We start from the raw sequence: 1,110,954 nt of genomic DNA on the forward strand, positions 1-1,110,954 counted from the left end.
AGAGTGTCGCTGGTGTTGAGAGTGCTCCATACAGGAGCTGCTCTCCACCTAAACTTGAGAACTACCCAGAGTTCTCTGCTTCTTTTTTGCATAATTTATTCGTCACTCTATGCCTGAAAGGGTATTTCATTGACTTATACTGGGTGCTCCCTTATGTCTGGACATAGCTATACCTCTCTGAAGAGCTCTAATTAGAGCGAAACACTGTGTCAGGGGTTGCTTTTACTCATTTCAGGTTGGCTTGATTGGTATTTTACCTATTCAAAGCTGTAATACTGTGTCTGGAGTGGTAATTGGCTTTTGTCAATTTACATCTCGGCAAGGACAGCACTGTGCTAGTCCTATGCTTAAAGACTTTGCTGAACAGATGGCAAAAGACTTTGTTCTTTTCTATCTCTGCGTGGTTGGCACTGTGCTAATTCTATGCTGAAAGATTTTGATAGAAAAACAGACATTTGAGGTGAGCAGATCTAGAGTGTCGCTGGTGTTGAAAGTGCTCCATACAGGAGCTGCTTTCCACCTAATCTTGAGAACTACCCAGAGTTCTCTGCTTCTTTTTTGCATAATTTATTCGTCAGTCTATGCCTGAAAGGGTATTTCTTTGACTTATACTGGGTGCTCCCTTGTGTCTGGACAAAGCTATACCTCTCGGAAGAGCTCTAATTAGAGCGAAACACTTTGTCAGGGGTTGCTTTTACTCATTGCAGGTTGGATTGATTGGTATTTTACCAATTCAAAGCTGTAATACTGAGCCTGGAGTGGTAATTGGCTTTTGTCATTTTACAGCTCGGCAAGGACAGCATTGTGCTAGTCCTATGCTTAAAGACTTTGCTGTACAAATGGCAAAAGACTTTGTCCTTTTGTATCTCGGCGTGGATGGCACTGAGCTAATCCAATGCTTAAAGATTTTGGTAGAAAAACCGACATTTGAGGTGAGCAGATCTAGAGTGTCGCTGATGATGAGAGTACTCCATACAGGGGCTGCTTTCGACCTAAACTTGAGAACTACCCAGAGTTCTCTGCTTCTTTTTTGCATAATTTATTTGTCACTCTATGCCTGAAAGGGTATTTCATTGACTTATACTGGGTGCTCCGTTGTGTCTGAACAAAGCTATACCTCTCTGAAGAGCTCTAATTAGAGCGAAACACTGTGTCAGGGGTTGCTTTTACTCATTTCAGGTTGGCTTGATTGGTATTTTACCTATTCAAAGCTGTAATACTGTGCCTGGAGTGGTAATTGGCTTTCGTCATTTTACAGCTCGGCAAGGACAGCACTGTGCTAGTCCTATGCTTAAAGACTTTGCTGTACAAATGGCAAAAGACTTTGTCCTTTTCTATCTCGGCGTGGATGGCACTGAGCTAATCCTATGCTTACAGATTTTGATAGAAAAACAGACATTTGAGGTGAGCAGATCTAGAGTGTCGCTGGTGTTGGGAGTGCTTCATACAGGAGCTGCTTTCCACCTAAACTTGAGAACTACCCAGAGTTCTCTGCTTCTTTTTTGCATAATTTATTCGTCACTCTATGCCTGAAAGGGTATTTCATTGACTTATACTGGGTGCTCCCTTGTGTCTGGACAAAGCTATACCTCTCTAAAGAGCTCTAATTAGAGCGAAACACTGTGTCAGGGGTTGCTTTTACTCATTTCAGGTTGGCTTGGTTGGTATTTTACCAATTCAAAGCTGTAATACTGTGTCTGGAGTGGTAATTGGCTTTTGTCAATTTACAGCTCGGCAAGGACAGCACTGTGCTAGTCCTATGCTTAAAGACTTTGCTGAACATATGGCAAAAGACTTTGCTCTTTTCTATCTCGGCGTGGTTGGCACTGTGCTAATCCTATGCTTAAAGATTTTGATAGAAAAACAGACATTTGAGGTGAGCAGATCTAGAGTGTCGCTGGTGTTGAAAGTGCTCCATACAGGAGCTGCTTTCCACCTAAACTTGAGAACTACCCAGAATTCTCTGCTTCTTTTTTGCATAATTTATTCGTCACTCTATGCCTAAAAGGGTATTTCTTTGACTTATACTGGGTGCTCCCTTGTGTCTGGACAAAGCTATACCTCTCGGAAGAGCTCTAATTACAGCGAAACACTTTGTCAGGGGTTGCTTTTACTCATTTCAGGTTGGATTGATTGGTATTTTACCAATTCAAAGCTGTAATACTGAGCCTGGAGTGGTAATTGGCTTTTGTCATTTTACAGCTCGGCAAGGACAGCATTGTGCTAGTCCTATGCTTAAAGACTTTGCTGTACAAATGGCAAAAGACTTTGTCCTTTTCTATCTCGGCGTGGATGGCACTGAGCTAATCCAATGCTTAAAGATTTTGGTAGAAAAACCGACATTTGAGGTGAGCAGATCTAGAGTGTCGCTGATGTTGAGAGTGCTCCATACAGGAGATGCTTTCGACCTAAACTTGAGAACTACCCAGAGTTCTCTGCTTCTTTTTTGCATAAGTTAATTGTCACTCTATGCCTGAAAGGGTATTTCATTGACTTATACTGGGTGCTCCGTTGTGTCTGAACAAAGCTATACCTCTCTGAAGAGCTCTAATTAGAGCGAAACACTGTGTCAGGGGTTGCTTTTACTCATTTCAGGTTGGCTTGATTGGTATTTTACCAATTCAAAGCTGTAATACTCTGTCTGGAGTGGTAATTGGCTTTTGTCAATTTACAGCTCGGCAAGGACAGCACGGTGCTAGTCCTATGCTTAAAGACTTTGCTGAACAGATGGAAAAAGACTTTGTTCTTTTCTATCTCGGCGTGGTTGGCACTGTGCTAATCCTACGCTTAAAGATTTTGATAGAAAAACAGACATTTGAGGTGAGCAGATATAGAGTGTCGCTGGTGTTGAAAGTGCTCCATACAGGAGCTGCTTTCCACCTGAACTTGAGAACTACCCAGAGTTCTCTGCTTCTTTTTTGCATAATTTATTCGTCACTCTATGCCTGAAAGGGTATTTCATTGACTTATACTGGGTGCTCCCTTGTGTCTGGACAAAGCTATACCTCTCTGAAGAAACCCTAATTAGAGCGAAACACTGTGTCAGGGGTTGCTTTTACTCATTTCAGGTTGGCTTGATTGGTATTTTACCAATTCAAAGCTGTAATACTGTGTCTGGAGTGGTAATTGGCTTTTGTCAATTTACAGCTCGGCAAAGACAGCACTGTGCTAGTCCTATGCTTAACGACTTTGCTGTACAAATGGCAAAAGACTTTGTCCTTTTCTATCTCGGCGAGGTTGGCACTGTGCTAATCCTATGCTTAAAGGTTTTGATAGAAAAACAGACATTTGAGGTGAGCAGATCTAGAGTGTCGCTGGTGTTGAAAGTGCTCCATACAGGAGCTGCTTTCCACCTAAACTTGAGAACTACCCAGAGTTCTCTGCTTCTTTTTTGCATAATTTATTCGTCACTCTATGCCTGAAAGGGTATTTCTTTGACTTATACTGGGTGCTCCCTTGTGTCTGGACAAAGCTATACCTCTCGGAAGAGCTCTAATTAGAGCGAAACACTTTGTCAGGGGTTGCTTTTACTCATTGCAGGTTGGATTGATTGGTATTTTACCAATTCAAAGCTGTAATACTGAGCCTGGAGTGGTAATTGGCTTTTGTCATTTTACAGCTCGGCAAGGACAGCATTGTGCTAGTCCTATGCTTAAAGACTTTGCTGTACAAATGGCAAAAGACTTTGTCCTTTTCTATCTCGGCGTGGATGGCACTGAGCTAATCCAATGCTTAAAGATTTTGGTAGAAAAACCGACATTTGAGGTGAGCAGATCTAGAGTGTCGCTGATGATGAGAGTACTCCATACAGGGGCTGCTTTCGACCTAAACTTGAGAACTACCCAGAGTTCTCTGCTTCTTTTTTGCATAATTTATTTGTCACTCTATGCCTGAAAGGGTATTTCATTGACTTATACTGGGTGCTCCGTTGTGTCTGAACAAAGCTATACCTCTCTGAAGAGCTCTAATTAGAGCGAAACACTGTGTCAGGGGTTGCTTTTACTCATTTCAGGTTGGCTTGATTGGTATTTTACCTATTCAAAGCTGTAATACTGTGCCTGGAGTGGTAATTGGCTTTCGTCATTTTACAGCTCGGCAAGGACAGCACTGTGCTAGTCCTATGCTTAAAGACTTTGCTGTACAAATGGCAAAAGACTTTGTCCTTTTCTATCTCGGCGTGGATGGCACTGAGCTAATCCAATGCTTAAAGATTTTGGTAGAAAAACCGACATTTGAGGTGAGCAGATCTAGAGTGTCGCTGATGTTGAGAGTGCTCCATACAGGAGCTGCTTTCAACCTAAACTTGAGAACTACCCAGAGTTCTCTGCTTCTTTTTTGCATAATGTATTCGTCACTCTATGCCTGAAAGGGTATTTCATTGACTTATACTGGGTGCTCCCTTGTGTCTGGACAAAGCTATACCTCTCTGAAGAGCTCTAATTAGAGCGAAACACTGTGTCAGGGGTTGCTTTTACTCATTTCAGGTTGGCTTGATTGGTATTTTACCTATTCAAAGCTGTAATACTGTGCCTGGAGTGGTAATTGGTTTTTGTCATTTTACAGCTCGGCAAGGACAGCACTGTGCTAGTCCTATGCTTAAAGACTTTGCTGTACAAATGGCAAAAGACTTTGTCCTTTTCTATCTCGGCGTGGTGGGCACTGTGCTAATCCTATGCTTACAGATTTTGATAGAAAAACAGACATTTGAGGTGAGCAGATCTAGAGTGTCGCTGGTGTTGGGAGTGCTCCATACAGGAGCTGCTTTCCACCTAAACTTGAGAACTACCCAGAGTTCTCTGCTTCTTTTTTGCATAATTTATTCGTCACTCTATGCCTGAAAGGGTATTTCATTGACTTATACTGGGTGCTCCATTGTGTCTGGACAAAGCTATACCTCTCTGAAGAGCTCTAATTAGAGCGAAACACTGTGTCAGGGGTTGCTTTTACTCATTTCAGGTTGGCTTGGTTGGTATTTTACCAATTCAAAGCTGTAATACTGTGTCTGGAGTGGTAATTGGCTTTTGTCAATTTACAGCTCGGCAAGGACAGCACTGTGCTAGTCTTATGCTTAAAGACTTTGCTGAACATATGGCAAAAAACTTTGCTCTTTTCTATCTCGGCGTGGTTGGCACTGTGCTAATCCTATGCTTAAAGATTTTGATAGAAAAACAGACATTTGAGGTGAGCAGATCTAGAGTGTCGCTGGTGTTGAAAGTGCTCCATACAGGAGCTGCTTTCCACCTAAACTTGAGAACTACCCAGAATTCTCTGCTTCTTTTTTGCATAATTTATTCGTCACTCTATGCCTGAAAGGGTATTTCTTTGACTTATACTGGGTGCTCCCTTGTGTCTGGACAAAGCTATACCTCTCGGAAGAGCTCTAATTAGAGCGAAACACTTTGTCAGGGGTTGCTTTTACTCATTTCAGGTTGGATCGATTGGTATTTTACCAATTCAAAGCTGTAATACTGAGCCTGGAGTGGTAATTGGCTTTTGTCATTTTACAGCTCGGCAAGGACAGCATTGTGCTAGTCCTATGCTTAAAGACTTTGCTGTACAAATGGCAAAAGACTTTGTCCTTTTCTATCTCGGCGTGGATGGCACTGAGCTAATCCAATGCTTAAAGATTTTGGTAGAAAAACCGACATTTGAGGTGAGCAGATCTAGAGTGTCGCTGATGTTGAGAGTGCTCCATACAGGAGATGCTTTCGACCTAAACTTGAGAACTACCCAGAGTTCTCTGTTTCTTTTTTGCATAAGTTAATTGTCACTCTATGCCTGAAAGGGTATTTCATTGACTTATACTGGGTGCTCCGTTGTGTCTGAACAAAGCTAAACCTCTCTGAAGAGCTCTAATTAGAGCAAAACACTGTGTCAGGGGTTGCTTTTACTCATTTCAGGTTGGCTTGATTGGTATTTTACCAATTCAAAGCTGTAATACTCTGTCTGGAGTGGTAATTGGCTTTTGTCAATTTACAGCTCGGCAAGGACAGCACGGTGCTAGTCCTATGCTTAAAGACTTTGCTGAACAGATGGCAAAAGACTTTGTTCTTTTCTATCTCGGCGTGGTTGGCACTGTGCTAATCCTACGCTTAAAGATTTTGATAGAAAAACAGACATTTGAGGTGAGCAGATCTAGAGTGTCGCTGGTGTTGAAAGTGCTCCATACAGGAGCTGCTTTCCACCTAAACTTGAGAACTACCCAGAGTTCTCTGCTTCTTTTTTGCATAATTTATTCGTCACTCTATGCCTGAAAGGCTTTTTCTTTGACTTATACTGGGAGCTCCCTTGTGTCTGGACAAAGCTATACCTCTCGGAAGAGCTCTAATTAGAGCGAAACACTTTGTCAGGGGTTGCTTTTACTCATTTCAGGTTGGATTGATTGGTATTTTACCAATTCAAAGCTGTAATACTGAGCCTGGAGTGGTAATTGGCTTTTGTCATTTTACAGCTCGGCAAGGCCAGCATTGTGCTAGTCCTATGCTTAAAGACTTTGCTGTACAAATGGCAAAAGACTTTGTCCTTTTCTATCTCAGCGTGGATGACACTGAGGTAATCCAATGCTTAAAGATTTTGGTAGAAAAACCGACATTTGAGGTGAGCAGATCTAGAGTGTCGCTGATGATGAGAGTACTCCATACAGGGGCTGCTTTCGACCTAAACTTGAGAACTACCCAGAGTTCTCTGCTTCTTTTTTGCATAATTTATTTGTCACTCTATGCCTGAAAGGGTATTTCATTGACTTATACTGGGTGCTCCGTTGTGTCTGAATAAAGCTATACCTCTCTGAAGGGCTCTAATTAGAGCGAAACACTGTGTCAGGGGTTGCTTTTACTCATTTCAGGTTGGCTTGATTGGTATTTTACCAATTCAAAGCTGTAATACTGTGTCTGGAGTGGTAATTGGCTTTTGTCAATTTACAGCTCGGCAAGGACAGCACTGTGCTAGTCCTATGCTTAAAGACTTTGCTGAACAGATGGCAAAAGACTTTGTTCTTTTCTATCTCGGCGTGGTTGGCACTGTGCTAATCCTATGCTTACAGATTTTGATAGAAAAACAGACATTTGAGGTGAGCAGATCTAGAGTGTCGCTGGTGTTGAGAGTGCTCCATACAGGAGCTGCTTTCCACCTAAACTTGAGAACTACCCAGAGTTCTCTGCTTCTTTTTTGCATAATTTATTCGTCACTCTATGCATGAAAGGGTATTTCTTTGACTTATACTGGGTGCTCCCTTGTGTCTGGACAAAGCTATACCTCTCTGAAGAGCTCTAATTAGAGAGAAACACTGTGTCAAGAGTTGCTTTTACTCATTTCAGGTTGGCTTGATTGGTAATTTACCTATTCAAAGCTGTAATACTGTGCCTGGAGTGGTAATTGGTTTTTGTCATTTTACAGCTCGGCAAGGACAGCACTGTGCTAGTCCTATGCTTAAAGACTTTGCTGTACAAATGGCAAAAGACTTTGTCCTTTTCTAACTCGGCGTGGTGGGCACTGTGCTAATCCTATGCTTACAGATTTTGATAGAAAAACAGACATTTGAGGTGAGCAGATCTAGAGTGTCGCTGGTGTTGAGAGTGCTCCATACAGGAGCTGCTTTCCACCTAAACTTGAGAACTACCCAGAGTTCTCTGCGTCTTTTTTGCATAATTTATTCGTCACTCTATGCCTGAAAGGGTATTTCATTGACTTATACTGGGTGCTCCCTTGTGTCTGGGCAAAGCTATACCTCTCTGAAGAGCTCTAATTAGAGCGAAACACTGTGTCAGGGGTTGCTTTTACTCATTTCAGGTAGGCTTGATTGGTATTTTTTCTATTCAAAGCCGTAATACTGTGTCTGGAGAGGTAATTGGCTTTTGTCATTTTACAGCTCGGCAAGGACAGCACTGTGCTAGTCCTATGCTTAAAGACTGTGCTGAACAGATGGCAAAAGACTTTGTTCTTTTCTATCTCGGCGTGGTTGGCACTGTGCTAATCCTATGCTTAAAGATTTTGATAGAAAAACAGACATTTGAGGTGAGCAGATCTAGAGTGTCGCTGGTGTTGAAAGTGCTCCATACAGGAGCTGCTTTCCACCTAAACTTGAGAACTACCCAGAGTTCTCTGCTTCTTTTTTGCATAATTTATTCGTCACTCTATGCCTGAAAGGGTATTTCTTTGACTTATACTGGGTGCTCCCTTGTGTCTGGACAAAGCTATACCTCTCGGAAGAGCTCTAATTAGAGCGAAACACTTTGTCAGGGGTTGCTTTTACTCATTTCAGGTTGGATTGATTGGTATTTTACCAATTCAAAGCTGTAATACTGAGCCTGGAGTGGTAATTGGCTTTTGTCATTTTACAGCTCGGCAAGGCCAGCATTGTGCTAGTCCTATGCTTAAAGACTTTGCTGTACAAATGGCAAAAGACTTTGTCCTTTTCTATCTCGGCGTGGATGGCACTGAGGTAATCCAATGCTTAAAGATTTTGGTAGAAAAACCGACATTTGAGGTGAGCAGATCTAGAGTGTCGCTGATGATGAGAGTACTCCATACAGGGGCTGCTTTCGACCTAAACTTGAGAACTACCCAGAGTTCTCTGCTTCTTTTTTGCATAATTTATTTGTCACTCTATTCCTGAAAGGGTATTTCATTGACTTATACTGGGTGCTCCGTTGTGTCTGAACAAAGCTATACCTCTCTGAAGGGCTCTAATTAGAGCGAAACACTGTGTCAGGGGTTGCTTTTACTCATTTCAGGTTGGCTTGATTGGTATTTTACCAATTCAAAGCTGTAATACTGTGTCTGGAGTGGTAATTGGCTTTTGTCAATTTACAGCTCGGCAAGGACAGCACTGTGCTAGTCCTATGCTTAAAGACTTTGCTGAACAGATGGCAAAAGACTTTGTTCTTTTCTATCTCGGCGTGGTTGGCACTGTGCTAATCCTATGCTTACAGATTTTGATAGAAAAACAGACATTTGAGGTGAGCAGATCTAGAGTGTCGCTGGTGTTGAGAGTGCTCCATACAGGAGCTGCTTTCCACCTAAACTTGAGAACTACCCAGAGTTCTCTGCTTCTTTTTTGCATAATTTATTCGTCACTCTATGCATGAAAGGGTATTTCTTTGACTTATACTGGGTGCTCCCTTGTGTCTGGACAAAGCTATACCTCTCTGAAGAGCTCTAATTAGAGAGAAACACTGTGTCAAGAGTTGCTTTTACTCATTTCAGGTTGGCTTGATTGGTAATTTACCTATTCAAAGCTGTAATACTGTGCCTGGAGTGGTAATTGGTTTTTGTCATTTTACAGCTCGGCAAGGACAGCACTGTGCTAGTCCTATGCTTAAAGACTTTGCTGTACAAATGGCAAAAGACTTTGTCCTTTTCTAACTCGGCGTGGTGGGCACTGTGCTAATCCTATGCTTACAGATTTTGATAGAAAAACAGACATTTGAGGTGAGCAGATCTAGAGTGTCGCTGGTGTTGAGAGTGCTCCATACAGGAGCTGCTTTCCACCTAAACTTGAGAACTACCCAGAGTTCTCTGCTTCTTTTTTGCATAATTTATTCGTCACTCTATGCCTGAAAGGGTATTTCATTGACTTATACTGGGTGCTCCCTTGTGTCTGGGCAAAGCTATACCTCTCTGAAGAGCTCTAATTAGAGCGAAACACTGTGTCAGGGGTTGCTTTTACTCATTTCAGGTTGGCTTGATTGGTATTTTTTCTATTCAAAGCCGTAATACTGTGTCTGGAGAGGTAATTGGCTTTTGTCATTTTACAGCTCGGCAAGGACAGCACTGTGCTAGTCCTATGCTTAAAGACTGTGCTGAACAGATGGCAAAAGACTTTGTTCTTTTCTATCTCGGCGTGGTTGGCACTGTGCTAATCCTATGCTTAAAGATTTTGATAGAAATACAGACATTTGAGGTGAGCAGATCTAGAGTGTCGCTGGTGTTGAAAGTGCTCCATACAGGAGCTGCTTTCCACCTAAACTTGAGAACTACCCAGAGTTCTCTGCTTCTTTTTTGCATAATTTATTCGTCACTCTATACATGAAAGGGAATTTCATTGACTTATACTGGGTGCGCCCTTGTGTCTGGACAAAGCTATACCTCTCTGAAGAGCTCTAATTATTGCGAAACACTGTGTCAGGGGTTGCTTTTACTCATTTCAGGTTGGCTTGATTGGTATTTTACCAATTCAAAGCTGTAATACTGTGTCTGGAGTGGTAATTGGCTTTTGTCAATTTACAGCTCGGCAAGGACAGCACTGTGCTAGTCCTATGCTTAAAGACTTTGCTGAACAGATGGCAAAAGACTTTGTTCTTTTCTATCTCGGCGTGGTTGGCACTGTGCTAATCCTATGCTTACAGATTTTGATAGAAAAACAGACATTTGAGGTGAGCAGATCTAGAGTGTCGCTGGTGTTGAGAGTGCTCCATACAGGAGCTGCTTTCCACCTAAACTTGAGAACTACCCAGAGTTCTCTGCTTCTTTTTTGCATAATTTATTCGTCACTCTATGCATGAAAGGGTATTTCTTTGACTTATACTGGGTGCTCCCTTGTGTCTGGACAAAGCTATACCTCTCTGAAGAGCTCTAATTAGAGCGAAACACTGTGTCAAGAGTTGCTTTTACTCATTTCAGGTTGGCTTGATTGGTAATTTACCTATTCAAAGCTGTAATACTGTGCCTGGAGTGGTAATTGGTTTTTGTCATTTTACAGCTCGGCAAGGACAGCACTGTGCTAGTCCTATGCTTAAAGACTTTGCTGTACAAATGGCAAAATACTTTGTCCTTTTCTAACTCGGCGTGGTGGGCACTGTTCTAATCCTATGCTTACAGATTTTGATAGAAAAACAGACATTTGAGGTGAGCAGATCTAGAGTGTCGCTGGTGTTGAGAGTGCTCCATACAGGAGCTGCTTTCCACCTAAACTTGAGAACTACCCAGAGTTCTCTGCTTCTTTTTTGCATAATTTATTCGTCACTCTATGCCTGAAAGGGTATTTCATTGACTTATACTGGGTGCTCCCTTGTGTCTGGGCAAAGCTATACCTCTCTGAAGAGCTCTAATTAGAGCGAAACACTGTGTCAGGGGTTGCTTTTACTCATTTCAGGTTGGCTTGATTGGTATTTTATCTATTCAAAGCCGTAATACTGTGTCTGGAGAGGTAATTGGCTTTTGTCAATTTACAGCTCGTCAAGGACAGCACTGTGCTAGTCCTATGCTTAAAGACTTTGCTGAACAGATGGCAAAAGACTTTGTTCTTTTCTATCTCGGCGTGGTTGGCACTGTGCTAATCCTATGCTTAAAGATTTTGATAGAAAAACAGACATTTGAGGTGAGCAGATCTAGAGTGTCGCTGGTGTTGAAAGTGCTCCATACAGGAGCTGCTTTCCACCTAAACTTGAGAACTACCCAGAGTTCTCTGCTTCTTTTTTGCATAATTTATTCGTCACTCTATACATGAAAGGGTATTTCATTGACTTATACTGGGTGCTCCCTTGTGTCTGGGCAAAGCCATATCTTTCTGAAGAGCTCTAATTAGAGCGAAACACTGTGTCAGGGGTTGCTTTTACTCATTTCAGGTTGGCTTGATTGGTATTTTATCTATTCAAAGCCGTAATACTATGTCTGGAGAGGTAATTGGCTTTTGTCAATTTACAGCTCGTCAAGGACAGCACTGTGCTAGTCCTATGCTTAAAGACTTTGCTGAACAGATGGCAAAAGACTTTGTTCTTTTCTATCTCGGCGTGGTTGGCACTGTGCTAATCCTATGCTTAAAGATTTTGATAGAAAAACAGACATTTGAGGTGAGCAGATCTAGAGTGTCGCTGGTGTTGAAAGTGCTCCATACAGGAGCTGCTTTCCACCTAAACTTGAGAACTACCCAGAGTTCTCTGCTTCTTTTTTGCATAATTTATTCATCACTCTATGCCTGAAAGGGTATTTCTTTGACTTATACTGGGTGCTCCCTTGTGTCTGGACAAAGCTATACCTCTCTGAAGAGCTCTAATTAGAGCGAAACACTGTGTCAGGGGTTGCTTTTACTCATTTCAGGTTGGCTTGATTGGTATTTTACCAATTCAAAGCTGTAATACTGAGCCTGGAGTGGTAATTGGCTTTTGTCATTTTACAGGTCGGCAAGGACAGCATTGTGCTAGTCCTATGCTTAAAGACTTTGCTGTAGAAATGGCAAAAGACTTTGTTCTTTTCTATCTCGGCGTGGTTGGTACTGTGCTAATCCTATCCTTAAAGATTTTGATAGAAAAACAGACATTTGAGGTGAGCAGATCTAGAGTGTCGCTGGTGTTGAGAGTGCTCCATACAGAAGCTGCTTTCCACTTAATCTTGAGAACTACCCAGAGTTCTCTGCTTCTTTTTTGCATAATTTATTCGTCACTCTATGCCTGAAAGGGTATTTCATTGACTTATACTGGGTGCTCCCTTGTGTCTGGACAAAGCTATACCTCTCTGAAGAGCTCTAATTAGAGCGAAACACTGTGTCAGGGGTTGTTTTTACTCATTTCAGGTTGGCTTGAATGGTATTTTACCAATTCAAAGCTGTAATACTGTGTCTGGAGTGGTAATTGGCTTTTGTCAATTTACAGCTCGGCAAAGACAGCACTGTGTTAGTCCTATGCTTAAAGACTTTGCTGTACAAATGGCAAAAGACTTTGTCCTTTTCTATCTCGGCGTGGTTGGCACTGTGCTAATCCTATGCTTAAAGGTTTTGATAGAAAAACAGACATTTGAGGTGAGCAGATCTAGAGTGTCGCTGGTGTTGAGAGTGCTCCATACAGGATCTGCTTTCCACCTAAACTTGAAAACTACCCAGAGTTCTCTGCTTCTTTTTTGCATCATTCATTCGTCACTCTATGCCTGAAAGGGTATTTCTTTTACTTATACTGGGTGCTCCCTTGTGTTTGGACAAAGCTATACCTCTCTGAAGAGCTCTAATTAGAGCGAAACACTTTGTCAGGGGTTGCTTTTACTCATTTCAGGTTGGCTTGATTGGTATTTTACCAATTCAAATCTGTAATACTGTGCCTGGAGTGATAATTGGCTTTTGTCATTTTTACAGCTCGGCAAGGACAGCATTGTGCTAGTCCTATGCCTAAAGACTTTGCTGTACAAATGGCAAAAGACTTTGTCCTTTTCTATCTCGGCGTGGATGGCACTGAGCTAATCCAATGCTTAAAGATTTTGGTAGAAAAACCGACATTTGAGGTGAGCAGATCTAGAGTGTCGCTGATGTTGAGAGTGCTACACACAGGAGCTGCTTTCGACCTAAACTTGAGAACTACCCAGAGTTCTCTGCTTCTTTTTTGCATAATTTATTCGTCACTCTATGCCTGAAAGGGTATTTTATTGACTTATACTGGGTGCTCCCTTGTGTCTGGACAAAGCTATACCTCTCTGAAGAGCTCTAATTAGAGCGAAACACTGTGTCAGGGGTTGCTTTTACTCATTTCAGGTTGGCTGGATTGGAATTTTACCTATTCAAAGCTGTAATACTGTGCCTGGAGTGGCAATTGGCTTTTGTCATTTTACAGCTCGGCAAGGACAGCACTGTGCTAGTCCTATGCTTAAAGACTTTGCTGTACAAATGGCAAAAGACTTTGACCTTTTCTATTTCGGTGTGGTGGGCACTGTGCTAATCCTATGCTTACAGATTTTGATAGAAAAACAGACATTTGAGGTGAGCAGATCTAGAGTGTCGCTGGTGTTGAGAGTGCTCCACACAGGAGCTGCTTTCCACCTAAACTTGAGAACTACCCAGAGTTCTCTGCTTCTTTTTTGCATAATTTATTCGTCACTCTATGCCTGAAAGGGTATTTCATTGACTTATACTGGGTGCTCCCTTGTGTCTGGACAAAGCTATACCTCTCTGAAGAGCTCTAATTAGAGCGAAACACTGTGTCAGGGGTTGCTTTTACTCATTTCAGGTTGGCTTGATTGGTATTTTACCTATTCAAAGCTGTAATACTGTGCCTGGAGTGGTAATTGGTTTTTGTCATTTTACAGCTCGGCAAGGACAGCACTGTGCTAGTCCTATGCTTAAAGACTTTGCTGTACAAATGGCAAAAGACTTTGTCCTTTTCTATCTCGGCGTGGTGGGCACTGTGCTAATCCTATGCTTACAGATTTTGATAGAAAAACAGACATTTAAGGTGAGCAGATCTAGAGTGTCGCTGGTGTTGGGAGTGCTCCATACAGGAGCTGCTTTCCACCTAAACTTGAGAACTACCCAGAGTTCTCTGCTTCTTTTTTGCATAATTTATTTGTCACTCTATGCCTGAAAGGGTATTTCATTGACTTATACTGGGTGCTCCCTTGTGTCTGGACAAAGCTATACCTCTCTGAAGAGCTCTAATTAGAGCGAAACACTGTGTCAGGGGTTGCTTTTACTCATTTCAGGTTGGCTTGATTGGTATTTTACCAATTCAAAGCTGTAATACTCTGTCTGGAGTGGTAATTGGCTTTTGTCAATTTACAGCTCGGCAAGGACAGCACGGTGCTAGTCCTATGCTTAAAGACTTTGCTGAACAGATGGCAAAAGACTTTGTTCTTTTCTATCTCGGCGTGGTTGGCACTGTGCTAATCCTACGCTTAAAGATTTTGATAGAAAAACAGACATTTGAGGTGAGCAGATATAGAGTGTCGCTGGTGTTGAAAGTGCTCCATACAGGAGCTGCTTTCCACCTAAACTTGAGAACTACCCGGAGTTCTCTGCTTCTTTTTTGCATAATGTATTCGTCACTCTATGCCTGAAAGGGTATTTCTTTGACTTATACTGGGTGCTCCCTTGTGTCTGGGCAAAGCTATACCTCTCTGAAGAGCTCTAATTAGAGCGAAACACTGTGTCAGGGGTTGCTTTTACTCATTTCAGGTTGGCTTGATTGGTATTTTATCTATTCAAAGCCGTAATACTGTGTCTGGAGAGGTAATTGGCTTTTGTCAATTTACAGCTCGTCAAGGACAGCACTGTGCTAGTCCTATGCTTAAAGACTTTGCTGAACAGATGGCAAAAGACTTTGTTCTTTTCTATCTCGGCGTGGTTGGCACTGTGCTAATCCTATGCTTAAAGATTTTGATAGAAAAACAGACATTTGAGGTGAGCAGATCTAGAGTGTCGCTGGTGTTGAAAGTGCTCCATACAGGAGCTGCTTTCCACCTAAACTTGAGAACTACCCAGAGTTCTCTGCTTCTTTTTTGCATAATTTATACGTCACTCTATGCCTGAAAGGGTATTTCTTTGACTTATACTGGGTGCTCTCTTGTGTCTGGACAAAGCTATACCTCTCTGAAGAGCTCTAATTAGAGCGAAACACTGTGTCAGGGGTTGCTTTTACTCATTTCAGGTTGGCTTGATTGGTATTTTACCAATTCAAAGCTGTAATACTGAGCCTGGAGTGGTAATTGGCTTTTGTCATTTTACAGCTCGGCAAGGACAGCATTGTGCTAGTCCTATGCTTAAAGACTTTGCTGTACAAATGGCAAAAGACTTTGTTCTTTTCTATCTCGGCGTGGTTGGTACTGTGCTAATCCTATCCTTAAAGATTTTGATAGAAAAACAGACATTTGAGGTGAGCAGATCTAGAGTGTCGCTGGTGTTGAAAGTGCTCCATACAGGAGCTGCTTTCCACCTAAACTTGAGAACTACCCAGAGTTCTCTGCTTCTTTTTTGCATAATTTATTCGTCACTCTATGCCTGAAGGGGTATTTCATTGACTTATACTGGGTGCTCCCTTGTTTCTGGACAAAGCTATACCTCTCTGAAGAACTCTAATTAGAGCGAAACACTGTGTCAGGGGTTGATTTTACTCATTTCAGGTTGGCTTGATTGGTATTTTACCCATTCAAAGCTGTAATACTGTGCCTGGAGTGGTAATTGGCTTTTGTCATTTTACAGATCGGCAAGGACAGCACTGTGCTAATCCTATGCTTAAAGACTTTTCTGTACAAATGACAAAAGACTTTGTCCTTTTCTATCTCGGCGTGGTTGGCACTGTGCTAATACTATGCTTAAATATTTTGATAGAAAAACAGACATTTGAGGTGAGCAGATCTAGAGTGTCGCTGGTGTTGAGAGTGCTCCATACAGAAGCTGCTTTCCACTTAATCTTGAGAACTACCCAGAGTTCTCTGCTTCTTTTTTGCATAATTTATTCGTCACTCTATGCCTGAAAGGGTATTTCATTGACTTATACTGGGTGCTCCCTTGTGTCTGGACAAAGCTATACCTCTCTGAAGAGCTCTAATTAGAGCGAAACACTGTGTCAGGGGTTGTTTTTACTCATTTCAGGTTGGCTTGAATGGTATTTTACCAATTCAAAGATGTAATACTGTGTCTGGAGTGGTAATTGGCTTTTGTCAATTTACAGCTCGGCAAAGACAGCACTGTGTTAGTCCTATGCTTAAAGACTTTGCTGTACAAATGGCAAAACACTTTGGGGCAGATTTATGAGCCCCTTGCGCCACTTTTGCGTCACTTTTCCCATGTTAAAAGTGACGCAAAAGTGGCGCAAGGGGCTCATAAATCTGCCCCTCTGTCCTTTTCTATCTCGGCGTGGTTGGCACTGTGCTAATCCTATGCTTAAAGGTTTTGATAGAAAAACAGACATTTGAGGTGAGCAGATCTAGAGTGTCGCTGGTGTTGAGAGTGCTCCATACAGGATCTGATTTCCACCTAAACTTGAAAACTACCCAGAGTTCTCTGCTTCTTTTTTGCATAATTCATTCGTCACTCTATGCCTGAAAGGGTATTTCTTTTACTTATACTGGGTGCTCCCTTGTGTTTGGACAAAGCTATACCTCTCTGAAGAGCTCTAATTAGAGCGAAACACTTTGTCAGGGGTTGCTTTTACTCATTTCAGGTTGGCTTGATTGGTATTTTACCAATTCAAAGCTGTAATACTGTGCCTGGAGTGATAATTGGCTTTTGTCATTTTTACAGCTCGGCAAGGACAGCATTGTGCTAGTCCTATGCCTAAAGACTTTGCTGTACAAATGGCAAAAGACTTTGTCCTTTTCTATCTCGGCGTGGATGGCACTGAGCTAATCCAATGCTTAAAGATTTTGGTAGAAAAACCGACATTTGAGGTGAGCAGATCTAGAGTGTCGCTGATGTTGAGAGTGCTACATACAGGAGCTGCTTTCGACCTAAACTTGAGAACTACCCAGAGTTCTCTGCTTCTTTTTTGCATAATTTATTCGTCACTCTATGCCTGAAAGGGTATTTCATTGACTTATACTGGGTGCTCCCTTGTGTCTGGACAAAGCTATACCTCTCTGAAGAGCTCTAATTAGAGTGAAACACTGTGTCAGGGGTTGCTTTTACTCATTTCAGGTTGGCTTGATTGGTATTTTACCTATTCAAAGCTGTAATACTGTGCCTGGAGTGGTAATTGGCTTTTGTCATTTTACAGCTCGGCAAGGACAGCACTGTGCTAGTCCTATGCTTAAAGACTGTGCTGAACAGATGGCAAAAGACTTTGTTCTTTTCTATCTCGGCGTGGTTGGCACTGTGCTAATCCTATGCTTAAAGATTTTGATAGAAAAACAGACATTTGAGGTGAGCAGATCTAGAGTGTCGCTGGTGTTGAAAGTGCTCCATACAGGAGCTGCTTTCCACCTAAACTTGAGAACTACCCAGAGTTCTCTGCTTCTTTTTTGCATAATTTATTCGTCACTCTATGCCTGAAAGGGTATTTCTTTGACTTATACTGGGTGCTCCCTTGTGTCTGGACAAAGCTATACCTCTCGGAAGAGCTCTAATTAGAGCGAAACACTTTGTCAGGGGTTGCTTTTACTCATTTCAGGTTGGATTGATTGGTATTTTACCAATTCAAAGCTGTAATACTGAGCCTGGAGTGGTAATTGGCTTTTGTCATTTTACAGCTCGGCAAGGCCAGCATTGTGCTAGTCCTATGCTTAAAGACTTTGCTGTACAAATGGCAAAAGACTTTGTCCTTTTCTATCTCGGCGTGGATGGCACTGAGGTAATCCAATGCTTAAAGATTTTGGTAGAAAAACCGACATTTGAGGTGAGCAGATCTAGAGTGTCGCTGATGATGAGAGTACTCCATACAGGGGCTGCTTTCGACCTAAACTTGAGAACTACCCAGAGTTCTCTGCTTCTTTTTTGCATAATTTATTTGTCACTCTATGCCTGAAAGGGTATTTCATTGACTTATACTGGGTGCTCCGTTGTGTCTGAACAAAGCTATACCTCTCTGAAGGGCTCTAATTAGAGCGAAACACTGTGTCAGGGGTTGCTTTTACTCATTTCAGGTTGGCTTGATTGGTATTTTACCAATTCAAAGCTGTAATACTGTGTCTGGAGTGGTAATTGGCTTTTGTCAATTTACAGCTCGGCAAGGACAGCACTGTGCTAGTCCTATGCTTAAAGACTTTGCTGAACAGATGGCAAAAGACTTTGTTCTTTTCTATCTCGGCGTGGTTGGCACTGTGCTAATCCTATGCTTACAGATTTTGATAGAAAAACAGACATTTGAGGTGAGCAGATCTAGAGTGTCGCTGGTGTTGAGAGTGCTCCATACAGGAGCTGCTTTCCACCTAAACTTGAGAACTACCCAGAGTTCTCTGCTTCTTTTTTGCATAATTTATTCGTCACTCTATGCATGAAAGGGTATTTCTTTGACTTATACTGGGTGCTCCCTTGTGTCTGGACAAAGCTATACCTCTCTGAAGAGCTCTAATTAGAGAGAAACAGTGTGTCAAGAGTTGCTTTTACTCATTTCAGGTTGGCTTGATTGGTAATTTACCTATTCAAAGCTGTAATACTGTGCCTGGAGTGGTAATTGGTTTTTGTCATTTTACAGCTCGGCAAGGACAGCACTGTGCTAGTCCTATGCTTAAAGACTTTGCTGTACAAATGGCAAAAGACTTTGTCCTTTTCTAACTCGGCGTGGTGGGCACTGTGCTAATCCTATGCTTACAGATTTTGATAGAAAAACAGACATTTGAGGTGAGCAGATCTAGAGTGTCGCTGGTGTTGAGAGTGCTCCATACAGGAGCTGCTTTCCACCTAAACTTGAGAACTACCCAGAGTTCTCTGCTTCTTTTTTGCATAATTCATTCGTCACTCTATGCCTGAAAGGGTATTTCATTGACTTATACTGGGTGCTCCCTTGTGTCTGGGCAAAGCTATACCTCTCTGAAGAGCTCTAATTAGAGCGAAACACTGTGTCAGGGGTTGCTTTTACTCATTTCAGGTTGGCTTGATTGGTATTTTTTCTATTCAAAGCCGTAATACTGTGTCTGGAGAGGTAATTGGCTTTTGTCATTTTACAGCTCGGCAAGGACAGCACTGTGCTAGTCCTATGCTTAAAGACTGTGCTGAACAGATGGCAAAAGACTTTGTTCTTTTCTATCTCGGCGTGGTTGGCACTGTGCTAATCCTATGCTTAAAGATTTTGATAGAAAAACAGACATTTGAGGTGAGCAGATCTAGAGTGTCGCTGGTGTTGAAAGTGCTCCATACAGGAGCTGCTTTCCACCTAAACTTGAGAACTACCCAGAGTTCTCTGCTTCTTTTTTGCATAATTTATTCGTCACTCTATACATGAAAGGGAATTTCATTGACTTATACTGGGTGCGCCCTTGTGTCTGGACAAAGCTATACCTCTCTGAAGAGCTCTAATTATTGCGAAACACTGTGTCAGGGGTTGCTTTTACTCATTTCAGGTTGGCTTGATTGGTAATTTACCTATTCAAAGCTGTAATACTGTGTCTGGAGTGGTAATTGGCTTTTGTCATTTTACAGCTCGGCAAGGACAGCACTGTGCTAGTCCTATGCTTAAAGACTTTGCTGTACAAATGGCAAAAGACTTTGTCCTTTTCTAACTCGGCGTGGTGGGCACTGTGCTAATCCTATGCTTACAGATTTTGATAGAAAAACAGACATTTGAGGTGAGCAGATCTAGAGTGTCGCTGGTGTTGAGAGTGCTCCATACAGGAGCTGCTTTCCACCTAAACTTGAGAACTACCCAGAGTTCTCTGCTTCTTTTTTGCATAATTTATTCGTCACTCTATGCCTGAAAGGGTATTTCATTGACTTATACTGGGTGCTCCCTTGTGTCTGGGCAAAGCTATACCTCTCTGAAGAGCTCTAATTAGAGCGAAACACTGTGTCAGGGGTTGCTTTTACTCATTTCAGGTTGGCTTGATTGGTATTTTTTCTATTCAAAGCCGTAATACTGTGTCTGGAGAGGTAATTGGCTTTTGTCATTTTACAGCTCGGCAAGGACAGCACTGTGCTAGTCCTATGCTTAAAGACTGTGCTGAACAGATGGCAAAAGACTTTGTTCTTTTCTATCTCGGCGTGGTTGGCACTGTGCTAATCCTATGCTTAAAGATTTTGATAGAAAAACAGACATTTGAGGTGAGCAGATCTAGAGTGTCGCTGGTGTTGAAAGTGCTCCATACAGGAGCTGCTTTCCACCTAAACTTGAGAACTACCCAGAGTTCTCTGCTTCTTTTTTGCATAATTTATTCGTCACTCTATACATGAAAGGGAATTTCATTGACTTATACTGGGTGCGCCCTTGTGTCTGGACAAAGCTATACCTCTCTGAAGAGCTCTAATTATTGCGAAACACTGTGTCAGGGGTTGCTTTTACTCATTTCAGGTTGGCTTGATTGGTATTTTACCAATTCAAAGCTGTAATACATTGTCTGGAGTGGTAATTGGCTTTTGTCAATTTACAGCTCGGCAAGGACAGCACTGTGCTAGTCCTATGCTTAAAGACTTTGCTGAACAGATGGCAAAAGACTTTGTTCTTTTCTATCTCGGCGTGGTTGGCACTGTGCTAATCCTATGCTTACAGATTTTGATAGAAAAACAGACATTTGAGGTGAGCAGATCTAGAGTGTCGCTGGTGTTGAGAGTGCTCCATACAGGAGCTGCTTTCCACCTAAACTTGAGAACTACCCAGAGTTCTCTGCTTCTTTTTTGCATAATTTATTCGTCACTCTATGCCTGAAAGGGTATTTCTTTGACTTATACTGGGTGCTCCCTTGTGTCTGGACAAAGCTATACCTCTCTGAAGAGCTCTAATTAGAGCGAAACACTGTGTCAGGGGTTGCTTTTACTCATTTCAGGTTGGCTTGATTGGTATTTTACCAATTCAAAGCTGTAATACTTAGCCTGGAGTGGTAATTGGCTTTTGTCATTTTACAGCTCGGCAAGGACAGCATTGTGCTAGTCCTATGCTTAAAGACTTTGCTGTAGAAATGGCAAAAGACTTTGTTCTTTTCTATCTCGGCGTGGTTGGTACTGTGCTAATCCTATCCTTAAAGATTTTGATAGAAAAACAGACATTTGAGGTGAGCAGATCTAGAGTGTCGCTGGTGTTGAGAGTGCTCCATACAGAAGCTGCTTTCCACTTAATCTTGAGAACTACCCAGAGTTCTCTGCTTCTTTTTTGCATAATTTATTCGTCACTCTATGCCTGAAAGGGTATTTCATTGACTTATACTGGGTGCTCCCTTGTGTCTGGACAAAGCTATACCTCTCTGAAGAGCTCTAATTAGAGCGAAACACTGTGTCAGGGGTTGTTTTTACTCATTTCAGGTTGGCTTGAATGGTATTTTAACAATTCAAAGCTGTAATACTGTGTCTGGAGTGGTAATTGGCTTTTGTCAATTTACAGCTCGGCAAAGACAGCACTGTGTTAGTCCTATGCTTAAAGACTTTGCTGTACAAATGGCAAAAGACTTTGTCCTTTTCTATCTCGGCGTGGTTGGCACTGTGCTAATCCTATGCTTAAAGGTTTTGATAGAAAAACAGACATTTGAGGTGAGCAGATCTAGAGTGTCGCTGGTGTTGAGAGTGCTCCATACAGGATCTGCTTTCCACCTAAACTTGAAAACTACCCAGAGTTCTCTGCTTCTTTTTTGCATCATTCATTCGTCACTCTATGCCTGAAAGGGTATTTCTTTTACTTATACTGGGTGCTCCCTTGTGTTTGGACAAAGCTATACCTCTCTGAAGAGCTCTAATTAGAGCGAAACACTTTGTCAGGGGTTGCTTTTACTCATTTCAGGTTGGCTTGATTGGTATTTTACCAATTCAAATCTGTAATACTGTGCCTGGAGTGATAATTGGCTTTTGTCATTTTTACAGCTCGGCAAGGACAGCATTGTGCTAGTCCTATGCCTAAAGACTTTGCTGTACAAATGGCAAAAGACTTTGTCCTTTTCTATCTCGGCGTGGATGGCACTGAGCTAATCCAATGCTTAAAGATTTTGGTAGAAAAACCGACATTTGAGGTGAGCAGATCTAGAGTGTCGCTGATGTTGAGAGTGCTACACACAGGAGCTGCTTTCGACCTAAACTTGAGAACTACCCAGAGTTCTCTGCTTCTTTTTTGCATAATTTATTCGTCACTCTATGCCTGAAAGGGTATTTTATTGACTTATACTGGGTGCTCCCTTGTGTCTGGACAAAGCTATACCTCTCTGAAGAGCTCTAATTAGAGCGAAACACTGTGTCAGGGGTTGCTTTTACTCATTTCAGGTTGGCTTGATTGGAATTTTACCTATTCAAAGCTGTAATACTGTGCCTGGAGTGGTAATTGGCTTTTGTCATTTTACAGCTCGGCAAGGACAGCACTGTGCTAGTCCTATGCTTAAAGACTTTGCTGTACAAATGGCAAAAGACTTTGACCTTTTCTATTTCGGTGTGGTGGGCACTGTGCTAATCCTATGCTTACAGATTTTGATAGAAAAACAGACATTTGAGGAGAGCAGATCTAGAGTGTCGCTGGTGTTGAGAGTGCTCCACACAGGAGCTGCTTTCCACCTAAACTTGAGAACTACCCAGAGTTCTCTGCTTCTTTTTTGCATAATTTATTCGTCACTCTATGCCTGAAAGGGTATTTCATTGACTTATACTGGGTGCTCCCTTGTGTCTGGACAAAGCTATACCTCTCTGAAGAGCTCTAATTAGAGCGAAACACTGTGTCAGGGGTTGCTTTTACTCATTTCAGGTTGGCTTGATTGGTATTTTACCTATTCAAAGCTGTAATACTGTGCCTGGAGTGGTAATTGGTTTTTGTCATTTTACAGCTCGGCAAGGACAGCACTGTGCTAGTCCTATGCTTAAAGACTTTGCTGTACAAATGGCAAAAGACTTTGTCCTTTTCTATCTCGGCGTGGTGGGCACTGTGCTAATCCTATGCTTACAGATTTTGATAGAAAAACAGACATTTGAGGTGAGCAGATCTAGAGTGTCGCTGGTGTTGAAAGTGCTCCATACAGGAGCTGCTTTCCACCTAAACTTGAGAACTACCCGGAGTTCTCTGCTTCTTTTTTGCATAATGTATTCGTCACTCTATGCCTGAAAGGGTATTTCTTTGACTTATACTGGGTGCTCCCTTGTGTCTGGGCAAAGCTATACCTCTCTGAAGAGCTCTAATTAGAGCGAAACACTGTGTCAGGGGTTGCTTTTACTCATTTCAGGTTGGCTTGATTGGTATTTTATCTATTCAAAGCCGTAATACTGTGTCTGGAGAGGTAATTGGCTTTTGTCAATTTACAGCTCGTCAAGGACAGCACTGTGCTAGTCCTATGCTTAAAGACTTTGCTGAACAGATGGCAAAAGACTTTGTTCTTTTCTATCTCGGCGTGGTTGGCACTGTGCTAATCCTATGCTTAAAGATTTTGATAGAAAAACAGACATTTGAGGTGAGCAGATCTAGAGTGTCGCTGGTGTTGAAAGTGCTCCATACAGGAGCTGCTTTCCACCTAAACTTGAGAACTACCCAGAGTTCTCTGCTTCTTTTTTGCATAATTTATACGTCACTCTTTGCCTGAAAGGGTATTTCTTTGACTTATACTGGGTGCTCCCTTGTGTCTGGACAAAGCTATACCTCTCTGAAGAGCTCTAATTAGAGCGAAACACTGTGTCAGGGGTTGCTTTTACTCATTTCAGGTTGGCTTGATTGGTATTTTACCAATTCAAAGCTGTAATACTGAGCCTGGAGTGGTAATTGGCTTTTGTCATTTTACAGCTCGGCAAGGACAGCATTGTGCTAGTCCTATGCTTAAAGACTTTGCTGTACAAATGGCAAAAGACTTTGTTCTTTTCTATCTCGGCGTGGTTGGTACTGTGCTAATCCTATCCTTAAAGATTTTGATAGAAAAACAGACATTTGAGGTGAGCAGATCTAGAGTGTCGCTGGTGTTGAAAGTGCTCCATACAGGAGCTGCTTTCCACCTAAACTTGAGAACTACCCAGAGTTCTCTGCTTCTTTTTTGCATAATTTATTTGTCACTCTATGCCTGAAGGGGTATTTCATTGACTTATACTGGGTGCTCCCTTGTTTCTGGACAAAGCTATACCTCTCTGAAGAACTCTAATTAGAGCGAAACACTGTGTCAGGGGTTGATTTTACTCATTTCAGGTTGGCTTGATTGGTATTTTACCCATTCAAAGCTGTAATACTGTGCCTGGAGTGGTAATTGGCTTTTGTCATTTTACAGATCGGCAAGGACAGCACTGTGCTAATCCTATGCTTAAAGACTTTTCTGTACAAATGGCAAAAGACTTTGTCCTTTTCTATCTCGGCGTGGTTGGCACTGTGCTAATACTATGCTTAAATATTTTGATAGAAAAACAGACATTTGAGGTGAGCAGATCTAGAGTGTCGCTGGTGTTGAGAGTGCTCCATACAGAAGCTGCTTTCCACTTAATCTTGAGAACTACCCAGAGTTCTCTGCTTCTTTTTTGCATAATTTATTCGTCACTCTATGCCTGAAAGGGTATTTCATTGACTTATACTGGGTGCTCCCTTGTGTCTGGACAAAGCTATACCTCTCTGAAGAGCTCTAATTAGAGCGAAACACTGTGTCAGGGGTTGTTTTTACTCATTTCAGGTTGGCTTGAATGGTATTTTACCAATTCAAAGCTGTAATACTGTGTCTGGAGTGGTAATTGGCTTTTGTCAATTTACAGCTCGGCAAAGACAGCACTGTGTTAGTCCTATGCTTAAAGACTTTGCTGTACAAATGGCAAAACACTTTGGGGCAGATTTATGAGCCCCTTGCGCCACTTTTGCGTCACTTTTCCCATGTTAAAAGTGACGCAAAAGTGGCGCAAGGGGCTCATAAATCTGCCCCTCTGTCCTTTTCTATCTCGGCGTGGTTGGCACTGTGCTAATCCTTTGCTTAAAGGTTTTGATAGAAAAACAGACATTTGAGGTGAGCAGATCTAGAGTGTCGCTGGTGTTGAGAGTGCTCCATACAGGATCTGCTTTCCACCTAAACTTGAAAACTACCCAGAGTTCTCTGCTTCTTTTTTGCATAATTCATTCGTCACTCTATGCCTGAAAGGGTATTTCTTTTACTTATACTGGGTGCTCCCTTGTGTTTGGACAAAGCTATACCTCTCTGAAGAGCTCTAATTAGAGCGAAACACTTTGTCAGGGGTTGCTTTTACTCATTTCAGGTTGGCTTGATTGGTATTTTACCAATTCAAAGCTGTAATACTGTGCCTGGAGTGATAATTGGCTTTTGTCATTTTTACAGCTCGGCAAGGACAGCATTGTGCTAGTCCTATGCCTAAAGACTTTGCTGTACAAATGGCAAAAGACTTTGTCCTTTTCTATCTCGGCGTGGATGGCACTGAGCTAATCCAATGCTTAAAGATTTTGGTAGAAAAACCGACATTTGAGGTGAGCAGATCTAGAGTGTCGCTGATGTTGAGAGTGCTACATACAGGAGCTGCTTTCGACCTAAACTTGAGAACTACCCAGAGTTCTCTGCTTCTTTTTTGCATAATTTATTCGTCACTCTATGCCTGAAAGGGTATTTCATTGACTTATACTGGGTGCTCCCTTGTGTCTGGACAAAGCTATACCTCTCTGAAGAGCTCTAATTAGAGTGAAACACTGTGTCAGGGGTTGCTTTTACTCATTTCAGGTTGGCTTGATTTTTATTTTACCTATTCAAAGCTGTAATACTGTGCCTGGAGTGGTAATTGGCTTTTGTCATTTTACAGCTCGGCAAGGACAGCACTGTGCTAGTCCTATGCTTAAAGACTTTGCTGTACAAATGGCAAAAGACTTTGACCTTTTCTATTTCGGTGTGGTGGGCACTGTGCTAATCCTATGCTTACAGATTTTGATAGAAAAACAGACATTTGAGGTGAGCAGATCTAGAGTGTCGCTGGTGTTGAGAGTGCTCCATACAGGAGCTGCTTTCCACCTAAACTTGAGAACTACCCAGAGTTCTCTGCTTCTTTTTTGCATAATTCATTCGTCACTCTATGCCTGAAAGGGTATTTCTTTGACTTATACTGGGTGCTCCCTTGTGTTTGGACAAAGCTATACCTCTCTGAAGAGCTCTAATTAGAGCAAAACACTTTGTCAGGGGTTGCTTTTACTCATTTCAGGTTGGCTTGATTGGTATTTTACCAATTCAAAGCTGTAATACTGTGACTGGAGTGAGAATTGGCTTTTGTCATTTTTACAGCTCGGCAAGGACATCATTGTGCTAGTCCAATGCCTAAAGACTTTGCTGTACAAATGGCAAAAGACTTTGTCCTTTTCTATCTCGGCGTGGATGGCACTGAGCTAATCCAATGCTTAAAGATTTTGGTAGAAAAACCGACATTTGAGGTGAGCAGATCTAGAGTGTCGCTGATGTTGAGAGTGCTACACACAGGAGCTGCTTTCGACCTAAACTTGAGAACTACCCAGAGTTCTCTGCTTCTTTTTTGCATAATTTATTCGTCACTCTATGCCTGAAAGGGTATTTTATTGACTTATACTGGGTGCTCCCTTGTGTCTGGACAAAGCTATACCTCTCTGAAGAGCTCTAATTAGAGCGAAACACTGTGTCAGGGGTTGCTTTTACTCATTTCAGGTTGGCTTGATTGGAATTTTACCTATTCAAAGCTGTAATACTGTGCCTGGAGTGGTAATTGGCTTTTGTCATTTTACAGCTCGGCAAGGACAGCACTGTGCTAGTCCTATGCTTAAAGACTTTGCTGTACAAATGGCAAAAGACTTTGTCCTTTTCTATCTCGGCGTGGATGGCACTGAGCTAATCCAATGCTGAAAGATTTTGGTAGAAAAACCGACATTTGAGGTGAGCAGATCTAGAGTGTCGCTGATGTTGAGAGTGCTCCATACAGGAGATGCTTTCGACCTAAACTTGAGAACTACCCAGAGTTCTCTGCTTCTTTTTTGCATAATTTATTTGTCACTCTATGCCTGAAAGGGTATTTCATTGACTTATACTGGGTGCTCCGTTGTGTCTGGACAAAGCTATACCTCTCTGAAGAGCTCTAATTAGAGCGAAACACTGTGTCAGGGGTTGCTTTTACTCATTTCAGGTTGGCTTGATTGGTATTTTACCTATTCAAAGCTGTAATACTGTGCCTGGAGTGGTAATTGGTTTTTGTCATTTTACAGCTCGGCAAGGACAGCACTGTGCTAGTCCTATGCTTAAAGACTTTGCTGTACAAATGGCAAAAGACTTTGTCCTTTTCTATCTCGGCGTGGATGGCACTGAGCTAATCCAATGCTTAAAGATTTTGGTAGAAAATCAGACATTTGAGGTGAACAGATCTAGAGTGTCGCTGGTGTTGAGAGTGCTCCATACAGGAGCTGCTTTCCACCTAAACTTGAGAACTACCCAGAGTTCTCTGCTTCTTTTTTGCATAATTTATTCGTCACTCTATGCCTGAAAGGGTATTTCATTGACTTATACTGGGTGCTCCCTTGTGTCTGGACAAAGCTATACCTCTCTGAAGAGCTCTAATTAGAGCGAAACACTGTGTCAGGGGTTGCTTTTACTCATTTCAGGTTGGCTTGATTGGTATTTTACCTATTCAAAGCTGTAATACTGTGCCTGGAGTGGTAATTGGCTTTTGTAATTTTACAGCTCGGCAAGGACAGCACTGTGCTAGTCCTATGCTTAAAGACTTTGCTGTACAAATGGCAAAAGACTTTGACCTTTTCTATTTCGGTGTGGTGGGCACTGTGCTAATCCTATGCTTACAGAATTTGATAGAAAAACAGACATTTGAGGTGAGCAGATCTAGAGTGTCGCTGGTGTTGAGAGTGCTCCATACAGGAGCTGCTTTCCACCTAAACTTGAGAACTACCCAGAGTTCTCTGCTTCTTTTTTGCATAATTTATTCGTCACTCTATGCCTGAAAGGGTATTTCATTGACTTATACTGGGTGCTCCCTTGTGTCTGGACAAAGCTATACCTCTCTGAAGAGCTCTAATTAGAGCGAAACACTGTGTCAGGGGTTGCTTTTACTCATTTCAGGTTGGCTTGATTGGTATTTTACCTATTCAAAGCTGTAATACTGTGCCTGGAGTGGTAATTGGTTTTTGTCATTTTACAGCTCGGCAAGGACAGCACTGTGCTAGTCCTATGCTTAAAGACTTTGCTGTACAAATGGCAAAAGACTTTGTCCTTTTCTATCTCGGCGTGGATGGCACTGAGCTAATCCAATGCTTAAAGATTTTGGTAGAAAAACCGACATTTGAGGTGAGCAGATCTAGAGTGTCGCTGATGATGAGAGTACTCCATACAGGGGCTGCTTTCGACCTAAACTTGAGAACTACCCAGAGTTCTCTGCTTCTTTTTTGCATAATTTATTTGTCACTCTATGCCTGAAAGGGTATTTCATTGACTTATACTGGGTGCTCCGTTGTGTCTGAACAAAGCTATACCTCTCTGAAGAGCTCTAATTAGAGCGAAACACTGTGTTAGGGGTTGCTTTGACTCATTTCAGGTTGGCTTGATTGGTATTTTACCTATTCAAAGCTGTAATACTGTGCCTGGAGTGGTAATTGGTTTTCGTCATTTTACAGCTCGGCAAGGACAGCACTGTGCTAGTCCTATGCTTAAAGACTTTGCTGTACAAATGGCAAAAGACTTTGTCCTTTTCTATCTCGGCGTGGATGGCACTGAGCTAATCCAATGCTTAAAGATTTTGGTAGAAAAACCGACATTTGAGGTGAGCAGATCTAGAGTGTCGCTGATGTTGAGAGTGCTCCATACAGGAGCTGCTTTCAACCTAAACTTGAGAACTACCCAGAGTTCTCTGCTTCTTTTTTGCATAATGTATTCGTCACTCTATGCCTGAAAGGGTATTTCATTGACTTATACTGGGTGCTCCCTTGTGTCTGGACAAAGCTATACCTCTCTGAAGAGCTCTAATTAGAGCGAAACACTGTGTCAGGGGTTGCTTTTACTCATTTCAGGTTGGCTTGATTGGTATTTTACCTATTCAAAGCTGTAATACTGTGCCTGGAGTGGTAATTGGTTTTTGTCATTTTACAGCTCGGCAAAGGACAGCACTGTGCTAGTCCTATGCTTAAAGACTTTGCTGTACAAATGGCAAAAGACTTTGTCCTTTTCTATCTCGGCGTGGTGGGCACTGTGCTAATCCTATGCTTACAGATTTTGATAGAAAAACAGACATTTGAGGTGAGCAGATCTAGAGTGTCGCTGGTGTTGGGAGTGCTCCATACAGGAGCTGCTTTCCACCTAAACTTGAGAACTACCCAGAGTTCTCTGCTTCTTTTTTGCATAATTTATTCGTCACTCTATGCCTGAAAGGGTATTTCATTGACTTATACTGGGTGCTCCCTTGTGTCTGGTCAAAGCTATACCTCTCTGAAGAGCTCTAATTAGAGCGAAACACTGTGTCAGGGGTTGCTTTTACTCATTTCAGGTTGGCTTGGTTGGTATTTTACCAATTCAAAGCTGTAATACTGTGTCTGGAGTGGTAATTGGCTTTTGTCAATTTACAGCTCGGCAAGGACAGCACTGTGCTAGTCCTATGCTTAAAGACTTTGCTGAACATATGGCAAAAGACTTTGCTCTTTTCTATCTCGGCGTGGTTGGCACTGTGCTAATCCTATGCTTAAAGATTTTGATAGAAAAACAGACATTTGAGGTGAGCAGATCTAGAGTGTCGCTGGTGTTGAAAGTGCTCCATACAGGAGCTGCTTTCCACCTAAACTTGAGAACTACCCAGAGTTCTCTGCTTCTTTTTTGCATAATTTATTCGTCACTCTATGCCTGAAAGGGTATTTCTTTGACTTATACTGGGTGCTCCCTTGTGTCTGGACAAAGCTATACCTCTCGGAAGAGCTCTAATTAGAGCGAAACACTTTGTCAGGGGTTGCTTTTACTCATTTCAGGTTGGATTGATTGGTATTTTACCAATTCAAAGCTGTAATACTGAGCCTGGAGTGGTAATTGGCTTTGTCATTTTACAGCTCGGCAAGGACAGCATTGTGCTAGTCCTATGCTTAAAGACTTTGCTGTACAAATGGCAAAAGACTTTGTCCTTTTCTATCTCGGCGTGGATGGCACTGAGCTAATCCAATGCTTAAAGATTTTGGTAGAAAAAACGACATTTGAGGTGAGCAGATCTAGAGTGTCGCTGATGTTGAGAGTGCTCCATACAGGAGATGCTTTCGACCTAAACTTGAGAACTACCCAGAGTTCTCTGCTTCTTTTTTGCATAATTTATTTGTCACTCTATGCCTGAAAGGGTATTTCATTGATTTATACTGGGTGCTCCGTTGTGTCTGAACAAAGCTATACCTCTCTGAAGAGCTCTAATTAGAGCGAAACACTGTGTCAGGGGTTGCTTTTACTCATTTCAGGTTGGCTTGATTGGTATTTTACCAATTCAAAGCTGTAATACTCTGTCTGGAGTGGTAATTGGCTTTTGTCAATTTACAGCTCGGCAAGGACAGCACGGTGCTAGTCCTATGCTTAAAGACTTTGCTGAACAGATGGCAAAAGACTTTGTTCTTTTCTATCTCGGCGTGGTTGGCACTGTGCTAATCCTACGCTTAAAGATTTTGATAGAAAAACAGACATTTGAGGTGTGCAGATATAGAGTGTCGCTGGTGTTGAAAGTGCTCCATACAGGAGCTGCTTTCCACCTAAACTTGAGAACTACCCAGAGTTCTCTGCTTCTTTTTTGCATAATTTATTCGTCACTCTATGCCTGAAAGGGTATTTCATTGACTTATACTGGGTGCTCCCTTGTGTCTGGACAAAGCTATACCTCTCTGAAGAGCTCTAATTAGAGCGAAACACTGTGTCAGGGGTTGCTTTTACTCATTTCAGGTTGGCTTGGTTGGTATTTTACCAATTCAAAGCTGTAATACTGTGTCTGGAGTGGTAATTGGCTTTTGTCAATTTACAGCTCGGCAAGGACAGCACTGTGCTAGTCCTATGCTTAAAGACTTTGCTGAACATATGGCAAAAGACTTTGCTCTTTTCTATCTCGGCGTGGTTGGCACTGTGCTAATCCTATGCTTAAAGATTTTGATAGAAAAACAGACATTTGAGGTGAGCAGATCTAGAGTGTCGCTGGTGTTGAAAGTGCTCCATACAGGAGCTGCTTTCCACCTAAACGTGAGAACTACCCAGAGTTCTCTGCTTCTTTTTTGCATAATTTATTCGTCACTCTATGCCTGAAAGGGTATTTCTTTGACTTATACTGGGTGCTCCCTTGTGTCTGGACAAAGCTATACCTCTCGGAAGAGCTCTAATTAGAGCGAAACACTTTGTCAGGGGTTGCTTTTACTCATTTCAGGTTGGATTGATTGGTATTTTACCAATTCAAAGCTGTAATACTGAGCCTGGAGTGGTAATTGGCTTTTGTCATTTTACAGCTCGGCAAGGACAGCATTGTGCTAGTCCTATGCTTAAAGACTTTGCTGTACAAATGGCAAAAGACTTTGTCCTTTTCTATCTCGGCGTGGATGGCACTGAGCTAATCCAATGCTTAAAGATTTTGGAAGAAAAACCGACATTTGAGGTGAGCAGATCTAGAGTGTCGCTGATGTTGAGAGTGCTCCATACAGGAGATGCTTTCGACCTAAACTTGAGAACTACCCAGAGTTCTCTGCTTCTTTTTTGCATAATTTATTTGTCACTCTATGCCTGAAAGGGTATTTCATTGACTTATACTGGGTGCTCCGTTGTGTCTGAACAAAGCTATACCTCTCTGAAGAGCTCTAATTAGAGCGAAACACTGTGTCAGGAGTTGCTTTTACTCATTTCAGGTTGGCTTGATTGGTATTTTACCAATTCAAAGCTGTAATACTCTGTCTGGAGTGGTAATTGGCTTTTGTCAATTTACAGCTGGGCAAGGACAGCACGGTGCTAGTCCTATGCTTAAAGACTTTGCTGAACAGATGGCAAAAGACTTTGTTCTTTTCTATCTCGGCGTGGTTGGCACTGTGCTAATCCTACGCTTAAAGATTTTGATAGAAAAACAGACATTTGAGGTGAGCAGATATAGAGTGTCGCTGGTGTTGAAAGTGCTCCATACAGGAGCTGCTTTCCACCTAAACTTGAGAACTACCCAGAGTTCTCTGCTTCTTTTTTGCATAATTTATTCGTCACTCTATGCCTGAAAGGGTATTTCATTGACTTATACTGGGTGCTCCCTTGTGTCTGGACAAAGCTATACCTCTCTGAAGAGCTCTAATTAGAGCGAAACACTGTGTCAGGGGTTGCTTTTACTCATTTCAGGTTGGCTTGATTGGTATTTTACCAATTCAAAGCTGTAATACTGTGTCTGGAGTGGTAATTGGCTTTTGTCAATTTACAGCTCGGCAAAGACAGCACTGTGCTAGTCCTATGCTTAAAGACTTTGCTGTACAAATGGCAAAAGACTTTGTCCTTTTCTATCTCGGCGTGGATGGCACTGAGCTAATCCAATGCTTAAAGATTTTGGTAGAAAAACCGACATTTGAGGTGAGCAGATCTAGAGTGTCGCTGATGATGAGAGTACTCCATACAGGGGCTGCTTTCGACCTAAACTTGAGAACTACCCAGAGTTCTCTGCTTCTTTTTTGCATAATTTATTTGTCACTCTATGCCTGAAAGGGTATTTCTTTGACTTATACTGGGTGCTCCCTTGTGTCTGAACAAAGCTATACCTCTCTGAAGAGCTCTAATTAGAGCGAAACACTGTGTCAGGGGTTGCTTTTACTCATTTCAGGTTGGCTTGATTGGTATTTTACCTATTCAAAGCTGTAATACTGTGCCTGGAGTGGTAATTGGCTTTCGTCATTTTACAGCTCGGCAAGGACAGCACTGTGCTAGTCCTATGCTTAAAGACTTTGCTGTACAAATGGCAAAAGACTTTGTCCTTTTCTATCTCGGCGTTGTGGGCACTGTGCTAATCCTATGCTTACAGATTTTGATAGAAAAACAGACATTTGAGGTGAGCAGATCTAGAGTGTCGCTGGTGTTGAGAGTGCTCCATACAGGAGCTGCTTTCCACCTAAACTTGAGAACTACCCAGAGTTCTCTGCTTCTTTTTTGCATAATTTATTCGTCACTCTATGCCTGAAAGTGTATTTCATTGACTTATACTGGGTGCTCCATTGTGTCTGGACAAAGCTATACCTCTCTGAAGAGCTCTAAATAGAGCGAAACACTGTGTCAGGGGTTGCTTTTACTCATTTCAGGTTGGCTTGATTGGTATTTTACCAATTCAAAGCTGTAATACTCTGTCTGGAGTGGTAATTGGCTTTTGTCAATTTACAGCTCGGCAAGGACAGCACGGTGCTAGTCCTATGCTTAAAGAGTTTGCTGAACAGATGGCAAAAGACTTTGTTCTTTTCTATCTCGGCGTGGTTGGCACTGTGCTAATCCTACGCTTAAAGATTTTGATAGAAAAACAGACATTTGAGGTGAGCAGATCTAGAGTGTCGCTGGTGTTGAAAGTGCTCCATACAGGAGCTGCTTTCCACCTAAACTTGAGAACTACCCAGAGTTCTCTGCTTCTTTTTTGCATAATTTATTCGTCACTCTATGCCTGAAAGGGTATTTGTTTGACTTATACTGGGTGCTCCCTTGTGTCTGGACAAAGCTATACCTCTCTGAAGAGCTCTAATTAAAGCGAAACACTGTGTCAGGGGTTGCTTTTACTCATTTCAGGTTAGCTTGATTGGTATTTTACCTATTCAAAGCTGTAATACTGTGCCTGGAGTGGTAATTGGTTTTTGTCATTTTACAGCTCGGCAAGGACAGCACTGTGCTAGTCCTATCCTTAAAGACTTTGCTGTACAAATGGCAAAAGACTTTGTCCTTTTCTAACTCGGCGTGGTGGGCACTGTGCTAATCCTATGCTTACAGATTTTGATAGAAAAACAGACATTTGAGGTGAGCAGATCTAGAGTGTCGCTGGTGTTGAGAGTGCTCCATACAGGAGCTGCTCTCCACCTAAACTTGAGAACTACCCAGAGTTCTCTGCTTCTTTTTTGCATAATTTATTCGTCACTCTATGCCTGAAAGGGTATTTCATTGACTTATACTGGGTGCTCCCTTATGTCTGGACATAGCTATACCTCTCTGAAGAGCTCTAATTAGAGCGAAACACTGTGTCAGGGGTTGCTTTTACTCATTTCAGGTTGGCTTGATTGGTATTTTACCTATTCAAAGCTGTAATACTGTGTCTGGAGTGGTAATTGGCTTTTGTCAATTTACATCTCGGCAAGGACAGCACTGTGCTAGTCCTATGCTTAAAGACTTTGCTAAATAGATGGCAAAAGACTTTGTTCTTTTCTATCTCGGCGTGGTTGGCACTGTGCTAATTCTATGCTTAAAGATTTTGATAGAAAAACAGACATTTGAGGTGAGCAGATCTAGAGTGTCGCTGGTGTTGAAAGTGCTCCATACAGGAGCTGCTTTCCACCTAAACTTGAGAACTACCCAGAGTTCTCTGCTTCTTTTTTGCATAATTTATTCGTCACTCTATGCCTGAAAGGGTATTTCTTTGACTTATACTGGGTGCTCCCTTGTGTCTGGACAAAGCTATACCTCTCGGAAGAGCTCTAATTAGAGCGAAACACTTTGTCAGGGGTTGCTTTTACTCATTTCAGGTTGGATTGATTGGTATTTTACCAATTCAAAGCTGTAATACTGAGCCTGGAGTGGTAATTGGCTTTTGTCATTTTACAGCTCGGCAAGGACAGCATTGTGCTAGTCCTATGCTTAAAGACTTTGCTGTACAAATGGCAAAAGACTTTGTCCTTTTCTATCTCGGCGTGGATGGCACTGAGCTAATCGAATGCTTAAAGATTTTGGTAGAAAAATAGACATTTGAGGTGAGCAGATCTAGAGTGTCGCTGATGATGAGAGTACTCCATACAGGGGCTGCTTTCGACCTAACCTTGAGAACTACCCAGAGTTCTCTGCTTCTTTTTTGCATAATTTATTTGTCACTCTATGCCTGAAAGGGTATTTCATTGACTTATACTGGGTGCTCCGTTGTGTCTGAACAAAGCTATACCTCTCTGAAGAGCTCTAATTAGAGCGAAACACTGTGTCAGGGGTTGCTTTTACTCATTTCAGGTTGGCTTGATTGGTATTTTACCTATTCAAAGCTGTAATACTGTGCCTGGAGTGGTAATTGGCTTTCGTCATTTTACAGCCCGGCAAGGATAGCACTGTGCTAGTCCTATGCTTAAAGACTTTGCTGTACAAATGGCAAAAGACTTTGTCCTTTTCTATCTCGGCGTGGATGGCACTGAGCTAATCCAATGCTTAAAGATTTTGGTAGAAAAACCGACATTTGAGGTGAGCAGATCTAGAGTGTCGCTGATGTTGAGAGTGCTCCATACAGGAGCTGCTTTCAATCTAAACTTGAGAACTACCCAGAGTTCTCTGCTTCTTTTTTGCATAATGTATTCGTCACTCTATGCCTGAAAGGGTATTTCATTGACTTATACTGGGTGCTCCCTTGTGTCTGGACAAAGCTATACCTCTCTGAAGAGCTCTAATTAAAGCGAAACACTGTGTCAGGGGTTGCTTTTACTCATTTCAGGTTGGCTTGATTGGTATTTTACCTATTCAAAGCTGTAATACTGTGCCTGGAGTGGTAATTGGTTTTTGTCATTTTACAGCTCGGCAAGGACAGCACTGTGCTAGTCCTATGCTTAAAGACTTTGCTGTACAAATGGCAAAAGACTTTGTCCTTTTCTATCTCGGCGTGGTGGGCACTGTGCTAATCCTATGCTTACAGATTTTGATAGAAAAACAGACATTTGAGGTGAGCAGATCTAGAGTGTCGCTGGTGTTGGGAGTGCTCCATACAGGAGCTGCTTTCCACCTAAACTTGAGAACTACCCAGAGTTCTCTGCTTCTTTTTTGCATAATTTATTTGTCACTCTATGCCTGAAAGGGTATTTCATTGACTTATACTGGGTGCTCCCTTGTGTCTGGACAAAGCTATACCTCTCTGAAGAGCTCTAATTAGAGCGAAACACTGTGTCAGGGGTTGCTTTTACTCATTTCAGGTTGGCTTGATTGGTATTTTACCAATTCAAAGCTGTAATACTCTGTCTGGAGTGGTAATTGGCTTTTGTCAATTTACAGCTCGGCAAGGACAGCACGGTGCTAGTCCTATGCTTAAAGACTTTGCTGAACAGATGGCAAAAGACTTTGGGGCAGATTTATGTTGCCTGGCGCATCCCTGCAAATCAGCAAGGATGCGCCAGGAATGATGCGTCACGCAAGTTTACCCTTGCGCCACACATGATGCGCCGCATTTATAATGCGGCGCATCATGGCGCAGGGATAAACAGATGCGTGACGCATCCAATGGCGTAAGGTTGGCGCAGTGCTTCAGTTGCGTCGCAAGCGCGACGCAACTCCAGCACTGTTCCAACCAACCCTATCCCTAACATGGTGCGTCAAGCCTTACGCCTGCTTCAAGCAGGCGCAGGGTTTTGGCGCATCAGCGTTGGGAAAGTGACTCAGTCAAATCTTATAGATTTGACTGAGTCACTTTTCAGGGGCGTTCCTGCGACGGAACGCCCCCCCTATGTCGACACGCCCACGTGAAACCTGACGCAGGTTTTACGTGGCGCAGGGCTTTACATCGTGACGCATCTCCATAGATGCGTCACGATGTAAATATGGCGCAACGTGGCGCACGGTTTACACCGCCGCTGCGTCACAAAAGTGACGCAACGGCGGCGTAAAAGTGGCGCATCTCCGACATAGATCTGCCCCTTTGTTCTTTTCTATCTCGGCGTGGTGGGCACTGTGCTAATCCTATGCTTACAGATTTTGATAGAAAAACAGACATTTGAGGTGAGCAGATCTAGAGTGTCGCTGGTGTTGGGAGTGCTCCATACAGGAGCTGCTTTCCACCTAAACTTGAGAACTACCCAGAGTTCTCTGCTTCTTTTTTGCATAATTTATTCGTCACTCTATGCCTGAAAGGGTATTTCATTGACTTATACTGGGTGCTCCCTTGTGTCTGGACAAAGCTATACCTCTCTGAAGAGCTCTAATTAGAGCGAAACACTGTGTCAGGGGTTGCTTTTACTTATTTCAGGTTGGCTTTGTTGGTATTTTACCAATTCAAAGCTGTAATACTGTGTCTGGAGTGGTAATTGGCTTTTGTCAATTTACAGCTCGGCAAGGACAGCACTGTGCTAGTCCTATGCTTAAAGACTTTGCTGAACATATGGCAAAAGACTTTGCTCTTTTCTATCTCGGCGTGGTTGGCACTGTGCTAATCCTATGCTTAAAGATTTTGATAGAAAAACAGACATTTGAGGTGAGCAGATCTAGAGTGTCGCTGGTGTTGAAAGTGCTCCATACAGGAGCTGCTTTCCACCTAAACTTGAGAACTACCCAGAGTTCTCTGCTTCTTTTTTGCATAATTTATTCGTCACTCTATGCCTGAAAGGGTATTTCTTTGACTTATACTGGGTGCTCCCTTGTGTCTGGACAAAGCTATACCTCTCGGAAGAGCTCTAATTAGAGCGAAACACTTTGTCAGGGGTTGCTTTTACTCATTTCAGGTTGGATTGATTGGTATTTTACCAATTCAAAGCTGTAATACTGAGCCTGGAGTGGTAATTGGCTTTTGTCATTTTACAGCTCGGCAAGGACAGCATTGTGCTAGTCCTATGCTTAAAGACTTTGCTGTACAAATGGCAAAAGACTTTGTCCTTTTCTATCTCGGCGTGGATGGCACTGAGCTAATCCAATGCTGAAAGATTTTGGTAGAAAAACCGACATTTGAGGTGAGCAGATCTAGAGTGTCGCTGATGTTGAGAGTGCTCCATACAGGAGATGCTTTCGACCTAAACTTGAGAACTACCCAGAGTTCTCTGCTTCTTTTTTGCATAATTTATTTGTCACTCTATGCCTGAAAGGGTATTTCATTGACTTATACTGGGTGCTCCGTTGTGTCTGAACAAAGCTATACCTCTCTGAAGAGCTCTAATTAGAGCGAAACACTGTGTCAGGGGTTGCTTTTACTCATTTCAGGTTGGCTTGATTGGTATTTTACCAATTCAAAGCTATAATACTCTGTCTGGAGTGGTAATTGGCTTTTGTCAATTTACAGCTCGGCAAGGACAGCACGGTGCTAGTCCTATGCTTAAAGACTTTGCTGAACAGATGGCAAAAGACTTTGTTCTTTTCTATCTCGGCGTGGTTGGCACTGTGCTAATCCTACGCTTAAAGATTTTGATAGAAAAACAGACATTTGAGGTGAGCAGATATAGAGTGTCGCTGGTGTTGAAAGTGCTCCATACAGGAGCTGCTTTCCACCTAAACTTGAGAACTACCCAGAGTTCTCTGCTTCTTTTTTGCATAATTTATTCGTCACTCTATGCCTGAAAGGGTATTTCATTGACTTATACTGGGTGCTCCCTTGTGTCTGGACAAAGCTATAACTCTCTGAAGAGCTCTAATTAGAGCGAAACACTGTGTCAGGGGTTGCTTTTACTCATTTCAGGTTGGCTTGATTGGTATTTTACCAATTCAAAGCTGTAATACTGTGTCTGGAGTGGTAATTGGCTTTTGTCAATTTACAGCTCGGCAAAGACAGCACTGTGCTAGTCCTATGCTTAAAGACTTTGCTGTACAAATGGCAAAAGACTTTGTCCTTTTCTATCTCGGCGAGGTTGGCACTGTGCTAATCCTATGCTTAAAGGTTTTGATAGAAAAACAGACATTTGAGGTGAGCAGATCTAGAGTGTCGCTGGTGTTGAGAGTGCTCCATACAGGATCTGCTTTCCACCTAAACTTGAAAACTACCCAGAGTTCTCTGCTTCTTTTTTGCATAATTCATTCGTCACTCTATGCCTGAAAGGGTATTTCTTTTACTTATACTGGGTGCTCCCTTGTGTTTGGACAAAGCTATACCTCTCTGAAGAGCTCTAATTAGAGCGAAACACTTTGTCAGGGGTTGCTTTTACTCATTTCAGGTTGGCTTGATTGGTATTTTACCAATTCAAAGCTGTAATACTGTGCCTGGAGTGATAATTGGCTTTTGTCATTTTTACAGCTCGGCAAGGACAGCATTGTGCTAGTCCTATGCCTAAAGACTTTGCTGTACAAATGGCAAAAGACTTTGTCCTTTTCTATCTCGGCGTGGATGGCACTGAGCTAATCCAATGCTTAAAGATTTTGGTAGAAAAACCGACATTTGAGGTGAGCAGATCTAGAGTGTCGCTGATGTTGAGAGTGCTACATACAGGAGCTGCTTTCGACCTAAACTTGAGAACTACCCAGAGTTCTCTGCTTCTTTTTTGCATAATTTATTCGTCACTCTATGCCTGAAAGGGTATTTCATTGACTTATACTGGGTGCTCTCTTGTGTCTGGACTAAGCTATACCTCTCTGAAGAGCTCTAATTAGAGCAAAACACTGTGTCAGGGGTTGCTTTTACTCATTTCAGGTTGGCTTGATTGGTATTTTACCAATTCAAAGCTGTAATACTGTGTCTGGAGTGGTAATTGGCTTTTGTCAATTTACAGCTCGGCAAGGACAGCACTGTGCTAGTCCTATGCTTAAAGACTTTGCTGAACAGATGGCAAAAGACTTTGCTCTTTTCTATCTCGGCGTGGTTGGCACTGTGCTAATCCTATGCTTAAAGATTTTGATAGAAAAACAGACATTCGAGGTGAGCAGATCTAGAGTGTCGCTGGTGTTGAAAGTGCTCCATACAGGAGCTGCTTTCCACCTAAACTTGAGAACTACCCAGAGTTCTCTGCTTCTTTTTTGCATAATTTATTCGTCACTCTATGCCTGAAAGGGTATTTCTTTGACTTATACTGGGTGCTCCCTTGTGTCTGGACAAAGCTATACCTCTCGGAAGAGCTCTAATTAGAGCGAAACACTTTGTCAGGGGTTGCTTTTACTCATTTTAGGTTGGATTGATTGGTATTTTACCAATTCAAAGCTGTAATACTGAGCCTGGAGTGGTAATTGGCTTTTGTCATTTTACAGCTCGGCAAGGACAGCATTGTGCTAGTCCTATGCTTAAAGACTTTGCTGTACAAATGGCAAAAGACTTTGTCCTTTTCTATCTCGGCGTGGATGGCACTGAGCTAATCCAATGCTTAAAGAATTTGGTAGAAAAACCGACATTTGAGGTGAGCAGATCTAGAGTGTCGCTGATGATGAGAGTACTCCATACAGGGGCTGCTTTCGACCTAAACTTGAGAACTACCCAGAGTTCTCTGCTTCTTTTTTGCATAATTTATTTGTCACTCTATGCCTGAAAGGGTATTTCATTGACTTATACTGGGTGCTCCGTTGTGTCTGAACAAAGCTATACCTCTCTGAAGGGCTCTAATTAGAGCGAAACACTGTGTCAGGGGTTGCTTTTACTCATTTCAGGTTGGCTTGATTGGTATTTTACCTATTCAAAGCTGTAATACTGTGCCTGGAGTGGTAATTGGCTTTCGTCATTTTACAGCTCGGCAAGGACAGCACTGTGCTAGTCCTATGCTTAAAGACTTTGCTGAACAGATGGCAAAAGACTTTGCTCTTTTCTATCTCGACGTGGTAGGCACTGTGCTAATCCTATGCTTAAAGATTTTGATAGAAAAACAGACATTTGAGGTGAGCAGATCTAGAGTGTCACTGGTGTTGAAAGTGCTCCATACAGGAGCTGCTTTCCACCTAAACTTGAGAACTACCCAGAGTTCTCTGCTTCTTTTTTGCATAATTTATTCGTCACTCTATGCCTGAAAGGGTATTTCTTTGACTTATACTGGGTGCTCCCTTGTGTCTGGACAAAGCTATACCTCTCGGAAGAGCTCTAATTAGAGCGAAACACTTTGTCAGGGGTTGCTTTTACTCATTTCAGGTTGGCTTGATTGGTATTGTACCTATTCAAAGCTGTAATACTGTGCCTGGAGTGGTAATTGGCTTTTGTCATTTTACAGCTCGGCAAGGACAGCACTGTGCTAGTCCTATGCTTAAAGACTTTGCTGTACAAATGGCAAAAGACTTTGTCCTTTTCTATCTCGGCGTGGTGGGCACTGTGCTAATCCTATGCTTACAGATTTTGGTAGAAAAACAGACATTTGAGGTGAGCAGATCAAGAGTGTCGCTGGTGTTGAGAGTGCTCCATACAGGAGCTGCTTTCCACCTAAACTTGAGAACTACCCAGAGTTCTCTGCTTCTTTTTTGCATAATTTATTTGTCACTCTATGCCTGAAAGGGTATTTCATTGACTTATACTGGGTGCTCCCTTGTGTCTGGACAAAGCTATACCTCTCTGAAGAGCTCTAATTAGAGGGAAACACTGTGTCAGGGGTTGCTTTTACTCATTTCAGGTTGGCTTGATTGGTATTTTACCAATTCAAAGCTGTAATACTGAGCCTGGAGTGGTAATTGGCTTTTGTCATTTTACAGCTCGGCAAGTACAGCATTGTGCTAGTCCTATGCTTAAAGACTTTGCTGTACAAATGGCAAAAGACTTTGTTCTTTTCTATCTCGGCGTGATTGGCACTGTGCTAATCCTATGCTTAAAGATTTTGATAGAAAAACAGACATTTGAGGTGAGCAGATCTAGAGTGTCGCTGGTGTTGAAAGTGCTCCATACAGGAGCTATTTTCCACCTAAACTTGAGAACTACCCAGAGTTCTCTGCTTCTTTTTTGCATAATTTATTCGTCACTCTGTGCCTGAAAGGGTATTTCTTTGACTTATACTGGGTGCTCCCTTGTGTTTGGACAAAGCTATACCTCTCTGAAGAGCTCTAATTAGAGCGAAACACTGTGTCTGGGGTTGCTTTTACTCATTTCATGTTAGATTGATTGGTATTTTACCTATTCAAAGCTGTAATACTGTGCCTGGAGTGGTAATTGGTTTTTGTCATTTTACAGCTCGGCAAGGACAGCACTGTGCTAGTCCTATGCTTAAAGACTTTGCTGTACAAATGGCAAAAGACTTTGTCCTTTTCTAACTCGGCGTGGTGGGCACTGTGCTAATCCTATGCTTAAAGATTTTGATAGAAAAACAGACATTTGAGGTGAGCAGATCTAGAGTGTCGCTGGTGTTGAAAGTGCTCCATACAGGAGCTGCTTACCACCTAAACTTGAGAACTACCCAGAGTTCTCTGCTTCTTTTTTGCATAATTTATTCGTCACTCTATACATGAAAGGGTATTTCATTGACTTATACTGGGTGCGCCCTTGTGTCTGGACAAAGCTATACCTCTCTGAAGAGCTCTAATTATTGCGAAACACTGTGTCAGGGGTTGCTTTTACTCATTTCAGGTTGGCTTGATTGGTATTTTACCAATTCAAAGCTGTGTAATACTGTGTCTGGAGTGGTAATTGGCTTTTCTCAATTTACAGCTCGGCAAGGACAGCACTGTGCTAGTCCTATGCTTAAAGACTTTGCTGAACAGATGGCAAAAGACTTTGCTCTTTTCTATCTCGGCGTGGTTGGCACTGTGCTAATCCTATGCTTAAAGATTTTGATAGAAAAACAGACATTTGAGGTGAGCAGATCTAGAGTGTCGCTGGTGTTGAGAGTGCTCCATACAGGAGCTGCTTTCCACCTAAACTTGAGAACTACCCAGAGTTCTCTGCTTCTTTTTTGCATAATTTATTCGTCACTCTATGCATGAAAGGGTATTTCTTTGACTTATACTGGGTGCTCCCTTGTGTCTGGACAAAGCTATACCTCTCTGAAGAGCTCTAATTAGAGCGAAACACTGTGTCAAGAGTTGCTTTTACTCATTTCAGGTTGGCTTGATTGGTAATTTACCTATTCAAAGCTGTAATACTGTGTCTGGAGTGGTAATTGGCTTTTGTCAATTTACAGCTCGTCAAGGACAGCATTGTGCTAGTCCTCTGCTTAAAGACCTTGCTGAACAGATGGCAAAAGACTTTGTTCTTTTCTATCTCGGCGTGGTTGGCACTGTGCTAATCCTATGCTTAAAGATTTTGATAGAAAAACAGACATTTGAGGTGAGCAGATCTAGAGTGTCGCTGGTGTTGAAAGTGCTCCATACAGGAGCTGCTTTCCACCTAAACTTGAGAACTACCCAGAGTACTCTGCTTCTTTTTTGCATAATTTATTCGTCACTCTATGCCTGAAAGGGTAATTCTTTGACTTATACTGGGTGCTCCCTTGTGTCTGGACCAAGCTTTACCTCTAGGAAGAGCTCTAATTAGAGCGAAACACTTTGTCAGGGGTTTCTTTTACTCATTTCAGGTTGGCTTGATTGGTATTTTACCAATTCAAAGCTGTAATACTGAGTCTGGAGTGGTAATTGGCTTTTGTCATTTTACAGCTCGGCAAGGACAGCATTGTGCTAGTCCTATGCTTAAAGACTTTGCTGTACAAATGGCAAAAGACTTTGTTCTTTTCTATCTCGGCGTGGATGGCACTGAGCTAATCCAATGCTTAAAGATTTTGGTAGAAAAACCGACATTTGAGGTGAGCAGATCTAGAGTGTCGCTGATGTTGAGAGTGCTCCATACAGGAGCTGCTTTCGACCTAAACTTGAGAGCTACCCAGAGTTCTCTGCTTCTTTTTTGCATAATTTATTCGTCACTCTATGCCTGAAAGGGTATTTCATTGACTTATACTGGGTGCTCCGTTGTGTCTGATCAAAGCAATACCTCTCTGAAGAGCTCTAATTAGAGCGAAACACTGTGTCAGGGGTTGCTTTTACTCATTTCAGGTTGGCTTGATTGGTATTTTACCTATTCAAAGCTGTAATACTGTGCCTGGAGTGGTAATTGGCTTTTGTCATTTTACAGCTCGGCAAGGACAGCACTGTGTTAGTCCTATGCTTAAAGACTGTGCTGAACAGATGGCAAAAGACTTTGTTCTTTTCTATCTCGGCGTGGTTGGCACTGTGCTAATCCTATGCTTAAAGATTTTGATAGAAAAACAGACATTTGAGGTGAGCAGATCTAGAGTGTCGCTGGTGTTGAAAGTGCTCCATACAGGAGCTGCTTTCCACCTAAACTTGAGAACTACCCAGAGTTCTCTGCTTCTTTTTTGCATAATTTATTCGTCACTCTATACATGAAAGAGTATTTCATTGACTTATACTGGGCGCGCCCTTGTGTCTGGACAAAGCTATACCTCTCTGAAGAGCTCTAATTATTGCGAAACACTGTGTCAGGGGTTGCTTTTACTCATTTCAGGTTGGCTTGATTGGTATTTTACCAATTCAAAGCTGTAATACTGTGTCTGGAGTGGTAATTGGCTTTTCTCAATTTACAGCTCGGCAAGGACAGCACTGTGCTAGTCCTATGCTTAAAGACTTTGCTGAACAGATGGCAAAAGACTTTGTTCTTTTCTATCTCGGCGTGGTTGGCACTGTGCTAATCCTATGCTTAAAGATTTTGATAGAAAAACAGACATTTGAGGTGAGCAGATCTAGAGTGTCGCTGGTGTTGAGAGTGCTCCATACAGGAGCTGCTTTCCACCTAAACTTGAGAACTACCCAGAGTTCTCTGCTTCTTTTTTGCATAATTTATTCGTCACTCTATGCATGAAAGGGTATTTCTTTGACTTATACTGGGTGCTCCCTTGTGTCTGGACAAAGCTATACCTCTCTGAAGAGCTCTAATTAGCGCGAAACACTGTGTCAAGAGTTGCTTTTACTCATTTCAGGTTGGCTTGATTGGTAATTTACCTATTCAAAGCTGTAATACTGTGTCTGGAGTGGTAATTGGTTTTTGTCATTTTACAGCTCGGCAAGAACAGCACTGTGCTAGTCCTATGCTTAAAGACTTTGCTGTACAAATGGCAAAAGACTTTGTCCTTTTCTAACTCGGCGTGGTGGGCACTGTGCTAATCCTATGCTTACAGATTTTGATAGAAAAACAGACATTTGAGGTGAGCAGATCTAGAGTGTCGCTGGTGTTGAGAGTGCTCCATACAGGAGCTGCTTTCCACCTAAACTTGAGAACTACCCAGAGTTCTCTGCTTCTTTTTTGCATAATTTTTTCGTCACTCTATGCCTGAAAGGGTATTTCATTGACTTATACTGGGTGCTCCCTTGTGTCTGGACAAAGCTATACCTCTCTGAAGAGCTCTAATTAGAGCGAAACACTGTGTCAGGGGTTGCTTTTACTCATTTCAGGTTGGCTTGATTGGTATTTTACCTATTCAAAGCTGTAGTACTGTGTCTGGAGTGGTAATTGGCTTTTGTCAATTTACAGCTCGTCAAGGACAGCACTGTGCTAGTCCTCTGCTTAAAGACCTTGCTGAACAGATGGCAAAAGACTTTGTTCTTTTCTATCTCGGCGTGGTTGGCACTGTGCTAATCCTATGCTTAAAGATTTTGATAGAAAAACAGACATTTGAGGTGAGCAGATCTAGAGTGTCGCTGGTGTTGAAAGTGCTCCATACAGGAGCTGCTTTCCACCTAAACTTGAGAACTACCCAGAGTACTCTGCTTCTTTTTTGCATAATTTATTCGTCACTCTATGCCTGAAAGGGTATTTCTTTGACTTATACTGGGTGCTCCCTTGTGTCTGGACCAAGCTTTACCTCTAGGAAGAGCTCTAATTAGAGCGAAACACTTTGTCAGGGGTTTCTTTTACTCATTTCAGGTTGGCTTGATTGGTATTTTACCAATTCAAAGCTGTAATACTGAGTCTGGAGTGGTAATTGGCTTTTGTCATTTTACAGCTCGGCAAGGACAGCATTGTGCTAGTCCTATGCTTAAAGACTTTGCTGTACAAATGGCAAAAGACTTTGTTCTTTTCTATCTCGGCGTGGATGGCACTGAGCTAATCCAATGCTTAAAGATTTTGGTAGAAAAACCGACATTTGAGGTGAGCAGATCTAGAGTGTCGCTGATGTTGAGAGTGCTCCATACAGGAGCTGCTTTCGACCTAAACTTGAGAGCTACCCAGAGTTCTCTGCTTCTTTTTTGCATAATTTATTCGTCACTCTATGCCTGAAAGGGTATTTCATTGACTTATACTGGGTGCTCCGTTGTGTCTGATCAAAGCAATACCTCTCTGAAGAGCTCTAATTAGAGCGAAACACTGTGTCAGGGGTTGCTTTTACTCATTTCAGGTTGGCTTGATTGGTATTTTACCTATTCAAAGCTGTAATACTGTGCCTGGAGTGGTAATTGGCATTTGTCATTTTACAGCTCGGCAAGAACAGCACTGTGCTAGTCCTATGCTTAAAGACTTTGCTGTACAAATGGCAAAAGACTTTGTCCTTTTCTAACTCGGCGTGGTGGGCACTGTGCTAATCCTATGCTTACAGATTTTGATAGAAAAACAGACATTTGAGGTGAGCAGATCTAGAGTGTCGCTGGTGTTGAGAGTGCTCCATACAGGAGCTGCTTTCCACCTAAACTTGAGAACTACCCAGAGTTCTCTGCTTCTTTTTTGCATAATTTTTTCGTCACTCTATGCCTGAAAGGGTATTTCATTGACTTATACTGGGTGCTCCCTTGTGTCTGGACAAAGCTATACCTCTCTGAAGAGCTCTAATTAGAGCGAAACACTGTGTCAGGGGTTGCTTTTACTCATTTCAGGTTGGCTTGATTGGTATTTTACCTATTCAAAGCTGTAATACTGTGCCTGGAGTGGTAATTGGCATTTGTCATTTTACAGCTCGGCAAGGACAGCACTGTGCTAGTCCTATGCTTAAAGACTGTGCTGAACAGATGGCAAAAGACTTTGTTCTTTTCTATCTCGGCGTGGTTGGCACTGTGCTAATCCTATGCTTAAAGATTTTGATAGAAAAACAGACATTTGAGGTGAGCAGATCTAGAGTGTCGCTGGTGTTGAGAGTGCTCCATACAGGAGCTGCTTTCCACCTAAACTTGAGAACTACCTAGAGTTCTCTGCTTCTTTTTTGCATAATTTATTCGTCACTCTATGCCTGAAAGGGTATTTCATTGACTTATACTGGGTGCTCCCTTGTGTCTGGACAAAGCTATACCTCTCTGAAGAGCTCTAATTAGAGCGAAACACTGTGTCAGGGGTTGCTTTTACTCATTTCAGGTTGGCTTGATTGGTATTTTACCAATTCAAAGCTGTAATACTGTGTCTGGAGTGATAATTGGCTTTTGTCATTTTTACAGCTCGGCAAGGACAGCATTGTGCTAGTCCTATGCCTAAAGACTTTGCTGTACAAATGGCAAAAGACTTTGTCCTTTTCTATCTCGGCGTGGTGGGCACTGTGCTAATCCTATGCTTACAGATTTTGATAGAAAAACAGACATTTGAGGTGAGCAGATCTAGAGTGTCGCTGGTGTTGAGAGTGCTCCATACAGGAGCTGCTTTCCACCTAAACTTGAGAACTACCCAGAGTTCTCTGCTTCTTTTTTGCATAATTTATTCGTCACTCTATGCCTGAAGGGGTATTTCATTGACTTATACTGGGTGCTCCCTTGTTTCTGGACAAAGCTATACCTCTCTGAAGAACTCTAATTAGAGCGAAACACTGTGTCAGGGGTTGATTTTTCTCATTTCAGGTTGGCTTGATTGGTATTTTACCCATTCAAAGCTGTAATACTGTGCCTGGAGTGGTAATTGGCTTTTGTCACTTTACAGATCGGCAAGGACAGCACTGTGCTAATCCTATGCTTAAAGACTTTTCTGTAGAAATGGCAAAAGACTTTGTCCTTTTCTATCTCGGCGTGGTTGGCACTGTGCTAATACTATGCTTAAATATTTTGATAGAAAAACAGACATTTGAGGTGAGCAGATCTAGAGTGTCGCTGGTGTTGAGAGTGCTCCATACAGAAGCTGCTTTCCACTTAATCTTGAGAACTACCCAGAGTTCTCTGCTTCTTTTTTGCATAATTTATTCGTCACTCTATGCCTGAAAGGGTATTTCATTGACTTATACTGGGTGCTCCCTTGTGTCTGGACAAAGCTATACCTCTCTGAAGAGCTCTAATTAGAGCGAAACACTGTGTCAGGGGTTGTTTTTACTCATTTCAGGTTGGCTTGAATGGTATTTTACCAATTCAAAGCTGTAATACTGTGTCTGGAGTGGTAATTGGCTTTTTTGTCAATTTACAGCTCGGCAAAGACAGCACTGTGCTAGTCCTATGCTTAAAGACTTTGCTGTACAAATGGCAAAAGACTTTGTCCTTTTCTATCTCGGCGTGGTTGGCACTGTGCTAATCCTATGCTTAAAGGTTTTGATAGAAAAACAGACATTTGAGGTGAGCAGATCTAGAGTGTCAGTGGTGTTGAGAGTGCTCCATACAGGATCTGCTTTCCACCTAAACTTGAAAACTACCCAGAGTTCTCTGCTTCTTTTTTGCATAATTCATTCATCACTCTATGCCTGAAAGGGTATTTCTTTTACTTATACTGGGTGCTCCCTTGTGTCTGGACAAAGCTATACCTCTCTGAAGAGCTCTAATTAGAGCGAAACTCTTTGTCAGGGGTTGCTTTTACTCATTTCAGGTTGGCTTGATTGGTATTTTACCTATTCAAAGCTGTAATACTGTGCCTGGAGTGGTAATTGGCTTTTGTCATTTTACAGCTCGGCAAGGACAGCACTGTGCTAGTCCTATGCTTAAAGACTTTGCGGTACAAATGGCAAAAGACTTTGACCTTTTCTATTTCGGTGTGGTGGGCACTGTGCTAATCCTATGCTTACAGATTTTGATAGAAAAACAGACATTTGAGGTGAGCAGATCTAGAGTGTCGCTGGTGTTGAGAGTGCTCCATACAGGAGCTGCTTTCCACCTAAACTTGAGAACTACCCAGAGTTCTCTGATTCTTTTTTGCATAATTCATTCGTCACTCTATGCCTGAAAGGGTATTTCTTTGACTTATACTGGGTGCTCCCTTGTGTTTGGACAAAGCTATACCTCTCTGAAGAGCTCTAATTAGAGCGAAACACTTTGTCAGGGGTTGCTTTTACTCATTTCAGGTTGGCTTGATTGGTATTTTACCAATTCAAAGCTGTAATACTGTGCCTGGAGTGAGAATTGGCTTTTGTCATTTTTACAGCTCGGCAAGGACATCATTGTGCTAGTCCAATGCCTAAAGACTTTGCTGTACAAATGGCAAAAGACTTTGTCCTTTTCTATCTCGGCGTGGATGGCACTGAGCTAATCCAATGCTTAAAGATTTTGGTAGAAAAACCGACATTTGAGGTGAGCAGATCTAGAGTGTCGCTGATGTCGAGAGTGCTACACACAGGAGCTGCTTTCGACCTAAACTTGAGAACTACCCAGAGTTCTCTGCTTCTTTTTTGCATAATTTATCCGTCACTCTATGCCTGAAAGGGTATTTTATTGACTTATACTGGGTGCTCCCTTGTGTCTGGACAAAGCTATACCTCTCTGAAGAGCTCTAATTAGAGCGAAACACTGTGTCAGGGGTTGCTTTTACTCATTTCAGGTTGGCTTGATTGGTATTTTACCTATTCAAAGCTGTAATACTGTGTCTGGAGTGGTAATTGGCTTTTGTCATTTTACAGCTCGGCAAGGACAGCACTGTGCTAGTCCTATGCTTAAAGACTTTGCTGTACAAATGGCAAAAGACTTTGACCTTTTCTATTTCGGTGTGGTGGGCACTGTGCTAATCCTATGCTTACAGATTTTGATAGAAAAACAGACATTTGAGGTGAGCAGATCTAGAGTGTCGCTGGTGTTGAGAGTGCTCCATACAGGAGCTGCTTTCCACCTAAACTTGAGAACTACCCAGAGTTCTCTGCTTCTTTTTTGCATAATTTATTCATCACTCTATGCCTGCAAGGGTATTTCATTGACTTATACTGGGTGCTCCCTTGTGTCTGGACAAAGCTATACCTCTCTGAAGAGCTCTAATTAGAGCGAAACACTGTGTCAGGGGTTGCTTTTACTCATTTCAGGTTGGCTTGATTGGTATTTTATCAATTCAAAGCTGTAATACTGTGTCTGGAGTGGTAATTAGCTTTTGTCAATTTACAGCTCGGCAAGGACAGCACTGGGCTAGTCCTATGCTTAAACACTTTGCTGTACAAATGGCAAAAGACTTTGTTCTTTTCTATCTCGGCGTGGTTGGCACTGTGCTAATCCTATGCTTAAAGATTTTGATAGAAAAAACAGACATTTGAGGTGAGCAGATCTAGAGTGTCGCTGGTGTTGAGAGTGCTCCATACAGGAGCTGCTTTCCACCTAAACTTGAGAACTACCCAGAGTTCTCTGCTTCTTTTTTGCATAATTTATTTGTCACTCTATGCCTGAAAGGGTATTTCTTTGACTTATACTGGGTGCTCCCTTGTGTCTGGACAAAGCTATACCTCTCTGAAGAGCTCTAATTAGAGCGAAACACTTTGTCAGGGGTTGCTTTTACTCATTTCAGGTTGGCTTGATTGGTATTTTAACAATTCAAAGCTGTAATACTGTGCCTGGAGTGGTAATTGGCTTTTGTCATTTTACAGCTCAGCAAGGACAGCATTGTGCTAGTCCTATGCTTAAAGACTTTGCTGTACAAATGGCAAAAGACTTTGTCCTTTTCTATCTCGGCGTGGATGGCACTGAGCTAATCCAATGCTTAAAGATTTTGGTAGAAAAACCGACATTTGAGGTGAGCAGATCTAGAGTGTCGCTGATGTTGAGAGTGCTCCATACAGGAGCTGCTTTCAACCTAAACTTGAGAACTACCCAGAGTTCTCTGCTTCTTTTTTGCATAATGTATTCGTCACTCTATGCCTGAAAGGGTATTTCATTGACTTATACTGGGTGCTCCCTTGTGTCTGGACAAAGCTATACCTCTGAAGAGCTCTAATTAGAGCGAAACACTGTGTCAGGGGTTGCTTTTACTCATTTCAGGTTGGCTTGATTGGTATTTTACCTATTCAAAGCTGTAATACTGTGCCTGGAGTGATAATTGGTTTTTGTCATTTTACAGCTCGGCAAGGACAGCACTGTGCTAGTCCTATGCTTAAAGACTTTGCTGTACAAATGGCAAAAGACTTTGTCCTTTTCTATCTCGGCGTGGTGGGCACTGTGCTAATCCTATGCTTACAGATTTTGATAGAAAAACAGACGTTTGAGGTGAGCAGATCTAGAGTGTCGCTGGTGTTGGGAGTGCTCCATACAGGAGCTGCTTTCCACCTAAACTTGAGAACTACCCAGAGTTCTCTGCTTCTTTTTTGCATAATTTATTCGTCACTCTATGCCTGAAAGGGTATTTCATTGACTTATACTGGGTGCTCCCTTGTGTCTGGACAAAGCTATACCTCTCTGAAGAGCTCTAATTAGAGCGAAACACTGTGTCAGGGGTTGCTTTTACTCATTTCAGGTTGGCTTGATTGGTATTTTACCAATTCAAAGCTGTAATACTCTGTCTGGAGTGGTAATTGGCTTTTGTCAATTTACAGCTCGGCAAGGACAGCACGGTGCTAGTCCTATGCTTAAAGACTTTGCTGAACAGATGGCAAAAGACTTTGTTCTTTTCTATCTCGGCGTGGTTGGCACTGTGCTAATCCTACGCTTAAAGATTTTGATAGAAAAACAGACATTTGAGGTGAGCAGATATGGAGTGTCGCTGGTGTTGAAAGTGCTCCATACAGGAGCTGCTTTCCACCTAAACTTGAGAACTACCCAGAGTTCTCTGCTTCTTTTTTGCATAATTTATTCGTCACTCTATGCCTGAAAGGGTATTTCATTGACTTATACTGGGTGCTCCCTTGTGTCTGGACAAAGCTATACCTCTCTGAAGAGCTCTAATTAGAGCGAAACACTGTGTCAGGGGTTGCTTTTACTCATTTCAGGTTGGCTTGATTGGTATTTTACCAATTCAAAGCTGTAATACTGTGTCTGGAGTGGTAATTTTCTTTTGTCAATTTACAGCTCGGCAAAGACAGCACTGTGCTAGTCCTATGCTTAAAGACTTTGCTGTACAAATGGCAAAAGACTTTGTCCTTTTCTATCTCGGCGTGGTGGGCACTGTGCTAATCCTATGCTTACAGATTTTGATAGAAAAACAGACATTTGAGGTGAGCAGATCTAGAGTGTCGCTGGTGTTGAGAGTGCTCCATACAGGAGCTGCTTTCCACCTAAACTTGAGAACTACCCAGAGTTCTCTGCTTCTTTTTTGCATAATTTATTCGTCACTCTATGCCTGAAAGGGTATTTCATTGACTTATACTGGGTGCTCCCTTATGTCTGGACATAGCTATACCTTTCTGAAGAGCTCTAATTAGAGCGAAACACTGTGTCAGGGGTTGCTTTTACTCATTTCAGGTTGGCTTGATTGGTATTTTACCTATTCAAAGCTGTAATACTGTGTCTGGAGTGGTAATTGGCTTTTGTCAATTTACATCTCGGCAAGGACAGCACTGTGCTAGTCCTATGCTTAAAGACTTTGCTGAACAGATGGCAAAAGACTTTGGGGCAGATTTATGAGCCCCTTGCGCCACTTTTGCGTCACTTTTAACATGGGAAAAGTGACGCAAAAGTGGCGCAAGGGGCTCATAAATCTGCCCCTTTGTTCTTTTCTATCTCGGCGTGGTTGGCACTGTGCTAATTCTATGCTTAAAGATTTTGATAGAAAATCAGACATTTGAGGTGAGCAGATCTAGAGTGTCGCTGGTGTTGAAAGTGCTCCATACAGGAGCTGCTTTCCACCTAAACTTGAGAAATACCCAGAGTTCTCTGCTTCTTTTTTGCATAATTTATTCGTCACTCTATGCCTGAAAGGGTATTTCTTTGACTTATACTGGGTGCTCCCTTGTGTCTGGACAAAGCTATATCTCTCGGAAGAGCTCTAATTAGAGCGAAACACTTTGTCAGGGGTTGCTTTTACTCATTTCAGGTTGGATTGATTGGTATTTTACCAATTCAAAGCTGTAATACTGAGCCTGGAGTGGTAATTGGCTTTTGTCATTTTACAGCTCGGCAAGGACAGCATTGTGCTAGTCCTATGCTTAAAGACTTTGCTGTACAAATGGCAAAAGACTTTGTCCTTTTCTATGTCGGCGTGGATGGCACTGAGCTAATCCAATGCTTAAAGATTTTGGTAGAAAAACCGACATTTGAGGTGAGCAGATCTAGAGTGTCGCTGATGATGAGAGTACTCAATACAGGGGCTGCTTTCGACCTAAACTTGAGAACTACCCAGAGTTCTCTGCTTCTTTTTTGCATAATTTATTTGTCACTCTATGCCTGAAAGGGTATTTCATTGACTTATACTGGGTGCTCCGTTGTGTCTGAACAAAGCTATACCTCTCTGAAGAGCTCTAATTAGAGCGAAACACTGTGTCAGGGGTTGCTTTTACTCATTTCAGGTTGGCTTGATTGGTATTTTACCTATTCAAAGCTGTAATACTGTGCCTGGAGTGGTAATTGGCTTTCGTCATTTTACAGCTCGGCAAGGACAGCACTGTGCTAGTCCTATGCTTAAAGACTTTGCTGTACAAATGGCAAAAGACTTTGTCCTTTTCTATCTCGGCGTGGATGGCACTGAGCTAATCCAATGCTTAAAGATTTTGGTAGAAAAACCGACATTTGAGGTGAGCAGATCTAGAGTGTCGCTGATGTTGAGAGTGCTCCATACAGGAGCTGCTTTCAACCTAAACTTGAGAACTACCCAGAGTTCTCTGCTTCTTTTTTGCATAATGTATTCGTCACTCTATGCCTGAAAGGGTATTTCATTGACTTATACTGGGTGCTCCCTTGTGTCTGGACAAAGCTATACCTCTCTGAAGAGCTCTAATTAGAGCGAAACACTGTGTCAGGGGTTGCTTTTACTCATTTCAGGTTGGCTTGATTGGTATTTTACCTATTCAAAGCTGTAATACTGTGCCTGGAGTGGTAATTGGTTTTTGTCATTTTACAGCTCGGCAAGGACAGCACTGTGCTAGTCCTATGCTTAAAGACTTTGCTGTACAAATGGCAAAAGACTTTGTCCTTTTCTATCTCGGCGTGGTGGGCACTGTGCTAATCCTATGCTTACAGATTTTGATAGAAAAACAGACATTTGAGGTGAGCAGATCTAGAGTGTCGCTGGTGTTGGGAGTGCTCCATACAGGAGCTGCTTTCCACCTAAACTTGAGAACTACCCAGAGTTCTCTGCTTCTTTTTTGCATAATTTATTCGTCACTCTATGCCTGAAAGGGTATTTCATTGACTTATACTGGGTGCTCCCTTGTGTCTGGACAAAGCTATACCTCTCTGAAGAGCTCTAATTAGAGCGAAACACTGTCTCAGGGGTTGCTTTTACTCATTTCAGGTTGGCTTGGTTGGTATTTTACCAATTCAAAGCTGTAATACTGTGTCTGAAGTGGTAATTGGCTTTTGTCAATTTACAGCTCGGCAAGGACAGCACTGTGCTAGTCCTATGCTTAAAGACTTTGCTGAACATATGGCAAAAGTCTTTGCTCTTTTCTTCTTTTCTATCTCGGCGTGGTTGGCACTGTGCTAATCCTATGCTTAAAGATTTTGATAGAAAAACAGACATTTGAGGTGAGCAGATCTAGAGTGTCGCTGGTGTTGAAAGTGCTCCATACAGGAGCTGCTTTCCACCTAAACTTGAGAACTACCCAGAGTTCTCTGCTTCTTTTTTGCATAATTCATTCGTCACTCTATGCCTGAAAGGGTATTTCTTTGACTTATACTGGGTGCTCCCTTGTGTTTGGACAAAGCTATACCTCTCTGAAGAGCTCTAATTAGAGCGAAACACTTTGTCAGGGGTTGCTTTTACTCATTTCAGGTTGGCTTGATTGGTATTTTACCAATTCAAAGCTGTAATACTGTGCCTGGAGTGAGAATTGGCTTTTGTCATTTTTACAGCTCGGCAAGGACATCATTGTGCTAGTCCAATGCCTAAAGACTTTGCTGTACAAATGGCAAAAGACTTTGTCCTTTTCTATCTCGGCGTGGATGGCACTGAGCTAATCCAATGCTTAAAGATTTTGGTAGAAAAACCGACATTTGAGGTGAGCAGATCTAGAGTGTCGCTGATGTCGAGAGTGCTACACACAGGAGCTGCTTTCGACCTAAACTTGAGAACTACCCAGAGTTCTCTGCTTCTTTTTTGCATAATTTATTCGTCACTCTATGCCTGAAAGGGTATTTTATTGACTTATACTGGGTGCTCCCTTGTGTCTGGACAAAGCTATACCTCTCTGAAGAGCTCTAATTAGAGCGAAACACTGTGTCAGGGGTTGCTTTTACTCATTTCAGGTTGGCTTGATTGGTATTTTACCTATTCAAAGCTGTAATACTGTGCCTGGAGTGGTAATTGGCTTTTGTCATTTTACAGCTCGGCAAGGACAGCACTGTGCTAGTCCTATGCTTAAAGACTTTGACCTTTTCTATTTCGGTGTGGTGGGCACTGTGCTAATCCTATGCTTACAGATTTTGATAGAAAAACAGACATTTGAGGTGAGCAGATCTAGAGTGTCGCTGGTGTTGAGAGTGCTCCATACAGGAGCTGCTTTCCACCTAAACTTGAGAACTACCCAGAGTTCTCTGCTTCTTTTTTGCATAATTTATTCATCACTCTATGCCTGAAAGGGTATTTCATTGACTTATACTGGGTGCTCCCTTGTGTCTGGACAAAGCTATACCTCTCTGAAGAGCTCTAATTAGAGCGAAACACTGTGTCAGGGGTTGCTTTTACTCATTTCAGGTTGGCTTGATTGGTATTTTATCAATTCAAAGCTGTAATACTGTGTCTGGAGTGGTAATTAGCTTTTGTCAATTTACAGCTCGGCAAGGACAGCACTGGGCTAGTCCTATGCTTAAACACTTTGCTGTACAAATGGCTAAAGACTTTGTTCTTTTCTATCTCGGCGTGGTTGGCACTGTGCTAATCCTATGCTTAAAGATTTTGATAGAAAAAACAGACATTTGAGGTGAGCAGATCTAGAGTGTCGCTGGTGTTGAGAGTGCTCCATACAGGAGCTGCTTTCCACCTAAACTTGAGAACTACCCAGAGTTCTCTGCTTCTTTTTTGCATAATTTATTTGTCACTCTATGCCTGAAAGGGTATTTCTTTGACTTATACTGGGTGCTCCCTTGTGTCTGGACAAAGCTATACCTCTCTGAAGAGCTCTAATTAGAGCGAAACACTTTGTCAGGGGTTGCTTTTACTCATTTCAGGTTGGCTTGATTGGTATTTTAACAATTCAAAGCTGTAATACTGTGCCTGGAGTGGTAATTGGCTTTTGTCATTTTACAGCTCAGCAAGGACAGCATTGTGCTAGTCCTATGCTTAAAGACTTTGCTGTACAAATGGCAAAAGACTTTGTCCTTTTCTATCTCGGCGTGGATGGCACTGAGCTAATCCAATGCTTAAAGATTTTGGTAGAAAAACCGACATTTGAGGTGAGCAGATCTAGAGTGTCGCTGATGTTGAGAGTGCTCCATACAGGAGCTGCTTTCAACCTAAACTTGAGAACTACCCAGAGTTCTCTGCTTCTTTTTTGCATAATGTATTCGTCACTCTATGCCTGAAAGGGTATTTCATTAACTTATACTGGGTGCTCCCTTGTGTCTGGACAAAGCTATACCTCTGAAGAGCTCTAATTAGAGCGAAACACTGTGTCAGGGGTTGCTTTTACTCATTTCAGGTTGGCTTGATTGGTATTTTACCTATTCAAAGCTGTAATACTGTGCCTGGAGTGGTAATTGGTTTTTGTCATTTTACAGCTCGGCAAGGACAGCACTGTGCTAGTCCTATGCTTAAAGACTTTGCTGTACAAATGGCAAAAGACTTTGTCCTTTTCTATCTCGGCGTGGTGGGCACTGTGCTAATCCTATGTGTTAGACCTGGCGATTTCTGGTTGGCTAAGGCTTGCGCCAAAGCCAGGCAGAAACCACCACTCTAGTCAGGGCAAGGAAGTTACACGCCAAAGATAACCCCTGCTCACCCCCTTGGTAGCTTGGCACGAGCAGTCAGGCTTATCTCTGAGGCGATGTGTAAAGCGTTTGCGCGCGCACCCAGCAACAACACCCAAGGCCCACCACAAAGGAAACTCCACACAAGGTATTCTATAAAAATAGCCTTTGTATTATACACAACACATTAGATAAAAACACACACTTTACAATGTGCCAACAGGCACGGGCAGAATTTACAAGGGATTATGTACAAGACAGGGCCACCTGGACCACTGTCAGGAATTAGCACTTTTTAGATATTTAGCACACAAAATATATAAAATCACTGTAGCACAAAAATAATCTGTATAGCACACAACCAGTACTTACTGGTATCGGGGAAGTACCACCTACGTAACCCTAACTACTTTAGGAGACTGTCACGCAGGGAACTAGAACCTCACTAGCACCACCTGTACTAGGAGAAAGCAACAACCACCTACGTATCACAATACCTGTAGGGGTGATAGAACGTTACACATGATGCATCACATTCAGAGGTGTATGGAAGGAAAAACACATGATGCCTAAAAACATTCAGAGGTGTAAAAGCAATGGCACATGATGCATCAAAACACATTCAGAGGTGCAAGTAAGGAACACACATGATGCATAAAACATTCAGAGGTGTAAAAAGCAATGGCACATGATGCATCCGCACGCATTCAGAGGTGCAAGGAAGGAACACAATGGCGCAAAACTCCTATGCCACCACCTGTGGCAGTCCCTGGGCCAACTGGCCTGGAAGGGGCTAGGACGCCCTGCGTTCAACAAAGTTAAACTGCGCCAGCTGCGCAGACTAGACCAAGAATGGTCCCCCACCTAAACGGGGCAGCTGCCCACTAAGTGCTGGGCAGCTGGAAAACGAACTTCAGGCACTCTGCGTGCCTCTGGAGCCCCTCTGGGCTCTGATCAGTAAAAATGTGCCCTCTGGAGCCTTCGTGGCTCAGCACAACGTTGGAGCCTCACTGGGCTCGAGAAACAATCGTGCTCCCCTTCGTTTGGAGCCTCGTGGGCCCAAGACAGTCGGAAATGCCTCCAAGAGCCTCGCAGGCTCTAAACAAGAAATGCCCCCGTCGTTGGAGCCTCACGGGGCTCGGAAAGAATGGTGCCCTTCACGCTGGAGCAGCCCACTGCCTTCTGGGGCCGCTCCGGTGGCCACTACTCGGCCAGGCAACGTTGGAGCCTTCACGGGGCTCTGACACGGCCCCCGCACCCCCAGCGCATGCGCGGAGTCCCCCAGCCCTGCTACACACTCACCGGGCTGCTCGGGGACTCCCGCGTCGTCTCTCCTCCCGGCGGACGCCGAGGCTTCCTTGCAACGCGGAGGGGCAGGCACCGACAATGTGCCTCGCGCCCCCTCCGCACCAGCTCCGGCCGCACTTCTCCTTGCTCGGGTCCAGCGCGGGGTAGGCTCCCGCCTGGATCTTCACTGCACAGGAGCGCGGGGTAGGCTCCCGTCCGCTTCCTGCTTCCGTCTCGGGACCCGCCCCCAGGCCTGCCTGACTTCCGGCTGAAGCCCGGCCGCGGCGGTGAATTCCTTGGCAAATGAGAGGGGTAGGCTCCCTCGCCAGCGAGCACAACGGCGGGGTGGGCACCCGCCGAACTTGGCAGACACCGTCCGGACCGCGGGGTGGGCACCCGCTATCAAAATCAAAGCGCACACAGCGCTATAAAGTCACGCACAGCGCTCCCAGCGCTGGAAAGCCTTACAAGCGCTCCCAGGCGCTACAAAGAGAGCAAGTCCAGGAGACAGCGCGCACAGCGCTACAAAGTTCCAGGAACGCTCCCAGGCGCTGCAGATCAACCAAAAAGGTCCAGCAAAGAGTCCTCAAAGAACAGGGGGCAAAGGCTGGGCCCAGAGCCAGCACACAGGGTCCTCCAGCAGGGAGGCAGTCCCCAGTGGCGGTCTCTCCTGGCGCCCAGCAGCAGCAGGCCCCCCTTCAGATGATCCTGCAAGAGAACAAACTGTAAGGGGACACAGCCCCTTTTTATACAGTACAAGGCTGCGTCTAAGGTGCAGGGAAGGGGCGAACCAGTTCCAGCAGGTTCCTGAGCACTTTGTTTTGCTCAGCCCCTCTCCCTATTCACTGGCAGGGCTAGGGTCATTAGACGCACCACAGGGGCCGGCGCCAGCATTGTGTGGGGGAATCCCTGTCCTATTCAGGACCCAGGTACACTCCTCCCCAGCCATCAACATGCTAACTCCCCATTCACCACTGGGTGACTCCTCCTGACTCTGGGGAATTCCCTAGTCCGTCACCTGACCTCACCAGCCAATCGCCAGACAAGCCACACATTTCAGACTGCACACTGAAGTGCCCACTTCTAGAAGTGGCACTTCCACACCAGGTACATGCACGCTGCACACATCAACGCGCAGCATTCACTCCCACGAGTCCGCACATACCAAACACGGGCCTGCACACCCCACGCATCAGGAACTACCGGGACACATACATTCCCCCATGCATTCCTATGGGAGGGCAGGCCAACCTCACAACACGCACGCACTTTACCCTGGGACACAGCGGTAAAGTGCGCAGAAGTCACTAAAATCACTAAACCAAGTCACCATTTTAAGCAAAAAGTTTCGGGGTGAACCGGCCAGAAGGGCCAAGTCCAACACAACCCCCTTCCAGCCAAAACGCAGGGTAGACCAATCACCACCGTGATGGACTTCCCTGCTTGGGGCGATAGAACACGGACGCGGGCCCGCCACTGCCGGGACACCCTCCTGTTCTACGCCACGGTGAACCCCTGGGGTTTCCTCTCAAACCACTCTCCGGACCAACTGGGCTACCCCACTGGTACTCCCAAGCTGTCCGCGGCCAAGACCAGGCCCTAGGCCACCCAGGTGCCACTGGTCCTTGCCTAACCACAGAGTGGGGGGTAGTAACCCCTGGCACATAGCAGCCATTCTCCACTCTACCCCTCATCAGGGCAGTTCTAAACTGCCACTGATCCTCCAGCCTAGGGCCCGTACCCTCAAGCTGACCAGAAGTCGCGGGTGAGGCTCTCCTCCCCCTACCTCTTCTCCTAGGGTTCCGCCCTCTCCTCCTTTGAGAGGCACCCTCGAAACATACCTCATCAACCAGCTCAGGACCCCTCCCTGAGAACTGGTCTACCAACCTAGGGTTTAACCCCTCAGGTTGCACCGGGGTCAGAGGTGGGCTCTCCCACCCTCTGCACCCCCTTCCAGAGTCCTGCTCCCTACCAACTGGGGCGGTCCCTCTGGAAGAAGAACCAGTCAGGACACTGGTTACAGTAGTCAGACCCTTCAGGTCAGGCTGCTCCTGAACCTGGCCTTCCAACCTCCGGTCTAAAACCTTCGGTGGAATAATTGCCTGGCACTCCAGGACTTCTGGGGATTTACACACCATCCCCCCGAGAGTAACATATGCCTCATATGTTGCATGACCGTCTGCCTGGCGCAGATCTCCCGTCCCCTGTCCACCTGACAGTGCGCGAAGATCCCCCAGGCCAGACGTGTAGTCGCCATGGTCACTTCTAGGAGACTCAGCCCTCCCGGCTGGTCTCTGACCCACTGGCTCCTCCACCGGGGAACACAGCCCCATGCCACTCCTCTCGCTGGACTTCTGTACCCTCCCTACTGGAGCGGTACTGCCAGACACTAGAACCACAGGAGCCCTGCTTACAGGCGCTCCAGGTCCTCTACCCACTAGGTGATCCTCCTCAAATGGGCTAACAGGACAGCCTAGGTCCCCAACTTGGTGTTCCCTCCTGAAACCACCCAAGTCCTGAGGCAGGGTTTCGTACGTCTGGGGACCCTCGGTCACCCACTTACTCCCGCTCCACTGAGCCAGGCCGTAAGGTCCTACACCCTCCTCGCTATCCTGGGACCTAGCTGGGCTACATGGAGCCTCTTCCACCACGCTGGGCTGGAAGATACCTGAACCACTACTTGAGTCACTCTCTAATGACTCCAGAGAACCTCTAGCGCTTTCCCAGCGCTCCGCTTCCTCTGCCAGCGCCCAAGGACAAAAGTAGTCATACCTCAACAGGTGCTGGCGCAACCCTGGAGAACAACTACTGAGCATCTGCTCTTTGACAATCATTTTGAGCACTATATCCAAATCCTCTTCCGTGTTGACCTCCAGCCAGTCCCACAGTGCCTCATGACAGTCATCCACAAACAACCCCCACGGCTGGTGAGACGGTTTTCTACTGCCCCTGAACTTCAACCTATACTCCTCCTCTTGGGAAACAGGTACCAGACTCGGGGAACTGGGCGTGGGACTTGTCGCACGGGACTCTATTTCGCTGCCACCACTGGACTCAACCCTCCCTGGGGAGCCCAGAAAACTACGACTGCGCGCAGGCGATAATCTACTCTCCAGCACTGATTTCTCCCTGGCGAAGGCCCTCTCAGCCTCCGCCATCCTCTCCTGCGCTAAGACCCTCTCGGTCTCCAGCTTTTTCTCTGCCATCGTCAGCTGCGCCATCCCCCAGGCATGCTCTAACCTGAGCTTCTCCATGGCCAGCTGATGCTCCCTCTCTTCCCTCCTATCCACCCACTCCTCTGGGGACAGGGAAAGGGATGGGGTGCTGCTCCTGACACTGGACCCAGCAAGGGACTCCCTATCTATGGGGTCTCCACTCTCTACTGACGTCCCTGTCAGGTAACCTTCCTCCTCCTCAGATTCCTCAGGGCTCCCCTCAGACCCACCACCCTCTCGGCGTGCGGCCCGGGCCCTATCTTCCTCGCTGCGCTCTCGCTCCCACTCAACCTTTTGCCAAGTGATCAGGTTGTCCCTCAGTTTGGACTGGGTATCTGACTCACCCACCTCTATGTCCCTCTCCTCACAGAACCTTGCCAGCTCCAACCTACTGTACCTAAACAGACTACAGAAGTTAAAAGCAGGCTCCATTTTGGCGGACGTTCTTGAGAAGAGTTCAACACAAGGAACCTGGGGGTCGGAGCTACACAGGAGTACACAATTCACAAAAGGTTTCAGGGAGCTCTCTATCCTGGAGAACTCACACTCACTGTCTAGTGCCCCACACACCATCCACACACAACCCTCCCCTCGGACTGGTAAGGCAGTTTCTACCACCCCTGATCCCTCAACCTGACCACCACGTGACACAGGTACCAAACTCTGGGCGCAGGGCGGGGGACAAATGTACTGGACACAATTTACACAATGATACCTTCAGGAGAAGAAATAAAGGAACTTCAAAAACAATAATCCCTAAAATGTGATTTATCTAATGCAGAGTTTTGTGGTGTAGCCAGTCGCTGCTGCGGTACAGCGCAAACGCAAGTCCAAATCCCACCGCTGATCACCAATGTTAGACCTGGCGATTTCTGGTTGGCTAAGGCTTGCGCCAAAGCCAGGCAGAAACCACCACTCTAGTCAGGGCAAGGAAGTTACACGCCAAAGATAACCCCTGCTCACCCCCTTGGTAGCTTGGCACGAGCAGTCAGGCTTATCTCTGAGGCGATGTGTAAAGCGTTTGCGCGCGCACCCAGCAACAACACCCAAGGCCCACCACAAAGGAAACTCCACACAAGGTATTCTATAAAAATAGCCTTTGTATTATACACAACACATTAGATAAAAACACACACTTTACAATGTGCCAACAGGCACGGGCAGAATTTACAAGGGATTATGTACAAGACAGGGCCACCTGGACCACTGTCAGGAATTAGCACTTTTTAGATATTTAGCACACAAAATATATAAAATCACTGTAGCACAAAAATAATCTGTATAGCACACAACCAGTACTTACTGGTATCGGGGAAGTACCACCTACGTAACCCTAACTACTTTAGGAGACTGTCACGCAGGGAACTAGAACCTCACTAGCACCACCTGTACTAGGAGAAAGCAACAACCACCTACGTATCACAATACCTGTAGGGGTGATAGAACGTTACACATGATGCATCACATTCAGAGGTGTATGGAAGGAAAAACACATGATGCCTAAAAACATTCAGAGGTGTAAAAGCAATGGCACATGATGCATCAAAACACATTCAGAGGTGCAAGTAAGGAACACACATGATGCATAAAACATTCAGAGGTGTAAAAAGCAATGGCACATGATGCATCCACACGCATTCAGAGGTGCAAGGAAGGAACACAATGGCGCAAAACTCCTATGCCACCACCTGTGGCAGTCCCTGGGCCAACTGGCCTGGAAGGGGCTAGGACGCCCTGCGTTCAACAAAGTTAAACTGCGCCAGCTGCGCAGACTAGACCAAGAATGGTCCCCCACCTAAACGTGGCAGCTGCCCACTAAGTGCTGGGCAGCTGGAAAACGAACTTCAGGCACTCTGCGTGCCTCTGGAGCCCCTCTGGGCTCTGATCAGTAAAAATGTGCCCTCTGGAGCCTTCGTGGCTCAGCACAACGTTGGAGCCTCACTGGGCTCGAGAAACAATCGTGCTCCCCTTCGTTTGGAGCCTCGTGGGCCCAAGACAGTCGGAAATGCCTCCAAGAGCCTCGCAGGCTCTAAACAAGAAATGCCCCCGTCGTTGGAGCCTCACGGGGCTCGGAAAGAATGGTGCCCTTCACGCTGGAGCAGCCCACTGCCTTCTGGGGCCGCTCCGGTGGCCACTACTCGGCCAGGCAACGTTGGAGCCTTCACGGGGCTCTGACACGGCCCCCGCACCCCCAGCGCATGCGCGGAGTCCCCCAGCCCTGCTACACACTCACCGGGCTGCTCGGGGACTCCCGCGTCGTCTCTCCTCCCGGCGGACGCCGAGGCTTCCTTGCAACGCGGAGGGGCAGGCACCGACAATGTGCCTCGCGCCCCCTCCGCACCAGCTCCGGCCGCACTTCTCCTTGCTCGGGTCCAGCGCGGGGTAGGCTCCCGCCTGGATCTTCACTGCACAGGAGCGCGGGGTAGGCTCCCGTCCGCTTCCTGCTTCCGTCTCGGGACCCGCCCCCAGGCCTGCCTGACTTCCGGCTGAAGCCCGGCCGCGGCGGTGAATTCCTTGGCAAATGAGAGGGGTAGGCTCCCTCGCCAGCGAGCACAACGGCGGGGTGGGCACCCGCCGAACTTGGCAGACACCGTCCGGACCGCGGGGTGGGCACCCGCTATCAAAATCAAAGCGCACACAGCGCTATAAAGTCACGCACAGCGCTCCCAGCGCTGGAAAGCCTTACAAGCGCTCCCAGGCGCTACAAAGAGAGCAAGTCCAGGAGACAGCGCGCACAGCGCTACAAAGTTCCAGGAACGCTCCCAGGCGCTGCAGATCAACCAAAAAGGTCCAGCAAAGAGTCCTCAAAGAACAGGGGGCAAAGGCTGGGCCCAGAGCCAGCACACAGGGTCCTCCAGCAGGGAGGCAGTCCCCAGTGGCGGTCTCTCCTGGCGCCCAGCAGCAGCAGGCCCCCCTTCAGATGATCCTGCAAGAGAACAAACTGTAAGGGGACACAGCCCCTTTTTATACAGTACAAGGCTGCGTCTAAGGTGCAGGGAAGGGGCGAACCAGTTCCAGCAGGTTCCTGAGCACTTTGTTTTGCTCAGCCCCTCTCCCTATTCACTGGCAGGGCTAGGGTCATTAGACGCACCACAGGGGCCGGCGCCAGCATTGTGTGGGGGAATCCCTGTCCTATTCAGGACCCAGGTACACTCCTCCCCAGCCATCAACATGCTAACTCCCCATTCACCACTGGGTGACTCCTCCTGACTCGGGGAATTCCCTAGTCCGTCACCTGACCTCACCAGCCAATCGCCAGACAAGCCACACATTTCAGACTGCACACTGAAGTGCCCACTTCTAGAAGTGGCACTTCCACACCAGGTACATGCACGCTGCACACATCAACGCGCAGCATTCACTCCCACGAGTCCGCACATACCAAACACGGGCCTGCACACCCCACGCATCAGGAACTACCGGGACACATACATTCCCCCATGCATTCCTATGGGAGGGCAGGCCAACCTCACAACACGCACGCACTTTACCCTGGGACACAGCGGTAAAGTGCGCAGAAGTCACTAAAATCACTAAACCAAGTCACCATTTTAAGCAAAAAGTTTCGGGGTGAACCGGCCAGAAGGGCCAAGTCCAACACTATGCTTACAGATTTTGATAGAAAAACAGACATTTGAGGTGAGCAGATCTAGAGTGTCGCTGGTGTTGGGAGTGCTCCATACAGGAGCTGCTTTCCACCTAAACTTGAGAACTACCCAGAGTTCTCTGCTTCTTTTTTGCATAATTTATTCGTCACTCTATGCCTGAAAGGGTATTTCATTGACTTATACTGGGTGCTCCCTTGTGTCTGGACAAAGCTATACCTCTCTGAAGAGCTCTAATTAGAGCGAAACACTGTTTCAGGGGTTGCTTTTACTCATTTCAGGTTGGCTTGATTGGTATTTTACCAATTCAAAGCTGTAATACTGTGTCTGGAGTGGTAATTGGCTTTTGTCAATTTACAGCTCGGCAAAGACAGCACTGTGCTAGTCCTATGCTTAAAGACTTTGCTGTACAAATGGCAAAAGACTTTGTCCTTTTCTATCTCGGCATGGTGGGCACTGTGCTAATCCTATGCTTACAGATTTTGATAGAAAAACAGACATTTGAGGTGAGCAGATCTAGAGTGTTGCTGGTGTTGAGAGTGCTCCATACAGGAGCTGCTTTCCACCTAAACTTGAGAACTACCCAGAGTTCTCTGCTTCTTTTTTGCATAATTTATTCGTCACTCTATGCCTGAAAGGGTATTTCATTGACTTATACTGGGTGCTCCCTTATGTCTGGACATAGCTATACCTTTCTAAAGAGCTCTAATTAGAGCGAAACACTGTGTCAGGGGTTGCTTTTACTCATTTCAGGTTGGCTTGATTGGTATTTTACCTATTCAAAGCTGTAATACTGTGTCTGGAGTGGTAATTGGCTTTTGTCAATTTACATCTCGGCAAGGACAGCACTGTGCTAGTCCTATGCTTAAAGACTTTGCTGAACAAATGGCAAAAGACTTTGTTCTTTTCTATCTCGGCGTGGTTGGCACTGTGCTAATTCTATGCTTAAAGATTTTGATAGAAAATCAGACATTTGAGGTGAGCAGATCTAGAGTGTCGCTGGTGTTGAAAGTGCTCCATACAGGAGCTGCTTTCCACCTAAACTTGAGAAATACCCAGAGTTCTCTGCTTCTTTTTTGCATAATTTATTCGTCACTCTATGCCTGAAAGGGTATTTCTTTGACTTATACTGGGTGCTCCCTTGTGTCTGGACAAAGCTATATCTCTCGGAAGAGCTCTAATTAGAGCGAAACACTTTGTCAGGGGTTGCTTTTACTCATTTCAGGTTGGATTGATTGGTATTTTACCAATTCAAAGCTGTAATACTGAGCCTGGAGTGGTAATTGGCTTTTGTCATTTTACAGCTCGGCAAGGACAGCATTGTGCTAGTCCTATGCTTAAAGACTTTGCTGTACAAATGGCAAAAGACTTTGTCCTTTTCTATGTCGGCGTGGATGGCACTGAGCTAATCCAATGCTTAAAGATTTTGGTAGAAAAACCGACATTTGAGGTGAGCAGATCTAGAGTGTCGCTGATGTTGAGAGTGCTCCATACAGGAGCTGCTTTCAACCTAAACTTGAGAACTACCCAGAGTTCTCTGCTTCTTTTTTGCATAATGTATTCGTCACTCTATGCCTGAAAGGGTATTTCATTGACTTATACTGGGTGCTCCCTTGTGTCTGGACAAAGCTATACCTCTCTGAAGAGCTCTAATTAGAGCGAAACACTGTGTCAGGGGTTGCTTTTACTCATTTCAGGTTGGCTTGATTGGTATTTTACCTATTCAAAGCTGTAATACTGTGCCTGGAGTGGTAATTGGTTTTTGTCATTTTACAGCTCGGCAAGGACAGCACTGTGCTAGTCCTATGCTTAAAGACTTTGCTGTACAAATGGCAAAAGACTTTGTCCTTTTCTATCTCGGCGTGGTGGGCACTGTGCTAATCCTATGCTTACAGATTTTGATAGAAAAACAGACATTTGAGGTGAGCAGATCTAGAGTGTCGCTGGTGTTGGGAGTGCTCCATACAGGAGCTGCTTTCCACCTAAACTTGAGAACTACCCAGAGTTCTCTGCTTCTTTTTTGCATAATTTATTCGTCACTCTATGCCTGAAAGGGTATTTCATTGACTTATACTGGGTGCTCCCTTGTGTCTGGACAAAGCTATACCTCTCTGAAGAGCTCTAATTAGAGCGAAACACTGTGTCAGGGGTTGCTTTTACTCATTTCAGGTTGGCTTGGTTGGTATTTTACCAATTCAAAGCTGTAATACTGTGTCTGGAGTGGTAATTGGCTTTTGTCAATTTACAGCTCGGCAAGGACAGCACTGTGCTAGTCCTATGCTTAAAGACTTTGCTGAACATATGGCAAAAGACTTTGCTCTTTTCTTCTTTTCTATCTCGGCGTGGTTGGCACTGTGCTAATCCTATGCTTAAAGATTTTGATAGAAAAACAGACATTTGAGGTGAGCAGATCTAGAGTGTCGCTGGTGTTGAAAGTGCTCCATACAGGAGCTGCTTTCCACCTAAACTTGAGAACTACCCAGAGTTCTCTGCTTCTTTTTTGCATAATTTATTCGTCACTCTATGCCTGAAAGGGTATTTCTTTGACTTATACTGGGTGCTCCCTTGTGTCTGGACAAAGCTATACCTCTCGGAAGAGCTCTAATTAGAGCGAAACACTTTGTCAGGGGTTGCTTTTACTCATTTCAGGTTGGATTGATTGGTATTTTACCAATTCAAAGCTGTAATACTGAGCCTGGAGTGGTAATTGGCTTTTGTCATTTTACAGCTCGGCAAGGACAGCATTGTGCTAGTCCTATGCTTAAAGACTTTGCTGTACAAATGGCAAAAGACTTTGTCCTTTTCTATCTCGGCGTGGATGGCACTGAGCTAATCCAATGCTTAAAGATTTTGGTAGAAAAACCGACATTTGAGGTGAGCAGATCTAGAGTGTCGCTGATGTTGAGAGTGCTCCATACAGGAGATGCTTTCGACCTAAACTTGAGAACTACCCAGAGTTCTCTGCTTCTTTTTTGCATAATTTATTTGTCACTCTATGCCTGAAAGGGTATTTCATTGACTTATACTGGGTGCTCCGTTGTGTCTGAACAAAGCTATACCTCTCTGAAGAGCTCTAATTAGAGCGAAACACTGTGTCAGGGGTTGCTTTTACTCATTTCAGGTTGGCTTGATTGGTATTTTACCAATTCAAAGCTGTAATACTCTGTCTGGAGTGGTAATTGGCTTTTGTCAATTTACAGCTCGGCAAGGACAGCACGGTGCTAGTCCTATGCTTAAAGACTTTGCTGAACAGATGGCAAAAGACTTTGTTCTTTTCTATCTCGGCGTGGTTGGCACTGTGCTAATCCTACGCTTAAAGATTTTGATAGAAAAACAGACATTTGAGGTGAGCAGATATAGAGTGTCGCTGGTGTTGAAAGTGCTCCATACAGGAGCTGCTTTCCACCTAAACTTGAGAACTACCCAGAGTTCTCTGCTTCTTTTTTGCATAATTTATTTGTCACTCTATGCCTGAAAAGGTATTTCATTGACTTATACTGGGTGCTCCCTTGTGTCTGGACAAAGCTATACCTCTCTGAAGAGCTCTAATTAGAGCGAAACACTGTGTCAGGGGTTGCTTTTACTCATTTCAGGTTGGCTTGATTGGTATTTTACCAATTCAAAGCTGTAATACTGTGTCTGGAGTGGTAATTGGCTTTTGTCAATTTACAGCTCGGCAAAGACAGCACTGTGCTAGTCCTATGCTTAAAGACTTTGCTGTACAAATGGCAAAAGACTTTGTCCTTTTCTATCTCGGCGTGGATGGCACTGAGCTAATCCAATGCTTAAAGATTTTGGTAGAAAAACCGACATTTGAGGTGAGCAGATCTAGAGTGTCGCTGATGATGAGAGTACTCCATACAGGGGCTGCTTTCGACCTAAACTTGAGAACTACCCAGAGTTCTCTGCTTCTTTTTTGCATAATTTATTTGTCACTCTATGCCTGAAAGGGTATTTCATTGATTTATACTGGGTGCTCCGTTGTGTCTGAACAAAGCTATACCTCTCTGAAGAGCTCTAATTAGAGCGAAACACTGTGTCAGGGGTTGCTTTTACTCATTTCAGGTTGGCTTGATTGGTATTTTACCTTTTCAAAGCTGTAATACTGTGCCTGGAGTGGTAATTGGCTTTCGTCATTTTACAGCTCGGCAAGGACAGCACTGTGCTAGTCCTATGCTTAAAGACTTTGCTGTACAAATGGCAAAAGACTTTGTCCTTTTCTATCTCGGCGTGGTGGGCACTGTGCTAATCCTATGCTTACAGATTTTGATAGAAAAACAGACATTTGAGGTGAGCAGATCTAGAGTGTCGCTGGTGTTGAGAGTGCTCCATACAGGAGCTGCTTTCCACCTAAACTTGAGAACTACCCAGAGTTCTCTGCTTCTTTTTTGCATAATTTATTCGTCACTCTATGCCTGAAAGGGTATTTCATTGACTTATACTGGGTGCTCCATTGTGTCTGGACAAAGCTATACCTCTCTGAAGAGCTCTAATTAGAGCGAAACACTGTGTCAGGGGTTGCTTTTACTCATTTCAGGTTGGCTTGATTGGTATTTTACCAATTCAAAGCTGTAATACTGTGTCTGGAGTGGTAATTGGCTTTTGTCAATTTACAGCTCGGCAAGGACAGCACTGTGCTAGTCCTATGCTTAAAGACTTTGCTGAACAGATGGCAAAAGACTTTGCTCTTTTCTATCTCGGCGTGGTTGGCACTGTGCTAATCCTATGCTTAAAGATTTTGATAGAAAAACAGACATTCGAGGTTAGCAGATCTAGAGTGTCGCTGGTGTTGAAAGTGCTCCATACAGGAGCTGCTTTCCACCTAAACTTGAGAACTACCCAGAGTTCTCTGCTTCTTTTTTGCATAATTTATTCGCCACTCTATGCCTGAAAGGGTATTTCTTTGACTTATACTGGGTGCTCCCTTGTGTCTGGACAAAGCTATACCTCTCGGAAGAGCTCTAATTAGAGCGAAACACTTTGTCAGGGGTTGCTTTTACTCATTTCAGGTTGGATTGATTGGTATTTTACCAATTCAAAGCTGTAATACTGAGCCTGGAGTGGTAATTGGCTTTTGTCATTTTACAGCTCGGCAAGGACAGCATTGTGCTAGTCCTATGCTTAAAGACTTTGCTGTACAAATGGCAAAAGACTTTGTCCTTTTCTATCTCGGCGTGGATGGCACTGAGCTAATCCAATGCTTAAAGATTTTGGTAGAAAAACCGACATTTGAGGTGAGCAGATCTAGAGTGTCGCTGATGATGAGAGTACTCCATACAGGGGCTGCTTTCGACCTAAACTTGAGAACTACCCAGAGTTCTCTGCTTCTTTTTTGCATAATTTATTTGTCACTCTATGCCTGAAAGGGTATTTCATTGACTTATACTGGGTGCTCCGTTGTGTCTGAACAAAGCTATACCTCTCTGAAGGGCTCTAATTAGAGCGAAACACTGTGTCAGGGGTTGCTTTTACTCATTTCAGGTTGGCTTGATTGGTATTTTACCTATTCAAAGCTGTAATACTGTGCCTGGAGTGGTAATTGGCTTTCGTCATTTTACAGCTCAGCAAGGACAGCACTGTGCTAGTCCTATGCTTAAAGACTTTGCTGTACAAATGGCAAAAGACTTTGTCCTTTTCTATCTCGGCGTGGTGGGCACTGTGCTAATCCTATGCTTACAGATTTTGATAGAAAAACAGACATTTGAGGTGAGCAGATCTAGAGTGTCGCTGGTGTTGAGAGTGCTCCATACAGGAGCTGCTTTCCACCTAAACTTGAGAACTACCCAGAGTTCTCTGCTTCTTTTTTGCATAATTTATTTGTCACTCTATGCCTGAAAGGGTATTTCATTGACTTATACTGGGTGCTCCCTTGTGTCTTGTCAGGAATCCCCTCCCGCACATGGATTCCCTCCCACGATGCCACTTCCGTGAACCTGGTGCGCTTGGAGGAGAGCGGACTACAACTCCCAGAATTCCCTCCGGCAACAATTGCCTTTTGCCACTCAAGAGTTCTGGTTACATAACACCAAGGGAAACGCCTAGTTTTCATGCTATGCAACTCAAGAGTTCTGGTTGCATAACACCAAGGGGAACGCCTAGTTTTCATGTTATGCAACTCAAGAGTTCTGGTTACATAACACCAAGGGTAACGCCTAGTTTTCCTGTTATGCAACTCAAAAGTCATGGTTATACAACGCCGAGAGTACTACTTAAGGAGAAGATCACTGGGACTCGGCGTCGGATATTCTGATCTTTGCCGGAGTACCTGGTTGAGGTACACGGACCCGTTGGTGAGTTGAGCGGCGGAAGGAACATTCTAAGGAGCGGAGGAGAGGTGCTGGCGTGTGCTTCCTGCCCGTGTCCTGTCCCGTTCTGAGAGCCGTATTCAACGTCATTGGGCACAAGTCCCGTTGGTAGAGCCGAAGCTCCCAACAGCCTGACAAATTGGAGAAAACGAGGTTGGTGCGAGCCGAAGCTCCCAACCCTCGTTCCTTGGGTAAACACACGCTTAGAGCTAAGACGCTATCCAGGAGGTGTTTTCGCGTCTTAGCCATCGACACTCGTAGGAGAACTGGGATAGGTAGAGCGGCTGCTCCCATCCATTCTCTGCGCCACCTTGGGTATCATCACTTAAACCCGGATACAAGAGACGCACACCAGGAGGTGTTCCCAGCGTCTTTGTGTTGTGGCAGCACTCTGGGGGATACTGGTAGAGCGGCTGTTCCCAGGTGGTAGAGAGCCCGGCCGGGTGACTCCCACGTGCCCCCCGTAGATTCCACAACCTTGGAACTACCCTTCACAGCGGTCGAGTGGCATTGTCGGCCACTGCTTAGCACTGTGCCCTCCGTTGGAGCATACCGGGTCCGGTGTGCATGCGGAGGACGGTTAGACGAGCTGTGAATGGGTATCGTACTTTAACTGGTGATTCCAGTACCGGTATTCTTTGTTGTCTGTAGTTGTTTATCTGTTTATTAAATCATCCTTAAACCTCCATTTCTCTGGTCCGTCATCTGTTTGTCCCAACCCCGAGAAAGCCAGGACGTTACATAATATCCAACCTCTTCCATAACTATCTCCTGGTTGGGCGAACGACATGGCCACGATTGAGGATGTGTTGGCCGTCTTAGCCGCGATGCAAATCGAGCTCACCGCTTCCAGACAGGAAACAGCAGACGTTAAGGCTAGAATGGACGCTCGGCAGAACGATCCGCTACAGGCAGGTGCCTCTCACACGGCCACGGCTCCTGCGGTTGTGGTAGAGATGCCCGTAGCCATTCCTTTGGCGACACCAGAGAGGTACAGCGGAGACCCCAACACAGTGCAGGTATTCCTCACTCAAGTAGCACTGCATCTGTCCTGCAAACCAAAGGCCTTTCCTACCAGCCAAGCCAGAGTGGCCTTTCTGATCTCGTATCTTGCTGGGAACGCGGCGCAATGGGCAGTCCCACTGGTGAGCAGGGACGACCCTATCCTATGTGATTGGGGAGCCTTCCGCGAGGAATTCTTGAAGGTGTTTGATCGAAGGGCGGACTCGTATACTGCCGATCAAGAGATGTTGGAGCTGAGGCAAGGCAACAATGATCTGGTGCAGTACCTTAATGCTTTTCGAAGGTTAGTGGCCGAAACCAAGTGGCCCATAGCCAAACAAACCGCGCTGTTTCACCAGGGCTTGAGCGAAGAGCTCAAAGATGTGGTAGCACAAATCGACCCCCAACCCAAGACATGTGAAGGCTTGATCAACCTGGTGCTACGGCTGGACCATAGATTGAACGAAAGAAAGGGCGATCACAAGAGGAAAGGGAAAGCGCTGCCATCGTATGTTTCGATGGGTGGCCCTGAGACCAACTCCTCCACCAGGACGGAACCCATGGACATAGGAGCTATAAGGGCGAGCCTTACAGCCACTGAAAAAGAATCACGCCGCAAGCAAGGCCTTTGCCTTTACTGCGGGAAAAAGGGGCACTATGTACGCGAGTGTCCAGCCAAGCCAAAAACCTCACGATACCGAGCGAACAAAACGGTGACAGCAGTGGTGGAAGCACCGGCGGAAAACTGAGGGACTCCGGGTCTAGGGAAGGGGCATCTTGGAGTCACATCCACATCCCTTCCATGTTGAGCCCGAATCAAAAAGGGCGAAGACATTTGTTTATTACCTTACACGTAGGAGTGCAGGAACAGTGGATACCTGTGGTAGCCATGATTGATTCAGGAGCCACGGGCATGTTCATGGACTACAATGAAGCACGGAGACTGGGTCTCACTCTCCTTCCCAAACAGATACCAGAGGAGGTGTATGCAGTGGATGGGAGAAGTCTGGTGACCGGACCTATCGGACAGCACACAGGAGAAATACCGGTGAGGTTCGGAAAACTGCATAACGAACGTATCGATTTTAGCATAATCAGAGCCCCGCAGTACGGGGTCATATTGGGTCTACCCTGGCTCCAAAAACATAACCCAACGGTGGATTGGCCTACGCATCACATTGAGATGACTTCCCCGTTTTGTGAACAATGGTGCGGCATGCGGCAGGACCCCCACGAAGGTGAGGTAGGCGAAGGTCACACGGTCGCCACGGCAGCAGAAAAGGACGTAAAGCTGCCCAGAGTTTATCACAGTTTCGGGGACGTCTTCGATGAAATCCGAGCGGAGGTGCTCCCTCCACATAGACCGTTCGACTGCCAAATCGACCTGGTTCCGGGGGCTAGCGTTCCCAGCGGCAGACTGTATGCGCTCACAGAACCCGAAAACGTACATCTACGGGGATATTTGGATAAGTTACTAGGGCTGGGGTTCATCAGGCCGTGGAAATCCCCTGCCGCATCGCCTCTCTTTTTCATTCCGAAAGCGAATGGCGAATTGAGGGCCTGCGTGGACTTTAGGGCCTTGAATGCGATAACCATAAAAAACCGGTACCCCCTGCCTCTCATAAGCGTTCTCCTGGAACAGGTAAAAAAGGCCCAAATATACACAAAGCTTGATCTCAAGGGGGCATACCATCTTGTGCGCATGAGGGACGGCGACGAATGGAAAACCGCCTTTAAGACCAGGTTCGGGCTCTTTGAGTACCTCGTCATGCCGTTCGGACTATGCAATGCCCCTGCCGCCTTCCAATACTTCCTCAATGAGGTGTTCCGGGAGGTATTGGATATCTACGTGGTCGTTTACATAGACGACATACTCATCTACTCCAACTCAGAGGAAGAACACGTACAGCACGTATCCGCAGTTCTCAAAAAACTGAGGGAAAACATGCTATACTGCAAACTCAGCAAATGTGACTTCCACGTCACATCAGTGGAATTCCTTGGGGTGATGCTGAGCCCCAACGGACAGGAGATGGCGGAACGCAAGATCAGAGCGGTGGAGGAGTGCCCGGTGCCCCGAGGAGTAAAGGAAGTCCAGAGCTTCATAGGCTTCGCCAACTTTTATAGGCGTTTTATTGAGGGGTTTTCAGGCTTGGTTGCCCCGATCACGCAACTACTAAGGAAGTCTCAGGAGTTCGTGTGGGGACCGGAAGCACAAAAAGCATTTGTGGCCCTCAAGAAGGCCTTCAGCACCGCCCCGGTGCTAGCTCACTCGAATCCGGAATTACCCTATGTGGTAGAAGCGGACGCCTCTGATGTGGCGCTGGGTGCCATTCTATCTCAGAGGAATGAGATGTCGGGTTTGCTCCATCCTGTGGCATACATGTCTCGTAAATTGAACGACGCGGAACGCAATTACCATATTGCGGAGAAGGAACTACTTGCAATAAAGGACGCATTTGCTGAGTGGAGGCATTTGTTAATGGGGGCCAGACACGTGGTTACAGTGTATACGGACCACAGAAACCTCCAGTTTCTGACGGCGGCGCGACATTTGTCTCCTCGTCAAATGAGGTGGATGATCTTTTTCTCCGGTTTCAATTTCCACATCACATACCGACCCGGTACGGAGAACAGGAAAGCGGACGCGCTTTCGAGGCAATCGAATGGCAGGGATCCGCAGCCGGTTGCCGAACATTCCATCATCCCTCCAGGAGTTGTGATAGGGGTGATTCAACCACAGACGTTCCTCAGGGGGGTCCAGAAGGGGACCCATACCTTCATGTGGCGGAGGTGGCTTCGCAGTCACAAGGAGTGGCAGATGAAGGACGGGATTCCGGTGAAAGGACGATGTATGTTGTTACCCACACCTAGGCTTCGAAAACAGGCCTTCACCTGGTGCCACGTGTCTCCCTGTGCCGGCCATCTGGGTGTCGAAAAGACGGTAGCGAGCCTAGGACGGCAGTTCTGGTGGCCTGCCATGAGAACAGACGTCCGGAATTGGTGTTCATCATGTACCGTTTGCGCATCCATGAAATCGGACCACAGAAGATCGCAAGGACTCCTCCAACCCCTTCCTACACCGACCAAACCCTGGGAAAACATATCCTTAGACTTCATTGTCGGGCTACCAAAGGATCAAGGAAAGACGGGCATACTGGTGGTGGTGGACTATCTCACGAAGATGGGGCACTTCCTCGCTTGCAAACAGGTACCTTCGGCAGGGAGCTGGCGTCGTTGGTATTGAAGAATGTAGTGAGACTACATGGCCTACCCAACGTGATCGTGTCGGACAGGGGGTCTCAGTTCACGTCGCACTTCTGGAAAACTTGGTGTTCGGCGTTACACGTCAAGTCTGCCATGTCCACGAGTTATCACCCGCAGACGGACGGCCAGACGGAGCGCCTGAACCAGTCGCTCAAACAATATCTACGTTGTTTTGTAGAGCAAGGGAAGGATGAGTGGGTGGACCTACTTTGGATCGCGGAAATCGCGTACAACAACGCCACACATTGTTCCACCAAGGCTTCCCCTTTTTATAGTAACTACGGCCATCATCCCCGGTTCTTGCCATTTCTGCACCCGGTCAGGGAAGACAGATTGCCGACAACAGCCAAGAGGGTGGCCCGCATCAAGGAGGCCTTGATGAGTTCTCGAGTTGCCCTGGAGGGGGCTAAGGCCACATATAAAGCCTTTTCTGATAGGAGGAGAAGGCCTGGACCGTTCTACAAACCTGGAGATTATGTCTGGGTCTCTACACGGCACATGAGATTCAAGAAAAGTAGCGTGTTCCATCCCCGCTTCATGGGCCCATATAGGATCCTTCGATGCATCAGCCCGGTGAATGTGAAAGTGTGCCTGCCCCAGTCCCTGCGGATCCATCCCGTGTTCCACGTTTCCCTCTTGAAACCCGCGAACGCGGTGAGGCCTCGTACGCCGGTGTCGGTGACTGTGGATTCGGAGGTGGAGTACGAGGTGGCTGGTATCTTGGATTCCAAGTGGTGCAGGGGCAAACTATGGTATCTGGTGGCATGGAAGGGGTACGGACCCGAGGAGCAGTCATGGGAACCTGCGGCGGGGGTTCACGCTCCTCGTCTGGTATCGTCGTTCCATCGTCGATATCCTTCCTGTGCTGGTCCTGATGGGGGGCGCTGATGGGAGGGGGATGTACTGTCAGGAATCCCCTCCCGCACATGGATTCCCTCCCACGATGCCACTTCCGTGAACCTGGTGCGCTTGGAGGAGAGCGGACTACAACTCCCAGAATTCCCTCCGGCAACAATTGCCTTTTGCCACTCAAGAGTTCTGGTTACATAACACCAAGGGAAACGCCTAGTTTTCATGTTATGCAACTCAAGAGTTCTGGTTGCATAACACCAAGGGGAACGCCTAGTTTTCATGTTATGCAACTCAAGAGTTCTGGTTGCATAACACCAAGGGGAACGCCTAGTTTTCATGTTATGCAACTCAAGAGTTCTGGTTACATAACACCAAGGGTAACGCCTAGTTTTCCTGTTATGCAACTCAAAAGTCATGGTTATACAACGCCGAGAGTACTACTTAAGGAGAAGATCACTGGGACTCGGCGTCGGATATTCTGATCTTTGCCGGAGTACCTGGTTGAGGTACACGGACCCGTTGGTGAGTTGAGCGGCGGAAGGAACATTCTAAGGAGCGGAGGAGAGGTGCTGGCGTGTGCTTCCTGCCCGTGTCCTGTCCCGTTCTGAGAGCCGTATTCAACGTCATTGGGCACAAGTCCCGTTGGTAGAGCCGAAGCTCCCAACAGCCTGACAAATTGGAGAAAACGAAGTTGGTGCGAGCCGAAGCTCCCAACCCTCGTTCCTTGGGTAAACACACGCTTAGAGCTAAGACGCTATCCAGGAGGTGTTTCCGCGTCTTAGCCATCGACACTCGTAGGAGAACTGGGATAGGTAGAGCGGCTGCTCCCATCCATTCTCTGCGCCACCTTGGGTATCATCACTTAAACCCGGATACAAGAGACGGACACCAGGAGGTGTTCCCAGCGTCTTTGTGTTGTGGCAGCACTCTGGGGTATACTGGTAGAGCGGCTGTTCCCAGGTGGTAGAGAGCCCGGCCGGGTGACTCCCACGTGCCCCCCATAGATTCCACAACCTTGGAACTACCCTTCACAGCGGTCGAGTGGCATTGTCGGCCACTGCTTAGCACTGTGCCCTCCGTTGGAGCATACCGGGTCCGGTGTGCATGCGGAGGACGGTTAGACGAGCTGTGAATGGGTATCGTACTTTAACTGGTGATTCCAGTACCGGTATTCTTTGTTGTCTGTAGTTGTTTATCTGTTTATTAAATCATCCTTAAACCTCCATTTCTCTGGTCCGTCGTCTGTTTGTCCCAACCCCGAGAAAGCCAGGACGTTACATGTCTGGACAAAGCTATACCTCTCTGAAGAGCTCTAAATAGAGCGAAACACTGTGTCAGGGGTTGCTTTTACTCATTTCAGGTTGGCTTGATTGGTATTTTACCAATTCAAAGCTGTAATACTCTGTCTGGAGTCGTAATTGGCTTTTGTCAATTTACAGCTCGGCAAGGACAGCACGGTGCTAGTCCTGTGCTTAAAGACTTTGTTCTTTTCTATCTCGGCGTGGTTGGCACTGTGCTAATCCTACGCTTAAAGATTTTGATCGAAAAACAGACATTTGAGGTGAGCAGATCTAGAGTGTCACTGGTGTTGAAAGTTCTCCATACAGGAGCTGCTTTCCACCTAAACTTGAGAACTACCCAGAGTTCTCTGCTTCTTTTTTGCATAATTTATTCGTCACTCTATGCCTGAAAGGGTATTTCTTTGACTTATACTGGGTGCTCCCTTGTGTCTGGACAAAGCTATACCTCTCTAAAGAGCTCTAATTAGAGCGAAACACTGTGTCAGGGGTTGCTTTTACTCATTTCAGGTTAGCTTGATTGGTATTTTACCTATTCAAAGCTGTAATACTGTGCCTGGAGTGGTAATTGGTTTTTGTCATTTTACAGCTCGGCAAGGACAGCACTGTGCTAGTCCTATGCTTAAAGACTTTGCTGTACAAATGGCAAAAGACTTTGTCCTTTTCTAACTCGGCGTGGTGGGAACTGTGCTAATCCTATGCTTACAGATTTTGATAGAAAAACAGACATTTGAGGTGAGCAGATCTAGAGTGTCGCTGGTGTTGAGAGTGCTCCATACAGGAGCTGCTTTCCACCTAAACTTGAGAACTACCCAGAGCTTTCTGCTTCTTTTTTGCATAATTTATTCGTCACTCTATGCCTGAAAGGGTATTTCATTGACTTATACTGGGTGCTCCCTTGTGTCTGGACATAGCTATACCTCTCTGAAGAGCTCTAATTAGAGCGAAACACTGTGTCAGGGGTTGCTTTTACTCATTTCAGGTTGGCTTGATTGGTATTTTACCTATTCAAAGCTGTAATACTGTGTCTGGAGTGGTAATTGGCTTTTGTCAATTTACAGCTCGGCAAGGACAGCACTGTGCTAGTCCTATGCTTAAAGACTTTGCTGAACCGATGGCAAAAGACTTTGTTCTTTTCTATCTCGGCGTGGTTGGCACTGTGCTAATCCTATGCTTAAAGATTTTGATAGAAAAACAGACATTTGAGGTGAGCAGATCTAGAGTGTCGCTGGTGTTGAAAGTGCTCCATACAGGAGCTGCTTTCCACCTAAACTTGAGAACTAACCAGAGTTCTCTGCTTCTTTTTTGCATAATTTATTCGTCACTCTATGCCTGAAAGGGTATTTCATTGACTTATACTGGGTGCTCCCTTGTGTCTGGAAAAAGCTATACCTCTCTGAAGAGCTCTAATTAGAGCAAAACACTGTGTCAGGGGTTGCTTTTACTCATTTCAGGTTGGCTTGATTGGTATTTTACCTATTCAAAGCTGTAATACTGTGCCTGGAGTGGTAATTGGTTTTTGTCATTTCACAGCTCGGCAAGGACAGCACTGTGCTAGTCCTATGCTTAAAGACTTTGCTGTACAAATGGCAAAATACTTTGTCCTTTTCTATCACGGCGTGGTGGGCACTGTGCTAATCCTATGCTTACAGAGTTTGATAGAAAAACAGACATTTGAGGTGAGCAGATCTAGAGTTTCGCTGGTGTTGGGAGTGCTCCATACAGGAGCTGCTTTCCACCTAAACTTGAGAACTACCCAGAGTTCTCTGCTTCTTTTTTGCATAATTTATTCGTCACTCTATGCCTGAAAGGGTATTTCATTGACTTATACTGGGTGCTCCCTTGTGTCTGGACAAAGCTATACCTCTCTGAAGAGCTCTAATGAGAGCGAAACACTATGTCAGGGGTTGCTTTTACTCATTTCAGGTTGGCTTGATTGGTATTTTACCAATTCAAAGCTGTAATACTGTGTCTGGAGTGGTAATTGGCTTTTGTCAATTTACAGCTCGGCAAGGACAGCACTGTGCTAGTCCTATGCTTAAAGACTTTGCTGAACAGATGGCAAAAGACTTTGCTCTTTTCTATCTCGACGTGGTAGGCACTGTGCTAATCCTATGCTTAAAGATTTTGATAGAAAAACAGACATTTGAGGTGAGCAGATCTAGAGTGTCACTGGTGTTGAAAGTGCTCCATACAGGAGCTGCTTTCCACCTAAACTTGAGAACTACCCAGAGTTCTCTGCTTCTTTTTTGCATAATTTATTCGTCACTCTATGCCTGAAAGGGTATTTCTTTGACTTATACTGGGTGCTCCCTTGTGTCTGGACAAAGCTATACCTCTCGGAAGAGCTCTAATTAGAGCGAAACACTTTGTCAGGGGTTGCTTTTACTCATTTCAGGTTGGCTTGATTGGTATTTTACCAATTCAAAGCTGTAATACGGAGCCTGGAGTGGTAATTGGCTTTTGTCATTTTACAGCTCGGCAAGGACAGCAGTGTGCTAGTCCTATGCTTAAAGACTTTGCTGTACAAATGGCAAAAGACTTTGTCCTTTTCTATCTCGGCGTGGATGGCACTGAGCTAACTCAATGCTTAAAGATTTTGGTAGAAAAACCGACATTTGAGGTGAGCAGATCTAGAGTGTCGCTGATGTTGAGAGTGCTCCATACAGGAGCTGCTTTCGACCTAAACTTGAGAACTACCCAGAGTTCTCTGCTTCTTTTTTGCATAATTTATTTGTCACTCTATGCCTGAAAGGGTATTTCATTGACTTATACTGGGTGCTCCGTTGTGTCTGAACAAAGCTATACCTCTCTGAAGAGCTCTAATTAGAGCGAAACACTGTGTCAGGGGTTGATTTTACTCATTTCAGGTTGGCTTGATTGGTATTGTACCTATTCAAAGCTGTAATACTGTGCCTGGAGTGGTAATTGGCTTTTGTCATTTTACAGCTCGGCAAGGACAGCACTGTGCTAGTCCTATGCTTAAAGACTTTGCTGTACAAATGGCAAAAGACTTTGTCCTTTTCTATCTCGGCGTGGTGGGCACTGTGCTAATCCTATGCTTACAGATTTTGGTAGAAAAACAGACATTTGAGGTGAGCAGATCAAGAGTGTCGCTGGTGTTGAGAGTGCTCCATACAGGAGCTGCTTTCCACCTAAACTTGAGAACTACCCAGAGTTCTCTGCTTCTTTTTTGCATAATTTATTTGTCACTCTATGCCTGAAAGGGTATTTCATTGACTTATACTGGGTGCTCCCTTGTGTCTGGACAAAGCTATACCTCTCTGAAGAGCTCTAATTAGAGCGAAACACTGTGTCAGGGGTTGCTTTTACTCATTTCAGGTTGGCTTGATTGGTATTTTACCAATTCAAAGCTGTAATACTGAGCCTGGAGTGGTAATTGGCTTTTGTCATTTTACAGCTCGGCAAGGACAGCATTGTGCTAGTCCTATGCTTAAAGACTTTGCTGTACAAATGGCAAAAGACTTTGTTCTTTTCTATCTCGGCGTGGTTGGCACTGTGCTAATCCTATGCTTAAAGATTTTGATAGAAAAACAGACATTTGAGGTGAGCAGATCTAGAGTGTCGCTGGTGTTGAAAGTGCTCCATACAGGAGCTATTTTCCACCTAAACTTGAGAACTACCCAGAGTTCTCTGCTTCTTTTTTGCATAATTTATTCGTCACTCTATGCCTGAAAGGGTATTTCTTTGACTTATACTGGGTGTTCCCTTGTGTCTGGACAAAGCTATACCTCTCTGAAGAGCTCTAATTAGAGCGAAACACTGTGTCTGGGGTTGCTTTTACTCATTTCATGTTAGATTGATTGGTATTTTACCTATTCAAAGCTGTAATACTGTGCCTGGAGTGGTAATTGGTTTTTGTCATTTTACAGTTCGGCAAGGACAGCACTGTGCTAGTCCTATGCTTAAAGACTTTGCTGTACAAATGGCAAAAGACTTTGTCCTTTTCTAACTCGGCGTGGTGGGCACTGTGCTAATCCTATGCTTACAGATTTTGATAGAAAAACAGACATTTGAGGTGAGCAGATCTAGAGTGTCGCTGGTGTTGAGAGTGCTTCATACAGGAGCTGCTTTCCACCTAAACTTGAGAACTACCCAGAGTTCTCTGCTTCTTTTTTGCATAATTTATTCGTCACTCTATGCCTGAAAGGGTATTTCATTGACTTATACTGGGTGCTCCCTTGTGTCTGGACAAAGCTATACCTCTCTGAAGAGCTCTAATTAGAGCGAAACACTGTGTCAGGGGTTGCTTTTACTCATTTCAGGTTGGCTTGATTGGTATTTTACCAATTCAAAGCTGTAATACTGAGTCTGGAGTGGTAATTGGCTTTTGTCATTTTACAGCTCGGCAAGGACAGCATTGTGCTAGTCCTATGCTTAAAGACTTTGCTGTACAAATGGCAAAAGACTTTGTCCTTTTCTATCTCGGCGTGGATGGCACTGAGCTAATCCAATGCTTAAAGATTTTGGTAGAAAAACCGACATTTGAGGTGAGCAGATCTAGAGTGTCGCTGATGTTGAGAGTGCTCCATACAGGAGCTGCTTTCGACCTAAACTTGAGAACTACCCAGAGTTCTCTGCTTCTTTTTTGCATAATTTATTCGTCACTCTATGCCTGAAAGGGTATTTCATTGACTTATACTGGGTGCTCCGTTGTGTCTGATCAAAGCAATACCTCTCTGAAGAGCTCTAATTAGAGCGAAACACGGTGTCAGGGGTTGCTTTTACTCATTTCAGGTTGGCTTGATTGGTATTTTACCTATTCAAAGCTGTAATACTGTGCCTGGAGTGGTAATTAGCTTTTGTCATTTTACAGCTCGGCAAGGACAGCACTGTGCTAGTCCTATGCTTAAAGACTGTGCTGAACAGATGGCAAAAGACTTTGTCCTTTTCTATCTCGGCGTGGTTGGCACTGTGCTAATCCTATGCTTAAAGATTTTGATAGAAAAACCGACATTTGAGGTGAGCAGATCTAGAGTGTCGCTGATGTTGAGAGTGGTACATTCAGGAGCTGCTTTCGACCTAAACTTGAGAACTACCCAGAGTTCTCTGCTTCTTTTTTGCATAATTTATTCGTCACTCTATGCCTGAAAGGGTATTTCTTTGACTTATACTGGGTGCTCCCTTGTGTCTGGACAAAGCTATACCTCTCTAAAGAGCTCTAATTAGAGCGAAACACTGTGTCAGGGGTTGCTTTTACTCATTTCAGGTTAGCTTGATTGGTATTTTACCTATTCAAAGCTGTAATACTGTGCCTGGAGTGGTAATTGGTTTTTGTCATTTTACAGCTCGGCAAGGACAGCACTGTGCTAGTCCTATGCTTAAAGACTTTGCTGTACAAATGGCAAAAGACTTTGTCCTTTTCTAACTCGGCGTGGTGGGAACTGTGCTAATCCTATGCTTACAGATTTTGATAGAAAAACAGACATTTGAGGTGAGCAGATCTAGAGTGTCGCTGGTGTTGAGAGTGCTCCATACAGGAGCTGCTTTCCACCTAAACTTGAGAACTACCCAGAGCTTTCTGCTTCTTTTTTGCATAATTTATTCGTCACTCTATGCCTGAAAGGGTATTTCATTGACTTATACTGGGTGCTCCCTTGTGTCTGGACATAGCTATACCTCTCTGAAGAGCTCTAATTAGAGCGAAACACTGTGTCAGGGGTTGCTTTTACTCATTTCAGGTTGGCTTGATTGGTATTTTACCTATTCAAAGCTGTAATACTGTGTCTGGAGTGGTAATTGGCTTTTGTCAATTTACAGCTCGGCAAGGACAGCACTGTGCTAGTCCTATGCTTAAAGACTTTGCTGAACCGATGGCAAAAGACTTTGTTCTTTTCTATCTCGGCGTGGTTGGCACTGTGCTAATCCTATGCTTAAAGATTTTGATAGAAAAACAGACATTTGAGGTGAGCAGATCTAGAGTGTCGCTGGTGTTGAAAGTGCTCCATACAGGAGCTGCTTTCCACCTAAACTTGAGAACTAACCAGAGTTCTCTGCTTCTTTTTTGCATAATTTATTCGTCACTCTATGCCTGAAAGGGTATTTCATTGACTTATACTGGGTGCTCCCTTGTGTCTGGAAAAAGCTATACCTCTCTGAAGAGCTCTAATTAGAGCAAAACACTGTGTCAGGGGTTGCTTTTACTCATTTCAGGTTGGCTTGATTGGTATTTTACCTATTCAAAGCTGTAATACTGTGCCTGGAGTGGTAATTGGTTTTTGTCATTTCACAGCTCGGCAAGGACAGCACTGTGCTAGTCCTATGCTTAAAGACTTTGCTGTACAAATGGCAAAATACTTTGTCCTTTTCTATCACGGCGTGGTGGGCACTGTGCTAATCCTATGCTTACAGAGTTTGATAGAAAAACAGACATTTGAGGTGAGCAGATCTAGAGTTTCGCTGGTGTTGGGAGTGCTCCATACAGGAGCTGCTTTCCACCTAAACTTGAGAACTACCCAGAGTTCTCTGCTTCTTTTTTGCATAATTTATTCGTCACTCTATGCCTGAAAGGGTATTTCATTGACTTATACTGGGTGCTCCCTTGTGTCTGGACAAAGCTATACCTCTCTGAAGAGCTCTAATGAGAGCGAAACACTATGTCAGGGGTTGCTTTTACTCATTTCAGGTTGGCTTGATTGGTATTTTACCAATTCAAAGCTGTAATACTGTGTCTGGAGTGGTAATTGGCTTTTGTCAATTTACAGCTCGGCAAGGACAGCACTGTGCTAGTCCTATGCTTAAAGACTTTGCTGAACAGATGGCAAAAGACTTTGCTCTTTTCTATCTCGACGTGGTAGGCACTGTGCTAATCCTATGCTTAAAGATTTTGATAGAAAAACAGACATTTGAGGTGAGCAGATCTAGAGTGTCACTGGTGTTGAAAGTGCTCCATACAGGAGCTGCTTTCCACCTAAACTTGAGAACTACCCAGAGTTCTCTGCTTCTTTTTTGCATAATTTATTCGTCACTCTATGCCTGAAAGGGTATTTCTTTGACTTATACTGGGTGCTCCCTTGTGTCTGGACAAAGCTATACCTCTCGGAAGAGCTCTAATTAGAGCGAAACACTTTGTCAGGGGTTGCTTTTACTCATTTCAGGTTGGCTTGATTGGTATTTTACCAATTCAAAGCTGTAATACGGAGCCTGGAGTGGTAATTGGCTTTTGTCATTTTACAGCTCGGCAAGGACAGCAGTGTGCTAGTCCTATGCTTAAAGACTTTGCTGTACAAATGGCAAAAGACTTTGTCCTTTTCTATCTCGGCGTGGATGGCACTGAGCTAACTCAATGCTTAAAGATTTTGGTAGAAAAACCGACATTTGAGGTGAGCAGATCTAGAGTGTCGCTGATGTTGAGAGTGCTCCATACAGGAGCTGCTTTCGACCTAAACTTGAGAACTACCCAGAGTTCTCTGCTTCTTTTTTGCATAATTTATTTGTCACTCTATGCCTGAAAGGGTATTTCATTGACTTATACTGGGTGCTCCGTTGTGTCTGAACAAAGCTATACCTCTCTGAAGAGCTCTAATTAGAGCGAAACACTGTGTCAGGGGTTGATTTTACTCATTTCAGGTTGGCTTGATTGGTATTGTACCTATTCAAAGCTGTAATACTGTGCCTGGAGTGGTAATTGGCTTTTGTCATTTTACAGCTCGGCAAGGACAGCACTGTGCTAGTCCTATGCTTAAAGACTTTGCTGTACAAATGGCAAAAGACTTTGTCCTTTTCTATCTCGGCGTGGTGGGCACTGTGCTAATCCTATGCTTACAGATTTTGGTAGAAAAACAGACATTTGAGGTGAGCAGATCAAGAGTGTCGCTGGTGTTGAGAGTGCTCCATACAGGAGCTGCTTTCCACCTAAACTTGAGAACTACCCAGAGTTCTCTGCTTCTTTTTTGCATAATTTATTTGTCACTCTATGCCTGAAAGGGTATTTCATTGACTTATACTGGGTGCTCCCTTGTGTCTGGACAAAGCTATACCTCTCTGAAGAGCTCTAATTAGAGCGAAACACTGTGTCAGGGGTTGCTTTTACTCATTTCAGGTTGGCTTGATTGGTATTTTACCAATTCAAAGCTGTAATACTGAGCCTGGAGTGGTAATTGGCTTTTGTCATTTTACAGCTCGGCAAGGACAGCATTGTGCTAGTCCTATGCTTAAAGACTTTGCTGTACAAATGGCAAAAGACTTTGTTCTTTTCTATCTCGGCGTGGTTGGCACTGTGCTAATCCTATGCTTAAAGATTTTGATAGAAAAACAGACATTTGAGGTGAGCAGATCTAGAGTGTCGCTGGTGTTGAAAGTGCTCCATACAGGAGCTATTTTCCACCTAAACTTGAGAACTACGCAGAGTTCTCTGCTTCTTTTTTGCATAATTTATTCGTCACTCTATGCCTGAAAGGGTATTTCTTTGACTTATACTGGGTGTTCCCTTGTGTCTGGACAAAGCTATACCTCTCTGAAGAGCTCTAATTAGAGCGAAACACTGTGTCTGGGGTTGCTTTTACTCATTTCATGTTAGATTGATTGGTATTTTACCTATTCAAAGCTGTAATACTGTGCCTGGAGTGGTAATTGGTTTTTGTCATTTTACAGTTCGGCAAGGACAGCACTGTGCTAGTCCTATGCTTAAAGACTTTGCTGTACAAATGGCAAAAGACTTTGTCCTTTTCTAACTCGGCGTGGTGGGCACTGTGCTAATCCTATGCTTACAGATTTTGATAGAAAAACAGACATTTGAGGTGAGCAGATCTAGAGTGTCGCTGGTGTTGAGAGTGCTTCATACAGGAGCTGCTTTCCACCTAAACTTGAGAACTACCCAGAGTTCTCTGCTTCTTTTTTGCATAATTTATTCGTCACTCTATGCCTGAAAGGGTATTTCATTGACTTATACTGGGTGCTCCCTTGTGTCTGGACAAAGCTATACCTCTCTGAAGAGCTCTAATTAGAGCGAAACACTGTGTCAGGGGTTGCTTTTACTCATTTCAGGTTGGCTTGATTGGTATTTTACCAATTCAAAGCTGTAATACTGAGTCTGGAGTGGTAATTGGCTTTTGTCATTTTACAGCTCGGCAAGGACAGCATTGTGCTAGTCCTATGCTTAAAGACTTTGCTGTACAAATGGCAAAAGACTTTGTCCTTTTCTATCTCGGCGTGGATGGCACTGAGCTAATCCAATGCTTAAAGATTTTGGTAGAAAAACCGACATTTGAGGTGAGCAGATCTAGAGTGTCGCTGATGTTGAGAGTGCTCCATACAGGAGCTGCTTTCGACCTAAACTTGAGAACTACCCAGAGTTCTCTGCTTCTTTTTTGCATAATTTATTCGTCACTCTATGCCTGAAAGGGTATTTCATTGACTTATACTGGGTGCTCCGTTGTGTCTGATCAAAGCAATACCTCTCTGAAGAGCTCTAATTAGAGCGAAACACGGTGTCAGGGGTTGCTTTTACTCATTTCAGGTTGGCTTGATTGGTATTTTACCTATTCAAAGCTGTAATACTGTGCCTGGAGTGGTAATTAGCTTTTGTCATTTTACAGCTCGGCAAGGACAGCACTGTGCTAGTCCTATGCTTAAAGACTGTGCTGAACAGATGGCAAAAGACTTTGTTCTTTTCTATCTCGGCGTGGTTGGCACTGTGCTAATCCTATGCTTAAAGATTTTGATAGAAAAACAGACATTTGAGGTGAGCAGATCTAGAGTGTCGCTGGTGTTGAAAGTGCTCCATACAGGAGCTGCTTTCCACCTAAACTTGAGAACTACCCAGAGTTCTCTGCTTCTTTTTTGCATAATTTATTCGTCACTCTATACATGAAAGGGTATTTCATTGACTTATACTGGGTGCGCCCTTGTGTGTGGACAAAGCTATACCTCTCTGAAGAGCTCTAATTATTGCGAAACACTGTGTCAGGGGTTGCTTTTACTCATTTCAGGTTGGCTTGATTGGTATTTCACCAATTCAAAGCTGTAATACTGTGTCTGGAGTGGTAATTGGCTTTTGTCAATTTACAGCTCGGCAAGGACAGCACTGTGCTAGTCCTATGCTTAAAGACTTTGCTGAACAGATGGCAAAAGACTTTGTTCTTTTCTATCTCGGCGTGGTTGGCACTGTGCTAATGCTATGCTTACAGATTTTGATAGAAAAACAGACATTTGAGGTGAGCAGATCTAGAGTGTCGCTGGTGTTGAGAGTGCTCCATACAGGAGCTGCTTTCCACCTAAACTTGAGAACTACCCAGAGTTCTCTGCTTATTTTTTGCATAATTTATTCGTCACTCTATGCATGAAAGGGTATTTCTTTGACTTATACTGGGTGCTCCCTTGTGTCTGGGCAAAGCTATACCTCTCTGAAGAGCTCTAATTAGAGCGAAACACTGTGTCAGGGGTTGCTTTTACTCATTTCAGGTTGGCTTGATTGGTATTTTATCTATTCAAAGCCGTAATACTGTGTCTGGAGAGGTAATTGGCTTTTGTCAATTTACAGCTCGTCAAGGACAGCACTGTGCTAGTCCTATGCTTAAAGACTTTGCTGAACAGATGGCAAAAGACTTTGTTCTTTTCTATCTCGGCGTGGTTGGCACTGTGCTAATCCTATGCTTAAAGATTTTGATAGAAAACAGACATTTGAGGTGAGCAGATCTAGAGTGTCGCTGGTGTTGAAAGTGCTCCATACAGGAGCTGCTTTCCACCTAAACTTGAGAACTACCCAGAGTTCTCTGCTTCTTTTTTGCATAATTTATTCGTCACTCTATGCCTGAAAGGGTATTTCTTTGACTTATACTGGGTGCTCCCTTGTGTCTGGACAAAGCTATACCTCTCTGAAGAGCTCTAATTAGAGCGAAACACTGTGTCAGGGGTTGCTTTTACTCATTTCAGGTTGGCTTGATTGGTATTTTACCAATTCAAAGCTGTAATACTGAGCCTGGAGTGGTAATTGGCTTTTGTCATTTTACAGCTCGGCAAGGACAGCATTGTGCTAGTCCTATGCTTAAAGACTTTGCTGTACAAATGGCAAAAGACTTTGTTCTTTTCTATCTCGGCGTGGTTGGTACTGTGCTAATCCTATCCTTAAATATTTTGATAGAAAAACAGACATTTGAGGTGAGCAGATCTAGAGTGTCGCTGGTGTTGAAAGTGCTCCATACAGGAGCTGCTTTCCACCTAAACTTGAGAACTACCCAGAGTTCTCTGCTTCTTTTTTGCATAATTTATTCGTCACTCTATGCCTGAAGGGGTATTTCATTGACTTATACTGGGTGCTCCCTTGTTTCTGGACAAAGCTATACCTCTCTGAAGAGCTCTAATTAGAGCGAAACACTGTGTCAGGGGTTGATTTTACTCATTTCAGGTTGGCTTGATTGGTATTTTACCCATTCAAAGCTGTAATACTGTGCCTGGAGTGGTAATTGGCTTTTGTCATTTTACAGATCGGCAAGGACAGCACTGTGCCAATCCTATGCTTAAAGACTTTTCTGTAGAAATGGCAAAAGACTTTGTCCTTTTCTATCTCGGCGTGGTTGGCACTGTGCTAATACTATGCTTAAATATTTTGATAGAAAAACAGACATTTGAGGTGAGCAAATCTAGAGTGTCGCTGGTGTTGAGAGTGCTCCATACAGGAGCTGCTTTCCGCCTAAACTTGAGAACTACCCAGAGTTCTCTGCTTTTTTTTTGCATAATTTATTCGTCACTCTATGCCTGAAAGGGTATTTCTTTGACTTATGCTCGGTGCTCCCTTGTGTCCGGACAAAGCTATACCTCTCTGAAGAGCTCTAATTAGAGCGAAACACTGTGTCAGGGGTTGCTTTTACTCATTTCAGGTTGGCTTGTTTGGTATTTTACCTATTCAAAGCTGTAATACTGTGCCTGGAGTGGTAATTGGCTTTCGTCATTTTACAGCTCGGCAAGGACAGCACTGTGCTAGTCCTATGCTTAAAGACTTTGCTGTACAAATGGCAAAAGACTTTGTCCTTTTCTATCTCGGCGTGGTGGGCACTGTGCTAATCCTATGCTTACAGATTTTGATAGAAAAACAGACATTTGAGGTGAGCAGATCTAGAGTGTCGCTGGTGTTGAGAGTGCTCCATAGAGGAGCTGCTTTCCACCTAAACTTGAGAACTACCTAGAGTTCTCTGCTTCTTTTTTGCATAATTTATTCATCACTCTATGCCTGAAAGGGTATTTCATTGACTTATACTGGGTGCTCCCTTGTGTCTTGTCAGGAATCCCCTCCCGCACATGGATTCCCTCCCACGATGCCACTTCCGTGAACCTGGTGCGCTTGGAGGAGAGCGGACTACAACTCCCAGAATTCCCTCCGGCAACAATTGCCTTTTGCCACTCAAGAGTTCTGGTTACATAACACCAAGGGAAACGCCTAGTTTTCATGCTATGCAACTCAAGAGTTCTGGTTGCATAACACCAAGGGGAACGCCTAGTTTTCATGTTATGCAACTCAAGAGTTCTGGTTACATAACACCAAGGGTAACGCCTAGTTTTCCTGTTATGCTACTCAAAAGTCATGGTTATACAACGCCGAGAGTACTACTTAAGGAGAAGATCACTGGGACTCGGCGTCGGATATTCTGATCTTTGCCGGAGTACCTGGTTGAGGTACACGGACCCGTTGGTGAGTTGAGCGGCGGAAGGAACATTCTAAGGAGCGGAGGAGAGGTGCTGGCGTGTGCTTCCTGCCCGTGTCCTGTCCCGTTCTGAGAGCCGTATTCAACGTCATTGGGCACAAGTCCCGTTGGTAGAGCCGAAGCTCCCAACAGCCTGACAAATTGGAGAAAACGAGGTTGGTGCGAGCCGAAGCTCCCAACCCTCGTTCCTTGGGTAAACACACGCTTAGAGCTAAGACGCTATCCAGGAGGTGTTTCCGCGTCTTAGCCATCGACACTCGTAGGAGAACTGGGATAGGTAGAGCGGCTGCTCCCATCCATTCCCTGCGCCACCTTGGGTATCATCACTTAAACCCGGATACAAGAGACGGACACCAGGAGGTGTTCCCAGCGTCTTTGTGTTGTGGCAGCACTCTGGGGGATACTGGTAGAGCGGCTGTTCCCAGGTGGTAGAGAGCCCGGCCGGGTGACTCCCACGTGCCCCCCGTAGATTCCACAACCTTGGAACTACCCTTCACAGCGGTCGAGTGGCATTGTCGGCCACTGCTTAGCACTGTGCCCTCCGTTGGAGCATACCGGGTCCGGTGTGCATGCGGAGGACGGTTAGACGAGCTGTGAATGGGTATCGTACTTTAACTGGTGATTCCAGTACCGGTATTCTTTGTTGTCTGTAGTTGTTTATCTGTTTATTAAATCATCCTTAAACCTCCATTTCTCTGGTCCGTCGTCTGTTTGTCCCAACCCCGAGAAAGCCAGGACGTTACATAATATCCGACCTCTTCCATAACTATCTCCTGGTTGGGCGAACGACATGGCCACGATTGAGGATGTGTTGGCCGTCTTAGCCGCGATGCAAATCGAGCTCACCGCTTCCAGACAGGAAACAGCAGACGTTAAGGCTAGAATGGACGCTCGGCAGAACGATCCGCTACAGGCAGGTGCCTCTCACACGGCCACGGCTCCTGCGGTTGTGGTAGAGATGCCCGTAGCCATTCCTTTGGCGTCACCAGAGAGGTACAGCGGAGACCCCAACACAGTGCAGGTATTCCTCACTCAAGTAGCACTGCATCTGTCCTGCAAACCAAAGGCCTTTCCTACCAGCCAAGCCAGAGTGGCCTTTCTGATCTCGTATCTTGCTGGGAACGCGGCACAATGGGCAGTCCCACTGGTGAGCAGGGACGACCCTATCCTATGTGATTGGGGAGCCTTCCGCGAGGAATTCTTGAAGGTGTTTGATCGAAGGGCGGACTCGTATACTGCCGATCGAGAGATGTTGGAGCTGAGGCAAGGCAACAATGATCTGGTGCAGTACCTTAATGCTTTTCGAAGGTTAGTGGCCGAAACCAAGTGGCCCATAGCCAAACAAACCGCGCTGTTTCACCAGGGCTTGAGCGAAGAGCTCAAAGATGTGGTAGCACAAATCGACCCCCAACCCAAGACATGTGAAGGCTTGATCAACCTGGTGCTACGGCTGGACCATAGATTGAACGAAAGAAAGGGCGATCACAAGAGGAAAGGGAAAGCGCTGCCATCGTATGTTTCGATGGGTGGCCCTGAGACCAACTCCTCCACCAGGACGGAACCCATGGACATAGGAGCTATAAGGGCGAGCCTTACAGCCACTGAAAAAGAATCACGCCGCAAGCAAGGCCTTTGCCTTTACTGCGGGAAAAAGGGGCACTATGTACGCGAGTGTCCAGCCAAGCCAAAAACCTCACGATACCGAGCGAACAAAACGGTGACAGCAGTGGTGGAAGCACCGGCGGAAAACTGAGGGACTCCGGGTCTAGGGAAGGGGCATCTTGGAGTCACACCCACATCCCTTCCATGTTGAGCCCGAATCAAAAAGGGCGAAGACATTTGTTTATTACCTTACACGTAGGAGTGCAGGAACAGTGGATACCTGTGGTAGCCATGATTGATTCAGGAGCCACGGGCATGTTCATGGACTACAATGAAGCACGGAGACTGGGTCTCACTCTCCTTCCCAAACAGATACCAGAGGAGGTGTATGCAGTGGATGGGAGAAGTCTGGTGACCGGACCTATCGGTCAGCACACAGGAGAAATACCGGTGAGGTTCGGAAAACTGCATAACGAACGTATCGATTTTAGCATAATCAGAGCCCCGCAGTACGGGGTCATATTGGGTCTACCCTGGCTCCAAAAACATAACCCAACGGTGGATTGGCCTACGCATCACATTGAGATGACTTCCCCGTTTTGTGAACAATGGTGCGGCATGCGGCAGGACCCCCACGAAGGTGAGGTAGGCGAAGGTCACACGGTCGCCACGGCAGCAGAAAAGGACGTAAAGCTGCCCAGAGTGTATCACAGTTTCGGGGACGTCTTCGATGAAATCCGAGCGGAGGTGCTCCCTCCACATAGACCGTTCGACTGCCAAATCGACCTGGTTCCGGGGGCTAGCGTTCCCAGCGGCAGACTGTATGCGCTCACAGAACCCGAAAACGTACATCTACGGGGATATTTGGATAAGTTACTAGGGCTGGGGTTCATCAGGCCGTCGAAATCCCCTGCCGCATCGCCTCTCTTTTTCATTCCGAAAGCGAATGGCGAATTGAGGGCCTGCGTGGACTTTAGGGCCTTGAATGCGATAACCATAAAAAACCGGTACCCCCTGCCTCTCATAAGCGTTCTCCTGGAACAGGTAAAAAAGGCCCAAATATACACAAAGCTTGATCTCAAGGGGGCATACCATCTTGTGCGCATGAGGGACGGCGACGAATGGAAAACCGCCTTTAAGACCAGGTTCGGGCTCTTTGAGTACCTCGTCATGCCGTTCGGACTATGCAATGCCCCTGCCGCCTTCCAATACTTCCTCAATGAGGTGTTCCGGGAGGTATTGGATATCTACGTGGTCGTTTACATAGACGACATACTCATCTACTCCAACTCAGAGGAAGAACACGTACAGCACGTATCCGCAGTTCTCAAAAAACTGAGGGAAAACATGCTATACTGCAAACTCAGCAAATGTGACTTCCACGTCACATCAGTGGAATTCCTTGGGGTGATGCTGAGCCCCAACGGACAGGAGATGGCGGAACGCAAGATCAGAGCGGTGGAGGAGTGGCCGGTGCCCCGAGGAGTAAAGGAAGTCCAGAGCTTCATAGGCTTCGCCAACTTTTATAGGCGTTTTATTGAGGGGTTTTCAGGCTTGGTTGCCCCGATCACGCAACTACTAAGGAAGTCTCAGGAGTTTGTGTGGGGACCGGAAGCACAAAAAGCATTTGTGGCCCTCAAGAAGGCCTTCAGCACCGCCCCGGTGCTAGCTCACTCGAATCCGGAATTACCCTATGTGGTAGAAGCGGACGCCTCTGATGTGGCGCTGGGTGCCATTCTATCTCAGAGGAATGAGATGTCGGGTTTGCTCCATCCTGTGGCGTACATGTCTCGTAAATTGAACGACGCGGAACGCAATTACCATATTGCGGAGAAGGAACTACTTGCAATAAAGGACGCATTTGCTGAGTGGAGGCATTTGTTAATGGGGGCCAGACACGTGGTTACAGTGTATACGGACCACAGAAACCTCCAGTTTCTCACGGCGGCGCGGCATTTGTCTCCTCGTCAAATGAGGTGGATGATCTTTTTCTCCGGTTTCAATTTCCACATCACATACCGACCCGGTACGGAGAACAGGAAAGCGGACGCGCTTTCGAGGCAATCGAATGGCAGGGATCCGCAGCCGGTTGCCGAACATTCCATCATCCCTCCAGGAGTTGTGATAGGGGTGATTCAACCACAGACGTTCCTCAGGGGGGTCCAGAAGGGGACCCATACCTTCATGTGGCGGAGGTGGCTTCGCAGTCACAAGGAGTGGCAGATGAAGGACGGGATTCCGGTGAAAGGACGATGTATGTTGTTACCCACACCTAGGCTTCGAAAACAGGCCTTCACCTGGTGCCACGTGTCTCCCTGTGCCGGCCATCTGGGTGTCGAAAAGACGGTAGCGAGCCTAGGACGGCAGTTCTGGTGGCCTGCCATGAGAACAGACGTCCGGAATTGGTGTTCATCATGTACCGTTTGCGCATCCATGAAATCGGACCACAGAAGATCGCAAGGACTCCTCCAACCCCTTCCTACACCGACCAAACCCTGGGAAAACATATCCTTAGACTTCATTGTCGGGCTACCAAAGGATCAAGGAAAGACGGCCATACTGGTGGTGGTGGACTATCTCACGAAGATGGGGCACTTCCTCGCTTGCAAACAGGTACCTTCGGCAGGAGAGCTGGCGTCGTTGTTATTGAAGAATGTAGTGAGACTACATGGCCTACCCAACGTGATCGTGTCGGACAGGGGGTCTCAGTTCACGTCGCACTTCTGGAAAACTTGGTGTTCGGCGTTACACGTCAAGTCTGCCATGTCCACGAGTTATCACCCGCAGACGGACGGCCAGACGGAGCGCCTGAACCAGTCGCTCAAACAATATCTACGTTGTTTTGTAGAGCAAGGGAAGGATGAGTGGGTGGACCTACTTTGGATCGCGGAAATCGCGTACAACAACGCCACACATTGTTCCACCAAGGCTTCCCCTTTTTATAGTAACTACGGCCATCATCCCCGGTTCTTGCCATTTCTGCACCCGGTCAGGGAAGACAGATTGCCGACAACAGCCAAGAGGGTGGCCCGCATCAAGGAGGCCTTGATGAGTTCTCGAGTTGCCCTGGAGGGGGCTAAGGCCACATATAAAGCCTTTTCTGATAGGAGGAGAAGGCCTGGACCGGTCTACAAACCTGGAGATTACGTCTGGGTCTCTACACGGCACATGAGATTCAAGAAAAGTAGCGTGTTCCATCCCCGCTTCATGGGCCCATATAGGATCCTTCGATGCATCAGCCCGGTGAATGTGAAAGTGTGCCTGCCCCAGTCCCTGCGGATCCATCCCGTGTTCCACGTTTCCCTCTTGAAACCCGCGAACGCGGTGAGGCCTCGTACGCCGGTGTCGGTGACTGTGGATTCGGAGGTGGAGTACGAGGTGGCTGGTATCTTGGATTCCAAGTGGCGCAGGGGCAAACTATGGTATCTGGTGGCATGGAAGGGGTACGGACCCGAGGAGCAGTCATGGGAACCTGCGGCGGGGGTTCACGCTCCTCGTCTGGTATCGTCGTTCCATCGTCGATATCCTTCCTGTGCTGGTCCTGATGGGGGGCGCTGATGGGAGGGGGATGTACTGTCAGGAATCCCCTCCCGCACATGGATTCCCTCCCACGATGCCACTTCCGTGAACCTGGTGCGCTTGGAGGAGAGCGGACTACAACTCCCAGAATTCCCTCCGGCAACAATTGCCTTTTGCCACTCAAGAGTTCTGGTTACATAACACCAAGGGAAACGCCTAGTTTTCATGTTATGCAACTCAAGAGTTCTGGTTGCATAACACCAAGGGGAACGCCTAGTTTTCATGTTATGCAACTCAAGAGTTCTGGTTACATAACACCAAGGGTAACGCCTAGTTTTCCTGTTATGCTACTCAAAAGTCATGGTTATACAACGCCGAGAGTACTACTTAAGGAGAAGATCACTGGGACTCGGCGTCGGATATTCTGATCTTTGCCGGAGTACCTGGTTGAGGTACACGGACCCGTTGGTGAGTTGAGCGGCGGAAGGAACATTCTAAGGAGCGGAGGAGAGGTGCTGGCGTGTGCTTCCTGCCCGTGTCCTGTCCCGTTCTGAGAGCCGTATTCAACGTCATTGGGCACAAGTCCCGTTGGTAGAGCCGAAGCTCCCAACAGCCTGACAAATTGGAGAAAACGAGGTTGGTGCGAGCCGAAGCTCCCAACCCTCGTTCCTTGGGTAAACACACGCTTAGAGCTAAGACGCTATCCAGGAGGTGTTTCCGCGTCTTAGCCATCGACACTCGTAGGAGAACTGGGATAGGTAGAGCGGCTGCTCCCATCCATTCTCTGCGCCACCTTGGGTATCATCACTTAAACCCGGATACAAGAGACGCACACCAGGAGGTGTTCCCAGCGTCTTTGTGTTGTGGCAGCACTCTGGGGGATACTGGTAGAGCGGCTGTTCCCAGGTGGTAGAGAGCCCGGCCGGGTGACTCCCACGTGCCCCCCGTAGATTCCACAACCTTGGAACTACCCTTCACAGCGGTCGAGTGGCATTGTCGGCCACTGCTTAGCACTGTGCCCTCCGTTGGAGCATACCGGGTCCGGTGTGCATGCAAAGGACAGTTAGACGAGCTGTGAATGGGTATCGTACTTTAACTGGTGATTCCAGTACCGGTATTCTTTGTTGTCTGTAGTTGTTTATCTGTTTATTAAATCATCCTTAAACCTCCATTTCTCTGGTCCGTCGTCTGTTTGTCCCAACCCCGAGAAAGCCAGGACGTTACATAATATCCGACCTCTTCCATAACTATCTCCTGGTTGGGCGAACGACATGGCCACGATTGAGGATGTGTTGGCCGTCTTAGCCGCGATGCAAATCGAGCTCACCGCTTCCAGACAGGAAACAGCAGACGTTAAGGCTAGAATGGACGCTCGGCAGAACGATCCGCTACAGGCAGGTGCCTCTCACACGGCCACGGCTCCTGCGGTTGTGGTAGAGATGCCCGTAGCCATTCCTTTGGCGACACCAGAGAGGTACAGCGGAGACCCCAACACAGTGCAGGTATTCCTCACTCAAGTAGCACTGCATCTGTCCTGCAAACCAAAGGCCTTTCCTACCAGCCAAGCCAGAGTGGCCTTTCTGATCTCGTATCTTGCTGGGAACGCGGCGCAATGGGCAGTCCCACTGGTGAGCAGGGACGACCCTATCCTATGTGATTGGGGAGCCTTCCGCGAGGAATTCTTGAAGGTGTTTGATCGAAGGGCGGACTCGTATACTGCCGATCGAGAGATGTTGGAGCTGAGGCAAGGCAACAATGATCTGGTTCAGTACCTTAATGCTTTTCGAAGGTTAGTGGCCGAAACCAAGTGGCCCATAGCCAAACAAACCGCGCTGTTTCACCAGGGCTTGAGCGAAGAGCTCAAAGATGTGGTAGCACAAATCGACCCCCAACCCAAGACATGTGAAGGCTTGATCAACCTGGTGCTACGGCTGGACCATAGATTGAACGAAAGAAAGGGCGATCACAAGAGGAAAGGGAAAGCGCTGCCATCGTATGTTTCGATGGGTGGCCCTGAGACCAACTCCTCCACCAGGACGGAACCCATGGACATAGGAGCTATAAGGGCGAGCCTTACAGCCACTGAAAAAGAATCACGCCGCAAGCAAGGCCTTTGCCTTTACTGCGGGAAAAAGGGGCACTATGTACGCGAGTGTCCAGCCAAGCCAAAAACCTCACGATACCGAGCGAACAAAACGGTGACAGCAGTGGTGGAAGCACCGGCGGAAAACTGAGGGACTCCGGGTCTAGGGAAGGGGCATCTTGGAGTCACACCCACATCCCTTCCATGTTGAGCCCGAATCAAAAAGGGCGAAGACATTTGTTTATTACCTTACACGTAGGAGTGCAGGAACAGTGGATACCTGTGGTAGCCATGATTGATTCAGGAGCCACGGGCATGTTCATGGACTACAATGAAGCACGGAGACTGGGTCTCACTCTCCTTCCCAAACAGATACCAGAGGAGGTGTATGCAGTGGATGGGAGAAGTCTGGTGACCGGACCTATCGGTCAGCACACAGGAGAAATACCGGTGAGGTTCGGAAAACTGCATAACGAACGTATCGATTTTAGCATAATCAGAGCCCCGCAGTACGGGGTCATATTGGGTCTACCCTGGCTCCAAAAACATAACCCAACGGTGGATTGGCCTACGCATCACATTGAGATGACTTCCCCGTTTTGTGAACAATGGTGCGGCATGCGGCAGGACCCCCACGAAGGTGAGGTAGGCGAAGGTCACACGGTCGCCACGGCAGCAGAAAAGGACGTAAAGCTGCCCAGAGTGTATCACAGTTTCGGGGACGTCTTCGATGAAATCCGAGCGGAGGTGCTCCCTCCACATAGACCGTTCGACTGCCAAATCGACCTGGTTCCGGGGGCTAGCGTTCCCAGCGGCAGACTGTATGCGCTCACAGAACCCAAAAACGTACATCTACGGGGATATTTGGATAAGTTACTAGGGCTGGGGTTCATCAGGCCGTCGAAATCCCCTGCCGCATCGCCTCTCTTTTTCATTCCGAAAGCGAATGGCGAATTGAGGGCCTGCGTGGACTTTAGGGCCTTGAATGCGATAACCATAAAAAACCGGTACCCCCTGCCTCTCATAAGCGTTCTCCTGGAACAGGTAAAAAAGGCCCAAATATACACAAAGCTTGATCTCAAGGGGGCATACCATCTTGTGCGCATGAGGGACGGCGACGAATGGAAAACCGCCTTTAAGACCAGGTTCGGGCTCTTTGAGTACCTCGTCATGCCGTTCGGACTATGCAATGCCCCTGCCGCCTTCCAATACTTCCTCAATGAGGTGTTCCGGGAGGTATTGGATATCTACGTGGTCGTTTACATAGACGACATACTCATCTACTCCAACTCAGAGGAAGAACACGTACAGCACGTATCCGCAGTTCTCAAAAAACTGAGGGAAAACATGCTATACTGCAAACTCAGCAAATGTGACTTCCACGTCACATCAGTGGAATTCCTTGGGGTGATGCTGAGCCCCAACGGACAGGAGATGGCGGAACGCAAGATCAGAGCGGTGGAGGAGTGGCCGGTGCCCCGAGGAGTAAAGGAAGTCCAGAGCTTCATAGGCTTCGCCAACTTTTATAGGCGTTTTATTGAGGGGTTTTCAGGCTTGGTTGCCCCGATCACGCAACTACTAAGGAAGTCTCAGGAGTTCGTGTGGGGACCGGAAGCACAAAAAGCATTTGTGGCCCTCAAGAAGGCCTTCAGCACCGCCCCGGTGCTAGCTCACTCGAATCCGGATTTACCCTATGTGGTAGAAGCGGACGCCTCTGATGTGGCGCTGGGTGCCATTCTATCTCAGAGGAATGAGATGTCGGGTTTGCTCCATCCTGTGGCGTACATGTCTCGTAAATTGAACGACGCGGAACGCAATTACCATATTGCGGAGAAGGAACTACTTGCAATAAAGGACGCATTTGCTGAGTGGAGGCATTTGTTAATGGGGGCCAGACACGTGGTTACAGTGTATACGGACCACAGAAACCTCCAGTTTCTGACGGCGCCGCGGCATTTGTCTCCTCGTCAAATGAGGTGGATGATCTTTTTCTCCGGTTTCAATTTCCACATCACATACCGACCCGGTACGGAGAACAGGAAAGCGGACGCGCTTTCGAGGCAATCGAATGGCAGGGATCCGCAGCCGGTTGCCGAACATTCCATCATCCCTCCAGGAGTTGTGATAGGGGTGATTCAACCACAGACGTTCCTCAGGGGGGTCCAGAAGGGGACCCATACCTTCATGTGGCGGAGGTGGCTTCGCAGTCACAAGGAGTGGCAGATGAAGGACGGGATTCCGGTGAAAGGACGATGTATGTTGTTACCCACACCTAGGCTTCGAAAACAGGCCTTCACCTGGTGCCACGTGTCTCCCTGTGCCGGCCATCTGGGTGTCGAAAAGACGGTAGCGAGCCTAGGACGGCAGTTCTGGTGGCCTGCCATGAGAACAGACGTCCGGAATTGGTGTTCATCATGTACCGTCTGCGCATCCATGAAATCGGACCACAGAAGATCGCAAGGACTCCTCCAACCCCTTCCTACACCGACCAAACCCTGGGAAAACATATCCTTAGACTTCATTGTCGGGCTACCAAAGGATCAAGGAAAGACGGCCATACTGGTGGTGGTGGACTATCTCACGAAGATGGGGCACTTCCTCGCTTGCAAACAGGTACCTTCGGCAGGAGAGCTGGCGTCGTTGTTATTGAAGAATGTAGTGAGACTACATGGCCTACCCAACGTGATCGTGTCGGACAGGGGGTCTCAGTTCACGTCGCACTTCTGGAAAACTTGGTGTTCGGCGTTACACGTCAAGTCTGCCATGTCCACGAGTTATCACCCGCAGACGGACGGCCAGACGGAGCGCCTGAACCAGTCGCTCAAACAATATCTACGTTGTTTTGTAGAGCAAGGGAAGGATGAGTGGGTGGACCTACTTTGGATCGCGGAAATCGCGTACAACAACGCCACACATTGTTCCACCAAGGCTTCCCCTTTTTATAGTAACTACGGCCATCATCCCCGGTTCTTGCCATTTCTGCACCCGGTCAGGGAAGACAGATTGCCGACAACAGCCAAGAGGGTGGCCCGCATCAAGGAGGCCTTGATGAGTTCTCGAGTTGCCCTGGAGGGGGCTAAGGCCACATATAAAGCCTTTTCTGATAGGAGGAGAAGGCCTGGACCGGTCTACAAACCTGGAGATTACGTCTGGGACTCTACACGGCACATGAGATTCAAGAAAAGTAGCGTGTTCCATCCCCGCTTCATGGGCCCATATAGGATCCTTCGATGCATCAGCCCGGTGAATGTGAAAGTGTGCCTGCCCCAGTCCCTGCGGATCCATCCCGTGTTCCACGTTTCCCTCTTGAAACCCGCGAACGCGGTGAGGCCTCGTACGCCGGTGTCGGTGACTGTGGATTCGGAGGTGGAGTACGAGGTGGCTGGTATCTTGGATTCCAAGTGGCGCAGGGGCAAACTATGGTATCTGGTGGCATGGAAGGGGTACGGACCCGAGGAGCAGTCATGGGAACCTGCGGCGGGGGTTCACGCTCCTCGTCTGGTATCGTCGTTCCATCGTCGATATCCTTCCTGTGCTGGTCCTGATGGGGGGCGCTGATGGGAGGGGGATGTACTGTCAGGAATCCCCTCCCGCACATGGATTCCCTCCCACGATGCCACTTCCGTGAACCTGGTGCGCTTGGAGGAGAGCAGACTACAACTCCCAGAATTCCCTCCGGCAACAATTGCCTTTTGCCACTCAAGAGTTCTGGTTACATAACACCAAGGGAAACGCCTAGTTTTCATGTTATGCAACTCAAGAGTTCTGGTTGCATAACACCAAGGGGAACGCCTAGTTTTCATGTTATGCAACTCAAGAGTTCTGGTTACATAACACCAAGGGTAACGCCTAGTTTTCCTGTTATGCTACTCAAAAGTCATGGTTATACAACGCCGAGAGTACTACTTAAGGAGAAGATCACTGGGACTCGGCGTCGGATATTCTGATCTTTGCCGGAGTACCTGGTTGAGGTACACGGACCCGTTGGTGAGTTGAGCGGCGGAAGGAACATTCTAAGGAGCGGAGGAGAGGTGCTGGCGTGTGCTTCCTGCCCGTGTCCTGTCCCGTTCTGAGAGCCGTATTCAACGTCATTGGGCACAAGTCCCGTTGGTAGAGCCGAAGCTCCCAACAGCCTGACAAATTGGAGAAAACGAGGTTGGTGCGAGCCGAAGCTCCCAACCCTCGTTCCTTGGGTAAACACACGCTTAGAGCTAAGACGCTATCCAGGAGGTGTTTCCGCGTCTTAGCCATCGACACTCGTAGGAGAACTGGGATAGGTAGAGCGGCTGCTCCCATCCATTCTCTGCGCCACCTTGGGTATCATCACTTAAACCCGGATACAAGAGACGCACACCAGGAGGTGTTCCCAGCGTCTTTGTGTTGTGGCAGCACTCTGGGGGATACTGGTAGAGCGGCTGTTCCCAGGTGGTAGAGAGCCCGGCCGGGTGACTCCCACGTGCCCCCCGTAGATTCCACAACCTTGGAACTACCCTTCACAGCGGTCGAGTGGCATTGTCGGCCACTGCTTAGCACTGTGCCCTCCGTTGGAGCATACCGGGTCCGGTGTGCATGCGGAGGACGGTTAGACGAGCTGTGAATGGGTATCGTACTTTAACTGGTGATTCCAGTACCGGTATTCTTTGTTGTCTGTAGTTGTTTATCTGTTTATTAAATCATCCTTAAACCTCCATTTCTCTGGTCCGTCGTCTGTTTGTCCCAACCCCGAGAAAGCCAGGACGTTACATGTCTGGACAAAGCTATACCTCTCCGAAGAGCTCTAAATAGAGCGAAACACTGTGTCAGGGGTTGCTTTTACTCATTTCAGGTTGGCTTGATTGGTATTTTACCAATTCAAAGCTGTAATACTCTGTCTGGAGTGGTAATTGGCTTTTGTCAATTTACAGCTCGGCAAGGACAGCACGGTGCTAGTCCTGTGCTTAAAGACTTTGTTCTTTTCTATCTCGGCGTGGTTGGCACTGTGCTAATCCTACGCTTAAAGATTTTGATCGAAAAACAGACATTTGAGGTGAGCAGATCTAGAGTGTCACTGGTGTTGAAAGTTCTCCATACAGGAGCTGCTTTCCACCTAAACTTGAGAACTACCCAGAGTTCTCTGCTTCTTTTTTGCATAATTTATTCGTCACTCTATGCCTGAAAGGGTATTTCTTTGACTTATACTGGGTGCTCCCTTGTGTCTGGACAAAGCTATACCTCTCTGAAGAGCTCTAATTAGAGCGAAACATTGTGTCAGGGGTTGCTTTTACTCATTTCAGGTTAGCTTGATTGGTATTTTACCTATTCAAAGCTGTAATACTGTGCCTGGAGTGGTAATTGGTTTTTGTCATTTTACAGCTCGGCAAGGACAGCACTGTGCTAGTCCTATGCTTAAAGACTTTGCTGTACAAATGGCAAAAGACTTTGTCCTTTTCTAACTCGGCGTGGTGGGCACTGTGCTAATCCTATGCTTACAGATTTTGATAGAAAAACAGACATTTGAGGTGAGCAGATCTAGAGTGTCGCTGGTGTTGAGAGTGCTCCATACAGGAGCTGCTTTCCACCTAAACTTGAGAACTACCCAGAGTTCTCTGCTTCTTTTTTGCATAATTTATTCGTCACTCTATGCCTGAAAGGGTATTTCATTGACTTATACTGGGTGCTCCCTTGTGTCTGGACATAGCTATACCTCTCTGAAGAGCTCTAATTAGAGCGAAACACTGTGTCAGGGGTTGCTTTTACTCATTTCAGGTTGGCTTGATTGGTATTTTACCTATTCAAAGCTGTAATACTGTGTCTGGAGTGGTAATTGGCTTTTGTCAATTTACAGCTCGGCAAGGACAGCACTGTGCTAGTCCTATGCTTAAAGACTTTGCTGAACCGATGGCAAAAGACTTTGTTCTTTTCTATCACGGCGTGGTTGGCACTGTGCTAATCCTATGCTTAAAGATTTTGATAGAAAAACAGACATTTGAGGTGAGCAGATCTAGAGTGTCGCTGGTGTTGAAAGTGCTCCATACAGGAGCTGCTTTCCACCTAAACTTGAGAACTAACCAGAGTTCTCTGCTTCTTTTTTGCATAATTTATTCGTCACTCTATGCCTGAAAGGGTATTTCATTGACTTATACTGGGTGCTCCCTTGTGTCTGGACAAAGCTATACCTCTCTGAAGAGCTCTAATTAGAGCGAAACACAGTGTCAGGGGTTGCTTTTACTCATTTTAGGTTGGCTTGATTGGTATTTTACCTATTCAAAGCTGTAATACTGTGCCTGGAGTGGTAATTGGTTTTTGTCATTTTACAGCTCGGCAAGGACAGCACTGTGCTAGTCCTATGCTTAAAGACTTTGCTGTACAAATGGCAAAAGACTTAGTCCTTTTCTATCACGGCGTGGTGGGCACTGTGCTAATCCTATGCTTACAGATTTTGATAGAAAAACAGACATTTGAGGTGAGCAGATCTAGAGTGTCACTGGTGTTGGGAGTGCTCCATACAGGAGCTGCTTTCCACCTAAACTTGAGAACTACCCAGAGTTCTCTGCTTCTTTTTTGCATAATTTATTCGTCACTCTATGCCTGAAAGGGTATTTCATTGACTTATACTGGGTGCTCCCTTGTGTCTGGACATAGCTATACCTCTCTGAAGAGCTCTAATTAGAGCGAAACACTATGTCAGGGGTTGCTTTTACTCATTTCAGGTTGGCTTGATTGGTATTTTACCAATTCAAAGCTGTAATACTGTGTCTGGAGTGGTAATTGGCTTTTGTCAATTTACAGCTCGGCAAGGACAGCACTGTGCTAGTCCTATGCTTAAAGACTTTGCTGAACAGATGGCAAAAGACTTTGCTCTTTTCTATCTCGACGTGGTAGGCACTGTGCTAATCCTATGCTTAAAGATTTTGATAGAAAAACAGACATTTGAGGTGAGCAGATCTAGAGTGTCACTGGTGTTGAAAGTGCTCCATACAGGAGCTGCTTTCCACCTAAACTTGAGAACTACCCAGAGTTCTCTGCTTCTTTTTTGCATAATTGATTCGTCACTCTATGCCTGAAAGGGTATTTCTTTGACTTATACTGGGTGCTCCCTTGTGTCTGGACAAAGCTATACCTCTCGGAAGAGCTCTAATTAGAGCGAAACACTTTGTCAGGGGTTGCTTTTACTCATTTCAGGTTGGCTTGATTGGTATTTTACCAATTCAAAGCTGTAATACTGAGCCTGGAGTGGTAATTGGCTTTTGTCATTTTACAGCTCGGCAAGGACAGCATTGTGCTAGTCCTATGCTTAAAGACTTTGCTGTACAAATGGCAAAAGACTTTGTCCTTTTCTATCTCGGCGTGGATGGCACTGAGCTAACTCAATGCTTAAAGATTTTGGTAGAAAAACCGACATTTGAGGTGAGCAGATCTAGAGTGTCGCTGATGTTGAGAGTGCTCCATACAGGAGCTGCTTTCGACCTAAACTTGAGAACTACCCAGAGTTCTCTGCTTCTTTTTTGCATAATTTATTGGTCACTCTATGCCTGAAAGGGTATTTCATTGACTTATACTGGGTGCTCCGTTGTGTCTGAACAAAGCTATACCTCTCTGAAGAGCTCTAATTAGAGCGAAACACTGTGTCAGGGGTTGATTTTACTCATTTCAGGTTGGCTTGATTGGTATTGTACCTATTCAAAGCTGTAATACTGTGCCTGGAGTGGTAATTGGCTTTTGTCATTTTACAGCTCGGCAAGGACAGCACTGTGCTAGTCCTATGCTTAAAGACTTTGCTGTACAAATGGCAAAAGACTTTGTCCTTTTCTATCTCGGCGTGGTGGGCACTGTGCTAATCCTATGCTTACATATTTTGGTAGAAAAACAGACATTTGAGGTGAGCAGATCAAGAGTGTCGCTGGTGTTGAGAGTGCTCCATACAGGAGCTGCTTTCCACCTAAACTTGAGAACTACCCAGAGTTCTCTGCTTCTTTTTTGCATAATTTATTTGTCACTCTATGCCTGAAAGGGTATTTCATTGACTTATACTGGGTGCTCCCTTGTGTCTGGACAAAGCTATACCTCTCTGAAGAGCTCTAATTAGAGCGAAACACTGTGTCAGGGGTTGCTTTTACTCATTTCAGGTTGGCTTGATTGGTATTTTACCAATTCAAAGCTGTAATACTGAGCCTGGAGTGGTAATTGGCTTTTGTCATTTTACAGCTCGGCAAGGACAGCATTGTGCTAGTCCTATGCTTAAAGACTTTGCTGTACAAATGGCAAAAGACTTTGTTCTTTTCTATCTCGGCGTGGTTGGCACTGTGCTAATCCTATGCTTAAAGATTTTGATAGAAAAACAGACATTTGAGGTGAGCAGATCTAGAGTGTCGCTGGTGTTGAAAGTGCTCCATACAGGAGCTATTTTCCACCTAAACTTGAGAACTACCCAGAGTTCTCTGCTTCTTTTTTGCATAATTTATTCGTCACTCTATGCCTGAAAGGGTATTTCTTTGACTTATACTGGGTGCTCCCTTGTGTCTGGACAAAGCTATACCTCTCTGAAGAGCTCTAATTAGAGAGAAACACTGTGTCTGGGGTTGCTTTTACTCATTTCATGTTAGATTGATTGGTATTTTACCTATTCAAAGCTGTAATACTGTGCCTGGAGTGGTAATTGGTTTTTGTCATTTTACAGCTCGGCAAGGACAGCACTGTGCTAGTCCTATGCTTAAAGACTTTGCTGTACAAATGGCAAAAGACTTTGTCCTTTTCTAACTCGGCGTGGTGGGCACTGTGCTAATCCTATGCTTAAAGATTTTGATAGAAAAACAGACATTTGAGGTGAGCAGATCTAGAGTGTCGCTGGTGTTGAAAGTGCTCCATACAGGAACTGCTTTCCACCTAAACTTGAGAACTAACCAGAGTTCTCTGCTTCTTTTTTGCATAATTTATTCGTCACTCTATGCCTGAAAGGGTATTTCATTGACTTATACTGGGTGCTCCCTTGTGTCTGGACAAAGCTATACCTCTCTGAAGAGCTCTAATTAGAGCGAAACACAGTGTCAGGGGTTGCTTTTACTCATTTCAGGTTGGCTTGATTGGTATTTTACCTATTCAAAGCTGTAATACTGTGCCTGGAGTGGTAATTGGTTTTTGTCATTTTACAGCTCGGCAAGGACAGCACTGTGCTAGTCCTATGCTTAAAGACTTTGCTGTACAAATGGCAAAAGACTTAGTCCTTTTCTATCACGGCGTGGTGGGCACTGTGCTAATCCTATGCTTACAGATTTTGATAGAAAAACAGACATTTGAGGTGAGCAGATCTAGAGTGTCGCTGGTGTTGGGAGTGCTCCATACAGGAGCTGCTTTCCACCTAAACTTGAGAACTACCCAGAGTTCTCTGCTTCTTTTTTGCATAATTTATTCGTCACTCTATGCCTGAAAGGGTATTTCATTGACTTATACTGGGTGCTCCCTTGTGTCTGGACATAGCTATACCTCTCTGAAGAGCTCTAATTAGAGCGAAACACTATGTCAGGGGTTGCTTTTACTCATTTCAGGTTGGCTTGATTGGTATTTTACCAATTCAAAGCTGTAATACTGTGTCTGGAGTGGTAATTGGCTTTTGTCAATTTACAGCTCGGCAAGGACAGCACTGTGCTAGTCCTATGCTTAAAGACTTTGCTGAACAGATGGCAAAAGACTTTGCTCTTTTCTATCTCGACGTGGTAGGCACTGTGCTAATCCTATGCTTAAAGATTTTGATAGAAAAACAGACATTTGAGGTGAGCAGATCTAGAGTGTCACTGGTGTTGAAAGTGCTCCATACAGGAGCTGCTTTCCACCTAAACTTGAGAACTACCCAGAGTTCTCTGCTTCTTTTTTGCATAATTTATTCGTCACTCTATGCCTGAAAGGGTATTTCTTTGACTTATACTGGGTGCTCCCTTGTGTCTGGACAAAGCTATACCTCTCGGAAGAGCTCTAATTAGAGCGAAACACTTTGTCAGGGGTTGCTTTTACTCATTTCAGGTTGGCTTGATTGGTATTTTACCAATTCAAAGCTGTAATACTGAGCCTGGAGTGGTAATTGGCTTTTGTCATTTTACAGCTCGGCAAGGACAGCATTGTGCTAGTCCTATGCTTAAAGACTTTGCTGTACAAATGGCAAAAGACTTTGTCCTTTTCTATCTCGGCGTGGATGGCACTGAGCTAACTCAATGCTTAAAGATTTTGGTAGAAAAACCGACATTTGAGGTGAGCAGATCTAGAGTGTCGCTGATGTTGAGAGTGCTCCATACAGGAGCTGCTTTCGACCTAAACTTGAGAACTACCCAGAGTTCTCTGCTTCTTTTTTGCATAATTTATTGGTCACTCTATGCCTGAAAGGGTATTTCATTGACTTATACTGGGTGCTCCGTTGTGTCTGAACAAAGCTATACCTCTCTGAAGAGCTCTAATTAGAGCGAAACACTGTGTCAGGGGTTGATTTTACTCATTTCAGGTTGGCTTGATTGGTATTGTACCTATTCAAAGCTGTAATACTGTGCCTGGAGTGGTAATTGGCTTTTGTCATTTTACAGCTCGGCAAGGACAGCACTGTGCTAGTCCTATGCTTAAAGACTTTGCTGTACAAATGGCAAAAGACTTTGTCCTTTTCTATCTCGGCGTGGTGGGCACTGTGCTAATCCTATGCTTACATATTTTGGTAGAAAAACAGACATTTGAGGTGAGCAGATCAAGATTGTCGCTGGTGTTGAGAGTGCTCCATACAGGAGCTGCTTTCCACCTAAACTTGAGAACTACCCAGAGTTCTCTGCTTCTTTTTTGCATAATTTATTTGTCACTCTATGCCTGAAAGGGTATTTCATTGACTTATACTGGGTGCTCCCTTGTGTCTGGACAAAGCTATACCTCTCTGAAGAGCTCTAATTAGAGCGAAACACTGTGTCAGGGGTTGCTTTTACTCATTTCAGGTTGGCTTGATTGGTATTTTACCAATTCAAAGCTGTAATACTGAGCCTGGAGTGGTAATTGGCTTTTGTCATTTTACAGCTCGGCAAGGACAGCATTGTGCTAGTCCTATGCTTAAAGACTTTGCTGTACAAATGGCAAAAGACTTTGTTCTTTTCTATCTCGGCGTGGTTGGCACTGTGCTAATCCTATGCTTAAAGATTTTGATAGAAAAACAGACATTTGAGGTGAGCAGATCTAGAGTGTCGCTGGTGTTGAAAGTGCTCCATACAGGAGCTATTTTCCACCTAAACTTGAGAACTACCCAGAGTTCTCTGCTTCTTTTTTGCATAATTTATTCGTCACTCTATGCCTGAAAGGGTATTTCTTTGACTTATACTGGGTGCTCCCTTGTGTCTGGACAAAGCTATACCTCTCTGAAGAGCTCTAATTAGAGCGAAACACTGTGTCTGGGGTTGCTTTTACTCATTTCATGTTAGATTGATTGGTATTTTACCTATTCAAAGCTGTAATACTGTGCCTGGAGTGGTAATTGGTTTTTGTCATTTTACAGCTCGGCAAGGACAGCACTGTGCTAGTCCTATGCTTAAAGACTTTGCTGTACAAATGGCAAAAGACTTTGTCCTTTTCTAACTCGGCGTGGTGGGCACTGTGCTAATCCTATGCTTAAAGATTTTGATAGAAAAACAGACATTTGAGGTGAGCAGATCTAGAGTGTCGCTGGTGTTGAAAGTGCTCCATACAGGAGCTGCTTTCCACCTAAACTTGAGAACTAACCAGAGTTCTCTGCTTCTTTTTTGCATAATTTATTCGTCACTCTATGCCTGAAAGGGTATTTCATTGACTTATACTGGGTGCTCCCTTGTGTCTGGACAAAGCTATACCTCTCTGAAGAGCTCTAATTAGAGCGAAACACAGTGTCAGGGGTTGCTTTTACTCATTTCAGGTTGGCTTGATTGGTATTTTACCTATTCAAAGCTGTAATACTGTGCCTGGAGTGGTAATTGGTTTTTGTCATTTTACAACTCGGCAAGGACAGCACTGTGCTAGTCCTATGCTTAAAGACTTTGCTGTACAAATGGCAAAAGACTTAGTCCTTTTCTATCACGGCGTGGTGGGCACTGTGCTAATCCTATGCTTACAGATTTTGATAGAAAAACAGACATTTGAGGTGAGCAGATCTAGAGTGTCGCTGGTGTTGGGAGTGCTCCATACAGGAGCTGCTTTCCACCTAAACTTGAGAACTACCCAGAGTTCTCTGCTTCTTTTTTGCATAATTTATTTGTCACTCTATGCATGAAAGGGTATTTCATTGACTTATACTGGGTGCTCCCTTGTGTCTGGACATAGCTATACCTCTCTGAAGAGCTCTAATTAGAGCGAAACACTATGTCAGGGGTTGCTTTTACTCATTTCAGGTTGGCTTGATTGGTATTTTACCAATTCAAAGCTGTAATACTGTGTCTGGAGTGGTAATTGGCTTTTGTCAATTTACAGCTCGGCAAGGACAGCACTGTGCTAGTCCTATGCTTAAAGACTTTGCTGAACAGATGGCAAAAGACTTTGCTCTTTTCTATCTCGACGTGGTAGGCACTGTGCTAATCCTATGCTTAAAGATTTTGATAGAAAAACAGACATTTGAGGTGAGCAGATCTAGAGTGTCACTGGTGTTGAAAGTGCTCCATACAGGAGCTGCTTTCCACCTAAACTTGAGAACTACCCAGAGTTCTCTGCTTCTTTTTTGCATAATTTATTCGTCACTCTATGCCTGAAAGGGTATTTCTTTGACTTATACTGGGTGCTCCCTTGTGTCTGGACAAAGCTATACCTCTCGGAAGAGCTCTAATTAGAGCGAAACACTTTGTCAGGGGTTGCTTTTACTCATTTCAGGTTGGCTTGATTGGTATTTTACCAATTCAAAGCTGTAATACTGAGCCTGGAGTGGTAATTGGCTTTTGTCATTTTACAGCTCGGCAAGGACAGCATTGTGCTAGTCCTATGCTTAAAGACTTTGCTGTACAAATGGCAAAAGACTTTGTCCTTTTCTATCTCGGCGTGGATGGCACTGAGCTAACTCAATGCTTAAAGATTTTGGTAGAAAAACCGACATTTGAGGTGAGCAGATCTAGAGTGTCGCTGGTGTTGAGAGTGCTCCATACAGGAGCTGCTTTCCACCTAAACTTGAGAACTACCCAGAGTTCTCTGCTTCTTTTTTGCATAATTTATTCGTCACTCTATGCCTGAAAGGGTATTTCATTGACTTATACTGGGTGCTCCCTTGTGTCTGGGCAAAGCTATACCTCTCTGAAGAGCTCTAATTAGAGCGAAACACTGTGTCAGGGGTTGCTTTTACTCATTTCAGGTTGGCTTGATTGGTATTTTATCTATTCAAAGCCGTAATACTGTGTCTGGAGAGGTAATTGGCTTTTGTCAATTTACAGCTCGTCAAGGACAGCACTGTGCTAGTCCTATGCTTAAAGACTTTGCTGAAAAGATGGCAAAAGACTTTGTTCTTTTCTATCTCGGCGTGGTTGGCACTGTGCTAATCCTATGCTTAAAGATTTTGATAGAAAAACAGACATTTGAGGTGAGCAGATCTAGAGTGTCGCTGGTGTTGAAAGTGCTCCATACAGGAGCTGCTTTCCACCTAAACCTGAGAACTACCCAGAGTTCTCTGCTTCTTTTTTGCATAATTTATTCGTCACTCTATGCCTGAAAGGGTATTTCTTTGACTTATACTGGGTGCTCCCTTGTGTCTGGACAAAGCTATACCTCTCTGAAGAGCTCTAATTAGAGCGAAACACTGTGTCAGGGGTTGCTTTTACTCATTTCAGGTTGGCTTGATTGGTATTTTACCAATTCAAAGCTGTAATACTGAGCCTGGAGTGGTAATTGGCTTTTGACATTTTACAGCTCGGCAAGGACAGCATTGTGCTAGTCCTATGCTTAAAGACTTTGCTGTACAAATGGCAAAAGACTTTGTTCTTTTCTATCTCGGCGTGGTTGGTACTGTGCTAATCCTATCCTTAAAGATTTTGATAGAAAAACAGACATTTGAGGTGAGCAGATCTAGAGTGTCGCTGGTGTTGAAAGTGCTCCATACAGGAGCTGCTTTCCACCTAAACTTGAGAACTACCCAGAGTTCTCTGCTTCTTTTTTGCATAATTTATTCGTCACTCTATGCCTGACGGGGTATTTCATTGACTTATACTGGGTGCTCCCTTGTTTCTGGACAAAGCTATACCTCTCTGAAGAGCTCTAATTAGAGCGAAACACTGTGTCAGGGGTTGATTTTACTCATTTCAGGTTGGCTTGATTGGTATTTTACCCATTCAAAGCTGTAATACTGTGCCTGGAGTGGTAATTGGCTTTTGTCATTTTACAGATCGGCAAGGACAGCACTGTGCTAATCCTATGCTTAAAGACTTTTCTGTAGAAATGGCAAAAGACTTTGTCCTTTTCTATCTCGGCGTGGTTGGCACTGTGCTAATACTATGCTTAAATATTTTGATAGAAAAACAGACATTTGAGGTGAGCAGATCTAGAGTGTCGCTGGTGTTGAGAGTGCTCCATACAGGAGCTGCTTTCCACCTAAACTTGAGAACTACCCAGAGTTCTCTGCTTTTTTTTTGCATAATTTATTCGTCACTCTATGCCTGAAAGGGTATTTCTTTGACTTATGCTGGGTGCTCCCTTGTGTCCGGACAAAGCTATACCTCTCTGAAGAGCTCTAATTAGAGCGAAACACTGTGTCAGGGGTTGCTTTTACTCATTTCAGGTTGGCTTGTTTGGGATTTTACCAATTCAAAGCTGTAATACTGTGCCTGGAGTGGTAGTTGGCTTTTGTCATTTTACAGCTCGGCAAGGACAGCACTGTGCTAATCCTATGCTTAAAGACTTTGCTGTACAAATGGCAAAAGACTTTGTCCTTTTCTATCTCAGCGTGGATGGCACTGTGCTAATCCTATGCTTAAAGATTTTGATAGAAAAACAGACATTTGAGGTGAGCAGATCTAGAGTGTCGCTGGTGTTGAGAGTGCTCCACACAGAAGCTGCTTTCCACCTAATCTTGAGAACTACCCAGAGTTCTCTGCTTCTTTTTTCCATAATGTATTCGTCACTCTATGCCTGAAAGGGTATTTCAATGACTTATACTGGGTGCTCCCTTGTGTCTGGACAAAGCTATACCTCTCTGAAGAGCTCTAATTAGAGCGAAACACTGTGTCAGGGGTTGCTTTTACTCATTTCATGTTGGCTTGATTGGTATTTTACCAATTCAAAGCTGTAATACTGTGTCTGGAGTGGTAATTGGCTTTTGTCAATTTACAGCTCGGCAAAGACAGCACTGTGCTAGTCCTATGCTTAAAGACTTTTCTGTAGAAATGGCAAAAGACTTTGTCCTTTTCTATCTCGGCGTGGTGGGCACTGTGCTAATCCTATGCTTAAATATTTTGATAGAAAAACAGACATTTGAGGTGAGCAGATCTAGAGTGTCGCTGGTGTTGAGAGTGCTCCATACAGGAGATGCTTTCCACCTAAACTTGAGAACTACCCAGAGTTCTCTGCTTCTTTTTTGCATAATTTATTCGTCACTCTATGCCTGAAAGGGTATTTCTTTGACTTATGCTGGGTGCTCCCTTGTGTCTGGACAAAGCTATACCTCTCTGAAGAGCTCTAATTAGAGCGAAACACTGTGTCAGTGGTTGCTTTTACTCATTTCAGGTTGGCTTGTTTGGGATTTTACCAATTCAAAGCTGTAATACTGTGCCTGGAGTGGTAATTGGCTTTTGTCATTTTACAGCTCGGCAAGGACAGCACTGTGCTAATCCTATGCTTAAAGACTTTGCTGTACAAATGGCAAAAGACTTTGTCCTTTTCTATCTCGGCGTGGATGGCACTGTGCTAATCCTATGCTTAAAGATTTTGATAGAAAAACAGACATTTGAGGTGAGCAGATCTAGAGTGTCGCTGGTGTTGAGAGTGCTCCATACAGAAGCTGCTTTCCACCTAATCTTGAGAACTACCCAGAGTTCTCTGCTTCTTTTTTCCATAATTTATTCGTCACTCTATGCCTGAAAGGGTATTTCATTGACTTATACTGGGTGCTCCCTTGTGTCTGGACAAAGCTATACCTCTCTGAAGAGCTCTAACTAGAGCGAAACACTGTGTCAGGGGTTGCTTTTACTCATTTCAGGTTGGCTTGATTGGTATTTAACCAATTCAAAGCTGTAATACTGTGTCTGGAGTGGTAATTGGCTTATGTCAATTTACAGCTCGGCAAAGACAGCATTGTGCTAGTCCTATGCTTAAAGACTTTGCTGTAAAAATGGCAAAAGACTTTGTCCTTTTCTATCTCGGCGTGGATGGCACTGAGCTAATCCAATGCTTAAAGATTTTGATAGAAAAACCGACATTTGAGGTGAGCAGATCTAGAGTGTCGCTGGTGTTGAAAGTGCTCCATACAGGAGCTGCTTTTCACCTAAACTTGAGAACTACCCAGAGTTCTCTGCTTCTTTTTTGCATAATTTATTCGTCACTCTATGCCTGAAAGGGTATTTCTTTGACTTATACTGGGTGCTCCCTTGTGTCTGGACAAAGCTATACCTCTCCGAAGAGCTCTAATTAGAGCGAAACACTTTGTCAGGGGTTGCTTTTACTCATTTCAGGTTGGCTTGATTGGTATTTTACCAATTCAAAGCTGTAATATTGTGCCTGGAGTGGTAGTTGGCTTTTGTCATTTTACAGCTCGGCAAGGACAGCACTGTGCTAGTCCTATGCTTAAAGACATTGCTGTACAAATGGCAAAAGACTTTGGGGCAGATTTATGACGACTGGCGCATCCCTGCATATCAGCAGGGATGTGCCAGTTATTATGCGCCACAGCTGCGCCACCATGGATGCGCCGCATTTATAATGCGGCGCACCATGGGGCAAAAACGGCACAGATGCGTGACGCATCTGTGCCGAAAAGTGGCGCATTGCTGGAGTTGCGTCGCAAGCGCGACGCAGCTCCAGCAATGATCTGGGGGGCCCTATCTCTACAATGCTGCGTCAATCCTTACGCCTGCTTCAAGCAGGCGCAGGGTTTTGACGCAGCATGGGCCTAAAAGTGACTGAGTGAAATCTTGTAGATTTCACTCAGCCACTTTTAGGAGGCGTTCCTGCGCCGGAACGCCCCCACCTGCCCTGGAACGCCTACATGTGGCGCAGGGCTTTACAACGTGACACATCTGGGAGATGCGTCACGTTTGTAAATACCCCGCACCATGGCGCAGGATTTGCGCCGCTGCTGCGTCACAAAAGTGACGCAACGGCGGCATAAATGAGGCGCAAGTCAAACATAAATCTGCCCCTTTGTCCTTTTCTATCTCGGCGTGGATGGCACGGAGCTAATCCTATGCTTAAAGATTTTGATAGAAAAACCGACATTTGAGGTGAACAGATCTAGAGTGTCGCTGATGTTGAGAGTGCTCCATACAGGAGCTGCTTTTGACCTAAACTTGAGAACTACCCAGAGTTCTCTGCTTCCTTTTTGCATAATTTATTCGTCACTCTATTCCTGAAAGGGTATTTCATTGACTTATACTGGGTGCTCCCTTGTGTCTGGACAAAGCTATAACTCTCTGAAGAGCACTAATTAGAGCGAAACACTGTGTCATTGGTTGCTTTTACTCATTTCAGGTTGGCTTATTTGGTATTTTACCAATTCAAAGCTGTAATACTGTGCCTGGAGTGGTAATTGGCTTTTGTCATTTTACAGCTCGGCAAGGACAGCACTGTGGTAGTCCTATGCTTAAAGACTTTGCTGTACAAATGGCAAAATACTTTGTCCTTTTCTATCTCGGCGTGGATGGCACTGAGCTAATCCTATGCTTAAAGATTTTTATAGAAAAACTGACATTTGAGGTGAGCAGATCTAGAGTGTCGCTGATGTTGAGAGTGCTCCATACAGGAGCTGCTTTCGACCTAAACTTGAGAACTACCCAGAGTTCTCTCCTTATTTTTTGCATAATTTATTCGTCACTCTATGCCTGAAAGGGTATTTCATTGACTTATACTGTGTGCTCCCTTGTGTCTGGACAAAGCTATACCTCTCTGAACAGCTCTAATTAGAGCGAAACACTGTGTCAGGGGTTGCTTTTACTCATTTCAGGTTGGCTTGATTGGTATTTTACCTATTCAAAGCTGTAATACTGTGCCTGAAGTGGTAATTGGATTTTGTCATTTTACAGCTCAGCAAGGACAGCACTGTGCTAGTCCTATGCTTAAACATTTGCTGTACAAATGGCAAAAGACTTTGTCCCTTTCTATATCAGCGTGGTTGGCTCTGTGCTAATCCTATGCTTAAAGATTTTGATAGAAAAACAGACATTTGAGTTGAGCAGATCTAGAGTGTCGCTGGTGTTGAGAGTGCCCCATACAGGAGCTGCTTTCAACCTAAACTTGAGAACTACCCAGAGTTCTCTGCTTCTTTTTTGCATAATTTATTCGTCACTCTATGCCTGAAAGGGTATTTCTTTGACTTATACTGGGTGCTCCCTTGTGTCTGGACAAAGCTATACCTCTCTGAACAGCTCTAATTAGAGCGAAATACTGTGTCAGGGGTTACTTTTACTAATTTCAGGTTGGTTTGATTGGTATTTTACCAATTCAAAGCTGTAATACTGTGCCTGGAGTGGTAATTGGCTTTTGTCATTTTACAGCTCGGCAAGGACAGCACTGTGCTAGTCCTATGCTTAAAGACTTTGCTGTACAAATGGCATAAGACTTTGTCCTTTTCTATCTCGGCGTGGATGGCACTGAGCTAATACTATGCTTAAAGATTTTGATAGAAAAACCGACATTTGAGGTGAGCAGATCTAGAGTGTTGCTGATGTTGAGAGTGCTCCATACAGGAGCTGCTTTCGACCTAAACTTGAGAACTACCCAGAGTTCTCTGCTTCTTTTTTGCATAATTTATTCGTCACTCTATGCCTGAAAGGGTATTTCTTTGACTTATACTGTGTGCTCCCTTGTGCCTGGACAAAGCTATACCTCTCTGAAGAGCTCTTATTAGAGCGAAACACAGTGTCAACGGTTGCTTGTACTCATTTCAGGTTGGCTTCATTGGTATTTTACCAATTCAAAGCTGTAATACTGTGCCTGGAGTGGTAATTGGCTTTTGTCATTTTACAGCTCGGCAAGGACAGCACTGTGCTAATCCTATGCTTTAACAACTTTGCTGTACAAATGGCAAAAGACTTTGTCCTTTTCTATCTCGGCGTGGATGGCACTGTGCTAATCCTATGCTTAAAGATTTTGATAGAAAAACAGACATTTGAGGTGAGCAGATCTAGAGTGTCGCTGGTGTTGAGAGTGCTCCATACAGAAGATGCTTTCCACCTAATCTTGAGAACTACCCAGAGTTATCTGCTTCTTTTTTGCATAGTTTATTCGTCACTCTATGCCTGAAAGGGTATTTCATTGACTTATACTGGGTGCTCCCTTGTGTCTGGACAAAGCTATACCTCTCTGAAGAGCTATAATTAGAGCGAAACACTGTATAAGGGGTTGCTTTTACTCATTTCAGGTTGGCTTGATTGGTATTTTACCAATTCAAAGCTGTAATACTGTATCTGGAGTGGTAATTGGCTTTTGTCATTTTACAGCTCGACAAGGACAGCACTGTGCTAGTCCTATGCTTAAAGACTTTGCTGTACAAATGGCAAAAGACTTTGTCCTTTTCTATCTCGGCGTGGTTGGCACTGTGCTAATCCTATGCTTAAAGATTTTGATAGAAAAACAGACATTTGAGGTGAGCAGATCTAGAGTGTCACTGGTGTTATGAGTGCTCCATACAGGAGCTGCTTTCCACCAAAACTTGAGAACTACCCAGAGTTCTCTGCTTCTTTTTTCATAATTTATTCGTCACTCTATGCCTGTAAGGGTATTTCTTTGACTTATACTGGGTGCTCCCTTGTGTCTGGACAAAGCTATACCTCTCTGAAGAGCTCTAATTAGAGCGAAACACTTTGTCAGGGGTTGCTTTTACTCATTTCAGGTTGGCTTGATTGGTATTTTACCAATTCAAAGCTGTAATACTGTGCCTGGAGTGGTAATTGGCTTTTGTCATTTTACAGCTCGGCAAGAACAGCACTGTGCTAGTCCTATGCTTAAAGACTTTGCTGTACAAATGGCAAAAGACTTTGTCCTTTTCTATCTCGGCGTGGATGGCATTGTGCTAATCCTATGCTTAAAGATTTTGATAGAAAAACAGACTTTTGAGGTGAGCAGGTCTAGAGTGTCGCTGGTATTGAGAGTGCTCCATACAGAAGCTGCTTTCCACCTAAACTTGAGAACTACCCAGAGTTCTCTGCTTCTTGTTTGCATAATGTATTCATCACTCTATGCCTGAAAGGGTATTTCTTTGACTTATACTGGGTGCTCCCTTGTGTCTGGACAAAGCTATACCTCTCTGAAGAGCTCTAATTATAGCGAAACACTGTGTCAGGGGTTGCTTTTACTCATTTTTGGTTGGCTTGATTGGTATTTTACCAATTAAAAGCTGTAATACTGTGCCAGGAGTGGCAATTGGTTTTTGTCATTTTATGGCTCAGCAAGGACAGCACTGTGCTAGTCCTATGCTTAAAGACTTTGCTGTACAAATGGCAAAAGACTTTGGGGCAGATTTACAAGCCCCTTGCGCCACTTTTGCGTCACTTTTAACATGGGAAAAGTGACGCAAATGTGGCACAAGGGGCTTATAAATATGCCCCTTTGTCCTTTTCTATCTCGGCGTGGATGGCACTGTGCTAATCCTATGCTTAAAGATTTTGATAGAAAAACAGACTTTTGAGGTGAGCAGGTCTAGAGTGTCGCTGGTGTTGAGAGTGCTCCATAGAGGAATGCTTTCCACCTAAACTTGAAATCTACCCAGATTTCTCTGCTTCTTTTTTGCATAATTTATTCGTCACTCTATGCCTGAAAGGGTATTTCTTTGACTTATACTGGGTGCTCCCTTGTTTTCTGGACAAAGCTATACCTCTCTGAAGAACTCTAATTAGGGCGAAACACTGTGTCAGGGTTTGCTTTTACTCATTTCAGGTTGGCTTGATTGGTATTTTACCAATTCAAAGCTGTAATACTGTGCCTGGAGTGGTAATTGGCTTTTGTCATTTTACAGCTCGGCAAGGACAGCACTGTGCTAGTCCTGTGCTTAAAGACTTTGGGGCTCATAAATGAGCCCCTGCGTCACTTTCGCGCCACCGGTGCGTCACTTTTTGTGACGCACCAGTGGCGTAAAACATGCGCCATGATGCGCCATATTTACAAAGTGACGCATCTACCTAGATGCGTCACTTTGCAAACCCCTGCGCTACATTATACCTGCGTCAGGTATAATGTATGCAGGGTGGGCGTTCCCACGTAAGTAAGCATCGTAGAAGTGACGCAGTGAAATCTACGAGATTTCACTGCGCCACTTCTAGGGTGCAAATGCGTCAATATCTTACGCCTGCCTCACAGCAGGCGTAAGACTGACGCAGGCCCTATCACATGGGGCTTGCCCCATGTCAAAGGACACATTGCTGGAGTTGCATCACTTTTGTGACACACTCCAGCAATGCGTCACTTTTGCGCCTACAGATACGTCAGAAATACTGACGTATCTGTGACTCCTTGCGACATGATGCGTCATACTGTAAATATGACGCATCACTGGAGTCGCAGGTAGGGCGCAGTGAAAAGTGTTGCATCACTGTTTTCACGCAGTGATGCGTCACTTTTCATAAATGAGGCCCTCAGATGTTCAAATGGCAAAAGACTTACTCCTTTTTTATCTCGGCGTGGACGGCACTGCGCTAATCCTATGCTTAAAGATTTTGATAGAAAAACAGACATTTGAGGTGAGCAGATCTAGAGTGTCGCTGGTGTTGAGAGTGCTCCATACAGGAGCTGCTTTCCACCTAAACTTGAGAACTACCCAGAGTTCTCTGCTTCTTTTTTGCATATTTTATTCGTCACTCTATGCCTGAAAGGGCATTTCTTTGACTTATGCTGGGTGCTCCCTTGTGTCCGCACAAAGCTATACCTCTCTGAAGAGCTCTAATTAGAGCGAAACACTGTGTCAGGGGTTGCTTTTACTCATTTCAGGTTTGCTTGTTTGGGATTTTACCAATTCAAAGCTGTAATACTGTGCCTGGAGTGGTAAGTGGCTTTTGTCATTTTACAGCTCGGCAAGGACAGCACTGTGCTAGTCCTATGCTTAAAGACTTTTCTGTAGAAATGGCAAAAGACTTTGTCCTTTTCTATCTCGGCGTGGTGGGCACTGTGCTAATTCTATGCTTACAGATTTTGATAGAAAAACAGACATTTGAGGTGAGCAGATCTAGAGTGTCGCTGGTGTTGAAAGTGCTCCATACAGGAGCTGCTTTCCACCTAAACTTGAGAACTACCCAGAGTTCTCTGCTTCTTTTTTGCATAATTTATTCGTCACTCTATGCCTGAAAGGGTATTTCATTGACTTATACTGGGTGCTCCCTTGTGTCTGGACAAAGCTATACCTCTCTGAAGAGCTCTAATTAGAGCGAAACACTGTGTCAGGGGTTGCTTTTACTCATTTCAGGTTCGCTTGATTGGTATTTTACCCATTCAAAGCTGTAATACTGTGCCTGGAGTGGTAATTGGCTTTTGTCATTTTCCAGATCAGCAAGGACAGCACTGTGCTAGTCCTATGCTTAAAGCCTTTGCTGTACAAATGGCAAAAGACTTTGACCTTTTCTATCTCGGCGTGGTTGGTACTGTGCTAATCCTATGCTTAAATATTTTGATAGAAAAACAGACATTTGAGGTGAGCAGATCTAGAGTGTCGCTGGTGTTGAGAGTGCTCCATACAGGAGCTGCTTTCCACCTAAACTTGAGAACTACCCAGAGTTCTCTGCTTCTTTTTTGCATAATTTATTCGTCACTCTATGCCTGAAAGGGTATTTCTTTGACTTATGCTGGGTGCTCCCTTGTGTCTGGACAAAGCTATACCTCTCTGAAGAGCTCTAATTAGAGCGAAACACTGTGTCAGGGGTTGCTTTTACTCATTTCAGGTTGGCTTGTTTGGGATTTTACCAATTCAAAGCTGTAATACTGTGCCTGGAGTGGTAATTGGCTTTTGTCATTTTACAGCTCGGCAAGGACAGCACTGTGCTAATCCTATGCTTAAAGACTTTGCTGTACAAATGGCAAAAGACTTTGTCCTTTTCTATCTCGGCGTGGATGGCACTGTGCTAATTCTATGCTTAAAGATTTTGATAGAAAAACAGACATTTGAGGTGAGCAGATCTAGAGTGTCGCTGGTGTTGAGAGTGCTCCATACAGAAGCTGCTTTCCACCTAATCTTGAGAACTACCCAGAGTTCTCTGCTTCTTTTTTCCATAATTTATTCATCACTCTATGCCTGAAAGGGTATTTCATTGACTTATACTGGGTGCTCCCTTGTGTCTGGACAAAGCTATACCTCTCTGAAGAGCTCTAACTAGAGCGAAACACTGTGTCAGGGGTTGCTTTTACTCATTTCAGGTTGGCTTGATTGGTATTTAACCAATTCAAAGCTGTAATACTGTGTCTGGAGTGGTAATTGGCTTATGTCAATTTACAGCTCGGCAAAGACAGCATTGTGCTAGTCCTATGCTTAAAGACTTTGCTGTAAAAATGGCAAAAGACTTTGTCCTTTTCTATCTCGGCGTGGATGGCACTGAGCTAATCCAATGCTTAAAGATTTTGATAGAAAAACCGACATTTGAGGTGAGCAGATCTAGAGTGTCGCTGGTGTTGAAAGTGCTCCATACAGGAGCTGCTTTTCACCTAAACTTGAGAACTACCCAGAGTTCTCTGCTTCTTTTTTGCATAATTTATTCGTCACTCTATGCCTGAAAGGGTATTTCTTTGACTTATACTGGGTGCTCCCTTGTGTGTGGACAAAGCTATACCTCTCTGAAGAGCTCTAATTAGAGCGAAACACTTTGTCAGGGGTTGCTTTTACTCATTTCAGGTTGGCTTGATTGGTATTTTACCAATTCAAAGCTGTAATACTGTGCCTGGAGTGGTAGTTGGCTTTTGTCATTTTACAGCTCGGCAAGGACAGCACTGTGCTAGTCCTATGCTTAAAGACATTGCTGTACAAATGGCAAAAGACTTTGGGGCAGATTTATGACGACTGGCGCATCCCTGCATATCAGCAGGGATGTGCCAGTTATTATGCGCCACAGCTGTGCCACCATGGATGCGCCGCATTTATAATGCGGCGCACCATGGGGCAAAAACGGCACAGATGCGTGACGCATCTGTGCCGAAAAGTGGCGCATTGCTGGAGTTGCGTCGCAAGCGCGACGCAGCTCCAGCAATGATCTGGGGGGCCCTATCTCTACAATGCTGCGTCAATCCTTACGCCTGCTTCAAGCAGGCGCAGGGTTTTGACGCAGCATGGGCCTAAAAGTGACTGAGTGAAATCTTGTAGATTTCACTCAGCCACTTTTAGGAGGCGTTCCTGCGCCGGAATGCCCCCACCTGCCCTGGAACGCCTACATGTGGCGCAGGGCTTTACAACGTGACGCATCTGGGAGATGCGTCACGTTTGTAAATACCCCGCACCATGGCGCAGGATTTGCGCCGCTGCTGCGTCACAAAAGTGACGCAACGGCGGCATAAATGAAGCGCAAGTCAAACATAAATCTGCCCCTTTGTCCTTTTCTATCTCGGCGTGGATGGCACTGAGTTAATCCTATGCTTAAAGATTTTGATAGAAAAACCGACATTGGAGGTGAACAGATCTAGAGTGTCGCTGATGTTGAGAGTGCTCCATACAGGAGCTGCTTTTGACCTAAACTTGAGAACTACCCAGAGTTCTCTGCTTCCTTTTTGCATAATTTATTCGTCACTCTATGCCTGAAAGGGTATTTCATTGACTTATACTGGGTGCTCCCTTGTGTCTGGACAAAGCTATACCTCTCTGAAGAGCTCTAATTAGAGCGAAACACTGTGTCATTGGTTGCTTTTACTCATTTCAGGTTGGCTTATTTGGTATTTTACCAATTCAAAGCTGTAATACTGTGCCTGGAGTGGTAATTGGCTTTTGTCATTTTACAGCTCGGCAAGGACAGCACTGTGGTAGTCCTATGCTTAAAGACTTTGCTGTACAAATGGCAAAATACTTTGTCCTTTTCTATCTCGGCGTGGATGGCACTGAGCTAATCCTATGCTTAAAGATTTTGATAGAAAAACAGACATTTGAGGTGAGCAGATCTAGAGTGTCGCTGGTGTTGAGAGTGCTCCATACAGAAGCTGCTTTCCACCTAATCTTGAGAACTACCCAGAGTTCTCTGCTTCCTTTTTGCATAATTTATTCGTCACTCTATGCCTGAAAGGGTATTTCATTGACTTATACTGGGTGCTCCCTTGTGTCTGGACAAAGCTATACCTCTCTGAAGAGCTCTAATTAGAGCGAAACACTGTGTCAGGGGTTGCTTTTACTCATTTCAGGTTGGCTTGTTTGGGATTTTACCAATTCAAAGCTGTAATACTGTGCCTGGAGTGGTAATTGGCTTTTGTCATTTTACAGCTCGGCAAGGACAGCACTGTGCTAATCCTATGCTTAAAGACTTTGCTGTACAAATGGCAAAAGACTTTGTCCTTTTCTATCTCGGCGTGGATGGCACTGTGCTAATTCTATGCTTAAAGATTTTGATAGAAAAACAGACATTTGAGGTGAGCAGATCTAGAGTGTCGCTGGTGTTGAGAGTGCTCCATACAGAAGCTGCTTTCCACCTAATCTTGAGAACTACCCAGAGTTCTCTGCTTCTTTTTTCCATAATTTATTCGTCACTCTATGCCTGAAAGGGTATTTCATTGACTTATACTGGGTGCTCCCTTGTGTCTGGACAAAGCTATACCTCTCTGAAGAGCTCTAATTAGAGCGAAACACTGTGTCAGGGGTTGCTTTTACTCATTTCAGGTTGGCTTGATTGGTATTTAACCAATTCAAAGCTGTAATACTGTGTCTGGAGTGGTAATTGGCTTATGTCAATTTACAGCTCGGCAAAGACAGCATTGTGCTAGTCCTATGCTTAAAGACTTTGCTGTAAAAATGGCAAAAGACTTTGTCCTTTTCTATCTCGGCGTGGATGGCACTGAGCTAATCCAATGCTTAAAGATTTTGATAGAAAAACCGACATTTGAGGTGAGCAGATCTAGAGTGTCGCTGGGGTTGAAAGTGCTCCATACAGGAGCTGCTTTTCACCTAAACTTGAGAACTACCCAGAGTTCTCTGCTTCTTTTTTGCATAATTTATTCGTCACTCTATGCCTGAAAGGGTATTTCTTTGACTTATACTGGGTGCTCCCTTGTGTGTGGACAAAGCTATACCTCTCTGAAGAGCTCTAATTAGAGCGAAACACTTTGTCAGGGGTTGCTTTTACTCATTTCAGGTTGGCTTGATTGGTATTTTACCAATTCAAAGCTGTAATACTGTGCCTGGAGTGGTAGTTGGCTTTTGTCATTTTACAGCTCGGCAAGGACAGCACTGTGCTAGTCCTATGCTTAAAGACATTGCTGTACAAATGGCAAAAGACTTTGGGGCAGATTTATGACGACTGGCGCATCCCTGCATATCAGCAGGGATGTGCCAGTTATTATGCGCCACAGCTGCGCCACCATGGATGCGCCGCATTTATAATGCGGCGCACCATGGGGCAAAAACGGCACAGATGCGTGACGCATCTGTGCCGAAAAGTGGCGCATTGCTGGAGTTGCGTCGCAAGCGCGACGCAGCTCCAGCAATGATCTGGGGGGCCCTATCTCTACAATGCTGCGTCAATCCTTACGCCTGCTTCAAGCAGGCGCAGGGTTTTGACGCAGCATGGGCCTAAAAGTGACTGAGTGAAATCTTGTAGATTTCACTCAGCCACTTTTAGGAGGCGTTCCTGCGCCGGAACGCCCCCACCTGCCCTGGAACGCCTACATGTGGCGCAGGGCTTTACAACGTGACGCATCTGGGAGATGCGTCACGTTTGTAAATACCCCGCACCATGGCGCAGGATTTGCGCCGCTGCTGCGTCACAAAAGTGACGCAACGGCGGCATAAATGAAGCGCAAGTCAAACATAAATCTGCCCCTTTGTCCTTTTCTATCTCGGCGTGGATGGCACTGAGTTAATCCTATGCTTAAAGATTTTGATAGAAAAACCGACATTGGAGGTGAACAGATCTAGAGTGTCGCTGATGTTGAGAGTGCTCCATACAGGAGCTGCTTTTGACCTAAACTTGAGAACTACCCAGAGTTCTCTGCTTCCTTTTTGCATAATTTATTCGTCACTCTATGCCTGAAAGGGTATTTCATTGACTTATACTGGGTGCTCCCTTGTGTCTGGACAAAGCTATACCTCTCTGAAGAGCTCTAATTAGAGCGAAACACTGTGTCATTGGTTGCTTTTACTCATTTCAGGTTGGCTTATTTGGTATTTTACCAATTCAAAGCTGTAATACTGTGCCTGGAGTGGTAATTGGCTTTTGTCATTTTACAGCTCGGCAAGGACAGCACTGTGGTAGTCCTATGCTTAAAGACTTTGCTGTACAAATGGCAAAATACTTTGTCCTTTTCTATCTCGGCGTGGATGGCACTGAGCTAATCCTATGCTTAAAGATTTTTATAGAAAAACCGACATTTGAGGTGAGCAGATCTAGAGTGTCGCTGATGTTGAGAGTGCTCCATACAGGAGCTGCTTTTGACCTAAACTTGAGAACTACCCAGAGTTCTCTGCTTCCTTTTTGCATAATTTATTCGTCACTCTATGCCTGAAAGGGTATTTCATTGACTTATACTGGGTGCTCCCTTGTGTCTGGACAAAGCTATACCTCTCTGAAGAGCTCTAATTAGAGCGAAACACTGTGTCATTGGTTGCTTTTACTCATTTCAGGTTGGCTTATTTGGTATTTTACCAATTCAAAGCTGTAATACTGTGCCTGGAGTGGTAATTGGCTTTTGTCATTTTACAGCTCGGCAAGGACAGCACTGTGGTAGTCCTATGCTTAAAGACTTTGCTGTACAAATGGCAAAATACTTTGTCCTTTTCTATCTCGGCGTGGATGGCACTGAGCTAATCCTATGCTTAAAGATTTTGATAGAAAAACAGACATTTGAGGTGAGCAGATCTAGAGTGTCGCTGGTGTTGAGAGTGCTCCATACAGAAGCTGCTTTCCACCTAATCTTGAGAACTACCCAGAGTTCTCTGCTTCCTTTTTGCATAATTTATTCGTCACTCTATGCCTGAAAGGGTATTTCATTGACTTATACTGGGTGCTCCCTTGTGTCTGGACAAAGCTATACCTCTCTGAAGAGCTCTAATTAGAGCGAAACACTGTGTCAGGGGTTGCGTTTACTCATTTCAGGTTGGCTTGTTTGGGATTTTACCAATTCAAAGCTGTAATACTGTGCCTGGAGTGGTAATTGGCTTTTGTCATTTTACAGCTCGGCAAGGACAGCACTGTGCTAATCCTATGCTTAAAGACTTTGCTGTACAAATGGCAAAAGACTTTGTCCTTTTCTATCTCGGCGTGGATGGCACTGTGCTAATTCTATGCTTAAAGATTTTGATAGAAAAACAGACATTTGAGGTGAGCAGATCTAGAGTGTCGCTGGTGTTGAGAGTGCTCCATACAGAAGCTGCTTTCCACCTAATCTTGAGAACTACCCAGAGTTCTCTGCTTCTTTTTTCCATAATTTATTCGTCACTCTATGCCTGAAAGGGTATTTCATTGACTTATACTGGGTGCTCCCTTGTGTCTGGACAAAGCTATACCTCTCTGAAGAGCTCTAATTAGAGCGAAACACTGTGTCAGGGGTTGCTTTTACTCATTTCAGGTTGGCTTGATTGGTATTTAACCAATTCAAAGCTGTAATACTGTGTCTGGAGTGGTAATTGGCTTATGTCAATTTACAGCTCGGCAAAGACAGCATTGTGCTAGTCCTATGCTTAAAGACTTTGCTGTAAAAATGGCAAAAGACTTTGTCCTTTTCTATCTCGGCGTGGATGGCACTGAGCTAATCCAATGCTTAAAGATTTTGATAGAAAAACCGACATTTGAGGTGAGCAGATCTAGAGTGTCGCTGGGGTTGAAAGTGCTCCATACAGGAGCTGCTTTTCACCTAAACTTGAGAACTACCCAGAGTTCTCTGCTTCTTTTTTGCATAATTTATTCGTCACTCTATGCCTGAAAGGGTATTTCTTTGACTTATACTGGGTGCTCCCTTGTGTGTGGACAAAGCTATACCTCTCTGAAGAGCTCTAATTAGAGCGAAACACTTTGTCAGGGGTTGCTTTTACTCATTTCAGGTTGGCTTGATTGGTATTTTACCAATTCAAAGCTGTAATACTGTGCCTGGAGTGGTAGTTGGCTTTTGTCATTTTACAGCTCGGCAAGGACAGCACTGTGCTAGTCCTATGCTTAAAGACATTGCTGTACAAATGGCAAAAGACTTTGGGGCAGATTTATGACGACTGGCGCATCCCTGCATATCAGCAGGGATGTGCCAGTTATTATGCGCCACAGCTGCGCCACCATGGATGCGCCGCATTTATAATGCGGCGCACCATGGGGCAAAAACGGCACAGATGCGTGACGCATCTGTGCCGAAAAGTGGCGCATTGCTGGAGTTGCGTCGCAAGCGCGACGCAGCTCCAGCAATGATCTGGGGGGCCCTATCTCTACAATGCTGCGTCAATCCTTACGCCTGCTTCAAGCAGGCGCAGGGTTTTGACGCAGCATGGGCCTAAAAGTGACTGAGTGAAATCTTGTAGATTTCACTCAGCCACTTTTAGGAGGCGTTCCTGCGCCGGAACGCCCCCACCTGCCCTGGAACGCCTACATGTGGCGCAGGGCTTTACAACGTGACGCATCTGGGAGATGCGTCACGTTTGTAAATACCCCGCACCATGGCGCAGGATTTGCGCCGCTGCTGCGTCACAAAAGTGACGCAACGGCGGCATAAATGAAGCGCAAGTCAAACATAAATCTGCCCCTTTGTCCTTTTCTATCTCGGCGTGGATGGCACTGAGTTAATCCTATGCTTAAAGATTTTGATAGAAAAACCGACATTGGAGGTGAACAGATCTAGAGTGTCGCTGATGTTGAGAGTGCTCCATACAGGAGCTGCTTTTGACCTAAACTTGAGAACTACCCAGAGTTCTCTGCTTCCTTTTTGCATAATTTATTCGTCACTCTATGCCTGAAAGGGTATTTCATTGACTTATACTGGGTGCTCCCTTGTGTCTGGACAAAGCTATACCTCTCTGAAGAGCTCTAATTAGAGCGAAACACTGTGTCATTGGTTGCTTTTACTCATTTCAGGTTGGCTTATTTGGTATTTTACCAATTCAAAGCTGTAATACTGTGCCTGGAGTGGTAATTGGCTTTTGTCATTTTACAGCTCGGCAAGGACAGCACTGTGGTAGTCCTATGCTTAAAGACTTTGCTGTACAAATGGCAAAATACTTTGTCCTTTTCTATCTCGGCGTGGATGGCACTGAGCTAATCCTATGCTTAAAGATTTTTATAGAAAAACCGACATTTGAGGTGAGCAGATCTAGAGTGTCGCTGATGTTGAGAGTGCTCCATACAGGAGCTGCTTTCGACCTAAACTTGAGAACTACCCAGAGTTCTCTCCTTATTTTTTGCATAATTTATTCGTCACTCTATGCCTGAAAGGGTATTTCATTGACTTATACTGTGTGCTCCCTTGTGTCTGGACAAAGCTATACCTCTCTGAAGAGCTCTAATTAGAGCGAAACACTTTGTCAGGGGTTGCTTTTACTCATTTCAGGTTGGCTTGATTGGTATTTTACCAATTCAAAGCTGTAATACTGTGCCTGGAGTGGTAGTTGGCTTTTGTCATTTTACAGCTCGGCAAGGACAGCACTGTGCTAGTCCTATGCTTAAAGACATTGCTGTACAAATCGCAAAAGACTTTGGGGCAGATTTATGACGACTGGCGCATCCCTGCATATCAGCAGGGATGTGCCAGTTATTATGCGCCACAGCTGCGCCACCATGGATGCGCCGCATTTATAATGCGGCGCACCATGGGGCAAAAACGGCACAGATGCGTGACGCATCTGTGCCGAAAAGTGGCGCATTGCTGGAGTTGCGTCGCAAGCGTGACGCAGCTCCAGCAATGATCTGGGGGGCCCTATCTCTACAATGCTGCGTCAATCCTTACGCCTGCTTCAAGCAGGCGCAGGGTTTTGACGCAGCATGGGCCTAAAAGTGACTGAGTGAAATCTTGTAGATTTCACTCAGCCACTTTTAGGAGGCGTTCCTGCGCCGGAACGCCCCCACCTGCCCTGGAACGCCTACATGTGGCGCAGGGCTTTACAACGTGACGCATCTGGGAGATGCGTCACGTTTGTAAATACCCCGCACCATGGCGCAGGATTTGCGCCGCTGCTGCGTCACAAAAGTGACGCAACGGCGGCATAAATGAAGCGCAAGTCAAACATAAATCTGCCCCTTTGTCCTTTTCTATCTCGGCGTGGATGGCACTGAGTTAATCCTATGCTTAAAGATTTTGATAGAAAAACCGACATTGGAGGTGAACAGATCTAGAGTGTCGCTGATGTTGAGAGTGCTCCATACAGGAGCTGCTTTTGACCTAAACTTGAGAACTACCCAGAGTTCTCTGCTTCCTTTTTGCATAATTTATTCGTCACTCTATGCCTGAAAGGGTATTTCATTGACTTATTCTGGGTGCTCCCTTGTGTCTGGACAAAGCTATACCTCTCTGAAGAGCTCTAATTAGAGCGAAACACTGTGTCATTGGTTGCTTTTACTCATTTCAGGTTGGCTTATTTGGTATTTTACCAATTCAAAGCTGTAATACTGTGCCTGGAGTGGTAATTGGCTTTTGTCATTTTACAGCTCGGCAAGGACAGCACTGTGGTAGTCCTATGCTTAAAGACTTTGCTGTACAAATGGCAAAATACTTTGTCCTTTTCTATCTCGGCGTGGATGGCACTGAGCTAATCCTATGCTTAAAGATTTTTATTGAAAAACCGACATTTGAGGTGAGCAGATCTAGAGTGTCGCTGATGTTGAGAGTGCTCCATACAGGAGCTACTTTTGACCTAAACTTGAGAACTACCCAGAGTTCTCTGCTTCCTTTTTGCATAATTTATTCGTCACTCTATGCCTGAAAGGGTATTTCATTGACTTATACTGGGTGCTCCCTTGTGTCTGGACAAAGCTATACCTCTCTGAAGAGCTCTAATTAGAGCGAAACACTGTGTCATTGGTTGCTTTTACTCATTTCAGGTTGGCTTATTTGGTATTTTACCAATTCAAAGCTGTAATACTGTGCCTGGAGTGGTAATTGGCTTTTGTCATTTTACAGCTCGGCAAGGACAGCACTGTGGTAGTCCTATGCTTAAAGACTTTGCTGTACAAATGGCAAAATACTTTGTCCTTTTCTATCTCGGCGTGGATGGCACTGAGCTAATCCTATGCTTAAAGATTTTGATAGAAAAACAGACATTTGAGGTGAGCAGATCTAGAGTGTCGCTGGTGTTGAGAGTGCTCCATACAGAAGCTGCTTTCCACCTAATCTTGAGAACTACCCAGAGTTCTCTGCTTCCTTTTTGCATAATTTATTCGTCACTCTATGCCTGAAAGGGTATTTCATTGACTTATACTGGGTGCTCCCTTGTGTCTGGACAAAGCTATACCTCTCTGAAGAGCTCTAATTAGAGCGAAACACTGTGTCAGGGGTTGCGTTTACTCATTTCAGGTTGGCTTGTTTGGGATTTTACCAATTCAAAGCTGTAATACTGTGCCTGGAGTGGTAATTGGCTTTTGTCATTTTACAGCTCGGCAAGGACAGCACTGTGCTAATCCTATGCTTAAAGACTTTGCTGTACAAATGGCAAAAGACTTTGTCCTTTTCTATCTCGGCGTGGATGGCACTGTGCTAATTCTATGCTTAAAGATTTTGATAGAAAAACAGACATTTGAGGTGAGCAGATCTAGAGTGTCGCTGGTGTTGAGAGTGCTCCATACAGAAGCTGCTTTCCACCTAATCTTGAGAACTACCCAGAGTTCTCTGCTTCTTTTTTCCATAATTTATTCGTCACTCTATGCCTGAAAGGGTATTTCATTGACTTATACTGGGTGCTCCCTTGTGTCTGGACAAAGCTATACCTCTCTGAAGAGCTCTAATTAGAGCGAAACACTGTGTCAGGGGTTGCTTTTACTCATTTCAGGTTGGCTTGATTGGTATTTAACCAATTCAAAGCTGTAATACTGTGTCTGGAGTGGTAATTGGCTTATGTCAATTTACAGCTCGGCAAAGACAGCATTGTGCTAGTCCTATGCTTAAAGACTTTGCTGTAAAAATGGCAAAAGACTTTGTCCTTTTCTATCTCGGCGTGGATGGCACTGAGCTAATCCAATGCTTAAAGATTTTGATAGAAAAACCGACATTTGAGGTGAGCAGATCTAGAGTGTCGCTGGGGTTGAAAGTGCTCCATACAGGAGCTGCTTTTCACCTAAACTTGAGAACTACCCAGAGTTCTCTGCTTCTTTTTTGCATAATTTATTCGTCACTCTATGCCTGAAAGGGTATTTCTTTGACTTATACTGGGTGCTCCCTTGTGTGTGGACAAAGCTATACCTCTCTGAAGAGCTCTAATTAGAGCAAAACACTTTGTCAGGGGTTGCTTTTACTCATTTCAGGTTGGCTTGATTGGTATTTTACCAATTCAAAGCTGTAATACTGTGCCTGGAGTGGTAGTTGGCTTTTGTCATTTTACAGCTCGGCAAGGACAGCACTGTGCTAGTCCTATGCTTAAAGACATTGCTGTACAAATGGCAAAAGACTTTGGGGCAGATTTATGACGACTGGCGCATCCCTGCATATCAGCAGGGATGTGCCAGTTATTATGCGCCACAGCTGCGCCACCATGGATGCGCCGCATTTATAATGCGGCGCACCATGGGGCAAAAACGGCACAGATGCGTGACGCATCTGTGCCGAAAAGTGGCGCATTGCTGGAGTTGCGTCGCAAGCACGACGCAGCTCCAGCAATGATCTGGGGGGCCCTATCTCTACAATGCTGCGTCAATCCTTACGCCTGCTTCAAGCAGGCGCAGGGTTTTGACGCAGCATGGGCCTAAAAGTGACTGAGTGAAATCTTGTAGATTTCACTCAGCCACTTTTAGGAGGCGTTCCTGCGCCGGAACGCCCCCACCTGCCCTGGAACGCCTACATGTGGCGCAGGGCTTTACAACGTGACGCATCTGGGAGATGCGTCACGTTTGTAAATACCCCGCACCATGGCGCAGGATTTGCGCCGCTGCTGCGTCACAAAAGTGACGCAACGGCGGCATAAATGAAGCGCAAGTCAAACATAAATCTGCCCCTTTGTCCTTTTCTATCTCGGCGTGGATGGCACTGAGTTAATCCTATGCTTAAAGATTTTGATAGAAAAACCGACATTGGAGGTGAACAGATCTAGAGTGTCGCTGATGTTGAGAGTGCTCCATACAGGAGCTGCTTTTGACCTAAACTTGAGAACTACCCAGAGTTCTCTGCTTCCTTTTTGCATAATTTATTCGTCACTCTATGCCTGAAAGGGTATTTCATTGACTTATACTGGGTGCTCCCTTGTGTCTGGACAAAGCTATACCTCTCTGAAGAGCTCTAATTAGAGCGAAACACTGTGTCATTGGTTGCTTTTACTCATTTCAGGTTGGCTTATTTGGTATTTTACCAATTCAAAGCTGTAATACTGTGCCTGGAGTGGTAATTGGCTTTTGTCATTTTACAGCTCGGCAAGGACAGCACTGTGGTAGTCCTATGCTTAAAGACTTTGCTGTACAAATGGCAAAATACTTTGTCCTTTTCTATCTCGGCGTGGATGGCACTGAGCTAATCCTATGCTTAAAGATTTTTATAGAAAAACCGACATTTGAGGTGAGCAGATCTAGAGTGTCGCTGATGTTGAGAGTGCTCCATACAGGAGCTGCTTTCGACCTAAACTTGAGAACTACCCAGAGTTCTCTCCTTATTTTTTGCATAATTTATTCGTCACTCTATGCCTGAAAGGGTATTTCATTGACTTATACTGTGTGCTCCCTTGTGTCTGGACAAAGCTATACCTCTCTGAAGAGCTCTAATTAGAGCGAAACACTGTGTCAGGGGTTGCTTTTACTCATTTCAGGTTGGCTTGATTGGTATTTTACCTATTCAAAGCTGTAATACTGTGCCTGGAGTGGTAATTGGATTTTGTCATTTTACAGCTCAGCAAGGACAGCACTGTGCTAGTCCTATGCTTAAACATTTGCTGTACAAATGGCAAAAGACTTTGTCCCTTTCTATATCGGCGTGGTTGGCTCTGTGCTAATCCTATGCTTAAAGATTTTGATAGAAAAACAGACATTTGAGTTGAGCAGATCTAGAGTGTCGCTGGTGTTGAGAGTGCCCCATACAGGAGCTGCTTTCAACCTAAACTTGAGAACTACCCAGAGTTCTCTGCTTCTTTTTTGCATAATTTATTCGTCACTCTATGCCTGAAAGGGTATTTCTTTGACTTATACTGGGTGCTCCCTTGTGTCTGGACAAAGCTATAACTCTCTGAACAGCTCTAATTAGAGCGAAATACTGTGTCAGGGGTTACTTTTACTAATTTCAGGTTGGTTTGATTGGTATTATACCAATTCAAAGCTGTAATACTGTGCCTGGAGTGGTAATTGGCTTTTGTCATTTTACAGCTCGGCAAGGACAGCACTGTGCTAGTCCTATGCTTAAAGACTTTGCTGTACAAATGGCAAAAGACTTTGTCCTTTTCTATCTTGGCGTGGTTGGCACTGTGCTAATCCTATCGTTAAAGATTTTGATAGAAAAACAGACATTTGAGGTGAGCAGATCTAGAGTGTCGCTGGTGTTGAGAGTGCTCCATACAGAAGCTGCTTTCCACCTAATCTTGAGAACTACCCAGAGTTCTCTGCTTCCTTTTTGCATAATTTATTCGTCACTCTATGCCTGAAAGGGTATTTCATTGACTTATACTGGGTGCTCCCTTGTGTCTGGACAAAGCTATACCTCTCTGAAGAGCTCTAATTAGAGCGAAACACTGTGTCAGGGGTTGCGTTTACTCATTTCAGGTTGGCTTGTTTGGGATTTTACCAATTCAAAGCTGTAATACTGTGCCTGGAGTGGTAATTGGCTTTTGTCATTTTACAGCTCGGCAAGGACAGCACTGTGCTAATCCTATGCTTAAAGACTTTGCTGTACAAATGGCAAAAGACTTTGTCCTTTTCTATCTCGGCGTGGATGGCACTGTGCTAATTCTATGCTTAAAGATTTTGATAGAAAAACAGACATTTGAGGTGAGCAGATCTAGAGTGTCGCTGGTGTTGAGAGTGCTCCATACAGAAGCTGCTTTCCACCTAATCTTGAGAACTACCCAGAGTTCTCTGCTTCTTTTTTCCATAATTTATTCGTCACTCTATGCCTGAAAGGGTATTTCATTGACTTATACTGGGTGCTCCCTTGTGTCTGGACAAAGCTATACCTCTCTGAAGAGCTCTAATTAGAGCGAAACACTGTGTCAGGGGTTGCTTTTACTCATTTCAGGTTGGCTTGATTGGTATTTAACCAATTCAAAGCTGTAATACTGTGTCTGGAGTGGTAATTGGCTTATGTCAATTTACAGCTCGGCAAAGACAGCATTGTGCTAGTCCTATGCTTAAAGACTTTGCTGTAAAAATGGCAAAAGACTTTGTCCTTTTCTATCTCGGCGTGGATGGCACTGAGCTAATCCAATGCTTAAAGATTTTGATAGAAAAACCGACATTTGAGGTGAGCAGATCTAGAGTGTCGCTGGGGTTGAAAGTGCTCCATACAGGAGCTGCTTTTGACCTAAACTTGAGAACTACCCAGAGTTCTCTGCTTCCTTTTTGCATAATTTATTCGTCACTCTATGCCTGAAAGGGTATTTCATTGACTTATACTGGGTGCTCCCTTGTGTCTGGACAAAGCTATACCTCTCTGAAGAGCTCTAATTAGAGCGAAACACTGTGTCATTGGTTGCTTTTACTCATTTCAGGTTGGCTTATTTGGTATTTTACCAATTCAAAGCTGTAATACTGTGCCTGGAGTGGTAATTGGCTTTTGTCATTTTACAGCTCGGCAAGGACAGCACTGTGGTAGTCCTATGCTTAAAGACTTTGCTGTACAAATGGCAAAATACTTTGTCCTTTTCTATCTCGGCGTGGATGGCACTGAGCTAATCCTATGCTTAAAGATTTTTATAGAAAAACCGACATTTGAGGTGAGCAGATCTAGAGTGTCGCTGATGTTGAGAGTGCTCCATACAGGAGCTGCTTTCGACCTAAACTTGAGAACTACCCAGAGTTCTCTCCTTATTTTTTGCATAATTTATTCGTCACTCTATGCCTGAAAGGGTATTTCATTGACTTATACTGTGTGCTCCCTTGTGTCTGGACAAAGCTATACCTCTCTGAAGAGCTCTAATTAGAGCGAAACACTTTGTCAGGGGTTGCTTTTACTCATTTCAGGTTGGCTTGATTGGTATTTTACCAATTCAAAGCTGTAATACTGTGCCTGGAGTGGTAGTTGGCTTTTGTCATTTTACAGCTCGGCAAGGACAGCACTGTGCTAGTCCTATGCTTAAAGACATTGCTGTACAAATGGCAAAAGACTTTGGGGCAGATTTATGACGACTGGCGCATCCCTGCATATCAGCAGGGATGTGCCAGTTATTATGCGCCACAGCTGCGCCACCATGGATGCGCCGCATTTATAATGCGGCGCACCATGGGGCAAAAACGGCACAGATGCGTGACGCATCTGTGCCGAAAAGTGGCGCATTGCTGGAGTTGCGTCGCAAGCGCGACGCAGCTCCAGCAATGATCTGGGGGGCCCTATCTCTACAATGCTGCGTCAATCCTTACGCCTGCTTCAAGCAGGCGCAGGGTTTTGACGCAGCATGGGCCTAAAAGTGACTGAGTGAAATCTTGTAGATTTCACTCAGCCACTTTTAGGAGGCGTTCCTGCGCCGGAACGCCCCCACCTGCCCTGGAACGCCTACATGTGGCGCAGGGCTTTACAAAGTGACGCATCTGGGAGATGCGTCACGTTTGTAAATACCCCGCACCATGGCGCAGGATTTGCGCCGCTGCTGCGTCACAAAAGTGACGCAACGGCGGCATAAATGAAGCGCAAGTCAAACATAAATCTGCCCCTTTGTCCTTTTCTATCTCGGCGTGGATGGCACTGAGTTAATCCTATGCTTAAAGATTTTGATAGAAAAACCGACATTGGAGGTGAACAGATCTAGAGTGTCGCTGATGTTGAGAGTGCTCCATACAGGAGCTGCTTTTGACCTAAACTTGAGAACTACCCAGAGTTCTCTGCTTCCTTTTTGCATAATTTATTCGTCACTCTATGCCTGAAAGGGTATTTCATTGACTTATACTGGGTGCTCCCTTGTGTCTGGACAAAGCTATACCTCTCTGAAGAGCTCTAATTAGAGCGAAACACTGTGTCATTGGTTGCTTTTACTCATTTCAGGTTGGCTTATTTGGTATTTTACCAATTCAAAGCTGTAATACTGTGCCTGGAGTGGTAATTGGCTTTTGTCATTTTACAGCTCGGCAAGGACAGCACTGTGGTAGTCCTATGCTTAAAGACTTTGCTGTACAAATGGCAAAATACTTTGTCCTTTTCTATCTCGGCGTGGATGGCACTGAGCTAATCCTATGCTTAAAGATTTTTATTGAAAAACCGACATTTGAGGTGAGCAGATCTAGAGTGTCGCTGATGTTGAGAGTGCTCCATACAGGAGCTGCTTTTGACCTAAACTTGAGAACTACCCAGAGTTCTCTGCTTCCTTTTTGCATAATTTATTCGTCACTCTATGCCTGAAAGGGTATTTCATTGACTTATACTGGGTGCTCCCTTGTGTCTGGACAAAGCTATACCTCTCTGAAGAGCTCTAATTAGAGCGAAACACTGTGTCATTGGTTGCTTTTACTCATTTCAGGTTGGCTTATTTGGTATTTTACCAATTCAAAGCTGTAATACTGTGCCTGGAGTGGTAATTGGCTTTTGTCATTTTACAGCTCGGCAAGGACAGCACTGTGGTAGTCCTATGCTTAAAGACTTTGCTGTACAAATGGCAAAATACTTTGTCCTTTTCTATCTCGGCGTGGATGGCACTGAGCTAATCCTATGCTTAAAGATTTTGATAGAAAAACAGACATTTGAGGTGAGCAGATCTAGAGTGTCGCTGGTGTTGAGAGTGCTCCATACAGAAGCTGCTTTCCACCTAATCTTGAGAACTACCCAGAGTTCTCTGCTTCCTTTTTGCATAATTTATTCGTCACTCTATGCCTGAAAGGGTATTTCATTGACTTATACTGGGTGCTCCCTTGTGTCTGGACAAAGCTATACCTCTCTGAAGAGCTCTAATTAGAGCGAAACACTGTGTCAGGGGTTGCGTTTACTCATTTCAGGTTGGCTTGTTTGGGATTTTACCAATTCAAAGCTGTAATACTGTGCCTGGAGTGGTAATTGGCTTTTGTCATTTTACAGCTCGGCAAGGACAGCACTGTGCTAATCCTATGCTTAAAGACTTTGCTGTACAAATGGCAAAAGACTTTGTCCTTTTCTATCTCGGCGTGGATGGCACTGTGCTAATTCTATGCTTAAAGATTTTGATAGAAAAACAGACATTTGAGGTGAGCAGATCTAGAGTGTCGCTGGTGTTGAGAGTGCTCCATACAGAAGCTGCTTTCCACCTAATCTTGAGAACTACCAAGAGTTCTCTGCTTCTTTTTTCCATAATTTATTCGTCACTCTATGCCTGAAAGGGTATTTCATTGACTTATACTGGGTGCTCCCTTGTGTCTGGACAAAGCTATACCTCTCTGAAGAGCTCTAATTAGAGCGAAACACTGTGTCAGGGGTTGCTTTTACTCATTTCAGGTTGGCTTGATTGGTATTTAACCAATTCAAAGCTGTAATACTGTGTCTGGAGTGGTAATTGGCTTATGTCAATTTACAGCTCGGCAAAGACAGCATTGTGCTAGTCCTATGCTTAAAGACTTTGCTGTAAAAATGGCAAAAGACTTTGTCCTTTTCTATCTCGGCGTGGATGGCACTGAGCTAATCCAATGCTTAAAGATTTTGATAGAAAAACCGACATTTGAGGTGAGCAGATCTAGAGTGTCGCTGGGGTTGAAAGTGCTCCATACAGGAGCTGCTTTTCACCTAAACTTGAGAACTACCCAGAGTTCTCTGCTTCTTTTTTGCATAATTTATTCGTCACTCTATGCCTGAAAGGGTATTTCTTTGACTTATACTGGGTGCTCCCTTGTGTGTGGACAAAGCTATACCTCTCTGAAGAGCTCTAATTAGAGCGAAACACTTTGTCAGGGGTTGCTTTTACTCATTTCAGGTTGGCTTGATTGGTATTTTACCAATTCAAAGCTGTAATACTGTGCCTGGAGTGGTAGTTGGCTTTTGTCATTTTACAGCTCGGCAAGGACAGCACTGTGCTAGTCCTATGCTTAAAGACATTGCTGTACAAATGGCAAAAGACTTTGGGGCAGATTTATGACGACTGGCGCATCCCTGCATATCAGCAGGGATGTGCCAGTTATTATGCGCCACAGCTGCGCCACCATGGATGCGCCGCATTTATAATGCGGCGCACCATGGGGCAAAAACGGCACAGATGCGTGACGCATCTGTGCCGAAAAGTGGCGCATTGCTGGAGTTGCGTCGCAAGCGCGACGCAGCTCCAGCAATGATCTGGGGGGCCCTATCTCTACAATGCTGCGTCAATCCTTACGCCTGCTTCAAGCAGGCGCAGGGTTTTGACGCAGCATGGGCCTAAAAGTGACTGAGTGAAATCTTGTAGATTTCACTCAGCCACTTTTAGGAGGCGTTCCTGCGCCGGAACGCCCCCACCTGCCCTGGAACGCCTACATGTGGCGCAGGGCTTTACAACGTGACGCATCTGGGAGATGCGTCACGTTTGTAAATACCCCGCACCATGGCGCAGGATTTGCGCCGCTGCTGCGTCACAAAAGTGACGCAACGGCGGCATAAATGAAGCGCAAGTCAAACATAAATCTGCCCCTTTGTCCTTTTCTATCTCGGCGTGGATGGCACTGAGTTAATCCTATGCTTAAAGATTTTGATAGAAAAACCGACATTGGAGGTGAACAGATCTAGAGTGTCGCTGATGTTGAGAGTGCTCCATACAGGAGCTGCTTTTGACCTAAACTTGAGAACTACCCAGAGTTCTCTGCTTCCTTTTTGCATAATTTATTCGTCACTCTATGCCTGAAAGGGTATTTCATTGACTTATACTGGGTGCTCCCTTGTGTCTGGACAAAGCTATACCTCTCTGAAGAGCTCTAATTAGAGCGAAACACTGTGTCATTGGTTGCTTTTACTCATTTCAGGTTGGCTTATTTGGTATTTTACCAATTCAAAGCTGTAATACTGTGCCTGGAGTGGTAATTGGCTTTTGTCATTTTACAGCTCGGCAAGGACAGCACTGTGGTAGTCCTATGCTTAAAGACTTTGCTGTACAAATGGCAAAATACTTTGTCCTTTTCTATCTCGGCGTGGATGGCACTGAGCTAATCCTATGCTTAAAGATTTTTATAGAAAAACCGACATTTGAGGTGAGCAGATCTAGAGTGTCGCTGATGTTGAGAGTGCTCCATACAGGAGCTGCTTTCGACCTAAACTTGAGAACTACCCAGAGTTCTCTCCTTATTTTTTGCATAATTTATTCGTCACTCTATGCCTGAAAGGGTATTTCATTGACTTATACTGTGTGCTCCCTTGTGTCTGGACAAAGCTATACCTCTCTGAAGAGCTCTAATTAGAGCGAAACACTGTGTCAGGGGTTGCTTTTACTCATTTCAGGTTGGCTTGATTGGTATTTTACCTATTCAAAGCTGTAATACTGTGCCTGGAGTGGTAATTGGATTTTGTCATTTTACAGCTCAGCAAGGACAGCACTGTGCTAGTCCTATGCTTAAACATTTGCTGTACAAATGGCAAAAGACTTTGTCCCTTTCTATATCGGCGTGGTTGGCTCTGTGCTAATCCTATGCTTAAAGATTTTGATAGAAAAACAGACATTTGAGTTGAGCAGATCTAGAGTGTCGCTGGTGTTGAGAGTGCCCCATACAGGAGCTGCTTTCAACCTAAACTTGAGAACTACCCAGAGTTCTCTGCTTCTTTTTTGCATAATTTATTCGTCACTCTATGCCTGAAAGGGTATTTCTTTGACTTATACTGGGTGCTCCCTTGTGTCTGGACAAAGCTATAACTCTCTGAACAGCTCTAATTAGAGCGAAATACTGTGTCAGGGGTTACTTTTACTAATTTCAGGTTGGTTTGATTGGTATTATACCAATTCAAAGCTGTAATACTGTGCCTGGAGTGGTAATTGGCTTTTGTCATTTTACAGCTCGGCAAGGACAGCACTGTGCTAGTCCTATGCTTAAAGACTTTGCTGTACAAATGGCAAAAGACTTTGTCCTTTTCTATCTTGGCGTGGTTGGCACTGTGCTAATCCTATCGTTAAAGATTTTGATAGAAAAACAGACATTTGAGGTGAGCAGATCTAGAGTGCCGCTGGAGTTGAGAGTGCTCCATACAGGAGCTGCTTTCCACCTAAACTTGAGAACTACCCAGAGTTCTCTGCTTCTTTTTTGCATAATTTATTCGTCACTCTATGCCTGAAAGGGTATTTCTTTGACTTATACTGGGTGCTCCCTTGTGTCTGGACAAAGCTATACATCTCTGAAGAGCTCTAATTAGAGCGAAACACTTTGTCAGGGGTTGATTTTACTCATTTCAGGTTGGCTTGATTGGTATTTTACCAATTCAAAGCTGTAATACTGTGCCTGGAGTGGTAATTGGCTTTTGTCATTGTACAGCCCAGCAAGGACAGCACTGTGCTAGTCCTATGCTTTTTTTTTTTTTTTTTTTTTTTGTTTTTAAAGTTTTTATTGAACAATAATTCGATTACAAGCACGGGCCTACAACCACCAGGGCCGGCAGCTAAGTACAGAATGAAATATACATTTATCAAAGCTGCAGTCGGTTCCCGGGGGTCGGCCCCGTAGTGAGTCCGGATAGTTCTAGAGGAACAGGAGACTTAAATCCAACAAACACAGAAAACTAAAAGAAAAACAAAAGGCGAGGCATAAAGACAAACGGCGCAGGTCAGGCTTCCTCCGGGGAACTCCAGGTCAGACCATTAAGCAGCACACGAAAGGAAGGAGTACCGGGAGGCTGGGGACGGGGGGGGGGGCCAAGGGAAATGAACGTCCATATGTAGTCATTCCAAAAGGTGCCCGGAACCGTCAAGGGTCAGGGGGACATGGCGATATCGGTGTCCACCAGGGGGGGCGTACAGATACCCCCGCGATATGCATTCCATTGCCCCCAGATTCTGCCCCATGCCCCCGGCTTACCACGGGCAACATACACAGTCTTCTCCCTGAACATACACCAGTCCATATTCTCCTTCCATACTGACACGGTGGGCGGCCGCTGGGCACCCCAAAGCTGCGCTATATCTCTCTTGGCAATCATGTTCCCCAGGGCCGCCCACCGAGTCTGAGCCGCGCTATAATCATTGGGCTCCCACACATTCAGGACACAGCGACGCACCTCCAGCAGCAGCACAACCCCAGTGACCTGTCCCATAACCGTATGTACCCGGCGCCAGTAGTCCGCCACCTCGCGGCACTCCCACAGGATATGGAGAAAGGTGGCGCTGAGCCCACAACCCCGCTTACAGAGCCCATCGTCGGAATATCCCATCGAGACCAAGCGAGGACCCGTCACATACACCCGGTGAAGAATCTTAAGCTGTACCAACCGGAGACGGGCTGGAATGGCGACCTCCTTGGGGGACGACAGTGCAGACTGCCAGTCCTCGTCGTCCAATTCCACCCCATCCCCCGTCCAAGCCTCCCGAAGGCGCACCAAGAGGTCAGCCCGATGATTAATCAGTTTCTTATAAATTAAAGAAATAGTACTGTCAGGGACATGTCCGTCAAGTATGCGGTCCTCGAGGGGCGAGGAAACCGGGATCTTGGTCCCCTCTCCAAAGACCGAGAGCAGGGCGTGTCGAACCTGGGCATAGCGGAAGAACTCCCTGTCCGTAAGCTCATATTCGGCCTGAAGAGCCGCGAAAGTCTTAACCGCGCCCTTATGCCACAGGTCTCCCACTTTGCTGATACCAATCGTGTCCCACTGGTCAAACCCCTTCGTAGTCCAGAGGCTCCCCAGGCGATCGGAGGCAAACAAAGGAGTAGCACATGTCAGTCGCTCACCCCAGCCCGTGGCCGCAGTGGCGGCCCTCCAGGTCCGCACCGCAATCTTAGTAGGACCCGTAAGGGTCCGGCCAGCCGAGCGGGAGTAAAGCGCCCTGTTATAGTCCCCGCCGGGAAGCAGGAACTTGTCCATCTCATACGCCGGGTTCAGGCCAGGCGCATACGTGGCATGGTTGATGGCCGAAAGCTGCGCGGCCCAATAATACCTGCGAATGTCGGGAAGCGCGATGCCCCCGTCGTACCAGGGGAGAGTAAGCTTAGCAAGAGCAATACGCGCCCACCCGTCCCACACCAGTCTCCTCTGCAGGCTCTCTACCTCCCGAAAGTAGGCCACTGGGATGACGTCGAAGGAATTCTGGAGTGCATAGAGGAACCTGGGAAGGGACATCATTTTGAACAGCGCGGCCCGACCCAGCGGGGACAGGGGCAGCCTGCACCACCGGGCCGTATCCTCTCGCAATCGCCGAAGCGGACGCAGGAGATTCTGCTCATAGCGAGCCACCGGGTCCAGCGAAACGTATATCCCCAGGTACTTAAAGCCGCTCAGAGATACCTGGATCGGAAGCCGAGGCGGTAGGAGTGGAGGACCACCGGAGATCGGATAGACGCAGGATTTAGACCAATTGATCGTGAGACCCGAATTATTCCCAAAGGAAGTCAGAACGTCAAAGAGGACGTTGAGCGACTGCCGCGGTGAGGTGAGATATAGGAGAATATCGTCCGCATACAGCGAAACCCGATCTTCAAAGCCCGGGGCCCACCGGATCCCTCTAAGCGAGGGCTCCCAGCGGAGCCAAGCCGCGAGTGGCTCCAGGGCGAGAGCGAAGAGCAAAGGGGACAACGGGCATCCCTGCCTCGTGCCCCTGCCGAGGGCAAAGGGCCGAGAGACCCGCCCGTTCACCACCACCTGAGCCATGGGTCCCGTGTACAGAAGCTTCACCCAGCCAATAAATCCTTCCCCAAAGCCAAATTTAGCCAAGACAGCCCAGAGGAATGGCCACTCGATGGTGTCAAAAGCCATCGTGGCATCCAAAGAAACCAGCACGGCCGGTTCGGAGAGGAGCTCCGCCCTGGCAAGGGCGCCATGAAGACGCCGCAAGTTAAGAGCGGTGTTACGATGCGGGATGAATCCGCATTGGTCCGGATGAATCAGATCGCACACGACGCTCAACAGACGATTGGCAAGGACTTTCGCCAGGATCTTAGGCTCTGCATTTAGCAGTGAAATAGGCCGGTAAGAAGTACAGCGATCTCGCGGCTTGTCCTCCTTGGGGATAACGACTATCGTGGCCAAACGCTGATCGGCCGGGAGGGAACCCGCCGCCAGAGACTCACGGAACATGCGACTGAGGAAGGGCGCAAGCTTGTCAGGGCGCAATTTATATAGCTCAATGGGCAGACCGTTGGGACCCATAGCCTTGCCCGAGCGAAGGGAGCGGATCGCGGTCGCTATTTCATCCGCCGACAAGGGGGCGTCCAGCCGCTCACGGTCCTCAACGGACAGGCCGGGCAAGGCGATATCCCTCAGTAGAAGGCGAGAGTCGTCCTCATCCCTGTCAGTCACTGGGGAGTACACAGCCCGGAGGTGGTCGGCAAAACATTCCACAATCTCGTCAGGCTCCGTCACACACACACCATCCGCAGCACGCAACTCCGGGACCACACGATTCACTCTCTCCTTCCTGTCCAGCCACGCGATCAACTTTCCCGCCTTGTCCCCGGCATCGTACAGTCGACCCTGCTGCTCCCTATACATAGTTTTGGCCGCGTCAGTGACCAGGGACCTATATTCAAACTGTTTCAGGCTGAGGGCATGGAGCCCGTCCGGAGTAACATTCACCTCCAAGGCCGACTCCAGCCCCAAGATGTCAGTCTCCAGCCTCACCACTGCCTCACTCTTGACCCTCTTAGCCACCACTATCTGGGAAAGGGCGTGTCCGCGGATCACGGTTTTAAAGGCTTCCCACAGGGACATTGCAGAAGACACCGACCCCTCGTTATCCAGGAAGTATTGGTCCATAGCCTTAACCAGGCTGTCACGAGTCGTAGGGTCTCGCAGGTACCATGGGTTAATGGGAGCGATCCGCCCTGCAGACCGCGGCCCGGTGTCAAAAAGAAGCCACAGCGGAGAATGGTCGGAGATACCCCGCGCCAGGTGCCTGACCTCTCGAATCCGACCAGTCTGCGCCGCGGGCATAAGGAAGTAGTCTAACCTAGAGAGACTCCCATGCGCCCCCGAGTGAAAGGTGAATTGACATTGGGTCGGATGCATTAATCTCCAACTATCCACCAGGCCGAAGGTCTCCAGCATCCCACCCAGCCATGCCTGGGCAGCGGGGAGGGTCCTTGGTGGGTGACGATCCAGTTCACCCGAAACCACAGAATTAAAGTCCCCGCCCATGAGCAGGAGGCTGTCCGGAAGGTCAAGCAGCATTCGACCCAAGTCAGTGAAGGTGGAGTTCTGGAGGCCCGGGGGGACGTAAACTGAAACCAGGGCAAGGGGCTGCCCCTCCCACCTCCCAATCAAACACACATAGCGCCCTCTGTCATCCGAGACTATCTTAGTGATCTCCACCGGAAGTGAGGTTCGCAGCAGAATGCCCACCCCCCTGGAACCAGTTGTGAAACCAGAATGGGCCACGAGGCGGTATCCCCCCCTGTTCATTGCATGACAAACATTGCCAACCAGATGCGTCTCCTGGAGAAACACCACATCAGGAGTCAAACGACGCAAATATTGCAGTACTACACCCCGCTTGATACGGTCCCCCAACCCATTGACGTTCCATGACATAAGCCTCAACCCGTCCCCCCCCATCCCCCCCAATAGATCAAGGGTCCCCCAGCCTGCAGCACAGTTCCCAAATGTGGACAAAAATCAGTACCTCGCCCTGTAAACAAAAAACACACAGCAAAACAAACCCTCCTCCCCCCCCACCCCACCCCAGGACCAACTCCCCCCACCCTGCACCCCTGCGGGCCAAAAAACCCCCCCAACTTGCAGTGTGCCTGTCGCCCCACTAACCCCATTCTACGAAAAGAACCCAGAGGAGGTAAGGGACCCGTCCCCGCCCGCCCCCCTCACTGGTCCTGGTAAAACACAATATGCAAATGAAATAAGACCCGACTGTACAGTGCAAAAAGGCAAAATCAAGGACCAAAAGTCATTCTAAAGGGGACCCATCACCTGCGGTGCCCGCAGAGGGTCCGGGACGGCCACCTCCGTCCGGCAGAGAGTCCAGCCAGTCACTTGCAGCCACAGGAGAGTCAAAAAAGGCTGTCCGATCCCCATGTTCCACTCGGAGTTTTGCAGGGTAGAGCATCGAATACTTTAGGCCCAGCTCACGGAGACGACGCTTCACCCCTTGGAATCCCATCCGTTGTTTCTGGACCAGTTGCGTGAAGTCCGGGTAAAAATTGATGGTCGAGTTCTCATGACGAACCGGGCCGTGGGTCCGTGAGGCCTGCAGAATAGCGTCGCGACCCTGTAGTAGAACAGTTTGGCCACGATAGGCCTCGGGGGGGCCCCCGGCCGTGGCCGACCGCCCGGAACTCGATGGTCCCGCTCCACGGCAAAGAACTTACTTAGGCCAGCCGAGGACAACTGTTTCAGGATAAGTTCCTCGACCACGAGGTCAACCGGGCGGCCTCGGAGGACTCCGGTACACCTATGACGCGGATGTTGTTGCGTCGGGCCCGTCCCTCGAAGTCCTCAAGCCGCCGGGCCATATGATCGTTAACCACCCTGATGTCTCCAAGCGCGGCCCGCAGATCCGACACCTCCGCACCGAGGGTGGAGGTCCGTGCGTCGAGAGCCTGGACCCTCTCGTTAGTTTTGGAGAGGTCGGCCCGGATCAGGGTGACATCGATCGCGACAGTGTCAATCTTACGGGCCAGGGCCTCATATTGCGTCGCGATGGTTTCCCTGATGCCATCAATGGCGCCCATAATGTCCTGCAGGGATAGTTCCGTAGTGACGGTCGCGCCTCCCTCCGCAGTATCCGAGGGGAGGCCAGCAGCGCCAGAGGGCCCCCTGCCCTGGGTGTAGCGGTCCATGTTATTGCTCTGGACTGCTCCCCCGCGGAGGGAAGCCTTGGTCTTGCGGCCCTCGGGACCCCCTTTGCCCCCCATGTGAACACGGTCACCCGAGGGGACCTCCAATCAAGAGGTGTAAGGGCACCAGCAAGAAGACCACAAAATGTCGGTATAGGGGGTCCGAGGCGATAGGCACTCTAGTGGCAGGTGAAAGAAAACCTCATGCAGAGGCCCAGGAAGCACCTCTCCACCCCGAGCGCACCTCCCTGCCGGTCTCCTGAAGTGCAAAACCGAAACCGAAAGTGGTGGATCGGCAGCTGGCACCGCGCTGAAGCCGCTGTTGTTCAATTGCAGCCCGGTCCCTCGGGTCACCTTCACCCCGGTCACCTCCGTCGGGTGGGTCCCAAAAGTTCCGACGACGACAACTCAGGATTCCCAGGTCCGATTTGAGTTTTGAAAAGAGATATACGCTCAGCTGGTCTTTATCTCCCAGATTCCATAAGCCACGTCAGGATATTCTCAGGATAAATTCCGAGGAGCAGAGAGGGTCCGGGGAGCCCTGTGCTCACGCGACCATCTTGGATGCGCGCTAGGCTCCTCCCTCGAGTCCTATGCTTAAAGACTTTGCTGTACAAATGGCAAAAGACTTTGTCCTTTTCTATCTCGGCGTGGATGGCACTGAGCTAATACTATGCTTAAAGATTTTGATAGAAAAACAGACATTTGAGGTGAGCAGATCTAGAGTGTCGCTGGTGTTGAGAGTGCTCCATACAGAAGATGCTTTCCACCTAATCTTGAGAACTACCCAGAGTTATCTGCTTCTTTTTTGCATAATTTATTCGTCACTCTATGCCTGAAAGGGTATTTCATTGACTTATACTGGGTGCTCCCTTGTGTCTAGACAAAGCTATACCTCTCTGAAGAGCTATAATTAGAGCGAAACACTGTATCAGGGGTTGCTTTTACTCATTTCAGGTTGGCTTGATTGGTATTTTACCAATTCAAAGCTGTAATACTGTGTCTGGAGTGGTAATTGGCTTTTGTCATTTTACAGCTCGACAAGGACAGCACTGTGCTAGTCCTATGCTTAAAGACTTTGCTGTACAAATGGCAAAAGACTTTGTCCTTTTCTATCTCGGTGTGGTTGGCACTGTGCTAATCCTATGCTTAAAGATTTTGATAGAAAAACAGACATTTGAGGTGAGCAGATCTAGAGTGTCACTGGTGTTATGAGTGCTCCATACAGGAGCTGCTTTCCACCAAAACTTGAGAACTACCCAGAGTTCTCTGCTTCTTTTTTTCATAATTTATTCGTCACTCTATGCCTGTAAGGGTATTTCTTTGACGTATACTGGGTGCTCCCTTGTGTCTGGACAAAGCTATACCTCTCTGAAGAGCTCTAATTAGAGCGAAACACTTTGTCAGGGGTTGCTTTTACTCATTTCAGGTTGGCTTGATTGGTATTTTACCAATTCAAAGCTGTAATACTGTGCCTGGAGTGGTAATTGGCTTTTGTCATTTTACAGCTCGGCAAGGACAGCACTGTGCTAGTCCTATGCTTAAAGACTTTGCTGTACAAATGGCAAAAGACTTTGTCCTTTTCTATCTCGGCGTGGATGGCATTGTGCTAATCCTATGCTTAAAGATTTTGATAGAAAAACAGACTTTTGAGGTGAGCAGGTCTAGAGTGTCGCTGGTATTGAGAGTGCTCCATACAGAAGCTGCTTTCCACCTAAACTTGAGAACTACCCAGAGTTCTCTGCTTCTTTTTTGCATAATGTATTCATCACTCTATGCCTGAAAGGGTATTTCTTTGACTTATACTGGGTGCTCCCTTGTGTCTGGACAAAGCTATACCTCTCTGAAGATCTCTAATTATAGCGAAACACTGTGTCAGGGGTTGCTTTTACTCATTTTTGGTTGGCTTGATTGGTATTTTACTAATTAAAAGCTGTAATACTGTGCCAGGAGTGGCAATTGGTTATTGTCATTTTATGGCTCAGCAAGGACAGCACTGTGCTAGTCCTATGCTTAAAGACTTTGCTGTACAAATGGCAAAAGACTTTGGGGCAGATTTACAAGCCCCTTACACCACTTTTGCGTCACTTTTAACATGGGAAAAGTGACGCAAATGTGGCACAAGGGGCTTATAAATATGCCCCTTTGTCCTTTTCTATCTCGGCGTGGATGGCACTGTGCTAATCCTATGCTTAAAGATTTTGATAGAAAAACAGACTTTTGAGGTGAGCAGGTCTAGAGTGTTGCTGGTGTTGAGAGTGCTCCATACAGAAGCTGCTTTCCACCTAAACTTGAGAACTACCCAGAGTTCTCTGCTTCTTTTTTGCATATATATATATTTATTTTTTTATATATATATATATATATATATAGATATATATATATATATATATATATATTATCTACTGGCGGTCGCCAGTAGATAGTTATAGTTAGGACCGTTAGGACCGTGTTTCCATAGGAAATCCGCAACATTCTATTTGGAATAACTTTGGCGCCGGTTGACGAATCCTCGCGAAATTTTCAAAATAGTTGGGGCGCTCCGCTCCGCTCCTACCCTGGGAGGATTCGTCAAGCGGGGGCTGAGAAAAAAGGGAGGTCCCAAAATGCGTTTTCCCAATGCAATTTTCCATAGGGACCTTTAGTCCAAGGTACAGCCCGAACGGCTGAACAGAATTACTTGAAATTTGGCAGAGAGGTAGTCCTCAGCTCAGGGAAGTTCCTTTTGCAGGTCTGGTGTCAATCTATTCAGTAGTTCCTGAGAAAATCAAAAATAAAATCATATATATATGTGGGCGGAGCCTAACCACACATCTCATCCTGAGATCTGATTGGCTGTCAGCACTTCATCCAAGAAGTGTTGGCAGCCATCTTGGGACCAATATACATGATAGCACCTCATTAAAAAGCATTGCAGTTAATAGAAGGTTTTAAGACTTTAGTTACATTATAAATCATTTGTTGATGGTACCATACTCATTTTAGGAATTGTGGTATGTTCTAAGGTGATTTCACCATGTGAAAAAGCCTTCTGCTGGGATATCATGATTGAGAGAAAAATATTTTCTAATGCTTTTCCCACAGAGGTTTGGAAGGTGATCTATAAGCTAAACTGAGAGCTTATTTACTGTAAATTCACATTATCTTTCTCAGTCATGTGAGAATAAAGTCTGACATTCTCAGTAAAACATGTACATCCAACAAGGGCAGAGACTGTCAGTTGATTCCTTTGTGTTCTACTGCAGCTTCCCAGAGTGTTCCAAAGAACAACTAGAGCGCTAACAGTCCTACTTATGATAAACGTATGGCACACCTGAAGCCATCTTGCTTGGATTAAAGTGGTAACTCTGACTTCTGAAATCCTCTTTTATTTCATTAAAAAATTCTGACATGCAGACTGAAACATGCACTTTCAATACCAGCAGCAGTTTTCCCTGGTGAGCAGTAGCTTTACTACAGTGATCTAATTAGCAAAAAGAGTGCTAACATTCTGAATTTATGGCAAATGTGTGACACATCTGAATGCCTTCTTGATGGAATCAAAGTAAAAAACTGAAAGTATTTCCTACTGAGGAGACTGCAGTAAATGAGGAAATTAGGAAACTTCATAACAAATAAGTCTCCCAAGATGGCCACCAGAGACAAAAGAGCCCAAATGTAGCTCAAATATCACCCAGATGTAGCCCAAGTATAGCCCAATGACAGAATGTCCCAGAGTGTTCTTAAAAACAACTAGAGCGCTTACTGTCTTCATTATGACAAAAGTATGGCACACCTGAAGCCATCTTGATTGGAATAAACTGGTAACACTTAAAACATTTAATTTAAAAAGGAACACAATGAGGGGGTTCATTTTGCCATAGAAATTATGATTAATGCTGAAGAAAGAAAATGAGGGCACATTTTGAGTGACTTCTCAAATCCTCTTCTATTTCATTAAAAAATTCTGACATGCAGACTGAAACATGCACTTTTAATACCAGGAGCAGACTTCCATGGTGAACAGTAGTTTTACTACAGTGATCTAATGAGCAACTAGAGTGCTAACTTTCAGAATTTATGGCAAATGTGTGTCATATCTGAATACCTTCATGATGGAATCAAAGTAAAAAACTGAAAGCATTTCCTACTGAGGAGACTGCAGTACATGAGGAAATTAGGGAACTTCATAACAAATAAATCTCCCAAGATGGCCACCGGAGACAAAAGAGCCCAAATGTAGCCCAAAATCACCTAGATGTAGCCCAAATATAGCCCAATGACAGAAGTGTGCAAAACACTTAGGGGCAGATTTATGTTTCCTGGCGCATCCCTGCAAATCAGCAAGGATGCGCCAGGAATGATGCGTCATGCAAGTTTACCCTTGCGCCACACATGATGCGCCGCATTTACAATGCGGCGCATCATGGCACAGGAATAAACAGATGCGTGACGCATCCGATGGCGTAAGGTTGGCGCAGTGCTTCAGTTGCGTCGCAAGCGCGACGCAACTCCAGCACTGTTCCAACCTACCCTATCCCTAACATGGTGCGTCAAGCCTTACGCCTGCTTCAAGCAGGCGCAGGGTTTTGGCGCATCAGCGTTGGGAAAGTGACTCAGTCAAATCTTATAGATTTGACTGAGTCACTTTTCAGGGGCGTTCCTGCGACGGAACGCCCCCCCCTCTGTCGACACGCCCACGTGAAACCTGACGCAGGTTTTACGTGGCGCAGGGCTTTACATCGTGACGCATCTCCATAGATGCGTCACGATGTAAATATGGCGCAACGTAGCGCAGGGTTTACACCGCCGCTGCGTCACAAAAGTGACGCAACGGCGGCGTAAAATTGGCGCATCTCCAATATAGATCTGCCCCTTATTATTTTGTGTTTTTGCAGTGTTATATAGTGCAGACTTGTCAGGTATTGGAGTGCTTTACATGAGCATTGGTTACATCACACAAGAACAAATTCATTTTGGTTGTAGACATGGGGAGACTAGGGGGCATATTTACAAGGGCTTTATCTCCGCTCTTTTGGCTGTTAAAGCCAAAAAAGCGGAGATAAAAATATTGCCCTATTAACAAGAGGGTGCTAACATGCATTAGCGCATGTTAGCACCCTTTTACCAACGCCTCCCTTTGCATCTCTAATGAGATGCAAAGTGGGCGTCACTGGGCAGGACAGCCTTGTAAATATCGCTGATGTGCACATCGCGATATTTACAAGGCTACCCCAGCATTTTAGCACACGTTAGTTTTTGGAGAAAACCGCTGTTTTCTCCAAAAAGTAACATCTGCTAAAATGCAGACTTACCTACCCCTAACATAGGGGTGGATTATGCTGATACGACCCTGTGGGTCGTATCAGCAAGATTACGCCGTTTTGCAGGGAACATCGCTGGAAAAACAGCGATGTTCCCTGCAAAACGGTGTTAGCCTCACTATCTCTGGAATTTTTATCGCCTTGGAGAAACGCGTTGTTAATAACGCGCTACCAGGGCGATAAATTCCAGAGATAGCCTGCGATAACAAAATTATCGCTAAGCACGTCCAGCGATAATTATCGCTGGCCGTTGATAATATGCCCCTAAGTGATTTGACCAGAATCACAGAATGTCGAGCTGAAGCAGAAACTCCAACCTGGTTCCCCAGTTGCAAAGTCTGCAGTTCTGGAAGTAACACCACATCCTCTCCCCTAAGTGCAACATTTAATCAAGTGGTCAACTGGATAAAAAACATAAAGATAACAAATAATTAAAAAGTGCTTTGTCGCTATTTGAAAACTCAGAAAATATGTCCTTATTTTAGTCTTTTAGAGCACTAACTATAATTTTGATGCCAATAAGACCCTCTCATATATGTAATTTCTAAAGGAAATGCTCTAGGTATTACAGTTTTGATTACATCAAGATGACGTCAGGCGATCCACACTTTTGTAATAAATATAGAATGTTAGCAATCTAGTTGTTCATTAGGATACTGTTGAGAGGCAGAGGCCAGGGGCACCGACTCTGAAAATTGAAGGCAGGTAGGAGGGTGCAAAGGCAACAATTTAACCACACTGAGCAGGCAGGAAGGGCCGTGGCAGCACAACAGACTATGGAGGGCAGTGGAAAGGGGGGCAGGGGCAACAAACCAACAATACAGGACTTGCAAGAGAGGCTGTGGCAATGTAATAGACCATTGTGGGCAGAAGGAAGAGGCAATGGTAGTACAACCATACATGCCAACAGACCCGATTCAGCCAGGAAACGTCCAATGTTTTTAAGCTCAAATGGGCTTTATTTGATCTGTCTCCTGTCTACAATCTCCTCTTTTTCAATGTAACTCAAAGGGGAAAATCAATACCCGTTTTTTTTCAAAATCTCCCTCTTACCAAGTTCAAAATGTTCGCAAGTATGGTACATTGGATCATGGAAGGAAATGGGGTAGGGACATGGACTTGGATAACAGAGGACAGGAGGGACATGGAGAGGTGCACCAAACTGACCCTGCAGGGCAGGCATCAGGGTTTGCAGCAGCACAATACACCACACAGGGCATGCGGGACGGGAGTGCAGCACAACAATCCATAGAAAGCAAGAGGGAGGGGACAGGACCATGCACATGGATAACAGAGAACAGAGGGGAAAGAGGCAATGGTAGCTAGCTGACCATAATTGACAGACAGGAGAGAAAGCTGCAGCATAACAGACGATAAAGGGCAGGAGGGACGGATCAGGGGCATTACAATGGAACAGACAAGCCAGGAGGTAGGGAGTAATGGTCTGCACATGTAAACAGAGGGCTGGGGGCAAGGGTGCAGGGCAGGAGCAGCAAGATAGCCATGGAGGTCAGGCAGGATGGGCACTAGAAGCAAGACACACCATGAAGAGCAACATTGAGACTGTGATGGCATACACACAGACCATGGAGGGAAGGTGGGAGGGGGTCAGGGGCAGCTAACTGACCACACAGGGAAGGTGGGAGGGGCCATGGCAGCACAGAAGACCATGCATGGCAAGTGGGAGGGTTAGTGGCAGCACAAAGGCTATGATGGGCAAGAAGGAGGGTGCAGGGGCATGCACAAAGGACGATGGAGGATAGAAGGGAGGGTCAGGACCTGTGCAGAGACAAGAAAGTTCAGGGGAAGGGGCCTCACAACAGACCGCACGGGGCAGGCAGAAGGAGCAGTTGCAGCACAACAGACCAGGGAGGGCAGAAGGGTGTGGCAGTACAATGGACCATGTAGGACAGGAGGAAGAGGATAGGGGCATGGCATGCGGACAGGCAGGGTGGAGGTGGCAGGGACAGGTTACAGTCATCTGACAATGCTAGGCAGGTGGGAGGGGAGTGGCAGCTCAACAGAACACTCAGAGTAGATAGGAGTGGCAGGTCCATGGAACATGGTGGGCAAAAAGGATGGCGCAGGGCATGCACAAAGACATCGGAGGGCAGGGTGAAGGAGAATAGGGGCAGCAAGCTAAGCACAGAGTTTAAGCAGGAGGTCAATGATGGGGCATAGAATTGGGCAATGGAGGGCAGGAGGAGGGGACTGGTACATCATACTAAATTGAGGGCAGCGGCAGCACATCAGACCATGCATGGCAGGAGGGAGGAGGCTAGTCCATGGATTCACACAACAGAGGATAGGGAGGAGGGAGAATGGGGCAGCAAGCTAACTGTTGAGAGAAGGCGGGTATTAGGAACTTTATTGTTTTTAAAACGTGTGTCTGTGCGAACTACTTAAAATATGAACAAGTATGCAGCAGAATCTCACTTTTATTCAGGAAGAAGAGGATGTTTGTGACTGTGACTCCGGGCTCACTTGGCAGAAACACCCCCTGGCCCTCCACCCCCTATCGCAAAATGTAATGCCCGTGAAAAGGGTAGGTGAACACAGTGTTGTATAGAACATAGTCCTGAGAGCACGATTGAAAATGAAAACTAGATATAGTGTATGGTATAAACTCTGCACCAAAAAGTGTGATATAAGATGAACCGGGCGTGCAATATAATATGCAATACATTGTGCACAATGACAGATTCATTGGAGAGCGCGAGATTGCACAGGCACTAGCGCGTGCTATGCGATGTGCGCCTTGGAGTGTAATATGCACAGGGCAGTGTTATGTAACCTAACTAGTCTCTAAAGTTGCAATATAAAATATGTGCTGGGGAGTGTAACATTGCATATGCACTGTGACAAAGATATGGATCCCAGATTGTAATATGTATGGCATAGCACTGTGCGTTATAACATAGGCATCGAGGAAGGCACGTTAGATGGGGCAATATAACCCGTGCGAAGACAAGTGTGGCATGACATAGTCACGGGGTGGTGTTACAGTGCACATGGGCTAGAGAGTGTCATAGCATATGCACTAGCTGGTGGAATACAACACAGAGGTGTGTGGCACTCGGCAGGCAATGGTGGGTGTAACACAGCATTGGGCTCTGCCAGGAGCGCGCTGTGACTCTCAAGTGATGTTCGTCCCCTTTCCAGAGAGTAAAATAAAAAGTATTACACATCCGGCAGTGGATGTGTGTTTTTTTAACCGTGAGGGGGGTTTCTTACATAGTTTTGGTCGAATTTTTGTCGAATCCCCTTTGAATGGCTTGATGTGCATGTGTATTAAATGTGCCCATCAATAGCTACCCATGTTTGTATAAATAAACGACAAGGGTGTCTACCGGGATTAGGCACGGTAGGGCATCAGACATGTCAGAGCTTCACTAGTGGTGTAAATACATTCCACGTGGATTCATTGTATGCATAGTCGCCTTTTAATGAATATCACTCAAACCGTCATGGTGATAGGTACGTACGGTTTGTCCAGCATGTCCTAGGTGTGTCTATACACACATTCACTGGATGATGTCATCAGTGATGTCATCAGTGATGTCATTTGAGATGTCATCAGTGATGTCATGAGTGATGTCACTGACCATGTCATGAGTGATGTAATATGTGACGTCATCAGCAGTGCATTGCGGGCGCGCGAGTTATAGTTAGCTGAACTAACTATAACGGGGGAATTTCAATGGTTTTGTACAAGTGAAAAGTCCAGCTAACTATAACACCCCTGAAACCTATGGTTTTTTCAGTGAATATATATATATATATATAAAAAAAATCTACACCAAAGAAAATGTGTGTGTATATATATATATATATAGAGAGAGAGAGAGGAGAGAGAGAGAAGGAGAGAGAGAGAGTCTCTTTTTCTTTGTGTAGTTCTTATATATATATATATAGAGAGAGAGAGTCTCTTTCTCTCTCTATCTCTCTCTCTATATATATATATATAGATATATATACATATACATATATATTACCTACTAGCGGTCGCCAGTAGGTAGTTATAGTTAGGACCTATTTTCCATAGGAAAAGTATTTTTTATTTTCCCAATAACTTTGGCGTCTTTTGACAAATCATCGCAAAATTTTCACAACTCGTGGGGCGCTCCGGTCAGCTCCTATCTTGAAATTTTCGGGGTGATTTGCCAAGCGGGGGCTTGGAAAAAAGGGGGGTCCCAAAACGTGTTTTCTCCATGTTATTTTCCATAGGAAACTTTAGACATGGCTTCAGCCCGAATTGCTGAACTGAATTACACCAAATTTGGCAAAAAGGTAGCCCTTGGTCCAGAATTTTTGTTAAATGGTGTAAATCCCTTCAGTAGTTGCTGAGAAATTAAAGAAAAGAAAACTTTCGATATCTGGGCGGAGCCTAACCACGCAAGCACGAGCTTGCCTCTGATTGGCTGCCACCACTCCAAACCAGGAAGTGTTGGCAGTCATCTTGTGCCTCGCATGGAGTGAAAATCAAAAAGGTGAGAGAGACAACAGTCCTGCCAAGTACCACGCATCAGGCTCGCTCTGCTGAGGCTGCAAACTTAATGCTACAATTTAGCGCCTGCTGACACTGTTTTAAGTGGCCACGCACATTTAATAGTTCTTTTTTTAATTTACCACTACGGCGCGGTCCACTTTCAAGCGGTCACGTGCCTTGTTAACTTTGCTGTGCATCGTGACTCATAAAAAGCTTGGTTTTTTTCAATCCGAGTTAGAATTTAATATACGGCGATGGAGCGTAAAGGTGGGGGCTGGAGCCTGGAGGGAGAGGTCGGGGGTAAACCGGCATGGTTGTGAGCTGATGCACCTAGTGGGCTTTGGAGACTGCCTGAGAGCGGGGGTGGGAGGGGCAGGAGATGGGGCTGAGTTGGAGAGATAAAGAAAAGCAGTGAGTGAAAGAACTAAAGCAGGGAAGGAGGGGGGAGATGTTAGGAAGTACAGATAGAGAGCAAAACCATAGAGAAGTGGAAACGGCAAGCACACGGCATCATTGACACCACAAAATGAAATGACAATGGCATCAAGAAATGAAATGATCACGACATGAAATGATAATGTAATCGCACCACATGGGGCGACAACTCTTGACGGGGCACTGTCATGGGTTAAAAGCAGCACTGCGGTATGGGCAGACAAGTCCCGACAGTGAAACCACGACATTGGTGACCGCCTTTGGCGATACCAGCATGCCAGTATGGGACGCAACAGCATGACAATGGCATTGGGATATGAAGGGACAATCGAGGCAACATGACCTGGGGGAGGGGGTGCGGAGGTTGCGGGCAGATACATCACAGTGACCCCTGGACAAGGGACCACAGATATGACACAGTAGAGGGAACATTGACATGGGAGGCAGAGGTATCACAGTGACACCGTGACAAGGGATGACAGAAAAGACACAATAGAGGCACCATGACATGGGTGTGGGGGGGCAGAGGCATCACAGTGACACCACGACAAAGGACGACAGACAAGACACCTTGGCATGCAGGGACAAGGCAGGACAGTGACTCTGTGACATGGGTGACAGGGTGCGCCGTGATACTGCACATTCGGCAGGCAGCAAGGCATGATGATGACACACGGACGTAGGGTGGAAGCGTCACCTCAGTGTGGGACGACAAGACATATGACATCAGGGCATGAACACACGGTCCGTAGTGATACTGCACATGGGCCAACATGTCGCAACAGTGACTCACGGGTGTGTAGTGACGGCTAAGACAGGGATACTGTGCTGTGGATCGACAGGGCGCACTAGAGACACCACAGTGTGGGGTGATGTAGCAGAGACAGCACAACATGGGGTGACAGCGGCACCATGTCACGAGGCATGTCAGCGAGTGATGCCACGACACGGTGCCTGCAGGGCAGCGCAGCACCACAGGTGACACGGCTGGACACCGAGGGCAGCGACGCTGTGTCAGGATGCTGCGTGTGAAAGGACACATCAATGACACCGCAGACAGGACGGCAAGGTACCACGGTGACACCCCCACCTGTAGCACCAACTGTGTGGCGCAGAGATGACACACCACGGTGCTATAAGGAGCCACAGTGACACCGTGGTAGGCGGAGTCACTGTCCATGTAGACACCAGTACATGTGACATTACTGTTTCTACAAGGTGACACTGCGTGACAGGGCTGTTGTGTGTCAGTGTAGCAGATACCAGTGGGGCAACAGTGGCGCACAGTGACAATGGAAGACAGTGAGAGTGCAGCAGCACGCCAGAGATGCCTCTATATGGGGCAAAAGGCGGGGCATTACAGGGACACTTTGTAATGTGGCAGCAGCACCCGGGCACTGCCCTGTGGCACAGGGTGACACTGGCATTGTGATTAGGGCCTCAATGAAACAACCGCTGGGGGTGACAAGTGTCACCGAAACCGCACAATGTGAGGCAGCGACAGACATCCCTGGCACGTGACCCAGAGGGACCGTGACCTGCGACTGCGAGCGTGGCAGAGACATCACGACATGAGGCGATATGGGCAGCGTGACAGACGCATATGCAATGGGGCAACAAGAGCGGTGCAGAAGGGGCCCGCGACACAAGGGTACAGTGACACAAGGGGCCCGCGACACCACGGGCCCGCGACACAAGGGTCCCGCGACACAAGTGGTCAATGACACCGTGAGGACGCCAGGTGTGATGGAGAGCACCCAGGGAGTCTCCCAAGGTTTATTCAGTGGCCTGGGGAAACTTTGGAACTGGGCGATAATTGCGCCAAGAGGGGAGGCGTGGAGCGATACCGGGACGCGGGGGCACGCCTTGGCACTGGGGGAGTGGTAGGTGGAACAGGAAGGGTGACGGCGGGTGGGGTATTTCTTACAGGCATTTACTCTAGCTGCCGTATGGAGAAGCGACCATTTTTGTATAGCGCACACTGTACAGAACATGCCTTCTAAGAGCTGGGAGGTGTTCGGTGGTAACAGGATGGTGGTCTTCTCTGCTGTGGAAGGTAAAGGTTGTGACCGGTGCTCATTATTACGCCCGCCTGTTACCCACTGCGGAATGTCAGGCACTGGGATGGCCTCCAAGTGCTAGCTTTCAATGCCGCTCCCATGTCTTACGAAATGAAGGCGTTAGCTTGGATTGTGCATGGCGCTTTGTGTACAGCCTCCCTTCTCCTGGGCAGTGTTTACTACCAATGAGTATGGTGAAATAGAGGTGGGGTGGGGGCGGAGGGATTTACCCTGAAACCATTGAATTAAATAGCTGGCCGTCGTAATCAGCCGATCGTGATGAACTTCCTGCCCCATCTCCCATGCTTCACCTGTGTACTATAGAGTCCCGGTGTGGCACCGCCTCGGCTCGTGCCTTCCATGCACCAGGCCTTCGACCATTCCCGTGGCTCCCAGCTCTCCATCCATCGCTCCAGTACGGAACCAGTTCAACTTCCCTCCTAACCTCTGCCACATCCCCCATTTTGACCCACCCTTTTCTCCCTATCCCAAATCCCATGGCCCTCCCCATTACCCCCAGCCTCGATCACCTTTTCCCTAAAACCATATTAAATCAACCCCATGTCCCTAAACAGTGACCATCCCTCAAATCCACCCCAGACTGCGTTGTGGGTCACACAGAAGTCACCCATATCCCCGTCCTTGCACCTCACAAACACAAACATTGGTCTCTTTAACACGCACTGGTGCCCTCCTTAAACCTACCTTCCGGGCTCTGCCCCCCCACCATCTGCTTTTGCACCATTTTGTCCCTTTCTAAAGCTCCAGGCGTCAAACAGCTCCCCACGCCCCCCACCCAGGGTCATGCATAACTTTAAACCATATGAGTGCAGATGGGAGATGTATGCCCCTGGCCCCCTCTGCCCACGCTCTAACGCCTTCCTTGTTCCATTGTTTAAAAAATAGAATACAATCAGGGAGTGTTTAATCTGCCTCTGCTCCTTCCCACACACCCGTCAGTCAAGCACCCTCTCCCCGCGCCCCCATCCTCCACCCACAGCCCATCCCACCGGCATTGGCTGGACCACGCAGGAGCAGCCCAGGGAAGGGGAGGCTGCGAGGAAGGCGAGGAGAGAGCAGCCCCTTTTATCGCAGGTGCGGCGGATGCACCGAAGGGGACGGGTTCAAACGTATATATTTTGATAGGAACAAATATGGGGTTGGAAAAGAGAGATGAGATATATTTGTCCAGTAAACCCCTCCGTGGGTAAGAGTTTAAATTCACGGATAGTGGGAGGAGTCAGTGACACTCCTTCCCTACTCCCACATTTTGGATGCTGGATGGTGTGAATCGACCAATCAGAAGGATGTCCCCCTCGCGGATGGGTTCAACCATGCTTCTCCATCATTGAGACTGCCGCTGCCCGCGTCCCAAGCAATGGGACATCAGCAGGGCAGCATTCTAGTGGCCGCCCGTCGGAGCCTTCCCCCCCTTGCTGCCTCGCGCGCGAGGCCTACGCCCATTTGGGATAAACCCCCTATCGCGTGGAGCTGGAGGCGGGCCGGGGGGGGGGGCGCGGCTTACCACCCTTCTTAGTGGGCTCTCTCGCCCAGTTCCTCCTCTGTCTCCTGCGCGCCGCACCAGCCTGGACACGCGATTTTCCTGCGCCGCATCGCGATCGGGACACGATGTCCAGTCATGCCGGGGGTCGTCGCCACGCTGTCTTTGTCCGTCGGGGTTATTAAGGTGAGCCAGGGTGTTAGTGTGTCGTCCCTGTCTCTTGCCCGGAGTAACTCCGGCGGTTGTGGTTTTAGGCTCTACCGGGTATTAGCCATTGGTGGCTTGGTGTGAGAGTCCCCGGTGGTGACCCCCGAGGTTATGGTGTGTCCGTGAACCTTTCAGGCGGTTTGAGTGCACGTTTGTTTACCGCGGCCATTGAGTATGTTGGTCCTACCCGGGCCGTTTTAGAGGCACGGCAAATCCGGCGGGGCAGGGGACAAAGAGGCGCAGGTCGTAAAGACTGGCGGTGGATCAGGCTCGTTACTTGCAGCCAGCATTCGCGCCGCGTTCTGAAAGCGTCTGTATGCTTTCCTCGGTTCAGGAAGTGTCCCTGTGCCGGAAGAAGGGGTGTTTTCAGTCCGCTAATTGGCTTGAACGCCACACTTTCGTTTGTAGAAGTGACTGGCACGCGAGAACGTACTGTTCCACATTCGCGTTTTGGGCAATTGTCATGTGGATCCTTGAGTTGTGGCCTTGAGGGCTGATGAGCAGGAGTCCCCCGTCATGGTGTTCGCAACACCTTCTTCCGTGGGAGGTCACGTGGTCCCCTATTCCTGGCAGCGTACTCAATGGGGGCGGCACTAGGGGAGATTGGACTGCGCTGGGGCTTCGGGAACAGTTTCTTACTGCTACGTGCATATTCTTGCTGATATACGATTACAGTGATCAGTTGTTTCTGGAATTGACTTTGTGTTCGTCGCTGTGTGCTGTTACTGAGTCCTCTGCGGGAGGCCCACGCCTGTTAGAGCGCTACCGCACGGGACAATGCATAGGAGAGGTGCGGCTCGCTTTACTTGCTGTATGCGAGGGCGGCGGCGATTTGCCTTGATGAAAAATTATGGTATTGATTCGCTACTAGGCATACGGGTGAGTGACGTGGCTGCGCTTGATTTTCTTTGGGGATTGGAAGCGGGAGCACAGCGGGGTTTTTTGGCTTTGCCTTACGGTGTGCGCGATTGCGGGCGTCCCCCGATAATTCTAGCAACTACAGAGTGGTGCTAAGTCGAGAACCTCGTGGTCCCCCCGGGGTCAGAGCGGGAGGGGAGCACCCTGACTATGTGGCGGGAGTCTCAAAGGCCCGTATACTGGGGGCGGAACGGGCCCCACTGCCAGGAAGCACTCACTTCTCGGTCGGGTCATTTGTAGTAGAGCAGCAGTCCTTGGGATGCCCCGGGGTGTGCACACGCACGACTCGTGAATTTGGGCCGGACCAGGAGCAGCTCTGGGGACGGTGGGCGGGTGCGGGTTACCTCGCCATGGTGGGGTCTGGAAATTTAAGGTATTCTCGGGTCACGGGAGGGACCAGGACGAAAGCAGCGCTTTCTTGTCCTCTGTTGCGGTTCCGGAAGCAGGAGGCGCATTCGTCAGGCCTCAGGTGGCGGCAGTCTCTGGCCACACGCTGTCAGCCGCTGCAGAAGTTTATCATGCTTTGAAGCCCCGGACGCTGCGTTCCAATGTCTTGTCTTCTGTCACGGTTCCCTGCCGTCTCCACCTGCCGGGTTTTTGAAGTTTATCATGCTTGGAAGCACCGGATGCGGCGTTTCTGTCCACGGCAATTCCAGGCCTCCCATAAATGTCAAAACAACTCGTCTGATTAGTTATCTTCATGGAGGGAGATCAGCATTGTGTATAGTGGGAGTTTCTTTTGAAATTCGGTTAGTTAATGCAGAGGGTTAATATGCCCGCCACAAAGACCGTGTGCCAATTAGAGTGCTGAGTGTGTGAGGTAAATAGGTCAGCAGGTCACCATGTTCAAAGAGGCATCCTTTTGTTACTTGCAAATGTATATCTTAAAGCCCTAAGAGTTAACAGTGAGCCACGAACGCTCATCCCAGAGCTGCATTCACCCGCGAAACATACATTTTAGAACATAGATTAATGTGGCAAAGAGGGTTAATTTGGCTAGAAAGCGACCGAGCTTGTGCTTCTCCACACCAAGCAACCTTACACTATACTGCCTGCCAGTAGGGAGGGCAGGTGTCTCCTTCACTGTGAGTCCTTTGGCTCAGGTAACATTTCCTATACACTGAGTCACATGCATATGATTGGCTCGGCGATTTTGTGTGAGATGCAAAGTTCAACTTGGTCAGTATTAACTTTTGGTATTTCTTGCCCTGCGCAAATGAGTTCATTTCTCCCCAGTTCCCTGTGAAGGTTTGGGGGGCCAGTGTGACCTCTGATGAGTCTGTACTCATTATGGTTTATGGTAAGCGTTTGAGCGTTTTGAGAAACATATGGCTAGCTAAGGCTGCAGGCAGACAGCATTCCTTTGTCCCAGAGCATTTCCAATGTACATCTCCTGTGCAATTCTTTCTGGTGGGGCGACCGTGAATATTCAGACAATGGGGTGGGGCTCTCGCATAATTATACAGTGCTTGGCGGCCGATTTCTAACCTCCGCTGTTACAATTTAGGCACGACAAGCAATGGGAACCACAATGGGTCCATTTACTAGTATTAGTTTGGCCGCTGGCAATACGCAGCTTTTCGTATGTACACATGTAGGGCTTCATATTTGTGTTGTCACTTAGATTAAATTGAGGGGCAGTCGTACCTGCACTGCACGGTCACGAAAGTCGTGAGGCCGCTTCACCCAGCCATGTCTCTGGAACCATGCAATGCCGTGGCTCATTTGGTATATCCTTGGGCCGGCCACATATTCCTTCATCTCCAGCATGCTTTGCGGTTTAAATGAAGATAGTAGCATGTTTTTAGTCAAACAGAGCAACAGTATTCAGCGCAAGGACATGGGTTCACACGCACTGGAAGGCCCCTTTCATAGTTTCTTTGGTATCTTTGTCCCAAAATCCAGCATTTATTAGGGTTATCCGGAACCAGGGGGGAATGTCTTTGGCAGTAGTTCCGTGCCTGTAGGTACGAAGTGACGAAGTTATGTGTCCCGAGTGGTGCAACGGGATAAGGGAGGGTATATCTATATCTATATCTCTTGGTAGCGGGAGTACAAATATGTCACAGGTTCAGCCTGAAACCCAGTCTCCACCTAAGGCAAGGGTCAGCTTGTAGACAGGTGTAACACGGAAATTGATCTACCGAGGTTATTAGTGTGAGTTCCACGCTTGAGCCTAGAGATACTGCTGTCTTTCATCTTTGCCTTGGTATTCGAAGACCGCTGGTGTAATGTTTCTTTCAAATCACAGTCATAGTGGCAGCTTAGTCTATACAGAAAAATCAGCAGCCTGAGCTGTTTTAGACAAACTGAGGGCCTGGGCTTGTGTGTCGTACTTAACATCTTGAGGGTATCTATTAGCGCGAGTTACACGCTTGGGCCTAGGGATGCGGCTGTCTTTCACCAAAACAGCTGGTGCAATGTTTTCTGCAACTCACAGCCATAGTTGCAGCTTAGGCTAGACAGGAAAGTCAGCAGCCTGTGCTGTTTTGAGACATGCAGAGGGCCTGAGTTTTTGAGGAGCACCAGGGCCAGATGACATTAAAGTGCATTGTGTGCTGGAAACTAAGGAGCGGGTCCATTTTGGCAAGCACAAGGAGCTGTAAATATTTGGTGCTGCTCATAGATGCACTGTATTGGGGAATGATATCCGAGAGCTGTACTCCTTCGAAAAGGACATTGCCAAATAATCAAGTCAATGGCACAGCAGGTGGTTATGGCGAAATATCTCGAACGTAATTGTTTTGAAATCAAAAAAAAAAAAAAAAAAGTATACTGCTCTCTTTTATACATTATACTATATAAAGGGGTTGACGTGATATGTTCGCCTTGGCCACGGCACGACCCCCCAAGAATAAAGCTGCATGTAGTGTTCCCCAGGGATCCTTTAAATGGAAACACTGTAGTGTAACAAGGTTTATCAAACTAGGTCCCAGATATTGGAGCTCCCTGCTCCTAGAGATTTGGTCCTGCACAGATCTCATGACTTCCCGCAAAACATGGTTAGTTAGACAGGTATAGGTGTAACATACCACCCCCACAGGTTTCAGAGCAGCGTCAATAAACCATCCTGGTACGCATGCCCTACAAAAAATTTGTATAACAGAACAGATGTTGGATTGGATTGCATAATCTTTTAGGAGCAGAACAGAATGTGCTTATGCACAAACTGAGAGACTCAATAACGGAGCTTGTGGAACCACACAGGACGTGTCACAAGGTGACAGCAAGCCATATTTGTAGGAATAAACAATGAATAATAAGAAATTACACTATTGTGGAATTATTTAAATAAAAGCATACAAGTTTAACGATAGTTTGGACTAATAGTCATGGTTAAAGGTGAGATGAGGTAACCTCGTTTTACAAAATCAATTTTGAGTAATTGTAGTTCCGGTTGTATCAGTTAATAACGTTCACTAACAACACGGTATAACAAACAATAAACAAACGGTGGACAATTTCAGTGCCTGTACATGTGCACATAGGTTCATCATTGCTGTGGTTAGCATTATGTTTTAATCAGGGAAGGAGGTGCTGAGCGAATTTTAATTATTGGGACTGATTTGATGCTATACGCGTCAGTTCCGCGTCCAGGTCATATTCAGGAGATAAGACGTTAATTGTAAGTAAATTATAAAATGGGATTCACTCGATGTTTCAATAATATATACCTTAGTTTGAGTTTATATGAACGGTTGAACGCCAAGGCTGGAATAGGACTCAATCACCTACATTAAATAATTGAATATGGTATGGATGGGCTTCATGACCTTTCTGGAAGGGGCATTCTTCTTCGAGCTGTGGCGAACTGGGACAGGAAGTAAGGAGGGCTGGATAACTCTTTATTCCACTTGCGTTGGCACATCTTGCCGGGAGTGATTGTCAAAAGTTTTTGCCTTTAATCAACCTAGGGTAACACCCATCTACTCCAAGCTAATTGGGCATGGTGGTATTCAGCCGCATTTTCGCAGCCCAGTACTTGGCCCCTGGGGTTGTCAGTGTCTGGAATTACGAAATTTCACTGAACTGGAGGTGGGCTTGGTGTTACACGAGCAGAAGTTTGGGAGTGCAAGCCTCCACCTAGGGGGTGGCTGGCTGATTCTGATGAACTACTTCAAACGGTTCACAGCACTGCACGTGGGAGAGTGTCAATGACCTGTGCATACTTCAACCAGACACCCGTGTACGGCATGCCCTCAGCTACATAGTAATAATTGAGAGAGCAGAGAGCGATCATGAGCATGACCAGAGACGTGCTGCTCTCCACAGGCATTTGACAGGTTAATGGGCAAGGCTAGCGGAAAAGCCAGATGTAATGTCATCATTTAAGGCGGACGTGCCCCAGGTATTGGCAAGATAGAGACACTGTCAACTATGAAGATATGAACGAAATCAGAACTGGGGCTCACAACAAATCATTTGATTAAATAAGACGTTTCATTTTCAAGCCACTATGGCGGCACCACTAATTACCTATGGCACAGCGACACCGGTATAACAAGGACTGTAGGCACACCTATTGACCCTCCAGCAGCAATATAGTCCGTAGCTAGCTTCTATTTATCAAGCGAGGCAATTGATACGGTGCCCAGTGTAGAGCAAGAAAGGATTGGGACGGACAGCGGGACTAGTATAAGACTCTATCGTCCAAGTTAATGTAACTTAATTGGCAAGTAGAAAGGCAAAAACGAGGGGATGTTGCTAAGATATGGGTCAGTTTGCAGTAAACAATAGGATAATACCATGTGAGAGGAAGCAAATTTATATACCCGTGATGTCAGCTTGTGTTTATATACGTAGGTAAAGTGGCTGACTCACACGCTACCTTCACCTTGCTGGTTGGGATGTAGCTGTTGGGAACACAGTTACAAGCCGGGAAGGCACTTAATTTGGCCAATGGAAGAATCTCAATAGGATTGCAGGTCTATAGGGCCGAATTCACCCATGCCTTGTCACCAATGCCGTATATCCGAGCCTGAGAAACAGATTTAGGTGTTGCTCTTCCCGCTCATGCCTTTCTTGGAGCCAGGGAGCTGGGAATCATGCACATATTTGGGTCCCCGAGCTGAGAGATGTATTCTTCGGCAGCTCAGTCAGTCATATTGGCTTTATCGGGAGCCATGACAAACGGCGTCCGATTAGCAGGGGCGTTATCAGTGTTTTGCCCAGCCAAGAACTCATGCAACCCCCGCAGTAACAGCAGCAACTCAGGAACCATGACGCTATCCATACATCACCTTTGTAGATAGAGTGGAAATTAAACCTTCATGCCAGGATATGAAGGGAAGCGATGGATTGAGGATTTCAGCTATGGTGCAGTTCTGGCTCCATAGGCAGGTGCCAGATCTTCAGAAATACGTTAGGATGATCTGCTGTGGCTTCGCTTAGAAGGTTAGGAAAACCAGGCACGTCTAAGTTTACGGCAGTGGGGCCAAAAGACATCCTTTGTTCGTCTGCCCTGGGCTTCTGAGTAATGTTGCAAATTAATGCAGTCTGTTACGGGTTACAGAACAGGTCCCCTAATTTAGCCCATTATGAGCTGGCTCGTAGGGGCAGGGCACAGATAACAGCAAAGGGAGGAAGGGGGGCTCTGGCAGCGACGGTAGCCTCCCCAGAGCTGTGGCGGAGTTACAGGGCGATCTGGATGCAGACTGGTACAGTAAGGGTACCTCTGCGACAGGCGGTACAGTAAGGGTACCCCTGTCTGGCACAGTAAGGGTGCCCGAGCCAAGGTCCAGGAGCCGAAGGGGGTTCTGGGAAGACCGCGACGGCGCCCCGTTAGTCCTTCGGGCGGTTGGGGGGCCTGACCAACCGGGGGTGGCCACAACACGCTCCGCCCCTGTCAGAAGGGGCGGGAGTAGGAGGCAGATCACGTGACCCAGTGGATGATCTGCAAATATTTATGTGCCACACTGCCGGGCATCGACCCACCGTGTGTGCTGGCTCACCAGGCGGGCGGGCAGCAAGGGGCTGCCTGCCCTGGATCGCCCGTAAGATAACCCAATTTTATTATCATACTGTGTTGTATGAAATAAACCTGCAGCAGTTCTTCACCCACAAATAAAGTGTCAGTGTAATCTTTGGGTGATGTCTGTGTATGCGTGTTGACTGAAGCGGATGACGGTGTGGTCACTATGCCGCTGCCCGCGTCCCAAGCAATGGGACATCAGCAGGGCAGCATTCTAGTGGCTGCCCGTCGGAGCCTTCCCCCCCTTGCTGCCTCGCGCGCGAGGCCTACGCCCACTTGGGATAAACCCCCTATCGCGTGGAGCTGGAGGCGGGCCGGGGGGGGCGGGGGCGCGGCTTACCACCCTTCTTAGTGGGCTCTCTCGCCCAGTTCCTCCTCTGTCTCCTGCGCGCCGCACCAGCCTGGACACGCGTTCACCCACCCTTTCCTCTTACCCCGCGTGTCAGGCTCAGCGCGTTATTGGAATGTTTAATTTTTTCTTTTTTGCGTTGCAGGCGGAGTTACAGGGCGATCTGGATGCAGACTGGTACAGTAAGGGTACCTCTGCGACAGGCGGTACAGTAAGGGTACCCCTGTCCGGCACAGTAAGGGTGCCCGAGCCAAGGTCCAGGAGCCGAAGGGGGTTCTGGGAAGACCACGACGGCGCCCCGTTAGTCCTTCGGGCGGTTGGGGGGCCTGACCAACCGGGGGTGGCCACAACACGCTCCGCCCCTGTCAGAAGGGGCGGGAGTAGGAGGCAGATCACGTGACCCAGTGGATGATCTGCAAATATTTATGTGCCACACTGCCGGGCATCGACCCACCATGTGTGCTGGCTCACCAGGCGGGCGGGCAGCAAGGGGCTGCCTGCCCTGGATCGCCCGTAAGATAACCCAATTTTATTATCATACTGTGTTGTATGAAATAAACCTGCAGCAGTTCTTCACCCACAAATAAAGTGTCAGTGTAATCTTTGGGTGATGTCTGTGTATGCGTGTTGACTGAAGCGGATGACGGTGTGGTCACTATGCGCTTCGCAAACCCAAGGCGCGGGCTGGGCTCAGGTCTGTGAATGGCACATGTGTGCGGTCTGCTGCCTCATGGAAGCTTTGGTAGATGATAGATTAACATTGCACTAGTGCACAGCAGGCATTTTCAATTACATAGGTCTTGCATTTCCGAAAGTTTGAGCTGTTGGCATTGTAAATAACATGCCTTTTATTTATCTGTTGGTTTTTAAAACATAAATCAAAGGCATTGCCATTTACAATGCCAATAGCTTAAACTCTTTCTGCTGTTGCCATCCAACAGACTTCATGGGGCAGGGCACAAGATCATTGATCATGTACCGGTTCCCATTCGCAGCATACGCACTGGTTGGCAGAATTTAGGGGCATATCAACAAGGGCTTTATCTCTGCTTTTTTGGCTTTAAAAGCCAAAAAAGGAGAGATAAAACTAGCGCCCTATCAACAACAGGGTGCTAACATGCAAATTTGCATGTTAGCACCCTTTTACTCTACGCTTCCCCTTGCATCTCTAATGAGATGCAAAGGGGGCGTTCCAGAGTAAAATAATAGGAGAAATGTCGCTAAGCGACATTTCTCCTATTATCAAGAATGTCGCTAACTCTGTTAGAGACAAAAAAAGCAGCGCTAACCGCGGTTAACGCTGCTTTTTTACGTCTGGTATTTTTCTGACTTAGCCATGATATCCTATTGAAGGAGGATATCATGGCTAAGTTCTTTCCGGATTAACCCACTACCCGTGTCTTTGTAGTCTCTTCAGCGTCCGGATAGTGTGGCCTGTTCGGGTCACCACACTGGCGACGAGGCCGGAAGTCCCGCTGCGTGCACTTAGCAGGCCGAAGCTTGTGCCGCGGCGTCAGCAGAGCCCACCCGCGACGCTCCTTAATCATCGGCTGCACTCCCCAGTGCCTTCCGGCTCCCTGAGTCCGCCCGCGCGTCTCCCGCCCAGCCGGAGGCTCGCCCCTGAGGCAAGGTGCGTCATCGGCGGAGCCGAGAATAGCCCTGTGTGCGCCCGCTTCACCGCGGCTGTCCCGTGTGACTGGGGACCTCGCATGCGGGGCCTGCCCAATGCCGCGCAGCCGTCGGATTGCCCCACCACGTGGAAGAAGGTCTCGCCTGGCCGGGTGCGTCTCAAGAGCGCTCCTTCGCGCATGTGCAGGTTCTGTGACATTGAGACACAACAAGCACTGGCAAGCTCAGGGATCCAACAAGCATTGGCAAGCCCAAGAGGGTTCAACGTGCTTCCAAACCACCAGGCCTTGACACATCAAGCATTGGAAAGGACAAGTGCAAAATCACGTCCCCGCACCTCCTCGACGGGATCTTCCCCGGGCCGCTGGACCCTGCGACTCGTGGTGTGGCTGTGCGCGCTCCTTCCTGCCTGCTGCCGGGAGCCCGCTGTCCCTAGGTTCGAGACATTGGCATGCCTGAGTGAGCACCCAGCCGCGCACGCACCAAGACACCAGCCGCTGCCCATGCGCAGGAGGACCAAGCGCCTCTTTCAGCCCCGCCCACAGGCATGAGCGGACAGCAACAAGCGGGCAACAACGCCCCGCCGGGCCAGGCTGCAGCCCATGGAGGAGGGGGACAAGCAAATGAGCCACGCCACAATCACTCGACAGTCAACCCGCTCCCGCCCTTCAGCGAGATGGCGGATCCGGCCACCGCGGCACCCCGATGGAAAGCATGGGTAGGCCAGCTCAACAACTATTTCACGGGGACCCGGGAAACGGACAATACAGTGAAGTGCTCCCTGCTAATTTTCTATGGGGGACCGGAAATCTATGACCTATTCGAGACTCTCCCGAATACAGGCAACGCGGATGACTACAACGCGGCAGTGGCAGCTCTCAATTTGCATTTTGATCCACAACTCAACCTAGACTTTGAAAATTTCAAATGTCAACGCTCTCTGCAACTAGAGGATGAGTCAGTGGACATGTTTCACACGCGTTTGAGGAAGCTAGCGCCCACGTGCGGGTTCACCGACCAGAGAGAGGAGATTAGGAGCCAGATCATACTGGGATGCAAATCGACTCTACTCAGGAAGCTGATACTGCGCCAGCCCGGCATCACGCTAGATCAGATCCTGGTGTTGGCCAGATCCCACGAGCTCTCAGACGTCAGGGCGGAAGAAAGGGCCGCAGCTCTTCACAATCCTTCTCCGGTGCAAAACAACCCACGGTATCCGCAGGTCAAAGAGGAACGCGTCGACGTGATCAGAAGGCGACCGACGCCCGTGCCAGTCAGGGCGAGACCGCCACCTGGAGGACCCTGTGGGAATTGCGGGGAGGACCACCCCCCCACGGCCACGTGCGGAGCTAAGGGGCGAGAGTGTTCCCGGTGTGGGAAAAGGAATCATTATGCCAAGGTGTGCCGCAGTGGTCAAACGCGATCTGCACCGAGGAGACCGAGAGGGTTCACGCAAAGAGTCCGGCAACTATCGATTGCTGAACCGGTCGACGCGAAAGAAGATGTCGTACACCACCAGAACTTTGACCTGGAGGATGACGATAAAGAGGTATACTATGTCTCCTTCGTTGGCCAGTCTGGAAGCAGACGCAGACCGCCACCCATGTGTTCAGTCAGGATGTTCGACACAGATCTCCAGGCGCTCATAGACACTGGGGCAACGGTGAATGTCATGGACTCACAACAGTTCGAAGCACTGGCGCACCGACCCCCTCTACTACCGACCAATGCGAGAATATACGCATATGGAGGCGTCGACCCCTACCCCTAAGAGGTACTTTCGAGACGACTGTCACCAGCGGCTCTCTCGCCACTACAGCCAGATTTCATGTGACAGAAGGACGGAAGGGTACCCTCCTGAGCTGTCACACAGCCGAGGATTTGGGGCTTGTGTTCTTCACGAACGAAGTGCATGAAGCACACGCCGAGAACATTTTGCAGGAGTTTCCCAAGTTGTTCAAAGGATTAGGGAAGTTGAAGGGGAAACAATTTCGGCTCCACATAGACCCTACAGTTAAACTGATAGCCCTGCGCCACCGGAGGGTACCGTACAACCTGAGGCCCCAGGTCGAAGCGGAGCTGGCGAAACTCGAAGCGCTGGACGTCATAGAGAAGGTCACTGGCCCCACACCCTAGGTGTCTCCACTGGTGGTCGCTCCGAAGCCGAAACAACCAGGAGCGATCCGGCTATGTGTCGATTTGAGGCTTCCCAACGTTGCTGTCAAAAGAAAGCGCCATGTGACACCAACCATGGACGACAACGTTGCGGACCTCAACGGTGCTAAATGGTTTTCGAAACTGGACCTTAACGTGGGGTACCACCAGCTGGAGCTGGAACCAAACAGCAGGTACATCACGACCTTCGCTACACATGTGGGCCTCAGAAGGTATAAGCGCCTCAGTTTTGGGGTATCATCGGCGGCAGAAGTGTTTCAGAACGCCATCAAAGAAACCCTGTCAGGCCTGACTGGAGTAATCAACCTAAGTGATGATATTTTGGTATTCTCGTGCACACTGGAGGACCATCATGCCCAGCTGAGAGCGACATTCCAACGGCTCAGAGACCATGGTCTAACACTGCACAAGGAGAAGTGCGTCTTCTATCAAGAATCGATTGACTTCTTCGGTTACACGTTCACACGGGAAGGCCTCAAAGTAGATCCGAAGAAGGCACTCACCCTGCAGTCGGCCAGCATCCCCAAGTTACCCACCGAAGTGAGGAGTTTCCTCGGGATGGCAACGTACTGTGGGAGGTTCATCCCGAACCTCGCCGCCCTGTCCGAGCCCCTTCGTGCCTTCATGCGAGGTGACCAGCCCAAGTCGGAGTATTTCCATCACATTCCGTCAGTCACCACCCTCTTTGAAACCCTGCCCTCCCAAACTTCTGCTAGTATACCAGGGAGCAGACAGGACAGAGTGAACCAGAGGGGAACCAAAGTATAAATACCTCTCTTTTTGAATACTGGGAATGCCAAGCGTTCTTCTAATACTTTGTAGCCCAAATGTGTTTAACCCATGGGTTTCCTCCAATCATATGGACCATATCGCCCTAGTTGGATGACAACTTCCACCCTGCATAGCTGCCAGCCAAGGCTATAGGGCGGGAGAACTTGCACATGATCTTGTTCCTCGACTCAATGGTTCTTGTTTCAACGACCTCAGAAAGCTGAACTGCTAGGCGGACCGACCAGGATCTGAACCTGTGACCAGTGGTCGAACCCAAGCCCCTTTCCATTCTGACACTCCACCTGTCTGTGAACTTGCCTCACAGGGCAGACTTCAGGCAGCCTCAGCTAGAACACATATCTAAAAGGCCTGAAAACCGGCTAACCACCCACGTTGCAGTCCGACTGTTCGCTGACAACTCTCACGGTAACTTGGCTTAACTGAAGCAACTGGTAACATGCCAACAATAAAATCAATATAACCTTCACTATGACTGCCAAATGTGCTCTGGAGTTGTCCGTATACGTGCTCCATCCCCTCCAACTCAGCACTAACAAGACAACCCGCACTCTCTTGGGAATGGCACCCACCTGCACCAGCTGACAGAAAGTACCTATTCGTGTGTCGCCCACGGCCTTACGTTAATCACTGACTGTACACCTGGAATATGTTGAGACTAGCTGGTTCTACAGCTTAGTGCCCGTTGCCCTGTCACAGGTACGACTTGTCCTAGTCAGTTTCTGGCTGCAAAGCTTTGTGACATTGCCAGCTCCCATCCCAGGTGAAATAAAAGAAGCTTTGCTGCTACCCCTGTGAGCCGCTGCTGGTGCTAATGAAGGTACAAATAGCACCGCTAAACTAGACAGGGAGTGATCCTGAGAATAAAAAGGTATGACCACCACCATACCCCGCATGTGAATTACCTGCCATCTGCAGTAGTGCCGCCATAATTCGCCGGCATCTAATCTGAGCAGTATCCTGTTCTGTGCAGTCCCCCACATGCTTCCACTGGGCATCTCTGCCTGATGTAAGTGACCTAGGTACAATGTCTCCCTGCCTGGCGGCCTGCCAGTGAAAAATACATCACATACCCCATAAGTACCCTACCTGCCTTTGCGCTTTAGCTAAATTCTTGCCTGGCCTTCCTACCTGCCCAGACATACCCAGCAAAATTGGCTGTACTCGGTCGATTGACCCGACCCAACATCAAACCCACCAGTTTGGGCCAGATAACCTGCCCCCAAACTCACCGGAAACAACGAATAAGCAGGATACGACATAAAGGTAGGGGATCCCTGGTTGTACTTTAAAATTACATACTGCCCAACCAGATGTGCCCCTAGGAAAGGTACCACAATCGCTTGGATTTGAGCCTCACCCAGCACAACTTTTCATCCTGGACCTACCTCCAACAGGACGTGTCAATGAGCGCGCTGTAACCATAGGGGTCTGCTGGCTCTGACAGAGAAGTGACAAGATGATGCATGCTAAACTGCCCCCAAACTCCCAGAACACCCATGTGTGCGAGCTAACCACCAATGTCTGCAAAAGTTTGCCAACCCATATAATGTTTACTTCCCCTTGATCTAGATGGGGCAGTCCTGGAGTATGTATTGAACCATATGCGTCCTGTAAGTACCTATGAATTGAGTACAACTGAATAATTCATAGTACCTGGTGATTTTAAAAACTAATAGCAGGTCTAACAGCATCAACAGGCATCCTCTGCTTACATTCGGAGTGTTGGATTAAGGGGATGCAGTGAAAAGGAAGAATGACAGCATCCCATCTAACCAACCGTGGTGGGAACCACTCCTGTTTATTCTAGTACAAATCGTCCCTGTTAACCTGGCACTGCCTGATGTGTGTGACCTAGGTACATGGTCCATGTGTGACAAACAGGGAGATTACTGTCAGGCTAACCCCAATCTAATGAAGAAAGACCCACCACACGTCTGTGCCCAAATAACAACCATCCCGCATCAAACAGATACGATGGAAAGACACGGGAGCCAACGGACATCCTTTCAGCATCTGAAGCCAAAGCCGTTTCAGAAGTGAACTGGGACCCCAAGGCCTTTAGCATCGGTGCAGACCTCGGCACCTATGGTGTGTGTGATTTTTGCCCACTTTAGTGTGAGCCAGGCCCCGCGATGCATACTTTCTTCATAGTCGATAAAGCACCGTAAACCACCCCAGCTGCTCCTTGCCGCTGGGTCATCCTACCCTATGGAGCCCTTCTGAAAGACCCGGGAACATTAAATCACCCTCAACACTTAAGCTTAAATCTTTGCTTAGCATAGGTGCTGAAGGCGATGAGTACACCTTCCCCCTGATCCTGGACACAGCGGTGAATAGTCCCAGGAGGACCCGGCTAATATAAAAGACACCAACAGAGCCGAGGGAGCCCTGCGCAAGCTTCAAGGTTTGTTAAGAGTTAAAACTAATCTGCAGGGCTACCCAGCTTGCTCAGGCAATGACTATGGCATACAAACCGGCCACCAGCACAATGTGCATTTACTAGGTGTCCCGCTCACTGAAAAACCTGACTGATCACCATACATAGCGTTAATCTAACGCACATTGAAAAATACATCTCAATTATACAAATGTAACTGTATGTGAATGCAAAGGTGTTGAAACGTTAAACATGAGCTCCAGTTACATGACATACTGAGCGCATGTCATTGCATCCATATATTCACTACAAGAGGAGCACTACCTACAACAAGCCCATCTATTGGCTAATCAGTGCTTCTAATTGCATATGGTGAAATAAGTCCCCATTATAGCTCAGTTGCCTGGCCAACCGAGAGCTAGCCGCCCCCACCCATAGGTCTTGGGCTCCTCCCAGAGACAAAATCCACCAGAAAAAGGACAAGCCAAGGCCCTGCTGAGGCCCTGCAACCAAGGCCCAAACACCAGATCCAGTCCCCCGCTGCGGCACGAAATATCATCAATCGACCTCACCGCCTGAGGCCCGGCAAACCCATGAGTCGGGGCTGCAGATGCACTGGTCCCGGTGACCCACCTTGGCTGCCTAAAGCACAAAATTGCAGGGAAAAAAGTTCTATCAGCATTTGCGGCTGTCAATACCCCATAAAATGGCCTCAGGACCGCACCAGGCGAATGAATGGTCCCCTACGGGCCTGAAGATGTGCGATTCCTCCTATCAGCCAAGTCACTTGGGCTCCCCCGGGATGCCTGTGCTCCTTAGCAAAGCACCCTGGGGTCAAACCGTTCAGGCGAGTCTCAGCTCCGTGGTTCACCAGGGGGCAGGGGGGAGTTCTGGGGGAGACCGATCAGTCAGCTAGACACGCCCCCAACCCATATGTTGACTAGAAAGAACAGCACCTATCTGATAGATGCATAGAACAACAGGAACCAGTCAACATATAAGCCAAGATATAAGCTTTACTCCATCTGTCTTCTATACTTAACGTAAGGTGAACTACCGATAATCCTATTCGGTTCCGGAGTAGTGTGCTACTCCCTGAAAAGCGCGAGGTAGTAAACGCCATAATAATACATACGTCTCTATAGTAGCCCGCTACAATACCCATTACCTTTTGTGCAGCAGGTGCAGTGGCACCGGGGCCCAGCGCCCTGCAGTGTTCCTTGCCCCCTAGTGAATGCTGTAGTATACTACCCTAACAGCTGCTACAGGGGCCATATTCCTTGTTTGCACCAGGGCCCATAACTTCCGTGCTATGCTAATACCTGAGGTGCTTGATTTTTTTTGTTGTTGTTTTTTTTTGTTTCCTTTTGCTTGATATCGGCCCATGTGCATAGGAGCGCTTAACATGTGCATAAGTTACCTGACACAAGTTCAGATAGATTCATTCTATAGACACAGGGAGCTTAAGCGCATTGCATCTTAAAACGCGTAAGTATTGTATTGGGAATCCCCCTGTGCCCAAGAGGGAACATAACCATCATAACAGACGTACATGACCGCAAAGCTTTAAACTACCAATCACTCCTGCATTTAACAGTGCAATCAAGCCTCAACCGTCGGTGCCTTAACACACAGAGCTACTACACGGAGTCTCAAAACTGCGACATTCCGTACAAATGGAGACTCGCCGTGTGAGCAATTTCCCCAATGAATGTACCCCCTTGGAAGACTTGTTTTCCACTGCATTTTACTAGCATACAAACCGGTATCTCAGACCACACGCGCTCCGGCGACAGGAGTTATCAGAAACAAGTTGCAATCTCACTTAGATATAAACTTGACCATAATTGATCTCACATGATTGCAGAAAGGCTTTCATGTGTCCGCTTTTGTGAAGTGCAATCTGAACTTGGACCTGGTGATTGCCTGAGACTCCCTAGACCTCCTCCCATCTGCCAGCTCACAATCATGGGGCACCAATGACCGTGCCTCATGGAATGCCATAAATCTAGAACCCCATCGGTAATACCCAATAAGGCCATTCTGGAGTCGGGAAAAATGACAGGGAGCCCTGACGCATCTAGCATGAAACCGGAGGACCCGGCGACCATGGGAAGCCGAGGTGAGCGCCGCCCCGCAGCCCACAGCAATGCGGACCTCTCTGCGCCCGGCATCCCTACTGTAAAGATTACTTGTACAATGACTCCACAGTCGCAGGGAGCATGCAACGTGACGTTCTATAGCGCAAACTCGACCCGAAGGATAGGAGCGCTGTACCTGAGCACCGTATTTACATTACATCTTCAGTTACGGGGATATTAAGTGATTTGCCCAGAATCACAGGATGTGGACGCGACCTCGAGATTCGATCCCTGGTGTTCCAACGCAAGGTCACTGTACCTGCAAGCCGCTAGGCCTGGGGTAGAGGTATGACCCTGTGACAACCGTAGCTACCAGGAATACCGGTGGATTGTGCAAGCCTGCAACCCTGAAGACCATGGCAGTCTCCCCCCAGGTGCTACCCGGCCCGACCCTGCTTCACTTTGACTTCGGCCAGGGTCGCGTGCAACAGGGCAGATGGCCACGGCATGGTGAGGTAGCACACCCTCTGGGGGACAACCCACAACCGCACGGGGAGACGCGATGTGCACTCCCAGGGGAAGGCCCTATTGAATTTCTCGTGTACTTTGTGTGCTCTAGTAACCTGCACACGTCACCATTTCCTATGTAACGTATCGTTTGCTACCTCTTGAGTTTGTTTGCTCTTGATACCTGCCCAATTGCCTTCTGTAACATAACGTTTGCTTATGTAACATGCTCACATTGTAATTTTCCTCCTTATGTGTCAATACTGTTCCGATTGTGGAGCGCTCAGACTCTTACGGGTAAAGTCTGCGCTATATCTCAATTGCATTCAATTAAATCACAAATAGATGAACTGCCCCTGTACTGGAGGACCCCCCGGTTGCTGTGCATTAGGAGCCAGGCAGAGCCATGGACAGACAAGCCATGCTACAAGCCATCATGGCCGATGCGCCGGGGGCGAGAGGCGGGGCACTGGGCACCCCACGCAGGGCCCACCCCCAACAACGCCCATACCTCGGAGGCCCTTGCCGGAGATGGCGCAGCAGAGCCAAAATACAATTCCAAGGGCTCAATCCAATCAGAGCCTCAAATTGATATCCTTTGACAGTTTGCTGTTTAAGGAAATCAGAGAATAGAGTGTGGAAATGTGCTTTGTCCCTCTGCAGCAGTTACCGTATCTGAAATCAAACTCTCCAGCTGGCCGATCCAAAACCCCACTCCCCGGTCACCACTAATTCCAACCGCCATCGCTAGCGGCAGCCACGGCGACCCTGGGGCCCGGATCGGGCTGGATACTGTCCGTCCTGTGACCATAAATGGCCGGTAGGGAGGGTCGAAATGCCGTTGAAAGCGTGTCATGCGGTCAAGACTGGACTGCGTGAACTCTGCCATAAATAGCTCCCTGAAGAGAGCCTCGGCGGCACCCACCCGAACCCAGATACCCCTCCGGGCCATAAAAATACCCCATGTCTGGAGATGTAGTCCCGGGAGGGGGGCCTCACGCGACCCATGCAGTTGAAAGCGTGTCCTGCTGTCAAGACCGGACTGCGTGAACTCTGCCATAAATAGCTCCCTGAAGAGAGCCTCGGCAGCACCCGCCCGCACCCCGATACCCCTCCGGGCAATTAAAATACACCCAATTAAAATACCCCAGGGCCGGAGACATAGTCCCGGGAGGAGGGGCCTCACGCGACCCGCTCCCACAAAGGCCCCCAGCTGATGCTGCCTTTGTGCCTCACCTCGCCCCCCTAAAAATGTTGGGTATTTAGCAAAACAGTGTGTTTTAGCTCACTCACTATTTCTACCAATCGAATGCCTATGGGCGCGACCCCGAGGCTCGAACGCTGGTATCCAACACCAAAGTCGGCAGACTAGCTGACGGACCACATCTCTCCCCACAAGCAGGGGGTGGGGGAGAGTATCTCTTGCCGCTACCCTGTCACACACTACACACATGGGACACTACCTGGGAGGACAGAAGACCGACCCTGGCGCATGGAGCCGAATTGCCCCCCCCTCACAGCGGGCACCCATCCAATGCAATGGCCTAGCAGTGCCACTTAAACTGACGAGAGGAAAGGGGAGGCGGAGGGGGGGGAGGTTACAGACTCAGCATGGTACAGCTCCTGCGCAACCAGGGACACGACTGAGATGGACAGCGGACAAGAGAAAGGCGAGACGGCGGAACCCAAGAGGCTGCTCGTCGGGCGGGGGACAGTATATGTACCCCTGTCTCCCCCCTCCCCGGAAGTGGGGTCGGCCGGAAGTCTTCCCTGGACCCGGCCCACGGAAACTAGGAGGCATACTCCAGTGCCTTCCTGTGGCACTTAGGCGGCTGCCCTATTGAGGGGCCGCTGCGCGGCCCCCCGGGCAGCCTTGGCATTAGGTCCCCCCAAAAGCGAGTCAATGAATATTTTTAATACCGCGAAGCCACACCGGGTATCAATTCAACACGATCAGCACGATTTAAGCAAAATATTGTGCCATCTTTACACAGTGCTCAGCTCCCCTCGTTGTCCCCAAATCACCGCGAATCGCACTTTACCCAGAAGCCACTTTACTTTCTCGATGTTGAGCTTCTGGGAAGTATAAAGGGGCATATTATCAAGCTAGGCGATAAAATTATCGCTGCTTTAGCGGCAGAAAGCTGCCGCTAAAACGGCGATAATGGTCTTGATAATATGCTCTATGGAATTCCAATTGAAGCCCATGTTAGACGTGCTTCACATTTAACATAGGCTTCAAATGGAATTCCATAGAGCATATTATCAAGCCCAATATCGCCCTTTTAGCAGCAGTTTTCTGCTGCTAAAGCGTCGATAATTTTATCGCCTGGCTTGATAATATGCCCCTTATTTCGTTGGGGGTTCTGTATTGGGGGACGGGATGTAGCCCCTTAAACTGTTATAAAAGCAAAGTTATAAAAGAAGAAAATGCCTGTCAACCGACAGGTTGCGAGTAAACCCCAATAAAGTTCTGTTCCCCTACAGGAAATATACTTGTGGCCGCGAGTGCGCCAGTGGACGCACTACATTTTATTTTTAAAGTAATCTAACTTCAATTTTTTTAAAAATATTATTAATTTTACATTTCTGAGGAGAATAGTACTTGTGCGTTCCTTGGTGGCAGTATTTATGTCAAAGGTGTTCGGTAAATAAGGGTACTAGCTAACACACAGTAAAGAACTCATGGTAAATTTAAGCGCAACAAAAAATGAACCGCAGTGTGGACATTGCTGATGTTAAATACTCGGGGCTCCAATGTGCCTGGTTTTCATGGGTAGGGCAAAGTGCACTTAAGCGCTATTCCAGACGTGCATTTCCAACCTTTGTTTGTTTGATATTGTGCATCCACATGTATCTTAACCTCCAACCCTCTTCAACGTCATAGATTAACCGAGACATATTAAAGCGGTACGTCACCCTGCAGTGTGCACCCAGACCCTGTTTTCAAAATAAGGGGGGAAAAAAGAGGTTGATGGTTAGGTTCACCCTCCAGCAGTATATGTATCACCTTCACTTGCACTACACATAGTCTGATCTTCTAGTGCTCCTACGTAATCCGCAAGTCGCAGCACGCCTCAGTCCGTAGAGGACTGGGAGGACCCCAATGATGAAGCATGTCACCGTGGGGAAACCCTGGTGAGTGAGGGGACTCAAGAAAAGGACAATCTTTTCCTTTTTCTACATTTGGTATTTCAGAACCTATTTGGCTTCTGATACCTTCCTTCTCCCTAAGGTTAGGTTCTTTTACTTGACTAGTTCAGGTTGTTCTGTGATACACCCAGACCCTGTGACATAACCAGGAGGTGGTAAAGTGAACATTTCGCTTAACCAGTCTCTCGGGCCTGTTTTGTTCCCTCTCTATCGGTATTTTTAAGCGATAAGGGATTTTCCCGGCACTTCATCCTGTATTGGTGGGAAGAATATTTATAAGCATTGGCTCAGCCATTAGGTCTCGCCTTTGGGATCTTATAAGTATTTAGTTATGCAACACGATATCCTTGGTGCAACAATATTAACTGTTGCATGGTTAAACACTTATAAGGTCCTGATGCAGATTGAATTACTGAATCTCCCTAGGCTTCCACGGACACGCACACACACACATCACACGCTGGTGGGGCCCATAACACCAACATTCATTCTTATGAAACTATCCGTACCTAACCTGAGGGAGACTGTTAGGTTTCGATCCACACTGCCTTCCTAAGATGGAAATACCACTTTCCCTAAATCACCCTACTGTTACTTCCATCTATCTTGGTCGATAAATCATTTAGTTGGAATGGTTTAATGAATACTTAACACTCTAATATGTACAAAATACACATTTCAATGAAATAACAACCCGACACTTGAATTTAAATCAATATTTCATTTTTATCTAAATCAAAGCAGGTTAAATCCTAATACGTCAAAATCATCTTTTGTCATATTTACCTATTCTGGCTATTTGTCGTTTTCTAAGTCAGAACTGGTCCTCAACAAATTCGTCAGGGTTTTGTTCAATCATGTAGAGTCACCGTCCTCTCCGTCAGCATAACATCAGGATACTGGAAATGACGTTCAAGAAGTGACGCGTCAGGAAGCTCTAAAGTCGAGGAACCCAAGCCCTTTCTAGTCTACCAATATTTATACTAAAATTTACATACACAATGTTTCATATTGACATTTACTGTTTCTTGATTGGCTGTTCCAAATACATCTTAATTTATTAAGCAACATCGGGAATTTTTCCCATATGGGAAAAGTATCATCCATACAGAACAGTTAGCATTCAGGGTTCAAATTGATACTTTTCTTCCTCATTCAGGGGCCTTGGCGTGTCGCCCAGGTGGCCTTCATGAGCACAGACTCTCCGGTCACACAGAGGACACGGTTGCTGAAGTCAGTACAGGCGCCTTTCTCCATTGTTCCAGTAATGTCGTCATAAATTTAGTTAGGCTTCAGTCGGCAGCCATCTTGTGGCAGGCCCAAAATGGTCAACTTAAGCAAAGAAAACACAAAAACGTAATTAATACATTGAAATGATTATAACAGTGTTATTCCCTTGCTAAAACCCATATGTGTAAGCATTTATCTAGCCATATGCAACATCCAAAGCCATTAATACTTGATTATTTAGTCGCAAAATCACAAATAACATCACTTTAAGCAACATTTATCATATTAATATGCGTACAAACTTAGGGGCATATTAACAAGCCAGGCGATAAAATTATCGCCGCTTTAGCGGCAGAAAACTGCCGCTAAAACGGCGATAATGGGCTTGATAATATGCTCTATGGAATTCCAATTGAAGCCCATGTTAAATATGAAGGGCGTCTAACATGGGCTTCAATTGGAATTCCATAGAGCATATTATCAAGCCCATTATCGCCGTTTCAGCGGCAGTTTTCTGCCGCTAAAGCGGCGATAATTTTATCGCCTGGCTTGTTAATATGCCCCTTAGTACACTAATTATTTTAGCCATGCAATTGCATTCCCACGTGTATTCTTTCTGTTAATAAGGTTGGTTAATATCAAACCATCAAACCATTATTCATTATAATTATCCATAAGTAATTTTAATGTAGACATACGAAAATGGATTGGGTATATATAAAAAAAAACAAATTACCCGCTCCATCAGTCCCAAAGGCGAGACTTATTGGCTATGCCAAATATCGATGTTAAACTTTCAGAGAGGTCAGCTGTAGTATGTCTTGTGGGGGGGGGGGGGCTTGGGAGATCCTAAAGATAACATTGGGTAAATGGCAATAGAGATAGAGGTAGGACGATAACTGGAGAGAGGTTAAGAAAGAGAAATAGAAAGAGGTAAGAGAGAGAAAGAGAAAGAGAAAGAGAAGAAGTTCGCTTTCCAAGGTGGCCTCTTAGAAGGTGGTGGTGCCCTGGGCAACTACCCACTTTTCCCAAGACTTCAAACTTCACTGTTTATGAGCAATTTCAAAATCAGCCAGGGCATAGTTTACAGCAAACTGAAGCATCGCTGTGCAGACAAGAGATTTCCAGTGTTGAAATTCCTATTCCATTTCATTTCAAAGGGAATTTTAGAAATGCAAGGCTAAAATATTAAACAATTAAATTCATGATTGACAGTATGATAGAATATGGATGGCACTCTTTCAGCTCTTTAGCCTAATCCTAAATAGACATACAAAGGAATGCAATTCTATTTTTTCATCTGAACCGTCAAAAAGCATTAGTGCAGTATACCATGGTCTGATATATCCAATTGCATGCCACTCCACGCTGGACGGTGATTGGCCCTCTTTGTGTACCATATCTTGAACAAAGCAAAAATGTGTAAATCCACTTGGTCTGTTTTTTTCATCTGCTAAGGCAAGTGTAAAGCATTTGTGCATGCCCGTGTCTCTATATATTAGTATATTAAAGCAAGACCGATCGGCTTTGGTGCGCGGGCAGAATCAGACACTGACACACAATCACACGTCAGAGAGACACACAGAGGCACACACACTGACATCCCCTCCCACGACAACAGTCTTGCAGAGCAGAAGACCTTGATGAATGAGATCTCATTAAGGTGATGTCAGCGCACAGTAAATAAACACGGCCCAGATGTCAGGTGGGAAGATTGTTGTTAAACTGCTGGTAACCTACGTATTTGACCCCAGTAGCAGCAGATGTCAAAGGAGTCGACTTACTGCGCAGCAGCTCTCAGAGGGCTGGAAAGATGGATGGCAGAGTCCAGAAATCAATTACAAGGCTATTGTTCAGAGCGAACAGAACAACAGTTGTCGAATTTTTCAGTCTCCGACCCTACATACATCATGGGCAGGGCGACAAAGAAAAGGCTTCGTTCCACAGAGATTGCACTGAGCCTCTGAGAACAGCAAGTAACATACAGTAAATGGATTATGTGACAGGGTAAAGAAAGTGAAAATGGTCAGATCGCTCTTCGTAGCCCCGAGAAGCAGCTAACAATCCGGCCATTATACCCTTCGCCGCCGTAAAAGGAGATCCAGTGGAATTGACTTGTTAATGATCAATTTCAAGTCGGATGCACTGCGTTTGCATTCTCGGAAGACTTTTCAGTCCGTGACTAAACTATGAGTAATTTAAGTTAGCAAAAAGCATGAAGCATCATAATTGGCAAAAAATTGAAAATGATGGCTGAATCACGTGGGAAATGGCAATCATAAGTGCTGGTGGACTCCCCTTATACAGCGAGGACTTGTTTTCTCGAGTTACAGTAGCGATACTGATGGAATCGTGCCATGGCAAACTTTGGAAGAAACAACTGGAAGTAGATTAGGCACGGTGCATTTAAGAGGCACAAAACCTAATTAATGCACTATACACCACTAAAATCTGAAACGTGTGGTAATAATGGGGCAGATTTATGTTCCCTGGCGCATCCCTGCAAATCAGCATGGATGCGCCAGGGAAGATGCGTCACGCAAGTTTACCCTTGCGCCACAATAGGTGCGCCGCATTTACAATGCAGCGCATCGTGGCGCAAGGATAAACAGATGCGTGACGCATCTGATGGCGGAAGGGCGGCGCAGCTCCAGCAAGGCTCGAGGGTGCCCTAGCGGTACAATGCTGCGTCAATCCTTACGTCTGCTTCAAGCAGGCGCAGGGATTTGACGCAGCATGGCCGGAAAAGTGACTGAGTGAAATCTTGTAGATTTCACTCACCCACTTTTCGGAGGCGTTCCTGCGCCGGAACGCCCCCCCCCTGTGAAGGTACGCCCAAATGTGGCGCAAGCTTTACAACGTGACGCATCTCCCTAGATGCGTCACGTTGTAAATCTGCCGCAGCATGGCGCTGGCTTTGCGCCGCCGCTGCGTCACAAAAGTGACGCAACGGCGGCGCAAAAGTGACGCACAGGGCTTATAAATCTGCCCCAATGTTTGCACGTAAAACAAGCGCGCGCGCCTCAAAAGTAAAAAAAAAAAAAAAAAGTGCAGACTGCAGTGGGAGAGAGAGGCAGAGGGGTGCACCCGCGAGTGGTACGCGTGCGTGCAAGGGCAGTCGGCTCTTTTTTAAAGCACTGCACTCGTGCACTCGTGCATATGGTGTGCCTCTGCGCGCTCCTGCAAGGTGTATGCCGCCACAAGCCCGAGTGTGTGCTTCAAAAAAGAGCTGAACGACGGCTGAAGGTCCTCCTATGCAACGTATGCGCGCTGCGTAGGCGAGACCTACAAAAAAGGGATTGACTTGTGAACTTCTAAAAATCAGAAGTTAAATGGGAGGCGAATCTAGGCAACGGCTCAATTGTGGGAAGCATTTCCTAAGCAATTAAAGCGAAGAAAAATTCCTCTCAGCCCTCTCCTCAAAGCTGCTTTCTGGGGGAGTTGGGGCAGGCGGATGCCCAGTCTATCAAGGGGACTTTAGAGAGCAGTGATACGGGAGTGCTCGGGCTCGCCTTTCTTAAGTGGGGCTCTTGCGCCCTCTCTATAAGAACCCTGACACTCTGCCTTTTAATCTTGTTTATAACCTTAAACTCCTTCTTAAGACCCCATCGCCCCCTCCCTTCTCCCTATCTTTCATTTTTTTTCGAGTGCTTCTAAGTTGGGCTCTGCGAAACCAGCGCTCAGAAATACAATATCAAATATCTATTTACTGAAACAACGTTGGACTTTATTTTCGGCGAAATATTTGTTTTCTGGACCAAAAAAAACCAATTCGGACTTGACTCGAGAAAGAACCTAGCTTGCACGATTTTGTCTCGAAATGATTTGAATTATTAACATATATTGGGGCATATTTATAATAACTGACGCATCCCTGCATATCAGCAGGGATGCGCCAGTTATTTTGCGCCCCAGCTCCGCCACCATGGATGCGCCGCATTTATAATGCGGCGCACCATGGGGCAAAAACGGCACAGATGCGTCACGCATCTGTGCCGTAAAAGTGGCGCATTGCTGGAGTTGCGTCGCAAGCGCGACGCAGCTTCAGCAATGCTCTGGGGGGCCCTATCTGCACAATGCTGCGTCAATCCTTACGCCTGCTTCAAGCAGGCGCAGGGTTTTGACGCAGCATGGGCTCAAAAGTGACTGAGTGAAATCTTGTAGATTTCACTCAGCCACTTTTAGGAGGCGTTCCTGCGCCGGAATGCCCCCACCTGCCCTGGAACGCCTACATGTGGCGCAGGGCTTTACAACGTGATGCATCTCCTAGATGCGTCACGTTGTAAATACCCCGCCCCATGGCGCAGGATTTTTGCCGCTGCTGTGTCACAAAAGTGACTCAACGGCGGCGTAAATGAGGCGCAAGTCAAACATAAATCTGCCCGATTGACTTTTGTACTTTTCCTCACCTTCCTTTCCAGAGTGATTGATGCGCTCCTGAGGTACATGTTAATGTCTTGCGAGGGTTGCGTAGAAATCACACATATTTCTAAAAAACTAAATAAATACATGAGTTGTTGAGGGCACCTTTGTTTCCACTGCTGATGCGAGTGTGCAAATAGCTCCTCGTGACCTCTTTACTTATTTACGGGGTACTGCGCACAGTCTGCAATGTGAAATGTTTTGAAGTGCTGCTGTACATCTACTCCGCGACTAAAAAAATGCCCCACCATAACGAGATAGCTGAGTGGGTTTGCACGCTCCTTGCAGACATTTTTATGCAACCTGCAGGTAATGGACACGTTCCTACCCGGAAAAAGCCGGGGTGTTTCATCACCTCAGAGTACTGCAGTGAGTAACAGCAGCTTTTGTAACACCTCATGCTCGAGAAAGTGCCCAGATGACCCAGGAAAAAAAACTTTGATGCTAAAATCAGTGGGGCAGATTTATGATAACTGGCGCATCCCTGCATATCAGCAGGGATGCGCCAGTTATTTTGCGCCCCAGGTCCGCCATCATGGTGCGCCGCATTTATAATGCGGCGCACCATGGGGCAAAAACGGCACAGATGCGTCACGCATCTGTGCCGTAAAAGTGGCGCATTGCTGGAGTTGCGTCGCAAGCGCGACGCAGCTCCAGCAAGGCTCGGGGGTGCCCTATCTGCACAATGCTGCGTCAATCCTTACGCCTGCTTCAAGCAGGCGCAGGGTTTTGACGCAGCATGGGCTCAAAAGTGACTGAGTGAAATCTTGTAGATTTCACTCAGCCACTTTTAGGAGGCGTTCCTGCGCCGGAACGCCCCCACCTGCCCTGGAACGCCTACATATGGCGCAGGGCTTTACAACGTGACGCATCTCCCAGATGCGTCACGTTATAAATACCCCGCACCATGGCGCAGGATTTGCGCCACTGCTGCGTCACAAAAGTGACGCAACGGCGGCGTAAATGAGGCGCAAGGGCTTCATAAATCTGCCCCAGTGTGCATAATTTGAAAAAGTTTCTATTTTAACAACACATGATCCCTGTCGTTGTTAGAGTAAAACTTACTTTTAATCTTATTAAGTATCTTTGTCATTTAAAACGTTGGCAGTTGTATCGCGATATTAACATTATCACCGACATACAGCATTTTTGCGATGTCTGTGCACCTTGCACCAAGCAGGCAAGCGCCTGCACCTGCCCCACTGTCTGTAGTGAAACGTGAGATCTCACACCTGCCTGAGATCTTTTAAAGTGCTTTTTTAGGCCCTGGGGGTGCTTGTCGGACCCCCTGATCAGGCCTAGGGGGTCAGGGTTTTTTTTACCCTGCCCCCTTTTCTTGTTTTTTTAACTGAGTTTCACTGTTTTCTTGTGACTCGGTTCTACTGAGTCATAAGATGGCTGCCAACACTTTCTGGTTTGGAGTGTTGGCAGCCAATCACAGTGAAGCTCGTGCTCGGGAGGGTTCGCGAACCCACCGCTGCCCTAGATATCGAAACTTTTTCTTTTTCAAATTTCGCTGAAACTACTGAACGGATTTACACCATTTAACAAAATGGGCTCTTTCTGAACCAAGGGCTACCTTTTTGCCAAATTTGGTGTAATTCTGTTCAGCAGTTCGGGCTGTAGCTGTGTCTAAAGTTGCCTATGGAAAACTGCATGGCGAAAACACATTTTGGGACCCCCCTTTTTTCTCAGCCCCCGCTTTTTGAATCACCCCGAAACTTTGCTGACAGGAGCTGACAGGAACGGGCCACTAGTTTTGAAAATTTCACGAAGATTCGTCAACCGGTGCCAAAGATATTGAGAAAACAAAAAACGCTTTTCCTATGGAAACAAGGTCCTAACTAGAACTACCTACTGGCGATGTTTGTGTCTACAAAAGTCCCGCTGTGCCTGATCGCTATATGCCTACATAATTAAATATGTGCAGTACAGGGCTTTTCTTGATCAAATCACGTTTGATATGCACTCTTCCAATTGGTTTAATTGACGCTCACCTTGTCTGCTGGCCCCATACCACGGAGGATACTTTCAAGTCAGCCCCATGCTTCTTTCTGTACCTGTCTTGCTTCTTTCGTCACCCCTGTTGTCTCTTTATGTACCTCTTTTGCCTCCCTCTGCACTTTTCTTGCCTTTTTCTGTACCTCTCTTCCCTCTTTCTTCACATCTGTTGCCTCTTTCTGCACCTCATTTGCTTCTTTCTGCACCCCTGTTGTCTCTTTCTGCACTCGTCTTCCCTCTTTCTGTACCTTTCCTGCCTGTTTTTGCATCTCACTTGCCTCTTTCTGCACTTTTCTTGCTTATTTCTACATCCCTCCTACTTCTTTCAGCAATTCTCTTGCCTCTTTGTGCACTTATCTTGCCTGTTTCTGTACTTCTCTTGCCTCTTTCTGCACTTCTCTTGCTTCTTTCTACACCCTTGTTGCTACATTCTGCACTTTCCATGCTTCTTTCTGCACCTGTCTTGCTTCTTTCTGCACCCCTGTTGTCTCTTTATGTACCTCTTTTGCCTCTTTCTGCACTTTTCTTGTCTTTTCTGCACCTCTTCCCTCTTTCTGCACGTCTGTTGCCTCTTTCTGCACCTCATTTGCTTCTTTCTGCACCCCTGTTGTCTCTTTCTGCACTCGTCTTCCCTTTTTCTGTACCTTTCCTGCCTGTTTTTGCATATCACTTGCCTCTTTCTGCCCTTTTCTTGCTTCTTTCTACACCTCTGTTGCTTCTTTTGCACTTCTCTTGCCTGTTTCTGTACTTCTCTTGTCTCTTTCTGCACTTCTCTTGCTTCTTTCTACACCCTTACTGCTACATTCTACACTTTCCATGCTTCTTTCTGCACCTGTCTTGCTTCTTTCTGCACCCCTGTTGTCTCTTTATGTACCTTTTTTGCCTCTTTCTGCCCTTTTCTTGGCTTTTCTGCACCTCTCTTCCCTCTTTCTGCACGTCTGTTGCCTCTTTCTGCACCTGATTTGCTTCTTTCTGCACCCCTGTTGTCTCTTTCTGCACTAGTCTTACCTCTTTCTGTACCTTTCCTGCCTGTTTTTTAAATCTCACTTGCCTCTTTCTGCACTTTTCTTGCTTCTTTCTACTCCTCTGTTGCTTCTTTCAGCAATTCTCTTGCCTCTTTGTGCACATCTCTTGCCTGTTTCGGCACTTCTCTTGCCTCTTTCTGCACCCCTGTTGCGTCATTCTGCACTTTCCATGCTTCTTTCTGCACCTATCTTGCTTCTTTCTGCACCCCTCTTGTCTCTTTATGTACCTCTTTTGCCTCTTTCTGCACTTTTATTGCGTTTTTCTGCACTTGTCTTCCCACTTTCTGCACGTCTGTTGCCTTTTTCCATACCTCTCTTGCCTCTTTGTGCACCCATCCTACCTTTTTCTGCACCCCACTTGACTCTCTGTCCACCCCTCTTCCCTCTTTCTGTACCTCTTTTGTTTCTTTCTGCACTGCTCTTACTTCTATCTGCACCTTACTTGTCTTTCTCTACACTTCTCTTGCTTCTTTCTACACCTCAGTTTCTTCTTTCAGCAATTCTCTTGCCTCTTTCTGCAATTCTGTTCCTTTTTTCTGCACCCCTTTTGCCTCTTTCTGTACTTCTCTTGCCTCTATGTGCACCTCTCCTACCCATTTCTGCACCCCCTTTGCCTCTTTCTACACCTCATTTGCTTCTTTCATCAATTCTCTTGCCTCTTTCTGCACTTCTGTTCCTTCTTTCTGCACCCCTTTTGCCTTTTTCTCTACTTCTCTTGCCTCTTTCTGCACCTCTCCTACCCATTTCTGTACCCCTTTTGTCTCTTTTTAGACCTCTGTTGGTTCTTTCTGCACTACTCTTGCTTCTTTCTGCAACTCACTTGCCTCTTTCACAACTTCACTTGCTTTTTTCTGCACCTCTCTTGCCTCTTTTGGCACCTGTGTTGCTGCTTTCTGTACTTCTCTTGCCTCCTTCTGCACCTCTTAGTTAGAGGTAGTTTTAACCCCCCTGCCCTATTATGTACTAGGGCCATACAGGGGAAGTCATGAAAATCATAGGGTACCCCAACCCATAGTGCACCCTAGTGTATGTAGGTGCTTTCACTGTATTCTAATTGTCTTTCAGCATAGCACTGGCTCCAGGCCTGGTTAGTCAGTGTCAGTCAGTGTCAGTCAGTGTCAGTCAGTTAGTGTCAGTCAGTCAGTCAGTGTCAGTCAGTCGGTGTCAGTCAGTGTCAATCAGTGTCAGTCAGTGTCAGTCAGTAAGTCAGTCAGACAGTGTCAGTCAATCAGTGTCAGTCAATCTGTGTCAGTCAGTGTCAATCAGTCAGTGTCAGTCAGTCAGTCAGTGTCAGTCAGTCAGTGTCAGCTAGAGCAGCTCAGCTGACCTGGTTCTCTGGCTCTAAAGTAGCTCTGCTGACCTGGTTCTCTCTCTCTAAAGCAGCTCTGCTGACCTGGTTTCTCTGGCTCTACAGCAGGTCTGCTGACCTGGTTCTCTGGCTCTAGAGCAGCTCTGCTGACCTAGTTCTTATGCTACAGAGCAGCTCTGATGATCTAGTTCTCTGGCTCTACAACAGCTCTGCTGACCTGGTTCTCTGGCTCTAAAGCAGCTCCGCTGACCCAGTTCTATGGCTCTGAAGCAGTTCTGCTGACATGGTTCTCTGGCTCTAGAGCAGCTCTGCTGACCTGGTTCTCTCCCTCTAAAGCAGCGCTACTGACCTGGTTTCTCTGGCTCTGCAGCAGCTCAACAGAACTGGTTCTCTGGTTCTAGAGCAGCTCTGTTGACCTGGTTCTTAGGCTCTAGAGCAGCTCTACTGACCTGGTTCACTGGCTCTAAAGCAGCTCTGCTGACCTGGTTCTATGGCTCTAAAGCAGCTCCACTGATTTGGTTCTCTGGCTCTAGAGTAGCTCTGCTGACCTGGTTCTCTGGCTCTAAAGCAGCTCTGCTAACCTGGTTCTCTGGCTCTAAAGCAGCTCTGCTGGCCTGGTTCTCTGGCTCTAAAGCAGCTCTGCTGACCTGGTTCTCTCCCTCTAAAGCAGCTCTGCTGACCTGGTTTCTCTGGCTCTACAGCAGCTCTGCTGACCTGGTTCTCTGGCTCTAGAGCAGCTCTGCTGACCTAGTTCTTAGGCTCTAGAGCAGCTCTGCTGACCTGGTTCTCTGGCTCTACAGCAGCTAAGCTGACCTGGTTTTCTGCACTCACGATGCACACACCCGACTTCGCGAAAATATATTTAAAAATAATATAAGTTTATTATAAGTACAAATATTTTATTTTGATGAATATTTTACATAATCTCTTGCCTTAATATGTATATTAAAGACACATACATATCATTTTGGAACATCATTTCTTTTTGCGGGAGTCGCGCACCCAGCGCGCCCCAGCACGTATATGATGTCACGCGGGACCCGCAACCGTGCAAACATCTCGTACCGTAATGCGCATGTGTCGCAAATGCACGGGAGCAGGAGTCGCAGACTGGTCGCATACCAATCGTGCATATCACGTGATATTAAATGTATATGATGTAACTGAAAAACACGCAGCCGTCGCACACCATACGCGGATCCTTCAAGACTTTTTTTTTTAAAGAAAATAATATAAATATATTAAAATAAAAAATGAAAACAAGAAAATTAATCAATATTTCAGTTTTAATTAAAAAATGTTTTCTTGCAATTTTCAGAAAAATATCTAATGTTATTTAATGAATAAAATATTTATAAATAAACAGCTAAAAAACTGTAGAAAACCAGTACAAAATAATAGATATAACTACTATCACACTTAAAAGTTAGCATTTAAAAAACCTTTGAAATTCACTGAAAAAAAACATAGGTTTCAGAGACGTTATAGTTAGAAATTAGCATTTAAAAAACCTTAGAAATTCACAGAAAAAACATAGGTTTCAGGGGTGTTATAGTTAGCTGCCCATTTCACTCATACAAAACCATAGAAATTCCTCCGTTAGAGTTAGTTATGCTAACTATAACTCACGCGCCCGCAATGCACTGCTGATGATGTCCCATATTGCATCATTCATGACATGTTCAGTGACATCACTGATGACATCACTGATGACATCTCAAATGACATCACTGATGACATCATCCACTTGACAATCTGATACACCTCATCATACACTAGTATAACCTTTCATCACTCACTGTAAAATACAGAGTACCATATTTGAAGCCATTGACACACCAATACCAGTTACTACATACCCACTAACTGAATCCTATGTCTACACACACAACTACCCATTAAACAACAGAATCATCTATACATGCAGTCATTAATTAATAGAACACTATCAAATGCACTTATACACATATATAGACATTGACACATCAGCAGTCATCTTAGTCGGTTATGCAGTCATCCTACTCACTCATGAAAAAAATGTATCGCACTTAAATTTACTCACTTACACAATTATCCAACAACACCTCATTTATTCAAACACATAGTAACTCATCGTTAATATGTTAAAAAAGCACCATTACAATTATACACTCATTCATATAGTTACTCTCACAATCACTGACTCTTATATACACCAACTCACATACAATGCCTTTTATTTTTTTAATTTGTTGGAGATGTACAACTAAAACATATATTCGCTCACCAACACACAAATGAATACACTCAGTCTCCCAAACAACTGTTTCCACATGCACTCTTAAACCCATGCACCTAGTCAATCAACCATTCACACATCTATGCATAGAGTTACACACACCCCATCCAACCACACATAAACTCAGTGTCCCATACAAATACTCACCCAACTAATCTATAACTAATATACACACTCATGTAGTTAGTGACCAACTGATGCAGCATGTTATACAACAACAGAGACAGCGCTGCACATATTCACATAGTTTTGTTACTAATCCATGTATTAAGTGAGACAGTTGTAATTACTCACTTAAAAAGACAGTCAGACAGCTACTAAATCTTCCATCTAGACAGTTATATATCCACTCAATCTTCAAGTCATCAGTGATGTCATTTGAGATGTCATCAGTGATGTCATCAGTGATGTCACTGACCATGTCATGAATGATGCAATATGTGACATCATCAGCAGTGCATTGCGGGCGCGTGAGTTATAGTTAGCATAACTAACTATAACGGAGGAATTTCACTGGTTTTGTATGAGTGAAATGGGCAGCTAACTATAACACCCCTGAAACCTATGTTTTTTTCTGTGGATTTATATATATATAATCACTAAATAAAAACAAACTTTACAGGGACATTATAGTTAAGCTCAGGTTTCACTCATACAAAACCAGTGAAATTCTGCAGAACTAATTATCTGAGGTACAACTTTAACTTATGCCCACAATGCACAGCTTATGACTTCACATATTACATCACTCATGACATGGTCAGTGACATCATTGATGATATCTCAAATGACATCACTGATGACATCAACTACAAAACCACTCACTCACCCACTCATACCCCCATAAGACATCTCAAATACCAACTTCCTCTCCCACACAACAAGGCACATACCCATTCAGAGACCCATATCAGTACTCACACATCCACTCCCTCCTCAGTCGGTACCCCCAACTTACCTCAAAATGCATGGTAAAGGCATGCATTGTAAAGGCATATACGTGGTAAAACATACATGGTAAAAACTGTGTGGTAAAGGCACAATGTGGTAAAAACCTTTGTGCAAATGCTGTTTCTCCTGCAGCTCTTGCTGCCACTGTCCTATTGTGAGCTGTTTGAATATCTTTTTATGCTCTTCCACATCCACCCATTGCTCACGCTATGTATAATTTCACAAATGTTTTGTTCTCTAAGACATAATAATGATTAACTCCCCCACACCTTGAGCGATTATACCCTCTTTTTGCACAAACATTAACAGTACAGTCCCTCTATGATGCCCATGGATGGCCTCACCTCTTTTTCTCTATACCTCATGCAGTTATTCCCTTGCAACAATCCTTGCCTAATTTTTAGTGGTACAGCTCTGTGTCGAATCCTCATACCTTTGTATCTCCAATGCAAATGAGACCTCAAAATGATCAAATCTGCCCGCCAGCTGTAATATATTATCCTTTATCCTGCAAATGAGGTTAAACAGTAAGATTCCCTTGATCCTCCTCAGATTAGCCATGCTGTCTGAGTTTCTTCAGTTTCCCTCAGCTGCTCAAAGTAGTACTGATACATCCCTATGTTTGAGATACTGTCAGTGTTGAAGTCTCCCAAGTCTGCGTTCCCCCTGGCTCATGTGTATGTTTAACCCCAGCTCTTACGTATTGTAGTGTCCACCCCAGCCTGGGTACCCACCAATGACTACGCCACACAGGGAACTTAGTATTACGCATCTTTATTCTTCTGCGTGTTTCAACAAACTTAAACATTCTAAACCAAGCTTTCATTGAATTCCTCTCTATGATGTACATCACAGCTCTAGAGAGTCTGGGAGGAATCCAAAAGGTTTCCATCATAACAATTTGCAAGAAACTACATTGATGTGTACCTTAATGTGTTCACTGGAGGCTTCCAAAGAGAAAACCTGCCATCTCCAGTTTATATACTACCGAAACTCTCACAAAGGGCCCTCGTATCTCTGTTTTTAGCCTGCACCAAAGTTCTTTCCAAAGCTATTGGTGTGCCTCAGCTGTGTCTTGTACTGGTGTAAATCCCTGGTCTTCATCCTAACCTCAGATGCCAATGAGTCTGCCCGCTCTACTCTCGGTCTTCCCATATAGCTTGTTGAGATGTTTTTACCTTGATTCGGTGCGTACAGCTAAGAGATGAAGGTAGCAATGAAGTCACAGCTGCTATCTTGCTCTCGGTCTTAGGACCTCATTTAGAGGTCTAAACTCGCAGTTCACTGGCCTTACTTAGAGGCAGATGTAGAGCATTATTTACAATGGTGCAGCCTCAACTGGCATCGCAAGTCAAAAGCCTTGATATGGTTTACCCTTGGTTACATAGAGCTGCTTGGCCATAGTGGTGGTCGGCTGGTAGTTTAGGACAGTTGACTATCAGTATTTTTCCATGCCCAGGAGGCATGCTGGTCCCTGGCAATGAAAGTCGCCAATGGCACTCACACAGGGAGATAATCCCCTGAGCATCAGGGACATTGTTTTCTTCTTTTTCAAGTGCAATTACCTGCTCTGGGAGTCAATTCTTTACAAATTAAAAAGTTTGCTGACTGGGCAAATAAACACATGCCCTTTCACCAATCTCTTCAGCCTTCAGTGCAACCCTCGTAGTGATCCTTGCCAGACGGGCAATCAACTGCCTTGAATTTGCGAGTTAAAGCTGCTTCTTTCTCTCTGCATGAAGGACTTAGGGACTGATTTAGATATTGGTGAGGAGGTTACTCCATTGGTATGGTGTAGTACGTTATGCCCACCATATTGAGGGCCCTCTGGCCCAGAAGACATCTTCTATTATTGGCAGAATATGCCACCACAGTATTTTGCTGCATAACATACAAAAACGAATGACCCTCCACTCCATGGGAGTTGCATTCCAAGAGGTGGGGCTCATTTTGCAATTTTTAGGGTCCACCGGACTGTGGGGGGCAGTGGAGACTGGCCATTCACTGCCCACTGTAAATCGGGTAGTTGGTCTAATCGCTAAACCTCCGATGGCCCTTACACCATCAGGTCATCGATGTCAGCAATGGAGACGGAGTAGTCTACAGTGCTACATACTTAAGTTCTGCCCGTCTGTAAATCAGGTGGACGGATCTTCAGGATGGCGGAAAGATTATCACTCCATTGCTGTTGCAATGGTGTACCCTCTTAATCAAAATCTAAATCAGAGTTAATTTCCACATCAAATTCAGTGCTTGGAACCAAAAAGAAGTCTGTTGTCCACTGCCTACATTGATTTGATAATGTGCTCATGTACTCCAGGAAGGATCTGATTGATATGTTCTGCACCAGTAAAAATGCTAGTTGATCTACAATGAACTTTGTAAAACAAAGGCACTGGTCTTTTGAATGATTTCTACACCAAACTGAAAAAGGCAATAATTAACTGTTGTTACCTATCTATGATATCTCAAGAAGGTAATATTCTATGGAACATGTTAAGAATCCTGCCCACATCAATAAACACATGAAAACAAGAGTTGATATGTGGTTCCATCCAAATGTACTTTTAAATGCTAACAGCATGCTCAAATGTGCCCAAGCCTATGATGCTGTCTTGATTACCCTGACTTTGGTATCAATGTGCAGAGTGGGACATAGCATTGACATCCAATTTGTAAACTCTCACACCTTGTTGCAGCTCTCTTGGTTGGTCTGAGATGACCAGCTTCTGTATTGGTTTTACTTGTACTGTGTATTGCAGTCTTTCACCTTTGGGGCCATTGATGTTTGTATCCAGTCATTTTAAAGTGCCTTTCTAGTCACTGGGGTTCTTTTGTATACAAGTTATAACAATCGTGAAAAGGTTTAGTGGCAAGTACCTTAAGTCAGGCATTTGTTGGTCACTGCTTCTTTCCAATGAATGCGCATGACTCGTTGTAACAGACTCTAACGAGGAAGACGAAAATCAGCCTTGTCTCTTTGCAAAAACATCCATCATCAGTGTCCGTACAACAGCAGTTTTCTTTTCGGTATATCTACCATAATTATGTAGCAGGATTGTCCAAAATGTGATATTACTTAGCACACTCAAAAACTATTGCGACTATATCTCCCATAAGTTGAAAATAATGATTTGCAGTAGTGCTGCCACACCATACATATTGCATATTCACCACGTGTTGTAAATGCTACACAACAATAAAAAACACACAGGTGCAGATGCACAATTGCAAACATTTTAGTTAATTTTCGTAGTTACCTTTGTTCGTGAAGTTAAATATTCTCGTGAGTTTCTCTCTGGCCTCCAAAATATTATAAATACTTTGGGGGCAAATATACAAAAGAGGAGACCAGCACTTGAGGACAAAATAGCAAATATTTCAACAGCAACCACATACTTTCCCTTTGTGCTCAGATACGCAGGAATAAAAGTTAACCAGACACTGACAAACACAAGCATGCTGAAAGTGATGAACTTGGTCTCGTTGAAGCTGTCAGGTAAGTTCCTGGCTAGGAAGGACACAATGAAGCTCACACTGGCCAAAAATCCCATAAATGCCAACATGCTGTAGAACCAGATGATGGAGCCCTCGTTGCATCCAAGGACTATCTCTTTCATGGCAGGGCTTGTGCTGTATTCTGGGAATGAAGGGGATGTTGCCAGCCAAGCAACTCCAATGGTCACTTGAATTAAAGTGCAGGTCAAAACGAGGTTGTAGGCTACGTTTGGACCTAAGAACTTCTTGAGATTGCTGTTGGGATTTGTGGCTCTGAAGATAATGACAACTGTGAAAGTTTTAGCAAGCACAGAAGAAATACACAGGGAGAAGATGACTCCAAAGATGATTTGTCGCAGCATGCAGGTCCATTTCGTGGGACGGCCAATGAAAATCAAGGCACAGAGGAAGCACAGCATGAGTGAGATGAGCAGCAGGTAACTGATGCCGCGGTTGTTAGCTTTCACCACTGGAGTGTCCCGGTACCAAACAAAGACACCAAAGACACAGAAGGCATTTAGGAAGAAGAAAATGGATATAAACACTAATATTGAACCCAGAGGCTCCTCGAAGGACAGAAAGTCAATAGATTTTGCTACACATTTGTCTCTTAAGTCACTGGTCCAGTGATCATCAGGGCACTTCATGCAATCGGTAGAATCTAGGAAGAAATTAAAACCTTAGATCACACAAGCATCAATAAATGAAAAAGAGAACTGTATTTTGTAGATCATAATGACAGGCAAAAATACATTCATGGCATTGACCACCTATAGATTTTTAATTAAAAATAACATATATATATATATATATATATATTTCACAAAAAATATTTAGCTGCTTTCAGTGAAATTAGATGAATAAATATTGTTTATTTATGGAACATTACTGCAACACTGAAGCATTTCAACCCTTCCAGTCTTTTGCAGTTGGTGAGTCCATTTTCAGCTTCATCTTAAATAAAGTCTGGCCGTCTTGCCTCCTATGAGGCATTGTGAAATTTGCAGTTCCTGACCAGCACATTCCACAAGCAACCGATATTTCACAGGAATTCTTTAACAAATAATAAAACAGCCATATTAGTTGGACAAGAGTACTAGTGTAATTCTCAATGTAGTGCTTCAAGTGTACATTACATTCAATAGTCAGCCCAAGAAGTATTTTATTCAATACCATATTTAGACCAATGGTTAGTAAAGCATCCATTCATCACCATCGCATTGTTACCTAAGAGGCATGTCCGTTTATGATGATCGTGTCTCTTGAAATTGATGAAATAGTAATTCATCACCATAATGTTGTAACATTGTAATCTTAGTGGAACATCCTTATATGACAATTGTGTCTGGGTTAAACTCATTGTTAGGCTTGGGCAAAGTTCTAATTATGCCAGAGAAATCAGAGTTTATTTGAGCAATAATGCATTATTCTTGTAAATGCAAAACTACCAAAAGTATGTGATTAATTTAGCTTGAGTAACTGAGAGTAATTTGGTGCTAAAGTCCTACTGGAGGAGCCCATTAACAATGAATAAAGAGAAAGCGAGTGACTGCTGGCTACTCCTGTTTGTTTCCTGTAGCATTTAGTGCTATTTGCTTTACAAAAATGCATGCTCGCGCCGCAAAATGCTGGTTTAGGCTTCTCACATAATTATACTTATTTTTAATGTATTTATTTATTTTTAAAGTGTTATATAGAGCGAACCAGACCCTTGGGGGTATCAGAGCTCTTTACAGGGTAGGTGACATTGTTACATAAATACAAAGAAAATACTATAAGGTTCAATGCTGGTCCTTGATGTTAAAAAAATAAACTACTATCATAGATAGATACATGGGTATCAGGTGCATACCAAAACATTCAATGCATAACAAGCAAAATGTAGTTACAGTATCCAGGAGACCTGACTGGCCAATATACAATAAAAGGATCTGTGAAGAAGAAATGTTATGTAGCAATATAACCGTAGTCCATGCTCAAGTGAATTTAGCCATGAGAAGCTATTTCACTTCTTTTTTGAACGATGCAGTGTAAGGATTAAGTCTGGTTTCTGGGGGTAGCGCATACCATTCTCTGGGTGCCATCGCTGAAAAGGTTCGGGTATATGTTTTCTTCTTGTTGAATTTTCGTGGTTTCAGTAGAAGGGTTTTAGCACTTCTTGAGGCTCTAACCCCACATGAGGGCGCTAGTCTCTGTACCAAATAGCTAGGTGCATTATGGTGAATGGCTTTATGCATCATACATGCTATTTTCAGATGTATTCTAGCTTCAAAAGGTAGCCAATTAAGGGATTTTAGGTCAGGAGTAGTTATACGTAATTACAAGTAATTTTGCAGTAGTTCGGAGTAATTACACTAACAAGAATTATGCCAGTTATGCCCACCTCTACTCAATGTCTCATATATCCAGAGTGATTATGGCACCACTTACCCCACTCAAGTTTGTTGCAATTCCATCTAACGGGAGGATTAATGGAGTTATCATGTCTTTATAGCTATAGGTGCATCTATAGCTCTTCATCATTGTTAAGACCAAATGGCATATTTGTTCCTACACAGATGATATATCTAGATTCAACTGATGTAGTTGCTTTGTTCTGTCACTGCGTCATTCATTTTTTATCACCATATCCATCCCATAAAATCGCATTGCTTTTCAATTCTTGCCATGGTGTTTCATGCAAAGGTTTTCTATGACAAAGCTAACAGGGGATGAAATTAGATAATTGAATTGTGGAAAAAATGGTAGAAAATACTTTCAATCCCACTGGGGCAAAACTAAAGAGCATTGTTGTCCAGAGAATTTAATGCAGGCATTTGTTGTAGAGTTTGTGTAGAGTAATGTCACCCAATTGTGAATATAAATATCAGCCTAAATAATATTTTCTGAATAAATATTTGATACTCTCAATATAGCCACCAGAGTACATCAGTGCACAGAAAGAATGGGGAAATGTAGGTATCATGATGGCATTACAATATTTTGAAACAAGATGTACAACAAGGAGGTATTTTGTGCAGGTCTTACATTTCAGGAAATATGCAATTATAGTGGGATTAGGGTTGATCAGATACATTGAATGTATTTTAGAAGTAATTTGGATGCATAATTTGGGGTATTTAGTGGAAGCGGGTTACCAAATTAATTACCTCTAGGATGAATGATCAGGAATATTTGATAGTGGAATCTACCATGTGTTGAAGTAGGTACAAGCACATTAGTGATACAAAATGTTTTTTTTGTATCTTGATTGTCCGGCTGTATTTTGTTTATGGCTATCACACATGTCTTTAATTATGCTTTGTATATAAAATGACATATGGCATCGAGAATAAGGTTTTTGGATCTGTAACCTGTTGATGCTTCTTGGCATTAAATAATAAACAAGTGATACATGGTTTCCTGAGTGCTGGTCTCTTTTTATTATAAAGGATAGGAAGGAATTAATTTCAGGTGCGGAAATGCAGTTGAGACCATTTCAGAGTGCCACTGAGGACCAGGTACCGACTGGCACCTGCTAATTGGATTAGGACTATATATGTAAATATGTATATATGTTAGAAACCGCGTTGTTGGTTGACTAAGGTGTAAACCCTGATCAAGCAACAGCTACAATCTCTTACAGGGTAATCCACAAGAAATCACTAAATTGACCTGTGCTTAACCCTGGGTAGCTTGCCACAAAAAAGCAGTCAGGCTTAACTTAGAGTCAACTTAGAGACAATAACTAAAGTATATATGCAGCACACAAAAAGTAATAAAGTGAAAACACAACAGCAGAAAAATCCCACACAAAATTAGAATGATAGCGAACATTTTAATAAATAATTTGACACAACACAACAAAAATCCAATCAGTAGATCCAGAGTTATGAATTTTCAAATTGTTTTGTAAAATCTAACCTTTTGAATAAAGGTTTTATTTAGATGTCTATATTAAACCTATTTTCATTTTATGGCAACATATGACTTCCGCAAGAGACTCACAAGAGCGAGTCTAACAATTCCCCATGTGCACACCAAGTGGAAGGACCTTCATGTTTTGATGTTGCAGACCGCTTGTGAGACAGGATGTTGCTAATAAAGTTGGTAATAGAACGTAATATCAATTTTGGAGATGCAATGACAATGTAGGTTCACTACAAAGTGGCATACATAAGTTGACATGATAACATTGAAAAATAAGTTGTGCTTTTCATGGTTTTTACGATCCAGCAAGAAACCTGCAAGCTACTTAAGTGAGGACTGCAAAAGTAAAGACACACACTTCAAAGAGATATTATTGTTTAAAATGAATGTTGTGAGAAACTGGGTTGTTGGTTGAAACAGGTGTGAGCCCTGGGCCAGCAACAGCCATAATTCTTTGCAGGGTGAACCACAAAAATCACTAAATTAACCTACGATTAAACTTGGGTAGCTTGGCATGAAAGGCAGTCAAGCTTAACTTAGCGGCAATGTGTAAAGTATTTATGGAGCACACAAACCTGTCATGAAATAAAACCACAACACAAGACAAACCCCAAACCAAATTAGAAAAATAAAGTATGTTTTTCATAATCATTTGACACAGAAATGACAGCAATACAACCAGCAGATCCAGAGTTATACATGTTTGAAGATTTTAGTGAAAAGAGCGCCAAGAAGCACAATTCACCAACTATCAATATCTGGTCACGCTGAACCAGGCCAAACTCACAAGTTCAGGGCAATCACAATGGAGGTCAGGTCAGCCACAGGAGCAGGGAGAGCATCGTGGGAGGCTGCCAGAGTAGGATGAAGTACAGACCAGGCATTGCAGATGCACCCTGATGGAGCTTCATGCTCACAGTCTTCATGATCGGTTGATGCTGTGGCACGAGGACAGAACTGACGAAGCTGTGCATTGTACTGCGGTGCAAACTGACATGTTTTCAGCTTCCAAGAACCCAAAAGCTTGAATACAGGTATCTAAGCCACACAAAGCATTCAGGACTTGAGGGGCACCACTTGGGGATCAGGAATTCATCTCAGATATGTCTAGGTGCTCCTACAGGATGTTGGAGAGCCTTTTACATCCCTGATGCTCAGATGCAGAGGCCAGCAGAATAGCCTTTGGAGTCACCCTAGTAGCCCTGCCTGGGTTTAAGATGAAGTTGCAGGTCCAGTTTTCTTTCCCCAGGCAAGTGGGCAGCAGGGCAGAAAGGCAGCATATCAGAAAGGCAGAATAGGTCATCAGTCCAGCGGAGTGATGGTCCTTTCAGCAGCATAGCAGTCCATCTTCCTGGCAGAGTGTCTACAGGTCCAGAAGTGTGTTGAAAAGTTGATGTCTGAGGGTCCTATTTTACGTAACTGGTGCCCTGGTTCTGAAAAGTGGGAGACTCATTTAGACACTGGCTTTGGGTCTGAAGTGCATGGAATGTCCTTAATCCCCAGCCCTGGCTCTAAGCTGCCTGCAATGACAATGTGGGGTCATCAGGTCATTTGTGTAAAGGCACAGCACAGGATATTCAGTTGTAGGTGGGACTGTGCTCAGCTCAGCCCCCTAATCCTGCCAGCAAATAGCCCTTGAAGGTACACCTGATCCCTCTATTGCGTGACTGTCTGGAGGGAATTGACAAAGTCTGAGTGTCAGTTACACCCAGTCATGTGACCCAAGAAAGGCTACCAGCACAAAACGGCGACAGGCAGAGAAATGCCAACTTTCTAAATGTGTTATTTTTATATTTGTAATCAATCAATTGTATCATTACATAGGGCTTTTCATTACAAATCAAAGACACCACATATAACATAGCTACCAGCTCCTGTTTGGAAATTGCAGCTTATCAAATGTAACACGGAATCCTCAATGTTATCCTAAGGGAGGGGTAGGCCTCACAGTAGTGAAAGACAAATTTACGAGTTTATCAATACTAAGACATGTAAGACTTAAAAGTACATGTCCAACATTTTAATTTCACTGCAACCTGTCCAATGGGATATCAAGAGTCTAATTTAGGCTTTGGCTTAGGGGTGCCTTATCTGTAATGAAGCAAAAAACAAAGGAAATGATGGACGGAGTGTTGAACATTGCAAGCACTCACCCCCAGTCAACTGATCTGGGTTTAATCCATCACCGTTCTTTAGCCCACTCTGCCACCCCAGTTCAGACATGGCCATATGCAAATCAGTCTGACCCTGTGCCTCATGGGAACAGTCCAGCCCGAACTGCCAAGCCATATCTTCCCTGGACCGGAAACAAGCTTCCTAGGACCGGTTTCTGACATTTCAGTCGTCTTCAACCAGGCTTGCTTGAATCCAGTGGCAAAGTGAGCAAGGGCCTCACGTCTGAGCATACCCTGCCAACTTATAGCAAACAAAGCAAAAACCAAAGGAAATGATGGACGGAGTGTTGAACATTGCAAGCACTCACCCCCAGTCAACTGATCTGGGTTTAATCCATCACCGTTCTTTAGCCCACTCTGCCACCCCAGTTCAGACATGGCCATATGCAAATCAGTCTGACCCTGTGCCTCATGGGAACAGTCCAGCCCGAACTGCAATGCCATGTCTTCCCTGGACCGGAAACAAGCTTCCTAGGACCGGTTTCTGGCATTTCAGCCGTCTTCAGCCAGGCTTGCTTGAATCCAGTGGCAAAGTGAGCAAGGGACTCACGTCTGAGCATACCCTGCCAACTTATGGCGAACAAAGCAAAAACCAAAGGAAATGATAGACGGAGTGTTGAACATTGCAAGCACTCACCCCCAGTCAACTGATCTGGGTTTAATCCATCACCGTTCTTTAGCCCACTCTGCCACCCCAGTTCAGACATGGCCATATGCAAATCAGTCTGACCCTGTGCCTCATGGGAACAGTCCAGCCCGAACTGCCAAGCCATGTCTTCCCTGGACCGGAAACAAGCTTCCTAGGACCGGTTTCTGGCATTTCAGCCGTCTTCAGCCAGGCTTGCTTGAATCCAGTGGCAAAGTGAGCAAGGGACTCACGTCTGAGCATACCCTGCCAACTTATGGCGAACAAAGCAAAAACCAAAGGAAATGATGGACGGAGTGTTGAACATTGCAAGCACTCACCCCCAGTCAAGTGATCTGGGTTTAATCCATCACCGTTCTTTAGCCCACTCTGCCACCCCAGTTCAGACATGGCCATATGCAAATCAGTCTGACCCTGTGCCTCATGGGAACAGTCCAGCCCGAACTGTCAAGCCATGTCTTCCCTGGACCGGAAACAAGCTTCCTAGAACCGGTTTCTGGCATTTCAGCCGTCTTCAGCCAGGCTTGCTTGAATCCAGTGGCAAAGTGAGCAAGGGACTCACGTCTGAGCATACCCTGCCAACTTATGGCGAACAAAGCAAAAACCAAAGGAAATGATGGACGGAGTGTTGAACATTGCAAGCACTCACCCCCAGTCAACTGATCTGGGTTTAATCCATCACCGTTCTTTAGCCCACTCTGCCACCCCAGTTCAGTAATGAAGGCAAGGAGGTTTGAGTGTCAAGCTGACATGGCAGTTTAAAACTGCATTCAGGCTGCAATGTCAGGCTGGAGACATGTTTGAACGTGTTGAATGTTACTATAGTGATTGGCACTATAAGTGCTGCAGACTCACTGGCAGGAGTCCTAAGGCCAATCAAAATTAATTCAGCAATAACATGGAGGGTAAAAGGATGGGGGAAGATCACCTGAAGGCTTACAGGTCTAACTATATATATAATCCAGTGGTGTTTGCCACTGTGTAGGTATAGATAGTGCAGTGGCCCCCTTCCCCGAGACAGAATACGCACCAGGGATCCCATTCCCTAGGTCTAAATAGCATTGTAAAGGGAAGGGGGGTACACCACCGTGACCCTTCTCCCCAAGCCTCAATAGACCCCAGGGCCCTCATTCCACTGGGACTATATTTACTTGTAGGGGAGGGAGTTTATGGGTACAGCCGTGGGACTGTAAAGGCACTGGGGACCCCATTCCACAAGGCCAGCTCAATTACTGTGTCCTGGGGAGCCCGCAACAGGACACAGTAGTTCCCCTGCACAAAATAGTGCTGGCAGGGAAACATATGTCAGTTTCCACCTGGTGGGAGCAGTTTTAAAGCTCCTGTCAGGTGGAAGCAGAAAGGCCTTGTGGGAACCTAGGCAGGGAAGGCATGTCTGCTCCCATTCTGCAGGAGCTTTAAAATGTTCTCACCGGGAGACGGTGCAGACTTCTGTTTCTTTCCCTGCAGTCTTGCGGGGAAATAAACACATATTACTCCAACCCAGGTGGAAGCAAACAAAAACAGCTGCTCCTGCTAGGTGGGAGCAATGTCAGATTGTAGATTTTAATTTATTTGATAATATTACTTACATTGAGTCTGCCTCAATGCTAAGAGGGTAAATTACATGTTTCCCCATTATCATGCTGGAAGTCCAGATGTAATGACGAAAAAGTGGACTTCTTTCATACGGTCGGGAGTGTTTGCAAAAAAGCAATATCTGGAGCATTGTCCCCACTGTGCTTACGGAAAGCTTGTTGGATAATTGTTCCAGAACTAAAGCCAACACTGTGACCAGTAAATTTATGGAACTGGCGTTTATACTGGCTAAGTGCAAATTAAACATGAAATGGTACTTTTTTGGGGACTCTGATCTCTGGATGGGAGAACGTAATACCGGGGCTGAATTCGAAAGCACAATCCTCAAGGGGAAGACAAGAATATGTTTGTGTCAGCACAGTCTGGTACAGGTATGGAGATGGTAATGGTATCTTATCAGGATGTTGATCGCAGTGGTTGAGTAGTGGACTGCCAGTCAGAAAATGATTAAATGGAACAAAATATGGGTGGTCTTGATGGCCTTCATAGTTTGAGCTGGAAATAGAACGCCTTGTTTCTGTACACTCCCCCTCTAATGGTCTCACAAAATAAGCACAGTAAAATGGCGAACACCTGTATTTGGTTCAAAGGTACCAATAAAAAATATTGGTGGTCAAATTAGCGCACATTAGTAGTATGCTTGCCCGACTCCAAATGTCTTATTAAATTTAGATTATACTTAAAAAAATAATAATTCTGTATGTACATTCTGACATTTGATATATGACACAATGATGTGAAAAACATGAACCCAAGGTCTACTACTTGTGCATAGTAAAATGTATTGTTAATGATGCTGACACACGTGAACTGCATGATAAAATTAAATTAAATAATACTTTACAAAAAATGGTGTTAAAAAAAACTGGGTTTCCCACTCTAAGTCTTCAGTGGGAGAGAGAACTACAGCTTGGGAGTGTGATCTTCAAGCCCAACCTGGCCTTCTTTCTGATTTGTGTAGTCAGTGCCCCACGGGGAACAACCTTTACAACGCAACTTTTACAACGCACTACCATTACAACGAAACTGTTACAACGTGAGTGCATTGACAACGCAGGACATTACAACGCAAGTCTTTACATCGACTTGCACTAGATGGCGTGCTAACATTAAAAATAGTGTAGTTTACTATCCTAACACCTTCCCTACTGTTACGTGGACTGGAGTTGGAATAGTAAATTAAATTTTTTTAATGTTAGCACGCCATCTAGTGCAAGTCGATGTAAAGACTTGCGTTGTAATGTCCTGCGTTGTCAATGCACTCGCGTTGTAAAACTTTCGTTGTAACAGCATGCGTTGTAACAGCATGCGTTGTAACGTCATACATCCGTGCCCCACATCTCTCTCTCTCCTTCAGGAGACAAGATCTACTAAATCCAGCACAGTGCTGCCTCATTACAGACATCATTGCCCCCATAAGCCCTCTGTGGCACCACACCCTTAACATCTGTAGCCACCCCTATCATAGCTGCTCTGACATCCACAGTCATCGCACCTGTGGCCACTCACTCAATGCTGCAGGGTTATTCAGAAAGGGCTGGGGCAGGACATGCTGTAAGAAACAAGTTTCAGGGTGCAGTCACCAATTCAAATATCATGAATGAAGACCTAATGAGCGCAACTATGTGGCAAGTTTGATCACCTGGACAAGATAAATGAACCTCTAAAGGCCCAGAAAAATCTCACAAGGGTCTAGAAGGAGATACTAAGGTCCCAAAATGATCTCTTAAAATGTCACTGGAGTGTTGACACTGTACCTTCTCGGGTGGAGCAATATGGCTTTAGAAAATTGTCTGCAGTAGTATCTTGATTAACTAACTCTTTCTGTGATCAAGCACCATCTGCTGCTAGCCCTGTCACAGAAACATTAATAGCTGGCAGCTGCATGGAATGCAGAAACTTGTGCACATTGAGCCACCAGTCACTCCCCCTCCCCACCCTTGTTGACACCCATGCAGCTTCAGAGAGGCCATTCATCTTGCAAGTTTGAGGACAACATCCCAGAATCTACCACTAAGAGATGACTATTCACCTTATCCACTTAATCCCAAATGTGTTCAATATAATCAAGTACTATGGTCTGGGAAAGGATTGTGCGCAATTGTTGCTTATCTTTAAATGTTCATCAAACATACTAGTCAACTTATTATTGGAGAATCATACGTTTTAGATTATATTTTACATTATGAAACAATAAAATAATTGGTAAAAATAATGTATGCAATGACCTTCTTCCAATAATATAAAATTAATAAGACATGGATATGTTAAAGAAACATAATACTTCTCTTAAATTTACACAAGGCTGGCAATCATTTAATATAAGCACACAATACTCATTTCATCATGACACACAACTTTAGTTACTGCCCTCTCAGTATGTACACATAGATCTGTTGTGTTGTTTTTTACTTATTTTATTTATTTATTTTAGCAGTTTTGTATAGCGTGAACAAGACCCTTACAGGTATCAGAGCGCTTTACAGTACAGAGATAACAACATAGAAAACATATAAATATTGTGAAATAGGTGAGTACAGTAAAGATGAGCATACACTAGTATCACGTATTTACAAGGGAGTATCAAAGAATCACGTGAATTTGGCTAGAAGAATAGATTTCACTTCTTTTTTGAAAAAAGCTGCGGATGGATTAAGTCTCGTTTCTTGGGGCAAGGCATTCCAAATCCTGGGCGCCATTCCTGAGAAGGAGCGGTAGTATGTTTTCTGCTTGGAGAATAATTGTGGTTTAAGCAGAAGATTGTTGGAGCTCCTAGTGGATCTGTTGCCACCCGATAGTACCAATTTCTCCGCTAGGTATCTCAGTGTTTTGTGATGTAAGGCCTTATGTGTCATACAAGCAATTTTCAAATGAATTCTGGCCTCAAAAGGAAGCCAGTTGAGGGCACGAAGGTCAGGGGAGATGTGGCTGTTTCTTTTGGAGCCTGTGACGAGCCTAGCAGCTGTATTGATTGTGGCTCTTAGGGGAGCGGTCGTTGATCTGGGTAGGCCACAGAGAGCAATACTTCCATAATCCACTTTGGGAATTACTAGAGATTGAACTGTCTGTTTAAAGTCTCTGGCCGGTATGAAGGGTTTCAGTTTTCTCAAGGTGTTAATCTGGAAATTAGCTCCTTTAGTTGCAGCGCTGATGTGCTTCTGCATATTTAACTTATTGTCCAAGGTTATTCCCAGTGATTTAGGTGAGTCGATGATGATAGGTTGACCATCGAGTGCTGTAATGTGCTTCATCCGTTCAAGGATGGTGGTTGTTTGTTTGGGAGGGGCGATAAGGAGAAATTCAGTTTTTAGACTGTTTAGTTTTAGATGATTTTCTGCCAACCAGATCTGTGTTTTGTGGAGTGTTGAGTTAAGGGACTTGATGTCATCAAGTGAGTGTACTTTGATGTAGAGTTGTGTGTCGTCGGCATACATGTGATATTGGATGTTTGACGAATTGAGTAGCTCCGTGAGAGGTTTCATAAACATAGTGAAGAGAGTCGGGGAGAGGGATGAACCCTGGGGTACTCCCAGAGTGACCGGGGAGGGGTTGGATTAGATTGGTTAATATTGAATCTTTGTGTTCTGTTTTGTAGGAAGGACGTGAACCAGTTAAACACAGTACCAGATAGTCCCATCCTGTGTTTCAGGAGGTCTAGAAGATTGTCATGTTTGACTGTGTCGAAGGCTGAGGATAAGTCAAGCAGGACTAGCAGGCATCCCTTGTTTTGATCCAGAATTTGTAGTGTGTCATCAATTATGTGGGTCATGGCTGATTCTGTGCTGTGTCCTGATCGAAAGCCTGATTGGAATTGATCTAGCAGGTTGAAGTGATCTATGTGCTTACTAAGCTGCACGTGGACACATTTTTCTAGCAATTTGGCGAGGATCGAGATGTTGGAAATTGGGCGAAATTGGGCTGGCAATCATTTAGTATAAGCACACAATACTCATTTCATCATGACACGCAACTTTAGTTACTGCCCTCTCAGTATGTACACATAGATCTGTTGTGTTGTTTTTTTAAGTAGCATTTCTTTACAAAATGTAGTACATACAAAATCAGCCAGGGGAGAATGATACATCAACAATGTAGACAAACACTTGTCTACAAACAAACCATGCTGAGAAGACACAACATTACATAGTACAAATTTTAAATAAAAAATGTTTTATGAACGGACCTTATGTGGAGAGAGGGGAAAAAAACACGACAGCGGGTTGATTCCACCATGAGTGCACTCTCCCCATGCCCCGCTGCTCCAGTGCCACCCGCAGCTTTATACTGCCTCAGGATTATATCCTTGATAAAATTCAGGAGGCTGAAAAAAGTTAACTACATACCTGTACTTCTAGTGGTCATCATCATCATTGGATTTTACAAAGAAAACATAAAAGTCAAACAAAAATAGATAAAAAGTTCCATCTGATGTAAAAAGAATTTCAGGATGACTATCATGGCCTATGATTACAAAGTTAAAAAAACACAAGCAGCATATCAAGAACAAAGGGGTTCAAAATGAGAGGTAACATCCTCAAAGCACCATGAGATACAAGATTAGTGATGAGGGCTATATCAAGGGCAATAAAACTATCCCAAACAGCCCCATCATTTTTTTTTATTCATTTTGATACAGTAACCACTAAATTTCCATCAAGATTAATCGCAACTGGACCTAAGCCTAATAGCAGCCCTTAAAAAGCTAAGAACATCCAATATTGAATGGCTTGAAAGAAGTTGTAAAAAGATAAAGCAAGTCTCACTTGCTTCAAAAATGTTTTTTTAAGAATAGGAATGATTAAAGACTTTCTAGGAGCCTAATAATAGCTACAAAACAATAAGAAGTGCATCATATCTTGTGGAGACTTTTAACCTCACATCCACAGGGTGGGAATCACTGCCCTCTATATGCACCTTGCGGATGGGCCAACAGATAATGAAAGAGGTCCAGTTGAAATCTGGTCAGTAAAAAATTATCAGGGTTACTTTTAAACTATAAAAGATGGGGTTCAGTTGATGACACAGTTTTCAGTAAGGAATACCTACGCACACTGGACTTCCTCAATTCCACTTCTTGTCTGGCTCAAGTGAGGTTTTAAAAAAACACTCCTTTACCCAAGTTAAATCCCTACTACAAATAGCCTCCGGATTCTCAAATAGATCTGCCCTTCCCAGACTGCAAAAACCTTCTCTAACATACCTAAACCAACACATATGGTTAACATGGTCAAGGGAAAGACAGAGCCCCTTAAAATGTCCTTACTAAGGGCATTTTCTTTCTTATTCCAAATTTTCATCCACAATGCTAAGAGATGAAAAGCCAACACTTCTGAGAGGAAGGCCATCCCCAATTGTTCATGCACTACAAAATAAGGTATGGTCTGTGGTAAGCAGAGTACCCGTCTCAGAAAAGTATTTTTGACAATTTGCAGTGCATCCTGCCCAGTATAGCCTCAGCTCTCCCTCCCGTAGGTAACCTTAGCTATATAGATCTTCAAGATGTCCTGATCGGTCTACCTCCCAGTCTGGATGCAAAAGTAAAAAGAGTGGCAATTGCCCTAGCCAAATTCCATTTCCTTCGGCTTGTCAAAGGGCACCAGCTCAGGGCATCCTCGAACACTAGCCCCAGGTAGGAAAAAATGTCAGTCTTGGGAATCAACACAGTCCCTACCCTAAATGTGAGGAGCATAGCTGGTCGAGGACCCACCTGCCTTACAAACATTTTACTGTGATTAACTAACAAGTCCAAATCCTCCATAAAATGTACACAAGATTTCAGCAAGAGTTGTAGACTCCTCGCTGTCCTCGCCATGAGAACAGCATCATTTGCATACAGCAGGACTGGCAAACAACGCTTACATACCTGGGAATAGTCAGTTTTTAGATTCAAGAGGACCTGCTCCAAATTGTTGATGTACAAATTAAAGAGGAAAGGAGCTAAGATACACCTTTGACGCATCCGTCTCAGGATGGGGAACTCACGGGTCACTTTATGGTCTTTAAAGTAATGGACTACAGCTTTAGTGTCTCTATGGAGATCCCTTAAAAACAGGACAATGATATTGTCAATACCAATAGAAAGCATTATCTGCCATAGCTTTGATCTGTTAACGCGGTCAAACGCGGAAGACAGATCCATAAAAGTAAGTAGATGGTGCCAGAATGAGCAACGTAATACTTATTCAAGACCATGTATAAATGTAAACACTGGTCCACAGTTGAACATCCAGGACAAAAACCGTATTGAACCTCAGCCAGGATGTTATTATTATCTGCCCAACTCACAAGCCTGTCTAATACCATGTGACCCACATCCTTTAGCACAGAATTCAAGAGGGTGATGGGTCTATAGCAATGAGTGCTGTCCTGATTTCCCTTTTTGAAGACAGGAACAATGTTGGATAGGGCCCATGTGTCCGGGCAGCCAATCTTAACCAAGGAGCTGGTAATTGACGTAAGTACAGGTACCTAGATATCCACATGCAAAATTTAAATGTCAGGGGGGATCCCATCAGGGACAAGGGCCCTGTTTTTAGACAGCCCCATAATACCAGCTCTTACTTCTTGCACTGTGAATATAACCTCAGATTTAACCTCAACAATTTCCTGGGCTTCCCTCGAGATTGGATCAGACTGAAACATGCCCTAAAAATGGCTCACTCAGTCATCCCCGGTGATATGGGCGTCCAATAGATTGGCACTATCACCTGCCAAAAGGGACTATTGATAATGCTCCAGAACTTGGATCTGTTACCCAAGGTGCTGGCCTCTTACATCTCTGACCAGGCCTCCTCCATCAGAGCGGACTTTTGCTTTGCCAGTGCTGCCTTGTAATATCTGCAATATAACTTGATGGCCAGGGGGTCTCCTGCTGTGATACTCAAGACCTCTTTCAGTCTCCTGGAGGCACAGGAGCACTCTGAGTTGTACCATCTCGGGTCTATATGAGACAAACACCTACCCGGGGCCTGCAATAGGTTAACTATAGCTCCAGACACGCTTCCGAAGGTCTCCAAGATGTCTGATGGTTTTGCCACACTATCTGGGCAGGTGGCACACCACATATTACACTGGGTGAACAGGGACTCAGTGAACTGGTCCAGAATAATCTGACCCCCCTTGATTCTCCTCCCCCTTCTACAGCTTTCAGCAGCCCCCTTGCTCCATCCATGATTAACTTTGCTCCCCAAAGCCATCTGATCGAAACACACACCGGGTTATGATCACTATGCATGCTCACCTTGATCGAAAAGTCCGATATATAAGAATAAAAAGGCTTAGATACAAGAATAAAATCAATAAAAGACTCACAACCTCTCCCATTAAAAGTGGGGGCGACATCTGTTTTGTGAGGTGGCAACTTATTCACAGCAGAAATTATGTCAAACTCACACAAAATAGAGTTAAGTATAGAACCCTGAAGGGTATGTTCCATGTGCAGACCGGACTGGCATGCATAGCCTGTATCTTTAACCCACCCACGCCTAAGCTCCCTGCACATGTGAACATTAAAATCTCCTGCAATAGGAATGTTAGAATAGTTCTGCTTGCTCTGGGTCATGTTCCTCATGAAAGAACCCAGCAGTGTAATGTTGCATATTTCCGATGGACAGGCTACCGCGTTGTAAAAATTTAAAAGCAACAGCCTGCTTGTGCCACCAGATAATGATATCACCTGTAAAGTAGGAGAATTATGGGGCAGCATAACGGAACAGCCTTGGACTGCTAAAGAGACAAAAGTTACCAGACCCCCTTGGCTCTTCATGCTATAGAGGGAGCAGCTGGCACAAAGAGGGTTTAATTGCCTTCCAAATTAAATTTATTTTCAGCAGCCCATGTCTCCGGGAGGCAGATCACATTGAAGCCTCTTACAAAAAGCCCCCAATCTGGGTCATCAAAGTTTCTCGCAAGCCCTGCAATATTTCCAGTAATAAACTTGCACCATTTATATTCTTGATAGCCTGGACCCAATTGCCCAACGGAACGCTGTGTTGAAGGGGCATCTGCCTCGGGCGGAACAACAACCAGTCAATCACAATATTCTAATAGATTCTGGGGCTCAAACCTATGAGATTCGCTTATACCTGGAATTACCTCCTGCTGGCTCCTATAACCCATGTCTAAATACTGCCCCAGGGTATTCCCAAATAACACCAATGGGTGAATCATAGGCCTGTATAACCCAGTGAGAGTGCTGCAATGGCAGAGTTACGACCCCTGTAGTTGAGTTGGGCAGCCGTACTTAATATGCTATTTATCACAAAAAGGGCTATTAAAATTAATGATGACACATTCCCCATCCCAGTCTTTCTTGACACTACCCACCCATAATGTGCTACGCAACATGATAATGTGACTTTCTACCCGCAACCCTGAGGCCATGTTTGAGTTTAACCAATGCACAACTTTGTTCTTCAGTTGGTCAAAGTCTTCCTTTGCACCCAGAGCAAGTCGAATGACATTAGCTAAAACCACTATGAGTGGAGTTGACTCTGGTGGCAGTTGTAAAGTACACAGTCTTGTGGATAGAGTTACTAGATTCCCCTGAATGGATCCCACCCAGCCTTCCATCAGGCATCCTGTTAGACCTGCCTGCTTCAGATCATAGGTTCTGGTACAGCTTGAGGTGTGAGGAGCCCCCATCCTTACAAGCAGCTGTCAGTGCTGGTGGTAATGTCCTATTCAGTAATGGAGTCGAAGTACTGAAGGCACTAAATGGCACATACGCTGAGTTACACCCTCAGACAGAGGCATAGGTAAGGACTTGGAGCCAAGCTCTTGCACATTACAGCAAGTGCTAGGAGACGAGACTGTTGGAACCAGGGGACAAGTGGGCAGTACTGTAGGGTCACCTTGCCGTAAAGTGATCAGCTTGTGCAGATCATTCTCAATTGCTCAAAGACTGTGTATTATGGGATCTAGTTTAAGATCCAGGGCAGATAGCAGTGTTCCCTTAAGAGCGTTGAGCAAAACAGTCATGTTGGGCTGGGCTTGCTGGAGCAGGGTTTTCTGTTAAAACCCGAACATCAGCTTATTTTTCATATGTCATAATTAAAATTACTAATAATTAATTACTAGATATTAATTTTGTCAAGTTTCTGACTAATCAACCTTACTAATGAAAGAATTACACGTGGGAGTGCATTTGTGTTGCTTTATTAATACGTGAACTAAGTTGGTGAGCAAATTAATTAAATATGTGTGGCTAAAGTGCTATTTGTTATGTGTTTGCGCTTTAAAATAATATGCTTTAATGCTTCTTTATGTCGCGGATGGCTAGATAAATACATACACCTAAAGGTTTTAGTGGGAATTAACACTGTATAATCATTACGATATAGTAACGTTGTTTTGTGTTTCTTTTAATTAAGATTGTCCATTCTGGCCTAGTGAAAGATGGCCGACAATTACAGCCTGCATTTGAGTAGATGAAATACGAAGAGAGGCCTCGCTGAATATGGTTGAAATCCTGACCTCGGCCTCTGTCTGTATTAAAAGTTTCCGTGAGGACAGCAGCTCTGGGCTTGACGCCAGTTGTCGCCAGTTATCCTTGGGAGAGAATAAAAGCCACAATGAACTTTGATAAACTTGCGGTGGCTTCACTATGATTCCGAGGAAGAGCATTCATGGATGTTGCATTTTTAAGTTGTGCTTCCTTCTTCCGTGTTTTTATTTTTGAGATATTCGAGAGCGGAGGTTTTTTCTAAATGTTGCGAGTCAACATCCTTTCCTGCTCGCTCTGTTCAATGGCTCAACGGACGTTTGGTGCTTGTTTGTAACTTTTAATGTGTAAGTTTTACTATAAATATTGTTAGACTAGAGAGGGTCTAAGGCCACTTCTTCCCGAACCTATGCTCGAGAGGACCGACGCTGATTGAGAGGACGGCGACTCGGGAGACTTTACTGAGAGACCTGTCCTGACCTAAATACAACATTTAGCTAGAATAGGTAACTATGAGAATAATGATTTTGCTATTGATTGACTTTCATTTGAACTAATTTAGATAAAATAACCTTTTGTTTGAATTGCAGTGTCGGCTGGTTATTTCTTTGCCAATTTATTGGGATCTCAGATGTGTTCTTATTGTTTAAATCATGACTCGAGACATATCAATTAGGTTGCATTGACCTCAGTTTAGATGCAGATTGATTTAGGAGTTCTCTCGTATATTCAGTAAGGATAGAGTAATAGAATGAATATTAGTGTGATGGGCCCTAGCGTAAGATGAGTGAATGTGCGTATGACTGTGGAATTACTCTGTCCGTGGAAGTAGGGAGAATTTATAAGCTCCGATCTGCAGCAGTTTCCTGGTAGCAGTATCATGGTTTTGATTATTGTCTTGATCTGATAGATTGCTTGTACATAGGCTTCTGGATTTATTGATTTATTGATTGATGTTGATACATGTACTAACATTATATGTTGAAGTCGTCGTATTGAGTTCTATGTAGTGTGTACGGCTTCTGGAAAGTGGGGAGCTGGTGACGGTTCCGTAGTAGGGCAGAGGGAAGTGAGTGCTGCTCTCGGGAAAGACGGGATTGTTGGCCCTGTACGTATGCAGGGAAAAGCGTGTGACAATTGAAGTTGCGCGTCGCATTGTCTGGGTTCGGAATCAGTGACATCGCCGTGTGTTACTACTAGAGATATATTTTCTGTATAAGAGGGAGCGTGTATGGTAGCGAAGGTTATCTATGAAACTCTGGTCTTAAGTCCCAGGGATCCGTAAGGTTTGCCGTTAAAGCTTATCGCTGGAGAAGTAATAGGTATTCTCTGAGCTTGCTTGAAGGACTAGGCAGAGGTAAGCACTGCTTGGTTAACGTGTGTTATAATTCTGTAGTAGGACAGACTGTTTGCTGTTCTCGGGAAAGGCAGGATTCTGTGTGGATGTGTTACATTTTCTAGTGTGAAAGTGCGTGAATGTATGAGCATTTAGTTGATTGTGAGACTCTTTGGAGCATTCCTAGAGGAAACAGTTATTGGATGCATGTTAGAAGGGCAGAGTAGAGGGATGTGCTACTGTGTCAACGAGAGTAATAATTCCGTAGTGGAGCAGAGGTAAGCGCTGTTCTAGAGAGGAGCGGGATACTTGTGTGAAAGACCTTTCTTTACTATTCTGTGGTTAGCGAAGCAGACAATGGAGATGTTTTATGTTGTAACTAATAGATTTTGTAGAATCTGAAACAAAGTCTACTGAGAAGGCTTTGTAAAGGAGGGGTAGACGAGTGACAGGAAACAGAGTAGAAGCGACTGCAGCGACTACTGACGTCAGACAGACCGCGCTGTGATTGGGCGGTGGATTAGAACAGTGCTCGCGCTGTGATTGGTGCGTTGGTGTGAGCCGCGCAGGGATTGGAAGGAGTACAGGGTGACGTAGACGCTCCAGGATTGGTGCGTTGGTGTGAGTTGCGCTGTTATTGGACAAAAGATCGTACAGTTGGGGAAAGGACTAGAGGGTTGTAGTAAACGCTAAAATGTATTATCAAACGGAGGAAAAGAAAAAGAAATCCTTGTTCGGTAAAATTAAAAAGTGGTTCGACAAGGATAAGGACATAATAACTAGAGAAGGTGAATTGCTACCTCAGACAAGAACCCCTGCATCCTTCATGGTTGCGAAATATGGGTATCATACCTGTATTTGGTTAGACAATTGGGCTAAGTACACTAAAGAAGATGGTGTTTTAGCGTTCCCGGAACATGGTTCATTTAATCTGGCCGTGTTTAGAAATTTACGGGTAAAGATGATGTGTCTAGAGCCTAGACCAAGGCCGACACAGTTTGAGGCATTGGTGGAATGGGAAGATGAGGTGCATGAGCGAGAAAAGCAGAGGAGTGGAGGCAATTATAGGTATATTTTTGGGAGGAAATATGATCGTGAAACTCATCATGATCGAATGAGGAGATGGCGAGATGGTAGTATGTCAGACGGCTTATACCCTATGAGAACTGTTGAGGAAGCAGAAGGGAGGAAAGGTGCAGAAAAGGTACCTGATGCAGAATTGAGGAGGTATGGGGCTAATGATTATGAGGATGAAGTCATGGATGACATGATTTACAAAAGACCACCTCCATATAGACCAGAACCAGAAGCGAGAACACCAGTTGCTACTCCAATAAGAGATACTTTGCAGATCATTAAAACAGAAGTTGCGACACCTGATTTGAAAAGTGGTAGCTCTTTCACGGAAAGAGAGAGAGAGAGAGAGCGAGAGGGAGAGAGTGCAATCGGGGATGAGAAAACAAGAGAGTTAGCAAGAACAACATCTGAGTTGACAGAAAAGATCAGAGAATTAACAAAGAATCTAGAGGCTGTTACAGTGCCTGTAACCATAGGTCCGGTTATGCCTATTTTTGATAAGCAAAGAATGAGTGAAAATGGTTTGACGGTTCCCTATGTAGGAAATGGTTTGGTTGGTTCTTCGGGAGAGTCAGGAATGAGGACGGAAGAAAATCATCTGAGACAGTTGAGACATGACACATGTGGTGGAGGGTCAGATGTACAGCCTAATTCGGGATCGAATACTGGTTGTTTAGGAGGATCAATTTTGGAACCACAGAGGATGGCAGTGAAAAAGTCTACAGAAATAACGGCTGAGGATTTGAATGATTGGTTGAAAGTTCTTCAAAAGAAGGATAAAGATTCACAGGCAGTTGATGTAGCCAGGTTGCGCATAGAACTGGAGGAACTCATAGCAGGAACGATTCCTACAGAGATGTTGAAAAATCATCATGATGGAGAGTTGTTATTCATGTGCAAGAGTATTTCATGGAGGGCTAAGAGTACACATGACAGGTTAAGAGGAATAGCGAGTGAAATGGGAGTTGATATGGATAAGGTAAAAGCTCTGCAGAAGCCTTACAGGGTGGATTTTTCTGATAAGGATATCGAGAATCTAAATGATGCTGGAAGAACAGGGCAGATTAAGGAAATGATTTCCTTATTGCGAAAATGGGGTGATGTGGAAAAATGGAAGGATAGGTGGTACAAGAAAAGAGAAGATTCAGTGGACAGGACTTACTCAGCATTTCCCATGAGAGAAAAGGAAAAAACAGTGGATGCCTATCCTATGAGAGAGATTCCTGGAGGAGGATATGTACATGTCCCATGGACTAGACAGGATATTTTATCATTTACAAATGATTTCCCTCGACTGAGAGAAAAGCCCGTCGAGTGGTATAGGCAGGTAGACAGGTTTGTGAAATTGTCAAAAGTGCTGTGGATTGACCTAAATAGTCTGTTTGATATAATTGTTCCAGCAGACTTGTGGGCAGAGTGTAAAATTGTTGTAGATTGGCCTGCTAAGGAGTACCCGAGAGATCAGAAAACAGGAGCTCCAGACCCGGAGGTTATGAAGAAGTACGAGCAGGTTATTGTGTTCCTGAAGAATAAGGTACCCCCTAAAGAAACAGACTGGGTTAAGATAGATCGGACACATCAGGAAGCAAAAGAATCAGTTCATGCTTTTTATGGAAAGGCTGATACTGGCTTTTAAACAGTTTAGTGGAGATGAACACCTGGGTGATAAGGATTTGAGTCATTTTGTATATAGATTTGTATATGGCTTGAGACCTGAAATCAGTGAAAGGATTCGAGAGCACACAGTTGATTGGCAGAGTAAAAAGATTGATGAAATCTTGAGACATGCGAAATACTTCAGTGATGAAATTGAGGCAAAACAAAGAAAGCTCAAAGAGAAAGCAATGTGGGCACAGGTGAAAGTTGCAGAAAGACAAGAAGCACAGCTAGTGGAACAAGCAAATAATCCAGGAAATAGGCCCAGATATGGTACAGGAAAAGGAAAGGGGAATTTAGAGGAGGCCAAAAAGAAGTTCCCATGTCACAACTGTGGACAATTGGGGCATTAGAGATCCGAATGTACGAATCCACCATTAGTGAGTAATGAGAATAAATCATTGAATCAACAGGTGCAGAACGAGGGGTGTAATCATCAGCAGCAACAGCAGAAGGTTGTCAGGCAGCAGAGTCAAGAGCCAAAACCGCCCTTGCCGCAGAATAGAGGGTCCCAGAAATATAACCAGGACTCAGGATTCTACAATGATGAGCAGGTAAACAAACCGAGACGTTCAAACCCGGTACAACAGTACTGGTTAAAGAATGAGGGGAGTGAGTCCGAAGGGGACTACTGATGGTGCCGAAGAGAGGAGGAAGAGTGCATACTTGGTGCAACTCTAGAAATAGACCAGGCAGGACCATTTGTAGATGGGAAAATAAATGGGGAAAGTGTTACTTTTTTGGTAGACACAGGAGCGACAAGATCAACTGTCAGGTCAGCAGATATAAGAAATCTTCCTCTCTCGGACGAAGCAATCCAAGTGGTTGGTGTAGCTAATACACAGATTAAGACTCGTCTTACCGAACCAGTAAGGGTAAGAATAGGGAAATTTTCAGATATGCACAGGTTTGTGGTCTGCGACACTAGTCCAGTGAACTTGTTAGGTAGGGACTTATAGTGTAAAATGAATTGCACAATTTTCTGTACTCCGGATGGAATAGCCTTTGAGACACCAGATGAGGATGTTTTGTACAGTATGACTCTAGATAGTGAGATTGTTGGAACATATGCTGTATTTAATCCAGATGACTTGCCTCAAGAGTTGAGGAATACAGTAAAAGCAGCGGTCTGGGATTTTACTGGAGAAGATGTGGGATTGATGAATAATGTAGATCTAGTGAAGATTTCAGTGAAAGAGGGAATCACTTATCCTAATATCCCACAGTACAGATTGACACCAGAGATAATTGAGGTAATAACCCCTATAATTGACAAGATGATTCAACAGGGTGTTTTGAGAGAGTTACTGAGTAGCCCATGTAATTTACCGATAATGGGGCTGAAGAAAACTAATGGGAAGTTCAGGATTGTACAAGATTTGAGAAAGATTAACAAAATTGTGGTAGCATGCTGTCCCATTGTGCCAAATCCGCCAGTGATTTTGTATCAGATTCCTCATGATGCTGAATGGTACACGGTGATTGATTTGTGTCATGCTTTCTTTTCAATTCCATTGCATCATGATAGCCAGACGATTTTTGCATTTCGGTTTGGGCAGCGTATTTTGGCATGGTGCCGTATCCCACAGGGGTATATAGAGAGTCCATCAATATTCAATCAGTTGCTAAAGAAGTCTTTGGAAAGTTTGATCATGCCTGAGAGTTCGGTACTAGTACAGTATATCGATGACCTACTTGTGGCATCGAAGACACGTGAAGCTTGTGAAGTAGATACCTTAGCTTTACTGAATCATCTGGCAGATGGAGGGTTAAAGGTATCTCCAGCCAAATTGCAGTTTTGCAAGAAAGAAGTACATTATCTTGGACACAATATTGAAAAGGGTCTGAGAAAAGTGACCAATGACAGGATCAAAATTATCAGAGGAATGAGAGCCCCAATTACCCAGAGAGAAGTGAGGATGTTTCTGGGAATGGTGGGTTATTGTCGTCAGTGGATAAGTAATTTCTCCCTGATATGATTTTGGCCAACTTTGGCTTCAGAGAGGTTTCTTGACGTCGAGTGGTACTCCTATAAAGAATGCTGAAGTGATTGGGAAGTTGCTTGAGGCGATACAGCTGCCTAAAGAACTAGCAGTTGTAAAATGTGCTGCTCATGGACAAGGAGATGATTTTGTTACTCTTGGTAATCGTTTTGCAAATGACATAGCACAGTATTGTGCAAAGAATGATCATTCGATTAACAAGGGAAGAGAAAGGGAAATGTCTTTTTGTTCTGTGATGTTTACTAATGTCCTAGAAACATGGGATGAGGTGAAACAGTTGCAGGATGAAGCAGGAGATGAAGAAATGAGGGATTGGATCAAGGCAGGTTGTGCTCCAAGAGAAAATGATCATGTTTGGATCTATAGAGATGGAAGACCAGTTATGCCTAACTCAATGTTGTCAACAATGGCAAGAATGTAGCATGGCCAGGGACACCTGGGGAGGGACGCTATGATTAGGTCCTTTAAACAAACCTGGTACAATGCAAAGTTCAGGCTGATTGCAGAAAGCATCTGTCAGAGATGTTTGATTTGTCAGCAGTTCAATACTGGAAAGAAAACAGTGGTGAGCCTAGGAACAATAGGCAGAGAAGGAGGTCCTTTTACCAGAATGCAGATAGATTTCATTGAAATGCCTCAGGTCAATAGATTGAGGTATGTTCTAGTGGTAGTCTGTTTGTTCTCAAGGTGGGTAGAAGCGTATCCGACTAGGAGAAATGATGGAATAACAGTGGCCAAGTTACTGTTAAGAGAGTTGATTCCTAGGTACGGGTTCCCAGTGACAATTGAGTCAGACAGAGGGGGACACTTCTACAATGAGCTCATGGGTCTAATTTGTGAAGCATTGAGCATACAGCAGAAGCTACATTGTGCATACAGGCCAGAGGCTTCTGGCGTTGTTGAACAGATGAATGGCACAATAAAAATTAGGATTGGTAAGATGTGTTTAGCCACTGGAATGAAATTGCCTGATGTCTTGCCTCTAGTGCTAATGACTATTAGGTCTACTCCAGATACAACTACAGGGTTGAGTCCACATGAAATATTGATGGGACGAGCAATGAGACATGCATTCGTGCCTGTCAACAAGTTGATGACAATAACTGATGACATGATTTTGGATTACTGTAAAGGCCTGGCTGACGCAGTTCATTCTGTGTTTCACCAGGTTGGAGGAGACGCCACCACACTTGAAAAGAAGCAAGCCCATGATCTGAGTCCAGGGGACTGGGTGAGGATAAAAGTGCACAGAAGAAGAAATTGCTTGGTTCCGAGGTGGGGAAGACCAAGACAAGTCATTTTGACTACGACAACTGCTGTAAAGTGTGCTGGTGTGAAGAACTGGGTTCATGCAAGTCATACTCAGGTGGGGAATCTAAGGAGTTAAGGTGCAAACCAATGCTCTTCCAATGCTTCACATGTCCCCAATCAAAGAGCATGTCTTCTTTGCTCTTGCTCCTTTCCCTACTCCAGGGCCCGCCCTAGGGGCTACGGACACAATCTAAGGCGCTGTTGGCTGAGCGCTGTCCTGTTGAAGAGCAGTCGGGGAGAACAAGCAAGCACCCTCATTCAAGATCAGTGCTAAATCCACGGGCCAGCATGGGTAACTTTTTCCAGAGATGCTAGTCGTAGGGGTACAGAGGAACTATGAGGGGGGAAAGGTATGAGGGATCAGGATAGTCAACGAGTGGCCAACTAAATTTCCTTATCCAGGACTCCTGCAACTCACTGCAAGAAAGGATCAATAGTAGGCGCGGTGTTCACAGGCTCCTTGGCAAGCGGTCCCAGAGGTCTATGTCTCCTCATAATAGCGACCCAGGAAAATGGCCCAACTATATCTAACAGACTATGCAGTCTTCTAGTGGTTAATGCAGCTGTGTTGTTTGTGATACCCCCGTAGCAGTTCCCGTGGTGTCTTATGGTCTGTAATGACACCTATTAACTTGAGCATGCTATGAGGTGGGAGAGGAACTCGTCTCACCTCTAACTCAGCTCCAGGAACATGTGACACGAGCTCAGGATCACAGCAGCTGGAGGAGAGGCAATCCACTTCTCAAATTAGACTGCCAATGGTGAAACTGCTCACACTGGATGCTGGAGTCTTCCTTCTGTCTCTAGAGACAGAAGGAAGATTCCAAGAAGCATCTGCTGGAGCAATATCTCCTATTGGACTGATGCTGCTGGAGTCAGTAAACAAGGAGGTGTCAGAGGGGGTTGCACTGCCTGTAATGTCATTGTTGCAATCTTCGTTCTCAATATGGTACATTCTGTCCACCCCTCTGCTTTCCTTATGTTTGGTTTCTCCCTGACAGAGCACACCTTAAAATGTTGGGGCTCCTGGTTGCTGATGGAGAGTGGATGGCCAATAAAGAAGTACTCACTTTTGCTACGTTCCTGTCATCTTTTCCTTTCAACACTGTCGACGATTTATGAAATTACATTGCTGCCTTGTGGGGTCTCACGCAATTGTGTGAATTTGGCAATCTCACTGATTCACTTATAAGGGATCAACTGGTGCGTAGCACCAATAACACACATATCCAAGAAACCCTAACACTGAGGTTGTAGCTAATGTTCAAGAGAAGGAAGAAGAGGGAGAAGTTTACAAAGTAAAAAGTAAAGAAAGTGTGAGTATCAGAATACCGGACAAAGAAATGCATTTTAAGTGTTACAGGTGTGGTAGCAGTAATCATTTTACTAATTATCCCCAGTGCCCTGCCAGAAGTGTGACCTGCAAAAAATGTAACAGGAGGGGGCATTTTGAAAGAGTTTGCAGAGAAAGGGAACCCCACACAAAAGACAATGAGAGAGAGGGTGGAAAGGCACAGAACAAAGAAATAAAATGTGCGATACCAAGCGAGAGAAAATATGTTCTACAGCTTAAAAGTAATGTAGATCCTATTAATGCCATTTATCCCAAATGTGATGTGTTATTGAACAACAAAAATGTAACCATGTATGCAGATTTGTGTTCCCCGTTCACCCTGCTAAATAAGAAAGATGCTGAGAACCTTGGGGAGCAAATGGTAGCCTCACTGCAGAAACCTGACATTTCTCCCACAGGGTACAGCAAGAAACCGGTACCTCTCATGGGAATGAAGGAAATGAATATACAATTCAAAGACAGGAAAGCTTTTGGTAAGATATACATCGTGGAGTCTGGATCCAATCTGCTGGGATGGCAGCACCAAAAGGAACTGAGTATCATCCTGGACCCAAACAGTAAGGAACAAGTCCTGCTTACTGAAGGAATCCACAGAGGTGACACCATCTGTGAGGAGTTCCGAGAATTGTTCCAAGAGAAGTTGGGCTGCCTGCATGAATTCCAACACAGAATCAAACTTAAATCCTGCGCCAAGCGGATGGTCCTCAAATTGCACCCAGTACCTCAACTAATGAGAGAACCATTGGAAAAGGAATTGAGTAAATTATGTGACATGGGTATCATTCAGCCTGTAAATTGCTCCGAATGGTTGGCCCGGGTGGTTATCGCAGCTACGCAGCCTCAAGGAAAGTATTTGGGTGGAGTGGCACCCCCTGCCTAATATCAATGAGATGCTCAGCACCATGGAGCAGGCAAGATACTTCAACGTAATCGATCTGTCAATGGCTTCTCACCAGGTGGATCTCTACGCGGAATCCAGGCCACTCACCGCTTTCATAACTCTCCACGGTGCATTCATGTTCAGAAGGGTGCCGTTTGGATTAGCGTCGGCCGCCACTGTCTTCCAGAAGATAATGCAGCAAATCTTGAAGGGGGCGGACAGATCGATGTGTTTCCAGGACGATATCCTGGTGTATGGGTGCAGCGTGGAAGAACATGACTACACCCTCAAACAGGTATTCCAGAAGCTCATGGATGCTGGACTGACGGTTCAAAGGTACAAATGTAAAATAAGGGTGAAAATCCATTGACTACTTGGGACACTCGATTTCTGAAGAAGGGTTCAGGCCAAAAAACAGCTTGCTTGGTGCAGTAAAGGATGCCCCTTATCCGAAGAACAGGGAGGAACTTAAATCCTTCCTGGGGCTCATGGAATACATGGTAAAGTACATCAAAAATTTTGCTTCGAAATGTGAACCGGTGCAAAATCTCTTGAAGAAGAATGAGGACTTTGTATGGAAGGAAGAACATAAGTGTGTAATGGATGAGCTAAAAGAGGAGATATTGAACTTGCCGACATTAGGGACTTTTTACCCCAGGAAGAAGACCATCCTCATTCCTCACCACAGATGCTTCAAACAAGGGTCTAGGAGCCACCCTCATACAAAAGGAAGGTAAAGAAGAGAAGATCATTGCCTTTGCGTCCAGGTGCCTCACGAGTGCAGAATACAATTACTCCGTAATTGAAAAAGAAGCCCTGGCATGCTTCTGGGCGGTGAGGCACTTCAAGTTCTTTCTGTGGGGCTTGAATTTCACCATCAGGATGGACCACAAGCCCCTCACCTCCATTTTCACCGTGAAAGAAATGGAGAACTGTACTCCGTGCATAATTAGATGGATATTGGGGCTCAAGAACTCCAACTTCAAAGTGGAGTACTTACCTGGAGAAGAAAATAAAATTGCCGATTATTTATCAAGAACCCAGCTAATGACAGAAGAGCAAGAAGAAATGCTAGACAGCCCCATCATAGTAGTAGACGACCCTGCCATCACAGAAGGAGAATGGGACAAGTTCATGGAGGAAGACAAAGAATTATGCAGACTCAAGGTCATTATGAGAGAAGGTTGGCCCAACAAAATAAATGAGCTTGAAGAAGAGCTAAGAGAGATATGGGGAGTTAGAAACAAATTGAGTGTCATCGGGAACAGAGTGTACCGCCAAAGCAGAGTAATACCTCCTACAGGCCTCAGGAAGAGAATAGTAGAATTGGCGCATGAAGGACATTTGGGGCACATCATCATGAAACGTAGAATCAGGGCGATCATCTGGTTCCCAAGATGGACACCATGGCAGAACAACAAGTCAAGGACTGTGTAATCTGTGCCAAGAGCGACAAGTTCAAAGCCTGGCGCAAAGAACCCCTATCCCCCGTCAAGGTACCAACCAAGCCATGGATTGAACTAGCCATGGACATCATACGACCTATGGACAACCTGGGTATCCAGAAGCGATTCATGCTGGTCCTAATTGACTACACTTCACATTGGATCACTCAGAAGTTTGTATATTGTGTCAACACTAATACAGTTTTGGAATTCCTCAAGGATGTATTTTCAAAGGAGGGCACACCCTCAATTTTGATCACGGATAATGGGGTACAGTTCACCTCACAGGCAATGAAGGAATTTTTAGACAACATGTATATAAAACATGAATTGACGGCACTGTACTACCCAAAAGCAAATGGCCTAGTTGAGAGGGCAAACAGGATGATCAAAGAACACATCCAATCGGCTGTTACCAATGGTCATGACATAGAATCCCATCTACGTAATTGTTTATGGTCATATCACACCTCCCTGAACCTAGTGATGGGGATCTCCCCTTTCGTCTCACTCCGCAGGAGAGAGCTGTGCACCAAGTTCAACCCTAGTTGGCTGGAAGGAGGCAGGGCGATAATCCCCAATCATGAAGAACTTACTATGAAGGTTGAATTGCACCAAACCAATTACAAAGAATGGACCAAAAGAACGGTGTCAAAATCCCCAACTGGAAAGTCGGTGATGTGGTGCAAGTCAAGAGAAGTACAAAAGACTGGCTCAGTCAAAATAAGTTCTACCCTCCTTGCCGGATTGCTAAGGCTCTTGACAATGTTTTCTACTTGACAATGGGCAATGGTGGAGCTGTGATAAAATTGTAAGATCTGGAATGTGACCAACATGTGCATTGTATACATTGATAATATTATTTTCTCTTTAGTGGTTTTCGCTCCCCAGTATCAGCCTTGCCAGCGCTATCTTTATTAAGCCGTGGTCCGGTTTTCCTCTTTCTCATTTGGTTTTGCTCTCTTCCTTTTGTTGTATAGGAAGGGTGGTGTGTTGTAATCTTCATTCTCAATATGGTTCATTCTGTCCACCCCTCCTCTTAGCTCATCTTTGGTTTCCCCCTGCCAGAGCTCACCTTAAAATGTTGGGGCTCCTGGTTGTTTATAGACAGTGGATGGCCAATAAAGAAGTACTCACTTTTGCTCCGGCCCTATCATCTTTTACTTTCAACATCCATCATCATCATTCTTGTCTAGTCGGCTCTCTTCTTCAAAGATGGGAGCCCAGCAGGGTCAGTCGACTGGAGGCATTGTATCCACAGCGGGCACCGCTCCGTTATTGGCGTTAGCTTCTCTAGGTAACAAAGTTTCTCCTCCTGCTAATTATCTCTCTACGCCCCCCTCCATGTGACAATTCAATCAAAAAGGAACTGTCTGAGTTTGGTGGTGGTCGGGGACACTTAGCAATGCAGTTTTTGCCAAAATCTTATCTGCTCTCTTGGCCCCTTGATCCAGTATCTAGTTTTTCCACAACATGGTTTTGTCCCTAGCCAGGATACCACAAGTCACATGCACTCTGTGGATGCCGCTTTTTATGTGGCAAGTACTGGTTATGGTTTTGTTGGATGCCGAGAAGACTTTCAACAAGGTTTCATGGATGTTCGACTGGTCTGCATACTATATTGGTAGTCATTTCTCTCCTCTTGTTAGGTCTCTCTGCCAAAATCCAATGGCTAGGTTTGTTTTGAAAGGGCATACCTCTCCCCCATTTAGCATTTATCTGGGCACCTGTTATCTCTTGGATTATTTGCTCTCTACATCAAACCCGATTTAAGATTACTCATGGCAAACTGTCTGAACCGCCCTGACATTTTCAAAGACATTGAACTTAAAATTAGTACATATGCTGATGATGTCGAACTCTACTCTACTGATTCCCTGTCTGCTATTGAACAAGTTTCAATTGAGTTTGAGAGGTTTGGGGCTGTCTCAGATTACAAGCTTAACCTATCCAAAGCACACACCGTACTGAATTTTCAAGCAGACACCACAGTTCCAGCAACAGTCACTGCTGCTACTTACCTGGAGGTTAAGGTCTGTGCTTGTGTTGACTGTATTGTTGCATTAAATTTACGAACCTCTCCTAAAGACTGTTATTCCAATCAGCATCCTAGGATGATGTAATATTGTCAAATTGAACATCTTACCTATATTCCTCTATATCTTTCAGGCATTCCCTTTGCAAGTTCTGGATAATTTTTTTTAAGTGTCTTGAGGGGGCGATAGGTAGGGATGGGCGATGAATACTGCTCCACCTGTGGAGTGTGCAGAGTTTTGCCCACTGTGTGCGGTGGTTTGGAAAACTCTTATGCAGCTCACCACTGTTAGGTTGGAGAAACAGAGTGAGAAAAATGTATAAGCTAGACCACCTCCCGCTGAGATTTCTCAATAAAAGCAGTCGCTACCGCTCACGTTGTGAAACCTGCCACCTGCGTTAAAGAAGCTGCCACTCGAGTAGAAAATCTACTCGAACAGCAGACAGAAGCAGCACCCTCTTGTGCTGCACTGTTTGCAATGATTTTACATTGTGTGACAAACTCTTGGTGCTAAAACTCAGTACCGCACTCCACCGATCGTGGAGACACAGCAGAGTTTTTTCAGAGTTCTGCATACTCAGCTAACTCCACCCAGGCCCAGCTATATGCAGCTTCATTTGGGAGGGGTAGGAGGGCCATACATCTTTTAAAACTTCCCTTCAGTCAAGGTCCTCTGGGATTTCAATCTGCATTTCTGGCCTGCTTTTGGTTCTTCTATCAGGAATATCCTTACTCATCATGATTTTTTTTTTATCTCAAGCATATCAAATGGCCCATGGGGCCAGACTTTAGGTTTTTTCTTAGTCAATGTTCTGATTGGAATTATTTTAAGCAGGTTTGGTTTGGGATCATTATGGAGACTTCGCAGGTTGGGGGGAACCCTGTCCTCGATATTCTCTTTCATATATCCACTCATATACACCTCTGTGGAGTAACCCTACTTTTCCACCTATCTTTCACAACACACTGGTCAAAGGATGGCATAACTAGGGCATTAATACCATTGGTCAGATTTTTTATTGTGACGGGTTTTGTGTATTATCTACTCTTCAGACACTTTATGACCTTCTGCAACAGTCCATCTTCAAATACTTGCAAATTTTGTTTATCTTACATAACCAATTTTATAGTATTGAAGATAAGGACACTGACATCTTGACTTATTTGTTTAATACAGAAGGCTAGCCATCATTTAGGATTGCACACAAGATTATGTACATGGACAGCAAGATATATCCAGTATTGCTGCCAAAAGGAGTGTCAACCTTGACCAGGAAATTACTGTCAACAAAATCTCTGACACTTTTGATATTATTATTCACTCTGTTTGCTTTATTAGTCTAAAACTTCAGCAGTTTTGGACTGTGTGTATATTATATCATACTCTGGAAGTAATATGCAAATGGCCTAAGAGTATGATGCAGCTTTTATACTTTCACCTGGATTATGATATTGAGCTGGCGGTCAAGGATATCATGCTGGCACACACATGTAATATTAGTTTTGGATTAATACTGGTGGTATCTATAGCGTTTACTGTTGCCCGGTTATATATCGGCAGAACATGGGTTAATCTGCTCCCCCTACAGTTTCTGAATGGTGGAAACCGTTGTTACAGATTTTTGAACTCAAGTCAGCTATCCTTAGGGCTAAAGGTGCCAAGGCTCGCACACATATAAACAATGTTTGGGTCAAAATGTTTGATTGAGGTCTAGTACCTTGCATGTGTATTCATACAGCTGTGTTCCATAGTAAGTATTGTGAGAATTATGGCTATTTATAACAAAGATGTATATATAATGCTGTGTACTTGATATGCTTATTCTCTGTTCTTTTGTTTGATCACAAGCAACTCCAATAAAACAATTAAAAAAAAAGAACAGGCCTTATGCTCAGATATAGTTATAAACTTAGACAAATTTCAACAGAAATGATGCAGTTGAAACAATCAAGCCACTTTACATGAAATTCATTTATATTGGCATCACTCCCTGACTGAGATGCAGTGTACAACTATTTTTTTAGAAACATTTCACCAATGTTCATGCAGTTTGCAATGCATATTTCTCTATAACCAGTATCTGTGCAACATTACAAAGTAGTCTCCAACAACTTTCTAGTGCCCTGGAAGATGATAGGATATTACGACCTACAAAGGATTAAGCAGAAATATTATTATGATTGTAATTAATGTTACATTGATCTCTTTAAATTCAAAACAATATCTGAAGATTAAATATAAACAGATAAAAAAACAATAAGGGCTGATCTCAACTTTGGTGGGCTGGTTACTTTGTCACTAAGGTGGTGTTATCCCATCTGCCTAATTACTCATGCATTAGGATAGACTCCACTTGTAAATTTGTGGAATGAGTGTGTGTTATGTTTGTTGGGGAGGCGTAATCCCTCTGACAAACTCTCAATCTGTTCCTAAATCTCATATGGCATGTTTATCATTCTATAAAAGAGATTGGCAAGATACTTTTGCAAATTAAAAACACATTTTAAAAACACTCTTTGAATATATTGATAAATTAATAAATCTGAAAAGTGATGAGTGGATTAGTAGCATAAAATCTAAAAGAGGATATATCCCTAGGTATTATCAGCAAATTATGTTTTTGTTACAGTCACTTTACATTAGGAAAACATATTTTCAGTGAGATCACACCTGAGGTCCATCCTCATCACTGTCAACAACATCACCCCTAGTTTCCCACTGGTAATCGTCATCAGGGATGAACAGGTGATTAGCCATGCTTTATAAATCCTGATTGATTGATTGATTGATTGATTGATTGATTGATTGGCAGAAATGTTTCTCCACAGGGCAGTGGTGTGAAGCATACAACAAAATACAACAGTTTTACGGATCATGGCTAGGTCTTGTCTGTGCACCTGAAACAAGCTTTCAGTATACTAAAAGCTCGCTTCACAGAATCCCTCTTCAGCACGTGGACTTCACCAAAGTGGACCTGCCCTTGCATTGTTGCATTTCCAGAGAGTGTTAAAAGCCATGTGCAGCTTTGACAAGTTGAGTCCCCTTAAAAAAATATTTCAAATGCAAATGTAAGTAAAGTTATGTTTAGTAAGGAAAATGTTTCTGACACAATTGACATCAACGTACACTTTAGGATTTACCAACAACTCAGACTCTGCTTGGTAGGAGATCTGCCATCTGTTATGCAGCTGCTGCATAGCACTAGTAAGTGATGGGTGGAAACTGGAATGGAAATGCCTCTTATTGCTGTACACTTGTTTCCGCTCATGAAGTGGCATCACGCAATGCTGTTTCTATTTATGGCACTAACTATTTGTGGTATGTCACCCAAGCAATATAACTCGGCCCTGATACTGTTTAGTGTAGTGTTGTCTGTAAGAAATTAGATGTAGCCCTTCATATGTCTGTGCATAACATCCATCACTTTGCTAAGTACAGCTGAAAAAGTTGGCTGCGACATTGGAGCTGTTAACTGTGTACTGGAAGGAATCAGTAGCACAGAACAGTATCACTGCCATAATCTGCGCAATATGTAAGTGGCAGTCTGAATACTGATGTCTGACAAAGGTTCAAATTGAAATGATGTGCTAAACTCTCAATGGCGGTATGGTTCAGCCGATATATCTTTATGATATACCTTTCATTCATGGTTTGCAGGTTAGGATGTGATTTGTACATATATTCATTACATTGACACATTCTCCTCTATCTTGCCTGGTATGGGTGATGGATGTATCTGCAACAAATAACTGTAGTGTGTCAATATTATACATTCACATACTTCTGGACATATTACAAAATTTCAAAAAGTTAGACATGTGAAAATCAAAATATATATATATATATTTCAATGGAAAAAAAACAAAGGTTAAAGCTTACTTATAGTAAGGAAAACCTTTTGTCCCTATGTTAGATTTGAAATTCCCTTTCTCATAATGCACCTGAGGTTCCGTGCGAGACGGAACGACACTTTTTATGTGTGGTCAAATATGGATGAGTTTGGTATCTATGAACCGCAAATGACGAGTTTAGTGGGTGTACGCGGTTTCGCTACGCAACCACGTATGGTTCGTCTCATTTTTTGGTTTTGTCCATCCGAACCCTCGGGTTCCATTTTAGATGCGGCATCCATTTTGTCTCTTGCCCTCAAGTGGCCAGCGAACGGACCTTGTCCGCTCTGTGACCCTGGGATTCCCAAGCTTACACCAAGGACACGTGTTTCTTTGAGGGTGAGTTTTATGATAGGGGAAATGACACGGCAAAGGCAGATGGCCCCGCTCGAGGCTCATCTTACCGTGCTGGTCTAATGTTTCAGTCGTGCATGCATTGGGCACGAGGTCTTTGATCCTGTAATCAAGTTTCCGTTATTACTCCCAACACTCTTTCCAATCTATCGTGCATCCTTGTTCTTTCTTTGCATCTGTTTCTGTCCCTTCTCCTAATGTGTTTACAGTCAGAATGGAATGTGTTTAACTGTGGGGATGATATGTTTTTACAGTTGGGAACCGGCAATGCTGCTGTAATTATGTTCCGGCCTCCTGAAACATGAACGCGACCCTTTTGAAGTTTATTGTGGGAACTGAGTTGTAACCTTTGTTTGCCATGTTGTGCAATGGCAAAAATGTGTATAAAAGGAGCGATCCACTTTTGCAATTCGAAGCAGTCTCTCAGAACCTACACGTTGTGTACTTCTTGCGATTTCTGTATCCCTGCAGTAAAATAAACGCCGATCTTTGACGTCGCTGGAAGTGTCCCGTGTCTCTGTGTTTTGTACGCCAGAACAGGTAACCCACGAAGGTTTCAGGTGTTGTCCCCTGGCACCGCTGGGTCTTAGAATAACCCAGTCCTTCAGTTGGCGCCCAATGTGGGGCGACATCAGCGGTACCGGTCCAAAGCCCGACGATCGTGAGGAACTTCGTGTGAAATCTCCGAGGGATGGTGCACCCCGCTTCATAGATCCAGTTGTCGAAATAAGTGGCCCGAAGTCTTTTCCCGCGAAGATTCCCGCTTCCAGACGGCTGCGACGGACTGATGCCCTGACTGTCGACCTGTTTTGGCGCCTGGCGTAGTCCTTTGTACGGCGAGACGATAGACGGGCCTTCCTGGTGACGCCATTGCTCTTTCAGTTAAGTATTTGTGGGTCGATCCCAGAGTTACTTTGTTGTTTGCATGGTTCCATTGCATTTGTGGTTCTTAGTTGTTGGTTCTTAGTTGTTGGGTTTTATTTGATGATTGCAATTGCCAAAAACCGAGGGTCTTGTATTTTTTGTGCGAGGACATCGTAATTCGATAGCCCTTGAAGTTTGTAAACTCGGTTAGTGTGCACGATGCCTGGCCGTAGTACTTTGTTTGGTTTCCTTAAATGATGCAGCATGGATTCCCGGCTGGAGGATTCATGTCCGATACCTCCGGTTGGAACTCCAGTTTATGAGCTCTATAGTCGCCATGGCGTAGGTCCAATCGTATATAATGAATATTGGGTTCGTTACACTAAAAATGATGGTGTTCTTAGTTGGCCATCACATGGTAGTTTCGAAACTGCCGTCTTAGATAATCTTGAAGCTAAACTGATTAAAAAGAAGGCTAGGCCGGCCATGTTTGATTCCTTCCGGTTATGGCGCAAAGAGGCCAAGCAGAAAGAAATCAAACAGATTAAGAAAAATAAGAGAGAAGGTGTTATTACGGTGATGCGAAATGCAGAACAGTATCAGCGAGACAAAGATGAGAAGGAGCAGGAAGTCAGTGCTCGACTTCATCATATGGCGGTGGATAAATGTTATCCGGTGTTACCGTCTACTTCTGATAAGACGGGAGAGGAAGTGATAGAAGATTCGCTATTGTCTTATCTATTGAAATCACCACCTCCCTATGCTCCAGATACCGTGGGTCCTGTGATTCCTCCTATTCCCCAACCTGCTGTTCTGGCGGCTGCTGGTCAGCCCGTCGTTCCTCCTGCTCTCCCGAATCCTCTTGTGCCGCAGATTGTTCATCCTCCTTTACCAGTTCTCCTTCCTACTGCTCCTTTGCCAGTCCCTCCTCAGCCTATTGTTACCACTCTTCCTGTTACCCCGTCCACTACTACTGTTTCTACTCCTACTGTTGTTGCTCCTGTACCTCCTTCTTCTTCTCCTTCTGTTCGTAGCCGTCTCTTTAATGCTGTTGCTACTCTCTATTCTCCGCTTTTTGGGCCAATACTCGGATCGACTCTTTCTGATGTTGCTCAGAAGCGCAGTCAGATTCCTGATGGTAGGGAACGTGAATCGTTGGTAAAAATGGCGCGTAAATGGATTCGCCATCCTGTGAAGTACTCTTCGCGTATAGTGTTTGAGACATTTTCTCAGTTTAATGCACCCACACAACGATTCGTGTTCGAGGAAATGTGTAAATCTTTGAGAGAAGAGTGGGATAATGATGCGGTCGATAATGTACCGCCCGAGGTCTCTGAGCTCCAGAATCAATTTACGACTGGTATGATCGTAGGTGATAATGTTCGATGTGCTCTAGAGCGTCTGTTATCTTTTCGATGTACAGTGCAACCTCGAGCATTGTTTAAGGACGAGACTGAAGAGTGGATGGCAAAACCTGGTCAGTACCCGATGCGGGAAGTTCCCCCAGTATGGATGCCAGGTGATCCTAATGCTAATCCTGCTGTTCCAGGACGTTTTCAGAGAGTTTGGATACACCTCCCTTGGAAGCGATCGGAAGTTTTGCAGGTAAAGCAAACCTTGCCTGACCCCCGTAAAAATCCTGCAGGATATTATAAGGAGTTATCCCAATTAGTGGATGCTACCGTTATGAACCTTGCCGATATTGACATGTTGTTCGGCAATGTAGTGCCTCAGCCGATTTGGGCGAAAATCCGTCACGAGAATCACGCGGCTGAGTTAGGCGGTGACTGGGCTGCTCTTGCGGCGGCAGACGCCCAGCAAGTTGGTGGGGCTAAACCTGAACAGCTTATTGTGGATTTGCCCCAAAGGATAATTACCCTTATGAAGACACTTATGCCAGCAATACGCGTTAATTGGGACAAGTTGTCTGCGTGCAAGCAAAAGAGGGATGAGAGTGTCTCTGATTTCTTTACGAGATTTGAGGAGGCATTTATTGATCATAGTGGTCAGGACATGAGCTCTGAGGGTGGTCAGCGGTTGTTCGTTGATAAATTTGTATCGAATTTGTTGCCTGAACTCAGCAACAAGCTGAAGAATTCTGAAAGTTCGTGGGCTGTTTCTACCACTGCTCAGATATTAGCCACGGCCCAGTACTATGAAAACAGAGAGAAGGAAGAAAGCGAACGCGCAGACAAGAAAACGAAGGATCTTAAAACTAAGGTCTTATTGCAGCAAGCGTATCCTCCACGCTCGAATTATAATGACTCGCAACAGCCAAATCGATCACAATCGCAGTTTCCTAGATCACAGTTGCGTAATGATTCTTCTGCACCTCGCTTTGTGTTGGGGTATAATCAATGCGCATATTGTCGGGGTGAGGGCCATTTGAAGTTTAATTGTCCAGTTCTACGTGACCGGAACAATGGTGTTTCGGCTCGAGGAGGTCGTAGTGGTCCTCAACAAGCGTCACGTGGTAGAGGTTGCGGTGTTACTCAGAATCAGACCGAGCGTCTTGCCACTTCCTCAGACTCGCAAAATTGTTTTGATCGACGCGATCTCTCGTCTGGTAGATCTGCACAGTATCATGTGGATGACTATTATGTCGAGCATGATGTTGATACGGACGGTGTCTACTAGGACAGCCGTAGACAGAGGAAGGGAGAAGTATCAGTTCCGGTTGATCAGAGAGGGCCTTATGTCGCAGTTACCACATTGGGCGTAGTTGAGCCTTTTCTGTTGGACACTGGTGCAGCGAAAAGTTCCATCATGCATTCAAAACTCCCTGGCGCGCCTTTGTCTGGCTTAACGAATGTTTCCGTTGGATTCTCTGGCGCCCCCGTTAGCAATCCAGTTTCTAGCCCTTTGCCCCTTACAATTGGGTCTCATGAGTTAGAAGCTCCGTTGATTTTGACTACTGGTTGTGGTGAGAATCTTTTGGGCTTGGATTTGTTGAAACGGTTACATGCGACTTTGTATTGCTCTCCTGCGGGAGTGGAGCTTACATTGGGTCAGAGAGTGATCTCTCCTATGTATTTGTCGATTGATAAGCTCCCACCGGAATTGAATTCTCTTCCGGGTTCTTTGTGGGCGACAGGTCCAATTGATGTGGCCCTGCTGGATATACCACCTTATGTCGTTCAATTGAAATTCAACGCGCGACTGCCACGCATACCCCAGTATCGTATCTCCCTTGATGGTGAACAAGCACTATTATCGATCATTGACGATTTGATTGATAAAGATGTCATTGAGGAAACACGAGGTAACGTTTGTAATAGTCCTGTGTTGCCTATTTTGAAGCGAACTGATCCCTCCAAGCCTCCTGTGTACCGTCTAGTTATTGATTTAAGGGAGGTAAATAAAATTGTTGTTCCACAGTTTCCCGTGGTACCTGACATTACAGCTTTGCTGACTCTGATTCCAGCCTCTGCGTCATGGTTCTCGGTAATCGATTTGAAGAATGCGTTCTTTAGCATTCCAATTGCTGAGGAAAGGAGAGATTTATTCGGTTTCTCATTAGGTGGTCGTAGCTTCCGGTTCAAACGTGCACCTCAGGGCTACTGTGAGAGTCCATCGATCTACAGCCAAGCTCTTAAGAGTCAACTTGATGCGTTCGTGCTGCCAACTGGTGCGGCCTTGATTCAGTACGTTGACGATCTGTTGGTAGCTGCAGACACTGAACAGATTTGCAAGACTGCTACGGTATCACTGTTACAGCATCTTTGTGACTTGCATCACAAAGTGTCACCTTCTAAACTGCAATATTGTTGTCAAGAAGTAACCTATCTAGGTCACTTATTGTCAAAGGCGGGAAGAAGGTTGACCCCTGAAAGAATTGCAGCAATTGCTCGAATGACTGTGCCAACAACTCAGAGAGATGTGCGTGCCTTTCTAGGTATCACGTCATACTGCAGACAGTGGATTCCAAATTTTTCACTGTTAGCGAAGCCATTGATAGCTCTCACGTGCAAGGACGTTTCGACTCCTTTGCCATGGACGGAAGAATGTCAGAAAAGTTTTTCTGAACTACGTGATGCGTTGTGTTCGGCTCCTGTGTTAGGTACTCCTGACTACAGTAAGCCATTTACACTATACGTTCACAAGAGAGAAGGTTGTGCGTTGAGTGTTTTGACGCAACAATTTGGTGGTAAGCAGCGTCCATGTGCATATTTTTCCTCGACCTTAGACCCGGTGGCTAGAGCGTTGCCAAGTTGCTTGAGGGCGACAGCGGCAGCTGCGGTGTCTATTCGACAATCCGCAGGCCTAGTCATGGATAATATGCTCATAGTGATGGTTCCGCATGCAGTTGACACCCTCTTGAATCGGACAAAAACTCAACATCTGACGAGTGCAAGGTTGTCTGGGTATGAGTTGACCCTTTTGGCAAGTCATATACAGATCAAGCGTTGTAATGTGCTGAATCCGGCGACATTGTTGCCGACTAATATGGAATCAGATGATGTACCACCACATGATTGTTATTTACGAACTGAGGAAGAAACGAAGGGTCGTGTGGACCTGAAAAACACTCCATTGACAGATCCCGATGGTACTTTGTATATTGATGGTTCCTGTTTTAAATTGCCGAATGGCGATGTGACGACCGCGTATGCTGTAGTGACGTTGAGCACGGTTGTGGAAACTGCGAGATTGAATCAGAATTCAGCGCAAGCGGCAGAGTTGATTGCATTGACAAGAGCATGTGTTTTGTCTAAGGGAAAGCGAGTGAATGTGTTTACCGACAGTCAGTATGCATTCGGTGTGGCGCACAGTTTTGGACGATTGTGGAGAGAAAGAGGATTTATGACATCTCATGGTACGAAGATCCAACACGGGCAGCTCGTGAATGATCTTTTGGATGCACTTACATCGCCTAAACAGGTGGCGATTGTTAAATGTAGTGCACATCGGAAAGTGACGGATGATGTTGGTCGTGGTAATGCATTTGCGGATGAGATTGCTAAGGAAACGGCTAAGAATCTTGCAATTCGAATGTATGTGACAAGTTCAGCAAGATGGTCGACGGAAACTGGTATGTGTGAAGACACTGTTGAGAGTGTGAAAGCAATTCAGAATGAGGCCACTGAAGCTGAAAAGACCAAGTGGAAAGAAAGCACGGGAAAGTTGGATGTGCATGGATGTTGGGTTGACTTGTCGGAACGTCAGAGGTGGATGTTACCGGATGCGTATGTATTAGCTGTCGTGACGATGGCTCATGGGTTGTTACACATTAGTGCGAAAGGGATATGCAAGTTCTTGTCCCCTGTATGGAAGAATGATGGTATTACTAAGTGTGCTGAGAGAGTGGTTAAGAATTGTATGGTATGTTTGATGCATAATCCTGGCAAGGGCACCCCCACTCCACCTGGTCATTTTGCTCCCCCTGTTTGTCCCTTTGAAGTTATCCAATTGGATTTCATCCATATGGAGAGATGCAATAATCTGAAGTACGTTTTAGTTGTGGTTTGTGCGTTCTCCAGATGGATCGAGGCCTATCCTCTTAAGGATAACACTGCCCTGTCCACAGCGAAAATTCTGCTGAAGGAATACTTCCCTCGGTATGGAATGCCACGGATTGTGTGGTCAGATAATGGAAGCGAGTTCGTGGGAAGTGTGATGCAGAGTGTATGTAAGGGCCTTGGAATTCGTCAGAAATTCCATAGCGCTAATCATCCTCAGGCAGCGGGTTTAGTTGAAGGGTACAATGGTACCCTGAAGCTGAAATTTGCAAAGATCCAAGCTACGACTGGTCTATCATGGCCTGATGCCTTGCCTCTGGCTCTCCTATCAACCAGAGCGACTGTACACTCTCGAGTAGGGCTCAGCCCATATGAGATTGTGTTCGGCCGCCCTGCGAACATTTGGGGAGTCCCGAGACCTAAGGCCTTTGATAGTCTTGAGTATCCAATGCTAATTGATTATCTTCATGATCTGACCACTAAATTAAGGTTAATTCACCAACAGGTCTTTGAAGCTCTACCGGCGCAGACAGAGGGTCCCGGACATCGGCTCCGCCCAGGCGATTGGGTCGTTACCCGAAATTTTGGTCGAACACGTAACTTGGAGCCAAGATTTTTGGGTCCCTTTCAAGTGTTATTAACAACGAGGACTGCAGTTCGGTTGGAAGGCAGAAAGAACTGGGTACACGCCTGCCACACGAAAAAAGTACCAATCCCCTTACCAACAGATGGTTGGGTGAGAACTGGGACTGCGGCAACGGAAACTGAGACCCCTTTATGCTTTGTGCCGTTTAGTGATGCTCAACCTGTAGGAGACAATTCGTCGCTGCTAGACACACCTGTGGAGTCATCAGTCGTAGAGAACTCAAGGTCTGAATCGTCGTCCCCTCCACCGAACACTGTTTCACCAGCTGAACAATTGTTTGTAGAGCAAACTCGACCTGGAAGAAATCGATACTTTCTTCGTCCACGTAGCAAGGACTAATAAAATTTTGTTTTATATTTTCCTTTACTGGTGCTATGAATATTACGAACAATTACATCCTTTCTTTTTGAGTTTTTTATGTGCCTTTTTACAGCTAAGAGATTTGTATTAAAGCTAAGTGTTTAAGAAAACCTATTATCTGGGTTGACCGTAGGGCCGTGCGGGTACTCCTTTCTGTTTAGCAGGTTTCTGACACTAGGTTGGTTACTTTTGTCGACTCCTGGGAACTCCTGGGAATTGATAATCGCTACTCAGAACGAAGTGCGTCAAGTACGTCACGGACGGTTTTAGAGGATGGCATTCTCTAAGCTGTTGGAAGTAGAAAGGATGTCGGCGCAAAGATCGAAATTACATAAGATTGTACGAACAAAATGTTTTTTGTTTCAGGTATTCCTACTTTTTCTGACTGTATCAATGCTATTGGTGGGCGGAGCGTATTTTGGAATACAGTCGTTATTGCCTTCTGTTTCACCTACTCTTTCTCCTAAACTAAGCTCCATTACTACTGTTACTCCACATTCTTTTCATCCCCTGCCTCAACATGAACAGGTTAGACGTGCGGAATTCATGAATAACTCCTTCGTTCAACTCCTACATCAGCATCAGTTGGTGATGAATACTACCAACTGTTGGGTGTGTGGGTTAATGCCACATACCATGGATAGGGGTATTCCGTATTTGGTTCTTCCTTATAGCTCCCAGGGTTCAGCTCGAGCATTCCAAATTATGTTCCGTAGTGCACTAGATTCCTACCCCAGTCGAGAGCCACGCTCTGCAAGCTTTGGTCCTGGTCCGTACCACAAGCCTTTGGCGATAGCGATCGCAGATTTAGATAGAGATGTTTTTGATGCATCGCTTATTCCAGATGAAGAGGTGCAGGCCTATAAGGATCTGAGTGAGGCTGAGTATAGTACGTCAGTGGGTAATAGACAGCTCAAGAGTTCGTCCCCAATATGGATCGTACCCCACCTCGGTAATTTCTGCTTGAAGGGTTTAGGTCGAAATCCGAGAGCACAACTTGGGAACAGTGCTTGTACTGACACGTATGTCCTACCGATGCTCTCTTCCCCTGTTTTTCTGACTGCCAAGGGTACTTATTTCGTATGTTATGAACGTGCATATACATGGTTACCCCGTGATTTCTCGGGTACCTGTTATATTGCGAATCTTTTGCCACCGACTTTTACGGTTGCCTCAGACTATCACAAGACTAGAATTGTGAGAGGCGTTATTAGCAAAGAGGACACTGCCGGTCAGGAAGCAGGAGACTTCTTTAAGGGTTTCTTGCCGTTTTGGGGACCTATGGTTAATAGTAGGAACCTAAGACAGTTGACCCGTGTAGTCGAGTCGACTGCTAACATAACTGCGAGTGCTCTTGGTAATTTAACAGCCGAACTTCAGGCGGATAGACTCATGACGTTGCAGAACAGTATGGTTCTAGACGTTGTCCTTGCAGATAGAGGTGGTGTGTGTAAAGTTATCCATTCGAGCTGTTGCATTTTCATTCCTGACAATGCTCCAACTGTTTACCAAGCCATCTCGAAGTTGCACAAGATCTCCGAGTCCATACACGTGGACGAAGGTAATTGGACACTTCTAGGATGGTTATGGGGCCTGATATCCACTTGGGGTTGGCAGATTCTGATGATCGTAGGGGTTGTTGTAACGTTTCTATTCACGTGTTGTCTTTGTGTGCAGTGTGGTCCTGCCTTATGTGGCCTTTGTGCTACAACGTGTATAAGACAGCCATCTGTTACCAAGGAGACATTGATGGATAGAATGATGTTCCAGCAGCAGCTGAACGATTTGATGAATATTGAAATCGATTCCGATCTTGACTAGTGCTTGCCTACATGAGGGCAAAAGGAGCGTCTGAGGTTCCGTGCGAGACGGAACGACACTTTTTAGGTGTGGTCAAATATGGATGAGTTTGGTATCTATGAACCGCAAATGACGAGTTTAGTGGGTGTACGCGGTTTCGCTACGCAACCACGTATGGTTTGTCTCATTTTTTGGTTTTGTCCATCCGAACCCTCGGGTTCCATTTTAGATGCGGCAAGTGGCCAGCGAACGGACCTTGTCCGCTCTGTGACCCTGGGATTCCCAAGCTTACACCAAGGACACGTGTTTCTTTGAGGGTGACTTTTATGATAAGGGAAATGACACGGCAAAGGCAGATGGCCCCCTCGAGGCTCATCTTAACGTGCTGGTCTATTGTTTCAGTCGTGCATGCATTGGGCACGAGGTCTTTGATCCTGTAATCAAGTTTCCGTTATTACTCCCAACACTCTTTCCAATCTATCGTGCATCCTTGTTCTTTCTTTGCATCTGTTTCTGTCCCTTCTCCTAATGTGTTTACAGTCAGAATGGAATGTGTTTAACTGTGGGGATGATATGTTTTTACAGTTGGGAACCGGCAATGCTGCTGTAATTATGTTCCGGCCTCCTGAAACATGAACGCGACCCTTTTGAAGTTTATTGTGGGAACTGAGTTGTAACCTTTGTTTGCCATGTTGTGCAATGGCAACAATGTGTATAAAAGGAGCGATCCACTTTTGCAATTCGAAGCAGTCTCTCAGAACCTACACGTTGTGTACTTCTTGCGATTTCTGTATCCCTGCAGTAAAATAAACGCCGATCTTTGACGTCGCTGGAAGTGTCCCGTGTCTCTGTGTTTTGTACGCCAGAACAGGTAACCCACGAAGGTTTCAGGTGTTGTCCCCTGGCACCGCTGGGTCTTAGAATAACCCAGTCCTTCACACCGTTATGTTATGTTAGGTTAGCAATGTGTGGCTAAAATAGATGCTATTTGTATTTACGTTATGCAACCCACTGAGTTATCGTTGCTGCATGTAGGCTTTAGTTAGCCCGTGTGACTCCATTTTGTATTTCGTAACCACTAGAAGACTGCTTAGTCTGTGCTCACAGTAGGCCTTACTTCCCGAACTCGCTTGCCTCAGCAGAAAACTGTACTTCGTTATTATCCTCATTTGTCCAAGGCTGTAACTCGACTTACTAATCAACTGTTATCCTGTTTTCACATTCCAATCTCTTTATGTAGTCCCGGTCCCATGTTAGGAATGGATACTCTGAGACTCGACACAGTGGCCTTGAAATACTGATAGTGCACTCCTCTGGCAGGTGCTAGCCCATCTTTGTCTACCTCCTATGTTCATGCCCGGCTCAAGCTGGTGATTTTCCATCAGAGGTGTGTCCGAAGTCTCCAGAAGGGTTTATTATGTATTAGCGTACCCTGGGTAGTCAGTCCCCTCGGCAGACATCTTAGGGTGAAGGCCTGACGGGCTCCTCTGCAGAGTACATACCTGAATAAATGTAAGTTTTCATTCTCTACTGTCTGACCGACTCTTCCTTTTGGGAAGGCATAGCAGGTGGTCATAAGAACCCGCATGGCCCTAGAGGGCCCCAACCTTCACCTATACAAACCAAAATTAAACTACATAAACTATACAAATTCTAAAGTTATAGTTACAACTTTCATTTACATGCTATCCACCACCTTCAAATTACTCTAATTAGCACACCACCATTCACATGCTTTGCCGCACACTAACCAAACAACACTAATTATAACTTGCCACTCTACCATTCACTGTGTTGTGACAGATGATGTAATTTGAGATGTCATAATTGTTGTTATGAATGCTATGCTTTCACCTACTATAAATGATGTAGTATGCAAGGGTAAGACCAATGCATGGAGAAGGCATGAGTTAACCCTGGGCGTAGTGGGCGTAGTGGGGCTCTGCGGAGCATCGCGTAGTGTGGCCAAATCTACGCACACTTGCGCGCTCCGTGTAGCCCCACTACGCGCCGCCCGCCTCCCTCCCACCCTCATTTTAAAATAAGTTAAAGTATTATAAAAGTAAATTAAATACCTTACCTGCGGTGCGGCGTCCCGGGGCTCCCTCTTCCTGCTTGACGACAACTTCTTCTCACAAATGCGCATGCGCGGACGCCCGCGCATGCGCATTTCTCGCGCATGCGCATTTGTGAGAAGAAGTTGCAGGTTAATGGTTAATGGTTTTATTTTTTTATTAAAATGTATTTGAAATCGTAGAGTGGAGGGTCATTCAATGTAGTGCAGAGTTGTACAGTACAGTGAATGAGAGCGTTGTAGAGTCTAATGTCATAGAGTGAAATATTGTACAGGGGTATCGAGTGGAGTGACATAGCATACAGTGGAAAAGCATGGTGTGTCGTATAGTGGAGTAGTGTATCGTACAGTGAAGCAGTGTGTTGTACAGTGTCGTGGCATGTGGAACAGCAGAGTTGAGTTTTGTACAGTGCAGTGTCATTGTCAGAAGTACCTGAGAATCCACGGAACAGAATGGAAGCTAAATTCCCAACGCCCACTCACCGGTGCCGTCACCAAGTAATCATGGTAACGCCCACCAGCAAGGGGAAAGGGGAGTGGGACAGAGAAGAGACAGATTTAGGATGGTGAAAACCCTCTGGATAACCGGAACCTTCATTGGGGAACTTCTTCTTATGCAGCGACCAGTATAGATTCCAGGAAGAGGAATCACCTAATGCCAATTTCTCATACTATCTGAGCATTGAATTAACTCCTACCAATTACCCCTGAAGACATTGGCTCTCTTCTGTGGTTATAAACGATTATACATTATTAAACATAAACAGTTCTTTAAAGTACAAATCAGGAGAACTGTATTCAGATTACTCTCAGTTCTTTCTCTCTAGCTTTCAGTAGGCGCTGATGCTGAATTCGCCAAATCAACTATTCCAACGTGCCACTTGAAGATGCAGCTAGCAAAAAGGTGCAGGGAAGGGAAAAATAGGGAGGAAAGGATAGGAAAGCTCACCAAAGGGAGGACGAGGCAGAACTGTTCTGTATGCAATGCTGGAAAGCTCTTACTGACTTCTGGTGCAGATGCAGTCCAAACTCCAGACACAGCTCGATGGAGGAGAGTGAATGAGCTCTCAAAGTGATGGCCAAATTCACAGAAACACTTCTGCTCAAGCGAGGTTCTACTCGAGACTGGTAACTCAATGGGTTGCTGAGCTTAGAAGTATTGAGGTATAGGAATTCACCAATTAAATAATGGAACACAGCTCAATGCCGCTCAGACTAATGAGGGCAAAGGAAGAAGGGAAACTATCCCTTGACTAAGCGTTACTCTAAAATTAGTCCGCCTCCCACTCAGAGAAGAGGAGCGTATGATAAACGAACTTCTCACACGAAATTCTAAATTGAAGTGTGCAGTAAAGAGCGTGTGCACTCCACTTGAGCCTACCACTTCAGTACATGTAAAAACTCGGGTAAATACAGCGGCCATCTTGAAATGTCTCAATTCATGTTAGCCTACAGATCATTCCAAAGATTGATCATTTGAGGCTTCACTAGGATTCTTCTTTACTGCCTCCTCAACCCTCCCTGGATTATAGATGCAACATTAGCCTGATTCCTGACAGTCATTGACTGGAGTGTTGTGAAATGGAGTGTAGTGGAATAGATTGTCACTTAGGAAGGTGTCATATAGTGGCATAGAATCTAGTAGAGTGTTGCAGAGTGTTGTGGCATAGAGTGGAAAACTGTGGAGTAGAGTGTCATATAGTTACGTTTTGGTGAGTGCAGAGTCAGAGTAGAGTGGCGGAAAGACTCATACAGTGTAGTGTCCTATAGTTGAGAATCATTATTTGTGAGAACACAGTGCAGGGTAGAGTGGCAAGTTATAGTTAGTGTATATATAGGTATTGTGTATGAGTGTATATAAGTTACAAAGCAGGTTTTGTTTAATATGTACTATAATTTTTGTTTACGTTATAAGGGGAAAGATGTTTAGGGCCTCAAGTAGGAAGCCAAATACCGGTCGGTAACGGCCGATTTCCGGTAATTATACCGTTACCGACCGGTATTTTGGCTTTCGGTATGTAGGGGGTGAATTTCTGTATTCGGAATTTACCGAATCGGTAAAATTACCGAATCGGTAATTTTACCGATTCGGTAAATTCCGAATACAGAAATCAGATGTAGGGGGACTGTGTGGGTGTTGTTAGGAGTCGGTATTTACCACCAACTAATAGTTGGTGGTAAATAATGTATGGATGAGGAAAAGCATTTAAAAGCGCTTAGAAGTGTGCACATGTGGCAGACATACATGCCCTTAGGGCATGTATGTGTGCCACATGTGCACACATGGCCGAATCAGGGGTGCAACAGGGTGTCAATGTGACACCCTGCCACCCTTGCATGTTCTCCCCCATTACCGAATCGGTATTTACCGATTCGGTAATGAGGCATACCTTCCCCTCAATGGGAAGGTATGCCTCATTACCGAATCGGTAAATACCGATTCGGTAATTACCGAATTTTAACGAATCGGTAAAAATTACCGACTCATTACCTACATACGAGTTACCACTTCTTAAATACCGATTCGGTAACGTTCGGTATTTAAGAAGTGGTAACTTGTATGCTACCTACATGAGGCCCTCAGTGTCTTAACCATGGGATGGAATGTTATGTTACCATGGTTAAAGAATGTAGGAGTCAGGGGAAACTTGTAGTTGCCAGATGGACTGGGAGCTGACTTTCGCTACATGTAAATTATGGTCCTGCTGTATTGTTATGCTTAACTGACAATAATCCATTACCTGCATACTATGACTTTATATTTGCGAGCTGAAAAGAATGTGAAGGAGATGTACTACTTATAATAATTTGAAACTGGTTAATGAATTGTAAATGAAAGTTATAACTATAACTTTAGAATTGCTAAAGTTTGTGTAATTTGAATATGGTTTGTATAGGAAAAAAAAGATTTCCTAACTATAACTAAGCTTTAACCTTTATTTTGTTAATTGAATTTCAAAGTTTTTTAAAATTTTAAATATACATGTGTTTCAAATCATGAAGCGCAGTGTTGTCGAGTGGAGTGTCGCTATGTGGGTTGTCATGCAGTACATTGGAGGAGAGTGTTGTAAGGTCTATTGTCGTAGAGTGGAATATTGTAGAGTGCAATACAGTAGAGCAGAGTGGAGTGGCATAGTGGACAGTATAGTAACGTGTTATATAGTGCAGTGGCATGTTGTCTCATATAATAGAGTGAAGAATCATAAAGTGGAGCAGAAAGTTGTACAGTGAACTGGCATGTTGGACAGTAGTGTAGGGTGTCATAGACTGTCAGAGAGTAAATTAGAGTGTTTTAGAGTGGAATGGCATAGAATGGATTAGGGTAAAGTAGAGTGTCATATAGTGGAGTATCGTCAAGGGGAGTGTCATGGAGTACAGTAGAGGAGAGTGTCGTAGAGTGGGGTGTCGTGTCATATAGTGGAGTGGTGTGTCGTAGAGAGGAGCGGAGTGACATCTTGACAAGCGTTATACAGTGTAGTTCAGTGGCATGGAGTAGATGAGCTCAGAATGGAGTAGAGTGTCATAAAGGCAAAGAGTGTAGTACAGTATTGTAGAGTGAAGTTGCATACAATGGAGTAGAGTTTAGGACAGTGGAGGGGTGTAGAGCAGAATATGGTCCAGGGGCATAGAGTTGGAAAAAGTGTAGTAGAGTGGAGTATAGTGGAGTGAAGTACACTGTAGTGGAGAAAAGTATCATAGAGTGGAGTGGCATGTCATAGACTATAGTGGAGTAGAACGCAGTCGCGTTGTGTGATGTGGCATCCACAGTTGAGTAACTTGTCATAAATTGGAGTACCATGTTGTACAGTAGAGCATAGTGGCATGTCATACAGTATGGGAAATTCTTGAAGACTACAGTCTAGGAGAGGGGCATACAGTCTAGTAGAATTTTGTAGTGGAAAGTGGTGTACAATACAGTGTTGTAGAGTGTGGTAGAGGAGATTAGCATAAAGTGTTACAGAGTAGAAGGTATAGAATGATACAGAGTGGAGAGGGGAGCAGTAGAGTAGTGGAGTGGAGGATAGGCCTGGTAGGAGTTTGCAGAATCACGCTATGGAGAGCTCCGCAAAGCGCTGCATAACTTCACCATGCTAAGTGAAGGTCCGCTAGTGGCGGCGCACAGTTTTTCACACAAATAGTGCTGATTTTTTGCACTAGGAGTTTCTCCCATGCTGTAAAATCAGTGTGAATACCATCACACGGAGCACCAGAACGCGCTGATTCTCTACTTGAGCAGCAGCTTCCTAAGCACAAGCAGTACCTTTCTCAACACGAGTGGTAATGACCTGCTGCGACCACCCACGTTTAGAAATCTTTACTGGGAGATGGTCTAGCACACACTTTCTCTCACATGTGCTCCCCAGCTTAACTTTGGCGAGCCACCTGAAAGAAAAAACTCTGCTCCTCATTGATTCGAAGAGTTTTTGGAGGTCTGTATTCTGAGCAGAGTGGGCAAAATTCTATGAACTTCATCAGCAGATCGGAATTTTTCACCCACCTCTAGTGGAGTACTGTGTCATAGAGCAGAGTATAGTGAAGAGGGGTGCCGTGGAATACAAAGAGTTGGTTACAGTGTTGTATAGTGGACTAGAGTATTGGAGAGCAACTTACAGTGGAGTAGAGTGTTGCATACAATGTAGTACAGTGTTATAGAGTGAAATTACATAGAATACATTAGTGTGTCAAACAGTGGAGCTGTGTAGAGTGTATTGCTGTACAGTGTCATAGAGTGAGGGAGAGTAGACTAGCATACAGTGGAGTTGCATTCAATAAATAGAATACAGTGGAGTGTTGTACATTGGAGTAGTGTCCAATGGAATAGTATAGAATTAATTGATGTAGAGTGGAGTACCATACATTGGAGTGGCATTGAGTGGAGTAGACTACTGTACAGTGGAGTTGCATTCAATAAATAGCATACAGTGGAGTGTTGTAGAGTTGTTGTGTGGCTCACATGTATTTTCCATTTTCTATTCAACTCTTTAAGTTGGCATCTCTTTCTAGTGGTGCCCTTAGCCACACTTTTCTGCTAACATTTGAATGTGATTTATGTGTATTTGAAATAGGCACTGGCGCCTTTTAGCCTATACAGTTAATTCCAGGGTCGTACATGAAGAACACAATGCAACTGGTTTTCTTGCTCATTAGGAGACACTTCATTTTAGCTACACAAATGAAATTAGATGCTCTGCACCGCTGCCACAGTTGATAAGAACAGCACTTCATTATATAAACAGCTTTTGTGCTAAAGCCTCTAGAAAACAGCATATCCATGCTGGGAATTATTACAGAACTGCTGCATACTATGACCTGGATGCAGACCTGCTGACTTTGACCTCCATTTTGCTAAGGAAGATAATCTGTGGACTGCGAACGGCATCCTGACACCTAAGACCAAGGCATGGGGGATAGTCTATCGCAACTGATCTGGCAAAATGATGCTATCTCTATGGTCTCTTTAGTATAGTGTAGCTGCAGAGAGGAGTAGGCAAACGTTAGCAACAATTAACATGGTTTGATTGTCCATATTAATTTCCATTCTTACAATGTTGATTGCAGAAGCAGCTCATCTTTCTAATAATTGCAGCTCATGCCTTTTATATGAAAATATGATAATTTCAATAAATGTTTGAAAATGCGTTGTTGTAGCTTTCTTGTGCTTACCTTGGGTGCACATGTGTGACCAAATGAAATGGTAGATCTGTTTCTACAGATTCCTTAGGAATCAGAGTGTCTTGTTTGAGATTGCCAACAACATTTGTTACCCTGTATGGTTTAGGGGTCAGATGTGGTACTGTGAGTTAGCTGAAACCAACCAACACTCACCGATAGTATAGGCCCTATGTTTATAGACTAAGGGCCTGATGAAGATCTTGGCTTTGCATATGCAGCTCACGTCGTTTGACTCGGCGGACTCTTCCACTAACTAACTTTACTCCATCAGCATCAGGAAGTAAGTAAATAATTGTTTATTTGCATGATTAATAAAACCCATTTCAATATTTACATAAAATAGAGATAAAAACAAGAAAGAAGAAAAAAAGAAAAATATTAAAATTACTGATACAAGGTTAAGATTTCTGGAGTAATCAAGTTCTTGCAAGGTTACAGTAGCAATATTGTACATAGAAGAAATATTAAAATGAATGGTACAAAATTAAGATTTCTGGAGTAGCTGACGTAATGTGGTCCCTGATCCCAGTCAATAGAAATAAGAATGGCTGCGTGATATATGTGCAAAATGGCAATAGTTGGACTTGCAGGTGCAGCATGTGTAATTAAAGTACAGTCTTGGGGATTGCAGGAACTTCGTTTGGGTTGTAACTGGAATGGCTCGTTTTCCATACTTTTGGGATGTACATTCCATAGGAGTCGTAACTGCGATAGTGTTTGCATGGCTAGCCCAGTACCCTATATTCTTACTAAAGCTTGCTCAGTCCTTCCACAGTGTTGCATTTTGTTATTTTATTTAGTTTTTTATCTTTATTTCTGATATACTCCGGAATTTCACCAGGTGACAGCTCAGCTGGACATCCTCTGCAGAGAAACTTGCTTTTGCTGCTTGTATGCATGAACTTATTTCTTCGCTATTGAAGAGTGGTCTAAGTAATACTCTGCATTCACTTAGTAGCTCCCTGCATATGCATAGCAGGTGTGGAATGTCTTCCTTTTTCCTCCCCACAGAGTTGGCAAGTTGATGGAGATGAGGGTCCTAGACACGGTGGTAGATGAAGGGGAAACATCATTTACAACGCTGTCAATACATCGCCCTACTATTACAATGTGGTTGTTACAACGACCGCGTTGTTAGCACGTTATGCATTTACATTGCAAGTCATTACAGCGACTTGCACTAGGGTGCGCTGAGGAATTGGAAATGAATTCCAACACCTTCCCTACTTTTGCGCAAACTGGAGTAGGAATAGTAATTAATACTATTCCTAAGTCCAGCGTGCCCCCTAGTGCAAGTTGTTGTAATGACTTGCGATGTAAATGCATCATGTACTAACAACGCAGTCATAGTAACAACCGAGTTGTAAAAGCATGTGATGTAATATATCGCAAGGTAATGAGCCATATTAAGATGAACTGTGGATGATATTATACCTAGGTGGAACCTCAGGAATTTCGCCTTGGAGGCTTTAGAGAAGCCAATGCTCAGATTCGGTTGAGGCATGCATAGTGAACCAGCCATGCACCCTCCCTGAAAAGGTTGCTTTGTCCTCCTTCAGGGTGTCTCTTTTAGTGGTTTGGTTAACTAGCTTTTTAAAGCTCATGTATAACCCAGATGTCCCCCAGAGGCCACCTAGACCTATTTTCTCTAATGGGTTTTCCAGGTATTGTGTAAGGCCCATCTTCTTAGTCTGCAGTTCTTACCATAGATGGGCGTTTAAGGTCCATGGATCCCCCTTTTTAATCTTTTACCAACTTTTGATATATGCTCCTTTACGGGCCAGCTCTTGCCTCTGAATTCTGAATTCTAGTCTCAGTTGTGCGGGGATGGGTTTCTGGCTGGACCAAAGATCATTCGTAATGATCTCGATATAGTGCCATACAATGTATCTGCATCTCTCCGTCTCATGGCCCCGCTTCTGTAGGTGATAGATGGTATAGGTTTTGCCTGAATCACCTGGGTCGGCAAGGAGAAGCTTGTGCCGGCGATCTTGTGTTTTAGATTCCATAGTGCCACAGCTGTCGTTGTCCCCTTCCTTTTTATGGCATCTCTTTGGGCGGAAACATTTCCTTTGTTCTCAATAATAACTCCCAAGTATTTATACTCTTGCACAGCTTCCAGCTGTTGTGTTGCAAGATCCCAGTGGTAGGGTGCTTTTACTTGCTGTGAGTTCACATTAATGACCTTTGTTTTTTCCTGGTTGATGTTCAGTCCGTTTTCTTCTGCGTAGCTAAATGTTACATCTAGTAAGCGATGAAGGCTGATTGTGGTTCGACTGATGAGTACGAGCTCATCAGCATATAGTAGGTTTGAAAGGGCCAAGCCCCCCATCTTCAGGGCGTGTGAATTACACTCATATAGCCTGGGTTACATATTTGACATGAAGAGGTTAAACAGTGTTGGGGCTAACACACTGCCCTGTTTCATCCTAGTTGGTACGGTCTTTCTAGTCAGATATTCTCCCGCACACAATTTTACTTGCACCCACGTGTTTGAGTGTAAGAGGATTAACAGTTTTAAGAGAAATGGCAGGATATTCCGCTTTGAGAGCTTTTGCCATAGTATGTTTCAGTTGATGTGGTCAAATGGCGAGCTGTAATCAACAAAGCATACCTACAAAGGCTGTTTGGCTGCAATTGTGGCATCAATCATCAGAGAGAGGGTTAAAATATTGGTGGTGGTCCACATATGCCTGCAATAACCGGTTTCATTTAGTGGAATGAATGCGTTTTCTGTAGCCCAGTTTGTTAGTTCATTCAAGATTAGCCCTTGGTGTCGTTTTCTAACAGGGCTACTAACCTGTAGTTTTTTGGATCATTCCTGTTGCCCTTTTTATATATTGGGGAGATGATAGAACCCCTCTAGGATGCTGGAATTGAGAATGTTTGCAATATTCTTTTTCAATGCTTTGGCCCAATATTCTTGATTAAATTTGAACAGGAATGGTGGGATGCCCTTAGCTATTCTTTTTACAAATTTGTTTTTTAGTAATAGATATCAAGTTAACTGGTGGGTTGAAAGGTTCTTTTTGAAATCTTATGACCCAAAGTAAGCTGAGTTTGTGTTAAACTGCATCTCGGGTTCTCTGTTGAAGTGAGATTGAAAAAAGGTTGTCCAAGCCTCTTCTGTCAGATGTGAGTTGATAACATGAATCAGTGGATTTGATAAGGTATTGAATTATTGCCAAAATCGTGAGCTATTATTAATCTTGATGTCATACAAGAGTTTGGCCCATAAGCACTCATCTACTTCCTTTTTGAGTCACCAGATTTGTTTTTTGCACGTAGCTTTTTATTGCCTCAGTTTGCTTTGGGCTCTGAAATTGTGGTCACATCTTTGTAGGGTCCATTCAGCTTTGTTTATAGCTGTCTTATGAAGGCAGGAGGCCTGTTTTAAGGACTGTCTTGAGGATAGGTTGTTATCCGGTTTTGTTGTTCCCTTTTATCTGTGTATGCTTTTCCTAGTGCTTTTGTAAAGCTCTCCCAGCTTGTTAGTGTATTGGGTTCTGCAGTTTGTGTTTCTTCGAATAGTTTTTTGTACTAAGGCCAGGAGCTTTCCTGGGTCATGGGTTTTGCATCTTAATCTTTTATTGTTAATTGTGTGAACTAGCCATTGGAAGTTTTCTGGCAGCGATGGGGTTGTTACCTTTATCTTTATTGTAGTCTCTTATGGCAGGTGATCACTGTAGTCCAATGCTCCTATGTAGTAGTCCAATACTTTACCAAGCAGTGGAAGGGAGATGAAGGTGTAATCAATTGTTGTACTTGTTACAGTTTGTGGGATGTTGCGGCGGGTGGTCTCCCATAAATCAACCGTTTAGTACACAAAAGCTCAGCTGTTCTAGGATCCCAAGAAGTTTCTGTGCTAGCTTGGTATGTTTTTCCCAGTTGTTCCCTTCCTATGCTGGTACATTCCATGTTAGGGAGATAACTTCCATATGCTTATCGTCAACTGTTGTGCCCAGCATGCATAGGTAAAAGCCACTGGTGATTATAAAGTTGGTGGTATGTTAATCCGTTAGTATTTTGAACAGTTTGTCAAGTACCACGCACCTCTGAACTTAGTTCTTCTCCTAGCTGGGTGCTACTCTTGGTCTTGTCACGTGGATTTCAGTATACGTTTATTAGTACCAGGTATTTATTTTTGTTCGTCCCTTGTGTCATTTTTCTGAAAGCTTGTATTGCATTGGGGACGCTAGTTTATTAGGTAGCGCATCAACTGCATAGTTGCTCCTTATAGAAGTGTAAGTTGCGAGACCTTCTTTGTGGTGGCTGAGTTTGGCACTTTTGGTGATAGGTAGATGATGTAAATGAAATCCTTGTAAAGGTTTGTAGATCAGACCAGGTCTCTTGTAAAGAGATGATATCAAACTTTTGAAGGCATGATTGCAACTCCGGATCCGCAGTCTTTTTTCCCATGCCATTTATTTTCCAGGAGCAGGGATGCAAAGTATTTTTTGTATTGGGTGTAGTAGTCGGGTTTTGTCAGGGGTTGTAGCTCCAGGTGTTTTTTGTCCTGGATAGCCATCCCCACCCTTGCAAAGCAGAATATCCTATTTTGTTTGCCTTAAAGCCCTACAGCACCGTGATCTCTTTCCTCCTGGGCGATGTGCTATGAGCCCCCCGCTGAACTGAAAATAATTGAACAATGAACTGATCCTGGCAAGATTCAGGTTGCATCTTGGGCCCGACTAGCAAAGTTTAAGGGTATCTTGGTTTGTTGAAGGGCAGCAGCTTGATGCCCCAGGCAATACGTTGTATTTTCTCATTCAGCATCCTTTTGGCTAAATCTGGTGAAGCCCAGACTGCTTTGCTGCTACGGTTCCTGGATGGTCTGTTGAATCCACAAATTTGATGGACTCCAGATTGTGGGAACTTAATTGGTTTGAATTGTTGATTGACATTAGGAGCTGTAAGGTGTTTTCCATGTTTAGTATGTCTGTGCAGCCTTTGGATTTGTATTCAGGATGAAACACAGTGGTAGATGACTCTGTTTGAGTCTGTTGATCTCTGAGTGAGGAATCCTATGCCAGTCAGTACGGGATGTGTGCCAGGTCCCTTGGTTGCATCTAGTTCCCGTTGTGTATTTCTTTCTTCCTCTCGAGACTCGTCCTTGTGGTTTGTGTTGGTGTTTGTTGGTTCTTGTGTGGAGTCCACTCACCTGGGGACTAGCCATCCTTCCACAGTAGCATTCCCTGTCACCTCATGACTGGGTTCAGTCTGTACCTCTTCTGGAATTGCAATATCACTTAACTCTCCCTGCGATAGATTGCCAGGAGTTTGATTCTGGCCATGTTTGAAGTATGCTGTTAGATCTGTTTTCCTTTTCTGACCTTTTCTGACCCTTTCTCTTCTATTTCCTTCATTGTTTTGGAGCCTGCATATTTGCTGGTGAGGAGTTTCCCTGTGGAAATTTGCTGACTGTTCCATCACCTCCTGTTGCGGTGGTTGTCTCCCCTTTGGTCACTAACTCATTGGTTTCTTCCTCCATTGGCTGAATCCCCTTGTAAATCTGTCCAAGTTTGGAATATCTGCGTACTTATCCTTGTTTGGTTGGTTCAAGCCAGGTGGTTGCCTGTTCCAGGAGGAGGCCAATGTTTTAGCTGGTAGTTTAGGGGTTGCCTCCCTTATGTGGGCTAGTAGATTGGCCATCGCTGAGGCAAACTTGACAATTTGTCTACGATTGTCACAGAGCTGCAGCTGGACTGGTTAAGCTGTGACTCTGTTTGGGCCCTTCTGATGAGGTTATTGAGTTCCACCAGTCTGGTGTCAATGTTTGCATCAAAGATAGTTTAGAACCAAAAGTTGAATGTCCATTTGTTGTATTGGTATCGCATAGCTTTTAAAGACATTTGCATGGTGGTCAGTATTGAAGTCCAGATGTTATCCTTCTTGTTTATTTTATCTTGTATGGTGTTGGATTCAGGTGACTTGATGGTTTTACTTTTCAATACATCAGAAGATAGTGGGATATATAAGGCTAGCTGCTCCTCCCATTCTTCTGTTGTGATGTAAGATATCTCCAGGAGTATTTGCCCCTAGACACCGACTGCTGCTCCTCCTTCCCATTTGGCAGTTGAGGGCTTTCGAGATAGCTCTGCCAAGGGGCAAAGCTACTGTTGGTACAGGCTTAAGTGCGGTAGATGTAAACATTAAATTGAGAATTGAAGATTGGAATTTAGAAATTTGAACTTTTGGGTGAGGTGGATGTGTGAAGGTAAGTCCGGTAGAGGGAACAGGAGCAGCCACCTCCGATGTGCAAGCTGCACCAGCCTGATTCTGACTGCCTCCGTGCAGTCAGAAAGAAGGAACCGTGGCTCTAGCCTCTCGTTGTTTACCTGTGACCACAATGGTTTTCACCACATAGAGTGTGGCCCAATTGCCAAATCACTCTTGTCTATGGCGTGTGGCTCTCGGCTTTCAGCTTTCACCCCTCTGACTTCTCTGACTCATTTGCATGCCTCAGCCTGGGTGAGCCTGGTCCTGCAGCTCCAGTGCGCTTGTTGCGGCCCCACTCCAACTCGCATCATGCATCGTCACATTACGACCGGAAGTGAAAGACAACACTTCCTTCTCAGGGTGGTGCGATTGCTCAGAGCCTATTTAGGTTTTTTCAGTTGTGCTGACGTTGTCCTAGTGGTGGATTCCTGCCGGGGGGATTATGTTGTGGAACGCATTCAACATTGTACTATTCCTGTGGCTTTTAGATAGATGCTAGCATCACACACCTGATATGTTTCGGCTATTTGTTTACTTGCATACCATACCATGTGGAATCAATGCAGCCCTGAGATCTCTTGAGTTTACAATTTACTATTTTTAAATTATCTTTACATTTCACAATACCAAATTTCCAAATATATGAAAAAAAAAATAATTAACATCAATCCCATGGGGTTGCAGATTAACTGTAAGCCACCATTTAAACTAACTGTGAATGATCCGCTTCATGGAATATTTTACTGCATACCTCTAATAATGCCACTGCAGTCAAATACAGATGAATGCAGGTTCAGTTTAATGTCACCCCAGCCACAGTCTCTCAAGTTACAATAACTGCTGCACCCTTTAGATTCCAACACCTAAAAAAGGATTCCATAATAGAATGGAAGATGCCAAAATACATCTATCTTTCAGGTAAGTATGGGTCATGTTAAAGATGTATTCAAATATACCACACATCTTCCTTTCAACAAATGAAACAGGAAAAACTAAAAAGCTAAATAGATTTGTACATGACTTTAAAACGCAATGATATATGTATCTAATAACAGAAGGAAACAAAGATCTCCAATTTACAAAAAACCTTTAAGGTAAGTTGGTTTCCTCAAGTAGGCATCGCTACATAACTATCTTCTCAAATGTTTCTCACTGATCTCAGATCTCCTTAACCCTTCATCCTCTTTCTCACATACGCCTGAATTATCACACTCAAGAGAGCATTTCGATACATGACTTAAGCTGCGAAGTCGACCATCAGAAACCTTAACAGCATTTCTGAAATGTTGGACAATCTTTAGAGCTTTAGTAAATTTAGAGAACCTTTCAGATCTTACAGGGGACTTTATTTGAACCAAATCTACTGTTTGACATGAATTTCTCTTGTTGCTTTTCTACAGTTATAATCTTTCTTCTGCTTGACTTGCAACCTATCTTCGTGCAAACACCAATCATCTTTAATAGAAATCTTTACACATCCTTTTTTCCAGACCATCCAACCAGAAACAAGCTTGAATTGGGAATTCTACTTCTGAAAAACTCAAAAGATGTTTTCCCTTTTGTTTTATGAAGTGCTGACCTGTAAGTTGCAATTCTTTTAGAGAGTTCCTTGTTTTAATCAAGACTAGATACTCTAGACAACTGAATGATTTCTTTAATTGTGCTATTAAGCATCTCAACCGTTCCATTGCATTCTGAATAATAGTACAATTAATTTTGTGAGTAATCCTAAAAGACTCATAGAACTCTTCAATTTCTTTGAATCAAAATTGAACTCCATTGCCAGTCAATACAGGAGTAGGATATCCTTCTCTACTGAAAACTTCTTTATGAACCTTTTCAACACTATTTTAAGTGATGTCTCAAACTTGTGGTGTCCTCCCCAGCCGGGGTACTCACAACAGACTGCACCACATACAGAGCCTAGTATAACACTTCTTTATTCTTATGTGTGTAATCAAGAACTCCACATTCTAAACCTGCATTCACTTCACTATGATCTAAATGCTTATGTCACTGTCCTATGGTAATATAAAAATGGGTGGTGAGCGCACTCGCTTTTAGTTGTTAAGCTGATTTTTTAGCGGTATGCGTGCAAAATTGCCATATGCTTGCGCAGCACGTGTAATAAATAAGGGGGGTGGCCTAGTATGAAAGTAACTAGGGCTACAATATGCACTGCTGTGTGGTTCTTTCAAACATTTAATTATTTTTTCATCAATTAACAATGATCATATACATTTTTTAAATGAGAATTTCGATGGTTGTTGAATATACATAATCATTCAATATATATACATTTATGCTCAATCGTCAAACAATAATTGCAATACAAATTACAATACATGTACCCAATGCATTTCGGGACATTTTTAGTCCCTTCATCAGGGGTAAACTGTAAAAAGAAAAGGAGAAAATATCAAAATCTTATACATTGCGTGATCAGTAAATGGTAGTGTGAACTTAAAGTAGGGTATACGATACCTTTTTAGTGTTCGCTAATGAGCGTATTCATTTTCTAAAAAATAGTGTGAGAAGTAGAAATTGAGAAAAACTCATCTCTCTAATTTAGTTCAATTCAAACGCGCATTAGAATCCCTAATTCATACCTGGTCGGTTGTATATGGTTCTGTATGAAATGATGTGGCACAATCTCAGGTCTGTGAAGATAATAACTAAGTTTTAGACATACTGTGTGTAAAGTCATTGATGGAAAACACTGGAAGTAAGAACGAAGCTCACCTTAATTAAAAACGTGCAAATAGTATGAGAACCGTAGGGCTTTGCAAGAACCGAGATCAGAAATGAGTCGACCGTTGTCTTTTAAGCGTCTGAAATATAAAGAAGAAACCGTGCGCTTCAGCTGAAATCGAGGTTTTAAACCCGTTTCAAAACATAAAAGAAACCGGGGGGGTTTGCTTACCGGATCGACGGAGCAGAGAAACGTTGTACGCATCCACGAGTGCTTTCAGTCGCAGTGTGCTGACTGCTCAGTTACCAGGAAGTTAAACGTCACGCCGTAGGCGTAGACATTGAAGAAAGACTCAGGGCTTGTTAGCAACGAAGATACGAAGTCGTAATCATTTGTGTGAAATTGATGATCTACACTGATAGACGTATAATTTTTAAAAAAACGAGGGTAGGCTAATTTTAAAAAAAGAGATTGAAACGTGTGAGTATTCCGAGTTTATGCTAAAGATGAGAATCGAAGTGTAACAAGATAATCCAGTGTTAACGGAGGCTTCTCAATAAAGTTGTGTGCCGAAAAAAATTTTTTCTTCATAAACAGAAGTTAAATAAGAAAGATTTCTGTTTCTCTGTGCTGCGGTGTGCACTATGAGTGTTCTGCCCTGTGATTGAAGAATTTTTACACATTATATCAACATCTTTCTGTGAAATACATGAATGATATTCATATTTGCATGAATCTAACATCTTTAACACAAGTATATAATTCATATCCATATAAACATATAATCTAAGACAAATCTTATGATGCCATTGTCATGACCGTTAGATGTGGTGATATGTGGAATGTTGGGTATGGGATCAAATGCGCTTTGAAAAGAAGTCATTTTAAAGTGAGTTGGGATCTCAAGGTGGGGTCTGATTATCAATAAATGGTGTTAATCTAGAGAAAGCAAGCCATCTCGAATTTGTCATTAAGTCCGTGCGGAGCAAGGGTTTTCAGTTTCTTAATCCAGAATGCTTCTCTTTGTAGTAGATATTTTGAGTTATCGCGATCTATATGTTTTGGTACTTGTTCAATGATTTGGAATTTCAGTTGGGCGATTTGGTGTCGTGACTCCTCCCAATGTGTTGCAATGCTTGAAGTCGTACTTTTGGTTCGTATTTTGCTTTTGTGCTCTGTTAGTCGAATTTTCATTTTTCTTTCGGTTTTACCAACATATAATAATCCGCATGGGCATTTGATGGTGTAGATGACGTTTTCAGAATTACATGTTGTACTGCTATGTATTTTGATCTTTTGGCCCGTAGATGGATGCAGTAAGATATCTCCTGTGATCACGTTGTTGCAATGAGTGCAATTCCAACATTTTTGGGTACCTTTGCTTGGTTCAAGAGTCTGTTTTGGTTTCTGTCTTTTACTTAACATTTCTTTTAAATTTTGCGCTCTTGTGTAGGCAAACAATGGTTTGTCTTTAAACAGTTCTTTGAAATCTGTTTCTAGTTGAAGTAAGTTCCAATGTTTGTGTATGATTTGTTTGATTTTCCTGGATGCCGTTGAGTATTTAGAAACAAAGACAGTTTGTGTACCGGTCTTCTTAGGAGTTTTTTTCAATAGTTCGTCACGTGATCGAGTTTTGACTTTGTTTAATTGCTCTCTCAATATATTCTCAGGGTATCCTCTTTCTGTGTAATTCTTGAGCTGTTGTTCCCATGTGGATTCACATGCCGTGTCAGTGGAGGAAATTCTTTTGGTTCTCATGAATTGGGAAACTGGTAAATTCCGAATCAGTGATGGGGGATGGAAGCTGCTGAAGAGTAGAGCATTGTTTCTGTCTGTAGGTTTTTTGTATACGCTCGTATGGATTTCTCCCTGTTCAACGTTTATCCAGACATCTAAGAATGAAATTGATTTGCGGCTTATGGTGTGGGTAAATTGTACTCGAGGGTCAATCAAATTTAGTGTTCGTATGTTGTTGATGAGTGCTGGTTCTGACTGATTCCAAATGAGGAAGATGTCATCTATGAAACGTTTGAAGAATATCAAACCTTCTTTCCATGTAGGGTCCTGGAGAATATATTCATGTTCGAACTTGGCCATGTACGTATTAGCGTATACTGGTGCTCCTGGAAACCCCATTGATGTACCATTAAGTTGTATGTAAAATTGTTCATCCCAACAAAAATAGCTGTTTTGCAGGCAAAACTCTAATAATTGTAGAATGAAATATTTGGGTATTTGTGTGTTATCTTGTTGTAATAAAGCCCATTCCACTGCTTCAATTCCGTTCGCGTGTGGTATCGAAGTGTATAATGCGACCACATCTATGGTACATAAAATCCAGTTTTCTGTGTTTTGGTCTTTCAACATTTGTATATTTCTCAGGAAGTCCGTGGTGTCTTCAATATATGTATTCCAATTTTGGACAAATGACTGCAGAAAAGTGTCAATGTAGCGGCCAGGTTTTTCAAATATAGAATCACATCCAGAGACGATAGGTCTGAAGGGAGGATCCATCAAATTTTTATGAATCTTTGGTAGTAGGTAAATTTTGGGTCTCCGAGGAAAATCCGTCATGAGGTATTTTTTAGTAGAAGAGTCAATCCAATTAAGCTCTTCTGCTTTCTCTAGTATTAGATTGAGATTTTTAGAAATTTCCCTTGTGGGATCTTTTTCCAGTTTTCCGTAGATTGCTTCGTTCATTATATGTTCAAGGACTTTCGTTTGATAATGTTCGGAGTTCATGATTACTAGTCCTCCTCCTTTGTCCGCTTTTAATATCACAATTGTGGGGTTTCTGGCTAGTCTAGTTAGTACACTTTTTTCAGCCCTGCTCAGGTTGCTTATTTTACTAGAGTACTGAATTTTTTTAAGATCTTGTTGTACCAGTAATTCAAATGTATCCAGCGTTTTATGGGACACTGGAGCAACGAAGGTACTCTTAGGTTTGAAGGTTGGAAATGTTGGTACTATATTTGAATTGTCACCTGAGTCTTGGGGGCAAATGTTAGTAAAAAAATTCCGCAATCTCAGTATCCTCATGAATTTGTAAAGTGCTACTTCTGTCTCCAATTCTGTACTGTGAAGCGCACGGTTTCTTCTTTATATTTCAGACGCTTAAAAGACAACGGTCGACTCATTTCTGATCTCGGTTCTTGCAAAGCCCTACGGTTCTCATACTATTTGCACGTTTTTAATTAAGGTGAGCTTCGTTCTTACTTCCAGTGTTTTCCATCAATGACTTTACACACAGTATGTCTAAAACTTAGTTATTATCTTCACAGACCTGAGATTGTGCCACATCATTTCATACAGAACCATATACAACCGACCAGGTATGAATTAGGGATTCTAATGCGCGTTTGAATTGAACTAAATTAGAGAGATGAGTTTTTCTCAATTTCTACTTCTCACACTATTTTTTAGAAAATGAATACGCTCATTAGCGAACACTAAAAAGGTATCGTATACCCTACTTTAAGTTCACACTACCATTTACTGATCACGCAATGTATAAGATTTTGATATTTTCTCCTTTTCTTTTTACAGTTTACCCCTGATGAAGGGACTAAAAATGTCCCGAAATGCATTGGGTACATGTATTGTAATTTGTATTGCAATTATTGTTTGACGATTGAGCATAAATGTATATATATTGAATGATTATGTATATTCAACAACCATCGAAATTCTCATTTAAAAAATGTATATGATCATTGTTAATTGATGAAAAAATAATTAAATGTTTGAAAGAACCACACAGCAGTGCATATTGTAGCCCTAGTTACTTTCATACTAGGCCACCCCCCTTACTGTCCTATGGTATCCATCAGGAGCCACAAAGAGTCCATCATTACAGCCCTTCACAACACTACATCTCCCCCTCTGTTAAATACATTTTTTTTTAGAAATATTTACAATTAGAGCTCTTCAATGAGTCTTTGTGGTGCTTGAATCAAATGTTCTAACCATGCTTAAGAAGCTTGGGACAATCGGTAGAGATGTCCCTGATGGGTATTGGCAATGGAGAAATAGCAACAGTCAGGGGTCCGTCACTTGTCCCTTCAGATCTAGTCTCCGCAATGACGTCAGTGCCTGATGAGCAGGACACATGGACAAGGTGGCGGCCAGTAGGACGTGCCATGAGGAGCTCCGTTTAGTCTCATGAGCATCCTGACAGTAATCCTGGGCATCGATGATTATTATTTCATGCACACCCCCACCTTGAAGGTTGACCGTGAAAAGAGGATTTTTTGGGGCTCTCCTGCAGCCCACTTATCACCCAGGGGGTGGTCCTATACTGACCCCCATACCCACGGCACTTGGGAAGGACCAGACCGTAGTACAAGACAACATTTTCAGTGGCAATCATATTGAGCAGTCTGAGGTTCCCCGAGGGACTGTATAAAGGGGGCATGCAGGTTCACAGTGAATCGACATCCCATTGCCTCCCATTGAGCAGAATTGATGGAGAGACCCCAGCGGTGAGGAGGAGAGTGGAACCCTCAGCCTTGAGACAATGCAGCAATCAAGGGAAACTCTCCATGAAGGCCCTGACCACCTGGAGGTGGCATTTGGGGGCAGCCAGAGTGACGCTTGAACCATCTGTACTGTGTGGACATGGTGGCCGAAAGGACATACTTTGTAACAGCCCTCTTCCACCCGGAGCAGCAACTGCGGTGGCAGGGGGAATCTGTGACCCTCCACCCTGTGTGGTCACACATACCACAGTGAACTTTGCATATTACCACCCGTGTGATCCCTGCAGAATCATCCACAGCAGAGAAAACAGCTGTCTGATTCACGCCATTGCTAGGACCACCTAGCCTGGAAGCTGCCCCCTACTGCCGGACCTGTGGCTCTCTTTCACTCATGCTTCCTTGCAGCCTCATCAGGAGATCCTTACTAGCTTTATCCCAATTAGTGACTATTTATTTTGTTCATCATGAAGGCAGAGGAGGCCCCACCACAGTAGAAAGGTGAGGATGATGAAGGACACCCAACACTGCAAGTGAAAGAGGGGCAATGGTTGCAGGGGGATCCCTGGTCGGTATACCCTCTCTGAAACACAGGACTAGTACCAGGGAGTGAATGACACAAATTGAAAGCGCCCCTAGGATGCTGATTGCTGTAGGGCCCAGTGTGGTGCCTAGCTGGGCCTAAGTATGTAGGGGGAGATAGGGTCACCCAGTGCACAGAGATTTCTGGCCTTCGGGGAGACTAGGATACTTGCTTATATTAATTATTTTGTGATTAGTACCATCTTCCACTGACCACGTTTAGATAGTGTTTTCAGCGGGGACCAGAACTCAGGTGAGGAAATCTGTGTAGAGTGGAACATCAATGGGCTGTGCTCTACCTTTGCCCCTACCGGCACCTGTCTCATTGAGTTGGACCCAAGCAGATGCAGAGGTGGATTGTTCTGATGCCTGGCAATTGCACTCCTGCTTTGCCGCCATGGGTAAACCAAGTAAAAAGAAGGATCTAGATGTGGCCCCATCTTTGTTGAAGGCCTCTGACCCTGACTTAAATATTGGAGGATCTGAGTTGGTGCGGGAGACCCAAGGAAGTCCTACATTGCAAGATCTACTGCAAGCAATCACAGCTTCCAGAGACACTTTGGAATCAAAGATAGACACTCTAGGCACCAACTTAGGAGTCCTAAAAGATGACAATTGTTGTTTAGCTGAAAGAGTCCCCACAGCAGAAAGGACACTAACAGATATCCTCACAGATCTTATAGTGATGCGAGAAAGACTGACATGCAGATGTAATGGAAAATAAGTCAAGAAGGAATAATATTCGAAAAGTGCTACCAGAAAAAGTGGAAGGAAACAGTATGGTGGCCTTCCTGGAGAAATGGCTTTAGGAGCAAGTGGTCTCTCACCCTTCTATGCTCTAGAAAGTGTGCGTTGCATGCCCACATGACCTCCATGCCAAGGAGCACCACCACACCCTGTGGTGGCCACATTATTATCCTGCAGGGACTGTGACTGTATCCTAGCTCAAGTCAGGAAATAATTTGACCTTACAGTGGACAATAGCAAAGTTATGATTTTTCCAGACTTTACTAGAAAAGTACAAAAAAATACCACTCTCACTTCTGCATGTGCACGTCTATCCCACCTTCACATGTTGCTTTTCCACTATTAAATACACTAACAGTGCAGATTTATCTAATCTCCGTTCTGTTTGTAAGTGCGTTGTGGTCCGCTCCTCCTGTGTTGTCAGGTTTCATATTTCTTCCAAAACAGCATCCTGCCTGCACAGTGACAGCAGTGAATGCATCAAAATGTCAGTTGAATTTCCAGGTCTTCACTCTGCGTACAATCTAACACACTGCAAATCTGTAATTTGCCACAAAGATGGCACACAATAATATAAAATGAAAAATTGAGCCCCTGATTCTATCAATTCAATTTAAGTGGATTTGTATGGCAAGCACATTACTGATGGGCACATCTACACTGAGCCATGGCCCTCCTCACACTGCTGGTGCACATGCTGCCATGGCATTTCAGTCCAAGCTGCTTAATGTAATTTAGACGTTACTTCAACCATCAAATAGTTTTAGTTACCCTTGTAGCTAACAAGTGCAGATACTGACCTTTTTACAATTCTACTTTGATAATAGTTTCACTCTACTCAGGACAGTATTCTGCTGCATAAAACTAACCGGGATCCGATGTCATACATCGGGGAGTGAATAACATGCCCGGGCCCATGCAGGCTATGCTGATGCATTGCAGGGAATAAGGTGATACAGTCGGAGGTAAATACTTGCACATGGACATACATCTTTTTACCAGTGTAAATCCACAGCCGGCACTGGACCTGGTTAGACATGTACAATGTGTGGTACCCAGATGGTTGCTCAGACCATAGTATCATAGACCCTTCTGCAGACAATGACAAGTTTGGCAGCAGGATCCACACCACCAGTATCTCAGTAGGGGTCCTCTGTGGGTAGAACTTCAGGGAGGACTGTGTCCACACCATGGTGGTTAAGGTCTCAGCTGTCAAGTGTCTAGTGGAACCTAAGCACAAACATTCAGTGAAGATACATGGCAGCTTCACAGACCAGTGTGTAGCACAAGCTTTACACAGTAACCGCACCATTTGGCATAGGAGCTCTTTAGTTGTCTTCTAGGCTTGTGTCATCACAAAACAAATATTACCACCGACGATAATAATGACTCACATAGGAGCTGTGCCGTAGCCCTGTGTTTCATGCCTCAGTTAAAAAAATGCCATTCTCATGTTGCATCAACCCACAGACCACTGTGCATACAATCAAGCATTGGTATAGCTCCTTTTTGGTTTTGGTAGTGCCATACATGCTTGGATTGTTATGCCAGGTGAGTGGCCGCATTCTTCCCGCTTACATGAGTTTGCTTTGGGAACTCGATTGTAAACATGCACACCTAGATAATGCTACGGTTTGGTTTGCAGCTTTGACAGAGAGCTCTGCGTTCCTGCTGCACCAAACTTGAAGCCCGTGAGGAAGGCACTGTAATTTGAGTTTTGCTGAACTCTGTGCTCCAAGCAGAGCATGGAGTGGCAAAATTTTAAGAACTCTGCCAATGGATCAGAGTTTACGCACAACCTCAATTAAGAGATTCTCTCAGCTTTCATCATGTGAACAAATCTGACAGGCATCCATCAATCACTCTGAGATTTATAGCTTACTCATCATTTAATTAATTGAACTTACAGTGTTTGATGAGCATGTCCAGGCTCAACAAATGTGTTGATGGTCTCACTAAGTTTCTGTTGTTCTTGACAAACTTTGTAATTTTCACAAACCACACTTGGCATTGGTTTGAATTTGAGGTTCAAGGCTGCTTTGATTTGACTGTATGTAATTTAATCAGCTCGCTGCATCTTCTTTATGACTTATTTTACACCTTCAACCAGACAGGTTCTTAAGGTACTTGATAATCTTTTTCTCATTGTTTTCTTTAATCGCAGCAATGAACTCATCAAATGTCTCCATCCTGCAGTCCCTCTGTCACCAAAATTTAACTTTTTGATGGCTTCAAATGGCGGTGGTGGTTTAAAAAAGGTGGTAGCATGGTAACCATTGATGAGATTGGTTAATATTCAAGGTGGAGTTCCTTCCAACACCGTCTGCTCTCCGCTAGGACCGGTTTCATCCATGCTATCTCTAATGCCCTGTCATATTGGATAGCCCATCCAACCTTGACCTCCCTCTTGGTCTCCATGGAAGACTTTTGCTTATAGGAGACCTTGGGAGTTGTTCCAAGCCACCAATCTGTAGCTATGGCAGTGGGGTGCTTCGGGTATGGACAGCTCCACAAGCACAACCCTGGGTGCTTTTTCTGGGAATGCCTCCCCAGTGCAGTGGCACAGCTTCTCTCCTGATTCAGCACTGGTAAGCAAATTAACCTTTCTTGTGTCACTTTGCTTTTGAGCTTCTCTTTGTACTGAATATCCCCTGGTTGATCTCTGCCGCACAGCGCTTCTGTTTGCAGTATTATTTTGTACTTTGTGACTCTTTATGAACCTGGTTGCATCCCTCTCCAACATTATCACTCTAGATGAATGCATGGCTTTGAGTTGCACAGTAGTGCAGTACCTCTTGTGCAGCCTTCCCAGCAACTTCTCAGTCACTGATGTGGATACTTTGCTTCCATTATATTCAAGTGCTTTACATGGGACTGCACTTTGACTCCACATACTTAGAAGAAGGTTATGCACTTCAATTGAAGCACACGTAGCGCACACAAGCAATTTGCTGGACCACAGGAAATTCTCTGGGAGAACACTGTCGATCTTCAGGTTACCTATCTCCTATCTCGTCGCCTATTGTGAAATCCTCCCCAGGTTGGTTACTCACCACTGACTACACCACACGCAGAGCTTAGTTTAACATGTCTTTATTCTTCTGCGTGCAACTTTGAGCTCAACATTCAAAAATTTAATTGACTTCACTCTGCCCTAAATGCTTTTGTCACAGTTCTACAGAATCCATCAGAAGCCACAAAGGTTCTGTCATTACAATTCCACACAACACTACAGAACCTATTTCATGTTAGGCCACCTAGAAAACAGATCAAGTAATACAAAAACATATGGAAATGCTATCTCACAAGTAATGGTCCAATCGAAATCAAGGAACACTTCTTACCAGGGGAACTCTGGGAGCATTCTACAACACATAGGTGGTTTGAAAATGTTCAAGATCTTATCACTTTTGACACATTCAAAACAATATCTTACACCTCTTTCAATCACCTATAAATCTGTTCCAGGCCACAAAAATCTGACCTTACTCTTTCCTTGGTTTTCACTATACTAAGATGGCCCTCATGTGCTAAAAAAAATACCTGACCCCTCAGAATCGTTAGTGGAGTGAGTCTGAAGCCTCACAAAAAGTTTATCCTTAATCAACCAGAACAGTTAAAGTGAGCCACACAACTTTACCTTGCCTGGCCAACCGGACTTTAAATGAATAATGACAGATCACAACACATCATCATTATTGATTTTGGTCCTATAAACCTCTTCAGAAATTGCATCATTAAGGATCACACACATTTTCTCATCCTGGCATAATTCATCCACATTACATTTGTTCAATATCATTCAAATCAACAAGATGAGACAAACAAACAGCTACAAGATTTTGTACACAGGGCAAGTATTCTATCTCAAAAATTAATTTTTGCATTCCTATGACCCACTTCCTGATCTGGGATGGTACCACGTCAAACCCTTTTCTTTAAAAAAATCTCTCTCAGAGGTTTTGGTCAGTTGCAGCACAAACCTGATGCCCCACAGAAAAAAGCATAATTTGGTGACAGCCCATGAAACTCCTAACACCTCTCTCTATACCCTTGAGAGCCCTTGATGCAAATTCAATGGTCTCTTCAACTCCATTAATGACTTGTGTGATCACTGCACCTAGACCTTTGCCACTAGCATCACTAGTCACAATGCTTGCATTTCCTGGTGTAAATTCTCTCAAACCAGGAGCTTCTTTTAGATTAGTTTTGATTTGTTCAAACGTCTTCTCACATTCATTGTCCCACGTAACTTCTACACCTTTGCGAAGCAGTGCGCGCATGCCATGAGTTTTATCAGTTTTATCAGTACATCATCTTGATAAAACTTCCCACCAATAATTCCACCTATTATGCTAGCCATAGCTCTTTGAAAAACAGAGGCTGACAAAACTAAACCAAAAGGCATACTTGTAAATTTGAATGAGCCAAAAGGCATGATAAATTAGGTGTTTACACCCTTCATGAAGCCTAATTTGGTGAGGTGGTGAGGCAAGATCAAGTTTTGTGAAAAAGCTAGCCCCATGCAATTCTTGCAGACGTTCTGTAATAATTGGTTAGGGAAACATTCTACCACCACCTTCTTGTTAAATTCTCTTAAATTGATGCAAAGCAGATTTGTCCTGAGGAGTTGCTTGCTACAACCAAAGTTTCTAACCACTTTAAAGCTTCTATTGAGAGTATGACTTCACCACTACACAATCTGTCCATTTCTTTTATTTACATCATAACATACCCCAATAGAGGCAACCTTCGAAAATAAGAAATTACCAGTTTTGCATCCTTTTTTAACCAAATAAAATGTATGAAAATCTTTAAACATTCTAATCGTTCATCAAAAACTTCAAGGAATATTTTTTCAAAATCAGGTGTTCCATTTTGAATCTCTGCACAGGCTAGAGAAGACTCTTTTATCAGAACTTGTGGGTGAAAGTTCCAGTCCAACATCATACCTAAACCATTTTGGTGTCACCAGCCAATTATATTATCTTTGACTGAGATAGGCATTTTCCCTAGAGTTTTGTATCTTTAAACTCCAAAACTGTCTAAAAATAACTTAACATCTTAATTTACTGACCTCCTTATCTACCTCAATGTATTTTCTTTTGTTTTTAGCTTTACAGTGTTTGCAAAATGTTCCACCACCACTTTTTCTGATACAAACCCAATCCTGGAACATGAATCAAATATCATCTTCAAACATACATTGTTGACACAAACAAAGTCATAAGGATTATCATTGCCTCTAAATACTAATTGAAGCACAACTTCTGCAACATACGTTCTTAACTTTTTTTTGCACATTACAACTGCTCTTGCAAATTACAGCAAAATGCCCCTTTCTTCCACAGCGATTGCACAAAACTTTAAAGATAACCTATAACTAACCATGTGACCAGTCTTTCCATATCAAAAACTTAGACCATCAAATGAGAATTGTTTTTGTGACACACTGCATTTGTTTACCTTTTTCATTTTTATCTGAAGTCTCAGATTTTCTGTAGAAACTATTCACCTTTGTTATGTCTTTTTTTCTTTTTTGATAACTTCCATACATTTTGTCATGTGTTTAACTCTTTTTGATATGAAAATCATCTCGCATAAAGGAGGCTCATCCTTTAACCACAGCTCTAAACATGTTATTTCAGTATAACAGCTGATTGCAAATTGATCCCTATTATGTTCTTCACACATAGCCCCAAATTTGTAAGTGCTCACCAATATCCTTAAAGCTCTTATTCAGTCTTCAACAGACTTGTTCGTGCTTTCTTTTCCCAAAATAATACCTTTTGATAATGATACTTATGTGAGGTAAATAATTAATATGTAAATTCTTCAGACAAATTTCAAATTCATTCAAACCCCTTTCATCCTCTGAGCACAAATCAGGAAGGTGGTCCAGTATTTCCTGCCCCTGTGCCCCCATGCTATGTAATAACAGAGAGTATTTTCTCTCTGCACCCAAGTTTGTTCCACATACCCTTGCATAATTTCAAAATACCATATTCCATTTAGAATATTTCAATGGGGGTTCCCCAGGCAGGTGAAAAAAAAGAAGGTGGGATTACATTGTGCATTTCCCAATTCAAAATCTGAATTTATCAAATGCCCAACAAGTAGTTCTCTACAAGTCCTAAACCAACATTATAAAGTTATGAGAAAGTCAAATTTAACTTAATTTCTGACCCTGATAATCTACAAGAAAACATGAATGAAAATGCACATTATATATTGACTGCCCTCTATACAGTCTCCCAGTCACTGGGAATCGGATTCCCAAGATTTTCTTCCCAGCGAGTTTGGAGGGTGGCGAGTGGGTGCATTTTGTCCTCTCTGATCACCCAATATAGACAAGTGACCACCTTGAAAGTGCCCAAAGATATTAGGATATGGTAATAGCCTTTATGTGTGGGAGGTTCAGATAGGCATTCCCTTCATTGTTAACACACCACCTGTGTGACAGCCCCATGTAGCAGAAAGTGGCCTTGGTGCAGGTGATACCTCAATTGGAATCCCTCAAATAGGAAGAGTGCTTTAGTCTCAAACAGGTCTCGCAACTTATTCACTCATATTACTTTCCACTCTACTAATGCTTGGCAATCCCCTCCATGAGGCAGGATCTCCAATGATGGTACGGTGAAATCAGGCGAGTATTCCACAGCGCCATCCTCAGTGGGGCATCTGAGCTGTATAAGGATTTTCAGGAAAAGCTCAAGTTTGGGGACAAAAGGGCCCATCACTTTCCCTGATGTTAGCCTGCCTGCAAACCATTGGGTCAGCCACTGCACATATGCTACTAAGTAATACGCTTCAAAGTCAGGAGCTGCGAGGTCTCCATCTTCTACCCGTTACTGCAGTGTGGTCAAGGCTACTCTTCTATGGCCCGTTCCACAAATTAATGCAAAAATAAGGGAATCAAGTTCTATAAATAGTGCTCGAGGAATCCAGACTGGCAACATGGTGAAGAAATATAAACATCAGGGGAGTGAGACCATTTTTAACAGTGCCATCAGGCCTGCCACTGAAATAGAATTTTATAGTTGTCTTGATAGTACGGATCAAATTCACCACATTACCCTCATGTAGGCCCAGTGGGTCGTGGAATATCTGCACCCCCATGTAATGTAAGTAACAGGCTTCCCACTGTAATAGAGCCAAGCCCCGGGGGGTCTTGGTGTGCATGTGTGAGAAACAAATGCAACTTCTGTTGATGTACTTGCAACCCTGAGAGTGCTCTCTCTCTCTCTCTTTTGAGCTCTATGGATATGTTCCTCAAAAATATCAAAACGATCCAGAGCTTGTACACATATAGGGCCATGTAATGAATGTGGCCTATGATCTCTATCCCCTAGTAAACATTCCCAGTTTGTGCGCGGTACACCTATGGTTCTATTGCCAAAGCGAACAGCAGGGATGATAATGGGCACCCCTGCCAAGTTCCTCTGCCCACCTGATTGCTGTCAGATATGGTGACCCCCCTTCGCTGACTCTGGCTGTAGGGTCTATATATAATAGCTCAGTCAAAATCTCTGCCCCAATCTGAAGCACTGCCTAACAGTGTGAAATAACTCCCACTGTAGGCCATCAAATGCCTTCTCTATGTCTACATCAAAAACTGCTGCCTCTTCTCGGTCACAAATGTCTCCCTCTAGAATAGTGAGGAGCCTCCTTATATTAAGCACTGTGTTACAGCTGTGTATGAATCCCGCTTGATCTCAGTGTATGAGATACGGCATGTGTGGGAGCAGTGTAGTGGTCAGAATTTTACTAAGGATATAATAATCTATATTTAACATTGAAAGCAGTTGATAAGCTTTTTTTATTGTGGGCAGGTATACCACCAGGATTAAACAGTGGCACTATCAGGACTTTGTGGGTGTATGGTGGTAACAGTCCCAACTCCCCTGCTGTGTCATACAGGTCTACCAATTTAGGAGCTAGGTCATCACCAATTGTGATATAGAACTCTACCGAGAAGCCATTGTTTCCTGGTGTTTTGCACTGAGCCCCTTAATGACTGCCCAGACCTCTTGTAGCATGATCTCTTCCCCAAACTCCTCTGCCACCTCACTGGATAAGGTTGGAAGTGTTAACGGCAACAATAAAGCACCTGTTTCATTGGTGGGTCCATTTATAGTGCTTCTATAGAGATCCCAAGTGATAGGTATAGAACTTGTGAATAATATCCGTTTACCGATAAACCTTAGGACCTTGGTCAATCTCAACCTCCACCACCACTGAGCCCTGTTTAGTGGTGTTCTTGAGCCAAGCCAACAGTGATCCCATACGGCCTCACTCTGCATGTTTCCTGGTCATGTTGTCTTTATAATCAAAACATCAAAACATTTCTGTTTGTGCCGTGACTGCTTACTTGGCTTTCAGAAGGTCTGTTTGGACCTCTGGATGGTCCAGTTTGTGCCATTAAACAACATGTAGTGTACCACCAAAGATAACAAAATATACTTCCCTCGAATAACTACATGAAAGGCATCTCACTCCGCCTGTGGGGACGAAGCTGTGCTAGTATTTTCTGGAAAGTGTTGTTGGATGCCTTCCCTCACTGAGGTCCAAAATGTCTGATCTTCCAGGGACTCTGGTCTTAGTTACTACATCGACATTGTGACGGTGAATACCATCAGGTTATGCTATGACACAGTTCTAGAAATATATTTGACACTGTGTGTTGAGTTGTGTACCTCTGGGGTACAAATAAATGCATCAAGTTGCATGTGTAAGTCATGTAATGATGAGAAAAAGGAATAATCCCAATCATAAAGGTGATGTAAGCACCAGGAGTTACTAAGTACCCATTTAGTAGTCCAATGAGTAAACATTCAGGCCACATTAATTGTGGGGGAGTCTTTCAATGAGGATGGGAATGATCCAATGTGGAGCACGCTTCACAGTTATAATCACCTCCAAATAATAATGAGCCTTATATTAAGCACTGTGTTACAGCCTGGTATGCTGCTGTGTTTCTTTCTCTACCTCCTCTTGTTTCAGGAGCCAAGTTACAGTAGTTTGTAATATTGAAATGTTTCACTGATTAGCTTCTATGAGAGTAGATTATCAGCAAAGGTTTCATAGACAGTGAATAAAGTATCTTGCTGTACCTGTGCCTGGGAGAGGCTAACTGCAATGTTATCATTATGTAAGGATATATTTCCTGAAGTTCAAACATTTGAAACCTTCCATTGTGCAATGCCTGTGGAGAAAGCTGCTAAAATGTTATTGTGAATGTGCGTTTCTGATTTGTTACCTCTCCCTCAGAATCATGGGGACTGTTAGTTCCTTGATGAGAATTGTATGTTTTAATTGTTCATTGCAGGGCTAGTTAGAATCATATGCCTTTCCACTTGCTAGAGATTCACTTGCCCATTCCAGCCTCCATAGAGGGGAAAATCTCTCTATGAATGCTTAAAGAGTTAGACTCCTGAGCAAATCTATCCTCATTTGACTCTGTCTTTCATAGACTTTATTTTCTGACACCTGCTGCTCCACATAGCCCATTTTTTCAGTTTTTTTGTCACAAGATGACGCAGAGAGAAGCCTGTAGCACGTGTGTTGAGTTTGAACTACATGTGTAATTCTTTTGCCCGGGATATCATCTAATACGACAAAAATGGTTGGTCCAGCTGTGTAAAAATCTAGGTACAACCCATTGCATGGAAGCATTTAGAATTTTAAAATATAACACAGTCTCCCACATCGTTTTTGCAGTTTCACGTTTCTTGAATTCCATGTGGTGGGCCAGGAGAAACTTCCTTAAGAATCTAAACCAAGGTACTGACAGTTGACTGACTTTCTTATCCTTTTTTAAACCTAAAATGAATTATCTTAGATGAAATGTTTTATCTCTTTTAACTTCTTTTAATCATTTTTATTGTATGTACATATTTCGGTGTGCTCTTTTATGGTGAATAACCGAAATACAGAAATATTGGATTGGATTGGATATTTCTTGATGATTCTCTACAGTTTATAAGATAGTCAAATATGACCTAAAATATGCTTTTAAACCCTGCAACTTTAAATCAAAGACCACAAAACTGAAAAAAGCAAATGTGATCTCCCTAAAAAGCAAATTTCAAGCATAATAATTTAAGCCCAGCCTTTTTTGCTGCTACCTTGTATGAAAAAGATACATTGTAACTGAACCTGTGCCTGGGAGAGGATAACTGCAATGTATCATTCTGTTAAGATATATTTCCTGAAGTTCAAACATTTGAAACCTTCCATTGTGCAATGCCTGGGGAGAAGGCTGATAAAATGTTATTGTAAATGTGCGTTTCTGATTTGTTACCTCTCCCTCAGAATCATGGGTAGTGTTAGTTCCTTGATGAGAATTGTATGTTTTAATGGTTCATTGCAGAGCTAGTTAGAATCATATGCCTTTCCACTTGCTAGAGATTCACTTGCCCATTCCAGCCTCCATAGAGGGTCCAATATCTCTATGAATGCTCAAAGAGTTAGACTCCTGAGCAAATCTGTCCTCATTTGCCTTTCATAGACTTTATTTCCTGACACCTCCTGCTCCACATAGACCATTTTTCAGTTTGTTAGTTTGGAATAGTAGGGAATTTCCAGAGCTACATTTCAAGATTTATTTATGACGACTTTAAGCATCCTGTTTTTGTGTTTGCTATCCTGAATCCTCTTGACTGACTTTGGCGAAAGGTACTTATGATGATCTTTGATTCAGGATTAATTTTAATGATTTGAGTTTGCATTTTTGCTAATCTGCTTATGGTTTGTACATCTACTAATCTCTGTCATCATTGTGAGGTCTAATGTGTTGCACTATCAAAGATGCATTGCTGATTTGTTGAAGTTAAACCTCAGCCAGGTACTAAAGGTTCATTCACTTAAGGGCACCCGCTACATTAGTTTGCACCAACAATCTGCACAGTGCATATCTCATCCATGCTGCAACAGACTCCACAATTCCTCCAAATTAAGCACAATGCAATTTTGCTTAAGCCCTGTTAAAAGTGGCAGTCACATTTGGAGGAGAATGTCCTAACATATTATGAAAAGTAGAGCCAATAGTTCATACCAAGTAATCACTTTAAAAACAGATATCGCTCATGGTTAATTTTATGTACCGGTATGATTACAAGATATTGCTGAAGCTATATTGACCTTGATCACAGAAAGATGCTTATAAGTGAATTGTTGTTCTTGCAGTTGTGAAAAACATCCTCCATTTTCTTTAGAACTTTCATCAAGCAGTAGTTGACTTGGATGTTTTCAGCTGAGAGTATCTATGTTCAGGCAGTGCTCTTTGTCAATTGCTGTCAGAATGGTCACGATCAGCGGTGCTTATGCCTATTCTGCCCCAGAACAGGTAACTGGATGACACAATTGTGTGGAAAATGTTACATGCAACAAAGAAGGTCATGGGATATTACATAAACATATTCTGTTCCAAAATGGTAGCTGCTGTTGTTGAACAAAGGAAGCGCATGCATGTGAAATGAGGCGGTAATTGGTCTGGTAGTTAAACAACCCAGAAATGTGGGGTGGATAGCTGCTATTCTAGATCCCTACTGTTGTGGCAGCTCTGAGGTTTGCTTCCCTAGTGGTATGGCATTCCTGAATGTATGGCTGTGGTCTGACTCTGATGGAAGGAGATAATTTGGACACATTGTTTATGTCACCATTCTATATAGGCGGTTGGGTCTCATGGAGGCTTACGTGGGTGCTCCTGTTTGGACTGCAACAGGAGGAAGGTCCTTCTCCTACCTGGCCGCCAAGTCCTGGAACTCCCTCCCGACCGACCTGCGCCTGACCCAAGACCACCTCTCCTTCAGGAAGAAGCTCAAGACCTGGCTGTTCGAGCAGTAGCGGCACCCCGCCCCCCCAAGCGCCTTGAGACCCTCCGGGTGAGTAGTGTGCTTTATAAATGGCTTGATTGATTGATTGATTGACTGGCATCTTTCATTTGCAATAGCGCAGGGAGGCTGGGACAATGAATATTAGTCATAGTTCAGAGCTCCCAACTATTTGCCCAGTAGAATTCATTTGGAAGAAGTCTCAGCTTATTTCAGTCCATGCAGTGTTTCTGAACTGCCATACACTTTGCACCAAATTAAGAGAAGGCTCCTTGCTCATTCAGACCGCCAATAGTTTGTTTTTTTATAAGAGACATTATTTGAAGTTATTCACCTTTTGGAGTGTATTTCCAGTACTATTGAGGTACACTTTCTGTTGCTCATCTCAGTTTTTGAAAAAATCATCATCACTAGGGGTGGTGTGTTTGTGTCTTATGTATAAGGTTTTGGTGAAGTTGCTACATGCCCATGAGTTAATTGGGGTCAAAGCACCATGAAGGATTACCAGTGCATGAGTTTGAATGTGTGCAGAATTTATAGGTGTGGAACCTTCTTGTGTTTTCGGCTTTATAATCAGGGTACACTTTTAGTCTTGATTAATTTACTGCTTTTCAGGGTGGGGTGATTTTATTCCCACCTCCTGATTGTGAGAAAACACATAGGGGCCTATTAAGATCTCGGTTGGAAAGCCTCCGACCTTAGCTTGAAGGCTTTCAGACCGAGATCGTAGGTTTCAATTCTGACCACATAATTACAATATAGGCGGTCGGAATTGATTCTGGCCGGTTATTACACCTGGATTCCGACGGTGAGCCCGTCGGCAAGTTGGAGGATGGCCCGTATTCGAATTGATGCCATTTCCGCTGTTGGATTATGATGCTGGTGGCCGGCATGGCTCGCGGGTGGTGGGGGGGCACAATGTAAATTAAAAAAATAAATACACTTACCTTTCCACCGGGTCCCACGTCTCCGCTCCTTCTCTCCTCCATCTCGAACTCCCAGAAGCACAGCCTGCATTACAGGGAAAGTTCGCATGACCGTTTTGGGCAGCCCCAGAGGGCTGGCCAACTGTCATTGCCCACTTAGGAGGGGTCTACCACTCATCCCTTGCTCTGCAGCCCACCCATCATGCAAAGCTGTTGTAGAAGGAGAACAAAATAAAATGATACTTACATTACTGTATTATCATTCTATTTTTTGCTCTTTTACTGCTTAAAGGCAGAGGGTGATGCTCCTCCGCCTTAGCGGAGCATCCGCCACTGTGTCTCATTCTTGGTGTCCCTCTGAGCTCAGTATTTCCCCTATTCCTGTCAAATCAACTTGTTATCTAGAAGTGATTATTGACAAGAGACTCACCTACAAGGAACAGGTAAATGTGGTCTCTTCCTCAGTATTTTACACCATCAAAACTATTAAAAAATGTCTTCATTTTTTGACTCCCTCTTTGCAAAAAAAATAGTCACTCTGATTACTGTAATGTCCTCTATTCCAACATGCAACAGAAACATATGAACTAACTTAGACCATGGAAAACACAGCCACTCGACTGCGATTAGGATTTCCTTAATTCAAATACTTAGCAGGTGCTCTAAAAAAGATACAGTGGTTTTTAAGTCGGTCTGCATTGTGTTTAAAGCACTGCATGGAATGGGTCTTAACTATTTGAAGAGTACATTCAAGTGTTGTAAGTCATCAAGAACCCGGAGGTCCTCCACAGCATACATTGTCCTGATTCACAAATATAAGTGCACCTTGTGGGGGAGGAAGAAATGTCATCTACAGTGCTTCAAATTCCTGGAATGACATGCTTATAGATTTAAAAACAATTTAAGGGCTATTGGTCTTTAGGAAATCCTTAAAAACCTGGCTTTTTAATTTGATATAAAGGGTTCTGTGGAGGCTGATACAGTTAGTAGATATGTAAATGAGCTAGCGCCAAAACACCTCCAGGTGATAACAGCACTTTATAAAATAAATTAACATAACAAAACTAAAGAGGATACACTGGTTTGTCTAAATAGCAAGATTGAACTATCAGGAATCTTGGTGTCTCATACCCCATTAGTATGAACCACAGCTAAAGTAATTTTAGTAATTGAATTATCAGATTGATTGGCATTTAATACATTTTATTTGCTACTTAATTTCAATAATGCAGTCATTGTTCCCATTCAAGTGAAGTGGAACTCGAAGTTAAGTAATGTAACGGATTGTTAGTAGATGTTTTCTTTACTACATATAGAAGAATATTTACCACTAATATTTTATGAGCATGAAAATGTGATCTATAGGGTTAGAGGAAATTAAGAATTAAAGGGTAAGTTATAGTTTGGTGGACCAGGTACTTCATAAAAATGGGTTGAAGTATTTTGTATGCCAAAATAACAGTTCACCAGTCCTATATAGGTTTACCAGGACCATTAGTTTCTTTTCTATGCGGACCCTGATGGCTCTGTCAACATGTGGCTTCCTCAGAAAGCCTGATGGAGCAGGACCATATGAAGATAGGCATTACATTGCCCGCTGTATTAGTGGTGGGCTGTGTGATATCCTTTATTTTGTGTCCATCACTACCATGTACAATGAAAAAGCAAATAATGACCACACAGCAAGGCACAAAACTTGTGTGTGAGGTTTGTTAGCTTTTTGTTTTTCAATAACAAATTCCACATTGGGAGTGTGCTTTTGGAAAACTAATGTTTGTTAGAGTTTAGTAGACATACCTCAAAACTGATGGTTCCTGTACATTAAACGTTGTATACCTTGAAGGGTATCACCAGGATGGTGTTTACTGTTAAGATACAGAGATCACTGCTGGGCCAGCAGTGATCTCAAAATGTAGCAGACATTATTTCGTCAGTCTCTAGATCTGGCCCTAAATTATATTCCACAAAGATTTGTCCTCACACAAACGGTTACTCGAGAAAAACTGAAATCCTAATACTGCTTCCTTTCTAGCACTGCAAGATCCAATATGACTATGGATTCAGATAAAGTCACAATTGTCATCCAAAAAATGCACTTGTCTGGTCTATATAACCAAGGTAGTCACAGATTGAGTTTAGATTAAAAAAAAAACCTTGTTGCCTTAATTAAGAGATGCCAAGATAGACGTCAAGAGCTTTACTAAAGAACACCACTTTAATACTGATTAAAAATCTTGGAGACTCGATTATGAGGAAAATAAAAAAGCGAGGTATACAAATTTAATCCAGGAGTATAAAAAGCTTTTAATTGAGGAAAAATGTAAATTTATACTGAAACAGTTAACCTTGTCACAAATGCATCTAACGAGCCTTTTAAAACTGTTCAATTACTTGTAAATTCCAATCCCTCGAATGGTCCATGCCAAGTCAGTTGTTTTGTGATAAACTGGCCACTATTTTAAAGAAAAAGTGGAGGATGTTTATGTCAAATTTTACTCTAGAAGTTCTTCATACGATGAGGACAATGAGTCTTTGCAATCCATCTGATAATTATGATGAGTTTTGCAATATTCCCCCTTAACAGTAGACCAAGTTGTCCAGATACTTAGGCAAACTAAGTCAGGAGCCCATCAGATCCCTTTCCACCCAGGGTGATGTATGAGGTAGATAATAGGATTACCCAGTTCTTACACCTCTATTCAATACTATTATTAAGGAAGGCTGTTTCCCTGTAGAATGGAAAAAGGCCTCAGTCCTACCACTTTTGAAAAAGCCGGTCTTGGACCCTAAGTTAGAGAATAACTATAGACATATCTCGCAGTTACCCTTTCCTGGAAAATGTTTTTCAGAAACATCTGAATAAAATCTTGTCAGGAGATTTAGACAAAATAAAATTTCGAATGAGGCCAAGTTTGGCTTCAAGTCAGACCACAGTACTGAGACTGCTTTGGTTGCAGTCTCAGAAGAGATTAAATCTATCATGAACAATGTTGAGAGGGTGATCCTTTTGGACCTTTCTGTGGACTTTGATATGATTAACCATGCAGTCCTTGTGGAGCGGTTGGCTGAAATTGGGATTACTGGTTCAGCCTTCGATCTTCTCTCATCATTCTTAGGCGGTCAAGAACAAAAGGTGGCCTTTGGGGGGTTTAATTCTGAATGATTACCCTGCTTTGTAGGGTCTCCCAGGGGCAATCCCTCAGTCCTATCTGTTTAACAGCTTAGGGCTCACCTTTGCTACATTAATTCATTCTTTTGATTTTGCCACAGCACCGTATGCTGATAAAACGCAGATTGTTGTGTCAATCTCTAGCAATATGGGTGACGTTGATGTTTGGTTTGATAGCTGTATTGTTAGTTGGATGAGTAGGAATTGCTTGGAGCTAAACTCCTTAAAAACAGAAAATTTACTTGGTACTCCCCTAAAAGATTATTGTGATCAGCCTCATCAAGGTTAGTGATCACTCCTAGAATCAAGAGAACTGTTTGGGGCTGTCAGAGTTTTGATTACTCCACCTGTAATCTCTAAAATAGACTGCCCCTGCATCTTGAAATTCAGGGTAGGTTTCTTCATTTCCATAAGCAGTTGAAAACGTGGCTGTCTCAGTTCTCTTATAACCCTTTGTGTTTCTTTCTCTGGTTTTTAGTGGACTCGTGATTATGCTAGTGCCAAGCCACCCTAGGGCAATTGGGCGCTTTATACATTTGAAATCAAATCAAATCATGCTTGTTCATGAATTATGGGTGCATCTTCGGTTTGAGCCTGGACCTCCTTGTCATCTGCTCCCTGGAACTGCCTGGCTTCCATGTAACGAATAGCCATATTATGTGCCAAACAGCGTGAAAGACCTTAGAGTCTGAATTTATATTTGATAAATGGTATATTGTTTGAATAATTAAAGGTGCAAGGGTTACAAGTGGCAATTTCAATATCTTGACACATCCAAAGACCCAGTTTGTGATCTATTTCAAATATAAAATCTTGGTTTCCATAAATCTTACATTCTTAATCCTCACTATAAATGATTTGTTGGGTTCCTGGTGGAGGAACATTTCATCATGTCCACTGTTTTAATTATGCACACAGGCTGGTAAAGACACATGAAAAAGAACTAAAGAACCACAGGAGTTATATCAATATATTCAACCAGAATTGTAGATTCAGAAGAATGCACAAGAAGAACATGTGCAAGTGATTAACTAGGCCACTGATTCCATTAATGTAATCTCATGTATACACACTCATTCAATTAAATCTTCTTTCAGAAGCATATAAAAGCTTGGTGTTATTTGTGGGCAATTGAAGAATCCATCCTATGTCCCAACCATAATTACTAATTGGTTGGTACAAATTGGTGGTAATACTTTGATTTGTGACAAGATATCATTATAGTTTATGCTAATGGCTATTGAAAGAAATATTATTTCTAAGTTGCAATTGCATGAGGTCAGATATTCAAAGAAGAAGTGCAGTCGAGATGAGAATCACATCTCGTCATAACATCTACAGGGTGAGCAGTCCCGACCCTTGGAGAAGGTGCAATAACCCGCAAAAATATCCTGCCGAATCAGATGAAGAACAGTTGAGTGATATTTTAAATGTTTGTTTGCAAACACCACATGAAGAGTAGTCTTTCCATGCTTTATATAGTAGCTTTCAAATTCACATAACTCAATGTTCCTTCTGTTTTTGAGTTCAGAATGTTTAGAGGCTGAATCACCTCAGTTTGTTTTTGAGTCTTTGATATGCAGGTATCAATAGATCTCCTTAAGAAACAGATTATCTTCTAAGAAATTTTACCAAAGTGCAGTCACATAAAGAATGTGTCATTCAAATTCCACACTGAAGGCAGAATTGTCTCTTAGTTCTTTGCAATAGGGATTATCGTTACCCTTTCGTCCAAAAGAAAACAATGAAAGAGTCTGTTTTCCTTTGCTTGATTCAAGCTAAGTCATACAGGTAACACACTCAGTCCACATAACAGTTCCATATAACTAATAAAGTATTTTAAAGGTATTGTATTCTGTGACCTGTGGTTGGGCATGGGTCTCTGAGCAAATGCTTCAGCAGTTGAGCTATTTTACTGGGATTGAAACCAATGCACCAATGTTAGTCTCTTAACTGACATTATGTGTTTTTCACTGTGCATCTCAATACCCTGCACTGACATCATGTGCCATTAACAGACAACAGCAAGCACTGGTAAGTCTTTTTTAAGTTTAAAAGAAAAATTTTATTGAGACAAATAAAGGTATCCGTATTACAAGGAATAACAGTAAATACATATCAGGGTAATCCATTGACAAAGAACAAAAAGAAAACGACAATTTCATGCCAACACATTATAATCGACTTATACTGCATAAAAATAAAAGACAAAACCCATGAGTAAGAGATATGCTAGTAATGCATAAAATATGAATCAAAACAGTATTACAAATTTGGAAATAGATCTGGGAACGTGTAGGGGATTCATGGGGGCTTCAGGACCTCAGGGTGGGACGGCTTTATCTGAGAGGATTTTTTGGCACACAAGTCGAGGAACAGTGTGACAGGGGACCACAGTTCTAGACGCTTCGTTGCCATCTTCGCGGGATATACAAAAGAGGTGTCCAGCCTGTGATTATGGCAGATTACATACCACCACGCCTTATGGGAGATTTTAGTGGTATCCTTCCAGTTGACCGTGATCTGCTGAAACGCAGCCGCTAATAACAGATCAACAATTTTGGTTTTACCTAGGACATTCTCCCAGCAGGGTGCGAGACTCCCCAAGAAAATATGAGAGGTAGAAAAAGGAAATGCAGTGTCAAAAATCAAATTTATTTGGGACCAAACTCGCTCCCAAAAGCTCTGTACAAGTGGGCATAAAAACAGCGCATGAAATATGTCAGCGTTTGGGGACGAACATGACCAGCACGTGTCTGGAGTAGATGCGAATCTTTTGCTCAAAGCACTCGGTGTAAGAAGAATACGATTATACACGAAAAATAGCGTTTGTGTGAGGTTTGCTGCCCTGGAGGATTTACGCAGCTTGAGCCAGATATTGTTCCAAAGAGAAAGTGGCCATGAAAGTTGGAAATCGCGCTCCCAAGCTTCCTCCACCTTAGATTTCTGTCTAGGGGTACCTGCTCCTTGCAAGTGTTTGTATATGCTAGAAGCCGAGGGTTTAGACTTAAGTAGGGAGGAGAGTTGTGAGGAAGAGGTCTGAGAAGCGGGGGCCTGAGGCAGAGCAGATAAGTGATCAAACCTATCCATCACAGCCGATTTGAGCAAAGGATATTTATGCGCAAATGAGGCAGGCAAGTCAAAACGTTGTTTAAGCAGGTGAAAAGACATAAACTTTGAGTCTGAAAAAAGCTGGTGTACCCATGCTAGGCCCTTTCGACGCCAGGTTTTCCAAAAGAATGGTTTGCCGCGAATAGTCAAATCTTTATTGTGCCAGATTGTTGAACTTAGGAAGTGGTCAATCGAATCTGGAGAAGAAGGAGGAGAGGACAACAGGAGTTTGGAAGTTAATTTAATTATAGGAGAGGAGACCGCCTGCGGTTTACGTGAGAATGAAAGATATTCAGGGAAGGAGAAAGGAGAGAGGTAAAGACGCTCCGTCCTAAGCCATAGAGGGCAATTCTCCGAGGAGTCAAGCAACCAAAGTGAGGCTTGCCGTAGAAGGAAAGCTTTTTGATAAACCTGAAAATCAGGGAAATTAACTCCTCCCTCAGCTTTTGGGCGAATCAGCTTGGCTAATGACATACGAGGGCGTTTTGAATTCCACAAGAAGGAAGAGAGGGCGGAATTGATTTTTTTGAAGAATTTGGCCGGAATAGGGACTGGAATGTTGGATATGGTGTATAGTACAATGGGTGCAAGCATCATCTTTATGGTGTCTAGCCGACCCCACCACGATAGGTACAGTGGATGCCACCTGGCCGTTAAATCAGTGATTTTTTGTAGGCATTTGTTTAGACATAGCGCCACTGTGTCAGATATTGAGGGAGTAATATGCATGCCTAAATATTTAATATGGGAGGGGCTCCACGTGAAATTTGAGGCGCTGAAATCTGCTTTAAAAGTGTACTTGGTCAGGGGGAGTATCTCACACTTATCACTGTTCAGTTTGTAGCCAGAGATGTTAGAGTATGCCTGTACATCTGTCAAAAAGGCAGGAACAGAAACATTGGGGTTGGACATGAAAAGCAAAATGTCGTCTGCGTAGGCAGCTAATTTAAGGTGAATGTTCGCTGATTGAAAGCCGAATAAATTTGGGTTTTGGCGAAGCTTAGAGAGAAAGGGCTCCAAAGCTAGATTAAAAAGAAAAGGGGAAAGAGGGCAACCCTGGCGGACTCCTCTGCCCAAATCAAAATATGAGGATATCAGGCCATTGGCGCAGATAGCCGCACGCGGGTTGGAATAAAGGAGAGAGATCAGGGATACGAACTTGGGACCGAAGCCAAACCAACGGAGAGTGTGGAATAAGTACTTCCATTCGACTCTATCGAACGCCTTCTCGGCATCGAGCGCTATTGCCGCTAGGGGATGCTTCATGGACGAGGATTTGGTCAAGACGTCAAAGAGAAGTCTCGTATTATCTGTGATAAATCTGCCTTTAACAAAGCCCGATTGTTCCGCTTCTAGTAAATCAGGCAAGTAGGAGTCGAGACGTATGGCTAGGGCTTTTGAGAAGATCTTATAATCTATATTGACCAAAGAAATAGGCCTATAGTTTTTGCAGTGTTTATGGTCTTTCCCTTCCTTCGGTATCAAACATATATGTGCTTCCGAAAAGGTGCCCGAAGAGCACCCCAGTGTGTTAAAGGAGGCTATAAGGGAGTGCAGCTTGGGTAATAACAGCTTAGAAAAGTGTTGAAAGAACTCTACTGTGAAGCCATCAGGCCCCGGCGCTTTGTCTTTTTTGAGCAGCTGGAGTGCTGCTGATAATTCTTGGCGCGTTAGATCGGATTCCAGGAGAGTGAGATCCGACTGATGGCAGGGAGGGGTCTGAAGTGTTGAAAAAAACTGGGAAAGAGAGTCCTCAGAGGGCTGCGATTCCGAGGCATATAGGGATTTATAAAATAGGGAGAATTCGTACAGAATATCTGAGTCTTTAAATTTTAGATCCAGGCGCTCATCATAGATAGACTCAATATTGAGTCTATTCTGTTTAACTTTCAGGTAGTTAGCCAGAATCTTTCCTGCCTTGTTTTTGCCCCCATAAAATTTAGCACTGGATTTTAATAAGTACAAAGAAGCATCCTCCGTAGATTTTTTATTGAATGCTAATTTGGCGTTGATGAGGGCTGTGAGGGATTGGCTCGAGTGCGAGGTGTAAAAGGAGTGTTCCAGTGTCTTGATGTCCCGCAAAAGGTCAGCAGTGAATTTGCGGGAAAGTTTCCGCCTCTTTGCAACAAAGCCAATCACGAAATCTCTCGCTGAGGCCTTGAAAGCATCCCAAATGGTGGAGAAGGGCATGGATTGGTCCGTATTAAACGCAAAAAACTCTTCAAAAAAAGTGGTAAAAGCAGCGGTGAATTTCGGGTCCAGAAGGAGGGTATTGTTGAAGCGCCACCTCTTAGGACCTGTGGCTCGAGGAAGAATTTCAAATACAATTGACACAGGGGCATGATCTGAGAGCAGTATAGGGCCAATTTCTGCTTGCGTAAGGGTTTGGGAGATAGAATGAGAAACAAAAATGTAGTCGATTCTTGACTGGGTATGATGAGAGGGGGAATAAAAGGTGTACTCCCTGGTGGTTGGGTTGCAGAGACGCCAGGCGTCAAAGAGTTGGTGTTGGGAGATAGCTCGTACAAATGATTTCTGTGGTTTATTGGGGATATAAGGGACTTTAGAGTTCCTGTCTATAAAGGGGTCAAAAACCTGATTGCAATCCCCAGCAAAAATAAAATTATCTTCCAAACCAAGGGCAAGCTGAGCTGCTAAGGTGGACCAAAAGGATGGTTCTCCGCACGTAGGGGCGTATACATTAAACAGGGATATAGGAACTCCTTTAAAGGACAATTTGACATTTAACCACCGCCCATTAACATCTGAATTCTGAGACAATAATGTAAACAAAAGAGATTTACGGCAAAGAATCATCACACCATTCCGTTTGCCATCCCCAGGAGAGAAAAAGACTTCTCCCACCCAGCCCCTTTTCAGTTTTAACGATTCATCAGCGGAGAGATGAGTCTCTTGCAAAAAGACAATGTCCGCGTTTAATTTGGCCAGATGGGTTAAGATCCTTTGCCGCTTAATAGGAGAGTGTAAACCCCTAACGTTCCAAGTAACCAGTTTCAAAGACATGAGCAATCACAAGTAAAACAAAATGCAATTAGAAAGCAAAAAGTCAATGCAGTACAAAATCCGTAGAGAATAGAAAAAATGTATGGCACAAAAGAGATCTTCTGTTTAATGAGAGGGACAGAGGAAAGAGACAGAGCAAGGACTGAGGAGAGAATAAAGATAAGTAGAAAAGAGGGAATTGGAGCAGTAAGGATACCATAAAGGCAATGAGATACGAATGAAAGAGCACAATGCCAAAACAGAAACAGTACAATAACGAGGACACAAAACAAAATGTAAAACATACCTACAGAAGGAAAGAATGGGTGGGAGGGTGGGTGAAACCACATGGAGCAGACACACGTCCAGGGAGGATCCGGTAAGGAACGGGGAAGACCATATGAGGTGACATCATAACTGTGAAACAAAAAAACATGTGACAAGAATTGATCTCAGGAAGCAACTGTGAGAGAAAAAAGCATGAACCAAGCAAGTACAAGCCTAAAAAAGGAAAAATATTGAGGAACATTACTGGTACAATGCAAAATCAATAATGCAGTAGCAACCAACACAGAAAACTGGCACTATTGTATGAAATAGAATGAAAACAACTTCGCCTAGCGAGCAAATGGACTGTAGAGCAGGGAGAATAATGGAAAGGCACAAATATTGAGTAGCAATCAAGCAACATGTGAGGAGGATGGTCCGGCAGAGGTGGTGGCATCCATCCTGTGTGAATCGATAAAGCTCTGCAGGCGTTCTGGATCCTCGTAGGTCGTGGTTCTGTTATTGTACGTGACCTTGAAAAGACAAGGGTGAAAGAGGCCAAATCTGGCCCCCATAGAACGAAGATCAGGTCGAAGATTCAGGAACGCCTTGCGTCTATCAGCAGTTGCCTTGGAGTAATCCTGCGCGAAAAATAGCGTGGAGCCTGACCATGTGACACGCTGAAGAGCTTTAGCTGCCGCTAACACCTTTAGCAAATCCGTGTACTCTAGGAAGTAAATAATGACTCCCCTCGGTCGCTGGGGAGAGGAGCCAGCTGAAGGAACGCGCCCCAGCCTATGGGCTCGTTGGATGTTGAGCATAGTTCCGTCCGACAAGTGAAGGACTTTAGGGAGGAAAGATTTAAAGAAAGCAATGGGGTCACTCCCTTCGAGACCCTCCCCCAGGCCAAAAATACGGAGGTTGTTCCTCCGGCTGCGGTTCTCAAGGTCTTCAACCTGTTTCTGGAGGGTGGTGATTTGCGAGTGCATGACAGGAATTGTTTTAGCAGTGTCGGTAAAAGTGGCAACATCATGTTCAACCGCTGTAAGCCTCGTATCGAGTTGCCCCCATTTGTCAGAGAGGGCTTGTAGTGTGGAATTTGTTTCCTCCATAAAGGGTCTAAGAGCCCTTATCTCGTGTAGCAAAAGTTCCATGGAAATGTCCGAGGAGGCTTTGGGAGGCGAGGGAGGGTCTTTTTTTAGCCTCTTCACGTTCGACTTGGTAGCTGTGGCGGGTGCAGAATCCATCTTTGAGTGCTTGTCTTCTTCCTCAGGTATCAGCGAATCTTCCAACTTGGAGAGTTGTGAGAATAAAGTAGAGTTTTTGATAAAAGAACGTGGCGGCAGGGGCGGGCTGGTATGAGCGCCCCGTGTCCTACCCATCAACTAGCAGGGCCAGTAGCGGGGCACGCCACGTAAAAAAGAAAAAGAAGAAGCTACCAACTGTAATATACACTAGCTAATCGCGAGCCAGCGATCAGGGTGCAAGTGATGAACAGAAATCCTTTGCCCATACGGTTAGCAGAAACCTCAATGCGCCAAAAAAGAGGTCATGAAGAATAATAGCAGGAAAACTTCGTAGGCTCCGAGCAAAACTGCGCAGACCCAGCCAGCAATGAGACGAATCATTACCTAAGATGGCGGCCGCTGCTAGCATCCATGCAGACTGAGGTAAAAACAAAAATAGCAACAGAAAAAAAAGAAACCAGGAGAATGCCAGTCGGACATCGTGAGTGAAGGAGATTTCGATTGCCACTAAAATTATGTCCTTAGGTCACCTTGTGGTGAAAGCTCGCAGAAGGAGAAGTCATTCCGCCAAAAAACAAAATGGCGGTCGCGCTGTCTCTGAGACGAGCCAACATTAATTACCTGACAAAGGCAAAGTAATCGTCTCAAAGCTATTCAAAAAGCATGGTGTGCGATGCAGGAACACTTCCCATGCTAACTGCTACCAGCTGCTTCCATAAAAATCATCGCAAAGTTGCACTTCTCCGCTCCGGGACCGGGAGCCTCACGGAGACGCGTCCATACTCCTTGGGCGTCAAGCCACGCCCCCCGCACTGGTAAGTCTGGCCTTGTCAATCTGGTGCAATAGTTAGTCTTTTAATTTGTATTTGCAAGCAGGTGCCATCAAATGAAAAAATTACACGAAGCCCCCTAAGAGTAGCAATAAGCTTTTTATTTTTTATAAAAAAAACACTGACATGGCCATTTTACTTGTGATGTTTATTAAATAATAAGCCTTTCATTTTTGCCATGTATTTTATTATTAATATTATTATTATTTGTGAATGCAATAAAAATACATTACCATCTATCCAAGCACTAAAATTGCAGGTAGCTACGATGTTACACTGCCCTTTAAGTACTTTATAATAACAGCATGTAAAAGGAGATGGGAAATAAATCAGCATTAAAGTGGGTATTCAAAGTGGGCGCAAAATGAACTTCCATGATTTAAAGTTAATGTAAAAATGTGATAATAAATCAAATATAACACACTTTAAACCAGATTTGAAAATCAAGAGAAAGGAACAATTTTTACACTAATGTGAACAATGTGCACAGGATTTACGCAGTCACTGAAAGTTTACAGGATCAACAAATATAGACAGCCTAGCATGCTTTGGTGGACAGAAGTAAGCTATGAACATGGCCGGCTTTAGGGCAGTGCGACTGTTGGGGCCGCACTGGGCACTGAACTATGGAGAGGGGCGCTGTGACCTCAAGGGGGCTCTGTCCTTAGCAATATTTTATGATAGGAGAGATGAGGGGCACTTTTGCAGGTGGTAGTGAGAGAATCCGAGGAGGCGGTCATGAGACATGGGGGCACCAAAAGTGATTGTGGCACCGGGCGACCCCAGCGCTAAAGCCAGCTCTGACTCTGAATGATAATTTAACAAACCAATGAACATAGCCCTCTACCAACAGCTCTGTATGCTTATTATGTATGCTTTTTTGGAAAAGCAATAGTCGAGACAGCTAAAGCTGACTAAAAAGATAGACCAAAAATATGGACGTTGACCTACCTCCCTGTAGTTTTTTACAAGGTTTATAATTCTTTAAGTATATTAAAGATGTTAATGTGACCCACCTGTTTGGTTGGTAATGCTCCCATCTGAACATAAGATACATTCAAAGCAACATCTAGGCTTCCCTTCAATTGCTGCTTTTCTATAACCAGGACGGCAAGGCTCACTGCAAATGGAGACAGGTACCTGATGATCAAGGAAATGGGTAGGTGTGAAAGTAGTAATACAATAAATCTGCCAAATCGATACAGATCTGTAATGCAAAATCAACAGATTCTTGACAGTAGCTAAACCAAGCACAAATTATGGATGTATCATTTACTAATATCTATATGCTGGAAACAGGTTTCAGCAGAACATGCAGCTTTGTGGACATCTACAAATATGTCCTTATACTTGCCAACTCACTGTTTTAAAGCATGATATCATATCAACCCAAATTAAAGCTGTGAGCAGTGGCTTACTGCTTACAAACCCTGGCACTGCTTTTGAGACTCCTGGTCTCAGAAGTGGAAAAATCAATGCCAAGAACACAGGTGTAACTTCACCTGTTATGGGCATCAGGCCTTTACCCTCTTTGTTTTCTCTCAATTTTTGAATATTGTATTAGTGAAGGATAGTCTGTCATTCAATGTTAGTTTAATAAAACAAATTAAGCAGGAGCTGGAACAGGACCTTCACTGTCATCCGAAGTAGGTAAAATAAAACACTTTTCTATATATATGCTGTTTGTGTGTTCATGTGTAATAGTATTTTTGTGAGAGTGTGGGCATATCTGTGTGGGCCTGTTTGTATGGGTGAACATCTGTGTGTGTGTGAGAGAGAGAGAGAAAGAGAATGAAAGTGAGTGCAAGGTAAAGAAGAGTGCAAATGTGGGAAAATGAGAGTGAGGATGACTGAAATTGAGGAGCAGTAAGTGAGAATGAGTGAGTGAAAGTGAGAATTAGAGAGTGAGAGAAAAAGTGGATTCAACTGAGTAAGAACATTAACGTGAAGTTAATACCCCTCACCCATGGTGTGTCAATAGCAGTCATTTAAAATGCTCTGCTACCTGTCTTTATTGTGCTGGCCTAACACAAAAGCAGGTTATGGGGGGGATTTAAAATTGCTATATATCGGCATGGGTGTTAAAGAAGATGATGTATACAGTCTTTCCTCCTGTATAGCTAAACCATGGTTGAGGTAAGATAAACCCCTTATTGAATGTCAGTGTGAGCTTTAGCCCTACCTTTGAAAGGAATGTATGACTCTTCGTCATTCCCTTTGTTCTTAATCAGACACTTCTGAGAGCTTTGAACCAGTACTGGAATTTGGATAATCTATATATACAGAACAGGGCAGGAGGGGTGAGGGAAATGTATAAAAGGACTCCGCATATTATACCTTGCTCATGTGGTATACCTACATGTCAATAAAGTTATTAGAAAAAAAAAGAGTATTAAAGTGAGTGAATGACAATGATGACATAGTTTGAGTGTGAGGGAGTGTTAGAGAGTGTGAGGGATTGTTAATGAGAATGATTGTGATTTAGTTAGAGAAAGTGATAGTAAGTGTAACAATGAATGTAACTATGTAGGTATGAATGAGAATAAGTGAGTCAGAGTGACTGAAAATCAGTCTGAATGAGTGAGAGCTAGAATGAGTGCGAGTGAGTGAGAGAGTATACGTGAGAGTGAATACAAGTGTGAGTGAGTGACTGTGAATGAATGAGTGAGAGTTAGTGAGTCTGAGTGAGTGAGAATAAGTGAGCCAGAGAGAATGAGTGAGTGAGAGCAGGTGAGTGTGAATTAAGGCACAGTGTGAGTGAGTGAGAGTAAGAGTGAGTGAGTGGGAATGAGTGACATTGAATGAGTGAAAGAGTGGGGACTAGAGAGTGAGTGAGGATCAATAAGTTAGCAAATGCAAATTACTGAGAATAAATGTGGTATTATGCTTGTGAGAGGGCACTTGGCCCTGGCATCCTCAAAGTAGGTCTTGGTATAACATCCTCCTATGACAAGATATGGGGCGTGGCATATCAGTGCTAATATGGGACATCCATGGCAAAATGCTGTCACTGGCATACAGGAGAAAAATCTTTGCATTGTGGTAAGTGTGGAAAAAACTGCCACTGGCATTCTGGAGGAAATTCTTTGCGGGAGGACACCTGACTGAAAATGCTGATAATGGCTCATTGGCTGCAATTTTTGGCATAAGGACAACCGTGATGTAGGGGTGGGGGCAGTCATGGTAAAATGCTGTCCTTGAAATACTAACAGTAATTTTTGACATATGAGTCACCCTTTGTAAAATGATGCCACCAATGGCATAATTCTGGCACTGCTACATTGTATATAATTGTTGGCCTAAGGGGGATCCATAGTATAGGGACAACAATGACAAAATGTTGGGCCTGACACTATGGAGATAATTGTTGATATATTTGGCCATCCATAGCCCATTTTGAAAAATAAATATGGTTAACTCATGGGGAGCATCATGTGTCATTGGCTTGGTACACCATTGTTAGATTTCGATGTTTAATGAGTTGAAAATTAAAAGTCTACGGTTTTTAACAAATTTATGTGGGCATTTTGTTTTAAAAGTCACTATTTGATTATATAGCTTTCAACATTTACTTGGGGGGAGAGCTCCACCACTGTCAATGATTCACTAGTCTCCAGTGTAACAACAGAAGGTGAAAAGCATCTTGCTGAACATTGCTTACTTTCTGCAGCTTGAAGACATTTGTTCTGATTAGTAAATTGTCAAGATTATTTGTTCTATACCACGATCATACACAAACATAAAAACACATAAGATGCAATAATTCAATGATAATAAAAGCATAAAAAAGTGACGACATCTTCATAGTCCTGTACATCATTCAATAGTGGTGCCGGATCATGGCTAAAATAAATTACTTTTAAAATTGCTTTAAGACCTGGAAAAAACATAAAAAAGTGCATCAGCAGTAACAAATAAGACCATGGCCATCATTTTACACTACAGCCCTTGAGTAACCTCAGTGCATACTTTACTTATAGATTCTAGAGTCCTGCTCCACTATATTATTTTACCAATTTGGACCTCTGCCACCAGGCATAGAGCAGATATTTGGACAATGTAAAGACAAGCCACATTGTCATATCTGATCTAAATACACGTAGGGCGTCTAAGGGTGGTGAGAACGACAGCAACCGATAATATGGGATAATCCATGTTTTTCTCAGGGTAGCATAGGCAGGACGGAAGAAGACAAAATGTTTAATCGTTTCTGGGATGATACCACATACGGACACATAGGAGTTACAGTAGCGCTCACCCAAATACTTTTCATGACATTTGGTGGGAGAACCCCAATCCTAAATTGTATGTAAAGTGCTCGTGCCTGAGTGGGTTTAACATCATTCATGTAAAAATCAAACTTAAAACAACTTTTTACATTTAAGACTCTGGTGGTTAAAGTACCATGTGACCTAGTATCAGTGCAAGAAGCATCAATACAATTCCAATCCCTTTTTTTAATCTGGGGAACCTTTTTGTTTGTAATTGACTGTGGATCATCCCGCATGGTTCCCAGCCGCAATTTAAAAAGACACTCCTTAACCTTATCAAACCAAACCAGAGGCTCCGACTGTCTTTGAAGGGTTAATAGTTCTTCCTCAGCATCCTTTACTGGAATCTGGGTATTACTGGTCCAGAGTCTTATCCAAAACGTAAGCACCTTGAGGACAGCTAAGTGGGTAATAGACCTGAAGAAGGCTCGGGATGCTCTTTGTAGTTCGTAGAGGTTTATTTGTGAAATGAGGAGAGAAAACAAGTAAATCCTAACAGGGGCCCAGAGGTAACTGCCTGTCCTGGAATCACCGAGGGATTCGGGTTCCATGACAGAGCAGTGTCCTAAGCACGCATCACCACAAGACCTTAGTCTGAGATCAAGGCATAGGGGTAATAAAGGCGTATTAACTGGAAGATTAAGAATCAATCTTAAAAATGGATTTTCCGTGACCTCTAGCTGATTAAGATGCTCCAGCCAATACAACTCGGCACCGTAAAGGGCTGCTCCTAATCCTTTGGCCCGATGTATTTTTGAAGTGGGAGAAATTGCGCAGAAGGCTGAGTGATTAGCTCTCTTAACTATTGCACAGCCAACTTGCTGAAGTGTCAGCAATCTCTTCTGGATTTTGAGGGCCCATAACATATTGTCGCTAATTCTAATACACAAATAGTCAAAGACGTTGACTTGTTCTAGGAGTTGGGTACCCAACCTCACTTTCCCCTTGGTGGATTTATAGGGATGAAAAAACATAAACTTTGTTTTTGAGCAGTTTATTACAAGGCCCTTGTCTTTGCATGCTTTCACAAACTTAGTTAACAAGTTCTGAATGCCCATTGGGGTTTTAGAAATGATCAGGGTGTCGTCTGCGAATAACAGAGAGGGTATCAGCTTGCCTGCAAGTTTTGGCAGGTCACTGCCACAATCATAGAGATCAATTATGCGCGGATTCATGTACAAGGTAAATATGTTTATGCAGTTTGATGTGGCCTGTCCTGAAAAAAACATGAACTAAAGAAAACTAATTTTTAAACAAGTTGCTGCCATTTTTCATTATTCTAGATATATGAAAAGTTAGGTTTCAATAGAATCTTGACCTCTATGGTTTGCACAAATTATAATGCCTTGCATCTTATCATAAAACTAAATGTATTTACAAAAAAGGAATGATTTAAGCCAAGAACATAGTTCATTTTCAATATATGGTCTTTATCATTGATACTCAAAGTATGGCCTTGGGGCCACATGCGGCCCTCCTCTACTTTAGATAGTCTCCCATGCTCAACAGCAGCACTAGGCTACTGTTAACTTGAATCTGTCCTAACATTAAAAAGTTGCAAAATAAACAGGCAAGCATTTGTTTTCAGGTTAATTGAAGTTATAGAAAGAAGGTAACTAAGATTCCTGCACCAATGAACTTTAGGAACCCTTTTCATTTTTAAAGACCTATTGCATCAAAGCTATCAAAATATGATAAAGTCACTTCAAAATTCGAAAAGTGTATTTCATTAACATTCAGAACCATTTCACCTTGTACATCAGATTATTTCAGTGCGTTGAGCAGTAATATTTTTTTTAAGTGATCTTTTTCCAACATGAATTTAAGAAACATTCATGCTTCCTTCCACCCACACTGACAACAATCCCAATAGTGAACTAAGAGGCAAGTTACTCGTTATGTGCCGTCATTGGGTTGCCACTAGATGTACATGCTTCACTTTCCCTACACCCACCTTACAGTTCCCGTCCAGTACCCCCAAATCCCCCCAACTGCTGGCATCATGCGTCCCTTGGCCCCACCACAGACCAAACCTTTTGGCCTTTGGGAAAGCTTTTACAAGTACCCATGGTCTATGTCAATGAATAAATGTACGAATAACTATTATTTCTTTTAAAACACACCTTTTCCTCTCCCTACAATTGATCAATGCATTTGCTTTTACTGCACACACTAGGGGAATTAATAAATCATGAGTGTCTGTGGTATAAATAATTTAAGTTCCCAGTGCTGTTATGTGTTTTGTGGCACTATTTTCTCTTCAAATGAAAATATAATTTTTCATCTGATGATAAAGAAAAATGAGTAATATTGCCCTGGGATATCATGCCAACATCCTCATATAGATGGCACCTAAAATACACAATTGTCATGGTTGTGTTATTATATGAATCATGCAGCTATTATGGAGTTTTAGCAATGTCAATTACTTTGAAATCATCAGGGTTAAGGTCATGTGACATCACTTCCGGGGATGGTTCTGGGTCGAAGGTCATATATGGTCACTTTCTGAGATGTCATTGAGGTCAAAGGGCTGGCACTGTCAAAACAGCTTCCTACTCGCATTTTGTGGAATCTATGTCCATAAGGAAATTCTAGACCTGTTTTGCCAATATTGTGCATCATCTAGTACGTCTCAGCTGCTTTTTGCTAATGGAGTACACTTACATCATTACTGGTTAAAATAATGTTGCCACTAGTTTTTCCATAATTTACTAGACTGAGACATAAATATGGTGAAAAAGCTGACAGTAATAGTAATGCCAAATCCGCCCTTCCCAGTATATTTGCCAATTCAGGTGCATATGTACAAGGAAATGGCACAGCGTGGCGCTGCAGCACATTTTGCAGCATGCGCTGCGCCATTCCCAAAATGCAGGGATGTACCGTATTAACAAGAATATGATGCACCCCTGTGTTTTCCTTAGCACTGGCTCTGCAAATCACTGCTTAGCTCCAACACAGACACTCTTGCACCATAAAGGGAGCCTGCAGTGCAGAGATGATTGTTTATGTGCAGGAAGGTGTCCCGTCCTGCACATAAACAATCATTGATGATGTTTTTCTCTTTCTAGGTATACTGCAGAATGCAGCATACATAGAAAAAGCAAAAACGAAAAGAAATACAAGTATTTGTCCTCAAGGCATCCATCTAATGCCTACTTTTGTATGTTATTAGTTTTTGGAGCTGCCTTGGATTTACAAATCCTTGTAAATCTGAAGCAGCATCAAAAAGCAATGGGTTTTGTGGTGGAATACCCACAGCAACACCCACTGCGCGCCCCTTTCGTACAGACACCTGCGTGAAAGGGTACCATATTAACAAAGCGGCATTAAGCCACAAACAGTGGCTTTACACCGCTTTGTTAATATGGAGCAGGGCACAGCGCCACCGAAATATCTGTAAAAGTGATGTTCCGGTGGGGCAATGCCCTTGTGCATATGGTCCTCAGTTCATAATCAGAGCCAGTGTTTTAAATCTACTTTGATTTCCTTTAGTCTTCATAAATTGGTCCTTCAGTGCTTGTGGTTTAATTTATCTTCAGTTTTTTAGTGGTGCAAAACACCTCACGTCCATCGAGGGAAGCATGGCATATTAAATAAAAGAGAAGGTAAAGTAAAAAGAAAATTGTTACCAATGCTGCCGAAATAAAAGTATCCGTAGAAGACTCATTGTATAATGATAAATGCACTGTGAAATCTCAGTACTGGAAACATATCACTTTAAAATTCCGCCCCTTCAAATTGGTACTTTTAAACAAAGCAAGAAAAGTGTAAAAAATATGAAAAACTAAACAGAGAAGTATAGGATCAGACAAACATAGAAAAACCAGAAAAGCAGTGAAAAGTGAAAAAAGGAGGAGTGATTAAAAAAGAAGAAATAGATGAGAAGCAATAGGGGGAACTAATACTGGGATTACCTTGTGAGATGTGATTCAAGTTATAAAAAAAAGGAAATACAATAGGAAAATAAGTCCAGCATTGAGACAAAACAGTTAGAAGTAATGCACCAAGTAATGCAATTGAATTAACAAAGCAATTTCAAATGGGCTAAATCCATGTCCTTCAGGAGGCCAGGAATTCCTTGATAATAACTTCACTGCTATTACTTGCAGTTTCTCAGTAGCATACTTTCACCACCATCACAGAGGGACATTACCACAGGAACCTTCCTAGAAGTGATGTCACACAGCCTTTGACCAAATATTCTTCATTGTAGCCTGCTCTATTTCCTCCAGTTTGAAACTTTTTGACAGTGCTCCTTCAACTACCAGTCTCCCATAGTCCTCACTTTGTCTGCATCCCTCTTTACTGCCAGGGCGATGGGTCTGAGGTGATCTGGGAGAAATTCTGTTGTGTTGTATATGCAGGGCAGCTCTTCATTCTTGAACCTGCAAGAACTATTTCTTGATCATGCAGTGCATGTGGATTACTTACATCAAAAATAAATATACCCCGGCAACTAGTAGATGTCTGTAACTTGACCTTACATTTTTTCTAACCCCTACAGCACAGGTCTTCAAACTGTGGGGCGCGCCCCCCTGGGGGGGCGTGGATGGGTTCCCAGGGGGGCGCAAAGGCCTCTGTAAGCACATGTAAATAAAGACGCCTGGAAGTGCAGCGATGTTTTTTTGCTGCATTTCCAGGCTGTCTTAATTTTCTCCAAAGCCCTCAGAGTGCCGTGGGGCCAGAGGTCAGTGGGTGTGCTGCCGGGGGCTGGGCTGGGCAGAGTCTGGAGTCTTAATAAGACTCCAGCACTCCTGAGTTTTTCACAGGTCTTTAAAGACCATTTGCATACCTTTGGAAACTGGTTACTGAGGCTTAGTTTTTTTTCTGTTGCTAGTACCCACTGGGCCCCAACTCTGCCTCTTCCTTACATTTGTATTGTAAATTTACTGCTGTAGTGTGAAAATGCATTTCATGAAAAGGAATATAAAAAAGGGTTGGCATTAGAAAAAATGCCAGCCATGTATGTTTAAAGAGCCTGCAAAGACCTTGCTTTGACATTGAATAAAAAAGTATGTATTCATTTGTAATTTGACTTTCTGTCTGTTCCTTTTATTTTCAGTCATGAAACATGCAGGCAGCCCTAGAACACATTTAAAAGTGCTATATTTGCTTTTCTGAGTACGCACAGATAAGTGCTGAAAATAGGGCTTTAGGTGACTGTTTATTTTTGTACCGTCTGCAACATCAAAATAATCTGCTGGCAACCCTAACCATAAGACTGGAAGTTTGCTGCAGGATCAGCACATTATTTATTTCCTACACCCTCGATTCCCTGATTAATTCCATAATAGCAATAGTTTCTTATATCTGAAACCCTTCGCCGCCGTCAATAACATGCTGATTAACTTCAAGTGTCTGGGAATTCACCCTGCATTCAGACAACTCACTCCTCATTCTCACCCTGCACTCACACGCTCACCCTGCACTCAAAGCGCATAGTTATGGTTTTCCTGCATTTGCCACATAATCTATCATCTGCTGCATAATTTGCATATTAAAAAATGCAGCAACACATGTTACCTCACAGTGGATAGCCCTTTCTAAAGGTTGACTGGTCACCTTTCTGTTGCTTATTGCTATATGTGGGTGTTAATGTGGTACTTATGAGGGGCAATAAAGGCCAGGACAATGTAAAAATAGCAAAATAGTGCAGTAATGCTATCACAAAATATGCAGCATAATTCACCTTTGCTTGCTGCAAAATTTAGTCAACCATGCTGCATAATTTGGCCTTCTCCTGCCGCATAATTCTAATGGCCCTGTTTCTAGTGCTATGAGGTCCCAGCCTGTGGCAGAAAGCACTGTGAATATGTAAGTCATTATTTTAAAACAGTATTTACATACTCTAAGCTAGGCCGCTGCAAAATGATGCAGTGATTGAGATAAAACAAGTTCATACAAAACATGCTTTTTAGTAATAAGTAATCAAACTGTATCTAATGCAAACATTTCGGTAAGTGTCTCCACTAGACCAGATCCCAGCTGATAACTCCTTTACATTACATCTTAAAAAGAATAGATCTTTGCCACCATAAAGCTTTAAGCAGATCCACTGGAATTATTCAGCAGAAGAGGACAACATTATGCGGCAGGTTTGACTAAATTATGCAGCAAGAAAAGGTAAATTATGCGGCACAATGCGCCACATTTTGTGGTTAGCATTACTTCATTATTTTGTCATTTTAACTCATGGTAACGCTGTCAGGGGAAATATTTCACCTCATTATCACCAGTGTAGCACCCAAATACAGCAGTAAGCAACTACAAGATCACCAGTCAATCTTTGCAAAGGGCCTTCCACTGCTCTGGAACACTTTGTCATGCATTAAGTAACTTTTGTTCCGTTTGAGCTAGAATCAAGATTTTTTTGTTGAAATCTGCAGATTATGTAGCAAATGCAGTACACTGATAATTATGTGGAAAACGCTGCTCCAGAAACTCATAATTCCATGGTTTCTTTTTTAACTTTCTGCACTACCACCCACACTTCGATTTCAGGCTGACGCATCTCAAAGTCAGTATTAACCATTCAGGGGCAGTTTTTGTGTGAAAGCGGAGTCCATGTAGTGGCCGGTAGAAGGCCAGCAGGGTTGCATTCAGATGCAAAGCCGTATTCCTCTCGATCCCTGGGGCCTCACAGTAATGGACTAGGAGACAGTGGAAAGGAGTGAGATTCATAGATATTGTCAAAAAGAAGGCCCAAAATAGGGAGCACTGTGCAGACTCATTTTTATGTTTACAAATGGCCAGAGACCGCTTCTTCAGAGGGATGCCCCAAAGAAGGGGACAATATAAGTGTTTTTGTTTTTTAAAAAGAGACATTCATTAGTGAAGCTGGTACTGCTGCCAAGTGCATAAGTGGCCACTGCTGGTTATCATAAAGGAGCAGATGCAGCAGGACTGGGGTCCAGGAATTTGGGGGGCACACTGCATCACAGTTATGATGGTCTACCTTTAAAAAAAAGGGGCATCAGAGCTTATTGTCCTTTCAAGCATTAGGACAGAGGTGATGATCCATCATGGAGGGGAAGAGGTAAAAAAGGCAAAGGAGATAGCCTGCTACTCAGGACTGCAGTTATCATTAGTGCAGCAAGTATAGTTGCATTGGGGTCAAAGAGTGTGAGGGGTTCACAACACCCCAATTATGTGGAGCAGTTTGTTTGGGATATCTGGTTTTGTTTTATGCTTTTGCTGTTTTATAAGTCTCATATTTGGTGCAATTCATAAGCTATAGAAAAAATATTCCTAAAATCATCTCATAAGCCCCGCTCCCTGCACGCAGCCATGTTCCTCCCGCACCCCCAATCCTTGTCATAAAGTTTTGGAGGGGGGCCCGATCTCAAAACATTTTGCTTAGGGGGGGCTTAGAATAAAAAAGTTTGAAGACCTCTGCCCTACAGAGTGTGACTATAATCTCCGCCCCCCCCACCAGGACCCATGTTGTGAGGTTATTCAATACTTCACTTAAGCCCTGTGTGTTTTTAAATGCAAAAACAACAGTTGATGGACAGAATGCAGAACAATGTCATACATTCACCCCAGTACAAAGATCTGGGCCTAAATCCATCGTTTTTTTGCTCACCATGCTGTTCCAGTTTGAACCCAGCCATATGCAAATCAGTCTTGGCCCTGTGCCTCATGGGAACAGTCCAGCCTGAACTGCCAAGCCAGGTCCTCCCTGGACTGGAAACAAGCATTCTAGGACCGGTTTTGGGGTTCCACCCCTCTTCAGCCAGGATAGCTTGATTCCAGTGGCATGGAGAGCACGGGACCCATGTCTGGGCATACCCTTCCCACTGGGGTGACAAATGCAAAAACAACAGTTGATGGACAGAATGCAGAACAGTGTGATACATTCACCCCAGTACAGAGATCTGGGCCTAAATCCATCATTTTTATGTTCACCATGCTGTTCCAGTTTGAACCCAGCCATATGCAAATCAGTCTTGACCCTGTGCCTCATGGGAACAGTCCAGCCTGAACTGCCAAGCCAGGTCCTCCCTGGACTGGAAAAAAGCATCCTAGGGCCGGTTTCAGGGTTTCACCCCTCTTCAGCCAGGATACCTTGATTCCAGTGGCATGGAGTGCACGGGACCCAGGTCTGGGCATACCCTTCCCACTCAGGGTGACAAATGCAAAAACAACAGTTGATGGACAGAATGCAGAACAATGTCATACATTCACCCCAGTACAGAGATCTGGGCCTAAATCCATTGTTTTTTTGCTCACCATGCCGTTCCAGTTTGAACCCAGCCATATGCAAATCAGTCTTGACCCTGTGCCTCATGGGAACAGTCTAGCATGAACTGCCAAGCCAGGTCCTCCCTGGACTGGAAAAAAGCATCCTAGGACCGGTTTTGGGGTTTCACCCCTCTTCAGCCAGGATAGCTTGATTCCAGTGGCATGGAGAGCACGGGACCCACGTCTGGGCATACCCTTCCCACTCGGGGTGACAAATGCAAGTTCAGGCTGGACTGTTCCCATGAGGCAGAGGGTCAAGACTAATTTGCATATGGCCAGGTCTAAACTGGGGTGGCATGGTGAGCAAAAGAATGATGGATTTAACCCAGATCTCTTGACTGGGGTGAATGTTTTGATTTGTTCTGCATTCCGTCCATCAATAGTGCTTTTTGCATTTGTCACCCCGAGTGGGACGGGTATGCTCAGACATGAGTCCCGTGCTCTCCATGCCACTGGAATCAAGCTATCCTGGCTGAAGAGGGGTGAAACCCCGAAACCGGTCCTAGGATGCTTGTTTCCGGCCGAGGGAGGACCTGGCTTGGCAGTTTTAGTTGGAATGATCCCATGAGGCACAGGGTCAAGACTGATTTGCATATAGCCAGGTCTAAACTGGGGTGGCATGGTGAGCAAAAGAATGATGGATTTAACCCAGATCTCTTGACTGGGGGTGAATTATTTGATTTGTTCTGTATTCTGTCCATCAATAGTTCCTTTTGCATTTGTCAGCCCGAGTGGGACGGGTATGCTCAGATGTGAGTCCTGTGCTCTCCATGCCACTGGAATCAAGCTATTCTGGCTGAAGAAGGGTGAAATCCAGAAACCGGTCCTAGGATGCTTGTTTCCGGTCCAGGGAGGACCTGGATTGGCCGTTCGGGCTGGACTGTTCCCATGAAGCACAGGGTCAAGACTGATTTGCATATGCCCAGGTCTAAATTGGGGTGGCAGGGTGAGCAAAAGAATGATGGATTTAACCCAGATCTCTTGACTGGGGGTGAATGTTTTGATTAGTTCTGCATTCCGTCCATCAATAGTTCTTTTTGCATTTGTCACCCCGAGTGGGACGGGTATTCTCAGATGTGAGTCCTGTGCTCTCCATGCCACTGGAATCAAGCTATCCTGGCTGAAGAGGGGTGAAACCCCGAAAAAGGTCCTAGGATGCTTATTTCCGGTCCAGGGAGGACCTGGTTTGGCAGTTCGGGCTGGACAGTTCCCATGAGGCACAGGGTCAAGACTGATTTGCATATGGCCAGGTCTAAACTGGGGTGGCATGGTGAGCAAAAGAATGATGGATTTAACCCAGATCTCTTGACTGGGGGTGAATGTTTTGATTTGTTCTGCATTCCGTCCATCAATAGTTCTTTTTGCATTTGTCACCCCGAGTGGGACGGGTATGCTCAGACGTGAGTCCCATGCTCTCCATGCCACTGGAATCTAGCTATCCTGGCTGAAGAGGGGTGAATCCCCGAAAAAGGTCCTAGGATGCTTGTTTCCGGTCCAGGGAGGACCTGGCTTGGCAGTTCGGGCTGGACAGTTCCCATGAGGCACAGGGTCAAGACTGATTTGCATATGGCCAGGTCTAAAGTGGGGTGGCATGATGAGCAAAAGAATTATGGATTTAACCCAGATCTCCTGACTGGGGGTGAATATTTTGATTTGTTCTGCATTCCGTCCATCAATAGTTCTTTTTGCATTTGTCACCCTGTGTGTTTTCAACCATGTTTTTTAACCTGTGTTCTCTCAACCATGCTTACAATCTGCCTTATCCACCAGCCTCACGAGTTTTACCACATCTCGTGTTTTGTATGGGTAGTCATGTTCTTTGTTTTTAACAGTCTCTTGCCAGTAACACCTGTGTAAATGTGCAGGCATTTATGCCCGCTTCTCTGACTCTATGGTCTGGTGCCATACAATAATTGAGCATGCCATCAGAGCACTTGAATAGCACAACGTGTTAGTGCTAAAGAAACACATATCACCGTCATGAATATATCACTATAGGTTGCTAGCAAATATTCCTAGTGCTGCACTTTGAAGAGCACTACAAACAACGGCATGAGTCTGATCACTCAGGAAACATTTCAGAGCACACAAATTTCAATGTCTTATGTGCCTTGTTTTGTTTTGTCTGTATGTTGCTTTGTTTCCACAGATACTAACAGCTTTCAGAAATCCTGAAGGATGCACAATAACCGTGAGTTTATTTGGTTTATTCCACCACAGGTTAGGGTGCACCTTAGTGTGCACATACTGCCGTGGTGTGCTGGTCCTGACAAATGGTTCACTAAAAACACTAAGAAGCGAAAACATGTTGACCAAATGTTTCTTTTCACATTAGGATGTACCTGATCAATTGAAACATCTGACGCACTTGTTTTTAACGGTGCCTAGTTTTCCACCATTAAAAATTATTTTGGATAAAACAAAGGCATTTTTTAACCACTCTTTTCACTCACTTATTGCACTCATGCTAAACATTTTTTTAAAACCTGCTCCGCTGTAGTCAGGTGTCGTAGCACACCAGAGAGGCACTCAGCCTCTCTGGTGGGAACCCAATGATGAAGCATGTCACCAACTAGGTTGGTGAGTGAGGGTTATTTTAAATAACTATAGTGATTCCTCTTGCTAGCTCTTTTTTTGTTGGTTGCACTCTTTTGTTGTTGAATTGATATTGTTTAGGGGGACCAAGAGTGGCTCCAGTTGCTTTCTCTCTCTCTCCTGTTGTTTATCTATACTTTCTTTATAGTAAACAGTGATAAAGTCTTTCACAACTTTGTATTACCATGGACATTGGTGGGTTTTCAACCAAAAAACTAACATGAAGGAAAACACAAAAAAATTTAAAAAAAAGAGAATCAGGAAACGTAATGCAATTGTAATCCAAAGGTGTAACCATGTAGAGACGAAGTATGTTCTTTTCATCCAAAGATAGAAGACATGCACCTTCAGTTCAAAATGGAGGTGGGGGAGGGGGCAGAGGCAGCTCCGATGTGTCAGAAGAGAAATCATCAAAGTCGATGAAGTATCCAGAAGCAGTACGGTCTATCTTGGCCAGCTGAGCATGTTGTTTCGAATCAGATGAAGACTCGATCTGTGGTACATTGATGAAGCCTTGTTCCTTTCAGTATTCTGAATTGAAATCTGTGTATCTGTACTTTCTGACTTCACAGTTGTTATTATTTTTGAAACAGGTAGAAGACATACTTCATTGTTGTTTACTGTTTTCTCTTGTTGATGAGTGCAGGCTTCCTTTGTATTTAAATGTTTTATCTGAACCTCCTATCTGGCAGCGACAGGAGACTAGTCGCTACTCAGGAGTCCACACAGCTTACTGTTGAGAATAAGCCACATAGTGTGGTGTGATCAGATCAATGGAGACAAACCATTTGTCTTGACCTCCAGCAACAGGCAGAAGAAGTACAGCTTGTGTACCTTCAACAGCCAGGACATGCACAGGAGCTCTGTAAGATGGCCCACATTTGTTCTTATCCACAATCTTTTCTCTGACCAGATCCCCAACTTTTGGGATACAGCCAAACCTGGCCAGAACTAACTTCACTTCTTCACTGGAGGTGCATTTTACTTGGACGTTGGTTTGTTCATCCCAGAAGTCGTTCAGTTCCTGTGCTGGCATTGTCGAAGTCTGGGACCTACATCTTAAACCCAAACAGAATCTCAAAAGGAGTCTGACCACCCAGGGATTTTCTTGGCATATTGTTAAAGCCCTCTGGAACCCATGTAGGTGTTGGACCCAACTGCAACCAGAGCCTAAGACCTTTGCTGTTAAAAACTGCTTAAAGTTCCAGTTTTCCTCTTCATTACTACGTTTTACTTGGAATATTATGGAGGTGAGGAATGCAGGGTCACCCCCAAACTTCCCATGCCCTCTTTGTAAGCCTGAGAGCTAAATGTCAGACCCTTGTCAGGATGTAGTGTGCCAACTGCGTATGTACCAATAAAGACTCACAGATCCTTTATAACTGTTCAGGTGTCAGCTGATCACTGTGGCCTGACCCAAAGAAATCAAGAGCAGTAATCCACTACCACCAAGATATACTTGTTTGATTGATTTGATTTTGAAATTTATATAAAAAGACTTGTAATTCCTGTATGGTAAAAGGGGGCTGCAGTGATCCAAGTAAAACAAGGTAATGGCTTGTTTGAAATCAGTAGAGGCCGTCTGAGGTGGAGGAGCCGCAGTGGAACCCTTCATCTGCTGGCAGATGTTGCACCTGAGAACAGAGCCCTTGGTCTATTTGGAAAGACCTGGACACCAATAGTATTGCAGCAATAATGAGATTGTAGCAGCAACCCTTGCATGAGCAGAAGCCAGACCCTTATGTGCAGCTAGAATAAATCTCAGTCTGCAATCTCTGTTTGGTATTACTCTATCCCCCCACTCCTGGAATTCGAACAAAAGATGTGTTTGTACATTCAACTTGTAGGAGTACTTGAGTGTGTCATTGTGAGCAGTTTTGACAGCCACCATGATGTCTCTGTCTATCCTCGTACTTGAACGAATGATTGTAGCAACCACAGCAGTGCGAACTCTTGCTTTTCGGCATGTGAGCAAGTCTACTCCCTGCCCCGTGAGCACAAACACGTTGATGACTTAATGTATGTATGACAGTAGACCATGGCAAATATTTGTGTTTTACCTTTGCCACCACTTCCCAAAGCAATGTGTTTTTCATTGTGCAGCATTTTGAATCCCTCAATCCATTCTGGCTCCAATATTGAAGGCATCCATTAGAGGACTGCATGCAATAAAACGAATTACACACTATAAGAATGGGGTATCCAGCATACGTGTTCTGTAGTGCCAATACTAGAGCTTTTAGTTCTGCCAGCTGCTCTGTGCAATCCCCTGGTGAAGGCATGTAGGTTTTCTCATGATGGAAAGCTCCATCATGCACACACCCTGTCACAACTGCGCATGTGGCTGAATATGTATGTTTTGTCCCTATGGCAGACTGAGCAGACCATCAGTGTTATTGATGCAGTCATAGCAAATCTAGAGGCATTATTTTAGTAGGCAGAGGATATTTTTGTTTGTATTTCAGAAATGTTTGTGTTGGGTCAAATCTATAATCTACATCTGTTTCAGTGAGTGAGTTTGCCCATTGTATTCTTCTTGGATGTAGAGATTTAGCATTCAGAACACTTGCTCTGGTAACTGCCTCTAAGGTTGGTACCAGGTAATGACAATAATGTGTTTCCCTTGAGTCAGGACACACTCTCTAGCCACAGCAGTCTGTTCCACTGCCAGTATTTTTTCAATAGGTGCAAAACAAATTTCAGCATTTGTATTTAAATGTGATTTATATGCTATTGGTAATTTTCCACCTTCATTGAATGTGACATATGTGTACTAGGCCTGGGCAAAAATTTCGTTCCGTTCGCGGAAATTGCGATAATTTGACATTTTTGCGTTCCGCGGAGAGCGCGAAAATGTCAAAAATTCCGGTTTCCGCAGCTTGGCGATAATTTGTTTCTTGCTCGCGCTGTAAAATAATACATTCTCGCGCGCGCGCGATCGCCTTACCTGAATCCCTGCGTTCGCCGACAAGTTTTCTTGATCCGGTCGCGTTCTCCATGAGATGTTGTATTGTTTTTAGCCATTTGCGCTGTCTCGCGACAGTTCGCGCCCGCAGTGACGTCATGCGTCGCGCGATCACGTCTTTCTTCTCGCGATCATGCACCGCGAGAACAACTCAAATCAAGATGGCCGCGCCCGCAAGCAACCACATGGGTAAGTTGGCGACCCGCAACCATGCAGAAAATCTCGCGAACATGCCGGAAAAAAACTTTCGCATCTTCGCGATATTTCTGCTTGTTTGCGATAATTTTAAACATTCTCGCGATAATTTGCGAAGGTTAATTCCGCAAATTCCGCCCACCCCTAATGTGTACCCTGTTGTGCCCGCGATTACATGGATCACCAGGTTTGTCTTGTTTACACATGTGTGTAAGTATTTGGAAGCTAGCAAGTTAGCTTGAACGGAACATAACATTTCTGTGTGTTCGTGAGTCCGAAGTGTGCTTGAAAAGTCTGAATCTATTTAGTTGTAGAATGGTTTTACCAATTTTGCATAATCTGCGTACGTTCCGCCAAAATTCTGAAATCTTAATATGGATTGAAATCCTTTCAGAGCCAGAGTTTGGAGCAATGCACGTTTTTCTAAAAAATGAGTTGCCAGGCTATTACCATCCCTTGATAACTTGTATCCCAAAAATAGGACACTGAGGTGGGTTATCTTTGATTTTTAAAATGTAATCTATTGCCCATGTGAGCAAACCTCAGGATTATGCGGTCCTCTCTGGGCAAATGTTCTATAAGGTAATCGTCCATTAAATATATATCATCGACATATGGCAATGCCTGTTCCTCAAAATTCTCAAGTAGTTCTACATCTCTGGTTGAAAAACAGCCCAGGGCTATTCTTATAACCTTGTGGTACACAGCAGAATGGTTCTGAGAACCTAGCATGTTGAAGGCTGTCAAATATCTGCTTCTAGGTGCTATATTTTGGCAGAAAACTCCATTCAAGATATCTAGTGTTGCTTTGAATTTTTTCTGCACAATATTATTCATTAGTGTGGCACCATGTGCGTTTTGTCCTGCAAAAGTGTGAGTAGCTGAGTTTAAGTGTCTTTAATCAAATACTAGACTGTGTGATAGTTTTGTACTGGTTTCATTACCGGAAACAGAGGATTATTCATTTAAGAGGTGCAACCTTCTATTATACCTTGGTATTGATGTTGTTCTAGGATTTTCCGAACTTGCTGTTTAGCTTAATTTTTTATTGGCTATTGTCTTTGAGGGTGTGGGGTTATCCTCAATGGTATGTCATGATAAGGGGAACCGTCATCCCATCCCACATGCTTGCAGTATACCCTGGAGCTAGCACTAAAGCTAACTCCTTGGCCTATGAGTGTATAATTGATTCTCGAACGAGGTCGGAAAAGGCTGGTAAAATCACAGTTTTCCCCTTTGAGCAATCCATTACAAAATCAGGTGACCAATCCTTTACGGCCAGAAGAATATTGTATCCTTGAGTGAGCTTCTCCCAAAAGAAAACATTAATAAACCTGGGCACATCCCGCTCTAACCACAGATGAATTTCGTGTAAACTATGTGGAACACTTACCCTAGTATATAGTGTTTCCACCATGACATACTCAGAGCTACTCCCACCAGACAATCCACAAGGATCTGGCAAACTATCAGGACTTCTGCTGCACTGTCCAGCACTGTCAATGCCCACTCCCCGTTCAGAATCAGAGCCCTCAAAACCCAGGGCAAGCCTGACTTTAAATCCGGCTACCTTCTTTTTTTTAAATAGAGGTTTAGATCTTTTAGGCTTGTCTTCTTGCTTAATAATGTAATCAGACAAGCTTTGAGAGTCCTTCCTTGGTTCCACCTGCTCTTCTGATCTGAACTCTGACTGCCTTCTCTCTCTGAATGCTTATTAGATGAATCCTGTAAGGAATGAGAGGAATGTGCATTAGTATTCTTGTACCTGTCAGGCGGTTTAACATTATCACAGTTCCATAAGTTGTAAAGTTTCTCTGTAGATTTCTGTCTATGAGACCCAACCTGTGATTTTGTTTTATCCTTTTTTTAAATGATTTTGTCCCACTTCTTCTTCTTTGAAGAGTTGGGTGCTTGCTTAGAGTTATCCTTTTTAGAATTAATTGTCAATTGTGGTTTCCCAAGTCTGGCCTCCAAATTATCTCTACCCTGTGTGGCATAGGTTTCTTCAATAGTTGTAGGTAATTCATGCCCCTCCTGTGTGGGAGGCAAATCCCTTAAGTGTTGGCATATAGCTAATGCTGCTGCTTCCCCTTTAATGTTAATCAACGTTATTCTGGATACTGCTGCAAAATTGCCCATCAGTTTCATTCTCACGTTTAGGGCAGATGCTGCCCCTTGCTCATTCTGGACTAGTTTAAATAGAACAGGAAAACTGCTAGTAAAGGGGTACCATTTGTTCTGGTATTTATTGCAGCAAGGACCATACACCAAGTAGCACAGTCTCTTCTGGGGAAGCCATCCCCATTGGCAAGCAGATATTTAGTATTCTCTGTGTTTCCTCAGGGTCCATATGGGGAAATACTGCTTCAAGTTGATTTGTTTTTGTGCAATCCAAAAAGTTATTTCATCCGTTTTAGTGGGAACCTTGCCCATGACTGCATTTAGTGTTTGTGGGCTAATTCCTGGTGTAACTAATTGTGATGGTGCAGCTTGAACAGCCTGAACAGGAGTGAATGTTAATGTTGCATCACAAACTGTGTAAGGCATCAGTATACTGATACAAGATTATTGCATAATCCCCGCAGCAGGGCTGCGGTCAAAATATTGATACCGTGATGTGGTGTGTGTCCAGCTAGGACTGACCATGTTGCCCCCTCATTGCTGAGTAGGTCCAGTCATGTTTTCTATAGTGTGGGGGAGGGTGGCTTTAAACCAACTAGCATCTTCTTGGTAAATGAGAGGGACTTCTATTGCCTCATGTGGAGTGTACTCATCTGGTATTTTTACCTACTTCATATCCATGAAATACCTGTGTTGCATTTTCTGCAGCTGGGAATCTAACCCTGGAGTAAAATACATCTGTTCTATATACTTCGCGTGCCTGGAACATGAAGGTAACATCCCCACCATCTAGTTTGAGGCCACTTTGTAGTAGTTTCTGAGTAACAGCATATCTGCAGTTCTCAGTGATGTTTTATGCCACGTTATGTAAGAAATTAATTACTGAGTTTGTCTAACACAGTGGGACTTAGATCCTTTCCAGCTTGAATTACCAACAGCCAATACACAGGTTATGCCTACTCAGCTGAGGAGGATATTCCCTACCACCACGGACGTCTCCAGCAAAAAGGTGTGTTGGTATCTCTGATAAAGCACAATAGAACTTCTCAGATGATTCATACAAAATAAGAAACCAACCATTGTTGCCAGCACTATCTGGCACATGCGTCAATAATGCCATTTGCGATTCCTTAATAGCGAAAAATAAGGATTCGCTAATAAGGAATAGCAAAAGGCTATGCATGTAGAAATCTCTTACAAAATAGCGATTCCTAAACATTCCTTAATTGCTACTCGTAAATTGCGAGTCACAATTAAGGAATACCTCCCCATTGATTCCTATGGGCCTAGAGGCCCATAGGAATGAATGGGAAGACTTTCTCAATTTGCTAATCTCAATTAGAGAATCGCAAATTGCTCATGCTATTTCAAGGGTGCCAGGGTGTCAAAAAGACACCCTGTTGCACCCCTGAAATCTGCATATGAATACATCTTGCACATACACATGCCCCAAGGGCATGTGTGTGCGTAAAATGTAACTTTGAAAAATGCACTTTAGTGCATTTTTCAAAGTTTTTGCAAATTACCATGAAGTTCAACTTCATGGTAATTTGCTCCCCCGATTAGCGAAGTCTCAAATTTTTTAACTTTCATGCATTGCATTTAAGGAATCTCAATTTGGGATTCCTTAAATGCAATAGCAATTTAAGGAATCGCAATTTAGAGATTTCTTAAATTGCGATTTTTGCATTTGGGATGATGCATCCCAAATGCAAAAATACCGGTCGCAAAGGGGCAGATTCTGCTAATCTGCCCGTTTGCGAGCAGTTTTCTCGTTGATGCATGTGGCCCATAGTCGTGTAGTTTCCACTATTTAGTAGGAAATGTGCATTTCTGGGCAACATAAACTTAAGGATGGTGCCAGGCTAATTCCGTACATGCCTTTCAGGATATGTAGTCAATTAGACCAGCTAGCTCACAGTGCCATCATAACCCTACCTAACCTAAAGGGTAGCAAACAGATCTGGTAATCAGTGAACATAACAACCCTGTTCCCTCAGAAACCGTGGTGACAAACCTAGAACTTTTAACTCATACACTTGTGGTCTCTTTTGCTCAGAGAAATATTGTAGATGTCCAGAGTATCCAGGTTCTGTAGCCTTACCTTTCTGTCTAACGCAAGGCACCACTAGCCTATAGATCTGAATGTTGCTGCAGGAGCAATGTGGAACCGAGCAGTTTACTTCCCCACCAACAGTGCCGAACACATCCAAGACTATGCTTGGGGCTAAGAGTAGAGAGGGGGGAACGAGGTAGGGATTTGAGAGAAAGCATATAAGATATTTTATCAGTTTGTAGTCACACTGTTCACCTCATTTGATTGAGGTTTTCTTCAGTCTCAAATGTGTGAGGACTTTTTATACTAAACAGAACACAAGAATACTGTTATACTTTGCTCTGAAAAACAACATAAAATACTCAAAGATTTAACATGCAATGTATCATTCGAGGGAAAGTAGATCTATGGCAGATTTACTCTAGTAACTGATGCTCTGTGGTAAACATTCAACATATCAAAGGCACAGTATCTGTGAGAAGTTGGCCTGGCATATGCTGGTCACTAGTTATAGTGGCCACCTTGCACCAGTCCAATTCGACTCTTAAGGTGATAGATTAAAGATACCATTAAAGAAAGCTATCCTAGTGGTAGCTGTGGAGAGCAGCCTTCAGGCTAAGTCTTGAAGGAGTGTTAAGCTTATTGTTTTACCATAGATAACCTCTTGAATAACCAAATGAAAGAGTAGTCCACACAGGTATATATATAAAATATATGTATGTATTCTAGGAATAACCCCACTAGTCTCTTTATGAGGCTAGAGGTGAAGATACAATTCAAACAAGCATTGATAGTTACAATAAATAGCACTGGAATCACAAGGCCCCAGGGGGGACCAAACCATATATCAAAAAAGAGGTATAAGAACCACGACAATTCTACAGACAATGCCTAGGGCATTTAGGGTCGCTGTACCCTTGTGAAACCACCCAAGGTAGTGAAAAAGGGGACCCAGGGGAGACGCGTGCAGTGACTAAAGTTACTGTCGGGATCTCTATATTGGCCGATGGAGAATGTCGCGGTTGAATTTTACAAGTTTAAAAACATTTCTAGCAGGAGTTCAAGTTCAACCCTTTAGAGTTAAGCTTTTGAAGGGCCCACACCCACAAGAGTACTGAGGTACCACTGTTACCTGCCCCAGGGAAGCCGGGTGCATGGGTTGTTTTCGATGTCGGGTCGCGGGCTGATTTTCAATGGCAAAACGTGAAGAACTGCTGCTAGCCAAAAGCGTTGTCGTTGTCGTGAAGAATGAAAATGTACATCTTGTAGAGAAGGATCTGAAAGCAGAGGGGACAGAGTCTGGGTCACGGCACAGTGACCAGGGGGCTCAAGAGAAGGAGCCCTTCAATGTTGGGTGCTTCCAGGTGGAAGAGGTGTAGTTGGATCGTCAGCCACGGGGTCCAGGAGGTGTCAAGGAAGGCCAGCTTCTGGAGGGCAACTGTCCCACAAAGGATGAGGGTTGCTGCGGTGTTAGTGTCCGGATTGGATCCACTAAGCCTTGGTAACCACAACCCACGCAAGAAACACAAAGCATCTACTGGTGCAGACCCACGAGGTCTGAGCAAGGTCTCCAGCACGGAGACTGAAGAGCAGGCCTGGAGCAACCAGGGGAACTCTTGGAATCGAAGATTGACCTCTGCTCGAGCCCACAAGTTGAGAGACAAGGGACCGTGGGAGGCAGCAATTTGGCATGCGTAAAGGTGCACCCACGGGTCACCGGAGCGGGCTAGGGCATCGATCTTTGGCACAGATGCTGCTGAGAGGTTGGCTCAATAATGAGCCAAAGCACAACTTCCCCACTCATCGGGGTCGGGTGCTGTGCAAGAGGTGGCCGGTGTCCTGGGGTACTGGGGATCTCGGCACCCACGGGGTCCATGGTGCAGAGCTTTGCTGTACACATTCACTGGCCTCTGGGAAGCTTGGAAACTCACCTCAAGGTAGGAAAGAGTCGTCGATGTCTGAAGGAGCAGCGAGGTTCTAACTGGGTCACTTGCAGTGTTTCAGGTGCCTGCCAAGCAGGGGGGTAACTCCTTTACCCCAAGGGAGATTTCTTCAGGTAGCTGTGTGGCAGCAAGTCGAAGGTCAAGACTGTGAAGTTCAAGAATAATCTGAGGCTCTGGGGACCCAGTATTCACCTTTATCCAAAGAGTAGGGGAGTGTCCAGCTCAGAGCCCACCAATGAGAGGTCAGGCGGGAAAGGGTGGCTACACCCTCTCCCCTTTGTGCGTTTCCCACCAGGGCAGGGGACAGGATGCCCCTAAACCGGTTCCAGGTGGTGTATGCAGAATGCAGGCACTGGAGAAGCCTATGTGCAACCCTGAAAGGTATCCTATGGTGCACCCGCCCAGTTCCAATCCACATAGTCTGTCTGGGGAGGTGGGAACCCCTCCCTGCAACATGATCCCTATTGTCCAGCTGCCGTGGCTGGAGTTCTGCCCAGCAACAGGCAGCCAGAGTCGTGTGGGTGGCGGGTAGCATCCATTTTGTACTTCGCGTGCACTTTTAAATTGGTGTCTAAATTCTGCCGCTTTTCCCATATCGCCCCTCTAGCAGGGGGGAATCATGCCCTCAGTCCCATGGCTGGATTGGGGGTAAGATTCCTACATGTTTGACACCAAACACGATATGGTTCTGTGTAGCCATTCTCAAGTTATCACGCTATCGCGATATACTTATAATGCGGTTAAGAGTATATGGTATGGCTACACTACAAACAACCCAGTAATGATTTTACGAAGGTTGCAGATGGTCCCTACTCAGGTAGGGGTCCCCCCTCACACATATCTCAGCACCCTGCCTTGTAGGATTAGCAAGGCCTGCTTTAGGTGTGACCTATGAGGATATATGTGTTGTATTAAGTGGGATACAGGATACCTATATCCCTGTAAGGAGTGCAAGCACCACCCCACCCAGACTACAGTAGTGGTCTGGTGGTGTCATTTGGTATGGGTGTCCCAGGGGTGGCACAATAAGTGCTGCAGCCCCTGGTAGGTCTCTGAGGGACCCGTGCCCTGGGTACCTAGGGTACCATCTACGAGGGGCTGATAGGGTGTCCTCAGTATCCAATTGGAAGGTGCCTAGGGTACTCACATCAGTTTTTAGGGAGGAAGCAGATAGGCTGGGGTCCTGGATAGCAGGATCTTAGCCAGACTAGTCAAAAACCATCCAAATACCAGGCAAAAAGTTGGGGGCAACCATATAGTCAGATTCCACCTTCCTACAGTATCTATATCTTCTTATGATATCCTATGGTAGTTGTTAATGCTCCACTGCATGAGGTACTAATCAGAAGCAAAGGTAAATACAACATTTGTATCTAATACTGCAGAAGCCGAAGAGATATTTGGTACATCTTTGAGGGTGTTACACAGGGCCGGACTGGCCGTAGCGGGCACAGGGCCTTTTCCCGGGGGGCCAGAAAGGTGGGGGACCGGTTTTTGACTAGTGGGGGCCAGTTTTGGTACAGTAGGCAGCAATGCTGCAATATTGGTCCCCTGTAACAGAACCAGCAGCAGTGCTTCACCCAGCACAACCACCCTTCTCCCCACGGCTAGTCAATCGTGATTGCCAAGGCCAGTTTGCATTCCCAGTCCGGCCTTGGTGCTATAGAATTCCAGTATGTAAATATAAGGACAGTAAAGGGGCCCAGCTGGAATCCCACAATTTAAACAAGTAATATCTAATTCTCCCTAACCATAGCTAAATTGGGGCATCTAAAGAGAGAGTTGTAATTGTCTTAAGAAAATACAGTGGTCAGAAATAGTTAGTGATAAATATTGAATATTTATATTGTTTTAAAAAATAATTGGTTTGTCTAAAAATAACGAATACACAATCGGAAGTAGGACTAACGTGAAACAAAAATGTTAGAGTGTCCCAGTGTTTTGTACCTGTCACGGGTCAATCTTACTGAATTGTGAAAAACATAAATTGAAGAATACAATGTTCAAAAATAATTGGATATTTCTTTCTTGGGTAAGCTCCCCAGAGTGCCTCATGCAGAGATAAGAAAAAGTGTGTTTCATGTGTCAAAGTAAGGCACTCATTAAGCATTCTCGTTTTTGATGGCCTACCCAGAATCTCTACCGATGAAGGTGTAGAGCTCCAGTAAGGCACGTTTGTAATAGAAATAGGCCTGCTTGCATCCCCTGTTCAATCTTCACTTATATGAAAGTTGAGTGGTTAGCTTCTTGGTGTATATAGTCCATAAACTGACCCACCAATTATCAATCTGGCCTCGTCATCCTCCTGATGTAATGCTACAAATCCACAAAGGCCCAAGAAAGAAGCAAAGGTAGCTGTTCTTATTATCAGCCTAACAGCTTGGATACTACAGATACCAAAAAGATACTTCTTTTGACCTCTTTCCTGGGGAAAGGAACATGCATTGTATTTACATGTCTCCTTGGCAACATTTCGATTACATTTGCCCTGTCTCCATCACACATTCATAGAGGTGTTGTAATCGGAATGCTAAGCATGCATGCCCAACATGCCTTATTTGTATGGTAGCCTTAAATAATTGAATCTGCTTCTGGGGCGAATACTGCCCATATAAAAGTCAAAAGGTTACGATCGATGGGGCATATCTACAAGGACAGCGATAAATAGATGCAAAGCGCGCTTAGCGCTTTTCTATTTATCGCCGTCTATCGCTTGATTATATCGCCCTGTTAGCGCGTTATTTACAACGCATTTCCCCAGGGACGATATAATTACCAGCGATAGTGGGGAGATAGCTGTTTTGCAGGGAACGTTCCCTGCAAAACGGCAATAACCTTGCTGATACGACCCACAGGGTTGTATCAGCACAATCAACCCCCATAGTATCTATGCCTAAGTCTGCATTTTAGCAGATGTAAGTTTTCGGCGAAAAACAGCAGTTTTCGCCCAAAACTAACATCTGCTAAAATGCGTTAGCAGCCTTGTAAATATCGCAATGTGCACATCAGCGATATTTACAAGGTTGTCCTGCCCAGTGACGCCCACTTTGAATCTCATTACAGATGCAAAGGGAGGTGCTGGGTAAAAGGATGCTAACATGCGCTAATGCATGTTAACACCCTCTTGTTAATAGGGCGACAGTTTTATCTCCGCTTTAAAAGCCAAAAAAGCGGCGATAAAGTCCTTGTAAATATGCCCCTAAATCTGCTTGTGGAGCGTGATCCTGCTCCTATAAAAGTCAAAAGGTTACGATCCAAGGGGCATATTATCAAGAAGCGGCGTTACAATTACCGCCGCTTTAGCAGCAGAAAACTGCCGCTAAAGCGGCGATAATGGGCTTGATAATATGCCCTGGAGAATTCCAATAGAAGCCCATGTTCTGGTGTCAACATGGGCTTCTATGGGAATTCACAAGGGCATATTATCAAGCCCATTATCGCCGCTTTAGCGGCAGTTGTCTGCCGCCAAAGCGGAGATGATTGTAACGCCGTGCTTGATAATATGCCCCTAATTTCTTTAAAATAGCCCAGGCAATACATTCCTTAGAAAACTTATAATCATCTATGCAAAAAGTACTATTTCTATCAGTGCTACTCTACTCATTATAGAGAGACGGAGTTTTGTCCACAATTACAGGTTTTGACATATCGCACCTGATGCTTAAGATTTAGTTGAATGTAGTCATTGTGGGCATGCGATAGCCTGCTACCCAGATATTGTAACTGAGAGGTCTGCCTGCTCAGGTCTAAAGTAGAAAGAGTGGCGACATCAGTAGGAGCCCATAGTCCTTGTGGAAACATTCAAGACTAGGATCAGTTCCTACAGAGTGCCAGGAGGTCTACAAACTCATCTAGATTAATCAATAAATATGGGACACAAACAGTTGAATTTCTAAGGTATACCAATTGCCATTCGTATGTTGAGACACTACATGGGAAGTGGAATCGAAATACATTCCATCAGGTTTTTTTAATATAAAAAACAATGGTTGTGTCGCTCTTGTTGATATGAGTGGAGATTTGTTGGGTTTCCAGGTTGCAGATATTATTTTGCCTATTCAGATTTGAACTTGCCCTCTCTAATAAAGTAAGGTATCCATGCAAGGATATAGGGACAACGTTGAATGTCTCAAGTATCTGGAACAGTCTGAGACTACACTGCGGCAAACGCCTTCTTAAAATCCAGAGAGGCCATGGCATGTTTTCCCTCAGACATATCTAAATCGAATTTCATATGTGTTTGAGGCATTCAATTATGGCTAGAATCCCACCGTGAGACAAGCCCTGATTGATTGGGGTGTATGAAGACTGGGATCACTGCAAGTAATAGACTCAGTACAGCCCCCCCACTGTGGATCTTTGTGTCCACTATCATCATTGATAAGGACTTGTGTGACTTCAAGCCTTCCACGGCTTTCCCTTGCTTGGGTACCTTCACAAGTTAGTGCTCCCCTCCTTCATTTGCGGAGCCAGCCTCTCTCCTCTAGACAAATCTCATGAAATATTTCTGCACTCACCCTCTCTTCTTGCCTATTTCTATGTCTGCAGCTCACTGTCCTGGTATTTTAGTATTGACAATCTGGTCCACCTTGTATTGAGACAAAGTATCTATGTTTACTGCCTCACGCATATGAAAAGTGAAAGCACAAAGTATTGATTGAGCCATACCATTCTGAAGTGTAATATCTTTAAAAATGCTTACCTTTAATCGTAATTGTGTAAAATCGGTGACATCCAACATCGCAGCAATCCACTTTAAGAATATGAGCGATTATGTTTTTTAAATGTAGGTTCATAGTCTCTTTCTACAGTTTACCCATCTTGAGTGAAAGTGTCTGGTATGGACTATTCCCTCCCACTGCCATAATCAAGAGAAAGAGAGCATCCCCTGAATGGCACACCATGTTAGCAAGTAGCTGGGCCGCGTGATAGTTCTACCCGGAGATCAATGAGGCAATTAGCACACTATACATAAGTGCAAGTTATTCAGGATGAAGGAGAGTGCAAGATAACGCAAACACAAAAGAAGGACAAGCATTAAACTCAGTCAATTGCCCTGGTGAGATCTAATGGCGTTTACATCTGATAGCAAGATTCCTTTGGTTCCCAGCATTACAAGGTTGCTTCTTCTGGGGAACTTAACAGGGATCATCCTTGCAATCAAACTTGTAAAGTTACAGAAGTTTCAACGAGGGGTTTATGTTTGAGACCGCTTCAGAAACTTTCGCTACTTGTGTGAACAAGTCATGCTGGTGAGTAAACTTTAGCCTAGAGGTTCAACTCCTCTTACTTTACCCCCATAGGAACAACAAGATATGTGACACAGCATTTAGTGCAGATGACAACTGTGTGAGCTCCTCCTATCAGACTCAGATATAAAGAGGCAAAACACTATTAGTCACACTGTTTGAAACAGAAGAAACACAAAAACGCCATCCAGCTGGTTGGTCTAAACGAAATTGACTAGCAAAAAGATAATAGCTAACAATGGCTAACCCATGGCCTCATTAATGTATGCTGTACTGCGGGCTGACCCAAAATCCCAGTATGTACATGAATGTATATGTATAATCAAACATGTTCTTTCCCTTGCACAAGAACGCATTGCAGGCTTGGGGATGCTAATGTTGTTTTTGGGAAACTGTTTTGGGTAAAATTGGTCTTGTCTATGAGTTGAATCTCTAGTGCTTGTACAATTGAGCAAACATCATTTTGTTTTACCAATGGTTGGGCAAGTTAAGGAATAAGTGATGATTAATCCCAAAACCCACACTGTTTTACAGCATCACGCTATTTCTGTAAGCATGGGAGGCAGCCCTGTCAAGATTTTCCCTTCACAATCACCACATCGAGGAACTCTGCCTCATTCTACTTTATCCCTCTGCTCGTAAACTGTGCATTTATCGGAGCATCAAAATGTCACTGAACTGGACGAATCTCCTCTTAACCCCCAGGAAGCCAGCAATCACTGAGGATCCCTGACATACCACTCTATAGATGGGTTTCTACTACTTCTGCCTCCTCATTTGCAAAGTCCTTCCAAGAAAACATGAGAATTGTATGCTAACAAAACCATGACAAGAGGACTCCACCTACCCTACACAAATAACCTCTATATTCATATTCCAAGCTTCTACACCTATTACCAGAATGTGAAGCAACACAATTTATTCTCGCTGAAGTTTGGGACTGTAAACATTGTACCTTGTTTGATAATTGCACTTACTTCATCATCTCAATGAACACTCTTCTATTTTTGGATCATGACTGCAGAAAGCATGCCACAATAACACCCATTTTTGCATGATATATGTGAGTCCATCATTCCTTGGAAATAATGGGTGCATCTTTTTCAATCCTATCATATCCAGATCACTCAAGTTGTTTAGTCTATCCACATTCAAGATTGTTTTCTATCCTTTTGGAGACTTTCTCAAGCTTCACTATGTTAAGGGGAACAACCTTTACAACGCAACTTTTACAACGCACTACACTTACAACGCATTTTTTACAACGCACAATCCATTACAACGCATGACATTACAACGCATGACACTACAACGCATTTTTAAAAACTACCTTTACAACGCATTCCATCACAACGCATACTACCATTACAATGCATACCATTACAACGCATAATATAGTAATTTTTACCCCTATACTATCCAACACTTACCCTACTGTTGCACCCCCTGGAGTTAGAATAGTAATTTTTACCCCTATACTATCCAACACTTACCCTACTGTTGCACCCCCTGGAGTTAGAATAGTAATTTTTACCCCTATACTATCCAACACTTTCCCTACTGTTGCATCCCCTGGAGTTAGAATAGTAATTTTTACCCCTATACTATCCAACACTTACCCTACTGTTGCACCCCCTGGAGTTAGAATAGTAATTTTTACCCCTATACTATCCAACACTTACCCTACTGTTGCACGCCCTGGAGTTAGAATAGTAATTTTTACCCCTATACTGTCCAACACTTACCCTACTGTTGCACCCCCTGGAGTTAGAATAGTAATTTTTACCCCTATACTATCCAACACTTACCCTACTGTTGCACCCCCTGGAGTTAGAATAGTAATTTTTACCCCTATACTATCCAACACTTACCCTACTGTTGCACCCCCTGGAGTTAGAATAGTAATTTTTACCCCTATACTGTCCAACACTTACCCTACTGTTGCACCCCCTGGAGTTAGAATAGTAATTTTTACCCCTATACTATCCAACACTTACCCTACTGTTGCACCCCCTGGAGTTAGAATAGTAATTTTTACCCCTATACTATCCAACACTTACCCTACTGTTGCACCCCCTGGAGTTAGAATAGTCATTTTTACCCCTATACTATCCAACATTTACCCTACTGTTGCACCCCCTGGAGTTAGAATAGTAATTTTTAACCCTATACTATCCAACACTTACCCTACTGTTGCACCCCCTGGAGTTAGAATAGTAGTTTTTACCCCTATACTATCTAATACTTACCTTAAATGCAATTTAATATTATGCGTTGTAATGGTATGCGTTGTAAAGGTAGTATGCGTTGTAATGGAAATGCGTTGTAAAGGTAGTTTTTAAAAATGCGTTGTAGTGTCCTGCGTTGTAATGTCATGCGTTGTAATGGATTGTGCGTTGTAAAAAATGCGTTGTAAGTGCATGCGTTGTAAAAGTGTGCGTTGTAACGACATACATCCCTATGATAAGGGGCTGGAACGTGTGGGAGCGCAGAAGGATACATGAGAAATACTTTGCCTTTGAAATACTTGCATGGAGTTTGGCCAACTCCTTTAAGATTCCTTGGTGCAGAGGAGGTCCTCTCAGAAACATCAAGTGGTTGGAGATTATGAAGCTGGGGTTTGTTGATTTGGAATGCAGGATTTGGACCTGAATGAAAGCAGACACGTCTAAATCAGTGCAGGAGTTCCCGGCTTGCTTCGTCACTTGACCCCAGCTTTGAATCCCCCAGTCTGGAGTGGGCTAAGTTGCAGTGTATGCAGCTGGTGATGCATTTGCTTTGATTATTGGCATTGTGATGTGTGAGTGTGTCTGTGTGCACATTCAAGTCTCTAGTGGTTATAATCATCTGGATATGTTTAGTGTACATGTCTTTATATCTTTTCATGCTTTCCTTTTGACTCCTTGTGTCAGATTATTTGCATTTATAAGTGTTTAATTCTTGAAGTGGAAGGCCAGTATTATTATCAATATTATCTGCTTGTATTTTATGGCATGTATTTGTTTCCATGTATTTAACAGTTGCATTTGCTAGCTTATAAGTGTGCTATTATTGCTTACACATATATATACATTTCTGGATACATTTGCACATTCGTTTTGTTTAACATCTGGGAAAGCATTTCTGTTACAGAGTGTTGCACAAATAAAAACCCATGTTTATTTTGAAAACCGTCTTTTGACGTGCCTCATTTTATGAGAGTGGATTCCGTTTCCAGGTGTTTTTATTGCTTTGCCGTGTTTCTGCCTCCGTATGGGAGTATGGTTATTTTCTATTATTTGAGAGGGTGAAGCAATACAGGGGTGGAAGGAAGTAATGTTTATGAGAATATACAAGATTGAATTAGAGAGGGAGGAAAAGGTCAAGATACTCACCAAGATGTTTATAAAATTACTTTGAAAAAACTAGATGGTCAATTTGGAGAGAAAATAAATATAGTTAATAAAAAATTCATTTTTTCCAGAGTTCAATGCAAAAATGTAAAGGTAACCACCTATGTATCTGCTTTGAATAGATTTTTGAACACATGCGATGTTGGTCCTTTATCTGATTCTCTTATAAGAGACCAATTAGTGCGATTTACAAGCAATACACAAATACAATAGAAACTTTTATCTAAGAGTCCTTGTGCCGTACAAAATATATAGCTAAACAAATAGAACAAAATATCATGTAGTTCCTATAACCTATATAGGATCTGCGTGTTTAGACAACATACACTGAGGGATTGGTGTCCCGACTGATTGCAGACACCCCCACCGAGTATATTAGCCTGTTTACCAGCTAGCTTACAGTGCCACTATAAACCCCTCTTACCAAGGAGAGAATAGTTCTTGGCAACTATCGAACAGAACAACCCTGTCCCATCAGGGATCGTGGAAACAGTACATTACTTGTCGCTTAGTCACTCAGGCTCACTTCATCTCGGAGAGAGACACAAAAAAAACAGCGGTGACATTTTCAAAAAGTGTTTATTGAACCAGATACCTTCTAATGTAAAATAGGTGTGCTGAAGCAACCATAAGACAGAAACAGATATAAATGATTGTAAGCACCAATAGAGTAAAAGGATAGTAGATTCCTACCATAGTGCTAAAACAATGAATACAGGCAAGTAAAAAAATACATGACAGTAATAATGCGTACTCCTACAATGCTATCCTAGTTAGATGTACCTAAGTGTACCTAGGGACCCCGTCTTGGTCTCGAGGTGTACACCCCACGAGGGATGTCAGACCACTGCGTGCTGAAGTGTCTGCTTGCAGGAACCTCAGCGTTTTGCATCAGTGTGTTAGTGTGGAAGTCCTTTTTTCCTCTCTCTGTCTCAACAGAGATATGGTGTTTATATACCCTAAGTGGTACCCTCAGGGGATATACCTTGGTTATCCATGTACTAGGGCGACCACTGCCACCTTTAAAACATTTTAATCTGTATTTTACTGTTGTGTGTGCTCACCTCTTGTATACCTCAGGCACATCGCCCTCTCCCCGGTCCACCGCAGCCTTCAGGGCTGATTGAGTGGAAGGAGAGGAGGAGGAGTCACATCTCTCCTCTTCCAGTTTTGCACGAGCAGCGCTCTGGTTGCTGGCATCACTGGGATTGGCAGGATTCCTGCCACAATCATCCCATAAAACCCTTGATGACGCCCACGTGCAGTGGACTAGAATCCTAGCGCTGCAGCAATGAGCTTGCTTCCTCCTCTAATGCATATTGCAGTTTTTAACATTTGTTAGCGACCACAGCTCAATTTTTAAGTGCTTATCCATGTACTAGGGCGACTTCTGCCACTTTTAAAACATTTCAATCTGTATTTTACTGTTGTGTGTGCTCACCTGTTATTTGCATCCCCCAGGCACATCGCCCTCTCCCCGGTCCACCACGGCCTTCAGGGCTGATTGAGTGGAGGAAGAGGAGGCGGAGTCACATCTCTCCTCTTCTGGTTTTGCACGAGCAGCGCTCTATTTGCGGGCATCACAGGGATTGGCCGGATTCCCGCCACAATGATTCCATAAAACTCTTGATGACGCCTGCGCACAACTGACGTGCGCAAAAGGCAAGTCTGTCTGTGGCCGTCTGTGCCTAGATCGGGCCCAGGGCCATGCCCCCTGGCTCTAACAAACCAGCACCACACTGCACGGTGTTAGCCTACACCAGCAAACAACTAAAGGATATACTCCATGCTAGTAACGGCAAACAGACCTGCCCTCGTTTCAACATGGAGACTCTGGTTACCCAATCCACTACCCGCTGCTCAATCTGCTCATTGAGATTGGAGGCTCACAACAGATCATCACCCACTCACACACACTCTACTTGAACAAATCAGGAAAAAATCCATTCAGCCCTTATCAGCGCACGCTCCCTCCCTAAACACAAATCCGAAATATTGGATCTCTTAGTGGACTATAATCTGTATCTTCTATTTATCACAGAAACCCGGGGTGACCTCTCTTCTGGTCCAGACTTTTGTACCACGACCCCTGATGGCTTCTGCGCCCGCAGACACGATAGAACTTTAAAGAAAGAATGAGGCTTGGTGCTCATCTACCAGGACAAGTACTCAGTCAGTACAGAGACAATTCCTTCTATGGTCTGTGAAGCACTTACCTTTATGATAATGCTCACTCAATCCCAATCCTTTAAGGGCACCCTCCTCTACCACCCACTGGGTTCATGGGCTGAATTCCTTTCGGCTATGGGTAGTTTATGAGAACCCTTAGCGGGAGAATATAATTTCACCATCCTGGGAGACTTCAATTTTCACTTGGAGGCTCTTGAAGATCAGGAAACTTCATCCCTCACAGCAGAACTAGAGGCGGTAGGCCTCTCACAGATAGTGACGAGCCCCACACAATCAGCCAGCCATACGCTGGATGGTCTGTTCTCTAATAACCCGCAAATTTCTCTAAGGAACATCCTCCCTCTATCCTGGACGGACCACTGTGCAGTTCTGTTTGACATTCAGATAGGGAGGAACACTCCTCTGCACACTAGTTCCTTCCACCTAAGCAGTTTTAGGCGTGGAGTAGCATTGACCATCATATCCTCAAATCACACTTGCTGTCTATCCAGCATGATACAATGCAAGATCCTGAATTGGCCTACACTAATTACATAGAATCGCTCCATAATGCATTCAGTGCTCTAGTACCACTTAAAACTGCTTCCAAAAACAGGAATGCCCCATACGCCCCTTGGTTCTCAGAGGCACTGAGACTCGAGAAACAACGGTGCAGGAATCAAGAAAGATGCTGGCGTCAAGTTTATGACAATGCGGAAAAAATCTGCTACAAGGAGGCTATGACCAAGTACAAACATCTCATAATCTCCGAGAAAATTAAGTACTACCTTAGACAAATTGAAACTGCACAAGATTCTGTTAAGCAGTTGTTCCAGGTAGTGGCCAAGCTATCAGGGATTAATTCCTCCAAAGATGCCACCCAAACTCTCTGCAATTCATTGGCCAGCTATTTTCAAGAAAAGGTTAGCCACATCTATACCAACTTCTCAGCCCAAACTAACGTCGGCAATAAGACTGACGATCCCAGTGATGATTATATCACCCCTAATCTCTTGGAATTTAGCCAGGTCTAACTGGAACAGATCACGGACCTAATTTCCATCGTCAAATCTGGATTCTACTATTGACACTTGGCCTCCATCTATTTAGAAATTGATCCCTGACTTTATAGGCCACGACCTAGCAAACATCTACAACTCGATGTTTTGCACAGGCACTTATCCTTCCATTTGGAAAACGGCTATTATCAAGCCTCTGTTAAAGAAGAAAAATCTTCCACCATTTACGCTCCCATATGGTGTGCCACAAGGATCATCACTGAGTCAGACCTTATTTAACATATATGTGTTGGACCTGGCGCGTGTTATCAAATCCCACGGGATGGGTCTAACATCTTACACCAATGATATGCAATTGGTGCTAGCTTTACACAATGATAGAGGGGCAGCTGCGGCAAGCTTTCAAGAAGGAGTGTTGACCATCGGTGCATGGATGGTAAACAATTGCCTCAAATTGAACTCAGACAAGACAGAGGTGATGATCTTTGGTAATCTCTCCCCTGGCTGGTCCCCTACATGGTGACCAGAGAAGCTGGGATCACCTACGTCCCCCATCACAAAGGTCAGAAACCTGGGTGTTACGTATGACGATAAGCTGTCTTTCATACACCACGCCAACACAGTCGTCTTAGGATGATAAAAAAAACTCCAACCGTTTTTCCCAATTAGTGATGGTAGACCTCTCATCAGCACAATGCTTATGTCGAAGGTTGACTATTGTAATGGTCTCCTAATCAATGCCCAGGAAAGGGTTCTGAGTAAGATACTACAACTGGTGCAGAACGCAGCCACCAGGATTCTGTCAGGTACCCCCATGTTTAAGCCGATATCCAAGGTGGTGCGACAGCTCCACTGGCTGCCCATAAGAACCGGGACCAAATTCAAGGCATGCATTGCATACAAGGCAACACACAATACAGGACCTGAGTTTCTGAAGCAAGCTCTCTGCCCATACACGCCCAGTAGACCTTTGCGCTCATCAGCAGTCAACCTGCTGATTGTCCCATGAACTAAGAAACCTTCATGGGGCGATAGAAGATTCACAGTCGCCACCACTAGATTGTGGAACATGCTTCCCCTTCACATTAAGACCAGTCCTACCCTGCTAGCCTTCAGTAAACAAGTAAAAACCTGGCTCTTCAACCAATAAGTCACTCGCTCCACTCCCTTTCCTTTTAGTCCACAGCTTCAAGACACCTAAGGGTATTTGCGCACTTTACAAGTTGTTTAAATAAATAAATGTGCCATGTCGGACTAAGTTGGCGGAAGGAATGACCCTTATACATAGTTATTATGCAGGAGATGGTAGTCCTGCTGAGATTACAAGAATCCTTATGCATAATGAATGAGGCTAGTTTTCAGAGAAAACCCCATGTCTTTTAGGCATTATCGTAACTAGGTAAAAGGTCAGTACTAAGAACTATTATGTAGTGTAATCGCTGGGGAAATTTAGGTAAATGGTGCACTTACTACCTGAGCCTATATTGAGGTACCTGTATGAAACATAACACCCACTCCGCATCGGACTGGACGACATACTAAAAGTAAGGTCTGTAAATGAATTTCTAAAAATCCTATGCATATAACTAAAAAGTTCATTAAAAAGAAAAAAATGCTTAGAAACTGCTAAAATTCTAGCACAAGCCATAACAGTCTATTAAAATATGTTCTTATACATGGTCCGAACGGGTTACGGACTGCTGACACCCAACCTCAGCCCAGTTCCAGGTGGACCTGAGTATTCGCCTGTCTTCGGGCCGATTGCTGAGGTGGCCACTACTTCATTTTGAAGAGTAGGGCTCCGCAGAGTTGAGACAATAATCCCTGACTAAAGGCTTGTGGTTAATGCAAAATACATCGGGGAGCAGGAGAGGAGGAGGAAGTTCACATCGGGAGGGGAGAATGTCCCATCCTGTTCAGTGAGATGTCCACAGCCCAGCGAGGAGTATCTGGGTGAATGCTGCTGCAACCGGTTGTCTCTGCCTCCTTGCCGCCCTCTCAAAGGCTGCTTTCAAGAACTACGGCACAGTGAGGCTGTTCCTCTCACATGCACCTACCTCCTCGCCTGGCCATCCTATATGTGGAGGCGCTCCAAACACCATGGAACATCAGTAGGACATAAGGACTGGATGAAACTCTGCTCTCTGGCAAGAGGTCCTGCGTGCAGAGCACTGGTCCGTGCCAAGCTGCGCTTTTGGGGGTCTTGGTGCCCGCCACCCGTCCTCGGGCTGTACGAGGTGTCTCAGCAGCAGGGCTGCCAGAGTAAGGCACTCTACAGCCCCTGGTCCCCTGGTACTGCTTGAGCCAGGGGTGCCCCCTGTCATACAGGGAAGACCAGCTCTGCTGAGAGAGTCGAGCAATGAAGACTGGCAAACCCATCACTGGAGGAGTTCTGCTGCGCCGCACCTCAGCGCTGAGAGCGGAGAGATGATTTAAGCAAAATCACAATAATTTCTGGGTTTTGACACGAAGCACCTGTTCATCCATCTTCAGAGGAGGAATTTCCGCAGAGCATGAAAAAACTGGGAGGTCCTGAAAAATTGTGAATTTGACAGAAGTCACATGAGAGTCTACTTTTCCAGTGTTTATACAACACATACCCCGTCTTTCCTGCTGTCTTCTTCTGGGGACCGGGGGTCAGGACTATGCCTCCCAGACTCCCTAGCAGCTCGATGCTGCCAACGCCACTGCACTGCTCCTGGAGGAGCTTTAAATTCTGCTGAGGGCTCCCACAGTGTGGGTCGCCTGTCTTTCCTGCTGCCTTCTTGTGGGGACCAGGGGCCAGGACTAAACCTCCCAGACTCCCTAGTGGCTCGCTGCCACCAACGCCAATGTACTGCGCCTGGAGGCGCTTTAAATTCTGCAGAGGGCTCCCGCAGTGCGGGACGCATGTCTTTCCTGCTACCTTCTTGTGGGGACCGGGGGCCATGACTATGCCTCCCAGACTCCTTAGCGGCTCGCTGCTGTGAACGCCACTGCACTGCGCCTGGAGGCGATTTAAATTCTGCTGCGGGCTCCTGCGCTCGTCAGCGCCCAGAGGAGGCTGGGCTGGGCCACCCCTCTTTCAAGTCACATCAACCAAGAGGCGTGAGGAGAGTGTTTTCAGCATCAATCTATACAGACTATTAATTCCTTCATAACTACCAAGAACTGACCCAGATCATTACAATGGGGAAACGTACTGGGAGATCGTCTGCACGCCCTTTCGCCACTAGCATTGACAGCATGATAGAAAGGGTGGTCAGTATTGTCTCAGGTGAGATTGAACTGATTGAGCACGGATTGTTCCTGGGTGGTGAGGGCTCATTGAATAGTCCTCATTTCAGATGGGCCACCATTGAACCCGCACTTGAACCTGAAATCAAACCTGTGACTGTATCGTGCTCCTCATAGCACCAGAGGACTGTCACTAATAATATTACGCTTGCTAGCGGGAGCCCAAGAGGGCATGACAAAGTCGAGTCTCAGTCAAATATGGTCACCCCAACAACTGCAGGAACCCAAGATGGTAAATGCAAGAGGAAGAGCGGGAACCTGTTTGTACCAAAAGGAAACAACCCCCATGAACCGGCACTTCCTGCACCTGTTTGTCTGCATGGATGCAGTCATCTTCGAACACTGGTATTTCTTATTGGTTTGTCTGCTACAACATTGTAGCTCCAACCCCTAAAATTAGTTGACCCTCTTGGGGCCTATCGATCTGGGTAAACATTGCTGCAGGAGGCAGCGTTACGGCCCTATGTACCAAAAGCGACAAATTCCAAGCTTTATTTAGAAATCTATCACCCTTAACAGACAACTTAAGACTGAGAACATGAGCCTTATTGACTCTTGTCTGTCAGCACTGGGTCCTTACCCTGAGGTAATTAGTGCTTTATTAATGTTTGTAAGGCCATTAAATCCCTACTATCGAAACCTGGACCCAGATGGTTTGACCGTGAGCGCTCGGAGGCTAACTGACAGTTATGCAATGCCAGCCTGTGGTGCCACTCATTTGTTGAATCGTCAAGGCAGAAGTACAAGCAAGCGATCTTTAAAAGGAAGGAAGAAACATCAAAAGACTGCTGGGACGCACTATTCCATGCCGCCAACCTGAAGAATGGGACACATTTTGAGCTTCTGCAAAGGATTTGAGATCAATCGGTCAGCCACTGACCCAGATAAGCTGCAACATAACAAGCGAAACATGGGAAGCCCATTTCTCCATGATCTATACAGCCCCCGCACAGGATGCAGACCCCTTTAAGCACAGGGCCCCAACCAGGATTTCAATATTGTTGCCTGAGGTCGAGGACGTTATCCACCAAAGTGTGGGTAATAAAGCTACAGGTCCTGATGGGCTACCTGATCTCATCAAGCTCAAACCTGAATTTTTGTTAAGCGTTTTTAATAATTTAACTAATGCCCCGCAACCAAGCTCATGGTCAACAAGCATTATTGTTCCAATTTTTAAAATGACAACCGCTCCCAACCCAGTTGTTACAGACCGATTTCCTTGATAGACAACAGTTTGAAAATCCTAGGCAGAGTTTTGTATAATAAGATTTTAATATGGACCGAGGAAAACCGTATCTTAGAACAATGTCAACTGGGATTTAGGAGCAAAGTAGGCACAAACGAACAATGCCTAAATCTTAATTTAATTATTGGGAAATACAGCATAGCACAGCGTTCGGCAATATACTTAGCCTTTATGGACCTGACATCTGCTTTTGATATTGTTAGTAGGTCAAGTCTATGGTCCATTCTTTTAGACTATGGTTTAGACAAGGCATTGGTGTACTTTCTGGCCTACTTACATAAAGACCTGAAGGCCTGGGTCCGGATTAATGGAGGGAGTGAGGTTTCTAATGACATTAAAGTACACAGAGGGGTCAGGCAGGGATGCGTCTTAGCCCCTCTTCTTTTTATTATTTACATTAATAGTTTGTATAACTCATTGATCACATTCACTAATGATGTTCCTAGAATTAATGGCAAAATACTCCCATGTTATTATATGCCGATGACGCGGTTTTAATGGGCCGGACACCCATCACACTACACCCTCTAGTGCAAGGTTTTGTTTATTTTATGGTCAGTTTAGACCTGTGCACCAATTTAAAAAAATGCTTTATAATGTCTTGTGGGCCGAGAAAACATTCCCTAAATTCTATATCTGTGGGCGACCAAAAATTAAAATGCACTAGCACTTTTCCTTACCTTGGGTTGGTCTTTGCTGCAAACGGCACCTGGTCTGAACACATGGGTGCCGATTACGATCCGGTAAAAACCGGGTACGAACCGTCGGTCGGAGTGTTTTCCCCGTCCGACTCGTACCCGGTCGTAAAACTGTACAAACATGGAATTACGATTCGCACGGAAACACCATTTCCGTACGAATCGTAAAAAACACAGACCGACGAAAATATACATACGAATGTGATCCGGGAATGCTGCGACGTGACGTCGGGACGCTTTCAGGCAGCGTTTCACGACCCAGGAATTACGATTCGAACCGACAGCAGTCCGGACGGCAATATTTCCACGGCACCCAAAAAGTGCCGCAAAAGCGAAGTACGGCGCGAATCGACCAGAGTAGGTGGCCCGGTACGCACCGTACCCCCCCCCAGCCACCGTAGGTACGCGCCGACCCCCCCCAGCCCCCGTAGGTACGCGCAGACCCCCCCCCAGCCCCCGTAGGTACGCGCCGACCCCCCCCAGCCCCCGTAGGTACGCGCCGAACCCCCCTGTATGTACACCCGTGTACGTGTCGAACCCCCCCGTGTACGTTCGAGTCGTACCCCCCCGTGTATGTACGGTGCATACCCCCCGTGTACGTTCGAGTCGAACCCCCTGTGTACGTTCGAGTCGTACCCCCCCGTGTACGTTTGAGTCGTACCCCCACCCGTGTATGTACGGTGCGTACCCCCCGTGTACGTTCGAGTCGAACCCCCCGTGTACGTTCGAGTCGTACCCCCCCATGTACGTTCGAGTCGTACCCCCACCCGTGTATGTACGGTGCGTACCCCCCGTGTACGTTCGAGTCGAACCCCCCCGTGTACGTTCGAGTCGTACCCCCACCCGTGTATGTACGGTGCGTATCCCCAGCGCTACGCGCTGGGGGTACGCACCGTATATACACGGGTGGGGGTACGACTCGAACGTACACGGGGGTACGCACCGTACATACACGGGTGGGGGTATGACTCGAACGTACACGGGGGGTTCGACTCGAACGTACACGGGGGGTACGCACCGTACATACACGGGTGGGGGTACGACTCGAACGTACACGGGGGGTTCGACTCGAACGTACACGGGGGGGTTCGACACGTACACGGGTGTACATACAGGGGGTTCGGCGCGTACCTACGGGGGCTGGGGGGGGGTCGGCGCGTACCTACGGGGGCTGGGGGGGGGGTCGGCGCGTACCTACGGGGGCTGGGGGGGGTCGGCGCGTACCTACGGGGGCTGGGGGGGGTCGGCGCGTACCTACGGGGGCTGGGGGGGGGTCGGCGCGTACCTACGGGGGCTGGGGGGGGGTCGGCACGTACCTACGGGGGCTGGGGGGGGGGGGTCGGCGCGTATGCGGGCACGTCTCCATGGTTTCCATGGTAGTTCGGTGCGGACGGTGATTTTTCCATCCGGTTGTAACCTCGGACGCACGGGATGGATCGTGATTCCTCGGTCGGACTTCACCTTTCACGTTTGTACGGTGAATCGTACGAGGACGTGTCGGACACATTTTCCGACCCGAGGACGTGTGGGGAATGATTCCCAATGCGGTTCGTATGGACTTTTTACCATGCGAATCGTGATTGCCAGTTCGTACGGCACTTGTACGATTCGTACGGTAAAAAGACCGGATACGAGTCGCACGGGGATATTTTTTACCGGATCGTGATCGGCACCATGGTGTTTTGCAAGAACAAATTCTCAAAGGCCACCAATTCCATTCTTAGCCTTCCCTGCCCAAAGAGGACGGGGACTATTTTAGTGATTTAAAAAAAAATAATACCACTGCATACCCACGGCTTCTTATGGTGCAGAGGTTTGGGGCTTCGCAAAAAGGTACAGCATCCAACGGGAGGAAAACAAATTTTGTCTGAAAGTATTGGGCGCACTGATCTCCATCTCTCAGTATGTTTGCCATAGTGAACTGAAATTAAGCTACATTGAGGGTTTCATAAGGGCCTACCCCACTTTATTCTGGCACATCACATGGAACAATCCAGCAGCGTCCCTTACAAGAGAGATAATAAGTGATTGCATTAATTGTGAGAAGGGAATGGATATTCTGTGGCTTGCAGAGGTGAGCAAGAGCCTAAGTAGCGTTAATTATGACAAGCTCTTCTCAAGTCCACATGATACTGAGATTGTACATAAAAATGCCCTTAGGACGGCACTATACACTCTTTATAGCACGGAAAGATTGGAGAGGGAATTTAAGAAATCAACTGTCACCAATTTTATGACCATTGAGCACACTTCGCATCTCCCACCTAGTTATCTCAGAACACCTATATGTCATTGGGAGAGACGGACTCCTTTTCCGTTTAAGGGCTGGCACTGTAAAATTGTTGCTCTGTTTCACTCTTGGTTACAATGCAAATCTTGACTATTTGCCTTGCCCATGAGATGGTCAGAGCGGCCGAACAACGTTATACTTTTTATTCTTCTGCAAATTTTATATAAAGTATGCAAAATGGTTCTTAATCCCGTTTTTAAATAAAACATTGCCCATATATTTTGTAGATGCACATAGGAGTATACTTAAACTGGAAGATGATAAGCTAGTTTTCTGTGTTGGCACTTTTTTGAGAACCGCTGTATGGGCTCGCAAAACGAGGTGTCTTCCATGAAGAGTGCCCCGAGGGCTCCGTCAGAAACCTGCTGTATGTGTTTTTATATATATTGCACTTGTGATCAATGTCACTGAAATGTTTTATTGTGAACATGAATTTGTGTTTTTAATCTATTGTATGTGATTGTGCTTTCATGGATATGGTCCTATCTGAAAAAAGTATTTTTGAACTTTTACGGTCAGAACAACTATGAGTTCTTGAAAGCCATGCTATTTAGCATGGGAAGATAAGAAGTGTTTCAAATTTCCAAGTTTTGGTTGTTTAGAAAAAGGCCAAATTTTTCCCAGCACACGATGAGCCAAAATGCTTATGTGTTCTGTGCGGGAGATGCAACTTCACTGCTGCTTGCTAATGAAGACGACGATCCCTGCAAAACCTCACAGATCAGGTCAATTGAGCACAAATAATCCTCTGCAGTGCCCACAGCCAATGTTGGAGAATCCTGTATTGAATCCATGACTTGAGTGCTTGTACAAGAGCCGAGCTCCGTTCCAACAAGAGCTGAAACATCCTGTGGTGTCTCTAAGAATGCTGACATCAACATTGGAATTTGCTGAGGACACAGCAGTACATGGACCTTTAACAGGTCCAGTAAAGCATCCACGTCCGATGGTGCAATCAATGGAAGTGTTAGACAGAGATGCAACATGCATTCTTGTCCACAGAACAGCCATCGGGGGACAGGCAGAACACAGTCAATCCAGACTGGTCGAAATGATAAGAACCAAGACTCACTCAGTTCCCGAAGGCGAGCTGTGCCCAGATGGAGTACCATGCAATCACAGTATTTGCGCTCCAGGAGCTTTTTTTCCATCTCCTTGGTGATTGGGATGTCCATTGCGTAGCAGAAAAATTACAAACAGGATTCCCGCTAAAAAGACGGTCAGCGGAAGTCCTCCAAAAATGCTTCCGAATACGGAGGGTATGAAGGCTGGAATCACTCTGAAGACTGTCTGAAAGGTGCTTATCAATCCAGAACCTATTGTCTAAAATAGGTGTACTATAACTTTTGTATCAGACTTGTTAAAGATACGTTGTACCATTTCTGTAAAATGGAAAACGCAGTTTGTTCATATAAGTGCCTGAATCTCAGCTGAGTACCTTGCGACCTGGAGATCAAAAATCTCTCTGGCGGAAGTTAATGGCACAGTTTTCTGTAGAAGCATGGCTTTTATCCGGCTCAGAGTATCAAACTGTATGAAGGAAATATTAAACGAATGCCATAATGGCACCTCCCTGCCTGTGTGAGTCGGTAGAAACAATACTTGCATACAGCAAGTAACCCTGGAGCCTACAATGACAAGATATGCGATTCCTGGAAGCATTCCACAGCAGCCTTGATCATTCAGCATCAAGTAACTCCCATTTGAGAGCAGCTTGAACACCGGAATATTCACAGCAGCTGGGGAACCCTTCAAATGAAAGGATAAGTTGGCAACTGAACCGTTACAGGCCCTGTGAAGCATGATATCCTGGCAGATGAATGATCCACTCGAGTTTTCGCAGTCTGTACCTCTTAGAAACACTTCCATGTCCCCACTCCTGCATCAAAATCTATAAGGCATATCCCAGGATTCCTTGATGAATTTCCTAACCATTTCTTCATAACTGCCAGCCTGTTATTGTTCTAGGCAATGCTGAAACTGGAAAGTTGTGACTGGTAATGATATACGCCATGAATTAACCATTCTGTGGATGGTGACTCTGTCACAGTGAAAGGTAATTTGTCTAGTTTTTCAATATGCAGCATTGTATATTTTGCTCCTCTTTGTGCCATTGTTATGTGCTTGTTAGTTATATTATATACAGATAACAGGGGCATACTGTTAAAAATTCGCCAAGGCACATAACCTGAACGTAATGATTTAAGTGTCCAGCTCAACAACATAGTAGAACATAGCTGAGACTGCACGTGCTGTAAAATGGACAATTCCTGTTCTAGAATATCTATAGCAGAAGACACAATGTTGCCTAGTGAATAAATCCTGGGTGTCAATGTGGTCATACCATTATTAACAATCGCTAAGGCCTTTTCTAGGTTAATTCTGGCAATTTGACAAGTCTTTCTGCAGCTTCTTGTTGAGAGATTTTCCAAATTTAATTATAAACAGCGTATAAGAAACGCTTCTGACGTGGGTTTCTGTGACCTAATAGAAAATCCCTTAAATCCATGTCTTCTGATAGTAAGGATAAGTGTTGTTTCACCTGGGACAGTGTCTAGGTTTTTTTCCAATCGAGGCATAACTTTCCAACACTGTATGAAGTCACTACCCCCATATGTTCTCTTTGTACATAGCGTTGGTCTGGCCTATGGATACTAAACCCTTCGGTGGTACCCCTGAATCTTGACTGACATCTATTTGTGTCTGTAGGCCAAACTAACCAACCCTTCCAATCGGGATCTGATGAATTGTATGTTACTGTGTGTTGTTTAATTTTGCCACCCCTCAAAGTATGTAGGTGAGGGAATCCAAGGTGTGTTCAAGTCTTTTTTCTTGGCTAGTCCAAGACAAGAATGCTGTTGCACAGTTTCATTCAGAAAGAGTATTTGGTGTGGAATGAGGCATGCTCAAAATAGTGCCTCTGTTCCCTGAACTTGCCATTCCTTTGCACCCCATACTGATTATATCTATAGTGCCCTTCCATAAGTTGAAACCCTATTCAAGCAGTTGGGAAATGAAGCATGCAGAGTAAATCTGTTTTGTGTTTGTTAGTATATTTTTCTGTGCAGTTGTGGGTGCAACCTTATAGTAAGGTGAGGTCGGGTCTGAAGTGTTAAACCCTGAAGAATAGGAAAACTTCTGTTCAAATGTTCCTGAACTACCTTTTGGTGGTATTGGGCAATGTTCCCATTGGTGGTATGTAAAAACAATACGTGGCATACTGGATTTATGTAAATAGTGATGACCATAATGTTGGTAGCAGTACATACTGTCAAAATCAGTTGTGTCCTCCAGCATTTCAACGCTTGAAAATGCAGCAGATTATTCTAAATCAGACAACACATTTTTTACAGTTTCATAATCCCAATCATCAGAAAATGTACTGGAGGTAATGATATCATTTAAAGAACTTTTAAATAAATGAGGTATTTTTAGAAGTTCAGTGGGACTAATACAACATAATCAACCCTGTCCCACACTATACCATCAGGAATTGGAACAGCTGTAATGTTCACAAAGGACAGGTCTCTTTGTTCAAGATGAAATGACGTATGAGGTTTCAGGACTAAGTTCACACTTGAAACTACAGAGCATTCTGGGAGATAATTTCTGTTCATGAGCAAGAAAAAGACAGTCACTAGGCCAATCCAGAATAGAAACAACAGTATTCCAGTTATTATCCAGAGTTGTAGCCATGGTGAGACTAGGTAAGTCATTTTCTGAAAAATTTAGAAATCATGAAGTTGTTTTTTACAGGAAACTGGAGCTAGCGTTGATTCAGGTTCACTGGGATCAAGAGAGAAGGTATCAAAATTGATGAAGTAGCCAGATGCTGTTCGATCTATCTTTGGTAGCTCAGCAGGTTTTGTTGAACCAGAAGACATCTCTTTTAGGGGCATCTTGATGTAGATATCAATGTTGGGTTGAATTTATATTTTTGTTTTATTTGTGTTTTGATGTTCAGTTTGAACAGGATTGAGTTCCATTTCATTGTTGGAAATTCCATTACTTTGTATTGGTGACTTCAAATGTTATGAGTTTTTCTGTCTGAACTTCCTGTATGGTAGCGAGAGGAGAGCAGTGGCTACCCAGGAGCCCACAAGGCCTACTATTCAGTATCGGCCACATAGTGTGGTTTGATCAGATCTCTTTTCTTTCTTGCCGGCAAGAGGCAGATGTTCTTGTTCCTTCGACAGCCAAGACAGGGACAAGCTTTATGTATGATGGCCGAAATGTTTTCTTGTTCCCAATCTTTTCTCTTACCAGTTCCCCAACTTCTGGGATTTAGGCAGGTCTTGCCATCACTGATTTGACTTCACAATTGGCGGAGTGATTTACTTGCAAGTTGCTTTGTAGTGCCCGGAATTCATTGAGATCCTGTAAAACAGCCAAACGTTTCTTGATGTCAAATGGTTTTTCCTCCGTCACTGTGTTTTCATAATTGAGATCAGGTACCCACATTCTTGTCCCAAATAGAACTTCGTAAGGAGTGACACCTCCTAGGGAATTTCTTGGCATATTGTTAAGAGCCCTCTGGACCCCATATAAGTGATTGACCCAACAACCACCTGAAACTTATACTCTTCCTGTTAACGATTGCTTTAAGTCCTGGTTTTTCCTCTCCACCACCACATTTTCCTCAGAATGGTACAGAGAGGAGTACCGCAGTGCTGCACCCACACTACCCATTGCTTCCTTGTAAGCCCTGAGCTAAACGCGGGGCCATGGTCAGAATGTAATGTGCCAACTGCGTATGTCCCTATAAAGACTCGCAAATCTTTTATAACAGTTCGAGCATCAGCCGAGCGCTGAAGCCAAACCCACAGGAATCTAGAGCGTAAATCTATTGCCACCAAGATATGCTTGTAAAACCCATCAGATTGTAAGGGGCAGCAGTGGTCAAATAGACGCATGTGAGTGGTCTATTTGATATTAGTAATGGTGTTTGTGGTGGACTTTCTGCAGTGGAACCCTTCATCTGTTGACAGATGCCACACTTAAGTACAAACGCTTTCATTTGTGTTGTTAAACCCGGCCACTAATAGCGTTGTTTCTCTAAAGAAACTGTCACGGTAACTCCCGCATGTGCAGACCCTGACCTCATGTGCAGTTAGTATAAAACCCAATCGACGATCCATGTTTGTTATTACTCTGTCCCCCACTCTTGGAATCTGAGCATATGGAATGGTATTTGCATCTAAAATGTAGGAATTCTTGAGTGGAAACCCTTTCGGTAAGGCTGTGCTGTTTTTGTGTGATGCAATGACAGCTACCATTATCTGTCAGTCTATTCTCATTTTTAAACAAGTGATTGCAGCTACAGCAGCAGTTCGTACTGCCCCTTTTGTGGCTTCGTCAGCCAATGAATTCCCTTCAACGTGAACACCATCATGTTGATGACTTAGCGTGTGTTTCACATGAGCTCTTGATAGATAATGTTTTCAACCCAGCTACCTGTTCCCATAGCATTTTATGATTTATTGTGCAAACTTTAGAGTCTTTAAACCCATTCTGACCCCAGTAGTTAAGATATTCATTGTATGACTGGACACAGTAAAATGAATCGCACACAATCAGTGTAGGGAATTCTTGATCTATATTTATTAGTGCTAGTGACAGCGATTTTAATTCTGCCAGCTATGCAGTGCTATCTCCTGGAGACTGTGTCTTCATATTGCTACGATGGAACTTGTCTTCCTGCATATGACTCTTCACAATTGCACATGCAGCGCTGTATTGTTGTCTATTTCCTATGGCCGGCTGAGTAGATCTGTTAGTGTAAATAACATATTCATACTGATCTAGAGGCATTATTTCATTTGGGAGAGGATATTCTTGCTTGTATTGCAGGAATGCTTGTATTTGTAATCTACATCTGTTGCAGTGAGAGAATTTGCCCATTGTATCCATCTCAGTTGTAAAGCTTTAGCATTCGGAATGCTTGCCTTTGTGACAGCCTTTAAGGCTGGTACCGGACTTACGACACCCTGCTGGTCTCCAAGACACCAGCAGGGTTACAGAAGCTCTTAGATAGATTCCATTTGTTCTGTTCACTGAGAGGTCTGGCTATCAATACATCAAAGACTAAGCTTCTTTCCTTCAAATCACATAAATCACCCAGCGTACCCATTATGTCCGATGGAATCCTCCTAGAATATGTCAAATTATTTGACTATCTAGGAATCAGAATCTCCGACACCTTAAGCTCGAGACCCCATATTAATAAGATGCTGCTTAATTACAAAAGAACCACGGGAGTAATCGCAAAAGAACATCGCTCTTCGACGAGCAAGCCAATTACTCCCGCACTAGTGATCTACCAGGCTAAAGCAGTTGGCTCGGCCCTATATGGAGCCGAATTATGGGGTTATGACAATTTTGAAGAAATCACCTTGTCCGAGAACAAATTTCTGAGAGATTTAGTCTCAATGCCAAGGGGTACCCCTCTGAAACCACTTTTTAGTGATTTGGGCAGGCGCTCGTTCAAAGACATTGCAAGGCTACGTCCTTTGCAATTTTGGGCCCCTGAGCCAGTGCTCTTTCTCTCACTACAGCAGTCTGTACTTCTGTCAGAATTTATTCTATAGAAACAAAGCGCCTTTCTGTTTTTGTGTACAAGTATGATTTATATGCTATTGGTACAGAAATTCTTATCAAGCCCTGGCACACATATAAATAATATCACAAGTAAATAACTTATATTAGGGGAACAAGCATGGTAAATATGAGTAGTTTATGTTTTCTTGTTGAAACACCAGCCACACCAGCCAACACGTGTTTCGTCGCTCGGGTCAAGATACCTGCGTCTTCCTCAGGGCTTTGTATAAATAGCACAATCTTATTAGCCTTCTGACTGGTTGTAAGCCTAAATATGGCTGGGAAAAACAGTGGTTCACGAGAGGTTCTATCCCAGTATTATCAGCGGTACACGATTCAAAGTAAGCTTCGTACTTGAGTGAAGGCTGCGTATTTCGTCAGTCGAAGATGCGCTGTGTGTTGCAGCATCCATGTCGTAACAGACCCCGGCACCTCAGTATGTGCACCCCTGATAATACTCTAGGAAAGAACCTCTCATGAAACCACATAAGATTGTGCCATTTATACAAAACCCTGAGGAAGTCACGGGTATCTTGTCCCGAGCAACAAAACACGTGTTGGCTGGTGTGGCTGGTGTTTCAACAAGAAAACATGAAACTACTCATATTTACTATGCTTGTTCCCCTAATATAAGTTATTTACTTGTGATATTATTTATATGTGTGCCAGGGCTCGATAGGAATTTCTGTACAGATCTGTGGATCTGAAATGTGGGGTGTTGAATGATTACCTCTTCCCTGAGCACCTAATTCCAAAATTAAGTAACGAGATACATACCGATAATAGAGAGTGCCATTGCCACCCAGGGCACAGTCATGCCAATCAATATTTATGCTATTGGTACAGTTTCTCCTTCATTGAATGTTAGGTAAGTGTACCCAGATTGACCCGCTGTAACACGGATCACCAAATTTGTGTGTAGGTGTTTGGAAGCTATCATGTCAGCTTGCAGGAAACAAAGGATATCTGTGTGTTCCTGTGTCCAATGATGATCTGAAAAATCAGGTTTTATTAGATCGTAGGAAGGTCTTACTCCTTCTGTGTAATCCAAAATGTAAGATCTGCAAATATTTAGGAATCCCAATATGGATTGTATATTTTTCAAAGATTTAAGAGGTTGGAGAAGTGCACATTTTTCCAAAAAGTTAGCTGCCAGGTTTTTCCTTCATTTGAAAGCTCATATCCCAACAATCGGACATTGAGGTGGGCTATTTGTAGCCCTCAGAGGTGAACCCCAAAATGATTTGGCTCACCCTGGTCAAATGATCCATTAAATCATCATCCATCAGATAAATATCATCTACATAGGACAATGCCTCGTCATCCAAATTTCGAAGTAACTCTGTTACCCTAGCTGAGAACAACCCAGGGCTATTCTTATACCCTTGGGGGAGTCTCAAAATTTGTCAGTTAGAGCCTAACACTGAGAATGCTGTCAAATATCTGCTTTCAGGTGCTATATTTTGTCAGAAAAATACATTTGAGATATCTAGTGTGGTTTTGTATTGGTTCCGCACAATGTTATTCATCAATGCAGCACTTTGTGCATTCTGTACTGCAAATGTTTTTGTGCATGTGTTCAGATGTTTGTAGCCTAAAACTAGACGGTATGAATTATCATGTTTCATTACAGGAAACAAAGGATTATTCATTGAAGAGGTGCACGTTTCTATTACACCCTGATATTCAAGTTGATTTAAGATCTCTCTGACCTGTTTTTTTTGCTTCTTATTTTATTGGGTACTGTCTGTGGAGTTAGAGTAGTTTTTACTGGGATTACATGGTGAGGTAACTCCACATCCCACCCAACATGGTTGTGATATAGTGCTACTGCCCACTCCTGTGTATATGAATGCTTTAAGTATACTGGAACGAGGTCAGATGAAGCCAGTAAAATGACTGTTTCTCCCTTTGGGCACTCCATAACAATTTCAGGCGGCCAATCTTTTTTAGCCAGAAGTATGTCATATCCATAAGTCAGGTTATCTCAAAAGAAACCTTTAATTTTTCTAGGTTTGTCCCCCCACCCCCATTTTCGGTGTTATGTCATGTAACATATGTGGGACCCTTAGCCTTATATCAAGGGTTTCCACCGTGATGTGTTCATTCAACTCTGCTGTCACCAGAAATTCCATCAGGTTCTGGTGAGTTATTGTTACTTCTGCTGCGCTGTCTAGCATCGTCAGAGCCCATTCCCCATTGAGAAATTAAATCTTCAGAATTCTGTCCATGTCTAACTTTAAGACCTGCTTCTTTCTTCTTTTTAAATTGAGGTTTTGATCTTGATTTCACTACTTTTTGTGTGTGAGTATAGTCTGAAGTGTACTGCGTGTCTCTGGACTTTGAATGCTCTTCTTGTCGATGATCTGACAGTCCTTCCCTCTCAGACTTCTTCGGTGAACTCTGAGAGGAATGAGAGGAACGTGTATCAGTATCCTGATACCTGTCAGGTTTTTTAATGTTATCTCAATTCCTTTGGTTGGATCTCCTTTTGGCGGGCTCCTGTAAAGGAGACCCACTCCTTGATTGAGACCTATTTTGTCTATTCTTTTGTTTTTTATTGTTTTTATCCCATTTCTTCTTGGAAGAATCAGGTGCTTGCTTGGTGTTATCTATTTCAGGACCACCTAATTCGGCATAGGTGTCTTAAATAATTTTAGGTAATTCACGTTCCTGTTGTAAAGGAGTGAATTTCCTCAGGTGTTGGTGTATTGCCACTGCTGCTGCCTCCCCTTTTATGTTTGCTAATATATTTCATGCAATTTCATCCTTAAGTCCAGAGCAGTTTCTGCTCCATATTCATTTTGTATTTGTCCTAATACATCAGGTATTACTGCTATTAAAGGGATACCATGGGTTCTGGTATATATGGCAGCGAAAACTGTACCCCAAGAGGTACAGTCCTCTATCTGGGGAGCTATCCCCATTGGCAAGCAGATTGTTAACATTCTGTGTTTTTCTTGAGGGTTTGTGTGTGGAAACACTGCCTTTAACTGTGTTATGTTCTGAGCTATCCAGAATGGCATTTGCTCATGCTTAGGGGGCATTCTACCCAAAGTGTGTGTAGCATTTGTGGAGTAATTTTAGTTACAGATCCTTGAATTGGTCCTGCCTCTGTAGTCCTTTCTGGCTGAAGTGTGAGTATTCTCATCACAAATTGTGTCAATTTTCTGTAAAGTTTTATTATTTCTTTATGAAGTGGACGTAAGTCTGCTACTGGCATTGAGTGAATGACTGGATGTGGTGTGTAAGCTGCAAAGACTGTCTAAGTGTTCCATCTCTTCTGAGCGGACCGAGTCTTACTTTGTATTTTGTGTGTGGGAGGGCACCTTTAAATCAGTTTATATGCTCCTGGTAGGTAAGCAGAACTTTAATGTCCTCATATGGACAGTATTCATCTGGTGTTTCATCCTCAGTGTAAGAATGAAATGTATTTGTGCGTGCGTCTGCTGGTGGGAATTTAACGCATGAATAGAATACCTCTGTTCTGTATGACTTGTGTGCCTCAATCACAAAGGTTGCTGTCCCAACCCTAGCTGTGACTCCATAGTCTGCTAATTTTAAAGTAAGGGCAGTTCTGACATTTTCTGACATGTATATTTCATCTTCCTGTTCTTTCTTCCTTTTTGCAGCTGCACGTTGTGCTTGCGCAACGGCGTCTTCGCTAGCCATTTTTGGAAAAAGAAGATGTTTCAAGGAAACTGAGATAATATTTTATGCACAACAAGGACATGTTTTTTCCTTCAAGCTTGATAAACCTGTAGCCAATAAATAGGGTTTTGCCTACTCAGCTGTGGCAGATAGCTCCCTTCCCACTCTAGACGTCTCTGGGAAAATGTGAGTTGGGGTCTCTGAGAAGAGCACAACTGAACTACTCAGATTTGACTGTTAAATAAGTACCAAACCAACATTGGTGCACCATGTCGCGTAGTTCCTATAAACCTATGTAGGATCTGCATGTTTAGACAACATACACTGCGGGATTGGTGTCCAGACTGATTCCAGACACCCCCACCGAGTGTGTTAGCCTGTATATCAGCTAGCTCACAGTGCCACTATAAACCCCTCTTACCAAGGAGAGAATAGTTCTTGGCATCTATCGAACATGACAACCCTGTCTGCTCAGGAATCGTGGGAACAGTACAGTACTTTTCGCTCAGTCACTCGTGATCACATCATCTCAGAGAAAGACACAGAATAAACGGTGGGGACGTTTGCAATAGGTATTTATTGAACCAGCGTCATTCTAATGTAAAATAGGTGTGCTAAAACATCCATAAGACAGAAACAGATATAAATGATTGTAAGCACCAATAGAGTAAAAGGATGGTAGATTCCTACCGTAGTGCTAAAACAATGACTAGAGGCAAGTGTAAAAATACATGACAGTAATAATGCATACTCCTATGATGCTACCCTAACTAGATGTACCTAAGTGTACCTAGCATGTATGTAGGTATAGATCCAAGAATCCCCCTAGGATAAAGCAAACCCCATTACCTGAATTGAGAGACTGTGTGACCCCGTCTTGGTCTCAAGATGGATACCCCGCGAGGGGTGTCAGACCACTGCATGCTGGAGTGTCTGCGTGCAGGAACCTCAGCGTCTCGCGTCAGATTGTCAGCATGGAAGTCCTTTTCTCCTCTCTCTGTCTCAGCAGAGATATAGTGTTTATATACCCAAAGTGGTACCCTCAAGGGACAATTCTTGCTGTGTCATGTCGGACTAGGATGATGGAAGGAATGACCCTTATACATAGTTACTATGCAGGAGATGGTAGTCCTGCTGAGATTCCAAGAATCCTCAGGCATAATGAATGAGGCTAGTTTTCGGAGAAAACACTATGTCATTTAGGCATTACCGTAACTACATAAAAGGTCAGTACTAAGAACCATTATGTAGTGTAATGGCAGGGGAAATGTTGGTGAGTGGTGCATTCACTACCTGAGCCTCTATTGGGTGACTTGAATGAAACATAACAACAACAAGGAGTGCATGAAACAAATGAAAATATCCAATGAAATAGTAAATGTAGTTAAAGATTTCAGAAAATATGAATGTACATGCTGTATTAGAAACAACATTATTTCCAAGCCATCTCAGCTTAAAGAACAGAATACATGCTACAGAGGTGGTAGTAATAAACACTTAGGACCTTATTATGAGTTTGCGGTCCAATGGACCACCAAACCCATGGTGGTGGTGCTGCTATCACCACACCTCTGGTCAGACCACCCTATCACAAGTAGGGCGGTCAGACCACAGTGGGACCGCTGCTGCCACCAGGGATCCACAATCCTTGGCAGTCTTGAAGTAATCTGAGGCCTCTAACATGCTGGTGGTGCTGCTGCAGCATCACCAAGTATATTAGGAGTTTCTACACCACCACAGTCTCCATGGCGTTGAGCCTGCCATGAAAAGTGTGGTGGTAAGGAAACTAAGGAGGTGCCTACAGGCCCCCTGTTGCCTCTGCACCAGGGGATGCATGCAGGGGGCTCATGGTGTGCCCCCATGTATGCGTGCACCCCTAGCACCTGCAGGACATAGATGAGACAGTTCATGCCGTGCAGGAATTGTCTTGGATGCTCCCATTGTAGTGAATTTTTCATAGACACTGCAGTGGGACCACAAAAAGAACCAGAGACCAAAAAAGTTGTTATCTGGTGGGCGGTTCTTCATGGCTTTGGTGGTCTTGGTGCAGGTTGGAGGTGTGGCTGTTCTGCTCCAAGAACGTCTAAGTCATAATAAGGCCCTTAGTAACTGTTGAGCAAGGTATGCTTCATCTCGCAAGTGTGGAAATATGGTCACTTTGCACATGTATCTAGAGATTGTTGAAGCAAGAGAGTCAACATCATTGTTGAACACTGTGAAAAAGAAGAAATTAAACTGGTTTTCCAAATTCTTTAAAGTGACAATGTAGTAAAGCATTTGTGTTTATTATGTAGGAAGAGAGAAAAAGTTTCATTTTTTTGCTGATTCCAGGGAGTACAGCGAACAGTATAACAAGGATCTCCCCGTTCTTATCCCTTAAGGGTAGGGGCCCAGGCACCGAATTGTCTCCAATTGTCTCCAATATGGTTGAAAACATGGAACCTGCTGAAAGAATACGAAGAAACCAATCACATTACAAGGAAAAGTATGATCATATATATGGGGTGAGGAATGCCCAAACTGCTGTGAGAGATAAGGAAAAAGTATAAAATTCCCAAACATTCAAAAGGGAATGTCAGGTACTTTTTCCATTCCACATAAGATGCTTAGTGTGGGCCACAATGTGATTATCTTACAAAGGGGCATATTTACAATAAAGTGGCGTGTTGCTAAGCCAAGAAGGCTAACAACACGCTTTGTCACTTTAGAAACGCAGGGCTTCCCCCCTGTGCTGGCACCAAATTTAGCTGCCCAGCACCAATGCAGGCACCCTTGCACCATAGTGTTGAGGGAAAGATTGTTTATGTGCAGGGCGTTCCCCCTTCCTGCACATAAACAAACTTTAAATGCTGTTTTGTACCTTCTATGGGCCCGATTCACAAAACTAACTTAAGACAAAATCCTAAACTTACTACCATTTTGGTATTCACAGAAGGCACTTACTCATTTTGGTATTCACAGAAGGCACTTACTCATTTGGGCATTCAAAGAAGGCACTTACTCATTGAGTTAAGTTTAGGATTTTGTCTCAAGTTAGTTTTGTGAATCTGGCCCTATGTGTGTAGCTTAATGCAGCACACATAGAAGTTGCAATACTACATTTTTTTAAATGATTGTTTAAGTGCAGGTAGAGGGAGCTTCCTGCACATAAACAATCATGGGTGTTTTACGGTTTCTATGCGTGCTGCACAATGCAGCACACATGGAAACAGCAAAAATTAGGCGAAATACAGCATTTCTCCTTGTTTCGTCTATTTGAGACCAGGTTTTCTCTGGTCTTAATTTTGGTGCTGCCTCCTATTTACACTGCTCTTGCAAATAGTGGGCAGCGTCAATATCGATCGGTGTTGCGGTAGAACCCCAACCACTTTCACGCTAATTGTAGCTTGAAAGGGGGCCTTTTTTATAAGGCAGCGGTAAGCTATGTTAAGTGGCTTAACGGTGCCTTTTAAATATGGTGAAGCTCCTATTGCCACCAAAACCTCACTAAAAGTGACGTTGTGGTGGCGATAGGGGCTTGTGAATATGCCCCAAAATGTTCCTGACATGGAGGTTAAGTTTTTCATGACAAAGGTCTAGTGCAGTCCGATTCATTTGAAAGAATAAGAGAACCAAATTGCCTTTTTATGCTAATGTTCAGGAATCAGAGCTCTTTACATGAGTACCAGATTCATTTCAGATGGACACATTCATTTTTGTTAGGCATGGGGAGATTAAGTGATTTTCCCAGAATCACAGGATGTTGAGCGTCCCTGCCGAGACTCGAACCCTCTTACCCTGCTTTTGAGGTCGACAGATCAAGCCATGAGGCTACATCCTCATTTCCTTAAAGACAAAATATAAAACCTTAGACCTCGTATATGCTTTTTTGCTTAGTTTATTTTTCACCCATTCTTTCCTTCTCATAACAATGTACTCTGCCACCACTGCTTTTAGTGACCAAACTAGGACTTGGACAGTAATGGAGCAGACGCAAACTTGTTGTGCCTCTCAAATTGACAGAACAGGTTCTGGGCCTTGATTTTACCATGGACATACAGACCTCGGTGCGCATACTAGATAAGCTTAATAGCTGGGCTAACAAACGCTCAGGCTAACAGTTTCGCAGGCAGTTGGGTCCCTCACAGCATGTGTAGTGTCCTGTATACCACGCAGGGGGCATTCCATCCCAACAATAATCCATGACAGTAGCTGATGCTCTCAATGGATTCATCAAAGAAAATGTTCCAGTCAACTTTTACAGTTGTGAAAGAACAGTAGATATGTTAGGGTTTTTTTCAGTAGTAAGGAATATGGCACTTTAAAGGTATTGTTTCTCTGATGTTTTTTTCTCTGTTATCTGATGAGACCTAATTCTATCTTTGGGGTACCAGAATATCTATGATAGATTGAAAGGGGCTCAGAAATATGAGGCACACATTCGATGTGAAAAGATCCAGGATATGAATGTGTGATTTGCGTTTGCCTATCCCCAATTGTAAGGTGCACATTGTATTCTGTGACAGAGGAAATGTTTAACACCTGTCTCAGGTGATGTGTTGTTAGGTTGTTGCTCAGTCCACCTCTTCAATGCTGTTACATGAGGTTTTTGAGTCGTTATATAAAAGGGATGAGATGGTACTGTCTTTGGCCACACATGGTGAATATGCCAATAGGTAGGTAATGGTGAATTTAAACAAAACTGTGGCAGTGAAAACCATGTAATACTTTTAGAGATATACTGTGTTAACAATATATTTACACATTTCACTCTCACTTCATGATGTAAAATATGCCATATTGACCATGAGTGTAATTGTTTATTCTCAGCATTGAAATGTAGTTTCACAGTGCCCGAAATTAATGGTGATTTAGAGCAGTTGTTCTTAACCTGGGATATGCAGAACCCCGCTGGGCCACAATGGCTACTCTGGCAGTCCATGATTGTTGAGAAGGTGAAATATCATTAGCAGATTAATAAAGTATATAAACGGAAAGTTTTAGAACACTCTACAAAGGCGAGGACAAATTGGGGCCTTGAAAATGAAGGGGCTGATTAAGATAATCCTCGACAGTTTGCTCTGACATAAAAGTGAAAGCTACCTTGTCCTTCCTAGTACAAGTGCATTATATCCTATGGCACTTGTTATAAGGCGAACAGGATATCCGTCCCATTTGTGATGGAGTACCAATCTGCCAACCTCTAAATCAGGCCTTGAAGGGCTATCCTTTGCTTGAATCGTGGAAGCAGTGCAAGTACATCAGAATCTAGAATAGATGGTTGGTAGCATCAACTTAAGAACTGGTTTCTGCTGACAAAATGAGAACATGCACTTGGAGGAAAAAAGGCAAAGAGTCCAGTGTCTAGTAATTAGATTTGTCGTTTAGAAACAGAACCACATTTTAAAAAGCTCCAAACTTCCCATCAAATTTTAAATCTGGAATTTTATATGTATATTGTTTGAGAATGAATCAATAGGTTTTCCCTGTATTTCTTCTCTATTGCATTTTCTGGCATCCCTGACTTTCATTAGTGATTAGGTGGTGATCCACAGAGGTCAAAATGATAAGAACCACTGACATAGAGCGAAAACTCATTTTGGAAGCTCGTGTTCACTTACCTTATTAGCCGCTCCACCCCATTCAATGGCACTGCTGTTGATGATGAGTGTTTGACCTATTGGCAGTTTAGCATCATAGGTGCCCAGTTTCAGAAACCTACTTGTGTCCTCCGAGGTCCTCTGCCATTGAATAAAATCAAGCATTATTGTAGAATCTCCATTTTTATTAAAATATATCTCTTCGCCGACTGCATTTCTTGCCCGGACATTCTTCAGGTAGTACAGAAGCTGAAAAGGAAAGGGTTTCCTTACTGTAAGTTAAGAATCACTGAGAGATTGTTCTGATTTACTTTCTTTAATCAAAGGTAGCAGCAAGAAAAACATCTTTAAAAACTGAACTTCTACAGAAACTGTGCATGAATGAGCAACAAGTACCGATCAACCCTATCTTTAACTTTATACGTGAATTCCTGGAAATACTTATCTCCCACTCTATGGGCTACTGGCAAATCACAGTAAGTCACAGTAGTTGTCATTCTTATTAAGAATTTTGGCATTTATGTGATTCTGTTTTGGTTGAGAAGCAGTACATAGTCGTATCCTGCCTCAAAGTATGCTGGCAATGTCATTAACCTGCCCAAAAAGCTGGTGAGACAAAGAAGAGTCTGCCAGTGGCAGCTGCTAGCATAGAACATTGATGGGCAGCATGGTGGACAATAATAAACATTTAAAAAAAAGAAAAGAAAACGTGTCTGCCACCCACCGCCTCTCCACCTCTCTGCCTCGCCGCCTCGTTTCTCTTCAGCTACTAATGCACAGGGTCCCAGACTTCCCTGTGCCAGTCCAGATGCTGCTCTCATGCTGGTATCACCCAGCATGAGGGAGGCACTAGGATTGATAGGATTGGGCTGGTTCTATGCTCTAAAAAGGACTGGGAGCCTGCACCTGCGGTCCCCCCATGCAACAGCCTAGAGACATCCAAGTGTGCATGTCAGTTTGGCCGTCCTAAGACAGCTGGCCAAACCGACATGAGCATTTGCAGTGCTCTGTGTCCACCACTCCTGCTGCTGCTGTCAGAGGATGGCCCACCCTCAACACTCGGCTCTGTCATGTGAAATGAAATGATAATAAAGCAAGTTTATTAATTCCTTCTATAATCATTTTATTTTACATGTTTTCATTTGCTGGCTCCAGCAGGCGGGCAACACTCCTCTGCCATAATGGAGGAGCCGCCACTGGCGTCTGGGCAACTTTGTTGATATTCTAAGTAGGACGCTGTCCTCTCACAGGGATAGTGAGACAAAGAGAAAGTACCCAGGGTGACACCGGTTATAAATCCATCAGGGTCACATAGGGGTTGTTGGAGCACAGAAGGGCAAAGGCAATAGAGAACGAGCTCAGTGGGCAGTGGAGATAGCAAGTAAGTGCTTGAACACCAAGGTGTTCTACTCAAATTAAGAGTCATACTGAGTACCTTTGCTATTGGAGGTCTGCTTTTGTCAGGAATGACATTTAGTTTACTTGCATTCAAAGGCACTGCATGTTGGTTTCATTGATGACTTGCTAGTGTTGGTAAAAACAAAGTACAATTTGCACTAAGTAATAGGTCTCTCTGTCTCTGTGCATGTTTCACTCTATAATAGCTGGTTAACAAGAGGAATCAGGAGACAAAAGTAAATATGAGTAACGAGTCATCAGTGATGTCACTGACCATGTCATGAATGATGTAATAAGTGACATCATCATCAGTGCATTGCGGGCGCGCTAGTTATAGTTAGCAGAACTAACTATAATGGAGGAATTTCTATGGGTTTGTACGAGTGAAATGTCCAGCTAACTATAACTCCCCTGAAACCTATGTTTTTTTCTGTGAATTTCTAAGGTTTTTTAAATGCTAATTTCTAACTATAACGTTTCTGAAACCTATGGTTTTTTCAGTGAATTTCAAAGCTTTTTTAAATGCTAATTTCTAACTATAACGTCTCTGAAACCTATGTTTTTTTCAGTGAATATATATACATATATATCTCCACAAAGAATCCAGTGATAGATGTTCTTTTGGCAAGAAAAACACCAGAGCCGTGGCCTCAACGTTTATTGCAACACTAGGTCCCGACGCGTTTCGGAGTTGCGTCACTCCTTTCTCACGGGCAAGGTTCAGTGCCTTTTCACTTTCTTTTAAAGAAACAAGTGCTCATCATTACGTGAATGGTAATAGACACGAAAAGCTACTTATGCTGGTCGACTTCAAGGCTGTCAACAAAGTTAAAATATATACACAGAAATTGCAGGAAATGCATATAACATCCAATAGTATAAATTATACAGTTTTGTGGAGTGAAACAATATCGACAATGTTCTAAATACGCCAGCATACAATATGTATGGTGCATTGTTAACACATATTTATCCACATTTTTTCTCCTCTCTTGCGAGCAACACAGGTTATTTACACCGAGTTACACCAAGTGATGCAGTTGGAGGGATATGCAGTACTAGTAATCCTGTCTAGTACTGTCTCTTCGTTATTTAGGACATTGTTTGATTCAAAACAATACAGCCCTAGGGCATATGTTTCTCCATGATAATACAATTGAAAACTCGGTAAAAAAAAATCTGACTGCCATCCTATGGCTAATTCTTTGTAAAGTTACTTGCATTTGGAGTGTAATAAGACCTGCTCAAGTGAGCCAAACGTTCCCTGCACCACAAAGTGACAAATAATTCATTGGCTGATGTGTCGATAAATAATAAAACTCCTCTGCTTTCCCTATTGATATCTGCAATAGACCAAACAAAGATACTTATATTAAAACGATAACAAAGAGCACAAAATTAATATTCTAAATAAACAATAAACCTTAAAAAACATCAAGCATGAACATGAGAACAGCTGCAACCTCAATACCTAACCTAGATGAAAGGACATTTCTTCATCAAGATTCAGACCCATAGGGGACAGAGTATTGTATTTAACAATCATTTTGGACTCAAGTCTCCTTAATCCAACAATCCTATTCCCACCTCTTACTCTTGGGGGTATACAATCAAGTACACAGAATTTAAGCAGATTAGCATTTTGGTTATGACATACACTGAAATAATGGGCAACCGGGTATTGTTTGTCATTTTTCTTTATGGCCCGAAGATGTTCAAGTACCCTCTTTTTGCCTTTGTGAATCGTGCTCCCTATGGAAAACTTGTCCCAGGGACATTTCAATGCATAAACAGCAAACTCAGTGTTGCAAGATAAATGTTTTCTGATGATGTATGGGGGTTTGTTTTTGCAAAGTTTTATGGATTTACAGCTGGTACTCAATTTGCATGCCTTACACTGATTACAAGTGAAAAAGGTCTGAATATCAGAGCCTTTTTTATTTGGTTCACTAGACTTTTACTGAGTGAATCACGTAAGGATTTCGGTTTTCTGAATGTAAGAGAAGGATATTCTCCTACATGTTCTCTCAGATCATCATCACACGGCCCTCCCGCAGCCCCGGGACCGCTGCCTCCCCGGGGCTTGTTTTGGGAATATTGGGGGGCCTATGAGGCCCCCCAAGCCCCAGGGATCGCCACCCCCAGGGCTTTAATTAAATATGCAGGGGGGCCTCGCTCCCTGAAGCCCCGGGGAAAACCACCTCTCCAGGGCTTTGAAAATAGAGGAGTCCTGTTGGAGTCATTGATGGTCCTGGGGACTGCCACCACCCCAGGGCCGGCTCCTGGAATGTCCCAGGGAGCCCATTGTTGTTTGCTATGACAGGGCTCTCAGCGTGGGGTCCTTATGTGAACACGAAGGATGCGTGGCTCTCAGCGCGGCCCCCTAGTGTGAACGCGCTGGGTGCGCAGTTCTCAGTGCGACCCCCTAAATATATTTAAAAATAATATAGGTTTATTATAAGTACAAAGATGTTATTTTTATGTCTATCTTAGATAATATCTTGCCCTAATATGTATTTTAAAGACACATACATATTATTTTGGAACATAAAATGTTTTTGCGGGAGTTACCCACCCGGCGCACCCCAGCACGTATATGACATCACGCAGGACCTGCCACCACTCAAGCATCTTGTACCATAATGCGCATGTGTCACAAATGCGCGGGAGCAGGAGTTGTGGACTGGTCGCATACGAATCGCGCCCATCGCGTAATATTAAATTTATATGATGTAACTGAAAAACACGCAACCGTCGCACACCGAATGCGGATCCTTCACAACTTTTCTAAAATAGCGGCTAGAATCTGTGCACCCACTGTGATGTGTACGCTTTGAGTGCGCGACTCCGAAATTTTTTGGGAAAAAACATTTTTTTGAAAGAAAATAATATAAATATATTAAAAATAATATTTTTTTTTTTTTGTGCAAATTTCAGAAAAATATATGTTATTTAATGAATAAAATATTCATAAATGAACAGTTAAAAAACTGTAGAAAATCAGTACACAAAAATAGGTATAACTACAATCACAATTAAAAATTAGCATTTAAAAAACCTTTGAAATTTACTGAAAGAAACCAGAGGTTTCAGAGACGTTATAGATAGAAATTAGCATTTAAAAAATCTCTGAAATTCACTGAAAAAGCCATAGGTTTCAGAGACGTTATAGTTAGAATTTAGCATTTAAAAAAACCTTAGAAATTCACAGAAAAAACCATAGGTTTCAGGGGTGTTATAAATTCCTCCATTATAGTTAGTTCTGCTAACTATAACTCGCGCTCCCGCAATGCACTGCTGATGATGCCACATATTACATCATTCATGACATGGTCAGTGACATCACTGATGACATCACTGATGACATCTCAAATGACATCACTAACTGTATGGGTGGATGAATGTGTGTATGGGTGTGTTAGTGAGTGAATGAGTGTCTTTATAAATAACTACATATATTTTAAACTAGTATATGTGAGTATTGGTGTATATAAGTGAGTATATGTGAGAGTGAGAGATTGGAAGAGTTCCTGTATGAATAAGTATGTGTTTCTATAAGTGATTGTTCAAAAGAGTAAGTATGTGTAAGTTTCTGTAGAAGTAAGTGTGGTGGTGTGTGTAGAACTGTATATGCAAGTAAATGATGTTTGATTCTTTATTAGCATGAGTGAATATGTGTATTGGTAACTCTATGGATGAGTGTCAGTGTGTAGGTGTATCAGTACATATGATGAGTGAGTACATGTATGAGTGACTGTATAGGACTGTTGGTGAATGAGTGGATGTGTGTGTAGATCTTGGAATTGGTAAATAGGTGTGTTGTAAGTAGTATTGGTATGTCCATTGTTTTGAAAATGTTAGTTTCTATTATTGAGTGTGTGTATCAAAGGTTATATTAGGGTGAGAGGAGGCCTGCCACTCTATCACAGGGATGATGTCATTAGTGATGTCATTTGAGATGTCATCAGTGATGTCATGAGTGATGTCACTGACCATGTCATGAGTGATATAATATGTGACATCATCAGCAGTGCATTGCGGGCGCGCGAGTTATAATTAGCTAAACTAACTATAACGGGTGAATTTCAATGGTTTTGTACGAGTGAATTGTCCAGCTAACTATAACGTCCCTGAAACCTATGGTTTTTTCAGTGAATTTCTAAGGTTTTTTAAATGCTAATTCCTAACTATAGCATGCCTCAAACCTATGGTTTTTTCAGTGAATTTCAAAGGTTTTTTAAATGCTATTTTGTAGCTATGCCTACAGAGATAGGACATGTGAGGAAATAAGAAAAAACGCACAAAAAGAAAAAAAGAAATGCAGAAAGAAGCAACAGAAGTCCTCAAAGACGAACAAATGAGCAGGAACAAGGAAACGTGCAGAAAGAACAAACAGAAGAGCAGAAAGAAGCCTTGTTGCAAAATCATGCCGTACCCTCAACTTTTTCAGATGGATACTGGTGGTAACTGAGTCTGACTAACCAGTCCTAGTGCCAGTGCTATGTTAAAAGACACTTAGAATACATTGAAAACACCTACATACACTAGGGAACACTAAGCGTTGTGGTCCCCCTGTGATTAGCATGACCTCCTCTGTAAGCCCCTAGTATATATTAGGGCAGGGGGATTAAAACTACCTCTTAAAACGCGCCACAGGGTGTTTGCACGCGTCACCTCAGGCCCCGCCCCCTCCCTTCACCACTGTGCAAACACGCTCTGTGGCCGTTTTAAGTTGGGAGATTAAGTCCCCTTGAATCCTGAGGGTCCCTAGGGTCCAACTAGCCCACTAGGTACCTCCAGTAAGCGCCACAGAGCTGTGTTGCAGAGAGGTGTAAAAAGGGGCACGGCCTAGTCCACCTCTCTGCAACACAGCACAGTGGCGCTTACTGAAAGCACCTGGTGGGCTAGTTAGCCAGTGTGCTGCATTGCACACAGGTGGTTCAGGCCGTGTCCCTTTTTACACCTCTCTGCAATGGCGCTTACTGGATGTACCTAGTGGGCTAATTTGCCCCTTGGGACCCAGTCTGGTACAGTGTGGAGGGTCCGTGCTCTCAGGGGGCTCTGCAGTCTGTTACAGAGAGCCGGCATCATGCTCTCTCGGGGCTCTGTGCAGTGCTGTGCAGTCTGGTACAGAGTGGAGGGGCCGTGCTCTCACAGGGCTCCAGGCTGTGCTTCCCTGTGCAGTGCTCCTCTGAGCAGTGCTCACTGGTGCAGTCTATTACAGTGTAGACGGTCTGTACTCTCATGGGGTTCTGGGCTGTGCTCCCCTGTGCAGTCTGTTAAAGGTGGTGTGGCCCTGCTCTCAGGGGGCTCTGGGTTGTGTTCCCCTGTGCAGTCTGTTAAAGGTGGAGGGCCCCTGCTCTCAGGGGGCTCTGGGCTGTGCTTCCCGGTGCAGTGCTCCCCTGTGAAGTCTTTTTTTTTTTGCAGATTTATATAGCGCAAACTTAACCCGAAGGTATTGGAGCCCCTTTACACGCGAAACCAGTTACCTTACACAAGGGCACATTCATTTTGTGGTAGGAAAGGGGAGATTACGTGATTTGCCCAGAATCACAGGCTGCTGAGCAGACACCAAGACTGGTTCCCTAGCTCCAAAGTTAGCAGCTCTAACTGCTGGATGGTGTCATCAGTGATGTTATCAGTGATGTCATTTGAGATGTCATCAGCGATGTCATCAATAATGTCACTGACCGTGTCATGAATGATGTAATATGTGACATCATCAGCAATAGATTGCGGGTGCGCGAGTTATAGTTAGCATAACTAACTATAACGGAGGAATTTCAATGGTTTTGCACGAGTGAAATGTCCAGCTAACTATAACAGCCCTGAAACCTATGTTTTTTTCAGTGAATTTCTAATGTTTTTAAATGTTAATACCTAACTATAACATGTCTGAAACCTATGGTTTTTTCAGTGAATTTCAAAGGTTTTTTAAATGATAATTTTTAAATGTAATAATAGTTATATGTATTTTTTGATACTGACTTTCTACAGTTTTTTAACTGTTTATTTTTGCATATTTTATTTTTTAAATTACATTATATATTTTTAATATAAATGGAAAAAAAAAAAAATTTTAATATTGAAACTGAAATTTCGTTTTTTGTCACGGTCACTGGATGAGTATTTGGGTACTGACTGAATAATTCGAGTACTGCAAGGAGAGTGCCTGGGTGAATTTTGGCGCAGTGAATGGATTAGTACATGGTACTGAATGGGTCACTAGAGAAGTGCAATGGGAGTGACAGGGTGTTTGCTGGAAGTGTATGGATACTGACTGGGGAATTGACGGTGTGAAAGACAAGTGTGTAGGTGGTTAGAGGACTGCATGCATGGTGGATAGGGGTTTGAAGCAGTTAATGTGCTAAGGCCTGGCTCGCTGCATGAGTACTTGGGTACTGACTGAATGATTAGAGTACTGTAAGAAGAGTGTCTGGGTGAATTTATAAGTGGTTGGGTTTTGGCGCAGTGAATGGATTAGTACATGGTGCTGAATGGGTCACTGGAGAAGTGCAAGGGGAGTGACAGGGTGTTTGCTGGAGTGTATGGATACTGATTGGGGAATTGAAGGTGTGAAAGACAAGTGTGTAGGTGGATACAGGACTGCATGCATAGTGGATAGGCCTTTGAAGCCGTCCATGTGCTAAGGCCTGGTTCAGTGCATGAGTACTTGGGTACTGACTGAATGTTAGTGTACTGCAAGGAGAGTGCCTGGGTGAATTTAAGAGTGTTTGGGTTTTGGCGCAGTGAATGGATTAGTACATGGTACTGAATAGGTCACTCGAGGAGTGCAAGAGGAGTAACAGGGTGTTTGCTGAAAGTGTATGTATACTGACTGGGGAATTGAAGGTATGAAAGACAAGTGTATAGGTGGTTAGAGGACAGCATGCATAGTGGAGAAGCGTTTGAAGCAGTCCATATGCTAAGGCCTGGCACACTGCATAAGTACTTGGGCACTGACTGAATGATAAGAGTACTGCAAGGAGAGTGCCTGGTTGAATTTATAAGTGGTTGGGTTTTGGCGCAGTGAATGGATTAGTACATGGTGGTGAATGGGTCACTGGAGGATTGAAAGGGGAGTGACAGGGTGTTTGCTGGAGTGTATGGATACTGACTGGAGAATTGAAGGTGTGAAAGACAAGTGTGTAGGTGGTTACAGGACTGCATGCATAGTGGATAGGCGTTTGAAGCAGTCCATGTGCTAAGGCCAGGCTCACTGCATGAGTACTTGGATACTGACTGAATGATTAGAGTACTGCAAGGAGAGTTCCTGGGTGAACTTATAAGTGTTTGGGTTTTGGTGCAGTGAATGGATTTGTACATGGTGCTGAATGGGTCACTGGAGGAGTGCAAGGGGAGTGAGAGGGTGTTTGCTGGAGTGTATGGATACTGACTGGGGAATTGAAGGTGTGAAAGACACGTGTGTAGGTGGTTAGAGGACTGCATGCATGGTGGATAGGGGTTTGAAGCAGTTAATGTTCTAAGGCCCGGCTCGCTGCATGAGTACTTGGGTACTGACTGAATGATTAGAGTACTGTAAGAAGAGTGTCTGGGTGAATTTATAAGTGGTTGGGTTTTGGCGCAGTGAATGGATTAGTACATGGTGCTGAATGGGTCACTGGAGAAGTGCAAGGGGAGTGACAGGGTGTTTGCTGGAGTGTATGGATACTGATTGGGGAATTGAAGGTGTAAAAGACAAGTGTGTAGGTGGATACAGGACTGCATGCATAGTGGATAGGCCTTTGAAGTAGTCCATGTGCTAAGGCCTGGTTCAGTGCATGAGTACTTGGGTACTGACTGAATGTTAGTGTACTGCAAGGAGAGTGCCTGGGTGAATTTAAGAGTGTTTGGGTTTTGGCGCAGTGAATGGATTAGTACATGGTACTGAATAGGTCACTCGAGGAGTGCAAGAGGAGTAACAGGGTGTTTGCTGAAAGTGTATGTATACTGACTGGGGAATTGAAGGTATGAAAGACAAGTGTGTAGGTGGTTAGAGGACAGCATGCATAGTGGAGAAGCGTTTGAAGCAGTCCATATGCTAAGGCCTGGCACACTGCATAAGTACTTGGGCACTGACTGAATGATAAGAGTACTGCAAGGAGAGTGCCTGGTTGAATTTATAAGTGGTTGGGTTTTGGCGCAGTGAATGGATTAGTACATGGTGGTGAATGGGTCACTGGAGGATTGCAAGGGGAGTGACAGGGTGTTTGCTGGAGTGTATGGATACTGACTGGGGAATTGAAGGTGTGAAAGACAAGTGTGTAGGTGGTTACAGGACTGCATGCATAGTGGATAGGCGTTTGAAGCAGTCCATGTGCTAAGGCCAGGCTCACTCCATGAGTACTTGGATACTGACTGAATGATTAGAGTACTGCAAGGAGAGTTCCTGGGTGAACTTATAAGTGTTTGGGTTTTGGTATAGTGAATGGATTTGTACATGGTGCTGAATGGGTCACTGGAGGAGTGCAAGGGGAGTGAGAGGGTGTTTGCTGGAGTGTATGGATACTGACTGGGGAATTGAAGGTGTGAAAGACAAGTGTGTAGGTGGTTAGAGGACTGCATGCATAGTGGATAGGGGCTTGAAGCAGTCCAAGTGCTAAGGCCAGGCTTGTTGCATGAGTACTTAGATTTATTTATTTATAAAGTTTTATATAGCACGAACATGACCCTCGAGGGTATCAGAGCGCTTTACAGTCAAGAACATAAATGGATGAGGTGTTATGCACACATTCAAAGTGTCACTACGAACAAAAGAACTAGCAAAATATAAGAATAACATACATAGAGGACCATGGAACTGCAGGACGTTTTACAATAGACAGTTAGTGAAAATTAAGTGATTGTGCTAGCAAACATATATACATATTAAGACCACAATCGATTCTCAATAGAAATAAAGTGTATAGTAGACCAAGAGGGACCCACCACCAGCTAAGCGTTACATAGCATACAGTTGATGAGCAGTATGAGCTGTGCTAATGGTCAGAAGACTCGTCCAATCACATGACATAGGTAAAGACATTCGGATCATGAAGATAACTTTTGAGCCAAGTAGCTGGGTGAATTGTTGTGAATTGCATTGTGTGTCATGCAAGCCACTTTAAGGTGTATTCTTGCCTCGTAAGGTAACCAATTCAGGGCTTTCAAGGTTGGCGAGATGTGAGTATTTCTTTTTGTTATTGCTACCAGTATGGCCGCGGAATTCAGTGCTGTTCTTAGCGGTGCCAGCTTGTATTTAGGAAGACCACAGAGGGTAGTACTTCCGTAATCTAATCTTGGTAACACTAAGGCTTGAACTGCCATTTTTAGATAGGCCTGAGGGAGGAAGGGTTTGAGTTTCCTTAATATACTCAACTTATGATTAGCACCCTTGGTGGCGATAGAGATGTGCGACTGCATAGTCAAATGTTTGTCTATAGCGATTCCAAGCGATTTTCTGAGTCAACGATGAGGGGGACACAGTCAAAGGAGGTTAGGTGTTTTAACCATAGGTCTAGCTTTGGTGTGTGGCTCGGTTGCGAGATGAGAATGAATTCAGTTTTTTTAGTATTCAGCATGAGGTGGTTGTTTGTGAGCCAGTTTTGTGTTTTCAGTAGAGTATTGTTGAGGGCAATGATGTCTTTTGGATAGGTGATTTTCAGATACAGCTGGGTGTCATCTGTGTACAGGTCATATAGGATGATTGATGAATTTAGAGCGTTTGCCAAATGCTCAATTAGGATGTTGAAAAGAATGGGTGATAGGGCAGATCCCTGAGGAACACCCAGGGTAACCACAGAGGGCAGCGAGAGCGAGTTTTTCATCTTGATTCTTTGCGTTCTGTAATTCAGGAAGGAGGAGAACCATTGCAACACTGTGCCTGAAAGACCTATCCTACTTTCCAATAGGGACAGAAGGTTGTCATGATTAACCGTATCAAAGGCGGAGGACTGATCAAGAAGTAACAATCAACTTCAAGTTCAATAAACTTTATTCGGGTAGCTTAATACCCATAAAAGCACAACATATTAACGAAAAATATAAATAGCAGAAATGGAAAATTGACAATACACAATAATCAAGCATTTATGATAATATAGCTATAACAAGTAATACATTTGATGACATGTTAAAAGGAACTTCATTGGTAAAAAATAAATAATTTTCTGGAAATAAAACAATATGCCAACTAACGATAGTACAAAGATAGTCAGTCAGGTGGGGGCTCAAGGGTCGGGCATGGTCTTACGTGCTCTAATGGCAGTTCTTAGGAAAGTGCTTGTGCGAAGGATCAGCTCTTCGTCAGCCAGGGAAACTAAACATGTATAAGCATTATCCAGGATGATTGGCCTTCTCTTTTTAAAAAATGGATTTAAAAACCACTTTATATATTTAATATAATACTTACAAAAAAATAAAAAGTGTAAAATTGATTGGCCACTCACCCCATCACAAGGACATGGTACATGGTCGAGATTGTGGTGATAGCCAAGAGGGAAGCATAGTGCAAATCTAACAGTTCCTGCTCTAAGGCGGAATAATAAGCTCCTTTCCCAGTGACTCATATGTAGGGTGAGATATATAGGTAGGGAATGATAGTCCTGTTCAATGGACATATATCTGAGAACAGAAGATTTCTTAGATTCCAGGCCAGTCCTTTCTTCATTATATAAAGAGTAAAGCGCATCTCTAAGCTCCTTTTTTGGCACAGTGTCAACTATGTTTGATTTTAGGAAAATAATTCCTTTGTTGACGCTGCACAGGCTTTGGTATACTCCACTGAGCCAGGGGATTTCCATCCCTTTGTCACACAAGAGACAATCATTAATGATCTCTCTGGCGAGGGAGGCAGCCTGGTTCTTCCATATCGATAGCCAAAAAAGGGCAGGACGGACGCGTATGAAACCCGATATATAATTAAGATTAAGTTCTCTGTGGCAGATGTATTGTGGGGTAGAGATTGGGATACCCAATAGTTTCCTACAAAACCTATTTTCTTCCTGCTGAATGCTGGGACAGTTTGCAGTACCCCAAATCTCAGCCCCGTAAGTCGCAACAGGGACACAATGTAGTTTAAAAAAAATTTAAATGGCTGATATAGTGCCAGTGGTCTTTGGGCGGGGAAGACTAAGAATTGAATTGGTGGCCTTTGAGAACTTGCTCCTGGAGTGAGCGAGATGCTCAGTCCAGGAGCCGTTCGCAGCAAAGACCAAACCAAGATATGGAAATGTACAAGTACTTGTCAATTTCTGACTACCCACTGCAATAGAACTTAACTGTCGCTCCCCAGGACCACAGGACATTAAAAATGATTTGTTAAAAATAACACATAAATCCAGGCTATCCATGTACTTAACAAAAGTCCGTACTAGTCTACGCAGAGAATTCGGAGTGCGGGCTATGAGAACCGCATCATCTGCGTATAATAGAACAGGAAGAGTTTTACCATTAATCATGGGGATGTCATGGGTCGAGGTTTTGAGCAAGTTGTTCAGCCCATTAATATAAATGATGTAGAGGAGGGGGCCAAGACACATCCCTGTCTGACCCCCCTTCCTACCTTAATCATCCCGAAACCTCGCCACTCCTGCCAATCCGCACCTGCGCCTGGAGGTCTTTATGGAGATGAGCTAAGAAATGTACCAGAGGTTCATCCAAACCATATGCCAAAAGGATTGCCCAGAGCTTAGACCTGTTAACGAGGTCGAACGCTGAGGACAAGTCCATAAAGGTCATGTAAACCGGGGATTTCCGTGCTATGGTGTATGCGTGGAGAAGTGTGGCTCACTGGTTAGAGTAGGCAGACCTGGAAGCAGAGGTCAGTCCGGGACCAGGGTTCAATTCCCGGCTCGGCTGGGTCTTGAGTCCATAAATTGTCCATGGACTCGATAATTCTCGCTCCAGTGCATACTCAATTCATGGGTTCACACTCTGCGACTCTGGGCAATAGCTTGCTTAATCTCCACAATGGCCCCTCGCGGCGGGATGCCTGGCTTTCACCTTGTGGATGCCCTGCTGGGTTATCTCACAGGGGAATACCAGGACGGGTTCCCTAAGCAAGCGCTTAGAGACCGGTTGGTGATTTGCGCTATATAAATATCTGCACATTTACATTTATTTACATTTACATTTCCCAATAACCAAGTTGAGATTGAGACATTGCTCATTGGTGCCCACCTTGCTACGGAAACCTAGCTGACAGTGCTCTAAGATGTTATTTTCCTCTGCCCAGGTTGAGGTTTTAATGTACAGAACTCTTCCTAATATTTTTAAAGTATTGTCAATTAATGAGATCGGCCTATAATTACTAGGCTGAGACCGATCTCCTTTTTTAAGAATTGGGACTATAATACTCTTAGCCCATGTGTCCGGTAACGTGGCATGTGTTAGACTATTTAAAACATTTCAAAGTAGTGGGGCTCAAAAGTCTGGTTTCCATTTTATTAAATCAATTGGTAGCCCATCAGGGCCAGGTGCTTTGTTCCCAATGCTCTGTTGGATGGCCTCTTCTATATCAAAGATAGTCAGCTCAATAGTAGTAAAAGGTCCATAATCATGTTGATCAAGCTCTGATTGCGGGGTAGCGTACATTTTTGAAAAATGATTTTCCCAGGTCTCGCTTGATATGTTACAACTAATAGGAGTTAGTAGCTGACCCATCGATCGAAGCTCCCTAACTGCAGACCAGAAAATGTTGCCCTTTTTTGAACTTGCAGCCTGGGATAAAGTTTCCCGGCTTTCGTTTAGGAGGATTCCCTTCCTTTTTCGAATTGCAATATTATATTCCCTCCTTGCCGATTGTACGTCTGCAGCACACCTTGGATTAAATGACAGTGCCCTACGAAGATTTCTATTGGCCCGTGCACACTCATGATCGAACCATTTAGCGTTATTTACTGCCAATGAGGCAGGTTTCGACAGGAGTGTTTTGATACCTATGCACAGTTTTGAAAAGTCTTGGATTACCTCAGAGTGTGCAATGTGTGGTGACAAGCAGGAATTAATGAGATGCATATTACCTCTAACTAACGTTTTAAAAAGTTCACCGCTGTCAATGCCCTTCCAAACTAATCTCAAATTGTCAGTCGAGGGTACAAGATTTTTTGCTCCACCTTCAAGGGAGAACACAGGCCGAGGTGCAAAGCTCAACATTATTTTAATGGGGTTATGGTCCCCATAATCCGTTTCAATTACTTCAGCGGCCATTAGTTGATCTTCAAGGCAGGGAGAAATAAAAATATAATCAATCGTTGACAAGCAGCCCCTTCCCCTAAATGTTGGCAGTTTTTTATTAGTGGTATTAGAGCTGCTCACCGAATCCATAACATTATTCAAGTTGTTTTATTTTAGAAGCAAGTTCAATTCTACTCCCCTACGGGACGAGGGCCCAGGATTACTTGTACCCTTGGCATGCGCCACACCATTAATTGTAGCATTAAAATCTCCCTCCCTGTTTTGTTGACTGTCTAGGTTAGAAATAAAATCAAAAAGCCCAATGAAGTTCCTGTTGGGAACCGAATAAAAGTCATTATCATAAAAATTTACCAAATATAAACAAACCTTCCTTTTAAAAAAGATGACTTGATAGTTTCTACTATTAGTTGAGAGAATCTTGAAACTGCCACCAGCGGCCACATTGATCCCAATGAATAGTCCCCCAGATGGTCTTCCCAATTTGGGGATGGGGGCTACTATACTAAAACAATGAAACCCTTCAATATGAATATCTTCGGTGGCCCAAGTCTCCTGGAACATGACTACGTCTTGTTCCTTTACTAGACGCAACCAGTTTTGTTCTCCAAGCCTGAATTGAAGCCCCGCCACGTTCCAACTTAGAATGCTTAAATTAGCTCCCATGTTTGCCATAGTTGGAACCAATTTATCATTAGAGGATGGCGGTACAGTATCTGAATATTCCCCCACATGGGCCTGCAGATTAGTCGACAACAATTGTTGTCAGTCCTGAGCGTCCAAGTTGGAAAGTGCATGAAACCTATTTGCTGCCAAGGGTATTACATGGGCATCCCTAAACGAAGAAACTGGTGGTTTGTAAAAATAACCTAAGGGGAGTGCACAAATATCGGTATGTTGTGAAAAGAGGCCAACCCACCCTACTCTCCTTGCCATAATGATTTCATTCATTGAGGAGGGGTGGAAACCTTTGTGTTTGTGCAGCCAATCTACAGATTTATTGCGGAGGTCTGACCAAGATTCCCTCTGTCCCTCGGCGAGGTTAGGAACACCAACCAATACTAACATATAAGGACTAGAGGCTGGTGGCAGGCTCAGCACGTCTGTATTGGGACTTAGGTGTGTGTTTCTGAGGTGGTCCGTGACCACGTTATTTTGGTCAGCCTCGATAGTTCCCTGCTGAGGCAAATTACAATTCACACTGCCTAGTGTCGCATTGAAATCATTGAGGTTACGCATATGGAGTATGCCCAGGCTTCCCCTCTGTGTAGGGAGTGAATTTGGCACAGGTAAGTTATTTTGATTACAACGGGAAACACTAGGATTGGTGACGAAGGATGTAACTTGGGGAGCAAGAGCGACATCGGTGGATTGCATAGCAGGCCCATATTTATTGGCCGCTGATGGTACATTGTTCCCTTGTCCTGCTTCGTCATAAACTTTATTCAACCTCCCACCTCTTAAGTTATGCACAATACGGTCTAACTGATTAAATTTCCCCCACAACAATTCAAATTTTTTATCAATCGCATCCTTGAGGGAAACCAACGTAGACTCTAGGGCTTCCATGGCGAACCCTGTTTGTGTGGCTCCCCCCGCGGCACCTGTATTAACCTTATTACACATGGGTTCAAAAATGCTGTCTGTCTGGGTTGCTACTGAGTTTGTAATAGTGGCCACCACAATGTTTGGGTTCCCAGCTGATTGGCAGCCTTTGACGTTTTTAGAGTTAGACTTGGCAGAAGCAGCAGGCTTTTTCTTAATAGATTGACCGCTTAATTTAGTGTTCCTTTGAGCCTTAGCGGCATTACCCCTAGTATTAATACAGGGTGCATCTAAAACGGGCACATTAGGGGAATCTTCAAATGGTAAGGATAGGTTAGAGGAAACAGGGACAGGTCTTGCTGTAGATATATTTGGTGATGTGTTTGGTGTTTTTGGACAAGTTGTATTGGCATTAGCAGAACCACCCAGCGACAAACGAGATTGTAGCGTGGCAGGGTCCAGAGACAACCTTCTTTCAGTCAGGTGGATTTCATGAGATAAAAGTGACTCAGCCCTTACAATAAATGCGTCCAGGGTCCCGGCTACACCTTTCAATTTGCTCATTTTACAACACAGGATGTAGTTGCTCAATTACACGATTGTGTGGCCACCTATCTACGGCAAATGCAATAAACAATAAGCGGCTTCACAGTACTTTAGCACCAGATGTCCGTGGGTGGAGGGACAGGTCCAAAATAGCAGCCTCTGCTGAGGCCAAATAACGAGGCCCAGCCCGGCCTCCTTCGGCCTCGGACGGCCGCAGACGGCCCGCCCTTTGCCCGGGCTTCGCACGGCGCGCGCCCGCGTGCATCCCGTGTTGCGGGAGCCGCGCTTCTCTTTATGCGCCTCCAGGCGCGACGACCAGCAGGGCAGTATGGGAGGCGTAGTCGTCTCCCTCCGTATGCGGTGGCAGGCGGCGGCAGTGGTGGCGATTCCCGCGAAGCGGGAGCCGCGCTTCTCTTTATGCGCCTCCGGGCGCGACGACCAGCAGGGCAGTATGGGAGGCGTAGTCCTCTCCCTCCGTATGCGGTGGCAGGCAGCGGCAGTGGTGTCATTCAAGTACTGGTTCTGTCCCTTCTGCTTTCCAGGTTTCCACACAATGATAGCTAGTATCAATAAGCAAAATTCATTGCGGTCAAGCATTTTTAGTATGTCATCCATAATATGTGTGAGAGCAGATTCTGTGCTGTGTCCTTGGCGGAAGCCCAATTGGTGACTGTGTAAGAGGTTGTACTGCTCAATGTGTTTACAGAGTTGAATTTGTACACATTTCTCCAAAAGTTTCGCCAGAGTGGGGATGTTGGTTATTGGACGGTAGTTTTTTAGATCAGATGGAGAGGCGTCAGATTTCTTTAGAATGGGTGTGACCTGCCCTATTTTAAGGCAGTCCGGAATGACACCTTGACTCAGGGAGGCATTTACTATTTTAGCCCATAATTGTAGAATCGATGTTTTTAAGGTTTTGAACAGGGAGGGAGGCAGGGGGTCAGAGAAATGATTGGAAGGGTTGATTGCTTGAAGCGTGTTGTAGATGCTTTGTTGAGAGATTGGCGAAAAGGTGTGCCATGAGGCATTGTTTTTAGTGATTTCTCCTGGATTATTAAAATGAGCTTTGAATAGATCGGCACAGTTAGGATCATGGACCATAGTTTGTGATAGCGACATCCTGGAATGTAAGTCAAGCTTGATATTCTTAGTCTTTTCGTGGAAGAAATTGGCAAGCACATCACAGGTAGGTGTGGACAGGTTGTTTAATTCTCTAGAGTTAGTTGTATTGCATGATTGAAGCTTGACGATTTCAAAGAGTTTCTTTGGGCGGTTGATAGCTTGATTCAGCTGAGTTCTGGAAAAGTCTGCTTTTGCCTTAAGAATCTTTCTATTGTAAGAATTCCTTAGCTTTCTAAGGAGCTCAAGGTTGTCAGTGGTAGGAGCCGATTTGCAAAGACACTCTGCAACTCTTAGATGTCTACGCTCCGAGTTCAGTCCCTCATTGAACCATGGTTTGGAAATCTTAGAGGAGACGTTTTTTTCCTGGAGGGGCACAGTATAGTCCAGGATTTCAAGTAACGAAGAATTGTAGAAGGTTGTGAGGTCATGTACATCAGACATGTCTCCCATGCGGGTCAGAGCGGAGTTACAGTGGTTTATCAAGGTGATGGGGTTGATATTTTGTAAATTCCTTTTCCATTGCCTAATTTTTGCGGGTTGGACCCTTTTTTGAGTAGCTTCACTGTTGATGTAGAAGAGGATGCAATAGTGATCAGACCAATCGCATGGGGTGATGGATTCAAGTAGGACGATGTTTGATTTTGCAATAATGAGGTCCAGAGTCTCTCCCTTGATATGAGTTGGGCTGTCACAGAATTGATATAGCTCCTGTTCTGACAAAAACTCTTTAAAACAGCTTACAATATGATCATTTGCGTTGTTCCAATGGAGGGTAAAGTCACCCAGGAAAATATGAGGGACTTGTGAATTGACATTGGAAGCCAATATCTCCATTATCTCCTCCATACAGGTCAGGTTATCACCTGGAGGGTGGTAGAATATATGTAACTTGCTGGTGATGCGCTTAGCATCAGAGATATTAATGCAAAGGTAGTCGCAGGAGGATAGCACGATGGAGTCCACTTGCTTGACTGAGATTGAGTTCCGATAAATGCAGGCTACCCCTCCCCCTAGTTTCCCAATTCTATCTATTCGGATTAGGTCATGGGAAGGAGGAACCAATAAATCGAGGATGGGTGCGGAGGAGCTATTTAACCAAGTTGAGGTTAAATACATCAGTAGCATGTTTGCTAGCAGATCTGCAGTTAATAAGCCCGCACTTCAACTTGTTAATAGAGTGGTTTGAGTTAATCTGTTCTAGGTTGATATTAGTGAGGTTATCACTATTTACAGATCTTTTGTTGATAGTCGGTTCTCTGAAGGGATTGGTTACAATGGTTTGAATAGTGTCGTATTGGGACTTACAATTGTCAGATTCCCGATCATACGAAGTAAGGAGATCGTCAATGTCTCTGTCAGATAGTTTATCACAAGACCTCCTAGGCCATGAAGGCCACGAAGGGGAAGGTAAACCACCCGAGTTAGAGTTTTTGGGGGAGTGAGGACTTGTGTATGTGTCTAGAGGGTTTGACATTGATTTGGTTATACTGAGTAGAGTTGTCAGTGTGAACCTTCGTGTGGCTGGAGTTACTCAATTGGAGACTGATTTGATTCACTGTGTCATTGGCGGTTCTGTGTAAGATAATAAGTTCTTTAGTGATAGTGGAAAGGTTATGCATTTCGTCCTTGAGATGGGATAGACCATTGGCTAACTCCTTAAGTTGAGTGTATCAGACTGAATTGGAAAAGTAGATAGTGGGAGTTGGCGGGTGCTCACTTATGTAGGGTGAACTGCCCATGGAGTCATAGTGCATGGATTCCAAATGCTTGAGGATATCAACATTAGAAAAAGGTGTATGAGCCGTTATATGGGATGAACAGCCCGTAGGTTCTGAATGCAAAGCCATGATCTCCATTTGCTTTGGTAAAACATCAATAGGAGTCAAAGCGAGAGGATGAACCAGGAAGTTTAATGTGGGATCCATGTCCGCGAGAGGAGTGTATTGGGGCTAGACCGCCGGTTGGGGACTTCCTCCTGAAGTTGTGGGGTGGTCACTGTGTGCTGTGAGTGGATGGGCGAGGTGAGAGTATAAGGTGTAAGGATTCCCTCAGATATCGAGGAGGACAGTGGGCGTGGGGGGTCTAAGCGATCCTCTTTGAATGGGTGGAGAGAGGAGCGATGTTGGAGACGTCCCCTTCGGAGCCATCCCTAGAGGTCGGCAGGGGTGGCAGTGATGTGTCATATATGATGGGATCAGTTGCACAACCTAGCCTTGTCTCTTCAGGTATGGGGGATCCAGAAGTGGACTCGCCCAAGCGGACTAAGTGGTAGGGATTACTGGTCGTTTCTGCACTGCTGAGGATTGAGGCTAAGTACATTCCATTTGCACCTGGGCAAGTGGGCCCATGCATACTTGGATCAGGCGTGTCTGGGTGGCTGGACATAATGTCAGGGACGACATGCAAGTTTGAAGTGGAGTTTTGCAGAGGAGTAAGGGAGGCCTCTAAATCATGAATATGCGGGGATGCAATAAATGTGCTATTCTTATTATTTACTGATTTCTTGATGGTAGGGAAGAGTTTGTCAATGATCACAAGATTATCGTTAGAGGCTTGTATGAGAATAATACCATTGTTGTAGATAGTAATGGTGGCATTCGCTGGGCAAAGGTCCGAGACAGTAACCGTCAATTTGAGGGCATGTTGGGATTTCTTCGTAGTGGAAATTCTGAGCATAGCATAGAGGGTATTTCTCCATTGGGCACGTTTTTTTCGTGTGGAAGATAATGTCGTTGGAGATAATGCCTTTGTTAGTGCAGAAGTATGTGTCTAACACAAGAGTCTCAGTATGATTTAACAAAAGCCTGTGCTTGAACTTCTTTGTAGCGTTTTTGGAGAGATTGGGGTGGTAGATAATAGAGTAGGCATTGTGGCCAGCAGGTTCAAGATCTCTGGCCATAGTAAAAAAAATAATTCTTTTTTCTGTTACTTTATTTCCTCTTTACCTTTCTCTCACGTTATTAAATCTAACGTTCAATCCAACCAGCCCCAGACTGTAGGGGGTAGATTTAAATGAACATATGATCAAAACATTGAGCTACACAGGATTCCCTAACTCGAGCTGTGCAGTTTAGCCCTCCTTATTACCTTTCCCTTAAGATAAAATTGTCCTAGACCATGGTCATTGCCATAGACCATGCACATCAAATGTCAGACAGGTTTATAGAATGTCTCAATCAGGCGCCATATTGGAGACAGTCAGAGTGAAGTCCTGTTTCACTGTTTATTAACAGTGAGGACGAGGGACCCGTTTTTTTATTTTTTATTTCCTAACTAGCTGTGTGACTGTGTCACAAGCAGGCGCCATTTTAAAGTCAGGCGTCCAGCTCAAAAGATCAGTGCTGATCCCCTCTTACACAAAAATTATGCTATGAATCCGGACTCCGCCGTCCGATAATGGAAGGGCGAGGTGCGCGATCCGCTCACCAACTGCACCCGCCTCCAGCCAGATCCCGGTGTCAAAGACGATCGATGAAGTGCGCAAAGACCTCCGGTACCCCTCAGTCGCGTTTGGAGTGCGACGGGTAGAGAGTCGTGTGGAGAGACGTCTAGACAGCGGCCAGCTGAGAGATGGGTGGTAATTGCCCACAGTTCCACCCTCAGAGAACCGCAAGTGCTGAACATCCGAAGCGAAGACTGTCGGCCGCCATTTTCCCTTTTCCTCTTTGCCCGCGACTGAACCCTCTCACCTGGCAGCAATCACCCGATGTTGCGGGACCCGCTGCCATCAATCACCCGATGTTGCGGGACCCACTTCCAAGGACATCTGGTGGTTACAGGACTGCATGCATAGTGGATAGGGGTTTGAAGCAGTCCATGTGCTATTGGCCAGGCTCACTCCATGAGTACTTGGACACTGACTGAATGATTAGAGTACTGCAAGGAGAGTTCCTGGGTGTCAGAAGTTGGCCTGGCATATGCTGTCCACTAGTTATAGGGGACACCTTGCACCAGTCCAATTCGACTTATGGTGATAGGTTAAAAGACAACCTTTAAAGAAAGCTATCCTAGTGGTAGCTGTGGAGAGCAGCCTTCAGGCTAAGTCTTGAAGGAGTGTTAAGCTTATTGTTTTACCATGGATAACCTCTTGAATGACCAAATGAAACAGTAGTCCACACAGGTATATATTCAAAATATATGTATTTATTCTAAGAACAAATCCCACTAGTCTCTTGTGAGGCTGGAGGTAAAGATACAATTCAATAAAGCATTTAAACAACAATAAATAGCACTGGAATCACAGGACCCCAGGGGGGGACCAAACCATATATTAAAAAAGTGGTATAAGAACCACGACAGTTCTGCAGACAGTGCCTAGGGCACTTAGGGTCACTGGCCCCTTATGAAACCACCCAAGGTAGTGAGGAAGGGGACCCAGGGGAGACGGGTTCAGTGCTTAAACTACAGTCGGGATCTCTATTAAACCCTATGGGAAATGTCGTGGTTGGAAATTACAAGAATCTGGACACTTCTAGCTGGAGTTCAAGTTCAGGACCTTAGAGTTAAGCTTTTGGAGGGCCCACACCCACGACAGTACTGAGGTACGTCTGTTACCTGCCCCAGGGAAGCCGGGTGCATAGGTTGTTTTCGATGTCCGGTCGCGTTCTCGTTTTCAATGGAAAAAGGTGAAGAACTGCTGCTGGCGGGAAGCTTCGTCGATGTCGTGCAGATTGAAGATGTAGATCTTGAAGGAAAGGACCTGAAAGCAGAGGGGACAGAGTCTGGGTCACTAGCCAGTGACCAGGGAGCTCAGGAGAAAGAGCCCTTCAATGTCGGGTGTTTTCAGGTTGAAGACGGGTAGCTTGGATCAGCAGCCACAGGGTGCAGGAGGCTTCAAGGAAGGCCAGCTTCTGGAGGGTGACTGTCCCACAAAGGATGAAGGCCGCTGCAGTGTTAGTGTCCGGATTGGATCCACTAAGCCTTGGCAACCGCAACCCACGCAAGGATCACAAAACAGCTACGGTGCAGACCCACGAGGTCTGAGCGAGGTCTCCAGCAAGGAGACTGTAGAGCAGGCCTGGAGCAACCAGGGAAGCCCATTAAAGTAAAGATTGACCTCTGCGAGGGCCCACCAGTTGAGAGACAAGGGACTGCAGGAGGCGGCAATTTGGAGTGCGTAAAGATGAGCCCACGGGTCTCCGGAGCAGGCTGGAGCATCGTCCTTCCCCACTGGTCGGGGTCGTGTGCTGTGCAAGAGGTGGCCGGTGTTCTGGGGTATTGGGGATCTCGGCACCCACAGGGTCCACGGTGCTGAGCTTTGCTGTGCTCACTCACTGGCCTCTGGGATGCTTGGAAACCCACCTCAGGGTACGCAGAAGTCTTCGATGTCCGTAGGAGCATCAGAGTTCCAACCAGGTCACTTGCAGTGTTTCAGGTGCCTGCCAAGCAGGGGGGTAACTCTTTTACCCCAAGGGAGATTTCCTAATTCAGCTGTGCGGCAGCTCATCGAAGGTTCAAGTCTTTCAAGTCCAAGATTAATCTGAGGCTCTGGGGACCCTGCACCCACCTTTATCCAGAGATTAGGGGAGTGTTTGAATCAGAGCCCACCAATGAGAGTTCAGGCGGGAAAGAGTAGCTACACCCTCTCCCCTTTGTGTGTTTTCCCGCCTGGCAAGGGGATGGATGCCCCTGAACCGGTTTGAGGCGGTATATGCAGAAGTAGGCACTGGAGAAGCCTACGTTCAAGTTTGAAAGACATCCTATGGTGCACCCATCCAGTTCCAATCCACATAGTCTGTCTGGGGAGGTGGGAACACCTCCCTGCAACAAGATCCCTATTGTCCAGCTGCCGTGGCTGGAGTTCTGCCCAGCAACAGGCAGCCAGAGTCGTGTGGGTGGCGGGTAGCATCCATTTTGTACTACGCGTGCACTTTTAAATTGGTGTCTAAATTCTGCCGCTTTTCCCATATCGCCCCTCTAGCAGGTGGGAATCATGCCCTCACTCCCATGGCTGGATTGGGGGTATGATTCCTCGATGTTTGACACCAAACATGGTTCTGTGCAGCCACTCTCAAGTTATCACGCTATCGCGATTACTTATAATGCGGTTAAGAGTATATGGTATGGCTGCACTACAAACAACCCAGCAATAGTTTTAATGAAGGTTGCAGAGGGGCCCTACTCAGGTAGGGGTTCCCCCTCACACATATTTCAGCACCCTGCCTTGTAGGATTAGAAAGGCCTGCCTTAGGGGTGACCTATGAGGATATATGTGTTGTATTTAAGTGGGATACAGGATACCTATATCCCTGTAAGGGGTGCAAGCACCACCTTACCCAGACTACAGTAGTGGTCTGGTGGTGTCAGTTTGTATGGCTGTCCAAGGGGTGGCACAATAAGTGCTGCAGCCCCTGGTAGGCCTCTGAGGGACCCATGCCCTGGGACCTAGGGTACCATCTACAAGGGGCTGATAGGGTGTCCTCAGTATCCAATTGGTTTAGAGAGGAAGCAGAGAGGCTGGGGTCCTGGATAGCAGGGCCACAGCCTGGCTAGAGTCAGAAAACAGTCAAACCATCAGCAAAATGTTGGGGGCAACTATGCAGCCAATGCCACTCTCCTACATAAACCCCCCCCCCAAATGCAGTGACATTAAACTAACCTTGACTAGTTGAGTCTTCATGTTCTAAGTGGAAATATCTGGTGAGGCCATCTGCATTGGCATGGTTACTCCCAGGTCTATGTTCCACTGTATAGTCCATCCCCTGTAGGTAAATGGACCACCTGAGTAGTTTGGGGTTTTCACCCTTCATCTGTTTTAGCCATAGGAGGGGCTTGTGGTCTGTTTGAACAATGAAGTGAGTGCCAAACAAGTATGGCCTCAGCTTCTTCAAGGCCCAGACCACAGCAAAGGCCTCCCACTCTATGGCTGACCAACGTTTCTCTCTGGGGGTCAACCTTCTGCTAATAAAAGCTACTGGTTGATCCTGACCCTCTTCATTCACTTGTGATAATACAGCACCTACCCCCACCTCAGATGCATCAGTTTGAACTATGAATTCTTTGGAGTAGTTGGGGCTTTGGAGCACTGGAGCAGAGCACATGGCCTGTTTTAGGTCATCAAAAGCTTTCTGACAGCTGACAGTCCACTGAAACTTTTTGGGCATCCTCTTAGAGGTTAAGTCATTTAAGGGGGTCACAATGGATCCATATCCCTTTACAAATCTTCTGTAGTAACCAGTCAGGCCTAAGAAAGCTCGGACCTGAGTCTGGGTGGTTGGAGCAACCCAGTCCATGATGGTCTGGATCTTGCTCTGTAGTGGTTGAACCTGGCCTCCACCTACAAGGTGGCCCAGGTACACAACCTGACTCTGCCCTATCTGGCACTTGGTAGCCTTGATAGTGAGTCCTGCTTTTTGCAGGGCTTCCAAAACTTTCCTTAGGTGGATCAGGTGATCCTCCCAGGTGGAGCTGAAGACAGCAATATCATCTAGATATGCTGCACTAAAGTCATCCAGGCCTGTGAGGACTTGGTTCACCAACCTTTGAAAAGTGGCAGGTGCATTTTTCAAACTAAAGGGCATTACAATAAATTGATAGTGCCCACCAGGGGTTGAAAATGCTGTTTTGGCTTTTGCAGATTCAGCTAACCTTATCTGCCAGTAGCCAGCTGTCAGATCAAATGTGCTCAGATATTTGGCTGAGGCCAATTTATCTATAAGCTCATCTGCTCTGGGAATGGGATGTGCATCAGTCCTAGTGACTGCATTGATTCCCCTGTAGTCTACACAGAACCTCATCTCTTTCTTGCCACCCTGGGTGTGAGGTTTGGGTACTAGGACTACTGGGCTAGCCCAAGGGCTATCTGAGGGCTCAATAACTCCCAATTCCAACATCTTTTGGACTTCTGTCCTTATGCAGTCCCTGACATGGTCAGGTTGCCTGTAGATCTTATTCTTCACAGGCAGACTGTCCCCAGTGTCCACTTCATGAGTGCACCAGGTGGTCTGACTTGGAGTCAGTGAAACCATATGTCTGAATGACTGGAGAACTTGTCTGCAGTCAGACTGTTGCTGGGCTGTGAGGCTGCCTGCCAAGGCTACACCATCTACTGACCCATCATCAGGGTTGTGAGAGAGCAGGTCTAGGAGAGGGTCACTCTCCTCCTCCTGTCCCTCCTCAGTTGCAATGAGCAAACCCTTGTCAGCCCTGTCCACATATGGTTTCAGTCTGTTTACATGAAGTACCCTGTGGGGACTTCTGGGAGTGCCAAGGTCCACCAAGTAGGTGACCTCTCCCTTCTGTTCCAATATGGTATGGGGTCCACTCCATTTGTCTTGGAGGGCTGCTGGGGCCACTGGTTCCAGCACCCATACCTTCTGTCCTGGTTGGTACACAACCAGTACAGCCTTTTGGTCATGCCAGGCTTTTTGCAGTTCCTGACTTGCCTCAAGGTTTTTTGTCGCCTTCTTCATGTACTCAGCCATCCAGGAGCGGAGACCAAGTACATAGTCCACAATATCCTGTTTAGGGGGTTTGAGAGGTAACTCCCATCCCTCCTTAACTAGACAGAGTGGCCCTCTGACAGGCTGGCCAAACAAAAGTTCAAAAGGGCTGTAACCAACCCCCTTCTGTGGCACCTCCCTGTATGAAAAGAGAAGGCAGGGCAGAAGGACATCCCACTTTCGCCTGAGCTTTTCTGGGAGCCCTTTGATCATGCCCTTGAGGGTCTTGTTAAATCTTTCAACAAGCCCATTGCATTGAGGATGATAAGGGGTGGTGAACCTGTAGTTAACACCACACTCCTTCCACATTGCCTTGAGGTAACTACTCATAAAGTTGGTACCTCTATCAGACAATACCTTCTTAGGGAAACCTACCCTGGAGAAGATTCCTAGGAGGGCTCTTGCCACCACAGGTGCTGTGATGGTTCTAAGGGGAATAGCTTCTGGGTATCTGGTGGCATGATCCACTACCACCAGAATAAACCTGTGCCCAGATGCTGTTGGTGGGTCAAGGGGACCTACAATGTCAATCCCTACCCATTCAAAGGGAACCCCCACCACAGGTAGTGGTATCAGGGGGGCCTTTGTGGACTTACCTGCCTTGCCACTGGTCTGGCAGGTAATGCAAGAGTTACAAAAACTCATACAGTCCTCACTCATTTGAGGCCAATGAAAGTGAGGGACAATTCTGTCCCAAGTCTTATTTTGGCCTAGGTGTCCTGCTAAGGGAATATCATGGGCTAGTGTGAGTAGGAAGCCCCTAAATTTCTGAGGTATGACCAACCTCCTGGCTGCACCAGGCTTGGGGTCTCGACCCTCAGAGTAAAGGAGTCCATCATCCCAATATATTTTATGGGTTCCACCAGCATTCCCAGCAGCCTCAGCAGCAGCCTGCTGTCTGAGGGGTTCAAGAGTGGGGCAGCTCTGCTGCTCCAGGCTCAAGTCTGCCCTAGAAGGTCCCCCTGTGCCCAAGAACTCAACCTGATCAGGTGCAAGTTCATCTGAGACAGTTCCTTCTTCAGGTGTCAGATCCTCTTCTGCTACAAGAGTATCTTCAGACTGACCCTGGGGGGAATGCACTGCCTTACCCCTGCTACTCCTCCTCTTGGAAGGTCCTTGGTCCATTTTTCCAGGATCCAAGGCCTATTCAGTTTCTGTCAGCTTAGCTTTTGACCTTGTCAGGGCAAACACTTCTGCAGGGATACCCAGCATTGCTGCATGGGTAGTCAGCTTCACCTCAGCCCATGCTGAGGTCTTCAAATCATTTCCTAGTAAACATTCTACTGGTAGGTCTGCACTCACCACAACCTTCTTTAGACCAGTTACCCCTCCCCAAGAGAAGTTAACAACTGCCAGAGCACGGTTAGTACTGACATTGCTCGCAGTGGTCACTTGGTAAGTTTCCCCAAGTATGATTTGGCTAGGAGCCACAAGGTCCTTAGTCACTGTGGGAGCCGGCCTCGTGGCGTGGTCCTGTTTCCCCGCGCTAAGCCGCACGAGGTCCCATGCACATCGGGGCTCCTCCATCTTGGATTGCACGTCACTCCACGTGACCACCTGTATGACCCTGTTCTACCCGGCCTCGGTCCCAGCGAGGCCCGACATCGAGACGCCAACCCCTGGCCCGGGGGATACCACGTGAGCCCTTCCCACTCCCGGTGGAGGGCAGTATCGATGGGACCCCCTACCGTCTCTCCACACCTAGGTGTGATCACCCCACAGCTCTCTGGGGCCTGGCGCCTCTCCTGCTGGGCGTCTGGCCGCTCCCTACCTGGCCTCTCCGCCCCCTCCGGGCGCACGGGTCCGGACATCAAAGGGCTCCCGTCCTATATCTGGGGCGACCCGACAACAGGGCAGCAGTTGTATCCTGGAGTCAAGAGCCCTGCTGATCGGATCGCGGCTGACCCTACGGAAGAAGACTCATCCTGAACCACCACTTGAGCCCTGCTGACGACGTCGCGGCTCCACCGTGCTTAAAGACCTTCACAAACCTTTGGGGCCCTGCTGATGCCGTCGCGGCCCGACCTTGTTGAACTTTACCACCAGAGCCCAGCTGACCTCGTCGCGGCTCGACCGAAGCGGACCTACCACCAGAGCCCTGCTGACCGTGTCGCGGCTCGACCTAAGCGGAACTACCATCCGAGCCCTGCAGACGACGTCGCGGCTCTCCACGTCCGAGCCGCTCTGAGACCAGCATCCAAGGTCTGGCGCAGAGCCCTCCCGTGCCTGGCTGGCACTAAGACTGTCCCGCTACCCTACCCTCTTGAACGAACATTGAGACTCTGATAGGATCCCTCGATCCCTCTGTACATATTGCCCGTATTGCTGCCGATAAAGAATCTAATCTCGCAACTACTCTTGAGTCCTGTGTGGTGGTGTTACTGGGCCTAGTACGAATATAGGAGAAAGACCTCCCCGAGGGGGCTTCTCAGCGGCGCTCGGCTATAAACTTTGCGGTAGGAAGGTGCCCGGAATAGTCTCCCCGACTACCCGGTGGGCCTCCCTCCAACATTTGGTGGCCAGCGACGGGATCCGAGCAAACGCAATCGTACAAGCAAGTAACGCAACCACTACCTGACCAGACGAGGAGAGAAAAAGGGAACCATGGATGGCCAAGAAGCAACCGTGGCCGCAACCTTCCAGTTGGAGAAACTGGAGGAATACACCCACAAGGAACTCAAACAATTCTGCAAAGACAAAGGGATCCCAACCACAGGATTGGGCACCAAGGAAGAAGTGCAGAAAGCCCTGAAAGCCTGGGCAGAACCCGACACCCCTCCACCCCGAGCCGAAGGGACCTCGGCCCGGGACGGAAACCTGCCAACCACGACCCCGACAAACGGGGAGCGAACCAACCCAGACACCAGCCTTTCCCCCGAAGAGATCCGAGAACGGGAAAGGGCCCGGACACACGAAATGGACCTTGCCCGACTCCGGCTGGACGGGGAGCTCCTACTGGCAGATAAAAAAAGATAGCCCTGGAGCAACTACGACTACAAGAAGAAATCGAGGAGAAGAAAAGGCATCGGGAGCTAGAGGAGAGATGGCTAACCCTCGAGCATGAGAGGAGCCTTAAAGAACTTGAACTAAAAGCTAAAACTGGGGAGACCAGCAACCCCGGAGCCCGGGACGCTCTGCCCCCGACCGAGCCAAAGGTTCACATCCCCAAGGATGTCGTCAAGGAATACTATAAAAATGACGACATCCAGCAATGGTTCCGAGCGTACGAAGTCGCCATGACCTCCCATCGGGTACCCCGGAAGGATTGGGGCGCCGGCCTATGGGGGAGGTTCCTCAGCGAGGGACGGGATACCCTGCTGCAACTCCCCGACGCAGTGATGACCTCGTACGACCACATGAAGGAAGCCCTACTCACACGCTACGGACTGTCGGCCGAGATGTACCGGCAACGCTTCCGGGACTGCAAGAAGATCCCCGGCACCACATGGGTCGAATACGTGGACTTCTTCAGCCGAGCGTTGGAAGGATGGATCAAAGGGAGCAAGGTCACCTCATATAACGAACTGTTCGACCTCATTGTCTGGGAGCACCTCGCCAACAACTGCTTTGTGGAACTAAGGCAACACCTCGTGGACAGTAAACTGACCGAGCCCCGGAAGCTCGCCGCCGAAGCGGACCGATGGGTCAACACCCGGGTCCCCCGGAACCCCGTGGGGGACTACCAACGGAGCACCACGGGCCCTCCCCGCCAGCGCGGCGGAGGAGGGGGGTCCCGCCGCAGTCGAGAATTCCCAGCCGGGCCGCCCAGAAGCCCGCCACGAGGTCAAGCAACCAACCAACCTTCCCCGACCCAGGGCCGAAGAGGGGCCCCTATAGCCCGGTCTGGAACCCGACCGACAGTAACCTGCTTCGGATGTCAGCAGACTGGCCATTATGCAAGTGACCCGGCTTGCCCCATGAACCGACGGAACGGGACCACGGGGCCACGTCCCCGACAAATTGCCGCCGCAGCCCTGGAGGGGGGAGAGGACGAGGAGGAGAATCACGACGACGGGTCCCCCGAGTGGGAACCAGCCGCCATGTCGCTTGTGTGCCTAGGCTCCCGAGAGATGGTGCCCCGTGCCACCATCCCAAGCAACACCCAGAAGTACCAACAGTGGGTCACCATCAATGGGCGACGGGCCGAGGCCCTCCGGGACACTGGGGCCAGTGTGACCGCTGTCCGCTGCCATCTGGTGACCCCCGAACAGATCCTACCACATGTCCTCTGCCCTGTCCGGACCGCCGACAACACCGAGAGCATGTGCCGGATGGCCCGAATCCCCTTCGAGTGGGGAGGAGTGTCCGGCACCCTGAAAGTGACTGTCCGCGACGACGCCCCGGTGGATTGCCTCCTGGGGAACGACCTAGAGAGCTCCCCCTGGGCCCAGGTGGAGCGCCGAGAGCATCTGGGGATGCTAGGACTACCCGAGTGGGCCTGCGCCACTACTCGGTCCATGACCGTCCAGCCAGCTGCGGCCCCGGCCCCCGACAAACCAGCGGGCCCCGAACCATCCACCTCCTCTGGCCCGGAGGAACCTGACGAGGAGGCCGGGCCATCCGAACTTTCTTCCAACGAGGCCGCTCCCCTCAGCGAGATCCCCGAGCTGGCCCAGTGGCGCCACGACGGGGGCCCCACCCGTGAACAATTCCAGCAAGAACAGAAGGGCTGCCCGTCCCTCGAGGGGGCCCGACAGCAGGCGGCCGCCCAGGCTGCGGGGGACCCCTCGGGAACCCACTGGGTCTATTGGGACAATGACTTATTGTATAGCGAGCAGAAAGTCGCCGAACTAGGGGCCAGCCGGGTGCTGGTGGTCCCCCTCCGATTTCGAGAATTCCTCTTGAACCTGGCACATGACGTGCCCCTCGCCGGACATCTCGGGCGGGACAAGACTTACAGCCGCCTCGTGACCCATTTCTATTGGCCCCGAATGAGACGAGACGTGGACCAGCACTGCCGGTCCTGCCCGACCTGCCAAGCTAGCGGGAAGACTGGGGGACGAGTGAAAGCCCCCCTACAGCCATTTCCAGCCGTCCACACCCCGAACCGCCCTGGGCCACCGCTTCATCCTGGTACTGGTCGACCACGCCACCCGGTACCCAGAAGCTGTCCCCCTCCGAACTGTGACCGCTCCAGTGGTGGGCCGGGCCCTGATGGGCATCTTCTCCAGAGTGGGGTTCCCCCGAGAAGTGGTGAGCGACAGGGGGACGAACTTTATCTCGAAGTACATGAGATACCTCTGGCAACAATGTGGGGTCACCTATAAATTCACCACCTCTTACCACCCCCAGGGGAACGGACTGGTCGAGCGGTTCAACCGAACCCTGAAGGGGATGATCAAGGGCCTGGAAGAGCCCCTCAGGAGGAGATGGGATGTCCTGTTGCCCTGCCTCCTGTTCGCCTACCGGGAGGTACCACAGAAGTCCCTGGGCTTCAGCCCTTTCGAACTATTGTATGGGCACCCCGTCCGAGGGCCCCTCAGCCTGGTCAAGGAGGGTTGGGAGGCGAACGTCCAAAGTGCCCCGCCCGACGTCTACCGGTACCTCCTGACCCTGCGGAACCAGACTCGAAAGTTCCGTGCCCTGGCAGAAGCCAACCTTGAAGCCAGCCAAGAAGATATGAAACGCTGGTATGACGAGAATGCCTCAGCCGTCGAGTTTGAGCCGGGCCAGCAAGTCTGGGTCATGTCACCCGTGGACCCCTGCGCCCTGCAGGACAAGTGGACCGGGCCCTTCAAGATAGTTGAAAGGAAGAGCCCCGTCACGTACCTGGTCGACATGGAGTCCCCGAGGAACCCCCTCAGGGTCCTGCACGCCAACCGGCTAAAGCCCCATTTTGCCCAAACTGAACTAAGCTTACTACTGGCTACCGACGATAGGGGTGAAAGTGACTCCGAGCCCTTACCCGACCTCCTGGGGTCCTCGAGCCAAGACGGCTCCTTGGAGGGCGTTCACCTCTCCGCCACCCTGACACCGGAACAGCACCATGATTGCCAGAAGCTACTACAACCCTTCGCTGCCCTCTTCTCTCTCACGCCTGGGGTAACCCCCTGGTGCGTCCACGACGTGGACACAGGGGACAGTCCCCCTGTACGACACCGCGCTTATAGAGTGCCTGACCGAGTCCGAGCCTGCATAAAGACCGAGGTCGCCAAGATGCTCGCCCTCGGAGTCATTGAGCCTTCCGACAGCCCGTGGGCCAGCCCGGTAGTCTTGGTGCCGTAGGCCGCCGCCCCCGGCACGGCCCCCGAACTCAGATTCTGTGTCGACTACCGGGGCCTGAACGCAGTTACCAAGACCGATGCCCACCCTTTGCCACGAGCCGATGAGCTGATTGATCGCTTAGGGGCCGCCCGCTACCTAAGCACCTTTGATCTCACCGCTGGGTACTGGCAGATCAAGCTCACTCCCGGCGCACAAGAACGATCAGCTTTCTCTACCCCCGACGGCCACTACCACTTCCGGGTGATGCCCTTCGGCATGAAGAACGCCCCAGCGACCTTTCAGAGGCTGGTAAATAAGGTCCTGGCCGGTCTCGAAGCCTTCAGCGCGGCCTACCTCGATGACATTGCTGTCTTCAGCGACCACTGGGCCGCGCACCTAGGACACCTTGGGGAAGTCCTGGCCGCTCTCCAAAGAGCCGGGCTCACAATTAAGGCCAGCAAGTGCCAGATCGGTCAAGGATCTGTGACCTATCTGGGCCACCAGGTGGGGAGTGGGCAGGTGGCCCCCCTCCGGTTAAAAGTTGACGCCATCCAGGCGTGGGAGCCCCCCGCCACCCAAACCGCTGTCCGGGCATTCCTAGGCCTCACAGGCTACTACCGACGCTTCATAAAGGATTACGGCAGCATTGTGGGCCCCCTTACGGAACTCACCTCAAAGAAACAACCCAAGGCGGTGCACTGGACGCCCCGCTGCCAGACCGCGTTTGATGCTCTCAAAGCGGCCATGTGCGCTGCCCCTGTGCTACAGGCCCCCGACTACAGCAAGGAATTTGTAGTCCAGACCGATGCCTCGGAGTACGGGGTCGGGGCAGTCCTCTCCCAGCTGGACGCCAAGGGCCTCGACCGACCAGTGGCCTTTATCAGCCGCCGACTGCTGCCGCGAGAACAGAGGTGGAGCACCATCGAGAGGGAGGCCTTCGCTGTGGTGTGGGCTCTCAAGAAGCTCCGGCCCTACCTTTTCGGTACCCACTTCAGGGTCCAGACTGACCACCGGCCCCTGCGGTGGCTCATGCAAATGCGGGGCGAGAACCCCAAGTTGTTACGCTGGTCCATCTCGCTGCAAGGGATGGACTTCACTGTTGAACACCGGCCCGGCAACGACCACGCCAATGCTGACGGCCTGTCCCGATTCTTCCGCCTCCGCGAGGAGCACCCCCAAGAAGATGGGTGACTCTCCCTGCCTTCAGCTGGGGGGGACGCGTGTGGGAGCCGGCCTCGTGGCGTGGTCCTGTTTCCCCGCGCTAAGCCGCACGAGGTCCCATGCACATCGGGGCTCCTCCATCTTGGATTGCACGTCACTCCACGTGACCACCTGTATGACCCTGTTCTACCCGGCCTCGGTCCCAGCGAGGCCCGACATCGAGACGCCAACCCCTGGCCCGGGGGATACCACGTGAGCCCTTCCCACTCCCGGCGGAGGGCAGTATCGATGGGACCCCCTACCGTCTCTCCACACCTAGGTGTGATCACCCCACAGCTCTCTGGGGCCTGGCGCCTCTCCTGCTGGGCGTCTGGCCGCTCCCTACCCGGCCTCTCCGCCCCCTCCGGGCGCACGGGTCCGGACATCAAAGGGCTCCCGTCCTATATCTGGGGCGACCCGACAACAGGGCAGCAGTTGTATCCTGGAGTCAAGAGCCCTGCTGATCGGATCGCGGCTGACCCTACGGAAGAAGACTCATCCTGAACCACCACTTGAGCCCTGCTGACGACGTCGCGGCTCCACCGTGCTTAAAGACCTTCACGAACCTTTGGGGCCCTGCTGACGCCGTCGCGGCCCGGCCTTGTTGACCTTTACCACCAGAGCCCAGCTGACCTCGTCGCGGCTCGACCGAAGCGGACCTCCCACCAGAGCCCTGCTGACCGTGTCGCGGCTCGACCTAAGCGGAACTACCATCCGAGCCCTGCAGACGACGTCGCGGCTCTCCACGTCTGAGCCGCTCTGAGACCAGCATCCAAGGTCTGGCGCAGAGCCCTCCCGTGCCTGGCTGGCACTAAGACTGTCCCACTACCCTACCCTCTTGAACGAACATTGAGACTCTGATAGGATCCCTCGATCCCTCTGTACATATTGCCCGTATTGCTGCCGATAAAGAATCTAATCTCGCAACTACTCTTGAGTCCTGTGTGGTGGTGTTACTGGGCCTCGTACGAATATAGGAGAAAGACCTCCCCGAGGGGGCTTCTCAGCGGCGCTCGGCTATAAACTTTGCGGTAGGAAGGTGCCCGGAATAGTCTCCCCGACTGCCCGGTGGGCCTCCCTCCAACAGTCACCATGGTGACACTAGCCCCTGTGTCCCTTTATGCTAGAGACTCCCTTCCATTTATCCTAGGCTGTTGTTTGTATTCTCCCAGACCACTGGGACTCACAAATAGGGACAGGTCCCCATCACAAACCAGCACAGCCTGAGTAGGTGTTCTGACTAGGCCAGAGTCCTCTCCAGATCCCAGGGTCAACCCTACTTACCCTTGTTCTGTGTACCACCACCTATAGCTGGACTAGGGGGAACAGGTGCCTTAGGGGCAGGTGTAGTGGTACTGGTGGAGTATTTGGCCTTGTTACAGTCTGAAGTCCAATGGGTTTTCTGCTTACAGTTTTTACACCATGGCTTCCTTTGCTGTTTAGCTTTGTTAGATTGGGAATTTTCAGATGCTGCATTTGGGGGCCTGTTGAAGACTGCTGGTCTTTTCCCTTCTCCCCACCCTTCTCAGAGTTTTTGGCATCTTCCTTTTTAGTTGCACCCCCCAAAGGCTGGACCTTTTGCTTGATCCTGGTTCTGACCCATTTGTCTGCCTTCTTTCCCAATTCTTGGGGAGAGGTCAGATCTGAGTCCACCAGGTGCTGATGCAATAGTTGATTCTGACAGTTATTAAGAATCTGCTCCCTCATGATGAGATTGTACAATCCTTGATAATCATTTACTTTACTGCCATTTAACCAACCTTCCAGAGCCTTGGTAGCACAATCTACAAAGTCTACCCAATCTTGATTTTGTGCTTTCTGGGTATCTCTGAACTTTAACCTGTATTGATCAGTGGTTAGACCAAACCCATCTATCAAAGCATTTTTCAAGATATAATAATCATCTGCATCCTCTTCCCTAACAGAGAGGAGCTTGTCTCTTCCTTTGTCAGCAAAGGAGAGCCATAAGATTTCTGCCCACTGATCTACTGGGACCCTTTGAACTTTACAGGCCCTTTCAAGTGCAGTGATCCATTTATGGATGTCATCCCCTGTCTGATAGGGGGGCACAATCTTATGCAGGACCTATGGTCAGGAGCTTTCTCTCTAACTCTAGGGGTATTATTACTGCCACCAGGGGTCTCTAGACCCCACTTTATTGAAGCTTTCTGAAGCTCTAGGGACTCCCTGTCTAATGCTAACTGTTCTCTCCTGAGCTGAAGCTTGCTCAAACTGGATCCGTCTGCATTTCCTCTCTTGGGAGGAATCTCTTCTCTGAGAAGAAGCAGAGGTCCTTTTGGATCTCTCAGAATGGGCAGACTCCTCTGAGGGGGATCTGTTCCTTCTGTTTGGATCCACCACTCTCCCATTAGGGATGGAGGGGGTACCCCTTGGGCCTCCACCTCCATGTGTAGAGTGGTCTGTTTCTTCCAGGTCAAGTTCATTATCCTCTTCCTGGTCCTCATCAGAGTCCACCACCTGGGTGTCCTCTTCTGTGCGATGCCCACCCAACCAGTCTACCCCATCAGACACTAAAGTCTGCTTGAAGTCTGCAATGAACAGACGTTGTGTGTTGGCACCTTTGGATGTCTTCAAATGTCTAGCAGTGCACATCTCCCTAAGCTCAGCAAAAGTGAGATTGTCATACCTGTCGACTGGGACCTTTGAAGGTCCTTCCAGGGCCTTATGGGCTCCTGATCCTGAAGACATTTCTAGTGTAGTGGATTGTTGCATCTACCTACACTCGGTGTGGCCTACTGAACCCTTTCTAGAGTTGTAGTCAAGGTGTGCTAAGCCCTCTACACAGAACTCCTAAGTTCAGTAGAACTTATTGTATTCTAAGCTGAATTTATATGTACCTTTAGTACCAAAGTGGCTTTCACTTTAAAAATTCAATTTGTTATCTGGTAAAACAATGGCAAGCTTGAATCCAACCGCTGCACACCAATGTGAGAAGTTGGCCTGGCATATGCTGTCCACTAGTTATAGGGGACACCTTGCACCAGTCCATTTCGACTCTTATGGTGATAGGTTAAAAGACAACCTTTAAAGAAAGCTGTCCTAGTGGTAGCTGTGGAGAGCAGCCTTCAGGCTAAGTCTTGAAGGAGTGTTAAGCTTATTGTTTTACCATGGATAACCTCTTGTATGACCAAATGAAACAGTAGTCCACACAGGTATATATTCAAAATATATGTATTTATTCTAAGAACAAATCCCACTAGTCTCTTGTGAGGCTGGAGGTAAAGATACAATTCAATAAAGCATTTAAACAACAATAAATAGCACTGGAATCACAGGGCCCCAGGAGGGGACCAAACCATATATTAAAAAAGTGGTATAAGAACCACAACAGTTCTGCAGACAGTACCTAGGACACTTGGGGTCACTGGCCCCTTACGAAACCACCCAAGGTAGTGAGGAAGGGGACCCACGGGAGACGGGTGCAGTGTTTAAACTACAGTCGGAGTCTCTATTAAACCCTATGGGAAATGTCGTGGTTGGAAATTACAAGAATCTGGACACGTCTTGCAGGAGTTCAAGTTCAGGAGCTTAGAGTTAAGCTTTTGGAGGGCCCACACCCACAAAAGTACAGAGGTACCACTGTTACCTGCCCCAGGGAAGCCGGGTGCATAGGTCGTTTTCGATGTCGTGTTGCGATCTCGTTTTCAATGGAAAAAGGTGAAGAACTGCTGCTGGCGGGAAGCGTCGTCGATGTCGTGCAGATTGAAGATGTAGATCTTGAAGGAAATGACCTGAAAGTAGAGGGGACAGAGTCTGGGTCACTTGCCAGTGACCAGGGAGCTCAGGAGAAAGAGCCCTTCAATGTCGGGTGTTTTCAGGTTGAAGACGGGTAGCTTGGATCAGCAGCCACGGCGTCAAGGAGGGTTCAAGGAAGGCCACCTTCTGGAGGGTGAGTGTCCAGATTGGATCCACTAAGCCTTGGTAACCGCAACCCACGCAAGGATCACAAAACAGCTACGGTGCAGACCCACGAGGTCTGAGTGAGGTCTCCAGTGAGGAGACTATAGAGCAGGCCTGAAGCAACCAGGGGAGCCCTTTACAGTAAAGATTGACCTCTGCTAGTGCCCACCAGTCGAGAGACAAGGGACCGCGGGAGGCGGCAATTTGGAGTGCGTAAAGATGAGCCCACGGGTCGCCGTAGCAGGCTGGAGTGTTGTCCTTTGGCACAAGTAATGCTGAAAGGTTGGCTCAATTATGGGCCAAAGCACAACTTCGCCACTGGTAGGGGTCATGTGCTGTGCAAGAGGTGGCCGGTGTCCTGGGGTATTAGGGATCTCGGCACCCACAGGGTCCACGGTGCTGAGCTTTGCTGTACACACTCACTGGCCAATGGGATGCTTCGAAACCCACCTCAGGGTAGGCAAAAATCTTCGATTTCCATAGGAGCAGCGGAGTTCCAACCGGGTCACTTGCAGTGTTTAAGGTGCCTGCCAAGCAGGGGGGTAACTCCTTTACCCCAAGGGAGATTTCTTCATTCAGCTCTGCGGCAGCTCGTCGAAGGTTCATGTCTTTGAAGTCCAAGATTAATCTGAGGCTCTGGGGACTCTGCACCCACCTTTATCCAGAGATTAGGGGAGTGTCTGAATCAGAGCCCACCAATGAGAGTTCAGGCGGGAAAGGGTGGCTACACCCTCTCCCCTTTGTGTGTTTTCCCACCTGGGCAGGGGACAGGATGCCCCATAACCGATTTGAGGCAGTGTATGCAGAAGTAGGTACTGGAGAAGCCTACGTGCAAGTTTGAAAGACATCCTATGGTGCACCAACCCAGTTCCAATCCTCATAGTCTGTCTGGGGAGGTGGGAACACCTCCCTGCAACAAGATCCCTATTGTCCAGCTGCCGTGGCTGGAGTTCTGCCCAGCAACAGGCAGCCAGAGTCGTGTGGGTGGCGGGTAGCATCCATTTTGTACTACGTGTGCACTTTTAAATTGGTGTCTAAAATCTGCCGCTTTTACCATATCACCCCTCTAGCAGGGGGGAATCATGCCCTCACTCCCATGGCTGGTTTGGGGGTATGATTCCTCGATATTTGACACCAAACATGACATGGCTCTGTGCAGCCACCCTCAAGTTATCACGCTATCGCGATTAATTATAATGCGGTTATGAGTATATGGTATGGCTGCACTACAAACAACCCAGCAATAGTTTTAATGAAGGTTGCAGAGGGGCCCTACTCAGGTAGGGGTTCCCCCTCACACATATCTCAGCACCCTGCCTTGTAGGATTAGCAAGGCCTGCCTTAGGGGTGCCTATGAGGATATATGTGTTGTATTTAAGTGGGATACAGGATACATATATCCATGTAAGGGGTGCAAGCACCACCTTACTCAGACTAAAGTAGTGGTCTGGTGGTGTCACTTTGTATGGCTGTCCCAGGGGTGGCACAATAAGTGCTGCAGTCCCTGGTAGGCCTCTGAGGGACCCATGCCCTGGGTACCTAGGGTACCATCTACAAGGGGCTGATAGGGTGTCCTCAGTATCCAATTGGTTTGTACCTAGGGTACTCACATTAGTTTAGAGAGGAAGCAGAGAGGCTGGGGTCCTGGATAGCAGGGCCACAGACTGGCTAGAGTCAGAAAACAGTCAAACCATCAGCAAAAAGTTGGGGGCAACTATGCAGTCTATGCCACTCTCCTACACTGGGTGAACTTATAAGTGTTTGGGTTTCGGTGCAATGAATGGATTTGTACATGGTGCTGAATGGGAGACTGGAGGAGTGCAAGGGGAGTGACAGGGTGTTTGCTGGAGTGTATGGATACTGATTGGGGAATTGAAGGTGTGAAAGACAATTGTGTAGGTGGTTACAGGACTGAATGCATGTGGATAGGCGTTTGAAGCAGTCCATGTGCTAAGGCCTGGTTCAGTGCATGAGTACTTGGGTACTCACTGAATGATTAGTGTACTGAAAGGAGAGTGCCTGGGTGAATTTATAATTGTTTGGGTTTTGGTGCAGTGAATGGATTAGTTCATGGTACTGAATGTTTCACTAGAGGAGTGCAAGGGGAGTGACAGGGTGTTTGCTGGAGTGTAGGGATACTGACTGGGGAATTGAAGGTGTGAAAGACAAGTGTGTAGGTGGTTAGAGGACTGCATGCATAGTGGATAGGGGTTTGAAGCAGTCCATGTGCTAAGGCCTGGCTTGCAGCATGAGTACTTGGATACTGACTGAATGATTAGAGTACTGGAAGGAGAGTGCCTGGGTGAATTTATAAGTGGGTGGGTTTTGGGACAGTGAATTGATTAGTACATGGTGCTGAATGGGTCACTGGAGGAGTGCAAGGGGAGTGACAGGGTATTTGCTGGAGTGTATGTATACTGACTGGGGAATTGAAGGTGTGAAATACAAGTGTGTAGGTTGTTAGGAGACTGCAAGCATAGTGGATATGCGTTTGAAGCATTCCATGTGCTAAGGCCTGGCTCGCTGCATGACTATTTGCATACTGACTGAATGATTAGAGTACTGCAAGGAGAGTGCCTGGGTGAATTTTAAGTGGGTGGGTTTTGGGACAGTGAATGGATTAGTACATGGTGCTGAATGGGTCACTGGAGGAGTGCAACAGGAGTGACAGGGTGTTTGCTGGAGTGTATATATACTGACTGGGGAATTGAAGGTGTGAAATACAAGTGTGTAGGTGGTTAGGAGACTGAATGCATAGTGGGGAGGCGTTTGAATAAGTCCAAGTGCTAAAGCCTGGCTCGCTGCATGAGTACTTGGATACTGACTGATTGATTGGAGTACTGCAAGCAGAGTTCCTGGGAGAATTTATAAGTGTGTGGGTTTTGGTGCAGTGAATGGATTAGTACATGGTACTGAATGGGTCACTAGAGGAGTCCAAGGTGAGTGACAGGGTGATTGCTGGAGTGTATGGATACTGACTGGGGAATTGAAGGTGTGAAATACAAGTGTGTAGGTGGTTAGAAGACTGCATGCATAGTGGATAGACATTTGAAGCAGTCCGTGTGCAAAGGCCTGGCTCAGTGCATGAGTACTTGGGTACTGACTGAATGATTAGAGTACTTCAAGAAGAGTCCCTGGGTGAATTTATAAGTGGTTGGGTTTTGGGACAGTGAATGGATTAGTACATGGTGTTTAATGGGTCACTGAAGGAGTGGAAGGGGGGTGACAGGATGTTTGCTGGGGTGTATGTATACTGACTGGGGAATTGAAGGTGTTGAATACAAGTGTGTAGGTAGTTAGGAGACTGCATGCATAGTGGATAAGCATTTGAAGCATTCCATGTGCTAAGGCCTGGCTTGTGCATGATTACTTGGGTACTGAGTGAATGATTAGAGTACTGCAAGGAGAGTGCCTGGGTGAATTATAAGTGGTTGGGTTTTGGGACAGTGAATGGATTAGTACATGGTGCTTAATGGGTCACTGGAGGAGTGCAAGGGGAGTGACAGGGTGTTTGCTGGAGTATATGTATACTGAAAGGGGAATTGAAGGTGTGAAAGACAAGTGTGTAGGTGGTTAGAGAACTGCATGCATAGTGGACAGGGGTTTGAGCGCAGTCCATGTTTTAAGGCCTGGCTCGCTCCATGAGTCCTTAGGTACTGACTAAATTCTTAGAGTACTGCAAGGAGAGTGCCTGGGTGAATTTATAAGTGGTTGGGTTTTGGTGCAGTGAATGGATTAGTAAATGGTGGTGAGTGGGTCATTGGAGGAATGCAAGGGGAGTGACAGGGTGTTTGCTGGAGTGTATGGATACTGACTGGGGAATTGAAGGTGTGAAAGACAAGTGTGTAGGTGGTTCCCCCTCACACATATCTCAGCACCCTGCCTTGTAGGATTAGCAAGGCCTGCCTTAGGGGTGCCTATGAGGATATATGTGTTGTATTTAAGTGGGATACAGGATACATATATCCATGTAAGGGGTGCAAGCACCACCTTACTCAGACTAAAGTAGTGGTCTGGTGGTGTCACTTTGTATGGCTGTCCCAGGGGTGGCACAATAAGTGCTGCAGTCCCTGGTAGGCCTCTGAGGGACCCATGCCCTGGGTACCTAGGGTACCATCTACAAGGGGCTGATAGGGTGTCCTCAGTATCCAATTGGTTTGTACCTAGGGTACTCACATTAGTTTAGAGAGGAAGCAGAGAGGCTGGGGTCCTGGATAGCAGGGCCACAGACTGGCTAGAGTCAGAAAACAGTCAAACCATCAGCAAAAAGTTGGGGGCAACTATGCAGTCTATGCCACTCTCCTACACTGGGTGAACTTATAAGTGTTTGGGTTTCGGTGCAATGAATGGATTTGTACATGGTGCTGAATGGGAGACTGGAGGAGTGCAAGGGGAGTGACAGGGTGTTTGCTGGAGTGTATGGATACTGATTGGGGAATTGAAGGTGTGAAAGACAATTGTGTAGGTGGTTACAGGACTGAATGCATGTGGATAGGCGTTTGAAGCAGTCCATGTGCTAAGGCCTGGTTCAGTGCATGAGTACTTGGGTACTCACTGAATGATTAGTGTACTGAAAGGAGAGTGCCTGGGTGAATTTATAATTGTTTGGGTTTTGGTGCAGTGAATGGATTAGTTCATGGTACTGAATGTTTCACTAGAGGAGTGCAAGGGGAGTGACAGGGTGTTTGCTGGAGTGTAGGGATACTGACTGGGGAATTGAAGGTGTGAAAGACAAGTGTGTAGGTGGTTAGAGGACTGCATGCATAGTGGATAGGGGTTTGAAGCAGTCCATGTGCTAAGGCCTGGCTTGCAGCATGAGTACTTGGATACTGACTGAATGATTAGAGTACTGGAAGGAGAGTGCCTGGGTGAATTTATAAGTGGGTGGGTTTTGGGACAGTGAATTGATTAGTACATGGTGCTGAATGGGTCACTGGAGGAGTGCAAGGGGAGTGACAGGGTATTTGCTGGAGTGTATGTATACTGACTGGGGAATTGAAGGTGTGAAATACAAGTGTGTAGGTTGTTAGGAGACTGCAAGCATAGTGGATATGCGTTTGAAGCATTCCATGTGCTAAGGCCTGGCTCGCTGCATGACTATTTGCATACTGACTGAATGATTAGAGTACTGCAAGGAGAGTGCCTGGGTGAATTTTAAGTGGGTGGGTTTTGGGACAGTGAATGGATTAGTACATGGTGCTGAATGGGTCACTGGAGGAGTGCAACAGGAGTGACAGGGTGTTTGCTGGAGTGTATATATACTGACTGGGGAATTGAAGGTGTGAAATACAAGTGTGTAGGTGGTTAGGAGACTGAATGCATAGTGGGGAGGCGTTTGAATAAGTCCAAGTGCTAAAGCCTGGCTCGCTGCATGAGTACTTGGATACTGACTGATTGATTGGAGTACTGCAAGCAGAGTTCCTGGGAGAATTTATAAGTGTGTGGGTTTTGGTGCAGTGAATGGATTAGTACATGGTACTGAATGGGTCACTAGAGGAGTCCAAGGTGAGTGACAGGGTGATTGCTGGAGTGTATGGATACTGACTGGGGAATTGAAGGTGTGAAATACAAGTGTGTAGGTGGTTAGAAGACTGCATGCATAGTGGATAGACATTTGAAGCAGTCCGTGTGCAAAGGCCTGGCTCAGTGCATGAGTACTTGGGTACTGACTGAATGATTAGAGTACTTCAAGAAGAGTCCCTGGGTGAATTTATAAGTGGTTGGGTTTTGGGACAGTGAATGGATTAGTACATGGTGTTTAATGGGTCACTGAAGGAGTGGAAGGGGGGTGACAGGATGTTTGCTGGGGTGTATGTATACTGACTGGGGAATTGAAGGTGTTGAATACAAGTGTGTAGGTAGTTAGGAGACTGCATGCATAGTGGATAAGCATTTGAAGCATTCCATGTGCTAAGGCCTGGCTTGTGCATGATTACTTGGGTACTGAGTGAATGATTAGAGTACTGCAAGGAGAGTGCCTGGGTGAATTATAAGTGGTTGGGTTTTGGGACAGTGAATGGATTAGTACATGGTGCTTAATGGGTCACTGGAGGAGTGCAAGGGGAGTGACAGGGTGTTTGCTGGAGTATATGTATACTGAAAGGGGAATTGAAGGTGTGAAAGACAAGTGTGTAGGTGGTTAGAGAACTGCATGCATAGTGGACAGGGGTTTGAGCGCAGTCCATGTTTTAAGGCCTGGCTCGCTCCATGAGTCCTTAGGTACTGACTAAATTCTTAGAGTACTGCAAGGAGAGTGCCTGGGTGAATTTATAAGTGGTTGGGTTTTGGTGCAGTGAATGGATTAGTAAATGGTGGTGAGTGGGTCATTGGAGGAATGCAAGGGGAGTGACAGGGTGTTTGCTGGAGTGTATGGATACTGACTGGGGAATTGAAGGTGTGAAAGACAAGTGTGTAGGTGGTTAGAGGACTGCATGCATAGTGGATAGGGGTTTGAAGCAGTCCATGTGCTAAGGCATGGCTCGCTGCATGAGTACTTGGATACTGACTGAATGATTAGAGTACTGCAAGGAGAGTGCCTTGGTTAATTTATAAGTGTTTGGGTTTTGGCGCAGTGAATGGATTAGAACATGGTGCTGAATGGGTCACTGGTGGAGTGCAAGCGGAGTGACAGGGTGTTTGCTGGAGTGAATGTATACTGACTGGGGAATTGAAGGTGTAAAATACAATGTGTGTAGGTGGTTAGGAGACTTCATGCATAGTGGATATGTGTTTGAAGCAGTCCATGTGCTAAGGCCTGGCTCGCTGCATAAGTACTTGGATACTGACTGAATGATTAGAGTACTGCAAGGAGAGTGCCTGGGTTAATTTATAAGTGGTTGGGTTTTGGGACAGTGAATGGATTAGTACATGGTGCTGAATGGGTCACTGGTGGAGTGCAAGCGGAGTGACAGGGTGTTTGCTGGAGTGAATGTATACTGACTGGGGAATTGAAGGTGTAAAATACAATGTGTGTAGGTGGTTAGGAGACTTCATGCATAGTGGATAGGCGTTTGAAGCAGTCCATGTGCTAAGGCCTGGCTCGCTGCATGAGTACTTGGATACTGACTGAATGATTAGAGTACTGCAAGGAGAGTGCCTGGGTTAATTTATAAGTGGTTGGGTTTTGGGACAGTGAATGGATTAGTACATGGTGCTGAATGGGTCACTGGTGGAGTGCAAGCGGAGTGACAGGGTGTTTGCTGGAGTGAATGTATACTGACTGGGGAATTGAAGGTGTAAAATACAATGTGTGAAGGTGGTTAGGAGACTTCATGCATAGTGGATAGGCGTTTGAAGCAGTCCATGTGCTAAGGCCTGGCTCGCTTCATGAGTACTTGGATACTGACTGAATGATTAGAGTACTGCAAGGAGAGTGCCTGGGTAAATTTATAAGTGTTTGGGTTTTGGCGCAGTGAATGGATTAGTACATGGTGCTGAATGGGTCACTAGAGGAGTGCAAGGGGAGTGACAGGGTGTTTGATGGAGTGTATGGATACTGACTATGGAATTGAATGTGTGAAAGATAAGTGTATAGGTGGTTAGAGGACTGCTTGCATAGTGGGGAGGGGTTTGAAGCAGTCCATGTGCTAAGGACAGGCTCATTGCATGAGTACTTGGGTGCTGACTGAATGATTAGACTACTGCAAGGAGAGTGCCTGGGTGAATTTATAAGTGCTGGCGTTTTTGGCACAGTAAATGGATTAGTAAGTGGTGCTGAATGGCGCAGTAGAGGAGTGCAATCTGGAGTGACAGGGTGTTTGCAGGAAGTATATGGATACTGACTAGGGAATTGAAGGTGTGAAAGACAAGTGTGTAGGTGGTTAGAGGACTTCATGCATAGTGGATAGGCGTTTGAATCAGTCCATGTGCTAAGGCCTGGCTCGCTGCATGAGTACTTGGATACTGACTGAATGATTAGAGTACTGCAAGGAGAGTGCCTGGGTGAATTCATAGGTGGTTGATCTAGGAGAGTGGCATCGACTGCATAGTTGCCCCCTACTTTTTGCTGATGTTTTGACTATTTTCTGACTCTAGCCAACCTGTGGCCCTGCTATCCAGGACCCCAGCCTATCTGCTTCCTCTCTAAACTGATGTGAGTACCCTAGGTATATCCCAATTGGATACTGAGGACACCCTATCAGCCCCTTGTAGATGGTACTCTAGGTACCCAGGGCATGGGTCCCTCAGAGGCCTACCAGGGACTGCAGCACTTCTTGTGCCACCCCTGGGGCAGCCATACAAACTGACACCACCAGACCACTACTGTAGTCTGGGTAGGGTGGTGCTTGCACCCCTTACAGGGATATAGGTATCCTGTATCCCACTCCATACAACACATATATCCTCATAGGTCACCCCTAAGGCAGGCCTTGCTAATCCTACAAGGCAGGGTGCTGAGATATGTGTGAGGGGGAACCCCTACCATGAATGATGCAATATGTGACATCATCAGCAGTGCATTGTGGGCACGCGAGTTATAGTTAGCAGAACTAACTATAACGGAGGAATTTCTATGGTTTTGCACGAGTGAAATGGCCAGCTAACTATAACACCCCTGAAACCTATGTTTTTTTGTGTGAATTTCTAAGGTTTTTTAAATGCTAATTTCTAACTATAACGTCTCTGAAACCTATGTTTTTTTCAGTGAATTTCAAAGCTTTTTTAAATGCTAATTTCTAACTATAACGTCTCTGAAACTTATGGTTTTCTCAGTCAATTTCAAAGGTTTTGTAAATGCTAATTTTAAAGTGTTATAGTAGCTATACCTATTTGTTTGTACTGATTTTCTACATTTTTTTAACTGTTCATTTATGAATATTTTATTCATTAAATAACATTATACATTTCTCTGAAAATTACAAAAAAAAGATTAAAAAAAATTCAAACTGAAATATTAAATAATTGTTTTGTTTTCACTTTTTATTTTAATAAATTTATATTATTTTCTTTAAAACCAATATTTTTTCAAATTTTTTTTGGAGTCGCGCACTCAAAGCATACACATCACGGTGGGTGCACGGTTTCTAGCCGCTATTTTAGAAAAGTCGTGAAGGATCCGCATACGGTGTGCGATGGCTGCGTGTTTTTCAGTTACATCATATACAATTAATATTACGTGATGTGTGCGATTGGTATGTGACCAGTCCGCGACTCCTGCACCCGCGCTTTCGCGACACATGCGCATTATGGTATGAGATGCTTGCACGGTGGCAGGTCCCGTGTGATTTCATATACGTGCTGGGGCGCGCTTGGTGCGCAATTCCCGCAAAAAATGTTATGTTCCAAAATGATATGTATGTGTCTGTTACATATTCGGGTAAGAGATTATCTAAGATAGTCATAAAAATAACATATTTGTACTTATATTAAACTTATATTATTTTTAAATATATTTTCGCGAAGTTGGGTGCGTGCATCATGAGTGCAGAGAAACAGATCAGCAGAGGTGCTGTAGAGCCAGAGAAACCAGGTCAGCAGAACCGTTGTAGAGCCAGACAACCAGGTCTGCAGAGCTGCTCTAGAGCCTAAGAAGCAGGTCAGCAGAGCTGCTCTAGAACCAGAGACCCAGGTCAGCAAAGCTGCTCTAGAGCCAGAGACCCAGGTCAGCAGAGCTGCTCTAGAGGCCGAGAACCAGGTCAGCAGAGCTGCTGTAGAGCCAAAGAAACCAGGTCAGCAGAGCGGCTTTAGAGGGAGAGAACCAGGTCAGCAGAACTGCTTTAGAGCCAAAGAACCAGGTCAGCAGAGCTGCTCTAGAGCCAGAGACCCAGGTCAGCAGAGCTGCTCTAGAGGCCGAGAACCAGGTCAGCAGAGCTGCTGTAGAGCCAAAGAAACATGGTCAGCAGAGCTGCTTTAGAGGGAGAGAACCAGGTCAGCAGAACTGCTTTAGAGCCAAAGAACCAGGTCAGCAGAGCTGCTCTAGAGCCAGAGAACCAGGTCAGCAGAGCTGCTTTAGAGCCATATAACCAGGTCAGCAGAGCTGCTCTAGAGGCAGAGAACCAGGTCAACAGAACTGCTTTACAGCCAGAGAACCTGGTCAGCAGAGTTCTTTAGAGGGAGAGAACCAGGTCAGCAGAGCTGCTTTAGAGCCAGAGAACCAGGTCAGCAGAGCTGCTCTAGAGGCAGAGAACCAGGTCAGCGGAGCTGCTCTAGAAACAGAGAATCAGGTCAGCGGAGCTGCTCTAGAGGCAGAGAACCAGGTCAGCAGAGCTGCTTTAGAGCCAGAGAACCAGGTCAGCAGAGCTGTTGTAGAGCCAGAGAACCAGGTCTGCAGAGCTGCTCTAGAGCCTAAGAACTAGGTCAACAGAGCTGCTCTAGAGCCAGAGAACCAGGTCAGCCAGAGCTGCTGTAGAGCCAGAGAAACCAGGTCAGCAGAGCTACTTTAGAGCAAGAGAACTAGGCCATCAGATGTGCTTTAGAGCCAGAGAACCAGGTCGCAGAGCTGCTTTAGAGCCAGAGAACCAGGTCAGCAGAGCTGCTCTAGAGCCAGAGAACCAAGTCAGCAGAGCTGCTTTAGAGCCATAGAACCAGATCAGCAGAGCTGCTTTAGAGCAAGAGAACCAAGGCAGCAGAACTGCTGTAGTGCCAGAGAAACCAGGTCAGCAGAGCTGCTTTAGAGGGAGAGAACCAGGTCAGCAGAGCTGCTTTAAAGGGAGAGAACCAGGTCAGCAGTGCTGCTTAAGAGCCAGAGAACTAGGTCAGCAGAGCTGCTCTAGAGCCAGAGAACCAAGTCAGCAGAGCTGCTTTAGAGCCATAGAACCAGGTCAGCAGAGCTGCTCTAGAGCCAGAGAACCAGGTCAGCAGAGCCGCTGTAGAGCCAGAGAAACCAGGTCAGTAGAGCTACTTTAGAGGGAGAGAACCAGGTCAGCGGAGCTGCTCCAGAGGGAGAGAACCAGGTCAGCAGAGCTGCTCTAGAGCCAGATACCATGTCAGCAGAACTGCTTTAGAGCCATAGAACCGGGTCGGCAAAGCTGCTTTAGAGGCAGAGAACCAGGTCAGCAGAGCTGTTGTAGAGCCAGAGAACCAGATCAGCAGAGCTGCTCTGTAGCCTAAGAACTAGGTCAGCAGAGCTGCTCTAGAGCCAGAGAAGCAGGTCAGCAGATCTGCTGTAGAGCCAGAGAAACCAGGTCAGCAGAGCTGCTTTAGAGGAAGAGAACCAGGTCAGCAGAGCTGCTTTAGAGCCAGAGAACTAGGCCAGCAGAGCTGCTTTAGAGCCCGAGAACCAGGTAAGCAGAGCTGCTTTAGAGCCAGAGAACCAGGTCAGCAGAGCTGCTCTAGAGCCAGAGAACCAAGTCAGCAGAGCTGCATTAGAGCCGTAGAACCAGGTCAGCATAGCTGCTTTAGAGGCAGAGAACCAGGTCAGCAGATCTGCTCTAGAGGGAGAGAACCAGGTCATCAGAGCTGCTTTAGAGCCAGAGAAACCAGGCCAGCAGAGCTACTCTAGATCCAGAGAACCAGGTCAGCAGAGCTGCTGTAGAGCCAGAGAAACCAGGTCAGTAGAGCTGCTTTAGAGCGAGAGAACCAGGTCAGCAGAGTTGCTTTAGAGGGAGAGAACCAGGTCAGCAGCTGTGCTTTAGAGCCAAGGGACCAGGTCAGCAGAGCTGCTCTAGAGCCAGAGAACCAGGTCGGCAGAACTGCTTTAGAGCCATAGAACCGGGTCAGCAGAGCTGCTTTAGAGCCAGAGAACCAGGTCAGCAGAGCTATTGTAGAGCCAGAGAACCAGGTCTGCAGAGCTGCTCTAGAGCCTAAGAACTAAGTCAACAGAGCTGCTCTAGAGCCAGAGAACCAGGTCAGCCAGAGCTGCTGTAGAGCCAGAGAAACCTCATCAGCAGAGCTGCTTTAGAGGGAGAGAACCAGGTCAGCAGAGCTGCTTTAGAGCCAGAGAACTAGGCCAGCAGATTTGCTTTAGAGCCAGAGAACCAGGTCAGCAGAGCTGCTTTTAGAGCCAGAGAACCAGGTCAGCAGAGCTGCTCCAGAGCCAGAGAACCAAGTAATCAGAGCTGCTCTAGAGCCAGAGAACCAGGTCAGCAGAGCCGCTGTAGAGCCAGAGAAACCAGGTCAGTGGAGATGCTTTAGAGGGAGAGAACCAGGTCAGCAGAGCTGCTCCAGAGGGAGGAACCAGGTCAGCAGAGCTGCTCTAGTGCCAGAGACCATGTCAGCAGAACTGCTTTAGAGCCATAGAACCGGATCAGCAGAGCTGTTGTAGATCCAGAGAACCAGATCAGCAGAGCTGCTCTGTAGCCTAAGAACTAGGTCAGCAGAGCTGCTCTAGAGCCAGATACCATGTCAGCAGAACTGCTTTAGAGCCATAGAACCGGGTCAGCAAAGTTGCTTTAGAGGCAGAGAACCAGGTCAGAAGAGCTGTTGTAGAGCCAGAGAACCAGATCAGCAGAGCTGCTCTGTAGCCTAAGAACTAGGTCAGCAGAGCTGCTCTAGAGCCAGAGAAGCAGGTCAGCAGATCTGCTGTAGAGCCAGAGAAACCAGGTCAGCAGAGCTGCTTTAGAGGAAGAGAACCAGGTCAGCAGAGCTGCTTTAGAGCCAGAGAACTAGGCCAGCAGAGCTGCTTTAGGGCCCGAGAACCAGGTAAGCAGAGCTGCTTTAGAGGCAGAGAACCAGGTCAGCAGAGCTGCTCTAGAGCCAGAGAACCTAGTCAGCAGAGCTGCATTAGAGCCGTAGAACCAGGTCAGCATAGCTGCTTTAGAGGCAGAGAACCAGGTCAGCAGATCTGCTCTAGAGCCAGAGAACCAGGTCAGCAGAGCCGCTGTAGAGCCAGAGAAACCAGGTCAGTGGAGATGCTTTAGAGGGAGAGAACCAGGTCAGCAGAGCTGCTCCAGAGGGAGGAACCAGGTCAGCAGAGCTGCTCTAGAGCCAGAGACCATGTAAGCAGAACTGCTTTAGAGCCATAGAACCGGATCAGCAGAGCTGTTGTAGATCCAGAGAACCAGATCAGCAGAGCTGCTCTGTAGCCTAAGAACTAGGTCAGCAGAGCTGCTCTAGAGCCAGATACCATGTCAGCAGAACTGCTTTAGAGCCATAGAACCGGGTCAGCAAAGCTGCTTTAGAGGCAGAGAACCAGGTCAGCAGAGCTGTTGTGGAGCCAGAGAACCAGATCAGCAGAGCTGCTCTGTAGCCTAAGAACTAGGTCAGCAGAGCTGCTCTAGAGCCAGAGAAGCAGGTCAGCAGATCTGCTGTAGAGCCAGAGAAACCAGGTCAGCAAAGCTGCTTTAGATGAAGAGAACCAAGTCAGCAGAGCTGCTTTAGAGCCAGAGAACTAGGCCAGCAGAGCTGCTTTAGAGCCCGAGAACCAGGTAAGCAGAGCTGCTTTAGAGCCAGAGAACCAGGTCAGCAGAGCTGCTCTAGAGCCAGAGAACCAAGTCAGCAGAGCTGCATTAGAGCCGTAGAACCAGGTCAGCATAGCTGCTTTAGAGGCAGAGAACCAGGTCAGCAGATCTGCTCTAGAGCCAGAGAACCAGGTCAGCAGAGCCGCTGTAGAGCCAGAGAAACCAGGTCAGTGGAGATGCTTTAGAGGGAGAGAACCAGGTCAGCAGAGCTGCTCCAGAGGGAGGAACCAGGTCAGCAGAGCTGCTCTAGAGCCAGAGACCATGTAAGCAGAACTGCTTTAGAGCCATAGAACCGGATCAGCAGAGCTGTTGTAGATCCAGAGAACCAGATCAGCAGAGCTGCTCTGTAGCCTAAGAACTAGGTCAGCAGAGCTGCTCTAGAGCCAGATACCATGTCAGCAGAACTGCTTTAGAGCCATAGAACCGGGTCAGCAAAGCTGCTTTAGAGGCAGAGAACCAGGTCAGCAGAGCTGTTGTAGAGCCAGAGAACCAGATCAGCAGAGCTGCTCTGTAGCCTAAGAACTAGGTCAGCAGAGCTGCTCTAGAGCCAGAGAAGCAGGTCAGCAGATCTGCTGTAGAGCCAGAGAAACCAGGTCAGCAAAGCTGCTTTAGAGGAAGAGAACCAGGTCAGCAGAGCTGCTTTAGAGCCAGAGAACTAGGCCAGCAGAGCTGCTTTAGAGCCCGAGAACCAGGTAAGCAGAGCTGCTTTAGAGCCAGAGAACCAGGTCAGCAGAGCTGCTCTAGAGCCAGAGAACCAAGTCAGCAGAGCTGCATTAGAGCCGTAGAACCAGGTCAGCATAGCTGCTTTAGAGGCAGAGAACCAGGTCAGCAGATCTGCTCTAGAGGCAGAGAACCAGGTCAGCAGAGCTGATTTAGGGGGAGAGAACCAGGTCAGCAGAGCTGCTTTAGAGCCAGAGAAACCAGGCCAGCAGAGCTGCTCTAGATCCAGAGAACCAGGTCAGCAGAGCTCCTGTAGAGCCAGAGAAACCAGGTCAGTCGAGCTGCTTTAGAGCGAGAGAACAAGGTCAGCAGAGTTGCTTTAGAGGGAGAGAACCAGGTCAGCAGCTCTGCTTTAGAGCCAAGGGACCAGGTCAGCAGAGCTGCTCTAGAGCCAGAGAACTAGGTCAGCAGAACTACTTTAGAGCCATAGAACCGGGTCAGCAGAGCTGCTTTAGAGCCAGAGAACCAGGTCAGCAGAGCTGTTGTAGAGCCAGAGAACCAGGTCTGCAGAGCTGCTCTAGAGCCTAAGAACCAGGTCAGCAGAGCTGCTCTAGAGCCAGAGAACCAAGTCATCAGAGCTGCTCTAGAGCCAGAGAACCAGGTCAGCAGAGCCGCTGTAGAGCCAGAGAAACCAGGTCAGTGGAGCTGCTTTAGAGGGAGAGAACCAGGTCAGCAGAGCTGCTCCAGAGGGAGGAACCAGGTCAGTAGAGCTGCTCTAGAGCCAGAGACCATGTCAGCAGAACTGCTTTAGAGCCATAGAACCGGATCAGCAGTGCTGTTGTAGATCCAGAGAACCAGATCAGCAGAGCTGCTCTGTAGCCTAAGAACTAGGTCAGCAGAGCTGCTCTAGAGCCAGAGAAGCAGGTCAGCAGACCTGCTGTAGAGCCAGAGAAACCAGGTCAGCAGAGCTGCTTTAGAGGAAGAGAACCAGGTCAGCAGAGCTGCTTTAGAGCCAGAGAACTAGGCCAGCAGAGCTGCTTTAGAGCCCGAGAACCAGATCAGCAGAGCTGCTTTAGAGCCAGAGAACCAGGTCAGCTGAGGTGCTCTAGAGCCAGAGAACCAAGTCAGCAGAACGGCATTACAGCCATAGAACCAAGTCAGCAGAGCTGCTTTAGAGCCAGAGAACCAGGTCAGCAGAGCTACTGTAGAGCCAGAGAAACCAGGTCAGCAAAGCTGCTTTAGAGGAAGAGAACCAGGTCAGCAGAGCTGCTTTAGAGCCAGAGAACTAGGCCTGCAGAGCTGCTTTAGAGCCCGAGAACCAGGTAAGCAGAGCTGCTTTAGAGCCAGAGAACCAGGTCAGCAGAGCTGCTCTAGAGCCAGAGAACCAAGTCAGCAGAGCTGCATTAGAGCCGTAGAACCAGGTCAGCATAGCTGCTTTAGAGGCAGAGAACCAGGTCAGCAGATCTGCTCTAGAGGCAGAGAACCAGGTCAGCAGAGCTGATTTAGAGGGAGAGAACCAGGTCAGCAGAGCTGCTTTAGAGCCAGAGAAACCAGGTCAGCAGAGCTGCTCTAGATCCAGAGAACCAGGTCAGCAGAGCTGCTGTAGAGCCAGAGAAACCAGGTCAGTCGAGCTGCTTTAGAGCGAGAGAACCAGGTCAGCAGAGTTGCTTTAGAGGGAGAGAACCAGGTCAGCAGCTCTGCTTTAGAGCCAAGGGACCAGGTCAGCAGAGCTGCTCTAGAGCCAGAGAACCAGGTCAGCAGAACTGCTTTAGAGCCATAGAACCGGGTCAGCAGAGCTGCTTTAGAGCCAGAGAACCAGGTCAGCAGAGCTGTTGTAGAGCCAGAGAACCAGGTCTGCAGAGCTGCTCTAGAGCCTAAGAACCAGGTCAGCAGAGCTGCTCTAGAGCCAGAGAACCAAGTCATCAGAGCTGCTCTAGAGCCAGAGAACCAGGTCAGCAGAGCCGCTGTAGAGCCAGAGAAACCAGGTCAGTGGAGCTGCTTTAGAGGGAGAGAACCAGGCCAGCAGAGCTGCTCCAGAGGTATGAACCAGGTCAGTAGAGCTGCTCTAGAGCCAGAGACGATGTCAGCAGAACTGCTTTAGAGCCATAGAACCGGATCAGCAGTGCTGTTGTAGATCCAGAGAACCAGATCAGCAGAGCTGCTCTGTAGCCTAAGAACTAGGTCAGCAGAGCTGCTCTAGAGCCAGAGAAGCAGGTCAGCAGACCTGCTGTAGAGCCAGAGAAACCAGGTCAGCAGAGCTGCTTTAGAGGAAGAGAACCAGGTCAGCAGAGCTGCTTTAGAGCCAGAGAACTAGGCCAGCAGAGCTACTTTAGAGCCCGAGGACCAGATCAGCAGAGCTGCTTTAGAGCCAGAGAACCAGGTCAGCTGAGGTGCTCTAGAGCCAGAGAACCAAGTCAGCAGAACGGCATTACAGCCATAGAACCAAGTCAGCAGAGCTGCTTTAGAGCCAGAGAACCAGGTCAGCAGAGCTGCTGTAGAGCCAGAGAAACCAGGTCAGCAGAGGTGCTTTAGAGGGAGAGAACCAGGTCAGCAGAGCTACTTTAGAGCCCGAGAACCAGGTAAGCAGAGCTGCTGTAGAGCCAGAGAACCAGGTCAGCAGAGCTACTCTAGAGCCAGAGAACCAAGTCAGCAAAGCTGCATTAGAGCCATAGAACCAAGTCAGCAGAGCTGCTTTAGAGGCAGAGAACCAGGTCAGCAGATCTGCTCTAGAGGCAGAGAACCAGGTCAGCAGAGCTGCTTTAGAGCAAGAGAACCAAGGCAGCAGAGCTGCTGTAGTGCCAGAGAAACCAGATCAGCAGAGCTGCTTTAGAGGGAGAGAACCAGGTCAGCAGAGCTGCTTTAGAGGGAGAGAACCAGGTCAGCAGTGCTGCTTAAGAGCCAGAGAACTAGGTCTGCAGAGCTGCTCTAGAGCCAGAGAACCAAGTCAGCAGAGCTGCTCTAGAGCCAGATACCATGTCAGCAGAATTGCTTTAGAGCCATAGAACCGGGTCAGCAAAGCTGCTTTAGAGGCAGAGAACCAGGTCAGCAGAGCTGTTGTAGAGCCAGAGAACCAGATCAGCAGAGCTGCTCTGTAGCCTAAGAACTAGGTCAGCAGAGCTGCTCTACAGCCAGAGAAGCAGGTCAGCAGATCTGCTGTAGAGCCAGAGAAACCACGTTAGCAGAGTTGCTTTAGAGGAAGAGAACCAGGTCAGCAGAGCTGCTTTAGAGCCAGAGAACTAGGCCAGCAGAGCTGCTTTAGAGCCCGAGAACCAGGTAAGCAGAGCTGCTTTAGAGCCAGAGAACCAGGTCAGCAGAGCTGCTCTAGAGCCAGAGAACCAAGTCAGCAGAGCTGCATTAGAGCTGTAGAACCAGGTCAGCATAGCTGCTTTAGAGGCAGAGAACCAGGTCAGCAGATCTGCTCTAGAGGCAGAGAACCAGGTCAGCAGAGCTGATTTAGAGGGAGAGAACCAGGTCAGCAGAGCTGCTTTAGAGCCAGAGAAACCAGGCCAGCAGAGCTGCTCTAGATCCAGAGAACCAGGTCAGCAGAGCTGCTGTAGAGCCAGAGAAACCAGGTCAGTCGAGCTGCTTTAGAGCGAGAGAACCAGGTCAGCAGAGTTGCTTTAGAGGGAGAGAACAGGTCAGCAGCTCTGCTTTAGAGCCAAGGGACCAGGTCAGCAGAGCTGCTCTAGAGCCAGAGAACCAGGTCATCAGAACTGCTTTAGAGCCATAGAACCGGGTCAGCAGAGCTGCTTTAGAGCCAGAGAACCAGTTCAGCAGAGCTGTTGTAGAGCCAGAGAACCAGGTCTGCAGAGCTGCTCTAGAGCCTAAGAACCAGGTCAGCAGAGCTGCTCTAGAGCCAGAGAACCAGGTCAGCAGAGCCGCTGTAGAGCCAGAGAAACCAGGTCAGTGGAGCTGCTTTAGAGGGAGAGAACCAGGTCAGCAGAGCTGCTCCAGAGGGAGGAACCAGGTCAGTAGAGCTGCTCTAGAGCCAGAGACCATGTCAGCAGAACTGCTTTAGAGCCATAGAACCGGATCAGCAGAGCTGTTGTAGATCCAGAGAACCAGATCAGCAGAGCTGCTCTGTAGCCTCAGAACTAGGTCAGCAGAGCTGCTCTAGAGCCAGAGAAGCAGGTCAGCAGACCTGCTGTAGAGCCAGAGAAACCAGGTCAGAAGAGCTGCTTTAGAGGAAGAGAACCAGGTCAGCAGAGCTGCTTTAGAGCCAGAGAACTAGGCCAGCAGAGCTGCTTTAGAGCCCGAGAACCAGATCAGCAGAGCTGCTTTAGAGCCAGAGAACCAGGTCAGCTGAGGTGCTCTAGAGCCAGAGAACCAAGTCAGCAGAACGGCATTACAGCCATAGAACCAAGTCAGCAGAGCTGCTTTAGAGCCAGAGAACCAGGTCAGCAGAGCTGCTGTAGAGCCAGAGAAACCAGGTCAGCAGAGGTGCTTTATAGGGAGAGAACCAGGTCAGCAGAGCTACTTTAGAGCCCGAGAACCAGGTAAGCAGAGCTGCTGTAGAGCCAGAGAACCAGGTCAGCAGAGCTACTCTAGAGCCAGAGAACCAAGTCAGAAGAGCTGCATTAGAGCCATAGAACCAAGTCAGCAGAGCTGCTTTAGAGGCAGAGAACCAGGTCAGCAGATCTGCTCTAGAGGCAGAGAACCAGGTCAGCAGAGCTGCTTTAGAGCAAGAGAACCAAGGCAGCAGAGCTGCTGTAGTGCCAGAGAAACCAGATCAGCAGAGCTGCTTTAGAGGGAGAGAACCAGGTCAGCAGAGCTGCTTTAGAGGGAGAGAACCAGGTCAGCAGTGCTGCTTAAGAGCCAGAGAACTAGGTCAGCAGAGCTGCTCTAGAGCCAGAGAACCAAGTCAGCAGAGCTGCTCTAGAGCCAGATACCATGTCAGCAGAATTGCTTTAGAGCCATAGAACCGGGTCAGCAAAGCTGCTTTAGAGGCAGAGAACCAGGTCAGCAGAGCTGTTGTAGAGCCAGAGAACCAGATCAGCAGAGCTGCTCTGTAGCCTAAGAACTAGGTCAGCAGAGCTGCTCTACAGCCAGAGAAGCAGGTCAGCAGATCTGCTGTAGAGCCAGAGAAACCAGGTCAGCAGAGCTGCTTTAGAGGAAGAGAACCAGGTCAGCAGAGCTGCTTTAGAGCCAGAGAACTAGGCCAGCAGAGCTGCTTTAGAGCCCGAGAACCAGGTAAGCAGAGCTGCTTTAGAGCCAGAGAACCAGGTCAGCAGAACTGCTCTAGAGCCAGAGAACCAAGTCAGCAGAGCTGCATTAGAGCCGTAGAACCAGGTCAGCATAGCTGCTTTAGAGGCAGAGAACCAGGTCAGCAGATCTGCTCTAGAGGCAGAGAACCAGGTCAGCAGAGCTGATTTAGAGGGAGAGAACCAGGTCAGCAGAGCTGCTTTAGAGCCAGAGAAACCAGTCCAGCAGAGCTGCTCTAGATCCAGAGAACCAGGTCAGCAGAGCTGCTGTAGAGCCAGAGAAACCAGGTCAGTAGAGCTGCTTTAGAGCGAGAGAACCAGGTCAGCAGAGTTGCTATAGAGGGAGAGAACCAGGTCAGCAGCTCTGCTTTAGAGCCAAGGGACCAGGTCAGCAGAGCTGCTCTAGAGCCAGAGAACCAGGTCAGCAGAACTGCTTTAGAGCCATAGAACCGGGTTAGCAGAGCTGCTTTAGAGCCAGAGAACCAGGTCAGGAGAGCTGTTGTAGAGCCAGAGAACCAGGTCTGCAGAGCTGCTCTAAAGCCTAAGAACTAGGTGAACAGAGCTGCTCTAGAGCCAGAGAACCAGGTCAGCCAGAGCTGCTGTAGAGCCAGAGAAACCTCATCAGCAGAGCTGCTTTAGAGGGAGAGAACCAGGTCTGCAGAGCTGCTTTAGAGCCAGAGAACTAGGCCAGCAGATTTGCTTTAGAGCCAGAGAACCAGGTCAGCAGAGCTGCTTTTAGAGCCAGAGAACCAGGTCAGCAGAGCTGCTCTAGAGCCAGAGAACCAAGTAATCAGAGCTGCTCTAGAGCCAGAGAACCAGGTCAGCAGAGCCGCTGTAGAGCCAGAGAAACCAGGTCAGTGGAGATGCTTTAGAGGGAGAGAACCAGGTCAGCAGAGCTGCTCCAGAGGGAGGAACCAGGTCAGCAGAGCTGCTCTAGAGCCAGAGACCATGTCAGCAGAACTGCTTTAGAGCCATAGAACCGGATCAGCAGAGCTGTTGTAGATCCAGAGAACCAGATCAGCAGAGCTGCTCTGTAGCCTAAGAACTAGGTCAGCAGAGCTGCTCTAGAGCCAGATACCATGTCAGCAGAACTGCTTTAGAGCCATAGAACCGGGTCAGCAAAGCTGCTTTAGAGGCAGAGAACCAGGTCAGCAGAGCTGTTGTAGAGCCAGAGAACCAGATCAGCAGAGCTGCTCTGTAGCCTAAGAACTAGGTCAGCAGAGCTGCTCTAGAGCCAGAGAAGCAGGTCAGCAGATCTGCTGTAGAGCCAGAGAAACCAGGTCAGCAGAGCTGCTTTAGAGGAAGAGAACCAGGTCAGCAGAGCTGCTTTAGAGCCAGAGAACTAGGCCAGCAGAGCTGCTTTAGAGCCCGAGAACCAGGTAAGCAGAGCTGCTTTAGAGCCAGAGAACCAGGTCAGCAGAGCTGCTTTAGAGCCAGAGAACCAAGTCAGCAGAGCTGCATTAGAGCCGTAGAACCAGGTCAGCATAGCTGCTTTAGAGGCAGAGAACCAGGTCAGCAGATCTGCTCTAGAGCCAGAGAACCAGGTCAGCAGAGCCGCTGTAGAGCCAGAGAAACCAGGTCAGTGGAGATGCTTTAGAGGGAGAGAACCAGGTCAGCAGAGCTGCTCCAGAGGGAAGAACCAGGTCAGCAGAGCTGCTCTAGAGCCAGAGACCATGTAAGCAGAACTGCTTTAGAGCCATAGAACCGGATCAGCAGAGCTGTTGTAGATCCAGAGAACCAGATCAGCAGAGCTGCTCTGTAGCCTAAGAACTAGGTCAATAGAGCTGCTCTAGAGCCAGATACAATGTCAGCAGAACTGCTTTAGAGCCATAGAACCGGGTCAGCAAAGCTGCTTTAGAGGCAGAGAACCAGGTCAGCAGAGCTGTTGTAGAGCCAGAGAACCAGATCAGCAGAGCTGCTCTGTAGCCTAAGAACTAGGTCAGCAGAGCTGCTCTAGAGCCAGAGAAGCAGGTCAGCAGATCTGCTGTAGAGCCAGAGAAACCAGGTCAGCAGAGCTGCTTTAGAGGAAGAGAACCAGGTCAGCAGAGCTGCTTTAGAGCCAGAGAACTAGGCCAGCAGAGCTGCTTTAGAGCCCGAGAACCAGGTAAGCAGAGCTGCTTTAGAGCCAGAGAACCAGGTCAGCAGAGCTGCTCTAGAGCCAGAGAACCAAGTCAGCAGAGCTGCATTAGAGCCGTAGAACCAGGTCAGCATAGCTGCTTTAGAGGCAGAGAACCAGGTCAGCAGATCTGCTCTAGAGGCAGAGAACCAGGTCAGCAGAGCTGATTTAGAGGGAGAGAACCAGGTCAGCAGAGCTGCTTTAGAGCCAGAGAAACCAGGCCAGCAGAGCTGCTCTAGATCCAGAGAACCAGGTCAGCAGAGCTGCTGTAGAGCCAGAGAAACCAGGTCAGTAGAGCTGCTTTAGAGCGAGAGAACCAGGTCAGCAGAGTTGCTTTAGAGGGAGAGAACCAGGTCAGCAGCTCTGCTTTAGAGCCAAGGGACCAGGTCAGCAGAGCTGCTCTAGAGCCAGAGAATCAGGTCAGCAGAACTGCTTTAGAGCCATAGAACCGGGTCAGCAGAGCTGCTTTAGAGCCAGAGAACCAGGTCAGCAGAGCTGTTGTAGAGCCAGAGAACCAGGTCTGCAGAGCTGCTCTAGAGCCTAAGAACTAGGTCAACAGAGCTGCTCTAGAGCCAGAGAACCAGGTCGGCCAGATCTGCTGTAGAGACAGAGAAACCTCATCAGCAGAGCTGCTTTAGAGGGAGAGAACCAGGTCAGCAGAGCTGCTTTAGAGCCAGAGAACTAGGCCAGCAGATTTGCTTTAGAGCCAGAGAACCAGGTCAGCAGAGCTGCTTTTAGGGCCAGAGAACCAGGTCAGCGGAGCTGCTCTAGAGCCAGAGACCCAAGTCATCAGAGCTGCTCTAGAGCCAGAGAACCAGGTCAGCAGAGCCGCTGTAGAGCCAGAGAAACCAGGTCAGTGGAGCTGCATTAGAGGGAGAGAACCAGGTCAGCAGAGCTGCTCCAGAGGGAGGAACCAGGTCAGCAGAGCTGCTCTAGAGCTAGAGACCATGTCAGCAGAACTGCTTTAGAGCCATAGAACCGGATCAGCAGAGCTGTTGTAGATCCAGAGAACCAGATCAGCAGAGCTGCTCTGTAGCCTAAGAACTAGGTCAGCAGAGCTGCTCTAGAGCCAGAGAAGCAGGTCAGCAGACCTGCTGTAGAGCCAGAGAAACCAGGTCAGCAGAGCTGCTTTAGAGGAAGAGATCCAGGTCAGCAGAGCTGCTTTAAAGCCAAAGAACTAGGCCAGCAGAGCTGCTTTAGAGCCCGAGAACCAGATCAGCAGAGCTGCTTTAGAGCCAGAGAACCAGGTCAGCTGAGGTGCTCTAGAGCCAGAGAACCAAGTCAGCAGAACGGCATTACAGCCATAGAACCAGGTCAGCAGAGCTGCTTTAGAGCCAGAGAACCAGGTCAGCAGAGCTGCTGTAGAGCCAGAGAAACCAGGTCAGCAGAGCTGCTTTAGAGGGAGAGAACCAGGTCAGCAGAGCTACTTTAGAGCCCGAGAACCAGGTAAGCAGTGCTGCTGTAGAGCCAGAGAACCAGGTCAGCAGAGCTACTCTAGAGCCAGAGAACCAAGTCAGCAGAGCTGCATTAGAGCCATAGAACCAAGTCAGCAGAGCTGCTTTAGAGGCAGAGAACCAGGTCAGCAGATCTGCTCTAGAGGCAGAGAACCAGGTCAGCAGAGCTGCTTTAGAGCAAGAGAACCAAGGCAGCAGAGCTGCTGTAGTGCCAGAGAAACCAGGTCAGCAGAGCTGCTTTAGAGGGAGAGAACCAGGTCAGCAGAGCTGCTTTAGAGGGAGAGAACCAGGTCAGCAGTGCTGCTTAAGAGCCAGAGAACTAGGTCAGCAGAGCTGCTCTAGAGCCAGAGAACCAAGTCAGCAAAGCTGCTTTAGAGCCATACAACCAGGTCAGCAGAGCTGCTCTAGAGCCAGAGAACCAGGTCTGCAGAGCCGCTGTAGAGCCAGAGAAACCAGGTCCGTAGAGCTACTTTAGAGGGAGAGAACCAGGTCAGCGGAGCTGCTCCAGAGGGAGAGAACCAGGTCAGCAGAGCTGCTCTAGAGCCAGATACCATGTCAGCAGAACTGCTTTAGAGCCATAGAACCGGGTCAGCAAAGCTGCTTTTGAGGCAGAGAACCAGGTCAGCAGAGCTGTTGTAGAGCCAGAGAACCAGATCAGCAGAGCTGCTCTGTAGCCTAAGAACTAGGTCAGCAGAGCTGCTCTACAGCCAGAGAAGCAGGTCAGCAGATCTGCTGTAGAGCCAGAGAAACCAGGTCAGCAGAGTTGCTTTAGAGGAAGAGAACCAGGTCAGCAGAGCTGCTTTAGAGCCGCCAGAGAACTAGGCCAGCAGAGCTGCTTTAGAGCCCGAGAACCAGGTAAGCAGAGCTGCTTTAGAGCCAGAGAACCAGGTCAGCAGAGCTGCTCTAGAGCCAGAGAACCAAGTCAGCAGAGCTGCATTAGAGCCGTAGAACCAGGTCAGCATAGCTGCTTTAGAGGCAGAGAACCAGGTCAGCAGATCTGCTCTAGAGGCAGAGAACCAGGTCAGCAGAGCTGATTTAGAGGGAGAGAACCAGGTCAGCAGAGCTGCTTTAGAGCCAGAGAAACCAGGCCAGCAGAGCTGCTCTAGATCCAGAGAACCAGGTCAGCAGAGCTGCTGTAGAGCCAGAGAAACCAGGTCAGTCGAGCTGCTTTAGAGCGAGAGAACCAGGTCAGCAGAGTTGCTTTAGAGGGAGAGAACCAGGTCAGCAGCTCTGCTTTAGAGCCACGGGACCAGGTCAGCAGAGCTGCTCTTGAGCCAGAGAACCAGGTCAGCAGAACTGCTTTAGAGCCAGAGAAACCAGGTCAGCAGAGCTGCTTTAGAGGGAGAGAACCAGGTCAGCAGAGCTACTTTAGAGCCCGAGAACCAGGTAAGCAGAGCTGCTGTAGAGCCAGAGAACCAGGTCAGCAGAGCTACTCTAGAGCCAGAGAACCAAGTCAGCAGAGCTGCATTAGAGCCATAGAACCAAGTCAGAGAGGTGCTCTAGAGCCAGAGATCCAAGTCAGCAGAACGGCATTACAGCCATAGAACCAGGTCAGCAGAGCTGCTTTAGAGCCAGAGAACCAGGTCAGCAGAGCTGCTGTAGAGCCAGAGAAACCAGGTCAGCAGAGCTGCTTTAGAGGGAGAGAACCAGGTCAGCAGAGCTACTTTAGAGCCCGAGAACCAGGTAAGCAGAGCTGCTGTAGAGCCAGAGAACCAGGTCAGCAGAGCTACTCTAGAGCCAGAGAACCAAGTCAGCAGAGCTGCATTAGAGCCATAGAACCAAGTCAGCAGAGCTGCTTTAGAGGCAGAGAACCAGGTCAGCAGATCTGCTCTAGAGGCAGAGAACCAGGTCAGCAGAGCTGCTTTAGAGCAAGAGAACCAAGGCAGAAGAGCTGCTGTAGTGCCAGAGAAACCAGGTCAGCAGAGCTGCTTTAGAGGCAGAGAACCAGGTCAGCAGAGCTGCTTTAGAGGGAGAGAACCAGGTCAGCAGTGCTGCTTAAGAGCCAGAGAACTAGGTCAGCAGAGCTGCTCTAGAGCCAGAGAACCAAGTCAGCAGAGCTGCTTTAGAGCCATAGAACCAGGTCAGCAGAGCTGCTCTAGAGGGAGAGAACCAGGTCAGCAGAGCTGCTCTAGAGCCAGATACCATGTCAGCAGAACTGCTTTAGAGCCATAGAACCGGGTCAGCAAAGCTGCTTTAGAGGCAGAGAACCAGGTCAGCAGAGCTTATGTAGAGCCAGAGAACCAGATCAGCAGAGCTGCTCTGTAGCCTAAGAACTAGGTCAGCAGAGCTGCTCTATAGCCAGAGAAGCAGGTCAGCAGATCTGCTGTAGAGCCAGAGAAACCATGTCAGCAGAGTTGCTTTAGAGGAAGAGAACCAGGTCAGCAGAGCTGCTTTAGAGCCGCCAGAGAACCAGGCCAGAAGAGCTGCTTTAGAGCCCGAGAACCAGGTAAGCAGAGCTGCTTTAGAGCCAGAGAACCAGGTCAGCAGAGCTGCTCTAGAGCCAGAGAACGAAGTCAGCAGAGCTGCATTAGAGCCGTAGAACCAGGTCAGCATAGCTGCTTTAGAGGCAGAGAACCAGGTCAGCAGATCTGCTCTAGAGACAGAGAACCAGGTCAGCAGAGCTGATTTAGAGGGAGAGAACCAGGTCAGCAGAGCTGCTTTAGAGCCAGAGAAACCAGGCCAGCAGAGCTGCTCTAGATCCAGAGAACCAGGTCAGCAGAGCTGCTGTAGAGCCAGAGAAACCAGGTCAGTAGAGCTGCTTTAGAGCGAGAGAACCAGGTCAGCAGAGTTGCTTTAGAGGGAGAGAACCAGGTCAGCAGCTCTGCTTTAGAGCCATAGAACCGGGTCAGCAGAGCTGCTTTAGAGCCAGAGAACCAGGTCAGGAGAGCTGTTGTAGAGCCAGAGAACCAGGTCTGCAGAGCTGCTGTAGAGCCAGAGAAACCTCATCAGCAGAGCTGCTTTAGAGGGAGAGAACCAGGTCAGCAGAGCTGCTCTAGAGCCAGAGAACCAGGTCAGCAGAACTGCTTTAGAGCCATAGAACCGGGTCAGCAGAGCGGCTTTAGAGCCAGAGAACCAGGTCAGGAGAGCTGTTGTAGAGCCAGAGAACCAGGTCTGCAGAGCTGCTGTAGAGCCAGAGAAACCTCATCAGCAGAGCTGCTTTAGAGGGAGAGAACCAGGTCTGCAGAGCTGCTTTAGAGCCAGAGAACTAGGCCAGCAGATTTGCTTTAGAGCCAGAGAACCAGGTCAGCAGAGCTGCTTTTAGAGCCAGAGAACCAGGTCAGCAGAGCTGCTCTAGAGCCAGAGAACCAAGTAATCAGAGCTGCTCTAGAGCCAGAGAACCAGGTCAGCAGAGAGCAGAGCCGCTGTAGAGCAAGAGAAACCAGGTCAGTGGAGCTGCTTTAGAGGGAGAGAACCAGGTCAGCAGAGCTGCTCCAGAGGGAGGAACCAGATCAGCAGAGCTGCTCTAGAGCCAGAGACCATGTCAGCAGAACTGCTTTAGAGCCATAGAACCGGATCAGCAGAGCTGTTGTAGATCCAGAGAACCAGATCAGCAGAGCTGCTCTGTAGCCTAAGAACTAGGTCAGCAGAGCTGCTCTAGAGCCAGAGAACTAAGTCAGCAGAGCTGCTTTAGAGCCATAGAACCAGATCAGCAGAGCTGCTTTAGAGCAAGAGAACCAAGGCAGCAGAGCTGCTGTAGTGCCAGAGAAACCAGGTCAGCAGAGCTGCTTTAGAGGGAGGGAACCAGGTCAGCAGAGCTGCTTTAGAGGGAGAGAACCAGGTCAGCAGTGCTGCTTAAGAGCCAGAGAACTAGGTCAGCAGCGCTGCTCTAGAGCCAGAGAACCAAGTCAGCAGAGCTGCTTTAGAGCCATAGAACCAGGTCAGCAGAGCTGCTCTAGAGCCAGAGAACCAGGTCAGCAGACCCGCTGTAGAGCCAGAGAAACCAGGTCAGTAGAGCTACTTTAGAGGGAGAGAACCAGGTCAGCGGAGCTGCTCCAGAGGGAGAGAATCAGGCCAGCAGAGCTGCTCTAGAGCCAGATACCATGTCAGCAGAACTGCTTTAGAGCCATAGAACCGGGTCAGCAAAGCTGCTTTAGAAGCAGAGAACCAGGTCAACAGAGCTGTTGTAGATCCAGAGAAGCAGATCAGCAGAGCTGCTCTGTAGCCTAAGAACTAGGTCAGCAGAGCTGCTCTAGAGCCAGAGAAGCAGGTCAGCAGATCTGCTGTAGAGCCAGAGAAATCAGGTTAGCAGAGCTGCTTTAGAGGAAGAGAACCAGGTCAGCAGAGCTGCTTTAGAGCCAGAGAACTAGGCCAGCAGAGCTGCTTTAGAGCCCGAGAACCAGGTCAGCAGAGCTGCTGTAGAGCCAGAGAAACCAGGTCAGCAGAGCTGCTTTAGAGGGAGAGAACCAGGTCAGCAGAGCTACTTTAGAGCCCGAGAACCAGGTAAGCAGAGCTGCTGTAGAGCCAGAGAACCAGGTCAGCAGAGCTACTCTAGAGCCAGAGAACCAAGTCAGCAGAGCTGCATTAGAGCCATAGAACCAAGTCAGCAGAGCTGCTTTAGAGGCAGAGAACCAGGTCAGCAGATCTGCTCTAGAGGCAGAGAACCAGGTCAGCAGAGCTGCTTTAGAGCAAGAGAACCAAGGCAGCAGAGCTGCTGTAGTGCCAGAGAAACCAGGTCAGCAGAGCTGCTTTAGAGGGAGAGAACCAGGTCAGCAGAGCTGCTGTAGAGCCAGAGAAACCAGGTCAGTAGAGCTGCTTTAGAGCGAGAGAACCAGGTCAGCAGAGTTGTTTTAGAGCCAGAGAACTAGGCCAGCAGATTTGCTTTAGAGCCAAGGGACCAGGTCAGCAGAGCTGCTCTAGAGCCAGAGAATCAGGTCAGCAGAGCTGCTCTAGAGCCATAGAACCGGGTCAGCAGAGCTGCTTTAGAGCAAGAGAACCAGGTCAGCAGAGCCGCTGTAGAGCCAGAGAAACCAGGTCAGTGGAGCTGCTTTAGAGGGAGAGAACCAGGTCAGCAGAGCTGCTCCAGAGGGAGGAACCAGATCAGCAGAGCTGCTCTAGAGCCAGAGAACTAGGTCAGCAGAGCCTCTTTAGAGCCATAGAACCGGATCAGCAGAGCTGTTGTAGATCCAGAGAACCAGCTCAGCAGAGCTGCTCTGTAGCCTAAGAACTAGGTCAGCAGAGCTGCTCTAGAGCCAGAGAACCAAGTCAGCAGAGCTGCTTTAGAGCCATAGAACCAGATCAGCAGAGCTGCTTTAGAGCAAGAGAACCAAGGCAGCAGAGCTGCTGTAGTGCCAGAGAAACCAGGTCAGCAGAGCTGCTTTAGAGGGAGGGAACCAGGTCAGCAGAGCTGCTTTAGAGGGAGAGAACCAGGTCAGCAGTGCTGCTTAAGAGCCAGAGAACTAGGTCAGCAGAGCTGATCTAGAGCCAGAGAACCAAGTCAGCAGAGCTGCTTTAGAGCCATAGAACCAGGTCAGCAGAGCTGCTCTAGAGCCAGAGAACCAGGTCAGCAGACCCGCTGTAGAGCCAGAGAAACCAGGTCAGTAGAGCTACTTTAGAGGGAGAGAACCAGGTCAGCGGAGCTGCTTTAGAGCCATAGAACCGGGTCAGCAAAGCTGCTTTAGAAGCAGAGAACCAGGTCAACAGAGCTGTTGTAGATCCAGAGAAGCAGATCAGCAGAGCTGCTCTGTAGCCTAAGAACTAGGTCAGCAGAGCTGCTCTAGAGCCAGAGAAGCAGGTCTGCAGATCTGCTGTAGAGCCAGAGAAATCAGGTTAGCAGAGCTGCTTTAGAGGAAGAGAACCAGGTCAGCAGAGCTGCTTTAGAGCCAGAGAACTAGGCCAGCAGAGCTGCTTTAGAGCCCGAGAACCAGGTCAGCAGAGCTGCTGTAGAGCCAGAGAAACCAGGTCAGCAGAGCTGCTTTAGATGCTTTAGAGGGAGAGAACCAGGTCAGCAGAGCTACTTTAGAGCCCGAGAACCAGGTAAGCAGAGCTGCTGTAGAGCCAGAGAACCAGGTCAGCAGAGCTACTCTAGAGCCAGAGAACCAAGTCAGCAGAGCTGCATTAGAGCCATAGAACCAAGTCAGCAGAGCTGCTTTAGAGGCAGAGAACCAGGTCAGCAGATCTGCTCTAGAGGCAGAGAACCAGGTCAGCAGAGCTGCTTTAGAGCAAGAGAACCAAGGCAGCAGAGCTGCTGTAGTGCCAGAGAAACCAGGTCAGCAGAGCTGCTTTAGAGGGAGAGAACCAGGTCAGCAGAGCTGCTGTAGAGCCAGAGAAACCAGGTCAGTAGAGCTGCTTTAGAGCGAGAGAACCAGGTCAGCAGAGTTGCTTTAGAGCCAGAGAACTAGGCCAGCAGATTTGCTTTAGAGCCAAGGGACCAGGTCAGCAGAGCTGCTCTAGAGCCAGAGAATCAGGTCAGCAGAGCTGCTCTAGAGCCATAGAACCGGGTCAGCAGAGCTGCTTTAGAGCAAGAGAACCAGGTCAGCAGAGCCGCTGTAGAGCCAGAGAAACCAGGTCAGTGGAGCTGCTTTAGAGGGAGAGAACCAGGTCAGCAGAGCTGCTCCAGAGGGAGGAACCAGATCAGCAGAGCTGCTCTAGAGCCAGAGAACTAGGTCAGCAGAGCTGCTTTAGAGCCATAGAACCGGATCAGCAGAGCTGTTGTAGATCCAGAGAACCAGATCAGCAGAGCTGCTCTGTAGCCTAAGAACTAGGTCAGCAGAGCTGCTCTAGAGCCAGAGAACCAAGTCAGCAGAGCTGCTTTAGAGCCATAGAACCAGATCAGCAGAGCTGCTTTAGAGCAAGAGAACCAAGGCAGCAGAGCTGCTGTAGTGCCAGAGAAACCAGGTCAGCAGAGCTGCTTTAGAGGGAGAGAACCAGGTCAGCAGTGCTGCTTAAGAGCCAGAGAACTAGGTCAGCAGAGCTGATCTAGAGCCAGAGAACCAAGTCAGCAGAGCTGCTTTAGAGCCATAGAACCAGGTCAGCAGAGCTGCTCTAGAGCCAGAGAACCAGGTCAGCAGACCCGCTGTAGAGCCAGAGAAACCAGGTCAGTAGAGCTACTTTAGAGGGAGAGAACCAGGTCAGCTGAGCTGCTCCAGAGGGAGAGAATCAGGTCAGCAGAGCTGCTCTAGAGCCAGATACCATGTCAGCAGAACTGCTTTAGAGCCATAGAACCGGGTCAGCAAAGCTGCTTTAGAAGCAGAGAACCAGGTCAACAGAGCTGTTGTAGATCCAGAGAAGCAGATCAGCAGAGCTGCTCTGTAGCCTAAGAACTAGGTCAGCAGAGCTGCTCTAGAGCCAGAGAAGCAGGTCAGCAGATCTGCTGTAGAGCCAGAGAAATCAGGTTAGCAGAGCTGCTTTAGAGGAAGAGAACCAGGTCAGCAGAGCTGCTTTAGAGCCAGAGAACTAGGCCAGCAGAGCTGCTTTAGAGCCCGAGAACCAGGTAAGCAGAGCTGCTTTAGAGCCGAAGAACCAGGTCAGCAGAGCTGCTCTAGAGCTAGAGAACCAAGTCAGCAGAGCTGCATTAGAGCCGTAGAACCAGGTCAGCAGAGCTGCTTTAGAGGCAGAGAACCAGGTCAGCAGATCTGCTCTAGAGGAAGAGAACCAGGTCAGCAGAGCTGATTTAGAGGGAGAGAACCAGGTCAGCAGAGCTGCTTTAGAGCCAGAGAAACCAGGCCAGCAGAGCTGCTCTAGATCCAGAGAACCAGGTCAGCAGAGCTGCTGTAGAGCCAGAGAAACCAGGTCAGTAGAGCTGCTTTAGAGCGAGAGAACCAGGTCAGCAGAGTTGCTTTAGAGGGAGAGAACCAGGTCAGCAGCTCTGCTTTAGAGCCAAGGGACCAGTTCAGCAGAGCTGCTCTAGAGCTGTTGCAGGGATTCTGTGTATGCACAGAACTATGCGAAGGAAACCAGGACCTCAGAGAATTGTGGTGTACCAGAAACTCCCCTCAGAACCAAGAACCCCATACCCGACTAGCTTAGTGTCCCATTCGTTAGCCTAGATCTTGCTAGACGGTCCCAATGTATAGACAAACCAGAACATGCGACTTAGATATTTCTCAGGAGTGGTGTGCATCCGAAATACCAGTTTGTACTTATTTAAGAGTCCACAACAGAATAATACAGACACGGTAAAGTTTAAAGAGTTTATTTTATAAACCTCGCGTCCTAAGATGCAGTACTTTGGCTAACACTAGCAGACAAATGGTTAAGATCAAAACCATCAGCATTGTTACAATAATATACAGAATAAAAGGAGCAATCATAATAATAATGACAGTGGTTTACAGCCACACTCCTTTCTCTAACAACTAATAAATTATTATTAGAATAATAGAAGGTCTCTTAGGCTAACAGGGGGGACCCCATACCGTATAGATCAGCTTAGTAGAATCACATCAAAGGATCAGCTAGCTCTCTCGTGCATCAGCTCTTCTGTTCGAATGAATCTAAAACATTCTGTCTTGTAATGTTAAAGGCACTTGTCCTTCAGATATTGGCAGCTGCATGCATGATATGTCTAAAAAGTGGTACGATCAATCTGAACACAACACTCTGAACCGTCTATTATCCTAGCCTTGCTCTTTACATGATGTACAGACGAAGGTCGCAGCACACTGTTAAGAATGTTAAACAATAAACTGTTATCCTGTAAGGCAAAGTCGAGTAAGCATTTCTAAAATGAATAACATATAACAACAGTGTCGCGTGCAAAGCAGCAGAAACGGCAAGCTGGCTTTCTAACAGTTGACTCGGTTATGCTAACTTAGTGTTGTAAATAGGGAGTGGCTAACCCATATAACACCCCCCCTTGATCGAATCACTAACCACTAGGGGCGCACTTAGCAAGAACGCAGAGTTCAAGTGATATAGAACAGAACCAAGAGCATGAACTATAAGTCCATATAAGGTAAGTGTAAAGTTTGAGAGAAAAAAATCGTGTTAAAAATAGAAACGATGTCCTATAGCAAAAACCATCAAAAAATATTTTCGATAACAAAAAAAAATTGACATCTATGGATACATCCTGTCGTGACTATGTGAAACAGTCAATCCATCAAGGTATATGCACCATAAGTTGCAACAGCTTCCAAGAGGAAATCATTGGAGCGTTCCGCAAAAGTATCTGCCATCCAATTTAGTAGTGGAAAAGAACACATGTGTTCTTCAATTATTGGAGCATCCAGCACCATAACAGCACACCTGTCAGCATCCTCGAGATAACTTTGTTCAAGGAATTCAATAGCGGCCTCTCCGATATCCCAGTTACCAAGGACTCCTTGTGTAGCACCCAAAGCCATGAACCCGATTCCAGAACAAGCAAACTCATGATCCAGTAACGGACACATCAGTTCATCAAAATCCGGGTCAGGTGACACCAAGTTTGACAGACACAAGTCCAGAGCCCATTGGAAGGGACAATCTAGGCAATGAAAGACAGGCTGCACTCAGGTAAAATAAGCAAACCGGAATGACAATCCATACTTGACGCTTAAGGTCGCCAGCGGTAAAGTGCCATAGTAATCAAGTATCTGGCTACGAAGATGTAGCAGGCGGAGCATTTTGTCTTGTAACCCCAGGCGTTCAGCCATAACGAAAGCGCAGATCAACAAGAGGATCCCGGCCCCAAGAGCCAGTAGCAAGGGAAACCCTCCGAAGATACTTGAAAAAATAGAATGTAAAAACGCGGGGATAACACCAAAAATAGTTTGGAAAGAAGTCACGAGGCCTGAGCCGACAATTTAAAAAAAATTAACAAGGCCAGTCGTAGACGAAGCATTAAAGATAGTCTGTATCAACGTTCTAAAATGTAGGGGGAGGTCAGTATTTAAAAGAGCTTGTACTTCAGTGCGTGTGTTTGCTATGTGAAAAAGAAATGTTTCACGGGACGAAGTCAAAGAAACTTCTCTTTGAGACAAAAGAGCTCTTATTCTACTCATCCTGTTGAACTCTGCGTTCAAGGTTGGAATCGCCGGCCAGATGGATATATCGAGCCTGCCATGCGGGGTGGGAAAAGGACGTTATTACAGCAAACCACCCTTTGTGAAACGGTGACTATGTAAGGAATACCCACGAGCATCCCACAGCAAGCTTCATTATTTAAAAGCAAATAACTACCGTTGGCAAGCAGCTTAAAAGAAGACTTTATAACTGGCACCAGAATACCTTTTAGGACACAAGCTAAATTAGGAGCGTATATATTGCAAGCGCCATGTAATTGTATATGTCTACAAACCACAGAATGATCAGGAGCTGAAGTACATTCTTCACCTTTCAAGTACACTTTCTTGCCATCTCTCACGCATCTATATGTGAAAGGAAGTGACCAAACTTCGTGCAGGAAGGCATTACCAAGCTGTTCATATCTGCCTATGGCATAATGCTTCATGCACAAACTGAACTTAAACCTACTGAAAGGCAACGTGATCAATCCGTGTACAAGCCACACAGCCGAATTCAACTCAGCAACAGAAAAAGGTAATGGTTCTAGTTTTTCAATGTGCAACAATGCGTAAGTTGCGTCTTTCAGGGACATAAACTGCTGTTTATCGGTCAAATTAAAAGGAAGGAATAACGAAGACGTGTTCATGTAATCCCAAGGGACTTTCCCTGCTTTTAACGTTTGCAAGGTCCATGCAAACTGCATAATTGAACGCAACTGATTTTGACCATGATATAACACAGACACTTCATCTTGCACAATGTCTACGACAGATGAAACAATATTATCTAATGTATAAATTCTAGAAGACAAGGTATTAATACTATTATCTATAACAGCCAATACTTTCTCCATATTGGCTTGGTCAATAGCACGGAGCCTGGAAGCCGCTTCAATTTGCGATAACTTCCACACTTCATTGTAAATAGCATAAACCCATCTCTTGGACCTGCCATTCGCAGGACCCTTAACAAAATAATTCAAATCTATTTTGTTATTTAATCGTGATAAATGAAGCTTAACTGAAGCTAATGTGGAATGTTGCAACCATGACTGGCATAACTTACCTACCGAGTAGGTAGTTATCGTGTGTGTTGATTGAAAACGAGGGTCTACTCTCAATTGTGTATACCCTGGTGTCAAATTCAGAAACCGACGTTGACAGGAATCGGAACCCGTCTGCCATACCAACCATCCTTCAGGATCTATTGCTGAAATATTGAAAGTGGTGTTGGAGACGAGGGACTGCAACATAGTAAGGGACAGATCTGTGTGATTCGCCCAATTAGGATAAGCACCCAGATCCGGGATTGTGGGGGAATTCAATTTTTTAGATATAGCCAATCCAAAACAGGTGGTCTGAAAAATAGTTGAATTAAAAAATAACATATGATTTGGGATAAGACAGGCACGATGCAAAGCTTCTGTTCCCTGTACCTGCCATGGTTTAGTTCCCCAAACCGATTTAAGATCGTTAGTAGCTTTCCAGAGGTCATAACCTCCAATAGCCAATTTATCCATATAGGATTTGGAATATAATAATTTGGTGTGTGTCAGTCTAACCTTAGAAGCCGGTTCTACCGCCACTTTAAAATAAAAAGAATTAGGGTCAGACACACTAAAATCCGAAAAGTACCTGAATTTTTTCACTAAAGTGGCAGAACTGCCACTCATAGGGACAGGACAATGTTCCCACTGAGTGAAATTAACAAAATTCCGAAAGGTATTTGCCCTGTGTAAGAAATGTGTGCCATAATGTTGATAGCAAAATTGTTCATCGTAATTTGCAGTATTTAAATACAAATCCTCAGCATCAAATGCAGCATAATATTTCAAATCAGAAAACAGTGTTTCTATCGTTTGCACATCCCAATCATCAGATCGGATGTTCTGTTTAACTACATCACCCATAGAAACACGAAAAACAGTTGGCACATTAATCACTTCGGTGGGACCATGAATTTGAACGTTCACAGCATCCCAAGCAATTCCATCACGTACAGGTCAGGCGGTGATGTTCACAAAAGTCTGGTCCCTTTTCATGATGTGTGATGAGGAATGGAGGGCCAAAGTTCCATCAACTAAGCGAATTGTAGATCGTTCATTCAGGTAGTGTCCATATATCAATCTAAAAAACACTACCACAAAGCCAATGGACATGAACAAAAAAATACTTAATAGCACCAGCCAGATGTAAGTCCAAGGTGCAACCAAAAAATGTCTCTTGAACCAGGCAAAAAATTTAGAAATTTTGGAAGGGGCAGTTGAAGTCAATGATTCAATTTCAAAGGAAGAATGTGACTGGGCAATTGTTGTTGAATGTAATAGAGGCAAAGGTAATTCTGTTGGATAAGCATACTCAGGATCATCAAGTAGACCACCAGCATTAGATGGTACAGAAGGACCAGTAACTGCAAGCTCAATGGAAACTTCAGGCAAGATGTTAGAGGGTGGCACCACAACAGAGTTTCTCAGCATTGAAGGACAAGAAACTGAAGGTGTCATACTATGGAGAATCGGCGACCCACTGTAGCTTGACATTGTCAATCGAGATGTACCTGTTATCCTTGCGACCAGGAAGTGGAGGTAAAACAACAGTACGCGTAGGTAAACAACCTTTACAACGCAACTTTTACAACGCAATGCTATTACAACGCATTTTTTACAACGCAAAAGCTTTTACAACGCATGCATTTACAACGCATGCTTTTATATGGTAAGTACTTTTACAACGCATAGACCTTTACAACGCAAGTTTATTAATTAAAAAAAAAAAAGATTAATATATAAAAAAAAGAAATATTTTTTGAGTATTTAGTAAAAATATTAATATTTTAAAAATATGATTGAGTAATTTTTGAGTATTAAAAAATAAATAAAAAAGAAAAAGTAAAATATATGATTTTTATAAATAATGATTAATACTTGAGTATTTATAGAGTATTTAATTAAAATGTAAGTAATAATATTAATAATTTAAAAATAAGATTGAGTACTTTTTGAGTATTAAAAAATAAATAATAAAGATATTGTAAAATACTTGAGTATTATAAATAATGATTAATACTTGAGTATTTATAGAGTATTTAATTAAAATGTAAGTAATAATATTAATAATTTAAAAATTAGTTTGAGTATTAATTGATTAATAAAAAATAAAATATATAGAAAATGTAAAATACTTGAGTACTACCTTAAAAAAAAAAAAAAGGAAATCCTTTGGCTGTGTTGGGAGTGCTGTCCCGGTTGCCTGTTCTTTTCCAGCTGCTAACTCACCGCCTCGCGGCCCCCGCTCCGCGGGAGCCGCTCGCAGGCTCAAGACTGTGTCAGGGTCCTGGTTTCTTTGGTCCCCTGTTGTGCATAGGAGCACCAACGCGTCTACTGCAACCACCTCGCAACACACAAGCTCAGAGGCGGGACTGCGAGGACCAGCCTGCTGAGCGGCGCTGATCGGCCGCAGCTGGTCCTCTTCCCGCCCCCTCCACCTGTTTAAAACCTCTCGGAGACTGTGCTGCTTGGGTTCGTCCTTTGGCTGTGTTGGGAGTGCTGTCCCGGTTGCCTGTTCTTTTCCAGCTGCTAACTCACCGCCTCGCGGCCCCCGCTCCGCGGGTGCCGCTCACAGGCTCAAGACTGTGTCAGGGTCCTGGTTTCTTTGGTCCCCTGTTGTGCATAGGAGCACCAACGCGTCTACTGCAACCACCTCGCAACACACAAGCTCAGAGGCGGGACTGCGAGGACCAGCCTGCTGAGCGGCGCTGATCGGCCGCAGCTGGTCCTCTTCCCGCCCCCTCCACCTGTTTAAAACCTCTCGGAGACTGTGCTGCTTGGGTTCGTCCTTTGGCTGTGTTGGGAGTGCTGTCCCGGTTGCCTGTTCTTTTCCAGCTGCTAACTCACCGCCTCGCGGCCCCCGCTCCGCGGGTGCCGCTCACAGGCTCAAGACTGTGTCAGGGTCCTGGTTTCTTTGGTCCCCTGTTGTGCATAGGAGCACCAACGCGTCTACTGCAACCACCTCGCAACACACAAGCTCAGAGGCGGGACTGCGAGGACCAGCCTGCTGAGCGGCGCTGATCGGCCGCAGCTGGTCCTCTTCCCGCCCCCTCCACCTGTTTAAAACCTCTCGGAGACTGTGCTGCTTGGGTTCGTCCTTTGGCTGTGTTGGGAGTGCTGTCCCGGTTGCCTGTTCTTTTCCAGCTGCTAACTCACCGCCTCGCGGCCCCCGCTCCGCGGGAGCCGCTCGCAGGCTCAAGACTGTGTCAGGGTCCTGGTTTCTTTGGTCCCCTGTTGTGCATAGGAGCACCAACGCGTCTACTGCAACCACCTCGCAACACACAAGCTCAGAGGCGGGACTGCGAGGACCAGCCTGCTGAGCGGCGCTGATCGGCCGCAGCTGGTCCTCTTCCCGCCCCCTCCACCTGTTTAAAACCTCTCGGAGACTGTGCTGCTTGGGTTCATCCTTTGGCTGTTTTGGTGCGTGCTGTCCCGGTTGCCTGTTCTTTTCCAGCTGCTAACTCACCGCCTCGCGGCCCCCGCTCCGCGGGAGCCGCTCGCAGGCTCAAGACTGTGTCAGGGTCCTGGTTTCTTTGGTCCCCTGTTGTGCATAGGAGCACCAACGCGTCTACTGCAACCACCTCGCAACACACAAGCTCAGAGGCGGGACTGCGAGGACCAGCCTGCTGAGCGGCGCTGATCGGCCGCAGCTGGTCCTCTTCCCGCCCCCTCCTGTCACTCCCCTTGATAATCTGCCAAAGCCACGCGCACACGGGACGCGTGCGGGGCAAGGGCCGGGGCGAAGACCGGGCAAAGAGCGGGCCGTTTGAGGCCGTTCGAGGACATAGAGGACTGGCCTGGCCCACCCCCCTTGGGTCTTGTTATCTGACTCGTCCCTTTTCCACCAGTAAGTACATTGTGGGTACTGCAATTCAAATATATCATGAGTACACGGGGCAGTCGCAGTAAAACTGCAATGGGGCTGAGTAAGCCCAGCGGGACATTGGATTATTTCCTTGTTAAGACTAATCTAGCAATTGATGCTGAAATCACTAAAATGCAGAAGAGGGTGTCAGTTGAGCTTGACGCGGCACGTAGGCTTTCCCAGACCTTTGCTAACTCTAAAAAATCTTCCCTAGGGAAAATCGCGTCTGCTGCATCTCCACAACATGCTTCTTGCCCTCCCCCACTGATAATCCATGCCGATGTTCACCATGCTCCCCCACCTCTTTCCCTTCCATTAGAGTCTATACCCACCTTAACTACTGTGCCCCCCAAAACTTTCGAGGGAATCGCGCCCACTGGACCTGGAACTGCCATTGTCTTGTCGGATAGCCCTGACCCCCCTGACCTTTCTCCCCCAGTAGCAAAAAATAAAAACAAAGATGGCCCAACTCTACAAAAGAAAAACAATGCAAGATCTGCTTATGCCCGCAAAAAAGAAAAAATTGCAAGGTTGCAGTTCTTTAAAAATAGGCGAACACTACCCACCACTGGGGAGACCATACAAGCGCCAAATTTGGTTAACCATCTAATAGGGGGGGACAGGGAACACAGCAATCTTAACGTAGTCCTTGACCCTATTCAAGGGCCTCTCCCCACATATGGTGAGAAACCCAAGGAACCCAGGATCTTCCTCCTGACGCCGGGCCCTACGTCGTCATACTGGCTGGTGTACCACCACTTGACCCGCTTTCTATGGAGACCCAGTGGTCCCTAAAGAATAAGGTGATTCACTGGCTCAACATCAATAGACAGCTCCCCAATACTGTTAGGACTAGGGTTCTAATGGTTAGGAGAGTGCCATGGGTGGGTCGTACCCATAAATCCATCCCTGGAGACTGCATAGTGGTCTCATTTGCAGACCCTCACACAGCCCAGCATATCACTATATGGGATTCACAGGATACTGACCAATCTATTGTCACCAGACCCCTCACCTTTTTCTATCCTCCAAAACAGACTGTTGAGCCACCTGGGGCTTGGTCAATAGCCCACAATCGTAGATGGAAAGGACATGGGGATGGTTGGCAACCCTTTAACAACTGGTGGGAAGGAGCACCCACTATGAACAGGTTTGAATGTCTGGATCAGGTGGATTGACTGGGAATTAGTGTCGCTCCAATCCTTACCAATGCCCAAAATCCCCTAACGGAAACTGTCCCAAGTGAAAAATTAATGCCCATACCCCAAGTTCCAAGCCACATTGGGATAGACCTAAACCCCCCTGAACAGCACCCTCTTACTGCACACGTCAAACTACAGGCAGACCTTGCACACCTGCAAGTTCGGATAGGCACAACGGGGAATGCAGGGCATCATCCACAGGAAATTAGAAACCCAATGCACTCTCTCCTTTCTTGGAATGTTGCAGGCCTCGGTAGTAAGATCACCCACAAACCTTGGCTGGAGATTGTGCAGAAGTATGGCATCCTATGCCTACAAGAAACCTGGCTTATAGAGGAAGTGCACATGTTGGGCTACCGAACCTTCCATTCCCCAGCTGTACCATCAGCCCAGGGTCGCAACAAGGGGGGCTTGTGCACATACATATCTAACGCAGGGGATGTAAAAGTCTGCGATTTCCAATCCAATCAGTACTTCCAAATCATACTACTTAAATGGGGCACTTCGCAAAAGGTGATTCTTGTGAATTTTTATAATAATTTGCCAATTAGTGAGGTGGAATCAAATTTGAATATTGTGGTAAATAATTTAATTACCGGTACTTAATTTGATGCGGAAAAACTATAACAATAGCTCAGTAAAATAAGAGGCAGAATCCGTGGTATTAGAGGTTCGGAACGGGCTTTATTCCTATACAAAGGAACATAATTCGAATTATGGGCCTTCTATTCCATCACCACGAGAGTTCAGGAAGGAAGGAGCAATACATTATTGACAGGTAATCATTTTATAGAAAAGGCATTACAGTGAACCAGATGCAGGAGGCGTAACAGTTGATATCAGAGATAAAAGCATACATACGTAACTAAAGTGGGTGTAACTAGGCGTAACTAAAGAACGTCATTAGATATGATGTCATAAATGGGTGGTTCCATGAAAGAATTTCGCAATGTCAGCAAAAATACTTGGCAGAGATGCGCGCGCAGCAGCATGACGTGTGATTGACGTGTACCTAGAGGATGAAAGGGACTTGACATTTAGCTCTACATGTGGAGACAAAAGTCTGGGGTTATGTCAACCTAATCCCAAATCATATCTAATATCCTATGTTTAAAGAACTGTGTTATCCAAAAAGAGAGGTCTCTTTAGGATAGAATCTTATTCTATACTGACTATACTGACTGTTAGTGCGTGTACAGGCGTCTAAGTGTCTACACTAGATGCGAGGGGGTAGGAATATTCCATGGTAACAGGGCTATGAATTACTTGCATGAGGACAGCGAGGCCTGGTCCTTTGCACGGTAGCTGGAGGAATGTTTACCTAAACTACTAGACAGGAATGCATCGGACGAGGAGCGGAGCAGAGCAGATAATCTTGAAGGTGAAATACAGTTTTTGGCAGGCAGATAGGCCGAGTCAGACACCGTTAGCAGCGCAGGGAGTAAGACAAAGTTCATGGTCACAGATGCAGGCTCAGACTGGAGCTTTCAGAGGCAGAAGGCAGAAAAAGGCTTAATGGCAGAATCAGGGCCTACTCGCCTGGACTGTAAAAATGGGATAAATGAACCATATAAAGCCGGTGGCCTTTCATACTTAGGAATAGAATATCCGGCCCATTCATGGCGGATCTGAAAGAGGACATGCTGACGGTGGACGCACATGTGTTTGCGTCTTCATAACTGGAACTGGAGGGAACATACATGTACTTGTGATTTATACATGAAACCGTTGGGGTCCAAGATAGGGGACATAACTGACCATAAAAATCCATATTTCCACATTCCCTCCTTGTCCCCTACTTGCCCTTAGGAGATATCAATCTTCATCAATCCATCGATCTGTTCATATAACATCATTTGTTCTTCTTTCTTCTTCCGGGATTTTGAACGAAAACTTGGATGTGGGATACACGAGGTGGCACATAGACCACAAATCGCTGGCCCACATTGTAGACATAAGCAGCAACTGAATAGTATGAGAAAGCCAATACCCAGGAAGGAGAGCATTCTCCATCCCCAGGCTGACAACACGCCCCAGAACCAACTGGACCAAGTCCAGGTGCCTGGACTCTGGTGTATCTGGCTTACAATCTTATGAAGGCGGGTTATGGCTTTATATACTGACTGTGAATTTTCTGGTATGAAAATGCAACAACTTGATCCGATAACCCTACAAGCTCCGCCCCTATCGGCCAGGATGACGTCAAGGACAAGACGATTTTGAAGCACAACAATCCGCATAGCAGACTGCTCTTCTGTTAAATTGCCTAAGGCGGAAATAGTTTCGTTCACTACTGCTTCAAGGGTTCTGGTTAATCTACGTATCAGCTTACTATTAGTGACTGTACCTATATAGGGAAAGAAACCTTTATTGAAATCTGTGTATTTTTCCCATGCTGTTTCAGTGTAATCGACTATCGGGAGATCTCTCTGCTGTCTATTGTGTACTAAATGAGTATTTCTATGATAATCAGGAGGAGCTAGGAAAACAGGTGGTAGAAGGAATACTATGTAACAGGTACCATCCCAATCTAAAGGTAGGTGTATATATGCGGTCTGTCCACATATAAAGTAGGAATGACGAGAAGCTCTAAATGTAGACTTGCCTTGATCACTGAATTTTATCACAGTGGTGCATTTACTATGGCCCATGTGTATGGAGCCATTCTTTCTTATGCATAGTTCCCCTTTAACTGGGAATACGGACATGGCGGACAAGATTGGTGTAGCTTCAGATTCAACGTTCAGGATCATGAGGTTAAGTGTAAAATTACCTAATCCATATACCTCATTTTCTAGATCAGTTCCTGTTCTTTTGGGAAGTCCCTCCTTGTTAGGGTACCAGACTTTAAGCAAAACTAAGTTCAGGTTTCCCCATACCCAGTTGTCTTGATAAACTGCTGAGTTTGTATCTAAGGAATTAATTAAACTAAACCATGCTCCACAGGAGCCATTGTGTGTGAATGGATATGGAAAGAGAGGCAGAATTCCCTTATAGTTCTGATAGGGAGGGAGTCGGCCACATATCCAACAGTTTGTAGCATTGCTAGTCTGATGGGAATGATGTAACATACTAATAAAAGTGTTGTTGCGCAGCGCAAATCTATATGACAACTCATGCGGGGGTAATTCACTAAAAGAATGTTCAGCAGTAACATTGTAAACATGTTTAAAAATAGGATAATACGTGTGCAACAATATACTTGCAGCGATTATTAAAAGACATAAGAAAAACAAAACTAATAACGTCACTGTGCAATGACTACGCAGTGATTTACAGTACGCATGTTTTTTCAACTTCATTTCATTATTTCTTTCTCTATTCCGGTCCAGAGGATACATGTCAGAGACAAATTCAACCGATTCACCTTGGAGAGGACTTAAACAATCAAATTGTCTGACTGACTGGACCTTAATTTTAGTCTGTATAGTTCTGAGTTCGTTTGCTCAACCAAAGGGAGCTTTGAGTCTGTCTTTGAAGAAACACAGGGTTTAGTCTCTATATCGGATGGTAGTCCATGAAATTTCTTGATATGACTCGAATGTATCCAGCCTTTGCGACCTTCGATCTTCACGGCTGTCCTCGTGGTGAGCAGAACAAGTTGAGGCGATTTCCACCTCGGATCCAGCTGAGTCTTCCGGTCAAAATTCCGCACTAACACCAAGTCCCCGGGGACTACGTCGTGGGGTTTCACCTCGGTGTTGTCGGGAAAGGCTGCAGCTACCTGTGAACGACAAGATTGTAGTGCAGACATCAAGGAAGCCAGGTAATCTGTCAGCATATTACAGTCAACGTCAGTGATTTTACGAGGTATAGGCGTCCCCCACATATTTGGTGGTCTACCGAAGATCACCTCATAAGGGGATAGCCCTGTTCGAGAATGTGCTACCATTCTCATGTAAAAGAGTGCAACTGGTAAGGCTACTACCCAGTCGACACCTTTCTCTCTACATATTTTGGACAATCTAATTTTCAGAGTTTGATTATGTCGTTCCACGAGACCTGCTGCCTCGGGGTGTCGGACACAGTGAAATCTCCATTGATAACCTAACAAAAGTGAAACGTGTTTCATTAGTTCGGATGAGAACGGCTGGCCGTTATCTGAGTAGACAGCACGTGGTAAACCGTACCGTGGGAAGAATTCTCGAACCAACTGTTTGGCAGTAGTCGGGGCAGTGTAATCTGAAACCGGGTATGCCTGTGTCCAACGGGAAAGAGCACAAACAACTACAAGAACATATTTGAATCCTCGACATCGTTCCATCTGGATATAATCCATCTGGAGGACTTCAAAAGGGTGATCAGGAGGCTGAAATCCACCCTGTTCTACAGGAATGCTTTTACCTGGGTTAAACTGACAACAGATCATACAGGTACGAACCTTTTGTTTAGCTGCTGCTCGTAAATGTTTGTTGAACCAAATGTGTTGAATGCTGTCTAGCATAGCTTTTTCTCCTAGGTGGGCTGGACTATGTATTGTATTAATGATAACTTGGACCATTGAGTCGGGAAGAAACCATATAGATTTTTCCTTCGTCATCCATCCCTGATCGGTTTGGATCCCTCCTAATTCAGTCCATTTCTTTATTTCTTCTGGTGTAGCATGTGTCTGTATGTCAATTACGTCAAGAGCGGGATCCTTAACCATCATGCAGTGTGTTGGTGTAGGAACTATTGTCTTTGTCATGTCAGATGTGTGAGTTTGAGCAGTCTGTTTAGCTGTTCTGTCAGCTAGATCATTGCCTTGGGAAATGATATCAGTAACTTTCGTATAAGCTTTACATTTCATAATTGATATTGCAGTGGGTAGATGTATTGCATCTAATAAGGCATGAATGAGGGGTCCGTGCTGAATGTGGGCACCGTGAGAAGTTAAATAACCTCTCTCTCGCCACAGCACGCCGAAGTCATGTACAACTCCGAATGCATAACGTGAATCAGTGTATATGTTGACTTTTTTATTTGTGGCTTGAATACAGGCTTGTGTCAGAGCGATGAGCTCTGCTGCTTGAGCTGACAAGGTATTAATACAATTTGTTTCAATAATTTCAGTGTCTGTTGTGACTGCATACGCGGCCACTAGCTCTCCTGTACTTGTTCTCATACATGAACCATCTACATACAACGTCAGGTCTGGGTTTGACAATGGGACGTCTGTCAAGTCTTGTCTGGGTTTCGTCGTGATAGTAATAACTTCAATACAATCATGTGCTAGTGGGTCTGTTCCGTTTACTGGCAAAAGTGTGGCAGGATTCAATGTACTACAACGTCTGATTTCTATGTGTGGCTGAAACAATGTCAGTTCATAACCGGTGAGTCTCGCTATAGTCAAGTGTTGTGTTTGCGTGCGGTTCAAAAGAACCTCTACTGCGTGTGGTACTTGCACTGTCAAGTGATGTCCTAACACTATGGCATCGCTTTGTCTGATTGCTAAAGCTGTCGCTGCCACTGATTTCAGGCACGCAGGCAGAGCCTGAGCTACGGGATCTAGTGTACTAGAAAAATAAGCACATGGTTTGTGTGATCCTGCTTGTTCCTGTGTGAGTACTGACAAGGCAGTACCTTCGCGTTCTGTAACAAAGAGTGTAAACGGTTTACTGTAACATGGTGTTGCTAGGACAGGTGCTTGACATAAAGCTTTCTTTAAACTTTCAAAGGCGTGTGTATGTTCTTGAGTCCAAGGAAGGACAGTCGATGTGGCTGCCTCCTGTGTTGTCAACTGAATGAGTGGTTTTGCTAGAAATGCATACTGAGGGATCCACTGCCTACAATATGAAGTGAGGCCTATAAAAGCCCGCACCTCCTTTTGTGTCTTGGGTAGTGACATGTTATCAATTAACTGTATGCGGTCGGGTGTAAGCTGCCTTCCCTCCTTGGACAGCGAGTGCCCAAGGTAAACAACTCGCTGGACACAGAATTGCAGCTTAGTAGGGGACACCTTGTGCCCCTTTTCGGCCAAAAATTGTAAAACCGTCAGTGAAGCTTTTTCACATTCAGGTTCGCTTCTAGCGGTGATCAGCAGATCATCGACATATTGAAGCAGGGCAGTGTTGACTGGCATGTGGATACTGTCAAGTTCTCGTTTCAGTGCTTGGCTATAGATGCTGGGGCTTTCTGTGAATCCTTGAGGTGCGCGTGTGAATTTAAAGCTTCGTCCATTTAAACTAAATCCGAACAAGTATTGGCTTTCCGGATCTATTGGGACGCTGAAAAAGGCATTCTTGAGATCAATTACAGTAAAGAATGTTGCTTCGGAATCAATGGCTGTCAGTAATGAAGAAATGTCTGGAACTACGGGGTATTGTGGTACAATACATTTATTTAATTCGCGCAGATCAATAACCAATCGATATACTGGCGGGGCTTTTGGATCAGTTCGTTTAAGAATCGGAATTATCGGGGAATTACATACATTGGAGCCGGTTTCCACAACCACTCCTTGGGTAATAAGCTCGTCAATGATTTGCAGTAAAGCCACTACAGCATCTGGTGGTAACTTGTATTGTCGCATTCGTGGTAGTACCACTCCTGTCTTTAGTGTGACTCGATATGGTGTAATGTTCATGCAACCAACATCTGTAGGGCCTTGTGCCCATAAATGTGTGGGTAAAGTCTGCAGTCGGTGATCCATATCTCGGGACACGTAGTGCCCCTTGAAATCACGTAAAAACAATCTTACTCCTTCCGGAGAACAACATATTATAGCTCCTAGAGCTTTTAATGTTTTTATACCTAACAGGTTTTCTGGACATGATTTAGTAAGCAATAAATCTGTAGTTCGTGTCAAGGGACCAATCGTAAGTGGAAGAGGCTGTGACACTTCGTTAATGATAGGTTTTCCTGAAAAACCAAGGGAAATATTCTGTGAGCCTGAGAGGGGTGCCCCTGGAACTTCACTACGTTTTATGGTTGTTCGGCTTGCCCCTGTATCAAGTAAAAATTTTCTATCTTGGCCTAATAGTTCACTGTGTACATAAGGTCCTTCTTGATCTACAGGGACCTCGATAAGGGGTAAGCCAACTTCCCTCTCTAGGCTGTTTCATGAGTATCGTTGATAATCAGGATAGTCATACTGTGCCGTCTGGTACATCTGTCGTGTCGTTGTTGGTGTGGCAGCAATAGGCTGCGGTGGTGGAGCTGGCATAGACTGTTGCGGAGCTGGCATGGCCTGTGCATGCTGCGGAGCTCCTGGTTGGTTCTGATCCTGTCTAAGTGGTCGTGGTCTTTCTTTTGTATTACCTATGGCGATATTATGTTTTAAAACTGGACAATCGTGTACATAATGACCTGGCTGTTTACAATAGTTGCATGTCCCCTTTACAGAACCTGCTGAAACACTGGACTGTGTCATACCCTTTTTATGACCGTCAGCTGGAACTGTCTGGGAAACTAGCATTTTCATTTTTGTGTCTTTCATGCGTCTTTGTTCATGTTCTTGTTCCTCTCTAATTCTATTGTGATGGTACTGTAGCATTTGTAACATTTGTGACGGAGTGTTACCTTGCCAGGTACTCTCGAATTTCAATACTCTATTCTTAACTTGGGGCAGGGCATTTTCAATTAATTTTGTCACAAACAGATGTGGATACGATTCGCTACTTGCTTTTATTCCACTATTTATACCAAAACATTTTTCGAATCGGGCATAAAAATCACTAGTGTCTTCATCTTGCTTTTGTTTACAGGCTGAGATTGCACCCCAGTCTTCCTTTTTCGTAGTTAATAAACGTGGCAGTACCTGTACTAGTAAACCTGGTAGTGTTTTGGTCTTGTCCCCAAGCCCTGAACCTGGACCTCGAGCTTTTTCTTCGTTTTCTAATGCTGTCCAATCTATCTTCTGGTCTCCCACCTCCCAATCCTTTTCCTTGAGTTTTTCGTAAATGCCCGCAGGCATTAATACCTTCAATATTGTCATAATGTCGGGATAGGTATACTCTCCCATGAGCAACATGTCTTTAATTTCACGGTGGAAACCCGCTGGGTCTTTGTCATGAGTGGGTACCACTTTCTTCATTTCTAATAGTTCCATTTTAGATATGGGTGTGTATACAAACACACGTTTAAACTGATTGTCATCACCTTTTATCGGGTGGACTTCGCGTAAGGGATTCTGTCTATCCATATAATACGTCGTTCTTTCCTTGATGGGCAGTGAGACATGTTCGGGGCATACAAAAAGAATATACTGCTTTCTGGATTCTAGTATTTCTCTAATTAACTCAGTACCTGAACCTCTCCATTTATTCGTGAGTAATTCAGTCAATATATCAGGTAAGGGACCAGGATCGGAGTGTTGGCTTTTATATAATGTAAGGAGTTGTTGAATCATGTAGATACCAGCTAAACGCTGTTCATCTGGGTTGAGGTTCAAAAACGTGTGTGCTAGTGTATCATCACTATATTTTCCGGGACTGTCAACCCAGTGAACGGCTGACCTGGCTAATTCTTGTTCGTCCATAGAATCGAGTATATGATAACCCCTTCGTTCTCGGAGTAATTTGTCAGCGGCTTGGAACGAATGTTCGGGGGACCTTATATTTATTATAGGTGTTTGGAAATTTCTGTTATTATCTGGACGTATCGGACGTATCGGATCAGTAAAGCATCTGGTATTATTGCAAGATCTTCCTCTGCCTACATAGGCCATTGTTTCTAACTGTCCTGTGGGCAGTTCTGATTCTTCCTCCTCTTCGGTTTGTTCAGGCTGGTCTACTGCTAATCTTTCTTCGTGTATTCGTTCTACTTCTTTGCGGATTTTTCGGCACATAGCTATTATACTTAATCGTTTATCATGTCTCCCTTCTGATATATTCCGACTCCATGTGGTAAGAATTTGCATTTCTTCCGGATTTACCCCTGGTCGGTCTTGATTTCTGACCACACAATTTATGAGGAAACGTAACAGTTCTCCCTGTATCTCCACTTTCTGGTACTCCATGGCTCTATTAATACTTTCAGAATCTCGCCCTGACTGGACAAAATGATATATATTTTCTAAATGTGCAGTCATTCCTGGTAGCCTCCCTAAATATATTGCAGCTCGTCGGATACGTAATGAGGCCAGCAGCATTTCATCCTTTTTGCCGGGCACAGGGTCATATCTACAATCTATTAGAAGTTCCTTAAGCGTGTCTGGAGTTACTAGTTTGGGCGTACGTTGGTGAGCTAACTCTTGAAAGGAAAGTTTATTTACTCTGGGTGGCGTGGAAAAGATGTTTGTTGTACCTCCTGTAGCACCGCCTGGGGTGCTGGGTGTAAAAGGATTCGTTGAACGTGATATAGCAACCATAGGTGTGGGTACAGCTGTAGAAACAGATGTGCTTGCCGGAACTTGTGTCGGAATTTGTTGTTGCGGAGGTACAGACGGAGGGTCTTGGCGTTGAACCCCCTCGGCAGGCGGTCTATGTGGTGCAGTATTAGCATACTCGGGAGCTGCGTCGTCTAAATAAGAGGAAAGGAAAACATCTTCTGCGGTTCTGGGATGCCCTTTGGGATGTGCTTTTATCGGAAACAATGGGGGTGGCAAGTCTTTGGGTATCTCCAGAGTAGCCTTAGGTAACCCTTCGGCCAGAAGAGGATACATACCATTCATAAGGGCATTTCTTTGTCTGTCTACTTGTTCTGCTTTTGCTCGGGTACCTTCTTCAATTAATAGATTCTCTCGGACTTTATCGGAATTCTCCTTACTCTTCTCTTCCTGTCTACGTGCTTTTTCTGTACGTCTATACGATTCTTTACGCCATAATTCAATGGCATCTTTCTGTGATTGTCTAGCTTTCTTTTTCCATAATTCTTCCTCTACTTTCATGATGCAATCTGCGTCCCAGGTCCCAGCTGCGGGCCACCTCTGACTTTCTGGGAATTCCTTGGTGTAGTCTACCCATAAATCAAGAAATAATATGGCGTCTAGGCCATGTTTATGATACATGAAGTACCCTGGAGTGTCCCTAGGAGGAATGGGAACAGCTTCTTCGAGTACCCCTTTTCTAGTTTTGATCTGTCTTAATTTCGAAAAGAGCGGCATATTGAAAACTGATCTGATACCTAATTCTGAACACGTTTAATACAACAAAACACAATAATGATCAGTCATTCACACCACAATATGCAGAACGTATTTAAAACATTTAACATTTAATGAACAACAATGATGGCCATTTAGGGAACTAGTCACTAAGCATGATACTCGACACTAACTAGGTAATTCTGAATTATATACTAGACATACTAGATATACTGCTAAACAGTACAGATACACTGCTGAAACAGTGCAGACCGGATTTGTGTACCCAAACCCGTCTTGACCGGCACAACCTATGTGCACGTCAGAACGCCTCCCCGACAATGGTACTCACCGGGTAGCTCGGAACGGAAGGCCTCGGAACTGAACTGAACTGGACTCGGACCAGACTGGACTCGACTCGAAACTGCGGAACTTCGGAACCTGGTGGGCCTCTGTATACCTCGGATCTTGCTCTCTCAGCTAGGCTCTGGTCGGGATACTTCGCACTTCTCACCGCCTCGTCTGGGTGTTGATCGCAGCCTCAGTTACCCCCGCTCGGCAGGTGGGAGATACAGGAAATCCTGTGGGTACGCGTTGTTGTCCGTCCAGCTGTGGCAGGAGACCGGGCCTGCAACGCACCTCCGGCGCGTGAGATGAGAAAGTGTCCCTATTCGGGCGCCATTCATGTGGTAAATAATTTAATTACCGGTACTTAATTTGATGCGGAAAAACTATAACAATAGCTCAGTAAAATAAGAGGCAGAATCCGTGGTATTAGAGGTTCGGAACGGGCTTTATTCCTATACAAAGGAACATAATTCGAATTATGGGCCTTCTATTCCATCACCACGAGAGTTCAGGAAGGAAGGAGCAATACATTATTGACAGGTAATCATTTTATAGAAAAGGCATTACAGTGAACCAGATGCAGGAGGCGTAACAGTTGATATCAGAGATAAAAGCATACATACGTAACTAAAGTGGGTGTAACTAGGCGTAACTAAAGAACGTCATTAGATATGATGTCATAAATGGGTGGTTCCATGAAAGAATTTCGCAATGTCAGCAAAAATACTTGGCAGAGATGCGCGCGCAGCAGCATGACGTGTGATTGACGTGTAACTAGAGGATGAAAGGGACTTGACATTTAGCTCTACATGTGGAGACAAAAGTCTGGGGTTATGTCAACCTAATCCCAAATCATATCTAATATCCTATGTTTAAAGAACTGTGTTATCCAAAAAGAGAGGTCTCTTTAGGATAGAATCTTATTCTATACTGACTATACTGACTGTTAGTGCGTGTACAGGCGTCTAAGTGTCTACACTAGATGCGAGGGGGTAGGAATATTCCATTGTAACAGGGCTATGAATTACTTGCATGAGGACAGCGAGGCCTGGTCCTTTGCACGGTAGCTGGAGGAATGTTTACCTAAACTACTAGACAGGAATGCATCGGACGAGGAGCGGAGCAGAGCAGATAATCTTGAAGGTGAAATACAGTTTTTGGCAGGCAGATAGGCCGAGTCAGACACCGTTAGCAGCGCAGGGAGTAAGACAAAGTTCATGGTCACAGATGCAGGCTCAGACTGGAGCTTTCAGAGGCAGAAGGCAGAAAAAGGCTTAATGGCAGAATCAGGGCCTACTCGCCTGGACTGTAAAAATGGGATAAATGAACCATATAAAGCCGGTGGCCTTTCATACTTAGGAATAGAATATCCGGCCCATTCATGGCGGATCTGAAAGAGGACATGCTGACGGTGGACGCACATGTGTTTGCGTCTTCATAACTGGAACTGGAGGGAACATACATGTACTTGTGATTTATACATGAAACCGTTGGGGTCCAAGATAGGGGACATAACCGACCATAAAAATCCATATTTCCACAATATTATGATCCATCATATTCACAAACTGAGAGATCAAGGTTCGGGGGATCACATAATGTTGTGGGTGGGTGACTTCAATTGTTCCGTCTGTCCGTCTTCTGAGCTAGGTTTGTGCGGCCTGTCAGATCTCGGGGAGGACGGTCCTCTGCACTTCTCCCACACCAACATGGGGTCTCTTCTTAACAATGTCATATTTACCTTTGACCTCACCTTTATTAACCAGGCATGCTCCCCCCCGGTTCCCTTTGCCCCAACGTACAATGGAAGAGGTTGTAAATCCACAATCGATTTTGCCTTGATATCACCCACCTATCCTGACTTTATAACCTTCTGGGAAACGGGGGATGACCCCATGAGCGATCATTATCCCATCACCTTCGGGGTAAATCTCATGGAGGGCAAAGTAAAGGAACCTAGTAGGGTTCTATATCCATTTGAGGTTACCCTATCTAAGACCAATGGGTATGTAATTAAATGGGAGAAAATGAACCCAACATCCTTCTTTCAAAACTTCCTATCCTCTTGCTCCACGGACATACTTGCCTGCTTAGAGGAAGATACTGACCCAAAGAGCATCATGGTTGCTTTTTCTAACATTCAGCGCCATATAAAAAATGCACTGACTAGGAACTGCAAAGACAAGGGGAGGCATACTCGTGGGTGGTTTGACTCTAGATGTACATCTATACTGAAAATCTTAAAGAAAGCTTTGTCTGCCGACCCAAAAGATAGAGTTCAAATTCGTCAAGCGAGATACGATTATAAGCTGGCAATTAAACAGCGGAGGGCGAAACTGAAGCAGGAGGCCTGGGAAGCTTTGGGGGAAGCCGCCAGGAATAAGGACAGCAATGCCTTCTGGAAAGTCATAAGATCTGTTTATAACTCAAAAGACAGAGATAATTCTGTAGAAGTGGCTATAACGGCTGAGCTCTGGGTAGAACATTATGGTAATCTTTATTCCAACAACACACAGGGTAATGCCCCGAACCCATGCAAGGTGAATTCACCCCCAGATAGCATAATTCAGGATAACCACCTAACTGTCTCCCCAGCACCTCCTTACCCTATTGAACTGGTATTTACCACACTAGAAGTGGAAGATGCCCTTAGAGAAAGTCCTTTAGGTAAAGCCCCCGGCCCTGACCACACCCCAGTGGATCTCTATAAATCAGAACCGGACTTCTGGGTTCCCTTGTTAACCAATGTATTAAATATAGGAAATAAATGCGGTTTTATTACCACCTGGTCGGACGCAATCGTAGTACCCATATTTAAAAAAGGGAATAGGGACGACCCGGCTTGTTACCGTCCAATATCGCTATTGGACGGACTCATGAAAGTTGCTGGCAGGATTGTCCTTAAGAGGATACAACACTGGGAAGAAGAGAAGAAGGTTATCTCGGAGTTCCAATATGGGTTCCGAAAGGGACTAGGGACATTGGAGCAATCCCTAAACTTGTCCCTATTAGTCTCTAAATATACGCAGGCCAAAAAAGGTGACCTATTTGTTACCTTTGTCGACCTCAGCTCCGCATTCGATTGCGTGGACCATGCGATGCTCTGGTCGACACTGGAAGACATCGGGGTGGACTCAGCTATCCTCACATTTATCAAAGAACTATATAGAGAAGCGGGGGCCAGAGTAAGATTTGGGACCCAGGGGCAATGTTCACAAAAATTTGCTATAAACAGAGGGGTGAGGCAAGGCTGCATACTTGCGCCCTTGCTTTTCACATTTTACATAAACTCTATCGCTGAAAGCTTAATAACTCTGTCAAGCGATTATCCGGCTGTTAATGGTAGGCCTGTACCCATTCTTTTATATGCCGATGACGCGGCAATTATGTCTAGGACAAAAGTAGGTTTGCAGAGAGCAGTAAATGAATTTTCATCCTACATGGGTAAAAGAAATTTAAAGGTGATTATTTCCAAAACTTTCTCAATGCCCTGCTCCCAAAAGAACAACAGACCATTATGCTCAATATATTTAGATCAGCAAAAGATTGCCATCACAGACACTTTTTGCTATTTGGGCATTGTGTTTGACAGGTGGGGAAGGTGGAAACACGCAGTGTCAGCTAGGAAACTCGCCTTTAGCCGTGCCATAGGTGCTTTAAGAACCTTTGCAGCCAAAATTGGGGGTAAACCCATTCAAGAAATGTTACAGATCTACCGGGCAAAGTGTATAGCTACGGCCACATATGGCGCAGGTCTCTGGGGTTTCGAGAATGTATCCTCATTACAAACTTGCGAGAATATTTCCATCTGTTACTTACTAGGTGTGTCCAAAACCACGTCGACTTTTATGACTCACATTGAGACCGGCGTCAAATACCTTAGCGACATCATAAAAATATCACCTTGTTTGCTCTGGCATAAGATTTGGACCACAGAGGAGTGCAAATTGAATAGAAATCTCATAAAAGACTGCATGGCTTTGGACGGTGTAGCAAAAGTCAAGTGGCTGCGATACGTACAAACGATGCTTTCTAACATTGGACACTCAAAATTTTACGACGAACCAGAGACCCTACAAACCTTGACTAGACCGGCCCTTAAAAAACTATTATCTATACACTTAGAGAGTGCTAGATGGGACACTGAGAAACTTAAAGGCACAACCCTGAGCTATCAGCAAATCACCCCTACTGAAGGCCTACAATCTTACCTTGGGATTGAAAAAGCACCCTATGCTCGCATGCTTTTAACTAGGCTGCGCCTAGGGATTTTCTTCCGCTTGGTCACTTTGCCGAAACAGAATGACTGGGCCTCATTGAAATTAATATGTCCATGCGACGACCATTCAACACAAAGTAACATTCACATCATGTTCTTTTGTAATCTGTATACCAGCCCGAGGAAATTATTTCTTCTACCCTTACTTAAACGCTGGGGGATAAGAACATGTAAACCTGCATATTTAAAATTTTTGCTTTTTGAAGATGTGGATGTCATCTTTGCTGTTTCTCGCTTCTTAATGTCAGTGATGAAATTTAGAAACTCAATGAGTTAACTAACACATGTTAATATTGACTAATTAGTGTAAAACGAGGCCCCTCATCCAAATGACTGCTGTAGATTTTAACTTTTGGAGAAATGTTTTATCCATTTTTGTAACTTTGTTCATATGAAAACTGTTCTTAAATTGTCTGCATAAATTGTATTTGTATGCTTTTATGATTTATTGATAAATCGAATAAAGCTAAAGCTAATAAAGGAAATTAATAAAAAAACATTTAAATTAAATACATATTTATTATAAGTATTATTTTTAATTATTACTGTACTAAAAATAAAAATAATCATAATATATATATGTAGGATAAATTAATAAAAAAATAATATAAAAACAAGTTGTATTGATACAAGATAATAATATTAAAAAGATTATGTTAATAAAAAAATATAATTTTAAATATTAAAAAAATGATATTTAAAAAAATGATAAAACATAAGAAATAATTATAATATTATTATTTGAGTTTTAAAAAACATAATATTACTTTTAATATTAAACTAACAAAAAAGATAAAAGAAAATAGAACATACTTTGAAAAAAATCCCACGCTTTTGTATTGAAGTCTATGAGAGAAATTGTCCTTCTTTTATTTTGGCAGGTTAAGAAGATACAACCCGCGGAACAAGAAAGGAAGGAGTGAAAAAAGACGAAAACTAAAGTTTGAAAGAAAAAAGAAAGTAGAGTCGAGGTAAGGAACACATTTAGTAAATTTAGAAATTATAATATATATTTAACATGTTTAAATAACAAACTAATAATAAATAACCATTAACAAATAAGGTGTAAAAATATTTCTTTATTGAAAACAGCATAGGAAAAACAATTTGGTTTTATTCTTTTTTATAACATAATGTACATATTTTAAAAAAAATATACGTTATTTATTAATAATTTTAAACATATTTTTAATGAAACAATAAATAAAATAGTCCTTTTTTAACATTGATGCACACGATTACGTAATGACGTGAACGTAAACATAAGGCGCCATTTGGGAGAGCATCGGAGGAGGAAGCAGCAAGAAGCTGATCTGCGTCCAGGTAGGAAACTTTTTAAGATTTATTTACAGATATAAAGTTAAAAATAGATACATATATAGTAAATAAAGAATAAGGAGAGGTTGCGGGATAACTAATTGATGTTTTAAATGTAAAAAAGCATGTCCACGATCATGTCATTAGTGTATGCCTATGTCGGGTCGAGGAAAGTTAATTGTAACAAAAAAAAAACTTGTTTTAGTGTAACATTAATTAAAGTTTGTACAAAAATGTTCATTAAATCACTTCTGTAGAAGTATAAATGATTTAAAACTTTGTTTAAAAAAAAAAAAAATTGCGTTTTCGGAAATTGTGAAAAAATGATTGTATTTTTACTGTTGTTTATGCAGCAATGTGTATTTCGTTTCATGGATTGACATAGGGATATTTGAAGAGGTAGAGACATTTTGGTTTTTTCTGGTGGTAGTAATTAAGGATGTTTACAAGAAATTAATATCTTGATTTTGATAATTGGAAAATTGGAAACATATTCTAGGGAAGTCGTTTTTGATACTTTGGTAGTTTGGAAAAAAAATAGATTGAAAAAGAAAAAGTGAAAAATAAGTAGACCCGACTCGAAATTTGGAAAAAAATGTTTGTCTAAGATTTGTATGCCAATTGTAATTAATGGTTATTTAAATTTTAAGCAAAGCAGGAAAGTAAGTAGTTATCTATTTTTAAAAAGAAAGAATGTTAGCAAGATTTTCGAGGTAGTCTAGAGCCACACACAACGTAAATTGTTGGAAAATACCCAATAGTCTCTCAGACATTTCCTTTGTTTTTAGAGTTACTCGTGGGCTTAGACTACCAGCAAGTGTTTGGGAAAGTCTCATTTCTTGAAAACTTTGCTCCTTCTTCAAAGTTTCCAAGAAAGAGTAGAAATTAGGATGAGGTTTGCCAATTGTATGGTTGAAGGAGTTATGCCATCCCTCAATGGCATTATTTGTTTTCGCTTCTCCCTCTAAACAGCTCGTGTAACAGTTCCACCACTCCACATGGAATCGTGGCTTCCTCCTGCGACCCGATCTGCTTAGGTGCCCAATCCATGTGTCTTCGAAATAATTTAGGATGGGTGCCAATTTTTCTTCATTACTTGTAAAATATTCAGATTCTGTAATAGCAGTGTAGTACTCGTCCACACTATCGGGAGGAACAAAACAAAGTGCTGTTAATTTTTTTAATTCAAACTGTAGTTTGCTATCTCGACAGTATTCTGTAACTAGGGATGTTTTTTGTAATTTACGCCAGAATGCCTGGGAAAAATGGAAAAAACATCCCTGAATTTGGGTATCCATGTACGTTTTAGTGATCACATTGATCATGCTCAATTCAAAATCTACTATTATTTTCCTAGGACTTTGGGAAGTTTTATTTTTAATAACTGATACAAGTTCAGAGTATGTTGCAGAAGTCTTATCAGGTAGCAAACTATATACTAAGGGTATTACATTATTGTTAATTTTTGCATGTATAGTGTAAATTTGAGTGAATGGATGGGGTGTACTTTTAAACGTCCCATCCATCATCCAAATTTCACTATTTTCTAACTTAGCAAGGTTACGTGGGGTACTAAAAATAAGAATTCGTTTTTGAGGGTTTTCGTTATCATGCAGAAGGAAAGGTTCATCAGCAAAAGAAATAGAAAGATCTTGTGGAATTCTAATATCAGAAAATGTATGTGGTGTAGATAATTGGATGTTACTTGCCTGCTTTTGTCTTTGAATAATTCGTCTCAAATTAGGAATTATAGGCATATTACTAGCAACATGACTGGGGACATGCTGTGCAACCTCTCTTAAAATGGATCCTGTAGAATCATTGGAGGTGCTTGCAATGGCTTTCATTTCATTTACTGTTTCTCTTATTTCTACCTCCATTGCAGAGGCAGAGTGGTTATGTTCTGTTGTTTTCACAACTAAATTATCAAGAGTAACCGCTCTGCCACTGCAATGGGAAGAGTAGTATTGCACACACCTCCAATGATTTCTAGGAAAAGTTATTCTTTCTTTACTATATATGTATCCTGCATGGTTCAGTAAATTTTTCCCTTTCCTAGATTTAATATATTTTGCAGCTTCAAGAGTAGACATTATCTGTGAAGAGAAGAGAAGAAAAATAAATTAGTCTGTAAAAGTAAATACACTATCTCTAATGTTACCCCTACACCATCCCACACTTTCCCTACTGCTGCACCTTCCTGGAGTTAGAATAGTAATTGTTACCCCTACACCATCCCACACTTTCCCTACTGCTGCACCTTCCTGGAGTTAGAATAGTAATTTTTACCCCTACACCATCCCACACTTTCCCTACTTCTGCACCTTCCTGGAGTTAGAATAGTAATTTTTACCCCTACACCATCCCACACTTTCCCTACTGCTGCACCTTCCTGGAGTTAGAATAGTAATTGTTACCCCTACACCATCCCACACTTTCCCTACTGCTGCACCTACATGGAGTAAGAATAGTAATTTTTACCCCTACACCATCCAACACTTTCCCTACTGCTGCACCTACATGGAGTTAGAATAGTAATTTTAACCCCTACACCATCCCACACTTTCACTACTGCTGCACTTTCCTGGAGTTAGAATAGTAAATTTTAACCCCAACACCATCCCACACTTTCCCTACTGCTGCACCTTCCAGGAGTTAGAAAAGTAATTTTTACCCCTACACCATCCCTCACTTTCCCTACTGCTGCACCTTCCTGGAGTTAGAATACTAATTGTTACCCCTACACCATCCCACACTTTCCCTACTGCTGCACCTTCCTGGAGTTAGATTAGTAATTGTTACCCCTACACCATCCCACAGTTTCCCTACTGCTGCACCTACATGGAGTTAGAATAGTAATTTTAACCCCTACACCATCCCACACTTTCACTACTGCTGCACTTTCCTGGAGTTAGAATAGTAAATTTTACCCCAACACCATCCCACACTTTCCCTACTGCTGCACTTTCCTGGAGTAAGAATAGTAATTTTTACCCCTACACCATCCCACACTTTCCCTACTGCTGCACCTTCCAGGAGTTAGAAAAGTAATTTTTACCTCTACACCATCCCTCACTTTCCCTACTGCTGCACCTTCCTGGAGTTAGAATAGTAATTGTTACCCCTACACCATCCCACACTTTCCCTACTGCTGCACCTTCCTGGAGTTAGATTAGTAATTGTTACCCCTACACCATCCCACACTTTCCCTACTGCTGAACCTAAATGGAGTTAGAATAGTAATTGTTACCCCTACACCATCCCACACTTTCCCTACTGCTGCACCTTTCTGGAGTTAGAATAGTAATTTTTACCCCTACAGCATCCCACAGTTTCCCTACTGCTGTACCTACTTGGAGTAAGAATAGTAATTGATATTCCTACTACAACCCATAGTTTATGTATTGTGGCAGCTTATTTTAATAATTAAAAAAAAGGTTAGTCCATAAGATTGTTGGATTTATAAGAGTGTTTATCTTAAATACCTTTTGCTTTTTGAGTTTTTTTCTTGGTTTTGCTTCTGGTATGGTTTTTGCCTGCTGGCGGGAGTTTTTGGTTGTCTGGTCTTCTTTTTTTCAACTTTTCATATACAGTAGCAAAGATTTATCTGAGAAACAGAAAGAAAAATCAATTCACAAATGTGAAACATTGTCAATGTTTTGAAAAATTGCAAAAAGTGAAATTACATATCACATATTCCCTGATTCTGCACCTATCTTGAGTTACATTAATATTTGTTAACCCCACCACACTCATACACTTTGTTGCCGATTACGATCCGGTAAAAACCGGGTACGAACCGTCGGTCGGAGCGTATTCTCCGTCCGACTCGTACCCGGTTGTAAAACATTACAAACATGGAATTACGATTCGCACGGAAACACCATTTCCGTACGAATCGTAAAAAACACCGACCGATGAAAATATGCATACGAATGTGATCCGGGAATGCTGCGACGTGACGTCGGGACGCTTACAGGCAGCGTTTCACGACCCAGGAAGTACGATTCGAACCGACAGCAGTCCGGACGGCAATATTTTTACGGCACCCAAAAAGTGCCGGAAATGCGAAGTACGGCGCGAAACGACCAGAGTAGGTGGCCCGGTAAGCGCCGTACCCCCCCCAGCCCCCGCATGTACACGCTGTACCCCCCCAGCCCCTGCATGTACGCGCCGTACCCCCCCCAGCCCCCGCATGTACGCGCCGTACCCCCCGTGTATGTACACCCGACTACGTGTCGAACTGTACGTGTCGAACCCCCCCGTGTATGTACACCCGAGTACGTTCGAGTCGTACCCCCACCCGTGTATGTACGGTGCGTACCCCCAGCGCGTAGCTACGCACACCAACACCATCCCACACTTTCCCTACTGCTGCACTTTCCTGGAGTAAGAATAGTAATTTTTACCCCTACACCATCCCACACTTTCCCTACTGCTGCACCTTCCAGGAGTTAGAAAAGTAATTTTTACCTCTACACCATCCCTCACTTTCCCTACTGCTGCACCTTCCTGGAGTTAGAATAGTAATTGTTACCCCTACACCATGTCACACTTTCCCTACTGCTGCACCTTCTTGGAGTTAGAATAGTAATTGTTACCCCTACACCATCCCCCACTTTCCCTACCGCTGCACTTTCCTTGAGTTAGAATAGTAATAGTTATTCCAACAACAACCCATATTTTCTGTATAGTGGGATTTTATTTTAATTATTAAATTAAAGGTTTGACTATTATATTGTTGGATTTATAACAGTGTTTATTTAAAATACCTTTTGTTATTGGTGTTTCTTTCTTGCTTTTGCTTCTGCTATGGGTTTGGCCTGCTGGCTGGAGTGTTTGGTTGTTTGGTCTTCTGTTTTTTGTCTTTTTCGACAAAGTTGAAAAGAATTTTCTGAGAAAAAGAAAGAAAAAACAATTATTAAATGAACAATTTTGACAAGGTTGGTGAAAAATGTAAATTTTGAAAACTTATTTGTAAAGGTGACATTTTATTTCAGTCTAACTACATCACATATCACATATTCCCTGGTGCTGCACCTATCTTGAGTTAGATAAATAATTTGTACCCCTAAACATCCTACACTTTCCATAATGCTGCACCTTCCTGGAGTTAGAATAGTAATGGATACCCCTACACCATCCCTCACTTTCCCTACAGCTCCACCTTCCTGGAGTTAGAATAGTATTTGTTACCTCAACACCATCCCACACTTTCCCTAATGTTGAACCTAAATGGAGTTAGAATAGTAATTGTTACCCCTACACCATCCTACAATTTCCATACTGCTGCACTTACCGGTAGAAAGAATACTAATTGTTAAACATACACCATCCCACACTTTCCCTATTGCTGCACCTTCCTGGAGTTAATTAGTAATTGTTACCCCTGCACCATCCCAAACTTTCCTTAATGATGCACCTTCAAGGAGATAAAAAATGTATTGTTACCCCTATACCATCCAACACTTTTGCTAATGGTAAAGTTAATGTTTTTATTTACAAAATTAAAATTATAAGAAGTATTAATTAATTTACCTTCACATTAAGAAAGGTGAGTCGTGTAGGTTGTGTTGTAAAAAAATTTTGCAAACGATATGTTGGTATATATTAAAGTTACTTCACAGAAAAAAAATGGTTAGAGTACATTTTAAAAAATATTTAAATTATATTTGCTGCACTGTTTGGATGGAAATGAAACATGATTTATGAGAAAACATGGTGTTAAAATATAATAGTAACTTACTTGTAGTAGGAAAGAAAGAATGCTTCTCCAATGGATTGCAGTGTTCTCTCAGTCTAGGAGTCAGAGGGTCAGGTTTTTGCGTCTGGTCTCTCTGGTAGTTGATAATCAACTGATTGTAAAATGGTGTCTTGCTGGTATTTATAAGTTTTAGTCAGTGTCATTATCAATTTTTTTAAAAACAGCGTTCGTTGTGATTTTTAGTATACTTGTATTTGCTGTGGAAAATGATAATTTAAAAAAGCATTAAAAGATGTGTTGTTTTCACTTATTTGCTCCGTTTTGGCATCCATTTTGGAACATGTATTTTGCTATTGTTTTCATAGAAAGTGTTGAAGGACAAGTTTTAGAAGTGGGATGGTTAAAATGGTGACTATGTGTATGTGTTTTGTGTTTTAATCCGTTTACTTATTTTCTGATATAATCATGATTTGCATGTATATGAACTGCTGATTAATTATTCGTTATTTGTGTAAAACGTTTAAATTTGTTAGAACGGATTTTTTGGGGAAATAGGAGTATTAATTTTAATACGCGAGTATTACTTTTGATAATCGAGTATTAATTTTAATACCCGAGTATTACTTTTAATACTCGAGCATTCATTTTGTAATGCATTTCAGTTAATTTACGTTCAGTTTTGCTCCACATTTTAATACACTTCCCCACCCAAAAACCCCTAATTTCCCTGCATCCCGTGCCAGATTTTATTGTACTTTTAAAAAAATATATATATATTTTGGCGTTGTAATGGTATGCGTTGAAATTGTTTTCGTTGTAAATGCACTTTTAAGTAATATACTCAGTTTTGCGTTGTAACAGTATTCGTTGTAAAATAATGCGTTGTAACAGTGTTTGCGTTGTAAAAAATGCGTTGTCATGGTATGCGTTGTAATAGTATGCGATGTAACGTCATACATCCGTACGCGTACCCAGGACTCCAAGCACCGGGACTGGTGCATGATAAGAGGGGTCGAACTCTTTCTTGTTCGCCATCTTCTCACGGACCAGGTCACCAACTCGAGGTAGCCAGCCGACTACCGGAATCTGGAGTGCAGCTTCTGATGTAGAGGGTACGTGTCCTTTCGCTAGAGTGTCTCTGGCTTCTTGTAGATTCTGCAATACAGCACAGTGGTCATCTAGGTCAAAAGGGGCAGCTGCTGCCGCCATGTCTAGACCATCAAGGTCCGGAACAAACATTCTTACTCCAAAGAGCATCATGTACGGGGTCCTCCCACCCAGAGACCTTCTAGGGAGATTGTTAAGTGCACATTGTACGTCATACAAGTGGGAGAGCCAGTTCCAGCCTGTACCTAATACCCTCGCTGTCAAAGATTGCTTTAGGTCACGGTTTATCCGCTCCACAACACTGTTGCCCTCAGGCCGGTATGGAGACGAAAATTTGACTTGGACCCCCAAATCTCTCATGGCCTCCTTGTACGCCCGTGAGGCGAACGCAGGACCCTGATCAGAATGAAGGATACCACATGCAAAACTCCCTACAAAGACACGCAAATCCTTGATGACAGTTCTGGCATCAGCACTCCTTTGTGGCCATACCCACAGGAAACGTGTGCACGAATCAACTGCAACCAAGATGTATTTGTACGCAGTATCAGAGGTAAAAGGACCGCAGTGATCTAAATAAACACACGCGAGTGGTTGATTAGATATATGCAACTGTGTTTGTGGTGGACGCGCTGCAGTGGAAGGTTTAATCTGCTGGCAAATTTCACAAGTATGAACATATGCCAGCGCTTGTTTGTACAAACCGTACCACCAGTAACGCTGTTGCAACAGAGATACAGTAGCCGACACTCCGGCATGCGCAGACACAACACCTTCGTGAGCTGCTGATATCAAAGACCATCTACGGTCCGCGTTGGGAATCACCCTGTCACCAACGTCGTTAATCCTCACTAACGGGACGTTATCAGGACTTAAGCGATAATGGTATCGAGAAGGGAAGCCTTTCGGAAAAATCGTCCCTTTCTCGGAAGCAGCAATAGCTGCCAAGATGTCATCATCGATCTTACTTTTGGATCTTGTAACTGCTGCTACTAGATATGTTGCCACTGCTGTTTGTGCTGCCTCGTCAGCCAAACTGTTACCGACAGCATGGACACCAACTCGTTGGTGACCAAGAGTGTGAATTACATTCACGAGTGGTAGCAGTTCTTTAAGTGCTGCCACTCGAACCCAAAGCGTTTTATGCTTTATTGTGCTACCTTTGGAATCATGAAAATCATTCTGAATCCAAAAATGTAGATTGTCATTGTAAGATTGAACACAATAGAATGAATCACACACCACTAAAGTGGGGATTCGAAGATCAGCGTACTCCAGCGCAAGCACCAGAGCACGTACTTCAGCCAACTGCGCGGTACAATCACCCAATGTCTGTGTATGCACAGCTTCAGATTGGAACTCTCCATTCACGAAGGTACCCACAACAATTGCGCAGGAAGCTGAATAGGCGTGCTTTGATCCAGTAGCGGGTTGCGCAGACCCATCAGTGTAAATGACACAACGGTACTCCTCAAGTGGGCGCAATGTCGCAGGAGTCGGATGAACGAATTCATAATCCAAGAACTCCTGAGACTGCAACGCCGCGTCAAAGATATATGTGACGTCGTGCAAAGCTAAGGAAGGTGCCCATTGTATCCACCTTGGATGCAAAGCCTTAGAATTTGGTACACTAGCTTTAGTGACTGCTTTGAGGGCAGGGTACAGTGTTACCACCAGCATGTGCTTTCCTTGTGATAGCGCTCGTTCTTTCAAGATCGCCATCTGAACTGCTGTCAGTACTTTTTCGACAGCGGAAAAGCGCAGCTCAGCTGATGTGTACAGATGAGATTTGTAAGCAATGGGAACGGTGTCGCCCTCATTGAACGTTAAGTACGTGAAACCCACTGCACCTGGTATAATTCTAATGACCAGGCTAGTGTGGTTATCACAAGTTTGTAAGTATTTTGAAGCAAGAAGATCAGACTGCAATGTTTGCAATGCAGCTGTATGCTCTGGCAGCCAGCATGATTTGGTAAAAGTAGGTTGTACCAAGGCATAAAGCGTCTTGATACGCTGGGCATAATCAGGAATGTAGGTACGACCGAAATTCAGAAAACCCAGCAATGATTGTAATTTGTTCAGCGTTGTAGGAGTACAAAGGCGTGCACACTTCTCAAGGAAGTGCGGAGCCAAGCCGCGACCCTCACTATTGAGTTCGTACCCCAAGAACAACACTGTAAACTCGGCAATGTGGCACTTCGCAAAATTGAATTTGTATCCAAAGTCAGCAAACGTAGTAATTATGCCATCCCCGCGAGCAAGGTGTGGGAGCAACTCGTCGTCTGTTAGATAGATGTCATCGACATACGAGTATGCATCCGGGTCTATGTACTCTAGGAGCGAGACCACTCGAGCAGCAAAGACCCCAGGGCTGTTCTTATAGCCCATAGGTAGCCTTGTAAACTTTCTTTGTTTACCGCCCGAGGTAAAAGCCGTCCACTCACTACTCTGAGGGGACAGGTTATGGCTGTAAAAGCCATTGGAATTGTCAAGCGTGGTCTTAAACCGTTTTCTCACAAGACTATCGACGAGAGCTGAACTGTGAGTATTCTGTACCGCACACGTTCGGCAGTGAGAGTTTAAGTGCCGGTAATCCAAAACTAGGCGGTACGAACCGTCAGGCTTCGTCACAGTGAATAAAGGGTTATTCATAGGTTAAACACAAGTTTCAATTACTTCCTGATATTCCAATTGTTCAAGGATAGTCGCGACGTGAGATCTAGCCTTGCGACGCATGGGATATTGGGGTTGAGGTTGGGGATCGGACCGCAACGGAATCGTATGGTCGGGAGAAATTTTATCCCAGCCCACTTGATTGCGATACAACGCAGGCGCTTGCACCTGCGCCCACTCCCCGGCCAACCTGTTAGTATGTTCCATAGGCACTGTGTGCCCAAAGGAGGGGAGGATCACCACCTCCCCTCTCGGAGCATCTAAAAGGAAAGCCGGAGGCCAATCCTCTTCCGCTAACAGAATGTCATAAGTGGAGGACAAATTATCCCAAAAAACTACTCTAATTCTACGATGTATGTCACCCTCTATTTTAAGGATTATGTCAAACATCCTTTCAGGGGGTTTTTCGCGAGTATCAGCAGTTTCAACACTCACATATGTATCAGTTGCTGTCACCTCCAGATACGGACGCAGTGCTTGCCGCACTACTGTAACTTCCGCCGCGCTGTCTAACACCGTTAGAGCCCATGTCCGGTTCTGAAGCAGTGTCCGTACCATCTGAGGCATATCTCGCAGTTAGGGCAGCAACCTTCTTTTTCTGAAACGGAGGTCTTTGACGCGCAGCATCTTCCTGCTTGCCTTTTACGTGAGTCTGGCGGGGTTGCTCACGACCTTGAGCACCCCTTCCTCTTCCACGGTCTCCGCCACCGGATTGTGAAGCCGATGTTTCCTGTGAAGAACGAGGAGAGCGTTCAGAAACCTGAAATCTATCAGGTGACTTAATATTAGAACGATCGCGCAAATCATTTTTACGTTCAGTTGACGACTGAACTGGCGAAGCAGAACGCGACCTCCGCTTCTGTTGCTGTTTTCCCTGTTTTTTGGTTCGCCAACTTTCCTTCGGAAACTTGGGCTTCTCGTCTTTTGTAGACGAACTCACCTTAGTCTGCTGTACTACATCAGGAATCTTAACGGTGGGTTTGACGCCTAAGGCGCTACGTCCCACCATTCTGTAGGCTTTTGCAATAATTTTTGCAAATTCCCTGGGCTTGTCGGCAGGAGCTACAAGTTCCAGCATATTGCCTACTTGGAACTGCAGAGCATCTCCTTTTAGGTTCCCCATCACCATGGAAGAAACCACATCGAAGCTGTCGACCAGCCTCATTCCCAATTCAATAGCCGCCTCTGCACCATGATTTTCCTGAACTTTCTTGATGACAGAGGGTAGTACAGACATAGACGGAGTGCCATAGCACTTCGAATAGGTCACAGCAAAGACCGTGCCCCAATTGTTACAATCGACAATATCAGGTACCAGATTTTCGGTAAAGTTATGGTGAGTATCCTGTGTTTATCCACAGGAGAAGTGTTTGGAAACACGGCTTCCAGTTGATCAAACTTTTCAGCAAGCCAGTAAGGAAATTCATCCTTATTTTGGGGGCGCTTGCCCACAACCGCATTAACCATCACGGGACTAATGACCACAGCTCGGTGGTCAGTTGTGTGACCCGCAACAGCAGGTGCCCCCACCTGTACGTTGCGAGACACGTACTGCACTAAAGCCCTATGGACCGTAATCAGGGCAGTGTGCAGTACTCGTAAATCTGCCACCCCAACCGTCATGTAATTTGGATAGGGTGTAAAACCGGCTAGCACCTGCCAATCAGCCCCTGCAATTGACAAAGGGCCAAGTCTTGGCGGTGCTACCGTATGGGGAAGGGCGCATTAAATCAAATAGTATGCTGCCAGGCTGAAATAGGTATTTCTAGTGTCCTATACGGAGCATAAGCTGCAGGTACTTGTGTGGCAGTATACTCGTGGAACGCATCATCTTCATCCACTTCTGGAAAAGACACCCAAGAGTAAAACAACTCATAAGGGTGCGCTGCGTCAGCAGCTACGACAAAGACCACAGCCAGCCCGTCATCAGGCACCCCATACGTCCGCAAGTGCTGACGTAGAGGAACCCTACTATGTGCGGCTATATTGACCGCCATCAGGACACACTAAAGAATAACGACAAATCTCACAGTAGCACTTGGGTTCAGTAAAAACGAATCTTTTTAATTGTCAAGCTTGAACGAACCTCTAGTCGAAACTCAGGTAAATTAAGCCGTCACTCCCGTTATCCGGAAACCAGAGTGAGGGCGTTGTGGACTAATAAAAGTACTACTAAGGCGTATCAGAACTTAACCACGTTGGGCGCCATGTTGCAGGGATTCTGCGTATGCACAGAACTATGCGCAGGAAACCAGGACCTCAGAGAATTGTGGTGTACCAGAAACTCCCCTCAGAACCAAGAACCCCATACCCGACTAGCTTAGTGTCCCATTCCTTAGCCTAGATCTTGCTAGGCGGTCCCAATGTATAGACAAACCAGAACATGCGACTTAGATATTTCTCAGGAGTGGTGTGCATCCGAAATACCAGTTTGTACTTATTTAAGAGTCCACAACAGAATAATACAGACACTGTAAAGTTTAAAGAGTTTATTTTATAAACCTCGGGTCCTAAGATGCAGTACTTTGGCTAACACTAGCAGACAAATGGTTAAGATCAAAACCATCAGCATTGTTACAATACCATACAGAATAAAAGGAGCAATCCTAATAATATTGACAGTGGTTTACAGCCACACTCCTTTCTCTAACAACTAATAAATTATTATTAGAATAATAGAAGGTCTCTTAGGCTAACAGGGGGGACCCCATACCGTATAGATCAGCTTAGTAGAATCACATCAAAGGATCAGCTAGCTCTCTCATGCATCAGCTCTTCTGTTCGAATGAATCTAAAACATTCTGTCTTGTAATATTAAAGGCACTTGTCCTTCAGATATTGGCAGCTGCATGCATGATATGTCTAAAAAGTGGTACGATCAATCTGAACACAACACTCTGCACCGTCTATTGTCCTAGCCGTGTTCTTTACATGATGTACAGACGAAGGTCGCAGCACACTGTTAAGAATGTTAACCAATAAACTGTTATCCTGTAAGGCAAAATCGAGTAAGCATTTCTAAAATGAATAACATATAACAACAGTGTCGCGTGCAAAGCAGCAGAAACGGCAAGCTGGCTTTCTAACAGTTGACTCGGTTATGCTAACTTAGTGTTGTAAATAGGGAGTGGCTAACCCATATAACAGAGCCAGAGAACCAGGTCAGCAGAACTGCTTTAGAGCCAGAGAACCAGGTCAGCAGAGCTGCTTTAGAGCCAGAGAACCAGGTCAGCAGAGCTGTTGTAGAGCCAGAGAACCAGGTCTGCAGAGCTGCTCTAGAGCCTAAGAACTAGGTCAACAGAGCTGCTCTAGAGCCAGAGAACCAGGTCAGCCAGAGCTGCTGTAGAGCCAGAGAAACCTTATCAGCAGAGCTGCTTTAGAGGGAGAGAACCAGGTCAGCAGAGCTGCTTTAGAGCCAGAGAACTAGGCCAGCAGATTTGCTTTAGAGCCACAGAACCAGGTCAGCAGAGCTGCTTTTAGAGCCAGGGAACCAAGTCAGCAGAGCTGCTCTAGAGCCAGAGAACCAAGTCATCAGAGCTGCTCTAGAGCCAGAGAACCAGGTCAGCAGAGCCGCTGTAGAGCCAGAGAAACCAGGTCAGTGGAGCTGCTTTAGAGGGAGAGAGCCAGGTCAGCAGAGCTGCTCCAGAGGGAGGAACCAGGTCAGCAGAGCTGCTCTAGAGCCAGAGACCATGTCAGCAGAACTGCTTTAGAGCCATAGAACCGGATCAGCAGAGCTGTTGTAGATCCAGAGAACCCGATCAGCAGAGCTGCTCTGTAGCCTAAGAACTAGGTCAGCAAAGCTGCTCTAGAGCCAGAGAAGCAGGTCAGCAGACTTGCTGTAGAGCCCGAGAAACCAGGTCAGCAGAGCTGCTTTAGAGGAAGAGAACCAGGTCAGCAGAGCTGCTTTATAGCCAGAGAACTAGGCCAGCAGAGCTGCTTTAGAGCCCGAGAACCAGATCAGCAGAGCTGCTTTAGAGCCAGAAAACCAGGTCAGCAGAGGTGCTCTAGAGCCAGAGAACCAAGTCAGCAGAACGGCATTACAGCCATAGAACCAGGTCAGCAGAGCTGCTTTAGAGCCAGAGAACCAGGTCAGCAGAGCTGCTGTAGAGCCAGAGAAACCATGTCAGCAGAGCTGCTTTAGAGGGAGAGAACCAGGTCAGCAGAGCCACTTTAGAGCCCGAGAACCAGGTAAGCAGAGCTGCTTTAGAGCCAGAGAACCAGGTCAGCAGAGCTGCTCTAGAGCCAGAGAACCAAGTCAGCAGAGCTGCATTAGAGCCATAGAACCAGGTCAGCAGAGCTGCTTTAGAGGCAGAGAACCAGTTCAGCAGATCTGCTCAAGAGGCAGAGAACCAGGTCGGCAGAGCTGATTTAGAGGGAGAGAACCAGGTCAGCAGAGCTGCTTTAGAGCCAGAGAAACCAGGCCAGCAGAGCTGCTCTAGAGCCAGAGAACCAGGTCAGCAGAGCTGCTGTAGAGCCAGAGAAACCAGGTCAGTAGAGCTGCTTTAGAGTGAGAGAACCAGGTCAGCAGAGCTGCTTTAGAGGGAGAGAACCAGGTCAGCAGCTCTGCTTTAGAGCCAAGGGACCAGGTCAGCAGAGCTGCTCTAGAGCCAGAGAACCAGGTCAGCAGAACTGCTTTAGAGCCATAAAACCGGGTCATCAGAGCTGCTTTAGAGCCAGAGAACCAGGTCAGCAGAGCTGTTGTAGAGCCAGAGAACCAGGTCTGCAGAGCTGCTCTAGAGCCTAAGAACTAGGTCAACAGAGCTGCTCTAGAGCCAGAGAACCAGGTCAGCCAGAGCTGCTGTAGAGCCAGAGAAACCTCATCAGCAGAGCTGCTTTAGAGGGAGAGAACCAGGTCAGCAGAGCTGCTTTAGTGCCAGAGAACTAGGCCAGCAGATTTGCTTTAGAGCCAGAGAACCAGGTCAGCAGAGCTGCTTTTAGAGCCAGAGAACCAAGTCAGCAGAGCTGCTCTAGAGCCAGAGAACCAGGTCAGCAGAGCCGCTGTAGAGCCAGAGAAACCAGTTCAGTAGAGCTGCTTTAGAGAGAGAGAACCAGGTCAGCAGAGCTGCTCCAGAGGGAGAGAACCAGGTCAGCAGAGCTGCTCTAGAGCCAGAGACCATGTCAGCAGAACTACTTTAGAGCCATAGAACCGGGTCAGCAGAGCTGCTTTAGAGCCAGAGAAGCATATCAGCAGACCTGCTGTAGAGCCAGAGAAACCAGGTCAGCAGAGCTGCTTTAGAGGAAGAGAACCAGGTCAGCAGAGGTGCTTTAGAGCCAGAGAACTAGGCCAGCAGAGCTGCTTTAGAGCCCGAGAACCAGATCAGCAGAGCTGCTTTAGAGCCAGAGAACCAAGTCAGCAGAGGTGCTCTAGAGCCAGAGAACCAAGTCAGCAGAACCGCATTAGAACCATAGAACCAGGTCAGCAGAGCTGATTTAGAGCCAGAGAACCAGGTCAGCAGAGCTGCTGTAGAGCCAGAGAAACTAGGTCAGCAGAGCTGCTTCAGAGGGAAAGAACCAGGTCTGCAGAGCTGCTTTAGAGCCAGAGAACTAGGCCAGCAGAGCTGCTTTAGAGCCAGAGAACCAGGTCAGCAGAGCTGCTTTAGAGCCAGAGAACCAGGTCAGCAGAGCTGCTCTAGAACCAGAGAACCAAGTCAGCAGAGCTGCTTTAGAGTCATAGAACCAGGTCAGCAGAGCTGCTCTAGAGCCAGAGAACCAGGTCAGCAGAGCTGCTCTAGAGCCAGAGAACCATGTCAGCAGAACTGCTTTAGAGCCATAGAACCGGGTAAGCAGAGCTGCTTTAGAGCCATAGAACCTGGTCAGCAAAGCTGTTGTAGAGCCAGAGAACCAGATCAGCAGAGCTGCTCTGTAGCCTAAGAACTAGGTCCGCAGAGCTGCTCTAGAGCCAGAGAACCAGGTCAGCAGACATGCTGCTGAGCAAGAGAAGCCAGGTCAGCAGAGCTGCTTTAGAAGGAGAGAACCAGGTCAGCAGAGCTGCTTTAGAGCCAGAGAACAAGGTCAGCAGAGCTGCTGTAGAGCCAGAGAAACCAGGTCAGCAGAGCTGCTTTAGAGGGAGAGAACCAGGTCAGCAGAGCCGCTTTAGAGCCAGAGAACTAGGCCAGCAGAGCTGCTTTAGATCCAGAGAACCGGGTCAGCAGAGCTGCTTTAGAGCCAGAGAACCAGGTCAGCAGAGCTGCTCTAGAGCCAGAGAACCAACTCAGCAGAGCTGCTTAAGAGCCATAGAACCAGGTCAGCAGAGCTGCTTTAGAGCAAGAGAACCAAGTCAGCAGAGCTGCTGTAGAGCCAGAGAAACCAGGTCAGCAGAGCTGCTTTAGAGGGAGAGATCCAGGTCAGCAGAGCTGCTTTAGAGGGAGAGAACCAGGTCAGCAGTGCTGCTTTAGAGCCAGAGAACTAGGCCAGCAGAGCTGCTTGAGAGCCAGAGAACCAGGTCAGCAGAGTTGTTCTAGACACAGAGAACCAAGTCAGCAGAGCTGCTTTAGAGCCATAGAACTAGGTCAGCAGAGCTGCTCTAGAGTCAGAGAACCAGGTCAGCAGAGCCGCTGTATAGAGCCAGAGATACCAGATCAGTAGAGCTGCTTTAGAGGGAGAGAACCATGTCAGCAGAGCTGCTCCAGAGGTAGAGAACCAGGTCAGCAGAGCTGCTCTAGAGCCAGAGAACCATGTCAGCAGAACTGTTTTAGGGCCATAGAACTGGGTAAGCAGAGCTGCTTTAGAGCCAGAGAACCAGGTCAACAAAGCTGTTGTAGAGCCAGAGAACCAGATCAGCAGAGCTGCTCTGTAGCCTAAGAACTAGGTCAGCAGAGCTGCTCTAGAGCCAGAGAACCATGTCAGCAGACCTGCTGTTGAGCAAGAGAAACCAGGTCAGCAGAGCTGCTTTAGAGGGAGAGAACACGGTCAGCAGAGCTACTTTAGAGCCAGAGAAATAGGTCAGCAGAGCTTCTCTAGCTGACACTGACTGACTGACACTGATGGACTGACACTGACAGTTTGACACTGACTGACACTGATTGACTGACACTGACTGACACTGACTGACACTGACTGACTGACAATGACTGACACTGATTGACTGACACTGACTGACTGACTGACTGACACTGACCGACACTGATTGACTGACACTGACTGACTGCCACTGACTGACACTGACACTGATTGAGTGACACTGACTGACTGACTGACACTGACTGACTGACACTGACACTGACTGACTGACTGACACTGACTGACACTGACTGACACTGACTGACTATTCTCTACTACTCTACTACTCACTCTCTACTACTCTCTCTCTACTACTCACTCTCTACTCCTCACTCTCTACTACTCTCTGCTACACACTCTCTACTACTCTACTACTCTCTACTACTCACTCTCTCCTACTCTCTGCTACTCACTCTCTACTACTCTCTACTAATTACTCTCTACTACTCACCCTCTACTACTCTCTACTACTCTCTCTCTACTACTCACTCTCTACTACTCACTCGCTACTACTCTCTACTACTTACTCTCTACTACTCTCTACTACTCACAACTACTCTCTACTATTACTCTCTACTACTCACTCTTTACTACTCACTCTCTAATACTCTCTACTACTCACTCTACTACTCTCTGCTACTCTCTACCACTCACTCTCTACTACTCTACTACTCTCTCTCTACTACTCACTTTCTACTACTCACTCTACTACTCTCTACTACTCACTCTCTACTACTCACTCTCTGCTACTCACTCTCTACTATTCACTCTCTACTACTCACTCTCTACTACTCGCTTTCTTCTACTCTCTCTACTACTCACTCTCTACTACTCACTCTACTACTCTCTACTACTCACTCTCTACTATTCACTCTTTACTACTCACTCTCTACTACTCGCTCTCTACTACTCTCTACTACTCACTCTCTACTACTCTCTACTACTCACTCTCTACTACTCACTCTCTACTACTCATTCTCTACTACTCACTCTCTACTACTCTACTATTCTCTACTACTCTCTCTACTACTCACTCTCTACTACTCTCTACTACTCACTCTACTACTTTCTACTACTCTTTACCACTCACTCTCTATTACTCTGCTACTCACTCTCTATTACTCTCTCTCTACTACTCATGCTCTACTACTCACTCTTCTACTCTCTACTACTCACTCTCTACTACTCTCTCTCTACTACTCACTCTCTACTACTCACTCTCTACTACCTCTCTACTACTCGCTCTCTGTTACTCTCTACTTCTCACTCTATTACTCACTCTCTTCTACTCTCTCTACTACTCTCTCTACTATTCACTCTCTACTACACTCTACTACTCACTCTCCTACTCTCTATTACTCACTCTACTACTCTAATACTCACTCTACTACTCACTCTCTTCTACTCACTATCTACTACACACTCTCTACTACTTGCTCTCTAGTACTCGCTCTCTACTACTCTATTCTACTCTCTCTACTACTCACTCTCTACTACTCTCGACTACTCACTCTACTACTCTCTATTACTCACTCTACTACTATAATACTCAATCTACTACTCACTCTCTACTACTTTCTACTTACTCACTCTCAACTAATCCACTACTCTCTACTACTCACTCTCTACTACTCTACTACTCTCTACTACTCTCTCTCTACTACTCACTCTCTACTACTCACTCTCTACTTCTCTCTACTACTCACTCTCTACTACTCTCTCTCTACTACTCACTCTCTACTACTCTCTAGTACTCACTCTCTACTAACTCTCTACTAGTCGCTCTCAACTACTCTCTACTACTCACTCTATTACTCACTCTCTCCTACTCTCTCTACTACACACTCTTTACTACTCTCTACTATTCACTATCTACTATACACTCTACTATACACTGTCTACTACTTGCTCTCTACTACTCGCTCTTTACTACTCTCTACTACTCTAATACTCACTCTACTACTCACTCTCTACTACTCCACTACTCTCTTCTACTCACTCTCTACTACTCACTCTCTACTATTCTGCTACTCTCTACTACTCTCTCTCTACTATTCACTCTCTACTACTCACTCTATACTACACTCTACTACTTACTCTCTACTACCCACTCTCTACTACTCATTCTCTACTACACACTCTCTACTACTCACACTACTACTCACTCTCTACAACTGTCTACTCCTCACTCTCTACTACTCTCTCTCTACTACTCTCTACTACTCACTCTCTACTACTCTCAACTACTCTCTCTCTGCTACTCACTCTCTACTACTCACTCTCTCCTACTCTCTACTACTCACTCTCTACTACTCTCTACTACTCACTCTCTACTACTCTCTACTACTCACTCTACTACTCACCCTCTACTACTCACTCTACTACTCACTCTCTGCTACTCTCTCTACTTCTCTCTACTACTCTCTACTACTCACTCTCTACTCTCTATTACTCACTCTCCATTCTCTACCTCCCTACCTCACTCTACCTCTCTCTCTACTAACCACTACCTCTCTGCCTCTAACTCTCTACCTCTACCTCTACACCTCTACCTCTACACCTCTACCTCTCTCTACCTCTCTCTACACGCACACATATGCACATATATATATGCATATATATGCATATGCATTTATATATATGTATGTGTACATATATATATACACACATATATTAACATATATATAATCTGATTATCTATATAAATACAAATATAAATGCATGCATACATATACATATACATATATGCATACATATGCATGTTATGTACATGAAAGTTTGAAAAACACTAATTCAAACAAAGCTAAAAAGCCACCTAATTACAAACAGAATTGCTTTAACTTAAACAAGGGCGACTATTGCATTTTCAATGCTTGTTTACTTGGTTCCATCAAGAAGGCATTCATATGTATCACACATTTGCCATAAATTCTGAATGGTAGCACTCTAGTTGCTCATTAGATCACTTTAGTAAAGCTACTGCTCACCAGGGAAGTCTGCTGCTGGTATTAAAAGTGCATGTTTCAGTCTGCATGCCAGAATTTTTTAATGAAATAGAAGAGGATTTGAGAAGTCAAAATGTGCACAAATTTTTCTTTCCGCAGCATTAATCATAATTTCTATGGCAAAATGAACCCCCTCATTTTGTCCCTTTGCAAATTAAATGTTTTAAGTGTTACCACTTTATTCCAATCAAGATGGCTTCAAGTGTGCCATACTTTTGTCATAAGTAAGACTGTTAGCGCTCTAGTTGTTATTTAGAACACTCTGGGACATTTTGTTATTGGGCTATACTTGGGCTACTTCTGGGTGATATTTGTTCTTCATTTGGGCTCTTTTGCCTCTGGTGGCCTTCTTGGGAGACTTATTTGTTATGAAGTTTCCTAATGTCCTCATTTACTACAGTCTCCTCAGTAGGAAATACTTTCAGTTTTTTACTTTGATTCCATCAAGAAGGCATTCAGAAGTGTCAAACATTTGCCATAAATTCTGAATATTAGCACTCTAGTTGCTTATTAGATCACTGTAGTAAAGCTACTGCTCACAAGGGAAGTCTGCTGCCTATATTGAAAGGGCATGTTTCAGTCTGCATTTCAGAAATTTTTAATGAAATAGAATAGGATTTGAGAAGTCAATCAAAATGTGCCCTAATTTATTTTTTTCAGCACTAATCATAAATTCTATGGCAAAATTAACCCCCTTATTGTGTTCCTTTTAAATTAAACTTCTGACTCTCTACTACTCACTCGCTACTACTCTCTACTACTCACTCTCTACTACTCACTCTACTACTCACTCTCTACTAGTCACTCTACTACTCTCTACTACTCACTCTCTACTATTCACTCTCTACTACTCACTCTCTACTACTAGCATTCTACTACTCTCTACTACTCTCTCTACTACTCTCTCTACTACTCACTCTCTACTACTCTCTACTACTCACTCTCTACTACTCTTCTCTACTACTCTCTACTACTCACTCTACTACTCACTCTCTACTACTCTCTACTACTCACTCTACTACTCTCTACTACTCACTCTCTGCTACTCTCTCTACTACTCTCTACTACTCACTCTCTACTCTCTATTACTCACTCTCCACTCTCTACCTCTCTACCTCACTCTACCTCTCTCTCTACGAACCACTACCTCTCTACCTCTAACTCTCTACCTCTACCTCTACACCTCTACACCTCTACCTCTCTCTACCTCTCCCTACACGCACACATGTGCACATATATATATGCATATATATGCATATGCATTTATATATATGTATTTGTACATATATATATACATATATTAACATATATATAATCTGATTATCTATATAAATACAAATATAAATGCATGCATACTTATACATATACATATATTCATACATATGCATGTTATGTACATGAAAGTTTGAAAAACACTAATTCAAACAAAGCTAAAAAGCCACCTAATTACAAACAGAATTGCTTTAACTTAAACAATGGCGAGACCTATTGCATTTTCAATGCTTGTTTACTTGGTTCCATCAAGAAGGCATTCAGATGTATCACACATTTGCCATAAATTCTGAATGTTAGCACTCTAGTTGCTCATTAGATCACTGTAGTAAAGCTACTGCTCACCAGGGAAGTCTGCTGCTGGTATTCAAAGTGCATGTTTCAGTCTGCATGTCAGAATCTTTTAATGAAATAGAAGAGGATTTGAGAAGTCAAAATGTGCATAAATTTTTCTTTCTACAGCATTAATCATAATTTCTATGGCAAAATGAACCCCCTCATTTTGTCCCTTTGCAAATTAAATGTTTTATGTGTTACCACTTTATTCCAATCAAGATGGCTTCAAGTTAACCATACTTTTGTCATAAGTAAGAATGTTAGCGCTCTAGTTGTTATTTAGAACACTCTGGGACATTTTGTCATTGGGCTATACTTGGGCTACATCTGTTTGATATTTGTTCTTCATTTGGGCTCTTTTGCCTCTGGATGCCATTTTGGGAGACTTATTTGTTATGAAGTTTCCTAATTTCCTCATTTACTACAGTCTCCTCAGTAGGAAATACTTTCAGCTTTTTACGTTGATTCCATCAAGAAGGCATTCAGATGTGTCACACATTTGCCATAAATTCGGAATATTAGCACTCTAGTTGCTTATTAGATCGCTGTAGTAAAGCTACTGCTCACCAGGGAAGTCTGCTGCTGGTATTGAAAGTGCATGTTTCAGTCTGCATGTCAGAATTTTTTATTGAAATAGAAGAGGATTTGAGAAGTCAATCAAAATGTGCCCTAATTTATTTTTTTCAGCAATAATCATTAATTCTATGGCAAAATGAACCCCCGTATTATGTTCTTTTTAAATTAAACTTCTGACTCTCTACAACTCACTCGCTACTACTCTCTACTACTCTCTCTGTACTACTCACTCTACTACTCACTCTCTACTACTCACTCTACTACTCTCTACTACTCACTCTCTACTATTCACTCTCTACTACTCACTCTCTACTACTAGCTTTCTACTACTCTCAACTATTCTCTCTACTACTCTCTCTACTACTCACTCTCTACTACTCACTCTACTACTCTCTACTACTCACTCTCTACTATTCACTCTTTACTACTCACTCTTTACTACTCACTCTCTACTACTCTCTACAACTCCCTCTACTACTCTCTACTACTCACTCTCTACTACTCACTCTCTACTACTCTACTACTCTCTACTACTCTCTCTATTACTCACTCTCTACTACTCTCTACTACTCACTCTACTACTCTCTATTACTCGTTACCACTCACTCTCTACTACTCTACTACTCACTCTCTATTACTCTCTCTCTACTACTTACGCTCTACTACTCACTCTACTACTCTCTACTACTTACTCTCTACTACTCTCTATCTACTACTCACTCTCTACTACTCTCTACTACTCACTCTCTACTATCTCTCTACTACTCACTCTCTGCTACTCTCTACTTCTCACTCTCCACTACTCACTCTCTACTACTCGCTCTCAACTACTCTCTACTACTCACTCTATTACTCACTCTGTACTACTCTCTGTCTACTACTCTACTACTCTCTACTACTCTATCTACTACTCACTCTCTACTACTCTCTACAACTCACTCTACTACTCTCTATTACTCACTCTACTACTCTAATACTCACTCTACTACTCACTCTCTACTACTCACTATCCTCTACACACTCTCTACTACTTGCTCTCTAGTACTCGCTCTGAACTTCTCTCAACTACTCACTCTACTACTCTAATACTCACTCTATTACTCACTCTCTACTACTTTATACTACTCACTCTCAACCACTCCACTACTCTCTACTACTCACTCTCTACTACTCACTCTCTACTACTCACTCTCTACTACTCCCTACTGCTCTCTCTCTACTACTCACTCTCTACTACTCACTCTCTACTACTCTCTACTAATCACTCTCTACTACTCACTCTCTACTACTCACTCTCTTCTACTCACTCACTACTACTCCCTACTACTCACTCTACTACTCACTCTCTAGTACTCTCCACTACTCCACCACCCTCTACTACTCACTCTCTACTAATCACTCTCCACTACTCTCTACCACTCACTCTCTACTACTCACTCTCCACTCCAAGTAATAAAGAATTATCATTGGCTGACAATCAAAAACCGGATTAAATTTAAGACACTATGTCTCACGTTTAAAGCCCTCCATCAGCTAGGGCCAGAGTTCCTTAAACAGAATCTCTCTTTCTACCACCCTACCCGTCAGCTAAGATCCAAACATTCATACCAACTAGTGGTGCCACGGACTAAGACCGTTTCTTGGGGAGACAGACGTTTCATTACCACTGCAGCAAGACTGTGGAATACTCTCCCACTGGTTATGAGATCCACACCCACACTTGTCCAATTTAGGAAACTGCTGAAGACCTGGCTTTTTGACCAATAGTTCCCTATTTTGTGCCTCATCTGTTGCATGTTTTACTTGCTTCCTAAAGAGACTTAAGCCGAGTTATAGCGCCAAGACGCCCACGGGTAAACGTTGCGCTTTACAAATTTCAAAAATAAATAAATAAATAAATACTACTCTCTACCACTCTCTCTCTACTACTCTACTACTCACTCTCTACTACTCTCTACTACTCTCTCTACTACTCACTCTCTACTACACACTCTACTACTCTCTACTACTCACTCTCTACTACTCTCTCTCTACTACTCACGCTCTACGACTTTCTACTACTCACGCTCTACTAATCGCTCTCTACTACTCTACTACTCTCTACTCTCTCTACTACTCACTCTCTACTACTCTCTACTACTCACTCTACTACTCACTCTCTACTTCTCTCTACTACTCAGTCTCCACTACTCTACTACCCTCTACTACTCACTCTCTACTACTCACTCTCTACTACTCCCTACTACTACTCACACTCTACTACTCTCTACTACTTGTTTTCTACTACTCGCTCTCTACTACTCTCTACTACTCACTCTACTACTCACTCTCTACTACTCACTCTCTACTACTCACTCTCTACTACTCAGTCTCCACTACTCCACTACCATCTACTACTCAGTCTCTACTACTCACTCTCTACCACTCACTCTCTACTACTCTACTACTCCCTTCTACTCTCTCTACTACTCACTCTCTACTACTCTCTACTACTTACTCTCTACTACTCACTCTCTACTACTCCCTACTACTCACTCTACTACTCACTCTCTACTACTCTCTACTACTCACTCTCCACTATTCCACCACCCTCTACTACTCACTCTCTACTACTCACTCACCACTACTCTCAACTACTCACTCTCTACTACTCACTCTCTACTACTCTCTCTCTACTACTCTCTACTACTCACTCTACTACTCTCTCTCTACTACTCACTCTCTACTACTCTCTCTCTACTACTCTCTACTACTCACTCTACTACTCACTCTCTACTACTCACTCTCTACTACTCTCTACTACTCACTCTACTACTCACTCTCTACTACTCTCTCTCTGCAACTCACTCTCTACTACTCACTCTCTACTACTCTCTACTACTCACTCTACTACTCAATCTCTACTACTCTCTACTCCTCTCTACTACTCACTCTCTACTACCCACTCTCTAGTACTCTCTACTACTCACTCTACTACTCACTCTCTACCTCTCTCTCTACTACTCACTCTCTACTACTCTCTACTACTTACTCTCTACTACTCACTCTCTACTACTCCCTACTACTCACTCTACTACTCACTCTCTACTACTCTCTACTACTCACTCTCCACTATTCCACCACCCTCTACTACTCACTCTCTACTACTCACTCACCACTACTCTCTACTACTCACTCTCTACTACTCACTCTCTACTACTCTCTCTCTACTACTCTCTACTACTCTCTACTACTCACTCTACTACTCTCTCTCTACTACTCTCTACTACTCACTCTACTACTCTCTCTCTACTACTCACTCTCTACTACTCTCTCTCTACTACTCTCTACTACTCACTCTACTACTCACTCTCTACTACTCACTCTCTACTACTCTCTACTACTCACTCTACTACTCACTCTCTACTACTCTCTCTCTGCAACTCACTCTCTACTACTCACTCTCTACTACTCTCTACTACTCACTCTCTACTAATCTCTACTACTCACTCTACTACTCAATCTCTACTACTCTCTATTCCTCTCTACTACTCACTCTCTACTACCCACTCTCTAGTACTCTCTACTACTCACTCTACTACTCACTCTCTACCTCTCTCTCTACTACTCTCTACCTCTCTTCCTCTACCTCTCTACCTCTAAAACTCTACCTTAAATGGTGTAAATCTGTTCAGTTGTTCCTGAGAAAATTAAAAGTAAAATCACATATATATCTGGGCGGAGCATAACCACACATCCCATCGTGAGATCTGATTGGCTGTTAGCACTTCATCCAAGAAATGTTGGCAGCCATTTTGGGACAAATATTCATAATAGCACCTCATTAAAAAGCATTGCAGTTAATAGAAGGTTTTAAGACTTTAGTTACATTATACATCATTTGTTGATGGTACCATACTCATTTTAGGAATTGTGGTGTGTTCTAAGGAGATTTTACCATGTGAAAAATCCTTCTGCTGTTATATCATGAATCATGTTTGAAAGAAAACTATTTCCTCATGCTTTTCCCACAGAGGTTTGGAAGGTGATCTATAAGCTAAACTGAGAAAATATTTTCTGTAAATTCATATTATCTTTCTCACTCATGGGACAATGAAGTCTGACATTCTCAGTAAAACATGTACATCCAACAAGAGCAGAGACTGTCAGTTGATTCCTTTGTGTTCTACTGCAGCTTCCCAGAGTGTTCTAAAGAACAACTAGAGCGCTAACAGTCCTACTTATGACAAACGTATTTGCACACCTGAAGCCATCTTGATTGGAATAAAGTGGTAACTTTTTAAACATTTAATTTAAAAAGGAACAAAATGAGGGTGCTCATTTTGCAATAGAACGTATGATTAGTGCTCCAAAAACAAAAATTAGCCACATTTTGAGTGACTTCGCAAATCCTTTTTTATTTCATAACAAAAATTGTAACAAGCAGACTGAAACATGCATTTTCAATACCAGCAGCATACTTCCCTGGTGAGCAGTAGGTTTACTACAGTGATCTAATGAGCAACTAGAGTGCTCACATTCTGAATTTATGGCAAATGTGTGACACATCTGAATGCTTTCTTGATGGAATCAAAGTATAAAACTGAAAGTATTTCCTACTGAGGAGACTGTAGTAAACGAGGAAATTAGGAAACTTCATAACAAATAAGTCTCCCAAGATGGCCACCAGAGACAATAGAGCCCAAATGTAGCACAAATATCACCCAGATGTAGCCCAAGTATAGCCAAATGACAGAATGTCCCAGAGTGTTCTAAAGAACAACTAGAGTGCTAACAGTCTTACTTATGACAAAAGTATGGCACACCTGAAGCCATCTTGATGGGAATAAAGTGGTAACACTTAAACCATTTAATTTGCAAAGGAACAAAATGAGCGGGTTCATTTTGCCATATAAATTATGATTTGTGCTGCAGAAAGAAAAATTAGGGCACATTTTGAGTGACTTCTCAAATCCTCTTCTATTTCCTTAAAAAATTCTGACATGCAGACTGAAACATGCACTTTGAATACCAGCAGAAGACTTCCCTGGTGAGCAGTAGCTTTACTACAGTGATCTAATGAGCAACTAGAGTGCTAAAATTCAGAATTTATGGCAAATGTGTGACATATCTGAATACCTTCTTAATGGAATCAAAGTAAAAAAACTGAAAGCATTTCCTACTGAGGAGACTGCAGTAAATGAGGAAATTAGGAAACTTCATACAAATAAATCTCCCAAGATGGCCACCAGAGACAAAAGAGACCAAATGCAGCACAAATATCACCCAGATGTGGCCCATATGTATCCCAATGACAGACGTGTGCAAAACACTTTTTATTTTTTATGTTTTTTCAGTTTAATAAAGTGCAGACTTGTCAGGTATTGGAGTGCTTTACATGAGCATTGGTTACATCACACAAGAACAAACTCATTTTGGTTGTAGACATGGGGGGATTAAGTAATTTGACCAGAATCACAGAATGTCAAGCTGAAGCAGAAACTCCAACCTGGTTCCCCAGTTGCAAAGTCTGCAGCTCTGGAAGTAAAACCACATCCTCTCCCCTAAGTGCAACATTTAATCAAGTGGTCAACTGGATAAAAAAAACATAAAGATAAAAAATAATTTAAAAGTGCTTTTGAGCTATTTGAAAACTCCGAAAATATGTCCTCATTTCAGTTTTTTAGAGCACTAACCATAATTTTGATGAAAATAAGACCCTCTCATATATGTAATTTCTCATGGAAATGCTCTAGGTATTACAGTTTTGATTACATCAAGATGACGTCAAGCGTTCCACACTTTTGTAGTAAATATAGAATGTTAGCAATCTAGTTGTTCATTAGGATACTGTTGGGAGGCAGAGGCCAAGGGCACGCACTCTGAAAATTGAAGGCAGGTAGGAGGGTGCAGAGGCAACAATTTGACCACCCTGAGCAGGCAGGAAGGGCAGTTGCACCACAGCAGGCTATGGAGGGCGGTGGAAAGGGGGGCAGGGGCAACAAACCAACAATACAGGACTGGCAAGAGAGGCTATGGCAATATAATAGACCATTGTGGGCAGATGGAAGAGGCAGTGGTAGAACAACCATACATGCCAACAGACCAGATTCAGCCAGGAAACGTCCAATGTTTTTAAGCTCAAATGGGTTTTATTTGATCGGTCTCCTGTCTACAATCTCCTCTTTTTCAATGTAACTCAAAGGTGAAAATCAATACCCTGTTTTTTTTTCGAAATTTCCCTCTTACCAAGTTCAAAATGTTTGCAAGTATGGTACATTGGATCATGGAAGGCAGGAGGAATTGGTGTAGGGACATGGACTCGGATAACAGAGGACAGGAGGGACATGGAGAGGTGCACCAAACTGACCCTACAGGGCAGGCATCAGGGTTTACAGCAGCACAATACACCACACAGGGCATGCGGGACGGGAGTGCAGCACAACAATCCATAGAAAGCAATAGGGAGGGGACAGAACCATGCACATGCACAACAGATAACAGAGGGGAAAGAGGCAATGGTAGCTGGCTGACCATAATGGACAGACATAAGAGGAAGCTGCAGCATAACAGACCATAAAGGGTAGGAGGGACGGATCAGGGGCATTACAAAGGAACAGACAAGCCAGGAGGGAGGGAATCGCGGTCTGCACATGGAAACAGAGGCAAGGGGGTAGGGCAGGAGCAGCAACATGACCATGGAGGTCAGGCAGGATGGGCACTAGAAGCAAGACACACCATGGAGAGCAACAGTGAGACTATGATGGCATACACACAGACCATGGTGGGAGGGGGTCAGGGGCAGCTAGCTGACCACACAGGGAAGGTAGGAGGGGCCGTGGCAGCGCAAAAGACCATGCATGGCAAGCGGGAGTGTTAGTGGCAGCACAATGGCTATTATGGGTAAGAAGGAGGGTGCAGGGGCATGCACAAAGGACCATGGAGGATAGAAGGGAGGGTCAGGACCTGGACACAGACAAGAGAGTTCACGGGAAGGGGCCTCACAACAGACCACATGGGGCAGGCAGGAGGAGCAGTTGCAGCACAACAGACCAGGGAAGGCAGAAGGGAGTGGCAGTAAAATGGACCATGGAGGACAGGAGGAAGGGGATAGGGGCATGGGATATGGACAGGCAGGGTGGAGGTGGCAGGGACAGGTTACAGTCATCTGACAATGGGCGCAGGTGGGAGGGGAGTGGCAGCTCAGCAGAACACTCAGAGTAGATAGGAGTGGCAGGTCCATGGAACATAGTGGGCAAAAAGGATGGAGCAGGGGCATGCACAAAGACATCGGAGGGCAGGGGGAGGAGAATAGGGGCAGCAAGCTAAGCACAGAGCCTAAGCAGGAGGTCAATGATGGGGCATAAAATTGGGCAATGGAGGGCAGGAGGAGTGGACTGGTACATCATGCTAAATGGAGGGCAGTGGCAGCACATCAGACCATGCATGGCAGGAGGGAGGAGGCTAGTCCATGGATTCAGACAGCAGAGGGGAGGGAGGAGGTGGATGGGGCAGCAAGCTAACTGTTCAGAGAAGGCGGGTATTAGGAACTTTATTGTTTTTAAAATGTGTGTCTGTGCAAACTACTTAAAATATGAACAAGTATGCAGCATGAACTCACTTTTATTTAGGAAGAAGAGGACGTTTGTGACTGTGACTCCGGGCTCACTTGGCAGAAACACCCTCTGACCCTCCACCCCCATCTCAAAATGTTATGCCTGTGAAAAGGGTAGGTGAACGCAGTGTTATATAGAATATAGTCCCGAGAGCACGATTGAAAAAGAAAACTAGATATAGTGTATGGTATAAACTATGCACCAAAAAGTGTGATATGAGATGAACCGGGCGTGAAATATAATATGCAATACATTGTGCGAAATGACAGATTCCTTGGAGAGCGCGAGATAGCACAGGCACTAGCGCGTGCTATGCGATATGCACCTTGGAGTGTAATATGCACAGGGCAGTGTTGTGTAACCTAACTAGTCTCTAAACTTGTACTATAAAATATGTGCTGGGGAGTGAGTACATGTTTGAGTGACTGTATAGGACTGTTGGTGAATGAGTGGATGGGTATGTGGATCTTAGAATTACTGAATAGGTTGTTGTAACTGGTATTGGTATGTCCATTGTTTTGAAAATGTTAGTTTCTAATTTTGAATGTGTGTATCAAAGGTTATATTAGGGTGAGAGGAGGTCTGCCACTCTATCACAAGGATGATGTCATCAGTGATGTCAACTTGAGATGTCATCAGTGATGTCATGAGTGATGTCACTGACCATTTCATGAGTGATGTAATATGTGACGTCATCAGCAGTGCATGGTGGGCGCGCGAGTTATAGTTAACTGAACTAACTATAACAGGGGAATTTCAATGGTTTTGTACGAGTGAAATGTCCAGCTAACTATAACGCCCCTGAAACCTATGGTTTTTTCAGTGAATTTCTAAGGTTTTTTTAATGCTAATTCCTAACTATAAAGTGCTTGAAACCTATGTTTTTTTCAGTGAATATGTCGTGGAGCTTGCACCACCACATACATAATGGACTGTAGCGATATACTTGCATTTCGCTTAACACAGAAGAGACAAAGTTATGCTTTAAACTTAAACCGAATTTCATCTCTACCTACTACAGGAAATACTTGATACCTTGGTTATGTGGCAGCAACATTCATTCCTACAAGTCCCAGGATACCCTCAGACTGAATACAGATCCAACCCACCTGCGGGCAGTCAACTACTACTAAACAGGGGCTTGCCGAGATGACGTTATCACCGCCTCCAACCAGCCGGTCCGTGAACAAGAAGCAGGAGCTTTGAAACGCGTTGGACCTTTTTTGCATAGATTGAAATGAAACCCGGTTTGCGATGAAATAAAGGACCTTCTTGAAAGTCATGGGGGCCCGCTTTTGTCTCTTGAGTGCATCTCCGAGCATGTGGCAATTTTTTTGGTAATATATTACGGCCAGCCTCGGTCGTGGAGCTTGCACCACCACATTCATAATGGACTGTAGCTATATACTTGCATTTCACTTAACACAGAAGAGACAAAGTTATGCTTTAAACTTAAACCGAATTTCATCTCTACCTACTACAGGAAATACTTGATACCTTGGTTATGTGGCAGCAACGTTCATTCCTACAAGTCCCAGGATACCCTCAGACTGAATACAGATCCAACCCACCTGGGGGCAGTCAACTACTACTTAACAGGGGCTTGTCGAGATGACGTTATCACCGCCTCCAACCAGCCGGTCCGTGAACAAGAAGCAGGAGCTTTGAAACGCGTTGGACCTTTTTTGCATAAATTGAAATGAAACCCGGTTTGTGATGAAATAAAGGACCTTCTTCGAGTTCAAAATATTTTATTGAAATTTTATAATGAACAGCAACAACATAAACATACAAAAAAGAGTAATAATAAACTAAAATATCTAAAACAATGCGTATAAAAACATTGTCGAATTCATTTCAATAGAAAAGAAAATAGTCATAATCATATAAACTTAAAAGGAGGGGGGGAAGGGAAACATCTAATACCAAATTATTGTGTAAGCAATAAATAGAGCTACTATGACATAGTAAATAATATAAAAATCGTAAACAGCATTACAATACATAAATATACCCCTAAGATGCAAAATAGATATCAACAGGAATCCAAAAAGAATGATATGAAATAGGAATATGATTAACCCCAGACAAAGATAATTGAGCACCTCTTCTTGTAAAGATAACCCAAGACCACCAAGCATGAACTGATAACTTAGAAACATCTTTCCAACAAAAGGTAATAGATTTTAACGCAGCAGAAATCAAAAAATCAAAAAGCCTACATTCAAGATTACTTAGAGATTGTGATAATGTAACTGATTTGCAAATTAACATTTTATAAGATAAGTCTTCCTGGATATTTAACAACTTCTTAATAACATCCCAAACTTCTTTCCAGAATTTTGCAATTAAAGGACAATCAAAAAGCATATGTCGTAACGAACCAGGATGTAATTTACAATGCCAACAAGTGTCATCCTGAAGGAGTTTAGCCTGAAATAAACGTAATGGAGTCCATAAAGAATTAAATAAAATATAGGAATTGGTTTGATAAAGTGAGACAGGTAACCAACCAGAAATATTTCTAATCCATATAATTTCCCATGAATCATTAGACAGTGTAAGTGAAAGTTCATTATTCCAGAAGGTTGCAATCATCGTTATGTTACTTCCTAGAGTGTTAGATAATTTTTTATATAAAATGGAAACACCATTAGCTTTCAACGATATAGTTTGAATATACACGGATAGGTCAGCTGTAACACTAGTCGGAATAGCTTGCGGAAAGGAATCTAAAATTGAATTAATTAAATAACCATATTTAATAAGATCAGATTGAGTTAAACCAAACCTTGTTTGTAGATCCTCAAACGGTATAAAGGCATTATTGGAATAAATGTCTCCAAGATAAAAAATACCCGCTTTAATCGATGAAAACCAAAATCTAATGTTCCTATTTAATTTAATGATATTGCTATACCATAATGATAATTCAACAGTGTTATACATGGGATATAGAAAAATAGAATCTAGATCATTAAAAAACATTTTAGTGGATTTGAGAATGATGGATTTATGAAAAAATGAGGCTTTGTTAGACATAGTTACCAAAGTTGGTAATGGGAACGGCTTTACAATAGATTTTTCAATTTGGAGCCAAGAAGGTGGATTATGTAAAGGAGAATGAATAAACCAAATGGCACTTTGTTTTAAAATAAAAGCTTTGTGATAAAGAAAAAAATCTGGGATACCAAATCCAGCATTACATTTAGACGTTTTTAATTTTTTATAACTAATGCGAGGTGATTTGTTATTCCAAAGAAATTTGGAGAGAAGTTTATCAATATCTTTATAAAATGTTAATGGGACCTGAGTAGGAATCATGGAAAGAGTATAAAAAAATTTTGGAGCAATATTCATTTTAATAGATTCCAGTCTACCCCACCAGGAAAGATGTAGTGATGCCCATTTAGACGTTTTATCTTTAATATAATCTAAGACAAAATTACAGTTTAAAGTCATTGTAGATTTTATGGATGAGGAAAATAAAATACCAAGATATTTTAATTTAGTCTTTTGCCAAACAATTTCATTCATAGGTATCATATCAGGAGTACAATAAATGTTTAAAGGGAAAAATTCAGTTTTATTAGTGTTTAATTTGTAACCAGAAACCATAGAATATTTTGATATAATCTCTAATAAAGAAGGAAATGAGGATAAGGGGTCATCAATAAACAAAAGTACATCATCAGCATACGCTAAAGTTTTAATAATAATCTCATTAATAATAATTCCTTTAATGTTATCACATTTTCTTATAGCTGTAAGGAAGGGTTCAATGCCAATTAAAAACAATAGCGGGGAAAGGGGACATCCTTGTCTAGTACCTCTAAATAGGGAAAATTGATTTGAAACTTGGCCATTAATAAAAAGACGGGCAGTCGGAGCACAATATAGAGCTGAAATCATACGAATAAAATTATCACCAAAGTTAAATGATGACAGAGCATGAAATAAAAACTGCCAATGCAATTTATCAAATGCTTTCTCAGCATCCAGAGCCATAATTCCTGCAGGAGTAGTTAACGTATGACCCTGTTCAATGACATGTAATAAAGTTCTCGTATTATTTGCAGAGTGTCTATTTTTCATAAAACCAGATTGATCCGAATGTATAATAGAATCTAGTACAGGGGATAATCGTGTGGCTAATATTTTGGCATATAATTTACAATCCTGATTAATTAAAGAGATAGGGCGATAATTAGATACAAGGGTGGGGTCTTTATCAGGTTTGGGAAGAACGATAATTAAAGCTTCAGTAAAGGATCCTGAAGTAATTCCCGTAGAGCCAAATGTTGTAAAAAGTTGAAATAATAAGGGTAAAAGATGGGATGAAACTCTTTATAAAACTCCGCCGGGATACCATCAGGACCCTGAGATTTGTTTTTTTTAAGAGACTTTATAGCGACTAAAATTTCATCCTTAGTAAATGGAGAGTCAAGCCCCATTTTATCCGATGGAGAAATTTTAGGTAGACCACATGAAGATAAAAAAGAATCAACTAAAGAGTCATTGTGAAAATCAGGTTTATCATATAACTTGGAGTAAAAATCCAAAAATTCATTCACAATATCTTTATGAGATATAGCATTTTTACCATTGGATCCATGAATAGAAGTGATTTGAGTTTTATCTTTTTTGATACGCAAATAATTCGCTAACAATCTTCCAGATCTGTTTGCATTAAAACTAAATTTAGCTTTGGCCTTAGAAATCTGAACGCCAGCTCTTTTACTAAGAATTGTATTAAATTCATATCGAAGCTTTTGCAACTTACTTCTATATTGAGGGTCATTAGACGAAATAAAAAGACGTTCATTTTCCGCTATTTGCTTTTCTAGCTTTTTAATACTGGCATTAAAAATCTTATTTTCGTAAGCCATAATAGAAATAGTAACCCCTCTAATATAAGCTTTAAAAGCATCCCATCTATTAACCATTGAAGTAGTACCTTCAGGGTTAAATTGAAAAAAATCATGAATGGCAGAGAGGAGCTTTGGTTTATTAAGTTCATTGAGAGCTATACCAGAATTCATTCTCCATCTAGGCTGGTTAGTAAAGGTGGAATTTAAATTTAAAATACAAGAAACCATAGCATGGTCAGAGATGTCAATGTTGCCAATCCTAGGGTTACTAACACAGTTGATCAGCTGCTTCGAAACTAATATGTAATCGATCCTAGAATGAGAATTATGTGGGTTAGAAAAAAAAGTAAAACATTTTTCTGTAGGGAAGTGTAAACGCCAAATATCAACTAATTTTGTGGTTTGAAGAAATAATCTAAAAGCAAAATAAACCTTAGGGGGGTGGAATTTAGTACTAGATAATCTATCTAATAAAGGATCAGATATGACATTAAAATCACCTGCAACAATTAAAGGCACATTACCAATTTTTACAACCTCCGTTGAAAGAGTAGACCAAAAAACAGGGTCATCTGCAGTAGGGCCATAAACATTTAATAAAAATAAGATAGAATCATGAACTTTAACCTTAACAATTAAATATCTGCCATCCGTATCTGTAATTTTTCTCAAGACTTGGCAATGCGTTTTTTTCGCACATAATATAGCTACACCATTTTTCTTGCCATTAGCAGGAGAAGAAACAATATTGTCAACCCATTTTTTCTTCATAGAGTTTAAAATTTTATCATCTATATGAGTTTCTTGTATAAAACAAAAATCAGCTTTGCAACTACCCAAATAATCCAAAATTTTTGTACGTTTCACAGGATGGCGTAAACCTTTAACATTCAATGACACTATTTTAATATTAGCCATGACAAAATAAAAAGGAGAGAAGGATTAGAAAGAAGAAGGTCAGAAAAAGACACAAATGTGAAGAAGAAAGTAGCTCCAGAACACACAAAAGGGAATGGAAGAAATAAAATATAGCAAAAAAGGCAAACATAATACATAAATATGAACATTGGGACGCACACACGCTTTACAAGCATGGCCAGAACCGCTGGAGCCCAAAATATTATGAGTTACATAACTCTGTCAAAGAAGATCATACATGAAAAAAAAAATCAACTGGTAGGACCCTGAGTGTCCATAGTTTGCTGTATTTGTAGATCCAGAAATTGTTGCAGATCTTCAGGACGCTGAAAGGATTTTGAAAAATTATCTTTCCAAATGCGCATAGTTGAAGGGTCAAAAAGGCCATATTGGTATCCAAGGCTTCTCAATCGTGGGCGAAGATCAGTAAATCCCTTACGTTTTGCAACAGTTTCCTTGGCAAAATCTTGATGAATAAAGATTTTGTGACCATTGACCAACAATGAAGGAATTTCTCTAGCTGCTTTTCTGATCATAACCAAATGATGATGACGGAGTACTTTAAATATCACTTGTCTAGGCTTGGTATGTTGAGGATTGCGACGTGAAGGAATTCTGTGAGCCTTATCAATTTCAAATTTTTCTGGAAATTTGACGTTTAAAAGACCAGGAATTAAGTTCTCTAAGTATAGTCGACAGTTAGAACCCTCAACCTCTTCTGGTAAATTAAAAATGCGAAGGTTGTATTCTCTATTGCGATTTTCCATGTCCAAAAGTTGTGAGCACAGAGGAGATATTTTCGCCACAAGTGGAGTAAAAGCGTCGACTTTAACTTTATTGTCCTGTATTTTAATTGAGTTGTCTGAGATTTTCATCGACATACTCGCCATTTCCTTTCGTACATTTTTTATTTCAGTCACAATAGTTTCTGTATTCGCACGAAGAGCCTGAATTTCCTCCAAAATTAAAGAAAGCGAAGGTTCAGATGACTCCACCACTTTTGATTTTATTGGGGGCGGTGAAATCTGCTGTTTTCTTTTATTGTTGAGGGGATTTTTATTATCCATTTTTGAGAAAAATAATGAAATTTGAATAAAAATGAAGAAATTATGAGTAAAAGGAGCGAAAAGATGCAAAGCAATCCTCAAAAATACTGGTGCAGCAGCTAAACTGGACTAGGGGAGTGGCTAGGCCCAAGCCAGGCCCTTTCCTGAAGTATGCTCCGCCCCCCTGACAGACTAACCAGGCAGTACCTCAATGCAGAGCTCGGAGCAGGAACCAGGGAGCCAGAAACACGACTTCCCCCGATCAAAACGGCCCAAAAACTCTTCACAATGCTGGTAAGCCTATAAATTTAGCAGCGACCTCCTTTTAAGCACAATTCTGACAGAGAATCGTCGTTTTAAATAAAAAAACGGGCGAAAACGCGGAGGAGCTCACCGGGTGGTGGCCATCTTGAATTGCGCGCTCGCGCGTCTCCTAAATAAAGGACCTTCTTGAAAGTCATGGGGGCCCGCTTTTGTCTCTTGAGTGCATCTCCGAGCATGTGGCAAAATGTTTTTGGTAATATATTACGGCCAGCCTCGGTCGTGGAGCTTGCACCACCACATACATAATGGACTGTAGCGATATACTTGCATTTCGCTTAACACAGAAGAGACAAAGTTATGCTTTAAACTTAAACCGAATTTCATCTCTACCTACTACAGGAAATACTTGATACCTTGGTTATGTGGCAGCAACGTTCACTCCTACAAGTCCCAGGATACCCTCAGACTGAATACAGATCCAACCCACCTGGGGGCAGTCAACTACTACTTAACAGGGGCTTGTCGAGATGACGTTATCACCGCCTCCAACCAGCCGGTCCGTGAACAAGAAGCAGGAGCTTTGAAACGCGTTGGACCTTTTTTGCATAAATTGAAATGAAACCCGGTTTGCGATGAAATAAAGGACCTTCTTGAAAGTCATGGGGGCCCGCTTTTGTCTCTTGAGTGTATCTCCGAGCATGTGGCAATTTTTTGGGTAATATATTACGGCCAGCCTCGGTCGTGGAGCTTGCACCACCACATACATAATGGACTGTAGCGATATACTTGCATTTCGCTTAACACAGAAGAGACCAAGTTATGCTTTAAACTTAAACCGAATTTCATCTCTACCTACTACAGGAAATACTTGATACCTTGGTTATGTGGCAGCAACGTTCACTCCTACAAGTCCCAGGATACCCTCAGACTGAATACAGATCCAACCCACCTGGGGGCAGTCAACTACTACTTAACAGGGGCTTGTCGAGATGACGTTATCACCGCCTCCAACCAGCCGGTCCGTGAACAAGAAGCAGGAGCTTTGAAACGCGTTGGACCTTTTTGCATAAATTGAAATGAAACCCGGTTTGCGATGAAATAAAGGACCTTCTTGAAAGTCATGGGGGCCCGCTTTTGTCTCTTGAGTGTATCTCCGAGCATGTGGCAATTTTTTTGGTAATATATTACGGCCAGCTTCGGTCGTGGAGCTTGCACCACCACATACATAATGGACTGTAGCGATATACTTGCATTTCGCTTAACACAGAAGAGACAAAGTTATGCTTTAAACTTAAACCGAATTTCATCTCTACCTACTACAGGAAATACTTGATACCTTGGTTATGTGGCAGCAACGTTCATTCCTACAAGTCCCAGGATACCCTCAGAGTGAATACAGATCCAACCCACCTGGGGGCAGTCAACTACTAATTAACAGGGGCTTGTCGAGATGACGTTATCACCGCCTCCAACCAGCCGGTCCGTGAACAAGAAGCAGGAGCTTTGAAACGCGTCGGACCTTTTTTGCATAAATTGAAATGAAACTCGGTTTGCGATGAAATAAAGGACCTTCTTGAAAGTCATGGGGGCCCGCTTTTGTCTCTTGAGTGCATCTCCGAGCATGTGGCAATTTTTTTGGTAATATATATATACGTGTGTAAAAATATATATATTCATTGAAGGTGCCAAAATAGTGGCATCTCAGGTATAGCCCCAAAAATGATCATCGAGGTCTTGCTTACACAAGAAAAAAGAGGGAGCGAGCTATGCATGGTATTATTTGTCACATTCAAACACTTGTACATAGTTTCCATGAGTGAACAGGGCAATATGGTGTGACGTTAACAGAGAATTACAAAGTATTAAGATTAATTTTTGATGGTCACAGAAAAAGTATATAAGAAAGCAGAGATAATTTTATTGAACACTTTTAAATGAAAAACATTGTTTGAAACGTTGTAGGTAGATCCGGGCACTATCTATCAAGCCACAGGCTAAACTTATATATTTCAATCTGCACTCTCCTACATTTCTGAAACAGCGTGGCACAAGACAGGGGTGTCCACTCTCTCCCTTGCTCTTTGCTATATTTATAGAGCCATTTATTCAAGCGCTAAATCGGAATACTAATATCATCCCATTTAGTCCTGGCATGCACCAACTTAAGGCCGTCGCGTACGCGGATGATATTGCGGTATTTACATCTGATCCAGCAACAGCTCTGAATATCGTACAGGAAGAAGCGGAACATTTGGCCGCTTTTCGGGCCATAAATTAAATGTACACAAAACACAAGTCCTGCATAATTTAGAATCTATAACACCTATAATCGGAGCTTTCACCATTGTAACATATATGGGGGTTCAGATTACTGCCAATATAGATCAAATTTGGAGAATTAATTATGAAACGTTATTACAATCAGCTATGAAGAAATTTAAGACCCTGAATAAGCTTCCCATAACCATCATTGGCCGGATTAACGTAATCAACGTAATCAAAATGACAATTTTACCCTTTCAAAAATTTGAGGGTGCCATCAGTAGCTTTATCTGGGGCTATAAGCAGGCACATCGGGCATTACACTTACTTAAGTTTCCTTATAAGTTTGGAGGCTTACAACTTCCTGACTTTAAACTTTACTTTTGGGCAAAATTCACCAGGCATCTACAAAGCTTATTAAGTGATACACAGCCATACTTTGGGCTTGTTTTAGCGCTCGGTACAGATACCTGAATGTTTTTGTACATGGTTAACTATCCCAATTATTACAAAAGAGCGCGGTTTAAGACAATTAGGGATATGGTTCGCATATGGAACGAAAATCTTCCCTCACTTTTAGAGATCTGATTAATCATGAACACCTTAATTTATGGAGTAATCCATCTCTCCCGAGTAGATTTGATGACTCTATAGCTCGTAGTTGGGCAAGATATGGAATTGAAAGATTAGGTCAGTTATATGATCACTGTGGTTTTTCTACTTTTGCATATCTCCAATGATCTTTTGCTCTCCACCATCAGTCATTTTTTAAATATCTACAACTTAGAGATTACTTCTTTATACGGCAAGGGCTGCAAATTCCACATTCTCATTCACTACTTACACACTTTTTAAATCTTGCTCTTAAAGCTAGAATCAGCTCAATGTACTTACAGTGTTGTCATCTGAGAAGTGCTGATATCAGCCAATTAGCTAATAAATGGAGTCGGACACTTGAGACGGCTACAGATATATCTGAAATTACGTTGTTACTGGATACACTAGATAACTCTATACATTCTATCAACTTAAAGCTGCAACAATTTATACCATCTGTTTGTTATATTATACTCCGGAGAAAATCAGCAGATGGCAACAACCACTGCAGGTATTTGCTCGAGTTGATGGGGATAGAATATGTTGTCCTAAGTGCCGCCAAAGGGCAGCCGATATTCTCCATAAGTTTTATACCTGTCCTACGTTATTAAATGTTTGAGAGAACGTTACGCAATATGTTGGTCAACGTTTGGGATTTGTTTTGTTTTTTACTGCTAAAGAGATTATGATGGGGCTTAAGGTGTGTGATAATCCTGCTATCAGGAGTTTTTTGTCTATTGTTTTAGTAACTGCACGTCTTTGTATGTGTGAGAGTGGATTATGACTAATCCTTCTACTTTATTAGAGTGGCTGGCTCTTATGCATGATATTTACGAAAGAGAAGGTGAATTGGCTAAAACTAGATCTATTCGCTCATTGCCAAAATTTGGATGAATATGGAAATACCTCAAGAATCAGGACGCTATTTAGAATGCATTTGGATGTTATTTGGATGTTTTTTGGACGTATTTATGTATAGGTATTATTGTTCATTTACATGGCTAGTATGATTCAATTTTCTTTCTTGCTTTGTCTTCTCATCTTCCTTATTTTCTGAATATGATGTACCCTCCATCAAAATAAAAAATAATAATAAAAAAACCGAAATTCTGTAGGTAATTCTTTCACTGTCACTTTAATAGATGGGGATAGTATTAATGCACAAAATGGCAATATGGCATTGTTGTGAAAAAGCCTACGTGGGCGGTCAAAACGTGTTACCAGTTGCCTCAATAAAACTGGTGAAATTAACCAGAGTGTGCTGAGACCTGTTTGTGGAGTTGGAATGGGTTGTTGAAATATATATATATATGTGTGTGTGTGTGTGTGTGTGTGTGTGCGTGTGTGTGGGTTTGTGTTACTATCCTTGTGGGGACTTGAGTATGATAACACACTCACGCTGTGGGGACTTGATTGCACTGTGGGGACCTGAACCCAAGTCCCCACAAGGTAAAGTCTTCTAAATGATTTTAAATGAGTTAAAAAACATCTGTGCCAATTTTTACAAATTTAAAAAAAATTGCCTTGTGGGGACCTGTGTTTCACCAAGTGTGTTTATTTTTTTTGCTCGCTCTGCCCCTGTAGACCGGAGGTGGTACTGCAGCCTTAAACACACTTAGCATATTAAACACACTTCAGCAATTGGATTACATCTAGCAACAAAGAGGATAGTGATTTTGAAGAAGCATACCAATTAGAAAACATAATACATGAATACAATCGCCTTTTTAAATGTATATAACCTTTTTTCCTTTTTTAAGGAACTAATTAATCTACTGATGTTGCACTTTTATTTTTAGGGTGGCTATTTTCTTTGAAAAGCATAGACATGCACCATTAATAGAATCCTATTTTTTTTAAAAAATTTCAAAAACCCACTTTAGCCACTGACTCTTGCATTGACAGTCAATGCAGTTTGACTGGTTGCTGCACTGCATTACGTAAAATGCGTAAATCTGTCCTAAACTTACTGTGTAGCACACAATGTGAGCAGCCTCCTCTAACCATGCACACAGAGCATTCCATCTCTCACTGTGTATCATATGATAAATGCAGCCCCCTCCATACATGTGCCTCCTGCTTCCCATCAATGACTGTGTAGCACACAATGTGAGCAGCCTCCAGATTCGATGTACACAGAGCATTTTATTTGTGGAACTGCAGGAATTTATATGTGCAATCTCCTCCATGTGTGTGCCCACTGTTTTCCATCACGCAGTCTACAGTAAAGGATGTCAGCAGCCTTGTTCATCTACACACACACTACATTCCATCAGTCACTGAGCAGCACACAGTGTGTGTAGCCTTCGCCATGTACACACTACATTCCATCATGGAGTACCAGACAGCATGAGTGGCCACCGCCATCCATGTGCACACTGCCTTCCATTATTTACTGTTCAACACACAATATGTGCAGCCCCATTATTCATGTGCACACTATCTCCCATCATTTACTGTGAAGCACAAAATATGTGCATCCTCCTCTACCCATGTGCAGACCACTTTCGATTAAACACTCTTCGGCACACAATATTTGAAGCATCCTTTGTCCATGCACCCACTGCATTCCCTCACTCACTGTGCTGCACACAATTTGTGCAGTCTATGCCATCCATGTGCATGCCACTTTCCATCTCTTACTCTGCAGCACCCAATGTTTGCAGCCTCTGCCATTCAAGTGTCCACTACAGGCCATCAATCACTGTGCAACACACAATGTGCGCAGCCTCCTCCATCTCCTAGGGTTTGAGACTCATGGCCTGCCCCTGTTTTTTCCACCTAACCGACAGGACCTCTCTCTGAGAGCCTGACCGATGTAGAGCAGCTGTTCCTACTCTTGTAGGTGATAGGCTGTGTATGTAAGGGAAGAGGTGTGGCGCAGTGGCTAGGGTGCTCACTCACAGTTCGATCCCCAGCAGCAGGTTAGCCAAGCACCATGTGACTCTGGGCAGGCGCGCAACACCCATTGGGCTCACCGGGCTTCAGCCCCCCCCCCAGTCATGTGTGTCAGCCCGGCTGAGACAGCCTCGCGGGCTGGCGTCTGTATAATTGCAGCCGCACCCGAGTACTTCACAGGTCTTTAAAAGACCATTGACACGTTAATGAGGCTTTTGTTGCGTTTTCGCTCCTTCTTACAGCCACTCTGCCTATGGCTGGAAGACTTAGCCCCACCCCCCCCCCCCGAAATCTTTTCCAGCCCCCCCCGAAATTTGGCTCTAGTTGCCCGCCTGACTCTGGGCAATAGCTTGCTTAATCTTCCCGATGACTCCCAGCGCCAGGACACCTCTCCGGAGGAAGCTGTGCACTTTGCAAATGCTGGTATTTATTTATGCTGCTGCTCTGACAGTTTCTAAGGTGATGCACTACCTCCAACCTTCATTGCAGCTGAGCTGTGAAATACACATAGAATGTGTATAGGCACACCGGGACCAGCAGCTAACTCCTGTGCATAGTACATCTCTCTGTAATAACATAACATGGTCCTTGATGAATGCATGGAACAACTTTCTGCCCAAAGGATGAGATATTATCAGCATTTATTGCACTTAAATGTGAAAGCGTCCTTATGCTGATGCATAATCTAAAATCTACATCTGATCGAAGTCAGAAGCTGCTACTAATGCCCCGCTTTGCCATATTCTTTGAGGGGTTGTACCTGCAGCGCCCCATTCTGGGCACCTGTAGCAGGCACTGGAAACAGACCCAACTTACTAGCCCTCAAAAAAACACTGAAGACACACCTGTTTTGCCAGCATCTCGAATTCAAAACAAATTCTGCTCTAACTGTCAGGGTAAAAAAGTTATGTGCGCTATTGCCTTGAATCGCTATTTCCCAAACATTGGCATTTTTGGGTGGGATATTATGCAATTTGGTGCTCCTCTAGATTAAAAGTCCACAGGGTCAACCATTCACCCTAGCTGTGTTAAAATTCAGTTTTAAAGTAAAAGTAACTGCACGCTACTTATAATACAAGTTTGTAAAGGCCAGTTTCCACAGCAATAAGGCCATCCATGTTAGCAGATAAAGGAAGCTGTGTGATTTTGTCGAGATACACATGATTTTATTTTAACTACTTAAAACAGGAATATAATTTAAACAGACGCCTAAAAGTACCAGCACAAATACGTGCTTCAACAAAAAAATGTTGCTCGAGAAACCTGATTCTTTCCTTGCAACTGAGCACACACCCAAAGCAGTTGTTTAGGACAGGCTGCAAGAGAGGTGCTAATCACGCATAAGAAAAGCGTCATTATCATGACAAGAGAGGTATGCAGAAGCCGGCTGGAGACAGCCAAGACTTCCCGACTGGGGGATGGGACTAGCTGGAACAGAAAGCACGTCTGTAAAGTCAAAAGACGGATGCTTGTATTTGGGTGTGACCGACTTGAGACTCTAAAAGCAAAAAGATTGGAACACATACACCTGAAGGGAGGCGCTCCTTCGACAAAGCTTCCAGTCAGAGCTGTTTTTTGCTAGCTCCAATTCCATGAAACGTTCTATGTATGCTGTAACACTTTCTTCAATAAATGTGAGTTTTATATTTAAAGAAAACATTCCTTATGATTGCTCCCAATTAAAGGAATACATTATTTGCAGAGATGTTTTCACGCAGGCTTCTTAGAGTTATTCACTTTATTTTTTGTTGGTTAAACGGGCAATTCTGTGCGTCTTTTCGAATAACCTGCTGGCAGCTGATTTAGTTGCTGCTTCGCTATATTAACTCCCAGAAATATGAGTGTACTAAGCCAACTCATCTTCCTTTCCCTTCATGCTTAGGAAGTGCAGAGTTTTCTTAAACAAAATACAAAGCGCACAGCATTTTGGTGGCACAAGTGCATTGCAATAGATTTTCTTCCTTGCTAGGAAAAATGTTGAATCGTCGGAAAGAAGCTAGGAGGAAAATGTGACACTGCATCAAAAATGGGAAATTAATGATTTTATCTTTTTATTCTGACACCTGTAGAACTGCATTTAATAGAGGGAAACAAAAATGCAAGGGCCATGGTGGCAAGAAATGTAAGAGGGCAGGCAAAACAAACCCTCATTTATATTGTACAAGTTAGCGTCTGCTAAAATACAGAGACCGAGCAGAATGCAGACAATTCAAAAGATGTTTGACAAACAGGAAAACTAAGGGAACACCATTTCCAGAGGACAGATGTAAAATTTCAGTCTGCAAAAAACGCGATTGCTGTAAAATGAAAAGGAGATCTGGACGTACAGAGGTAAAGAAGGGACAATTAAGACACGTCTAGATAGAGTAGGACATGAGATAAACAACAGAGTAAAGCACATACATTAAGATTTTCATGGAAAGAAGAGAAAACACAGAAGATGCATGATGGAGAGCAGGAATTGCTGTTGACACATGGGAACATGCATATAGAGCAAGAAGTCCTGTTGTAACAGGAAGGTCCCTTGCATGATTTGCGAGCATGCATACCTGCCCTGCTGACCTTTTTTCTGCCTCAGTGCACACATCATTTAAGTGCATACACTGAGGACCTCTTCTAGTTAGTGACATTGCAACCCATAGTGGGTGTCTGTGGTTTGAAGGAGCGCACCAAGCATGCCCTCTTTAGTGGGCACCCAGAGTGCCCTCCTTAGTAAATGTTATCATTTCAGATTGGCAGTGGTGGTACTGTGTTAGTGATACAGGCTGATATGGCAGGGCTTGTACCTGTGCCTGTAGATGGGTGGAAGGTCTAATGACCTTGATGTGAAAAGTCATTGTTCCAGGACTTCTTGCTGACAAGTAGAAGCATTATTACTTCACAGTCATGCAGGAATCCCCGAAGACCAGGGCTTGTGTCCCTTACAACCAGCTTTTTAGCTAAGTGAGGTGATTACATCGGAGATCTGCTACTGACAAAACTGATGGCCTGCCATAAATGTGGAGTCAGCCGGCAGGCTATGAGAGGGTCATTGGAGGTGTCCCTGCCATAGGGGTCTACCCAAAGCAGAGTCCAGCTGTAGCCCTGATGGAGGAACTACCTGAAGGAAGTAGGCTGAACAAGTTTACCAGCAGGGATTGCACTGCAGAGTGTTTAGGAGAAGTAGAGCTGCAGGACCCCAGGGTCAGCCCTGCATCCATGTCTACGAATTGGCATCCTAGGTCACCATCATTTGGCATTAAGATTATCCTCGGCCCCCCGTTGGCCTAGAAGGTAATGGTGGGGCTGCTGGTGGAAACAGCAAGAGGCCTAGGGACTATGATTTGCCCATCACTGGTTGTAAGTCCCATCTAATTACTGATGTGTGCTGTGCTGGGCAACACTTACCACATCCCGCAGCTGCATTAAGGCACTGAACTGTGCTTGGTGCCTTGATGATTGCAAGTGTGTCTGTCACATCTGACAATGCTTAATGTGTGTCCTGGGGATACTAGAGCACATATTGTAGAACCTATTTTGGGGCATGTTAACAAGCCAGGCGATAAAATTATCGCCGCTTTAGCGGCAGAAAACTGCCGCTAAAACGGCGATAATGGGCTTGATAATGTGCTCTATGGAATTCCAATTGAAGCCCATGTTAGATATGAAGGACGTCTAACATGGGCTTCAATTGGAATTCCATAGAGCATATTATCAAGCCCATTATCGCCGTTTTAGCGGCAGTTTTCTGCCGCTAAAGCGGCGATAATTTTATCGCCTGGCTTGATAATATGCCCCTTTGTTCTTACAATGAACTAGTGTTACACATCAACTAACAGGCACACCTGCGACCATTTGCACTCTCCAAAATGACTTCAGGCGGAGGTGGGGCTGAATGGCAGGGCATGACAGATGCTCCATATAGCATCCGTGCATCACTCAAATTGCTGCACAAGTTGAACATAATGTGCTGCTGTGTGAACAAGGACTGGGGATTAAACAATGCCTGTGACATATTTTAAAGGACCAGCAGAGGGATGTGAGAGAGAATCACCTCCATGCCCACTGAGAAACCGCTCACTGCATCACAAGTGTGCCTTAACTTGTCTAGATTTTCCGGAGTAGTATTGCTCTTGTAGAAATGAGTGGGATTGTGTGGTGTTAGTGACTAGGCTTGTATTTCATATGTTTTATTTCAATGGTATCAAGTAGTAGTGTAATATGTTTTTGCTTTATAAATGTAAGTGTTGACTGGACAGACCATTATTAACGGGTATTGTGTGGACTGTTGAATTCAGAGTCTCTAACTTCACATCACCTCCCTCAGTAAGCTTTCAACTGTTTAGCTCACTTCCCTGTTGGTTGACAGTGGGTTAATTAACAAGGTAAGGAAGGGTCTAGAGCAGCAAGGTTAGCAGCAAGATAGATTGGCGTGCTGACAGATATAAGGGGTTCTCTTTGATGGTTCCAAATTTAAGGCACAGAAAAACTCACAAGAGAACAGACTCAAACCAAAACGAGGACCAGAATAGTTCCCAGGACTTTATACAAAGACAGAAGCCTGACAGGAATGGGTTTCTCCTGAGAAAAGCATAGAACAAAGAGTGAAGCACAAATATCTTCAAGAGGAGTAATACATATGTGATAAGTATCCCTGATGTACAATATAAAGATATGGAAGTCACAGAGAGGTTCCATTTCCATATGCAGGAACGAGACCAATGAGGTTCACGAGGCTTTATTTGCAGGACATTTTTGCATCAAAAAGACACAGGACAGGTTAATTTAACTTTTTAGGTAGTCTGCTATTAGCCATGGGTTGGTACTTAAATTGGACAAAACTTTTACAATGCTTTTGTGTAAATAGCCACATTTTTAACAGTTTCCTGAACCTTAGTAGGCTTGTTACCTTTCTCAAGGTTAGCTGGAGCGACTTCCACTTAAATGCTTCTTGCCTAATAGACAACACTTTTCAAATTTGAGTATTTGAAGGAGGCAGGCAGATGACGATCATAATGTTTTAACAGGAGAGTACCAAGAATAATGCAGTCTGGCAAATCCTGGTCCTTGTCTATGAAGTACTTTAAATTGAATGCAGAGGCTTTGGAAATGTACTTTTCTTTAACAAAAGGCAATGCAGGTATCAAAAATGGTTAGAAATATGAGCAAACTTTGGAAGCTCAAATAAAAAATGGGCTACGCAAATGTGCACAAGCTAGAGTCTTTATGCTACATAGGAGGGTAACCCTAAATGGAGAGCATTACCATAATCTACGAAGACCTATATAAAGGTTTGAATAATTGCACTCTCCAGATTCTCGGGAAGATATGGCAGAAATTTCCTCAAAGCTTTCAGCGATTGAAAACAGAAAGAGGTGCCCTTTTATAATGAGGAAGACAAGAAAGTTCTTTGGAAATAGCACTCCAAAGCTTCCAACAACTAGTGAATGACTTGTGATACTCCACTCACCACAGGTTTTGTGAATGGAATGGATGCGATGGGAGGCATCACTATCTATGAGAAATTAATGGACACAATCAAGGGCACATCCCATCACACCTGCAGCTGCTACCCAAGATGGAGTTCCAGACTGTTGAAAATGTGGCGGACGGATCAAGCAATGTGAGAGCTGCAGTGCCTTCCTGGTCCGAACCCATTCATAGCTCATTATATATAGCCAACTAAGCAACTTCTGTCCCATAATGCTCTCTAATTCCAGCTTGGTTGGGGTTAAATAGATATATTTTTTAAATAATTTCCGATAGTGGCATATCAAAAACCTTCTTTGCAATCTTAGGGCAGAATGGCAGCAAAGAGATATCATGATAATTGCCAGGAATAGCAGAAACAGTAGAATGAACTGGTTCACTAACCGAGGAACTAATAAAAGGGCCGAATCTTAGGAAAAACATTAGCTGGACATCAGTTGTCTTGTGAACCTGATTTGATTCGTTTCATCACTTGAAGAATTTGTTTAATAGGCATGTGCCTGGATAAAGAACAGTTCTGTAGAACGTTTCTGCTTGTCAAGTGAATGGTAAATGAGGGAGTAACACTGTTAGTACTACTCCCTGAGGAGCATCTTCCAAGCTTGTATTTGGACCCTAACACTCTGTATGCCACCGAATAAATATGTATAGTAAACTGAAAGGTAAAATTGTAAAAGAAAATATGGAAATTGTATGAACTACAATACGGTAATATTGTGAAAAGACAGCGGTAAATCACTCCATTCAGCTTTCCACAATAACATTGTTCATGATCACTAATCATTGCAAAAACTGGAATATTTCAGGAAGAGATGCACTTATTAAGCAGTCCTATTGACTCATGATCTGCAGTTCTGCATCTAGGGATCAGCAACCTTGTTGGGAAGGAAGAGGTCTCAACTGGACCGATGGAAATATAGGATTTGTGTGTCTACAAACACAAGGGCTCAAACCAGGACTGTTTAAGTCTTTCGCAGTGTCGTCTTCATGTGGCTAGAACTCAGGCTAATCTGGTGATGGGTCTCTCTACAAAATGTCAGGGCCCAAGGGAAAGGGAACAACATTATAAAAGGTAGAGAGGAAGTGTGTTTGCTAAGGAATCACCACTCAGCTCACTTGCACATGTAGATGGTGGCTCTTTGTGCTATCCTCCTGTATTCTCTATTGAGAAGAAAAGAGGCGTATAGGCACTATGTACAAATCTTCTAACCTTTTGGTCTGGTTGGGGACTTCCATGCAGGCAAATTGGCAGCATGGTGGGTCAGGAGGGCTTAAGCATGGTCTTCATGCATTTTCGTAATGGCTAGGACTCAGATCCACCTTTTGGAACACCACAGCAGTGTTTAAGGACATTTGTTCAAATGCGTACTCTTCCCCGGGATGGAATGGAGCACCAGTTTACGTATCCAATTCTTGGCAGTGAAACCAGCACCGTCAGTTGATGAAGATTTTTACCTTAAACCATCTTTAGTGTTAAGACAGAGTGCTATGTGGTAATGACACACATTACTCTCCTCTCAGAAGGCACTGTGTCAGTTGGTGCTTGCATGCCACATGCCATGTACAATCTCCAGGTGTCTAGTCATGCAGGAGTCTCTGTGTATTTAACAAAGACAGGCCCTGGAGATAAAGGTGGCTGGAGAGGAAGCAACGGAGTATGGGGATGTCCTTGTTACTTCTCGATGGGCAGCATTCATCCTACAGCTTGCAATTCATTGGTTCATACCAAAAGATGTTTGTGATTAGTCAAATGTAAAATTAATGATATGTTCCGAAGTTCAGAATCATTATCCAATGTCTCTCTTGCCTGCATCCTGTTTGTCCCCACTTTTCATTCCCCATAACGTGTCTCCATTTTCAGTCTAATTTAAACTACTTTTTTTCATCCATTCTGTTTCATTAACTTCCCTGACCACCGGGATTCTTGATCACTGTCTCATCCCTCGCCCTGCCTGTATGTCATTTGATACTCTGCATTGCTCTCCACGCGGGATTGACAAGCTGACAGATATAAGAGAGTCTCTTTGGTAGGTTCAGCATCTGACAGCTTAATGTGGTACCTATCCCAGAAAGCAAACCTGTTAGCTCTTCCACCGTTCTTCTCCTGTAGGACATGCAGTGCATGTGAACAAATGCATTCACTACAATGTATACAAAGAAGATACATGACTTCTATGTCCTATCACAAAGCAGGTGAAAAGCAGGTCATAGCTGTGCACAGTGCACAGCATGACTGAGATGCAGGGAATGGCGGACTGAGCTGACAATGGCTGGATGTGACTGGAAAACCATGTGATGAGCATCCATTTAGATTGCATAGCTGTGAACTCTAGTTAAGAGGGTCATATAAGGAGGGTATTATTGGCCATGCATTGTTCTGTGATGTGTTGGGTGAGGATTACAACAAACTACTAAAGATAATTGGACTGGTGCTGCTTCACAGCTGTTCACTCCTGCCTATGATCTGAGCCCCAAATCCATCTGCACAGATTTCTGACCAGCACGCTCTGCCAATCAACTGACCCAAAATATTTCCTTACCAAGAGCAGTTTTTCCCACAGCTCATGTACTCCACCAACCCACATCTTTCATAGAACCTTTCCCTTGCATTATTCCTTCTATCTTACTTCTATTTCTTGCTTGATGTTAAGCCCAGGGACATCCTGAAGCAAGAAATTGTGGATGGGGAAGAGGGATAAACTGAGCCTATGTAACTACTTTCAAGCAGTCCTGACCATTCTCTCAATCACCTACCTCTTTTTCCTGGGAGCAAAAAAGAAGTTTGCTAAAAGCAAGTGTATCAAAAGGACTCCATACAGCAGGGCCAAGCTGCAGACACTGTTGCCTCCTTCAAGGTCTCGTGTCGGGGCGGGGGGCTGACCGCCCAAACCAGAAATCCAAAATGAGGCCGAGCAGTTCTGGGAGAGGTAAACATTAAAACCACTTCAGGCTTCAACCAGAGACTTACAACAGTTCCTGCTCCTCCATGTGACTCCCACAGGGATTGTGCGCCTCCTCAAACCATTTGGGGGCAGAATCTCTATATGACACATTCTTTACAACTGTATGCCACTCCACTCTACCCCACACCACTCCACTGTATTCCACTGTGCATTACTGCACTGTACTGCATTCTAGTCTATGCCCCTCCACTCTACACCACTGAACTGTATGCCACTGCACTATATGCTATGCCACTCTAGTGTACGCCACTCCACTGTGTGCCCCTCCACTGTACACTACTCCACTGTATGCTATTTCAGTGTGTGGTAGTGTATTGTACATTATTACACTGTATGCCACACCACTCTAAGCAACTCTTCTATTCACCACTTCATTGTATGCTTCTCCCACGTATGCCGCTCAACTCTACCACCCTCCACTCTATGCCACTCCACTCTGCTTCATGCTATTCCACTGTATGCCAATCTAGTGTATGCTAATCTACTATACAGCAATCTAATCTACGCTACGCTATACCACTGTATGCAACTCCACTTTGCGCTATGCTAGTTCACTCTTCCCTACTCTACTGTATGTCACTCCAATTTATTCACCACAGGGTAAGCCACTTGACTGTACCCTACTCCACTGTATGCTTTTTAACTCTTCGGTGGTGCACTGTTCAGCACTCAAATGTATGTTATTCCACTATGTGCCACTCCAGTCTATGCCACTCCACTATACACTATTCCACTTTATGGCATTCCATTGTAGGCTACTCCGCTGTGCCCCACTCCTCTGTTTGTAGTTCCACTCTAACCCACTCCATAGTATGCCATTACAGTCAATGACACTCAACTCCACTCTATGCCACTCCAGTCCACACCATTCCACTGTATGTTAATCAACTGTATGTTATTTCACTGGATGCCACTCCACTCTATGCTATTCAACTCTACACCATTCCTCTCTATGCCACTCCACTCTATACCGCTTCACTCAACACACTCTATGGCACTGCTTTTGACAACACTAAATACCACTCCACTGTAGCACACTGTACCTCACCCTTTTCTACTGTATCTCACTCAACTGTACAACACTGTACTCCTCTCTGTGTCATTACACTGCACACCACTCTTTGACAGTTCCACACACTCTACAACAGGCCATACCACTCCCGGGGGGGGGAGATTCAGGGGAGGGTTTGGGGTGTTACACACCCTTAAAATATCCATTCTGTAGTAAATGGGTACATTCTGTAGTAAATGGTTGGGTACAAGTGCTTTCAATTGATTGGGCAGAGTAAGGTGTCTGTTGGGTTTCCAGCAAAACACACAAGATGATGGACGGAATGTTGCACATTGGCAAAACATTCACCCCCAGTCACTGATCTGGGTTTAATCCATCGTTATTTTGCTCACTACGCCACCCCAGTTCAGACATGGCCATATGCAAATCAGTCTTGACCCTGTGCCTCATGGGAATAGTCCAGCCCGAACTGCCAAGCCATGTCGTCCCTGGACCGGAATCAAGCATCCTAGGACCGGTTTCACCTGGGATTTTCACATACAAACAGACAAAAACACATGCACACTCAATCATGTCTCTGTTTTGAAGTTCTTACAAAATGTTGGTTAATTTGAAAATATGTTTTAATTACTACTAAGGCACTCCTCCTTAAGCCCCCTCATGCCCTGCTTCTCATATAATGTATTTTCACAAGATACATAGCTTGATGTTGGGAAGAATGAAGGTTACCCCCTCAATGTTACCTGACCATGCTATGCCCCTGACTACCCAACTGTATGAGGCGTCGGTCCTCTCTATAACACTTTACTGTACGCTATGCCACTACAGTGTAATACACTCCACAGCCCTGTAATATACGAGACACCACTCCACTGTATGACACATTCTTCCTGCATCAACTGTCACAATACATTTACTATAACTCCCCCTTTCTCCATGCACTAATCTTGCATATGTGGTACTGCGACAAGCAGGGTGGGTGGGGTCGTGGACTCTGCAACAAGAGGCCCTTCACCTTTGGACATGATTGGAACATCAGGACATTTGCCTGAGGGTGCAACATCTGGCAGGTTTTCTAAATGCCAGAGCAGATGAACTCAACCATCGATGTCTCATGGATCATGAATGGCATCTTCATCCGTAGGTGGTGTAATGTCTCTTCAGAGATTGAGTAAAACCGTAGTTAGATCTGTTCGCTATTGTCGAGACCGCACAATGTCAGCTCTTATGCACGCTGTAGTTTCCAAAGCAGCTCTCGCTCAGAGACACATTTTATCTTGAGTGGAGCTCAGGACTCCTTATGCTTTTAAGCTGATACAATGTCCAAACTTCTCAAGAAGATCAAGAACGACCAGGCCCAAATCATCTTAGTGGCCTCAGATTGGGCGAGGAAAGCATGGTATCACCGAGCTCCTGAGCACAAGTATCTAGGCTTCAATCAGGCTGCCCTTTTGGAGGGAAGATCTCCTGTCGCAGCAACAGGGTAGGATCTGCACCTGAACCTGCAAACTCACCATCTGAATCCACAGAGATGGAGCGGTGACAGATGAGGGTATTTGACCTTACTCACACAGTTTGCTGTATTCATATCTGCTACACAACAGCTGAGAAGCAGCCCCTTGAGGGTTTAAGAGCACCTTTCACCAGAGATACAGCTGCAACCTGGTGAGAGGAGTCCCAGATCTGGATATCTATTGGACTACTACGTGGGCTTTGCTGGCAAACACTACTGCCTAGACAGTCAGGTCTGTGTGGTGATGGGCATTTCACCTGTCGGTTCTCCAGGACTTCTTAATGCAACTTAGTACGCAGACCCACCTTTGGGGAGAGATCGCTTTGGTATCTGTTCTAAGGTAAGGAATCTGCGGCTAGAAGTCTCTATAAGGTGAACAAGGTACTTACCTTCATTAATGCCTATCTGGTAAAGACTATCTAGCCGCATATTCCTTACAGACTCTCCCATCCTCCTTCATGCCCTCTCCCTACCACACTGGTCATTCCACCTCAGTTTGGCTCTTTGCTTCTGGTGTGTTAGAACAGTCAAGAACGTGTGGTCAGTGCAATCATTTGGCGACTATTTAGACATTGTGCTGGTTAATTCGGGCGCAGACTACACCGACGATGCCATGCACCTACGTACACCTTGCTCAAATATTCTAAGATAAGGATTCTGCAGTGAAATAGTGTCTCTACCACATAAGGTGTTAACCTTATCTGGGGGAATATTCTAAGATAAGGAATCTGCAGCTAGCTAGAGACTCTACCAGATAAAGTGTTATCGATGGTAAGGTAATTGTTCTTCTCACAGTCATCATAATCACACATTATCACTGCAGGAATGTTAGAATGCCTACCATCACACACTATCTTCGTGAGGACCACAGCATCACTCTATTCCCACACAATCTAGAGTGAATTCAACATGATTATTATCACACACTATCTCTGTGGGGTATGGATATGACTACAATCACACACTATCCCTGTGGGTACTTGGGCATCACTGTCATCGCTCACTGTCTTTTGGGTAGCTGGGCATCACTGTCATCAGACACTATCTCTGTGGGACATGGACATGACTCACATCACACACAATCTCTGAGAGCTTTGAAAATGACTATTATCACACAAGATATTTTTGGGGATCTCGGCATCACTACCATCTCAGACTATCTCTAGTGACTTGAACATTATTATAATCACACACTATCTCTGTGGGGACATGCAACGATAATGCACTATCTCACTGCTCACTGGGGCTTGGACATCACTTCCATCACACATGACCTCTACAGAGTCTTGAGCATGACTCTAATCACAGACTATCTCTATGGGCTCTTGAACATGATCATATTCACACACCATCTCTGGGCATCACTATTAACACACTCTACCTCTATTGACTTCAACATAATAATCATCACACTCTATCTCTTTGGGGACTTATAAATGACCATTATCGCACACTATCTCACTGGGAGCCTGGGCATCAGTATCATCACATTCCATTTCTGTGGGGACATGAGTATAGCTGTATTCACGCACTATCTGAGGGGGGGCAGGGCATCTCTTTAATCTCACATTATCTCTGTAGAACACAGAGATTTTCTAATGTTAAGCTTGATTGCTATCTGCCATAACTTTCAGGGGTTGAGCTCAGGTTTGAAGTACTTAAACCTTTATTAGACCCAACATGATTAGTGACATTATTACTTGTGGTGGACTAACATCCACCTCAAATAATAATGATCTCCCGACAACCATAATCCCACATTATCACTGAAGGGACTTGAGGATGCCTACCATTACACATTATCTCTGTGAGGACCAGTGCATCACTTTAATCACACACTATCTTTAGTGAGTTCAACATGATTATCATTAGGGGTGGGCGGAATTTGCGGAATTGCGTTATGCAAATCTCCGCGAAACGGTAAAAAATCTCCGCGAACACGCAGAAATTCCGCGAACACGCGGAATTGCTTGTTCGCGATGCTTTTTTCCTGTTCACAATTGCTGTTTGCGTGCTCGGGGAGAAATATCTCGCGAACACGCATTTTGAGATCGCAAACAAGCAAAAATTTCGCGAAATCGTGGAAAGCAGACTTTTTAGCAATTTCGCGTTCTCCGCGGATCGCGAAATTACGCAAATTCCGCAAATTCCGCGAGCGGAACGGAATTTACCGCCCAGGCCTAATTATCATCACACTCTATCTCTGTGCGACATGGATATGACGATAATCACACAATATCTCTGTGGGGATTTAGGCATCCCTATCATCACACACTATCTTTGTAGGGACCCGGCATCACTATCATCACACACTATCTCTGTGGGGATCTGGGGTCACTATCCTTACATACTATCTCTGTGGGGATCTGGGGTCACTATCCTTACATACTATCTCTGTGGGGACCCGGCATCACTATCCTCAGATGCTATCTCTGTTGGACATATACATGACTTGCATTGCACATGATCTCTAAGGACACTTGATCATGACTGTAACCTCACACTTTCTCTGTGGGAACTTGAACATGATTATATTCACACACTATCTCTGTGGGGACTAAGGTATCACTATCATAACATACCATCTCTAGTGACTTCTAAATGATTATCATCACACACTATCTTTGTGGGTACTTGAATTTAATTAGAATCACCTAGTATCTCTGTGGGGACTTGGGTATTGATATCATCTTATACTACCTTTGGGGTACCTTGGCATCACTATCATGACACACTATCTCTGTGGGACATGGACATGACTGACATAACAAATGAGCTCTACAGAGACTTGATCATGGCTATAATCACACACTATATCTGTGGGGACCTAGGCATCACTGTCATCAAACACTATCTCTAGTGACTGCAACATGATTTTCATCACACACTATCTCTATAAACCTGAACATGAATATACTAATACACAATTCCTGTGGGGTCTTGGTTATTATCATCACACACAATCTCTTTGGGGACCCGGGCATCACTATTATCAGACACTATCTTTGTGGGACATGGACATGACTGACATCACACATGATCTCTACAGAGACTTGCCACTCAAATACCCACACAAACACTGAACCCTAAAAGATTAATTTCCACCCAAAAACCCATACCCATCCTAAACCCTAAAGGTACCCTTGCCACCCAAAACATACACCCATCCTAAACCCTAAAAATTCAACTGCCACCCAAAAACTAATATCCACCCTAAACCCTAAAATATCCCTAACCATTCAAAAACCCATACTCACCCTAAAACCTAAAAACTCCCTTGCCACTCTAAATCCAATACCCAGCCTAAAACATTCCTTGCCACCCAAAACCCCATACAAACACTAAGCCCTAAAAGATTCATTACCACCTAAAAAACAATACCCACCCTAAAACCTAAAGGTTCTCTTGCCACCCAAAACCCATACCTACCCTAAACCCCAAGACAAACCTCACAGCCCTAAAACCCATAACCACCCTAAACCCTGAAAATTCCTTATCACGAAAAAACCCGTACCCAACCTAAACCATAAAATTTACCTTGCCCTCCAAAAACCCACACCCACTCTAAACCTTAAAAATTCTCTTGCCACCCAAAAACCCATACCTGCCGTAAACCATAAAAATTCCCTTGCCACCCAAAAACCCATACCCACCCTAAACCCTAAAATATCCCTTACCAAGACACATACATTTACATTTACATTTACATTCAAAAACCCATACTCATCCTAAACCCTCAAAAATCCCTTGCCAGTCAAAAACCCATACACACTCTAAAAAAAAATTCTTGCCACCCAAATACCCACACAAACACTAAACCCTAAAAGATTAATTACCATCCAAAAATCCATACCCATCCTAAACCCTAAAGCATGGGTACTCACAAACTTTCTCTCGGGGGCCAAATTTACAGTGTGGTTTCTGGCTGAGGGCCGCACCGGTGGGGGCGGGGCCAGTGGGGGAGGGGGCGGGGCTAGAGCAAAAAAAAAACTATGACCATGAGGTTGAACACAGGCCACTGCAGCAGACGCATTCATCTACTGAGCCACCAGACCCGGTATGCACACCTATCTATCTATCTATCTATCTATCTATCTATCTATCTATCTATCTATCTATCTATCTATCTATCTATCTATCTATCTATCTATCTATCTATCTATCTATCTATCTATCTATCTATCTATCTATCTATCTATCTATCTCTCTGTTTCCCGCCCTATCTATCTATCTCTCTGTCTCCCGCCCTATCTATCTATCTATCACTCTGTCTCCCGCTCTATCTATCTATCTATCTATCTATCTATCTCTCTGTCTCCCGCCCTATCTATCTATCTCTCTGTCTCCCGCCCTATCTATCTATCACTCTGTCTCCCGCTCTATCTATCTATCTATCTATCTATCTATCTGTCTGTCTCCCGCCCTGTCTATCTATCTATCTATCTATCTCTCTGTCTCCCGCCCTATCTATCTATCACTCTGTCTCCCGCCCTATCTATCTATCACTCTGTCTCCCGCTCTATCTATCTATCTATCTATCTATCTATCTATCTATCTATCTATCTATCTATCTATCTATCTATCTATCTATCTATCTATCTATCTATCTATCTATCTATCTATCTATCTATCTATCTATCTATCTATCTATCTATCTATCTATCTATCTATCTATCTCTCACTCTGTCTCCCGCCCTCTCTATCTATCTATCTATCTATCTATCTATCTCTCACTCTGTCTCCCGCCCTCTCTATCTATCTATCTATCTATCTATCTATCTCTCACTCTGTCTCCCGCCCTCTCTATCTATCTATCTATCTCTCACTCTGTCTCCCGCCCTCTCTATCTATCTATCTATCTCTCACTCTGTCTCCCGCCCTCTCTATCTATCTATCTATCTCTCACTCTGTCTCCCTCCATTCCCTCCTCCGTTCTCCCTCCCTCTGTCTCCCTCTCTGTCTCCGTGTCTTCCCCCCTCTCCCTGTCTTCCTCCTCTCCCTGTCTTCCTCCTCTCCCTGTCTTCCTCCTCTCCCTGTCTTCCTCCTCTCCCTCTCTCTCTCTCTCCCTCTTCCTCCCTCTGTTGCACTCTGTCTTCCTCCCGCTGTCACCTCACCCCCTGCTCTCACTCCCTGCTGCCCTCCATCACCTCACCCTGCTGTCCTCTGTCACCTCACCCCGCGCTGAGACGGCTTCCAGGGAATGCACACGGCCGCCGCACCCAAGTACTTCACAGGTCTTTTAAAGACCATTCACTTGTTAATGAGACTTTGTTGTATTTCACCTCTTCTTAGCGCCCCTGCATCTCCACTCAATGAGAGGGGAGATGCAGGGGTGCTAAGAAGAGGTGAAATACAACAAAGCCTCATTAACAAGTAAATGGCCTTTAAAAGAATCGCCCGGCCTCACAGCTCCGCGCTGCTGTAACCGGCGGTGTTCGCTGACAAGCACAGGGCACAGGCACTGTCTGCAAGGTCCGCGGGCCGCCAAGGAAGGCTTGCCGGGCCGCCAACGGCCCGCGGGCCGTACTATGAGTACCCGTGCCCTAAAGGTTCCCTTGCCACCCAAAACCTATGCCCACCCTAAACGCTAGAAAATCCCTTACCATCCAAATACCCATACACACCCTAAACCGTAAAAAATCCAATACCACCCAAAAACCTGTCATCACCCTAAACCCTAAATATGTGTTTACCATGTAAAAACACATACCCACCCAAATCCCTTAGTTCCCTTGCCACCCAAAAACCCATACCCACCCTAATCCCTAAAAATCGCTTGCCACTCAAAAACCCATACCCAACCAAAACCCTTAAAATTCTCTTACCACCCAAAAACCCATACAAATGCTAAACACTTAAAAATCCCTTGCCACCCAAAAACCCATACAAATGCTAAACCCTAATAAAATCATTATCGCCCAAAAACCCATACCCAACCTAAACCATAAAATTTCCCTTGCCCCACAAAAACCCACACCCACCCAAAACCATAAAAATTGCCTTGCCACCCAAAAACCCACACCCACTGTAAATCCTACAAAATCCCTTGCAACCAAAAATCCCGCACCCATCCTAAATGGTAAAAAAAATTCCCTTGCCACCCATAAAACACTTACCCACCCTAAACCCTAAAAAATCCCTTACCACCCAAAAACCTACACCCACCCTAAACCCTAAAAATTCACTTACCACCCAAAAACCTATACCTACCCTAAACCCAAACAAATCCCTTTCCACCCAAATACCCATACCCATCCTAAATCTAAAAAATTCAGTTGCCACCCAAAAACCCATACCCACCCTAAACCCTAGAAATTCCCTTGCCACCCAAAAACCCGTACGCACCCTAAACCCTAAAAAAGCCTATATCACCTAAAAGAACATTTAAAATTCCCTTGCCACCCAAAAACCCGTACGCACCCTAAACCCTAAAAAAGCCTATATCACCTAAAAGAACATTTCTATGGTAATTTGATGGCATAACCTTTTATCCAGAAACAGTAAGAACGCCTATAGCTTTAACTTATATTTACATTTAGGTACAAATGTTGACTGCATGCCAGTGTTTGTGTGTTTTTTAATAATATATTTAGAAGCAGGTCCTTTATAGTGCAATTGCCTTCTTTTTCTTATGAGATGCCCTACTTTTTATAAGCTCATCCTATGAGCAGCACTTCCTTTAGTTAGAAAATCTTTCAGAGCATCAGTCTTTCCACATCATGTTGTTCTTCCCCAAGTCAACGACATATAATCGTACAGTACTAGGCAGTGTCCCTGCCTTTTAAAAAAGGTGCATTGCTACTTCTCATATCACCAACTCCCATTATTACAGTTTACCATCTTTTTTAGACCACAATAAACTTATGTAAAGCAGCAAAAGTCACATAATTTTTGGAACGTTGCTCTACACGTGCTAAGCAACATTTCCAAAATTGCACCACTTCACATACTATTGTCATTTGCAGTAACATTTTACTGCAAGTATATGAGAATAATGTGAAGGGTGTGAACATGAACGACTGTTGCTTGCGCTGCCTGTGTTTTTCATGCTATGTTTTTACTACAGCGCATATTTTGTGCTCCAATATCCCACTCAATGATGGATTCTCATTTTGAGTAATTGCATGTGATTTTGCATAATTTTCCAGAAAATTCGCATTATTATGCACACAATTAATAATGCAAAATTATCCTTAACTGAAACATCTATGTCAATAGCAACAATAACCCTATTATTCAGAGCTGTCTGTCTAAGGCTGCAACAGAACATCTCCAGCATTCTTTGTGTTTTAAAATCAACCACAGCTAGATAATGTCAAAGCCTTGGGAGGCTCACTCTATGGAGCAGAATTGTAGGGCTTACAGCAGTCAAGTGGTTTCACTTTAATTGGAAACACATTTTTGATATTCCTGATTAAATTTCCCCAGAGCACCCACTGGTTCCATTCCTTTAGACATAGGGATGAAGAATTTATCTTCAAAGGCAAACATCAGAAACCTGCTAGCTTGACGGAGGTTGTGGTACACCCAGGAACTATTACCATATCATATTGAGCCCTAGAAAAGATCATTTATCTTGATAGGCAATGTACAATCCTGTGGTTTAGAAGTGTGTGGTCAATTCTAAGTTTAGTTAACTTTGAAGTGCAATACAAAGACATGATGAACTTCCAACCACTATCTAAAGAACACTATCCAATAATATATTGGAATACTGTGCCAAAGAACCAAATTACTAATTTCTGACACAGAAATTCCTAACTGTAGCCTTTCTGTATTTGAAATGTACTGGTTCTTATGAATGCTATTTTGACTTTATTACTCTCCTATTGGCTAGTTAGTTATATGTAAAATTCAGACTTGGATCTCTTTAATTCTGTGGTTTTTGTTCCAAACGATCAAACGCATGCCGCCTGTCCAGCACTTTGCCTTCATGTAATTCGCCAGATGAAAAAATGGCTTATCTTCTATTCTTTTGTGCAGCGTATAAAAATCCCAGGAGGAAGGGGATAATAAGGATTTGCCATTCTATGGGGGTAACGCAACAAGCAGAGGCAATAAGGCTATGGAGATAAGACACTGGTGAAGCCATTGTATCCAGTCTGTCAAAGTATCTCCAAATGGTTTGATGCATGGGGAGAAAGATCATTGACAGGTTGGCTGTTCAAGAATCATGTTAAAAACACATTAAAAATGGTCCACCAGGTAATGGTAATGGAGAATTTTCTGAAATAGGACGAATATTATCTTATGTTTATATTTAAGTTTTATCAGTAGAATCAGAGTTATGAATTTGTAAATTTTAAAGTTAAAAATAGTGTCTAAATGTTCAAAGCACCAACTGAGGGCATATAGTCGTGCACGACCAGCTCAAAATCAAAAGTTAAGGCCGACCGCAATGGACCACAGTTTGGATACAAGAATTGGATTGGACCGCGTCTCGACTTACCTTCGTATTTAGAAGAATTTCTGAAGAAAAATGTCTGAGAAGTTAAAGCTCAGCTGGGCAAGGCAGGCAAGCGTGTCCAAAGAGGAGGTGTCGTTTTCGTGGCGCCGTTGGACGAAGTCACGGTGAAGATTCCAACTTTCAGACTTAGGGTCAAATTTATCAAGATTTGACGCAGCACAAAGCAGCAAGACAACATGCACTGCATCAAAAGGAGAGGGCAGGAATGTGCCCCATTTATAAATACGTTGCTCATTGCTGCTTTCTCACTGTGCTGGTGCATTATGTGCTACCTAGCGCCAACGCAGGCACCTTTGTGTCGTAGTGAAAGGGTGCCTGTGTTGCAGGACAGATTATTTTTATTGAAGAAGGGACATATTCCTGCACAGAGGCAATCCTTAGATCCATTGTCCTCTTTCTAAGTGTGCTGTATTCTGAACACATAGAGAGAAATAAAGATCTTTCTCCTTGTTGCACCTCTATCAGGAAGGCATACAATTTTGACACATCCCCAGGTTTACTTGTCATGGTAAATTTGGGAATGTGCCAGTATATTTGGGTAGATGCATGGGAACACCCAAACGCCACCCATGAAACAACTTTCTGGCACAGACTAACGCAAGGCAGTGACTTACAAAGCTTTGCATTACTTCAGATTTACCAAGCCACACAGGGCCACGTAGGTGGCCTTGCGTGGCTTGTTAATTCTGACTCAAGGATTGCATTGCCATTTCATTGCCCTTGAGTCACCCTGCGTGACGGAAGGGCATGCAATTCTTTGGCAAGTTGAAAATCTACAGCAGAAGAGGCTGCAGCTGTGTCAGATGAGGGCTCCAGGAGGCTGCATACCCTTCCTGAGAGTGACCACTGAACAGGTTTTGTAGCAGTGGAGAAGAATGTAAGGGAGCTACCTCAAATTCAGGCCGACCAGAAATGCACCTTGGGCAGATCAGTGACAAATGCACGTTGGTCTTCTCTCAGTCCTCAGGGCACTTTTGGGTAGAGAATTTGTTAAGTCCCAAGTTTTAGATTTGAGGCATCTGCTCACCTTCAGCACCACTTCTAAGGATCCAGGACTGTAGGAGAACCACTCTGGGGGTCACGACTCGCTCAGGTTGGATCCAGGTTCAATATGGTTGTCATTGGGTCATTTGAGTGCATGGTCAGTCGGAGGGTGTTCTTCTGGATGATGGCGATGCCTCCTCCTGTTCGGTCGATGCAGTCCTTGCGAGTGATTTTGTAGCCATCAGGGATGGTGATGACGATGTCCAGTCCAGATCAGGGGTTGATCAAGGTTTCTGTGAAGAAGGTGATGTCGGTAGAGGTGACGCCCTGGCTCTAGGCATAGTCCAGGCACGGACGGTTGCAGACAGGCCTGCCTTGGGTGTGCCAGTAGTGCAGCCGCTCGGGGGGCTGCCATTAAGTTGTGCTGGGAGGCTGGACAGCTGGGAGGCAGGAAATGCAGGAGCGGGAAGGGTCACTGGAAAGGCGGGCAATGGGGATCACAGTAACAGGGACGAGGGCGGCAAACAAAGGAAAGAAAAATGTAAAAAAGGAAAAAGCTGAAAAAAGGCAGAAATCAGAAAAGAGAGGCAGAGGGACAGACTAGCAGCAGAGCAGTGAAGCTCTATCACTAGACCACCAGATATGAGACACAGGCAGGGGCCTGCGGTGGAGGTGGGCCTCGACCAAGGGTCAGCAGCAGCAACAGGGGCAGCAGTAGCCACCAGGCCGAGTTTCGCTGTGAAGGGAGCAAGTCCACTAGAAGGTCAGTGTTTGCTACTTCCACTCTAAGTAACAGTAGGGAAAGTGTTGGACTTCAGAGGGGTTCAAATGGCCATTTCCACTCCAGTCTAAACAACAGTAGGGAAGATGTTGAACCTCTGAGGGGGGTCAAATTTACTAATCCCATTCCACCGTAAGCAAAAGCAGGGAAAGTGCTGAATTTTGGAGAGATTAGATTTACTATTCCCACTGCAATGTAAGCAACAGCTGGGGAAGTGTTGGACTTCAGAGGGATTAGATTTGCTTTTTCCACCCCAATATATACAAAACAGAAGGAAAAGTATTAGACTTCAAAGGGGTTATATTTCCTATTCTCACTCCTTCCTAAGCAACAGTAAGGAAAGTGTTGGCCTTGGTAAGGGCTATATTAACTATCCCCACCCAATTATGAATGAATGAATGAATGAATGAAAGAAAGAATTTTGATTTATAAAGCGCCTGATAACTCCAAGGGAGTTTCCCCACGCTGAGCAAAACTCAGGCCCTGGTGAGTCTGGTTCAAATGGACTTCTAACTCTGTCTAAAGAGCCAAGTTTTCAGGTTCTTCTGGAAACTTGCCTCAGACTTGAATTCCATAGCTTTGCTGCACGCAGCCCAAATGAGCAGCCCCCCAGGCTTGCAAGGCGTACTCTGGGGATCACTGTCAGTGCTGCTTCTCCAGATCTAAAGGGCGTATACGCCTTGATCAAGGGGAAGAGTTAGCTGGAACCCCTCTGATACATTATCCTATTTTCTTTTTGGAACATATTTTTATGGACATTTTCAGGTTGGTTATGCTGTACATTATACTGATCTTTCAATCAATTATGTCGTATAGTACAGTATGGGGCATCACATATCATTTTCAAAGACAGAAGGAGAATTGATAAGGAAAAAAGATCGAAAACAAATCGATTTGTGTACCCTATGGCCTCTGATAGTGAATATGTCACTAGAACTGGGGTTTAACACAGGCAAAAACTAGGGGAGGGGCATGGAAGTTCACGTCCAGGCCTCTCAGACGAATGCTCGGACCGTCGTGTGGGCGTGGCGCCCCGAGGAATTACGATTGAACCGACTCTTAGGCCCGACCAGTAGATGTGGCAGTGTGCGCTATAGTGCTGCGTTGTATGTGATCGTGTCCCCAGCATATCAAGGGGTTGTGCTGTCAGGATTTAAGACTGCATTTGCGGGGCTGGTAGTGTAGGGGTGCCGCCGTTAGGGTCTTCGCCGGGGGTTAGTTGCTTAAAGCGATATAACAATGATTCATATGCGAGGGCATGCGCCCCCCGCAGCCCCATGGACCTCCACCTCCCCGGAGCTGTGTTTCTTTAAAAAAAAGAAAAACAAGGGTCGGGGGGCTCGAGCCCCACCACACACCGTGGGGACCACCACCTCCCCGGGGCAATCTTTATTTAAATGCGGGGTCCATTTTGGACCCCTGGGCTCCGAGGACCACCACCTCCCCGGGGCTTTAAATGTTGGGAGGGGGGCTTTGATGGCCCTGGGGACTGCCACGCCAGAGGGCCGGCTCCTTTAGTGTCCCAGGGTGCCCACCCCCGGGACACTGCTGTTTGCTATGGCAGGGCGGGAGGATGAAGCAGGATTGCTTTCCCACAAGGGGACCTGCATGTCAGCAGCTCCCCTTCTGGAAAAGCGATGCTGGCTCCCGCAGGAGGCGGGTAGGCGATGGGACCGTGGGGGCATTCGGGCTCCCCCCATAGTCCCCAACAGAGTGGCCAGGCCCCGGGGGGATGGGGTCCCCGGGGTCAAAAGTGGCCTGGGAGGGGGGCCACATGGCCTCCCTCCCTTTTATAACAAAAACATATATGGCCAGGCCCCGGGGGATGGAGTCCCCGGGGCCAAAAGTGGCCCGGCCGGGGAGGGGGGCCACATGGCCCCCCTCCCGGATTAAAAAAAGAAAAAATAAATAATAGAGGCGCAGCCCTGGGGGATGGGGTCCCAGGGGCCAATAGAGGCCTCAGGCGGGGGAGCACGCAGCCCCTCTCCTTAAAAAATATTTTAAACAATTTACATAAATATGTGGCCACGCCCCGGGGGATGGGGTCCTCGTGGCCTAAATTGGCCTAGGGAGGGGGCCCCCTTCTCATTTTAAAAAGAAAAATAGGGGTGAGGCCCTGAGGGGTGGTGTCCCCAGGGCCCCAAAATTGGGAAAAGAAGGGGGGGCACACAGCCCCCCTTCTAAAAACAAAACAAAAAAAACCGGGCATCGCGCCAGAGGCCCCGCCCCCTCCTTGCAGCACTCTGCAAACGTGCCCCCTGGCACGTTGTAAGTTGGGGAATTAATTCCTGTTGAATACTGAGGGTCCCTGGCAGCCAACTAGGTACCTCCAGTATGCATCAGGGAGCTGCGTTGCAGACAGGTGGTCCAAGGCCATGCCCCCTTTTTATACCACTCTGCAATGCAGCTCTGTTGCACTTACTGGAGGTAGCTGGTGGGCTAGTTGGCCCCAAGGGACCTTCAAGACTCAAGGGGACTTAATCCCCCAATGCGCGTTTGCACAGTGGTGCATGGAGGGGGTGTGGCCTGATGTGACAAGTGTGCAAACGTGCCACAGAGTTGAATTGCAGAGAGGTGTAAAAAGGGGTGTGGCCTCTGACCACCTCTCTGCAATGCAGCTCTGTTGCGCTTACTGAAGGTACCTGATGGGCTATTTGACCCCAGGGACCCTCAGGATTCAAGGGGATTTAATCCCCCAACTTAAAACGCGCCACAGGGCACGTTTGCACACTTGTCACATCAGGCCCCGCCCCCTCCCTGCACCACTGTGCAAATGCGCCCCGTGGCGGGTTTTAAGTTGGGGGATTAATTCCCCTTCAATCCTGAGGGTCCCTGTGGTCCAACTAGCCCATCAGGTACCTCCAGTAAGCACCACAGAGCTGCGTTGCAGAGAGGTGTAAAAAGGGGCGTGGCCTCGGACCACCTCTCTGCAACGCAGCTCTGTGGCGCTTACTGGAGGCACCTGGTGGGCTAGTTGGCCCCCAGGGACCCGCAGGATTCAAGGGGACTTAATCCCCTAACTTAAAACGCGCCACATTTAATAAAAAGCAATGTTTAATAAAGTACAGAATATTAATTACAACAATTGTCTTCATTACCATATTCTATACAATTAAACCAGCATTCTTAATTTTGATATTCTGTTCCACTATATTTTTGACAACATATTTATGTCACATGATATTTTGGAATCAATATTTGTTTCATTCACAATATTTAGCATGTACCCATTTTGAAAATGTCCCTTTTCACATGAAAAGTGTAGTAGTAGAACTTTTAGTCATTTTCTCTACTCCGATACGAAGGGAACACAAACCTAATTGCAAAATGAGGAGCTTATTGATGAGCCCCTTGTTACACTTTTGCCCCGCCGTTGCATCACTCTTTGTGAGACTGCATCAGCATAAATAATGTGCCATGTTGCACCATATTTACAAAGTGATGCGTCAGGTATAATGTATGTAGGGTGGGTTTTCCCCCCGCTAAAAAAGCCTTGTAGAAGTGGCACAGTGAAATCTATCTATCAACCTTAAGCCTGCCTCATAGCAGGCATAAGGGTGACGCAGTGCAATGGCAATAGGCTTTCCCTATGCATTGCTGGAGTTGCATCATGCTTACGACACAACTCCAGCAATGCGTGGGTTTCCCGCCGACAGATGCATCAGGTTTCCTGACGTATCTGCCATTCCGTGCGACATGGTGTGCCTTACAATAAATGCGGCACATCTATATTGTCTCAAGGGGGGTGCACTAAAAAGTGTTGCATCGCTGCTTTCACGCCGCAATGCAACACTTTTCATAAATGAGGCCCTTAGTGTTTAAGACTGTATGTATAAAATGCCCACTGCCAAAAACACGTTTTTCAACTTTGTGAAGGACTCCTATCTTTAACATGGGCACATTTTAAGGTTTCTTTTCTCACAAAGACAGCTAGTGCATGACTATCAAATTTTCCTTCTCTATTCCTGAACAAAGGATTCACTGGCTCCTTTTAGGAAGCCTAGTTTTATACCCCACACACACCAAGTAAAACATTTGGACTCACTCCTCAAAAAAATGTTTGTTAACATTGTGAAAGATTCCTATAATTCTGAGGTTTTTATTCCCATGAAAAAGACAGCTGTATGTCAGTCAAAGTGACTTTCTCTAATCTTACATTATGAGCATACCAGCTCAGTTCAAGAATACAATATGTAAGACTCTTGTATATGATTTACCCTTCTAATACCAAGACCATCAATGCTGAGAGTCTTTTGTAGCTTACATGGGCACTTTCGAGAATGTTTAAGCCTTGTTTAAGAATTTCTATTTTACACTCCAAATATAAACGGATGAACAAATAAATGTTTCGACTTTGTGAAAGTTTCCCATGTTTCACCTGGGCAATTTTTGAGAATGTGTCTTCCCATAAAAAGGCGGATGTACCACTGCCAACTTGATTTTTTTCTGCTCTTGCACAAAGGACTGCTAGCTCCATTCTGGAAATCCCCTTACAGAATTTGTGCTCCCAAACACAGTAAATGTTTAAAGTTTGTTAAATAAGGTTTATGTGCATATATATATTGCAACCTGGGTTTTGTGGACTCTTGAGTGCTTCCTAATCGCCAGTGGTGCTAGTTTGAGACGATGCCACATCACGCATCCAACAATCGCAAAATTCCACTTCTCACATGAAGAATGGACCAGCACTCAAATCTCTGGAACTATCCAATTTAATTCAAAGGCAGCATTAGTGAGGATATATATATATATATATTCTACTGGCAGTTGCCAGTAGATAGTTATAGTTAGGACCGTGTTTCCATAGGAAATCTGAAAATTCTATTTTGAATAACTTTGGCGCCGGTTGACGAATCCTCGCGAAATTTTCAAAACTAATGGGGCGCTCCGCTCAGCTCCTATCCTGAAAGTCTCGGGGTGATTCGTCAAGCGGGGGCTGAGAAAAAAGGGGGGTCCCAAAATGTGTTTTCCCCATGCATTTTTCCCTAGGACCTTTAGTCGAAGGTACAGCCCGAACGGCTGAACAGAATTACTTGAAATTTGGCAAAGAGGTAGTCCTCAGGTCAGGCATGTGCCTTTTGCATGTATGGAGTAAATCTGTTCAGTATTTCCTGAGAAAATTGCAGTTAAAGCACATAAATATCTATAGCCACGCACCGTGCGCGCACCGTGCACGCACCCTAACGTGCGCGAGCGTAATTCTGATTGGTGGTTACATGTCAGTCAACATTCGAATCGGTCGAAATCAGGAAGTGTCGGCCGCCATTTTGTTTGTTGTCGGTGCGAGAGAGAAAAATGGAGGTGGCGAACGTGAAAAGGGGGCAGGGTAGAGAGTTCCTGACCCCCTAGCCTTTGTCAGGGGGTCCCTAATGGGGCGCGCACCGTGAAAAACCTTACAAAAAACACACAAAAAACCCATAACTTAGCATTTAAAAAAACGTACAAATTCACTTAAAAAACCATAGGTTTCACACACGTTATAGTTAGGAATTAGCATTTAAAAAACCTTGCAAATTCACTTAAAAAACCATAGGTTTCACACATGTTATAGTTAGGTGGACATTTCACTCGTAAAAAACCAATGAAATTCCCCCGTTATAGTTAGGTCAGATAACTATAACTCGCGCGACCGCCACTCTATCACAAGGATGATGTCATCAGTGATGTCATGAGTGATGCCACTGACCATGTCATGAGTGATGTAATATGTGACGTCACGAGCACTGGATTGCGGGCGCGCAAGTTATAGTTATCTGACCTAACTATAACGGGGGAATTTCATTGTTTTTTTACGAGTGAAATGTCCACCTAACTATAACATGTGTGAAACCTATGGTTTTTTAAGTGAATATTTATACATATACATATATATATATATATACACATATATATATACACATGCAGGTATTTATAGAGTGTGAGCCTGGTTAGTTAGAAAGAGCCCCAAGAGCAGGTATAAGGAATACTTTCAGAGAAAGAAGAGCTTTGTGAGGAGAGGACCATTTCATTTTTGAATTATAGAGACAAAAATTATAAAGATGTGCCAGTTCTTAAATCAATTTCTCTATTGTAATAATCCTAGTGTCAGAACAAATCAGTATGGGGAGTTTATTACAATCAGAAATCAGAAAGGCAGTTTTTTCTTCTTAATGAGGACTAGAGTTGATAAGATGGAAGCTAGAAAAGAAAATGAGAACTCTGATACTTGGATGTTTAAGGAAGTGTAAACCTTCCTGGATGAACACAGTTTAAATCGGTTAATTCTGCATTTGAAGTGGGATTCATAGATATGGGATAATTCCGGTCTATCTCTAGTGGTGGCTTGAGTACCACTATTATCACATCATATCATCTCATATACCTATATAAAGTGCACATTCACACCGGAGGGTATCTTGTTGCTTAATATCATATGTTTTTTGTTATCCAAGTAAATAATACTCATTGTATAGACCTTGGAAGGAATAAAGGCTGAGTGGTAGCACCAGGATTCAAACATATGCGAGAGTGGTCAAACACATATCCCTCAAGTGGAATAATTCATTTAGTAAGCCACCAGACTAATACAATCTGTATGGGTTCTTCAACATACCTATCATTACACACATCACTGTGGAGACTTGAATATGACTGTAATTACATATTATCACTGTGGGGACTTAAACATCACTATAATCGCTCAATATCTCTGTGAGGACTTGTACATGACTATAATCACGCACTAAAACTGTGTGCTATTCCTGTGTATCCCATTAATCACACACTATCTCTGTGGGGACCTGGGCATGTCTATAATCACACACTGTCTCTGTGAGGACTTGGGCATGTCTGTAATCATACACATTCTCTTTGGTAACTGTGGTAATACTATAGTCACACACCATCTCTGTGGGGACCTGGGCATGTCTAAAATCACACACTATCTCTGTGGGGACCTCGACATCTCTATGATCACACACTATCTCTGTGGGGACCTGGGCATGTCTATAATCACACACTATCTCTGTGGGGACCTGGGAATGTCTATAAACACACACTATCTCTGTGGGGACCTGGGCAAGTCTATAATCACACACTATCTCTGTGGGGACCTTAACATCTCTATAATCACACATTATCTTTGTGGGGACCTGGGAATGTCTATAATCACACACAATCTCTGTGGGGACCTGGGCATGTCTATAATCACACACTATCTCTGTGGGGACCTGGGCATGTCTATAATCACACACTATCTCTGTGGGGACCTAAACATCTCTATAATCACACACTATCTCTGTGGGGACCTAGGAATGTCTATAATCACACACTATCTCTGTGGGGACCTCAAAATCTCTATAATCACACAGTATCTCTGTGGGGACCTGAGCATGTCTATAATCACACACTATCTCTGTGGGGACCTGGGCATGTCTATAATCACACACATTCCCTTTGGCAACAATGGTAATACTATAGTCACACACCATCTCTGTGGGGACTTGAACATTCCTGTAATTAAACGCAAGCTCTGTTTTGGCTTGAGCATCATCAGCTTCGCATTCCCTGTATGGAGCTTTGTGAATACTGATAAGTAGTAAAGTTCGACTTTTGGTCTATGTTTAAATTGTTGAAACTGAAAAGTATAAAAGTTAGATTTTTTGTCCAAGTTTACCATTGTGAATCGGGCCCTATTTTAATGAGGACTTAAACACAATCATCTTCATGCACTATATCTGTGGGGACTTAAACATTGCTATAACATACTATCTTTGTGGGGACTTGAACATCACTATAAAAACATATCATCTCTGTGGGGACTTGAGCAATCCTGTAATTAAACGCAAGCTCTGTTTTGACTTGAAGCACCAGGGGGTGCCATGAGGCACAGGATTAAGACTGATTTGCATATAGTTCAGTCTGAACTGGAGTGGCAAAGTGAGCTAAAGAATGATGATGGATTCAACCCAGATCTGCGACTGAGAGTGAGTGACTGAAAAGTTTCAGCTCTTCATCCATCATCTCCTTGTGTTTGCTTTGTTTGCCCTAAGTTGGCAGGGTATGTCCAGACGTGGGTCCCTTGTTCACTTTGCCACTGGATTCAAGATAGCCTGGCTGATGAGGGGGTGTTACCCCGAAACCGGTCCAGGTATGATTGTTTTCGGTCCAGGGAAGACCTGGCTTGGCAGTTCGGGCCAGACTGTTCCCATGAGGCACAGGGTCAAGACTGATTTGCATATAGCTGGGTCTGAACTGGGGTGGCGAAGCGAGCTAAAGAACGATGATGGATTTATCCCAGATATGTGACTGGAGGTGAGTGTCTGAAAAGTTTCAGTACTCCGTCCATCATCTCCTTGTGTTTGCTTCGACTTGAACATCATCAGCTTCACATTATCTGTATGGGGCTTTGTGAATATTGAAAAGTAGTAAAGTTAGACTTTTGGTCTAAATTTACCTTTGTGAATACTGAAAAAAGTAGTAAAGTTAGACTTTTTGCCTAAGTTTACCTTTGTGAATCAGGCCCTATTTTAATACGGACTTAAAGACAATCACCTTCTTGCACTATCTCTGTGGGGACTTAAACATCACTATAATAACACACTATCTCTGTGGGGACTTAAATATCGCTATAATAACACACCATCTCTGTGGGGACTTGAACATCTCTATGATAACACACTATCTCTGTCGGGACTTGAACATCATTAGCTTCACATTCTTTATAATGGGATTTAAGCTTTGAATGTACACACTATTTCTATGGAGACTTAAACACAGTGATCTTCTCCCACTATCTCTGTGGGGACTTGAACATCTATTTTGGCAAAAATGTAAGCAGCTCATCAAGCTCTGGGTTCCCCTTGACCTTATTCCTTGGTTACATATGTTAATTTCTTTGTGTTAGTTCCCTTATCTCCTAAGATTTTAAGCACTAATAAATAGGTTAAATACAGCTTTAAGACTCTTTATTTAAGCATGATATGATATTTTCTGGCACATTAACATAATCTGTGTTTATTGTATACCACTAGTATATATGCAGCAATTCATATATGAATAGATTATAATGTTGTTTGTGTATATTGTTGATAAAATAAACATTTAGCCATGTGCCTTCGACTGTATTCATTCACAAATAGTGTTACAGACTAGGTCCCCACAAGGATGGTAGCACGTGTTCAAGTCCCCACAAGGATGGTGCTGTGCGCACGATTAAATAACAATATATTTGCAAATTTGAAGCAGGATCCTGTATTATGAATTTTTTCTTAACATTTTAATGTTATTAGTGTGTTGTAAAAACATTGGGAAAGGATAGTCCCCACAAGGCAGGTATTGGAATTCCACTGCTTGCCTGATTCCCACCAATTAGGGGTATACATTTTCTCAGTCAAGTGATCAATTTGTATATGCGTAAATTAGGTATATATTGCTATATGTGTGTTTAAATATTTGGCTACAGATCATGTCGGTTGTAATGGTTGATTAAAGTATTCATATTATGATTTGTGTACTTGTTAGTGATTTGTGTGTACACATTAGTGCTTATTGAAACCCAACCTGAGTGGGTGTGGCTAAAAGGCGTAATTTTAGGCTTTGCGTTTTCTCACCTTGAAACGTCACGGTGTCAGGTGATATACAGAGCTGTTTACACTAGGAAATGTAGCCTTAAAGGGCAACAGTGGCCAAACCAGTAACCCTGTCACATTGTGATGTGTAAAAGCGGATTTCCATATTTAAGGCTGCGTCAGAGAGGACTGTACAGTAGGTACACCCAAGGCACCTGATTTCCGCTTTCAGTCACCTTTCACAAGTTGTGTCAGACCAGGACATGTTTAGCCAGCTTGTGTGACAATTAAATTGTGCGCTGCTAATGCACCAACATAATCATTCAGGCGCCCTTTTCGCTTTTTGTTTACCCATTTTGTAAAACATTTACAAATCATAAACAATAGTTTTGATAATCCCTGGGTGGCCACCACTGTTGTGGTGGTCTAGTAACAGTTGTGATCACTTAGCTGCAGAGCAGTACCATTATGGTGCCCGGGAACAGGAGAAATGTGAGATAATCGAATGCTCTGCTGTCTTTCTTTGATGAAATATAGCACTGCATTTCATGCCGAAAATATTGTGGCAGGTTGCCACCAGCAAAAATCTGCACCCTCTGCAGACATAATTTAAAAAAAAAAAAATATGTGCCAAAAACACAAAATCGATGGTAATGTTCTGAATACCTACTTGTAATATTAATTCTTTATAAAAAGGCCTTCTAACCATCATAGTTTTGTGGGATACGATTCAGGAAACCTGCTGGTGAAGGCCTAGATTCCTTTAATTTGGATACAAGGTGTTGTATGGGTTGGACAGGAACGATGCCAGATCGATATCCTGCAGTTTTGGGTTGTATGGAATGCAGCCTTATCAGGGGCCAACCTGTGGAATCTAACTTAAGATAACAATGGTGGCATCCATTTTGTATAATTTGACATTGTGATAATTCAATGATGATGGGCATTATATACAAATATAATAATTGCTTGACATCATGTGAAAGTCTCATATAAGAGAACTTTCCTTTTAGTAAGCTGCCTGTAACGCAACCCATTGCAAGGCTTGCACAAAGAGTACATTTCCATGTTATTACATTTCTGCCTGCTTGCATTACATTAGCAACAGGCCCCGTAGGCCTCAAAAGTGTATTCAGCCAAATCAGCAAATGTAGACCATTGTGATTGTATTTGGGTGTAAATGTAATAGTTAACTGTCTGGCTTTAGATATAGGGGACTTTTCATGTGCACATAGGGTGATTTACAACATATTCTTGTGTAACAATGGGGCATATCAACAAGGGCTTTATCTCTGCTTTTTTGGCTTTAAAAGCCAAACAAGCAGAGATAAAACTAGCGCCCTATCAACAACAGGGTGCTAACACGCAAATTTGCATGTAAGCACCCTTTTACTCTACGCTTCCCCTTGCATCTCTAATGAGATGCAAAGGGGGCGTTCCAGAGTAAAATAATAGGAGAAATGTCGCTAAGCGACATTTCTCCTATTATCAAGAATGTCGCTAACCCTGTTAGAGACAAAAAAAGCAGTGCTAACCGCGGTTAACGCTGCTTTTTTACGTCTGCTAATTTTCAGACTTAGCCATGATATCCTATGGAAGGAGGATATCATGGCTAAGTTTGCCTGTCCCTATCAACAAGGTAACGTGTGATTATCGCTGGGTTTCCAGCGATAATCTCACGTTAGCCTGTTAGCGTGTAGATTTTTATCGCTATTGAGATAAGCGTTGCTAATAGCACGCTATCTCAGCGATATAAATTCACGCTAGCCGGCGATAATTATCCTCACGCTAAGAGCGCTGAGCGATAATTATCGCCGGTTGTTGTTGATATGCCCCAATGTACTGTAAGTTTCCGAGTACAAAATGTTTCTTCACCACCTACCAGGACATGAGGACCTAGACATGACCTGTTACACAGAAAATTATAAAGAAATATTGTGGTCTGTGTCTATAAAGGCTTGTGTTTTACTTCTGCTAATCAAGCACTCAGCACCCATCTGAGGCTTCTGTGCACATTAAATACATTCTCTTTATTTTACTCAGGTTGTTGTGATGGAGTTATGATTTTGGTTTATACGGATCTTTTCAGTTTCCAAAAACCCAGTGAGGTTCCTAAGCATCTGCCACATATCCCTGTCCTTCAAAGAAGAATACGGTAGAAGTTTTTGATCATCTCTCATTATGATATGCAATTGCTGTATGTAAAAGGCAATAAAAATAGATTTAAAAAAAGAATGAGATTATGGAACTGTTGTTTCTCCCAAAAGGAACGAGGCTGCTCTTGCTCCTGCGAGCCCCTTATGCCCACAGCACAAAGGAGGGACTTTGGCAGCTAGCTAGCCACAGAATGATTCTTTGTAACTTTACATCTGTTCAACAAACGGACCATTCTGATTGGCGGACCAGACCTCAATATTTCACTCTGGCTACCTATTAAAGTGACAGCCAGCTTTGGAAGATTTTTTTTAGCGCTTTCATCACATAATTGCACATAAAAGTTATTGTGGCACTTTGTGAGTTAATATTAACTTAGTGCAATTACTAATAGGGAACTGTTTTTTGTACATAATATTGTACATTACTTTGTGTTATTCATCCAGTTGGTTGGGGGCAAATTAACAAGTGCTGAAACATAAAACATGCAGAACATCCAAACTGAGGTAAATACTTAAGGGATTCTCACCTGCCAAGGTTGAAAATCAGGATACTCTGCACATGTCTTATTGGCAAAAGGCCCCCTTGTAGGTAAACAAGATTTCAAATCATGCAGGGCCTGTGCTAAGGCATAGATGGCATTATAAGCCTTGTGGGGAAATCTTGCGTTATTCACATCATAAACCGACACATCAAGAGTTTCTAGATTTTCTGTTTGGGTACAAGTCCTCTTTCCCTCTGTCTTATTTCCAGTGACTGTTGCATTCATATCATCCTGCCATTGACAGTTAAAAGCGTGTTCCCAAAACTGTTTCATGTAAATGTCATTGGGAAACTTAGATGGATGGATGCTGTAGAGGAACTCCTTAAACATTGGAATTTCTCCATTGTACAATCCATATCCCACTGTACCATGTAGAGTTGGCCAGAAGTCTTTCAAAGTAAACACCGCAGAAGGAAGCCAAAATGTGCTTCCAAACCAGACTTTACCAACAATATTCTGTGCAGAGATTTCTCTTAGAAATGGGGCCATGTGAGGAGCAAAGGTGAGGCACAGTATGACTCTTGCCGTTGACTGTCGTATGACATTGACTGCTTGAGATACTGACTTCTGTGTTGCCACTGTGGATAGTATTTGAACAAATTCAATACAGATGCCATTCTTCGGAGCATGTAGCATTATAACTTGAACAGTCGCAATTGCAATTTCAGTGTCCGAGGCCAGAATTCCTATCCAGGTCCAACCAAAGTACAGACAGAGCTCAAAGAAAGCAGGGGTCACGTCATTTGCATTTGAAATAGTCCGGAGAAAAGATGGAAACTGCACTTTGTCACTCAGCACAGCCAGTGCAGCGCCATAGCTTACCTGGTTCGGAGAGAAAAACATTTGAATTTTTCTAAATATTTATTACATTTCAGATTTGTGAGTTAATGCTATATATTGTCAATTATTGTGTTTAGCTACCTCTTCCAGCAGTTAATGTGTAATCAAAATCTTACAAAGGTTTGAGACATGAACTTAATTTCAGGGTCTGAAATATTGAAACCAATTGTAGCTTGGCTGATACCCAGGTGTATCAAACCATGGGCTAGTGTCAAACTTGCACAACGGCAGTAACTGATACCCACACTGCACAAGCAATGGAAACGGGTCTGTATTCTGATACACAACAAAGCTTAACCTGGAAATGAACCTCGAAGTGCCAACGGTCACATTAACTAAGCATCCTGATGCCGGATACCATGCTTACATACCAGTCTGAAATCCCACTGCATATATCACCATGCCAGGCCAGCTATAAGGTGGTAGACCTCTCATTTAGTAAATCTGTGTTTCCAACCCAAGATAGTGGTTGAATTTATCACTTTTCCTGCCAAGTCTGTTGGGCACGATTTGTCCAAGGGCTATCAAATTTCCAAGGGTGGTTGTTTTTTCTATCTGTCAGGTTGGGTTGTATTGGCCACACGTCTTGTTATGTGGAACTATTGAGTCATTGCCAGAGGCTGTACTGGCATCTTGACTGTGGTGACTCTCATACCCTTCTTATGCATGTGCTGACAACCCAAAAGCATGGCCAACTGGGGAGGCTCATGGATGATATCCCACTATAGATTACCTTGGCCTTTTTAATCTTACTCATATATCTGCGTCCTTCCATCAGTGCTGCTCTTCTTCTCAGAGCCCATCCCTGAGAGAAAGTACGTCTATTTACCACTTAGCAACTAGTTACCTTTATCATTGGAATTCAACAATAGCCAATCGAATGGCAGCATATCAAGGGCACTTTAACTTGCAACTTCTGATTCATACATCCCACTCCAGATTGCAATGTGGATGTTACTTCTCTAGCCAAATATGCTGCAGAGGGTCAATATTTTCAAGATCAAGAAAAACTCACTCAATCCGAATTCTCTGATTTTCTTTGCAATAAGAACAAAGCAGATGCTAAATTCACTCAAATTTGAGAGAATGGCCTTGGGTGCCAAAGATAAAGCATCTTGTCATCTGCCCTTTTCCTAGAAACATACCATTGTACTTTTAAGATTCTTGATCTTAAACAAATGAATGTTGTTTGTTCTACTCACCTGTGATTGTGAGGATTTTATAGTTCTCCCACAGGGCAGAACAACACCCCAAAAAACTTTCTGCATAGAGAATACAACACACTTGCCACTGCTGTGTCTTAAATGTCTTTGTTGGTGAACACATTATCATTTCCACTCATCCTATGAAATAGTTGAACCCTTTTTTTGTTGAGCATTTTCTGTGGCAACGTGATATCATAGCATACACCTGTAGTACATCCAGCTAATTATGCATGTCATACACAAATCACACCCTTGTAAGTAAGACGGGGAGGTGCAAGTAGATGAACTCAGCTGAGAGTGAGACGTGTTGTGGGGTGCTGTCGTCACACGCCACGCCAAAGCAGGAGTGAGGAGCTGCTGAGCACCATGTGCAAAAGACTGGCATTTTGTACCTCTGTCATCCGGCTCCTGCCATGTCTCCTGATGTAGCGCTTAAAAGTTTGAAAATTGTAGGGGTGCGTTATATTTACTGTTAGTTGGCACCCGCGTATAACCAAATGTGTACTCAGGTATTTTGTGTGCAATGTATTACGAATTGTATAACCTATATCGATTTTAATAGAAGTGTTAGCTATGTACAAGCATCTTATGTATATATTGAAGCAATGCATAGAGCTTAGTCCTTTTGAACAATGTGATGTTAAAACGTGTAGATTAGAATTCGTGTCTGTAGACTGTTTAGTTTGACCACACATGAAAGAAAGACGTAAATGTCAATACTGTGATTTAAACCTGCTTGTGTAACCGAAGTAGTGGCCAGAATTCGCATATATCGTTGAGGCGAAAGGCCTGGTATTTTCTTATGTTAGCCAAGGGCAATAGGCCAAAAAGGATTTATTCCAGTAGAGGTTTTAGGCTGTAGTAAATTGCAACTTAAAAGATGAGAAGAATGTCTGCCTTGCATGATCTCACCCCAGGTGCAAGGACAGTTGCTGGTTAGTAGAGAGCTCTTTGTTCACAAATTGACTTATGTAGTAAAAGCCAGACATGGGAGTGTATTGGAATGTGCCAATCGTAACTCCTAGTGCGGATGGCGTCTGGGACTCAAGGCCAAGCGATGGACGATGGAACTGGACAGCGCTCTGTGGAAAATTTCTGAAAGTCGACCCCGCAGAAGAGGAGGCGCAAAGGGCGTGTTCTGGGACTTGGGGTTCTGTATTAGGGACAGCGCCCCGAGGGTGGAGGCAGATCAGAGCAGCCCAGAGCAGAGGAAGGCTAGGCGAAGAGATAGAGGGGGCAACTTAGATCAAGCTCTCTAAGTGAAGACTTCCTATGAAGTTTCACTCTGACACCTTTTACTCGATGAGGGTCTCAAGGGATTGCTAAGTAGGGATGTCATCTAGTGCAGAGTAGGGACAGAGATGGTATGGTTCAGTGTCCCTAGTATCGACATTTGCTTGGTGGTTTTCTACCTCATGCTTTTAGAGATTGTGCTTTTAGTTATTTTTAGTCGTATGCGGATTCTTCGTAGAGTAGCATTTGTGTTAGTGCCTATGTACTTGTTGTGCCTCGTATTGAGGACTTTGTATCTTCAAATCTTTATGCTGATAATAAAAACCAGAGAGCCAAGAGATTAAGTCTCGAGTCCTTGATTATGGCAATTTGTGGACAGTAATTTTGATAATTGTGTTTTTCCCTCCACGCTATTGGGCAAGTAAAAAGTTCCATACGACCAGAGTGGGTTCTAGTAGATAATTGCGAGATATTCAAATGGGCCGGAGCAGTTGGTAGCAGAGGATGGTTTCTTTCTGATAGCGAGGGAAGATTAGATAAGGATAAGTGACCCTTGAGGCCCAAGAGACGATAAGTGATGCTGAATCATCAGATGGCGAGCAGCAGACGGCAGCAGATGAGCATCGACGGCGAGTAGCAGCGCGGCAGAAAGCAGCAGTTCCAGGAGTGAGTATGAACATAATGAGATGTTGTAGATTGCGGTGTTGATTTGTTGTGTGATGTCTTGCGGAGTTGTTGTGTATGTCGTGTGATTGTGAGATCAGGCTGTGAGCGCGCGCAGCCCGGGAATTGTGGTGTAGAAGACACCTGAGATAGATTTTGTTGACCACCCAAAGGAGATCGTGAGGTACCATCGATCACCTGGACCGAGATAGGGGGAGTGAACGTGTGTGTGTATGGCAACTTAACGCTGGTCGTGGGTTGTGGGGTGCAGATCGGAGTGTTAGTAACCTATCAGAGGCGATCTGTCTGGCCGGACGGGGGCAGACGGGCGCCAATCGAGGTCAACAAGGTCGAGAGACTGTGGACGAACAGTCAGAGGCTGTGGACGGACAGCCAGAGAAATAACTTAATCGGTTATTTCAGTGTATGAATGGGACGAGGGTGAGCGTGAAACGAGTTTGTAGAAGGGAACTGCTGCGAACGAAGGAAGGTGACGTCAGAGAGTGTCGCGCTGTGATAGGCCGGTTGGTGTGAGTCGCGCTGTTATTGGAGGATTTGAGAACAAGAAGTAAATAGGGCGCGAGATCGAATTTGCTCATCATGAAGTGCCTTAGGGCTCTGCGAGAGTTGTGTAGAGGCGATAAGCATGTGGTTGTTCGTGGGGGAGAAGAAGCCCCTCCCGAGGATACCCCGGCACATTACATGGCACAGAATGTGGGGTTACATACTATAGTTTGGATCGAGATTTGGCACAAGATGACACAAGGCGAGGGGGAACTAGCTTTCCCGAGGTATGGCTCATTTAGACTAGCAGTGCTGTACCAACTGAAGACGGTGATGGGGTCCTTAAGACCCTTGCCAAGACCAGCACAGTTCGAAGCATTACATGCATGGATTAGAGCAGCGCATGATAAGGAAAAGGGGAGAAGTCAGGAGAGGATGAGGAAGTCGATTAGGGCATTTCAGGATGCCAAGTGGGACGCAGCGGAGAAAAGATGGAGAGTGCAGACAATTGAGGAAGCAAAACTGTATCCCGTAATAATAGATTCGACGGGGATACGCCATGTGAAAGCACAGGAGAAGGCACAAGAGGAAGATAGTGATTCCGATGATGGGGTATTGCAAAGATTGCTAGACGAGAGACCACCTCCTTATAACCCAGATGAAGCGGATGATAGGTGGGGTGAGAGGGGAGAAACTAGGAGGGTAACAATCCAGCCTGAGACCCGAGTGGAAGGGTTGGTTTCGTTTGAAACCGCGAGTTCACACGGTCAGTCTGAGGCTAGTGGGAGGATTGAAAGAGAGATGAGGTTACCGGATGCCTTGAGGGTACCGGTCACCATTGGACCGATTGTGTCGATATACAGTCCGGAATCAGAGGAAAGAGAGAGGTCAGAACGAGTGGCAGAAAGAACGAGGAGAGAAAGCGGGGAAAGTGGGTTGGAAGGGGCAACGGCCCGACCTCCAAGCCCTGTACAATGGAGTACACCATTAGCAGCGGTGTCAGACACATCTAGGGGCAAAGAGGACGAGAGACCGGTGAGGCCGAGGACTCTGATGGAGTCGAGATCAGATTTAAGGTCATGGGTACCGCCAAAGAAGCAAATGAGCTGGAATATGGGTCAAGCGGGGACAACTCCGGTTGGCTTCCAGAGCCATTCTGCTCCCATAGAAACACCAGAAGAGAAGAGGGAGAAGGAGCCAGAATGTGAATATGATGAGGGACGTGGAGCAAGTTGTCAGGTGTTGAAAGGAGCCTTGAAGGCAGGGATGATAGACGTAGTAAGGCTTAAGGCAGAGGCAGATGAAATTATATATGGAAGTCTACCTCTTGAGAGGATAGTATCCTACAGTCCAGATGACCTGTTTTTCGTGGCGAAAGATGTGACGCGGAAAGCATGAATGGCACACGAGAAATTGAGGGGATTGGCGAAGGAATATGGTGTGGATCTGTCCAAGACTAGAGCGTTGCAAGGAAGTCATAGGATGCATTATACAGAGCGGGAGCTAGAGGAGAAGAGGGTCGTTGGACTGAGGTCACATACTAGAGAACTGGTCCTAGCCATGCGGCCATGGTTGACGCTCGATAAATGGGAAGAGAAATGGTCAAAGAAAAAGACCTCAAGGGGAGCGGAAGGAGGAACTCCGGCAGAGGGGTTGCTATTAGCGAAGACCTTTCCCCTTAGGGAGGTGGCGAATGGAGGATATGTGCATGTACCATGGAGCAGGGGGGATTTGGCATCATTTACGAATGATTTTCCCCGGCTCAGGGAGAAGCCTGCAGAGTGGTACAAGCAAGTCGAGTGTTTTGTTAAGATTTCGAAGGTGTTGTGGATAGACCTGAACACCTTGTTTGATATTGTGGTTCCAGGAGATTTGTGGAACGCATGTAAGATTGCTGTTGATTGGCCGGACTATGAGCCTGATAGGAACCTGATTACAAATGGTCCGTCGCCCGTGGTAATGAGGCTGTACGATAAAGTAATTACCTGGTTGAAATCGAAGGTTTCACCCCAAGACATTGATTGGGTGAAGATAGACAGGACAGTGCAGGAGCCAAAGGAGACAGTACATGAATTCTATGAGAGACTTTTGAAGGCTTTTAAGCAGTACAGTGGCCTAGATGAGCTGGAAACGAAGGATATGGGACAGTTTGTGTCTAAGTTCGTGCTGGGGTTGAAGCCCGAGGTCAGTCTTATGATACAGCAGCATTTGATCTGCTGGCAGAATAAGCCCGTAGATGAGATCTTGCGGTATGCCAGGTACTGCACGGATGAGATTGAGTCCAAGCACAAGAAGATGAAGGATAACCTATTGCTCATTCAGATGCAAGCTGCTCAGGGACCGCCGAATGGGGGTCCAGTGGTGCGGAGACAGGGAAACTATCAGACAGGGAATCAGAATATGCAGGGTCAGGGAAGGCCGAGGCCCGTTGACCCTAGGACAGGCATAGATGTAGCGATCTTGAAGAAGACGACTGCTTGTCACCAGTGTCACCAGGTGGGACATTGGAGGCGCGAGTGTCCCTTGAACCCCTATAATCAGCCGCAGATGGAGGGAGGAATGGGTCAGGTCCCTGGGGCAGAACAGGTACAGACGGTGACTGTACCGAGAATGATGCAAGGGGGGACCGGCGTCTCGCAGGTGCAGGTTCCCCAGCCACCCAGGATGCAGAACATACAGCAGGGAGCCCGGACTTATTTGCAGATGCCCATGTTCGAAGTGGGAGAGGAGAGGGATGCAGATTTGCTGGCGCAGTTAAGTTTAGGTCAGGATGATGATTGCATACTTAGGGCCATTCTAGAGGTAGATCAGAGAGGACCCTTTGTGGAAGCAGAACTCGATGGACACCCTACTACCTTTTTGGTAGATACGGGGGCTACCAGGTCAACTATAAGATCAGCAGTAGTTCCGGGGGTAGCCCTTTCTGGGGAAAGCATACAAGTGGTTGGAGTGGCGAACAAGAGGCTAGTGAGCCCCTTAACGGAACCGATTCCAGTCAGGATAGGAAACTTTAGGGATCGACATCAGTTCGTGGTGTGCGATTCTAGTCCTGTTTGTTTGTTGGGAAGAGACTTGTTGTGTAAGCTCAATTGCACCATCTACTGTACCCCGAAGGGAGTAGAGGTACAGACAAGAGATGATGATGCTACCTTTAAGGTTGCAAATCAGCGGGTGTGCGTGGAAATGTACCCGGCTTTGACAGTGGAGGAGCTTCCACAGGATTTGAGGGAGTCTGTATCGACCGATGTGTGGGATCTAAGCGGAGAGGAGATCGGTTTAGTCAGGGGAGTGGAACCAGTGAAAATACAGGTTAAGCCGAACGCGGAATTCCCGAGAACACCCCAGTATAAACTGTCGCCTGAAACAATTGCAGGGATTAAACCTGTGATTGAGTCTATGATTAGGCAGGGAATACTGGTGGAGATCATGGGTAGTCCATGTAATTCACCCATTATGGGACTGCAGAAACCAAGTGGGAAGTTCAGGATAGTGCAAGACCTGCGGAAAATAAACGACATAGTTGTTCCATGTTGTCCAGTGGTACCGAATCCATCTGTGATACTGTTCCAGATCCCATGCGAAGCTGGATGGTTCACAGTGATTGACTTGTGTCAGGCATTCTTTTCGATTCCCCTACATGAAGAGAGTAGGTTTCTTTTTGCATTTAGGCTAGAGAATCGTATATTAACGTGGTGTCGTATCCCACAGGGGTATACGGAGAGCCCGTCAATTTTTAATCAGCTCTTAAAGAAGAATCTTGAAAGCCTTGTGTTGCCGAAAAACTCTGTTTTGGTGCAATACATTGACGATCTGCTTGTCGCGTCAGAGACAGAAGACGCTTGCAGGGTCGATACCATTGCGTTGTTGAATTTTCTGGGAGAGAATGGTCACAAGGTGTCTCCCAACAAGCTGCAATACTGTTTACCTGAGGTCCAGTATTTGGGGCACAGGATTGAAAAGGGTAAAAGGAAAGTGTCTCCAGATCGCATTGATGCGATTCTGAGAATGCCAGTTCCCTCGACGCAGAGGGAAGTTAGAATGTTTTTGGGAATGGTGGGTTATTGCCGCCAATGGATCCCAAACTTTTCCTTTGAAGCGAAGCCTTTACAGCGGCTGACGCGAAAGGATGTAAGTGATCCGGTACCATGGGACGACGATTGTTTGAAATCATTTCTGAGGCTGAGAGAAGCCTTATGTAGCGCTCCTGCGTTGGGAATGCCGGATTACAACAAGGCATTTGCATTGTTCTGCTGCGAAAGAGAAGGTTGCGCATTAGCAGTGTTAACCCAGAATCATGGAGGTGTCCGTAGACCAGTTGCCTATTTCTCAGCTACTTTAGATCCAGTAGCTTCTGCGTTGCCCGGATGTCTCAGATCCATTGCGGCAACGGGTGTCAGCATCGAGAGATGTGAGAGCATTGTGATGGGTCATCCTCTTACTGTACATGTGCCACATTCTGTTGAACTGTTGATGACTAGGACTAAAACGCAGCACCTCACGAATAATAGGCTGACTCGTTATGAGCAAGTTATCCTTGCAGCCGATAATGTGACATTGAAGAGGTGTGCTGTTTTAAATCCTGCTACATTGTTACCTGTTCCAATTATAGATGAGAATGAAGATTGTGAGGACCATGATTGTCTCGACGTTACGGAACTATGCACCAAACCGAGACCTGACATTGTCGATGAACCACTCCCAGTGTCAGATGAGATTTTCTTTGTGGACGGTTCATGTTTAAGAGACAGTGTCGGTCGATTGAGAGCAGCGTTTGCTGTATGCACCATCACGGGTGTGGTTGAAGCCGCTTGTTTAGAAGGAGTACACTCCGCGCAGGTGGCTGAGCTCATTGCTCTGACTCGTGCCTGTTTGGCAGCGGAAAAGATCCGTGTAACTATTTACACGGACAGCCAGTATGGGTTTGGTGTGGTTCATGACTTCGGACAGCTATGGTCCCAGAGAGGGTTTATGACGTCTTCAGGTTCTCCTATAAGAAATGGTGAACATGTACGGAAACTGTTAAAAGCATTGCAAGGTCCTGATGAAATTGCTGTTGTTAAATGTGCTGCACACACAAAGGGAAATGATTTTGTTTCGTTGGGAAACAACTATGCTGATGAAGTAGCCCGATTTTGTGCAGAACAGGGATGCAACTTTACTGAGATCCACATTGAGGAAACTGGGGAGGAAGTGGTGTATGGTCAGATGTTAGCAATGGCAGACTCATGGGAGGAACTGAAACAGCTTCAGGAAGGGGTCTCGGATCAGGAACGTGACAGCTGGATACGAGCTGGATGTGAGAAGGGAGATGTGGATATATGGGTTTCGAATGATGGACGAGCGGTGTTTCCGGAAAGTTTGTTGAATCCCATGGCGAGGTTGATACATGGTGCTGTACATCTGGGTAGGGATGCCATGATGAGAGTGTTTCGTCAGACTTGGTACAACCCGAAGTTTCGTGCAGTGGCTGAAACTGTGTGCCAGAGGTGTGTCACTTGTCAACAGATGAATGTAGGGAAAAGAACCGCTGTGACGTTGAGCCACATAGGGAGGTCAGGGGGACCTTTCAATAGGATGCAGTTGGATTTTGTCGAAATGCCGAAGTGTAATGGGCTGAGGTACATATTAGTGATAGTATGTGTCTTTTCCAGGTGGGTGGAGGCGTACCCTACACGCAGATGTGACACACTCACAGTAGCGAAACTATTATTGAGAGAACTCATTCCAAGGTACGGGTTCCCGACGTCCTTTGAATCGGACAGAGGAACTCATTTCCATAGTGAAGTTATGAAGTTGCTTTGTGCTGCTTTGAATATAGATCAGAAATTACACTGTAGCTATAGACCGGAAGCTTCAGGGATAGTGGAGCAGGTGAATGGAACTCTGAAGGCTCGGATGGCGAAAGTGTGTTCGTCTACGTCTCTGAAATGGCCTGACGCATTACCTTTGGTCCTTATGAGCCTCCGAAGCGTGCCTGATAGAAGGACTGGGTTGTCACCCCATGAAATCCTCATGGGAAGAGCGATGCGTTTGCCTGCAATACCTGCTACTGCTCTGATAAATATCACTGATGATATGATCCTGGACTATTGTATAGGCCTTGCTGACGTGGTCCGTTCTGTGTCTCAGCAGGTGCAGACAGCAACGGTTCCAGCTGCGAGTGACCGGTGCCACGACTTGGACCCAGGCGATTGGGTCCTAGTCCGAAAGCACGTGAGGAAGAGTTGTTTGGATGCTAGGTGGCGCGGCCCTTTCCAAGTGATCCTTGTCACGAACACAGCTGTCAAGTGTGGAGGTTTACCGAACTGGGTGCATGCTTCCCATACCCGTAGAGTTCCAGCACCCTTGGAAGATACAGCCCCTCTCGAGAACAAAGATCCCGGTGAGCCGACCGAGCCTCCTGAGAGGGCCAGTCAAGCTGTAAGGGTTGCTGAAGCGGCTGATGGTGCACTGAATCGTATTGGGGAAGAGCGTGAAAGAAGTACTGACCCAGAAACCGGCGAAAGAGCAAGAGGTGCAGTGGGTAGTACAGAATCAAGTTCTGCCGAAGAAGAGGAGGTCAGTGCACAGGGTATCGAAGGGAAGACCGGAGGTGTTACCGAAGCAGAAAGGGTTTGGCCCGCAAGACGGAACCGGGTAAACCTGAGGTTGGCTCCGGACACAGACCTTGCACCAGTTTCGGAAGAGCCAGAAGAAGAATCAGGTGACGAGGAGAATCCTCAAGGTGGTGTGAGAAGGTCCAAGAGAACTAGAGTGCCAAGTCGGAAGTACGCTTCACCAGAGTGGGCATATCAAGTGACTGATGCCAGGGTTACCGAGCACGGGAAGATTGAGGTCGATGACATTGGTCAACAGTGTCCCGCTCCAGAGAGTGGAGGTGTTGCTGAAGGTTCCGGGATTGGAGATCGAAGGAATTTTGACGATTCATATTCCGAGTCCGCCATTCCTGAGTGTCATTCGAGGCATGATCTTGGACAATTTAGAGTTCCCGACGTTCACGACTGTGCCAGACCCACAAGAACTGATCATTCTTAAGCTCGAAATATTGCAGGGAGTCTTGGAGCTGTTGGGACCAGCGCTTATGTTAGATTGATTTGAGAAGGTTGCAAGCAGAAAAGAAGATAACCTAGGCCCGAGCGGAAGAAGAACAAAATTAGGGATTTCTCCGTTATAGAACGAAGAAAAGTTAGGGAGGGTTGCCTAAGTTCACGAAAGAGACATTAATGAGAAAGAGACTTACCCTTTCAGAGACTGTATTGGACATTGAGCATATTCCGAAGATGGCAGATCCTGCAAACCCACATCGTAGGGCTAAATTGATAATAAGCACATTGATAGGAGTTGTGATAGTCACCATATTTGCAGTAGTGATAAGTTCATACATGGTGGCTCACAGGCAAGAGGGGAAGGTTCAGGGAGCACCCACACCTAATACCCCAGGGCAGAGAGGTGTCAGTATCAGAGAACAGGAAATATCGAAGTTGAGGGATGATCGCAGACTCCACATGGATTTGTCGAGGGGTGATTTTAAGCTTAATGCTTATGCAAAGTTGCTGTACGAGTATGTTGATGCGATGGATGTGAAGGATTGCTATGTGTGAATGCAGTTGCCTGCTTCAGTGGATGAGGGTATCAAGTATCATCATCTCCCATTGACCTATGGAATTTCTTGTAGTTTATTGCTCAGTTTATTTTATGACAGGAGACAGTTCGAGTATTTCTTTTCAAATTTTGACACAGTACTTCCTGAGGTCCCAGCAATCAAGCATTTGAACAAATATGATTCTAATAAGAAAGAGGACAGACTCCTGAAGTATTTTAGACCGACTATGAAGTTGGATACGGCGCATGCTCACAGGAATAACCTGACATGTGCGTTATCTGAGACAGAGAAGAAATTCATAGATCAGGTAGAGGACAGATACAGAAAGTTGACCCAGACACGACACACCGGAGATAGTCCAGTAGATTGGACAGACGAGGAGAGGGCTCACAGATCCAAGGGAAGTTATGGACCAATAGCGTTAGATGAGGTACAGAGAGGGAATTTGTGTATTGGACGGCCTCAATCCGATACGGATAAGGTCGCAGTAGGACATAGCACTTGTTCTCAGACTTTCACAGTGGAAGCTTCTGCTAAGAATTTTATGCAAGGTCCAGTAGAGGTAATTCCGACAGTATATTATGTATGTGGAAAGAATGCTTATGTCAGGCTACCTGCGAATTGGTATGGCATATGCTATTTGGCTATCATATTCCCGAAGATTTATCACACAGAGGACTTGGAGTTGTTAGAGACGAAGTGACAGTCTAGAAGACGTAGGGCTACAAATGCAGGTGCAGTGATTGGGGACATATACGGAGCAATGATACCTAGTATGGGTGTGGTGTTGAATGATGTGAAGATCAGGAGGTTGGCGACTGTAGTTGATGAGTTGTCTATGAATACGGCGAGGTCCTTGTTGTTGGTGGCTGGAGAGATGTTGTCGATACGGAATATGGTTATGCAGAATCGCCTTACTTTAGACGTGTTATTAGCCAAAGAAGGCGGGGTCTGCAAATTATTGAAGGTTCAGGAATGCTGCACATATATTCCAGACAACACGAAGGAGATAGGGAAGTACATAGATAACATCACGACTATTCACAAGGAGATTATGGATTTGACGGAGGAGAATGTGTGGGAGAAGATTGGGCAAGGATTTGGAAGAGTGGGAACGTGGTTTGCGAATTTGGGAAGAGGATTTCTTGGATCAGTGCTGAAGCCAATTATCATTGTTGTGGTTTGCGTGACTTGTTTGTGGGGATGCGTGAAGGCATGGAAGTGGTATCAAGGAGGCAAGGTTGAAAGGGCTCTTAGGGCAAACGAGAAAAGGATGGCGAAGCTCCAGGAGCAGCAATATGAGAGTCTTAAGAGACTGGAGGGAGTTCGACATGGCAATGTTATGACTAGCGCGGTTTAAATCAGTCCTAACGAAGGGAAATGTAATGGTGTGATGACGGATGTCATCAAAGGGGGGAACTGATGTAGCGCTTAAAAGTTTGAAAATTGTAGGGGTGCGTTATATTTACTGTTAGTTGGCACCCGCGTATAACCAAATGTGTACTCAGGTATTTTGTGTGCAATGTATTATGAATTGTATAACCTATATCGATTTTAATAGAAGTGTTAGCTATGTACAAGCATCTTATGTATATATTGAAGCAATGCATAGAGCTTAGTCCTTTTGAACAATGTGATGTTAAAACGTGTAGATTAGAATTCGTGTCTGTAGACTGTTTAGTTTGACCACACATGAAAGAAAGACGTAAATGTCAATACTGTGATTTAAACCTGCTTGTGTAACCGAAGTAGTGGCCAGAATTCGCATATATCGTTGAGGCGAAAGGCCTGGTATTTTCTTATGTTAGCCAAGGGCAATAGGCCAAAAAGGATTTATTCCAGTAGAGGTTTTAGGCTGTAGTAAATTGCAACTTAAAAGATGAGAAGAATGTCTGCCTTGCATGATCTCACCCCAGGTGCAAGGACAGTTGCTCGTTAGTAGAGAGCTCTTTGTTCACAAATTGACTTATGTAGTAAAAGCCAGACATGGGAGTGTATTGGAATGTGCCAATCGTAACTCCTAGTGCGGATGGCGTCTGGGACTCAAGGCCAAGCGATGGACGATGGAACTGGACAGCGCTCTGTGTAAAATTTCTGAAAGTCGACCCCGCAGAAGAGGAGGCGCAAAGGGCGTGTTCTGGGACTTGGGGTTCTGTATTAGGGCAGTGCCCCGAGGGTGGAGGCAGATCAGAGCAGCCCAGAGCAGAGGAAGGCTAGGCGAAGAGATAGAGGGGGCAACTTAGATCAAGCTCTCTAAGTGAAGACTTCTTATGAAGTTTCACTCTGACACCTTTTACTCGATGAGGGTCTCAAGGGATTGCTAAGTAGGGATGTCATCTAGTGCAGAGTAGGGACAGAGATGGTATGGTTCAGTGTCCCTAGTATCGACATTTGCTTGGTGGTTTTCTACCTCATGCTTTTAGAGATTGTGCTTTTAGTTATTTTTAGTCGTATGCGGATTCTTCGTAGAGTAGCATTTGTGTTAGTGCCTATGTACTTGTTGTGCCTCGTATTGAGGACTTTGTATCTTCTAATCTTTATGCTGATAATAAAAACCAGAGAGCCAAGAGATTAAGTCTCGAGTCCTTGATTATGGCAATTTGTGGACAGTAATTTTGATAATTGTGTTTTTCCCTCCACGCTATTGGGCAAGTAAAAAGTTCCATACGACCAGAGTGGGTTCTAGTAGATAATTGCGAGATATTCAAATGGGCCGGAGCACTCCCCTGTCCCCGTGTTGAACTGCAGTTGAAAACATTACACGGGCACAAGCATGGGCATGGGTGCGATAGCGGTGTTGTGCCATTGTTAGACCTAACATCAAGTTGCCTCAGGGGGAGCCTCAAGAGTTGGTTGCAGTGAGAGGCAGCAAGAGGCATGGAGGCAGCTGGCTTGATGGGGGTGCGGCCTACTGGGGAGGGTCCACACATCACACCCCACACGCTACAGGTGCCACAGATACCTACTTCACACATTCCTGGGCATATTACATCTAGAGAGGAGAGTAGTGGGGTTTTAGAGTGCTCTGTGGCTGTGTTTTGCGCTTCCTATGTGTGGTACATGCTGAGACTGGGGGTGTTTTTGTTGCCAGCTAACAAACCAGTCAACTAGCAGGCAGCTAAATCCCAAAATTCTCCTAGGGTGCCTGGAGTATTCTACTGCCATCTAAAGCAAATTAGATTGAATTAGTATTTTTGACAAGCTTTCAGCACGGTCCAAGCCACTATACAAGCTTTATGAAAATAAAAATAAAGTTTTGCCCTCTATTTTATTATTTATTTGCTAATTTCATCCCCAAATAAGTATGATTAAGTTTACCCATCTCTGTTTTGATCATATTCCTATTTAAGTGTGTGGTGGTGGGAAGTAGCAGTCCTATGGCAGGACATGTGTTGAGTTCTAGAGCAAATGGAGCTAATAGAGGTGATTCCATGAGTCCAACAGAGATAGGAAAACGCACAGCAAAAGAGCAGGTAGGTTCAGAGGGGAAGGTCCCCAGGGTACAAATAGCATTAGGTTTGCCAGTAAATAACCATTTGTCCACTCTTATATTTGAGCTAGAGCCCAGTATGTCTATTACTGTCTCTGGTATCTCACCCCAGCAGCAAAGAAGATTCAGGCTTCGAGCCGAAGGTGGAAAGTGTTTAGGCTGGTTGCGGGGCCACGCTCTTCCCTACAAGACTTTGGGGCATATTAACAAGCCAGGCGATAAAATTATCGCCGCTTTAGCGGCAGAAACCTGCAGCTAAAACGGCGATAATGGGCTTGCTAATATGCTCTATGGAATTCCAATTGAAACCCATGTTAGATGTGAAGGACGTCTAACATGGGCTTCAATTGGAATTCCATAGAGCATATTATCAAGCCCACTATCGCCGTTTTAGCGGCAGTTTTCTGCCGCTAAAGCGGCGATAATTTAATCGCCTGGCTTGTTAATATGCCCCTTTGTTACTAAACATTTTTAAATTAGAAATCCAAGCTTAAGATCTGGCCCGAATGAAATGGTGGAGGAGATCAGCCCGATCAAAAGTAAAAGTGAAGTGGATGTGAACAATGAAATTGGAAATATTACAGCAAAAGGAATAGAAGAGCATGACTGTCCGCGGCAGAGCAGAGAGCCACACCAGGTTTTCCATTCAGTCGAGGACGGCCCGGAGAACAGCAGCGCGCAGTTTGGCGGTTCTCGGCAGAGGTGGAGGCGGTGGCGGAGGCAAAGACGGGGACAGAGACGGAGATTGTGCAGCATGACCGGTACCAACCCCCGGAGCAGTGCGGAGATCGGAGGAGTTCGGAGGAGTTCGGAGGAGCGGAAGAGCGGCGGAGGAGCTGCGGAGCTACGATGGATCCGAGGTGAGCTGGATTAGAACCTGGACCTCGTATCGTATCGCTCCTGCACGGCCGCCTCTGTTGCCCCTGTTGCTTCTCGTCCCCCAGCTCGGGGGAGCTGCACCGCCTGGAAGCGGTGGTCACCATTGCCGTTGCTACCGCGGGGGTCACGGTCACAGGAAGGCCGCTGATTTCGCGTTCTATGGTGCTGAGCAAGGGGGTTAAACAAAAAAACTCAGAGGAGCCTAGTCCCAAATTTCCTCGTCCCCTGAGACAAAAAGGCTCACGCATCTCCCCACCGGCTCGCTGCTAAAAAGAAACTCCCACCCCTCCTGCCTAGTGCCTTACCCTGCCTATTACTTCGTGCCTTGTGCTGTCACTCTGTCAAGGTGACGTCAGGGCAGTTTAGGTGGCACAGGTGGAAGCTGGCAGGGGGTCAGGAGGGAGTGTAAACAGAGCGGGCTGGTTGGATAACAGCGTTTGGGCAGCTGTGTATAGTCCCTCTCAGGTACTCAAGGACATTCGGAGTCACCAGGAGCCACGTGGGCAGCACCTGCGGCCTGATTAGGCAGCCCGTATCCTACACTCAAGTCGCGGGGTGCAGTAGAGGCAACTAGGGGATTCTCCCGCATAACCCGGGAATGAAATCAGGAAAAGTACGGCAAATGACGGAAAATAAAAAAACAAAAAGAAAGCTAAACTGCAGAAAGGATCTGATGGAGCCTAACTCTCTGTCGCAGAATGACTCACCATGCACCAATGAGTGCCCCGGAGAGAGACTAGTCTCAGTACCCACCCCAGATCAATTTTCAACCTCAAAGCAGAAGGCCGGTCTTTATACATTTTTCTATCTAAAGGACCCGCTGTCAGCAATTTATTCGTCGACACCTATAGTTGAGGCTAGCAAATTACCAACCCCCATTATTCCACACAAGGTGTCCCCGCCCAGTACCAAGAGTGGGATTAACAACAAATTTGGTGCAACGGGGCCCCAAACCTTGCAGCCTCAGCCTCAGCTAACTTTTACAAACCACCCAAACCAGGCCATAGCGACAGTTCAAGTGCATCATAACAAATCTCCCTCAAAAGTGATGGAACCAATAAAGAGCACAGGATTAAAGGAATGTATAGAAGATCTGTCAGTAAATACGAATCAAAAAAACCGAAGCAGACTACCATCACTGGCAGTGAAAAGTAAAGAAATGTCGCCTGTAAGGGACTCCAAAAGCTCAAAGGAGGATAGTCCAAAGCCCAGTAAATTACAAACCTTGTCTTCCAAAAAGCCCGACTCCTGGCATAACTCTCTTGCTTTGACTTCCGATTGCCAACTAGAGGAATTGATGGAAATACTATCAAAAAATATTGATTGCCAAGAGCCAGTTTCAAATTCAGATCCAGGCAATAATGACAATCAGATAAGCCCAGGAATAGTGATCTCGACTCCCTGCAACAAAAAGCAAAAAAGGCTATCCCTGGATGACAGTGGTATTATGCCAAGAGAACAAAACCTTCAAAATCATCTCAGCCAAACAGCTCCAATTAGAATCTCGTCAGTATGCACGTTGGACCCAGTCCTAGAGCCGGACGAGACGCAAAATTGGTATAAAGATCAGCCGTCGAATCCTTCGAGTTTATGGGCCCAAACCCTCCTAGGCACCCTTGATCAAGCTATAAAGGTGCTGAACTATCAATCTGACAAATTGGAGGTTCAGATAGACCTCATCAATCTAATAGCAGGCCACATTTCTGGAATAAATTCGAAATTGGATACACTGTCTTCCCATTTGATTAACAGGGAGAAATCGGAGAAATCACAGTCCCGTGTTGTGAACGAAAAATTCCAAGACAGTTGCGGTTGTGGGAGCATCATTGAAAAACTAGCAAGTCTCCCGGACACACTAAAAGACATCTTAGAAGAGGTTAAACTAACTCGATCAAGCAAACCAGGTAATGAAATCTACGCCAAGCAAGTTATGTTAACCCCAAACACCAACGACACGTTAGGGGACCCCAAAAGCAACCTTTCAGAAGCCCCAGGGCTAGAAAAAATTGGTATACTTTCAGGAAGCGAAGATAAGGAGAGGGATATAATTCAGCTCTTAAACAAAAGCCCCATTGCGGGAAAACCAACCAAGAAGGAAAGGAAAAAGGCAAGGAAGGCCAGATTAAAGAACAAAAAGCAACAACGAACAGATGACGGAATCCTTTTTCCCATATTCAAACTAGTCACCCCAAAGGTAGAAAAACGTCGAAGATTTCCAGACGAAACAAAGGAAGCCCAGGCACCATCAACAAAGGGAATTTTAGAAAACTCATTAAGGGAAGGTTGGCAGGGTTCTGGAGAAATCGCATGCACGCCCTCACAAGAACGCATAACATCCAAATCTTCCCCTATATATGGAAACCAACAGAGTTCATCACCCTCGGCTCCCAAGAAAAAGTGTCATGGTAAACAACAAGTCAAACATGACCACAAAATGGAGCCTGGTCATGCAGGTCCCTCCCAATCAACACCTCCATCGCATTTGGTAGGCAACACGAGAAAAGCCAGCGCAACTTGCGAGAAGCCAAGACAGGGAGAGGAAGCAAGTAACGTGCAGCAAGCCCCAAAACAACCGGAGAATATAATAACCGTAATACAGGAGGAGGAAAAAACCCCACGAAGCAACATCGGGCCAAATCCCTTGAGTGTTACCATCAGGGGAAACAAACGCCAATGCACACTATCTCATGGGATTTCCACCCGCGTTCCAAATAGAGTACTAAAGAAAGGATCAACACAAACAACCAACGGTAATTCTGTGGAGAGGACAGACGAACAAGAGCAACAATCAGCTCCAAGGAGTGGTAATAATCTGGCAATTTATGACGCCCTCTCCCAAAGACCAGCCACTTTAAAACATCCTAAAGACTCTTCTGACCACTCAGAGGCGTTTGAATCCAAGGTGACATTTGTGCCTGATTTTCCAACAAAGGGGATCCAAGACACCCTTAATCGAGGCAACCTCCTAAAACTGTTCAAGGAAATAGTAGATCTCAAACAGATCACTACCCATGATCTAATATCCGTGGAATTCCAACCGAATGCCAACAACATGGACATCGAGGAAACCGTAACAACTTGGGCTACAAAGGACCTGGCCGACAAGATTTATTCTGCAAGAACCCAGTTTGGTGTATGGGGTATAATCCTGTTGCAGCACAAGCGTCCAAGATACCCCTACCCCTTACTAGAAAAACCTTATAACCCAAAAAAAGGAATATGTGAGAAGGAAAGACAATTTACTTGCTTACGTGGAGCCAGAGGTCAAACGCCAACAACTACTATAACAGGTCGTAATGTTACATCACTAGAAGGCAATCAAAATATCAGCCAACAATCAGCAGTTCAGTTGGACTGGTCATGGTTGCCTAGGATCCTGAACAATCAAAATTCCTAACATCGTGCATAATAACTCAATCCGTTTGCCAAGGCAGAAACAAATTCCAAAGAAATTAACGCCGCAAAGTATTTCATTCTGTTCCTGGAACGTTCATGGTTTTCACGAAATGGCCTTTGAAAATGATACTCTCGCCTTTTTCCAGCAACAAGACGTAATCCTGATCCAGGAATCATGGAAACTCTCTCCCTCGTCAATCGTAGGGTACAAAGAACACCATATTTTGGCAGAAAGATTATCATCCTTCGGGCATCCACGCGGCGGACTGTCTATATACGTAACACTAAAATATAACTGGGTAACAGAAGAGCTGGATGTGGGTCTCTCTTGGGTACAAGTGATTAAAATTACCGTTTATTCACCTACCGGAAATAAGAAATGGCACCTATTGGTGTGTAACACCTATATCCACCCGGAGAGGAAAACCCAGAAGGAGAAATACGCAAATTTATCAACCTTGTTAAAAATATTACAGAGATCCCATGCGAAATGCCCGATGTTTATTTCTGGAGATTTCAACAGCAATCTCTTAGGGAAAAATCAGGTAGCGAAAATCAAAAAAATGCAATGCGACCTGGAAGATTTAGGTTTATCAATACTGAACGGAAAAACAAGGTGCGACATTCCGGCAGGCATTACTTACTTGAGCGGTAAAGTCCACTCAATAATTGATTACACAATAATAAGTAAGGTTCTATCTTCGAGTATAGAATCATTCCAAATAGTCAAGCGTTTGGAAAGTGACCACTTCCCTCAAATAACTAAAATGAATATTCCACTCACTGCTTTGTATATTCTGCCGTCCTTACTACAACATGCCGAGAAGTTCAACCTAAAGAAGTTAAAATGGTGTGGGGGTGGCCTGGAAAGTATATTGGTCACAGTAAAACAACATATGTCCAACTCAAGCTCCCAGCACGACGAAGATCGCATAGAGAACTGGGAGCAACTAATTCAGGTCCTCTTGCACAAATTCCCAGCACCATCAGCGAACTTGGGTTGCATTAAGGCAAGGAAGGAGCCTTGGTTCAACCCGGACCTAAGAGAAAAAAAGAGAAGCGTGGCACGGGAGGTCCGAGCAGTCGCCTATGGAAAAAAAATGGGAACCAGTATAAACAATCGCAAACTAAAAGAAGCAAGAAGCATGTATAGAAAGTCGTTAAGGGTTGCAAAGAGAACATACAAGGAAACCATTTGGAACAAATTATTGAGTGCAGGAAAACGGCCAAATAGCAGGGATTTTTGGGGAATCATCAACGACCTAAACAAAGGAGCAAGCCTTCATCAGGAAGCAGGGGTAGGAGAGGAATGCTGGTCCCATCACGTACAATCACTGTATGGAAACACAGTGTCAAGCAGTACCAAAATGCAACGGGGGAGTGAGTTGGGAAGTGGGAAAAACAGGAAAAAAGAGTCTCAACCGAATAAAGACCACGAGGACCAGGAAGAAGCAAACGTGATCGCGGAAACTCCCTTAACATCTAAAAAACAATTGAGCAGAATAATAAAAAGATTGAAGACAGAAGGAGCTGCAGGTCCAAATGGGCTGCCAAATATACTCTTTAAAACCGATCCGGATTTCTGGTCAGAGTCCTTAACTCCCCTATTCAACTATATATATTCTCAAAACAAAGTCCCCGCATCTTGGCATGGAAACATCATTCACCCCATTTTTAAACAGGGAGACCGTCGCAACCCCGCCAACTACAGGCTGATATCCCTAATAGACGTGGAAGCCAAGCTCTATGCCTCCTGCATCCTAACTCAGTTACAAGACTGGATAGAAGATACCAACATTATCCCCAAGTTTCAAACAGGGTTTAGGCAAGGTATGGGCACCATCACAAACCTGGCCTGTCTGTCACTTTTAATGGAAAAAGCACTAACTGAGGGTTCAAGACTATATGCCTGCTTCATTGATATAAGGTCAGCATTCGACCGGGTATGCAGAGAGCGCCTATGGGCAAAGTTGATAACCTGGGGATTCCCGAATTCCATGTTAACTGCAATAGTCACCTTGTATAACAATACATGGGTAAGGGTTAAGCTAGGCAACGGTGGCAGTATTTCCTCAAAGATTCCGACGTTTCAAGGATTAAAGCAAGGCTGCGTGTTGGCCCCAAGCCTCTTTAACCTTTTTCTTTCGGATATTAGTAAAGTTTTGGTCACAGCAGAATGTCATCCGCCGAGACTGGCCAACAATCCAACCAACTTCTTACAATACGCGGATGACATAGTAGTACTGAGCAAATCACCAATCGGTCTACAAAGAGCAATCAACAAATTAGCGGAATATTTAAAACAGGAAAAGCTGGAACTAAACAAAGGAAAAACGAAGGTTGTCCGACTAGTGGAATCAAGTAAACTCAACTTTAAATGGATGGCAAATGATGAAATGGTAGAAGAACAACCTTCATATAAATATTTGGGTACTTTAATAGAGCAAGGACTGAAACATAAAGAGCAAAAAGTAGTAATAAAAGCAAAAGCTCAGTCATTAATCTTTGCATATCGGCTACTGAAATCCAAACTGGACTGTCCCAACCACAATCATTTATTGAAGGTCATGGCCGCGCAAATTTTGCCCACCTTATCCTACGGCCTGGTCACTTGGCTAGACAAGGAGGCTGATTTATTAAACGCAATGCAGACCAAGATTTAAAAAGCCGTTTTTAATCTGCCAAAATCCTCCTCTCCATCACAGATACGGTTAGAATTTGGCCTGCAAAATCAAATCTTCCGGAGCATGAGCGGCTTTGTGAAGCTTTGTAATAAATTTCGTTCCGCAAATCAGCAATCCTTGGACCATCTATGCTGGGAAGAAATAAAGCAACAGGCGGATAACAAAATCTTGAGTGCCTGGGGAAAGCATTTGCAAAATTGCTTGACAGAACTCGACATAGAATCATCATGGGAATTAGGGATGGATAAAGCCGGGATAAGTAGCTTAACCAACAAGGCAGCCAAAATGAAATCCTTATTGGAAGATCAAAATTCATTGGCCAAACGGAGGCATGGGTGGACAGTTATTGCTTCTTACAAATCATTAAAACCACAAACATACCTATCTTCTCATTTCAGCGGGTTCCTAAAGAAATTTTACATGGACTATCGGATGGGCGATCACCTGTCAAAAGACCTACTCCCCACCTGGAAACAGAGCTACCAAACAGAAAAATGCCGTTTATGCGGCTACAAATCCGAATCCCTAGCTCATATCTTTTGTGTATGCCCAGCTGTATTAGATTTGAGACGACGGTATTTAAAACAAATTTTTAATGTTCTAAAAATTCGCACTTGCAGACAAGCAGTAACAAGTTGGCTGGGAGGATCCTCCATAATCCTGGCATGCAGGGGAATCAAATTTATGGGGGCAGTAAGGACTCGCTTGAAGCAGCAAGAGCAGGAAGATCGGAACATCGGAACCCTCAAGAAAAAGCAATAAAGAAAATAAACTGTGGAAATAGAAAACTTAGATTTTATAGAGACAAATTGTCCCTTGCTTGAATCAAATTTTTATAATTGTATCAAATAAGTTTTATGGGCCTTGGAGACAATGATGAGATGTTTAACGATAGTCAACTTTTATATAATTTATTTATACATGTGGGTTTTGTAATAATTTTAACAAATTATACAATAAACTTAAACTTGTTCTTGTTCTAGAAGAGCATCTTACCATAGGAGGGAATAACGGGGAAGCCAGAGTGTGTGATTTCCCCTTTTATGAATCCCCACTCCTATGTGCTCCAGAGGTAAATCAATTGATGGGAAATGCGTATCCATTGGATGACCTTGATGTTGCCTTCCCTTTAAGGAGTAAGAAGATCAATGCAAACTATACAAGTTCTCTATCTGTAAGTTTTGGCCAAGGTGCGCAGAACCTTTGAGTCTCCAGTTTTCTGGTACCTAGGGACCTCAAATTTCTCACTGGATTATAGCATTTAAAGGATTGTTTCAGGAACTCAGGCCCATTCAATGAAGAGCCTTATGAGCAAGGCAAAGAGCTTTGAACTTAGTTTGCTGCCTAACTAGCAGCCAGTGAATATCTTTAATCACCTGTGAGACTGATTTGTGTTTGGGAATCCCTATCAACAGTCTGGCAGCAGAGTTTTGTAGGACCTGAAGTTTGTTGAGGTATTGATTCTAACCCGGGGCAGGAAAAGTCTGCTGCAGATATTTGGCAACTCTGCGTTCCACGTAGAACGTGGAGTTACCGTAAACTCTGCGCTCTGCAGTTGAGCGGAATTGTTTTGTGTTCGCGCACTCAATCTGCATTTTCTCACATGCTGGAGTAACTTATCCGGATGCCTGCAATCGCCGAAAAGATTTCCATCTATTCGCGAGTGCCACGAGATTTGGTAGCCGGCCGCACGATCTCACGAGAGTGTGCGATCGCCAACACGTCATTAGGACGTGCCATCGGACTTCTGGCGGAAGTTTTGCGAAGATTGCAATCCTAAACATGAAGAATTTGCAATCTGGAGAAGAATATCTCTCAAGTTGCATCAAAACCTTCTTGAAATGATGATTTGGATGAAAAAAACTCCTCAGATTGACATTTGGCTGTACATTTTTGTGCAAGGAGTCCTTTTTATTTTTTTACTTTTTTTTAAGAGAAAGAAAGTGCCCCTGAGTCTCCAACTTCCTGTACCTGTCCAGCTGGCTCCTCCCAGTGCGTTTCCATCTCCTGTTCACTTTTCATTTGGATTTGGAGCTGGAAGGGTCACTCTTTGTGGTTGCTGCATCTTATATCATTGTAGATTTGGGGACTTTTGAATCTGAGATTTCACAAGTAAGTTGGAAAATTTTTGTTGTTTTTTTGATTGGGGCATTGCACCTACATTTTGTTTCTAATTTTCATCATTTAAAAAAAGGTTATTGTGGTGGGTGGCCTGTAGGTCAGTAGGAGCCTAGTTGTTTCTTTGTAAGTAATTTTTCATCTTTTATAAAGGAAACATGTTGCACAGTTCACTGCATTTTCTCCAACTTTTGAAATTAATTTGCATTATTTATTTAATTCACTAGCCCAGTAGTCTGCCAATAAGCCTTTCAGCCAGTAGGGCCATAGCTAATCAGGGATGCATGAAAAAACTGTTTCTTTGGTGTCTATTGAATTTAAACATCATTTAGGGCATGGATGGCATTGGATTGAATTGCAAAATGTTTTTGGGGGGTATTTCACTTTTTTTGTGTGTGTTAAATAAATGCCTGTGTTGGATGTGTGTGGTGTGATTGTTGTAACTTGCAAACCTTTTTTAGCCCTGTGGAGTTTCGTTTTTGCATTGTTGCATTAAAGCTGTGTTGTTTAACATACCTCCTTTGTCTGGCCATAAATGCAAGCTTGAGTTCAATCTTTTCCAGGCCTCCTGCTTGTTGTTGTGAGTGACCATGTGGCTGGTGGCCATTTTGTGGTGGTAGCTAGTGTGCTTCTCTTTCCATAGGCCTGCATGTCTTTCCTTTGTTCCTCTTGGCTTACTGCTTCTTGTTGTTGTGGCCTGGCCATGTGGCTGGCGGTCATTTGTGAAGGCAGCCAGTGTGCTTTTGCCATAGGCCTGCATTGTCTGTCTTCCCTTTCTTGTTGTTGTGGTGTCCCAGCCATGTGGCTGGCTGCCTTTTTGTGAAGGCAGCCAGTGTGCTTTTGCCATAGGCCTGCATTGTCTGTCTTTCTTTTCTTGTTTTTGTGGTGGCCTGGCCATGTGGCTGGTGGCCATTTTGTGAAGGCAGCCAGTGTGCTTCTGCATTAGGCCTGCAAGCCTTCTTTGTGGTTCTGCCCAGGCCTTGCTGTTGATTTGCATGCAATTTTTTCTTCTTTTACTCAGCAAAAAATGCAGCACAGTTCACTACATTTTCTAATACATTTGCAATATTATTGATTTGAATTGATTCACTATGTGGCCTAGTCTGCCAATGGGTTTTCCAACCAATAGGCCCAGACCTACTCATGGGTGCATGAAGCAACTGTTTCTGTTGTGCCTGCTGAATTTAAACATCATTTGGGGCATGGATGGCATTGGATTGAATTGCAAAGTGTTTTGGGGTGTTTCACTTTTTTTGTGTGTGTTAAATTAATGCCTTTGTTGGATGTGTGTGGTGAGGTTGTTGTGTAACTTGCAAACCATGTTTAGCCCTGTGGATTTTCGTTTTTGCATTGTTGCATTAAAGCTGTGTTGTTTAGCATGCCTGCTTTTGTCTGGCCATATAGGCCTGCTTGAGTTAATTGTTTTCCAGGCTTCCTGCTTGTTGTTGTAAGTGACCATGTGGCTGGTGGGCATTCTGTGGTGGTAGTTAGCGTGCTACTTTTGCCATAGGCCTGCATGTCTTTCCTTTGTTCCTCTTGGCTTACTGCTTCCATCCCCATTGCCAGCTGCAGCTTCCTGAATGATGCTACAGCCCACGTGATGCACAATGCCAAAAAGGTTCCATTACACTTGTATTTTTGTTTTTGTTCTTCTTTCCTATCAGTCCTGAGTGTACATAGTACACCATGAAAGCCCTTGCTGTCAAAGTCTCACAAATGGCTACACTTTTGTTATGTTTTTTAATAACTAAGTTAATAAAATTTAACAATATTAATAATAACACTAACAAGTGTGACCACACACTAAGTTATCTTTTATATGTGTTTGTTTGTACTTGTAGATAAATTGAACCACAACAATAAATGCCACGTTTCACTGCTGTTCTTGCTTCTTTGTTTTCAGGTGCACAAAAGATGAGGCGGTGTCATCATCACCCATTGTACAGCCAGACAGAAGTTCTGCTGCGCACAACTTCATGTGACTTGTGACAACAGACATCTCTTCAACTTGTGCCACTGCGTGCTGCTGACATCTGAAGAAGATGGCTGCAAAGAAAGGTACCAGGTCCTCCAGTACCAAGAAAGTTGTCAGTGAGAAGAAGGAAGTGCCAGGTACCACTTCTGGTGTGATGCCCAAGATATTTTTTGGGAAACAAAAAATTGCGCCTGAAGCAGCGGTGTCTGGGTATCAAACTGGGAGCAGAACCCCCGCATCAGTGGACCCACCCCACCTACCTAGGCCTAAGCCCATGTCTGTTGCATAGGCAGCCAGTCTAATCACAACAACGCCAACGAGCAGTGATGTTGAAATTGACTTACTGTTATCACAAAGTAGTACCCAATCAATGCGAGAAACTCAGGTTGGTGGACAACAACAGCCGCAACAACAGCCGCACCCACCGCCCACAATAGTAGTTGTTCCTCCCGAAGTGGGGGCAGTTCAGAAAATCTAGCTTCCTGCAGAGGAAGAAGAATAGCATGCCACTCTTTCAGATGATCCATTGTCTTCCAGATCCCCAGCAAGGCAAAGGAGGGTTAGTCCATCGAGTTCTTCTGCAGGTCCCCCTTCTGATGATCTTGATGCCACTTGGAAGCCACCACCTTAGTCTGAGAGTGAGACATGCCTCGAGAGAAGGCTAGGGAAAAGGAAGGTTTCAGAAAGCCTTAGAGTTATGGAGGTAGATGTAGAAGAGGAGTCAAACTCCACTCCCACTTACCAGTTCCTCCGGCATTAAAAGTGGCACCAGCAGCGCCAGAAAGTTGACCTCCACTGTTTGGGACTTCTTTTCAGTTAGCCAGAAGGAGGTGAACATTGCTATATGCTCCATTTGTGGAGTAGGTGTTAGCCGGGGTAAGATTGGTGTAAACTATGGTACCGGAGGCCAAACAACACATCTGAAAAACACCATTTGATCCAGTGGGAGGTGTTCCTTTAGCGCCCAAAAGACTGCACCCATGTTGTTGGTAGGGATGAAGGAGTAGAATATCCGATCATGGTGGAAGGTGAACGAGAGGGAGACATTTTCTCTGGTACACAAAGTAGCCCCATCCCCAGCAGTGCAGTGGTACCGGCCGGATCTTCATCAGCAAAATTGCAGTGGCACAAGAGTAAGAGTCAGGCTGAGACACCAAGGGGTCCCAGGCAAAATAGTACCACAACGAAAAGTGTGTTGAGCCTAACAACATCTGGCCTCAAGAAGATGTCACCTGCATCAGTGGCACCAGAAAAGAAAAAAAATAAGCTACCATTCTCAGCATGTTTAAGTCGGAGGGGCAGTGCGAACGCAACCACCCAACAGCACGTTTGTACAATGCAAAGCTGGCTAAAATGTTAGCGCTGGACCTTCTCTCTTTTTCTTTTGTGGAAGGGGTGGATTTTCTTGAATTTGTGACATCCATCTGCCCAAAATGGAAGGTTCCCAGCTGGTCCTATTTTGACAGAGTTGCTGTTCCAGCACTACATCACAACATGCTGAAATTGCTTTGACAAGCTTTGCAGCAGAGTGCTGTACACACTATCCACCTGACAACAGACAAGTGGATCAGTTGTCAAGCCACTCATTACATGTGCATCACTGCACGCTGGATCTCTTTTGTGTAGGTTAGAGAAAAGATATCTTCAGGTGTTGACACTGCTGAGATTTTTAATGCCACTCGGAAACATGCAACTGTAGCCATGTTCGCCATGGAGAAATCTCATACGGCCGCAAACATTTTGGAAGACTTTAACAGCAAGGTCTTTAAATTGCTGCACCAAAGAGGGCTTAACATTGGTTTTGTTGCCACGGACAATGGCAGTAATATAGTTGGTGGCTATTTCAGGGTCCTGTGTTTGGCGCACTGCATTACCATAATTGTTCAAGACTTTCTGAAAAAAGAAGACAGAGTCAGCAACTTACTAATCACCTGCAGAAGAATCTGCACACATTTCAGCCATTCTTTTAAAGCCTGGAAGCAGCTGAGGATCATTCAATGTGAGCATGGAGTGCCAGTTAAAGCAATCATCCAGGAGGTGCCAACACGTTGGAATTCAACTTATTACATGCTTGAACGTCTGTTTGAGCAGTACAGACCAATCAATGACTATGTCATGCAAAGAGGGGATGCTACTGTGAAAGGCATGACCATTGAGATGGACCAATGGGGCCTAGTTAAATGCCTGACAGAGATGCTACTTCTTTTTGAGCTCTTCACACTTGAAGTCAGCAAGGAGGACTATACTATGGGCCAAGCTATCCCATTGTTGCACATGCTACAGGAACAGCTGAAGGGGGTGTCTGCAATGTACACAGGTGTGGAAGAAAAAAGGAAGCATATAATTTTGTAGAGAGCTTAACCCTTCACTTATCTGAAAATACAAATGTGCACACAGGCTTTTTGTCATCCAACCATTACATGTCTGCCACAATTCTGGAACCACAGTACAAAGCAGTACTGAACACATTGATTCATTTTTCAGAGGTGGATGTTGCCAAGTACAAAACTTGGATAGCTTCCGACGCCAGTCACTTAGAAAAAGAACAGCTGGGAATTAGAGACCGGTCCTAGGATGCTTGTTTCCGGTCCAGGGAGGACCTGGCTTGGCAGTTCGGGCTGGACTGTTCCCATGAGGCACAGGGTCAAAACTGATTTGCAGATGGCCAGGTGTAAACTGGGGTGGTATGGTGAGCAAAAGAATGATGGATTCAACCCAGATATCCTGACTGGGGGTGAATGTTTTGATTTGTTCTGCATTCCGTCCATCAATTGTGTGTCTTTGGGAATTAGAGGCCCACTACTCCAGTCCACAACAAGTACTCCAGGGCAACTGGCGTCAAGTTCAACTTCAGAGCCTGAGGGCAGTGCGGTTGGCTCACAGCAATCAAAACCACCAACAGCACCAAGAACAGCATCAACAACAACAAGAACAAGAACGTCAGCCCCAATAAATCGGTACAGGAATGGTATGTAGGGCAAGGGCTTGTTAGGTTCAGTGCTGAGGCAAAGGCAAAAGAGGCTGAGCAAAGTGGAGCACCACTGAGCATTGAGCGGATGGTCCAGGACTATCTGGCTGACCCAACAGTGGTCCACATTGATGAAAACCCATTGGTGTATTGGCATGGGAAAAGGGTCCAATGGCCAGTGCTCAGCAGGGTGGTGATAAACTATCTGGCTATTCCTGTCACAAGTATCTCTTCTGAGCGTGTCTTCAGTGCTACTGGTGCCGTTGGAACAGTGAAAAGGACCAGTCTCTCACCCCAAAACGTGGAGAGTTTAACCATGATCAAAATGAATCAGCACTTTATACCACCGGATTACACCATACTTGAAGTAGCACCGCAGGAAGATGATGACAGCGACTTAGGTCATGGAAGTAGTCTGTTAGATGACCTACTTCTGGGTGAACCACCAGAGTTTGAGGATAAACTCTACTTCCCTGACAACTAGGCTCTGTCAATTTCCTTTTACTTTCTTACTTTCTTTGACGCCACCAAAAAAAATGATATAGTTAAATAACATTATTTACTTTATTTGTGTGTGTCACTGTCTTTCTTCTGGTTTACAAATCCATCCCCACCGTCTTTTTATTGTTGGATCAGGGTTGCAACTGTGTGCAGTCAGTGAAGAAGAATTAAGTCCACTCCTCCGAGTCCTGCTCCAGTCCTGACTCGCCCTAAATCCATATCCCTCAAGCCAGACATTGGATGGAGAATAGTACAAGAAATGTGAAATGTGTACCTGCCTCGTCGAGTCCCTCCAAAGAACCTGACTATAGCTATCCTCCTTTCTGAGCCTAGAGGGACTGCCCCGTAAGAACAGGTAAATGATGGCATGCATAAGAAGCTGACTCTCAGTGATTGGTGTTTGTGTTGCTGTTATGCATGATGTCTACTAGTATTAATCTACACACAAAAAAGTGACTCAAGTCAATGTTTACCTTCTTTTTGTTCAATAACAACATTGTACTACAGCAGGCCAATCTATTGCATTTTCGATTCTGGACTCACTTGGTACACTACAGAGTTGGACACCATGATGATTGATGACCATACCATACTGGCAGTCAGTCAGTAGGATTGCAGATGATTGATGGAATAACTCAGGGTGTTTCATGAAGTGGCCTAAAAGGTAAATAATCCAACAACAACCACAGCAGTCCTACATGTCTGTATAGTGGTGGAGGCGAGTGTAGTGGTATGACTGACAGTGGTGCATTGATTTAGTTACTCAATTTGGAAAATGCTATGTTGCTGTATATGTGTGCTCTATCTGGCTCAAAATCTAAGCTAAGTGGAGGCTGGGTTGGCGCCGCGGGCCTGCTCTGTCCTGTTGTTGTTGTAGGTTAATGCTGGAAACAGAGTAGACATGATTAAGACATGCCGTCTTTGAAAGTGTTCTTGTTGCACTCCTCCTTAATTTATGCATTTTAACTTTACTTTTCTCCTTGATTTTTCAGTATCCCTCCTGTTTTTCCATTTACACTTACAGGCCGGCCTTTACCCTGCGCTATTCTGGGAAAACAACTTACACTTACCTTACCATTCCACATCCGCCCGGCCGGCAGTGGCACCCAAGATTGACGGACTGATCGTCCATGAAAGGAAGGACGAAGAGGAATGCCGAGATGCAACTCCCCAATTTGATCATAACATAGTAACTTAGTATCATCATCTTTTAATTTGATTAATGTTTTCCCTTCAATCATTACGACTGTGTGTGTTGTTGTTTATTATGTTTGCGTTTATATATTTCACCCCTACAGCTATTTTTTTATTTTTAGTTTCTAGTTTTAAAATGAAGCCCGGTACAACAGAACATAAAACGTATGTAATTCAAGTGTCTCTGGGGGCAGACAGACAAGACAATTGCATAATAATAATAATTAATAATATACTGCTGCCCTGTACTACTTGTCTAGTACTGCTCATCATTCAACATCAAGTCATCATCTTGTATGCATTTCCCTTTTCTCCCTTAACAGATTTATGATGGTCATCTGTCAAGATTCTGGGTTGTCCATGTGTAGTGTTTGTCTTTGTCAAACGTTTCCCTCAAATACCCCTTCCCAACCATTCATCAAACCCTAACTCTCTTCTACCAGGCTGTGTGATTTATATTGAGGTGTAACTAAATTAAATTAACACCAATAATTAATCACACACTTGCTGGGGCGGATGTGGTGAAAGCAACACTAACTAAAGGCAGGGCAAACATCTTCTTCTGCTTGCCCACCCATGCTCAGTATTTGCCAGTCTATTTTTTTTCAAGAGAAACAAATTGCTTCATAATTAATTGTCGGCATCGATTCATCATCCTTCCTGCACTAAAGGCTACGCTTGTCCACTTCAAAGGTCAAGTCAACTACAGTTTTGAACTTGTACCAGACTATCCCCACCACCATTATGTTTCATTTTACTTTAGCATTGCTTATCAATATCATCATCATGGTTTCTTGTTTGGCAGTCTTCTTGTGTACTGTACTTCTACTACTCCTACCCGAGTCTCCCTCAGGCGACTGACTGTCTCATTTTCTTTTTTTGTAAATGCTACTGCAAGCGTCTACTACTACTACCATCACCACCGTGGCATCTTGGGAAACCAAACCATCATCACCATGCAGCCATAGCTTTGCCTAAGTAACATCAATCACAGGTAAGAGAATAAGTTTGGGGAGGTATAATAAATAATATGGAAATTAATCCATTAATTCACACACCCACACCCTTCCGAGTCCAGTTGCAGACTGCATAGACTAGGAGGAGAGACTGACAGTACTAGTAGGACAAGTCAGTCACAAGTGAGGGTACCGCATCTATCTGCTCGTGTGTCACACTATCTGCAGATTACTTAAATAAAAAACTGGTTGTGGCCCTGCAGCACCAAAGGAAACCGTGTGAAGTAAAAGAGTAACCCCCATAAAACATTTATATTGTATGCAAACTTTAAGCATAAATAATTTATTCCCAAAATAAACTAATAGAAAAATCCCACAACACCTGACCCATCTCTCTCCCTAACCCCAACTAATGTCCAAAGATAAAGAAGAAGTCCAATCATGTCCGCTCCATCCATTGTCTATATATAATAAATATAAACCCCAACTTTTCCCCAACACCCAATTCCCACGCACCCAAAGAAATATAAAAAAGGTGCAAGGTGATGGAGTTCTAGCAGTGGGCTCACCAGTTGCTCTCCAGGACCTTTATTCGCACCTCTAGGTGTGGCATCTAGAGGAGCATGTGGCTCTTGAATGCTTGGCAATTGCATCCAGGGGGGGCAGCAGTGGTGAATGAAGCACTGTGGGCAGCTGCCAGACCATGGCCCTTTATCACTGCAGGGGCCTGGCTGGGGCCCGGGGCATTGAAGGAGGCTGCAACTGCTGATGCATCCTTCTCCGCCAGACCCACCAGCCGCCGATATTCTGTGCAAATGGCCTCCAGCTTCCGGCGCTAGGCCATGGTAGCTAACTCCTTCCTGGTTGGTTGGGAAGGAGTAGCTATATTAAAAAAGAAAAAAGACAATTGTACCAATGCTCTTAGCAAAACAGCAACACAAAATTAATTATACATATAGTGGCACAGTAGCACTAGCAAGCACACTTCATAACATGTGTGGTATCCTCAGGCATTACTACAAGGCACTGTGGAGTAGACAAGTCTTTCTGTTCCCTCTCTCTTTTGTTAAGCTATATTAACCGTGTAAACATGCCAGCTCAGTCAGCTTGTGCCCTAGACAGACATAGTTGTGGCGTATTTTTATTTACTACTGTCTGCAGGTGGGGCAGCTGTAGTCTACAACTACACAATTGTATCTTATTTTTCTATTATAGCCATACTCTGTTACATCAATGGCAACTGCTCAATTTCACTTTCCGCCTGCCTACTACAAGGCAGATGATATCTGATCCAAATGATCATTGATTATATTTAATGGGACGACGTATTACTGTGCAGCCGATAGGCCACCCATGGCAGGCTGACACAGTAGAAAATTGCATAGGTAGGGAGTGGGCCACGGAGTCAGAGGGAGGCGCTTGATAACATAAATACACAATATATATGCTGTGCTTGCAAACTACTGTGAGTCAAGGGAGTATTCTGAAATACAACCTTGAATCAAAAACCTTGAAAAAAACCAGTCCTGTTGTTTCTCTTCCCAGAGATGTTTCCATTTATCAATCATTGCAATGCTCTTCTAGCATCATATTATTTTAATTCTAATCTTATTCTATTTCGCTACTCTGGCACAGTTTATTTTTCTTTTACATTCTCTTTAAAAACTCTTCATTCAGTGACAGTCTCCACCTATGCTATGATGGTTGAATAATACCACACAGGCATCCATCTATTCAAAGTAAACATGTCTATCTATCATTCTTCTCAATCTCTCAACAAACCTTGTTTCACCAACAACACTGTTATGTTTTTTTAACCACCACCCATGCATCCTTCCTTGCTTGCCTAGTTGCCTTTGAGTTTGACCCCTGAAACCCCACAGAAGATTCTTCCTATCACCCATACAGTTACACCGACCCAGGCAGGCATATTTTCTTTCACCTTCCTCCCACCCTTCCAGTTCAACTACCCATGCATCCTATTCCTATCAGCCACCTAGGCATACCAAGCATCCCAAGCATCCTTCTCTGCCAGTCATATAATACATTTTGACCATCCTTCCTCCTTCATCCTTCTTTCCCTTTTCGTTCAACCCATCCATCCAGGTCGTCTGGCTCTTGGTCTTCTTCATAAAACCTTCCCAGCTGAGTTGAAGTCAGATAGAAGAGGCCATTAGTTACTCAACTCCCGCCGCTAATACTATTGCTAAACCTAAGTAATGGGTGTCTTCTTCAACCGTTGTTCACAACAGCTTAGTCTCTCTCAACAGTAATGTAAACCTTTGCAGCGAGTGTGTAACTATTGTCAATAATTAAGGAATATAAGTATAACTTGCCACCGCCCGCCACTGCTGCTGGCTCACCAACCCTTGCGGCAGCTGCCGCATCTGCTGCTCCCTCCTGGCTGGCGTTGGCTGCCCCGCCGCTGTCCCCGGCACTGGTGGTCGGTATGCCTAGAAAAAACATTACACATTTTTTAGATGCCACACACGTCTCCCCCTACTTATTCTTATTTTTCACTAGCAAGGTTGAAAATAGTTAACACAATACATACTTACACTACATACATCACTAGTACAAATCGGGAAGTAAAATAGAGTAGACAGTAGTATCAAAAAGAGTAAAATATAGGGTTGGACATTTTGTTGGTGGCAATTGTCGAAAAGCCCCTCAAGATTAAGAAGAGGACAACGCAAAGGACTGGACTCAGGGGCTAGAGCTAATGGGGAATTTGAGTTTTAAAACTTTTTAAAAATAGAGACTGGTTGTTAGAAATTGGATTTCTAGTTGGCTAAGGCTTGTGACAAAGCCAGGCAGAAACCATCACTCTAGTTAGGGCAAGGGAGTTACACGCTGAAGATAACTCACCCCCCTGTGAGCTTGACTCGAGCAGTTAGGCTTATCCCAGAGGCAATGTGGAAAGCATTTGCGCAACACACACACAGCAGCAACAAACTAGGCACACCACAAAAGAAACTCCACACAAGGTTAGATCAAAAATAGCCTTTGTATTATCATAAACACATTAGAAATATAATCACACATTTACACTGTGCCAACTGGCACAGGAAATATTCACAGGGGATTATATACAGGACCGGGCCAATCAGGCCATGGTCAGAACCATCAAAATGCCGGTAGGTAAAGGCAAAACACGACCGGTAACTACTGGTACCATAATGACCTAAACATTATCACAGTCACATTAGACACCATCCTAAAATATCATAGCATGACATTAGGCAATAAATCACATCAGGCCCAAACCTCATTAGCATAAACACATTACTCAATTACCTCCTAAGCATAAATTACATTTAGGTAAGAATCACATGAGGCAAATACATCACATAAATCAGGGTGCATAAATCATCAGCAAAGACACATTATGCCCTATTCAGGGGGCCTAACACACGGAAACTGACCCCAGGTCAACTGATTTTTTCTAGGGGCTCAAATGTCCTCTGTCCCAAATGTCAGGGCTTACTCCCGGGCTATCCAATTAGCCCTCTGGCTGCCAATGCAGCAAGCAAAGTGTGCAATTGCGCTGGGGCGTGGGTGCAACTCACCCCTGTTTCAAAAATGCCCCCAAAGAGGTAGGGGCACTGGCACTCCTGTGCCCTGGGTCCCCAACTGGGACTCTTCAAAATAAATGTGCCCAAACATTGCTGCTGCCTGCACTCTCGCAGGGCAGCTGGGAATGGCAATGGCACCACTGTGCCTCTTTTGTCCTTCTCTGGTACTTGGGGAGATAACCAACAAAATTGCCCCCATTTGTAGCAGCTGCCCACAACCATGGTGCAGCTGTGATGATCGAGGGAGGCACTGGCCACAACTGAGCCTTTGAAGCCCCACTCTGGGACTTCTACATCAAAGATTGCCTCCCACATGAAATCGCCCCCTCTGCCCAGTGCACCTCTCTGTGCACCAACTGTGCCTTGGGGGCCCTAACTCGGCTCCCTCACTCTGCAGTCTCAGCTCCCACTCACCAGGCTGGTCGTGGACTCCTTTGTTCTAGGACACAGTCTCACAAGCAGGGCTCTGCCGGAAGGCCCGCGAGGCTCCTGTCAGGCTCCTCTTCTTCAGCCTCACTCACCAGGGCTCTGCGGTTGAGTAGGCCACGAAGGTGGGGTGGGCCCCCACTGGTCTTAGGCCACCCAGAGCGAGGTCTCCATTTTACTTCTCCTTCTTTGCAGGCACCAGCGCGGGTTAGGCTCCCGCCTGGATCTCTGCTGGCGCTTCTGGACACGGAGGTAGGGTAGGCTCCCGCCCTCCCTCCAGGAACAGCTCCTCCCACAACCAGGCAGCTTTGCCTGCCTTCCGGGTTTTCGCCGCTCACAGCAGTAGCAGTGGCAGCTCCTCGTCTTTCCCATGTTTCGGGTTGCGGTGCAATGCGGGGTGGGCACCCGCTTTTCTCTCACAGGCAATGTGGGGTGGGCACCCACCTTAAAGGTACCGATGCGGGGTGGGCTCCGGCTCACTTTTCAATGACGCAAAGATGCAGGGTGGGTTCCCGCTCGAGAGGCACAAATGTGGGGTGGGCTCCCGCAAGAACTCAGCAATGCAGGGGAATCCCAACGTCGGGATTCCCTCAAAATCGATCGCAGCTCAGCACTGCACTGCAAAAACGGAAGCGCTCCTCAGGATAAAAATCAGGCGCTCTTTCAAATAAGCAAGGTGCTTCTCAAAATACAGACAAAGGGCTAGAGTCCAAAGGTCAGGGTTGAAGGGGGAAAAGCTGGGTTCAGGCAGGCTAGCACACAGGGCCCTCCAGCAGGGAGGCAGTCACTCATGGCAGTTCCTCCAGGAGCCCAGCAGCAGCAGCCCCCCCTAAGTCAGGAACAGCACAAGCACACCCTTATGGGTTCACAGCCCGTACATTTTTTAGGACATTTTCCTTTGTCTGTAAGCACAGGGTTTAGGTAAACCAGTTCCAACTGGTTCTGGAGCATTCTGTTTACCAGGCTCCTCTTCCCTATTGTGAGGTGGGGGCTCGTCATTAGACACACCACAGGGGGCGGAGCCAGCATTCACTAGGGCAGGCACCATCCTTTTCAGGGACCAGGGACTTCCCCTCCCATTACTCAAAATGTAGATATCCCATTCAGCCTAGAGCTGACTCACCCTGCCCCTCCTGGAGCCACACACACCTCACCAGCCCCTGTCACTCAAAAGCCAGACATGCAATTCAGGCACATACATAGCACACAGGAATGCTAACTTCTCAACGTGGCATTTCTAAAATAGTTATAATAAATGTGTGCACACCATTTCGTAGCATTTATTATTACTATCCCAACCATGCTAAACTTGACCACGCTTCACCTCTCATATCAGGAATTACCACTGAAACACTTATCAAGGAATACCCAATGCATTCCTATGGGAGGGCAGCCCAACAGTAGTGAGAAACCAAAATGGCTGTTTGTCACTACCAGGACATGTCACACACTTAAGGTACATGTCCTATCTTTTGCCTACAATGCATCCTGCCCATAGGGCTAGCTAGGGCCTTCCTTAGGGGTGACTGACATGCAGTAGAAGGGTAGTCACAGACATGGCACACACTTTAGTTGCTACGTCACAGCAGCCGTCACACTGCGCGCATAGGCCTTGCAATGGCAGAGGCCTGAGATAGGTTTGCAAGGCTACTTTGGTGGGTGGCACAAACAGCACTGCAAGCCCACCAGTAGCATTTAATTCACCAGCCCTGGGTATATGGGATACCACTTTACAAGGGACTGACAGGTAAATTAAATAGACCAAACAGGTGTAGACCAATCTTACTATATTTAACACAGAGAGCACACACACTTTACACTGGACAGCAGACCTAATGTGCCCAGAGGCCTAAAACCACCAACACCATGTCAGAAAAATAGCTAGGAGAAAGGCAAAAAGTTTAGAGATGAAACCTGCACAAATGGCCAAGTCCAACAATGGCTAACTGGGCAAGCCACAGACAGACTGATAGTAGTATTACAGAGTCAGAGGCAGTTAGAGGCAGGGAAAACAAGAATTTAGAAATAGATAGATCAAAGAAGATTTGGTAAAAAATAGAATTAGGAAACGGAAATAATAGTTTGCAAAGAATAAGGTGCAGTAAAAGTTAGGGAAATATAATTATTAATATTAACAACAGGAGGACTTACTGGGGCCAGCAGCAGAGCCCTCAGTAGAGGAGCGATCCTGGCCCTGGCAGGCATCTCCAGCTCCGAGTCCCACCTCAGACGACCCCACCATCTTCTTGCCCCTTGATGCTGATCATGTAAGATATAATAAAGAGACACAAATTTATAGGTGTGAAATAAATAAAATATTGTAAAAAACGCTCGTAAAACGTTTTGGGACAGGAAACAACAATTGTCATTTTATTGACCTATCTAATCTGATTGACTAGTAGTAGTATCGCGGACCATCTAGTTATTTTTTATTGATCCTGTGTTCCATTCTGATTCCAGAATCCTAAACTTAAGTACCACCTAGCCCACCTATTCCACAGACATTGGAATGAATTTCCAAAAATTATATTTGCTTTTTCGACGTTCCGATCTCATTCAAAATCATCAATGAATCAACCCCCTTTGACGGGCCAGTTGTTCACTAAGTCTGCATTTCCATTTATTTTAGTTCTTAAAAATGCATATTTGGACGCATGCATATTGCATACACCAAATTGTTGGTTGGTTGGTTGCTGCTGATGTGCTGATGAGTTGCTATGTTACTCACTCACTAACAAACTACAAAAGGTTCAACTAAGGACTGAGTCAGCTGCATGTGACGTGACGGAGGACGCGTCAGGCAGACTGCTAAAAAATTACTAACTAATACTAAGTAACTAAACTACCTACCATTCCACCACTATCTTAGTGACTGGACAAAGGAAAGGACTGGAGTCTCTATAACATTACCTAACTTAAGTTCTCTAAACTCTCTTACATAATCGGCCCAAGAGAACGCAAAGTTGTAAACAAGTAAGATAGTAGCGCTGAGCACCTGTCTAGTGTCTAGAAGAATAACAATCACATGAGATCTTTAAACGTAACTTACCTGCATGTAAGTAGCAGCATTCTTGCTATTTGGGAAAAAAAATATATTCCCAATAACAATAACACAAAACAAAACACACAATACTACTAGAATGAGCTACTCACCAAGCCCCACAACCTCAACACCTAGTAGGTCCAGCAGGTCCTGCTCCCAGTCCAAGATGTCTGACCACCGCTGAGTCAGCTGGTTATGGGTGCGCCAGACCCCAGAGCAGCGAAACACTGCTCGGCACACCCTTGCCCACCGGCGGTGATGCTCCTGGGTAGCGTAGCTCGAGCCGGGCCTGCTGCCTGCTGCCAAGGTTAAGGGAAGGTAGCGCTGTACAAGAAAAACAAGGGCGGCGACCTCCACCTTGATAAAAAGGGCGCTGGGCTGCACCGCTTCCGGGCGCCGTCTGCCGCAAGGAAGGCAGCTCTTGGGTGCAGGCGTCTTCTCCTTCCTCTTAAAGGAGGTAGCCTTTGCCATGGTTCTGGGTGGCCGGGGGCGGAAAAGAAAATGTAGGAGTAAAACATAAAGGCAGGAGAAGAAATAGTAAAGTAAAAAAGCAAATAATATAACACAGTAGAAAAAAGTCAAAAAACGCAGTAAAAGTAGAAATGAAACACAAAATATACACGTAGGGAGAGAGAGGGATAGATAATAAATAAAAAAAGATCAGAAAAACAATGTAAAAAAACAAAGGATTGAAAAGATTAGAGAGAGGAAAAACAGGCCCCAGAACCATGCAAAGACTAGGAAAACAAGATGACCGTGCCCATTGGTGAGCGCGTGGTGAAGTTTGCGCGATATTTCCCTCGAACAATCAATCTGCATTGCCGAATTTCAAAAACATCTTGCGAGCATGCGGAATAAGCAACTCCCCATGCTCGCAGAACTCCATATAGCATTGCAGAGTTTTTTTGCCGCTTCACGCAGTCTCGCGTAGCACGACTACACGAACTCCGTTCAGAGTTAACTGATTCTGCATATTAAGGTACATGGCACTACATTAATCTATTTTGGCCATGACTAATGCCAAAATCACTGTCTTTCGATGTTGGCTGAGATAAAAGGGTAGATCTTTCTGAGCATCCTGAGAGTGTGGAAGGCGGAGGAGGTATCTGCTTTAACCTGCAGCCCAATAGCTAATCTACTATCCATTACGACTCACAGGTTCCTCACTTTACTCACTGGAGTGGGCAGAGCCCCCAGTTCTGTTGGTCACCACGACAAGCCCAGAGAGAAGGTTTGTTTCTGAACAGGATGACCTCTGTCTTCCCTGAATTAAGTTTCAGACAGTTTAGGTTAACCCATTTGCCAATTGCTGACATTTGTGGAAGTTAGAACCTGCTTAATTATTGGGGCAGGACATTGTGACTACAATTTGGGTGTCAAAGAACAGAAACATTTGGAAGAAAATCAGTTACTAATAGGCAATTAAGTAAGAAAGATTTAGAGGCCAAGGTTAAATCTATGGGTAAAGGGGGAAGCAAAAGAAGGGAATCCAGAGCAATGAAAAATTAGGCTGTTTGGAGAAAAAGTGGTAAACGTTTTAGGCCAATTAGAAATGTTAAACACATCAAAGGTTCTATGGGGAGATTCTCTCCACATTTGATAGGTCGGAGTATAAGATTCACAAAAAGAGGATCAGCTAAAAGAAATAAACTAGCAGACCCTACTAGTGTTGTCGCACCACATGCTGGAAAAGATAGTGAGCAGACAGGACCTCCAATGTTATTCCTAGATGCGCAACCAAAAATGAATAGGAGGCAGGCAGTTAAACAGCCCCTCAACAGGTTGGTTGGCATTGTTAAATGTGTTTGCTAATATCAAAAGGTTGAGGAATGTCTCTACAAAGAACTTGGCACTGGTTGTTGTCTTTAGGGAGGTTGTGGGGGAAGAAAACCAGAGTTATGTTTACCTCAAATAATACAAAGAATCTAGTGGAAGCATGTCTTCCTCCCTGGTGTCAAATGGTATCTGTATTTGTACAGAAAATGAGAAAACATGCAAACACGAGTGAACATGGTGGGCTAAAACAGAACCAGGTTTATCTGGCCGGGCCTACTGAGCAGAAGCAGAGGCTAGGTGCTCAGAGGAGCTGGTGGGAACATGATGGTTCTCAAGAAAGGATAGTTACCATAACCTTCACTAATTACAGAGCGCAGGATTTGAGGAGTCGGAATAGGATCCATCGCTGGCAACTTAATGAGAGACAGAGTGAAAATGACCACAGTACTTGGGGACAGGTCCCATCAAGGAGAGAGAGCTGCATTTTCAAAAATGCTCAGGACAGCTACTTCTCTCCATGGAATAGTGGAGGGGCAGATGAGATCTACTGGTAGGAGACAGGGCACCCACAGCCAGTTTAAGTCCTAGTATGGAACATTCATGGATTCAAAATATTTGCGGATATGGAAAACCATAGAGTGATTTTGAAGAATTATTCAGTCTTGTTACTTCAGGAAACCTGGATTTTCTGCAGTAGAAGGGTTTGTTGCCAAAGCCCAGAATTTTAGAGCCTCGTCAAGAGGAAGAACACTGGGTGGATTACTCACCTTGGTTTTAGTCTCTTGTGGGAGAAAGGTAACAAAACTCCAAACCTCTTTCCTATTGGTTCTTGCTTGTTTAATTGACCTGTATATAAATACGGAGGGGTTTATTTTCCAGATGCCTTCTAAGTGGTTGGGGGGATTTTTTTAATGAAAAGTCAGCTTTTAAAGATCTTCATCAGGCTCCCAAACAATTGCACTAAGCGCTAAATATCCCAGAGTGTCTTTTATCCAAAAGCCCAGAGAAGGAGATGAGAAGGTTTTGCATTCTCTTGTGGAATTGAATTTGATCATTGGAAATGGTAGTTGTCAAGATGATATTCTGGCTGAGAGATCAATCAAGTACGGTAAAAGTAAACTGTCCATTGACTATGTGTTGTTCCCATTTCACCAGTTCCATTGAGTGAACAACTTTAGAGTTGTAGGTATGGGGCCTCGCAACCACCTTGCCCTCATCCTGGAGCTTAAAGAGGTACTTCCCCCACGTCCATTGTTATAACTTGTTTGGAGGTAGTTTATCAAAATATAATTAGAGTCCAGATTACGGAAAATGCAGAAAAAGCCCTTTCTACTTTGAATTTTGAGACCTTGCCCTAAGGAGGAGGCCAAGACACATTAGATTTGTACTGTAGTCACGCGAAGAAACTAGTAGCTCAATATAAGCTGGTAAAAGAGGATTCGAGCCTAGGTAACAATCCTAGGGATAAGAGAAATTCTTGGTTTGATAATGAATATTGAGAGGTTAGAAGGGTGGTAAATAGGAAACGTCGCTATTGGACGCTAAACCCAAATGATGATAATCTAAGAACAGAAAAGATTCCCTCAAAAGCAGACTATAGGAACTCATATGCTCATAAAAAGGGACAGCAGCAATTCTGTCAGATATAATCTGTAATAGGAAAGCATCTAGGACAGGAGGCCCTAATGGACTCCCATAGGTGATATTTAAAAAAGATCCAAGGAAATGGGGATCCATCCTGAATAGATTTTTTCAATGGGTAACACTGACAGGTTCCCTTCCAGAGTCTTGGAAGGGAGCTATAGTGAAGCCCATTCATAAAAAGGGCAACATAGATCAGTCAGCTAACTACAGACTGATCTCGCTTTCATACTGGTCATATTCCAGTGAAACAAGGAACTTTTAGGCTGAAGCACTCTACAATGGATCACTGTTTAACATTGTGGGGAGTCAAAAGGAAGTCAGTGGAGTCTATAGGTTGCCTATGTTGCTGCTTCCTTGACTTGCGAGCAGCTTTCGACAAGGTGGATAGAGATACGCTTTGGCGCAAACTACAGCAGTGGAAGATACCTGGGGCCTTGTTTGGCCTGGTGATGAAGCTCCATAGTGGTAATTGGGTTCAGATTGATCTTGATGGGCTTGGGAATCTGACTAGGACATTTCAAGTGGAGAATTGCTTAGGGCAGGGGTGTGTTTTAGCCACTCTGCTGTTCAGTCTGTTTATCATAGACCTCTCTTAGATGCTGCATGCTACACACAGTTTTTTACCAAAGGTTGGAAGTAGGCACATTTGTTGCCTCATGCAGACAGACAATCTGGTGGTAACGGATCTTACATCTATTGGGCTGCAATGGAACCTAAATGCCCTAAATGCTTACTGCCTTGAAAATAAGCTGGCAATAAATGTTGATAAGACAAAAACAATGTTGTTTGCTAGGAGGAAAAGGACATTTGCATGTTTCCTTGGTAATGTAACATTAGAGCAGGTAAGAGAGTGTACACATCTATGTGTAACCTTTTCAATGATTTGAGGTGGAATAACCCTCTGGCTATTCAGAGGCTTGCCCTGTCTACAGTAGTGAATGGGTTGAAAAGGTGTCACTGTAAATTTGTCAGTCACACCTTGGAGCCACTAAGCAAAGTTATTCAGGGTAGGCTAATTATGCAGGCCATTTATGGAGCATAGGTGTTGGCTTTGGATAGGTGAGTCATATAGAAAGGGCCAGAAGGTAATTCTGTAATATCACTTCTGGATCTCCCTAAAAATGCTATGATCCAAGGTGTAAGGAGGGAGTTGAGAATAGTAGCCTGAAGTGTGCTGGCTGATTCCAGAGCCTTGCGCTTTTATGTTTCCCTTAAAGATGGGACCCGATACGGCAAATTGTCTGAGCAAATCTTACCAGAGATAATGACAATTTTCTACAGGAAAAGGAACCCGGTGACAATAATGCAAAAGCATTTGAATGTTCCAGAGAGGTGTATAGAAGGAGGGGAAGTGTTTTTGATTAACAAGATAAAGAGTTCTCTCAGGCAAAGTACCATAGAAACTAGTTGGAGAGAGGATTTGTTCTATTTTAAAATAAAGAGCTCATTTTTTCCTTTCTTAGTTTCACAAGAGAGCACAGACTTGTCCCCATACCTATATATTATTCCAGACAAGTGCTTTCGGAATGAAGTCTTGCGCTTGAAGGTGGGAATTGACTCGGGGAGGCGCATTAAATGATTAAAACAGAGGTTGTTAAGAGCAATAGCCAAAGCCCTTGTAATAGAGAGAGGAAATAGTCACTGAGCCATTTATTGGTGGATTGTGGATTCTTCATTGAGGCAGTGAGATCCTTTGACCTGTGTTTAAATAATACAGGATTGAAACCAGTGATGTAGAGTAAGAGCTGATTTACAGTCTTAGATTCTGAGATGTAGCTATCGCCATTGGTCAGTAATTATCATAAAGTCCCAACTGGCATTATCTTCCCCATAGGGTTTAAGATATAGGTCTGTATGGATGTAATTACACTCAATAAGGTGATGTTAAGTAAAATAGTGTATCGCTAAATAGGAAGGTTGTTAAAACTTGCTATGCATATTGCACGATTTGTGTAGACGCATGACTTGATATTGTTGAAGTACCTTGCACTTTAAAATGCTATTGGGGCAGAATGAATTGTTCTTATATTGATTATTTTTCTATAATTTTTTTGTGACAAATTTTAAATATATGTTAGGCTTGGAAATAGATTATACATAGTCGGAGTAGGGACATTTTGTAATGTTTATATAGTTGAAATTGCATAATTTACAAGTAGTCGTGTAGAAGGATACAATCAAGCATTGTTATTTTAGATTGCTAAAATTGAGTTCTTTTTTATACTTTTTCCTTTTATGAACTAGAAATGTGTGCAATATTTCATATAGGAATATCTTTCTTGGAAATAAAGTACTTTTGACATTGAGGTGTCATATACAAATCACAGTCTTCTGTGTAAGAATGGAATCACACAGTTTCAAACGTGTTAAGAAGCATCTGTATGCTTAAAGGCTATCAATTTGAACCACATAACTCGAACAATCTCAGTCTAGCTTGGAGGGAAGGTATCTAAGTTGTTGCATGTTAAGCTATGTATAATTTAGAGTGACATCAGTGTGGGAGAATAAATGTCTAGTGTCAAAATATCAATTGTAAATTGTTGGGGGGAAGCAGGCAGGCCTCTCTAATGTGTAGCCTCTAGGAACTGAGGTAACTGTGTAAGCATTGCAACCTTATGCCAATTCCTAGTTGTATTGTGTCTTAGTTTCCATGAAAATGCCCATGACCTCCATTCCTTTTTTTCTGCCAAGGGTTTCCTACGGATACTTCTATGTTTTTTAGGTTCCCTCTTCCACTGCCCAGTTCACCATGTCCCCTTCTACCTACTTTGTGCCTGACCATCTGGTGACTTTCATATGCAGTGCAATATCTCAGCGGGCTATGCCTAGGGCTAGGTCTAAGGATCTGTTACCAGCTTTTCTATATGTTAGTCTGCTGAGGAAGGCCAGTTGACAACACTTCACACCAGGGAGCGCCAGCTTGTCCAGCGTTCTGATCTTTTCTGCTGTGACCTGTGTGCAAAAATGTGTGATTACTTGGAAGCTTCAGACCATGTGTATAAATTCCTCATCAATCATGGCACATTGAAGGCAGCTCAGGTCAGTGATATGTAGCATCGTGTTCAACCTATGAAAAGCTAGCTAGGTAGTATACAGATAGTGAAACTGCATAAACTCAAAGCAAGTATTTCTGAACATGTTATAGGTGTGTTCTAGTGTCATTTCCCATTCCCTCCATTGGAACGGCCAGCCTATTACTGTCTCTCGCAAGTTTGTCAAATTGTTCAGACTCATGGCAATCAATGTCCTGCTTAGCCAAGAAATTAGACAATGACCATGGATGAAATCAGGGTTGGATTGGGGCCACAATTCGGCATGGGCAGCCAAATAAAATTGGCCCACATTTGTAATACACTGCTTAGTTAGGATGATGGAGCTAAATGATGGAACTCATTTGCGGTAAGAAAAGAATTTTAAATTTATGTAGAGCCAGAACTTAAATAGGAAATTAACAATCCAATGAAAACAACATACTTTAGAAGAGCAGAATTATCAAAAATACTAGGAACTCACTTTTAATTGTGTTTTTTATTGAAACGTTTGCTGTGAATGTTATGGTTAATGCTCACTGGGAAACATGATATGGCACAGACCTAAACTGCCTTTGCACTCACTTTTTTATGATATTCATTTTATTTTTTGCAGTACTTAAGAGAGGTCCTCCAATGTTCAGAGACTGGTGAAAAGTGCACCTGTCTTTTTTGTTTTACTTGCTGCTAGTATCACATGTACGTTCTGAGAAATGGAATGATGCTAGTGTGTAAATGCAAAAATAAACAAAAAATAGTTTCACATGCAGTTTTATATAGCATGAACTAGACCTAGATGCATTGAAGCACTTTACATGAGCACCTGATAATTACAGAGGGTCATAATAGTTTATTTTAGGTTCATGTACATTGCAGGGACTTGAACCTGGTTTACCAGTTTCAAAGTCAGCTAAGGCCACAACCTATTCCTGTTAACTGCAGTAATTTTTATCTGGCAGGCAAAGGAGAAGAGCATAAACTGATTAATCTCCACTTCTTGCATGGACCCCAAGTCTGCCTTCTCGCGACAGCCACTGTAGTGAGCAGCATGAGACCGATGGTGATTCCCATGCTATATCAGCTCTTGGAGCAGGATGTTCAATTAGCGTAACCAGCTCCAAGGAATCCACACCGGCAAATCCAGTCGAGGACGTGCAGTAAAATGGCCATTTTTAGCAGAGTCATTCTGGCAAAGCTGGGCAATCTTAGCATCGGCTAAAACACCACATTCTCTTTCAGGGTCTGTTGAGCATGTCCCAAATTGTCCTCCTCCCATGTCCAAGTGGTAGATCTTGACCTCCAAATACCTGAAAACCCTGGGTTCCCATTGTGTTCCCAAATGGTGAAAAACCTCTGGGGGTCTCCTGCAGTTCTATCACCAAGTTTTCCTCATTTTGTATGCAACCCTGACACTACTCCTCTAAAATTGTCATACTTCATGGAATCTCTCATTGGGCCTCCCTTAGGTACATTAGTATATTGTCAGCCTACTGAAACACACTGTGTTCTTTTTTGTGCAAACAAATGCCCCTATGCCCCTTTACTACTCCTTAGTCCACAGAAAACTGGCAAACTGCTTTGTCATCAGTGCAAACAGCATTGGCAAGTGTGGGCAACCCTACCTTGTCCCCCTTTGTATTGTGAATTGATCTGATATGCATTGACCCCTGTGATCCCAGGTCTGTGGAATTGTGTATAGGAGAGGAATCAATTTACCCTATCCTTCACCTAGAGCTATCTCATTCAAAAACTGCTCTTAGGTAATGCCATTTTAATGTGTACAATGCCTTCCGTAAAACAATTAACTCAGGATAGAAAAGAGGTATTTTGTTGGTGAATGAATCCATTTTGTTCATTATGCACCAAAGTCTATAAGTGGGGCTGAAGCCGTTTGACCATTACCTTTCTGAGGGATTTATATTCTAAATTGAGCATAAGAGAAGTTGAAATAGGATGTCACATGTAACGCATCACCACATCAAAAGAGGGGGTAGAGAAGCAGTTTTACAAAAGGGTTGCTTCAGCTTCCCAATAACATCATAACAGTCAAAAAATGTTGTCATACGAAGGATTCACTAAATGTACCTACGAGAGAATTTATTTTCTTTAGTATAAAGGAACTTTCACCCTCTGATCAATACATTGGCATGCTTTAACAAGCTGTTTCGGAGCGTGCTTACAACACCCGCCCTCGAGTGAGCAAGTGTATTGGGTGGGATCTTGAGAACTACATTTGTTTACATGGTGCCCCAGATTTAGATTTTGGTGCTGGTCTGTGTAGCAAGATTAAAAACAAAAGTTGATGCCTTTGAGGTTCTATTACTCGAGCATCTACTTCGATCTACATGTTTCAGTCACTTTTTCTCCAACTTATGGACATGTGACTTTCAGAATGGAACACGGAATTCTGGTAAAACTCCACCAATCACCACTTGGTGTTTTCTCATGCACTCCTCACCAATTTTAAGTTGTTGAGCATGAGTGAAAATGTGCATCCCCTAGCATGATTTCTGGGCACTAGAATGTCTCCCTGTGTGATTTCTCAATACGGGCAGTCGTGGCAGCCATTTTCATTGAGAAAGCTGCCTCTCAAGTAGAAAATCTACTGAAGCAGCAGACGAAAGCAGCACCCCCTGGTTCGTCATGTGGTGCCGTTCCCGCTGATGTAATAGCACAGAACAAGCTTGTAGTAAGCCTGGGCAAAGCACTACGCTACGCTCGCGTAGTTTGCGAAGTTTGCGCTACTTGGCGAATTGCACGTAGCACAGTGCAAACACGCGTAGCATAGTGCAGCAGTCATTTTTTGCTTGCTCGCGGACCTCAACGTCAAGTTGGCGACCGCGTGCAAGCAAAATGACATCCCGGAGAGACTTTTTCCTCGTTCGCGATCAGCAACATCAAGTTGCCGATCGCGAGCGTGGAAAATAAACCTCCTGGAGAGATTCTCAACGTGGGGAGGTCAGGTTTCTCATTGCGAGTGGTCGTGTATGCTCGCGACCGCTCGCAATGAGAACCTACCTTGTCCGCACTGTGCAATCATTGAAAACGGCATCTTGCACAGTGCGAACAGGGTACTACGCAGTTCGCAAAGGTCTACGCGTAGCTCACATAGTGCGAAGTGCCCTTTCCGTAGCTACGCGTAGCGCACCTTCGCGAACTACGTCCAGGGTCTAGCTTGTAGCGCTAAAAATCAGCATGAGCAACACGATATGCCGAATTCTGCTTGCTTGTGGAACTTAGCAGAATCTCGTAGAATTTTTATGTACCTCTGCAGAATTCTGGGTAGTAAAATTCTGCAAGTTATGCTCACCCCCACTTTCCTCAGGAACAGATTGGATCACTTGTTCTAACAAGGAAATTCTGCTCCATCACATTCACTCCAAACATTCATACCAACTGATTAGGAATGACTTCTCCATGCTCTGTAAGTAGAAAGAAAGGCAAAATTCTTTGAGAGGCAAATACATTCTTGTTCTCAATGTCTCTTTACTTGTTTTTTTCTATCCTTTGTTTTAAATTGTGCTTCTTTGTCACATTCACAATTTGTGCAACACTTCCAGTGACAGGAAATCATGCACATCCAAAGACCGTAATGTGCTTTCAACCTACACCCCTCATTGTCTTTCCACCATTCATACTTTTCCTGGACATCTAAGGTGGAAATATCAATGCATTATTATTAAGATCACTATTGACATTTCATATGGCTGTTAAAGTGAGGCAAACGTGTATCAACTACATATTCCCTGAAACAAAAATTAAACAGTGTTCCTACTGGATTGATATAGCTTACTTATCCCTTAGGGGCCATGCCTTATAGTAACATACTATAAGAAAATCTAATAAAAGGCCAACAGAATCCACGGAGTACCTTATGGGCCAAAGAAGGGGGAAGTAAAGTAGCGGCCTACAATTTTGGTTTGCCTAATTATTCACCTGGTCAGAGGATCATGCCCTCAGATTCCCCTAGTTTCCACCTCCAGCTCCAGAAAGGAAGGCATGGTATGAGAGAACCATGTCTTTTCACATGGCTGGTGTTTATGTATCACGTGACCACATCAACATGGTGACATCATGTGTCACGGGAGGCCAGCCATTTTTCTGCTTTGTGATCTCTTTTTGTGGTCTTTGTCAGAGGATTTGAAGTTAGAGACTATTAAAGCTGCTCTGGTGGTGTCAGGCAATGACCCACATTCACACGCTTCTTTGTACATTTTCACTAGTCTTGGCACCAGGAGTGCTGCACATGTCTGGTAGAATTTCACCAACAGACTGTCAGAGTCAGGCATTTTGCATCCAGCTGTTTCCTCAAGAGCCCCTGATTTCAGGCTCAGTGATGGGCAAACCCAGTGCCACCCTGGCTCCAGCCATCAACCTCAGAAGCTTTGCCATAGCAAGGAAGGCTTCAATAGCCCCCCCAGGTTATGAGGCATGCTCTCCATACCACTCCTAGTAATTTTTGGTGAACACCTCATGTGTATCATGTTGGGTGTAGACTATCGTCCCTAAAGCTTGGAGATTTAGTTAATGGGATGCTCCCTGGCCTCCAAGCACATCCCTGCTTGGGCCCGCCTTTGCATGAGTCCCAGACTTCTGTTCGGAAGTTGCAACCGCTCCAGTGTACTGATGTGGTTCTCTCACTCATCCCTTAGTCTGGGTCGAACACGAGGGTCCTCAAGAACTTTCTCCTCTAGCTGATAAATATTATCATCTAGTTTCAATAGTTCACCATTAAGTAATTTTTGGACCCCAACAGATTGGCTGAGGCAATGGCCCCGTACTTCCATTTTAAAGGTGTCCATCTTAATCTTACTGTGTGACGCCCTGTGGTGATTATTCAGGGAATAGTCCCCAATAATGACTGTTAAAGGGTGTCTAAATGTGGATTCATAGAGTTAGGATGTAGTTAGCCTCCATGAGGGAATGGATGAAACATGGCTTCCCACATTGTAAACCCATGAGCAATGAGTCATGATCCAGGTGTATGAGCCCCAGGCACTCCATGTTTGTGACTTGCCCTTTGACAACTGAGAACAAAGCTATTTTGTCTCTGAGAATGTGAAGATCATGAACTTGCTGCAGAATGCAGTATACATATAAAGAGGAAGTAACAAGGAGAAATAAAGATATTTCTCCTTGGTACGCCACACCTGAGAAGGTGTATATTTTTGGAGCATTCCCAGTTCTACCAGTTCTGGTAATTCTCGGAATGCATCGAAAACCATGTGAGTTATGTGGGACCCCCATGCAACCACATAGAATGCCTTCCCAGGGCAAAGTAAGGCATCGATAAACACTGTGTTGTCTTACTCCAGATTTATGGAGTGACTTATGACCACGCAAAGTAGTCTTGTGTGGCTACATAAATCACATGTAAGGTTTGTGTCGCTCTTGCACCACGTTTCTGTAGCATCTTCCCAGCCTGGGTACACGCCAATGGCTCCGCCACACAGTGCTTGGTAATACATGGTTTTTATTTGTCTGAGTGTAACTGCGAACTCAACATTCTAAATTAGCCTTCACTTTATTCCGCTCTAAGCCACAGCTCTAGAACCAAAAGGATTCTGCGAAATGAAAAATGAAAATGTTTACTATATTATATATATCTATAAATATGTATCTATATATTTATATATAAACTGAAAAAAACCATAGGTTTCAGAGACGTTATAGTTAGAAATTAGCATTTAAAAAAGCTTTGAAATTCACTGAAAAAAACATATGTTTCAGAGACGTTATAGTTAGAAATTAGCATTTGAAAAACCTTAGAAATTCACAGAAAAAACCATAGGTTTCAGGGGTGTTATAGTTAGCTGGACATTTCACTCGTACAAAACCATAGAAATTCCTCTGTTATAGTTAGTTCTGCTAACTATAATTTGCGCGCCCGCAATGCACTGCTGATGATGTCACATATTACATCATTCATAACATGGTCAGTGACATCACTGATGACATCTCAAATGACATCACTGATGACATCATCCAGTGAATGTGGTTTAGTTTGAAATGTAAATATGTATTATATGTATACTAATCTGTATTGAAGATTGAGTGGATATATAACTGTCTGGATGGAGGATTTAGTAGCTGTCTGACTGTCTGTTTGAGTGAGTTATTAAAAGTGTCTCACTTAATACATGGATTAGTAACTCAACTATGTGAATGTGTGCATCACTGTCTCTGTTGTTGTGTAACATGCTGCATCAGTTGGTCACTAACTACATGAGTGTGTATATTAGTTATTGATTAGTTGGGTAAGTATTTCTATGGGACACTGAGTTTGTGTGTGGTTGGATGGGGATTGTGTAACTCTATGCATAGATGTGTGAATGGTTGATTGACTAGGTGTATAGGTTTAAGAGTGCATGTGGAAACAGTTGTTTGGGTGACTGAGTGTATTTATTTGTGTGTTGGTGAGCGAATATATGTTTTAGTTGTACATCTTAAACAAAGTAAAAAAATAAAAGGCATTGTATGTGAGAGTTGGTGTATATAAATAAGTATATATAAGAGTCAGTGATTGTGAGAGTAACTATATGAATGAGTGTATAATTGTAATGGTGATATTTTAACATATTAACTATGAGTTACTATGTGCTTGAATAAATGAGGTGTTGTGTGTCTAATTGTGTAAGTGAGTAAATTATTTTCATGACTGAGTAGGATGACTGCATAATCGACTAAGATGACTGCTGATTAGGGGTGGGCGGAATTTGCGAAATCCACTTTCGCAAATTATCGCGAAAATGTTTAAAATTATCGCAAACAAGCGGAAAGATCGCGAAGATGCGGAATTTTTTTTGCCGCATGTTCGCGAGATTTTCTACATGGTTGCGGGTCGCCAACTTACCCATGTGGTTGCTCGCGGGCGCGGCCATCTTGTTTTGAGTTGTCTCGCGGTGCATGATAGCGAGAAGAAAGACGTGATCGCGCAACGCATGACGTCACTGCGGGCGCGAACTGTCGCGAGACAGCGCAAATGGCTAAAAACAATGCAACATCTCATGGAGAACGCGACCAGATCAAGAAAACTTGTCGGCGAACGCAAGAATACAGGTTAGGCGATCACGCACGCGCGAGAATGTATTATTTTACAGCGCGAGCAAGAAACAAATTATCGCCATGCTGCGGAAAGCGGAAATTTTGACATTTTTGCGCTCTCCGCGGAACGCGAAAATTTCAAATTATCGCAATTTCCGCGAACGGAACGAAATTTTCGCCCAGGCCCACTGCTGATGTGTCAATGTCTATATATGTGTATAAGTGCATTTGATAGTGTTCTATTAATTAGTGACTGCATGTATAAGTGATTCTGTTGTTGAATGGGTAGTTGTGTGTGTAGACTTAGGAATCAGTGAGTGGATACATATTAACTGGTATTGGTGTGTCAATGGTTTCAAATATGGTACTCTGTATTTTACAGTGAGTGATGAAAGGTTATACTAGTGTATGATGAGGTGTATCAGATTGTCACGTGGTGTGGCGGAATGAACTAAAGAATGATGATGGATTAAACCCAGATCTGTGACTGGGGGTGAGTGTCTGAAAAGTTTCAGCGCTCCGTCCATCATCTCCTTTTGTTTGCTTTGTTCACCCTAATTTGGCAGGGTATGCCCAGAAAAGGGTCTCTTGCTCACTTTGCCACTGGATTCAAGCTAGCCTGGCTTATGACAGCTGATTTACCAGCATCCGGTCCCAGGATGCTTGTTTCCGGTCCAGGGAAGACATTGCTGGGCAGTTCGGGCTGGACTGTTCCCATGAGGCACAGGGTCAGGCTGATTTGCATATGGCCATGTCTGAAATGGGGTGGCGGAGTGAGCTAAATAATAATGATGGATTAAACCCAGATCTGTGACTGGGGGTTAGTGTCTGAAAAGTTTCAGCGCTCCTTCCATCTTCTCCTTGTGCTTGTTTTTTTCGCCCTTCATTGGCAGGGTATGCCCAGACGTGGGTCCCTTGCTCACTTTGCCAATGGATTAAAGCTAGCCTTGCTGATGATAGCTGATTAGCCAGAAACCGGTTCCAGGATGCTTTTTTCCGGTCCAGGGAAGACATGGCTGGGCAGTTCAGGCTGAACTGTTCCCATAAGGCACAGGGTCAGACTGATTTGCATATGACCATCTCTGAACTGGGGTGGTGGAGTGTGCTAAAGAATGATGATGGATTAAACCCAGATCTGTGACTGGGGGTGAGTGTCTGAAAAGTTTCAGCACTCTGTCCATCATCTCCTTGTGTTTGCTATGTTCGCCCTAAGTTAGCAGGGTATGTCCAGACGTGAGTCCCTTGCTCACTTTGCCACTGGATTCAAGCTAGCCTGGCTGATGACGGCTGATTAGCCAGAAACCGGTCCCAGATGCTTGTTTCAGGTCCAGGGAAGACATGGCTGGGCTGCTCGGGCTGGACTGTTCCCATGAGGCACAGGGTCAGACTGATTTGCATATGGCCATGTCTGAACTGGGGTGGCGGAGTGAGCTAAAGAATGATGATGAATTAAACCCAGATCTGTGATTGGGGGTGAGTGTCTGAAAAGTTTCAGCTCTTCGTCCATCATCCCCTTGTGTTTGATTTGTTCGCCATAAGTTGGCAGGGTATTCCCAGACGTGGGTCCCTTGCTCACTTTGCCACTGGATTCAAGCTAGCCTGGCTGATGACAGCTGATTAGCCAGCATCTGGTCCCAGGATGCTTGTTTCCGGTCCTGGGAAGACATGGCTGGCCAGTTTGGACTGGACTGTTCCCATGAGGCACAGGGTCAGACTGATTTGCATATTGCCATGTCTGAACTGAGGTGGCGGAATAAGCTAAAGAATGATGATGGATTAAACCCAGATCTGTGACTGGGGGTGAGTGTCTATAAAGTTTCAGCGCTCCGACCATCATCTCCTTGTGTTTGCTTTGTTCACCCTAATTTGGCAGGGTATGCCTAGAAGTGGGTCTCTTGGTCACTTTGCCACTGGATTCAAGCTAGCCTGGCTGATGACAGCTGATTAGCCAGCATCCGGGCCCAGGATGCTTGTTTCCGGTCCAGGGAAGACATTGCTGGGCAGTTCGGGCTGGACTGTTTCCATGAGGCACAGGGTCAGGCTGATTTGCATATGGCCATGTCTGAAATGGGGTGGCGAAGTGAGCTAAATATAATGATGGATTAAACCCAGATCTGTGACTGGGGGTTAGTGTCTGAAAAGTTTCAGCGCTCCTTCCATCTTCTCCTTGTGCTTGTTTTTTTCGCCCTTCATTGGCAGGGTATGCCCAGACGTGGGTCCCTTGCTCACTTTGCCAATGGATTAAAGCTAGCCTTGCTGATGATGGCTGATTAGCCAGAAACCGTTTCCAGGATGCTTTTTTCCGTTCCAGGGAAGACATGGCTGGGCAGTTCAGGCTGAACTGTTCCCATAAGGCACAGGGTCAGACTGATTTGCATATGACCATCTCTGAACTGGGGTGGTGGAGTGTGCTAAAGAATGATGATGGATTAAACCCAGATCTGTGACTGGGGGTGAGTGTCTGAAAAGTTTCAGCACTCCGTCCATCATCTCCTTGTGTTTGCTATGTTCGCCCTAAGTTAGCAGGGTATGTCCAGACGTGAGTTCCTTGCTCACTTTGCCACTGGATTCAAGCTAGCCTGGCTGACGACTGCTGATTAGCCAGAAACCGGTCCCAGATGCTAGTTTCAGGTCCAGGGAAGACATGGCTGGGCTGCTCGGGCTGGACTGTTCCCATGAGGCACAGGGTCAGACTGATTTGCATATGGCCATGTCTGAACTGGGGTGGCGGAGTGAGCTAAAGAATGATGATGAATTAAACACAGATCTGTGATTGGGGGTGAGTGTCTGAAAAGTTTCAGCTCTTCGTCCATCATCTCCTTGTGTTTGATTTGTTCGCCATAAGTTGGCAGGGTATTCCCAGACGTGGGTCCCTTGCTCACTTTGCCACTGGATTCAAACTAGCCTGGCTGATGACAGCTGATTAGCCAGCATCTGGTCCCAGGATGCTTGTTTCCGGTCCTGGGAAGACATGGCTGGCCAGTTTGGACTGGACTGTTCCCATGAGGCACAGGGTCAGACTGATTTGCATATTGCCATGTCTGAACTGGGGTGGCGGAATAAGCTAAAGAATGATGATGGATTAAACCCAGATCTGTGACTGGGGGTGAGTGTCTGAAAAGTTTCAGCGCTTCGTCCATCATCTCCTTGTGTTTGCTTTGTTCACCCTAATTTGGCAGCGTATGCCTAGAAGTGGGTCTCTTGCTCACTTTGCCACTGGATTCAAGCTAGCCTGGCTGATGACAGCTGATTAGCCAGCATCAGGTCCCAGGATGCTTGTTTCCGGTCCAGGGAAGACATTGCTGGGCACTTCGGGCTGGACTGTTCCCATGAGGCACAGGGTCAGGCTGATTTGCATATGGCCATGTCTGAAATGGGGTGGCGGAGTGAGCTAAATAATAATGATGGATTAAACCCAGATCTGTGACTGGGGGTTAGTGTCTGAAAAGTTTCAGCGCTCCTTCCATCTTCTCCTTGTGCTTGTTTTTTTCGCCCTTCATTGGCAGGGTATGCCCAGACGTGGGTCCCTTGCTCACTTTGCCAATGGATTAAAGCTAGCCTTGCTGATGATGGCTGATTAGCCAGAAACCGGTTCCAGGATGCTTTTTTCCGGTCCAGGGAAGACATGGCTGGGCAGTTCAGGCTGAACTGTTCCCATAAGGCACAGGGTCAGACTGATTTGCATATGACCATCTCTGAACTGGGGTGGTGGAGTGTGCTAAAGAATGATGATGGATTAAACCCAGATCTGTGACTGAGAGTGAGTGTCTGAAAAGTTTCAGCACTCCGTCCATCATCTCCTTGTGTTTGCTATGTTCGCCCTAAGTTAGCAGGGTATGTCCAGACGTGAGTCCCTTGCTCACTTTGCCATTGGATTCAAGCTAGCCTGGCTGACGACGGCTGATTAGCCAGAAACCGGTCCCAGGTGCTTGTTTCAGGTCCAGGGAAGACATGGCAGGGCTGCTCGGGCTGGACTGTTCCCATGAGGCACAGGGTCAGACTGATTTGCATATGGCCATGTCTGAACTGGGGTGGCGGAGTGAGCTAAAGAATGATGATGAATTAAACCCAGATCTGTGATTGGGGGTGAGTGTCTGAAAAGTTTCAGCACTCCGTCCATCATCTCCTTGTGTTTGCTATGTTCGCCCTAAGTTAGCAGGGTATGTCCAGACGTGAGTTCCTTGCTCACTTTGCCACTGGATTCAAGCTAGCCTGGCTGACGACTGCTGATTAGCCAGAAACCGGTCCCAGATGCTAGTTTCAGGTCCAGGGAAGACATGGCTGCGCTGCTCGGGCTGGACTGTTCCCATGAGGCACAGGGTCAGACTGATTTGCATATGGCCATGTCTGAACTGGGGTGGCGGAGTGAGCTAAAGAATGATGATGAATTAAACCCAGATCTGTGATTGGGGGTGAGTGTCTGAAAAGTTTCAGCTCTTCGTCCATCATCTCCTTGTGTTTGATTTGTTCGCCATAAGTTGGCAGGGTATTCCCAGACGTGGGTCCCTTGCTCACTTTGCCACTGGATTCAAGCTAGCCTGGCTGATGACAGCTGATTAGCCAGCATCTGGTCCCAGGATGCTTGTTTCCGGTCCTGGGAAGACATGGCTGGCCAGTTTGGACTGGACTGTTCCCATGAGGCACAGGGTCAGACTGATTTGCATATTGCCATGTCTGAACTGGGGTGGCGGAATAAGCTAAAGAATGATGATGGATTAAACCCAGATCTGTGACTGGGGGTGAGTGTCTGAAAAGTTTCAGCGCTTCGTCCATCATCTCCTTGTGTTTGCTTTGTTCACCCTAATTTGGCAGCGTATGCCTAGAAGTGGGTCTCTTGCTCACTTTGCCACTGGATTCAAGCTAGCCTGGCTGATGACAGCTGATTAGCCAGCATCAGGTCCCAGGATGCTTGTTTCCGGTCCAGGGAAGACATTGCTGGGCACTTCGGGCTGGACTGTTCCCATGAGGCACAGGGTCAGGCTGATTTGCATATGGCCATGTCTGAAATGGGGTGGCGGAGTGAGCTAAATAATTATGATGGATTAAACCCAGATCTGTGACTGGGGGTTAGTGTCTGAAAAGTTTCAGCGCTCCTTCCATCTTCTCCTTGTGCTTGTTTTTTTCGCCCTTCATTGGCAGGGTATGCCCAGACGTGGGTCCCTTGCACACTTTGCCAATGGATTAAAGCTAGCCTTGCTGATGATGGCTGATTAGCCAGAAACCGGTTCTAGGATGCTTTTTTCCGGTCCAGGGAAGACATGGCTGGGCAGTTCAGGCTGAACTGTTCCCATAAGGCACAGGGTCAGACTGATTTGCATATGACCATCTCTGAACTGGGGTGGTGGAGTGTGCTAAAGAATGATGATGGATTAAACCCAGATCTGTGACTGAGAGTGAGTGTCTGAAAAGTTTCAGCACTCCGTCCATCATCTCCTTGTGTTTGCTATGTTCGCCCTAAGTTAGCAGGGTATGTCCAGACGTGAGTCCCTTGCTCACTTTGCCATTGGATTCAAGCTAGCCTGGCTGACGACGGCTGCTTAGCCAGAAACCGGTCCCAGGTGCTTGTTTCAGGTCCAGGGAAGACATGGCAGGGCTGCTCGGGCTGGACTGTTCCCATGAGGCACAGGGTCAGACTGATTTGCATATGGCCATGTCTGAACTGGGGTGGCGGAGTGAGCTAAAGAATGATGATGAATTAAACCCAGATCTGTGATTGGGGGTGAGTGTCTGAAAAGTTTCAGCGCTTCGTCCATCATCTCCTTGTGTTTGATTTGTTCGCCATAAGTTGGCAGGGTATTCCCAGACGTGGGTCCCTTGCTCACTTTGCCACTGGATTCAAGCTAGCCTGGCTGACAACGGCTGATTAGCCAGAAACCGGTCCCAGATGCTTGTTTCCGGCACAGGCAAGACATGGCTGGGCAGTTCGGGCTGGACTGTTCCCATGAGGCACAGGGTCAGACTGATTTGCATATGGCCACGTCTGAACTGGGGTGGCGGAGTGAGCTAAAGAATGATGATGGATTAAACCCAGATCTGTGACTGGGGGTGAGTGTCTGAAAAGTTTCAGCGCTCCATCCATCATCTCCTTGTGTTTGCTTTGTTGGCACTAAGTTGGCAGGGCATTACCAGACATGGGACCCTTGCTCGCTTTGCCAATGGATTCAAGCTAGCCTGGCTGATGACAGCTGATTAGCCAGCATCCGGTCCCAGGATGCTTGTTTCCGGTCCAGGGAAGACATGGCTGGGCAGTTCAGGCTGGACTGTTCCCATGAGGCACAGGGTCAGATTGATTTGCATATGGCCATGTCTGAAATGGGGTGGCGGAGTGAGCTAAATAATAATGATGGATTAAACCCAGATCTATGACTGGGGGTTAGTGTCTGAAAAGTTTCAGTGCTCCTTCCATCTTCTCCTTGTGCTTGCTTTTTTCGCCCTTCATTGGCAGGTTATGCCCAGATGTTGGTCCCTTGCTCACTTTGCCAATGCTTTAAAGTTAGCCTTGCTGATGATGGCTGATTAGCCAGAAACCGGTTCCAGGATGCTTTTTTCCGGTCCAGGGAAGACATGGCTGGGCAAATCGGGCTGAACTGTTCCCATAAGGAACAGGGTCAGACTGATTTGCATATGACCATCTCTGAACTGGGGTGGTGGAGTGTGCTAAAGAATGATGATGGATTAAACCCAGATCTGTGACTGAGAGTGAGTGTCTGAAAAGTTTCAGCACTCCGTCCATCATCTCCTTGTGTTTGCTATGTTCGCCCTAAGTTAGCAGGGTATGTCCAGACGTGAGTCCCTTGCTCACTTTGCCATTGGATTCAAGCTAGCCTGGCTGACGACGGCTGATTAGCCAGAAACCGGTCCCAGGTGCTTGTTTCAGGTCCAGGGAAGACATGGCAGGGCTGCTCGGGCTGGACTGTTCCCATGAGGCACAGGGTCAGACTGATTTGCATATGGCCATGTCTGAACTGGGGTGGCGGAGTGAGCTAAAGAATGATGATGAATTAAACCCAGATCTGTGATTGGGGGTGAGTGTCTGAAAAGTTTCAGCGCTTCGTCCATCATCTCCTTGTGTTTGATTTGTTCGCCATAAGTTGGCAGGGTATTCCCAGACGTGGGTCCCTTGCTCACTTTGCCACTGGATTCAAGCTAGCCTGGCTGACGACGGCTGATTAGCCAGAAACCGGTCCCAGATGCTTGTTTCCGGCACAGGCAAGACATGGCTGGGCAGTTCGGGCTGGACTGTTCCCATGAGGCACAGGGTCAGACTGATTTGCATATGGCCACGTCTGAACTGGGGTGGCGGAGTGAGCTAAAGAATGATGATGGATTAAACCCAGATCTGTGACTGGGGGTGAGTGTCTGAAAAGTTTCAGCGCTCCATCCATCATCTCCTTGTGTTTGCTTTGTTGGCACTAAGTTGGCAGGGAATTACCAGACATGGGACCCTTGCTCGCTTTGCCAATGGATTCAAGCTAGCCTGGCTGATGACAGCTGATTAGCCAGCATCCGGTCCCAGGATGCTTGTTTCCGGTCCAGGGAAGACATGGCTGGGCAGTTCCGGCTGGACTGTTCCCATGAGGCACAGGGTCAGATTGATTTGCATATGGCCATGTCTGAAATGGGGTGGCGGAGTGAGCTAAATAATAATGATGGATTAAACCCAGATCTATGACTGGGGGTTAGTGTCTGAAAAGTTTCAGTGCTCCTTCCATCTTCTCCTTGTGCTTGCTTGTTTCGCCCTTCATTGGCAGGTTATGCCCAGATGTTGGTCCCTTGCTCACTTTGCCAATGCTTTAAAGCTAGCCTTGCTGATGATGGCTGACTAGCCAGAAACCGGTTCCAGGATGCTTTTTTCCGGTCCAGGGAAGACATGGCTGGGCAAATCGGGCTGAACTGTTCCCATAAGGAACAGGGTCAGACTGATTTGCATATGACCATCTCTGAACTGGGGTGGTGGAGTGTGCTAAAGAATGATGATGGATTAAACCCAGATCTGTGACTGGGGGTGAGTGTTTGAAAAGTTTCAGCGCTGCGTCCATCATCTCCTTGTGTTTGCTTTGTTGGCCCTAAGTTGGCAAGGAATTACCAGACATGGGACCCTTGCTCGCTTTCCCATGGATCCAAGCTAGCCTGGCTGATGACAGCTGATTAGCCAGAAACCAGTCCCAGGATGCCTGCTTCCAGTCCAGGGAAGACATGGCTGGCCAGTTTGGACTGGACTGTTTCCATGAGGCACAGGGTCAGACTGATTTGAATATGGCCATGTCTGAACTGGGGTGGCGGAATGAGCTAAAGAATGATGAAGGATTAAACCCACATCTGTGACTGGGGGTGAGTGTCTGAAAACTTTCAGCGCTCCGTCCATCTTCTCCTTGTGCTTTTTTTTTTCGCCCTTCATTGGCAGGGTATGCCCAGATGTGGGTCCCTTGCTCACTTTGCCAATGGATTAAAGCTAGCCTTGCTGATGATGGCTGATTAGCCAGAAACCGGATCCAGGATGCTTTTTTCCGGTCCAGGGAAGACATGGCTGGGCAGTTCAGGCTGAACTGTTCCCATAAGGCACAGGGTCAGACTGATTTGCATATGACCATCTCTGAACTGGGGTGGTGGAGTGTGCTAAAGAATGATGATGGATTAAACCCAGATCTGTGACTGAGAGTGAGTGTCTGAAAAGTTTCAGCACTCCGTCCATCATTTCCTTGTGTTTGCTATGTTCGCCCTAAGTTAGCAGGGTATGTCCAGACGTGAGTCCCTTGCTCACATTGCCACTGGATTCAAGCTAGCCTGGCTGACGACGGCTGATTAGCCAGAATCCAGTCCCAGGATGCTTGTTTCCGGTCCAGGGAAGACATGGCTGGGCTGTTCGGACTGGACAGTTCCCATGAGGCACAGGGTCAGACTGATTTGCATACGGCCATGTCTGAACTGGGGTGGCAGAGTGAGCTAAAGAATGATGATGAATTAAACCCTGATCTGTGACTGGGGGTGAGTGTCTGAAAAGTTTCAGCTCTTAGTCCATCATCTCCTAGTGTTTGATTTGTTAGCCATAAGTTGGCAGGGTATTCCCAGACGTGGGTCTCTTGCTCACTTTGCCACTGGATTCTAGCTAGCCTGGCTGATGATTGCTGATAAGCCAGAAACCGTTCACAGGATGCTTGTTTCCGGCACAGGGAAGACATGGCTGGGCATTTCGGGCTGGACTGTTCCCATGAGGAACAGGGTCAGACTGATTTGCATATGGCCACGTCTGAACTGGGGTGGTGGAGTGAGCTAAAGAATGATGATGGATTAAACCCAGATATGTGACGGGGGCTGAGTGTCTGAAAAGTTTCAGCACTTCGTCCATCATCTCCTTGTGTTTGATTTGTTCGCCATAAGTTGGCAGGGTATTCCCAGACGTGGGTCCCTTGCTCACTTTGCCACTGGATTCAAGCTAGCCTGGGTGATGACAGCTGATTAGCCAGCATCTGGTCCCAGGATGCTTATTTCCGGTCCTGGGAAGACATGGCTGGCCAGTTTGGACTGGACTGTTCCCATGAGGCACAGGGTCAGACTGATTTGCATATTGCCATGTCTGAACTGGGGTGGCGGAATAAGCTAAAGAATGATGATGGATTAAACCCAGATCTGTGACTGGGGGTGAGTGTCTGAAAAGTTTCAGCACTCCGTCCATCATCTCCTTGTGTTTGCTTTGTTCACCCTAATTTGGCAGGGTATACCTAGAAGTGGGTCTCTTGCTCACTTTGCCACTGGATTCAAGCTAGCCTGGCTGATGACAGCTGATTAGCCAGCATCAGGTCCCAGGATGCTTGTTTCCGGTTCAGGGAAGACATTGCTGGTCAGTTCGGGCTGGACTGTTCCCATGAGGCACAGGGTCAGACTGATTTGCATATGGCCATGTCTGAAATGGGGTGGCGGAGTGAGCTAAATAATAATGATGGATTAAACCCAGATCTGTGACTGGGGGTTAGTGTCTGAAAAGTTTTAGCGCTCCTTCCATTTTCTCCTTGTGCTTGTTTTTTTCGCCCTTCATTGGCAGGGTATGCCCAGACGTGGGTCCCTTGCTCACTTTGCCAATGGATTAAAGCTAGCCTTGCTGATGATGGCTGATTAGCCAGAAACCGGTTCCAGGATGCTTTTTTCTGGTCCAGGGAAGACATGGCTGGGCAGTTCGGGCTGAACTGTTACCATAAGGCACAGGGTCAGACTGATTTGCATATGACCATCTCTGAACTGGGGTGGTGGAGTGTGCTAAAGAATGATGATGGATTAAACCCAGATCTGTGACTGGGGGTGAGTGTCTGAAAAGTTTCAGCACTCCGTCCATCATCTCCTTGTGTTTTCTATATTCGCCCTAAGTTAGCAGGGTATGTCCAGACGTGAGTCCCTTGCTCACTTTGCCACTGGATTCAAGCTAGCCTGGCTGACGACGTCTGATTAGCCAGAAACTGGTCCCAGATGCTTGTTTCAAGTCCAGGGAAGACATGGCAGGGCTGCTCGGGCTGGACTGTTCCCATGAGGCACAGGGTCAGACTGATTTGCATATGGCCATGTCTGAACTGGGGTGGCGGAGTGAGCTAAAGAATGATGATGAATTAAACCCAGATCTGTGATTGGGGGTGAGTGTCTGAAAAGTTTCAGCGCTTCGTCCATCATCTCCTTGTGTTTGATTTGTTCGCCATAAGTTGGCAGGGTATTCCCAGACGTGGGTCCCTTGCTCACTTTGCCACTGGATTCAAACTAGCCTGGTTGACGACGGCTGATTAGCCAGAAACCGGTCCCAAATGCTTGTTTCCGGCACAGGCAAGACATGGCTGGGCAGTTCGGGCTGGACTGTTCCCATGAGACACAGGGTCAGACTGATTTGCATATGGCCACGTCTGAACTGAGGTGGCGGAGTGAGCTAAAGAATGATGATGGATTAAACCCAGATCTGTGACTGGGGGTGAGTGTCTGAAAAGTTTCAGCGCTCCATCCATCATCTCCTTGTGTTTGCTTTGTTGGCACTAAGTTGGCAGGGAATTACCAGACATGGGACCCTTGCTCGCTTTGCCAATGGATTCAAGCTAGCCTGGCTGATGACAGCTGATTAGCCAGCATCCAGTCCCAGGATGCTTGTTTCCGGTCCAGGGAAGACATGGCTGGGCAGTTCGGGCTGGACTGTTCCCATGAGGCACAGGGTCAGATTGATTTGCATATGGCCATGTCTGAAATGGGGTGGCGGAGTGAGCTAAATAATAATGATGGATTAAACCCAGATCTATGACTGGGGGTTAGTGTCTGAAAAGTTTCAGTGCTCCTTCCATCTTCTCCTTGTGCTTGCTTTTTTCGCCCTTCATTGGCAGGGTATGCCCAGACGTGGGTCCCTTGCTCACTTTGCCAATGCTTTAAAGCTAGCCTTGCTGATGATGGCTGATTAGCCAGAAACCGGTCCCAGGATGCTTTTTTCCGGTCCAGGGAAGACATGGCTGGGCAAATCGGGCTGAACTGTTCCCATAAGGCACAGGGTCAGACTGATTTGCATATGACCATCTCTGAACTGGGGTGGTGGAGTGTGCTAAAGAATGATGATGGATTAAACCCAGATCTGTGACTGGGGGTGAGTGTTTGAAAAGTTTCAGCGCTGCGTCCATCATCTCCTTGTGTTTGCTTTGTTGGCACTAAGTTGGCAAGGAATTACCAGACATGGGACCCTTGCTCGCTTTCCCATGGATCCAATCTAGCCTGGCTGATGACAGCTGATTAGCCAGAAACCAGTCCCAGGATGCCTGCTTCCGGTCCAGGGAAGACATGGCTGGCCAGTTTGGACTGGACTGTTTCCATGAGGCACAGGGTCAGACTGATTTGAATATGGCCATGTCTGAACTGGGGTGGCGGAATGAGCTAAAGAATGATGAAGGATTAAACCCAGATCTGTGACTGGGGGTGAGTGTCTGAAAAGTTTCAGCACTCCGTCCATCATCTCCTTGTGTTTGCTTTGTTCACCCTACGTTGGCAGGGTATGCCTAGACGTTGGTCCCTTGCTCACTTTGCCACTGGATTTAAGCTAGCCTGGCTGATGACAGCTGATTAGCCAGAATCCGGTCCCAGGATGCTTGTTTCCGGTCCAGGGAAGACATGGCTGGGCAGTTTGGGCTGGACTGTTCCCATGAGGCAAACGGTCAGACTGATTTGCATATAGCCATGTCTGAACTGGGGTGGCGGAGTGAGCTAAATAATGATGATGGATTAAACCCAGATCTGTGACTGGGGGTTAGTGTCTGAAAAGTTTCAGCGCTCCGTCCATCATCTTCTTTTATTTGCGTTGTTCGCCCTAAGTTTGCAGGGAATGCCCAGACGTGGGTCCCTTGCTCACTTTGCCACTGGATTCAAGCTAGCCTGGCTAATGATGGCTGATTAGCCAGAAACAGGTCCCAGATGCTTGTTTCCGGTCCAGGGAAGACATGGCTAGGCTGTTCGGGCTGGACTCTTCCAATGAGGCACAGGGTCAGACTGATTTGCATACGGCCATGTCTGAACTGGTGTGGCGGAGTGAGCTAAAGAATGATGATAAATTAAACCCAGATCTGTGATTGGGGGTGAGTGTCTGAAAAGTTTCAGCTCTTCGTCCATCATCTCCTTGTGTTTGTTTTGTTCACCCTACATTGGCAGGGAATTACCAGACGTGGTACACTTGCTCGCTTTGCCACTGGTTTCAAGCTAGCCTGGCTGATGACAGCTGATTAGCCAGCATCTGGTCCCAGGATGCTTGTTTCCGGCACAGGGAAGACATGGCTAGGCAGTTCGGGCTGGACTGTTCCCATGAGGCACAGGGTCAGACTGATTTGCATATGGCCACGTCTGAACTGGGGTGGCGGAGTGAGCTAAAGAATGATGATGGATTAAACCCAGATCTGTGACTGGGGGTGAGAGCCTGAAAAGTTTCAGCGCTCCATCCATCATCTCCTTGTGTTTGCTTTGTTTGCCCTAAGTTGGCAGGGAATTACCAGACGTGGTACACTTGCTCGCTTTGCCACTGGATTCAAGCTAGCCTGGCTGATGACAGCTGATTAGCCAGAATCCAGTCCCAGGATGCCCCTTTTCCTGTCTGGGGAAGACATGGCTGGCCAGTTTGGACTGGACTGTTCCCATGAGGCACAGGGTCAGACTGATTTGCATATGGCCATGTCTGAACTGGGGTGGCGGAATGAGCTAAAGAATGATGATGGATTAAACCCAGATCTGTGACTGGGGGTAATTGTCTGAAAAGTTTTAGCGCTCCGTCCATCATCTCCTTGTGTTTGCATTGTTCACCCTACGTTGGCAGGGTATGCCCAGACGTGGGTCCCTTGCTCACTTTGCCACTGGATTCAAGCTAGCCTGGCTGATGATGGCTGATTAGCCAGACACCAGTCCCAGGATGCTTGTTTCCGGTCCAGGTAAGACATGGCTTTGCAGTTCGGGCTGGACTGTTCCCATGAGCCAAAGGGTTAGACTGATTAGCATGTAGCCATGTCTGAACTGTTGTGGCGGAGTGAGATAAAGAATGATGATGGATTAAAAACCAGATCTGTGACTGGGGGTGAGTGTCTGAAAAGTTTCAGCGCTCCATCCATCATCTCCTTGTGTTTGCTTTGTTCGCCCTAACTTGGCAGGGTTTTCCCAGACGTGCGTCCCATGCTCACTTTGCCACTGGATTCAAGCTAGCCTGGCTGATGATGGCTGATTAGCCAGAATCCAGACCCAGGATGCTTGTTTCCTGTCCAGGGAAGACATGGCTGGGCTGTTCGGGCTGGACAGTTCCCATGAGGCACAGGGTCAGACTGATTTGCATACGGCCATGTCTGAACTGGGGTGGCAGAGTGAGCTAAAGAATGATGATGAATTAAACCCAGATCTGTGACTGGGGGTGAGTGTCTGAAAAGTTTCAGCTCTTAGTCCATCATCTCCTAGTGTTTGATTTGTTAGCCATAAGTTGGCAGGGTATTCCCAGACGTGGGTCTCTTGCTCACTTTGCCACTGGATTCAAGCTAGCCTGGCTGATGATTGCTGATAAGCCAGAAACCGTTCACAGGATGCTTGTTTCCGGCACAGGGAAGACATGGCTGGGCATTTTGGGCTGGACTGTTCCCATGAGGAACAGGGTCAGACTGATTTGCATATGGCCACGTCTGAACTGGGGTGGTGGATTGAGCTAAAGAATGTTGATGGATTAAACCCAGATATGTGACGGGGGCTGAGTGTCTGAAAAGTTTCAGCACTTCGTCCATCATCTCCTTGTGTTTGATTTGTTCGCCATAAGTTGGCAGGGTATTCCCAGACGTGGGTCCCTTGCTCACTTTGCCACTGGATTCAAGCTATCCTGGCTGATGACAGCTGATTAGCCAGCATCTGGTCCCAGGATGATTGTTTCCGGTCCTGGGAAGACATGGCTGGCCAGTTTGGACTGGACTGTTCCCATGAGGCACAGGGTCAGACTGATTTGCATATTGCCATGTCTGAACTGGGGTGGCGGAATGAGCTAAAGAATGATGATGGATTAAACCCAGATCTGTGACTGGGGGTGAGTGTCTGAAAAGTTTCAGCGCTCCGTACATCATCTCCTTGTGTTTGCTTTGTTCACCCTAATTTGGCAGGGTATGCCCAGAAGTGGGTCTCTTGCTCACTTTGCCACTGGATTCAAGCTAGCCTGGCTGATGACAGCTGATCAGCCAGCATCCGGTCCCAGGATGCTTGTTTCCTGTTCAGGGAAGACATAGCTGGCCAGTTTGAACTGGACTGTTCCCAAGAGGCACAGGGTCAGACTGATTTGCATATGGCCATGTCTGAACTGGTGTTGCAGAATGAGCTAAAGAATGATGATGGACTAAACCCAGATCTGTGACTGGGGGTGAGTGTATGAAAAGTTTCAGCGCTCCGAACATCATCCCCTTGTGTTTGTTTTGTTCACCCTACATTGGCAGGGTATGCCCAGACGTGGGTCCCTTGCTCACATTGCCACTGGATTCAAGATAGCCTGGCTGATGGCGGCTGATTAGCTAGAATCCGGTCCCAGGATGCTTGTTTCCGGTCCAGAGAAGACATGTCTGGGCAGTTCGGGCTGGATTGTTCCCATGAGGCACAGGGTCAGACTGATTTCATATGGCCATGTCTGAACTGGGATGGCGGAGTGAGCTAAATAATAATGATGGATTAACCCCAGATCTGTGACTGGGGGTTAGTGTCTGAAAAGTTTCAGCGCTCCTTCCATCTTCTCCTTGTGCTTGCTTTTTTCGCCCTTCATTGGCAGGGTATGCCCAGACGTGGGTCCCTTCCTCACTTTGCCAATGGATTAAAGCTAGCCTTGCTGATGATGGCTGATTAGCCAGAAACTGGTTCCAGGATGCTTTTTTCCAGTCCAGGGAAGACATGGCTGGGCAGTTCGGGCTGAACTGTTCCCATAAGGCACAGGGTCAGACTGATTTGCATATGACCATCTCTGAACTGGGGTGGTGGAGTGTGCTAAAGAATGATGATGGATTAAACCCAGATCTGTGACTGGGGGTGAGTGTCTGAAAAGTTTCAGCACTCCGTCCATCATATCCTTGTGTTTGCTTTGTTCGCCCTAAGTTAGCAGGGTATGTCCAGACGTGAGTCTCTTGCTCACTTTGCCACTGGATTCAAGCTAGCCTGGCTGATGACGGCTGATTAGCCAGAAACCGGTCCCAGATGCTTGTTTCCGGTCCAGGGAAGATATGGCTGAGCTGCTGGGGCTGGACTGGTACCATGAGGCACAGGGTCAGACTGATTTGCATACGGCCATGTCTGAACTGGGGTGGCGGAGTGAGCTAAAGAATGATGATGAATTAAACCCAGATCTGTGATTGGGGGTGAGTGTCTGAAAAGTTTCAGCTCTTCGTCCATCATCTCCTTGTGTTTGTTTTGTTCACCCTACATTGGCAGGGAATTACCAGACGTGGTACACTTGCTCGCTTTGCCACTGGATTCAAGCTAGCCTGGCTGATGACAGCTGATTAGCCAGCATCTGGTCCCAGGATGCTTGTTTCCGGCACAGGGAAGACATGGCTAGGCAGTTCGGGCTGGACTGTTCCCATGAGGCACAGGGTCAGACTGATTTGCATATGGCCACGTCTGAACTGGGGTGGCGAAGTGAGCTAAAGAATGATGATGGATTAAACCCAGATCTGTGACTGGGGGTGAGAGCCTGAAAAGTTTCAGCGCTCCATCCATCATCTCCTTGTGTTTGCTTTGTTTGCCCTAAGTTGGCAGGGAATTACCAGACGTGGTACACTTGCTCGCTTTGCCACTGGATTCAAGCTAGCCTGGCTGATGACAGCTGATTAGCCAGAATCCAGTCCCAGGATGCCCCTTTTCCTGTCTGGGGAAGACATGGCTGGCCAGTTTGGACTGGACTGTTCCCATGAGGCACAGGGTCAGACTGATTTGCATATGGCCATGTCTGAACTGGGGTGGCGGAATGAGCTAAAGAATGATGATGGATTAAACCCAGATCTGTGACTGGGGGTAATTGTCTGAAAAGTTTTAGCGCTCCGTCCATCATCTCCTTGTGTTTGCATTGTTCACCCTACGTTGGCAGGGTATGCCCAGACGTGGGTCCCTTGCTCACTTTGCCACTGGATTCAAGCTAGCCTGGCTGATGATGGCTGATTAGCCAGACACCAGTCCCAGGATGCTTGTTTCCGGTCCAGGTAAGACATGGCTTTGCAGTTCGGGCTGGACTGTTCCCATGAGCCAAAGGGTTAGACTGATTAGCATGTGGCCATGTCTGAACTGTTGTGGCGGAGTGAGATAAAGAATGATGATGGATTAAAAACCAGATCTGTGACTGGGCGTGAGTGTCTGAAAAGTTTCAGCGCTCCATCCATCATCTCCTTGTGTTTGCTTTGTTCGCCCTAACTTGGCAGGGTTTTCCCAGACGTGCGTCCCATGCTCACTTTGCCACTGGATTCAAGCTAGCCTGGCTGATGATGGCTGATTAGCCAGAATCCAGACCCAGGATGCTTGTTTCCGGTCCAGGGAAGACATGGCTGGGCTGTTCGGGCTGGACAGTTCCCATGAGGCACAGGGTCAGACTGATTTGCATACGGCCATGTCTGAACTGGGGTGGCAGAGTGAGCTAAAGAATGATGATGAATTAAACCCAGATCTGTGACTGGGGGTGAGTGTCTGAAAAGTTTCAGCTCTTAGTCCATCATCTCCTAGTGTTTGATTTGTTAGCCATAAGTTGGCAGGGTATTCCCAGACGTGGGTCTCTTGCTCACTTTGCCACTGGATTCAAGCTAGCCTGGCTGATGATTGCTGATAAGCCAGAAACCGTTCACAGGATGCTTGTTTCCGGCACAGGGAAGACATGGCTGGGCATTTCGGGCTGGACTGTTCCCATGAGGAACAGGGTCAGACTGATTTGCATATGGCAATATCTGAACTGGGGTGGTGGATTGAGCTAAAGAATGTTGATGGATTAAACCCAGATATGTGACGGGGGCTGAGTGTCTGAAAAGTTTCAGCACTTCGTCCATCATCTCCTTGTGTTTGATTTGTTCGCCATAAGTTGGCAGGGTATTCCCAGACGTGGGTCCCTTGCTCACTTTGCCACTGGATTCAAGCTAGCCTGGCTGATGACAGCTGATTAGCCAGCAACTGGTCCCAGGATGATTGTTTCCGGTCCTGGGAAGACATGGCTGGCCAGTTTGGACTGGACTGTTCCCATGAGGCACAGGGTCAGACTGATTTGCATATTGCCATGTCTGAACTGGGGTGGCGGAATGAGCTAAAGAATGATGATGGATTAAACCCAGATCTGTGACTGGGGGTGAGTGTCTGAAAAGTTTCAGCGCTCCGTACATCATCTCCTTGTGTTTGCTTTGTTCACCCTAATTTGGCAGGGTATGCCCAGAAGTGGGTCTCTTGCTCACTTTGCCACTGGATTCAAGCTAGCCTGGCTGATGACAGCTGATTAGCCAGCATCCAGTCCCAGGATGCTTGTTTCCTGTTCAGGGAAGACATGGCTGGCCAGTTTGAACTGGACTGTTCCCAAGAGGCACAGGGTCAGACTGATTTGCATATGGCCATGTCTGAACTGGTGTTGCAGAATGAGCTAAAGAATGATGATGAATTAAACCCAGATCTGTGACTGGGGGTGAGTGTCTGAAAAGTTTCAGCTCTTAGTCCATCATCTCCTAGTGTTTGATTTGTTAGCCATAAGTTGGCAGGGTATTCCCAGACGTGGGTCTCTTGCTCACTTTGCCACTGGATTCAAGCTAGCCTGGCTGATGATTGCTGATAAGCCAGAAACCGTTCACAGGATGCTTGTTTCCGGCACAGGGAAGACATGGCTGGGCATTTCGGGCTGGACTGTTCCCATGAGGAACAGGGTCAGACTGATTTGCATATGGCCATGTCTGAACTGGGGTGGTGGATTGAGCTAAAGAATGTTGATGGATTAAACCCAGATATGTGACGGGGGCTGAGTGTCTGAAAAGTTTCAGCACTTCGTCCATCATCTCCTTGTGTTTGATTTGTTCGCCATAAGTTGGCAGGGTATTCCCAGACGTGGGTCCCTTGCTCACTTTGCCACTGGATTCAAGCTAGCCTGGCTGATGACAGCTGATTAGCCAGCAACTGGTCCCAGGATGATTGTTTCCGGTCCTGGGAAGACATGGCTAGCCAGTTTGGACTGGACTGTTCCCATGAGGCACAGGGTCAGACTGATTTGCATATTGCCATGTCTGAACTGGGGTGGCGGAATGAGCTAAAGAATGATGATGGACTAAACCCAGATCTGGGACTGGGGGTGAATGTATGAAAAGTTTCAGTGCTCCGAACATCATCCCCTTGTGTTTGTTTTGTTCACCCTACATTGGCAGGGTATGCCCAGACGTGGGTCCCTTGCTCACATTGCCACTGGATTCAAGATAGCCTGGCTGATGGCGGCTGATTAGCCAGAATCCGGTCCCAGGATGCTTGTTTCCGGTCCAGAGAAGACATGTCTGGGCAGTTCGGGCTGGATTGTTCCCATGAGGCACAGGGTCAGACTGATTTCATATGGCCATGTCTGAACTGGGATGGCGGAGTGAGCTAAATAATAATGATGGATTAACCCCAGATCTGTGACTGGGGGTTAGTGTCTGAAAAGTTTCAGCGCTCCTTCCATCTTCTCCTTGTGCTTGCTTTTTTCGCCCTTCATTGGCAGGGTATGCCCAGACGTGGGTCCCTTCCTCACTTTGCCAATGGATTAAAGCTAGCCTTGCTGATGATGGCTGATTAGCCAGAAACTGGTTCCAGGATGCTTTTTTCCGGTCCAGGGAAGACATGGCTGGGCAGTTCGGGCTGAACTGATCCCATAAGGCACAGGGTCACACTGATTTGCATATGACCATCTCTGAACTGGGGTGGTGGAGTGTGCTAAAGAATGATGATGGATTAAACCCAGATCTGTGACTGGGTGTGAGTGTCTGAAAAGTTTCAGCACTCCGTCCATCATATCCTTGTGTTTGCTTTGTTCGCCCTAAGTTAGCAGGGTATGTCCAGACGTGAGTCCCTTGCTCACTTTGCCACTGGATTCAAGCTAGCCTGGCTGACGACGGCTGATTAGCCAGAAACCGGTCCCAGATGCTTGTTTCCGGTCCAGCGAAGACATGGCTGAGCTGCTGGGGCTGGACTGGTACCATGAGGCACAGGGTCAGACTGATTTGCATACGGCCATGTCTGAACTGGGGTGGCGGAGTGAGCTAAAGAATGATGAAGAATTAAACCCAGATCTGTGATTAGTGGTGAGTGTCTGAAAAGTTTCAGCGCTTAGTCCATCATCTCCTTGTGTTTGATTTGTTCGCCATAATTTGGCAGGGTATTCCCAGACATGGGTCCCTTGCTCACATTGCCACTGGATTCAATCTAGCCTGGCGGATGGCGACTGATGAGCCAGAAATCATTCCCAGGATGCTTGTTTCCGGCACAGGGAAGACATGGCTGGGCAGTTCGGGCTGGACTGTTCCCATGAGGCACAGGGTCAGACTGATTTGCATATGGCCACGTCTGAACTGGGGTGGCGGAGTGAGCCAAAGAATGATGATGGATTAAACCAAGATCTGTGACTGGGGGTGAGTGTCTGAAAAGTTTCAGCGCTCCATCCATCATCTCCTTGTGTTTCCTTTGTTGGCCCTAAGTTGGCAGGGAATTACCAGACATGGGACCCTTGCGCGCTTTGCCACTGGATTCAATCTAGCCTAGCTGATGATGACTGAAGAGCCAGAAACCGTTCCCAGGATGCCTGTTCCCGGTCCTAGGAAGACATTGCAGGCCAGTTTGGACTGGACTGTTCCCATGAGGCACAGGGTCAGACTGATTTGCATATGGCCATGTCTGAACTGGGGTGGCGGTATGAGCTAAAGAATGATGATGGATTAAACCCAGATCTGTGACTGGGTGTGAGTGTCTGAAAAGTTTCAGCGCTCCGTCCATCATCTCCTTGTGTTTGCTTTGTTCACCCTACGTTGGCAGGGTATGCCCAGAAGTGGTTCCCTTGCTCACTTTGCCACTGGATTCAAGCTAGCCTTGCTGATGATGGCTGATTAGCCAGCATCCGGTCCCAGGAGGCTTGTTTCCGGTCCAGGGAAGACATGGCTGGGCAGTTCGGGCTGGACTGTTCCCATGAGGCACAGGGTCAGACTAATTTGCATATGGCCATGTCTGAAATGGGGCGGCGGAGTGAGCTAAATAATAATGATGGATTAAACCCAGATCTGTGACTGGGGGTGAGTGTCTGAAAAGTTTCAGCACTCCGTCCATTATATCCTTGTGTTTGCTTAGTTCGCCCTAAGTTAGCAGGGTATGTCCAGACGTGAGTCCCTTGCTCACTTTGCCACTGGATTCAAGCTAGCCTGACTGACGACGGCTGATTAGCCAGAAACCGGCCCCAGATGCTTGTTTCCGGTCTAGGGAAACATGGCTGGGCTGCTCGGGCTGGACGTTTCCCATCCATGAGGCACAGGGTCAGACTGATTTGCATACGGCCATGTCTGAACTGGTGTGGCGGGGTGAGCTAAAGAATGATGATGGATTAAACCCAGATCTGTGACTGGGGGTGAGTGCCTGAAAAGTTTCAGCGCTCCATCCATCATCTCCTTGTGTTTGCTTTGTTGGCCCTAAGTTGGCAGGGAATTACCAGACATGGGACCCTTGCTCGCTTTGCCACTGGATTCAAGCTAGCCTGGGTGATGACAGCTGATTAGCCAGAAACCAGTCCCAGGATGCCTGTTCCCGGTCCAGGGAAGACATGGCTGGCCAGTTTAACTGGACTGTTCCCATGAGGCACAGGGTCAGACTGATTTGCATATGGCCATGTCTGAACTGGGGTAGCGGAGTGAGCTAAAGAATGATGATGGATTAAATCCAGATCTGTGACTGGGGGTGAGTGTATGAAAAGTTTCAGCGCTCCGAACATCATCTCCTTGTGTTTGTTTTGTTCACCCTACATTGGCAGGGTATGCCCAGATGTGGGTCCCTTTATTTTATTTATTAGAACTTATAAGGCGCAACAGCTACCCAAAAAGGGTTTCCCGGCGCCGAGATACAGCAAGAAAGCAATATTAGGACCAAAAAACAGGCTGCTCGAGTTATTGGTCGAAAAGCCAGGTCTTAACGTTTTTACGGAACCTGTCATAGTTTTCCTCTTTCCGGATGAAAAGGGGGAGGGCGTTCCAGAGGGAAGGGCCAAGGAAGGCAAATGATCTGCCACCCATTTTTGTCAATTTGAATCTGGGGATACAAAACTTAGAAAGTGATTGAGAACGAAGACTGCGCTTTGGGTAGTAAGGCTGGGCTAAAGATAAAAGATAGTTAGGTGCCGTGCCCACCTTGATTCTAAACATAAAGGTCAGGGCTTTAAAGCGAATTCTGTTTTCCACCTTAAGCCAGTGGAGTTTCCTACGGTGAACTGAGACCCCAGAGTTTTTAGGGATTTTACAAAGTAGATGGGCTGCAGCGTTCTGAGCAAGTTGTAGTCGATTCACTACCACTTTATTTGAGCCGAAATACAGTATGTTACCGTAGTCAAGCCGAGAAGTAATCAAGGCATTGACTACAGTCTTCCGGGTAGAAAGAGGCAGCATCCATATGATTTTCCATAACTATTTAATAATGGTGAGACATAGACCCACAACTTTGTTGGCTTGTTTACTCATAGAAAGAGTATTGTCCAAAATAAAGCCCAGGTTACAAACATAGGTCACTGGGGTAGGAATCGTGGCCAACTGGTCGGGCCAGTGGGAAGCATTCCACAGATCATGCTGTTTACCTAGAAGAAGAACCTCCGTCTTGTCTCCATTTAACTTTAGCTGGTTGCTAGTCATCCAATTCAGGATGTTTTGCAGCCCCACCTTAAGGGGAGAAGAGGAAGAAGGACTAGGCTCTGAAAGGGAGAAAATAATCTGGGAGTCGTTGGCGTAAGTCATCAGGGAGAGTCCAGATTTTTTAGCAATGTCAGCTAACGGTCTAAGATATATGTTGAAAAACAGCGGACTCAAAATGGAACCCTGAGGGACGCCGTGGAAGATTTTAAAAGAGTCAGAGCACGCTGTAGAGGAATTAATTTGAAATGTCCTGCCACTCAGAAAGGAATGAATCCAGTCCAGTGCATTGCCACGCACTCCATTCCTAAACAGTGCTTTAATAAGGATTTCATGTGATATAGTGTCAAAGGCCGCGCTTAGGTCAAGGAGTACAAGCGCGACCGTCTGACTTTTATCAAGTAAGTTTCTGATGTGTTCTGTGACTCCAAGGAGAGTGGTTTCCGTAGAGAAACCAACACGGAAGCCGGATTGTGAGGGGTGCAAAAGTGAATTTTTTTCCACAAAAGAGGCTAAGGTCGAATGAACGTGTCTCTCCAGACATTTAGAAAAGGCAGGGAGCAAAGAAATAGGTCTGTAATTAGCCAGACACTCAGGTTCAGCAGTGGGCTTTTTTAGCAAAGGCGTAACCATGGCATGCTTCCAGAGGGTCGGGACAGATGAACAATATAGTGAAGCGTTAAGCATGTCAACAATGACCTCCAAGGCCTGGTCATCTAGTAGTTTAAGAATTTTCATCGGGATAGGATCCCTAGGAGAACCAGACTTAATGTTTTTAAGTATGGATCTCATTGAGTCGACCGTGATGGAGGGCCATGCTAATAAGATGTTATCGTCCGGAAAGACGAAATCACAGTCAAAGGGAAGGGGTGACACAGTATTGTTAATTGAGATGTCCCTGATAATTTTCTCAATTTTCTCCACAAAGAAACACCCAAGATCTTGGCACTGTTTCGCATCCAGTGGAGGAGGTAATGCTGCGGTGTGAGCTCCAGCAAGGTCCTTAACTAGATTAAACAAAGTCTTCGACTTGTTAGAAGCCTCCATAATAGAAAGAGAAACAAAAGAGGCGCGCGTTCTAACACAGGCAGAATGATATAAATTTCTAGCCTTGTGATAAATGATTTTAGCATCAGGGTCGTAATCTTTACGCCATTTGCGCTCCAGGACCTTGCATCTAGCTTTTTCAATTTTCAAAAGGTCATTGAACAGGGGGAAGGAGGGCGGTGACTGTTTACTTTATTGGAGATGGTGGGTAGACAATGATCAGCAGCATCTCGGAGCCATTTATCAGTGGCTTCGGCCAGGCGGTTTATATCATGGACCTTCCTGGGAGGATTTACATGAAGTGTCTGGTTGAGTTCCACCAAGTCCAGTAACTTCCAATTTTTCCTCAACGTGGCAGAGGCATTTATTGTAGAGTGAGCTGTAAGTGGAAATTTGATACTTAATTTAGTGAGATAGTGATCTGACCAACAAATGGGAGAAGTAATAAGCCAATTGAGCACCGTCACATTCGAGAAAACGGGGTCCAGCAAGTGACCCTTATTATGTGTCGGACCCGTATTTATTAAAGACAAATTTAGGGCCTTTAATTAGAACTTCCCATGCTCACATTGCCACTGGATTCAAGCTAGCCTGGCTGATGACGGCTGATTAGCCAGAATCCGGTCCCAGGATGCTTGTTTCCGGTCCGGAGAAGACATGTCTGGGCAGTTCGGGCTGAACTGTTCCCATGAGGCACAGGGTCAGACTGATTTGCATATGGCCATGTCTGAACTGGGGTGGCGGAGTGAGCTAAATAATGATGATGGATGAAACCCAGATCTGTGACTGGGGGTTAGTGTCTGAAAAGTTTCTTGTCTCCTTCCATTATCTCCTTGTGCTTGCTTTGTTCGCCCTACGTTAGCAGGGTATGCCCAGACGTGGGTCCCTTGCTTACTTTGCCAATGGATTAAAGCTAGCCTTGCTGATGACGGCTAATTAGCCAGAAACCAGTTCCAGGATGCTTTATTCCGGTCAAGGAAAGACATGGCTTGGCAGTTCGGGCTGAACTGTTCCCATAAGGCACAGGGTCAGACTGATTTGCATATGTCCATGTCTGAACTGGGGTGGTGGAGTGAGCTAAAGAATGATGATGAATTAAAACCCAGATGTGTGACTGGCTGTGAGAGTCTGAAAAGTTTCAGCGCTCTGTCCATCATCTCCTTGTATTTGGTTTGTTCGCCCTAAGTTGGCAGGGTATGCCCAGACGAGGATCCCTTGCTCACTTTGCCACTAAATTCAAGCTAACCTGGCTGATGATGGCTGATTAGCCAGAAACCGGTCCCAGGATGCTTGTTTCCAGTCCAGGGAGGACATGGCTGGGCAGCTCGGGCTGGACTGTTCCCATGAGGTACAAGGTCAGACTGATTTGCATATGGCCATGTCTGAACTGGGGTGGTGGAGTGTGCTAAAGAATGATGATGGATTAGACCCAGATCTGTGACTGGCTGTGAGAGTCTGAAAAGTTTCAGCGCTCTGTCCATCATCTCCTTGTATTTGGTTTGTTTGCCCAAAGTTGGCAGGGTATGCCAAGATGAGGATCCCTTGCTCACTTTGCCAATGGATTCAAGCTAACCTGGCTGATGATGGCTAATTAGCCAGAAACCGGTCCCAGGATGCTTGTTTCCGGTCCAGGGAAAACATGGATGGGCAGTTCAGGCTGGACTGTTCCCATGAGGCACAGGGTCAGACTGATTTGCATATGGCCATGTCTGAACTGGGGTGGCAGAGTGAGCTAAAGAATGATGATGGATTGAACCCAGATCTGTGACTGTGGGAGAGTGTCTGAAAAGTTTCAGTGCTCCGTCCATCATGTTCTTGTGTTTGCGTTGTTTGCCCTAAGTTGGCAGGGTATTCCCAGACGTGGGTCCCTTGCTCACTTTGCCACTGGATTCAATCTAGCCTGGCTGATGACGACTGATGAGCCAGAAACCGTTCTCAGGATGCTTGTTTCCGGCACAGGGAAGACATGGCTGGGCAGTTCGGGCTGGACTGTTCCCATGAGGCACAGGGTCAGACTGATTTGCATATGGCCACGTCTGAACTGGGGTGGCGGAGTGAGCCAAAGAATGATGATGGATTAAACCCAGATCTGTGACTGGGGTTGAGTGTCTGAAAAGTTTCAGCTCTCCGTCCATCATCTCCTTGTGTTTCCTTTGTTGGCCCTAAGTTGGCAGGGAATTACCAGACATGGGACCCTTGCACGCTTTGCCACTGGATTCAAGCTAGCCTGGCTGATGACAGCTGATTAGCCAGAAATCAGTCCCAGGATGCCTGTTCCCGGTCCTAGGAAGACATTGCTGGCCAGTTTGGACTGGACTGTTCCCATGAGGCACAGGGTTAGACTGATTTGCATATGGCCATGTCTGAACTGAGGTGGCGGTATGAGCTAAAGAATGATGATGGATTAAACCCAGATCTGTGACTGGGGGTGAGTGTCTGAAAAGTTTCAGCAATCCTTGTGTTTGCTTAGTTCGCCCTAAGTTAGCAGGGTATGTCCAGACGTGAGTCCCTTGCTCACTTTGCCACTGGATTCAAGCTAGCCTGGCTGACGACGGCTGATTAGCCAGAAACCGGTCCCAGATGCTTGTTTCCGGTCCAGGGAAGACATGGCTGGGCTGCTGGGGCTGGACTGTTCCCATGAGGCACAGGGTCAGACTGATTTGCATATGGCTATGTCTGAACTGGGGTGGTGGAGTGTGCTAAAGAATGATGATGGATTAAACCCAGATCTCTGACTGGGGGTGAGTGTCTGAAAAGTTTCAGCGCTCCATCCATCCTTGTGTTTGCTTTGTTGGCCCTAAGTTGGCAGGGAATTACCAGACATGGGACCCTTGCTCGCTTTGCCACTGGATTCAAGCTAGCCTGGGTGATGACAGCTGATTAGCCAGAAACCAGTCCCAGGATGCCTGTTCCCGGTCCAGGGAAGACATGGCTGGCCAGTTTGAACTGGACTGTTCCCATGAGGCACAGGGTCAGACTGATTTGAATATGGCCATGTCTGATCTGGGGTAGCGGAGTGAGCTAAAGAATGATGATGGATTAAACCCAGATATGTGTCTGGCTGTGAGAGTCTGAAAAGTTTCAGCGCTCCGAGCATCATCTCCTTGTGTTTGTTTTGTTCACCCTACATTGGAAGGGTATGCCCAGATGTGGGTCCCTTGCTCACATTGCCACTGGATTCAAGCTAGCCTGGGGGTTAGTGTCTGAAAAGTTTCTTGTCTCCTTCCATTATCTCCTTGTGCATGCTTTGTTCGCCCTACGTTAGCAGGGTATGTCCAGACGTGGGTCCCTTGCTCACTTTGCCAATGGATTAAAGCCAGCCTTGCTGATGACGGCTAATTAGCCAGAAACCAGTTCCAGGATGTTTTATTCCGGTCAAGGAAAGACATGGCTTGGCAGTTCGGGCTGAACTGTTCCCATAAGGCACAGGGTCAGACTGATTTGCATATGTCCATGTCTGATCTGGGGTGGTGGAGTGAGCTAAAGAATGATGATGAATTAAAACCCAGATATGTGACTGGCTGTGAGAGTCTGAAAAGTTTCAGCGCTCTGTCCATCATCTCCTTGTATTTGGTTTGTTCACCCTAAGTTGGCAGGGTATGCCCAGATGAGGATCCCTTGCTCACTTTGCCACTGAATTCAAGCTAACCTGGCTGATGATGGCTGATTAGCCAGAAACCAGTCCCAGGATGCTTGTTTCCAGTCCAGGGAGGACATGGCTGGGCAGCCCGGGCTGGACTGTTCCCATGAGTTACAGGGTCAGACTGATTTGCATATGGCCATGTCTGAACTGGGGTGGTGGAGTGTGCTAAAGAATGATGATGGATTAAACCCAGATCTGTGACTGGGGGTGAGTGTCTGAAACGTTTCTTGTCTCCTTCCATTATCTACTTGTGCTTGCTTTGTTCGCCCTACGTTAGCAGGGTATGCCCAGACGTGGGTCCCTTGCTCACTTTGCCAATGGATTAAAGCTAGCCTTGCTGATGACGGCTAATTAGCCAGAAACCAGTTCCAGGATGCTTTATTCTGGTCAAGGAAAGACATGGCTTGGCAGTTCGGGCTGAACTGTTCCCATAAGGCACAGGGTCAGACTGAATTGCATATGTCCATGTCTGAACTGGGGTGGTGGAGTGAGCTAAAGAATGATGATGAATTAAAACGCAGATATGTGACTGGCTGTGAGAGTCTGAAAAGTTTCAGCGCTCTGTCCATCATCTCCTTGTATTTGGTTTGATCGCCCTAAGTTGGCAGGGTAAGCCCAGACGAGGATCCCTTGCTCACTTTGCCCCTAAATTCAAGCTAACCTGGCTGATGATGGCTGATTAGCCAGAAACCGGTCCCAGGATGCTTTTTTCCAGTCCAAGGAGGACATGGCTGGGCAGCTCGGGCTGGACTGTTCCCATGAGTTACAGGGTCAGACTGATTTGCATATGGCCATGTCTGAACTGGGGTGGTGGAGTGTGCTAAAGAATGATGATGGATTAAACCCAGATCTGTGACTGGGGGTGAGTGTCTGAAAAGTTTCAGCGCTCTGTCCATCATCTCCTTGTATTTGGTTTGTTCGCCCTAAGTTGGCAGGGTATGCCCAGACGAGGATCCCTTGCTCACTTTGCCAATGGATTCAAGCTAACCTGGCTGATGATGGCTGATTAGCCAGAAACCGGTCCCAGGATGCTTGTTTCCGATCCAGGGAAAACATGGCTGGGCAGTTCAGGCTGGACTGTTCCCATGAGGCACAGGGTCAGACTGATTTGCATATGGCCATGTCTGAACTGGGGTGGCGGAGTGAGCTAAAGAATGATGATGGATTGAACCCAGATCTGTGACTGTGGGAGAGTGTCTGAAAAGTTTCAGTGCTCCGTCCATCATCTTCTTGTGTTTGCGTTGTTTGCCCTAAGTTGGCAGGGTATGCCCAGACGTGAGTCCCTTGCTCTCTTTGGCACTGGATGTAAGCTAGCCTGGCTGATAGTGGCTGATTAACCAGAAACCAGTCCCAGGATACTTGTTTCCGGTCCAGGGAAGACATGGCTTTGCAGTTCCGGATGGACTGTTCCCATGAGGCAAGGCGTTAGACTAATTAGCATGTGGCCATGTCTGAACTGGGGTGGCGGAGTGAGCTAAAGAATGATGATGGATTAAAACCCAGATATGTGACTGGCTGTGAGTGTCTGAAAAGTTTCAGCGCTCCATCCATCATCTCTTTGTGTTTGCTTTGTTTCCCTAAGTTGGCAGGGTATGCCCAGACGTGGGTCCTTTACTCACTTTGCCACTGGATTCAAGCTAGCCTGGCTGATGACGGCTGATTAGCCAGAAACCGGTCCCAGGATGCTTGTTTCCAGTCTAGGGAAGATATGGCTGGGCAGTTTGGGCTGGACTGTTCCCATGAGGTCCAGGGTCAGACTGATTTACATATGGCCATGTCTGAAATGGGGTGGTGGAGTGTGCTAAAGAATGATGATGGATTAAACCCAGATCTGTGACTGGGGGTGAGTGTCTGAAAAGTTTCAGCGCTCTGTCCATCATCTCCTTGCGTTTGCTTTGTTCACCCTAAGTTACAGGGTATGCTCAGACGTGTGTCCCTTGCTCACTTTGCCACTGGATTCAAGCTAGCCTGGCTGATGACGGCTTATTAGCCAGAAACCGGTCCCAGGATGCTTGTTTCTGGTCCAGGGAAGGCATGGCTGTGCAGTTCGGGCTGCACTGTTCCCATGAGGCACATGTTTAGACTGATTTGCATATGGCTATGTCTGAACTGGGGTGGTGGAGTGTGCTAAAGAATGATGATGGTTTAAATCCAGATCTGTGACTGGGATGAGTGTCGGAAAAGTTTCAGTGCTCCGTCCATCATCTACTTGTGTTTGCTTTGTTCGCCCTAAGTTGGCAGGGTATGCCCAGACGTGGGTCCCTTGCTCACTTTGCCACTGGATTCAAGCTAGCCTGGCTGATGACGGCTGATTAGCCAGAATCTGGTCCCAGGATGCTTGTTTCCGGTCCAGGGAAGACATGGCTGGGCAGTCTGGGCTGGACTGTTCCCATGAGGCACAGGGTCAGACTAATTTGCATGTGGCCATGTCTGAACAGGGGTGGCGGAGTGAGCTAAAGAATGATGATGGATTAAACACAGATCTGTGACTGGGTGTGAGTGTTTGAAAAGTTTCAGAGCTCCGTCCATCATCTCCTTGTGTTTGCTTTGTTCACCCTAAGTTACAGGGTATGCCCAGACATGCGTCCCTTGCTCACTTTTCCACTGGATTCAAGCTAGCCTGGCTGATGACGGCTGATTAGCCAGAAATTGGTCCCAGGATGCTTGTTTCCGGTCCAGGGAAGACATGGCTCGGCAGCTCAGGCTGGACTGTTCCGATGAGGCCCAGCATCATTTAGATTTGAATATGGCCACATCTGAACTGGGGTGGTGGAGTGAGCTAAAGAATGATGATGGATTAAACCCAAATCTGTGACTGTGGGTGAGTGTCTGAAAAGTTTCAGCGCTTCGTCCATCATGTCCTTGCTTTTGCTTTGTTCGCCCTACGTTGGCAGGTTATGCCCTGATGTACATCCCTTGCTCACTTTGCCACTGGATTCAGGCTAGCCTGGCTGATGACAGCTTATTATCCAGAAACCGGTCCCAGGATGCTTGTTTCCGGTCCAGGGAAGGCATGGCTGTGTAGTTCGGGCTGCACTGTTCCCATGAGGCACAGGTTTAGACTGATTTGCATATGGCCATGTCTGACCTGGGGTGGTGGAGTGAGATAAAGAATGATGATGGATTAAACCCAGATCTGTGCCTGGGGGTGAGTGTCTGAAAAGTTTCAGCGCTCCGTACATCATCTCCTTGTGTTTGGTTTGTTCGCCCTTCGTTGGCAGGGTATGCCCAGACGTGGGTCCCTTGCTCACTTTGCCACTGGATTCAAGCTAGCCTGGCTGTTGACGGCTGATTAGCCAGAATCCTTGGCCAGGATGCTTGTTTCCGGTCCAGGGAAGATATGGTTGTGCAGATCTGGCTCGACTGTTCCTATGAGGCACAGGGTCAGACTGATTTGCATATGGCCATGTCTGAACTGGAGTGGCGGAGTGAGCTAAATAATGATGATTGATTATACCCAGATCTGTGAGTGGGGGTTACTGTCTGAAAGGTTTCAGCGCTCCTTCCATCATCTCCTTGTGCTTGCTTTGCTCGCCCTGCGTTGGCAGGGTATGCCCAGACGTGGGTCCCTTGCTCACTTTGCCACTGTATTCAAGCTATCCTGGCTGATTACAGCTGATTAGCCAGAATCCGGTCCCAGGATGTTTGTTTCCGGTCCAGGGAAGACATGGCTGGGCAGTTCGGGCTGGACTGTTCCCATGAGACACAGGGTCAGACTGATTTGCATATGGCCATGTGTGAACTGCGGTTGCAGAGTGAGCCAAAGAATGATGATGGATTATACCCAGATCTGTCACTGGGGGTGAGAGTCTGAAAAGTTTCAGCGCCCTGTCCATCATTCTTTTGTTTGCTTTGTTCACCCTAATTTGGCAATGTATGCCCACACGTGGGTCCCTTGCTCACTTTGCCACTGGATTCAAGCTAGCCTGATTGATGACAGCTGATTAGCCAGAAACTGGTCCCAGGATGATTCTTTTCGGTCCAGGGAAGACATGGCTGGGCAGTTCGGGCTGGACTGTTCCCATGAGGCACAGGGTCAGACTGATTTGCATATGGTCATGTCTGAACTGGGGTGGCGGAGTGAGCTAAAGAATGATGATGGATTAAACCCAGATCTGTGACTGGTGGTGAGTTTCTGAAAATGTCAGCGCTTCGTCCATCATCTCCTTGTGTTTGGTTTGTTCGCCCTTCGTTGGCAGGGTATGCCCAGACGTGGGTCCCTTGCTCACTTTGCCACTGGATTCAAGCTAGCCTGGCTGATTACGGCTGATTAGCGAGAAACCGGCCCCAGGATGCTTGTTTCCGGTCCATGGAAGACATGGCTGGGCAGTTCGGGCTGGACTGTTCCCATGAGGCACAGGGTCAGACTGATTTGCATATGACCATGTCTGAACTGGGGCGGCGGAGTGAGCTAAAGAATGATGATGGATTAAACCTAGATCTGTGACTGGTGGTGAGTTTCTGAAAATGTCAGCGCTCCGTCCATCATCTCCTTGTGTTTGGTTTTTTCGCCCTTCGTTGGCAGGGTATGCCCAGACGTGGGTCCCTTGCTCACTTTGCCACTGGATTCAAGCTAGCCTGGCTGATGATGGCTGATTAGCCAGAATCCGTGGCCAGGATGCTTGTTTCCGGTCCAGGGAAGATATGGTTGTGCAGATCGGGCTCGACTGTTCCTATGAGGCACAGGGTCAGACTGATTTGCATATGGCCATGTCTGAACTGGAGTGGCGGAGTGAGCTGAATAATGATGATTGATTAAACCCAGATCTGTGAGTGGGGGTTACTGTCTGAAAGGTTTCAGCGCTCCTTCCATCATCTCCTTGTGCTTGCTTTGCTCGCCCTGCGTTGGCAGGGTATGCCCAGACGTGGGTCCCTTGCTCACTTTGCCACTGTATTCAAGCTATCCTGGCTGATTACAGCTGATTAGCCAGAATCCGGTCCCAGGATGTTTGTTTCCGGTCCAGGGAAGACATGGCTGGGCAGTTCGGGCTGGACTGTTCCCATGAGGCACAGGGTCAGACTGATTTGCATATGGCCATGTCTGAACTGCGGTGGCAGAGTGAGCCAAAGAATGATGATGGATTATACCCAGATCTGTCACTGGGGGTGAGAGTCTGAAAAGTTTCAGCGCCCTGTCCATCATTCTTTTGTTTGCTTTGTTCACCCTAAGTTGGCAATGTATGCCCACACGTGGGTCCCTTGCTCACTTTCCCACTGGATTCAAGCTAGCCTGGCTGATGACGGCTGATTAGCCAGAAACTGGTCCCAGGATGATTATGTTTGGTCCAGGGAAGACATGGCTGGGCAGTTCGGGCTCGACTGTTCCCATGAGGCACAGGGTCAGACTGATTTGCATATAGTCATTTCTGAACTGGGGTGGCGCAGTGAGCTAAAGAATGATGATGGATTAATCCCAGATCTGTTACTGGGTGTGAGTGTCTGAAAAGTTTCAGTGCTTCGTCCATCATCTCCTTTTGTTTGCTTTGTTCACCCTAATTTGGCAGGGTATGCCCAGAAAAGGGTCCCTTGTTCACTTTGCCACTGGATTCAAGCTAGCCTGGCTGATTACGGCTGATTAGCGAGAAACCGGCCCCAGGATGCTTGTTTCCGGTCCATGGAAGACATGGCTGGGCAGTTCGGGCTGGACTGTTCCCATGAGGCACAGGGTCAGACTGATTTGCATATGACCATGTCTAAACTGGGGCGGCGGAGTGAGCTAAAGAATGATGATGGATTAAACCCAGATCTGTGACTGGTGGTGAGTTTCTGAAAATGTCAGCGCTCCGTCCATCATCTCCTTGTGTTTGGTTTGTTCGCCCTTCGTTGGCAGGGTATGCCCAGACGTGGGTCCCTTGCTCACTTTGCCACTGGATTCAAGCTAGCCTGGCTGATGACGGCTGATTAGCCAGAATCCGTGGCCAGGATGCTTGTTTCCGGTCCAGGGAAGATATGGATGTGCAGATCGGGCTCGACAGTTCCTATGAGGCACAGGGTCAGACTGATTTGCATATGGCCATGTCTGAACTGGAGTGGCGGAGTGAGCTAAATAATGATGATTGATTAAACCCAGATCTGTGAGTGGGGGTTACTGTCTGAAAGGTTTCAGCGCTCCTTCCATCATCTCCTTGTGCTTGCTTTGCTCGCCCTGCGTTGGCAGGGTATGCCCAGACGTGGGTCCCTTGCTCACTTTGCCACTGTATTCAAGCTATCCTGGCTGATTACAGCTGATTAGCCAGAATCCGGTCCCAGGATGTTTGTTTCCGGTCCAGTGAAGACATGGCTGGGCAGTTCGGGCTGGACTGTTCCCATGAGGCACAGGGTCAGACTGATTTGCATATGGCCATGTCTGAACTGCGGTGGCAGAGTGAGCCAAAGAATGATGATGGATTATACCCAGATCTGTCACTGGGGGTGAGAGTCTGAAAAGTTTCAGCGCCCTGTCTATCATTCTTTTGTTTGCTTTGTTCACCCTAAGTTGGCAATGTATGCCCACACGTGGGTCCCTTGCTCACTTTGCCACTGGATTCAAGCTAGCCTGGCTGATAATGGCTGATTAGCCAGAAACCGGTCCCAGGATGTTTGTTTCCAGTCCAGGGAAGACATGGCTGGGCAGCTCGGGCTGGACTGTTTCATGAGGCACAGGGTCAGACTGATTTGAATATGGCCATGTCTGAACTGTGTTGGGGGAGTGAGCTAAAGAATGATGATGGATTAAACACAGATCTGTGACTGGGGGTGAGTGTCGGAAAAGTTTCAGCACTCCGTCCATTATCTCCTTGTGTTTGCTTTGTTCGCCCTAAGTTGGAAGGGTATGCCCAGACGTGGGTCTCTTGCTCACTTTGCCACTGGATTCAAGCTAGCCTGGCTGATGACGGCTGATTAGCCAGAAACCAGTCCCAGGATGCTTGTTTCCGGTCCAGGGAAGACATGGCTGGGCAGTCTGGGCTGGACTGTTCCCATGAGGCACAGGGTCAGACTAATTTGCATGTGGCCATGTCTGAACAGGGGTGGCGGAGTGAGCTAAAGAATGATGATGGATTAAACACAGATCTGTGACTGGGTGTGAGTGTCTGAAAAGTTTCAGAGCTCCGTCCATCATCTCCTTGTGTTTGCTTTGTTCACCCTAAGTTACAGGGTATGCCCAGACGTGCGTCCCTTGCTCACTTTTCCACTGGATTCAAGCTAGCCTGGCTGATGACGGCTGATTAGCCAGAAATTGGTCCCAGGATGCTTGTTTCCGGTCCAGGGAAGACATGGCTCGGCAGCTCAGGCTGGACTGTTCCGATGAGGCCCAGCATCATTTAGATTTGAATATGGCCACATCTGAACTGGGGTGGTGGAGTGAGCTAAAGAATGATGATGGATTAAACCCAAATCTGTGACTGTGGGTGAGTGTCTGAAAAGTTTCAGCGCTTCGTCCATCATGTCCTTGCTTTTGCTTTGTTCGCCCTACGTTGGCAGGTTATGCCCTGATGTACATCCCTTGCTCACTTTGCCACTGGATTCAGGCTAGCCTGGCTGATGACAGCTTATTATCCAGAAACCGGTCCCAGGATGCTTGTTTCCGGTCCAGGGAAGGCATGGCTGTGCAGTTCGGGCTGCACTGTTCCCATGAGGCACAGGTTTAGACTGATTTGCATATGGCCATGTCTGACCTGGGGTGGTGGAGTGAGATAAAGAATGATGATGGATTAAACCCAGATCTGTGCCTGGGGGTGAGTGTCTGAAAAGTTTCAGCGCTCCGTACATCATCTCCTTGTGTTTGGTTTGTTCGCCCTTCGTTGGCAGGGTATGCCCAGACGTGGGTCCCTTGCTCACTTTGCCACTGGATTCAAGCTAGCCTGGCTGTTGACGGCTGATTAGCCAGAATCCTTGGCCAGGATGCTTGTTTCCGGTCCAGGGAAGATATGGTTGTGCAGATCTGGCTCGACTGTTCCTATGAGGCACAGGGTCAGACTGATTTGCATATGGCCATGTCTGAACTGGAGTGGCGGAGTGAGCTAAATAATGATGATTGATTATACCCAGATCTGTGAGTGGGGGTTACTGTCTGAAAGGTTTCAGCGCTCCTTCCATCATCTCCTTGTGCTTGCTTTGCTCGCCCTGCGTTGGCAGGGTATGCCCAGACGTGGGTCCCTTGCTCACTTTGCCACTGTATTCAAGCTATCCTGGCTGATTACAGCTGATTAGCCAGAATCCGGTCCCAGGATGTTTGTTTCCGGTCCAGGGAAGACATGGCTGGGCAGTTCGGGCTGGACTGTTCCCATGAGACACAGGGTCAGACTGATTTGCATATGGCCATGTGTGAACTGCGGTGGCAGAGTGAGCCAAAGAATGATGATGGATTATACCCAGATCTGTCACTGGGGGTGAGAGTCTGAAAAGTTTCAGCGCCCTGTCCATCATTCTTTTGTTTGCTTTGTTCACCCTAATTTGGCAATGTATGCCCACACGTGGGTCCCTTGCTCACTTTGCCACTGGATTCAAGCTAGCCTGATTGATGACAGCTGATTAGCCAGAAACTGGTCCCAGGATGATTCTTTTCGGTCCAGGGAAGACATGGCTGGGCAGTTCGGGCTGGACTGTTCCCATGAGGCACAGGGTCAGACTGATTTGCATATGGTCATGTCTGAACTGGGGTGGCGGAGTGAGCTAAAGAATGATGATGGATTAAACCCAGATCTGTGACTGGTGGTGAGTTTCTGAAAATTTCAGCGCTTCGTCCATCATCTCCTTGTGTTTGGTTTGTTCGCCCTTCGTTGGCAGGGTATGCCCAGACGTGGGTCCCTTGCTCACTTTGCCACTGGATTCAAGCTAGCCTGGCTGATTACGGCTGATTAGCGAGAAACCGGCCCCAGGATGCTTGTTTCCGGTCCATGGAAGACATGGCTGGGCAGTTCGGGCTGGACTGTTCCCATGAGGCACAGGGTCAGACTGATTTGCATATGACCATGTCTGAACTGGGGCGGCGGAGTGAGCTAAAGAATGATGATGGATTAAACCTAGATCTGTGACTGGTGGTGAGTTTCTGAAAATGTCAGCGCTCCGTCCATCATCTCCTTGTGTTTGGTTTTTTCGCCCTTCGTTGGCAGGGTATGCCCAGACGTGGGTCCCTTGCTCACTTTGCCACTGGATTCAAGCTAGCCTGGCTGATGATGGCTGATTAGCCAGAATCCGTGGCCAGGATGCTTGTTTCCGGTCCAGGGAAGATATGGTTGTGCAGATCGGGCTCGACTGTTCCTATGAGGCACAGGGTCAGACTGATTTGCATATGGCCATGTCTGAACTGGAGTGGCGGAGTGAGCTGAATAATGATGATTGATTAAACCCAGATCTGTGAGTGGGGGTTACTGTCTGAAAGGTTTCAGCGCTCCTTCCATCATCTCCTTGTGCTTGCTTTGCTCGCCCTGCGTTGGCAGGGTATGCCCAGACGTGGGTCCCTTGCTCACTTTGCCACTGTATTCAAGCTATCCTGGCTGATTACAGCTGATTAGCCAGAATCCGGTCCCAGGATGTTTGTTTCCGGTCCAGGGAAGACATGGCTGGGCAGTTCGGGCTGGACTGTTCCCATGAGGCACAGGGTCAGACTGATTTGCATATGGCCATGTCTGAACTGCGGTGGCAGAGTGAGCCAAAGAATGATGATGGATTATACCCAGATCTGTCACTGGGGGTGAGAGTCTGAAAAGTTTCAGCGCCCTGTCCATCATTCTTTTGTTTGCTTTGTTCACCCTAAGTTGGCAATGTATGCCCACATGTGGGTCCCTTGCTCACTTTCCCACTGGATTCAAGCTAGCCTGGCTGATGACGGCTGATTAGCCAGAAACTGGTCCCAGGATGATTATGTTCGGTCCAGGGAAGACATGGCTGGGCAGTTCGGGCTGGACTGTTCCCATGAGGCACAGGGTCAGACTGATTTGCATATAGTCATTTCTGAACTGGGGTGGCGCAGTGAGCTAAAGAATGATGATGGATTAATCCCAGATCTGTTACTGGGTGTGAGTGTCTGAAAAGTTTCAGTGCTTCGTCCATCATCTCTTTGTGTTTGCTTTGTTCGCCCTAAGATGGCAGGGTATGCCCAGACGGGGGTCCCTTGTTCACTTTGCCACTGGATTCAAGCTAGCCTGGCTGATTACGGCTGATTAGCGAGAAACCGGCCCCAGGATGCTTGTTTCCGGTCCATGGAAGACATGGCTGGGCAGTTCGGGCTGGACTGTTCCCATGAGGCACAGGGTCAGACTGATTTGCATATGACCATGTCTGAACTGGGGCGGCGGAGTGAGCTAAAGAATGATGATGGATTAAACCCAGATCTGTGACTGGTGGTGAGTTTCTGAAAATGTCAGCGCTCCGTCCATCATCTCCTTGTGTTTGGTTTGTTCGCCCTTCGTTGGCAGGGTATGCCCAGACGTGGGTCCCTTGCTCACTTTGCCACTGGATTCAAGCTAGCCTGGCTGATGACGGCTGATTAGCCAGAATCCGTGGCCAGGATGCTTGTTTCCGGTCCAGGGAAGATATGGTTGTGCAGATCGGGCTCGACAGTTCCTATGAGGCACAGGGTCAGACTGATTTGCATATGGCCATGTCTGAACTGGAGTGGCGGAGTGAGCTAAATAATGATGATTGATTAAACCCAGATCTGTGAGTGGGGGTTACTGTCTGAAAGGTTTCAGCGCTCCTTCCATCATCTCCTTGTGCTTGCTTTGCTCGCCCTGCGTTGGCAGGGTATGCCCAGACGTGGGTCCCTTGCTCACTTTGCCACTGTATTCAAGCTATCCTGGCTGATTACAGCTGATTAGCCAGAATCCGGTCCCAGGATGTTTGTTTCCGGTCCAGTGAAGACATGGCTGGGCAGTTCGGGCTGGACTGTTCCCATGAGGCACAGGGTCAGACTGATTTGCATATGGCCATGTCTGAACTGCGGTGGCAGAGTGAGCCAAAGAATGATGATGGATTATACCCAGATCTGTCACTGGGGGTGAGAGTCTGAAAAGTTTCAGCGCCCTGTCTATCATTCTTTTGTTTGCTTTGTTCACCCTAAGTTGGCAATGTATGCCCACACGTGGGTCCCTTGCTCACTTTGCCACTGGATTCAAGCTAGCCTGGCTGATAATGGCTGATTAGCCAGAAACCGGTCCCAGGATGTTTGTTTCCAGTCCAGGGAAGACATGGCTGGGCAGCTCGGGCTGGACTGTTTCATGAGGCACAGGGTCAGACTGATTTGAATATGGCCATGTCTGAACTGTGTTGGGGGAGTGAGCTAAAGAATGATGATGGATTAAACACAGATCTGTGACTGGGGGTGAGTGTCGGAAAAGTTTCAGCACTCCGTCCATTATCTCCTTGTGTTTGCTTTGTTCGCCCTAAGTTGGAAGGGTATGCCCAGACGTGGGTCTCTTGCTCACTTTGCCACTGGATTCAAGCTAGCCTGGCTGATGACGGCTGATTAGCCAGAAACCAGTCCCAGGATGCTTGTTTCCAGTCCAGGGAAGACATGGCTGGGCAGTCTGGGCTGGACTGTTCCCATGAGGCACAGGGTCAGACTGATTTGCATGTGGCCATGTCTGAACAGGGGTGGCGGAGTGAGCTAAAGAATGATGATGTATTAAACCCAGATCTGTGACTGGGGGTGAGTGTCTGAAAAGTTTCAGCGCTCCGTCCATCATCTCCTTGTGTTTGCTTTGTTCGTTCTAAGTTGGCAGGGTATGCCCAGACATGCGTCCCTTGCTCACTTTGCCACTGGATTCAAGCTAGCCTGGCTGATGATGGCTGATTAGCCAGAAACCGGTCCCAGGATGTTTGTTTCCAGTCCAGGGAAGACATGGCTGGGTAGCTCGGGCTGGACTGTTCCCATGAGGCAAAGGGTCAGAGTGATTTGAATATGGCCATGTCTGAAATGGGTTGGCGGATTGAGCTAAAGAATGATGATGGATTAAACACAGATCTGTGACTGGGTGTGAGTGTCTGAAAAGTTTCAGAGCTCCGTCCATCATCTCCTTGTGTTTGCTTTGTTCACCCTAAGTTACAGGGTATGCCCAGACGTGTGTCCCTTGCTCACTTTTCCACTGGATTCAAGCTAGCCTGGCTGATGACGGCTGATTAGCCAGAAATTGGTCCCAGGATGCTTTTTTCCGGTCCAGGGAAGACATGGCTCGGCAGCTCAGGCTGGACTGTTCCGATGAGGCCCAGCATCATTTAGATTTGAATATGGCCACATCTGAACTGGGGTGGTGGAGTGAGCTAAAGAATGATGATGGATTAAACCCAAATCTGTGACTGTTGGTGAGTGTCTGAAAAGTTTCAGCGCTTCGTCCATCATGTCCTTGCTTTTGCTTTGTTCGCCCTACGTTGGCAGGTTATGCCCTGATGTACATCCCTTGCTCACTTTGCCACTGGATTCAAGCTAGCCTGGCTGATGACAGCTTATTATCCAGAAACCGGTCCCAGGATGCTTGTTTCCGGTCCAGGGAAGGCATGGCTGTGCAGTTCGGGCTGCACTGTTCCCATGAGGCACAGGTTTAGACTGATTTGCATATGGCCATGTCTGACCTGGGGTGGTGGAGTGAGATAAAGAATGATGATGGATTAAACCCAGATCTGTGCCTGGGGGTGAGTGTCTGAAAAGTTTCAGCACTCCGTACATCATCTCCTTGTGTTTGGTTTGTTCGCCCTTCGTTGGCAGGGTATGCCCAGACGTGGGTCCCTTGCTCACTTTGCCACTGGATTCAAGCTAGCATGGCTGTTGACGGCTGATTAGCCAGAATCCGTGGCCAGGATGCTTGTTTCCGGTTCAGGGAAGATATGGTTGTGCAGATCGGGCTCGACTGTTCCTATGAGGCACAGGGTCAGACTGATTTGCATATGGCCATGTCTGAACTGGAGTGGCGGAGTGAGCTAAATAATGATGATTGATTATACCCAGATCTGTGAGTGGGGGTTACTGTCTGAAAGGTTTCAGCGCTCCTTCCATCATCTCCTTGTGCTTGCTTTGCTTGCCCTAAGTTGGCAGGGTATGCCCAGACGTGGGTCCCTTGCTCACTTTGCCACTGTATTCAAGCTATCCTGGCTGATTACAGCTGATTAGCCAGAATCCGGTCCCAGGATGTTTGTTTCCGGTCCAGGGAAGACATGGCTGGGCAGTTCGGGCTGGACTGTTCCCATGAGGCACAGGGTCAGACTGATTTGCATATGGCCATGTCTGAACTGCGGTGGCAGAGTGAGCCAAAGAATGATGATGGATTATACCCAGATCTGTCACTGGGGGTGAGAGTCTGAAAAGTTTCAGCGCCCTGTCCATCATTCTTTTGTTTGCTTTGTTCACCCTAAGTTGGCAATGTATGCCCACACGTGGGTCCCTTGCTCACTTTGCCACTGGATTCAAGCTAGCCTGACTGATGACAGCTGATTAGCCAGAAACTGGTCCCAGGATGATTCTTTTCGGTCCAGGGAAGACATGGCTGGGCAGTTCGGGCTGGACTGTTCCCATGAGGCACAGGGTCAGACTGATTTGCATATGGTCATGTCTGAACTGGGGTGGCGGAGTGAGCTAAAGAATGATGATGGATTAAACCCAGATCTGTGACTGGTGGTGAGTTTCTGAAAATTTCAGCGCTTCGTCCATCATCTCCTTGTGTTTGGTTTGTTCGCCCTTCGTTGGCAGGGTATGCCCAGACGTGGGTCCCTTGCTCACTTTGCCACTGGATTCAAGCTAGCCTGGCTGATTACGGCTGATTAGCGAGAAACCGGCCCCAGGATGCTTGTTTCCGGTCCATGGAAGACATGGCTGGGCAGTTCGGGCTGGACTGTTCCCATGAGGCACAGGGTCAGACTGATTTGCATATGACCATGTCTGAACTGGGGCGGCGGAGTGAGCTAAAGAATGATGATGGATTAAACCCAGATCTGTGACTGGTGGTGAGTTTCTGAAAATTTCAGCGCTCTGTCCATCATCTCCTTGTGTTTGGTTTGTTCGCCCTTCGTTGGCAGGGTATGCCCAGACGTGGGTCCCTTGCTCACTTTGCCACTGGATTCAAGCTAGCCTGGCTGATGACGGCTGATTAGCCAGAATCCGTGGCCAGGATGCTTGTTTCCGGTCCAGGGAAGATATGGTTGTGCAGATCGGGCTCGACTGTTCCTATGAGGCACAGGGTCAGACTGATTTGCATATGGCCATGTCTGAACTGGAGTGGCGGAGTGAGCTAAATAATGATGATTGATTAAACCCAGATCTGTGAGTGGGGGTTACTGTCTGAAAGGTTTCAGCGCTCCTTCCATCATCTCCTTGTGCTTGCTTTGCTCGCCCTGCGTTGGCAGGGTATGCCCAGACGTGGGTCCCTTGCTCACTTTGCCACTGTATTCAAGCTATCCTGGCTGATTACAGCTGATTAACCAGAATCCGGTCCCAGGATGTTTGTTTCAGTTCCAGGGAAGACATGGCTGGGCAGTTCGGGCTGGACTGTTCCCATGAGGCACAGGGTCAGACTGATTTGCATATGGCCATGTCTGAACTGCGGTGGCAGAGTGAGCCAAAGAATGATGATGGATTATACCCAGATCTGTCACTGGGGGTGAGAGTCTGAAAAGTTTCAGCGCCCTGTCCATCATTCTTTTGTTTGCTTTGTTCACCCTAAGTTGGCAATGTATGCCCACATGTGGGTCCCTTGCTCACTTTCCCACTGGATTCAAGCTAGCCTGGCTGATGACGGCTGATTAGCCAGAAACTGGTCCCAGGATGATTATGTTCGGTCCAGGGAAGACATGGCTGGGCAGTTCGGGCTGGACTGTTCCCATGAGGCACAGGGTCAGACTGATTTGCATATAGTCATTTCTGAACTGGGGTGGCGCAGTGAGCTAAAGAATGATGATGGATTAATCCCAGATCTGTTACTGGGTGTGAGTGTCTGAAAAGTTTCAGCACTTCGTCCATCATCTCTTTGTGTTTGCTTTGTTCGCCCTAAGTTGGCAGGGTATGCCCAGACGTGGGTCCCTTGTTCACTTTGCCACTGGATTCAAGCTAGCCTGGCTGATGACGGCTGATTAGCCAGAAACCAGTCCCAGGATGCTTGTTTCCGGTCCAGGGAAGACATGGCTGGGCAGTCTGGGCTGGACTGTTCCCATGAGGCACAGGGTCAGACTGATTTGCATGTGGCCATGTCTGAACAGGGGTGGCGGAGTGAGCTAAAGAATGATGATGTATTAAACCCAGATCTGTGACTGGGGGTGAGTGTCTGAAAAGTTTCAGCGCTCCGTCCATCATCTCCTTGTGTTTGCTTTGTTCGTTCTAAGTTGTCAGGGTATGCCCAGACATGCGTCCCTTGCTCACTTTGCCACTGGATTCAAGCTAGCCTGGCTGATGATGGCTGATTAGCCAGAAACCGGTCCCAGGATGTTTGTTTCCAGTCCAGGGAAGACATGGCTGGGTAGCTCGGGCTGGACTGTTCCCATGAGGCACAGGGTCAGAGTGATTTGAATATGGCCATGTCTGAAATGGGTTGGCGGAGTGAGCTAAAGAATGATGATGGATTAAACACAGATCTGTGACTGGGTGTGAGTGTCTGAAAAGTTTCAGAGCTCCGTCCATCATCTCCTTGTGTTTGCTTTGTTCACCCTAAGTTACAGGGTATGCCCAGACGTGCGTCCCTTGCTCACTTTTCCACTGGATTCAAGCTAGCCTGGCTGATGACGGCTGATTAGCCAGAAATTGGTCCCAGGATGCTTGTTTCCGGTCCAGGGAAGACATGGCTCGGCAGCTCAGGCTGGACTGTTCCGATGAGGCCCAGCATCATTTAGATTTGAATATGGCCACATCTGAACTGGGGTGGTGGAGTGAGCTAAAGAATGATGATGGATTAAACCCAAATCTGTGACTGTGGGTGAGTGTCTGAAAAGTTTCAGCGCTTCGTCCATCATGTCCTTGCTTTTGCTTTGTTCGCCCTACGTTGGCAGGTTATGCCCTAATGTACATCCCTTGCTCACTTTGCCACTGGATTCAAGCTAGCCTGGCTGATGACAGCTTATTATCCAGAAACCGGTCCCAGGATGCTTGTTTCCGGTCCAGGGAAGGCATGGCTGTGCAGTTCGGGCTGCACTGTTCCCATGAGGCACAGGTTTAGACTGATTTGCATATGGCCATGTCTGACCTGGGGTGGTGGAGTGAGATAAAGAATGATGATGGATTAAACCCAGATCTGTGCCTGGGGGTGAGTGTCTGAAAAGTTTCAGCGCTCCGTACATCATCTCCTTGTGTTTGGTTTGTTCGCCCTTCGTTGGCAGGGTATGCCCAGACGTGGGTCCCTTGCTCACTTTGCCACTGGATTCAAGCTAGCCTGGCTGTTGACGGCTGATTAGCCAGAATCCGTGGCCAGGATGCTTGTTTCCGGTCCAGGGAAGATATGGTTGTGCAGATCGGGCTCGACTGTTCCTATGAGGCACAGGGTCAGACTGATTTGCATATGGCCATGTCTGAACTGGAGTGGCGGAGTGAGCTAAATAATGATGATTGATTATAACCAGATCTGTGAGTGGGGGTTACTGTCTGAAAGGTTTCAGCGCTCCTTCCATCATCTCCTTGTGCTTGCTTTACTCGCCCTAAGTTGGCAGGGTATGCCCAGACGTGGGTCCCTTGCTCACTTTGCCACTGTATTCAAGCTATCCTGGCTGATTACAGCTGATTAGCCAGAATCCGGTCCCAGGATGTTTGTTTCCGGTCCAGGGAAGACATGGCTGGGCAGTTCGGGCTGGACTGTTCCCATGAGGCACAGGGTCAGACTGATTTGCATATGGCCATGTCTGAACTGCGGTGGCAGAGTGAGCCAAAGAATGATGATGGATTATACCCAGATCTGTCACTGGGGGTGAGAGTCTGAAAAGTTTCAGCGCCCTGTCCATCATTCTTTTGTTTGCTTTGTTCACCCTAAGTTGGCAATGTATGCCCACACGTGGGTCCCTTGCTCACTTTGCCACTGGATTCAAGCTAGCCTGACTGATGACAGCTGATTAGCCAGAAACTGGTCCCAGGATGATTCTTTTCGGTCCAGGGAAGACATGGCTGGGCAATTCGGGCTGGACTGTTCCCATGAGGCACAGGGTCAGACTGATTTGCATATGGTCATGTCTGAGCTGGGGTGGCGGAGTGAGCTAAAGAACGATGATGGATTAAACCCAGATCTGTGACTGGTGGTGAGTTTCTGAAAATTTCAGCGCTTCGTCCATCATCTCCTTGTGTTTGGTTTGTTCGCCCTTCGTTGGCAGGGTATGCCCAGACGTGGGTCCCTTGCTCACTTTGCCACTGGATTCAAGCTAGCCTGGCTGATTACGGCTGATTAGCGAGAAACCGGCCCCAGGATGCTTGTTTCCGGTCCATGGAAGACATGGCTGGGCAGTTCGGGCTGGACTGTTCCCATGAGGCACAGGGTCAGACTGATTTGCATATGACCATGTCTGAACTGGGGCGGCGGAGTGAGCTAAAGAATGATGATGGATTAAACCCAGATCTGTGACTGGTGGTGAGTTTCTGAAAATTTCAGCGCTCCGTCCATCATCTCCTTGTGTTTGGTTTGTTCGCCCTTCGTTGGCAGGGTATGCCCAGACGTGGGTCCCTTGCTCACTTTGCCACTGGATTCAAGCTAGCCTGGCTGATGACGTCTGATTAGCCAGAATCCGTGGCCAGGATGCTTGTTTCCGGTCCAGGGAAGATATGGTTGTGCAGATCGGGCTCGACTGTTCCTATGAGGCACAGGGTCAGACTGATTTGCATATGGCCATGTCTGAACTGGAGTGGCGGAGTGAGCTAAATAATGATGATTGATTAAACCCAGATCTGTGAGTGGGGGTTACTGTCTGAAAGGTTTCAGCGCTCCTTCCATCATCTCCTTGTGCTTGCTTTGCTCGCCCTGCGTTGGCAGGGTATGCCCGGACGTGGGTCCCTTGCTCACTTTGCCACTGTATTCAAGCTATCCTGGCTGATTACAGCTGATTAGCCAGAATCCGGTCCCAGGATGTTTGTTTCCGGTCCAGGGAAGACATGGCTGGGCAGTTCGGGCTGGACTGTTCCCATGAGGCACAGGGTCAGACTGATTTGCATATGGCCATGTCTGAACTGCGGTGGCAGAGTGAGCCAAAGAATGATGATGGATTATACCCAGATCTGTCACTGGGGGTGAGAGTCTGAAAAGTTTCAGCGCCCTGTCCATCATTCTTTTGTTTGCTTTGTTCACCCTAAGTTGGCAATGTATGCCCACACGTGGGTCCCTTGCTCACTTTCCCACTGGATTCAAGCTAGCCTGGCTGATGACGGCTGATTAGCCAGAAACTGGTCCCAGGATGATTATGTTCGGTCCAGGGAAGACATGGCTGGGCAGTTCGGGCTGGACTGTTCCCATGAGGCACAGGGTCAGACTGATTTGCATATAGTCATTTCTGAACTGGGGTGGCGCAGTGAGCTAAAGAATGATGATGGATTAATCCCAGATCTGTTACTGGGTGTGAGTGTCTGAAAAGTTTCAGTGCTTCGTCCATCATCTCTTTGTGTTTGCTTTGTTCGCCCTAAGTTGGCAGGGTATGCCCAGACGTGGGTCCCTTGTTCACTTTGCCACTGGATTCAAGCTAGCCTGGCTGATAACGGCTGATTAGCGAGAAACCGGCCCCAGGATGCTTGTTTCCGGTCCATGGAAGACATGGCTGGGCAGTTCGGGCTGGACTGTTCCCATGAGGCACAGGGTCAGACTGATTTGCATATGACCATGTCTGAACTGGGGCGGCGGAGTGAGCTAAAGAATGATGATGGATTAAACCCAGATCTGTGACTGGTGGTGAGTTTCTGAAAATGTCAGCGCTCCGTCCATCATCTCCTTGTGTTTGGTTTGTTCGCCCTTCGTTGGCAGGGTATGCCCAGACGTGGGTCCCTTGCTCACTTTGCCACTGGATTCAAGCTAGCCTGGCTGATGACGGCTGATTAGCCAGAATCCGTGGCCAGGATGCTTGTTTCCGGTCCAGGGAAGATATGGTTGTGCAGATCGGGCTCGACTGTTCCTATGAGGCACAGGGTCAGACTGATTTGCATATGGCCATGTCTGAACTGGAGTGGCGGAGTGAGCTAAATAATGATGATTGATTAAACCCAGATCTGTGAGTGGGGGTTACTGTCTGAAAGGTTTCAGCGCTCCTTCCATCATCTCCTTGTGCTTGCTTTGCTCGCCCTGCGTTGGCAGGGTATGCCCAGACGTGGGTCCCTTGCTCACTTTGCCACTGTATTCAAGCTATCCTGGCTGATTACAGCTGATTAGCCAGAATCCGGTCCCAGGATGTTTGTTTCTGGTCCAGGGAAGACATGGCTGGGCAGTTCGGGCTGGACTGTTCCCATGAGGCACAGGGTCAGACTGATTTGCATATGGCCATGTCTGAACTGCGGTGGCAGAGTGAGCCAAAGAATGATGATGGATTATACCCAGATCTGTCACTGGGGGTGAGAGTCTGAAAAGTTTCAGCGCCCTGTCCATCATTCTTTTGTTTGCTTTGTTCACCCTAAGTTGGCAATGTATGCCCACACGTGGGTCCCTTGCTCACTTTGCCACTGGATTCAAGCTAGCCTGGCTGATGACGGCTGATTAGCCAGAAACTGGTCCCAGGATGATTCTTTTCGGTCCAGGGAAGACATGGCTGGGCAGTTCGGGCTGGACTGTTCCCATGAGGCACAGGGTCAGACTGATTTGCATATGGTCATGCGATTTCATTGTCTCCTTTGACGTGGAATCGCTGTACACCTGCATTCCTCAAGATGAGACTTTAGCCAAGATTGAGGATTTGCTTATGGAGCATGCCCCTGATTCCATCACTCCTGTGTCCTTCATTATGAATTGTGCCCGCATCGCCATGAAGGAGAATTTTTTCAGATTTGAGGAACAGCTTTTCTTACAAGTGTCCGGAACCTCTATGGGCAGTGTTTTCGCTCCAAGCCTAGCGAACCTCTATGTCCATATTTTTGAACAGGAACACATTTTGTGCCCTCTCAACCCATACAGACATCACATACGTTGTTGGAGACGGTACATCGATGATGTTTTTGTCATATGGACAGGGTCGTTGTCTTCCATCACTGATTTTAGAGCTTGGTTAAACACCCGTAACGCCTTTCTGAGGTTCACCTGTGAGTTCAGCCGAGTGAGTTTGCCTTTTCTTGATGTTTTGATCTTTCCGGCTGATGGCGGCCTTCGCACCGAATTGTACAAAAAACCAATGGCAAGAAACTCACTTTTGCTATATGACAGTTTCCATCCCAAAGCCTTGCGCCAAAATCTGCCCTTCGGGCAGTTTTTGCGAATTAGGAGGAACTGCTCTACGACGGACAAGTACTACGAACATGCTAGAGTACTGTCCAATCAGCTGGTGATCAGACACTACCCCAAAAAGTTGGTAAAACAGTCTCTGAAACGTGCAGCGAACAACCACAGGGCTGCATTACTTGAACTGAGCAGTCCGAAAGAAACGACGAACAGACTGACTTGTGTCAATACATTTTGTAGCTTTTCGAATCAGATCAAGAAAAGCATTTTGGCAAACTGGAAGATACTCACTATCGGGACGACCCCTTTACCTCGTCCCTTGTTTGCTTTTAGACGCAGTACCAACATCAGGGATAGGCTTGTACATACCCGCCCACTTGAGAATAAGAAACATCATCAAGACACTTTGTGGGACTTGCCGAGAGTACGTGGGCACTTCCCTTGTGGCAACTGTGCTGCATGCGCACACACCGCACACACCACCGAGATTGATATTGGGACTTTGAAACCTTGGATTCTGGCTGGTCATACAAACTGTAACAGCAACAATCTAATCTACCTTATTACGTGCCCCTGCTTACTCCGGTATGTTGGAATGACGACACGTAAGGTGAAGACACGCATACTGGAACACAAGAGCACTATTCGCTGCAAGAAAACTTCCTCAAAATTGACTCAACACTTTGTGACGGCTGGACACAGTCCCCAAGATTTGAAATGGACTGTGTTAGAACGCCCTTTCATTCCCACTCACTTGACAGATATTTCTTCTTTTCTGTTCAAGAAAGAACAACTATGGGTTTACAAATTGGATACTGATAAGTCTGGTCTAAATGATGACATTCCCTGGGTGTCACTTTAACACTACTGATGTGTCTCAGGTTCAGGTGCCACTTCCTCCGGGTGAGGTCTCCTGCCATTTTTGGTATTACCTTCTGTTTGTAGTGCCCTTGGTCTGCTGGCCCTTGTGCTTTTATTTAGCTATGGACTCTAGTGCACCTCGGGGTGAACATCCCTGCTATCTTTGCATCTGTGGTTCATTGACTACACTCACCCACTGTGTTGATATACTGTTTTGCTGCGTCACTCACTGTGGGTCTGTTCAATACACGTAGTCATTGACATGGGTTTACTTCAACATCCCTACCTCTCTTGAGGGTACATGATTGCTCCTGTACTCCGTGTTTCTATACGGAGCGCCCGCATATCCATCATATGGGTCCATTTCCTAGTTTATGATCTTTCTTTTGCCCATAGATCCATTTCTGTACATGGCGCTTTTGCGTGTATAAATTCTGAGTCATACAATGCACTCCCTTAGGTTTGAATATTGCCTTTGTTACCAGTCTTCACCCCCCAAGTAGCCACGATGTCAATCTCCTCTTAGACTCGGAGGTTGACGTGTGTGTCCTCACCATTGCAGGGTATTTATTTCATAACATTGAGGACACGCGTGGGTAGCCAGGTCGCAACACGGCCCCTCTGTTATTTCATTCATACGACCTATTAGGACTCTCTGGGCCTGCGCAATAGAGCACCGTTGCTGTCATCCTGAACAAACGGTGTTTTGACTCCGCGCATGCGTTGTATTACATTTTGCACTGGGCATGCGTGACAATATACACTACCATCTCCACCTGAGCGCGATTAGGAGGTTACGACAATGGCTATTTAAGAGCGTGGTCGTGTACTAACATTTACCTCCAGCAGCAGGCTCTCCCGGTCTAGCGGTACCGACGGATAGGTGAGTGTTTGCAAGCATTTTTTATGCCTATCAGCGCGATAGTTTAAACGAATTATGCTGTCTTTTGGGACTTGGATGCTGATTGTTAGACGCTCCATTTTGTCCTACACACAGGTTGTGGTTACCTCCACTTCTTGTTAGTGAGATGGATGGGGAGTAGGCTAAGTGTTTAGTATCTTTGGAGCTCCTACTTAAATCCCATAAACATGTGTAGTGTGTGTTTATATATGGGTTCACCCCGCTTCTTCTTTTTTTTCATTATTTATAGCTCCCCATACTAATGGTTATCTTTCTATGATCGATATGACAAGCGTCTGACTACCATACGATCATCCTCTGAGATTTTGATGACTCTTACCGCACCCCACAATATCATGAAACCCCGTTTTTTTGTAGAGCGGTGCTGCCTTCCTGAGCGGTTGCCAGGCGAGAGGTTAGCTCCTGTACCCAGCCTTTGCGGGTGCATGCAGGTTCAGATATAGGCTGATGACATTGCATTGGCCCGATATCCTTTTTGGTATAGTTTATTCACTTTATTCATGTGCAGTAGCGTTTTTCTGAATAGGTCCTGACGAAAGCCCGATCCACCTTTGGTCTTCGTGGGCTGAAACATGTTGACCACCTAAAACCCACACCATAGCAGTTCTAAATCCATACTGCAGGTGTACTGCTTTTTAATCCTGACAGTAGGCACCTTTTGATTAAAGTTGGCTTTGGTGCCTCCTAGCTAGTTTTAGCTTATCACCATTTTCACATACTCACTAACTTTATTTTTTGCGCTGCACCCTTGCTCACACTTCCTTGCTCATCATATGTGGACTTAGTCAGTCCTAAATACTAGAGATAAAACATCCCTGAGCTCCTCCCTCTCAGTGAGGGGGTTGTAGCCCCCAAGGGAACTAGGTTTTTCCCTTGGGAGGAGAGTCCCTATGATGAAGCATGTCACCATTGGTGAGTGAGGGATTTCGTCCTTAAAGGGATCTGCCCTTATACATACTGAATACATTACCTTTTCTCCAGTTAGGTTTACTACCACATAGGTTTAAATAATACTTAGAGGTAGTCCATAGACCCTAGGATTTCTGTGTTCTGTTAATAGTTGTTTGGGGATATAATCCTTTAGTGGTCTTTAAAACTTTCCCTAGGACTCCTTTGTTCAAACTGCGTGTTTATTAGTGTGAAATACAAGCCTGAATACAGCCAAACAATGTTCCTGAGATTGACTGCACCACACATCCCCTTTTGCCTATAAGCACAATGTTCGGTCAACGAGCATCTCTAAAGGCAGGGCTCGGTGTCTCGCTCTGTCGGTGTCACGTGCTGGTGAAGTATATCTGAAAAGGTCTCTGTCTTCAGAAGTTGGCAAGCAAGGAACTCTGGCATTTATAGAGCTGAGCAGGCACACATGAGATTGCTTTTTAGACTTTTTGTGGAAAAATATCATATGGTTTCTGTTTGTGCAATGTGCCTTTGTGCAAATATTTGGAGATCCCAAAATTCTCAACCTCAGCTAACAGCACTGACAGTTGCATACCTAGGACGTTGTTATCTGTTATAAACTTCTGGACCATAAAGCTCCTCAAAGTGACTGGAATGAGATGTTATACCACACAAAAATCACAAAGAAATACAAATATTGGTGGTTCAGTGGTTAAAATGAGAGCCTTAATGGGCTGGACCAGTTCTTATTCTGTAGACGATTAGCTGTCACACACCTTTTGCTAAGGCCACTGTTTGGCTTTACCCATACATAGTCTCCAGATTGAACCTTGTCTCTTCACCCTTTTCACCCCTGTGGAATATGGTAATTTACTGGATCTATTTCCAGCCTGCTCATATTTTTAGACCCTACATTGTATCTAGTTTCAGCCTCCCTTACTCAAGCAGTGGTTTAACATGAAATACCTCTGGAGGTATTTGTCTGTGCCTTTAAGAGCAAAGATGGGAGAGCTTGAAGATGAGCAGAAACAGGTAGAAAAACACTACAGTGACAAAGAGGAAGCTGGGTGAGAAGAGGGCACCAAGAAGCGGAGAAGAGAGAAAGTAGAGTTGGAAGGTAGCTAGAAAAAGATAGAGAAAGAAGGAGCAAGTGTGGGAAGGAAGCAAAGGTGGGGCAAGGATTACTCATGAAATTAAATCAGGCCTGAAAGTGGTTGGAGCAAAAAATAGGAGATAGGCAGAGAGAAGAGTAAAGAGGAAAGTAAGATTCAAGTAAGAACAGGGGTAGTGAAAGAGAGATAGTAAGAGGGATGGAGCAAATAATAGAGGGGGTGGTGGAAAAACATGGAGATATTATATTTATACCCTAAATAGGATGATAGGATGGAAGAAAGGAGTGGTGAGGGGAAAAAGGAAATGTGAAAACTGGCAGTGTACAAGGAATAATGTGTTGCTAAAGTCACCAATTTCTCTGGTTAATAAAATGCGAGGAGAACCCCTCAATCTTTACACCTAATATTCTGAGGTTTCTGTTGAAGTTCTAAAAAGCATATTCAAACATATACAAAATAATGTACACCTCTTAACGGGTGCTAATATAGGAAAGGGACTGGCTTACTAGACTTCACCTTAATGATGCAAATGTATGGTAAGCTTCATTTTAATGTATAGCTAAAGTATATTACCATTGCAAAAAATAAAGAAGGATCATAATATATCTATATCCATAAAACAATCTAAGAATCACAATCACACGAAATTTCTCAAAGTAGGCTAACTTAAGGCCAGAATACCTTCAAGGTGTAAGGAATAATAGTGGACTTGTCATACAGAAACATTAAAAGGTTAGGGTCTGATTTAGATAGTGGCAGACGGTGTTAGTACCATCTCCATGGAGGAGCACTTTGCATTTTCCATGGTGAGGGTACTTCGGCCACTAAATATAGAGATTCCCACAGGTGCAGCGAACATGTCTTGAATTTACTACACTAATAGCATGGCAGTTCCTGTAAATGCATTGAAAGGGTCTCTGTGACAACATGATGGTGCTGCACAAAACACACTTTCAATTTAAAAATGTTTTACTTTCACAAACAAAATGAGATTCATCGCCATGGAGTGTTTTCCCAAAGCATAGAGGTAATTTAAAAAGTTTTACTTTCACATACCACCATGGTGGCTGTGTGTAAAAGTAAAACTGGTCATATGTCAGCGCACTCAAAGTCGGGCGTTCGGACACATGGTCAAACCTCTGGTGACTGAAACAGAGTAGTCTCCACCATCTACGTACATACTGATGCTCTGCCTGTCTGTAATCAGGAGGGTGGACATTCAGGCTGGGTGAAAGAGTACTGCATCATAATTGCAAAGGACTGCCATTTCTGACAACATCTAAATCAGGCCCTAACTAATGACTATGATTAGGGTCACAGTCTAAAGTATAAACTTTATGCAACTACCTGGGTAATCAGCTATCTCAAAAGAGCAATTCAGCGTTATTCCATGGACTGTAACTTCTTGGTAATTATATACATACATTTGACAAGCTTACTGATATTCATGCTGGTTAAACCACAAAGCCTATATTTAGTTGCCTTGGAAATATAACTAAGACCAACCTTGTTCAACATTAAATTCATTAACGGTCCACGTAGGAGAGGAAACATTGAGCATGAGCAAATTAAATTTTCCAGTGTTTAATTTGGAAAAAAGTGAGGGTTAGGGTCCAACTTCTTTTACTGGAACTCCTTGGGGCTCACAACCTTCCACTGCTCCTGCTAGGTCGGCCAAATGGCACTTCCAGTGATTATTACTAGTCATCACAGTGAAGAAACAGTGGCATTTTGCGTAATAAGTGAGCTCAAAAGGTAATAAGAGGGAACAAACTTTTGGCCCTGATCTATATAACAATGAATGTCATCCTTTTTGGACTTTTCACAATTTAGGTGAATAATTTACAAAGGTATTGAGAACTTTATGATTATAAACATCTCCTTGTGTGTGTGAGTGTGAACATGCTCACTACACCATTGCAACTAAGACAAATGACTAAGTACTATGAGATGCTACTACATCTTCTAGAAAATTCAATGGCTTATCATACCTGAGGATGCCTGGTGATACCAAGGATTCTGGCTGTAGCAATGGAAGTTGTAGATGGTGCATCACCAATGAGAACAGATATTTTAGGTTTGGTGGCACATCTGTAGTTTGGGATAGCTGCCCGATGACCTGATAGCATCCCGAAAGTCCCCACAATTGCTCCTGCTTCAGCAAAACAAGAGTCATATATCTTGAAGCCGAGTTTCACATCAGGTAGAATATCAGGGTTGTTGTTAATTTCCTTGGTTGCAAAAACCATGGCAAGAAGGCTTTGGTATTGATCCAAATCCATATAAAGGATGCTAAAAGAAAAATAACACATATTTTGTGAAAGACCTTCATATTTTGCATTAAAGTCTTAATGGGTTGACTTGGATACATACTATCAGATTCGGAGGAGGCAAGTAGTGAAGGTGGGGTGGGGTGTGACTGTCTCTACACAGTTGTGGGTGTCTCTACACAGTTGCACTCAGAGTCATTACCAGCTCCCATTCCGCTGGATAATGGTGCAGGCAATCATAGCAGTAGATATATGATGTGGCTTCCTCCTTGCACACTTTGATTTCAAAACCTGGTCATTCAATGCTCCGATGTGACAGCAGTAAAATACTGGGCCCTGGAAATAATAGTGGGAATGTCTGTAATCTGCTGTAGCCTTTCCTGGGTCTGCACAAGCATGCAAGGGGAGAGGGGACCTGGGCTGGAGCACTGCATACTACCGACACTGTTATTGCTAATCATCTCCTCGCCTGACAGTAGGGATTACAGGTCACATTGACACCAATTGTGGCAAAGCCTCTAAGTTCTCAGTCGCTTCCTGCTTTTACTTTCAGAAGGGAGAACACAGCTTCATAAGGAGCAAGAGGGAATTATTAGAGAGGGTTGGGGCATGGTGTCATCTTAAGGATTTTGGAGGCCCAGGTAGGACATATTTTAGGGGCCTCAGAACAGAACACATTTGAATTGTATTATCCCTTACCAACTAATACAATCATACATGATGATAACTATATTAACTCATTTGGTAGATTTAACAGAGTCACACCCAAAAGGTTGAAAAAGGTCTTGCCCCAGACCCCAGGGGGCTTATTCGCAAGTCCCTTCTGCCACTGATACATAACTTTTTCCCATATTAAAAGTGACACACCGGTGGCGCAAGGGGCTTGTAAATAAGCCTCCAAATACATAACATGACACTGGGTAGAGAGACTGAGTCAAAAGTAAAGGGAGGCCAAGAGGTAGAGCAGCTTAGATAGACAAAAGAATTAACAGAGGTCAAATGGAGAGAATTCTCACTTTCCCAGGAGGCTCCTTATAAAATGGGGGCCCAGGGCAAAGGCCCACTTTGCCATTTCCCGAAAACGCCTCTGGTGGGCATAGTGGCAGGAATCTAGGGATTACCTATGTGTTATACTCAGATGAGGGAGGGAGAGAAAGTTAAGTGTTGGTGTGGGATGTTGGTGGAATGCCAGGTACAAGGGAGGCAGGGAGGGGGACAAGATACCAGGCATTTATTTCTGTATTAAAGTGATGGGAAGGTGTTGCAAAGGGAGGTGGTGACGGCAGTATGGCAGGTTTGTTTTAAACATTTGGTTGAGGTTGGAGTGAGGAGGTGGCCAGTGGGTGACTGACAAGGTACACACAAACACACACAACACACACAATCACACACACATACATACACACACATATATATGCATATATACATATGTATACTTATTTATACATATGTATAGACACACATATGTGTGTTTAAGTGTATATATATATCTATATATATATATATATACACCAGTAGATAGTTATAGTTAGGACCGAGTTTCCATAGGAAATCTCAAAATTCTATTTTGAATAACTTTGTCGCCGGTTGACGAATCCTCGCGAAATTTTCAAAACTAATGGGGCGCTCCTCTCCTTCCCTGAAAGTCTCGGGGGGATTCGTCAAGCGGGGGCCGAGAAAAAGGGGGGGTCCCAAAACGCGTTTTCCCCATGGATTTTTCCATAGGGACTTTAGTCGCAGCTACAGCCCGAACGGCTGAACAGAATTACGTGAAATTTGGCAGAGTGGTAGCCATAAGGTCAAAGAAGTGCCTTTTGCAGGTCTGGTGTAAATCTGTTCAGTATTTCCTGAGAAAATAGCATTTAAAAGCATATATATATCTATACGCGCGCACCGTGCGCCCTGGGTGCGCGCACCCTGCCATGCGCGTGCGCAATTCTGATTGGTTGTTAGATCTTAGTAAACATTCGAATCGGTCAAAACCAGGAAGTGTCGGCCGCCATTTTGTCTCTCGCACTCTGAGGGGGTGAAAAACAAAGGTTGAGAACGTGAAAAGGGGGCAGGCTCGACAGTTCCTGACCCCCTAGCATTTGTCAGGGGGTCCCAGAAGGACCCCCAAGGGCCATAAAAAGTTTTAATTTTTTTCGCGAAAAATCACGGAGTGCGCGCAACGTGCGCGCATGGTGGAAACGGAAAAAATTCCGCGAACGTTGCGCACCGTGCGCGCACGGTCCAAACTGCGTAAAGTGGACGCGCGGTGCGCGAAGCACGGTGCGCGCACGGTAAAAAATAAAAAAATATATATATATATATTAATAACTTAGCATTTAAAAAAACGTACAAATTCACTGAAAAAACCATAGGTGTCACACACGTTATAGTTAGGAATTAGCATTTTAAAAACCTTGCAAATTCACTTAAAAAACCATAGGTTTCACACATGTTATAGTTAGCTGGACATTTCACTCATGAAAAACCAATGAAATTCCCCCGTTATAGTTAGTGCAGGCAACTATAACTCACGCGACCACAATCCTCTGCTGATGACATATGTGTCTTTCTGAAAAATAAATATTTGTAATATATGTATAGCTAAAGATTAATGGAAGAAGACATGGGTGAATAAGTGACTAAATACAGTGATGTAATATCATCAGCAGAGGATTGCGGTCGCGTGAGTTATAGTTGCCTGCACTAACTATAACGGGGGAATTTCATTGGTTTTTCACGAGTGAAATGTCCAGCTAACTATAACATGTGTGAAACCTATGGTTTTTTAAGTGAATATATATATATATATATAAATTCACTGAAAAAACCATAGGTTTTAGGGAAAGTTATAGTTAGTTGGACATTTCACTTGTACAAAACCAGAGAAATTCCCCCGTTATAGTTAGTTCAGCTAACTATAACTCGCGCCTCGCAAGGCACTGCTGATGACATCACATATTACATCACTCATGACATGGTCAGTGACATCACTCATGACATCACTGATGACATCTCAAATGACATCACTGATGACATCACTGATGACATCATCCAGTGACTGTGTGTTTCTGTAAAGTTTAAATATGTTTAATATATATAGGGAAAGGCATATTGAAGAATGAGTGGGTGTATAAGTGTCTTAATGGATGATTTAGTCGGCGCGGGACTGACTCTATAAGTGAGTGATTAAACGTATGTTACTGAATGCATTTGTTAGTGACTAAGCTGTGTGAATGTCTGTATCTGTCCGTCTGTTGGTGTGTAAGCGGCTGCATGGGTTTGCAAATAGCTATATGAGTGTCTATATGGGTAATAGATTGGTTGTCTGAGTATCTGTATGGGTGCCTGAGTGTTTGCGTGGGTGGGGTGTGTGTGACTCTGTGCATGGATGTATGAGTGGGTGATTCACTGGGTGCATGGTTTCAACAGTGCATCTGTGATGGACTGTATGGGTGGGTGAGTGTGTGTGAGGGTGTGTTAATGAGTGAATGTATATTTCTGTGGTGCATGTGTAAGTAACTACATATATGAAAGGCAGTATATATGTGTGTTAGAGTATATAAATGGCTATAAGTGAGAATGTGTAATTGTGAGAGTGGCTGTATGGATGAGTGTGTGCTTGTATCATTGATTGTATAAGAGTGTAAGATTGTGCTAGTATTTGTATGAGTAATTGAGCTGGTGTGTGTATAACTGAATCGGTGAGTAAATGGCAGTGTGATTAATTATTTGCATGACTGAGTAGGTGTGTGAGTACCTCTATGGATGAGTGGCAGTGTGTGAGTGTCTATATAGGTGTATGAGTGCATATGATAGTCCTGTACTGAGTGACCATAAATATGAGTGACTGTACGGGTGAGTGAGTGGATGGGTGTGTAGACCTAAGAATCAGTGAGTGGGTATGTAGTTATTGGTGTTGGAGTGTCTATGGTTTTGAGAATGGCAGTCTGTAATTTGGAGTGGGTGTATCAAAGGTTATATTAGGGTGTGAGAAGATGCATCAAATTATCACATGGATGATGTCATCAGTGATGTCATCAGTGATGTCATTTGAGATGTCATCAGTGATGTCACTGACCATGTTATGAGTGATATAATATGTGACGTCATCAGCAGTGCATTGCGGGGGTGCGAGATATAGTTAGCTGAACCAACTATAACGGGGGAATTTCTCTGGTTTAGTACGAGTGAAATGTCCAACTAACTAAAACTTTCCCTAAAACCTGTGGTTTTTTTAAGTGAATTTCTAAGGTTTTTTAAATGCTAATTTCTAACTATAACGTGTTTGAAACCTATGGTTTTTTCAGTGAATTTCTAAGGTTTTTTAAATGCTAATTCCTAACTATAACGTGCCTGAAACCTATGGTTTTTTTCAGTGATTTTCAAAGGTTTTTTAAATGCTAATTTCTAACTATGCCTACAGAGGTGGGACATGTGAAGAAAGAAGAAAAAACGCACAGAAAGAAAAAACAGAAATGCAGAAAGAAGCAACAGAATTCCTCAAAGACGAAGAAAAGTGCAGAAAGAATGAAAACGTGCAGAAAGAACAAACAGATGAAAATTCCTCCTGTACCCTCAACTTTTTCAGATGGATACTGGTGGTAACTGAGTCTAACTAACCAGGCCTAGAGCCTGTGCTATTCTAAAAGACACGGAGAACACAGTGAAAACACCTGCATACACTAGGGAACACTATGCTTTGGGGTCCCCCTGTGATTAGCATGACCTCCTCTGTAAGCCCCTAGTTTATATTAGGGCATAAGGATTAAAACTACCTCTTAAAATGTGCCAAGGGGTGCGTTTGCACACTGGTGAAGGGAGAGGGGGGCCTGAGATGACATGAGTGCAAACACGACCTGTGGCCATTTTAAGTTGGGAGATTAAGTCCCCATGAATCCTGAGGATCCCTAGGGTCCAACTAGCCTACTAGGTACCTCCAGTAAGTGCCACAGAGCTGCGTTGCAGAGAGATGTAAAGAGGGGCACGGCCTACTCCACCTCTCTGCAACCCAGCGCAGTGGTGCTTGCTGGAAGCACCTGTTGGGCTAGTAGGCCCCCAGGGACCCTCAGGATTGAAGGAGAATTATTTCCATAACTTAAAACACGCCACAGGGCGTGTTTGCACACGTCACCTCAGGCCCCGCCCCCTCCCCCTCCCTTCCCCACTGTGTAAATGCGCCCTGTGTCTGTTTTAAGTTGGGAGATTAAGTCCCCTTGAATCCTGAGGGTCCCTAGGGTCCAAGTAGCCCACTAGGTACCTCCAGTAAGCACCACAGAGCTGTGTTGCAGAGAGGTGTAAAAAGGGACGTGGCCTCAGAACACTTGTCTGCAACGCAGCTCCTTGGTGCATACTGGAGATAAATGTTGGACTAGTTGGCCCTCAGGGACCCTCAGTATTGAAGGGGAATTAATTCCCCTTCAATATGCTCCCTCCCGCGTTATAGTTAGCTGGACTTTTCACTCGTACAAAACCCTAGAAATTCCCCCGTTATAGTTAGTTCAGGTAACTATAACTCGTGCGCCCCCGCAATGCACTGCTGCTGATGTCACATATTACATCACTCAGTGATGTCATCAATGGTGTCATTTGAGATGTCAAGAGTGATGTCATCACTGATGTCACTGACCATGTCATGAGTGATGTAATATGTGACGTCATCAGCAGTGCATTGCGGGGGCACACGAGTTATAGTTACCTGAACTAACTATAACGGAGAAATTTCTAGGATTTTGTACGAGGGAAATGTCCAGCTAACTATAACACCCCTGAAACCTATGGTTTTTTTCAGTCAATATATATATATATATATATATATATATATATAATCTACTGGTGGTCGCCAGTAGATAGTTATAGTTAGGATTTTTTTTTCCATAGGAAACCTCAACATTCTATTTTGAATAACTTTGGTGCCGGTTGACGAATCCTCACGAAATTTTCAAAACAAATGGGGCGCTCCGTTCAGCTCCTACCCTGAAAGTCTCGGGGTGATTCATCAAGCAGGGGCCGAGAAAAAAGGGGGGTCCCAAAAAGCGTTTTCCCCATGCATTTTCCCATAGGACCTTTAGTCGAAGGTACAGCCCGAACGGCTGAACAGAATTACTTGAAATTTGGCAGAGAGGTAGTCCTCAGGTCAGGGAAGTGCCTTTTGCAGGTCTGGTGTCAATCTGTTCAGTATTTCCTGAGAAAATAGCATTTAAAAGCATATCAATATCTATACGCGCGCACGGTGCAAGCACTGTGCACGCACGGTGCCGTGAGCGAGCGTAATTCTGATTGGCGGATAGATGTCAGTAAACATTCTAATCGGTCGAAATCAGGAAGTGTCGGCCGCCATTTTGTCTGTCGCACTGAAAAGGAAAGGTGGAGAACGTGAACAGGGGGCAGAATAGGGAGTTCCTGACCGCCTAGCCTTTGTTAGGGGGTCACAGTAGGACCCCGAAGGGCCAAAAATGTTTTTTACATTTTTTAATAAAAATCGCGGGGTGCGCGCACCGTGCGCGCACGGCGGAATAAATTTGTAAAAAAAATAGAATTAAAAATCAAGTTTAAGTGTTTAGATGTTAGGTGGCTCTAAAAAGAGCCGTTGTGTTCATTGAGTGTTTTATTGTGCCTACAAGTAAGTACCGATGCACAGTTCGAAGTTCAAGAGGAAGACTCTGTTCCCTTCATCTGTAAAATGCACACCATCTCCTCTATAAATGCCTTGCATGTTGTAACGCAAGTTGTTGTGGTATATAGAACCCATACCATAGTCTCTGAGGAAAGCAGAAACAGACTTATTGACATGTTTCCTTGCTTTTTCAATCTGTGGACAATGTTGGTTGGACCAGTTCCACTTTTGCCTTTGGCATATATTAGAATATACAAAGGCAGTTTGTGGAAAAAGTGACATCAATTGCACAAAGGTGTCCTTAATAAGCATTTCCAGACCTACCCCAGTTAAAGTGCCTAGGTCATTTCCACCACAGTGCACAATTATAAGGTTAGGCTGTGGAAGATGTAGAAAGATTTCACCAAAGGCATTAATTGGTGCCACTTTAACCCTCTCTGACCAATCCATTTAATGTCTACATTTGGCAAAGCAAGGTCTTTGACAATACCTCTTTTTATGCATACTTTTCACTCCAGAAGACATAGCTATGACCTACAATCCACACTGTGAACGTCTTTCAAGGAGATCTGGATGCACTCAGAAGGTGTCTTTCAGTAGAATGGCAATATGAAAAGAAAGACAGTTGTAAAAAGGAGGCTTATATACTTTTTTTAAAATAGAAATAACTCATTGGCTGTTTCAAACCATTCAACACTAAAAACTAGGTTGTATGTTTACATTTTTAAAAGCATGTGTTGTATTGGTTCAGAAAAATGTGTTCCCAGAGATCATTAGTTTGGATTTGCTGTTAGGTTTGAAAAGTCAAGCACTCTTGCTCTTTGGATTAGAAACATTGTGTGCTGAACTTCTGACCTCTCTGCTCACACCAGTGTTCCATGACCTGTTGCTATGCTAGGAGGTAGAAGTCATGTAGGGGGTAGGGATCATTTGGAAGGGGTTGAAATTTGCAACCAATAGAAATGTGTGTTTCCATTTGAAAAAATGTGGGAAGCAATGTGATTTGAAGTGAACATGTATATGTGTGAAAAAAGAGAGGGGAACTTTGCCATTTACTGGTTCTGGTGAGAGGAGTACAGATCACAGATTCTGGCTCTGATTATCAGCTCTGATTATCTGCTGTGTGTAATCTGCTGTGTGAGTGCCATATTTCTTTCACAACTAACTACTTTTAAAGGTGAGTTATGAATTTGAGAGGGGATGTATATGTTGCATTTTGATATAAATAATAGAAATTTGATTCTTCTTTTAAAGTTGTGTTTTACATTTTATGTTTTGGAAGATATTTAACTGCTTTGAATTTGTGAGATATTATGGAGTATGTCTTCACCATAAGTTAAGGTGTACTGGTATCACCCAGGAATACTATTTTGTGCCTAGAATCACACCATGAGTCTGTGTGCACACAGGAATTGTTGTCAGAGATTTAATTTGAGTTGCTGTTGTTCTGTAAGACTTGCAGTTGTAGGAAAGGGGCAGCTTTTTTTTTTTTAGTGTGACGGTTAGCATATAGACAAATCATTCTTGAACTGTGATGATTAGCATTCAGCAGAAATCACTATGTCACAAATGAGAGGCAAATGCAAACACATTTAAAAATTATCATGGTAGATTTTCCTTCCACTTTTAAAGTTGTGTTTTACATTTTATGTTTTGGAATATATTTATCTATCTGCCTTTAACTTGTAAGATATTATGGAGTATGTCTTCACCATAAGTTAAGGTGTACTGGTATCACCCAGAAATACTGTTTTGTGCATAGAATCACACCATGAGGACATGTGCTCTTTTTTGCCTCTCTTAACTATAAGGGAAAATGTGTCAGGCTGTCACAGTAATTATCACTTACTCTACCACAGTAGTAAATGTGCTTTGAAATTGCCTATCAAATATCGTTTTCTGCCTAGAATCACACCATGAGTCTGTGTGCACACTTGAATTGTTGTCAGAGATTTAATTTGTGTTTCTGTTGTTGTGTAAGATTTGCACTCGCAGAAAAGGGGCAGCTTGTTTTCTTCAATTGTGATGGATAGCATTCAGAAGAAATCACTATCTCACAAATGAGAGGCAAATGCTAACACATTTGAAATCAACATGGTAGATTTTCCTTCCACTCCTGCAATGGGTGAGGTAATTCCTACATGTTCAAAACTCCAATTAACCCTTACCACACATGTACTCTTATATACATCTCTGCAGTCTTCATGCAGTTGTGCAAGCGTCAATGCAGATCTCTCTTGCACCTGACAATACACAGTCTCCAGAAACACACTCTTAGTACATAGGCAGCAGCTTCTCCTACACTCCTATGCTTACTACTCAGCTCTGTGTGGTATTTGAGTTAGAAGTATGTAACACTAACACATTCAACGTCACCAAGGCTCATTTCCTTTGCTGTAATCTAATCACTCACCCAGGTAACAGATGCTGATGGTCTCAAGTAGCTGTTAGGATATGTGCTCTTTACTGCCTCTCTTAACCATAAGGAAAATGTGTCAGGCTGTCACAGTAATTATCACTTACTGAACCATAGTAGTAAATGTGCTTTGAAATTCCCAATCAAGTATCGTTTTCTGCCTAGAATCACACCATGAGTCTGTGTGCACACAGGAATTGTTCTCAGAGATTTAATTTGTGTTGCTGTTGGTCTGTAAGATTTGCACTCGCAGGAAAGGGGCAGCTTGTTTTGTTCAACTGTGATGGTTAGCACTCTGCAGAAATCTATATCTCAGAAATGAGAGGCAAATGCTAACACATTTGAAATCAACATGGTTGATTTTCCTTCCACTCCTGCAATGGGTGAGGTAGTTCCTACATGTTCAAACTCCAATTAATCCTTACCACACATGCACTCTTACATACATCTCTGCAGTTTTCATGCAGTTGTGCAAGCGTCAATGCAGATCTCTCTTGCACCTGACAATACACAGTCTCCAGAAACACACTCTTAGCACACAGGCAGCAGCTTCTCCTACACTCCCATGATTACTATTTAGCACTGTGTGGTATTAAAGATAGCAGTGTGTAACGCTAACACATTCAACGTCACCAAGGCTCATTTCCTTTGCTCTAGTCTAATTACTCACCCAGGTAACACATGCTGATGTTCTCAAGTAGCTGTTAGGACATGTGCTCTTTTCTGTCTCTTTAAACTATAAGGAAAATGTGTCAGGTTGTCAGGCTTTGAAATTGCCAATTAAATATTGTTTTATGTCTAGTATCACACCATGAGTCTGTGTGCACACAGGAATTGTTCTCAGAGATTTAATTTGTGTACCTCTTATTGTGTAACACTCGCAGTTGTAGGAAAGGGACAGCTCATATGATAGGATTTGAAAAGCTCAAAAAAAATATAGTAATATATTTAAATTACATAAAGGTATTTTTTTTTTAGTTTCTTTCAGGTATTGATGAACAACACTGAAATACATCAAATATGCCTATAAAATCAAGAAAGAGAAAAGAACAGCAACAACATCTATATTTGAAGACAACTGGACAAAAAAAAATAGTTGAAGGACCTCATGTTGGAAAAAAGAAAAAGTCTTCTGGTAAGCAGACTAAGGATTTTTTTAAAAATATCTTCAAACAAAGAAAAAATGTTAAAAATATATCCACTGCAAATACTGTTTTAAGTACAAAACAACAAGAGTGTCATCAAAAAATAATTAAAGCTAATGTAGAATCAGAAGTAAGAAAGAGAGATGTAGTACGAAAAATAGATTTTAAAAACATTTGTCGAAAAATGTTTCAGAGAAGAGTGAAGAAAAAGAAATATATTGAAACTATTGTTACAAAGGCTTTGGAAATAAAAAGAAAACTATTCATTTTAATTTTGAACAGGATGCATAGATTAGATAAATTAGTCAAAGCAATGAAGTCACAAAGCAAAAGGAAAAGATTAGTGAAAAAAATAACTTTTGTAAAGTGTTCTTAGGAGAATGGAAGCATAGTTCAAGTACTGAACCATTTTTTAATGAAGAGAGTTATCTTCAAAGTAATAGTTTGTTGCATGCAGTTGACACCAATGGTCGAGCATATGAAGTGAAAGACGGTTGTGTAATGGAAAAGGAGAAAATGGTTCCAAGAAATGAGGAAGAAGTGATAGCCGATGAGGTTATGGGGAGACGTCCTAAAGCCCCAGTGTACACTTGGAATTGTAGTAGTATTTGTACTGTGCGACAGGAATCTATTGATAAATTACGTGACTTTCTAAGAGAATATAGTAAAAAAAGTGTTAAACAGAAGATTAAGGTGCTTCAAAGACTAGATCCATGCAGAGTGAGAGAGAATACTGGCTTGCAAGGACATTCTCTGGCTTGTCTATCTAGGAAAGTTTGTCAAAGTGTTTTTCACCATTTTAGGATGCTGGCAGTACATCATACTGAAATGAGAAAGTTTGTGAGAACATTGTATTTTGCTAAAAGTCCAGCACTAAAGTTAAATGAATTGAATAATGCTCTGTTCCGTGGATCTGTATCAGATGTAGTGAAGGTTACTGATGATATTCAGTTTTGTTATTTTGGTCCAGAACAAGAAAGTGCAGGAAATGACACAGTTATTGAGGAAAATGTGGAAGAGAATATAGAACTCACTGTTAGTAAAAATTTTGAAGATGAAATGACAAAATTTACTATCATCTCTAACGAAAGACCAAATATTACTTGTATTTGTTGCCGGAGAAGCCATTATAACATTCAAACAAGGAATGTTGATCTCTATAAAAAAGTGATAATGAAGATAATTATAAGTGGAAGGATTTTGCAACATATATATTTCTGGAAAATTGTTTTGATTTGGGTGAAGATCAGCGTATTTGTAAATACTGTTATAACAAGTTAGAAGAAAATAGAATGCCAGCAAGAGCGGTACATAATAATTTAGAATTGTTTGATATTCCTGCAGAACTTTCTGATTTAAATACGTATGAGTCTATACTCATTCAATGTGTCCATCCGTTTCAGACCATAGTGCGTATGGAGCCCAAAACAGGTAAATTACCTCCTTCAGATTTACAAAGAGGTTTAAAAGGAAGAGTTGTCTATTTGCCATTGGATTTGAAAAAAAATATTGAAACAATTGATGCAGATAGTTTGGAAACTGAACCATTAGTTATTCTGGTTAATGGTGTACCTACAAAGAATAAGAAAATTTGGCAGGAGCTGGTAGATGTTCGAAAAGTACAAAGAGCAAATTTATATTTGAAAAGAAATAATAAATGGTATGAATCAATTTATATGGATGAAGATGAAGAAGTTTTACTAGAAGACACAGAAATACCAACTGGGCAAATTGAAAAAGTGGATAAGTCAAAAGAAGAAGAAATTTATGAACATTTCAGCATACATCCTCTTCATTCTAAAGAAGTTATGGGAAATGCTATTGATCTGTTTCAGATGAAAAAAGCAAAAGGCACTCCCGTGAGTGTATGGGAGGAGAGCTTGGAAGGTCGTTGTTTTCCCCAGCTGTTTCCTACAGGAAAAGGTGGACGATATGATGAACGTCCAGTACAGATTCCTGCTTCCGAGTATCGGACTACAAGATTATATGCAGAAGATCCAAGATTTCGTCAACGTATTCCTTATTTGTTCCATCTTTTATTTGAAAGTGACTTGTATGCACTATCTTATGCAGTAAATCATATTTTAAAAACTGGAGTACATCTACATAATGTGTCAGCAAAGGATTTTATGAACAAAGTGGAACAGCAAGATGATCATTTGGAATCTCAATTGATTAATTTGATGGCTTGTCAGCGTGGGACTAATGAATATTGGTACCGACGCCATGGAGAATTGAAATGTATGTTACGGAATTTAGGAACTCCTACATGGTTCCTTACCCTAAGCTGTGCTGAGTACGCTTGGGATGATTTACTGGATTTTCTACGAGAGGCAAATTCAAACATTGAAAAAATCCAATTCAAGACAGCGGGAGAATTGTGCTCTTTGGATCCGGTTGATGTTTGCAGATATTTCAATCATAGATTTGAGGCTATGATGTCCTTCATCTGCAATAAAAAAAATCCACCTCTTGGAGAAGTTGTGGATTTCTTTTGGAGAAAAGAGTACCAAGCAAGAGGTGCTCCTCATATTCATATGCTGTTGTGGATTAAGGATGCTCCAAAATTTGGAACAGATGCTGATGAAGCAGTTTTATCCTTCATTGAAGAATATGCAAGATGTGCTATACCTAAAAGCACAGAAGAAATAAACTTAAAAGAGCAAGTTTTACGTTTCCAAAGTCATCGGTGTGGAAAGTACTGTCGACGAAAGTACAAGAGTAAAGTTAAATTCTACACAAAATGTCAATTTGGATTTCCACGACCTGTTCTTTCAAAAGGAAGAGTAAACAGTTTTATCTCAGCTGTGCGACATACTATTACAAGAAAATCGCCGAAAAATACGTACAACCTGAGAAGAAAAGAAGAGTCGAAATACATAAATGACTACAACCCAGTCATTTTATCCATGTGGAATGCTAACATGGATATTCAATATGTAGCTGACAATTCTATTGCTGTTGCTCGGTATGTCACATCTTACATCACAAAATCTGAGAAAGCGGAATTGAAAGAAATGTGGGAAGAGATTTCTCACGAGAAGACTATCAGTAAAAAGCTATACAGTTTCAGTTTAAGGATGTTATCGCATCGAGAAATTGGATCATACGAATGTTCAGATAGGTTATCATCTTCAAGTCTGTACTCCAAATCCAGAAGAATAATTTGGGAAAGTTTAGGCCTTGCAGGAATGCGAAATCGGGAATTGAAATCTATTCAAGAAATTGAATATTTAGCTGAGTACGAACCAGAAAGTACAGACATTTTAAGAACAAACATGTTGGACACATATTACCCGCAAAGAAGTCATCATCTTGAGAACATGTGTCTCTAAGAAGTGCTGCAGGACTACATTTTTAAACGGAATGCCACAGAAGACATCAACAATGGAAAATATAAAGTCACGGGTGTGGAAGGATGTTTGGTGAAGCAAACAAAAGGAAGTTTGATTAATCATCGGAAGCTGAGCTGTGACACTACTGACAAAAAGGAATTTTACTACTTGGCACTTTTACAGCTATTTAAACCATGGCGTTCAGAGGACGAACTACTAGGAGAATTTCAAAGCTATGAAGATTCCTTTAATGCTTGCAAAGATAGCATAGAATGCAGCACTTTCACAACTTATGTTCAAATGTTAAATGAAGAAATTGAACAAGAAGCAACAATTGCAGCTGAAGTAGCTAGAGACAGTTCTCAAGACAGTCAAAGTTCTGAGACGTTCAGTCAAGATCCTCTAGGACAACCAATCGTAGAAAATGAAGCTGCAATAGCCATGACTGAAGTGGAAACAGCTATGAATCAAGCAAAGGAAGATTTAATAAACTTACAAAATTTGGAACAACATCTGAATGATGAACAACAACAAATTTATGAGGAAGTCAGAAAAAAATTTGATCACGGGTTACTACATGAAAATAAAGAGTGCTCATGCACATCTTTTGAACCAATCAGAATGTATGTCAGTGGACAAGCAGGAACTGGAAAAAGTTTCTTAATTAATGTACTTAGAAGCTACCTACAGAACAAAACGGATTCAACTTTGTCTTGTGTTGTTACTGCTCCAACTGGGTTAGCAGCGTATAACATAAAAGGAGTTACCTTACATCGTTTGCTAATGTTACCAGTGGAGCATGAAAACAAAATTCAATACCACAAGTTAACAGGAGAAGCATGTTTTGAAGTTTCAAGAGTGTTGAAGAAGATGAAGGTTCTCATTATTGATGAGGTAAGCATGGTATCGAACTTAATGCTTACACAATGAAGGGTATATTCCTAGGCAATTACATTAGATATAAACATAAGCCACTAGGTCAAGAGATATAAAACTGAAAACATAAGAAAAGCTGTTAATGAAAGCCAGTGTACCATACAATAATGAAGGTTAAAACATTTTTTTATTTATTATTAGCAATGTAAAATCATATAGTGTGTTTAAATTAATGAAAAACTTAAACACAATTCAATTTCTAAAAATGTACATAAGTTTTAAAAGAGAACAAACTTTTAAACAAATATCAATAGGTGTACAAACACAATAGCAAAAAAAGTCTATTCAAGCACACAATATAAAATAATAAGAGTGAATCAAAGTATGAACATTATATGAAGTTGCGGCAATGGATTATCTTTGTACATTTTTAGAAATTGAATTGTGTTTAAGTTTTTCATTAATTTAAACACACTATATGATTTTACATTGCTAATAATAAATAAAAAAATGTTTTAACCTTCATTATTGTATGGTACACTGGCTTTCATTAACAGCTTTTCTTATGTTTTCAGTTTTATATCTCTTGACCTAGTGGCTTATGTTTATATCTAATGTAATTGCCTAGGAATATACCCTTCATTGTGTTTGTTACCCTGTCCTAGGAATTTACCTAAATATTTACAGGGGGTCCTTGATATTTTCAAAAGATCGAACTTAATGCTTGCCTTTGTGCATTTAAGAATGCAGCAAATTCTAAAGACAGACTATGACGTGTTATTTGGAGGAAAACACGTCATAGTTTTTGGGGATCTTTTGCAGCTTACTCCAGTTAAAGGACTACCAGTATTCCATACACTTACACATGAAGACACGAAAAAGCCGTTTGGAAGTATAGGTAATGTGAATATTTGGACATACTTTGAGTATAAAGAACTCATTACCAATCTGAGGCAAGCCAATGATGAGGATTATGCAAGTATTCTCAAAGATATCAGAATTGGTGTACTCACAGAACATGGCAGAAAAGCTTTACAGAGTCGATTGCTGTGTAATTTGTTTCCAGCAGAACAAATAGTTCCAGAGAAAATATACAAGAAAATTGCTGAGAAAAATACTGTAATCTGCTTAATGCCAGCACTACATGAGTGCTCCATATTCAACCAAGAACTTTTGAAATTGGAAAATGAGGACATTATAAAACTGGAAGCTGTGGATAAAATACAACATGAAGGAATAACTATTATATTGACAGGCAAATTGGCAACTAAATTGGATTCTCTAGAGAAAAACATTTCGAAAACAGCTGGTTTGAAAAAGAATCTTTATGTATGTTTGAATTGCAGAGTAATTTTAAGACGTAATTTGGATGTAGAAAAAGGTTTAGTGAATGGAGCTATGGGTAAAGTTATGGGTTTTGTAAAGTACCAGAAAAAAGATGGAATTTAACTTTTAAAAATAAAATTTGATCAGATTGAAGAGGTAAAAGACATTAGTCGTTGTTCAGTTCGTTTTTTGCTAGTGAAAGACTTATATGTACGTAGGAAGCAGTTTCCGTTTTCTCTAGCATATGCTGTACTATTCACAAGTCTCAAGGATTAACTGTAGATAGTGCTTTTGTAAACATTGGATCTAGTGTGTTTAAAGAAGGTATGGCATATGTTGCTTTGTCACGCGTGAAAAAATTATCTGGTTTATTCATGATAGACTTTGATGACTCAAAAGTTAGTGCTGATGCAAATTGTGTGAAGGAGTATAATAGATTAAGAAGAAGCTATGCTCCTCATTTAGGTCAGTATCCTGTGTTTGACAAACATGTTGTTTTTCGGAAAAGGAGAATTGACAATATCTGTAATGAGGATGTACAGAAGAGTAAACAAATAGAGAGTGATGTGATTGCAAGCAAAAAGAAAAAGGACAGTGTTGAAGAGGTTGTTGGTTGTCATTTTGAAAATAGCTCTGGTGTCAACTGCTATGCAAATGTAGTACTGAATGTTTTATTTTATCTAGAAATTTTGCAAGAACAGATATTACTAAATCATGAAAAAAGATTATGTTCTCTGCTGAGTATCCTTTATGAGAAGCTGAGTAATGATAAAACTAAAATAGAAAGTGCTTCTGATGTTAGAAATCTTTTAGATGTATGTTCTGGATGTACACAGTTTAAAGAAAATGTCCAGCAAGATGCACAGGAATTTTTAATGTATATGCTTATGCTACTGGAAGATGAAGGGGTAGAAGTTGAAAATATATTTGGTGTCTCTTATAAATGGGAACATTGTTGTGAAAACTGTATGAACACATGTAGCAGTAATGAAGATTCTGAATATATTTAACATTACCAGAGAGTAAATCAGTGACTTTTAGTAAATTAGTTAAAGATGCTAATCACAACATGGAATGTTCTCAATGTAAATCAGACATGTTATCAATGTTATTTTTTAAGAAATATGGAAAGTATGTAATTTTAATGATACAACGTTGTAGAGCAGATGGAACAAAATTGGAAACTTTACTAAAGAAGTTTGTTGGAAATCAATTATCTATTTCTGGAAAAACTTTTGTTGCAGTTTCAATAATTTTTCATGATGGTCCTTCTATAACTTCTGGTCATTAAACAGTTTATTTAAAATGTGAAAAAGGATGGACACTGTGTAATGATTCTCAATTGATTTTCAAGCAATGTTTGCCTTATGATTTACCAAATTGGTACTTAATTTTTCTGAAACCAAAATTTTAGATACAAATTTCAGCATCTGAGGAAACCATTTTTTCAATTTTAAAGGATTAAGATTGGATATTTCACTTAAAATGGATTTTAAAATTACCATTTGGACTCATGGAAAGGTAAAGGTAACAATTGTGGACTTCTTTGACAGATATTATTTTGCTGGATGTGCTTATGCAACAAGGTTTAGAGATGTTATTTATTGCAAATTGTTATTGTTTTTAGAAGGTATTGTTAATATATATGTGACATTTCTATCAAGGTATGTTTTAGTGAGGATACATTCGGGGCTTTTTTAAACAATCTTTCAGATTGTTTTTTTTTTTGCCCGCTGTTAAATGATGAATACAATTGATATCACAATTTTCAGTGATATTCAATACATTCTGAAAACAGCAAAAAAAGGGCAAAAAATTGCTTTGTTAAATATGATAAAAACATGTACTGTTTAATAAAATGTATTTTTGAATATTAATACTTTTTTTCTTTTTTTCTGATCTTGAAAGAAAATTTAGCAAATGTAATTTATTTTACTTGCAATTAAAAAAACCCATTTATTTCTAATTAAGTTATTTTGATGGTCAGGTAAGTTTAAAATATCTGTATTTCTCATTTCTTCCCTTTCATGCTTCCTTTTCTTCACCTCTCCTCACTCTCCTTTTCTCATTTCTCTTCCCTCTCTCTCTTCTTGCTTTACTGCTCTTTTGTAACTGCCTCACTCCTTCTCTACTACTCCCCTAGGTTTACTGCCTCCATCACTATTTTTTCAACCATGTTTGTCTCCCTGTATCCATATGTCTCAGTCATTGTAAGTGCCTTACTCCTTCTCAGTTCCTTGCTCTGTCTGTTTCTGTCTCACTCCCTTTGTCTGTTTTACCCTTAATGTTCTAAACATCTCTGGGGCAGATTTACAAGCCCCCTGCATCATCACTACGTCACTTTTCATGACATACTGGTGGCGCAGGGTGCTCCTCCATATTTACAAGGAGAGGAAAAGCCACCCTGTGTGACTTTTCCTCTCCTCGTAAATACAGCCACTTCACACGTAGCACTGTGCGTTGAAGGGATATTCTATGGGTGTTGTTGTTTGTGTTCCCACGCAACACTAATAGAACTACACATAAGTCCTGATTTACGAGAAATCGTAAGTCTGAAGTTGTGTGTGAATGGTACGCCACCCTAGAGGTGATCAAGGAGAAATGTTTTCATTTCTCTTTATTTTTTCCTCTTTCAGTGCAGGCTGCATGGTACAGCATGCATTGAAAGAGGAAAAAGCCTCTTGTGATTGTTTTTTTGAGGAAGGTGTTCCTTCCTGCACAAGAACTATCTCCCCACCAGGCATTCTTGCACCATGGTGTAAGGGAGCTTGTGTCGGCGTATGGCTGCAGTTTGTGCGCTAGTGCAGGGGAAACATAGAGATGCAACATATTCTTGTAAATATTGTAAATATGTCACATCTCTGTGCTTCGAAACTAACGCAGCACGGCACAGCAAAATTACTTGCTGCAACATGCTGCATTAGTTTGTTATAAATCTGCCCCTCTGTTTGTAACACTCCTCTCTCCATCACTCATTTTCCATCTATGTTAATTTTTTTTATCTTCTCCGCCGTTCTCCTTCCCTCACATTCTGTAACTGTCACTATCATTTAATCGTAGTCACTCCTATTCTCCTACTTCTCTTCCTTCTGTATGTATCTCACACTCCTTCATATTTTTGCATTCTTTCCTTCAATCAACGTCACTCTGCTTTGCTCATGGACATCCTGACTCCCTTTATCTCACTCAAGTTTCCTAAATCCGTCCATCCTCTCACTCTACATTTCTCACTTTTCCTTACCCTATTTTCTAATTCTCATGCCCATAAAAAATAAAAAATAAATAAAAATCAAATTTAACTGTTTTGATGGTGGTAGGTTCTAAAACGAGCCATTATCTTTTTTCAGAGTTTTAGGGCACCTATAAGTAAGTACCGATGAAGAGTTTAAAGTTCAAGAGGAAGATTCTGTTCCCTTCATCTGTGAAATGTACACTGTCTCTTTTATAAATGCCTTGCCACTCCCCTCACTATTTCTTCTTATTTCCTGGGACAAGGAGCTGAAAACGGCATACTACTTCAGGGAGTGAGGAGGAGACGTGGATGCACTCAGAAGGTGTCTTTCAGTAGAATGTCAATATGAAATGAAACATAGTTGTAAAATGGAGGCTTACATACTTTTTTTTTTTATTAAAAACAACTCATTGGCTGTTTCAGACCACTCAACACTAAAAACTAGGCTGTATGTTTACATTTTTAAAAGCATGTTTTGTATTGAATCAGAAAAATGTGTTTCCACTGAACATTACTTTGGATTTGCTGTTAAGTTTGAAAAGTTAAGCACTCTTGCTCTTTGGATTAGAAACATTGGGGCAGATTTACAAGCCCCTTGAGCCACCTTTGCGTCACTTTTTCCATGTTAAAAGTGACATAAAAGTGGTGCAAGGGGCTTGTAAATCTGCCCCATTGTGTACTGAAGTTCTGACCTCTCTGGTCACACCACTATTCCATGATCTGTTGCTATGCTAGCAGGTAGAAGTCATATTAGGAGTAGGAATCATTTGGAAAGGTTTGAAATTTGCAAGCAATAGAAATGTGTTTCCATTTAAAACAAAGGTGGAGAACATGGAAAGGAGGCAGGGTAGAGACTTCCTGACCCCCTAGTCTTTGTCAGGGAGTCCTTGAAGGATCACAAAGGGTGAAAAAAACTATTAATTTTTTTTTAAAAAAATCATAGGGTGCGCGCACCGTGCGCGCACCCTAAAAAAAAATTTGAAAAATTGATTTCAAAAACAAGTTTTTGTGTTTAGATTTTAGTTGGCTCTAAAAAGAGCCCTTGTGTTAATGTAGGGACAGAGGAACAGAAAAACAAAAAAAATGAAACACACTATGGCCTGGTGCAAGTGTGCTGCTCAATTTTTCTCTCAATGAGATCAATACTGGTTTCACCGATAGAAATGAGAGCATTACAGTCAATGCACCGTGTGTACAGCCTACGAAATGCATGGCGTACATCCAGAGGTGCAGAACTAGGTGAAGGCGCCACCGCAGAAGAAGTGCTCGGCTGAGCTGCCAATGAAGTGCTCGGCTGAGCTGCTGCGGATGTGCTCGGCTGAGCTGCTGTTGAGTTTTCACTAGCAGCTCGAGCAAAAGCCACAGGATGTAATCCTTCAACGTGCCTTATCACCGTGTGTATACTAAAAGAATACTTCTTGTTAGCATTTCCACGTGATAAGGTACGCTTACAAATAGTGCAGGTGACTTTTGGAGCATTCACCTTTTTCTGTCCCTCAGGAAAAGTGAAAAACTGCCAAAGTCTTTCTGCTTCCTCTGTCTCTGTCTCACAAGAGTCTCCTGTTCACTGCTAGTAGATGGCTGCTGCTCTGCCATTGTATCACAAAAACAGATCAAGTCCTTCTCCTAGGGAATCAGAAGCAAGAATGAGGGGAGTGGGTGTGGTGTTGGAAGAATCTGGAACTGAAACTACTTTGAACCAACCAAAAGTGTTGTCTCTTCATCACATGGCTCAGCGTGCGCGCTCCGTGTGCGCACGGCGCAAGCACGCATGCGCGAACGGAGCACGCACGCATGCGTGTACATAGTGCGCGTACGTAGCGCGCGTACGCAGCACGCGCGCATGCGCGTATGCGCGTACGTAGCGCGCGTATGCAGTATGCGCATGCGCGAACGTATTACGCGCGCATGCGCGAACGTATTACGCGTGCGTATTACGCGCGCAGGCGCGAATTTAGCACGCGTAGTACGCGCGCATGCGCAAACGTAGCGCGCGGAGTACGCACGACGTACGTATGCGTACGTGAAGAACGTACACATGCGCACACAGAAAACGTACGTATGCGTATGCCGTGTGCGCTTCGAGCGCGTACTCCGGGGTGCGCGCACGGAGCGTGCACCCTAAAAACCCTTTAAAAAAAAAATGAAAGAAATAGTGTATATAAGATAATAGAAGCTATTAACTATGCTGTTCAACTTTATCAAAATTAAAAAAAAAAGCTGAGCCATTCACAATTAAAGGATACAGATAATCTATAACTATATACATAGGTAACTTTTTGTAAAAGAAATATATAAAAAAATATAATAAAACATTGATAAATTAGCATTTAAAAAACCTTTGAAATTCACTGAAAAAACCATAGGTTTCACAAACGTTATAGTTAGAAATTAGCATTTAAAAAACCTTGCAAATTCACTGAAAAAACCATAGGTTTCACACACGTTATAGTTAGGAATTAGCACTTAAAAAACCTTGCAAATTCACTGAAAAATCCATAGGTTTCACACACGTTATAGTTAGGAATTAGCATCTAAAAAACCTTGCAAATTCACTGAAAAAACCATAGGTTTCACACATGTTATAGTTAGCTGGACATTTCATTTCACTCGTACAAAACCATTGAAATTCCCCCGTTATAGTTAGCTGAACTAACTATAACTCGCGCACCCGCAATCCACTGCTGATGACGTCACATATTACATCACTCATGACATGGTCAGTGACATCACTCATGACATCACTGATGACATCTCAAATGACATCATTGATGACATCACTGATGACATCATCCTTGTGTAAGAGTGGCAGACCTCCTCTTATCCTAATATAAACTTTGATACACACATTGAAAAATACAAACAAAAGTTTTGAAAAATATAGAGATACCAATACCAGTTAGAACAACCTATTCAGTAATTCCAAAATCTACATACGCATCCACTCATTCATCAACACTTCTATATAGTCACTATACATGTACTCAGTCATCATATGTACTCATACACCTATATATCCTGTTACACACCTACACTCATACATAGAGTTACTCACACACATACTCACACATGCAAATAAACATCCATTTACTTGCATATACAGCTATACACACACCACTACACTTACTTCTAAAGAAACGTACACATACTTACTGTAGTAACCACAGGGACAGTGGTTGTAGTTTAAGTCCTTTATTTCTCAAGATGATCAGTACACATCCATAGAGTAACCTCCAGCTTCATCAACTGGCAGCATTCACAGAGTCTCTCAGTGATGTCACTCTAATGACATCACTGAGTTCTACAGCATTGAATAGAAACTCCACACATCTCCCCCCTTACAAAGAGTTTACAATAAAACAATCCAAAAACAACAACAACTGTACAGGTTAGCATTCATAGGAATAACAAAACACTCATTAATCCTAAGAGATACAGAAATATAATCATTCAAAAGAATTTGGGACATCAATCTTGCACAAGTTCCCCATGCTCCATATTTTCCCATCAGCAAGAGTTACCACATAATTCATTACCTTTACCACTTTTTGAGGTTTGGAAAACTTACTTTCCCCTTTTTTAACCAAGCCCATTCTTTTAGTGATCACCCAGTCACCAACTGCAATTTTTATATCCTTCACTCCTTTTCTCATATTATAATCATCTTTATTTCTTTCTTGAGACTCTCTAACTCTTTCTGCAATTCTTTCTCGATCTACCCACACCTGATTTTTCTTTTGTAACCATACAGGTGTCTCTTTCGTTGCTGGTTCTCTCCCTTTTAAAGCCACAAAAGGGGATACACCTGTGACAGAATGTGGAGTTACTCTGTGTGCCCACACCATTTTATTTAACTCTTCTCTCCATCTCAATCCAATACTTAATGACAATTGGATATTGTCCATTATAATACGATTCACTCGCTCAACCAACCCGTTAGCTTGAGGCCTGAATACTGCCACCCTTTCATGTTTGATACCAAGATTAGAAAGAAACCTTGCCATTATCGTGGAAACAAGTTGCACTCCATTGTCTGTAACTAAGCATTTAGGTATTCCCTCTTCCAAAAATGCACTCTTTAAAAAATCAATGACCACCTCAGATGTAATATGTTCTACAGGCTTTATCATAAACCACTTGCTATGGTAATCAACTAGAACTATTAAGAATCTACTTCTCATACCCAGCCTGTTAACAGGACCCAAAAAATCCATTGCCACTTTCTCACATGGCCGATCCGGAACGTCAAGGGAGCCCAGAGGAGGCTGACGAATTACTCTGCATTTATCACTATTGCAACATGGCTGACATTCTTTTACAATTGCTTCCACATCTCTGTCCATTTCAGGCCACCAAAAACTCTGCCTCAACCTTCTTTTACACATGCTTCTACCTAGGTGACCTTTGTGTACCAATTTAAGTAACTTTCCTCTCAACATCTTAGGAGGAACCACTCGGTTGCATCTCAAAACTCTGTTCTTTTGAATGCTTAACTGGTCCTTAACTTTTAAATACTTTTTCAACTCTTCATTTATATCAACTTCACTGTTCCAACCATCACGTATGACTTTTTTAAGCACCATGTACTCTTCATCCTTGTCTAAAGCTTCATTCCATTCTTCCTGTTTCAATGCTAAACTCAAATCATTAATGTCGCACATAGATTCTACTTCATATACCAAGAATGAATCTTCCTCCTGTCCCTCAACTGGCATACGCGACAAACAATCAGCAATGATATTTTTTTTACCTCTTACAAACTCAATCGAGAAATTATAATCTAATATTGATAAAAGCCACCGGGATATCCTTGGAGTCACACCACCTTCAAGCCCCTTTCCACCTTTAAAAATGTGTACCAATGGTTTGTGATCTGTTTTTAGAACAAATGGTAAACCCCACAAATAAAATTTAAAATGGTTTATTGCCCAACAACAACCCAACGCTTCCTTCTCAATGGCGGAGTAGGATTTCTCTGCTCCCTGCAAACGTCTCGATGCAAACCCAATCACACTTTCACCCTCCATTGATTTTTGAGTTCATACAGCACCCAATCCTATATTACTTGCATCAGTTGTCAGAATTGTTTTCTTAGTCACATCAAAATGGGCTAGAGTAGGTGCACTAACCAATGACGATTTAATCTTTTCAAACGCCTCTTCGCATGAAACATTCCAATTAAATAATACTCCTTTTTTTAACAACATCCTCATAGGTTCCACAATCTCTGAAAACCCTGATATGAATTTTGAGCAATACTCCGCTAACCTAAGGAATGATTTCAATAAATCTTTATCAGTTGGTTGTGGAGCATCTACAATTGCCTTTATTATGCTTCTCTTAGGTTTAATCCCCTCAGCAGATATCTCATGCCCTAAATAATCCACTTTTTCCTTTCTTATCTGACACTTTTCTTTCTTGATTGTCAACCCATGACTAGCAATCTTTTTCAAAACATTATTTAACAATTCATCATGGTCCATAAAAGATCTTCCCACCACCAGGATGTCATCCTGAAAGCACAACACACCATCCATCCCCTTAAAAATATCTTGCATGATCCTTTGGAACACGGCAGATGCCGAAGCTAGACCGAAAGGCATGCGTCGATAGCGGAAAGCCCCCAGCGGTGTAACAAAAGAGGTTAGGGCTCGTGACTCAGGATGCAGATTTATCTGGTGGTAAGCAGCTGACATGTCTAAGACACTAAATACTTTTCCACCACCCATAACACTTAGCATTTCTGTTATATTTGGCAATGGTTGTCGATCCACCGATATATTTTGATTTAAATCTCTGAAATCAATACAGAGACGAATTTTGTTTCCATCCTTCGGTGCGACAACGATCGGAGAAAGCCACTCCGATGACTCAATGGGTTCAATAATTTTACATTCTAAAAGTTTGTCAAGTTCCTTCTGTAAAGGTTCCCTCATTAGTAAAGGTATGGATCTGACCTTATGTACCACTGGGCGAGCATTCTTCTTTAAAATAATCTGGTGACTAAAATTCTTGAGCATGCCCAAATCATCAGAAAAAACCTGCGGAAATGACAACATTAATTTTCTTCCCCACTCAGAATTACCATCAGAAACAGGCAAACTACATTCATGAGCAGGTTCAACTATCATGACTGGTTCCTTGGCATTGGGATCCAGAATTATATTGAGATCTTTTTGGTGTCGCCACCCTAAAAGATTCGATCCATCTTCAGTTATGTATATTCTACCATGAACGCTGTTACCTTTAAAAAAGATATCCATCCACAACATCCCTATGATGTTTATTCTCTTTCCACCATACCCCACAGCACTTATATCCGAATTTTGTAATTCAGCCAAATTTTTCTTTAACTCATTTAAGTAAACTTCCCTTGAAATTAGTGTAAACAAACTACCTGAGTCTGCTAACACTTTGACTTCCGTCTTTTCTAAAATAATGTCACAATGGGGTTTTTCTAATTTCTCAGTACTTTCCATTTTTATATTATTGTTACTAACCACACTAATACTTTCTTTACGTTCTGATAGATCACATTCATCAATGGAAAGCATTAATTCCTCTCTTACTTCCCCCAAATTTTCCACCATTTTTACACTGGACGTTTGACCTCTGGTTCTCCACATTTTCGCTAAATGACCTTTTCTTCCACACAACCTACACGTTACGCTCCTAGCACCACATGCTAGGCTAGACGCAATGTGTCCAGGACACCCACACCTGTAACATGTAATTCTTTTTCTAACAGTTCCACTCGATGCATTAGAGGTATTGAGCATATTAGTACTTTTTTCATTTTTAAAATTAGATGAATGAGAATGTGAAACTTCTGGTTTAGTTACTTTTTACAGACCTACTTCTTCCACATCAAGATTAACTACTTCCTTTTCTGAAGATTTCATATTTAATTTCCCAATGTCAATTTCTTTCATCCACACATCAGTGTGTTCTAAGCTTGTAGCAATCTGTACTGCTTCATCTAAGGTAGGATCTAGAGATAGAAGTCTTTCTTTTATTTTTCTATTGTTGGTGCACCTCACAATCTGGTCGCGAATCAAAGATTCCATCAGCATTTGAAATTCGCATGTTACAGCTAGTCCGCGTAATGATGCCACATAAGTCATTATATCCTCATCATGTGCTTGCCCACGACAAAAGAATTTATGTCTTTCAAACACCACACTGAGTTTTGGGGTAAAATGTTTCTCCAGCATCTGTATTGACATCTCATAAACATTTATAGGTTGGCCATTACCTACACCTAAAGAAATTCCGGGAAGATCGTCATATATTCTCCTTCCCTCTGTCCCTAGATGATGTAATAAAATAGCTTGTCTTCTTAATGGTCCATATTTATCACCACCAATGGCTAAATTTTTGTTAAAAAAATGTTTTTCCACCGTTTCCATGGAATTGTAGGTTCACCAGGTATCGGTAAGAACGAAGGTGGAGCAGACATACCTTGATCAGACATTCCTGCAATTCAAAAGACAAATAACAAGCTAACAAAATTAATTTAAAAAAAAACTATAAAAATAGACTAAAATAATTATCTAAAATAATTATCTAAAATAACAATCTAAAATAACAATCTAAAATAATTACATTCCTGCATATATTTCTCTATATAAGTTGTAGATATAAGTCTTTCTTTTCTTTCCACAACTAAAAGTACTTTAGAGTAAGTCCTTCTTTCCTTTCACCTATTTCAGGGAGTCACATCAGACGACATGGATTACTTTGCAGAGCTCCAAAAATAATTAATTTCGGTAAGAGTCAGTGTCGTGAATAATTTGTTGAAGAAGGATCAGTTATTATGATAACCAGCAGTATACATTTCACTTTGACAATATTTGCTTCGTAACGCGATGTTTTTTCACACGCGACTTCACTTAGGCTTCATTTCCCATTAAATAGCTATTAAGCTTGCTTCCCTCTGTTCTGTTTCACACTGTCAATTGAAATCCTTTTAAACTTGATCCTTCGTGTTCCTTAACGCTCGCGCGCTGGATGCGATGTTTACTTTCAATTAGCCTAAGTGCTTGGCTTTGTTCTTGGATGCCTCGTGTCCTTTCAAGCTCGCGCGCTAGACGCCATGTTTACTTTTAATTTGCCTGAGTGCTTAGCTCCATTAGCGGTCGCGCGCTAGATGCGATGTTGACTTTTAGTAATTTGAGTGCTTATTTGTTTACTTTCCATTAGCCTCCTTGCTAATGGCTTTCTACACGCTTGCTTGCACACGCTTCGTATTTTGAAAGGTTAAGTGCTTCAGAATTGTTTAAATCTTCACAGTTTTCTGACAAAACGTTTGATTTGAAGTTTAATAAATTAAATCTTCACCAGCTTTGTGTCACTTAACTCTTTTTTACGTTTGGCCACAATTTAACAGCAAGTTTAATTAAATTATCTTCACCATTGGCTGTAAATATGAATATTGAAACTCCACAATTATTCACTTCTTCTATTCCATATGTTGAAGTTTCCCATTATGCATAAATTTGGTAAAATCCATTAAATATACAGCTTCTTTTGCTTGTTGCTTCACGTATAAACAAGCATTGACAAACTCAATGTGAAGATGAAATATTTCTTTTACTCACAGTTCATCAGCAGTACTTCCAATGTCAACCTGCTTTTCCAGTGGTGGAGGTCACTCAATTATCTGCCCCCTGCGCAGTCTTCTTCTCGTCGCCATAAAAATGTAGTAACCACAGGGACAGTGGTTGTAGTTTAAGTCCTTTATTTCTCAAGATGATCAGTACACATCCATAGAGTAACCTCCAGCTTCATCAACTGGCAGCATTCACAGAGTCTCTCAGTGATGTCACTCTAATGACATCACTGAGTTCTACAGCATTGAATAGAAACTCCACACTTACTCTCTTAAACAATCACTTATAGAAACACATACTTATTTATACAGGAACTCTTCCAATCGCTCACTCTCATATATCCTCACTTACATACATCAATACTCACATATACTAGTTTAAAACATATGGACTTACTCATAAAGACACTATTGAGACAGTCATTCACTCTCTTACTCACCCATACACACACTCATCCACCCATACTGTCCTGCTCACATACTGTCTTCAAAACACATACAAACAGTGAGTCACTCATTCATGCATCTATACGCTAAGTAATATTCGCCACTGAACCATACAGACACTCATACTGATACTCTAAAAAGGAACTAATAACCCATATACACACTCATGTAGCTACTCACCAAACCCATGGAGCCACTTATACACAAAGTGAGACACTGATACAGATATTTAAATATTTAAACATTACTCACTAATTCTTGTATTCACTAAGATACTGTTAATAAGTCAGTTATACAATTAATTTTACAAAAAAAACATCCATTTAGACACTTATTTACCCATTTATTCTTCCATTAACCTTTAGATATACATATATAAAAAATATTTATTTTTCAGAAAGACACATATTCACTGGATGATGTCATCAGTGATGTCATCAGTGATGTCATTTGAGATGTCATCAGTGATGTCATGAGTGATGTCACTGACCATGTCATGAGTGATGCAATATGTGACGTCATCAGCAGTGGATTGCGGGCGCGCGAGTTATAGTTAGCTGAACTAACTATAACGGGGGAATTGCAATGGTTTTGTACGAGTGAAATGTCCAGCTAACTATAACATGTGTGAAACCTATGGTTTTTTCAGTGAATTTGCAAGGTTTTTTAAATGCTAATTCCTAACTATAACGTGTGTGAAACCTATGGTTTTTTCAGTGAATATATTTATATATATATATATATATATATATATATATATTCACTGAAAAAACCATAGATTTCAGGCTCGTTATAGTTAGGAATTAGCATTTAAAAACTCTAGGAATTCACAGGAAAAAAGGAGCTTTCAGGGAAGTTATAATTAGGTTGATATTTTACTGGTACAAAACCAGACATATTGGGGCCATTATAGTTAGCTGATCTAACTATAACTCACGACCCCGCAATGCACTGCTGATGATATCACATAATACATCACTCATGACATGGTCAGTGACATCTCAAATCACATCACTGATGACATCATCCAGTGAATGAGTGTTTCTAAAAAGTTCAAGTATGTTTTATATATATTTACTCCACAGTGTATTGAAGAAGAATGAGTGGGTGTATGAGTGTCTGAAAAGATAATTTAGTGAGTGCATGACTGACTGTATAAGTGAGTGATTCAATGTGCATTAGTGAATGCATGGGTGAATGACTAACCTGTGTGCATGTCTGTATTAGTCTGTCAGTTGGTGTGTTGGTGACTTCATGTGTTGGTGGGTAGGTACATGAGTGTCTATATGCGTTAATGATTGGTTGTCTGAGTAACTGTATGGGTGCCTGACTATCTGTGTTGGTGGTAGAGGGGCTGTGTGACTCCTTGCATGGATGAATGAGTGGGTGAATACCTGGGTGTATGTGTTTATGAGTGCATCTGTGAGGATCAGTATGGTTGAGTGAGTGTGCGTATGGTTTTGTTGGTGAGTGTATGGATGTCTCAGTGATAAATGGATGAGTAACTGCATAGGTGAAAGGCAGTATGTGAGAGTGTTGGAGTATACATATGTGATTGTATATGTGAGTGAGTCAATGTGAGAGTGGCTGCATGGATGAGTGTGTGCTTGCATCAGTGATTGTAGAAGAGAGTAAGTATGTGTTACTATGTGTATGAATGAATGAGGTGGTGTGTGTGTATAATTGTAAAGGTAAGTAAATGGCAGTGTGATTGATTATTTAGGTGACTGACTAGGAGTGTGAGTAACTGTATGGGTCAGTAGCGGTGTGTGAGTATCTGTATGGGTGTAAGAGCACATATATCAGTGGCTGTATTGATGAGTGACTGCGTGTATGAGTGAGTGTATGGGTTAGTGAGTAGATGTGTGTGTAGACATATGAATCAGTGAGTGGGTACGTAGTAATTGGTATTGGTGTGTCCATGGTTTAGAGAATAATACTATGTAATTTAGAGTGGGTGTATGATAGGTTATATGAGGTGTGATGTGGTGCATCAGAGATTAAGTGGATGATGTCATCAGTGATGTCATCAGTGATGTCATTTGAGATGTCATCAGTAATATGTGATGTCATCAGCAGTGCATTGAGGGGGCACGAGTTATAGTTAGCTCAGCTCACTATAAAGGCTGAATTTCTCAGCTTTTGCATGAGTCCCTGAAAGCTGTAGTTTTATCAGTGAATAAGGTTTTTAAAATGCTAATTCCTACCTATAACGTCCCTGAAACCTGTGTATTTTGCAGTGAATTTCTATGTTTTTTTTACTAGCAATCATGTTTGCAGAGCGCTCAGGAAGTCCATTGCGTAGGACTTACAGGAAGTACCAGGAGGGATTTTTGGCCCCCAAAGTCCCTCAGGAGTAAAGTGGACTTCATCCCCAACCTGTTGTGGGCCCAGAGGCGCATTTGCAGAGTGGTGTAGAAAGTGGGGCATGGCCTCCAAAGACCTCTTTGCAGTCTCACTGTGTGGGACTTACTGGAGGTAACAAGAGGGTTAGTTGGCCCCAAGGAAACACGTGGGGGCCAACCACCCCTCCTATTACCTCTAGTAAGTTCCACACAGCAGCATTGGTAAGTTGTCATAGGAGGCAATGCCGCCCTTGCCCACCAGTCTGCAAACACTGTCCCTGGTGCAATCTTTGATGAGGATTGGGCTAATTGCCTCCTGAGGGTCCTTAGGGGCCATCTAGCCCACCTGATACCTCTAGTAAGCCCCACACAGGACGATTGCTGAGAGGTGGACAAAGGCCATGTCCCCTTTCTCCACCACTCTACAAATGCATCTCCTGATGCGCTCTTGGTTGGGGGATGACGTCCCATTGCCTCCCGAGGTCCAAGGGGGCCAACTAGCCCTCCTGTTATCTATAGTTAGCCCCACACAGCTGGATTGCTGAGAGTGGTCCGAGGCCACACACCCTTTTTACACCACTCTGCAAATGTGCCTCATGGTGCACTATTGCTCGGGGATGAAGTCCACTTTAGCCCTGAGGTCCTCAGGGCACAAAAGGACCTTATCACCCCACCAGCAGTGTGCCAAGAGGCACGTTTGCAGAGTGGTGTGGCAAGGGGCTTGGCCCAGGACCACCTCCCAGGAATACCACAGTGTGGGGCTTACTAGAAATACCTGGTGGGATAGTTGGCCCCTAAGGACCCTTAGGATTCAAGGGGACTTAATCTCACAACCCAGAATGAGCCAGGAGGTGTGTGTGCAGTGTGGTGCAGGGAGGGGGCGGGGCCTCCGGCAAGATGCCGGCTTCTCTTTTCTTTTTTCTTTTTTTTAGAAGGGGGCTGTGTGGCCCCTCTTCTCTTAATAATTTTGGGGCCCCGGGGACCCCACTCCCAGGGCCTGAGCCATGTTTTCATTTTTTTTTTTTTAAACGGGAAGGGGCCTCGTGGGCATGGGCACTTATTATTTTTTTTATACATTTTAAAGGAGGTGGACCGTGCGGCACTCCTCCTGAGGCCGTTTTTGGCCCCGGGGACCCCATTCCCTAGGGGTTTGCCTTTTTAATTTTTTTTCATATTTAATCATGGGAGGGGGCCTCATGGCCCCCCATTCCTTGGCCACTTTTGTCCCTGGGGACCCCATCCCTCAGGTACTGGCCTCATGTTGGGGACTGTGGGGGAGCCCCAATGCTCCTGTGGTCCCTGCTGGCTCCCCACCTCCTGTGGGAGTCAGAATTGCTTTTGGACAAAGGCAGCTACAAACATGCAGCTCCCTTAGCCCAAAAACAATTCTGCTTTGCTTCATGGAAGCAAGAGCAGGATTCCTGCTCTCGCTTCCATGAAGTGAAGCAGACGTTTACAATGGCAGGGAGGGAGCAGTGCTCCTGCCCTGCCATTGCAAACTGCAATTTCCCAGGGGTAGGTACCCTGGGACATTCCTGGAGCCAACCCTAGGAGGTGGCGGTCCCCAGGGCAATGGAGGGCTCCAGGAGGGGCCCCCACCAACATATGTTTGAAGCCCCAGAGAAGTGGTGGGCCCCGGGGGTCCACAATGGACCCCTGTATTAGAATATATAGTGCCTTGGGGAGGTGGTGGTCCCTGGGGCAGTATGGGAGGGCTTGAGCCCCCACACTTTGTTTTTCAATTAAGCCCAGGGTAGGTGGCTATCCCCGAGGCTTTAGGGGGGCCTGGGATGACCCCACCCTAATTAAGTAAAGCCCTGGGTAGGTGGCGGTCCCTGGGGCAATATGGGGGGGCAGGAGCCCCCTACGCATTTTTTGTAAAAAAGCCCCAGGGAGGTGGTAGTCACCGGGGCTGCAGGTGGGGCCGTGTGCCTCCACATACTATTAATCATGCCCCAGAGAGGTGGCGGTCCCTGGGGCTGCAGGGGGCACCGCGGGCCCCGCATTAATTTTCCTCATTGCTCCTGGGACCTGGCCAACCTGGGGGCTTATTAAAAGAAGGTGCGGGGTCCTGTTTTAAAAATTTTTTTGCGGATTCGCACACTATATGTGAATCCTGTGGGAAAAAATGCTTTTATGGGCCCTGGGGATCCCAGTAGGACCCCTTGAGCAGGCCTAGGGGGTCAGGGTGTTTCTACCCTGCCCCCTATTCTCCAGTTTTTATCTTTTTTCTTGTGACTCGGTTCAACCGAGTCACAAGATGGCTGCCAACACCTTTTGGTTTGGAGTGTTGGCAGCCAATCAGAATCAAGCTTGTGCTTGGGAGGGTTCGCGGATCCACCCCAATCACCAGATATTGATTTTTTGTATATATTTATTTCTCAGGAACTACTGAGGAGATTTACACCATTTCATAAAATGAACGCTTTCTGAACCAAGAGCAACCTTTTTTCCCAAATTTGGAGTAATTCCGTTCAGCAGTTAAGGCTGTAGCCTTTTCCAAAATTTCCTATGGAAATTAAAATGGAGAAAACTTGTTTTGGGATCCCCTTTTTTCTCGGCCCTGCTTGATGAATCACTCCAAAACATTTACGACAGGAGCTGACCCGGGTGCCCCATTAGTTTTGCAAATCTCGTGAAGATTCATCACACGGCGCTGAAGATATTGGTAAAAGAAAAAACGGTTATCCTATGGAAACTAGGTCCTAACTATAACTACCTACTGGCGACCGCCATTAGTTAATATATATATGAGGAACGCATGTTTCTTTTTGGATTCTACAGAGGTGTCTGACACACCTCACAACGGGCCCCGATCCATGAAGAAGAGGCACTCCTATGTGTCAGGGTGATTTAATGAAGCTCAGAGCTTTCTTAGAAGGAGTGCACTTCGGCTGCAAAAGTGAACAGGACCAGAGTTTGTGATGGAAGGGCCACCGTGTGAGGCCCGCCTCAACTTGGGGAATGGACTTTTTCAGCAGCTAGGATTTGCAGAGGAATTTTTCCTTAGCACTTCGTGCTTGAGGCAATGATTTTGAAAGGCAAAGGAAAAGCTGCACGGAAACTCAGTGGTAGTGAGACTTTACTTGCACACCGTGACCGAGGTATGGAACTGTCCATTTAAAAGCATGTGTTGCACTCGGTACACTGTGGATTAAATGTGGTTTTACCGAAATCGACTTTGAAATCCAGTATAAATATAAAGGGCAGTTATGGAGCACTTTGGGAATCGCAGTCCCGTATGATGTAATTAAAGGTTAACAAGATCGTACAACAAAGGAAAACCATGATGACAATACCACTTGGGGGTTAAAAGGTAACTTAAAACAAAAACTTGTACTTACCTTCGTTGTACTACTGAAATACGGTGATAATTACGAATAAGAAACCATGAAGGAACTGTCCCTTTAAACTGGAAGAAATGGACGTTGGTCCCTTTTCAATATCTTAAGAAGTTACGGTTTTTAAATCTAATGAACCCACTGACATTACAGCAAGTGGCATATGATGAAGAGTCGTTGGACTCGAAACGCGTCATGCCTGTTGGTCTTTTAATAAAGAAACCTTTCAAGCACTGTTGTTGTGGCCCGTACAGCGTTGCAGAAGGAGCGCGTGTTTTTATGGGGATTCTACAGAGGTGTCTGACACACCTTACAATGGGCCCCGATCCGCGAGGAAGAGGCACTCCTATGTGTCAGGGTGATTTAATGAAGCTCGGAGCTTTCTTTAAAGGAGTGCCCTCCGGCTGCGAAAGTGAACAGGAACAGACTTTGTGATGGAAGGGCCACCGTGTGAGGCCCGCCTCAACTTGGGGAATGGACTTTTTCAGCAGCTAGGATTTGCAGAGGAATTTTTCCTTAGCACTTCATGCTTGAGGCAATGATTTTGGAAGGGAAATGAAAAGCTGCACGGAAACTCAGCGGTAGTGAGACTTTACTTGTACACCGTGACCGAGGTATGGAACTGTCTATTTAAAAGCATGTGTTGCACTCGGTACACTGTGGATTAAGTGTGGTTTTACCGAAATCGACTTTGAAAACCAGTATGAATGTAAAGGGCAGTTATGGAGCACTTTGGGAATTGTACTCCCCTATGATATAATTAAAGGTTAACAAGATCATACAACAAAGGAAAACCATGATGACAATACCACTTGAGGGTTAAAAGGTAACTTAAAACAAAAACTTGCACTTACCTTTGTTATACTACTGAAATACGGTGATAATTACGAATAAGAAACCATGAATGAACTGTCCCTTTAAACTGGAAGAAATGGACGTTGGTCCCTTTTCAATGTCTTAAGAAGTCACGTTATTTAAATCTAATGAACCCACTGACATTACAGCAAGTGGCACATGATGAAGAGTTATTGGACTCGAAACGCGTCATGCCTGTTGGTCTTTTAATAAAGAAACCTTTCAAGCACTGTTGGTGTGGCCCGTACAGCGTTGCAGAAAGAACGCGTGTTTATTTTTGGAGATTTATATATATATATATATATATTCACTGAAAAAACCATAGGTTTCAGGGGCGTTATAGTGAGCTGGACATTTCCCTCGTACAAAACCCTAGAAATTCCCCCGTTATAGTTAGTTCAGCTAACTATAACTCGCGCCCCCGCAATGCACTGCTGATGACGTCACATATTACATCACTCATGACATGGTCAGTGACATCACTGATGACATCCCTGATGACATCTGAAATGACATCACTGATGACATCACTGATGACGTCATCCAGTGAGTGTGTATTTCTGTAAATTTTAAATATGTTTAATATATATATAGGGAAAGACCTAAGGAAGAATGAGTGGGTGCATAAGTGTGTGAATGGATTATTTAGCAGGTGCGAGACTGACTCTATAAGTGAGTCATTAAACTCTCTTACTGCAGACTAGTGACTAAACTGTGTGAATGTCTGTATCTGTCTGTCTGTTGGTGTATAAGCAGCTACATGGTTTTGTGAATAGCTATATGAGAGTCTCTATGGGTGATTGATTGGTTGTGTGAGTATCTGTTTGGGTGCCTGAGTGTTTGTGTGGGTGGGGTGCGTGTGACTCTGTGCATACATGTGTGAGTGGGTGATTCTATGGGTGCATGGTTTTAAGAGTGCATCTGTGATGGACTGTATTGTTGGGTGAGTGTATGTATGGGTGTGTTAGTGATTGAATGTATATCTCAGTGGTACATGTGTGAGTAACTACATATGTGAAAGGCAGTATATATGTGTGTAAGAGTATATAAGTGGGTATATGTGAGAGTGTGTGATTGTGAGAGTGGCTGTATGGATGAGTGTCTGCTTGTATTAGTGATTGTTTAAGAATGTAAGAATGTGGTACTATTTTTATGAGTGAGTGAACTTGTGTGTGTATAACTGCATAGGTGAGTAAAATGGAGTGTGATTAATTATTTGCATGACTGACTAGGTGTGAGAGTACCTCTATGGATGATTGGTGGTGTGTGAGTGTCTATGTAGGTGTATAAATGCATATGATAGTCCTGTACTGAGTGACTGTGAGTATGAGTGACTGTACAGGTAAGTGAGTGGATGTGTGTGTAGATCTAAGAGCCAATGAGTGGGTATGTAGTTATTGGTATTGGAGTATCTATGGTTTTGAGAATGGACGTCTGAAATTATGATTGAGTATATCAAAGGGTGTGAGAAGATGCACTAATTTATCACATGGATGACGTCATCAGTGATGTCATCAGAGATGTCATTTCAGATGTCATCAGTGATGTCACTGACCATGTCATGAGTGATGTAATATGTGACGTCATCAGCAGTGCATTGCGGGGGCGCGAGTTATAGTTAGCTGAACTAACTATAACGGGGGAATTTCTAGGGTTTTGTATGAGGGAAATGTCCAGCTAACTATAACGCCCCTGATACCTATGGTTTTTTCAGTGAATTTCTAAGGTTTTTTAAATGCTAATTCCTAACTATAATGTGCCTGAAACCTATGGTTTTTTCAGTGAATTTCAAAGGTTTTTTAAATGCCAATTCCTAACTATAATGTGCATGAAACCTATGGTTTTTTAAATGCTAATTCCTATCTATAACTTATCTCTAAAGATATCATGAAAAGCATTCTTTTTTAAAAGTAGGGTGCACATTAGTTTTGTGGAAAAGCATCTTTGTGATTGGTTAAGAAAAAGCAGTTTCAAAGTGGAGTACATATCATAGGATAAAATTTGCTCAGCTCAACCACACCTGCTACTTGCATTTGGAAGGCACTGTTCGAACTTAAAACAATCGTGAACTTTTAACCTGCACGTGTCGTTAAATGTTCAAGAAAATGTTGCAAAAAAATATCGTTACGTTTTAAAAAATTGATGAACTTTTAACCTGCACGTGTTGTAGAATGTTCTAGAAAGTGTGTTGATAGAATACTTTGCACTTCTGACTTCTAGGTTTTGTTGAATATTAAAAAAACGGTTTATATGGAAAATTAAAAAGAAACCAATAGAAAGAAGTTTTGAAACCTAAAAGAATCAAGGAACTATTCTAATTTATTCTTTACATGTATATATGTGTAGAGCAACAAAATTATAGACACAACAGCACCAGGAAGAGGAAGAAGCAGGGAGTGGGGGGAGGGGGGGAGATGGGCAGAATGGCACACATGCACAATTAAGTACAACACACACATGGACTAACAATGGCCAAAATGAAACACACCAACAAGGAGCACAAGTCACACAACCCGCCAACATCACACCACTGAACGAGCATAGAAGTGAAAACCATGCTGCATTCATACAGGATGTGTACAAAGGCCTGTCGTTGGTGTTGTGGGATGTCTGCGACCGTGGTCATCATGGATGAGATGCCCAGCATGTGGCACATGGTTGAGTTCACTGTATGTTATGTTGGCAAACGGCTGCTCCTCCCTCCCACGAGCCCCCACACTTTTGTATGGTACGCTGTTGTATCTCGTGCACTCGTACGGCACACCATTGTAATGCCTATTTGCACATGTCCTGCTAAATTCCAACTACACCATCACAGTGCCGTTTGGAGGTGGTGCATGCCACTTTACAACATCGACTGCTGCGACTCTTGTAGCAGGCCACACCAGAACACAGAGACACACTTACCGCACTTCTTGTACACGGACATGTCCGAGAAACCCCGTTCCCCTTGCCGGATAGGCACACCCCTGCACTGACCTGTAAACCCCAGACCAGCACATGCCAGTTGTGCATGCAGGAGGATGCGTGCGTAGCTACATGTCCAGGCTCACTGCCAACGCTGAGGTGACAGCAACTACAAACAAATCCTGTGCACACGTGACAATATAATTAAATTTGATCACAGAAAAGATAACAGGGTTCAAAGAACAATGGAAAGATGTTTTTTAATTCAAAACGTTGTCTTTCATCAGTACAAAGAGCGCCAGCCGACACGTGTTTCGTCAACAGTGGAAAACTGTGACTCTTCAGGGCTGGGAAACAATATGAAATTTGATCAAAAACCAAATAATAAAGGTTTGACAATAAGTGCAATAAGAAACATGGTTGTGATAAAGCGTAACATAATTGAGTGAAAAAAGAACTCTATGTGAATATGAACAAAAGCCAAATGAAGAAGGGGTGACAACAAACGGGACAACGACACGGGAAACTCAACTGAAAGATAATGCTCATATATGAACAAATAAATGAATAAAAGGCAAAAGCATGAAAAAGAAGAAATACATCTGGGAGAGAAAATGTCTCACCAAGTAGTGTTTAAAAATGATATAATGAAGGCACGAAAACTTAACATATTAAACACTGTACCAGTAATAGCAGTTTAGGAAAACAGTTAATTATAACAAAAAACATCCTCATAACTAAAAGGAAGACAGCACACTGTGATGTTGCAGGGCTCGTGCCTATCATGCTAAGGCAATGACCACAGGGACACACTTGCTAAGATGTGGGTTTGGGGGGCATTGGCGGTCCTGGAGTTGTTGAGATGAGTCTTCTGGCCCTCATGGGTATCCCTGTATCATGCTCATTGACTCTATAGCACCTGTGGGTGTTCTGGTGTGGCTCTTGGCAGTGTTCCCTTTCATGGTGCACGTAGTTGTCCTGCTTAACACCAGCAGAAAGCAGGTGTAAAATCCCTGGTGCTAACGTGTCTTATCGCCGGAATTTGTTTCACATTGCAATTGGTGTGAAAGTTTTGATGTGATTTTTTTCGTGTGCAGAACAATATACGAACTGAGCAGTGTATCTCGTCAAGATCCAGCACCTGACGCACTATTCCCAATCAATATAAATACAATGAGATTTCTTAATAGATTTTGTGTGTACACTGTAAGTGCAGCCAATACCTCAGTGCAATTCAATACAGGATTTTAGTATGTAGAATAAATCGGAAAGGTGCACCTCGTGTCTTTTTGCACGGGAACGGCTAGTCTCCATTTCATTATCAGCACTTTAACAGAAGTAAAGTTGAGATAAATCTAATACACTATTCAGAAGTTGGTGCAAACTGCAGATATCACCAGTAAACCAGCGATAAGTGCCCCAAAATTTAACACCATGGTGGACTCCATCAAATAACAGTAATAAGAACAAGAAAGAGTCACACAGCAGTTAAGAGAACAACCCAAAACGTTATTAATTTTTTTTTCAAACTTTATTTTTTATAATCATGAATATGTAAACGATAAACTATTTTCAAACTTTATGTTTTTATTAACATATATATGAACGATAAACTAATAAACAAAATGTATCAAAAATAATACAAAACAACAAGGCGGAACACTCCTGTGGGGACCATGAATGTCGACGACAGACCTGGAAATTCAGAAAGATTGTTAAAAGAAAACCAGCATGCTATTCTCAACAAAATACCACAAGAAACAAATCACAGATATATAAAATGCAGACAGCTAACAACATTTTATAACTTTAACTTACAAAAACTGTAAATGTTGCCCCTTTAATATATTTACCGAATCTGAGGAATTTTTTTTGCAGAAGGCACCACGCCCACAACGTTTTTCTTCAGTGGTGAGGACATTTTTTACTTTTCCCAAGGGGCAAACAAAGACCAATGCCACCTTGGTCACGTGCAAGATTTGCAAAAGAGTTCTGTCACAAGGGGATCCTAGCAAGAAATACTCGTATGGCACGGCAAGTATGATGAAACACCTAAGGACCCTTCATCCGAATAATCTTGCACGAGAAGACTGCAAGCAGATGAGAAACACTCCTATTCTGTATCTGTAAAAAAGAATCACAAATAAATGTATATTAATAACTTTCAAAAATATACTATTCCATTACTGTACAAACACATTTTATATAAATACTGACTAAGAAACTATGTTCCTGAACCACAAGTGTGACGATGGTTAAAACACTATATGCATAGTGCATACTACTTTGAAGCAGTTCATGCCCTAAAGCCTACCTCACTTAAACTCTACATGCTAACTGACTAAATGATTACAGTACTATAAGGAGACACACTGGGTGAGTGACAGGGTGTTTTCTAGAAGAGTATGAATAATAACTAGGGAATTGAAGGTGTGAAACACAACTGTGTAGGTGATTAGAGGACTGCATCCATACTGCATAGGCATTTAAAGCAGTCCATGTGCTAAGGCCTGGCTCACTGCATGACTACTTGGGTACTGACTGAATGATTAGAGTACAGCAAGGAGAGTGCCTAGGTGAATTTATAAGTGCTAGGCTTTTCGCACAGGGAATGGATTAGTACTTGGATAGTGGATAGGGGTTTGAAGAAGTCCATGTGCTAAGGCCTAGCTCAGTGCATGAATACTTAGGCAGTGACTGAATCATTAGAGTACTGGAAAGAGAGTGTCTTGGTGAATTTATAAGTGTTTGGGTTTTGGCACAGTGAATAGATTAGTACATGGTGTTGAATGGGTCACTAGAGGACTGCAAAGGGAGTGACAGGATGTTTGCAAGACTGTATGGATACTGACTAGGAAATTGAAAGTGTGAAAGACAAGTGTCTAGGTAGTTAGAAGACTGCATGCATAGTGGATAGGGGTTTGAAGCAGTCCATGTGCTAAGGCCTGGCTCAGTGCATGAATACTTAGGCACTGACTGAATGATTAGAGTACTGCAAAGATAGTATCTTGGTGAATTTATAAGTGTTTGAGTTTTCGCACAGTGAATGGATTAGTACATGATGCTGAATGGGTCACTAGAAGACTGGAAAGGGAGTGACAGCCAGGGTGTTTCCTTGAATTGTATGGATACTGACTAGGGAATTGAAGGTTTGAAAGACAATTGTGAACAACCAAACCACAATGCTAGCGGTAGCCCTCTAGAGTAGCACCAGATTTAAGATAACTCAATGTAATTGTTGGTGAAACAGTTCATTCACCTTAAGTGTGCAATTTTGGATGACACCCGCCAGCACAATGCCGTTCCAGTAACTGGAAAATACATGTACAAAAACAACACCAAATGCACCACTTAAACAATGTAATTCAAATAAAGTCCAAATTCTTAAGGTATTTTTCGTTTTTCAAAAAAAGCTCATCTTTATTATGCAGTGAATATTGCAATTAAAAACAATTTTCCAACACAGCCAAAGCAGCCAAAGCGGCTGCTTTGGCTGTGTTGGAAAATTGTTTTTAATTGCAATATTCACTGCATAATAAAGAAGAGCTTTTTTTGAAAAACGAAAAATACCTTAAGAATTTGGACTTTATTTGAATTACATTGTTTAAGTGGTGCATTTGGTGTTGTTTTTGTACGTGAAAGACAATTGTGTAGGTGGTTAGAGGACTGCATGCATAGTGGATAGGGGTTTGAAGCAGTCCATATACTAAGGCCTGGGTCACTGGATGAGTACTTGGGTACTGACTGAATGATTAGGGTACTGCAAGGAGAGTGCCTGGGTGAATTTCTAAGGGTTTGGCGCAGTGAATGGATTAGTACATGATGCTTAATAAGGTCACTAGAGGAGTGCAAGGGGAGTGACAGGGTGTTTGCTGGAAGTGTGTGGATACTGACTCGGAAATGGAAGGTGTGAAAGACAAGTGTGTAGGTGGTTAGAGGACTGCATGCATAGTGGTAGGGGTTTGAAGAAGTCCATGTGCTAAGGCCTGGCTCAGTGCATGAATACTTAGGCAGTGACTGAATCATTAGAGTACTGGAAAGAGAGTGTCTTGGTGAATTTATAAGTGTTTGGGTTTTGGCACAGTGAATGGATTAGTACATGGTGTTGAATGGGTCACTAGAGGACGGCAAAGGGAGTGACAGGGTGTTTCCTGGAAGTGTATGGATACTAACTAGGGAATTGAAGGTGTAAAAGACAAGTGTATAGTATGTCAGAACACTACATGCATACTGCATAGACATTTGAAGCAATCTATTTGGTACTTAGAAACTGACTAAATAATCAGACTACTTCTAGGACAGTGCTTAGGTAAAACTTTTAAATTTTCAGTTCTGCCACAGTGAAGAAGATAGTACATGGTACTGCACCTTAGTGTCAAACCCTGACTCATTTTATCAATGCACAAGCAAAGACTAGCTTCTAATGCTACTAAAACTTGACAACATGACAGGTTTTAAAAGACTTATCTGCTAAAAAATACACGATTTTACCAAATGCTTCTCTCACAGTGGTTCCCAAATGCACACAGACTCACAGTGTGATTCTAGACAACAACCACCATACCTAGGATTTTACCAAAAATCATTCACTACTGTGGAAGTGGTAAGGGAACTGCACACAATCTTCATATTTCAGGACTGCACTTTTGTGTTAAAGCCTGCCTCATTTAATCAAAGCATAAACAAAGACTGGCTTCTAATGCTACTAAAAATTGACAACATGACCGGTTTTAAAACAGTTATCTGTCAGCAAATACACAATATTACCAAATGCTTCTCTCAAAATCCTTACCCAAATGCACACAGACTCACAGTGTGATTTTAGACAATCAACCCTATCCTAGGAGTTTACCAAAACTCATTCACTAGTCTAGAAGAGTTAATGGTACTGCACACAATCTACATATTTAAGTACAGCACATCAGTGTCAAAGCATGACTCATTTAATCAACGCATAAGCAAAGACTGGATTCTAATGCTACTAAAACTTCACAACATGACAGGTTTAAAAGAAGTTATCTGTCAGCAAATACATGATGTCCCAAATGCTTCTCTCACAGTGATCCCAAATACACACTAACTCACACTGTGATTCTAGACAAGCACCACTATCTCTAGGAGTTTACCAAAACTCATTCACTACAGTGCAAGTGGTAAGGGAACTGCACACAATCTACATATTTCAGGACTCCACTTTTCTGTCAAAGCCTGACTCATTTAATCAAATCATAAGCCATAACTGTCTTCTAATGCTACTAAAACTTCACAACATGACAGGTTAAAACAACTATTTGTCAGCAAATACACAATGTTACCAAATGCTTCTCTCACAGTGGTTCCCAAATGCACACATACTCACTGTGTGATTCTAGACAAGCAACACTATCCCTTGCACTATACCGAAACACATTTCTTCATCTAGAAGAAGTACTACATTTTAGTATAGAAACATAACATAACTCATTTCACAAATTCATAAACAATGACTGGTTTCTAATTCTACCAAAATATAAAAACAGCACAGTTATCTGTCTGCAAACACATGAAAAACACAAATGCTTATCACAGAATGGTTTCTACATGCACACACACTGTCAATAAGATTGTAGAGAAAAAAAGTACTCCCTACACTTTAGCAGGAGAAATACATTAGTCTGATTAAAATCAAAATAGTCTACATACATCCCCTCACATTTAAAAAACTCATCTTTCAAGTTCTTTTGTAGATTAAGAAGTATATCAGTCACTCACCATATTTTCTTTTACAGAATCTCTGCACTGTGCACCTCTCAGCAAAAACAAAGAATGGAAATGTTTCCCTTTCATTTTCCACACATATACATGTAAACATCAAATCACAATCCTTCACACATAAACTCAAAAGCAAACACACATTTCTATTGGTTAAACATTTCAACCCTTTCCAACTGAAATACATTTCAACCCTTTCCCCAATCGGCCTTCTACCTATTACCATAGAAACAGGTCATGGAACACTGCACTGAGCACACAGGTCACAAGTTCAGCATACAATGTTTCTAAACAAGACAGGAAGTGTGCTTGACTTTTCAACTTATCATATATAATGTTCCTTACAATCTGTTTTTGCCAACCAATAAGAATCATACCTTTAAAAAACAGAAATATACACCCTACCTTTCAGTGTAGAAAGTAGTCATACAACCAATGATTTCTTGTCTTTTTTTTTTTTTTTTTAAATTCCGTGGATCCAACGCGAGAGAATCCATACACCCAACACGATAGAATGCGCGCACCGTGCGCGCATTTCGCCGTTTAAAAAAAACAAAAGGGGACCCCCAGGCACCTCTACAGGGTCAAAGTATTTACACTCTGCCCCCTTTATATGTTTTATACACTTATTCCCCTTGCTTCTTCAGCCTCGTTTCTACCGAGGCAGAAAATGGCCGCCAACAGTTCCTGGTTTCGAATGTTGACAGACACTCAACAGCCAATTAGCATTCAGCGCTTGATCGGGAGGGTGCGTGCTCGGTTCGGGGAGGGTGCGCTTACGGTGCGGGTAGGGTGCGAGGATCCACCGCGCCAATAGATATATATATACTTTTAACTCTAATTTTCTCAGGAACTACTAAACAGATTTACACCATTTATGCAAAAGGCATGAGTCTGAACTGAGGACTACCTCTTTGCCAAATTTGGTGTCATTCCGTTCAGCGGTTCGGGCTGTAGCTGCGACAGCCGATCCTATGGGAAATTGCATGGGGAAAACACGTTTTGGGACCCCCCTTTTTTCTCGGCCCCTGCTTGACAAATCACCACGAAACATTCAGGGTAGGAGTGGAGCGGAGCTGGCCAAAATTTTGGAGAATTTCACGAAGATTCGTCAACCGGCGCCAAAGATATTCCCAATAGAATGTTGCTGATTTCCTCTGGAAAATAGGTCCTAACTATAACTATCTACTGGTGACCCCCAGTAGATAATATATATATGTATATATATATATATATATATATATATATATATATATATATATATATATATATATATATATATATATATATATATATACATATATATATTATCTACTGGCGGTCGCCAGTCGGTAGTTATAGTTAGGACCAATTTTCCATAGGAAGACCATTTTTTTTTTGCTTATAACTTTGGCGTCGTTGGATGAATCTTCATGAAATTGCCTAAACGTATTCTTTGTTCCTATCAGCTCCTATGTGGGAAGATTGGGGGTGGTTCGTCAAGGGGGGGGCCGAGAAAAAAGGGGGTCCCAAAACATGTTTCCTCTATGTTAATTTCCATAGGAAACTTTAGACAAGGCTACTGGTCGAACGGGTAAATGGAATTGACCCAAATTTGGCAGGGAGAAGAGTCTTGGTCTAGAAAGCACGCTTTTGTTTATTTGGTGTAAATCAGTTCAGTTGTTTTGGAGAAATATCTAAATTTACTGATATTGATATTTGGGAATTCTGCCATCTGATTGGCTGAGGCGTTACGAGCACAAGCTTGCTACTTATTGGTTGTGAGCGCTGCAAGCGGCTGCAACTAGGGAGTGTTGGCCGCCATTTTGTGATTCCATTGAAGCGAGTAAGGGGAAAAAAGGGCAAAAAGAGTAGGAAACAGGAGGATAGGAGCACTGTAACCTCTGTGGGGGAGTACGATGTGAAGTAGTCACACCTACCGCTCTGAAAGTGCGGTGTTGCTCAGAGTCACATGGTGGTGAGATGAGATGCTGCTACAGTCGGGTATGAAACCTAGAGCCTAAACCGTGAGGCCATTGCTGTAAAGTGATGTGCTCTGGTGTTTGTAGGATACCTGTGGAAGTAGTGTTAGTAGGCGTTTATACCATACAGGGAAGGGGAAGCGAACTACTGAGTTCTAACGTGTGTTTATACTATATCGGAAGTAGGAAGTGAAGTACTACGCCTACCGGTGTAAAGACTCGGGGATCAAACCAAGATGATTGTTGTAAAGTGATGGGCTGTGGGCGCTGTAGCATACTGGCTGCTGTAGTAGAACTATAAGTAGTGTTAGAATGTGTTTATACTATATAGGGAGTGGAAAGCAAACTACTTACCCCTACTGGTCTGAAGACTCAGGGATTAAACCGTGAGCTCATTGCTGTTAAGTGATGTGCTCTGTGTACTATTTCAGTGTAAGTCATAGTACAATGTTAGCATGTAATGATAGTATAATGTAAGTATGTAAGTATGTAATGTTAGAATGTAGGGCTGTCATGAGGGGAATCTTGGGGAGTTTGTAAACGGTGCTGGAGAAGAAGGATGCCTTGGTGTCTGGTCCTCTTGGTGGCTGTTTAAGTTGTCTTCTTTTCCTGCAATAAATCTACTTATCAGATCCACTGCTGTCTTCCTGTTCACTACATACATTTGGTGACGAGTGGGAGAAGGTGAAAAGAAGGCAGCACTCACCAAAATTTTGCACTTGCTTGCGTTGGTGCTGAAGACCCGTTTTCTTGGTGAATCTGTTTCTACTGATCCCAGGGTTGTCGGCTGATCGAACTATGTGATCCTACCTCTGGTAGGATTTATATTTTTTGATTTTGGGCTTCCTCTGCCTCTACACTACACTCTGGTTGCTGTACCACACGTGTGCAAGTAGTGTTAGCATGCGTTTATATTAATTCTGTAGTTATGCATTAAACAAAGTATCATGGTCCCATGGAGCGCCACCTCCCATGCGCAGGTCATACAATGTCCCGGGGTGTGCAAACGCGGGACATTTATGTTTGGTATTACAGGGTGGGAGCATTGCTTGCACCCTGTGATAGTAAATTCTTGTTTGCCTCGTTGAAGTGAGAGGAGGAAAACCTTGTATCGTTTCATAGATTTTACAGACGTTATAGTTAGGAATTAGCATTTAAAAAACCTTTGAAATTCACAAAAAAAACATAGGTTTCAGGGACGTTATAGTTAGTTGGACATTTGACTCATATAAAACCAGAGAAATTCGCCTGTTATAGTTAGGTGAGCTAACTATAACTCACGTGCCCGCAATTCACTGCTGATGATGTCACTCATGACATGGTCAGTGACCTCACTGATGACATCATTGATGACTTCACTGATGACATCACTGATTACATCATCCACGTGATGATCTGATCTGATGCACATACTGATGCCCTAATATAAACTTTGATACACCCATTCTAAAATGTAGACTGCAATTTTTGAAACTATACATATTACAATGCCATATACTACACACCACTCACTGTTTCCTAGGTCTACACACACATCCAGTCACTTATACATGTAGTTACTCATCAATACAGTAGTATAATATACACTCATACATCTATACATGCAGTCACACTCCGCTGCTCGTCCATAGAGTTACTCACACACCTAGTCAGTAATGCAAAGAATCAATCACATATCCATTTACTCGTGCATACAATTATACACACCAAGTCTGTTATTTATAGACACTCCATATCACTTATTTATAGAGATACTAACACATATTTACTGTCTATTACAATGACTGATACAAGCAGACACTCATTTATACACAAACTGAAGTTTTGTTTGAGAGTTGGATACAATAGGATGAAAGAAAAGTCTATTATAAATAAAATCTCCGCTTACAATTGGAGCAGTTTTCACTGTATTTCTGGTTGTTAACACCATTTGCCAGTGGGAATCACTGGATAACAATTTACAGCTGTTATCCTATTTATAGGTGCAGGAAGTGTTAGGATATTTGCTATTACTTTCTTTTGGGGCAGGTAGAAAGGATTAGTCATCAAGTATGTAAAGGATACTATATATATGTTGTTCTATTACAGGCACAGTAGCCATTTACTAGGAAGAGAATTACGAGACCATCAGAACACTTGAAATACTTTTGAAGCCATAGATAAGATACTTTTATGCGGTGATGAGTGTCACGACTTATAGGGTAATTTACAGATTAGCGGTTCAATGCTGATAATAGGATTGAGATATAAATATGCAATCAGTAATGGCAACTTTTATCCATGCTAGGTACAATAATTAATGAGGACGTTAGAGGTGTCGCGAATCGAAAGGAGTACCAGTAGAAACGCACAATTGATTCACCTTTTGACATGAGTCCTACCATCAATAAACAATCACCTTGAGAGGAATCGGTAGGTGTACGGTTGTAGATGTTTCCACCACTAGATATAATAAAAAAATATAGGTGGTGTTGTTGCAATGTCTTTAATCAAGGGATTGGGCAACATGGAATAGGTGGGAGGTATAATGTAACTATCTCACTAATACCCCGTTTTCTTTATAGAGCGGTGCTGCCCCCCTGAGCGGTTGCCAGGTGAGAGGTGAGACTCTGTACCCAGCCTCTGCGGGTAAGATAACTCTTTTCTGTTCATGCATCCGCAGATCCTGCTTGTAAGAAAAAGTTTTTTTATCACTATGATACACACCACTTTTTTCCTGACATGTGGCATTTCTTGTCTGTTCTAGGTACATGCAGGTTCCACTACAGGCTGATGACAACGCATCGGCTTGATATCCTTTTTTTGATATAATTCACCATTTTCTCTAAATTTTGCAGTAGCGACCATCTTCAAGGTCCTGACGAAAGCCCGATCCACCTTTGGTCTTCGTGGGCTGAAACATGTTGACCACTTAAAACTCACACCATATCAGTTCCAAATCCATACTGTTTGTGTACTGCTTTTTAATCCTGACAGTAGGCGCCCCTCGATTAAAGTTGTTTTCGGTGCCTCCTAGCCAGTTTTAGTCTTTCACCAGTTTTTCACTTAATCTTTCACATCATTGCACTGCACCCTTACTCACACTTATCAGCTCATCATACATGGACGTAGCTAGTCCTCCAATACCAACAATAAAAACATCCCTGAGCTCCTCCCTCTCAGTGAGGGGGTTGTAGCCCTCAAGGGAACTAGGTTTTTCCCTTGGGAGGAGAGTCCCTATGATGAAGCATGTCACCTCTGGTGAGTGAGGGATCTTGTCCTTATAGGGATCTGCCCTTTTGCATGTATTATTTCTAGCTTCCTTCAAGTTAGGCTTACTACCACATAGTTCTGAAATAGACTTAGAGGTAGGTCGTAGACCCTAGGATTTTTGTGTTTGGCTATCAGTTATTTGGGGAAATAATCCTTTAGTGGTCTTTAAATCTTCCATAGGACTCTCTTGTTAAAATTGTGTTGATTACAAGGTATAATGTAGGGACATATGCAGACTGTTATAGTAGCATATAAGTTAAGTCATTTTGCCTTAATGCTCTTATCCGTTCTTTTTTTGAGCTTCATGAAAAAACGATAGATGGTGGAATTTATAATATACGTATTTACAATTTTGACATTTTATGGAGTCCTGCTTGCTGTATAAATAGGAAATGTGTATATATTTCAAAGTTTCGTGAGGAGGATATTATGAGTACAGATATGATTTAATGAGCCTGAGATGATGCAAGCTATTTAGGGTTGGCTTTCACATTTGCATGACAATTTGCATGACAATTTTTGGCAATGATGGGGATAGGAACTCTGAAGGGATGTTGCTATCAATCCTTCAAAGGATACGAGTTGATGCATAGGTGCTTGATTAGTTACCTAAATATGATATCTAGTCAGAAGTATACAAAGGATACGAGTTGATGCATAGGTGCTTGATTAGTTACCTAAATATGAAATCTAGTCAGAAGTATACAAAGGAGACCGAATAATTGTGGGTGATATTTAGAGATACTTCCTGTCTTGGTATAGTACTTGTTTGTAACATTGTTTGTCAATGTATTTTATATGTTATTATATAAGTGTTTTAAAATGTTTTTACAGCCCTGATGAAGTTCCTTTTATAAGAACGAAAAGCGTTGGCTGCCCGATGTTTAAGCATGAATAAAGAAGAATAAAGAAAATTTGAATTCAGACAACTATTGGATGGACAATTATTAATCCATTGATATTTTTCTTTGATATTCTTATTAGGTGGTGCAATCCACAGTGGGTAGAAATAAAACATTACTTAATTTTTAAAGTTAAAAAAAAAGAAGTGTAATAAAATTCCAAAATATTACAAAAAAAATAGAACAAATATAGGTTTTATAAACATTAAAATATGAAATTAACATTTAAAAAACCTTCAAAATTCATGAAAAAATCATAGGTTTTACAGACGTTATAGTTAGGAATTAGCATTTAAAAACCTTTGAAATTCACTGAAAAAAACATAGGTTTTACAGACGTTATAGTTAGGAATTAGCATTTAAAAAACCTTTGAAATTCACTAAAAAACATAGGTTTCAGGGACGTTATAGTTAGTTGGACATTTGACTCATATATCAAATCATCAGTGATGTCATTTGAGATGTCAACAGTGATGTCATCAGTGATGTCACTGACCATGTCATGAGTGATGTAATATGTGACGTCATCAGCAGTGCATTGCGGGCGCGCGAGTTATAGTTAGCTCAACTAACTATAACAGGCGAATTTCTCTGGTTTTATATGAGTCAAATATCCAACTAACTATAACGTGCCTGAAACCTATGGTTTTTTTCAGTGAATTTCAAAGGTTTTTTAAATGAAAATTTGTAAGTCTAATGCACGTCAATCGTATGCTTTTTTAATTTTCTATACATGTATATATATTTTTAAAAATTGTGAATAATATCTAGTTAGGAAAACTATATTCATTCTTTTTTTTTGGTTGTAACATCATACAGAAGTCACGAACCCTTCGCGCATCCTACACGATGGCTTCGCACATTCTGGTAGCCATTTTGAAAAGTCCCACTGGGGTCGCGACTTTGGAGTGATTTGTAAAGTATGAAATATCTTTAAATTAATTATAAATAAAAGTTTTCTTTTAAGTGTTTGTCTAAATTTATTAATAAAAGTATTTTTAAAGTATTATTTTCAATATAATTTCGACGAAAGTAAAGTTATGAAATGCGCGGGGTAGCCGCTTAATGTGCACTACATCTCCCCACGCATATTTCCAGGGTCGTGCCGTGATCGCGCTGAGATCGAGCCGAAGTCGAGACTTCAGGATACTTTTAAAGTTTAAAAAATGACTATAGTATGTTTGAATATGATATTAGACTGAACAGTTTTGCTAATATACTTATTAAAAGTTTATAGAAATTTTTATTTATAGTGTATAATGATATATATGATTTTCGCGGGTGCGCAATGGGTGCGTGACGAGTGCATGCACCCTACGCAACTTCATGTCAGCAAAAGAAACAAGCATTGGCATAGCCAATAGTTCTCGCCTTTCGGACCTTATAAGTGTTTAGTTATGTAGCACAATATCCTTGGTGCAACAGCATGAACTGTTGCATGGTTAAACACTTATAAGGTCCCAAAGGCGAGACCTATTGGCTATGCCAATGCTTGTTATTTGTTCGCCAAGGGAAGATTAAGTGATTTGACCAGAATCACAGGTTGTTGAGCGTCCCTGCTGAGACTCGAACCTTGTTTCTCAGCTTCAACGTCGACAGCTCGTTTTTGTCCTAGTTTTGCATGGGCTGTGACCTGACATTAACCTTCAGCAGGGCGCATGGTCCAAAACACAATCAAGTCATGCTAAAAAAATGCTGTGGAAAAATATTCAACTTGTGTCACTTACCTCAGTAACGGAAACAAATTGACATTTTTACGAGGAAATTGCAGCTGAACGCCTGAAATTACCAGTCGAGGTTGAGCGAGATGGTGGTGACGCAAGGTAAAAGAAAATGTGATCTCTGGGCTGTTAGCTGGGTTGAAGGGGGCCCTGGGGAGCCCATCCGCGGTGGCATGTTCTATGCTAACAATGTGCAATCGTTTAATTTATGCAGTGCTCCTGGTGTTGGGGAATTAGTTGAAGACAGTGGGAACTCGCACATGCAATGGAGTAAATGGGGGCATCAAGAGTGGCTGACGGTGTGATGCCCGATTGACGGCTCATGCCGCATCAATAGGTGACACCGCTGCACCTTTGGATATGTGTGCACTGCCTCTGAGTGACAGACAATTACATGCGCCTACTATGACCCACCAGAATGTTTACTTTGAAATGCATTTGAATAAAAAGCTCCGCATAAACCACTGTTCACGGTCAGAGGACCCTCAGCGCAAACTTGACAAGTTGTGAGCCTGAGACTCACTTTCCACCCTGTGACGGTACAAAGAAATAGAACACTACGGGTCTATACAATTGAAATGCACTTACATGCGCGTGAGAGGCAGGTGCTGACGTGTGCCACCAGCAATGTTTGCCTTACCTCTAATAGGCCTACCTACGTCTGACAGTGTGAATGCCACAAGGAAGGTGACAACAGGCACTGTACCAGAGGGCATCTTGATTTGTGTTAAAAAGATGGCCGTTATAATAACAAGTGCCTAAGGAAATTAAAGACGGCCCGTCATGTTTGAGAAGTTGACAGGTGATAATACGAAATTACTGTGCTTGCATCATAAACGTTGTGTTGCAGAGTAAGTGTACACACGGATACATCTACGTGACACGCTATAAAAAATAAAGTGATTCAATAATCAAGTGGACCTCTGTGAAGTTTGTGCATGAAGAGGTAAAAAAAAGTGCAGACAGCATTAACAACGTCATCCCTGACATAACGGGAAACCACGCGCATGTCCTCACTAATGGTGCCCTTGGACGTCAATGAGGTAGCAATACTCCATACCTTTTATAAGCATTGTAGACTGCTACAGCTTCCATCACAAGTAGTGCATAGCCTACCAGACATTAGAGAGGCGTGCCAATGAGTGATGTCACAGTAGGTCTAAAACGCAGCTGACGTTATCAAACAAAGAGTCATTCAAGGAGAGAACAGGGGAGGCAAAGAGAAAAAGAGAAGAGGGCAGAGAGAGTTCAGGCACAAAGAAAAATAAACAGAGGGGCGAAATTTAAATTGATAGAGAAAGTAGGGCAGAATGAGAAAAAGAGAAAAGGGAGCAGACGCAAAAAGAAAGGCGAGAAAGAGATGAAAATTACAACATGAACAAGAAAGTAAGAAGATAGCAGGGGAATCCTCGATATTACTACAATGTAACACTGCAGTATTGGGAATATGACTACACTGCAAAGCAACAGAATAAAGAATAGGACACAATGTAACAGTGGAGCATTAGTAATATTACTACAATTTAAAGCTGCTGCATGAGGAAAAGATCTATAGACCCTCCAGCCCTACACAGGTTAGATAAAGCTAGAGTCTATGGTCCTGATTAGAAGTGACCCGCTTAGGGCTGAATCCGATAAAATTCCAGCACAGAAGTGTTTAGATGTAGCTGATGCGATAATTTTAGCCTTTTCCGATGTTTTACGGACTAACACGTGGGTTTTTGTGCTTACTGCTGCTCCACAATCAGCTTGCTACACCAAATATGGAGTCTTTGCCCCCTTGTTAAATTCTAGCAGGATTTCCCTGCCAAAATTTAACAAAAGGGTAAGATGTTTATCTCACCTCTCAACTATCATGTGCATCATCAATACTTGTGACTGTAATCCTTGCGCAAACACAACATTTGTGATCAGGCTATAGATGTCTTTTAATCAATGGGATACCCATCTGTCAGTTGCTTCAAAGATTCAACAGTAAAACAGATTCAGTCTACTCACTAAATTTGGTGCAAAATGCCGCTATAAATGCAGTTATGTGCCTGAAAATTTCCTTTTTTATGCCACTAAATTTTCAAATCAATGCCACTATATCCTGACGGTTCCTGACAATTATGATCGTAAGTACGCAGTAACTGTGTAAGACTGCACTACTCTCGGGCCTGTCATCCAATTAATGCTGGACACACCCTGTAGTAGCTTTTAAGGATCCCCTTTCACATTACTGGACCCCCTAACACACCGACTCCATGCCACTCGACACCTCGAGAACTGCACAGAATACAGCTGTTTCTCGGCTCATCCACAACTTCCAGCTACTAACACCCCCCCGGCCCCAAATAAATCAACTGAAGATTGCGTCTGCCTTCGCAGCCCACATATGAGACCCCATTCAGTCACAGGCTTTACTCCCCTCCTCCATTCACTGAAATAGTAGATGTGCTTGTTACACAGACTCCGGTGCGACACCCTCCTCTTTGCCTTCACCCCAAGTAGCAAGGTCCTCACAACCACTAGCCCCGCCTTCCCTGATCACCCATAGGTTTTGCTATTCCTTTAATGGCTGCGATCCTCGACCACCCAGGGAAGCGGCCAATCGGAGAAGCAGCTGCATCACCACAGACCCTGGAAGGCATCAGACCTGGCTAAAACTCCAGCCCAAGCTGTGACCCTCTTAACGGCTTAAGGCGCATTGTCTGCAAAGGAGCAAAGACAGCAATGGCCGGTGAAGAGGATTCGAGTCCCTCTGGGTGGCTGCAATCCTCCTCCTACTCCCGGCGCTACACAAAATAGCTTGCACTCACACCATCTCCAGCAGTCCATGAAGAAAAGGTCACAGAGAAAAGAGGCAGCGTGTTTTCTTGTCTAGTCCCCTGGAGTGCCAGGCAGCCTACTGGTGCCAGATGCAGTCCCTTTAACTGGGAGACCGCAAGAACAACATTCCGTAGGACTAATTCATTGGGGAATTACAGCCCCTCACGGTCGGACACGGGTTTCCAGAGTGGCGGACTTCTTGGCCAGTAAATTCATAGGTCAGTTAAAGGGATTGTGAAGTTTTTATTACAACAGTCTCATCTACATACCGATTACTGCATGTGCAGTATGCTGCTTTTCAGCCATTTACGCCCTCTGTAGTTTTTCCCTACCATCTGACAATATTTTCTCACGAACGCTACTTGGCGTTGAAAAAAGATGCCAATTTTATTCCCTCTGGAACGAACTTTAAATCACGTTGTCTTGCGACTTTTAAAGTGGATGGGTGTTGGCTACCTTCTTCCCTTGAAGCAACTTAAGAGGAGCAAAATTCCCCATTATAAAGTGAAAGTTCACAAGAAGAAAACTGTGCGACCTACATGATGCTTACAAGTGGGACATGCACATTTACATACTAATAGCACGTACCAAGTAATCCACACGAGCAACATCGTGCTGCCACTTTTCGAAAACCAGAACATGTTCAAGATTTTATCAGAGGAAAAGGGCAGAGGGAGAGGGGAGAGAAGGTAGAGGAGCAAGCAGCGAGTGAGCTGTTAACACACACATGAAAAGCACGGATACCAGTGACATGTCTATTACAGAGAAAGAGGCCCGAGTATGAGACGTGACGGTCGGGCCGTGGTCACCGCTACCTTCAGAAGTGCTGATAAGTGAGACATCGGCTGAAGGGGAGGAATACGTGAAGGGCAGGCAGACTTGAGGTTGTGTCCTGCCCCCTGTACGGTACCGCGAGTCAGTCCCTACCCGGGGCTGTCGCTGCAACTACGAGACCTTGAGGTGCGGCCTGGCGACAAGGACTGCCAGTGGCCGCAGACCTCAATCAACTGGAGTGGGCGGTCGCGGCATGCTGCCTGACTTGAGTGCGGTGGCCTGCCCTGCAAAAATAATTAACTGCAGCGCTTTTCTGTATGCAGCTGTGGAAGCTTAATAAACAAGCGCACGTGCATCGAGGAGAGGAGGAGGCAGCAGGGGGAGGGTAAGAGAGGAGGGGGCCTGCGCCGGATTCCCTTGCGGGAGCGAGCAGGAACCATATGTCAAAGCTCGCTCCCGCAAGGTAATCGCCAGACGTGCATGCGTTGCCATTGAAGGCAATGCAACACGTGCACGTTTTTGGCAGCCAAACTGAATCGAGGGCTAAAGGTCTTTGCTACGCTACAAATGCGCGCTGCGTAGGCGAGACCTAAAAAGAAATCTGATTGGTTGAAATCAATTTCATTGTGAAAGAGGGAGGATCCATCCTTCTAATATTGCCCTCACTTTTTGTCCTTGATAGATAGAAGACCTGTTCCTTGCTTCTCTTTATATTGATATACCTTTTTTGTGTGTTTGTTTATTTGTAATACAACTATGGCTTCTAGTTTTGCCGAAGTTGATCTACTTGCTGTAGAGGAGGAAGAACAGATGGTGCAGCAGAAGTAGAAAAGAAAGGAAAGCATTGTTTGGTCCTTTTTTAGTGTACAAGAGGACCTGCGATGGATGCCGCTACTGCCTCCCGTAATCTAGAACGGCACAGTACGGTCAAACTGCGGTGGGACGCACACTCGTTGACCTCTCATGGCACTGCTGCACACTTCGGGGAGGACGCTTTCCATTAGCTGTGTTTTCTGATGACGTGTCGCGCCGGCCCCGTCCAACAACAGAACTCCTTTAGTTCTAAGCCGACTCTTCCACTCTCTCACCTGAAGTGAAACCAGGCCACGCGAACACTTTCACAATACAACAGCCAGGAATGCATTTTTCGGTAAGAAAACACTTCCTCCTAATCAAATAAAAGACTCACTGAAGAACAGGGGCCAGCTTTGATCAGTAAACAGCTATTACAATGACTTTTTTACTTCGCAATACCATTACAACGCATGCATTACAATGCATGCGTTGTATATCGCAAAGTCATTACTACGCATTTTTTGAGAACACATGGTCATTTACCACGCATGCCTTTAGAACAAATTTCATTGTAAAGGTATGTATGGTAAATGACCATGCGTTCTAAACAAATGTAGATGATCCATGTTGTTGTAAGGAAACATAGGCTGTTCAATTTCCTCACAATGACATGCACCGCCCCTCAGAGACGACATGAAACAGGAACCATGAGGAGTGACAGGTAAGGGGGATTGGGCAGGGGGTGGGGGTCACTTTTCTAGGGTTTAGGGTAGTGCAGTGGTGTTTTGGTAGTGTAGAGGGTCGTGGAGATGGTAGTGTTTTAGGGTTTAGGGTAGTGCAGTGGTGTTTGTGTAGTGTAGGGGGTCATGCTGGGGGTAGTGTTTTAGGGTTTAGTGTAGTGCAGTGGTGTTTGGGTACTTTAGTAGGTCATGCTGGGATAGTGTTTTAGGGTTTCAGGTAGTGCAGTGGTGTTTTGGTAGTGTAGGGTGATGCACTGGGGGTAGATTTAGCGTTTAGGGTAGTGCAGTGGTGTTTTGGTAGTGTAGGGGGTCATGCTGGGGGTAGATTTAGGGTTTAGGGTAGTGCAGTGGTGTTTGTGTAGTGTAGGGGTCATGCTGGGGGGTAGTTATTTAGGGTTTAGGTTAGTGCAGTGGTGTTTGTGTAGAGTAGGGGGTCTTGTTTTTGGGTTTAGGGTAGTGCAGTCGTGTGTGGGTAGTGTAGGGAGTTGGGCTGGGGGTAGTGGTGTAGGGTTTAGGGTAGTGCAGTGGTGTTTGGGTAATGTAGGAGGTCGTGCTGCAGGTAGTGTTTTAGGGTTTAGGGTAGTGCAATGGTGTTTGGGTGGTGTAGGGGGTCATGCTGGGGGTAGTGGTGTATGTGTAGTGTAGGGGGTCGTGCTAGTGGTAGTATTTTAGGGTTTAGGGTAGGGCAGTGGTGTTTGTGTAGTGTATGGAGTCGTGCGAGGGGTAGTCTTTTAGGGTTTAGGGTAGTACAACGGTGTTTGGGTAGTGTAGGGGTTCATGCTGGGGATAGATTTAGGGTTTAGGGTAGTGCAGTGGTGTTTGTGTAGTGTAGGGAATCGTGCTGCGGTAGTGTTTTAGGGTTTAGGGCAGTGCAGTGGTGTTTGTGTAGGGTAGGGGGTCAGGCTGGTGGTAGTGTTTTAGGGTTTAGGGCAGTGCAGTGGTGTTTGTGAAGTGTAGGGGGTTGTGCTGGGGGTAGTGTTTTAGGGTTAAGGGCAGTGCAGTGGGGTTTGTGTAGTGTAGGGGCTCATGCTGGGGGTAGTGTTTTAGGGTTTTGGACAGTGCAGTGGTGTATGGTTAGTGTAAGGGGTCGTGCTGGGGGTAAATTTAGGGTTTAGGGTAGTATAGTGGTGTTTGGGTAGTGTAGAGGGTCATGCTTGGGGTAGATTTAGCATTTAGGGTAATGCATTGGTGTTTGTGCAGTGTAGGGGAGCATGCTGGTGTAGTGTTTTAGGGTTTAGGACAGTGCAGTGGTGTTTGTGTAGGATAGTGGGTCATACTGGCGGTAGTGTTTTAGGGTTTAGGGCAGTGCAGTGGTGTTTGTGTAGTACACTGGGTTGTGCTGGTGTAGTGTTTTAGGGTTTAGGGCAGTGCACTGGTGTTTGTGTAGTGTAGGGGGTCGTGCTCGGAGTAGTGTTTTAGGGTTTAGGTCAGTGCAGTGGTGTTTGGGTAGTGTAGAGGGTCGTGCTGGGGGTAGATTTAGAGTGTAGGGTAGTGCAGTGGTATTTGGGTAGTGTTTGAGGGTTCGTGCTGGGGTAGTGTTTTAGGGTTTAGGGTAGTGCATTGGTATCTGTGTAGTGTAGGGGGTAGCGTTTTAGGGTTTAGGGTAGTGCAGTGGGGTTTGCGTAGTGTAGGAGGTCATGCTGGGGGTAGTGTTTTATGCTTAAGGGTAGTGCAGCGGTGTTTGCGGAAAGTAGGGGGTCATGTTTTAGGGTTTAGGGTAGTGCAGTGGTGTTTGGGTAGAGTAGGGGGTCATGCTGGGGATAGATTTAGGTTTTAGGGTAGTGCAGCGGTGTTTGGGTAGTGTAAGGGGTCCTGCTGGGGTGGTGTTTTAGAGTATAGGTGAGTGCAGTGGTGTTTGGGTAGTATAGGGGGTCATGCTGGGGGAGTGTTTTAGGGTTTAGGGTACCGCAGTGATGTTGCCAAGTGTAGGGGGACGTGCTGGGGTAGTGTTTTAGGGTAACACAGTGATGTTTGGGTAGTGTAGGGTGTCGTGGTGGGGGAGTGTTTTAGGGCTCAGAGTAGTGAAGTGGTGTTTGGGTAGTGTAGGGGGTCATGCTGGGATAGTGTTTTAGGGTATAGTTGAGTGCAGTGGTGTTTGGGTAGTAAAGGGGGTCATGCTGGGGTAGTGTTTTAGGGTTTAGGGTACCGCAGTGATGTTTGCCTAGTGTAGGGGGACATGCTGCGGGTAGTGTTTTAGGGTTTAGGGTACTGCAGTGATGTTTGGGTAGTGTAGGGTGTCGTGCTGGGGCAGCATTTTAGGGTTTAGGGTAGTCCACTTGTCTTTGGGTAGTATAGGGTGTCGTGCTGGGGTGGTGTTTTAGGGTAGGTCAGTGGTGTTTGGGTAGTATAGGGGGTCATGCTGGCGTTAGATTTAGGGTTTAGGATAGTGCAGTTGTGTTTGGGTAGTGTTTGGGGGTTCGTGCTGGGGGTAGTGTTTTACAGTTTAGGGTAGTGCAGAGGTGTTTGTGTAGTGTAGGGGGTTGTGCTGGGGGTAGTGTTTTAGGGTTTAGGATAGCTCAGTGGTGTTTGTGTAGTCTAGGGGGTGGTGCTGGGGGCAGTGTTTTAGGGTTTAAGGTAGTGCAGTGGAGTTTGGGTAGTGCAGGCGGTCGTGCTGGGGGTAGATTTAGGGTTTAGGGCAGTGCAGTGGTGTTTGTGTAGTGTAGGGGATCATGCTGGGGTATTGTGTTAGGGTTTAGGGCAGTGCAGTGGTGTTTTTTGTAGGGTACGGGGCCATGCTGGCAGTAGTGTTTTAGGGTGTAGGGCAGTCCAGTAGTGTTTGTGTAGTGTAGGGGGTCGTGCTGGGGGTAGTGTTTTAGGGTTTAGGGTAGTGCAGTAGTGTTTGGGTAGTGTAGCGGGTTGTGCTGGTGTAGATTTAGGGTTTAGGGTAGTGCAGTGGTGTTTGGGTAGTGTTTGGGGGTTCGTGCTGGGGGTAGTGTTTTACAGTTTAGGGTTGTGCAGTGGTGTTTGTGTAGTGTAGGTGGTCGTGCTGGGGGTTGCATAGTGTAGGGGGTCATGTTTTAGGGTTTAGGGTAGTGCAATGGTGTTTTGGTAGTATAGGGGGTCATGCTGGGGGTAGTGTTTTAAGTTTTAGGCAGTGCAGTGGTGTTTGTGTAGTGTAGGGGGTGGTGCTGGGGGCAGTGTTTTAGGGCTTAGGGTAGTGCAGTGGTGTTTGGGTAGTGTAGGGGGCCATGCTGGTGGTAGATTTAGGGTTTAGGGTAGTGCAGTGGTGTTTGTGTAGTGTAAGGGATCGTGCTGGGGTAGTGTTTTAGGGTTTAGGGCAGTGCAGTGGTGTTTTTTGTAGGGTAGGGGGCCGTGCTGGCAGTAGTGTTTTAGGGTGTAGGGCAGTCCAGTGGTGTTTGTGTAGTGTATGGGGGCGTGGTGGGGGTAGTGTTTTAGGGTTTAGGGCAGGTCAGTGTTGTTTGTGTAGTGTTGGGGGTTGTACTGAGGGTAGTGTTTTAGGGTGTAGGGCAGTGCAGTGGTGTTTGGTTAGTGTAAGGGGTAGTGCTGGGGGTAGATTTAGGGTTTAAGGTAGTGATGTGGTATTTGGGTAGTGTTTGGGGGTTCGTGCTGGGGGTAGTGTTTTAGGGTTTAGGGTAGTGCATTGGTGTCTGTGTAGTGTAGGAGGTCATGCTGGGGGTAGTGATTTATGGTTAAGGGTGGTGCAGTGGTGTTTGTGGAGTGTAGGGGGTCGTGTTTTAGGGTTTGGGGTAGTGCAGTGGTGTTTGGGTAGTGTAGGGGGTCATGCTTTGGGTAGATTTAGGGTTTACGGTAGTGCAGTGGTGTTTGGGTAGTATAGGGGGTCGTGCTGGGGGTAGTGTTTTTAGGGTATAGAGTAGTGCAGCAGTGTTTGTGTAGTATAGGGGAAGTGTTTTAAGGTTTAGGGTAGTGCAGTGGTGTTTGTGTTGTGTAGTGGGTCATGCTGTGGGTAGTGTTTTAGGGTTTAGGGTAGTCCAGTGGTGGTTGTATAGTGTAGGGGGTCATGTTTTAGGGTTTAGGGTAGTGCAGTGGTGTTTCAGCAGTGTAGGGGGTCATGTTGGGGGTAGTGTTTTAGGTTTTAGGTCGTGCAGTGGTGCTTGGGTAGTGGAGGGGGTTGTGTGGGGGTAGTGTTTAGGGTTTGGGGTAGTGCAGTGGTGTTTGCATAGTGTAGGGGGTCATGCTGGGGGTAGTGTTTCAGGGTTTAGGGTAGTGCTGTGGTATTTGGGTACTATAGGGGGTCGTGCTGTTTGTAGATTTTGGGTTTAAGGTAGTGCAGTGGTATTTGTGTAGTGTAGGGGATAGTTCTGGGTGTAGTGTTTTAGGGTTTAGGGCAGTGCAGTGGTGTTTGTGTAGTGTAGGGGGTAGTGTTGGATTTAGTGTTTTTGTGTTTTGGGTAGAGCAGTGGTGTTTGTGTAGTGTAGGGGGTTGTGCTTTAGGGTTTAGGGTAGTCTAGTGGTCTTTGGGTAGTGTAGGGGGTCATGTTTTTGGGTTGAGGGTAGTGCAGTGGTGTTTGGGTGGTGTAGGGGGTTGTGCTGGGGGTAGATTTTGGGTTTAGAGTAGTGCCGTGGTGCTTAGGTACTGTAGGGGGTAATTCTGGGGGTAGTGCTTTAGTGTTTAGGGTAGCGCAGTGGTGTTTGGGTAGTGTAGGGGTCATGCTGGGGGTAATAGTTTAGGGTTTATGGTAGCGCAGTGGGGTTTGTGTAGTATAGGGGTTTGTGCTGGGGGTAGTGTTTTAGGGTTTAGGGTAGTGCAGTGGTGTTTGGGTGGTATAGGGGTTCGTGCTGGTGGTGGTGTTTCAGGGTTTAGGGTAGCACAGTATTGTTTGAGTAGTGTAGGGGGTCATGCTGGGGGTAGTGTTTTAGGGTTTAGGGTAGTACTGTGGTGTTTGTGTAGTGTAGGGGGTGGTGCTGGGGGCAGTGTTTTAGGGTTTAGGGTAGTGCAGTGGTGTTTGGGTAGTGTAGGGGGTCATGCTGGGGGTAGATTTACGGTTTAGGGTAGTTCAGTGGTGTTTGTTTAGTGTAGGGTATCATGCTGGGGTAGTGTTTTAGGGTTTAGGGCAGTGCAGTGGAGTTTGTTTTTTAAGGTAGGGAGCCATGCTGGCAGTTGTGTTTTAGGGTGCAGGTCAGTCCAGTAGTGTTTGTGTAGTGTAGGGGGTCGTGCTGGGGTAGTGGTTTAGGGTTTAGGGTAGTGCAGTAGTGTTTGGGTAGTGTAGGGGGTCATGCTGGGGGTAGATTTAGGGTTTAGGTTCGGTCAGTGGTGTTTGGTTAGTATAGGGGGTTGTGCTGGGGTAGATTTAGGGTTAACGGGAAGTGTAGTGATGTTTGGGTAGTGTTTGGGGGTTCGTGCTGGGGTTAATGTTTTACAGTTTAGGGTTGTGCAGTGGTGTTTGTGTAGTGTAGGTGGTTGTGCTGGGGTAGTGTTTTAGGGTTTAGGGTAGCACAGTGGTGTTTTGGTAGTGTAAGGGGTAGTGCTGAGGGTAGTGTTTTAGGGTTTAGGGTAGCACAGTGGTGTTTGGGTAGTGTAGATGGTCGTGCTGAGGGTAGTGCTTTAGTTTAGCACAGTGATGTTTGGGTAGTTTAGTGGGTCGTGCTGGGTGTAGTGTTTTAGGGTTTAGGTAGCGCAGTGGTGTTTGTGTAGTGTAGGGTTCATGCTTGGGGTAGTGTTTTAGGTTTTAGGGTTGTGCAGTGGTGTTTGGGAAGTGTAGAGGGTCGTGCTGGCGGTAGTGTTTTAGGGTTTAGGGTAGTGCAGTGGTGTTTGGGTAGTATAGGGAGTTGTGCTGGGGGTATATTTAGGGTTTAGGGTAGTGCAGTGGTGTTTGTGTAGTATAGGGGTCGTGCTAGGGGCAGTGTTTTAGGGTGTAGGGAAGCCCACTTGTGTTTGGGTAGTATAGGGGGTAGTTCTGGGTGTAATGTTTTAGGGTTTAGGGTAGTGCAGTGGTGTTTGTGTAGTGTAGGGGGTAGTGCTGGATTTAGTGTTTTGGGTAGAGCAGTGGTGTTTGTGTAGTGTAGGGGGTTGTGCTTTCAGGTTTAGGGTAGTCTAGTGGTGTTTGGGTAGTGTAGGGGGTCATGTTTTTGGGTTGAGGGTACTGCAGTAGTGTTTGGGTAGTGTAGGGGGTTGTGCTGGGGTAGATTTAGGGTTTAGGGTAGTGCAGTGGTGTTTGGGTAGTGTTTGGGGGTTAGTGCTGGGGGTAGTGTTTTACAGTTTAGGGTAGTGCAGTGGTGTTTCAGCAGTGTAGGTGGTCGTGCTGGGGTAGTGTTTTAGGGTTCAGGTTAGCGCACGGTGCTTTGGTAGTGTAGGGGGTAGTGCTTAGGGTAGGGTTTTAGGGTTTAGGGTAGTGCAGTGGTGTTTGGGCAGTATAGAGGGTCATGCTCTGGGTAGATTTAGGGTTTAGGTAGTGCAATGGTGTTTGTGTATTAGAGGGGGTGAGGCTGGGGCTAGTGTTTTGGGGTTTAGGGTAGTGCAGTAGTGTTTGTGTAGTGTAGGGGGTCGTGCTGGGGTAGTGTTTTAGGGTATAGAGAAGTGCAGCGGTATTTATGTAGTGTAGGGGGAAGTGTTTTAGGGTTTAGGGTAGTGCAGTGGTGTTTGTGTTGTGTGGTGGGTCATGCTGGGGGTAGTGTTTTAGGGTTTAGGGTAGTCCAGTGGTGGTTGCATAGTGTAGGGGGTCATGTTTTAGGGTTTAGGGTAGTGCAATGGTGTTTTGGTAGTGTAGGGGGTCATGCTGGGGGTAGTGTTTTAGGTTTTAGGCAGTGCAGTGGTGTTTGTGTAGTGTAGGGGGTGGTGCGGGGGCAGTGTTTTAGGGCTTAGGGTAGTGCAGTGGTGTTTGGGTAGTGTAGGGGGCCATGCTGGTGGTAGATTTAGGGTTTAGGGTAGTGCAGTGGTGTTTGTGTAGTGTAGGGGATCGTGCTGGGGTAGTGTTTTAGGGTTTAGGGCAGTGCAGTGGTGTTTTTTTGTAGGGTAGGGGGCCGTTCTGGCAGTAGTGTTTTAGGGTGTAGGGCAGTCCAGTGGTGTTTGTGTAGTGTATGGGGTCGTGCTGGGGGTAGTGTTTTAGGGTTTAGGGCAGGTCAGTGTTGTTTGTGTAGTGTTGGGGGTTGTACTGAGAGTAGTGTTTTACGGTGTAGGGCAGTGCAGTGGTGTTTGGTTAGTGTAAGGGGTCGTGCTGGGGTAGATTTAGGGTTTAAGGTAGTGATGTGGTATTTGGGTAGTGTTTGGGGGTTCGTGCTGGGGTTAGTGTTTTAGGGTTTAGGGTAGTGCATTGGTGTCTGTGTAGTGTAGGAGGTCATGCTGGGGGTAGTGATTTATGGTTAAGGGTGGTGCAGTGGTGTTTGTGGAGTGTAGGGGGTCGTGTTTTAGGGTTTGGGGTAGTGCAGTGGTGTTTGGGTAGTGTAGGGGGTCATGCTTTGGGTAGATTTAGGGTTTAGGGTAGTGCAGTGGTGTTTGGGTAGTATAGGGGGTCGTGCTGGGGTAGTGTTTTTAGGGTATAAAGTAGTGCAGCAGTGTTTGTGTAGTGTAGGGGAAGTGTTTTAAGGTTTAGGGTAGTGCAGTGGTTTTTGTGTTGTATAGTGGGTCATGCTGGGGGTAGTGTTTTAGGGTTTAGGGTAGTCCAGTGGTGGTTGTATAGTGTATGGGGTCATGTTTTAGGGTTTAGGGTAGTGCAGTGGTGTTTCAGCAGTGTAGGGGGTCATGCTGGGGGTAGTGTTTTAGGTTTTAGGTCGTGCAGTGGTGCTTGGGTAGTGGAGAGGGTTGTGTGGGGGTAGTGTTTAGGGTTTGGGGTAGTGCAGTGGTGTTTGCGTAGTGTAGGGGGTCATGCTGGGGGTAGTGTTTCAGGGTTTAGGGTAGTGCTGTGGTATTTGGGTACTATAGGGGGTCGTGCTGTTTGTAGATTTTGGGTTTAAGGTAGTGCAGTGGTATTTGTGTAGTGTAGGGGATAGTTCTGGGTGTAGTGTTTTAGGGTTTAGGGCAGTGCAGTGGTGTTTGTGTAGTGTAGGGGGTAGTGCTGGATTTAGAGTTTTAGGGTTTTGGGTAGAGCAGTGGTGTTTGTGTAGTGTAGGGGGTTGTGCTTTAGGGTTTAGGGTAGTCTAGTGGTGTTTGGGTAGTGTAGGGGGTCATGTTTTTGGGTTGAGGGTAGTACAGTGGTGTTTGGGTGGTGTAGGGGGTTGTGCTGGGGGTAGATTTGCTGGGGGTAGATTTCGGGTTTAGAGTAGTGCTGTGGTGTTTAGGTACTGTAGGGGGTAATTCTGGGGGTAGTGTTTTAGTGTTTAGGGTAGCGCAGTGGTGTTTGTGTAGTGTTGGGGTCATGCTGGGGGTAATAGTTTAGGGTTTATGGTAGCGCAGTGGGGTTTGTCTAGTATAGGGGTTTGTGCTGGGGGTAGTGTTTTAGGGTTTAGGGTAGTGCAGTGGTGTTTGGGTAGTATAGGGGTTCGTGCTGGTGGTGGTGTTTCAGGGTTTAGGGTAGCACAGTATTGTTTGAGTAGTGTAGGGGGTCATGCTGGGGGTAGTGTTTTAGGGTTTAGGGTAGTACTGTGGTGTTTGTGTAGTGTAGGGGGTGGTGCTGGGGGCAGTGTTTTAGGGTTTAGGGTAGTGCAGTGGTGTTTGGGTAGTGTAGGGGGTCATGCTGGGGGTAGATTTACGGTTTAGGGTAGTTCAGTGGTGTTTGTTTAGTGTAGGGTATCATGCTGGGGTAGTGTTTTAGGGTTTAGGGCAGTGCAGTGGTGTTTGTTTTTTAGGGTAGGGGGCCATGCTGGCAGTTGTGTTTTAGGGTGCAGGTCAGTCCAGTAGTGTTTGTGTAGTGTAGGGGGTCGTGCTGGGGTAGTGGTTTAGGGTTTAGGGTAGTGCAGTAGTGTTTGGGTAGTGTAGGGGGTCATGCTGGGGGTAGATTTAGGGTTTAGGGTCGGTCAGTGGTGTTTGGTTAGTATAGGGGGTTGTGCTGGGGTAGATTTAGGGTTAACTGGAAGTGCAGTGGTGTTTGGGTAGTGTTTGGGGGTTCGTGCTGGGGTTAATGTTTTACAGTTTAGGGTTGTGCAGTGGTGTTTGTGTAGTGTAGGTGGTTGTGCTGGGGTAGTGTTTTAGGGTTTAGGGTAGCACAGTGGTGTTTTGGTAGTGTAAGGGGTAGTGCTGAGGGTAGTGTTTTAGGGTTTAGGGTAGCACAGTGGTGTTTGGGTAGTGTAGATGGTCGTGCTGAGGGTAGTGTTTTAGTTTATCACAGTGATGTTTGGGTAGTTTAGTGGGTCGTGCTGGGTGTAGTGTTTTAGGGTTTAGGTAGCGCAGTGGTGTTTGTGTAGTGTAGGGTTCATGCTTGAAGTAGTGTTTTAGGTTTTAGGGTTGTGCAGTGGTGTTTGGGAAGTGTAGAGGGTCGTGCTGGCGATAGTGTTTTAGGGTTTAGGGTAGTGCAGTGGTGTTTGGGTAGTATAGGGAGTTGTACTGGGGGTATATTTAGGGTTTAGGGTAGTGCAGTGGTGTTTGGGTAGTATAGGGGTCGTGCTAGGGGCAGTCTTTTACGGTGTAGGGAAGCCCACTTGTGTTTGGGTAGTATAGGGGGTAGTTCTGGGTGTAGTGTTTTAGGGTTTAGGGTAGTGCAGTGGTGTTTGTGTAGTGTAGGGGGTAGTGCTGGATTTAGTGTTTTAGGGTTTTGGGTAGAGCAGTGGTGTTTGTGTAGTGTAGGGGGTTGTGCTTTCAGGTTTAGGGTAGTCTAGTGGTGTTTGGGTAGTGTAGGGGGCCATGTTTTTGGGTTGAGGGTAGTGCAGTAGTGTTTGGGTAGTGTAGGGGATTGTGCTGGGGTAGATTTAGGGTTTAGGGTAGTGCAGTGGTGTTTGGGTAGTATAGGGAGTTGTGCTGGGGGTATATTTAGGGTTTAGGGTAGTGCAGTGGTGTTTGTGTAGTATAGGGGTCGTGCTAGGGGCAGTGTTTTAGGGTGTAGGGAAGCCCACTTGTCTTTGGGTAGTATAGGGGGTAGTTCTGGGTGTAATGTTTTAGGGTTTAGGGTAGTGCAGTGGTGTTTGTGTAGTGTAGGGGGTAGTGCTGGATTTAGTGTTTTGGGTAGACCAGTGGTGTTTGTGTAGTGTAGGGGCTAGTGCTTTCAGGTTTAGGGTAGTCTAGTGGTGTTTGGGTAGTGTAGGGGGTCATGTTTTTGGGTTGAGGGTAGTGCAGTAGTGTTTCGGTAGTGTAGGGGGTTGTGCTGGGGTAGATTTAGGGTTTAGGGTAGTGCAGTGGTGTTTGGGTAGTGTTTGGGGGTTCGTGCTGGGGGTAGTGTTTTACAGTTTAGGGTTGTGCAGTGGTGTTTGTGTAGTGTAGGTGGTCGTGCTGGGGGTAGTGTTTTAGGGTTCAGGTTAGCGCAGTGGTGTTTTGGTAGTGTAGGGGGTAGTGCTGAGGGTAGTGTCTTAGGGTTTAGGGTAGCACAGTGGTGTTTGGGGAGTGTAGAGGGTCGTGCTGAGGGTAGTGTTTTAGTTTAGCACAGTGATGTTTGGGTAGTTTAGTGGGTGATGCTGGGGGTAGTGTTTTAGGGTTTAGGTAGCGCAGTGGTGTTTGTGTAGTTTAGGGGGTCATGCTGGGGGTAGTGTTTTAGGGTTTAGGGTAGTGCAGTGGTGTTTAGGAAGTGTAGAGGGTCGTGCTGGGGATAGTGTTTTAGGGTTTAGGGTAGTGCAGTGGTGTTTGGGTAGTATAGGGAGTTGTGCTGGGGTAGATTTAGGGTTTAGGGCGGTGCAGTGGTGTTTGTGTAGTATAGGGGTCGTGCTATGGGTAGTGTTTTATGTTTTAGGGTAGTGTAGTGGTGTTTGGGCAGTATAGAGGGTCATGCTCTGGGTAGATTTAGGGTTTATGTAGTGCAATGGTGTTTGTGTATTAGAGGGGGTGAGGCTGGGGCTAGTGTTTTGGGGTTTAGGGTAGTGCAGTAGTGTTTGTGTAGTGTAGGGGGTCGTGCTGGGGTAGTGTTTTAGGGTATAGAGAAGTGCAGCGGTATTTGTGTAGTGTAGGGGGAAGTGTTTTAGGGTTTAGGGTAGTGCAGTGGTGTTTGTGTTGTGTGGTGGGTCATGCTGGGGGTAGTGTTTTAGGGTTTAGGGTAGTCTAGTGGTGGTTGCATAGTGTAGGGGTCATGTTTTAGGGTTTAGGGTAGTGCAATGGTGTTTTGGTAGTGTAGGGGGTCATGCTGGGGGTAGTGTTTTAGGTTTTAGGCAGTGAAGTGGTGTTTGTGTAGTGTAGGGGGTGGTGCTGGGGGCAGTGTTTTAGGGCTTAGGGTAGTGCAGTGGTGTTTGGGTAGTGTAGGGGGCCATGCTGGTGTTAGATTTAGGGTTTAGGGTAGTGCAGTGGCGTTTGTGTAGTGTAGGGGATCGTGCTGGGGTAGTGTTTTATGGTTTAGGGCAGTGCAGTGGTGTTTTTTTGTAGGGTAGGGGGCCGTGCTGGCAGTAGTGTTTTAGGGTGTAGGGCAGTCCAGTGGTGTTTGTGTAGTGTATGGGGTCGTGCTGGGGGTAGTGTTTTAGGGTTTAGGGCAGGTCAGTGTTGTTTGTGTAGTTTTGGGGGTTGTACTGAGGGTAGTGTTTTAGGGTGTAGGGCAGTGCAGTGGTGTTTGGTTAGTGTAAGGGGTCGTGCTGGGGTAGATTTAGGGTTTAAGGTAGTGATGTGGTATTTGGGTAGTGTTTGGGGGTTCGTGCTGTGGGTAGTGTTTTAGGGTTTAGGGTAGTGCATTGGTGTCTGTGTAGTGTAGGAGGTCATGCTGGGGGTAGTGATTTATGGTTAAGGGTGGTGCAGTGGTGTTTGTGGAGTGTAGGGGGTCGTGTTTTAGGGTTTGGGGTAGTGCAGTGGTGTTTGGGTAGTGTAGGGGGTCATGCTTTGGGTAGATTTAGGGTTTAGGGTAGTGCAGTGGTGTTTGGGTAGTATAGGGGGTCGTGCTGGGGTTAGTGTTTTTAGGGTATAGAGTATTGCAGCAGTGTTTGTGTAGTGTAGGGGAAGTGTTTTAAGGTTTAGGGTAGTGCAGTGGTGTTTGTGTTGTGTAGTGGGTCATGCTGGGGGTAGTGTTTTAGGGTTTAGGGTAGTCCAGTGGTGGTTGTATAGTGTAGGGGGTCATGTTTTAGGGTTTAGGGTAGTGCAGTGGTGTTTCAGCAGTGTAGGGGGTCATGCTGGGGGTAGTGTTTTAGGTTTTAGGTCGTGCAGTGGTGCTTGGGTAGTGGAGAGGGTTGTGTGGGGGTAGTGTTTAGGGTTTGGGGTAGTGCAGTGGTGTTTGCGTAGTGTAGGGGGTCATGCTGGGGGTAGTGTTTCAGGGTTTAGGGTAGTGCTGTGGTATTTGGGTACTATAGGGGGTCGTGCTGTTTGTAGATTTTGGGTTTAAGGTAGTGCAGTGGTATTTGTGTAGTGTAGGGGATAGTTCTGGGTGTAGTGTTTTAGGGTTTAGGGCAGTGCAGTGGTGTTTGGGTAGTGTAGGGGGTCATGTTTTTGGGTTGAGGGTAGTGCAGTGGTGTTTGGGTGGTGTAGGGGGTTGTGCTGGGGGTAGACTTCGGGTTTAGAGTAGTGCTGTGGTGTTTAGGTACTGTAGGGGGTAATTCTGGGGGTAGTGTTTTAGTGTTTAGGGTAGCGCAGTGGTGTTTGGGTAGTGTTGGGGTCATGCTGGGTGTAATAGTTTAGGGTTTATGGTAGCGCAGTGGGGTTTGTGTAGTATAGGGGTTTGTGCTGGGGGTAGTGTTTTAGGGTTTAGGGTAGTGCAGTGGTGTTTGGGTGTTGTAGGGGTTTGTGCTGGTGGTGGTGTTTCAGGGTTTAGGGTAGCACAGTATTGTTTGAGTAGTGTAGGGGGTCATGCTGGGGTTGTGTTTTAGGGTTTAGGGTAGTACTGTGGTGTTTGTGTAGTGTAGGGGGTGGTGCTGGGGGCAGTGTTTTAGGGTTTAGGGTAGTGCAGTGGTGTTTGGGTAGTGTAGGGGGTCATGCTGGGGGTAGATTTAGGGTTTAGGGTAGTTCAGTGGTGTTTGTTTAGTGTAGGGTATCATGCTGGGGTAGTGTTTTAGGGTTTAGGGCAGTGCAGTGGTGTTTGTTTTTTAGGGTAGGGGGCCATGCTGGCAGTTGTGTTTTAGGGTGCAGGTCAGTCCAGTAGTGTTTGTGTAGTGTAGGGGGTCGTGCTGGGGTAGTGGTTTAGGGTTTAGGGTAGTGCAGTAGTGTTTGGGTAGTGTAGGGGGTCATGCTGGGGGTAGATTTAGGGTTTAGGGTCGGTCAGTGGTGTTTGGTTAGTATAGGGGGTTGTGCTGGGGTAGATTTAGGGTTAACGGGAAGTGCAGTGGTGTTTGGGTAGTGTTTGGGGGTTCGTGCTGGGGTTAATGTTTTACAGTTTAGGGTTGTGCAGTGGTGTTTGTGTAGTGTAGGTGGTTGTGCTGGGGTAGTGTTTTAGGGTTTAGGGTAGCACAGTGGTGTTTTGGTAGTGTAAGGGGTAGTGCTGAGGGTAGTGTTTTAGGGTTTAGGGCAGGTCAGTGTTGTTTGTGTAGTGTTGGGGGTTGTACTGAGGGTAGTGTTTTAGGGTGTAGGGCAGTGCAGTGGTGTTTGGTTAGTGTAAGGGGTCGTGATGGGGTAGATTTAGGGTTTAAGGTAGTAATGTGGTATTTGGGTAGTATTTGGGGGTTCGTGCTGGGGTAGTGTTTTAGGGTTTAGGGTAGTGCATTGGTGTCTGTGTAGTGTAGGAGGTCATGCTGGGGGTAGTGATTTATGGTTAAGGGTGGTGCAGTGGTGTTTGTGGAGTGTAGGAGGTCGTGTTTTAGGGTTTGGGGTAGTGCAGTGGTGTTTGGGTAGTGTAGGGGGTCATGCTTTGGGTAGATTTAGGGTTTAGGGTAGTGCAGTGGTGTTTGGGTAGTATAGGGGGTCGTGCTGGGGGTAGTGTTTTTAGGGTATAGAGTAGTGCAGCAGTGTTTGTGTAGTGTAGGGGAAGTGTTTTAAGGTTTAGGGTAGTGCAGTGGTGTTTGTGTTGTGTAGTGGGTCATGCTGGGGGTAGTGTTTTAGGGTTTAGGGTAGTCCAGTGGTGGTTGTATAGTGTAGGGGGTCATGTTTTAGGGTTTAGGGTAGTGCAGTGGTGTTTCAGCAGTGTAGGGGGTCATGCTGGGGGTAGTGTTTTAGGTTTTAGGTCGTGCAGTGGTGCTTGGGTAGTGGAGAGGGTTGTGTGGGGGTAGTGTTTAGGGTTTGGGGTAGTGCAGTGGTGTTTGCGTAGTGTAGGGGGTCATGCTGGGGGTAGTGTTTCAGGGTTTAGGGTAGTGCTGTGGTATTTGGGTACTATAGGGGGTCGTGCTGTTTGTAGATTTTGGGTTTAAGGTAGTGCAGTGGTATTTGTGTAGTGTAGGGGATAGTTCTGGGTGTAGTGTTTTAGGGTTTAGGGCAGTGCAGTGGTGTTTGGGTAGTGTAGGGGGTCATGTTTTTGGGTTGAGGGTAGTGCAGTGGTGTTTGGGTGGTGTAGGGGGTTGTGCTGGGGGTAGATTTCGGGTTTAGAGTAGTGCTGTGGTGTTTAGGTACTGTAGGGGGTAATTCTGGGGGTAGTGTTTTAGTGTTTAGGGTAGCGCAGTGGTGTTTGGGTAGTGTTGGGGTCATGCTGGGGGTAATAGTTTAGTGTTTATGGTAGCGCAGTGGGGTTTGTGTAGTATAGGGGTTTGTGCTGGGGGTAGTGTTTTAGGGTTTAGGGTAGTGCAGTGGTGTTTGGGTGTTGTAGGGGTTCGTGCTGGTGGTGGTGTTCCAGGGTTTAGGGTAGCACAGTATTGTTTGAGTAGTGTAGGGGGTCATGCTGGGGGTAGTGTTTTAGGGTTTAGGGTAGTACTGTGGTGTTTGTGTAGTGTAGGGGGTGGTGCTGGGGCAGTGTTTTAGGGTTTAGGGTAGTGCAGTGTTGTTTGGGTAGTGTAGGGGGTCATGCTGGGGGTAGATTTAGGGTTTAGGGTAGTTCAGTGGTGTTTGTTTAGTGTAGGGTATCATGCTGGGGTAGTGTTTTAGGGTTTAGGGCAGTGCAGTGGTGTTTGTTTTTTAGGGTAGGGGGCCATGCTGGCAGTTGTGTTTTAGGTTGCAGGTCAGTCCAGTAGTGTTTGTGTAGTGTAGTGGGTCTTGCTGGGGTAGTGGTTTAGGGTTTAGGGTAGTGCAGTAGTGTTTGGGTAGTGTAGGGGGTCATGCTGGGGGTAGATTTAGGGTTTAGGGTCGGTCAGTGGTGTTTGGTTATTATAGGGGGTTGTGCTGGGGTAGATTTAGGGTTAACGGGAAGTGCAGTGGTGTTTGGGTAGTGTTTGGGGGTTCGTGCTGGGGTTAATGTTTTACAGTTTAGGGTTGTGCAGTGGTGTTTGTGTAGTGTAGGTGGTTGTGCTGGGGTAGTGTTTTAGGGTTTAGGGTAGCGCAGTGGTGTTTTTGTAGTGTAAGGGGTAGTGCTGAGGGTAGTGTTTTAGGGTTTAGGGTAGCACAGTGGTGTTTGGGTAGTGTAGATGGTCGTGCTGAGGGTAGTGTTTTAGTTTAGCACAGTGATGTTTGGGTAGTTTAGTTGGTCGTGCTGGGTGTAGTGTTTTAGGGTTTAGGTAGCGCAGTGGTGTTTGTGTAGTGTAGGGTTCATGCTTGGGGTAGTGTTTTAGGTTTTAGGGTTGTGCAGTGGTGTTTGGGAAGTGTAGAGGGTCGTGCTGGCGATAGTGTTTTAGGGTTTAGGGTAGTGCAGTGGTGTTTGGGTAGTATAGGGAGTTGTGCTGGGGGTATATTTAGGATTTAGGGTAGTGCAGTGGTGTTTGTGTAGAATAGGGGTCGTGCTAGGGGCAGTGTTTTAGGGTGTAGGGAAGCCCACTTGTGTTTGGGTAGTATAGGGGGTAGTTCTGGGTGTAGTGCTTTAGGGTTTAGGGTAGTGCAGTGGTGTTTGTGTAGTGTAGGGGGTAGTGCTGGATTAAGTGTTTTAGGGTTTTGGGTAGAGCAGTGGTGTTTGTGTAGTGTAGGGGGTTGTGCTTTCAGGTTTAGGGTAGTCTAGTGGTGTTTGGGTAGTGTAGGGGGTCATGTTTTTGGGTTGAGGGTAGTGCAGTAGTGTTTGGGTAGTGTAGGGGGTTGTGCTGGGGTAGATTTAGGGTTTAGGGTAGTGCAGTGGTGTTTGGGTAGTGTTTGGGGGTTCGTGCTGGGGGTAGTGTTTTACAGTTTAGGGTTCTGCAGTGGTGTTTGTGTAGTGTAGGTGGTCGTGCTGGGGGTAGTGTTATAGGGTTCAGGTTAGCACAGTGGTGTTTTGGTAGTGTAGGGGGTAGTGCTGAGGGTAGTGTTTTAGGGTTTAGGGTAGCACAGTGGTGTTTGGGGAGTGTAGAGGGTCGTGCTGAGGGTAGTGTTTTAGTTTAGCACAGTGATGTTTGGGTAGTTTAGTGGGTGATGCTGGGGGTAGTATTTTAGGGTTTAGGTAGCGCAGTGGTGTTTGTGTAGTGTAGGAGGTCATGCTGGGGGTAGTGTTTTAGGGTTTAGGGTAGTGCAGTGGTGTTTAGGAAGTGTAGAGGGTCGTGCTGGGGATAGTGTTTTAGGGTTTAGGGTAGTGCAGTGGTGTTTGGGTAGTATAGGGAGTTGTGCTGGGGGTAGATTTAGGGTTTAGGGCAGTGCAGTGGTGTTTGTGTAGTATAGGGGTCGTGCTATGGGTAGTGTTTTATGTTTTAGGGTAGTGCAGTGGTGTTTGGGCAGTATAGAGGGTCATGCTCTGGGTAGATTTAGGGTTTAGGTAGTGCAATGGTGTTTGTGTATTAGAGGGGGTGAGGCTGGGGCCAGTGTTTTGGGGTTTAGGGTAGTGCAGTAGCGTTTGTGTAGTGTAGGGGGTCGTACTGGGGTAGTGTTTTAGGGTATAGAGTAGTGCAGCGGTATTTGTGTAGAGTAGGGGGAAGTGTTTTATGGTTTAGGGTAGTGCAGTGGTGTTTGTGTTGTGTGGTGGGTCATGCTGGGGGTAGTGTTTTAGGGTTTAGGGTAGTCCAGTGGTGTTTGGGTAGTGTAGGGGGCCATGCTGGTGGTAGATTTAGGGTTTAGGGTAGTGCAGTGGTGTTTGTGTAGTGTAGGGGATCGTGCTGGGGTAGTGTTTTAGGGTTTAGGGCAGTGCAGTGGTGTTTTTTTGTAGGGTAGGGGGCCGTGCTGGTAGTAGTGTTTTAGGCTGTATGGCAGTCCAGTGGGGTTTGTGTAGTGTACAGGGTCGTGCTGGGGGGTAGTGTTTTAGGGTTTAGGGCAGGTCAGTGTTGTTTGTGTAGTGTTGGGGGTTGTACTGTGGGTAGTGTTTTAGGGTGTAGGGCAGTGCAGTGGTGTTTGGTTAGTGTAAGGGGTCGTGCTGGGGGTAGATTTAGGGTTTAAGGTAGTGATGTGGTATTTGGGTAGTGTTTGGGGGTTCGTGCTGGGGTAGTGTTTTAGGGTTTAGGGTAGTGCATTGGTGTCTGTGTAGTGTAGGAGGTCATGCTGGGGTAGTGAGTTATGGTTAAGGGTGGTGCAGTGGTGTTTGTGGAGTGTAGGGGGTCGTGTTTTAGGGTTTGGGGTAGTGCAGTGGTGTTTGGGTAGTGTAGGGGGTCATGCTTTGGGTAGATTTAGGGTTTAGGGTAGTGCAGTGGTGTTTGGGTAGTATAGGGGGTCGTGCTGGGGGTAGTGTTTTTAGGGTATAGAATAGTGCAGCGGTGTTTGTGTAGTGTAGGGGAAGTGTTTTAAGGTTTAGGGTAGGGCAGTGGTGTTTGTGTTGTATATTGGGTCATGCTGGGGGTAGTATTTTAGGGTTTAGAGTAGTCCAGTGGTGGTTGTATAGTGTAGGGGGTCATGTTTTAGGGTTTAGGGTAGTGCAGTGGTGTTTCAGCAGTGTAGGAGGTCATGCTGGGGGTAGTGTTTTAGGTTTTAGGTCGTGCAGTGGTGCTTGGGTAGTGGAGGGGGTTGTGTGGGGGTAGTGTTTAGGGTTTGGGGTAGTGCAGTGGTGTTTGTGTAGTGTAGGGGGTCATGCTGGGGGTAGTGTTTCAGGGTTTTGGGTAGAGCAGTGGTGTTTGTGTAGTGTAGGGGGTTGTGCTTTCAGGTTTAGGGTAGTCTAGTGGTGTTTGGGTAGTGTAGGGGGTCATGTTTTTGGGTTGAGGGTAGTGCAGTAGTGTTTGGGTAGTGTAGGGGGTTGTGCTGGGGTAGATTTAGGGTTTAGGGTAGTGCAGTGGTGTTTGGGTAGTGTTTGGGGGTTCGTGCTGGGGGTAGTGTTTTACAGTTTAGGGTTCTGCAGTGGTGTTTGTGTAGTGTAGGTGGTCGTGCTGGGGGTAGTGTTATAGGGTTCAGGTTAGCACAGTGGTGTTTTGGTAGTGTAGGGGGTAGTGCTGAGGGTAGTGTTTTAGGGTTTAGGGTAGCACAGTGGTGTTTGGGGAGTGTAGAGGGTCGTGCTGAGGGTAGTGTTTTAGTTTAGCACAGTGATGTTTGGGTAGTTTAGTGGGTGATGCTGGGGGTAGTATTTTAGGGTTTAGGTAGCGCAGTGGTGTTTGTGTAGTGTAGGGGGTCATGCTGGGGGTAGTGTTTTAGGGTTTAGGGTAGTGCAGTGGTGTTTAGGAAGTGTAGAGGGTCGTGCTGGGGATAGTGTTTTAGGGTTTAGGGTAGTGCAGTGGTGTTTGGGTAGTATAGGGAGTTGTGCTGGGGGTAGATTTAGGGTTTAGGGCAGTGCAGTGGTGTTTGTGTAGTATAGGGGTCGTGCTATGGGTAGTGTTTTATGTTTTAGGGTAGTGCAGTGGTGTTTGGGCAGTATAGAGGGTCATGCTCTGGGTAGATTTAGGGTTTAGGTAGTTCAATGGTGTTTGTGTATTAGAGGGGGTGAGGCTGGGGCCAGTGTTTTGGGGTTTAGGGTAGTGCAGTAGCGTTTGTGTAGTGTAGGGGGTCGTACTGGGGTAGTGTTTTAGGGTATAGAGTAGTGCAGCGGTATTTGTGTAGAGTAGGGGGAAGTGTTTTATGGTTTAGGGTAGTGCAGTGGTGTTTGTGTTGTGTGGTGGGTCATGCTGGGGGTAGTGTTTTAGGGTTTAGGGTAGTCCAGTGGTGGTTGCATAGTGTAGGGGGTCATGTTTTAGGGTTTAGGGTAGTGCAATGGTGTTTTGGTAGTGTAGGGGGTCATGCTGGAGGCAGTGTTTTAGGGCTTAGGGTAGTGCAGTGGTGTTTGGGTAGTGTAGGGGGCCATGCTGGTGGTAGATTTAGGGTTTAGGGTAGTGCAGTGGTGTTTGTGTAGTGTAGGGGATCGTGCTGGGGTAGTGTTTTAGGGTTTAGGGCAGTGCAGTGGTGTTTTTTTGTAGGGTAGGGGGCCGTGCTGGTAGTAGTGTTTTAGGCTGTATGGCAGTCCAGTGGGGTTTGTGTAGTGTACAGGGTCGTGCTGGGGGGTAGTGTTTTAGGGTTTAGGGCAGGTCAGTGTTGTTTGTGTAGTGTTGGGGGTTGTACTGTGGGTAGTGTTTTAGGGTGTAGGGCAGTGCAGTGGTGTTTGGTTAGTGTAAGGGGTCGTGCTGGGGGTAGATTTAGGGTTTAAGGTAGTGATGTGGTATTTGGGTAGTGTTTGGGGGTTCGTGCTGGGGTAGTGTTTTAGGGTTTAGGGTAGTGCATTGGTGTCTGTGTAGTGTAGGAGGTCATGCTGGGGTAGTGAGTTATGGTTAAGGGTGGTGCAGTGGTGTTTGTGGAGTGTAGGGGGTCGTGTTTTAGGGTTTGGGGTAGTGCAGTGGTGTTTGGGTAGTGTAGGGGGTCATGCTTTGGGTAGATTTAGGGTTTAGGGTAGTGCAGTGGTGTTTGGGTAGTATAGGGGGTCGTGCTGGGGGTAGTGTTTTTAGGGTATAGAATAGTGCAGCGGTGTTTGTGTAGTGTAGGGGAAGTGTTTTAAGGTTTAGGGTAGGGCAGTGGTGTTTGTGTTGTATATTGGGTCATGCTGGGGGTAGTATTTTAGGGTTTAGAGTAGTCCAGTGGTGGTTGTATAGTGTAGGGGGTCATGTTTTAGGGTTTAGGGTAGTGCAGTGGTGTTTCAGCAGTGTAGGAGGTCATGCTGGGGGTAGTGTTTTAGGTTTTAGGTCGTGCAGTGGTGCTTGGGTAGTGGAGGGGGTTGTGTGGGGGTAGTGTTTAGGGTTTGGGGTAGTGCAGTGGTGTTTGCGTAGTGTAGGGGGTCATGCTGGGGGTAGTGTTTCAGGGTTTAGGGTAGTGCTGTGGTATTTGGGTACTATAGGGGGTCGTGCTGTTTGTAGATTTTGGGTTTAAGGTAGAGCAGTGGTATTTGTGTAGTGTAGGGGATTGTTCTGGGTGTAGTGTTTTAGGGTTTAGGGCAGTGCAGTGTTGTTTGTGTAGTGTAGGGGTAGTGCTGGATTTAGTGTTTTAGGGTTTTGGGTAGAGCAGTGGTGTTTGTGTAGTGTAGGGGGGTTGTGCTTTAGGGTTTAGGGTAGTCTAGGTGTGTTTGGGTAGTGTAGGGGGTCATGTTTTTGGGTTGAGGGTAGTGCAGTGGTGTTTGGGTGGTGTAGGGGGTTGTGCTGGGGGTAGTGTTTTAGTGTTTAGGGTAGCGCTGTGGTGTTTGGGTAGTGTAGGGGTCATGCTGAGGGTAGTGTTTTAGGGTTTAGGGTAGTACTGTGGTGTTTGTGTAGTGTAGGGGGTGGTGCTGGGGGCAGTGTTTTAGGGTTTAGGGTAGTGCAGTGGTGTTTGGGTAGTGTAGGGGGTCATGCTGGGGGTAGATTTAGGGTTTAGGGTAGTTCAGTGGTGTTTGTTTAGTGTAGGGTATCATGCTGGGGTAGTGTTTTAGGGTTTAGGGCAGTGCAGAGGTTTTTTATTGTAGGGTAGGGGGCCATGCTGGCACTTGTGTTTTAGGGTGCAGGTCAGTCCAGTAGTGTTTGTGTAGTGCAGGGGGTCGTGCTGGGGTAGTGGTTTAGGGTTTAGGGTAGTGCAGTAGTGTTTGGGTAGTGTAGGGGGTCATGCTGGGGGTAGATTTAGGGTTTATGGTCGGTCAGTGGTGTTTGGTTAGTATAGGGGGTTGTGCTGGGGTAGATTTAGGGTTAACGGGAAGTGCAGTGGTGTTTGGGTAGTGTTTGGGGGTTCGTGCCGGGGTTAATGTTTTACAGTTTAGGGTTGTGCAGTGGTGTTTGTGTAGTGTAGGTGGGTGTGCTAGGGTAATGTTTTAGGGTTTAGGGTAGCACAGTGGTGTTTTGGTAGTGTAAGGGGTAGTGCTGAGGGAGAGTTTTAGGGTTTAGGGTAGCACAGTGGTGTTTGGGTAGTGTAGATGGTCGTGCTGAGGGTAGTGTTTTAGTTTAGCACAGTGATGCTTGGGTAGTTTAGTGGGTCGTGCTGGGTGTAGTGTTTTAGGGTTTAGGTAGCGCAGTGGTGTTTGTGTAGTGTAGGGGTTCATGCTTGGGGTAGTGTTTTAGGTTTTAGGGTAGTGCAGTGGTGTTTGGGAAGTGTAGAGGGTCATGCTGGCGATAGTGTTTTAGGGTTTAGGGTAGTGCAGTGGTGTTTGGGTAGTATAGGGAGTTGTGCTGGGGGTATATTTAGGGTTTAGGGTAGTGCAGTGGTGTTTGTGTAGTATAGGGATCGTGCTATGGGCAGTGTTTTAGGGTGTAGGGAAGCCCACTTGTGTTTGGCTAGTATAGGAGGTAGTTCTGGGTGTTGTGTTTTAGGGTTTAGGGTAGTTGAATGGTGTTTGTGTAGTGTAGGGGGTAGTGCTGGATTTAGTGTTTTAGGGTTTTGGGTAGAGCAGTGGTGTTTGTGTAGTGTAGGGGGTTGTGCTTTCAGGTTTAGGGTAGTCTAGTGGTGTTTGGGTAGTGTAGGGGGTCATGTTTTTGGGTTGAGGGTAGTGCAGTAGTGTTTGGGTAGTGTAGGGGGTTGTGCTGGGGTAGATTTAGGGTTTAGGGTAGTGCAGTGGTGTTTGGGTAGTGTTTGGGGGTTCGTGCTGGGGGTAGTGTTTTACAGTTTAGGGTTGTGCAGTGGTGTTTATGTAGTGTAGGTGGTCGTGCTGGGGGTAGTGTTTTAGGGTTCAGGTTAGCGCAGTGGTGTTTTGGTAGTGTAGGAGGTTGTGCTGAGGGTAGTGTTTTAGGGTTTAGGGTAGTGCAGTGGTGTTTGTGTAGTGTAGGGGGTAGTGCTGGATTTAGTGTTTTAGGGTTTTGGGTAGAGCAGTGGTGTTTGTGTAGTGTAGGGGGTTGTGCTTTCGGGTTTAGGGTAGTCTAGTGGTGTTTGGGTAGTGTAGGGGGTCATGTTTTTGGGTTGAGGGTAGTGCAGTGGTGTTTGTGTGGTGTAGGGGGTTGTGCTGGGGGTAGATTTCAGGTTTAGAGTAGTGCAGTGGTGTTTAGGTACTATAGGGGGTCATTCTGGGGGTAGTGTTTTAGTGTTTAGGGTAGCGCAGTGGTGTTTGGGAAGTGTAGGCGGTTGTGCTGGGGGTAGTGTTTTATGGTTTAGGTTAGCGCAGTGGTGTTTGGGTAGTGTAGGGGTCATGCTGGGGTAGTGTTTTAGGGTTTAGGGTAGTGCAGTAGTGTTTGGGTGGTGTAGGGGTTCGTGCTGGTGGTGGTGTTTCAGGGTTTAGCGTAGCACAGTATTGTTTGAGTAGTGTAGGGGGTCATGCTGGGGGTAGTGTTTTAGGGTTTAGGGTAGTGCTGTGGTGTTTGTGTAGTGTAGGGGGCAGTGTTTCAGGGTTTAGGGTAGTGCAGTGGTGTTTGGGTAGTGTAGGGGGTCATGCTGGGGGTAGATTTAGGGTTTAGGGTAGTGCAGTGGTGTTTGTGTAGTGTAGGGGATCATGCTGGGGTAGTGTTTTAGGGCTTAGGGCAGTGCAGTGGAGTTGTTTTGTAGGGTACGGGGCCATGGTGGCAGTAGTCTTTTAGGGTGTAGGGCAGTCCAGTAGTGTTTGTGTAGTGTAGGGGGTCATGCTAGGGGTAGTGGTTTAGGGTTTAGGGTAGTGCAGTAGTGTTTGGGTAGTGTAGGGGGTCATGCTGGGGGCAGATTTAGGGTTTAGGGAAGTGCAGTGGTGTTTGGGTAGTGTTTGGGGGTTCGTGCTGGGGGTAGTGTTTTACAGTTTAGGGTTGTGCAGTGGTGTTTGTGTAGTGTAGGTTGTCATGCTGGGGGTAGTGTTTTAGGGTTTATGGTAGCGTAGTGGTGTTTTGGTAGTGTAAGGGGTAGTGCTGAGGGCAGTGTTTTAGGGTTTAGGGTAGCACAGTGGTGTTTGGGTGGTGTAGAGGGTCGTGCTGAGGGTAGTGTTTTAGTTTAGCACAGTGATGTTTGGGTAGTTTAGTGGGTTGTGCTGGGGGTAGTGTTTTAGGGTTTAGGTAACGCAGTGGTGTTTGTGTAGTGTAGGGGGTCATCCTGGGGGAAGTGTTTTAGTGTTTAGGGTAGTGCAGTGGTGTTTGTGTTGTGTAGTGGGTCATGCTGGGGTAGTGTTTTAGGGCTTAGGGTAGTCCAGTGGTGGTTGTATAGTGTAGGGGGTCATGTTTTAGGGTTTAGGGTAGTGCAGTCGTGTTTTGGTAGTGTAGGGGGTCATGCTGTGGGTAGTGTTTTAGGTTTTAGGTAGTGCAGTGGTGTTTGGGTAGTGTAGGGGGTTGTGTGTGGGTAGTGTTTAGGGTTTAGGGTAGTGCAGAGGTGTTTGCGTAGTGTAGGGGGCCATGCTGGGGGTAGTGTTTCAGGGTTTAGGGTAGTGCTGAGGCATTTGGGTACTATAGGGGGTCGTGCTGTTTGTAGATTTAGGGTTTAAGGTAGTGCAGTGGTGTTTGTGTAGTGTAGGGGGTAGATCTGGGTGTAGTGTTTTAGGGTTTAGGGTAGTGCAGTGGTGTTTGTGTAGTGTTAGGGGTAGTGCTGGATCTAGTGTTTTAGGGTTTAGGGTAGAGCAGTGGTGTTTGTGTAGTGTAGGGGGGTTGTGCTTTAGGGTTTAGGGTAGTTTAGTGGTGTTTGGGTAGTGTAGGGGGTCGTGTTATTGGGTTGAGGGTAGTGCAGTGGTGTTTGGGTAGTGTAGGGGGTTTTGCTGGGGTAGATTTCGAGTTTAGAGTAGTGCAGTGGTGTTTAGGTACTGTAGGGGGTCATTCTGGGGGTAGTGTTTTAGGGTTTAGGTTAGCGCAGTGGTGTTTGGGTAGTGTAGGGGTCATGCTGGGGGTAGTAGTTTATGGTTTATGGTAGCGCAGTGGGGTTTGTGTAGTATAGGGGTTTGTGCTGTGGTAGTGTTTTAGGGTTTAGGGTAGTGCAGTGGTGTTTGGGTGGTGTAGGGGGTTCTGCTGGTGGTAGTGTTTTAGGGTTTAGGGTAGTGCAGTGGTGTTTGGGTAGTATAGGGCGTCATACTGTGGGAAGTGTTTAAGGGTTTAGGGTAGTGCAGTGGTGTTTGGGTAGTGTAGGGGGTCATGCTGGGGGTAGTGTTTTAGGGATTAGGATAGTGCAGTGGTGTTTGGGTAGGATAAGGGTCGTGTTGTTGGTAGATTTAGGGTTTAGGGTAGTGCAGTGGTGTTTGTGTAGTGTAGGGGTGGTGTTGGAGGTAGTGTTTTAGGGTTTAGTGTAGTGCAGTGGTGTTTGTGTAGTGTAGGGGGTTGTGTTTTAGGGTTTAGGGAAGTGCAGTGGTGTTTGGTAGTGTATGGGGTCGTTCTGCAGGTAGATTTAGGGTTTAGATTTAGGGCAGTGGTGTTTGTGTAGTGTAGGGGGTCATGCTGGTGGTAGTGTTTTAGAGTTTAGGGTAGTGCAGTGTTGTTTGTGTAGTGTAGGGGATTGTGCTGGGGCAGTCTTTTAGGGTTTAGGGTAGTGCAGTGGTGTTTGGGTAGTAAAGAGGGTCGTGCTGGGGGTAGATTTAGGGTTTAGGGTAGTGCAGTGGTGTTTGTGTAGTATATGGAATCGTGCTGGGGTAGTGTTTTAGGGTTTAGAGCAGTGCAGTGGTGTTTTTGTTGGGTAGGGAGTCATGCTGTCGGTAGTGTTTTAGGGTTTAGGGCAGTGCAGTGGTGTTTGTGTAGTGTAGGGGTCGTGCTGGGTGTAGTGTTTTAGGCTTTGGGGCAGTGCAGTGGTGTTTGTGTAGTGTAGGTGGTCATGCTGGGGTTAGTGTTTTAGGGTTCAGGACAGTGCAGTGGTGTTTGGATAGTGTAAGGGGTCATGCTGGGGGTAAATTTAGGGTGTAGGGTAGTGCAGTGGTGTTTGGGTAGACTAGAGGGTCGTGCTCGGGGTAGATTTAGAGTTTAGGGTAGTGCAGTGGTGTTTGTGTAGTGTAGGGGATCATGCTGGGGTAGTGTTTTAGGGTTTAGGGTAGTGCAGTGGTGTTTGGGTAGTGTAGAGGGTCGTGCTGGGGATAGATTTAAGGTTTAGGGTAGTGCAGTGGTATTTGGGTAGTGTTTGAAGGTTCGTGCTGGGGTAGTGTTTTAGGGTTTAGGACAGTGCATTGGTGTCCGTGTAGTGTAGGGGGTAGTGTTTTAGGGTTTAGGGTAGTGCAGTGGTGTTTGCGTAGTTTAGGAGGTCATGCTGGGGGTAGTGTTTTATGCTTAAGGGTAGTGCAGTGGTGTTTGTGGAGTTTAGGGGTCATGTTTTAGGGTTTAGGGTAGTTTAGTGGTGTTTGGGTAGTATTGGGGGTCATGCTGGGGGTTGATTTAGGGTTTAGGGTAGTGCAGTGGTGTTTGGGTAGTGTAGGGGGTCATACTGGGGTAGTGTTTTAGAGTTTAGGGTACCACGGTGATGTTTGGGTAGTTTAGGGTGTCATGGTGGGGGAGTGTTTTAGGGTTTAGGGTTGTGCAGTGGTGTTTGGGTAGTGTAGAGGGTCGTGCTGGGGTAGTGTTTTAGGGTATAGGGTAGTGCAGTGGTGTTTGGGTAGTATAGGGGGTCATGCTGGTGTAGTGTTTTAGGGTATAGGGTAGTCCAGTGATGTTTGGGTAGTATAGGGTGTCATGCTGGGGTAGTGTTTTAGGGTTTAGGGTAGTGCAGTGGTGTTTGTGTAGTGTAGGGGGTCATGCTGGTGGTAGTGTTTTAGAGTTTAGGGTAGTGCAGTGTTGTTCGTGTAGTGTAGGGGATTGTGCTGGGGTAGTCTTTTAGGGTTTAGGGTAGTGCAGTGGTGTTTGGGTAGTAAAGAGGGTCGTGCTGGGGGTAGATTTAGGGTTTAGGGTAGTGCAGTGGTGTTTGTGTAGTATAGGGAATCGTGCTGGGGTAGTGTTTTAGGGTTTAGAGCAGTGCAGTGGTGTTTTTGTTGGGTAGGGAGTCATGCTGTCGGTAGTGTTTTAGGGTTTAGGGCAGTGCAGTGGCGTTTGTGTAGTGTAGGGGGTCGTGCTGGGGGTAGTGTTTTAGGGTTTGGGGCAGTGCAGTGGTGTTTGTGTAGTGTAGGTGGTCATGCTGGGGTTAGTGTTTTAGGGTTTAGGACAGTGCAGTGGTGTTTGGATAGTGTAAGGGGTCATGCTGGGGGTAAATTTAGGGCGTAGGGTAGTGCAGTGGTGTTTGGGTAGACTAGAGGGTCGTGCTCGGGGTAGATTTAGAGTTTAGGGTAGTGCAGTGGTGTTTGTGTAGTGTAAGGGGTCATGCTGGGGGTAAATTTAGGGAGTAGGGTAGTGCAGTGGTGTTTGGGTAGACTAGAGGGTCGTGCTCAGGGTAGATTTAGAGTTTAGGGTAGTGCAGTGGTGTTTGTGTAGTGTAGGGGATCATGCTGGGGTAGTGTTTTAGGGTTTAGGGTAGTGCAGTGGTGTTTGGGTAGTGTAGAGGGTCGTGCTGGGGGTAGATTTAAGGTTTAGGGTAGTGCAGTTGTATTTGGGTAGTGTTTGAAGGTTCGTTCTGGGGTAGTGTTTTAGCGTTTAGGGCAGTTTATTGGTGTCTGTGTAGTGTAGGGGGTAATGTTTTAGGGTTTAGGGTAGTGCAGTGGTGTTTGCGTAGTTTAGGAGGTCATGCTGGGGGTAGTGTTTTATGCTTAAGGGTAGTGCAGTGATGTTTGTGGAGTGTAGGGGTCATGTTTTAGGGTTTAGGGTAGTGCAGTGGTGTTTGGGTAGTGTTGGGGGTCATGCTGGGGGTAGTGTTTCAGGGTTTAGGGTAGTGCTGAGGCATTTGGGTACTATAGGGGGTCGCGCTGTTTGTAGATTTAGGGTTTAAAGTAGTGCAGTGGTGTTTGTGTAGTGTAGGGGTAGATCTGGGTGTAGTGTTTGGATGTATGTCGTTACAATGCACACTTTTACAACGCATGCACTTAGAACGCATTTTTTACAACGCAAAATCCATTACAACGCACTACACTTACAACGCATGACACTACAACGCATTTTTAAAAACTACCTTTACAACGCATACCATTACAACGCATAATATTAAATTGCGTTTAAGGTAAGTATTAGATAGTATAGGGGTAAAAATTACTGAATAAGTGTTGGATAGTATAGGGGTAAAAATTACTATTCTAACTCCAGGGGGTGCAACAGTAGGGTAAGTGTTGGATAGTATAGGGGTAAAAATTGCTATTCTAACTCCAGGGGGTGCAACAGTAGGGTAAGTGTTGGACAGTATAGGGGTAAACATTGCTATTCTAACTCCAGGGGGTGCAACAGTAGGTTAAGTGTTGGATAGTATAGGGGTAAAAATTGCTATTCTAACTCCAGGGGGTGCAACAGTAGGGTAAGTGTTGGATAGTATAGGGGTACAAATTACTATTCTAACTCCAGGGGGTGCAACAGTAGGGTAAGTGTTGGATAGTATAGGGGTAAAAATTACTATTCTAACTCCAGGGGGTGCAACAGTAGGGTAAGTGTTGGATAGTATAGGGGTAAAAATTGCTATTCTAACTCCAGGGGGTGCAACAGTAGGGTAAGTGTTGGATAGTATAGGGGTAAAAATTACTATTCTAACTCCAGGGGGTGCAACAGTAGGGTAAGTGTTGGATAGTATAGGGGTAAAAATTGCTATTATAACTCCAGGGGGTGCAACAGTAGGGTAAGTGTTGGATAGTATAGGGGTAAAAATTGCTATTCTAACTCCAGGGGGTGCAGCAGTAGGGTAAGTGTTGGATAGTATAGGGGTAAAAATTACTATTCTAACTCCAGGGGGTGCAACAGTAGGGTAAGTGTTGGATAGTGTAGTGTAATATTATGCGTTGTAATGGTAGGCGTTGTAATGGAATGCGTTGTAAAGGTATTTTAAAAATGCTTGGAGTGTCATGCGTTGTAAGTGTAGTGCGTTGTAATGGATTTTGCGTTGTAAAAAATGCGTTGTAAGTGTAGTGCGTTGTAAAAGTTGCGTTGTAAAGGTTGTTCCCCGTAGTGTTTTAGGGTTTAGGGTAGTGCAGTGGTGTTTGTGTAGTGTAGGGGGTATTGCTGGATTTAGTGTTTTAGGGTTTAGGGTAGAGCACCGGTGTTTGTGTAGTGTAGGGGGGTTGTGCTTTAGGGTTTAGGGTAGTCTAGTGGTGTTTGGGTAGTGTAGGGGGTCGTGTTATTGGGTTGAGGGTAGTGCAGTGGTGTTTGGGTAGTGTAGGGGGTCGTGCTGGGGGTAGATTTTGGGTTTAGAGTAGTGCAGTGGTGTTTAGGTACTGTAGGGGGTCATTCTGGGGGTAGTGTTTTAGGGTTTAGGTTAGCGCAATGGTGTTTGGGTAGTGTAGGGGTCATGCTGGGGGTAGTAGTTTATGGTTTAGGGAAGTGCAGTGGTGTTTGGGTAGTAAAGAGGGTCGTGCTGGGGGTAGATTTAGGGTTTAGGGTAGTGCAGTGGTGTTTGTGTAGTATATGGAATCGTGCTGGGGTAGTGTTTTAGGGTTTAGAGCAGTGCAGTGGTGTTTTTGTTGGGTAGGGAGTCATGCTGTCGGTAGTGTTTTAGGGTTTAGGGCAGTGCAGTGGTGTTTGTGTAGTGTAGGGGGTCATGCTGGGTGTAGTGTTTTAGGGTTTGGGGCAGTGCAGTGGTGTTTGTGTAGTGTAGGTGGTCATGCTGGAGTTAGTGTTTTAGGGTACAGGACAGTGCAGTGGTGTTTGGATAGACTAGAGCAGGGGTCTTCAAACTGTGGGGCGCGACCCCCAGGGGGGCCGTGGAGTGATGCAAAGGGGGTCGCGCCTTCCCAGTCACACTTCTGCTCAGGCCCAAGGGCTTCAGCCCCCCCCCCCACACTTCCCCCGTCCTGTGTCTCAGCCCGGGCTGCTGCAGTGAAACTTGAGCTGCTGGGGGCTCAGGTGGGCAGTGTCTGGATTCCTATCTCTGGCACCCCGGTGTTTTTTCACAGGTCTTTAAAGACCATTTAACATGCCTTTGTAAACTGCTTACAGAGGCTTAGGTTTTTTTGCTGGTTCCAGTACCCCCTGGGTCCCCACTGTGCCTATTCCTTACATTTGGATTTTACATTCACTGCCGTAGTGTGAGAATGCATTTCATGGAAAGGAATACAAAGTTGGCTTCCTGGGGGCGCCGTGAGTGAAAGTTTATTGTGCTTTTGAAGCACCTGCTGCAGCGTTTCTTTCCTCAGCAATTACCAGGCCTCACATAAATGTCAAGATAACTTGTGTGATTAATTATCTTCCTGGAGAGAGATCAGAATGTTGTATAGTTGAGGTTTTGACTTCGGTGATGTTAGTGCAGAGGGTTAATATGCCTGCTGCAAAGAACGTGTACCAAGTAGATTACAGAGTGCGTATGATGTGAAGAGATCAGCAGGTTACTGCTTTCAAAAGAGACATCCTTTTGTTACTTGCAATTTATAACTTAAAGTCCTAATAGAGAATAGTGAGCTATTAACTTTCATCCTAGAACAGCATGCACACTACAAAGAATACATTATTAGACCATTGATTAATGTTGCAAAAAGGGTTAATTTGGCTAGAAATCAATTCTTATTATTAAAGGAAACTCCCAACTATGCTGTTTCTTTTTCGACTCTGCGTGTGTGCTTCTCCACACCAAGCACTCTTGAACTATACTGCCTACCAGTATGGATGACATGTGACTCCTATACTTTTAGTCCTTTGGCTTATGTAACATTTCCTATACACTGATTTACACACTTATGATTGATTGTCTCTGTGTAATGTGTGTGTGATGCAAAGTGCTCGGACACCCTACACTGGTATGAGTGGCACTATATAACTAATTCAATGCATCTGAGAGTGTGGGGTTATGGAGACTTGGTCACTGTTAAAGGGTGCTAGTGAGAGAATCCGTGGTGGGGGTGGTCATTGTGGGGGGCACCAACAAACATTGTCGCACAGGGCACCACCAGCACTAAAGCCGGCCCTGGGAAGTATGCACAGATAAGCGCTGAAAATACCGCTTTAGGTGACTGCTTTTTTTTGTACCGACTGGGCCACCAAATCTGCTGGCAACCCTAACCATAGGACTGGAAGTTTGTTGCAGGATCAGCACATTATTTATTTCCTTCACCCTCGATCCCCGATTAATGCCGCAATAGTTTAACTTAGATATTAAAGTCTACGCCCCCGTCAATAACATGCTGAGTTACTTCATGGGTCTGGGAATGCACCCTGCATTCAGACAACTCATTCCTCATTCTCGCCCTTCATTGTCACGCTCACCTTGCACTCACAGCGATCACAATGCACTCACACTGATCACCATGCACTTGCACCATTCACCTGCTCACCTTGCACTCACAGTGATCACAATGCACTCACACTGATCACCATGCACTTGCACCATTCACCCGCTCACCTTGCACTCAGTGATCACAATGCACTCACACTGATCACCATGCACTTGCACCATTCACCCGCTCACCCTGCACTCACAGTGATCACAATGCACTCACACTGATCACCATGCACTTGCACCATTCACCCGCTCACCTTGCACTCACAGTGATCACAATACACTCACACTGATCACCATGCACTTGCACCATTCACCCGCTCACCTTGCACTCACAGTGATCACAATGCACTCACACTGATCACCATGCACTTGCACCATTCACCCGCTCACCTTGCACTCAGTGATCACAATGCACTCACACTGATCACCATGCACTTGCACCATTCACCCGCTCACCCTGCACTCACAGCGATCACAATGCACTCACACTGATCACCATGCACTTGCACCATTCACCCGCTCACCTTGCACTCACAGTGATCACAATGCACTCACACTGATCACCATGCACTTGCACCATTCACCCGCTCACCTTGCACTCACAGTGATCACTCTGCTCTCAAAATGCACTTGTCCTGCTCACACTATACCTCAACCTGCAGTCACACGAGTACACTACTCATCCTGCACTTATGTGACACTTCACTCACCTGTCCCCCTCACTACTCAATATGCAACTCACTCAAACAAGCCCATCAGTAATCATACATTCATTCATCCCATTCTGAACTTGCATCCGCACCCAAAATGAGAGAGGACAGCAAGGGAGTGAGAGAATTTGATTGAAGAGGTCAGGGATGAGGAGAAATGTGAATTGCCGAAGAGAAGTGTGGACACGCAAAAAGTGAGTGTGATCCAAAGGTGAGGGCTTCTGTTAGAACAAAGGGGAGATGTGAAAGAGGAATGGGGGGACTGGAGAGGTGTAAGATACAAATAGACAAAAATTTGAATGAAGAGACGAGGTGAATGAGAAGTGCTGAGGGGCACGGGAGGTGACAGGGCCAGAGAGGCCATGAGATACATGTGAGAGACTGTTAGAGATGAGGGCAGTGAAAGGACAGAATGGCAAGAGATGATTAAAGGTGAAGTGAGAGGTTGAATGGGGAGAGTTCAGAAGATGTAAAAAGGGGTGAAAGAAAATGACCTGCAAAGTGAGAGAGGGATCCGGGGTTAGGAGAGGAGAGAGGGATGGAAGGGAGGGGGTGAGAGGAAAGCTGCATGGGTAAAAGGCTTAACTCTACACAAAACCACCAGGGTTTTAAGGGACCCCTGCTTCTTCCGGTCAGGGCCAGGTGAGCTTCTAATGTGGCAGCACGTATTGCTGCAGAGTGGAAGGCCCTTCACAAAGGTTGACTTGAAATCTTTCTGATGATAGTTGCTGTATTTTGGTTATAAATGGGTACTGATTGGGTGAAATCTTTCCTCAGCGTTACTGTGTGTAACAAATATCAAAATAATGAAGCAATGCTATCCCAAAATACGCGGCATCACATAACCTTATTTACATTTTCATCCCACGCAATTTAGTCAACAGGTTTAGACATTTTTGTCAAGAGGGGGTCCTTACGCCTCAAAATGTTGACAGGGGGGTCTCGGCATCCAAAAGTTTGAAGACCTCTGGACTAGCGGGTCGTGCTCGGGGTAGATTTAGAGTTTAGGGTAGTGCAGTGGTGTTTGTGTAGTGTAGGGGATCATGCTGGGGTAGTGTTTTAGGGTTTAGGGTAGTGCAGTGGTGTTTGGGTAGTGTAGAGGGTCTTGCTGGGGATAGATTTAATGGTTAGGGTAGTGCAGTGGTATTTGGATAGTGTTTGAAGGTTCGTGCTGGGGTAGTGTTTTAGGGTTTAGGGCAGTGCATTGGTGTCTGTGTAGTGTAGGGGGTAGTATTTTAGGGTTTAGGGTAGTGCAGTGGTGTTTGCGTAGTTTAGGAGGTCATGCTGGGGGTAGTGTCTTATGCTTAAGGGTAGTGCAGTGGTGTTTGTGGAGTGTAGGGGTCATGTTTTAGGGTTTAGGGTAGTGCAGTGGTGTTTGGGTAGTGTTGGGGGTCATGCTGGGGGTAGATTTAGGGTTTAGGGTAGTGCAGTGGTGTTTGGGTAGTGTAGGGGGTCGTGCTGGGGTAGTGTTTTAGGGTGTAAGGTAGTGAAGTGGTGTTTGGGTTGTATAGGTGGTCATACTGGGATAGTGTTTTAGAGTTTAGGGTACCACAGTGATGTTTGGGTAGTTTAGGGTGTCATGGTGGGGGTGTGTTTTAGGGTTTAGGGTAGTGCAGTGGTGTTTGGGTAGTGTAGAGGGTCGTGCTGGGGTAGTGTTTTAGGGTATAGAGTAGTGCAGTGGTGTTTGGGTAGTATAGGGGGTCATGCTGGTGTAGTGTTTTAGGGTATAGGGAAGTCCAGTGATGTTTGGGTAGTATAGGGTGTCATGCTGGGGTAGTGTTTTAGGGTTTAGGGTAGTGCAGTGGTGTTTGTGCAGTGTAGGGGGTCATGCTGGTGGTAGTGTTTTAGAGTTTAGGGTAGTGCAGTGTTGTTTGTGTAGTGTAGGGGATTGTGCTGGGGTAGTCTTTTAGGGTTTAGGGTAGCGCAGTGGTGTTTGGGTAGTAAAGAGGGTCGTGCTGGGGGTAGATTTAGGGTTTAGGGTAGTGCAGTGGTGTTTGTGTAGTATAGGGAATCGTGCTGGGGTAGTGTTTTAGGGTTTAGAGCAGTGCAGTGGTGTTTTTGTTGGGTAGGGAGTCATGCTGTCGGTAGTGTTTTAGGGTTTAGGGCAGTGCAGTGGTGTTTGTGTAGTGTAGGGGGTCGTGCTGGGGGTAGTGTTTTAGGGTTTGGGGCAGTGCAGTGGTGTTTGTGTAGTGTAGGTGGTCATGCTGGGGTTAGTGTTTTAGGGTTTAGGACAGTGCAGTGGTGTTTGGATAGTGTAAGGGGTCATGCTGGGGGTAAATGTAGGGTGTATGGTAGTGCAGTGGTGTTTGGGTAGACTAGAGGGTCGTGCTCGGGGTAGATTTAGAGTTTAGGGTAGTGCAGTGGTGTTTGTGTAGTGTAGGGGAACATGCTGGGGTAGTGTTTTAGGGTTTAGGCTAGTGCAGTGGTGTTTGGGTAGTGTAGAGGGTCGTGCAGGGGGTAGATTTAAGGTTTAGGGTAGTGCAGTCGTATTTGGGTAGTGTTTGAAGGTTCGTGCTGGGGTAGTGTTTTAGCGTTTAGGGCAGTTTATTGGTGTCTGTGTAGTGTAGGGGGTAATGTTTTAGGGTTTAGGGTAGTGCAGTGGTGTTTGCGTAGTTTAGGAGGTCATGCTGGGGGTAGTGTTTTATGCTTAAGGGTAGTGCAGTGATGTTTGTGGAGTGTAGGGGTCATGTTTTAGGGTTTAGGGTAGTGCAGTGGTGTTTGGGTAGTGTTGGGGGTCATGCTGGGGGTAATGTTTCAGGGTTTAGGGTAGTGCTGAGGCATTTGGGTACTATAGGGGGTCGCGCTGTTTGTAGATTTAGGGTTTAAGGTAGTGCAGTGGTGTTTGTGTAGTGTAGGGGGTAGTGCTGGATTTAGTGTTTTAGGGTTTAGGGTAGAGCAGTGATGTTTGTGTAGTGTAGGGGGTTGTGCTTTAGAGTTTAGGGTAGTCTAGTGGTGTTTGGGTAGTGTAGGGGGTCGTGTTATTGGGTTGAGGGTAGTGCAGTGGTGTTTGGGTAGTGTAGGGGGTCGTGCTGGGGGTAGTTTCCGGGTTTAGAGTAGTGCAGTGGTGTTTAGGTACTGTAGGGGGTCATTCTGGGGGTAGTGTTTTAGGGTTTAGGTTAGCGCAGTGGTGTTTGGGTAGTGTAGGGGTCATGCTGGGGGTAGTAGTTTATGGTTTAGGGAAGTGCAGTGGTGTTTGGGTAGTAAAGAGGGTCGTGCTGGGGGTAGATTTAGGGTTTAGGGTAGTGCAGTGGTGTTTGTGTAGTATATGGAATCGTGCTGGGGTAGTGTTTTAGGGTTTAGAGCAGTGCAGTGGTGTTTTTGTTGGGTAGAGAGTCATGCTGTCGGTAGTGTTTTAGGGTTTAGGGCAGTGCAGTGGTGTTTGTGTAGTGTAGGGGGTCATGCTGGGTGTAGTGTTTTAGGGTTTGGGGCAGTGCAGTGGTGTTTGTGTAGTGTAGGTGGTCATGCTGGAGTTAGTGTTTTAGGGTTCAGGACAGTGCAGTGGTGTTTGGATAGTGTAAGGGGTCATGCTGGGGGTAAATTTAGGGTGTAGGGTAGTGCAGTGGTGTTTGGGTAGACTAGAGGTTCGTGCTCGGGGTAGATTTAGAGTTTAGGGTAGTGCAGTGGTGTTTGTGTAGTGTAGGGGATCATGCTGGGGTAGTGTTTTAGGGTTTAGGGTAGTTCAGTGGTGTTTGGGTAGTGTAGAGGGTCGTGCTGGGGATAGATTTAATGTTTAGGGTAGTGCAGTGGTATTTGGATAGTGTTTGAAGGTTCGTGCTGGGGTAGTGTTTTAGGGTTTAGGGCAGTGCATTGGTGTCTGTGTAGTGTAGGGGGTAGTATTTTAGGATTTAGGGTAGTGCAGTGGTGTTTGCGTAGTTTAGGAGGTCATGCTGGGGGTAGTGTCTTATGCTTAAGGGTAGTGCAGTGGTGTTTGTGGAGTGTAGGGGTCATGTTTTAGGGTTTAGGGTAGTGCAGTGGTGTTTGGGTAGTGTTGGGGGTCATGCTGGGGGTAGATTTAGGGTTTAGGGTAGTGCAGTGGTGTTTGGGTAGTGTAGGGGGTCATGCTGGGGTAGTGTTTTCGGGTGTAGGGTAGTGAAGTGGTGTTTGGGTTGTATAGGTGGTCATACTGGGATAGTGTTTTAGAGTTTAGGGTACCACAGTGATGTTTGGGTAGTTTAGGGTGTCATGGTGGGGGAGTGTTTTAGGGTTTAGAGTAGTGCAGTGGTGTTTGGGTAGTATAGGGGGTCATGCTGGTGTAGTGTTTTAGGGTATAGGGTAGTCCAGTGATGTTTGGGTAGTATAGGGGGTCATGCCGGGGTAGTGTTTTAGGGTTTAGGGTAGTGCAGTGGTGTTTGTGTAGTGTAGGGGGTCATGCTGGTGGTAGTGTTTTAGATTTTAGGGTAGTGCAGTGTTGTTTGTGTAGTGTAGGGGATTGTGCTGGGGCAGTCTTTTAGGGTTTAGGGTAGTGCAGTGGTGTTTGAGTAGTAAAGAGGGTCGTGCTGGGGGTAGATTTAGAGTTTAGGGTAGTGCAGTGGTGTTTGTGTAGTATAGGGAATCGTGCTGGGGTAGTGTTTTAGGGTTTAGAGCAGTGCAGTGGTGTTTTTGTTGGGTAGGGAGTCATGCTGTCGGTAGTGTTTTAGGGTTTACGGCAGTGCAGTGGTGTTTGTGTAGTGTAGGGGGTCGTGCTGGGGGTAGTGTTTTAGGGTTTGGGGCAGTGCAGTGGTGTTTGTGTAGTGTAGGTGGTCATGCTGGGGTTAGTGTTTTAGGGTTTAGGACAGTGCAGTGGTGTTTGGATAGTGTAAGGGGTCATGCTGGGGGTAAATTTAGGGTGTAGGGTAGTGCAGTGGTGTTTTGGTAGACTAGAGGGTCGTGCTCGGGGCAGATTTAGAGTTTAGGGTAGTGCAGTGGTGTTTGTGTAGTGTAGGGGATCATGCTGGGGTAGTGTTTTAGGGTTTAGGGTAGTGCAGTGGTGTTTGGGTAGTGTAGAGGGTCGTGCTGGGGGTAGATTTAAGGTTTAGGGTAGTGCAGTCGTATTTGGGTAGTGTTTGAAGGTTCGTGCTGGGGTAGTGTTTTAGCATTTAGGGCAGTTTATTGGTGTCTGTGTAGTGTAGGGGGTAGTGTTTTAGGGTTTAGGGTAGTGCAGTGGTGTTTGCGTAGTTTAGGAGGTCATGCTGGGGGTAGTGTTTTATGCTTAAGGGTAGTGCAGTGGTGTTTGTGGAGTGTAGGGGTCATGTTTTAGGGTTTAGGATAGTGCAGTGGTGTTTGGGTAGTGTTGGGGGTCATGCTGGGGGTAGATTTAGGGTTTAGGGTAGTGCAGTGGTGTTTGGGTAGTGTAGGGGGTCGTGCTGGATTAAGTGTTTTAGGGTTTTGGGTAGAGAAGTGGTGTTTGTGTAGTGTAGGGGGGTTGTGCTTTAGGGTTTAGGGTAGTCTAGTGGTGTTTGGGTAGTGTAGGGGGTCATGTTTTTGGGTTGAGGGTTTCGTGCTGGGGATAGTGCTTTAGGGTTTAGGGTACCGCAGTGGTGTTTGTGTATTGTAGGGAGTCATGCTGGGGGATCTGTTTTAGGGTATTGGGTACTGCAGTGATGTTTGGGTAGTGTATGGTGTCATGCTGGGGGCAGTGTTTTAGGGTTTAGGGTAGACCACTTGTGTTCAGGTAGTATAGGGTGCCGTGCTGGGGGTAGGTTTAGGGTTTAGGTTAGTGTGGTGATGTTTGGCTAGTGGTTTGGGGTTTGTGCTGGGGGTAGTGTTTTACAGTTTAGGGTATTACAGTGGTGTTTCTGTAGTGTAGGTCTCGTGCTGAGGGTAGTGTTTTAGAGTTTAGTGTAGCGCAGTTCTGTTTGGGTAGTGTAGGGGATCATGCTGGGGGTAGTGTTTTAGGGTTTAGGGTAGTGCAGTGGTGTTTGGGTTGTGCACGGGGTCGTGCTAGGGGTCGTGTTTAAGATTAGCACAGTTGTGTTTGGGTAGTGTAGGGGGTGGTGCTGGGGGTAGTATTTTAGGGTTTAGGTAGCGCAGTGTTTTTTGTATAGTGTAGGGGGTCGTGCTGGTGGTAGTATTTTAGGGTTTAGGGTAGTTCAGTGATGTTTGGGCAGTGTAGAGGTCGTGCTGGAGGTAGTGTTTTAGGATTTAGGGTAGTGCAGTGGTGTTTGTGTAGAGTAAAGGATCGTGCTGGGGGTAGTGTTTTGGGGTTTGGGGTAGTGCAGTGGTGTTTGTGTAGTGTAGGGGGTCGTTCTGGGGTAGTGTTTTAGGGTTTAGGGTAGTGCAGTCGTGTTTTGATAGTGATTGGGGTTTTGTGCTGGGGGTAGTGTTTTACAGTTTTGGGTAGTGCAGTGGTGTTTGTGCAGTGTAGGGGGCATGCTGGGGTTAGTGTTTTAGGGTTTAAGGTAGTGCAGTGGTGTTTGGGAAGGGTAGAGTGTCATGCTGAGGGTAGAGTTTTAGGGTTTAGGGTAGTGCAGTGGTGTTTGTGTAGTGTAGGAGGTCATGTTTTAGGGTTTAGGGTAGTGCTGTGGTGCTTGGGTAGTGTAGGGGGTCATGTTTTAGGGTTGAGGGTAGTGCAGTGGTGTTTGAGTAGTGTAGGGGATCATGCTGGGAGAAGTGTTTATGGGTTTAGAGTAGTGCAGTGTGGTGTTTGGGTAGTGTAGACGGTCGTACTGGGGGTAGATTTCGGTTTTAGTGTAGTGCAGTGGTGTTTGTGTAGTGTGGGGGGACATGATGGGGTTAGTGTTTTAGGGTTTAAGGTAGTGCAGTGGTGTTTGGGTAGGGTAGAGGGTCATGCTGGGGTAGTGTTTTAGGGTTTAGTGTAGTGCAGTGGTCTTTGTGTATTGTAGAGGGTCGTGCTGGGGATAGTGTTTTAGGGTAGTGCAGTGGTGTTTGGATAGTATACGGAGTCGTGCTGGGGGTAGATTTAGGAGTTGGGGTAGTGCAGTGGTGTTTGTGTAGTGTAGGGGGTCGTGCTGGGGTAGTGTTTTAGGGTTTAGGGTAGTGCAGTCATGTTTGGGTAGTGTTTGGGGTTTTGTGCTGGGGGTAGTGTTTTACAGTTTAGGGTAGTGCAGTGGTGTTTGTGTAGTGTAGGGGGCATGCTGTGGTTAGTGTTTTAGGGTTTAAGGTAGTGCAGTGGTGTTTGGGAAGGGTAGAGGGTCATGCTGAGGGTAGAGTTTTAGGGTTTAGGGTAGTGCAGTAGTGTTTGTGTAGTGTAGGGGGTCGTACTGGAGATAGTGTTTAAGGGTTTAGGGTAGTTCAGTGGTGTTTGTGTAGTGTAGGGGTCATGGTTTAGGGTTTAGGGTAGTGCAGTGGTGCTTGGGTGGTGTAGGGGGTCATGTTTTAGGGTTGAGGGTAGTGCAGTGGTGTTTGGGTAGTGTAGGGGATCATGCTGGGAGAAGTGTTTATGGGTTTAGTATAGTGCAGTGTGGTGTTTGGGTAGTGTAGACGGTCGTGCTGGGGGTAGATTTAGGTTTTAGTGTAGTGCAGTGGTGTTTGTGTAGTGTAGGGGGACATGATGGAGTTAGTGTTTTAGGGTTCAAGGTAGTGCAGTGGTGTTTGGGTAGGGTAGAGGGTCATGCTGGGGGGTAGTGTTTTAGGGTTTAGGGTAGTGCAGTGGTCTTTGTGTAGTGTAGACGGTCATGCTGGGGGTAGTGTGTTAGGGTTTAGCGTTGCACAGTGATGTTTGGGTAGTGTAGGGGGTAGTGCTGGGGTAGTGGTTTAGGGTTTAGGGTTTAGGGTGGCGCAGTGGTGTTTGCGTAGTGTAGGGGGTCGTACTGGGGGTAGTGTTTAAGGGTTTAGGGTAGCGCAATGGTGTTTGTGCAGTGTAGGGGGTTGTGCTGGGGAAGTGTTATAAGGTTTAGGGTATCACAGTGATGTTTGTGTAGTGTAAGGGGTCTTGATGTGGTAGTGTTTTAGGGTTTAGGGTAGCGCAGTGGTGTTTTGGTAGTGTAAGGGGTAATGCTAGGGATAGTGTTTTAGGGTTTACGGTAGCGCAGTGGTGATTGGGTAGTGTAGGGTGTCGTGCTGGGGATAGTGCTTTAGGGTTTAGGGTACTGCAGTGGTGTTTGTGTATTGTAGGGAGTCATGCTGGGGGATCTGTTTTAGGGTATTGGGTACTGCAGTGATGTTTGGGTAGTGTAGGGTGTCATGCTGGGGGCAGTGTTTTAGGGTTTAGGGTAGACCACTTGTGTTCAGGTAGTATAGGGTGCCGTGCTGGGGGTAGGTTTAGGGTTTAGGTTAGTGTGGTGGTGTTTGGGTAGTGGTTTGGGGTTTGTGCTGGGGGTAGTGTTTAACAGTTTAGGGTAGTACAGTGGTGTTTCTGTAGTGTAGGTCTCGTGCTGAGGGTAGTGTTTTAGAGTTTAGGGTAGCACAGTTCTGTTTGGGTAGTGTAGGGGGTCATGCTGGGGGTAGTGTTTTAGGTTTTAGGGTAGTGCAGTGGTGTTTGGGTTTTGTACGGGGTTGTGCTAGGGGTAGTGTTTTAGATCAGCACAGTGGTGTTTGGGTAGTGTAGGGGGTGGTGCTGGGGGTAGTATTTTAGGGTTTAGTTCAGCGCAGTGCTGTTTGTGTAGTGTAGAGGGTCTTGCTGGGGGTAGGGTTTTAGGGTTTACGGTAGCGCAGTCGTGATTGGGTAGTGTAGGGTGTCGTGCTGGGGATAGTGCTTTAGTGTTTAGGGTACAGCAGTGGTGTTTGTGTAGTGTAGGGAGTCATGCTGGGGGTACTGTTTTAGGGTATTGGGTACTGCAGTGATGTTTGGGTAGTGTAGGGTGTCATGCTGGGGGCAGTGTTTTAGGGTTTAGGGTAGACCACTTGTGTTCAGGTAGTATAGGGTGCCGTGCTGGGGGTAGGTTTAGGGTTTAGGTTAGTGTGGTGATGTTTAACTAGTGGTTTGGGGTTTGTGCTGGGGGTAGTGTTTTACAGTTTAGGGTAGTACAGTGGTGTTTTGTAGTGTAGGTCTCGTGCTGAGGGTAGTGTTTTAGAGTTTAGTGTAGCGCAGTTCTGTTTGGGTAGTGTAGGGGGTCATGCTGGGGGTAGTGTTTTAGGGTTTAGGGTAGTGCAGTGGTGTTTGGGTTGTGCACGGGGTCGTGCTAGGGGTAGTGTTTTAGATTAGCACAGTGGTGTTTAGGTAGTGTAGGGGGTGGTGCTGGGGGTAGTACTTTAGGGTTTAGGTAGCACAGTGTTTTTTGTATAGTGTAGGGGGTCGTGCTGGGGGTAGTGTTTTAGGGTTTAGGGTAGATCAGTGTGGTTTGGGTAGTGTAGAGGTCGTGCTGGAGGTAGTGTTTTAGGATTTAGGGTAGTGCAGTGGTGTTTGTGTAGAGTAAAGGATCGTGCTGGGGGTAGTGTTTTAGGGTTTAGGGTAGTGCAGTGGTGTTTGTGTAGTGCAGGGGGTCATGCTGGGAATAGTGTTTTAGGGTAGTGCAGTGGTGTTTGGATAGTATACGGAGTCGTGCTGGGGGTAGATTTAGGGTTTGGGGTAGTGCAATGGTGTTTGTGTAGTATAGGGTGTCGTGCTGGGGTAGTGTTTTAGGGTTTAGGGTACTGCAGTCGTGTTTGGGTAGTGTTTGGGGTTTTGTGCTGGGGTAGTGTTTTACAGTTTAGGGTAGTGCAGTGGTGTTTGTGTAGTGTAGGGGTCATGGTTTAGGGTTTAGGGTAGTGCAGTGGTGCTTGGGTGGTGTAGGGGGTCATGTTTTAGGGTTGAGGGTAGTGCAGTGGTGTTTGGGTAGTGTAGGGGATCATGCTGGGAGAAGTGTTTATGGGTTTAGGATAGTGCAGTGTGGTGTTTGGGTAGTGTAGACGGTCGTGCTGGGGGTAGATTTAGGTTTTAGTGTAGTGCAGTGGTGTTTGTGTAGTGTAGGGGGACATGATGGAGTTAGTGTTTTAGGGTTCAAGGTAGTGCAGTGGTGTTTGGGTAGGGTAGAGGGTCATGCTGGGGGGTAGTGTTTTAGGGTTTAGGGTAGTGCAGTGGTCTTTGTGTAGTGTAGACGGTCATGCTGGGGGTAGTGTGTTAGGGTTTAGCGTTGCACAGTGATGTTTGGGTAGTGTAGGGGGTAGTGCTGGGGTAGTGGTTTAGGGTTTAGGGTTTAGGGTGGCGCAGTGGTGTTTGTGTAGTGTAGGGGGTCGTACTGGGGGTAGTGTTTAAGGGTTTAGGGTAGCGCAATGGTGTTTGTGCAGTGTAGGGGGTTGTGCTGGGGAAGTGTTATAAGGTTTAGGGTATCACAGTGATGTTTGTGTAGTGTAAGGGGTCTTGATGTGGTAGTGTTTTAGGGTTTAGGGTAGCGCAGTGGTGTTTTGGTAGTGTAAGGGGTAATGCTGGGGATAGTGTTTTAGGGTTTACGGTAGCGCAGTGGTGATTGGGTAGTGTAGGGTGTCGTGCTGGGGATAGTGCTTTAGGGTTTAGGGTACTGCAGTGGTGTTTGTGTATTGTAGGGAGTCATGCTGGGGGATCTGTTTTAGGGTATTGGGTACTGCAGTGATGTTTGGGTAGTGTAGGGTGTCATGCTGGGGGCAGTGTTTTAGGGTTTAGGGTAGACCACTTGTGTTCAGGTAGTATAGGGTGCCGTGCTGGGGGTAGGTTTAGGGTTTAGGTTAGTGTGGTGGTGTTTGGGTAGTGGTTTGGGGTTTGTGCTGGGGGTAGTGTTTAACAGTTTAGGGTAGTACAGTGGTGTTTCTGTAGTGTAGGTCTCGTGCTGAGGGTAGTGTTTTAGAGTTTAGGGTAGCACAGTTCTGTTTGGGTAGTGTAGGGGGTCATGCTGGGGGTAGTGTTTTAGGTTTTAGGGTAGTGCAGTGGTGTTTGGGTTTTGTACGGGGTTGTGTTAGGGGTAGTGTTTCAGATCAGCACAGTGGTGTTTGGGTAGTGTAGGGGGTGGTGCTGGGGGTAGTATTTTAGGGTTTAGTTCAGCGCAGTACTGTTTGTGTAGTGTAGAGGGTCTTGCTGGGGGTAGGGTTTTAGGGTTTACGGTAGCGCAGTCGTGATTGGGTAGTGTAGGGTGTCGTGCTGGGGATAGTGCTTTAGTGTTTAGGGTACAGCAGTGGTGTTTGTGTAGTGTAGGGAGTCATGCTGGGGGTACTGTTTTAGGGTATTGGGTACTGCAGTGATGTTTGGGTAGTGTAGGGTGTCATGCTGGGGGCAGTGTTTTAGGGTTTAGGGTAGACCACTTGTGTTCAGGTAGTATAGGGTGCCGTGCTGGGGGTAGGTTTAGGATTTAGGTCAGTGTGGTGATGTTTAACTAGTGGTTTGGGGTTTGTGCTGGGGGTAGTGTTTTACAGTTTAGGGTAGTACAGTGGTGTTTTGTAGTGTAGGTCTCGTGCTGAGGGTAGTGTTTTAGAGTTTAGTGTAGCGCAGTTCTGTTTGGGTAGTGTAGGGGGTCATGCTGGGGGTAGTGTTTTAGGGTTTAGGGTAGTGCAGTGGTGTTTGGGTTGTGCACGGGGTCGTGCTAGGGGTAGTGTTTTAGATTAGCACAGTGGTGTTTGGGTAGTGTAGGGGGTGGTGCTGGGGGTAGTACTTTAGGGTTTAGGTAGCACAGTGTTTTTTGTATAGTGTAGGGGGTCGTGCTGGGGGTAGTGTTTTAGGGTTTAGGGTAGATCAGTGTGGTTTGGGTAGTGTAGAGGTCGTGCTGGAGGTAGTGTTTTAGGATTTAGGGTAGTGCAGTGGTGTTTGTGTAGAGTAAAGGATCGTGCTGGGGGTAGTGTTTTAGGGTTTAGGGTAGTGCAGTGGTGTTTGTGTAGTGCAGGGGGTCATGCTGGGAATAGTGTTTTAGGGTAGTGCAGTGGTGTTTGGATAGTATACGGAGTCGTGCTGGGGGTAGATTTAGGGTTTGGGGTAGTGCAATGGTGTTTGTGTAGTATAGGGTGTCGTGCTGGGGTAGTGTTTTAGGGTTTAGGGTACTGCAGTCGTGTTTGGGTAGTGTTTGGGGTTTTGTGCTGGGGTAGTGTTTTACAGTTTAGGGTAGTGCAGTGGTGTTTGTGTAGTGTAGGGGGCATGCTGGTGTTAGTGTTTTAGGGGTTAAGGTAGTGCAGTGGTGTTTGGGAAGGGTAGAGGGTCATGCTGAGGGTAGAGTTTTAGGGTTTGGGGTAGTGCAGTGGTGTTTGTGTAGTGTAGGGGGTCGTGCTGGAGATAGTGTTTTAGGGTTTAGGGTAGTGCAGTGGTGTTTGTGTGGTGTAGGAGGTTATGTTTTAGAGTCTAGGGTAGTGCTGCTGTGGTGCTTGGGTAGTGTAGGGGGTCATGTTTTAGGGTTGGGGTTAGTGCAGTGGTGTTTGAGTAGTGTAGGGGATCATGCTGGGAGAAGTGTTTATGGGTTTAGAGTAGTGCAGTGTGGTGTTTGGGTAGTGTAGACGGTCGTACTGGGGGTAGATTTCGGTTTTAGTGTAGTGCAGTGGTGTTTGTGTAGTGTGGGGGGACATGATGGGGTTAGTGTTTTAGGGTTTAAGGTAGTGCAGAGGTGTTTGGGTAGGGTAGAGGGTCATGCTGGGGTAGTGTTTTAGGGTTTAGTGTAGTGCAGTGGTCTTTGTGTATTGTAGAGGGTCGTGCTGGGGATAGTGTTTTAGGGTAGTGCAGTGGTGTTTGGATAGTATACGGAGTCGTGCTGGGGGTAGATTTAGGGTTAGGGGTAGTGCAGTGGTGTTTGTGTAGTGTAGGGGGTCGTGCTGGGGTAGTGTTTTAGGGTTTAGGGTAGTGCAGTCGTGTTTGGGTAGTGTTTGGGGTTTTGTGCTGGGGGTAGTGTTTTACAGTTTAGGGTAGTGCAGTGGTGTTTGTGTAGTGTAGGGGGCATGCTGGGGTTAGTGTTTTAGGGTTTAAGGTAGTGCAGTGGTGTTTGGGAAGGGTAGAGGGTCATGCTGAGGGTAGAGTTTAAGGGTTTAGGGTAGTGCAGTAGTGTTTGTGTAGTGTAGGGGGTCGTACTGGAGATAGTGTTTAAGGGTTTAGGGTAGTTCAGTGGTGTTTGTGTAGTGTAGGAGGTTATGTCTTAGAGTCTAGGGTAGTGCTGTGCTGCTTGGGTAGTGTAGGGGGTCATGTTTTAGGGTTGGGGTAGTGCAGTGGTGTTTGAGTAGTGTAGGGGATCATGCTGGGAGAAGTGTTTATGGGTTTAGAGTAGTGCAGTGTGGTGTTTGGGTAGTGTAGACGGTCGTACTGGGGGTAGATTTCGGTTTTAGTGTAGTGCAGTGGTGTTTGTGTAGTGTGGGGGGACATGATGGGGTTAGTGTTTTAGGGTTTAAGGTAGTGCAGAGGTGTTTGGGTAGGGTAGAGGGTCATACTGGGGTAGTGTTTTAGGGTTTAGTGTAGTGCAGTGGTCTTTGTGTATTGTAGAGGGTCGTGCTGGGGATAGTGTTTTAGGGTAGTGCAGTGGTGTTTGGATAGTATACGGAGTCGTGCTGGGGGTAGATTTAGGGTTTGGGGTAGTGCAGTGGTGTTTGTGTAGTGTAGAGGGTCGTGCTGGGGTAGTGTTTTAGGGTTTAGGGTAGTGCAGTCGTGTTTGGGTAGTGTTTGGGGTTTTGTGCTGGGGGTAGTGTTTTACAGTTTAGGGTAGTGCAGTGGTGTTTGTGTAGTGTAGGGGGCATGCTGGGGTTAGTGTTTTAGGGTTTAAGGTAGTGCAGTGGTGTTTGGGAAGGGTAGAGGGTCATGCTGAGGGTAGAGTTTTAGGGTTTAGGGTAGTGCAGTAGTGTTTGTGTAGTGTAGGGGGTCGTACTGGAGATAGTGTTTAAGGGTTTAGGGTAGTTCAGTGGTGTTTGTGTAGTGTAGGGGGTCATGTTTTAGGGTTTAGGGTAGTGCAGTGGTGCTTGGGTAGTGTAGGGGGTCATGTTTTAGGGTTGAGGGTAGTGCAGTGGTGTTTGGGTAGTGTAGGGGATCATGCTGGGAGAAGTGTTTATGGGTTTAGGGTAGTGCAGTGTGGTGTTTGGGTAGTGTAGACGGTCGTGCTGGGGGTAGATTTAGGTTTTAGTGTAGTGCAGTGGTGTTTGTGTAGTATGGGGGGACATGATGGAGTTAGTGTTTTAGGGTTCAAGGTAGTGCAGTGGTGTTTGGGTAGGGTAGAGGGTCATGCTGGGGGGTAGTGTTTTAGGGTTTAGGGTAGTGCAGTGGTCTTTGTGTAGTGTAGACGGTCATGCTGGGGGTAGTGTGTTAGGGTTTAGCGTTGCACAGTGATGTCTGGGTAGTGTAGGGGGTAGTGCTGGGGTAGTGGTTTAGGGTTTAGGGTTTAGGGTGGCGCAGTGGTGTTTGTGTAGTGTAGGGGGTCGTACTGGGGATAGTGTTTAAGGGTTTAGGGTAGCGCAATGGTGTTTGTGCAGTGTAGGGGGTTGTGCTGGGGAAGTGTTATAAGGTTTAGGGTATCACAGTGATGTTTGTGTAGTGTAAGGGGTCTTGATGTGGTAGTGTTTTAGGGTTTAGGGTAGCGCAGTGGTGTTTGGGTAGTGTAAGGGGTCATGCTGGGGATAGTATTTTAGGGTTTACGGTAGCGCAGTGGTGATTGGGTAGTGTAGGGTGTCGTGCTGGGGATAGTGCTTTAGGGTTTAGGGTACCGCAGTGGTGTTTGTGTATTGTAGGGAGTCATGCTGGGGGATCTGTTTTAGGGTATTGGGTTCTGCAGTGATGTTTGGGTAGTGTAGGGTGTCATGCTGGGGGCAGTGTTTTAGGGTTTAGGGTAGACCACTTGTGTTCAGGTAGTATAGGGTGCCATGCTGGGGATAGGTTTAGGGTTTAGGTTAGTGTGGTGGTGTTTGGGTAGTGGTTTGGGGTTTGTGCTGGGGGTAGTGTTTAACAGTTTAGGGTAGTACAGTGGTGTTTCTGTAGTGTAGGTCTCGTGCTGAGGGTAGTGTTTTAGAGTTTAGGGTAGCACAGTTCTGTTTGGGGAGTGTAGGGGGTCATGCTGGGGGTAGTGTTTTAGGTTTTAGGGTAGTGCAGTGGTGTTTGGGTTTTGTACGGGGTTGTGCTAGGGGTTGTGTTTTAGATTAGCACAGTGGTGTTTGGGTAGGGTAGGGGGTGGTGCTGGGGGTAGTATTTTAGAGTTTAGTTCAGCGCAGTGCTGTTTGTGTAGTGTAGAGGGTCTTGCTGGGGGTAGGGTTTTAGGGTTTACGGTAGCGCAGTCGTGATTGGGTAGTGTAGGGTGTCGTGCTGGGGATAGTGCTTTAGTGTTTAGGGTACAGCAGGGGTGTTTGTGTAGTGTAGGGAGTCATGCTGGGGGTACTGTTTTAGGGTATTGGGTACTGCAGTGATGTTTGGGTAGTGTAGGGTGTCATGCTGGGGCAGTGTTTTAGGGTTTAGGGTAGACCACTTGTGTTCAGGTAGTATAGGGTGCCGTGCTGGGGGTAGGTTTAGGATTTAGGTTAGTGTGGTGATGTTTGGCTAGTGGTTTGGGGTTTGTGCTGGGGGTAGTGTTTTACAGTTTAGGGTAGTACAGTGGTGTTTTGTAGTGTAGGTCTCGTGCTGAGGGTAGTGTTTTAGAGTTAAGTGTAGCGCAGTTCTGTTTGGGTAGTGTAGGGGGTCATGCCGGGGGTAGTTTTTTAGGGTTTAGGGTAGTGCAGTGGTGTTTGGGTTGTGCACGGGGTCGTGCTAGGGGTAGTGTTTTAGATTAGCACAGTGGTGTTTGGGTAGTGTAGGGGGTGGTGCTGGGGGTAGTACTTTAGGGTTTAGGTAGCGCAGTGTTTTTTGTATAGTGTAGGGGGTCGTGCCCGGGGTAGTGTTTTAGGGTTTAGGGTAGATCAGTGATGTTTGGGTAGTGTAGAGGTCGTGCTGGAGGTAGTGTTTTAGGATTTAGGGTAGTGCAGTGGTGTTTGTGTAGAGTAAAGGATCGTGCTGGGGGAAGTGTTTTAGGGTTTAGGGTAGTGCAGTGGTGTTTGTGTAGTGCAGGGGGTCGTGCTGGGAATAGTGTTTTAGGGTAGTGCAGTGGTGTTTGGATAGTATACGGAGTCGTGCTGGGGTAGATTTAGGGTTTGGGGTAGTGCAATGGTGTTTGTGTAGTATAGGGTGTTGTGCTGGGGTAGTGTTTTAGGGTTTAGGGTACTGCAGTCGTGTTTGGGTAGTGTTTGGGGTTTTGTGCTGGGGTAGTGTTTTACAGTTTAGGGTAGTGCAGTGGTGTTTGTGTAGTGTAGGGGGCATGCTGGTGTTAGTGTTTTAGGGGTTAAGGTAGTGCAGTGGTGTTTGGGAAGGGTAGAGGGTCATGCTGAGGGTAGAGTTTTAGGGTTTGGGGTAGTGCAGTGGTGTTTGTGTAGTGTAGGGGGTCGTGCTGGAGATAGTGTTTTAGGGTTTAGGGTAGTGCAGTGGAGTTTGTATAGTGTAGGGGGTCGTGTTTTAGGGTTTAGGGTAGTGCAGTGGTGCTTGGGTAGTGTAGGGGGTCATGTTTTAGGGTTGAGGGTAGTGCAGTGGTGTTTGGGTAGTGTAGGGGATCATGCTGGGAGAAGTGTTTATGGGTTTAGAGTAGTGCAGTGGTGTTTGTGTAGTGTAGGGGGTCGTGCTGGAGATAGTGTTTTAGGGTTTAGGGTAGTTCAGTGGAGTTTGTGTAGTGTAGGGGGTCCAGTTTTAGCGTTGAGGGTAGTGCAGTGGTGTTTGGGTAGTATAGGGGATGATGCTGGGAGAAGTGTTTATGGGTTTAGAGTAGTGCAGTGTGTTGTTTGGGTAGTGTAGACGGTCGTACTGGGGGTAGATTTCGGTTTTAGTGTAGTGCAGTGGTGTTTGTGTAGTGTGGGGGTATATGATGGGGTTAGTGTTTTAGGGTTTAAGGTAGTGCATTGGTGTTTGGGTAGGGTAGAGGGTCATGCTGAGGGTAGTGTTTTAGGGTTTAGTGTAGTGCAGTGGTCTTTGTGTAGTGTAGAGGGTCCTGCTGGGGATAGTGTTTTAGGGTAGTGCAGTGGTGTTTGGATAGTATATGGAGTCGTGCTGGGGGTAGATTTAGGGTTTGGGGTAGTGCAGTGGTGTTTGTGTAGTGTAGGGGGTCTTGCTGGGGTAGTGTTTTAGGGTTTAGGGTAGTGCAGTCCTGTTTGGGTAGTGTTTGGTGTTTTGTGCTGGAGGTAGTGTTTTACAGTTTAGGGTAGTGCAGTGGTGTTTGTGTAGTGTAGAGGGCATGCTGGGGTTAGTGTTTTAGGGTTTAAGGTAGTGCAGTGGTGTTTGGGAAGGGTAGAGGGTCATGCTGAGGGTAGAGTTTTAGGGTTTGGGGTAGTGCAGTGGTGTTCGTGTAGTGTAGGGTGTCATGCTGGAGATAGTATTTTAGGGTTTAGGGTAGTTCAGTGGAGTTTGTGTAGTGTAGGGGTAGTGTTTTAGGGTTTAGGGCAGTGCAGTGGTGTTTGGGTAGTGTAGGGGATCATGCTGGGAGAAGTGTTTATGGGTTTAGGGTAGTGCAGTGTGATGTTTGGATAGTGTAGACGGTCGTACTGGGGGTAGATTTAGGTTTTAGTGTAGTGCAGTGGTGTTTGTGTAGTGTGGGGGGACATGATGGGGTTAGTGTTTTAGGGTTTAAGGTAGTGCAGTGGTGTTTGCGTAGGGTAGAGGGTCATGCTGGGGGTAGTGTTTTAGGGTTTCGTGTAGTGCAATGGTCTTTGTGTAGTGTAGAGGGTCGTGCTGGGAATAGTGTTTTAGGGTAGTGCAGTGGTGTTTGGATAGTATACGGAGTCGTGCTGGGGGTAGATTTAGGGTTTGGGGTAGTGCAGTGGTGTTTGTGTAGTGTAGGGGGTCGTACTGGGGTAGTGTTTTAGGGTTTAGGGTAGTGCAGTCGTGTTTGGGTAGTGTTTGGGGTTTTCTGCTGGGGGTAGTGTTTTGCAGTTTAGGGTAGTGCAGTGGTGTTTGTGTAGTGTAGGGGGCATGCTGGGGTTAGTGTTTTAGGGTTTAAGGTAGTGCAGTGGTGTTTGGGAAGGGAAGGGTAGAGGGTCATGCTGAGGGTAGAGTTTTAGGGTTTAGGACAGTGCAGTGGTGTTTGTGTAGTGTAGGGGGTCGTGCTGGAGATAGTGTTTTAGGGTTTAGGGTAGTTCAGTGGTGTTTGTGTAGAGTAGGGGGTCATGTGTTAGGGTTTAGGGTAGTGCAGTGGTGCTTGGGTAGTGTAGGGGGTCATGTTTTAGGGTTGAGGGTAGTGCAGTGGTTTTTGGGTAGTGTAGGGGATCATGCTGGGAGAAGTGTTTATGGGTTTAGGGTAGTGCAGTGTGGTGTTTGGGTAGTGTAGATGGTCATGCTGGGGGTAGATTTAGGTTTTAGTGTGGTGCAGTGGTGTTTGTGTAGTGTAGGGGGACATGATGGGGTTAGTGTTTTAGGGTTTAAGGTAGTGCAGTGGTGTTTGGGTAGGGTAGAGGGTCATGCTGGGCGTAGTGTTTTAGGGTTTAGGGTAGTGCAGTGGTCTTTGTGTAGTGTAGACGGTCATGCTGGGGGTAGTGTTTTAGGGTTTAGTGTTGCACAGTGATGTTTGGGTAGTGTAGGGGGTAGTGCTGGGGTAGTGGTTTACGGTTTAGGGTTTAGGGTAGCGCAGTGGTGTTTGTGTAGTGTAGGGGGTCGTACTGGGGGTAGTGTTTAAGGGTTTAGGGTAGTGCAATGGTGTTTGTGCAGTATAGGGGGTTGTGCTGGGGAAGTGTTATAAGGTTTAGGGTATCACAGTGATGTTTGTGTAGTGTAGGGGGTCTTGATGTGGTAGTGTTTTCGGGTTTAGGGTAGCACAGTGGTGTTTGGGTAGTGTAAGTGGTCATGCTGGGGATAGTGTTTTAGGGTTTAGGGTACCGCAGTGATGTTTGCATAGTGTAGGCAGTCGTGCTGGTGGTAGTGTTTTAGGGTTTAGGGTACCGCAGTGATGTTTGTGTAGTATAGGGTGTCGTGGTGTGGTAGTGTTTTCGGGTTTAGGGTAGCACAGTGGTATTTGGGTGGTGTAGGGGTTTTTTCTGGGGATAGTGTTTTAGGGTTTAGGGTACCGCAGTGGTGTTTGGGTAGTGTTGGGGTTCGTGCTTGGTATAGAGATTTAGGGTTTAGGGTATTGCAGTGATGTTTGGGTAGTGGTGGGTGTCATGCTGGGGGCAGTGTTTTTGGGTTTATGTTAGCCCACTTGTGTTTGGGTAGTATAGGTTGTTGTGCTCGGGGTAGATTTAGGGTTTAGGTTAGTGCAGTGGTGTTTGGGTAGTGTTTGGGGTCGTGCTGTTGGTAGTGTTTTAGAGTTTAGGGTAACGCAGTGGTGTTTGGGTAGTGTAGGAGGTCGTGCTGGGGTAGTGTTTTAGGGTTTAGGGTAGCGCAGAGGTGTTTGGGTAGTGTAGGGGGTCGTGCTGGGGGTAGTGTTTTAGATTAGCACACTGATGTTTGAGTAGTGTAAGGGGTCGTGCTGGGGGTAGTGTTTTAGGGTTGAGGTAGCGCAGTGGTGTTTGTGTAGTGTTGGGGTTGTGCTGGGGTATTGTTTTAGGGTTTAGGATAGTGCAGTGTTGTTTGGGTAGTGCAGAGGGTTGTGCTGGGGTAGTGTTTTACGGTTTAGGATAGTACAGTGGTGTTTGTGTAGTGTAGGGGGTCGTGGTAGGGGTAGTGTTTTAGGATAGTGCAGTGGTGTTTGGGTGGTATAGGGAGTCATGCTGGGGTAGATTTAGGGTTTTGGGTAGTGCAGTGGTGTTTGTGTAGTGTAGGGGGTCGTGCTGGGGGTAGTGTTTTAGGGTTTGGGGCAGTGCAATGGTGTTTGTGTAGTGTAGGTGGTCATGCTGGGAGTAGTGTTTTAGGGTTCAGGACAGTGCAGTGGTGTTTGGATCATGTAAGGGGTCATGCTGGGGGTAAATTTAGGGTGTAGGGTAGTGCAGTGGTGTTTAGGTAGACTAGAGGGTCATGCTCGGGGTAGATTTAGAGTTGAGGGTAGTGCAGTGGTATTTGTTTAGTGTAGGGTATCATGCTGGGGTAGTGTTATAGGGTTTAGTGTAGTGCTGTGGTGTTTGGGTAGTGTTGAGGGTCGTGCTGGGGTAGATTTAGGTTTTAGGGTAGTGCAGTGGTATTTGGGTAGTGTTTGAAGGTTCGTGCTGGGGTAGTGTTTTAGGGTTTAGGGCAGTGCATTGGTGTCTGTGTAGTGTAGGGGGTAGTGTTTTAGGGTTTAGGGTAGTGCAGTGGTGTTTGTGGAGTGTAGGGGTCATGTTTTATGGTTTAGGGTAGTGCAGTGGTGTTTGGGTAGTGTTGGGGGTCATGCTGGGGGTAGATTTAGGGTTTAGGGTAGTGCAGTGGTGTTTGGGTAGTGTAGGGGTTAGTGCTGGGGTAGTGTTTTAGGGTATAGGGTAGTGAAGTGGTGTTTGGGTTGTATAGGGCGTCATACTGGGGCAGTGTTTTAGAGTTTAGGGTACCACAGTGATGTTTGGGTAGTTTAGGGTGTCGTGGTGGGGGAGTGTTTTAGGGTTTAGGGTAGTGCAGTGGTGTTTGGGTAGTATAGGGGTTCATGCTGGTGTAGTGTTTAGGGTATAGGGTAGTGCAGTGATGTTTGGGTAGTATAGGGGGTCATGCTGGGATAGTGTTTTAGGGTTTAGGGTACCGCAGTGATGTTTGCCTAGTGCAGGGGGATGTGCTGGGGGTAGTGTTTTAGGGTTTAGGGTACCGCAGTGGTGTTTGGCTAGTGTAGTGGGTCATGCTGGGGGTAGTGTTTTAGGGTTTAGGGTACTGCAGTGATGTTTGGGTAGTGTAGGGTGTCTTGCTGGGGACAGTGCTTTAGGGTTTAGGGAATCCCACTTGTCTTTGGGTAGTATAGGGTGTAGTGCTGGGGTAGTGTTTTAGGGTTTAGGGTAGCGCAGTGGTGTTTGTGTAGTGTAGGGGGTGGTGCTGGGGGCAGTGTTTTAGGGTTTAGGGTAGTGCAGCGGTGTTTGGGTAGTGTAGGGGGTCGTGTTTTAGGGTTGAGGGTAGTGCAGTGGTGTTTGGGTAATGTAGAGGGTCATGCTGGGAGAAGTGTTTAAGGGTTTAGAGTAGTGCAGTGTGTTGTTTGGGTAGTGGAGTGGGTCATGCTGGGGTAGATTTGGGTTTTAGTGTAGTGCAGTATTGTTGGGGTAGTGTTTTAGGGTTTAGGGTTTAGGGTAGCGCGGTGGTGTTTGTGTAGTGTAGGGGGTCGTGCTGGGGGTGGATTTACGGTTTAGGTTAGTGCAGTGTAGTTTGGGTAGTGTTTGGGGGTTTGTGTTGGGGGTAGTGTTTTATAGTTTACTGTAGTGCAGTGGTGTTTGTGTAATTTAGGGGGTCATGCTGGGGTTAGTGTTTTAGGGTTTAGAGTAGTGCAGTGGTGTTTGGGTAGTGTAGAGGGTCGTGCTAAGGGTAGTGTTTTAGGGTTAAGGGTAGTGCAGTGGTGTTTGTGTAGTGTAGGGGGTCGTGCTAGAGGTAGAGTTTTAGGGTTTATGGTTGTGTAGTGATGTTTGCGTAGTGTAGGGGGTCGTGTTTTAGGGTTGAGGGTAGTGCAGTGGTGTTTGGGTAGTGGAGTGGATCGTGCTGGGGTAGATTTCGTTTTTAGTGTAGTGCAGTATTGTTCAGGTAGCATAGGGTGCCATGCTGGGGTAGTGTTTTAGTGTTCAGGGTGGCGCAATGGTCATTGTGTAGTGTAGGCGGTCGTGCTGGGCATAGTGTTTTAGGGTTTAGGGTCGTGCAGTAGTGTTTGCATAGTGTAGGGGTCATGCTGGGGTCGTGTTTTAGGGTCTAGGGTAGCGCAATTGTATTTGGGTAGTGTAGAGGGTTGTGCTGGGGTAGTCTTTTAGGGTTTAGGGTAGATCAGTGATGTTTGGGTAGTGTAGAGGTCGTGCTGGAGGTAGTGTTTTAGGATTTAGGGTAGTGCAGTGGTGTTTGTGTAGAGTAAAGGATCGTGCTGGGTAGTGTTTTAGGGTTTAGGGTAGTGCAGTGGTGTTTGTGTAGTGCTGGGGGTCGTGCTGGGAATAGTGTTTTAGGGTAGTGCAGTGGTGTTTGGATAGTATACGGAGTCGTGCTGGGGTAGATTTAGGGTTTGGGGTAGTGCAATGGTGTTTGTGTAGTATAGGGTGTTGTGCTGGGGTAGTGTTTTAGGGTTTAGGGTACTGCAGTCGTGTTTGGGTAGTGTTTGGGGTTTTGTGCTGGGGTAGTGTTTTACAGTTTAGGGTAGTGCAGTGGTGTTTGTGTAGTGAAGGGGGCATGCTGGTGTTAGTGTTTTAGGGGTTAAGGTAGTGCAGTGGTGTTTGGGAAGGGTAGAGGGTCATGCTGAGGGTAGAGTTTTAGGGTTTGGGGTAGTGCAGTGGTGTTTGTGTAGTGTAGGGGGTCGTGCTGGAGATAGTGTTTTAGGGTTTAGGGTAGTGCAGTGGAGTTTGTATAGTGTAGGGGGTCGTGTTTTAGGGTTTAGGGTAGTGCAGTGGTGCTTGGGTAGTGTAGGGGGTCATGTTTTAGGGTTGAGGGTAGTGCAGTGGTGTTTGGGTAGTGTAGGGGATCATGCTGGGAGAAGTGTTTATGGGTTTAGAGTAGTGCAGTGGTGTTTGTGTAGTGTAGGGGGTCGTGCTGGAGATAGTGTTTTAGGGTTTAGGGTAGTTCAGTGGAGTTTGTGTAGTGTAGGGGGTCCAGTTTTAGCGTTGAGGGTAGTGCAGTGGTGTTTGGGTAGTATAGGGGATGATGCTGGGAGAAGTGTTTATGGGTTTAGAGTAGTGCAGTGTGTTGTTTGGGTAGTGTAGACGGTCGTACTGGGGGTAGATTTCGGTTTTAGTGTAGTGCAGTGGTGTTTGTGTAGTGTGGGGGTATATGATGGGGTTAGTGTTTTAGGGTTTAAGGTAGTGCATTGGTGTTTGGGTAGGGTAGAGGGTCATGCTGAGGGTAGTGTTTTAGGGTTTAGTGTAGTGCAGTGGTCTTTGTGTAGTGTAGAGGGTCCTGCTGGGGATAGTGTTTTAGGGTAGTGCAGTGGTGTTTGGATAGTATATGGAGTCGTGCTGGGGGTAGATTTAGGGTTTGGGGTAGTGCAGTGGTGTTTGTGTAGTGTAGGGGGTCTTGCTGGGGTAGTGTTTTAGGGTTTAGGGTAGTGCAGTCCTGTTTGGGTAGTGTTTGGTGTTTTGTGCTGGAGGTAGTGTTTTACAGTTTAGGGTAGTGCAGTGGTGTTTGTGTAGTGTAGAGGGCATGCTGGGGTTAGTGTTTTAGGGTTTAAGGTAGTGCAGTGGTGTTTGGGAAGGGTAGAGGGTCATGCTGAGGGTAGAGTTTTAGGGTTTGGGGTAGTGCAGTGGTGTTCGTGTAGTGTAGGGTGTCGTGCTGGAGATAGTGTTTTAGGGTTTAGGGTAGTTCAGTGGAGTTTGTGTAGTGTAGGGGTAGTGTTTTAGGGTTTAGGGCAGTGCAGTGGTGTTTGGGTAGTGTAGGGGATCATGCTGGGAGAAGTGTTTATGGGTTTAGGGTAGTGCAGTGTGATGTTTGGATAGTGTAGACGGTCGTACTGGGGGTAGATTTAGGTTTTAGTGTAGTGCAGTGGTGTTTGTGTAGTGTGGGGGGACATGATGGGGTTAGTGTTTTAGGGTTTAAGGTAGTGCAGTGGTGTTTGCGTAGGGTAGAGGGTCATGCTGGGGGTAGTGTTTTAGGGTTTAGTGTAGTGCAATGGTTTTTGTGTAGTATAGAGGGTCGTGCTGGGAATAGTGTTTTAGGGTAGTGCAGTGGTGTTTGGATAGTATACGGAGTCGTGCTGGGGGTAGATTTAGGGTTTGGGGTAGTGCAGTGGTGTTTGTGTAGTGTAGGGGGTCATGCTGGGGTAGTGTTTTAGGGTTTAGGGTAGTGCAGTCGTGTTTGGGTAGTGTTTGGGGTTTTCTGCTTGGGGTAGTGTTTTGCAGTTTAGGGTAGTGCAGTGGTGTTTGTGTAGTGTAGGGGGCCTACTGGGGTTAGTGTTTTAGGGTTTAAGGTAGTGCAGTGGTGTTTGGGAAGGGAAGGGTAGAGGGTCATGCTGAGGGTAGAGTTTTAGGGTTTAGGACAGTGCAGTGGTGTTTGTGTAGTGTAGGGGGTCGTGCTGGAAATAGTGTTTTAGGGTTTAGGGTAGTTCAGTGGTGTTTGTGTAGAGTAGGGGGTCATGTGTTAGGGTTTAGGGTAGTGCAGTGGTGCTTGGGTAGTGTAGAGGGTCACGTTTTAGGGTTGAGGGTAGTGCAGTGGTTTTTGGGTAGTGTAGGGGATCATGCTGGGAGAAGTGTTTATGGGTTTAGGGTAGTGCAGTGTGGTGTTTGGGTAGTGTAGATGGTCATGCTGGGGGTAGATTTAGGTTTTAGTGTGGTGCAGTGGTGTTTGTGTAGTGTAGGGGGACATGATGGGGTTAGTGTTTTAGGGTTTAAGGTAGTGCAGTGGTGTTTGGGTAGGGTAGAGGGTCATGCTGGGCGTAGTGTTTTAGGGTTTAGGGTAGTGCAGTGGTCTTTGTGTAGTGTAGACGGTCATGCTGGGGGTAGTGTTTTAGGGTTTAGTGTTGCACAGTGATGTTTGGGTAGTGTAGGGGGTAGTGCTGGGGTAGTGGTTTACGGTTTAGGGTTTAGGGTAGCGCAGTGGTGTTTGTGTAGTGTAGGGGGTCGTACTGGGGGTAGTGTTTAAGGGTTTAGGGTAGTGCAATGGTGTTTGTGCAGTATAGGGGGTTGTGCTGGGGAAGTGTTATAAGGTTTAGGGTATCACAGTGATGTTTGTGTAGTGTAGGGGGTCTTGATGTGGTAGTGTTTTCGGGTTTAGGGTAGCACAGTGGTGTTTGGGTAGTGTAAGTGGTCATGCTGGGGATAGTGTTTTAGGGTTTAGGGTACCGCAGTGATGTTTGCATAGTGTAGGCAGTCGTGCTGGTGGTAGTGTTTTAGGGTTTAGGGTACCGCAGTGATGTTTGTGTAGTATAGGGTGTCGTGGTGTGGTAGTGTTTTCGGGTTTAGGGTAGCACAGTGGTATTTGGGTGGTGTAGGGGTTTTTTCTGGGGATAGTGTTTTAGGGTTTAGGGTACCGCAGTGGTGTTTGGGTAGTGTTGGGGTTCGTGCTTGGTATAGAGATTTAGGGTTTAGGGTATTGCAGTGATGTTTGGGTAGTGGTGGGTGTCATGCTGGGGGCAGTGTTTTTGGGTTTATGTTAGCCCACTTGTGTTTGGGTAGTATAGGTTGTTGTGCTCGGGTAGATTTAGGGTTTAGGTTAGTGCAGTGGTGTTTGGGTAGTGTTTGGGGTCGTGCTGTTGGTAGTGTTTTAGAGTTTAGGGTAACGCAGTGGTGTTTGGGTAGTGTAGGAGGTCGTGCTGGGGTAGTGTTTTAGGGTTTAGGGTAGCGCAGAGGTGTTTGGGTAGTGTAGGGGGTCGTGCTGGGGGTAGTGTTTTAGATTAGCACACTGATGTTTGAGTAGTGTAAGGGGTCGTGCTGGGGGTAGTGTTTTAGGGTTGAGGTAGCGCAGTGGTGTTTGTGTAGTGTTGGGGTTGTGCTGGGGTATTGTTTTAGGGTTTAGGATAGTGCAGTGTTGTTTGGGTAGTGCAGAGGGTTGTGCTGGGGTAGTGTTTTATGGTTTAGGATAGTACAGTGGTGTTTGTGTAGTGTAGGGGGTCGTGGTAGGGGTAGTGTTTTAGGATAGTGCAGTGGTGTTTGGGTGGTATAGGGAGTCATGCTGGGGTAGATTTAGGGTTTTGGGTAGTGCAGTGGTGTTTGTGTAGTGTAGGGGGTCGTGCTGGGGGTAGTGTTTTAGGGTTTGGGGCAGTGCAATGGTGTTTGTGTAGTGTAGGTGGTCATGCTGGGAGTAGTGTTTTAGGGTTCAGGACAGTGCAGTGGTGTTTGGATCATGTAAGGGGTCATGCTGGGGGTAAATTTAGGGTGTAGGGTAGTGCAGTGGTGTTTAGGTAGACTAGAGGGTCATGCTCGGGGTAGATTTAGAGTTGAGGGTAGTGCAGTGGTATTTGTGTAGTGTAGGGTATCATGCTGGGGTAGTGTTATAGGGTTTAGTGTAGTGCTGTGGTGTTTGGGTAGTGTTGAGGGTCGTGCTGGGGTAGATTTAGGTTTTAGGGTAGTGCAGTGGTATTTGGGTAGTGTTTGAAGGTTCGTGCTGGGGTAGTGTTTTAGGGTTTAGGGCAGTGCATTGGTGTATGTGTAGTGTAGGGGGTAGTGTTTTAGGGTTTAGGGTAGTGCAATGGTGTTTGCGTAGTTTAGGAGGTCATGCTGGGGTAGTGTTTTATGCTTAAGGGTAGTGCAGTGGTGTTTGTGGAGTGTAGGGGTCATGTTTTATGGTTTAGGGTAGTGCAGTGGTGTTTGGGTAGTGTTGGGGGTCATGCTGGGGGTAGATTTAGGGTTTAGGGTAGTGCAGTGGTGTTTGGGTAGTGTAGGGGTTAGTGTTGGGGTAGTGTTTTAGGGTATAGGGTAGTGAAGTGGTGTTTGGGTTGTATAGGGGGTCATACTGGGGCAGTGTTTTAGAGTTTAGGGTACCACAGTGATGTTTGGGTAGTTTAGGGTGTCGTGGTGGGGGAGTGTTTTAGGGTTTAGGGTAGTGCAGTGGTGTTTGGGCAGTATAGGGGTTCATGCTGGTGTAGTGTTTAGGGTATAGGGTAGTGCAGTGATGTTTGGGTAGTATAGGGGGTCATGCTGGGATAGTGTTTTAGGGTTTAGGGTACCGCAGTGATGTTTGCCTAGTGCAGGGGGATGTGCTGGGGGTAGTGTTTTAGGGTTTAGGGTACCGCAGTGGTGTTTGGCTAGTGTAGTGGGTCATGCTGGGGGTAGTGTTTTAGGGTTTAGGGTACTGCAGTGATGTTTGGGTAGTGTAGGGTGTCTTGCTGGGGACAGTGTTTTAGGGTTTAGGGAATCCCACTTGTCTTTGGGTAGTATAGGGTGTAGTGCTGGGGTAGTGTTTTAGGGTTTAGGGTAGCGCAGTGGTGTTTGTGTAGTGTAGGGGGTGGTGCTGGGGGCAGTGTTTTAGGGTTTAGGGTAGTGCAGCGGTGTTTGGGTAGTGTAGGGGGTCGTGTTTTAGGGTTGAGGGTAGTGCAGTGGTGTTTGGGTAATGTAGAGGGTCATGCTGGGAGAAGTGTTTAAGGGTTTAGAGTAGTGCAGTGTGTTGTTTGGGTAGTGGAGTGGGTCATGCTGGGGTACATTTGGGTTTTAGTGTAGTGCAGTATTGTTGGGGTAGTGTTTTAGGGTTTAGGGTTTAGGGTAGCGCGGTGGTGTTTGTGTAGTGTAGGGGGTCGTGCTGGGGGTGGATTTACGGTTTAGGTTAGTGCAGTGTAGTTTGGGTAGTGTTTGGGGGTTTGTGTTGGGGGTAGTGTTTTATAGTTTACTGTAGTGCAGTGGTGTTTGTGTAATTTAGGGGGTCATGCTGGGGTTAGTGTTTTAGGGTTTAGAGTAGTGCAGTGGTGTTTGGGTAGTGTAGAGGGTCGTGCTAAGGGTAGTGTTTTAGGGTTAAGGGTAGTGCAGTGGTGTTTGTGTAGTGTAGGGGGTCGTGCTAGAGGTAGAGTTTTAGGGTTTATGGTTGTGTAGTGATGTTTGCGTAGTGTAGGGGGTCGTGTTTTAGGGCTGAGGGTAGTTCAGTGGTGTTTGGGTAGTGGAGTGGATCGTGCTGGGGTAGATTTCGTTTTTAGTGTAGTGCAGTATTGTTCAGGTAGCATAGGGTGCCATGCTGGGGTAGTGTTTTAGTGTTCAGGGTGGCGCAATGGTCATTGTGTAGTGTAGGCGGTCGTGCTGGGCATAGTGTTTTAGGGTTTAGGGTCGTGCAGTAGTGTTTGCATAGTGTAGGGGTCATGCTGGGGTCGTGTTTTAGGGTCTAGGGTAGCGCAATTGTATTTGGGTAGTGTAGAGGGTTGTGCTGGGGTAGTCTTTTAGGGTTTAGGGTAGATCAGTGATGTTTGGGTAGTGTAGAGGTCGTGCTGGAGGTAGTGTTTTAGGATTTAGGGTAGTGCAGTGGTGTTTGTGTAGAGTAAAGGATCGTGCTGGGTAGTGTTTTAGGGTTTAGGGTAGTGCAGTGGTGTTTGTGTAGTGCAGGGGGTCGTGCTGGGAATAGTGTTTTAGGGTAGTGCAGTGGTGTTTGGATAGTATACGGAGTCGTGCTGGGGTAGATTTAGGGTTTGGGGTAGTGCAATGGTGTTTGTGTAGTATAGGGTGTTGTGCTGGGGTAGTGTTTTAGGGTTTAGGGTACTGCAGTCGTGTTTGGGTAGTGTTTGGGGTTTTGTGCTGGGGTAGTGTTTTACAGTTTAGGGTAGTGCAGTGGTGTTTGTGTAGTGAAGGGGGCATGCTGGTGTTAGTGTTTTAGGGGTTAAGGTAGTGCAGTGGTGTTTGGGAAGGGTAGAGGGTCATGCTGAGGGTAGAGTTTTAGGGTTTGGGGTAGTGCAGTGGTGTTTGTGTAGTGTAGGGGGTCGTGCTGGAGATAGTGTTTTAGGGTTTAGGGTAGTGCAGTGGAGTTTGTATAGTGTAGGGGGTCGTGTTTTAGGGTTTAGGGTAGTGCAGTGGTGCTTGGGTAGTGTAGGGGGTCATGTTTTAGGGTTGAGGGTAGTACAGTGGTGTTTGGGTAGTGTAGGGGATCATGCTGGGAGAAGTGTTTATGGGTTTAGAGTAGTGCAGTGGTGTTTGTGTAGTGTAGGGGGTCGTGCTGGAGATAGTGTTTTAGGGTTTAGGGTAGTTCAGTGGAGTTTGTGTAGTGTAGGGGGTCCAGTTTTAGCGTTGAGGGTAGTGCAGTGGTGTTTGGGTAGTATAGGGGATGATGCTGGGAGAAGTGTTTATGGGTTTAGAGTAGTGCAGTGTGTTGTTTGGGTAGTGTAGACGGTCGTACTGGGGGTAGATTTCGGTTTTAGTGTAGTGCAGTGGTGTTTGTGTAGTGTGGGGGTATATGATGGGGTTAGTGTTTTAGGGTTTAAGGTAGTGCATTGGTGTTTGGGTAGGGTAGAGGGTCATGCTGAGGGTAGTGTTTTAGGGTTTAGTGTAGTGCAGTGGTCTTTGTGTAGTGTAGAGGGTCCTGCTGGGGATAGTGTTTTAGGGTAGTGCAGTGGTGTTTGGATAGTATATGGAGTCGTGCTGGGGGTAGATTTAGGGTTTGGGGTAGTGCAGTGGTGTTTGTGTAGTGTAGGGGGTCTTGCTGGGGTAGTGTTTTAGGGTTTAGGGTAGTGCAGTCCTGTTTGGGTAGTGTTTGGTGTTTTGTGCTGGAGGTAGTGTTTTACAGTTTAGGGTAGTGCAGTGGTGTTTGTGTAGTGTAGAGGGCATGCTGGGGTTAGTGTTTTAGGGTTTAAGGTAGTGCAGTGGTGTTTGGGAAGGGTAGAGGGTCATGCTGAGGGTAGAGTTTTAGGGTTTGGGGTAGTGCAGTGGTGTTCGTGTAGTGTAGGGTGTCGTGCTGGAGATAGTGTTTTAGGGTTTAGGGTAGTTCAGTGGAGTTTGTGTAGTGTAGGGGTAGTGTTTTAGGGTTTAGGGCAGTGCAGTGGTGTTTGGGTAGTGTAGGGGATCATGCTGGGAGAAGTGTTTATGGGTTTAGGGTAGTGCAGTGTGATGTTTGGATAGTGTAGACGGTCGTACTGGGGGTAGATTTAGGTTTTAGTGTAGTGCAGTGGTGTTTGTGTAGTGTGGGGGGACATGATGGGGTTAGTGTTTTAGGGTTTAAGGTAGTGCAGTGGTGTTTGCGTAGGGTAGAGGGTCATGCTGGGGGTAGTGTTTTAGGGTTTAGTGTAGTGCAATGGTCTTTGTGTAGTATAGAGGGTCGTGCTGGGAATAGTGTTTTAGGGTAGTGCAGTGGTGTTTGGATAGTATACGGAGTCGTGCTGGGGGTAGATTTAGGGTTTGGGGTAGTGCAGTGGTGTTTGTGTAGTGTAGGGGGTCATGCTGGGGTAGTGTTTTAGGGTTTAGGGTAGTGCAGTCGTGTTTGGGTAGTGTTTGGGGTTTTCTGCTGGGGGTAGTGTTTTGCAGTTTAGGGTAGTGCAGTGGTGTTTGTGTAGTGTAGGGGGCCTACTGGGGTTAGTGTTTTAGGGTTTAAGGTAGTGCAGTGGTGTTTGGGAAGGGAAGGGTAGAGGGTCATGCTGAGGGTAGAGTTTTAGGGTTTAGGACAGTGCAGTGGTGTTTGTGTAGTGTAGGGGGTCGTGCTGGAAATAGTGTTTTAGGGTTTAGGGTAGTTCAGTGGTGTTTGTGTAGAGTAGGGGGTCATGTGTTAGGGTTTAGGGTAGTGCAGTGGTGCTTGGGTAGTGTAGAGGGTCACGTTTTAGGGTTGAGGGTAGTGCAGTGGTTTTTGGGTAGTGTAGGGGATCATGCTGGGAGAAGTGTTTATGGGTTTAGGGTAGTGCAGTGTGGTGTTTGGGTAGTGTAGATGGTCATGCTGGGGGTAGATTTAGGTTTTAGTGTGGTGCAGTGGTGTTTGTGTAGTGTAGGGGGACATGATGGGGTTAGTGTTTTAGGGTTTAAGGTAGTGCAGTGGTGTTTGGGTAGGGTAGAGGGTCATGCTGGGCGTAGTGTTTTAGGGTTTAGGGTAGTGCAGTGGTCTTTGTGTAGTGTAGACGGTCATGCTGGGGGTAGTGTTTTAGGGTTTAGTGTTGCACAGTGATGTTTGGGTAGTGTAGGGGGTAGTGCTGGGGTAGTGGTTTACGGTTTAGGGTTTAGGGTAGCGCAGTGGTGTTTGTGTAGTGTAGGGGGTCGTACTGGGGGTAGTGTTTAAGGGTTTAGGGTAGTGCAATGGTGTTTGTGCAGTATAGGGGGTTGTGCTGGGGAAGTGTTATAAGGTTTAGGGTATCACAGTGATGTTTGTGTAGTGTAGGGGGTCTTGATGTGGTAGTGTTTTCGGGTTTAGGGTAGCACAGTGGTGTTTGGGTAGTGTAAGTGGTCATGCTGGGGATAGTGTTTTAGGGTTTAGGGTACCGCAGTGATGTTTGCATAGTGTAGGCAGTCGTGCTGGTGGTAGTGTTTTAGGGTTTAGGGTACCGCAGTGATGTTTGTGTAGTATAGGGTGTCGTGGTGTGGTAGTGTTTTCGGGTTTAGGGTAGCACAGTGGTATTTGGGTGGTGTAGGGGTTTTTTCTGGGGATAGTGTTTTAGGGTTTAGGGTACCGCAGTGGTGTTTGGGTAGTGTTGGGGTTCGTGCTTGGTATAGAGATTTAGGGTTTAGGGTATTGCAGTGATGTTTGGGTAGTGGTGGGTGTCATGCTGGGGGCAGTGTTTTTGGGTTTATGTTAGCCCACTTGTGTTTGGGTAGTATAGGTTGTTGTGCTCGGGTAGATTTAGGGTTTAGGTTAGTGCAGTGGTGTTTGGGTAGTGTTTGGGGTCGTGCTGTTGGTAGTGTTTTAGAGTTTAGGGTAACGCAGTGGTGTTTGGGTAGTGTAGGAGGTCGTGCTGGGGTAGTGTTTTAGGGTTTAGGGTAGCGCAGAGGTGTTTGGGTAGTGTAGGGGGTCGTGCTGGGGGTAGTGTTTTAGATTAGCACACTGATGTTTGAGTAGTGTAAGGGGTCGTGCTGGGGGTAGTGTTTTAGGGTTGAGGTAGCGCAGTGGTGTTTGTGTAGTGTTGGGGTTGTGCTGGGGTATTGTTTTAGGGTTTAGGATAGTGCAGTGTTGTTTGGGTAGTGCAGAGGGTTGTGCTGGGGTAGTGTTTTATGGTTTAGGATAGTACAGTGGTGTTTGTGTAGTGTAGGGGGTCGTGGTAGGGGTAGTGTTTTAGGATAGTGCAGTGGTGTTTGGGTGGTATAGGGAGTCATGCTGGGGTAGATTTAGGGTTTTGGGTAGTGCAGTGGTGTTTGTGTAGTGTAGGGGGTCGTGCTGGGGGTAGTGTTTTAGGGTTTGGGGCAGTGCAATGGTGTTTGTGTAGTGTAGGTGGTCATGCTGGGAGTAGTGTTTTAGGGTTCAGGACAGTGCAGTGGTGTTTGGATCATGTAAGGGGTCATGCTGGGGGTAAATTTAGGGTGTAGGGTAGTGCAGTGGTGTTTAGGTAGACTAGAGGGTCATGCTCGGGGTAGATTTAGAGTTGAGGGTAGTGCAGTGGTATTTGTGTAGTGTAGGGTATCATGCTGGGGTAGTGTTATAGGGTTTAGTGTAGTGCTGTGGTGTTTGGGTAGTGTTGAGGGTCGTGCTGGGGTAGATTTAGGTTTTAGGGTAGTGCAGTGGTATTTGGGTAGTGTTTGAAGGTTCGTGCTGGGGTAGTGTTTTAGGGTTTAGGGCAGTGCATTGGTGTATGTGTAGTGTAGGGGGTAGTGTTTTAGGGTTTAGGGTAGTGCAATGGTGTTTGCGTAGTTTAGGAGGTCATGCTGGGGTAGTGTTTTATGCTTAAGGGTAGTGCAGTGGTGTTTGTGGAGTGTAGGGGTCATGTTTTATGGTTTAGGGTAGTGCAGTGGTGTTTGGGTAGTGTTGGGGGTCATGCTGGGGGTAGATTTAGGGTTTAGGGTAGTGCAGTGGTGTTTGGGTAGTGTAGGGGTTAGTGTTGGGGTAGTGTTTTAGGGTATAGGGTAGTGAAGTGGTGTTTGGGTTGTATAGGGGGTCATACTGGGGCAGTGTTTTAGAGTTTAGGGTACCACAGTGATGTTTGGGTAGTTTAGGGTGTCGTGGTGGGGGAGTGTTTTAGGGTTTAGGGTAGTGCAGTGGTGTTTGGGCAGTATAGGGGTTCATGCTGGTGTAGTGTTTAGGGTATAGGGTAGTGCAGTGATGTTTGGGTAGTATAGGGGGTCATGCTGGGATAGTGTTTTAGGGTTTAGGGTACCGCAGTGATGTTTGCCTAGTGCAGGGGGATGTGCTGGGGGTAGTGTTTTAGGGTTTAGGGTACCGCAGTGGTGTTTGGCTAGTGTAGTGGGTCATGCTGGGGGTAGTGTTTTAGGGTTTAGGGTACTGCAGTGATGTTTGGGTAGTGTAGGGTGTCTTGCTGGGGACAGTGTTTTAGGGTTTAGGGAATCCCACTTGTCTTTGGGTAGTATAGGGTGTAGTGCTGGGGTAGTGTTTTAGGGTTTAGGGTAGCGCAGTGGTGTTTGTGTAGTGTAGGGGGTGGTGCTGGGGGCAGTGTTTTAGGGTTTAGGGTAGTGCAGCGGTGTTTGGGTAGTGTAGGGGGTCGTGTTTTAGGGTTGAGGGTAGTGCAGTGGTGTTTGGGTAATGTAGAGGGTCATGCTGGGAGAAGTGTTTAAGGGTTTAGAGTAGTGCAGTGTGTTGTTTGGGTAGTGGAGTGGGTCATGCTGGGGTAGATTTGGGTTTTAGTGTAGTGCAGTATTGTTGGGGTAGTGTTTTAGGGTTTAGGGTTTAGGGTAGCGCGGTGGTGTTTGTGTAGTGTAGGGGGTCGTGCTGGGGGTGGATTTACGGTTTAGGTTAGTGCAGTGTAGTTTGGGTAGTGTTTGGGGGTTTGTGTTGGGGGTAGTGTTTTATAGTTTACTGTAGTGCAGTGGTGTTTGTGTAATTTAGGGGGTCATGCTGGGGTTAGTGTTTTAGGGTTTAGAGTAGTGCAGTGGTTTTTGGGTAGTGTAGAGGGTCGTGCTAAGGGTAGTGTTTTAGGGTTACGGGTAGTGCAGTGGTGTTTGTGTAGTGTAGGGGGTCGTGCTAGAGGTAGAGTTTTAGGGTTTATGGTTGTGTAGTGATGTTTGCGTAGTGTAGGGGGTCGTGTTTTAGGGTTGAGGGTAGTGCAGTGGTGTTTGGGTAGTGGAGTGGGTCGTGCTGGGGTAGATTTCGTTTTTAGTGTAGTGCAGTATTGTTCAGGTAGCATAGGGTGCCTTGCTGGGGTAGTGTTTTAGTGTTCAGGGTAGCGCAATGGTCATTGTGTAGTGTAGGCGGTCGTGCTGGGCATAGTGTTTTAGGGTTTAGGGTCGTGCAGTAGTGTTTGCATAGTGTAGGGGTCATGCTGGGGTCGTGTTTTAGGGTCTAGGGTAGCGCAATTGTATTTGGGTAGTGTAGAGGGTTGTGCTGGGGTAGTCTTTTAGGGTTTAGGGTAGCGCAGTGGTGTTTTTGTAGTGTAGGGGTCATCCTGGGGGCAGTGCTTTAGGGTTTAAGGTAGTGCAGTGGTGTTTGCGTAGTGCAGGGGGTCATTCTGGGGTTGTGTTTTAGGGTTTAGGGTAGCGCAGTTGTGTTTGTGTAGTGTAGGGGTTCGTGCTGGGGGTAGTGTTTTAGGGTTTAGGGTAGCGCAGCAGTGTTTGTGTAGTGTAGGGGGTCGTGCTGGGGGTAGTGTTTTAGGATTTAGGGTAGCGCAGTGGTGTTTGTGTAGAGTAAGGGGTCGTGCTGGGGGTAGTGTTTTATGGTTTAGGGTAGTGCAGTGGTGTTTGTCTAGTGTAGTGGGTCGTGCTGGGGGTAGTGTTTTAGGGTAGTGCAGTGGTGTTTGGGTAGTATAGGGAGTCGTGCTGGGGTAGATTTAGGGTTTAGTTTAGCGCAGTGCTGTTTGTGTAGTGTAGGGAGTCTTGCTGGGGGTAGGGGTTTAGGGTTTACGGTAGTGCAGTGGTGATTGGGTAGTGTAGGGTGTAGTGCTGGGGATAGTGCTTTAGGGTTTAGGGTACCGCAGTGGTGTTTGTGTAGTGTAGGGAGTCATGCTGGAGGTACTGTTTTAGGGTATTGGGTCCTGCAGTGATGTTTGGGTAGTGTAGGGTGTCATGCTTGGGGCAGTGTTTTAGGGTTTAGTGTAGACCACTTGTGTTCAGGTAGTATAGGGTGCCGTGCTGGGGGTAGGTTTAGGGTTTAGGTTAGTGTGATTGTGTTTGGGTATTGTTTGGTGGTTTGTGCTGGCGGTAGTGTTTTACAGTTTAGGGTAGTACAGTGGTGTTTCTGTACTGTAGGTCTTGTGCTGAGGGTAGTGTTTTAGAGTTTAGGGTAGCGCAGTTCTGTTTGGGTGTTCTAGGGGGTCGTGCTGGGGGTAGTGTTTTAGGGTTTAGGGTCGTGCAGTGGTGTTTGGGTTGTGTAAGGGGTCGTGCTAGGGGTAGTGTCTTAGATTAGCACAGTGGTGTTTGGGTAGTGTAGGGGGTGGTGCTGGGGGTAGTATTTTAGGGTTTAGGTAGCGCAGTGTTTTTTTGTATAGTGTAGGGGGTCATGCTGGGGGTAGTGTTTTAGGGTTTAGGGTAGATCAGTGTGGTTTGGGTAGTGTAGAGGTCGTGCTGGAGGTAGTGTTTTAGGATTTAGGGTAGTGCAGTGGTGTTTGTGTAGAGTAAAGGATCGTGCTGGGGGTAGTGTTTTAGGGTTTAGGGTAGTGCACTGGTGTTTGTGTAGTGCAGGGGGTCATGCTGGGAATAGTGTTTTAGGGTAGTGCAGTGGTGTTTGGATAGTATACGGAGTCGTGCTGGGGGTAGATTTAGGGTTTGGGGTAGTGAAGTGGTGTTTGTGTATTGTAGGGGGTCATGCTGGGGTAGTGTTTTAGGGTTTAGGGTACTGCAGTCGTGTTTGGGTAGTGTTTGGGGTTTTGTGCTGGGGTAGTGTTTTAGAGTTTAGGTAGTGCAGTGGTGTTTAGGAAGGGTAGAGGGTCATGCTGAGGGGAGAGTTTTAGGGCTTAGGGTAGTGCAGTGGTGTTTGTGTAGTGTAGGGGGTCGCGCTGGAGATGGTGTTTTGGGGTTTAGGGTAGTTCAGTGGCGTTTGTGTAGTTTAGGGGTCGTGTTTTAGGGTTTAGGGTAGTGCAGTGGTGCTTGGGTAGTGTAGGGGGTCATGTTTTGGGGTAGAGTTAGTGCAGTGGTGTTTGGGTAGTGTAGGGGACATACTGAGAGAAGTGTTTACGGGTTTAGGGTAGTGCAGTGTGGTGTTTCGGTAGTGTAGACGGTCGTACTTGGGGTAGATTTAGGTTTTAGTGTAGTGCAGTGGTGTTTGTGTAGTGTGGGGAGACATGATGGGGTTAGTGTTTTAGGGTTTAAGGTAGTGCAGTGGTGTTTGGGTAGGGTAGAGGGTCATGCTGGGTGTAGTGTTTTAGGGATTAGGGTAGTGCAGTCGTCTCTGTGTAGTGTAGACCGTCATGCTGGGGGCAGTGTTTAAGGGTTTAGGGTAGCGCAATAGTGTTTGTGCAGTGTAGGGGGTTGTGCTGGGGAAGTGTTATAAGGTTTAGGGTATCACAGTGATGTTTGTGTAGTGTAGGAGGTCTTGATGGGGTAGTGCTTTAGGGTTTAGGGTAGCGCAGTGGTGTTTGGGTAGTGTAAGGGGTCATGCTGGGGATAGTGTTTTAGGGTTTAGGGTACCGCAGTGATGTTTGCATAGTGTAGGGAGTCGTGCTGGTGGTAGTGTTTTAGGGTTTAGGGTACCGCAGTGATGTTTGGGTAGTATAGGGTGTCGTGGTGCGGTAGTGTTTTCAGATTTAGGGTAGTGCAGTGGTATTTGGGTGGTGTAGGGGTTTGTTCTGGGGATAGTGTTTTAGGGGTTAGGGTACCGCAATGGTGTTTGGGTAGTGTTGGGGTTCATGCTGGGCATAGAGATTTAGGGTTTAGGGTATTGCAGTGATGTTTGGGTAGTGGTGGGTGTCATGCTGGGAGCAGTGTTTTAGGGTTTATGTTAGCCCACTTGTGGCTGGGTAGTATAGGGTGTTGTGCTCGGGGTAGATTTAGGGTTTAGGTTAGTGCAGTGGTGTTTGGGTAGTGTTTGAGGGTTTATGCTGGGGGTATTGTTTTACAGTTTAGGGTAGTGCAGTGGTGTTTCTGTAGTGTAGGGGTCGTGCTGTTGGTAGTGTTTTAGAGTTTAGGGTAACGCAGTGGTGTTTGAGTAGTGTAGGGGGCCGTGCTGGGGGTAGTGTTTTAGGGTTTAGGGTAGCGCAGAGGTGTTTGGGTAGTGTAGGGGGTCGTGCTGGGGGTAGTGTTTAAGATTAGCACAGTGATGTTTGAGTAGTGTAAGGGGTCGTGCTGGGGTAGTGTTTTAGGGTTTAGGATAGTGCAGTGGTGTTTGGGTAGTGTAGAGGGTTTTGCTGGGGTAGTGTTTTAGGGTTTAGGGTAGTGCAGTGGTGTTTGTGTAGTGTAGGTGGTCGTGGTAGGGGTAGTGTTTTAGGATAGTGCAGTGGTGTTTGGGTTGTATAGGGAGTCATGCTGGGGTAGATTTAGGGTTTAGGGTAGTGCAGTGGTGTTTGTGTAGTGTAGGGGGTCATGCTGGGGGAAGTGTTTTAGGGTTGAGGGTAGTGCAGGACTGTTTGGGTATTGTAGGGGGTCGTGCTGGGGGTAGATCTAGGGTTAGGTAGTGCAATGGTGTTTGTGAATCGTAGGGGGTCCTGCTGGGGGTAGTGTTTTAGGGTTTAGGGTAGTGCAGTAGTATTTGTGTTATGTAGGGTGTTATGCTGGGGCTCCTTTTTTAGGGTTTAGGGTAGTGCAGTTGTGTTTGGGTAGTGTAGGGGGTCATGCTGGTGGAAGTGTTTAAGGGTTTAGGGTAGTGCAGTGGTGTTTGCGTAGTGTAGGTGGTTGTGCTGGGGATAGTGTTTTAGGGTTTATGGTAACTTAGTGGTTTTTGGGTAGTGCAGGGGGTCGTGCTGGGGTATTGTTTTAGGCTTTAGGGTTTAGTGTAGCGCAGTGGTGTTTGTGTAGTGTAGGGGGTTGTGCTGGGGGTAGTGTTTTAAGGTTTAGGGTAGCGCATTGTTGTTCGTATAGTGTAGGGGGTTGTGCTGGGAGTAGTGTTTTACTGTTTAGGGTAGAGCAGTGGTGTTTGGGTAGTGTAAGGTGTCTTGCTGGGGATAGTGTTTTAGGGTTTAGGGTACTGCAGTGATGTTTGTGTAGTGTTTGGGTGTCATGGTGGGGTAGAGTTTTTCGGGTTTAGGGTAGCACAGTGGTGTTTGGGTAGTGTAGGGGTTCATGCTGGGGATAGTGTTTTAGGGATTAGGGTACCGCAGTGGTGTTTGGGTAGTGTAGGGGGTCATGCTGGGTATAGTGTTTTAGGGATTAGGGTACTGCAGTGATGTTTGGGTAGTGTAGGGTGTCATGATGGGGGCAGTGTTTTAGTGTAGCCCACTTGCTTTAGGGTAGTATAGGGTCACGTGCTGTGCGTAGATTTAAGGTTTAGGTTAGCGCAGTGGTGTTTGGGTAGTGTTTGGGGGTTCGTGCTGGGCATAGTGTTTTAGTTTAGCACTGTGGTGTTGGGGTAGTGTAGGGTGTCCTGCTTGGAGCAGTGTTTTAGAGTTTAGGCAGTGCAGTGGTGTTTGGGTAGTGTAGGGTGTCATGGTGGGGTAGAGTTTTCGGGTTTAGGGTAGCACAGTGGTGTTTGGGTAGTGTAGGGGTTCATGCTGGGGATAGTGTTTTAGGGATTAGGGTACCGCTGTGGTGTTTGGGTAGTGTAGGGGGTCATGCTGGGTGTAGTGTTTTAGGGATTAGGGTACTGCAGTGATGTTTGGGTAGTGTAGGGTGTCATGCTGGGGGCAGTTTTTTAGGGTAGCCCACTTGTGTTAGGGTTGTATAGGGTCGCGTGCTGGGCATAGATTTAGGGTTTAGGTTAGCACAGTGGTGTTTGGGTAGTGTTTGGGGGTTCGTGCTGGGGGTAGTGTTTTACAGTTAAGGTAGTGCAGTGGTGTTTGGGTAGTGTAGAGGGTCGTGTTGGGGTAGTTTTTTAGGATTTAGGGTAGTGCAGTGGTGTTTGTGTAGTGTAGGGGGTCATGCTGGGGGTAGTGTTTTAGGATTTAGGGTAGTGCAGTGGTGTTTGTGTAGTGCAGGGGGTCGTGCTAGGGGTAGTGTTTTAGGGTAGTGCAGTGGTGTTTGGGAAGTATAGGGAGTCGTGCTAGGGGTAGATTTAGGGATTAGGTAGTGCATTGGTGTTTGTGTAGTGTAGGGGACGTGCTGGAGGAAGTGTTTTAGGGTTTAGGTAGTGCAGTGGTATTTGGGTAGTGTATGGGGTCGTGCTGGGGGTAGATTTAGGAATTAGGTAGTGCGATGGTGTTTTTGTATTGTAGGGGGTCATGCTGAGGGTAGTGTTTTAGGATTTAGGCTAGTGCAGTGGTGTTTGTGTAGAGTAAAGGATCATGCTGAGGGTAGTGTTTTAGGGTTTAGGGTAGTGCAGTGGTGTTTGTGTAGTGCAGGGGGTCGTGCTGGGGATAGTTTTTTAGGGTAGTGCAGTTGTGTTTGGATAGTATACGGAGTCATGCTGGGGGTAAATTTAGGGTTTGGGGTAGTACAGTGGTGTTTGTGTAGTGTAGGGGGTCGTGCTGGGGTAGTGTTTTAGGGTTTAAAGTAGTACAGTCGTGTTTGGGTAGTGTTTGGGGTTTTGTGCTAGGGGTAGTGTTTTACAGTTTAGGGTAGTGCAGTGGTGTTTGTGTAGTGTAGGGGCATGCTGAGTGTAGAGTTTTATGGTTTAGGGAAGTGCAGTGGTGTTTGTGTAGTGTAGGGGGTCGTGCTGGAGGTAGTGTTTTAGGGCTTAGGGTAGTTCAATGGTGTTTGTGTAGTGTAGGGGGTCGTGGTGTAGGTTGTAGGGTAGTGCAGTGGTGTTTGGGTAGTGTAGGGGGTCAAGTTTTAGGGTTGAGGGTAGTGCAGTGGTGTTTGGGTAGTGTAGGTGGTCATGCTGGTAGACGTGTTTAAGGGTTTAGGGTAGTGCAGTGTGGTGTTTGGGTAGTGTAGACAGTCATGCTGGGGGTAGACTTAGGTTTTGGTGTAGTGCAGCGGTGTTTGTGTAGTGTAGGGGGACATGATGGGGTTAGTGTTTTAGGATTTAAGGTAGTGCAGTGGTGTTTGGGTAGGGTAGAGGGTCATGCTGAGGGGCAGTGTTTTAGGGTTTAGGTTAGTGCAGTGGTCTTTGTGTTGTGTAGACGGTCATGCTGGGGGTAGTGTCTTAGGGTTTAGCGTTGCACAGTGGTGTCTGGGTACTGTAGGGGGTAGTGCTGGGTTAGTGTTTTAGGGTTTAGGGTTTAGGGTAGCGCAGTGGTGTTTGTGTTGTTTAGGGGGTCGTACTGGGGGTAGTGTTTAAGGGTTTTGGGTAGCGCAATGGTGTTTGTGTAGTGTATTGTGTTGTGCTGGGGAAGTGTTATAAGGTTTAGGGTATCACAGTGATGCTTGTTTAGTGTAGGGGGTCTTGATGGGGTAGTGTTTTAGGGTTTAGGGTAGCTCAGTGGTGTTTGGGTAGTGTAAGGGGTCATGCTGGGGATAGTGTTTTATGGTTTAGGGTACCGCAGTGATGTTTGCATAGTGTAGGGAGTCGTGCTGGTGGTATTGTTTTAGGGTTTAGGGTACCGCAGTGATGTTTGGGTAGTATAGGGTGATGTGGTGGGCAGTGTTTTCGGGTTTATGGTAGCGCAGTGGTATTTGGGTGGTGTAGAGGTTTGTGTTGGGGATAGTGTTTTAGGGTTTCGTGTACCGAAGTGGTGTTTGGGTAGTGTTGGGGTCATGCTGGGAGTAGAGATTTAGGGTTTAGGGTACTGCAGTGATGTTTGGGTAGTGGTGGGTGTCATGCTGGGGGCAGTGTTTTAGGATTTATGTTAGCCCACTTGTGTTTGGGTAGTATAGGGTGTCGTGCTCGGGGTAGATTTAGGGCTTAGGTTAGTGCAGTGGTGTTTGGGTACTGATTGGGGGTTCGTCCTGGGGGTATTGTTTTACAGTTTAGGGTAGTGCAGTGGTGTTTCTGTAGTGTAGGGGTCATGCTGGTGGTAGTGTTTTAGAGTTCAGGGTAGCGCAGTGGTGTTTGGGTAGTGTAGGGGGTCGTGCTGGGGGTAGTGTTTTAGGGTTTAGGGTAGAGCAGAGGTGTTTGGGTAGTGTAGGGGGTCGTGCTGGGGGTAGTGTTTTAGATTAGCACAGTGGTGTTTGAGTAGTGTAGGGGGTCATGCTGGGGGTAGTGGTTTAGGGTTTAGGTAGTGCAATGGTGTTTGTGTAGTGTGGGGGGTTTTGCTGGGGTAGTGTTTTAGGGTTTAGGATAGTGCAGTGGTGTTTGGGTAGTGTAGGGTTTTGCTGGGGGTAGTGTTTTAGAGTCTAGGGTAGTGCAGTGGTGTTTGTGTAGTGTAGGGGGTCGTTTTAGGTATAGTGTTTTAGGATAGTGCAATGGTGTTTGGGTAGTATAGGAAGTCACGCTGGGTAGATTTAGGGTTTAGGGTAGTGCAGTGGTGTTTGTGTAATGTAGGGGGTCATGTTGAGGGAAGTGTTTTAGGGTTTAGGGTAGTGCAGGGGTGTTTGGGTATTGTAGGGGGTCGTGCTGGGGGTAGATCTAGGGTTTAGGTAGTGCAATGGTGTTTGTGATTCGTAGGGGGTCGTGCTGGGGTAGTGTTTTAGGGTTTAGGGTAGTGCAGTAGTATTTGTGTAGTGTAGGGTGTCATGTTGGGGGTACTTTTTCAGGGTTTAGAATAGTGCAGTGGTGTTTGTGTAGTGTAGGGGTAGTGTTTTAGGGTTTAGGGTAGTGCAGTGGTGTTTTTGTAGTGTAGGGAGTCATGCTGGGGGTAGTGTTTTAGGGTGTAGGGTAGTGCAGTGGTGTTTGGGTAGTGTAGGGGTCATGCTGGTGGAAGTGTTTAAGGGTTTAGGGTAGTGCAGTGGTGTTTGCGTAGCGTAGGGGGTTGTGCTGGGGATAGTGTTTTAGGGTTTAGGGTAGCACAGTGGTGTTTGGGTAGTGCAGGGGGGTCGTGCTGGGGTAGTGTTTTAGGGTTTAGGGTTTAGGGTAGCGCAGTGGTGTTTGTGTAGTGTAGGGGTTTGTGCTGGGGGTAGTGTTTTAAGGTTTAGGGTAGCGCATTGTTGTTTGTGTAGTGTAGGGGGTTGTGCTGGGAGTAGTGTTTTAGTGTTTAGTGTAGCGCAGTGGTGTTTGGGTAGTGTAAGGCGTCATGCTGGGGATAGTGTTTTACGGTTTAGGGTACCACAGTGATGTTTGTGTAGTGTAAGGGGTCATGCTTGGGGTAGTGTTTTAGGGTTTAGCGTACCACAGTGATGTTTGTGTAGTGTAGGGTGTCATGGTGGAGTAGTGTTTTCGGGTTTAGGGTAGCTCAGTGGTGTTTGGGTAATGTAGGGGTTCATGCTGGGGATAGTGTTTTAGGGATTAGGGTACTGCAGTGATGTGTGGGTAGTGTAGGGTGTCATGTTGTGGGCAGTGTTTTTGTGTAGCCCACTTGTTTTAGGGTAGTATAGGGTCACGTGCTGTGCTTAGATTGAAAGTTTAGGTTAGCGCAGTGGTGTTTGGGTAGTGTTTGGGTGTTCGTGCTGGGGGTGGTGTTTTACAGTTTAGGGTAGTTCAGTGGTGTTTATGTAGTATAGGGGTCATGCTGTTGGTAGTGTTTTAGAGTTTAGGGTAACGCAATGGTGTTTGGGTAGTGTAGGGGGTCGTGCCTGGGGTAGTGGTTTAGGGTAGCGCAGAGGTGTTTGGGTAGTGTAGGGGGTCGTGCTGGGGGTAGTGTTTTAGATTAGCACAGTGATGTTTGAGTAGTGTAAGGGGTCGTGCTGGGGGTAGTGTTTTAGGGTTTAGGTAGGGCAGTGGTGTTTGTGTAGTGTTGGGGGTTGTGCTAGGGTAGTGTTTTAGGGTTTAGGATAGTGCAGTGGTGTTTGGGTAGTGTAGAGGGTTGTGCTGGGGTAGTGTTTTAGGGTTTAGCATAGTGCAGTGGTGTTTGGGTAGTGCAGGAGTTGTGCTGGGGTAGTGTTTTAGGGTTTAGGGTTTAGTGTAGCGCAGTGGTGTTTGTGTAGTGTAGGGGTTTGTGCTGGGGGTAGTGTTTTAAGGTTTAGGGTAGCGCATTGTTGTTTGTGTAGTGTAGGGGGTTGTGCTGGGAGTAGTGTTTTACTGTTTAGGGTAGCGCAGTGGTGTTTGGGTAGTGTAGGGGGTCGTGCTGGGGGTAGTGTTTTAGATTAGCACAGTGATGTTTGAGTAGTGTAAGGGGTCGTGCTGGGGGTAGTGTTTTAGGGTTTAGGTAGGGCAGTGGTGTTTGTGTAGTGTTGGGGGTTGTGCTAGGGTAGTGTTTTAGGGTTTAGGATAGTGCAGTGGTGTTTGGGTAGTGTAGAGGGTTGTGCTGGGGTAGTGTTTTAGGGTTTAGGATAGTGCAGTGGTGTTTGGGTAGTGCAGGAGTCGTGCTGGGGTAGTGTTTTAGGGTTTAGGGTATAGTGTAGCGCAGTGGTGTTTGTGTAGAGTAGGGGTTTGTGCTGGGGGTAGTGTTTTAAGGTTTAGGGTAGCGCATTGTTGTTTGTGTAGTGTAGGGGGTTGTGCTGGGAGTAGTGTTTTACTGTTTAGGGTACCACAGTGATGTTTGCCTAGTGTAGGTGGTCATGCTTGGGGTAGTGTTTTAGGGCTCAGGGTACCACAGTGATGTTTGTGTAGTTTAGGGTGTCATGGTGGGGTAGTGTTTTCGGGTTTAGGGTAGCACAGTGGTTTTTGGGTAGTGTAGTGGTCCATGCTGGGGATAGTGTTTTAGGGATTAGGGTACCGCAGTGGTGTTTGGGTAGTGTAGGGGGTCATGCTGGGGGTAGTGTTTTAGGGAATAGGGTACTGCAGTGATGTTTGGGTAGTGTAGGGTGTCATGCTGGGGGCAGTGTTTTAGTGTAGCCCACTTGTTTTAGGGTAGTATAGGGTCGCGTGCTGTGCGTAGATTTAAGGTTTAGGTTAGCGCAGTGGTGTTTGGGTAGTGTTTGGGGGTTCATGCTGGGGTAGTGTTTTACAGTTGAGGGTAGTGCAGTGGTGATTGTGTAGTGTAGGGGGTCGTGCTGGGGTCGTTTTTGAGGGTTTAGTATAGCACAGTGGTGTTTGGGTATTGTAGGGGGTTGTGCTGGTGGTAGTGTTTTAGGGTTTAGGGGAAGGCAGTGGTGTGTGGGTAATGTAGGGGGTCGTGCTGGGAATAGTGCTTTAGTTTAGCACTGTGGTGTTTGGGTAGTGTAGGGGGTCGTGCTGGGGGTAGTGTTTTAGATTAGCACAGTGATGTTTGAGTAGTGTAAGGGGTCGTGCTGGGGGTAGTGTTTTAGGGTTTAGGTAGGGCAGTGGCGTTTGTGTAGTGTTGGGGGTTGTGCTAGGGTAGTGTTTTAGGGTTTAGGATAGTGCAGTGGTGTTTGGGTAGTGTAGAGGGTTGTGCTGGGGTAGTGTTTTAGGGTTTAGGATAGTGCAGTGGTGTTTGGGTAGTGCAGGAGTCGTGCTGGGGTAGTGTTTTAGGGTTTAGGGTTTAGTGTAGCGCAGTGGTGTTTGTGTAGTGTATGGGTTTGTGCTGGGGGTAGTGTTTTAAGGTTTAGGGTAGCGCATTGTTGTTTGTGTAGTGTAGGGGGTTGTGCTGGGAGTAGTGTTTTACTGTTTAGGGTAGCGCAGTGGTGTTTGGGTAGTGTAGGGGGTCGTGCTGGGGGTAGTGTTTTAGATTAGCACAGTGATGTTTGAGTAGTGTAAGGGGTCGTGCTGGGGGTAGTGTTTTAGGGTTTAGGTAGGGCAGTGGTGTTTGTGTAGTGTTGGGGGTTGTGCTAGGGTAGTGTTTTAGGGTTTAGGATAGTGCAGTGGTGTTTGGGTAGTGTAGAGGGTTGTGCTGGGGTAGTGTTTTAGGGTTTAGGATAGTGCAGTGGTGTTTGGGTAGTGCAGGAGTCGTGCTGGGATAGTGTTTTAGGGTTTAGGGTTTAGTGTAGCGCAGTGGTGTTTGTGTAGAGTAGGGGTTTGTGCTGGGGTAGTGTTTTAAGGTTTAGGGTAGCGCATTGTTGTTTGTGTAGTGTAGGGGGTTGTGCTGGGAGTAGTGTTTTACTGTTTAGGGTACCACAGTGATGTTTGCCTAGTGTAGGTGGTCATGCTTGGGGTAGTGTTTTAGGGCTCATGGTGCCACAGTGATGTTTGTGTAGTTTAGGGTGTCATGGTGGGGTAGTGTTTTTCGGGTTTAGGGTAGCACAGTGGTTTTTGGGTAGTGTAGTGGTCCATGCTGGGGATAGTGTTTTAGGGATTAGGATACCGCAGTGGTGTTTGGGTAGTGTAGGGGGTCATGCTGGGGGTAGTGTTTTAGGGATTAGGGTACTGCAGTGATGTTTGGGTAGTGTAGGGTGTCATGCTGGGGGCAGTGTTTTAGTGTAGCCCACTTGTTTTAGGGTAGTATAGGGTCGCGTGCTGTGCGTAGATTTAAGGTTTAGGTTAGCGCAGTGGTGTTTGGGTAGTGTTTGGGGGTTCATGCTGGGGTAGTCTTTTACAGTTTAGGGTAGTGCAGTGGTGATTGTGTAGTGTAGGGGGTCGTGCTGGGGTCGTTTTTGAGGGTTTAGTATAGCACAGTGGTGTTTGGGTATTGTAGGGGGTTGTGCTGGTGGTAGTGTTTTAGGGTTTAGGGGAAGGCAGTGGTGTGTGGGTAATGTAGGGGGTCGTGCTGGGAATAGTGTTTTAGTTTAGCACTGTGGTGTTCGGGTAGTGTAGGGTGTCCTGCTTGGAGTAGTGTTTTAGGGTTTAGGAAGTGCAGTGGTGTTTGGGTAGTGTAGGGTGTCATGCTGGGGGCAGTTTTTTAGTGTAGCCCACTTGTATTAGGGTACTATAGGGTCGCGTGCTGGGCATAGATTTAGGGTTTAGGTTACCACACTGGTGTTTGGGTAGTGTTTGGGGGTTCGTGCTGGGGGTAGTGTTTTACAGTTAAGGTAGTGCAGTGGTGTTTGGGTAGTGTAGAGGGTCGTGTTAGGGTAGTGTTTTAGGATTTAGGGTAGTGCAGTGGTGTTTGTGTAGTGTAGGGGGTCATGCTGGGGGTAGTGTTTTAGGATTAGGGTAGTGCAGTGGTGTTTGTGTAGTGTAGGGGGTCGTGCTAGGCGTAGTGTTTTAGGGTAGTGCAGTGGTGTTTGGGAAGTATAGGGATTCGTGCTAGGGGTAGATTTAGGGATTAGGTAGTGCATTGGTGTTTGTGTAGTGTAGGGGGATGTGCTGGGGGAAGTGTTTTAGGGTTTAGGGTAGTGCAGTGGTGTTTGGCTAGTGTAGGGGGTCGTGATGGGGTAGATTTAGGAATTAGGTAGTGCAATGGTGTTTGTGTATTGTAGGGGGTCGTGCTGGGGGTAGTGTTTTAGGATTTAGGCTAGTGCAGTGGTATTTGTGTAGAGTAAAGGATTGTGCTGGGGGTAGTGTTTTAGGGTTTATGGTAGTGCAGTGGTGTTTGTGTAGTGCAGGGGGTCGTGCTGGGGATAGTGTTTTAAGGTAGTGCAGTGGTGTTTGGATAGTATACGGAGTCGTGTTGGGGGTAGATTTAGGGTTTGGGGTAGTACAGTGGTGTTTGTGTAGTGTAGGGGGTTTTGTGCTGGGGTAGTGTTTTACAGTTTAGGGTAGTGCAGTGGTGTTTGTGTAGTGTAGGGGGCATGCTGGGGTTAATGTTTTAGGGTTTAAGGTAGTGCAGTGGTGTTTGGGAAGGGAAGAGGGTCATGCTGAGGGTAGAGTTGTAGGGTTTAGGGTAGTGCAGTGGTGTTTGTGTAGTGCAGGGGGTCATGCTGGAGGTAGTGTTTCAGGGTTTAGGGTAGTTCAGTGGTGTTTGTGTAGTGTAGGGGGTCGTGTTTTAGGGTTTAGGGTAGTGCAGTGGTGTTTGGGTAGTGTAGGGGGTCAAGTTTTAGGGTTGAGGGTAGTGCAGTGGTGATTGGGTAGTGTAGCTGCTCATGCTGGTAGAAGTGTTTAAGGGTTTAGTGTAGTGCAGTGTGGTGTTTGGGTAGTGTAGACTGTCATGCTGGGGGTAGATTTAGGTTTTGGTGTAGTGCAGTGGTGTTTGTGTAGTGTTGGGGGACATGATGGGGTTAGTATTTTAGGGTTTAACGTAGTGCAGTGGTGTTTGTGTAGTGTTGGGGGACATGATGGGGTTAGTGTTTTAGGGTTTAAGGTAGTGCAGTGGTGTTTGGGTAGTGTAGAAGGTCATGCTGATGGGTAGTGTTTTAGGGTTTAGGGTAGTGCAGTGGTCTTTGTGTAGTGTAGACGGTCATGCTGGGGTAGTGTCTTAGGGTTTAGCGTTGCACAGTGGTGTTTGGGTAGTGTAGGGGGTAGTGTTTTAGGGTTTAGGGTTTAGGGTAGCGCAGTGGTGTCTGTGTGGTGTAGGGGGTTGTGCTGGGGAAGTGTTATAACATTTAGGGTATTACAGTGATGTTTGTGTAGTGTAGGGGGTCTTGATGGGGTAGTGTTTTAGGGTTTAGAATAGCACAGTGGTGTTTGGGTAGTGTAAGGGGTCATGCTGGGGATGGTGTTTTAGGGTTTAGGGTATCGCAGTGATATTTGCATAGTGTAGGGAGTCCTGCTGGTGGTAGTGTTTTAGGGTTTAGGGTACCACAGTGATGTTTGGGTAGTATAGGGTGACATGGTGGGGTAGTGTTTTTGGGGGTTAGGGTAGCGCAGTGGTATTTGGTTGGTGCAGGGGTTTGTGTTGGGGATAGTGTTTTAGGGTTTTGTTTACCGAAGTGGTGTTTGAGTAGTGTTGGGGGTCATGCTGGTAGTAGATATTTAGGGTTTAGGGTACTGCAGTGATGTTTGGTTAGTGGTGGGTGTCATGCTGGGGGCAGTGTTTTAGGATTCATGTTAGCCCACTTGTGTTTGGGTAGTATAGGGTGTCGTGCTCGAGGTAGATTTAGGGCTTAGGTTAGTGTAGTGGTGTTTGGGTAGTGTTTGGGGGGTCGTGCTGGTGATAGTCTTTTAGAGTTTAGGGTAGGTCAGTGGTGTTTGGGTAGTGTAGGGGGTCCTGCTGTGGGTAGTGTTTTAGGGTTTAGGATAGTGCAGTGGTGTTTGGGTAGTGTAGAGGGTTGTGCTGGGGGTAGTGTTTTAGAGTTTAGGGTAGTGCAGTGGTGTTTGTGTAGTGTAGGGGGTCGTGTTAGGGATAGTGTTTTAGGATAGTGCAATGGTGTTTGGGTAGTATAGGGAGTCATGCTGGTTAGATTTAGGGTTTAGGGTAGTGCAGTGGTGTTTGTGTAGTGTAGGGGGTCATGTTGGGGGAAGTGTTTTAGGGTTTAGGGTAGTGCAGGGATGTTTGGGTATTGTAGGGCCATAAGTTGGCAGGGTATGCTCAGACGTGAGTCCCTTGCTCACTTTGCCACTGGATTCAAGCAAGCCTGGCTGAAGACGGCTGAAATGCCAGAAACTGGTCCTAGGAAGCTTGTTTCCGGTCCAGGGAAGGCATGGCTTGGCAGTTCGGGCTGGACTGTTCCCATGAGGCACAGGGTCAGACTGATTTGCATATGGCCATGTCTGAACTGGGGTGGCAGAGTGGGCTAAAGAATGGTGATGGATCAAACCCAGATCCGTTGACTGGGTGTGAGTGTTTGATTGGTTCTGATGCTCCGTCCATCACCACCCCCTTTTGTACCGCTTTGTTCGCCATAAGTTGGCAGGGTATGCTCAGACGTGAGTCCCTTGCTCACTTTGCCACTGGATTCAAGCAAGCCTGGCTGAAGACGGCTGAAATGCCAGAAACTGGTCCTAGGAAGCTTGTTTCCGGTCCAGGGAAGGCATGGCTTGGCAGTTCGGGCTGGACTGTTCCCATGAGGCACAGGGTCAGACTGATTTGCATATGGCCATGTCTGAACTGGGGTGGCAGAGTGGGCAAAAGAATGGTGATGGATCAAACCCAGATCCGTTGACTGGGTGTGAGTGTTTGATTGGTTCTGATGCTCCGTCCATCACCACCCCCTTTTGTACCGCTTTGTTCGCCATAAGTTGGCAGGGTATGCTCAGACGTGAGTCCCTTGCTCACTTTGCCACTGGATTCAAGCAAGCCTGGCTGAAGACGGCTGAAATGCCAGAAACTGGTCCTAGGAAGCTTGTTTCCGGTCCAGGGAAGGCATGGCTTGGCAGTTCGGGCTGGACTGTTCCCATGAGGCACAGGGTCAGACTGATTTGCATATGGCCATGTCTGAACTGGGGTGGCAGAGTGGGCTAAAGAATGGTGATGGATCAAACCCAGATCTGTTGACTGGGTGTGAGTGTTTGATTGGTTCTGATGCTCCGTCCATCACCACCCCCTTTTGTACCGCTTTGTTCGCCATAAGTTGGCAGGGTATGCTCAGACGTGAGTCCCTTGCTCACTTTGCCACTGGATTCAAGCAAGCCTGGCTGAAGACGGCTGAAATGCCAGAAACTGGTCCTAGGAAGCTTGTTTCCGGTCCAGGGAAGGCATGGCTTGGCAGTTCGGGCTGGACTGTTCCCATGAGGCACAGGGTCAGACTGATTTGCATATGGCCATGTCTGAACTGGGGTGGCAGAGTGGGCTAAAGAATGGTGATGGATCAAACCCAGATCTGTTGACTGGGTGTGAGTGTTTGATTGGTTCTGATGCTCCGTCCATCACCACCCCCTTTTGTACTGGGTATTGTAGGGGGTCGTGCTGGGGGTACTTTTTTAGGGTTTAGAGTAGTGCAGTGGTGTTTGTGTAGTGTAGGGGGTAGTGTTTTAGGGTTTAGGGTAGTGCAGTGGTGTTTTTGTAGTATAGGGGGTCGTGCTGGGGGTACTGTTTTAGGGTTTAGAGTAGTGCAGTGGTGTTTGTGTAGTGTAGGGGGTAGTGTTTTAGGGTTTAGGGTAGTGCAGTGGTGTTTTTGTAGTGTAGGGAGTCATGCTGGGGGTAGTGTTTTAGGGTGTAGGGTAGTGCAGTGGTGTTTGGGTAGTGTAGGGGGTCATGCTGGTGGAAGTGTTTCAGGGTTTAGTGTAGTGCAGTGGTGTTTGTGTAGTGTAGGGAGTTGTGCTGGGGATAGTGTTTTAGGGTTTAGGGTAGTGCATTGTTGCTTGTGTAGTGTAGGGGGTTGTGCTGGGAGTAGTGTTTTAGTGTTTAGGTTAGCGCAGTGGTGTTTGGGTAGTGTAAGGGGTCATGCTGGGGATAGTGTTTTACGGTTTAGGGTACCACAGTGATGTTTGCGTAGTGTAGGAGGTCATGCTGGGGATAGTGTTTTAGGGATTAGGGTACTGCAGTCATGTTTGGGTAGTGTAGGGTGTCATGCTGGGGGCAGTGTTTTAGTGTAGCCCACTTGTTTTAGGGTAGTATAGGTTCGCGTGATGTGCGTAGATTTAAGGTTTAGGTTAGCGCAGTGGTGTTTGGGTAGTGTTTGGGGGTTCGTGCTGGGATTAGTGTTTTACAGTTTAGGGTAGTGCAGTGGTGTTTGTGTAGTGTAGGGGGTCATGCTGGGGTAGTTTTTTAGGGTTTAGGGTAGCACAGTGGTGTTTGGGTAGTGTAGGGGGTTGTCCTGGTGGTAGAGTTTTAGGGTTTAGGGTAGTGCAGTGGTGTGTGGGTAGTGTAGGGGGTCGTGCTGGGGATAGTGTTTTAGTTTAGCACAGTGGTGTTGGGGTAGTGTAGGGGGTTCTGCTTGGAGCAGTGTTTTAGGGTTTAGGCAGCGCAGTGGTGTTTGGGTAGTGTAGGGTGTCATGCTGGGGGCAGTTTTTTAGGGTAGCCCACTTGTGTTAGGGTAGTATAGGGTGGCGTGCTGGGTGTAAATTTAGGGTTTAGGTTAGCGCAGTGGTGTCTGGGTAGTGTTTGGAGGTATGTGCTGGGGTAGTGTTTTACAGTTTAGGGTAGTGCAGTGGTATTTGGGTAGTGTAGGGGGTGGGGCGGGGGTGGTTTTTTAGGGTTTAGGTTAGCACAGTGGTGTTTGGGTAGTGTAGGGGGTTGTGCTGGTGGTAGTGTTTTAGGGTTTAGGGTAGTGCAATGGTGTTTGGGTAGTGTAGGGGGTCGTGCTGGGGGTAGTGTTTTATTTTAGCACTGTGGTAGTGTAGGGGGTCCTGCTTGGGGTAGTGTTTTAGGGTTTAGCGTAGTGCAGTGGTGTTTGTGAAGTATAGTGGGTCGTGCTGGGGGTACTGATTTAGGGTTTAGGGTAGTGCAATGGTGTTTGTGTAGTGTAGGGGGTCATGCTGGGGAAAGATTTAGGGTTTAGGTAGTGCAATAGTGTTTGTGTATTGTAGGATGTCGTGCTGGGGGTAGTGTTTAATGGTTTAGAGTAGTGCAGTGGTGTTTGTGTAGTGTAGGTGGTAGTGTTTTAGGGTTTAGGGTAGTGCAGTGGTGTTTTTGTATAGTGTAGGGTGTCATGCTGGGGGTAGTGTTTTATGGTTTGGGGTAGAACAGTGGTGTTTGGGTAGTGTGGGGGGTCATGCCGGGGGAAGTTTCTTAAGGGTTTAGGGTAGTGCAGTGGTGTTTGGGTAGTCTAGGGGGTCGTACTGGTGGTAGTTTTTTAGGGTTTCGGGTAGTGCAGTGGTGATTGGGTAGTGTACAGAGTCGTGCTGGGGGTAGATTTAGGGTTTAGGGTAGTGAAGTGGTATTTTTGTAGTGTAGGGGTACTGCTGGGGGAAGTGTTTTAGGGTTTAGGGTAGTGCAGGGATGTTTGGGTATTGTAGGGGGTCGTGCTGGGGGTACTTTTTTAGGGTTTAGAGTAGTGCAGTGGTGTTTGTGTAGTGTAGGGGGTAGTGTTTTAGGGTTTAGGGTAGTGCAGTGGTGTTTTTGTAGTGTAGGGGGTCGTGCTGGGGGTACTGTTTTAGGGTTTAGAGTAGTGCAGTGGTGTTTGTGTAGTGTAGGGGGTAGTGTTTTAGGGTTTAGGGTAGTGCAGTGGTGTTTTTGTAGTGTAGGGAGTCATGCTGGGGGTAGTGTTTTAGGGTGTAGGGTAGTGCAGTGGTGTTTGGGTAGTGTAGGGGGTCATGCTGGTTGAAGTGTTTCAGGGTTTAGTGTAGTGCAGTGGTGTTTGTGTAGTGTAGGGAGTTGTGCTGGGGATAGTGTTTTAGGGTTTAGGGTAGTGCATTGTTGCTTGTGTAGTGTAGGGGGTTGTGCTGGGAGTAGTGTTTTAGTGTTTAGGTTAGCGCAGTGGTGTTTGGGTAGTGTAAGGGGTCATGCTGGGGATAGTGTTTTACGGTTTAGGGTACCACAGTGATGTTTGCGTAGTGTAGGAGGTCATGCTGGGGATAGTGTTTTAGGGATTAGGGTACTGCAGTCATGTTTGGGTAGTGTAGGGTGTCATGCTGGGGGCAGTGTTTTAGTGTAGCCCACTTGTTTTAGGGTAGTATAGGGTCGCGTGATGTGCGTAGATTTAAGGTTTAGGTTAGCGCAGTGGTGTTTGGGTAGTGTTTGGGGGTTCGTGCTGGGAGTAGTGTTTTACAGTTTAGGGTAGTGCAGTGGTGTTTGTGTAGTGTAGGGGGTCATGCTGGGGTAGTTTTTTAGGGTTTAGGGTAGCACAGTGGTGTTTGGGTAGTGTAGGGGGTTGTCCTGGTGGTAGAGTTTTAGGATTTAGGGTAGTGCAGTGGTGTGTGGGTAGTGTAGGGGGTCGTGCTGGGGATAGTGTTTTAGTTTAGCACAGTGGTTTTGGGGTAGTGTAGGGGGTTCTGCTTGGAGCAGTGTTTTAGGGTTTAGGCAGCGCAGTGGTGTTTGGGTAGTGTAGGGTGTCATGCTGGGGGCAGTTTTTTAGGGTAGCCCACTTGTGTTAGGGTAGTATAGGGTGGCGTGCTGGGTGTAAATTTAGGGTTTAGGTTAGCGCAGTGGTGTCTGGGTAGTGTTTGGAGGTATGTGCTGGGGTAGTGTTTTACAGTTTAGGGTAGTGCAGTGGTATTTGGGTAGTGTAGGGGGTGGGGCGGGGGTAGTTTTTTAGGGTTTAGGTTAGCACAGTGGTGTTTGGGTAGTGTAGGGGGTTGTGCTGGTGGTAGTGTTTTAGGGTTTAGGGTAGTGCAATGGTGTTTGGGTAGTGTAGGGGGTCGTGCTGGGGGTAGTGTTTTATTTTAGCACTGTGGTAGTGTAGGGGGTCCTGCTTGGGGTAGTGTTTTAGGGTTTAGCATAGTGCAGTGGTGTTTGTGAAGTATAAGGGGTCGTGCTGAGGGGTACTGATTTAGGGTTTAGGGTAGTGCAATGGTGTTTGTGTAGTGTAGGGGGTCGTGCTGGGGAAAGATTTAGGGTTTAGGTAGTGCAATAGTGTTTGTGTATTGTAGGATGTCGTGCTGGGGGTAGTGTTTAATGGTTTAGAGTAGTGCAGTGGTGTTTGTGTAGTGTAGGTTGTAGTGTTTTAGGGTTTAGGGTAGTGCAGTGGTGTTTTTGTATAGTGTAGGGTGTCATGCTGGGGGTAGTGTTTTATGGTTTGGGGTAGAACAGTGGTGTTTGGGTAGTGTGGGGGGTCATGCCGGGGGAAGTTTCTTAAGGGTTTAGGGTAGTGCAGTGGTGTTTGGGTAGTCTAGGGGTCGTACTGGTGGTAGTTTTTTAGGGTTTCGGGTAGTGCAGTGGTGATTGGGTAGTGTACAGAGTCGTGCTGGGGGTAGATTTAGGGTTTAGTGTAGTGAAGTGGTATTTTTGTAGTGTAGGGGTACTGCTGGTGGTGGTGTTTTAGGGTTTAGGGTAGTGCAGTGGAGTTTATGTAGTGTAGGGGGTCATGTTTTAGGGTTTAGGGTAGTGCAGAGGTGTTTGGTAGTGTAGAGGGTCATGCTGGGGGTTGATTTGGGGTTTAGGGTATCGCCATGGTGATTGTGTAGTGTAGGGGGTAGTGCTGGGGGTTGTATTTTAGGGTTTAGGGTAGTGCAATGGTGTTTGGGTTGTGTAGAGCGTCGTGTTTTAGGGTTTAGGGTTGTGCAGTTGTGTTTGGGTAGTTTAGGGGGTTTTGTTTTAGGGTTAAGGGTAGTGCAGTGGTGTTTGGGTAGAGTAGGGGTCGTGCTCGGGGTAGTGTTTTAGTTTAGCACTTCTGTGTTGGGGTAGTGTACGGGGTCCTGCTTGGGGTAGTGTTTTAGGGTTTAGGTAGCACAGTTTTGCTTGTGTAGTGTAGGGGGACATGCTGGGGTAGTGTTTTAGGGTTTAGGGTAGATCAGTGGTGTTTGTGTAGTGTAGGGGGTCATGCTAGGGGTAGTGTTTTATGGTTTAAGGTAGTGCAGTGGTGTTTGGGTAGTATAGGGAGTCGTGCTGGGGTAGATTTCGGGTTTAGGGTAGTGCAGTGGTGTTTGTGTAGTGTAGGGGGTCGTGCTGGGGTAGTGTTTTAGGGTTTACGGTAGTGCAATGGTGTTTGTGTAGTATAGGGGGTCGTGTTGGGGTAAATTTAGGGTTTAGGTTGTGCAGTGGTGTTTGTGTATTGTAGGGGGTCGTGCTGGGGGTAGTATTTTAGGGTTTAGAGTAGTGTGGTCGTTTTTGTGTAGTGTAGGTGGTCATACTGTGGGTAGTGTTTTAGGTTTTAGAGTAGTGCAGTGGTGTTTGTACAGTGTAGGGGGTAGTGTTTTAGGGTTTAGGGTAGTGTAGTGTTGTTTGTGTAGTGTAGGGTGTCATACTGGGGCTAGTCTTTTATGGTTTAGGGTAGTACAGTTTTGTTTGGTAGTGTAGGGTTCGTGCTGGGGGTACATTTTGGGTTTAGGTTAGTGCAGTGGTGTTTGTGTAGTGTAGGGGTTAGTGCTGTGGGTAGTGTTTTAGGGTTTAGGGTAGTGCAGTGGTGTTTCAGCTGTGTAGGGGGTCGTGTTTTAGGGTTTAGGGTTGTGCAGTTGTGTTTGGGTAGTGTAGGAGGTTGTGTTTTAGGGTTGAGGGTAGTGCAGTGATGTTTGGGTAGAGTAGGGGGTCATGCTGGGGGTAGTGATTTAGGGTTTAGGGTAGTGCAGTGGTGTTTGTGTAGTGTAGTCGGTAGTGCTGGGTGTAGTGTTTTAGGGTTTAGGGTAGCGCAGTGGTGTATGGGTAGTGTAAGGGGTCATGCTGGGGGTAGTGTTATAGGGTTCAAGGTAGCGCTGTGGTGTTTGGGTACTGTAGGAGGTCATGCTGGGGTAGTAGTTTAGGGTTTATGGTAGCACAGTGATGTTTGTGTAGGGTAGGGGATCATGCTGGGGGTAGTTTTTTAGGGTTCAGGGAAGCGCAATGGTGTTTTTGTAGTGTAGGGGGTCGTGCTGGGGTTAGAATTTAGCTTTTAGGGTAGCGCAGTGATGTTTGGGTAATGTAGAGGGTCGTGCTGGGGTAGTGTTTTAGGATTTAGGGTAGTGCAGCGGTGTTTAGTAGTGTAGGGGGTCGTGCTGGGGGTAGGGTTTTATTGTTTATTGTAGTGCAGTGGTGTTTGTGTAGTGTAGGGGGTCGTGCTGGGGAAAGATTTAGGGTTTAGGTAGTGCAATAGTGTTTGTGTATTGTAGGATGTCGTGCTGGGGGTAGTGTTTAATGGTTTAGAGTAGTGCAGTGGTGTTTGTGTAGTGTAGGTGGTAGTGTTTTAGGGTTTAGGGTAGTGCAGTGGTGTTTTTGTATAGTGTAGGGTGTCATGCTGGGGGTAGTGTTTTATGGTTTGGGGTAGAACAGTGGTGTTTGGGTAGTGTGGGGGGTCATGCCGGGGGAAGTTTCTTAAGGGTTTAGGGTAGTGCAGTGGTGTTTGGGTAGAGTAGGGGGTCATGCTGGGGGTAGTGATTTAGGGTTTAGGGTAGTGCAGTGGTGTTTGTGTAGTGTAGTCGGTAGTGCTGGGTGTAGTGTTTTAGGGTTTAGGGTAGCGCAGTGGTGTATGGGTAGTGTAAGGGGTCATGCTGGGGGTAGTGTTATAGGGTTCAAGGTAGCACTGTGGTGTTTGGGTACTGTAGGAGGTCATGCTGGGGTAGTAGTTTAGGGTTTATGGTAGCACAGTGATGTTTGTGTAGGGTAGGGGATCATGCTGGGGGTAGTTTTTTAGGGTTCAGGGAAGCGCAATGGTGTTTTTGTAGTGTAGGGGGTCGTGCTGGGGTTAGAATTTAGGTTTTAGGGTAGCGCAGTGATGTTTGGGTAATGTAGAGGGTCGTGCTGGGGTAGTGTTTTAGGATTTAGGGTAGTGCAGCGGTGTTTAGTAGTGTAGGGGGTCGTGCTGGGGGTAGGGTTTTATTGTTTATTGTAGTGCAGTGGTGTTTGTGTAATGTAGGGGGTCGTGCTGGGGTTGGTGTTTTAGGGTTTAGGGTAGTGCAGTGTTGTTTAGGTTGTGTAGGGGGTGTTGTTTTAGGGTTTAGGGTTTTGCAGTTGTGTTTGGGTAGTGCAGGGGGTGTGTTTTAGGGTTGAGGGTAGTGCAGTGGTGTTTGAGTAGAGTAGGGGGTCATGCTGGGGGTAGTGATTTAGGGTTTAGGGTAGCGCAGTGGTGTTTGGGTAGTGTAGGTGGTTTTGCGGGGGATAGTGTTTTAGGGTTTAGGGTAGCACAGTGGTGTAAGGGTAGTATAGGGAGATGTGCTGGGGTAGATTTAGTGTTTAGGGTAGTGCAGTGGTGTTTGTATAGTGTATGGGGTCGTGCTGGGGGTAGTATTTTAGGGTTTAGGGTAGTGCAGTAGTGTTTGTGTAGTGTAGGTGTTCATGCTGGCAGTAGTGTTTTAGTGTTTAGAGTAGTGCAGTGGAGTTTGTGTAGTGTAGGGGTAGCGTTTTAGAGTTTAGGGTAGTGCAGTGGTGTTTGTGCAGTGTAGGGGGTCATGCTGGGGGTAGTGTTTTAGGGTTTAGGGTAATACAGTGGTGTTTGGGTAGTGTAGGGGGTCATACTGGGGGAAGTTTTTAAGGGTTTAGGTTAGTGCAGTGGTGTTTGGGTGGAGTAGGGGGTCGTTCTGTGGGTAGTGTTTTAGGGTTTTGGGTAGTGCAGTAGTGTTTGGGTAGTCTAGAGGGTCGTGCTGGGGGTAGATTTAGGGTTTACGATAGATACTAAAGTGTTGTTTGTGTAGTGTAGGGGATAGTGCTGGGGGGAGTGTTTATGGTTAAGGGTAGTACAGTTGTGTTTGTGCAGTGTAGGGGGTCGTGTTTTAGGGTTTAGGGTAGTGCAGTGGTGTTTGGTAGTGTAGGGGTTCATGCTGGGTGTAGATGTAGCGTTTAGGTTAGTGCAGCGGTGTTTGTATAGTGTAGGGGGTAGTGCTGGGGGTAGTGTTTTAGGGTTAGGGTAGTGCAGTGGTGTTTGAGTTGTGTAGGGGGTTGTGTTTTAGGTTTAGGGTTGTGCAGTGGTGTTTGGGTAGTGTAGGAGGTTGTGTTTTAGGGTTGAGGGTAGAGCAGTGGTGTTTGGGTAGAGTAGGGGATCATGCTGGGTGTTGTGTTTTAGGGTTTAGGGTAGCGCAGGTGTGTTTGGGTAGTGTAGGGGATCATCCTGGGGTAGTGTTTTAGTGTTTAGGGTAGCACAGTGGTGTTTGGGTACTATAGAGGGTCATGCTGGGGTTAGTGTTTTAGGGTTCAGGGTAGCACAGTGGTGTTTGGGTACTGTAGGAGGTTGTGCTGGGGGTAGTAGTTTAGGGTTTATGATAGCACAGTGGTGTTTGCGTAGTGTAGGGGATCATGCGGGGGTAGTGTTTAAGGGTTTAGAGTAGCGCAGTGGTGTTTGAGCAGGGTAGGGGGTCGTGCTGGGGGTAGGGGTGGGTGGAATTTGCGTAATTGCATTACGCAAATCTCCGCGAAACGGTAAGAAATTGCCGCGAACACGCAGAAATTCCGCGAACACGCGGTATTGCTTTTTCGCGATGCTTTTTTCCTGTCCACAATCGCTGTTTGCGTGCTCGGAGAGAAATATCTCGCAAACACGCATTTACCCAAATTCCGCAAATTCCACGAGCGGAATGGAATTTACCACCCAGGCCTAGCTGGGGGTAGTGTTTTAGGGTTTAGGGTAGCGCAGTGGTGGTTGTGTAGTGTAGGGAGTTGTGCTTGTGGTAGTGTTTTAAGGTTTAGGGTAGTGCAGTGGTGTTTGTGTAGTGTAGGGGGTTATGCTTGGGGTAGTATTTTAGGTTTTAGGGTTCCGCAGTTATGTTTGCGTAGTGAAGGGGGTCATGCTGGGGGTAGTGTTTTAGGTTTTAGGATACCACAGTGGTGTTTGTGTAGTGTAGGGGTCATGCTGGGGGTAGTCTTTTAGGATTTAGGGAAGCTCAGTGGTGTTTGTGTAGTGTAGGGGGTCGTGCTGGGTGTAGTGGTTTAGGGTTTAGGGTAGCACAGTGGTGTTTGTGTATTATAGGGGGTCATGCTGGGGGCAGTGTTTTAGGGTTTAAGGTAGTGCAGTGGTTGTTGTGTAGTGTGGGGGTCGTGTTTTAGAGTTTTGAGTAGTGCAGTAGTGTTTTGGTAGTGTAGGGGGTCATGCTGGGGGTAGTGTTTTCGCATTTAGGATAGTGCAGTGGTGGTTTTGGTTAGTGCAGGAGGTTGTGCTGGGGGTAGTGTTTTAGGGTTTAGGGTAGTGCAGTGGTGTTTGGGTAGTGTAGGGTGTCATGGTGGGGGATGTGTTTAAGGGTTTAGGGTAGTGCAGTGGTGTTTGGGTAGTGTAGGGGTTCATCCTGGGGTAGTGATTTAGGGTTTAGGTAGCGCAGTGGTGTTTGTGTAGTGTAGGGGGTCATACTGGTGTAGTGTTTTAGGGTTAAGACTAGTGCAGTGGTGTTTGTGTAGTGTAGGGTGTCATGCTGGAGGTAGTGTTTTAGGGATTAAGGTAGTGCAGTGGTGTTTGTGTAGTGTAGGGGGTCATGCTGGAGGTAGTGTTTTAGGGTTTAGGGTAGTGCAGTGGTGTTTGGGTAGTATAGGGAGTCATGCTGGGGATAGATTTAGGGTTTAAGGTAATGCAGTGATGTTTGTGTAGTGTAGGGGGTCGGGCTGTGGGTCGTGTTTTAGGGTTTAGGGTAGTGCAGTGGTGTTTGTGTAGTGTAGGGAGTCATGCTGGGGTAGTGTTTTAGGGTTTAGACTAGTGCAGTGGTGTTTCTGTAGTGTAGGGGATAGTGCTGGGGGTAGATTTTGGGTTTAGGGTAGTGCAATGGTGATTGTGTAGTATTGGTGTCGCACTTGGGGTAGTGTTTTAGGGTTTAGGGTAGTGCAGTGGTATTTGGGTAGTGTAGGGGGTTGTGTTTTAGGGTTGAGGGTAGTGCAGTGAGGTTTGGGTTGTGAACGGGGTCATGCTTGGTGTAGATTCAGGGTTTAGGGTAGTGCAGTGGTGTTTGGGTAGTGTAGGTGGTTGTGCTGGGGTAGTGTTTTAGGGTTTAGGGTAGCGCAGTGGTGTTTGGGTAGTGTAGGCAGTTTTGCTGGGGTAGTGTTTTAGGGTTTAGGGTAGCGCAGTGGTGTATGGGTAGTGTAGTGGGTCTTGCTGGGGTAGTGTTTTAGGGTTTAGGGTAGTGCAGTGGTGTTTGGGTAGTGTAAAGGGTCATGCTGGGGGTAGTGTTTTAGGGTTTAGGGTAGCTCAGTGGTGTTTGGGTAGTGTACTGGGTTGTGCTGGGGATAGTAGTTTAGGGTTTATGGTAGCGCAGTGGTGTTTGTGTTGTGTAGGGGCGTCGTGCTGGGGGGTAGTGTTTTAGGGTTTATTGCAGCGCAGTGGTGTTTCTGTAGTGTAGGGGGTCATGCTGGGGGTATTGTTTTATGGTTTAGGGTAGCACAGTGGTGTTTGTGTAGTGCAGGGTGTCGTGCTGGGGTGGTGTTTTAGTGTTTAGGGTAGCACAGTGGTGTTTGTGTAGTGTTAGGGGTCGTGCTGGAGGTAGTGTTTTAGGGTTTAGTGTAGCGAAGTGGTGCTTGGGTAGTGTAGGGGGTCCTGCTGGGGGTAGTGTTTTAGGTGTTAGGGTACTGCAGTGATGTTTGGGTAGTGTAGGGGGTCGTGCTGGGAGCAGTGTTTTTTAGTTTAGCGCATTGGTGTTTGGGTAGTGTAGGGGGTCATGCTGGGGGTAGTGTTTTAGGGTTTATGGTAGTGCAGTGGTGTTTGTGTACTGTAGGGGGTCGTGCTGGGGTAGTGTTTAAGGGGTTAGGGTAGCGCAGTGGTGTTTGGGTAGTGTAGGGGGTCATCTTGGGGGAAGTGTTTAAGGGTTTAGGGAAGTGCAGTGGTGTTTGGGTAATGTAAGGGGTCGTGCTGTCGCTAGTGTTTTAGGCTTGAGGGTAGTGCAGTGGTGTTTGGTAGTGTAGGGGGTCGTGCTGGGGTAGATTTAGAGTTTAGGGTAGTGCAGTGGTGATTGTGTAGTATAGGGGTAGTGTTTTAAGGTTTAGGGTAGTGCAGTGGTGTTTGTGTAGTGTAAGGGGTTGTGTTTTAGGGTTTAAGGTAGTGCAGTGGTGTTTGGGTAGTGCAGGGGGTTGTGTTTTAGGGTTGAGAGTAGTGCAGTGGTGTTTGGGTTGTGAACTGGGTCATATTTGGTGTAGATTTAGGGTTTAGGGTAGTGCAGTGGTGTTCGTGTACTCTAGGGGGTCATGCTGGGGGTAGTGTATTAGAGTTTAGGGTAGCACAGTGGTGTATGTGTAGTGTAGTGGTTCATGCTGGGGTACAGTTTTAGGGTTTAGGGTAGCGCAGTGGTGTTTGTGTAGTGTAGGGGGTCATGCTGGGGGTAGTCTTTTAGGATTTAGGGAAGCTCAGTGGTGTTTGTGTAGTGTAGGGGTCGTGCTGGGTGTAGTGGTTTAGGGTTTAGGGTAGCACAGTGGTGTTTGTGTATTATAGGGGGTCATGCTGGGGGCAGTGTTTTAGGGTTTAGGGTAGTGCAGTGGTTGTTGTGTAGTGTGGGGGTCGTGTTTTAGAGTTTTGAGTAGTGCAGTAGTGTTTTGGTAGTGTAGGGGGTCATGCTGGGGGTAGTGTTTTTGCGTTTAGGATAGTGCAGTGGTGTTTTTGGGTAGTGCAGGAGGTTGTGCTGGGGGTAGTGTTTTAGGGTTTAGGGTAGTGCAGTGGTGTTTGGGTAGTGTAGGGTGTCATGGTGGGGGATGTGTTTAAGGGTTTAGGGTAGTGCAGTGGTGTTTGGGTAGTGTAGGGGTTCATTCTGGGGTAGTGTTTTAGGGTTTAGGTAGCGCAGTGGTGTTTGTGTAGTGTAGGGGGTCATACTGGTGTAGTGTTTTAGGGTTAAGACTAGTGCAGTGGTGTTTGTGTAGTGTAGGGTGTCATGCTGGAGGTAGTGTTTTAGGGATTAAGGTAGTGCAGTGGTGTTTGTGTAGTGTAGGGGGTCATGCTGGAGGTAGTGTTTTAGGGTTTAGGGTAGTGCAGTGGTGTTTGGGTACTATAGGGAGTCATGCTGGGGATAGATTTAGGGTTTAAGGTAATGCAGTGATGTTTGTGTAGTGTAGGGGGTCGTGCTGTGGGTCGTGTTTTAGGGTTTAGGGTAGTGCAGTGGTGTTTGTGTAGTGTAGGGAGTCGTGCTGGGGTAGTGTTTTAGGGTTTAGACTAGTGCAGTGGTGTTTCTGTAGTGTAGGGGATAGTGCTGGGGGTAGATTTTGGGTTTAGGGTGGTGCAATGGTGATTGTGTAGTATTGGTGTCGCACTGGGCGTAGTGTTTTAGGGTTTAGGGTAGTGCAGTGGTATTTGGGTAGTGTAGGGGGTTGTGTTTTAGGGTTGAGGGTAGTGCAGTGAGGTTTGGGTTGTGAACGGGGTCATGCTTGGTGTAGATTCAGGGTTTAGGTTAGTGCAGTGGTGTTTGGGTAGTGTAGGCGGTTGTGCTGGGGTAGTGTTTTAGGGTTTAGGGTAGCGCAGTGGTGTTTGGGTAGTGTAGGCAGTTTTGCTGGGGTAGTGTTTTAGGGTTTAGGGTAGCGCAGTGGTGTATGGGTAGTGTAGTGGGTCTTGCTGGGGTAGTGTTTTAGGGTTTAGGGTAGCTCAGTGGTGTTTGGGTAGTGTAGTGGGTCGTGCTGGGGATAGTAGTTTAGGGTTTATGGTAGCACAGTGGTGTTTGTGTCGTGTAGGGGCGTCATGCTGGGGGTAGTGTTTTAGGGTTTATTGTAGCGCAGTGGTGTTTCTGTAGTGTAGGGTGTCATGCTGGGGGTATTGTTTTATGGTTTAGGGTAGCACAGTGGTGTTTGTGTAGTGCAGGGTGTCGTGCTGGGGTGGTGTTTTAGGGTTTAGGGTAGCACAGTGGTGTTTGTGTAGTGTTGGGGGTCATGCTCGGGGTAGTGTTTTAGGGTTTAGGGTAGTGCAGTGGTGTTTGTGTAGTGTAGGAGGTTTTGCTGGGGGTAGTGTTTTAGGGTTTAGGGTAGTGCAGTGGTGTATGGGTAGTGTAGGGGTCATTCTTGGGGAAGTGTTTAAGGGTTTAGGTTAGTGCAGTTGTGTTTGGGTATTGTAGGGGCCGTGCTGTGGCTACTGTTTTAGGGTTGAGGGTAGTGCAGTGGTGTTTGGTAGTGTAGGGGGTCATGCTGGGGGTAGATTTAGAGTTTAGGGTAGTGCAGTGGTGTTTTTGTAGTATAGGGGTAGTGGTGGGGGTAGTGTTATAGGGCTTAGGTTAGTGCAGTGGTGTTTGTGTAGTGTAAGGGGTCATGTTTTAGGGTTTAGGGTAGTGCAGTGGTGTTTGGGTAGTGTAGGGGGTTGTGTTTTAGGGTTGAGGATAGTCCACTGGTGTTTGGGTTGTTAAGGGGTCATGCTTGGTGTAGATTTATGGCTTAAGGAAGTGCAGTGGTGTTCGTGTACTGTAGGAGGTCATGCTGGGGTAGTGTTTTAGGGTTTAGGGTAGTGCAGTGGTGTAAGGGTAGTGTAGTGGGTCGTGCTGGGGTAGCGTTTTAGGGTTTAGGGTTGCGCAGTGGTGTTTGGGTAGTGTAGGGGCTTGTGCTGGGGCTTGTGTTTTAGGGTTTAGGGTAGCGCAGTGGGTTTTGTCAAGTGTAGGGGGTCGTGCTGGGGGTGGGCGTTTAGGGTTTAGGGTAGCGCAGTGGTGTTTGGTTAGCGTAGGGGGTCGTGCTGGGGGTAGTGTCTTAGAGTTTAGGGTAGCGCAGCGGTCTTTGGGTAGTGTAGTGGTCATGCGGGGTAGATTTAGGGTTTAAGGTAGCACAGTGGTGTTTGGGTAGTGTAGGGGGTCATGCGGGGGTTAATGTTTTAGGGTTTAGGGTAGCGCAGTGGTGTTTGGGTAGTGTAGAGGGTCATGCTGGGGGTAGTGTTTTAGGGTTTAGGGTAACGCAGTGGTGTTTGTGTAGTGTAGGGTATCGTGATGGGGGTAGTGTTTAAGGGCTGAGTGTAGTGCAGTGGTGTTTGGGTAGTGTAGGCAGTTGTGCTGGGGGTTGTGTTTTAGGGTTTAGGGTAGCGCAGTGGTGTAAGGGTAGTGTAGTGGGTCGTGCTGGGGTAGCGTTTTAGGGTTTAGGGTTGCGCAGTGGTGTTTGGGTAGTGTAGGGGCTTGTGCTGGGGCTTGTGTTTTAGGGTTTAGGGTAGCGCAGTGGTGTTTGTCAAGTGTAGGGGGTCGTGCTGGGGGTGGTGTTTTAGGGTTTAGGGTAGCGCAGTGGTGTTTGGTTAGCGTAGGGGGTTGTGCTGGGGGTAGTGTCTTAGAGTTTAGGGTAGCGCAGCGGTCTTCGGGTAGTGTAGTGGTCATGCGGGGTAGATTTAGGGTTTAAGGTAGCACAGTGGTGTTTGGGTAGTGTAGGGGGTCATGCGGGGGTTAATGTTTTAGGGTTTAGGGTAGCGCAGTGGTGTTTGGGTAGTGTAGAGGGTCATGCTGGGGGTAGTGTTTTAGGGTTTAGGGTAACGCAGTGGTGTTTGGGTAGTGTAGGGGATAGTGCTGCGGGTAGAGTTTTAGGGTTTAGCATAGCGCAGTGGTGTTTTTGTAGTGTTGAAGGTATTGCTGGTGGTAGTGTTTTAGGGTTTAGGGTAGCACAGTGGTGTTTGTGTTGTGTAGGGTATCGTGCTGGGGGTAGTGTTTAAGGGCTGAGGGTAGTGCAGTAGTGTTTGTGTAGTGTAGGTGTTAATGCTGAGGGTAGTGTATTAGGGTTTAGTGTAGTGCAGTGGTGTTTGTGTAGTATAGGGGGTAGTGTTTTAGGGTTTAGGGTAGTGCAGTGGTTTTTGTGGTGTAGGTGGTCATGCTTTAGGGTTTAGGGTAGTGCATTGGTTTTTGGGTAGTGTAGGAGGTCATACTGTGGATAGTGGTTTAGGGTTTAGCGCAATGCAGTGGTGTTTCGGTAATGTAGGGGGTCGTGCTGGGGTAGATTTAGGTTTTACGGTAGTGCAGTGGAGTTTTTGTATTGTAGGGTGTTGTGCTGGGGGTAGTGTTTTAGGGTTTAGGGTAGTGCAGTGGTGTTTGGGTAGTATAGAAAGTCATGCTGGGGATAGATTTAGGGTTTAAGGTAATGCAGTGGTGTTTGTGTAGTGTAGGGGTCGTGCTGGGGGTCGTGTTTTAGGGTTAAGGGCAGTGCAGTGGTGTTTGGGTAGTATAGTGAGTCATGCTAGGGGTACTTTTAGGGTTTAGGGTAGTGCAGTGGTATTTGTGTAGTGTAGAGAGTCGTGCTGGGGTAGTGTTTTAGGGTTTAGAGTAGTGCAGTGGTGTTTCTGTAGTATAGGGGGTAGTGCTGGGGTAGATTTTTGGTTTAGGGTAGTGCAGTGGTGATTGTGTAGTATTGGTGAAGCGCTGGGGGTAGTGTTTTAGGGTTTAGTGTAGTGCAGGGGTGTTTGTGTAGTGTAAGGGGTCATGTTTTAGGGTTTTAGGGTAGTGCAGTGGTGTTTGGGCAGTGTAGGGGGTCGTGTTTTAGGGTTTAGTGTAGTGCAGTTGTGTTTGGATAGTGCAGGGGGTCATGCTGGGGGTAGCGTTTTAGGCTTTAGGGTAGTGCAGTGGTGTTTGGGTCGTGTAGCGGGTCATGTTGGTGGTAGTGTTGTAGGGTTTAGGGTATTGCAGTGGTGTTTGTGTAGTGTAGTGGGTCATGCTGGTGGTACATTTATGGTTTAGGGTAGTGCAGTTGTGTGGGTAGTGTAGGGAGTCATGCTGGGGGTTGTGTGTAAGGGTTTAGGGTAGTGCAGTGATGTTTGGGTAGTGTAGGGGGTCATGCTGGGGTAGTGTTTTTGGTGTTTAGCTTAGTACAGTAGTGTTTGGGTAGTGTAGGGAGTCATGCTAGGGTGTTGTTTTAGTGTTTAGGGTAGTGCAGTGGTGTTTGTGTAGTGCCAGCGCATGTGCTGATCGCTAGGTGAGACCTAAAAAGCATTGCAGAAAGATGGCTGCCAACACTTCCTGAATTGAAGTGTTGGCAGCCAATTAGAGCCAAGCTTGTGCTTGTGTAGTTAGGTCCCGCCTGGATATATAAAGATTTTTTGTTTCTTTAATATCTCAAAAACTACTGAACGGATTTACACCATTTTAAAAAAAAAAGGACGCTTTCTGATCCAAGCACTACCTTTTTGCCAAATTTAGTGTAATTCCATTCAGCAGTTAGAGCTGTAGCCTTGTCTGAAGTTTCCTATGGGTAATGCATTTTTCTACCTTTTTTTTCAAAATTTCTCAGGAACTTCAGAACGGATTTACACCGTTTAACAAAAGGTCTCTTTCTGAACCAAGTGCTACCTTTTTGCCAAATTTGTTGTAATTCCGTTCAGCAGTACAAGCTGTAGCCGTGTCTTAAGTTTCCTTTGGAAAATAACATGGAAAAAACACGTATTGTGACCCCCCCCCCTTTCTTCTCGGCCTTGCTTGGCACATCACCCCGAGACTTTCAGGATAGGAGCTGACCGGAGGGGGCCATAAGTTTTGAAAATTTCACGAAGATTTGTCAACCAGCGCCAAAGTTATTGGGAAATCAAAAAATGCTGTTCCTATGGAAACTAGGTCCTAACTATAACTATCTACTGGCGACCGCCAGTAGATTATATATATATAGAGATAGATATGTATTAGAAAGATTAAAAATGTCAATTGGTGTACGGATTACATGCTAATAGCACTTGATGTTTCTGCGCTTTACACGAGTATACAAAAACAACAATTGATATACAGAATGCAGAACAATGTCATACATTCACCCCAGTACAGAGATCTGGGCCTTAATCCATCGTATTTTTGCTCACCATGCCTTTCCAGTTTGAACCCAGCCATTTGCAAATCAGTCTTGACCCTGTGCCTCATGGGAACAGTCCAAACACGAACTGCCAGGCCAGGTCCTCCCAGGACTGGAAACAAGCATCCTAGGACCGGTTTCGGGGTTTCACCCCTCTTCAGCCAGGATAGCTTGATTCCAGTGGCATGGAGAGTACGGGACCCACGTCTGGGCATACCCTTACCACTCGGCTGACAAATGCAAAAACATCAATTGATGGACAGAATGCAGAACAATGTCATACATTCACCCCAGTACAGAGATCTGGGCCTAAATCCATCGTTTTTTTGCTCACCATGCCTTTCCAGTTTGAACCCAGCCATATGCAAATCAGTCTTGACCCTGTGCCTCATGGGAACAGTCCAGCCCGAACTGCCAAGCCAGGTCCTCCCTGGACTGGAAACAAGCATCCTAGGACCGGTTTCGGGGTTTCACCCCTCTTCAGCCAGGATAGCTTGATTCCAGTGGCATGGAGAGCACGGGACCCACGTCTGGGCAAACCCTTCCCACTCGGGGTGACAAATGCAAAAACAACAATTGATGGACAGAATGCAGAACAATGTCATACATTCACCCCAGTACAGAGATCTGGGCCTAAATCCATTGTTTTTTTGCTCACCATGCCTTTCCAGTTTGAACCCAGCCATATGCAAATCAGTCTTGACCCTGTGCCTCATGGGAACAGTCCAGCCCGAACTGCCAAGCCAGGTCCTCCCTGGACTGGAAACAAGCATCCTAGGACCGGTTTCGGGGTTTCACCCCTCTTCAGCCAGGATAGCTTGATTCCAGTGGCATGGAGAGCACAGGACCCACGTCTGGGCATACCCTTCCCACTCGGGGTGACAAATGCAAAAACAACAATTGATGGACAGAATGCAGAACAATGTCATACATTCACCCCAGTACAGAGATCTGGGCCTAAATCCATCGTTTTTTTGCTCACCATGCCTTTCCATCAATTGTTGTTTTTGCATTTGTCACCCCGAGTGGGAAGGGTATGCCCAGACGTGGGTCCAGTGCTCTCCATGCCGCTGGAATCAAGCTATCCTGGCTGAAGAGGGGTGTTGTATTTGTATTAGGGTTCTGTACCCCATAATGTGATTTGACAGTTGAATGAAATTACTTCAATCAGCCCGTACAGCACAACCTGATGTATTTTACTGTCATACGGAAATTACCATGTACAAGAATTATTGGCCTCAATATTTTATTTACATTGACAATTTTATTTCTATATATTCAGACAAATTGAATTATTGAAGTATGTCTATAACATGCTGTATCAGGTACTGAACATTAATGGTAGTATTTTTTCATGTTTTATTGTACTTCTTGTCACGTGGCCATTTGATTTCCGTTGCACTGCCACTTTAAAAGCACCAACAAAATGTCTTGCCATGTCGAGTGAACAAGGCTCGTTGAGCTGAAACGCGTCTTGAAAGCAGGAAATAAAAACAATTAAGCACGAATTTGGGTCCCTGTCAGCCATTTTTTATTCCGGAGAATTGGATTCAGGCTGGAACCACGTTATATATATATATATCTTTATCAGTTGTAATACCGACTTTGTTGTGTATGTGTTAGTTTGCATTTGTGGCTTACGTTATGTGGGGAGTACGATCTTCCCAGTGAAGAAACGTATACTTGAGCACTTGCGCGCTGTTAAGAACAAAGACTTGTCCTACGCCATTGCTAAACGTTGCGATCTGATACAACCCAATATGCCTAATATCAGTTCTAAAATTTCCTATTTAGGCATTGACAGGGAGCAAGCGTCAGCCAGAGGGGGAGATCGGGAACGTTATTTGCGACGCCTGGAATCTGAATATATAATAAAGCTACAGAGCAAGACCCCAGGAGGCCTGAATCATGAGGAAGACATCCATGTTCATTTAGGCTGACATAATGAGACTTTAAGTCACCTTGTCATTGTATCTCCACCTCTGCCACGCGCTCCTTCGGAGTCTGGGAATCGCTGCTTGTCCACTTCTGGCCGCCTCGGCTACTGATGTTAACTTCTTGTTTGCTAACCATAATCAGGAATTGATTCAATTAATTATTTTTCCTATCAAGACTATTAAGGTTATTGATAAAATAGTGAAGCTTAGGCACTGGCCATTCTTCATTTATGTTTATTGTATTATGACGTCAAAAATGATTAATTTGAATTAGAACATTGGAATGTTGGGAGCTCCATTGAAAACAATGGAGCGCTCCGGGCTTATAATGGCTGGTGTAAGCCCGGAGCACCAACATTCCAATGTGTCTTTGTTCACAGCTCTGGCTGTGAACAAAGACTTCAGGGAGCCTGAGGGGATTTGAATCCCCTCACGCTCCCTGAAGGCTTTGTTTTGTTAGAACATTCTGCCCTCTAGTGGCAGAATGTTCTAATAGCCTTATAGCCCTTCGTAGCAGGGCTATACCGGCTTTTAAAGTCCCTCTGCTTTGTTAAAGTCCCTCGCCTTCGGCTCGGGCCTTTAACGCTGCAGCGGGCCTTTAACAGCCGGTATAGCCCGCTACGGCGGGCTATAAGGCTATATTATATTCTATCTGTAAATTTCATTAATGAATTTAATATGAATATCGTTGAAAAACAGTTCCAATGCTAACTCAGGGACAACAGTGATTATATTAACTGATTACTTGTTGTTACACTTTTTTCTGTATTATGAGTAAAGTTGTTAGAGTCTGTCTTCTAAAAACTAGGATGAACAGCAGCATTAAGCACCAATGCATATACTTCTTTTATGTCTATTGTTATGTAACAGGGACTGGTTTAAATAACGAAACTACTTCCTGGTTCATTGTAATGACTCACTGATGAAGACCGTGGTGTCGAAACGCGTCTGAGTCACCAATTACTAAACTTCTCTTAGAAAAACTTGTGTGCGACTGATTTTTTCACGCGCCTGGAAATTGCGCGAGAAATATGTTGTTTAATATATATATATATATATATATATATATATATATATATATATATATATATATATATATATATATATATATATATATATATATATATATATCCTACTTGCGGTTGCCAGTAGGTAGTTATAGTTAGGCCCTATTTTGCATAGGAGATACGCAACATTCTATTTGGAATAACTTTGGCGCCCGTTGAAGAATCTTCGCGAAACTTTTAAAACTTTTGGCCAGCTCGGGGCCGCTCCTATCCTGAAAGTCTCGGGATGATTTGAGTAGCCGGGGCTGAGAAAGAAGGGTGGTCCCAAACCGTGTTTTCCCCATGCAATTTCCCATAGGACCTTTAGCCACAGCTACAGCCCTAACTGCTGAACGGAATTACACCACATTTGGCATGAAGGTAGACCTTGGTTCAGAGTAACCCTGGGCGTGGTTCGCGATGTAGCGCTACGCGTAGCTACGCAAAGTGCACTTTGCACTATGCGAGCTACGCGTAGCACTTCGCGAACTGCGTAGTACCCTGTGCGCACTTTGCAAGATGCCGTTTTCAATGATTTCACAGTGCGGACAAGCACCCGGCACTGTGCAATCATTGAAAACGGCATCTTGCACAGTGCAAGCTGTAGTTTTCTACCGCTCGAGTAGATTCTTACTCGAGCGGCAGCTTTCTCAACGCGGACTAGTAGCTTCTCATTGTGAGCAGTCGCGAGCATACGTGACCACTCGCCATGAGAAACCTGACCTCCCCGCATTGAGAATCTCGCTGGGAGGTTTATTTTCCACGCTCGCGATCGCCATCTTGATGTTGTTGATCGCGAACGAGGAAAAAGTCTCGCCGGGATGTCATTTTGCTTGTTCGCGGTCACCAACTTGACGTTGAGAACCGCGACCAAGCAAAAAATGACCGCTGCACTACGCTACGCTACACTATGCGTGTTTGCACTGTGCCACTTGCAATTCGTGTAGTGCGAAGTAGCGCATACTTCGCAAACTACGCAAGCGTAGCGTAGTGCTTTGCCCAGGCTTAGTTCAGAGTTGTGCCTTTTGCTTAAATGGTGTAAATCCATTCAGTAGTTCCTGAGAAAGTCAAAAGTAAAATCAAATATATATCTGGGCGGAGCCTAACCTCACAGCTCATCGTGAGATCTGATTGGCTGTCAGCACTTCATCCAAGAGGTGTTGGCAGCCACCTTGTGACCAATATACATGATAGCACCTCATTAAAAAGCATTGCAATTAACAGAAGGTTTTAAGTCTTTAGTTACATTATAAAGCATTTATTGATGGTACCATACTTATTTTAGGAATTGTGGTATGTTCTAAGGTGATTTTACCATTTGAAAAAGCCTTCTGCTGGGATATCATGAATCATGTTTGAGAGAAAACTATTTTCTCATGCTTTTCCCACAGAGGTTTGGAAGGTGATCTATAAGCTAAACTCAGAGCATATTTTCTATAAATTCACATTATCTTTTTCAGTCATGTGAGAGTGAAGTCTGACATTCTCAGTAAAATATGTACATCCAACAAGGGCAGAGACTGTCAGTTGATTCCTTTGTGTTCTACTGCAGCTTCACAGAGTGTTCAAAAGAACAACTAGAGTGATAACAGTCCTACTTATGATAAACGTATGGCACACCTGAAGCCATCTTGATTGGAATAAAGGGGTAACTCTTAAAACATTTAATTTAAAAAGGAACATAATGAGGGGGTTCATTTTGCCATAGAAAGTATGATTAGTGCTGCAGAAAGAAAAATTAGGGCACATTTTGAGTGACTTCTCAAATCCTCTTCTATTTCATCAGAAGATTCTGACATGCAGACTGAAACTTGCACTTTCAATACCAGCAGCAGACTTCCCTGGTGAGCAGCAGCTTTACTACAGTCATCTAATGAGCAACTAGAGTGCTAACATTATGAATTTATGGCAAATGTGTGAGACATCTGAATGCCTTCTTGATGGAATCAAAGTAAAAAACGGAAAGTATGCCTACTGAGGAGACTGTAGTAAATGAGGAAATTAGGAAACTTCATAACAAATAAGTCTTCCAAGATGGCCACCAGAGACAAAAGAGCCCAAATGTAGCACAAATATCACCCAGATGTAGCCCAAGTATAGCCCAATGACAGAATGTCCCAGAGTGTTTTAAAGAACAACTAGAGCGCTAACAGTCATACTTATGACAAAAGTATGGCACACCTGAAGCCATATTGATTGGAATAAAGTGGTAACACTTAAAACATTTAAATTGCACAGGAACAAAACGAGGGGGCTAATTTTGCCATAGAAATTATGATTAGTGCTGCAGAAAGAAAAATTAGGGCATATTTTGACTTCTCAAATCCTCTTCTATTTCATTAAAAAATTCTGACATGCAGACTGAAACATGCACTTTGAATACCAGCAGCAGACTTCCCTTTTGAGCAATAGCTTTACTACAGTGATCTAATGATGAACTAGAGTGCTACCATTCAGAATTTATGGCAAATGTGTGACACATCTGAATGCCTTCTTGATGGAACCAAAGTAAACAAGCATTGAAAATGCAATAGTTCTCTCCCTCGTTTAAGTTAAAGCAATTCTGTTTGTAATTAGGTGGCTTTTTAGCTTTGCTTTTATTAGTGTTTTTCAAACTTTCATGTACATAACATGCATATATGTATATGAATAAATGCATTTATATAGATATGCAGATTATATAAATGTTTATAAATGTATGTATATATATATATACATACATATATATATATATGCATATGCATATATATGCATATATATATGTGCATATGTGTGCATGTAGAGAGAGGTAGAGGTGTAGAGGTAGAGAGGTAGAGGTAGAGAGCTAGAGAGTAGTAGAGAGAGAGGGAGAAAGAGGTAGAGAGGTAGAGAGGTAGAGAGTAGAGGATACGTTATAGAGAGTAGAGAGTAGAGAGTGAGTAGTAGAGAATAGTAGAGAATAGCAGAGTGAGTAGGTGAGAGTAGTAGAGTGAGTGGTAGAGAGTGAGTAGTAGAGAGTAGTAGAGCGTGAGTGTAGAGTGAGTAGTAGAGAGTAGTAGAGAGTGAGTAGTAGAGAGTAGTAGAGAGTGAGTAGTAGAGAGTAGTAGAGCGTGAGTAGTGGAGAGTGAGTAGTAGAGAGATAGTAGTAGAGAGTAGTAGAGAATGAGTAGTAGAGTGAATAGTAGAAAGTAGTAGAGAGAGAGAAGTAGATAGTGAGTAGTAGAGAGTGAATAGTAGAGTGAGTAGTAGAGAGTAGTAGAGAGTAGTAGAGAGAGAGTAGTAGAGAGTGAGTAGTAGAGAGTAGTAGAGAGTGAGTAGTAGAGAGTGAGTAGTAGAGAGTGAGTAGTAGAGAGAGTGTAGTAGAGAGAGAGTAGTAGAGAGTGAGTAGTAGAGAATAGCAGAGAGTGAGTAGTAGAGAGTAGTAGAGAGTGATTAGTAGAGAGTGAGTAGTAGAGAGAGAGTAGTAGGGAGTAGCAGAGCAGTGGAGAGTGAGTAGTAGAGAGTAGTGGAGTAGTAGAGAGTGAGTAGTAGAGAGTAGTAGAGAGGGAGTAGAAGAGAGAGTAGTCGAGAGTGAGTAGTAGAGAGAGTAGTGGAAAGTAGTAGAGTAGTAGAGAGTGAATAGCAGAGAGTGTGTAGTAGAGAGTGAGTAGTAGAGAGTAGTAGAGAGTGAGTAGTAGAGAGAGTAGTAAAGAGTAAGTAGTAGAGTAGTTGAGAGTGAGTAGTAGAGTGAGTAGTAGAGAGTAGTAGAGAGTGAGTAGTAGAGAGTGAGTAGTGGAGAGTGAGTAGTAGAGCAGTAGAGAGTGAGTAGTTGAGAGAGATTAGTAGAGAGTGAGTAGTAGAAAAGTAGTAGAGTGAGTAGTAGAGAGTGAGTAGTAGAGACAGAGTAGTAGAGAGTAGTAGAGAGTGAGTAGTAGAGTAGTGGAGAGTGAAAAGTAGAGAGAGAGTAGTAGAGAGTAGTAGAGAATGAGTAGTAGAGTGAGCAGTAAAGAGTAATAGAGAGTGAGTACTAGAGAGTAGTAGAGAGTGAGTAGGAGAGAGTGAATAGTAGAGTGAGTAGTAGAGAGTAGTAGAGAGTAGTAGAGAGAGAGTAGTAGAGAGTGAGTAGTAGAGAGTAGTAGAGAGTGAGTAGTAGAGAGTAGTAGAGAGTGAGTAGTAGAGAGTGAGTAGAAGAGAGTAGTAGTAGAGAGTAGCAGAGACTGAGTAGCAGAGAGTGAGTAGTAGAGAGTAGTAGCGAGTGAGTAATAGAGAGTGAGTAGTTTAATTTAAAAGGAACACAATGAGTGGGTTCATTTTGCCATAGAAAGTATGATTAGTGCGGAAAGAAGAAAAATGAGGGCACATTTTAGTGACTTCTCAAATCTTCTTCTATGTCATTAAAAGTTTATGACATGCAGACTGAAACATGGACTTTCAATACCAGCAGCAGACTTCCCTGGTGAGCAGTAGCTTTACTACAGTGATCTAATGAGCAACTAGAGTGCTACCATTCAGAATGTATGGCAAATGTGTGACACATCTGAATGCCTTCTTGATGGAACCAAAGTAAACAAGCATTGAAAATGCAATAGTTCTCTCCCTCGTTTAAGTTAAAGCAATTCTGTGTGTAATTAGGTGGCTTTTTAGCTTTGCTTTTATTAGTGTTTTTTAAACTTTCATGTACATAACATGCATATATGTATATGTATATGTATATATATAAATACATTTATATTTGTCTTTATATAGATATGCAGATTATATATTTGTTTATATATGTATGTATTTATATACACATACATATATATAAATGCATATGCATAAATATGCATATATATATATATATGTACATATGGGCCCTCTCTCTGTTTCCCTTTGGTCTACCAATATTTGTATGTACAGTTACATCACTATGAGTTTTCTATAGTCATGAAGATGTGAGAGGAGTAACTTTGACATCTCATATCTTTCCCGTGCACCGGAGTTTAGTTTTATGAGTAGATATTACGGGTATTTTATTCTATCAGCTTCCTCGCGGCCTACACATATTCACACATTATGTGTTTTTAGTTGTGCTTTTACAGTATTGTCTGTGTGCCATCTTTTTGTGACTCTACTAGACATTGAGTATAAGAGTATAGGGTTTTATTCCTATCTTTCCAGACTTATTTTAGAATTGTTCCATGTATAATGCATTTAGGATATAATGTTGGTTTATAATATATGCTTTGCATATTCTGCACATCATATGGGGGTTATGTATATTGAGCCGTATTTGCACATTCAAATATATAGATTGCCAGATTTGCACATTTTTTTTTTTAGCAGATTTGCACATCTTGCTGTATTTGCACATATACTTCCATCTAGCGTATTTTTGCACATATATTGCGTATTTTGCACATCATTGGAAATTGAAGTTTTTCCTATGTCCATCTCCCCATTCAGCTTAGTATACCAACTAGTATTGCGCATTTGAGCAAACTACCTTGTTTTTACCTTTTTTCATTGTATATGGATACATTCATTGTAATAGTACATTTCTGGAAATTGTCATTTATAATAGAGTACAGGATTTATCCTGGTATATTCCTTTGTGAGAGAATCTCAACAAAGCGATAGTATTTTTTCTATGCCTATACGTAAAGTATTTTTTTCATGTCTATACGTAAGGTGTCACACATTTGATTTAAAAGCACCACGTTCTGTTCGTGTAAACCATGTGATCAAGACCGCTGTGTCGGTCGAAACGCGTCAGAACCGGATTGAAGTTTGAGTGGAAATAAACTGAGCACAATACTTGTACCAGCATACCTGGGTCCGTGTCTTGCAGCAACACCGGCTGGTGTTGCGAAAGGAGGAATTGATATATATATATGTGTATATGTGTGCGTGTAGAGAGAGGTAGAGAGAAGTAGAGAGGTAGAGGTGTAGAGGTAGAGAGGTAGAGGTAGAGAGGTAGAGAGTAGTAGAGAGAGAGGTAGAGAGAGGTAGACAGGTAGAGAGTAGAGGATGAGTAACAGAGAGTAGAGAGTAGAGAGTGAGTAGTAGAGAATAGTATAGAGTAGTAGAGAGAGTGGCAGAGTGAGTAGGAGAGAGTAGTAGAGTGAGTAGTAGAGAGTAAGTAGTAGAGTAGTAGAGAGTGGGTAATAGAGAGTGAGTAGTAGAGAGTAGTAGAGAGTAGTAGAGAGTGAGTGTAGAGTGAGTAGTAGAGAGTAGTAGAGAGTGAGTAGTAGAGAGTAGTAGAGAGTGAGTATTAGAGAGTGAGTAGTAGAGAGTGAGTAGTAGAGAGCAGTAGAGAGTGAGTAGTGGAGAGTGAGTAGCAGAGAGAGAGTAGTAGTGAGCAGTAGAGAATGAGTAGTAGAGTGCGTAGTAGAGAGTAGTGGAGAGAGAGTAGTAGAGAGTGAGTAGTAGAGAGTAGTGGAAAGTGAGTAGTAGAGTGAATAGTAGAGTGAGTAGTAGAGAGTAGTAGAGAGTAGTAGAGTGAGAGTAGTAGAGAGTGAGTAGTAGAGAGTAGTAGAGAGTGAGTAGTCGAGAGTATTAGAGAGTGAGTAGTTGAGAGTGAGTAGTAGAGAGAGAGTAGTAGAGAGAGTGTTGTAGAGAGTGAGGAGTAGAGAGTAGAAGAGAGTGAGTAGTAGAGACTAGTAGAGTGTGAGTAGTAGAGAGTGAGTAGTAGAGAGAGAGTAGTAGGGAGTGGTAGAGTAGTAGAGAGTGAGTAGAAGAGAGTAGTGGAGTAGTAGAGCATAGTAGAGAGTGAGTAGTAGAGTGAGTAGTAGGGAGTAGTAGAGAGTGAATGATAGAGTGAGTAGTGGAGTGAGTAGTAGAGAGCAAGTAGTAGAGAGTGTGTAGTAGAGAGTGAGTAGTAGAGAGTAGTAGAGAGTGAGTAGTAGAAAGGGTAGTAGTGAGTGAGTAGGAGAGAGAGTAACAGAGTAGTAGAGAGTGAGTAGTAGAGAGTGTGTAGTAGAGAGTGAGTAGTAGAGAGTAGTAGAGAGTGAGTAGTAGAGAGAGTAGTAGAGAGTGAGTAGTAGAGTAGTAGTGGAGTAGTAGAGAGTGAGTAGTAGAGTGAGTAGTAGAGAGTAGTAGAGAGCGAATAGTAGAGAGAGAGTAGTGGAGAGTGAGTAGTAGAGCAGTAGAGAGTGAGTAGTAGAGAGAGAGTAGTAGAGAGTGAGTAGTAAAGAGTAGTAGAGTGAGTATTAGAGAGTGAGTAGTAGAGAAAGAGTAGTAGAGAGTAGTAGAGTAGTAGAGAGTGAGTGGTAGAGAGTAACAGAGTTTAGGAGAGTGAGTAGTAGAGAATAGTAGAGAGTGAGTAGTAGAGAGAGAAGTAGAGAGTAGTAGAGTAGTAGAGAGTGAGTAGTAGAGAGTGAGTAGTAGAGAGAGTAGTAGAGAGTGAGTAGTAGAGAGTGAGTAGTAGAGAGTAGTAGAGAGTGATTAGTAGAGAGTGAGTAGTAGAGAGTGAGTAGTAGTAGAGTGAGTAGTAGAGAGGGAGTAGTAGAGAGAGAGTAGTAGAGAGTAGTAGAGAGTGAATAGTAGAGTAGTAGAGAGTCAGTGGTAGAGAGTAGTAGTGAGTAGTAGAGTGATTAGCAGAGAGTAGTAGAGAGTGAGTAGAAGAGAGTAGTAGTAGAGAGTAGTAGAGAGTGAGTAGTAGAGAGAGAGTAGTAGCAAGTGAGTAGTAGAGAGTGAGTAGTTTAATTTAAAAGGAACACAATGAGGGGGTTCATTTTACCATAGAAAGTATGATTAGTGTGGAAAGAAGAAAAATTAGGGCACATTTTGAGTGACTTCTCAAATCCTCTTCTATTTCATTAGAAACATGCACTTTCAATACCAGCAGCAGACTTCCCTGATGAGCAGTAGCTTTACTACAGTGATCTAATGAGCAACTAGAGTGCTACCAATCAGAATTTATGGCAAATGTGTGACACATCTGAATGCCTTCTTGATGGAACCAAAGTAAACAAGCATTGACAATGCAATAGGTCTCTCCCTCATTGAAGTTAAAGCAATTCTGTTTGTAATTAGGTGGCTTTTTAGCTTTGCTTTTATTAGTGTTTTTCAAACTTTCATATACATAACATGCATATATGTATATGTATATGTATAAATGCATTTACATTTGTATTTATATAGATATGCAGATTATATATTTGTTTATATATGTATGTGTATATCTACACATACATATATATAAATGCATATGCATATATATGCATATATATATGTGCATATGTGTGTGTGTAGAGAGAGGTAGAGAGAGGTAGAGAGGTAGAGGTGTAGAGGTATAGAGGTAGAGGTAGAGAGGTAGAGGTAGAGAGGTAGAGAGGTAGAGAGTAGTAGAGAGAGAGGTAGAGAGTAGAGGAAGAGTAATAGAGAGTAGAGAGTAGAGAATGAGTAGTGGAGAATAGTATAGAGTAGTAGAGAGAGTGTCAGAGTGTGTAGGAGAGTGTAGTTGAGAGAGTAGTAGAGAGTGAGTAGTAGAGAGTGAGAAGTATAGAGTAGTACAGAGTGGGTAATAAAGAGTGTGCAGTAGAGAGTTGTAGAGAGTGAGTGTAGACTGAGTAGTAGAGAGTAGTAGAGAGTGCGTAGTAGAGAGTAGTAGAGAGTGAGTATTAGAGAGTGAGTAGTAGACAGTGAGACGTAGAGTGCAGTAGAGAGTGAGTAGTGCAGAGTGAGTAGCAAAGAGAGAGTAGTAAAGAGTCGTAGAGAATGAGTAGTAGAGTGAATAGTAGAGAGTAGCAGAGAGAGAGTAGAAGCGTGAGTAGTAGAGAATAGTAGAGAGTGAGTAGTAGAGAGTCAATAGTAGAGTGAGTAGTAGAGAGTAGTAGAGAGCAGTAGAGAGGGAGTATTAGAGAGTGAGTAGTAGAGAGTAGTTGAGAGTGAGTAGTAGAGAGTATTAGAGAGTGAATAGTAGAGAGTGAGTATTAGAGAGAGCGTAGTAGAGAGAGAATAGTAGAGAGTGAGTAGTAGAGAGTAGTAGAGAGTGAGTAGTAGAGAGTGAGTAGTAGAGAGAGAGTGGTAAGGAGTAGTCGAGTAGTAGAGAGTGAGTAGTAGAGAGTAGTGGAGTAGTAGAGAGTGAGTAGTAGAGAACAGTAGAGAGTGAGTAGTAGAGTGAGCAGTAGGGAGTAGTAGAGAGCGAGTAGTATAGTGAGTAGTAGAGTGAGTAGTAGAGAGCAAGTAGTAGAGAGTGTGTAGTAGAGAGTGAGTAGTAGAGAGTGGTAGAGAGTGAGTAGTAGAGAGGGTAGTAGTGAGTGAGTAGTAGAGAGAGTAGTAGAGTAGTAGAGAGTGAGTAGTAGAGAGTGTGTAGTAGAGAGTGAGTAGTAGAGAGAAGTAGAGCGTGAGTAGTAGAGAGAGTAGTAGAGAGTGAGTAGTGGAGCAGTAGAGAGTGAGTAGTAGAGTGAGTAGTAGAGAGTGGTAGAGAGCAAGTAGTAGAGAGTGAGTAGTGGAGAGTGAGTAGTAGAGTAGTAGAGAGTGAGTAGTAGAGAGAGAGTAGTAGGGAGTGAGTAGTAGAAAGTATGAGAGTGAGTAGTAGAGAGTGAGTAGTAGAGAGAGAGTAGTAGAGAGTAGTAGGGAGTGAGTAGTAGAGTAGTAGAGAGTGAGTGGTGGAGAGTAGTAGAGAGTAGTAGAGTGAGTAGTAGAAAGTAGTAGAGAGTGAGTAGTAAATTGAGTATTAGAGAGTAGTGGAGTAGTAGAGAGTGAATAGTAGAGAGTCAGTAGTAGAGAGAGTAGTAGTGAGCAGTAGAGTAGTAGAGAGTGAGTAGTAGAGAGCGTAGTAGAGAGTGAGTAGTAGAGAGTAGTCGAGAGTGAGTAGTAGAGAGTGAATAGTGGAGAGTGAGTAGTAGAGAATAGTAGAGAGTGAGTAGTAGAGAGTGAGTAGTAGAGTGAGTAGTAGAGAGTAGTAGAGAGTGAGTAGTAGAGTAGTAGTAGAGAGTAGTAGAGAGTGAGTAATAGAGAGTAGTAAAGAGTGAGTAGTAGAGAGTAAGTAGTAGAGAGTAGTAGAGAGTGAGTAGCAGAGAGAGAGTATTAGCGAGTAGTAGAGAGTGTGTAGTAGAGTAGTAGTAGAGAGTAGTAGAGAGTGAGTGTAGTAGAGAGTGAATAGTAGTGAGTAGTAGAGAGTGAGTAGTAGAGAGTGAGTAGTAGAGAGAGAGTATTAGAGAGTAGTAGAGTAGTAGAGAGTGAGTAGTAGTGAGTGAGTAGTAGAGAGTAGTAGAGAGTGAGTAGTAGAGTGAGTACTAGAGAGTAGTAGAGAGGGAGTAGTAGAGAGCAAGTAGTAGAGAGTGTGTAGTAGAGAGTGAATAGTAGAGAGTGAGTAGGAGAGAGAGTAAAGAGTGAGAAGTAGAGAGAGTAAGAGAGTAGACTAGTAAAGAGTGAGTAGTAGAGGGAGTAGTAGAGAGTGAGTAGTAGAAAGTGAGTTGTACGGAGTGAGTAGTAGAGAGTAGTAGAGAGTGAGTAGTAGAGAGAAGTAGAGTAGAGAGTAGTAGAGAATGAGTAGTAGAGTGAGTACTAGAGAGTAGTAGAGAGAGTAGTAGAGAGTATTAGAAAGTAGTAGAGAGTGAGTAGTTGAGAGTAGTAAAGAGTGAGTAGTAGAGATTAAGTAGTAGAGAGTAGTAGAGAGTGAGGAGTAGAGAGAGTAGTATAGAATACTAGAGTAGTAGAGAGTGAGTAGTAGAGAGTGAGTAGTAGAGAGTAGTAGAGAGCGAGTAGTAGAGAGTGAGTAGTAGAGAGTGAGTAGTAGAGAGCTAGTAGTAGAGAGTTTGTAGTAGAGAGTGAATAGTAGAGAGTAAGTAGTAGAGAGAGAGTAGTAGAGAGTGAGTAGAGAGTAGTAGAGTGAGTAGTAGAGAAAGAGTAGTAGAGAGTGAGTAGTAGAGTAGTAGAGAGTGAGTGGTAGAGAGTAGTAGAGAGTAGTAGCGTGAGCAGTAGAGAGTAGTAGAGAGTGAGTAGTAGAGAGTGAATAGTAGAGAATGGTAGTAGAGAGTTGTGGAGAGAGAGTAGTAGAGAGTGAGAAGTAGAGAGTGAGTAGTAGAGAGTAGTAGCGAGTGAGTAATAGAGAGTGAGTAGTAGAGAGTGAGTAGTAGAGAGTGAGTAGTAGAGAGAGAGTAGTAGAGAGTAGTAGAGAGTAAGTAGTAGAGTACTAGAGAGTGAGTGGTAGAGAGTGAATAGTAGAGAGTAGTAGAGAGTGAGTAGTAGAGAGAGTAGTAGTAGAGAGTGAGTAGTAGAGAGTGAGTAGTAGAGAGTGAGTACTAGAGAGTGAATAGTAGAGGGTAGTAGAGAGTGAATAGTAGAGAGTAGTAGAGAGTGAGTAGTAGAGAGTAGTAGAGAGTGAGCAGTAGAGAGTGAATAGTGGAGAGTGAGTAGTAGAGAATAGTAGAGAGTGAGTAGTAGAGAGTGAGTAGTAGAGTGAGTAGTAGAGAGGGAGTAGTAGAGAGTAGTAGAGAGTGAGTCGTAGAGTAGTAGTAGAGTGTAGTAGAGAGTGAGTAGTAGAGAGTAGTAGAGAGTGAGTAGCAGAGAGAGAGAGTATTAGAGAGTAGTAGAGAGTGAGTAGTAGAGTTAGTTAGAAGAGGCAAGGCTGACCCGGGAGGAGTTGGAGCTTAAAAAACCAGTTGTGAGACAGAACTATGTTCTAGTCACCTCGCCCTTCCTGGAGCCATATTTACAGCTTGTAACCAAACCTTTTCATAGATTTTTACTGACCAGGTTCAGATTTAACTTAATCCACTATTCTCTGGGGAGTTACCCTGTGTGGGCCAAACCTGAATGTAATTTGCCCTGCAGGTGCGACATATTCTCAACCCAAGATACCCTGCATTTTATTATGTTTTGTAGTTTTTATTCTGAAATGAGGAAAACATTTTTGCTCCCACTTTTAAAAGCGAAAGGTTTCATTCAAGTCAGACCAGCCCTAATACATTTACAGATGCTGAGTTGTACCCGTGACATTTTCTACGTGGCCAGCTTTTTGGTGGCAGCTATGAGGCTCAAGAACAAAAAACTGCCTCTCTCTGGGGAGCTTGATTGCTAATTTGCACAATTGGGGTTTTAGAGTTTCTCCCAACCTGCATTTTGTGGCTCCGTATGAACTTGCTTTTTGCACATGGAATATCTTCCTACCTTTTTAATAATTCCTCTTATCATTGCTTATATCACATTTGTTTTAACAAAAGTTTTATACACTTTTTTTAATGAATTGTATTTGTCTGTTTGTAATTTTATGTGATGCCCATTGCTTTTATGATTTTAATTAATCGAAATAAAGTGCTTTGACTGACTGACTGACTGAGTAGTAGAGTGAGTAGTAGAGAGTAGTAGAGAGAGAGTAGTAGAGAGTGAGTAGTAGAGAGTAGTAGAGAGTGAGTAGTAGAGTGAATAGTAGAGTAGTAGTAGAGAGTAGTAGAGAGTGAGTGTAGTAGAGAGTGAATAGTAGTGAGTAGTAGAGAGTGAGTAGTAGAGAGTAGTAGGGTAGTAGAGAGTGTGTAGTAGAGTGAATACTAGAGAGAAGTAGAGAGGGAGTAGTAGAGAGCAAGTAGTAGAGAGTGTGTAGTAGAGAGTGAGTAGTAGAGAGTGAGTAGGAGAGAGAGTAAAGAGTGAGAAGTAGAGAGAGTAAGAGAGAGTAGTAGACTAGTAGAGAGTGAGTAGTAGAGTGAGTAGTAGAGAGTAGTTGAGAGCGAGTCGTAGAAAGTGAGTTGTGGAGAGTGAGTACTAGAGAGTAGTAGAGCGGGAGTAGTAGAGAGTAGTAGAAAGTAGTAGAGAGTGAGTAGTAGAGAGTAGTAAAGAGTGAGTAGTAAAGAGTCAGTAGTAGAGAGTGAGTAGTAGAGAGTGAGTAGTAGAGAGTAGTAGAGTAGTAGAGAGTGAGGAGTAGAGAGAGTAGTATAGAGTACTAGAGTAGTAGAGAGTGAGTAGTAGAGAGTGAGTATTAGAGAGTAGTAGAGAGTGAGTAGTAGAGAGTGAGTAGTGGAGAGTGAGTAGTAGAGAGCGAGTAGTAGAGAGTGAGTAGTAAGGAATAGTAGAGAGTGAGTAGTAGAGAGAGAGTAGTAGAGAGTGAGTAGTAGAGAGTAGTAGAGTGAGTAGTAGAGAAAGAGTAGTAGAGAGTTGTAGAGAGAGAGTAGTAGAGAGTGAGTAGTAGAGAGTGAGTAGTAGAGAGTAGTAGCGAGTGAGTAGTAGAGAGTGAGTAGTAGAGAGTGAGTAGTAGAGAGTGAGTAGTAGAGTACCAGAGAGTGAGTGGTAGAGAGTGAATAGTAGAGAGTAGTAGAGAGTGAGTAGTCGAGAGAGTAGTAGTAGAGAGTGAGTAGTAGAGAGTAGTAGAGAGTGAGTAGTAGAGAGTGAGTAGAAGAGAGTGAGTAGTAGAGAATAGTAGAGAGTGAGTAGTAGAGAGTGAGTAGTAGAAAGTGAATAGTAGAGAGTAGTAGAGAGTGAGTAGTAGAGAGTAGTAGAATGTGAGTAGTAGAGAGTGAGTAGTAGAGAGTAGTAGAGAGTAGTAGAGAGTGAGTAGTAGAGTAGTAGAGAGTAGTCAGTCAGTGTCAGTCAGTGTCAGTCAGTGCCAGTCAGTCAGTCAGTGTCAGTCAATCAGTGTCAGTCAGAGTCAGTCAATCAGTGTCAGTCAGTGTCAGTCAGTCAGTGTCAGTCAATCAGTGTCAGTCAGTCAGTGTCAGTCAGTCAGAGTCAGTCAATCAGTGTCAGTCAGTCAGTTTCAGTCAATAAGTGTCAGTCAGTGTCAGTGTCAGTCAATCAGTGTCAATCAGTCAGGGTCAGTCAGTCAGTGTCAGTCAGTCAGTTTCAGTCAGTCAGTGTCAGCTAGAGCAGCTCTGCTGACCTGGTTCTCTGGCTCTAAAGCAGCTCTGCTGACCTGGTTCTCTCTCTCTAAAGCAGCTCTGCTGACCTGGTTTCTCTGGCTCTTCAGCAGGTCTGCTGACCTGGTTCTCTGGCTCTAGAACAGCTCTGCTGACCTAGTTCTTAGGCTACAGAGCAGCTCTGCTGATCTGGTTCTCTGGCTCTACAACAGCTCTGCTGACCTGGTTCTCTGGCTCTAAAGCAGCTCTGCTGACCCGGTTCTATGGCTCTAAAGCAGTTCTGCTGACATGATTGTCTGGCTCTAGAGCACCTCTGCTGACCTGGTTCTCTCCCTCTAGAGCAGCTCTGCTGACCTGGTTCTCTCCCTCTAAAGCAGCCCTACTGACCTGGTTTCTCTGGCTCTACAGCAGCTCTGCTGACCTGGTTCTCTGGCTCTAAAGCAGCTCTGCTGACTTGGTCCTCTGGCTCTAGAGCAGCTCTGCTGACCTGGTTCTCTGGCTCTAAAGCAGCTCAGCTGACCTGGTTCTCTGGCTCTAAAGCAGCTCTGCTGACCTGGTTCTCTCCCTGTAAAGCAGCTCTGCTTACCTGGTTTCTCTGGCTCTACAGCAGCTCTGCTGACCTGGTTCTCTGGCTCTACAGCAGCTCTGCTGACCTGGTTTTCTACACTGACAATGCACGCACCCGACTTCGCGAAAATATATTTAAAAATAATATAAGTTTATTATAAGTACAAATATATTATTTTTATGAATATCTTACATAATCTCTTGCCCTAATATGTATATTAAAGACACATACATATAATTTTGGAACATCATTTTTTTTTGCGGGAGTCGCGCACCAGCGCGCCCCAGCATATATGAGGTCACGCGGGACCGGCAACCGCGCAAACATCTCGTACCGTAATGCGCATGTGTCGCGAATGTGCGGGAGCAGGAGTCGCTGACTGGTCGCATACCAATCGCGCACATCACGTGATATTAAATGTACATGATGTAACTGAAAAACACGCAGCCGTCGCACACCATACGCGGATCCTTCATGACTTTTCCAAAATGGCGGCTAGAATGCGCGCACCCACCCTGATGTGTACGCTTTGAGTGAGCGACTTCGAAAAAAATTATAATTTAAAAAAAAGAAAATCATATAAATATATTACAATAAAATATGAAAACAAGAAAATTAATTAATATTTCAGTTTTAATTTTTTAATTTTTTTTGTGCAATTTTCAGATTGTCACGTGGATGATGTCATCAGTGATGTCATTTGAGATGTCATCAGTGATGTCATCAGTGATGTCACTGACCATGTCATGAATAATGCAATATGTGACATCATCAGCAGTGCATTGTGGGCGCGCGAGTTATAGTTAGCAGAACTAACTATAACGGAGGAATTTCTATGGTTTTGTACGAGTGAAATGGCCAGCTAACTATAACACCACTGAAACTTATGTTTTCTTTCTGTGAATATATATATATATATATATATATATATAAATATATATATATATATATATATATATATATATATATTCACTGAAAAAACCATGGGTTTCACACACGTTATAGTTAGGATTAGCATTTAAAAAACCTTAGAAATTCAATGAAAAAACGAAAGGTTTCACACATGTTATAGTTAGCTGGACATTTTACTCGTAAAAAACCAATGAAATTCCCCTGTTATAGTTAGTTCAGCTAACTATAACTCGCGCGCCCGCAATGCACTGCTGATGACGTCACATATTACATCACTCATGACATGGTCAGTGACATCACTCATGACATCACTGATGACATCTCAAATGACATCACTGATGACATCACTGATGACATCATCCTTGTGATAGAGTGGCAGACCTCCTCTTCCCCTAATATAACCTTTGATACACACATTCAAAAATAGAAATTAAAATTTTAAAAACAATGGACATACCAATACCAGTTACAACAACCTATACAGTAATTCTAAGATCCACATACACATCCACTCATTCACCAACAGTCCTATACAGTCACTCATACATGTACTCACTCATCATATGTACTCATACACCTATACATCCTGTTACACAATGCCACTCATCCATAGAGGTACTCACACACATAGTCACTCATGCTAAAAAAAGAATCAAACATACATTTACTTGCATATACAGTTATACACACACCACCACACTTACTTCTACGGAAACTTACACATACTTAGTCTTTTAAACAATCACTTATAGAAACACATACTTATTCATACAGGAACTCTTTCAATCTCTCACTCTCACATATACTCGCTTATATACACCAATAGTCACATATACTAGTTTAAAACATATGTAGTTACTCATAAAGACACTATTGAGACAGTCATTCACTCACTAACACACCCATACACTCACTCATCCACCCATAGAGTCCTGCACACATGCTGTCTTCAACACATACAAAGAGTGAGTCATTCATTCATGCACCTATGCACTACGTAATACCCCCACCTAACCATGCAGACACTCAGACTGATACTCATAAAACCAACTAATAACCTATATAGACACCCATGTAGCTACTCACCAACCCATGCAGCCACTTATACACAAAGTGAGAGACTGATACAGATATTTACATATTTAAACATTACTCACTAAGCCATGTATTCACTATGATACACTTAATCAGTCAGTTACACAATCAATTTTTCAAAAACAAATCATCCATTTAGACACTTATATACCCATTTATTCTTCCATCGACCTTGAGATATACATATATAAAACATATTTAATTTTCAGAAACACACACATTCACTGGATGATGTCATCAGTGATGTCATCAGTGATGTCATTTGAGATGTCATCAGTGATGTCATGAGTGATGTCACTGACCATGTCATGAGTGATGTAATATGTGACGTCATCAGCAGTGCATTGCGGGCGCGCGAGTTATAGTTAGCTGAACTAACTATAACGGGGGAATTTCATTGTTTTTTACGAGTGAAATGTCCAGCTAACTATAACATGTGTGAAACCTTTGGTTTTTTCATTGAATTTCTAAGGTTTTTTAAATGCTAATTCCTAACTATAACGTGTGTGAAACCCATGGTTTTTTCAGTGAATTTGCAAGGTTTTTTAAATGCTAATTTTTTTTTTTTCTTCTATTTTTTTAAACATATTTTTATTTTAATTTTCTATCCTTTTTTAAAGACTATGGTTAAATTTTTAAAATTCTATAATATGTTTTTTTTAATATATTTTATAAAATAAACGTAAAATTTATTTGCAATACATTTTTTCCTTTTTTTTATTTTTTTTTTAGTACGCGTACCGTAAGCTTACGGTAAGCGTACGGTTTACGCAACGTCCGTAATTTATCTACGCTGTTTGCGTGTATTTACGCAATTTGCGTAGCCGCGCGTACTCTGCGTGGGACGTGTACGCGTGTACGCTACACGCGCACGTTACGCGGAAGTGTCGGGGAGTGACTGTTAAGCGCATGCGCGCAAGCGCGTGTCTTTTTTACGCGCATGCGTACTTTTTCCGTAAGCGTACCGTAAGCGTACGGTAGGTCATGTGATCATGAAACACAACTTTTGATTGGTTGAAACTACTTTCAGTTCTAGAACTCTCCTACACCACACCCATTCCCCTCATTTCTGCTTGTGATCCCTTAGGAGAAGGAGCTGGGTTGTCTTTGTGATACGATGGCAGAACAGCAGAGCCCTTCTGAGAGTGAGGCTAGCACTAGCAGCACTACCTTGAGGCAGAGAGCGAGGAAACAAAAGACCTCTTATGTATGGGATTATTTTACTTTTCCTGAAGGCCAGCAAAAGGTAAATGCACCCTTAGTAACTTGTAAGCTGTGTAAGCGTGTACTTTCAAGAGGTAATCCTGACAGGAAGTATTCCTTTGGGAATCATACCATGATGAGACACCTCAAGGATGTACACAGAAGGACACATGCTCGACTTACTGGAGGTAACCCTTCAGTAAGTTAACCAAGCACACCCACAGCAGCTCAGCCTGGACCATCATCTGCAGGGCCGAGTCCTTCTTCTGCAGGTCAGGTGAGCCCTTCATCTGTGGGGGGAGCATCTCCTTTTGCTGGCCCTCTGGAAATTAACCCTCGATTTCTGAGGGTTGATATTCGATGCGCCTCTTGTCATGATCTAATTTGTCATAGGGAGACCAGTGTTTCCCTAGTGAACAACAAAATAGATCAGCACACTTGTCGCAGAGACTAATTTTCCCAATCTTTCTTTCCTCTGTCCCTGCATGAACACAACGGCTCTTTTAAGAGCCAACCTTATCTTTCATCTTTTTTTTATATATGTTTTTAAAAACGTTTTTTTTTTTTTTTTACCGTACGCGTACGGTGCGCGTAATTTTTTTTTTTTTTTTTTTAAAACACTAAAAATCAATTATCACATTACAAGGTCCTTGAGAGACTACAATTAAAAACTGAAAATGTGATTGTAGAGAAGTAGAAAAAAAGGAACCATGATACTATTGACTTACCATACCCGCTCAAAAAAATATTTATTCATTTGTTTTTTTTAAAAATTGCTTTAAAAATGGTTCTAGGTTTTGAAAATTTTCTATATCAATCTGAAAAAAAAGAAAAAAGTATTAATATTTTTTAAAACATTTTATAATACAGTACACATATTTACATATTTATCAAAAAATAATTTTTGCCTTATTTTTGCTGTTTTCAGAATATATTGCATTTCACTATAAATTGTGAAAGCAATTGCATTCATCATTTAACAGCGGGCAAAAAAAAAATAACAATCTCAAAGATTGTATTAAAAAAGCCCAGAATCTCTTTTTACTTAAACTTAACAATATAGAAATGCATAATATTCTAAAACATATCATCTAATATCAATACTTATTTCTTTAAAATACCGTCTGATATTTTTGTTTCAGAAGTATAATCACAATATTATATCTCAAATAACTCCACAATACATCTGGTTCCATTTTCTTTAGGCCAAATAGTAATTTTAAAATTCTTTTTTGATTAAATTTCCAATGGTAATCCAATAAAATTCTAAAGTTTAATTTGTACAGATCTCACCGATTCTCTGTAACATATTGGTTCCCGAAAGATTTATTAATAATTTATTAAGTCCACAATAGAATTGGTTACCTTTCCGCATGGCCAAATAGTAATTTAAAAAATCTTTTTTGAAAAAATTTCCAATGGCACTCCAATAACATTCCAAAATTTAAATTGTGCAGATGTTACCGATTTTCTCTAAATTTTTGGTTTTCGAAAGTTTCATTAAAAATTAAAAAAGTCCACATTACAATTGGTTATCTTTCCATTAGGCCAAATTATAATTTAAAAAATCTTTATTTTTGAAAATTCCAATGGTAATCCAATAAAATGGTAAAATTGTTTTGTCCAGATCTTGCCAAGTCTCTCTAAAATGTAGGTTTCAGGAAGATTAGATAGGAATTTGCTAAATCAAAAGGCAAACGTTGCTTAAAAACCAATTGGGAATCATTACACAGTGTCCAGCCTTTTTCACATTTAAGATAAACTGTGTAATGTCCAGAAGTAACAGTAGGTCCTTCATGGAACATTATTGCAACAGTTACAAAAGTTTTTCCTGAAATTGATAATTGCTGTCCTGTAAACTTCTTTATTAAAGTATCCAATTTTGAACCATCAGCTCTACATCGTTGCATCATTAAAATTACATACTGTCCGTATTCCTTTAAAATTAACGTTGAAAACATGTCAGATTGACACTCACCGCATTGCATGCTATGATTAGCATCTTTAACTAATTTAGCAAAAGTGACTGTTTTACTCTCTGGCAATGTCAAATAAATAAACCTTTCATTATCAACATTAGAGCCACATATATTATAACAGTTTTCACAACTATGTTCCCATTTATAAGAGAGACCAAATAAATTATCAATTGCAACTTCTTCTTCTTCCAGTACCTGAAGAAAAAACATCAAAAATTCGTGTGCGTCTTGCTGTTCATTTTGAGAAAACTGTGTTCGTCCTGAACATACATCTAAAAGTTTTCTAATTTCAGTAGCACTTTCTATTTTAGTTTTATCAATACTCAGCTTTTCAAAAAGGAGACTCAGCTCAGAACAGAATCTTTTTCCCTGATTTACTATTATCTGCTCTTGCAAACTTTCCAGATAAAATGCAACATTCAGCACTACATTAGCGTAGCAGTTGACACCAGAGCTATTTTCAAAATGACATCCTACAACTTGTTCTTCTTTTTCCTTACTCTTTTTGCTTGCAATTACATCACTCCTCTTTTTTTTCCTCCTCTCTACATCTTCATTACAGATATTCTCATTTCTCCTTTTACGAGAAACTACACGTTTCTCCAACACAGGATACTGACCTAAATGAGGAGCATAGCTTCTTCTTAATCTATTATACTCCTTTACACAATTTGTATCAGCACTAACTTTTGAGTCATCAAAGTCTATCATGAATAAACCTGATAATGTTTTCACTCGTGACAAAGCAACATATGCCATACCTTCTTTGAACACAGTTGAACCAATGTTCACAAATGCACAATCTACAGTCAATCCTTGAGACTTGTGAATAGTTACAGCATATGCTAGCGAAAACGGAAACTGCTTCCTACGTACATATAAGTCTTTCACAAGCATGAAACGAACTGTACAACGACAAATGTCTTTAACTTCTTCTATCTGATCAAATTTTATTTTTAAACATTCAATTCCATCTTTTTTCTGATAATTAATAAAACCCACAACTCTTCCCATAGCTCCATTAACTAAACCTTTTTCAACATCCAAATTTCTCCTTAAAAATACTCTACAGTTCATGCAAACATATAGATTTTTTTCTAATCCAGCTGTTTTGGAAATGTTCTTCTCTAGTGAATCCAATTTATTTTTCAGTGTGCCTGTTAATGTGACAGTAATTCTTCCATCCTCAATTTTGTCCACTGCTTCCAATTTCCTGATCTCTTCCTTTTCCAATTTCAAAAGCTCCTCATTGAATATTGAGCATTCACGTAGAGTTGGCATTAAGCAGATGACACTTTTGTTTTCTGCAATGTTCTTGGATATCTTCTCTGCAACTATTTCTTCCTTTGGAAATAAATTATGTAGCAGCCGACTCTGTAATGCTTTTTTGCCAACTTCAGTGAGTAGTCCAATTCTGATATCTTTCAGAATACTTCCATATTCTTCATCGCTTGCTTGCCTCATATTAGTAGTAAGTTCCTTGTACTCAAAGAAGGACCAAATATTTGTATTTCCGATGCTTCCCAATGACTTCTTCGTGTCTTCATGTGTGACAGTATTAAACACTGGTTGTCCTTTAACTGGAGTAAGTTGCAAAAGATCTCCAAAAACTATGACGTGTTTTCCACCAAATAACATGTCATAGTCTGTCTTCAGAATTTGCTGCATTCTTAAATGCACAAAGGCAAGCATTAAGTTTGAAACCATGCTCACCTCATCAATAATGAGAACTTGCATCTTCTTCAATACTCTTGAAACTTCCAAGGATGCCGTTTTTTGCTGTAGGTAGCTTCTGATGACTTTAATTAGGAAACTTTTTCCAGTTCCAGCTTGTCCGCTTACATACATCCTGATTGGATGAAATGATGTGCATGAGCACTCTTTTTTTTCATGTAGAAATCCGTGATCAATTTTGTTTCTGATCTCTTCATAAATTTGTTGCTGCTCTTCATTCAGTTGTCTTTCCAAATTTTGTAAGTCTATAAATTCTTCTTGAGCTTGATTCATAGCCGTTTCCACTTCATTCATGGCTATTGATGCTTCATTTTCAACGATTGGTTGTCCTAGGGGATCTTGACTGAGTGTTCCTGAACTTTGGCTGTCCTGAGAACTGTCTCTAGCTATTTCTGCTGCAATTGTAGTTTCCTGTTCAATTTCTTCATTTAACATTTGCAGATAACTTGAGAATGTACTGCATTGTATGCTGTCTTTGCAAGCATTAAAGAATCTTCATAGCTTTGAAATTCTCCCAGTAGTTCATCCTCTGTACGCCATGGTTTAAACAACTGTAAAAGAGCCAAGTAGTAAAATTCCTTCTTGTCAGTAGTGTCGCAACTCAGCTTCCTGTGATTTATCAAACTTCCTTTTGTTTGCTTCACCAAACATCCTTCCTCACCAATGACTTTATATTTTCCATTGTTGATGTCTTCTGCGGCTTTCCGTGAATAAATGTAGTTCTGCAGCACTTCATAGAGACACATGTTCTCCAGATGTTGACTTCTCTTGGGATAATATGTGTCCAACATGTTTGATTTCAAAATATCTGTACTTTCTGGGTCATTCTCGGCCAAATATTCAATTTCTCCAACAGATTTCAGTACCCGATTTCTCATTGCTGCAAGGCCTAAACTTGCCCAAATTATTCTTCTTGATTTCGAGTAGAGACTTGCAGAAGATAACCTATCTGAACATTCGTAGGATCCAATTTCTCGATGCAATTTCTCGATGCGATTCAAACTGAAACTGTACAGCTTCTTACTGACAGTCTTCTCATGAGAAATCTCTTCCCACATTTCCTTCAATTCTGTTTTTTCTGATTTCGTAATGTAAGACGTTACATATCGAGCAACAGCAATGGAATTGTCAGCTACATACTGTATATCCATGTTAGCGTTCCACATGGATAAAATGACTGGGTTGTAGTCATTTATATTTTTTGATTCTTCTTTTCTTTTTAGGTTGTAGGTATTCTTAGGTGATTTTCTTGTGATAGTATGTCTCACAGCTGACATAAAACTGTTGACTCTTCCTTTTGAAAGAACAGGTCTAGGAAATCCAAATCGACATTTAGTGTAGTATTTATCTTTGCTCTTGTATTTCCGTCGACAGTATTTTCCACACCGATGACTTTGGAAACGTAAAACTTGCTCCTTTAACTTTTTCTCTTCTGTGCTTTTTGGTATAGCACATGTTGCATATTCTTCAATGTAAGATAACACTGCTTCATCAGTATCTGTTCCAAACTTTGGGGCATACTTGATCCACAACAGCATATGAATATGAGGAGCACCTCTTGCCTGGTACTCTTTTCTCCAAAAGAAATCTACTACTTCTCCAAGAGGTGGATTTTTTTTATTGCAGATGAAGGACATCATAGCCTCAAATCTATGATTGAAATATCTGCAAACATTAACCGGATCCAATGAGCACAGTTCTCCTGCCGTCTTGTATTCGATGTTTTTAATGTTTGAATTTGCCTCTCGTAGAAAATCCAGTAAATCATCCCAAGCGTACTCAGCACAGCTTAGGGTAACGAACCATGTTGGTGTTCCTAAATTCCGTAACATGCATTTTAATTCACCATGGCGTCGGTACCAATATTCATTTGTCCCACGCTGACAAGCCATCAGATTGATCAGTTGTGTTTCCAAATGATCATCTCGGTGCTGCACTTTCTCCATAAAATCCTTAGCAGACACATTTTGTAAATGTACTCCACTTTTTAAAATGTGATTTACTGCATAAGACAGTGCAGACAAATCACTTTCAAATAAAAGATGGAACAAATAAGGAATACTTTGTCTAAATCTGGGATCTTCAGCATATAGTCTTGTAGTCCGATACTCAGAAGCTGGAATCTGTTCTGGACGTTCATCGTATCGTCCTCCTTTTCCTTTAGGAAACAGCTGGGGAAAACATCGAGCTTCCAAGCTCTCCTCCCATACACTCACGGGAGTTCCTTTTGCTTTCTTCATCTGAAAGAGATCAATATTGTCTCCCATAACTTCTTTTGAATGAAGAGGATGTATGCTAAAATGTTCATAAATTTCTTCTTCCTTTGACTTGTCCACTTTTTCAATTTGTCCAGTTGGTGTTTCTGTGTCTTCTTGTAAATCTTCTTCTTCTTCTTCTTCTATATAAATTGATTCATACCATTTGTTATTCCTTTTCAAATACAAATTTGCTCTTTGTACTTTCCGCACATCTACCAGCTCCTGCCAAATCTTCTTATTCTTTGTAGGTACACCATTAACCAGAATAATTAATGGTTCAGTTTCAAAAGTATCCGCATCAATAGTTTCCATATTTTTTTTCAAATCCAAGGGCAAATACACCACTCTACCTTTTAAACCTCTCAGTAAATCTGAAGGAGGTAATTTACCAGTTTTGGGCTCCATACGTACTATGGTCTGGAACGGATGAACACATTGAATGAGTATAGACTCATATGTATTTAATTCAGAAAGTTCAGCAGGAATAGCATCCAATTCTAAATTATTATGTACAGCTCTGGTCGGCATTCTATTTTCCTCTAACTTGTTGTAACAGTATTTACAAATACGCTGATCTTCACCCAAATCAAAACAATTTTCAAGAAATATATATGTGGCAAAATCCTTCCACTTATAATTATCTTCATTTTCACTCTTTCTGTAGAGATCAACATTCCTAGTTTGTTTTCTATAATGAGTTCTGCGGCAACAAATACAAGTAAAATTTGGTCTTTCATTAGAGATTATTGCAAATTTTGTTATGTGATCATTAAATGTGTTACTTACAGAGGGTTCTACATTCTCTTCCACTTCTTCCTCATTTACTGTGTCCTTCTCTGCACTGTTTTGTTCAGGACCAAAGTAACAAAACTGAATTTCATCAACAACCTTCTCTACATCTGATACCGTTCCTCGGAACAGAGCCCTATTCAATTCATTTAACTTTATTGCTGGACTTTTAGCAAAATACAACCGTCTCACAAACTTTCTCATTTCAGTATGATGAACAGCCAGCATCCTAAAATGATGGAAAACACTATTACACACTTTTCTAGATAGACAAGCCAGAGAATGACCCTGCAAACCAGTATTCTCTCTCACTCTGCATGGATCCAGACTTTGAAGCACCTTAATCTTCTGTTTTATACTTTTTTTACTATATTGTCTTAGAAACTCACGAAATTTGTCAATAGATTCCTGACGCACAGTGCAAATACTACTACAATTCCAAGTGTACACTGGGGCTTTAGGACGTCTCCCCATAGCCTCATCCGCCATCACTTGTACCTCATCTCTTGGAACCATTATCTCCTTCTCCATTATGCAACCATTTTTCACTTCGTAAGCACGACCTCTGGTGTCAACTGCATGCAGCAAACTATTACTTTGAAAATAGCTCTCTTCATTAAAAAAAGGTTCACTACTTGAACTATGCATCCACTTTCCTAAAAACACTTTACAAAAGTTTGTTCTGTTCACTACTCTTTTCCTTTTGCTATGTGATTTCAGTACATTAACCATTTTGTCTAATGTACGCATCCTATTCAAAATTAAAATGAATAGTTTCCTTTTTAATTCTAATGCCTTTGCTGCAATGGCTTCAATTTCTTTTTTTCTTTTATAAAACTTAGCCTTTTGCTTATATTTCTTCACATCCTTTATCAAATTGGACATAACTCTTCTCTGAAACATTTTTCTACGTATCTCTTTAAACGCTGTTTTTCTGTTTATGTAAATCTTTTCAGTTGCAGAAGGTATATTTGCATTAACTAAATTCTCAATTTTTTCCTGTCCTTTTCTTTTCAAAACATTCTTTCCAGTACAGACATTTTGTACATTTTTCCTTTTTTTGAATATGTTTTTTAGAAATTGTTTTGTCTGCTTACCAGAAGATTTTTTCTTTTTCCCAACATGAGCATCTTCTACTAACTTTGGTCCTCCAGTTGTCTTCAAATATAGGTTTTTTTTGTGGGTTTTTTTAACTCTGGATTTTGTAGGCATCTTAAATTTTGTTCACTGCTCTTCAGCAATACCTGAAAAAAACTAAAAAAAAAATCCTTTATTTTATTTAAATATATTACTACATTTCTTTTCACAATAGTCACAAAACGAAATTTCTTTGCCAATTTGAAAGCACACTTACTGCTCTTTTTTTTTGGCAAGTGATAATCACTTTTACAGACTGACACATTATGAATCCACTTTTCAGATTTTTTAAAAAGCCCATGTCCAGACTGCTTTTTCAGACCACCACCATGTGTATCCTGGGTGACTGCCTACACTCCAGCAAGGGCAACCAGCCTTAGTGATGCTGAATGTATTTGCATTACAGACTGAAACCTCAAACCCCACTCGCTTGTAAATACTGTGCATGATTCTACATGGAAAGCAGCTGGGTGTGTGCTAAGAGTCTGCTTCTGCACCAAAAAATCGCTCCCCCTTTTTCCTACTAATGCAACTGTGAAATCACCAGAGCAAAACGCAATAAATCTCTGCCTGTAATTCCTATTTGCACACAGAGTCATGTTTTCACAATAGTCACAAAACGAAATTTCTTTGCCAATTTGAAAGCACACTTACTGCTCTTTTTTTTTGGCAAGTGATAATCACTTTTACAGACTGACACATTATGAATCCACTTTTCAGATTTTTTAAAAAGCCCATGTCCAGACTGCTTTTTCAGACCACCACCATGTGTATCCTGGGTGACTGCCTACATACCAGCAAGGGCAACCAGCCGTAGTGATGCTGAATGTATTTGCATTACAGACTGAAACCTCAAACCCCACTCGCTTGTAAATACTGTGCATGATTCTACATGGAAAGCAGCTGGGTGTGTGCTAAGAGTCTGCTTCTGCACCAAAAAATGGCTCCCCCTTTTTCCTACTAATGCAACTGTGAAATCACCAGAGCAAAACGCAATAAATCTCTGCCTGTAATTCCTATTTGCACACAGAGTCATGTTTTCACATTAGTCACAAAACGAAATTTCTTTGCCAATTTGAAAGCACACTTACTGCTCTTTTTTTTTGGCAAGTGATAATCACTTTTACAGACTGACACATTATGAATCCACTTTTCAGATTTTTTAAAAAGCCCATGTCCAGACTGCTTTTTCAGACCACCACCATGTGTATCCTGGGTGACTGCCTACATACCAGCAAGGGCAACCAGCCTTAGTGATGCTGAATGTATTTGCATTACAGACTGAAACCTCAAACCCCACTCGCTTGTAAATACTGTGCATGATTCTACATGGAAAGCAGATGGGTGTGTGCTAAGAGTCTGCTTCTGCACCAAAAAATCGCTCCCCCTTTTTCCTACTAATGCAACTGTGAAATCACCAGAGCAAAACGCAATAAATCTCTGCCTGTCATTCCTATTTGCACACAGAGTCATGTTTTCACATTAGTCACAAAACGAAATTTCTTTGCCAATTTGAAAGCACACTTACTGCTCTTTTTTTTTGGCAAGTGATAATCACTTTTACAGACTGACACATTATGAATCCACTTTTCAGATTTTTTAAAAAGCCCATGTCCAGACTGCTTTTTCAGACCACCACCATGTGTATCCTGGGTGACTGCCTACATACCAGCAAGGGCAACCAGCCTTAGTGATGCTGAATGTATTTGCATTACAGACTGAAACCTCAAACCCCACTCGCTTGTAAATACTGTGCATGATTATACATGGAAAGCAGCTGGGTGTGTGCTAAGAGTCTGCTTCTGCACCAAAAAATCGCTCCCCCTTTTTCCTACTAATGCAAATATAAAATTACCAGAGTTGTACACAATAAATCTCTGCCTATATTTCCCAACATGTGTAACCTGGGTGACTGCCTACATTCCAGCAAGGGCAACCAGCCTTAGTGATGCTGAATGTATTTGCATTACTGAGTCCAACCTCAAACCCTTAAACTATTCTTTTTTTATACCAATACACCTTAATTTATCGTGAAAACATAGTCCATATTATTTTACATGTTCCTCACATTTAAATTTCTCCCAAAACAGAAAATAATAAACACAACTTCAACAAAAAGAATTACATTTCTATTATTCCTTTCTTAATTTACCATATACATCTCCTCTCAAACTCTAAACTCACCTTTAAAATTAGTTAGTTGTGAAAGAAATGTGGCACTCAAACAGCAGATTATAAGAGCCAGGATCTCTGTTCTCTACACCTCTCTCCTCTCAGCAGAACCAGATAATGGCAAAGTTTCCCTCTATTTTTCCACACATATACATGTAAGTTTCAAATCTCAGTGCTTCCCCCTTTTTTTCAAATGTAATCACACATTTCTATTGGTTGAAAACCAACCCTTTTCCAAAAGTACCCTTCCCCCAACTTGACTTCTGCCTAGTACCCTTCCCCCAACTTGACTTCTGCCTGCTACCATAGCAACAGCTCATGGAACACTGCTGTGTGGAGTTAGGTCAGAAGTTCGCCAAACAATGTTTCAATTCCACAGAGCAAGAGTGCTTGACTTTTCAAACCTTACAGCAAATCCATAGTACTGTTCTTTGGTAACACATTTTTCTGTACCAATACAAAACATGCTTCTATAAATTTACACATACAGCCTAGTTTTTAGTGTAGAATGGTATGAAACAGCCAATCAGTTCTTTTTTTTATAAAAAAATATGTATGCCTCCATTTCCAAACTGTCTTTCATTTCTTTTTACCATTCTACTGAATTACACCTCCTGAGTGCATCCAGATCTCCTTTGAAGATGTTCACAGTGTGGATTGTAGGACACAGCTATGTCTTCTGGAGTGAAAAGTTTGCAGAGAAAACAGGTATTGTGAGAGACCTTGCTTTGCCAAATGTAGACATTAAATGGATTGGTCAGAGAGGGTTAAAGTGGCACCAATTGATGCCATTGGTGAAATCCTTCATGCAAATCCAACACCCTGACCTCATAATAGTGCACTGTGGTGGCAATGACCTAGGCACTTTGACTGGGGTAGGTCTGGAAATGCTTATGAAGGACACCTTTGCACAACTGTTTTCACTTTTCCCTAAAACTGCCTTTGTGTTTTCCAACATATGCCAAAGGCAAAAATGGAACTGGTCCAATCATTTCTGTCCGCAGATTGACAAAGCAAGAAAGCATGTCAACAAATCTGTTTCTGCTTTCCTCCGTGACTATGGTATGGGTTCCATTTACCACAACAACTTGCGTTACGACATGCAAGACAATTATAGAGGAGATGGTGTGCACTTCAATGATGAAGGGAACAGAGTCTTCCTCTTGAACCTTAGACTCTGCATCGGTACTTACTTGTAGGTACCACTAAAAAATAACTTCATAAACACAACGGCTCTTTTTAGAGCCCCCTAATATCTAAACTCTTAAATCTGCATTTCATTTCTTTTATTTTTTTTTTGTTACCGTACGCTTACCGTACGCGTACCCCGTGATTTTTTTTAAAATCAATAAATGTTTTCTTTGTACTTTTCTGTCCTTCTTTGACCCCCTCACAAATGTAAGGGGGTCTGTAACTCTCCTCCTTGCCCCCTTTTCTTGTTATCACTCTTTTTTTTCTGAGTGAAACACACGAAATGGCGGCCGCCGCTTCCTGGTTTCGGCCGATTCGAATGTTTACTAAGATCTAAGAGCCAATCAGAATCGCGCTTGCGCACGCCACCGTACGCGTACGGTAAGCGTACGGTAAGCGTACCGTAAGCTGGCTCAGATATATATATTGATTTAAAGGCTATTTTCTCAGAATCTACTGAACGGATTTACACCAAACCTACAAAAGGCACTTCCTTGACCTGAGGACTACCTCTCTGCCAAATTTCTAGTAATTCTGTTCAGCCGTTCGGGCTGTAGCCCTGTCTAAAGGTCCTATGGAAAAATGCATGGGAAAAACGCGTTTTGGGACCCCCCTTTTATCTCAGCCCCCGCTTGATGAATCCCCCCGAGACTTTCAGGGTAGGAGCGGAGCGTAGCGCCCCACCTATTTTGAGAAATTCGCGAGGATTCGTCGACCGGCGCCAAAGTTATTCAAAATAGAATGTTGCGGATTTCCTATGGAAACGTGGTCCTAACTATAACTACCTACTGGCGACCGCCAGTAGGTAATATATATATATATATATATATATATATATATATATATATATATATATATATATATATATATATATATATACATAAACTTCTCTGCTTCAATCACGTCCTTCTGTCAAGCAAACACGGATATGGACCACCATTGAATTGTGCAATTTGATTTATTTTCGACTATCCGCCATAGCTCTTTTCATACGGAAATAAATATAAATGTAATGATGCAAAATTCTTCTGATCTGTAATACAGGCAAAAGTGTGTGACTTTGGGAGAACATGGCGGCCGGCTAGGAGGTCCGGCCGTGAGCCCTGATGGAGGCTTACAAAAACGATTGTTGCATCCCTTAGACGACATGATCCTTGCCTGTAATTAAGACGGGAAAGATTAAGAGCATTTTAAGAGCATTTGGGTTCATTCTATACCCGTATTAGTACTCCGCCCTCTTGGTGACTCCTGGGGGCTTTTCCATGAGAGGAACGCCGGAGATTCAAAACCGGCTTCCACGGCTTCCAGGTCAGTACAATGCCGGAGAGGAGGCAGAGGCGGGGCCCTGCGTGTAGCTACGTGCCTACCTGCCAAGCTGAGGAGGCGTTTGGGCAGAAGCAGCGACTGGGTTCCAGAGACGAAGGAGAGTATTGGCAAGAGTGATTTTCAGTGGTCCACCGAGCAGCTGCTTTACATGGTTCTTGGACTCAGGAGGATGGTGTGAAGGGAAGGGAGACGAGAAGGAAGAGCCGGGACATTCAGTGTATATGAAGCCAGTAAGGAGGCAGGGAAGGGCTAAGAGAGGGGCTGTTCCAATCTTTAAAACTGAGTTACCACAGGAAGAATTGGCACAAGTGCTGCAAGCAGCAGTTCCAGCATTAGACTCCATAAAAGAGGGTGAAACAGAACTAAAAGATTTTTCAAATAAAGAATCCACGATAAGTTTTATTCAAGGCACAATTTATTCCTTGAGGAACAGACGCTCTACACTGGACCCCTTAGGGAAGATGGGTCAAATTTCAACAGGGGAAGAACAAGTAACTACCCCAAGTGGAGATGCAACAAAACATCCAAATAAGAAGCAAAGGGGTCAGAAAACAAAGGGCAGAACTACAGCGGGAGTATCAACTAGAGCCACCAAGGCTGCAAAAATTGAACAAGCCAGGAAAGGAGCTAATCTAAAAGTAACACCCTCTCTTCGCTCCTTCTTTAAAGTACAAGAAAAATTGGAAATTAAAAATACAATACACAAGGAAGAAAGCGTTAACAGAGGGGTTAAAAAAATGCAGAAATTAACATCTCTTTCCGGTGACAAAAGTGTGGAATCCCCAAACCGCTTCCAAATCCTTATGTCGAAAGACCTTGTAGAGGAAAACAGATCAGATGTCGAGGAAGGCGTAAAGACGGAAGACAATCTATATCGAAATATGCCTTCTAGCAACCAGGGAAAAGGCCTGGAGTCTCCATTGCAGGGTGGGGTGAACGACTTGTTCGGGGCACTAATGACAGAGATGAAACTGGGTTTTGCCAAATCTGAAAAAAATCAGGAAAAAATACAGGCATCCTGTGAGGCATTGGAGTCTAGAGTTAACGCCTTAATAGACCGGGCATCAGATATGGAAAATAAAGTAGTGCAAACTAGGGAAGAGGTGAAAACTTGTCAGAGTGATTTCGACAAACTAAGATCTAGCGAAAAAGAGCTTAGAGATAAGATCGAGACTTTGGAAAATAATTCAAGAAGAAATAATATACGAATATTAAATATTCCGGAAGGTTTAGAAGGACAGAATATAAAATATTTTGTGGTAACTCTGTTGAAAGAATGTTTCCCAGAACTAGAAGAGAAAACTCTAGATGAAGATATTCAAAGAGTACATAGAGACCCTTTTAGACAGAACAAATAAAGGAAAAACGCCCGGAAAATACTCATAAACTTTAAAACCTACACTTTGAAAGAAAATATTTTAAGTAAGGCCTTAAAAGTAGGTACTTTCTCCAGGGGTAACCACAGCTTTAACATCTGATCTGACATATCTAAAGCTACACTAGATAGACAGTGGGTACTTGGGAACTACATGCAAGAATTGAGAACACTAGGAGCCACCGTCCAGATGAAGTTCCCAGCTCTACTAAGGATCATGTGGAAGAACAAGACATACAATATTAGGGATCCAAAAGAAGTAGAGATATTACTTTAACAAATTAAAGCAAAACAAATAGGGCCAGATAAGATATAACATATTATAAAGCCTCATAAAGACGGAGCTCAAAAAAGGGCGATCAGGATTGTCCAATGATAAAAGGGAGGGTTCTCCAGGGGTGGGTGATGGGTGCAATGTTATTGTTTCTTTAAAGCACAAGTTTATGGTTTCTTTGGTGGGGAGCAATTGGAGAGAAAATCAAAAAAAGAAATTGTTCGATATGCAAAATGCAAGGAAGCCAAGATCCCGGTAATCATATAACCAAGTTAATACCTGTAAGGTCGGTGAGGAAGAGAGTAGGAAATAAAGATGACTGATTCTGAGGGTAAAATAAAGAGTGTAACCTGGAATGTAAATGGGCTGAGAATAAGCAGAAGATGACAATTTTTTTTGAATACCTTAAAATATTAAAATGCGATGTAATAATTTTACAGGAAACCCATCTTTTAAAATCTGAATATCCCGAAATTATAAAATTCGAAAAATGGTTGGATAAATACGTTTGTACAAACCAGACGTGCTGTATTAAGGGAGTGGCAATAATTGTTAAAAAAAACTTCAAAAATAACTATTGTAGAAGAGTACATTGACTCGAAAGGCAGATGGGCAGCTGCTAAAATTAAATTAGAGGAGAAGTATCTTTTTGTAGTTGGGTACTATGGTCCAAATACGGACGACACAGCTCTGCTACAGTCTTTATACACTCAGTTAATTAGCATATCCATTCCAATTAATTTGGGTGGAGATTTTAACTTATTACTAGATCCAATAAATGACAGACACCAACCTGGGAGAGCTTTAAACCTCCCTAAAATGAGGGAATGGATGAACAGACTTAAGGAGGATCTGGGTCTAGTGGACATTTGAAAGAGCAAAGGCGATTGAAATAATAGATTTACTTACAACAATCAAAAATATGGTCATGCATCAAGAATCAATTTTTTCTTGATAGATAAATTGTTAAGCAAAAGTGTAATCAAAGTAGAACATGTACCTGCCCACCTATCCAATCATATTTTATTTCAAATAGAAATAAGTCAAGGTTACCTTCAGGGGGAGGCTAGGTGAACGTTAGATTGCACACTTTTGTCTGATGAACAAGTCATGGAGAAGTTGAAGCATATAACAGAAGAATACTTTCAAATTAATGCTAATGGAGAAGTTCCCATGCACGTAGTGTGGGACGCCTATACAGCGGTTGTTAGGGGAATCCTGATCGGCTTACCCGCAAAAAGAAACAAGGAGATTAGACATACAATAAGTCAATTAGAATCAGACATTTTAGATCAGTATAGGATTTTTGAGACAACAACCTCTAATATAGAATGGGAGACAGCAAAAGAGGAAATCTCCAAAAAGAAATGTGACTTATCAATCTATCTGGAGGGAAGGGTAAGTAAAAGATGGGAAGCTAGCAGATTGTCAAATTATGAATATGGGGAAAATAGTGGGAAACTTTTAGCATGGAAAATTAAAACTGACTCCAACAGGAATAACATTATGGCAATACATAGTGGTCTGGCGGGTGGAAAGGTGGAGAATAAGATGGAAATATAAGAAGCCTTTGAAGATTTTTTCCAATCTCTATATGAGGAGGATCTAGTACCCATATATCATGTAGTAGACTCCTATCTGAGAGATTCCCTGACTCCAAAGTTAGAGGTTGGGCTTAGTGAAGCACTAAATGCAGGAATTACTACTGAGGAAGTGCTGAATGCACTAAATAGATCAAATAAAGGGAAAGCAGCAGGCCCAGATGCCATCCCCAATGAGTTCTATGTAGCTTTAAAAGAAGCATTGACTCCTAGACTAGTGAACCTGTTTAATAACATTTATTTGGAAGGACTTGCACCCCCTAAATCTTGGAATGATGCAACCATTAGCCTGATCCTGAAACCAGGGGAAAAAACCCTTAAATGTGAGTCATATAGACCCATATCTCTTTTAAATAACGACTACAAGATATTTACACAAATATTGGCCACACGACTAGGGAATATCAAGCGTAAACTTATACATATCGATCAAAAAGGGTTCATAAGGGGCAGACAACTACATGACCTTACTCATCAGCTTATTGAAGCTATCAACATTGCAACTCAAGAAAAGATCCCACTAGCAGTTCTCACTTTTGACGCTGCCAAAGTGTTTGATCGAGTGAATTGGTCATTTCTGCAGAAAGCTATATCTCACTATGGCCTAGGAGGGAACTTTTCGAGAGCAGTAGGGAACATATATACAGCCCCAGCAGCAAAAATACTTATAAATGGCAGCTTATCAAAAGCAATTAAAATTAAAAGAGGGACAAGACAGGGCTGCCCGTTATCACCCCACCTTTTCAACCTATATGTAGAACCTTTGGCAAATATGATAAGGAGGTCCCAGGAAATGGTCCCATTTCAATTTAAGGGATGGATCAATACAGTGGCTCTATATGCCGACTATTTAATGGTTTACACAAGTGATCAAAACAAATCCTTTCCCATTATTACAAAGCTACTAACTGATTTCGGAGAATTTTCAGGTTACCAAGTGAATAATCAGAAAACAGAAATAATGTACTGGAATTTAGAATCATAAATAGCTGAAACAAAAAATAGAATTAAATACTTGGGAATAGAGGTTTTAAAAAACATAAATGAAATTTCTCAGGTAAATTTAAATTTAAAAGTTAAGGAAATGAGGAAGATATTAAAATCATGGAGCTGTTTATCTCTTTCATTTCTGGGACGATCAAATGTTATCAAAATGTCCATCCTATCAAAGTTTACCTTTTTATTTAATACAATACCACTGGAATTCGAGACTCATGGTTAAAAAAGATTCAAAGCAAAATTAATGGGTTGATATGGGCCTCCAAAGGTGTGAGAATAGCGTGGAAAAAGTTATGCCAGAAGAAACATCGAGGGGGCATAGCAAGCCCAGACATACTTTCCTATTTTAGGGCTTTCCACTTTAAAAACATAAGAATCCTTTTCAGACACCATGCCTCCTATTTTTCTTATTGGAAAGCTGCTACAGAGGAAGACTATTGTCTATACAAATTCGGACAAATTAAAGGTATTGGGGTCAGCATATGAGTTATGGTACGAAAGAGGAAGAAGGTGGAAGATTCCCTACTATAGTCGGTTGGCACCTATATGGAGGTCCTCGGGAACCCCTTACTGCTTAGAAGATGCTTTAGCAGTTAGGTTGAGGGAAGTAGGAATAACAAAATGGGGACAACTGCTGGATTCTGGTACTTTACGAAGCTGGAACTCAACGCTTGAAGGCACACAGGGGAAAATATCCAGAATCAAATATAATCAACCATTGAGTTGGTCAAAGGATCAAGAGAAAATTTCAGACACCATGGAACAACTAGAGACTGAAATATAACGTGACCCAAAAAGGAAAGACATATCGAAGTGGTATTGGCATTTGATAAAAATAGGAGATGAATTTACAACCCGAGATGATGTGTGGAAAAAGAACTTCCTAGCACAAGACTTGCAACATCATTGGCAAGTATCCTGCACCTTTTTATGGCAAATGATAGTTTCTGCACCTCTTAGGAGAAATCACCTTTTTACTTTACACAGGTCATATTGGACACCGGAAAAGCTATCCAAAATGAATAACCAAGTGGTGAAAAAGTGCCCAAAATGTGGGAAATCAAGGGCGAACGATATCCATATGTTTTGCCTGTGTCCTTAACTTGAAACTTTTTGGGAATAAGTGGGTAAGATTATCGATAAAGCATTAAATACGACCATTGAGGCAAGTCTTTTTATCATTATTTTTGGCATTTTGGATAACAATAATTCCATTACTGTACTAAGTAAAAAACAAAAATGCTTATTACTTATGTTAATTTTATTAACCAGACATGAGATATGCGTAAATTGGATCCTTGCTACTCCTCCTAAAGGGGTAGAATGGCTTTGTTCCATAAGGAAGGTCAGGATGCTTGATAACTCTAGAGGGAGGGGTAATAGAACTAAATACTGGGAACTTTGGGGCAAGAATATGAGGTAGGGTAGGGAGGGTTGTCAAATGATTTTACCCTATGCGATCTGACAAATTCGAAAGAATCAGCATGGTGGATCCATGACTGATTAATTCAACAAATTTGAGGGTTCTTGGACATGACCCGAGCTTGATACGAAAAGGGCGGCCTTCATCTCCTCGAAAGGAAACGTGATAAGGGGATCTTGTCTACCATAACCTCAATAATCGCATAAAAGAGGGTAAAAAAAGAAATACATGTTTTTTAAGAAAAATCATGGTAAAATACAGGTTCAAACCTGTGATGTCAATATTTATATACCCTTACACACTGATAACTTGTATTGTATAGAGTGCCTATCTTCTAAAATATTAGCATAAATGATCATTCTATAGCCCTTAACACAGTTATCGTAACTTATTGTTAAGCAGTCTAAAGTGCTCCAAGATAAAGTGCAAGTGTGTATCACCAACTAAATACAAATATTACCTACTTTATAAAGTGCATAAGTGCCTTAAAACCATAAATGGAAGCAGTACTAACTACACACTTTGATAATACTCCAAAAATTCTAAATTTCTTTTTTAATTTTTCTTTCTTTTGTTTCCATGTGACGGCACGAATGTCATATAATCTTCGATATATTACATACATCTCATCAATTCACAAACTTCTTCACTAGAAGAACCACAACCTAAAAACTATTAGAAAGCTTTTTTAGATCATGATTGTGGCATGGTTCATATCACATCATATATTAACAATGTAAACTGGTAAACAAATCCTCACTGGTATTGAGCCCCCCCCCTGGTATTTTAGTATCCAATTTTAAAATAAACCATGTTTCCAATTTTCTTAACAATGCATCTCTGTTGCCACCCCTCCTGAGATGTGGAACTGCAGCTAACAGATAATATTTGAGATGTTTCAAATCATTCCAATGTTTATCTTTGAAGTGGCGGGCAACAGGAGAAGTGGGGTCTGAGTTGGTAATAGCCCTAATGTGCTGTAATATTCGTTTATGGGCCTGTAGTTTGGTACTCCCAATGTATCTGAATCCACAACTACATTCTGGCACACAGATTACATATTCAGTTTTACATGTGAGGAATTTGTTAATATTTAATGCTTTATCCAAAAAGGGGTTGTATATGATGATCTGTTTTCCCCAAATTTGCACGCACGACATGTTTTGCATTTAAAAAAACCTTTTCGGTGGATACATGTCCTCACTTTCCCTACCTCTGGACTATTTTTGACCAGAACAGTACCCATGGAGGCAGATTTTCTGTATATGATGAAAGGGGTCTTCGGCAATATGTGTCCAATAATTGGGTCATCCACTACTAATGGCCAATTACGCCTCATAATGTTTTTAGTTACTTTTCTTGTTTGTTAAGTGTGAAAATCAGTCTAATTTGGTCTGAATCATGTCTTGTCTGTGAGCGATGACTAATTGTATCACATCCAGTACTATCGAACAATAGTTTGGATCTATTTTGTACTTTTGACTTTGCAATTGCTGTATCTAACATCTTAATGGAGTAACCCCTTGATAAAAATCTCAATTTACTCTCATGTTGCCTAATTATCAAATCCTCATTGTTACTGCAAATGTGCCTTAATCTGAGCATTTCCCCATAGGGTATGCTTTGTATCAGGTGCTGTCAATGGGAACTGGTGGCATGAAATACTGAATTTTTGGCTGTTTCATTGCAATGTAACGAGGTCACAAGTTTGTTATCTACGATACTGATCTTTACATCTAGAAAATTGACTCTGTGCAGACTAGCTGGTACTGTAAAATTCTAATTAATATCATTTTCATTCACTCATAGACACAAACTCCAAGGCAGTTTTTTGTGCCCCTCTAAATGATGACCAAATCATCAATAAATCGTAACCACATGTTCATTCAATATGGACTTGTATTTTACCCTGAGTACCAGCTCCTCCCACCAGCCCATGTGTAAACATGCATAGCTGAGAGAGAAGCTGACCCCCACAGCAACACCCCTAGTCTGTTGATAGATTTGATTTTGAAACATGAACCGATTGTTGTTTAGACAAATTGTGGTCATATTGATTAGCATTTTGGTATGCTGCAATAAATATATTGATCTGTTACTCAAATAGTCCTCCAAAATTCGAATGCCACCCTTGTGTCTGATGCTAGTGCAAAGCGATGTGACATCGAGTGACATGAGGATTTTGTCGTCTTGCCAGTCTATGTCACGTACCCTCCGCAAAAAGTCACTTGTGTCTTGAATATAGGATGGTAGACCGCTCACATCATCTGCAAAAAATAATCAATATGACGCGATGTATTCTCTAGTAGGCCGTTACGTGCAGATTTTTATGAACCTTAGGTATGAAATATCTCACAGGTACCACTGGATCACTGGATGCTCATTCTTAAGATAGTTGTATTTATCCATACTCAAAAGCCTGGCACTTTTTCAAGCAAATAATTTTGAATAATAATCATTGTTTGTCAATCGAACCGCTTGAACAGAACTTCTTTTATAGCATTCACTAACACTTAATTGGGATAATGCCTCATCTATATAATCTGTTCTTGGCCAGATAACTATGTTCCCACCTTTGTCCGAGTTTCGAATCACTATCTGGTTATTTTTCTGTAACTTGGAGATCAGTTGATGATATTGCCAATCCTGACTACTGAATTAGGGTCTAGTTCTTTGAAGATGATAGCTCAATTTATTTATTTTTTCAATCTGAGCCACAACCTGCTCATGGAGCTTGATGGGATTAAACTAAGGGGCATATCAACAAGGGCTTTATCTCTGCTTTTTTGGTTTTAAAAGCCAAAAAAGCAGAGATAAAACTAGCGCCCTATCAACAACAGGGTGCTAACACGCAAATTTGCATGTTAGCACCCTTTTACTCTACGCTTCCCCTTGCATCTCTAATGAGATACAAAGGGGGCGTTCCAGAGTTAAATAATAGGAGAAATGTCGCTAAGCGACATTTATCCTATTATCAAGAATGCCGCTAACCCTGTTAGAGACAAAAAAAGCAGCACTAACCGCGGTTAACGCTGCTTTTTTACGTCTGCTAATTTTCAGATTTAGCCATGATATCCTATGGAAGGAGGATATCATGGCTAAGTTTGCCTGTCCCTATCAACAAGGTAACGTGTGATTATCGCTGGGTTTCCAGCGATAATCTCACGTTAGCCTGTTAGCGTGTAGATTTTTATCGCTATTGAGATAAGCGTTGCTAATAGCACGCTATCTCAGCGATAAACATTCAGGCTAGCCGGCGATAATTATCCAAGCGCTAAGTGCGCTTTGCCATAATTATCGCCGGTTGTTGTTGATATGCCCCATAGTCTTGGGCTTGAACGGTGCATTGGTTCTAATAAATGACGCTGCAGGGGTTGGTGTAATTAAAGTGGTATGCATTATAATCTCCTCATTCATGCAACATTCACCACTGTTCTCACCCTGCCAATCTTGAATGTCCTTGAGTAATGCCACATCACCTAATGTCAAATTAATTGTGTCTGAAGCCATATTATCAGCCTGTCCAGAACTTGTATTGCTGTTAACCTTGAGTAGGAGATATTATATTCTTAGTTTCAATTTGTGTATAAATTTAAAAACATCAGTTCTTGTCTGTGCATAATTGAAACTCGTCTCAGGACAATAAGACAAACCTAATGAAAGGAGTTGTTTTTCCGCTTCATTTAAGTTGATTTGTGTAAAGTTGATTATCGTGTTGGCATCACGGGGACATGGATTCATTTGCGTCTCCACCTGCTGTTACTGGCTACTTGCTTCCTTCGTTTCCGGTTTGCTTTTCTCCTTTCACGTTGTTTTTTGTTTCGCCTCTGCTGGTTTTGGTGTTTCTCGGGCGCAAAGTTTGTCTTCAGTCTTGGAGTAAAAATCAAGCTAAGGATCATTTTTGTTTGACTGGACCAGCTTCACATCGATTCGTGTCAGGCTCTGATTCGCTCTTCACTGTGGAGCTCAGATCTAAAGTTGACGTATTGGCTTGTTATGGTTTGTTACTGACCTGACCGTTTGCGTTGTCACTTCTTCCACCTAATTTTGAAATTTTTAAGGAATCATATTTTTTGCCAAGTTGAAAATTTGCCCATTTTCGTAATCAGCTATGTCATGCTGAAACTTGATTTTATTTTCTCTCCGCAATCTACCCATCATTTTTTCCCGTAATTTGGGTAGTGCCTGGATGGGCCCCATTTTTACATGTTCCTCACTAATTATACCTATTTGTTTTTGCAGTTCCACTCGGTCAGTTTCCGCATATTTTACCAATATTTGAACCAGCCTCCAAGAGGATTTCAAATTGCATTCTGCCCATTCTTCCATCATATTAGGATTCGGGTTGTCATAACTGGAGTCAATCATGATCCTCAAGCCCCTGGGGGTGCTTCCTACATCCAAATAGCTTTGTAGAGACTTGTGTTCCCACCATTTGGACTGTTCCTGTATCATTAGTTTCTCCAATTTACGCAAAATATCCTTCAAATTGCCTGAACTTGCTTGGTCCTGTGTATGTGAGACCTGTGTAGAGGAATTGTCAAACATCGCTTCCGCTGCTGCCTCCCTATCCCACAGCGTGTCAGTGGACATTGTTCCTTGGTATCACGTTCCAATGACTGGTGTGGGAATGCTTTCTAAATAGAAATTCCCCACCCCGTTGTACACCTCTCAACCTGACTTCGACGGTTTGATTTACCTCTGAAATCCTCAGTGTACTCGGCGTCCTCAGGTGAGCCGACTCAAGTCCCGATGCACACTTCTGAGGGTAAGACTTATCGCCATCAGGGGGCCACCACATTTGTCTCTTCCAAACAAATTATTACTTCCGACTCACCGCGTAAGCTGTTCAGAGGATGTGACTTCAATATGCCTGGCTAACCATAGAGAAGGGGTCCGTATAGGGGCGAGGAAGTCATCCCGACCCAATATAGCAAATTCCCTTTTCCAATCACGTGCTTCTGTCAAACAAAGAAGTATACGGACCACCATTCAATTGTGCAATTTGATTTATTTTTGACTGTCTGCCATAACGCGTTTCGGCATTTATATAGAGATATGTATACATATCTATATATAAATATGTATACATACTCAATCCTGTTGAACTCTCAGGTGGATGTATGCATCTGTAGTGAGAGTGCCTTTTCTTTTTAAACTTTATTTTCCAGTTTCTTCTTACAAAGGAAATACAGATATGTGATCGTACATCATTCTGTGGTCACATTTTGTCACATCATTCCAAGTTAACATCTTAATCTGTACACAAATATATTCAACCAGTTACCAAATAAAAGAATCAATTGCAATAGTAACTGTTCATCATGTAAGGGTCCCTCTTAGTCTACCTCCCCCGCATGTACATTTGCACAAATCGTCATTCACAGCCCTCCACTTTCCATAAATTATCCTGCATCACAACGAAATGTACACATTTTTATGCAGAACATGTCTGAGAGATGCGGATGCAGGATTACCCTACTCCCTCTGGAGTTATGCCATGCTCTAGCTGAGTTTCAGATTCTTGTCGAAGTTCCTCAACGTATGACTTGTATGGTCCCCATAATATATTTGGGGTGAGAGGTACTGGGCATCAAACTTGCATAGAGCTCACTGTTTACATTACAATAGGCAAGGCTGTGTAGACAGCCCTGAACAGTTGGGGCAGATTTCAGCCCCCAGTGTAGTGCCACTTCCCTCTTTGCTAAATAAAAGACCCAGTAACGCGAACCCGCGGATTTTCTTGGGGAAGGTAAATGTATATCCTAATGAGGCAATTTCCGGGATTGGGGTCAGGGGAATATGTAACATCTGACCTAGCGTGTGATGGACTTGTTCTCAATAATTTTGCAAGTTGGGGCGCGTGAGAGTGCCTTTCACATGAATATGCAGAAAAAAGAAGACAGCACATAGCACTCACAAGAACATTTTCTCCAGCATTATTCATTTGTAGCAGACACGTTTCAGCAAGAATGGCTTTCTCAATACTTAACACAATACAAACATCACTGTTATCTATGGTTGATTTAAAAACATCATGAACTGTTCTAAATGATTAAAGGAAACTGTGGCAAGCAAAGGAGGACTGTTGTTATCTTGGTCCCAATACTTTTTGCAGCCACCATAGTTACGTGGTGCTTTTCAGATAAACATAAAAAGTTTTAAACATCTGAAAAATCCACAAAAATCAAGATAGTAATGTCTCAGTAAGACATTAACATTGAAATAGGCACACATGCCAAACGTCAGTAGGTAGATGTAGTTAGGGCCATTTTTCCATAGGAATTTTTTTTTTGACTTGCATATATTTTTGGCACAGTTTGACGAATTTTCACAACATTTTTCTCAAAAAGTGCCCTCTGATTCTGGTTGCGCATGGAAAATTTTGGGGTGATCTATCAAGCGGGGGCAGAGAAAAAGGGGGGGTCAAATAAATTGTTTTTACATTGTTAATTTTCATAGAGAATTTTAGACATGACTACAGCCCGAACCGCCAAACAGAATTACACCAAACTGGGAGGAAGCTAGCTCTGGTTCAGAAAGAACCCTTTTTGTTATTTGATGTAAATCCATTCAGTACTTTTTGAGAAGTTGAAAAAATATATTTTTTTCAGATATAGGTACGCGGATCCTCCAAGGATCAGACAGTCCTTGTGCTGAAATGTGAATGGCTGCAAACAATTCAACCAGGAAGTATCGACAGCCATCTTGGGACTTGGCAAAAAAGCATTTGTTTTAAATTTTTCAGCAGGAGTCGCACTGGATCTGTGGCTCCCACCAAGAAATAATTGAAAAAGAAGCACAGCCACTGTGCTTTTCTATAATTTAGCCCCCGGGTGGGCCAGGACCTGGGGGCATGCAGGATCACACAAAATGTAAAGAGGGGGCACACAGGCCTCCTTACTGAGGCTCATTGAGCCCCAGGGACCACCACCTCCAGAGGGCTAAATGAAGACAACTGGGGAGCTGTGCAGACCCACCATGAGCCCCGGGGACCACCACCTCCCCGTAGTTAAATAAGACCCATAAGTAAGTCCCCTAAACCAGGATTGCTCAAACCTCATTGGAGGCCCTGCCCCCTTTCTCAACCACTCTGCAAAGGGGCCTCCTGGTGCACTAATGTTTGGGGGATGAAGTACCCTTGGATGCTGAGGGTCGTTGGGGGCCAAGAACCCCTATTGTTTGCCACAAGTAAGTTCCCCACAGTGGGATTGTTCATTGGAGGTCCGCCCCCTTCCTCAACCACTCTTGTAAGAGGTCTTCTGGTGCACTACTGGTTAAAGGTGAGCACGCTTGTAAACTCCGCTCCGTCAACAGCAAAGTTTTTGCCTAATTCCATGCCTTTTAAGTGACCGCAAAGTGACAACACTCTGCAAACTCCACTGGAGAAGTGGAGTTTACCACCAACCCCTATCAGAGACTCACTCACATAAACACTCAGGCACTCATATACGCTCTTACAGCCCCGCTCATACTCTCTCACACCCACTTACAAACTTACTTAGATACTCATGCACCCACTGAGAACCTCATTTACTTACTCACACAATTAAGGGCCGATTACAAGTTTGGCAGTCCGACCATCAGAGAACCACATCCATCTCCTGTGATGGTGGACAACCACCGGTCGTATTATGAGTTGAGCAGGCAGAAATGCACACCTCCGCCCTGGAGATCCTGTCAGCGGTTCTGCGGTTGAATGGTGGCAGGGTGATTTGTCAGTGGCGAGCCAGCGGATACCACCAGATTAGCATATTCACCACCGCATGTATTACGATTGCAAAGTGACATTGGCAGTCTTACAGCGGTGGACAGCCAATGGCAGTTACTCAAAGGCGGTCAATAGTCGATGTGAGAGGGACTAAAAAATTTCAAATAATTTAAGAAACAAAAACATTGGCTGATCCCAAATATCACAGATCCAAAATTTCGTCACAAGTAGCCACACTCATAAAACACACCCCTAACTTGACCGACATCCATTGCCCATCTATATGAAACAGCCAGCTTTAGCACAGCTCACAATACACATTTCAATCTATTATTTCTAAAGTGTCCCTAACTAACCACCACAAACCTTTTAACAACATTTGCACAACCTAACCCATTATCCCCTTCTTAAATATTCCTTTGAATTCACTACTCTAATATTTTATTTTCACCTCACCATGGCAACCAAAACCCAGCCTTCACTGAAGGGGAATTGAAAGAAATGGTGGATGAAATCATCAAAGTAGAGCCCCAAATGTGTGGTACATAAGTCCAGCATTTTCCACAGTACGAGATCAGAAATGAGGACTGTCAACAGTGTGAATGCTGTTGGAAACACCCCACACACACAGCAGGACATTAGGAAGAGATGGAATGATCTCTGTAAGAAGGTTTGCAAGAAGTATAGTGAGCACCTCCAGGAGGCACAGAAAACTGGAGGTGGTCCTTCCAGTTTGCAATTACGCCTCATGCCCTGGGAGAAGAAGGTTTTGGCCATCATACAACCTGAGGGCTTGGAAGGAATATCAAGAGGAATGGACTCTGGTAAACTATACTACAAAAACTGAAACAATATCACAATGTCCTATCTGCTAGTAAATACACCTTTTCTGTCCACATGAATATCTACTCATTAAACATGGCACAAAGAACCTATCTCAAAATGTGGTTTATATAAAACAAGACTACAGATTTTTACTGTAAAAATGGTATCATATTCCAATGCTGTCTGTAAGTGCTGCTTCAAATTCCTACAACAATGGAAGCATGTAATATGGGAATATGTCAATGTGTGTCAAATCTAATATCTGTACCACATACAACTATGGTACAATACTCATCAGTGAAGTAACATATAACTACATATACCATGAGACCTGCTCTCTTCACCTCTACCCAACATGCTACACTCTTTACTCCCACTCCTCACCTGGCAGCCACCTTGTTATTGAATTAACACTGCTAAAGGAGATAAACTCTTCTCAGCCTCCACTAAAGTCACATCCTCCTAACCACATCTACACCCGATTGCGCTGTGCATGAGGCCTGCTCTCTTCACTTCCACCCAGCATGATTCACTTCTCACCCCCCTCTTCATGTAGCAGCCAACTTGCTACTCAAATATCAAACATGAAATCTGTCGCATAGAGATATGGTTAAAAATGAAATATGAGGCAAATAGGTTTGGTTTTTACTGTCATGGTCACAAACCCTTAGCATGTTGGCCTGAGGTACAGAATAACACAACTATACAACTAAGAAATCTGTTCGAAACAAGACACTTAGGTTTACAACAATGCCAACTGAGCCCATGCTCACAATTGAAAAATGAGAATCGATTTCTAAGCCTGGACGGTAAACTCTGCTTCGCTCGCGGAGTTTGTGAAGTTTCTGCGTTACGCGGAGCACGCGGAGGTCCAAAAATCTTCGCTCCGCAGAACAGAGTGTTTTTCCTTGCTTGCGTTCATCAACATCAAGTTGGCGGGTACAAGCGAGGAAAATCCACCTCCCGGCAAGAATTTTCCTCGTTCACCATTGTCAACATCAAATTGGCGAGCGCGAGCTTGAAAAATCAACTTCTCTGCGAGATTTCTCAAAGTGGGGGGTCAGATTTCTCATTGAGAGTGGTCGCGTATGCACGCGAACCCTCACGTTAAGAAACTGTCCGTTCGCGTTGAGAAAGCTGTTGTCAGGTAAAAATCTACTCGAGCGGCAGAAAGGAAAGCCAACACCCGTTTGCGCTGTGCATAGTGCTGTTTGGGATGATTGCACAGTGTGGACAAGCATATGGCACTAAAATCACTGTAAAAGGCATTTATTCAATGCACTCCTGCCGCTTGCGGAGCTCCGCGTTGAGCGGAGGAGTTTTTTTGCACTTCGTGGAGTTCTGCATAGCTGAACTCCGCGAACTCCTCCCAGGCTTATTAATAACAAAATCATTAATCCAAGGTCATTGTTGACTACTTAGCAAACAATATGCCTTATTGTATGTACAGATAAACATTGGAATCATACCCTGTCAGTGTAGGTAATTGGTGATGACACACTGAGGAAACAGCACATCCAAGAGAACGAGGATTTAATATTTTAAAATGTGATATGAAATAATTGCAGATTTCCATTCATAATGTCAAAAATGATTTACGTCACTAGTAACAGTTATCTGTTCTTCAGCTCTGCAATGGAATGAACACAAATATCCTAGATGTACATACATAAATGCTGCCATTAACTTTAATTTCCATTTAAATCCAAAGCTGATGAGCAGATAGAGAAAAGCCAGCAGAGGTCCTCCCAAGACCAAGACGATGAAGAAGCCCTTAGTGACCAAAAAGCTCCTGAAGCGTTGGACGTCGACAACCGGCGTAGCACAAGTGGGCAGTCTGGCCAGACCTCAACAGTTGGCCACACTGGGACCACACCTCCTACAGCGGCAAGAACAAAGCAGACAACATCTGTCCCCACAACCACTGCACCTAGCACAGGAAGTACCATCTCCTGCCCCCCAGTTCTGGCTTCTCAGACAGTCACCGCCACCCTAGTCAGTCAGGAGCCAGAACCCAGCCGGAGTGTGCAGTCTGTGTCTAGGGCAGAGGGCAGTGCATCTAGACATCTGAGGGGGGAGAATGTGGATCCCCAGTGTGATAGGGGTAACCAAGCTGCCGTAACATAGGTCCTGGCCATGAAGCAGGACTATCAATGTGTGTTGGTTGAGATTGTCAGCGAAGTTATAGAAATGACGGAGTTGCATGAGTCTACATACCAGGTGGTTGCTGCCATCCAGGGAGATGTTGCCGTCCTCAACGAGGTTGCGGGACTATGCACAGAGGTGGCAGGGTTCCACATGGAGGTGGCCGGCCTATGTTCTGAGGTGGTATCCATGATAGGGGTGCTGATAGCATCCTCTGTGTCACTGTCTAATTACCGAACACGTTGCTAAATTGTAATGGATGTATGGCTGAAATAGGTTGCAGTCAGCAATTCGCATGGTGGGTGTGTTGGACCTAAAGCGGTGGCGGATTAGAATAAAAGGGTAGGTAATTACTCAATTTGGCAGTAAAAGTGTGGCATGTGTATTGATTACAGCTGGCACATATTACTTTGGCTTTTATGTTCAGGCTCGTATTTTGAATCAAATGTTTTGCAGACAGCGATCACTTAAGGTATGTGTAAACTGCATGCAAAAAACATGGGTTTTGTATTGCTGGCAAGGATTGATGTGTCGGTAACTCGTTTGTGGTGATTGTCACAGTGGTGATCATGGTGAGATACATCATTCACTGGTAATTAGAAATGTTTTTCGGTAGACGGCACTTAATACTGGAGTAATCATTTGAGGTATTCACATGATTAGATCACATACTTAAAGGTGTGGGTACGTAGGAGTGACTTTAATTATACTGCAATTGTTCCTGTATGACATTGAAAGTTTTGGCAGGATAGTCATACATAACCGGTGTTGTTGGACTCATTTTTGTTTGTAGAGGCCCCTGAGGAAGGGACCACCTAAACAAAATGCATAGGGCAGGATAAATAGAGGACAGAGTCTATTAAACAAGAACCATCACAACTGATGTGACATAATGATGTTGGTATAATGAAGAACTGAAGTGATTCACAGGAAGCAGCATTCTGAAGATAACAAACAATAAAGTTTTTTTTTTAAGCAGATTTTGAAAGTACCGCAAGGGCCAACAAAATCCACAAGGAGACACAACATTAAGAAATTACCAGGCATGGAAATATTAATGGGTAAAATTTATATTTATAACTCAAAATAAGAACACACTGAAAACTGCGCACAGGCTTTCCCACCCCACCCACAGTGGCAAGCAAATGTCTATTCCCTGCACAACCAAATAGACAAAACAATACTATACACAGTGTAGTCAGCAACTCTCCCATTGAACTACTTTTACGGGGATTGTGATGGTACAGGAGGGAGATCAATACCCCGGTAGATGGCCCAACAAGACCAAATGTTCCTATGTTTTGGGGGGCAGCCCTTCGTTTGAAAAACTGCCATCTCTGCACCCATGCATTTATCTAGTTCTCTTTGCCACTTTCCCATTGTCGGAAGATAGGTGCCTTTCCATAGTTGAGCAATGTCCCTTTTGGCGATAGTAAGGGCGAGAAAGAGGAGATGCTGCTTATATCGGTTCCCACCTATTTCTTACATACTATGAAGTAAAAACAGATGGGGATCATACGGGAGGTCCCACACCAACACCTCTTTAAGGCAAGTCGATACCTTACACCAAAAGGGCTGTAGGTCCTCACAGCTCCACAACGTATGGAAAACGTCCCTTCCTCCCTGTCACATTGTAAACACTGGGGGGATGTCACAACTCCCATCCTCCAAAGACATCGGCGGGTATAATACAAGCGGTGCACATACTTAAACTGTATCTGGAAGCAACACAGCACCATGGGGACTAGCTATCGCCTCCTCCCAATCGTCATCCATCAAGTCGGGGATGTCATCCTACCACGCCCTCCTTGTTTTGTGTAGGGTCGTGTTGGAGTGCGTGTCAGCATCTGGTATATCTGTTTTATTTTATGCGCTCCTAGCTCCCCCATAAGAAGTAGGTCTTCCAACGGATGGAATTTGGAGAGGTCGGGTATATTTGCAAGCGAGGGAGTCAAGGCATGTGCAGTTGGAGCTACCTATAGAACTGAGTTTTGTAAAGATGGAAATCGTTCAGTAGTCGCTGGGGAGAGTTAAGGATGGTGCCCAGCATAACATCATGGAGGTTGGCAAGAATCAGATTTATATTGCGTGTCCACGAAATCTGCGGACAGGGGGACACAAATACTCCCAGATATTGAAACCCTTCTGTAGCATGTTTTAACTGGGATGCCCAGGTGCCTCTACCCTGATGGTCATATACTGGGAACAGCACCAATTTAATGGGGTCAGTATGAAGCCCAGAGTTTTGGCTCAAAACCCAGAGGATCTTCAAAATATGTGAGCCTGAAATCCAGGGGTCGGTCATAAAAAAATAGGACAACGTCTGCATAGAGCGCAATGCTTCCGGATGTGAATGTGGCCAGTCAAAGCCTCTGAGCACCAGATCCCTATGAACCCACACCACCAGGGGCTCTACAGCCAAGGCAAAGAGGAGAGGGGATAGGGGGCAGCCTTGATGTGTGCCGCGGCAAATAGGAAAGAAGGGAGAACGATGGCCAGCTAGAAGTATAAAAGACATAGGTTCGGTATGAAGGAGGCGCACATAAGCTAGAAAATGTGGACCAAAATTAATTGCTTCTAAGAGTTGGAAAAGGAACTCTGAGCTAAGGGAGTTGAATGCCTTATTATTATCTGCTAGGAGTAAGGCAGCGGGACGTCCCAGCTCTGGAGCCAACGCCATAGCATTGTGAAACCGGCTAATATTATGTTGGGTGGTCCGATGCAGCATAAAGCCAGACTGGCCCAAATGAACCAGGTCCAGAATGCGGGACCACAAACGGCCCGCCAGGACCTTCCCCAATAATTTGGATTCAAAGTTTATTAAGGAGATAGGGCAGTAGGAGGATGGATCCTGAGGTGGACGGCAGGGCTTCAGAAAGAGGACAATTTCGGCCTGACGCCAGTCCCAAGGCAGTAGTCGCTGCTCGAGGGCCTTGTGAATTGTACCCATTAAATGCAGACCCAACGCGGCTATATGAGAGCAAAGAAACTCCATAGGGAACACATTAGGACCCGGAGCACACCCCGGTTGCATCATATTGACTGCGGCTGTTAGTTCGTCAATGGTAATGGGGACATCCAATTGAAGGAGTTGCATGAGTCTACATACCAGGTGGTTGCTGCCATCCAGGGAGATGTTGCCGTCCTCAACGTGGTTGCGGGACTATGCACAGAGGTGGCAGGGTTCCACATGGAGGTGGCCGGCCTATGTTCTGAGGTGGTATCCATGATAGGTGTGCTGATAGCATCCTCTGTGTCACTGTATAATTACCGAACACGTTGCTAAATTGTAATGGATGTATGGCTGAAATAGGTTGCAGTCAGCAATTCGCATGGTGGGTATGTTTCCTAAAGCGGTGGCGGATTAGAATAAAAGGGTAGGTAATTACTCAATTTGGCAGTAAAAGTGTGGCATGTGTATTGATTACAGCTGGCACATATTACTTTGGCTTTTAAGTTCAGGCTCGTATTTTGAATCAAATGTTTGGCAGACAGCGATCACTTAAGGTATGTGTAAACTGCATGCAAAAAACATGGGTTTTGTATTGCTGGCAAGGATTGATGTGTCGGTAACTCGTTTGTGGTGATTGTCACAGTGGTGATCATGGTGAGATACATCATTCACTGGTAATTAGAAATGTTTTTCAGTAGACGGCACTTAATACTGGAGGAATCATTTGAGATATTCACATGATTAGATCACATACTTAAAGGTGTGGGTACGTAGGAGTGACTTTAATTATACTGCAATTGTTCCTGTATGACATTGAAAGTTTTGGCAGGATAGTCATACATAACCGGTGTTGTTGGACTCATTTTTGTTTGTAGAGGCTCCTGAGGAAGGGACCACCTACCCAAAATGCATAGGGCAGGATAAATAGAGGACAGAGTCTATTAAACAAGAACCATCACAACTGATGTGACATAATGATGTTTGTATAATGAAGAACTGAAGTAATTCACAGGAAGCAGCATTCTGAAGATAACAACAATAAAGTTTTTTTTTAAGCAGATTTTGAAAGTACCGCAAGGGCCAACAACATCCACAAGGAGACACAACATTAAGAAATTACCAGGCATGGAAATATTAATGGGTAAAATTTGTATTTATAACTCAAAATAAGAACACACTGAAAACTGCGCACAGGCTTTCCCACCCCACCCACAGTGGAAAGCAAATGTCTATTCCCCCGCACAACCAAATAGACAAAACAATACTATACACAGTGTAGTCAGCAACCCTCCCATTGAACTACTTTTACGGGGATTGTGATGGTAAAGGAGGGAGATCAATACCCCGGTAGATGACCCAACAAGACCAAATGTTCCTATGTTTTGGGGGGCAGCCCTTCGCTTGAAAAACTGCCATCTCTGCACCCATGCATTTATCTAGTTCTCTTTGCCACTTTCCCATTGTCGGAAGATAGGTGCCTTTCCATAGTTGAGCAATGTCCCTTTTGGCGATAGTAAGGGCGAGAAAGAGGAGATGCTGCTTATATCGGTTCCCACCTATGTCTTTCATACTATGAAGTAAAAACAGATGGGGATCATACGGGAGGTCCCACACCAACACCTCTTTAAGTCAAGTCGATACCTTACACCAAAAGGGCTGTAGGTCCTCACAGCTCCACAACGTATGGAAAAATGTCCCTTCCTCCCTGTCACATTGTAAACACTGGGGGGATGTCACAACTCCCATCCTCCAAAGACATAGGCGGGTATAATACAAGCGGTGCACATACTTAAACTGTATCTGGAAGCAACACAGCACCATGGGGACTAGCTATCGCCTCCTCCCAATCGTCATCCATCAAGTCGGGGATGTCATCCTACCACGCCCTCCTTGTTTTGTGTAGGGTCGTGTTGGAGTGCGTGTCAGCATCTGGTATATCTGTTTTATTTTATGCGCTCCTAGCTCCCCCATAAGAAGTAGGTCTTCCAACGGATGGAATTTGGGGAGGTCGGGTATATTTGCAAGCGAGGGAGTCAAGGCATGTGCAGTTAGAGCTACCTATAGAACTGAGTTTTGTGAAGATGGAAATCATCCAGTAGTCACTGGGGAGATTGAAGGATGGTGCCCAGCATAACATCATGGAGGTTGGCAAGAATCAGGTTTATATTGCGTGTCCACGAAATCTGCGGACAGGGGGACACAAATACTCCCAGATATTGAAACCCTTCTGTAGCATGTTTTAACTGGGATGCCCAGGTGCCTCTACCCTGATGGTCATATACTGGGAACAGCACCAATTTAATGGGCTCAGTATGAAGCCCAGAGTTTTGGCTCAAAACCCAGAGGATCTTCAAAATATGTGAGCCTGAAATCCAGGGGTCGGTCATAAAAAAATAGGACAACGTCTGCATAGAGCGCAATGCGTTCCGGATGTGAATGTGGCCAGTCAAAGCCTCTGAGCACCAGATCCCTATGAACCCACACCACCAGGGGCTCTACAGCCAAGGCAAAGAGGAGAGGGGATAGGGGGCAGCCTTGATGTGTGCCGCGGCAAATAGGAAAGAAGGGAGAACGATGGCCAGCTAGAAGTATAAAAGCCATAGGTTCGGTATGAAGGAGGCGCACATAAGCTAGAAAATGTGGACCAAAACTAATTGCTTCTAAGAGTTGGTAAAGGAACTCCGAGCTAAGGGAGTTGAATGCCTTATTATTATCTGCTAGGAGCAAGGCAGCGGGACGTCCCAGCTCTGGAGCCAACGCCATAGCATTGTGAAACCGGCTAATATTATGTTGGGTGATTCGATGCAGCATAAAGCCAGACTGGCCCAAATGAACCAGGTCCAGAATGCGGGACCACAAACGGCCCGCCAGGACCTTCCCCAATAATTTGGATTCAAAGTTTATTAAGGAGATAGGGCAGTAGGAGGATGGATCCTGAGGTGGACGGCAGGGCTTCAGAAAGAGGACAATTTCGGCCTGACGCCAGTCCCAAGGCAGTAGTCGCTGCTCGAGGGCCTTGTGAATTGTACCCATTAAATGCAGACCCAACGCGGCTATATGAGAGCAAAGAAACTCCATAGGGAACACATTAGGACCCGGAGCACACCCCGGTTGCATCACATTGACTGCGGCTGTTAGTTCGTCAATGGTAATGGGGACATCCAATTGATCTGTCATTTAGGTCGATAGTCGGGGGGATTATTATGTAGGAACTCCGCGATGGTATACCCAGAGACCTGTTCCCTATGCAGCGCAGAAAAATGGCGGTCAAATTCTTCCACCACCTCCATGGGTGCAGTACAAAGGACACCATCACCACCTAGGATGGTGGGGCCCTGCCTAGCTTGATATAGTCTATGTAGCATTTTAGTAGATTTATCCCCCCACTGGTATATCCGATACTGGGACGCCAACCAGATTTCCTTTGCCTCCTCTGTCAAATGATGGTGCAGCTGCTGTTGCGCCAAGGATACATTCCTCTGAAGAGCCAGGGTGGGCTCCAGAGAGCACCTCGCTTCCAGGGAAATGCACTGGGCCTCAAGTTCAGACCTCTGAGTGGAACGCTTGCGCTTGTCGTTAGTCCTATAGCTAATGTCCACTCCTCTATTTGTAGGCTTCAAGGCTTCCCACAGGGTAACTCTTGAAGGAGCGGAGTCTACGTTCAGGGAGAGATATTCTTGGATTGCCGTGTTGAGGCTCTCCTGATAATCAGGATCATGCAGATGCCACTGGGACATCCGTCATCTGATCAGGGGCTTTTGAAAATTTAGGAGGAGTGTCACCGTGACAGGCAAGTGATCCGACAACCCTCTCGTGAGATGTGAGATCTGAGAGAACCTGTGGCCATAATTCCGAGGTGGGAACAGGTAGTCTAAGCGGGACATGGATCCATGTACTGCCAACTCTTAGAAGCAAATCATTTTGGTCTACGTTTTCTAGCTTATGTGCTCCTTCTTCATACCGAACCTTTGGCCTCTATATGTATAGCTTGCTATTGTTCTATGTTCTTTCCTACTAGCCGAGGCACACGTCAAGGCTGCCTCCATCCCCTCTCTTCTTTGCCTTGACTGTAGAGCCCCTGGTGGCGTGGGTTCATATGGATCCGGTGCTCAGAAGCTTTGACTGGCCACGTTGACATCCGGACCGCATTGTGCTCTACGCTGAAGATGTCCTGTGTTTTTATGACTGACCCCTGGATTTCGGGCCCTAGTATTTTGCAGATCCTCCGGGTATTCGGCCAGAACTTTGGGCATCATACAAACCTCGCTTTCTCAGTGCTGTTCCCATTATGTGGCCATTAGGATAGCGGCACCTGGGCATCCCAGTTAAAACATGCTGCAGAAGGGTTTCAATATCTGGGAGTATTTGTGTCCCCCTGTCCGCAGATTTCTTGGATACACCATATAAACCCGCTCCTTGCCAACCTCCATGATGAGTCATCTCTACCGATTTCGTTAACGGACGGTCAGCCATTTTTAAAATGGTCTCTCTCCCCAGGGTTCTCCACCGTCTTCAGAATTTCCTGTACCACATACCGCGTGCGTGGTTTATACAAATTAGCGCCTTACAAAGTAAATCTTTATGGGGGAGGGGCAATTCGTGTAGCACTTCAGACCTGTACACAATCCACCTACTGTGGCGGTATCGCAGCTGCTGATGTATACTCCTAGTATGCTGCGGCTCTCCTGTTAATCATTAACGACTGGTGGTATAAGTCACCTACGGATTTGGCGTTCATGCTAGAGCATACGGCCCTTGGGAGGACTTCCTCCTCAGCTCCTTTATAGCGTGCAGAACATTGACCATTTGCCACATGCCAGTCGAACCTCGATCAGACTATGGTGGTACAATGTTCGACGTATTGGGTTGGCACATGTGGCTGACACAGGCGACGCCCTTATCATACGGTAATTATTTGCGTCCAGTGGCTGCACTAAAAGGGTTCCGTCAGTGGGACCTGAATTGTATCTCCACCTTGGGGGGTGTTATGTCGTGCACCGTTCTTAAATCATTCCAGCGACTACAGGAGGATTTCCAGCTCCACAAAACTCAGTTCTATAAGTACCTCCAATTGCACCATGTCTTGACTCCCTCCCTTGCAAATATATCTGACCTCCCCAAATCCCATCCATTGGAAGCCCTACTTCCTATGGGGGATCTAGGAGCCCACAAACTAAGACAGATGTACCAGACGCTGACGACGCACTCCAACATGACCCTACACAAAACAAGGAGGGCGTGGCAGGGTGACATCCTAACTTGACAGATGATGATTGGGCAGAGGCGATAGCTAGTCCCCGTGGTGCTGCGGTTGCTTCCAGATACTGTCTCATGCAGTTTAAGTATGAGCACCACTTGTATTATACCCGCCTACATCTTTGGAGGACGGAGTTGTGACATCCCCCCAGTGCTTAAGATCTGACAGGGAGGAAGGGACGTTTCTCCATACGGTGTGGAGCTGTGAGGCCCTACAGCCCTTTTGGTGAAGGGTATTGCCTTGCCATAAAGAGGTGTTGGCGTGGGAGGTCCCTCACAATCCCCGTCTGTTTTTACTTCATAGTAGGAAAGACATTGGTGGGAACCGATATAAGCAGCATCTCCTCTTTCTCGCCCTTACTATCACCAAAAGGGACACTGCCCAAATATGGAAAGGCACCTATCTGCCAACAATGAGGAACTGGCAAAGAGAACTATATAAATGCATGGGTGCAGAGATGGCAGTTTTCTCAAGCGAGGGGTTGTCCCCCAAAACATAGGAAAATTTGGTCTTGTTGGGTCATCTACCGGGGTATCGATCTCCCTCCTCTACCATCACAATCCCCGTAACAGTAGTTCTATGGGAGGTTTGCTGACTACACTGTGTATAGTATTGTTTTATCTATTTGGGTGTGCAGGGGAATTGATATTTGCTTGCCACTGTGGGTGGAGTGGGCAAGTCTGTGCGCAGTTTTCAGTGTATCATTATTTTGTGTTATATATACAAATTGTACCCATTAATATTTCCACGTCTTAATGTTGTGTCTCCATGTAGATTTTGTTGGGGCCTTGCCCTCACGGTACTTTCAAAATCTAATAAAATATGTTTTTTAAAAAAACATTATTGTTTGTTATCTTCAGAATGCTGCTTCCTGTGAATCACTTCAGTTCTTCATTATACAAACATCATTATGTCACATAATTTGTGATGATTGTTCTTTAATAGACTCTGTCCTCTTTTTATGCTGCCCTATGCATTTTGGGACAGGTGGTCCCTTCCTCTGGGTCCTCTACAAACAAAAATGAATCCAACAACACCAGTTATGTATGACTATTCTGCCAAAACTTTCAATGTCATACAGGAACAATTGCAGTATAATTAAAGTCACTCCTACGCAACTACACCTTTAAGTATGTGATCTAACCATGTGAATACCTCAAACGATTCCTCTACTATTAAGTAAGCCTGGGCGAAGCACTACGCTACGCTCGCGTAGTTTGCGAAGTTCGCGCTACTTCGCACTACGCGAACTGCACGTAGCACAGTGCGAACACACGTAGCGTAGTGTTGCGTAGTGCTGCGGTCATTTTTTGCTTGCTCGCGGTCCTCAATGTCAAGTTGGCGACCGCGAGCAAGCAAAATGACATCCCGGCGAGACTTTTTCCTTGTTCGCGATCAGCAACATCAAGTTGGCGATCGCGAGCATGGAAAATAAATCTCCCGGCGAGATTCCCGCGCGAGGAGGTCGGGTTTCTCATTGCGAGGGGTCGCGTATGCTCGCGACCGCTCGCGATGAGAAACTACCAGTTCGCGTTGAGAAAGCTGCCGCTCGAGTAAAAATCTACTCGAGCAGCAGAAAACTACAGCTCGCACTGTGCAAGATGCCATTTTCAATGATTGCACAGTGCCGGTTGCTTGTCCGCACTGTGCAATCATTGAAAACAACATCTTGCACAGTGCGAACATGTTACTACGCAGTTCGCGAAGTGCTACGCGTAGCTCGCGTAGTGCGAACTTCACTTTGCGTAGCTTCGCGAAGTGCTACTTCGCGAACTACGCCCACCCTTACTATTAAGTACCATCTACTGAAAAACATTTCTAATTACCAGTGAATGATGTATCTCACCATGATCACCACTGTGACAATCACCACAAATGTGTTACCAACACATTAGTTTCCTTAATCCATACCCTTTTTTAATCACTCTTACTTGAGTACTCACTTTGGCGTGGAGTCTTAAAAAATATCCATGAAAGAATGACACACTCCTGTGGTTCTGTGGAAATGTGACTTATCAGTATCCTATTGTTGCCAGAACCACAAAACCCATGCTGTTTGCATGCGGTTTACACATACCTTAAGTGATCGCTGTCTGCCAAACATTCTATTCAAAATACGAGCCTGAACAAAAAGGCCAAAGTAATATGTGCCAGCTGTAATCAATACACATGCACACTTTTATGCCAAATTTAGCAATTACCTACCGTTTTATTCTAATCCGCCACCGCTTTGGTTCCAATTCACCCACGTGCGACTTGCCGACTGCTACCCATTTCACGGATACATCCATTACTATTCAGCAACATCTTCGGTAATTAGACAGTGACACCATAGGATGCTGTTGATATCCCTCAGCACCCCTATCAAGGATACCACCTTCGGAACATAGGCCGGCCACCTTAGTGTGGAACCCTGCCACCTCTGTGCATAGGCCCGCAACCTCATTGAGGACGGCAACATCTGTCTGGATAGCAGGGACCTCCTGGTATGTAGACTCATGCAACTCCTTCATTTCTATAACTTCGCTGACAACCTCAACCAACACACATTGATAGTCCTGCTACATAGCCAGGACCTGTGTTAACGCAGCCTGGGTGCCCCTATCATGCTGGGGATTCACATTCTCCCTCCTCTGATGTCTAGCTGCACTGCCCCCTGCCCTAGACACAGACAGCACACTCCGACTGGGTCCTGGCTCCTGACTGACTAGGGTGGCGGTGGCTCTCTGAGAAGACAGGACTGGTGCCAGGAGATGGTCATTCCTGTGCTAGGTGCAGTGGTTGTGGGGACTGATGTTGTCTGCATTGTTCTTGCCACTGTAGGAGGTGTAGGAGGTGTGGTCCCAGTGTGGCCCACTGTCGAGGTCTTTCCAGACTGCCCAGTTGTGCTAGGCCTGTTGTTGACGTCCAACGTTTCAGGAGCTTTTTGGTCACTGAGGGTTTCTTCACCTTCTTGGTCTTGGGAGAACCAGTGCTGGCTTTCCTCCATCTGCTCGTCAGCTATGGATTTAAATGGAAATTAAAGTTAATGGCAGCATTTATGTAGGTACATCTAGGATATTTGTGTCCATTCCATTGCAGAGCTGAAGAATAGATATCTGTTACTAGTAAATCATCTTTAACATTATGAATGAAAATCTGCAATTATTTCATATCACATACTCGCGCTCGCCAACTTGATGTTAACAATGGTGAACAAGGAAAAATCTTGCCGGGAGGTGGATTTTCCTCGCTTGGGCCCACCAACTTGACGTTGATGAGCGCGAGCAAGAAAGAAACTCGGCTCCGCTATGCGCAGCAGAGTTTTTCAGAACTCCGCATGCTCCGCGTAACGCGGAGTGCTGAAACCTTCACAACCTTTGCGAGCGGAGTTTACCGTCCAGGGTTAGTAATCAATTCTCATTTTTGAATTGTGAGCATGGGCTCAGTTGGCATTGTTGTAAACCTGAGTGTCTTGTTTCAAACAGATTTCTTAGTTGTGTAGTTGTGTTATTCTGTAACTCAGGCCAACATGCAAAGAGTTTCTGTTCATGACAGTACAAATAGAAGCTATTTGCCTCATATTTCATTTTTAAACACATCTCTATGTGACAGATTTCATGTTTGATATTTGAGTAGCAAGTTGGCTGCTACGTGAAGAGGGGGGTGAGAAGTGAATCATGCTGGGTGGAAGTGAAGAGAGCAGACCTCATGATAGATGTGGTCAGGAGGATGTGACTTTAGCGGAGGCTGAGAAGAGTTCAGCTCCTTTAGTAGTGTTAATTCAGTGACAAGATGGCTGCCAGGTGAGGTGTGGGGGTAAGGATTGTAGCATGCTGGGTGGAGGTGAAGAGAGCAAGTCTCATGGTATATGTAGTTATTTGTTACTTCACTGATGAGAATTGTATAATAGTTGTATGTGGTACAGATATTAGATTTGACACACATTGACATATTCCCATATTACATGCTTCCATTTTTGTAGGAATTTGAAGCAGCACTTACAGACACCATTGGAATATGATACAATATTTACAATAAAGCTCTGTAGACTATTTTTTACAATGTTCTTTGCCAAATATAAACCACATTTTTAGTTAGGTTCTTTATGCGATGTTCAAGGAGTATATATTCATGTGGACAGAAAAGGACTATTTACTAGCAGATAGGACATTGTGATATTGTTTCAGTTCCTGTAGTATTGTTTACTAGAGTCCAATCTTCCCGATATTCCTTCCAAGCCCTCAGGTTGTATGATGGCCAAAACCTACTTCTCCCAGGGCATGAGGCGTAATTGCAAACTGGAAGGACCACCTCCAGTTTTTTGTGCCTCCTGGAGGTGGTCACTATACTTCTTGCAAACCTTCTTATGGAGATCGATCCATCTCTTCCTAATGTCCTGCTGTGTGTGTTGGGTGTTTTCAACATCATTCACACTGTTGACAGTCCTCTCCACATTTCTGATCTCGTACTGTGGAAATGCTGGACTTGGGTACCACACATTTGAGACTCTACTTTGATGGTTTCATCCACCATGGCTTTCTATTCCCCTTCAGTGAAGGCTGAGTTTTTGGGTGCCATGGTGAGGTGAAAATAAAATGTTAGAGTAGTGACTTCAAAGGAATATTTAAGAAGGGGATAATGGGTTAGGTTGTGTAAATGTATTTAAAAGGTTGGTGGTGGTTTGTAAGTGACATTTTAGAAATAATAGAATTGAATGTGTATTGTTAGCTGTGATAAAGCTGGCTGTTCTGTAATGAATGGCAAAGGAAGTCGGTCATGGTAGGGGTGTGTTTTAGGGCGTGGCTTGTGGGTGTGGCCACTTGTGACTACATTTTGGATGTGTGATATTTGGGATCAGCCAACGGTATTTTTTTTAGTAAACTATTTAAAATATTTTGGTTCCTCTCACATTGACTATTGACCGCCTTTGAGTAACCGCCATTGGCTGTCCACCGCTGTGAGACCGCCAATGTCACTTTGTACTCGTAATGCACTCGGTGGTGAAAATGCTAACCTTGGGGTGTCCGCTGGCTTGCCACTGACAAATCACCCTGCAGCGAGTCTGAGAAGGGTGGTAAACTGTGACTGTTTTACGACCGCAATTGCGGTGGTAAAACAGTCATACATAGAGCTCAAACTCTCTATTAGGAAGGGACACCCTTGGAACACCCCTTCCTAATAGCGAGTGGCTAATCCTATTTAGCGAGTCGCACATAATTTGCGACTCGCTAAATTGAGTTAGTACATGGCCCATTTATATTTTGCAAGTGCAAACGGGTCGCAAACCCATTTGTTGCATGCAAAATAGGGTTGTATATCTGGCCCATAGTGCTGTGAGAATCAAGTAGCAGGATCAAATCAGTCCTTATTGCAAGCCTTATTATGCACGCTTAATTATTCTACTATGTCCGTGTAAGGAATATGCAAGTTTAGTGATTCTACCATGTCTGTGTGAGGAATATGCAAGTTTAGTGATTCTACCATGTCTGTGTGAGAAATGGATCCCAAACACCACAAAAAACATAAACCTTGGGGAGCTAGAGGCCGTGCAGGTCAACCATCATGCACAACAGCCAACTCTACTCGGTGCAGAATAATCGAGTCAAGCCCAACCCATGAACAGTCAGTTATGTGCAACCAGGGATATCAACCAGGGGCTTGCACAGGACTAGAGGATTGACAATCAGAACCAGAGCGATGCCACCTCTTGGACTTTATCCTGCGAGATCGATTCCGCTGCAAGCCCACAGAGGAGTCAGACTCCAGCAGTGGTGGGGAATGCGGCTTCAGGTGGGCTCTTTCATCGGACCAGGTGAAGGCAGCTTCAGGAGAGTTGAAGAACAATATTTTGGAGGTATAAATCACTCGAAGCCTCGCAGGATACAGTAACATATAGGAGAGGTTGAGTTTGCATAGCCTCCGTTGTGCTGCAGTGAAAAGCTGTCTTTGTTGTTGCACAAGATGGGTGTATTCTGGAAAGATCATAATGGGCCATGAATCGAAGACGAGATTGTCTTTATTCAACTGGGCATATTGCAGCACTGCGTCCCGGTCAGCATAGTTTAGTAGCTTGGCAATGACCGTCTGTGTATTTTCTCCAGGAGGTGTCTTTCGTGTAAGCGGTACAAAAGGGGGTGGTGATGGACGGAGCATCAAAACCAATCAAACACTCACACCCAGTCAACAGATCTGGGTTTGATCCATCACTGTTCTTTCGTGTAAGCGCCCGATGAGCCCTCTCAACCACAAAGCACGTCGAGATCTTGTCCGCCGGCAGCAGATCTTTAAGTCATGACGTGGGAAAATGATTCATGGAGCCGCCTTCGCAGCCCTCCAGAAAACCAACAAAGCTGAGGTTATTGTGCCTGGCACAGCTATCTGCATCTTCGGCGTGGGTGGCAAGCTCCTGGAAAATCACGGTCAATTTATTGAGCTGCTGTTGGAGGGTCTGCACGGTGTCTTCCACAGAGGACACCCGCGTCTCGGCCTCACTGATACGGTCAACAGCCTTACGCGAGTCCTGCCGCAAAAATTAGACCTCGGTACCCACTGTGGCAATCGTGGCCTCCAACGTGTCCCTTGCATCAGTTATGGCAACAAGCAAGGCTGCATTATCTAGAACAGGGCTAGGGGGAGGGCCCATAGCTGCAGACATTGCAAACTGGTCCAGGGTGCTCTGTTTCAGTCCCGTAGTGCCAGGTTTGTCCTTCCCCATTGTCAGGACCTCCAGTGAACAGTGCCAAATACTTCTGGGAGATCTCATTCCAGCAAGATATATAGGAAGGCTAGGGCACCAATCCACCACGTCAGGATAATCTCCAGGAGGCACCCTGCGGCCGGTCCTCATGGACTCTGTCCACCCCTAGGACGCAAGCTGCACTGGATCTAATCCAGCCACTTCTGCAACCAGCGACAAACAGTCAAGCAGGCCCCTCTAAAGGAACCTAGCTTGCCGGACCACCAGTGCACGAAACGCCCCATTACCCATGTCTAGGGGCAGCACCCTCACCGGCAGAATGGCATGCCAGGCACAACGTATCCTCGCAGGAGCAGACAGCTAGCTCGGGGACACTGAACTCTAGTCACAGCGCACTCCCCTCGATCCTCCCACTCGTCCGCCATTTGCCGGCAGCTTGTTTTACCAGTCTATAATCTCTTGAATGGCTCAATGAAAGACAATCACACCAGGTATATATATAAAATATATGTATTTATTTCTAAGCATACCCTCCTAGTCTCTTTATGAGGCTAGAGGTCAAAACACATAAGTTACACTTCAAATATGACAGTAATAAGCACAAACAAACCTCAGGCCCTAGGGGTGAGCCAAACCATATACTAAAATAGTGGTATAAGAACCAAGACTTAACTAGACACAAGGCCTAGAGCCTTAGAATCGCTGGGACCCCAAGGAACCACCCAAGGTAGTGACACAGTGGACCCACGGGGGCCATGTGCAGTGTGAGAACACAGCCGCAAGCTCCCGTTAGCCTCTATGGAGAAAGTCGCAGTTAGATTTTTAAAGATCAGGGACACTTAGAAACGAACAAGGACCAAACCCTTTGGGTCTTAGGAAGTTCTAGGGTCAACACCCTCGGGAGAACCAGAGTACTCATGTTACCTCACCCAGGGAATCCGGGTGCATAGGTGTCAAATGGTGTCGGGTCGAGTCTTCGATTTCAATGGGAGCTGGCAAAAAAGTGCTGCTGCCGGTAAGATGCGAAGTGTCCGAAGAGATCCAAACCTGGATCGAAGATGAGAAGAACCTGAAAGCAGAGGGACAGAGTCTGGGTCACTTGCCAGTGACCAGGAAGACGATAGGCGAATGCCCACCAATGTCTGGTGCTTCAGGTGAAGAAGGTGAAGCTTGACTCTTGAGCCACAAGGACCAGGAGGCATCGATGATGACCAGGAGCTGGATTCAAGCTGTTCCACAAAGGATGTTGAGTGCTGCAGTGTTGGTGCCCGGATTGGCCCCAACAAGCCTTGGCAACAGCAACCCATGCAGAAAGGAGAAAGATGCTTCGGTGCAGATCAGCAAGGTCTGAGGGACTCACCACTTTGTTGGGAGTCAGGGCATGCCTGGAGCAACCAGAGAAGCCCAAGGAAAATCAAAGGTACCCCTTCAGGGACCCACCAGTCAATGGAACAGGGATTGCGAAGGGACCTCGAGAGGAAACACAAAATGGTGCCCATGGGTCACTCGGGGCGACTAGGCCAACAATCTTCGGTGGATCTTCTGCTTGAGGTGGGAGCTACAAGTAATCCTAAGCATGACTTGAAGAGACGTCGAAAAGTCAAAGCACTTGCAAAAATGCTTGGTGACCAGCAGTTCCGGATCCACAATACTCACTAGGGCTGTGGGTCTCAGCTTTGCTGGGGACTCGGTCGGCCTCTGAGATGTCTGCAAATCCTCTTCCTGGGTTGCAAATACTTTGGAGTCCGGCGGAAGCTTCGGAAATGCAGACTGGCAAAATGCTTTGTTGGTGCCTGCCAAGCAGGGGAGTCACTCCTTGACCCCAAGGGAGATTTCTTCAGTCCTCTAGTCTTTAATAGAGCGTCGAAGTTCCAGGATTCAGCTTCAGAGTTTCGTCCAGGGATATCTAAAATTCTGGTTACAGGGGTTCCTTGCTTATACCTAAGGAAGGGGTTGGACTAGCTCTGGGGACCCACCTATGGGAGGGTTTGGAAAGAGAAGTGGCTACACCCATTTCCTTTGTCAAGTTTCATGCCAGAGCAAGGGTTGGAAGCCCCTGAACCGGTTTGAGCTGGACTATGCACAGGGACACCAAATGTGCCCCTAGTGCAGGACTTCAAAGCACTCAGAGAGTGCTCCCACCCAGCCGCAATACACATCATCCTGTCTGGGAGGTGGTTACACCTCCCTGTGACAGGAATCCTATTGTCCAGGCATCCCCTGCTGGAGTTTCGGTCAGCAGCAGGAGACCACACCTGTGTCTGTGGCTGCAGCATCCATGTTGTGATGCCAGGCCTCTATTAGATTTCCACCGGGTATACCAGTACTGCCACGTCTCTCCCTCTAGAGGGGTGGGATCATATACTCATATCAAGAACTGATGTGGGGGTATGATTCCAAGGGGTTTGACACTAAACACAACATGTTTCCGTGCAGCCAGTCCAAAGTTAGCATTAACCATTTAAGATCTAATGCACTTAAGAGTTTATGGTCAGGCTGCACCACTGACAACCCCGGAGAAGAGATTCTGAAGGATGCAGCAGGGTTCAGCTCATGCCTGGGCACCCTCTCACATATAACCAAGCACCCTGCCTTCAGGGTTGATAAGGCCTGCCATAGGGGTAACTGATAGGTTACTATATGCAGTGACAGGTGAGGTATAGTGAACCTATACCCCAGTAAGGGGTGCATGCACCACCTTACCCAGGCTGCAGTAGCAGACCTGTGGTGTCATTTTGCATGGTTTTCCAGGGGTGGCACAATACATGCTTCAGCACCTGGTAGGCATCTGGGGTACCTATACCCTGGGTATACCATATACTAGGGACTCACAAGGGTACCCCAGATTCCAATATGGAGTGTACCTAAAGTACATGCAATCAATTTAGAGAGGAAACAGCTAGGCTGGGGTCCTGCATAGCAAGGGCCCAGCGAGACTAAAGTCGAAAAACAGTGAAACACCAGCAAAAAGAGGGGGAAAACATGTGAAGCAGATCCTACTCTCCTACATAACCCCTCCAAACATAGGGACATTAAACTAACCTTGACCAGTTGAGGCTTCATGTTCTAAGTGGAAATATCTGGAGAGTCCATCTGCATTGGCATGGTTACTCCCAGGTCTATGTTCCACTGTATAGTCCATTCCCTGTAGGGAAACGGACCACCTGAGAAGTTTGGGGTTTTCACCCTTCATCTGTTTTATCCATAAGAGGGGCTTTTGGTCTGTTTGAACAATGAAGTGAGTACCAAACAAGTATGGCATCAACTTCTTCAGAGCCCAAACCACAGCAAAGGCCTCCCTCTCAATGGCTGACCAACGTTTCTCTCTGGGGTTCAACCTTCTGCTTATGAAATCTACTGGTTGATCCTGACCTTCATCATTCAACTGTTACAGTACAGCCCCTACCCCCAACTCAGATGCATCTGTTTGGACAATGAACTTTTTGGAGTAGTCAGGACTTTGCAGAATGAGAGCAGTGCAAATGGCCTGCTTCAGGTCATCAAATGCCTTTTGACATCTAACTGTGCACTGAACCTTTTTGGGCATTTCCTTAGAGTTTAAGTCATTTAGGGGTGTCACTATTGATCCATAGCCCATGACAAGTCTTCTTTAGTACCCAGTCAGGCCTAAGAAGGCTCTCACCTGAGTCTGGGTAGTTGGAGCAACCCAGTCCATTATGGTCTGGATTTTGCTCTGCAATGATTGAACCTGGCCTCCACCTACAAGGTGGCCCAGGTACACAACCTGACTCTGCCCTATCTGGCACTTAGTAGCCTTGATAGTTAGGCCTGCTTTTTGCAGGGCCTCCTAAACATTCCTGAGGTGGACCAGGTGATCCTCCCAGGTGGAGCTAAAGAAAGCAATATCATCAAGATATGCTGCACTATTGTCTTCCAGGCCTGTAAGGACTTGATTCACCAACCTTTGGAAAGTGGCAGGTGCATTCTTCAAACCAAAGGGCATTACCACAAAATGATAGTGCCCACGAGGGGTAGACAATGCTGTCCTTTGCTTTGCATCATCAGCTAGTCTGATCTGCTAGTAGCCAGCTGCCAGGTCAAATGTGCTTAGAAACTTGGCTGAGGCCAAAGTATCTATTAGCTCACCTGCCATGGGGTAGGGATGGGCATCAGTCCCAGTGATTGCATTGAGACCCCTGTAGTTCACACAAAACCTAATTTCTCTCTTGCCATCTTTGGTGTGAGGTTTAGGTACCAGGACTACTGGACTAGCCCAAGGACTATCTGAGGGTTCAATAACTCCCAAATCCAACATATTTTGGACTTCTGTCCTTATACAGTCCCTGACATGGTCAGGTTGCCTGTAGATCTAATTCTTCACAGACAGACTGTGCCCAATGCCCACTTCATGAGTGCACCAGATTGTCTGACTTGGAGTCAGAGAAAACATATGTCTGTACTGATTGAGAAGCTTTCTGCAGTCAGTTTGCTGCTGGACAGTGAGGCTGCCTGCCAAGGCTAAACAATCAACTGACCCATCATCAGGGTTCTGAGAAAGCAGGTCAGGGAGTGGGTCACTCTCTTCTTCCTGTCCTTCATCAGTATCCATGAGAAAGCCCATGTCTGCCCTGTCAACATGGTTTAAGTCTGTTGACATGAAGTACCCTGTGGGGACTCCTAGGGGTTCCACGGTCTACCAAGTAAGTGACCTCCCATTTCTGTTCAACAATTGTTGAGGGCCACTCCATTTGTCCTGGAGGGCTGCTGGGGCCACAGGCTCCAACACCCACACTTTCTGTCCTGGCTGATAAACAGTCAGTACTGCCTTTTGGTCATGCCAGGCTGTTTGTAATTCCTGGCTAGCCTCAAGGTTTTTAGCTGCCTTTTTCATGTATTCAGCCATTTTGGAGCGGAGACCAAGTAAACAGTCCACTATGTCCTGTTTAGGGCGTTTGGGAGGAAACTCCCATCCCTCCTTCACCAGACACAAAGGACCCCTAACAGGATGGCCAAACAAAAGTTCAAAATGGCTGTAACCAACCCCCTTTTGTGGCACCTCCCTGTAGGCAAACAAAAGGTAGGGCAAAAGGATGTCTGATCTGCACCTAAGCTTTTCTGGGAGAACTTTGATCATGCCCTTTAAGGTTTTGTTGAATCTTTCAACTAAACCATTGCATTGTGGGTGATAGGGTGTGGTGAACTTGTAGTTCACTCCACACTCCTTCCACATTGCAGTCAAGTACTAACTAGACATGAAGTTTGCACCCCTGTCAGATACTACCTCCTTAGGAAAGCCTACTCTTGATAATACACCAAAGAGAGCTCTTGCCACCACAAGTGCTGTAGTGGTCATAAGTGGGATTGCCTCTGGGTACCTAGTGGCTTAGTCCACCACCACCAGGATAAATCTGTTCCCAGATGCAGTTTGAGGATTCATGGGACCAACAATGTCAATCACAACCCTCTCAAACTGAACTCCCACCACAGGTAGTAGTATCAGGGGGGCCTTTGTGGTTCTACCTGCCTTGCCACTGGCTTGGCAGGTCACACAGGAGTGACAAAACTCCTTAGTGTCTTCAGACATGTGGGGCCAGTGAAAGTGAGGGACAATTCTGTCCCAAGTCTTGTTCTGGCCCAGGTGTCCTGCTAGGGGAATATCATGGGCTAGTGTCAATAGGAAGCCCCTAAACTTCAGAGGTATAACCAACCTCCTGGATGCACCAGGCTTGGGGTCTCTACTCTCTGAGTAAAGGAGTCGTTCACCCCAATTAATCTTATGGGTGCCACTAGCATTCCCAACAGCTTCACCAGCAGCTTGCTTTCTGAGGGGTTCAAGAGAGGGGGAGTTTTCTGCTCCTGCCTAAGGTCTGACCTGGAAGAACCCCCTGGACCCAAGAACTCAACCTGGTCAACTCCCTCAGGAGACTGATCTGCATTCTGAGTCAGGTGGGAAGGCACTGCCTTAACCCTACTGCTCCTCCTCTTTGGAGGCACCTGGTCCATTCTACCAGAATCCATGGCCTGTCCAGCGTTAGACATTTTGGCCTGTGACCTAGTCACAGCAAAGACATGAGCAGGGATCCCTAACATTTCTGCATGTGTCCTGAGCTCAACTTCAGCCCAATCTGAAGTCTCTAGATCATTTCCAAGAAAGCACTGTACTGGTTGGTTTGCACTTACCACAACCTTCTTAAGGCCAGTTACCCCTCCCCAGGAGAGGTTAACAGCTGCCAGTGAATGGTCTGTTCTGACATTGCTAGCATTGGTCACTTGGTACATTTCACCAAGTATAATCTGCCCAGGATCCACAATATCTTTTGTCACCATTGTGACACTTGCTCCTGTGTCCCTGAATGCCAAAGCATCTTTTCCATTTATCAAAGGCTGCTGTCTATATTTGCCCAAGTTGTTGAGACTCACAAAGGAGGACATATCCATGCCTCCATCACAGACTAGGACAGCCTGAGGTGGAACTCTGACTAGGCCAGAGTCCATCTCAGAACCCAGGTTCAACCCTACTACACCCTTATTCTGAACATTACCACCACCAATTGTAGCTGTACTAGGGGGAACAGTTGCCTTAGGGGCACTGGTGGCTGGAGTTGCTTCTTTGCACTTGGTGCAGTCACTTGTCCAGTGAGTTTTCTGCTTACAGATTTTGCACCATGGTTTCTTTTGGCCTTTTTCCTTGTTAGACTATGAATCCCCACATGAAGAAGATTTTTGGGGACCTTGTGAAGACTTCTGGTCGTTACCCTTCTCCCCACCCTTGTCCGAGTTTTTAGGATCTTGCTTCTTGGGTTCACCACCTTGGTTCTGTACCTTCTGCCTCACCCTGATTCTGACCCACTCGTCTGCCTTCTTTCCCAATTCTTGGGGAGAGGTCAGATCTGAGTCCACCAGGTACTGGTGCAACAGCTGATTTTGACAGTTATTAAGGATCTGCTCCCTCATAATCAAATTGTACAATCCTTGGAAGTCATGCACTTTGCAGCCAAGTAACCAACCTTCTAGAGCCTTAGTAGCACAATCTACAAAGTCTACCAAGTCTTGATTCTGTGCCTTTTGGGTATCCCTGAACTTTAACCTTTATTGCTCAATGGTTAGGCCAAACCCTTCAATCAAGGCACTCTTCATACTGGTATAATCATCAGCATCCTCCTCTCTAACAGTGAGGAGCTTATCTCTACCTTTATCTGCAAAGGAGAGCCACAGGATTGCTGCCCTCTGCTCCTGGGGGACCCTTTGAACTTTACAGGTCCTTTCCAGTGCATTTATCCATGTGTGGATGTCATCCCCACTCTGGTAGGGAGGGACACTCATATTCAGGTTTCTATGGTCATGAGACCTCCCCCTATCTCTAGGGATGTTTCTGCCACCATGGGACTCTAGTCCCAACTTTTTTCTAGCTCTGTAGAGCTCTAAGGCCTCCTTATCTAGGGCTACCTGCTTCCTTCTGATTTCACGCTGAGCTACCTCATACTTAAGCAGTCTCTCCCTCCTCTCCGGAGAGGTTTCCCTCCTATGAGAGGAAATAGAGGTCCCTAAAGATGAACCAGAATGGTTAAACTCCACTGAGGGAGATCTAGACCTTCTAGGCCCACCACCAACTCTTCCAGGAGGGACAAAAAGGGGGCCAGTGTGGCCCTCCCCCTCATCTTCCAGGGGAGCTGGTTTTCCCAAGTCAAGATTATTCTCATCTTCCTGGTCAGCATTAGAGGTCAGGTCATGGGGAATTTCACCCCTAGGTCCTTCCTCATGTGCTGTCCCACCCACTCTGCCTGCCACTTTAGACCCTATAGGTCTTCTCAGATCATCCAGCCTGAGTACCTCTTTGAGATGCTGGGTGGTTGGACTTTTGCCTGTCTTCAGTTTCCTAGCTGGGCATAATGCTCTCAGTTCCGTGAATGGGAGGTTATCATATTTGGAAATTAGAAGCCCATTGGCTATTTGCAGGGACCCACTGGTTCCTGGCCTTGAATACATTACTAGTGAGGTGTGGTGTATTGCAATACCTACTCTAGTGTGGCCTACTAAACTCTCTTGAGTTGAAGAAAGGGTGTGCTAAGCCCTTAACACACAACTCTAAGTTCAGTAGAACTTACTGTATTCTAAAGCTTGTATTATATGTACCTAGGGTACCTTTAGTGGTTTTCAGTTAGTCACTCAATTGAGATTGTCTGGTAAAACAATAGCAAGCTGGAATACCACCGCTGCCACCAATGTGAGAAGTTGGCCTGGTATATGCTGTCCACTAATTATATTGGGCACCCTGTACCAGTCCAAACAACCCCTTATTGGTTATAGGTTAAAGACAACCTTTATTAAAAGCTATCCTAGTGTTAGGTATGGAGAGACGCATTCAGGCTAAGTCTTGAAGGAATGTAAAGCAGCTTGTTTAACCAGTATATAATCTCTTGAATGGCTAAATGAAAGACAATCACACCAGTTATATATATTCAATATATGTATTTTATTTCTAAACACACCTTCCTAGTCTCTTTATGAGGCTAGAGGTCAAAACACATAAGTCACACTTCAAATATGACAGTAATAAGCACAAATACACGTCAGGCCCTAGGGGTGAGCCAAACCTTATAGTAGACACAAGGCCTAGAGCCTGTAGAATCGCTGGGACCCCAAGGAGCCACCCAAGGTAATGACACAGGGGACCCACGGGGGCCGTGTGCAGTGTGAGAACTCAGCCGCAAGCTCCCGTTAGCTTCTATGGGGAAAGTTGCGGTCAGATTTTTAAAGATTTGGGGCACTTAGAAAGGAACTAGGACCAAGCCCTTTGGGACTTAGGAAGTTCTAGGGTCAACACCCCCTGGAGCACCGGAGAACTCGTGTTATCGCACCCAGGGAAGCCGGGTGCATAGGTGTTAAATGGTGTCGGGTCGCGTTGTCGATTTCAATGGGAGCTGGAAAAGAAGTGCTTCTGCCAGGAAGATGGAGAGTGCCCGAAGAGATCCAAGCCTGGATCGAAGATGAGAAGAATCTGAAAGCAGAGGGGACAGAGTCTGGGTCACTTGCCAGTGACCAGGTAAACGATAGGCGAATGCCCACCGATGTCGGGTGCTTCAGGTGAAGAAGGTGAAGCTTGACTCTTCAGCCACGAGGACCAGGAGGCGTCAAGGACGACCAGGAGCTGGATTCAAGTTGTCCCACAAAGGGTGTCGAGTGCTGCAGCATCAGTGCCCAGATAGGACATAACAAGCCTTGGCAACAGCAACCCACGCAGAAAGGAGAAAGATGCATCGGTGCAGACCAGCAAGGTCTGTGGGACTCACCACTTGGTTGGGAGTCATGGCACTTCTGGAGCAACCAGGGAAGCCCAAGGAAAAGTTACCCCCTCAGGGTCCCTCCAGTCGATGGACCAGGGATCACAAAGGGACCTCGAGAGGAAACACAAAATGGCGGCCCACGGTTCACTCGGGGTGATTAGCCCAACAATCTTCAGTGGATATTCTGCTTGAGGTAGGGGCTACAAGTAACCCCAACACGACTTCAAGAGATGTCGAGAAGTCAATGCACTTGCAAAAGTGCCCGGTGACCAGGAGTTCCGGTTCCATGCTACTCACGAGGGCTGCGGGTCTCAGCTTTGCTGGGGACTCGGGTCGGCCTCTGAGATGTCTGGAAATCCTCTTCCTGGGCTGCAAATACTTTAAAATCCGGCGGGAGCTTTGGAAATGCAGACCGGCAAAATGCTTTGTTGGTGCCTGCCAAGCAGGGGAGTCACTCCTTGATCCCAAGGGAGATTTCTTCAGTCCTCTAGTCTTTAGTAGAGCGTCGAAGTTCCAGGATTCAGCTTCAGAGTTTCATCCAGGGATAGCTAAAGTTCTGGTTACTAGGGTTCCTTACTTATACCTAAGGAAGGGGTTGGACTAGCTCTGGGGACCCACCTATGAGAGGGTTTGGAAAGAGGGGTGGCTACACCCATTTCCTTTGTCCAGTTTCGCCCCAGAGCTGGGGCTGGAAGCCCCTGAACCGGTTTGAGCTGGACTACGCACAGGGACACCAAATGTGCCCCCAGTGCAGGACTTCAAAGCACTCAGAGGGTGCTCCCATCCAGCCCCAATACACATCATCCTGTCTGGGAGGTGATTACACCTCCCTGTGACAGGAAACCTATTGTCCAGGCCTCCCCTGCTGGAGTTTCGGTCAGCAGCAGGAGGCCAGACCCTGTGGCTGCAGCATCCATTTTGTGATGCCAGGGCTCTATTAGATTTCCACCGGGTATACCAGTACTGCCATGTCTCTCCCTCTAGAAGGGTGGGATCATTTCCTCACATCAAGAACTGATGTGGGGGTATGATTCCAAGGTGTTTGACACCAAACACAACATATTTCCATGCAGCCAGTCCAAAGTTAGCATTAACCGTTTAAGATATAATGCACTTAAGATTATATGGTCAGGCTGTACCACTGACAACCCAGAGTAGAGATTCCGAAGGCTGCAGAGGGGCTCAGCTCATGCCTGGGCACCCTCTCACATATAACGAAGCACCCTGCCTTCAGGATTGATAAGGCCTGCCATAGGGGTGACTTATATGTTACTATGTGCAGTGATAGGTGAGGAATAGTGAACCTATACCTCAGTAAGGGGTGCATGCACCACTGTACCCAGGCTGCAGTAGCAGATCTGTGGTGTCATTTTGCATGGCTTTCCAGGGGTGGCACAATACATTCTTCAGCCGCTGGTAGGCCTCTGGGGTACCTATGCCCTGGGTACATAGTATACAATACACTAGGAACTTACAAGGGTACCCCAGAATCCAATCTGGAGTGTACCTAAAGTACATGAAATCAATTTAGAGAGGAAGCAGCTAGGCTGGGTCCCTGAATAGCAGGGGCCCAGCCAGACTAAAGTAAAAAACAGTGAAACACCAGCAAAAAGAAGGGGGTAAACATGTGAAGCAGATCCTACTCTCCTACAGGATAAATGTCGGATTAAGGTGGCGGGTGCACGGAGCTTATTCAAGCTGCGCACACCATGAATGCCGACCAAGCCACGCCCCCAACAATAATGTTTTGATTTAAAACTTAAATGAAAGATAAATTGTGCAAATTGCTTTTTGCAGTGATATGAAAAATTGAATGTTAAATACATACTCTGTGCACACAGATACTCAGGTGCATGTTTACTTCATACACAGCATTGAGAATTAGGATGGGGAATTGACAGCTCCCAGGTACCTTGTAGCATGCAGAGATTCATTAATAAGTTGATTGTTGGATTTTGTAAAAACAAGGAGTGCATTACACACACATTAGATGTTGTTATATGCACATGTAGTTTGCCTCAAAGCTCATTTAATTCAAATAACATATTGAAAAACAGTACACAGACACATGTCTTCACCACAGTCCTTCACCCCAGGAACTTAACAATTATGTGTTGCCTACATCTGGTGGTATAACACATGTACATGTTAGTCATATGTGACATGCACTTTTAAGACATAATAAGAAGACACATAAACAGTCACAAACAATTCATAAGCAATGAGGAATGAGGCTGAGTGTAGGCAGATTGACATTACCTGGCCTAAACCCAAACATTTTTTGTGATACATGATGGTACATGCATTTTTTTGTTTGACCAACACACCACTAGACAAAATTTTAAAAAAAACAAGTTGCTTGCAAAACCATCGTACTACAAGCTGTCCTGATGAAGATGTGTCACAGCCATCATCTATGACACAGTTTCCAGGAACAATTCATGTTCACTTTGTTCTTCAGAAATAGCAATACATACCAGTTGAAGTCACAACTGGATTGTATATACATGAAGATGACATGGTGCACAAACCTACAAGTGAACAACACAGTGATTAGATCTGCATAATCTGAATACACATACCTCATGTAGGCCTTTTCTGAGAGTCTATATTTTTTAATAATGATTTTCAAACTGGCGCGTTGAATCACCTTAAACACATCATGCTACAGCACGTTTCCTTGGCTAACCATGGACTGATTAACTCAAAAAATTTCCTCGGTCTGTACTACACCCTCGCAGTGCCTAGTGCAACTGTGAACACCATATCTCAAAGTACACTTACCTTCAGGAGAAGTACTTTCAGATGATTTCCTGACACACATCTGCACCATCATCCTCACTACTACTGTCATCATCACCTGGTATTTCCCAGCACCCACCAGCTGGGTTCCCATGCTCTCCATCCTCTAAGATGTACGGTATCTCCCGTCTCAGGGCAAAGTTGTGGATGATGCAGCAGGTCGCGGTGATCTGGCATACCTTCCCAGGTGAGTATTGGAGGGCTCCACGTCCTGTCCAGGCAGCGTAATCTGGCTTTCAGGAGGCCAAATGTCTGCTCCACTGAACGCCTTGTCCTTCCTTGTGCACTATTGAAGCATTGTTCACCAGGCATTGTAGGATTTCGGAGTAGCGTTAACAACCATGGACGGTTGGGATATCCCGAGTCTCCTACACATAATTAATCTACAATTCATCACACTTACCCTCTCTGTTTGGAATTGTGACATCACCCATGGCATATTACTGTTCTACAGGATGAAGCTGTCATGGGCAGATCCTGGAATCCGGGCATAGACGTTGCAGGTTGTCTGTCAAACAGACAACCTGCATGCTAATGGAGTGGTATGTCTGCAGTTCCTGTAAACTTGCTCATGGTCATTCGGTGCCACTAAGGGAATGTGTGCACAATCAATGGATCCAATTACATGTGGAATGTGACGTTGGCTATAGAAAGCTGCCTTCACTGCGGCTGAATCATTACAGCCAGGGAACTGAATGTAGCGTCTCACATCTTTCAACAATGCTGCAAGCACCTCTGTCAGGACAAGCCTAAACATCACTTGCAACATCCTACCCAATTTGCAACTGTAAACTGAAAAGAGCCAGGGGCCAAAAAGTGCAAAACAGACAAAACTTTGACAAGAGGGGTGATACTGTGGGGTTATTAAGCTCAGGTTGGATCTTCCGTTCCTACTGACTATTCAGACCCAGGATGGTCAGTCGTTTTAATCGGTATTTCTGGATAATTTGCCTCTCCTGCATGGTCTGGAGGTCAGGGAATGTACAGAACTGTGGAGGCCTCTCCTTCTCCCAGGGCACCTCAATGAGAGTGTTGTGGAACGTCATTGCACTCTGATTGCAACAGTAAAATATTTTGAAAACTAATGCATTGTACAAGTGTAACTGACATATATTTTTTTAATGCAGCAAACCAGGTACTGTGACTTTATTGCTGTCCATCCTGCCTTTACTATAACTCACCTACAAGGTCTCCATTCACATCCCTATACCTTGATTATGAACAACATCACATCATGTGAAATTAGCTGACATGACAAAAAGGGTGGTTGTCTGACATGTGTAAACTGGTACACCATCACACATCTTGCAAAGTTAGCCTACCTGTCATGTACATCTATGCATTACACAATGAGTACTATGTACAGCACTTTGACTGGGATTATGAGCATATGAAAAACTAAGCCTTTCACAATCACGCAGTGGTGCATATAAAACTGTAGAAAAAACAGTAACAAGTGTTTCTGATGCCATAGCAAACACATCACACTTGACCGCTGACATTGCAGTTGTTTAAGCTTGCACAAATAGGAAAATAGAGGCGTACACAGCCTGTGAACAAAGACTGCACGCTTGGCAGTTTAATGCATGGCGGTCTCCTTCAGAGGCTAACATTGGCTTCATTTGATCGAGGTAGACCAATGGCTATGTACGTCTACGCATACGAACGTGTACGCTGCAATTCAAACATACACTCATATAACTACAAACACTGCTGCCATTAACCACTATTAGTAATCAGCTGTTGTGTGTAACCTCTGGGAGCAACCATGTCAGGCCAAACTAATGCAAGGGCTCCTGCCTTCACAGATGAAGAGATGGAGACTAGGCCTGGGCTAAAATTTCGTTACGGTCGCGGAAATTGCGATAATTTGACATTTTCGCGTTCCGCGGAAAGCGCGAAAATGTCAAAATTTCCGCATTCCGCAGCTTAGCGATAATTTGTTTCTTGCTCGTGCTGTAAAATAATACATTCTAGAGTGCGCGCGATCGCCTTACCTGAATCCCCGCGTTCGCCGACAAGTTTTCCCGATCCGGTCGCGTTCTCCATGAGATGTTGGATTGTTGGTAGCCATTTGCGCTGTCTCGCGACAGTTCGCGCCCGCAGTGACATCATGCGTCGCGCGATCACGTCTTTCTTCTCGCGATCATGCACCGCGAGACAACTGAAAACAAGATGGCCGCGCCCGCGAGCAACCACATGGGTAAGTTGGCGAGCCGCGACCATGCAGAAAATACCGCGAACGGGCGGGGAAAAAACTTCCGCATCTTCGCGATATTTCTGCGTGTTCGCGGAAATTGTTAACATTTTCGTGATAATTTGCGAAAGTGAATTTCGCAAATTCCACCCACCCCTAATTGAGACCCTTTTTGGAGAAGTCCTACCAAAGTATGGCTAGCTCTATAGTTCACCAGAGGAGCAGGTATGTTTCAATTATTGCTTAAAGAATAGATACATATGTCGCTCCCCCTAAATTTAAAAGTCAAACATAATGACAAGCATGACTACAGTCAAAGCCCTTACACCTGTCCCTTTAACTTCCATCACTATGTTTGACAGATATGTGTTGGCATATGATGACACTTACCTTGTCTGCAATTACCAGCCAATATTTAGAAATTAGTACAGCACTACATATGAGAGCTGTGGCAGGGATAATCAACTGGATGAATGTCTAAATGTGGGATCTATTGGTATACTTATGTGATACATGTAAAAACTTTCTGAAAATGGGCATGTAACTAGATATCACTGTTGGGTGAACCTGGTTGGTGTTGCATCAGAGGAATGGTGGTGGACATCCACATGTGTCAAAACAGGTGACTGAGCATGAACTACAATGCTAGTATGAAAGCATCCTCAAAATTTGACACCAAGAGCAAGACCATTTTGTTAAACTGTCTTGAGGGACATTGGATGTTCTTCAATTAATGACATTCAAAAACATATGCAGTTTCAGTGGGAGCATGGTGCCTAACTCCCAAACTGACAATCCTGACTAGATGACACTATACCTGGGTCACCACAGCTGATTCAAGTTGTCACTTAACATGTTGCACAACATTGCCAAGTAACCAATCACATCTACTGTTGTGTAATATCATGTACATATTTCATGATCAGATTTGTCGTACTCTTGACACTCTTGTGTCTATTTGTGAGCATCAACTACATGATCATAAGGAGTCACATAATGCAGAGCATCCTCATGTGTGTGACAATGGCTGAAGGACCCCAAAATATGATTGGTTAGTCTCTATGAATCGTGTAACAGTGCTAATCTATCCTAGATGGTAAACCTTAGTAGCTCTGCCATTGAACACATGCACTATATTTAGGACTTGTATTAGTATTAGAGTCACACAGATGAATACCATGTTGTCCGATGTGAGTATGAGTCACCATTCATGGCAGATGATAGAATTCCATAAATACATTGGAGCATGTCACAGTAGTCACAAAGATGTTGTGTACTCCAGTACTGGCTTGTCATAATCATGGCACAATCTGCCATAGTCATCGCACCTGTACTCTACTGCCAAAGGTGACCTCTTCACTACTTCCACAGACCGTGTGTGTTGGCCCTGATCTTTGTTTTGCAGTGGTATTGGCCTTACTCCGGGAACTAGTGAAATGTTTCAAAGCATTTATAAAGCATATATGTGTGAAGTAACCTAATGTATGCCTGCAAGGCCCACAATGTTTAAAATTACATCAAACCTGTAGTAATGTACATCTTGCACATGTCACTTGTCCAGAAAGCAGAGATCAGTGCTGTAAAAGTCATTTGTCTTGCATATGCAGTCCATTAAGCATCTGTTTCATCCCTCCAGGTCAACGCCCAACTGAAGCAAATGATTTGGAAAGACATTACCAGGAAAGTGCGGACTCAGAGAGTCTTTCACCGGTGCTGCTTCCATTGCCGGAAGAGCTGGGAGAACCTAAGATGTTGGAACCAAAAGATCGCCCTAGCCCAGCTGGGAAAGTCTTCCTCACTTCAAAGAGGCAGTCACTGAACCCCGACGCCCCTCTTAGCCTGTATTCTTGTGGTGGCCTACCCTAAGCTTGATGGGCAGTTGAGGGCCACATATCAGCTAGGAGGGGGTGACTAAGGACCTGGACTTATGGTTCAACACCTCAGAACATCTGAAATGTCACATGTACCCCTAAATGGATCTATCTGCATTGTGACCTGCGCCATTTCCCATTACAGAGTACATGCCTGTGTAGTGTTGTCTGCCTTTGCCCACATATGTTTATAGGACCATCATCAACACTGCAGTATGCAACTACATCTATGGCTCTCCATGGCATGACCTCTGTGCCAAACATAATTGAAGTAGGCTATAAAGGTGTCAAGGACGTATGTATGAGGTTCAAGTACAGCATCAGATGTTTCATAACTAACAGGGATGTGAGGACATTTGTGGTTTTTCCCACATACTTATCAACATGAGAGTTTTGAGAATATCTAAATCTGATGTAGAGGATCAGGTACACTTGGTCTGAGGGCTCACAATACTGTATCACATAGAGAGGTCCCATGCAGCTGAGTTTTCATAAGATATGAATATCACAAACAAAGAGATTATAATTGCAAACATGACTATACTTGCAGATGAGTAGCATGTAATGGTAACAACACAAGTTGTGTAAATATGTGTATGCATTTGGAGAGCCACACCATACAATACATATATGAGAGTAATGGTTGTGGTGCTATGATGTCTCTTCCCAATGGTCTACAGGTATAACGTACTCCACATGGGCAAAGAGATCCCTTGAAAATAGCACACTTACCATCTGCTGTCACTACAAAAGCTCCAATATGGAAACGGTTGAGAATTAGTCCCAAATTGAAAGTGGAGATGTAGAAATGCATATGTAGTGTCAGGGCATATATATGCATGTGTTCATATGCCAAGTAAACATGTTGGTCACTTGTTTTACAAATTACTCAGGATGTCAGTCAATTTAGCAATGTTTGGGAAACAGAAACACCCTATAGTCAGCATGTCAATGTGTTTACTCAATGAACATCTGAGTAAGTAATCTACTACTTACAAACAGTGATGGATTTTGTCATTATACAACAGACGTAGGGCCAGATGTATGACCATTGATGTTTGCAAGTCATAAATTGCATTAAATTGCGAGTCGCAATTTGCGAGTCGCAAACATCAATATACAACAATGTCAGAGACACTGTTACCGATTCCAAATGGGGTCGCAAATTTCATGCCTCATGCATATTAATGAGGCACTTGCAATTTTCGACCCCATTAGAAATGGCTGACCCTCCCAGGTATGATGACCTGCTGGGTTCAGCAGACCTCCATGTCTGGGAGTGCTTTTAAATAGAGCAGTTTTTTTTAAATGTAGCCCGTTTTCCTTAAAGGAAAACGGGATGCATTTAAACAAAGAAAAATGAAACATATTTGTTTCATTTTTTAAGGGCAGGTAGTGGTCCCTGGGACCACCGCCTGCCTTTAAAAAATATTTTACCCTGCACTCACAAAGGTGAAGGGGTCCCCTGGGGACCCCTTCCGTTTGCGAGTGCTTTATCACCCTTCTGAGAAGGGTGCCAAACTGCGAGTGTTTTACGACTGCAATTGTGGTTGCAAAACAGCCTTACATAGGGCTCAAACTCGCTATTAGGAAGGGACACCCTTGGAACACCCCTTCCTAATAGATATTGGCTAATCTTATTTGGCGAGTCGCAAATGATTTGCGACTCGCTAAATACAGTTAGTACATGGCCCATTTGTATTTTGCATGCGCAAACGGGTCGCAAACCCATTTGTTGCATGCAAAATAGGGTCGTACATCTGGCCCATAGTGCTGTGAAAATCATGTAGCAGGATCAAATCAGTCCTTATTGCAAGCCTTATTATGCAAGTTTAATGATTCTACCATGTCTGTGTGAGGAATATGCAAGTTTCGTGATTCTGCCATGTCTGTGTGAGGAATTTGCAAGTTTAGTGATTCTACCATGTCTTTGGGAGGAATGGGTATGACTGAAGTATGTAATGTCTGGATAGTTGGTGTCCCCATTTCACAATCATGTGTGAATGGTTCTATTTCACAGGTGGGTTTAAACAGACCCTGCTGCATATATGGATTCAGAGTAGCGAAAAGTTGACACATTCAATTGTCAGATACTGTGTTTAATGCCACCGTGTGGGGAGTGATGACTAGCTCATGTAACAGACATGCAAGAGCTCTTGACAAATCAGTATCACTACTGTCATACCGATTAGGATTGTTTGGAAGTCAACATTGCTAGTTGGTCAAAGTGCTAATATTTTCCTCCTGGGAGTCTACAATGTTTATCATGACATAGCTATTGTTCCATTCCAGCATCTACCCAGCCTAGTGGAGAAGACATGGACCAAAATGTTAGGGAAGCAGCTGGTCAAATTAATTCCAGTCAGTACACTGACTCTGATGGACCCAGTGGCCAAGAGGGTGAGGGGAGTGCAATGGATGATCCAGATCTGACAACAATATCCAACGAGTCGGACTCCAGGGTAGTGGCCACCACCCAAGCGGGTGCAGTGTCATCAGTGTCCACCACCCCCCTGTTATCTCTGCCCTTCCTGCGACTTCCCAACCAGTTTCACAGCCCTCTTCCTTCATGGGGGCACCGTCTCCTCTGCTTAGGGTACCCCTACCCCTACCCCCATGTCCCCAGCTGCCCTTCATAAGGAGGCTTTTAACCTCAAGAAAAAGGTCTCTGTTGGGCAGACTGCACTGTAGAATGCCATCCAGAGTCTGGGTAGCCAATGTACACAGATGGCTGCCTACCTGGGTGGTATTCACAGTGGGATGTGTGCCCTACAGGTATCAGTTTAGGCTCCGGCCTCCTCCTTAATGGCAGCTATACACCTCAACCTTCCATTCAACATCCTTCACCAACCCCAATGCCTTGCCAATTACCACCCCAATATCCTACACCTATGCCTGCCCCAAGCATACACACATCTGTGCATGCACCCACTCAAACACACACCTGCTCGCACACAACCATCAACATCCGAGGCAAAACCCTGGACTGGATCACCTCCTTCCTCACCGGCAGAACCCAGAGAGTCCGCCACCATGATCACCTGTGGCGTACCCCAATGATCATCCCTCAGCCCGACACTCTTCAACATCTACATGGCACCGCTCGCCAACATTATCAGAGCACACCACCTCAACATCGTTTCATACGCCGACAACACACAGCTGATCCTCTCCCTCACCAAGGACCCCAACACCGCCAAATCCAAACTCCACGAGTGAATAAAGGCCGTAGCAGATTGGATGAAGACCGGCCGCCTGAAACTGAACTCAGACAAGACGGAGGTCCTCATCGTCGGCTCCACCCCCTCAGTTTGCGACGACTCCTGGTGGCCGACCATGCTGGGAGCTGCCCCGGCGCCCACTAACCATGCACGCAATCTGGGGTTCATCCTGGACTCAACGCTCTCCATGACCCAGCAAGTCAACACTGTTTCCTCCTCCTGCTTCAACACTCTCCGCATGCTCCACAAGATCTAAAGATGGATCCCCACTGAAACAAGGAGAACGGTCCCCCAAGCACTCGTCAACAGCAGGCTGCACTACGGCAACGCCCTCTACGCATGAACCATGGCTACACTCCAGAAGAGACTCCAGCGCATACAAAACGCCCCCGCACACCTCATCCTTGGACTCCCTTGCCACAGCCACATCACCACCCACCTTAGAGATCTGCACTGGCTTCCGGTCAAGAAGAGGATCACCTTCAAACTCCTCACCCACACTCACAAAGCACTCCACAATGTCGGACCAGAACACCTCCCAACCTGACCACATCTCAGATTTACCAACATTCTCTACCCGTGACCATTTCTTCTTGTCCCTAGGACTTTGCCCTGTTGGACATAAACCCAGCCTCGCTTATTCCATCCCTATCCCCTATCCTTCATCAGCCCTGCCCACTCATCCTAAATCCACTCCCAGAGAAAGGAAGAGAGGCTGGACCCATTTTACTCAAAATAAAACACCGGCGAAGGACAAAGTCCACCCCAAACCAAAGCCCACCCCTACTAAGCTCAAGCCCAGTCATTCCAAACCCTAGCCCACATGTCACTATTCAATCGCTGAGGTGCCTGCCCAACCCACCTGATACCCCTCCAGGGGAGTGTGTTCAGACAGTGTTCGACAAGTGATGTGGCATGTATCCTGTTGACCTGCCACCAAGCTTTTTGTTATGTCACAATGTAAGGCCTAATGTGTTCTTGTGTATAGTTGAGGTGCAATAAACAACTATTTATTTTGTTGAAATCTCAAGTGTAATGTCATGGCTTGTCTTTAAATTTTAAACTGTCTGGTTCTGTGAGGTTTTTCGGCATGTTTAGGTTTCTACATGTGTGAACCTCGTTCAAAAAAAAGTTAGGTGACTGAATCAGTAAATGGCACCATTGAAGGGGAACAGTTTGAGAGGTCCAAGTGTCACATGTTTTGACATATGCTGCCACACATAAAATGAGGCTGCTCTAAATGATGTTAGTTTTGCTTAATGGTTTTCAGGACAATAAAGACCTGTTTGGATTTGCTAATCAGGTTATGGTTAGATATCATAACAGGCAGATGTTTGTAGTTATCAAACATCACAGTTAAATGTTCGAGATACATTGTCATGACACATGTTGACAAAGTACAACAATGCTCATGTGCACACAGGTGTACACAGGTATATTTTTTACATGCTGATCTGACTGTGTCACGGACACAATCTTTGCATGTTTTGATGAGTCATGACTGCTATCTACTTTTAATTGACTTGCATGTCAGATAGGAAAGCGTAGAGCTTTCACTATGTGAATGGTGAGCGCAATGATATTATTTGGTAGAAGGATATGCAACTGTCTCTGTATGCACAGACAGGTATCCACATGGTGGTCTGATTGTCCACATGTTTATTAGAATCAAACAATGACTAACATTTATAAAGCTGTGAAGTATTTTATTTGACACACATTCCCCTGTATTGCTAAAGTTCGGGACAGTATTAGGTACCTTTTACATACTGTACAATGTTCGCACAAATGTCAATTACAATTGTCTTTGCATAGATTCCAGTGACTGGTGTAAAAAAAAATATATATATAGCCTATACTTGTAAGGCACCCTTTCAGCACTAAAACTCACAGTTTGACTAAATCTTTTAGTATTAGAACACCTTTGACATTTATTTTACATATCACAGTCATCGTACCTCTACATCTGTGCTTTTGTATGTAGAACATAGCATACTAACTCTAAAAGGAAAAACACAATCATGTGTCACATGGTGACCACTTTTGACACAATAACTACCAGTGTAGCTGTGGTTCAACACACTGCGGGTTTATATGAAATGTCATGCAAATTTTTGTTAGTGTCAGTTCCAGCATTGCTCCTCCCATTACCTAGATTTACCCCCTCTGTGTCCATGTCCTAACATACTTGTACTCATACATTAATTTAGCCAGGGTTCAGCGAGTACTGACATGCTTGTGTTGAGAGTGGACCCTATTGGAATCTGTCTGTGTAATCACATTCTGGCTCTTCAACATAGGTGCATATGTGCCATAGTACCAGAGTTCACAGTCTGTGGTGTATTCTCCGAGATTTCTTTGATCCCTGTTATTCATGTGCCTTAAGTAGTGGAGTTCGAACAAAGATGATTGCAACGGCCGATATCATTTTGTACGTTTTAGATTTCAGTACAATTGGCATCTACAGTGACTGTAATTACCAAATTGTTATGGTCATATAATTCTTGATAAGAAGTTCCATGTTGGAATATCACTCAGCAATAATCAAGTGTACCGTCACACTATGGTAGGTACTCATGAGTCCCTGATGTAGTCATATGAGAAGCCTGGATCTTAACCCTGTCAGCCCCGCCCCTTTCATAACAAATACCAGTTTTAATTAAATAATTACAAAATACTTCCTTTGTTTGCAAGCCTTAGTTTGGCATTTGCAATTTGCAATTTGAAAAATAACAGCAAACAAGATGGCTACTGACGGATGTCGGTTCCTGTACATTGGAAAAATTGGCGGAAGCTGAAGACTTTGTTTCACATTTGTGAATTTTGAAAGTCGCGGTCCAATGGCAGTGTACATGCGAGGCTAAGATCACCTATGTTGTGTACAAATACATAACGGTTTACAATACGCACTACTTGCCTCCTGACACTGCTGCAATCAACACCTTCTCTAGTACAGCTGCTGTTTGCTGTTTCTGTGAGCCATCATGATCCATGTAGAAGGTTTGAGGGTCCCAGCCTTCTACACAGAGGAGCTGGAAACCCTGGTTGAAGAGGTCCTCCCCCACTACAATCAACTGTACAACTCATCAGTCAAGCAGGTGAGTGCTTCACATACCTACTTCACTCTGTTGGTCTGCACAGCTTCATGTTGATCTGGTTGGAATGGTACTTATGTGTCTATTGTGTATCATGTGAGATGTGAAAGTGCGTCATAGAGGCATGCAATTATACCAAGATGTGATATATTGATAAGGTATGTTTACAAAGTACTTTTATGTTTCAGTTAAATCTACTAGCAACTCCACACACATTGTGGCATAGGTTGCAACTTACAAGAATGCATACAGGTTTTGACACATAGATAATGGATATATGATTTGTATTCATTGACGTAATCACATAAAGCAGGTTTTTACTTGTGAGACATTGCCTGAGATGTTCATGGGCACTCACATACACCTGTATTTAATGGTTTGTGTATGTACAAACCAAATGTGATTAATACACAAGGTTTATTCATCCTGCTGTCTGGACAAAGTCTGGACTGTTGAACACTAAACTTGAATTTTAAACATGTATAGTGACAAACATGTCATGAACCAGTGATGGTCCCATGCGAATGTGAAATGACTGAGTTTCACTTTACTTTTGGAAGACATTGAAGTTCTGGCTCCCGATGATCAAGGATGTCTGTAGTTAGTGAGCTCCCCTTACTTATGTGGTTTGAGTCTAAAAGATTTATCCTTGGTGTACACCAATTAGTTTCTGCACTTGCACGACATGTTAGGGAGTTAACACTTTGGTCTGTGTGATTACATTCATCATGCTTTGATACTCCGAACACACTGAAGGCTGTGCTGTTTGAAATGGTTATGGCCTTAACTAACGTCAGAGAGCAGTTTGATCTAGAATTTTGACGGTCTGCATTCAAGATAGGGATAGAATGTGTTACCAACTTGACACAGCATGTAGGGGAGCAGGTTCCTCAAATCTTGTAAATGTGTGATAGCAAGGTGTTAGATTTTGGGGTCTCTAGTTGGCACAGGTAGGTACTTGTGACAAATAGGGACCTAGTCAGGGTAAGGGGGTACACTCCTAAAATAACCCCTGCTCACCCCCTTGGTAGCAGACAGGCTTATCTCAGAGTGTGTAAAGCATTTTGTGAACACATGCAGTAATCAAGTGACAACACTACAGATGGACACCACACAAGTTTTATATAAAAAATAAGTATCTTTAATATAGACTTCTCACAGGACCACAAACGACAAAAATCCACAATACTGCTAATGTAAAATCTTAGAAATTAGCTTAGTTCTCTTTAGATCTTAAATGCGACACTTTGAGTCAATGTACCTTTAGATGCGACACGCAGGGCAACGAAAGTGTTGTAACGATGTTGATGCAATGAAAGTTTTGTGCAAAAAAATAAAGATGGCGCTTTCTTCGTGATGCCTCACGCTTACCGTTGATGCTTCGGCGTATGCTGTGACGTCGATCCTCTTCTCCGGCGATGCGAGAGCCTTTACCCGATGTGAGCCGCGACAGGCCCTGCAACAAGCTTCCCAGTGATGCAGCGGCGTCTGCTGCGACATCGATCCTCTCTCCTGGCGATGCAAGTTGCTTCCACAATGATACAAGCTGCGACAGGCCCTGTAACACTCTTCCCGGTGATGCGGCGGCGTCTACTGTGACGTCGATCCTTCTCTCTGGTGATGAGCCGCAACTGTCCCTGTGACACGCTTTTTGGAGATGCGGCTGCGTCTAATGCAATGTCGATCCTCTCTCCTGCGATGAGCCATGACAGGACCTGCAACCCGCTTCGCAGGGATGCGGCAGCATCTGCTGCGACATCGACCCTCTCTCCTGGCGATGCGAGGCACTTCGGTGGACCTGCGATGACTCAACGATTCTTCTGCGACATGCTTCCCGGTGATGCGGCGGCGTCTGCTGTGATGTCAATCCTCTTCTCCAGCGATGCGAGGCGCTTCGTGTTGTGAAGCGGCAGCGGCAGTTCAGCGACACTCTTCTTGCTCTTCAGTCGTACTTTCAGCTCCTTGCGACACGCAGTTCCTCAGAAGGCCCAATAAAGATGCAAGCATTTCAAAAAGAACTCTGGGGAGCTGGGGGTTGAAGTCTGTTGTCCCTGAGACTTCAGCAGGAGGGAAGGTCTTTTCCAAGCCCTTGGAGATCCTTCACAAGTTGATCAAAAGTGCACACAAAGTTACTTTCTCCTCTCTTTGGCAGTAAGGTAGCCACTGTAGGCCAATCCCCCAGTTTCAGGGATAGTTTCTCCTCAGCTTCTTCTGGCTCCTCTCCTCAGCAGAGGTTTCTTCTTGTTTCCCAAAGTGATCTAAAGTTCTTGGGTTTGGGTCCCAATATTTCTACCAAGTTTCTCTTTGTTTTCTGAAGGTAGAGAGGCCTTTGCCTAGTCCAAACCAGTTCTGGTCAGTCCTGAAGTACTCTGTTGACATGACTCCTTCTTTCCTTTCAGAGAGCGGGGCAGAGACATCAGACACTCCACAGGGGGTGGAGCCAGCATTGTGGAGGGAAGGCACAGCCCTATTCAGGTCCCAGGTGCAATACCTCCCACCCATCTGCATGGAGATCTATCTATTCAGCCCTGGCTGCCTCACCCTGCCTCCTGGAATTTTCATAGCCCCTGTCACTCAAACTCCAGAGAAGGAATACACAACCTAGCAGAGGCAGGCTTGGACAGTTAATCAAGAAAATACCTACTTTCTAAAAGTGGTATTTTCAAACACAGAATGTTAAAAGCAACTCCACTAAAAGATGTATTTTATCATTCTGAGTACAAGCATACTAAACTCAAATTTCTACCATGTTCCCTGAGTCAGTTAGGATTATAAGATGTAATAATCAAACTGCCCATTCTGGCTTATGGAGAACAGGTAGCCTTGCAATATTGAAAAACGAAAATGGCTGTAATTCACCATCAGGACATGCCACACACATCAGGGCTTGTCCTGCCTTGTACTTACAATGCACCCTGCCCTTGGTCCTACTATAGGGGTGTCTGACATGAAGAAAAGGGATGGTTTAGGGACTGGCAAGTGGGTGCACTTGCCCAGTCAGCATGACAGTACCAGACTGCACGCAGGCTCTGCAATGGCAGGCCTTAGACACACTTTTACAGGCTGCTTCTGTGGGTGGCACAACCGGTGCTGCAAGCCCACAAGCAGCATTTGGATTACCAGCCCTGGGCACTCCTGGTGCACTGTACTAGGGTCTGACAGGTAAACCAAACCAGGCAATCTTGGAATTACTAATTTACACATTAATTTGCAATAGGGAACACTTGCACTGTGGCACTGGACAGCAGTGGCACAGTGCCCTAAGCATCTAACACCAGCATGTGTATCCTTACACTTTTTTAAAACTTGTTTATCTCTGTTGGTGTCGGCTACTTTGAGACCCAGGTCTATGTAATTCCTACTGTTGCTCATTATGAAATTGGAATCTTTCATGAAGGCATACTGGTTCTGAACCTGCTGGCAGCAGGGACTGCATTTGTATTGTTACAAACAAGTTATGGATGTCCAAGTTTAAGGTTTAAGGCAAAATGGATCTATCACTGACACTGGTGTTGCTATGCCGTGAATGTATGGTTCAGTTCTTCGGGACAGCACAGTTCTGGAGCTAAATGAACATTGGTGTCTATTCTTTCTGCCAGTGTGGCATCATTGTGTTCAACCTGTATTCCGCTGTCTGTTGTGCCTGTATGAATTTGCACTTAATTTGTTTCTAGGTTAGCCAATGGAAGTTTCTTCTGACATTAGTGTACTATTGGCTCCCTAGGATTCCCATTTGACTAGTTGTCCCCAGCATACACCAATTTGGTAAATGCTTTTTTTGAAGCATCCAGGGATCCATCTGGTCCTAGGGCTATGGCATTGGAAATTCACCAGCAAAGAATCCTTTCCTCTTTGGTTGCAGTGGCAACAGGCTAGGAACATACTTGCTCATTTAACTTGTTTGGACCTGCTCCAGTGGTACCTCGTACTGCATTTGCTGGCACCATCAATGCTGCTTCGACCATTCAACGCAAAGAGATGTAGTTTGGCTCGGGGGGGGTGTGATTCGAGATTGAGGATCTTTGCCCTATACAATCTAGCTAGATATGTTAGTCGTACCTGTTTTTATGTTAGAGCGCATTTAAGTGGGCTGAGACTTCCACACAGCCTGTCCATCATTGGCATATACTTGACATGCTTAGGGGCCTCATTACGATGTCAGGCGGAAACATTCTGTCGGATACCGCCTTGTATTCTGGAACCAACCGACTCGCGGTTGTTGGTTCCGACCAACCGATTACGATGCGACTAAAAACTGTTCGGTTGGATTCCCATTGTTCCCTATGGGAGCCCTTGTTCTGCCCAACAACACGGGCTCCTATGAGGAAAATAGGGTGTATGTGTACAACCATGCACCCTGTCGCAGGCACCCCATGGTGCCTGCTACACAGTGCAGGGTTTTACAGGGTGGGTCTCTTAGGTACCCCCTCGGCCCCCAACCGTAGACCGCACGATGTGGGGGGCTGTGCTAGGGGCCCCCAAAGTCAGTTTCCAACAGCATATTCGTGTCAGACAGGCTGATGCTGAAAGGCTTTTGGAAATCGACATCGTAATCGGTCGGTCGGAAACGCTGTTCGTGGATGTGCACAATGCAGTTCCGACTGACACGGTTACTCCGAGAGCCAGTCAGAACTGATTTGGAATAACCGCGTGGTTTACTTTCCGACCACGAACATCGTAATCGCTCGGTCGGATTGTAAACCGACCGAGTCGGTTGGAAGGGTCTAGGAAATTCCAACTGTCGGGCAGAGGCTTTCCACCCGACATCATAGTGAGGCCCTTAGTTGTGAAATGCTTTCTGTCTCATTCTGTATGTTTTGCAGTTCATCTGGCTGAACTCAAGCACTAGATTCTCTAGGCAGATTGTTAGCATTTGCTTTGCTACAATGCTATTCTAAAGTTGGTCATTGATGGCATCCATTTGAGTGAGCTGTGGCTCTCATGTATGTTCATCATGTCAATTTTTTATGAACATATTTGTGAGACTTACAAAGCCTCATATTCACAGTATGTGGGTACCCTTCAGATCTGTGAAACATACATAAAATCAATTGGTAAATTATTTCTTTTAATATTTATTTATCTTCTCTATGTTTCATTAATGATTTTTGGCTAACCCTTGGACACTGACTACTAGGCCTCACAAACACTTGTATGATAGGAGCCCAGTGAACATAAATGGGCAGATATGTATGTGTGCTGCTCCATGACAAATAGTGCATTATTTGCATCCTGCAAGTAATTTTTATATTTTGCATTGTGGCCCCATTTCCAGTGACAATGTAGAGTAGGTACTTCTAGTGACCAAGTTATGTGTGCTTATGCTGAGAGTGTGCCTATCAAGTTTTAATGGGTTTGACATGAGTGGTGTGCATGCATTGTCAATAGGTTTTTGAAGGACAGACAATATGCTAGAAACTTTGAATAGACATTTGCATTTGAGCCAGACAAGTCTGAACAGGAATCTTTAAATTTAATTGTCAACTGATCCATTTTGTACATGCGTATGGAATCTTTTTTGGAGGGCTATTTGTGAGCATGGATATATTTTCACCTGTCTGAATGTACTGCTCATATGTTCACATGGACTATGTAGACAGTTATAGCATTTTTATACATAATAAAATTTGGACCCCTGTGTAGTCCTTGTAAAATTTCATTGACATAAATGCACAGGAGTGGCGTTTACTGTCATCGTCTAGATCTATTCTCATGTTCCGTGTGTTAATAGTTGAATGAAACGTGGATATGGAGGCGTGGCCAGGAACATGGCAGACTAGCAGCATCTGCCGGTGCTCCCACAGCCCAAATCATATCTTGATCGACATCCTGCCCTCCAAAGTGCCATCTGCTGCTCATAGGCGGTGCTATCTGTTCCCTACAACCTGAGGCACCCCAAGTAGTGTCCCAAACAAACTGAGTGTCAATGGTAGAGAGAAATGATAAGGTGCAGTGAAGAATCGCTGCTCCTCAAGATGATGGACGGGAAAATTTAGCCAGGAAGAACCGACTTGCGCCGAGCACGGGATCTCACTTTCCTGCCACCCCCGTGACATATTGATTGAAGAGCACATACTGGGAGGTACTCGAAGTGAGAAAACAGCAGCCCGACCCTAGTTCGGTGTGGTACGGGATCCCGGGCCCAGCCTGTGTGCAGGTGAGAGCAGGCAAACTGGGCCACATCCCCCGGTCAGGGTGGGAACGGAGGCTCGTGGTGAGCGGCCTCCAATTATACGTGGTACTCCAAAACCAGGTCCATGTGCACACGAGAGGGGCTACACACAGACCAAACTGAACCCCTGCCAGCTGGGAATGGAGGCACGGCATGGAGGGCCTTCCAGGGGCCCCCTAAACAATGAAGAAGGCTCTGGTCAGCTTGCGGGAGGCACTATCTCGTGGCCCAGTGAGCCATAGATGATTGGCAACAATGGCTACAGGAACACTGTAGGGGGGCCCGGACACGGGCACATGCCGCTGACATAAGGGAGGAGGCTCTTCTGGTGACCACCCTGAAGCTGAGCTAGACGAGATGCAGAGTAATGGAGAATAGAGAGCCCTCCGATGTGGGCTGCAGCAACAGAGAGAGATAAGATCTGATACCCTGCTGGTGCAGAGTTAATGAACCAGAGATCATCCGCTGGCGAAAAGGACTGTTTATGCTCAGACACCGGTGGCTTGGTTGAGCCCCCTCTCTTGCTCCCTCCCTGGTTGGCCCAGTGGCAAAGAGGAGACACCACAACAAGTATAGGTGTGGAGGCTGGACCTGGCAGAGACATCCAGGGGCACAGGCTGTGGAACGTGCCCTTCCCGAATGTCGGACCTGCAGGGAGTGACCGGGCTGGAAGGTGATTAAAATAGGGTTCAGAGTGCCTAGAAAGACAAACTTTATTCTGAGGGTTTCCTACCCTAAGTAAAAAGAAACAACAAGGCTCTCAACCAAGCTTAATGTCTCGGGTGAGAGTGCCTTATTGAAAAAATGCAGGTCACCTTCCTAGATCTACACAGTTCTGGCCCCACACCCGCACTTCACCATACGGCTATTGGATAAAAGATCTCAGATAAAGTGCCTCAACTACAGGGAGCCCGTTGGGTATTGCACCGCTGGCCCGATAAGGAGCAGCCCAGATGATGAAGCATGACACCTGAAAGGGTGTGTGAGGGCATTACAATCCAATACATGGATTCCCAACTCTAAACCCTGGCTGGGGTATAGTTGGTTCCTGTCTCCCTGACTCTTATACACTGACATTAAGTAACAGCATAATCCTATTTTTGAATCTTGACCCTGGGGCCTTTATGCTGGACCTCCTACTCTCGCAAAAGAGTAAAACGCCCCCTTGTCCCTTTATTTGTATACAGATCAAAGATTTATTACAATGTTTGTGAACACGTTCCCCATGAGGAAATATGAATTTTTATGATCAATTGTGTCCCCTATCTTAGACCCCAACGGCTCCATGTACATGCTACAAGTACATGTATGTTCCCTCCACTTCAAGTTATGAAGACGCAAATACAATTGTGTCCAACGTCAACATGTCCTCTTTCAGATCTGCCATGAATGGGTCAGATATTCCGTTCCTAAGTATGCTTTGCCACCGTCTTTATATGGTATACTTTTCACGTTTTCCAGCTCTGGCAAGGTAGGCCCTGAATTCTGCCATCGAGCCTTTTCCTGCTTCTGCCTCTGAATGCTCCAGCCTGGACCTGTATCTGTATCCATGACCTTTGTCTTACTTCCTGCGCGGCTAACGGTGCCTGGCCTGGCCTGTTGCCTGCCAAAACTGTATTCAGCCTTCAAGTTATCTGCTCCGCTCCTCATCCAATGCATTCCTGTCTAGTAGTTTAAGTAAACATCTTTCCAGCTACAGAGCAAAGGGCCCGGCCTTACTGTCTCCGTGCAAGTAATTCATGACTTCTGTTGCCATGGTAGGCCCATGCCCCTCGCATCTCATGTAGACACATAGACGCTTGTACACGCACTAGCAGTTAGTATAGGATAGCCTCTGCCTGAGAGACCTTTCCTTCCAGATAATATAGTTCCTTAAACACAAGATATTAGATACGATTTGGGATTAGGTTGTTCTGACATCTCAGACTTCTGTCTCCTCATGTAGGGCTAAATGTCAAGTCCCCTTCACCCTCTAGTTACACGTCAATCACACGTCATGCGGCTGCGCGCGCATCTCTGCCATGTATTTCTGCTGACATTGCAGGATTCTCTTATGGATCCACCCACTTGTGTCATCATCATAATGACGTTTCTAGTATACGCCTTTATGCACGCCTATTGTAACACCTTTTTCATTACGTATGTGTATTCTTATCTCTCTTCTCAGCTGTAACGCCTTCTGCATATGTCTTCACTGTAATGCATTTACTATAAATATGATAACCTGTCAATAATGTATTGCCGATCCCTTCCTGAACCTTCGTGGTGACGGAACCCGATTGCCTGGTTCGAACCATAATTCCTTTGTAAGGAATAAATTCCCTTTTATAACCTCAAATACCACGGATTCTGCCTCTTATTTTTACTGAGTTATTCTTATTGAATTTTACCGCATAAATTAAGTTTAGGTAATTTAAATTTACCACATAATTGGCGCCCGAACAGGGACACCTCTCACACCCCACGCGCCGGAGGTGCGTTGCAGACCCGGTCTCCTGCCACAGCCGGACGGACAACTACGCGTACCCACAGGCCAACGGGGGCGACTGAGGCTGCGGTCAACACCCAGACGAGGCGGTGAGGAGTGCGGAGAATCCCGACCAGAGCCTAGCTGAGAGAGCAAGATCCGAGGTATACAGAGGCCCACCAGATTCCGAAGTTCCGAAGTATCTAAGTCACGAGTCGAGTCCAGTCCAGTTTGGTCTAGTCCAATCCAGTTTCCGAGGCCTTCCGTTCCGTGCTTCCCGGTGAGTACCGTTGCTGGGGACGCATTTAGACGTGCACATTAGTTTGTGCCGGTCAAGACGGGTTTGGGTACACAGATCCGGTCTGCACTGTTTCAGCAGTGTATCTGTACTGTTTAGCAGTACATCCAGTATATTTAGTATTATGCAGTAACTAGTTTTATTCTAATTATTATTGTTCGTTCTAAAATGTTTTGATATGTTTTAAATGTCGTGGTATGAGTGATTGTTCGATCTTCATTACTGTGTTTCTTGTATTAATTGTGTTCAAGTCCGAGTAAGACCAAAGTAGCAAGGTTCAAGATGCCGTTATTCTCGAAATTAAGACAGATAAAAACTAGAAAAGGGATACTCGAAGAAGCCGTTCCCATTCCACCTAGGGACACTCCAGGGTACTTTATGTACCATAAACATGGCCTAGATGCCGTATTATATCTTGATTTATGGGTGGACTATACCAAGGATTTAGCAGAGAGTCAGAGATGGCCCGCTGCTGGGACATGGGATGCAGATTGCATCATGAGAGTAGAAGAAGCATTATGGAAAAAGAAAGCCAGACAGTCACAGAAAGATGCCATTGAATTATGGCGTAAAGAGTCGCATAGACGCGCAGAGAAAGCGCTCAGAAAAGAAGAGAAAAGTAGAGAGAATTCAGACAAAGCCCGAGAAAACATATTAATTGACGAAGGTATCCGAGTAAAAACAGAACAAGTAGACAGACAACGAAACACTCTTATGAATGGTATGTATCCTCTTCTGGCCGAGGGTTTGCCTAAGGCCACCCAGGAGGTACCAAAAGATCTGCCACCTCCATTACTCCCGATTAAAGTACATCCCAAGACCGCAAAGGACATTTTCCTTTCTTCCTATTTAGATGATGCAGCCCCCGAATATGCTAATGGTGCGCAGCCACGCACACCACCTGTTGACGATGCTCAACCCCAAGATCATCTGCCCCCACCTCCGCAGCAACAAACTCCTCCTCACGTTCTAAACGTTCCACCTGTTTCTACAGTCCTTCCTGCATCTACACTCTCTACCCTACATCCAACAAATCCTTTTGGACTTGGCACCTCAGGAGGTGCGACAGGAGGTGCGACAGGAGGTTTTTCCACGCCACCGCCAGCACCTAGGTTGACTTATAGGGATTTAGCGCACCAACGTACACCCCAAACGACTAATGACAAAATATTTAATGAGCCTCTTACAGATTGTAGATATGATCCAGTGCCAGGTAAACACGACAGAATGTTGCTATCATCAGTACGTTTACGACGAGTTTCGACCTATCTAATGACGCTACCAGGAATGATTGGTCATCTAGACAAAATATATCACTTTATCCAAACAGGGGAAGGTCCTGAAAGTATTGGCGAGGCCATGGAATACCAGAAAGTGGACATGCAAAAATTATTGTTACGCTTCTTCATAAACTGCTTGATCAGAAACAGAGATAGGCCTGAGGTAGATCCGGAGGAAATGCAAGTACTTACCAGATGGGGTCAGAATATAGCAGACGAAAAACATGATAAACAGAAGAGTATAGAAGTTATGCACCGAAAGATCAGAAAAGAAGTAGAACGAATACATGAAAGAAGATTAGAGGCAGATAAAACTGAATCAGAGGGAGAGGAGGAGGAACAGTCAGAAATGACCACAGGACAATTAGAATTACCAGCTAGAGAAACGATAGCTTATGTAGGAAAAGGAAGATCCTTCAATAATCCAATGCGTCCGATACGTCCAGAATGTAACAGAATTTTTCAAGCAGCTATCTCAAATACAAGGACCCCTGAACACTTATTCCAGGCTACTGATAAATTACTTCGAGAACGAAGGGGGTACCATGTGCTCGATTCTATGGATGAACAAGAATTAGCCAGGTCAGCAGTACAATGGGCTGACAGTTCTAAAAAATACAGTGATGATGCGTTAGCACACACGTTTCTGAATCTTACACCCGACGAACAGCGTTTAGCTAGTATATACATGATACAACATCTCCTTATATTGTATAAAAACGAACACTCCGATCCTGGTCCCCTACCTGATATACTGATAGAACTACTCCTGAATAAATGGAGAGGTCTAGGTACCGATCTAATTAAAGTAATTCTAGAATATCGACACAGATATAGTGCCTTTTTGTGTCCAGAACACGATTCAGCTCCCTCCATGGAAAGAAAAACGTATTACATAGACAGACAGAATCCCTTACGTGAAGTACACCCAGTTAGAAATGATGATAATACTTTTAGACGCGTGTTCGTGTACACGCCTATAACTAAAATAGAACTATTGGAAATGAAAAAATTAGTGCCCAGCCATGACAAAGATCCAGCAGGTTTTCACCGTGAACTAAAGGACATGTTACTCATGGGTGATTATACCTATCCTGACATTATGAAAATATTAAAAGTATTGTTGCCTGCCGGTATTTACGAGAAACTCAAAGAAAAAGAGTGGGAGGTGGGAGACCAAAAGATTGATTGGACAGCATTAGAAAACGAAGAAAATGCCGAACTGCAGGCGTAGGGCTTGGGGACAAAACTAAAGCATTACCAGGATTATTAGTACAAGTATTGCCACGTTTATTAACTACGAAAAAGGAAGACTGGGGTGCAATATCAGCTTGCAAACAAAAACCAGATGAAGACACTAGTGATTTCTATTCCCGATTTGAAAAATGTTTTGGTATTAATAGCGGCCTAAAAGCAAATAGCGAGTCATATCCACATCTCTTTGTAACAAAACTAGTCGAGAATTCCCTGCCCCAGGTTAAAAACAGAGTATTGAAAGTTGAGAGCACTTGGCAAGCTAACACTCCGTCACAAATGTTACAAATGTTACAGTATCACCAGAATAGAATTAGAGAAGAACAAGACCACGAACAAAGACGTATGAAAGACACGAAAATGAAAATGCTCGTCGCCCAGTCAGTTCCAGCTGACGGTCATAAAAAGGGTGCGACACAGTCCAGTAATTCAGCGGTTCCCGTTAAAGGGACATGCAACTATTGTAAACAGCCAGGTCATTATATAAACAATTGTGCAGTTCTGAAACATAATATCTCTACGGGTAAAACCAAGGAGAGACCACGTCCGCCTAGACAGGATCAGATCCAACAACAAGCACCTCAGAATGTACAGCCTATGCAAGCTGCACAACAGACCATAGCGGTACCACAGTCACAGCCTATTGCCGCAACACAAAACACGACACAACAGATGTACCAGTATGCCCAAAATGACTATCCAGATTATCAGCGATACACATGAAATAGCCTAGAGAGGGAAGTTGGCTTACCCCTTATTGAGGTTCCTGTAGATCAAGAGGGTCCTTATGTACAGAGTCAAGTATTAGGGAAAGACAGAAAGTTTTTACTTGATACAGGGGCAAGCAGAACAACTATAAGTCACAACGAAGTCCCAGGGGCACCCCTCTCAGGCTCACAAAATATTTCCCTTGGATTTTCAGGAAAGCCTACTATTAACGAAGTATCGCAATCGCTTCCACTTACAGTTGGTCCATTGACACGGACTACAGATTTATTGCTTACTAAATCATGTCCAGAAAACTTGTTAGGTATAAAGACATTGAAAGCTCTAGGAGCTATAATATGTTGTTCTCCGGACGGAGTACGACTATTTTTGCGTGACTTTAAAGGTCACTACGTGTCAAGAGACATGGATCACCGGTTACAGAATCTACCTGCACATTTATGGGCACAAGGCCCCACTGATGTAGGTTGTATGCACATTACACCATATCGAGTCACACTCAAAGCAGGAGTGGTATTACCACGAATGCGACAATACAAGTTACCTCCAGATGCTGTAGTGGCTTTACTGCAAATCATTGACGAGCTCATTGCACAAGGAGTGGTTGTGGAAACCGACTCCAATGTGTGTAATTCTCCGATCATTCCGATTCTTAAACGAACTGATCCAAAAGCACCCCCAGTATATCGATTAGTTATTGATCTGCGCGAATTGAATAAATGCATTGTACCACAATATCCCGTGGTTCCAGATATCTCTTCATTACTAACAGCTATTGATTCAGAAGCAACGTTCTTCACTGTAATTGACCTCAAGAACGCCTTCTTTTGCGTCCCATTCGATCCGGAAAGCCAATATTTGTTCGGATTCTGTTTAAATGGACAAAGCTTTAAATTCGCACGCGCACCTCAAGGATTTACAGAAAGTCCTAGCATCTATAGCCAAGCACTGAAAAGACAACTTGACAGTATCCACATGCCAGTTAACACTGCACTGCTTCAGTATGTCGATGATCTGCTGATCACCGCCCGAAGCGAACCCGAATGTGAAAAAGCATCACTGACGGTTTTACATTTTCTGGCCGACAAGGGGCACAAGGTGTCCCCTTCGAAGCTACAATTCTGTGTTCAGCAAGTTGTGTACCTTGGGCACTTGCTGTCCAAGGGGGGAAGACAGCTCACACCTGACCGCATCCAGTTAATTGTAAACATGCCACCACCCAAGACACAAAAGGAGGTACGGGCCTTCATAGGCCTCACTTCGTACTGTAGGCAGTGGATCCCCCAATACGCATTTCTAGCAAAACCACTCATTCAGTTGACAACCCAGGAGGCAGCGACATCGACTGTCCTCCCTTGGACTCCAGAACATACACAAGCTTTTGAATACTTAAAGAAAGCCTTATGCCAAGCACCTGTTTTAGCGACACCATGTTACAGTAAGCCTTTTACACTTTTTGTTACAGAACGTGAAGGTACTGCCTTGTCAGTACTAACTCAGGAACAAGCAGGATCACACAAACCGTGTGCTTACTTTCCTAGCACATTAGATCCCGTAGCTCAGGCTCTTCCTGCGTGTCTGAAATCAGTCGCAGCGACAGCTCTAGCGATCAGACAAAGCGATTCCATAGTATTAGGACATCAATTGACAGTACAAGTACCACACGCAGTAGAAGTTCTCTTGAACCGGACACAAACACAACACTTGACTATAGCACGACTGACGGGTTATCAACTAACATTGTTTCAGCCACACATAGAAATCAGACGTTGTAGTACATTAAATCCTGCCACACTTTTGCCATTAAGTGGAACAGACCCATTGGCACATGATTGTATTGAGGTCATTACTATTACGACGAAACCCAGACAAGACTTGACAGACATTCCATTATCAGATCCAGACCTGACATTTTATGTAGATGGTTCATGTATGAGAACAAGTACAGGAGAGTTAGTGGCCGCTTATGCAGTCACAACAGACACTGAAGTCATTGAAACGAATTGTATTAACACTTTGTCAGCTCAAGCAGCAGAGCTCATCGCTCTGACACAAGCCTGTATTCAAGCCAGAAATAAAAGAGTCAACATATACACAGATTCACGTTATGCATTCGGAGTTGTCCATGACTTCGGAGTCCTTTGGCGAGAGAGAGGTTATTTAACTTCTCATGGTGCCAACATTCAACACGGTCCCCTCATTCAAGCTCTGTTAGATGCAATACATCTGCCTACTGCGATATCTATCATGAAGTGCAAGGCCCATACAAAAATCACCGATATTATTTCCCAGGGTAACAATCTAGCAGACCGAACAGCTAAACAGACAGCTCAGAATCGGAATCATGCAACTGACTTGACAAAGACAATAGTTCCGACACCGACACACTGCATGACAGTTAAGGATCCCGCCCTTGACGTAATTGACATACAGACACATGCTACACCAGAGGAAATCAAGAAATGGACTGAACTAGGAGGGATCCAAACAGATCAGGGATGGATGACGAAGGGAAAATCTATATGGTTTCTCCCCGACTCAATGGTTCAAGTTATCATTAACACAATACATAGTCCAGCGCACTTAGGAGAAAAAGCTATGTTAGACAGTATTCAAAACATTTGGTTTAATAAACACTTACGAGCTGCAGCCAAACAGAAAGTCCGAACCTGTATGATTTGTTGTCAGTTCAATCCAGGTAAAGGCGTACCTGTAGAGCAGGGTGGATTTCAACCTCCTGATCACCCTTTTGAAGTCCTCCAGATGGATTATATCCAGATGGAACGTTGTCGAGGATTCAAATATGTCCTCGTAGTTGTATGTGCTCTTTCCCGTTGGACAGAGGCATATCCCGTCTCAGATTACACTGCCCCGACTACTGCCAAACAGTTAGTTCGTGAATTCTTCCCACGGTATGGTTTGCCCCGTATCGTGTACTCAGATAACGGCCAGCCGTTCTCATCCGAGCTAATGAAACACATTTCACTCTTGTTAGGCTATCAATGGAAATTCCACTGTGTCCGACATCCCGAGGCAGCAGGTCTCGTGGAACGTCATAACCAGACTCTGAAAATTCGACTTTCTAAAATCTGTAGAGAGAAAGGCGTCGACTGGATAGTAGCTTTACCAGTTGCACTCTTTTACATGAGAATGGTAGCACATTCTCGCACAGGGCTATCCCCGTACGAGGTGGTCTTCGGTAGGCCACCAAATATGTGGGGGACGCCTATACCTCGTAAAATCACTGATGTTGATTGTAATATGCTGACAGATTACCTTGCTTCCTTGATGTCTGCACTACAATCTTGCCGTTCACAGGTAGCTGCAGCCTTTCCCGACAACACCGAGGTAAAGCCCCATGAAGTGGTTCCTGGAAACTTTGTTTTCATAAGAAATTTCGACAGGAGGAGCCCGTTGGAGCCTCGCTGGCAAACGCCGAAACTGGTACTTCTGACCACGAGGACAGCAGTGAAGATTGAGGGTCGCAAGGGTTGGCTACACTCGAGCCATATCAAGAAATTTCATGGACTACCATCTGATTTGAACTCTCAGCCCTGCCTTCCCCTTCCACAGACTGATTCAAAACTCCCCCTGGTTGAGAAAACCGAATCACAAAACTATAAACTGAAACTAAGGTCTAACAAGTCAGACAATTCGATTGTTTAAGTCCTCTCCAAGGTGAATCGGTTGAATTAGTCTCTGACATGTATCCTCTAGACCGAATTAGAGAGAGAAATAGACAGAAACAGCTCAAGAAACATGCATACTGTAAATCACTTCGTAGTCACTGTGTAGTGAAATTATTAATTATGTTTTTTCTAAGTCTTTTGATTATTGCTGCAAGTATACTGTTGCACATGTACTATCCTATTTCCAAGCGTGCTTACAATGATACTGCCGAACATTCTTTTAGCGAATTACCTTCACATGAGTTGCCCTATAGACTTGCGCTGCGCAACAACACATTCATTAGTATGTTACATCATTCCCATCAGACCAGCAATGCTACAAATTGTTGGATATGTGGCCGACTCCCTCCCTATCAGAAATACAAAGGAGTTCTGCCTCTCTTTCCGTACCCGTTCACACACAATGGTTCCTGTGGCGCATGGTTTAGTTTGATTAATTCTTTAGATTCAAACACTGTAGTTTACCAGAGCAACTGGGTATGGGGAAACCTGAACTTAGTTTTGCTTAAAGCCTGTTACCCTAACAAGGAGGGACTTCCTAAAAGGACAGGAACTGACCTAGAAAATGAAGTATATGGATTAGGTAATTTTACACTTAACCTCATGATTCTGAATGTTTAATCTGAAGCTGCACCAGTCTTGCCCGCTATGTCAGTATTTCCAGTTAAAGGTGAATTATGTGTAAGAAAGAATGGTTCAGTACACATGGGTCATAGTAAATGTACCACTGTGATCGAATTCAGTGATCAAGGCAAGTCTACATTTAGAGCTTCTCGTCATTCCTACTTCATATGTGGTCATACCGCATATATACGTTTACCTCTAGATTGGGATGGTACCTGTTACATTGCATTCCTTCTGCCACCTGTTTTCCTAGCCCCTCCTGATTATCATAGAAATACCCATCTAGTACACAATAGACCTCAGAGAGATATCCCGATTGTTGACTACACTGAAACAGCATGGGAACAATATACAGACTTCAATAAAGGTCTCTTTCCTTACATAGGTGTTGTCTCAAATAGTAAACTGATACGTAGATTAACCAGAACCCTTGAAGCAGTAGTGAATGAAACTACCTCTGCCCTAGGCAACTTAACAGAGGAGCAGTCTGCGATGCGGATTGTTGTTCTCCAAAATCGTCTTGTCCTTGACGTCATCCTAGCTGATAGGGGCGGAGCCTGTAGGGTCATCGGATCAAGTTGCTGTGTTTTCATTCCAGAAAACGCGCCATCCGTATATAAAGCCATAACTCGTCTTCATAAGATTGCAAGCCAGATACATCAGAATCCAGGCACCTGGACATGGTCCGGTTGGTTCTGGAGCGTGTTGTCAGCCTGGGGATGGAAAGTCCTATCCTTCCTAGGTATTGGCCTTCTCATAGTATTCAGTTGTTGCCTGTGTCTACAATGTGGACCAGCGATTTGCGGCCTGTGCGCCACATCATGTATTCCACGTTCAAGTTCTCATTCAAAATCCCGGAAGAAGAAAGAAGAGCAAATGATGTTATATGAACAGATTGATGGATTCCTGAGGATCGATATTTCATGAAGGGTCCGTAGGGGACAAGGAGGGAATGAGGAAATATGAATTTTTATGATCAATTGTGTCCCCTATCTTAGACCCCAACGGCTCCATGTACATGCTACAAGTACATGTATGTTCCCTCCACTTCAAGTTATGAAGACGCAAATACAATTGTGTCCAACGTCAACATGTCCTCTTTCAGATCTGCCATGAATGGGTCAGATATTCCGTTCCTAAGTATGCTTTGCCACCGTCTTTATATGGTATACTTTTCACGTTTTCCAGCTCTGGCAAGGTAGGCCCTGAATTCTGCCATCGAGCCTTTTCCTGCTTCTGCCTCTGAATGCTCCAGCCTGGACCTGTATCTGTATCCATGACCTTTGTCTTACTTCCTGCGCGGCTAACGGAGCCTGGCCTGGCCTGTTGCCTGCCAAAACTGTATTCAGCCTTCAAGTTATCTGCTCCGCTCCTCATCCAATGCATTCCTGTCTAGTAGTTTAAGTAAACATCTTTCCAGCTACAGAGCAAAGGGCCCGGCCTTACTGTCTCCGTGCAAGTAATTCATGACTTCTGTTGCCATGGTAGGCCCATGCCCCTCGCATCTCATGTAGACACATAGACGCTTGTACACGCACTAGCAGTTAGTATAGGATAGCCTCTGCCTGAGAGACCTTTCCTTCCAGATAATATAGTTCCTTAAACACAAGATATTAGATACGATTTGGGATTAGGTTGTTCTGACATCTCAGACTTCTGTCTCCTCATGTAGGGCTAAATGTCAAGTCCCCTTCACCCTCTAGTTACACGTCAATCACACGTCATGCGGCTGCGCGCGCATCTCTGCCATGTATTTCTGCTGACATTGCAGGATTCTCTTATGGATCCACCCACTTGTGTCATCATCATAATGACGTTTCTAGTATACGCCTTTATGCACGCCTATTGTAACGCCTTTTTCATTACGTATGTGTATTCTTATCTCTCTTCTCAGCTGTAACGCCTTCTGCATATGTCTTCACTGTAATGCATTTACTATAAATATGATAACCTGTCAATAATGTATTGCCGATCCCTTCCTGAACCTTCGTGGTGACGGAACCCGATTGCCTGGTTCGAACCATAATTCCTTTGTAAGGAATAAATTCCCTTTTATAACCTCAAATACCACGGATTCTGCCTCTTATTTTTACTGAGTTATTCTTATTGAATTTTACCGCATAAATTAAGTTTAGGTAATTTAAATTTACCACACCCATACACCCAGCAGTGTGAGTGCCGGAGTTTACAGAAAGGGACAGAGGGAAAGATACAAACTGGCAAGTCTTCCCGAACACAAATGACAAATAAGAGACATGCACACAATGGGTGATGAAACATACACAGCACTGACATTGAATGTTAATGGGTTAGGTAGCGAGATCAAGCAAGGACTGGTAGCAAAATGCATTAAGAAACTCAAGCCTGACATTGTCTTTCTACAGGAAACCCACCTGATGGGGACTCACTTTTATAGGGAGGGATTCATACATAACACTTGTGCACGCGGGGTTTTCCTTTGGGGCTCGGAGTGTTGCTAAATTGATCAAGAACTGTTAGACAGCGACCTCAGAGGAGCCCGGAACGGGGGTCCTGACTACCCTGAGACCCACCCTCAAAGTATCGTAGCCGGGCACTGGCGGGAGACTCCCCAGGGGGAGGAATCTCGCAGCTAGGATCGTACTTCTGGCACCACACGACACAGAGTAATCACATCGGTTATTCTCAGAACCAATCTTTATCAAGTAGGTTATCACGGCAAATATGTACAAGGTGTGCACGGGTTCAAGAGTCTCGGAAAGGTAGGGGGGTAGCGGGACAGTCTTTGGCAAAAGTTCAAGCAGGGACGTATCCGGCGCACAGCTCACAATCCTCGAGCCGGGGGATACGGGGTCGTAGTCGGGGTCCGGCGGGACCGTGAGAGTCTGGGGGAGCCGCGAGTCACTCAGCGGGCTCAGGTACAGGTTCAGAGGTGTACGATCTTCAAGGAGCCGCGAGTCTCTCAGCAGGCTTAGGCACAAGTTCGGAGATGTTACGATCTTCCAGGAGCCGCGAGTCACTCAGCAGGCTTAGGCGCAAGTTCGGAGATGTTACGATCTTTCAGGAGCCGCGAGTCACTCAGCAGGCTTAGGCGCAAGTTCAGAGATGTTACGATCTTCCAGGAGCCGCGAGTCACTCAGCAGGCTTAGGCGCAAGTTCAGAGATGTTACGATCTTTCAGGAGCCGCGAGTCACTCAGCAGGCTTACGTTGTTCCAGCGTCGAATCTGCCGGACCGACCCGGAGCGCCCCTTGTTATAGGTCGACCCCTCTTTGATGTCCGGGGTCGGTGGAGGCAGGGGTCTTGTCACCTGGGGGTCGCTTGTCGGGGTTTCCTGCTATTGTCTTTTGATCTCGTTCAGGGCCGGGGCGGGAGGAGTCCCAGACACCCAGCAGGCGTGGAGCCAGCTCTCAGGGAGGCCGGAGGGCCGATCGAAACCCATCGTCCCAGGGGAGTCCAGAGGTGCGATAGAAACTGCTCCTCCCTCTCTCATCCCCCTGGAAGTGTGATGTCCTCCAGCCGGAGTGGCGCCTCTAGGCCCGGGTCGCGCTGGGGCCGGGCGGCCATCTTGACGCATGAAGGGGGCATGCGGGCCCGGGGTGGCCGAAAGGAGAGAGGCCATGGACGGGGATGTCCGGGCCGGGTGCGGGTGTTCTGGTAGGAAGGACCGGCTGGGCCGGGGGGTTGGGGCTGCAGGTACCAGGTTCCGGTGGTGCGGGTGCCCGGAGGGCCGTTCTGCGAGGCCGGGTCCAACACGCGTCCCCCCCAGCTGAAAGCCGGAGAGAACTGCCCATCATCTTGGGGGGTTCTCTTCGCTGAGGCGGAAGAACCGGGAGAGGCCGTCAGCGTTGGCGTGGTCCGTACCAGGGCGGTGTTCTACGGTGAAATCCATTCCCTGGAGGGAGATTGACCACCGCAGTAGCTTGGGGTTTTCTCCTCGCATCTGCATGAGCCACCGCAAGGGCCGATGGTCAGTTTGGACTCTGAAATGCGTGCCGAACAGGTAGGGTCGTAGCTTTTTGAGTGCCCAGACCACGGCAAAGGCTTCGCGCTCTATGGTGCTCCACCTCTGCTCTCGGGGCAGCAGCCGCCGACTGAGGAAGGCGACGGGCTGGTCTAGGCCTTGGTCATTTACTTGGGACAGGACGGCCCCAATGCCATGTTCGGAGGCATCGGTCTGGACTAGGAACTCCTTGGCATAGTCGGGAGCCTGGAGGACGGGAGCAGTGCACATGGCCTTTTTTAGAGCATCGAAAGCCTCCTGGCAGGCAGCCGTCCACTGCACCTTCTTTGGCTGTTTTTTAGATGTGAGTTCGGTGAGAGGGCCGACCAGGCTGCCATATCCCCGAATGAAGCGTCGGTAGTATCCTGTGAGTCCCAGGAAGGCTCGGACCTCCGTCTGGGTGATGGGTGGTTCCCAGGCCAGGATGGCGTCGATCTTTGGCTGTAGAGGGGCTACCTGGCCGCTCCCGACCCGGTGCCCCAGGTAGACTACGGAGCCTTGCCCAATCTGGCACTTGCTAGCTTTTACTGTGAGGCCTGCCTGGCGCAGGGCGGTTAGCACCCTCCGGAGGTGCTGGAGATGCTCACTCCACTCTGAACTGAAGACGGCGATATCGTCTAGATATGCCGCGCTGAACTGTTCCAACCCGGCCAGGACCTTATTCACCAGTCGCTGGAAAGTGGCCGGGGCATTTTTCATCCCGAAGGGCATCACGCGGAAGCGGTAGTGCCCGTCGGGGGTGGAGAAAGCGGACCGCTCCTTGGCCCCTTCGGTGAGCGCAATCTGCCAGTATCCGCAGGTGAGGTCGAATGTGCTGAGGAACCGGGCTGCCCCTAGTCGGTCAATGAGTTCGTCGGCTCGTGGAATGGGGTGGGCATCGGCTCGGGTAACGTCATTGAGCCCCCGGTAATCCACGCAGAATCGGAGCTCGGGGGCGACACCGGGGGCCGCTGCCTTCGGGACCAGGACCACGGGGCTGGCCCAGGGACTGTCAGAGGGCTCAATCACCCCCAGGGTCAGCATCTTCGAGACTTCATCTTGAATGCAGGACCGGACCCGGTCAGGAACCCGGTAGGCTCGGTGTCTCACCGGCGGGCTGTCCCCGGTGTCCACGTCATGAACACACCAGTTGGTGACCCGGGGGGTCAGAGAGAAGAGGTCGGCAAATTGTCTTAGGAGCTGGCGGCAGTCCGCTTGTTGTTGGGCAGTGAGGGCTGGGGAAAGGTTCACCCCCTCCACGGAGCCATCCTGCTCCTTAACACGCAGGAGGTCCGGGAGGGGATCCGACTCATCTTCGGCCCCGTCATCGGTGGCCAGCAGGAGGCTCAGTTCTGTCCGCACGAAGTGAGGCTTGAGTCGGTTCACATACAGGACCCGGAGGGGGTCCCGGGGCGACTGGACGTCCACCAAGTACGTAACTGGACTCTTTCGCTCCACCACCTTGTACGGCCCAGTCCATCGGTCCTGGAGGGCGCCAGGCTTCACGGGGGCCATGACCCACACCTGCTGGCCCGGCTGGAACTCAACCAGAGTGGCATTCTGGTCGTACCAGCGTTTCATCTCTTCTTGACTCGCCTCCAGGTTGGCCTCGGCCAGTTCTCGGAACTTCCTGGTCTGGTTCCGGAGGGCCAAGACGTATTGGAACACATCTCGGGGGGTGGTCTGGGGTGCCGCCTCCCACTCTTCCTTTACCAAACTGAGGGGACCTCGGACGGGGTGCCCATAGAGTAACTCAAACGGGCTGAATCCTAGGGACTTCTGGGGGACCTCTCTATACGCGAACAATAGGCAAGGGAGCAGGACGTCCCACTTCCGCCGGAGGGGTTCTTCTAGGCCAGCGATCATCCCTTTCAAAGTCCTATTAAATCTTTCTACTAGGCCGTTTCCTTGGGGATGGTACGGGGTGGTGAACTTATAGGACACCCCACATTGTTGCCACAGGGACGTCATATACTTTGAGATAAAATTAGTGCCGCGATCGCTCACGACCTCGCGGGGGAACCCCACCCTGGAAAAGATCCCCATCAGGGCCCGGCCCACCACAGGGGCCGTAATGGTGCGCAGGGGGATAGCCTCTGGGTAGCGGGTGGCGTGGTCCACTAGGACCAAGATAAAACGGTGGCCTTGGGAGGTGGGGGGGTCCAGTGGTCCCACGATGTCGATCCCGACTCGTTCGAAGGGGGTACTGACGACCGGGAAGGGTTGGAGGGGAGCCTTGAGTTTCCCTCCACTCTTTCCACTAGCCTGGCACGTGGGGCAGGACTTGCAATGGGCCTCTACCGCTGCTCTCATCTTAGGCCAGTAAAAATGGGTCACAAGACGGTTGTACGTCTTGTTCTGTCCCAGGTGACCGGCGAGGGGGACGTCGTGGGCTAAACCCAGGAGGAAATCTCGGAAGCGGAGGGGTACCACCAGTACCCGTCCAGATCCCAGCTCCACCGACTTCTGCTCACTGTACAGGATGCTATTCTCCCAATAGATTCGGTGCGTCCCGGTCTGGTCACCTGCGGCTTGGCCCTCGGCTTGGCGCCGCAGCCCGACCAGGGAAGGACAAGTGGCTTGCTCCCTGCAGAACTCCTCCCGAGTGGGTCCGCCCTCGTGGCGCCATTGGGCCAACTCGGGTAGATCGCCTAACTCAGGGACTGGGTCAGGGTCGGATGGTGTGGGTTCATCGCTAGCGACGGACCCTTCTGATGGGGGGACGGAAGGACCCTCGGCGGTGACTGTTCTGATCTCTTCGATCGGGGTGCTCTCGACCTCCCTCTGGGGAGTGAGTCGGGCGGACATAGATCGGGTGGTGGCGCACACCCACTCGGGGAGTCCCATCATTCCCAGGTGGGCCTTACGCTCTACGTGCTTCCATGGGGAACTCTCTAGGTCGTTCCCTAAAAGGCAGTCGACCGGCTGGGAGGTTCTTACGGCCACCTTGAGTTTGCCTATCACCCCTCCCCACTCAAATGGCACCAGGGCTACCTGGCACATGCTCTCTCTATTGTCTGCGGATATTACAGGGCAAAAGACGTTGGGGAGGATCTGCTCTTCGGGGACTAGGTGCCTGAGGACATCGGTGATACTGGCCCCGGTGTCTCGCTGGGCCTCTACTTGGTGGCCATTGATTTTGACAAGCTGCCCATACTTCTGGGTGTTGGAGGGGAGGAGGCTCCCAGGGATCATCTCCCTATCTCCCAGGGATACTAGGGCCATTGCTGCGGGTTCCCACTCTTCGGCTTCCTCCACCCCCTCCCCCAGGGCTACGTTGGCTATCTGTCTCGTCGGGGGGACTTGGGGGGCCATGGGGCACTCTGGGTCATTGGCGTAGTGCCCGGGTTTCTGGCAGCGAAAACATGTGACGGTCACCCGGTGTCCCCGTTTCCCAGGGGGCCCGGTTACTGGTGGAGGGGGCGCCGGGAAAGGTGGAGGTGGTGTCTTCGGGGGGCTAGGCTGGGACTCTCTCGGCCCTCCCTGGTTCCCTCCTCCTCTCTGGCGGGGTGGTCCCTGACTGGTTCGGGGGTACTCTCCTACCATGCCCCGGGAGACCCGGGTGTTGGTCCAGCGGTCGGCCTCCACAGCCAGCTTCCGGGGATCTGTGAGCTTACTGTCCAGCAGATGCTGACGTAGTTCTACGAAGCAGTTCGCAGCTAGATGTTCCCACAACATGAGATCAGTGAGTTCGGCCAGGGTGGTGACCTTGCTGCCCTTGGTCCACCCATCGAAGGCCCGACTGAAAAAGTTTACATATTCCACCCAGGTGGTGCCCGGGATCTTCCTGCAGTCCCGGAACCGTTGACGGTACATTTCTGGAGTGAGGCCGTATCTTGTGAGTAGGGCCTCTTTCATGTGGCTGTAGGAGGTCTGCAGGGAGAGGGGTAGGTCGAGCAGGGTGTCCCTTCCTTCGCTCAGAAACCGCCCCCACAACCCCGCCCCCCAGTCCTTCTCCGGGATCCGATGGGAGGTCATGGCGACCTCGTAGGCCCGAAACCATTGCTGAATGTCATCGTTTTTATAATATTCCTTGACCACATCCTTCGGGATGTGGACCTTCTGTTCCGCTGGGGAGACCGTCTCTCGGTTTCCTGGGGGCCTCCCTTCCTCGTTTCGGGCCTTGAGCTCGAGTTCCTTTAAGCTGCGTTCGTGCTCCAGCTGGAGCTTCCTTCCTTCGTGCTCCCGTTGGAGCTTTTTCTCCTCCAGTTCGCCTTGTACACGCATTTGTTCTACCGCTAGCTTTTTTTCCGCTAACTTCAACTCGCCCTCAATTTTGAGTTTGGCCAGCTCTAGTTCATGATTGCGGCTTCTCTCTCTGTCCGCGAGTTCTTCTGGGGAGAAGCCCCCGTCTGGTACGCCTCCTCGCACCTGATTGCTGCTGCTTTCACTTTGGGGAGGTTCGGTTTCGTCGGGGCGCTCCCCCGTGCCTTCCGGGCGGGAGGCCCCGGTCTCCACCCAAGTTTTCAGTGCTTTCTGCAAATCTTCCTTCGTGTTGAGACCAGTGGTAGCGATTTTAAGTTCTTTGCAAAACTGCTTCAGCTCCTTGTGTGTATATTCTTCTAGATGCTCCACCTGGAACACCCTGTTGGCGTTGGTTTCTGCGGGGCTCATGGCGCTTCCTTCTGCCATCCTTGTCAGTGGTGCGTCCGTTGTTCACGGTACGATCTCTAGGTGATGGGCCCGAATCCCGTCGCTTGCCACCAATGTTAGACAGCGACCTCAGAGGAGCCCGGAACGGGGGTCCTGACTACCCTGAGACCCACCCTCAAAGTATCGTAGCCGGGCACTGGCGGGAGACTCCCCAGGGGGAGGAATCTCGCAGCTAGGATCGTACTTCTGGCACCACACGACACAGAGTAATCACATCGGTTATTCTCAGAACCAATCTTTATCAAGTAGGTTATCACGGCAAATATGTACAAGGTGTGCACGGGTTCAAGAGTCTCGGAAAGGTAGGGGGGTAGCGGGACAGTCTTTGGCAAAAGTTCAAGCAGGGACGTATCCGGCGCACAGCTCACAATCCTCGAGCCGGGGGATACGGGGTCGTAGTCGGGGTCCGGCGGGACCGTGAGAGTCTGGGGGAGCCGCGAGTCACTCAGCGGGCTCAGGTACATGTTCAGAGGTGTACGATCTTCAAGGAGCCGCGAGTCTCTCAGCAGGCTTAGGCACAAGTTCGGAGATGTTACGATCTTCCAGGAGCCGCGAGTCACTCAGCAGGCTTAGGCGCAAGTTCGGAGATGTTACGATCTTTCAGGAGCCGCGAGTCACTCAGCAGGCTTAGGCGCAAGTTCAGAGATGTTACGATCTTCCAGGAGCCGCGAGTCACTCAGCAGGCTTAGGCGCAAGTTCAGAGATGTTACGATCTTTCAGGAGCCGCGAGTCACTCAGCAGGCTTACGTTGTTCCAGCGTCGAATCTGCCGGACCGACCCGGAGCGCCCCTTGTTATAGGTCGACCCCTCTTTGATGTCCGGGGTCGGTGGAGGCAGGGGTCTTGTCACCTGGGGGTCGCTTGTCGGGGTTTCCTGCTATTGTCTTTTGATCTCGTTCAGGGCCGGGGCGGGAGGAGTCCCAGACACCCAGCAGGCGTGGAGCCAGCTCTCAGGGAGGCCGGAGGGCCGATCGAAACCCATCGTCCCAGGGGAGTCCAGAGGTGCGATAGAAACTGCTCCTCCCTCTCTCATCCCCCTGGAAGTGTGATGTCCTCCAGCCGGAGTGGCGCCTCTAGGCCCGGGTCGCGCTGGGGCCGGGCGGCCATCTTGACGCATGAAGGGGGCATGCGGGCCCGGGGTGGCCGAAAGGAGAGAGGCCATGGACGGGGATGTCCGGGCCGGGTGCGGGTGTTCTGGTAGGAAGGACCGGCTGGGCCGGGGGGTTGGGGCTGCAGGTACCAGGTTCCGGTGGTGCGGGTGCCCGGAGGGCCGTTCTGCGAGGCCGGGTCCAACAAGAACCCTCCCCCGAATCTGCATAACTGAAATCTGGACAGATCCTGGTGGAACTTTTGTTTTCATCCAGGGGACTTGGGGAGGATGAGAGCTAATGCTGATCAGTTTCTATGCACCGCCACAACTGCAACCTTAAACCTAAGATGCAATAGAAAAGATATTACTAGAATCGGGCCATTCGACACACATTATTGGTGGTGATTTCCGTGACGTAATCAATCCAAACCTTGACTGGAAACACATCACCACAGTAACTCAAGTTCCCACTCCGCTAGCTGACTTTGTGACTTCACTGGGGCTGACTGACCTTTGGCGGAGACAACACCCACTAGACCGTAATTATTCCAACTTCTCCAGGACCCATTCAGTTTTCTCTAGACTCGATTACTTCTTCGCCCCAGAAGGGGAGATACAAACGGTGGACAAAGTGGAGTACCTTGCAAGGGGAATCTCTGACCAGTCACCACTGTGGTTGACGGTGGGAGGAAGGGGTATTAGACAAAGATCTGACTGGAGACTGAACGCCTGGGAGCTCTGGGAAAAAACAGTAAGGGGAATGATAAGGACAGAGATTGAGTTATACTTCCAAGAGAATGAGGGCTTGGTGGCCCCGCCACCACCATCTGAAACGTTAATAAAACAGTGATTCGAGGTAGAGTGCAAGATGTCATAGCACGGTAATGAAGGGAGGAAACTCGTCAAGTAGAAACCCTGGGACGCAAACTTCTGGAACTTGAGAACTGTATTACCCCAGACACCAAAGCCGATCAGTTCTGGCAAATAGAAATTACGTGCAGGAAGCATCAAGCCCTGACAGAACGGAAGGTGTAGATTCAAATTCAGGCCACACACCACTGACTCTAGGAGTCAGGAGACAGGGTGGGGAGGCTCCTGGCTTAGCATGGCAGGAGGGAAAGAGAGGCGAGCTGGGTGGCACAGGTCCAGGGGACAGAGGAACTACACGTTACCGCACACACCATCCTGGGGCATTCACAAGCTTTTACAGGGAGCAATATGAAACCAGGCCACTAGCAGACGAGTCCCAGATAGCAGAATACCTTAGTTGCATAGATACCCCCACCCTGACACGGGAAGCTAAAGAAGCCCTAGAGGTGGATATTACACTGACAGAATTACTAGACGCCATCAACAGACAGAAACCAGGGAAATCCCCAGGACTAAGTGGGCTTCCAGGGGAATTCTTCAGGCAAAATGCTAGTCTGCTAAGCCCCCACCTCCTATATATGTATCAAGTAACAGGAGGAGGGATCACTCCCATTGGATCGCTGTCAAGGCCATGGTCGGGGTTTTTCCAAAGTCTGGTAAACCCACAGAGAGCTGTGCTGTGGATCCTACTGCCCAATCTCACTGCTCAACATTGAAATAAAAATTCTGGCCTCTATTTTAGTGGCACAACGTTTAATGGTGATCACGTCCCTTAACCACGCAACCAATCGGGCTTAATGCCTGGCCTAGCTACACGCTTCAACCTTCGTCAATTGGCCAACTGACTAGACACTGTCAAAAATAGGTCCACCTCAGAGGTGTTCCTCTCCCTAGATGTGGAGAAGGCCTTTGACACAGTCCACTGGCCTTTTATGCAGCAAGTTCTTATGTAGTTTGGGTTTGGACAAGAATTCATGACTTAGGTGGAACTATTGTACACCAACCCCAGAGCTGGAGTCAGGGTCAATGGGGTGAAATCGGATGACTTCCCCATTGGACGAAGAACCAGACAAGGCTGCCCCCTGTCCCCCCTGCTTTTTGTGCTGGTCCGGGAGCCATTGACCTGCCTGGTTAGAGCCCAGCCAGAACTCAGGGGATTTCAAGACACTGGAAATCATCTCGCAGATGAACGGATAGCTCTCTATGCACATGACGTCCTGTTCTATATCACTAACCCTGACACTACACTCCCTTTGATACTGCAACTGTTTAAAGAATATGGCAAAGACACAGGTTACAATATAAACTGGGAAAAGTTGATTCTCTATCCCGTGGGAGGTTCTATTGACTCATGCTCAATACCGGAACATCTGCACATTACCAGAGGGGGCTTCAAATTTCTGGGGCTGTACATCTCCGTGAATGAAGCTGAGAACCTTAAACAAAACATCAAACGGGTTCTGACAGGATTGCTTGAAGATGTGGCCAGGTGGAGACGGCTCCCCCTAATGCTGTTAGGAAGAGCGGCTATGTATAAAATTATAAAGCTTCCCAACTGACTGTAGGTACTCCAAAACACATTCCACAGAGTCTCGGAGACAAATTTTAAGACAATCAACAATGAACTTCGCACACCCCTATGGGACGGGGACACCCTAGAGTGGCGTTACAAATGGTGCAGTGCAGCCAATATAATGGGAGAATTGCTCTGCCGGACATTCAAGCCTACTACCAGGCCGCACACCTAACTGTAATAAATGAATGGTGTCGAGCTGCGGGAGATCACCCCACGTACGCTCTGGAAAGTTTCCAATTTCAGAAACATACATATCTCCACTATCTTTATGGGGGAGCAGGAGCTCGAGACTTGCTACCTGCCACCCAGAGGATGACTAAGGGCTTGAAAGGGGTGGAGCGACAGATGAGATGGGATAAGAAACTAACTAGAGCAACACTGCTATGGGAGGGCAGGGGGAAGGCTTGTGAAATTGCTGGGCATCAAGGACTGGGACACGGTTGGGATTACGACATTAGGCGACATCCTCAAAGACAGGTGACTTAATCATCTTTGGGGCCCTCCAAACTGAATATCAACTGACGCATACTCAACTATATAAATACCTACAACTGCAACATGCCTGGATGGTGCAAAAAAATGATGCTACAGATATCCCCAAATATTCACCACTAGAAGGTAGATTACTGCAAGAGGATATACCCTCAAAAGCGGTTTCCTCAAAAGTGGTTTCCTGGACATATAAAACTTTAATTAACAACATCCCTGACAGACTAATATCCCTCAGGTCTAAATGGGAGAAAACCACGGGCCATCTCTAGGACATCCACTGGGAGGGGGTATTGATGCACCCAAGAGAGGTAGCGATTACGCTCTGATCAAGGCTGATATAACTTAAAGTCCTACACAGGATATACTATGACAGGGCGCAACTACACGCTTTGGGTAGGGCAGAAACGCCCAACTGTTTGCATTGTAAAACCAAGCAAGGCACTAACACTCATTATGGGAATGACAGCATATACAAAGCTATTGGTCACAAATAGTGAAGGAACTCAATGATATACTAGAGATGCAGATACCTTTGGACCCCACATTTGTTATACTTGACATTCCTATAGATATTGCTCTCCCTAGATACCAACTCTTACTGAGCAACTTAGGACTGATAAATGGGAAAAGAGATATTGCCCGACACTGGGGAGTTGAGAGCCTGCTCTCTCTGGTGGAATGGCGTGCCAGCATGGACTTGTATATGGAGGCTGAGAAAACAACATACATAGCTGGAGGATGTCCAAAAATGTTTATCGAAATATGGCAGCCATGGCTGAGATACTACAACCTGGAGATCGAGGGGGGTGGGGTATACAATACACATACCAATACAAAGGGTTAGTAAGTAGTAGGTGGATTTTCTCACTCACTAAGAATGCATAACTGGGGATGGCCATGGCTAATTCAGGGAGGGGCTGGAAAAGTGGTATTGGAGAAGAAATTCCCCAAGTGCAATCTCTCTATCACTGAAGAAACTATTGAATGCACTAACATCAAATCTACTGTATACAAGGCTCCCCTACTGATGTTTTGGCTGATGTTTAAAAATAAAAACAGTTTAAAAAAGAAATAAAAAAAATGAAATGTCCAAATCCACACACATAGTACTACTTGCTGGAATTACAGAGGTACTTGGATGTGGATAGTGACTTGCCACACAGATCCTGCATGAGTACATTGTGTATGTGTTGTTTCAACCTCCAAGTGTATGTGAATACCTAGCATACAGATCCTACAGGTAGATGTGAAACAGGTTACAGACATACTTGGGTAATGTAATGCTGAGGAAGCTTGTTAAATGGTTTGAATTCCAGAGTCTATGGTGTGTGTTAGTCATGTGATTGTCATTTCAGTATCAAATTATCCTTGTGAACATACTTATTATTAAATCGATCAAATCTTTTGTCTTAGTCATGGATCCATGGTGTTTGTGAATCACCAAAGTCTACCTCCTAGTCCCACACATAGTTGTGTCACATATGTCATGGGAATGGAATGCGCATATGCATTTGTGATAATGTAAATGTGTTGGTTAATATGAAGTAAGTGTCTTTTGGGAGCATTGATTGTGTATGTATGCTGCATATTGAGTACTATGTTAAATGACATAGTCTGAGAGGCTGAGCCTTCTGTAAATCTCCAAGGGCCAGGTGTACGAACCGTTTTTGCATGTGCAAACAGGTTTGCGATCTGTTTGAGCCTGCAAAAACCTACTGGGCCATGTACACAGCCTATTTAGCAAGTCGTAAATAGGTTTTGCGACTCGCAATTAGGAAGGGGCATTCCAAGGGCATTCCTTCCTATTTGCGACTCACAACCTATGTAAGAATGTTTTGCGACTGCAAATGCGGTCGCTTAAACACTCGCAATTTACCGCCCTCTTCAAGAGGGTGGCAATGCAGTCGCATATTGGAAGGGGTCTCCAGGGGAACCCACCGAACAGACACTCACCACCCTCACTAAGGCCTGCCCACACATACCAACTGAGCATGCACCAACAGACACCCAAACACGTGCAACATCAGATCCCCAGAGACTTTACTCTTTTTAACTGGGGAACTGCTTTGGGGAAATTTTATTTTTTGTTTTTACTTCCGCTGCTTGTGTCTTGTGGCATAACGTAGCCGGTCCCCGGTCCACCACGGTCTCCTAGTGAACGATTGTTGTGGAGGGACGTGGCTCCTTCCCCTGCCTCTGCCATTTCCGCTGATGGCTCGCCATTTAAACAGGGTGGAGGTCTGGCGGTGCAAAGACAGAAAGCTTATTACTAGGTGGCTGTAGCGCACGCCCATATGAATATACTGGTAGCGCTTGACAATTTCTTTTAATAACTTTACTCTTTTTAACTGGGGAACAGCTTTGGGGGAAATTTTCTTATCATTTTACTTCTGCTGCTTGTAGCTTGTGGCATAATGGAGCTGGTTCCCGGTCCACCACGGTCTCCTAGTGACCGATTGTTGTGGAGGGACACGGCTCCTCCCCCTGCCTCCATCATTTCCACTGATGGCACGGCATTTAATCAAGACGGACTCCCACCCGCGCAGCGGGTGCACTGACGGCGCGCCGAAGGCACGCCAATGGCAAGCCCGTCTGCGCCCATCAGCGTCCAGGAGGCGGCTGGGGTCAGGAACTCTGTTGGTTTGAATTTACCCTCAAATAAGGTACTATCATACGACAGGGAGACTCTCATTGAGGTGGGCTCCATTTTTCAATGTAAGAAAGCTATTAATATAGAGACCAGCCTTTTCTTAACAGGGTGTCAACACTGCAGCTGGGGTGATACTAATGACACCCTAAACACAATGCCTGTGCACAATATACAAAGACAGGAAGAGCCGGGTGTTATATCTAAGAAACAACTACACATCGAGGCTCTACTCTTAAATTGTCGTTCGCTTAATAAACACGCTCTACACATTTATAACATATTATTTGAGATTAAACCTGAATTTTTGTTTCTGACTGAAACATGGCTGTCGGACTCGTCTAATCCAACCATAGACTCAGCCATCCCCCGGGCTACTCCATTGTGAGGAAAGATCGGGCTGGAAGCAAGGAAGGCAGTATTGCCATTATTAGCAAAGCAGACATAGTAATTACTTGCATTCCCTTGGAGGAAATTGAAGGGACGGAATGTCTATGTTTTCAGGCTACCCTGTCCCCCCATCAGTGCCTTGCAAGAGTCCTTTTGTATAGACCCCCAAGGCAGGCAGGGGCGTTCTTAAAATCCATTGGCGATGTTATTGCTCCTGTGGCCTCCAGATTCAAACACTTCCTCGTCTTAGGGGATTTTAACATACATATGGATCAACAGGACACCTCTGAGATGATTTCATTACGAGAATCCCTAGATGCGCTCAATATCGTTCCATGCGTATCTGCCCCCACGCATGAGAAGGGTCACACCCTGGATCAGGTATTTGAGAATTGCTTAATTCAGACAAAGCCTCCTCTACCCCTACTTTGGTCAGACCACTATCTGGTCAGTTTTAGGCTACTTAAACTGACAAAGCAATTATTGACTCAGGTTCAGCAGCCATCTTCCACCTCCAGACCTTTTCATAAGATCACCCCGGATGCTCTTAAATACGAGCTAGACCTACATCCTCCTACGCTCACTGGTGACATACAGCAGGATGCAGAGGCTCTTGTAAAGTGGATTGCACAGGGCACTTTGACCCTTGCTCCTCTTACCCCATGCCCCACAAGAATAATTAGATGTTTAGCCTCCTGGTTAAACGATACCTTACGTCAGTGCAGAAAGGGCTGCAAATGCCAGGAAAGAGCTTGGAGGAAGGATTTTAAGACGCAAAATAAAAGGAACTATAAAGAGGCCTTAAGAGACTACCACAAAAAAGATACAGGTAGCTAAGAAGAGCTTCTTCGCTTTTGAAATTGAATCTGTGGGAAACAAAAGCAGAGAAAGTTTTGACATCGTCAAGAGCTTCTCCTCACCTAGGGCTGTGACCAGGCTCTCTCCCCCCTCTGACGAGTGGATTGGTAATCTAGCTAACTTCTTCCACACGAAGATCGTAACTATACAATCCTCGTTTGATGGCCCAGACGTGAAAGATGTGCCGGCCACCCTACGGACTGCTCCCCAATGCCAGGAAGATAGGACCTCCCTCTCCATCTTCCCGCCCATGCCCTAAGTGACATCTCTGGCAATAATGAAGGATTTGAAATCTGGCTCGCCTGTAGATCCATGCCTGGCCAAATATTTGCATCCATGGCAGAGATTTTGAATCCCACTGTAAACTGTGTTCTGAACATGTCCCTCCTTAACGGCCAGGTCTCAGTTTGCTGGAAGAGTGCGAAAATAATTCCTTTATTAAAAAAACCTACGGCTGATCCCATGGTGTTAACTAACTATAGACCCATTTCTCTTTTACCTTTCTTTGCAGAAACAGTTGAGAAATATGTCCACACAGTGATCAGCAATTTCGCAGAGGTTAACAACCTGTTTCAGCCTAGGCAGTCTGGCTTCAGGCAGAATCTTAGTACTGAGACGGCACTGCTGGAGGTATCTAAATCCATCAAAGAGACCTTGGATGCAGGCGGCAAAGTGGTCCTGGTCCTCTTAGATTTCTCTGAGGCTTTTGACACCGCGCACCACGGCCACCTCCTGCAGGTGTTGAGGGAGTGTGGGTTCGAGGGCACGGTGTTGAAGTGGTTCACCTCCTTTTTAGAGAATAGAAATCAGGAGGTCTGGGCACCTCCTTTTTCGGCCAGTATGCCACCTTTGAGTGTGGGTGTGCCTCAGGGCTCTATCCTGAGCCCTGTACTTTTCAATCTGTACATGGCCCCCCTGGCTACCCTGGCTGAAGAGAATGAGGTCACAATAATATTGTATGCCGATGACACTCAACTGCTGTTTACCTGTAGGAAGGGAGACGAGTTCAATGGGGGAATGATCAACAAGTGCCTGAAAGGGAGTGAAAATGGACAACACCCTCCCTATGGTATCTCAGGTTCAGTCGGCAGCCGGTAACTGTTTCGGTCTCCTGAAGATGCTCCGGAGGTTTTTATTTTTACTACAGACCCCGCATAGAAAAACAGTCATTCAGGCCCTTATCATCTCCAGATTGGACTACGCCAATGTCCTCTGTCTGGCGCTTCCCGGAGGTCTTACTCAACAGATTACAGGTGGTGCAGAACGCTGTTCTGAATCTTGGGCCCAGAAATCGGACCTCCCACCATCTTAAGAATCTGCACTGGTTACCTGTCTGCAGCAGAATTCATTTCAAAGCTCTGGTCCTGTCTTTCAAGGCTCTGCATGGTATGGGAGCAAAGTACATCTGCAGAAGAGTCTCTTTTTATGTACCTGGCAGATCTCTTAGATCTGCTCATCAACATCTTATGGTCATCCCTAAGTCTCTCAGAGCCCGCAAAGGCGGTCGCTCTTTTCAAGTGCAGGTGGCTGGACTTTGGAATAAGCTGCCTCTTCCTCTTAGGCAAGTCACTATCCTGCTTGCCTTCAGGAAAAAACTGAAAACCTGGTTGTTCCAACAAACTATATAACCGTCTCTTTCTTTTTTTTGGTTTCTCTTTCTCTCCTTTTTTCCCCTGCATCTTTTTTTTCTGTCTTAGCGCCAGGATACTCTACTGAGTAGATGTGCGCTCTATAAATCTGTTCTAACATAACATAACATAACTTGCCCCAACCACAGGCACATACACAACAGTGGCATGCAGTCACTCCACCTCGCAAAGCCCACCCCTTGCCATCCCACCTGCCAAGGATCCCATGGACACCCCTCCTGAACCAGGTGACATTCTTTCTGGGCCAGCCACTGCCCCACCTTCCATAGACAATCCAACCTCACGCATTCCCAAACTCAGTTCTCCCTAATTTACATTTTTTACTGTGCCAGGCCTGTCCACTAGATGCCCCTGCTTGAGGAGGTTCCCCAGTCAGTGCAGGCAAGTACTGTGAGGCAGCAAAGTGCCCAAGCACTTTTGAGAATTGGACTGGCAATTGGCCATGATAGTTTGTTACTTCTAATGAATGTAGCAGTTTTAAAAAAAAAGGAAATCATCCCATCCTTTCCTTTGCATAGTATAAGCTGTATGTGGCACCTGGATTACATGCGTGTACTCCGATATTAGTTTGATGGAGATTGATGTTCCTTTATAAGTGGTTGTTGTAATGTAACCTTTGTACATGTTGTGGAGTTCTACTGAATGGTGGAACATGGTCATGGATTGGGAATGTGGCCTTTAGACCAACTAATTGTGCCCTAGTAGTGTGTGTTTTGCCGTGAGATAAATATTTTTGTATTACGATGGTCAGCAACAATTTCCTTGCCCTGCTCCAATTGAGATATGTTGCTTATGTTTTCTTCTTTGAAGTGTTCAATGTGCGCCTCAAGACCTGGAGGACCTCAGCACTGCTTCAGTTTTCATAGTTCTGAATGTACATGTGTGAATTGGGCAGTGTGTGCTTTTCTTCTATTTACAATTGATGTCTGACAGATGCTGTGATTACAGTTTGTTTTTCTGCTTTACACTTCTCCGATACCTACTCATGTATTTTTTAATTATGTGAGACCTTTTTAAAACCACACATCTGTGATTTCCGGGGGCCAGTACTTCTGTGATTGTCAATGCACATGGTAGCCTCTTTGTTGGACCAATGGCGCTGACTTTATTCGTTACCCTGATGGTGTCATTGGTATCCTGTCGGTTATGTTCCGATAGTGCCCTTAGGATAGGTTTCCCACTGCTTAATGGCTATGGCATTGTATAACTTGGCTTTGATGTGAGGTATGTGTGTGAATCTACTTCAACATTGTGACAGAGGATTTTCTTTTTACTTTGTGGACTCTTTGCCATTAATGTGAACTTACGTTTATCAAGGGAATATGGATGTATGCATTGTGATGGTGTCATTTGGACTAACGCATCTTGTTCTGAGTTAGATTAGCAAGCCCTCATGGTAGTTGTAGTTAATTCACTAAGAAGAAAACTGATTATTTAAAAAATGTTAAAGTAGACAACTCGAGCGAGATGGTGGAATTGTGGCTGCAAAGATAGTTAGTTTTACAGTTGTGTGTGATATAGATTAGTGTGTAGTTTTTGAGGTAGAGGTGATGTGTATCACGGAAAAGTTACGACATTACTTTCACTTTTGAAGTACTGACACATTATTGTTTGTGCCCATTGTGTGTGTGTTGTTGTAATGTTTGTGTCATTGAGTGAACGTTACAGAACTACAAACAGAATTTAGAATCAGTGCAATGTCAAAATGTGGACCTAAGCCCGGATTCAAAATAGGTAAAGGAAAACTACATTATTTTTTCAGTGCCGACGCATTCACTCTGCATGGGTCAAAATGGGTACATGGAGTGGCGACGCTCACTGGCAATGTCGCCTTCCACAGGCTCTTCTTTGGAGGTGATTGATGAGGAAGAGCAATGGTATAACAGGTAAGATAGGCTTCATGTCAGCACAGGACCTGTGGATGTGCATAGAGGTGAGTTTCGAACGTACTTTTTTCCTGCCGCTTCTTGCCTGGAGGTGGGACCACCAGACTTCGCCATCTGTGATGCAACTTCTAATGGAGGGGCGGTCAGAGGCTCATTGGCCCTCTCCACCAGCTGGGCAGTCCGAGGTAGCCAGCAGTGTCAGCGGCGCAAAGACAGTCCACTGCAAGCCATTTGTAGCAACTCGTAATAGGGCGGTTGGGACTGCCAACAAAACTGCTGTCGCTACTGCACCACTGCCATGGCAGTCCACAGACTCCACAGACTACCAAAGTCATAATTGGGCCCTCAATGTCAAAGGTTCATAGTTACAGTTAAGTAATAACATGTGCAAATCCTTACAAATTCACTTTAAAAAGCCAAAGGTTACAGGGATGTTAGAATTTGGATATAGAATTTTAAAAAACCTTAGGAATTCCCTGAAAAAACAAAGGCTACAGGGATGCTATAGGTAGGTAATAGAATTTTTAAAAAACTTACAAATTCACTTCACAAACAAAGGTTACAGGGAAGTTACAGTTAGGAAAGTAATTTTAAAAAACGTAAAAATTCACCGAAAACACCAAAGGTTACAGGGACGCAGGGACGTTATAGTTAGGTTCAGACTTCACTTATACAAAACAAATGAAATTCCAGCAGATATAGTTACCTGAGCTAACTATAACTTACATCCCTGCAATGCACTGTTATGACCTTACATATTACAACAGTCATGACATGGTCAGTGATATTACTCATGACATAACTGATGACATCACAAATGACATCACTGAAGACATTTTCCATAGCACTACTGACACACCCTCTCACACCCCATGCAACCTCTCATACACACTCACACACTACACAACCACTCATATAGCCATTCACAGACCCATATAAGTATTTATACAAACACTCACTTAGCCATTCAGCCACTTACACAGGCACTAACTCACTCATGGAGCCTAATCAAACAACCAGTCTCTCACCCATACAGGCACTCATATAGCCACAAACATACCCATATAGCTGCTAATATACACAGTTATTAACCTATGCAACCACTAATGTGCTCACTCTCTCACCCATACAGCCTCTCAGCGGAGCCACTCAATGACCTATATAACCACTCACACAACCACTTGCATACCTCTCAGCAGAGCCTCTCACTCACCTATTCAACCACTCACACAACCACTTACATACCCATTCGCACATCCATGCCGCCATATACACATCCATTCATTCACCCATACAACAAACCCCACTGACACTCACTCTTCCATATAGCCACTCACACACCAACTCACTTAACCAAAAGCTCACTCAGACAGCCACTCACTCACCCATATAGCTACTTACATACCCATTCACTCCCTCATACAGCCACTCACTCACCCATACAGTCACTGACACACCCACTCACCCACTGTAGGAAGCTGGTTCTGTATATACTATACCAAAGTGAGGTATAGTGTGCACAAAGTCCAGTGGAACCCCAAGGGAAGGCAGAGGCACAGTTAGATAGAACTTTACTCTCTATTTGTGGTAGTGTGGTTGAGCAGTAAGGCAGTATCAGAGGACAATGTTTACCATTTATTGTACACACTCAGTCAGCAAATGTGTTCACATTCTCTAAGACTGAATTTCAGACCAATTGTTTTTATGTTAAAAATATTCTTTTAGTTATTTTATTTCTAGAACCAAGCAAGTCTGGCACAGGTAAACAATACATACTTTAGAGTTGTAAATTCTGATTGTAAAACAGTTAAATTGCATTTGTAAATGTACTATGGTTTGATTTACAGTATTGTTTCAGAGAAATACAATCACTTGTAAATACAGTACACAGATTTGAATGGGATTTTCAGTAAAATAGCAGACAAGTTATTTTTGGATTACTTTTCTTAGTCAGTGCCTTGATGCAGCACTGGCACATTTCCTGTAAACAGGTGAGTAAAGAATTTCTTTAGGTTTCAAAACTCCACACTTCGAAACTTTTTCAGGAAAAATTGTCAATGTTATCCTGCGGAGGAAAATATGGTTATCTTTTTTAGGTAAGTATTCGGTAGTGGGAGTTGAGGTTCTGGGGGTAGACTCAGGGGTCCCCCATGGTCAGTGATGCACTCTTGTTACACCCTCCGGTGCACTAGGGCGGCCAGGTGCAGATTGTTGAGGCCCAGTGTTATCCAAAGTGGGAGCAAAGCTCCTAGACTTTAGCTCAGGGCAAATGGGGAAACAAATTTGTACCAAAGGTGCACCCTCAGCGGCACTAGGGTGGCCGAGTGAAGGGTGCTGTTTCGACATAGGATCCCCTGTTGTTTCCAATGGAGAGCCTCCGGTTTGCAAACGCACTGCAGGCAGGGAGATGAAGGACTTCTGGGTGCGACCACCACTTCGAGAGGTAAGTTGGGAAGTTAGGGGTTGGTTAGGCACTGTTGGTTTGGGCACACAAGGCCATTGGGCATCGGGGGCAGGGGTGCCTTTTGGGGTCGGATCTTCTTACCAGCTCCTGGTTGTGGTTAGGGAGGCCTTCTGGATTTAGGCTGCAGGTGTCAGCTGGAGGCTTGAGGCAGGTCAGGGGTCACCGGACCTCAGTTTAGGATCACAGGGGTGACCTCCTCGTGGTATTTGCTCACTCGAGATTGGGCCGTGGATGGTGGGTGCAGAGTGGGGCAGATTCACGGTCTCCGGCTACAACCAGAGGTTGCAGTTGAACAAATCCGGTGTTCACGGGAGAAGCAGTCTTTGGAAGTGAAGGCAGGCAGGTCCTCATGGGTTTTTGAGGTTGCTGGCTGCAGGACACACCGGGATTTTGTAGGAGCAGGATCGAGGAGGAGACAGGCCGGTAGGGCTGGGGGCAAGTCAGTGGGCGTCTTCCTCTTGCTAGCTACTGCATGGCTGTTTGGTCCTTCTTCTTCTTTTCTTCTTGTTTCTTGTCTGGATCCGAGGAAGCAAGGTTCAGTGTTCCCCCTAAATACTAGATTTAGGGGTGTTACAGGTAGGTAAAAGGTATGGACCAATGGATCCCTTCCCTGGGGTGGGTACACCCACTATTATGCCACCCTCCAGTGGGAGGGGGCATGTTCCTGTCCCTGGTTGGCTGAGTCCCTCGATCTTCAAAATGGCATGGACGGAGAGTTGTGCTTCGCCTCGCCTCCCCCACCTGAGGGGTGGAGTTGGCAGAGGTGGACACACCTCCCTTCCTCACTTGTTTTTCCCACTGGTTCTCCCGTCCAAAGTGGGGGTCAGATCCAGTGGGGGCCAGTTGCTGAAAGCAGCAATTTGCCTGGGGAAGCTCACAAAGGCAGCAAGCCTTTTAAGCTTCCCTTTCATGAACCCTGCCCATCCTGGGGAGGAGGCTTAGCACCTTGTCCCAGGATGAGCATTGTTTCAGGCTACAGAAAGCAGCAGGCTCTCGACCCAGGGGTCCAGAAACATGTCTGGTGGTGGCAGCTTCTCAGTTTTCAGTGTAGCCATAATGGTGATGTGGAGTTCATAATGACAACCTACCAGCACCATATACTCTCAATGGCAGCACTGCACTTACTATGTCTAAGAATGGACTGGGACACTGTAGGGGTACAGGGCTCATACACTTGTACCCTCACCACTGGTATAGTGCACCCAGCTAGAGGGGCGACTGACCTATGCCAGGGCAGTGCGTTGTAGGCATGGCACAAAGATATGTGTGCCATGTCGACGCTTCACTTTGTTCAGCACCAAAACACGCAGGCTGCAAAGGAAGTGTGTGAGTGTAGTGGTATAGGACCTCTAAGGGTGGCACAATGAGTGATGCAGGCCTTAGAGGCCTTCTCTGGTCACAGTGCCCTGGGTACCTGTTGTACCATTTACCAGGACTGACCTGTGGCCAGAGATGCCAATTGGGTTTGTTTTGGGGGAAGAACACAGGCCCTGGGACCCTGATTGGCAGGGACCCAGGGCACATCAAGTAAAAGTTCATCAGTAGTCTGGCAGAAAGTGGGGGGGGGTTACTGCAACATAAACCCACTTTCCTACACCTACCCATATATATTTTTATAAGAAGAGGTGAAAACACTCCTCAAGAAAATGGAGCAATGTATTAACAAACATGAAGAGGAGATACAATGGCGTAAGGTTACCAATTTGGGAGGATCTACAGTTTTGATAAGAAGAATGAGCCATTCAGAGTGAAAGAGAGACTGAACAAAATGGGCCGCAAAACAGTGGATATCACCAACACGGAAGAAAGTTCTGAACAACAGGGTCTAATAAAGATGAAGCGAAAGGCATGAAAGACTTTCCTTTATTCTTGAAAAAGATACCCCTGGTAGCTCCCCTCAAATTTATAGACCAATTGTAACGGCTGACGGAAGAAGGGACAGAAGACACCCACTACAGACCGTGACAGATATCATCATCATCAACATCTTTACTTATACAGGTCCAGGCATCTGGTCAGGTGTCTGCTTCAGTGGACTCAACAGCACAAGCACAAGAATCCAGTCAAACCTTCGTGGGTCAGGCTGTACCTTCCACTTCAAGTGATACCCCCATACAGCCGCATATCCAGCCCATCCAGACATCTACAGTTGAATTAACTGAAATGCGACCAGGGGCCCAGGTACAGCTACAGACCCCGCCCCAGGTGTCTGATAGTAACAAGATGGGACCGATGGGCCGACCGACGGGCCAACCTCCGGGGGGTCAGAAGGGAGAAGAGAAGTTACAACAGCTTATGCCGGAATCTGCGGAATCCTCAATCCTCAATCGATGCAGCCCTCACTAAACAGATGGATATCAAGAACGTGCTTAATCTGATCCTTGAAGTGATAAAGGAAATGAAGAGATCTCAAGAAAATGAAATAGCCTCTCTTCATCAGCGCTTCGGAAAAACCGAAGAAGCAGTGGCCTGCTTTCCAGTAAAATTCAAAGAAGCGGAGTCCAAGATTGCTCAGCTGGAGGACCAAATGAGCTCCATGCTGCTGCGGGTAAATGAAGCCACCAAGGACAAGAATATTCTAGAGAACAAACTTGAGTAACTTGTAAATCACTCGCCATGATTGAACCTACGATTAGTGGGGGTTCCTGAGGGGAGTGAGGGATCTCAGGTACTACAATGGGTTGAAGTGTTCATCAAGTAGATGGTTCTGCCCGAGCACAATGGAGAATGGACAATTACAAGGGCACATAGAGTTCCCTCTCACCCGCTGCCTAACTCTAAGATTCCACACACCATCTTGGTCAACTTTGTAGACTATCAAATTAAAGAAAGGATCTTGACTAAGGCTGTACAGCAGCGGCAATTTCCCATTAATTAAATTTCGAAAAGTTGTACATTTTTAGACATGTCAGCAGCAGCTGCACACAGGTGCAACAAGTATGTCAAACTTCTTTACCTCTTTAAAGCCCAAGGTGAGCAGGCATCAATAGCTCAGCAATCTAAGCTGCGTGTTGTTGAGAGGGGGAAATATCATGTGTTTTCGAATTTAGAAGATGCTCAGTGTCTGCTGAAGGAGATCTCTGCTGTAAAATGAAACGTCAGATAGTATATTGTTGAAGTTCTCTATTGCCGGGGGAGGTGGGTCACACAGGGTGTAATTCCATAACACCCAACAGAGAAGTAGGGAGGGGTGAGATGTGGTTAGTGTGGCTGTCTACATTTCCAGAGGGGGGGGGTGTTGGGTGGGGGGGTTGGTTTTGGGTAGGATATAGCAGTAAAAACAGCAGCAGCAAATGGGGTACCGTAAACAGGATTGTGAGAACGTTTTTCTGTAACAGAAAATATTTTAGCAATTACTAGTAAGTGCTACATTATCTCGTTTAATGTGAATGAAATGCTAAACAAACAAAAGTATGGAGGGCTTATTAGATGATTGGCATCTGTTTTGCCTTAAGTGCTATTTCTTCAAGAAACCCATTTAAAAAACAATTCCCCAAAGCCTTTTCTCCCCAGAGTATTTTCCAATGCTTTTTATGCTTCAGCTGTGCTAGCCAAAAGAGGTGTAGCTATGAACTTTTGTAGAGGATTCCCTTGGGAGTTTGGTAGAGTCCGGAGAGACCCCTTCGGTAGATGGATTTAGGTTGAAGTCAAATTAAATGGGACGACATTAAACTTTGTAAATTACTATGGCCCAGTAACAGAAGACCGCACAGCATTATTGAAAGTTAATGAGCTACTTAGGGGGGATTCCTGGGCAGATTATTTTAGGAGGGGTTTTAATTTTATCCAAGATTTGAGGAAAGACATCTCCAATAAAAACAAGAAGCAGTTAAAGCCAAAAAAGTCCTAGACATCTTAAAACTGTAGCATTATTTGCTGGATCTCTGCTGCCAAATTAATCAGACAAATAATAAATGTACATGCCATTTCTGCCAATTCTAAATGGCTTCTTGTATTGATCTCTTTCTTATATCGCAAATATAGAGATAAAGAAATAGGGGCAAATGCATTTTCTGACCACTCTTTTGTAAAATTAGAGTTGGAAATTGAGGAGGGAAGGATGACAAGATCTAGGTGGCAGATGGATCGTCTCCTCCTTCATGATCCCCAATGGGTAGCTGAAGGAAAGGAATGGATATTGGAATATTTTAGGATTAATGAAGGGTTCAAGAAAGCCTTGCATGGGCAAATGATTGCTTTTTCTGCCGCCCAGGTAAAACAACGGCACGCAAAAATTGCCAAACTTCATCAGGCTGTGGATAGTGCCTTGAGCCATGTCACTGGGGGACGGGAATGTAGGGGGCCAGCTTGAGAGGACGACACAGGCACTCAGGGAATTTCTTTTAATTAAAAAGGACGTATCAACAACGTGTATATGAGGACAGCCAAATGGTTGGTAAATTGCTAGGTGGGTTAACTAAAACAAAACAGGAAGCCGCTTTAATCTCCGAGATCATAGATCAGAAGACCAGTGACACGAGAATGGAGAAGGAAGGCATAGCCTAAGTCTTTATGGAGCATTAGAACTTATAGTGGTGTATAGCTGCTTTTAATTTATAAGCAGCTATACACCACTAGATACGAGGCAAAATCAGACTAAATTCAATATTTTGAGGGGGTAAATCTTCCAAGTTTGTCAGATCTCCTTACTGAACAAACACAACGTGAGATATCAGAAACAGAAATTTTAACAGTTCCGAAATCTATCACAGTGGCAAAGGCCTGTGGTAACGATGGGCTGCCGATAGAATTTTATAAGACATTTTCTAAGGAATTGATTCTTTTTTTGATGAAGCTGTTCAACTATATTGAGAAGGGGGCTGCATTCCCTCAAGTTTTAAAGAGTCTATAATTATTAGTTTTGTGAAGAAGGGCAAAACTCACAAAGATGTTAATTCCTATAGACCGATAAGTCTTTTAAATGCTGAATATAAAATCCTAATGAAAGTTTGGGCCCAAAGTTTTACTCCCATAGCCCAGGAACTGATCCACAGTGATCAGTCCGGGTTTGTTGCTGGGAGGTCAATGTCCTCAAATACTGGGTTCTTAATACAGGCTCTCGACTTTTCTAAATTAATGAAACTCCAGCGCTCATCATGATGGTGGACGCTAAAAAAGCGTTTAACCTGGTTAACTGGGACACACTTTTCTTTGGTCTGGGCAAATTTGGTGTCCCTGTCCAGGTCATTGATATGTTGAGGAACATCTATCAGGGTGCCCAGGCTCAGGTGGTGAGAAACGCTAATCAAATCGGGACAGTAAATATCAAACGTGGGACCAGACAAGGGTGTCCGATGTCCCCATTATTGTTTACCTTTTTAATTGAGCCCCTTGCCACAAGAATCCGCAACAATTTGGCAATTAAAGCTCCAATACCGGGAATGGCAAAATTAAAACTGTTCGCAGATGATATTGTTTTATATTTAAGTCCTGAGAGCCTGAATCTGGACCGGGTTTTAACAGAATTTAGCCTGTTTGAATTCATTGGGGGGTACAAAATAAATCTGAACAAAACTGAGAGTTTTATTTTAAATACTGACTGTGATTTTCTCCCTTCAAATCTCAAATTCCAGGCTTTGAAAGCAGAACCAATACGTTATCTGGGAGTATTTGTCTGTAATCACTATGAGCAGTCATTTAATTTAAATTATCTCGTAATGCAGAATAAAATCAAAGTATTGTTGGATAACTGGTCATTTTTACCCTTAAATTTAATAGGCCGTGTAGCTCTAATAAAAATGTCCATACTTCCCCTACTAAATGTACCTTTGAAAATCAATAATAGCTATTTTAAAGAGCTAGAATCTATGTTTAGGGAATTTGTCTGGAGTAGAAAGGCTTCCAGGGTCAAGTTAGGAACACTGCAGCTAGAAGTTAATCATGGTGGGTTAGCATTGCCGAAAATTTGAACTTACCATGAGGCAGTGATTTTAGATCTTACAGCTCGTTTGCTGTAATCAAATGGATTATTAGACATTTTTCTTAGACAAAATGGTTCAGGAATCTGGATTGCAATTGCTGATATTTCTAAAAACATCTGCCGAAGAGGACCAGATACAAGACGGTACAGAACAATGCCTCTAGATTGCAATCCTTTTTCAAACAGGCCGGCTCCTCTGGATTTCACTATTAAAAGTTAGTGGAATGTAAAAATCTGGATCTTCAAATCCACTCGAGTCATCTTAAAAGTTGGAAGGATTGTGGTTTAGAAGAGCTGGGGCACTTTTTTATGAATAATAAAGTAATCTCCTGGCAAGAGGTCCAAAATAGATACGGCAAACGTAATAAGCTTGGCTTCTTTGATTACCTACAGATTGTTAATTTTATAAATAGATATAGTCTCCCTTTAAGCGGTGCCCCAACAAAGCAGATGAACACTTTATATTGAGCCAAATTATGTGGTATTCTCAGCTGAGAAAACGTAACGAATCCCCTCTTGTCGAGAAATTCTTGGGAAGAGTAACACATGAAACTAATTGTACTTTTTCTAGCCAGGAGTGGCAGTCTATAGCCCAGCTAGGGAGTAAGGCATAAAGAGCAGCCAATGGTCAGTATACTATACTCCGAAAACTCTCAGTAAAAGTCATCCAGAAGTGGAGAATAGCTGTTTCCAATGTCAGGCAGAAGATGAAGGGGATTGGCTGCACACATTCTTCACATGTCCAAAATTAGAGTCGTTTTGGGTGAAGATCTTCTCGGCTATAGGTCAGGCAATTCAGAAGAGGCTCAAGCCAGAGGTTGAGGTTGCCCTCTTTGGTATCTCTAGAGTAAGTAAAGATCTGACAAAAGCTGAGGAGACTTTTATTGTGATTTGTTCCCTTTTATGTGGCTAAACAAAATTAAACGAACTATGATGTTTCAAGAAGCATATGCCAAGCGGGTAGGTGCCAAAAGAAAATTCATTGCTGTTTGGAAGCATTTGTGAATTTTGAAACAATGGCGGGAATAGAAATTTTATAGACTTTTCTGCACTTTGGAGTTTTTAGCACTTTGCACTTTGGGTGCACTGGATATGTACATTAAAAAAGGCACACTAGCACTTTAATACTTTAGCACCTTTGTAAGATTTGCACAATTGTTAATGATTGCGATACTGTTTCAAGCAGCGCCTTAAAATTTAGGATGTAATCGAACTATAGCAGCATCATGCCTTTCTTATATTCTCGTTTTCATGTCAATTTTATGTAAATGTATAGGTCTTTAAAACAATCTTATTGTAAATTGTTGTGGTTACTGTAGCACTCTAGCACTTTAGTATTTTTTAAGTAACACTTGTGGGAGTTGAATGTATTGAGAAATTACAGATCCATCATCCTCAAGCTCTCTGACAAAGGTGGTAATGTCGTCATTCTTAGCGCCAACCAACACACCTGAGAGATGAGAAGGCAGCTGAAGGTAAAAGAATACTACCAGGCAGTGAGAAGTAACTCTATCTATGATTATCGAAAAGAATATCATGCCATGCTTCCGGGATGGGCAGAGCAGGGGCTGCTTTCTCTTAAGGAACATCAGTACTTAAAGATCGATCATCCCAGGATGCCGGTTATTTATTGTCTCCCGAAGGTGCACAAATGCATTCAAAATCCTCCCGGGAGGCCAACTGTCAGCATGAATGGGTCTCTGCTAGAGAACACCTCCAGATTTTTAGATTTGTTCTTATGTCATTATGTCACCAGTCTTGCATCGTACACACAGGACACAATTTATTTGCTAAGTAAGGTTAACAACATTCCCTTGCGCAGTGGTTACATCATGGTAATGATGGATGTTTGATCTCTGTACACTTCCATTTCTCATGACTACGATATAGAGGCCTGCTTCTAAGATCTAGGTCACTAACACTTGTGCAACCCACCACAATCCTTCTCACGATGCTCTCCATCTGTCTAAATCACGTCTTTCTTTCCGACAAAAAAACACATGTCCAGTAGCAAGGAACGGCGATAGGTGCAGCCTTCGCCCCTACATATGCTAAGATCTATATGGGTTGGTGGGAGAAAGAAGTTGCTTTGGCTTAATGTATTGACAACCACACTAGCAGGATCGCAATATAGGTGCGCTTCATTGATGATCTGTTTATTGTGTGGAATGGAGCTGAGCCGCAGTTGGTTGAATATGTTGCTATTTTGAACACCAATCCTTATAACATACAGTTGACTGCTAATTGAAGTACGTAGGAAAATGACTTTCTGGATGCAAAATTGCAAGTAGTGGAGGACTCTATACAAACCAAGGTCTTTGTAATTCCATTCTGTATGGTAATAATGGCTATTTGCGCTCTCTAAAATGGAGTGCAACATATAGTTGCAGAGCATTACGTGCATCACTTGCATGGAAACATAGACAAGTCTTTGGGCCTTTTGAGTTAGGAAATAAAGTCTATTGATTTGTGTTCACCCATTGTTTGTTGTTGATTTATGTTACATACACTCTTTTTAAATTTTACCTTAATATTTGTATCCTCTGCACATAAGAATCAAAAAACATTGTTTATTCTGAACGGAAGTATTTGAGGCCTGTGTTTCTGGGTCCATGTGGGGCTCCTTAGTCACAGTGAAGTTGATAGATAATGGGCCAGATACATCAAGCTATTTTGCGATCGCAAACAGTGTGAATCGCAAAAAATGAGCGTTTGCGATCGCAAAATAGATAAATGCAATGCATCAACCCAATTCGTAAAGTTTCCCAAGTATTCGCTAATATTAGCGATTACCAAATTTGCGAGTACCAAATATTGCGAATCGCTATTTGCGATAACAATAGCGAAGTCGCAAAGCAATGCATGAAAATTTGCAAATTGCGAAAAAATAAGGATTCGCAATTTTGCTTTCCCGAAATACCATCAAATAAAACTAGGTGATAACCAGGTGAACACACTCAAAACAGGTGGGAAATATCAGGAAAGTATTCAAACAGGCCCAGAAGGCCTCAGAATGTTTCACAATGGCAGCTCTTTACATCATGGTGAGTAGGATGAGGCTAAGAGCAGCAGCATAAAGGAGAAGGAGGAGACAGGAGCACATTTTCAGAGTGCACATTACTCTGTTGGGGCAGACAGAGGAGGAAATCTATAAGAAGTATAGATTGAATGCAGCAATGATATGTGATCTAATTAAAGATTTGGACCCACTACTGCAGCGTCAATCTCGCAGGACACATGCCATCCTCACCCATGTGAAGGTCTTGTGTTCCCTACACCTCCTAGCGTCCGGTAGCTTCCAGGGGGTAATAGCTACAGCTGGCAGAGTGTCACAAAGTTCACTTTTGTGTTTCTTTAACGTGTTCTTGGATGCTATCTTGCTGCGGATGCGCCAACACATCAGATTCCCAACTACCCCACAGAAATTGTTTGAAACTAAAATGGGCTATTATCAGATAGCCTACACACCCCATGTAATAGGTTGCATAGATGGGACACATGTAGCCATATGTCCACCCTCAGTGAATGAGTATATCTTCAGGAATAGAAAGTCATATCAGTCACTGAACATACAAGTGATGTGCAATGTGAAGTACATTATCATGGACATAGTGGATAACCAGGTAGTACTCATAATCCCTATTTCTATAGGCACAGCAGCATACATACACGTCTACTTGGGGGTGAATTTAGAGAAGGATTCCTGCTAGGTAAATGCATTACGCTGTCTCATGCATATCTACATTTTAATCTGAAACATTACAGTGACCAATATATATGCTGTTTCTCCACAGCTGACAGCGCATATGCTGTGCGTCCTTTCATCTTGACACTATACCTGCATCCAAGCACACCTAGTGAACACCGGTTCAATGCAGCACACAGGACAACAGGAAATGTGGTTGAGAGGACCTTTGGGCTGCAGAAAAGTTGCTTTTGCTGCATCCATTAAACTGGCTGCGCCTTGCAATACAGGCCAGTCATCTGTTGCAACATTATTGCCACATGTGCCATGTTGCATAACATAGCCGGAGGCGTACCACTTGAAACATCGGATAGTGACCCCGATGAGGATGAGGATAACACACACCCACAACATGCAGGAAGTACAGCGAGTACAGCTGAAGGGAGAACGCGATGTGCAGAAATCACAGAGAATTATTTTTGATGTGAGTAATAATCCAACCCAACACAATACTGTTACTTTGCCAACTCGATTCTTTCAAAACAACGTAAACTGTTGTGTTAATGCACACTTTCATAGCCTGAAAATAATGATGTCTACACATAATGGTATGTCATGGCACTTCACTTCAGTCTAGACAAATGTAGTTACTGGTTGCTTCACCAGTAACAATCGCTGTGGACAGGGCCACACTATTTCCTGTGTCCTCTCACCCCCATTGCCCGTTCTGGGGTCAGACACATCCCTTTGTGAGCTCTCTGATCCTGCTGTATTCCATGTGCTGCGCCTCCAGGAGTCCGGAACTGGTGTCAAGCTGCTACTGTAGCTGGAAGCATCCTCACTCCCCCCCCCATTTCACTACTGCCAGCAACAGCATTGGTCAGCATCTACTCCACAGCATTTGTGACTTGGACCAGTCCCCTGGCAACATCTCTGCAGCAATGGCTCATTTCCAACTGCATGGCTATTGCACGTCAGGATAGTAGTGCTGTAGCAGTACTACGATGGTTGATGGCCCTAGTGTACCCCTCCAAGAGTCCAAGTAATTGGGTGTGTTTTTTGTGCTGGAACACCTTATCCTCCTTTAGAACCTTGCATAGGTCCCTGAGTTTCACAGTCATCTCTCCAAATTGTTCTCTGCTTTCCCTGTGACCTTCCTGCACAGCTGTCATCAGATGCTTGATGCTGTCGCTCATGCCCCCCATTTTGCATGCAAGAGTCGAAATGTTTCCCTGCATTAACCGCATGTGTTTCACCTGCAGGCGCTGTACCCTTAACATGGCCCTCTCTAGACCATCATGCGATGATGAACTCTCGCCTTCGTCAGATCTTACCAGTGCAGCTGCCCTGCTTCTCCAAAATCGCATGTTCCCACGTTGCAGCTGTCCGCATGGTCTGGATTTTGGTGTTTCCACTGGTTGTGCTAATGTGGGCTCAGGTTGTCCCTCGTCCTCTGTTTCCAATGCTGGCAATTGGGCCTCAGTGGTCCTGCGATATTTGTGGGAGCTGGTGTTGTGGGTGCTGGTGAGACTGCTATGTCCTCTTCTGACTGAGACTCACTCTCTGGTGGTGCATGTCCATCACTGTCCTCAGACTCTTGGCCACATGCATCTGTGATGTGGAACAGTGCATGACTAGTTGGCATTTTGGACATGTGTATATTTTGTTACAATGTTTTGTTCAATAAAGTTATTTTGAATTACAGTGTGTGTGTAGACTGACTTCCCTGGCACAATGGATTTGCACTTATCTTGTTTTTTAGACACCAGACTTCCCCTGCGGTATTGCTGACTACAATTCCCATAATGCGTTAGTGTGTCATAAGTAAAAAAATGGACTGGAATACTATTTCCTGCACAAGCCAGATCTGACTTACACTGTTTGTTAGCTAACACCGAAATATTGATATGAAGTAGCATGCATCTTAACTTGGGAGGTACTGGGTGGTGCAGAGGAATCTATTGTTGTAACTCCAACTACTGCCTCTGGCTGCAGGGTAGACTCCATTAGGTCCTCCATGGCTGTGGGGCTGGCTTGGTCGATGGGCCACCTCCAGTTTTTATTGCTACGGCATGCCTATCCGCAACCCTTTCTTTGGCACGACTACACAGGTAGGACCACCTTTTGTGCAAGTCTTCAATGCTGCGATGAGCAACTCCCACTGCTTTAATTTTCCTTTGCATTGCCAGCCACAATTTCCTTTTTTCAGATTCGGGGACTTGCAGTGACAGTTTCCCAAACAATTTGTCATAGCTCCTCACCACCTCTTCGATTAGTAACTCCAATTTCTTTTCACTGAACTTCTTCTGCCTTTTTCTCTCCTTCAGGGGAGTTTCCTTAGCCGTTCTGCCATCTGCACCAGTTAAAAAGGAACAAACGTTCCTTAATTGCAGTTCTCCAGAAGTCTGCTGCCTCCTCCTTACTCTCAGCACACAGGTGACTGCATGTGTGTGGCCACTTCCTGAGTCTGACATCATCATGGTGAATAGTATTCTAGGATCACTATTTGCAACTCGCAATTTACAAAATCGCTATTTTTTGCGAGTCAGTATTTCGAAATCGCAATTTGCGATTTTGACTTTTACTGAATGGCTAAAATGTTGCCATTTTTTTCATGCATCACATTTTGCGAGACTCAAATTGCGATTCGATAAAAATCCCAAAATGCGAGTCACAAATGAAAAGTTTGATGCATATGACCCTAAATGTCTTGAATCTCCTTGGGATACCGGGGTGCTCTTTAGGTAAGCTTTGAGATGAAAGTCATATTTGGAAGTTTTAGTTCACATCAATCTGCTTACTAGGATACCTAGCCTTACATTCAGAAGTGGATAAATTAAACCAAGAGAATCACTCTCATTATAGTCTAAAGAGCCACCGAATTGTTGATCTACCAGCATGTCTGACTGCAATGTGTGCTGCGGCACTGAGCATTCAGGTGCTGATTTAACCCCTTCAGTGCCCATGACGAGATAGTCTCGTCATGGAGCGCGGTTGCGCTGTGCCCATGACGAGACTATCTCGTCATGAACCCCGCCCGCTAATTCAACGCCCGGCACAGGGCGGGGAAAGGGCGGGGCACTGAAGAAGTTAAAGTGTTTCGCTGCATGTGAAAAGAACCAAATCATTTGACAACATACCCATATTCACAAACACTTAGCTCTGGGTAGCTATAATATTCTTGAACTACTACTGGATTACTTTTGGTATTCATGGTAAGAAAGATGGGAAAGATCAAAGAGAATGCTGAGAAGAGACTGTGCTCAGTTTTCAGATACAGTGATGCCCTGTTCACTACATAGAAACACATTCCTTTTTTCAGTGTTTGGCAAATCCATACTGACTGCATATTACTTAGGTACCTGAGTGCACCACAAAGCGATGTGGCTATACGCACGGGACCTTAATGGGCCATGCACCTTAAAATGAAGCAGCAACAGCTGTTGTAATGCACTCCTGCTCCTGTTTTCAAAATACGTTTTTGACTTATGAGCATACAGTAGCTAATGCCAATGTGTCTGCAAATGAAACAAGCATTGGCATAGCCAATAGATCTTGCCTTTGTGACCTTATAAGTGTTTAGCCAGAGCCATTGGCTTCGCCCATGTTTTTGCTTACAGAGAATATGTTATGTAGACAAACAGTGACCAAAAGGTGACTTGTGGTCCCAAATAACTGTTTTAAATAAAGAGATGAGATGCAGAGTGAAAAGACACAAGCAACCAGCGCAAAACTGACAGGCAAGTGAACAACAGAGAAAAGAGAGAAAATGGTATGTAGATAAAAGGGAAACAAATCCAGGCAGAGGCAAAAATGGAAATGCAGAGGAATTAGAGATAGACAAGCTGAGAAACTGAGATGCAAAAAGAGAAAAGTGTCCTGGCATTGAATTGCAGAAATTCACACATGGAGGAATTGACAGAGCCCAATGTGCACAACAAACAAAACACGAAACGGTCAGGTTCTCCAGTTGGCGATTGCAAAATCCTGTGAATCAGGTTTGCCTGTAACAGCTGCTGTATCCATGCCCCCTACGCCCCAATGTTCTTGGAAGGTGATGTGTTCACCGGGGGTGCCTTACCAGTAGTATGCAGGAGGCAGAGCTGCTGCACCCTGGAGTAAATTACACAGGCCCGCCCCTTTGAGAGACCCTCCACCCCCAGTTTTCTCCCACATAAAGCCCTGGGTGGCTCAGACATCTGGTCTGGAGAAAAACAGAGAAGAAGGCAGGGCTGAGACTGCAGTTAAAAGCTGTGCTGTTCCTCTTTTTCAATATTTTTATTAGTAGGTATGATTGTATAGCAATAAAGAGATCTCAGAAATAGTTTATTCCTGAATGTGCTCGAGTCAATACCAAACGCAATGTAAGAAGGTTATCACGTAGCAAAAACAAAACAGTCATCCAATCAGTTCACAATGTGTGCAAGAGACTCTGTGAAGTAAATAAATGTAGTATTGCGTACTATACAATGCATTATCAGCATACATGAAACGTGACTAATGAATTCATCGGCATGCATGGGTTAACTAATAAGTATGATAAAAAAATAATTAAGACTTGCTTATAATCGATTGCAATATTTTCTTTCTCACTGAAAGCTTCTTGTGCACATAAAAAAGACAGTGACAGGGTTGTGCGCGATTACATGGGAATTATGAGTTTGAATAAAATAAATGCGAATCTAGCAATACTACTCGCCCCTGTTATGTTATGTTATTTGGAAAAGCATTCACCTTTTACATCTAGACCCTTCCATAAAATCACCCCTGATGCCCTGAGCATAGAGATCGCCTCACACCCCCTATCTATTAGTGGTAATATAGAGGATGATGCCGCCAACCTTGAGAACTGAATAAAGCAAGGTATCTGGACACTTGCCCTTCAGATCTCACGACCTTGTAAACCAACAAGACAATCCTCGCCTTGGTTCAATGAGGCCCTGAGGAAATGCAAGAGCTCCTGAAAATGCTTGGAAAGAGCGTGGAGGAAACATTTAGCACAGCCAGTAAAGAAACATAAAAAAAGGCGCTAAAAACGTATTACAATAGTATCCTGGAGGAAAAGAACATTTTCTTTTCAGCTAAAATTGAGGCCTCCGGAAACAAGAGCAAGGAAATTCTTAAGATTGTGAAACACTTCTCCTCTCCCAAAGCAACTGTCATGAAATGCATCCTGTCAGATAACTAGATTAACCAGTTATCATCTTTCTTCCATGAGAAAAGCTCTGGTATTCAAACAGAACTTTCAGCTCCTCATGTGACGCAGGCGGATCCTTCCTTTGCACCCCCTACCCTCACTCCGGCAAAAAATGCCTCCTTCTTCCAGTTCCCTTCCATGACTTTAGAGCAATCCTTGAAGATAATGAAAAATTTCAAATCTAGTTCCCTCTCTGACCCATGTCCTGCAAAAACACTAGCTGCCACAGCTGTGACTATTAACCCGGAGGACAATGCGGTTTTGAACCTTTCATTGAGCAGTGGCCAGGTCCCCTCCATTTGGAAGAGGGCCAAAATCCTTCCAGTTTTAAAAAAGCCATCTGCGGATCCCACAATAACATCCAACTACAGACCCATTTCTCTCCTGCCCTTTCTTGCTAAAACGTTAGAAAAATACGTGAACTCGGTGACCACCGAGTTCGTAGAAACCAATAACCTCCTCCACACGAGTCAATCTGACTTCCGTGCAAATTTTAGCACCGAAACGGCCTTACTCAAGATCTCAGAATCCATCAAAGAAACCCTTGACACAGGTGGAAGAGCGGCTCTGATCTTGTTGGATTTATCAGCAGCCTTTGACACCAAGCCCCACGGCCGACTCCTACATAGATTGGAGGAGTGTGGCCTCGGTGGCACGATGTTGAAGCGGTTGTCCTCCTTTTTGGAGGAAAGAAGCCAAGAGGTCTGCTCCCCCGTTTTTGCGGCCCACATTCCCCCCTTGAAAGTTGGGAGTACCTCAGGGCTCTATCCTTGAGCCCCTTGTTGTTCAATTTGCATTTGGCCTCTCTCGCCCTTCTGGCGGAAGACTGTGGTGCAACAATTATATCTTATGCTGACGACACTCAGCTGTTGTTCACCTGTAAAAAGGGCGAGGATCTTGACGGAGAGAAGATCAATAAGTGCCTAAGGGAAGTTTTTGCGTGGTTCAGACTTAACCAGCTACAATGCAATCTGGAGAAATCTGAAGTTATTCTTTTTGGCTCTTTCATCCAAGATACATGGAAACAATGGTGGCCGTCCAATATGTCACCCCCACAGGCATCAGCAGGAGTAGTGAAAAATCTGGGAGTAAAGATGGACGACTCCCTTGCCATGAAATCCCAAGTCCAGTCAGTAGCAGGTACCTGCTATGGCACCCTGAAAATGCTTCGAAAATGTCTTCCCCTCCTGACGCTCCCCCACAGAAAGACAGTGGTCCAAGCTCTCATCACCTCGAGACTGGATTATGTAAATGTCCATATATGGGCCTCCCGTAATGTTTATTAAATAAACTCCAGGTTATCCAAAATGTTGCAGCTAGGGCCATTCTTATGTTGGGTCTTTGAGTTCAGATTTTCCCCCATCTGAAGAACTTACATTGGCTACCCATTCGCAGCAGAATCCATTTCAAGGCTCTGGTGTTGGCCTTTAAAGCACTACATGGCACAGGTGCACATTACATCAGGAAACAGGTGACTTTTTACACTCGCGTCAGAAACTTAAGATCGTCACATCAACATCTGATCACTGTGCCCAAATTCGCTCTATCAGTCGAGTCTGCCCTGGAAGCCGTTTTCTCGCACGTACTGCCTTAGCGCCGGGACACTCTGTTGAGTAGCTGCACGCTCTACAAGTATTAAATAACATAACATAACATACTCGCCCCTGTAAGGGTTATTTGCTGCAAAGTATATTTTACGGGTAGTCAAGATAACACGAAGATGGCGGTACACACTCAGGTCCCTTTAACAGTAAGGACTCACAGTTATTCCAATGTAAGCACAGACCATATCAAAGTTTTCTGTATTACCACAATAAAAAGCAACCCACGTTACCAAATCTCTGCTAAACATACTGCAATATTATTTGCATCTGTAGAGCACATATTCTGCTACCAGAAGGCCTCTATAATAAATTAGGTAAAATGTGCGCACTGAGCGCTTAACATTAATTCCAAGCTACCCTTACGGTGGTTTATATTTCTATGGACATGCTTCTTTGATAAAATGGTTAAGGTATCTGGGGCAGAAAGTTCCTATTGTCCATTTTACACCAGCCCAGCAACCCCTACCAGGGGCATCGTAAGTATTTTACGGACCCTGGCCCAAACCTATTTAGGGGGCGCCTGTTCTGAACAGATTCTATTTTATTATCCAGTTCCAGGCCTTCCACGCTCTCTTTGGCTAGGTCCCTGACAGTGCACCAGCACGCCTGTCCAAATTCAAAATGTGTTTACATCTTATATTTAGGGATAGTGATGTGTGTTTTCAATATTGTAACACAGCAGCAGCTCACTAATAATTCTGCAAATAATCTCTTTGACCCCCTCCCATTTCTCTTATGTGAGGTCCTGTTTTGATTTAAAATAACTTTTTTTATGGATGTTGCATGAAACATGAACACAGCATTTCTCTACAGATTCCCCATAATAGACTCTCACTCATACCCACATTAAAAATACATTTAATGAAAACAGTATTTAAAACAATCAGTTTAAGTATTATTCAAGGTCTTCAGGGCGAGGCTCTGCAGAACAGAGCTGACTCTGTCAGGGTGCCCCCTGAAAGGCTGGGGCCCTGGGCCAGAGTCCACTTTACCCATGCCTTAAAACGCCTCAGAACTCTGCCGCCCTCAAGGGGATGGCTTATGTGATACAGAGTCTGTCACCTGAAAAACCTGCAGTAACTGCTGTAAATGTTATGTTGGGGGAGGGGAGAAAAGGGGGGGATAATCGAACGTGATGGGGCAGTTTGATCAGAATCCCTGTAATTTCTCCATTTGTGTGGTTTGTGTTGGGGAGGGACAAATAACCTGCCCCACCCCTTTTTCCTTTGGGAGGGGGGACCTAATCTAACTCTTCTATCTTTACCACTCCCCTGGATGTGGAGAGCCTCTCAGGGCACTTTGGGGCAGATTTACAAGCCCCTTGCGTCACTTTTGCTCCGTCGTTGCGTCACTTTTGTGACGCAGCGGCAGCGTAAAAGTTGCGGCCCATTTACAACATGACGCATCTAGAGAGATGCGTCACGTTGTGAAGACCTGCGCCACATTAAACCTGCGTCAGGTTTAATATATGCAGGGTGGGCGTTCCGTCGCAGGAAGCCCCATAAAAGTGACTCAGTGAAATCTACAAGATTTCACTGAGTCACTTTTACATTCATGCTGCGTCAAAACCCTGCGCCTGCTTGAAGCAGGCGTAAGGAGTGACGCAGCATGTTAGGCATAGGGCGGCCCTGAGCATTGCTGGAGTTGCGTCGTGCTTGCGACACGACTCCAGCAATGCGTGACTTTTCCGTCAACAGATGCGTCAGAATTTCTGACGCATCTGTCAATCCTTGCGCCATGGTGCGCCGTATTGTAAATACGGCGCATCCATGGTGACGCAAGGATTAGGAATGTTGGCGCAGGGAAAGTGACGCATCTCTACAGATGCGTGACTTTCTTGTAAATCTGCCCCTTTATGTTTAGAACTTGTGACCAGGGGCGCAAAGCAGGCAGGAAAGGGTTAAGGTGATTTGGGAAACGTAGATAATAGGGCAAAAAAATGCTGATCTTTATTCCAACAGGATGTGCATAAGATGTAGAGTGACCGACTTTGGTATTGGGAATCAGGGTTTGAGCCACCCAGTGCCTGAAAAACAAAAGTAGCGAGCTGCGAGGAGATGGTGAAAAGAAAAGGTAGTGCACAGAAACCAAAGATATGGCCACTAATGAAAGGATTCAAGTAGCAGGGCTAGTCGCCGGGGCGTTAACAAGACTGTCAGGAGGCGGGACGAATGTACATGATTAACCAAAGAAAGCAATGAAATGTGTGAAGGCCAAGCAACAAATGAAAAGTGCTGGGTGTGTTCCAACACTAAGAGGGATTACACCAAGCCTCGCAAAGCAGTGCATGTGCTGACTCTAGGCGCGACCTAAAAGGCAGCTTCAATTTAAAGGGAACTAAACTGAAGCGGGCCATGCCTTAATCCTATCTCTCCTAGATGTGCAGTGTGGAGGTGTGTAAAACAGGTGGTATAACTAGAATGCAGAAGTATCAGATGGTAATTCTCATGATTCTGGCATTCCTGCAATGCTGGTCAGGAATGACAGCATGAAAATATGAATTCTGAAACACCCACAGCGTAGACAGGGCTCTGTCACTCTCACATTACCATCTGACCACAGCATAAATTGTCATATAGATTTGAGGCTTCAGAGTGTAATTTTGTAGAGAGACCCCTAGGGTTTAAATGGTCTTAGCTTTTTCCCTTCTTTAAAGATTCCCAAAATAGCTTGGTTTGATAGGTGATTCCCAATTTAATAGGATTGTTGACTGACCCCCTGCTCCCATCGCGCTTACTTTGAATTCTTTTCACCGCTCTTCCAAGGGATCTCATTCCATAACTTCCCAATGGATTTAGTACAAGCTAATCTTACATTCACAAAACACACCCAAAATGAATTAAAATCTCGAGTTTCGCCTGTTGTGCTTTTGGGACAGTGTTGATGAACGTTAGTGAGGGTGGGGCTAGTGCCATACCTGAGTTCTGTTAAGGTATGATAAGAAGGGGTGCACAGGTGTGAGACTGAACCCCCCCACACTTTAGCCTAGCCTCTTCTGAGATGTTGAATACTACTGCTGGTCACTCATAATCATGCGCAACACACAACCCTTACTTGAGGCCTTGAAGACCTCAATTGTTTAATATTATCACATGAAATAGTAATTGAATGTGGAGGAATAAATTAATGATTGATCTTATAAAGACAATATCAGGAGGACAGTGCCAGATCCATCTAAGTCCGTGACATTTTAATTAAAAAGGGTGGTGAGGTTAACCATAATCCTAGGTCCTCCATAGATGAAAGAACAAGTCTTTAGGTTAATGGTGATTATTATTATTTTTTTTAATCCAATACCACAAATGCTACATCAGTGTTCCATATATAATATGCAAGCCACCTCTACTCCCCTGTAGTGGATGGGGATATCCTTAAGAGAGAAACACATTGGTGCCACCAAGTGACAAGGTGGTGCTGTCACCTAAGTTGAGGTAAGGAAATGCAACCCCTGACTAAGGCTCATCTGGGGTAATGGATGGGTTTCTTTATTGGTGCATCTCTTCCAGAAAAGAACATCCTATGGACCACATCACCAACTTATAGGGACAGATTTGTACTATCTTGCATGGCTTTGTAAAGAAATGTAACATAACACAGTTGCTAGCAATGCGCTATGTGACATTATGAGCTGGGAGGTATTCTATGGGTGGGCATTGGCCTTCCCATGCATGCACCAATGGATCCATTGTAATTCCACCATCAATATTGCATTGCACATAGAAGGAGGAAAAAGCAAATGTGATTGCCTAGTTCTCATGAAGGCACCTTTTGACCATAGTGCAAGAGTGCCTGTGTTAATGGCAGGATTTTTATTGTGTAGGACGTGATACCGTCCTGGAAAAAAAAAATGAAAGAGGCATATTCCTCTTTCTAATAGGAGAAGAGGAGAAGGATAGGAAAAAAAAGGTTTTTCTCCTTGTTATGTCATTCTATGGAAGATGTACTGACTTGCCACAACCAGGTTTCTAAGTCTTTGTAAGTCTAGAATTGCATCATATCTATTGGAGAATGCACTTGCACAGCAACACCCATGATCCACGCAAGGAAAGTCTAACTGCTCGAAATGTAACATAAAGCAGTTAAAGCTCCTGTGTTACTTAAAAGTTCTTTACAAAGGCGCACAAAGTGGCAAAAATAGCCCCTTGTGCTACTTTGTAAATCAAAGTTAAGCCCTTATACATCTGGGCCAAAGCATATGCAAAATGAATCTGTAGGCTTCAGCATATTTGTACATTAATCATTACATTTAAATCAGCTGTTGAACTATTTTTAATAATTATTTTTGGCGATCTAAGTGCTAATCTTATGCCAGAAATGCGCTTGCAAATCATACTATTTGTAAGGAAAAGTCGTGCTGTAAATTAAAATAAGGAAATTAGTGGTATTTACTTTCTGCAGCTCCTGGCTTCTGGGGGTTCAGTGAAGAGGGTGGACGTTGTTGAAGGAACCATGTTTAGATGAATAGAAGCAAGACCACCAAAAACAATATCTCCATCCTGGAAGTAAGCCTGATTGGTGGGCAGCTGCAGCTGGCAACTTGGCGACAGAGTTATGTCAGCAACAGCAGACAAGATGATCCACATGTGAAACCATATCGCTTTGTGAATAGTCATCTTCTCAAACTTGAGGTAAGTCAGAAAATTATCTGCTAAAAGAACACAATGAATGAATAGATGGGCACAATGATGGATTAATGATCGAATCAATAGATGGATAGATGGATTATGAGTGAATTAGACATCGGGTGGATGTATGAACAGATGAATATAAGATAATCATTGATATTGCTATTTATCTGATCCACTTTGTAGTTATAGTTAGACCCTATTTACCATTCAAATAACTTTTCTTGGTTTGCTAATAACTTTGGCACCTTTTGACGAATCTTCACAAAACTTTCCCCCAAAATGTCTATCCATCTCCACTCTTTCCTGAAAACTTTCAGGGTGAGCCATCAAGCGAGGTCAAGAAAAGAGGTGGATCCCAAAACGCCATATCACCAAGCAATTTTCCATAGGAAAATTAAACAGCAATTCCACAAAAATGGTTAAGTATAATTACAGCAAATTTGACAGAAAGCTAGATCTTGTTCCAGAAAGCACACTTTTTGTGATTTGGTGTAAATCTGTTCAGTAGTTTTTAAGAAACTAAGGCTCAAAAACATGGACAGTTGGTATTGAAGGAAGGCTTGCAAGAGTGCCGCGATCAAGCAACTTCAAACAATAAAGTGATCTGATTGGCTGAGAGGAGTTTTTTTTCCTGTTGGCCACCACGCTCCAGTGAGAGCAGAAGGTTTCTGTGAATAACCGCTGGAGCTCATGCTCTGATTGGCCGTTGGTTGTTACGGCAGCCATTTCAGAAAACAAGAACTTGGTCTCAATATCCTGAAACTTTTGTTTAAATAGGTAGCAAGGTAGGAGCACCCTGACCCACTGAGCCAAATAAAAAAGGGGGGGGTCCGCGATCCTGTGGGTCTCCTGCAGGAGGCATCAGGTTGGATTAGAAAAGTTTAAATTAATTTGATGTTCATATATCATATTTTTATTCAATTAAGTATCTCCATTTATTGTGTCACGCTTAATAGAAGTCTATTAGTGTTAGAGGAAAAGACTTAATTGAAGGCTCAGTGGTTCTCATTCTAGGTTTGAGGAGGCTCACCAGGCTGCTAGGCAAAAGGGAATCCTGTAAACAGAATCCGTTGTGGACGACTGCCCACCCCAATGAAAAATCCTCGACTACTTGGCTGAAATCTCTCTACTTTGACCACATCCACCTATGCTGAGCATAAAGCATAGCTGAATGCAGAGAGTGCCATGCTACGTTTAACTTTTCTTGCTTTCTTTATTATTTTTTTAAACCATCTTACCAAAAGTGTGATTGAGCTTGAAAATACAAAAACATCAATAGTGGTGATCGGCAGGAGCATTTTGACTTGCATATCCGAGTCACTGATTGTTTTTCCTGCCTGAACCTTCATTCCTCAAAAGTTTGTCTTGGGCAGGGTAATCTAGTGACGCGGGACTTATGCTGAGTAGGGCTTTCAGCATCTTGACCTGGTGACCCTTTGGAAGAGAGTCTGCCAAATCAAGGTTTTCCATTAGCTGACAAAACCGAGGACTCACTGGCATACGCCCTGTGCTTTCCCACCTCTAAATAAACTGAAGGAACTGCAAGGATGGTAATGGGCAGTTTTTTCAATTTCCTCGCATTTGCCAAACTTCAAAAATGCCCCTAGTTATGGTGTTTGGTATTTATTTAGAAAGGGGAAGCTCTGGTTAAGCAGATAAATAATCCTTATCTGCAGGAGATGGGGTGATTGGAGAAGTTTATTTTTATGATGCACCCCATGACATGGCTATATTGTTGCTTACTGTGATGTGCTACTATCTTAATGTAATTGTGGAGAAATGTTGTGAAGTGTACAGAAAATAATTTAGTATAAAAAATCAAAAGCAAACCCATATATTACGTAGCTCAAAGCAGTCAGTGAGTCGGTATACTATGTTGGAAAAGCAGTCTTACTTGCCTGCTTCAGAGTGTCTCTCAAGTTATTGATACTAAAGCCATCATTACAAGTTCCCTATTAAGGGCCTCAAATGAGGCCCCTTGCAGAACGTCACTTTTTTGAGGTTCCAGTGGTGCAATGTGTTGAGGCGTATATATAAGGCCACATAAAGCCACTTTACGTGGCATTTCATGGCCTTGTAAATATGTGCCCCTTTTACACAGAACATGCGTGAAGGGGCGTTCCATTGGTGTTCCCATGCAACACCGATTGAACATGAAGCATTCCCAGATTCGTGAGGCATCGTAAACCTGGGACTGCGTCAGGATCTAACGTCACCCCAGGAGTGGCATTAGGGAGGTGCAACAAGGAGAAATGTTTTCATTAAACCACGTTTTTCCTTTTTCGATGTGTGGTGCATTCTGCAGCACATATAGAAAGAGGAAATCACCTGAAATGATTGTCCCTTCCTGCACAAAACCAATCAGCCCCGCAATGCAGGCACCCTTGGACCATAAACAATTCAATAACAAATTAACAATTAATAATTAATTGATGATTACTTTTATCACTCACTTCCCACCCAACAACCCTGCAAACCCAGCAGCCCACTTCTAAATATATAGATAGATTACAAAATGTACATATTTATTAATACATTAAATACTTAATTATACTTTAATGATTATTCATTTTTAGACATTTCTCACTTAACTTCCCACCCTATACCGCTACTAAACCTGCAACTAAAATATAATAAAATAAGTCTGTATTACATAATTACATAATTAATAATCACTCCAATAATAATTAAGAGATCAATAATTCGTTTTTTGTTAATTATTTCTTAATTAACTTTCCACCCTATTCTTCTACTAACCCAGCACCTTGCAACTAAAATGTAACTAAAATATATCATCACTACACAATTTACATAATTAATAATCTATTAAATAATTAATAACATTATTAATACATACATTGTAAATTAATAATTACCTAATCAACTTCCCCCATACCCCAACAACTTCCCCCATACCCCAACAAACATAGCAGACATCACCTAAATATGAGTAAATGTAATCAGTATTACATAATAACCATAATTAATATCAATCAAATAATTAATGAAAAATTCCCAAATATTTAATAATTAATAATTACTTCCTACTTATTTAACTTTTGATCCCTATTCCCCTACAAACCCAACTTACTGTGAGGCATATTTACAGCAGAATGGAAGTAAACACTGCTAACGTCACGCTTCTCCATTGTGAAAACACAGGGATGTGCTGTATCCACAAGAATTCAATGCACCCCTGCGTTTCACCTAGCCCTGGCACTGAGCTCAGCTGCCTAGTGCCAACGCAGGCACCCTTGCACCATAGGTCCCCCTTCCAGCACATAAACAATCTTTAAATGCCGTTTTATAACTTCTATGTGTGCTGCTTAATGCAGCACATATAGAAGTTGCAAAAGTGCATTTTTTTTTACCTTCCTCTACATAAACAATCATGGGCAATTTACTGTTTCTATGTAAGCTGCTCAATACAGCACACATGGAAACAGCAAAAATTAGGAGAAATTAAGCATTTTTCCTCATTTTGGCTGTTTAAGAACAGGTTATTTCTGGTCTTAATTTTGGCACTACCTCCTATTTACTCTGCCCTTGTGAATAGGGGGCGGTATCAAAATCAATGGGTTATACAGTGGAACGCCCACCGCTACACCCATTTTCCTCCCCTTTCACTCTAAATACAGCGTAAAAGGGTGCCTTATTTACAAGGCAGTGTTAAGCCACATTAAGTGGTTTAACGCTGCCTTGTAAATAAGACGAGGTCCCTATCGCTATCAGAACGTTGCTGAAAGTGACATTGTGGTGGCAGTAGGGGGCTTGTAAACATGCCCCTATGTCACTGTAAAAGACTATGAACAATCCAATAAAAAATTCTAAATCATTAAAATTACAGACTCCCCAAAAATAAATATTAGTTATACAAGCAATAAAAAAATATTAAATTAATATATATACTAAAACACATTAAAATGATTAAAGAATGATATTCTTTATAACTATATTATTGAAAACAATATTAACAACAACAATATTCTTAATACCAGTATTACTTACCTGAAAAAATTATATTCCTAATAATAATATTTCGGTATCAGGAGATTTCTGAAGCACAATGTTCTTTTTTCCTGCTATTTCTGTCTCCCGATATTAAAATCAATATTTTGTCTAAATACAACACATTTCCACTAACAAGTCACTGCAGCTGTACAGGTCAAGGTTCCATACTTTAAGACTACATTTGAGACTACAGTTTTTTAAATTGTAGGACACCAAGATAAATGCAATAGACAACCTAACAAGATGGGAGAATGTAGATGTGCATATGTTACACCGTTTGTCTTAACAACTGAGAATTAGTTTTATCTCTACTAAAAGCCTACTAAACACTTACCCTTATTGCACATTTATAAATATTCTAAATATACTGCTATTTTGTTATTCTATTTTATAATTTTATAAAGCTCAACTGTTCTAGTAAGTGTAGCCTCGTTCTGAAGCTGGTACAACAACGTGAGAATTGTAAAAATTAGTGGTCAACTTTTTACTCCACAAAGTTGTATTAGACTCCCAAGGTCTTTGCTCATTCTTCCCACATGAAGGCATGATACTTGCTCATTTGTGCCTATATGTAGTTTATGTCTATCACATGTTCCTGCTTCCATTTGTTCGCATTGAGAGAAACTGTTTAAATATAGCATTAAAATGTATGGGCTTCAACACTGCATACTCCATGTGAGCAGGGAGCGAGGCTCCGGTCTGTTGAATTCAGTAAAAAGGGAAGGCTCAGAAGCGGCTCCTGTGGGAGTGCTGCGGGTGGGTGGGAAGTGAACTCTGGCTCACGGCCGACCGGAGTAATGTAAATAAATAAATAAATAAAGCGAATTTCATTGCGAGCGCTGAAACGCCAAATGGCGATGCAGCACGTGCAATGAAATTCATTTTATTTATTGATTTATTTACATTACTCAGGTCGGCCGTGAGCCAGAGTTTACTACCCCCCCAACCTGCCCCTCCCCCACCCCGACCCACAGCCCCGCAGCACTCCCTCCAGGAGCCGCACTGGGAAGGCTATTCGTTTTTTTTTCTGGAGGCCTGCTGATGTTATCAGTACCTGGTGGAGGAGTAAAAGTCATTTACAAGGACAGCATAAATGGGCTGTGCCCAAGGACATGGCCTCCAGCATTTAAGCTCTTTGCTTCAGAAGTCAGCCAGCAGCTTGTGTGTATGTATAATGCATATGTGCTATATGTGTTACTTGAATCAGGGCCAGATGCAGTTCTAATTTCTTTGGCTCACCGAATGCACAGGGAGCGTCATAAAAAAGATTAGCATATGTCACTATGTGGTACAAAATGTCGCAAGGCGCATACGTGTTGCAAATTGATATGTGACAATCAAAATTGCCCTGCATGATGCACCATAGGAAAAAATAAGGATTTCTTAAAGTACCGTAGCAAAGTGACAAAGTAAGGAATTGGTAAATTGCAGGGAAAATAGCAATTGCCTGCAATCTAGTACCGAATAATGAATCACATACACTCTGTATGAATGAATTAAAAATTGTGATTTATCACTGTACTGCTCGATTTTCCCGGCTCTCTTGTGATTAAGGGGAACTAATGTGACTTCAGTCTCTTTCCATCCAAGTCTAAGGGTTAGAGTAGTGTATAGAGCCTATTTATTAGGCACTTCGACATGATCCTGTATTCTTCCCCATAGATTAGGGTTTGCACATATATCCTAGAGGATAGATCCGTTAGTATTAGGGGTAATCTGTTCTATAGTGAGGGTATTTCATGGAGTCGTGCTGAATCCAGGCCTGGTAGGCCTTAAACGGGAGAGACTCCATCTTTCTTTTCGCTCCGGCAGCTTGGAAAGTTTCTAGGTCGAGGGTGATGTTTTAGTTATGAGGTGTTATTCGCTTGGAGAGAACCGGTTCAGGCCGGCCCTTATCAAAGGATTGTATTTTTCTTCATGCCGAAGACACTACATCAGGCCGGCCGGCTGGGAACGTGTCCTTGGTACGGGGAGGTACAAGAATTTGGTGGGCGGCAGGTTACGGGCTGGAATTTTCCATGAGAAAATGCACCTCTATATTAGTGAAAGTTTGAGGCAGATACTGGCACTTGCTTTTTAGTCCGTAGGCGGCATCTGGCCGTTAAGCAGTAAAGCTACTACTTATTCCAGGGAAGACAGGTGACAAACCTGAAGGTGGAGAAAAACCGAGAGATAGATATTCTTCTATCAGAATAGCCAAAGAAAAGAGAGTAGCCGATGAGGAAGAGGTCCCAGTGACTCGGGGAAGGAAAAGGGAGTAGATCCGTGACTGCGAAGGTGTGACTTCCAGGCGAAGCCGAGGCACAGACGAGAAGGGAACCTAGATGACCATTGAGTGCAGGCTACATACGACCAAGGTGATGTCAACCCCTTTATTATTAGAGTGTACAACTTAATCTATCACTTTTCTTTGCAGGTCATATGTGATATGTATTATGTGTCGTGAGCGTGTATGTAGTGACTAAATAAAGTATCCAGTTTGTAGTGAATCAACATGTGCTGCGTGTTCTTGTATAAGAGGGTAGCCTATTCTTCTAGTCAGCTGTGACTTGATATGAACAGATGTTAATCCTGATCAGGTAAGTGGTAGCTGAATAAGGGAGAAAGGAGCCCCTCAAACTGGGGAACAGGTTGTGCTCAACTAGCAGTCTTTGTGTGATCCGATACATAGTAACACTGGTTCCCTTGTTGTATGTCGTGGTAATTATAGGATGAACTTGTGCTAAGGCTGCCGTCTGGGCAGGAAGTCCTGGGTCCGTTTGGGACCGCGAGGCTAAGGCTGCCGTCTGGGCAGGAAGTCCTGGGTCCGTTTGGGACCGCGAGGCTGAGGCTGCCGTCTGGGTAGGAAGTCCTGGGTCCGTTTGGGACCGCGAGGCTGAGGCTGCCGTCTGGGTAGGAAGTCCTGGGTCCGTTTGGGACCGCGAGGCTAAGGCTGCCGTCTGGGCAGGAAGTCCTGGGTCCGTTTGGGATCGCGAGGCTGAGGCTGCCGTCTGGGTAGGAAGTCCTGGGTCCGTTTGGGACCGTGAGGCTGAGGCTGCCGTCTGGGTAGGAAGTCCTGGGTCCGTTTGGGACCGCGAGGCTGAGGCTGCCGTCTGGGCAGGAAGTCCTGGGTCCGTTTGGGACCGCGAGGCTGAGGCTGCCGTCTGGGTAGGAAGTCCTGGGTCCATTTGGGACCGCGAGGCCGCCACTGGTATTATAAGAGGTCTTGATATATATATATATATATGTATATATATATATATATATATGAGTAGGAATTCCCTGTCCTTAGGTGGTATGTATATATGTGGTTTCTTAGGTGTGAATAGGCCCTAGGGAGGGGGTAACGTTCTGGCTGGGTTCGAGAGGCTCTGTTGAGCGGGTTCTATCTGATCCAAAAACCCAAGCAGAACATTTGGCGTCACGAACCGTTTACGAAACCTGTGTGCGTTGTGATTGTCTTGTGTTTGCTTTCGGCGCGTGCGTGGTTTTGTTTGCATTTTATTTTTGTATACTTGTGTGTATAGTTTTTATTTTTCTTCTTTCTTCTTTTTCTTCTTTTTCTTTTCCACGATGTTTTCTAGAAGATCTAAGTCTACTTTTAAGTTGACCGTTGATATTCCCGGATGGGATTCAACGCCTTATGAAGCCTTGGCCCGTGAGTGGGCTGATTCTACTGGTTTGAGTGAGAATTGGAATTCTTCTTTGGAGCTGGCGGAGCCAGCTAATGTGATTACTTGTTTGCAGAAGGCACCCGTATCGAAGGGTGAGGAGATTCCCATTTTGGGGCGCAGAGGTTGGATTGTTCTGTCTGCGTATCGGATTCTACATGAGAGATTATTGAAATTACAGATCTCTCTTAAAGATGTGGAAGCGCACTTTGTTGAGATTCAGAATTCTCATACTTTGTTGCGGTGTCAAAATAAGTTGCTTGCTGATAAGCTGGAGACTTACCAAACTATTGCCGAAAGGGCGGCTGTGCGAATTGCTCGTTACAAATACAAGAACAGGCGCGGTCGGGTTTCGACGCGAAAGGTGCGTCTGGTCGTGGCGAAAGCCGGACTGGATTGGAATCCTGATGAATGGGATGGTAATATCTGGAACTCGAGTGATTCTTGTTCCTCGGGTGAGGAGTCTGCTAAGCACGAGTCTTCTCGTTTCCGTCATGATTGTAAGTCTGCTTCTCGCACCTCTGCTGGTGCACCCCGTGATTACGCTCGTTCTTCGGGTGGGATCGATACCTCTTACACTGATTATCCCTCTACGAGTACTGATCGGGCTCCTTGTGATGCTCGTCCCGCGGTCTCTGCGCATCCAGTTTTTCGTCGGAAGTTGCAGCAGTCTCCTGCTGCTCCGCAGGGTATTTCTTTGGACTCTTTAGAGGACTTTACTCAACAGGAAATTAGTGATATTTTGCAGCGATTTCGGCAGCGAGCTGGTGAGACCTTGCTCACATGGATGGTGCGCCTTTATGAACCGGGCGCTGCGGGCATTATGTTAGATAATGGCGATTGTTTGAAGTTTTGTTCCTTGAGTTCGGATTCTACTGTACAGGATCATTTTCGTAACTATAATGGTGGTGGTCAAATTTCTTTACTTCAATTGGCGACTGAGGGTTGTAATCAAAAGTATCCTACTGAGTCTGATTGGCCTCTGAATGACAAACCGTGGTATACTTTGCGCGACGCTGCACAACGTCTCAAAGAGGAGGTGATGAAAACGGCAATTTTTCTGGGTACTGCTGACAGGTTGCTTGATGGTTTGTTGACATCTTCTGTGCGGAATCGCATTATTCGGTCTTCCTCTGTTGCCTATAAGCAGGTTATGATGACTTTATTGATTAATCAGACTGGTAATGTGTTATCTACGGTACTGGAGTCAGTACGCCAGCTCGGTGAGTTGGGTGAGTGGTTTAAACCTGAACGTCAGTCCCGGCCTGACACTCGTACTCCTGGTGAAAATAAACTTACTAGACGTGATATCTTTTCTGGGCTTCTGGCTGATGGTGTGCGTAGGGAGGACATTGACGGTGAGACTACCGCTCGTTTGTGGGACTTGTTTCGCAAACGTGGCTTGGATCGGAAGGAGGGTGCCCGGCGTGTTCGGACCACTGAGTGTGATCGTGGTGGTTCTGACGGTAGCGATGATGACGACCGCCGTGGGCGCTCTGTTCGTCGTGATGATCGACGTTATGTACGTGATGTGTCCCCCCGTCGAGAGAGAGACAGGGAGAGAGAGGGGGAAAGAGAAAGGGGGAGAAATGATTATGTTTACAGCAGACGTAGAGATGATAGGGATCAATCCCCTGAGTTGAGGAAGAGAGAGGATCGTCATAGTTCGGTCGATCGTAACCCGCAGTATAATGCTGAAGCCTCGAATCTGTTCCGTACGGGGAATGGATATGAACAGGAGGTACCGATACCTAAGAAACGTGAGAGTCTTTATCCTGATTTGTCTTGGTACACAGAATGCAATAAGAATGACTAGGAAATAGGTCAAGCTCCGGTACACAGATGGGCTCACAGAGATAATAGACCCTATGTAGATATTGATATTTATTGGAGACATCGTAATATCCAAAGGGCCCGAGCATTGGTAGATACAGGAGCGGAGGCCACTCTTATTCATGGAACATCAAAGAAGTTTACAGGTCAGCCTTTTACTATTACCGGATTAGGTGGAAAAGAAACCCCTGCAGTTCAGACTTTGCTTGAAATGAGAATAGGTAGAATCCCTAGAAAAGAATATTCTGTACTAGTGGTGCCACTCTTAGAATTCATAATTGGAATTGATATTTTGAAAGGAATGATGTTGCATCTAGATGATGGGTGTTACCAATTTGGAACCACGCATTATATATCGTCCAGGCCTATACGGGTTGGTCGTTTAAGAATGCCCCCCATACAAGTTCCCCAGGCGACAAAAGTGGTTTGTCAGAAGCAGTATCGTATTCCAGGTGGCCATGAGGAGATTAGTACCACTATTCAGGAGTTGGTGGATGCAGGTGTTATAACCCCGGTTACTTCTGCATGGAATAATCCTGTTTGGCCTGTACGTAAGAGTGATAATTCTTGGCGCATGACTGTTGATTATCGAGCATTAAACAAACATACGCCCTCTTTGACTGTTGCAGTACCGGATGTTATTACCCTAATTGAAAGAATCCAAAAGCATCCAGGTACATGGTATGCGTCCATTGATATTGCTAATGCTTTCTTCTCTATTCCAATTGCCCCTGAGTGTCAGGAACAGTTCAGTTTTACGTGGAACGGGCGTCAGATGACGTTTAGGAGTCTTCCTCAGGGCTATGTGCATAGTCCTACAATATGTCACCGGCTGGTGGCAGAGCATTTGGCTGAGGTACCGGTTCATTCCCAAATTCAGATATGTCATTATATTGATGATGTTTTGATCCAAGGCGACACACAGGAGGAAGTTCAGACCCAATTGGATAGGATCATTGAGTGCCTGCGTGGGAAAGGTTGGGAAATCAACCCAGATAAATTGCAAGGTCCGTCCCAGGCTGTAAAATTTTTGGGTATTAATTGGCATGAAGGGCATCGTGAAGTGATCCCTCAGGTTAAACAGAAGATTCTTGATTTTGCAGTTCCGAGGAATAGGAAAGAAGCCCAGAGCTTCATTGGCCTGTTTGGTTTTTGGCGCCAGCATATTCCTCATTTGAGTCAAATATTGGCCCCCTTGTACCGGGTCACGCGTAAAAAGAATGCATTTGAATGGGATAAACCACAGCAAGATGCATTTAGTTTGGCAAAAGAAGCAATTCAACATGCTCTGGATTTATGGCCTGTACGTGATGGTGACGTGGATTTGAATGTGTCTGTACAGGGCCCTTATGCAAATTGGAGTTTGTGGCAGAAACAAGGCAGGAGTAGAGTACCGTTAGGTTTTTGGACCAAAAAGTTACCTGATGCTGGTGAGCGTTATACACCCTTTGAGAAACAGTTACTTGCTTGTTATTGGGCTCTGGTGGATACCGAGCAATTGACTTTGGGACATGATATAGTTTTGCGTCCTGAAATTCCTATCATGCAGTGGGTTCTGAGTTCGCCGAAAACTCACCGAATTGGACATGCTCAAGAGGCGAGTGTGATTAAATGGAAATGGTATATACAAGACAGGGCACGTGTGGGCCCGAAAGGAGTTGCTTCTTTACATGAGCAGGTGGCGCGAGCGCCGTCAACTGAGACTGAGAGTGAATGTTCCGTACCTTTAGCACAGGAGTCTCCTGTCAAGTGGGGCAAGCCTTTTGATGATTTGTCCGCAGCGGACAGAAACCATGTTTGGTTCACGGATGGTTCAGCGAGGTTTATAGGGACGACACGGCACTGGAAGGCGGTGTCCTATAATCCGGTCACACAGAAATTGCTGAGCACAACTGGTGAAGGTAAAAGCAGCCAATTTGCCGAGCTTTACGCTGTTTATCAAGTTTTGAAACAAGAGTTACCTGGTACATGTCATATTTTCACTGATTCTTGGTCTACTGCCAATGGACTGGCTGTTTGGTTACCGACTTGGCATTCCCATAATTGGAAGTTACATTCCAAAGAATTGTGGGGAAAAGAGTTATGGCAAGAGATTTGGGAGATGCTCCCACAGAGTACTGTCACAATCTTCCATGTGGATGCTCACACCCCGATAGATTCTCTTGACAAATTTTTTCATAACATTGCAGATGAGAAATCTAAAATTGCTGAGGCAGTGGTGGACAGGCAAGATTCTGACATTGCGGGATTGGCGAAATGGGCACACCAGAAGGCAGGACATTTTGGAGAGAAGGCCACTAGCAGGTGGGCTGCTGATCGAGGAATTTATATTCCCCTAGATTTAATTAAAAATGTTATCTTACACTGTCCCGTTTGTCAGCATATCAGACAGCGTAAAGTGCCCCAAATTGTTAAAGGTCATTTACATCGCGGAAAACTGCCCGCTCAAATTTGGCAGATTGATTATATTGGTCCACTTCCTATGAGTAGGAATTGCCAATATGTTTGCACTATTGTTGATACATACAGTGGCCTGCTGGTAGCCCTTCCCTGTAAGCAAGCTACCCAATTGAATACCATTAAAACATTAGAATTGATTATGATGTATTATGGTGTGCCATTCCAAATTCAATCTGATAATGCATCCCATTTTCGTGGAAGATTGGTACAGGAATTCTGTGCGGAAAACAATATTGAATGGATATTCCATATACCCTACTATCCACAGGCCTCGGGCCTGGTGGAGAGATTGAATGGCCTGCTAAAGGACCAGCTGCGTAAGTTAACAAATGACAAGTATAAGAATTGGCGAGACTTTTTGCCTCAAGCGTTATTGATTTTGAATAACCGTCCTTTTCTAAATGCTGAATCCCCACTTATGCGTTTGTTTCCTCCGAATGTTGATGCTAAGCCCAATGAAATCAGAGAGACTGTGATGTACTGGGAGATTACTCCCGGAGCTTTGGCTCCATGTAGAGCGACCCCAGGGTCGGCAGGTTTAGACTTGCATGCCATGGATGACACCTTTTTAAAAGGTAAGGATCGGGTCATCATTGCTACCGGTTTTGGTATTCATATACCACCTGGGAATTTCGGATTAATCGCCCCTAGATCGGGGCTGGCTGTAAAAGGCATTCAGGTGCTTGGAGGAGTAATTGACAGCGATTATCAGGGAGAGATTAAGGTGCTCCTGCTGAATAGCAGTGAGGTTGACTTACTGATACATCGCACTGACCGAGTGGCTCAATTACTCATTATGCCTGTTTTCAGTGGTTCATTAATGAAAGGCACTGCCCCAACTTTGCTAACTGTACGAGGCCAGAAAGGTTTTGGCTCTACGGATAACCCTGGGGCTAGGGTTTGAGTGCAGTCGCCTAAGAATCCCCCTGAACAAGCAGAGGTTATTGCCACCGGTCAGGACAATACCATTTTGGTTATGAGACCAGGGAAAGATAGCTGGGAGGCTGTCCCGGCTGACAAATGTTATTTACGAGAATGATTAATGCCTGTATTTGATTCTCTTTTAGATCATTCTTTGGACTGTTGCTGCAGGATGTGTCGGTACTGGACTCCTTTTGGGCTGGTACGACGAGAGAGGAGGGATCCCGTCAACCCGGGATGAACTGAGAACCCGAGTGTTGCGTTCCTTCGCTGCGTGGGATTCATCATCGAACTTTTGGACATCGTTAGCCAAGAGGGTGACTGATGCCCCTCACTTCTGTTTGACACCGATGAGATCTGTACATGATATTCTGGCGACCTGTCTGGTTGCTGTCCCTGCCTCATTGGAAACCCTAATTCACATTTTTAATGTTTCAAAGGCTCGTCCCAATGTTCTCCTGGGTGATTTTGCTACCCATGTATATTGCCCCTTATGCACCGAACTGCCGAACGAGCCACCCCCCATCCAGTCCCAAATAGTTACCTATAATATCACACAAGGTGATTTATGCTTCTTTCTTACGTGTAATCCTAGTGCGATCTCTGAATGTCTACGCCTAAAACTAAAAGGCGCCACTTCATTTACAGCTCATGAACGGACTTTGTGCTTTCAAAGGACACCGACCACCTGTGTTTCAGTTCAGAACAATATGACTTGCAATAGTTTGGTAGTTACCCCCAGTCATTATCGCACGATGTTACTACCTGCCGGATGGCTTTTCTCATGTGGTAATACTTCCTGGCCATATGTCCCTGCAAACATTTCCGGAGGCCCTTGTGCCATTACGAGACTCAGTTTGTTGATGTTTTCATCACATCCGAATGCCAACTCTCGTGTGATTCGAGATACTGTGATGTTACAGGAGGATTGTGACTCATCTTTGCATTTATATTCCAAGTCTGAATACCTTAGCCTAGCTATTTCACTTATTGGTGTTCCTGCTTTGGCAGTCTATAATGCCAAATCCATTGGGAAAATGGCCTGCTGGATGGTGAAATCCATTAATCATACTTCTACAGTCCTGTCCGACATGCTACTAGATGCCCAGGGTGAACGTAGGGCCATTTTGCAAAATAGAGCGGCCATTGATTATCTTTTGCTTAAACATGGACATGATTGCTCTGATTTTGAAGGTCTCTGTTGTTTTAACTTGTCCGATCATACACAATCCATTCGTGCACATATTGACAAGTTGCGTGACTTAACGGAAGAAGTTAGAAAACACGTTGACCAGGGCTGGTTTGACTGGCTCTTTAATTGGTTGCCTGACGTACACATGCTACGTCAAACATTAGGTGGTATTCTGATTGCTGTTGCTGTTTTGATTTCTATCTGTTGCTTTATTCAGTGTATTCCTTCACTACTTCAATTCTGCACACTCGGTACTAGACATAGATCAGTTAGCTTTGTTTCATATTATTCTTCTACAGATGTTAGCTCCATTTAATGAATGTATAATAGACTGAAGTCAAGGGTGAAATGTACTGCTCGATTTTCCCGGCTCTCTTGTGATTAAGGGGAACTAATGTGACTTCAGTCTCTTTCCATCCAAGTCTAAGGGTTAGAGTAGTGTATAGAGCCTATTTATTAGGCACTTCGACATGATCCTGTATTCTTCCCCATAGATTAGGGTTTGCACATATATCCTAGAGGATAGATCCGTTAGTATTAGGGGTAATCTGTTCTATAGTGAGGGTATTTCATGGAGTCGTGCTGAATCCAGGCCTGGTAGGCCTTAAACGGGAGAGACTCCATCTTTCTTTTCGCTCCGGCAGCTTGGAAAGTTTCTAGGTCGAGGGTGATGTTTTAGTTATGAGGTGTTATTCGCTTGGAGAGAACCGGTTCAGGCCGGCCCTTATCAAAGGATTGTATTTTTCTTCATGCCGAAGACACTACATCAGGCCGGCCGGCTGGGAACGTGTCCTTGGTACGGGGAGGTACAAGAATTTGGTGGGCGGCAGGTTACGGGCTGGAATTTTCCATGAGAAAATGCACCTCTATATTAGTGAAAGTTTGAGGCAGATACTGGCACTTGCTTTTTAGTCCGTAGGCGGCATCTGGCCGTTAAGCAGTAAAGCTACTACTTATTCCAGGGAAGACAGATGACAAACCTGAAGGTGGAGAAAAACCGAGAGATAGATATTCTTCTATCAGAATAGCCAAAGAAAAGAGAGTAGCCGATGAGGAAGAGGTCCCAGTGACTCGGGGAAGGAAAAGGGAGTAGATCCGTGACTGCGAAGGTGTGACTTCCAGGCGAAGCCGAGGCACAGACGAGAAGGGAACCTAGATGACCATTGAGTGCAGGCTACATACGACCAAGGTGATGTCAACCCCTTTATTATTAGAGTGTACAACTTAATCTATCACTTTTCTTTGCAGGTCATATGTGATATGTATTATGTGTCGTGAGCGTGTATGTAGTGACTAAATAAAGTATCCAGTTTGTAGTGAATCAACATGTGCTGCGTGTTCTTGTATAAGAGGGTAGCCTATTCTTCTAGTCAGCTGTGACTTGATATGAACAGATGTTAATCCTGATCAGGTAAGTGGTAGCTGAATAAGGGAGAAAGGAGCCCCTCAAACTGGGGAACAGGTTGTGCTCAACTAGCAGTCTTTGTGTGATCCGATACATAGTAACACTGGTTCCCTTGTTGTATGTCGTGGTAATTATAGGATGAACTTGTGCTAAGGCTGCCGTCTGGGCAGGAAGTCCTGGGTCCGTTTGGGACCGCGAGGCTAAGGCTGCCGTCTGGGCAGGAAGTCCTGGGTCCGTTTGGGACCGCGAGGCTGAGGCTGCCGTCTGGGTAGGAAGTCCTGGGTCCGTTTGGGACCGCGAGGCTGAGGCTGCCGTCTGGGTAGGAAGTCCTGGGTCCGTTTGGGACCGCGAGGCTAAGGCTGCCGTCTGGGCAGGAAGTCCTGGGTCCGTTTGGGATCGCGAGGCTGAGGCTGCCGTCTGGGTAGGAAGTCCTGGGTCCGTTTGGGACCGTGAGGCTGAGGCTGCCGTCTGGGTAGGAAGTCCTGGGTCCGTTTGGGACCGCGAGGCTGAGGCTGCCGTCTGGGCAGGAAGTCCTGGGTCCGTTTGGGACCGCGAGGCTGAGGCTGCCGTCTGGGTAGGAAGTCCTGGGTCCATTTGGGACCGCGAGGCCGCCACTGGTATTATAAGAGGTCTTGATATATATATATGTATATATATATATATATATATATATGAGTAGGAATTCCCTGTCCTTAGGTGGTATGTATATATGTGGTTTCTTAGGTGTGAATAGGCCCTAGGGAGGGGGTAACGTTCTGGCTGGGTTAGAGAGGCTCTGTTGAGCGGGTTCTATCTGATCCAAAAACCCAAGCAGAACAATCACGAAAACACATTTTGTCAAATGCAATATACCCTCCAAATGGAGGCGGGTTGTCACCTCGTGCCAAAGTAGGGAAATATATTTTGATGAAATCAGTGCACATAGCGCAAGTACAGCCTCTGACATTTTATTGGTTGTGTTATTGCCTAAGGAGTGTCCTCACTGAATGTGTCAATTTCTCAAAACCATCTTTTAAAGGATTGCTATAAGCCAACACTCTTCTACACATGCGCTAGGTAGTCCTCATTTGTGTGTGCAAGGCCCTAAGCAGGGAACATTCAAGTTATAGAAATTCAAATGGGCAAATAGTGCTTTAAATGTTTTCAAACTAGGCCCCCAGTCCTCCCAAAGCTGTGCAAACTTTTTTTGTTAGAAAAACTAAAAAAGTTAATGCAAAATAAGCCCCTTCTGCAACTCCAGGACACCAATATTCAAATTTAAACAATAAAGAAAAAATTTAAAAGATACAGAAAAATACTAATGCATGCCCTCAATCAAACAAACTTAGCTAAAAGTTTTTTTAAGTTACTTGAGTTGATACCTCACAATAAATCCTTGAAATCAAATGGTAATTACGCAGCAGTGATTGCAAACAACGTTAGTGATCCTTTCACCTCCAAATGAACTTGACCCAGGGATGGACAAAGCACTGGAAGGAGCTTTCTGGATAGGAAGAGGAAATTAGAGTCTCTGTGGTACTTCTTTTCTTTTGGAAAAAAAGTAAAATTACAAAACAATCTGTTCCGTGCTAAAAGTAACTCAAAAAACAATTGAGTTGTGTTTGCTGCTTCTCAAGTAGAAAATCTACTCAAGAAACAGCACTCAGGGGCTGCCAAATCTCACATGGTCCGTGACTGGCTACCCTCCCCTCCCAGCTTCCCACACCACACCTTGAAGGATTGTCATCAGCAGGTTGTCTTTGGAAGGCGGGGGGTCAGGGACCCCCCGGCCGTATTTATTATACAAAAACAATAAAGGATGACATATCAACATTACATCAATAACTTAAGAAACGCAAAATTCATCACATTAGATTTACAGTATTGAAGACAAATATCAAAGGCTAACCTTAACAAAATTCTAATACAGCGTGTTTCCTATCCAAATCTAACATCCTGTCTGAATTTTGCATTCTAACATTTCTGGCCCGATGGCAAGGTCGCTAACCGGTGTCAAGTCCTACTAGCCACGCCCTTATCTACAGGTGCGCATGCGCGACAGGGGACCGCCTACCCCGTCGGCATCATGAACTCCATTTAACCAACAAGGAGGGCCCTTACACTCTGCGTCATTTGCTGACGTCACGGTGTATGTGTGGGGTGGCGACCCGCCGAAGGAAAGCGTGACTCCCTCCCCCGCAGCTAGCGGATTTTCCTGCCCCTGAAGTTCTAGGAGGGACCAGTGGCCCCTCCCCCTGGGCCGCCCCCTCCGTGGATGGTGACGCCCCCCCCTAGGACCTTAAATTGCTGCTCACCGATCATGACCTTACCGCCTGACCAACCCTAATAAATACGACGATGAACCTAGGGAAAAAGGGAAAAGAACTCGCTAAAGGACAACTACACTAACTAAAACCAGACCATAGTAATACAAAGCATGCTGTACTAATGGGAAAAAGGCCTAAGTACACACAATATTACACTTTTAATGACAACATAATCACAGCTATAACGGGAAATAGGCCTAAGTACACACAACATCCATATTTGATCACAACCAATCACAGCTAAAAAAAAAAAAAAACGGGAAAAAAGGCCTAAGTTCAGATATGACCAAGGAGAAAAATGGGGGCCTATGTAAAACCATACAATCACGTCAACCTCCTACACATGTAACGGGAAAAAGGCCTAAGTCAAACTTACATAGTACCACCGACTAGCATTGTTTAGTACCTTGTTTTTAGGGCTGGTGGGTGGGGAAAATTAAACGCCCCGAGCGTGGGGGCACCCGAAAGTATGCGGGGAGCGAGCCAGGGGCAAGAGGGCGCCCAGCTCGCTCCCCAGGCCTCTTATGGAACTGTACCCCAGGGGGTCGCCAGCCCAGCCGGCCCGCCCCCGGCCGACCCGCCTCCTCCCCTGCCCCGGAAGCTGTACAGCCGCTTCCGGGTCACGGGGGAGGCATCAGCCTATCGGTGGTGGGGGCGCGCCTTGTGCGTCATACACCCGCGACACACCCCCACCACCGATAGGCCGGGGGGGGTGCCGCACCGCAATGTGGGCGGGAGGGCCGAGCAGCCCCACCTTTACACATGGTCCGTGACTGGCTCCCCTCCCCTCCCAGCTTCCCACACCACACCTTGAAGGATTGTCATCAGCAAGTTGTCTTTGGAAGGTGGGGGGTCAGGGACCCCCCGCCGTATTTATTATACAAAAACAATAAAGGATGAAATATCAACATTACATCAATAAGTTAAGAAACGCAAAATTCATCCCATTAGATTTACAGTATTGAAGACAAATATCAAAGGCTAACCTTAACAAAAGTCTAATACAGCGTGTTTCCTATCCGAATCTAACATCATGTCTGAATTTTGCATTCTAACATTTCTGGCCCGACGGCAAGGTCGCTAACCGGTGTCAAGTCCTACTAGCCACGCCCTTATCTACAGGTGCGCATGCACGACAGGGGACCGCCTACCCCGTCGGCATCATGAACTCCATTTAACCAACAAAGAGGGCCCTTACACTCTGCGTCATTTGCTGACGTCACGGTGTATGTGCGGGGTGGCTACCCGCCGAAGGAAAGCATGACTCCCTCCCCCGCATCTTTAGCAGCTAGCGGATTTTCCTGCCCCTGAAGTTCTAGGAGGGACCAGTGGCCCCTCCCCCTGGGCCGCCCCCTCCGTGGATGGTGACGCCCCCCCTAGGACCTTAAATTGCTGCTCACCGATCATGACCTTACCGCCACAGGCCAGCATTGTTACCCGACGATCTGGCCCCCCCACAACTCCTGCCTGAAGGTCATCCCTACCTCACAAAGCCCTTCAACCAAGCTAGGTTATTATCACACCATATTGTATTCCCTACCTCAGTCAAATGGACCCCATCCTGTAAGTACAATTCATCCCCCCAAATAGTCCTGTGAGGGATGGTCTGTAAGTGCGTGGTTTGGAAAAGTTTTTCTAACTTGGTATTGATCCTCTTTACCAAGTGATTCAATGCCCTGACGGAATCACCCCCACGCCACTGCAGCCGCGGTATCAGCTGGGATCAGACAACAGTGCAGTCAGGGCACACCATCCTTACCCACCCCACTGCTGAGATGATCTCTTCCAGGAGGACCCTCCTACTCAGTCTGGCAAGGTGAAGAATCACCACCGCCGGTGGTGCTGCATGTTGGGCGACCAACTCCGCAAAGAATCCCCGTAACTGACTGAGGCAGAGACCCCCCTCCCAAAGAAGGAAATGGACCAACCTTTGTGCTCTAGCTCCCTTCTACCCTTGTCTGTAAAAAAGACATTTTTTGCACGATTCACATATGAATGACCAACAATCCAAACCCTGCCTGACCGCGTCCTGTGTTCCTGACTGTTCACGCCACGATGAGTCGCCGATGAATCCTGATGATGACCCGAAGCAAGCTCTCTGCCTGCGTCACAGAGCGAAGGAACTGCAAAACCAGAAAAAACAACCCAATGTCAGCAATACTCTAGGTACTTTACAACATGTGTACCCGCACATACCGTTTGTAGCAATTGGAATTGGGTGACCATCTCCCGATTCTTCTAACACTGTTCACATGCAGACCCCTTGTGATTGCCTCAGTGGCAGCGCCTATCCTAAAGGAGTGTGTGCCAAATTCCTTCGGGTCAAGGCCCACCCTGGCAATAGTCAACTCCATGACTCTTCTGAACTGGTATTTGGTTAAAGGGGTGCCGTCAGCGTGTAGTAGGAGCGACCCACCCAACAGTCCCCCTCGCTGCCTGATGAAAGTCTCCACATGGTGTACCGGGCAGCAAGGATTATCCCTCACCCTGTGCAGTACCACAGTCTCCCCCCGCGACTCCTGATCAGTTTTTGATCTCAAAATTGTCACCCACAATGTGTCTCCCTGTATTGTTGTGTTCAGGTATTGGATACCCCCCTGCCTATCTGCCTTAGAGGCTGCCACCAACTCGCTCAGCCTCAACGCTCCATAAAAGGCTAATGTGAAAGCTGCTTTAAACAATTGTATCTCCCAGCCTGAGCTACAGATGTCATGCAATGCAGGCAGTAATGCCGTCAGCCTCCCCAAGCCTATTGGTTTCCTAGTATCAGCCGTGCTGCCCTGTAAGCGGCGCCAACCCCTCAGACCCTTCCGCACTGCAAAGCTGTTAGTTGGATCTTTTACTCCCTTTGCATGTGCATAGAAGGAGACAGCTGCCCTATGCCTGTTAGCTGTGGCCACTGAGCGACCCTCCAGATGCAATCTACCCAGATAATCTGAAAAGCTATTCTCTAGAGCCCATTTGGATTCCCAGTCATGCCCCAAGAAAGTGCAATATGAACCAAACGCCCCTTCATACGCTGTCCTTGTCTTGGGGGCTAAGCTATCCACCACGAGGTCCTGTAATTTGGGGCACCAATCTGCTAGAGCGCTGACGGGAAGTGTGTCGGTGTAGGCTCTGCTGATGGAAGATGTTCCCTGAATACCTGCATTTTTTGGCAAGTGAATGCATCAGCTGCATTATTAAGGACACCTGGTACATGTTTTGCCCTGAATACAACATTCAATTGCAAGCATCTCAACACAATCTCCTTCAAGAGGCGGAGTATGAACCTACAGTGTGCCGCTTGCTGATTGATGCACTCCACCACCGTCATGTTGTCTGACCAGAATATCACAGATTTGTTACGCAGAAGTTCTGGCCAGACCATTAATGCAACCCAAATGGGGAACAACTCCAGAAAACCAATGTTGGTTGTCAATCCACTGTACACCCATTCATCCGGCCACTTGAGGGTAACCCACTTGTTTCCAAGGATGGCACCAAACCCAACACTCCCAGCAGTGTCAGTCCATAAACCTAACTCTGCTGAAGAAGTGGGGGGGCCGGACCACACAACCCTGCCGTTGAAGTCCTCCAGGAATGCCATCCATATCTGCATGTACTGGCGTACCTCAAGCGACAGTCTAATGCGATGGTGTTTTTCTCGCAGGCCCTTCATAGCCTGCGCAATTGAGCGAGAAAAGGTGCGAGCCATTGGTATCACCCTCAACGCGAAATTCAACTGGCCCACTTTTTCCTGAAGCTGTTGTAACGAGACCTTCTCTTTGGCCAGGCACGCGCGTAGTGCCGCCTTGAATTTAGGCACCTTCTCCTTTGGGAGCCTAAAACAACCCTCAACCGAGTCTATTTCAATGCCCAGAAATTCTAAGCAAGTAGCTGGCCCCACTGTCTTCCCCGGCGCCAGCGGGAACCCAAAAACCCGCATGAGAGCGCAAAATTCCTGCAATGCCCGTGCGCACTTCTGGGACCCAGCCGCGCCCAGGAGGAGAAAGTCATACAGGTAGTGCAAGACCTGCTGATGCCCTGTTGCCTGCCTCATTACCCATTCCAAGAAGGAACTGAACATCTCAAAATAAGCACACGAGATCGAACAACCCATGGGCATGCATTTGTCCATGTAATACTTCCCATCAAACTTGAACCCCAAAAGGTGGTGATCCCCCTGATGCACGGGGAGAAGACGAAATGCAGACTCTATGTCAGATTTGGCCATCAATGCCCCTGGACCCAGGCCCCTAAGCAAAACCACCGCTTGGTCAAAAGAGGCATATTTTACACTGCAGACATTCTCATCTATAGCATCATTCAAGGATGACCCCCTTGGGGCTGAGAGATTATGAATGAGTCTATATTCGCCTTTCTCTTTTTTATGGACCACACCAAGTGGGGAACAAACAAAGTTAAGCACTGGCACCTCGTCAAAAGGTCCTGCCAACCTACCCAGGCGTAATTCTTTTTCAATTTTTGCAGCCACTACCCCTGGGTTATGCTTTACAGACAGTTGATTCCTGCACTCAGTCTTACCTGTGTACCCTCCTGCCGGTGCTGGAGCAGAGTTTTCTGTTGAAAATGTATCGAGTTTTAAGCTCCAGTTCATCTATATGTTTTGATTAAAAATACTAGTTTAAAAACACTAATTAATAGTTTGTTTTGTTAAAAGTCTGAACTAACCAACATTACTAATGAGAGGAAACAACTATACGTGGGATGCATATATGTTGCTTAATAATAATGTGCGGTTTTACTAAATGAGTGTTGTAAAAGTGCTATTTGTTTCGTGTTTATGCTTTTAAAATAACGTGTGCTAATGCTTTATTACTTTGCAAAAGGCTAGATAATTACATACACATAAGGGTATTAGTGGGGATTAACACTGTTTAATCATTATGCTGTGGTAACGTTGTTTTGTGTTTCTTTTAATTAAGATGGTCCGTTTTGGCCTAAAACAAGATGGCTGCCTTTTACAGCCTACGCTCGAGTGATTGAATTTTGATGAGAGGCCTTGCTGAACATGGTCGAGAGTCACCTGACCGCAGCCTTTGCCTGGTTAGAAAGTTTTCCGTGAGGACAGCAGCTCTGGGAACGTTTCCAGCTGTCCTTGGACAAGGATAAAGCCACAATGAACAATAACTAGCCTGCGGTGGCTCTGCTAAGATATCAAGGAAGAACATTTACGAAAGATACATTTGCAAGCTCGAGTTTCCTTCTTCCGTCTTTTTATTTTTGTGATTTTTCCTGAGCGGAGGTTTTCTAAATGTAACCGACTGGCATCCTTTCCTGCTCGCTCTGCTCAGCGGCTCAACGGATATTCAACATTTGTTTGTAACTTTTATTTGTTATTTTCTCTATAAATATGCTAGACTAGAGAGGGTCCCTGTCCCATTCGCGCTCATTACATCCATGATGTTTCTTGTGGTTCATCGCGTTTTGGACTTCTTCCTGAACCTATGCTGAGGACGGCAGCTCGAGAGACTTTACCGAGAGACCTGTCCTGACCCTTTTAGCTAGAATAGGTAACTATGAGAATATGATTTTGCTAATGATTGACTTTCATCTTGAACTAATTTAGATAAATAAGCATTTGTTTGAATTACAGTGTTGGGTGTTTATTTCTTTGTCGTTTATTGAGTTTCATATGTATTTCGTATGTTTAAAATCATGACTCAAGACAATGTCTTTAAGGTCGCATTGACCTCATTGTAGATGCAGGTTGGTTTAGGTTTTTTCTTCTATATTCAGTGTGGATAGAGTAATAGTGTGAATTTTAGTGTGATGGGCCCTAGCGTATGATGTGTGTATGTGCGTGTGACTGTAGGTTTGCTCTGTCCGTGGAAGTAGGGAGATTTTAAGTGCGCCGATCTGCAGCAGTTTCCTGGTAGCAGTATGATGGTTAGATTATTGTCTTGATCTGATAGATTGCTTGTACATTGGCTTTTGATTCATTGATTATTGATTGATGTTGGTATATGTACTAATACTATATGTTGAAGTCGTCGTGTTGAGTTTTATGTAGTGCTTCTGGAATTTGGGAGCTGGTGACGGTTCCGTAGTAGGGCAGAGGGAAGTGTGTGCTGCTCTCAGGAAAGACGGGATTGTTGGAATTACCTGTACGTATGCAGGAAAAACGTGTGACAATTGAAGTTGCGCGTCACATTGTCTGGGTTCGGAATTAGTGACATCGTCGTGTGTTACTACTAGAGATACATTTTCGGTATAAAAGGAGTATGTATGGTAGCGAAGGTTATCTGTGAAACTCTGGTCTTAAGTCCCAGGGATCCGTAAGGTTCGCCATTAAAGCTTATCGCTGGAGGAATAATAGGTATTTTCTGAGCTTGTCTGAAGGACTGGGCAGAGGTAAGCGCTGCTTGGTTAATGTGTGTTATAATTCTGTAGTGGGACAGACTGTTCGCTGTTCTCGGGAAAGGCAGGATTCTGTGTGCATGTACTACATTTTCTGGTGTGAAAGTGTGTGAATGTATGAGCATTTAGTTGATTGTAAGACTCTTTGGAGCAGTCCTAGAGGAAACAGTTAATAGATGCATGTTAGAAGGGCAGAGTAGAGGTATGTGCTACTGTGTCAACGAAAGTATTACTTCCGTGGTAGAGCAGAGGTAAGCGCTGTTCTAGAGGAAAGCGGGATACTTGCGAGAAAGAATTTTCTTTACTATTCTGTGGTTAGCGAAGCAGACAATGGAGATGTTTATATGTTGTAACTAATAGATTTTGTAGAATCTGAAACGAAGTCTACTGAGAAGGCTTTGTAAAGGAGGGGTAGACGAGTGACAGGAGACAGGAGCAGAAGCGACTGCAGCGACTGCTGACGTCATACAGACCGCGCTCTGATTGGGTAGTGGATTAGAACAGTGCTCGCGCTAGGATTGGTGCGTTAGTGTGAGCCGCGCAGGGATTGGAAGGAGTACAGAGTGACGTAGACGCTCCAGGATTGGTGCGTTGGTGTGAGTCGCGCTGTTATTGGACAAAAGATCCGCAACTGTACGGAAGGGATTAGAGAATATTGGTAAACGTTAAAATGTATTACCAACCGGAGGAAAAGAAGAAGAAATCCTTGTTCGGTAAAATAAAGAAGTGGTTCGACAAGGATAAGAACATAATAACCAGAGAGGGTGAATTGCTACCTCCAACGAGAACTCCTGCATCCTTCATGGTTGCGAAATATGGGTATCATACCTGTATTTGGTTAGATAACTGGGCTAAGTATACTAAGGACGATGGTGTCTTAGCATTCCCGGAACATGGTTCATATAATTTGGCCGTGTTGAGAAATTTACGGGAAAAGATGATGTGTCTAGAGCCTAGACCAAGGCCGACACAGTTCGAGGCGTTGGTGGAATGGGAAGATGAGGTGCATGAGCGAGAAAAGCAGAGGAGTGGAAGCAATTATAGGTATATTTTTGGGAGGAAATATGATCGTGAAACTCATCATGATCGAATGAGAAGATGACGAGATGCTAGTATGTCAGAGGGATTGTATCCTATGAGAACAGTTGAAGAAACGGAAGGGAGGAAGGGTACAGAAAAGGTGCCTGATGCAGAAGTGAGAAGGTATGGGGTTAATGATTATGAGGATGAGGTCTTGGATGACATGATTTACAAGAGACCACCTCCATATAGACCAGAACCAGAGTAGAGCACGCCAGTTGCTACTCCAATAAGAGAAACTTTGCGAATTGTGAAAACTGAGGTTGTGACACCTGATCTGAAAGGTGATAGCTCTTTCACGGATAGGGAAAGAGAGAGAGAGCGAGAGAGAGAGAATCGAGTCAGTGACGAGAAAACAAAAGAATTAGCCAGAACGACATCTGAGCTGACTGAGAAAATTAGAGAGCTAACGAGAAATCTTGAAGCTGTTACAGTGCCTGTAACGATTGGTCCGCTTGTGCCTATTTTTGATAAACAAAGAATGGGTGAAAATAGTTTGACAGTTCCTTATGTTGGAAATGGTTTGGTTGGTTCTTGCATTTTGGAGGAAATAGGAGGAAATAATTTGGGACAGTCGAGACATGACACCTGTAGTAGAGGATTAGATGTACAGCCTAATTCAGGATTGAATACTGGTTGTTTGGGAGGAACAATTCTGGAACCACAGAGGGTGACAGAACAAGTGAGTCCAGTGAAACGGTCTACAGAAATAACAGCTGAGGATTTGAATGATTGGTTGAAAGTTTTTCAAAAGAAGGATAAAGATTCACAGGCGATTGATGTGGCCAGGTTGCGCATAGAATTGGAGGAGCTTATTGCAGGAACAATTCCTACGGATATACTCAAAAACCATCATGATGGAGAGTTGTTATTTATGTGTAAAAGCATCACCTGGAGGGCTAAAAGTACACATGACAGGTTAAAGGCAATAGCCAGTGAACAAGGAGTTGACATGGATAAAATAAAAGTTTTGCAGAAGTCTTACAGGATGGATTTCACGGACAAAGATATTGAGAATCTAAATGGTGCTGGTAGAACAGGACAGATTAAAGAAATGATTGCCTTATTGCGAAAATGGGGTGATGTAGAAAAGTGGAAGGATAGGTGGTATAAGAAAAGGGAAGATTCAGTGGACAGGACTTATTCAGCTTTCCCTATGAGAGAAAAGGAGAAAACAGTGGATGCTTATCCTGTGAGAGAGATTCCTGGAGGAGGATATGTACATGTCCCATGGACTAGACAGGATATTTTATCATTTACGAATGATTTCCCTCGACTGAGAGAAAAGCCCGTCGAGTGGTATAGGCAGGTAGACAGGTTTGTGAAATTGTCAAAAGTACTGTGGATTGACCTGAATAGTCTGTTTGATATAATTGTTCCAGCAGACTTGTGGGCAGAGTGTAAAATAGTTATAGATTGGCCTGCAAAAGAGTATCCAAGAGATCCGAAAACAGGAGCACCAGATCCAGAGGTTATGAAGAAGTATGATCAGGTTATAGTGTTCCTGAAAAATAAAGTACCCCCGAAAGAGACAGACTGGGTTAAGATAGATCGAACACATCAGGAGGCAAAAGAATCAGTTCATGCTTTTTACGAAAGGCTGATACTGGCTTTTAAACAGTTCAGTGGAGATGAACACCTGGGTGACAAGGATTTGAGTCATTTTGTATACAGATTTGTATATGGCTTAAGACCTGAAATAAGTGAAAGAATACGTGAGCACACAGTTGATTGGCAGAGTAAAAAGATTGATGAAATCCTGAGACATGCAAAGTACTTCAGTGATGAGATTGAGGCAAAACAGAGAAAGCTGAAAGAAAAAGCAATGTGGGCACAGGTGAAAGTTGCTGAGAGACAAGAAGCACAGATGGTGGAACAAGCAAATAATTCAGGAAACAGGCCCAGATATGCAGGGAAAGGAAAGGGGAATTTAGAGGAGGCCAAGAAGAAGTTCCCTTGTCACAACTGTGGACAATTGGGGCATTGGAGATCCGAGTGTACCAATCCACCATTAGTGAGTAATGAAAATAAATCATTGAATCAACAGGTGCAGAACGAGGGGTGTAATCATCAGCAGCAACAGCAGCAGAAGGTGGTCAGACAGCAGAGTCAAGAGCCCAAACCGCCCTTGCCGCAGAATAGAGGGTCCCAAAAGTATAACCAGGACTCAGGATTCTACAATGATGAGCAGGTAAACAAATCGAGACGTTCAAACCCGGTACAACAGTACTGGTTAAAGAATGAGGGGAGTGAGTCTGAAGGGGACTATTGACGGTTCCGAAGAGAGGAGGAAGAGTGCATACTTGGTGCAACTCTAGAAATAGACCAGGCAGGACCATTTGTAGATGGGAAAATAAATGGGGAGAGTGTTACTTTTTTGGTAGACACAGGAGCGACGAGATCAACTGTCAGGTCAGCAGATATTAGAAATCTTCCTCTCTCGGACGAAGCAATCCAAGTGGTTGGTGTAGCCAATACACAGATTAAGACTCGTCTTACTGAACCAGTAAGGGTAAGGATAGGGAAATTTTCAGACATGCACAGATTGGTTGTCTGTGACACTAGTCCAGTGAACTTATTAGGTAGGGACCTATTGTGCAAGATGAATTGTACAATTTTTTGTACTCCGGATGGAATAGCTTTTGAGACACCAGATGAGGATGTTTTGTACCGAATGACTCTAGACAATAGAGAGAGTGAGATTGTTGGTACATATGCTGTGTTTAATCCAGATGATTTGCCTCAGGAGTTGAGACACACAGTGAAAACAGCAGTTTGGGATTTTACTGGAGAAGATGTGGGATTGATGAATAATGTAGATAATGTAGATCCAGTAAAGATTTCAGTGAAAGAGGGGATTGTTTATCCTAATATTCCTCAGTACAGATTGACACCAGAAATAATTGAGGGAATTACTCCTATAATTGACAATTTATGAAAACCGAGCAAACCTGACCTAATATAGTCAGGACGAAACACGTGTTGGCTGGCAGGGGGCTTGCATCGAAGAAGCTCTGTCAAGAAATAAAGACAAGACTTGAACAGCTGGAATTCATTTGAAACTTTTTTTGATGTGCACTAGCACCATTATTTGGACTTTACTTTGAACCCTATTGCTCGGTTTTCATAAATTGTTGATGTTTAGGGTAAACTTGGTTTGCCTAAATTACGACATTGGTGGTTGTCGTATTGCTTACCTAGTAGCAAGGGTTCTCATTTACATAAGTACGGATATTACATTTCTCAGCGCAAATTGTCCCTACCACTGTGGTTTCTTTTCTTACTCCTATAATTGACAAGATGATTCAACAGGGTGTTTTGAGAGAGATACTGAGTAGCCCGTGTAATTCACCGATAATGGGGCTGAAGAAACCCAATGGGAAATTCAGGATTGTACAGGATTTGAGAAAAGTTAACAAGATTGTGGTGGCATGTTGTCCCATTGTGCCAAATCCTTCAGTGATTTTGTATCAGATTCCTCATGATGCTGAGTGGTACACAGTGATTGATTTGTGTCATGCTTTCTTTTCAATTCCATTGCATTATGACAGCCAGCCGATTTTTGCATTTCGGTTTGGCCAGCGTATTTTAGCATGGTGTCGTATCCCACAGGGGTATACAGAGAGTCCATCGATATTCAATCAGTTATTGAAGAAATCATTGGAGAGTTTGATCATGCCTGAAAGCTCAGTACTAGTGCAGTACATCGATGACTTACTTGTGGCATCGAAGACACGTGAAGCTTGTGAAGTAGATACCAGAGGTTTACTGAATCATCTGGCAGATGGAGGGTTAAAGGTATCTCCAGCCAAATTGCAATTTTGCAAGAAAGAGGTGCATTATCTTGGACACAATATTGAAAAGGGTCTGAGAAAGGTGACTGATGACAGAATTAAAATTATCAGAGGAATGAGAGCCCCAATGACCCAGAGAGAAGTGAGGATGTTTCTGGGGATGGTGGGTTATTGTCGTCAGTGGATAAGTAATTTCTCCCTGATAGCAAAGCCACTGATTAAGTTGACAAAAAGTGAGGTGAGAGACCCATTGGAACTGGATGGAGAACAAATGGCAGCATCTGAAGAGTTGAAGAGCAGAATGTGTGAAGCCCCTGCTTTGGGAATGCCAGACTATGAGAAGGAGTTTGAGTTGTACTGCAGTGAGAGAAATGGTTGTGCACTTTCAGTGTTAATTCAGAAGCATGGGCAACTGAGAAGGCCGATTGCGTACTTCTCATCGACACTTGACCCTGTAGCTGGGGGTTTGCCAGGTTGTCTGAAAGCAGTAGCTGCTACATGCAGAAGCTTGGAACAGAGTGAGGGTATAATAATGGGATATCCTGTACGGGTATTCGTACCTCATGATGTGGCAATTCTTTTGACCAGAAGCAGAACTCAGTACATGTCACATAGTCGGTTGACTAAATATGAGAAAATCATTCTGGGAGCATCAAATGTGACTCTTGAGAGATGTGTAAATGTGAATCCAGCGACACTTCTACCAGATGCTGACAATGTGAATGTGGGAGATGATGTTGATCATGATTGTTTGGATGTGCTTGATTACTGCACAAAACCAAGACCAGACATAAGAGATTTACCATTGCCTGAGAGTGATCATGTGTTGTTTGTGGATGGATCATGTCTGAGGACTGATGATGGTGTGCTGAGTGCAGCATATGCAGTGTGCAAGGTTTCAGAAGTTATGGAAGCTTCGCCTTTGAAAGGAGTGAGATCTGCTCAGGTGGCTGAATTGGTGGCATTGACGAAAGCTTGCAAAATTGGGAAGAATCTGAGAGTGACTGTGATGACTGATAGTCAGTATGGATTTGGAGTCGTTCATGACTTTGGCCAGCTTTGGCTACAGAGAGGTTTCTTGACGTCGAGTGGGACTCCAATAAAGAATGCTGAAGTGATTGGAAAATTGCTTGAGGCGATACAGCTGCCTAAAGAACTAGCAGTTGTGAAGTGTGCTGCTCATGGACAAGGAGATGATTTTGTTACTCTTGGTAATAGATTTGCCAATGACATAGCACAGTATTGTGCGAAAAATAATCATTCGATTAATAGGGCACGAGAAAGGGAAATGTCTTTTTGTTCTGTGATGTTTACTAATGTCCTAGAAACTTGGGATGAAGTGAAACAGTTGCAAGATGAGGCAGGAGATGAGGAAATGAGAGATTGGATTAAGGCAGGTTGTGCCCCAAGAGAAACGGATCATGTTTGGATCTATAGAGATGGTAGACCAGTCATGCCTAACTCTATGTTGTCGACAATGGCAAGAATGTATCATGGCCAGGGACATCTGGGAAGGGATGCAATGATTAGGTCATTCAAGCAAACCTGGTATAATGCAAAGTTCAGGTTGATTGCAGAAAGCATCTGTCAGAGATGTTTGATTTGTCAGCAGTGCAATACTGGGAAAAAAACAGTGGTGAGTCTAGGAACAATAGGCAGAGAAGGAGGTCCTTTTACCAGAATGCAAATAGATTTCATTGAAATGTCCCAAGTGAACAGATTGCGGCATGTTCTAGTGGTAGTCTGTTTGTTCTCAAGATGGGTGGAGGCCTATCCGACTAGGAGGAATGATGGAATAACAGTTGCAAAGTTACTGTTGAGAGAGTTGATTCCTAGGTACGGGTTCCCAGTGAAAATTGAGTCTGATAGAGGTGGACACTTCTACAATGAGCTCATGGGTTTAATTTGTGAAGCATTGAGCATACAGCAGAAGCTACATTGTGCATACAGACCAGAGGCTTCTGGCGTCGTTGAACAGATGAATGGCACAATAAAAAACCGAATTGGTAAGATGTGTTTAGCCACTGGAATGAAATGGCCTGATGTCTTGCCTCTAGTGTTGATGACTATTAGGTCTACTCCAGATAGAACTACAGGTTTGAGTCCGCACGAAATCTTAATGGGACGTGCGATGAGACATGCTTTCGTGCCTGTCAACAAGTTGATGACAATAACTGATGACATGATTTTGGATTACTGTAAAGGCCTGGCTGACGCAGTTCATTCTGTGTTTCACCAGGTTGGAGAAGACGCTACCACACTTGAGAAGAAGCAAGCTCATGATCTGAGTCCAGGAGACTGGGTGAGGATTAAGGTACACAGAAGAAGAAATTGCTTGGTTCCAAGGTGGGGAAGGCCGAGACAAGTTATTCTGACTACGACAACTGCAGTAAAGTGTGCCGGTGTGAAAAACTGGGTGCATGCGAGTCATACTCTGAGAGTTCCAAATCCAAAGGATGGGACTGGTAAAGAGTATTTTGAAGAGTCAGATTCGAGTGATGATGAAGAAACAGAGCCAGTGAGAAGGAGAAAGAATCCTGAAAGAGCTGAAGGAGAAAGAGAGTCAGGTGATTCTTTCTTTCCAAAAGAGGCTTCAAGAGAAACATTGAGAGTTTCAGAAGAAAGATCAGATTCTGTAAGAGTGCCTGAAGTTTCATCAAGCAGTGGTTAAAAAAGAAGAGAAAAGAGCAATTCCACAGAGATTACTCCTGAATCAGATGAGGAGGTTGAAAATCCACTTGAGATTACACCTTGAAGAAGTAGGGTCAGAAGAAGATAGAGAGGGACAGATTGCGGAAGACCCCCGAGGAGGTGTAGGGAATATTCCTGATAAGCTAGGTGAAGGGACAAGCAGACAGCAAGAAGATTGCGTGTCGGAGACCCGAGGAGGGACAGAAATAGGGAAGTCTCAATCAGTGGTGGGAAAAACTGTGGAGCAAAAGAAAATTGTTGAAGAACAAGAGGCAAATGAGACAGAATCAGATGAGAGTGAGAGTGAAAAACCAGAGGGTCGAGTTCTGAGGAAAAGAACTTGGATCGGAGAAAGAAATAATAAAGAAGTAAGACCAAAAAGGAGTGTAAGAGGAGACCTTTGGCCTAACAGAATAAAGAGGCTGAGGTACAGACTGACACGAGTGAATTCATCGAAAGCTGAACAGGTGAACAAAGTGTCGAGTCAAAATAAAGCGAAAGAAGAGGAACAAAAGAAATCAAAAGAACCAGAAGAGATCAAAAGAATAAGAAAACCCAACCAAAAGTACAGGTCACCGGAATGGACTTATGTGGCACTGCCTGAAGAAGAAGAAGAAGAGCCAGAGAGACAAGTCAATCCGGAGGGGATCTTGAGAAAAGTGGTTGAGGAGAAATCTGTTGGAATCCTGAAAGTTATTCTGACTGACATTGGAGAAGAGTCGGATGCTCAGGATATTGAAGATCTGATACAATTTCATGTTGCTGAAGAAGAAGTGAAAAGTGATGAAAATCCAAATTGAGTGAACTGAAGGAGTCACTTGGAGAAAAGTGAAAGGAGAAAATCTGAAATTAGCTGTTTGAAATAATCTAGTGTTGTAGTGTTTCAGTAGTGGAGTAGTAGAGGCTAAGTCAAAAGACACTGCCAAAGTAGTAAAATGGCTAACACAGAGAATAATCAAAGTAGATGTGCCTTCTTGAAAAGATGGTGTAGAATGTGCTGCTGCTGTACTGGATTATTAATGCTATTATGGGGTGTACTAGCTTTACTAGTTACTTTTAGAGTTACGATAGATACTTATGGAATACATACTGAGAATGTGACTAATGTAGAGAAGAATTCACAGAAAGTAGTTCCAACTAGAATTAGTAACAGTTACATACACAAAGATAGGTCAATTAATGATTTTTCTAGCAATGTTTTTTCAAAATTGTTGTACGAATACGTAAAAACAATGGAAGTTAGGGATTGCTATGTCTGTATGCAGTTACCTGCATCCGTTTCTGAGGGTGTTACTTATCACCATTTACCAGCTACGTATGGAATTTCATGTAGTGTGTTAAGTAGTGTTTTTTATTTGTTAGGGAAAATAGATTATGAGATGTCTAACAAAGATAACATTTTTGGGCAATTGCCTATGAATAAAAAGCTGAATCCAGCTAAAGAAGCTAACATTTTTGGTGAGATTTTTATTGAGAAGGAAGAATTAACATTAGATTACATTTTTAGAAACAATTTAACTTGCAGTTCGAAAGAAGAGGAGAAGGCTTTTCTAAATATGGTAGAGGAAAGGAGAATGAACATGCATGAGAAGGCAGGGAAATATAAAGTGAGTGAGACAATTTGGGATATTGAGATGGGAAAGGAATTGAAGAATGGAGCTAGTCCAACTTTAGCCTTAGATGCACCACAGAAGGGTAAACTATGCATTACCAGAAGGAAATCCCAATATGATACTTATTTTGTTGGGACTAGTGAGTGTCATGATACATACTTCATTGCAACAGGATGGGGTTTTAAAGGTGGAGAAGATCCAGTTTTCCCAGGAGTGTATTATGTTTGTGGGAACAAGACTTATTACAAGTTGCCTGACCATTGGTATGGCACGTGTTATGTGGGCCTGGTCTTTCCAAAGATTTTCCATATAGATGGAATAGAAGATATAGAACACATTAATTTACTAACACGTTTTAAGAGACAAACTTGGTCGGAGATAGTAGGTGATATTTTTGGAGCTTTAATTCCAGCAGTGGGAATTTCTTTAAATGCATATGGAATTCGGAAACTGTCAACAGTGGTGGATCGCTTATCGACAAGTACCGCTGGAGGGTTTCTTTTGGTGAATACGGAAATGATTGCCGTACGTGCCATGTCTATGCAAAATCGACTTGCCCTTGATATTCTATTGGCCAAGGAGGGTGGAGTCTGCGGAATGCTGAAAGTTCAACATTGTTGCACTTACATTCCCGACGAAAGCAAAGACCTAAAGGTCTATATCAAAAATATTACTGATTTGCATGAAGAATTAGTACCACTGGAAGCTGAAAGTATCTGGACTAAAATAGCTAATAAGATAGTTGCTGTTAAGAGTTTTATTGCTAAGATAGGTAGTACCTTTATTGGTAAAATATTATTTCCTTTGACATGTGTAATTGTTGCTTTATTGTTACTAAGATTGGGGTGTTTGTGTTGTAAAAACAGGGGAGGGAAAAAGAGAATAATTAGAAGAGATGCTGAAAAGAAACAAAAGAGGTCAAAAAGAGACCCACAAGAAATAGAATTAGAAGAATTGAGGGAGAGTGTTTATTTGGAGACAAAGAGGGATGATGTGAGGGAGTCTGGTGTTTAATGTTGTGTTATAAAAGACATTTTCGATTTCTCCTAAAAATTGGGACAACATTTTTTTTTTGGGTTGGTTTTTGTGGTGATAAGATATCACCAAAGGGGGGATTGCTGGAGCAGAGTTTTCTGTTGAAAATTTATCGAGTTTTAAGCTCCAGTTCGTCTATATGTTTTGATTAAAAATACTAGTTTAAAAACACTAATTAATAGTTTGTTTTGTTAAAAGTCTGGACTAACCAACATTACTAATGAGAGGAAACAACTATACGTGGGATGCATATATGTTGCTTAATAATAATGTGCGGTTTTACTAAATGAGTGTTGTAAAAGTGCTATTTGTTTCGTGTTTATGCTTTTAAAATAACGTGTGCTAATGCTTTGTTACTTTGCAAAAGGCTAGATAATTACATACACATAAGGGTATTAGTGGGGATTAACACTGTTTAATCATTATGCTGTGGTAACGTTGTTTTGTGTTTCTTTTAATTAATATGGTCTGTTTTGGCCTAAAACAAGATGGCTGCCTTTTACAGCCTGCGCTCGAGTGATTGAATTTTGATGAGAGGCCTTGCTGAACATGGTCGAGAGTCACCTGACCGCAGCCTTTGCCTGGTTAGAAAGTTTTCCGTGAGGACAGCAGCTCTGGGAACGTTTCCAGCTGTCCTTGGACAAGGATAAAGCCACAATGAACAATAACTAGCCTGCGGTGGCTCTGCTAAGATATCAAGGAAGAACATTTACGAAAGATACATTTGCAAGCTCGAGTTTCCTTCTTCCGTCTTTTTATTTTTGTGATTTTTCCTGAGCGGAGGTTTTCTAAATGTAACCGACTGGCATCCTTTCCTGCTCGCTCTGCTCAGCGGCTCAACGGATATTCAACATTTGTTTGTAACTTTTATTTGTTATTTTCTCTATAAATATGCTAGACTAGAGAGGGTCCCTGTCCCATTCGCGCTCATTACATCCATGATGTTTCTTGTGGTTCATCGCGTTTTTGACTTCTTCCTGAACCTATGCTGAGGACGGCAGATCGAGAGACTTTACCGAGAGACCTGTCCTGACCCTTTTAGCTAGAATAGGTAACTATGAGAATATGATTTTGCTAATGATTGACTTTCATCTTGAACTAATTTAGATAAATAAGCATTTGTTTGAATTACAGTGTTGGGTGTTTATTTCTTTGTCGTTTATTGAGTTTCATATGTATTTCGTATGTTTAAAATCATGACTCAAGACAATGTCTTTAAGGTCGCATTGACCTCATTGTAGATGCAGGTTGGTTTAGGTTTTCTCTTCTATATTCAGTGTGGATAGAGTAATAGTGTGAATTTTAGTGTGATGGGCCCTAGCGTATGATGTGTGTATGTGCGTGTGACTGTAGGTTTGCTCTGTCCGTGGAAGTAGGGAGATTTTATGTGCGCCGATCTGCAGCACCGGTATCCTGAAACCCCAAGAAAATCCCTCCTGAAGTAATTTAGCCGCTCCGTGATCTGGGTATCTGTTCAGCCAGGGAATCATTGCCATGACATCAATGGGAGTGTGCGTTACTAAACCCTCCTCTAGTCTATTCAGGTTTCCTTCTCCCCCTGGAGCCCTGGTTGCCACCCTTAAATCTGCAGGAGGTCTTGGGGTGTGAGGGGTGCCCACACAAGGAACAGGCGTGTTTGAACTTACATGTGCCCGCTGCCGTAGTACAGGACCGTTTGTTGAAATCCCAACATACGCCCTTTTTATCCCCCCAACCCTTGCCCTTTCCTGGTACCTCACTTCCTTGCGCATGCCGAAAGGGCTGTTGCGGCTTGGCCGGGTATATTTTCTGTGAACCAGTTGCCCCCATCGCTGCTGCCCCCCCAGATATCTGATTGTACCATGACAAGGAATCCACCACATCCCATGCTAGAGAGGGATTGAATTCCTTAGCTTTCCTGAATGAAATGTCATATTCCTTCCACCCATTCCCCACTTGAGTCTCGCTCCACATGGCAATCCTGCTCTGGTAGCAGGCCATTTCAGCTTGTAAATTGGGCGACCTTTCAGCTGTAATGGCACTAAACACGGAAAAGGCCCTCATCCAGTTAACAAATGTCTCCTCTACTCTGAACTTAACCAACTCTGTTCTCCATTCACTGGGCAACATCCATTCCTTTTGTGACTTGGCGTATTCAAGTTCCCTATTATCGAGCAGTAAGGAGAAAATGTTGATATATTTGCCTGCCCAGATCATCTCTTTCACAGCCTGAGACACATGTTGCCCCAAATTCTCCTTCCTTGAGGGCATAGCACCATCTTTAAGTAAAGGCAAAGCCACCTCCTTACCACTGTCAATGGCTTGCGCCGTCGCCCCATCCTTCTTTGCCGTCTGCTCGCTGGCGGAACCTGTTGGGGGAGTAATTGGTGCCAATGGTGCCCCTTCCCCCGCCCTGGCCAACTTAATCATCTCAATCAGTTTCAAGGCTTCTGCTGAATGATCCTGAGAGGATGGCAATACCCCCCCCCCAACTGTAACCAGGGTAAAACAGCGGCTATCTGGGATGCCAATTCCACCGGGACAAAATTATTCGGGGGGGTTGGGACCCCGATGGGGGCAATGTTCACAGGGGTGGCAGGGGGAATGACCCCGACTGGGGCAACCGGCAATGCTGGTATAAGAGGAGCTGGCCCCGTCGGTGCCAATGGGGGCATAATGGGAGCATCCTTAGGCACTCCCCCTGGCAAACCCTCCCCCTCAGCTGTATTCTTGGGCGGCGCGCAGTTTTCTTGGACTTGCCCCTCTTAGGAGGGGTGACAAAATCACCTCTAGGCTGTGGTGGGTTGACTCTCCTTTTTGGCTTGACTTGTGGACCAGGAGGCCCGTCCAACCTCTGATTAATCTCTGCCACATTCCTACCCAACTCATCAACCTTACCCAAGCGCCTATCAATCGCCGTCATCCTGCGCATTATAGCCTGCATCATTTGCTCCATGCGGGAACTCTTATTAGCTCGTGCCCCCGGCATATTCCACAATCATAATACAATCTAATCCTAGCCAAGCACCGGCAATTGTACCTTCTTTCAGATGGAGGATGTGAAGATGGCCGTAAGCACCATGCAACTGTGACCGCAAAAACACACCAAGCTAGTCTTAGCATGTGGGCGAGCGCCAACCCCTTGTAGGAAAGTCTCAAGCCCCGCGGCCCCCCAGAAGCATGGGGGCACACGAGGTATGCGGGGAGCGAGCCAGGGGCAAGAGGGCACCCAGCTCGCTCCCCGGGCCTCTTATGGAACTGTACCCCAGGGGGTCGCCGGCCCAGCCAGCCCGCCCCCCGGCCGACCCGTCCCCCTGCCCCGGAAGCAGTACAGCCGCTTCCGGGTCACGGGGGAGGCATCAGCCTATCGGTGGTGGGGGCGCGCCGCGCGCGTCATACACCCGCGACGCACCCCCACCACCGAGAGGCCTGGGGAGGGGGGGCGCCGCACCGCCATGTGGGCGGGAGGGCCGAGCGGCCCCCCGTTGAACTCGCACTTTCCAGCTGGAGCTTCAAATTGTTTCAGTTGTCATTACGTTGTCGAATGGGAGCAAAACTCTACTATGCAGCGGTTTGTAGAATTCCTTTAACACTCCGCTTTACAAGAGTAATGCAGAGTGACCAGGGGGCATATCAACAAGGGCTTTATCTCTGCTTTTTTGGCTTTAAAAGCCAAAAAAGCAGAGATAAAACTAGCGCCCTATCAACAACAGGGTGCTAACACGTAAATTTGCATGTTAGCACCCTTTTACTGTACGCTTCCCCTTGCATCTCTAATGAGATGGAAAGGGGGCATTCCAGAGTAAAATAATAGGAGAAATGTCGCTAAGCGACATTTCTCCTATTATCAAGGATGTCGCTAACCCTGATAGAGAGAAAAAAAGCAGCGCTAACCGCGGTTAACGCTGCTTGTTTACGTCTGCTAATTTTCAGACTTAGCCATGATATCCTATGGAAGGAGGATATCATGGCTAAGTTTGCCTGTCCCTATCAACAAGGTAACGTGTGATTATCGCTGGGTTTCCAGCGATAATCTCACGTTAGCCTGTTAGCGTGTAGATTTTTATCGCTATTGAGATAAGCGTTGCTAATAGCACGCTATCTCAGCGATAAAAATTCACGCTAGCCGGCGATAATTATCCAAGCGCTAAGTGCACTTTGCGATAATTATCGCCGGTTGTTGTTGATATGCCCCCAGATTCTGACAATTCAGAACATGAAACGAACCATTTCACCCAGGTCTACCTCTTTCATTCGCATAACCAATCATTCTTTGGTCTGTGAATGGAGATTGAATATTCACTTTCTGATCTCAGCAGTTTTTCTATTATCCAAACCAACACCATTCCTACTCTGCTGAAGGCTAGTCCATTGCTTCTTGTTTGCTTCCTCAGGAATTCTTTGCAAACATTTTCCAGATAGCTTGTCATTTTCCTGGACAAACCCGTTTACTAATATTTCTAATTCAAGTGTCATAAAATTGACACTTACTTTTCATGCAGTATTCATCTCCATGTGGCTCCTGCATTGCCAATTGAAGAGTGTATGTGGTGTGCTGTCCTCCTATCCCTAGCTCTTCTGCACTCCAGAACTTTGAGTCTTTTTACCTGTGTACTGATTGTCCTCATCACCTGCTGCTGCGACAGTCATGATATGCAAATTTTACCATTCAAAATGAACAATTCAGGGGCATATCAGCAAGGAACGGCGATAAATAACGCAAAGCGCGCTTAGCAGTTTGTTATTTATCGCCGTCGATCTCTGGAATTTATCGCCTTGGTAGCGCGTTATCAACAACGCGTTGCTACAGGGCGATAAAAATTCCAGAGATAGCGGGAGAAATCGCCGTTTTGCAGGGAACATCGCTGGTTTTCCAGCGATGTTCCCTGCAAAAGGGCGATAACCTTGCTGGTACGATCCTGTGGTCGTAGCAGCATAATCCACCCCCTATGTTAGGGATGGGTAAGTCAGGATTTAAGCAGACATTAGTTTCTGGAGAAAACAGCGGTTTTCTCCAAAAACTAACGTCTGCTAAAATGCTGGGGCAGCCTTGTAAATGTCGCGATGTGCACATCAGCGATATTTGCAAGGCTGTACTGCCCAGTGACGCCCACTTTCCATCTCATTAGAGATGCAAAGGTAGGCGTCGGGAAAAAGGGTGCTAACATGCGATTATGCATGTTAGCACCCACTTGTAAATAGAGCAATAGTTTTATTTTCCGCTTTTTTGGCTTTTAAAGCCAAAAAAGCGGAGATAAAGCCCTTGTTAATATGCCCTTCGATAATTTCCGATTGCTGATATTTTCAAACCGCTAATAAACCAGGATATGGCCGTGAATAACGGAGAGGGAGTCTATAACTTTAATTTCATATTTATGATAGTTAACAAAATGCAATCTTACCTTCATGCATCAGTCTAAATGATAACTGGTGGTTCTTCTGATTGTGGACTTTTTACATGGAGTCGTTAAGATGTCTCAGTGCTCAGAGGGTCACTGGTGAAATCTAAGATTTGCAAGTCATGTTTGAATTTCTGCAAAGCTAAGTCATCATTCGTTGCCTTCATTCGAGGTCGATAAATTGCATACGATTTTATTGGCTAGCAGCCATAAAACGACAGGATTTGATACAATATTTCGGAGTCCTTTAGTAGACAGTAAGCCAAGCATAGAATGTTAACGCTTTTTCACAATATTATAGAACTGACGGGCATAGTGAGGTATTTATCTGTATGTAATACAACGAGGCAGCCACCCAGAAATATTTATTTCGCACAATAGGAATTTGTAAAACAGTTAACAAGAATGCTGCTCCTAGAACAGCAAATATTTCAGAAAGGTGTGTAGTACTTATTCCCTCACTAAACGTAAAAGGAGACATGCCACACTAATTGTACGGCTAATCTAAATGCACTTTTAGTAGCACACATAAGAATTTACTTTCATTGTTCTGTGGGATGAAAAAAGCTCCCACATAACACTTCTAAATATGTGTGTAAGCAGAACTTCGGACCAGGTATTTGAGCATCTGTACAGTATTCCGCATAAATATCGACCACAGAATATCGTGGGGTCAAACAACTATGGACGGGTGAATATCTAGGACCATAAATACCAGTGAGGAAAACACAGGAAAGTATAGGTTTACTTTCTTAACTTCACATATATGTACCTTTATGATATACATATCTTCAAGGAACATAGAGGTGGATTTAGGAATAATACATTCATACTTAGCAATATACACTTACCTTCAGGATATACACGTGCTAATGTGATTTACTATACTAGCAATGTCCCCAACGTAATGGTCTATAGATCTATTTGGAACACATGATATTATAGACAGTAGACTCTGTTTAAAGGAGACAATGAAAGCAAACACAGATATTTCGGAATACGGTTTGAAAATATTGGAATATCAAAGCTGATTTTTCTGGCTTTTCCAGTGTTTGTTTTTAATTTTCTATAAGTGTTTGCAATTGCCACTGTTTTGCAGGGTTGCACTTGTATATCCCTTGGATAACGAAAGATGATTTGAGGTATTTCATGCATTCACCCAATTTGATAAATACTCCAATTGATTGAAAAAATATATATATATATAAAGGTGGCATTTGCAAAAAGGTATGCTATTGCAGCAGGGACAGGAACGAGACATGATTGGCTAGACAAGTGAACAGAAAACGTCTTTAAATTGTGTGGGTTTAATACACATAAGGCCTGATTTATAGTTCTGCGGATGGGTTACTCCATCACAAATGAGACGGATATCCATTCTGCCATCTTAAAGGTGCATCCAATGGCAATTGTAATACGCAGTGCTGGCTCTAGAGCTGCTGGCGCCCGGTGAGACAATCATTTTTGGTGCCCTCCTCCGATGACCATCTTCCCGGATTCCCTCATGACCAACAGGCAAAAGCCTCATCCCTCCATAGGCTTCTCTCACATACATTGCATTTGTTATAAAGCACTGGTAAATGCTGATCTCACCAATAAGAATGTATATCTACCCAAACAAACACTTTTCAGTAACATTAGGAATAATTAATGAAAGACTGGGGGAGAAAACAAAACGTCCTAGCCTGTTTTATGCGGTTTGCATGCACCTCTATGATGTCAGTTCAGAACAGTCACTGCTCAACTTTAGAGTTGTACCTTATGAACTGCAGAGACAAAAGGATCTCTGTTATAAAGCAGTAATCCTCTCAACTAGCCACAAAAACTGCAGATGTGTGATCTGCCCAGTATTCATTCTTTGCAGCAGGCATAATAACCCTCTGTGCTACTTTATGGCGAGTCAAAACTGTCGCTAGACAAAACTCTGATCTCTCTCTAGCAGGAACATCAATTATAAGAGTTATCTTGACATTTTTAATCCTGTCTGAAACCTGGACATACAAGGAACTCAGTTGAAGGTATTTTGAAATCGCAAGTTATTGCTAACATACCGACCCCATTGAGGTCAGCGACCAGTGCAGCCGCACCTGTCGCACTGCCCTAAAGCCGGTCCTAGTAATACGGCAGATGAGATATCCGTTCGGTTTGTGATAGAGTAACCCATTTGCCGAAGTATAAATCAGTCAGATAAGACACAAAATCCCTCTTAATAGGCGATATCTGTACATGCAGAAGGTAATACAGTATATAAGCTATAATCTTTTTATTCCAACGTTGTGCATCTGTGATTGAACAGAGTGAGAAATTGATTGAAGGGCGATGGTGTAGCAGGTCATGGTAATGACAGGTCACTATGTGATTGTACAAAAATACTAAACTATAATATAACACACCGACAGCAAGAGAGGGAAACCTTTCTGGTTATAGCCATTCAGGCGATTTTGGTTTAATAACTGGATCAGTGCACAGGATTAAGTGGAGTTAATGTGCTGTTAGGGCAGACAGATGAAAGGTTCTGAGCCTTTCAATCAAAATTAATGCACTGTTGCAGAAAAGTTTGAATTAAACAAACGAGACGCTTTATTATTCGAATGCAGTGAATATTAGTATATTAGTATTGTAAAACGTTTTAGTGTGTTAGTTTTTTTCATACTGTAAAATTAATTTTCGAAAGAACACAAAGTACAGCTGGAATTAATATTGTAAGTTCTTTAAATCAAAACAACCTTTTCATTGCCCTGTGTAATGGGCAAAGATTTTCTAAAAAATCTACATTTATCCCAAAAGATTGTGCAATGAGATTTGTGGTTTGAAGAGATGTATGGCTTCATTTACAAGGCCCCTGCGCTGCTGGAACATCACTTTTAGTGATGTTCCAGTGGCGCACAATGCAGGGCCATATCGACAAGGCCACCTAAAGCCACCCTGCATGGTTTTTCATGACCTTGTAGATATGGACTGAGGCAACGTAGCACAAGTCGCTGGGTTGCCTCACCTGATAGGGAGGCATGCCATGGGCATTACATAGTTGTACCCACATTACACCTTTGGCATTTGGCACATTCCCAGTTTTACGAGATTTTGTAAATCTGGGAATGCGTCAATATGCCTATGCCTCCCAGGGGTAGTGTAGGGGAGGCCCAGCGACGAATAATAACATCATTTCTCCTCGTTTTTCCTCCTTCTATGTGTGCTGCATTGATTGTTTTTGTGCAGGAAGGTGCCCCTTCCTGCACAAATATAATGACCTATAAAATGCAGGCACACTTGCACCATGGCGGAAGGGTGTCTGCGTTGCTGCATGGCAGCCATTTGTGTGCCACCATGGGGGTAAGGACAGCAATGTGCCGTATCCGAGAGATACGGTCCATTTGTGCCCTTTTCTTTTGACATAGGGCAGTGCAGCAGAAAGACCTGCAGCACAGCCCTATGTCAAAAGATGGCAAATGAGGGCCTCATTTAATATGATTTGCCTGAGACAGTACATTCAGGGTCATTGCAAAACTTCTTGCAAAAACACACAAAAAAGCTTAGAAGGGGATTAGAACACACCCAGCACTTACCATTGGTCCGCTTCAATAACACTCTTGTTTCCTTGGTTCTCATTGGTTTAGCATCTTTAACTAAAAATGCAATATGTCAACCCATTGTCTCCAGCAAATTAGAATGTATTTTACCAGAAGTAATCATCACTAGAAAAGAGGCAGGACATGGAGAACTTCTTCAGCAACTCGGCGTAACGAATACGGTCATAGGGTATCAGGTCACTACTTGGAATATTGCTGGTTTTAATAGAAAAAAAGGTACTCCATCATGGTTAGACTTCATATCGGCTCAACATGATATTCACCTCCCACTGGCTTCGGGCCCAGGCTTCGCCTTCTGGTAGAGCCAAGGGAGGTCTTTTGATTCTGATCTCCATCAGCTTAAACAAATGTAAAATTAAAAGCTGTACTAATGTGGGTATTTATGCTCAGATTATGTGGCTGGTTTCCCCTGTAGGTAAAGATGTCATTCTGATTAAATTTTACAACAATGTGTTTAGCTCCCCTCGTGGCCTAATTATTAATGATCTGGAAAGAGAACTTGAGAAGCTGACCAGTATTATCAGAAAGCCAATCGTTATCCTTTGGGTGGGTGATTTTAATATTCAAATATGTCCATTATCTTTAACCAAAGTTTGTGGCCCCAGAAGGGGGGAATTTGATGATGATTGCCATATGCATTTTCCTCACTGCGAATATGGTATGGCCCTAAATGGTGCTATGGCTACATGGGACTTAGAACTGTTACATTGCGCTACTGATAAACACAATATGAAATGCCCCACCTTCACAGGTAGAAATGCTATGTCTAATATTGATCACATCATCATTTCCTGTAATAGTGCACATTTATTTTCTCCACCCTGGATAATGGACCAACCCACTAGTGATCATAACAGAATTTCTGTGTATTTACTATGCTGGGGCCCAAAACATATTTACAGTGCACCCCAAAGCTCATGCGTTGTCCCTACCAGACCAAATGGCGTCCGGATAAAATGGGCTGGTGTGGACCCATCTAAAATTTTGCATGATGTTGTTACCCAATGTCAGAATGAAATTGAGGTTTATCTAGGGGATGAGGTTGCTCCCACATTGATGTTAGAGAATTTCATCAAGATAAATAACACTGTGGAGAATCTTTTGCTGAAACCAGTCTGCAAAAATAAAAAACCCAAGGCGGGCTGGTTCGATTCCAGATGCACGAAGGCCCTGAGTAATCTGAAACAGGCTTTGAGATGTAATCCTAGAAATTCGGACTTAATCCAGGCCTTGCGTGCAGAAATTACTAGAGCCCTAAAAATTAGAAAAACTGAACTCCAAGAAATAGCCTGGAAAGATTTAAGCTTGGCAGCCGACACAAAAAATAGTAAATTGTTCTGGGATACTGTAAATAGCATCTTCTTGAAGGATGACCACATTCCTGAAATTAACTCTTATATCAACTGTAACGCCTGGGTAACCAATTTTTCTAATATTTTTAATCCTATTAATACAGCTGTATTACCCACCCAATCTGACCAGTATTCCGATGAATGGCCAATTATTCCTTTATCAATCAGCATAGAAGAAGTTACCGATGGTATAATTAGCAGCAAGAGGGGTAAGGCACCAGGACCCGACGGGGTTCCCATAGACTTTTATAAGAATGAAATTGTTCTATGGTCCCCTTTTTTAACAAGAGTTTTTAATGCTGCCGTTGAGACTCAATTCCCTTTGTCATGGGGTCAATCCATTATAGTACCTATACATAAGAAAGGAGTTAAAACCGACGTTTGTAATTACCACCCAATATCTCTACTTGACTCATCTATTAAGATTATGAGCAGGGTCATGTTATCGAGATTAGAAGCGTGGGTCCAAGAGAAGGCAGTTCTTACCCCAGTACAATATGGATTTAGAAAGGGAGTTGGTACACTAGAGCAGTGTGTCAATTTGGACCTCTTGATTGGAAAGTATACTTTAGCTAGGGAAGGAAATTTATATTTATGTTTTGCTGACCTTAGCAGCGCTTTTGATTTGGTAGACCATTCAATTTTGTGGCCATTATTGCTAGACATGGGCGCCCCTAAGGAGATAATTTATTTCCTAGCGAGATTGTATGGAAACCTGTCTAGCAAGGTGCGGTACGGTCTTTTAGGTGAACATACTCTTCCTTTTAAAGTTAAAAGAGGCATGCGACAGGGCTGCGTTCTGGCTCCATTGCTTTTTTCTCTGTTTATCAACGAAGCAGACGCAGCCCTGAAATTGTTTGAGTCGGATGCCCCAAGGGTTGATGGTATGCCTGTCCCAATTCTTTTATATGCGGATGACGCGGTTTTACTCTCCCGTACTCCCATTGGTTTACAACGTCTTATGGATAATTTTACAGCTTTTATTGTTAAGAGGAAACTTTTAATTAACAACTCGAACATAAGAATTTACTTTCATTGTTCTGTGTGCTGAAAAAACCTCCCACATAACACTTCTAAATATGTGTGTAAGCAGAACTTCGGACCAGGAATTTGAGCATCTGTACAGTATTCCGCATAAATATCGACCACAGAATTAGGGGTGGGTGGAATTTGCGTAATTGCGTTACGCAAATCTCTGCGAAACGGTAAAAAATCTCCGCGAACACGCAGAAATTCCGCGAACACGCGGAATTGCTTGTTCGCGATGCTTTTTCCCTGTTCACAATCGCTGTTTGCGTGCTTGGGCAGAAATATCTCACGAACACGCATTTTAAGAACGCGAACAAGCAAAAAATTTCACGAAGTCGCGGAAAGCAGAATTTTGGGCAATTTCGCGTTCTCCGCGGAAAGCGAAATTACCCGAATTCCGCAAATTGCGCGAGCGGAACGAAATTTACCGCCCAGGCCTACACAGAATATCGTGGGGTCAAAAAAACTATGGACGGGTGAATATCTAGGACCATAAATACCAGTAAGGAAAACACAGGAAAGTATAGGTTTACTTTCTTAACTTCACATATATGTACCTTTATGATATACATATCTTCAAGAAACATAGAAATGGATTTCCGAATAATACATTCATACTAAGCTATATACACTTACTTTCAGGATATACACATGCTAATGTGATTTACTATACTAGCAATGTTCCCAACGTAATGGTCTATAGATCTATTTGGAACACATGATATTATAGACAGTAGACTCCGTTTAAAGGAGACAATGAAAGCAAACACAGATAGTCCGGGTTTGAAAATATTGGCATATTTAGCTAGTTTTTCTGGCGTTCCAGTGTTTGTTTTCAAGTTTTTATAAGTGTTTGCGATTGCCACTGTTTTGCAGGGTTGCACTTGTATATCCCTTGGATAACGAAAGATGATTTGAGGTATTTCATGCATTCACCCAATTTGATAAATACTCCAATTGATTGAAAAAATACATATATTTATAAAGGTGGCATTTGCAAAAAGGCATGCTTTTGCAGCAGGGACAGGAACGAGACATGATTGGCTAGACAAGTGAACAACAAACTTCTTTAAATTGTGTGGGTTTAATACACATAAGGCCTGATTTATAGTTCTGCGGATGGGTTACTCCATCACAAATGAGACGGATATCCTTTCTGCCATCTTAAAGCTGCATCCAATGGCAATTGTAATACGCAGTGCTGGCTTTAGAGCTGCTGGCGCCCAGTGAAACAATCATTTTTGGTGCCCTCCTCCGATGACCATCTTCCCGGATTCCCTCATGACCAACAGGCAAAAGCCTCATCCCTCCATAGGCTTCTCTCACATACATTGCATTTGTTATAAAGCACTGGTAAATGCTGATCTCACCAATAAGAATGTATATCTACCCAAACAAACACTTTTCAGTAACATTAGGAATAATTAATGAAAGACTGGGGGAGAAAACAAAACGTCCTAGCCTGTTTTATGCGGTTTGCATGCACCTCTATGATGTCAGTTCAGAACAGTCACTGCTCTATTTTAGAGTTGTACCTTATGAACTGCAGAGACAAAAGGATCTCTGTTATAAAGCAGTAATCCACTCAACTAGCCACAAAAACTACAGATGTGTGATCTGCCCAGTATTCATTCTTTGCAGCAGGCATAATAACCCTTTGTGCTACTTTATGGCGAGTCAAAACTGTCCCTAGACAAAACTCTGATCTCTCTCTAGCAGGAACATCAATTACAAGAGTTATCTTGACATCTTTAATCCTGTCTGAAACCTGGACAGACAAGGAACTCAGTTGAAGGTATTTTGAAATCGCAAGTTATTGCTAAACATACCGACCCCATTGAGGTCAGCGACCAGTGCAGCCGCACCTGTCGCACTGCCCTAAAGCCGGTCCTAGTAATACGGCAGACGGGATATCCGTTCGGTTTGTGATAGAGTTACCCATTTGCCGAAGTATAAATCAGTCAGATAAGACACAAAATCCCTCTTAATAGGCGATATCTGTACATGCAGAAGGTAATACAGTATATAAGTTATAATCTTTTTATTCCAACGTTGTGCATCTGTGATTGAACAGAGTGAGAAATTGATTGAAGGGCGATGGTGTAGCAGGTCATGGTAATGACAGGTCACTATGTGATTGTACAAAAATACTAAACTATAATATAACATACCTACAGCAAGAGAGGGAAACCTTTCTGGTTATAGCCATTCAGGTGATTTTGGTTTAATAACTGGATCAGTGCACTGGATTAAGTGGAGTTTAATGTGCTGCTAGGGCAGACAGATGAAAGGTTCTGAGCCTTTCAATAAAAATTAATGCACTGTTGCAGAAAAGTGTGGATTAAACAAACGAGACGCTTTATTATTCGAATGCAGTGAATATTAGTATATTAGTATTGTAAAACATTTTAGTGTGTTAGTTTTTTTCACACTGTAAAATTAATTTTCGAAAGTACACAAAGTACAGCTGGAATTAATATTGGAAGTTCTTTAAATCAAAGCAACCTTTTCATTGCCCTGTGTAATGGGCAAAGATTTTCTAAAAAATCTACATTTATCCCAAAAGATTGTTCAATGAGATTTGTGGTTTGAAGAGATTTATGGCTTCATTTACAAGGCCCCTGCGCTGCTGGAACATCACTTTTAGTGATGTTCCAGTGGCGCACAATGCAGGGCCATATCGACAAGGCCACCTAAAGCCACCCTGCATGGTTTTTCATGACCTTGTAGATATGGACTGAGGCAACGTAGCACAAGTCGCTGGGTTGCCTCACCTGATAAGGAGGCATGCCATGGGCATTACATAGTTGTACCCACATTACAACTATGGCATTTGGCACATTCCCAGATTTACGAGATTTTGTAAATCTGGGAATGCGTCAATATGCCTATGCCTCCCAGGGGTAGTGTAGAGGAGCCCCAGTGAGGAATAATAACATCATTTCTCCTCGTTTTTCCTCCTTCTATGTGTGCTGCATTGATTGTTTTTGTGCAAGAAGGTGCCCCTTCCTGCACAAATATAATGACCTATAAAATGCAGGCACACTTGCACCATGGCGGAAGGGTGTCTGCGTTGCTGCATGGCAGCCATTTGTGTGCCACCATGGGGGTAAGGACAGCAATGTGCCGTATCCGAGAGATACGGTCCATGTGTGCCCTTTTCTTTTGACATAGGGCAGTGCAGCAGAAAGGCCTGCAGCACAGCCCTATGTCAAAAGATGGCAAATGAGGGCCTCATTTAATATGTTTTGCCTGAGACAGTACATGCAGGGTCATTGCAAAATTTCTTGCAAAAACACACAAAAAAGCTTAGAAGGGGTTTAGAACACACCCAGCACTTACCATTGGTCCGCTTCAACAACACTCTTGTTTCCTTGGTTCTCATTGGTTTAGCATCTTTAACTAAAAATGCAATATGTCAACCCATTGTCTCCAGCGAATTAGAATGTATTTTACCAGAAGTAATCATCACTAGAAAAGAGGCAGGACATGGAGAACTTCTTCAGCAACTCGACGTAACGAATACGGTCATAGGGTATCAGGTCACTACTTGGAATATTGCTGGTTTTAATAGAAAAAAAGGTACTCCATCATGGTTAGACTTCATATCGGCTCAACATGATATTCACCTCCCACTGGCTTCGGGCCCAGGCTTCGCTTTCTGGTAGAGCCAAGGGAGGTCTTTTGATTCTGATCTCCATCAGCTTAAACAAATGTAAAATTAAAAGCTGTACTAATGTGGGTATTTATGCTCAGATTATGTGGCTGGTTTCCCCTGTAGGTAAAGATGTCATTCTGATTAAATTTTACAACAATGTGTTTAGCTCCCCTCGTGGCCTAATTATTAATGATCTGGAAAGAGAACTTGAGAAGCTGACCAGTATTATCAGAAAGCCAATCGTTATCCTTTGGGTGGGTGATTTTAATATTCAAATATGTCCATTATCTTTAACCAAAGTTTGTGGCCCCAGAAGGGGGGAATTTGATGATGATTGCCATATGCATTTTCCTCACTGCGAATATGGTATGGCCCTAAATGGTGCTATGGCTACATGGGACTTAGAACTGTTACATTGCGCTACTGATAAACACAATATGAAATGCCCCACCTTCACAGGTAGAAATGCTATGTCTAATATTGATCACATCATCATTTCCTGTAATAGTGCACATTTATTTTCTCCACCCTGGATAATGGACCAACCCACTAGTGATCATAACAGAATTTCTGTGTATTTACTATGCTGGGGCCCAAAACATATTTACAGTGCACCCCAAAGCTCATGCGTTGTCCCTACCAGACCAAATGGCGTCCGGATAAAATGGGCTGGTGTGGACCCATCTAAAATTTTGCATGATGTTGTTACCCAATGTCAGAATGAAATTGAGGTTTATCTAGGGGATGAGGTTGCTCCCACATTGATGTTAGAGAATTTCATCAAGATAAATAACACTGTGGAGAATCTTTTGCTGAAACCAGTCTGCAAAAATAAAAAACCCAAGGCGGGCTGGTTCGATTCCAGATGCACGAAGGCCCTGAGTAATCTGAAACAGGCTTTGAGATGTAATCCTAGAAATTCGGACTTAATCCAGGCCTTGCGTGCAGAAATTACTAGAGCCCTAAAAATTAGAAAAACTGAACTCCAAGAAATAGCCTGGAAAGATTTAAGCTTGGCAGCCGACACAAAAAATAGTAAATTGTTCTGGGATACTGTAAATAGCATCTTCTTGAAGGATGACCACATTCCTGAAATTAACTCTTATATCAACTGTAACGCCTGGGTAACCAATTTTTCTAATATTTTTAATCCTATTAATACAGCTGTATTACCCACCCAATCTGACCAGTATTCCGATGAATGGCCAATTATTCCTTTATCAATCAGCATAGAAGAAGTTACCGATGGTATAATTAGCAGCAAGAGGGGTAAGGCACCAGGACCCGACGGGGTTCCCATAGACTTTTATAAGAATGAAATTGTTCTATGGTCCCCTTTTTTAACAAGAGTTTTTAATGCTGCCGTTGAGACTCAATTCCCTTTGTCATGGGGTCAATCCATTATAGTACCTATACATAAGAAAGGAGTTAAAACCGACGTTTGTAATTACCACCCAATATCTCTACTTGACTCATCTATTAAGATTATGAGCAGGGTCATGTTATCGAGATTAGAAGCGTGGGTCCAAGAGAAGGCAGTTCTTACTCCAGTACAATATGGATTTAGAAAGGGAGTTGGTACACTAGAGCAGTGTGCCAATTTGGACCTCTTGATTGGAAAGTATACTTTAGCTAGGGAAGGAAATTTATATTTATGTTTTGCTGACCTTAGCAGCGCTTTTGATTTGGTAGACCATTCAATTTTGTGGCCATTATTGCTAGACATGGGCGCCCCTAAGGAGATAATTTATTTCCTAGCGAGATTGTATGGAAACCTGTCTAGCAAGGTGCGGTACGGTCTTTTAGGTGAACATACTCTTCCTTTTAAAGTTAAAAGAGGCATGCGACAGGGCTGCGTTCTGGCTCCATTGCTTTTTTCTCTGTTTATCAACGAAGCAGACGCAGCCCTGAAATTGTTTGAGTCGGTTGCCCCAAGGGTTGATGGTATGCCTGTCCCAATTCTTTTATATGCGGATGACGCGGTTTTACTCTCCCGTACTCCCATTGGTTTACAACGTCTTATGGATAATTTTACAGCTTTTATTGTTAAGAGGAAACTTTTAATTAACAACTCGAACATAAGAATTTACTTTCATTGTTCTGTGTGCTGAAAAAACCTCCCACATAACACTTCTAAATATGTGTGTAAGCAGAACTTCGGACCAGGAATTTGAGCATCTGTACAGTATTCCGCATAAATATCGACCACAGAATTAGGGGTGGGTGGAATTTGCGTAATCGCGTTACGCAAATCTCTGCGAAACGGTAAAAAATCTCCGCGAACACGCAGAAATTCCGCGAACACGCGGAATTGCTTGTTCGCGATGCTTTTTCCCTGTTCACAATCGCTGTTTGCGTGCTTGGGCAGAAATATCTCACGAACACGCATTTTAAGAACGCGAACAAGCAAAAAATTTCACGAAGTCGCGGAAAGCAGAATTTTGGGCAATTTCGCGTTCTCCGCGGAAAGCGAAATTACCCGAATTCCGCAAATTGCGCGAGCGGAACGAAATTTACCGCCCAGGCCTACACAGAATATCGTGGGGTCAAAAAAACTATGGACGGGTGAATATCTAGGACCATAAATACCAGTAAGGAAAACACAGGAAAGTATAGGTTTACTTTCTTAACTTCACATATATGTACCTTTATGATATACATATCTTCAAGAAACATAGAAATGGATTTCCGAATAATACATTCATACTAAGCTATATACACTTACTTTCAGGATATACACATGCTAATGTGATTTACTATACTAGCAATGTTCCCAACGTAATGGTCTATAGATCTATTTGGAACACATGATATTATAGACAGTAGACTCCGTTTAAAGGAGACAATGAAAGCAAACACAGATAGTCCGGGTTTGAAAATATTGGCATATTTAGCTAGTTTTTCTGGCGTTTCCAGTGTTTGTTTTCAAGTTTTTATAAGTGTTTGCGATTGCCACTGTTTTGCAGGGTTGCACTTGTATATCCCTTGGATAACGAAAGATGATTTGAGGTATTTCATGCATTCACCCAATTTGATAAATACTCCAATTGATTGAAAAAATACATATATTTATAAAGGTGGCATTTGCAAAAAGGCATGCTTTTGCAGCAGGGACAGGAACGAGACATGATTGGCTAGACAAGTGAACAACAAACTTCTTTAAATTGTGTGGGTTTAATACACATAAGGCCTGATTTATAGTTCTGCGGATGGGTTACTCCATCACAAATGAGACGGATATCCTTTCTGCCATCTTAAAGCTGCATCCAATGGCAATTGTAATACGCAGTGCTGGCTTTAGAGCTGCTGGCGCCCGGTGAAACAATCATTTTTGGTGCCCTCCTCCGATGACCATCTTCCCGGATTCCCTCATGACCAACAGGCAAAAGCCTCATCCCTCCATAGGCTTCTCTCACATACATTGCATTTGTTATAAAGCACTGGTAAATGCTGATCTCACCAATAAGAATGTATATCTACCCAAACAAACACTTTTCAGTAACATTAGGAATAATTAATGAAAGACTGGGGGAGAAAACAAAACGTCCTAGCCTGTTTTATGCGGTTTGCATGCACCTCTATGATGTCAGTTCAGAACAGTCACTGCTCTATTTTAGAGTTGTACCTTATGAACTGCAGAGACAAAAGGATCTCTGTTATAAAGCAGTAATCCACTCAACTAGCCACAAAAACTACAGATGTGTGATCTGCCCAGTATTCATTCTTTGCAGCAGGCATAATAACCCTTTGTGCTACTTTATGGCGAGTCAAAACTGTCCCTAGACAAAACTCTGATCTCTCTCTAGCAGGAACATCAATTACAAGAGTTATCTTGACATCTTTAATCCTGTCTGAAACCTGGACAGACAAGGAACTCAGTTGAAGGTATTTTGAAATCGCAAGTTATTGCTAAACATACCGACCCCATTGAGGTCAGCGACCAGTGCAGCCGCACCTGTCGCACTGCCCTAAAGCCGGTCCTAGTAATACGGCAGACGGGATATCCGTTCGGTTTGTGATAGAGTTACCCATTTGCCGAAGTATAAATCAGTCAGATAAGACACAAAATCCCTCTTAATAGGCGATATCTGTACATGCAGAAGGTAATACAGTATATAAGTTATAATCTTTTTATTCCAACGTTGTGCATCTGTGATTGAACAGAGTGAGAAATTGATTGAAGGGCGATGGTGTAGCAGGTCATGGTAATGACAGGTCACTATGTGATTGTACAAAAATACTAAACTATAATATAACATACCTACAGCAAGAGAGGGAAACCTTTCTGGTTATAGCCATTCAGGTGATTTTGGTTTAATAACTGGATCAGTGCACTGGATTAAGTGGAGTTTAATGTGCTGCTAGGGCAGACAGATGAAAGGTTCTGAGCCTTTCAATAAAAATTAATGCACTGTTGCAGAAAAGTGTGGATTAAACAAACGAGACGCTTTATTATTCGAATGCAGTGAATATTAGTATATTAGTATTGTAAAACATTTTAGTGTGTTAGTTTTTTTCACACTGTAAAATTAATTTTCGAAAGTACACAAAGTACAGCTGGAATTAATATTGGAAGTTCTTTAAATCAAAGCAACCTTTTCATTGCCCTGTGTAATGGGCAAAGATTTTCTAAAAAATCTACATTTATCCCAAAAGATTGTTCAATGAGATTTGTGGTTTGAAGAGATTTATGGCTTCATTTACAAGGCCCCTGCGCTGCTGGAACATCACTTTTAGTGATGTTCCAGTGGCGCACAATGCAGGGCCATATCGACAAGGCCACCTAAAGCCACCCTGCATGGTTTTTCATGACCTTGTAGATATGGACTGAGGCAACGTAGCACAAGTCGCTGGGTTGCCTCACCTGATAAGGAGGCATGCCATGGGCATTACATAGTTGTACCCACATTACAACTATGGCATTTGGCACATTCCCAGATTTACGAGATTTTGTAAATCTGGGAATGCGTCAATATGCCTATGCCTCCCAGGGGTAGTGTAGAGGAGCCCCAGTGAGGAATAATAACATCATTTCTCCTCGTTTTTCCTCCTTCTATGTGTGCTGCATTGATTGTTTTTGTGCAAGAAGGTGCCCCTTCCTGCACAAATATAATGACCTATAAAATGCAGGCACACTTGCACCATGGCGGAAGGGTGTCTGCGTTGCTGCATGGCAGCCATTTGTGTGCCACCATGGGGGTAAGGACAGCAATGTGCCGTATCCGAGAGATACGGTCCATGTGTGCCCTTTTCTTTTGACATAGGGCAGTGCAGCAGAAAGGCCTGCAGCACAGCCCTATGTCAAAAGATGGCAAATGAGGGCCTCATTTAATATGTTTTGCCTGAGACAGTACATGCAGGGTCATTGCAAAATTTCTTGCAAAAACACACAAAAAAGCTTAGAAGGGGTTTAGAACACACCCAGCACTTACCATTGGTCCGCTTCAACAACACTCTTGTTTCCTTGGTTCTCATTGGTTTAGCATCTTTAACTAAAAATGCAATATGTCAACCCATTGTCTCCAGCGAATTAGAATGTATTTTACCAGAAGTAATCATCACTAGAAAAGAGGCAGGACATGGAGAACTTCTTCAGCAACTCGACGTAACGAATACGGTCATAGGGTATCAGGTCACTACTTGGAATATTGCTGGTTTTAATAGAAAAAAAGGTACTCCATCATGGTTAGACTTCATATCGGCTCAACATGATATTATTTGTCTACTGGAGATGTGGTGTTCTGATCCGATTTATGTAGAGGGCCTCACCTCCCACTGGCTTCCGGCCCAGGCTTCGCCTTCTGGTAGAGCCAAGGGAGGTCTTTTGATTCTGATCTCCATCAGCTTAAACAAATGTAAAATTAAAAGCTGTACTAATGTGGGTATTTATGCTCAGATTATGTGGCTGGTTTCCCCTTTAGGTAAAGATGTCATTCTGATTAATTTTTACAACAATGTGTTTAGCTCCCCACGTGGCCTAATTATTAATGATCTGGAAAGAGAACTTGAGAAGCTGACCAGTATTATCAGGAAGCCAATCGTTATCCTTTGGGTGGGTGATTTTAATATTCAAATATGTCCATTATCTTTAACCAAAGTTTGTGGCCCCAGAAGGGGGGAATTTGATGATGATTGCCATATGCATTTTCCTCACTGCGAATATGGTATGGCCCTAAATGGTGCTATGGCTACATGGGACTTAGAACTGTTACATTGCGCTACTGATAAACACAATATGAAATGCCCCACCTTCACAGGTAGAAATGCAATGTCTAATATTGATCACATCATTATTTCCTGTAATAGTGCACATTTATTTTCTTCACCCTGGATAATGGACCAACCCACTAGTGATCATAACAGAATTTCTGTGTATTTACTATGCTGGGGCCCAAAACATATTTGCAGTGCACCCCAAAGCTCATGCATTGTCCCTACTAGACCAAAAGGCGTCCGGATAAAATGGGCTGGTGTGGACCCATCTAAAATTTTGCATGATGTTGTTACCCAATGTCAGAATGAAATTGAGGTTTGTCTAGGGGAAGAGGTTGCTCCCACATTGATGTTAGAGAATTTCATCAAGATAAATAACACTGTGGAGAATCTTTTGATGAAACCAGTCTGCAAAAATAAAAAACCCAAGGCGGGCTGGTTCGATTCCAGATGCACGAAGGCCCTGAGTAATCTGAAACAGGCTTTGAGATGTAATCCTAGAAATTCTGACTTAATCCAGGCCTCGCGTGCAGAAATTACTAGAGCCCTAAAAATTAGATAAACTGAACTCCAAGAAATAGCCTGGAAAGATTTAAGCTTGGCAGCCGACACAAAAAAAAGTAAATTGTTCTGGGATACTGTAAATAGCACCTTCTTGAAGGATGACCACATTCCTGAAATTAACTCTTATATCAACTGTAACGCCTGGGTAACCCATTTTTCTAATATTTTTAATCCTATTAATACAGCTGTATTACCCATCCAATCTGACCAGTATTCCGATGAATGGCCAATTATTCCTTTATCAATCAGCATAGAAGAAGTTACCGATGGTATAATTAGCAGCAAGGGGGGTAAGGCACCAGGACCCGACGGGGTTCCCATAGACTTTTATAAGAATGAAATTGTTCTATGGTCCCCTTTTTTAACAAGAGTTTTTAATGCTGCCTTTGAGACCCAATTCCCTTTGTCATGGGGTCAATCCACTATAGTACCTATACATAAGAAAGGAGTTAAAACCGATGTTTGTAATTACCGCCCAATATCTCTACTTGACTCATCTATTAAGATTATGAGCAGGGTCATGTTATCGAGATTAGAAGCGTGGGTCCAAGAGAAGGCAGTTCTTACTCTAGTACAATATGGATTTAGAAAGGGAGTTGGTACACTAGAGCAGTGTGTCAATTTGGACCTCTTGATTGGAAAGTATACTTTAGCTAGGGAAGGAAATTTATATTTATGTTTTGCTGACCTTAGCAGCGCTTTTGATTTGGTAGACCATTCAATTTTGTGGCCATTATTGCTAGACACGGGCACCCCTAAGGAGATAATTTATTTCCTAGCGAGATTGTAAGGAAACCTGTCTAGCAAGGTGCGGTACGGTCTTTTAGGTGAACATACTCTTCCTTTTAAAGTTAAAAGAGGCATGCGACAGGGCTGCGTTCTGGTTCCATTGCTTTTTCTCTGTTTATCAACGAAGCAAACTCAGCCCTGAAATTGTTTGAGTCGGATGCCCCAAGGGTTGATGGTATGCCCGTCCCAATTCTTTTATATGCGGATAACGCGGTTTTACTCTCCCGTACTCCCATTGGTTTACAACGTCTTATGGATAATTTTACAGCTTTTATTGTTAAGAGGAAACTTTTAATTAACAAATCGAAAACTCTTGTAATGGCTTGTGGCAGGAATCCTAACACATCAAGTACCTATTATATTGAAGGCTCCAAGGTTCAGACAGTTAAAACTTTTAGTTATCTAGGAATCACGTTCGCAGGAAATAGGTCATGGGTCCAGGAGCAGGACAATGCCTGTTCTAAGATGTTGATAAACATTAATGGTATTTTTAGATTTGCCGCCAAACTAGGCAATCGATGCATCAGAGACATGTTGACAATTTATGAGATACGATGTGTCACTGCATCACTTTACGGGGCAGGTGTCTGAGGCCACTGCCATGGCAATAAATTAAAACAAATTGAAAATTCATTTTTAAAACGTCTATTGTGTGCCCCTATATCTGCCTCTACTGAATTGATCCATAGGGAGGTGGGCATTAAATATATTTCAGACTTGGCCCCTATACGCCCTCTCCTATTATGGAAATCTATATGGTCAAAAGAGGAGACTTTGTTCACGCAATCTATAATACGGGACTGCCTTAAATTGGAAAACTGTCTAAAAATACCCTGGCTTCATTATAATATCCATTGGTTCAAGTTTTTATTCAACTGTGATATTCGATTGGACCCAGAGTGTTCTGCTTCCGTTGCCAAAACTGAGATAAAAACAGTTATGCTGGCTAACAAAACTGAGGCTAGATCCCATGCTATCAAGACTCAACCAACTCTTGTTTTTTTATTTGCAAATGGATCTCAAACAGGGTTTTCAAAGTTACTTGTCAGTTGTGACCAGAGCATCACATCGTTTCGTGTTGACACGTCTAAGACTGGGTACTATACATCATCTTGTTAATTTCCCAGTCACGAAACAGAGTTCTACCTACCCATGCCCATGTGACGGAGTCTCCCACCAAAGCTGTTGCCACATGCTACTCTTTTGCACATTTTAAACCCATCTTAGAAAATTTTATCTTAAACCTTTTTTTTATATTATAATACCAGATCTTTTAAAAATGCCATGCAGCTGCTTTTTAGACTGGATGATCCACAATTGTGTTTTTATTTAGCAACATTCCTTATGAAAGCTATTAGTACTAGGAAATCTTTGATCATTGACAATTGACTGTATGCTTCTCTTTCGGTTCATTATGCATTTGCACTTTGAATCAGGCCCGTTTATGTCCAAGTAAAATGTTAGGGGCCCCTTGTGACTTATGCATTCGCACTTTTGTACTTGATTCACCATGTTTATGAACTATGATACTTTTATATTTTCAATCCCACTGTTTTTATATTCCATTTTGTCTTATGAACGTTTTGCTTATATGGTTGATTTATTTCACCGAATAAAAGCTTTCAAATTGAATTGGTTTAGCATCTCTATGCTTCTCTCTGCTTTCATTTAACTTATTCTGGTGTTGTCCCTGATGTGGAGCACTGACCAACTACACCTTCCTTCAGCCAGTGTCCTTCCACTGGCCGATAGCTTTTGCATGTCCTTTTTTTCTTTTTTCAGGTTGCACTCTATAAGAGTGCACATGTTTGTAGTCCATCGCCTCCTCACTGCCATCTGTTGTCTTACCCCAACCTCCCTCCTCTTCCCTTTCTTTGTGTTGGTTGCCGCTTTTTTGTGTTGGTGCCCCCATGCCACAATTTTCCTAGCTTTCTCCCCGCCCACTACACCCTTCTCCAACTGTTGCTTTCTCCTTCCTTGTAGGTTGTCCATCCCACCCTCGTTCCCCTCTGCCCATCGTTTTGTGGCCCATCTTGCCAACACCCACCCTGCCTGGCCACACCACAAAAAAAAATCAAAAACAACGACAGAGCCCAAAAACTCTTGCGTACTTAAGAGCCCTGTGTCTTGGTCGATGTGTTTTTTTAGTCATGCCGTACAGCAGTACAGCTGCTGTGCAAAATGGCTGAAAGTAAAGTAAAGAACAAAACGTGCTATGATGCTCCTAGCATTGAGCACATCATAGTGTTTTTTTTAACCTTCAGACACGTTGCACAACAGCCAATATGGTGTGCAACATGGCTAAAACAAGATAGATGCTTTTTTTGTCACAGTATAATTGTGCATTAAATACGTAGGGGCAGATTTATGAGCCCCTTGCGCCACTTTTGCGTCACTTTTAACATGGGAAAAGTGACGCAAAAGTGGCGCAAGGGGCTCATAAATCTGCCCCGTACTGTGCAGCGTCCGGTTCCTAAACGCGCACACCGCAATGCAACGTGAAATTAAAGAAAGCTGCATTTTTCCCATTCTAAGAGTCTCTCGTACACGTGCTTTTTATCTGGTGAGCTGGCAATGTTTAGTTAAAGCAGCACTTAAAAATCGGTCCTTTGGAAGAGAGGAATAGTTGAATGTTTTGTGCCAATTTTCAGACTTACATTTCTAGATTCATAGCTTGTTTCTGTGTGTGTTGACAGGCGGGCAAGACATTTATGTGGCCAAAGTTATAATTGACCACAGGACTGAATGAGGCTACTGTACCATCAGACAAAGGAGTGTCTTCGATTGTAAATCTCTCTTTGAAAAGATTCTATTCAGCAAGCAAACATAATTAAAACATGCGAGTAAATATAATCACCCGCTCAACTTCACATTTTCACAAACCCACCATTTTGCATACAATCATTATTCCACATTACTATAGTTTGACAGAGAATAAATTAAAAAGAACATACCGTTAAGCCTCTTCCATGACCTCCGTTATTTTTCCGGGTGACACCCTCACAGATAACCTTGACGAGTGTGCTCAGTGGGTACGTGTCGGTGCTTAGATATTTCTTTTTTTGCTGCAGGCTGAACAGTTTTGCAGCACAGTCCTTCCCAAACTTTTTAAAACCTCAATCCACTTTTTAGAACGACAAACCTTCACGACTCACCTAGCATTAATTGAAATGATACAGGCGTATTTTTTTTATAGAACTAAAGCATTATGTGGCAGCCCACTGTCGTTTACAGAAAACACATTTTCTATTGAAAAAGCCAGTAGATTAGGACAGACGTACAGTTTTACTTACATAACTATATGCAAACAAATGATGAGGTGTAGAAATCTGGTGAATATGTGTCATTTTTGTACACCAAGTAAATTGTGTTGATTTGTTTTGATCTCTTTAAAATCTTTGCTTTTATCACACTTCAGAATTACAAAAATGGTGCCTCCTGTTTTGCTTTCCTGCCCACTGAATGTATACAGTTCCTTTGCATGTATTTACAGCTACTGTGTATTTGAAAAAAAAACACACCCTACAGCTTTTCCTTATTCTATATCCCAACATAATTGTCACATAATTCTGTTTCCTTTTCTTTCTCTTACTGCAAAGTGAAAGGAGTTTATACACATCCATCTCCATGTTAAAAAAATAAGCACAGTCGATCAGAAGTTATACCCTGGTATTTGACCTCTCTATCTTTGAAGTGCTCCAAATGTGACAAGGTAAATACAGAATTACAAGGCACCTTCATTTATTGCTTGGAGTTTCACAGCCTTGCGACCCACAGCATGGGAAACACTGCTCTAGCATACCCAGGAGAAATCACAAACATAGACACACAACACACAAACATATTCACACAGACGCGTGCATTTACACACCCACACACATTCTGGCATACGTATTAAGAAATACATACAGCTGTGCACTCACAGACACACACAGGCACACAGGAAGGCATGTGGTGAACAGATACATACACATGCAAACACACACAAACATGCCCATACACATACAGACAGGAATGCATGTATTCACGAAAACATGCAGTACAAAGACACACACACGAGTTCACACATACATAAATTCCAGAGAAATTTGCTAGGACAGTTACTATAAACTCACAAAATCTTATCTACCTTTAATAATTGTGTGTCTTTTCCCTCTAGGATCTCACATCATAATATGAAGAATATGGCAATGGGTTTTCCGCGTGTGTTTTTCCCTCCTTTCCACCTGCCTTTTATAACCCATGCCAAGCTCTAACTAGAAGCCTGCAAACCTCCAGAGACTTCAGCATGACATTAACAATGTCCTGTTCTAATACCCATGTCAACATTTAATTGCTATGGTTATTTGACTGTTGCAGATAATAAATGAGTGGTGTGCCCAGAGCAGTAATTTTCAGGAGTGTAAGCAAGTAATAGTCATCATCTTGGATTTGTTGTGCTTTACTCCCTAAAGGCAATCACTCTTGCCTTAGGTTTATTTTAAGTTAGTGAGCATAGATATTAATATTTTTTCTCACCAAAGAAAACCTGTTATCGCGGCAAAGAACATGTGAGAGTGATGTAAACGTTACATCTTGCTTTCTGTAGAGGAGGGGGGATTCAAACAGGGTGGTCAGTAGTAGTAATGTCCATTCAGTGACATTACTTTGTATAACAAAAATAACTTTTCATCTCTTTAAAGTGAAATGACAGTTCAGGGTTAAATATGTTTTACCCATGCAGGAATATTTTACTGTTTTTTGCAGACACAACATGGTTCTAAATGCAGGTACATGTGAAGACCACATTGACATTTTTTATGCAGCCAGGGAGTTGCACGTCTACTTATTGTGAGTGATCAACACCAGGCAGTCTTTTTGAAACTCAGTGGTTTCACTGTACAATGTTTAGAGCTTGCAACTGAGAGCCAAACAGGAGAAGCCTTTGGAACACATCGACCTGTCCAAGATGGTGGTATTCGTGCTGCAAGCCACCCCATTAGAGGAGGCCTCTTTGATGGTGTGATATTCTGTCGTTTCCAAGCTCCCATCCCACACAACAGGCAGGCCACACAGCGTGACGTGGGAAGGGGGAGGGATGTGGGAAGGGGGAGGGGCAGGGTGGGGGGTAGTAAACAATCAGCCGCGGTCGGTAGTAGGAGTAACTGCAGGGCGGTGACGTGGGGAGGGGGAGGGGCAGGGTGGGGGGTAGTAAACTATGGATTACGGAGGTTTACAGGTAAGTTAACATATAAATTAATAAAACGAATTTCGTTGCGTGCACTGCAACGAAATTCGTTTTATTAATTTATATGTTAACTTACCTGTAAACCTCCGTAATCCATAGTTTACTACCCCCTCCACACGTCACCGCCCTGCAGTTACTCCTACTACGACCGTGGCTGGTAGTGGGTTGCATTTACGCCACGCTTGCATGTGTGTCTTGAGTGAAGACCACCTTTTGGTGTGCCACGTGTCACACTACATTCTACTCATAATTTCTATATAATTGAGATGAAATATAACTTGTCCAACATAGGCCGCTCTAACAAGTGATTCAACAAATCCTTCACAACAGTCAATAACTTCATCACAGGTTGCATTCATAGTTCTCCACCATTCTAGGTCTTCTGGTATGGAGATTCAGGTCATACAGATGCCTATGGGTTTCAGCTTTATGCTGAGCAGGCACTGGATTCTTTCCAGCGAGTTCTGGCCTTCCTCAACTTCAGGCGTGGCTAGGCCTGGGCACACAGGGAACTCAGCACCTCACAAGTTGCCAAAATCGCTTTGGAGCTCCTCCTGAACCCTCAAGTTTGGAATGTTCCCATCTTCCTATGTCCACTGTTTCACTTCTGAACTATGGAAACACTTCTGGCGACCTAATCATTACCACAGGCAACAACTATCATAATCCCCCATTTACTGGTCACTTTCAGGAGGATTCAATCAAATGGCAGACTGAATGTGCCACAACTACCAATTCACCAAATCACCAACCTGAACGTCATCTTCCTGTAAGCCACACACTGTGCTAGTGTGGGTGTTGCTCATTGCTGGCTGACATGGGTGTCCAGCAGCACCAGGGCCCAGGATTCAGTGTGGCAGATGATGTATTGAGAGGCATGGCCAAACAAGGCATATATTGGTAATGGAAGAGTGATGCTATGAGGACTGAGCGGCATGCTCCAAAAAAACGTGGATCACTTCCTCCACATCTTTGTGTTGTTCTGCGCCAATCCAAATGGATTTATGCAAAGTCCTCATTGCTGTATTGACTTCCCCGTTGGCTTGAGGTCACCAGGGGGATGATCCTGCAAGGAGTAATGTTCAGAGACCCAAGTTAATCTTATAAGTGCCTACTATAAAAAGGTGGGTGATTGTCTCTTTTAACTTCTTCGGAAGCTCAAACTTAGCCAATATCTTCTTTAGCCAACTCTTGTTTGTTCAAAATTATAATATACTACCTATATTTAGGACACACAACAGTAGGCTATGCACACTCAACCCACTGGGCTAGTTTCCCCTCTGGCTTACACCTTGTGTAGCATATACTACTAGGGCATGGGGAGTAATTGTATATTCTACAAAACCAACAGATCAATTTGCAAAACATAACTTGTATTCATTCATCAGTTCCTTGAGAAATATAAATCTTCACACACATAAGAAATTAAATCAGTGTTCGATCACATCTTAATCAGATCATTCATACATATACAGAACTTTGTCTTTAATATCACTCATAATGAAAAATATCAATGTCTAATGATGATCAAACATTGCGCCGATCGATGATTTCATTTAATAATCTTATTCTCACTTGATACGATCGGTTCTTCAGGCAAAATTATTTGTAAAATCCATTATCCTCAACCTGATGGCAGATGGATAGCCAGCACATGTTTTGCAGTAACAATGCCACTTTAATAGGAATGTAAAAAAAATGCCTGCTTCAATCTCAAAAAAGATTTAAATCATTGATATTGTAACACATTAGACTAAGTGTGACACAGCGGAGCAACTGTCATGGGTTTGCTCAGCTCACTAAATGGCAATACGTTGTTCCCTCTTCTGGAGGAACTGTTTTTTAGTTGCAGTACTCCCCCCACTTTCTGCCCCTTTTTAGCTACTAGATGCTGGTTTTTAACTCTGACAATGCACTGAGGCCTGCTAACCAGACCTCAGTGCCAGTGCTCATTCCTTTAAAACAAGATATGTCTGATTGTTTTACAAGTGGCACAGGACTTTAGCACCCCTGTAAGTCCCTAGTAGATGGTACACACTGGTACTTAGGGCATGGATACTAAAGAGGGTCCCTAAGGGCTGCAGCATATCATATACCACCCTAATGGACCTACACACAAATTGCAAACAGACTGCCATGGCATGCTTGCTGACATGGTGCTAACCGTGAGTGAAAACATAGCGTGGCACATTCTTGTGTGCCATGCAAACGTCACTGCATTGAGTACATGTAGGTCACCACTACAGCAGGCCTTGGAGCATTAATGCAAGTTGCAGTATATTTTATGTGAGGACATATATGCATGGTTAGTAATCCCCCTGTGATGTTTATTTCTATTACTAGATATTACAAGTGAGTAGTGAAGCCATCTTAAGGTATGTACCTGGCACTGGTCAAAACGAGGTACTCAGCTTCATAACGGCTTCACAGAACCTATGGTGTTTGGTATCAAACACCATGTCTTAATAAATCTTAACTGATGCCAGTACTAGATGTATTATGACAGGCACCCAGATAGTCCCTTAGAAGTGCCCCCTGAAATCTTGCTAGTCCTCTAGTGAGCTGGCTGGCTGGACTTTTCCAGCGTGCCACCACAGATGAATTTCTGACCATCTGCAGGTGAAAGCCCATGCTCTCATGAGGTCAGGAACAATGCCTGCTCTGGCAGGAAGGGTTTTTACCTCCTCCAGCAGGATGGCTAATGAATCTGCATACCAAGGCCAGAGGCTTCAAAGCCTCTGCAGCCTTTGACATGCAACCCTGGCTTTACCTCCTCCAGATCTGGATAATTCCAGCCCCTGGCCTTAGGTCCATTTGGCACCAGAACTGGTGGGAAATTAGCTATGGAAGGAGGCGTGTTCAACCTCCTGGTTAGTCACACCCCTAAGGTGGGCTGCCTGAACTGAGCACAAAAATTTGGATTTTACCATCTAAGTAGAGGCGAAATTAGGTACTGTGGACAGGGTGATGCACACTCCCAACAGAAAGTGGTCATCTAGGTGGTGTAGTGACCCCAGGGCTAAGGAGTCCATTAGCTACTATCCTTCACTCCTCTCAATGCTCCTGCATTCAGTAATTAGGTGGTTCCCTGACACCAGCAAAATAGATAAAGTCAAGACTTCAACTACTGGAAACCAAAGAAGAAAGAAGCAGGACCAAGGGAGTGAGAACTAAACACATGCACCAATGATTGGCGCCAAATCCTGCCAGGCTGCTTGCACTGCAATAAGCACTGGAACAGACTTTTCAGATAGCTAGACTACCTCCCTAAACCCCTAGAGGGCTGCCCAGCACCTCAACAACTGGGAAAGATCTCCCTTTGAGAAGAGGAGCCGTTCCCTTTTGTCCTGCAGGCAGGATTGCAATTTCCAGTTTACTGAACTACTGACCACTGGACTCAACAACACAGCAGCCACCTCGGAAGAAGTGTGTCATGCTCCCAGAGGTCAACCCCATCTCCCCAGTGAGTAACGAGACACTAGACCCCCAAAGAGCCCTCCAGCACCAATACCCAAAGAACCAGACCCCTTGCATGAGCCAAGACTTGTTGGTGGTCCAATCCAAACATCAACCCTACAGTGACTGCCTGGCAATAAGGGACATCAGCACTGCAGAAGCCAGCACCGAGAGTGGCCCAAATGTCCTGTTGTGTCCCCATCGCAAGGTCATCACCTTAAGCAAGTGCCCCTGACCACAGCAACCCACCAGACAAAGGGCCACTGCACCCAAGCCCCACATCCCTACTTCAGCATGTCCAACAGTGTCTGTAGCACTCAGAGACCCCCAAGACACTAGCTCACCTGTGAGCCTCACTGAACTGGTCCCCAGGTCCTCGCCTGCAGCTTCTTTCTGCAAGCTCCCTGAAACCGAATGCCTCTGACTACTGCGTCCCATGTGACCAAAAACCACTCACTGCACACAAGCCCCTCAACCCGAGTCCAGTTTGACCGACAGTGCACCCCGACTCCAGAGACCCTAAAAAGTCAGGCCCCTCTTTGGGTTCAACTGGACTGGTCCACCGGTCCCCACTTGCAGCTTCTTCTTACAGGTGCCATTCCCCATTGACTTCAACGGGGTTTCAGACACCAAAAAGCACCACTGAACCTGGATGCCCCAGAGTCAATTGAGTTGACCTGTTGCAGCTGCCTTGGACCTTGCCCCTACTTACCTTAAGTCCAGAAGAACAGTCCTGTAAGCCATTCACAAGTAACTGTATGCAGAATATGTTTTTTTCCATTGGATTACATTACCCCATTACACTGCAAATACAGTGCATTTTGTATTTCTAGTAAAATCACTATCTCCAAAAGTACACACCTAAGATTTAAGTTCTTGATGTTAAAAATATATAAAAACAAGTGTTATTCTTCTATATTAGTATTGAGTTTCTTCTTGAGTGTGTGTCTCATTTATTGACCCTCTGATAAGCCTATACTACTCACCCACACTATCACAAAAGAGAGCATTTCGGTTTATTTATTAAACGCTGTAAGCCAAAGAGCGTTGTCTGAACTTTCTACATAGTGTTCATCTTTTTGGTACACTATATAAAAAGCCAGCTTCCTACATCTTTCACCAAGCAGAGGATAAGGTGCACCCTAGTCCAAGATCAAGGGTGAGTAGACCCCATGACTTTCTGCTGCTGGGTAGATGAGAACAGCATCTAAACCTGCAGGGTTTGCATGGCTCGTGTTCATGCTTGCACCAGGTCATTCTTTGCCTGTTTCGTCTTTGGATCAATTGTAGCAACAGTCTGCATGTACCAGTTCCTGCAGGGCCAAGTGGCAGCTGTTGGGGCCACACACCTGAAAGTCAGGACCTGTGCCGGGGCGACTAATGTCCCCCCTCGACCTCGGGGGACAACACTCGACACTTCCCGTCTGGTCTCAGGAGTCTCGTTAAGTGTCTCAAAAGGAAGGGGTATTGGAAGAAAGAAGAGAGACAGAGACTGTTCTCCCTGCCGCCTGGTCCAGCCAGGCAAATGTTTCTTCAGGAATGCAATGGGTCGCTGTCAGTGTTTTGTCAATTGGTGTGTTCTAACTACGAACAACAAAAAGCAGATATTAGTGACACACTTACAGAGATCCTCGAGGCGTAAAAGAAAACAATGATATGAAACATTCATGCAATCACCTGACACCTTGGCAGAAATCTTTCTCAGCTATCTACTCTCCTCATGTACTCTGATACGCACCTGGATCATTTGTTCTCACTCAGGGTCAGGATTACGTATTCAAGGCACCAACAGGAAGTGTGGCTCAATGGTTAGAGCGGCAGACCTCGATGCAGAGCACTGGTCCGGGACCAGGGTACGATTCCTGTCGCGGCAGGGTTTCGGGCTAAAAATTCCGCGGACGGGTTATTCTCGCCTCAGTGCCTATTCTAATCATTGGTCCCACGCTGCAACTCTGGGCAATAGCTTGCTTAATCTCCACAACGGCCCCACAGTGCTGGGGATGCCTGGCTTCACCCTGGGGATGCCCAGGAGTGGACATTTCACAGGGAAAGGCCGGAAGGGTTCCCTAGCGGTATGAATACAGCACCGGGAGACCCCGGTCCGGGGTAGCTGTGCGCTATATAAGTGCTAGCACATTTTACAGGCACTAGGATCTCCAAATAGGATGCGATTCATTCACTGCCATATAACATGCTTACCCGCTATTGAACTGTGCCCTCAAAAAGCAGTTTAGAACCCATTTGAGCTCAATATCAAACTAACATTCAGCAATAAATCATAATATAATAAAAAACAGAAATGTAATAATGCTTAGCTGACAATTGGGAGCCTCTTTTGCCTGCAGCAGGTCTGTAGCAGGCCGCCCCCTGAGGGAACACAGAAACTCCCATTAAAGGAGATTCATCCTTTATTTATAACCGAGATCTATTTGCTAATTTCTTCAAATTCATTCAAGCCCTTTGCAATCGTGTCCAAAGAGTGTATCCATCCAAATGGGAGTTTCTGTGTTCTCTGTTTGCCTTCTCTAGATTACTCACTAGGGTTCTAGTGAGTTGCACTCTGTACAACCGTAACCTGATGAAGAATATGCCCCAATTGGCCTCTCATAAAAGATCCTTTGTATACATCTAGGTACACCACATTCAGGGAGCATCCACAATTTAATACCGAGTTTAGGATATTGGATGTCAAACACCTTGCTGTATGTCAAATTTGTGGGTGTGATGAATCAATATGAATTAGTTCTCATTATGTATCCTCTTTAGAATGTGGACAATTGCCTGACAACATATGCTGGCACCCTTGATATATGTAGGAATTGATCTGCATACAATGCTTGAACCAGTGCCCGACAATTCACATTTCCTTGATGACATCCTTGCTATATGTAATATTCGATATGTACACCACATTCAGGGAGCATCCCCGCCTTTTAGATACTGAGTATGGGATACTTTGCTGTATGTCATTTTGCGGGTGTGATGTATCAATATGAATAAGTTGCCATCATGTACCCCTTTTTAGAATGTGGACAAATGCCCAACAATTTTTGCTGGCACCCCGGACATATGCAGTAATTGATCGGAATACAATGCTTGAACCAGTGCCCGACAATTGACAACCTTGCTATATGTAATAATCGAGATGTACACCACATTCAGGGAGCATCCCGTTTTAAATATCGAGTATAGGATACCACATTGTGCGGGGGTGATGTATTATTATGAATTAGATTCCATCATGTACCCTCTTTAGAATATGGATATTTGCTCGACAATTCTTGCTGTATACAAGGCCTTAACCAGTGCCCGACAATTAACAATTCCTTGATGGCATCCTTGCTATATGTAATAACCGATCTGTCTACAATGCTTTAGACTGTGTTGACATAATGGCTGTTTTTGTGTTTCTCAATTTTCGTAAATTTCCGTTTTGTGCATACGCAATGTTGGTTATATGTGTGTAATTTGTCCTTGAAATTCATTCAGTGCATGGTTCGCTTAATATTATTATCTGCGAATCTCCCATAGTTTCTTCGAGTTAATTTGTCCTTGACTCAGTACCACTGTGCCCGGTCTGAGTCTTTTAACTCTTTCCTTGATAACGTCCCGGTACCGTCACCCTTACGCTGACGCTCCCGTTTTAACTAGGCGTCCTCGCGGTGCGTGGTCACTTGATCACGAGCACTACGCGTTTCGGACGTCTGCCGGATTATAGCGGCCTCAGGTAAAACATCCACCACCTCAATCTCCTCCTCCTTAAGTACATTCTTCGGCGTAACCTTTAAATCTAACTACGCTGTATTATATATTAATTTCAGTTTGGCATCCATCCCAGCTGTGACTACAAGAAAAAGATTATAAGTGGATTGGGACCACTAAATTAAGGTAAATCTTAATTTTCGCCTCCTTTATTAATCCAACACGAGTGGGATTTTGTATGGCAATTAATAGCCGTGCTTTTTAATTTTGCAGCCATTGATTAAACACCCACCTAGTGGTACTTCACAAGTGGATTCAAGAAGCATGATGCTCATCCCACATGTACCGTAAACAAAGAGATATCGCCTCACGCATGATAGCGGGTAAGCTTCTTAAGGGCCCATGAAGTGGAAACCAATTAAGTAGCCCTATGCTACATCCTTATTCTACCTTTTATTAATTTTAGGCACTCGACAAGGCCCAGCACCTATCTAGGTTGCCCCCACAGTCCTGATGAAGATCCGCATGGCCAAGGTTCAAATTCCCTCTTTAGGCCACTAAGACGGATCGAAACGTCGACGTCCTACATGCATGAGCCTGGGATACGCTGTTTTTCCCACGCGCTATATTAGAATTGGTTTCTAATGGATTTTGCAATTGTTTAACTCATTTTTCGCATAATTTGATAAACGTAACCAGGCTTCTTTTTGGACGGTGATTGACAACCAGTCCAGTGTCTAACTCCTTTAAGTATTTTATGTCACAATCTCTTGAATACTTTTTCTTTCCTTTCACTTTTTCATACTCAAGCACCCTTATTATTTGCACGTTCCCCTTGGAGCAACCTTGATGAAAATAACTGTTTAAAGAAAACTATAAAAATAATAAACGTAATATGAATTTTTGATGTTGGTTTGTTGCATGTTTGACTTTATGATGAACATTGTATTCAATACTGAGAGCTACATTCTGTATCAGCAAAGCAGAAAAACAAAGCCAAGTGAGGCATTGTGCTTGGTGTGCCTATTTGCTGCCTATTACGACGACCATTGCTGAACACTTAGACTCATGTTCTGCTGACAGAAGGCAACGTGTAGGTTGCCTAACAATGAGGTAAACAGCTGTTCACTCCACAGTGAAAACATGCAGGGTGCATGGGCGTTGTATCGATAACAAACAACAACCAATGGCAACAAACATAAAAAAAACAAGCATCGGTCCAGACAGAATATCCAAATTGATGTGAGGGCCAAACAGTGACATGGTTGACTAGTGACCCCTGGGGATGCCAGCAAATTATACAGGGCATTGTCTGGGTATTTCTGACAGCAGCCAGTAGGTGCCCATTCAGGGGTGCAGGGCAGTCCAAGGTACGCAGGAGTGGTGGTCATACATTAATGTGTGGGATATTTCAGATAAGCGACCAGGGCCAATGCTGAAAATAAGTGCATACAATGTGTTGTCCTTTGTCTCTCTGGAAATGTTTAAAAGTACCAGAACTTTGTTGCTTATGTGCAGGTTGCAGTCAATCTTTTCTGATTATCATTGCGTAGCACTCTCTTGTGGCTGAGGGTAGCAACAACACTGTCAGGTGGATCCCCTTTTGAGGTTTTCCTGCACTTGATTGTACTTTTTAAAAATGAAGCTATGTCTCTTATAAAACATTTATTGTCTAAAATCTGCAGTGTAATAAAAGCTGGGCGGCATTGCTTCAGGCCCCATAGTTTTAAAATAGATATAATCCATCTAATTCTATTTGCAATGTAGAATTTGCAAAATAATACTATAAGCGTTGTAGTTTGCTGGGACACCTCATCGCACGGGCAAGAGCACAATGTGTTAGACCAATCGTTTGTTGATGGAAAACTTACCAAACGATGGAAAGTGCTCAGTCTGAAGATGGTCAAAACTAATCTATCGTACCCATTTGATGTATTAGTTAGATAAGGCTGAATGCCATGGGTACTTAGCAGCATTTGGTTTAAAAGTACCGTTGGGCGTGAGGTTTCCCCAGCAAATCTGATTGCCTTCAGATGGGTCATACAAGACTTTTTAAAAGCTTTTCTAGAGATGGAACCCATAGGGGGGGGTCATCAAAATAGCGTGGTTGCCCCATATCATTTGTGAAGTCTTTCATATATTTCAGCCAACGTATTTCAAGTGCGTAATCTAATTTAAGGCTGTCGCTTAAGATTTCACGATTAAATACTGTGTTAGTGCGATGCCAAAGGAGGACAGGCTGTGCTTATATTATATCTGTAATATACTAAACTCCCAATTCTGAATGACAGATAAACATCGAAGTGCTGCAGGGAAATGCCAACAAGAATCTTAGAAAGGCATTCTCTGTCTTTTGAATAGTGTTTACATCGAAGAAATCCCATATTCCAGCACCATATATGGCCGGGCTAACACATTTCGCGCTATGAAAGTGGAGCAATTCGGCTGTTTTTTCCCCCCCTAATTTCTTGGAGAAATTTACCAAGGCTGACGTTGCTTGCATAAAATGCAGGTTTCAAATTTTAATGGCTTGGCTCCACAATCCATTGGAATCAAATAGAATTCCTAAATAGGGATATGTAGTGGTCTTAACTATAACTATAAATGGCTCTGCTCTTCGCCTTGCCTTTCCCACAGCTCATGATAAAAGTTTTAGTAGTGTTCACTCTCAGGCCCATTATCACGGCATTGTCAGCGTAGAGAAGGCAGGCAGGGGGCGGCGGGCTATCTGTGTTAAATTGCGACACTTCCCAAGCATTGTATGCTCTAATCTATTAGTAGATAATGTAAATAGAAAAGGAGCCAAAACACAGCCCTGCCTAACGCCCCTCTCCACGCTGAAGGGCTCCGTACACTCACCGTTCAACCCCTACCAGGCTCTAGCAGTCGCATTGCTGTACAACTGCCTCCAAAATTGAATTAGTGGTGCCTCCACCCCCATGCTAGCTAGTGTGTTCCATAATTTCTCATGGATGACACAATCGAAGGCAACCGTGAGGTCTACGAAAGCCAGGTATAATTGTCCCTTTCTTGATCTCATATATTTGCCCATCAAAATACTGAGGTTTAGGCCGTGCTCTAATGTGCCCAGTCCTTTCCTAAATCCAAATTTGCAGATCGGATAGAACTTCATTGTCCTCCACCCACTCTTGCAATCGATTAAGGACTATGGGCCCTGCCACTTTAGCAAGAGAGTCAAGCAACGAAATAGGGCAATAGCAAGCTGGATTTTACCTGTCCCCTTTTTTGGAAATAGGTACCACTATAGATTCAGACCATGTTTTAATGAAGCCAGTTGCACAACAAGCTGCTAGCACTTGCATCAAAAGTGAGCCCTATAGGTCGGTGTTAAACTTAAAAAGATCTATGGGTCTGTATCAATCTGTCTGTTGGTGTCTAAGTGGATGTATGGGTGTGTGAGTGAGTACATGAGTGGCTGCATGGGTGATTGATTTTCTGAGTACCTGCACAGGTGTGTATATGGGTGATTGATGGGGTGTGTGACTGCCTGTATGGGTGACTGTATGGGTTAGTGAGTGCCTGTGTGAGGGGCTGTATGGGTGAGTGAGTGTATGTATGGCTATGTGGCTGAGTGATTGGATATGTTAGTTGTATATGGGTGAGTAATTAGGTATGTGGAAGACAGTATATGTGAGTGAGGGATATATGAGTGAGTATACGATAGGCCTGGGGGTAAATTCTGTTCCGCTCGCGGAATTTGCGGAATTTGCGGAATTTGTGGAATTTGCGGAATTTGGGTTATTTCATGTGCCGCGGAGAACGCAGAATTGACCAAAATTCTGCGTTCTGCGGCTTCACGGAATTTTTTGCTTGTTCGCGTTGTCAAAATGCGTGTTTGCAAGATATTTCCCCACGAGCACACAAACAGCGTTTGCGAACAGTAAAAAAGCATTGCGAACAAACAATTCCGCATGTTTGCGGAATTTCTGCGTGCTCGCTGAGATTTTTTACCGTTTCGCGGAGCTTTGCGTAGCGCGACTACGCAAATTCTGCCCACCCCTTGTATATGGGTGAGTGAGTGAATGTGGGAGTGGCTGTATTTATGAGTGCGTGCTTGTGTCAGTGATTATATAGGTGCAGGTGAGTGAGTATGAGTTAGTATCTATATGAGTAAGTAAGTAGGTGAGTGTGTGTAGCTGTATGGGTGAGTAAGTGGCTGTGTGATTGACTATAGGTGAGCGAGAAAGTGGGTGAGTAGCTCTATAGGTGACTGACTCAATGTGTGAGTGGCTGTATGGTTATATGAGTGTATATGTCAGTGACTGAATTAGTGAGAGAATGGCAGAATGAGTGGCTGTATGGGTGAGTGAGTGGATGTGTGCATAGATCTATGAATCAGTGAGTGGGTGTTGAAGTACTGTTATGGGTCTTTGAATGGGTTTATGAATGGTTGTGTGGGAGTGGGTGTATGAAAGGTTCTATGGGGTATAAGTGGGTGTTAGTAATTTTGTGGATGATGCCATCATTGATGTCATTTGAGATGTCATCAGTGATGTCACTGACCATGTCATGAGTGATGTAATATGTGGGGTCATAAGCAGTGCATTGTGGGGGCACAAGTTAAAGTTAGCTCAGGTAACTATACCTGCAAAATTTCACTGGTTTTCTATGAGTCAAATCCAACCATAACTATAACGTTCATGTAACCTTTGTTTTTTTCACAGAATTTTTAAGGTTTTTTAAATTCCATTTCCTAACTATAATGGCCCTGTAACCTTTGTTTTTTTCTGTGAATTTCTAAGGTTTTTCAATTACTATTACCTAACTATAACGTACCTGTAACCTTTGGTTTTTTGAGTGAATTTCTATGGTTTTGAACCAGTAGTTGCATTTGCAGAGTGGCGGAGAAAGGGGGCAGGGCCTCCAACTAGCTCTCAGAAATCCTGCTGTGTCAGACGTCCTGGTTGAAACAGGAGGGCTCCTAGGCCCCCAAAAACCCTCAGCATTCAAGAGGACCAACCAGCAGTGCACCAGGAGGCATGCTTGCAGAATGGTGGAGAAAGGGGGCTTGGTTTCTGAAGACCTCTCAGCAATTCCCTTGTGTGATACTTATTGGAGGTGATAGGAGGGCTTGTTGGCCCCAAAGGACACTATAGAGCCAAGGGGACTTAATCTCCAACCAGCACTACGCCAGAAGGTGTGTTCGCAGATTGGGGGATGAAAGGGGGCATGGCCCCAAAGTCATCTTAAAAATCAGGCTCTGTGGAACTTACAGGAGGCAACAGGAGGGCTTGTTGGCCCCAAGGATCTTCAGCATCCAAGGAGATTACATCCCCCATTCAGCAGTGTGCCAGGAGGCGCGTTTGCAGAGTGATGGAGAAAGAGTGTTTGGCCTCTGAAATCCTCTCAGCAATCCCGCTGTTTGGGACTTACTGGAGGTAACAGGAGAGCTTGCTGGCCCCCAAGGACCCTCTGTCACCAAGTGGACTTCATTCCCCAACCAGGTGAGTGGCAGGAGGCATGCTTGTAGAGTGCTCCAGCAACTTGCTGTCATTTTTGTTTCTTACTTTTCATTTTATTTTTTTAGGAGAGGGGCCAAGTGTCCCCCCTTCCCCAGGTCATTTTCAGTCCTGAGTATCACATCCCTAGCGGCCTGGCCTTTAAAAAAAAAAAAAAAAATGATAGAGGGGCAAGCAGCCCCCTTCCTGGGTCGATTTCGGCCCGGGGACCCCAGGGCCCAGCCTCGATTGTGGGTGACCTGGTCCCACCCAGGGCACCTGCTCAGCATTGATGAGGACTGTGGGGGGATCCAGAAGACCCCCGTGGTCCTTGCCTGCTTCCCACCTCCTTCGCAAGTTATAGTTAGCTCAATAAACATTTACTGGTGATTTTCAGTGTGTTTTTGCATTTTAAACATTCATTGTTTGTGTTGTTCTTTTGGTTGATTTGATTATAACATTTGACACTACTAACTCGGTCAACTAAGGTTTGGCATGCCAAGTTTTCATGAAGTTTTTTCTAGAGGAAGAAAGTGTTAAGAGGCGGAGGAGAAGTCTTTCATTTCCCATTATAGTTCACAAAGAAAATTAAACAGTAGAACTTTATTAAAAATGGATGATTAAATGTAGAGCCATCTTAGTATTTTCAAGATATTTATGTTTAAAAAAGAGGTACTGGGGAGGAATAAAAGGGTTATCACTTTAATATATATTGACAGTTGAAATGTCCTTTGGGATTTTGCTTAGAACTTTGGCTCCATTTGATAATTTGACAGACTTTGCTGGTATCTTTCAAATTTGTGAACATCTAGGAAGAGGGTCAGTGAAAAAGGGGTACAAGAAGTGCTTGATGGCTAATAAGCATGACACTGTGTGATGAATCTGGATCAAATTTGGCAGAAGCTAGGAAAGACTAGTGCTCTATTGTTGTGTCAAGTTTTGCGACAATCTATAAAAGGGAGCACAGTTAAAAGGGTGCAGGGTCAATAACATTTTAATTTGCTTATAACTTCAACACTATGGGCCTAATTAGGATGTTTGACAGACCACCACCTACAAGCCGTTGGTGGCGGTCTGCCAAACATCAAGGGAAACTATCTGTCCACCGGATTATGACACCGTTAGTCGGAGCACAGCGGGTAGGGGAAAGACCGCTACCTCCGACAGGCTCAAGGAGACCGTCGGGGAGCCGATTCGACCATAATCCCTACAATGGGGTGCCTGCTCAACCACCACCATAGCAATTATGATGTCCATTTCCCACAGCCTTTTCATGGGGGTCCGACCGCCATGAAAAGGCTGTCGGAAAGGGACTTTGGGACACCTAGCAGGGCCCCCGTCCCCATGGGCCCTCACAATGTGGCCACGAGCAGATGTGATGCCCCCCCAAACATCCATGCACTGTGTGCCAGGTACCACATGATGCCTGGAATATGGTTCTTGAATGCTTAAAACATCCCTTTTTTTCAATTGTGGCTTGTGCTGTGGCCCTCTTCTGGGCATAAGCTGCAATTGACAACATGGTGTTTCCGACCGCCTACACGGTGGTCGCATCAAAATCTGTTGGGTGAGACCTCTGACTACTTGTTGGGTGGTCCCACTACTGCTGTGATGTCCTGACCACCCTTGTAATAAGGCCCTATATAATCAGTCTGAGGTTTGTGTGGCAAATAGTTGCCATGTGATACCTAGTGTAAGAATATTAGGTTTTGTGAAGATACAAACAGTGTGCAAAGGCAAAAGGAGGGGCTAAAGAATATTTTTCATTAATTAGTAACTTTGATACAGTTTGAGCTACACAAAACGTGGCAGAAATATTACATATTTAACATTGTTTTGAAATTTTTCAGTGTGTGCAGATCCACCAAGGTCTTTTGGTTGGTATGCCAAATTTTGGCCCAATCTTCAATGTGGGGGGCAGAGGTAAAGTGTGAGAGAATAACCTTTCCAATTGCATCTGCAGGCAATTTGTAAATTACACCAAGTGCTGGTATTTCAAGTTTTGTGCAAACCCATTCGTAGGTAGGGGAAATATTTAAAGAGGAGAACAAAACATTTTTTAATTTACTAATAACTTTGCCATTGTCTGATCGGTATGAAATTTGGCGGGGATTTAGGGCCTGATTACGAGTTTGGTGGTCCATGGGACCGCCGAACCCGTGGTGATGGTCCACTCGCCGTATTATGACTACGGTGGGGGAGAACCACAGCTCCGCTGCTAACACCAGGATCCTTGATCTCATGGCATCGGCGCAGCGGTCAAAGGCAATAATATGCTAGTGGTGCAGCTGCTGCACCGCAAAGCATGTATGATATTATGAGTTCCTCATTATCATCCTTTTCATGGCAGTAAACCTGCCATCAATAGAGGGGTGGTTAGGAAACTAAGCCCCTGCTACCTCTGTTCATGGGGGTGCATGCAGAGGGGCACATGGTGTGCCCCCCTGTCTTTATGCACCCCATGTTCCAGTACGGAACGAAATGCACAACATTATGCTTTTTGGTCCATGCAGGAACATGCTTTGGTGTTCCCATTGCGGTGCCTTTTTAAGGCCCTCCACCTGGGACCGCCACAGAAACACCTACCAGACCAGAAGAGAACTCCTAATCTGGCAAGCAGTTGGCAAACAGCTTTGGTGGTGTTGCAGCAGGTGGAGGTGTAGCATCTCGCTGCCACACTGCCAAAGTCGAAATCAGGCCCTTAGCAAGTTGGCCTATTTAAGTGTTCTCAATTTCACCAGACCCATCAAGGACAGATGGGCAGATTTAAAGCGGGGTGAAAAAAGTTTTAATCTGCTAATAACTTGGTCTGTGTTTGATGAATCCAGGCAATATTTGGCAGATATTTACTGGTTTTAACTTACTTGTTTAGCTTACTGTTGGTTACGTAAACTTTTGAGCAGGTCCATTGTCGGGGGCAAAGATAAATGGGAGGGCAGTGAGACTTTCATTTGCTAAAAATGTTTTTGTTGTTCAATTAATCTGCATGAAATGTGTTAGCTAGCAAATTAAGCCTGATGGAAGGCTAGGCAAGCCCTGGCACGGACTTCCATCATGTACATCCAAAGATTTTTAGGTGCATAGCAGGCTGCGCGAAGTGGGAGATGATCGGCCATGGAGGGCTGGGCACAGGGCGTGGCAGTTAAGAGAACCCCATAGTGCACAAACTTTGTTGTGTGGCCATGGCAGGTTGAAAGCAGGGCCTCACCACAGTAGGGATTGAAAATAAGGTAAATCATTAAAAACAGTGACATTCACAGAAAAATAAGTGGTTAAAAGTGGGTCATGCTTCCAGCTCAAACACATTAAAGCACTGAAATTCTCCAGTTACGGTTAGCAGTGCACACAACATATGGTATTCTCATGCCATCTGCCAATACTCCCCGTTGACCTCATTATCACTCTTTTGTTTGTTTTTGAATGTGTGCTAAATTGATGATATGAGCATGTCATATGGCACACACATGTGGCACACACTCTCCATAAAGATTTTATTTTGAAATATTCAATGGCCTGGGTTGCAGTGCTTTCCTTGGACTTGCTGCTAGTTTGATTTGCCATCCAGTCTGCTCCTCTGAGCTTCTTCAGGAGTCATTCTGAACCTATTGTCCTTTAAACGCTTCTTTAGTAAGCTAATAACTGGGTCAGGAGGTTGGATGAGCTGTTATGTAGTGCCTTCATTCAAAGTTTTTCAAGATCGAATCATTTTTAATATCAGTCTGGGTTTCCTTCCTAAGGTAGAGAGCTGTTTTTTTGGGAGACTGAGGTTGTGCTCCCTATTTTTCATCCAAATTAGGTCCGGGATACATTTTAAATATGCTGAAGTAATAGGAGTGATTTAGGTAATTTCGCATTGCACTTTGACTCAGAATGACTGGTGATAACACTATTTTGCCAGCTCCCATAATTAAGAGTAATTTGTGGGGAAAAATCCTATTTCAAGAGCATATTTATGATAATCATGTTGAGTTGCATTTAATGCTATTTCTAAGTGCAAAATGCATTCTAACTGGGCCTGGGCGGAATTATAAACCAGCTCGCAGAGTTGGCGGAGTTTGGGTAACTCCGTGTTAGGCGCTTTATGTCAAGTTCCTGTTAATTTAGTCATCCACTGCTTCTAGGAATTATAATCCCATTGGTGCATACGAGGATCCATAAACTTGTGCTTGCAAGCATGAACGAGATTTGCCAGCTGCTAGCGAGTGATATTTGCTGGCCACTAGTGGGATTTCCGGTCGCAAAGAAGCCTAACAGCGCCAGTTTGTGCTGCCGGCGATAACGAGCGGAGGCATCTCTGTTTCTTGAATAGATGATCAACTCGAGAAGCAGCTGAATCAACTCGAAAATACCTTTTCATGTGAATATTCTACTGAACAGGTGGTTCAGGTTAGTGCAAAAAACTTTTTTTCATTTCCTTTTTGTTTAGCAGGAATGAAGTGCCTCAGAGATTCCAACTTCCTCTTCCTGTCCAAACGGCTCCTCCCAGGGCATTACCCATCTCCTGCTCACTCTTCATTTGGATTACTACAATTCCTGCTGCATACATATATTATTGGGCTTCAAGGACTTTCGTTTTGTGACATCACAAGTAAGTTCAAAACCTTTGTTCAAGGGTGTTGTTTGATAGAGGCATGCACCAGCATTTATTTGTACTTTTATTCAGTTTTTAAATTTGATTGTGGCTGTGGGGGTGGTTTGGAGATGCAGTAGGGACCAAGTATTTTTTTCATTTAATTGATATATTTTGTAAAGGAAAAAGGTTGCACAGATAAGTGCATTTTCTCAATATTTGTTAAATTTGCAGTATTCATTTATTTTGCCATGTGGCCTAGCCTGCCCATGGACAATCCAGCCAGTGTTAGTCACTAGGTAAATGAAACAACTGTTTCTGTGGAGGATTTTTTGTATTTCACATTTTCTTTTCTGGGAAAAGTGAATTTTGGTGAAGTAATATTTGATGCCTTGTTTGAATGTGTGTTCTTGCAAGATTTGTATAGCTAACTTTTCCTTTTATTTGACATTGATGGATTATCGGTAGTGCTTCCTTCATTGTTTACCATGCCTTATTTATCTGGACAGTGTGTTTGTTTGCCATAGGCCATCACTTTCTCTTTGTTCTACATGCCATGGCGACGGAGGCTATTTTGTGCAGTCAGTGTCCATAGGCCTGCATGTGTTCTTTGATGTCTATTCCTCCTTGCTTGTTGTCTCACCATGTGACCGGTGATCATTTTTTATAGCCAGTCAGTTGCTTTTACCATAGTCCTGCATGTATTCTTTTTGTCCATGCCTCCTTGATTGGTATTGTTTGACCATTTGGCTTGCAGCCATTTTGTGTAGGCAGTCAGTGTGCTGTTGTCGTATGCCTGCTTGCGTTCTTTGTTGTTCATGCCTCCTTGCTTGTTGTTTGATCATGTGGGTGGTGGCCATTGTGTGTAGTCAGCTAGTATGCTTTTGCCATAGTCCTGCATGTGTTCTTTATTGTCCATACCTCCTTTATTGCTAATGTGTGAAATTTCAAGATTTGGCCAGTGTGTTAAATCCAATTTTACAGTTGTAAAGGCCATTTTGGTCTAAGGACATTGAAGATGGTAAGCCTTTTTGTTTTTTGTTCAATTTTATATTTTTTCCCTGACATCAGTTCAATGTGCTTGAGGATCATTAAAATATATATGTACAGTGTTTATTTAATATTAAATGTCGTTTTTCAATTTTCCCCTGCGCCTCCTTGCCTCTGACAGGATTTCTCCTCTTCTCTAGTGAAACACTAGCAATTACTTTTTTACTATTATTTCATTTTACCCTGGCCTGCACCACCTGCCTACCATACATCTATTAGGCGTATGCGCACACCAGCATTCACCTTTTAATGGATTATTAAAATATTTCCTGGCCTCTACCCCCTGCCTGCCATAGATCTCTTAGACCATAGGCAGACACCACCAGCATTGACCTTTTTAAGGATTATTCAATTTTTCCCTGCGGCCATGGCCTGTGCAGGTATCTCACCTTAGAAGCAGATAAAGCTATGTTTTAAATGCATATGTTGTTGTTATTCTGATTGAAATATTATGTTATGGCTTTCATCGAAATGGTCACTGGATACACTATTATAGTTAATTAATAATTATTTTGGATAACCTCTTGCTTGTTTGCTTTTAGGTGCACAAGAAAAATCACCACCTTTAATGCCAGACAGAAGGCCGACACAAAAATTACACCACACCACCCACACTGCTTCTGAAGCTAAGTTCCAACGGACAGAGTTTGAAGATGTCCCACAATAAAAGACAGTGAGGAAGAGGGGACGCAGACTGCCACCACTGGCATGCAGCACTCCACCATTTTCAGGAAATGTGATGTGCTTGTCACACTGTCCTCAGGGCAGCAAGCTGGGAGTAGTACTCCTGCATCAATGGCACCACCCCAACCTAAGCACAAGGTAATGATACTCAGTGAGGAAGCCACTGCAATCATGACAATTAGAAGTGAATCTGATTGGATTTGTCTTAGCCACAAAGTACCCGATCGTCACAGGAAACTGAGAAAAGAGGACAACAGGCAACATTCTGAACAGAAGGTTAGGCTTCCTGCTGAGCAAGATGTGGCTCTTCAAACAATGTCTTCCTGATCTCCAGCAAGAAAAATAAAGGGTACTCCACCATCTTCTCCAAGCCCCCCTTCTGATGATCCAGACTGGACCCCGGCCAGGTTCAAGACCCGCCACAAGATACAATGGAAAAGGCAAGTTCCTGAAAGCCTTATAATTATGGAAAGATACAGTGATAAGTATGAGTCAGTGACTGTCAGTATCGAAGCCGGCTCAGAGGACACAGATATTATACCCTCTATTTAACCTGCTCAGAGGGGTGTGGCACTGGTTCCACCACCATCTCCAGCTTCCTTATCTACAAAGCTTCGGCTGAAACTTTCATTCACCACTTCCTCACTTGAAGTATGACTTCAGAGAGGCAATCAACACATCTACCTAACTCAAGTTCTTCTTCAGGCATTGGCAGTGGCAAGCTAAAAAAGTTCTGGCTCTTCTATACATTTAGAATGCAGGACGATAACAATTCAATATGCTCCATTTGCCATGCTAGTGTTCGGCAAGGTGAGCCTGGTTCACACTAGGGTCCTGGAGGCCAAACAACCCATATGAAAATACATCACGCAATCTGGTGGGAAGAGCACCTTAAAGAAATTACTGGTGGTGATGAATAAAGAGGTGAATCAGCTCCGATTATGGGGATAGGAGGTGATGCGGAAGAAGTGGAGGACGGCTTTCAACCAAGCAGTCCTGTCCCCAGCCGTTTGCCAGCATCACTTGCATCAGCAACTGTCGTGTAGTTCCTATAAACCTGTATAGGATCTGCAAGTTTAGACTGTGGGATTGGTGTCCAGACTGATTCCAGACACCCCCACTGGGCATGTACGCACGTATACCAGCTAGCTCACAGTGCAACTGTAAACTCCTCTTACCAAGGAGAGAATAGTTCTTGGCAGCTATCGAACATGACAACTCTGTCCCACCAGGGATCATGGAAACAGTACAGTACTTTTTGCTCAGTCACTTGTGCTCACTTTGTCTCAGAGAGATACACAGAATAAACGGTGGGGACGTTTTCAATAAGCAATTATTATACCAGCGTCATTCTAGTGCAAAATAGGTGTGCTGAAACAACCATAATACAGAACCACATATAAATGATTATAAGCACCAACAGAGTAAAAGGATGGTAGATTTCTACCATAGTGCTAAGACAATGAACACATTCAGGTATATAAATACATGCCAGTAATAATGTGTACTCCTAAGATGGGACCCTAACTATTTGTACCTAAGTGTACCTAGTATGTTTGTAGGTGTAGAGCCAAGAATCCCTTTAAGAGAAAGTCAACTCCATTACCTGAAGTGAGAGACAGTGGGACCCCATCTTGGTCTCCAGATGGACACCCCGCGAGAGATGTTAGACCACTGCCAGCTGGAGTGTCTGCATGCAGTTGCCTCAGCGTCTTGAGTCAGTGTGTCGGCATGGAAGTCATTTTTCTCCTCCCCTACCTCAGCAAAGATATGGTGGTACCCTCAGAGGATCTACCGTGCTGTGTCATGTCGGACTTAGGATGACAGAAGGAATGACACTTATACATAGTTAATATGCTGGAGATGGTAGTCCTGCTGAGTTTCCAAGAATCCTCATGCCTAATAAATGAGGGTAGTTATTAGGCAAAATCCCACGTCCTTTAAGCAGTACTGTAACTAGGTAAAAGGCTACTCCCAAGAACCGTGTAGTGTAAGGGCAAAGGAAATATAGGTGGAAGGTTTGGTTGCTACCTGAGCCTATATTGGGGTACCTATGTTAAACATATCACCCACTCGTCATCCGACTGGACGTCATACTAACATTTTAATGTACTTCTAGACATTGTACGCAAACAACTAATTAGTCCATAAAATAGTGTGTAAAAATCTAAAAATTTTAAAAATACTAAAATTGTATCTTAAGCGGTAAAAGTCTTACTAAATTATGTTTGTATATATAGTTCGAACAACTATAAGTGTCTGAGAGCCATGCTGTTCAGTAAAAAGAATAGTGTTATTTGTTTAAAAATTCTTAACTTGGTTGTTTTAAAGAAGGCTAAATATTTCCCAGCACACGATGAACCAAATGTTTATGTGTCCTTGCTGGGAGACGCAACATCACTGTTGCTTGCCATCGCAGATGATGGTCCCTGCAACACCTTACAGATTAGGTCAATCAAGCACAGATGATCTTCTGTATTGCCTACTGCTGACGCTCGGGAAGCATGTATGACATCCAATGCCTTAGTGTTTGTAGAGGAGCTGGTAACTGTTCCAACTGGAGCTTAAGCATCATTTGGTGGCTCTAAGAATGCAGACATCAACATGGGAATACGCTGAGGACACAGCAGTACATGGGCCATAATCGGGTCCAGTAAAGTATCCACATCCGTCGGCGCAACCAATAGAAGTGTTAGACAGGTATCCAACAAGCATTCTTGTCTGCAGAACAGGCATCAGAGGACAAGCAGAACAAAGTCGATCCAGACTGGTCTAAACGACAGGAACCAAGACTCGCTCAGATCACGATGGCGAGTGTGCCCAGATGGAGTACCATGCGATCATGGTATCGGTGCTCCAGGAGCATTTTTTCCGTCTCCTTGGTGACTGGGACATCCATTGCGTAGCAGAAAAATTACAATCAGGATTCCTGCTATTATTAACAGGATCAGGGGAAGTCCTCCAAAAATGCTTCAGAATACGGATTGTATGAATGCTGGAATCACTCAGAAGACTGTCTGAAATGTGCTTAGCAGTTCAGAAATTATGGTCTTAAATAGGTGTACTATACCCGTCGTATCAGACATGTTAAAGATATGATGTACCATTACTCCGAAATGGAAAGGGTAGTTAGTTCATACGAGTGCCTGTATCTCAGCTGAGGACCTTGCAACCTGAAGATCAAACGTCTCTCGGGCGGAGGTTTTGGGCACAGTTTTCTATAAAAGCATGTCTTTCATTCGGCTCAGAGAATCAAACCGTATAAATGAAACATTCAACCAAGGACATTACGGCACCTCCCTGACTCTGTGGGTTAGTGGAAACAATACTTGCATGCAACAAATAACCCTGGAGTTTATGGTGACAAGATATGCGATGCCCGGAAGCATCCCACAACAAACTTGATCATTCAGCATCAAGTAACTCCCGCTTGAGAGCAACTTGAACACCGGATTAGTCACGGCAGCTGGGTACTTTTTCAAATGACAGGATATGTTTGCAACTTAATCGTTACAGGCCCCGTGAAGTAATATATCCTGGCATATGAGGGATCTACTTAAAAAGTTCGGGCAGTGTATATTGCCTGGAAACACTTCCATGTCCCCACTCCTGCATCGAAATCTATATTGCAATTCCCAAGATTCCTTGATGAATTCCCTACCCATCGCTTCATATCTGCCTGCCTGTTGTTGTTCTAGGCAATACTGAAAATGGAAAGTTGTGACCGGTAATGTTAAATGGCTATGAATTAACCATTCAGTGGATGGTGACTCTGCCACAGTAGAAGGTAATTGTTCCAGTTTTTCAACACGCAGCATTGCATATTTTGCTCCTCTTTGTGCCATTGTTATCTGTTTCTTGGTTAGATTGTATGCAGAGAACAAGGAAGTGCTGTTGATAAATCGCTAAGGCACATAAACAGCACGCAATGATTGGAGCGTCCAGCTTAATAACATAATAGCACGTAGCTGAGACTGTCCGTGTGTCAGGACTAGGCAAGGCTGTTCTAAATTTAGTCGATATCATCCTGTTTCCAGGCTTAAATATGGGAGACAATTTAGGAGGTCGCCTATCAAGTGGAAGAATCTTGTTGAAAAGATGTTTTCATATAAGATTGGGCGATTTCCTTTCTACCGAACTTGGCGGAATTTCAATATGGCTGCCGCTTGTGCACCGAAGTTAGCGTTCTAGTTGATTATACAAAAAGAAGATTAGGAGCTGTTATCTTGCTTGTGCTTCTAGCCTGCTGCGTACTTCAACCATCAAGCTTTGAGGAGAAGCTGTTTCTGGCTATCACGCTTCGTTCAGTGACAAGAATTTTGGCGAGGAGTAGCGTTAGCCCCTCATTCCTTTGCCAGACATCATCTACAGTTTAGAGGTCATCTTTCCTGAAGCAGAAAATTGTAAGCCTCGCAGGAGAATTTAGGTTTTTCTGGGAGAATAAGGTTTTTCCTCAGTAAGGAGGAGTTCTTTGAGCTCTGGACATCTTCAGTAAGTCAGTTTTTGAAAGAATTTAGAGGAAAAAGCTGACAATAGGAACTAAGACATTTAGAGTCATTTATTTACAGACATTCCCCTTGTTCACAAGTCTTGTGAAGTAAGAGAAAGTGATTTGAATTCAGGAAGTCAAAGGGTAATACAGAGTTAAAGGTGACTAATCTGCAAGAGCTATTGTGCTTAATTTTGTACTCCATTTCTTATCTGCACTACTCATTTTAATCAGCTACTAACAGTACTAGTCAGCACAATAACATTCCTAAGTAAATATAAATATATATATATTTGTGGCTGTAAAGACCAGCATGAACTAATTCTAATAATATTCATATTCTACTAAAAAAAAAGGTTAAAAGGTTTAATTCTGTAGAGAAATGCCAATCCACTGTGTTGTTCAGGTAATTGAACAGTCTTGAACTGAAGTGGGTTGAGGTTTGGAATAGGAGAGGGAGTGTCAGTGTTAAGAAGTAATATTGTGCTTTGTGTTCATAGGTGCTAGGAAGACCCAAGCTGGGAAATTCCACTGGAAGAGGCACCACAGTGGCAGTCAGTTCAGTTCAGTAGTTCTTTATTCGGTTGTTAAAAACACCATAAAAGGATATTTATATACAATACATTCTTTAAAAAGACAATTAAATCAGCATCATAAGAACTCTGATAAAAAAAAAGAAATACATATTCACATGAGTGGTACATAAATTCATAGCAATCACAGTTTACACCTGTCCTCTAGTTGCTCTTAATCTCTGTGCAACTTTGATAAAATTCAGTATACAACACAGAGTCAGTGGATCAGCCGCCCTTTGTAAAAAATGTAGTGCAGGTTTAGTTTGAGTCAGTTTGGCCCTTTTCATGATATCAATTAAGAATCTCCGCCTCGGCATTGAATAAAATGAACAAAAAAATACAAAATGAAGGGTGTCCTGCGGAGACATATTGTCGCAGCCGCAGGCACCCTTCTGCTCAATCGAAGCAGTATAACCTAATGGGTCAGCTAATAAATGTGGTAAAAGATTGAGCCTAAAACGAGATATTAAGAATCTGTCCTGTGCATTATGCATGAGGTAGAGATAGGGTTCCATTCCCTCAGTAGTCTTAACAGAACTATGCGCATTCACTGTTCCCTTGATCCCTTCTTCTATCATTCTCCTTGTATTTCTTTGGGCCAGGAACAGTCTTTTTAGCTTGGGTTTATCATGAACTCTAATTACTGATGGGTTAACAAAAAAATCTGTATGGCCCAGATTCTCCAGATTGATCTTAACATACTTAAGCCAAGGTATGTTCATGCATCTTTCTCTTCCTAAGCAGTCATTCAATATTTGCCTACTTATTACTGCTTCTGGGTTTGTCCAGATATTAAGCCATGATAAAATGGGTCTGCACTTGACCATATCTTCAATGTATGGCCTCCCCAGCTCTCTATGGGCAATAACAGCTGGAATACTCTGGGGGATTTTTAGTACTGACCGTATGATTTTATTTTCATACCGCTGCAATTGTTCTATATCTGCAAAACCTCAAACTTCAGCACCATACATGGCTTTAGAGCAATAAATGGAGCTGTACAAAATCATTGCTTGTTCTGGAGACCAACGCCCTAACCTCTGCCCATAGCTGCTTATTGCACCATTTGATGATATTAATTTCCCACATCTCTCCTCTACCAAGGGGGTGAATTTTAACATCTCATCAAACAGTATGCCCAGATAGGAGAAGGTCTGCACCTTTTCCAATGTGTGACTCCCAATTCTATGTGTGAACTTAGCCCGAGATTTATTACCTACCATCATTACAAATGATCTGCCAAGATTGACCGAGAGATCTAAAGTTCCCATAAACTTCACAAAACCATTGATTAAAATCTGTAGACTTTTCGGGTTGCGGGCTAACAGAACCGCATCATCTGCGTAAAGCAGAACTGGAATATGGCGTGTACCAACTTTTGGGCAATCAGTATTTAAATTGATCAGGGTCAGCTGTAGATTATTAATATATAGTGAGAATAAAAAGGGCGCAAGAATGCACCCCTGTCTCACCCCACTAGAACACACGAAGGGATCAGTAAGGCTCCCCTCGATGTTGTAACGTACCCTGGCTGTAGTGTTCCTGTGTAATTCCCTCAGTATGGTGATCAGGCCCTGGTCAATACCAAGCTGACTCATCATTAGCCACAGTTTGTCCCTATTTACATGATCAAAGGCGGCCGCCAGGTCCATGAACCCTAAGTGAATGGTTTCATTACTTGTTTTAATGTACTTGGCGACTAACATGTAGAGATTCAAACATTGATCACTAGTTGACCTCCCTGATCTAAAGCCATATTTAATATCAGCAATGATTTTTTTTTCCTCGGTCCAATCAATTAATCTGTTAAGGATTACCCTTCCCAAAATCTTAGCAGAGACATCAATTAGCGAAATGGGCCGATAACACTGGGGGTTGTCTCTGTTACCCTTCTTAAAGATAGTAACAATAATGGCAGTTGACCAAGAATGGGGCAAACCAGACGTGATGGCTGCGTTTATCACCCTAGTCATGATCGGGGCCCATAACTCTACATTACTGATAAACAGGTCCGGTGGCAACCCGTCTGGGCGGGGTGCCTTGTTTTTAGTTAGTCCCTCAATGCCCTCAGTTATTTCTGCTAAGGTGAACTCGATCAGCTGCTCCTGAGAGACAGCGCCCCCCTCCGGGGCAGCGGTCTCCTTTCCATGATTATACAAACTCTTAAAGTGGGAGACCCCCTGCTCCGGTAGGATGTTTACACCAACCTCCTGGGCACTGTTATCATGAAAACAAGGTTTATTAATTATGCTCCAGAATTTAGTGATATCCCTTCTTTCCGCTGCCTCCCTTAAATCTGCCCACACTTCTCCCTGTAGTGCTAATTTTCTTCTTTTAACCTCGGCCTTGTATTTTGCTCTGCACTGGGTTACCCTATTTATATTCCGGGGCTTCTGTTTAAGGCAACTTTTTAACTCCCTGAGGGCCCGTGAACAATCCCTGTCAAACCATCTTGGTTGGTTAAGGTTTTTTTTTTGGGGTACGTATTGTCAAAAGCCCTTCAACCAGCCTAGTTATCCGCCCAAATGTGTTTAGTAGTTGTGGCCCTTCAATTTCAAGATCTAGACATTCTTCAATGGGCTGCTTCCCTTGCTCCATCAGGGCTCTATAAAATGCGGCACTCTCAATTTTTGCCCACTTAAGTCGCCTTCCTTGATCTGTCACCCTCTCGACAATGCCCCCCACTAAACACATCCTAGGTGAGACCTGATACTGGAGTTCCATTGTTAGGGGATTATGGTCACTAAATGGGCTCCACTCAATCCCAACTGCTATAATCCTATGCTTAAGGGGCCTAGAGACTAAAATGTAATCAATAATTGACGAACACCCTCTCCCTTTAAAAGTCGGAGGGAGAGTGCCATCATTCTCCAGGGCCATCTTATCTATCGTATGTTCCATGTCATGACTGATCAAAATCTTACTCACGTCCCTTCCTTCTGATGTATGGGCAAAATGAGGGCTTTTTTGGTAGGGCAGCGTGACCAATCTGAATTAATTGGGAACAGGAATGGGCATCAGTGAATATTTAAATCCCCCATGATTATATTAAATGGATACGATGCTCCGTTTGTGTGTAGGTATTCCTTACCCAATCTAGAGTCTAATACCCCCAGGGTATGATTTTCCTCCCTGCCTTCTCCCTGATTATAAACGTTGTAAAAAATCAGTCCGAGTCCCCTGCCCTCGAACCCTACCACCTGTATATTACGAGATGGGCTTGCTATATTGGTCCATTTACCTTGCACCCTTAGATCCACATACAGGGACAAACCTCACATAGCTCTACCTGAGCTGGATTTTAGAGCTGGGATAAAAAAACAATTATATCCCTGCATATAGAAGGGCCTGTTATCGATCACCCAAGTTTCCTGGAGGCTGATTACCTCAAATTGTTCGATCTTTTCCCTCCACTCTTGGTTATTAAACTTGCTTGTTAGGCCAGCCGTGTTCCAGGAGATAATGTTTAAGCCTCCCTCTAGCTTCCTTGCCTGACCCAGACTTTGAGTGTTATCTTGAGCCCCATTTAACCCTCCCGTGGCCCTAGACACCCTTCTTGTTCCCTCGCATCCCTGGGGGGTTTCACCTTTCTCAATCTCCCTTTCCATCCTGATGGGATGCAGTATATCTCCAGTGGATACAATTAACTGGTCAACAATCTCTTCCTTTCTTGCTCCCCTCGGTGTCACTAGTGAGACTGTAGTATCCATGAGCCGAATAGCTGGAGGACAGAGATCCTGTAACGGGCTCATCCGTCCTTCCCTCATGGCCACCGTGTTTTGAAGCTTTCCCTCATTTCTTGCTGTAACAATGAGCCGGGGGGAGAATTAGTCAGTCATTGTCCTCTAAGGACGTCAGTGGGGTGAACCTATTACTCCAGCTAGCCGATCCTCCTTCCCACATCCCTAACCTTTCTCCATAATGTCTCTGATTTGTGTGGGGGCTTGTGTAGGTTCTCTCCCTTCGTCCTTCCTGGTAACGTATTTCCTCATTGAGGGCAAGCTGGCGAGGATAAAAGTAATCCAGGGGCAGAGGTTTTATGTTCCCAGTGTAGTTTACTGTGTCTTTGCCGAGAATATGTTTTACTACACAGCTGTCCCTGAAATTAATAATGATACAATTTCCTGTAATATCTTTGTGCCTATTTCCAATCCAGTTCACCCTTCTGACCAGGAGGATCTCCCCATCTTTCCCCTTTGGCAACAGTTTATTATGGCTCAACCAGTGTGTGATCTTATTTTTTAGTTCCTGATGGGACTCCTTCTGTTCGCCCTTTAATTCTGGAACCCCCGCAAGAATCACCACTAGTGGGCACGCCTCTGGGGGTAAATTAATTGTTGGAAGAAGAGCAATAGGTGCTATCCTGGGCACACTTGCCGACTGATAAGTCGCCTGGTTGGTCTGAATTGTATTTGGGGAACTTAAATGGTCCCTTGGATTTATAAGTAAACCCTGTCCTCTCCCTCCTTTATACAATTCCCTCACATTTAAACTGGTGGTCACGGTCTGCTGCATTATATGGGCCTCTCGTATTGGTATCTGTATGCCTGGAATCTGTCCCTCCTCTGATCTACTAATTTGCCCCTCTACTACAGGTGCTCGATTGGGGTCAATTACATTAGTGATGGTAGTAGTATCCATCACTGGCCTGTGTGCCCTATCCCTATTTTTCACTTCATTAATTATTTTATCCAACCTACTTACAAGTGGTTTAATCTGACTTACAATAAAAGTTTCCAAATGAGTTTGTAGGTCAGCCACTATTTGCTATAGCCCGACAGGTGGAATAACGTGTTGTTTTGGCTCAACTTCCCTCCCTTCCCCTGATTTAGTTTCCGTGTTAGGCGGGGCACTGCCAGTTCTAGATTTCTTTAGTCTAGCTTTCATTGGGCCGGCTTTGCGTTTCCTGCATGCCTCTGTTAATGTACCCATGATATAGTCCCCCGTTTCCCCCTCAGGATTCTGCTGGGCACAAGGTAAGTCCAGGACACTAAGCTCTTGCGAGCGAGAGGGGGAAGTATCCACAATTTCGTGGTCTAGCACCTGGATTGGGTTCAATGGTTCAATTGATGGAGTAAGAGATAGGCGTCTCTCTGTTCGTTCAATTTCACTGGAGACTGCCCCAATTGCTTTTTGTAGCATGCGGTCAATTGCCATGGGTTGAACAATCTGTGGAGGGGGTATACCGTCTTCCTGTGTAAGCAGCTTTAGCGGGGTCGTCAGCCTAAACTTGGATTTGGCTGTTCTAACTGTGCCCGCCATTCTATCAGTAATGTAGCCACGTAACTTTGGGAATATTCGGCAATTTGTACTCCCGTCACCCACTCAATAAGACCCCCACAGAGTTTCCCGTTCCGCCTGTAAGGGCCTTCCACAACCCCCTTTGATCACCGCCTACTTTTTAATGACCCAATGTCTTTGCTTTCAGGCCGCTCCAACCACGATCACAGTTCTCCTGGAGCCAAGGTCTCTGCTAACAAGCCTAGAGGGATGGCCCAGCCCAACCACCTTCGGCCCGCCCTTTCCCTCACGACAGGCTTGTAGTTCAATAAAGTAGCACCACATACTACATGAATTACCTTAAGTCCTTGTGCACTTATTGCAGAGTCTGATATGAGTCCCCAAGTAAGTATAGAATTGGTGCTTACTGTAGATGGTGGCAATCGGAGCCGGTCAACCTTGGGAGCACAGGCAAGGAGTCGGCATTAGGGGGGTGGCCCAGCCCTGCCTCTTCCTGTCGATGACGGGCGAGGGACGGGCCCGCCCTTGGCCCAGGCTTCGCCCGGGCAAGCCCGCGCGCGTCCCGCGCTGCGGGAGGCGCTCTCGGCTTTTACGGGCTTCAACGCCCACTGGTGACGTCAGGCGTGTTGCTGGTGCTATGCCCCCTGGGATTTGTGGTCCCTGTTGTTCCCGCTGCTGCTGCCGTTCCCCTCACGGCTCGGACTGGGCAGGGGCTGGTCGCAGGCAGAAGGAGAGTCGGAGTCAGCCGTTCCCCTCACGGCGGTAAGAAGAGTGAATTAGTTAGCGCGTCCTGCGCTGCGGGAGGCGCTCTCGGCTTTTACGGGCTTCAACGCCCACTGGTGACGTCAGGCGTGTTGCTGGTGCTATGCCCCCTGGGATTTATGGTCCCTGTTGTTCCCGCTGCTGCTGCCATTCCCCTCACGGCTTGGACTGGGCAGGGGCTGGTCGCGGGCAGAAGGAGAGTCAGAGTCAGCCGTTCCCCTCACGGTGCTAAGAAGAGTGAATTAGTTAGCGCGTCCCGCGCTGCGGGAGGCGCTCTCGGCTTTTACGGGCTTCAACGCCCACTGGTGACGTCAGGCGTGTTGCTGGTGCTATGCCCCCTGGGATTTGTGGTCCCTGTTGTTCCCGCTGCTGCTGCCGTTCCCCTCACGGCTCGGACTGGGCACGGGCTGGTCGCAGGCAGAAGGAGAGTCGGAGTCAGCCGTTCCCCTCACGGCGGTAAGAAGAGTGAATTAGTTAGCGCGTCCTGCGCTGCGGGAGGCGCTCTCGGCTTTTACAGGCTTCAACGCCCACTGGTGACGTCAGACGTGTTGCTGGTGCTATGCCCCCTGGGATTTATGGTCCCTGTTGTTCCCGCTGCTGCTGCCATTCCCCTCACGGCTTGGACTGGGCAGGGGCTGGTCGCGGGCAGAAGGAGAGTCAGAGTCAGCCGTTCCCCTCACGGTGGTAAGAAGAGTGAATTAGTTAGCGCGTCCCACGCTGCGGGAGGCGCTCTCGGCTTTTACGGGCTTCAACGCCCACTGGTGACGTCAGGCGTGTTGCTGGTGCTATGCCCCCTGGGATTTGTGGTCCCTGTTGTTCCCGCTGCTGCTGCCGTTCCCCTCACAGCTCGGACTGGGCAGGGGCTGGTCGCAGGCAGAAGGAGAGTCAGAGTCAGCCGTTCCCCTCACGGCGGTAAGAAGAGTGAATTAGTTAGCGCGTCCTGCGCTGCGGGAGGCGCTCTCGGCTTTTACGGGCTTCAACGCCCACTGGTGACGTCAGGCGTGTTGCTGGTGCTATGCCCCCTGGGATTTATGGTCCCTGTTGTTCCCGCTGCTGCTGCCATTCCCCTCACGGCTTGGACTGGGCAGGGGCTGGTCGTGGGCAGAAGGAGAGTCAGAGTCAGCCGTTCCCCTCACGGTGGTAAGAAGAGTGAATTAGTTAGCGCGTCCCGCGCTGCGGGAGGCGCTCTCGGCTTTTATGGGCTTCAACGCCCACTGGTGACGTCAGGCGTGTTGCTGGTGCTATGCCCCCTGGGATTTGTGGTCCCTGTTGTTCCCGCTACTGCTGCCGTTCCCCTCACGGCTCGGACTGGGCAGGGGCTGGTCGCAGGCAGAAGGAGAGTCAGAGTCAGCCGTTCCCCTCACGGCGGTAAGAAGAGTGAATTAGTTAGCGCGTCCCGCACTGCGGGAGGCGCTCTCGGCTTTTACGGGCTTCAACGCCCACTGGTGACGTCAGGCGTGTTGCTGGTGCTATGCCCCCTGGGATTTGTGGTCCCTGTTGTTCCCGCTGCTGCTGCCGTTCCCCTCACGGCTCGGACTGGGCAGGGGCTGGTCGCGGGCAGAAGGAGAGTGGGAGTCAGCCGTTTCCCTCACGGTGGTAAGAAGAGTGAATTAGTTAGCGCGTCCCTTTTTGTTCCTCTCCATCCTCTTTCCCCCTGTTTACTGTGGGCAGATCCTTATCTAGCTTGCAGTGGAGTTGGGGAGCTGGGATAAGTTCTTCTGCGGAAGCTGAGTTCTGGTACGTGGTCCCAACAGATTGAAGCGCTGCTACCAAAATCTTCCACCGGGGCAGAACGGCTGAAGGTATTGATGTCAAGGCCTAAGCATCAATTTTAGAGGGGTTGCAGAAATAACTAAGTGAGACAATGGAAGAGAACAAGTATCTTAGAGAGGAAGTTAGAAGGTCAAGTCAGGAGGCTAGTTTCCTTCCTCAAAGATTTAATGATTTTGTTGTGAGCTCCAACCCTCTGCCTAAAGAGCAAAAGTCCTAACCCTTCTCGTCTTCCCCTTCTGCTGCTGAGTTAACTACACAAGTTATCCACTCAATTTCTCCTACGATCCCATTATCCCCTCCGGAAAGATTTAATGATGATCCACTCAAGGCTCAGATTTTTCTCACGCAATGTTTGTTACACTTTTATGCAGACCCATAATTTTTAGGGAAGACCAATCCAAGGTGGCCTTCATACTTTCTTACCTAAGTGGAGATGCAGCAACCTGGCCGATGCCACTGGTAAATTCCAATGATCACATCTTATACGATATTGAGGAATTTAAAGTAGAGTTCCTACGCATGTTTGATCGAAGAATCATTTCACAAACCACCGATAATGAACCCTTAGACTTAAAACAAGGAAATCGGGAGCTGGTAGCATATATGGCACAATTTAACAAATTGATTGTGGAAACCAACTGGCCCGAAGCTAAACATATGGCAATCTTTTACAGGGGATTAAAGGATGGATTGAAAGATGGACTGGCACAAATTCCTAAGAGGCCCACTGAGGTATCTGAGTTGATCGACTTACAGATAATCAACGTCTGTATGAGAGAAAGAATGAGCGCTGAAAAGACGTGAAACATTTTCTGCCTCGATATGATAGGGTCAATTCAGATGCAGTGAAAACTAATGACACAGTATCTAATGAAGAACCTATGCAAATTGGTACTGTGCGAGGTCCATTGACCAAGGAAGAGAGAGAGAAGAGAAGGAGTGGCAAGCTGTGTATGTATTGTGGAAGCCCAGGCCATTTCGTAAAGGATTGTCCCAAGAAACCGAAGGACAATACTTGGGTAAAAGACAGGCCCCACCAGTAGGAGGAGTTGCCCTGGTGGGAGCATCCGAGGAGACAACTTCAAATACTCAGCTACAAGTATATACTTTGCAATCTTCAGCCCCTCACTTGATAATTTCCAGTTTGATCAAATTCAGAGATACAGAAGTTTATGAAGTATCGGTCATGATAGATTCTGGGGCTACTGGAAACTTTTGCGTCATTCAATTTGCTAAATCATTAGGAATTTGTTTAATCAAAAAAGAAAAGTCGTAACCAGTTTGCACGGTAGTTGGCACCAACCTTTCTTCTGGACCCATTACCTACGACGCAGACATACGTTGATTGGGCCAGGTCAACACCGAAGTTTTTAGAGGTTTAGCCTCAGAGATGCCCCACAATTTCAGCTCATTTTGGGGCTTCCATGATTTCCATGACTTACCGAACACAATCCGAAGATCGACTGGGAGATAAGAACTATTGAATTGAATACTGAATATTGTTTGGAGCATTGCTTTGACTCTTGTACTTTAGATCCTCAGCCATCTCCGTCATTTCTATTGCCGAGCAGTCACGCATGATTTGTACAGTGGAAGTTCAAAATATTCCAGAGGAGTATCAAGATTTGACAGCAGTATTCGATGAGCAAGAGGCAAAAAAGTTACCCCCTCATTGTGAATACGATTGTAAAATCGGACTTGAATCTGGAGCTCCCTTGCCATCTAGTCGAATTTACGCTCTGTCGGAAGCTGAGAATAGTCATCTGAAGGAATATCCTGACCAATATTTAGCCAGCAGTTTTATTCGGCCCTCTCAGTCTCCGGTCTTTATCCCAAAGAAAGATGGAAAACTCAGAACTTGTCTTGATTATCGAGCTCTGAATCAAGTCACTAAGAAAAACTGTCATCCTCTTCCCTTGATTTCAGAGTTATTGGATCAGGTCAAAGAAGCTCGCATTTACACTAAATTAAATCTGTGAGGGGCTTATCATTTGGTGAGGATGGCTGAGAGCGACGAGTGGAAGACTGCATTCCGCACTTGCTTTGGCCTGTTTGAGTATCAGGTCATGCCCTTTGGCCTGTGCAATGCTTCTGCTGCTTTCCAGCACTTCATCAACGATATACTTCGAGAAATTTTGGATTGCTTCACTGTAGTATACATCGACGATGATCTTATTTTCTATGCAAACGTGGAAGAACATGTTAAACATGTACGAGCAATTTTAGAGAGGTTACTGGAAAGCCAACTCTATGTTAAGTTGAACAAGGGTGTTTTCCAGAACAGGCGTGTGGAATTTTTGGGCTTCATTTTGTCCCCGGAAGGTGTGTCAATGGATTATTCCAAGGTGAGAGCAATTAAAGATTGGCCCTCTCCCCGCAATGTCAAAGAAATACAAAGTTTTCTTGGCGTTGCCAATTTTTACAGCCGCTTTATGTCTAATTTTTCTAAAATCACCCGTTTACTGAAAAAGAAAGAAAGGTTTGCTTGGAACTCAGAGACGGAGGAAGCTTTCCAGTTACTCAAAGAACCCTTCACCACAGCACCAGTTCTGTTGCACCCAAGTCCAGGAGAACCCTTCCTTGTCAAAGCAGATGCTTCAAATTTGGCCATTGGAGAAATTGTGTCTCAAAGGCATAAGGAGGCTGGCCAACTTCATCCAGTGGAATATCGATCTCGGAAATTAACCACTGATGAAGTCAATTACTCAATAGCTGACAAGGAGTTGTTAGCAGTAAAGGATGCATTTCAGGAACGGAGGCATTATTTACTGGGTGTGAAACATGTAATCACGGTTTTTACGGATCATCAAATTTTACAGTTTCTCAAGTCCACTAGGACACTAACCCCCAGGCAATTGAGATGGTCACTCTTTTTAGCAGATTATAATTTTGTTTTGACCTACAAACCTGGATCAGCTAATGGAAAGGCAGATGCTTTGTCTCACTTGAATACTGTAGAAAAAGAAGAGATCACTAGAGAAGGACATATTATTCCTGAAGAAAAGATAGTTGGAAGCATTTTGTACTCCAAGCTTGAAGACTAACTCAAGAATTGCCTTTCAGAAACTGAAATGTTAGATTTGGTCAAGGGTGGAGCCAAAAGAGAAATTAAGACTGGAAAATCCTATTACGTAGGAAATCTCTATGTACCAAACAAAGAGTTATGTATTGAAGTCATTCGAATGTGCCATGACAATCTGTTGGCTGGACATAAAGGTGTGCAAAAGACACTGGACCTCATTAAACAAGAATTTTGGTGGTCAAACATGGAAGATCAGGTGAGACTGTATGTGGATGTTGTGGCCAGTGTGTGAAAGGAAAAGTCATCAGGCAGACTCCTCAAGTTTTGCTCATTTCGCTACCCATGGCCGCTTACCGTTGGCATACAATCTCCATGGATTTTATAGTTGCTTTGCCTTCCAGTCAAGGATATTCAACTATATGGGTGGTTGTAGATAATTTTTCTAAAATGAGCAATTTCATTCCGCTGAAGTCCATCCCCAATGCTTCACAGTTGGCTACCTTATTTACTCAACACATAGTGAAGTCTCAAAGGATTCCTAAGGTTGTGATTTCCGACCAGGGAACCACAGTTTGTGTCACATTTTTGGAGATCTTTCTTGAATGGTTTAGGAATAGATTCTCGGTTGTCTACCAGTTTCCATCTGGAGACTGATGGACAGACCGAGAGGGTGAATCAAGATCTGGAGCATTACTTGCTCATGTATCTTATGGATCAAGAGGGAGATTGGCCAACCTTGATTTGGGAAGCATAATTTGCTTAGAACAATTCAGTACACTCTTCCACTGGGTTTACCCCATTCTTTTTGAATTCAGGCAGACACCCAAATATGTTAATAGGAAAACTTGAAAGCGATTTTCCTGCTGTAGAACTGGTGGTACAAGAATTGCAGAAGGCATATTAGGTAGCCGAAAAGCAAACTCAACTATCCATGGGTCTGAAGTGTTACTCAGTGCTCAACAGCATCCTACACCAGTAACACGTATCTAATCACATCTAAGGGAAGCCCTAATTAGGGGATGGAGTCTCATCACTCACCGAGGTGACATGCTTCATCATCTGGGATCTCTTCCTGGTTGTAGCTCCTATTACAGCCGAGGGCTACAACCCCTTCACTGTGAGGGAGTAGCTCAGGGATGTTTTTAAGGGTTTCCCAGGATATACTAAAATCCACCAGGTAATGAGCTAAGGTGTATTGCTAGGTGATGGGCGCAGCGCTATAGAAAAGTGAAAAGAATATAGTCAAACTAACTACCAGGAGCAAAAAGGTTTAATATGTATCTCCTGGTGTCAGGAATAAAAACAGTGCTAAGGCAGTCTTGAAAAAATAAACTGCAACTATCTAGTTAGAGGGTCAGTCTACATGTTTCAGCTATCATGACCTATGGAGTGTCTAGCCTTCCTCAGGACCTAAAAAGTATAAGCTACTGTGTAGTTCGTGAAAAAAACAATAATGAAAAAACGTAAGTGTAACTGAAAAAGGAATAAATACAACTTATTGCACCACGGTTTCAGTTCTAGGATTGTGGTGTAGTTAAACCTGTGTGGAAAAAGATACAAAAGGAATAATCAGATACTGGTGTGGCAACTAGTAACAAAGAGCGAGAAGTAAATACTCTTTAACTCAACAACCTGTAATGTGTAGAAAACGACTGTATGAATATTGAACTTACCCGTAGTGTGCAGGTAAAGAACCTCACCTCACCTAGCCACTGCTCAGGATGTGAGGCACCGCTCTAGGAAAAAACATAGTTGACAGAGAAACCAGGCTCATAAGTATATAGAAGTCTGTCTGTAACATTTAAAATTGTAAAACAAAACTCAAATGCACTAAATACTGTGGTGATCGATGCATTTAGAAATGTCATATCAAGCTAGACATTCAACTGAATGATACAAAAGCTAGACACTGAAAAATAGCCTATATGAATGGGTCAACCCAAAAGGGGACCGACTGCCAACAAACTATAGATATGCAGGTATCTAGTTCCATGGTGTAATATGTAAGGTGAAGTTCACTGAACCTAAACAACCAATGAAGGCGAAGGAAGGCTCTTTGAATATATATAGGAGGATGTTTGCAGCACCAATTGCCGTAATCCTGGTTACACATTAAGCAGTGATGTGTCTAGTCAAGGTTATAGCAACTGGCATCCAGTAAAATAAACTCCACTGACAGTCAGCTATTGTCAGTGGAAACGTTGCATATGTTTAAGCTAGATCGGTAAAGCTTTCATTAGAACTAAAGAAGTTGTCATCAATTGATAATACCTGGAACTGACAAACTCAAACAAATAGAAAAAGTATCGAGATGAGACAATACAGTTCAACTCTAAATGAGCATTATATAAATGACTACTAAACCCGTAACTTCGCTAAAGCAAAATGTAGCAAGCAGTGCAAATGACTCACCTCTCCGTCGGTACCCCTGGCATTGACTAAGCCATAGTCAGAGGTGAGGCCGACCTCTGGAGGTAGTCATATTTATATGGAAGTGAATTGAGTAGTTGGGGTAATAGTCTCGGAGAGCTGATAGGCCCGATGTCTGGTGATGATGTAATCAGGCTCGCTAGGTGTACCTGGAAAATAGAGTCTTAGAGCATATAAATGCTCAAAACGGCGGAAGAGAACTCGTATGGAACTCGGCCACAGTAAAAAACAGTGGTAAATAAGATAATCACTCATAAATGCAACAAACCTAAGACATGTCATGACTAGGAGGTGGAAAACACAGACTGACAGGAGTAGCGTTAGCTCCTCATTCCTTTGCCAGACATCATCTGCAGTTTAGAGGTCGTCTTTCCTGAAGCAGAACATTGTAAGCCTCGCAGGAGAATTCAGGTATTTCTGGGAGCATAAAGTTTCTCCTCAGTAAGGAGGAATTCTTTGAGCTTTGAACATCTTCAGTAAGTCAGTTATTGAAAGAATTTAGAGGAAAAAGCTGACAATATGAACTAAGACATTTTGAGTCATTTATTTACAGACATTCACCTTGTTCGCAAGTCTTATGAAGTAAGAGAAAACAATTTGAATTCAGGAAGTCAAAGGGTAATACAGTTAAAGGTGACTAATCTACAAGAGCTATTGTGCTTGATTTTGCGCTACTAATTTTAATCAGCTACTAACTAAGGGTGGGCGACAATTTCCATTCCGCTTGCGAAAATTGCAAAATTTCGACATTTTCGAAACTTCCGCGATCCGCGGCGAAACAGAAATATGCGGTTCTAATTTTCAGAATAACACACATTCACTGGATGATGTCATCAGTGATGTCATCAGTGATGTCATTTGAGATGTCATCAGTGATGTCATGAGTGATGTCACTGACCATGTCATGAGTGATGTAATATGTGACGTCATCAGCAGTGCATTGCGGGCGCGCGAGTTATAGTTAGCTGAACTAACTATAACGGGGCAATTTCATTGGTTTTTTACGAGTAAAATGTCCAGCTAACTATAACATGTGTGAAACCTATGGTTTTTTCACTGAATTTCTAAGGTTTTTTAAATGCTAATTCCTAACTATAACGTGTGTGTAACCTATGGTTTTTTCACTGAATTTCTAAGGTTTTTTAAATGCTAATTCCTAACTATAACGTGTGTGAAACCTATGGTTTTTTCAGTGAATTTCTAAGGTTTTTTAAATGCTAATTCCTAACTATAACGTGTGTGAAACCCATGTTTTTTTCAGTGAATTTGCAAGGTTTTTTAAATGCAATTTTTTTTTTTTTTCTTCATTTTTTTCAAACATATTTTTAATTTAATTTTTTACCTTTTATAAAGACTATGCCTAATTTTTTAAAATCATTAAATATTTATTTTATATAAATTTTTTAAAATAAACAAGTAAAATTTATTTCCAGATTTTTTTTTTTTTTTTTTTATAGTACGCGTACCGTAAGCTCACGGTAAGCGTACGGTTTACGCAACGTCCGTAATCTATCTACGCTGGTTGCGTATAGTTACGTACTTTGCGTAGCGCGCGTACTGCGCGTGGGCCGCGTGCGCGCTTACGCAACACGCGCACGTTACGCGGAAGTGCCGGGAAATGACTGTTATGCGCATGCGCGGAAGCGCGTGTCTTTTTTACGCGCATGCGCACTTTTGCCGTAAGCGTACCGTAAGCGTACCGTAAGCGTACGGTAGGTCATGTGATCTTGAAACACAACTTTTGATTGGTTGAAACTACTTTCAGTTCTAGAACTCTCCTACACCACACCCATTCCCCTCATTTCTGCTTGTGATCCCTTGGGAGAAGGAGCTGGTTTGTCTTTGGGATACGATGGCAGAACAGCAGAGCTCTTCTGAGAGTGAGGCTAGCACCAGCAGCACTGTCTTGAGGCAGAGAGCGAGGAAAGTAAAACCTTCTTATGTTTGGGATTATTTTACTTTTCCAGAAGGCCAGCAAAAGGTGAATGCACCCTTAGTTACTTGCAAGCTGTGTCAGCGTGTACTTTCTAGAGGTAATCCTGACAGGAAGTATTCCTTTGGGAATCACACCATGATGAGGCACCTCAAGGATGTACACAAAAGGACACATGCTCTACTTTTTGGAGGTAACTCTTCAGAAAGACGAGCCAGTACATCCACAGCAGCTCAGCCTGGACCATCACCTGCAGAGCTTACTCCTTCTTCTGCAGCTCAGGTGAGCCCTTCATCTGTGGGGGGAGAATCTCCTTTTGCTGGCCCTCTGGAAATGAACCCTCGATTTCGGAAGGTTGATATTCATTGCACATTTTGTAAAGCTCTAATTTGTTATAGGGAGACCAGTGTTTCCCTAGTGAATAACAAAATAGATCAGCACATTTGTAGCTTTGAATGATTTTCCCATGGTTCCTTTCCTCTGTCCCTGCATGAACACAACGGTTCTTTTAAGAGCCAACCTTATCTTTCATCTTTTTTTTACATTTTTTTTAAAAAACTTTTTTTTTTTTTTTTTACCGTACGCGTACGGTAAGCGTACCTTTTTTTTTATTTTTTTAAAAAAACACTAAAAATCATTTTTCACATTACAAGGTCCTTGAGAGACTACAATTATTACTATTGACTTACCATACTCACTGAAAAAAATATTTATTCATTTGTTTTTTTAAAAAATAGTTTTTAAAATGGTTGTAGTTTACGAAAATTTTCTATATCGATCTGAAAAAAAAGAAAAAAGTATTAATATCTTTAAACCATTTTATAATACAGTACACATATTTACATTTTTTACCAAAAAATATTTTTGCCTTATTTTTGCTGTTTTCAGAATATATTGCATTTCACTATAAATTGTGAAAGCAATTGCATTCATCATTTTACAGCGGGCAAAAAAAAATAACAATCTCAAAGATTGTATTAAAAAAGCCCAGAATCTCTTCTCACTTAAACTTATCATTACAGAAATGCATATTATTCTAAAAAAATATCATCTAAAAACAATACTTTTTTCTTTAAAATACCGTCTGATATTTTTGTTTCAGGAGTATAATCACAATATTATATCTCAAATAACTCCAAAATACATCTGATTTTATTTCCTTTAGGCCAAATTGTATTTTTTTTTTTTCCCTGGAATAAATTTCCAAGGGAAAAGCATTAAAATTCTAAAGTTTAATCTGTCCAGATCTCACCGATTCTCTGTAACATTTTGGTTCACAAAAATTTTTTGAATAATTTATTTAGTCCACAATAGAATTGCTTACTTTTCCACATGGCCAAATAGTAATTTTTTAAATCATTTTTGTAAAAATTTCCAATGGCAGTCCAATAGCATTCCAAAATTTAAAATGTGCAGAAGTTACCGATTATCTCTAAATTATTGGTTTTTCAAAATTGCATTAAAAATTTAAAAAGTCCACATTACAATTGGTTATCTTTCCTTTAGGCCAAATGATAATTTTAAAAAATATTTTTTCTACAAAATTGCAATGGTAATCCAGTAAAATGGTAAAATTATTTTGTCCACATCTTGCCAAGTCTCTCTAAAATTTAGGTTTCAGAAAGATTAGATAGGAATTTGCTAAATCAAAAGGCAAACGTTGTTTGAAAATCAATTGGGAATCATTACACAGTGTCCAGCCTTTTTCACATTTAAGATAAACTGTGTAATGTCCAGAAGTAACAGTAGGTCCATCATGGAAAATTATTGCAACAGTTACAAAAGTTTTTCCTGAAATTGATAATTGCTGTCCTGTAAACTTCTTTATTAAAGTATCCAATTTTGAACCATCAGCTCTACATCGTTGCATCATTAAAATTACATACTGTCCGTATTCCCTTAAAATTAATGTTGAAAACATGTCAGAATTACACTCACCACATTTCATGCTATGATTAGCATCTTTAACTAATTTTGCAAAAGTGACTGTTTTACTCTCTGGCAATGTCAAATAAATAAACCTTTCATTATCAACAATAGAGCCACATATATTATAACAATTTTCACAACTATGTTCCCATTTATAAGAGAGACCAAAAAAAATGTCAATGGGAACTCCTTCTTCTTCCACTACCTGAAGAAAAAACAACAAGAATTCCTGTGCGTCTTGCTGTACATTTTGAGAAAACTGTGTTCGTCCTGAACATACATCTAAAAGTTTTCTAATGTCAGTAGCACTTTCTATTTGAGTTTTATCTTTACTCAGCTTTTGAAAAAGGAGACTGAGCTCTGAACAGAATCTTTTTCCCTGATTTACTATTATCTGCTCTTGCAAACTTTCCAGATAAAATACAACATTCAGCACTACATTAGCGTAGCAGTTGACACCAGAGCTATTTTCAAAATGACATCCTACAACCTGTTCTTCATTTTCCTTATTCTTTTTGCTTGCAATTACATCACTCCTCTTTTTTTTCCTCTTCTCTACATCTTCATTACAGATATTCTCATTTCTCCTTTTACGAGAAACTACACGTTTCTCCAACACAGGATACTGACCTAAATTAGGAGCATAGGTTCTTCTTAATCTATTATACTCCTTTACACAGTTTGTATCAGCACTAACTTTTGAATCATCAAAGTCAATCATGAATAAACCTGATAATGTTTTGACTCGTGACAAAGCTACATATGCCATACCTTCTTTGAACACAGTTGAACCAATGTTCACAAATGCACAATCTACAGTCAATCCTTGAGACTTGTGGATAGTTACAGCATATGCTAGTGAAAACGGAAACTGCTTCCTACGTACATATAAGTCTTTCACAAGCATGAAACGAACTGAACAACGACAAATGTCTTTAACTTCCTCTATCTGATCAAATTTTATTTTTAAACATTCAATTCCATCTTTTTTCTGATAATTAATAAAACCCACAACTCTTCCCATCGCTCCATTCACTAAGCCTTTTTCAACATCCAAATTTCTCCTTAAAAACACTCTACAGTTCATGCAAACATATAGATTTTTTTCTAATCCTGCTGTTTTGGAGATATTCTTCTCTAGTGAGTCCAATTTATTTTTCAGTTTGCCTGTTACTGTGACAGTAATTCTTCCATCCTCAATTTTGTCCACTGCTTCCAATTTCATGATGTCTTCATTTTCCAATTTCAAAAGCTCCTCATTAAAAATTGAGCATTCACGTAGAGTTGGCATTAAGCAGATGACACTTTTGTTTTGTGCAATATTCTTGTATATTTTCTCTGCAACTATTTCTTCCTTTGGAAATAAGTTATGTAGCAGCCGACTCTGTAATGCTTTTTTGCCAACTTCTGTGAGTAGTCCAATTCTGATATCTTTCAGAATACTTCCATATTCTTCATCGTTTGCTTGCCTCATATTAGTTGTAAGTTCCTTGTACTCAAAGAAGGACCAAATATTTGTATTACCGATGCTTCCCAATGACTTCTTCGTGTCTTCATGTGTCACAGTATTAAACACTGGTTGTCCTTTTACTGGAGTAAGTTGCAAAAGATCCCCAAAAACTATGACGTGTTTTCCACCAAATAACACGTCATAGTCTGTCTTCAAAATTTGCTGCATTCTTAAATGCACAAAGGCAAGCATTAAGTTTGATACCATGCTCACCTCATCAATAATGAGAACTTGCATCTTCTTCAATACTCTTGACACTTCTAAGGATGCTTCTCCAGTTAGCTTGTTGAATTGTATTTTGTTCTCATGCTCCACTGGTAACATTAGCAAACGATGTAAGGTGATTCCTTTTATGTTATATGCTGCTAACCCAGTTGGAGCAGTAACCACACAAGACAAAGTAGAATCCGTTTTTTGCTTTAGGTAGCTTCTGATGACTTTAATTAGGAAACTTTTTCCAGTGCCAGCTTGTCCGCTTACATACATCCTGATTGGATGAAATGATGTGCATGAGCACTCTTTTTTGATATGTAGAAATCCGTGATCAATTTTGTTTTTGATCTCTTCATAAATTTGTTGCTGCTCTTGATTCAGTTGTCTTTCCAAATTTTCTAAGTCTATAAATTCTTCTTGAGCTTGATTCATAGCCGTTTCCACTTCATTCATGGCTATTGATGCTTCATTTTCAACGATTGGTTGTCCTAGGGGATCTTGACTGTATGTTCCTGAACTTTGGCTGTCCTGAGAACTGTCTCTAGCTATTTCTGCTGCAATTGTAGTTTCCTGTTCAATTTCTTCATTTAACATTTGCAGATAAGTTGAGAATGTACTGCATTGTATGCTGTCTTTGCAAGCATTAAAAGAATCTTCATAGCTCTGGAATTCTCCCAGTAGTTCATCCTCTGTACGCCATGGTTTAAACAACTGTAAAAGATCCAAGTAGTAAAATTCTTTCTTGTCGGTAGTGTCGCAACTCAGCTTCCGGTGATTTATCAAACTTCCTTTGGTTTGCTTCACCAAACATCCTTCTTCACCAACAACTTTATATTTTCCACTGTTGATGTCTTCTGCAGCTTTCCGTGAATAAATGTAGTTCTGCAGCACTTCATAGAGACACATGTTCTCCAGATGATGACTTCTCTTGGGATAATATGTGTCCAACATGTTTGTTTTCAATATGTCTGTACTTTCTGGGTCATTCTCAGCCAAATATTCAATTTCTCCAACAGATTTCAGTACCCGATTTCTCATTGCTGCAAGGCCTAAACTTGCCCAAATTATTCTTCTTGACTTCGAGTAGAGACTTGCAGAAGATAACCTATCTGAACATTCGTAGGATCCAATTTCTCGATGCGATAACATCTTCAAACTAAAACTGTACAGCTTCTTACTGACAGTCTTCTCGTGAGAAATCTCTTCCCACATTTCCTTCAATTCTGTTTTTTCTGATTTCGTAATGTAAGACGTTACATATCGAGCAACAGCAATGGAATTGTCAGCAACATACTGTATATCCATGTTAGCGTTCCACATGGATAAAATGACTGGGTTGTAGTCATTTATATTTTTTGATTCTTCTTTTCTTTTAAGGTTGTAGGTATTCTTAGGTGATTTTCTTGTGATAGTATGTCTCACAGCTGACATAAAACTGTTGACTCTTCCATTTGTAAGAACAGGTCTAGGAAATCCAAATCGACATTTAGTGTAGTATTTTTCTTTGCTCTTGTATTTCCGTCGACAGTATTTTCCACACCGATGACTTTGGAAACGTAGAACTTGCTCCTTTAACTTGTTCTCTTCTGTGTTTTTAGGTATAGCACATGTTGCATATTCTTCAATGTAAGATAACACTGCTTCATCAGTATCTGTTCCAAACTTTGGGGCATCCTTGATCCACAGCAGCATATGAATATGAGGAGCACCTCTTGCCTGGTACTCTTTTCTCCAAAAGAAATCCACTACTTCTCCAAGGGGTGGATTTTTTTTATTGCAGATGAAGGACATCATAGCCTCAAATCTATGATTGAAATATCTGCAAACATTAACCGGATCCAATGAGCACAGTTCTCCTGCTGTCTTGTATTCGATGTTTTCAATGTTTGAATTGGCCTCTCGTAGAAAATCCAGTAAATCATCCCAAGCGTACTCGGCGCAGCTTAGGGTAAGGAACCATGTTGGTGTTCCTAAGTTGCGTAACATGCATTTTAGTTCACCATGGCGTCGGTACCAATATTCATTTGTCCCACGCTGACAAGCCATCAGATTGATCAGTTGTGTTTCCAAATGATCATCTCGGTGCTGCACTTTCTCCATAAAATCCTTAGCAGACACATTTTGTAAATGTACTCCACTTTTTAAAATGTGATTTACTGCATAAGACAGTGCAGACAAGTCGCTTTCAAATAAAAGATGGAACAAATAAGGGATACTTTGTCGAAATCTGGGATCTTCAGCATATAGTCTTGTAGTCCGATACTCAGAAGCTGGAATCTGTTCCGGACGTTCATCGTATCGTCCTCCTTTTCCTTTAGGAAACAGCTGGGGAAAACATCGAGCTTCCAAGCTCTCCTCCCATACACTCACGGGATTTCCTTTTGCTTTCTTCATCTGAAAGAGATCAATATTGTCTCCCATAACTTCTTTCGAATGGAGAGGATGTATGCTAAAATGTTCATAAATTTCTTCTTCCTTTGACTTGTCCACTTTTTCAATTTGTCCAGTTGGTGTTTCTGTGTCTCCTTGTAAATCTTCTTCTTCTTCTTCTTCTTCTATATAAATTGATTCATACCATTTGTTATTTTTTTTCAAATACAAATTTGCTCTTTGTACTTTCCGCACATCTACCAGCTCCTGCCAAATCTTCTTATTCTTTGTAGGGACACCATTAACCAGAATAATTAATGGTTCAGTTTCCAAAGTATCTGCATCAATAGTTTCCATATTTTTTTTCAAATCCAAGGGCAAATACACCACTCTACCTTTTAAACCTCTCAGTAAATCTGAAGGAGGTAATTTACCAGTTTTGGGCTCCATACGTACTATGGTCTGGAACGGATGAACACATTGAATGAGTATAGACTCATATGTATTTAATTCAGAAAGTTCAGCAGGAATAGCATCCAATTCTAAATTATTATGTACAGCTCTGGTCGGCATTCTATTTTCCTCTAACTTGTTGTAGCAGTATTTGCAAATACGCTGATCTTCACCCAATTCAAAACAATTTTCAAGAAATATATATGTGGCAAAATCCATCCACTTATAATTATCTTCATTTTCACTCTTTCTGTAGAGATCAACATTCCTAGTTTGTTTTCTATAATGAGTTCTGCGGCAACAAATACAAGTAACATTTGGTCTTTCATTAGAGACTATTGCAAATTTTGTTATGTGATCATTAAATGTGTTACTTACAGAGGGTTCTACATTCTCTTCCACTTCTGCCTCATTTACTGTGTCCTTCTCTGCACTGTTTTGTTCAGGACCAAAGTAACAAAACTGAATTTCATCAACAACCTTCTCTACATCTGATACCGTTCCTCGGAACAGAGCCCTATTCAATTCATTTAACTTTATTGCTGGACTTTTGGCAAAATACAACCGTCTCACAAACTTTCTCATTTCAGTATGATGAACAGCCAGCATCCTAAAATGATGGAAAACACTATTGCACACTTTTCTAGATAGACAAGCAAGAGAATGACCCTGCAAACCAGTATTCTCTCTCACTCTGCATGGATCCAGACTTTGAAGCACCTTAATCTTTTGTTTTACACTTTTTTTACTATATTCTCTTAGAAACTCTCGAAATCTGTCAATAGATTCCTGACGCACAGTGCAAATACTACTACAATTCCAAGTGTACACTGGGGCTTTAGGACGTCTCCCCATTGCCTCATCTGCCATCACTTGTACCTCATCTCTTGGAACCATTATCTCCTTCTCCATTATGCAACCATTTTTTACTTCGTATGAACGACCTCTGGTGTCAACTGCATGCAGCAAACTATTACTTTGAAAATAGCTTTCTTCATTAAAAAAAGGTTCACTACTTGAACTATGCATCCACTTTCCTAAAAACACTTTACAAAAGTTTGTTCTGTTCACTACTCTTTTGCTTTTGCTTTGTGATTTCAGTACATTAACCATTTTATCTAATGTACGCATCCTATTCAAAATTAATATGAATAGTTTCCTTTTTAATTCTAATGCTTTTGCTGCAATGGCTTCAATTTCTTTTTTTCTCTTATAATATTTAGCCTTTTGCTTATATTTCTTTATATCCTTTATCAAATTGGACATAACTCTTCTCTGAAACATTTTTCTACGTATCTCTTTAAATGCTGTTTTTCTGTTTATGTTAAACTTTTCAATTGCAGAAGGTATATTTGCATTAACTAAATCCTCAATTTTTTGCTGTTCTGTAGGTTTTGTTACATTTTTCCGAGAACAGACATTTTGTACATTTTTGTTTGTTTTCAATATTTTGTTTAGGAATTGTTTTTTTTGCTTACCAGAAGATTTTTTCTTTTTCCCAACATCAGCATCTTCTACTAACTTTGGTCCTCCAGTTGTCCTCAAATATAGTTTTTTTTTTAGCGTTTTTTGAGCTCGAGATTTTGTAGGCATCTTAAATTTTGTTCACTGTTCTTCAGCAATACCTGAAAAAAACTAAAAAAAAAATCCTTTATTGTATTTAAATATATTACTACATTTCTTTTCACAATAGTCACAAAACGAAATTTCTTTGCCATTTTGAATGCACACAAACTGCTCTTTTTTTAAAATTTATTTAAATGCACATGTCCAAGCTTTTTTTTTTTTTTCAGACCACCACCGTGTGTATTCTCTGTGACTGCCTACACTCCAGCAGGGGCAACCAGCCTTAGTGATGCTGAATGTATTTGCATTACAGACTTAAACCTGAAAACCCCACTCGCTTCTAATTACTGTGCATGACTATACATGGCAAGCACATGGGTGTGTGCTAAGCCTCTGCTTCTTCCCCCAAAAATTCGCTCCCCCTTTCCATCTAATGCAACTGTGAAATCACCAGAGCAAGACGCAATAAATTTCTGCCTATAATTCTTCTATGCACACAGAGTCATGTTTTCACATTAGTGCCAAAACGAAATTTCTTTGCCAATTTGAAAGCACACTTACTGCTCTTTTTTTTTTGGGCCAAGTGAAAATCTCTTTTTACACTTTGAAATCACTTTTACAGACTGACACATTCTGAAACCTTTTTATTAAATTTATTTAAATGCACATGTCCAAGCTGTTTTTTTTTCAGACCACCACCGTGTGTATTCTCTGTGACTGCCTACACTCCAGCAGGGGCAACCAGCCTTAGTGATGCTGAATGTATTTGCATTACAGACTTAAACCTGAAAACCCCACTCGCTTCTAATTACTGTGCATGACTATACATGGCAAGCACATGGGTGTGTGCTAAGCCTCTGCTTCTTCCCCCAAAAATTCGCTCCTCTTTTCCATCTACTGCAACTGTGAAATCACCAGAGCAAGACGCAATACATTTCTGCCTATAATTCTTCTATGCACACAGAGTCATGTTTTCACATTAGTGCCAAAACGAAATTTCTTTGCCAATTTGAAAGCACACTTACTGCTCTTTTTTTTTGGGCCAAGTGAAAATCTCTTTTTACACTTTGAAATCACTTTTACAGACTGACACATTCTGAAACCTTTTTTTTAAATTTATTTAAATGCACATGTCCAAGCTGTTTTTTTTTCAGACCACCACCGTGTGTATTCTCTGTGACTGCCTACACTCCAGCAGGGGCAACCAGCCTTAGTGATGCTGAATGTATTTGCATTACAGACTTAAACCTGAAAACCCCACTCGCTTCTAATTACTGTGCATGACTATACATGGCAAGCACATGGGTGTGTGCTAAGCCTCTGCTTCTTCCCCCAAAAATTCGCTCCTCTTTTCCATCTACTGCAACTGTGAAATCACCAGAGCAAGACGCAATACATTTCTGCCTATAATTCTTCTATGCACACAGAGTCATGTTTTCACATTAGTGCCAAAACGAAATTTCTTTGCCAATTTGAAAGCACACTTACTGCTCTTTTTTTTTTGGGCCAAGTGAAAATCTCTTTTTACACTTTGAAATCACTTTTACAGACTGACACATTCTGAAACCTTTTTTTTAAATTTATTTAAATGCACATGTCCAAGCTGTTTTTTTTTCAGACCACCACCGTGTGTATTCTCTGTGACTGCCTACACTCCAGCAGGGGCAACCAGCCTTAGTGATGCTGAATGTATTTGCATTACAGACTTAAACCTGAAAACCCCACTCGCTTCTAATTACTGTGCATGACTATACATGGCAAGCACATGGGTGTGTGCTAAGCCTCTGCTTCTTCCCCCAAAAATTCGCTCCTCTTTTCCATCTACTGCAACTGTGAAATCACCAGAGCAAGACGCAATAAATTTCTGCCTATAATTCTTCTATGCACACAGAGTCATGTTTTCACATTAGTGCCAAAACGAAATTTCTTTGCCAATTTGAAAGCACACTTACTGCTCTTTTTTTTTCGGGCCAAGTGAAAATCTCTTTTTACACTTTGAAATCACTTTTACAGACTGACACATTCTGAAACCTTTTTTTTAAATTTATTTAAATGCACATGTCCAAGCTGTTTTTTTTTCAGACCACCACCGTGTGTATTCTCTGTGACTGCCTACACTCCAGCAGGGGCAACCAGCCTTAGTGATGCTGAATGTATTTGCATTACAGACTTAAACCTGAAAACCCCACTCGCTTCTAATTACTGTGCATGACTATACATGGCAAGCACATGGGTGTGTGCTAAGCCTCTGCTTCTTCCCCCAAAAATTCGCTCCTCTTTTCCATCTACTGCAACTGTGAAATCACCAGAGCAAGACGCAATAAATTTCTGCCTATAATTCTTCTATGCACACAGAGTCATGTTTTCACATAAGTGCCAAAACGAAATTTCTTTGCCAATTTGAAAGCACACTTACTGCTCTTTTTTTTTCGGGCCAAGTGAAAATCTCTTTTTACACTTTGAAATCACTTTTACAGACTGACACATTCTGAAACCTTTTTTTTAAATTTATTTAAATGCACATGTCCAAGCTGTTTTTTTTTCAGACCACCACCGTGTGTATTCTCTGTGACTGCCTACACTCCAGCAGGGGCAACCAGCCTTAGTGATGCTGAATGTATTTGCATTACAGACTTAAACCTGAAAACCCCACTCGCTTCTAATTACTGTGCATGACTATACATGGCAAGCACATGGGTGTGTGCTAAGCCTCTGCTTCTTCCCCCAAAAATTCGCTCCTCTTTTCCATCTACTGCAACTGTGAAATCACCAGAGCAAGACGCAATAAATTTCTGCCTATAATTCTTCTATGCACACAGAGTCATGTTTTCACATAAGTGCCAAAACGAAATTTCTTTGCCAATTTGAAAGCACACTTACTGCTCTTTTTTTTTTGGGCCAAGTGAAAATCTCTTTTTACACTTTGAAATCACTTTTACAGACTGACACATTCTGAAACCTTTTTTTAAAATTTATTTAAATGCACATGTCCAAGCTGTTTTTTTTTCAGACCACCACCGTGTGTATTCTCTGTGACTGCCTACACTCCAGCAGGGGCAACCAGCCTTAGTGATGCTGAATGTATTTGCATTACAGACTTAAACCTGAAAACCCCACTCGCTTCTAATTACTGTGCATGACTATACATGGCAAGCACATGGGTGTGTGCTAAGCCTCTGCTTCTTCCCCCAAAAATTCGCTCCTCTTTTCCATCTACTGCAACTGTGAAATCACCAGAGCAAGACGCAATAAATTTCTGCCTATAATTCTTCTATGCACACAGAGTCATGTTTTCACATAAGTGCCAAAACGAAATTTCTTTGCCAATTTGAAAGCACACTTACTGCTCTTTTTTTTTTGGGCCAAGTGAAAATCTCTTTTTACACTTTGAAATCACTTTTACAGACTGACACATTCTGAAACCTTTTTTTTAAATTTATTTAAATGCACATGTCCAAGCTGTTTTTTTTTCAGACCACCACCGTGTGTATTCTCTGTGACTGCCTACACTCCAGCAGGGGCAACCAGCCTTAGTGATGCTGAATGTATTTGCATTACAGACTTAAACCTGAAAACCCCACTCGCTTCTAATTACTGTGCATGACTATACATGGCAAGCACATGGGTGTGTGCTAAGCCTCTGCTTCTTCCCCCAAAAATTCGCTCCTCTTTTCCATCTACTGCAACTGTGAAATCACCAGAGCAAGACGCAATAAATTTCTGCCTATAATTCTTCTATGCACACAGAGTCATGTTTTCACATAAGTGCCAAAACGAAATTTCTTTGCCAATTTGAAAGCACACTTACTGCTCTTTTTTTTTTGGGCCAAGTGAAAATCTCTTTTTACACTTTGAAATCACTTTTACAGACTGACACATTCTGAAACCTTTTTTTTAAATTTATTTAAATGCACATGTCCAAGCTGTTTTTTTTTCAGACCACCACCGTGTGTATTCTCTGTGACTGCCTACACTCCAGCAGGGGCAACCAGCCTTAGTGATGCTGAATGTATTTGCATTACAGACTTAAACCTGAAAACCCCACTCGCTTCTAATTACTGTGCATGACTATACATGGCAAGCACATGGGTGTGTGCTAAACCTCTGCTTCTTCCCCCAAAAATTCGCACCTCTTTTCCATCTACTGCAACTGTGAAATCACCAGAGCAAGACGCAATAAATTTCTGCCTATAATTCTTCTATGCACACAGAGTCATGTTTTCACATAAGTGCCAAAACGAAATTTCTTTGCCAATTTGAAAGCACACTTACTGCTCTTTTTTTTTTGGGCCAAGTGAAAATCTCTTTTTACACTTTGAAATCACTTTTACAGACTGACACATTCTGAAACCTTTTTTTTAAATTTATTTAAATGCACATGTCCAAGCTGTTTTTTTTTCAGACCACCACCGTGTGTATTCTCTGTGACTGCCTACACTCCAGCAGGGGCAACCAGCCTTAGTGATGCTGAATGTATTTGCATTACAGACTTAAACCTGAAAACCCCACTCGCTTCTAATTACTGTGCATGACTATACATGGCAAGCACATGGGTGTGTGCTAACCCTCTGCTTCTTCCCCCAAAAATTCGCTCCTCTTTTCCATCTACTGCAACTGTGAAATCACCAGAGCAAGACGCAATAAATTTCTGCCTATAATTCTTCTATGGACACAGAGTCATGTTTTCACATTAGTCCCAAAACGAAATTTCTTTGCCAATTTGAAAGCACACTTACTGCTCTTTTTTTTTCGGGCCAAGTGAAAATCTCTTTTACAGACTGACACATTATGAATCCACCATGTGTAACTACAACAAAAACAATTCCCATTTCTATTATTCATTTCTTAAGTTACCACATACATCCCCTCTCAAACTGTAAACTCACCTTTAAATTTAGTTAGTTGTGAAAGAAATGTGTCACTCAAACAGCAGATTATCAGAGCCAGGATCTCTGTTCTGTACACCTCTCTCCTCTCAGCAGAACCAGATAATGGCAAACTTTCCCTCTATTTTTCCACACATATACATGTAAGTTTCAAATCTCAGTGCTTCCCCCTTTTTTTCAAATGTAATGACACATTTCTATTGGTTGAAAACCAACCCTTTTCCAAAAGTACCCTGCCCCCAACTTGACTTCTGCCTAGTACCCTTCCCCCAACTTGACTTCTGCCTGCTACCATAGCAACATCTCATGGAACACTGCTGTGTGCAGTTAGGTCAGAAGTTCGACACACAATGTTTCAATTCCACAGAGCAAGAGTGCTTGACTTTTCAATCCTAACTGCAAATCCATAGTACTGTTCTTTGGTTACACATTTTTTTGTACCAATACAAAACATGCTTCTATTAATTTTCACATACAGCCTAGTTTTTTTTCTAGAATGGTATGAAACAGCCAATCAGTTCTTTTTGTTTTGTAAAAAATATGTATGCCTCCATTTCCAAACTGTCTTTCTTTTCATATTGCCATTCTACTGAAAGACACCTCCTGAGTGCATCCAGTTCTCCTTTGAAGATGTTCACAGTGTGGATTGTAGGGCACAGCTATGTCTTCTGGAGTGAAAAGTTTGCAGAGAAAACAGATATGGTGAGAGACCTTGCTTTGCCAAATGTAGACATTAAATGGATTGGTCAGAGAGGGTTAAAGTGGCACCAATTGATGCCATTGGTGAAATCCTTCATGCAAATCCAACACCCTGACCTCATAATAGTGCACTGTGGTGGCAATGACCTAGGCACTTTGACTGGGGTAGGTCTGGAAATGCTTATGAAGGACACCTTTGCACAACTGTTTACACTTTTCCCTAAAACTGCCTTTGTGTTTTCCAACATATGCCAAAGGCAAAAATGGAACTGGTCCAATCATTTCTGTCCACAGATTGACAAAGCAAGAAAGCACGTCAACAAATCTGTTTCTGCTTTCCTCCGTGACTATGGTATGGGTGCCATTTACCACAACAACTTGCGTTACGACATGCAAGACATTTATAGAGGAGATGGTGTGCACTACAATGATGAAGGGAACAGAGTCTTCCTCTTGAACCTTAGACTCTGCATCGGTACTTACTTGTAAGTACCACTAAAAAAATGACTCCATAAACACAACAGCTCTTTTTAGAGCTCCCTAATTTCTAAACTCTTAAATCTGATTTTCATTTATTTATTTTTATTTTTTTTACCGTACGCTTACCGTGAGCTTACCGTACGCGTACCCCGTGATTTTTTTTAAAATCAATAAATGTTTTTTTTGTACTTTTCTGTCCTTCTTTGACCCCCTTACAATTGTTAGGGGGTCTGTAACTCTCCTCATTGCCCCCTTTCTTTGTTTTCACTCTTTTTTTTCAGAGTGAAATACACAAAATGGCGGCCGCCGCTTCCTGGTTTCGGCCGATTCGAATGTTTACTAAGATCTAAGAGCCAATCAGAATCGCGCTCGCGCACGCCACCGTACGCTTACCGTAAGCGTACGGTAAGCGTACCGTAAGCTGGCTCAGATATATATATTGATTTAAAGGCTATTTTCTCAGAATCTACTGAACAGATTTACACCAAACCTACAAAAGGCACTTCCTTGACCTAGGGACTACCTCTCTGCCAAATTTCTAGTAATTCTGTTCAGCCGTTCGGGCTGTAGCTCGTTCTAAAGGTCCTATGGAAAAATGCATGGGAAAAACGCGTTTTGGGACCCCCCTTTTATCTCAGCCCCCGCTTGACGGATCCCCCCGAGACTTTCAGGGTAGGAGCGGAGCGTAGCGCCCCACCTATTTTGAGAAATTCGCGAGGATTCGTCGACCGGCGCCAAAGTTATTCAAAATAGAATGTTGAGGTTTTCCTATGGAAACGTGGTCCTAACTATAACTACCTACTGGCGACCGCCAGTAGGTAATATATATATATATATATATATATATATATTCACTGAAAAAACCATAGGTTTCAGACACGTTATAGTTAGGAATTAGCATTTAAAAAACCTTAGAAATTCACTGAAAAAACCATAGGTTTCAGGGGCGTTATAGTTAGCTGGACATTTCACTCGTAAAAAAACAATTGAAATTCCCCCGTTATAGTTAGTTCAGCTAACTATAACTCGCGCGCACGCAATGCACTGCTGATGACGTCACATATTACATCACTCATGACATGGTCAGTGACATCAATCATGACATCACTGATGACATCTCAAATGACATCACTGATGACATCATCCTTATGATAGAGTGGCAGACCTCCTCTCCCCCTAATATAACCTTTGATACACACATTCAAAAATAGAAACTAAAACTTTCAAAACAATGGACATACCAATATCAGTTACAACAACCTATTCAGTAATTCTAAGATCCACATACACATCCACTCATTCACCAACAGTCCTATACAGTCACTCATACATGTACTCACTCATCATATGTACCCATACACCTGTACATCCTGTTACACAACGCCACTCATCCATAGAGTTACTGACACACATAGTCACTCATGCTAATAAGGAATCAAACATCCATTTACTTGCATATACAGTTATACACACACCACCACACTTACTTCTACAGAAACTTACAAATACGTAGTCTTTTAAACAATCACTTATAGAAAGACATACTTATTCATACAGGAACTCTTCCAATCTCTCACTCTCACATATACTCACTTATATACACCAATAGTCACATATACTAGTTTAAAACATATGTAGTTACTCATAAAGACACTATTGAGACAGTCATTCCCTCACTAACACATCCATGCACACACTCATCCACCCATACAGTCCTGCACACATGCTGTCTTCAATACATACAAACAGTGAGTCACTCATTCATGCACCTATGCACTATGTAATACCCCCCACCGAACCATACAGACACTCAGACACTCATACTGATACTCAAAAAAACAACTAATAACCTATATAGACACTCATGTAGCTACTCACCAACCCATGCAGCCACTTATACACTAAGTGAGAGACTGATACAGATATTTACATATTTAAACATTACTCACTAAGCCATGTATTCACTAAGATACACTTAATCAGTCAGTTATACAATCAATTTTTCACAAAAAAAATCATCCATTTAGACACTCATATACCCATTTATGCTTCCATCGACCTTGTGATATACATATATAAAACATATGTAATTTTCAGAAAAACACACATTCACGTGATGATGTCATCAGTGATGTCATTTGAGATGTCATCAGTGATGTCATGAGTGATGTCACTGACCATGTCATGAGTGATGTAATATGTGACGTCATCAGCAGTGCATTGCGTGCGCATGAGTTATAGTTAGCTGAACTAACTATAACAGGGGAATTTCAATGGTTTTGTATGAGTGAAAAGTCCAGCTAACTATAACGCCCCTGAAACCTATGGTTTTTTCAGTGAATTTCTAAGGTTTTTTAAATGCTAATTTCTAACTATGCCGACAGAGATAGGACATGTGAAGAAAGAAGAAAAAACGCACAGAAATAAAAAATAAAATGCAGAAAGAAGCAACAGAAGTCCTCAAAGACGAAGAAAAGTGCAGGAAGAAGGATAACGTGCAGAAAGAACAAACAGAAGAGCAGAAAGAAGCCTTGTTGCAAAATCATCCTGTACCCTCAACTTTTTCAGACGGATACTGGTGGTAACTGAGTCTGACTAACCAGTCCTAGAGCCAGTGCTATGTTAAAAGACACTCAGAATACAGTGAAAACACCTACATACACTAGGGAACACTATGCGTTGGGGTCCCCCTGTGATCAGCATGACCTCCTCTGTAAGCCCCTAGTATATAATAAGGCAGGGGATTAAAACTACCTCTTAAAACGCGCCACAGGGCGTGTTTGCACACGTCAACTCAGGCCCTGTCCCCTCACTTCCCCACTGTGTAAACACGCCCTGTGGCCGTTTTAAGTTGGGAGATTAAGTCACCTTGAATCCTGAGGGTCCCTAGGGTCCAACTAGACCACTAGGTACCTCCAGTAAGCGCCACAGAGCTGTGTGGCAGAGAGGTGTAAAAAGTGGCATGGCCTGGACCACCTCTCTGCAACGCAGCTCAGTGGCGCTTACTGGAAGCACCTGGTTGGCTAGTTAGCCCGCAGGGGCCCTCAGTATTGAAGGGGAATTATTTCCCCAACTTAAAACGCGCCATAGGGCGTGTTTGCACACGTCACCTCAGGTCCCGTCCCCTCCCTTCCCCACTGTGTAAACACGCCCTGTGGCCATTTTTTAAGTTGGGAGATTAAGTCCCCTTGAATCCTGAGGATCCCTAGGGGCAAAATAGCCCACTAGGTACGTCCAGTAAGCGCCATTGCAGAGAGGTGTAAAAAGGGGCACGGCCTGCACCACCTCTCTGCAATGCAGAGCAGTGGCGCTTACTGGAAGCACCTGGTGGGCTAGTTGGCCCCCAGGGTCCCCCAGGATTGAAAGGGAATTATTTCCCCAACTTAAAACGCGCCACAGGGCGTGTTTGCACACGTCACCTCAGGCCCCGTCCCCTCCCTTCATCACTGTGTAAACGCACCCTGTGGCCGTTCTAAGTTGAGAGATTAAGTCCCCTTGAATCCTAAGGGTCCCTAGGGTCAAACTAGCCCACTAGGTACCTCCAGTAAGCGCCACAGAGCTGCGTTGCATAGAGGTGTAAAAAGGGGCGTGGCCTCAGAACACCTGTCTGCAACGCAGCTCCCTGGCGCATACTGGAGATACCTGTTGGGCTAGTTGGCTCTCAAGGACCCTCAGTATTGAAGGGGAATTAATTCCCCAACTTACAACTGGCCAGGGGGCGCGTTTGCAGAGTGCTGCACGGAGGGGGCGTGGCTTCCGGCACGATGCCGGTCTTTTATTTATTTTATTTTTTTAAGAAGGAGGGCTGTGTGGCCCCCCTTCTTTTTCTAATTTACTGGCCCTGGGGACCCCATCCCCCAGGGCCTGCACCCTCATTTGTTTTGTTGAACATTTTTTATTTGGCCCTCCCAAGGCCTTAATCGGCCCCGGGGACCCCAACCCCCGGGTCATGGCCTTTTTTTTTTTATTCTTTAGGAGGGGGCTGCGTTGCCCTCCTCCTCAGGCCACTTATGGCCCCGGGGATCCCATCCCCCGGGGCCGGCCTTTGTTTTTTAATATTTTTTTTATAAATATATTTATAGAAAAACCTAGGACATGCTGGACAAACCGTATGTACCTATCACCATGACGATTTGCGTGATATTCATTAAAAGGCGACTATGCATAGAATGAATCCACATGGAATGTATTTACACCGCTAGTGAAGCTCTGACATGTCTGACGCCCTACCGTGCCTAATCCCGGCGCCCCCGCCGGTGGATTCTCTCCAAGTAGACACCCTTGTCGTTTATTTATACAAACATGGGTAGCTATTGACGGGCATATTTAATATACACGCACACCGAGCCATTCAAAGCGGATTCGACAAAAATTCGACCAAACTATGCAAGAAACCCCCCTCAAGGTTAATAAAACACACATCCACCGCCGGATGTGTATTACTTTTTATTTTACTCTCTGGAAAGGAGACGAACCTCACTTGAGAGTCACAGCGTGCTCCTGGCTGAGCCCAATGCTGTGTTACACCCACCAGTGCCCGCCGAGTGCCTCACACCTCTGTGTTGTATTCCACCAGCTAGTGCGTATGCTATGACACTCTCTAGCCCATGTGCACTGTAACACCACCCCGTGAATATGTCATGCCACACTTGCCTTCGCACGGGTTTATATTGCCCCTTCTAACATGCCTTCCTTGATGCCTATGTTATAACGCACAGCGATATGCCATAATATTACAATCTGGGATCCATATCTTTGTCACAGTGCATATGCAACATTACACTCCCCAGCACATATTTTATATTACAACTTTAGAGACTAGTTACACAACACTACCCTGTGCATATTACATTCCAAGGCGCATATCGCATAGCACGCGCTAGTGCCTGTGCTATCTCGCGCTCTCCAATGAATCTGTCATTGCGCACAATGTATTGCATATTATATTTCACACCCCGTGTCATCTTATATCACTTTTTGGTGCATAGTTGATACCATATACTATATCTAGTTTTCATTTTCAATCGTGCTCTCAGGACTATGTTCTATATAACACTGCGTCCACCTACCCTTTTCACGGGCATTACATTTTGCGATGGGGGTGGAGGGTCAGGGGGTGTTTCTGCCAAGTGAGCCCGGAGTCACAGTCACAAACGTCCTCTTCTTCCTGAATAAAAGTGAGATTATGCTGCATACTTGTTTATATTTTAAGTAGTTCGCACAGACACACATTTTAAAAACAATAAAGTTCCTAATACCCACCTTCTCTGAACAGTTAGCCTGCTGCCCCATCCACCTCCTCCCTATCCTCTGTTGTCTGAATCCATGGACTAGCCTCCATTGCCCAATTCTATGGCCCATCATTGACCTCCTGCTTAGCCTCTGTGCTTAGCTTGCTGCCCCTATTCTCCTTCCCCCTGCCCTCTGATGTCTTTGTGCATGCCCCTTCTCCATCCTCTTTGCCCACCATGTTCCATGGACCTGCCACTCCTATCTACTCTGAGTGTTCTGTTGAGCTGCCACTCCCCTCCCACCTGCCTAGCATTGTCAGATGACTGTAACCTGTCCCTGCCACCTCCACACTCCTGTCCACATGCCATGCCCCTATCCCCTTCCTCCTGTCCTTCATGGTCCATTTTACTGCCACACCCTTCTGCCCTCCCTGGTCTATGTGCTGCAACTGCTCCTCCTGCCTGCCCGCGCGGTCTGTTGTGAGGCCCCTTCCCCTGAACTCTCTTGTCTGTGCCCAGGTCCTGACCCTCCCTTTTATCCTCCATGGTCCTTTGTGCATGCCCCTGCATCCTCCTTCTTGCCCATCATAGCCATTGTGCTGCCACTAACCCTCCCGCTTGCCATGCATGGTCTTCTGTGCTGCCATGGCCCCTCCCACCTTCCCTGTGTGGTCAGCTAACTGCCCCTGACCCCCTCCCACCTTCCCTCCATGGTCTGTGTGTATGCCATCATAGTCTCATTGTTGCTCTCCATGGTGTGTCTTGTTTCTAGTGCCCATCCTGCCTGACCTCCATGGTCATCTTGCTGCTCCTGCCCTGCCCCCTTGCCCGCAGCCCTCTTTTTCCATGTGCAGACCGCTATTCCCTCCCTCCTGGCTTGTCTGTTCCATTGTAATGCCCCTGATCCGTCCCTCCTGCCCTTTATGGTCTGTTATGCTGCAGCTTTCACTCCTGTCTGTCCATTATGGTCAGCTTGTCGTACTTTAAAATTTGGGACCGCGTAGGAGGCAGGGCCCTACCCCTGTCTATCCCGGTATTAGCGAACCGCGAATGGTCAATGCGGTATGTACAAGTGCTTTGTGTAACGTTTTAGCTATGAATGCACTATGTATACGTTATTATACATTGACTCCGTGGGTTCCATCTTGGAGCGGTGGCCATCTTATAGTTGCCCTCACATAGGCTACACTTTACTTTGACTTCTCTGTGACCTGTGCAAACTGACTCCACTGCCGGTTCCTTTTACTGCGGCCAAATGGGATTAGCATCAGGGCCCGAGGCATCATAAATTCCTTCTTCCCACACAAACCCTGACTAATCTCTTTCACACCTGACTCTTCCTGCTTTATGGCTTGTTTTGCAAACAGGAGGTGCCCGTGTTTATTGGGGCCTGCTGATATCTGATGAGGGATCTGAGCCTTGCTGGGTAAATAATTGCGGGCTGGCTGAACTGAAATGTGGGATTGTAATCATGACTCTGTTTGTTCTTTGAAGTAAAATATGTGAATGACCAACTGCAAGAGAAGGGCGGTGTTGCCCAGAGCGTAATATTCTCCATAAAAGAGAAGACTGGTTTCTGTTCTGGAGGCTGCCTCATTCAGTTGCTAAGGCTTCTGTGCGACGTAGTCTCACTCATTTGAGTTTAATAAAGATGTCTTTTCATATTTCAGCTTCTGTTGCCAAGTTCTTTGTTATATTATCAAGATATGCAGAATTTTATAATACCACATCAGGAAGTACTCGAAGTCATAGGGTGCTACCCCTAGCACCTCTGGGGTCTCAAAAATTGGAGTACTTCAAGCTAGCTACCATGGCCTCTTACCCCTCAGTTCTCTGTTGTCCATGTGCATGGTCCTGTCCCCTCCCTATTGCTTTCTATGGATTGTTTTGCTGCACTCCCGTCCTGCATGCGCTGTGTGGTGTATTGTGGTGTATTGTGCTGCTGCAAACCCTGATGCCTGGCCTGTAGGGTCAGTTTGGTGCACCTCTCCATGTCCCTCCTGTCCTCTGTTATCCGAGTCCATGTCCCTACCCCAATTCCTCCTGCCTACCGTGATCCAATGTACCATGCATGCGAACATTTTGAACTTGAAAGAGGAGATTGTAGACAGGAGACAGATCAAATAAAGCCCATTTGAGCTTAAAAACATTGGACGTTTCCTGGCTGAAACGGGTCTGTTGGCATGTATGGTTGTACTACCACTGCCTCTTCCTTCTGCCCACAATGGTCTATTATATTGCCACAGCCTCTCTTGCCAGTCCTGTATTGTTGGTTTGTTGCCCCTGCCCCTCTTTCCACTGCCCTCCATAGTCTGTTGTGCTGCCACTGCCCTTCCTGCCTGCCCAGTGTGGTCAAATTGTGGCATCTGCACTCTCCTACCTGACTTCAATTTGTCAGAGTCTGTGCCCCTGGCCTCTGCCTCTCAACAGTATCCCAATGAACAACTAGATTGCTAACATTCTATATTTATTACAAAAGTGTGGAACGCCTGACGTCATCTTGATGTAATCAAAACTGTAATACCTAGAGTATTTCCTTTAGAAATTACATACATGAGAGGATCTTATGTGCATAAAAATTATGGTTAGTGCTCTAAAAAACTAAAATGAGGACATATTTTCTGAGTTTTCAAATAGCGACAAACTATTGTCTCATGCTTTTCCCACAGAGGTTTGGATGGTGATCTATAAGCTAAACTGAGAACATATTTTCTGTATATTCACATTATCTTTCTCAGTCATGTGAGAATGAAGTCTGACATTCTCAGTAAAACATGTACATCCAACAAGGGCAGAGACTGTCAGTTGATTCCTTTGTGTTCTACTGCAGCTTCCCAGAGTGTTCTAAAAAACAACTAGAGCACTAACAGTCCTACTTATGACAAACGTATGGCACACCTGAAGCCATCTTGATTGGAATAAAGTGTTAACTCTTAAAACATTTAATTTAAAAAGGAACACAATGAGGGGGTTCATTTTACCATAGAAAGTATGATTAGTGCTGCAGAAAGAAAAATGACAGCACATTTTGAGTGACTTCTCAAATCCTCTTCTATTTCATTAAAAAATTCCAACATGCAGACTGAAACATGCACTTTGAATACCAGCAACAGACTTCCCTGGTGAGCAGTAGCTTTACTACAGTGATCTAATGAGCAACTAGAGTGTTAACATTCAGAATTTATGGCAAATGTGTGACACATCTGAATGCCTTCTTGATGGAACCAAAGTAAACAAGCATTGAAAATGCAATAGGTCTCGCCCTCGTTTAATTTAAAACAATTCTGTTTGTAATTAGGTGGCTTTTTAGCTTTGCTTTTATTAGTATTTTCAAACTTTCATGTAGATAACATGCTTATGTATGCATATATGTATATGTATGCATGCATTTATATTTGTATTTATATAGATATGCAGATTATATATATGTTTATATATGTATGTATATATATATTCACTGAAAAAAACAAATGTTTCAGGGGCGTTATAGTCAGGAATTGGCATTTAAAAAACCTTAGAAATTCACTAAAAAAAAACATAGGTTTCAGGGGTGTTATAGTTAGCTGGACATTTCCCTCGTACAAAACCCTAGAAATTCCCCTGTTATAGTTAATTCAGCTAACTATAACTCGTGCCCCCGCAATGCACTGCTGATGATGTCACATATTACATCACTCATGACATGGTCAGTGACATCACTGATGACATCACTGATGACATCTCAAATGACATCACTGATGACATCACTGAAGACATCATCCATTGAGTATGTGTTTCTGAACAGTTTTATTATGTTTAATATATATAGGGAAAGGCCTGTTGAAAAATAAGTGGGTGTACAAGTGTGTGAATGGATGATTTTCTAGGTGCGTAACTGAGTCTATAAGTGAGTCATTAAATGTATCTTACTGCAGACTAGTGACTAAACTGTGTGAATGTCTGTATGTGTCTGTGTGTTGGTGTATAAGTGGCTGCATGGTTTTGTGAATAGCTATATGAGTGTCTATATGGGTTATTGATTGGTTGTCTGAGTATCTGTATGGGTGCCTGAGTGTTTGTGTGGGTAGGGTGTGTGTGACTCTGTGACTAGATGTGTGAGTGGGTGATTCAGTGGGTGCATGTTTTTAAGAGTGCATCTGTGATGGACTGTATGGTTGGGTGAGTGTATGTATGGGTGTGTTAGGGATTGAATGTATATCTCAGTGTTACATGTGTCAGTAACTACATATGTGAAACGCAGTGTATATGTGTGTAAGAGTATATAACTATCTATATGTGAGAGTGTGTGATTTTGGGAGTGGCTGTATGCGCCATAGTGCAAGGATATCTGTGTCATGTGCTGTTTGTTTTTCTGCAGGAAGACACAGAATTTGTTAGTATTTTTATGAGTAAGTGAACTTGAGTGTTTTTAACTGTATAGGTGAGTAAATTTTACTGTGATTAATTATTTGCATGACTGACTAGATGTGTCAGTACCTCAATGGATGATTGACGGTGTGTGAGTGTCTAAATAGGTGTATAAATGCACAGAGTGACTGTACGTATGAGTGACTGTACAGGTGAGTGAGTGGAGATGTATGTAGATCTAAAAGTCAATGAGTGGTTCAGTAGTTATTGGTATTGGAGTAACTATGGTTGTCAAAATGGCCGTCTGAAATTTTGAGTCGGTGTATCAAAGGTTATATTAGGGTGTGAGAAGATGCACTAATTTATCACATGGATGACGTCATCAGTGATGTCATCAGAGATGTCTTTTGAGATGTCATCAGTGATGTCATCAGTGATGTCACTGACCATGTCATGAGTGATGTAATATGTGACGTCATCAGCAGTGCATTGCAGGGGCGCGAGTTATAGTTAGCTGAACTAACTATAACAGGGGAATTTCTAGGGTTTTGTACGAGGGAAATGTCCAGCTAACTATAACACCCCTGAAACCTATGGTTTTTTCAGTGAATTTCTAAGGTTTTTTAAATGCCAATTCCTAGCTATAACGCCCCTGAAACCTTTGGTTTTTTCAGTGAATTTCAAAGGTTTTTTAAATGCCAATTCCTAACTATACCGTGCATGAAACCTATGGTTTTTTCAGTGAATTTCAAAGGTTTTTTAAATGCTAATTCCTATCTATAACTTATCTCTGAAGATATCATGAAAAGCATTCTTTTTTAAAAGTAGGGTGCACATTAGTTTTGTGGAAAAGCATCTTTGTGATTGGTTAAGAAAAGGTAGTTTCAACGTGGAGTACATATCATAGGATAAAATTTGCTCAGCTCAGCCACACCTGCTACTTGCATTTGGAAGGCACTGTTCGAACTTAAAACAATCGTCAACTTTTAACCTGCACGTGTCGTTAAACGTTCAAGAAAATGTTACAAAAAAATATCGTAAAGTTTTAAAAAATTGATGAACTTTTAACCTGCACGTATTGTAGAATGTTCTAGAAAGTGTGTTGATAGAATACGTTGCACTTCTGACGTCTATGTGTTGTTGAATATTAAAAAAAACGGTTCATATGGAAAATTAAAAAGAAACCAATAGAGAAGTTTTGAAACCTAAAAGAATCAATGAACTATTCTAATTTATCCTTTACATGTATTTATGTGTGCAGCAACAAAATTATAGACACAACAGCACTAGGAAGAGGAAGAAGCAGGGAATGGGGGAGGGGGGAGATGGGCAGAATGGCACACATGCACAATTAAGTACAACACACATATAGACTAACAATGGCCAAAATGAAACACACCAACAAGGAGCACAAGTCACACAACCTGCCAACATCACACCACTGAATGAGCATAGAAGTGAAAACCACGCTGCATTCATACAGGATGTGTACAAAGGCCAGTCGTTGGTGTTGTGGGATGTCTGCGACCGTGGTCATCATGGATGAGATGCCCAGCATGTGGCACATGGTCGAGTTCACTGTGTGTTATGTTGCCAAACGGCTGCTCCTCCCTCCCACGAGCCCCCACACTTTTGTACGGTGAGCTGTTGTATCTCGTCCACTCGTACGGTACGCCATTGTAATGCCTATTTGCGCATGTTCTGCTACATTCCAACTACAACATCACAGTGCCGTTTGGAGGTGGTGCATGCCACTTTACAACATCGACTGCTGCGGCTCTTGTAACAGGCCACACCAGAACACAGAGACACACTTACCGCACTTCCTGTACACGGACATGTCCGAGACACCCCGTTCCCCTTGCTGGATAGGCACACCCCTGCACTGACCTGTGAACGACAGACCAGCACACGCCAGTTGTGCATGCAGAAGGATGCGTACGTAGCTACACATTCAGGCTCACTGCCAACGCTGAGGTGACAGCACACTGTGATGTTGCAGGGCTCGTGCCTATCATGCTAAGACAATGACCACAGGGACACACTTACTAAGATGTGGGTTTGGGGGGCATTGGCGGTCCTGGAGTTGTTGAGATGAGTCTACTGGCCCTCATGGGTATCCCTGTATCATGCTCATTGACTTTATGGCACCTGTGGGTGTTCTGGTGTGGCTCTTGGCTGTATTCCCTTTCAAGGTGCAGGTAGTTGTCCTGCTTAACACCAGCAGAAAGCAGGTGTATAATGGTGCTAACGTGTCTTATCGCCGGAATTTGTTTCGCATTGCAATTGATGTGAAAGTTGTGATGTGATTTTTTTCGTGTGCACAACAATATACGAACTGAGCAGTGTATCTCGTCAAGATCCAGCACCTGACGCACTATTGCCAATCAATATAAATACAATGAGATTTCTTAATAGATTTTGTGTGTACACTGTAAGTGCAGCCAATACCTCAGTGCAATACAATACAGGATTTTAGTATTTAGAATAAATCGCAAAGGTGCACTTCGTGTCTTTTTGCACGGGAACGGCTACTCTCCATTTCATTATCAGCACTTTAACGGAAGTAAAGTTGAGATAAATCTAACACACTATTCAGAAGTTGGTGCAAACTGCAGATATCACCAGTATTCCAGCGATAAGTGCCCCAAAATGTAACACCATGGTGGATTCCATCAAATAACAGTAATAAGAACAAGAAAGAGTCACACAGCAGTTAGGAGAACAACCAAAAACATTATTAATTTTTTTTCAAACTTTATTTTTTATAATAATAAATATATAAACGATAAACCATTTTCATTTTTTTTTTTTTATTAACATAAATATAAACAATAAACTAATAAACAAAATGTAACAACAATAATACAAAACAACAAGGCGGAACACTCCTGGTCTGTCGACGACAGACCTGGAAAATCAGAAAGATTGTTAAAAAACACACAACATGATATTCTCAACAAAATACCACAAGAAACAAATCACAGATATATAAAATGTATACAGCTAACAAAATTTTATAAGTTTAACTTACAAAAACTGTAAATGTCGCTGCTTTAAAATATTTACTGAATCTGAGGAATTGTTTTTGCAGAAGGCACCACGCCCACAACGTTTTTCTTCAGTGGTGAAGAAATTTGTAACTTTTTCCAAGGGGCAAACAAAGACCAATGCCACCTTCTTCATTCGCAAGATTTGCCAAAGAGTTCTGTTATGAGGGGATCCTAACAAAAAATACTTGTGTGGGACAGCAAGTATAATGAAACACCTAAGGACCCTTCATCCAACCAATCTTGCACGAGAACAGTACAAACAGATGAGAAACACTCCTGTTCTGTATCTGTAAAAAAGAATCACAAATAAATGTATATTAATAACTTTCAAATTTATACTATTCCATTACTGTACAAACACATGTTATATAAAAACTGACTAAGAAACTATAGCCCTGAACCACAAGTGTGGCGATCGTTAAAACACTACATGCATAGTGCCTACTACTTTGAAGCAGTTCATGCCCTAAAGCCTACCTCACTAAAAGACTACATGCTAACTGACTAAATGATTACAGTACTATAAGGAGACACACTGGGTGAGTGACAGGGTGTTTGCTAGAAGAGTATGAATACTAACTAGGGAATTGAAGGTGTGAAACACAACTGTGTAGGTGATTAGAGGACTGCATCCATACTGCATAGGTATTTAAAGCAGTCCATGTGCTAAGGCCTGGCTCACTGCATGACTACTGACTGAATGATTAGAGTACAGCAAGGAGAGTGCCTAGGTGAATTTATAAGTGCTAGGCTTTTCGCACAGGGAATGGATTAGTACCTGGTACTGAATGGGTCACTAGAGGAGTGCAAAGGCAGTCACAAGTGCTGGACTGTATGGATACTGACTAGGAAATTGAAAGTGTGAAAGACAAGTGTCTAGGTGGTTAGAAGACTGCATGCATAGCGCATAGGGGTTTGAAGCAGTCCATTTGCTAAGGCCTGGCTCAGTGTATGAATACTTAGGTACTGACTGAATGATTAGAGTACTGCAAAGATAGTATCTTGGTGAATTTATAAGTGTTTGGGTTTTAGCACAGTGAATGGATTAGTACATGGTGCTGAATGGGTCACTAGAGGACTGCAAAGGGAGTGACAGGGTATTTCCTGGCTGTGTATGGATACTGACTAGGGAATTGAAGGTGAGAAAGACAATTGAGTTGGTGGTTAGAGGACTGCATGCATAGTGGATAAGGGTTTGAAGCAGTCCATATACTAAGGCCTGGGTCACTGGATGAGTACTTGGGTACTGACTGAATGATTAGAGTACTGCAAGGAGAGTGCCTGGGTGAATTTATTAGGGTTTGGCGCAGTGAATGGATTAGTACATGATGCTGAATGGGTCACTAGAGGGGTGCAATTGGAGTGACAGGGTGTTTGCTGGAAGTGAACGGATACTGACTGGGGAATTGAAGGTGTGAAAGACAAGTGTGTAGGTGCTTAGAGGACTGCATGCATAGTGGATAGGGGTTTGAAGAAGTCCATGTGCTAAGACCTGGCTCAGTGCATGAATACTTAGGCAGTGACTGAATCATTAGAGTACTGGAAAGAGAGTGTCTTGGTGAATTTATAAGTGTTTGGGTTTTGGCACAGTGAATGGATTAGTACATGCTGTTAAATGGGTCTCTAGAGGACTGCAAAGGAAGTGACAGGATGTTTCCTGGAAGTGTATGGATACTGACTAGGTAATTGAAGGTGTAAAAGACAAGTGTATAGTATGTTAGAACACTACATGCATACTGCATAGACATTTGAAGCAATCTATTTGGTACTTAGAAACTGACTAAATAATCAGACTACTTCTAGGACAGTGCTTAGGTAAAACTTTTACATTTTCAGTTCTGCCACAGTGAACAGAATAGCACATGGTACTGCACCTTAGTGTCAAACCCTCACTCATTTTATCAATGCATAAGCAAAGACTAGCTTCTAATGCTACTAAAACTTGACAACATGAGAGGTTTTAAATTAGTTATCCGTCAGCAAATACACAATGTTACCAAATGCTTCTCTCACAGTGGTTCTCAAATGCACACAGACTCACAGTGTAATTCTAGACAACAACCACTATACCTAGGAGTTTACCAAAAATCATTCACTACTGTGGAACTGGTAAGCAAACTGCACACCATCTTCATATTTCAGGACTGCACTTTTATGTCATAGCCTGACTCATATAATCAAAGCATAAGCAAAGACTGGCTTCTAATGCTACTAAAACTTCACAACATGACCGGTTTTAAAACAGGTATATGTCAGCAAATACACGATGTTATCAAATTCTTCTCTCACAATCCTTACCCAAATGCACACAGACTCACAGTGTGATTTTAGACAAGCAACACTATCCTAGGAGTTTACCAAAACTCATTCACTACTCTGGAAGAGTTAATGGTACTGCACACAATCTACATATTTAAGTACACCACATCAGTGTCAAAGCATGACTCATTTAATCAACGCATAAGCAAAGACTGGATTCTAATCCTACTAAAACTTCACAACATTTAAAACAGTTATCTCTCAGCAAATACATGATGTTTCCAAATGCTTCTCTCACAGTGATCCCAAATACACACTAACTCACAGTGTGATTCTAGACAAGCACCACTATCCCTATGAGTTTACCAAAACTCATTCACTACAGTGCAAGTGGTAAGGGAACTGCACACAATCTACATATTTCACAACTGCAATTTACTGTCAATGCCTGACTCATATAATGAAAGCATAAGCCATGACTGTCTTCTAATGCTACTAAAACTTGACAACATGACATGTTTTACAACACTTATCTGTCAGCAAATACACAATGTTACCAAACACTTCTCTCACAGTGGTTCCCAAATGCACACAGACTCACAGTGTGATTCTAGACAAACAACACTATCCCTAGGAGTTTACCAAAACTCATTCACTACAGTGGAAGTGGTAAAGGAACTGCACACAATCTACATATTTCACAACTGCAATTTACTGTCAATGCCTGACTCATATAATGAAAGCATAAGCCATAACTGTCTTCTAATGCTACTAAAACTTGACAACATGACATGTTTTACAACACTTATCTGTCAGCAAATACATGATGTTACCAAACACTTCTCTCACAGTGGTTCCCAAATGCACACAGACTTACAGTGTGATTCTAGACAAACAACACTATCCCTAGGAGTTTACCAAAACTCATTCACTACTGTGGAAGTGGTAAAGGAACTGCACACAATCTACATATTTCACGACTACACTTTAATGTTAATGCCTGACTAATTTAATCAACGCATAAGCAAAGACTGGCTTCTAATGCTACTAAAACTTGACAACATGACAGGTTTTAAAACAGTTATCTGTCAGTAAATACACGATGTTACCAAATGCTTCTCTCACAATCCTTACCCAAATGCACACAGACTCACAGTGTGATTTTAGACAATCAACAATATCCTAGGACTTTACCAAAACTCATTCACTACTGTGGAAGGGGTAAGGGGACTGCACACAATTTACATATTTAAGTACAGCACATCAGTGTCAAAGCATGACTCATTTAATCAACATATAAGCAAAGACTGGATTCAAATGCTACTAAAACTTCACAACATGACAGATTTTAAAAAAGTTATCTGTCAGCAAATAGATGATGTTACCAAATGATTCTCTCACACTGATCTCAAATACACACTAACTCACATTGTGATTCTAGACAAGCACCACTATCCCTATGAGTTTACCAAAATTCATTCACTACAGTGCAAGTGGTAAGGGAACTGCACACAATCTACATATTTCACCACTGCAATTTACTGTCAATGCCTGACTCATTTAATGAAAGCATAAGCCATAACTGTCTTCTAATGCTACTAAAACCTGACAACCTGACTGGTTTTAAAACAGTTATCTGTCAGCAAATACACAATGTTATCAAATGCTTCTCTCACAATCCTTACCCAAATGCACACAGACTCACAGTGTGATTTTAGACAATCAACACTATCCTAGGAGTTTACCAAAACTCATTTACTAGTCTGGAAGAGTTAATGGTACTGAACACAATCTACATATTTAAGTATAGCACATCAGTGTCAAAGCATGACTCATTTAATCAACGCATAAGCAAAGACTGGATTCTAATGCTACTAAAACTTCACAACATGACAGGTTTTAAAAAAGTTATCTGTAAGCAAATACATGATATCACCAAAAGCTTCTCTCACACTGATCCCAAATACACTCTAACTCACACTGTGATTCTAGACATGCACCACTATCCCTAGGAGTTTACCAAAACTCATTCACTACAGTGCAACTGGTAAGGGAACTGCACACAATCTAAATATTTCAGGACTGCACTTTTCTGTCAAAGCCAGACTCATTTAATCAAATCATAAGCCATAACTGTCTTCTAATGCTACTAAAACTTCACAACATGACAAGTTAAAACAGTTATCTGTCAGCAAATACACGATGTTACCAAATGCTTCTCTCACAGTGGTTCCCAAATGCACACAGACTCACTGTGTGATTCTAGACAAACAACACTATCCCTTGCACTAAACCAAAACACATTTCTTCATCTAGAAGTAGTACTACATTTTAGTATAGAAACATAACATAACTCATTTCACAAATTCAGAAAAAATGACTGGTTTCTAATTCTACCAAAATATAAAAACTGCACAGTTATCTGTTTACAAACACATGAAAAACACAAATGCTTATCACAGAATGGTTTCTACATGCGCACACATTGTAGAGAAAAAAGTACTCCCTACACTTTAGCACGAAAAATACATTAGTCTGATTAAAATCAAAATAGTCTACATACATCCCCTCACAATTAAATAACTCATCTTTCAAGTTCTTTTGTAGATTAAGAAGTATATCAATCACTCACCATATTTTCTTTTACAGAATCTCTGCACTGTGCACCTCTCAGCAAAAGCAAAGAATGAAAAAGTTTCCCTTTCATTTTCCACACATATACATGTAAACATCAAATCACAATCCTTTGCACATAAACTCAAAAGCAAATACACATTTCTATTGGTTAAACATTTCAACCCTTTCCAACTGAAATACATTTCAACCCTTCCCCCAATCTGCCTTCTGCCTGTTACCATAGAAACAGGTCATGGAACACTGCACTTAGCTCACAGGTCACAAGTTCAGCACACAATGTTCCTACACAAGGCAGGAAGTGTGCTTGACTTTTCAACATATCAGCTTATCATATATAATGTTCCTTACAATCTGTTTTTGTTAACCAATAACAATCATACCTTTAAAAAACAGAAATATACACCCTACCTTTCACTGTAGAAAGTTGTCATACAACCAATGATTTCTTGTCGTTTTTCAAAAAACGTTGCCGTGGATCCGCGCACCCACAGCGAGAGAATCCGTGCATCCAACGCAATAGGATGCGCGCACCGTGCGCGCATTTCCCCGTGTTTTATTTTAAAAAAAGGGGGGCCCAGGGGGTCCTTCTGGGACCCCCTAAGCACCTCTAGAGGGTCAGCGTATTTCCACTCTGCCCCCTTTATATGTTTTACACACTTATTCCCCTTGCATCTTCAGCATCACTTCTACCGAGGCAGAAAATGGCCGCCAACAGTTCCTGGTTTCGAATGTAGAGAGACACTCGACAGCCAATTAGCATTCAGCGCGCGATCGGGAAGGTGCGCGCTCGGTTCGGGGAGGGTGCGCTTACGGTGCGGGTACGGTCCGCGGATCCTCCGCGGCCATAGATATCACTAACTTTTTTACCCTAATTTTCTCAGGAACTACTGAACAGATTCACAACATATATGCAAAAGGCACGAGTATGAACTGAGGACTACCTCTTTGCCAAATTTGGTGTCATTCCGTTCAGCGGTTCGGGCTGTAGCTGCGACAACAGATCCTATGGGAAATTGCATGGGGAAAACGCGTTTTGGGACCCCCCTTTTTTCTCGGCCCCCGCTTGACGGATCACCGCAAAACTTTCAGGGTAGGAGCGGAGCGGAGCTGGCCAAAAGTTTTAAAAATTTTGCGAGGATTCGTCAACCGGCGCCAACGTTATTCCAAATAGAATGTTGCAGATTTCCTATAGAAAATAGGTCTTAACTATAACTATCTACTGGCGACCGCCAGTAGATAATACACATACATATATATAAATGCATATATATGCATATATATATGTGCATATGTGTGCGTGTAGAGAGAAGTAGAGGTGAAGAGGTGTAGAGGTAGAGGTGTAGAGTTAGAGAGGTAGAGGTAGAGAGGTAGAGAGTAGTAGAGAGAGAGGTGGAGAGAGGTAGAGAGGTGGAGAGTAGAGGATGAGTAATAGAGAGTAGAGAGAAGAGAGTGAGTAGTAGAGAGTAGTAGAGAGTAGTAGAGAGAATAGCAGAGAGTGAGTAGTAGGAGAGTAGTAGAGTGAGTACAGTGAGTAGTAGAGAGTGAGTAGTAGAGAGTGAGTAGTAGAGAGTTGTAGAGAGTGAGTAGTAGAGAGTAGTAGAGAGTGGATAGTAGAGAGTGAGTAGTAGAGAGTAGTAGAGATTAGTAGAGAGTGAGTAGTAGAGTGAGTAGTAGAGAGTAGTAGAGAGAAAGTAGTAGAGAGTGAATAGTAGAGAGTAGTAGAGAGTGAGTAGTAGAGAGTGAGTAGTAGAGTGAGTAGTAGAGTGAGAAGTGGACTGAGTAGTAGAGAGTAGTAGACAGTAGTAGAGAGAGAGTAGTAGAGAGTGAGTAGTAGAGAGTAGTAGAGAGTGAGTAGTAGAGAGCAGTAGAGAGTGAGTAGTAGAGAGTAGGAGAGAGTGAGTAGTAGAGAGTGAGTAATAGAGAGAGAGTAGTAGGGAGTACTAGAGAGTGAGTAGTAGAGAGTAGTGGAGTAGTGGAGAGTGAGTAGTAGAGAGTAGTAGAGAGTGAGTAGTAGTGAGTAGTAGAGAGTAGGTAGTAGAGAGCAAGTATTAGAGAGTGAGTGGTAGAGAGAAGTAGAGAGTAGTAGAGTGAGTAGTAGAGAGTAGTAGAGAGTGAGTAGTAGAGAGAGTAGTAGAGAGTAGTAGAGTAGTAGAGAGTGAGTAGTAGAGAGTGAATAGTAGAAAGTAGTAGAGAGCGAGTAGTAGAGAGTGAGTAGTGAAGAGTAAGTAGTAGAGAGTAGTAGAGAGTGAGTACTAGAGAGTGAATAGTAGAGTGAGTAGTAGAGAGTGTGAGTGGTAGAAAGCAGTAGAGAGTAGTAGAGTGAGTAGTAGAGAGTAGTAGAGAGTGAGTAGTAGAGAGTAGTAGTAGAGAGTAGTAGAGAGTAGTAGAGAGTGAGTTGTATAGAGTAGTAGCAAGTGAGTAGTAGAGAGTGAGTAGTAGAGAGAGTAGTAGAGAGTGAATAGTATAGAGTGAGTAGTAGAGAGTAGTAGAGCATGAGTAGTAGAGAGTGAGTAGTAGAGAGTAGTAGAGAGTGAGTAGCAGAGAGTAGTAGAGAGTGAGTAGTAGAGAGTGAGTAATAGAGAGAGAGTAGTAGGGAGTACTAGAGAGTGAGTAGTAGAGAGTGAGTAGTAGAGAGTAGTGGAGTAGTGGAGAGTGAGTAGTAGAGAGTAGTAGAGAGTGAGTAGTAGAGCGAGTAGTAGTGAGTAGTAGAGAGTGACTAGTAGAGTGAGTAGTAGAGAGTAGGTAGTAGCGAGCAAGTGGTAGAGAGTGAGTGGTAGAGAGAAGTAGAGAGTAGTAGAGTGAGTAGTAGACAGTAGTAGATAGTGAGTAGTAGAGAGAGTAGTAGAGAGTAGTAGAGTAGTAGAGAGTGAGTAGTAGAGAGTGAGAAGTAGAAAGTAGTAGAGAGCGAGTAGTAGAGAGTGAGTAGTGAAGAGTGAGTAGTAGAGAGTAGTAGAGAGTGAGGAGTACAGAGTGAATAGTAGAGAGTGAGTAGTAGAGAGTGAGTAGTAGAGAGTAGAAGAGTGAGTAGTAGAGAGTGAGTAGTAGAGAGAGAGTAGTAGAGAGTGAGTAGTAGAGAGTGTGAGTGGTAGAGAGCAGTAGAGAGTAGTAGAGTGAGTAGTAGAGAGTAGTAGAGAGTGAGTAGTAGAGAGTAGTAGTAGAGAGTAGTAGAGTGTAGTAGAGAGTGAGTAGTATAGAGTAGTAGCAAGTGAGTAGTAGAGCGTGAGTAGTTGAGAGGGAGTAGTAGAGAGTGAATAGTATAGAGAAGTAAAGAGTGAGTAGTAGAGAGTAGTAGAGAGTGAGTAGTAGAGACTGAGTAGTAGAGAGTAGTAGAGTAGTAGAGAGTGAGTAGTAGAGAGTAGTAGAGGGTGAGTAGAGAGAGAGAGTAGTAGAGAGTGGTAGATAGTGAGTAGTAAAGTAGTAGAGAGTAGTCAGTCAGTGTCAGTCTGTGTCAGTCAGTGTCAGTCAGTCAGTCAGTGTCAGTCAGTCAGTCAGTGTCAATCAGTGTCAGTCAGTCAGTGTCAGTCAGTCAGTGTTAGTGTCAGTCAGTCAGTGTTAGTCAGTCAGTCAGTCAGTGTCAGTCAATCAGTGTCAGTTAGTGTCAGTCAATCAGTGTCAGTCATTGTCAGTCAGTGTCAGTCAATCAGTGTCAGTCAGTCAGTCAGTGTCAGTCAATCAGTGTCACTCAGTGTCAGTGTCAGTCAATCAGTGTCAGTCAGTGTCAGTGTCAGTCAATCAGTGACAGTCAGTGTCTATCAGTCAGTGTCAGTCAGTCAGTGTCAGCTAGAGCAGCTCTGCTGACCTGGTTCTCATGCTCTAACGCAGCTCTGCTGACCTTGTTCTCTGGTTCTAAAGCAGCTTTGCTGACCTGGTTCTCTCACTCTAAAGCAGCTCTGCTGACCTGGTTTCTCTGGCTCTACAGCGGATCTGCAGATCTGGTTCTATGACTCTAGAGCTGATCTGCTGACCTAGTTCATAGGCTACAGAGCAGCTCTGCTGATCTGGTTTTCTGGCTCTACAACAGCTCTGCTGACCTGGTTCTCTGGCTCAAAAGCAGGTCTGCTGACCCGGTTCTATGGCTCTAAAGCAGTTCTGCTGACATGGTTCTCTGGCTCTAGAGCAGCTCTGCTGACCTGGTTCTCTCCCTCTAGAGCAGCTCTGCTGACCTGGTTCTCTCCCTCTAAAGCAGCTCTACTGACCTGGTTTCTCTGACACTACAGCAGCTCTGCTGACCTGGTTGTCTGGCTCTAGAGCAGCTCTGCTGACCTGGTTCTTAGGCTCTAGAGCAGCTCTGCTGACCTGGTTCTCTGGCTCTAAAGCAGCTCTGCTGACCTGGTTCTATGGCTCTAAAGCAGCTCTGCTGGCCTGGTTCTCTGGCTCAAATCAGCTCTGCTGACCTGGTTCTCTGGCTCTAAAGCAGCTCTGCTGACCTGGTTCTCTGGCTCAAAGCAGCTCTGCTGACCTGGTTCTCTCCCTCTAAAGCAGCTCTGCTGACCTGGTTTATCTGGCTCTACAGCAGATCTGCTGATCTGGTTCTCTGACTCTAGAGCTGATCTGCTGACCTAGTTCATAGGCTACAGAGCAGCTCTGCTGATCTGGCTTTCTGGCTCTACAACAGAATGAATGAATGAATGAATGAAAGGAGATTTGTAAACGCGCTACTTAGCCCGAAGGCATCAAGGCGCCTAACCAAAAGCAATTCAAAAGAAAGGCAAAAATCAAGTCTAAGTGTAGGCATTGGCAAATAGCCACGTCTTAAGGGCCTTCCTAAACGCATGCACGGAGGGAAGAGATTTGATCTCCAAAGGCAGAGTGTTCCACAGCTTAGGGGCCAGAGTTGAGAAAGCTCTGCCACCCCACTTAGCTTTACGTATCCGGGGAACTAAGAGCAAGGATTTATTGGCCGACCTGAGGGTTCTAGAAGGTGTATAAGGGACCAACAAGTCCCTCAAGCCTCCGGACCTGTTGGTGGCCAGAGCCCTGTAAATCAGAGACAAGGACTTAAAGGATATCCTGGCCTCGATTGGAAGCCAGTGTAGGGTCCTTCTAGCAGTGTGGGCAGAGGCCCGTTCGGGCAGGTCCAGAACCAATTTAGCAGCAGCATTCTGCACCATTTGGAGACGGGTTAACAGGCCATTGTTAATGCCTAAATAAAGAGCATTGCAATAGTCGAGTCTGGAACCTATCAGTGCCAAAACAATTTGTTTCCTGGCCTGAAAGGACAAATAGTGCCTGATCTTCCGTAGGATGTTTATAAGGCCCCAACAGGTGGAAATGGTCCTCTTTACCTGTTGGTCCATCCTCAGGAGGGGGTCAATCAAGACTCCTACGTTTTTGGCCAGGGTCGTCGGTATAGGACACACACCCATAGTGGAAGGCCACCAGTCAGCCGACCAAAAATCCTCCTTTCCCCCAAACACCAGAATCTCTGTCTTTTCCCCATTAAGCTTCAATGAATTACAGACCATCCATTGAGCGACTGCCTTCATACAGTTTTTAAAATTGGAGGCAGCAGAGATGGCAGGTTGGGCAAAAGACAGCAGTATCTGTGTATCATCGGCATATGAGATTACCTCCATCCCAAAGGATCTAATGAGCCTGGCAAGTGGGGTCACATAGATGTTAAAAAGGGTCGGACTTAATGCCGACCCTTGAGGGACCCCGCTCTGCTGACCTGGTTCTCTGTCTCTAAAGCAGGTCTGCTGACCCGGTTCTATGGCTCTAAAGCAGCTCTGCTGACCTGGTTCTCTGGCTCTAGAGCAGCTCTGCTGACCTAGTTCTTAGGCTCTAGAGCAGCTCTGCTGAGCTGGTTCTCTGGCTCTACAACAGCCCTGCTGACCTGGTTCTCTGGCTCTAAAGCAACTCTGCTAACCCGGTTCTATGGCTCTAAAGCAGTTCTGCTGACCTGTTTCTCTGGCTGTAGAGCAGCTCTGCTGACCTTGTCCCTTGGCCTTAAAGCAGCACTGCTGACCTGGTTCTCTCCCTCTAAAGCAGCTCTGCTGACCTGGTTCTCTCACTCTTAAGCAGCTCTACTGACCTGGTTTCTCTGACTCTACAGCAGCTCTGCTGACCTGGTTCTCTGGCTCTAGATCAGCTCTGCTGACCTAGGTCTTAGGCTCTAGAGCAACTCAGCTGACCTGGTTCTCTGGCTCTAAAGCAGCTCTGCTAACCCGATTCTATGGCTCTAAAGCAGCTCTGCTGACCTGATTCTATGGCTCTAAAGCAGGTCTGCTGACCTGGTTCTCTGGCTCTAGAGCAGCTCTGCTGACCTGGTTCTCTGGCTCTAAAGCAGCTCTGCTGACCTGGTTCTCTCCCTCTAAATCAGCATTGCTGACCTGGTTCTCTGCCTCTAGAGCAGCTCTGCTGACCTGGTTCTATGGCTCTAAAGCAGCTCTGCTGACCTGGTTCTCTGGCTCTAAAGCAGCTCTGCTGACCTGGTTCCATCCCTCTAAAGCAGCTCTGCTGACCTGGTTCTCTGCCTCTAGAGCAGCTCTGTTGACCTGCTTCTATGGCTCTAAAGCAGCTCTGCTGACCTGGTTCTCTGGCTCTAGAGCAGCTCTGCTGACCTGGTTCTCTGGCTCTAATGCTGTTTTGCTGACCTGGTTCTCTCCCTCTAAAGCAGCTCTGCTGGCCTGGTTTCTCTGGCTCTACAGCAGCTCTGCTGACCTGGTTCTTGGACTCTAGAGCAGCTCTGCTGACCTGGGTCTCTGGCTCTAGATCAGCTCGGCTGACCTGGGTCTCTGGTTCTAGAGCAGCTCTGCTGACCTGCTTCTTACGCTCTAGAGCAGCTCTGCTAACCTGGTTCTCTGGCTCTACAACAGCTCTGCTGACCTGGTTTCTCTGGCTCTACAGCAGCTCTGCTGACCTGGTTCTCTGCGCTCACGATGCACGCACCCGACTTTGCGAAAATATATTTAAAAATAATATAAGTTTATTATAAGTACAAATATATTATTTTTATGAATATCTTGGATAATCTCTTGTCCTAATTTGTATATTAAAGACACATACATATAATTTTGGAACATACATTTTTTTTGAGGGAGTCGCGCACACAGCGCGCCCCAACATGTATATGACGTCACGCGGGACCCGCCACCGTGCAAGCATCTCGTACCATAATGCGCATGTGTCGCGAATGCGTGGGAGCAGGAGTCGCGGACTGGCCGCATACCAATCGCTCACATCACATAATATTAAATGTATATGATGTAACTGAAAAACACGCAGCCGTCGCACACCGTACGCGGATCCTACACAACTTTTCTAAAATGGTGGCTAGAATCCGCGCACCTACCGTTATGTGTATGCTTTGAGTGCGCGACTCCGAAAAAACAATGGAATTTAAAAAAAAAATAATAATAATAATATAAATATATTAAAATAAAAAATGAAAACAAAAATATTAATCAATATTTCAGTTTGAACGTTTTTTTAAAATATATAATGTTATTTAATGAATAAAATATTTATAAATAAACAGTTAAAAAAACTGTATAAAATCAGTCCAAAAAAATAGGTATAACTAGTATCACACTTAAAAATGAGCTTTTAAAAAACCTTTGAAATTCCCTGAAAAAAACCCATAGGTTTCAGAGACGTTATAGTTAGAAATTAGCATTTAAAAAAGCTTTGAAATTCACTAAAAAAAACATAGGTTTCAGAGACGTTATAGTTAGAAATTAGCATTTAAAAAACTTAGAAATTCACAGAAAAAAACATAGGTTTTAGGGGTGTTATAGTTAGCTGGCCATTTCACTCGCACGAAACCATAGAAATTCCTCTCTTATAGTTAGTTCTGCTAACTATAACTCGCGCGCCTGCTGTGCACTGCTGATGATGTCACATATTGCATCATTCATGGCATGGTCAGTTGCATCAGTGATGACATCACTGATGACATCTCAAATTACATCACTGATGACATCATCCACGTGACAATCAGATACACCTCATCTTACACTTGTATAACCTTTCATCACTCACTGTAAAATACAGAGTACCAGATTTGAAACCATTGACACACCAATACCAGTTACTACATACCCACTCACTGATTCCTAAGTCTACACACACAACTCCCCATTCAACAACAGAATCATTTATACATGAAGTCACTAATTAATAGAACACTATCAAATGCACTTATACACATATATAGACATTGACACATCAGCAGTCATTTTTTTAAAAATATATATGTTTATTAGCATTTTGTATCATTCAATAACAATACAATCAAAAGCAAGCACTTACATGAGACAAACTACGGCACAGCTTCCGTTGCACTGTCATCCCCCGCTGTTACCCAATGGTATACTAACTGATTTATCGCTCCCCCTGCGACCCTTACGGTGTAGTCCCTTGTAAATCCACCGTCCAATGTCCCCATGCTGGCAGACTGTAAGCGTCTGCGCAGAGACTCCACTCAAATGATCTGTGGTGTAATCGATACAACTAATCCAAAAACTAACAACTGCCCCGTGTTACAACCCCTCCCCTCATCCACCACCTCCTACCCACACCCCCTCCGGCATGACTTATTGTCTGGATACATATCAATGCACTCATGTCTTTTACTCTACACCATAGACTCTCCTAACACAAGACCACTGACAACCCATGTGTGATAGTGTCTTATCCCTCAGGGCTCTGCTAACTAGACTCAGGGGAGGGCAGGTCCTGCACCACCTCCGTTTCAGAGGCCGCGTCCGTATCAGTGTCGGCGGACATCAAAAGTTCCGCCAGTGTACCCCAGGCACGGGCCGATTCCAACGCCCTATCGCTATGAGCACGGGTAGCCAACTGTACCCGAACGACCGCTTCACAATCTGCCCACCGAATAAACTCCGCCCTCCACTTCTGCAATTTCGGACCCCGCTGCAACTTCCAATTAGCAGTAATTTCCCGCTTGGCCAAAACCAGTCCTAGGTCCATAAATTTACTGGTTATTTTATTCTTGGAAGTGTGAGGGAACCAGTGCAACAAGCACGGACTCATACCAAATTCGATCTCCCTGTCCGTAATAGTGCAGAGTAACGACCACACCTCCCACCAGTAAGCCCTAATCTGAGGGCAGCTCCATAGCATATGGCAGAAGTCAGCTCCCTCTACTCGGCATCGGGGACAGGGCGCCGTGAGTGCGTGAAAGTAGCGTTAAATCTTAACTGGGGTAAGATAAGCCCTGTGTAAAATAAAAAATTGGATCTGTTGGAAACGAGCATTTCTAGAACATTTCCAAGGGCGCTCGAGCAAGTCAGCCCACACTTTATCTGGTATGTTCCTATCGATATCCTCCTCCCAACGCCGTTTCAACCTGTCGAGGGGGACCAGCCGTTCGCAAGTCATTCGCCGATATAAACACGTGATCGCTTTAATGGTGCCCGCCGCCAGCACCACGTATTGGCAAGCCATAGATGTCTGCGGCGCCGATAACCCACCCTTCCACCGACGTTGAATAGCCGACACCAATGCCGCATGGAGCAGGTAGTCCCCATACCGCTCACAAATGGATTCGTAGGGCAACAGTACGCTATCTTCGTACAGATCCCCCACTGTCGTCAATCACGCATCACACCACCCCATCAGCGCCGACCAGTTGCCCCCATGCGGCAGCTGTTGGCACATTAATAGTGGGATCTCTGGTGTATATGGACGGGCTAGGACACAGGCGGGGATCTGCCCTCCTGTGCCATCCCCAATTCCTCGGAACTCTCGAGCCACCGCCTGGGTCAACCACTGCAACTGAGCAGCTAGATAATAGGTCTCCAGATCTGGAACCGCCAATCCGCCCTCACCCCGCGGTCTCATCAACTTATGTAGAGCAACCTGACGGCGGCCGGCATTCCATAGGAACCCCGTGATCATCTGCTGGAGTCGTTTAAACAGCGACGTCGGAACCCAAACTGGAAGCTTCCTGAAATAATACAACAGCATGGGGAGCGCCACCATCTTGAGAAGTGCCACCCTTCCCATCAGGGACAGCGGCAGTGACTGCCAGAAGTCCATACTACCTCGAAGACCACGCACCGCCCTGCCAACATTGCCCTCCACTAAGTCTTTGCGGTCATGATCCCCCAATATATGCTATACAGGTGTATTCCCATTGTACCTCCTCCGCAGTCCGGGGGCCGCCTGCTACCTTGGAGGCCGGAAAGAGACACGATTTAGACCAATTCACCTTTAGCCCTGCTAAGTCCTCGATACAGCTGAGCAGCCTCTTAGCGCCCACCAGGTCCCCCAGGGTATTATTTAAAAACAGGAGGAGGTCGGCCGCATATAGTGCTATGTAGTGAGTATCATCATTCACCCGGAGACCCTCGAACCAACTCCCCGTTCGGGCCTGAGCCGCCAATGGCTCTATGGCCAGTGCGAACAGCAGTGGCGATAAAGGGCACCCCTGGCGCGTCCCCCTGACCACTGCGCAGGGGGAGGATATTAGACCTCCCGTTTTAGTGCGGGCTGTGGAATCCCTGTACAACAACGCCGTCCAGGCTACGAAGCGATCCCCCAGCCCGAAGGCACGCAGAACCTGAAATAAATACGGCCATTCCAGGGTGTCAAAGGCCTTTTCTATGTCGACCGAGAAAACGGCAGCAGTGTGCGACTTATGAGACTCAGCCTCCAACACCCGGAGGAGGCGTCGAACGCTGCCGGCCATATTCCGTTGGGGGATAAATCCCGCCTGGTCTCCATGAACTAGCCGAGTCATATAGGGCAGGAGCCGAGAGGCGAGAATCCGACTCAAGATCTTATAATCGGTGGTGAGCATAGCCAGTGGCCGGTAGGCAGTCACGTCAGAAGGGGATTTCCCAGGCTTCAGCAACGGCACGACCAGCGCCTCCCGCATCATGGCAGGAAGCCTACCCACTTCCCTCGTCGTATTATAGAGGGACACCAGCTTAGGCGCCAAGACGTCAACATAAGCTGCGTAAAATTCGATCGGGAGTCCATCCACTCCAGGAGACTTCTTCCGCGCCATGTGTTTGATTGCACTCCGGACTTCCCCGAGCGTGACGTCCTGACCCAACAAATCCACCTCCCCCTTGTTAAGGGCTGGTAAGTCCCCTCCAACCAGGAAACTCTCCAATCGGCCTTCGTCTAAGACTACTCTACTGGTATACAATTTCTCGTAATAACCAGCGAAGATAGAATTTATGCCCTGCTGGGTGTAACACATCTCCCCCGTTGGGTCAGCCAGTGCCAACACAGGGCCCGACTGCTTCAAGGGATTCGCAAGCCACGCCAACAATGCGCCGGATTTGTCGCGCTCCGCATGAGCTCTAGTCAGATATTGCTTATGGTCGTAACATCGTTACCTCTCAACCCCTACCGCCACTGCCTCGTGGGCCTCCGACAGGTCCCCCTGCCCCTCTGGGCGCTCTGGACGAGCACGCTCCAGGGCGCGCAGGTGCTGATCCGCAGCATCTATGTCCTGAAGGAGGACCCTCCGCACCCCTATCTTCTGTGCAATATAGAGCCCCCTCACTACCACTTTAAAGGCATCCCACTCTACCTCCAGCGAGGAGGCAGTACCCACGTTCTCCTGGAAGTACTGGGTTGCCCCTTTACCAATTGCTTCATGGAAGACCGGGTCCTCCAACAGCTCTGGATTAAGCCGCCACGCAGGGATCACCGGGCGCCACGGGACCCAGCACAGCCGCAACAGCAAGGGATTATGATCCGACAGCGTTCTGGACAAATACTCACTGTGCTGAACCGCCATGTGAATATCGGGGGAGCAAAGTACTGTGTCTAATCGCACATGCAATTCGTGAAGCGGAGAGAAAAAGGAATAGTCCCTCTCATCTGGGTGTCGCTCCCTCCAGGTGTCCAGCAACCCCCAGTTCGCCTGCCATGCGCCTCGGGCCCTGGCAGCCACAGTAGATGGCGCCATCAGGAGTGGTGGATGGGACCTGTCGAGAGCAACATCTGTGACTGAGTTAAAGTCGCCCCCAAGCATGACCGGGCCAGATAAGAACGATGACAGCTTACGGGACAGTGAAGCGAAAAAGGCCTGCTGCTCAGTGTTCGGGGCGTAGATACTGCCCAGTGTAATGTCCCTCCCATCCAGCCTGCCCTGTACTAGCACATAGCGCCCCTCCGGATCCACAGCCTGCTGCACCATTTGGAAGGGGACTCCAGCTCTAATCCACACCAATACTCCACGCGCAAATGCAGAATACGAGGTATGGTATACCTGCCCCCTCCATCTACAGCGGAGTGCCATCCCCTCTCCACCCGCTATATGTGTCTCCTGTAGAAACGCCACTTGCACCCACCTCCGCACAAGGTATGCATGTATCTTATGTCGCCGGCTCATGGTATGCAAACCCCGTACATTCCACGTGATACACTTTAGGTCGTTCAGCGTCCTCATGGTACATAATATGTCCAGTGCCTTAAGGTCAACCCACTATGGTCATGCCGGAGACCCCGAAAAACATCCCTCAACACCCTTGCCCCCTCCCAAGGACAGTAACCTCAAAACTAGTACCCATCCAAACAATATGTAACTTAACAGGCATTCCTCTGACTACTTCAGAGGTAGGGGTGAACATAGCTGGCCCAGGGTTGGCTCTACAGCCAGCCAGCCAACATCAACCACATAGGGAAAGACTACCCTCCCAAGAGCCACCCAACCCGCACATAAACAATTTACTACAACGAGGCATCCAATGCATTCCCAACCCGGCCAACACAAGTTCAGACCAGTTCATCCACACTCTGAGGCGTGATCACCGGAAGGCTCGTACTGCTGGTCGAAGAGTTATCTGCTCCACTCCCTGCTGAATCCTCATCGGAGTCCCCCTTCTCATCCCGCATCGACGGGCTGGGTAATCCTGACACGGACTCTGCCGCCCTCAAGGCCGCCGCCCTTTCCAGCCCTGCCTGCTCAGTCGAGGGCCCCGCCCGGGCACTCCATCTCCACCGCCGCAATCCAGATCTGTCTGTCAACCCGCCGCGGGGCGCTGACCGCCCTCGCCCGTCCACAGCCGACAGCCCGCCTGTATATTTTTCCAAACACTCCCAGGCATCCACAGGAGAGTCAAAAAAATGGGATGTTTCATCAAGGGTAACACGGAGGCGTGCCGGGAACAAGAGGGAATACTGCAAGTTCTCCTTTCTCAGAGCTTTCTTGACCTCCAAGTATGAGGCCCTCCAGCGTTGGACCTCCAGCGTGTAATCTGGGAACAGTGTCACCCTGCTGTTACCCACTATGAAAGGGCCCACGGTTCTCACCCTTTGGAGCAACAGGTCCCGATCACGGTAGTGGAGGAGTCGGGCAATCACTGGCCTCGGCGGCCTTCCCGGCGCAAGTGGACGAGCCGGGACCCTATGGGCCCGCTCCAGAGTGTAGAAACCAGACAAACCCTCCGGGGTCACTACTGTTTGAAGCCATGACTCGAGATACCCCACCATGTCGTTCCCCTCCACACCTTCTGGCAGGCCTACCACGCGGACGTTGTTCCTCCTATTTCTCCCTTCCGCATCATCCGCTCTATGTTCCAGGGTGTTCACCCTCACCGTGAGCGCTTGCAACTGCTGGGCCGTGTCCGCTTTAGCCGGTAGTAACTCCGCTAGGCTGGATTCAGCGTCCTTGACCCTTCCCGCCAGCTTCTTGTGCTCATCGCGCAGCAGACCCAGCCCGAACGACACCGTAGCAATGTCCTGGTGGAGGGTAGCTTTCATGTCCGTTATGGCTGCCAATATTTCCTGGAGTTGCCGTTGAACAGGGTCTCAAGCAGCCCCCTGCGGCAGGCTGGGGGGCGCCTCCGCCGACCCACGATCCGAGTCAGCAGTCCTGGGCCTAGGCTTACCCATGGCGCCAACCCAGCGAGCCGGTCTCCAGGCGAGATTCCGCTTATACACAGGCCAAGAGATCCCCGGTCGGGGGAACCCACCAACTCCCACGTCGCGGCTCACGCACCTTCACCAGGGGAACCCAGCCGAGAGTGGCCACAGGCCACCGATCGAACCAGCGGTGTCTACCCCACAGCCGCTCACACCAGGGAACGGGGCCCCGGCAGCAGTCGCTGGCCACAGACAAACCACTCCAAGCCGCAGTCCGCAGGCAGGGTCAGCAATTCGCGCCGCCATGGGCGACAGCGGCCAAGGGTGGGCGGCAGCAGTGCAGGGCAGTGGCAGCCCCAGTGGCACAGTAGATCCAGCTCCAGTCATCCAACTAGTCCCCCAACAGACCTCAGGGTGCTACAAACACCCCCAGACAGGAGCCTCCACTGCCGGAACACCCGGGGGCCACAGCGACAGCACCCCCCCACAGGGGCGTCCAGGATCAGCTCTCCAGCACGATGGCAAGACTCACCCCCTCTCCACTCAGTAGCGATGGGCCCCACCAGGCCGGGCCCCACACAGCGATCAACCTCAGTCATGTCTGGGCAGGGCAGCAGACACCCTCAGCACTCCTCACCATAATAGGGCCGGCGCAAAGGCGCCTGGTGCCCCGGAAGCACCACCCCACTCCTCCAGCAGGACTGCTCGGATGAGAGCCCCCACAGCGCAGCCAATGTCCCGGCGCCTCGCCCAGCAGAGCGGCCACTCGGTGGTGCAGTATCCAGGAGCCCCCACCAGGAGCCTCCCCACAGCAATGGCGACAGCCCAGGGTATGCCACAGTAAGTCCAATCTCCGTCTTCCAGTCAGGGTATCTCTAGGGCTGCACTCCTCCGGGTCTCCTACAGCAAACACCCCCCAGGGAAGCAGACCCCTGCGTCCAGCGGTCCCTCGGCGTTCCCCACAGGCCAGCCACCGCAGCACAGCGCCGAGCGCTCCAACCTCCGACCCGCCTGTCGATAGCAGGGCCAAGCCCAGGCCACAGTCAGGGCTACCGCTCACTTCGACAGCAGGGAAGTCGGGGGCAGCATCCGCAGTCCGCTCCGGGGCAGCTCCACCGATACAAGCACTCCTCCCCTCCGGGCTCCACGCTCCCAGCACCGCCGCTCAAGCTGCGGCCCGCACACCACGTGTGAGCAGCGAGCTCACGTAGTTTCGCGCGCCGCCCCACGGCTTCAAGCGGGATGGGCGGCGCTCCGGTCAAAATCCACCGAGGGTACTACTCCAGCATGCCTCGGCACCCGCTGCCCAAAATTTCAGCGAGGGGGCCAGAAGTCGCCAGGACCCTACAGCAGCAATTGGGAGGGAGTCACATCCGCTGTTCAGGAGCTATCGGTGGTATGATGGGCCGACCTACAGGAGCCTCGCCGCTGTGCGGCCATCTTGTTCTAGCGCCACCTAGCGCCCCCATCAGCAGTCATCTTAGTCGGTTATGCAGTCATCCTACTCACTCGTGAAAAAAATTAATCACACTTTCATTTACTCACTTACACAATTATCCAACAACACCTCATTTATTCAAACACATATTAACTCATAGTTAATATGTTAAAAAATCACCATTACAATTATACACTCATTCATATAGTTACTCTCACAATCACTGACTCTTACACATACTTATTTATATACACCAACTCTCACATACAATGCCTTTTATTTTTTTACTTTGTTGAAGATGTACAACTAAAACATATATTCGCTCACCAACACACAAATAAATACACTCAGTCACCCAAACAACTGTTTCCACATGCACTCTTAAACCTACACACCTAGTCAATCAACCATTCACACATCTATGCATAGAGTTACACACAGCCATCCAACCACACACAAACTCAGTGTCCTATACACATACTCACCCAACTAATCAATAACTAATATACACACTCTTGTAGTTAGTGACCAACTGATGTAGCATGTTATACAACAACAGAGACAGTGATGCACACATTCACATAGTTTAGTTACTTATCCATGTATTAAGTGAGACACTTTTAATTACTTACTTAAACAGACAGTCAGACAGATACTAAATCCTCCATCCAGACAGTTATACATCCACTCAATCTTCAATACAGATTGGTATATATATAATACATATTTAAATTTCAAACTAAACCACATTGACCGGATGATGTCATCAGTGATGTCATCAGTGATGTCATTTGAGATGTCACCAGTGATGTCATCAGTGATGTCACTGACCATGTCATGAATGATGCAATATGTGACATCATCAGCAGTGCATAGCGGGACCGCGAGTTATAGTTAGCAGAACTAACTATAACAGAGGAATTTCTATGGTTTTGTACGAGTGAAATGGTCAGCTAACTATAACACCCCTGAAACCTATGGTTTTTTCTGTGAATATATATATATATATATCCAAAGAAAGGTTGCCCTCGAAAAGAAAAAGCCTCATTGGAAGGTTAAACAGTCCTTTATAAAAGGTGCGGTCGGCAGCAACAGACAGCGTGAGTCCATAAAATGACAAAGCCTGACGCGTTTCGGGTCTCACACGCCCATGGTCACAGGCATAGGCAAAGGAAAACAAAGGAGCTGAAAGCAGTTCCTCTTTTTAAATTCAATGCATGTCCCGCCCTACTGGGCCCTCAAAGCACTGTGGTATTTAGAGTCCCGCACCTTTTACCTCTGTGGGTCAGCTCTTGGAATCCCAATTACAGACAAAAATTGATCCCAGTGGATTGGCATCACTCCATCCGCCAGCGCTCTGCCCATATCAAGCCTCTATTAAGGACACCAACCAGTCCATGAAGACATGCATATGCTGTCCTCCGGGCCACGTTTGAGCGGTGGGCAATTTCCACGACTGGACGTGCCGTTATTAATCCAAAGAAAGATTGCCCTCGAAAGGAAAAATCCTCACTGGTAGGTTAAACAGTCCTTTATTAAAGGTGCAGTCGGCAGCAACAGACAGCGTGAGTCCATAAAATTACAAAGCCTCGCGCGTTTCGGGTCTCACACGCCCTTGGTCACAGAAATAGGCAAAGGAAAACAAACGAGCTGAAAGCAGTTCCTCTTTTTAAATTCAATGCATGCCCCATCCTACTGGGCCTCAAAGCACTGTGGTATTTAGAGTCCCGCATCTTTTACCTCTGTGGGTCAGATCGTGGATTCCCAGTTACAGCTAAAAATTAATCCCAGTGGATTGGCATCACTCCATATCAAGCCTCCCTTCGTCACAGATCATAGATCACACACAATCACTACATTCGCTGGAGGGGCCCATAACACCAACATTCATCCTTCCAATAACCTGTTGCCAAGGAGGCGATTGTTCCACTCGCTGTAATGGAAGGAAATACTCATATATCCCTATTTATTCAGACCTGAACTTCACCTTTAGTACTCCTCCCATGAATAGGCCATGGATCAGCTAGCTGCAGGTTGGAGTGATAACAAAATCTATAACATTTTTCTCATAATAACGACCCAACACAGTTCTTGGAATGAATCTTAAATTTTATCTAAATAATTGAAATTCGAGTCTCTGGTTTAATCAAGCAATAGATCATCATAGTTATCTATTCAGGCTAAAAGTCGCCTTCTAAGTCAAAATCTTGGTCATCGGTTCATACTGTCAGAGTCTTAGGAAACAGCTGTCCTGCAGTGTCACCGTCTTCTCCGTCAGCATAACGTCAGGAAATCGAAAATCTTCTGAAGGGTCTCGCTTTTCAACCTCTCTATTCTACCATTTTTATAGTAAAATTACATTCCAAAGAGTAACAAATGATATTTTGAACGTTTCTAATTGGTCCGTTTAAAATTGTACATCTTTCCCATACGGATAATGTGTCTTTAGATATAGTTCTTATTTTCTCCTCGGAATAGTATCTTTTCATTGTTTCTTTCAGAGCAGCTGGCTGGTAGCCCGGTGTGTCCTTGGGTGGCACAGTAGAGTTAGGGTCGTTCAAAGGCCACTGCAGCTGATGGTGACGCATGCGCACTTCACCCAGAGACGTTCACAAATGAAGTCAATTCGTCTGATAGGGATGTCAGCCATTTTGTGGCCACCAAATGGTCAACTTAAGCAAAGAAACACAAAAACGTAATTAATACATGGAAATGACTAATAAAATGTTATCCCCTTACTAATACCCATATGTGTGTGTATTTATCTAACTGAAGCAACACTTAATGCGGGTTATATTCACATTAATAATGCACAAATCACGAATACATCACAAAAGCAACATATAATCATGCAATTTCTAATTGTCTATTATTAATATGCATACGAAATTAGTTTACGTTATTAATTAGGCATGCAAATGCAATTCCCACGTGTATTTCTTATATTAGTAATGTTGGTCAATTCACACAGCAAACAATTAGTACAATTACTATTAATTAATTATTCTAATTAATCTAAAAATGCAAAATGGAGAGGGTATACAATTTTTAAAGAAAACCCCACTCCAGCACTACGTGAGCTGTACGCTGCGTCCGGCCACTCCGCCTAGAAGATTTGTTTTTTTCTCAAATCAGGTATTTCCGGGCGTTTTTGTTGTTTTCCTTGCTGTAACAATCTTGGGGGAAATGGCTGGACTGGACCCAAAATGCCCGCGCCTCAAATTAACCTGGGCTCGTCTTCTGCTCGTGTGTGGCAGTCTATGTAAGACAATTCGCTACGCAAGCGCCATGGGGAGGCAATACGTCATTCAGTCATTGTGAATGTGATCTTTAACCCATGGCATTTACAGTTGCATGTGGTCTCGCATGCTAATCACTGCCTGACCTTAAAAGGGCGAGGGGTTTTTAGGCATTGAAATCACCCCGTAGTGCCTGACCTTTGAAATGGTGGCTCTAATTGGGATGCTTTTTCTCTTTTAATTTTGATGGTGGCTTTTCAGGCCTGTCAACAGTTGTTTTTTTGCATATGGATTCATTACTTTAAACGGCTGGCTCTATATCAAGCCCGCCTCTATTACAGAAACTCTGGAAACCGTCTGTTGGACCTTAAAATTGGATCTTTCGTGGTGTCATCTGCAGCTTTTTTTTTTTCTTCTGGTATTTCTATTGTTGCTATGCCTGCATATCATGAGATGCTTCCCACCAATCTACAAACTTTAAGGGGTTTAAATAAAAATGTGGATCCTTTCCTGGATATTCTCAGCTTTACTTTCTCGTATATACATTGAGGCTATATATACTTCCCTTGAGGTGTACTCCTCCACTCTAATAATTTACCTTGGCGGCTTCTGTCACTGGACCTGCACAGCAAGTGCTCAGCGCCCACAAAAGTGTGACCCTTACGCCACCTCACCTTTTTCCACGGAGACTTCTAGATTTGATGCTGTGTCCTCTCTCCTCCTTATTCTCCTCTGTGAGCTCCTTTCCTCTCTAGGTGATCTGTTTAAAATGGAGATAAGGCAAGATCCCAAAAGTCTCAACGCCTTCATCATCAATTACCCATGTAACCTCTCTAAGAATGCAGCAAAAAAACACAGACACTGAATCCTCAAAGCGAAACTCTAATCTCTGACCCCTATTTCTGCACAAACAAGGGCCCTGTGGTTAATGACTTCATCTTTTATACCAGTAAACATGCTTGCTGGCATACTGTGCTCTACTCCAAGTTGCGTATTTCAGCTGTTAAGAAAGCTCCTCACGGTCTCAAGATAACAACGTTTCGTTTGCCCTCCCTCAAAGCCTCCACCACTATCACCATCTATAATAATGGGATCATTCTAATACAAGCCTCAAATGACAACCTTGCTAAGATGGCTAATATTTACCCCACCCTCAGAAAAGCGGTATACGCCAATTCCACTGTTCCCTACTAATCCACCACCTCTTCAATGGGTTTACCTATTACTCCCCCATTAACAGCTGTGAGTTCCTCACTCTCCCTAAACCTTTCCACGTCAAGTGACCTTCCCACCTTCCCCATAATGTTGCCCTCTGCTAGGCTAGAACCTGTGCAACGCTCCCCTTCTGCCCCAGATCTACCCAACCCTCAGCGCATTGTACTCACCCCCTTGTCAAGACTCCAACTTCACCAACAAAAGGCCCTCTAGTAGTCTCCTATTCCTGAATTTCTCACCACCACCGTGGACTTCCCAGGCCCTGTTCTATCCACCCTCAGCACAATTGCCTCCCCCCATTGCCATGGCTCCAACCCCACCATCAAAAGGTCCTATAGTACTCTCCAATCAGTGTCCTATCCTGGAACTTATCACTACCAACGTGGTCCCCACAGACCTTCACCAAGTCCCTCCGACGCCGCTTGCCTCTCCGGCACACCCTACATCCCTCGCCCATAATTCAGACTTAGCAGTTTGCCTAGATGATATGTCTCTACAACTGCTCCGTCTTACGGCTGAGATACATGACCTAAAAGCCCTCTCAACTGATCTTTTCAACATGTTCAGCTCTTGAAATTGGCCCAAAGGCACCACTGGGGACATGGATCACATAGGTCATTTGTTAGACCCCTCCCTTTCGAAACACATTCCTTCGCCTAACTCCACTCCATGCCCCAGAAGCAATGAGTCCCTCTCGGCATCCTTTGATCTCCAAGATCATCTCAACTCTTGTTCTTCGCAGACCAAATCTAGCCTGACCCCACCGAGGCATATCCACTCCATCCTCTCCAACGCAAATAGAGTCCCTCCCCGCAATCTGAGACCTAGCAACTCTGACAACCTGACCAGGGTGAAAGTCACCCAGACCCCTTCCTCCGTAAATCCCACACGTCTCAAAAGTACATTATTAAACTGCAGATCAGCCAGAAAACACGCCTCAGATATCTTTGACTCATCCAACACAATGACTTAGATATTATCATTCTCACGGAGACTTGGCTAAATCCAGCCTCCAATCCTATCCTACATCTCCTAGTACCTCCCACTCATGATATTATCAGGCTTGACAGAATTCTGAGCGGTACAAAAGGGGGTGGTGATGGACGGAGCATCAGAACCAATCAAACACTCACACCCAGTCAAGAGAGCTGGGTTTGATCCATCACCGTTCTTTAGCCCACTCTGCCACCCCAGTTCAGACATGGCCATATGCAAATCAGTCTGACCCTGTGCCTCATGGGAACAGTCCAGCCCGATCTGCCAAGCCATGCCTTCCCCACCCCCTTTTGTACCACTTTGTTCACCATAATTTGGCAGGGTATGCTTAGACGTGAGTCCCTTGCTCACTTTGCCACTGGATTCAAGCAAGCCTGGCTGAAGACGGCTGAAATGCCAGAAACCGGTCCTAGGAAGCTTGTTTCTGGTCCAGGGAAGGCATGGCTTGGCAGTTCGGGCTGGACTGTTCCCATGAGGCACAGGGTCAGACTGATTTGCATATGGCCGTGTCTGTACTGGGGTGGCAGAGTGGGCTAAAGAACGGTGATGGATCAAACCCAGATCTCTTGACTGGGTGTGAGTGTTTGATTGGTTCTGATGCTCCGTCCATCACCACCCCCTTTTGTACCACTTTGTTCGCCATAAGTTGGCAGGGTATGTTCAGACGTGAGTCCCTTGCTCACCCCCTTCTGTACCACTTTGACAGAATTCTGAAGCTGGGTGAGGGTCTAGCCTATATTTACAGTACTCTCTCGATTGTGCACTTGGAGTCGTCCCCCCATCTTCTTGTGACTACCTCTGTCTTAGCATTGCAAGTAAGAACCTACCGATCTGTAAACTACACACCTTTTACCACCCAATGGGGGACAATCTCCCTTTCATTGAGCAATTAACTGATTTCATCGCTAGCAATGTCGACTCTGCGGTGTCACAAATCTTCCTTGGGGACTTCAACTTGCATTGGTCCAACCCCAGTGACCCTGCGGTATCCTGCCTTAAATCATTTCTAAATGATCTAGATTTAATTCAGCACTGTGACCAACCAACCCACATTAAAGGTGAAACTCTAGACCTCATCATCTCCAAAGAACAGACCATCACTTTAGACTCTACAACCCTTTGTGATTGGTCGGACCATCACAGCATCCTCTTTTATATCAACAGGAAGGTGCTGTTGAAGAAGGGTCAAGCTCTTAAATCAAAGATATGGAAAAGGGATCTCAGGTCAATTAAGCAAGAAAGTCTAGCTTCCCAATGAATATCTGTCCTCTCCTCCCAAGCCGACTTGGTTGAGGTGCAAACTCTCACGGACTCCTACAACTCGATCATGGCCATCATCATGGATGACGTTGCTCCACTCAAGCTTAAAAATACCGCTTCAAAAATATCCAAACCATGGTACAATGAGAGCTTAAACTCGGAACGTCGCAACCTTAGATCTGTTGAACGCTCCTGGCGATCCTATCCCTCTCCGGACCAACTAAAACTCCTGAGAGAGGTCAGGAGCCTCTACAATAACCAAGTCAAGAGAGCTAAGTCTGACTATTTCAGACTACAACTAGACCAAGCAGCAAACCGTCCCATGAAATTTTTCGATCTCGTCAAACAGCAATCGGCTAACAGTCCTATCCTTTCTGATCATTGTGGCAACCCACCCTCCTGTGAGAAATTTGCATTCTTTTTCACGGAAAAATCACGACTCATCACTATCGACCTAGCCTCTAAGAAGGCGCTATTGCCGTCCTCTATTGCTGCCTCACCCCATGACGTCTCTGAAAAGTGCAACTCAACCCTCATGATAGCCAAGAACAATGCATCTTGGTGCACCTTTTCCCCTTTTAGTGAAAGTGACATAAAACAAATTCTCCAGATTATTAACGCGTCTAACCACTTCAGTGACCCGTTGCCTCCGGCCATCTTCAAGGAAATCAAGAGCGCTCTCATCCCCACCTGGACCAGGATTGTAAATGCTTCTTTATCTCAAGGCTCGATCCCTGACTGCCTAAAAGCAGCCCAGGTCTCACCCATTCTAAAAAAAAACAATGCTGACAAATCTGATCTCAATAATTTCTGTCCTATCTCCAACATCCCCACTCTAGCGAAACTTCTTGAAAAATGTGTGCAATCTCAAATCTGTGCTCACATAGAGACTTACCAACTTCTTGACCAGCATCAATCTGGTTTTCAAAAGGGACACAGTACCAAATCAGCCCTCATACTCGTTATGGATGACATTTTGAAAATATTAGACAAAAATGAATCCTGCCTTCTGATCCTCTTTGACCTTTCCTCAGCTTTCGACATGGTTAATCATGACATCCTCCGATCCATCCTACAAAACAGAATGGGTTTCTTGGATCGGGTGCTTCTATGGTTTTCATCCTTTTTTCGGCATCGAATACAAAGAGTCAAGTCAAATCATTCTCTCTCTCAGCTCTCTCCAGTACACATGGGGGTCCCCCAAGGATCCGCCCTTTTACCGATCCTCTTCAACCTCTTCTTGGAACCTCTAGCTAACGCACTAAACTCCACAAACATTCTCTTCCACATGTATGCCGACGACACACAACTCTATCTGAAAATTTCATCCCCGGAAAGCATCATCTCACTTAACTCGATACTGACATTTACGCAAAATTGGTTAACTGAGAACCATCTCCTACTCAACGCCTCCAAAACAGAGTTCATGCTCATTTACCCCAAACCACATCCCCAAGCTAGATCTCTAGCTGTCTCACCTCACTGCTTTCAATTGCACTTCGATCATCATTGACTCAGCCAAATCGTTCGGGGTCACCTTAGACAAGCACCTGAATATGAAGTCCCATGTCAGCAATGTATGTAAGGGTGCAAACCACTTGTTGAGAACCCTCAGAAATATCAAACCTTTCCTGCCTCGAAGTGATTTCAAGCAGGTGGTCCAAGCGCTTGTTTTGCCAAGGTTAGACTATGGCAGTGCTACTCTCTGTGGCCTACCCAAATATGCCTTGGCCCCATTCAGGGCTTCACTGAACACCACTGCTAGATTGGTTACAGGTGCCAAAAGAAATGAGCATATATCCCCAGTCCTTAAATCTCTCAACTGGCTACCCTTTGAAGCCCGAATTCAGCTTAAGATTGCAGTCCTGGCGCACAAAGCCCTTCACCTCAATACTCCTGCGTACCTGGCGCAAAAACTTGAACTATCTTGTGGTGAGAGGGCATCTAGAAGCGCCTCTACATTCCTCTTAAAACCTCTCATCCTTAACAAAAAGAGAACTTGTCACCGAGCCTTCTCCGGGGCTGCCCCAAAGATATGGAACTCTCTGCCACCTGAAGTACGCAGCCTCTCCTCGACAACGGCGTTCAAATTGGAAGCCAAAAGATTCCTAATGAGCAAATTCTTTCCATAAGGGAAGGAGGTACATCCAACTCGTCTGACTTTGTTCTTTTCACCTTGGTACCTCCAGCTACAATGGATCTTCTCCCCTGTTTTTTTTTTTTCCCACATGTGGACACCTGTTTACTGTATTATCTTCCTTTTTTGCTGCTGTTTCCCAATTTATATCTATACTACCCCCTTGTTCTTTCTTTCTGCCTACTGTAAAGTGCACTGATATCCTTCGGGATCTTATTCGCGCTCTATACCACTTTACAAATAAATAAATGGCGATGAATTCCAGCGATAGCCAGCGTTAGAAGAAAACACGCTAAGCACGTTCAGCGTTTATTATCGCTGCTGCTAGATAATACGCCCCATGGAGTCTAACAGTGGATTGTAAGCCATATTTAGATCGCCACCTATAGTACCAGATCGGCATCTGCTTGTCCCATAAGCTCTGGAACGGCTGGAGTGTGCATTCCCTGTGCCATATCACTTACAGAATGCAATGGCCTTGTGGGTGTAGTAAACATTTGGCACTGTCCGTTCATTTCAACGGTGTTTGGATAAAATATTTAGAAATAAATATCGACACACACTGACATCAAGTTTTTAATATCATGATACCGAAATATTGTTGCCCCTGTCGCCGTAGGGGCCTCTGAGAAAGGCGCTAGACCACAGCAAGCCACTGTCAATGACTCGCCCTGTAAATCAGTTGCCCATCTTGTGGAAATCAGATCAGTTTGCTCATGTAGTCACAGCAATTTCACCGCCATCTCTGAAGCAGGTAGATGTTATTTGGATGCCCTGTAAATACCGACTTGATCAGGATATTGTCTCTGGAAATTCACTGCCATGTAGCCATCTTAGACGACCCCCATTCTCAGTTACCCTTAGCACCGAGAGATTGGCAAAGCCTTCTATTAGGCTTCCATAAACAGTGATAGAAATATATTTGGCATGATATATATATATATATAAAAACTTTGAGTGGCTCCAAAAATCTAAAGTAACGCAGCACAATTCATTGAATTGCATTACCCCTGCCCTGTAAAGGTATTCCATGGGCGTTCCTACACAACTCCCATGGTTTTTGGCACATTCCCAGATTTACAAGACCTTGTAAACCTGAGAATGGGTCAAAAAGATACACCTCCTCAGCAGAGGTGTAATGAGGAGAAATATTGTATTTCTCTTAAATTTTTCCCTTTTCTACATGAGCTTCATTCTGCAGCACACATAGAAAGAGGAAATGCCTCTAAGGATTGCTTTTCTGCAGACAGGTTTTTCTTCCTGAACAAAAACAATTTCACCATGAAGCAAGGGTGCCTGGGTTGGTGCTAGAGAGGACAAAAGTTTACCAGCGCTAGGAAAGGACAGGAATGTGCCACATAATGTTAAATGTGGTGTATTCCTGCCCCTTCACACAGTGCAGCAAGGTGACTTGGGAGTGGCATAACGCAAAATGATGGGACCCCCCCTGCAGAATGTTATGAGGGACCCTGAGTCTCCCAGACTTCACAGATATTCAATTGCCTTGGGCTAAATGGAGGCCCCCTTGAAGGGGTAGGGCTCACTAGAGAGCAGGGGACCCTTGGGAAGCAGGGGCTCTAGAGGCCTGTGTTATGCCCCTGGATGAGTGTAATTTACAATTTTGGCCAGAATTCCACATCAAAATAAGCTAATTAAAGCTAAAGACATCAAATCAGACCAAGTCTGCAAACCTGCTTTTATCAGTGTCTTTTGTGAAGCCATTAACAATTCCAGGCCTATTAACAGATCCTTTTCTCCTACAATTTACCACTGGTTTGGAGCTTTGGACTTCTGCAAGACTGTTCAGGGTCTTAGGGGCCTACCACGGCCAGCAAGAGCATCTGCAGCTCTCTCATATTGTTTCATAGGGGCCTGGGCTCTTCAATGTCTGCAGTCTCAGCAGCTCAGTATTCACTTCTAGGTCCAGTGTTTTTGCACCCAGATTTAATGAATGTAGTATTGTAGACCTTGCAATTCCTGTCCTAGAAATAATGGGATACTCAGAATAGCTCCAGGAAATTCATACTGACGGACTAATTCAGAGAAGCATTGTGAAAGTTGACTGAGCTGGGGAAATGGACTTTACATGATCATTAAAGGCCCTTGAACATGGATGCTACCAATCGTGCTGTCATTCTTCTTCCCAGTGTGTCTCTTCAATGTTCAGGAACTAAGGGGCATGTTTATTAAATAGTGGCACAGTGTAGCATAGCAAGTCACCTTGCTTCGCTGCCCTGTGTCACTGGAAAATGACAGGAATGCATCATGTTTAAGACATACAGTGCATTGCTGACTCTTCCCACAGCACTGGCGCACAATGGGCTACCTAGCGCCAATGCTGACACCATTGCACCCTGGTGCGAGGATGCCTCTGTTGCATACAGGATTGTTTTTTTCTGCAGTAAGGGGCACCTATCAGCACAAAAACAATCCTGAGAGGCATATTCCTCTATCTATGTGTGCTGCAGAATAAATAGAAGAAGGAAGTAACAAGGAGAAATTAAATGATTTCGCTTTATTATGCCTCTCCTGGGGAGGCGTATCTTTTTGGCTAATTTCCAGGCTTACAAGGTCTTGTAAATCTGAGAATTTGTCAAAAACCATGGGAGTTGCTCTGGAATACCCATGCAACACCCCTGAAACGCCTTCTCAGGGCAGGGGTAACACAATGCAGTGATTTGCACTGTGTTGCATTACACTACATGTTTGGAGCCACTCACATTGGCTTTGCGTGACTTCAATAATCTGACTTGGAGATTTGCAGCAGGCATGTACCACATTGCATGGTGCAAACATGACACAGTCAGCTCATAAATATGCTTCTAAATATTTCCAACCGACCAATGTTTATAAAAAGCCTTAGTATGGCACCCACATACATCCAATTTAAACAATGACAACATGTTAATTAGTCTTAAAGGATTTTGTAATATGTATTTATCCATGATTTACAGTATCAATAGTTGCTCCAAAATATAAAGTGAAATTAGTGCTCAAGGTAGTGCTTGTGATGTGATGGGAATGTGAAAGTAGAAGTGGTGATAATTACAATATTTACAATCATGAGATAGACCTGTTTAACAAAGTTTAAATGACTAACTAAAAAAATCCCAAGTAGTGAGACATTGTAAGTACGTATTACATCCTCCCCATCTGGGCATAAATAACAAGTGCAGGTCAAAGTACAGAAACGTTTCCACCCCAGAGAATGATGGAAGGCCAATGGTTCCTTAAAACAGGGTCTTCCTCAAGAAAATGAAAAGGAGCAACTTAAAAGGTAGGTAAAGGTATCATGAATATTTACCCAAAATAACCTTGAAAGGTGGGTGTATGAATCAGAATAAGTGGCATCTTAGCTCACCTCAGTATAGGAGTGCCGCACAGGCAGTGAAAACCTTTGGGGAATGGGCTGTGGAGCTCCTAATCCAGAAAATGGCACACACGGTGCATGAACACAGAAGTCCAGTAGGAGACTTTTAGTTTATGCGCTGAAAAGTTAATTAATTGTGGCACATTAGTGCTAGGTACATTGGCCAACTTAAAATGTTAACCAACTGGTCAAAGCCAATACTCACAGAATGAGAGCTTCAGGGAAATATGGCCATATTACTCAATACTGAGAAGCCATTGTAAACAGGGAGACATTAATCACCAAGGACAGAATTAATCTGTAAATTTCTGAAAAGTAGGGCCAAAACAAAAATGAATGCTAATTTACCCAGGAAACAGAGTTCAGTAAGTGTACTGCTGACATACTGTGCTAAAGGAAACATTTAACTTTTAAATGAAGGAGGAACTCTGAGAGCGTGTTGCATCTTGGAGAGCGCATGGTGTAAATGTCTAAAAATAGGCACAATGCTGACGTGCACGCTGCTGCTTCCACGTCAGGAATGCAGCTGCTAGCTTCAGCTCATGCCAGCAGTAGTCTACGTCACCGCTAACTTCAGACGAGACTTGTGAAGGGCCCAAGCAGCACGGGGTTAGACAACAGAAAGGCAGGAAACAACACATTGGAGGGCAGCGCCTTGTTGAATGTATAAGAATTACCACAATTAAAAATTATTTGCAAACAAAATGGAATAATATAAAACACTAATGGATTGATCCTCTATTAACATTAAACAATCAGAATGTCATTGATACATCAATCAATCAATCAATCAGGGAAGTATAAGCACGTTACTCACCCGTGCGGGTCTCAAGGTGCTGGGGGGGGTGAGCAGCTCCGGTCAGTCGAAGAGCCAGGTCTTGAGGGTCTTCCTGAAGATGTCCAGGGTGGGGGCATGTCTGATGTTGATTGGAAGCTGATTTCAGGTCTTGCCTGCAATGTAGGAGAAGGTCATTCGCCCGGTTCTTGCTCTGTGGATGCGAGTGGATTCGGCGAGGGTGAAGCCGACGGACCGGAGGTTCCTCTTGGGTACGTGGAAGGAGAATCTGTCATTGAGATATTGGGGTCCCGTGTTGTGGAGGCATTTGTAGGCGTGGGTGAGTATCTTGAAAGTCACTTTTGTCTTGATGGGGAGACAGTGGTTTGCGCAGGTGCTGGGTGATGTGATTGTATCGAGTGATTGAGCCTCTATTTTGTCATTGTTTAAGTTGGATGTATGTGGGTGCCATACAAAGGCTTTCTATAAACGTTGGTCGGTTGGACTATCAGTTGTTCCTACCATTACTGGCCCAGGTCCAGCTGATTACTGGGTTTTTCCTATTGTTGTCTAAATATGTTGGAGCATTGCGCAATTCGTCTACATTATTAGACCAAAAAAGACGCTCCAAATGTACATTGAAATGTACCTCAATTACAAGGTAGCTATTTTTTGAGTACTCTTAGACAAATCTCTAAAATGTATTCAATGTATAAATATGTTATATACTCCCCCATCCTTGTTTCCACATGTGGAAAATCAGAGGTGACGAGAAGAGATCAATTAATAAATTAATAAAGATGAACTTATAGGAATTCATTCTACCTCAAATTTGAAGGTTGCAATTGCAATGGTTTGATGTGGTATAGGTATATTTATTTTAGGTTTATGAGTGTATGGGCATATGTGTGGTATGAATAAGAATGTGTGGTTTATCAAGGGGAGTAAAGATGTGTAGAGAGTGAGATGTTGCGGTATATTTATTGTTGTATAGAAATGAATTATTGCGAAGTAAAAGATCTTTGCTATGAAGGACTTACACGTATAGAAATGAGTGATAACGTTTAAATCATGACATTTTTTCAATTAATGAATTGTGAAAGGTTTTTGATATTAACAGTGGACTCTAAATCCATTGTTTTAATAGGATTGATACAATGTAGAGAGACCAAATTCTGCTGATCTGTGAGTAGGGGGAGGCAGGTTTGGATCTAGCTGGTTCTCCTTTCCCCTGTTCCACTACAGGCATCCTTTTCAGGGGTTCTGTTTTTACTCTTCTGCATTTACCACAAAATAGTCATCGTCTGCTGCATTGTTTGCAGACAATAACAAAAAAATGTGCTTGAATTGTTCAAAAGTTATTCAAACAGTGCCATGTGTTGCAGCACAGTGGAAGGCCATTTGGAAAGGTTGACTGGTCCCCTTTATGGTGCCTATTTCTTTATGTGGGTATAATATAGGTATTAATTAGATGCAACAAATTGCCAGACAGTGTTCACAGGTGTAAAATAGAAAATAATGCTCTAATACTACCACAAAATGGGCCGCATTATGCTGCATATTTGCTTTTGCTTTTCACGTAATTTACTCGCCCATGCTGCATAGTTAGGCACTCCCATGCTGCATAACTCCACAGGCCCTGGTTATTACTAGTGTGGCTCTGATTACATCCCTTCTTTTGTCAACGTTTGCCTAGATTTTTCATAGGAAATGAATGGTCTTTCAGCTCAATGAATGATCCCTGATTATGCCATGCTCTAGCATCAAGTGTTACAAAATTTCTTTGAACTTGATTGCCAAATACATTTTTATTTTGCCACTTAAAGCAAAATATATTGCAAGTCTCTTAGTATGTAGGAATGTCTGAATTTTCTTAACCTGTGAGTTACTCTGTTAATCAAACATCCACATCTTCTTTACTGCTGAGGCTGCCTGTGTAACATAGTGTAAGATAACTTGTTTAGCTTTGTTCTCCTTCCTAGATGGAACCATTGCACCTCCCTGCTATTAACACAATATTGTATTTCATAAGTATTTTCTATCAAGAGCTGTGTCAGAAGGGAGCTGGGAGTGTTTATATACCTGAATAACTTCAAGATATGCCATTGGACAGTCCCTCATAAAGAAATTAATTTTAATAGTGTCCTGTCCTTTAACTCTCCTTTTTCAATATTATAGAGTGCACATTTTGAAGTAACACTGCTTACACAAGTTCAGAAAATGCCCAAGAACCCCTTAAATCTAGGTACAATAAACCACAGACAATTTACAATTTTCATTAATCTGCTCATCTCCTATGCAATGAATTATGTATTTTCAATGAATTGGCTCTTCATCTGTCCCATTATTCAATGAGAGATAATTCCGGAATTAAGCTCACATATCTCTTAGGTGTGACGTTAGTGGCAAACGTTCAATTAACAATTCAGTTTGTTCACTGTAATAAGTAAGTTCATGCTATCTTTTTCGGATGGTGGGAGCTCATCCTTGCCTCAGTGTTGCACAACTAATCTCTTTACCAGTAACTATGCTAACGCTACAAGTCTATGGAGAACAAAAGGGTTTTTTTGCACCCATACGAGGAGTGCAGTGAGTGGTGTAACTCAGTCTTTACCCAGAATTCCTGGAATTTAACACAGTTCCATGCAAGATGTATAAAATAATCGCCCTCCCTCTTGCATCTCTCACAATTTGGATTAGTTTTCGACCCCATGGTTGTAGTACCTCTGCAATAGTGTCTATGTTTGTATGATGGATCAGGTGCAGTGTGCTGCTGGGTAGACGATCACCTGTCTAAGCACAGCAGTATGTTCACACCTCATCGTATAATGGTGCTTCCAGATTCTCATTCCAGGCATCCCTCGCTGAACAAGAGTACCCAGGGAGTGACAACTGTATGGATTTGTATATTGAGGATAGAAGTTTCCCAGTGTTCTGAACCATGAACAGTTTCCTGTGGTCTAAATTGTTCAGGTTCTCAAAGAACGCCAGGCGTGACTATCCTACTTGTCAACTTAATTCTGTGTAACAAATAGTGCTCAAGAAGTGTCAACGAGGCTTGTGACGGAACGATGTCTAGTGTAATGAGTGTATTGCCTTTGTATGAGTCACCCCATGTTTTCTATATGTTTTGTAGCTGAGAGCTGTTTTCCCCTGCCATTTTGTCAAATTCTGGGTAGGATTGCATATTTGTAAAGTTACATTGTTTTTTGTTTAATCTGATCGCATGCTTGTATAGTGTAGCATTGAGTAGTAATTTCTGACTTTGATCAAATGTTTGAACCACAGGTCGTCTTCCAGTGGCAGGGGTGTGCCATCTGCCTCTCCACTGTTAGATGAGCAGTGTACCTGGGGGAGATGTGACCAATAATAAGTGAAGTGGGCTAGGGTGCTCAAGTAATTAAGTTCCACGTCAAGCATAGTTATATAGTAGCTTTAGCATATCGCATGCTAGTCTAGGTTTTTACCTGACCCTGCCAAATGAATACGTTTAATATTTTGGAGAATCCCTTGATGAATGGAATGGGATGTATGATGGAACAATGAGTGCCTTTACCACGCATGCCTTAACAACGCAGTTTTAGAACGCACTTACCACTACAATGCACCTTTTCACTACGAAACATACTACCATGCATATACATATAGTATCATAAAAAATGTCATAACCACTCATACCAGTCATACCATTACCACATAGTGCATCAGCATGCATACTGTTAGAACACTTTATTACAACCAATGCAGGAAAGTACTTTCACTGACAAAATATAAAAAATGCAAAGAAATTCAAATAAAAAAGGCCACAAAAAAGGTACAAACTAATATTTTCCAGAAACACATTCTACAAACAAAACAAATAAATAAAGCATGACACAATACGACTATTATTCAAAACATGGGTTGCCAAATGCAATGTTTGCAACTTAGTCCTGCCTTGATTTTTATCCCTTACTTTCTCCTTTCCAAATAATAAATGGCTCTTGTTTTACAACCGAAAGTAAAACAAATGTTTTCTTTTAATCAACAAAATAATAAACAACATTTACACAATGAAACTCAGTATAAAATGTACATTTCAAAACATATCTTTATTTAAATTTTCATCTACCACACCAAACATATATAAAGGGCCATCCTCCATTTAACATCCACTACTACAGTAACTGCGTTCAAGAGCACTATAAAATTCTTACTGAAGGGAGACTTGACTACCAAGAGCTATACCATCAACCTGTCCAAGTAAGTGGAACTTTCAAAGGAAAATACTTGTATTTGTACTACCTAGTTATATCACACAGCTAATAATTTATATTCTCCTCAATTTACAGATTTTGACAACAATATTGCAACTTTATAAAAAGAAAATCCTAACTCTACTGAATGCTTACCTTAGGGCAGTAGCTGGACAGTAACTAAGAGGCAAAATTGCTATTCTAACTCTACCAAATGCTTACCTCAGAGCAAGTCCATGGCAGTGACTAAATGGCAAAATTACTATTCTAACTCCATTATCTACATAATTTAAAGCAGGTGTTGGACAGTAACTAAGGGGAAAAATTCCTATTCTAAATCCATCTAATAATTATCTCAGGGCAGATGCTGGAAAGTGAATAGGGGATAAATTACTATTATAACTCCACTGCATACTTACGTCAGGGCAGGTGCTGGTCAGTGAATAAGAGGCAAACTTAATATTCTAACTTCAAGGGGTAATTACCTCAGGGCAGGTGCTGTACAGTGACTAGAGGAAAAATGTATATTCTAACTGCACAAAATACCTACCGTAGGACAGGTGCTGGACACTAAAGAGACAAAATTACTATTGTACCACCACCATCTACTTGAGACTTAGGGCAGGTGCTGTACTCTGACTAAAGTACACATTTAGCAGTTTAAAAGCACAAAATATGTAATTAAAATGTAATGTTCAAGTTCATAAAATACGTACTTTTCAAAAACATTAACAGCATATTTTTTCTTATTAAAACAGATATAGATCTAGGAAATAACTTGAAATAAAAAAACTATAAGGCATAGCCCAAGCAACAAAAACATAAATATGAATGTAAGTATTGAAGACATATCAAAAGTAAAACATAAGAAAGACATCATAAAGCTAAAAATGAATGAACAGCTGACAAATAACATTTTTCTTTTTAGAACAAATGCCAACAACATTCAAGAAACAATTTACCTAAATAATACTTCAAGGTACAAAACACCTACTAACAACAACATCCCTCAAAACATCACCAATTTGAAGGTAAATACAAGTTAACAATATCAAAACATTTTTTTCACAGGTGAAAAATAGTAACTAACAATAAATATTTATTTTGTCAACAGAGAATCTGAACTTTATTTCTCTAGGCACAGAAAGATAAAAATTACAAAAAAATCATTTTATAACAGGCAAATAAAGAAAACAACAAATATAATAAGATAACAAAACATAGATTAGACTGTTTTTCTATTTCTCTTTTCTAACAGAACCAACATCAATGGCATAATCAAGCAAACTAAGTGAAATCCTGTTGAGGCAACAGACTGCTAAAGTATGCTGTCTACCTTTATTGTAAGGACAGGTATAGTGAGCCCAGGGGTCATTGGAGGTGTGTGTGGTACTTTTTATACCATTGCACAGGCTGAGTGGTTACTCTGGAAGACACCACAGTTAGGACAACTGAGTTTAACCACTCTGCGTCTGCAATAAAGACTGAAGCACATGAAAACATTCAAAAATTAAAGAACTGGCATCCACCTCCAATGAGCCCTATCAGTGGCGTAGCTAGGCCTTAAGGCCCGTGGTGGCTGCTGCATTTGCCGCTCGTGGCCGCCTGATCAAAAAGCGGGGGTGGGGGGGGTGGTGCAATTCTTGCAGCCGTGATGGCCGCAGGTAGGAGATGGGGAGGGGAGGCCGGCCGCCGCCCCCAAAACTTGTTCCACCTGGGGCGGTCTGCCCCCACCAATCCCCCCAGCTACGCTATTGAGCCCTGTGGCTCAATTTCAGAAAAGGTATCTAAAACCATTACCTTGCACATAGCCAGTAGTATGCCCACAATTCTCAGTATAAGGAGAATGGTAAAAAGAGAAAAACAGGCAAGTAATCCCCAAAGAATAACAACACTGACTTATTCTGACATTAACATCATCTCCTCTGAATTAACTAACACTTTCTCTAAGGAACCTTTCTTACTGCATGACAATGAAAACCCTCAATAAGAATACTAATATTTAGCACAAATGATAACCTTTTAACACTTTTAAATATTGAAATTTGTATAATGAATGGAACTTTTAAATCAACAGCACATCTATGTGCCCACATTTACACTATTCACGCTAACATAAATAACACGACGGTCCAATTAGTATATAGGTTACTCTTCGATTAGCAATCCTCAACATACCCTGAATCGCTAACAGTTATAAAATACAAAACAATGAATAAAAGTCAAAGAAAAGTAATAATAATTGACTTTGTATCATCAATGATTAATACAATTACAAACATATACCCTACCCCCTAAATGTAAGGATTTATTTAACTTTTCTCAGGCATATTGGCGGAAAATTAAAAAAAACACCCTTAGTTGAGAATTACTCATCAAATAGCAAGCTACATTTTGAATTTTGAAAGCTATCTGCCTTATGCTGTGCACCGCCTGATAGTGTAGGCGTGTACTACACAGCAATTTCTGAATCCAAATTTTTTACACAAAACAAAGAGAAATTGGCACCATGACTACATTATTTTGCAGATACATGGATTGGCCATCTAAGTAGGTCAGGCCACAGGAGGAGGCCAAGATATCACATTGAATAGTGGAACTGTTACATGGCCACTTTCGAGGGAGGTGCACAGACTAACAATGCCATTGAAGGATGGCACAATTTCTTTAGCAATTCAATAGGCAAACTTAACCCAAATATATCATTTTTTGAAACTTTTGCGGAAGTAACGTTTTCAAGAAGCTGGACTTGCGCAATCACTGTCAGGTTGCATGAAACCATGTACATCCAAAAAGAGTAAAGAAATGTCTGCCAGACTATTGGGTCAAATTCAACAATTTTCCTTGATGAAGACTTCAGACTACCTGGACAATATTGCATAAATATTACATTACTGATACTAACTAATGATTCCCTAAATTACTTGCCTGTTTCAACTATCCTATACAATTCAATTGCCAGTTTTCTAAAAAACAAAAAACAAATCAAAAGAAATTCTAATTTCTACCTGTAACTGTCTTCTTTCGTTAACTCTTGGTAGCTTCTTAAGCAATGTGTCACCGAGAGTCACGAGTACTCTTATCATCTCTTATCATCCATATATGTACAAACTAACATCCACAGAAACTAAATATAAACTCCAGATAAAGCATGGTTTTAAATGTAAAACCATCACCTTCGACTTAACTATTACAAATATATGTAATGTGAGTCTAAAAAAGCATGGTAAAAATACAAACATTGTTTCAACAATTTTCCTGTTACAGTAGCCAGATAAAAAAATAAATTTTCCCAAAATAAAATGATTTTTCAAAAAAGACAGTAGTAATGCAAAACTCTTGATGTCAGCAATAAAAAAAGACATCCATTTCAGAAACTCTGCTAATAGAACCTTACAATAAACATAGCCCCTTAATACATACTAATGTAAAATTATTTTTTCTTAACTGCCAGCAGCTCTTCCTTGCTTTCAATCTTGATCATGACACTCCAGCAACTGTAAAAACATATGTACAACCGCGAGCGTCAAGAACAAAAGTAAAAACTTAAAAAGGACAATATTAGCCATTGAACTTAATGGTGAACCTTGAAAATAAAGGTAGTACATGGTGAAAACATATGTTACATTTTACAAAAAATACATTATTTACTATTTATTTACAAATTTGTCATATTATTATACTATGCCTAAATAAATAATATAAATATTAAATACTTGTATTATTTTCACATTTTTTCATATATGTAAAAATGTTATTCTGACAAATGAATATTTTTAAATTAACTAATAATATTTTAAAGATACCCCTATATCCTTTATATCCCATCCCTAAATATTCATTTTACAGTTTCAGAAAAGTTTATCATTTTATTATTATTATTCATTCAGCAAAAGTACAAATATTAAATATTAAATCTAATGTATTAAATAATACCTGAGTATAAATATACTTCTCCACCCAATATCCCTTTCCCTTGCATCCAATCCTGAAATATTAATTTTTAAAGAAATTTTAAATATTTTTAAACCCCAATTTATTATTACCCCCTAAACCCTAAAAGTACCCTTGCTACCCCAAAACCCATACCCACCCTAAAACTTAAAGTTACCCTTGGCACCTCAAAACCAAAATGTACCGTGAACCCTAAAATTAACCTTGGCACCCCAGAACATATAACCTTACACCCCAAAACGCAAACCCAACCTAAACCCTATACTTATCTTATACTCACATGTAAAACACATATGCCTTTACCATTAATTTCTTTACAACGAAATGTGTTGTAACGGCATGCGTGGTAAAAGCATATGCATTGTAATGCCATGCGTTTTAATGACATAGAGATGTAATGTTCATGGCGTTGTAACAACCGCGTTGTAATGGTTGTTTCCCCCGAGTTCCCCTATGTACCAACTAGCCAGGGGTCTGTATGTTGTAGTATTGCTGTGTTTAGAGGGGGACAGAGGCTCAACTCAGGAGATGATTCAATAGTTGAAATTCATGATGGCTTTGGGGAGGCTGTTGCTGTGTTCTGGTTGGGGGATGCTGAGAGCAATGTTCAAGTCCTTGTCAGAGATGCTATTACAGTTTTAGCAGGCTTGTCTGGCATTTGTGTGTGTGTTGGGCTGGGACAGGGATGCTGAACTTGATGATGGTTAGTCTGTCCAGGAGACTGATGTGGGCTTGTCCAGTACTACTTCTTATTTTTTTGTCCTTTTGACGTAATTTTACTAACATATTTATATTTTTCTAAATTGTTTTGAGATTCTACTTTTGTTGTGTTTTACATTGATTACTGTTTAAGTAATGCATAATTGCTTTGCACATTGCCTCTAAAGTTAAGCCTGGGTGCTCTGGGCTATAGTTACGAGAGGGTTGAGCACTGGTTTCTTTATAGACATCTGTGGTTCACCATAACAAGGATTGTGATTAATATTTGAGTTGGGATTTCAACCCACTCAGCTAATAACCTAATTGTTGACCTTCTGGGAGGAAAGCCAAAAAAAACATAAGAACTTAGGGCCCGATTAGGATGGCAGGCAGACTTACGTCCTCCCACCACCCTATCGGAAACGGGACCGACCAACTAGCCATCGGCGGTCCCGCCGTAGGGATTACCTGCAAGGCGGTCACACTGTGTATTCTTTGCATTGCGGCAGTGGTGCTGGCTGCAGCACCCACCGCAATGCAAAAAATGCTCCCTGCACTACGTGGCAGGCACCATGCGTGCCTCCCACATGGTACAGGGATAAGTAGGGTGGCACCATAGGTGCCCCCCAGTGCCTACATCAGTGGACCAGGGGGAAGGGGGGCAACTACGGGTCCCAAAGTCCTTATCTGCCTGTTCATGGTGGGCTAACCGCCATGAACAGGCGAGCGGAAAGAGACATCAGAATCCTAAAGTGGTGCCCAGGCACCACCATTGTAGGGAATACAGCCCCCTCAATTACACAGGTGGGCTCAAGGAGCCCGTTGAATGCATGGCAGTTGGTCTTTCCAACAACCACCCATCCGCCCACCATTGAAATATGGCGGGCGGATATGATGGGTCTGATGGCAGTGGGACCGCCACTGATGGCTGTCAGTGGCAGTCCTGCTGTCATCCTAATCGGGCCCTTGGTTCCTCTCTAGGCTCCATGAAGGGAGCACCAATACATCCCTGGGAGAGCTAACATTCAAAATTCAGGAAAGAACAGAAGGCCATAAAAGCATTAATAATGATTTGAGACCAATTCTATTTCCTCATTTTTCCAGAAAAGGTAGGTCCACCGAAATGTCTTGAAGACAAACCAACAAACTGTCCATTCTCAGCCTACTAGATTGCTTGTCAATTATTTGCTAAGACCTCTCAACATTAACACCATAACTAAACATCAAATCTCCTGTGTACTATTTGATTTTTGATTTTGATCACTTATATCGCGCACGAATCATCCCCAAGGGGATCTCTCGGCGCTCGCAACAAAACAAGATCTGCGGTCAGAGAGAAGGAAAGAACTGTTAGAAGAGCCAAGTTTTAAGCAACTTTTTGAATGGGGTCAACTTTGAACATTGGTGAATGTGTTCAGGGAGGCTATTCCATAACTTAGGGGCTAGATAGGAAAAAGCACGACCCCTATCCTTACTTTCCTGATTTTATTTTCGCACAGGGTTTTGCGATTGCAGGATCTGAGCTGTCTTGAGGGCTGATACCATTTAAGTTTGTCCCTGAGGTAAACCGGTCCCAGACCATGTAAGGATCTGAAAACCAGGCACAGCATTTTAAAGGTTGCCCTTATTCTAACTGGCAACCAGTGAAGTTGGCGCGAAAGCGGCAGAGAGGGAGTTCTCGCAGGCTTATCAAGGGCAAGTCGGGCTGCTATATTTTGTACCACCTGTAATCGAGAAAAGAGATCTTCCTGGATACCAACCAATAAGGAATTTCCATAGTCCAGGCGACTCATTAGCAGGGCCTGAATAAGAGTTTTTCTGGCACTCAGCGGGATCCAAGGGAAAATCTTCCTTAGCATCCGCATAGTACCAAAACATGAGGAAGCCAAGGTTTTGACCTGGGTCTCCATTGAGAGCTGGTTGTCTAGAAAGATCCCCAGGTTTCTAGCGCAACTTCTAGGAATGGGAGCTGAGCCCAGTTTTGATGCCCACCAGTCAGGGGTCCAGAAATCCGCAGCTTTGCCGAACAGGAGAATCTCCGTCTTAGATGAGTTAAGTTGTAAAAAATGACTACTCATCCATTCGGCAATATCAATCATGCAGGCTGCAAACTTAACTTTCGTGGCTGCGGGATACTTTCCGAAGTTGATAATCAACTGCGTGTCATCAGCGTAGGCGATGGCCTCAAAGCCACAGTTTCTAATGATAGACGCTAGGGGGGCCACATATAGATTGAATAATGTGGGGCTCAAAATAGAGCTCTGTGGAACCCCCTTATCTACCCCTACTGAAGATGATACGAAGGACCCCAGTTGGATGGATTGAGATCTATCGGATAAGTAGCTCTGAAACCACCTAAGAGCTAGGCCGCCGACCCCCACCTCCCGCAATCCACTTAACAGTATAGAGTGGGAGATGGTGTCGAAAGCTGCTGACAGATCTAATAACACCAGCATAACCAGAGAATCCTGATCGAGCAACAGCCTGATGGAGTCAGTGACTTCAAGTAGAGCAGCCTCTGTGCTATGCGATGTTCGGAACCCTGACTGTGTAGAATCCAAAAACGTATTTTCTTCTAGATAATTGGACAAGTGACCATTTATGATGGATTCCATAACATTAGACCAACCAGGAAGAAGAGAGATGGGTCTGTAGTTAAGAACTTCCATAGGGTCCGCTGATACCTTCTTAAGTAGTGGCTTGACACGGGATACCTTCCATTTTTTCGGGAAGGTGGCTGTCGCAAGCGACATATTACAGATGGTAGCCAAGGAATCTGCAAGGATAGAAGACAACTCCTTCATAGTCCTAGGTGGCATTGGATCCAGAGGGGATCCCGACTTGATTTTAGCCAACAGAACCTCAACCTGGGCAGCTGTAATGATAGGAAAAGCATCTAAACCAGGTGAGCATGGTACTGATCTAGGGACCATGCTGTTATTTAATTTGCCATGCTCCTCAAAGGTACGATAAATCATGGAGATTTTGTCGGTGAAATGTGTCGCTAGTGCATTGCAGAAATCCTGAGTGGCTGGAGGGAGCACCTCATTATTCCGAGGGCATGTAAATTCTCTCAGAATCTTGAAGAGCTCCTGCGAGGAGTTCTTAGCCTCCAATATCCGCGTACTCAGATGGGTTCTCCTAGCCATTTTACAGTTGTTTAGATAGATTCTATGAGCTGCCCGATACCTATCTCTATCTGCCAATGCTTTAGTTTTCCTCCATCTTCTTTCCAAAACTCTAATGCCGGATTTCTCCTTTTTTAAGGCTTCAGTGAACCAAAGTGCCGGAGCTATTCTTGGCGCTATTTGCCTTGACCTTAATGGAGCAATCACATCGAGTGCCTCTATAATGGCGGCCTCGACTCTCTCTAAAGTTGCATCGCAGTCAGTCTCCCCAGAGAAAGGAGGAGAGTAATTACGGCTGAAAGAGGCGGCCGTCACTCTTTTCCATGCTCTACGGGGTTCACTGCGATGCTTAGGTCGTTTGGGGCGCCCCAATGTATTCCAAGAAAAACAAAGTGCCAAATGGTCTGTCCAGTCCACCTTCATCGGAGTCTCTACTTTCAAATCCAACATATTAGAAAAAATGGTATCCAAAGTATGGCCGGCACGATGAGTCGAGACGGTCACTCTAGAGGTAAGCTCTAAAGATTCCATACTTGCGTGCACGCTTGCTGAATCCCTATTTGAGAGGACCTCCAAATGGTCCTCTCCAAATGGTACTGCAGGTCAACCAAGATACTTTACAACTGTTGCAGATCCGATTGGAAATTAGGGGGGCCACCAAAGAGCTCACATCAGAAAGACTTCCGGTCTGGATGGCATTCCTGCAGATTTCTATAAGACATATGCCCCCCTTTTAAAGGTGGAAATCAGACACAGCCTAGCAACTACAGACTTATTGCATTAATAGATGTTGAAGCTAAGTTATATGCTGCCTGTCTGCTAGAACATCCTGAAAAATATTCAGATGACAATAAACTGATCCCGTGGCCCCAGACAGGGTTCAGGGTCGGTTCAGGCACAATAACAATCCTTATAGCACTAACACTATTTGACTGTGTACCCTGAAGACATCTACGGAAAAAAATCCAATGCAACTTACTGAATGCCATCAAAGAACTATATACAGAAACCTGAACCCAGGTAAAAATTGGTGATGGCAGCTGTGTAACAAAGACAATTGACACTCACAATGGATTACAGCAGGGGTGTGTGTTAGCTCCAAGCCTCTTTCACTTGTATTTATCCAATCTCAAAGAGGCACTCTATGAAGAAAATAGCCATCCACCAACATTAGCCAGGGAGGAAATCAGGCACCTTCAGTATGCTGATGCCTTTAGTATGCGGATGACGTAGTGCTTCTAAGCCAGACTCAAATTGGGTTTCAACGAATGAATGCATTGGCTAAGTACATGGACCGGCACAGTCTTGAACTAAATTTAAGTAAAACAAAGGTAGTGCGGTTAGTGGATGCCAAATACAAGAATCGCATGTGGCATCTGCACAGGAAAGAAGTCAAGGCAGCCGCCTCATACAAAGATCGGGGATTTAAAATCAATGAAAAACGTATTTACAAGCAGCAGCTTTCCGCAATGAGAGCAAAAGACCAAAATGTCCTATACTGCTTCAAATTAATAAAAAAGAAATTAAGCTCTCCATCCTATAGCTACCTACTATCCTTCATGTCCACACAGCCAATGCCTTCCATGACCTACGGTACCGAAAAATTGAGTGTTCCTGACATTTCAACTTTAAATAACATCCAAACAAAAGTTTACAAAAACATTTTCCTCATTCAGCAATCAGCTTCACTGGCTTAAGTCCGAATTGAGTTTGGTTTGCCCAATCAAATATTCCAGAGCAAAGGTGCATTCATCAAACTATGTGGAAGGCTCAGGGCATCCGAAACTGATTCTATCGAGAACCTGTGCTGGAAAGAAATAGAAGATTAAAGAGAGAATGAAACACATGGTTCCTGGGGTTGCTTCCTGATTATAGGGGAGTTCTCTGCTCTCGAAATTTGGAACTCCCGCATGGGGAAACTGGCCCTCAACAAAGTAATTAACATGACAACAAAACTCATGCCTCACTCAACGGATGAGAACATCTTATTACAAAGACGACATGCTTGCACTGTGATTAGGTCTTATTGTACCAGAAAACCACAGGACTATTTAACAGCTAATTTTTCAACTGTCTTAAAAAATCAATTTATGAAATTATGCTTTGGTATGTGGGGAACAAAGGATATCATTCCCTCCTGTAAAGACTAGCATCAAAATTAAGACTATAGACTGGGCGACGAATCTCTCCCACATATTCAAGAAACATTTATTAATATGAACATTTGAACATGCAGAGAAGCCGTAATCACCTGGTTAAGCTCGATCCCCTTGGTCTGCAGGAGGGAAAACAATTTAAACACATATTTAAAGGAATTGCGTCAAATTCCAGATGAAATTTAAACCAACCAGTTGAACCAACTCCTAATACATGCTCAAGCATTTGCCAAACATAAGCCAGTGTGGTGTCAATGCGATCCGATAATGGAGCAAATTTCCAAATTGCCAGAAATAATGTTCACGTTTATCCAAGATCTAAGGAATGAATCAAAAATAAGTAACATAAACAGAATAGAGGGCCTCCTAAAAGCAAGAGATGTGAATGGATCTGCCCTGGAGATGGTGGTAAATGCAACAGAATATGATCCAGAAGGGACGATATAGGCTGCAAAGAAAACCAGCCAGTAACACAATAGCAAAACTAAATGGAAAAAAACAACCTAAAAAAGAAATCACAGGCAATCATAAAGATGAGTGCAAATACCCCAGAGACAGGAGAAATCAGCAAAAAAAGACCTAAAGCTCCGGAAGCTGTCGTAACTTGTGAAATCCAGATGGACATGGGGATAATGGCTGATCAAAGGCCTTGGGGATAAACAATGGCCCGAAGGAACAATAACAACACCCTCACTGAGGCGGACAACTGGGAAGGCCTATCAAGGGAAATAAAGAACTAATATGGAAAATTAACAGGAAGGGCCCAAGTTAAATTTCTACGGGTCTAACTAGATCACACGTGGCCCACCCAGTCTATCCTATGTTTAACCAGAAGGAAGTGAGAGATGCCACAGAGACTCCAGTACAGAAACAGATGCAAGAACAGGGGGTGTACGATCTGGACAATGTAGTCAGGGGCCACAGCCATAAGGATCAGTGGCAGCTCTGGCCATAGGGAAGTGGGATCTTGAAAGCACTCACACAAGACCCCATACAGATATGAGCACCCAAACTATTACAGCGCAAAATGAGAAGGGAACATGTGAGCTTATCAAAGTGCCAAAAATAGTCTCCCACCCAGTGGACCAGTCGGGCTGGAAAATGAAGAGCCAAGAAAGGAGCAAAGGCATATTTTTTTACAAGAGTGCATTTCTAGCTGCACTAGAGCGAGAGACAGTTGTGCGAAAACCCTTATAGCTCGCACCCTACTGGATACCCCTGGGATTTAAGAGCAGGAACTTCTAGTAAGAAAATCCCAATAGCTAAACCACCCTAGTAGCCCAACATAAACAATGTACATTGTAACCTTTCAACCAAAATATGTCTCAAGAGGCAAATGAGGTATCCTCAACAGTCAAAATATGCGCTAACTAACTTCTAAAATCCCAGACTTGGGATGTGTGAGGTCCGAAGACATTGAATCCATGGCCTTCAGGTCACCCGGACCGAGGGAACACCGGTAACAAACTGAGATAGGACTAAAGGAAGAGCTAATGGTCCACAGATTTGAGCCAAACAGTTCCCTGTTAGCACTCTGGGGAATAAAACCTCCATGTTATAAGAACAACCGATATCCAGCAATCCTCAACCCCTCCCCCCACACCCCAGACAACATAATATGACTAGGCAAGATGGCGGTCGCGTCTGTGGCCGAGTGAGCACTGCAACTGACCGCGTCCCCGAAACCCACAGAAACCCATAGAAATGGAGATTTGAGGCAGCAGAAGATTAATTAACCACTGCTCATATCTTTAAAATACAGAATATTAACAGGAGCAAGCAGCAGCATATAATTATCGCCATCTGGAAATGCTTTGGAGTTTACTTACGAGATGGAGAGATCCACTATCGGGCTCCTGGGCATTGTCTCTGCTTCTGGTGCGGTATACCTTTCTGGGAATCAGCTGAGACGCATCTAGGATCTGGAGTGAGGTGCTGAGGGTGAAGATGCCCCTCAAGAATACGAGGGGAGCCAAACAATGCGGTGGAGCTCAGGCGGTGATCGCTTCGACAAAGCAAACAGAAAACGCCCAGGAACAGACACAACAACAGGGAGTGGTGACAGAAGACACAGGCAGTGAATTACATTCTGGGAGCTGTCGTACTGCGGGGCCAGGGAAGAAAACCCCTGCCATCTTTCTCGTCGCTAGAAAAGTGAAGAGCTGCAAACCGGGTAGCTCTGTAATGGTGGATGTTGGTGAGGCTGGTGTACCATTGCAATGTGGTGAGGTGAGCGGTGAGAGCGCAGGGGATATTGATAATAGTCTGGAAACAGTAATAAATGCAGGGAATTATGTAGGTCAGATGGATGGCGACTCTGTTTTATCTACTCATGGGGCCAGTGGAGAGTCAAGCAAGCAGTATGCTACAACCAACGCAATGGGGGGGTCAGAACCTGGTCTAAATACAGTAGAAATTAATTCTGGGAACACGAAGAAAGATAAAAGTACCAGTGCCGGCGCTATTGATAAAAGTCAAGCATCTGTAGTGGGAGAGCAAGCAGACCATGGTGAGGCACAGGAGTTGATTGAAGGTGACGTGGGTGAACATTTCATTTTGATGTCTGATCACTCCAATTCATCAGGGGACGAGTCTGTACAACTATCTGATGGCCCAACTGGCATGCCAAATGGTCAGTGGAGTGAAACCAGTAGTATACATTTAGATGAGACTTCGGGGAATTGGTCTAGGATGTCTGGCCTGGATACAATACGGAAAAAAAATGCTGCAACAATGATACCTAGAGAAGGTTCTAACAGAGTCCCTTTAAGTAACCAAACATCACCATCTCTAGGCCCAGCCGACACTATTGAGGATATGCGACAAGGGCATCCAAACTTCATGGATCGTACAGAAGAAATCTCTCTGGCAGTTATATATGAGACAATAATGTCACTTAGAGAAGAGACCCGGGCAGAGAGCCAGAAAATGCAGGGAGCGTGCCGCAAATTACAAAATTCACTTCGCCGAGGTGTCAAATCTTGTTCCGAATTTACTGAGCAGATAACGGAGGTCAAGAATCACATTTCTAATTTAGAGGATGCAATAACTGCTCAAAAGACCGTGACAGATGACTTGGCAACGCAACGTAGTGATATGGCATGGAAGCTTGAAGACACGGAAAATCGGCTTTGCCGTAACAACTTAAGAATCCTGGGAGTTCCGGAAGGCATTGAAGGGAGCGACCTGTGGAAGTTTGTGGTAGGACTGTTCACCGAAGCCTTCCCTGAACTGACGCAGTGGGTAAGGGACAATGAAATACAAAGAGCCCATTGGTTCCCCTTTCAACAGAACTCTAATCAGGGGGCAAGCAAACCGGTGTAACCAAGAGCAATCCTTATATGTTTATCTAATTTTTTATCCAGGCAAGCCTTATATGATTTGGCTAGGCCAGATAGGAAGAGAAGGGGGAAGAGGGTTGAAGTTTTTGTTCGCCCTGATTATTGCCATCAAACGGTGGAAAAAAGGTGGCAACTTAGGTAGCTCATTACTCCATTTCAGGCTAAAGGGGCCCAGGTATTCCTCATGAACACCGCCAAGCTTAAGATTATATATAAAGATAACACCAGTTTTTTTACATCAGCAGTCAAAGCCAAAGTGTATTTACATGATATTAAATTGTAAATTATTGTACCATGAAAGGATGTATGCTTAATGAGAGGAATGATATCCTGGCTACACCCCGATGTCTCTTTTGACGTTTATTTACTAACGATGCGACACATATTTTTTCTTTTGAGCACATCTGTATTAATGTATTAAAGTATATTGGAGCAAAATTGAGTACTTGCACTTAGTAGTGCACGGGTGGGGGAAACTCTGTGGGTAAGGGGAGGTGGTCTGTGCTGGGGCAGGGCTCTCCATCATCCAAGACCCATGGGTCTTGCAGCCTCTATGGATGGGTGGATCTGCTATGCTAGCAGAAGAGACCAAGGGGTGGGAAGGGGAGGGAAGGATGGGATGCAAGGGGGTGGCTGCTCTGGGGGCACAGGGATTGAAAAATGGGGCAAAAAAAGCCAATAAATGGTTGTTTGCAAAGTAAAAGAAGTAAGTTATTGTGTTGCGAGAAAGGGATCTGTTGTTTTTTGCAGTATGAAGAAGGTCATTGATGAGTATGTTTTCAGTTTGTTCATTTAATGTTCGGGGTTTGAAGGAGAGAGCTAAGCGGCAAATTGTAGAACAAGAAATAAGGGTATAAGGTACTGGCTTGGGACTACAACTAGAGGTGTAGCTATATTGGCTAAAATATGTAATTTAATGGTAGGGAAAAGTCTTGCCGATAAATATGGGCTCTGGGTCATTGTTGAGTGTAGTATGGCTAATAAAAAGTTTACAATTTGTTCGGTGTATGGTTCAAATCATGATGAAGCCCAGATAATAGACTATTTAAATACCAAGCTAGCCTCCTGGGTATCTCCTCTGATTCTATGTGGGGATGTTAATATTCAGTTGGAAGAAATTATGCAGGGCTCTACTGGAGATAAGTAGTATGGTCGGAAACCTAAGGTTAATAAGGCCCTACAGCAGCTTATATATGAACATGGGTTGGATGATGCCTGGCCTCAATTGAAGCAATCAGACCCAGGATACACGCATTACTCCTGTCCACATCAGAAATTAGCAAGGCTTGATTATTTTCTGGTTACTAAAACACTCTTAGCCGATGCGCAAATACAGACCTTCCCAAGAATAACCTCAGATCACAACCCAATATTATTAAAAATCAAATTGCAAGGAGTGGTTCGACCTTGGGGTGTTTTTTCTTTTGATCGGAAGCTATTGTTAAATTATCAGTTTGTCAGTCACATAAAACAGTGGTTGAAACAATTTCTCGACATAAATCGGAACACCACTAAAAAGGCTACTTTGTGGTATGCTCTAAAGGCAGCACTGAGAGGAGAAACCTTGAGTTTCGGACTACACATACAAAAAAAGCAGACACAGCTAACTTAGGAACTGTATGATAGCCTCGAACAAGCTGAATATGCGTTAACTCGTGCTGTGAGAGAAAAGAGGGATAGCTCTCAAGCACAAGCTGAGATAGCACGTTATGAGATCAAGTTAAAAGAGGAATAGGCAAAAGACAACGCCAAAAAATATCAAACATATCGAAGGGAATGTTATGAGTTTGGGGAAACCACAGGCAGGTGCTTGGCCAAGAAAATTAAGAATAGGCAGGTAAAAGACACAATTACCGTGATTGAAGATGCTAACGAGAAAGTTGTAGAAACACCGGCGGAGATCTTAGACATGTTTAGAGTTTTTTATGAGGGGCTATATACAGAGGAGTATGAAAGTCAGGATAGATCAGGAGTATTTTATAAAGACCCTTATAGGAAAACACTAAGTGTAGAAGATGTTGCATACCTAGAAGGACCCATAACTCTGATAGAATTAGTGGAGGCGGTTGGATCCTTAGCAGCAGGGAAAGCTGCAGGGCCAGATAAGCTTCCACTTGAAGTCTATAAGACTTTTTTAACCGAAATACAGTTAGATATGTTGACAGTTTTTCGGGAGGCTCAGAGAGGGGATGCACCAGCATCATGGGATGAGGCGGGTATAGTTATAATTTTTTTAAAAGATAAGCCATTTATGCTACCTGGATCTTATTGACCTATTTCGCTTTTAAATTGCGATGGAAAGATTTATGCAAAAATTCTAGCAACATGTCTCACGTGTAATAACCCCTATAGTATCAGTTCGCCAACACGGGATCATCCCAGGAAGAGGCACGGTCAACCACGTAGGCAGAGTAGTCACTATGTTGGACATTGCTAATGTCCAGAAAACATCTTGCGGAGTAGTGCTACTTTATGCTGAGAAAGCCTTTGACCGTGTCTCTTGGGAGTTCCTGTGGGCTACTATGAGGTGGCAAGGCATTGGACCTGGGTATATTCAAGCTCTGCGAAGTATGTATAAAGCACCTAAGGCCAAAATATGTGCAGTGGGTCTTGAGTCTGATTCAGTTGTAATATCAAGAGGCACCCGGCAAGGGTGTTCCTGTTCTCCTCTATTATTTGCCCTATATATTAACCCCTTTTTAAATCTATTGGAAACTAGGCTAAATGCGTTAGGAGCTCGGTCTGGGATGGGAGTTCTCTTAGCTCCAGTGGGAGCTATTTAGAGGTAAACTACCTGCTTTGGCAAACAATTTCAGCATGCAGTTTAAACTTACCAGGTCAAACGTGGAAAAGAGAGATGTGGTTAAGGATGAACAACACCCAAGGTGGGGGAGAGAAGTAAATAGAGCTCAGATTGAATCCCCCTGGCAAAACCCAAACTGTGATTGGCTTGTCAGGCTACTAAACACATGCTTCTGATGTGGAAAAGGGCACACAACATCGGAGTAATGTATTAAAAGTATGTTTTTGGAATGTGAGAGGGATCTCGAGGGATGAAAATAAAAAAAACGGATCTGGAAGAGCTAAGAGCATTTGATGTGATATGCCTTTAAGAGAAGTGGAATCAGGAGGAAGAGCATTTGCAAGATTATGTCAAATTCATCACCCTGGCAAGACCCTCAATACACGGCGGCCACCCAAGTGATGGGGTAATAAACCTACATTAAGACTATCTGGGTCATTGATGCCACCAAAATATGGGCTAGTAATGGAAGTGCTTTCATTGTTAAAATTACCACAATAAACTCTCTTAATAAGAAAATGTCTAACTCAGTCATAGTTGGAAACATTTATTCTCACCCTGCACAAAAATGGCATACAGCAATAGATCTATTTGAGAAGCTTTGGGGCGTCTGGGCAGAGCACGGGGATGCCATGTATTTAATTGTGTCGACTTCAACTCAGATCTACTGGGATCAACAACAAATAACGGCCTGGAACGTAATAAAAAACATCTATCAGAAAATCCCCGTAACAGATCCACTAGATCAGAAGAAAGATGTGTTTGGCTCTTTCCTTGCCACCAATCTTCAAGCCATAGGCCTCCTGTTCCTGAATGGCAAGCCTAAAGGCGATATTCCAGCTGATTACACCCATGTATCCCTGTACAGATTAGCCACCCTAGATTATATCTGGTGCCCCTCAGGTGACTTCCATCTCATCGACAGTCTGCACATAATGCCAAAAAGCATCTCAGTCATCTAAGACTGCAAATGAGAGAGAGCCAACTGTCATGTAGTTCCTACTAATCTATATAGAATCTGTGCATTTAGACAACATAATGCCAAAAAGCGTCTCAGTCATCTAAGACTGCAACTGAGAGAGAGCCAACTGTCATGTAGTTCCTACAAATCTATATAGAATCTGTGCATGTAGACAACATAAACTAAGGGATTGGTGTCCAAACTGATTCCAGACATCCCCAAAGGATAGTGTCAGTCTGCAGACCAGCTCGCTCACAGTGCCACAATGAGCCCCTCTTACTAAGGAGCTAATAGTTTCTGGTAACTATCGACCATGACAACTCTGACCCCTCAGGGATCGTGGAAACAGTACAGTACTTTTTGCTCAGTCACTCGTGCTCGCTTTGTCTCAGAGAGATACACATAATAAACGGTGAGGACGTTTTCAATCAACATTTATTGAACCAGCGTCATTCTAGTATAAAATACATGTGCTGCAACAACCATAAGACAGAAACTGATGTATATGGTTATAAGCACCAGCAGAGTAAAGAATAGGTAGAATTCTACCAAAATGCTAAAACAATGAATATATGCAGGCATATGAATACATGCCTATAATAATGCATACTCCTACAATGCAACCCTAAATAGATGTACCTAAGTGTACCTAGCAGGTATGTAGGTACAAGAATCCCCTTAGGGTAGAGCCAACCTCTTTACCTGATGTGGGAGAGTGAAGTACCCCATTGTGGTCTCGAGATGGACACCCCGCAAGGGATGTCAGACCACTGCGTGCTGGAGTGTCTGGGTGCAGGAACCTCAGCATCTCGCGTCAGTGTGTCAGCATGGAAGTCTTTCTCCTCTGGTTTGCCCAGCAAAGATGTAGTGCTTATATACACAAAAGGTACCCTCAGGAGTTCTAACTAGAAGTGTACTATGTGCATGTCAGGCAAGGGTGACGATAGAGATGACCTTTATACAGAGTTATTATGCAGGAGATGGTAATCCTGCTGTGATACTGAGAATCCTCAAGCATAATACATGAGACTAGTTTTCGGAGAAAACCACACAACAGTCATGGAGCACCTAACTAGGTAAAAGGTCAGGATCAGATACATTATGTAGAATAATGGTAGGACAGATGTAGGTAAAAGGTTGTGTAACTACCGAGGCCTATATGGGGTACATTGGGGTTCACAACACCCACTCCTCATCCAACTGGACGACATAATAATAAATACTAAAATATGCCTGTTTAAAAAAGCATAAAAACATTGTCAAAGTATGAGTATAAAAACATTTAAAAACATGGTATATGTTAAAAAAGTAAATGATGTAGTAGTAACAGTGCCCTATGAGTCCTCTAGAAAGTCAAAATACTGTGAGACCAACTGAGCATGCCGAAAGCTACAGTTCTCAGTGAGAGCAGAAGAGGAAAAATAAAATAAAAAATGATGTTTTTGAATTCCAATTTTAGTTGTTTTCTAAAAAGGTCCAAATTTTTCCCAGCACACAGAGAGTCAAATGTTTATGTGTCATGTGCAGGAGGCGCAACATCACTTTTGCCTGCTTTCGCAGACGACAGTCCCTGTAACACCTCCTGGATCAGGTCAATGGAGCTAAGGTGATCTTCTCTTGTTCCCACAGCCGTTGCTGAAGAAGCACTTGATGCCTGTAAGACTGGTACAATGCCCGTCTCCATTCCAACAGCAGCTGAAGCGTCCCGTGGTGGCTCTAAGAATGCCGTCATCAGGATTGGAATACACTGAGGACATTGCACTATAGCGGGTCCAGCAGTACATCCACGTCCGGAGGCACAACCAATGGAAGTATTAGACAGATGTCCAACACGCATTTGTGTCTACAGAATAAGCAGCAGAATAATGGCAAGATGCAGTCTACCCGGACTGATCTAAACAATAGAAACCTATGCGCGCTTAGCCACTTAGCTCCTGAAGCTGAGTTGTGCCCAGATGGAGTACCAAGCGTTCACGGCAACGTCGCTCCAAGAGCACTTTTTCCATCTCCTTGGCATTGGGGAAGTCCATTGTGTAGAATTTTTTTTTAAATCAGAATACCCACTACCAGTACCAGGATCAGCGGAAGCCCTCCAAAAATGCTTCCAAATACGGAGTGTATTAAAGATGGAATAACTCTGAAAAACATCTGAGAGGTGCTTAATAACCCAGAACCTATTGTCTTAAATACGTGTACTATCCCACTCATATCAGGCATATTAAAGATATGATGTACCATTTCTCCAAAATGGAGTGGGAAGTTAGTTCAAACTAGAGCCTGTAACTCGGCTGAATACCTTGCAACCTGGAGATCAAAAGTCTCTCGAGCTGAGGTTAAGGTCACTTTCTTCTGTAAAAGTATGACTTTCAGTCTGCTCAGAGAATCAAACCGTGTAAGAGAAACATTCAATGAAGGCCATAATGGCGCCTCCCTGACTGTGTGGGTCAGTGGAAATAATACTTGCATACATCAAGTAACCCTGGAACTTACTTTTACCAGATATGCGATACCCCGTAGCATCCCGCAACAACCTTAATCCTTCAGCATTTAGTAACTCCAATTTGAGAGCAGTTGGAACACTGGATGACTAATGGTAGCTGGGAATCCTTTCAAGTGGCAAGATAGGTTTGCACAAGAAGCCTTACAAGCTCCGTGAAGCATAATTTCCTGGCAAATTATAGACCCACTTACCGAATTCTCACAGTCTGAACCGCTGAGAAAAACATTAGTGTCCCCATTCCTGCATCTAAATCTGAACGGTAATTCCCAAGATTTGTGGATGTAATCCTTTCCCATCGCTTCATACCTGCCTACCTGATGGTATTCTAGGCAACATTGAAATTGGAATGTTGTAACAGGCAATGTTATATGGCCATGAATTAATCATTCTGTGGATGGTGACTCAGCATTGTACATTTCACATCTCTTTGTGCAAGTGTTAAATTATAAGCGGAAAGACGAGAAGTACTGTTAATATATTGCAAGGGCATGTGACCAGAGCGCAATCATTGCCGTGTCCAGCTTAACAATAGAATGGATTATAACTGTGATTGCCCATGTTGTAGGATGGACAGATCCTGTTCCATTATATCTATAGCAGAAGACAGAATGTTGGCCAGTGAATAAATCATTGATGTTAATGGGGTCATGCCATTTCTGACCACTGACAAAGCCTTTTCTAAGTTAACCCTGTCAATTAAACGCAACCTCTCTGCAGCTTCCTGTTGCGAGATCTTCCAAGCTTTGCTGTAACGAGTGCATAAGAAGCGTTTGTGGTGTGGTTTCCAGGGACCTCACAAAAATCCCTTAAATCCATGTCATCTGAGAGTAAGGACAAGTGTTGTTTCACCTGGGACAGTGTTGAGGTTTTAAGCCAATCTAGGCATAACTTCCCAACACTGTAAGATGTCACCAGCCCCGGATGTTCTCACTGTACATAACGTCGGTCCAGCCTATGGATACTAAACCCTTCGGTGTAACCCTTGAATCTTGATTGACACCCATTTGTGTCTATTGGCAAAACTAACCAGCCCTTCCAATTGGGGTCTGAAGAATTGTATGAACCCTCATCTATGATGTAATCAAGTGAATTTTCACTATGTTGTGTATAGCTTTCCCAACCATCAAAGTGTAAACGCGAGGGAATCCGAGGTGTGTTCACATCTTAAATCTTGGCTAACCCAAGACAGGAAGTTTGTTGCATGGTATCGTTCAGGAAAATAATTTTTTTGTGGTATGAGCCTTGCTCTAAATAACACCTCAGTTCCCTGAACTTACCAATCTTAAGTCCCCCAGACAGATTTTGTGTCTATAGTGTCCCTCCAAAAGTCAAAACCTTGTTAAGAAAGCTGGGAAATAAAGGAAGCAGAGCATATCTGTTTTGTGTTTGTGAGCATATTTTTCTTCGCAGATTTAGCTGCAATCTTATAATAATATGAGGTCGGGTCTGAAGTGTTAAACCCAGATAAATAAGCAAACTTTTGTACAAATGTTTGTGAACTACCTTTCGGTAGTGTTGGGCAATGTTCCCATTGATGGTAGGTAAAAATATAATGTGGAATACTTGTCTTGTGCAAGAAATTATGATCATACTGTTGGTAACAATACATGGTGTCAAAATCTGATGTTTCATCATACAGTTCATTTTTTGAAAAAGCAGCACTTTGTTCTAAATCAGATAGCATGCTATTCACATTTCTAAAGTCCCAATTGTCAGAGAATGTACTGGAGGTGATATCATTTAAAGACATTTTAAATACATATGGTATTTGCAAAAGTTCAGTTGGACCAAATACATCATATGGAACCCTATCCTAAACTATTGCTTCAGGAATTGGAACTGCTGTCATGTTCACAAAGGACAGGTCCCTTCTTGATGACATATGTGATTTCAGGACCAAGTTCACATGTTGTACTGCGGAGCGTTCTGGCTTGATAATGCTCATTGAGAAGTAGGAAATAGGAAGTAACTACACCTATCCAGAGGACTAGGAACAGTAGACCAACTACAATCCAGCGCTGTAGCCAGGGAGAAACAAATGAAGTCTTTTAAAGCCGAAGATAGATGTTATATACTTTTTCTTTGAGGGAAGCAGAAGCTGGTGGTGACTCAGGTTCACTTGGATCAAGAGAGAAGGTATTAAAATTGATGAAGTAGCCAGATGCTGTTTGATCTATCTTTCTTAGCAGGTTTTGTTGAACTGGCAGATGACTCATTTTGAGGTAGAGGAATATTCACATAGATGTCAATATTAGGCCGAATTGAGATCTGTGTTTCATTTGTGCTTTGTTGTTCAATTTCAATAGGCAAGAGTTTCATTCCATTGTTGGCAACTTCGTTACATCATAGAGTAGAATATTCAAATGTTATTAATCTTTCTGTCTGAACTTCCTGTATGGTAGAGAGAGGAGATCAGCTGCTACCCAGGAGCCCATGTAGACTGCTATTCAGTATCGGCCATTTAGTTTGGTTTGATCAGATCAATGGAGACAAATCGCTCTTCTTTTTTGCCGGCAAGAGGCGGAAGAAGTATTGTTTTTGTTCCTTCAACAGCCAGGACAGGTACAGGTGTTCTGTATGATGGCCCAAATTATTTTTTGTCCACAATCTTTTCTCTGATCTTTGGGACCCAGGCAGGTCTTCCCAGAACAGCTTTAACTACCCCAGTGGTGGTGCGATTTACTTGGACGTTGCTTTGTGATGCCCGGAATTCATTGAGTTCCTGTAAAACAGCCAAATGATTATTGATGCTGAATTCTTTTTAATTCGCCACTGGGCTGCCACATTTGAGGTCAGGTACCCACAGTCTCATCCCAGACAGGACCTCATATGGGGCACTGCCTCCCAGGGAGCTTCTTGGCATGTTATTTAGTGTCCTCTGGACCCCATATAGGTGATTGACCCAACTGCCACCCGAGCCTAGTACCCTTGCTGTTAAGGATTGCTTTAAGTTCCAGTTTTTTTCTTTCCACAATCGAATTACCTCTGGATGATAGTGAGGGGGACAGCAATGCTACACCCTAACTTCCAATGGCTTCCTTGTTAGCCTGAAAGCTAACCATGGGGCTATGGTCAGAATGTAATGTGCCTATTGCGTATGTCCCTATGAAGATTGACAAATCTTTTATAACAGTTTGGGCGTCAGCTGAGCACTAAGGCAAAACCCAGAGGAATCTAGAGCATGAATCCACTACCACCAAGATGAACTTGTAAGCCCCGTCAGATTGTAAGGGGCCGCAGTGGTCCAAATAGACACATGCAAGAGGTCTGCCTGAAATCAGTAGTGGTGTTTGTGGTGGCCGTGCTACGTTGGAACCCTTCACCTGCTGACAGATGTTGTACTTAAAAACACATGATTTTGTCTGTTTGGTAAGACCTGGCCACCAATAGCGTTGTTTCAGCAATGAAACTGTTGCAGTGATACCCGGGTGTGCTGAGCCTAGACCCTCATGTGCACAGCTAGTATTAAACCTAACCTGCGATCCATGTTTGGTATTACTCTCTCCCCTACTCTTGGAATTTGAGCATACAGTATATTTTTTGTATCTAACTTGTAGGAGTACTTGAGTGGAAAATCTTTTGGCAAGGCTGTGCTGTTTTTGCATGAAGCGATGACAGCCACCATTTTCTGTCCGTCTACTCTCGTGCGGGAACAAGTGATTGCAGCTAAGGCAGCAGTTCGCACAGTCACCTTGGGGGCTTCATCAGCCAATTAATTCCCTTCAAAGTGCACGCCAACATGTTGATGACTCAGCATATGAATCACGTGAGCCCGCAGCAAGCATTTTTGCAGCTCTGCGTTAGGAATGCTTGCTTTTGTAACAGCCTTCAAGGTTGGTACCGGAGTTACGACAATTATTCTTTTCCTTGAGCCAGTGCTCTTTCTCTCACTACAGCAGTCTTTACAGCTGTCAGTATTTTTTCAGTTGATGCAAAACGCATTTCAGCGTTTGTTTGCCAATGTGATTTGTATGCGATGGGTACCATGTCGCCTTCACTGAAGGTGAGGTAAGTGTACCCGGATTGACCAGTGATTACACAGATCACCAAATTTGTGGTGTTTATATGTGTGTGTAAATACTTGGAAGCTATCATTTTTTTAAACATACTTTCTTGGGGTTTTTGTTGAAACAAGCAGTATGCATCACGTCTCCATTGCAATTTCAATAACATTTTCATAACATGTTTATTTAGCCTACTTCAATCTAATCAGCAATTGGATGGACAATGCCGGGAAACATCATTTACAATGCGGGGATTACATCGCGATGCCATTACATCGCGGTTTTACAACACAAGTCGTTACAACGACTTGCGCTAGATGGCGCTCTAGGACAAGGAATAGTGTAATTTACTATCCAACACCTTCCCTACTGTACGTAGACTGGAGTTGGAATAGTAAATTATACTACTCCTAAGTCCAGCGCCCTCCAACGCAAAACCGCGATGTAATGTACCGCGATGTAAATGTATGCGTTGTAACGTCATACATCCGACAATGCCATTCTGGTTCTAAGACATTTCTCCTTGTACCTAACATATTACCCAACTCCCTTCCTCCCACCCCCTTTCGCAGATCTCCAGCAGCCAGACTTCGTAATCATATTCTAGATTGTTTGTAGTCCCTCTGTTCTCCCGCCGTTTTCCTGGTGTTCTACTGCTCTGGCAGTGACCCAAGATTGCAATAAGCCCCTGCCCCCTGAGGTGTGTTCTATGTCCTCCTCCCCCCACCCCAGTATTCTGGGCATCTCTAGGGGGACCCCCTCTCAAGGAATGTCTCCCCTGATGTGAGCTCTAGTTCCTTTAAGCTATCTACCAGAGCTTTCCAAGCCCTAGCTCTCTCCAGTGAACCAATATCTCTTTTGGCCTTCCTAAGTAGTACCCTCCACTCACAGGCCACCCACTTCTCTAGCCTTCCACATAGTGACCCTAGGCCCTGCAGGGGATTTCTAATGTCGCTTGATCTACTGCTTGGTTATAATCAGGGCAAAATCTTGAAACCTGCTGGTGACCCACAGTTTGGAGTTGTGCGGAAATAATCCCAGAATACAATGTGCAGGGGTATTTGGAACTGGGCGCTCTATATTACCTCCCCTATCACGGCAGTGATATCTGTCCAGTAATTATGCAATTCAGGACACGCCCACAGCATATGTAGTAATTCTGCCCCCCTTCCCTGAATCTCAAGCACTTTGCTTGGTCACTATGGAAAAATGTATTGATTCACCCTGGATTGAGGTATGCCCTGTGCATTTTAAATAATAATAATAATGAGTCTGAAGCGGGCGTTTCTTGAGGTCCTGGGGATTCCTATCCATTTATTCTCCCATGGTTTGTCATCTAGCGGGACATTCAGGTCTTATGCCCATCTGGTTCGTAGCTTTGTCAATGGTTGTATCAAGTACCTACTCAGGGCGCCATATAGGCATGAGACTGCCTCAATTCTGCATCCCCCTGTGCCCATATAGCTGCAAGAATTCTTGGAAGCTATCATGTCAGCTTGTAGGGAACAAAGTAATACTATCTCTGTGTGTTCC

The 1,110,954-nt window shown here is 44.7% G+C and overlaps 1 protein-coding gene and 1 long non-coding RNA gene across 2 annotated transcripts; one reads left to right on the top strand and one right to left on the bottom strand.

Moving 5' to 3' along the window:
- Nucleotides 1-196,212: 196,212 nt before the first annotated feature.
- Nucleotides 196,213-920,453, bottom strand: LOC146811602 (extracellular calcium-sensing receptor-like). Its single transcript, XM_085615081.1, has 6 exons — nt 920,251-920,453; nt 621,175-621,475; nt 515,313-516,149; nt 347,487-347,714; nt 288,920-289,043; nt 196,213-197,477 (listed from the first exon to the last, which is right to left on the bottom strand). The coding sequence occupies exons 1-6, from the start codon at nt 920,442-920,444 to the stop codon at nt 196,558-196,560; spliced, it is 2,604 nt and encodes an 867-aa protein (XP_085471207.1). The 5' UTR covers nt 920,445-920,453; the 3' UTR covers nt 196,213-196,557.
- Nucleotides 668,916-669,521, top strand: LOC146811603 (uncharacterized). Its single transcript, XR_014965827.1, has 3 exons — nt 668,916-669,017; nt 669,170-669,233; nt 669,352-669,521. It is a non-coding gene; the product is annotated as an uncharacterized LOC146811603 (long non-coding RNA).
- Nucleotides 920,454-1,110,954: the final 190,501 nt, after the last annotated feature.

The sequence above is a fragment of the Triturus cristatus genome, chromosome 7 (genome assembly GCF_964204655.1).
Source record: "Triturus cristatus chromosome 7, aTriCri1.1, whole genome shotgun sequence".
NCBI classification, from domain to species: Eukaryota; Metazoa; Chordata; class Amphibia; order Caudata; family Salamandridae; genus Triturus; species Triturus cristatus.

Bases quoted from the DNA above. Each gene is read 5' to 3' on its own strand.
- LOC146811602 (XM_085615081.1), bottom strand. From the start codon at position 920,444: ATGTGGATCATCTTGTCTGCTGTTGCTGACATAACTCTGTCGCCAAGT. The intron at 621,476-920,250 runs GTAAATACCACT...TTTTTCTTTTAG, and splicing joins GAAGCCAGGAGCTGCAGAAA to CATCCTTTATATGGATTTGG. The intron at 197,478-288,919 runs GTGGGTCACATT...ATTTCTTCCTAG, and splicing joins GAGCATTACCAACCAAACAG to ATTCTACCGATTGCATGAAG.